Raw genomic sequence first — 1140546 nt, forward strand, 5'->3', positions numbered from 1 at the left:
CGGTGGCTGAGTTGCTGCTGAGAGGCCTGCCCCAGCTTCCCCCCAGGGGCCTGGCCCTGGGCTGGAGAGCACAGCCCCCAAGGCTGCCTTCCCATGGACATGCAGCTGAATGTTAATTGGCTTTTGTCCCCTTCCCAGGCAGGGCACAGCAGAAGCAGACCCTTTTCATGTGGCAGGTTTCTGGCCGATGATGTATGACCTGTTGGCGCTCCTGAATGGTGCCCTTTGTTTCAGGATATCCCATGTGCCCCCTTTTTATTGAGCTGTTGATTCAGAGGGGCAGGAAAGTTCCACAAATCCCACTGCAGGCCCGGCTCTGGCCATGCCCAGGTGGGGAAGCCCAGGGACCTCACGCTTCCCAGCAAGCTGGCAGGAAGCCGTGGGCTGCCTCGAGGCAAAATACCCCTTTAAGAAGTGGCTTTCTTCATGTAAGACTCAGCCAACCATGTGTTTGGAGAGAACCTGGGAACATCTGCATTGCCCCCAGCCCTTTGCCTGGGCTCTAGAAGGTGTGGAGTGTCCCAGATGTGCTGTCTTCACCCAGAAAGAAAAGAGCATAGCAGGTGGGAGTTAGGAAGATTCCCTCCTTCCCTGTCCCCTGAGCCAAGCTCAGTTAACATCTTTCTCCATGACCAAGAAGCCCAAGGTGTGCGCCAACAGCTAAGGGAGGATGGAGCTTGGCTTCCTCTTCTGCAGGAAGAAGTCCAGCCAGAGAGCAGCCTAGAGCCACAAAAGGACTCTGGGGAAACAGGAGACAAGGTTGACTCTTTACCCAGCAGGAAATCTCATCTCAGTCCTGACAGGGCAAGGATTCAAGGGCACACCTCCCTTGACTTCTCTTTTCCTGGGTTCCCAGACCAGCCTGCAGTGGAGATGGTGGATGCGGGTAAGCAGCTTTGGGGAAGGAGCCATGAGGGGCACGGCAGATGGCAAGGTCATAAGGAGGGAGAGCCAGCAGCACCTTCCTATGCCTGCCTCTTCCAATCTAGGGTGAACCTGGGCTGGATTTCACCTCTTTTTTTCTCTCTCCATCTTGTGGCCGAGCTTCAGGGATCTGGCCAAGGTGCGGGCGAATGGGTACTTTGCCAGGCCTTGACTCACCCTCTCTGGGGTGACGGTGGTGATGAGCTCATGCCCCTGACTGCTCCAGGAAGCCCCCGGCGCTGACTCGAGCCTGCTCTTCCCTTCCTTTTCTGAAGCAGCTGCATAAATCCCACCAGGAATTCCCTACTTATGAGACCACTGCCCTCAAATGGCCAGCTTATGTGGTCACTGCTGAAAGGAGACAGATTCTTGCTCTACTGCCTGCCCTGCCCTTCTGGGGTCTTTGTGGACCCTGGAATCCAGATTCATAACCCAGGGAGTAGCATGAGATCAAAAGTACAATTGCTCTGTTTGTCCTAAGTGACTTCACTCTGAGCTCAGAGGCTCCACGGTACAAATATTCAGAGGCACTGAAGGCCTCACCTGACACTTGAGGAAAAAAAAAATACCAGCAAAAAAGAGGCAGAGGCCATTGCAGAACCAAGAAATGACCAGTCAGTAATAAAGAGCATCCACACACTTCACAGTTGTAAAATGGCTTTATGTTCCGATATGCAAAATAAAACGTCCATGCTATATAACAAAACACTTGAAGTTCCATATCACCTGTTAGCTAATGTGTTTTCTAAAAAAGCTTTATCTGTAGGGTGTGTGTGTTTATATATATATATTTATTTATATGTTTTATCTAAACCATTCTTAGTTTTTAATATCAAACATGTAATAAAAATTTAAATAGATGTCTTTCCAAATACCTCCTCCAACGTTTATTTTTATTAAGTTCATTCATTTGTAAAAAGCAAAGCTGAATTTGACATGTGGCCTGCATTTGTGAGATATATATATATATATAATATATTTATTTATTTATATCATATATAAATAGCTATTCAGCATGCAAAGTTTAGTGATTTCCCAAGTTTGATGGAGAGTTCACCCCGCCACATTGACGGCCTGCTGGTGTTCAATGCTAAAACGCAGGGCTGAGGACTGTGTGAGTGCCACACTGGAGAATTCTCTTTGCTCTTCTGAGCTCACTGGCTGAGTTTACTGGAAGAAAGGAATTTTTCTCAACTATCTTTATTTCTGTTGGGCTTTCTCGCTCCAGAAACGTAGATGTTCTGTGAGCGGAACAGGCCCTGGAGATGTCAGACAGCAGCTCCAGTGTGGCTTCCTGGGGATGATGCCAGCTGAGGCATGTTTCATAATTGCCCATCATAGGATGCAGATGGTACGATGCCTGGGAGGCCGAGTCTCCGCAAACCAGAGTGAGAGACTGTATGTTGGGGACCTAGGGGGAAGGGTTCTGTACTTTACTACAAAACCTGAATGATGACAGAGATGCTACTGGTTGCATTTTCCCTCCTCTTGAAGGAAAAAAAAAACCTTTAAAAATACCCCTCAGGTGACATTTAGCACATGACCCTTTCCGAACGTCATCCCTCAGACCTCAGAGTTCCAGTCATCAATGTCTAGGCCACTAACTGAGCAGCCAGCTGTACTATCAAAGTACATGTTGTGGCTTAGCTGAGCCCACCTCTCAGGCAGTCTTACAGACTCCCCAGAAGCCCAAGGAATGGGCCTCCTGCTACCAAAACCAGACTCTCAGCTCCCCTTGCAAATAGAAGGCCAGGAACTCTAAGGTGTGCACAGAGCCGTCACACCCCAGCAGCAAGAATCTTCCTATCCCAGCAATGAGAATCTTTCCCCATGGGACAGACCTCCCCACCTGGCCCCTGAGTAAATCAACAATTATAAAACCTTTCCAATAACTCATAAGAACCCTCCACTCCCATCCCACCCACGGGCATGTCAAGAGATGTCAGATAACAATGGACCCAGGTCCTGCAGCCAAAATCACTTCTTAGATAAATGTGGTGTTTTTTTTTCCTTGTCATGACCTCAGTTGTATGTCAGAAGATGGATGCTCTCCAAATACATACGTGCTCGCGTGCAGACACACACACACACACACACACACTCCCTCTGGAATACCTTCCTGTGTTTCTTGGTAGTGCAGGCCACCCACAGAGGTTAATACTGGAGCAACACAGTCCCGGGGCTGTGGAGGAGACGTGAGAGTCATCCATCAGTCCAGTTCTCCACAGTCCCCATTCCTGAATGGTACTGTAAGGAAGACTCTCGGGACAAGGAGAAGGTTTGAGAGTAGAGAAACTCATTGGCAGCATTTAGATGTGGTGAGGGTGGCTTCCTCTCACATCCTGGGGGAAGGCCGCGCTCTCTTGGGAATGAGGCACTGGGCCCCCGCTCTCGGACCTGAGACTGGGAGAGCTGATTGTAGACGCTGAAGTGGGCATTTCCTGGTGGCTGGGAGCTCTGAGCGGAGAGGGTGGGTAGCCGCGGCATCATGGTGGTGGCGGTGAAGTGGGTGGGGAAGGGCTGGTATGGCACAGTCTCCATCGTCTGCACGCTATAGCTGGTGTACGGTGACACTGAAGTCCACATGTTACAGCTCAGCGGAGGTGGGGGCAGGTCGTCCACCCCAGACACCCCGGCAATCTCGGGCCCTGAACCTGAGTACATACAGGCTTCTCTGGGGGTCACCTCACTGCAGTAGGAGGGGCTCAGCATCTGCTGGTCGTAGGGAGGGGGAGAACGGAAATAGTGATCCTCCCCCACCGAAGAGGGGGCTTCCAGATAGGATCGCTTGCAGGGTAAGTCCAGGTGTCGGGCACCATCTGCTGAAAGACAAAGTAACACTCAGGAAGAACCGTTTCCACCAGCCCAGGCCCCAGGGCACCCTGCTGGATGCTGGGACAGCCTGTCCTTTTCCCTCGGCGCCCGCCCTCCCCATGTTGCCATGGCACTCCCAGAGCCATTTCAATCAGCCACAGCTTTTATAGGGTGGCAGCCGCCAAGAAGTAGTCAGATTACGGACCCTACTCAGAGGCCACGGGGGACACCACATCACCGGACACTGAGGGCCGGGCTTAGCCAGGCAGCACTCGGCTTTGATCCTTCGCCAGCCTGACTCTTGAGAGAGTAAGAGGCCTTGGTGTGCAGTGGCATTCTCAGGCTAGGCCCACCCTGGCCAAGGAAAGTGGAGGCCCTTGCCAGGCCAGCCCAGGCCCAGAGGCCACATCTGTCTGAAGGAGCCAGAAAATTAAGGCCATGAGGTTTCTGCCTCCATCCTCAGCTCCCAGGAAGACCTCAGGGAGCCAAAGCCACTTGTAGGCATGTTTCTGTTGTTTTTAGAAGAGGAACTAACCTCACATGTGTTTAAAGAAGAGCCATCGGATTTTTACTACACAGATTCCAACATAACAGTGTCTACAAAATTAAGAAATAGAACTGATAATAAGTGAAAAAGGTGACATACTTTTCAGGCTAAGCAGATACTCTGGAGGAAGACGACATCAGATGCCACAAATCATGTATGTGCCTTTCGACATCCTCCACCAGGAGGGTCTAACTATCTGGAGTGGTGCGCCCTCCCCTGGGATCCAGGGCTGACCCAGGCCTGAGGATTTGGGGAGCAGCCCACTGAGCCAATTTAAGAACACTCATCCGGGCTGGGTGCGGTGGCTCACACCTGTAATTCCAGCACTCTGGGAGGCCAAGGTGGGCGGATCACTTGAGGTCAGGAGTTCAAGACAGCCTGACCAACATGGTGAAACCCCATCTCTACTAAAAATACAAAACTTAGCTGGGCGTGGTGGCATGCACCTATAATCCCAGCTACTGGGGAGGCTGAGGCAGAAGAATCGTTTGAATTCGGGAGGCAGAGGTTGCAGTGAGCCCAGATTGCACCATTACACTCCAGCCTGGGAGACAGAGCGAGACTCCATCTCAAAAAAAAAAAAAAACCACAAACCCCACACATCCATGGCTCATCTTGGCCTCCTTCCTCCTGTTTTCTCCAGGGATTCATTCTGGGAGCTCTGTGTGTGCACACACAGGGCTGGAAGCAGAGGGGCTGAGTGGGTGTGAAGGCCTGTGCTCACCTCTCTCCTCTGCCCCTGCTGGTGGCATCTGCCCTTTCCAGGGAGACCTGCTCCTCTCCCTGGCCCAGCTCTCTCCTTTGCCCCTCACTCAGCCCGATCCTCTGTCTTCTCTCCAAATCCCTCTCTTCTCCCTGCGCTAAGCTCTTGATCCTGGCAGGTGGCTTACTCACTCTAGGTCAGGAGTTGGCAAACTTTTTCTGCAAAGGGCCAGATACTAAATATCTTAGGCTTTGTGGGCCACAGGGTATCTGTTGCAACTACAAAACTCTGCTGTTGTCCCATGAAAGCAGCTATAGACAACCTGTAAGTAAATGAGTATGGCTGTGTTCCAGTAAAACTTTATGGACACTAAAACTTTAATTTCACATAATGCTCACATTTCATGAAATATTCTCCTTTTGATTTTTTTCAATTGTTTTGAAATGTAAAAACTATTTTGTACAGGTAGCAGGCTGGGTTAGGTCCAAAGGCCACAGCTTGACGACCCGTGGTCTAGGTCACTGAGTTCTAATGAGACTTATGCAGGGGATCTCAGAGCTCTGCCGGGCTAGTCCCTAGGAGCAGGGCTGAGGGAACATTCTGGATGGCAAGCAAAAGTCCCCAGGCTCATTCCGAAGGGAATTTCAGCGACCCCGTGAGGTCTTCTGGTGGAGTAACATGAATCATCGCAATTCTATCCATGGAGGAATCAAAACCTGGCACAGAGCACAGACGTGATGGTGCCTAGCTCCGGGTCCCTCCTCTTTACGAAGAGGCCTGGCACAGAGGGTGCTGTGGCTTGTCTTCCCAGCCCCATCTACGTCCACAATAGCTCATCTCAACTCTCAAGCAGCCACTGCAGATCCTGGAAGGAATGATCGGATGGAAGGCCCTGCATGTGAGACACCAAGTCCTCCCTGTTCTGGAATTGAGGTTGTTTTGACAAATAACAGCTCCAATCCCAAAACCTCTGGACCGGGAAGTGTCAGCCTCTTCCTGCACTTCCAGGCAGAGCCCAGCTCACCCCATGAGGCGTTCAGAGCAGTGACTGCAAAGCAACACTTGGAAAGGCATCTGGGGACGCCAGGGCTACAAGCTGTCTGTGAGGGTTCCAAAGGCAGCATTAAAGATGAGAACCAGCATCCCTGCACCGGAAAAGATGGCCCTGCGCCCAGCTGTGATCCCTGACTCTTCAGGCTCACTCTCCCAGGCCACACAAGCACCAGATGCGTGTGTGTGTTGGGAGGTCGGGGGCTGCAGAGTGGTTTCGGGGAGAACCTCACCCCTTCTCTGACCCCCTAGGGCTTCTAGACCGGGAGAGCACTACCTCGTCTTTTCAGGCAGTGATAGAAGAGGCTTGAGTCCCTCTGGGCAGGAAAGGTGCTGAGGGGCAGGTCCTGCGGCTCCGCAAGCTGCGAGTGAGCGCCATTCTCGTGCTGGTAGTGCTGGAGCGCCTGGTGGGTGCCGAGCAGGGGTCCCACGTCCGGTGTGGCCGAGAGTTGGGGGGAGATGAGCCTCTGCCTCATGATGCTTTTGGAAATCACGGGGTATTCTTTGCTGAAGGGGTGGGGAGGACAGGAGGAGAGACAGGAAGAGAGTGAAGATGCACTGAGGGTCACAGAGGCCACATGCCTGAATCCCATCTGCCCGCCGCACCCCCGGGCCACGCAGCCCCACCTCTGCAGCCGGGCCACACGCAGGTCACTGTCATCACTGCCCCGGAATCCCTTGGCAAAAGGGTTGTTCTCAATTTTCAGCTGGGTGATCTGTGGGGAGAAAACACACAGGGTCACCGGGAGGAGGGCGAGACTGGGCTGACCTCTGGCCCTCCTGCCTCCCCAACCCCAGGCAAAGTCAGAACTAGGGTAGGTCTGGGGAAGTGGGCCTTGCCATTCCCACCTGGTTTGTTCCTGGCTCTGATCCCTTCTCCTTGCTCTCCACCCTCTGATTCTTTCTGCTGCTGCCCAGCCCTCTGCACTGCCGGGATTCTGTCCCCATGGGTCTCTCCTGGGGACCTGTAACAGCTTCCCAGTCAGCATCCCAGGCCTGCCACCTGAGTCTGTGCAACTACCACATCAGGCTCTGGGTGACTGTTCTAGATGCAATTCTGACTCTGTCACTCTTCTGCCTAAAATCCACCACAGCCACGGCCCTTCCCCAGTGACCCCTGCCCACCTTGCCGTCCCTGTGTGCATACTGTGGAAAGCAGATGGGTGGCAGAGCACGGCTGTCAGTGACTGGGACACAGTGGGGATGGCTGGGCTGGGCGGGGCAGTAGCGAGGGTGGGAGGTGGCCGACCACAGCCTGGGAAGTGCCTCTGCTCAGGCTCTGCTTCCACACCCCAGCTGACAGCACCCCAGGGCTCCTCTCTCCATTCCCTACCCCTCTCTCTGAAGGCACCAGGAGATGAACCAAGAGAAAGAAGATTGTGGAATGAAAGGGTCCAATGCTCAAACCACAAGGCAGGCTCCAAGCTCCTGGTTTTTACAGTTGCCAATTTTCTCCATTCCGCAAAACACAGAGACCGTAATTCCTTTGCGCTGGAGATGGACGTGTCTAGGGTCCTTTTCTGTTCATCATTCGATTTGTTCACGGTTCTGAGGGACTCTAGGCTTCTGAGGGCCCTGCACTAAGCCTGCCCAAGCCCTGCTGGGACTCTGGCTTCATACTCTGCCTCTCTGCATGGTGGAAGGAATGCAGGATGGTTTTAAGTGGGGTCTGTGGGGCAGTGGCTGTACCTTGTGATTCTGGTAGGAGGTCACAGAGATGAAGGAGGTCTCTGGGAACACGTGGGTGCAGAAAGCGGTGTTTTTAGAGCCAAAAGCGTTGTTCTCATCAGCCTTAACGATGTGGAGCCGCGGCTGGTACTTGTGCATGGAGTTGAGGATGATCTGGAAGGGAAGGATCTCATGCTGAGCTCCAGGTCTCCATCTGCAAACCCCAAGCCCTTGACCTCATTCATCTGGCCTTGGCCTGGTTTTTCTCATTCTCCTCAAAGCACAGGATCCAGGGCCTGCGGACCAGGACTGGAGCTCCCAAGTGAAGAACCAAGCCCCTGGGCCCCAAACTCTCTCCATCCCGGCCTCACTTAGCCTCTCTGCACCAGCACTAACGCCCAGCCCCAGGCCCTCCCTGATGTGACCAATTATTCACTGTGGTAATGGAGAAGTGGAGTAAGCCCTTAACAGTGTAAAAGCGGCCGGGCACGGTGGCTCAAGCCTGTAATCCCAGCACTTTGGGAGGCCGAGACGGGCGGATCACGAGGTCAGGAGATCGAGACCATCCTGGCTAACACGGTGAAACCCTGTCTCTACTAAAAATACAAAAAACTAGCTGGGCGAGGTGGCGGGCGCCTGTAGTCCCAGCTGCTCGGGAGGCTGAGGCAGGAGAATGGCGTGAACCCGGGAGGCGGAGCTTGCAGTGAGCTGAGATCTGGCCACTGCACTCCAGTCCGGGCGACAGAGCGAGACACCGCCTCAAAAAAAAAAAAAAAAAAAAAAAAAAAAAAAAAAACAGTGTAAAAGCCCACTGTGAACTCAGTACAGTGTAGCAGGTGGAATTCTGAGCTGTCAGCAAAAGTCCCTAGGGTGCCACCAACTCACTGTTTGATCTCAGACAAGTCACTAGGCTTCTCTGTGCCTCAGTTTCCACATTTGTAAATGGGATCATAACACGTAACCTCCCCTCAGGGGTCCCCCTCCAGCCTCACCTCTTCTCAATACCCTTCTTACACATGACCTGCCTCTTCTAGAAATACTTGGGTTTTGCAGGATGAGGGAGAGGGAGGAAGCTGAGGAAAGTGTCCCACTGTAACATTTTTTGTTACATTGCTCATTTGTTCTTTCTTTTCTTTTCTTTTTTTTTCTTTTTTTTTTTTTCTGATGGAATCTCACTCTTGTTGCCCAGGCTGGACTGCAGTACCGTAATCTCGGCTCACTGCAACCTCCACCTCCTGGGGTCAAGCAATTCTCATACCTCAGCCTCCCAAGTAGCTGAAATTACAGGCGTGCTCCACCCTTCCCAGCTAATTTTTTATATTTGTAGTAGAGACAGGGTTTCACCATGTTGGCCAGGCTGGTCTCGAACTCCTGACCTCAAGTATCCACCCACCTCGGCCTCCCAAAGTGCTGGGATTACAGGCGTGAGCCACCGTGCCTAGCCTTGTTCATGCATTTCTCAATGTTCACAGAAGCTGGCTGAGGATGTGCTGGGGAGACCCAAATGTATCCTGCCTTCAGACCTGCCCAAGGCCGCTCCCAGCCCTCAGGGAAGCTCTTCAAGTGTTTAAGGTGCCAAGGTAGGAGACGGCACAGTTCCTAAAATAATGCCATAGAAGGCAAGAGGCCCCCAATCCCAAGGGCCCTTGAGGATGCCATGGGCTGGGGGAGGTGGGTTGCCGTGGCTGGACAAAGCTTAGCAAAGCGCCCTGGAGGCGCGGCCGCCAGAGCCCCTGGGGCCGCTCACAGTAGTTGCTGCTCCAAACCTGCTTCATTTGGCTGCGCCCCACGGTAGCAGCTGCATCATGTGCCATTAAAATGTATTTTTTATCGTTGACATTTGCCAGACGCCCTCCCCACTGAAGGCAGGACCAGGAATTTGGGGCATTTTATCAGCCCTGCGGCTTCTGTTAACCCTTTGGTTTCTGTGGCCGGGCTAGGCGGGCCCTAGGGTCCTCTTCCCCTCTGAGCTCCCTTCTCTGTAGCTGGGAGTGCCCTTTCCTTGGGTTGGTGGTTGGGCTGCCGCCCTTCTAGGTTTCCAGGGATGGGGTCTGGTGCTGACGCTTAATGAAAGGTTTAACCCGTTAGTGACCAGACTGCCATGAGAAAGGCCAGAGTCAGGCTCTTCCATGGCAAGTCTTGGCCAAAGTCTTAGTCTGGGAAGACTCTGCACTTATCGTGCCCTGGGGCACAGGGATAACTTACAGAGCCAGCTCAACTGAGGAACGGGTGGGCCAGGACCTGGGTTGTGGTTACTGCTCACCAGTTGAGCTGGGTGACTCCATCCAGCAGGAACCACACTTTGCCTTCTGCACTGGCCACTCCCCCATCAGCCCTCAGTGACAAACCTCTGGACCCTCACAAGGTGAGTACATAACTCCCCAAGCCCCAAAGCAGGTCCTGCAGCTGGGGACCTGCCGCCCAACTGGGGGCCTGCCATGTGAGGAATGCAGAGTGAGGCTACAGGACACAGGTCCCGCTTAGAGAGGCCTTGCTATTTGTCCCTTTCCAGGATGCTGGGGATGCTCCTGTGGTGAAAGGAACTGCGCCTGGAAAACACCTCCCAGCCCCTTAAGGTGACTCCATCACCCTGCACTATTCACAGAACTCCAGGCACCCACGAAGGACCCACATTCCCAGAAGATCCGGCAATGGAATACTTGGGAGGTGGCCTGATGGCTCCAGGAAGGCCCAGTTTCTACCTGCGCACCTTTGCACATGCAGGTCCCTCTGCTGTCTTGATCTTCCTTTCACATTTTCTTCTCACCTTCTGGGCCTAACATCTCTTCCAGGAAGGCTCAGGTCCAAGGGCCTGCTCTGAACACCCAGTTCTGAAACTTGCTTCTCATGCGTTAGCTACCTGGCTGTCATTCTGCATCCTAGTGGCTTCCTATTTCTTCTTTTCCCTTCAGTTACACTCTAAACTCCTCAGGAGAAAGGGCCATACCTTTTATCCTCTTGTACCTCCAGGCTCCTCTGCCCCCAGACAGGATCTAGTAAGGGCAAGGTTGGGTTTGAGAGTGGGAAGATCTGGGCCACGGCCACAAACCCTCCATGGGAACGTGGGCAAGTCCCCTCCTCTCTGGTCTTTGCTTGCTCACTAAAGACGAGATCATCTCTAAGGCATTTTCTAGGTCAAAAGTGGTAATGAAACATGCACAGAGACGATCTCCCATGAGCTCAGTGTTCCACCTCCTTGGCATGAAGGCCTTTCCCAGTCACTCTAGCCCTCCAAAGGTGGCAGCACAAAGGGAGAACAGAAACTGGACTGAGAGAACCCAGGATAGAGCCATAGGCACCAGCACCTCATGAAGGTTGTGCAGGACACTAGGACACGTGGCAGCAGCCTCCCTGCTCCTGTGACACCTGGGCAGTCATGAGCAGTCGTGGGCTGATCAAAGTCCTGGGTATCATCATCAACTCCCTTTCTCCTCACTGTCATCCACCTCCAGGTGCACTCAGTGACTGATTCATGTGACTCTATCTATAAAACAAAAGCCCCTCCATTCCCTCTGCACACCCCTGCTTCAGGCCCCACCATCTCTGGCTGGGCTGCGGGGACAGCCTCCCCCTACTTTCATGTACTTTCTCTTCACTTCATCCTGCAACACATCCCATCAGTTCACTCCCCTGCTCAGAACCTTCTGGGAAATTCAGGAAGATGTGCATTGCTTAAGAGCACAGCCTTTTATATTTCCTCCTCTTCCCCCAACATCCCCTCCTACGACTGCTGCCAGTATATAGGGCTCAATAAATGTCTTATATCCACAATCCACCTTTGATTGTTCCCGCTTGACCCTTGGAATAAAGGCCAAACTCCTTAGCCCATCAGACAAAGTCCCTGATGACTAGGGTGGAGAGACTGCCCAACATACCTTCCGAGGCAGGGAACCAGCCAGGCTCACAGGGAAACCTGCAAAGAGGGAAGCTGCCAGTCCTACAGGGGCAGGTGGGAGCCACTACGTGAGGGTAACCCCAGTCATAGAGAAGTCAAGAAGGGTGCAGACGCCTTCATGATCTCTGTTCACCTGCGTCAAGTCCTGAGCAAGCTCTTCTCCTTTTCCAACCATTGGGGTCCCTATGTATAAAGTGGGGACTTTGACTAAGTGGTCCCAAAAACCCCTTCTGACTCCGACAGTCTAGAACCTCGACAAGTATCTGGAAGAAAGTCTCACCCATTGAGCCAAGGCAAGTATAAACTTGAGCCTTAGTCCCATCAGCCGGGAGAATGTGAAACCAACTCAGTGACTCACACACCTGGCTTTGCTCGGAAGTTCCTCAGGCGCCACATTAAACTACTTTGCCAGAGTTTCACATTTATATTTGCTGCAGAGGATATGGGGCCAAATGGGCCAGCCACGTCAACAACCCCACTACATGACTGGTTCCGTCATCATCATCATTTCACAGAAATGGGATTCATTATGTTCTGGCCACAATTCAGAAGCCTGTTCTATTTTAACAACTGCAATTGCGCCAAACATCCCTCTCCTCAAGAGATCGCCATAGCGTGCTTGGCCAATAAAGCCCAGATCTATCTACATTGGAATCAGAGAACATTAGGGCATGGAGAGGCAGGCCATTGAGATCATTTGTGTCCACCTCTCTAATTTTACAGATGAGGAACAGAATGCTGGTAGTAGAGACGTGACTCGCCCAGGAACACACAGCTGGTTGGAGACACAGTCTGCAGCAGGATCCAAATGGCCTATGAGAGAGCACACATCGCTCTCAACAAGTTCAGAGTTCATGAGAAGGTGCCAATTAAACACTGTAAAGGACTTGGGTCAGCAGGCCCTACTGTCCATCACAGAACACACATTATGTGGATGCTAGCCCCTCAACAGTGTGGCTAATGTCCATTTTGTCAGATACTAAAACCAGATTTACCCTGTACCATAATTTTACTTTCTGTGACTACCTTCTCCATCATCCTTCTGATCCTCCCCAGCCCTACCAAGAGGTTAGGACAGTGACAGGATCTCAGCTTAAACACCAAAGAAGAAAAGAAAGAAAACTGAGACCAGAATGATAAGAGGTGCGTCCAAGGAAAATTCAAATTAGAACGAAATCAGGGAGCCCATCAGCCCACTCCAGAGGCCTTGGCCAGAGGAACCTCAGGCCTCACGTCCAGGGAGCAACACTGGGGTGGTACCATGGGGCCTCCAAACCTTCCTGCCCTCTGCCACAGCAACAGCAATAACAGCTGGCACTTACTGAGCATAGCCTGTGTGCCAGGCCCTGTGCTAAGTCATTTACATGCACCACAAAATTAATCTTTACATTATCCATATAAAGTAGGCATTAATTATTATTGCCCTTATTTTAACGGGCGAGGGACTGAGGGTCAGGGAGGCACAGGCATTTGCCCAGCATCAGACAGCCAATTTCAGGCACAGCCAGAATTGGTACTAGTTTCCAAGCCTGAGTTCATACCTCAACCTGGCTGGGGAGGGTGGGACCTGATCTGGAGCTCAGGGCTTGGCACATTGTCAGGGATCAGCAAATGTGGAAGGAAAGGAGGAAAGAGGGAGATAAATAGCTCTAGGTCCCCACTGGCAAATTTGCAGCATAAACTTTGAGGGGGCATCCAGCATAAGCTTTGGCAGGGGAAGTGGCTTTGCTGTCTAACTACCACCTCCTTCAGGAGTTTCTCATGCACTTACCATCCACCAGCACCCACTGGCTTGCCAGACACGATGGCTAGGCACTAGGATGTCACAGTGATTGGAAGCCTCATGGTTTACTATCTGGTGGTGAAGTCACATAGTAACCCCGAAATTGAGCAGAAATAAGCAGTGAGAAAATGTAGTGAAAGAAAGGCTGCATTCATCATGGTAACGAATCAGGTGACACACCTAATGAGAAACGTGCAGGGTCACTTCAAGGAAACCTGAATACGCTTGAAGGACCAGAAAACTCTTCAGCAAATAGAAAAGGATTCCTATCAGTCTTCTCTAAGTAAATTTATAATTTAAAGCACATCCAATAAAAATATAAATAAGTTCCTTTTTTTCTTTTAACACTACAAGCTTATTCTAAAGTTTATATGAAAAAATACACAAGACTAGCCAAGAAAACTCTGAAGAAGATCAAGGAGGCCCAGTCCTGCCAAACACTAAAACCTATTATCCAGTCTCAACAGTTAAAAGACTGGCGTGTGAACAGGCACACATTCATATGGGGATTTAGTGTTCAGAAACAAGGCACCTCAACCAGGGGAGGAAAGTGGACGACTCAATTAGTGATCCTGGGACAACTGGACAGCTCTCTAGAAAAAAAAAAATTGGATTCACACCTCAAATCAAGGCCAGGATAAATTCCAAAAGGATCAATGGTTTAAATGTAAAAATAAATCCATAAAATACTAGAAGAAAAGTCCCTTATAAGTAAGGAGGGGATTAGGGCTTTCAATAACTCAAAATCCAAAACCCAGAAGGAAAAGACTGATCAATTCAATCAAAAGCATCGGCGTGGGAATATCACTACAGGCAAAACCAAATGACAAATGATAACCTGGACATGTGTAACTCATATCACAGATAAGAGCTACATCCTCCTAATTTATAAGAGTTCTTAGAAACTGATATCAAAAACCTACAAGAAAAATGAGCAAAGGACAAGAACAGCAGTTCACAGGAGAGGAAATTTATTAAAAGAAGATGCCTAACCTTACTCATAATAAAGGAAATGCAAATTAAAGCTAAAACTGATATCCACTTTTCACCTGTCAAACTGACAAAAATCCAGACATTTGCTCTCCCACCTTATTGGTAAGGCCATAGTCAGTGCTGGAGATATATATATCAGTACAGCTCCCATGGAGGGGAATTTCGTGATAGTTTCAAAGTTACAAATCCGTGTACCCTTTGAACAGGACATTTATCTCACAGATATACTTGGCACTGTGTAAAATGGCATATGTACAAGCTTAATCAGAAGAGCAAAGAATAAAAAAAACTAATTCCTTCAATAAGAGCTGGCTACATGATTTCTAAAACAATCATTCGATAAAATTCTATGCAGCTGCAGGCCGGGCACGGTGGCACATGTCTGCAATCCCAGCACTTTAGGAGGCCGAGGCAGGCGGATCACCTGAGGTCAGGTGTTTGAGACCTGTCTGATCAACATGGTGAAACCCTGTCTCTACTAAAAAAGGAAAAATACAAAAATTAGCTGGGCGTAGTGGCAGGCACCTGTAATCCCAGCTATTCAGAAGACTGAGGCAGGAGAACTGATTGAACTCGGGAGGTGAAGGTCGCAGTGAGCCAAGAGCGCACCATTGCACTCCAGCCTGGGTAACAAGAGTGAAACTCCATCGCAAAAAAAATTTAAAATAATAATAATTCTGTGCAGCTGCAAAAGGGATGAGGAAGCTCTCTCTGAATGCACTCTTCTCTAAGAGATATTATTAAGTTTACAGAGCAAGATGCAAAAAATGTTTCCATAGTATGCCACCTTTTGTGTATAAAAGAGGGGATTCCAGATTACACATTCTGCCTGTGTGCAAAAACAAAACAAAAATGCTGAAAGGGAATTAGTAACTGTGGTTGCCTGTACTGGGGGTTGAAACAAACAGTGGATCAGGAACAAGTAGAAAGAGATGTCATATTGTAGACATTTTTATTTATTCAATGATTTATGTTTAAAGCTTGTGAAAGTAATTCCTATTCATAAGTAAAATTTTAAGATGCAAATAGGTACAAAATTATAACTTTGGCAAGTACTAGCATGAAAAGTTGCATAGTGCTCTGACAGCATAGAATGAGGACCCCAACCTTTCTCTCTGAAGAACGTGCATTTGAGCTTGGATCCCACAGCTCAGGAGTAGCTACCTAGGCAAAGCGGGTGGGAAGATAGTCCCAGGGCTAAGGGTGGGGCAGTCAGGCCTATGCCAATTATGAAGCCCAGTGGCTAGAGCAGGAAGTCACATATTTATGTGGGGACTAATGAGTGCTACTTTGTGACTGAGGAACTGCAGTCCACACCTCTAGCCCAGGGGCTAATGCAGCCCCTCCGACAGCTGGACTCACTGGGTCAGAAATCATAAACTGGCCCTCCCTCCTCAGCAATCTGGGATACCCACATGCCACCATTTCCACATGGTGCTGCAGGATACAGGTCCCACCTATGCCCCAGTGAGGCCGTCCCCAACTTCCTGAAGCCCAGGTATTTCTAGAAGCTTATTCAGAAGAGAAGAGGAAGAAAGCTGGGGGAAGCAGCTTCCCTTCCCATCTTATGGTTGCCTAGCACAGGACCCTGCTGGGCATGGGAGGTAGTGGCAGGCAGGAAGGAACAGTGGGCAGGCAGCTTCTGTGGCCAGAAGAACAGCAGAAGCAAAGCTGAATTCAGGCCACCTGGAGGCAGCGCATCCAGCCCCAGCCCCATGGTCCTTTCTGTTCTTGCCTGGCCCAACCGCGGGACTGGAGGTGACTCCCTCTGCCCTCCTGAACCTGCCCCCAAGGTTCGGACTGGAAAATTTCTTGTGGGCTTCTGCTGTGAAGGCTTTCCTAATCCCACAACAAAAACTCACAAGGAACGTTCTAGTCAGAGTTCAGTCCTGTCTTTTAGGAGGTTCTGGCCATGTGGTCTGAGAGGTTCCTGTTCCAGGGCCCCATCTGCCACACAGGACAGGCTACCAGGCCCAAGACTTCAACCTAAGGTCCTCAGACTTCAGAGGAGAGCAGCATTCATGGAAGAAGGGCATCTTGAATTATAGGAAAACCCGGATTATCCCAAAATGGCTGTTCCACACCCCCGACCCCGACAGTCAGGGCTTCCTGCTCTTTGAGGCCTTAATGCACCCACAAGCAGACACATGGGCTCTCAGCCACCCTGCTCATCTCCGGGGATAAGGAAATGGGGTGGCTTGGGCCCAGGGATCTCCAGGCTAGAAGGACTCTGAGTCTACTTGTTGGACCCCAAGATGATACCGCAGCCACTCTCATGGGCTCTCAACTTGCCCTTTTGCGAGGAGAGAGCCCACCCCTTTGGGCAGGAGTTAGGGGTGAGGGCTGCCGAGAGGAGGCAGCTGCTCAAGCTCCTGGGATACCATGGGGATCCCCAGGAAAAGTCCAAGCTCATGTGGCTGGAGAAAGTCCCTTGAGGCCTGGAAGCTTTCGGGGCAAGCTGAAAACGTAGACGTGGTTGTGCAGATGGAAGGGCAATTCCCAATACAACGTGGCTTTTCCCCAGCCTCTTGCACTGAGAAGCCAAGAAGGGTGACTCCTTCACCCTTCAATGGGAGCTCACCACTCCCACGGGCACGGGCCAAGGGGCAGAAGAAAGTCAACATCCAAATGGGTTGCTGTGCCCTGATATGTCCCTCCACAGCCCTTGTCTGAATGGCCAGAGGCTGCTCCCTCTTCAAGGGTGCTCTAAATAGGTGAAGACACCGCAGCAAGAGCCCTGGGTATGGAAAGGCAGTGGAGAAGCCCAGGACACTGGACCGGGAAGCAGAAGGTCTGGGTCCAAGACAGTACCTGGGCCCTGCCACACTCACAGGGCTGTTGTAGCCAATAACCTGTAAGTATGGGTAAGTGTGAGGATGAAGGGAGAAGAAAGATGCTCTGCGTCCCACTCATCCAGGGAGAAAGCTGAGTTCCTGTGGGTAGTATCCCTGTGGCCAAAGCAAGGGAAGCCCCAGGCAGGCATGACAGGTGTAGCCAGGGGCACGTCCAGCATCACAAGCCCATCAAGCAGCCTCACTGGCCCTGACTTCTATGCAGGTTATCACAAACCACTCACAGACCCAGGCAGAGCCACTGAAGAGATTAGCCAGGCTGTGAAAAGCTACTGCTAGGCTGTGAAGGCCAGAGCACTCTCTCCCACTTCCTATAGAAGGCCCAGTTTTCCATCCCTTAACTCCCTCCCCTCTCACTTTCTAGAGGTTGGGGAAAAGAGGAGTCCTCTGAGACGTCGTCACAGCTGGTAGCCCTGACAACAAGCTGGCGCATCTAAAATCCTCTCCAGGCTTGGATCCCTAGGGACAAATGGCCACCCAAAGATGCAGCTCCCCTCAAGCTCTGTATTCGCCCCCCATGGGGTCTGTGTGTGTGTGTGTGTGTGCAGTCATGGGCCAGGTTCCCTAGCCTCCCAACACAGAGACCCTCCCTATCCTTTGAGGCTGGTGCCATAGCCTGGCCAAGCACAGGAAGTTAGGTAGGAGTTGACTGGGAACAAAATCTTGACCAGGATGGTGCCCTGGGAGACCCAGGAAGCCCCTCTGCCTCTCAGCTGAAATGCCCTGGGGCTCGGGGAGGTGGGAACTTGGCTGATCCTCCCCACTGGAAATCTGCCCGCCCTGTATGGGAAACCCAGTATAGGGACTCACAAACCAGATAAGTCGGGAGTTGATGGCATTAATTAAGCATTCTCCTAGCTGCTTGTTTATAGCTCACCAATGACTCAGAAGAGAACTGAACAGATTCTGAGAAATTAAAACTAGAAGTTCGTTGCCAGTTACATACCCATCAATCAGAAAAGAAACATGGCTGGAGTTTTCCATAGGAACTATGCTTCAGAGCTGGGGAATAAAAGCGGGACATACCTGCACACCTCGTAACCTCAGCAGCTACACCTGCATCTCGAAGCCTCCCCTGCCCTGCACTTCCGCAGTAACCATGGGCAGTCTCGAGGGATGGGGCCTGTGCCCTGGCGGATAGTACCAGGTCCCCAGACTTCTGTTTGCCACATACTAGAGCTAAAAATTTCCACATAAAAATCTCTTTTTTGTGGACTTGCCAGGGCCAGATGGGGAAAGAATGAGCTTGGGCAGCCTGGATGGGGCATCAGCAGCGTCCCTGGGGCTTCAGAACTCTTCTGTAAGGGCCAGGCCAAACCCAGCAGGAGCTAACACAGGAGCCAGAGCAAGGTCTTTCCTTCCAGAAGCAGGCGGCTGTCAGGCCAGGCAGATGGTACATACCAAAGAGGGGCTTCGGAATGCATCTGTGACTGTTGCTCGAAAAGGCGTACTCCTCTTGTGTTATGTTCCAGCAAGGGAAGATTTTGGGGAACTGAAGCTGAGACCTGACCTGTCACCTTTATCATCATAGCTGCCATTTATTTAGCACCTCCTATGTGCAAAGTGCTTCCTGTATACCCTCTCATTTATGTCTCACAACCACGAAAGCTATATATGGTCATCTCCATTTTCTAGACAAGGAAAGTGAGGCTCAAAGAGTCTGAAACAATTGCCCAGAGTTACCCAGCCAGTAAGTGGTGGGGAAGGAAGTCCAGCTCTCTGCACTCCTTAAAGGCTTGAGCTCCTTCCCTAAACTGGTCAGTGAGTGCCAAAGCCTGGAGCTGGATCCCGGAGTGGATTCTCCCCGTCCCCATCCTGGTCTTTCCCACCCCTAATACTGCCCCAGACTTGCCTCCCTAGGCCAGGCAGCCCCCATCCTTACATGGCCAAAGGGGTCCAGGTGGTTGTTTGTCAGTTTCAACTTCTGGAAGGAGACCAGTTGCCGCATCCAGTGGGCCCCTGTGGCAGGAGAATCCGGGTGGACATACAGCCTTCCTGGCATGGCCGGCTCAGCCTTCCCTGCCACCATCCTGCCAACAGAGCAGATAAGAGCGGGCGATTACTCCAGGGGCTGGTGAGGCCAGATTCCCTGTCCCCTCTTGGAGTAAACCCCCATTGACCAGAGAAAAAAAATAGCTGCTGGTCCCACCACATTGTCAAATTAGTACTTCAAGGATAGGAGTGAGGGACAGAGGAGAGAATGCTGAGGAGGAGAGAGCAGTTCTGAATCTCCTTGATTTTACTGCAGTAGAAAAAAAAGGGAGGTTACAGAGAAATGGGATCATTTAATTGAGGGACTGGGGCTAATCACAAAGAAATTGTGAGGAGATTTAGGCACTCCTATGTATATTTACGCTTATGATTTTAAAACTTTTTTTCTTTTTAAGAGACAGATTCTCACTCTGTCACTCATGCTAGTGGTATGATCATAGCTCCCTGCAGCCTCCAATTCCTGGGCTCAAGCAATCCTTCTGCCTCAGCCTCCCAAGTACCTGTGACTACAGGCGTGGAACCCATGCCCAGTTAACTTTTTAAAATTTTTGCGGAGACAGGGATCTTACTATATTACCCAGGCTGGTCTCAAACTCCTGACCTTCAAGTCTTCCTCCTGCCTCTGCCTCCAGAGTAGCTGGGATTACAGACATGAGCCACCACACCTCGTATGATTCTGATTGTCACATGTTATAAATTATAGTATTTAGAGGGAGCTTCTCAGAGGACCTAGACAACTCTCAAATGGCTAGTCCACAAAACAATGGTAAGAACTTCCTTGGTAGCTCTCCCCGCAGCCAGAGCCTGCTCTGAGTTCTAGCCCAGAGAGGGAGAAGAAACAGAAGCATGGCCCTTGCCAGGACGTGGCCACCAAATCCTGCCTCCTCAGTCCAATCTCTCCAGCTCTGTGGCTCACCTGCCGCAGAGCCCAGTGTCCTAGCTGGCTGCTCGCTCCTGGAGTGCTGTTCTGAGCTCCCAGGCAGTCAGGGACTAAGGAGTTGGCCTCACGAAAGGTAGCCCAGCGTTTGTTTACCTGGCCCCTTTTGGTTTTGTCCCTTTACCGCTCTATGTCTCCCAGTCCCTTGCCAAACGTTCCTATCCACCAGCCCCCTGGTGGAGCCTCACTTTGTCTGGATGGCTGGAGGGGCCTAAAGCCAAGGAGAACATGGAGAAACAGGAGAGTGCCTCCACACACCGGGTAATGGCCCTGCTCTTAAAGTCCCCAAGAGAACTGCTCCCATCTTCCCCACAGTGAAGCACTGACAGAGTCTAAATCTGGCCAGTGTTAATGATTTGTCTGTCACCTGACAGCATAGTCACCAAGTCCTGACTGTCCATGGCCATAAGGAGAGTACAGACCCTTGCAATCCACCAAACTCCCAAACATGCAGCTGGTTTTCAGCCCAACCCCAGCCCCACCTGCAGCAGGCATGCAGACATTCGCTGACCACCTCAGCCTCTGCAAGGCCGGTTCCAGGCAGTGAACTCCAGCCTGCAGACCTGGGCAGTCACTCAGGTAGCTAAGAAATCCCCCAGACAAAACACTAGGTGGGGGCGTGCAGCAAGTGGGCAGCTGAGGGAAGGTGGGCGATGCAGTAAGGAGCCACTTACCATTTGTTGTCACAGAACTTGTAGCGATGGTCATCGGCGGGGACGATGTCAATCAGCAAGATGTACTTGGTCTTGGGGTTCATGCCTGTGACTTTTACCTTGTAACTGGGGAACATCCTCCTGGGGGAGCCGAGGGGTGAGGCGGAGCATGTGGACCGAGCACCAGGAGAGGTGGAACAAAGTGAGCAAGGGGGCAGAAGGCCACTAACAGGTGCTGCCCTTTTGGCCAGCGATCCTAGCATTGGTCACAGCTGTGTGACTTGCGCAACTCACTTCCCCCTCTGCCCGCAGGGAAAAGGTGGCACTGGCTGCTGTCTCTGAGCCCTGCAGCTCTCAGTCTGTGTCTAGGAGGAGAGTTTACCCCATTTCCCAAATTCACTTCTCCCCTCCCCCATGATCCCCTAAGACTTGGGGCTAGTGCCTGTGAGCAGCTGAAGCACAGAGACCCCAGTCAGGATTGTGGGAGCAGATTCTGATGCCAACCTTGTTGCCTTAATTTCCCTCCTGTCCTTTGCCAGCCCAGACACAACTGAAGTTCTGGGGTGCAATTATAGGGGGCCGGAAACCAGCATCAGCTGCTTCCATAAATAATGAGCTGCCTCCTCTGGGTCATGCCTCTGTGGAAACCCTTAGGCCTAAAACCAGTTCGTGGGAAAACAGGAGACTGCCATCCAAAACCATGCTAGGTTTGGGTTCTTCCGGTGTATCTATCGGGGTATTTCTCCCTGTGAACACCTCACCTGGACCTGTGCATCCTGAGTATCAGGGGAAAGTCGGTCCAGGAGCCTCATGGATAAGAGAGGGCAGGGATTCTGAAACCACTTGCCATGGTCACAGCCTGGGCCCCACTGACAAGCCTTAGGCAACTTGCTTGAACCTCTCTGTGCCTTGGTTTCCTTATCTCTAAAACAAGGATAACATTACCACCTATCTCATAGATTGCTGCGTGAATGACCACGGACCCCTGCTGCATTACACCCTCAGCAAAGTAAATGGAGAAGTGGTATGACCTACTTCTACGAAAATGGGTTCACCAAAGCCCAGAAAGTTTGCCATTTCCTGCAGCCCATGCTGAGGCCGTCTAGGGCCTTGAGGTTCAGGGCACATTCCAGAGGGGGCTTCCGCACACCCCTCAGCACATACACACACACAACAGCACAGTGCATACACAAACACGCTGGGCACAGCTCCCTCCCCTGGTCACTAGGTCCCTGACTTCAGCAGAGAGAAGAATGGAACTTCCTCACCATCCTCCTCAGACTCCATCCCCCACCCCCAGCTGATCTCCCACAAAGGTGTTCCCCAAGAGAAACAGGATCCAAACCTAGCTGAAGACACAATGAAGACACTAAGCCCCACTGAGCTGTGCCACTGCCCGGCTGGTCCACTCTGGGACAACCAGCAGGTGGTTCTCTGCCTCTTACTAACCCAAGACAGTATAGGACCCTGGAGAAACTGTCCAAGATGCCACAAACAGATTATCAGAGGTCCCTATTTTGTCACCAGGGGCACCAGCTTACCTGGACAGGACAGGGCTTCCAGAAAGGATCAAGGCCTTTATAAGCTAGCAGGCCCTAAGCCCAGGCCAGGACCCCGACTGAGGCAGAGGGTTCACTTCCTTGCCAGCCCACGTCCCGCCCAGCCCCACCTGTGCCCCTCTCTTGCTGGAGGAGAAGCCTGTGCAAACACGCAGGGCAGGGAGGTGGGGATGTGGGGTGTGTGTGCCCAAGCACATGTGAGCGAGTGTGCGAGTGCGCATGTGTGGATGTGTGCGTGCCTGGAGGGAGGAGGGAAGTTCTAGCTGCAAGTCTAGGGACTTATAAACCATGTGGAAGAATTTGTCTCAGATGTCAATTGAAAGCATTTTCAAATGTCCACCCCGCCCCCTCTCCAGGAATGGGGGAAGTGAGGGGCTCAGGAACCCAACCCTGCCTCCCACTTACCAGCCCCCCATGGGGCCTGGGGGCGCAGCTGGAGCTTGCACCACCTTTTCCCGGCCCTGCCTCTCTCCTGGTGGGCCTACAGCTGAATCAGGAAGGGCAGCAGCTGCCTTGCCTCCCCCTTCCCTGGGGTGAGGCCAAGAATCCTGCCCCCTCCAGGCCACCATTTTGTAACTGCCACAGAAACAGCCACAAAATGGGGCAGTTCTGGCCATACTTGGGCTGGCCTGGCACCCGGGGCCTGCACTCAGCTTGTCTCCTGTCATCATTCCAGGTGGCAATAGCAGAGGGCAGCCATGGCTTCCCTCCAGGGCCAGTGTCCACACAGGGGGCGGGGAGCGAAGGGCTCCCTGCCACTTTGGCAGGCATGGTAGCCTAGGCTGAGAGGAGGCTAAGGGGCCCTGGCCTTCCCCTCTTCTTCTCCCTGCTGGGCTTCATCTCCACAGCCCAGGAGGCCCGGCTGACACTGACTGAGTGCTTTCAGCAAGGCCTTTGAGGAGGCTGCTCTCTGCAGCCCCAGCTGGTGTCTTGGGACCTGGCCCCTCCTGGAAGCTGATCATGGACCAGATTCCTGACTGATAAGGAGATGTGGCATCCGTGCAGGGAAGGGGAGTACCTCCCAGCCTCGCCTCCCCTGCCCACCAGTTCCCCTCTATCTAAGGCAGCAGCGCTCAGGAGCTGAGGGACTAGGATGTCTGGTCTGAATGGGGAGTTCAAAAGCCCTCTGCTCGGGGCTGAACTGCCTCAGGCAGTTCCATTGCCTTCAATGCAACAGACGTCTAGGTCTTGGCAGGGTCTAGTTGGGGGACTGCTTCTGAGCCATGCAGAACCCACTCTGGGGTGGGGTGGGGGGCCCTAAGCACTATCATTTCCCTGCCTAGGTGGCTCCAGAAGGAGGAAGGGTCCACCCAGGGTTGGGGAAGGGCTGCCTGTGAAGGTGAGGCCCCCTCTGTCCCCTCCATCGGCTTCCTGCCCAGGTCGAGGGGAGAATTCAAGGCCTCACGGGCATCCGCCCTTGGGTTCCTGAAGGGACTAAAGTTGGTGCCTAGATGCCTGACTTGGGGGTGTTCACCAGCGTGTCATGCCTCAGGCGACAGAGGCCAGCTGGGTTTGGGAGCTGTGACTTCCTATGAGCTCTGCCTCTCTAATGAAAGGTTTGAAATGATGGAGTGAGATGTAAATTGTTTCTGTGATTTATGGCATAGAATTCACCTGAAAACCAACACCCTACGGTGGAAAGCAACGCCTCCCTGTTTGTGTGTTGGGGTGGGGGAGGTGACCAAGAAGGAAAGCACTGCGGGTGCCGCCTGTCTCCACACAGGCCCTGCCACCAGCGCTGGCGGTGACGCCCGCCTGTCCCCGGCACTCTGTGCTCTACGTCTGGGTCCGCCCCGGCGAGCCCTCTCCCTGCGCGTTCCTCCGCTCCCCTCCCTGCACCCTCTCTCTATGCCCCCCACCCTCTCCCTGCTCCCACCCCGTCCTCCTGTCCCTCCCTCTTCTCAGCCCCTCGGCACCCTTTCCACTTGCCCGGCACCTTCCCTCTGCGCCCCAAGCGCCGTCTCCATGCTCCCCTAGTTCCCCGCGCCCGGTCGGGATCCCGCGCCCCCGGACAGATGGGGGCTCCCCCCGGCACACGCGGAAACGGCTCCGCCAGGGGAATAAACAAGCCGCCTGCTCGCCGGCCCGGGAGGAGATGAAAGCCCGGGGCTTCTCCTCTGATCATGAAACAGGCTCTGAAAGGGTGCGGGGCTGGAGCCTTTATCTATTCATACTCGGAAATGGCTTTAGAATGAACTGCTAAGATAAGCTTCCTCGGACATTTCTCGGTGTTGGAGGCGCGCGGGGCGCGGGGCAAGGGTTTGGGGCTTTTTTAAATTCTGGCAACAAACCCATAACTGCGAACTCACTGCTGAGAGAGAACACGCAAGTTCTAGCTGCGCTCCGAGAGCCCCGGGAGCTTCCCGGCCAAATAGGTGGCCAAATTTAAGGCGCTTATTCGCAGCGCCCTTCCTGGGGAGAGGGACAGTGACTACGGGATACCCCTAGATTCTCTCCACCTGGAGGGTCCCCCAATCCCCAACCCCTCTGCAGCCCCGACTTTCTCGGAGGTCCCTGGGGACTCCAGTAATAGCTACACGGACCCTCCCTTAATGTAGGGGAACACCAGCCGGAAGGGGTCAGAAGTCTAGAGAGTGGTTTCAAGGGTGGGGATGGCGCTGACTGGGTAGGCACACAAGGATTCTTGGGGGGGGGGGGTGGTGATCTATTTCTTTATCTGGAGGAAGGTTACACGAGTATGTTCATTTTGTGCAAGTCTGTAAAGCTGCATCCTTAAGACGTGTGGACTCTTCTGTAGGAATGTTCCACTTCAATACATTCAGGTTAAAAATTATATATGTGTGTATACATACACAGGCGCCTTGGAGCCCAGAGTCTGAAGAGAACCCTACAGCAGTAAAACGACAGGGGTGCCCTGAAAACCCTTTGTTTCTCCAATGCTGATGTGGGGGCGGGGGCGGGGGCTCTTCAGGAGGAATCCTGGGTATACAGGGAAGAGGCCAGGGCCCAGAGTCCAAGGCTGAGGTTAGGAGTAGGGCTGCTGGTGCCACCTACACTGAGACCAAGCCTTTTATAGCCAAGTGAGTTCTGATTTTGAAGCTAATAAATCGATTTCCACATTCACACACACATACACAGAGGCATACGCACACAGTTTTCTAATTCACCCAAAGCATATTTAAGAAATCTTTTCCCTGAGGGAGGGGCAGGGGTGAGAGTGTGTGGAATGGATGTTGTTTTGGAAGATCAGTTGCTTCTCTTAGATTTTTTTTTTAAGGCACTTCCTTCTGATAGACTTTTGCTTTCAGAAAATACTTTAAAAAGAGATCAAAGCACTCTCTCCCCAACCCACTTTCCCAGTGTCTTCAACCCTTACTTCTCTTATCATCCACGCCACTGGGCTCTGACGCTCTGTATACAGAGTGAGGGCAATTGGCTTTGAAGCCCCGGATTAAGCCGGGCCAAATCCTTGCCTCAGAATAACAAACAATACAGGTTCAACAGGAGTTCTCATCGGTAGTTCATTTTTCAAACGCAAATTCACTGTCACTAACACAAGCAACATTGAACTCAACAGGCTATGAAGGCTGATAGTGGAGATTTATCTGGTGGCAAAACCATGACCTAGGAGTAGGGCAGTGAGACGGTTAGGCAATTTTCATTTTGGGGAGGTTTATATTTAAATTTTTTTGTGGAGCTCACTTTTATCTATGTTTGGGAGAAAATGCAGTTTCTCACATGTATCAAGCTTGGCAGGGATGTGGGCAGGCCAAGAGAGGGATCCGCTGTCTGCGGTTATCAGCATGAACCCTCTGGACACAGAGATCCAAGAGACTGAGACAGGCTGTGGAGGGCTGTGTCCCCCATTTCACACCTGACATGGAGGTTGCTGAGTATTCAGAAACTGGTGGCTCCCACCGTGGTTGGCATTTTATCCACCAGGCCACATTGTTTGGCAGTTCAAAGTCACTATCCAGTGAGAGGGATTCTTCTCTCCGTTGACCTTCAAGACTCTCAAGGACCCAAAGGGCTAAGGTAGGAAGAAAACTTGTGACCTGAGAACTCAACCTGGCTTGAGAACATTCTGGCTCCCCTTCTCCAGGGCCTGCTCCTGCCCAGCCAGATGGCAGTTATCATGTCCCTAATTAGCCAGGATCTCTAGGGCAGAGCCACAATCCACACTGAATAGGACCCCGTAAAAAAGCAATCAAGGGAACTTATCAAAGTAGGGGTTGTGTTCTGGGGATGGGGTGCCTCATCTGTTTCCCTATGTAGACCTGGTAACTGCCTCACTTCCCGTCTCTGCAGTTTGGTGTATGTTCTCTTGGTTCTCCTCCAGCTCTGTCTATCTAGGAAGCTGTGATTCCAGGTTTAGCAGCAAGGCCCAGACTGACAAATGGAAGTGTACCAAGAAGGGTTCCAGTAGAGGCACACAGAATTTGGGGAGCAGGGAGAGGCACTGGACAGGATGTTGAAGAACCACAGCTCAGTAAAGTAAATCAGACTAAATCAGAGCAATACAGTGGTTGCTGAAGGAGGGGGAAGCTATGAAGGAGGAAATAGGGTCTGTGAGGGGTGAGGGGTTGGGGGCATGAGACTAGTGATTTTCTTAAGAACCAGACCCAATGCAAGGATAAGTTTCTGCCAGAGAAGTGAAAGGCTGTGATGGATCCATAATTGGCCAACATCATCACAGCCATTTAAAAAATATTATCATAATTCCCTAAGGTCCACCTCTAAGCCTCAACTAGCATCAAGCACAAACATCTACCTGAAGCTAGCCACCTCTGGAAGTGTGTGTATAAGTGTATGTGTTGGGAGAGGGAGGAGGAGGACCCACGCAGATGCAGGAAACACCACTGAGGAAAACCATAAAATGCCTTTTGTTTAAAATGCCAGAGGCCAGACATGCCCGGAGAACATGCTGACCAGTTATTTTCAAGAGACAGTTATTTCTGCTGCCTAAAAATGTAAGTTCTGAAACTTTCTCTTTGTTACCTTCTTTCCACACCAGCAGGCACAAGGAATAGCCCCATTCCCCTTCACACTTGACCAAGTGGATTACCCATTTACCAACCATCATCCATGTGATTCCCTGGTTTGAGTCTCACGGTGATAGAAAAGGAAAGGACAGCAGATAGGTCTACGGTCACCATTTCCCTGACACCACTGAGCTACAAGGAGGCTGTGACTTGCCCAAGTGCACTCAGCCAGAAAGAGGCAGGGCTTGTGACACCTGGATTCCACTGTCCTCAATGCCTACTCCATGTGGCACCTCTGCCAGCCCCTTCATGAGTCTTCCTTCCCTATCTCCATCCCCAAAATGCAGCAAGCTCAGGCCCTAAAATAAACCTACTTTCTCCCTGATAGAGGCCCTGAGTGGTGATGCCACCTCCCTGGCTAAGACCTGAGGGTGGCCAAGTGCCCAGACCTCCACCCTCAACAAAATAAAGGAAATTTTATAAGGCCTGCCAGTGAGCAGAGACAAGAAGGACCACAGCACCCCACACACTGCACACAGCAAACCAACCAACTTTTTGTTTCCTTTGAATAGTCTATCATTCCGTAAGCGGTTCAGCAGAGCTGAGTTCTCTAAAAAGTAGAAGAAAATACTGAGTGGGATGCCAGACACTTCTCTAATTATCGCTAATGTTATTCACTAGCACTTCTTGTGTGCTTGCATGTGACAGGAACTCAGTGCTTTACATACAATGTATGAGGCAAGACCTGTTCTTCTACAGATGGAGTGGGGAGGGTAGTTAAGCAGAGACCCTTAAGTACCTTGTCTGAGGTTGCACAGATGAAAGTAGCTGAGTTGGAACTGGATCCCTCACCCACTGTGTTCTGACTCCAAATTCCTGGCACTCAAGGCTTCATCATCTTATTCCTTCAAAATCTCAATTATGAGACACATCCAGGCAAAGGGACATTTTCACACCTAATCTGTCCCCAGGGACCGAAATCAAGTGTGTGTATGTGGAGGGGACAGAATGGGTGGGGAGGGAGTTCCTGAACCTGAACTTGCCAGCGTCTCTGTCTACAGCAATCCGCCTTCACCTGATAACCGCTCTCCTCCACACTCCTGCCCCCACCCCACCAGCCCCAGTGAATCTCTCACTCAACCCCCTGTGAGTCTTCCTCCTCTCATCCTCTCCTCCCTGTTCTCTCCCACAGACACCACCGCATTTTAAAGATGTTTCCACTTTATAAATCATCCTTTTCTGGCAGCCACCGAGAGCCGCTCCCCCAACACACAGGGAGCCCAACGTGGTGCTTTCCCGTTGGCCAGAGATGGGGATGGAAACAGAAGAGCGGCGCCCCTGGGATGAGAAACTTGGGGTTCCAGTCACTCACGAAAATGTATGAAAACCGCTCTCCCCATCTGCTGAGAGGCATCTCTGGGTCCGCAATCAATGCATTCCTGAGAAACTTCCTCAGGTCCTCAAAGAAAGGAGAGCAGAGTAGCCCCCCAGGGGGCCAAAAGTGCTGGAGCTGGGACTCTGGGCGTCGCGATCCCTGTTTGGATTCATTTGCATAGCGCTGCCCCTCCCCCTCGGTCTTTCCCGCAAGCCCCGGGCTGCTGCGGTGGCCCCCTGCGGGCTTTGGCAGCCCAGTCCCAAGCTGCGGAGGGAGGTGGCACTGAGGCCCGAGGAGGCAGACAGGACTCCCATAGGCCACCAGGCTGGGGCCGAGAGGACTTCTAAGGGACCCCCCTGGTCCCCATTGTTCTCCACCGCCATCCCCGGATGTAAATCTCGCAGCGCTGACCTGCCCGCCTTGGTGATGATCATCTCGGTGCCGGCCTCGTGGAACTTCTTCCAGAGCTCCTTCTCATGCAGCCCCACCTTGATGTTCTCGATGGTCTGGGGATGGGAGGGAGAGAAACTTGTGTCTGCCTGGCCCAGGGCTCCACGCGGAGCCTGAGGAAGGATGAACCAGACCCGAAGAGCTGTGCGGAACCCTGCCCGCCCGGAGCCCACGGCTCCAGATTTCGTTTCGCAGAATGATTTTGAACTACTCGTAAATTTAAAAGAATTAATCGGTGGCTAAAACTCCCTCCTTTGAAGCTGCACCTACGAAGGAACCCGCAGAGGACACACATAGTGGCCAGCGCAGGTTAGACGACACTCTTGCACACTCATGAACATTTCCGTGGCGGGCCATCACCACAGGCTCCCCGGGCAGACACAGACAGGGAGAGGCGCACGCACCCTCGGCCAGGTGCGCGCCTACAGATAGTGCACACAGATCCCCAGGCGGCATCCCGCGCTCTGTGATCGTCCGATTATCACTGTGAAGCCCTCGGCGACGTCCCAGAGGCCTTGGAGCACCGCAGCGACTCCCGTGCGCACTGGCGGGGCCGCCTTCTCTTGCCCCCCGTTCGGTCCCAGGCCCTCTATGGGTTGTTGGAGCTGGACACTTGGTCAAGGCTCGCTCCGATGCTCCGGGGGTCTCCTTCGTTCTTACTGCCCCTCTCCTCTATCTCTAGCTCTAACTCTTGCTTGTCCCACAGTAGCCCCGAGGGCTCAAAGTGGAGAAGGACCCAGAAGGCAGAGAAAGCCAGCCCTGTTCAGTGGAGAACTAACAGGCAGACGGTCTTGAACGTAGCCAGGTCCCCCTGAAAGTGAGTACTGTCGACGATCGGACGGAATGACGGACACAGACGACCCCGCAGACAGACCGACGCCCGACTTCTACCCGACGGCTGGCGCAGCCCTACCTGCTCCGCGGCGGCGGCGACGACGTCAGCCCCGGGGCCAGGGGGGCTGCCTAGCGCGGCTCCGCTGAGGCCCGGCGCTGCCAGCGCGGGCTCGGGGGCGTTGGCTGCGCTGGCCTCGCCGAGCGCTGGGCCCGGGGCCCGGAAGGCCTCCTCGCTCTCGGACAGGCCCTTATCCTGCAGCATCTCCTGCGGGCACAGCACACAACGAATCACTCGCCCAGGTCCACACTCGCCAGAGGCCCCGTGGCCCTCTCCAGCCGATCCCGGGACTTCGTGCGGGGCGCGGAGGCCGCCCTGGAGCACGTGGACCCCGCCCCCTCCTAAGCTGGAGGAGGGAGCCCGCAAGGACGGCAGGTCCCTCGCCTCCTCCCTTCAGGCTGTGGACCTGGGAGGGTCTGCGGCAGTTCAATGTCTGCCTGCCCCTGGGTGTGGGGTTCTGTGATGAGTAGGTCTAGCGGAGGGACCGCCCTCTCGGCATTGCCACAGCTGCACCCCGAGTCCCTCCCTCCTACTGGGCTCTAGTGGAGCCTGAGGCCTGGGTCTTCTCGGTTGTTCCCCAATAACTGGGGTCCAGGCCTCTCTGTGGGCCCAGGACAACCAGGACACTTCTTGGCCATGCAGGAAAGGAGAGCCAGGCTGGAGGGTAGGGCCCAGGCTCCTGCAGCTCCACACCTGTGTGCAGAGAGGGCCTCGGGCCCTCAGGCCCAGCTCACCCATCTGCCCTCACCCAACCCCTCAGACAGCACTGAGGTAGAGACTTCCTGAACCAAAGGCTTTCACTCCAACACAGTCCCCGTCCACACACATCCTCTTCCCATTCTAGCACAGACATGCTCACACCGAAACACAGCCCCTCACACAGCATCCCACCCGCCTGAGCAGCCACACTCTACTGGGTGACTGATCCAGGTTCTGCCCTCCGCCCAGGCCTCCCCTGCCTGGCGCTCGGGTTCAAATTCACAGGCTCACTCAGGCACACTTTAGCGCCACAGGGCTCTGCTTTGGGCCTAAAGACCCACAGTCTTCCCAGCGAAGGACCAGGCCAGTAGGCTGGGCCCATTCACAGGAACCTCTTAGCCCTGCCTGGCACAGCTACATTTCTTCGGGTGTCTTGGTTGATTCTCTCGCCTACGCAGATGCCTGCTCCCTGCCCAAAGCATCCCTTAGGGGTGTGCCCCGCTTGCTCCGCTTCGCCTTTCCACCTTCCTGCTCTTCCCCATCCTGCTGGACCTGGGCGCTCCAGCGGGGCTTTCTGTAGGTCTGGCGGCCCCTCTTGAGGCGGAATGCTCCGCCTTTCTCTTCCTACCTTCTTCCCGTTCTCCCCGGGCCCTCCCGGAGCATCCCCGGGCTCAGGCCTCTCTCCCATCCTGTTCAGAGGCCTCCTCATCCCGGTCTCAGACTTCGACTCCCAGGGCCTCGCAAAGTAAACAAGCCAAGTGCAACCGAGGAGATAAAAAGGGGCCGGGGCCACTCCGGATTGGGAAAAACCCATAAAGATAAGGCTGACAGGCGGGCCGGTCTTCGGCCACAGCCCGCAGAGAGTGAGACTCGCTGGACATTGCCAGCGCCAGCACCCGCCTCGGACCACGTGCGAACGCGGGGCCGAGCCTCGGAAACCCAGGAGTCCCCACACAAGGGGCCGCTGCCCCAATAGGGTAGCTGCCCACTCTGGCCAGCGCGCTGGGTCCAACTATATCTAGGACCCCGGCGGGATCGGCGCCAGCGACCGAGCGATCGGCTGGTCCCAGACGTGGCGGCCTGCGGGGTCGCAAGGAGGGGCCGTCTCGCGCTTGGCCCGCATGGCCACGGGGTCCTCTGCTGGGCTCTCTCACACCCGGAGCCGTGCAGCGGAGCCCTGCGGCTCGCGCCCTGCGCTCTCAGTCCTACGCGCTCAGTCCTGCCGGGTGAGGGGCCGGTTCACAGCCCGCGTCCACTGACTCGGGCCCCGCAGCTCGGACTGAGGACGAGGCCTGCGTGGTGTTCTGCTTCCCAGGCTCAGGGTTTGCCTCTTCCTTTTCTCTCCGCCACGAAGCCACATCCGGACCTCGCGACAGCTTGCCCCCTTCCCACCAATTTCCTTTTTTCCCCACCCGGCTGGCCCGGGGCGGCCGTCCCCGCGGTCCTCTCGGACCTCGAGCTTGGTCGCGCTCGGCGGTCCGCACCGCGGGGTCCCGCACTCAGCCCCGGATAGCGGTCCGCGCTGGTCTTTCACATCCGCTCCTCTGCGCCGCAGCCACCGCTCCCTTTGCGATGGGATCTGTTGCTTTCAGTCGCCTCGTTTTCCAAAGACGACAGCATTTTTCTTTTCACTTTTAGGTTACTGGGGATATGTTTCTTGCACTAGGGGAATTGTTAATATTTCGTACTGTTTTGTAATATTTTAATTGTCCTTATTATGAGAGTAGTATTTTGGTCAGTTCGGGAACTTTGAGAATATCCTATCGCGTGGATTATTACTCCTTTGTATCTTTAATACTGTATGGTTAAAGCCCTGGTTTGATTCGTTAGCTTACTGCTACTAAATTTGTTGTTTTCCTGACACTGCTCCATCATTTCAGGGTCGCCTGGCACATTCATAATACTATTACCAATATCTAGTTGACATAGTGTACAATAGGTCACGTTAATCTATTATTTTTTTATTTTTGCTTTATATCCCTAATATGTTTCCGTTGCTTGCTCTTCATTTTGTTTATACTTTGCCACGCTGTTTCAGTAACTTCTTGTTTACCATAACTTGTCATATAACTGTTCTGAAAATTCATGTTAATTTTCTTCACATCCTTATAATACTTCTTGTTATCTAACCACAATTTGTTTTGTTAGGCTTGCTCATAACACTCTAGGTATTATTCTTCCACACACCCTGACAGTATCTTGTTACTTTGTCATTATTTGTAATGTTACAGATCTTAACTCGCTAGTTATTTTTCATCACATCATTACTTCTTGCTGTTTTGTCATACTTTGCAATATTGCTGTAGCTCTTAATACTCTGATTATTTTTCATCACATTGGTACAATACTTCTTATTACTCAACCATTATTTATAATGTTCTTGTGACTATTAATACATTGGTCATAAATTGTCATATTACTCCAGCAATTCTTGTTAATGTGTCTTTATTTACATTACTATTGCTCCTAAGATTTTAGTTAATATTTGTTTTAATAGTTCACTATAGTATCAATAATACATTATATTATTATATCACTACCATTAATAGTATTTCCCTTAATAGTATTTTCATTGTTCATCTTTCTCCTAGAGTTCGTTTCCTAGTTTCCAACAGTTCGGCAATTTGTTAGACTATTACTATACGTTATATTAGTGCAATTGGCTTTAATACAATAGTCCTTACATTGTTCCTCCATTTAGAATTACTTTGCTTTAATCTTTTTAAAAATCGTGATTACTATTTTCACTTGATTCTGAAAGTTACTACGATTGTATTATTTGAAAGTTCACGTGTTATATCAGTTATGCCGATTAGCCCTTTCTTTGGTAATTGTTCACATTCTAATAATCTTTAATTATCGATCATTATTTATACATAATGTTCCTTGCTTTAATTTTGACTAGTCTTGCATCAAAGGCTCTGAGTCCAGTAGGTTCTGATCTCACACATTTCTACATGGATTTTCGCTTCAGTACGGGGGCCCTCTTCCTTGGCCTTGCATATTCTGCAAACACCAATTTCCAGGCCACTGTTCCGCCTGTCACGGCCTTGTTCTTAGGGTGCTGGCGCTATCGATATTTCCATGCTCTTGGGTCCCTAGACCCAATTCGTCGCGTTACACACAGAGGAGGGCTCGTGCCCCAACTACTGGGTGTCTGGCCGAGGCGGCGGCCCGACCCAAGACACTTCGCGCCGCCTTCCTGCAACTTTGACCGCCCCTGAAGTTCTTCTCCGGGTCGCGAGACTCGCCCCTTTCCAGCTTCTCGTCCTGTCCGACCCTGCAGCCTAACCCTGAGCCCCTGTGGCCCCAGCCCCGCACGCCCAGCTGGTCCCCACTCGGCTGGAACCAACACTCACCCTAATTGCGGTGCCGCATGCGGAGGCGCCAGCGGCCCGAGGTCCCTTGCAGGTTCGGGTCCGAGGAGCGCGGGACGGCCGAGGCTCCGACTCCGCGCCGCTGGGTCAGGGTCCAGCTGCCCGTCGTGCCCTCGGGGCTGGACACATCCCGGCTCTGGAGCGGGCCCTTGATCTCCAAGGCTGCACTTTGGGGCCTCAGCTCCCTCCCCCTCCCTCCCTCCCTCTGGGGCCGCCCCCCCTCCGCGCTGACGTCGCCGCTGTCAATCAGTTCGCGCCCGCTGTCCCCCAGGGAGGGGGGCTCCAGGGTTCCCCGGCGTCGCGGTCCCCAGGACCCCGAGCCCCACGCGAGCAGCCGGCTCCTCCACCGCACGGCCCAGTGCCCTCCTCTTGGCCCTCGGGCCCCGCGAGCCGGGTAGGGGCTGGGAGCCCCGCATGGTTTAGATTAGAGAGGCTGGAAGCAAGGGCGAGCAGCCCGGCTCTCAGCCGAGGCTCGACAACCAGGAGGACTCGCCCGGCCCCGCCGTGCCCGAAGACTAGGGCGCACCATGACCGGGCCTGGCCACCCCCTGCCGGTGCCCGCTTCCAGGCAGCGACCTCCGCGGACCCCTGGCTGCGGGCTCCCCGCCCGCAGAGCGCCGCTCCCAGCCGTGCGCGCCGTTCCTTTGGGAGCCCCCGTCAGGAGGTCGCAGGCGCACACGCGCCTCACAGGCCCACGCTCGGCTTCCCGACCATGCCCACTACGCGGCCTCGCACCTTCAGGCCCTGGGCACGGCCCCTCTGCTCACCCGCCCTCCTTGTCCTGGCCCAGGGGGCCGCGGGCGCTGGACCCGGCCTGGCGCGCCTGGAAGTCGGCCTCGGAGGTCAGGGGTGAGGACAGGGAGGAAGCCCGGTGGCCGGGTGCGGGGCGGCGCCGGCAGGGAAGTGCTGGGCCGGCCTCTGAGTCGGAGCTGAGTCTGGTTTGGGCCTTGACAGAGCCCAGGCCGGGCTGCAAGGTGCCAGGCTTGGCAGAGCCTCCTGGGGAAACTGCGGCCCAGGGCCAGGATTCCGCGGGAGCTCCTTGAGATCCTGGAGAGCTGAAGAGGAAGCCCAATGCCTGCCTAGGCTAGGAAGTGGAGACTGGGGAGCGTCCGGCTCCGAGCCACCCAGTCCTTCCCGCCTCAGAAAGGGAGGCCTGCTCAGCGCCCAGACCTCCCTGCCCAGCCTCTGAGCTCTCTGTCTCCACTTACCTCTATTTCTCTCTGTCTGTCTGTACCTCCTACAGGACCCAGGCTTTCCACGGGCAGACAGACCCATGTGGACCCCAGCCTGTGCCCCAGGCTCCCGGCCTGTCACATGCCCAGAATCCTGGGGCAGGAACAGGCCTGCCCACCCATCTGCAAAGGCTGCAGAAACCTCATCAATAAGGATCCCCAGAGTGGTCCCTTAGTGCTTAGCATGGGCTGCATCCCTCCCTCCACCTGTGTCCTCTCTGTCCCTTTCCAGATTCTGACCTCAAAAATCAGCTTGAAGGGAAGAGGACAGGGAAATGCTTTTCCTGGATGGGTCTGTCCCTGTTCTAATGCTAGGAAATGGAAAGCCAGCATCAATGCCTCCTTTACCACCCTGCACTCAAAGGTGGAAGCAAAACACCAGCTCAGAAAAGCCAGTCGTTGCTGCTGTCAGGAGCCTGAAATCCAGCCCAACAGTGGGCCGCTGCTCAAGTCCCTGTCACCCTTGCAGTACCAGATTCCACCACCCCATCACCATTCCTCTCATGGAGTCTCAAACCAGGGAGGGGAAATAATATCTAAGAGGAGTGGAGAAGTGGAATCCTTCCCCAATCCTGTGGACTCCTGGAATGGAGAAAGGGAAGGCCCTGGCATTTCAGGAGATGCCTTGGGAGTCGTGTTTCCTGTGTTAGGGAGACCTGGATGACATCCTTCAGCTTCTGCTGGCAAGCCCCCTCCCATGACCCCTCCAACAGCCTGTAGGGAAATCCCTTGCAAATAAATAGTATACAGACTAAGCAACCAACTACTGTGCGGAATGGTGAACAGGGAGGGCAGTGAATCAGCAGGTACTATGGGAAGACTAGAGTTAGGCCAGACTCTGGAAAGAATTTGTTGACAGTCATTGGAGGAAGTTCATACTTAGAGCTTATAGTATAGTTCTTTAATTTAAAAAAAAAAAAATCTTAGACTGGAGCCTTCCTATAAGTGCAAGGCTTTCTGGAGACTCATGGCAGACAGTCTAAATTAATATCAACAGGTTCATGATGACGTGGAGAAATGAGATATGGAAGGGACAGGTAAGCTTTTGGCAGTGAAAAGGAAGGGGCAAACCAGCCAGCAAGTGAGTAAACGAGAGAGGTTCTGTATGCACATTCCCCATTACTAGAATGGAATACCTCATTTAACTGACTCTAAGACACACATTTTTCACATTCTGATATCTCTGAAACTGAGATGCATCTGATAGTTAGTGGTGTGTCACAGCTTAATTAGCAGCGTTTTTTCTTCTTAGTTGTAAGTAAAGTAATAGAAAAGCTTATAACGGATGCTGCATAGTATTTGCTGAAAAAGAGCCTGTGTAGAAGAGGAAAAGACCAATTTTTTTTTCTCCAAAACTACTTTGAGGAGTTCAAGGTATGAAAACCCTCCTCAACTAGCTACACAAATAATTGACTGTACCACACATCTGTCACACTGATTTGAGTTGGCTTGGGGGAAAGTGCTCAGGTTTGGTAACAGGCTCACCTTGGTTTTGAAATTCCTGGCTCACCATTTTGCAGCTATGTGACCTTGGGCAAGTCCCTTAATGCTGATATAAAATGGGGATAATTACATCAACCTACTAGCTTATTGTGAGGATTGCCTATATTAATGCATGTTTGATAAAGGCTAGCTCTCAAGTATTTTAAAAATTTATTCTACTTTTCTCTTTTCCCCAAAAGGCTTGAGGTGGTTTATAACCAAAATTAGCTCATAAAAACACAAGTAGAAAAACACATTAGGATCAAGGAAAAAGGGGTAAGCATACATGCTATCACTAAGTGCTAACAAGGTTGCTATAATTGAGAATAAAATCTGGCTTATGAGCAGCAGAGCAACATGGTAGTTCTCTATGTCAGAAATGTGGAAACAGTAACTCTTTGGTGAATGGTGAAGGAACAGACTTTGTCCTGGCCCTAAATTTTAAAAAGTAGTTTCTCGGCTGGGATTATAGGCACAGTGGCTCATGCCTGTAATCCCAGGACTTTGGGAGGCCAAGGCAGGAGGGTCACTTGAGGCCTGGAGTTCGAGACCAGCCTGGCCAACACGGTGAAACCCTGTCTCTACTAAAAATACAAAAATTAGCCAGACATGGTGGGGCATGCCTGTAGTCCCAGCTACTCGGGAGGCTGAGGCAGGGGAATAGCTTGAACCTGGGAGGCAGAGGTTTCGGTGAGCCGAAATAGTGCCATTGCACTCCAACCTGGGTGACAGAGTGAGACTCTGTCTCAAAAATAATAATAAATAAAATTTTTAAAAAGTAGTTTCTCATATAAATGTTTATTGCTCTATCTGTACAGTGTTTTACCATTTACAAAGTGGTTTCACAGCTGCCATCTCATTTGATACTGTATTAACTCCATTTTTTTCTCTATTTTATGGATTCATTCATCCAAAGAAATATTAAATGCTTACTATGTGTTAGACACACAAACAGGAGGAAAGGCCAACTGACCATTCTGTTAGTTACCCAACCGCTTGACAACCCCGTCATTAACTGCAAATTCATTAATGAATAACCTGCAAACTGATTAATTAATCACCTAATCAGTCTCAGAGATAGCAAGGGCTACAGGATAAGAGGGGGATGCCAGTCAGCACAGTAGGGTGGCTCCCTAGAGCCTGGGGTGGCTTTGGTTGAGGATGACCTTTTGGTGGAGGATGAGCTGGCACCATAGTGTAGTGAAAAGCAATTACAATTTTTTAAAAAATAGGTTTTTGGAGCACTTAATAAATGCTAATGCCAAGCTCCAACCCAGACCAACTGAGTCAGAATCTCTGCTAGCAGATCCAAAGCCGGACATGGTGGTGCCGCTTGTAGTCCTAGCTACTCAGGGAACCAAGGTGGGAGGATAGCTTGAGCCCAGGAGTTCCAGGCAAGGCTGAGAACCACTGATCTATGAAAATCTTGTTCTCTGCTTTCCTAGTCTCTCTTGTAGCTAGAGTTGTCCACGTAATCCAGTGTTGGCCAATGAGACCTAAACGGAAGACTGGCGGGGAGAAAGGTTGTGGGAAATATTTTGCTTTCTTGATAAAGGGGAAGATGTGGTCTTGCTTTCCCCCACAGATGAGATCCTTGAAGTTCTTACCCTCTAGAGACCTTAAGGCAGGAAGGATGAAAGTCAATGTGTTAAGAATATCCGAGGAAAAAAAGAAAGGGCCTGAGTTCCTTATGGCATCATTGAGCAGGTAAATCAGTGCCAGCCTGCTTCTTATAAGAAAAATAAACCTTATTTCTTTTCATCATTCTTAGTCTGGATGGATCTCTGTTACTTATAGCCAAATACGCTCCTGAAGTATATGTAAAAGTTCCCAACTCAGTGTTTTTTTGTTTTTTTGTTTTTTTTAAGAAACAGCATCTCACTCTGTTGCCCAGGCTGGCATGCAATCATAGCTCACTGCAGCCTCAAAGACTCCTGGGCTGAAGGCCATCCTCTTGCTTCACCAGTTCAGTGCAGAGTGCCTTCCTCCCTAATGAAAGATACTTACCTGAGAGTGCATGTGCTCGTGCCTTCCCATTCAAAACCAGGAAACAAAATCCCTCCTCAATTCTTTCCCAGCTACGTTTTTCTGTGTATGCTGTGGTCTAAGGCATGGGACCCTTATTAAGCTCCAAAAGGGAAAGGATGGATGAGGCAGCAGGGAATTGATCTGTCCCTTGTAGCTTTATTGTCACCCAGTAGCCCCAAGTCTTGGTGCCAGATTCCTCAGCCCACATCTCATTCAGATTAGCAAGCTCAGGAAAGCTGTGGGGCAGGAGCTTGAGTTCCCTCTGGGAGGTTGGAGAAGGACGGAGCAGGGGATGGGTAGAGGTGGCAACTGCTGCTGCTGCAGGTGCTTCCCCTCCCACCACAGATGCAGGTCTGCTTACCTGACCTCTCACTCTGCTCTCCCAGGCCTTCTCCTATCAGGGAGAACCAGAAACTTCCAGGTAGAAGGAACTGAGGACTGGGCTGCCTTGATCTCTGAGCTGGGTAAGGCAGACTGGTCTGAGCCCCTTTGGGACTGAGGACAGAGACAGTGATTCACCAACAGCACGCAGGTGGATCCCTCCTTTAACTCTCATTTGAGACACTACAGAGGTAAGGAATGAATGATCAAGTCTGGGTTTTGCATAGCCTGAGCAATCTAGACCTCCTGATTCAGAGACCTTTTTCTTCAGTGGATTTTCTGGAGGTCAGCTTTCCCCTCCCCCGTCCATACACTACCTGCTCCTGAAGCCTCACTTCCTTCTGTTTCCTCCAGTAAGACTTCTCTGAAATATATGCTTATTTTACTACCAGAGGAAGGTATATCTGCTAGCGTTGTGCTAGGTGAAAAAAATTCCTAAATCAGAGATATTATTTAATTGTTCAACACCTCCCTTTTTTTCCTTTCTCCTTTGTATTCTTCCTAAGCATAGATAATCCAAATTTGGCTTTAAATTCGGCTTCTTGGGGATATTTCTGAATGAGGGGCTAAAATAAATTAGAATTCAAGAGTGGGAGAGTATCAGAAAACGCTTGGAATTTGAAGTTTAAAGGCCTGAACTCAGGTCTGTTTACAGAGGGACCTACAGCATGTTCTAGGTCAGAGTTTTAAGGCTAGAGCAGAGTTTTAAGGCTCTGCTTCCTCATCTATAAATGAATTTAATAATAACAGCCACCTCATAGGGTGGTAGAAAGGATGAAGTGACAGCACATAGATAAAAGTGCTGTGAGGGCTCACAATTATAGCTAACATTTATCAAACACCTACAAAGTTCCTGGCAGAATTCTAAGAACTTTTGCACATTATCTCATTTCAGCCTCACTACCTTATCAGGTGGTTACTATCATAAACCCAATTTTACAGATGAAAAAATTGAGGTCACATAATTTGCCCAACGTCATACAACCAGGAAATGAAGACAAGATTTAAAGTCAAACTACTTCAAATTTTCAGTGCCTATGCTTTTAAGTAAACTGCTCTCCAGTCTCTTAACTTAAGCAGGTTTTATTTGTTAAACAGGGATAACACAACCTCCTTCACGTTGTTGTTGTAAGAGTGACATGTCTAGTGCCTGGCACATGGTAACACTCAAATACACATATCATTATAAATAGGACTTGACTAAGGTCCCACAGTAAGTAAAGAGGTCATTGGACCTATAGGCCTCGAGAACCCAAGATCATAACCTATTCGTTACGATTATTGTTCATTTGCTAAAAAATAAAATACTCACCAAGGGACCAAAAACTTAATCATCTCTCTCTTCAGATTTCCAAGAGAGGGCACTTCCGGTATCCTTGATGTTCCTAAGAACATCATTCTCTGTCTCCTGCAGACTCCTACCACGTTAGCTACTGGAAGAAAGCCAGCAGGACCCCAGGAGTGGGCTGCTCATTCACCAGGACACATTGCTAATGGAATGAAGAGCGCTGTACACACAGACTCTGCTGCAAGTTTTTCATGTGCAAAGATGGTGTTGATGGCCCCTTCTAGCTGAGAACACAGCCTTGGCCAAGAAAGGCAAATTAGGCCAGGACAATGGCTCAGGCCTGTAATCCCAGCACTTTGGGAGGCCGAGGTGGGAGAACTGCTTGAGCCCAGGAGTTCAAGACCAGCCTGACTAATATATTTAATAGCAAGACCCTATCTCCAGTGGGCGCGGTGGCTAACACCTGTAATACCAACACTTTGGGAGGCTGAGGCAGGTGGATCACTTGAGGTCAGGAGTTGGAGACCAGCCTCGCTAACATGGTGAAACCCTGTGTCTACTGAAAATATAAAAATTAGCTGGGTGTGGTGGTGCACGTCTGTAATCCCAGCTACTTGGGAGCTGAGGCAGGAGAATCGCTTAAACCGAGGAGGCAGAGGTTGCAGTGAGCCGAGATTGCACCACCTTACTCCAGCCTCGGTGACAGAGTGAGACTCTGTCTCAAAAACCAAATGAACAAATAACGAACAACAACAACAAAAAGATCCTATCTCTACGAAATACAAATTTTTAAAAAAGGAAATTTTTGACCACATCAGAAACAAGTGACAATAAGGAAAATTGTGCTTTCATCTGGAATAAAATCCTTTATAACAGGCCACTGGGCAAAGAACCCTCTGCTCCTACCCCACACCCCACCTACTTGGCCACAGACCTACTGCCCCAGAGGCAATTCAGCCCTGGGTATGGAGGGACACACCACAGGGTTGCACGGGGGGCTCAGAACACCATTCTCTCTCCTTCCTTGAGTCTGATTTATTACTATGAAGGCACTATATAAACACAAAGCCAAATGACTCATGGCAACAAAGCTGAATGAAACTCCGACAAAAGGCATGTCCTTGGTGCCTTCTGCCCCTTCCCCACATCACAGGACCCTTCCATCAGTCTGTACCAAGCTCAAGTCTCTTTTCCAATCACCGTCCCAAGAAGCGTGTTCTGGAGCTTCCTGAGTGCCCCTAACCCATGTCACCAAGGTCCTTTTCTCCCTGCTGCCCTCTTCCTCAAACGTCCCCCATCTGCCTCCGGCCCCACTCACCCAGGGTTGCTCTCTGTGCTTGGGTTTTTCAATCCCCAATTCTAAAGAGACAGGCACAGTAGAAAAGGGAATGGAAGGAGGCTTGATGTGGGCATCAGTGGGAAGATTTGGAAGAAATTGGAGAACGGACTTTGCTCACTGCTCAGTCACCAAAACTGTTCTCTAGCAGATTTCATGAAGAAAAGACACTCAGCTGAAGGCCTACGGGAAATGTCCTTGCCTCCAAGGCCCAAAAGCTCTGTCCATCGATCTGTTTGGGAAGTGCCTTCTCACATCTAGCTTCAACCCTTCTTGCTGCAGTTGGTCCTTTCTCTAAGGAGTCAGAGGCGCGCTGGGGCTCTGTTAACTGGTCAAGCCTCCACAGTAAGACTTTCCATTCCCTCATTCAGTCTCCAAAGCCGGGGGTATGCAGCTGTCCAAGGAGTGCTGTGCCCTGGAGCTACGCCAACACTGGCACGGAACAGGATGCAGATCCGAGCCTGCAGGTTCGCGAGAGGCAGGCCCGGGGCTGTGGCTCCTCTGGGAGATTCACCAGGCCCCCGACGGGAGGACAGGAAGGAGTCCCTAGGCCCGACCACCACACCCCCGCCTCCTGTGTCCTTGGGTTTTCTGAAGTTTCTCCTTTGAACATGTTCCTTTATTTATTGGGCCTCGTTTAACCTCAGCCATGTCCTCCCAAGATCATTTATTTGGTAACTATCACTCAGCCTGCTCTGGCATTAACCTTGTAATCCTATTGATTTCCTCTAAGGTAGTTGGAGGTTTTCCCGTCTTCTTGCTGGACAGGTAGGGACTGATTATCAGTTCTATTATCGAGGAAGACGCCCCAGGCTGGTAAGGGGCCTGCCCAGAGGCCGTCTGGAGCTGCCTCTTTCTCACTGTGGCTCTCGCCAGCCTGCAGGAGACCGATTCCTGAGGTCACCTCGGTTGCTTAAGTGTGAGGTAAGGTGACTGAGTACACAACACCGTCACCAGCAGGAGCTCCCTGAGTGGCTACTGAGGCTGTCCTTCAGCTCAGAGATACTGCATTCCACCAATTGAAGCTCCGATCGTCCTGGAAACCCGCCCCCCTCCACCATCTTGGATGCCGGAGGGGGAAGGGGCCCAATCAACGAGGAGGAAGCGGGTGAGGGTGGGGCCGAGGCCCAAGCTTGCGCCCACGTGGCCACCAGGCCTGCGCCTTCCCGCCACCTGTGGCTGGCAGCCTGGCCCCTGTTGAGCTGCAGCTGCAGCTCCCAGACACTAGCCCAGTCCGTCGCCAGGGGATTAGTGTCTGTCTGTCGGTTGGGACAGCCTCAGTGGGGGTTGTCCCGGCCCAGACAAGGGCCTCCACCTCGCCTTTACCCAGGACCACCCCCCCGAGTCCAGCATGGGCAGAAGGGATTGTTTTGGGGGGTCTGACTGCCTGGAGTGCTGATCTCTCCCAGAGCTGAGGTGTGGGGTGACCAGAGTCCCCCTCCCTGCCAAGGCTGAGCCACATGTGCTGGGAAGTTCATTTCCCCTTGTTTTCCAGAACGGGCTCCGGGATTGACCCCGGGAGTGACCCCAGTGTCAGGAGGCATTAATGATCTCCATACGGGCAATAAACAGGCAGACCGGCTGGCTGGGTGTGGAGGTGCCCTGGAATGGGGCCGCCTTATTAACTTCACATTCACTCGTGGGTAGAGGCTTAATTAGGAAGGGCTCCCTCCTCTGTCTCCCCCTCCCCCAAGCATCCCTGACCTCCCTGGGAACTGAAGTCTTCTCACTGGTTCCTCTGCTCCTCAAGGGCTTCCTCAACAGGCAGCTTCTTCAGATGTCAGCTCAGTCATTTGTCCGCCTCTAACAGGACTTTCGACTCAGCCCTGATAATAAGGTCTATCTTGTTTGTTAAAGCCTCCAGAGGCAAAAAGTGCACAAACGTTCTGAGTCAGCTCACTTTTTTGTCTACCAGACCCAGGAACAAGAAGGTATTTCTCTTCTTTAACTTAAATCCCTCTTGACCATTTAAGTTTGAGCCTGTTGAGCCTTATTTTCTCAAAGTGCAAAGGGAGATAGCTGGTGACCACCCTTTACTTCCAGTCTTTAGCAACTGCCTAGATGATTACAAAGCCCAATCTGATCACAACTATCTCTCCAACTTTATTGCCATTAGGGAGGTTGCTCATTCTAAGCGTGCAACTTGCTCTCTTTGGGCTTCAGTTTCCTCATCTGTACAACTCACTTAAAATTCATCAAGCACCACATGCTAGGCACAATGGTAAGCAGTAGGGCAATAAAGCCGAGGAAAACTCAGGGCCTACTTTAGGGGAGCTCCCAGTCCAGTGAAGGAGACAGACTTGTAAACAAATGCCATAATAAAATGTGCTCAGGGCTATAATCTTAAGTCCTTACTGAGTGTGAAGAGAATACAAAAGAGGGATTAACTAACTCATCCTGGTTTGTTTGAGGAAGTCTCCATGAGAGGTGAGATCTGATGCTATCTATGAAAGACGAATATGAATGGGATCCTTTGAGACAGAGAATGTGGGAAAGGCATCCAGGAGAAAGGAAGAATACAGACATATGCATAGAGGCCTGTTTGAGGAGTAGTGGGGCTGGAGTGGTAAATGAAGCTTGTGGAAAGATAAGGCTTGGGAAGGACCTTGTAAACCATATTAAGAACTTTAGTTAATGGCTATGGGGAACCATAAAGGGTTCTTTTTGCGGGAGGGGGAAGGGAAGGAGAAGCTTGGACTGATCAGATTTTATTTTATTTTATCTTTTTGAGATGCAGTCTCCCTCTGTTGCCCAGGCTGGAGTGCAGTGGCGCGATCTCTGCTCACTGCAACCTCCGCCTCTGAGGTTCAAGTGATTCTCCTGCCTCAGCCTCCTGAGTAGCTGGGATTACAGGCATCCACCACTATGTCCAGCTAGTTTTTGTATTTTTAGTAGAGACAGCGTTTTATCATGTTGGCCAGGCTGGTCTCAAACTCCTGACCTCAAATGATCTGCCTACCTTGGCCTCCCAAAGTGCTGGGATTACAGGCATGAGCCACTGCACCCAGCCCAGTTTGTATTGTAGAAGATGACTGGTAGTGGGGCAGATAGATTTGCAGGTAGAGACTGGCAGCAAGGAGTTATGAAGGCAGGGAAGTTATTAGAAAGATATTTAGGAGAAGTGGAGTATGGAAGAGGCAGGAGTTAAAGATGTTTCTGGGCCAGAGTATGATGGACAGTTGTGATTTTTTTACACACAGACTTCATACCCCCCTTTTCAGGTTCAGAATGTTGGTTGAGTTTTAGGAGAAAGAATCATTCTCTAGAGGCTTTTAAAAACAAGATTGGCAATATCAGGATTGAGTACAGTTTGGTAGGACCATCACTGAAGGGGTTGTGCTTGCCCCCAGCTAAGGCTATGTGACCCTAGTTAGCGCATTCAGATGCTTTCTTCCTGTAATTCTAATCTCGAGCTTAATGGCAGAAAGAACGAAGGGATAGAAGTTGAATCATCCTCTTTGGGCCTCGGCTTCCTTAACTGTACAGTTCATTTTAGATTCAACAAACACTACATGGTAGGTAATGTTCTTCTACTACATTCTTCAGTCTTTATTCCCTAGGGAAGCCATTTACTTGTGTCCACTGTTCAGCTTCCCAGAGCTGCTCTGGCCTTCATTATTTTTGAGGCTTGACCTTCAAGACTTTTCTTCATGTCAGTGAATTGCCCCATGCTTCCAAAAAATCCCCTTTCTGCTAAAGCCAACCAGGTACATTGTCACAGCTTTGACACAGAACCTTTTGTGGTTGTGATGACATTAAGTGAGAAAAGAGGCAGTGGGTATGGGCAGAGATGAGTTTCATTTTAGTCGTGATAAGAAATACAGGGTCTGGAGATCATGATTTGAGACACATGAGTACACAGTGGGCATTCATACTGGTAGATGATGAGGCCACAGAGGGAGAATTCATTGAAAAAGAAAAGGAGACCAAGAATGGAATCTTGGAGGGTGTGGAAAAAAAAGGAAATCAGCAAAGGGGCCTGAGAAGAATCAGTTAAAAAATTGGCTGACAGATTGCAATCCAGGCAGCAAAAGAACTTTTTCGGAGCAAGGGAGAAGTCAGCAATGTAAAGTACTGGCAACCGTATTAAGGAGGATTCAAGGAGGAGGAAGTTAGAGTCACTGGGGACATTAGGAAGAGCAGATTAGTGGAGGGAAGATAAGAGTTCATCTCCATTTCAAGCTGTTGGAGGATCAAATGAGCTGGCTACCATAAATTGGAAGGAGCCACCAAATGGGAGAGGCTCACACTCTGGTTTTCCTGCATTTCTGGAAAGAACCATAATGCTGGCCTCCTGTGCCAGCTTCCCTGTGATTGGCATTGACTAAAACTTGCCAGCAAGTCACTATACACCACTGGAGTCCTCACCTGCCCAGAGGGCCTGTCTTGGGGAGCTCCCTCTCTCAGACTCACTCAGGAGTCAGGCCTAGTGGCCCAGCAGAGTGGCTGAAGACAATCCTGCAATCTTGCTGTATTTTTGCAGTGGATGACCCTTCATACCCACCCTCCTTATTTCACTGTCAGTAACATCCCAGTGCATCACCTGACATCAAAGGCCTCCAAGATTTAACACCAAACCTGTTTCTACCCTAGTCCCACTGCCCCTCCTCAGGAACCAAATTCCCTTTCACACAGCTCCCTCACAATGGCCTTCACAGTCCTTTTAATGCACCTTTGTTCACAGGGCATCCCTTTGATATCTCTCCCTTGATTTCCTGCCTTCCTGCATCCTTCACAGTTTATGTAACACTTTCACATATACCTGAGCTCATAACAACCCTGAGGAGTAGGAAAGAATACAGATGGTATCACACACATTTTACAAATAAGGAAACCAAGGCGTAGGGGAGGTAAGGGACTTTTCCAAAGTCACACAACTAAGAGGGGGCCTCTTCAGACTTTTGGAGTTTCATGGCTTCCAGATACCAGGCTTCAGAATCATAAAGCTTAGTGCAATTGTCACCTCCTTGTCAGCCTGGGACAGGCTGTAAACTACATACAATTTGGCCCAGAGGGTTTGGGGACAGCATGACATGGTGGTTGAGATTGGCCACTGGGTCCATACATCTCAGGTATTATCTTGGGTGATCTACTTAGCTTCTCTGATCCTCAGTTTCCTCGTCTATAAAATGAGCAAAATAATACTGATTTACTTCATCAAGTTATTAAATATTTGGGAAGCATTTACAACACTACAGAGTAAATAGATTTACTTGAAAGTGAAATGAACTTGGTTGAAAATGATTAGATTTATTCATTGTCCATGCTACTACTACTGCTTTAGGGTAAAATGTCCTCATTGGAGAGAATCTGGTAATTATGGCAGAGTGCAAAGAAAACAAAAGAGATAGCCACTTAACATTTTTACCAGAGTGATGACAGTAAGATGGTGGAATAGGAGATTCCAATCCTCATACTTCCATAGAAACATCAATTTTGACAACTATCCATGGACAGGAAGAATACCTCAAGTAGGAAACCAGGAGTCCAGTGAAGAAATTATAAAACTCTGTTTAAGCCAAAAAAAAAAAAAAAAAGAAAGAAAAGAAAAAACAATTAAGACTAGATGCATTGATGAATGTAAGAACATGGTGGCTCATGCCTGTAATCCCAGCACTTTAGGAGGCTGAGGCAGGCAGATCACCTGAGGTCAGAAGTTTCAGACCAGCCTCGCCAACATGGTGAAACCCCATCTCTACTAAAAATACAAAAAATTAGCCAGGCGTGGTGGCATGCGCCTGTAATCCCAGCTACTCGAGAGGCTGAGGCAGGAGAATAGCTTGAACCCAGGAGGCGGATGTTGCAGTGAGCCGAGATCATGCCACTGCACTCCAGCCTGGGTGACAGAATGAGACTCTACCTCAAAAAAAAAAAAAAAAAAAAATTAGCCTGTCGTGGTGGCAGGCGCCTGTAGTCCCAGCTACTTGGGAGGCTGAGGCAGGAGAATCATTTGAACCTAGGAGGTGGAGGTTGCAGTGAGCTGAGATTGCACCACTGCACTCCAGCCCAGGCAACAAGAGCGAGACTCCATCTAAAAAAGAAAAGAAGAAGAAGAAGAACAGTTTCACTTAAGCCACATAACCCCACTCTCAGGCCTCATGGCTCAGTGCCCAAGTCCACAGTTTCTTCTATGGGAGCTAGTGAGAGTGAAGTGAGTGTCCAGCTTCCCCAACCTCACAGGTTGTTACCCAAGAAGCTCACTTCTGCCTCACCCCTCCCACATCACTGAGGAGATCACACAGCTAACAGTCTTGGGGGAGCTAGGAGCAACCACAAAGTCTCAAAAACCAGCTGTAGACCCTATTAATTGGCTTGAGACTCCACCAGGAGTCTGAAAACCTTGAGAACCCTGTGGGATACCTCATCTCCAGCACCTTCAATTGGATGACTCACACCCTCAGCACTCTACATGTGCCCCTGAAATGGCACATGCAAAAGTCCTCAGATGGCATTTGTGCACTCCTGAGACAGACCACCTGAGCCTCCACAGATAGTGAGTGCAAGCCACCTCAGAGGACACATGCAAATCCCCATAGACAGCATGTAGATATTAGCGGCTATCTCAACTTTGCAGTGTTGAGAGAAGGTGCACAACCTTGAACACTTCAAGGCACTACCCTGGAGAAAATTAAGAGGAGGCCCTCAACACCTGTCCTGACTTTAGGGGATTGAGAGTAGGCATACAATCCTAAGACTTACCCCCACAAGGGGGAATAAGAGAGTGGGGCAGGTGAATCCATAGAAAAGGCCTGAAAGACCTCAAACTCTTGATTGTCTGGTGAATGTCTTTCTCTTCCAAAGACAGTTAGTAGGGACTGGAAGAGGAGACTGCTTTTTCAAAGGCAGAAATGCAACAGTTCAAGGAACATGAAGAATTAAGAAAACATGACACCACCAAAGGAACAAAATAAAGCTCCTGTGGCTGATCCCAAAGAAAAGAAATTGAGACCTATGAATTGCTGGATAAATAATTCAAAATAAGTGACTTAAAGAAGCTTACTGAGGTACAGGAGAACACAGACAACTAAACAAAATCAGGAGAACAATACAAGAACAAAATGAGAAATTCAACCAAAAGATAGAAATCATAAAAAGGAACTAAACAGAAATTCTGGAGCTGTAGAATATGATGAATCAACTGAAAAATTCAGTAGAGAGCTTCGATAGGAGACTCAAGCAGAAGAAAGAAGCAGTGGACTCAAAGACAGATCATTTGAAATTATCCAATCAGAGCAACAATAAGAAGAAGGGATGAAAAAGTCCTGTGTGACTTATGGGACAACATGAAATAAAACAACATTTGCATATGAGTCAATGTTCTAGCATATTCAAAGTGCTGAAACAACAAAAACAACTGCTAATCAAGAATACTCTACCCAGCAAATCTATTCTTAAAAAATGAAGGAGAGATAAAGACTTTTCCGGCTGAGGGAGTTCATTACTACTTACAAGAAATGCTAAAGAAAGTTCTTCAGGTTGAAATGAAAGGACATCAGCCAGCACTGGAAAGAAGAAGAAGGGAGAAGGAAGAAGGAGAGGGAGAGGGAGAAAAGAAGAAGGAGAAGAAGAAGGAGGAGGAGGAATGAAAGGACAGTAAATATAAGAAACATACGAAAGTATAAAACTTGCTAGCAAAGGTAAACGTATAGTCAGATTCAGAACAGTCTAATTCTGTAACTAGGTAGTATGTAAATTACTTTTACCACCAGTGTAAAAGTTAAAAGACAAAAGTATTAAAAATGACTATAGGGCTGGGCGCAGTGCCTCACACCTCCCAGGACTTGGGGAGGCTGAGGCAGGCAGATCATGAGGTCAGGAGATCAAGACCATCCTGGCTAATACGATGAAACCCCGTCTCTACTGAAAATACAAAAAATTAGCCGGGTATGGTGGCTGGCACCTGTAGTCCCTGCTACATGGGAGGCTGAGGCAGGAGAATGGTGTGAACCTGGGAGGTGGAGCATGCAGTGAGCCAAGATCACACCACTGCACTCCAGCCTGGGCAACAGAGTGAAACTCCAACTCAAAAAAAAGAAAAAAAAAAGTATAGCTGCAATAATTTACTAATGAATGCACACTATAAAAATGTAAACAGTCATATTAATAACATTAAATGTAGGGGAAAAGAAGTTAAAGTTTTTGTATGTCATCAAAGTTAAGTTTTTATCATGTTAAATAGTCTATTATAACAATATAATGTTTTCTGTAATCCCAAGGTAATCACAAAAGAAAAATTCTGTAGTAGATACACAAAATACAAAGAGAAAGGAATCAAAACATAATACTATAAAAATTATTAAATCACAAAGGAAAACAGCAATAGAGAAAAGAGCAAAGGAATTGCAAAACAGAAAACAACTGAATGGCAATAGCAAGTCCTTACCTATCGATAATTACCTTAAATATAAATGACTTAATTTCACCAATCAAAAGACAGAATAGCTGAATGACTAAAAAACAAGATCCTGCTATATGCTGCCTACAAGAGGCTCACTTTAGCTTTAAGACACACACAGGCTGAAAGCAAAGGGGTGGGAAAAGATATTCCACTCAAATGGAAGCCAAAAGAGAGCAGAAGTAGCTATACTTGTATTAGGCACAATAGACTTTAAGTCAAAATCTGTCATAACAGTCAAAGAAGGTCATCATATAATGAATGATAAAAGGGTCAGTTCACCAAGAAGGTATTACAATTGTGAGTATACATACACCCAACATTGGAACACCTAAATATATAAAGCAAATAACAACAGAACTGAAAGGAGAAATAGACAGCAATATAATAGTAATAGAAGACTCCAATATGCTACAGTCAACCTTGGACGGATCATCCAGACAGAAAATCAATAAACAAACAGCATTCAGTGAAATACTAGCAAGTTGAATTTAATAGCACATTAAAAGGATCATACACTATGATCAAGAGGAATTTATCCCTGGGATACAAGGACAGTTTGACATATACAAAACAATAAGTGAAGTACACCACATTAACAAACAAAGGATAAAAAATGTATGATGATTTTAATATATGCAGAAAAAGCATCTGACAAAATTCAATATCCTTTCATGATTAAAAACTCTCAACAAATGAGTTATAAAGGAATGTACCTCAACATAATAAAAGTCATATATGACAGCCCACATCTAACATCATATTCAACAGAGAAAATCTGAAAAGTGTTCCTCTAAAAACAGGAACAACACAAGTGTGCTCACTTTCACCACTTCTATTCAAAATAGTACTGGAAGTGTTTGCCAAAGCAATTAGGCAAGAAGAATAGGTAAAAGAAATTCAAATTGGAAAGAAAGAAGTTAAATTGTATGTTTGCAGATTATATGATCTTATATAGTGAAAATCCTAAATACTGTTAGAACTAATACACATCTTCATTAAAGTTGCAGGATAAAAAATCAACATATAAAATACAGTTGCATTTCTATGTACCAACAACAAACTACCCAAAGAAGAAATTAATAAAATGGTCTCATTTACAATAGCATCAAAACAATAAAATACTTAGGAATAAATTAACCAAGGAGGTGAAAGATCTATACCCTAAAAACCATAAAACATTGATGAAAAAAATTGAAGAAGATACAAATAAATGAAAAGATATGCCATATACATGAATTAGAAGAATTAATACTGCTAAATTGTCCATACTCCAAAACGATCTGCTGATTCAATGAAGTTCCTATAAAATTCCAATGGTATTTTTCACAGAAATAGAAAAAAAATCCTAAAGTTCATATGGAACCACCAAAGACCCAAAATTGCCAAAGCAATTTTGAGAAAGAAGAACAAAGCTGGAGGAATCACTCTTCTTGATTTCAGACTATATTACAAAACTATGGTAATCAAAGAAATATGGTACTGGCACACAGACAATGACAAATAAAACACAATAGGGAGCCCAAAAATGCACCCATGCATTTATAGTCAACTAATCTTTCACAAGGACACCAAGAATACACAATGGGGGAAAAGGCTAGACTCTTCAATAATTGTTGCAGGGAAAACTGGATATCTACCTGCAAAAGAATGAAACTGGATCCCACTCTTAAACCATATACAAAAATTAACTCAAAATGCATTAAAGACTTAACATAAGACCTGAAACTGTAAAACTCTTAGAAGAAAATATAGGAGAAAAGCTCCTTGACATTGGGCATGGCAAGAACTTTTGGATACGGCACCAACAGCACAGGCAACAAAAGCAAAAACAAACAAGTGGGACTCCATCAACCTAAAAAGTTTCTGCATAGCAAAGGAAACAATCAACAAACTGAAAAGGCAACCTATGGAATGGAAGAATATATTTGCAAACCACATATCTGATAAAGGGTTAATACTCAAAATATATAAGGAACTCACACAACTCAATAGCAAAACAAAAACAACAACAATAAAAACACAAATAACCTGCTTAGAAATGGACCAAGGACCTGAATAGGCATTTTTACAAAGAAGACATACAAATGGCCAACAGGTATATAAAAAGGTGCTCAACATTTTTCCAAAGAAGACATACAAATGGTCAGCAGGTGTATTAAAAGGTGCTCACTAATCATCAGAGAAATGCAAGACAAAGCCACAATGAGATATCATCTCACACCTGTCAGGATGGTCATTACAGATTGAGCATCCCTCCCTACTCTAAAAATTCAAAACCTGAAAGGCTTCAAAACCTGAAAGTTTTTGAGTGTCAACATGTCACCACAAGTGGAAAATTCTACATCTAACCTCATGTGATTGGTCATAATGAAGATGCAGGCACACAACACACAGTTTATTCAGCATCCCCAAGGGGGAAAACCACCCCCAGCCCCCTGCAGCTGTGATATATCTTTTCTGCACATGTCCAGATTTCCCCATGTAAGTACATCCACCAAGGGTTATAAAATGGCATAACCCATTTAAAAACCCATTTTTAAAATGGTGTACAGGCCAGATGCACCAATTTCAGGCCCCACATGGGGCCAATACCTATGTGCATTACTTACTGTGGGGTTTCCTTTGGCTTATTCTCTGCTCTGTGGTGTAAAGATATTATTGAAAATGTCAAAAAGGCCTACAGATACTCCTGTGGGTAACAGTGGTGAGAAAAAGAGGATGCAGTTATCTTTATCTATAGCACACAAAATCAAGCTGTTGGAGAAGCTGGACAGCAGTATAAGTATGAAATGTCTTACAGAAGAGTATGGTATTGGAATGACCACCATATATGACCTGAAGAAACAGAAGGATAAACTATTGAAGTTCTATGCTGAAAGCAATGAACAGAAGTTAAAAAAAACAAAACAGAAAAACAGGCTGGGTGCAGTGGCTCATGCCTATAATCCCAGTACTTTGGGAGGCCAGGGCAGGCAGATTGCTTGAGCTCAGAAGTTCAAGACCAGCCTGGACCACATGGCAAAACCCCACCTCTACAAAAAAATTTGAAAAATCAGCCAGGCATGGTGGCTCATTCGTGTAATCCCAGCACTTTGGGAGGCCAAGGCGGGTGGATCACTAAGCTCAGGAGTTCAAGACCAGTCTGGCCAACATGGTGAAACCCCATCTCCACTAAAAGCACACAACTTAGCTGGGTGTGGTGGCATGTGCCTATAATCCCAGCTACTTGGGAGGCTGAGGCATGAAAATCACTTGAACCTGGGAGGGGAAGGTTGCAGTGAGCCATGATTGTACCACTGCACTCCAGCCTGGGCGACAGAGCAAGACTCTGTCTGAAAAAACAAAGAAACAAAAAACCAAAAAATTTGCTTGGTGTGGTAACATGTGCTTATAGTGCCAGCTACTCAGGGAGGCTGAAGTGGGAGGATCGCTTGGGCTGGAGAGGTGGAGGTTGCAGTGAGCCGAGATTAAGCTACTGCATTCCAGCCTGGGTGATAGAGACACTGTCTCAAAACAAAACAACAACAACAACAACAAAAAGAAAAACAGTGCATAAAGTTAATAATGAAGATCTTGGTGATGTATTGAAAGAATGGGTTCAAAAGTGTTGCAGTAAATACTGGCTACTGATCATGAAACAAGAAAAGATCTATCACAGTGAACTGAAAATTGAAGGGAACTGTGAATGTTCAACAGGCTGGTTTCAGAAATTTAAGAAAAAATAGCACTAAATTTTTAAAGATTTGTGGTGATAAAGCATCTGCTGATCATGAAGTAGCAAAGAAATTCATCGACAAGTTTGCCCGAGTCATCACTAATAAAAATCTGATGCCAGAACTAGTCTATAATGCTGATGAAACATCACTGTTTTGGCATTATTGCTCCAGAAAGACACTGACTACAGTTGATGAGACAGTAATTAAGGATGCCAAGGATAGACTGGGCATGGTGGCTCATGCCTGTAATCCCAGCATTTTGGGAGGCCAAGGCAGGCAGATCACTTGAGGTCAGGAGTTTGAGAACAACCTGGCCAACATGGTGAAACTGTATCTCTACTAAAGATACAGAAAAAATAGTAGGACGTGGTGGCACACGCCTGTAGTCCCAGCTACTGGGGAGGCTGAGGCACAAGAATCGCTTGAAGCTGGGTGGTAGAGGTTGGCAGTGAGCCAGGATCATGCCATTGCACTCCAGCCTGGGCAACAGAGCAAGACTCTGTCTCAAAAAAAAAAAAAAAAGATGCCAAGGATAGAGTAACCCTGCCGGGATGTGCTAATGTAGCAAGCATCTGTAAGTATAAACTTGCTGTGATTGGCAAAAGCTTGCATCCTCACTGTTATCAAGGAGGAGATCTCTTTTTTTTTTTTTTTTTTTGAGACGGAGTCTGGCTCTCTCGCCCAGGCTGGAGTGCAGTGGCCGGATCTCAGCTCACTGCAAGCTCCGCCTCCCGGGTTCACGCCATTCTCCTGCCTCCGCCTCCCAAGTAGCTGGGACTACAGGCGCCCGCCTCGTCGCCCGGCTAGTTTTTTGTATTCTTTAGTAGAGACGGGGTTTCACCGTATTAGCCAGGATGGTCTCGATCTCCTGACCTTGTGATCCGCCCGTCTCGGCCTCCCAAAGTGCTGGGATTACAAGCTTGAGCCACCGCGCCCGGCCTTTTTTTTTTTTTTTTTTTGAGACAGAGTATCGCTGGCCGCCCAGGCTGGAGTGCAGTGGCGTGATCTCAGTTCACTGCGAGTTCCGCCTCCCAGGTTCACGCCATTCTCCTGCCTCAGCCTCCCGAGTAGCTGGGACTACAGGCGCCCGCCACCACATCAGGCTAATTTTTTGTATTTTTGGTAGAGATGGGGTTTCACCGTGTTAGCCAGGATGGTCTCGATCTCCTGACCTTGTGATCCGCCTGCCTTGGCCTCCCAAAGTGCTGGGATTACAGACGTGAGCCACAACGCCTGGCCAAGGAGGAGATCTCTTACCAGTCTGCTACTATGCTAACAAAAATCATGGATCATCACGGACATCTTTTATGATTGGTTTCACAAACATTTTGTGCCAGTGGCTAGTGCTCACTGCAGGGAAGCTGGAAAGCATGATGATGTGAGACTTTGTTATTCCTTGATTACTGTTCTGCTCATTCTCCATCTGAAATTCTCACACACGAAAAATAATGTTTATGCCATATACGTTCCCCCAGATGTGACTTCATTAATTCAATGTGACCAGGGTATCCTTAGGTCAATGAAAAGTAGATATAAAAACACTTTATTGAACAGAATGCTAGCAGCAGTGAGCAGAGGCATGAGTGCAGAAGGTTTTCAAAAGGAGGTGACTTGAAGGATGCCACATATACTGTTGCCAGTGCTTGGAACACAGTGACTGAAGACAGTTGTGCATGCCTGGTGTGACCTCTGGCCTTTAACTATGTTAAGTGATGATGATGAACAAGGTGGGACTTTGAAGAATTGTGTATCAAGTGAGAAATAATTGGTGTCAAGTGAGAACAAAATGATATCTGACCTTCTTTCATGTGCAAAAAATATACCTTCAGAGTCTGCCAATGAGTTAGAAGAACCAGATATCAAAGGGGTTTTTGACCTTGATAATAGGGCTCCAGTTGTTTACTCATTGGCTGATTGTGAAATAGCCAAGTGGCTCCAAATGAAAGTGATCATGATAATAGTGGCAATGAAGATGACATTGTTAACATTTTTTGCAGAAAAAATGTCTATAGATGGCCTGGTGAAAATGTATGATGGGCTTATTGAAGGACTGAAGCAACATACATTCGTAACAGAACAAGAAATCATGTTCGTTTATAAAATCAAAAAGACACTTCGAAGACAAAATCTGTTGTTGGCTGGGTGTGGCGGCTCATGCCTCTAATCCCAGCACTTTGGGAGGTCAAAGCAGGAGGATTGCTTGAGCCAAGAGTTCGAGACCGGCCTGGGTAACATGCTGAGACTCTGTTGAATAAGAAATAATTTTAAAAATTAGCAGGGCATGGTGTTGTGTGCCTGCAATCTCAGCTACTTGGGAGGCTGAGGCGGAAGGATTGCTTGAGCCCAGGAGGTCAAGGCTGCATTGAGCCATGTTCACACCACTGCCTTTCAATCTGGGCGACACAGTAGTGAGACCCTGTCCCCCCCCCCCAAAAAAAAAAGGTGTGTCATACTTTTACTGTTAAGTACTTATGTATGAATAAATGTAAGAAAATGATTGTTTAATTAGTAGCATATAAATTCTGATTCAGGCATGATGGCAATGCCAAACAACCACAGATTGTCCACATTGGTGGCAGATATCGTGGCACCTTTGCTTTCTGATGGTTCAGTGTACACAAACTTTGTTTCATGCACAAAATTATTTAAAACATTGTATAAAATTACCTTCAGGCTATGTGTATAAAGTATATACAAAACATAAATGAATTGTGTGTTTAGACTTGGGTTCCATTCCCAAGATACCTCATTATATATATGCAAATATTCCAAGCTTTTAAAAAAAATCCAAAATGCTCGGCCAGGCGCAGTGGCTCACACCTGTGATCCCAGCACTTTGGGAGGCCGAGGCGGGTGGATCACGAGGTCAGGAGTTCAAGATCAGCCTGGTCAACATGGTGAAACCCCATCTCTACTAAAAATATGAAAATTAGCCAGGCATGGTGGTGGGTGCCTATAATCCCAGCTACTCGGGAGGCTGAGGTAGAGAATTGCTTGAACCTGGGAGGTGGAGTTTGCAGTGAGCCGAGATGGCACGACTGCACTCCAGCCTGGGCAACAGAGCAAGACTCCAAATCAAAAAAAAAAAAAAAAAATTCAAAAATACTTCTGGTCCTGACCATTTCTGATAAGGGACACTCAACTTGTATTAAAAAAATAAAAGATAAGTGTTGGTGAGGGTGTGAAGAAAAAGGAACCCTTATGTATACTGTTGGTGGGAATATAAATTGGTATGGCCATTATGGAAAATAGTATGAAAGTTTCTCAAAAAATTAAAATAGAAGTACCATATAATCCTGCAATCCACTTCTAGGTACTTGTCCAGAGGAATTGAAATCAAGGTCTTGAAAAGTTACCTGCACTCCTATTTTCAGTGCAGCATTATTCAAAATAGCAACGATATGAAAATAACCTAAAAGTCCATCAACAATATATGAATAAGGCTGGGCGTGGTGGCTCACTCCTGTAATCCCAGCACTTTGGGAGGCCGAGGGCTGTGGATCACTTAAAGTCAGGAGTTCGAGACCAGCCTGGCCAACATGGTGAAATCCCATCTCTACTATATAAAAATTAGCTGGGCATGGTGGTGGACGCCTATAATCCTAGCTACTCGGGAGGCTGACGCAGGAGAATCACTTGAACTCAGGAGGCAGAGGTTGCAGGGAGCCGAGATTGTACCACTGCACTCCAGCCTGGGTGGTAGAGTGAGAATCAGTCTCAAAACAAAAATAAAAAATGAAAAAAATAATGAATGAATAAAGAAAATGTGGTGCATACATATACAATGAAATATTATCCTACCTTAAAAAAGAAAAAACAAAATCTTGTCATTTGCAACAACCTGGATAGGCCTGAAGGACATTATGCTAAGTGAAATAGGCCAGACACAGAAACACAAATCTGTAAGATCTCACTTGTATGTGGAATCTAAAAGAGTCAAACTCATAGAAACAGAGAAGAGAATGATCGTTACCAGGGGCTCGGGGAAAGGGAAGATAAGAAGATGTTGGTCAAAGGGTGCAAAGTTTCAGTTATGCAAGATGAATGAGTTCTGGAGATTTCATATAAAGCCTGATGACTATAGGTAACAGTACTGTACCATATGCTTGAAATTTGCTAAGAAGGTAGATCCCGTTTTCTCACCATGCATTTGAAAAGGTAACTATGTGAGGTGACAGATATGTCAGTGGTCTTTATGGCTGTGATTATTTCACAATGTATATCGAATCAAGTGGTGCACCTTAAAATATACAATAAAAAGGATAAAATGATGCTCTCAAAATAGACAAATAAATACTTTTTAGAAAGGAAGCACAGGTAAGGATAAAATGCCTACACTAATCCACTGAGCAAATTTAGCTTTTCTTAAAAAAAATTATCATCATCATAAATAAATGAAGTTTTTAAGCTCTAAAAACAAATTTTGCCAGGCAATCTTTCCCTCTTTACATTTAAAAAAATATTTTTAAATTATGAAATAAAACAGATCTAGAAAAGAAAAGTCAGCCATCAGATTTTCTGGTAAGGCCATTTGACTAACTACTGAGCATTCTCTGTGCTTATTTCAGCATTAGTGTCAGGTTTTTATAATTTTTCAGGGTTTTCTTGTTTCTTTCTAATTAATGCTTAGTCCATTATGTGATTTTGCCTATTTGTGAGAGCAAAGAGTTAGAACAACCTAAATATCAAATAATTTATGGGTTACTTAAATAAATTATGACCATTTACTGAACTCTATGTATGGAGTGATCCAAGCTTTATAAAAATTAATGACACCTCGGGAAGGATCCACAGCAAGGTGTGATCAGTGGTTGTCTCTGAGAGTGTAGGGTTGTGGTTGTTCTTCTTTGGCTTATGTTTTTCTTTGGCTCATTTGTAAATTTTTCTGTAATGAGTATACATTGCTATTGTAATAAGAAAAATAGAAATAAGAACAATAATGATAAATAATAGCTAACATTAAACACCATATACCAGTGCACTAAATGCTTGATATAAATCACTTATTGAATGCAGTAACATAATGTAGACACTATTACTTACTTTTAAAAATAAACTCTTGGCCGGGCGCGGTGGCTCAAGCCTGTAATCCCAGCACTTTGGGAGGCCGAGACGGGCGGATCACGAGGTCAGGAGATCGAGACCATCCTGGCTAACACGGTGAAACCCCGTCTCTACTAAAAAAATACAAAAAACTAGCCGGGCGAGGTGGTGGGCGCCTGTAGTCCCAGCTACTCGGGAGGCTGAGGCAGGAGAATGGCGTAAACCCGGGAGGCGGAGCTTGCAGTGAGCTGAGATCCGGCCACCGCACTCCAGCCTGGGCGACAGAGCGAGACTCCGTCTCAAAAAAAAAAAAAAAAATAAACTCTTAATTTTAGGATAGATTTATAGAAAAGTTGCAAAAACAGCACATAGACTTCCCATATTCTGCCTCACACCCAGTTTCTTCTATTGTTAACATCTTACATTAATATGGTATGTTTGTGTATTAGTCCGTTCTCATACCGCTATGAAGAAATATCTGAGACTGGGTAATTTATAAAGTAAAGAAGTTTAATTGACTCACAGTTCTGCATAGCTGGGAAGGCTTCAGGAGACTTACAATCATGGTGGAAGGCACCTCTTCACAGGGCGAGAGGAGAGAGAATGAGTATATTCTCTCTCAGGGGAAATACAAGATGCTTATAAAACCATCAGATCTCGTGAGATTTGCTCATTATCATGAGAACAGTATGGAGAAAACTGCCCCCATGATTCAATTACCTTCACCTGTTCCCTCCCACAACACATGGGAATTCAAGATGAGATTTGGGTGGGGATACAGCCAAACTATATCAGTTTGTTACAACTAACATCCACACTTCTTTCAGACTTGCTTAACTTTTTTTACCGAATGTCCTTTTTCTGTTCTAGGATTCCATCCAGGAGACCACATTGCATTTCATTATCATGTCTCCGTAGGCTCCTCTTGGCTCTGCCAGTTTCTCAGACATTCCTTGTGCTTGATGTCTTGGACAGTTTTAGGAAGTGCTGTCAGGCATTTGGTGGAATGTTCCTTGATTGGGATTCGTTTGGTATTTTTCTTATGATTAGGCTGAAGTTATGGGTTTAGGGGAGGAAGGCCAGAGAAGTGGGATGTCCTTCTCATCAATCATATCGAAGACATGTTATGATTTCTCACTAATGATGCTAGCCTTGGTCACCAAAGTGAGGTAGTGTTTTGCTAACTTTCCACTGTAAAGGGATTCCTTTTTCCCCTTTCCGTACTGTAGTAGCTGGAAGGAAATCACTGGCACAGCCCACGCTTCAGAAGTGGGGAGTTACACTCCACCTTCTTGAGCAGGGAGTATCTATATCAATATTTGGAGTTCTTCTTCACAGATTTGTCTATTCTCTCCCATTGATTAACTTATTTTACTCAATCATTTATTTGTGTCAGTATAACTCCTGGATCTTTGTGTTATATGTTGGGTTATAATTCAGTAGTATGTTATGTATTTTGTTGCTGGAATTGTTCCAGCTTTGGCCACTGGGAGCTCTTTCAGTGGGCTCCTGCATGCCTTTGGCCCCATCATTATGATTCACCTTCTGTAAAGGAGAAAACTGAAGTAGAGGAAAGCTGAATAACAGCCCAAGAGTCACACTGCCAGTCAGTGAGTGTCTGTTTCTAAGTTCTGGGCAGCAAGTGTGACCTCTGTTCTCCAGTACCTCCTCTAAAAAAATTACATACCTGTAGTCCCAGCTACTCAGGAGGCTGAGGCAGGAGAATTGCTTGAACCCAGGAGCTGGAGGTGGCATTGAGCCAAGATTTTGCCACTGCACTCCAGTCTGGATGACAGCGAGACTCTGTCTCAAAAAACATTACAACAAAAATTAAAAAAAAATTTTTTTAATTAAAAATTACACACACAGACATGAACACACACACACACACGGATGCTTTTGGGACTTTCAAATCTTTCTAATTTACCTTTTTTTTTTTTTTAATGGCGTGTCGCTCTGTTGCCCAGGCTGGAGTGCAGTGGTGTGGCCTTGGCTCACTGCAACCTCGACCTCCTAGGCTCAAGTGATCCTTCTATCTCAGCCATTCCAGGCTGGGACTACAGGCGCATAACACCACACCCAGCTAATTAAAAAAATTTTTTTTTTTTAGAAATGGGGTCTTGCTATATTGTCCAAGCTGGACTCAAACTCCTGGGCTCAAGTGAACCTCCCACCTTAGCCTCCCAAAGTGTTGGGATTACAGGTGTGAACCATGGTGCCAACCTCAACATGCTTTTGGCCAAATACACGGAGCCCACCTGCTCCAGCACATCGTTCCCTGCGCTAACCTCCAGGCGTGAGGCCTGGGTGCACATCCAGACTCAGGCAGGCCTCCTGCTCCCTCTGTCTGAGAGCTACAAAGGAAAGCAGCGCCCCCAAATGGGAGTCTCCACGTGCTGCCTGGCACTATCTTGCCAGCCAGTCCGTTTCTGTGCTCCAGGCACACCAGTTGTCTGCAGGTCACTGTAACTAGAGAGCACGCACTCCCAGCGTTCCACTCTACATTCTCTCGGCCCAGCCCTACCCTCTCTCAACCTGCCAGCCCAGCTGAGGTCCTCCTAAATCAGCATACACAGTGGGGACTCCACAAGTTGCTGCTGCCCAGCCTTAGTGCTTTCCACAACCCTGTCCCATCCTTCCTCTCCCTAACCCTCACAATAACCCTGTTTAGAACCTGTGCCCAATGGACAGAGGAGGAAACTGAGGCACAGAGGCTAAATGGCCAGGTTAGAGGTGGAGTCGGACAGAGCTGGACCCCACGCCTCTCCCTCTAAATCCAGTGCTCCTTCCCACCCTCTTGCTGCATCCGGTCTCTGCTCTCGTCTCCCCAGTGGGAGACGCTTACTCAAGACACCCCCTGCCCCTTGCCAGGCTTGGGTTGGTACCTGAGGTACCTCTTCAAAGGCAGTCATCTCTCTGCATCTGCCAACAAAAAAGGAAGCAGCAGAGAGCTGAGGGGTTCCAAGCCTCTACCCTCTGACAATAGTGTCACAAACAGGACCAAAAGTAGATATGAAGTATGAGGAAAAAATCAAGGCTGGGCTGACACCTGGGATGCACAGGCACAGCCCCAGAAAGCCGAGAGCAAGTTTTCCCAAACTTGACACTACTGACATTTGGGGCCTGATAATTCCACATTGTGGGGTCAGCCCTGTGCATTGTAGGATAGTTAGCAGCATCCCTTGCCTCTACCCACTACATGCTGGTGACAGGTTGTGAAAACCAAATATGTCCCCAAACATTGCCAGATGTCCCTTGGGGTCCAAAATTGCCCCTGTTTAAGAACACCTGGCCTCACATTTCCAGGACAGAGTCTACTTTAGCTGCATTCTTTTCAAGAAATGTATTCAATATGTAACTGATTTGACTTGGATACCTTTAAAGGACTTTACACATCGATCAATTCACAAATTATTTGTCAGGTCTGCTGTCCTGATTTAGGATTTTAAAATATGATCCCAAGGCATATGCTCAAATAGAAGACAGCTACCCTCTTCTAGGTGGGGAAGAACAGCTGAGGCCTGAACTCTTGCCCTCTGCCCAAAGGCCTGGCATGCTGGGGAGGCCTAAGTCAGCGCCCAACCAGCCTTAGGAAAGGGTCTAGTGGCTGACCCCAAGGTGCCAGGTGATCTCTGGCTGAGACACAGACCTTCCCTCAATGTCTCTGCCCACTGTCCACATATGCCTTCCCCATTCCAGGGCTTGGCCCATGAAAACAAAATGGGTGCCCAAAGAGCAGCAGGTGCATGGTGACCTCGGCTCCTGAGGCCTGAGTGAGCAGAGGGCAGAACTCACCCCACACACCCCCACACCCACCATTCTCAACAAGGGGAATGTGTTCGCCAGGGGTACTGGGTTAGCGCTGAGTTTTCAGGCCAGAGGAGCAGAAACACCACCTACGCAAAGGATCGGTACTTTACCCAAGTTGCAGAAGTTTTTAATAGCCTTTATTCTTCTGAAAGGTGGTGGGATGGAGAGGATGGAAGAGCTGTTTTCTGTTTCTCCTAAGATGGACGCAAAGTCAGGAGCTTCTCCTGAAGGAGAGCTTTAGACAGGGCCACTTCTGGCAGCCAGGGTGTGAGGCTCTAGGAGTGGAGAAAACGAAGTTGGTGAATCCTCATTGGCCACGGGCAGGGAGGAAGCTGCGCGGCCCTTCTCACTCCCTCCTAGTTCAAGTCCTCTGGCTGTGGAATGAAGATCCAGCCAAGCACGTTCAGACTCAGTAGATCGGGATAGAGCTCAGATGACTTTAACGCTTTTAATCAATGCCCTGGGCAGTTTGGAAACACTGAGGAGGCAAATTCACGTTCTTTGCCCTCAACATGTCCTTCTCATCCAGTTCCCCTCTCTCTTTGAGAACTTGGCAAGCTCCGCTGCAGTCCCAGGCCCCCTGAGGGCACAACTGGGTCATGGACCGCCCAGTGCCAACCAGATGCCTGCACTCAATGCTTGCTCAATACATATTTGTTGGAAAACAAATTGTTAAGTAGACCTCTCTATGTACAAGATGCATATCCTTTTAAAATTTTTGAGAGCAGTTTTGGCTTGACAGCAAAATTGAGAGAAAGGTATTTGTCTCTTCATACAAATTTGTTCATTCATAAGAGGTTTTGCCATATTCCCTCTGCCCCCCAACACATGCATAGCCTCCCCCATTTTCAACATCCCCAACCAGAGGGGTACATTTGTTACGTTCATGTCCTATTTTAATTTTAATTTTATTATCATTATTTATTTTTTATTTATTTCACTCTGTCACCCAGGCTGGAGTACAGTGCAGCCGCTCACTGCAACCTCTGCATCCTTGGTTCAAGTGATTCTCCTGCCGCAGCCTCCCGAATAGCTGAGATTACAGGTAGCCACCACTACTCCTGGCTAGTTTTGTATTTATAGTGGAGATGGGGTTTCGCCATATTGGCCAGGCTGGTCTCAAACGCCTGACCTCAGGTCATCTGTCTGCCTCAGCCTCCCAAAAAGTGCTGGGATTACAGGTGTGAGCCACTGCGCCCAGCCCCTATATTTTTAAAGTTGGGACAAAATACACATACGCAACATAAAATTTCCCATTTAAACCATTTTAGATGTACAGTTTAGTGGCATTAAGTACACTCACATTGTTATGCAACTATCCCCACAATCTGTTTCTGAAACTTCTTATCATTCCAAACAGAAACTCTGTACTCATTAAGCAATAACTCCTCATTCCCCTCTCCTCCCAGCCCCTGGTAACCTCTACTCTCCTTTCTGTTTCCATGACTTTTCCTATTGTAGATATTTCAGCCAAGCACAATCATACAATATTTGTCCATTTGTGTCTAGCTTATTTCACTTTAGCATCATGATTTCAAGTTTTCTCTATATTTTATAGCACGTATCTACAATATACAGCAAATAGCATGTATCGAAACTTCACTCATTTGTATGGCTGAATAATATTCCATTGAATGTATGCACCACATTATGTATCACATTCATCTGTTAATGGACATTGAGATTGTATTCAACTTTCAGCTACTGTGGATAAGGCTGCAATATACACTGGTGTACAAGTATCTGTGTGAGTGTCTGTTTTCAATTCCTTTGGGTATATACCTAAGAGTGCAATTGCTGGACCATGTGATAACTCTATGTTTAGCTTTGTGGAGAACCACCATATTGTTTTCCACAGAAACTTCACCATTTTACATTTTCAACAGAATGTACATGAGTTCCAATTGCCCCACATCCAGGGCTGGTGTGGTGGCTCATACCTGTAACCCCAGCATGTTACAAGGCTGAAGCAAGAGGGTCACTTGAGTTCAGGAGTTTGAGATCAGCCTGGGCAACACAGTGAGACCTTGTCTACAAAAAATCAAAAATTAGCCAGGAGTGGTAGTGCACACCTATATAGCCAGCTACCTGGGAGGCTGAAGCAGAGGGTCACTTGAGTACAGGAGATTATGGCTGTAGTGAGGTATAATAGTGCCACTGCCCTCCTGCCTGGGTGACAGAGTGAGACCTTGTCTCAAAAAAAAAAAATTCCTTCACATTCTTGCCAATTTGTTTGGACTTTCTTTCCTCCTTCCCTTCTCTTCCCTCCCTTTCCCTCTTCCTTCCTTCCTTCTTCCCTCCCTCCCTCTCTCTCTGTCTTTCTCTTTCTTTCTTCTTTCTAGTACAGATGGTGGTCTCACTGTTTTGCCCAGACTAGATTATAAACCCTGGGCTTAAGTGATTTTCCCTCCTCAGCCTCCCAAGTAGATTGGATGACAGTTGTGTGCCTCCATTTCTGGCTTTCGCTCTCTCTCTTTAAATTCTAGTCATCCTGGTGAGTGTGAAATGATATCTCATGGTTTTGATTTGCAGTTCCTTGATGACTAATGATGTTGAGCATCTTTTCATGTTCTTACTGGTCGCTTGTATATCCTCTTTGGAAAAAGTGTCTATTCAAGGTCCTTTGCCCATTTTGTAATTGAGTTATTTGTCTTTTTGTTGTTAAGTTGTAGAAATTATATATTTTTGATATTAAATTCTTATCCGATATATTATTTACAAATCCTTTTTTTTCCCATTCTGTGAGTTGCGTTTCTACTTTCTTGATAGTGTCTTTTGGTGTACAAAAGTAATTTGATTTTGTGAAGTTCAATTTATCTATTTTTTCTTTTGTCATCTATGCTTTTAAAGTCATATTTTTAAAACTATTGCCAAATTCAAGGTCATGAAGATTTCCCCCTGTGATTTCTTCTAAGAGTTTTATAGCTTTAGCTCTTAAGTTTAGGTCTTTGATGCATTTGGGGGTTAATTTTGTATATCATGTAAGGTAAGGGTTCAACTTCATTCTTTTGCATGTGGACATCCAGTTTTTCCCACACCATTTGTTGAAAAGACTATCCTTCCCTCACTGAATGGTCTTGGCACCCTTGCCAAAAATCAAACCTTGTTTGGATTGATGATTCAGTATGACACCTGGAGTCAATGACCAGAGACCGTTTCAACCACGGAGATCTGGTAAAGGATCTTATCTGAGAGTGCGGCCAACCCCTCCTCCCAAGCAATCCTCTCTGTGGCAGTTGCTGCAAGGGGTACTGGAAATGATATGGCTCTCAACAGAAATCTACTTCTTCAAGGGATGTTTTAACTCAGCACTTTAAAAGGAGGAAGGTGATTTTCTGGGAAGAGATGACAGACGTGCGTTTGAATCCTGACTGTGTCTCTAGCTCTATGGTACTGGAAGTTATCTTATCTCTCCAAGCCTCATCTGTGCAAGGGGAAAGTCATATAGCTGGCCACATCCAATCAGTCTGCCCTGTTCCTGCTCCGGTGGCATTACTCCTCACAGCTCTGTCTCATCCTCTTGCTGCAGGAGTAGGCACATGACCTGGCCTGGCCAAATATGGTTGTCTTTGTCCTATGTCCTGAGTAGATATTGGACCCTCATGGGAATAAACCAGTCCCCCGAGATAGTTTGCTCTGTGCACAGAAAGCAGTCTCCCTCTTCCCCTGGGAATAACGGTTCTAAAGACCATCTGAGCCTAGGCTGCCCTAGTCATTTTTTCCTGCTGCTTGGGTAGGATGCACCTGAGAGCTGAGCCAATAGAGAGGGAAGTCTGGCTAAGAGCTGGAGCCAATAAGAGCCCAGGCTTATTTGACTCCCTGGAACAAGCTATGCCTGAAGTCTACTCCTGCTTTTATCAGTTATGTAGAGTAATACATTCCCTTTTCAGCTTAAGCTAATTTGATTTGGGCTTTTGTCAGTAGGAGCTAAAAGAGTCCTGACCAGTATATATTTCTCCAGAGCAGTTGTGTGGATTCAGAGAAATGAGGCCAGGCGCAGTGGCTTACAGCTGTAATCCGGGCACTTTGGGAGGCCCAGGCAGGAAGATTTCTTAAGCCGAAGAGTTCGAGACTAACCTGGGAAACACGGCAAAAGCCCAGTCTCTACAAAAAAAAAAGCTGGGGATAGTGGCATGTGCTGGTAGTCCCAGCTACTTGAGAGGCTGAGGTGGGAGGATCACCTGAGTCCAGGAGGTTGAGGCTGTGATGAGCTGTGATCATGCCACTGCACTCCAGTCTGGATGACTGAATGAGACCCTGTCTCAAAGAAAAAAAGGGAGAGAGAGATTTAGAAGTACTTGGCAGTCAGCATGCATTTTGAGAGAGAGAGAGAGACCAGCAAGCCTGGTTTTTTGGTGTAGCCACAACTGACAATAGTGGCAAAGGAGAATGGGTTGTTTGTATGGGTAGAGGAGGGAGGTGGGCATATGATCCCAGGGGGCCAATCTGAGTGTTTCCCTGTGATTGTTCTAAGTAGAAGAGCAGAGTCATTTCCTTTCCTTTTAAGCCACTAAGCTGGATTTCTGTAACCCACAGCTGCCTGCAGCCAGGCTCCCTGTGGTAGAAGAGTGAAGAAGTCCATCTGTGGTAGGAGAGAGTGATGCCAACACACAGAGAAAAGAAATGAGAGAGAAAGCAGAGAGACAGAGACAGCAGGCATTCTGAAGGCCGGCTGCCCCTCCCCTGCACTTCCCAGGTCCTGTGCTTGCCAATAAACTGCCCTTTTTCTTCAGCTTGAGTTTGGATTTCTGTCCTTACGACTGAAGGATTCCTGACTAATACGTCCAGAGGCCAGCTGAGGTGAAGCCATAAAAGACCCACTGGATCGGCTGGACAGCCAGGACTGTGACCCTCACGCCTGGCATGGGGAAAGGCCAGCGTCCTTCCCTGCTGAGCAGCTCTCACATCTGGGTCTGCAAGGCAGACTGAGACCTGGATGGGGACAGACGGGGCTGACGCAGGGCACTGACACACTTGAATACCCTCTCCAGTTGCCACCCTTCAAATCCTTTCACTCAGCGATGGCACTGTCTACAGTGTCCCAACAAATAGACGGAACTGTCGTGACGACTACGTGGCTAACTAACCTGTTACCCCACCTCTTGCCTAGTTTGAGGGAGGAGGCCCAGTTCTTCTTCTCTGCTGGTCTGATGAGGGCGAGAGCATAGGTGGTCCTGAACCCCCATGGCCGACTCAATAGGTAAAGAAATGTCCAGGCAGGAGGCCTCAGTGACACACAGTTTACCTCCCTGTGGCCTCAGTAACACTTGATCCATTTCCATGGGATCTCACCATGCTATGCCCTGTGTACCCAGCTTGGCACCCTACATTTCTTCACTCATGTTACTCAACAAACATTGATTGAACACCTATATGTGCCAGGCAATGTTCTAGGAGCAATGTTAGAACAATGAACAAAGCTCCATTCTAGTGAGGGGAAACAATAAACAAAATAAGTAAGTACAATAGTCTCAGCATGTCCAATATCAATAAGCAAAGAGAGGGAAGAAGGGAGCGAGAGGGCGAAAATAAGCTCCTGTTTTACATCAGATTTTACTTCTTCTCTCCAAGAAAGAAGTCAGGGACCAAGGACGAGTGTATTTGGCACATTCAAGAAATGGCAAGGAATTGTTGGTGGGAGGGTACCATGGTACAGGCACTTTGATAAACAGTTTGGTGGTTCCTCAAAAAGTTAGCATTAACTGCTGGTGGGGAAAAAAGTGAGAGTTATCATTTGATCCAGCAATTCCACTCCTAGACATACCCAAGAGAAATGAAGACGTATGTTCACACAAAGACTTGAACATCAATGTTCAGAGCAGCATTATTCACAATAGTCAAAAGTGGAAAAAATCTAAATGCCCATCAACTGACGGTGAATAAATAAAACGTGGTATTGCCACGTAATGGAATATGATTCAGCTGTAAAAGGATGAAAATATCAGTATGTGCTACAGCATGGGTAAGCCTTGAAAACATTAGGCTAAGTGGAAGAAGCCAGTCACAAAAAAACACGGAGTATATTATAGATTCAATTGATACAAAATGTCCAGAGTGGGCAAATCCACAGAGACAGAGAGTGGATTGGTGGTTGTCAAGGGCTGGGGAGTGACAGTGGTGATTGTTGCACAATCTTGTAAATACAGTAAAAGCCAATGAATTGTATCCTTTAATAATACATTTTATGCAAATAATATCTCAAAAAAAAATTTTTGAGACGGAGTTTCACTCTCGTTGCACAGGCTGGAGTTCAATAGTGCAATCTTGGCTCACTGCAACCTCCACCTCCCAGGTTAAAGCGATTCTCCTTCCTCAGCCTCCCGAGTAGCTGGGATTACAGGCACATACCACCATGCCGGCTAATTTCTGTATTTTTAGTAGAGACGGGGTTTCATCATACTGGTCAGGCTGGTCTCGAATTCCTGATCTCAGGTGATCCATCTGCCTTGTCCTCCCAAAGTGCTGGGATTACAGGCATGAGCCACCGCTCCCGGCCTCAATTTTTAAAAAGAAAGAAAAAATGGCAAGCAGTCCAGAGCATGTGAGAGAAAGAGGGAGGATGTGCAGCACATGACACTGTGGCCATTGCTCAACACATACTTGTTGCAGTGATGTGAAAGCAAGAAGAGTTAACCCCTTCTAAACCTCTGTCTTTCCACCCTGGGGAAGAGACCTCTGGCTCCCAAAGGGGTGAGAGTCAGCGAGGGCAGCTCCCTGTGGGCTTGGCAGGTTCTGGTATCTGAACAGATGGGGACTGTCATACAAATCCCTCCTATGTCAGGGGAAAGATCAGTGACACATAGGAGAAGGGGACACCTGAACCAAGGTGACCAAGGCCAAGACTGGTGACTTAGAAGGAACAACACTAAGCTCCATGTTCCCTTTCCCTGGGCCAACCCTTCCTTTTTTCCCCCCTGATAGAACCTGTCCTGGATTCTCTGAACCTCAGTTTTCCTGCCTGTGAATAGGAGAGAAGGGAAATTACGCCTTGGCCCTGGCCCAGAGCCTGATGGATGAAGAAGAGGCAGGGCCCTTGTGTGAAGGGCATGGGAGGTGGGGCAGGGGGGACATCTGTGCCTCTGCAATGGTGCCCCTGGGACCCAGGCCAGAATCTGGTCCCCCACCCTGGCTCGGATGGAAGCTGCAAGCACAGCACCTGGAAAGGCAGTGCAATAAGTCAGATGGGCCCCTCTCTCCCAGCAAGGTCCCCAGGGAGGAGCCCTGGGACAGGTAAGTTTCTATCAGTGAGACAGGAGCATGAGGAAGTCTTGGAACACAGGCGCTGTCTGTGTTAGCTGTCCTATGTGAGGCCTTAGAGGACACAGAACACTGTCCATTCCTCCCACTCTGGGTGGCGATCAGGGCAGCCATATTTCCTCCTGCCTTTTGCAGAATAAGTAGACGAGTCTATTTTAGAGATGAGGAAAGTGGAGGCCCAACGAGCCAAATCCCCAGAACTAAAGGTGCAGCTGGGATTTGAAACCAGGCCTCTCTGGCTGCACAGTCCGTGTTCTCATTCATTTCCCTCAATGTTATTCCCTGGCAGCAGGACCTAGCTAGAAATGAGAGTGTGGGCACAGGGCGCGGGCCCAGCGCCCGGGAGGCGGCAGTCAGGCAGGCTGGGAAACCCTGGCTGGCGGCAAGAGGGCGAGGGGCTCCAGGCCTGAACCCAAGCAAGCCCCGGACTCCTGGTTTGAACGACTCCAGATCTCCACCTAGTGGTAGGAGGGAGCCACTGCTCGCACAGCGCAGGCAGGCCACAGATGACATTAATCCAGCCGGGTCACCAGCAGCCATCCTGCGGCAACAAGCGCCCCTCCCTGGGCTGCGCTTCCCTGGGAGAGGGAGGAGGTGTCACCAGCGCGCGTGCGCACGGAGGCTCATTGGCCTCAGGATTTCGTCGCCGTTCATCTGCAGACACCCAACATGCAGGCCCGTCGAGCACCCCTCTAGTCTAAACCCCCGGGTTTAGGGCACATTCAGGCAGGGGGGTCTCCTGGGCCCGCGCCTGGCCTCCAGGGCAGGAAGGGGGCTTCTCTCTGGCAGGCCCAACCCTGGCCGCCACACTGGGTTGAGGGGAATTTCCCCACTCGCAGAGCGCCCCCAGACGCCATCCTCAACCGCCCTTAGGGTCCCCCAAAGGAACGGGAACCATCACTCACTGGTCCAGGCTCCTGGCCGGCCCCACTGTGAACCACCGTGAGCAGGTGCTGGTATCCCCACTCTGCAGCAGTGATGGAGGAGGGGTAAAGTAACTTGCCCAAGTCCACACATTGGTTGACTACCAACAGGAAACAGGGTGTGCGTGGGCACCCAACTCAGGAGGGAGAAGGCAGAGGAGCAGCTCCCTGAAGAAGAAGCCAGTGTGCTGAGTGTTTCGGAGGAAGGCAGGAAGAGCACTCCAAGCCCAGGAAAAAGCATGTGCACATGCGGAGGAGGCCCAGGAAAGGCCAGCAAGATTAGCCTAGAGGTGGGTAGTGGGGGTGGAGTCCTGGGGAAGAGGGCGAGTAGGCAGGACTCACACAGGCCCCACTGCCAGGTTGAGGAGGCTGGGCTTGACCCCAAGAGCAAGGGAAAGCTTTGGGAGGCTTTAACCAGGGCAGTGACTTCATCTCAGCTGCATTTCAGGAAGGCCTTCTGCTCCACAGGAAAGACTGGGGGGCAAACATGCTAGGAGCTTCCCCAAGGGACTCAGATGGAGAGGTCTGCCATGGCCATGGGGGACAAGGTTGTTGCTCCAGAGGCCAGAAGTTTCCAGACCCTTAGGGAGCAGAGAATCCCTGGCACAGCTGGAGAGCAGGGTTTGAGGGCTTGGGAGTGTCTGTGGATGGCCTGGAACTTTCTCCTGCAGAGGCAAGTCCTCAGGCAAGACACACACACTCTCTGGGCCTTAGTTCCCCAGCAGACACAGGAGGCCCCGTTGGGGAGACCTGAAGCCCTCCAGAGCTCTCTGCAGGGCACTAAAGTGTACTTGGAGGAAGGGCCTCTGGCCCAGGACCTGGGGGTGGGGGCTATCCTGGAGGGACCAGGTGCACTTCATTCACTCATCCAGCAAGGGCTTTCTGCACTCCTGCCATGTGTTACACACATACACATGCACCTACCACACAGACACACACACACGAACACACAGAGACATGCCCACGTGAAGATGCGTGGTGGGGTGGTTTCCTTGGAGAAACCAGACCAGTTGCCATCTCCCCAACCTCTCTAAGGCTCTGCCGCTCCTCTCTGCCCCCAGTTTGCTGGGGCTAAGCCTTTTCCCACCCCATCCCTATACACCGCTCTGTCTTCTCTTGGGAGGGGATATATTCCTTGGATGTCTCTATCTTCTGCCAGATCATTGGCTCCCTCAATGGGGGCGCTGGTGTCTGTTTCACTCATTGCTGGGTCTCCTGGCCCAGTAGGGGTACGTCTGTGGGGATGGCAAGGTGACCTACTGGGTGACTTGCTCAGAACTGAGGGGTCTTCCAGAATTCAGGACACCAGTACTCAAACCCGAACTGTCATGGGCAACAGGGACAGTTATGGGCAGGCAAAGCATGGAAGTGTGTGGACAGACCCCCGAGAAGGAAATAAATAAGACCCAAAGTGGGAGCAGGATGAAGGAACTGACTAGCCAGTCCAGGGCTAAATGAAAACCAGTCCCAGGACAGTCCGCCACAGGGCTGAGCCAAATGCCAGGGGGGACTCTGCGGCCTAGGGGTGGTGGAGCAGGAACGCCAGGCTCCAGGAAAGGACACAGGCCTGGGGTCGGCCACAGTCTGGTGTGGGCCTGTGACCTGCTTCTTAGATGCTCTATAACCTTGGGCCATTTTCTCCTCTGTAAAATGGAGATAATGATACCAACCACCCAGTGCTGAGAATTAAATCAAATGTCTGTGTGTATGTTAAGCACACAGTGGCTATTCCACAGCTTCTCCTGTTGGGCTGAGGAGCAGGCACCATGGGGCCAGAGGAATCCTGCTTGTTCTCTTTGGGAGAGAAATAAAAAATATTGAGAGCGAACATGAGCCACGCCCTAAGCTAAGCACAGGACGCACCCCCCTCCCCGGGGTAATCCTCTCAATGCCCCTGTTAGTGTTTTACGCTGAAAAGCCCCTGCCCTGACCAGGGGTCCCTGCAGGCCCAGCTGGGCTGACTGGAGCCATGAGGCCACCCTCCCCCCGGCCTGCTGGACTTGGGCTCTGAGCCAGGCTGCTTCTCCCACGGACACACCTCCTGGCCAGGACATCCGGGCAATCCTCCCCTGCCCTGTTTGCCCTTTTCCTGCTGCAAGCCTGACTCTCACCCATCATCACTTCATCAGTTTCCAAGGGCCGGGCCCAAGGGATTGCGAAAGAGCTTTGTCCTTTATTTACTGGATGGCCTCGGGCACCTCACTTCATTTCTCTGAACCCCAATGTCGTGTCTGTGAAATGGGGACTCACAGTCTCCACCCCGCCAGTGAGGGTTGGGGAGAGGCCACATGTGAAAGTGCGTTGACTGTCATGAAGGCTTCCTCACAAGAAAGAAATTAGCCTGGGGGACCCGCTTAAACGTGGGTGCCTGAATGGCCTTCACTGGTATCCCTTTCTCTCTTTGGGGTCTCTCTTTGGGGAGAAGTTACACACAGTCAACAAATTGTGGTGCTGGGCAATAAAGTCATCCCCCAACCCCCGCCCGCAACCCACTAGTCTGCGTCTCTCCAAAAGCAGCTTGCTTGAGGTAGAAAGCCAAGCTGTGAGTGACAACCACACCCCACAGGGAATAGAGGCAACTGGAACCTAGAATGCAATTTCCTAATTGAGAATTCATCCAGGCCACCAACCCAGTCACCCACCCCAAGAATCTTGGCCAAGGTCCTCAAGGTCTGTGACTCTGCCTATCCCTCTGGCTCACATTCCTTAAGCATTAAATGGGAACATGGCTCTTGTCTAAAGCAGTTGAGGCTGGGGGTGGAACGGGGGTCACTGGAAACTGGACCCAGGTCAACTGGCCATTTGCAGATCAACTTGATTTTAGTCCAAACTACTTATTTTGCAGATGAGGATTCTGCAGCCCAGAGAATAAAGTCACATTTTTGGAGGGCACTCACAGCTCTAGAGGCAGAGTTCGACCTTGTACCTATCCAGTTTTCCTACCAAGGCAGCTGCTTCAGCCATAGATGAGCGTGTAGATAATTATTAAATCACCAAAGATTTGGTCCTATTCTCTGCTACACTGTACTTTGAAAGAGAAAAGAGCTGAGAGCCTAGTGCAGGGACGACATCTGGCCTGGGTCCCATCACCCAGCCGGTGACTGTATCGCAGCGGAAATGACCCTCGACTGGTGTTAACCGGGTTGCTTTCTAGCCGTGTGCCCTTAGGAAACCTGTGTAGGGTTAATCTCTAGGGTGCCAGAGCTCATCTGGGGACATAAGGGGTCAGATGGAAACAGGCTTCTAAGCTCCGCCCCCTCCAACTCTGGCATTCCCCAGCCAACGGGTCTTACATCCCCTGCCCCCTATTCAGACCTGACCCAGAGCCTTAGTGGCTTTTAATACAAGGGCGAGATTCTCAGGCTGACCCCTGGGCCCTCCCCAGTCCCCACCACCTCCCCAGTCCCCACCACCTCCCGCTGGAATAACGCAGCCCAAAGCCTCCCCTACGGAGGCAGGAACTTAGGTGAGCAGCTCCACAGGGCACATCCTGCCCTCAACCCTGAAGACCCCACCCTGAAGAAACGGGTGAGGGTGGTGAGAAGGGCGGGTTGGAGCCGAGGGGTCCCTCTCCGCGAGAGGAGCGCCGGATCCCCGCCAATCCTTCCCCTATCCCGCCCCCAAGTCCTCACCGTGGAGTGGGCCCCGGGCTCTCAGGGCCGTGCGCCCCGCCCCCTGCGGATCTCAGCCACAGCCCCCTACGGAGGAGCCTGCGAGGCCGGAGGCCGGCAGCTCCCTCCCCGCAGACAGAACGCGAGGGCCCAGCCCCGCCGGCGCGCAGAAGAGGACACTCCGGGATCTGCAGCAGCCTGGAAGGTCGCCGAGCTGGCGATGCCCGGCGGTCCCAGCAGCAGGGAAGGCCCCACCCCGAGCCTCAAGCCCTCCGCTCGGCGTGTCCGCAGGCCCGGAGTCCCTCGGTCCCTGGGCGGCCTGTGCCGGGCTCCGGACCCGACTCTGCGTGCGTAGGTGGCAGCTCCTCAGTGCCCCGCTTGCCCGGGTCCCCAGTTTACCTCCCGCTCTCGCCCGAGGCGGGCTGTGAGGCCGCGGCCGGGGCCCTGGCCTGCAGCGCCATCTCGTGGACTTGTGGGGAGTTGCCGAGGCCCGAGGCCTGGGCGGGCTCTGGGTTCGCTCCCACTTGTGCTCCCTGCGGGGAGCTGCGGGAGCTGCCAAGAGGACTCTCCGGGAAACGAGGCGCGGCCGTCAGCTCTGGAAATCGGTGCTTCCGGAGTGGGTTCGGGATCCCCGGCCCCATCCAATAGGAGGAACAGATATGCGCCTCCGGGAGCCAAAAAGAAAGTCCAAGGGCAAAACCGCCCCGAGCGTGCTCGGACACATTCAGCGCCCCGCGACCAGCCTCCACCCCGAAGGCGCTCCGGGGAGGATGCCCAGGGGACCCGGAGCTCGGGCTCCCTCCCAAGAGCGCGGGGGCTCCCTCCGCTGCTGCCCAGTCCTGCGAGCATGGAGCGCTCGGCCTCCTGCGGGCTCCTGCCTGACCGCCGGTGCTCCGCACCTCGGGGCCAAGGACAGCGAAGGAGGGGGAGGAAGCGGGACTGGATTTTGGGTCCTTCCCAGAGCGGAGGAAGGCAGGCCTGGGGTGTAAATCCAGGGCTCGTGGAGGCTGTCCCTCAAGAGGCCGTCCCATAACCGGAAAATAGGGGGTCGGGGCCTCGAGCTGGGGCGCTTGCGCTTGGGAGTCCCGGGGAGAGCGAGGCTGAGCGCGCCCCTCCCGCCCCAGAAGCATCCCGCGCGGGAGTTCGCGGTCAGCTGGGGAGGCAGGCCCGGGAGCTGCGCCCTTCGGAAGGGCAGGGCCAGGCCACACCGGTGGCTCGGGTTCTCCACAGCAGCGGCAGGGGAGTTGGAGAGGAAGGGCTTGAGGGCTCGGATTCCGATTAGCCCGAGAGGAAATGAGGTCCGTGGGGCCTTGGGATCCGTGCGGCTTCGCCGCTAGGGGTCTCTCGGAGCCCCCGCACTCACACCCTCCGTCTTCGAGTTCCTCCGGGAATCGAACGCGCCACCCCACACCGACACGCACAATTCCCTCTTAGATCTCACACGCCCTACACTCGAGGGCCCGCGGCGACAGGCTACACCGCCGGCAGGTATCGCCATCGCCCCAGCACAGGCCCTCCTGCCACGCACGTGCCGGTGGCTCTGTCGTCCAAGGACCCCGAGCCAGGCCCGGAAGGGTTAAGGAGGCCTTGTGGCACCGGAGCCGCGGGTACGCGGGGCGCTTGGGCTAATTGGCGACCCTGGGGACAATGAGGGCTGGGAAGCCAGGGAGGAGGGTGGCTTAATTGGGCATGGGAGTGGCCTAGCCTTTGTCTAGGCCCAGCCGCCGGCCGCGGGTTCCCGCAGTCGAACTCTGGCTACCAGCTGGGGCCCCGCGGAGCGCCGGGTGGGCGACTCGGAGGGGACCTGTGAGGCGGGAGGTGGCGGCTGGAGTGGAGTGGGGGATCTCGAGGCCCTGGAGTCCCACCCCACTCGGGTTGCTGCAGCAACGACGCGGCCCAAAAACGGCCGCGACGGCAGCCCCGCCCCGCGCAGGTGCCCGCCCCCGCGCCCCTCCCGCGACCCTAGGTCGGTGCTGCCCCCTGGTGTCCGCAGCCCTGTACGCAGGCCGCCGCGGGCCCGCAGCTGACTCGTCTCCCTCCTAGTGTCCTGCTGAAAGTGAGAAGCCGCGGGAGGCAAACGCGCCTCTGCTCTAGGAGTATGAGAGGCGTTTCAGCCCAAAGCGACCTCCAGCAAACGCGCTGCCCACGAGCTTCTATTTAGGCTGGAAAACGGGCTTCTCTGTCCCCATCGGGTTCCCACAGGTCTGAGGTCTTAGCCGGAACCCACCCTCTGGGGTTTGGACACGTTCTACTGCAACCTCCCACTCGTGCATTGACTGAGTTCCCTCCCCACTCCAGCCGCATTCGGCGTGGCCTGGGGGCAGCCCCCTCCTGAAGAGGTGGGCCTGGTTCTCTCTCTCGTTCCTTGCAAATGTATCGGCCCACGAAGGCGTCTAGGTGTCTGGGGGCCCAATTGTTCATTCCATCTTCATCATCGCCCTCCCGCCATCTCAACGTCCGTGGTGTTTTGGAAGCCAGCACCCTCCCCAAGCCCCACCCTGTGCAGTGTCCAAGGTGAGCAGCCCCTTGGGGCAGGGCATTCGGGGGCCCCAAGGCTTAAAGAGAACTGGGAAGGAGGTGGGGTGCTCGGTGACCGACCAGACCCAGGGCTGAAGGGGTGCCCGCCCAGTTCCCACCCCTTCCCCACCCCCACTGCTAGGAGTCGGGGCTGGAGACACCTGCTAGCTGGGCGAGGAGGATGCGGCTCTGGGGAGCTCACTGGCGCGGGGCGGGAGGCAGATGTCCTTGTAGGAGTGGGTCTCGGGGAAGGACCAGCCTAATGGAGACTGACACAGCGGGACCCCGGAGAGACCCCAGCCAAGCCCGTTATTATACAGGGGAAAGTGAGGCAGGAATGGGAATAGCCCACTGACCCCACTCCCCACTTTCCCAAGAGGGATTTAGATAGATGAGTTCAAGTAAGAACTTTAGTCCAGATTTTGCCACTCTAGCCAACAGCCCTGACGCGGAGGAAATGTTTGTCTTTGAGGTTCAGGAGGCAGAGAGAGGGGAAAGAATTCTAGGCTCAGCGATATTTGGCGGGGCGGTAGGGGTGGGACACAGCCAAAACCCCTCCTCGGAAGGGAGAGGGCGGACAAGGAGCACCCATCCTCCCAGCCCATCCACCCAGAAGCATTGAAAGGAGATGCGTTTCCAGTGTGGTTTCCCGGAGAGGGAGTCGGAAGTCAGGAGTCCAGGCCGCTCGGCTGCTCACCTCCCGGCCCGGGTGGGTGCCCAGGCCAGTGGCGCGGAGCGGCGGGAGCGGCCGGCAGGGGGAGCCCGGCCCGGGCCTGGGACGCAGCGCGCGTCCCGCGCCGGCGCCGCCCGGCCTCGCGGCTCAGCCAGCGCCCCAGACGCCCTGCCGCTCTGCCGCCCCCGGGGTGCAGCTGTCGTCGGACGAGGGGCGCGCAGCCTTTTGTCCCCGCCTTTCGTCCCTCCTTTCGCGCGTACAGCGCCCCAGCCCCGCGCGGCCCACAGAGCGCACAGCGCCGTTCACTTCGCTTTGTAGCGTTTTATTGTTTTCTCGCGTTTTTGTCGTTTCGTTCTCGCTCCGGAGCGAAAAGTGAAAACCTGAGGTGGAGCCCGCGGGCAGGGCAAGTCAAACCCGGGCGGAGGGGCCGAGGGGCCGGCGGGGTGGTGGCTCCTCTGGGGCTCGGGGCCTTCTCCCGCAGCCGAGGCCCCCTAAGCCCTGTACAATCTAGATACTCATGTAAAATGAAAAAAACTTTAAATGTATGAGTTAATCTCTAAATATATGTACACAGCAATGTACACCTTTGAATAAATTAATACCAATTTGCATATTCTGGGAACCTTAAAGCTTATTTACACAAATTACCATTTATTTCATAAATATCTTTTTTTTCCCCCCGGGACTCAAGGCAGAAGTGCCACTCCCTCCGCTGACCCAGGGCTGGGAGGGGTGCCTGTCTCTTAGGGAAGAGGTGGGGAAACTAACAGGTTCCCTCCCAGCTCAGGTCTACACTGACGTCAGTCGTAACTGGCTCCAGCATCCCTCAACCCAGTTTTCTCACGCGGTCCAGGCCCAAGGCCCAGGGCTCTGGGACCCCCTCGGATGCTCCCACCCCTGGCCCCTGCACCTTCTGGCTTCTGCCGGGACCGCTGGGCCTCTCCCACCGCGCTGGAAGGCCAGAGTCACCCTCGGATGCCACCTTGACATTGGAGCGGATCTGGACCTAGCCCAGCAGCTCCCAAGTGACTATGTTTCCGGCAGCCTGATTCCTTGTTGAGGCCCAGGGAAGTGTCCCAGGCCCCGACTTGCCAGACGAGGCTCTATTCCGGCTGCTGCAGCCCACTTTTCTCCTTTATTTAAATAAATACCCATTCTGTGCTGTACACGTCCCAAGCAGCAGGGGCAGGCAGCCCGGGTGGCCTGCGTGGCAGGGGAGCAGCTTGGGCAGCCCCTCACTTGGGCGACTCCCGGCCTGGGGAGAGGGCTCGCTGGCTCTCCAGCCCACTCACCAGTCTCTGGATGCTCTGCAGTTCATTGGCCGCCTCCTTGGCTGAGCCACTGGGCGACAGGGCACCGCGGGACGGGGCCCCTACTTTGCGGAGAGCCAGCTCGGGCAGGGGGCTGGGCTCCCGGCTGTTTCCGCCAGCAGCCTTGGAGCCCTCGGAGGCTAGCCCGGTGGTGAGGAGGCTAGTGCTAGGCGGGATGGTGACCGGGATCTGATAGGGGCTGAAACGCAGTCGGGGCCGGGCACTGCCCAGGAAGGGGCTCCGAGATAGGGAGCCGGCAGCTGCGGCGGCGGCAGCTGCAGCACTGGTGGCGGGCAAAGCAGAGGCGGCTGCGGCTGCTGCTGCCATGTAGGTATAAGGGTAGGGGAAGAGGCCTCCGAAAGTGGGCATTGGGATTCCCTGGAAGAAACAGAACAAGACAAGGGTTAGACATTTTGCCTGACGTGTTTCTGAAGGTGGGCTGGGTGCTGGGGTGGTGCTATCCCCTGGACACCTTGCCCTGCTGTTTTAGGGATGTAAAACAACAACGCACATAATTATAACCACAGGCAGCACAGGTGAGCATGAGCCAGTGTGCCTGTGGCCAAACCCACTTAGAAGGGCGAGATTGCTTCAGGCTACCATGCAAAGGCCTGCCATCAAGTTCTGTGCTGGGCATTACAGCAGGGATAATGGAAAGGACATTCCAGGTGACTGCACTAGCATGGGTGAAGGCCTTGAGGGAGAAAACGGGGCAGGCATAGGGCCCGGTGGCAAACGGGCAGCTTTGGGTGTCTTGGAGGTTCTGCTCATTGAGAACAGTATCCTCACCACCCTCCTATATGCAGGTCTGAAGGGCTGAGGGCACACACCCTGGGGAAGGCACTTTGCAAAGTCCCCTTCTGCCTGCTCACCTGCTCAGGGTTCTCCTGCCTGGGCCAGGAGAAGGGCACAGGTGCCAAGTAGTTCATAAACTGGCCTGAAAGTTCTACAGGGAACGCCTGGCAGCACCTCACTGGCAGCTGAGGAAGGAATGCAGTCTTTGCCTGTGAAGGGCACAGGAGCCAGGAACTCCTGGACAAGCACCTTCCTGAGTTCATGAGGTCTGGCTGGTGCACGGCCTGACCTTTGAGATAATGGCTTACTCCCCAGAGCCAGTGGGTATGGGGAGGAGGGCAGGGGGCTGATGACTGCGCTGGGCTCCCAGGGAGCCTCAGGCCTGGCTCAAGTAGGGAGAAGAAAAGGGACAGCTTCATCAGGCCTGAGAAAACACCCTCCTGGGCATTTCAAACCTGGCATCTCAGGTTGGGAGAAAGGAGGGAGGCTTCACATGTCTTGGGATTTGGCTCTACCTGATGTCTAGAATGGGCTGCACTGGCCTGGGAATGTAACCACCAGTAGCCTTAAAAACGGATGCCTCCCAGGTGCTGGTATTCTCACCCGGGTCATGCACCTGTTGGCCAGGCTGTGTCTAGAAGCCCTGACTTCCTCACGACCTCTGTGATGCTGGTGGCCATTACCAGTTTGTCTGGGGAGGAGGCATTCACATACACAAATAATCAGGGGTGCAGATTAAACCTCTGGCCCCTGAACTCCTTTCTCCAGAGGCTCCCCCGCCAGCCCAGAGCCCCAGATGAGTGATGGTGATACCTCAAACACTCCACACACCCTAACACTGAGCTATGTGTAAAACTCATTTCAGAATCGCCTGCCCCACCCCCACCCCCACCCAACTTTTAAAATATTTGCTTCTGAACCAAAGGAGCTTTCTCAGACCTGAATTGCTATTTTCCTTCCCTTGAGATAAGATCTCAGGGGTTCAATTTGCCAGAAACCTCAGAGGGAAGAAAATGAATGAAGAGATTCCAAATCTTTCCACAGGGAATATTCCACCCAAGCAACCAAAGAGGCCACTGTCCCCATCGGATCTCCTTACTGTGCCCCCAGCCACACTTTCATCAACACTCCCCTGGGAGCTGGGAATTTCAATGGGGCCTGAGGAGCTGAGTTCTCATCCCTGACATGTGGCTAGGGGTGCTGGGAACTCAAGGTAGGGGAAAGACCAGCCTTGTCCTTCACCAGGACAGAGGACTTCATTGAGGGTCTAGGAGGGGCCAGAGACCTCTGGGAGGGCTAGCGGTCAACTGTTCAGAAAATAATGCAAATGTTCCTCCTCCCTTTGTCTGGCCACCCTAGCCTTTCAGGATGGACAGGGAACCAAGGGTCTTTGTTCCCAAGAAAAATGTCCTGAGGCCAGGAGAGAAGACTTCACAAAAGCCAGGGGCGGCCCTGGTCTGTGAGGGTCAGAAGAGTCTGGATGGGCACCGCACTCCTCGCTGGGGCTATAGGGAAGGAAGCAGACCCAGAGAGGGTCAGGGACTTGCCAAAGGTCACACGGGAGTCAGAAGCGGCGCCCTGGCCAGCCACTGGACCTACAACACAGTCCTCGTCTCTCAGAACCCAGGTGTCCTAAAGGGCGTCCCGGGGCCTCCCCTGGATGAAGTTCTTGCCTGCCAGAGGCTCTCAGGGACCCTGGCACCCCTCGGGCCCTCCGCTGGCCTCCGCCTCCAGCTCCCTGGGCCTTCTCCCTTGCTGGCGCTGCCGTGGGGTCACAGGCCTTACCTGAGATGCCAGCATGTGCTGGGAGAGGTGGAACGGGAAGGGCGCGGCGGTGCTTGCTGCGCTGGCCGCGGGACCCAGCCCGCCTGCGTCCAGCCCCGTGGCGGTCCCAGGCCCGCCGCCTCCGCCGTTGCCGCCGCCTGCCACGGAGGCCAGCAGGTGACCCATGCCCATGGCGGAGAAGGCGCCAGGGCCCATGGTGAACTGTCCAGGGTGCAGGAAGAGAGGCTGGCCGGCTCCCAGTGGCCCAAAGAACTGCTGCCCGTGCAAGTGGCTGGAAAAGGCCAGGCCGGGCAGGTGTCCGGCGCCCAGGGGGGACGCACTGTCTGTCTGCACCACCAGTGGCGCCAGGCCCGGCTCCTTGCCCTCAGCCGCCTCCTTGCGCCCCTCGTCCTTCCTCCGAGCTTCGGCGCGCTCCTTCTCCAGGCTCCGTAGGCCGAACGGACCGTCCCCGCCGCTCTCGGCCGATTCCTTGCCCCTCTCGGGACTGCGCCGCTCCCGGGCGCGCTCCGGTTCGGTCAAGCGAGTGGGGCTGGCACTGTCTGGAGCTGGGCTGCGGCCTAGCGGCGCCCCCGCACGCTCCTCGCTCAACCGCTCAGGCTCCGGGTCGCTGTCAGCGGCGCACGACTTCTCCTCAGCTGCGGGGAGAGGGCGCGCGGGTTACAGGGGCCCAGGCGGAGGCTGACGAGCAGGATCAGGGACATTCGGAAAGGGCTGCTCTCGGGGAGGCCGAGTCGGAGGAACTGCTGCAGTCGGGCAAGGGGCGGCTGCAGGTCACCTAATCCAAGACCCCAGATTTACAGTGGAAGGAACCAAGCCCTGGAGAGGACCCTACAGCCATAGAATTACACGGCGCCCAAGGGGGCAGGCTCGGAGTCCGGCCGGATCTTCTGGCTACCGGCAACCGCCCTCGTAGGGGAGTCCCGAGACGGAAACCCCATCCCAGACACTCGCTGACGCTTCCTTCCTGGCCTTTCAGATTAGCGGGTGGCTCAGCAAAAGGTCAGCCCAGCGACCTGAGGACCACCCCCCCTGCCCCGGTCCGACCCTCACCTCGGGCCCGGTGCAGGCGCAAGGGACTGGGCGCTGCGCCCGGAGAGGTGGGTGGTTCCCGCGCTGGGGGAGGGTCGCATGACGAGGCGTCCGACTCCGCGCCATCGCGCTCGGGTTTGCAGTGCTCCTCGTACAAGCGCAGAGACGGCAGCGTCAGCTGCTTCCTGGGGATGAGCGGAGGGAGCGGGTCAGCGAGGAGCCCATCCCTCCATCCCTCCTGCTCGCTGCTCCTGCAGGCACCCGCCACAGGGCTGCTGTCCTCGCCCCTCACCTTTTCTCCCGCCGGCCGTTCCCGGTGTCCCGGAAGCCCTTGGCAAACGGGTTGTTGTCGATCTTCAGCTGCGTGATCTGCGGGGACCGAGGGGGCGGCGCTAAGTCAGGCAGTGGCTCTTGCAGCCTGGTCGGGGGCACCCCGAGGTCAGCGACTGCTGGCCGCAGAGGGAAGACCCGGGGAGCGTCCACTTGGTACCCACCCGCCTGGGATGGGTCGCCCCGAGCTGAGGCCGGTGGGAGGGCCTCGCGGAAAGCGACGGGGTCTGTCCTCCAAAAACTTCGTTCGAGGAATTATCCCTAGACAGGCCCACACAGGTCTAAAGCTCTGCCGCGGTGTCGGAACCGGCCCAAGCATGCACACCCGCCCGCGGGCTTGCGCAAGTTAAACGACTCCGCACCCGAGCAGGCGCGCACAGAGACTGCAGCTCACACGCAAGGCTGCAGGTACACACAAAGCCAAGTCACACTCACGGGCCCGCGCACACGCAAGTATGCACAGACAGAACAAGCGCCCACAGAACCAAACGAATTCACACGCCTCCACAGGTATCCAACACGCCCCAAACGGAGCACGCACAGCCCGGCGTACACCTTGGTTCACAAAGCCACAGGCCTAGAGGGGTGATGTTCTGCCCCACTAGAACAAGGGTGGAGAAGCCGCAAGCAGAAAATTGGAAGGAAATTCTCTAAGCGCCTCCCAAGGGGTCTGGGGCCTGGACTGAGCTAGAGCAGTAGCCAGGGGTGCTTTGGGGGGGGCTATGTCACCTGTCCCACCCTCTGGTTCCCCCGAGAGAGTGAAAACTGGGCCCTGGGTTCCGAGCATCGGTAGAGCTTGGGCAGATTGCTTTGGGCGCCCTCTCTTCATTTACATTCTCATTCTTGAGCCAAGAAATAAACGAATAGAATGTAAAAATGTCAGCGCGGGCCCGGAGTCTCAGCTAATTGCTAAGTAAACATCTCCACCCGAACGAGGGCCCAGCTGTTCGCTCGCCCCAGGGGAGCCTGTGTGTGCGCGCGGTGGGCTTGAGAGGGCGCCTTGAGGACTTCCGTGGGTGCTGTGTGTATGGATGCCAGACTCGGTGCTCAGGGGCGGGCCGCAAGAGCGCGGATCCCGTGCAGGGGGCTTCGGGGGCGATGAACAGACGGTTGGGCCTGCATGTGTTGAGGGGCGTCAGTGCAAGGGCTGAGCCCACCGCCCGCCGCGCGCACCTTGTCATTCTGGTAGGCAGTGACTGCGATGAAGTCGGTCTCCGGGAACACGTAGGTACGGAAGGTGCTGTACGGCAGCTTCAGAATGTCGTTGGCTCGCACTATGTGGAAGCGCGGCTGGTACTTGTGCATGGAGTTCAGGATGGTCTGCGGGGAGGGCGGGGGTCAGCCGGCAGTCGCTGGCCCGGGCCCGAGTTTTCCATTCTTTGGGTACCTGACCTCTCCCTCTCCATTTCTCTTTCTCTCTCTCTCTCTCTTTCTCTCTCTCTCTCGGTTCTTCCCCTTCCCCATTTTCTCCTGTCTGCTCTTTTCTCACCCTTGTTTCTTTTTCTTCTACTTTTCCTCTCACTTTTCTTTTTTACAGCTTCTCTTTCTCTTGCCATTAAAAATTGTTCCCGGTGGGAAACAGAAATGAGACATAGCAAAAACAAAACAAAAACTACAACAAACAAAAACCAAAACCGACCAAACAACAATCCCCCCCCCGCAAAAAAAAAATAAAAATAAAAAATAAAAAGAACCAAAACCCTACAATTCCACTCTTAATACTCTTTTGCTTTCTGGCACTGCTAAGCTCCTAACCCCACAGAGATGAGAGTCCAACCTTCCGGCGCTCACCAATTGCCCTGCCTCAAGAATGGGCAGTTCTTTTTGCCCTATGAAATACCCCCCCCCACCCCCGTTCGCTGGGGCCTTGCTCAGGCATAAATGGAGAGAACCCCCAAACCCTCTCCTCCTAGTTGGGCATCTGCCTGTGGGAGGAGGGAAAGGTCTTAGGGAGGCTGGGGGGTGGGTAGGGAGGGTAGTTTAACTTTTAAATCCCCTAGTCTTGGGGGAGGGCCAGGGACGCGGGTCTTAGCGGAAGGGTGATGGACAAGTTGAGGTCTTGGGCACTTCTTCCAAGAAGGGCACCTACAGGCCAAGAGCAGGGTGACCTCCGTGGCCCAGCACTGCAGACCCAGTCCTGGCAGCACCTGCCTCCCTCTTGACCTTAGGAGGGGCCCTCCACGGCCTGACAAACTGAGATTGTGAGCTGCCAGCCACCGACCCCCACAATTTCCCAGGCTTGCAGAGGAGAGCCCTGGGGCCCAGGCCAAGCCCATGTAGGCCACAGGGCAGTGAGCCGGGCAGGGGCACTCTGGGGGTTTGCCCATCGCTTCCCCCTGGGAGATCCTGCCGCCCTGCTCTCCTGCTCAACTGCAGTGCTGGGTCAACAATCTCCTGCCCCGTCCCCACCCTGCCCCTACACTCACGAAGCCGTGCTTGTCAGAGATGTTGTTGGTCAGTTTCAGCTTGTGGAAGGCCACAGGCTTGGCCATCCACTGCTCCCCCGTGGCTGGGCTGTCTGGGTGGATGTACATGCGTTTGGGCATCTCAGGGTCGGCCTTGCCTGCCACCATCCAGCGCGAGTTGTGGAACTTATAGCGGCAATCGTCAGCGGCCACAATGTCCATCAGCAGGATGTACTTGGCCTTCTTGTCCAGGCCACTGACTCGTACCTTGAAGGGGGGGAACATCCGCCTGGGAGGGAGGGAAGGGAGGAGATCCCATTGGAACCAGCTGTTCTAGGTCCGAGGTTCCCTCTCCTCCTTTATTTATTCCTCCTCGCTGCGCACACCGCTGCCGCCTGGCTGTTTCCCCTTTGGTCGGCTGCTCTGCCCTCTCATCACTGCCCGGAAGACCCCACCTGTGGCTGTTGCTCCCAGGAGATCCCATTTCTGCCTGTCAGATCCTCTCTTAAACGGCCTCCCTTAGGCCCTGTGCTCAGATCTGGGGACCCTCTTTCTCCCTGATGTGAGACGAAAGTCGACGCCCAGGAGAGAAGTCTAGGCCCTCTAGAAATATTCTCCCTTCTCCTGAATCTCCCCGAAATTCGTTCAGGGGAAATACCCACTTGGGACGGAAGCTCCCAGAAATAAACTTGGAGGGTGTTTGTATTGGGAACTGGGTTACAGAGCCTGATCAGACATTCTAGCCGTGCCGTTCGGGGGAAGAGGGTGAACCCGAGGCCTGGATTCTCGGTGGCTGAGTCGAAGGGTGGAGGGGCTAGGGCTGTGGCTTTCTTCTGGCTTTAAGGCCTGCGGCGGCGTATGCGTCCAGGGCTCGGATCTCCGCGGTGGAGAAAGGGCTCCCAGCCCGGTGAGGCGGAGGGCTCGGCTGACCCGGGACTCACTGCCGGGAACCGAGCGACCGGTCTGGGGCTAGCGGGACGCAGGTCCCACTAGGGGCTTCGGGATCGGAACAGAGTCTGGGAGAGGTTGAATTTCCCCCGAGCTCGGAGACTGACCCGACACAGAAGAGCGAGAGCGCGGGGCGGAGGAGACCGCCAGGGCCAAGCCGCGGGGCCTCCTCCGCGATGGGACTCAGAACTGTTGCGGCTATTCTTCAGCAGTATGTTTTCGTTTTATTTCATTCGGAGGATTTCAGTGTTTTCGTTTAAAAAACATCGCTCCGGTGCCAAACGAGAAAAGTCAACTTGGTTGTCCGTGAGAGCGAAGCGTGACGCTAGGGCGAGCCTGGAGCCGGAAGCCAGCAGTCCCCGGCTCTGCTCTGATCCGTGAGGTCCCATGCCCCAGCCCGCCCGCCCGCCCGCGCGCCCTCCAGCCGGCCGGGCAGCCCTACCTCCCGGACTTGGTGATGACCATCTCCGTGCCTAGTTTGTGGAACTGGTCCCACAGCTCTTTGGCCTCCAGCGTCACCTTGGGGTCGTCCTCCACCTCGTCCTCGGGCTCCAGGCTCTTGAGCGAGCGCAGATGCGCGGCGGGCGGGTGCGGGCCCAGTGCCGAGACGTGCAGCCCCGCCTCGGCCGCTGCCGCCGCCGCCGCCGCCGCGGCCGCCGCTCCCGCCAGGCCGGGGTCGGGCAGCGGCTTGGCCAGCGCGCCGGGCGGCAGCGCGAGTGCCGGGAAGAAGGAGGGCTGCGCCGCCGCCAGAAAGGCGGACATGGGGAAGTCGGCGGGCCGTGGCGCGTGGAACGGGTGGTAAGCCATGGCGCTGGCCGCCAGCGCCGGCTCTCTCATCGGGACATCCGGCCCAGGCGCCCGGGGGCCGGGGCCGGGGGCGCGCGGCTCGGACCCCCGGCCCGGGCGGCGGCGCGCGCTGAGGACGGACGACCCGGGTGGCGGGCGCGGCAGCTGCTCCTCCGGGCTCCCCGTCCGGCGCACCGCAAGGGGCACGGGGCTCTGTGCGCGGGGGCGGCGGGGGCTCTGCGCGGGGCCGGGCTGGGCTGGGCTGGCCCTCTCCGGCGCCGGGAACCACGCGCGACTGGTTAGATCTTGTCGTGATCTCTGGAAAACTGTGACTATCTCACATGTCCTGCCCAGCTCGGATCCCCTGCGCTAACGAGCCAGGCCCCCCTTGATTGCTGATTTTACGCTTTTTGGACCAATTGTGGGTCTCCGGGGGCGGGGTTTTGACAGCTCAGGCCAAGCTCCGGCCGGGAGGGGGGGCCTGGGAGAAGGTGTCGGAAGCCTCAGCAGTAAGAAAACATGTCAACAGAATAAAATATTAACCAATGACGGGCCGCCGGGCCCCGAGACCCCTCCTCCTGCCCCGGCCCCCACCGCCCGCCCGCGCCCGCGGCTGCCTGCGCGGGGCTGGAGAGCGCGGAGGGCCGACCTGACCCGCCGAAAGGGCCTGAGGCGAGGGGCGCCCGGGTCCCGGGGCCTTGGGGAAGGACCCGCAGCCGCACGCCGGCCCCAAGTGCAAAGCATTGACACGGCCCCGTGAGGAGAGGGGGCGCCCTCCTTCTCCCGCGCCTGGAGGCCCGGCTGCTCTGGCCCGAGCCCCAGCCTGGCCTCCGACCCAGCTCCCGGTCGCGGCGCCGCCTGGGGGTCCCTGCACTCTGGAAAGAGACTGCAGGCGCTGGAAAGCGAGGCCGGTGGGCGGGCGAGTCGGGAGGCTCGGGCTGCCGAGGTCCGGGAGCGGATCCCAGGTGGCGGGAGCTGGTGAGTGGAGCCATGGCCGAGCCCTGCTGGGGCCGACGCGGGCGGGAGCTGGACGCGGCCTTGCGCTGGGGAAACGCGGGGACCCCCTACCCACGCCCGCCTTCACCGGAAGACTCGGAAGGAACCTGGAGTTCTCCGCAGACCCGGGCCCCGCCCTGAGCTTTCCGGCGGCCGGGAGGAGCGGGTCCTAGGGCTAGGAAGGTGAGCGCACCTTTCGCTGAGCACAGGGCAGCACTGCGCGGGCGAACCCCGGATTCTCCACCCGCGACCCAACGAATTTTCGCCCTATCCGGTACCGGAGACGAAAGTCTCCTTCATCCAGAATACCGGTATCTTCTCTTCGTTCTGCCAACCACTTTTTTAGAGTTTGTTCTTATCTCTCGGAAGTGCACGTCTCCTAAATTAAGGAGTGCTGAGTAACGCGTGCAGGAGTTGGGGTGTCGGCGAGCACCTGTAATTGAAGCCCCCTCTTCCGTGATCAGTCTTCGTCTTGTTTTCCGGCAGCCCCAGTATTTCCCCCCCATGAAGTGATGGTATGTGTATGTGTCTGTTTCGGGCCCCGTGTGGTGCCCTCTGTATGCAGCGAGAGCTGTAACTCAAGGTGTGCACTGGAAGAGTGAAGCGACCACGCACCTGCTTCCAATCGGGCTCAGGCGCGAACACTCAGGCTGATTCCTGAAGGTCGTGTTCCGAAGGAAAAGACAGAGCATGCACTAGCCACGGGTGACATTCCCACCCGTACAACCGCGTGGTGGGCGCGTACATCCCACATCCCACATTGCCCCATGCAGGCGCCCGCCCGCTGCGCACACCGGTCGCAGGGCACCTCGTTGTTGAACGTTGTTAAAGGTCGGATCTCTCCTGGCAGTGCGGATTCGGGACCGACGGAAGCAGTTTGGCCTCTGCAACCGTTTTCCATACTTTTCGGTACCGATCCCAGGGGCCTCACGACTCCTCATCACCGCACGTGAGCGCCGCCCCCACAGGGTTTTCTCCACGACCTCGTTTTTGGCTGGGTCGCTCCTCTCTTAGTATCTCCTCTCTGGCCAGAACGAATCTTTGACTCCGTGCTGCGCAGTCTACGCAGTCGGGGCAGGAACCATTGCGGTTTTCCATAGGCAAATACCTGCCGGCTCCACCTTAGGCGAGATGTGGCCCCTCGGGGAGGGACCCGTTGTGGGCACGTTTGCGCAGCTGGTGAGGTGACCAGATAATAACCAGGGCAGCTTTCCTTAACCGGGAGCCCAGGTACCGGCCTACGAATCCGTGAATACATTTGCAAAGTCGTTTGTGTGTGTGTAGACACATACTTTTGTCCTTGTAAGAGTATGTGTACATCTAAATGTGTGCGCTTTAGACATTAGTACATTTCATTAGTCCATCCATAGCTGGTCCAGGGGTCCGAGGCCTGAAGAGTTTGAAACACTCAGGCCTGGGTTATTTGACCGAGAAACGTGGCGGCGACAGTGCAGCGCTGCATCTGGGGACGGCGACCCCACCTACAGTGGCACCGACCTTCCCTCTGGCTTTCCGGGGCTCTGACCGGGCCAGGATCCCACCGCTCGCCCCGCCCCGCGGTCCCGCAATCACTCTGAGGTCCGGCTGCAGCCGCTCTGAAGAGTCTGTAGCGACCCCCAGCCAAACTCTCCAGCTAGGAATGCCCGAGGCTCATCGAAAACTGGCGCTGGGGAGGCCTGGGCGGCCCTGGAGCGGAGCCGTGCGGCTCCCGCTGGGCCCCTCCCCCGCCTAGGCTGGCCCCCTCCCCCTTCCCAGGAACCCGCGTCCCTGGCGGAGTCCCCGGAGTCGAGTGTGCGTGTTTCTTTAAGAGGCCCCGGGGGGCGCCTCACGGGCCGCCCGGGGCTGGAGGGGGAGGGCGCGGGCGGGGGCGGCTGGCGCCAGGCGGCCGAGGCTCCACAACAAAGCTCCGGCCCCTGTCACTTCGCATCGGCCGGGTCCCGCAGACGGGCGGGGGACGCGCGCTTGGCCGCCCCTCCCTCTCGCAGGCGGTCTCCGGCCGGGGCGTCGGGCGGGCTCCGGCCGGTGGCGCGCGGTCAGTGCGCCCAGCGCTTCCCGCAACAGCGAAAGGGGGCGGGGGCGGGGACTGCCTGGGCCGGGTGGGGCCGCGGTCGGGAGCCTGGCGTGGCTGCCCTTAAGTCCTCCGGCCCCGTCACCTCTCTCAGGGTTAAGGGAGACTGCTGGGGCCTTCCCCGGGTTGAGCCTCCGAGGTGGCAGGGGGTCCCCGTCGCTTCCTCCTCTGTGTGCAGGGCCGGGGTTGCGTGAGCCCGCGGGCAGTGGGCAGCAGGAAGCTCGGGCTGTGCGCCCGCGTGGCAGAGCCGGCGACGGACGTGCGTCCGAGTGTCGGGGCGCGGGCTGCAGACTGGGAGCCCTCGGTGGCAGACGAATGTGCCCAGGCTAAGCTCAGGGGACGTGTGTGGCCCCGTGCTATGGGCCCGCTGTGAGGGTGCCGCCGGGCGCGTCGGTCCCTGCCTGGACGTGGGAAGTGTGGGGGTGAAGGACACTCCCTGGACAGAGTCGCTTCCCATCATGGCTTCCCCGCCGGACCGCACCTCCCGGAGCCCTGGCGCCAGCCAGCTCCGTTTAGCGGCCGGGCCGGGATCCCCCGCGGTCCCAGGTCTGGCTGGGGTGGGGGCCGCGGCCTCGGTGACCCCAGACCGCAGCGGCCCGTCCCGTCCCGTCCACTTAAACAAATTGCCGCTGACAGGCGCGCAGTCTCTCTGGAGCCGCAGCCCGCCCGTCGCCTCCCTCCCGTCCCAATTATCCCGTGCAGGGTCGGGCCAACTGGCTGGGATGGGGCGGGGGACGCGGGGAGAGCAAGCGGCTCGACTCCCTCATGGTCGCGGGGTGGCCCTGGGAAGCGCCTCTGCAGCCACGGCCTGTGTGGCCCCGTCCCTGGTCTTCCCCGGCGCATGCGATGGCAAGGCCCAGCCTGGCAGCTGTGGGCCCGGGAAGGGCGTCGTTCTGCACCTGAGGGCGAGATTACGCGGCTGAGAACCAAGGCCGCATCCCCGATGGACTTCGGGTAACTTTCCCAGAGTTCTGCGGAATCCCATAACCCGGGGAGCTGCAGACGACTCACTGGCCCGGGGCCGCGGTTCCGCGGGTGGCGGCTGTACGCTTGGGACACCTGGTCCGCAGAAGTGAGGTGCGCGTCTGTGAACCTTCGTGCGCTGGATGTGCATGGAGGCGAGATCATGGTTATGGGTGTCTGGGATCACGGGAGCGTGAACGGGGCGATCGACTGAGTGGCTTGAGAGACGGAGTAGAGCGCAGGAAGGACCCCCTAGGACAGGCCCACCTGCGACAGAGGGGCGGGGCTTGCCGGCGCGCTCACAGGCTCTGGGTTTCGCGTTCGGAAACGCTTTCGCAGGGAGCGGGTCGGGATTTCCTGGAGCAGCGTGGTTACAGCGTGCCACAATCTGGGCTCTAGTTGTGCCGCCTCCGCCCTCCCCATCCCTGCTAAGGGGCACCCGGCCTGGCTGTCAACTTCCCCTGGAACCATGGGTTTGCCTTGTGGATCCGCAGCTTCCCCTCTGCCTGCTCCCGCTCTGTCGCGCCCCCGGGAAGGGCATGCCGCTCTCTCCCCTCTACTCCCTCCTTTACATATGAGGACCCTGAACTCCAGAGGTGCAGTCATGTACCCAAGGCCACGTACCTGCCGGTGGCAGAGCTGGGATGGGACCCTGGGACCTTAAAGAGAGCAAGTCCAAACCCACTCCTAAGAAGCTGGTGCTGCTGAGCTGCCTACCCCTGCCCCTAACAGCAAGGTGATCCTGAGATGCCAGGGCTGCCACCCTCCCCTGGGCTCTTGCTCTGAATTCGAGACATACAGGATGCACTGTCCCTTTGCCTCTAGAGCCTCCAGTTCTAGGTCTGCAGTGTGGGGGCTGCCTTCCAACTAGACAGGGGCAAGGGAGCAGCTGCAAATTCAGTCTCTCAGCCCGGGCAGGAAGCCTGATGGAGTCCGGATGGGGATCAGCAGGGTCAGCGTCCTGGATGGGATCGGGGCACAGGACAGGGAGGTCAGGTCGGATTTGGGTCCCTCTAAGGGAACTGGCCAGGGTGTTAAGCAGCCAGGTGCAGACAGGGATCAGCTCACTAGGTGTGTGACTTTGTGACCTTGGGCAAGGCCCTGCCCTTCTCTGGAGCTCAGGCTTGCTTGTCATCTGCAAAAAACGAGGATCGAACAGAACTCTCAGGTACTTTCTAGTTTCATGAGTCCCTGAATTGTGAAAATAAAAAATTATCACTGAGAAACCATATCCACTTCCAGACTGGTGGCTGCCTGGCCTGGCCTCTGCTCATTTACAGAGGGGCTGGCCCTGGTGTTCGAGCTTGTGTGCTTGAATTGGCCTCAGGCCTCCCGGGCCTTTTCTCATCCCAGACAGTACTCTCGCACCTTCAGTTGCTACGCTGGCTCCCACCAGCCTCTTTCCAGATCATGAAGGTATTTTTCCTTCATCAAATTGGAAGTCCGTAGTAAAGCTGCCTGTTGACCAGGTAGTGCTGAGAGAATCGGGAGGTCACATGGATTCCTAAAGGTCCCGTGATCCAGCCACAGTTTGATTCATGTTCTGATGCCCTCCCAGGTGATGCCACCATGAGGTCTGCTGGGGCTGGGGGTGAGTCCCAGATTGCCCTGGATGTTATCTGTAGAGGATAGGAAGCGGCTGCTCTGGGGTCAGTGGCCAGTAAGGTCCCCCACCCTGGGGCCCAGCTCTCACTTCCAGCTGATTACAGGCTATGGCAGGCTTCATAACCTCCCCAATTAGCCGGAGGCCAGGCCCAAGGCCTTTCTGATAACCTGAGCTCCAGTGGCAGCCGCTGTGGGGCCAGCTTATCTGGTCTCTCTTATCCTCACCCTTCCCCCACATACTCAAAGAGTTGCCCTGGCTTCAAGCAGATGAATAACCAGATTGTCCTGCAAGCTCAGCCGGCAAGTCCAGCCCTACACCCACCACTTTCCCTGTGGGGAGGCCACAGCTGTTTTGCCCCCGCTGAAGGGGAAGGGCCAGGCCAGGGAAGACTCCTGACTCTGTAAGCTGCCAGCCAGTTCCCTGAATGGCTGAGAGAGCCCCTGGCAGCAAGGTCTCTGCCACATTCATGTGTCCTGGGGTGGTTTCAGAGAGGCTCATGCTTCCTAGGGCAGCTGAAGCCATCCCTAGGAAGACAGGCCATGGGCAGCATGCACAGGTAGCCCGGTAGCACGCTCCTCCTTGTCCCCATGACTGAAACATGGCTGTAGCTGGGGGTAGGGGCAGTGCCAGGCCCATCAATAATTCAGGAGATGGGGAAAAGCTGCAGCTGCTCCAACACCCCCTACTGTTGGGGCCAGGCTAGTGTTCCCGGCATGCCTCAGTCTGGCATGTGACTTCTTGCCCTGCAGGTGCCCAGGCAGGAGGGACTGGCTTATGCCACCCCGTGCAGGATCATCTTTTTAGCTTACAGAGCCTAGTATGATTCAACAACCCTCCACCTCTGCCCTCAACATGCCCAACTGATCTGGTGAAGGGTACTGAAGATGAAGGCCTCTCAGGATGTGATGGGTGTGTGTGAAGCGGGCAGGGTCCCCAGGAGCTGCCCCAGCTCTGGCTGGACAGTTGCATGGGAAGGCCTGTTTGTGAACTCAACTTTTCTATGGCTGTTCCATTAAACTTCACCCAAACCACACCTGGCTCTGTGGGCTTCCTTCCATTCTCCAAGGCCTGCCTGGGGTCTCTGGGAAGTGTGGGCCAGGGAAGGGGACAAAGGACTAGCATTCGTCTCCTTCCTGCTCAACGCACCATTTGTTCTCCCTGTTCTTTTCTCCTTGTTGCCACTGACTTAGGTCCAGAAGTGGTGGTGGTGGGGCGGGGGGGACAAAATCAGGAACTTGTCATCTGATTTTGAGGTTCCAGCCAGGTTTCATGAGATACCCACCTTCACCTGACCACCCTTCCATCTTCTGAGTTTAAAAAGAGAGACAATTACAAGGTACCCCCCAGGTAAGGCTTTGCCAGACTCTCCCCCTGACAGCAACCCACCAGCACAAGGCAAGCCCTGATCCCCAGGGAGGAGGGTCCAACCCTGTGGCACCCCAAGAACTCACTACCTCTGGTAACAGGCAAGATGCTTAGAGAATGGACTTAAATCAAGATGCTTGGAGAATGGGCTTAAATCAGGCCCCATCCAAATTCCAGGACAAAAGTTCTTCCCATTCCAACCCTCCACTGACTCTTTCTGCCCCCAAGCTGCACATGAAAGGGGGTGTTGGGATCCTGGGCACTCAGGCCAAAGGACTCTGCTCAGCGTTTGGAGAGGACCGTGACCCCAGCAACTCAGGGATAGACACCAATTGCAGCGTGATTTATTGGACAAGACGTGCACTTTTCGACAGGGCCTCAGTAACCACGGTTTCCTTCACTGATCAGTACAGGACCAGGGTAAAGGGGCTTAAAGATAAGAAAGACAAACTCTTCCCATGAACAGATGGGGAAAGAAAGGAGGAAGAAGAGGCGTCTCCTTCCTTCCTCCTTCCCTAGTACTCTGGGCCTCCGTTCACCCTGTGCTGGAGTGGGGCTGACCAGGGGAAGCTGGGGCCAGCGTGTCACAGCCAGACGTGAGCTGAGGCTGTGACTATCCACTCAGGGTCAAGATGGCCGGGTGGACCATCAACTCTGTCCCCACTCAGGCCCCCAGATCTGGTCACTGTTCCAGGCCCCCCTCCCCGCCCCACCGTGGGTATGGTTAAAAAATACAAAAGCGGATCCAATGCAGGATGTCATATGCAAACATACACAGGGACCAAGCTTCTGCAGTCTCTCCTGGCCACAGCCTCCACCGACAGGTGTGGCAGAGGGCAGGTGCGCCGAGGTGCTTGGAGAAGGGTCTCTTCTCCATCCAGGTAGGATGGGTGGCTGCTGTCACTAAGCTTGGGGAAGGTGGTTGATGAAGGAGGAGCAGAGACTGGAGGGTAGGACCAGAGCGCGGCTTCTCCCCTCCTCCGGCAGGGGAGGGGCTGGCCAGTCAGAAGCAGATTGCTGGTACCTACGGGAAGCCAGTCGGGAAGAGGCTGAGGGGCTGGCTCTCATTGGTGGGCAGCGGAGATCGGTAGCCATCAAAGTTTCTTGGTATGCTGCCACTGGTGGAGCCTGAGCTGTTACTCAGAGTCTCGATGCTTCCCTCTCGCTGAAGTTCTGCAAGACACAGGAGAGGGCCAGGCCTGGTTAGAGTTGGGTCTGGGGAGTGGGGGCACCATCTGGGCCAGGCTGCCTGCCTTGAGGCACCATTCTGGGTTCACTTGTGTCCTTCCGCAGGGGGATCCCCACCTGCTCCCTGGATGGGCAGGGGGCAGCTCAGGTCACAGGAAGGCTCAGCCAGGGGAGGGAAAGCCCCCTGGCTGGCAGACTCCGGTGTGAGAGCACGGTCTCCCTGTTGCGGGAAGACCTTTAGGCCCAAAGCACGCCACTCTGACGATGTGTGTGGACGACACAGCTCTTCACAGGGCCTGTACCCGCACCTGCACACACTCATGCTCAGCCAGCATGCCCCCAACTCCACAGTGTCTCTTGTCCTGGCTCTACAGGGGAGGCAGGCGGGGAGAAGCCAGGACACCGGAGGGCCTGCAGCGCCCCTGCCTGATCTGTACCCACGTCTCTCCTACCCTGCCTGTGCCTGGAGCTTCTGCCTGGCTTTGCCACTCACTCGTTCACTCATGCTCACCCACACAGTCCGCCTGATGGCCAGGTCTTGGCTCATCTTTGGCACCTCCTGGCAAGTGTCCTGTTTCCCTGGGAGAGGATGCCTGGTTTAAGAGGGGCCTTCTCCAGTGAAGAGAGGGTCCCTGTTTGCCTGAAGTGCCTCCTTTCTCCTTTCCTTTTGGGCCCCAAGTCTCCTGGATGCCCCTCAGCATCAACCTGAAGGGCAGTCAGGGAGTCCTGTCCTCCTCCTCCTCTGCCTCCTTGGCCCTGCACATCCATATTGGCCCTGCACGCCATCTCAGATATGGCAGCTTAACCCATCTCATTCAGCTATGGGCCCCTCAATTGTCCTACCATCTCTGGACCCAAGTCAGGTCCTGGGGTAGGTGGATTGGGAACGGAATTCCCTGCTTGCTGAGTGTAAGGAAGAACCAATTACTTCTTGGCTTTCTGAAGGTGGTCAGTTCCGATTCCCTTTCAGTCTCCCCTGGGGGCTCTGACATGTGGGCACAGACATACTGGGCAGCCTCTGGTGTCTGCCCCAAGCCAAGATATGTAGACCTGCAACCTTCTCCAAGGGACGCCTGCCTGTGACTGAGGGGGTCTGGCCTGTCCACCCAGGAGTGCAGGACCTCAAAGCAGTTATTTGAAAGAGCAAGATGTGCACAAACGTTGCACTCATCTGGTCTGGCTTGAGACCTTGGTCTTCAGCCTGCAACCGCTCCCAGGCCTCCTGCCACCACACGCGCAGTACAGCTGGCTCTGGTTAGGGAATGAAGGGGTCACGGCCTTCACTCCTGGGCCGGCCAGCACCAGCCAGCCAGGAGCGAGCCACTGACCCCCACTCTCTGCAGGCCTGCAGCGGCCACAGAGTGGAGTGGGGAGGAGGCAGGCACCTGGGCCCTGTGGGGGGAGGGGCCCTTGGGATCCATCAGCCCAGTCTGTGGCCTGGGTCTTGGTGGGACAGTTCACTGGGACACCAGGGCCTCTTGGCAAATTGGGGAAAGTAGGGGGATGGGACTGTGGACAGGGGCCGAGGGCCTGACTATGGTCCCTGATCTCCAAGGGACATTGGCTGCCTGGCAAAGTCAAGAGCTATCTGGATACGGATAGAAAACAAGGCAGGTAGGATCTTTTTTTCCTGCTCCTTCTTCAGTATCACCCTAATTTGGGGTGACAGGCCATCGTGCTATGAGATGGACAGGGTGGTAAAGCCGAGGGTAGACCCTGGGGATTCTACGTGGAAGCTCCAGATTCCAAGAGCCCCCTCTGTTGCCTTCTTTCCCCACAAGCAAGCCGAGTTGTGGGCGATCTCTGAGGTACCACCGCCCTCATGCGCGGCCGGCCCGGCACTAGGGGGCGCTGACAGCAGGGCCAGGCGGGCGGGAGAAGAGCACCGGTAGGAGCAAGAAAAGCAGGGGCTTCCTTAGGATCGGGCCGCCAGGCCTAAGGAAGAAGTCCCCCGAGGAAGAAGCAGGCAGGGCCACCAGGATGGGGAAGGCTGGCCCCTTTTTACAGCTCAGAGACAGCTTCAACAGCCTTGATGCAAAATGCCTCTACGTCCACACTGCCAAGGAAGCCAGGAAACGGGAGCCCAGGCCCAGGCATGGCACCCCCACCGTCCCTTGGCATAGGCCCCCAGCAAATACCCCAGCAGCCTCGGTGGTCCCACCAATCAGTCTTCATGGACGCACCCCAGCCCATCACACCACAGTGCAGGGAAAGCCGCCCAGGGACTTACAAGATGAATGTGCCGTTCTTGGGGGCCAGGGACTGCCTGAGTGCCTTGTTCGAATTTTCCGTTTGCCAGTTAGGCCCGGGTAAGATGGATGGGGGCAGCGTTCTCCCTCGCCCCCACATCCCAGGGTAACCAAGGCTCTGCTGAACTTCTCCCTCCTCTGCCTCTGCCCTGGCTAAGCCTGCACTGTGCGCCTCGGTCTCCTGACTCCAGGTCACCCGCCCTGTGCCAAAGCCAGAGTGGGCAGTCCACAGCACAGCCCTCACCTCGCTTTTCCTCCGCGTAAAAGCCTTCAACCACTCCCAACAGTTCCCAGGGCAAGCTCTGAACTCCCCAGCACTATGAAATGGCCTTCCCATGACCTGCTGCCAACCCCTCACTAGTGGTACCCATTATGATGTCTGAGACATGAAAGTGATGAAGCTGTGTGGTGTTTGGACCCATCCAGGTGGTTCCAGGCCTCTGGGCCTATGCTCATGTAAATTGTTCTAAAAAGCCCTACACTGGCTCCCTGGGCCCCAGAACACCTACTCATCTTCCAAAGCTTAGCATGAGTATCCACTCCTCTATGAGCCTGCCCTGTCCTCCCCCACAGAGCCTGCCAGACCCCACCCTGCGCTATGCTGACTCCTAGCCCAGGCCCCCTCACCCTCCCATGTGTCTCCTCATCTAGAGGAGACCCCCTCAGGGGGGTTCTGTGCCTTATCTCTGTATCCCTAGTGGCCTGGAAAATCATGGGTGCCCTAAACATTTCTAGCATGAATGAATGAATGAATGAATGAATGATGTGGTAAGGGGAGGTGGGGGCCCATTCTTCAACACAGACTAACAGTGAAAGAAACGGTGGCTTGCTGGCCCCAGGGCAGCTTTGTGGGTACTTTTCTCCATGCCTCCTCTCAGACCCCTTCTGTTCCTCCCCCTGCAGCAGGGGTGTGTGTGGGAAGTGGAGGGGAGGAAGGCTGCTCAGATTCCCCACTCCAAGTCATCCCAGCCGCCCAGCCCTAGGAGCAAGCGGCAAATGGAAATGTGTGGCCTTACCTTCCTCCATCCCGAACGCATGCTTTGTTACTGTTGGGTTGCTCACGGACGCTGGGCTGTTGGCATTGTTTTTTTTTTCCTTTTTTTTTCCCTTTTGAAAAGAAAAGCATTGAGGAATCTTTTTGGAAAAGATATGGACAACGATTGAGAAGTACACTGATCTCTGCAAGCAGGTGGAGAGGTGTCAGGAGGTGCGGGGGCACACCGTGAGGAGGGGGAGCTTGCAGTCAAGGAGGACAGTGACATGCATGTGTAGGGGCTGGGGATCAATTGCTCTTGGAGGTCGCAGAGATGGATCTGCTGTGACAGGGGGGCCGAGACTCCGTTCAGTGTGGGGGAGGGGGAGAGGAGTCACAGGTTCAGCATGAGGAACAGTTTTAGGAAGTGGGAAGGGTGTGGACCTACGGCCCATGCAGTGCCAGATGGGGCCCCATGCGGGTGGGTTGCTGGAAGAGGACAGGGAGACAGACTGCAGTTTTTAGGGGCGCCCTTGGACCTTCTGCCTCAGTGGCCCAACTCCTGGCTGCTGCCCTCCTCCCCCACTCCCAAGACCCCCAGGTCTGGGCAGCTGTCCTGTGGCTGAGGTGGACACCTGTGGGGGAAGTCCATGAGGAACTTGCCAGGGCCCGGAAGGGAGTGCTGGGGGCTCTGTGGCAGGAAATAAGGAAAGTGTCCCCAGCCGCCTCCCCGCTTAGAGGTGTGGAGATTCTGGTCAGTGGGAAAAGCTCTCAAAGAGCTTGTTCTCCAGGCCCCGAAGTAGGGCAGGAGAGGAGGAGTGGCTCTCAGGCAAGTGGCTAGACCCAGTCACCTCATTGTGACCTTGCGTTCTCCAGGGATGTGGTTTCCCTGGGCGGTGGGAGCTATATACCCATGCTGCAGAGAGCAAAACCAAGGAAGAGGAAGCAGCCACTCGCCCTGGTTCTTCACCCCCTTCCCCCATCCCCCAAGAAAGAATGGGTGCTGGTGCGGGCCACAGGGTGCTGGCAGCTCCGGCATCACTAAGACCGGCCCCCGTGCCCATGCTGGAGAGCCATTCCTGTTGGCTCATATTGGAAATGGGCCTGTTACCCGCAGCTGCCCCTCTATGCCTTGGGCCAGGATAGACAGGCACCAGGGGTAGGGGGATGATGAATGAGTAGCACCTGAAGGAAAGGTGCCTCTGCTTTCGTGAAACAAGTGAAGGATGAGATAGCTCAATCCTTGGCACTACTGTTCTCAGGGTGAAAAAAAAAAAAAAAAAAAAAGCAAGCTGGATCCACATGCTGCCCCACTCCATATGGAGCCGGTCCAAACTCAGAGGTGTCAGAGGGGGCGGAGAGAGGGGGCTGGCCTTTTTAGAGAGAAGCAACCCTGGTCACCTGGGAGCATGTGCCCAGGGAGATGGTGTGGGGTGGGGTCGCTCTCTGTGAGGAGGCAAGGGCACAGCTGCCCATACCTCACCCTACTCCTGAGCTGGGTCATGCAGCATGGCACCTGCCCCCCTGCCCACAGTGCAGTGTGGTGGTCCCTTTGCCAGGCTGTGAGTTGATGGGCAGCAGACTCCCCAGGAGGGGTGAAATGCGGAGGGCACAGGGCCTGTGTGAGACGGAGGGAAAGCTGGAGAGGCCAAACCAGGGCGCCCAGCAGCAGGTCGGAGGCGAAGTCAGGCAGGGTGCAGTGGCTCACGCCTATAATCCCACACTTTGGGAAGCCAAGGCAAGGGGATCACTTGAAGCCAAGAGTTCAAGATCATCTTGGGCAATACAGCAAAACCGTGTCCAAAAATTAAAAGATTAGCCAGGTGTGGTAGCATGTGCCTGTAGTCCCAGCTACTCGGGAGGCAGGAAGATCCCTTGAGCCCAGGTGCTCCAGGCTGCAGTGGGCTACGATTGTGCCACTACACTCCAGCCTGGCATCTCAAAAAACAAAACAAAAGAGTGAGGAAGTCCTGCTTCGGGCTTGGTGTCCTCTGGGTCTCTTCCAAGCTGGACGTCTGGCCAATCAAAGGCCCTGAGAAAAACTCCTCTGGCTTCTGGAAGCAGGGGCATTGAGCCCTAGTCTCAGGGACTGAGTGGGGCCAGGGAGGGCAGTGCTCTGTATGTGTTTAGGAAGAGGCTGCCTGGGGCCCCTGGTTCAGCCTTTGGGCAGCTCTGGCACTTCTGCCACCACAAAAGGAGCAGCGTCCACGGCTCTGTACATGAGCATTGATGCTGCCCACTGAAGGAACTGGCAGAGCACTGTGACTGAGCCCTGGCTGCATATCTCCACCCACGCTGCCTGGTGGGAGTAGGATGAGACCTTAGGGTCCAGTCTGACCCTGGACTCACAGCTCTGCCTGCTTCCAGCAGTGAGCGGGAGGATGAGGATGTTTCCCCCAGCCAGTCCATCCCCTCAACTTGGAGAACCCGAGAAGGCAGAGGGGCAGTGTCTGCCCAGCTTGGTGGAGGCGTTTAGGGAAGTGGTTAAGAGCACAGCCCCCAGCCACCTGCTACCTGGGAGACTTTGGGAAAGCTACTCGAATCGTGCCTCAGGTTCCCGAACATGAGGTTAACAACGTCTGTGTCATGGCCTGGTTCTAAGAATGAAATTAAATAATGCATGTAGAGTGCATCACAAAGTGCTTAACGCTTCCAGTCAGCAAATGTGAGTTACTATTATTGCTGCAATCGGATTAGTCATTGTGATGATCCACAGGACTACAGGGTCCCTCTCCAGCCTCCCTCCCCAGCAGGTGTCTCTGCCATCCAGGCCCTCATCAGCTTGGCTTCCACTGGAGTTTGGGAAGGATTCTTTCTTTTTAATCAAGAAATGGCCCAGGGAGGAAGATGGCAGATATGTGTTTACAGCTTTTCATTTCCCTCCTCATCTCTTTGCAAATACCCTCTTCCAAGATGGAAAATAAATTTCCGACCCTGTTGACATGCATCGATTTTTCCCTTCTGCATCCACCTCTCAGCTCTCCCACATCAGCAGGGACTGTGGTTAAGACCCTTGCTGGGGCTGGGCTTGGTGGTAGCCCAGGGGAGCGGATGGCTTCGCGGCACACAGCAGCCAGCCGAGCTGCCCGCGCTTGCCCAGTGCCTGGCTTTGAGGAGGTTTGCAACCAACAGCTTCAGTCCCCTTCTGCCTAGGGGTTCCTGAATGGGGAGTGAGGTACATAGTTGGGGAGGTCCTCTCATTAGGAGGTCAGGCATTTTCTGCATTTTCCCTTGATGGGACATGTGAAGAGGAGACCAGCGGGTCACGTGACTGCTCTAAGTTCAGTAAATGGACCATATGGGGTCTGCCCCTAAGGGATCAACTTGGTCAGCAAGGGGCCTGCACACAGGGCCCTTATGTCCTGCAAACAGGACCGGCTATGCAAAATGGGGCTTAGAGAGAGAGAGGCTAAGTGGAGGGAAGACTTGAGCAAATTGTGTGGGGCTGAGCAGGGCTGGCAGCTTCCTGGTGCTGGCGCTGGCACCTGGAGAGGTGGTGGCCCAGGCAGACATGGCTCGGGGCTGCTTGTCTTACACCAGTCCTGTGCCTGAAAACAACTGCTGTCTCTTCCAGAGGGTGGCAGAGGAGGCGGGGGCCTGCTCTGTGAGACAGAGATGGAGTTGGCTGAGATTGGCTCTAAACCCTGACAGCCTTGTCAGAGACCACACTCTGGGATGGAGCCAGCCTCAGCCCCCAGGGCACTTTTTAGGAGGTGAAAAGTGCAGCAGTTAAAGGCAGTCCTGCTTCCCACTGCACTCAGTATACCCACCTCCCAGGCTTCCTGGCTCCCCTGCGCTTTCCCTCTTCCCCACCACCTGCCCCACCAGGCTTCACCCAGCAGTGTGGGGCTCCCCTCCCCACCAGGTTCTTCCCTAAGGCTTCAGAGCTCACAGGCTGCCAGGCTGCCATGCCCACAGACCAGGAGTCCTCTTTGCCCACCAGCAGTGAGCGCGTGGGAGGATGGGGGGCTGGGCTAGCAGGGACTGAGAAGGGAGTCCCCTTTCTCCTCTGGCAGGAGTTTCTGTTCCCTTCCCAGGCATGCTGGAGGAAGCAAGGAGGGCAGCTTCTGGAAGCTGAGGATGAAAAGACTCCTCTGCTTCTGCTAACAGGAACCCTGGCTTAGGCTGCAGGCACCAAGGAGCAGGTGAGAGGCAGGGCTCACTCTGGCCTGCTGTTATATCGGGGGCTTCATGCCTAAGTTTGAGCACAGACCCCTGGCCCAGGCACCTCATGCACTGGTGCCTTCCCCGCAACACAGCCTGGGCTCCTGAGAGCTCCTGCCTGAGTGCTGGGGCCTGGGGGCAGGCATGGCCTCCTTCCTGGCTGGAGTCTCTTTCCACACACAGGCTCCCAGGAACATGCTTTCTCTCCTCCTTGCCCAGCTTTTGTTTCTGACCCCACAGGTAGTGAGATCCAGAATGCTGTCACAGAATGAAGCAAGACCGCATGGCGTATCCTGCATCCAGCCCTCACCAGCTCCAAACACTGAAGGGAAAGCTCTGGTGCTTTTGACTCAGGATGCCTGGAACTGCTGCCCTTGGCCACTGGGGCCAGGCACAGGTGCTTTAAAGCCTCAGCAGGGTTTGCTGGGAGACCTGAGGATGAGAGACCTCGATGCTGCCAGACATCCACCGCCCCAGAAGGTGAAAGTCATAACCAACACCTAGCTAGGGTGAGGGCTGAGGACACTGCAAGTCAGGTAGGCAGCGGGCCCTCTCTGTGCCTGAGCTTCCACCCGAGAAACCAGGGAGGGCACGGGCATGTCACCTTCCCCCACCCATTCCCCTTCCCTCTAGGACCCACAGAGGAAAGCTTCTCAGGCTCCAGGAAGCCCTGTTCATGAGAGCAAGCCATTGCGGCCTTAATGCCATGAGCGGGGCTGAGAGACAGGTTAGAGCCCCAGATACCTGGGGGTGCCCAGCAGGGACAGGGGCAGATGCCGGGAAAGATGTGTATTGCAATGCTGGGGAAGGGAGAATGAAGGTGGGAAAGGTTGGGGAGGAGAGAGCCCTGAGGACTGAGGAGGACTTGGGAGGGGCCTGTCCCTTACTGCAGCCACACCTCTCCTCCATAGCTGACGGTGCCTGTGTGTGTCGTGGGGAGGGCACTGGAGTTCCAGGCAGAGCTTCCAGCCCAGCGCGGGTTCTCCTTTGCAGCCTTTGAACGACTAAAGAGTGGTGGCATGGGCAGGTCTGAGCCACAGGGTGTGCTGGCCTGGTGGGGACTGGGGCCATTTTCCCCAAGAAGGCTGCCACACCTCATTCCTAGGAAAGCCACCTTACCCACGCCTCCCCAAGTCTTGGCTTCAAAGGAGAAGATCACCCACCCAGACCACCTCGACTGCACCCCACATCCAGGGACCCTCTCAGTGCCCACTACGTTAGTGAAACCTGAAACCCTGACCAAGGCAGAGTACATGCGGTCACCACATGCTATCCGAGGGGACAGAAAAGGCTGCGCTGACCCAGCTCCTATGTCCCTAGTTTGGATGTGTCTGAGGACTGGCCGGAGCCACGCTGAGGATCGGCCAGATGTGGGAGAAGCCCTGCCCTGCCGCTCCCTGTAGACGGCCTGGGGAGGAGGAGGACTGTGCTAAGAGGCTGAGACTTTGCTCTGGCCTCAGTTCTATCACAGATGTGCCAAATGACCTGAGCGAGTCACTTCACTTCTCATCTGCATCAGCATCTGTGGCACAGGAGGGGAGGGTCTGCTCTAGTGACCTCACTGGGCGTGTATGGCTCTAATGGGAAAAGCATGTGGGGGGCTTTAAGAAGCAGAACCCGCACTGGACATGCACGCGAGACCTCTGGGTAAAAAAATAAGCTTTGCTGCCTCTGCTGTCTCTAGCAGGCGGAGGGCCCCCCAGGAGGGGGGTTGAAATACCCCTCCTAGCTCCAGCTCCTCGGTGCCAACCTGGGGGCAGAGCCTTGGCCGATGCCATTTGGGGTGGACTCAGTGCTGAGGGGCATGGCAGGCGGGCTTGGGATGGAGAACACCCATCCAGGTGCTGCCACGCCACCGCTCTGTGTGGATGCCAATGAGGGGCCTAGAGGAGTCTCAGGCACCAGCACACAGGCCTGCTCTGCCCAGCTATGAAGAGGGGACAGGGCTTGGAGACTCGTCCTTGGCACTAGGTGCTGGCAGCTGGCCTTGACCTGTCTGTGTCCTGAAGTCCAGCCCTGAAGCTTGGAAGACCCACCCTAGTTCCTGGGAAGGGGTCTCCCCAAGCTACCCTCCAGCGTGACGAGATAGCACTGAGCCCTGCAGACCACAGGACAGCGGCTGTCCTTTGAGAGCTGCTGGCTGGTAGGCCAGAGCCACATCTGCTTCTCATTCCAATGTCCAAATGTAATTAAATTCCCTACGATGCAGCGGAAGAGTTTGGTAAGATGTGGCTTTCCCCTTTTCCATCAAGGTTAAGAAATCACAGTCTCTCATTCCACAGGCAGACGCGCGTTCCTCCCTGCCACTGGTCCATCCTATTCTGCAAAGGCAAAGGCCTGTGCCCTTATCTGTTTTCTAGAGCTTATGGGGCTGGGGCCACCATGTGATACACGGATCTCCCCCACCCCCGTGTTCCATTTACCCACCGGAGAGGATTAACAGCTGAGGTCAAAGCTGCGGGCTTGCAGCCGAGCAAGACAGTGTGCTGGGGGTTCACCGGGGGTGGGGGTGGGGAGTTAGTGCCCCGACTCCTTCTGAAAGGGTCTCCCTGACCCCGAGGAGATAGCACTGTGCCCAGGCTCACCTCAGTGACACACCAGTGTCCTTCCACTGCTGGGATGTGGTGGTGTCATAATACCCTGCTGAGGGGACCCCTGCTTGCTTTGTAGCTCCTCATAGCAGGAAGTGCTTGAGGGTTATGATTCTGGAGTCTTTGGGACAAGGAGCTCTCAGTACCTGGGCCTGGTCCTACAGCCCAGGACAGGGTGAGGCCCTTCCCCACTTCTTACTTCTCACCTTGAGGCCCTGGGCCTGCTGCAAGGAGGCGCCCCTCTCCCTGCCCCCTCCCTGTACATGAAGGAGGAGAGGTATGAGAGATGGTGGAAGAATCCGTCTAATGGACAAGGCCCTGAGTGGTGCCTGGCCCTCTCCAGGAATCTCCAGGACCTCCATGTCTCACAGGACTGTTTGCCACTTCTGGCCTGGAAGGGTTCTGGACAGCTGAGGGGACAGCAGGGTCCAAGGTGCAGTCCTCTGTGAGAGGGGTGTCCTGTTTCAGGCTTCAGTGCCTCTGCCCCTCGGCCTTCTGCCCAGAACTTCCCCATATCCAAATCCAGGCAGAATGGTCCCTAGAGGGCTACTTTTCCCCACTTCCCTCCCCACTGTTCATGGCGCTTTTCTGTTCATGGCACTTATGACTTTCGTGGTAATGGTTCCGTTCTCCTTCCCGTATGCCGATTTTTCTAATCATTGTGGTACAGGCTTTCTGAGAGTCCCTTCCTCCCTCCCTCCCTCCCTCCCTCCCTTCCCTCCCTTCCCTCCCTTCCCTTCCTTCCCTCCTCCCTCCCTCCTGCCTTTCTTTTTTTTTTTTTGAGACAGGGTCTTACTCTTTCACACAGGCTGGAGTGCAGCGGTGTGATCTCAGCTGACTGCAACCTCCACCTTCTGGGTTCAAACAATTCTCCTGGCCGGGCACGGTGGCTCACGCCTGTCATCTCAACACTTTGGGAGGCCGAGGCAGGTGTATCACCTGAGGTCAGGAGTTCGAGACCAGCCTGACCAACATGGTGAAACCCCTGTCTCTACAAAAAATGCAAAAAATTAGCCGGGCGTGGTGGCGGGTGACTGTAATCTCAGCTACCGGGGGTGGGGGCTGAGGCAGGAGAATCCCTTGAACCTGGGAGGTGGACGTTGCAGTGAGCTGAGGCTGCATTGTTGCACTCCAACCTGGGCAACAAGAGCGAAACTCTGTCTCAAAAAAAAAAAAAAAAAAAAAAAAGGCCAAAAAACAAAAACTGATTCTCCTGCCTCAGCCTCCTGAGTAGCTGGGATTACAGGTGTGTGCCACCATGTCTGGCTAATTTTTGTATTTTTAGTAGAGATGGGGTTTCACCATGTTGGCCAGGCTGGTCTCAAACTCCTGACCTAGGTGATCCATCCTCCTCAGCCTCCCAAAGTCCTGAGATTACAAGAGCGAGCCACACCGTGCCTGGCCCCAGGCTTTATGAGAGTTTCTTAATAAGTGGGAGTATTTTTCACTTTGAAACAAGCTGTCTTGAAAGTTAATGACTTATTAGGGCTGTGGCTGCTACCCAGAGACCAATGGGGGTTGGGGAGAGGATGACTAGGCTGGGGGTAGGAGAGAATTTTCTAGATTAATAATGCTGTGCTGAGGTTGAGGTCCCTTTAAGACTCCTGGCCAGCTCCCGTGTTGGAGTCCCACATGTTGCTCACAGCAACCCTACCAGAGAACCAGAACCATGTACAGGCACACATGGCATCTGCGTACCGAAGAATGCTGGCCCTGGGCACAGGCACACACACACAAGTTGGTATGAACCAACCAATCCCAGTGTCACTGACCTGGCTCTAAAGAGGAAGAGCTTTTTAGGTTTGTTTCCAAATGGTAAACCTGAGTTTAGTAATAGATTTAACTTCTCGGTGGCATTTAGCGTGTGGTAGCCTTGACATCAGTGAACAAGGTTTGAAGTTAACTAACCCAGTTCTTGATCTAGTGTTCTAGGCCAAGCCTAGCTAAAGGAATGGTGTTGGGGCATGGCCTCTGTTGCCCTCTTTGGGGTCCCAGCCTGTGTCTCAAGCCCACACGCTGTGGCTGGGAAAGGATCACGGTCTCAGCTAATTGTGGTGGTGCCGCCGCCCGTCCAGATGGAAAAGGCCGGGCTGATGCTGGTCTGGCTTTGTGCTGTGCTCGCAGACTGGCTGCTGGTGCCGGGGCTCTATTCATTATTCAATTCAGCTGGCTCAGGCGAGCCTTTCCATTTGCTCCTCCAGGAGGAATAACAAATCTAGAAATGCAATTCCACTTTGGTGTATTAAGATATTGATTTGCCTGTCGGGTGGAAGTGCATTTGTTCTGTCAGCCCTCCCGTGGGTAGGAAGGGGTTAACCAAATGTTTATCACAAGGCTGGCTTCAGAGTTGAAAGTAATGTGATCAGTAATGAATTTTGTGTTACATTAGGTTGTATAAATGGACAGACAAGCGCAGACAACAAGTGGCCAGGAGTCGGGGCTAATCTAATGATGTAAAAATAGAGACAGCACCAATTATACTAGGGGCCAGCTCCAGGCTCCTGCAGGGACTGCAAATGAATAGGTACAAATCAAATTACTCACTAATAGACGCACTACAAGAGGGGCAGTCAATGGTAAATGCATTAGAGCCTAGTGACCTCTCTGCTCTGCACAGCAGAGTCCGAAAATTTGACTTCCACCTTCAAAGTGGGGGGCAGGGAGTAGCGTTCTCAAAGAAACTCTTGTTGGGTGAAGGATGACAGCCGCTCCCCATCCCAAACCAGTCCCCTGCCACAAGGGATGTCCCATCTGAGTTGACCCCTGCCCTCCCTAGAGTGCTCCTGGGCCTGGGCACGAGGGCCTAGGGAGAGCACCCTCTTGAGGGACAAAAGAAGCAATGGGATAACCCCTTCCACGCAGGCAAAGATAGGATGTTACATACCAAAACACTTCACAGCCACGTGTCTCTCAGGGGGGAAGGTTTTTACTGCTACGTCAAGGGCTGTGTCTGTATTGAAAATAAAATATTCCTTTAAAGAGGATCACAAACTGGACCTTTAAGAGAGCGGGAAGAGCTGAGATCAAAGTGAGTCAATACCCACATCTGGTTTGACCACTGAGAGCTTCACGGGGGTGTTCATGGTCTGTTCCCAGGCATAGCACATCTAGGGTTTTACAGATTTCTCACTAGCCTAAACTGGTATCATCCTTCCTTCTCTCCCTCCTCCCCAGTCCAGCTGCTTGAGTTCCTACACTCCTGCCTGCCGCACAGGGCTGAGGTAGGGAAGGATGTAGGGACAAAGCCGGCATCTTGGGTAACCCCTCAGATTTTCTTTCTCCTCTCAGCTTTTGTGGATTTGGAAACCAGGTCTGAACTCCAAAGCTGCATGGCAGTGTATGATTGGGCTGCTTAGGGAAAGGTCACAAAGACCAGCTCAAGGACACTAACTGCATGCTCCTATTCAGCTCTCAGTGGTCGGGGATGGATAATGCATGAAACCAAGAAACGCCAGGCTTTCCAAGGACCCAGCCCGGGCTCATACTCCTCCAACCCACCCCTCAGGTCAGCACCCAACAGTCACACACAACAGCATGGAGATGGCCCGCTGGCCCTGGCCAACTGGAGCCAGGAGATGATGGGAACATGCCAGGAACATGAACACAGTGGGCACGGAATGGAAAAGTCATCCTGAACAAATGACACGACCGGGTGGTGCTTCTCCCAAAACTCAATGAAGGGTGCAGAGGGGCGGAAGTGCAAGCTAGCGGGCTATACCCCACAAAAAATATGTGGGTAACGCGGGAGGGCTGCAAAGCCTGGTTGGTGCTGGGGGATTTTGCCAGCAAATTAAAAAATGTCTTATGCAGTGGGCTGGCAGGTCCCTGGGGGCAGGGGTGGGGTGGGAGGAGGCGTGGGCAGGAAGAAATAAGTAGAAGGCCGAGGCTAGAAAGCTGTTTCCGGGACGGGTGCTCCAAAATGCCTTCTTCTGCTAGGGAACTTCACTTCTCTGTTAAGTTCAATCAGATTGGCTTGACCTGGCCTCAGTACAGCACTCAGTGGCTTCTAGGAGCCAAGCCTCTGGATTCCTAAAGGGTCAGAGGGTCATGGCCAACTTTCATTTTCTGTGAGCCAGTGTGTCTCCCTCTCTTAGCGGCCACCACATCCAGGGGGTGGCCTCTACATCTCGGGCCATGTTTCGAGAAGGCAGAGGGCAGAGGCAGGGGCCAAAGGGAAAGGTGGGAATTTAACCATCCATGACCACGTTCAACTTTGTTCAGAATCTCACACCTCACAGAAAGGTCCGTGGTTAAAAGTCAATACTGTGGCAGAGGAGGAGGAACAGGGAGAAATCCTCCCTTTTGTTAACCATTTACCTCCGTTAATGCTTCCAGAGGAGAGCCCATGCTCTGGGGGTCCAACAGCCCTCCCCCAGCCCCTCAGTCCAAGCCTGTGCCTTTCCACAGTAATTCCTGCTTTCATGTTGGGGCAGCACCTGGAGAGGGGACTCTGAAGGGTCACAGAGGTCACACTGGCACTTCCTCCTTGTTGACAGGAATCACTGTGCCTTGGTGAAAGGGTTGAAAGGTGACTTTAGACAACTAAGAGATATGCAGAGGACAGTCTCAGCCCAAACTCCCATTACAGCTCTGCCCCTGGTGGGGCCTCCAGTAGCCTTAGTGACAAAGGTGGGGTGGGGGAAATGATCAACCCAGAATCAGATTTGAAACCTGGCCGGAAACTAACAAGTGTGACTTTTAATCAATAATGATTCCCATTGCTTTGACTGGCTTTCATTTACCTCTCAGGAGCCACAGAAACCCATCCAGTCACTCAACAAACACTAACTGAGGCTCAGCCTGGCTCTCCTTCCAGTGCTGGTTGCTGGGCAGGGAGAGGGCTGGTGGCTGGGGATAACAAAGATGATTCAGACTCGGTTCAAAGAACCAGTAGTGGGTCAAGACACTCGTGGGAGTATGGGTGAGGGAGGGGCTGAAGGGACCACCAGGGCTGGACCTTTTCCAATGGCAGAACAAAGGGAATTGGTGAGCAAGTTAATGGAAAAGACAGCATACACTCTTTGCCCAGGTCCAAGTATCCAGTGAGTAGGTGGTGCAGAAATTCAGAGACAGAGAGAGTTGCACACATTTGGCTTCACGGTCAGGGAAAGGAACACAGAGGAGGTGAGATTTGAGCTTGGCCTAAAATGACGACTGGGCAGGATGGGAGGGTAGCGGTCTCCTGAGGGTTGACCAACATGCACCAGGGCCAGGGGAACAGGGTGTGTGCTGGGGATGCTGGGATCCTATGTTTGCATGAAGGTGGAGGAGGTGAAATATGCAGAGGTTGCTGCAGAAGGGGAGGTGGGAGGTCAGGCTGGAGGGGAAGGTGGGGAAGGCCTGTAAGAGACCAGAAACACGATGGCAAGGAGCCTGGTGGTAATGTGCAGGCCTGGGCACTTTCTGAGCAGGGAAGTGAGACAGCAGTCAAGGCAGGGCCTGCCAGTGACAGTCCCCTTCCTCTGCTGGATCCTTGCTTATTCTGAATAAAAGGTGAGAATAACTGATAAAACTCCAACTCTTCAGACCAGGTGAGACCAGCAGGATCTTAATAACTGGAACCTCTTCCCAGATATCTTATTTTAATTCCACATCTTTTAGTTGTAATCTCACTTCAAATCTTTCATTTCTTCCTTTGTAAACTGGAGAGGGGAAGGTCTACCTGGCAGTGCTCTGACAATTAGAGGACATTTATGTGGCAGGCAGAGTCTGAGGTATACAAGTCCCATGGGAGGGGTGGCCACTGCTACCAAGGAGAGGGATAAATGAGAGAGACCGAGTGCTCCCTACAGCAGCCAGGACATCAGAGTTATAGGAGGCCAACAACTACTACATTTACTAGCTCCTCCTCCCGACACTGTGTCACAGAGGAAGAAACTGGCCCAGAGAGGGAAAGGCACTTGCCCAGGGTCACAGGCTTCCCCCATTTCTTGATGAGGGCTTCAAATCCCAACAAAAAGGGGGAAACAAACCCCCCCCCCCACACACACACACACACACATTCTTCCCAATAGTAGGAGCTTGGTGCTGGGAACTGAAAGGACTCTCAGATTTGGCCTCTTCTGCCAGTGGAAAATAGCTAGGAATAGGCAATCCGACACTGAATCAAGACACAAATAGCAACACCAACACCGCCACCCCTGCTGAGGCCACCGGCTATCCCACAGTCTCGCTGGTGCAGCTGCTCCCTCTTGTCCCGAGCAGGGATGCTTGTGACCTGCTGGTGGGACTGGGCCCTCTATTTGGTGGCCCTGTGCCTCTGGGGACACTTTCTTCTCCCACCCTCAGCAATCAGGGCATTAGGTACTGGAGAGTTCTAGCTTTGCCTCTGCATCCCAGAAAGACCATGCCCTGTGGGCAGGGGAGCACTCCTGACTTCCACTTGGTCCAGCTCAGCTAGGGAGGCCCAGTGGGAAGCTGGGGGTAGAAGTCAGAGAGAAACAGACCCACCGTTCAGTATTGTGGCCTCCTCTGGGGCTTTAATCTCTTTGAGGATAGGAAACATGTCTCTCATTTTTCTCCAGCCTACTGGGGAAGAAACTGGCAGATACCGACAGAGCCTCTCTTCCCCACCCACAGAAAGAACACACTGGGCCACTGATGAGGTCATTAAGAGAAGACACTAAGAGAACTTTTGTAGATGCTATAGAAGGAGGAAAACTCCAGGGCCCAATTAGGTAAGGCAGAGGAAAGGCCCTAGGTCCCGGCTAAGTTGCTTGGGTGACAGCGTTTGCTGAGGAACTTGGTGTTGCAGAGAGAGGGGAAATTTTAGCAGCAGTGGGCAATCAGGGATATTACCCAGAGAAGCCTAGAGACTTTGGCAAGAGAGCCAGACAAAGCCAGAAGCTATGGCTTGCACCGATGAATCACCCTTGCCCGTCTTGAGAAGGGGACCCAGGAAGTTGGAGAGGTAAGGCTTGGAAGAAAAAATTAAAGACGAAGACTGGGTCTCATGGGCGGCCGCACTGGGGATCCTGGAGAGGAGAACAATTCGTATTTTCAGGATGCTGAAAGACTGTAACCCTTCCTGGGTATCTGGGGCAAATACCAATTTGCCTGAGAGAATGGCTGTAGGAAAAGGAGAGAAGATTCTGTGGAAAGATCAAAGCAGCTTGGTGGTTGTGTGTGGTAGGGAAGCAGGGAATGTGACGTATGGGGCTATGATCCACGCTGGCCCTGTGGAGGTAGCATCTTCAGCTCACACAACCTCCGGGTTTGCTTAGGACAGGAACAGGGTGGCTAACCCAGGACCCATAAAGGAGGCTCACCTTTCACTGAGAATCAGAGAATCTCAGGTTTGGGATAGGGACTTGGGAGGCCCACACAACACATGTAAGTGTCACTTCTCCAGCTTCCTGGGGCAACACTGTCAGTTCCTATTTTCATGGCCTTGCAATGAGTTGGGTCAGTAGAGTGCATCCATCTACCCCTAGGGCTGGACTGAGTAAAGTTCTCTCTAAATTGCAGATTTTAAAAATATGTGGGATGCAGAAAATTCTAACCAATATCACGTCTTCTGAAATGTCTGCCAAGTCCCATGTGGTCAACTACTTTCTATAGCGAACACTGATAAATCAATTATCTGCTTTTAAAATGGGACTGACCAGAGAGTAGGGATGGCTAAAAGATAAGATAATTGGCCTAGTGTGGTGGCTCACGCATGTAATCCCAGAACTTTGGGAGGCAGAGGTGGGTGGATCACCTGAGGTCAGGAGTTTGAGATCAGCCTGGCCAACATGGTGAAACCCCATCTCTACTAAAAATACAAAAATTAGCTGGGCGTGGTGGCGCATGCCTGTAATCCATGCTACCCAGGAGGCTGAGGCAGGAGAATCGCTGGAACCTGGGAGGTGGAGGCTGCAGCGGGCCGAGATTGTGCCATTGCACTCTAGTCTGGGTGACAGAGTGAGACTTGGTCTCAAAAAAAAAAAAAAGAAAAAAGATAATTCATGGCACTGGTGCCTGCAATTACTGTCATCTGATCATGTGGCACCCTGGGATGGAATGGGTTTAATATGACACCTACTAGAAATGTAGCCTTAGAATGAAAAAGTCCCCAGCCCTCTGGATTGACGCAGGCAGAAGTTCCAAGGCCCTTTGGAAGAGCTGATTCTAGAGGCAGGAGAGGGGTCCAATACACTGAGTTATTTGGATTAGTTATTTGGTACATATCTGATCGACTCCAGTAAAAATAGCTCACATTTGTTGAGAGCTTACTTTTTTACGGTCTTAAAATGAAAGACTTTATTAGTACACGTTAGTGCGCGTGCGCACACACACATGAATAGTGCTTTTAGGTCATCTTTTGCAAAACATAGCAATCAACAAATATTTGTTCTTAACTTGCTGAAACCATCCCGTGATCACTTAAAAACTTTTTAATGTTCAAAGTGTGCTTTTTATGTTAACAAGAGAAAAAGAAAGGCGCAGCCCTTTCAATACATAAAAAGTAGCTTCTGGCAGAAATCTTTGGAAGAGCTTTAGTTGAAAATAATCTTAAAGCCTTTTCTGCAGAGTAATTAATACATAAATGGGAAAACTCAGAGGATTTAGGTGAATAAGCCAGAGCACTGACTTTCAAAGCATAGATTGCCATTCACCAATGTATTATGAAATCACTTTAGTGGGTAATGAGTGCATTTTTTAAAAAATGAAATAAAATAGAAAGTACAAGATAATTCTTAGAATAATAGAAGAAAAGAAAGTACTAGAGTGCACTGGCTGTAATATTGTTTTGTGAAGGGTTACAGATGTGGGTGAACTAGGTCAGGAAGTAAAATGTATACATGACAGAAGGTAAGAGGCAAAGATTGAGCCCACTATGTGATCCCCAAGAATAACTGCTTCCGGCTAAAGCAGAGACTGTTAAAGAGACGGCAGACAGAAAAAGATGAAGCCTTTTCCTATTTTAATTTTTTTATTTTTTTAAATTTTTTTTTTTTTTTTGAGACGGAGTCTGGCTCTGTCGCCCAGGCTGGAGTGCAGTGGCTGGATCTCAGCTCACTGCAAGCTCCGCCTCCCGGGTTTACGCCATTCTCCTGCCTCAGCCTCCTGAGTAGCTGGGACTACAGGCGCCCGCCACCACGCCTGGCTAGTTTTTTGTATTTTTTAGTAGAGACGGGATTTCACCGTGTTAGCCAGGATGGTCTCGATCTCCTGACCTCGTGATCCGCCCGTCTCAGCCTCCCAAAGTGCTGGGATTACAGGCTTGAGCCACCACGCCCGGCCCTTTTCCTATCTTTAATGCTGTCACTGTAAAGAAGAATCAGTGAGCCCAGGGCCACAGGAAGGAACAGTCACCGGGAACAGACAATCTCCCAGACCCTGAGAGCTGACTCTGTGAGCACTTAAGAGTCAACAGCAGGCCGGGCACAGTGGCTCATGCCTCTAAGCCCAACACTTTGGGAGGCCAAGGCAGGCAGATCACTTGAGGTCAGGAGTTCAAGACCAGCCTGGCCAACATAGTGAAACCCTGTCTCTACTAAAAATACAAAAATTAGCCAGATGTGGTGGCATACACCTGTAGACCTAGCCACTTGGGAGGCTGAGGCATAAGAATTGCTTGAACCCTGGAGGCAGAGGTTGCAGTGAGCCCAGATCGTGCCACTGCACTCCAGCCTGGGTGACAGAGTGAGAAAAAAAAAAAAAAAAAAGTTAATAGCAGCAAACAGATACTCAGATACTCCTACTCCTGCAACAGAGATGTATCAAGAATACTTTAAACAGGGGCCGGGCACCGTGGTTCATGCCTGTAATTCTAGCACTTTGGGAGGCTGAGGCGGGCAGATCACTTGAGGCCAGGAGTCTGAGACCAGCCTGGCCAACATGGTGAAACCCATCTCTACTAAAAATACAAAAATTAGCTGGGCGTGGTGGCACACGCCTGTAGTCCTAGCCATTCAGGAAAGGGCCCCAGGAGAGGAGGCGGAGGCATGAGAATCGCTTGAACCCATGAGGTGGAGGTTGCAGTGAGCCGAGATCGTGCCACTGCACTCTAGTCTGGGTGACAGAGCAAAAAAAAAAAAGTTAACAGCAGCAAACAGATACTTCCTGCAACAGAGATGCATCAAGAATACTTTAAACAGGGGCCAGGCACCGTGGTTCATGCCTATAATCCCAGCACTTTGAAAGGATGAGGTGGGCAGATCACTTGATGCCAGGAGTTCGAGACCAGCCTGGCTAACATGGTGAAACTCCGTCTCTATTAAAAAATACAAAAATTAGCCAGGCATGGTGGCAGGTACCTGAGTCCCAGTTACTTGGGCAGCTGAGGCAGAAGACTCACTTGAACCTGGAGATGGAGGTTGCAGTGAGCCAAGATCACGCCACTGTACTCCAGCCTGGGCAACAGAGCGAGACTCTGTCTCAGAAAAAAAAACAAAAAACAAAAAAAAAACTTCACACAGGGATCTGGACCCATGCATAAGGCCTGGGCTTTTTATTTAGAGAGCACTAAAAAGAAAGACAAGGTGCAGCTACAGTTATTCACAGAGTTAAAGTCAAAAGAGAAAATGTACTTAATATGTACACAGGTGTTTATTTAAAAAGTTTTTTACTGGTATTAAGTTATATCTTTACCTAGACACAAAACAGTTGGAATAAGTCAATGTTTTGCTTACTTTAAAAATTCTATTTTTCTAGAAAAGGCAATATTGAAAGGAATGTCTGCTGAGCAGGAATTAGTCAAGTTATTTTGAGGGGGGTAACAGGGAGAGGAGGGGGCTTTGAGACACAGCATTCCAGGCGAAAGGAAAAGTATGCACAGAAGCCTGGCGGGCAAGAGACTGCGTGTGCCCAGGGACCCTCTGGGATTTTAGCTTGGCTGGAGCTGGCCCAGGGCAGCAAGAGACGAGTCTGGGGCGAGGGCAGTGGCTGGTCTCAAAGGGCTTTGGACACTAGGATGGGGGAACTCGAGAGAAGGAAAGAGCCCGAAGAGAGGAATTCAGTTTGTAGACATGTGGATATGTCAGTAGGTAGCTGAACAGATGGTTCTAGAGATCAGGAGAGAAAGCCAACTTGGAAATTATTTGGAAATCATCAGTTTATGGATGTAATTGGAGACATGGAAGCAGAGACTGCCAGGTACTGAGGGAGATGAGACCAGGGCCAAGACAAGGCCTTGAGAAATATGCCTAAGGACAACAGAAGAAAAGGACTGAGAAGTAGCCAGAGGCTGAGTAAGAATTCATCGTCTCTGCGTCTCTATCGCAGACACTGCGCTAGGCACTGGCTTCTGCTGCAAAAGATGAGTGCAAACTGAGAATGGGGGCGGGGGCTATGAGGAAAATACAGAGCAGGCTCCAGTGGAGAGACCATGGATCGGTAGAGGCACCAATTGGAATAATATGTGCTCTTTCTTCAGGAACCCAGGTGTAAGGAATCCAACTCTTCAACCCAGAGTTGGATTGAGCTCGAATTGGAGTTTGCCAAATGGAAAGATGGAAGGGTGATGGGGGCAAGGGGCAGAAGGATATTAGCAAGAATGCAATTCAGCCAGTTATCTTAGAGCTGGACTTGCAAATCACATAGGTGATTGAATTCAACTATTTGGTCAGCATCCATTACAGACCAAACAACTGCCATCTGTCTTATAAGTTAACCATAATTTAAAATTGACCTTCTCAAACTTCAGCATGCACAGGGATCCTGCTGAAATGCAGACCTTGGCTGAGCAGGGCTGGGCGGGGCCTGAGGCTCTGCATTTCTCACCAGCGCCTGGCTACTGATGCTGTTGTGGGTCTGAAGACCACACTTTAAAAAAAAAAATTTTTTTTAATTGACAAATAAAAATTATATATATTTATCATGTACAACTTGGTGTTTTGAAATATGTATACATTTGGAATGGCTAAATCGAGCTAATTAACATGCCTTACCTCACATACTTAACATTTTTTGTGTGGAGAACACTTCAGATCTACTCTCTGAGTGACTTTCAGGAATTCATTGTTATTAACTAGAGTCACCATGCTGGACAATACATCTCTTGAACTTATTTTTCTCATCTAACTGAAACTGTGTATCCTTTGACCAAAGGTAACCCTCAACCCCCAGACTACTCTGAATAGTGAGGTTTGAAAAGGTTTTGCTTTACTTTGGGGGGAGGTGACCTGCCCTAAGGTACAGCTTACCAGCCAGGTGCTGGAGTGCACAGACTGTTACATCTCCAGAACCTCTGTTAGCTGGCTGACACCGTGTGACAGGTTGAAATTGGCCGTAATAGGAGTTTTTACATTCCAGAAAACCACAAACCTATATAACAGTGAGGTGTGCTATAGAATAGGCTTCTGCATCAGGGATCATGAGAGCCAGTTTTCAGTTGGTCTCTGTGCTTCATTCATACTTTGATAAAGAGGCCATCGGTCCCAATTGCTGTGTCACATGTGATGCTTGCTGGAAAGGATTAAGGGAACTGACTTAGCTCTGGTGCATCAGAGGACCTATCAGAGGCAAACACTTGCTGATACCTCGTTTGTCCTGCGAGCCACCTAGAGAGGTAGGGTTGTGGGAAGAAAGAGGGGGACTGAGAGGTTGCTATGGGCAAAGAGTGGCTTGCTGGAAATTCTTACCCATGCTACACTGTATTTCCCTGGCTACCTCCGGGCAGTAGGCTGACCTGGGCACGGGTGTACCAGGGTGCCCTTTCAAAGTCCTGGGCTGCACTACCAGGCTGATGCTTTACCTCTAGTTGGAAAATGTGAAAAGTGATTCTCAATCATGGAAACTGGGTAACTTCCATAATATCTGCTTTGCTTACTGGCTTTTAAAATGGGGGTAGTTTTAGGCTGGGTGTGGTGGCTCATGCCTGTAATTTCAACACTCTGGGAGGCCGAGGCAGGAGGATCATGAGGTCAGGAGTTCAAGACCAGCCTGGCCAACATGGTGAAACCCCGTCTCTATTAAACATACAAAAATTAGCCGGGTGTGGTAGTGGGCGTCCAGCTATCAGGGAGGCTGAGGCAGGAGCATTGTTTGAACCCGGGAGGTGGAGGTTGTAGTGAGCTGAAATTGCGCCATAGTACTCCAGCCTAGGTGACAGAGCAAGACTCTGTCTCAAAACAAACAAATGGAAGAAAAAAAAAAAAAAAAAGGTAGTTTTTTTTCTTAAAAATAAAACATACATCCAATATGGTCAGAGAAAACCAACTGAATTACTTTTGGTGACAGTTGGGGAGGACAATGAAATCCCTCTGCTAAAAAAAAAAAAAAAGGGAGTCTCCTATTTTCTGACCTGTGGGTCATGCAGTTTTAATTTCCTCTACCTTTCTTTCTTTCTCTTTTTTTATTGTTTTTAATTTCATGAACCTGCTTAAGGCCACAAAGCCTCTCCTGAATCCCTCAGCTGTCTGGCAGATGCATCGCTGCCAGTGCTGCGCAGGTCACTATGCCAGGCTGGAGTTCCATAGCTGTGACTCAATGCACCTTCAAATCCTCTTGCCGGGTGATGGTGAGATACTCCAAGGGGCTCCTGAGAAGGCGGCGGGAGAGAATAGCCACCCAGGAGCTCCTCCGGCCCTTGGAAGAGGGAGGCTGCCGGGGAGTGACTCCAGTGGCACCAGGATCTGGTTTATGTGAGCCGAGGCTGGCCAGGGACCCCAGAGATGCAGGCAAAAGGCTGTGCCGTGAGCCACATTCCTCACTTAGGCCCCCTTCCAGGGGAAGCAAAGTCAAGCCCTGGCAAATGGCAGAGCTGCTTCTCACCTCTGGGCCAGCTGTGAGAACAATGGCATGATGACATGCTACCCATGTAGCCAAGCTCCTGCTCTTCCTCCCTTGCATGCATTGGTTCCATCCTGTTCACTTGCCAGTTATTACAGGAGCACCACGGGCAGGCCACATAGCTAGTGCTGTGGAGATGACAGGTCTTAGTGAAGGAACAGAGGGACTGGCATGGGGATGGGCGAGGGAAACACCTAACTATAAACCTAAACATCTAAAGATCTGGAGGAGCCGCGGGGAAGTGGGACTGTGTGATGATGTCGGACATTTCAAGCCATGCCTCAATGCTCTGACTCTAAATCTTGCTGGTCCTCATCAGTGCCTGCTCCAGGGTTATAAGTTTCTCCTTACTGGGGTTCTCTTTCCAGGGAGGCATGTGGAGCGGGAATGGAGCAGTGCACGGCAGAGTGACAGAGTCTTGAGAGGACTCAGGCAAACCCGAAAGAAAAGGCCTCCAGCCAGAGTCGGCTCCACCCAATAGAAAGTTCCCTCTGAAAGCTGGGAAGAGGCCTGCTGGGGCGGCGTCTGTCAGCACAAAAGCAGGGCTGGGGCAGTCACTAATAGCACAGATATCTAGAACAAAGAACGGTTTTGGGAAAGGAGAGGCAGGCTGTATTACAGCTGTACTGGAGATGGATGATTGGGGGCTCTCCTGAGTGCATGTTGTGTGTGTGTATGTGTGTGCACGTGTGTACATGTGTGTGCATGTGTGTACACATATACACGCACTTGCCTGGGCCAGGGCTCAGTCATCATTTAAGGATGTCTTCTGATTGCTCTGGGATGCAGGAAGTCACCCAGACCCTAGTTGCTGGACTCGCTCAGAGGCAAGAATGCAAGGCCGAAGGCAGCATGAGGAAAAGCTGGTGGGGGCTGAAACCAGCCCAGCCTGCTTCATGCTTACTCCGCTCAGGTGGTTGGCAGGCCCTACTGAGACTTGCCAATCTTTAAGTCTCCAGCGTGCCTGAAGACATGCAGCCTGAGGACTCAGTGCCTGAGTGCTGCTGGAAGACCTGGGGACACCCCCAAAGGAGGAAAGTGTCCTTCTGGGAGCCACTTGCACAGTGGTGTTGATCGTGGCAGTCCTGCATGTGGTATGCCACGTGGGAGCAGCAGTTCCACTGGGAGCTCCCCTTTACACAGGGTTTCCCAGCACCAGAACTCCTCAGAGGGAGAGCCACCGGAGTGCTCACTAAATAAACCAACAGCAAAAACAAACACATGCTCACAAACGATTCCAGAGAAGCTCTGCACCAACAGGTGCTGGTCCTGACCAAGTCAAGCTACAAGTCTGATGCCACCTTTACCTGTTCCGGATCCCACGACGTCCCGGCTGGGTGACTCGGCCATGGCGTCGGCGAGTCGCTCCCGGAGGCCCTCCTCGGTGTGCTCCATGGAGGACATGTGCCGCAGCCCGAAGCCCTCAGGCCAGCTTCCGCACACCTCCAGCAGGGTCACGCTCCGGTCAAAGGTACCTGTGGCACACACGGGACATCGGACGTTGAGTCCACACCTTCAGGGAGCAGGCCGTTCTTGTCTACCTCCCACCTGCTCCTCTCCATACCCAGGGTCCATTTTAGCCCTTCCTGCAGGAAGCAGGAGCAGGATGGAAACGCGCTGGGAAACAGACTGTGTAGTGCAGGAGAAACAGCTCATGCCGCTCAGAGAGTGCAGACCTCTGGAGTGACTTCCGTGACACTGAGGCCAGTGGTTTTAAAACTGTTTCTGAGGAGCTACAGAGTTCCCCCGGTCTACAGGGACCGCCTTAAGAACTGGGACAGGGAAGGCAATCCCCTTCCCAGGTTCAACCCAAACGGATCCCTACTTTCCTCTTTTTGATACAATGGGACTCCACCTAAAATTTCATTTAAGGCGGGGAGTAGTGCCTTACACCTGCAATCCCAACACTTTGAGAGGCCAACACGGGAAGATTGCTTGAGGCCAGGAGTTTGAGACCAGCCTGGGCAACAGAGCGAGACCCTGTCTCTACAGACAAATAAACAAATACATTTTCACTTAAAGAAGGGGTTATATAGCCTACTGGTTTTAAAGCTTTCTTAACCATTACATTCTATAACCTATAACCAACCTCCTCATTTTATAGTTGGAGCTCAGAGAAGTTATGGCCCAAGATGGAACAGCAAGTCTGTGGCAGACGAGGTCCAAGAACTCGCTCTCCTGATGTCTCAGTTGAGAACACGTTCTACTTCGCCACCTGGTCTCCCAGCTACCCAAGGGCATATGAACAATCAGGGAATTATTTTGGGGGATACCAGCAAAGAGGTGGGTGATAGCATCTTCAACAAGGATCTGTCCTTAGGCCAAAGCTGCTCCCCAATTCCAAAAAGTCTGTGGTGTTCTGCTGAACGCTAAGATTAGATTTTACATGCGAGATCACTTCAAAGTCCAATTTTGAATTATTCTACTTTATTATACAGCAAGTCTTCTGTGAAAGCTTATTTCATCCACTCTCTCTTGGAAGGAGATTATAGTCATGCTCTGTTGCTTTAAGCACATACCATTTCCCCAGTGATTAGGTAACTGAATCCACTGCATTTATTGGGCTTGGTTCCTGCCAGCACCAGGAAGATGGGGAAAAAATGCAAATGCCAACGTTTCCCAAAGTTAAAAGTACACAAAACACACACTCTTTATCAGGCCTTGCTTCTTCTCTTTGATCAGCCGTCAGAAACTATCTTCCCCAGGCAGTCAGGACTGGACAGTGTCAGCACACACTCCCTGCCAATGACAGGTGGTAATAGAGAGGGTGCGAGCCCCAGCCTCGGCAGGCGGCCCTGCCTCTGATAATGGCCACAGCATTGAGGTGATAACCGTTCGTAAACACTCCGACAGCCGGTGACTCCATATATCAGCAAAGAGGACCAGATAATCCTGAACTCTCCTGGCCAGACAAAGGCCCTTGGCCAGCCTACTGCGATTTATATGTGTGGCAAGGGTCACTACTGGCTCCTGAATTTCATCAGCCAAGTTTGGCTTTGATTTATCTCGTACCTCATTGTAGGGAAGATTCCTGGCACTGGGAGAATGGGCAGCATCTATTAAGGGCATCTCCCCAAGAAGAGGCCCACCTTGGGAGTGGGTTGCTTGGGATCGGCTTGTCAGGTAGGACTTGCGAATGGGGAGCTCCCTATGCCACCTCTCTCCATCAAGTAGGGTCAGGCTATGGATCTGGTAAGCTAGGCTCTGGAAATTGGGGGTGCGGGGGGGCTGGGTGTCAGATGATTCTCCCAAGGCCTGAATTGTGCTACAGCTGTGCACTGGTAGTGCCAATCTCAGAGCCAACACTCGACCACCCTTGGCAACAACGCCCAGGTGCCGACCTCCCCAGGGACACACAGGGCTGCTGACATCCACTAAGCTTCTGATTCTGCTGCCTACTCACTGCATGATGCGCGGCCAGTCCTTGTAGCTCCTTTCCCATCTCTAAACTAGAATGAATAACCCTTGGCCCCGTCTCATGGGAGTGAAGAGATTAAGCAAAGTCCCCACTTCCAGCACTTCCCCCACTAGACCTTATTTGACAAGATCTAGTGCTACAGTGCTACAGCATCATCATTTTTCTGAAGGGTCTGCATGCGACATGGGGACTTAATCATAACAAGAAAATGTGGGCCCTCCTCCTCCCTGTTCGCTCAGCTTTTTTTTTTTTTTTTTTTAGACAGTCTAACTCTGTCACCCAGGCTGGAGTGCAGCAGTGCGATCTTGGCTCACTGCAGGCTCTGCCTCCCGGGTCCAGACAATTCTCGTGTCTCAGCCTCCGGAGTAGCTGGGACTACAAGCACGTGCCACCACACCTGGCTAATTTTTGTGTTTTCAGTGGAGATGGGATTTCACCATGTTGGCCAGGCTGGTCTTGAACTTCTGACCTCAAACGATGCACCTGTTGTGGCCTCCCAAAGTGCTGGGATTCCAGGTGTGAGCCACTGCACCTGGCTGTTATACACTCAGCTTTCTTATGGACAGAGATGTTTCAGAGCCTGGAAAATTGGGAAGAGAATGACCATTTGTTTTCTCACTTAACAAGAGTAGAAGGTCTATCTCTAGAAAGGAGCTCAGTTAATGTTTGCATATACTGTGTTCAGAGGTCAAGGCAGGGGAGCTGGCAGCAGGACCAAGAGGAATATCAAAAGCCAAAGCAGGAAGAAAACAAACAAAAGAGATTGGGCTAGACATGGTGGCTCACGCCTGTACTCCCAGCACTTTGGGACGCCGAGGTGAGCAGATCACTGAGGCCAAGAGCTTGAGACCAGCCTGGACAACATGGTGAAATGCTATCTCGACTAAAAATACAAAAATTAGCTGGGCATGGTGGCGTGCACCTGCAATCCCAGATACTTGGGAGGCTGAGGGAGGAGAATCATTTGAACCTGGGAGGCAGAGGTTGCAGTGAACTGAGATTGAGTCACTGCACTCCAGCCTGGGTGACAGAGTGAGACTCTGTCAGTCAGTCAATCAATCAATCAATCATGTTACAGCAAGAAAGGTTAGGGTAAGAGGGTGGGCCCAGTCCATAAGAGATGGTAAAGGCCAGAGGGGTATGTAATATTTTAAGGGATAAAGTAACAGTACACAGGAGAAAAGAATTATGAGCTAGTGTCATAGTGGAGGATGGAAATAGGCCTGGACTTCAGGAAAGACTAACACATGTGAGCTGTATGATTCCAGGCATGCGTCTCTGATTCCTCATCCATAAAAACGGAAAAACAATACAACCACATAGGACTGTTGTGAGGACTGCAGTAGATAAATGTAAAAGACCTGACACATAGTGAGTGTTCTGTACGTAATAGGTGTGTTCATGTACATGTTCTTAATGACAAATATGTATGCCTTTATACCACTTGAGGCATCATCATAAATTTTGACTATCACAATGATCCTCAGAGGTCACAGAGGTACGATCCCCCATTTATGGTGGTGGAACTGGAAGCTCTGAGAAGTTAAGTGACATGTTCAAAGTCTCTGAGCAACAGATCTGGAACAAGGGTTTCTAATTCTTCACTTGGAGCTCATTCTATCAGCTCACACATTGTTTCCCTCAGCAGCACCTGCAGTGGAGAACTTTTTTGTTTTTTTTTTTTTTTGAGACAGGGTCTCACTCTTTAGCCCAGACTGAAGTGCAGTGGCACAATCACAGCTCACTGCAGCCACAACCTCCTGGTTGAAGTGATCCTACCACCTCAGCCTCCTGAGTAGCTGGGACTACAGGTGCGCACCACCGTGCCCAGCTAATTTTTTGTCAAGATGGGGTTTCGTCACATTGCCGAGGCTGGTCTCAAACTCCTGTGCTCAAATGATCCACCCACCCTGGCCTCCCAAAGCGCTGGGATTACAGGCATGAGCCACTGCGCCTGGTCAAGAACCGTTATATGTGTAAACCACTTCTATCTTTCCTACCATTTTGAGAACTCCTGTCACCTTCAACCAATGGTATTTAAAAATCCTTCCCACTGCTTGGAGTTTGGTGGTGATGACGATGAGTCACCCTGTATACGGGATGGCACATGGAAGCAAAAAAAACTGATAGTAGGTCTATTCTCTCTTAGCATGGGCACAGCTAGGAAGTTGAGGAGAGAAGATGGGAGATACCAGAAGTGTTCAGCAAAGAAGCACCTGATCATTTCTGCCATCCTGAGACGTCATACAGAGGATGCCATCAGTGGCCCTGCTTATCCCGCCAGAAGGAGTCCTATCAGAGGCTCTGTCAAACCCGCTGTCTCTTTCCCTTCCACCCCTCGCAGCCTCTTTGCTGAGGATGGCAGAGGTGCTCCTGGAATCTCAATGTCCCCGTGTGAGGGCAAGGCTGCAGGTGTGTTCCAGCAGGCACTGGGGTGAAGAGGCCAAGCCCTTGGAGGGTGAGGTCATCTCTGGGCTCTTAGGAAACTGCACATCTTGTCCACGTTGACAGCACAGCTATCATTCATCTGACCAGCCCAGGGGTACCCCATCAGATGAGCTGGCCCTTTGAGTCCCATTACAGGGGAAAGGGTCAGTTTCAAGCGAGGAGAAGAAGCTCACTTAGCGCAGGCTGTTTGCAAAGGACAAAATACACACGCTTGGCAACAGAGATCTTTTGTTGAAGCAGTGCTCTGCTATTGACAAAGCCCTCTCACATTTGTTATTTCAGTTAACTCACGCATACCTCAAATATTGGTTAGTGTCCACTATGATATGTGTCAAGCACTGTACAAGGTTCAGAGTGAGTTTAAAAAAAAAAAGAAAGAGGAGCTTATGTGACTTCACCAAACTATGGGAAGCAGCAATGATCACCATTGTATAGATTTCCATCTTACTGAGTTTCAGAGACATGAGGCACCTGGTTCTAAGTGCAACTGTCTTTGCAGGTTATCTCCTGGGGATCCTTGCCTTCAGGGCTGCCTCCTGCCCTAAATACCATTTTCTAAGAATGAGTTCAAGTCTTACCTGCTCAACTACTGAGGGTATAAAGACTACTCTTGCTCAAACTCTAAAGGCACAAAAGATTCTCTATCTTTCCAGGTGAAGTTGATGAAAGCTAAGCACTTACTCAAAAAAGGTGTGCTTGCACACACAAAATTATGCAAGCAATTTTGGGGCATCTATGGATGCCTCTGAAACCCACTTGTGGACCCCAGGTTAATTAGACCATTCCTGTGGCCTTATTTCCGTACTGCCTTACACTGTTCACATAAACTGCTTTTCTAACTAGTTTAAAAGCTCCCTAGGGCATGAATTCCTCCATAATGAAAATAGGCACAGAACTTTGTACATCATGCTTGCTCAAAACAGGTTCGTGTATTGACTGATGATGAAATTTGACAGTCACTTTAGAGTCAACACCCTTTGGGTGGGGTACCAGAGCCTGAATATCTAGGGTCAGAGTAGGCAGAAAGTGGAGTTAAAATTAAAAGAGAGGAAGGAAGAAGAAGATAAGTGAGCAGAAAACAATGTCACGATTTTACTCTACTGCCTTCTGTGCACTTATTTTAGATTTGAAGATCCTGGAAATTGGAAAAAACAATCTGTCTAGGATGGCAGAGAGAGAGAGCTGGTCTCATCCAGGTGAGCGTCCCGAATCCTGCTTCCCAGCTTGGCATCCTGTGGTATACTCTTTCCCCAGAGGAGAAATGGGTCAGGTTCTTGGATTTCACAAACCCATTAAAGGCATGCTGTGACATGACAGCTGGCAAGCTGGTAGCTCCTGGGGAGGCTGGGGGAACATGTGCTTTGCCTTTGTATACCATTGTTAAAGGGGCAAGGAAGCCTAGGGACTGCAGGTGGAGGGGGACAGGTAGGATGCTCCTCTAAGCTGATAGCGTCTAATCACACTCTAGCTATTTAAGAGGCTGTGGCACAGCCTCCGCTTTGCATTAATGAGGTTCTGCCCAGGTCTGGACTTTGCTGAGAGCCTGTTGATCAGATTTCTAACCACCAGGGAGGCCAGATACCAAAAGCAAAACCGGCATTAAGCAGTGCTTTGCAAGATGTAAGCCCTCCTGGGTGAGAGGTTGTGATGGTGACGTCTACAATAACTAAGAAATGATCCCAGGCATGATAAGGGGAACCAGTGTAGAGGGAAGCCTCCTTGGCAAGCTTACCAAACTGCTCACCAAACTGAGCTTAAGACTGCGGCTGTGGGGAGCACCCTTTTCTCCACACTACAAGTTGGTTCCTATAAAGCACAGGCTGAGGACATTAGCTCTTCTTGGTGCAATGGTCAATTTCATATGTCAACTTGACTGGGCTAAGGCATGCCCAGATAGCCAGTAAGGCTTATTTCTGGGTGTGTCTGGGAGGGTGCTTCTGGAAGAGATTAGCATTCGAGTTGGTAGACTGAGGAAAGAAGATTGCCCTCACCATTGTGGGTAGGCATCATTCAACTGAGGGCCTAAATATATTAAAAAGGTGGAGGAAAGGCAAATTTATTCTGTCAGAGTTAGGACGCTCACTCCTGCCCTTGGATGTTGGTACTCCTGGTTCTCAGGCCTCTGAACTTGGACCAGGATTTAACGCCATCAACTCTCCTGGTTATACACCATCAGCTTTCTTGGTTCTTCACCTTCAGACAACAGACAGTGGGACTGCTTGACCTCCACTTCCAATTCCCAAAATAAATCTTCTTATATCTGTGCATGTCTGTAGATATCTCTTTTATTAGTCATTTCCTTGGAGAACCCTGACTCATATAATTAGCCATCAGATGTGTCCACAGGTATATTATATATACCACAGCTATATTATATATTATACCTGTGAACACATCTGATGGCCAATTATATGAGTCAGGGTTCTCCCACAGTGAGATAGATATAGATATAGATATATATCAGATATTATATTATATTATATGTGTATCATATCGCATGGTCCTGAGCCAGGGAGGAGGAGTTCAACAGCAATTGGACTAAGAATTTCTTTGCAATCTAACATAGTTTGACAAGGAGGCCATTTTCACGATTGCAATGTATGATTATAATGCATACTTTAAATGTTAGAACATAGATTATAAATCAAGACATTTAGGTCATAACTGGAACGCTCTCATTAATTTTTCTGGTTACTCTGGGCAAGTCACTAATCCCTCTGGGTCTAATATGTATATATATGTGTGTGTGTTTATATATGTGTATATAAATTATATATGTGTGTGTATACATGTGCATATATGTGTATATATACATAAATATATACAATACACACATACATGTATGTAATTATGTCATATGCATTACGTCATGACTAACAGATTAGTTCACTGTGGGAAGGCAGCTAGGGTGAGAGGATATGAGGACTCCATCTGTCCCTTTCAATCCTTTAGATTGGTTCCCAAGATAATAGCCCTCCCATATCCATAGGTAGAGCAAAGGGGCCTGAACTCCAGCAATCTTTTATGACTCCGATTATCCAATGTTCACCAAACTTGTGACAACCAGTGAGCCATATTTGTCCCATATGCATCCCCTTGGCTGTGGGGTTTGGGTTTTGGGCATTAGGTTATTCTTAAAGGATACCACTCATGTTTAGAAGTGAACTGAGCGGAGAAAGGAAAGGCACCAATACAGCAAAGAAATGCCTTTGCCAATGTTGAAAAGCCAGGAGACGCTGACGGGCCAGGTGTGGTGACAGTACGCACATCTGTTCTCACAGGCCCTCAGGGACCCCAGGGAGAAGGAGCTATTCCTTAGTTAGAAGTCTATGAGCAGACTGCCGGGTGTGGCCAACATGGTCCTGAGCCAGGGAAGAGGGGCTCAACAGCAATGGAACTAAGAATTTCTTTGCAATCTAACATAGTTATTTTGGCAAGGAGGCCATTTTCACAATTGCAATGTATGCAATTGCATAATGCACACTTTAAAGCTTAGAACATAGATTATGTCTAGGTCATAACTGGAACTCTCCCATTAACTTTTCTGGTTACTCTGGGCAAGTCATTACTCCCTCTGAGTCTTTTTTTTTAAATTATTATTCTTTTTCTCTCTCAGCAGAATTATCCCTCTAGGTCTTAATTTCCCCATTTATGACACAGAAAATAAATAAATGATGCCCATCTAAGGGGTTCACATTGGCACTAATAGTTTCAATGTCATTAATAATAATATACTTCCAGAAAATGGTGTCTGATATTTGAGGTATCCTAGGGTAAAAGCTACCAATTTCATTTTCTACAAACCAGATAACAATCAGCAATTATACCATAAGAGTCTTGTTTTTACCCAATTAAAGGCATATGTTAAGCAGAAGACCTGGGTTCAAATGCCAGCGCTTGCTACTTTCTCACTGCATGACCTTGGGAGAGTCATTTCCCCTCTTTGAACCTTGCTTTCCTCATCCACTGCAATGGGTAGAACGGTGCTCCACCCCACCCGACCTCCCAAAAGATATGTCCAGCAGGAGCCTCAGAATGTGGCCTTATTTGGAAATGGGTCCTTGCAGATGTAACTAAGGATCTCAAGTTGAGATCATCCTGGATTTAGGGTGGGTCCTAAATCCGATGACTGGTGTCCTTAAAAGAGAAAAGAGGGGATCAGAGACACAGAAGGAAGAAGCCCATGTGAAGACAAAGACAGGTGTGAGTTATCCTGCCTAAGCCAAGGAATGCTAGGAGCCGTGAGAAGCCAGAAGAGGCAAGGAAGGACAGCATGGCGCTGCTCACGCCCTGATTTCAGAATGCTGGCCTCCAGAAATACAAGAAAATGCATCTGTTGTTTTAAGTCACCAAGTTTATGGTAATTCCTTAAAGCAGCCTAGGAAAATAATAAACCTATAAAACAGGGAAACAAACATTTGGCTTCCAGGGCTGCTGTGAGCATCACATCAGACAGTATTAGGAAAGACTGTATTAAACAAAAGTTGGTCAGGCATGGTGGCTCACGCCTGTAATTCCAGCACTTTGGGAGGCCGAGGCAGGTGGATAACCTGAGGTCAGTAGTTTGAGACCAGTCTGACCAATACGGTGAAATCCCATCTCTACTAAAAAATATAAAAATTAGCCGGGTGTTGCCGGGCGCGGTGGCTCAAGCCTGTAATCCCAGCACTTTGGGAGGCCGAGATGGCAGATCACAAGGTCAGGAGATCGAGACCATCCTGGCTAACACGGTGAAACCCCGTCTCTACTAAAAAATACAAAAAAAGCTAGCCGGGCGAGGTGGCGGGCGCCTGTAGTCCCAGCTACTCGGGAGGCTGAGGCAGGAGAATGGCATAAACTCGGGAGGCGGAGCTTGCGGTGAGTTGAGATCCAGCCACTGCACTCCAGCCTGGGTGACAGAGCGAGACTCCGTCTCAAAAAAAAAAAAAAAAAAATTAGCTGGGTGTGGTGGTGTGCATCTGTAGTCCCAGCTACTTGGGAAGCTGAGAAAGGAGATTTATTGAACCCAGGGGGCAGAGGTTGCAGTGAGCCGAGGCTGTGCCATTGCACTCCAGGCTGGGTGATGAAGTTGAGACTCTGCCTCAAAAAAAAAAGAAAAGAAAAGAAAAGAAAAGTTATGGAAGGCCACTGCTTTGAATTGAGCTTCTGCACTAGGCCCCACAGACCAGACCAAAATGAAATGGAATCACTCATATGCTAAATGTCACATGATCAAACGGAAACTTTAAGGAAGCAGACAGATCCCAAAACAGACCAGCTATTCCTGAAAATAGGAGATTTCAGTCTAACTGAGTCAGGGTAGACTTTAATCCTTTACAAAAAAATAACCTGGCCAGGCGCAGTGGCTCATGTCTGTAATCCCAGCACTTTGGGAGGCCGAGGTGGGTGGATCACCTGAAGTCAGGAGTTTGAGACCAGCCTGGCCAACATGGTGAAACCCCATCTCTACTAAAAATACAAAAATAGCCGGGCGTGGTGGTGCATGCCTGTAATTCCAGCTACTCAGGAGGCTGAGGCAGGAGAATCGCTTGAACTTGGTGGGCAGAGGTTGCAATGAGATCTGCGGCACTGCACTCCAGCTTGGGCAATACAGAGAGAGTCCGTCTCAAAAAAAAAAAAAAAGAAAGAAAACCTTGAAATAACCTGATGTTAACCAACGAGCTTTTTCTTGTTTGTTTCCTTGGTCTCACCTTATAAAACCCACTGTTGTCCCATTGCCCAATGGGAGTTCTCATTCTATTTTGTAGAATGGAGGCTGCCCAGATTCATGAATCACTAATAAAAGCCAATCAGATCTATAATGAAGTTTGTTATAATTTTGTCTTTTGACAAGTGCTTTGTAAGCTATACAGGCCCATTCAAAATTAGAGGATTACCCCAGGGCTCTGTAAGCAGCTCTTCTTAGGGGCAGTGGGATTCTTTGAAAGGCTAAGAGAGTGACTGAGGGAACACTGGGCCAGAGGCAAGCAGCCAGAGGAGCAATACTGGAGCCTGGGCAACGCCACCGGTAAGGCTGACTGGTTATGCGTCAATTACACAGCAAAGGCCTTTGGTGGGGAGTGAAAGCATATGGTGAATATGTGCACCCCACTTTCTCTGAGGATGCCTGCAGGGGGCACAGAAGAGTAGGGGAAGCAACCTCTTAGCTCTGATCTCCCCACATCTGAGGGTGGGGATAGAACTTTTTAGCTCCCTAAATTCTTCAATAAACAAGCAGAATTACACTCAACATGGGTAAGAATGGAATGAGATTGACTGTTTTGGGCAGGAATATCACTAGTATAAGCTATCTGAAGGACAATTTGGCAATATGTATTAAGAATCAAGGCCAGACGCGGTGGCTCACACCTGTAATCCCAGCACTTTGGGAAGCTGAGGCAGGCAGATCACCTGAGGCTGGAAGTTCAAAATCAGCCTGGCCAACAGAGCAGAACTCTACTAAAAATACAAAAATTAGCCGGGCGTGGTGGTGTATGCCTGTAATCCCAGCTACTCAGGAGGATGAGGCAGGAGAATCACTTGAACCCGGGAGGTGGAAGCTGCAGTCTGCCGAGATGGCGGCACTGCACTCCAGCCTGGGTGATGGAGGGAGACACTGTATCAAAAAAAAAAAAAAAAAAGTTAAAAACGTGCCCAACTACTACTGACCTAGGCAGGGATGCCACTTCCAGAAATCTAGCCTAAATGAATAACCTAGGAAGCAACAACTGGCATGCATAAATACGCTCATTGCCATTTTAACACAGCCCTATAATACGGTACTTGTTAAGAAAATTATACTTCATTCTTGCAGTAGAATATTAGGTAGTCATAAACATGATGTTTATAATGAGAAATTCTTTAAGATACCATGTTAAATTAAAAAAGACAAAAGGATACAGTTATTATTGAACCATGTAAAAGAAACATGGAAAAACATTCTAAATGATTGACCACAAAATGCTAAGCATGCTGTTTCTGGGTAGTCAGGCTATAGAGAATTCTTCTGTTACTGTAGACTTTTCCATATGTTTCCTACTTTTTTTTTTTTTTTGAGATGGAGTCTCACTCTGTCGCCCAGGCTGGAGTGCAGTGGCATTCTCTCAGCTCACTGTAACCTCTGCCCCCCGGGCTCAAGTGATTCTTGTGCCTTAGCCTCCCCAGGAGCTGGGATTACAGGCACGTGCCACCACGCCCAGCTAATTTTTGTATTTTTAGTAGAGATGAGGTTTCAACATGTTGGTCAGGCTGATCTGGAACTCTTTTTTTTGAGACGGAGTTTCACTCTGTTGCCCAGGCTGGAGTGCAGTGGTGAGATCTCAGCTCACTGCAAGCTCTGCCTCCCAGGTTGGCACCATTCTCCTGCCTCAGCCTCCCAAGTAGCTGGGACTACACGCGCCTGCCACCATGCCTGGCTAATTTTTTGCATTTTTAATAGAGATGGGGTTTCACCGTGTTGGCCAGGATGGTCTCCATCTCCTGACCTCGTGATCCACCCGCCTCGGCCTCCCAAAGTGCTGGGATTACAGGCGTGAGCCACTGCGCCTGGCCTGGTCTGGAACTCTTGACCTCAAGTGATCCACCTGTCTCGGCCTCCCAAAGTTCTGGGATTACAGGCTTGAGCCACTGTGCCCAGCTGTTTCTAATTTTTTTTTTGTATTTTATTTATATTTTTTATTTTATCATTATTTATTATTTAAAAAAATTTTTTTTAGAGATGGGGTCTCACTCTGTCACTCAGGCTGGAGTGCAGTGGTGCAGTCATAGCTCACTGCAGCCTTGAACTCTTGGGCTCAAGCAATCCTCCCACCTCTCTCAAGTAGCTGGAACCACAGGCACCTGTTAATTTTTTTTTTTTTTTTTGGTAGATATGGAGTCTTGTTTGTTGCCCAGGCTGGGTCTCAAACTGTTGGCTTCAAGTGATGATCCCGCCTTGGCCTCCCGAAGTGCTGGGATTACAGGCATGAGCCACTGCACTTGGCCTACAGTTTTTGTAATCAGTTTTTTAAGAAAAAAAAAAAGAAAAGAAAAAGTTGAGAAAGAAAAAAATGCCTCCTGGGAGAAGCACTCATGCTGGGACCAGGTGGTGGGCCCACAAGAAGTGTGGAAACGGTGCAGCACACCAACATGGCACAAGTATACATATGTAACAAACCTGCACGTTATGCACATGTACCCTAGAACTTAAAGTATAATAATAGAAAAAAAAGAAGTGTGGAAGGTGCCTGACCCCTGACCTTGCTGCGAGCCTCCTCTGTCAAGTCCTGTGCTCGGTCCTTATTCAGCCGGGGGCAGGTGAGCCTGCAGCTCCATGGCCCATGTCTGACTCTTCTCCCAGTGGCCATGGCTGGCTGCACGCAATGTTGACTCATCCCTGTGTGTACACATGGCATATTTATTTTTAATTCATATTAGGAATGTGCACCAACTTGCGTGCGAAAAATGGCAGAAACGATTTTGCCTCTGTACAAATTTCATAATCAGATCAGAAAGCGCTAGAAGAACAACTCTGGAAGGAGTTGATTTTAAAATCAAGTCCCTTTACCTGTCCTCTTTGTCTCCCCTCCCTACAACTAACCTCTGCATAAACAGGCCCCGCTTCCTAGGAGATACCTTTCCCTGACTGTCAAGAAATGGCTGAGACCCTCACACATCATGAGGTCATTGAGCAGGGCTGTGAGCCCAAGAGATCAGTCATCAGTGTAGGTCCCAGTAAGGGGAATCTTGACTGGCTCCACATTCAGAACAAACATGGAGGTGCTTCAGAGAACAAGAGAGCTTTCCACGTCAGGGTGAAACTGGCATTCCCAGACTGGACGCCAGAGACCCTTTACTCTTCTGTTTTAAACTCGGCATGCTCATGATTTCTCCCCTTCCAAGCGGGAAGAGAAGAATCATTTTGTAGCTGGGCTGCAATGACAATGTTTCCTGTCTGGTTGTAGTGGCTCACGCCTGTAATCCCAGCACTCTGGGAGGCTGAGGCGGTTGGATTACCTGAGGTCAGGAGTTTGAGACCAGCCTGGCCAACATGGTGAAACCCCATCTCTACAAAAATACAAAAATCAACTGTGCATGATGGCAGGTGCCTGTAATCCCAGCTACTTGGGAGGCTGAGGTAGGAGAATCACTTGAACCCGGGAGGCGGAGGTTGCAGTGGGCCGAGATTGCGCCATTGTACTCCAGCCTGGGCCACAGAGTGAGACTCAGTCTCAAAAAAAAAAAAAAAGAAAAGAAAGAAAATGTTTCCTGTAGGCTGCCCTGGCCTGCTTCTTCGGGTGGATAGAACACATACACACAGCGCTGTGACAGGATTCCTATGGCAGGGCTCAGAATACACTGCAAGACAAACTATCCTCGGAAACCTAACAATTCCTTCAATGGAAAAACAAGGAACTGAATCTCTCAGGACAGCAAGCATTCAAACTGAGTTTTCTAGGACAGACCTCATTCCAAATAATTAAGTCTGTGGTCAGGTATCAGGAAAGGTAAGATAACTAACATTTGTTGGGTGTCCATTTTGTATCAGGCATAGCTAGTTACTTTATACACACTACTGCCTTTAAATCATCCCAATAACTTTATGAGGCAGATGTTATTGTTCCCATTTTTACAGTTCAAGAAACTATGCCAGAGAGAAGTAAAACTGTTGCTCAAGGTGACAAGGTCAAGGGTACAGTCAGGATTCGGATCCTAGGTTCATTTGGCTCCAAAGCCTGTCATTTCTCCACTAAAACTACCATGCTGAATTTTTATTTTGAAAATATGGTTGCAGTGCCAGTGAGGGGGTTTTCAGCTCAGTCTCTCTATTCCAGAATTTTTAAGTGGTTCTTGCAGTTGGGTGGTAGGGGGTAGAGGGAGCAACCCAGCTAAATCCTGTGATTTCTGTGCTCCACAAATAAGTCAAACACGAGGCTCTCAACTGAGAACTTTGAAGTCTGAAACCTGGGGCCAAGAAGTCTTCTGTTTTTATTAATCAAAGATGATGTTTCAAAACCCAGATTTATCATGACTGGATTTCAGATGTAAAACCCAATATACACACAGACATGAGTGGATTGTCCTCTTGGATTATTTCTGATCTTTTACTCTCCTCTGAGGATCTGTGTTTCCTCAGAGTGTGAACTGTCTGCCTCCCCAGCTGGCGGAGGTGTCTGGAGGCCCAGCTTGCAGGCCTGGGCCCCTGCCGGCCTTGGGAATTTCAAAGAGCAGGGAGGGATGGGTGGGCACACTGGCTCGGATCTGGAGCCAGGGGCTATTTGTTCCTCTAAGGCCCTGGAACAGTAGCTGTGGGGAAAGGAAAGGAGGAGTCCACCTGCCCTGAAGGGGAGGGTCCTGGATGTGCCTGCTGGTACGGGAGTTGACTAGTTTGATGCCTGACCCATTTTTAGTTTTGTTATTTTGGTAGTCTCCTAACCCATGTGGGCTTTAAAATAGTGTTCCCAGCTTAGGCAATAAACGTGTATTTGGAGTGTGTGGTCAACCTTCCACCTCTCTTGACCACCTAAACCCAACAGCTCACTCCAAAGGACAAACCTGTACCAGCTTTTCAGGTGCAGGGGCCTTGGGATGAAGATCTGGGCCTGGTCTGCCATTCTGACTGGGGGCAAAGTATATTACAGAATCCCGACTTTCCCCGCCCTTACACCGAAGCTGTTCAACAAAGACTTGGCCTGAGAAGAGCAGGCTAAGCAGCAGCACTGTTTTGGACAATGGAGGGGTCACTTGCTGGAGTGGCTGGGGATGGTTTCCATCAGGCCTTCAGGCTTCAGGTGGGCAGAGGACCTTGCATAAAGCGCTGATGGGCTGAGCATGGGTGTGAAGCCTGGATGTTCCCCACTCAAGGGCGGTGGAAGAGTCCACTGGAACAGGAAGTCTCTCATGAATATCTCACATATTTTCACAGAATAAGTGCATATTTTCTCATAATTCTCTCTTTCCTTTTGCTTGTGGGATCACAGCAATTTTTACCACGGGCAGGACACATGCTGTCAACTCCATTTCATAGATAAGGAAGCCGAGGCTCAGGGTGGTTCAATGACTTGCCTCAGTCACGTTAGTTTCTCACCGTCCAGGGTGGTTGTGCGGCCCTCTGTGAAGGTCTCAGTGAACAAACTGGCACGCTGCAGAAGCATCATGGCTGCCAGAGGTGGGTGCGGAAGTGGAACCAGTGGGGTGACCTGGTGAGTGACCTTGCTACAATCTGGCCAGGGCTTGCTCAGGGCCCACATCTCACAGGGACTTCTCTGACTTTCAGCCTCAGGTCCTGGTCTTGCAGCCTATGAGGGTGGGGGTAGAGCTCAGCTTGGTGTCACTAGAATTTATCACACAAGGTGTGTTCAGAGCCTGTTCCACACCTGAAACAGAGGACTGCCTGGGAACTGTCATTTCCTGTCTCGACATGTCAGAGTATTTGTTCAGCTTTGGCCAGCCTTGGCTGGTCCCGCTGACTCAGCAGCCCAGGCGTGGAAACCAGGGAGAAAGGAGGGAAAAGTTGAGAAGCTGCAGGAACACATAGGGTAAGCAACGAGGCGTAGATGTCTTAACAATGATAATAATCTGGCCGGGCGCGGTGGCTCAAGCCTGTAATCCTAGCACTTTGGGAGGCCGAGACGGGTGGATTGCGAGGTCAGGAGATCGAGACCATCCTGGCTAACATGGTGAAACCCCGTCTCTACTAAAAACTACAAAAAACTAGCCGGGCGAGGTGGCGGCGCCTGTAGTCCCAGCTACCTGGGAGGCTGAGGCAGGAGAATGGCGTGAACCCGGGAGGCGGAGCTTGCAGTGAGCTGAGATCCGGCCACTGCACTCCAGCCTGGGTGACAGAGCGAGACTCCGTCTCAAAAAAAAAAAAAAAAAAAAGATAATAATCTGTCATGCCGCACACTGCTCTACCCTTCACAAGGTGCTTTCGCAGCCATTTGCTCCCTTAATCCTCACAACACCCCTAGAGAGGAAGATAAGGCAACGATTACTATTTCCCATTTCACAGTTGAGGAAATCAGGGCAGGGAAGTGAAGTGCAGGGCAGAACTTAGACTGGAGAACCCAATTTTGCACTCAATACCTTTGCTGTTCAAAGTGTGCTCCCACCATCAGCAGCAGTGGCATCACCTGGAAGCCTGTGAGAAAGGTGGCTGCTCAGGCCCCTCCCCAGCTGTGTCACCAGCTGCATTTTAATAAGACCCTCAGGGGATCTGTGTGCACGGAAGCTGCAGAATCACTGCCCACACCCTACTCCCCTCCCCCTGACCTGTCCCCAAAAGCATTTTTAGACTGTTGGTCCCCTTAGAGTATATCTGGTTCTATTTCTTCTTTTCATGGAGACCCAGGGATGGGAGGGGACAGGACGTGGCCTGTGACAGAAGCAGGAGCAGACAGAACCTTGGTCTTGCACATCGGTCTTGGGCCCATTACATCCGGCTTGTTTATCCAGCAGACATTCAACTGGTGTCTCCCTTTCCTCTCCTCCCTCTCCCCACCCCATGAGGTCAATCCTCAAATTGCCTTCAGCTGCCAGTCCCTTGGCCTCTCCCTGCAGTTCCAGTCTTGTGTTAGGCATTAACATGAGTTCCAGGGATGGGGGTTAACACTCCATTAAAGCAAACAAGAGAAATTCATACCTCCCGCTAGCAGCCTAGGAGCCTAGCAGGAGTGCTGCGGCACCAGGCCTTCTCTGCACAGCTGCAGAGGGCAAGCAAGGTTTGGGTCTGTCTCTGCCCTTTCCTCTTACAGGCCTTACTGCCTACAGGAGAGGGGAGGGGAGTCCAGGCTTGCCTGCAGAGAAGGCTCTGCTTATGCCTTGTCAAAAGCCCACTTCGTTAGAAAGTGTGAAAAGTGCCCAAATCGCTGTGTTAATCTGGTTATGATTTCCCCTCAACTCACAGTCTCATTGTGTGCCAAGTGTGGCGCCTACGGGTAAAGAGATTCTGAGGCTGCGGCTGGAGCCTCGAGCGAGCGTGGGGTCAGGATCACCCCTCCTTCCCTCCACTTCTACTCCACCGAGGCCAATCAGGATGTTATTCATTTCCCTAGCTGAGAAGTAAGTTCAAAAAGGCCAGTAGAGCCTCCTCTCACCCCTTCCTTGTGCAAGAAATGCCAATTCCTCCCTTGAGGAGAAAGCAACTTATTTTGTTTCTGCTATACTCAGGCAAGGAGCAGATTTATAGTCAGCCCAGGGTGTGTTTGTGTGTGCGAAGAAACCTATCTTTTTATCTTTGGGCCTAAGGTACATACTGGATTAGGAGATTCGATTCATCCATAAGGAGGGAAAAAATAAAAAAGCCAAAGCACCAAGGGGCTCCCAGGAGGGGCCCAGAGACCTCTTGTTACTACGTCGATGGACATGCACCTGTCATCTAACTCTGAATTAGGGCTAACAGCTGAACGAAGGAATTAATTTCTCACTGTTTCATTTTAGTTTTAGAAATGGCTTTAGGGTTGAAAAACTACTAGAATAGTTTTCTTATATCCCTCAGATTGGGGAAAAAATAGGTAAAGAAGTAAAAGCAGTGTTTGTTGTAGAAATACCTAACAAAAAGCTCAACGAGCTGGCAAAGTCAGTGGTCCTTTCCAGGCCTCCCTCTGAAGGGAAGAGGCCTAGAGATGAGCTGTATGTCCTCTGATGCAGGAGGTGGCTCTCTAGTTCTGAAGATCTGAAATGGGTGCTGGAGGATGAACCAGCCCTTCTCCTTCCACCCCTGCCCTTGGAGCTACCCTCCAGCAGCAGTTGCTTGTACCTTTTCACCTAGCTACAATCTCTTCTCTTCATTTAGCACCTCCTTACATCTTCCTGGTTAAGCCATTCTGAGATGGGGAAGGGGGAGAGATGAGGTAGTTATAAGGCCACTGAGCTGTCAGCAGAAAGAGCACTCAATCGAGAGTGGGAAACTAGTGTTCGATCTAGCTCTAGTATGTCCTAACCACGTGACCTTGTGCAAAGCACTTAACCTCCCAGAACTTCAGCTTTCTCCATTGTATAAGAGGAATAATACTGCTAGTTATTATTGCTAATTTTAAGTTTCAAAACTGTGCTAAGATTCAAATGATAGGCTATATGACAGATATTCAAGAATTGAACGTGGAATCTGAATGTCAAGTACTGATTTCACTCCCAGAAGCCAGCTGGCCTTCGGTTGGTGCTTTCACCACTTTACGCCAGGTACTTTGAGATGTAAGAATAATTCCCATGCTATTTGGCTTCTTCAGGAAGGGAAACAATAGTTCAGGATGCAGCTAAACTGGAAATGGGAAGTCACCAGCAATGCCTTTACAATAGCTTTAATATTGCACAAGATACTCAACTCCTGTCCTCCAGGATCAAACTGAGCTCACCCTGAAGTTATTTTGATGTCTCAAAGATATCTAAGGGCAAAGAAAGTGCCCAGCACAGATCTTGCCACATAACAGGTGCCCAATAATTGTTTACTGAATGAATGGAGGAAAGAACAAGCCTTCACTATATTTAGATCTGAAGTACGTATGATGGGTCTGAAAGGGATCACCAGACAGCACCATCCTTCAATCTCTCATTCTAAAATAACTCCAAGTTGTGGCAAACGGCAGGATCTCCTTTTTTAAGACTGAAGGCTGGGCATGGTGGCTCACACCTGTAATCCTAGCACTTTGGGAGGCTGAGGCAAGAGAAGCGTTTGAGCTTGGGAGTTCAAGACCAGCCTTAGCAACATAGGGACACCTCAACTCTACTAAAAATAGGAAAAAGGGCCAGGCGCAGTGGCTCAAGCCTGTAACCCCAGCACTTTGGGAGGCCAAGATGGGCAGATCACGAGGTCAGGAGATCAAGACCATCCTGGCTAACACGGTGAAACCCCGTCTCTACTAAAAAATACAAAAAACTAGCCAGGCGAGGTGGCGGGCGCCTGTAGTCCCAGCTACTCGGGAGGCTGAGGCAGGAGAATGGCATAAACCCAGGAGGCAGAGCTTGCAGTGAGCTGAGATCCGGCCACTGCACTCCAGCCTGGGTGACAGAGCGAGACTCTGTCTCAAAAAAAAAAAAAAAAAAAAAGAAAAAAGTAGTCAGGTGTGGTAGCACATGCTTGTAGTCCCAGCTACTTAGGAGGCTGAGATGGGAGGATCGATTGAGCCTGGGAGGTTGAGGCTGCAGTGAACCATGATTGTATCACTACACTGCCACCATGGCAACAGAGCAAGACTCTGTCTCAAAAAATAAATAAATAAATAAATAAACAAAATAAAAAGACTGAATAATATTCCATTGTATACGTACACCACAGTTTCTTTATCCATTCATCCACTGACAGATTGTTTCCATATCTTGGCTTTGTGAATAATGCTGCAGGAACACGGATACACAGTTATCTTTATGAAGTGATGATTTAATTCCCTTTGGGCATACCTTAAATATATACAATAAAATGTATTTATTTATTTATCTATTTATTTATTTTTGAGACAGAGTCTTGCTCTGTCACCCAGGCTGGAGTGCAGTGGCATGATCTCGGCTCACTGCAACCTCCACCTCCTGGGTTCAAGTGCTTCTCCTGCCTTAGCCTCCCGAGTAGCTGGGATTATAGGTGTGCGCCACCACACCTGGCTAATTCTTGTTATTTTCAGGAAACAGGGTTTTATCATGTTGGCCAGGCTGGTCTCAAACTCCTGACCTCAGGTAATCCGCCTGCCTCGGCCTCCCAGAGTGCTGGGGTTACAGCACTCTGTAATGCCATGACCCATTTTTATATATTTTTTAATGAGCCAAAATTTATATATTTTTTAATGAAATAAAAGAACCCAAAAAAGGAGCAGTCCCTAAGTTCCTTAGAGGCACATTCCTGAGTTTTCTACTCAGTAGATCCCTTCTCTCTACAATCTTTAAGTGAGTATAATTTATGTTTCTATTTTTCCTAGAAAGACAATGTCCCAAAGCTAATTGTTTAGGAAAGATTAAGCATGCTTCATGAATTCCACTGCTGGGGACGTGAAGCAGTGTTAGGTCTTAAATATATAAAAACGTAGAGCCAGCTCTTTCCATGGCAATTGCCCAAAAACGTCTTCTTTGTCTACATATGGTACCTCTTCCACGCTTCTTTAATAGTCAGCTTTGAAACATATGCTAGCTTTAAAAAACATGTTGGATTACAGTCAGGTCCATTATTCCACAAAATGGGGTAGGCAATCAGACTGTCTACACCAGGGGGCAGTGAGGGGCTCTGGTCTAAAACCTTTCGGAGAAGCAGAGCTGGACCAATAATCTAAGTGCAGAATTTCCATTGGAGTCCCAAATACTCAGTTGTTCAGAAACTCTGTTCAGTCAGTGGGTTAGTATTTCCATCCCCACACATCTGAGGGATTCATGACATGGTTCCATCAGTAACAGTGGCTCGTGGTCATGGCTATTCTCAAGAACTTTAGGTTGGAGGGTGTTAGTGTGTAGGGTGGCAGAGTAGGGGTGTGATTTGTGCAGTTGGAAAGAACCTGTGGTCTGGAGTCATTCCCAGACTTCCCTCATGAGAAGAATCACCTGGAATGCTTACTGAGCAAAGGAATTCTCAGGCCCTTCTGGATATTCCAACATAGTGGTTCCAGGGTAAGACTGGATTCTTATCCAGGGACTTTGGGAACCACTGCTCCAAAGCACAGGTCCTCAAATCCAGCCTTAAGAATCTTTGCCCAAGAGGGCTGGGTGCGGTGGCTCACGCCTGTAATCCCAGCACTTTGGGAGGCCGAAGTGGGTGGATCACGAGGTCAGGAGATCGAGACCATCCTGGCTAACACGGTGAAACCCCATCTCTACTAAAAATACAAAAAATTAGTTGATTTTGTGGTGGCGGGCACCTGTAGTCCCAGCTATTCGGGAGGCTGAGGCAGGAGAATGGCGTGAACCTAGGAGGCAGAGCTTGCAGTGAGCTGAGATCGCACCATGGCACTCCAGCCTGGGCGGCAGAGCGAGACTGTCTCAAAAAAAAAAAAAAAAAAAAAAAAAAAAAGACTCTCTACCAAGAGGTTGCAAAAGCACATGACTGTCCTCCCATAATCATGGCAGCTTAGGTACAACAATGTGGTCCCTTGTGGGCAACCCAGATTCTATAAAGCAAGTTGACTTCATTGGGAAATTGCTGACTACTCCTATCCCTAGCTTCCTCGGTTTTCCTCTTCCCTCTCTGACCACTCCCAATTCTCTCCCAAGGCCTTGCTTTATTCTCTCTGCAACTCAAATGTTGGTGCTCTCAGTCCTCTTCTCTTCTTTTTCTGTAAACGATTCTTCGGTGAGCTCAGCTACTCTAACAATTACAAATACCCAGTACTACCTATATGCTACTGACTTACAAAACTGCACCTCTAACTCAGGTCTCTCTTGGGCTCCAAATCCATCTGCGTAAGACCAAACACCCTCACTTGGATGTTCCTCAGGCATCTCCAACTCAGCATCTCCCAACCAAATTCATTACTTGACTTCTCCAGCCCTCACTCTTCCTTCTCTAGCCTTACTTAGGTGGCTGGCAACACCATCTTCTGATGGGCCCAAACATTGCCCCTCCATCCAGCTGGCCAGTAAGTCCTGTGGATTTTACCTCCCAAGCCCTCTTGAATTTGTCTCCTACTTTTCTTAGCCACTGGGCTTAGGCTCTTACCAGTTCTCATTGGGATTATTCCAGCAATCTTTAAACTGGTCTTTCTACCTATTAATGTGGCTTCCCTTCAATTCACTCTTCCTAGTGCCACCTGAGTGACATTTCTATAATGCGAATCTGAACATTTTACTCATCTGCCCTCAGGATCAAGCCCAATCTTCTTAGCACAACTGTCTATCATCTGGCCCCTAGCAGCTTTCCAGACTCTGAACACTACACCCCACCTTGCTCCCTGCCCCCTGTGCCTGCGCATCTACTGCTCCTTCTGCCTGGAATGCCTTCCCTGGTGAAGTCCTATTCATCTTTGAGGACTTAGGTCAGCCGGAGAAGTCTACCACTCTCCTTCTGGGTCTGACTTAGGTTTTCCAACAGGCCCCCACAACACCCTAGGCTTACCTTCACATTGCACCTAGACTCACCAGTTCAACAACAGACAAAATAGATGTCTGTTATGTGCCAGCCGCTATGCTGGATGATGGGAAATTTGGTAAAGGAGACAGACAAAAGCAATAAAATATTTTATGGCCCTATTCTTCCCACTAGACTGTAAGTTCCTGATGGGCAACATCTGGCTTTTCATTTTTTTAGATCTCTGTGTCCCCAGTACACAGCACAGTGCCTCAGTTCCTGGCACCTAGCAGGAAGAAGGGAAGGAAGAAATCAAGGTTGTTTAACTTGGGGAAGACAATAGGAAAGCTACAATTTCACTATTCAAATATCTGAAGAGTGATTCTGGCTGGGTGCAGTGGCTCAGGCCTGTAATCCCAGCACTCTGGGAGGCTGAGGTGAGCATATCGAGATCAGCCTGGCCAACATGGTGAAACCTCGTCTCTACTAAAAATATAAAAATTAGCCAGGTGTAGTGGTGCACGCCTGTAATCCCAGCTACTCGGGAGGCTGGGGCAGGAGGCAGGAGAATCACTTGAACCCAGGAGGTGGAGGTTGTGGTTAGCTGAGATTGCACCACTGCACTCCAGCCTGGGTGACAGAGCAAGACTCTGCCTTAAAAAAAAAAAAAAGAAAGAAAGAAAAAAATTGTTAAAACCAAAATCAAATATTTAAAGAGTGATTTTAAAGAAAAGGGAATCGATTTTTCTGTGGCCCCAAGGGGCAAAAGAGGACACAGGGAGAGGACAGTGATCTGGCATATTTCGGACCAACATGAGAAGAGGTGCCAAGTGACCAAGTGACGTGATGAGTTGACTTCTGCAGGTTTGAGACTTAGTCCAAGTGCGAGCTCCTCTGGGAAGCCTTCCTGGAGTCACCCTGGATGAGGAACCAGTCCCTCCACCACATCCCCACAGCACATGTTAACCCTCTAACATGGCGTAGATGAGACTGTGGTGAAGTGGCTTGCCTTCATGCCTTCTCCTACACTTGGCACTGCTTGATTTATGTTATTTTTAGATTCGCAGAGCCTAACAGAGGCAGTACAGGAAATGGTTAAAGGCTCAGGCTTCAAGGCCCTTGTTCTGTCATTTAATAGTTATATAGCCCTGGGTAAATTATTTACCTCTCTCGGCTCAATGTATACAGCTATAAAATGGGAATACTAAAAATAGTAAGGCTTCGATGAATGTGCTCAGCACAGCACCTGATACACAGTCAATGCTTGAATGCTGCTATCCCACGGAGCCTCACAACAGCCCCATGCAGCTCTTCTGTTTCAGAAAGAAGCTGAGGTATATATAAAGTGACTTTGTATTAGGCCACAGAGGGGGACCCGGAGGCCAGAACTTTAGACATCTCATCATATAACATTCCTTTCAGGCATTTAAAAAAGTTTTCTCTTGATTTTTCAATCATGCTAAAATGACCTGATAATAAAAGGAAGTACTTCTTCTCCAAAGGAATACAAATGCTCTTTGTGAATGACATCACCTCTTCCAAAGGAATGATCTTCCAGTCAGGAGAGAAGCTCAGAGCTCACAAAATCTGTCCCAAACATCCTTGTCACTGGGCTCTGCAGGCCTTCTCAGTCAACTCTTTTGACTTCAACAAGGATTATGGCACCTACCCCACTGTCACCTTCTCAACTACTGCTGCCAAACACTAAAAGTATGATGTCAGGTTCATGACCAAGCCAACACCCTTGGCCTTGAAATTCACTGACCTCCAGTCCGCAGACAAAGGACCTTCACCTTCACTCCAGCAACTCACTCAGCTGGCTCACGGCATCGTCTACAATTGGCCCTTCTAGGATTTTAAGCTTAGAAAGCCCACATATTCATCATGAAACTTCCTATTTGTCTCTCCCCCTCACTTCCTTATTCTAATCATGCTCCTTGACCTCAAGGAGCCTGCTCACCTCTAGGGTCCTCCCTATCATCCCAATCTACTGGCTTCCTCCTGGTGCTACTCCTTCACTGCCCATCCCCATGTTTGGAGCTCATAGGTCCTCTAATACCCTCACCAAGTCCGCCCTCAAGTCCCCACCTCTGCTCTTCCTAGCCTATCTGCCACTTCTGCTTTGCCAAACCCATCAAGATGAACCATCCAGGTTGCTGAACTGTGCTACACAAAAAGCATGTGCTGTGTCAAATGGCATCACGACAAATTTATCAGCTAGGTGCTCCCTGCTCCTCAGTCTACCCTCCTTCATTTTTCCATGAGTTCCTGGCTACTTACCTCCTGTATTTCTTCCTCTCCTCAAGCTCCCCAAGCCTGTCACAACTCTTTCCTCATTCTCGGCAAACAACCGGCCAACTAACTGCCACTGAGATTCCCTTGCTCATTCTTTCCTTTAAAGATTTAGCAGTCCACACATCTTAAAAGTGACCCAGGGCAGGAGCAACGAGCACAAAACACAGCCCCCAAAGAATCCCCCAGCCAGCCAGTCAGGCACAGCGGAAACGGAGTCTCCTCTGATGAGAGCAGGAAGGAGTGTGAGTGCTGGCTGGGAACAAGAGAACAGTTCTTCCCACTGAATACATTCTGGAGAGTTTTTGATTTTGCCCTTGTCACTTCTATTCTTCATCAGAGAGCTGGTGCTGTGTGAGGCTGAGTGGCATCCTGAGGCGGAGGAAGATGATGACAGCAGGCGAGCTCTGCCCCAGGCGGATGGTTTATAATCCAGATTACCCTGTGCTTCCTCTGCAATGAGAAGGGACAGAGTGGCTATTTTTCTGTGAGGGATGTGTGTGAGGGATGTGTGTGTGTGTGTGTGTGTGTGTGTGTGTGTGTATTTCAGATCTAGGAATCATAAAACACCTGCCCATGGTGGCAAAAAAGGGGCTGGAGTGACACTGCAACTCCTCGCCATGGTTGTCCCTTACTTAATGACCTGGGCCCTGCTGGCTTCCCGTGGCTCATCTCTCCCACTCCCTTCCTTTTGGTAAGCCATGATGAACCTCCCTCAGTCCCTCCAACAACCTCCTTCCTTTCACCCCAGGGCCTTTACATCTTCTTCGCCTTGCTCATCCGTCAACTGCAGCTTAAATCGAACTTCTGGGAAGTCTTTTCTGATCCTCTCTTAGGTTAGGTCAGGTGCCCTGAACCTGCCCTATCAGCATGTAGCACACTACTGTCACTGCTGGCTGTTTCCTCTTCTAGAATATAAGCCCATGGGGGCAGAGATATCATCTGCTTTGCTCTCCGTGGGACCCTCAAAACTTGGGACCCACCTTCTTTAAAGTCTCCACAGTGGTCTCAGAGAATCAAGGACTTTAAATCACAATGGGACACTAACATCAGTGCACAGATGGAAGAAAGTCCCCATGAAGATGAAGCGGGGCCTAAAAGGAAATTAGTCTTGACAAGAAGACCCAGAGTGGTGGCTGAAGAGGCTCATGTCTCTGACAACAGAGAAGCAACTGGTAAGAGGTTGGCTCTTTAAAAGCAAGGGAATTTTTGTTTAATGTTAAAGGATGATTTTGGCAGGTGAACTCAGGTTCTCCTAAGCAAAGAGGGTTTGCATATTCCGCCTCCTTATGGGTATCAGTGAGGCCTCTCTTAGACTCAGCTGCGTGCTCTCTGGGACTGGGGGCTAGCCGGCATCCTTAGTCTGTCCCACGCTCCTGGCCCTCGTCTTCTACTCTCTGATCTTATTACTGACTCTTGCCTGTCTCAGCCCACTCAGGACCTTCTTGCCAACCACATTTCATATGGCCAGCTCTACCCAGGCCCGCATCCAGCCAGGACCCCAGTCCTGCTGGGATGACCAGATTTCACCAACCAGACACCTAACAAAGCACTGGACCGTGTGGAAGGAAGAGAAAGGGGAGGAGGTGGTCCAAAGAGAGAGGGTGTCGCCATGGGGGCTGCAGAGCAGAACTGAGCAAAGAACGCTGACACAGATTTGCTTCTCTCTCTCCAGGCAAAATGCCCAACTGGCACTGTTTTTAGAGGAATTAAGCTGCTTTTGACTTAGACAGAGGATAATCACAAGTTCCTGGAGGATAATATTGGGAAGGGAATCTGTCAGGAGAGACATCTGATCACACTCAGAGGTGGCAGAGGAACGGCAGTGGGATGTTTGTTGCCTTGCCATCCAGTTGTTTGGCTCAAACCTCTGCATATGCTTCCTCAACTGGTACTTCTCTAAGGGGCCTCCCATCAACAAGTGAGCTTTTCAAATGTATGAAGCTGCAAGGCCCATTCCAGACGACAGTCAGAATTTCTGGGGCAAAAGATTGGGGCCGGCTGGGCGCAGTGGCTCACGCCTGTAATCCCAGCACTTTGGGAGGTCAAGGTGGGCAGATCACGAAGTCAGGAAATCAAGACCATCCTGGCTAACACGGTGAAACCCTGTCTCTACTAAAAATACAAAAAATTAGCTGGGCATGGTGGTGGGTGCCTATAGTCCCAGCTACTCGGGAGGCTGAGGCAGGAGAATGGCATGAACCTGGGAGGCAGAGCTTGCAGTGAGCCAAGATCGTGCCACTGCACTCCAGCCTGGGCGACAGAGCAAGACTCCGTCTCAAAAATAAATAAATAAATATATATATATATAATATATATATATATATATATATATATATTAAGGCCTGGCCATCTGTATCTTTAAAAAGCTCACCAGGTGATTCTGAGGCTCTCCTTGTTGCTATAAACCATGGCTGGATCACTGCTCCTGCTTGGGTCAGTGTGTCTGCCTGACCTGGTGTGTCTGCCTGACCATTGGTACTTAGACAACAGGATGCAGACCTGTGTAATTCTCTCCATTCAGAGGCTACTCTGGCACCATACACAACAGGGTGCACAATGGAAGGGCTTGTTCTGCTCCTCCACATGGCACCTTTAGAAGCGTTACTGTTCCCACCCTGTGTGGCAACAGCCTTGGCCAATGTGCTTACGAAGAGCCATGGCAGAGAGGGATGATAGAGGCATTTGGTGCCACCACTCCATGAACTGACTCTCCTCAGTGGCCCAGGAGGCTGGGAAAATAGGGTAAGGTGGCCAAGAACTTACTCTCTCACCTTCCTTTAAAGAAAATCTCGGCTCGGTATGGTGGCTCACAACTGTAATCCCAGCACTTTGGGAGGCCAAGGTGGGTGGATCACCTGAGATCAGGAGTTTGAGACCAGCCTGGCCAACCTGGTGAAACCCCGTCTCTGCTAAAAATACAAAAATATTAGCTGAGTGTGGTGGCACATGCCTGTAATCCCAGCTACTCGGGAGGCTGAGGCAGGAGAATCACTTGCACCCGGGAGGCAGGGGTTGCGGTGAGTTGAGATCCCGCCACTGCACTCCAGCCTTGCCTACAGAGGGAGAATTCATCCACCCCCCCCAAAAAAAAGAAAGAAAAAAGAAAATATCTTCATATGGTACATGATAGAAACCTCTAGCCCTTTACTGTGTTCATTTCTGTAGCGTGGTGCACATCTCTGTCTGCCCAGGACTGTAACAGAGGTCAGCACACGCCCGCTGTGTGACTGAGCAGCTGAGGCTGCCAGCCTGGGCTTGGGCTCTCTACCTGTGTAAGCATCTGCCCCAGCGAGGAAGGAGAGAGGATGTGTTCAGCGTTGGGAGGTCCTGGATAGCCACACTGCCTCACTCACTGGGCCTGAGGATCAAGAAGGGAATGGCATTCTTCACTCTAGGCTGGGTGTGGTGGCTCATGCCTGTAATCCCAGCACTTAGGGAGGCTGATGTGGGTGAATCACCTGAGGTCAGGAGTTCAAGACTAGCCTGGCCAACATAGTGAAATCTCGTCTCTACTAAAAATACAAAAATTAGCCAGGTGTGGTGGTGCATGCCTATAGTCCCAGCTACTCAGAAGGCTGAGGCAGGAGAATTGCTTGAACCTGGGCGGGTGGAGGTTGCAGTGAGCTGAGATTGCGCCACTGTACTCCAGCCTGGGGGAAAGAGTGAGACTCCGTCTCAAAAGAACCAAGCCCTAAACCACTGTCCTAAGTTCATGATTGCCTCCGCTGCCTGTTCACATCTCATAATCACTTTTCTGTCAATCATATCTAGAAAGCTGTGGCCTCGGAATTTTCTTAAAACCATGATTACCATTCAAAAATTGTTATCCAAATCATCCCTGAAAGGGAATACCCACTTGTGTCCTAGCACTGGCTACTAAGTTTAAGACATTTTGGGTATCGCAGAGAAAAGGCCGGATGATTGCCACTCCCTGAACCCACCTTTGGGGGCTGAATCTCACGTTACGGAAGCAGCATGGTAACAACCATTGTGGCTTTGGACTGGGTGTCCTTTTCAGTTGCAACTGTGAATCAAGTGTGATTGTATGGGTTCTGTGGAGGGACTGCTGGCCTCCTAAAGGCAGGCGGGATGATGCTGTGGAAAGAGCACTGGACTCGGAGTCAGAAGACCAGGATCCATCAGCAGCTGGCTGAGTGCTACTGCACAAGTGTTCCAGCTCCACCAGCTTCAGGGTCTTTATGTGCATAACAGGGATAATGTATCTGCCTCTCCACTTGAAGGGTTACTGAAAGGATCAAATAGAACGGGAAGTGTCCATACGCTCGCTCTCCCTGTAAATTCTAAACTGCCGTATTTGGGGAAATACCAGGCTCTCCTCTGAGGACACCGCCTGCCCAGAGTCATCTCCTGTGGTGGCTGACTTCTCTTTTCTCATCCCTTAGACTGGGGTGGGAGCTGATGTTGTTTTTGTTCCTCATAGATGCAGACTTTTCTTTCTTTCATAAAACCCCCTACTTCTGTAATCCCAGCACTTTGGGAGGCCGAGACGGGCGGATCACGAGGTCAGGAGATCGAGACCATCCTGGCTAACACAGTGAAACCCCGTCTCTACTAAAAAATACAAAAAACTAGCCGGGCATGGTGGCGGGCGCCTGTAGTCCCAGCTACTCGGGAGGCTGAGGCAGGAGAATGGCGTAAACCCGGGAGGCGGAGCTTGCAGTGAGCTGAGGTCCGGCCACTGCACTCCAGCCTGGGCGACACAGCGAGACTCCGTCTCAAAAAAAAAAAAAAAAAAAACCCCTACTTCGATTGTGTCGTAAGATTATTCCACCTACTGCCCCTTCTTGTTATAGTCTGTTCCTGTGCCCACCCCATGCCCCCAGCACACTCACACTGCCTATTCTTTAACGATTCCAGTTTCTGCTTCACTGCCACTCTAACAGTGTCACAGCACTAACCCGATCATAGTCACAGAGATGACCCCGTCAACAACCTGGCCTCTCAGGCCCTGACCCTCCTCCCTTCCAGTGCCCTTCTCCTTCCCCTCTGCCATGGCCCTTCCTTTGATGGAATTAACAATAACTGCAAACCCCATCACAATCCTAATCTCAAATATCCCACCACTGACTGCTGTCTCTTCTCTTTCTGGTTCTCTGCCTCTGCTAACCCAATTCCAAGCAGCCTTCAACCTCACCAGGGTCTATAATACATTGATCCCGTCTGCTTTTCACTGTCCCCCCACCCCATGTCCTCTCTTCCCACCACATCCAATTGCTAGACTCAGTCCCCTGCACACACTCTCAGCTTCTGCATCCCTCTTTTCCTTGGCCATACCAGCCTGGTGAAACCAGGCTTGGTGAAACCACAACCTTGTTAAAGCCAACTTTCCACCCATTCCCTGTCCCCTGCAGCAACTCACAGCAGGGAGGAAAGCACACCATGCTAACGGGTCTGAGCCTGACCTGATGATCACTCACCTCAGACGAACCTTTAATGCTGTCCTCCAGCCCTATTTCCTGAGTGCATTCACTCTTTCACCCTCCTAAAGGATTACTTCATCATTTCTCCTCTACCCTCAAACTGCCAATCTCTTCTCCACCATTCTCACTTTCAGTGGAGGGCTTAGATGACGGCTTCATCAAGAAAATGGAAGCCATCAGAAAGGGATTTAAAGCCCCGTCCTGGCAACCACCCACCCCCTGCATCTGTGTATACACAGTCGCCCTTCCTTCCACCAAGGTCAATCCCTCCATCTATGCACCAGCCCCCACCCCCTCTTGCCATCACTATCCTAGTATTTCTTCCATTAAAAAGAAAAAAATAAAGACCGTCTTGACCCCATTTCCTCTTCTAGTTACTGCCCTATTTCTCTCCTTCCCTTAATCAAAACTCCTTGAAAGAGATGTCTGGACTTGCTGTCTACAACTGCTTTCCTCCCTTTCTCTCTTTGAACCCACTCCAATGAGGCTTTGCCCCCCTCTCTGTACTGAAACTGCTCTTCCAAAGTTAATGACATCCCCATTTCTTTTTCAACAAATCAATTAATGCAGAGACTCCCACATGATTGAATCCCACAGCCATTTCTCATTATCACCTGGCCTCATCTTTCAGCAGGTCAAGTGTGCTTTTGACATAGTTGATCCCTCTCTTTGCTTGGTTTTCAGGACAGCACACTCACCTGGTTTTCCTCCCATCTTTCCGGTCGCTACTTTGCAGTCTCTTTTACTGACTCTTCCACTCATCTCTTCGGATTTTTTTTTTTTTTTTTTTAAGATGGGGTCTCGCTCTGTCGCCCAGGCTGGAGTGCGGTGGCGTGATCTTAGCTCACTGCAACCTCCGCCTCCCAGGTTCGAGTGATTCTCCTGCCTCAGCCTCCCGAGTAGCTGGGATTACAGATGCACACCACCACGCCCGGCTAATTTTTGTATTTTTAGTAGAGATGGAGTTTCACCATGTTGGCTAGGCTGATCTTGAACTCCTGACCTCAGGTGATCCGCCCACCTTGGCCTCCCAAACTACTGGGATTACAGGCGTGAACCACTATGTGCAGCCTCCTCAGTCTTTAGATGCTGAGATTCCCTAGCTTACCTGCAAAGCCTTGGTCTGGTCAAGAAAGGATTAGAATGCCAAGGGAAGTCCTAGTTTGAGCTCCTTTAGGCGGCTCTGTGGGTCTTCCCATTGTATCCTTATCCCCTAGATCCAAGGGAGCCAGTGCCTCAGGGCTCTCACTCACCAAACCAAAACCCTTTCTTCATTGGCTTTTGGGTGTGACCTGGGATGAAGAAGAGGTGGGCACTAGGGGCAGGGAGTAAAACAGACCAAGGACAAGGGGCGCCTGCCACTGTCAGAATCAGGGTTGACGCTGAGAGCTGCAAAGATGACTGCCAATCATCAGTTTCTGCATCCTCCGCAGAAGAGCCTTCCCAGGGGGTCACATGTCACCGATTGAGTAATAGAGTTCAAAAGAACATGAGAAAATGGGAGAAGCAGATGGGTCTTTGCAAATTCTTTTTTTCCCCAAACCAAGATGTTAAACTTTGACTCACTGAGAAATGGGGTATGAAGAGGGATGTGACTGCCATGAAGCGGGAGAAAGAAGAGTTAATCTTATTTGCTATTTTTCCGTTCTTTTTTTTTTTTTTTTTTGTAAGGGCACCAGACAGGCTTCCCATTTGAGGACTGATAAGAATTTGCCTTGGGACACTGAAAAAAATAACTTTTCAGTGTCACAGGGGAAAATGTATTCTTCCTGGGAAATGGAAAAGGCATTAGTCAGGGTGAGGACACGAGGAGCTATGACTCCCACACGGGCCTGCACTGCCAGATCCAACGGTGATGGGCAGCCTCCCACCCGTGGGACAGCCTTCTTCTTCCAGGCTGGCTTTGGCCTGACTCACAGCTCCAAAAGCCCCTACCTCCACTCGGCAAACAATGCCAGAACAACATCTGCTACCCTAACCTTCTACTTCCCAAAAGAAATGATTAAAAAGTTAAAGAAACACTTCCATATGGAAGAATCCAATCCCAACAGGTCACCACAAAGATACTTCAAACACAATCAAACAGGAAGAGCTAAAAAAAGCAGAGAAGTTCACAGAACCCACACAATCTTTTATATAAGGAAAAAAAAGCGACTCTGGTAACTTTACACAGTTCAGAACACCATTTGGCAGTTAAGTATGTCCTTAATCTGCTGAATTTGCTTATTATAGTAAAGGTTTAGAAGAATTTGAGAGTGGTGGCCAAAAATACTGCAATAATCTCTACTCCTAAAGTAAACTTACAAAGTGAATTAACTTTTTCAACCGAAATATTTCAAAGTTGAAAGTGTTTGTCCCCTACCGCCTCCGCAAGAGACTGGCCACAGGGATGACACAGTCACTTAAAATCAGAACCACTTGAGTGGATTTACGGTTATTCATCCAACAAATATTTATGGGGCACCTAACATAACATAAGCTGGGCCCAGTGTTAGTCACTGAGATACAACATTAAGCGTGACATTCGACCTACCTTTGAGGTGCTCACGACACAGAAGGGACGCTGCAGTTCCTAAGTCAGAACCCAGACTAACAATGCCCCAGAGCTGTGGGGTACTGGATGAGGCGCTTTACCTCACTGAGCCTTGGTTTCCTCAACTATAAAATGGGACAGAACTGTCTTCCTTGCAGGACTGATGGAAATATTCACAGGCACACCACAAATTCTCCATACGAAGGAGGCTTTCTCTGTCTCTAACGCCTTGTGCAATGCTGAAAGGTTTCAGCCAAGAACCTGGTGGACACTTTAAGGCTAGAGAAGAGGGAGTAGATAAAAAAACGACCTTTAAGGGGTGAGTGCAAAAAGAAAAAGGAAAAAAACAGCAATAATAAAAACAACCCCACCAATATTCAGTTTAGGTGTACTAGAAACTGGAATGTTCTTCGGAGAGTAACAGACACAGAGGCCGTTCACGTGGAGTTTGGCAAATCAAAGGCGAGGGAAGCCTGGCAGGAACTTGGCAGGATCCCTGGGAGCATTCTGTTGCTCCAAGAGGAAGACCTGGGGCCGAGAGCTGTGGGCAAAGCCAGGTGTCTCTTCCTAGAGGCTGCAAGCTGACTTCTTTGGGCACCTCCCTTGGGCCTTAAATTGCTTCCTGAGGTGAGGCCCCCAGCTAATGGTTTATTTACGACAGGAAGAAGCACTGACCTGAGAGAACACTGAATCACAGACCCCACATTAGCCAGGAACACCAGTGCTCTCCACCAATAACTACCAAGGTATGCGAACCTGCAACCACCTTTATTACAGACACTGATGTGGCTCACGTTCCTGTTCCACTCAGGTGACGTGATTCTAAATAAGGTATAAAAAAGGGAGCCTGGGCAGAAATATCAGGCTTGGAGTTCGGAAAGGATAAAGTTCTTTTTTTTTTTTTTTTTTTTTGAGATGGAGTCTTGCTCCAGCAAGACTCCGTCACCCAGGCTGGAGTGCAATGGTGCAATCTCGGCTCACTGCAACCTCCACCTCCCCGGTTCAAGTGATTCTCCTGCCTCAGCCTCCTGAGTAGCTGGGATTACAGGCATGCACCACCACGCTTGGCTAATTTCTGTATTTTTAGGAGTGACGGGGTTTCACCATGTTGGCCAGGCTGGTCTCGAACTCCTGACCTCAGGTGATCTGCCCGTCTTGGCCTCCCAAAGCGCTGGGATTACACGTGTGAGCCACCACGCCTGATCAGAAAGGATAAAGTTCTGCTGCTGCCTTTTCTGTGTAACCTTGGGCAAGACTTTTCCTCTCTGGGCAAAATGACATGACACATTAATGCCCCCAAATCTAGCTTTCCCCAAAGAAAGCTGTCAGTAACATTAAGACAAACAAACAAAAAATGGATACAGCACCCCTATGGATGAATGGAACGGAGCCCCAGTGCAGAGTACAAAGGATTGTGACTGTGGGGAAGCCAGGCTTGGCATGAACACGGTGAACCTTCCAAACTAGAAAGTCATGTTATCTGTTATGTAAAAACTGGCAAGGCTGCTGCCAGAGTAGCTGGGCTCAGGTGGGCATAGGTGGGTAAGGTTTCTAAAAAGACCCACAGAGAACAGGAAGAAAGCTCGAAGCTCGCCATGGGAGAAGGCTGACAAAGACCAGGGGAAAGAAGCCTAAGAGAATGCGGGCTGTCTGTTCTGATATTTAATATCCAAGAACTAAAGACAGAAGAGGTGCAAAAAGCTTAATAGTATTTGTAGTCCAAATTAAAGTGTTCAAAGTCCCGTTATAGAGCAGGGTAATGTATGCAATGACATCTGGGACTGTAATCAGCAAAGCGCTTTCAAGAGCTGCCAAAGCAAACAGCCAAATAACAAATCCACTTTACAGATCATCAATCCGGTCCTGGACTTGCCAAGGTAAATAGTAAAAGGCTGAAGTTTGCTTTGCAGACCAGGGAGCTGGGAGTTTAGCAAGGCCTTGATCCAGAGCAGCATCACTGGGGCAGGGCCTCTGGAGCTGGAGGCGCGAAACGAAAGTTGACATGCCCTGCATCCGAAAAGTACAGAAAGGGGGCCGCGAGTGAGGGCTCTCTGAGGTAGGGGGCTGGCAGCCCCTTGGGGTGAGGTCTAAAGATGGCTGTCAATCTGGCAGGGAGCCAAGCTGCCAGGCTGGGCAGTGCCCTCTGAGGTGCCTACTCTCCAGCTCAGACTCTGGCGCTTTGCGTTTCTGGCCAGATTGGAGTTTATAGATTTCTGAGAAGAAAATACAATCAGAAGCTGCTTTTTCTCCCTTGCTTCCAGTTTCTATGAAAGGCAATTAATTCTCAAAGCCAGAAAGGCATTTCTTTTTTTCTGATTTCTTTCTAGAGATGGGATCTTGCTTTGTTGCCCAGGCTGGTCTTGAACTTCTGGTCTCTAGTTATCCTCCTGTCTCAGCCTCCCATAGTGCTAGGATGAGCTATTGCACCTGGCCCAGGAGAGCATTTCTCAGAGAAGTCAGTCAGCACCCAGAGGAGCTGGCACAGCTCTAGGGAGTGGACGCTGTCCTGCAAAGCCCAACTCACAGGGACCCTGACTCCCCAGTGCTGTCAGCTGAGGGAGCTGTAGAAGAGCAGTGGCTAAGAGGCATCTTGGCCTCGTTGCTGAGAGTCTTACAACTTGAAAAAAGGCCCAGACCCTTTGATGAGATCCAACAGGCAGAAAATAGTAGCTGTGGGTGAGAGGGGAAGAAGAGGTGGTCCCGCAACATTAGGGACCTTGACTACAGACACATTGCAAGAGTGCCCGGGAAAGGAGGATTCGGCATGTTAGAGGGGAAAGTCCCCTTCCTAGCCCTGGGAAGAAATCGCTGCTGTGAACGTACAGAGCACACACAAGGCCTGCGGACTTTAGTGGAAGCACACTTGACTAAAATGAGGTTTCCTAAGGGAGGTTTGCTGAGTCAACTTGGTGAGAAAAAGAAATGGGCTGAAAATGACACCAGGCTGAAAGCTGGGGCAGTGATGTGCCTGAGGAAGAACTCTGGTCTGTTCTGGGTGCCGACCACAACGCCAGGTAACTGAGGTCCTGTGCTCAGGTTCAGGACCTCAGTCAGGTTCTCAGGCAGGTTCAGTCCTCAGGCAGGTTCAGGCTCTCTCCATCCAGAGACCAACTTCTGCGAGGGGCCAGGTGCAGTAAAGGTCTCAGGCTTAGCTACTGGACCAAGCTCCATCAGTGGGTCAAGCATTTACTGGGCACTAATAAATACTAGATACTGTCACAGTGAGCTGTTCCTACGACTCTTAGGTTTCCCAAAAATACAATTCAACATTTGTTATGGCTCCTTTGCCCTCTCAGGATCTATTATGTGTAAGACATTGGCTCAATGACTGGATACATCACTTTTTTTTTGTTTTTGTTTTTGTTTTTTTTTGAGATGGAGTTTTGCTGTTGTTGCCTAGGCTGGAGTGCAATGGCGCGTCTTGGCTCACCACAACCTCCACCTCCTAGATTCAAGTGATTCTCCTGCCTCAGTCTCCTGAGTAGCTGGGATTAAGGGCAAGGCCACCACACCTGGCTAATTTTGTATTTTTAGTAGAGACCAGGTTTCTCCATGTTAGTCAGGCTGGTCTTGAACTTCTGACTCAGGTGATCTGTCCATCTTGGCCCCTCAAAGTGCTGGGATTACAGGCGTGAGCCACCGTGCCCAGCCCATAATTCTTACAACATAACTCTGCAATGTAGGTTTTATTATCCTATCATATAGATGACAGATGTGAAACTCAGAGAAGTTACATAACTTGCCAAGGTCATCCAGCTCACCCTTGTCTCCGACGTGTTTTTTCCATGACTTCTAGGAAGTAACGATTGATCCCCACATCTTCCCTCTCTCATCCGTGTTCAAGGGAGATGGCTTTGACATGGGCTCGGAAGCTCTTTGATGATACTTCTACTGTATTGTGATCATCTGTCTACATATCTGTCTCCCTTGCTAGGCTGTGAAGGCCTGCGGGGCTGAGATTGTGTCTGATTACCTTTCTGAGTTGCTAGGGCTCTCTTATGGACTCATCAAATTGTATGTTGAATTCATATCTGAATGAATGAATGCATGAATACTGACTCATCTCTCAATCAGAGAAGCAAATGACCAGAAAGTTTCAAGAACTTGGCAGGGTACCGTGGCTCACGCCTGTAATCCCAGCACTTTGAGAGGCCGAGATGGGCAGATTACTTGAGTTCGAGACCAGCCTGGCCAACACGGTGAAACCCCATCTCTACTAAAAATATGAAAACGAGCTGGACATGATGGTGGGTGCCTGTAATCCCAGCTACTCAGGAGGCTGAGGCAGGAGAATCACTTGAACCTGGGAGACAGAGGTTGCAGTGAGCCGAGATTGCACCACTGCACTCCAGCCTAGGCGACAGAGCGAGACTCTGTCCCCCACCCCAAAAAAAGAAAGGTTCAAGAACTTGATAAAGCTCTAGTGCTAGTTTAGTGGGCAAGAAAGGGGCTGTTGGGCTCAGGATGGCAGTGAATGTTGGCAGACATTGCGTGGTTTGCACAGGATTAGCAAGGGCCGGGGGCATCAGGATGTGAGCAGACAGGAGGGTGAGCTATTGGTGATGCTGAAGCAGAGGCCTGCCTGCCTCACAGAATGTCTCCACTTTGTCCTGGGCCTGGCTTGAGGTCATAGACAGCTATTGTCTGGTAAGAACTGGTGCCCTCTGCAGATTACAGGCAGAGGTCAGCTGCTGGGCACAAACCCCTCTGCAGACTACAGGCAGAGATCAGCTGCTGGGCACAAACCCCTCTGAAGATGGAGCTTTTCCAAGACCGACAACCACCCGTGGAGGTGACTGGCAAGGTCTGAGGGGCCAGCTGCTCCCTACGCATAACTGCACTTGCTCCTCTCATCGGACTTCGTTTCTCTGATCACACGGGTGTCCTCTCTGACCCACCTGCCAATAAAGGTCCAGAAATAGGTGTGAGCAGGGTCCAGGGAGACAGGCAGGGTCTCAGAAAAGCACCTTGCTGGGGTCTATGAGAAAGGGCTTGTGGAACCTCCAGGCTGCAGCAGTGCAGGTTTGGGGAGGGCAGTATTCTAGAAAGGTTACTGAACTTGGAGTCAGGAAATCAGAACATAGTTCCAGCTCTGCCCTAGACTTGCAACATGACTTCTCTCAGCCTTAGCTGCCTCCTTTTTAAGATGGGGATAGGCTGGGTGCTATGGCTTACACCTGTAATCCCAGCACTCTGGGAGGCCAAGGCAGGCAGATCACCTGAGATCAGGAGTTCGAGTCCAGCCTGGCCAACATGGTGAAACCCCATCTCTCCTAAAAATACAAAAATTAGCCAGGCGTGGTGGCAGACACCTATAATCCCAGCTGTTTGGGAGGCTGAGGCAGAAGAATGGCTTGAACCTCGGAAGTGGAGGCTGCCGTGAGCCAAGATCATGCCATTGCACTCCAGCCTGGGTGACAGAGCAAGACTCTGTCTCAAAAAATAAAAAACAATAAAAAGATGGGGATAGTAATTCCTATGTCACAGGGTAGTATAGAGATTAACAGAGGCAAGAAATTGGAAAGAACTCTGTAAAACTGCAACAGTCTCTTCACAGGACATTCTTTTCTTCCTGTCAAATTGTTTCCCTCCTTTCCATACGGCACCATAAGCCCTACCAACCAGTGAACTGTTTGCCCCTCACAAACATGGCAAGCAGGGGCTCCCACAGTGAAGGAAGCTGTCCTCTTGGGTGGTGGAGGGAGGGGAGGGGACACTACAGTCAGAGCAGGATGTTCAGGGCCTGGAGGACTAGGTGTCTGAGTGCTGGGCATACCTTAAGCTTGCTATCCTAGTAAGACTATTTTAGGTGGGTCACCAGGCAGCATCTGTTCTAAGAATGCCTTCGTCTCATGTCCCCTAAACACAGAAGAGAAGCCATCCGGGTGTCTCTCCGCAGAGCCTTTTCAGAGAGAGGAGCCCATGGCCCAGCTCCAGAGCCTGGCGGGCTGGGTGGCAACTCTCTGCACTTGTCTGAGGCAGCCTCACCCTGCTCATGGGAGGTCGAGACCCACATGCCAAACCAGACACACATATGGAGAAGATTAGCCCAAACATGCAAAAGAGACAGACCAGCACAGGATGATACAGGGAAAAAGGCCGGTTTGGTACAAACCCCAAAAAAGCATACCACTTGAGCCCATCATGGGCTCAGTTATGGGCAGATAAAGCTCTTGCCAGACCTGGCGACGGGCTGAGGATTCAGGCAGGTCATCACCTCAGGCCAACAAGCACACCTGCCATGTGCTGAGTACACACTGAGAAGCCACGCTAGCCTGGAATGACACAAACTTGTTCTTTGTTCATGAGTTCTCGCCACAAGAATTCTCCCTTCACTTTCCCTCACCGTTAGGAGTGGGATGTAGGAAGGATTATATTATTTGAACCTTTTTCTTTTTTTCCTTCCATTTAAAAAAATTTAAAAATAAAAACTTAAAAATAGACATGGGGTCTCACCCTGCTGTCCAGGAGGGTCTTTAACTCTTAGGCTCAAGCAATCCTCCCACTTCAGCTTCCCAAAGTGCTAAGATTACAGGCATGAGCCACTACGCCTGGCCTGGACCTTTTTCTTGAGGCTAAAGTTGTTTTGAACTAGTTCTGGGCTTGAACCTGGTGACCTCCTCCTGTGCCAAGGTAGGCGGCCAGGATACTCTCCAATAAAGGGATGGGGCATCTGGCTGCTTGCCAACCCTCTCCCCACTCCCAAAGAAATTTCAGAAGCTCCAGTGAGCAGACCCTGTCAGAAACAGATCCAGAGAACAGAACGTCCTAGAATGAAACAAGGCAAAGCACTTGTCACATGCTTTATGAAAGGAAAAACTCTGAAGATCAGCAGGAACCTTTGGCAATTGTCCAGCCAAAGAGCCCCCGTCCCACTCCAGCCCCCATCTTCTCCACCCCTACCCCTGTGTGCTGAGGGTTCTAGGGCTGCTACTCTTTCATGTATATTTCTCTGACCTTTCTGGGAAAATTGGAAGCTCCCAGAATGCAGGACAGGGTCTTTTTTTTTTTTTTTTTTGAGACAGAGTCTCGCTCTGTCGCCCAGGCTGGAGTGCAGTGGCCAGATCTCAGCTCACTGCAAGCTCCGCCTCCGGGGTTCACGCCATTCTCCTGCCTCAGCCTCCTGAGTAGCTGGGACTACAGGCGCCCATCACCTCGCCTGGCTAATTTTTTGTATTTTTAGTAGAGATGGGGTTTCACTGTGGTCTTGATCTCCTGACCTTGTGACCCGCCCGCCTTGGCCTCCCAAAGTGTTGGGATTACAGGCGTGAGCCACCACGCCTGGCAGGACAGAGTCTTATATGCTTTTCTCACCTCTATAAAAAGCACCTATAGTAGTTTTCAACAAGGAGCTGCATTTGTTCAACAGCTCCCCGGGCACTGTGCTAGTGCACACTCACCACCGAGAGAGGCCCTTTGGGAGGTGGTTTCACCGGACCCAGCAGGGAGATGGCAGAACTGTCGCACAATGATTGCAGGATGTCAGCGCTGGCAGAGACCATTCACCACCACTGGCTGATTTTGCAAATGAGGAAACTGAAGCCCAGGGAAACAAAGTTACTTGTTCCCAGTCATGCTATGGAGTACAGTGATGTGCTGGGATTAGAACTCGGGTCTCCTCATTCCCTGGCCATTGCTGCCGGAGTCCTCTGTGCACTTCAGGTGTCCCCTGTGTCCACACTGGCACGTGTTTCTGAGGAATAGCCAGATGAGCACGGGGATCCTGGGGGCCTGTGGCTGTGGAGGTCTGAGAAACTATGGAGTCTATAGAGTGGGAATGTGAGTCTCAGCTTCATCATGGACTTAGCCAACTGGCCACAGAGGCACATGCCGACCTCTTTCATAAAACCTTTCACTGAGAAGAATGGCCTGCTGCCCAGGGAATGAAGGCCTGCATTTGGGGGCCCAGGCCAATTCAAAGTGAACACCTGGGAAAGTGAGAAAGTACTGGTCGGGCATGGTGGCTCATGCCTGTAATCCCAGTGCTTTGCGAGGCTGAGGCTGGAGGATCACTTAAGGCCAGGAGTTTGAGGCTGCAGTGAGCCGTGATTGCGCCACTGTACTCCAGCCTGGGTGACAGAGCAAGACCCTGTCTCAAGAAAGAGAGGAAGGGAGGGAGAGAGGAGAGAGGAGGGGCGGGGAGAAAAGGGAAGGGAAGGAAGACAGGAAGAAATGAAGAAATAAAAAACCTACTCTTAGCCTTTCTCTCAGCCTATGAATAGAACTAGAAATTTCAGAGACCATCTTCAGTGAATTGAAGGCTTTTCAACTCAGAAGAGACCTCCGGGCATCTAGACTAAATTCTGTACTGCAACCATTGGTTTACTTGGCAATTTCCCCCCTCAACAATAAGTTCTGTTAGGGCAGGGACTGCGTCTTCTTCATTTTTGTATTTCCAGCGCCTAACAGGGTCTGCTAAAAGGAAATTCTCACTAAATGCTCGTTAAACAGCCACTCTGAACTTGATCATCAGGGACAGCTGCTCGAAGAGAGAGCCTCTTCATGGATAAACTCAGCAAGGCGCTGCAGGTAAGCTTGGAGGAGGCAGTGAAGGTGAGCGGTGAGGACGAATATAGGATGGAACCCCGTTTCCTCCTCCTCACCCTCACCCGGAGCTATTCCATAGTCAGCCACCATTCCTGCCCTCTCACTTCTGTTCTCTTCAAAAGTCTTTACTGTTATTTCTGATTAGAAAAATAATAACATGGCCTGGATGTTTGTGCCCTCCCAAAGTTTCTATTAAACCCTAACCCCTGATGATTTGGTATTTGGTGGTGAGGCACATTGGGTCACAAGGGTGGAGTACTCATGATAGGATCGGTGCCCTTAGAAAAAGAGCCTGCTTCGGCCAGGCACGGTGGCTCATGCCTGTAATCCCAGCACTTTTGGAGGCCAAGGCAGGCGGATCACCTGAGGTCAGGAGTTCAAGACCAGCCTGGCCAACATGGTGAAACCCCGTCTCTACTAAAAATACAAAAAACTAGCCGGGCGTGGTGGCGGGTGCCTGTAGTCCCAGCTATTCGGGAAGCTAAGACAGGAGAATTGCTTGAACCCAGGAGACGGCGGGTGCAGTGAGCCAAGATTGCGCCACTGCACTCCAGCCTGGGCGACAGAGCGAGACTCCGTCTCAAAAAAAAAAAAAGCTGCTTCTTCATGCTCTGCCACGACACGATGAAAGACGATGGCTCCCTGCAAACCAGGGAGTGGGTCCTCACCACACACCAGATGTGCTGGCATTTTGTTTTTTGTTGTCTCGTCTTTTGAGACAGGATCTCACTCTGTCATCCAGGCTGGAGTGCAGTGGCACAATCAGGGCTCACTGCAGCCTTGACCACCCCCGGCGCAGGTAATCCTCCCACCTCAGCCTCCTGAGTAGCTGGGACTACAGGCACACACCACCACGCCTGACTAATTTTATAATTTTTGTAGGGATGGGGTTTCGCCATGTTGCCAGGCTGGTTTTGAACTTCTGGGCTCAAGTGATCTGCCAGCCTTGGCCTTACAAAGTGTTGGGATTACAGGTGTGAGCCACTGTGCCTAGGTTTGCTGGCACTTTGATCTTGGACTATAGCTTCCAGAACTGTAAGAAATAAACTTCTGTTGTTTAAGCCACCCAGTCTATGGTATTCTGTCATAGCAGCCCAAATTAACTGACAATGGTAATTGTAAACTATTTGAACTATATAAAACCACAAAACAGAGCGAGAACTCCCTGTTTGTTTCTGTTGTTTACCTCACCAGAGACAAGCACTGTTAGTGGAGCTTTATGCTTCTACTAGTTTTTTTTTTCTCTACAGGATCATATCATACACATTGTTTTTCACCTGCTTTTTTAAAACTTAAAAATGTTCTTAAGGTTTTTTAAAAAAGCTATAGGTTATTCCATGATATATGCATACCAGAATGTATTGTTACTCTCTCTACAGACCAACAATTAAATTATTTTGTTTTTTCCCTTTGCCGTTACAACAGTGCTTTTGTCTATATCTTAATATTTTTACCTATTATTTTTGTAGAATAAATTCCGAGAAGATAAATTGCTGGGTGAAAGAGAATAAACTATTAATGTATAATGGTTACTACCAAATTGCCTTCCAAACAGGGTGCACCAATTTACAGTCCCACCGCCAGTGTCTCACCAACCATTCCAGACCTTAAAGTCACACCTACCACTAAGTTCCTTGACATGGATGTCACCTTTGTGTTACTCAGTCAGACCGTGGGCGGGGTGCAGTGACTCATGCCCGTAATTCCACCACTTTGGGAGGCTGAGGCAGCCGGACCACTTGAGGCCAGGTGTTCGAGACCTGCCTGGCCAACATGGTGAAACTCCATCTCCACCAAAAATACAAAACTTAGTGGGGCGTGGTGGCGCCTGCCTGTAATCCCAGCTACTCGGGAGGCTGAGGCAGGAGAATGTTTTGAACCCAGGAGGCGGAGGTTGCAGTGAGCCGAGACTGCAACACTATACTCCAGCCTGGGTGACAGAGTGAGACTCCGTCTAAAAAAAAAAAAAAAAAAAAAATCTGCTTCATTTTCTATTTGCTCCCTCGTCTCCACATACTTGCCTGTTATCTAACCCTCAATATAGTCTCATTACACTTCTATGACATCATAAACATTTACATTTATTGTATTAACTTGTAAATGTCTCCTTGACTCTGTAGTCCAATTGCCTCTAAAATTGATTTTTTAAAATTTTGTTTATTTTTATTTTTATTTTATTTTATTTTTGAGACGGAGTTTCACTCTGTTGCCAGGCTGAAGTGCAATGGTGTGATCTCAGCTCACTGAAACCTCCGCCTCCTGAGTTCAAGTGATTCTCCTGCCTCAGCCTTTCTAGTAGCTGGGATTACAGGCACACGCCACCATGCCCGGCTAATTTTTGTATTTTTAGTAGAGACAGGGTTTCACCATGTTGGCCAGATAGTCTCGATCTCTTGACCTCGTGATCTGCCCACCTCGGCCTCCCAAAGTGCTGGGATTACAGGCATGAGCTTCTGCACCCGGCCTGTTTTGTTTTTTAATTAAAAATTTTATTGCCCTTTTATATTTCCTTTAAAAATATTTTTCCTTCTACTATTTGTCATTTCTTTTTTCTTTTTTTCCTCTAACAACAAATACAAATAGATTTTGAGTTGCCTAAAGGGAGAGATGGTGTCCAATCCATCTTTTTATCACCTCCCATTCTTCTCTCCCCATTCTTTCCTAAGGAAACACCTAGACCAAACACCTCTTCTGTGCTGAAGACCCATAGATCTGAATGTGGGTTTCACATCTTCACATCTCCATTGGAAATGCAATGTAGCCAAGCTTCCTCCTCCATGTGACTAGGAGCTCTTAGTGAATGACATCAAATGAGTGAAATAAGCCAGAAAACTGGGGAGCATCCTTAACATCTGTTCCTCTCCACCCAACCATGTCCACTCCATAACAAAGCCCTGTGGAATCTACCTCCTAAATAACACTCATTACTGTCCACTTCTATTTGCTACTGGACCAGCCTAATCCATTCCATCATCTTCTACTCGACTTCTCTAACAGTCTCCTGTCTTCCACAGTGAGGCCAGAGTGATCTTTTCAAAACTCACCCTCTGCTGAAAACATGCTTCTCATTTAGGATAAAACTAAAGTCCACATGAGCAGCAAGACCCCACAGTCACCCCAGGCTATTCTCTGGCTTAGGTGCTGAGCTCCAGTCACCCAGGCCCTCTTTCAGCTCCTTAAGCATTTCTTTTTCCTCTTCCCTTCTTACTCCCTTTGCTGATTTATCTCACCCATTAGAGCCAAGCTTCAATGGGACCTCCTTAGGGAAACTATCTCTGCATACCCTTTTCAGATGCTCTCATGCCACATGGAATTTTTCCTTCATTATACTTCACACAATTTGTAATTATGTTAATTTGTGAGATTATTTGATTAATGTCTTTTCCCCTCCTAGACCACAAACTTCACAAGCTCCACTGTGTCTGGGCAGAGTGCATGTAACAGTACACACAATGAGCATTTATACAGATTTGATGGATGCCAAACAAATGAATGGTGGGCGCTTAGTAATGTATGACAACATGATTTTTCACTCTTTTTTCTGCTGAGGCTTCCCTGCGGTATATTTTAGCCAGATTTAATGTGGATACAGATACTGTGAGTCTCTACTGAGAGAAACATTCGGCATGACTGGGTCCCAGATGACAGTCCCCAGGGACCACCCTATCCTGTTTATCTTGCCACCAAGACCAGGAAAGATGGAGACACTCATTTCAAAAACACCTCCCTAAAAAAGCCCCTGCTTTGTGGAGTTGGCCCATCTCTCTCCTGCTGGTCATCATCAGGCCTGTTACTCCTGGAAGCCAACCAGTTATTCTTTGAAAACAGGGCCCTGTCACTTTAAGATTTTAGTCCCTTGCTTGGGCCATATATCAATGCTCCCTGCGGCAGTGGCTGCGCTGCCTGCTGTTCAAATTTGTCCAATTAGACACAGCCCCATGGGGTGGAATTCAGTGTGAAATGTGCCTGCCACTGACCAAGAATGAATTGGTGTGGAAAGCCCTCAGGGAGAGCCAGTGCAGGTCTTCCCAGGAAAGGCTCACCACCCTCCGGGCGGTGCCCATATCCCTGGGGCAGAGGGTCACCCTGCAAGCCCTGTGAGCCCTAATAACTGCTCAGGGCAGGGTGGGGAGAGGCCACCCCGAGTATGTGTGGGACAGGGCGGAGGTTGAGAATCAGCCCCCACAGATGTGAAAAGGTCAGGGCGCTATTTGTACGGTTGTTAGTTACTTGCAATGGTCTCCATCAGCCACACAAATGCGATTCTGTCACTCCATAATGTTAGTTAAATGCTAGCCTGTGGTCCTGTTGTGGTCCACAGAGACATAGAGTCAAACATTCAAAAAATTCCCATCAGCAACTCATTTGGCAGTGCGGGGAGGGCGCTTTAAAGCACAGGCTAACTGTGCATGGTGGGATGGTCTCTAGTGGAAATGGTTTTAAGAGAAGAACTTTCGGTGTCTCTAACAAAAAAATCTCCTTTGCAAGAACTCTCTAACTTAATTTTTAAAATGTTTCCTCCTCCTCCTCCTCTAGCAGCTCAAGCTTTTCTTCTAAAACTCTTGGAAGTCTTAGAAAGTTAAGACTTTTGAACACGGAGAAATTTCAGAGATCATATAGTCTACATCCCTTTTTTTTTTTTCTTTTTTTCTTTTAATTTTAATTTTTATTTGTTTCATAGAGATGAGGTCTCACTAGGTTGCCCAGGCTGGTCTTGAACTCCTGAGCTCAACTGATCCTCCTCCCTTCTGAGATTATAGGAGTGAGCTACCGCGCCTGGCTGGATACCATTTTATAAACAAGGTAAATGAGATGAGGGAGAGGAAATGACTCAGCCAAGGTCAAACAGCCAGTGGCTGGCAGGGCTGCAAGCCAGGCTGCTGACTCCAGGCCCAGCTCTTACTTTACTGTCATTCAGTGCTGCCTTCCTTTTGGAGGCGATTTCAGTTTGATTTTTTAACACACAGCCAACCCAGGGTCAGGATATATATAGATATACCACAGTCAGGATATACTAGAACTGGGATTAAACACACACAAATATTACATGTACATATATTACTACTACCACACATACTTGGGGCAGCCTCTCCCTGCCCTGCCCTGACATTGATCAGCCTTGCAGGGGTCAAACGGGTGAATCTCTGCCTTAGTCTAATCCTAGTTCTAGCATCCTCTGTGTGATCACCTCACATATTAGCTCTGGGCTTCAGTTTCATCAGTGTGTATGAGAAAGGAGGTGGTGTCTCTCCCACCTCTAATTCACTCACTGATTGAAACATTTCTCGAGTGCTTAGCATATGTCTGGCACTGGGGATACAGAGAATCAGAAGGGTGAGGTCCCTACCTTTGGAGAAGTTCGCAGCCTGATGGGAAGAGTCTCAGTATGTCCCATGTGCTAAGTGATCTAGCAGAGGCTTACAAGAGCACACCGAGAACACAGAGGAAGGCGGCTCCAGCCGAAGAAGTGTGAGGATTCCAGCTGGAAATCCCCAAACATCTCACAGACACTTACCTCGTCTCCTGCCCAGCCTTTGACAATGAGCTATCATTTTCCTCCAGGAAGAATGTGCAAACAAGAAGGGAAGAAGCGTCTGGTAAAGGGTAGAAACACAGAGCCAAGGAGCCCACACAAGGGTCAACGGGCCACGGATAAGCGAGGGCTGCCTGCTTCTGCTGGATCGCTTGCCAGCAGCTGAGCACTGCAGCAGGCCGCTGACCTCCTGGGGACTAGGCACCACGGCGATGAATGGTCCCTGAATCCTTGGAGGGAAGTGGCCTATTAAGGAAACAGAGGCTCAGCTTTTGACAGAGATGCCATATGGAGGAAGGAACTGGAGACCTTGGTCACCAATTTCTCTCCAAATTCACCAACCCCCTCCACACCCCCAAGTTTATAATTTTGAGAACAGCTAAGATATTTCTCAAAGCATTTTTACATTATCAACAACTTTTCTCTTCCAAATCAATGCTCCCAGGTAGGAAGAATTAGCTTCAGTTGACAGAGTAGAAAACCAAATCCTAAGTCAGTTCAGGGCCATTTCCGTGATTACACAGCTTACCAGGGAGGGTCAAAGCTGAGACTAGAACCCAGGGCTGGAACTCCCTTATGCTAATTGCTCACTGCACTACTTATTTCCATGTTGTAGCTGAGTGTTCCACATAAATTCATATTTAACCAGTGAGATTTAAGAGGAGAAGAATAATCAGAATGGGTTATAAATGAGTCCTTCCCCCTGGGGAAGTCTGGGCTCTAGACAAAAGTCTTCTCATTTTTAAAAGGCTCCCCTTTGTGAAATGAACAATCTGGGCCATGGTCATCAGCTGCCTAAAAGACCGCTGGGTTACAGTGAATTTCCCATGTGATGCTAAATCCATGTGACCATTCTCCTTTTTCTTTCTTTCCCCCCCTTTTTTTTAAACCAGCTGCTTAGCAGCTCAATCAAATTAATTGTGGCACTTTCAAAAGCCATCAAAATAGCCACAACACTCCTTTAAAAAAAAGGAAGGCGCCTTGTTTTCAGAAAAAGATGTAAAGTCCTCACCCCAGGGTACTCAAACAGATATTTATTTCATGACAATTTGCCCCTTTCTCCCAGAGGACCACCCCCCACCCCAACTCACTCACTCTCTCTCTCTCTCTCTCTCTCTCTCTCTCTCTCTCTCGGCTTAAAAATATCAACACCAATGAGACTATACTTTTGGCTTACTTCTGCCAAATTTTATTTTCAGCTTTGGGTAACTGGGAGTTCTTTATGGTCAAGGACAAAAAAACAAGACACTGGAAAAACCTCATTAAAAAACCAACTAACACAACTCACTTGTTTGAAATGAAGTGAAGGCAGGAGAAAGGAAGGAAAAAGGAAAGAAGGGTGGGAGGGAGAGTGAGGCCATGTTCTTGGCTGTGCCTCAGATGTGAAGAAATGTCACAGCCGAATAGTGGCTGAATTACAATCTCACTCCTTAGAGGAGGGCGGAAGGCTTGGAGGGATGGTAACCCTGGCAGGCAATGCTGGTCCTCAGTTTGACAGGTCCCCTAAAACAGTCTCCCAGAGCCTAGCCCCTTCCTTCAGAGTGGGTCCCTTGCATTTGAGCAAAGAACCTTCACACATGAGCTCACTCATGCCTCCCAATACTAATCTGAGGAAGTAAGTGGGGCTGGGTGCAGTGGCTCACACCTGTAATCTCAGCACTTAGGGAGGCCAAGGCAGGTGGATCACCTGAGGTTGGGAGTTCGAGAAACCCAGTCTCTACTAAAAATACAAAAAGTAGCTGGGCGTGGTGGTGCATGCCTGTAATCCCAACTACTCAGGAGGCTGAGGCAGGAAAATCGCTTGAACTTGGGAGGCGGAGGTTGCGGTGAGCTGAGATTGTGCCACTGCACTCCATCCTAGGCAACAAGAGGGAAACTCTGTCTCAAAAAAAAAAAAAAAACAAAAAAAGTGGGGATAAGTGTTAGTAGCCACAATTTACTTAAAAAGGAACTAAGCTGAAGCTCGGAGATCAATAACTTGCCCAAGTTCATACAGACTGCAAGCATTAAAATCCAGCCCTCCAGCGTTCTCCTCACTATCCTCCCATTTCCCAGTAGAAGCATGGCCAGATCGGAGAGCGCCAGGTCATTTTCGTTCTCAGAGACTAGAACCATTTGCTGCTGGCCTTCTTAGGGCTTGCACTGTTGTGAAGAATCCCTGATGATAAAGACCAAATGCCAATCCAACTGTCAGTCAACAAAGCAAGGTTCCTTGAGGGTGAAGGGATAAGGGCACAAGCAGCCTGGCGGCCTGCAGGGGCATCCAGATGGCCCAGGGAGGAAAGTGCTCTCTGACCACAGCCTCTTACCACCGACACAAAATGGCCTCTTCTTGAGGTCATCAGCCACTCCCCATTGCTGCTTTTGCTTATGCATTTCCTCATGGCCCAGGACTACAATCAAGCTCTTTGAAACAGGTCATGAGCTTCCCCAAGAAGCCACAGTATAAATGGTGAAGGGAGATGGGAGGTGGGGTAGGAGGAATGTGAGTCTCTCGGTCAAATAAAATCAGGATCTTTCTTCTTTTGCTAACGCTCTGTCCTTACTTGGGTTAAAAAGGTGCTACCATTTTATTTCATGGCACATCTATTCAGAGGATGGGATGTTACAGCAAAATGAAGAGCCTGCCTTAAACAAATGAAGAGGTAAGGGAAGCTGGAGATACATTTTTTAGTTATGTTTGTAAAGCTCATTAGGAAAAAAAAGGAGGACAAAAGACACTAGATTAAGGATTCAGAAGACATGAGTTCTAGTCTCAGCTTTATTATTTCCTAGCTGGATGATATGGAAAATCTTAAATTCTCTGGGTCTTTTTAAAAAGAATCCATTAAATGAACTAATAGTAATAACCTTTGCCTGTATCACAGCATGCTTTAATGCTCATCTGAGATAATGTATTTGAAAGCCCTTTGTAAAACATTATGTATGTGCTATATTATTATTATGACTGAAGAGCTGATTACATGTGCTTCGGGCAGACTGAAGAAACCCTCTATGCTACTTAAGAATATATATGAAACATACATCCAAAGCAAATATTAGAAAAGGTTTAATTATAACCTCTGGGTAAAGTAGGTAAATGTTTTGTGACTCAAGCAGAAGAGAAATAGGCTGAGAAAATTTGTAGTTGAATATATTCTTTTTTTTTTTGAGACAGAGTCTCACTCTGTCGCCTAGGCTGGAGTGCAATGGCGTGATCTAGGCTCACTGCAAGCTCCACCTCCCGGGTTCACGCCATTCTCCTGCCTCAGCCTCCCAAGTAGCTGGGACTACAGGCGCCCGCCACCACGCCTGGCTAATTTTTTTGTATTTTTTGTAGAGATGGGGTTTCACCATGTTACCCAGGATGGTCTCGATCTCCTGACCTCGTAATCTGTCCACCTCAACCTCCCAAAGTGCTAGGATTGCAGGCGTGAGCCACCACACCCAGCCTACAGTTGAATATATTCTTTCGCCATATTCCTTAGCTAAGAGTCCAAGGGATGAGCGAGGAACCCAGGTCTTTTGGTTCATAGTGCCACTGTCTAGGAATGGACTATCTGATGCAGAAGGAAAAACTGGGCTGTGGAGTAAAAGAGACTTGAGTTCAAATTCCACTTGAAAAGTTCTCATAATAAATGCATAGAAAAAGACTCTTCTGGCTGGGCGCCATGGCTCACACCTGTAATCCCAGTACTTCAGGAGGCCGAGGTGGGCGGATCACCTGAGGGGAGGACTTTGAGACCAGCCTGGCAAACATGGCAAAACCTGGTCTCTATTAAAAATAGAAAAATTAGCTGGGTGTGGTGGCAGAAGCCTGTAATCCCAGCTACTTGAGAGGCTGAGGTAGGAGAATGCTTGAACCCAGGAGGCAGAGGTTGCAGTGAGCCAAGATTGTGCCACTACACTCCAGCCTGGCAACAGAGCAAGACTCTATCTCAAAAAAAAAAAAAAAAAAAAGAAAGAAAGAAAGAAAGAAAGAAAGAAGGAAAAAGAAAAAAGACTATTCTATGAAAAATTGTGAGTTTATGCACAAAGGAAATTTAAAGTCTAACCTCAAAGATACATACTACTTCTTATTCTAATGTCATTATAGCTACTGAGTCTGACCAAAAGCTAAAAGAGATACAGTTCTGCACTAAGGAGAAAAGAAATTACTTTAGTTGATGTCAAAATGACAAGTCATCAAAAAATTGTGGTTTATTCAGGAAAAAAAAATCTCTTAAACAGACCTAGATGTCCTGGCAAACTTTTGAATTTAATCTCATGATATATTATAAAAACAGAAAAGAAAAAAAAAAGCCTCTATAGCATATCAAGCAAATTTTATAAAAATATGATCAATACATTTGACATATTATTTAATTATAATCTTCAGTGACAGAGACAATATGAAAATCTAGAGTCAACATTCTGACAGTGGAATAAATAAATAGATATAATTATTCCTCATACTAATCCCAACAGAATTGTAAATTATCAAGCTAGACTGTCCATCTGAGTTCTAAGGTTTCCTTAATATGATGGAGTTTAATGTAGGGGGTGTCATATCACCAAGATTATGCCCTTTTATTAGAATAGAAAGCTCTCTGAGGATTTCAAATTCAAAGGGTCAGAATGACCCTGAGCTCTCTACATATTGCTAGTATTCCCCGACCCTGGCTGCCTACTGGGACCAGCATGTGGAGAAGCACTATAGCGAGGGGCCTAGGCCCAGGGCAGAGTTCGGAGAAAGAGTAGTTGCGAATAACTGTGCATTCTCCCAATCTTGGAATCACAGACTTAGAAGTGGAAGGGCTTCAGAAATCCTCTAGCCCGGCCGGGTGTGGTGGCTCAAGCCTGTAATCCCAGCACTTTGGGAGGCCGAGACGGGCGGATCACAAGGTTAGGAGATCGAGACCATCCTGGCTAACATGATGAAACCCCGTCTCTACTAAAAAAATACAAAAAAACTAGCCAGGCGAGGTGGCGGGCGCCTGTAGTCCCAGCTTCTCGGGAGGCTGAGGCAGGAGAATGGTGTAAACCCGGGAGGCGGAGCTTGCAGTGAGCTGAGATCTGGCCACTGCACTCTAGCCTGGGTGACAGAGAGAGACTCCATCTCAAAAAAAAAAAAAAAAAAACCAACAAAAAAAGAGAAATCCTCTAGCCCTTACCCAGAATTGTACAGAGCAGAAAAATGAGGATCAGAGAAGAGAATGAACTTGCTCAAGATCACATGGCATCCTGGCAGAACCAGGTCAAAACCCAAGTTCCACGATGCACAGTACAAAGCTCCTTGTGTGTTACTCCGGGAGTGAAAGCATGTGCTGAGGTGGTCAGCCAGCACATGGCCAATATAGCTGCGGCTATTATCATACCAACGGAAGGAAAGCACTCTCCAGCAAGGGCCAAGAGAAATTACAGTGAACATTTAACATGATGGGACCAACTTCAAAGACACTCCAGCTGGACTCTAATAATGGGAGACGAAACTGTTAACCCTAGCAGAAAGTTGCAGGTGGACAACTCTGGTTGGAAATAGCACATGTCCTGAGAGCAGGAATGCTCTTCCGAAACCCCAACACAAGGTTGCTGCCTCACTGCGGGGTGGGGAGGAACACGGGAAATAACCCTTCATCTGTTGGCAGTTCCACCCGTGATGAAGTGGTGCGTCCCTTGTAAATGCCATAAGACACTTCAAAATGCCCACATTTGTCAATTGGGGGAGGGGGAGGAGGGGCTGCTGATGTCACTGGGAGAGGGAGATGGTGCTATCTTCAAGAAAGACTACATTTGGTTCTAACAGTAGGCAGAGAAGACAGGAGAGGAGAGGGCTGCTGCTCCATCACCACCAAGGAGTGCAGACAGAACACCGTAGATTCTGGAGCTGACAAGAAAGTTTCCAATTGAGAAAAGTCAGTTAATTCTGGAACTTCTATTCCTGCCTAGATGGACGTCACCTGTAGAACCCTCAGTAACTTCTGGCCACAGTTTACATCTTAAATGAAGAGCTGATTCCACCTTGCAGAGAAACAGTCCTAGCCATCCTTTTTTGGTGTGTTCTAGTCACCTCCCAGGGCCCTGACTCCTGGTGTGATGGTGGTGGGGAGAAGCCGAGGAGCGGGCATGTAGCTCTAGCAGCAGAGGCAGCCTCTGGCCCTGCTTCCTGCACAGCCTGGACACCTGCAGCACAAACCCTGTTCTTGCTGTGCCTTCACTATTGGTCCTACACACTAGGCCTGCCAGAACAGCCTTGCACATGGCATTCGTTCAGGCTCTTCCTGGATCCCCACCCATAGACCTCACCAGGGACCTCTGTTCAAGTCTGCCCTTAGGTGGCTAACGGGGAGGAGATTCCACATCAGGCCTCCCGTGGCAGGGCCCTTGGCTGGCTCTGACACTGTGTCTCTGCTCTAATTACTAGGCTTCTGTCCTATCCCTGAGGACAAGTTCCCCAATCTGCGTATTGGACCCCTGCCTTGATGGGCTTCAGTTCTTAGGAACAACTGTGCCCTACTTACCCTGCCAACTACTACTCTCCCATCCCACCCAAAGGGGTCTCGCTGGATTCTCAAGGTGCTCTTGAGGCCTCACTGCCAGTCACTGACCCAGGTCTCTACGCCGAGCCCTCTCCTAGAGTGACTTCACCCCACCGTCAGTGAAGCCCTGCGTGTTGCCATGAGCTGTACTTTCTTGGTTCATGCCCCAAACACCAGGAATTGTCTGGTTCACCTGGCCTGACTCAGCCCAGCCCTACAAAGCAGGTGTTGGGGAAAAGCCTTTTTCCCAATAAAGGCAATACACTACCAGTAGATGAAATAATGAAAGCATATGACCTGTTACTTAGGAAGCGTGCCTTTACATTGTTTTATGCTATCATACTGTATATTGTGTGTCGCGGGTGGGCTCTGGAGGAGTCCCCTCTCCCTTCCTAGCCTTTCCACTTTGTCTCAAGCCAGTGAAGATAGCAAGAAGACACGGACCAGGGGTCTCTTAAAAGCCTGGCAATGAAATGCTCATTGATCAAATACCTAGGGCATAAGAGCTAAATATAATATAACGGATATAATATATAAGCGTACTAAATTTGGAGAGAAGACACTACTCTTTAGAACCCTAAACTTTTAAAACAAAGCAGTGAACAGAATTTTTGTATATGCTACACCTATCTCAGAACTGTTTAAGCCTCCCAAACTCTAATGGTACCATCAGTGTCTGAGGTGAGAGGGATTCTGGATCATATAGTAGCCACTTTACAGAAGGGCTGGCAATGGCTGGAGTTAGCGTCTCACACAAATCGATCAAATACACGAGGAATTCCTTAGTGGGGAAAAAGCTAAACATGATTTAAATTGAAACTGCTAATTTAATAAACCTACATGGCAGGAATTATTGTACATGACCCTGAGGAATCTAGCACAGCACACACAGTCAAGCAGATGTTTGACTAAAAAGAGAAGGGGCCGGCCGGGCGCGGTGGCTCAAGCCTGTAATCCCAGCACTTTGGGAGGCCGAGACGGGCGGATCACGAGGTCAGGAGATCAAGACCATCCTGGCTAACATGGTGAAACCTTGTCTCTACTAAAAATACAAAAAAAAAAAAAAAAAAAAAAAACTAGCCAGGCGAGGTGGAGGGCGCCTGTAGTCCCAGCTACTCGGGAGGCTGAGGCAGGAGAATGGCATAAACCCGGGAGGCAGAGCTTGCAGTGAGCTGAGATCTGGCCACTGCACTCCAGCCCGGGCGACAGAGTGAGACTCCGCCTCAAAAAAAAAAAAAAAAAAAAAAGAGAGAAGGGGCCACATCATTCCGAGGGCATGGATTTCTTTTCTGAAGAACATACCTCTTCTTTTCCTTTTATTTTACCCTTCTCCTTCCCTCTCTCCCTCCCTGTAGCCTTTCCTTTATTTTATCAGGTACCAGTTGCGGGCCCCTCTGAGCCTGCCTAGGAGCAAAGAGGAAAGCTGTGCAGAGGTGTGCTACTGCAGGGAGCCATGGAGGGGAAGCAGCGGTATGTGGAGGCAGATGGGAGGGCAGAGGTGCTGGGTGAGAGGTATGTCAGGGGAAATCTCAGGGACCAGTACCAACAAAGGCATGGGGCATGAAAATTATTTCTTCTGCTGCTTTCCTTAAAAAATACCCACATCAGGCCGGGCGTGGTGGCTCACGCCTGTAATCCCAGCACTTTGGGAGGCCAAGATAGGTGGATCATAAGGTCAGGAGATCGAGACCATCCTGGCTAACATGGTGAAACCCCATCTTTACTAAAAAATACAAAAAACTAGCCGGGTGTGGTGGCGGATGCCTGTAGTCCCAGCTACTCGGGAGGCTGAGGCAGGAGAATGGCGTAAACCCAGGAGGTGGAGCTTGCAGTGAGCTGAGATCCAGCCACTGCACTCCAGCCTGGGCGACAGAGCGAGACTCCGTCTCAAAAAAACAAAACAAAAAACCCACATTCAGCACACATTTACTAAGTACCTGTTATATTACTATTACTATTATTATTATTATTTTGAGATGGAGTCTCACTCTATCACCCACACTGGAGTGCAGTGGCGTGATCCTGGCTCACTGCAGCCTCCACCTCCCGGGCTCAGGTGATTCTCCTGCCACAGCCTCCTGAGTAGCTGGCATTACAGGCACATGCCACCATGCCCGCCTAATTTTGTCATTTTTAGTACAGATGGGGTTTTGCCATGTTGGCCAGGCTGGTCTCGAACTTCTGACCTCAGGTGATCCATCCGCCTCCACCTCCCAAAATGCTGGGATTAAAGGCGTGAGCCACCACGCCTGGCCAGCACCTGCTATAGATGGTCACTATCCTAGACACTGGAGAACACAAATGAAAAGGGAAAATCCTGGTCCTAAAGAGGTTCACTGAGATAGAGAAGTAGGTGGGTGGACAATGGAGGTGACTTTAGGGTGTCAGCTGCGGGTCCCTCTGAGCCTGGCTAGGAGTAAAGAGGAAAGCTGTGCAGAGGTGTGCTACTGCAGGGGAGCCGTGAAGGGGAAGCAGCAGCATGTGGAGGCAGATGGGAGGGTAGAGGTGCTGGGTGAGGGGCATGTCAGGGGACATCTCAGGGATCAGTACCAGCAAAGGCATGGGGCATGAAACAGGGGTCAGTCAGCCTGGTCAGATTCCAGGACCCACATGGGGAAGCACTGAGGGGTGAGGCTGAGGCTGCAGAGTCCTTGGGACAGGAAGAGGCCCCCCAGCATCACTGGGGCTCACTGGCCCATACCTGGGCTTTGCCAATTAACCATGCCGTGCAGCCTCTTCCATGGGCTTCTTTGCTCTAGGAAGCCTGAGGCGAGAGCAATGGCACCGCTGCCAGCTAGCGTCCGCTCTGAGACTGCTCTGCGTGCCCTCCCACGTCTCAGAACAGGAGTGCGTTGGCTGGCCGCTGTGGCTCATACCTGTAATCTCAGCACTTTGGGAGGCTGAGGCAGGTGGATCACCTGAGGTCAGGAGTTCAAGACCATCTGGGCCAACATGGTGAAACCCTGTCTCTACTAAAAATACCAAAATTAGCCAGGCGTGGTGGTGGGTGCTTGTAATCCCAGCTACCCGGGAGGCTGAGGCACAAGAATCGCTTAAACCTGGAGGTGGAGGTTGCAGTGGGCCAAGATCGCACCACTGCACTCCAGCCTAGGTGACAGAGCGAGACTCCATCTCACAAAAAAAAAAAAAAAAAAAAAAAGGGAGTGCATGCTGAGCAGTGTGGTGTGTGGAGGGGCCTGCCGCTGGAATGTTGGGGAGAAGATTCAAGCATTTTCCAGGCACACTGTTCCTCAGATGGGTGAAGAGGAGTTCCAACATCAGACAAGCGCGACGACTGCTAAGAGCATTCAAATTTGGAATTCCCTCTGGTGGCTGAAATCAACATTTCTCACAAAGGAAACCTGGACAAGTCCGGTCTGTAAAGAGCATTATCCACTCCCCATGTATAGTTTATTGGCCCAGAATATCAGGTTAGCAAGCTGAAGTAATTAAACATCAAGCCAGCTGTTTTAGGCAATTAGGTAACATTTTTCATTTAGGAGACCACACAACAGAGGGGAGAGAATAGGGAGATAAGACCTGTGTTTTGATTTACTAAAGTCTCTGCTGCAGATAAAGCCCAGCTTTTTGGAACCCTTCAGGCAATTACTATTTCAGGCTTGGCAAGCACTTGAGTCTGAAAGTAACTATTGGGCTTGTCTTGGCAAGACTCAAAGTCACTGTAGCTGTAAGGTTGTCCCAGGCAGCGGTAGAGGGGAAAGTCAGTGGCAAGAGGAAGCCAGGAACTGTAGAGTCATTAGGAGGGCTGTTGCAGGCTTAGAGCTCAAAGGAGGCCAAATTCAGTCCTCCCACAACATGTTCTTAGAGAGGGAATGCGGTCAGATGGTGAAGGCCCAGGCCTGCTGGGCGGGATTCTGCGGTTCCCTTTCTGGCATCTGTACTTGTCAGCTCTGTGGGCGCTGTTTACACTCCCTGCCTCAGTATCTTTTCCTGTAAAAGAAGGACCAAGGGCTTTTAGGTTTGTGGGAGCAAAAGGAAGAGGTGCAACCGGCAGGCTGCTAATGGTGCCAGCTTAGTACAAAGGGAGGAGAAGACAATGTGGACATTAGAAGATCAAAACGTGAACCTCCTCCCTGCCATGAACTGACAAGGTGACTCTGTTAAGTCACTTCCCCTGTGTGTGCCTCGGTTTCTAAAGCATCAAACCAGGGAGCTGGACTAGGCTAGATGATCCCTAAGCCCCTTCCAGTTCTGGCATTCTACTATCCGAAGATGCCAAGCAAGATAAACTGTTGGGCAGAAGGGAAGTAAGATTTTCTTTGAATGGAGAAGCCTGTGTGCTGCCAGCCGGCTTCCCCCACGAGACTCTGGAGCCAGCACTAAGTATGGGGCCGGGCGAGTGGGGCTGGCAGAGGAGACAGCAGGCCCGCGTGTGGTCACTGGCTCCACGGCATTGAAACATCTCTTGCTTGAGCTCTTCCACTTAATTGGGAGCTTGCCTTTCCAGTTGTGTATTTTTATCCTGTGCCCTGGAACCCAAACCATTAGGTTTGTAGCCAAAGGCTGCTTCTTGTTTAATCGTTAACTGCCTGGGCCCTGAGGAGCTGTACCCTGGCCGGAAAGTCCTCCTCCAGATGCTGTACCTCTTCAGCGAGTCGGACCCGAGGGAGGACGCCGAGCTGGACCCGAGTCCAAGCTCTGTCCTCCAGCCTTGGAAATAAATCCCCTACGTTGTCTGGCCCACACAAATCCCAGTTCAGCCAGGCCTCTCCTGTGGGGTTATTCTGGTAACAAAATGCTTGAGATCAGCAATTCTTTTCTACTCTTACCCGCTCTCAGAGAAGAACCAACTGGGCTATTCCTTAGGCTCCACTTTGTGTGTCTGAAATGTGGTTGAAAACTAATATTCCAGATGTTTCCTCATATTTTAAATAGAACCGCAGATTAAGCTTCCTATAGGAAGGTAGTAGGGCACGGTGGAGGGAGGGCAGTCTTTGGAGTAGAATCATGGTGTTGAAATCGTGGCCACACCCTTTACCAGTTGTATGGCATTGAGAAAGTATTGGTTCTTTGAACCTTAGTTTTCTCTCCGAGTGAAATAACAGCATTCGCTTTCTCTACCTAGCAGTAATTGCCATGAATCCAAAGACTATTTCGGTCATCGCTATGTTATAGTCTAAGCCTAACACGGAGTAGGTTTCTCAATCAATGCTACTGAGTCAGTGATTAAAAATCTCATGGGATTTTGAGGAGATCAACGAGGTGAAAGATGGGAAATGTCTAACTTTGTACCTGGCACTTGGAAAGTGCTTATTCACAGGCTGGCAGTGCTTGGAGACACATTTCCCCCACCTGAGTGAGGTGGATGCTCAAAGGGGAATGCAAGTGTTCGGTTATGCCCACTTAAGTTGTGAAGAGGCCATCCTATGGGAGAAAGGGCAGGTACTTAGCAAGCTCTTTGACTGTAACCAGTCCTGACCCCGAGGCTACTGCTGAAGCTCAAGCTCTGGCAATCAGATACAGAGCCACTGATGTCCCTGATGGTGGTAGGGGGCCGATGGTTTCCTGGCCTTTAGGGTCTTCCAAGGAGATTCATAAAACTAGACCAGGGCATGGAAACCAGCATCCCGAGGGCCCCTGGTACACTAGACTATTGTTCCAGGACAGAAGCAACTCAGATCAAAATGGTGAGTAGGATTTTTCCTTGCATTGGCCACAATACATATGTTTGTTCAAGAAAAAAAAGTTGGAGCAAGAAGACATGAACGTCTGCTGCTAAAGAAAAGCCTGTTTGTGCCAGCCACAGTGGCAAGATTGTTCAGGGAGTCCATCCTGAAAGTCCAATTACTCCAACAGCATGGCCAAGGTCAGTGTCAATTTGCTGTGTGCCAAGTGCTCCAGCCACTTCAGTACCAGATACCAGAAAGACAGGGGACCTGTCTTTCGGGAGAACTGGCATCTACTGGACTTGCTAGCCCCTCTGAGCCTATACCCCCTCTACTCCTTGCTCCCTTTCCCTTCCTTGGAGAGACCTGTCTAATAGACCCCTCTATAGACAGCAAATAACCACAACATGCAGAATCCCAGACTTGCTTATGGAGAGTTGGATCCACTGGCACCTAGCGGGTGAATGAGGGAGAACACTGGGACTCGGCAAGGGCCAGCACCTCTTCCTGACAGTCTAGGGCCCACATTTTAGGATCAAGAGATCAAATGATTCTCCCTTCCTGCTTTGTTTCTAACAGGACACCCAGAAGCCACAACAATCTGCAGAAGTACAGCCTTATGAAGCTGAGATGTGGCGTGACCTACTTACCTTACACTTGACTGAAAAACGTATCTCTTCAACACAGCGTGCCAAGATCCCTTCTGCCACATATATATATATATATATATATTTTTTTTTTTTTTAAAGGGAGTCTCGCTCTGTCGCCCAGGCTGGAGTGCAGTGGCGTGATCTCAACTCACTGCAACCTCCACCTCCCAGGTTCAAGTGATTCTCCTACCTCAGCCTCCTGAGTAGCTGGGACTACAGGCGCCCGCCACCACACCAAGTTAATTTTTTGTATTTTTAGTAGAGACAGGGTCTCGATCTCCTGACCTCGTGATCTGCCCGCCTTGGCCTCCCAAAGTGCTGGGATTACAGGCGTGAGCCACCGCACCCGGCCTCTGCCCTACATTTTAAGGGGATTTAAGAGCAACAATTTACCCCCCAAGTTCTTCAAGCAGTCTAGAAATTAGTACATACTAATTTCTCCAAACACTGAATAACATGTCCTAATATGGATTTAAAAAACAAATATCCGAATGTTTCACAGACCAAACAGCCTGACTAGAGATCTTTAATTTGGACTGTGCTGTGAAGGACGTAACTCCATCAACCATAGCAAGATCCAATCTTGGAGAGGTGCCCTCACATAGACTCTCCAATCTCTGATGAGGGTGGAAAGTTTTTCAAAAGAAAGATGGTTTTAAATTAGTCTTAAGGTACACCTGCATGTGCTGACATGGAGAGTAAGTTGGGCTCTCTGTATAGTATGATCTCAAATTTTTAAAAGGAAAAATATATACATATCACATTTAGGCACATTCACACAAGATATGTGAAAAATAATAATAATTTTAAAGTAACATCTATATAGCATTTACTGCCAAGCAGTAATTTTCGGGGCAGGCAGTATTCTAAGTGTTCCACACATATTAACTCATTGAATTCTCACAGGAACCCGAGGATGTAGGTATACTATTTTACATATGAAAAAACCGAGGCACAGAGAGGTAAGTAACTTGCTCAAAGTGACACAGCTGTTAAGAGACAGGGTTGGGATTTAAAGTTGAAGTGAACTGCTCCAGCTCCAAATTCTTATCTCCTGAGCTCAACAGCTATTCATGTCATAGAAGATCCTCACTGGCACTCTACCTGCCTCCCAGAGCCTCCTCCTACACATACAGGCCAAAAGAATGGGTCATCCTTTTTCTATCATGGTTTTTATCACTATGATAATCTGTTTACACATCAGTCTCTAGCACCACACAGTGAGCTCTAGGAGGGCGGGGCACAGAGGCCTGCCCCCTTCATGTCTCTCACACCTCTAATTTTTGGTTCATAGCTTGGCTTAATACTTGGGCTCAGAGGGACAGATTAGTTTCTGGGAGATGATTCACATACAGGCTAGAGAGAGTTGAGAGTTCTTTTTTCTTTTCTTTTCTTTCTTTCTTTTTTTTGTTTTTGAGACAGAGTCTCACTCTGTCACCCAGGCTAGAGTGCAATGGCATGATCTCGGCTCACTGCAACCTCCACCTCTTGGGTTCAAGCGATTCTCCTGCCTCAGCCTCCCAAGTAGCTGGGATTACAGGTGTGCGCCACCATGGCTGGCTAATTTTTGTATTTTTAGTAGAGATGGGGTTTCACCATGTTGGCCAGGCTGGTCTCAAACTCCTGACCTCAGGCGATCCACCTGCCGCGGCCTCCCAGAGTGCTGGGATTACAGGTGTGAGCCACTGTACCCGGCCAGAGTTCTTTAGATGGTCTCCTTCCAGATTATTCAAAGGATCCTTCAAAATAGGGGTTAGTGGGCCAGAGATGGAAGCTCATAAGCATAAAAGCATAGCATGAGGAAAGGACTAGAAAGATGGAAGCAGGGGGAAAGAAGGGATCACCTTTGATTCATTCACCCAGCAAACCCATACCAACTCCCACTGATTCATTAGCCTCTAAATTCTTACATTTATTATTACTAACCATATGGAAGGCAATGACTAATTCTTGCCACATGGCTGGGATATGGCTTCCTATTAAGGAAACACAACCTGGTAGCCTAAATGCTGTAGTTTTTCAAAGGAAAACTGCTTTAAGCATAAGCGTTTCCCTTCATTTTAGCCCTTCATCTTTAACTACATTTGCTAGTTCATGGCTTTCTTAAACAAGCTGCCATTTGACTTCATGGGCTTCTTCTCAAAAGGGTGCAGACAGATTCACGGGAGGCTCTCAGGCTCCCTCTTGTCACCCTGTCCTGCCTCCTCAGCCCATAAACAGGCCACTACTTTTCCACAGCGGCTGTTCTGCAATCCCAAAGACCCTGGGTCATCTGTCTAGTTCCAGGCTTTGCTCAGAGTACCTTCTGGATGTGTGTATTTTCCCTGGGAAGGAGAACACACTTCAGGAAAGGAGGCAATACCCAAGATAGACACTGTTCTTTCTCAGGGAAAACAAACAAATCAAAATATTCTTCCCAGCTATGGTGAAGCTGGGAAGCAGAAGGCAAGTGAGGCAGCGAAGGATCAGGGTCGCACTGCCACGACCTCCCTGATGTCCACTTCAGGTCCACAGTTAACGCCCTTGTCGGTAGCTTCCTGCATGCTCGTCTACAGCATGGCAACATGGGGAGTGACACTGTAGTGTTCAGTACTCAGGCATGCTCATCTGCCCATAACAGTTCTGTCAAAAATGGACACGCCTCTCCAGCAGCCCTTATTACCCTGGAACGAATGGGGAGGACAAAAGGGGACTATGGGTCTCTTTTCCATATTGACAATTTTGAGGTGTTTGCAAATCAGTAGAGAGTTATTTAATTCCCTTATACACAGCCTCACACAAGCTAAGGTTCTTTTTTCCCTGTCACTAAACCCAAGACTGAAAGAAGGATTGCTCCTTGAGGGGCATGGGGGTAGGGAACTAACCCTTGTTTCAGTCAAGAATCAAGGACTCCTGAAGGAAAGGATTACATGCCAAAGACACTCAGAGGAGGGGACAGATAGGTCCTCAGAGCCTCTGCTGGGTAGAGGAGACACATATAATCTTCTCCCAACCTACTTATATTTTGGTACATAAACTTTGTAAGTATAATGTTGGCAGATTCCAGTGCATAAAAAAGTAGCTGAAAAAATTCAAACCATAAATAATGCCAAGTAATAAAGAAGGTGAATGTTTCTGTTATGAGATTCTTTCATTGTATAAATCTGTTTAATAAGCTGGCTAGGAATCACTGATAGAAAACAGACTTAGTATGGTGTTACAGACCAATCTGTTCTAAAAGGCCAGTATGGGAACTCGTGCCAAGTTATATTTTTCTGTTCTTAACCAATGCAACTTAATATGTAATTGTTGTCTTCCTCCTGCCTTCTCTTAACCACCCCCACCCGCCCTGCCTCTGCAGACTCATCGTTTCAAGGCACTTTACCATATTTATAGATCATGCTGCCTTTTGTCTTACTCACCGAGAAGGGCTGGGGTCTGTGTATGACTCCTGCTTTTTAGAGTGCTATTTCTCAACATTTGTATGCATGTGTTTAGAAAAATTCCTCCAAATATCCTCCTTTGACCCAAGACCCATGGCAACCACTTTGGCTGCAGAAATTCACTGAACACTAGAGGGGGCGGTGAGGGGGACGGGGTGGGAGTGGGATGGGAGTTGGGGGGTGGAATGGAGGTCGCTGGGGTCACATTCATCTTCCAACACTATGGCTGCTAATGCTTGCTGATGTTTTTCTGGGGTTGGTTACTATCATCATGATGGGCTGTAAAATGAAATGCTGTAAACTAGCTGAAGGTTTGGGTAGAAATATTTGCCAGACGCCATAAACAACAACACCAGGAGTCCCCACACACTTGGCTGCACTTCCAGGGCTTGGCCAGTTGTGCCCACGCTGTTGTTTACAGCGCTGGGATGCATGAACTCCGTCGCCTGGCTGGTCTAGTTTCCGACCCGAATTCCCAGGTCCCTTTTTAGGAGGTCCACATACAGCTCTCTGATAAAGGTTTTCTACATACATAAAACAAAAGGTTATTGGATGAAATAGATTATTTCTCTGCTCAATTTAATGAGTGCTTGGAAAATCTGAGTCTCCACATTGTCACGGTTTACTGTTTGGGGTTGCTCACATAACATTATTTGTGTTAGGTCTATAATCATATATCAGATGTTTTGCTGTGCATTTGACATAGGTCATATGGAAGTGTCTAACAGAAGGTATTACCAAAAAAATGAATTAAAAGTATGAATTAAATACACTTAACTTGATTATTTCTTGAACTGGCCATTAAGACCTTACTCAGGAATGTAACCCTTTCTAGAACACTTGGGAAAAAGTAATTTTATATAGAGCACTTGGATATAAAATTAGTAAGAGGCCTCGCTACAGTTTCTCAGATTTATATAGCTCCTTTTATTTCTGAACACTAATTTATTTTGGTAAAATCTCATTGAGAAGATTGGGATTATTCCTATTTTACACAGAGACACCAAACGCTGAAGACAGAATTTAAAGGGGAGTAACTTACATGTTGGCTAAAAGCTAGAGAAAGTTAATTCAACATTTATTATTGTTGTAACTGTAGTAAATGCAATGGGAAAAAGAAAACATGGGTTAGATTCTTCTCTGAGATTACACTCAAGGAACTTGAGGAAAACTCTAGTAAACTCTAGTAAAAGTAGACAGGAAAAATTACAGGTAGTTTTTTTTGTTCCCCCAAAAGTAAATTAAAATTGGCAGAAAAATATCCTTCTGGGGAACAGTCCCAGAGGAACCCACAGCTGAGGTGTAACTGTGGGGTATTCTGGGGCCACAGGGCTGGAAACCAATGTTCAGCAAGTCCCAACTTGGGCTGGCACTAGGCTGGCTCTTCACTTCAATCATCCTTTCCTCATTCTGCGGTTGGTGGGAAAGCAGTAAAAGAAAACTTGAAGGACTCAGTGGGAATGACTCTCTGATCAATACTGAAAGACCTTTGATAGAATCACAGAAGCTGGGGACAAAGGCCCAGAGCCCTGATGCCAAATGGCCCAAGAGACCCAGAGCTGTTCCTAGAAAGATCTGAAGCCAGGAAAACCACAAAGAATTAGAAATAACCAGCGTAGTTAAGCCTAGGGAAAAATCCAAAGCTCTATTAAGGAATGATTAATAATAGTGATCAAAAGGTAATAGTACCTCTGGGCTTAGTTTTGAAGAAATATTTTAAAGAAAAGAGCTTTGTTTTTCTCTCTTTTGAGACTGAGTCTCAATCTGTCACCCATGCTGGAGTGCGGTGCCGCGATCATAGCTCACTGCAGCCTTGAGCTCCTGGGCTCAAGCGATCCTCCTGCCTCAGCCTCCCGAGTAGGATCTACAAGCGTGTACCACCATGCCCAGCTAATTTATTACTTTTTGTAGAGACGGGGTTTCTTCACACTGCCCAGGCTTGTCTCACTGCAAGCTCCGCCTCCTGGGTTTATGCCATTCTCCTGCCTCAGCCTCCCGAGTAGCTGGGACTACAGGCGCCCGCCACCTCGCCTGGCTAGGTTTTTGTATTTTTTAGTAGAGACAGGGTTTCACCGTGTTAGCCAGGATGGTCTCGATCTCCTGACCTCGTGATCCACCCGCCTCGGTCTCCCAAAGTGCTGGGATTACAGGCTTGAGACACCCGCACCCGGCCAGTGTGCTATTCTCTAACTGCTATACTTAAACCTGCAGTCTAGGTAATAAATAGTAATAACCAAATCACCATTGTAATACCAAAGTACTTTAATTTGTAAGCAAAGTGTTGATGAGGAAATACAAATAGCTCATGGGATCTTTACAGATCAGATGCAGAGATTCAAAGGAATGTACTCAAGATCACACTGTTGCCAACAAATGACTCAGGTGTACATCATTCTTCACACCGCACTGCTTTTCCACATACACAATTTGGGGCTTTATCATGTTTTCCTCAACTGGTGGAAAACTGGAAACATACTAGGGTGTTTGAGGCTTCCTAAGTCAGAAGTGTTCTAGAACTCTGATTAAGGGCATTCAGGTATACGTGGGGCCAAATTCAGTGAAACAAGAAGGAAGCACACAGACCTCCAGGATTATCTCTTGTTTCCACTGCACAATGACCATCCACCAGGGGATCAAGACAGGGAAAGAACGACAAATGCAGCCACTATTATTATTATTAGAGATGGAGCCTCGCTCTGTCGCCCAGGCTGGAGCGCAGTGGCATGATCTCAGCTCACTGCAACCTCCGCCTCCCAGGTTCAAGTGATTCTCATGCCTCAGCCTCCCGAGTAGCTGAGATTATAGGTGTCTGCCACTACACCCAGCTAATTTTTGTATTTTTAGTAGAGATGGGGTTTTACCTTGTTGGCCAGGCTGGTCTCGAACTCCTGACTTCAGGTGATCTGCCCGCCTCAGCCTCCCAAAGTGCTGTGATTACAGGCATGAGCCACTGTGCCTGGGTGCAGCCATGATTATTGATCGCTTTTCATGAGCTAGTGGCTCTTCTGAGCACGTAACATATATTACCTCATTTAATCCGTATCACAATTCAGTGTAAGCAATTATGCATATTAAACAGATGAGCACAGAGCTTAATGAACATGCTCAAGTTCACACAGTAAAGAGGCAAACAGTGGATTTGAACCCAGGCTGACCAATCTTTCAAAGGCCATGCTCTTTCTAGTATGCTAGGCTTTTCTTCTGACTGGGCTCACCACTGCTTTGGGCTCACTGGGCAGGCTGTGAGTGGTGCTCTGCTGCCTTCCCCACTCCTCACACCATACTGGTATAAAGGAAACTGCTAACCCAGCTAAGCAGCTGAATCCGAGGTTTGGCTGACTGACTATACGCCAGGGTCATCTGGCAACCCCAAGAGATGTTGCTTCATTCATTGACTAAGGCCAGTATTCTATCTTTAGAGGGATACAGCCTATACAAATGGTAATCCTCCTTAAAAAGGTCACATTTACTTGTTAGTTCTATCCCAATATGAATAAATACTTTAGAAAAGGACTGGGGGCCAGGCACGGTGGCTCATGCCTGTAATCCCAGCACAGTGGGAGGCCGAGGAGGGCGGATCATCTGAGGTCAGGAATTAAAGACCAGCCTGGCCAACATGGTGAAACTCCGTCTCTACTAATAATACAAAAAAATTAGCCAGGCATGGTGGTGCACCCCTGTAATCCCAGCTATTCGGGAGGCTGGGGCAGGAGAATCACTTGAACCTGGGAGGCAGAGGTTGCAGTGAGCCGAGATCGTGCCACTGCACTCCAACCTGGGCGACAAGAGTGAAACTCTGTCTCAGAAGAAAAAAAAAAGATTGGGAAGGAAAATAGAATTCAAGGGTATTAGGGAACTGCAAAGTCATGTTGGATGTTCAGTCCACTATGGAGGTGACTACCTGTCAGGGACGCTGAGGCGTGTACAGAGCTCTATGAAAGTCCAAAGGAGATGTACCTTAACCCTTCCTCCTTCCTCCCTCCCTTCCTTTCACGGGGTAAATAAGGTCAGATGAGGCTTCCCAGATTAGGTGATGTATGTGCTGAGTCTCACAGTATGAATGGGAATGGAAAAAACAAAAGCAAGAAGGACACTCTAGCTATGAAATAGTATGACTCATATGGGTAACGACAAGAAATCTGGTGACACTGGAACATAAAACTCAAGGCAGCAAGTGGTCAGAGCTGTGGATACAGGGGCAGGCAGAAGCCAGACCAAGGAAAGGCTTTGTAGGCCTTGCTAAGAAGCTTGACTTTCTTACTGTGGGCACATGCAGCCTCTCAATGACTTTAGACGGGTAGTGACATGGCCAGAGCAGTGGCGCCACAGGACAGATGAGTGGAGGCCAAAGTGAAGGTGGGAAGACCAGATAATGACAACAGTGAGGCAGTGAACTTGGGGGTGGTGATAGGGATGAAAAGGATAAAGAGCAAATCTGAGAACTATCTGGAGAGAAACCATCAGCAGGAACTGGTGACTGGTGTGTGTGAAGTGAAGAAGGAGACAGTGTAAGGATGACTCCCCCATTTCTAGTTTTGTTGATAGGGTGGATGGTGGTGTTACAGACTGGGATTCAGAAAATAATGACAAACGGCACTGCTGGCAATGGAGGACGATTGGGATGGGTTAGGCTAGGAACAGTATGCCTACTCTTCATCCATCTCTCCAACAAATGCTGTTGAACACCTACCAAGTGCCAGGCACGAGACTTGGTACTGGGGTCACAGAGATGCATTTGCAGCCTCTGCTTTTCAGGACCTCACAGTTCAGAAGGAGGTCAGAAATGTAAGCAGAAAACCACAGTACAGCATGGTAAGTGCTTGCTGTAAGGGAACAAAAGGGATCGGGAAATATCAACTCTGCCTCAAGCCATGCAGAGTCAGAAACAGGCAAAAGAAGAGAGGGTGCACACTGCCGTGTACCTGTGTCCTCTTCCTGGAGGCTGGTCACTCCCCACTGTACCCACTCTTCTAGAAGGAAGTCAAGGGCAGTAATGAGAAATGACAGCAGGAGGAGAAAGTGCCAAAGTCCAGTGGACCACAGGTGGTAAGACTGTCAGTTCAAATCATCGTCCCGGAAGCTGAGTGGTGATGGAGCTGAGTCTAGATCAGTACTCAAACTCGATTAAACCTACAGCACGAATTGCTTGGTGAAGCCCATGTGTTCCTTCCCACTCACTGGATGTTTCTCTGGAAGTTCAGAAGTTCCAGGCCGCTGCTGTATCCTCAAACACAGGTGCTTGTTTACATTTTTCCCCACGCTCATAGATGAGGGACTATTTTACTCTTGTTTTAGGCAGTTCAGAAGATGCCCACAGACTGGGCCTTCTGCAGCAGCGTGTGGTTCTGGCTACACATAAATCCTCTTCATTCTGTCTCAATAAGATGACATGCTAATATTATCTGGAAAATCAATACCATCTCCCAGCTTTGCTGTATCAGCAGAGCTGCGCAGAGCACAGGACGACGGCTGAAGTGCTTCGGGTCCATCTCAGAGGTCCCATAGTCAGGCAGGCCTTTCCCTTCCACGGCCAGTCTGAAAGGCAGATGGGGGAGCTCATCACAAGTTGAGTTGCCTTAACTATCCTTTGCTTTGAATATCCTAGAGCCATGGATGGTCAGATGGCACTTGGAGATGGTCTTCTCTCTCAAAGCTCATATTTCATGGAAAAGAGATTTAGAAAGTGATCTAGACCCTACATCCCCTATGGCCAGAATTGTTCCGTCTCACTGCCTTTCTCTACAAAGTCTGAACTACTGTAGGGTTCTCTTAGATAAAAACACATCCAGAGGCCGTAGCTGATACTTAAATGAAGGATCAGATAAAGTGGGGTTGTCTGTTCTTTCAAAGGCGAAAAAAATACATGAATTCTAGAATTCTGTCACTCATCTATGTAACCTAAATCTTAGTTTTCTTAGCAAGAAAATGGGAGTAATAATGATATGCACCTTGTAATTATATTGTCAGGATTAAACAAGATAGCCTAGGACTCCAGATAAGGAGACTATCTAAAAATAGTGTAAGAATATTCCACATCTTAATTTCCAGTTCTTAATTCATAATAAAGAGGGTATTTCATTCCTCAAGAATCTAAAAATGACCATAGTCAAAGGCAGGAAAATTTGCATTTCATTATTGGAATGGTGTGGTTAGCATGTTGAAGATTCTATTAGATGATACCAATTTTCACATTAAGTGGACATGAGTTATTGCTGAATACTTGAAGTTGTCTCTGGAGAATAAGACATCACAGCCACATAAATGGCCAAGTCAGATCCCGCGGTACATTCTGATGTGACATTAAGAGACAAGATGAGGAAAGTCAAGTAATACACCAGAGAGAACACGAGAACCCTGGGAGTGGGGGGAGGGGGGAATTTTTGGCTCTTTCTCCTGGCATCACAAGAGTGGGATGGGGAGGTGGTAATGAGCTGACTGTATGTGTAGAGAATCTCAACTTTTTCTTAGGACTAGCTGACAGAACTAGCCTTTCCTCAGCAAAACACTGGGTCTCTGCAGGATGGGAATAAGAGTTCAAAGTGGTTGTGCTTCACCTAATTCTAGAGATGATCTGATGTCTTTTTCATGGATATGGAAATATGCAGACATTTGTGAGGGGGCGGAAAGGGTGCAGATTCTTCACACTGTAAAGAAAGTATTTATTTGTGCTGAAAGGCCCTTTAAACTGTAATCCCATTTGGTGATTACTAACCTGGGGTCCACAGGCCTCCATGGGGTCCATGAACAGAATTCAGGTGGTCCATGAATTTGGATTGGGAAAAAAATCACTTCTATGTTTTTGTTAACTTCTAACTGAAATTTAGCATTTATATCCATTATAATGTAGGCATAAAACAGTAGTTAGCAACCTGTGACTGTAACCAAGAGAAATCAGTCTTTTTTTTTTTTTTGGAGACGGAGTCTCACACTGTCATCCGGGCTGCAACGGTGTGATCTCGGCTCATTGCAACCTCCACCTCCCAGGTTCAAGCAATTCTCCTGACTCAGCCTCCCGAGTAGCTGGGATTCCAGGTGCCCGCCACCACGTCCAGCTAATTTTTTGTATTTTTTTTCAGTAGAGATGGGGTTTCAGTATGTTGGCCAGGCTGGTCTCGAACTCCTGACCTCGTGATCCACCCGCCTCGGCCTCACAAAATGCTGGGATTACAGGCGTAGGTCACTGCACCTGGCCAAAATCAGTCTTTTCATTACACATTACTATTGTTGCAGTTTACACCAGAGATTGGGAAACTTTTTCTGAAAGAGGCCAGATGGCAAATATTTTAGACTTTGAGGGCCATACGACATGAGGCCAGCTATTTAATTCTGCTGTAGTGTGAAAGTAGGTATGGACAATATGTACATGAATGAGCATGGCTATGTTCCAATAAAACTTTATCTACAAAAGCAGTCTGTGGGCTGCAGTTTGCTGACCCCTGGTGCACACACATTATGACTTTGAAAGTATAGCCGTGATGAATTCTGTTTAGTTAATATGTTAAAAATAAGTACATATATTACTATATCATAAATGTGTGGACGTTTAAAATATTTTGGTAATTATGTTCCTACACACTATATTTATTTAAAAATATTCTGAGAAAGGGTCTGCAGACTTGACCAGATTGCCAGTGGTCTGTGGCACAAAGATGAAGATGTCCTGTCACAAATATTTGTGTTTGCCTACAAATGATTCCTGGGCAGAGGCTAGAAGGGACAGGGAGGGGGAAAGCTGGTGAAACAAAATCCGAGTGTAGAAACTTTGTCAATTGAAGCTAATCAGATATGAAATAAAAACTTCTCTGAACTTTCTGTGGCAGGTGATGAGGAAAAAAGGTATTCTTTTCCCTATTTGCAGCGAATGCATGAGAGTTCCACATTTTGTACATTTCTTCGCTCGTTGTTCAAGTGTTCACTGTTCCCAGCTTGCCCTCCTATGGCATTACTTCTTACTGCCATACATTTTCCTTTCCTTTCCTTTCTTTTCTTTTCTGCCAGGAACACTGTGTGGAGATGCCATACATTTTTTCTAAAGAGCCTACAATGAAATCTGGTACTTAAGTACAATGGGTTTAAATGCCCTAAATTAAAACTTGCCCTACTGATGATTTCCTTCCCCAAATGTCACCTGAGTAATGCCTTCTGGGAGCTTAGGGAGCAAGTTTTCTCTTTAGAAATCTGAAGTTGAAGGGGCAGGTGAGGAGTTGAAGGGGAGGAGGGCAGGCATGGGGACCAGACGCTTCTCTGTGCTTCATCAAGGTCAAAGCTCTATGAAAACATCTTTAGGGTCTCAGGACAGTGAAACCAACTGGGACTGTATGTGGCAAGTGACATCTTTCTCATAGAAGACTGGCTGTTTTGTCCTTTCAGTATAAGCTGTATTTACTTCTAATAATGCGACAGCAAAATATAATGTGAGGAGAAAGCACCTTCTGCCTAGTACTGTACTAAACAGCTCTGGGTTACATTTACAATTTTAATAAACTGATTTGTCAAAACTGTCAGAATCAAGGGAGATCATCTGGATACCAGATGAACGAAAATATCTGCAATTATAAGTTGTCCATTTTTCTCTTTCATCTTCTATACATGTATCTGTGAGCAGCCACATATTTTCATGCACATACATACACATAAATTTGAAATCATTTGTAAAAACCTGTCATACTAGAATTCAGGAAAGTAGAAAATACAGTTCTCCTGGGATAACAATGGGACTCGAAGGCTCAGCTGCACTCCCTGTCCTACGACCAGCATCCTTTGGCTGAACTATGCTGTCAGAACCAAAACATTTCAGTTTCATTACCACCTGGATTGTTCCCAATCCTTGCTCATCACTCACTTGCTGTGTGACCACAGGTAAGCAACTAAACCTCTCTGACTCTCTAATAGCTGTGTGTGAAGCAAATATTTTGATACGCATTAACTGCCCCACATTAATAGCACAAATATTAATGAGAGTCTTTGGGCAATGAACGCCAAATCCTCTAAAGAATGCTATGAAATGGCCATGAGTTGGCATGAATTTATTTAAACACCTTATCCCAAGTTTACTCAGAATCTCATCTTTTTTTTTTTTTTTTTTTTTGAGATGGAGTCTCGCTCTGTCGCCCAGGCTAGAGTGCAGTGGTGCAATCTCGGCTCACTGCAAGCTCTGCCTCCCAGGTTCACGCCATTCTCCTGCCTCAGCCTCCCAAGTAGCTGGGACTACAGGCGCCTGCCACCATGCCCAGCTAATTTTTTGTAATTTTAGTAGAGATGGGGTTTCACCGTGTTAGCCAGGATGGTCTCGATCTCCTGACCTCATGATCTGCCTGCCTCAGCCTCCCAAAGTGCTGGGATTACAGGCATGAGCCACTGCGCCCAGCCCTCAGAATCCCATCTTTTGCTCTGTAAATTTTAAATTATAGGCCAGGCACGGTAGCTCACGCCTGTAATCCCAGCACTTTGGGAGGCTGAGGTGGGCGGATCACCTAAGGTCAGGAGTTCGAGACCAGCCTGGCCACCATGGCGAAACCCCATCTCTACCAAAAATACAAAAAGTAGCCGGGTATGGTGGAGGGTGCCTGTCATCCCAGCCACTCGGGAGGCTGAGGCAGGAGAATTGCTTGAACCCGGGAGGCGGAGATGGCAGTGAGCCGAGATCATGCCACTGCACTCCAGCCTGGGCAACAGGGCGAGACTCTGTCTCAAATAATTATAATAATAATAATAATAATAATATAAATAAATTATGGCACATGACTACTTTGAACTGGAAGGCAGCCCACATTTGAGGGCACTGAACTCTGTTGCCAGAGAAGGGTGAGAAGGATGACTGGAAAGGTGGAGGATGCGGGGTGTGGAGCATCCCCTCTGGGGGCTTGGATTCTGGCTTCCTTTCAGAAGTAGATTGGAAAGGCACTGGGCCTTCCCGAGGATCTCTCATCATTCTTCTCAGGCCAGAGAACGTGAGCTAGAGGATCAACTCACACAGAGACTGAAGATGCTCAAGAGAGCCAGCCTTCGCATGGTCACAAAGACCAGGGCATTTGAAAGAGTTTTCACATACTAGAGCCAAAGTCCTTTTCATTTTACTTTCTTTTTTTTTTTTATTTTATTTTATTTATTTATTTATTTTTTATTTTTTTTGAGACGGAGTCTCGCTCTGTCGCCCAGGCTGGAGTGCAGTGGCCGGATCTCCCATTTTACTTTCTTTTTTATTTTAAGATCAATAAGAAATGCAGTCTCTAGATGAGGCTAGCTAGGGAGCTGACTTTGGGTGGGGAGGGGCCTGGGGGGACAGCTGATTTTTAAATCTGACGTTCTAAATGACCCTAATGGGTTAAGGGCTGTAGTGAGTGTCTCTGTGGCAGTTTTCCAGCCCTGTTACACACTAGGCATAAAGTGTGCTGGGAACTATAATTTCCTGAAGTGTTTTGCTGATGTCCAGGCCTATGTCTTTGGTGAGTGAGAAGAAGCTGCAATTCTAAGCAAGACTCATGGCCTTTTCAAATCAGGAATGAACACAGATATAGAAGGATAATGCTGAAAGTGACTCTAGCAACCTGCTAGAGTAAGTTCCTTAACTTTATGGGGAAGTAAGCGAAGGTCCAGAGAGAAACCTGTGACCTGCCCAAGGCCCCACAAAAAGCTACTGATGAAGCTGAAGGGAGACCCAAGTTAGCTGCTCAGCTGCTAGTTCATTTGGCTACAACAAAATAGTAATTGGTAGTCCTTCAACACTATTCTCTCTGGACAATGTGGAAATGGTCTTTTTAAGGGACGACATCCCTTAGAGAAAGAAAAACACTTGGCTATAGAGAAAAGTAGAATGTGCTATCAACAATGGATGGAATAAAAATATCATTGAGAGCATAGCTGTTAGGCGGAAGTTACTCTCACAGAGAACACAAACACCTGTGCTTTTCCTAGATTTCTGATTTCACCCTGTCCACCAGACTCAGCTTGCTTCATTTTGACTCTGCCCATCAACCACTGAGGACCCCCATCACACTGACCTCCCTTCTAGCAAGAACACCTGGGCTTGGCTCTCTCGGCAGTTTTGCTCCTTTGCTTATTTCCACAGGGGTCTAGGTCCCTGCTGACTGCTGCTTTAATCATTTTTTAATTTGTTTAAACATCTGGTCAAATTTTGGAAATAATCTCAACAGGAGGGTTTAGGTGAACTTCTTTGGGATGCTGAGAGTTTCCACGTGCCCATCTCTGCCCTCCCCCAGCATACACACACACCACTAGATCACTGGACAGTCTAAGCCAATAGAGAAAAAGTCAAGGAGTATGACTTTGGCTTCCCTTTCTCTCAGCTGTTCTTTAGGCTCCTTAACTCAGTATGTTCCAACACACTCTCTCTCCTCCATCCCCAGCCTCTTCCTCTGTGACTGGTACTGCTTTCTACTCAGTTATCAAGCCGGAATTTGAGTAGCATCTTAGACTCCCACGTCTCTATTGCATTCTAGTTCCCACATGCATTGACCGTCATGGAGCCCCTGAATTTCCTTTCCCATGTTGGCACCTCCTCTCCATTCCTCCTACCCCTACCGTACGGAAGGCATTCATCACTCCTCACTTCGATTAATAATTCGTACCTGACGGTTTCCTGGATCCAGTCTCACCCCACTTCTATCAATTTTCCACACTGTAGCCTAAGTGGGTTTTCCGAAACACGTGTTGATCATGTTACCTTGTTTAAACTTCCAAGGGGGCTCCCCAAACCCTTCAGGCTCTCTACCATGATACCTAAGCTCCTCACGGTCAGCCCTTTGTCTCTCCTACAACTCCAAGCATGTATGTCTTATGTCCTGGCCGTCCTGAACTAAACGTAGCTCCTTGTTTGTGCTGTCCCTGCTTGTCAATGGACCTTGCAAGCGCTATTCCCTCTTCACCGCTGCCTGGATAATTCCGATTCCTTCTTCAAGGCTTGGTTTAGTCAATCATTTTTCCAGGATGCCTCCTCTGTAATGTGGTTGGTGCTTAATAAATTTCCATTGAATAAATAAACCAATAAAATGGTAGAAATATGTTCTAGTAAATACATCTTTTCCTACAGGAAAACATACTCATAACTGCAAGAGGGACAGGAAAGAATTCACATTGGGGAATGAGAACTTTGGCTGGAGATGATGTCAATATTAGGGCTCTATTTCATGCACCTTCATCAAAATCACCTTTTTCAAAAAGAGGCAGAATCCTGAAGAACAGTCTCTCCACAGAGAACCTGAAGTTTGGAAAAATATTATTACTGTCTGCCTTAGAACCACTGTGTTCCCTCAAACCCATTGGATGGGCCTTTGGGACCATCAACTCATAGTGATCGTGTTAGTTGCCTTTGCTGATTTTACCAGCAACTGTTCCATCAAATTGTCATTAGGGCTAACTCAAGGTAACCAGCAGGAACTTGGAGAACGCATATGATCTCTGTGTAAAGGCTGTTTAACATGACTGGAAGAATGAGAGAGTATGGAAACAGACATCTGTCTCTTATGGTAATGATACACATTTATATTCTATGTCGCTGGGAAGAAATTTTGGAAATATTTTTCTAAATATCACTGGCAAAACCAAACTCGTTTGTAGGGAAGAAAGAAATTTTTCATATCCCTTTTGGGCTGATGCAGGAGCTGTCTAAGCAACATTGTGTTGAAAACTGTGATGACCTACAGAAATTTCTTTTTTTTTTTTTTTGAGGTGGAGTCTTGCTCTGTCGCCCAACCTGGAGTGCAATGGCGCAATCTCGGCTCACTGCAACCTCTGCCTCCCAGGTTCAAGTGATTTTCCTGCCTCAGCCTCCTGAGTAGCTGGGATGACAGGTATGCACCACCACGCCCAGCTAATTTTTGTATTTTTTTTTTTTTTTAGTGGAGACAGGGTTTCACCATGTTGGTCAGGCTGGTCTCGAACTCCCGACCTTGTGATCTGCCCACCTTGGCCTCCCAAAGTGCTGGGAATTACAGGCATGAGCCACTGCACCCGGCCTGACCTACAGAAATTTCAAATGGCAACCATGGACATCCCGATAAGACAGTTTTTTGACCTGAGTGGTATCAGAAATAGGCTTTACTATAACCAAGTAAATACCTGGACAAAGGAACCTTCCTCAGGAAGGCAGTGCCACTCTTGGCAGCAGCAATCCCACAGCAAAGGAGCTCGCCTGGCAGAGACAAGAGAGACAGCCACTCATCTGGCGAAACTCTCTCAGTCTGTCCTTTGCCTTGGGGATTATGCCGGGCATTGTGAGTCTCAGAGACAGGGGTTCTCTGCCCAGCCTCCACAGGAGCCAGGCTGCTCTCCAGCAGAAGTCTCCATCACCAACGCCTCCTTGCATATCACCTGCTCCTTATGAACCACTTCTCTTGAGAATAAAGTTTAAGGAAGGATGAAAATGTTGCTGCCCAGGCTCCCTAGTAATCCAGCACAATCATTCCAGATGTTGTGACCCACCACTTAAAGGGAATTCCTTGTCTGGACTGCCTCTCTGGGGCAGCTTATTAGGGAGCATACCTTCCAAGGGCTTAGAGAGAAGCCTCAGGACCGCACATCTCTAATCAAGACTTCAGCACTTAGCAGGGACTGTTTAGAAGGTGCGATTCTCAGCTCGTCTCCTTCATAAAGTGACACCAAGCCCTTCCTGCCGGCCACAGTCTTGAGTAGTGATGTCATCAGAGGCTTGGAGGCTGTCTTTGTTTCCTGAATTACTAAGGATGTTTAACTGACTTGCCATACTGAAAGCACCATAGGGGAAGAGAGGGCTCACTTCGGGGCAAAGATCTCAGGAGTAGCAATGAACCAGAAGTCTCAAGAGAAACTGTCTTACGATCTTCGGAGAAGACCGAGCTTATCCCAAAGACCAGCGCATCAAATACAGACTAAATCCCAGCAACTGAGACTGGACGGAGCCTGTCTTATTGTTTTTAAGTGACAATACAATGTTTTGAGAATTCTGACAAATACAGGGACAGGAGAGATGAAACAGAAGTACTCAATGAGGTGGGGCATTTCTGCTACCCAGCCTGGGCCTGAGACTCAACTGCGTTAAGAACTCAAGGCCTTCCAAGGCCAGTTTGCCCACCAACACCTGAAGCAGTGTGTTAAAATAGCACTAGACAAAAGGTCTATTTCTTATCCCTCCTCAGGCTTCCTGAACTCATACAACCAGCGTGGAATTTTTTAATAACAAAAGGAATTCCAAATACCACGCTGTGGCTAGCATAACTCTGCTTGTTCCTTGTATGACTTAATCAAATGTTTAAAGATACTTAGAATGGATGATTTTCTCTAGGCTGGTGGGAAGTTCCTCGTTCCTCAAATAAAGAGGGAAAGGACCCCGTGAGTAGGGACATCATAGTACTACCACTTATTTGTGGGCCTGGAATAAAAACATATGATATTATATTGCAAGACTTTTTTCAAACATGATAAGTAACTCCATTATAAGTTTAACTACAGTAGTCGGGATCTGTTCTATACATTTATTGTATTTTAAAATAACTTATTTTGGAGACTGGAAAATACAAGGATGAAATACTCTATTGCTTAACTATTTAACTAGAGATACAACAACCTACTTTGCAACAAAATGATGCCATGGCTCATGCCTGTAATCCCAGTACTTTGGGAGGCCAAGGAGGGTGGATCCCTTGAGGTCAGGAGTTCGAGACCAGCCTGGCCAACATGGTGAAATCTCACCTCTACCGAAAGAATACAAAAATCAGCCGGGGGTGGTGGCGTACACCTGTAGTCCCAGACACCTGGGAGGCTGAAGTGGGAGGATGGCTTGAACCTGGAAGGCAGAGGTTGCTGTGAGCTGAGATTGTGCCACTGTACTCCAGGCTGGGTGACAGAGTGATACCCTGTCTAAAATATAAAAATGAAGTCCTATTTCCACTAGATCTACTGAATCCTGCACATAACGGAACTTAAGGATATGACCATATATAGTTCCTCATAGCACCAGCCCTATAGTCTTCTCACTTTCATACTTGACAGTGTTGATCCCTGGTCATGTGGCAACAGCATGAGGGTTGTGATTTAATGTCTTAGAAATGCCTGGGTCCATACAGCTGTCACTTCCAAGTGACAGAATACAAAGACCTTGTTCTGCTATCCTCTACGGGACTTCTCTGGGCCCTAGTAGTCTTGTCTTAAAAGTGAGCCAGGGGGGTTAAATATGCAGTTCTTAACTTTTTTTTCACCATCTCAACATATCTGATGATAGGCAGCTCTCCCATTAGTAAGAGTGGGAATAATTTTCAAATTGGGGTGAGGGAGGTAAGGCAGGAGAGAAATGATCAGAATCTCTTGGAGTGGAGGGGCAGGAGGATTTTCTCAAGCTATAAGTGAGATTTCCAACCTACATGATTTCTAATATCCCTTCTAAAGATGAAACTATGACTATTTCCAAAGCTATTCTTTAATTTTCCCTCCATTTGTTCTCCAGTGAAGTTGGGGGCCACCTCCTGTTTAAGATTACATCAGTAATAATTTTTACTAACATACTGGTGGTCTCTGAGCTTGCTCACAGAATATGAGTCCATAGAAGAAACACACTGGTTGCCAAATTTCAGCAGTTATTGGCATTTATACTTTGAGAAAACTTTACCAAAAATTTTATACATATGTCAAATGATACACTTGTCAAGAATAACCCCCCATAAATAACCTTCTTCTGGCTTATTTGAACATTGGTTATTACTTACGTTTATATGATTTAATTGGAGATTTTTAAAGTTGAAGGGTTCAACTTTGCAAATATTCTGTATGTATTGATGAAAAACAGACATCCCAGGCAGATTTTTAAAAAATGAAATTCACATACTTTGTTACTTGCATGACATCATGTAAGTGATAGTTTGCAAGGTTCTGGCAATCTGTTTATCAAGTACACATATGGGCACAAGAATAGGGGACCCTCTGTATTCTCCCAACCTGGCCACACCTCCCTGACCCCCAAGCATAAAGGACCCCTCACCCCTCATTTCTTTTTTCTTGTTTTCTGAGACAGAGCTTCACTCTGTCACCCAGACTGGAGTGCAGTGATGTGATCTTGGCTCACTGCAACCTCCACCTCCTGGGTTCAAGCGATTCTCATGTCTCAGCCTCCTGAGTAGCTGGAATTACAGGCACACACCACCACGTCTGGCTAATTTTTGTATTTTTAGTAGAGATGGGGTTTTGCCATGTTGCTCAGGCTAGTCTCAAATTCCTGAGCTCAAAGTGATCTGCCCGCCTCGGCCTCCCAAAGTGCTGGGATTACAGGCGTGAACCACCATGCCTGGCCCCTCATTTATTTTCAGATCAAACTAGGGGACTATCCTTTTCTCTTAATTCTCTGCAAAACTACCTGGAATAAAAAAGAAAAATACAAGAACTGTTGTGAGAATGTTCAGTGGCAAGGAAAGTGGGGGTGGGGTGGGGTTGGAACTCATCTAAAGAAAACATTGGGGTGATCCTAGAATCTATCCCCTGCAGGGATGGGTGGGTGCCAAGTTCTGCATTTCTCCTAAATGATCCCAGCAGCTGCTGCACGTTATATGTGGCAAGTCTTCTAGGATCTCAAAGAGTTTTCAAAGTCATGCTGGCAGCTGCCTCCTGTCGCCCCACTCTATAATGATTGAACCTCTTGTTCCTTTTATAGAGTTGTTCTCTCCTAATAAAACACTAAATGCTGGTCTGAGCAACTGTTCCAGGATCACTAGATGCAATCCTCCCTCCCTCTTCCTCCTCACCCTACAGGCCTTATATTTTCTATCACAATGCACCCCTGTGTAAACTGCTCCGGACTGACTCACAGCAGCACGGGTGTGCACACGGGCTTGCAAGCATGCATACATCGACACACATACACCACCATCAGCCCCCTTTCAACCAAACCTGAACTCTAAATCTGTTTCCAGCTATTTTAAGAGTTGCTACTTTAAAACTGGGCAACCATCCTAAACACATGAAAGTGTACACGAAGCACAAACTGCCATAAATGAAGAACCGCAATTCATTGTGTCAGGAGCCTGCAGAGGTGATACCTTCAAGCTGTTTGTCAGAATAAAAAGCTGTGACTTGTCAGCTCTTGGATGGGAAGCACGGCAAAACAAGCCATTTTTTTGCCGGCAAATATGAACCACATTTTAAAGGTGTGAACTCTTTCCAAACTTCAAAATGCAAATGGAAAAACACCATACCAATCTAGCAGTTGGCTTGAAAATGGTTCCTAGCTCATCTGAAATCTCACAATCCTTCTCTAAGTCATAATCCGGGAGCTACAGAAAGCAAGCTCCATTCCCTTCCCCAAGTGGCCTCTATTTTTAAGGTTTCATGCTACTTTATATGTAATCATTTTAAAAATATTTCCTTTTGGCCGGGCGCGGTGGCTCAAGCCTGTAATCCCAGCACTTTGGGAGGCCGAGACGGGCGGATCACGAGGTCAGGAGATCGAGACCATCCTGGCTAACACGGTGAAACCCCGTCTCTACTAAAAAAATACAAAAAAATTAGCCGGGCGAGGTGGCGGGCGCCTGTAGTCCCAGCTGCTCGGGAGGCTGAGACAGGAGAATGGCGTAAACCCGGGAGACGGAGCTTGCAGTGAGCTGAGATCCGGCCACAGCACTCCAGCCTGGGCGGCAGAGCGAGACCCCGTCTCAAAAAAAAAAATTTCCTTTTAAGATGTTAAGTTTCTCCAGAGTTGGAGCCTGGGTTATCTGGTTGTTTATTTGTTTAAATCACCAATAGCTAGCAAAGTACCTGGTAGGCTGTAGTTGTTCATCAAATGTTTGCTGAATAAACAAGTGAAACCCTAAACACAAAACGGACTTGGCTCGCTGGTGCTTGGCTAAAATAGGTAAACTAGGCCGGGCACCGGTGGCTCACGCCTGTAATCGCAGCACTTTGGGAGGCTGAGGCGGGCAGATCATGAGGTCAGGAGATCGAGACCATCCTGGCTGACATGGTGAAACCCTATCTCTACTAAAAATACAAAAAATTAGCCAGGCATGGTGGCGGGTGCCTGTAGTCCTAGCTACTCAGGAGGCTGAGGCAGGAGAATGGCGTGAACCCGGGAGGCAGAGCTTGCAGTGAGCTGAGATCATACGACTGTACTCCAGCCTGGGCGACAGAGCGAGACGCCGAACCACAAAAAAAAAAAAAAACAATAAAAAAAAAAGCAAACTAAAAAGTCTCTTGACCACATTTACTCCTAAGATTTTCAAGGCTTTTTTCTGGGCTTTTAATGACGGAATCCTACCTTCCTGGAACAATTCTGTTGAAGTAATGGGCATTTGACTATAAAGGAATAAACACGAAGAAGCTTCAAGAAGCCCTAATGGGTAGTAAACAAATTAGAGGCACCCAAATTCTCTGTGTCGTTTTTCTTTATCTAGAGATCTCTCTGAAAGTATAAATTAAAATGCTATAATTGGTGATTTAATATTTTGGCTCACATTGGTTTACTTTTGGTTACTAAGTGCTAAGCATTTTATTTAAACTGATTTATTTTTCTATTATGAACATTTTAAAAATATATAAGCAGAGAGAATGGCATAATAAACCCCACTGCCAGCATTAACAATTACCAATCCATGCCACTTTTCATCTATATAAGTTAATTTTTAACTTATGTTTTGTGACAATCAGACTTCTGCTTACTGCTCCTCAATTAGCTTATAATTACTACCAACTTCTTAGTTTGAGAAACCTCCCACCCAGAAGGTGGACGTTTTGAGCCAAAATATGACATTTGACATGGGTGCAGCTGCTTAAAATATGTCTTCATTAAAGTCAGATGAAGGAGATAAGCTTAGTGTCGGCCTCCAAAGGAACACAAAGTTTGCATTTTTTCTTTTAAGTATAAGAGTAGAACTCTTGCCACCACCACACTCCCTTCCCATGCTCCCTTTACACACACGAACCCAAGTAAACACCCTAATTTCTGAACAATTTAGTGTCCCAGACCTTTCGGCTATCAGCACGCACATCAGTTTACCAGTTGCTTTGCTCACACTTGGAAGGGAACCTGGAGGCAAGGACGCGGGGCAAAATAAACACTCAAACAAATTGATTCTAAGGAACAGACCTTTATACCTCTTTTCGTTTTTATGGCTTAAGATGGTGCAAAAATGTTACTTACTCCCTAAACAGTTATTAGTCTCTGTAATGTAACACAGCAGATACTTTCTAAATCCTTTTAGCCTTCTCCCCCTTACTGGAAAGATCATCTTTTTTTTTTTTTTTTATTTCAAAGTGGATTTAATAAAGAAAAGGAGTGCTGTTAAAGTAATACGTGAGGCTTTGACATTAAGCAGTGCAACCCTGTGGAGTCGGCAAGAACAGGGTCTCTAATCTCCAGTGATTTATGGAGGCTCTTCCTTCATCTCTGTAGTTGGGGAGGGCCAAAAAGTTTAGAGACAGGCTGGCGTCCCTCTTACTCCACACCACTAACTCCTGCTGGCCAGTCTGCCTGCTCAAACTTTTAACCCTTTAGCTGTTACTTGACAGCACACCCATGAAAGCCAGTTGATTCGCTCTCAGTGGACAGAGTGGTTTCACATGGCAGTAATGTAAATGGAGGTAAACAGCCATGTCTGATGTTGAGAAATTATAAGCGAAGAGCAAAAAGGAAGCTAAAAATCAAACTGAGATCATGTGAAGAATGTCTGGAAGTGGTCAGAAGAGAGATCCCTTTCCATGAGTGACTGAGACTCTGTTGGGCCAGCACCCCCACCACACCCTACCACTCTGAGTGAGCCCGCTGAGTCATGGGGGTACACTCTCTCCCAAGTAATGCTTAGTACTTGGAACTATAACTCAAGGTCAAAGTTAAAGTTCCAGCATATGGTTAGAAGGATTAGACAAAATTAAGAGTTGGAAACAGGTTGTTCCAGCAAGTGGACTAAGGGGTGGGAAGCAGGGTGCACTTGTGTTGAGCCTTGCCCAAGAAGCAATGTGCAGAGGGGCCATTAGGCTTGCATGGTCCTTCCCGAACGGGACGGGTCATTTTAAACATTGTATTGGTTATAGATAAATACTATGAGCACGTTTTCATGCTCCACCCCTGTCCTCCAAAACCAAAATCTTCTGTTCTAAGGCTTTTTTGAATACCAACATACCTGCAAAACACCAGCCACCATCCTGGCCTAGTCAGGATTTGGTGGTTCTCAGTATAGCACTTTCGCCCATGGCTGGGTACAAGGCCTGCTCGGATGATTGGCACGTGGGGCGGTAGCTTCTTTCTAGGCATCTCTGCATTAAAAACTGTCAAGAAAATTTCCAGTCCTCTAGTCCGCCGTATCTTGTAGTTGCTGCGGACTTGGCTCCTTGTCTCTATCAGTCAGACAAGAAAGCACTCCTCCTAAGCCACTGGGAATGAAGGAGAACTTGACCTTGGTCAAGGTCTTGGGCTGAACTTTATCTTTTAAAAGATCAAAGCACCACATTTGCCAACAAGGACTGATTGGGGGATCTGAAGTAGAAAGTGCATGCCGACCTAAAGCTAGGACAATCTGTAGCAGAGATGGCTCTGGGACAAAGCCCTTGTACTTGATAAACTTGGGCCCTTGCTGCCTGGGTCCACTCCTGACAAAGAAAGATACAGAGTCCTACTTTAAGAGGCTTTTTGGAATCAAGCACCCAGGTCAAGAAGTAAGACTGACAAAGATCAATACTACATACTTTAGGGCCAGCAGATGACAAGTCAAGGTCACCAAATTCACAACCGATAGTAGCACAGCAAGCCGTGAAAGACCTTACACTTTCCCTCTCCACAGCCCATGTAATTTCTTTGATTCAAGCTGATTGAGTGCCTCATTTAATGGAGTGGTTAAGGAAAGAACCAAGGCAGAGACAGGGAGTGACTTGCTGAAGAGCACATAGCCAGCTGGTAAGAAAGTTAGCAACAGAACCCAGGTCTTCTGACTCACAGTCTTTTACACCTTGATGTAGAGTAACAAGCTAAAGTTGTAAAGATATCAGACCCAAGTTCGAGTCCCAATTCCTCCACAAGTTACTTAATCCCTCCAAGCTTCAGCTTGTTCTTCTTAGAATAGAAATAATGGTACCTTTTCAATGCTGTGACGATTACATGAGAAAATGAACAAAAATATTTAGAACAATACTTGGCACATAGTATGTACTGGACAAATGTTAATATCCTATTGTTATTACTGCTTTTTCTTCAGAAAGTCAATAATACGTATACATTTTTGGCTTTTTTTTTTTTTTTTGACACAGGGTCTCACTCTGTCACTCAGGCTGGAGTGCAGTAATGCCATTTGGCACACTGTAGCCGCCACCTCCTGGGCTCAAGTGATCCTCCCGCCTCAGCCTCGGTAGTAGCTGGGACTACAGGTGCCCATCACCATGTCTGGCTAATTTTTTGATTTTTCATAGAGACGAGGTCTCACGATGTTGCTTAGGCTGGTCTCGAACTCCTGGGCTCAAGTGATCCTCCTGCCTCAGCCTCCTAAAGTGCTGGGATTAGAGGTGTGAGCCACCACACCCTGCAAAATGTACTTTCTTGGAACAGGATGTGGCCCTCAAGCTGACTCCAAGCTGCTCTGAACAAATGCAGTATGGCACACAATTTTCCCCAAGACAGCCCCTACCGCAGGCTTCCTCCTCTCTGCTGCAGCATCTCCCACATTTGGCTGCCATTTATCTCTATAGAGATCTGTTCCCCAGCTCCATAGAGCTCTTAGGTGTAAAGACCATGGCATCTTCCTAGTTGCATCTCTGGTGTCTGGCTCAGTAAGTGGCCCATAAAGTTTCAGAGAATGAGAATGAATAAATGAATGAATGCAGTATAAAGGGCCTGGAAAGCATTCTCTGTCTTTCCTCACCCTGGCCAGGATCTCTGTAGTGTAATTTGTCTAAACAGGATACCTTCTCACTCTGGTAAGCCCGTGGCAGAGTTTAGAGACCACCATATTTACAATCCAACCTTCTCTGAAGGTGACATGCTTCTCTGGCTGCCCTGGGAGCCGCCTTCACAAGGGTGTGAAGCGAGTATTTAACTTAGCCCTGCTAACAGCATGCCCACAGATCCTGGCACACTGTTAGCACTCTCTGCTGGTGTGAAAATCCCTATTCTGACATGTATTTTTCGGTCTTGCACCAAGCAGCAGCATGCTAATGTGCGAAAATCTGGAGAAACCCTTCTAGGTCCAGTCATCGACGGCCTCCAGGGTCATAAACACCATGTCGCATTCCTATCCTGCTGGCCATTTACCAGCCTCCCAATAACCAGAGGCCTCTCCACATGCCAGACTTCACCAGCACAGGAGTGGGCACAGACATCAGTATAAACCCAGCAACCTCTGCTTCATCTGCTCATGATAATTTTCAAATGCAGATTCAGAGAACTCAGAAGCAAGAGGAAATGCCTCGCAGACCCTCCCCACCCTACCCTGCAGGCTCCCCAAGGGACGGTTGCAAAGATCTACCCTTTGAAAGCTGCAAAGAAATCCCAGAGGAAGATGTGTGTAGAGTTTAAGCTACTTTGTAGCAGTCTGTTGACTCACACCCACACACTGGGAACTCTCTGGAAAAAACTTCCCACCAGTTGTTTCCTTTATGAAATGTTTCTAGTCCATGACTAAAAAGGTGTCACGATATTGACAGTCAAAGCCTGGGGCTGGTTTTAGGTCTGAGGTTTCACAAGACAAACTGCAATATTCATGTATTCACGTAACGTGTGTGTGTGTGTGTGTGTGTGTGTGTGTGTAAGCTAAGTCTTGAAAATAAAAAAAACAATTGGTAAAACTTTAGAATTTAGAGGACTAAAGCTGATTCGCCTAAAGTAGGGACTGCAGATGGGAGGGAAGACATCAGAAACTCGAATCTCAGCTGCAGGCTCCTTTACCTTTGGGAAACTGCAGATCCCCAGCTCCTAGTCTCTTGTCTCCTGGATAAACAAGCCTTATCGGCCACCCACGGTACTTCAGTTAGTAAAAGGGCTTAGGAATGTAAATCACACTGGAGTGAAGTGTGATTCTAATTTGCACTTAATCAAAGCCAATTAGAAGTACATTATTTACACAAAGTCCATGCATCTCAATTATGCCTAGCACAGCTCAAGACAGTTTTGAGCCCAGACCTTAATTCTGGTTAATTAGAGGAGTAAACATTTTCACTGAGTCAATCCTCTAGTCTAGTCTAGATCCTATGGATAAACCAAACCAAGCATGTAGAGCTTTTCACTTTAAGGCCAAGTAAAGTGTAACTGACGCCTGTTGAAAATCTGCAGAAAACCAAGTATTCAGACTTGGAAGTTACGTTGGAGAAGCAGCACTCAGTTCTCTCTTTTATATACATTTATTAGCAGGCACTCTGCCATGCACTAATTGTTATATTTGTTTCCTCTTTCTTTGCTGCATTTTAGCAAGAAAAAAAAAAAAAAAAAACAACGCACAACCTAGGAGGATGGGAAAAGCAAAGCACCCCAATTTAGTTCTCAAGTGATACTTTTCATTTCTCTGGTTCCTGTGGTCCCTGGTCTGCCCAGGTGGAGAGTATTTCAGGATAGTTGGTTTGAATCACTATGGGACAGAAGAGATGCCAAGGTTAGCATCAGTCACTAGGTATGGTCCCAACAGAGACCAAGGACAGGAATTTAGGGCAGCAAAGCTTTCAGAAGCCTACAGACAGGAGAACCAGGAGAGGACCTTGATGACACTTGCTTGAGAACTTCACTTATCCATTCATTCAACAACAGGCATTAGCTAGGTGCTGGGGAAGCTTCTGCCATCCCTTCTGAGGTGGCATCAGGTCACTGTGCTATGCCGTGGCATGCCTGAGCAAACCTCCTCACTTACTGGTGAGTGGAGGCTCTCCTAAGCAGAGACCCTGACAGCTCTTCTCTTCTCTTCACCTTTGCAACAACTGGCATGGCCTTAAGGGAACAAATAAATGCCCAGATAGGCTGAAAAGCCAGTTAGAATGAAGCCTAAACAGCAGGAGGAAAAAAAAGAAAAAGCGCAGAGGGAAAAAAAAAACGCAGCTGTGGGCTGCACTGCTAATTGCAAGGAGCCAAGCAGCAGCAACAGAGGTGAACAAGCCTTCAGATTGTGTCCGGAATTGGCTCCTTCCGGTGGGTTCTTGGTCTCGCTGACTTCAAGAATGAAGTCGGGGACCCTTGCCCTGATAGTTACAGTTCTTAAAGATGGGACGGTGTGTCCAGAGTTTGTTCCTTCAGATGTGTCCAGCATTTCTTCCTTCCAGTGGGTTCGTGGTTTCCCTGACTTCAGGAATGAAGCTGCAAACCCTCATGGTGAGTGTTACAGCTCATAAATGTAGTGTGGACCCAAAGACTGAGCAGCAGCAAGATTTACTGTGAAGAGCAAAAGAACACACCTTCCGCAGCCTGGAAGGAGCCCCCAGTGGGTTGCCGCTGCTGGCTGCGGTGGCCAGTTTTTAGTCCCTTATTTGGCCCCGCCCACGTCCTGCTGATTGGTCCATTTTACAGAGTGCTGATTGGTCCGTTTTTACAGCATGCTGATTGGTGCATTTACAAAACTTTAGGTAGATACAGAGCACTGATTGGTGTGTTTACAATCCTTTAGCTAGACAGAAAAGTTCTCCAAGTCCTCACCTACCCAGAAGCCTAGTCAGCTTTACATCTCAAGACCATAATACCAAAGGTACAACTAAAACCGCCCAAAGCTGCCCAGGTAAGTCAGTTCAAGTTCTGCTTAAAAATCAGTTTACAACTGGGTGTGGTGCTCTGTTGTCTCAGCTACTTGGGAGGCTGAGGCAGGAGGATTGAGCCCAGGAGGTTGAGGTTGCAGTGAGCTATGACTGCCTCACTGTATTCCAACCTGGGTGACAGATCAAAACCGTGTCTCTAATTTGTGTTTTTTTTTTTAAATCAATTTACGGCCAGGCACGGTGGCTCATGCCTGTAATCCCAGCACTTTGGGAGACTGAGGAAGGTGGATCACGAGGTCAGAAGATTGAGACCATCCTGGCAAACAGTGAAACCGTCTCCATCAAAAATACAAAAAATTAGCTGGGCGTGGTGGCAGGCGCCTGTAGTCCCAGCTACTCGGGAGGCTGAGGCAGGAGAATGGCATGAATCCAGGAGGTGGAGCTTGCAGTGAGCTGAGATTGTGCCACTGCACTCCAGCCTGGGTGACAGAGCAAGACTCTGTCTCAAAAAAAAAAAAAGAAAAATCACTTTACTTTTTCAACCTCATTTTGGTACAAATCCCCTCTAAATTCACTTGGTCATCCCTTCATCATCTCTGATGAACTAAAGAGGAGAGTTAACTAAATATAATAGGGATAATGAACTAAACATAATATAAAGTACTAGCGTAGAGTGGGTGCTTAATGGCTGGTGGATGAAGCTAACTAGTTTGAATGTGTTATATAGTCCTCCAAACCAAGACTAGTTGAATTCATTGGTACTTTTCCAGTAAAAATGGTCACCTTTGTATTAAAACATAAATAAAACGGTAAAATCTCTGAAGGAACTAGGCAGCACCATTGAATGTCATGGCTGCCCAATTGTTTTCAATACATAAAGGAGCAACGTGGAGCAAAAAAACCAACACAAGTTTTAGTATTACAACATCATGATATCATAGTATTATTTAAATAAAAGATGCCGGTCGGGCATGGTGGCTCATGCCTGTAATCCCAGCACTTTGGGAAGCCGAGGCGAGCGGATCACGAGGTCATGAGATCAAGACCATCCTGGTGAACACGGTGAAACCCCGTCTCAACTAAAAATACAAAAAAATTAGCCAGGCATGGTGGTGGGTGCCTGTAGTCCCAGCTTCTCGGGAGGCTGAGGCAGGAGAATGGCATGAACCTAGGAGGTGATGGAGCTTGCAGTGAGCGGAGATCGCGCCACTGCACTCCAGCCTGGGAGACAGAGCGAGACTCCGTCTCAAAAAAAAAAAAAAATAATAATAAAAGATGCCATGGGCTGATTTATTTTTAAGGGGGAAAATCACAGTGAAAAAAATTTATGTATAAAAATATAAAATATGTATTACATATAACATACAAATATATTAAAAAATATATTTTTACTGTGATTTCTCCCCTTCCTTAAAACTCATTTGATTACTTACACATTTAAGCTCTGCGCATTTCACTCTGTGAAAAAATTATCTTGATAAAAAATGTTTAAAATTCACATTTTAGGTAGATAAAGGGATGATGCAATGTGACCAACTCATTAAACCAAAATGGAAATTCTCTCAAAGTGAGATATAGAGACCATGGAAGGGTCTGGTTCATAATACTCTGTGTTGATGGGCTTCATTCTTTTTCAAACACCCCAGATACTCTGTTTTCTTAACAAGGACCAATCCAAACATAACTTTCTATAACTCGGGCATTCAACTTGTCCTTGGAGCCTCCCTCGCTGACACAGGAAGTCACATCTATCTAAGAGTAAGCCAACGAAACCAACTTTAGTTCCCAGAAGACTTTGCCTTTGAACTCTTTCAGCCCAATAAAAGTGAACTCTCTGTCCTGGAATATTATGCAAATGTCCTGCCCACTTTTTCCAACCATCCAACTCTTAAAAGTTACTAGTCTGGACACTTGGGGAGAACCTCTCACCAGAGGCCCAATTTGCCCCTTCTCATTCAGCTCCCAACCAAGGCTCAGGAAAGCGTTCTCATTGGTAAGGTATTCCCAAAGAAGCAATAAAGAAAACCCCACATTTATGAGCTTTGCTTTTTCCTAGAGACAAATTTTATTTCAAACCTGAGACCAATTAGGGAGAAAAATAATAAAAGCATATATGAATGTGTTCACTGAAAAACTGTCCCAAATAATTTCTTTATACTTTTAAAAAGGACTTTATCATACATTAATTCACTTGATTTTATTAGATATTCACAAAAACGCAGGAGGCAGGTACCTAGTAACTAACTAGTTTGAATGTGTTATAGTTAGTTGTCAATGAGGTCTTCTGAATCCAAATTCAGTCTTCCTCTCATTACATGAAACAGCCTAAATTGAAATAACTTAGAAAAAAGTCTTAGAAAAAAGTCTTGAACATCTATTATGTGCATAACAGTCTTGTAAAAGGGAAGTAGCAGAAAAGTAAAAATGTACCATAAAACAAATACTTTTTTAAAAATAGAGAAATGAGAAAGCTATACTCAGTATGATACAAACCCCAGAAATTTTGATAAACACATAACATTTAAAATTTGTATGGCAAAGATACTGACAAACTTGGAAAATATTTATAATATATATGATAGAGTGCTAATTTGCTTAGTATATAGAAAGCTCCTCCAAATTAATATGAATAAGATAAGAAACCCAATATAAAGATGGGTAAAGACCATGAACAATGAAAGAACTAAATACAGCATTTAAATTTGTGAAAATATGTTCAATGCCAGTCTAAGAGAAATGCACATTTAAATTACAATAAAATAACACATTGAATCTGATTTGCAGAGACCCAAAAATCTGATAACACATTGTATTGGTGAGGTGTAGAGAAATAAGTACTCTCATACATTGGGGGTGGGAGTATAACTTAGTATGGTGACTATGATGGAAAATTTGACATTAAATAATGAAATTACAAAAAATTCCTAGGTCACTTATCCTTTGACCTGAGAATTCTACTTCTAAGAACTATTTATACAGATGAAATTACACAAATGTCCTAAGATGTAAAATATTTACTTTAACAATGTTTATAATGACAAAAGATTTAAGACCATGTATAAGTCCAACAATAGGTGTTGTGAAATAAATTGCGGAAAACTATGTTGTCTCTAAGGAAATTCTATAAATACTAAAAAAGGAAAAATCTCCAAGATGTATTGATATATGAAAAGAGTGTGCATAGTAGGGTACCTTTTTGATGCAAAGAAAAAAGGATGCACAGAATATCTTTGGAATGATACACAGTAAACGGCTGACAGTGATTATTTCCTCTGGGCAGGGATTGGGAGATAAGAGTAGGTATCTTTTTTTTTTTTTTTGAGACGGAGTCCCACTCTGTCGCCTAGGCTGGAGTGCAGTGGCGCGATCTCGGCTTACTGCAACCTCCGTCCTCTGGGTTCACGCCATTCTCCTGCCTCAGCCTCCTGAGTAGCTGGGACTACAGGCGCCAGCCACCACGCCCGGCTAATTTTTTGTATACTTAGTAGAGACGGGGTTTCACCGTGTTAGCCAGGATGGTCTCGATCTCCTGACCTCGTGATCTGCCCGCCTCGGCCTCCCAAAGTGCTGGGATTACAGGCGTGAGCCACCATGCCTGGCCAAGAGTAGGTATCTTTTTATACCATTTTGTGCCTGATTTTCTTTTTAAACCACATAGTATGTAATACCTTTTTAGAAGGCTGAGATACTATGGGAATACAACAGGCCAGTCAGTTGGGACTTGCTGGGGAAAGCCTTCAACCTGTTAAGGGTCGAGACATGCCCAGATAGCTCCATCTTTGCTGCCCAAATGATCAGGCATGTGTGAAGAGAACTGGCAGAACCTTTGGCTCTGGCGCTGCCCACTGTAAGCACTAATCTGTCATAAGATACAGTTGGAGGGGGTCACTTCTTGCTGAACACACACACACAATGCCAGTCTTTTCGTGTGAATACACCTTTGGTTTCAAGTTAAAATAAGCTTTTACTTTCATTGTTTTATCAAATCTATACAACCACACTCCAAGGTAGGTATTGTTACTCCTGCTATATAGATCTATATGTTGAAGTGGAGAAAACAAATTAGTCATGCAAGATGTGAAATCTTTAAGTGGCAAAGTTGTGACTCAAACCTGGATCCTGATTCCAAATTAGACATTCTTTCAACCAGGTCAACTACCTCACATTCCCTTCCAAAGACAAATCTGATGACCTCCCCAAGCTGGACTCAGTGATAACCAATAGCTTCTTGGACTTTAAGAACCCCGTCTCTACTAAAAAGTACAAAAAAAACTAGCCGGGCGAGGTGGCGGGCGCCTGTAGTCCCAGCTACTCGGGAGGCTGAGGCAGGAGAATGGCATGAACCCAGGAGGCGGAGCTTGCAGTGAGCTGAGATCCGGCCACTGCACTCCAGCTTGGGCGACAGAGCGAGACTCCGTCTCAAAAAAAAAAAAAAAAAAAAAAAGAAACAATAACTGTCTTTGAGGTGGACTACTGTTGATCCTATGTCTGTATCTATCAGAAAGATAATTGCAAGTAGTTGGAATTTGCTCAGAATCCTGCTTCTTTCTGCAATGTGTGTCCTTCATTCAAAAATGGAAAGAGTACGGAACCACGAGTGAGGAGATAATGGTACCAAATCCCAGGCCTAGCCTAACTTGGTGGGTAACTTTGGCATAATACTTCCTCTCTCTGGGCACCAGGGTTTTCGAGTGTAAAGGAAGGGGCTTAGAGTAGAAGAGTTCTGAGGTCCCTTACAACTCTACTCTTTGTTCGACTAGAGGATTTCTTGAGTTCTGCTGACAGTAGAGAGAGAATTACCCAAGAGAAAAATACTTGACTAAAGGAAAGTACTTACAGCTCTGGAGCCAAGCTAAACAAAGAGTTAATGTAGACTCAGAAGGAGCAGGATTGAGAGAAAAAAAAAAAAGAAAGATGTAGAGACATGGGGAGGGAGAAAAAGTGAGCCAAAGGAGGTTTAGCAAAGCTGGTACTGCCACAGTCATCCAATCAGCCTGCAGCAGCCAAGCCCAACTTGGCTTGTGGTTACCTGCCTAGCTTTTTTTTTTTTTTTTTTTTCCTTCACTCAAGCAGAGGGCCCAGTGCCACCTCACCATGGAGGCCCAGTGGCTTAGCCCACTATTTTAAACATGGTTTGTGGTCTATACCAGGATGGACTGAACAACTCTGTGTCCTCCAAGGGATTAAGACTGAATGTAATATATGCTTATACCAAAGGCAGTGATGAGGCCTGGTGAACAGTCATTGGGCCACATCAAAATTAGACCCACAGCTGTTCTAAAAATATCCTCTGCTAAGGCCCCAAAGGAAAGTTTGCAAAATGCAAACTAGCTTGTGAATCTCTTAACCACTATGGGCTAGGCAGAAGCTGCTCTTCAAGAAGAACCCAAATAATGAGTGGAATGTAACCCCTGACCTGTGCACAAACCTGCCCACAAAGGTCATCACTGACCAATGAAAAGAGAAGAAAGCAGCAAGAGCTTCTGTTCTATTAGGTGTGTCGGACCTAGGCTGCCTTAAAAAAAAAAAAGATTTATTGATATATAATTAACCTATTATACAATTCACCCATTTAAAGTATGTAATTCAGGCTGGGTGCGGTAGCTCATGCCTGTAATCCCAACACTTTGGGAGGCTGAGGTGGGCGGATCACTTGAGGTCAGGAGTTCGAGACCAGCCTGGCCAACATGGTGAAACCCCATCTCTACTAAAAATACAAAAATTAGCTGGGCATGGTGGTGGGGGCCTGTAATCCCAGCTACTCAAGAGGCTGAGGCAGGAGAATCACTTGAATCTGGGAGGAGGAGGTTGCAGTGAGTCCAGACATGCCACTGTACTCCAGCCTGGGTGACAGAGCAAAATTCCATCTTAAAAAAAAAAAAAGTATATAATTCAATGGCTTTTAGTGTATTTACAGAATTGTGCAACCATCACCACAATCTATTTTAGAAGATTTTGATTGCTCTGAAAAGAAACCCTGTGCCCCTTAGCCATTATCTCCCAATCTCCCCATATCCCCAGTCCTAGGCAACCACTGCTAATCTACTTTCTGTCTCTATAGATTTTCCTATTCTGGACATGTCATATAAGTGGAACCATACTGGCTGGTTCTTCCAGTCACAAATAGTTTCAAGGCTGATCTGTGCTGTAGTATGTATGAAAACTTCATTCCTTTTTATGGAATATTTTGTGTTCCATTGTAGGAACACACCACATTTTGTTTATCCATTAATCTGTTGAACGCTTAGGGTATTGGCATCTTTGGGCTATAGTGAATAATGCCACAGAAGCATCTGTTCCTGTTCCTGCATTCAATTCCTTTGGGTATATCCATCCAACAGTTGATAGAGGCTGGGCATGGTGGGACACACCTGTAAACCCAGCACTGTGGGAAGCCAAGGTGGCCAATCATGTGAGCCCAGAAGTTTGAGACAAGCCTGGGAACATGGCAAAACCCTGTCTCTACAAAAACCACAAAAATTGTCTGGGCACGGTGGCTCACGCCTGTAATCCCAGCACTTTGGGAGGCCGAGGTGGGCAGATCACAAGGTCAGGAGTTCAAGACCAGACTGGCCAACATGGTGAAACCCCTGTCTCTACTAAAAATACAAAAATTAGCTGGGCATAGTGGCACATGTCTGTAATCCCAGCTACTTGGGAGGCTGAGGCAGAATTGCTTGAACCAGGACCTGGGAGGCAGAAGTTGCAGTAAGCCAAGATCGCACCACCTAACTCCAGCCTGGGCTACAGTGAGACTCCGTCTCAAATTCATTTTTTGTGTGGACATGTTTTCATTTCTTTTGGGTATACACCTGGGTGTGGAATTGTTGGATAATATGGTAAGTCTGTTACCATTTGAGAAATTGCCAGTTTGCTAAAGGAGCTGCACCATTTTACATTCCTGCCAGCAGTGTATGAGCGTTACAACTTCTCCACATCATTATCAACACTTGTTATTATCTATCTTTTTGATCATAGTCATCCTAGTGGGTGCCAAGTAGTATCTCCTTGTGGTTTTGGGTTGAATATCCCTGATGGTTAATCATGTTGAGCATCTTTTCACGTGATTATTGGCCATTGTATATCTTCTTTGGAGAACTGTCTATTCAGATCCTTTGCCCATTTTTAATTGGGTTATTTGTCATTATTGTGTTGTAGTTGTTCTTATACATTCTTATGTATTCTAGATATAAGTCCCTTATCAGATATATGATTTGCAAAAATTTTCTCCCATTTTGAGAGTCATTTTTTCACTTTCCTGATGTTATTCTTAGAAGCCTGAACATTTTCTAGTTTGATAGTTTACAGTTTATTGTCTATTTTTCTCTTGTGGTTTGTGTGTTTTTTTTTTTTTTTTTTTGAGACAGATTCTCGCTCTGTCACCCAGGCTGGAGTGCAGTGATGCGATCTCAGCTCACTGCAAGCTCCACCTCCTGGATTCCTGCCATTCTCCTGCCTCAGCCTCCCGAGTAGCTGGGACTACAGGCGCCGCCACCACGCCCGGCTAATTTTTTGTATTTTTAGTAGAGACGGGGTTTCACTGTGTTAGCCAGGATGGTCTCGATCTCCTGACCTCGTGATCCGCCCACCTCGGCCTCCCAAAGTGCTGGGATTACAGGCGTGAGCCACCGCGCCCGGCCTGTGGTTTGTGTTTTTGGTGTCATATATAAGACACTATTGCCTAATCCATTGTCACAAAGATTTACTCATATGTTTTCTTCTAAGAGTTTTATAGCTTCACCTCTTACATTTAGGTCTTTGATCCATTTTGAGTTAATTTTTGTGTATGGTGTGAGGTAGGGTCATGTGGATATTCAGTTGTCTCACCACCTTTTTATTTATTTTTTTCTGATACAGGATCTTGCTCTGTCACTCAGGGTGGAGTACACTGACATGATCACAGCTCACTGTAACCTTGAACTCCTAGAAAAAGTGATCCTCCTGCCTCAGCCTTTCGAGTTACTAGGGCTATAGGCACACGCCACCATGCCCCTCTAAATTTTTTTTTTTTCCTGTAAGAGACAAGGTCTCACTATGTTTCCCAGGCTGGTCTCAAACTCCTGGCCTCAAGTGACCCTCCTGCCTTGGCCTCCCAAAGCATTGTGATTACAGGTGTGAGGCACCATGCCCAGCCTACCACTTGTTGAAAATACTATTCTTTCCTCATAGAAAATGTCTTGACATCCATGTTTAAAATTTAATTGACTGTAAATGTGAGGGTTATTTTTGGACTCTCAATTCTATTCCATTATGGTGTATGTCTATCCTTACACCAGTACCACACTGTCTTGATTACTGTAGCTTAGAAGTATATTTTGAAATTGAAAAGTCAAGGCCTTCAGAACTTTGTTCTTTTTCAAGATTACTTTGGCTCTTCTGCACCCTTGAATTTATATGTAAATTTTAGGATCAGCTTGTCAACTTCTGCAAATAAGTCAGTTTATTTGATAGAGATTTTGATAGAGATTATTTTGATAGAGATTGCGTTGAATCTGTAGATCAATTTGGGGAGCACTGCCATCTTAACAATTTTGTCTTCTGATCTATGAACATAGACTATCTTTCCATTTATTTAGTTCTTCTGTAATTTCTCCCAGTGTTTTGTAGTTTATAAAGTTTTTACTTCTGTTAAATTTATTCCTGAGTACTTTATTCTTTTTGATGCTACTGTAAATGAAATAGCTTTCCTAATTTCATTTGCGGTTTGCTCATTGCTACTGTATAGAAACACAAGTGATTTTTTTTTTTTTTTTTTTTTTTGAGATGGAGTCTTGTCCTGTCGCCCAGGCTGCAGTGCAATGGCGCGATCTCAGCTCACTGCAACCTCTGCCTCCCAGGTTCAAGCGATTCTCCTGCCTCAGCCTCCCAAGTAGTTGGGATTACAGGCACTCATCACCATGCCCAGCTAATTTTTTAATGTATCTTTAGTAGAGATGGGGTTTCACCATGTTGGCCAGCCTGGTCTCAAACTCCTGACCTCGTGATCCACCTACCTCAGCCTCCCAAAGTGCTGGGATTACAGGCGTGAGCCACTGCGCCCAGTCAACACAAATGATTTTTATATACTGATAGTATATCCTACAATCTTGCAAAATAGGTTGCTGTGTATAAAGTTTTGTACCTAAGGCTATCAAAAAACTATTAAGTATTATAATGACTTTGTACTGTATCAATTTAGCTAATCTGGAACTATAATTCAGAAAATTCTTGGCCGGGCGCGGTGGCTCAAGCCTGTAATCCCAGCACTTTGGGAGGCCGAGACGGGCGGATCACGAGGTCAGGAGATCGAGACCATCCTGGCTAACATGGTGAAACCCCGTCTCTACTAAAAAATACAAAAAACTAGCCGGGCGAGGTGGCGGGCGCCTGTAGTCCCAGCTACTCGGGAGGCTGAGGCAGGAGAATGGCGGAAACCCGGGAGGCGGAGCTTGCAGTGAGCTGAGATCCGGCCACTGCACTCCAGCCTGGGCGACAGAGCGAGACTCCGTCTCAAAAAAAAAAAAAAAAAAAAAAAAAAAAAAAAACAGAAAATTCTCTTCCATGTATGATTATGACTTGGGGTTAATCATAAGAAAAATTTCCATGAGATTTGGAAGGTGGAAGACGGCAGCAATCATCATGCTCTGAAGGTTAAATGTAGGGTACATGGTGCTGTGGCAGCTTGTGCTTACTGTCACTGACGTGCTGGCCAGCCTGCCGGGCTACATATCCCCCAGCTCTCATGAGATAGTCTCCTTCAAATTCTCTGACTCCTGGGCCAAGTGCATGTGCAGCTCTGTAGTGAAGCGTGCCAGCTCCTTCTGCAGGTCAGTCAGCCATTTTATCAAGGCTAAAGGCACTGACAAGGCTGCAGTGAGCCACTACTCACTGTGATTGTGCCACTGCACTCCAGCCTGGGCGACAAGGTGAGATCCTGTCTGAGAAATGCACATGGGTTCCAATTTGACCTTTCTCTCTGCTGCTAAACATTGAGCTTTCTTCCCAGCTCCAGCCCTGCTCAACATTCAGGCCCACCAAGAGACTCAATGGCAACAGACTCTTCAACAGCACCAGCAATCACATAAGACCTTGTATAGACCTCATCCCTATAGTGAATCCTTTATTCTATATACTTCCATTCAAGATCTATGATATTTACTTATATACTATAAATGGTATTGTTTTAAAATTTCAATTTCAGATTATTTGTTGATAGCATATAGACAATTCAGTCAATTTTTACATATCCTTCTTATATTCTGATGCCGTTAGACTCCTTACTAGTTCCAGTAGCTTTTCAAAAGCAGATTTCAGGGTTGGGTGCAGTGGCTAATGCCTGTAATCCTCGTACTTTGGGAGGTTGAGGTGAGAGGATCGCTTAAGCCCAGGAGTTCGAGACTAGCCTGGGCAGCATGGTGAGACCCCGTCTCTACAAAAAAATTTAAAAATTAGTCAAGTTATGGTGGCGTTCACCTGTGGTCCCAGCTACTCAAAGGCTGATCATTACTTGAGACCAGGAGATAGAGGCTGAAGTGAGCCATGTTTGCACTACTGCACTCCAGCCTGAGGGACCCTGCAAGACCCTGTCTCCAAATAAATTACTAAAATTAGATTTCATAGGTTTTTCTACATAGACAATTATGTTTCCTAGGAATAGAAACAGTTTTACTTCTTCTCTTCCAATTGAGATGCTTTTGGTTTCTTTATTTTTCCTTAGTGCACTAGCTAGAACCTCCTGTACTTGGGTGAATAGCAGTGGTGACAGTAGACATCCCTTGCTGTGTTCCTGATCTTAGGAGAAAGCTTTCAATCTTCATTATGTCTGGTATTGCCTGTAGGTTTTTAATAGAAGGAAGTTCAAACAGCTATTAAAAACATGTTCAGGCTGGTGTGGTGGCTCCCACCTGTAATCCCAGCAGTTTGGGGGGCCGCAGCAGGTGGATCACCTGAGGTCAGGAGTTTGAGACCAGCCTGGCCAACATGGTGAAACCCCGTCTCTACTAAAAATACAAAAATTAGGGGTGTGTGGTGGCATGTGCCTGTGATCCCAGCTACTCAGGAGGCTGAGGCAGGAGAATTGCTTGAACCCAGGAGGCAGACGTTGCAGTGAGCAGAGATCATGTCACTACACTCCAGCCTGGGTGACAAAGTGAGACCTTGTCTCAAAAAAAAAAAAAAAAGGCCGGGCGCGGTGGCTCAAGCCTGTAATCCCAGCACTTTGGGAGGCCGAGACGGGCGGATCACGAGGTCAGGAGATCGAGACCATCCTGGCTAACACGGTGAAACCCCGTCTCTACTAAAAATACAAAAACTAGCCGGGCGAGGTGACGGGCGCCTGTAGTCCCAGCTACTCGGGAGCCTGAGGCAGGAGAATGGCGTAAACCCGGGAGGCGGAGCTTGCAGTGAGCTGAGATCCGGCCACTGCACTCCAGTCCGAGCGACAGAGCGAGACTCCGCCTCAAAAAAAGAAAAAAAAAAAAAAAAAATTCAAAGATTTTAAAGAAAATATGAATATAATTAAGATAGGAAATGGGAGATATAAAAAAAGATAGTTTCTAAACATAACTTCTAAACATAAACATACTTCTAAAAATAAAAAATTCACTAAATTGACTTGACAAAAGATGAAACACTACAGAGCCTATAAACCTGAAGATACAGCAATAGAAACTAAATTGTAGCACAGAGAAAAAGAAAACTTATAAGAAAAAAAAAAAAGAACAGAGCCACAGTGACCTATGCGACAATATTAGTGGTCTGATATATGAAACCGGAGTTTCAGAGGAAGGGTTAGGCATTAAAAATTTTTGGAAAAAAAACCAGAAAATTTTCAAATTTGATAAAAATGATAAACTCATAGAACCAAGAAACTCAACAAACTATAAAATAGGATATACATAAATAAAACCAATCCAGAACACATCATCATCAAAATGATGAAAAATAGATAGACAAATCTTAAAAGTAGCCAGAGGTAAAAGACATATGACATACAGAACCAAGAATAACTGCTAATTTCTTGTCAGAATCCACACAAGCCAGAATGACATCTGGCTTTTTTTTTTTTTAATGGTATTTTTTAAATGCAGCATTATATTCAGCAAAATATCCCTTAAAATAAAGGTAGTCAGCCTGGGCAACATGGCAAAACCCCATCTCTACAAAAAATACAAAAAATTAGCCGGGTGTGGTGGTACATGCCTGTTGTCCCAGCTACTTGGGGGACTGAGGCGGGAAGATCACTTGAGCCCAGGACATTGAGGCTGCCAGTGAGCCATGATCATGCCACTGCACTCCAACCTGGGTGACAAAGTGAGACCATGTCTCAGAAAAAATAAATAAAATAAAGGTAAAACAGACATTTTTAGACAAAAGCTAAGAGAATTCTAGCTAGCATACTGGTATTTCAAGAAACATTAATGGAAATCTGGGTGAATGAAAATCAAAACTCAGATCTACATAGAGGAATTACCAAAGTGAGGAAGTAAGCCAAAAAAGAACACAGGATATAGGATATAGGAAGGTGTAGGAGATCTAATGCAGGAGTGAGTGAAAGGGACTCCCCAGCGTGACAGTGAACAGAGACCACAGATGATGCTGTTTCAGGTATGAAGGTCAACACATTTAGACTGGGGCAGATATCAAGAGATAAAAAGGCAAAATTGATACAAAATGTGATGTATTGAAACAGGAGTAGATCTAGTTATGGATAGCCTGAAACTTACAACTTATATATGAAAGTGATTTTTACTTAGAATGAGGAGAGATGATCAAAATAACTTTTTTTTTTTTTTTTGAGACAGGGTTTCACTCTGTCACCGGGACTGGAGTGCAGTGGTGCACTCTCGGCTCACTGCAACCTTGACCTCCTGGGCTCAAACAATCCTCCCACCTCAGCCTCCCGAGTAGCTGAGACCACAGGTGTGGTCTCATGAGACCATGCCTGGCTAATTTTTGTATTTTTTTGTAGAGACAGGATTTTGCCATGTTGCTGAGGCTGGTCTCGAGTTCCTGAGCTCAAGCAATCTGCCCGCCTCAGCCTCCCAAAGTGCTGGGATTATAGGCATGAGCCTCTGTGTCCAGGCAAAATTACATGTTTTTAAACACTGACAAACACCATAAATATCACCAAATCCTAAAAAATAACCTAGTATTTTTCATTAAGTACCCAAAAAGATTCTAAAATTCTTATTTTCTTATATTTTGGCTGCATACTTATTGATTGTTTCTGCATACAATATATTTGAAGCACTTTTCTATAGAAGGAATATATTTCAGTTTTTTCTTTAAAACGTAATTTGAAGATAGTCTCTTCAGTTAATGGTAGCCAGGCATGATGGCTTACATCTCTAATGCCAGCATTTTTGGAGGCCCAGGTGGGAGGACAGCTTGAGGCCAGGAGTTCAAGACCAGCCTGGGCAACAGAATGATACATCATTTCTACAAAAAATAAAAAAACTAGCTGGGCATGGTGGTGTGTGCCTGTACTCCCAGCAACTTGAGAAGCTGAGGCAGGAGGACTGCTTGGGCTCAGGAGTGTGAGGCTGCAGTGAGGTACGATTGCACCATTGCACTCCTGTCTGGGCAACAGAGAGAGACCTTGTTCAAACAAAACAAACAAAAACCCCAAATGGTTCTAGGAAAACTGGTTAACCACATGCGAAAGAATAAAGTTGGGGCCGAGCACGGTGGCTCACACCCGTAATCCTAGCACTTTGGGAGGCTCAGGCAGGTGGATTACTTGAGGTCGGGAGTTTGAAACCAGCCTGGTGAAACCCCGTCTCTACTGCGCGCGTGCGCGCGCGCGCGCACACACACACACACACACACACACACACACACACACACACACACACACACACACACACACACACACACAATTAGCTGGGCGTGATGGGTGCCTGTAATCCCAGCTACTCGGGAGGCTGATGCAGGAGAATCGCTTGAACCCAGGAGGCGGAGGTTGCAGTGAGCCAAGATCACACCACTGCACTCCAGCCTGGGTAACAGAGCGAGACTCCACCTAAGAAAAAAAAAAAAAAAAGCCGGGTGCGGTGGCTCACGCCTGTAATCCCAGCACTTTGGGAGGCTGAGGCGAGTGGATCACGAGGTCAGGAGATCGAGACCATCCTGGCTAATACGGTGAAACCCTGTCTCTACTAAAAATACAAAAAAATTGGCCGGGCGCGGTGGCTCAAGCCTGTAATCCTAGCACTTTGGGAGGCCGAGATGGGCGGATCACAAGGTCAGGAGATCGAGACCACCCTGGCTAATACGGTGAAACCCCGTCTCTACTAAAGAATACAAAAAACTAGCCGGGCGACGAGGCGGGCGCCTGTAATCCCGGCTACTTGGGAGGCGGAGGCAGGAGAATGGCGTAAACCTGGGAGGCGGAGCTTGCAGTGAGCTGAGATCCGGCCACCGCACTCCAGCCTGGGCGACAGAGCCAGACTCCGTTTCAAAAAAAAAACAAAAAAACAAAAAAATTAGCCAGGTGTGGTGGTACACACCTCTAATCCCAGCTACCTGGGAGGCTGAAGCAGGATAATCACTTGAACCCAGGAGGCAGAGGCTGCAGTGAGCCAAGATGGTGCCATGCACTCCAGCATGGGCGACAGAGCAAGACTCCGTCTCAGAAAAAAATAATAATAATAATAAAAGTTGGATCCTTCCCTTACACCATGTGCAGAAAACTCAAAATGTGTTAAAGACCTAAATATAACCAGGTGTAGTGGCTCACGCCTGTAATCCCAGCACTTTGGGAGGCTGAGGCAGGCAGATCACGAGGTCAGGAGTTTGAGACCAGACTGACCAACATGGAGAAACCCTGTCTCTACTAAAAATACAAAATAAGCCTGGCATGGTGGCACATGCCTGTAATCCCAGCTACTTGGGAGGCTGAGGCAGCAGAATCGCTTGAACCCTGTAATCCCAGCTACTCGGGAGGAAGAGGTTGTGGTGAGCCGAGATTGCGCCATTGCACTCCAGCCTGGGCAACAAGAGCGAAACTTCATCTCAAAACAAACAAACAAAACAAAACAAAAATAAACCTGAAACTATAAAACTACCTGAAGAAAACATAGGGGAGAAGTTTCATTATATTGGATTTAGCAATGATTTGTAACACATGACAACAAAAGCACAGGCAATGAAAGCAAAAGTAGACAAATAGGATGACATCAGACTTAAAAACTGTCACAAAGGAGACAACAGTGTGAAAAGGCAGCCTATAAAGTGGAAGGAAATATCTGCAAACCATATATCTGATAGGGGCGTAGCATCCAGAATGTATAAAGAGCTCCTACTACTCAACAATGAAACAACCTTATTAAAAAATGGGCAAAAGGGCCAGGTGTGGTGGCTCACGCCTGTAATCCCAGCACTTTGGGAGGCCAAGGCAGGCGGATGACATGAGGCCAGGAGTTCGAGACTAGCCTGGCCAACTGGTGAAACCCCATCTCTACTAAAAAAAAATATAAAAATTAGCTGGGTGTGGAGGCGGGCACCTGTAATCCCAGCTACTCAGGAGGCTGAGGTGGGAGAATCGCTTGAACCTGGGAGGCGGAGGTTGTGGTGAGCCAGGATCGCACCATTGCACTCTAGCCTGGGCAACAGAGCCAGACTCCGTCTCGGGGAAAAAAAAAAAAAAAAGGCAAAAGGCTAGGCCTGGTGGCTCACGCCTGTAATCCCAGCACTTTGGGAGACCGAGGCGGGTGGATCACATGAGGCAAGGAGTTTGAGACCAGCCTGGAAAACATGGCAAAACCCTGTCTACCAAAAATACAAAAATTTAGCCAAGCGTGGTGGCATGTGCCTATCATCTCAGCTACCTGGGGGAATGAGGCACAAGAATCGTTTGAACCTGGGAGGCAGAGGTTGCAGTGAGTCAAGGTCATGTCACTGCACTCCAGCCTGGGCAACAGAGCAAGACTTTGTCTTAATTAAAAAAAAAAAAGAAAGAAAAAAAAAACACATAAAAAGGCCAAAGGAATTGAATAGACATTAATCCAAGAATAACTGCAAATTACCAACAAGTTGTATGAAAAGTTGCTAGCGGAACACTACCATCATCAGAGAAATGCAAATCAAAAACACAATGGTAGATCACCTCACACCCATTAAGTTGGCCACTATCAAAACAAACAAACAAACAAATGTAAGAGAGTAACAAGTGCTGGTAAGGATGTGGAGAAATTGGAACCCTCGTGCATTGTTGGTGGGAATGTAAATGGTGTAGCCACTATGGAAAACAGCATGGAGACTCCTCAAAACATTAAAAATAGAATTACCGTATATAATCCAGCAATCCCACTTCTTGATATATATTCAAAAGAATTGAAAATATAGGCCGGGCGCGGTGGCTCAAGCCTGTAATCCCAGCACTTTGGGAGGCCGAGACGGGCGGATCACGAGGTCAGAGATCGAGACCATCCTGGCTAACATGGTGAAACCCCGTCTCTACTAAAAAATACAAAAAACTAGCCGGGCGACATGGCGGGCGCCTGTAGTCCCAGCTGCTTGGGAGGCTGAGGCAGGAGAATGGCGTAAACCCAGGAGGCGGAGCTTGCAGTGAGCTGAGACCCGGCCACTGCACTCCAGCCTGGGCGGCAGAGCGAGACTCCGTCTCAAAAAAAAAAAAAAAAAAAAAAAAAAAAGAATTGAAAATATAATGGCCGGGCGTGGTGGCTCATGCCTGTAATCCCAGCACTTTGGGAGGCCAAGGCGGGCGGATTACCTGAGGTCGGGAGTTCAAGACCAGCCTGACCAACATAGAGAAACCCCATCTCTACTAAAAACACGAAATTACCCAGGCGTGGTGGTGCATGCTTGTAATCCCAGCTACTTGGGAGGCTGAGGTAGGAGAATCGCTTGCACCCAGGAGGCAGGGGTTGTGGTGAGCCGAGATCGCGCCATTGCACTCCAGGCTGGGCAACAAGAGTGAAACTCCATCTCAAAAAAAAAAAAAAAAAAAAGAAGAAGAAAAGAAAATATAATTTCTAAGAGATGCTTGCACACCTGTGTTCACTGCAGCATTAGTCATAATAGTCAAAGAGATGGAGGCAACCTAAATGTCCACTGATGGATAAATGGATAAAGAAAATGTGGTATATACATATATACGGGGGGATATTATTCAGCCTTAAAAAAGAAGGAAATCCTGCCATATGCTACAACATGGATGACCCTTGAGGACATTATGCTAGGTGAAATAAGCAAATCAGAAAAAGACAATTACTGGCTGGATGTGGTGGCTCACGCCTGTAATCCCAGCACTTTGGGAGGTTGAGGCGGGCGGATCATCTGAGGTCAGGAGTTCAAAACTGTCCTGGTCAAAATGGTGAAACCTCATCTCTACTAAAAATACAAAAATTAGCTGGGTGTGGTGGTGCATGCCTGTAATCTCAGGTACTCAAGAGGGTGAGGAATGAGAACTGCTTGAACCCAGGAGCTGAGATTGTATGCCAGCCTGGGCGATAGAATGAGGCTCTGTCTCAAAAACAAAACAAAACAAAAAGACAATTACTGGTGGGGATGGGAATCGTTTAATGGGTATAGAGTTTCAGTTTTGTATGATGAAAAATTCTAGTGAGCTGTTATACAATAATATGCATATGTATTACTGTAGTGGACACTTAAGATGATAATGTTATGTTTTCTTTTATACTACAATGAAAAAATAATTTGAATCTGGCAAATGGAAAGCAAAAGAAAACGAAAAATTGTGGTAGTGTTGGGGGTCAGTGGTAGTGATTCAAAAAGAGCGGGATAGACAGACAGAAACACTACCTTTGACTGTAAAATTCTACTTTCCCAACTAGATTGAGGAATATACATTAAACATAGACTCTATGTCTTATTCATTTGCAAGTCTGAGTAGTCAAGCAATCAATCCTTAGCTAATAGAAAATACTGAATGAATAAACAACAAATGCAAAACAGACAAAATTGGAAGACGTAGAGGTGCAAAGAGTCCCCAAGATCAAATATGACCAAGGATACTGTATCTTCAGTGAATGACAGTCTATCTGTGGCTTGAGTGACATCTACGAGTGAGTAACAGTTTCTCTCTGGGCACCAAATGTAGGACATTACATTAAATATTCAAGAGATATGTGACCCAGTTTTTTCGGGGAGGGGTGAGTATGGGTTTTCAGTGAGCTTTGTGCACACAAAGACCTATGTAGGACGACAGGTTCTTGGACGTGGAGGAGAATAAAACAAAGGAGGGCAGAGTCTTCCCTACGGTCATGTTGCAGATCACACGGTCCTTTCTTACACAGCACTTCCTGGCTTTGCTCTGGAAAATTCCATGTTTCACCTTCTTGCCACCTCTTCTTTTTTTTTTTTTGAGACGGAGTCTCGCTCTGTCGCCCAGGCTGGAGTGCAGTGGCACGATGTTGGCTCAGTGTAACCTCTGCCTCCTGGATTCAAGTGATTCTCCTGCCTCAGCCTCCCAAGTAGCTGGAATTACAGGCACGCACCACCACATCCAGCTAATTTTTGTATTTTAGTAGAGACAGAGTTTCACCAAGTTGGCCAGGCTGGTCTCGAACTCCTGACCTCAAGCAATCCGCCCACCTTGGCTTCCCAAAGTGCTGGGATAACAGGCGTGAGCCACCGCCCCCAATCTAAATTAGTTTTTTCTTTTCAAAAAATAAAAGCCTTGACATCATGACTTAATATCTTTTAATTTACCAACCACTGTGGCGATTTAAAAATTAACTTTCCAGCCGGGCGCAGTGGCTTACGCCTGCAATCCCAGTACTTTGGAAGGCCGAGGGGGGTGGATCACGAGGTCAGGAGATCAAAACCATCCTGGCTAACACAGTGAAACCCCATCTCTACTGAAAATACAAAAAAATAGCCGGGTGTGGTTGCGGGTGCCTGTAGTCCCAGCTACTCGGGAGGCTGAGGCAGGAGAATAGCGTGAACCTGGGAGGCGCAGCTTGCAGTGAGCCGAGACCGCGCCACTGCACTCCAGTCTGGGAGACAGAGCGAGACTCCGTCTCAAACAAACAAACAAACAAAAACAACCACCAACAACAAAAAATTAACTTTCCTATCATAGTAGAAAGGGGTCAAGAAGCAAAGAATCTCACTTCGGATTCCGGTGCTATAAAAAAAGTATGGAGGGTCCACTTTTGACTATATCTCTGGCCAGAGATAGTGCATGTCTGGCAATGGATAAGTGTGCGTGTGTGAGGACACTGTTTATTCTAGCCTTTCTGAAATTTACAAATTGAAACAAATAATGGTGGAGACATTTGCAACTATGGAAAAAGGGTGTTTACAAAGTGGGAGAAAATAGACTAAATAGGCTTACATTACAGAAAATTTCTAACATGAAATGGGATGGACTCCATAACAACAGAAGGTGCAAAGGGCTGTGAGTCATACTAATTGTAGCAATTAGATATTTTTAAAGATTTCCTAAATATGTCAGTTTTGGAAAACAGTACCTACATGTAAGGTCATCTTGGTAAACCTTGAGGACACTAGGCAGGAAAATTTTCCTAAGCCTCTTGTTTCATCTCTCCACTCTTAGATACAGCTTCTCAGATACCAAGTCTTAGTTCAGTGTTAAATCATTCAGGTCCAAGGCGCTTCTCATACGTTCCTTTGGAAACTAATTCCTCTTTCCCAAGCCTTGCCTGAAATGAAATTGCTCAGGATGAATTTTCTTGTGAGAAGCATGCAAGAAAGAAGATCATCCTTTTAATTTCCACATACTGGCTGTTTTCTCTGTCTACTAATGGTCATGTGTGTGTGACTCATTCTCTTTAACCCATTTGTCTCCTTTACCCATTGCACAGTCTCGTCTTAGCATTGCTTGTTTTACTCTAAACTCCCAAGTATTAGGTAAAAATAAGATCAAATCCTAAAGCACAAGGCTATATTTGCTAATTTGGTTGTTACAGAAATATTCATAAGAAATGTATTCAGTTGCTTGTTAATGATCAAAAGAGGTATGCCCAGAAGAGATATCATTTTAATGAACATGAGGACAGGTTTCCCCCTTGGAATAACTGACCCTGACCACAAGAGCTTTCGTATGGATTTCATATCTTTATAAAAGCAATAACCAAACAGGAAGTCTCATTAGACATGAAGAAAGGAAGTATTTTAGTATCTATGAAAGGTGACACTGGATTTTCCACAAGATAAAGACATTTGTCTTTTATATAGAGGAAAAAAAGAGCAACTGTTCTCCTGCTCAGTTAGCAAGAAAAGTTGTGAGTTTGCAAGTGTTTATTATAAAAATGGTATAGTCAAAGATTTTTTTTTAGAACAAAGGTAAGGTCCATGGTCATTAAATCTTTGCTATACAGAGTCCAGGACAGCATGATACACACAAACCCAGGCATATATACTACTTGATGAGGAAAAAAGAATGACGGTGTTATATAGTGAAATCCTGAAATTCATTTCTTTATCAAGTGAGCTCGCTTCACTAAGTTTGGGCATGAACTGGCAATCCTTACTTAAAGTCAACATGAATTGTAGCCAAACAAACAAGATTGTAGAAATCAGGCCCAAAGAAGCAGAAATTTGGTCTAGAATATTTTCCAAGGGAGATGCTGATTCGTCTTTTTTCTTCCTTGTATAAGAGTGGAAGGAATGAAACAATTATTGAATATCTATTATCTATCAGGTACTGTGCTTTTTATTTTTTCTTGAGACAGAGTTTCACTCGTTACCCAGGCTGGAATGCAATGGTGCAATCTTGGCTTACCGCAACCTCTGCCTCTTGGGTTCAAGCGATTCTCCTGCCTCAACCTCCCAAGTAGCTGGGATTACAGGCATGCGCCACCATGCCAGCTAATTTTGTATTTTTAGTAGAGACAGGGTTTCTCCATGTTGGTCAGGCTGGTCTTGAACTCCTGACCTCAGGTGATCTGCCCGCCTCGGGCTCCCAAAGTGCTGGGATTACAGGTGTGAGCCACTGTGCCCGGCTGGTACTGTGCTTTCTTATATATCGTACACCATGTAATTGTCAAACTAACCTGGTGAGGTAACTAATGTTAAATAATTTATATAAGATTACACAGCTAATAAAAATAAACAGTGGAATTGAATACAGGGCTGTCTGCCTCCAAAGACCACATAGGGCAATTTCTCTGTAGGGCGATTTCTCTCTATCATACTTTTTTTTTTTTTTTGAGACAGAGTCTTGCTCTGTCCCCCAGGCTGGAGTGCAGTGGCACGATCTCGGCTCACTGCAAGCTCTGCCTCCCGGGTTCACGCCATTCTCCTGCCTCAGCCTCCTGAATAGCTGGGACTACAGGTGCCCGCCACCGCGCCCGGCTAATTTTTGTAGTTTTAGTAGAGACGGGGTTTCACCATGGTCTCGATCTCCTGACCTTGTGATCTGCCTGCCTCGGCCTCCCAAAGTGCTGGGATTACAGGCGTGAGCCACCGCGCCCGGCCTCTATCATACTTCTAATATCCCTTTTATATTTCTAAAACCTGACCATAATTAACAGATCAGTTCTCTTTTTGGATCAGATTTTAGAAAATGTTTGAAAGGTATGAAATATTAGAGACAGGGCTGAAATCTCTCTGTGCCATTCCCCATTCTCATGTCTCCTGCCTTCTCAATATCAGACTATTCATATTGCTCCGCAATCTGGTTTTATTTCACTCTCAACATGTTTTTCAGGCTCTTCTATGAGGTTGGGTGCGGTGGCTCACACCTGTAATCCTAGCACTTTGGGAGGCCAAGGTGGGTGGATCATCTGAGGTCAGGAGTTCGAGACCAGCCTGGCCAACATGGTGAAACCCTGTCTCTACTAAAATACAAAAATTAGCTGGATGTGGTGGCACACCCCTGTAATCCCAACTACGTGGGAGGCTGAAACATGAGAATCACTTGCACCAGGAGGGGGAGGTTGCAGTTAGCCAAGATCACGCTACTCCACTCCAGCCTGGTCAACAGAGTGAGACTCTCTCAAAACAAAAACAAAACAAAACAAACAAAAAAGACTTATCTATGTTACTACATACAGTTTAATTTATTCATTCTTATTGCTATACAATGAATATATCATGTTTTTTCAGTTACTTTTTTGTTCATTTGAAATAAACATTATTGAATAAGTCTTCTTTTTTTTTGAGATGGAGTCTCTCACTCTATCGCCCAGGCTGGAGTACAGTGATGCGATCTCTGCTCACTGCAAGCTCTGCCTCCGGGTTCACACCATTCTCCTGCCTCAGCCTCCCAAGTAGCTGGTACTACAGGCGCCCGCCACCATGCCTGGCTAATTTTTTTTGTATTTTTAGTAGAGACGGGGTTTCACCATGTTAGCCAGGATGGTCTCGATCTCCTGACCTCATGATTTGCCCGCCTCGGCCTCCCAAAGTGATGGGATTACAGGTGTGAGCCACCGTGCCCAGCCTGAATGAGTCTTTTATACACAAGTCAGAATTTTCTCTGGATTACATACCTAGAAGTAGAACTGCAAGATCTAGAAATAACAACAATAAGGACACATTTAAATAGAGCTTATTTTGCAGTAACCATTGTTCCAAGCATTATATCTCTATCTATATAATTTTATATAGATGTGTATATATAAACTCATTTAATCTTCACAATAATCTTCTGAGGATCACTTGTTAACCCCATTTTACAGACGGGGAATAGTCAGTCTGGCTCTAGAATCCATAAAACTTTACTAGACGTTGTAAATTACCCTCTGACAGGATTATGTCAATTTATACTTCTACCAACAGTATATGAGTATCCAACCCTTGTCAACACCTATGGTCAGAATTTTTTATTTTTGCTATCCTAATATGAAGTCCTAAGTTTTTCCTATGTGGATAACCATTTGTCTCAGCACAATTTACTGAACAGTCCAATTTTCAGCACTGGTTTGTCATATATCAAGTTTCTACATATATGTAGATTGTGTTCCACTGTCTGTCTCTGAAACACTACCATTCTGCTTTAATTATTACAGCTTTGTAATACATGTTAATATCTGGCAGGAAAGAAATTGAGATTTTAAATAAAAGTTGTAATAGGTCTGTTGCTTCAAAAACTTTCCTTGCTGGTTTTAATCCTCCGATCTTCCATGTGAAGATCAAGATCACCTTGAAAAACACTATGAAAAACACCTGCACTGGATGGTCTCTGATTGCTCCTTCAGAATCACTTTCCACTCTTCACCTTGTTCTGTGTCCCATGAGGCTGACCTCTGCATGGGCAGCATCCACTGGGTCTCTCCTTCTTATATTCAGCTAATGAGAGTCAATGGAAAGAGAATGAAGGGCAAAAGGAGGAACAGGTCAATGTATTTCTCTCCTTAGCTCCCTCGCACCTATGTCCAGGTTAATAGCAGCTGTTCCTCTACTGAAGGCCTACCAGGTGGGCCTCTCCACAGCTAAAGCTACAGCACTGTCTGGGTTCTGGGAACGGTTCCATCCGCTTGCAGCTTCAGGCCCAGGGGTGCTAACGGTGCTTCTTTGCTTTTGCTAGCTCACGGTGCCTCACTTTCCCCTGTTGGTTTCTTGGTTTCCTTAAGCTTTGTCCACACCTTTCTAAACAGGTCCTTCATTGACTCCCCTTGGTGAACAATTCTGTGTGTGCCATTGGTTTCCTGCTAAGACTTTGAGTAATTCAAAACTTCTTAGGGTGTTCGTTTGAATTTCATTTAATTTCTAGATTAACTTGGGGATAATTGACAGCCTTTAAATATTAAGTCTCCCAGGCCAGGCGCCGTGGCTTACGCCTGTAATTCCAGCACATTGGGAGGCCAAGGCGGGTGGATCACCTGAGGTCAGGAGTTTGAGACCAGCCTGACCAACATGGAGAAACCCCATCTCTACTAAAAATACAAAATTAGCCGGGTGTGGTGGCACATGCCTGTAATCCCAGCTACTTGGGTGGCTGAGGCAGGAGAATTGCTTGAACCTTGGGAGGCGGAAGTTGCGGTGAGTGGAGATCGCGCCATTGCACTCTAGCCTGGGCAACAAGAGCGAAACTCGGTCTCAAAAAAAAACCCAACAATTAAGTAGCCCGGCTGGGCGAGGTGTCTCACGCCTGTAATCCCAACACTTTGGGAGGCTGAGGCAGGTGGGTCACCTGAGGTCAGGAGTTCAAGACCAGCCTGGTCAACATGGCAAAACCTCACCTCTACTAACAATACAAAAATTAGCTGGGCGCAGTGTTGCGTGCCTATAATCCCAGCTACTCGGGAGACTGAGGCAGGAGAATTGCTTGAATCTAAGTGGTGGAGGTTGTTGTGAGCGGAGATCGTGTCACTACACTCCAGCCTGGGCGAAAGAGTAAGAATTCTATCTCAAAAAATAAATAAATAAATAAGTCTCCCTATCTATGAATATGTTATGTCCATTTATGTGGATCTTCTTTCATTCCTTCAACTTTGCTTTATACATTTCCTGTAAAGGTTTTGCATATGTTTTCTAAGGATTATTCCTAGCTTCTTTGTGCTTTTGATTATTATTGCAAATAGGATCTTTTTTTTCTAATTGGTTATTACTATCATGAAGGAACATCCTCAAATTCTGTATCCAGCAATGTTGCCGAATTATTTTATTAATTCTAACAGTTTGTTCATTCTTCTGGATTGTCTTTGAAGCAAATAATATAATCTGCAAATAAGGTCAGCTGTGTCTATTTTCTTCTGTTTCTTATTCCTCGAATCTGCTGTTCTCATTTCATTGCTCTGGGTAGTAGTTCTAGTATAACATTGAATAGAAACGGTATTTGTGGACATCCTTGTCTCATCTCTCTTAGCTTTCTCTTCACTAAGTAAAATCATCCTAAATTCCAAAGCTCTGCCCCCAGCTTCCATATGTCTTTAAATAACTATATTCAAATTAAAGTGCGCAGGAGTCATACTAGACAAAAAATTCACATTATCGCTATGCACCCTGGAGTGAATGATATAAACATTCTGATACAGAAATGAGAAGTCTTGACAATCTCAGTCTACAGTGAAACAGCCTCATATGAGTTGTGAGCTTTGGCTGGGGTATAGCTAATTTAAACAATAAGGTTCAACCAATTCCTGTATATGCAACCACCAATTTGTATACTAGAAATCGTGGAGATGGTCACATCAAACACCACATGATTTACCATTTTAGCTTTTGAAACTAGGGGGAAAACATGCAGAAAAGAAATAAACAGCTCTTTTTTTCTAATGAATGTAATAACAGAAGAGTAATGAGGTTGGAAAACAGATGTGGACAAAATGCTACAGTGTGGCCCACACAATCTGGAAAGGAATGATAAAAAAAACTTTACAAGCTGTTTTGAGCCTTGAATTAAAAGGAGTAATCAAGCTAGGCTGACTTATAAAGGGTCAGGGGGTAGCATCCTGCAGCAGAGAATAAGCAGAACTCTTTTTACTTAACTGTCCCTTGCCCAGCTAAGACTGGGAAGGAGGATTTCCCTGGGTCGCAGCTCCTCTAAACATATTCTTGAATCAGTGTTTAATTAATTGCCATCAAACTGCCTTTCCCTGCCCACCCGCTCCCCAGGGAGGTACTTCCCTAATGGGTTGGCCCTTTTTAGTCTGGTTTTAGTTTCTGACTCTTTATATTCTGATGGGGGCACCTCAGTCTATTTCTATGACTACCAGGCAAAATGTGTCAAATTAGGTAAATGCGTTTGATGATAGTTTGGGAGAGCATTCACCCTCTAAATAATTTCTTCCCACACCCTTTTCACCATGTCTGCCTCCTAGAGTCAATTATAATGCATGTAATAAAATAGTTCCAACTAAATCCTCATCGAGAGTTGTGGCTTTTCAACTGTAACAGTACACTAGAGTAGAGCAACATCAAGAGGTAAAGGAAGCATATTAGTAAAAGGAAGATGAAGCCTGATTCTGTTTCCAAGATTAACCACACAAAGATCATTTTCTTCTGCTCCTATAGGCGTTGTTATTAATGGCGTTTTATGGCAAAATTGCCAGACACTCATCGGTTTACTAAACTATGTTAGTCTGTACAAAGTGTCTCTCAAAGTGGTACTGTGAGAAAGCAGTCAGCTGCAGTTGTCTGACTCGGCCTCTGAAAGATTTCAAACTCAACTACTGAAGTCCAGCCAGCATCTAATTTTACCCGTAAGTTCCAGGAGAGAATAAAGCTGGTGGGAAGATTACAGAGTTCCTTGAAGCTCTGACCTACAACAGGAAGAGAGTTGTCAGCCTTCATGTCTCTCACTCTAAATCCCAAGGAAAACAACAGTGGCAAGGCATTTTATAACACGTTCCCATTGTAAAATTGCATATTTCAGAAACATCATGCCAACTCTCTCATTTTCTATAGGCCTTGTGTCACTACAAACAGATGACCTTAAAATGAATATTTTTTACTTAAGCTTTTCAATTCCAATTTGTCTAATGTACTATGGGTTTCTCTGGGTTTTATCATAAAACTGTGGAACTCTACTGTTTTCATATTGGGTAATGCTCTACACACTCAACTCAGATCACTGAATTAATGTCCTGGGAATTTCTGGTAAGTTAGTGTGAAATACCACAGTGATTTCAGAGTTTCAGGGGCATGTTGAGCTTTCTGTAAATAAAGTGTAAACAGGGCTTTGAAGTTAAGTCTCGGCTTCGGCATTTAGTAGCTGTTTAAACCTTGGGCAAGTGATTTAACTTCTCCAGTACTTATCTGTAACATGGGCATAAGAATAACTACCTTAATGCCTACCTTAAAGGACTGTTGTGAGGATTAATAAAAGTCTATGTTAGGCAGCCTGTACAACGCCTACCTCACACAGCAATTCAATAAATAGTGGCTATTAGTATTATTATCACTAGGTCAGTCCCAAATAATAAAAAGCATATCCTGTTCAGTAAGATGCCACAGAGTGACATGCCTTACGGCAAAAAGTGACCTCAGGTGCCCCTAAAAGCACTAGGAGGATCAGTCAACAAGAGAACAGAAATGATAGCAAGTGTCTGATGTCCAGGGAGATCTCCAATATGATTGTCCTAGGCCAGGAATGAACGACTGCCCACTCTAAGGCTGGTGCCCTGGAACCAGAACATGAGCCTCTTTTTGAAAGTAGGCTGATGGGTCGGCCGGGCGCGGTGGCTCAAGCCTGTAATCCCAGCACTTTGGGAGGCCGAGGCGGGCGGATCACGAGGTCAGGAGATCGAGACCATCCTGGCTAACACGGTGAAACCCCGTCTCTACTAAAACATACAAAAAAAAAACTAGCCGGGCGAGGTGGCGGGTGCCTGTAGTCCCAGCTACTTGGGAGGCTGAGGCAGGAGAATGGCATGAACCCAGGAGACGGAGCTTGCAGTGAGTGAGCCAGGATCCAGCCACTACACTCCAGCCTGGGCAACAGAGCGAGACTCCGTCTCAAAAAAAAAAAAAAAGAAAGTAGGCTGATGGAAGGGGGAAAAAACAAAAACAAACTAACAAACAAAAAAAAAACCCAAGGAGAACCAGCTCCAATGGCTGGAAAACTTAAATGGCTTCATTAAAATTCTTCTGTTGACCAACTTGCTTTCTGGAGTAGCAGTTCACATACCAGCCAATAACCTAAGAACAGACCATGACTTAGGCAACCTCAGCATCTCCAGTATTAAACATATCATCCAACGATGTTCTCAACCCCTATGGATAGGAACTGGCAGTTACTGTGCTATTAAAGTTGGAACTAGACTCCAAGAAAAAGGAACAAAAGCACAAACCATACTGGAACACTGACCATAACCCTGGGTCATTATCTGGCTGAATTTCAGTGTTCTCAAATTCTGTGTGCCCTCAAGAAGAAGAGAGATCAACACAGATTAGTTCTGTGAGCCCTGCTTACGCTCCCCATGCTCCTTCAAAATAAAAATGTAAATACAAGTAATGATCATACTAACTACTGTTTACTAAGCAGCTACCAACTACCAGGTACTATGCTAAACAATTCCCACTCTTCTGCCTCCTAGAAGGAAACATGCTTAGAAGGGGCTTAGACACTGAAAAGCTTCTTTAGTATCCAATAGAGAATAACAAGTTTACTTCTGGCATTTAAGCAAGCTGTTTAGGAGAGAAGGGCACTGATACTTAGACCCTTGGGTTTAAGAAGGAAACTCATCTTTTAATCAGAAACAAAACAAGAATCCCCAAGAGCTCAAAGCTCACTGCAACATCTGTCAGTTTAGAATGGATTAATAAAATTAAGAGGGACGGTAAAATCTTATCTTGGGGAATTACAAATACAAATCCATATGCTGGAATAAGATGGCATAGTCAGTTGTCAATATTTAGCTAGTGTTCTGTGGCTCTTCCACAGACTGATGCCTGGCTTCCCAAATCAACTACAGAGGGTGTATACCAGTCCCTGTTATATCAAATGAGTCTACTGAAATTTATTATCCAGAATTCTCCACTTTAGAAAATCATGCAATAAGGAGTGAACGTCAATCTACTTACTTAATCAATGTTGTATTATGATCAAGGGGAACAGTCTAACATTTATTAAGCGCCTGTTTTGTGCCAGGCACTCTACATGCGATTTCATTTACTCCATACAATGATACCATGAAGTAGGTATGATTATTCACATTTTACAGAGGCTCAGAGGGTGAAGCAACTTTTCTAAGGTCAACAGCTAGTGAAGAAGTGGCAGACCCACAATTCAAACCTAGATAAACCTGCCTCTAAAAACCTGTGTTCTTTTGATCATACCATGCAGCCTCCTAGGAACTACACTACACGTTACAGTGGATATCTAGACGCAAGAAGTAACAACCCCTTTCCACAATGAATTTAAAGTCTGATAGGGAAGAAAATAAAGTTACATACTTAAAGACAGTATCAGGCGAAACATGGTAAGTCCCATAAGAGGGCAGTGACTATTAAAGACAAAGATATTCAGAGAAAAGAAGATAATTTTTGATTGGAATAATCAGAAAGATTGCAAGGAAGAGCACTGTTTTCTCTAAACCTTGAAAGATGAGTAGAAATCCTGTAGGTGGTTAACCAGGAGTATATGAAGGACACTGAGAAGAGCAGGGCTCTTCAGAGGAAGGAACAGTGTGCACAAAAATAAGAAGGTGGGAAGAGAAAATCTATGCTCAACAGATGATAAACAATTACATTTCCCTTGAGCAAAGAATTGATCTAAGAAAGAAGTGGGAGGTAAGAAAGAAAAGCTCAGTTTGAACCAGAGTGAAAATGGGAAGGGAAACATCTGTTTATTGGATTCCTACTAATATTAAGCACTGTGTTCGTGTTTAATTTAGTACTTGCAAGACCCCTTTGAGCTGGTTTGTCATTCACATTTGTCTAGATAAGAAACAGGCTAAGTGTAAGTCACACATTTATCACAGAGAAGAATCATATTTTGAATCATTTGATTGATCCCAAATTCCGTGTTCCTCCCTCTACATAATGTTACCTTAAACAAGACAATAATGAATTCAGATTTCTATTATTTGAAGATGCAGCATATCAAAGTCTTTGAGAAGAAAAGTATTTTAACATAACCAAAATATTTGCTATTTTGATATAAAGGAAGACTCTCTTGGGACCGCTAAAGTATTCCATTCAAAGCAGGGTGGCTTGGTAAAACTATTCTTGAAGAAATGACTGAAGACATGGGTGGAATGCTAGAGTTCTGCCTTTTTTTTGGAGATGGAGTCTCGCTCTGTCCCTCAGGCTGGAGTGCAGTGGTGCAATCTTGGCTCACTGCAACCTCTGCCTCTCAGGTTCAAGCGATTCTCCTGCCTTAGCCTCCTGTGTAGCTGGGACTATGGGCGCGTGGCCACCACACCCGACTAATTTCTGTATTATTAGTAGAGATGGAGTTTCACCATATTGGCCAGGCTGGTCTCAAACTCCTGACCTTGTGATCCGCCTGCCTCAGCCTCCCAAAGTGTTGGGATTATAGACGTGAGCCACCACGACTGGCCAGTTCTGCCCTTTATTAGCAATGTAACTTTAGAGTTTCTTTCCCTAAGCCTTATCAGCAAAATGGGCATGACAACACCGATCTCAAAGATTGAGATTTAAAAGGAAATCATGTGAGTGGAAATGCTGTATAAATATAAAGCATAATGTAATTTTTTTTTAAATCCAAAAATCTTGATTTTGATAGAGAAAATACCTCAAAGAGAACCTAGGTTCACCCCAAGGAATTAATCAGAGACTTATTTATATGCAGTACTAAGGTTCACCTTTACTTGTAAGTGGCTCAGATACCATCTGCATGGGCTGGGGTTGAGGCCTGAGAAGATCACTTTGGGTCCTGTGCCATGGCATACCAACAACCCTGACAGCCTCAGGTTTCTTTTGAAATGATTATTTTTGTGTGACTCTGTCTCCAGTTTACCTCTGTATCCCAGGCTCTCTGGTGACACAATGCACTGGTTTCAAAGGCAGGAAGTGGGCAATAATCCCAGACACATAGCACTCCATGGACAAAGACACCTAAACAAAACTAAACAGCCAGGCATGGTAGCTCATGCCTGTAATCTCAGCACTTTGGGAGGCCCAGGTGGGAGGATCACTTGAGGCCAGGAGTTTGAGACCGGCCTGGCCAACATGGCAAAACCCTGTCTCTACTAAAAATACAAAAATTAGCCAAGTGTGGTGGCACACGCCTGTAATCTCAGCTACTCAGGAGGCTGAGGCAGGAGAATCACTTGAACCCCAGAGGCGGAGGTTGCACTGAGCCTTGATCACACCACTGCACTCCAGCCTGGGTGACGGAGTAAGACTGCCTCAAAAAATAAAAATAAAATAAAATAAATAAAAATAAAATAAACCAAAAAACCAAAAAAACAAAACCCAGAAAACCCAACTACCTCTTGGCTTGAAGATGGAAGGCTTGACAACCCCAGGTAGTCTGATCTAAATGAGGGTCATTTTGAAGGTAAATATAGTACTTTCATGTTAAAACAGAAACCTCAGTTACATAAAGCCATTGGCCCATTTCTCCTGATTACCAGTAGAGGCTGACAGGGGCTGGGAAACATTTATTAACTGAAAGGTTAAAAAAAAAAATCAGAAAATAAATATGGTACAATTATGACTTGGAGTTTCAGAAAATAACTTGTCAATTTGACCAGACTCAATTTTCAGGGGAAAAAAGAGCAGCATTTCCCATCCCTAAAGTCTAGGAGCAAATCTCTTCATAGTACTTGGTAAAAAAAAACCATCAAGACCCCAAACCACCTTGAAGTCCAGCCCCATCCACTTCTGTTAGGTGTCACTCACTGAACATCTAAACAAACTGCCAGGACTTTACCACAAATAACTTAGGGAAAAGAAAGCTGTGATAAGGTTCTCCACATGAGCAGCTACATTGGGAACCCTTCAGTACTAAAACCCTGCACAGTGTGGTCAAATGAAGAAATAGTCTAGGCTTCCAAAAGAATATGAATTCTGATGGAAAAGCGTCACTCAATACAGACACAGCACTTAAGCCAACTACCCAGCTAGAAGTACAAAGCCAAGTCTACTCTGATTTCAGGACTAACCCTGATTCCACAGGGTGCAAAGATGTGCCCGTTGTATTTCTGGACAAGGATGGACAGACTTAGGGGTACCAATGCACTACAAAAGCCTCTGTCCCCTTGGTAGTCATACCAGTTTCCTGTGATCTTTCCAGACATCATCTAATTAACAAGAAATGTAGGACAGTGTGATGTGGAAACTAAAGAAGGTATATTCTGGAGATCTGGAGGCTATGAGGGAAACAAACTTCGGCACATTTGTTTAATCTCTCTTCTGACCTTGTCGGGTGACCTGGAGATGAGGAGTTATGCTTGGTTTCTTTTCTTTGGCAACTGGGAATGAGATTAGCTGGGAGAAATACTTTTGACAAGCATCGGAGAAGGGAAAACTTTGACTTTTTCATCCAACTCTCGGATAGAGATGTGGATGGAGAATTGGTTCCAATCTCTAGTAGTTCCAAAAAGAGCAACATGTGAAACTTCAATAAGTCATTGTGCTCTCACTGTGACAATTACAGCTCTTTGAAAATCTGCCTTAGTGCCTTCAGAACAGATTGAGATTAATGAAACCAAAGTCCCAAAGGGGAAAATACCAGGAAAAAGAAAGTAGGATGACACAACAGGGCTGCTTCAATGTAACCAGGCAATGTCAGAATTTTAAAAATTTTAAAGGAAAAAGCTCAAATGTTCTCACTGAATTTCTAGTTGATTTTTCTAGGTAATGGTTTTGTTGTTATAGTGTTATTGGTAAGGATGAACGACTTTTCCAGCAATCATATGCTCACTGGGTATTTAAAGCACTATAAATTTTCTAATCTTTTTTTTTTTTGAGATGGAGTCTCACTCTGTCACCAGGCTGGAGTGCAGTGGCGCAATCTCTGCTCACTGCAACCTCCACCTCCCAGATTCAAGTGATTCTCCTGCCTCAGTCTCCTGAATAGCTGGGACTACAGGCGCCCACCACCACGCCCAGCTAATTTTTGTATTTTTAGTAGAGAAGTGGTTTCACCATGTTGGCCAGGTTAGTCTCCATCTCTTGACCCTGTGATCCACTCACCACAGCCTCCCAAAGTGCTGGGATTACAGGCATGAGCCACCACACCCTGCCATAAAGTTTCTAATCTTAAAGTTGATCAAACATTTTAGCAAGACAGGAAAACTGACTTGACACTAGGGCAAAGGAAAGATAAGAACTCAAAGGAAAAACAACTGAGGCGTCAACTAAGAAAGTAATTTTACTTTCTAAATCAGTGAGCCTTGCATTAAGCAAAGAAATGTGCATGTCAGAGTTGTTTAAGCATTCTGAAAGCAAGCCCTCTTTACAGCAGAAGTGTTACGGGAGGCCTGAAGGGACACTGCTGTGGGCAGGAGCAGCCCAGCAGGGTTAAATCTCCTGAAGGTTTTAAATAAAAAACAAACATCCACTTAACTTTTATAGGGGATTGCTCTCTAATAATACCTAAGGAAGGAGGCCGGCTCTCTTGAGTTTTTTCCTCAGGCTTGTCTCCATGCTGACTAAGGAACCAGGTCAAAATGAGGGTTTTAAGTAGGGTCCCAGTGGGCCTGATGTAGAAGAAAGGCTGAAGGATTTTTCGATCTTATGGGTATTATCCTAAGGCTCTTTCTCCTCCAGTTTTCCTTTATATGTAAATTAGACAAGAGCTCTATTCAATTACCAAGTAAGGCTAGCAAGACATAAGGCAAGCCACTTTTTCTTTCTGAGCTTCAGTTTCCCCCATGTAAACTGTGGAGGCTGAACTGTAATGTATACGTGATCATCTCTAAAGTCTCTTTCAACTAAAACTATACAACAAAAATGGAAAGGCAAAACTGAGCAAAAACAACAATAACATTAAAACCCACCTCTGCACCTCTGTTCCACAGCTGGAATCTGAGCACAGGACTTTATGAAGCACTGGCCCAGAGGCATCCAAGACTCATCTTCCCCTCTACTCGGCTCCCCTCCCTCCAATCCTGGGTCTGACTGTCTACTACCATAGAGCTCATACACCATGCCTAGGCTCCAGGCCAAATTCCTGCAACTGCTAATGTAGCAACTGTAGAAATAGTAGTAGCAATAAGACAAATGATAGTATAGTGCTAATGATATTATTATTAATGGGAATAGATAACATTATCGAGCCCTTATTCCATACCAGGCACCGTAAATGTTACACGTTTATTCTATCAATCCTTGTAACTCTGTGAAGCAGATATTGATTTTATATATACATATATCTCCAACTCCTGACCTTAGGTGATCCACACGCCTCAGCCTCCCAAAGTGTTGGGATTATAGGCGTGAGCCACTGGGCCCACCCCAGACATTGATATTATCTCCATTTTGTAGATGAGAAAACTGAGACTGAGACATAGAGCAGTTAGGCAAGTAGTAGGAACAAATGGTGTAGCAACAGAACCGGCTCAGTGTCTCATGCCTGTAATCCCAGCCCTTTGGGAGGCCGAGGCAAGTGGATCACCTGAGGTCAGGAGTTCGAGACCAGCCTGGTCAACATGGTGGAACCCCATCTCTACTAAAAAATACAAATTAGCCAGGCATGGTGGCACATGCCTGTGATCCCAGCTACTTGGGAGGCTGACGCAGAAGAATCGCTTGAACCCGGGAAGCAGAGGTTGCAGTGAGCTGAGATCATACCACTGCACTCCAGCCTGGGCAACAGAGTAAGACTCCATCTCAAAAAAAAAAAAAAAAAAGGGTACAGCAACAGATTACTGGATTACTGGACAGCTTTCTAGAGCCAAAATCCAAGGAAGAAAGGGCAGCTTAGCCCGGTGAGGTAGAAGTCAGTGGGTTTAGCAGACTAAGAGCTGACAGATATGGATTCCACAATTGGTTCTATCACTGTGGTTGTAAACAGGTCAATGTCCTTGTTTATAAGGAGAGGCCAGAGGATGAGATAACCTTTAAGGCCCTTTTCACCTCTGCCACTCTACATGAGGAACCATGTTCCATAAGGACTCAAGGACTCAGCAACTGCTTAATTCCCAGGCTTTTTTTTTTTTTTTTTTTTAAGTCCTTCACTTCTATTTTAAAAACTTGCATGTTCCCGTGGCCCTGGAATGCCTGCCTCCGGCCCCTCTGGAGCCCTGGGTTATGTGAAAGCAGCCGTGCCAAGCTGGCCCATGGGCGGGGCTGAGTCTTCCTGGCTGGCTTGTGACATGTTCCTGACGTACTGTGTGGTCAAGAAGCTGGAACTGGGGGGGCTGAACAAGGGCCAAGCCTTGCACTTCAGCTTCCTGACCTGGCAGCCATTCAGAGAGACCCTGCTAAGTGCTATTTCCTAAATACACTCTCTTTTCATAACAATCTTACCACATTGCTTTCCTTTACAAGCGCTCTTAAAAAAGGGAACTGGACTCCTTCTGGTTAATCTACACAGACTACATTTGGAAACCATCAGAAACTGAACTCTAAACAAAACGTTATTAATGTGTTGTAATCTGCCCTCTATGTTGCAGATGAAAAGAAAATGTTTTATAGTTTTGGAGCATACGTTTTAATTGCCTTTTAAGAGTGCATATACTTTTAGTACTTCATGTTATAAAACTGTAGTATCTGTTTCTTGATAACTGTTGAGTGATCTCAGCTATTTTTATTAGTTTTTTTCTTTATCCTTTTCTCTCTTTTTCTTCTAAACTGCCACCCATGTAAAGTTCCTTTAGATCAAGCTTGATAGAAGGCTCACATATTTGGGATCTTCATTGTAAAGAGCTTCTTTACAACCTCTACCTCACTATAAAACACTTGTTCCTGAAAATGAGTTCTATAAACAAAGATGGAGTGGGTGGCTTTGTCTAATAATCCAGTATAGCTGGGAACCTAGCAGTCTAGTCTTTTCCCAGTTGCTATTGCTTTTTTATGGGGGCCAGATGACCTGCAGAGATCTGATGTTCTTGCTACTTTTCTCAACTGTACAGCCTTGTCCCAAGAGACCAACATATCAGTCATCAACCCAGAGGTTGCAAGGGCAGCATCTTGGATGGACCAGGATCCAATCTTTCTTTTTTTTTTTTTGAGGTGGAGTTTCGCTCTTGTTGCCCAGGCTGGAATGGAATGGCGCAATCTCGGCTCACTGCAACCTCTGCCTCCTAGGTTCAAGTGATTCTCCTGCCTCAGCCTCCCGAGTAGTTGGGATTATAGGCACCCACCACCAGGCCCGGCTAATTTTTTGTATTTTTAGTAGAGACAGGGTTTCGCCATATTGGCCAGGATGGTCTCGAACTCCTGACCTTTGGTGATCCGCCCCGCCTCAGCCTCCCAAAGTGCTGGGATTACAGGCATGAGCCACCACACTCAGCCCAGTCTTTTTTTCAGCAAGGAATCCCAAATTCATTAGAATCAGGCCTTGAGTTAACAGACTCTCCACCAGCTTATCATCAGCCTGACAAATACTGTCTGGGACACTAGGCTGAGGCCTCCAATGTCTCAACTTCCAGCTGGGCAAGCACTGCCCAATTCTTGCACCAGTGATGTAAGACTGGCTCACAGGAAATGAAATGACCTTTTTGAATTAAGGGCTTCACGGGGGCAGGGCTGGAGGGGTGAGGCTGTTTCACCATCTGAATTATTGGTGAGGGGGAAGTAGTAGAATTAGACACTGGTCTCCCAAGGGATCCATAGTCTCAAGACCTCCCACTCATATGAAGTACCACAAAGGCACCCACAAGTCATAAAACCTTTCTGAGATAGATTGTCCAATGTAGGATAATGTTCAAAAACCAGACTGATAGACTCCTTGGGCCAGAAGGGCCCCATAGAGATTACAGAGATTACGGGGTTGATCACTCTCTTTCAGGTGAGGAAGCTGAAGCCAAGGTGCGCAGTAACTCGCCCAAGGTCTCAGTCTACAGGTATGCAGAGCTCAGCTTAAAAGCCTGGTTTCTAGTTCGAATACTCACAGCATGTACGTGGGTTAGCAAAGGAGAGATCACTGAAAAGAATGCCTTTTAGCTGTCCGAAAACAGAAGACTGTGCCCTTTAATTTCAGTTTCTTTTTAGAGATAATCATCTTCCTTATCTCAAACATTAACTCAAATGTTTCTTATGATGTCTCCAGTGCTTCCCTAATGCCTTCATGACTCACTGGATATTATGGCTTGATACAGCACAGAGCAGTGCTCAGTTACAACCTTGGTTTCTAAAGCAATTCTTTACAATGAAAAACAAACCTTTCTCTTGGTCCTCTTTCCGTCTCACACAATATATTGAGAATCCTTTCAATGGCTTAGCAGGCCCTATTTTCACAACATGTCAAAACTCACAAGTGTACGAAGAAGCCGTTGTTTATAAATCTTCTCATGTTTAAAATTACCAGGATTGGTAATTAGGTTTTCTTCCCTATCCTCCCTTTGGTAACCTTTTACTTCATATTTAGCACACATTGCTGAGGGGGATAAATGATCCAGGAACACTGAGGTCTTATGTTTGTCAAATCATATGCAGACAATTATGAAGGCAAAGCGCTCTACTGGGTCCAGGGTATGAACTTTCCTTAAACTTCCACCAGACAAACCCAGGGCAAGGGGCCTGGTGTCTTTGACCTTCCTTGTAGAAAAGCAGGGTCATTTTGTAACCTCTAGTTTTACAATGGCTGCTCTTATTTGGCATCTTGTTTTTTGATCCTCTTTAAGCCTGCCTCATTCAATTTCTGATTTGTAAACTCTGGGGTGGGTGATATTTTAGTACCCTAAGAAACCATCTCAAAAGGGAGCTTTAAAAGCTTTAAATGTGACTGGGTCATCAAAAATTTTTTTTTTTGTACTCCATGGGTCTATCAGGTAGATGCAGAAAGTTTTTTCCCTTTTGACAGATAACAGATTTAGGTGTAGTAATTATAAAAATAATGGGCAGACAGCAGCTACTTAAACATGCTTGGAAATAATTCCTGCGACCATGATTTCACAAATATTTCTAAATAATTCTCTTCTGAATTTCCTAAAACAACATGAGAAAAAGAAGTTTCCCTCAGATGAGTTAAGGGAAAACGCTTCCATTCTGTAGCTTTTGTATTGGCATTCCTAAAACAAACTATTGCTTCAGCCAGAGACACAATTCTATGTTGGGACACTAGAGTCCATCTCTGCTGTTGAGATCTCTCTCCTTCAGATTTTAGCAGTATAGTTTTGGGTGTGTTTCATGACCTTTTGTGCTAGCAAATAAGCCTTTGGAGGATTAAAATTAACTTTTCTCATCCTAGTTTAAGGAGTGCTCTGCTCTGGGAACATCAAAAAAAGGCACAGGCCTGAACTGAGCCAAATACCCACTCTAGCAGTGCTGGTATTATTTTCAAGTTTCTATTTTATTTTATTTACTTATTTTTGAGATGGAGTTTCACTCTTGTTGCCCACACTGGAGTGCAGTGGTGTGATCTCAGCTCACTGCAGCCTCCACCTCGCCTCCCAGGTTCAAGTGAGTAGCTGGGATTACAGGCACCTGCCCCCATTCCCGGCTAATTTTTTGTATTTTTAGTAGAGATGGGGTTTCACCATGTTGGCCAGGATGGTTTCAAACTCCTGACCTCAGGTGATCCACTTGCCTTGGCCTCCCAAAGTGCTGGGATTACAGGCATGAGCCGCCACACCCAGCCAAGTTTCTTATTTTAAAAACAAAGTTTTACAGGAATAGTAGAATACATAGGAAAAGAACATATATTCATCTAAACAATGTCTTATCTTTAAGAGCAAAGAAGAAGGAAGTTTTGTAAGTATTTGACAGTATACTACTTCTTTAAGTTACTCCAAGTGGTTTGAAGTGTAAAGGTGAATATACTGCTTCAAACCTCTTGACCTATAGCTCTAAAATAGTCACTCATCTTGTCCTACATGTCCTAGTACAGACTAAATAGAATATTCAAAGAAGTCCTGGTATCATTTGTGTTAGGGGCCTTAAAAATCAGGCTATCAGGGTTGGTCATCTGCCACAAAGCTGGCTAAATTCCCACCATGATACACTTCTGAAATGACCATTCAGGACTGAGGTCACTGCTATTTCCTCCCTGCTGAGGAAGCACAAACCAGACAAATTCTCACCAGATGGACTTTGCACTCCAATCTTATACTTTACCCCTCCTCCCAAGGCCCAAGGCTCTCTGGGAATTCATGCCAGGCTGGGACTTAGACCTTCAACTGCTAGTATCTTTACGAGTTGTTTTCTTTGAAAGACGTGAGAAATGGGTTGCAATAATCATGGGAATGATTTTAATTTTTTTAAAGTAGTATCAGGCACAACTCACAAATATATTCCTTTACCCAGGACAAAAAACATAGAGACAAATTATGTTAAACCATTCAATCCAACTCAGAAAAAAAAATCAGGCCTTTATGTGCTCCAGTCTTCAGAAGGACTCAAATAGGGTACCATCTACAAAAGAGAGAGCATCAGAAGTTCCCTTGGTGGCTTTGATGGGGAAAGGATTCAAGAAGTGCTCAGGAAAAGCAGAAAGCTCTCCAAAAGAAGCTAATTCAAAAGAGATTTCCAAGTCAACATCCAAACCAAAGAGATATGGAAAAATTCAGAAAAGCATCCTAACAAAACATCCCAACAAAGTACCCCAACTCCTTTTTGTAAACCCATAACTGGTAGGAGCAAAGTTCCAATGTGACAGCCTTTTAATGCCGCAAGTTGTAACCACAAGTGAGGCTGCTCTTCTAACATTATTTTCTTTGGGAAAATTACATGGGTGGGTAGGGAAGCAAACCCAAGAGGACTGCAGTTTACAAGGCCTGAGGCCTGGTTGGTGAGATGCAAGGAACCTAGAGGTGGGGGCCTGATGGTAGATAGGAGAAATCTAAGCTGATTGCACAAAAGGGCTAAGAGCTCCAGCCACTCGTCAGGTAGAGTGTGCTGCTCTCTACTTGCAAAACTGCTTAATAAAATTTTACTACCAAGGCAAAAGGAGAAACATCTGCTGTAGTCAAGAGCAGCTGTGGTCAGCAATAAGGGCCTTGGCACATGGTCAATGCTGCTCTTGCTGGTAGGTGGTATTGTGGTCACCAGTAATTACTTTGGAGAATTTCATGGAGTCAAGGATAACTAAATGCACAAAGAACATTTTATTTTACTTTCTATCTTTAGCCCAAGAGCAGAAATCGTGACATGTTGTGCAGAATTCAGAAGCCCAGTGAATCCGTACTTTTTGTGGCAGAACTTTTTACCTCAAAGACTAGAAATACTTAAACATAAGGATTTTAAACAATATGTGTTTGATAAGTGACCGCTCCACTCATTATTTCTGATTGAACAGTTCCTAAAGATTATATTAGTTTTCAAGTGTTTTCCTTCTGAAAGATGTATTATAGAATACCATAAGGAAAATGTGAAAATTATATTTAGTAAATCAATAAATGGTTCAGGTTTTTAAAAACCTCATCTTTATCAAATTTGCACGCTATCATCAAAGTTAAATAACTTTACATTGAGTAGGAATTGGAGTGTAAATAAAAGTCTGATGTATTCATTTGTGATAATTTTTCATGGAATGATGAATGTCAGAAGGTAGCAGTGAAATTAACATATACTGTATTTAAAAAATTAAACACTTGGGAAATAACCTTTTGAGCCACTGGAAAATGACAAAGTCTAAGACATTTCAATCAAGTTAATTTTGTTACTAAAGCAATGCATTTTTCCCACCAGAAACTATATGAAAAAACAAATTAAACAAAATGGGTCTCCGAATGATGGGATAACATCAGGCTCAAGGAAAACGTCATGATTGCTTGTCAATTAGGTTATTACACAGACACCCACACCCACACACACACTCACTCAAAGGCAAAACTAGCCACATTCATTTTAAATCATGTCAAGGCTGAATGGTTGATATTGTATTAAAACAAAAGCATGACTTGCATTTTAATAAAGAAAAGGAAATTCTCTTGACAACCAACAGAGCTAACCTGTAGCAACTGGTCTAATTCCGGTACACAGGCTCCAATGAGGCCGTGTCAGGTGCCACCCCTAGCCTACACCTAACACCAAGGCTCCTACATTGACTTCTGGTTAGTTGTGGAAGTAAAAGGAGAGAGCTGGAGGACTGGGGGAAACAACATAAATCTTTTTTTTTTCTTTTTCTGAGACAGTCTTGCTCTATTACCTAGGCTGGAGTGCAGTGGCACCATCTCAAGTCTAGCAACCTCTGCTTCTGTGGTCCTCTCGCCTCAGCCTCCTGAATAGCTGGGACTATCGGCACACGCCACCACACCTGGCTAATTTTTGTATTTTTTGTAGAGAGGGGGTTTCATCATGTTGCCCAGGCTGGTGCTGGAACTCCTGAACTCAAGCCATCCGCCTGCCTCGGCCTCCCAAAGTGCTGGGATTACAAGCGTGAGCCACTGTACCTGGCCATAGCAACCTATTTAAAAGCTATTCCTGACTTGACCATCTCCAGAAAGCCATCGTAGATCAGTTATGAGGTCATGATAGTTGTAAGACTCTCCCAGGACAGAAGAAAATTCCTGTCAGTGTGTGAGGCAGGCCAAATCTGGGTGTTAGAAAGGCAGAAAGTCTTTCTAAAATCTCAGCCCTCTCAATCACTGTGGAACCCTGGGTGGATCACCTGAACCCTCACAGCTTCAGTTTTTTTCATGTTAGAGGAGGTGACCTTCCAGCTTCAGCCTCATGCTGAGTTCACCAATAATGGACCCCTGAATTCTAAAGAGCTGCCCATCAGCTCCACAGCCTTCCTGACTTTGCACTAGGCAGTAGGTACCTCCACTCAACAATCTCTTATTTTTTCTTACAATGAGACAGAACTTCATTAACATGAAAAAGAAGTACTAAATGTAGGTGTTCCCTTAGGAACTGCTTTTTCTGAGAGCCCATCTTGTTATGGTAAAGCCTACCATCTGAAACCACTTGATTGTTAGGCAGGGAGGTACTTCTACAACTTTGATTTGTACATATACAATTTTTCTACCAAAGAGAAAAACTAATTGACACATTGTTTGGAAAGAACTTTTCACTTTTTAAAATGAACAATTGTATACAGATCAATAATATTTGCTTAAATACTTCCTAAAATTAAGCCGAGTGTGGTAGTACATGCCTGTAGTACCAGCTCCTCAGAGGGCTGAGGTGGGAGGATCACTTGAGCCCAGGAATTGAATCCAGCCTTGGCAACATAACAAGACCCTGTCTCTAAAAAATAAATATAAATAAATAGTTCCTGATATGGTTTGGCTGTGTCTCCACCCAAATCTCATTTTGAATTGTAGTTCCCATAATCCCCATGTGTCCTGGGAGGGACCAGGTGGAGATAATTGAATCATGGGGGTGGTTTCCCCCATCCAGTTCTTGTTTTAGTGACTTGGTTCTCACGAGATCTGATGGTTTTCTAAGGGGCTTCCCTCTTCAATGGGCACTCATTCTTTCTGCAACCATGTGAAGAAGGATGTGTTTGCTTCCCTTCCGCCATGACTGTAAGTTTCCTGAGGCCTCCCCAGCCATGCAGAACAGTGAGTCAATTAAACCTCTTTCCTTTATAAATTATCTAGTCTCAGCTATGTCCTTATGGCAGCGTGAAAATGGACTGATACACTTGCTAAAATTATAGTCTATTACATCACATTTATAAAGATGAATAATGAAATCACAAAATACTATGCAATTGCAGTTAAATCTTTTAAAAAATTGCTCCTTCCCTATACATCCAATTTTTAAAAACATAGACTGAATAAAGTATGTGAGATTTGGATAATTTTAACACTAAATTAAAATAATACTCTGAATTTTACCTATTGTTATTCTTTTATAACACATATTTTTGTTGACTTCTAGTCACCCTGTTTCCAAACTGTCTTTGTTCATGATATTCACAATACAGTGCTAAGTAAAAAACCAAAGGAAAACACATTCATTACCGGACAGGTAAGACTCATTACTTATTGGTAAATAAGCTCAGTGTGATTTCATTTTACAAAAAATAGTGTGTATATATGTGTGTATACAAATGCATACAAGAATCTTAATAAATACCATAATGTTAATAGTTGTTAACTCTAGGTAAGGAAATTACAAATGATTTTAATTTTCTTCTTTTTGCTTCTTTTTTTCCCTAAGCTTTAAAAAAAAAATGTATTACTTGAGTTAAAAAAATAGGTTTAAAAATGCTTTAATTTGACATATTATTCTTGTAAAACTTAAAGTAATTAGCATGTTAAAACTCATCCCTTTGGGAGGCTGAGACAGGGAGAATCACTTGAGGCCAGGAGTTCAGGACCAGCTGGGGCAACATAGGAAGACTCTATCTCTTAAAAAAAAAAAAAAAAAAACACTTAAAAAATTAGCAGGTTGTGGTAGTGCACACTGATATTCCCAGCTACTTGGGAGGCCCAGGTGGGAGGACTGCTTGAGCCTAGGAGTTTGATGCTGCAGAGACCTATGGTCATCCCAGTGCACTCCAGCCTGGTTGACAGGGCTGATTCCATCTCTTTAGGAAAGAACCAAAACACTCATCCCTCAACTACATAAAATAGTTAGAAGTTATTATTTTCCCTGAAGTCTCTAGCAGTCACTTCCTCCATGATGTATATTTCTGAGGGAACTGCACTACATGAAGGAATGAATGTAAGTGAATGAAAGCCCTGAAAGTCAGGATAACGGTGATTACCCTAGACTCAATCAAACCATATATACATCCAAAGCAACTGAAATCTGGATCTTGAAGAAGTATCTCCACTTCACTGTATGGAATGTTCACTGTAGTATTATGCACAATCGTCAAGATGTGGAAGCAACCTAAATGTCCATCAATGAATGAATGGATAAAGAAAATACAGTATATAGACACAATGGAATATTACTCAGCTTTAAATAAGAAAGAGATTCTGCCAGAGCAGCAGGAAACTTTTGGAGGTGATGGATAGGTATATATGTATCTCCAAACTCATCACAGTGTAGACATTAAATGTGTATAGTGGTAGGGCGTGGTGGCTCATGCTTGTAATCCCAGCACTTTGAGAGGCCACGGCGGGCGGATCATGAAGTCAGGAGATGGAGACCATTTTGGCCAACATGGTGAAACCCCATCTCTACTAAAAATACAAAAATGAGCTGGGTATGGTGGCGGGCGCCTGTAGTCCCAGCTACTTGGGAGGCTGAGGCAGGAGAATTGCCTGAACCCAAGAGATGGAGGTTGCAGTGAGTCAAGATCGCACCATTGCACTCCAGCCTGGTGACAGAGCAAGACTCCGTCTCAAAAAAACAAACAAACAAAAAAGTATATAGCTTTTGGTATGTCAATCATATCTCAATAGAGTTTTTTTTTTTTTTTTTTTTTTTTTAAGAATTCTGTTTGGAAGAAATTGGGGTTAATTCATGAAGGCAGTGAAGGAGGCAATAATCTTTAGAGAACTGTGATAAGCTGTGATCACTATTACTTCAATTCAACAGTGGCTCAGAAAAAGAATAAACTGATCTGAGCAAAAACAAAGCTGACTGGTAGAAGATAGGCTCTGGACATATATTTTCCCTTAGCTTCTTAAATTCCAGGCTCTTTGCATCTCATGAGATTTGAACCATAGGTTCTGCCATAGCTTTTTGCAAATTTGCATTCAGTGATGTCCTTCTAGATGGAGGAAGGGGTCTAGGCATCACAGGCGGGTCTTGTCAGGTCTAAAGGATCTCATATGAAGGGAGGAGGGCTACATTCTCTCTATGCCTCGCAAAATTAACCAAACATGCATTTGGTCTAAAATAGACTTCCAAGTTACTCAAACATCACTATAAATCTATTTATGTGTTTTAAGGTATTGTGATTTGTCAAAGCGCTACACAGCACACATCTAAAGGTCTCCTTTAGGTCAGACCCTGATATTTATACTGTCTTCCTGATGTTTGGATTTTTTTTTTTTTTTGAGATGGAGTCTCACTCTGTCGCCCAGGCTGGAGTGCAGTGGCGTGATCTCGGCTCACTGTAAGCTCCACCTCCTGAGTTCACGCCATTCTCCTGCCTCAGCCTCCTGAGTAGTTGGGACTACAGGCGCCAGCCACCACGCCTGGTTAAATTTTTTTTTTTTTTTTTTTTTTTTTTTAGTAGAGACGGGATTTCACTGTGTTAGCTAGGATGGTCTCGATCTCCTGACCTCGTGATCTGCCCACCTTGGCCTCCCAAAGTGCTGAGATTACAGGCGTGAGCCACCGTGCAGACCCAAACTATTATTTTATTAAGCTTATTTACTTTGACTTCTCTTACATCATTAGCATAAACAGCTGGCTAAGGTGTGTGTGTTTTAAGTCACAGGATGAAACAAGCAGAGAACAACAAAGCCAACGGGAGATGTGGGCACTTGGTGGTAAACAGGCTCACTCACTAGCCTCACCACTTGCTAAGCTAAATACCAACCTACAAATTCGTAGTAATAACAGAGTCCTCATTGACTTCTGCAATCACATTCAAATAGTCAAGCCTCTAATATTAAATCCACAGATTCAGTGTGCCCACTATATGAGGGTCCCCCAAAGAAAGCCTAACTGTATTGTAATTGCTATTCAGTCTTTTGAAGGGTAAGTGACAGGGAGTGAGAACTGAGGGGGTGGAAGCAGAAGGTTTCTCATGGCAAAAATTCTGTCATGCCCAAACAAGAGAAAGCTCCCTAGTAAGAGTGGCATATTGAAATCTAATCAAAAGCCTAAACTATTTTTGTCTTTGATTTCATCAAATCATTCTAAGAATAACAGCCCTTGGTACCTTTTAAAAATGCTTCTTTTCGGAAAGAAAGTTTTAGTTAAGATATAATTCTGTGTATCTGAGATTAATTTAAAAGAAATGGACCCTTTAGTTATAGGGCTCAATGATACAGGTAAATGAATCTGTTCTAGTGAATAACATAAAATCTGTTTTAAACTTTTCAGTGTATGTGTGCTAAGGCTGATAAGTCTCAGATAAATGTCAGCTACACTTGTTCCTTTACATTATTTATTTATTTATTGAGATGAAGTCTCACTCTGTTGCCCAGGCTGGAGTGCAGTGGCACAATCTCAGCTCACTGCGACCTCTGCTTCCCAGGTTCAAGTGATTCTCCTGCCTCAGCCTCCAGAGTAGCTGGGATTACAGGCGTGTGCCACCACGCCTGGCCTTTTTTTTTTTTTTTTTGTATTTTTAGTAGAGATGGGGTTTCACCATGTTGGCCAGGCTGGTCTCGAACTCCTGGCCTCAAGTGATCTGCCCGCCTTAGCCTCCCAAAGTGCTGGGGTTACAGGCGTGAGCCACCGTGCTTGGCCCCATTTGTTCCTTTTTAATATCATGGTATAGTGAAAAGCATATGGACTTTGGAATCAGAGTAACCTGAGTTCATAGCCTGTCCCTACCACTTATCTTCTCTCAGGCTGTTTTTGAATCTGTGAAATAAAAATACTATTCTACCTGCCAGGATGTTTGTAAGGAGATGAAATTATGTCTATAGAGTGCCTAGAGGAGTGCCTATGATAGAGCAGGCATTCAGTAAATGGTAGCTCCTGCTGCTGCTGCTGCTGCTGCTGCTGCTGCTGCTGCTGCTGCTGTTTGAGGCAGCATGGTTACAGATCCCAAACATCTACAAGATGCTTTTCTCTTCACCAAAACACCTGTCACCAGGAAAATGTAAATGCCCACACAGAAAACCCCAATCAAAATATTTTTATCACACACATATTTAACATTCAAGTGCAGAACTTCTACGGCTGAGAATTTCCAACACAACAGTTATGGCTTCACATACCTGAGTGTTCTTTTAAAAAAATATATTCACATTTAAAAGGTCAAGTTGTAAAGCCATTTGATTAAAATAGTAATAAAAAAGTAAACATTAACTCACAATTTCTCCTTTGGTCTTTACTATTCCAACTGGTATCACCTCCATAATAAGTTGCACCTTAAGACATTTTAGGATTATCTTGATTAAAATCTTTGAGTTCTTAATTTTAAGTAGGAAAAAGCTAATCTCTGAAAGCCAACTTTAATACTTTTAGCATGATCTAGATCTTAACAGTTGCATGTTATCCTCTGCTACTCCTAAAACATTAACACATTGAAACATGATCACTCAGAGTAAATGAAGTTCCCTTTTTATATTAATCTTGGAGCCACTGATAAAATGCAAATGATTAACGTCAGAAAGAAAGAATTACTCATCACTAGACCAAATTTCCAAAAGCTTCATTAGTTACAGAAAGCATTCACAAAGATTTCAGAACTATCTGCTAGAGGCTTTGCAAATTGAATTAACAACAAAAACAAAATAAAACAAAAAAACCCAAAACAAAAAGCTGAAAATCTGTAGGGCTAATCATTATTTCAAACTCAGGCTTCCTCTTGGATATATAACTATCTTCGATGGTATTGCTATAAAAACTAGGATCTCCTCTTCAAATCTGATATGCACAGAATCTGTTCTAACCCAAGCTAAATAAAGACGTTGGTGCCAATCAACTCCTACTATCTATACTATGGTAACCTGCTATTTTATTCATTTTTGCTTTTGCATTTCAAAAATGAGCTCACTAAATCAGTACCTGATTGTCTCCTGACAACTGGGAACGCTAACCTACCTGGCACACCTAGGAAAAACTGGCTCAAAGCTATGCTATATTGCTTTTATTGCTAAAAATAAACACAAACAAATTAAAAAATCTTAAGTACCCAAGCATTTGGTCTTCTGTTTGCTTGTCTGGACTATCTGCAATATCCATTTGATTTTTGCTATTTCTAGCCATGAAGCCATCACAGGAGGTTGGCCTCAGGGCCCTGAGAGGAAATCTGGCTTCCACCTCTGGGACACACGTTTCAGTGCTTATGTCTGACTGACCCTGCCAATCACTCCTCCCAGAAGCCACAAGCCTGGCTTACAATAACAGAGTATATCAAAGAGGACAGGAAAGAAAACAAGACAGTGGCAGGGTCAGCAGAGGATAAGAATACGGTGAAGACACCCCGTGGAAACTGGGAAATGGAGAGCCATACACCAATGGTAGCAACTGTGTCGCTCAGAAAAAGCAAGGCCATAAAGACATAAGACCTGCCAAAGCCAGCTCTGCACTATCATAAATCACTGTAAGAAATAGCTATGAGGGCAGATTATCTCATTATGACCGAATTGGTCAAGCAGAAATACTCTTGTGCCTGGGTGTGGTGGCTCACACCTGTAATCCCAGCACTTTGGGAGGCCAAGGCGGGTGGATCATGAGGTCAAGAGTTTGAGACCAGCCTGGCCAACATGGTGAAACCCCGTCTCTACTAAAAATACAAAAATTAGCCAAGCATGGTGGCAGGCACCTGTAATCCCAGTTACTCAGGAGGCTGAGGCAGGAGACTCGCTTGCAACTGGAAGGCGGAGGTTGCAGTGAGCCGAGATCACGCCACTGCACTCCAGCCTGAGCAACAAGAGCAAAACTCCATCTCAAAACAAAACAAAAGCCAGGTGTGGCGGCGGGCGCCTGTAATCCCAGGTGCTCAGGAGGCTGAGGCAGGAGAATCGCTTGAACCCAGGAGGTGCAGTTTGCAGTGAGCCAAGATTGTGCCACTGTGCTCTAGCCTGGGCAACAAGAGTGAAACTCTTTCTCCCCCCCCCCAAAAAAACCTCTTGTTCACACAAAGTTATAACCCATATGTTTAAACCAACTCAGGATGGTGATCATGGTAACTATTATCTTCTCAAATATAAAAATCATCCCTGTAAAGCAATTCTCTTTACCATAATCATCCAATTCAGGAATATGGGTGATCCATTAGAGTCAAGCTTCCTGCCTCCATATAAAAATATGGCTAATCTATTTTGCATTATCATCATAAAGTCAGCCAATTTAAAAGGAATAGAGAGTAATACAGAAAAGCAATTAAGAGTTGGGGGGTCTGTGGTCAGTCTGGATTTCAGTCACGACTCTGCTGCTTATGGACTGAGCAGTTTTGGGAAAGTTACTTCATTTCTCTAAGTCTCTATTTTCTTCCAGAATTATTTTGAGTATTCAACTTCCCAGGTATTGTGTCCGGAGGTGGTTCCTGCCAGTGGGTTCTGGGTCTCGCTGACTTCAAGAATGAAGCTGCGGACCTTCGAGGTGAGTGTTACAGCTCTTATAGGTGGCAAGGACCCAAAGAGTGAGCAGCCACAAGATTTACTGTGAAGAGCAAATGAACGCAGCTTCCACATTGTGGAAAGGGACCTGAGAGGGTTGCTGCTGCTGGCTGGGGTGGTCAGCTTTTATTTCCTTATTTGTCCCCCTGCATGTTCTGTTTCTGTCCTATCAGAATGCCCTGTTTTCAATCCTCCTTGTGATTGGCTACTTTTGGGATCCTGATTGGTGCATTTTACAGATCGCTGATTGGTGCGTTTTACAGAGCACTGATTGGTGTGTTTTACAGAGTGCTGACTGGTGCATTTTACAATCCTCTTGCTAGCTACAGAGCGCTGATTGGTACATTTTATAATCCCCTTACTAGCTACAGAGCGCTGATTGGTACATTTTACAATCCTAGCTACGGAGAGCTGATTGGTGTGTTTTACAATCCTCTTGTAAGACAGAAAAGTTCTCCAAGTCCCCACTCGACCCAGGAAGTCCAGCTTGGCTTCACCTCTCACTATAGTAACCTTTCAATACATGTTAACTGATTATTTGACAGCTATGTAAAAAAAGATAACTTTTTAATGGCTTCCTCTTGCTTTACCAAAGGAAGTCCACTCTCAGGCCTGGCATCCTAAGTCTGCTATGCAGAGGGTAGTCTACTTTTTCAGTCTTCTCTTTTATTACCTCCCTTCACATCCAAGATCCAACTTTCCTGCCTCCAATTTTTCCTTTGTGCTGTTCCTGCTGCATAAAATCACTTTTAGAGCCACATTTAAAGATTCAATCCTACTTTCCCACAAAGTCAGCTCAAATCATACTTTCTCCAAAAAGCCTTTTTTTTTTTTTACCTTCTCCATTATCCCTCCACTAAATTACTCACAACATTTTGAAACCTATTTACAATTGACTATACTATCTTTTTATAGCCATTTGTATATAAGTAGAGTACTAACACAGAGTTTGTCCATAGTAGCATTTAATAAATGTTGTTAAAGTAATGAATGAATAAAAATTATCATCTCCAACATAAGATCTAAGAAGAAGAGCAACTTGCCTCTGTCCTCCCACTTTCCTACATAACACTATGAAAATGCCACTGCCTCATGAACTCTGACAGAAGTGGGACAGGAGTTGCCAGGATTCTGAGGTATGATAGCTGGCACTTTTCTCTTTGTACCTAAGGAGTTAAACTGAGTCCTGGGGAGATAAAAATCTCTGGTTTTATTGTGCAGTAAGGCTGCCTGAAAAACGAAGATCCAGCTGCAATTGTAACATTCCAAGCTCACAAGGCACCAAGTTTTACTAACTATAATTTAACTGGTCCGACTGCTGCAGTCCAAATTCTTGTTTGGATAATCAGCCTTTGTTTGAATATGTTCAAAAACAGCACAGGCTAGCATTCGCCTCTGGGTATGTCATGTGAGCTGATTACCCTGTGGCTCCCAGTAGCAGAAACTCCTAGACAAGAGGAGGATTATTTTCCTGGTATTACTGTTAAGCTAACATATAATCAGTCCTTTTCCCCCAGTCTCCACATCTCTTTTGCAGCCTCCCTAACCCTTTTTCCCCTTGTCTTTCTTTCTCCTCCTTCTACTTTTTTTTTTTTTAAACAATTCAAAAGTCTTCTTTCCAAGTTCAAACAAAGTTTAAAGGTGAAAAGGTCGAGAGCTTCATGGCTGGAGCTGTTTAGAAAGAGGTAGGACTAACGGGGGTCTCCAGCTCAGCATCTACTAAAGGCTGAGGAATCTCATATTTCATTGTACTTCTGTACTGCATAGTCACCTTTACACAGTCTGTTTGGAATGAAATTAAGCCCTTGTTAATAAATTTGAACATAAGAGAATAATAACTCTACCTGCTAAACAAGCACATTTATACATAAGCAACTTGAGCGGCTCAATCATTTGTCAAATATCTAAATTCTCAAAACCGTACGTTTAAATTGAAGGTTCCTTGTCTGAGATCTTCCCAGGCTGCCTGTCTGCAAGTCTTAGGCTATAACTAGCCAAGAAGGGTTCTGGAAACTGCACTTATCATGTCCTTTAGCCTTCACCTGGCCACTCTTTTCAAAGAGACCAAATGGGTTGACACATTTAAAGTGCTTAGGACAGGCTGGGTGTGGACAGCCAGGCGTGGTGGCTCACGCCTGTAATCCCAGCACTTTGGAAGACTGAGGTGGGCAGATCATCTGAGGTCAGGAGTTTGAGATCAGCCTGGCCAATATGGTGAAACCCTGTCTCTACTAAAATATAAAAATTAGCCAGGCGTGGTGGCGCGTGCCTATAGTCCCAGCTACTTGGGAGGCTGAGGCAGGAGAACTGCTTGAACCCGGGAGGTGGAAGTTGCAGTGGGCCAAAATCATGCCACTGCACTCCTCCCTGGGTGACAGAGCGAGACTCTGTCTCAATGAATAAATAAAGTGCTTAGGACAAAGCCTAGCACTTTGTGAGAAAATGTGAAGTTGAGAGAAAATGCGAAGCAATACTACGTTTTTGTTTTTGTTTTTGTGGAGAAAGCCTGAGCCAGAGGGTATAGTTCTAACAGTCAGTGGGAAGACTGCTGGCTGGGAAAGGCCCTGGCGCAAGACAGACAGGAATGACTAGCCATAGGTCCACGGGTTGGTGAAATGCTGCACAGTGGGAAATGAAGTGAGCTCTAAGCTGGTCTGGAACTGTAGGTGTTAATCTGCTTCTAGCAGCTCCTGAATTGCTAGAGGGAAGCCCACCAAAGGAGAAGGAAACTCCTCTCCCTGGGAGGGAGGTCTGTTGATTTTGCAATCAACAACAGCAAAGAAACATATTCTGAAACTTCTAGAAGGCTCAGAATTTAATCCTATACAACGGTTTAGTATTGAATCTTCAAGGTCTTGGCTGAGATGACAGGTGGAAAACAGAGTACTTCAGACCTGACTCCAGTCAGAGAGAGGGACAGGAGTAATCAGGAGTAATCACTCTAGGACAAAATTGCAACCTGCTCAGCAATGGTGTAGGAATGTAGGATTTGAGGAAGGAGAGGAAGGAATAAGAGAGAGCTGTATCCTAGTACTCAGTGGGAAGCTTAGAAAGTGAGCCCTAATGGTTGCAGATTTATCATTTACTTCCCCATTCTGCATTTTTGCTCCATGCATTCTGGGACAGAGGAAGAGGGTTTCTATTGTGAATTTCTATAACTTCTAATAGTGCTATGTTTAGACCAGTACCAGTCTTTAATATCAATTAATGACACCCTCTACTAGCTTAAATCATTCTGCAATTTAAAACCACTTTTTTTTTTTTTTTTGCTCCATGATGTGGGTACTAAGTGAAAACAAAAACAAAAACAAAAACAACAACAACAACAAAAAAAACCCAAACCTGATATTAGTAATACTCAATTCACATTAATTAGAATAATGGATGGAATGCCACTGCTGGAAGAGCTCTTAAAGAAAGCTCAACTAGACAGGAAAGTGCCTCAGGGGCCAGAACTGAAGCCAGAGAGAGATTCTCCCTGTGCCCTCCATTAACCAAAGCATCTCCTTTTGTATCTGTTTTATAGATTGGGGTCCTGCATAAAATTTTATTAGAAAAAGAGTTCTGTGATTAGGAAGGTGAATTGAGAAGGGAGGTTTGACAAAGAGCTAGCCTAACCCATGCTTTCATTTTTAAGTAAAAGAAACATGAGGCAGGAAGATTGTGCCTTATCCAAGGTCCCTCAGTAAATAAGAGACGGGGTTAAGGCAAGAATATCTCTCCAGTCTTCGAGTTCAGTATATGCTTCATCTCCAAATCAAGTCTACTGGCTCCACCTTTCAGGGAAGCCCTTCATTTACTGTGTTTTGATCAAAAGACTGCAACTTAAAAAGAAGCATTTCTTAGAAACATTTAGCCCAATAACTCAAATTAACTATCATTTTTAGATCTGGACGATGAACCAATACAAGCTTAGTTGATGGGCATTTTTAGTTGTAGAATCACTTCTGCAAAAGCCATTAGCCACAGAGTGTTCTGGGCAGCTCAGATTTTACTACAAACCTATAAAGGCCTGGGGTCCAAACTCTTCCCTGGGGCTCAAAGGTGTGAAGCTTCCTAAATGAAACTTGGACATTCAGAACCTTCCCAATCAGTTCTAATCTTTATCACCTCCTTTCCATTATCCCTCAAAGAGTGTTGCTAGATAATATGGAGAGGGGCTTAAAAAAAAAGAAGTATTTTTAGCCCCTTTTTAAGTGGTAACAAAGTTTATCACCCTCCTACTCAAATTAGTCACACAGGTTAGTCCCAAGAGACAGCAGTCTAGCTACAGATCACTGCAAAGGAATGACTTCATGGAGGCCCAAAACAAACACTTCGGCACATGGTTCCATCTGGAAATACAGTCAAATAGAAGCAAATTCCATGAAATTCCCAACTGATGCCGGCAACATAATTTTGCATCTTACAATACTAGCTCAAGGCTAATAGCAGTGGCCTGCTAATAGATAAGCAACTCTGAAAAGAAAATAGTTAACATAAAGAAAATAATTAAAATAGACAAAGAAAGTAGTTGTTTTAATACTGATAATAAGTATTATTTCTAATACACACAGTCAGAAGGGTTGAGGAGGCCAATAAAGAGCAATGAGAAGAGAGATCAATCAAGACTACAATAGGATTTGCAAAGATTTTTCCACCACTGTGATTCTTTTTCCTCAAGAAAGAGAACACCGGTCCTGGATCTTCAGGATGAAACCCAGAGATGGGTTTTTGAATATTTTCTTTACTCAAAAGGGGGTTCTCAAGGCAGGACTAGAACATGGACCATGAAAAACGTTATATTCCAAGGGTCTGCCACACTGCCATGAATACAACAAATATTCCTACCTGAGACTCTGTTTCTCTGTATACAAAAGAAAAACAACCTCCCACCCTGCCAGATAATGATTTTGAGGAAAATTACTCCCCATCCCCCACTTTTTTTGGCCAAAATAAAACATTACAATCAGTATCTGTCATTACATACAACACACATGTCTATCCAGAATTAATTGCTTCTAAACTATCTGGGAAACAAAGCACACTACACAGATTAACATATAACCATTGACTTTGTGGAATGCTTTTAAACTCTCCTTCTCACTTCTTTTTTTCTCTCTCTCTTTTTCTTTTCTTTTTTTTTTTTGGACGGAGTCTTTCTCTGTCACCCAGGTTGGAGTGCAGTGGTGTGATCTTGGCTCACTGCAAGCTCCACCTCCAGGTTCACGCCATTCTCCTGCCTCAGCCTCCCGAGTAGCTGGGACTACAGGCGCCCGCCACCACGCCCGGCTAGTTTTTGTATTTTTAGTAGAGACAGAGTTTCACCGTATTGGCCAGGCTGGTCTTGAACCCCTGACCTTGTGATCCACCACCCCCCCCGCCTCTCAAAGTGCTGGGATTACAGGCGTGAGCCACTGTGTCAGGCCTCTTCTCTTTCTTTTCCTTTCTTTTTTTTTTTTTTTTTTGAGACAGGGTCTCTCCCAGGCTTGAATGCAGTGGTGCAATCATGGCTCACTGTAGCTTCGATCTCCCAGGCTCAAATGATCCTCCCACCTCAGACCCCTGAGTAGCTGGGACTACAAGTGTGTGTCACCACACCCGGCGAATGTTAAAATTATTTTGTAGAGACGGAGTCTTGCTATGTTGCCCAGGCTGATCTCAGACTCCTGGGCTCAAGCGATCTTCCTGCCTCACCTTCCTAAAGTGCTTACAGATGTGATTACAGGTATGAGCCACTGTTTCCAGCTTTCTCATTTCTTTTGAAGGTAGGATTCCTTAATGCCCAGCATGGTTTCTGCATTATGGGTTTGGAACTTAAGAAAGGCATGGGTTAAAAACAGCTTTGTACTTCATGGTATGACTTTGAGCAAATATCTGAAACTTCTAGAACCTGTTTCTTATCTGTAAAATGGAGATAAAGCAATAAAAAGACACTATCAAGAGAGTAAACAGGCAACCTAAAGAATGAGAGAAAATATTCTCAAACTATGCATCTGACAAAGATCTAATATCCAGAATCTATAATCAGAAACTTAACAAGCAAAAAAATTTAAGAAAAACACTAAAAAATGGGCAAAGGACATGGATAGACACTTCTCAAAACAAGACATACAAGCAACCAACAAACACATGAAAAAATGCTCATCATCACTCTCATCTGAGAAAAATGCAAATCAAAAACCACAATCAGATATAATCTCACAACAGTCAGAATGGCTATTATTAAAAAGTCAGGTCAGGCACGGCAGCTCACGTCTATAATCCCAGCACTCTGGGAGGCCGAGGTGGGAGGAGGATTGCTTGAGTTCAGGAGTTTGAGACTAGCCTGGGCAACATAGTGAGACCTCATCTCTTAAAAAATTAAATAAATAAATAAATAAATAAATAAATAAAAGTGAAAAATAGATGCTGGCGAGGCTGCAGAGAAAAGGGAATGCTTATACACTGCTGGTGGGAATATAAACTAGTTCTGCCGTTGTGCAAAGCAGTTTGGAGAATTCTCAAAGAACTTAAAACAGAGCTACCATTTGACCCAGCAATCCCATTACGGGTATATATATCCAAAGGAAAACAGATCATTATATCAAAAAGACACCTGCACTCCTATGTTCACTGCCACAGTATTCACAATAGCAAAGCCATGGAATCAACTTTGCTGCCCATCTAAAGTAGATTGGATACAGCAAATGTGCTACATATACACCATGGAATAAACGAATGAAGTCCTTTGTAGTAACATGGATGGAGCTGGAGGTCATTATCTTAAGCAAATTAGTGCAGGGACAGAAAACCAAATACCATGTGTTCTCACTTTTAAGTGGGAGTGAAACATTGAACATCCATGGGCATAAACGCGGGAACAATAGATACTGTGAACTACTAGACGGGGAGGGGAGACAGGGCATGGGCTGAAAAACTATTGGGTGCTATGCTCACTACCTGAGTGCAAGATGCCATGTAATAAACCTGCACATGTGCCCCCTGTATGTAAACGTTGAGAAAAAAACAAAAACAAAAACATAACCTCTATCAAGGTTTTTACGTTATTGCAGTGTTTCTGGGGTGTACGTAATGGTGGACCAGGGAGAGCTGTTTTGCTTAAAATTTTATGAAAAACTAATTTGGCAGACAAATAGCTTACATATTAAAACAAAGTACACATATATGCACGTATCAACACTATATATGTGTGCGTATATACGTACTTTTTTTGGGGGGTGGAATCTCACTCTGTCACCCACGCTGGAGTGTAGTGGCATGATCTCAATTCACTGCTACTTCGGCCTCCTGGGTTCAACCAATTCTCCTGACTCAGCCTCTTGAGTAGCTGGGAATATAGGCTTATGCCATCATGCCCAGCTAATTTTTGTATTTTCGGTAGAGACCGAGTTTTGCTATATTGGCCAGGCTGGTCTTGAACTCCTGACCTCAGGTGATCCACCCGCCTTGGCCTTCCAAAGTGCTGGGATTACAGGTGTGAGCCACTGTGCCCGGCCAACACTATCTTATAATTTGAAGATAAAAGCCTAGCTTCAGGAGAATTTTCAGCTGGTAGCAGGCAAGGTTGTGGCTCCATATCTAGAGACTGGGTAAGAGGGATGCATAAAGCGTCCCTTCTCTACTATTAGAGCTGTGTGAATGGAGAAGCACAAGAATGTGGCTCATGAATGTGGGCTGAGGCTGCCTGGAAGGAAAACTATTGTATTTAGACAAAGAAAATTGGTCTGTGCTATAGTTTGAGCATTCTCTTCAAAACTAATATTGAGATTTAATTGCCATTGTGAATCAGCCTGTCCTTCAACTGAAGCTTTGAAGCCAGGCATTGACTCCTCCTCTCTAGCTATGAAACTTCTCTTCTTCCAACAGAAGGCTGTTTCGTCTACATCGAATATCTGTTGTTTAGCATAGCCACCTTCATCAATGATCTTAGCTAGATCTTCTAGATAACTTGCTGGAGCTTCTCCATCAGCACTTGCTGCTTCACCTTGCCCTTTTATATTATGCAAATAGCTTCTTTCCTTAAACCTCAGGAACCAACCTCTGTTAGCTTCAAACTTCTCTTCTGCAGCTTCCTCATCTCTCTCAGCTTCATAGAATTGAACAGAGGTAGGGCTTTGCTCTGGATTAGGGTTTGGCTTAAAGGAATGTGGTGGTGGCCAGGTGTGGTGGCTCATATCAGTAATCCCAGCACTTTAGGAGGCCGAGGCAGGAGGATTGCTTGAGGCCAACAGTTTGAGAAATGTTGTGGTTGGTTTTATCTTCCATCCAGACAACTAAAACTTTCTTCAACTCAGCAGCAAGGCTGTTTTACTTTCTTATCATTTCTGTGCTCACTGGAGTGGCACTTTTAATTCCCTTCAAGAACTTTTCCTTTACATTAACAACTCGGCTAACTGGTACAAGAGGACTAGCTTTCAGCCTGTCTCGGCTTTTGACATGCTTTTCTCACTAAGCTTAATCATTTCTAGCTTTTGATTTAAAGTGAGAGGTGAACCTCTTTCTTACACTTGAACACTTAGAGGCCATTGTAGGGGTATTAATTGGCCCAATTTCAATATTACTGTGGCTCATGGAATCGGGAGGCCTGAGAAAAGGCAGAGAGGTGGAGGAACAACTGGTCAGTGGAGCAGTCAGAACGTAAAACATTGATTAAGTTTGCTGTTTCACATGGGCATGGTTTGAGGGTGCCCCCAAACAATTACAATAGTAACGTCAAAGGTCACTGATCACAGATACAGTAACAATGCAAAAGTTTGAAATCTGGTGACAATTACCATAGTGTGACACAGGGACACACAGTGAGCACATATGCTGTTAGAAAAATTATGTCTACACACTTAACACAGTTGCCACAAATCTTCAATTTGTAAAAAATGCAATATCTGTGAGGCACAATAAAGCAAAGTGCAATAAAATGAGGTGTGCCTACACTTACGGGTTTTTAAATCCTTTTAAAATACATCATACCCATGTGTCCTTCCCACCTTTAAAAAAAAAAAACTACACTATAAATTACAGTTTCCTGTTAAGGCAACTGTTTTGGTAATATATTTCGATGTGTCTATAGTCTCCTTCATAATTTCTCAACTGGGGCTTAGAAGAATCTCAAAGCAAAATAATAAATAATTTTCCCATCTTTGAAACTGTTCAAGACTTCAATTAAGAGCCAGGTACTGGTCCTTCAAATAAGGGGTCCTACTTGCTGAAAAATGAGGAAGGTCCTACTGCTGGTTACTACTGGGCCTTGAGGGTAAAGCAGGAGTATGCAGGAATGTCTGTAAAGGAAGTGGCCTTCTTAGGAAAACCAGATGCAAAACTCTTCTGTGCTGGAAATCAGCAAGGACAGTCTCCATGTGGGAAGGGATTCTATGGCTACACCTGTGGCTAAGCCTTTGCACTTTATTTCCCTGCGGGTTCACTCCCAAGTAATAGGAAAAGTGCTGCCAACCTCACTGCATCACCTATTCTTCCCTTTTGACAGGCTCAGATATTTGCAAAATTCCCTTTCAATGTTTGACCTTAGTACAAGTTCTACATAAAATCAAGCAGAGAGCAAAAGACAATCATTACAGAAAATATAAATAACACAAAAAGTTATGTTTCTCAAGTACAGGTTTCTGATTCTAAAAATCGCCTTCAGAGTAGCAAGAACTTTCCCGAGTGTGCTCTAACCTGATGGGCTGGTGTAAATTAACAAGACCTATGCCCAATTTCTTCTTCCTTGGCTTCCCACCTGTCTCTCGGCCATGTGGCCTTAGGCCACAGAAGGTCTCCCCAGCACACAGGCCTGGTTCTACTGTCTACCTGGTCATTTCACTTCATTCATGGGCAAATACAAATTCCTCCCGAAAGCTAAATAAAGTCCTTTTCTGTTTCAAACTTCCTACACTCCCTAGAGTTCCTCTGTTCTTAATTATAATTTCTGGTCTTAGGGACATGTTTAGGTTATAACAGCATTAGTGACTAACATCCACCCACAGAGGCCAGATGAATTACCTTAATCTGGGATCCTGGGATGGATTTCAGAGGGGTCCTGAAACCCCTGAAAGCACATGCGACATTGTATACGTATGAGTATCTGCATTTTTTCAGAAGAGGACTCATAATTTCACTAGCTTCTCAGAGCAGTCTGTGGCCCCTCTAGGACAGTCTGTGGGAACTCATTCAGGTAATTCCTCCATTCCTAGACAAGAAAAGGGTCTAGCCAAAATCAGTTCGTTCTGGCTAACCGCGTAACATTAGCTTAAATATGGAGTAAGCATAACCGATGGGAAAGGGGCGTTGCACCCAGTTAACCACCTCATATACCCCAACCTGGAACTCCTCTCCCGGTCTTCATCCTCTCCTCCCTCGAGGGTCCCATTAGGAAAGCCCACCAGAGCATATTTTATTTACCTGGATTTCTGGTCCTCAGGACTAGAAGCAACAAATTAAAAAAGAAAGGGGTATCACAGGATATAGGCAGGCAAACTGACAACAGTCAGAACAAATGTGATCTCTCTGAAGCTCAGTTCCCTAATACGTAAATGTGATACAGTAACAGCTATCTCATATGGCTGCTGTGAGGATTAAATGAGATATCCCATGTAAAGCTGTGGGTATCTGGCACATATTAGGTAGTCGATTAAAGGTTTCTAAGAGACAAGGTTCTTAGCTTTGATGGCAGAAAAGGAAAAAATACAGAAATTACATGAGTACTGGAGCTATTTTGCATCTGAGCAAAAAAGATCACACTGAAAAAATTCTAACCCTTAAAATCTAAGATCTAGTAAATACTGGATGCTCATAACAGTGAGTCATTCAACACAATTCAAATAAGAACTGCATGCCTATTATGGGCTAGGCCCTGTCCTACAGCAAAGTGTATTCAATATATTTTAAGAAGCAAGCATAAAATCCACTTAACAAAGATCTCCAAACAAAAGTTTGAAATGTCTTAACTCTTTCAACTATACAAACAAGAAAAACTTTTAATATAATTTAAATGTTTCAAATATTGCCAATCTTTCTAGACCAGCTGGGCTTACCTGAAAATTAGGTATCGCAAAACAATTATTTCCTGAATTTTTTTATAGAGAATTTTGGACATGACAAGAATGTGAAAATGCATTTGATAGACACTATTATGGTCAGTAGATATTTTAGGAAACATTTTTTAATTTTTAGAGATAGGGTCTTGTTATATTGCCCAGGCTGGTCTCAAACACCTGGGCTCAAATGATCCTCCCACCTTAGCCCCCCGAGCAGCTGGGACTCTAGACAGGCACCATGACAGCTTGCTCACGCTGTATTTTTGAACACAGAACAGTATCAAACCGGAATTAGCAGATGATAGGGGAAAAGCAGGCAATTTACAAAAGTATAATCAAATACTATATTCTGTAGCTGGAAATAATATTGTTTCCATAGCATATGTAAAGAAAATAGTTCTTCTGAATAATCACCAATAATTAAGCTTTCCCTACCTTGGTTGTATCCTTTTAAAACAGGAGTAAAGATCCCCTTTACTACGGTACTACATCACTAAGATTTTAGGTAGAAAAAGGAGCTTGAAGAGTAAACTGATTACACGTACATCAAATACAAGACACCTAAGTGTTTCTGGATTGTAGGGATAATATGTCCTGGGCTTACTACTGCTTCTTGATCCAAAGAGATTTAAGGATCTGGTTTCAATTAGATGCTTTAAGCAGTAAAGCGACATCCATAGAGACACACTTATAGAAGAACTTAAAACTGAGATCATTAAGATGTTGAGGAAACTGAATTCCATTCCTTTTCCTTCTTCTTTGTCCCTCACTCGCTATGCATTTGAAAGAAGAAAAAGGTCTTATGATTTGTGAATTAACCAACCACGGCAAAATTAAATAAACTAATCTAGAGAGATCTTCACAAACTGGGCACTGATACTGTGAATCTTTGGAGAGGAAGTGTACAAGTTCACGACCTTTGACATAGTATCCACTGGCTAAAACCAACACAAGTGTAAAAGGTAAACTTCAGAAGCAACTGGAATTAGATCAGTGCTGGGAATGCAAAGGGTCGCGTCTAATGTGAAAAGGGGTAATTATTATATTTACCACATAATCTGTGTCCTTCCAAGGCTGTCAGGAATACAAAGGCAGGCATGGTCAAGTAAGAATAAAGGAGAGATGAGTCTTATTTCTCTTAAAAGAAAAAGGCAAAGCAATACTTGTTTGTCCAAAAGGACGGACTTGCTAGCAGTGACTGCTTTCATTCTATGTAACTGCTGACAAGTCTCCAGTGGCCAACTGAGACCAAAATGTATTTGGATTAACTTCTGGCATCTCAACAACATCTGTAAGTGGTAGCTATGCATATCAGCATGAAACGGCTTGCGTTCAATCCTAATGTTTCTCTCTTTGTGTACAGAAAACCAAAGACAGGAGAACAGAAGAATGGGTTCCAAATGTTCTAGATCTGTGCAGTTCAATGTGGTAGCCACTAGCAACATGTGGCTTACTGAGCACTGGAAATATGGCTAGGCTGAAGCCAAATGTGCTAAAAGTACGTCAATCTATATTTAGATTGATTAATTCTTGAAACAATGATATTTTAGATTTACTGCATTAAATGAAACATATTCTTAGAATTCATCTCACCTGTTAGTTTTCACAGACCAAGAAAAGGAATGATGAGATGATGAGGAATATGCCCGAGGTCACAGAGGTAAGAAGTGGAGATGCAAAGATGCAAATCCCAGCGAACCACCTGACTCCAGATGTATATGAAACACTGCAAAGTATTCAGAGGACTACACTCTATAGTCTTATTTCTCAGACTTGATCTCCTTTTGCTGTCATTGCCACGCTGATAGGCAAACCAAACCACCTGCTTGTCCCCATACGTACACCCTGTTTTCTGAGCACTGTTCTCCCTGTCTGGGATGACTTTCCTTTCTTATTTCCATATAAAAATCTCTGCTCAAATGATACCTCTTCCATGAAATCTCTCTTGAATTTCAAGAGGAAACTGATTTCCCTTCCCTTTGAATGTTGCCACAACTTCACCCGTACTTTTGATATCACTTTATAGTCATACATATACTCAGTCCATCTTCCTGCTAACAAGAACTTTACTTTGTATATCTTCCCATCATCCATAGTACAGAGATGCACATAATAGATGCTCAAAGATTTCTCTTATAAATCAATGGGAAAATAATAAAGATACAGGATAAAAATAACTGCTTTCTATAATCAAATATAGGAGAAAAGATGGACTATCAAATTGATATAAAGCAAATGCTTTTCTACTCTCAATTCGAGGTGGTTGAAAAACATTGCAGATTAACAACTTCACTCTGACCCACCTTCTATTCAAACGTGAACACATGATATTTAGCAGACATCCTTCAGACATGATCACTACAACCGGGTTCCAGCTCTGCTGCCTGGTTGACAACTTCAGGCACAACTCTACACACCATAAAGTATCCAAGTGTAATAAATCAGCTGTTTTGAAAACACTTGAGCTGAGTGTTTCATTAAATGGCCACCTCATCAAAAGTCCTCAGAGGTGCAAATATAAGTTGTTCTCTATGATATCTAAGAAATCAAGATATTCTTCCTTTCAAATGTATCCTAATTGCTAGTTTAAATTTTTTAAAAAGCATACATCATGAAAAGAACCTTGCAATCTTTTTAATGATTCCGGGTTACAGATATCTTTTAGCTAGTTACTGACAGGTGATATATTAAATAGGAAAGCACCTGAGCATGGAGACAGTACCCAAGGGCAGACAGGAGAATGACCAGGTCAGACAATTTACAAGCTCTCTAGGACTGCATTGGAGGTATCTCTATTAACTTTTAAAATGTTTTGAATATTTATTAAAACACAGCTCTGTGACTGGGGGCGGTGGCTCACACCTGTAATCCTAGCACTTTGGGAGGCCAAGGTGGGCAGATCACCTGAGGTAAGGAGTTCGAGACCAGCTTGACCAACATGGTGAAACCCCATCTCTACTAAATACAGAAAGATTAGCCAGGTGTGGTGGCACACGCCTGTAATCTCAGCTACTTGGGGGGCTGAGGCAGGAGAATCGCATGAACCCAGGAGGCGGAGGCTGCAGTGAGCCAAGGTCGGGCCACTGCACTCCAGCCTGGGCGACAGAGTGAAACTCCATCTCAAAAAAAAAAGGCTCTGCATCCTGTCATATATTGAAAGTAAAATTAATATTTGTAGGAAATGCATTCCACAATTACCAACTGCAGTTGTGATTAAGGAAAGGGAGATATTACATTGGTGTTCTTCAAATACAGAGAATTAAACTAGTGATTTTGGGAACAACCTTGGTGTTCTTCAAATACAGAGAATTAAAATAGTGAGTTTGGGCACAACCAGACTGGAAAAGGAGAAAAGTCCAGTGTGGCAGGCAGGATGCTATCACTGAAAGGAAGCTGAAGGGCTGGCTCCTAAACAGCAAACAAATTACAACCCCCATCTTTCAGAAAGGGAACAAACATGAAAGAAAGCAAAGGAAATCACAAGCCCAGAGCAGCAGCAGATAATTTCATTCAAGGCAGCTGACTGAGGCAAAAGGAAACTTCAAAGCAAAAGTAAAAAAAGCCAACAGGCAGACGAATTGACCTGGAGTCGCGGAGTGACCAGGGCCCACCTTGACCGAGACCACTGGTTGCTGAATGAAAATTAAACAAAAAAACCCACATACCACGTGACATAAATCGCCCAATCGGCAATAAACCAGAACAAATTAACTATGTTCAGTTATTACTAAGCTGCAGAGACATGAGGCAGAGCCTGAGATTTCACAGAAAAATATATCAGGGAGATCCATGAAACATCTGTACCTCAGTCAAATATCGCTGAGCAACAGCAGGAAGAGGAATGCTATGACTCCTTTTCTTTTTAAGTAGACTTACAGAATTTTAGATCAGAGGCTACCTTGCAGACCATCTACTCCACCTCTCCCAGTTTACAGAGAAAACTGAGGCCTCGAGAAAGGAAGGACCACACCAAGACCATACTCGTTAGTCAAGCCTAAGTTTCTTGCTTTTCGACTGTAAAAGAGAACAGAGGTTTTCAAAATTGAAGTCTATGGTTTGACAAGTCTATGGAGGCCCTTTCTTTCAAAGGTTTATGCTGAGTCCTTATTTTTATCATTTCTTTAGAGTTCCCCATTATTATTTCATATCTTGGCTTATTTATTCTGCCACTACATGTTCTCTATATTTGTATCTATGTCAGTACGACAACAAATTCCCTAAAATTAAGCACTATGAACACACAGAGGGATCATATGTACACTTAGAGAGCAGCAGGCATGTATTCTTAATAGTATGAGTAATATCAGCCCCGGTTAAGCACGTCACAATGTGGCAGGCACTGTGCCATACTGCATTATCTTATTTAATCCCCAACAAACTTATGAGGTAAGTTAGAATTCTCACTGTAATTTTCATTTTTACAAATGAGGAAACTGTGGCAGAGGCAGGCAAACCCATTTCCTAGTTAGTGAGGTGGTTAGCGTTCTGGGTAACTCTAGGGTTTATACTTTTCACATCGTACTCTCCTGTAGCCCACATTCTTGTGGTTTTTCCTTCATCGTATGTAGCCTTCTGCAGGTTTCTTTTCTTGGTGCCTTGCAGAGCACCCCAACCACAGGCACATCTAAGCCTTTTCTTAGGATCTTGGTTGGGGTAACAGTCCCAATAGCACACAGCAACAGCAGCTTTAGGAGAGATGCCCAGCTCTAAGAAAGTGAAGGGGAAACAGGCTTGGGCCTTCCCAAGGGTCCATGCCATAATGTGTCCCAGAGGTGTACTGCCTTTTTCTTCCAATCGTGATCATCAGATTTATCCCTTAACAGCTAAAGTCATGCCTCTGCTGGTGACAAGAAGTTAAGAATCTTAAATCTCTAAAGGACAGATGATGACCCAGCGCTATCAGTGTGGTTTGGGAAGAGGAAGCTGTGAAATGGATTTAAGTGTCTGATAGGAGATTTTTTCAGGCAGCCTGCAACACTGTGGATGGTGATAATGATAAAAACCAATTTTAAGTAGGTAGGGCTTGAAGTAAAGGAAGTCTCTCTCTCTCTAACAGTAGAAGGAAGTATTCTGAGATCTTTTTTAGAATGAGCCAGGCAAACTACTGTTTCCATGTCCCTGAAAGGGAAAGTGATGTAGAGAAACGATTATAGCAGCTGATATCTGCACCGACGCTTTGCAACACTGGGTTCCTACTAGGAACTACACTTTCTAGTTGGAACACAGACATCTTTTCCCCAGCTCCCCTCCTGATCAGACCAAGTTCTTGTATCACACCAATAACTTAGCCACTTTTTTTTTCTTCCATTTTTACCACTAGTTCCCTTTTGAGTACCCTGCTGTCACTGAGTGCAGAGATCAAGAACTGTCTTTGGTGCCACAGGGAGGAAATCAATGTAGTGTCATTGTATTACCTCACTGAACTACCTCACTGTTTTAGCAAAGAGAATTCCAGGTGGAGTGGATATCCATTCTGTTTAATCCTAAAATTTGAAGTTTTAAGTCATTAGTTGAGAATTCAGCTACTTTGTTGAATCTGAAGACCAAATAATGGAACTAAGTTGACACAGAGCATTAATTAACTATAAACCTAAAATGTGGGTAAGCTATTAAATAGAAAATAGAAGCTTTGGGCCTGATATTCTCCAAATAGATTATTGTGACTCCATCAAATGAGAAAACTTTAGTTTAGTTTTGTTTTGTTTTGTTTGAGACGGAGTCTCACTCTGTTGCCTAGGCTGGAGTGCAGTGGCATGATCTCGGCTCAGTGCACTGCACTCCGCCTCCCATATTCAAGCGATTCTCCTGCCTCAGCCTCCTGAGTAGCTGGGATTACAGGCGCCCGCCACCACACCTGGCTAATTTTTGTATTATTAGTAGAGATGGGGTTTTACCATATTGGTCAGGCTGGTCTCGAACTCCTGACCTTGTGATCTGCCCGCCTTGACCTCCCAAAGTGCTGGGATTACAGGCATGAGCAATTGTGCCCAGCCGAAAACTTTAGTTTTAATAGCACACCAGAATTTTCCTCTGAAAGGTTCTGGGAATGGCAAACTTATTTCTGGTTAGACCCTCTTTCTTGCCCTACTCCTCTCCCCCCATAACCTGCCTTGTTTTTCCTACCCCAAACAGGATGGGAAGAAAACGTCCTTAAAAGACCTTTCCTTTTTTATGTTACACAATCTCATCTCTGGAATTCAAGTCCTAGTACTGCTCAGCCCAAATAAGAAGTGCTTGTCACTAGGAAGGCGGCCATCTAAACAAGCAGCAGCTGGATGAGAAAAGAGGGCATGTCAGCCCAGAGCAGCAGAGAGGATTTCTCACGGCAGCTATTTGCAACCCTCCAAGGAGCTACAGAGGCTGCCCATTAAAACCCTGTTAAAACACTTCTGATGTTGTCAGCAGCAGAAAGCTGAAATAGCACAGTGATCGCTGAGATGCTATCTGCCTCAAGCAATTCAGTGGTACTGTCAATACTATGAGCAAGAAGGTACAAGATAAGCAACAATCTAATTTCTACATCAAAATTTCATAAACTCCCTGAGCTGGAAGCACCAGTAATGTGGGCACACAGAGACCAAGTCAATGGGCCACCTATGAGAAAGGAAGACTCTTGTATGTTGAGATCTGCTCCAAAAGTCCTGAACCTGATCACTGAATGACTCCCAAAACTCCCTAGGAAATATGCCCAGAAAGCAATCACTGGAATGTTCCTCTCCAGGGTATCATTGGGTACCACTGAGACACAGGATTTCTGGACAGGGATCTTTCTCAGAGATTGTATGTTTGGAGGACAACCTACTCTACCATCATCTACTCACCTTCGTCCCCCGTAAGAAGAGGGAGCACTTCTTGAAAAGGCTACAGACCTATTTGCTTTTGGACTTTACTGCTTTGTTTCATATTTCCTATAAAAATATTAGTTACGGAGCTCAGAATCCTAATTCTAGAGAGCCATCCTTTATTAGCAAATAGAAAATGAGGAGGGAGATCACGTTTTTTGGATTCAAGTGACACTACTTGTATTGAAAACAATGGGACATACAGGCTAATTCTAATTACTTTAGAAGCACAGATTCTGGTATCAATTTAGTAGCTCTTTCTTTTGGTTCTCCTATGGTTAACATAGGGTGATAAATAAGGTGACTATCATCCAAACTGGTACACTTTTGGGTGACATAAGCGGCAATGATAATTAAACTGGTACAAGTAAAGCTGGGACCTAGGCAAATTTGGACCAGCAGTAACCCTAGCTAAGTCTCTGTCCTCACAGCAAATTGAGAACTGAAAAGTTATGTGACAATACAGGAAATGAGTAAGTGGCTATTTAATCACAAAACTAAACAGCAGGATGGAATGGAGACGTTCAGTCCATCGGCTGGATGTCTTGCTTGCCTAAACAACAAATATCAGCTACTTGAACCACAATGTTCATAGCAGGCAACTGTGCAGATCCATCTCTGTGCCTCTTGGTGAGAGGAAGGGAGTCATTACCAAAATAATTATAATGCAGTTGTAATTACCTACTGTAGCTTTACATACAGGATTGTAGGGCCTCTAGGAACATGATATTTAACTGATGCCAACAGCATGTATGTCTCAGGGTCCTTTTCCCTGGCTTTAAGGACAGACAGACTGAGGTTTGGGCATTTTCCATTTTAATAGAAGAATTTAAGGTAAGCCCAATAATCTTAGGAGAATCCAGTCTTCAGTCTTCTGGCTAGGAAAAGGGGCATTACCTAACCTCTGGATGCTACTACTCACTGTGATAATGGGCTCACAGCAGCCTTGGAATGCGGCAGTAGAGAGGGGACTTCGGACTGAGAAAGTCAGTGTAGGCAGCTCCAGGAGGAACAAGTTGTAAGATGCCCAATTTAATCTCTCATGACCCAACATTTAGGAGTTTTTCCTTTAACCATCTCAGTTCTTGTTCTGGCTGGATCAAGATTGTGATATAATAACCAGATGGTAAACACAGCAATATTGAATGGAGAGCTACTTAGGGAAGATCAGATAATCCCAAGGATTCTGGTGGTAGCCCGTCCACTAAATTATCAGTGATCTATTGTAACAGTACTCATTCAAAATGAAGGCCTCTCAGAGGAGCAACAGTCAGCCACCAAGACTGCTGTTATAGAGAAGTCCCACACTTCTCTAGTTTATTCTGTGCTTGGCACTAGGAATTTCTGTAAAAAATTACTTTTAGGAAGGGAGGAGAAAAAAGGCTTAGAGGAGTAGAAGCAAAGCAGTGTGGGATGTTACAGGATCAAGAATAATGTTTCTCAAGAAAATCAACTAGTCAGAGGAAGCTGCCTAATGATATCAGGTCTGGAAAACCTAACAGGATAAAAATGCAGACTTTTGGAGTGTCTAGGTCCTGGGAATATGCCCTTCATTTATTTGCCCACTCCTTTAATAGCTCCACATAACCATGAGGGGAGGTTGGGGTGGGGGTGGGGGGAAGCATTTCTGCTCTTAGTTCCTGTTTATCTTTTTCAAGAAAGATTTCCTATAATTTACATTGCTGGGGCAAGCCAAACTAAGCCAAAATGATTTTGGGGTCACAATATGCCTACCAAATGCTTCCAAACCATTGTTAAGGACTGGAAATCATCCAGCTGGGAAAATAATCTATTGTTTTCAGGAATCTAGATTTTCACTATCACAAAAAATGGAGGATACTTTAAAACTAGTGCTAACTTTATTTTTATTTATTTTTTAATTTTTTTGAGATGGAGTGTTGCTCTGTCACCCAGGCTGGAGTGTAGTGGCGCGATCTCGGCTCACTGCAACCTCCGCCTCCTGGGTTCAAGCAATTCTTCTGCCTCAGCCTCCTGAGTAGCTGGGACTGCAGGAGCGTGCCACCACACCTGGCTAATTTTTTGTATTTTTAGTAGAGACGGGGTTTCACCATGTTAGCCAGGATGGTCTCGATCTCCTGATCTCGTGATCCACCTGCCTCAGACTCCCAAAGTGCTGGGATTACAGGTGTCAGCCACCCCACCAGGCCAAAACTAGTGCTAACTTTAAACTACACATGGTAGGCAAACAACTTTGCAGACTGACTACCTATATGAAGGTATTTAGATTCAAGCAGATGCACATTTAAATCCTTTTAATTCCATTAAATCCATTAATTCAATTTTCATGGAATAGTCTATTTGAAAATCATCTCACATCACATAAAATCAACATATAGGCTGGGTGCAGTGGTTTATGCCTGTAATCCCAGCACTTTGGGAGGCTGAGGTGGGTGGATCACGAGGTCAGGAGTTCAAGACCAGCCTGACTAACATGGTGAAACTCTGTCTCTACTAAAAATACAAAAATTAACCAGGCGTGGTGGCAGGTGCCTGTAATCCCAGCTGCTCAGGAGGCTGAGGCAGGAGAATCGCTTGAACCCGGGAGATGGAGGTTGCGGTAAGCCGAGATTGCCACTACACTTCACCCTGGGCAACAGAGCAAGACTCCATATCAAAAATAAATAAATAAAATAAACAAATACTTATTGACCTGCCTAGTTCATAGGTACAATGATACATACTATAATCCTACATGTTTCAATTTGATATGTCCATTTGAGCTGTTGAGTATTTTTACTTTATACTTCTGTTTTAGCTAGAGCAGACTGCTGAAAGAAAAAAGCTTCTCCTTCAATACCTTGTAGACTTCAGAAAAATCTGACAAAATGGTGATGTAATCCCACTAGGAGCAGCATCTGGTGTTATAAACGCACATCAACACCACTCTAAATCCTCTCATCTGTCTCAGGCCATCCTGAACTTCTGGACATCCCACGATACTCTAAGGCATCTCCCTGCTAGCTTAACATTTAATCTTAGGAAATGGGAATAGAAAATTCACATTGTGCCACCTAATCTGAAACAGTGCTCTCTCTCCAAAGGAAGTGATATGACTATCAGAGAAATTAGTATGGAATAAAATATATGGTCAATAAAATATTCAGCAGAGAGTTCTGAAATATCAGCGGTCTACTACTGGGAGAACCAACCAAAATATATATTTGAATATACTAGAAAAGTGGATTTACCTATTATATCCTGAAAAGCACAGAGATCTGACTAAGACAAAGGTTTTCAAATCTGGCTGTACACTGGAACCACTCAGGGAGTCTGAAAAATACTGATGCCTAAGCTCCAACTTCAACTGGAATTTTATTTAAAAGGTCTCCAAGGAATTCTAACATATAGTGAAGGCTGAGAACTACCGCACCAAGAGACGTTAGTGTTCACATAATGGAGCCTGGATATCAAGAACTGAGGAGTTAGCAAATTAAGGAGGTAAATGTGAAAAGAGATGGAAATTGGGAGAGGTTAATGTTAACCTTCCACACTCCTTTAAATTCTAACAATTTTAGTTTGAGCTTAAGTGGATTAAAAAGTATGTTCCTCTGTATTTTACAGTCAGTGGCATAATGTATGTTGGTTCCCACTTTATGGAGATGTTGGAATGCAGGTGTTTGGAAATTTACACTTAAATGTTGCCTGTATTCTTCAAGTACTTTATCAATAGAATTACTACAGATCTAGAGGGAGGTCAGGAAACATCTAGTGCAGATGCTTCACAAAATACGAAACTGAAGAACAGAGAGGTGACGTGTCAGAAGGACAGAGAGCTAGTTACTGACAAAGATGAGTACAAACCCAGCTCTCTAAATTCTCCATCCAGAGCAAAAAGGATCAACTAAGAAAGTACTTTTCTTTTGCTAGTGACCCTAAAATATCTTCTTTAGCAAATGAGTTTCAAAAGAGATTTGTTCCTCTCTAAAAACAGTTGAAGCATAAGACATAGGTGAAATGTACCCTCGTCCTCCATTTTCAGGAAGCTCCCCAAACTGAAAAGAATTAGGTTAAGTCAAGGAGTAGATTAGGAAAAACTATAATAATAGATAATATGAAATTAATCCTGGTTAGTTATATTTCCTGCTTATCTACTCCAGTTATCAAAAGAGATCCTGATTAGTTCTATCTAGTGGGTGTAAGAGGTATATAGAGGCTGTATTTCTTTTTCTTGAGGGTAAACCAATGCAGTAAGTACATGCAAGTGGTAAGTTTTCTGCAGTGAAACCAACAACAAGCTTGTTATTGGTAGCTACTGGTTACCATCTGAATGGTACACCCTTAGCTAGAACATACTCTTCTGAATAGTTAGCTTTCAGTATTTTCCAGAAAGGCCACTGGCTTATGGACCTGTTAATTCCAAGAACAGTCCATCAAAATATTCCTATAGTTCATTAAAATTTTTTTTTTTTTTTTTTTTGAGAAGAAGTCTTGCTCTGTCACCCATGCTGGAGTGCAGTGGCATGATCTCGGCTCACTGCAAGCTCCGCCTCCCTGGTTCATGCCATTCTCCTGCCTCAGCCTCCTGAGTAGCTGGGACTACAGGTGCCCGCCACCACACCCAGCTAATTTTTTTTTTTTTTTGTATTTTTAGTAGAGACGAAGTTTCACTCTATTAGCCAGGATGATCTTGATCTCCTGACCTCATGATCCACCTGCCTCAGCCTCCCAAAGCGCTGGGATTACAGGCATGAGCCACCGCGCCCGGCCTAAAATATTTATTTATCTATTTATTTTTGAGATAGGGTCTTGCTCTGTGGCCCAGGCTGGAGTGCAATGACATGATCTCAGCTCACTGCAACCTCCGCCTCCCAGGTTCAAACAATTCTCCCTGCCTTGGCCTCCCGAGTAGCTGGGATAACAGGCGCCTGCCACCACACCCGGCTAATTTTTGTATTGTTTAGTAGAGATGGGGTTTCGCCATGTTGGACAGGCTGGTCTTAAAGTCCTGACCTCATGTGATCCTCGTGAGGTCTCCCAAAATGTTGGGATTACAGGTGTGAGTCACCATGCCCAGCCTATTCCTATAGCTCAAATGAGCGTTGAAACCAGCCATGCTAAGAGTCCTGTGAGGTTAGGTAGAATCTCCAGCCTACTGTGCAGTGAAGCAATCACATGCAGCCACCATTCTTCATGTCTTTCACTTTGGGAGACATTTGGCTGCCATAATTCCTCACTTGTCTTCCCTCGGCACTACATTACTATAGTCCCTTCTGTGCCACCCTCAGACAAATAAAAACGGCAGAAGGCAAAGTTTAAGATTTCATGAAATTCTTCCCTGCCTGCTACCCTTATAATCACATGTTGGGAGCTGTCATTTGGTAATCATGATATACTAAACCACATCCAGAAAATTCTGAATGTGTGAGTTCTAATCCATCGCTGCAGTTAAATGTACATCTATCCATCTGGACATTCCTCCTCCAACCTTCTTTCACTACTTAAAAAAAACATGCAAATATAAGACCATTAAAGACAGTTAAAGGTCAGGAAGACAGAAGAGCTAAAATGAAAGGAGCAGGAAAGATTATTCTAGGAATTTGAAGTAGGATGGTTATAGCACTACTTTTGCTTTAAATTTCCTGTCAACTAAACAAATAATAAGACTCTTTCATAAAAAATATATGATGAATAGGCTGGGCGCGGTGGCTCACACCTGTAATCCCAGCACTTTGGGAAGCCGAGGCAGGTAGATCACGAGGTCAGGAGTTCAACACCAGTCTGGTCAAGCTGGTGAAACCCCATTTCTACTAAAAATATAAAAATTAGCCAGGCACGGTGGCAGGAGCCTGTAATCCCAGCTACTCGAGAAGTTGAGGCAGGAGAATCGCTTGAACCCGGGGGCCAGAGGTTGCAGTCAGCCAACATCGCACCACTGCACTCCAGCCTGGGTGACAGAGTGAGACTCAATCTCAAAAAGAAAAAAACAAAAACAAACAAACAAAAAACCAACCATATATATATAGATAGAACAATTTAACAAGGAAAGGAAACTAACACTTACATGCTAAATAGTGTGCTTGGTTCTGAGGAATACAGAAAAAGTGTGACATGGGTCCTGCCCCCAAAGAACTATCCCAAACTATCTGGTTGGGATTCAAATCTAAAACATAAAAGCACTTATGTACAATATAATGAAAAAGGTATTAACTGAATAAGGGATAAAGTATAAGCAAAGGCTTTTGAAAGGAAGGACTTGGGAGTTATATAGATACAGGCAAATTTTCCAAAGGGAGCCTACAGGAACGTTGCTAACCAAGTGCTATAGCCTAAGAATGGGGTATCCACAAAGGCCAATTCATTTTCTAATGAATGATTCTAATGAACTGTGATTCCAAAGAGAAGCTGAGAAATGGAAATTGGAAACTAGCATCACTGAGTCTAATAAAGTTACAGTTAAGACTAGCATAATCTCATTCCCTAAAGGCAAAAATGAAGGCATCTTGGGTAACTCTACTGACTTGAATACACAGAAATAATTATATATTTATATGTATATATCTTTATTTATACATGTATATATTATTTTTACTATATTATAAATATACAATATAGTTTTATATATATATAAAAACAATTTATTCCATACCTTTTCTTTTGTTAATATAGCAGAATTTAGGTAGCTCTTTGAACATACACATTTTCTATAGACAAAGAATTATGCTTTATTATATATATCAGCTTATATTTTAAACCTATTTGAGCCTCAAGACTGGGCGTGGTGGCCCACACTAGTAATCTCAGTGCTTTGGGAGGCTCAGAGTGGAGGATCACTTGAGCCCAGGATTCGAGGCTGCAATGAGCTATGATTACGGTGGGTGACAGAGGGAGACCCTATTTCTGAAAATAAATATGTAGATAAAAATAAAACTATTTGAGCTTCAAAACAGGATATCCTTCCAGTAGAACAGATCTTTTCACAGGTATGCTTTTTGTATAATCTTTAAGGAGCAACAAGTTGAGGATATAAATCTGTAAAGACCAGAATATTCCTATTTAGTTTTACAAATGACAGAAAACAATCGTGTACCAGTTCTTTCTAACATTAGCTGCTTTGTTTCTCCTCATAGCCTTACAGAAAAGATTATTTGCAACTCTTCACATCCTTACAAAATATTCAGACTCTTGAATGAAACGAGTTTCCCACATTGTAGAAACACCCACACAGCAAGCTGCAACAGTGAATGAAATGGATTATAGTCAGATCTTTGACGATATTAACTTTATGCTAAGGCCCTGCCCTGGTGGGCAGCTTTCTGTCCAAGTCTATGCCTGAAATATTTTACCCAGTAAACATACTCTGGACCTTCATATGAGCTGTTGAGCGGTTATTTGAAGCATAACATTTCATGTGTGGGAACAGACTGGTGTAAGTACAATGATGGTTCCTTGACTGAAATGTCAGTGGCATTTTTTTTTTGATGGAGAAATGACCTGGATGCAAACATAAGAATCTCAGTCTAATGATGCACAATTCCTACTAGACCAATTCTAATCTGCAAAACCAGCCTCAGGAGAGCCTGTCTGCCTTTCTCGGCCACCTCTGCTGTTGTAGATAGTGCTTTTTTCAGCCAACAGCTCTTAGGTGGAGCAACACTCACTTTAAATCAGCTTTCAAAGAGCTACTCATCCAAGGGAGGTCAACTCAAACGGCCTCAAATTGGGCAGCTGGGAAATCTGCACTAGAGACATGACAAAAGAAGTCAAAGGGACACAGTGGGAGAAAGGCTCTCAAAGAGGCAGGAGTCTCTGGATGTTTAAACCTGTGTTTGAAAAGTTTTACAGATCACAAATACAGTCAGCAAGGAAGTACAACCCCTTGGTGGCCACCTGGATTATCATCTGAACACACCAGACAATGATGACTGATTACTGATTACAGAGTGGGGAAGGGAAGCAGAGGTGGTTCCAACCTTTCTTGGGAGAATTTTAACGTCATTCCATTTCTTCTGAATAACTGAGAATGCCTCCAAACATGACTCTCTACAACTGCCTTTTCTCCCCCATGCCCCAGGCCTTTTCTCCTGTCCCCCACCCAGTGCTGGGACCCTAGCTTAGGGAAGGCTATGGGAGCTAAGGCTTTGGCTCATCATCTCCGTGCGTATGGATTAAGCTGACCTCAGATAGATTGGTGATAGAATCTTTTCAGGCTTTATCTGAAAAGACTGCTGAATGAGGTTTATGCATGCCTTTATTTCCCCATGATAACCCATACGTATCTGCAAAAAAAGAAAAATGTCCGTGAAAAGTGGCTTCTCTGCGGTTTTGTCTGCAGCACAACGGGCTATGAGATGAGACAGACAGTGTGCTAGTAGTTGAAAAGGTCCCTTCCTTCTCTCCCCTCATTCATGTATGTTATTACTCAGAGTCAGGGAAACACTTTGTGATCCTATTTAATAGTTACCCCTGAAATTACTTCTGCCAAGCAGTTCACACAAGGCCATTCTTACCACCTGGTCACAGAGCAATTTCAGTGACAGGTCCTACATGAAAACTTAGTGAATCTCAGGCTTTTATTGATGTTATCTTACTCTCATCCACTAGGCATGAGTTGGAGAAGAAATTCAGAACCCTTACTTCTCACTGCTGGCTCTCTCTTTCAAGACTTGTCTCCAATATTTACTTCTTTAGGAGTTCTGGATATCATCTAATAAACTATAAAGGTAAATTTCTAAATGGTTCCAAAGGAAGCCTGCCTTCAGAGTTAACAAGCCACTGTATTAGAAAAACTGTGAATTTCCTTTGTATACAACAGGATCAAACCCACCAGGTTACTTCACCCCTCAGGAGGTTAAGTTACTCCTGTGCATGACAGGATGACATTAACATCCACCACAGTGACGATGCGAGCACACATCAGCTCAATAGGTGCTAATAATTCTGAGACATGGATAAATTTTAATCTTCCTATTCTATATTTTTGTGAAATCTGACACAGTCCCTCTACAACTGATGGAATCAACTCCCAAATGTGGTGAACTTCGTGTCTAATTAAAGAACTCTGCAGAACTTCCCTGCATGGTCTGAAGACTGGACCACATTCAACTGGGTTTCTGTTCAGCCTCTTTAAGAAGCAGTGGCAGCAGCTCTCCTACAAAATGATCCAGGGAAGCCACCTAAAAGGGTGGGTGATCTTCATAAATGGACAGGAAACAGAAAAGACGAATATTGGGCGGATGACAGATCCCTTAACTGGCCTTCAAGATACAAGCTGTTCTATTAAACATAGGGCCATTATGCTGGCCGGCCATCCACTTTAAACCCCAGAGTGATTAAAATGCTGGCAGGAAATGAAAGCTCTCTATTGAAGGTCCTTCCCTGAGGTCCTAATTTCAAACCAAATTTTACAGCACCGCACAGGAACAAAGGAAGCCCAGTCTTCCAAGTCTTCTTTTTGTCACTTTGGACAAAGACACCCCCTCATACTCCTCAAAGAACAATGGCCTCTGTACAGCCACAGCCACGCCAAGAATGGGCACAAACCATACAGAAACACATTTTAAAAATACATTTTACACTGCCCTTGACATTTCGGATAAATAGAAACCACTGCACTGAAATTCCAAATATTTCATCCTTTCCCTCCTCCCCTTGCCTTTATAATGAGAATTTTCCTATTCTCCCAATCTACTTGATCTTTGACATTTTGGCCTCTGTGAATGGAGGACACAGTAGAGTAGTCAAATAAATTAATTATTCAGATAATTGCATTTTATTAAAATAATCACTGGAACCAAGAGAGTCATGATTTTCACCAACAGAAGACGACAGCAAGTTTGCCTACAAATCTTTTTAAATTGAAACAGCTCTAGAGTCATTCCTACTCCACAGTCCACTCTAAGCAAGCCAGGGAAAAGACGTTATCAGAACAAGATTTTTTTTTTTTCACTAGCTGTTGTTTCGGGGTGGCCTTTTTTTTTTCTTCTTCTTCAGCAAAAACAGCTTTTATGTTTTTACTGAACCACTTCAGATTCACTCTTCCACACAGTGGATGTTTACTTGGATTTGGCAGGCTGAGAACAGCTGGTTGTTTCCTAACAAATGGAACATGAGACCATATGTTTCAACATTTAAGCAATTTTGAACCAACCAGAGGTATAATTCTGAGTGTCTTTTGCTGAAACTGTACATTAAATACCCAAAGGATCTGAGCTATACAAGAGATACAGGCCCTCCTTTTTTTTTCTTTTTTAGCACTTTTCTCTTAGCAACAAAACCACTCTATACCACTTATATCATAGACTTGCGCCGCAAGTATGCAGAGAGCACCGGCGAGCTGACAAGGGCTCTACTGCAGGGGCAGCTGTATTTTAAACAGGAAAAGACAGCTAAGCAGACCTTTTCCTTCTAATTCTGTTTGGGAACAAAATGTGTCTGAGGCTGTCTCTGGGGAGCATCAACAACATGGATACCTGCTTTCTGCATAGAAACATGGACCTAGTAGCTTTAAAAGGGAGTCTCGGATATTAGCATTTGGGATGACCACGTGCTTTGTTTCTCCCTCTTTCTTTTTAGAATATCCTCAAATTAAGCTGGGTTAATGAGATTCGAGTTAAACTCAAGCTGAGGATAAGAAATGTCCATAACAGAAGAAAAACTCTGTTTTTTTAAATGACACTTACTAGCACATTTCTTTTCTTTGGTGCTTCCATATTAATCATTAATAATGTTAGAAAACGAAACTATGGATTTAAAGTCAGGCTGAGTCAGAGCTCAGCAAGGCTTTAACAGAACATCAAGAAGAAAATTCTCTGGTCCCGGGGAGGAGAAGAGTCCAGCTTTAGACAAAATGAAATACAGTGAAAAGTCAAATATATGAGTAGGCAATATAATAACTAAAAGGCCAAGCCCAGGAAAGTGGAAGAGGAAGTTATCAGCCTCTGGAAAGTTCATGAAACCTTCCCATCCTGAATTTAGATTTGAAATCCTAAGTAGAAATCAATACATCTTTTATAAACCACTTTCTAAAAGATTAAATAAGTTACTTATTAAGATATAATAAAAAAGGGTATGTGATCAACATTATCTCCTAAGTTTTTTGTTATTTCCATATTCAAGACTAACAGTAACTTTCCCCTCTAATTCTATTTAAGAGCAAGAATCTGACTGAGAATTTTGCAAAGCCAATGTTTTTAGCCATGTTACTAATAAGATCTCAGCAAAAACAGAAAAATGATTCCTACTCACCACTTCTCACTAAGCAACACACAAATATATATGTACCTTATTTCTCTTAGTTTATATCTCACAACTCTAAGAAAACTGAAAAATGGGTTCTCTGTGAGCATATTTCCTTGAGCCATGTGAGAGGGTGGATTTTCTCCTCTGGATTCTAAAGCAACATAGAAATTTGGGTGGGAGGCTGAGAAGCAGATATATTCATGCTTCTAAGATGCTAACAAGGAAATATGTATAAAGATGCTCACTGCAGTTTTGTTTGTAAATGCAAAAAATGTTAGACAACATCCACAGGGAAGCCATCAACTAGATTATAATACCTTCACAGAATAGAATGCCATGGGAAAGAGCTTGGTGATTAGGAGCACAGCCTTAGGAGCCAGGGCATCTTGGTTTGAATCTAGTCATGCGTTTACTGTCTTGGTAACCTTGGACACATTTGGGATCTTTCTTGAACTTAGTTTCCTCATCTATCAAAGAATAATAACAGTATCTGCACCCTAAAGTTATAATGAAGATTAAATGAATATATATCTTCATCTAGAAATATTAATACACAGACGGTAAGAAGAACAAGACAGATGTATAAGTATCATCGTTATCAACCAGAAAACGATGTCAATCACTTGTACTACAGAAAGAAAAACATAGGCTGGAGAACAGGTGATATGGTAATATGAGGACAGAGAAGAAAAATTGGAATTTCTGTTCTTTTATGTGTGTAGCCAATAAACGTTTAAAAAACATCTATGCTAACCTTGGCACACTGCAAGAGTTCATGTGAAGAAAACTTCAAAAAGGTGCTAAGAACAAATACTAATATTGCATCTTCAAATAAAGATGTGCTTGAAAGATATACTGTTGTAGCTTATGTGTCACTTGTTCCCCTGACATATCTGTTCTTTCCAAAGAAAATTATTTTGAATCCATGTAGAAATCAAATTAAAAACAAAAACAAAAAAACAACCAAACCACACAAAACAACTTGATTGGATCAAAGTAAAAACTGGTACATTCATAGGGGATCCCCTCTCACAATTTTTTTTTTTTTTTTTGAGAGGGAGTTTCGCTCTTGTTGCCCAGGCTGGAGTGCAATGGCGTGATCTTGGCTCACGGCAACCTCTGTTCCCAGGTTCAAGCAATTCTCCTGCCTCAGCCTCCCAAGTAGCTGAGATTACAGGTGTGCACCACCACGCCCGGTTAATTTCTGTATTTTTAGTAGAGATGGGAGTTTCACCATGTTGGTCAGGCTGGTCTTGAGCTCCTGACCTCAGGTGATCCACCTGCCTTGGCCTCCCAAAGTGCTGGGATTACAGGTGTGAGCCACTGCACTTGGTCCCCCCTCACAATTTTCTAATCTAAAAATGCAGTTTAGTTAATATTATAGTCATTCATAGTGCCACAAAGGAACTACCAACATTTATAGATATATTAATACATACAAACCAAGTTAAGTATGACCTTACTGATGTTAAAATATAAAGAAAGTTACCCTCCACACTGAAAAAGCATCTGGACGTCTCTGCTTCAGAATTTGGGGACCACTGCGGACATGATGAACAGAGATTGCCTGAGGTTGCCCTGTGCATAAGGCAATGGTTCAACTGTGTTTAATTAGGGTTTTGCCAGGATTATGACGTATCCCATACATCTCAATCTGTCCAGGAATCACTTATTCATTCATTCACTCAAGAAACATGTAGTAAGTGCCTATAACTAGAGTGCACGAAACAGAGGGGTCTCTACAAACTTTCACTGGCTACAACTTGTGTTCTCCATACAAATGAAAAAACCTACAGACGTAAAAGAAAATCAGAAGTGAGGAGTGTGCTAATTATTCATCTCAGTTGACTCTTCAGTTGGGAAAAAAGTTCAAATTCTACTGGTCTGATGGGTACAGATCACTGAAAGAGCTTTGGGGACATAAATTATCTTCCTAACTAAGCAGAAAGGCTGTCTTTTTGGTTGTGTTTGCCTTCTCTTTTGCTCCTGAAACAGTTTCACACCCTAAGAACACAATGACCATTCACCTATCAGTCCTTGCTTGGCAAAACTAGGTACACTCCGTGGCTCCTACGAAGCTTCAGAAACTTTAAATTAGCCATTTTAAGACTAAACAGAGTGGGAAAAGCATGCTGGGCAAGAGTCTACGGAACATAAAAGAAGCATATCCTCTGATGAGGAGCTCTTTCTCCTGCCCTGCTTCACTCCAGACCAATGGCAGGGTTAGGAGGCGCTACAGCATGTGGTAGCAATCACAAAGACCAATTTGTTCTGAGTATGTCAAGGTCAATGACATTATGGCTGAGGAGACTGTCTTCAGTCCTGGAAGTCTGCAATAGTTCCTGAATGTCACACAGGATCACCTATGGTGTTTGTTTGCCATTTCCTTCATACTGCTCTCTCAACAACTATCTTTCTTGTAGAATTAGAAGTATGCAGAAATGAAAATACCTCATTCTGGTGGTCTTCTGTTGGTCAACAAATAAATGGTACTGATGTTGACAATGTGGGAGGCCCACCACGAAGTCCAGCTGGATATGCTGAAATGTAACCATTTTTCCTTCCTAAAACATATTTTATCAGGAAACTGTTCTCTGGCTGTATCCAATTTAGGATATATACTGTCTGTTCTGGCTCTAGAAGACAGAAAAGGAAGAAAGAAATAATGCCTTTTTTCTTTCCTTCCTTTTAGTTTCAACCTTTTTTTGATAGGTAGAAATGAGAAAAATAATACTTCTTACTTAGTGTGGACCAAAAGCCTTTGATTGCAGATGGAATCAGGCTTCCTAAATTTTTATCCTGACATTCTTTAATTTTTTTTGAGACAAGGTCTCACTCTGTCACACAGGCTGAAGTGCAGTGGCACAATCATGGCTCACTGCAGCCTCAACCTCTCTGGGCTCCGGTGATCCTTCCACTTCAGCCTCCTGAGTAGGTGGGACTACAGGTATATGCTGCCATGCCAGGCTAATTTCTATATTTTTTGTAGAAAAGGGGGTTCACCATGTTGCCCAGGCTGGTCTCGAACTCCTGGCCTCAACTGATCCGCGTGCCTCAGCTTACTAAAGTGCTTGGATTACAGACATGAGTCACCATGCCGGGCCAATTCTTTAATTTTTCTTCGAGTTCTTCTACATGTTTAATAAGTTCCAAGGCAGTTTTTCATTCTCAGCCAAGGTAAAGACTGAGCAATTAATGGGAATGAGATTTAAAGAAAAACAAAAACAAAAAAACCCTGGTACTGTGTTTTCAGAGGAAATTATATTCTAGAAATATTTAATAAAGGGGCTATAAATTCTGTTTTTCAGAAAGTTACAATGATGAAGCAACAACGCATTTTGTTATTTTTAACATGGGTATTTCGGCTTAAAAAATATTCCACTCAATGTTTCCCAAATTCAATTTTTCACATAATGCGCAGTCTAATATGAATGTGGGAAAAAAAGACAAATCCAAACACAGAATATTATTTTCAAAAAATAGTGAACTAAATGTAAAGGTCCCGTAAAATGTGATATCTAGACTCTTCTGAACTCGTTCACATGACCTTCATTCTATTTATAGAAATGCAGCAATTCCCATTTGAATACAGAGCACTACCTTGTAGGAGAATTCGGTTTAGCACAAATAAACTTGAGAAAAGTGTTGACTTAAAAATAAAACACTGAAAGAGGAGGGAGCGTTTCCCTCCCTCTGTGAAAATTTCCGGAAAAGTTGTAAACAAAGGCAGGTTTGGCTCGGAGACTGAGTGACTCTGGTGAGCTGAGGAGGATGAAGAGTATATCAAACCTCCCAGAGTGAGGAAACGTTTGTAAAACAGTTAGTAAATCACAGGCGGCTAGGGTCGCCAGGCTGAACAACCCGAGGACAGGCTGCCAAAACCCCAGCTGTGAAAGAAGGGGGCCGGGCACTGCCTCCCAGCTTGAACCCCATTTTGAATGATCTCTTGGTTCTATTCTCTGCCCTCTGCCTCTGTCACTTCGGAGCTCTGATGGCAATGCAGTTAATTAGCTCTGGGGCAGGGGCAGTGCTGACTGTCCCAAATGAGTGCCAAGGAGAGGACACTTGTACACTGAAAACATTCTTTGCAGAGTGACACTGATTGAGCCTTTGGTCTCGGGGACAAGGCTGAAAGTTCCAGCTGGGAAGAAAGAATCACACTCAACCTGAAAAAAAAAAATGGTTACAAAGATGAACGGAAGGCAAAATATGTAGCTCAAACTTGCCACGAATTTAAAAATATCAAGTAGTTTTTGATCACTTTTCTCCCTAACTAGTCTGTAATACATCTGTTATTCTTTTTTTTTTTTTTTTTTTTTTTTTTTTTTGAGACGGAGTCTTGCTCTGTCGCCCGGGCTGGAGTGGAGTGCAGTGGCCGGATCTCAGCTCACTGCAAGCTCCGCCTCCCGGGTTTACGCCATTCTCCTGCCTCAGCCTCCGGAGTAGCTGGGACTACAGGCGCCCGCCACCTCGCCCGGCTAGTTTTTTGTATTTTTAGTATAGAGACGGGGTTTCACCGTGTTAGCCAGGATGGTCTCGATCTCCTGACCTCGTGATCCGCCCGTCTCGGCCTCCCAAAGTGCTGGGATTACAGGCTTGAGCCACCGCGCCCGGCCTACATCTGTTATTCTTTTCCTGATTTTGCAGAAATGGCAATGTGGAAACTGTTAAGTTCTTCATAAACTATCTTTTTGGTTCCCCTCTTATCCCCCAGAAATCAGGAAGACAAAATAAAAACTGTAATGAAGGCCGGGCGCGGTGGCTCACACCTGTGATCCCAGCATTTTGGGAGGCCGAGGCAGGTAGATCACGAGGTCAGGAGTTTGAGACCAGCCTGCCCAACATGGCGAAACCCTGTTTCTACTGATAATACAAAAATTAGCCAGGTGTGGTGTAGGGCACCTGTAATCCCAGCAACTTGGGAGGTTGAGGCAGGAGAATCGTTTGAACCTATGAGGTGGAGGCTGCAGTGAGCCAAGATTGTGCCACTGTACTCCAGCCTGAGTGACAAGAGTGAAACTTTGTCCCGAAAAAAAGAAGAATAAAAGAGAAGTCTGGAAACTGTGAGGGAAAAAACTATTCCCTTTTAGATCTAGGAGCTACAAATGAATAAATAAAATTTAATGTAACTTAAATAATTTTTATGAAGAGCAAGCTAGTGCACAGTAAACTTCTTCAGCAACCACACAAAATTTAATATTAGCCCTAATTCACAGCAGAGGAAGATTACTTTCATCACTATGCTGACACTACAACCTGTCTAGAGAAAATTCAGTACCTTGATTACCTACATTAAAATAGGCGAGATACATAAGGGGAATCTTTACTTAATTGACTTAATCTATGAGTTATTTAGGCTATTTATTTCTACGATTTACTCATCACCTTTTCTCTTTTGAAAACTCAGACCATCTGAGAACAACAAGACGTGCTTTTGAGTTGTTTTTCTGGGTTGGCATTGAGTCAGACATACTCAGCTCATCTCATATTCTTCTGACAATGGCAGGCTAATGGTGATGCCATATAATTCTCAGCTTTTCTTTGTAAAATATTAACTTGGCCTATTCTGAGATCAAACAAGATTTTGGGCTCAAAGGCATCATATTCTAACCAATGAAGTAGTTAGCCCAGACAGCTCCTTTAGAAGAAAAACAAGTAAAATAAGAAGAAAAGTAAACTCAACCATTAAAAATTAAATAAGTATTTTTTTAAAAAAAGAAAATGAGGGGGGGAAAAGGAAAGTAAACTCTTTGTTGGGAGTGTTAAGGCTTCAAGGGAGTTAAGAAAAGCATGGGCATTGGAGCCAGATCTTGGGTTAAAATCCTCATCCCAACCTTATTAGCTATGATATATTGTGCAAATCATTTCAGATTTCATCAGTTTCTTCATCTGCAAAATGGGGATAAAAATCACTACCTTTCTGAAAGTACCTGGAATAGTGTCTGGCACATAAAAATTAAAAAAAAAAAAAAAAAAAGAGGTCGGGCACAGTGGCTTCCGCCTGTAATCCCACACTTTGGGAGGCTGAGGTGGGAGGATCATGAGGTCAGGAGTTTGAGACCAGCTTGATCAACATGGTGAAACCTGGTCTCTACTAAAAATACAAAAACTAGCCAAGTGTGGTGGCACACGCCTGTAATCCCAGCTACTTAGTAGGCTGAGACAGGAGAATCACTTGAACTTGGGAGGCGGAGGTTGCAGTGAGCCGAGATCGTACCACTGCACTCCAGCCTGGGCTGGAGCGACACCCTGTCTCAAAAAAAAAAAAAAAGTTAGCTTCCTTTCCCTTACCTTTCTCACTCACTGGAAAGTAAAGAAAAGGCTTTTAAAAAAGCCCATGGATTTTTCAGATTGAACATAGAATGTACTTCCCGAAGGGGGTCACAGTACTCTCTCTTACCATTAACCACAACCTGAGCAAAGTCGCTATAGGTCTTCCAGTCTCTCACCTCCTCCAGCACCACATTTGTTATATCTAAGTCAGAAGGACTCTCTCACCCTCAAAGAAGAGAGTGATCCCCCAAAATAAATGAACATGACTCAAACTTTGGATATTTAGCTATTTAAACATGTTGCTCACAGCTCATGTTCCCAGCTTGAGGAATTCCTCTTGGATCCTTTTTCCAGTGGCAATGGATGGTTTCCACATTACATTCTTTGCCCGCTTATGCAGCTGGCAAGCCTGATGAAATCAAAACAAATTCAGAACAAATACACATATAAACACACACACTTCAGTGCTCTTGTGAGTCAGGCAAGTGGGTGATTTCCAGGGGATAGAAGTATGATTACTGTCTGCAGGTCTCCTCGTTCTGACTTTGCCACTAGCAGATACCTGTGAATGCCAGGTAGTCTGCATTTAAGGAGAAATATTCCTGTCATTGTTTGGTTTTAGGTTTGGGTTAAAAATGTATTATTTAAACATTATCTGAATGTTTTAAAAGAGACCTCCTAATTTTTATGGAACGAAAAGACAACTGTATGACCTATAAATTTTTGTTGTTGGTGTTTTTTTTTTTTTTTTTTTTTTTTACTATTTGTCCTTTTTTTTGCTGTGTCTGGTAAATGGGTAAACAATGCTTTGTGAGTATGAATTAAAAATAAACACCTGTCCTGATTCAGGGCTGCTAACTTGGCTTTAAAATCCTACGAGCGTTTTTATTATTTCTAATGGAGACTGGCTGAGACAGGAAGGAGGAAAGGTAAGCCATCAAAAAAGTACATTTTCCAATTCTATTTGGAATTTCAGTACAATACTTGATTACTAGGCTCAAACAGGTTAACAGGACCTGATCCCATGTGTGTGGCAAAGAAACAAAATCCAAATTTCGGCTGAAACAAAAGCAAGATAATAGTAAAAAGATACTAATATAATAAGAGAGCCAACCAAACAACTGAGGATACCTTACCACCACCCACATTGATAATCAAAAGAAATATGCTCCAGTCCTAATGCCTCTTCAGTAGGAATGTTTGGGAGGCTGAACGGATCAGGATCCAGGAGGCTAACATTCCACACCAGCTTGGTCATTGATTTACCATATGGCCTTCGGCAAGCTGAGGGCCCTTTCTGAAGCTCAGTTTCCTTTATTATGAAATAAGGATAATAATCTCTCCTTTACCAAGTTGCTATGGCTGTAAAATAATAAATAATGCTTTGTCAATAGTAAGTGCCAAATTGATGTTAGTTGTCACTATTATCAAACAGTATACTGCCCAGTAAGGCAAGAATAATAAGCTAACCAACTAATTGTATTAATAGTAATCTCTTTCTCATTCACTCAGACCACTCTGACTCCTTCTGATTGTCTCAAGCAAGCTGTCTTTGGGATCTGAATAAAAACTTTATCACTAAGTCAACAGTTAGTTCTAAGTTGGTTTTGTTTTGTTTTTTATAAAGAGGATAAGAAACGAAGGGGGGCAACTTCAAACTGGCTTAGACAGGATGCTGTAGTTTTGCTAAATTTTTCCCAAGCATGTTTCTATTTAAAATCATCTTTTTGGATTATTCTGGAAGAAAGGGTAACTTATCTCATCCAAAATTGGTGTTTCCAATTTCCTTATATAACAAGGCTTGAATGTTGTGGAGGAAGTAGGCAAAAACTAAAGAACCAAGAAAGATCAAAAAGCAAGAGACCTATAACCCGTAAGGTTAAGAGGTTACGACCCTAGGGCCCTGAAGTAAGGTGGATGTCTAGAAAGATATTTTCAGGTAGTTTTAAGCAAACTAACTTTACCGGGCTTTTGGAAAAGGGACAGAGATAGGATCTATTGCTGAGGACAACGTTCCTGACATGCATACGCTTACAAAGATCATAGGGATCCTATCAAAATTAAGCTGTCACTGCTGTTTGAGAAGGGAACTATGGTATTAGTAATTCATTACCCTTTGTGTTCACTGTTTAAAGTTAACATTGTCTACCTTGAAAGTATTTCTTGAATAACTTGTTCATCATAATTATCATACCGGTTCTAACCTATCAGAAGGTATAGTCAGGACACAAATTAGAAGGGAAAAAAATGTCATTAAATAATCAAAATGAATCACATACACCTAAACAATGGTGTCACATTCTAAATTTGGTTGTGATAGCTACTATTTGCCTTTAAACTAGGGGAGGGAATTTGTAGTCAGTATGATGTCAAGTTGTCTTTACTGTAACACCATGCACTAGGTTCCTACCTGTGTTTTTCTAATGTTTGACAGAGAAGCAGTTGTAGCTGTGGCAGTGTAGAGAGGAAAGAGTAAGGCTGGCTGGCAGCATATACATTCTATACAACAGAACAGATAAAAACATGCATTTTGTTCTTCTACATGGTATACAGATAGCTAAAAAGAGGGGGAAGAAATGGAAGAAATTTCTTCCTGGTACTCCCCAGTAAGACCACAAATGTATTAAGAATTGGAAAAGGTTAAAAAATATAAAAATAAGATACAAGAATTGCTTTAACTAAGCTCAGGAAGGACAGACTCTACTGGACACTTTTTTTTCCAGGATAGAGAAATGCTGTTTCATTTATATATTTCTAGTAATCAGAGTATGGTAAGATATATTAAAAGTTTTGGAGCTTGTAAACATATATTAAAGGCATTCATCATCAGGGAACAATCAGTGATTTCTAAGTATCATTATCTTAAAAGCTTTAGAAACATGTACCTTTCAAACTTCCAATTACGTTAAACCAATCTGCATCAATCTAAGAAAACATTTGGACTCTCAGAGTCAGGAAATTAAACCACTAGTTCTAAAATTCCGAGGACACCTCTAAGCCTCTGTCTCATTTTTACACTTAAGGTTTGAAGATAAATGCTAAGAAAGTGTTTGAGACTAACTGAACAGTGTATTCAAATCAAACAGATTAACCAGAAGTAAATGCACAGAAGCTAAAAATGGGTCAGAATCAAAGATGGCAGGAATAGCAATAACAACTTGTCAAAAACATGTCTGTCTACTTTCACCTTCTTGCAAAACGTAATTGATCTATTGTGTAAATTAAGGTAATGGCCCTTCTCCCCAAAAGTTTTAATATAAAATGGTTGTAGCTACTATAGAGGAAAATATTTAAATTAATGAATTATTTGAAAATCAACATATTGGGCCGGGCGTGGTGGCTCAGGCCTATAATCCCAGCACTTTGGGAGACCGAGGTGGGCGGATCATGAGGTCAGGAGATTGAGACCATCCTGGCTAACACGGTGAAACCCCGTCTCTACTAAAAATGCAAAAAATTAGCTGGGCATGGTGGTGGGCGCCTGTAGTCCCAGCTGCTCGGGAGGCTGAGGCAGGAGAATCGCTTGAACCCGGCAGGTGGAGCTTGCAGTGAGCCAAGATCATGCCACTGCACTTCAGCCCTGGGTGACAGAGCAAGACTCCATCTCGGGGGAAAAAAAAAAAAAAAAAAAATCAACATATCCTGCACTTTATCTTAATCGCATATCAGCAAACATCCATTAAGTACTCATAGGTGCCAGACTCAGTGGATATAAACATGAAGATGATCTAGTTTTCTTGGCCCCAACAAGCTTAAAATCTAATATTCATTACTATATAGATAGATGGGATGGACTTTCAGAGCCAACACCTAACACACTCGTCTTATTACTTGTCTACAGAAATGACCAAAACCACATCTAGAAGTCATGAGAATTTCTAATAAAGTGTTGATGCTTGAGCAACATTTGTTTTGATACTATAGGGCCACAGAACAAAGTGAGTTTACTTTACACAATTACACAGTAAATCTGTGTGTTTGGGGACCAGCAGATAGCTTTGATAATTCAGGTCTCCTGGGGGTCTTCATCCAGTCTGATTTGGCACTGTTCTTTCTCAGTATAGGGTCCTCTGCGTGTACAGAGTTGGAAGATGTATACCTGACTGAGGGGTCCACAGCATCCTCCCTCTGCACATTCTAACTTTCTGATCTCAGCTACTCATTAGAGGAGGTATCTGAGATGATCACTACAGTTCCTTCTAATTTTGACATTTCATGAGTAAGGCGAAATGTTTGTTTCAGGCAGACTGTTACAAGAAGGAAAATGCATGACCTAACTTCTATGTCAAAGCAGAAGATTCTCTAAGAAAATGCCTCAATGTTGGCAAAAGAGCCTAATTTATATATCTGTATGGATTCTGGTATCATGAGCTCATCCTACACCTATATTCATTATGTAAGCTTTTTCCTGAAGCAAATATAAGACTGGAGAGGAGGAAAGTGCTGCTTGCCATTCAATTTGGCTTCAGCAGAACTCTCCATTATTAGGAAGAAGTGGCCCATTTCTAGATAATGAGAACAAATTTTTTCTTCATCACTGTGGTGTCTTTTATGTCACTCTTGGAAGAGTTTGAAAGTCATATACTCTCCACCTTTACCTCTTGAAGCATCAACAGGTTACAAAAATAATACTTTGCCTCATGGTACGCAACCTTAAGATGAACCCAGGAAAATGGTACTCATTATTCTGTTGGATATATTAGACGTGCAATAACGATGTATTATAAAGTAAATCAAATTACAAAAATGAACCCTATCCCTTGGATAAAATTCTGGGAGTGAGCCAACACCACAATTATTATCTTCTCTAGCATTGAATGTTCTACATAAGTGTTTGGGAGATGTAAACAGGACATAAATCTGAGACTGGTTCTTCAATCTGTCTACAAATAACCATGACATTATATATAAACTATACTTTAGAGTATATATGCTTTCTGTTTCAGCGGTTAAAAAGTGTATTAGACACTATGATAAACAGAAAAAACAGAGCGTGAATGCCGATAAATGCAAGCCTTCCGTCTCGGAAAGTCTTCACTTATTTGATTAAGTTAGGTGAAAAACAGAGCAGTCATGGTTGTAGCCTTTCTTCCTTTTCCCTTTCCTCTCCTCTTTTCATTTCTAATTCGAATCGGAAGTCTATGTGGAGCAGTCTGGCTAGCCCCAGTCTAACCTCCCCATCTGGAAGGGGACTAACCAGCCTTGGGGCTACTTCCAACCCTTCCCAGCTGTTGGGTTGGGGTTTTTTGTTTTTGTGGGCTTGAGAAAGCATATTTATATAAATGATTGCCATATCCTTTGCCAGCTGTTGACCCTGTTCCTGTCCCGGCTGGGGCATGGTTTTCATTTTTAGCGGCCACAGACTGGAAATGACCCTGATAGAGTTAGCACGCTATGCAAACAGCTTTACGCGCTATTGCTGTGACAGTTCAGACAATGGATGCACAGTGTAATCCAAGGGACCGGTGTTTCCCTTTGGGCAAATGTCACAGAATCCAGAGCTGGAAGTATCAGTTGAAAAAATAAATTCTGAGATTCACTGTGTTATGGAGTAACTTCTCTCCAGTAGTTCAGACTACACTGATTTCAGATAGGGTCAGAGCAAGAATTTAGAGCAGCAACAAATGAGACTTGAATAAACCTCAGAAGTTGTCTAGATAGATCTGCAAAGGTGACTGTGGTCTCCAAAGTTAGATGAGAGGTAAAAATAAGATATATTTTCAGTTTTAAAACTACATATATGTGCTTCTGACATCGATGTCCATAAATAAAAATTCTAGATCCCTATACTTTAACAGCACATAAAGATAAAAATCAGTTTGGACTTTTCATCTTTACTACAGTCTACAATCATTCCCAAAGACAGTCAATCAGATCATTCTTTTTTTTTTTTTTTTTTTGAGATGGAGTCTCACTCTGTCACCCAGGCTGGAGTGCAGTGGTGTGATCTCGGCTCACTGCAAGCTCCGCCTCCCGGGTCCATGCCATTCTCCTGCCTCAGCCTCCCGAGTACCTGGGACTACAGGCGCCCACCGCCATGCCTGGCTAAATTTTTGTATTTTTACTAGAGACGGGGTTTGTTTCACCGTGTTAGCCAGTATGGTCTCGTGTTAGCCAGTATGGTCTCGATCTCCTGACGTCATGATCCGCCCACCTCGGCCTCCCAAAGTGCTGGGATTACAGGTGTGAGCCACAGTGCCCGGCCTCAGATCATTCTTTATGATCATTACCAACCAGAATAAATCTATGCTTAATCTGTGCATAACTGTAGTCACAATTAACTGGAAAGTTTATAAGTAAGTCTCAGCTACTTGGGATGCTAAGGTGAGAGGATAGCTTTTAGTCTAGGAGTCTGAGTCCAGACTGAGAAACAGAAATTCCATCTTTAAAAACAAGGAGGGTGGCCAGATGCAGTGGCTCACACCTGTAATCCCAGCACTATGGGAAGCCAAGATGGGCAGATCACTTGAGCCCAGGAGTTTGAGACCAGCCTGGGCAACATGGCAAAACCCTGTCTCTACAAAAAAAAACAAAGATAAAGAAAAGTTTAGCCAGGCATGGTGGCTCATGCTATAGTCCCAGCTACTTGGGAGGCTGAGGTAGGAGGATCACCTGAGCCCAGGAGGTCGAGGCTGCAGTGAGCCATGATTGCACCACTGCACACCAGCCTAGGCAACGGAATAAGACCTTGTCTGGAAAAAAAAAAAAAAAAAAGGAAATAGGGAGAGTAGAGTATGCCTGGTGGAGAGACGCACAGTGTTTGGAGGAAAGAGTATAAATATCCCATTAAGGATGATTTATCCTGGACAACCAATATTTCACCTGCAGTTAAATGAGAAGAGAATGAACAGCAAATTTTTACAACTTTCACGTATTGTATCAAGTCCTTCTGGGCATAAGCACAATTGGTATATGTAAAGCATAAAGAAATGTAATTAAAAATAAATTGTTAATGCTTAAAGTGACACATCTACCTGAACATTTGTAATAAGTGATCATTTACAGGACACTTCAGTCATTGCAACAGATTGTTAGAGTCTTAACTGTGAAAGCTCCATGGAAGCTTGTCAGAAAGAAGGCAGTATTAGCCTCTCCTTCATTTTCTTCAAGCCTGCAGGCTAGCTGGCTATGGCAGATGGAGACTGCCATACGTAACTGTAATTAAAACGTGAACCACATCTTAGGGGTCAGAATAGAAGAACTGACAAACAGGGGAGCTGGAGATGGAAAGTGAAGATACTCCCTAATATAGGCATTTTCAGTCTTTGAAAAACAATTCCAAAAGGAAATTTAGCCTATGAATCTAAGACTCACATAGTTAGTATATCTTTTTTTTTTTTTTTTTTTTTTTTTTTTGAGATGAGACTCTTGCTCTTGTTGCCCAGGCCAGAATGCAATGGCATGATCTCGGCTCACTGCAACCTCCACCTCTTGGGTTCAAGTGATTCTCCTATCTCAGCCTTCTGAGTAGCTGGGATTACAGGTGCCCACCACCATGCCCGGCTAATTTTTGTATGTTTTAGTAGAGATAGGGTTTCACTATATTGGCCAGGCTGATCTCAAACTCCTGACCTCAGGTGATCCACCCGCCTCGGCCTCCCAAAGTGCTAGGATTACAGGCGTGAGCCACCGTGCCTGGCTTAGTTAGTATATTTTTATAACTCCTTACAAGCTTGAGGGCTAGAATTGCTTTAAAGGCAGCTCAGAATTTTAGTCAGCTTTCACTTGCTGGTGGAATTAACTGATGTGATCTGGAAGCCTCTCTGAACTCGGGTTAACCACTGACAAAGTCTGTGACATTACAAGGCAATGTTTTCGCTCTGTCTCGCATTTGTAATAGTGAGGAAAGAATGAAGCCACTTGTTGTTTAGAGCAGAATCTGACTTAAAATTTGACACCACTAATACAAGCTAATAGCACAATCTGCAGCATCCCTTCCACTCCCTTCCCCTCCCCTCCCCTCCCCTCTCCTTTCCTTTCCTTTTCTTTTCTTTTTTTGAGACAGGGTCTCGCTCTGTCACCCAGGCTGGAGTGCAGTGGCACGATCTTGGCTCACTGCAACCTATGCCTCCTGGGTTCAAGTGATTCTCCTGCCTCAGTCTCCCAAATAGCTGGGATTACAGGTGACCACCACGAGGCCCAGCAAATTTTTGTGTTTTTAGTATAGGAGGTTTCACGATGTTGGCCAGGTTGGTCTCCAACTCCTGACCTCAAGCAATCTGCCCACCTCAGCCTCCCAAAGTGCTGGAATTACAGGTGTAAGCCACCACGCCTGACCTGTACTTTTCTTATAAGCAGAATATGACTAGGTTTTCAAAAATTCAATTTTTTTTTTTTTTTAAGACAGAGTTCGCTCTTGTTGCCCAGGCTGGAGTGCAATGGCGCAATCTCGGCTCATAGCAACCTCTGCCTCCTGGGTTCAAGCCATTCTCCTGCCTCAGCTTTCCGAGTAGCTGAGATTACAGGCATGCGCCCCCACACCTGGCTAATTTTGTAGTTTTAGTAGAGACGGGGTTTCTCCATGTTGGTCAGGCTGGTCTTGAACTCTGGATCTCAGGTGATCCTCCCGCTTCGGTCTTCCAAAGTGCTGGGATTACAGGAGTAAGCCACCATGCCCAGCCAAAAATTCAATCTTATATCCCCTGTCATTGAAGTTTGGTTATTGACATATTGGGGCTTATTTCTACTATCCTATTTTGTATGATCTGTTCTCTCCTGCCTTGTATTGCACTGGTAGTTTTCTATAGTAATTTTTTCTCTATATGTTTGGAAGCTATACATTATATTTCTATTATGGTTTGTCTTTAAATTTTTATTTATTTACTTATTGTTTTTGAGACAGAGTCTCCCTCTGTCACCCAGGCTGGAACGCAGTGCCATCATCTCGGCTCACTGCAACCTCTACCTTCTGGGTTCAAGTGATTCTCCCACCTCAGCCTCCTGACTAGCTGGGATTACAGGCATGCCCCACCACACGCGGCTCATTTTTGCATTTTTAGTAGAGAAGGGGTTTTGCCATGCTGACCGGGGTGGTCTTGAACTCCTGAGCTCAGGTGATCCACCTGCCTCAACCTCCCAAAGTGCTGGGATTATAGCTGTGAGTCACTGTGCCTGGCAGCATCCTTAAATTTTTATACCATACTTTTTCTGGGTTACTCGGGATCTCAATATTTGTCTTGAATATGCTTTAATTGCCAGTGAACAACTCCACATCATCCTTGTCATTCCTGTCTGAGTTTTTCATTCCATGTAAGTAAATTATAATATGAAAGGTACTGCTATTCTATTATTATTATAAAATTCAAAGTTAACTACCATCATAATTATGAATCTTGCATATCACTCCTACTTCTACGTTTATATTTTGTTGGTGAAGCACATTTTTAAAGGATTTTCTTTTTCAACAAAAGCATGACAGTGGTAAATTCCTGCCACTGTGTAAAAGTATTGAATTTTAGCTGGGTATAGAATTGTAAGATAAAAACAATATCTTTTTTATCAGCTCAGCACTCTGGTATAGTACTCCATTGCCTTCTGCCATCTACTGTCACCATATTAGAAGACTGTCACCAACCTAATTTTCACATTTATGTAGAAAAGATGTCTTTTCTCTCAGCTAGCTTTTTAAAAATCAATGGTCTTCAATTATACTATAAAGTACTTAAATACAAATTTATTTTTATTTACTCTGCTCAACACTCAAGTTATACTTTCAATCTGAGGACTACAATTCTGGAAAATTCTTAGTAGTTATGTGAACATCGCTTCTCCCTATCATATTATTTTGGAACTCTTATTATATAAAGATGGTTCTAAACTCTGTGTTCCTTTTTTTTTTTTTTTTTGTGACAGAGCCTTGCTCTGTTGCCCAGGCTGGAATGCGGTGGTGCAATCTCCGCTCACTACAACTTCTGCCACCTGGGTTCAAGTGATTCTCATACCTCAGCCTCCTGAGTAGCTGGTATTACAGGCACCCGCCACCATGCCCAGCTAATTTTTGTATGTTTTAGTAGAGACAGTGTTTCACCATGTTGGCCAGGCTAGTGTCAAACTCCTGACCTCAGGTGATCCCCCTGCCTCAGCCTCCCAAAGTGCTGGGATTACAGGTGTGAGTGTCCATGCTCAGACTCTAAACTGTATGTTTCTCAACTAACGAATCTTTCACGTTTTTCTACCTCTGTGCTTCTTTCTGAGTGAACTATTGTTCAAATATACAGTCTAAAATTGTTACTGAGTTACATTTCAATGTCTATTATTTTACTGCTGCTATTTTGAAGTAATTATTTTTCTTTTTTTTTTTTTTGAGATGGAGTCTCTGTCGCCCAGGCTGGAGTGCAGTGGCGTGATCTTGGCTCACTGCAAGCTCTGCCTCCCAGGTTCACGCCATTCTCCTGCCTCAGCCTCCCAAGTAGCTGGGACTACAGGTGCCCGCCACCACACCTGGCTAATTTTTTGTATTTTTAGTAGACGGGGTTTCACCGTGTTAGCTAGGATGGTCTCAATCTCTTGACCTCATGATCCGCCCAACTTGGCCTCCCAAAGTGCAGGGATTACAGGCGTGAGCCACCGCGCCCAGCCTGAAGTGATTATTTTTCATATCCACTTGTTCTTATCTTGCTTCATTTCTGCAAGCTTTTGCTATACAATTTCTTGTTTTGTAAAGTTATTACTTTGTCCTTTTCAGGATCTTAAATTTTTTAATTGTTTTATTCTTTTCCTATCACCTGAGTGAATTCATCTCCTACTTGCTCACTTCATAATTTGTCTTTATTCATATTAAAAGTATTACTTTATGGATTTTGCTTTGGAAACGGTCTCACTCTGACAAGCAGGCTGGAGTGCAGTGGTGCAATCAGAGCTCACTGTGGTCTCAACCTCCCGGGCTCAAGCAGTCCTCCCACATCAGCCTCCTGAGTAGATTGGTAATTGTTTTAAATCATTTTTTTGTAGAGGCTGAATCTCCCTATGTTCCCCAGGCTGATTTATTATTATTATTATTTTGACAGTATCTTGCTCTGTCACCCAGGCTGGAGTACAGTGGTGATGCAGAGCTCACTGTAACCTCAAACTCCTGGGCTCAAGCGATCATCCTGCCTCAGTCTTTTGAGTAGCTGGGACCACAGGAATGTGCCACCACACCCAGCTACTTAAACATTTTTTTTGTAGGCCAGACGCGATGGCTCACATCTGTAACCCAAGCACTTTGGGAGGCTGAGGTGGGTGGAACACTTGAGGTCAGGAGTTCGACAGCAGCCTGACCAAGATAGTGAAACCCCGACTCTACTAAAAATACAAAATTAGCCGGGTGTGGTGGTGCATGCCTATAATCCCAGCTACTTGGGAGGCTGAGCTGAGATCGCGCCATTGCGCTCCAGCCTGGGCAACAAGAGCAAAATTCCATCTCAAAAAATAAAAATAAATAAATAAAATTTTCTGTAGAGATGAGGTCTCACTATGTAGCCCAGGCTAGTCTTTTTTTTTTTTTTTTTTTTTTTTTTGAGACAAAATCTCACCCATAGCCTAGGCTGGAGTGCAATGTTGTGATCTCAGCTCACTGCAACCTCTGCCTCCTGGGTTCAAGCGATTCTCCTGCCTCAGCCTCCAGAGTAGCTGGGATTACAGGTGCGCACCATTGCACCCAACTAATTTTTTGTATTTTTACTAGAGATGGGGTTTCACCGTGTTGGCCAGGCTGGTCTTGAACTCCTGACCTCAGGTAATCCACTTGCCTCAGCCTCCCAAAGTGCTAGGATTACAGGGGTGAGCCACACCTGGCTAGGCTAGTCATTTCTATTTATGCTATAATTTGTGGTAATGTGGCTTTCCTCTTTTCTGCTATATTCAAACTGCTCTTGCCTCTGATAATTTGCTTATTGTTATAAAACAATAACTACTTCTGTCCTCATCATCGGGAAGCACTGTACTATTCATAAGGAATGACACTGCTGATGGAAGCTCGCTCCCCTATGACTCCTGTTGGCACTGCACTTTTCAGGTTCTCTTCTTGCTTCTTTGACAGTTCATTCTGTACAAATCATCCTATACAAGTTTGTAATATTTTGCTGATTTTCAGGGCATGTCCTTAGGCCAACGATTTTTCTCACTCTGCATATTTTCCCTTTCACCTTCCATAGCTCTATGTTGATAACTCCCACATTTTTACTCAGGGCCAGCTGACATGCCTTTTGTCATCTCATAGGCGCATCAAGGTCAAATTCCTAAAAGGATTGAGATCCTCTTTAAACTGCTTCTCTTACATTCTCTCTTCCATTTAATTAGCATAGACAGAAATCTGGGATTTATATTAAACTCTTCCCTCTTCTCCTCATGACTGATATCCAGTCACCATGCCTGACAATTTTTACTTGAGCTATTTTTCAACTTTCTATTCCTCTCCATTCTTCTCCTTTCAATTCCATTTACCCTTGCCCTAGGTGTCAGGCCAATAGTTTAAGTGGTCTCCCTGACTTCATTTTAAACCTTTCTTCAAATCTGCTCTCTCTACAGCTCCCAAACTACATTTAAAATGCAAGCCTGACTCTATCACTCCTCTTCTGCCTAAGACCATTCTCCATCCTTATAGGATGAAGTCCAAGTTCCTTAACTAAAATACACACTGCTCTGGATTAATATCTTAGGACTGCCTGCTAGGACTTTATATGATGGGAAGGTCAACCTCCTTATGAGCCCTCTGAATGCACCATGCTGTCTCTTGCCGCTGTACCTTCACTTATGCTTATCTTCTCTACCTGGATTGCTGTTACACTTCTTCCGGGTATACTTCTACAGAAAGCTTTCCTTAAATATTCTCCACCTTCCTCAACTCCAAGCACATAAAAGGAGTGTAGCAACAAAAACCATACCCTTTGAAGTGTGCTGTTCTCTTTTTTTTTTTTTTCTTTTAGGCAGGGTCTTGTTTTGTCACCCAGGCTGGAGTGTAGTGGCATGATAGCAGCTCACTGCAGCCTCAACCTCCTGGCCTCAAGCAATTCTCCTGCTTTAACCTCCCAAGTAGCTGGGACTATAGGCATGCACCATCAAGCCCGGCTGATTTTTTGATGTTTTGTAGAGATGAGGTCTCACTATGTTGCCCGGACTAGTCTCAACTTCTCAGGTTCCTCCCACCTCTGCCTCCCAATGTGCTGGGATTATAGGCATGAGCCACCACGCCCGGCAAGTATGCCATTCTTTACTGAATAATATGATTTGAAATCCAGTTGATATTTAATCTGTATCTTATCATAGGTTTAACATATTTAAAATTTGTATGTATACACTTGACTTTCTTCTCCTTCTTTATACCCATTACACTCGACACAGCACTCTGAGCAGTTGCATGCGGGACCTCTCCTTGCTTGTTGTACTTGCATCCACAGTGGACTCTATATGCTTAGCACAAGCTAAGACCTACTGCTAAGGTTTAGAGAAAAAGAAAGAGAATCACTAATAACAAAAAAGTTGTTTAAAGGTAAGCAAAATCTCCTTCTAGTAATCAAATGAGCCAAGATTTAAGATAAACGACTTTGACATAAAACACCTAAAATCCACTTGGCTCCCAGACTTGTGGTCCGTACCAGAATATAAAATAGGAATCGAGTGGGACCTCTCTTATTGAAAAATTCCATGGAGAACACATTTCTCATTATACAAGCACTCTCTTCATATTTCAAAGATGACTGATGAAACTACATCATAACAGGTAATACTTTTGGCTGAAGAGAAAAGAGAAATAAGAGGTTTCGGGTATCAGGATCCCAACTCAATAGATCCTTAAAGTTAAACAACAACAAAACTTGCTAGTTTAAGAGTTGGAGACTGTTCAATAGCAAGAATAGCAAGGAGAGATTGTTTTAGGGGTGAGGACATCCCTGAAATCCTACAATTCTGCCATGTATTTGTTTTTCCCTCAAAAATTCAAGAGCAGAGAAAATATTAGCTGCATTTGTACATTGGAAGATGAATGTTAAAGACAGGAAAATTTTTAAATTTTAGAAAAAGTTAACATTGTTTTGAGGACTAGGATGGGGGCTAGAAAGAAATCTGGATAGAAAAAAAAACCTTAATGATAAATTTAAGCAAATAAAATGCAGGTCAGAAAGGAGAAATTCTTCTAAAATTGGGCAAGATTAATTTGGCATGTTATACAAATGGAGGAAATCTGTTAAAAAGAAAGAAAGAAAAAAAAAATCTTAGCTGCTAATCTTAGGTTAATAGCAAATAACCCCATCCACTCTTAACCTCAAAGACTGACCTCTTGACTCACAGCCAGTGGCCCTGTTCAGACACATGTTGCCACCAGAGAAAATAAAAAGAGAACATAACGTGGTGAAATTGTTACTGCTAATGACGAGTGACACAAACTTTATACTGCCAACGAGCAAAGTCATCAATAAATAACCCTATACACAGTTGCCAACATTTTTCTAGAATGTAGCTTTCTGTTCTGTGTTGTTAAATTCTATTTATTTATTATGAAGGTAAGGGGGTAAAATTGTCATTCTCAGCTCTAGATGTTTTAGAAGGAAAAAATTTTAAGTATAGACTATAAGGGAAAAGCAACATGGATAACTGTGTTAGTCATCAGTGCTACTCAATAATTCATATCCATGCTCTCTTTTACTGGCTTTGTCCATGGCTAAAAGACGAATGATAAGAAAGGAGTTTCACAGACATACCAGAAATCTAGTCGAGAACACATATCAGCAATGTAAAGTCCAAAGATAGGAAACTCTAAAAGCCTCATGCTGAGAGTATTTTGAGTGAGTTCTTAAAATCTCTTAGTGAAGGGTCTATCTTGATGTTCTGGATAACACTTACGGTCTCGGTTTATGTTGGTTTGTGTTGGCAAGTTGACTCAATAAAAATAACATGTAGAAACAAATGGCACTTTAATACTCTTGAAATTTTGAATAAATAAGAGTTACTTCATTTTTTCCCCTACCCAAATGTATACTGCAAAACATTTCTAGAAGAATAAAGAAACTGTTGGCCAGGCATGGTGGCTCACGCCTGTAATCCCAGCACTTTGGGAGGCCGAGGTGGGTGGATCACAAGGTCAGGAGATCGAGACCATCCTGGCTAACACAGTGAAACCCTGTCTCTACTAAAAATACAAAAAAATTAGCCAGGCGTGGTAGCAGCGCCTGTAGTACCTGCTACTCGGGAGGCTGAGGCAGGAGAATGGCGTGAACCTGGGAGGCGGAGCCTGCAGTGAGCTGAAATCGCGCCACTGCACTCCAGCCTGGGCGACAGAGGGAGACTCCGTCTCAAAACAAAAAAAAGAGAAACTGTTAATATTGGTGGCCTCTAAACAGAGAAACTGGGTGGCTAGGGGCAGGGAAGGGAGAAATGATTTTTCATTATGTATCCTTTTATGTTTTGAATTTTGAACCGATTGAAAATTTAAAATCATATTAAGACAAATTGAAATGAACAATTAAAATAAGTTATGAGCATATTTATGACGAAATTTAGAAAGCAGGAAAAAACATATTCAAGTATGAAAAAGTAAGAAAGACAAGCTGGAAGCAGGCTCTCTGAGTTATGCAGCATAAATTTACATGTGTATACTACTGAAAACAGAGCTAATATATAAGGATAGATAACTGTAATAAAATCAACACATAGGTTAAAAATGTTTTCATTAAGCAGTATACATTTACAAATATATACTAGTGAAAACAGAGCTAAGATCTAGGGATGGATAACTAACTGTAATAAAGACAACCTTAATATATGGGTTAAAATTGTTTTATAGAATGTGTATGAATATATAAATAAGCTATCATATGTTAAATAGCAATTTAAGGCACTAGAAAGAGAAGACACACTACATTTTTCAAAGCAATTGGCTACTAGGCGAAAAAATAAAAATTATATTTCACCCTCCATTCTAATGTTACATCTCTCCCAAGGAACTATTTAGTAAATGTACGGATGAAACGAAATTGTGTGTATACAAGTGTGAATTGTGTATTTTCTTATATTTTGTATTTTCTTAGTTGGTATTTCCAACTTGAAGATAAGAGGAAAAATGAAGGCTTTCTTAGCGCAAAGTTATAATTTTTAGCCAAACATGAGGATATAAAATAATCCACAATTCTCAGAGATAACATTAAATTATGTTTAACTGTATAAGGTAACCGATTTCTCACTCTATTTTTTTAATAAATATTTTCTGCATTAAAGTTGTTCAACAGTAAAAGATGCTTTGACATGCTTTTAATTGATTCGTTTTACACTCAGAGAGAGGATAACAGTGATTTGTGAAAGGATTTTTTTTTCTGTCTTGCACACATCTCTCATTTGTCCATCTTAATTCAATTAAAGGAAATAAGGACAGTTTGACCGATGAATGAACCATATTTTAACCGAGGACCCTTCTATTTAAACTGGAGTGTATCAACCACTGTAATTGTCAGTTGGTTACTTCCGATCTCTAACTTTTGTTTTGAGAGGTCACAGCATGGTCATGGAAGACAATATAGTAGAATATGGGTAAGCATTTAAACCATTAGACTAGTAGCCACTTGAAGAAAGAAAAATTTTAATTATTACTATTGTATATGGAGACAGCCCAACCCACCAGGAGCTTTGGCTGAAGTAGAGGCTTATACATTTTTTATTTTTTTTAAGTTGGAAAAGTAGGTACTAATTTTATTATTTATTTTGAGTGAGTTCTTAAAATCTCTTAGTGAAGGATCTATCTTGAATGTCCCTGATAACAAAGTCTTGGTTTGTGTTGGCAGGTTGATTCTGGCAAGTCAACCAAAGCCTTACAGGTTTTGGTAAAGAGTTTCTGTCACTGTTGTTTTAACCAGCTTTGTAAGGGCTTTAACTTATCCTCAATTAAACTCACCCATTTTAAGTGCTGAGATCGATAAAGGTTTTTTTTTTTTTTAATGCATATAGAATGTAATCAGCACCATAATCAAGATATAGAATATTTCCATCACTCCAAAAAGTCCCCTTATCCCTCTTCAGAGTCCATCCGTTTCCCCCATCTCCTGGCCCCTGGCAATCACTGATCAGCATTCTACCTCTATAGTTCTGCTTTTTCTAGAACTTCATATAAATAGAATCACAGATGATATATTCTTTTATGTCTGTCTTTTTTCACTTAGCACAATGCTTTGAAATTCATCTATGTTGCTGTGTACTTCCTTCTTTTTATTGCTAAGTAGGGAGGTAACATGATTTGTTTGTCCCTTTGCCAGTTGATGAACATTTGGTTTGCTTTTAGTTTTTGGCTATTGCGAATGAAGCTGCAATGAACATTTATATACAATTTTTTTTTATAAACACTGATTTTCATTCTCCTGAGTAAATTCCTATTCATAGAATGGTAAGATGAGATGGCAAGTGTATATTTAACTTTATAAGAAACCAAACTATTTTAAAAAGTGGACATACCATCTTGCATTCCCCAAAACAATGTACAGTGTAAGAGTTCTGCTGTTTCTTTACATCCTCACCAGGTCTTGGTATTGCCAGTCTTTTAATTTCAGCCATTCTAGTTGTACACAGTATCATTTCCCCAATGACTAATGACAGAGCAACTCTTCATGTACTTTTTTTTTTTATCATTTAAAAATCTTCTGTGGTGTTTGTCCAAATGCCCACTTTTTGAGTTTTTTTCTCATTATTGAGTTATAAGAGTTCTTTACATATTTTGCACACAATTACTTTATCAATGACAATCTATTCTCATTACTCAAGGTTCTTAGGAAGTCACTATGAACACTGAATTAGTGAATACTGAAATTTCTATGGGAAAAACAGGGTTTTTTTGTGCAAAACTCTGGTCACAACATTTTCATCAACTAAAATGTCATTTATTACACATAACATCGGTTCACTTGTCAATATCTCCTCAATCAAAAACAAGCCAGTCTCAATAGTGTTGAAAACCGGCTTTTCCACATAACCCTTTTCCTGTGTAACACTTAAGCTGGTACTTTAAAAATTCTTCTGCATTTGCAGACCATACCTTGCCTGAAAGTTTAATATTCTTCACACCATATTGCCTTTTGAAACATTCAAACCAGCCAGCACTAGCTGAGAAGGGCATAACATCTTCCTGACCCTGGGTAATGTAAATTTCTTTGGCTTTCAGCCTATCAACAGTTCGTTTTCTGATAAATCCACAATTTAGCCACCTTTCTATCTTTTCCATAGTTTCAATCAAGCACTATAGGTACTATCCCAGCATTTTCCCAAGAAGCTTTATACAGGTTGGTGAACTCCTTCTTTCTTTTTCTGGACATACCATATTGTAGATTCACTAACATTAAACTCACAGCAAACTGCACTATAACATTTACCTAAATAAAGCTTAGGAACAACAGATACATAGCACTTTAGCACCATGCTTAGGGGACATTTTGAACGTCTTAAACTTCATGTAGAAAAATATAACAAACATATGTTTATGAGTCCTTTGTACAATACTTAGCTTGAGGCATCATATGAATTAAAACATATATTAACTAAAAATATATTACATTGAATATAATTAGATAAAAATATATTTTGAACTACAGAGATAAGGGAAAATTTCTAATTTGAGATAACATGGCGTTCAAAACATGCTTGTCTAAAAACCATACTTAAGATGGTGCTTTTTGTTCTTATGAGCTCTTGACAATAAATTTTCCTAGAGTGAACAATATGGCAACTGACACATGAAATGGCAAATTTTAAAGTAATGTTTTCTTTTTTTTATTTTTTTATTTTTTTTTTTGAGACAGAGTCTCGCTCTGTCGCCCAGGCTGGAGTGCAGTGGCTGGATCTCAGCTCACTGCAAGCTCCGCCTCCCAGGTTTACGCCATTCTCCTGCCTCAGCCTCCCGAGTAGCTGGGACTACAGGCGCCTGCCACCTCGCCCGGCTAGCTTTTTGTATTTTTTAGTAGAGACAGGGTTTCACCGTGTTAGCCAGGATGGTCTCGATCTCCTGACCTCGTGATCCGCCCGTCTCGGCCTCCCAAAGTGCTGGGATTACAGGCTTGAGCCACTGCGCCTGGCAATGTTTTCTTTTCTAAAAGCAAGGAACTATAGATTTTTAAATGAAAGGGAGTTTCTTCAGGAAAAACTGTAATGGCAAATTTTAAAAAATGATATTCAAAGAAGGTTCTTCCATTAAGGAAATATTTTCTTAAACAACTTAAGGATCAGCATGGTCACACAGGAGATATCATTTTATTAAAACAAAGACAAAACAACACTGTCCTTTCCTCTAAAACGACACTGAAAGTAATAGGGAAGTTACTCAGCAGATAGCCCACAAATTCAAGTCAAGATAAAGGCCAAGAAAGCTCAGTGAAAAGGGGCCCATGACCACAAGAACAAAGTACTGACATGGTCCACAACATTCTACATTCAACAACATGGATAAATCTCAAAAACATTAGGCCAGCAAGCCAGCCTCAAAAGACTACATATTGTATGTTTCCATTTACATGACATGTCCAGAATAACAAATACATAGAGACAGAAATTAGATCAATGACTGCCTAGGGTTGGGGAGTATGAGCTCCTATTAAGGAGCATATGGGAACATGGGGTAATAGGAATATTCTGAAACTCCATTGTGGTATTGGATGCATAACTCTGTCAATTTACCATTACACTTAATATGGATGAATTTTATTGTATGTAAATTATACCTAAATAAAGCTGTTAAAATAAAAATAACCAGCAAAGAGTAGGGTTAGGGAGATAAGGATGAAATAAGCTTGGTTATTTATTGATAATTATTGAAGATGGGTTGATGGCTAGTGGGGATTTTTTAGCCTATTCTTTCTCTTTCTGCCGATGTTTAAAATTTTTCAAAATAAGAAGTTAAAAAACAAAAACAAAAACGCTATCACAAACTCATAGTTCACACTCTTCCACTCCTGTTAATAAACAACTAGCTAAAAATGGTTTAGACGCCTCTCAAAAATGGTGGGATGCTTTCACAAAATTTAGAATATCCGGATACTATGAGACAGCATTTTTAATCTCAAGCATAAAGCAATGGCCACATGTGGTGGCTCATGCCTACAATCCCAACACCTTGAGAAGCCAACGTGGGAGCATCACTTGAGGCCAGGAGTTTGCGACCATCAGGGCAAAATAGTAGGACCTCATCCAAACAAAAATTTTAAAAAATTAGCCAGGTGTAGTGGTGCACACCTGTAGTCCCAGCTACAAGGCAGGCTGAGGAGGGAAGATCCCTTGAGCCCGAGGTTGAGGCTGCAATGAGCTAGAATCATGCCACTATACTCCAGCCTGGGCAGCAGAGTGAGACCCTGTCTCAAGATTAAAAAAAAAAAAAAGGAAAAAGCAAGACTTTTGGTATTAGAAATAAAATATTAAGCAACTAAAAAGTTTCCAACCTCTGCTGTCGTATCATGTACTTCAACTCAAGAATAAAGGCAAACTTAGTTACAGCAGACAATGAAAAAATCATGGTGGAGCTTCTATTTATTTTGATTTAAGAGTTGACTCTTATCATCCAGTGTGTCTCTATATGTAGATGATCAGAGTAACAGAAGCAAAATATCTTCACTACATCAGTTACTGTCTGCTTTCTCAGCATTTGGCAACTCAGAAAGAAACACCAAACAGTGGACATTTTCTTCAAAAGACAAAAGAAATGACCAGACTATCAAAGGGAAATGATTAAAATAGTTAAGCTCTTTGGCTGGGTTACTACACGAAAGACTGTTTCTGGGTGTATTGGTCCATAAATGGTCAAGCAAAGGTTCAAAGATAATATCACCTACAGCAATAAATCACTTCTCAGTTATCTGAGTGGCTATCAGAATTATTTAATGGCAACTCTATACTTTGCTCTGATCTGATTACAATCCTACATTTAACCACTACCAGTGGGTCTTCACAGTTTCAGCCCTTAGCATATAAGCATGGGCTTAGGCAAGGAACTAATCATCTTGTCCCTCACCAGTCATACCAATTAATTAATTAAACTGTTTGTTTGCTCTTTTGCCTAGGATGGAGTGCAGTGGTGCTATTACAGCTCAATGCAACCTTGAGTTCCTAGGGTCAAGTGATTCTCCCACCTCAGTCTCCTGAGTAGCTGGGACTACAGGCGTGTGCCACCATGCTGGGCTAATTTTTTTTTTATTTTAATTTTTTGTAGAGACAGGTTCTCACTTTGTTGCTCTGGCTGGTCTTGAACTCCTGGGCTCAAGTGATCCCTCCCACCCCAGCCTCCCAAAATGCTAGGATTACAGGTGTGAGTCATTGTGCCTGACCTTAGATTCTTTTTAAATCAAACTGCTATAATCCATCAGGGACTATTCCAACTAGGGACACAATGACAGAAGATAAGACCCTGTCCTCATGGCGCTTATATTCTATTCTCAGGCTCTACATGGTTGTCTTATTTCCCCTTCATTTCAAGTGGTCCATGGCTAGGATAACTTTATTCTGTGCCTACAGCACAAAGCCTACTGCAGACAGTGCCATATGCCATCTGCACTGCTGCTTTATGTTCCACTGTGCAGACACAAAGCATAGGACTGATGCTCCTGAGAAAGGTAGCAAGCTTTAGCCATCACATGCTATCGAAGTGCCTCACTTGCTATTGGGTGCTCTGAGTTGTTTCCTCATATTTTCTAGGGCACCTGTCCTTTAGGTGACCTGACGGTCAAGTCTGGATGTGCAGTCTAGTACTTACCCTGAGGCAAGGGAGAATTTTCATTATTTCTTTCATACCCTCTGACAACACTGGGCCAGAATTTTAGCCAAATTATTTCTACCCAGTGGCTCCCAGTTTAACAGTACATTGGCTTAGAGTTTATTTATTACAGCTTGTTGGCTGAATAGTTTAATCTCTTATCTGTGGCCATAATCATTTTCCTGTCTTGGTTTATCTTCCAAGATTTTTTAAAGTGAAATAATACATCATTATCTGAGACTTCTCATTACAACGAGAAAAGAGAATATTAGAAAGCTCTTGGGATTAATATAAAAATGTACGACAGCTTCTCTGAGCTTTTAATCGGTCCTTCACAACAAGTCCCTTACACTAATGACTTAATGATGTTTGGCAAAACGGTGCACTCAATCTGGTCTCGGACTCCAAAATATCTCAATACCAGGAATTAATTACATAGAAACTCTGTGTATGTGTCTCTAACAAAAAAATCCCAGGTCGCTACAGCTTGCAGATATATTTTTATGAAACAGCTCAGAGAATACAAAGGACACTGCATTATAAACGATTGAATATCCTGCTGAAAATGTCTCAAGTGAGTGCTTCTAGATGATGCCAGTAGGCCTATAACAAATTGGGCTGCCAAAAAAAAAAGAGAAAAAAACAGTGACATTTTACCTGTAGTTTTCTAGTAAGGACAGACATCCCCTCCTCCCTCTGGAGTTCATAAGGTTATCCTTGTGTTAATGACCACACACAGCAGACAGATTCAGTCTTTCTGCTTTTCTTTCTTGTAGAATGATTTCCCTAAAGCCAATGTTGGGCAAAATGCCACTAATACTGCCATAAAGCCCCTGCAGTGCTTGAAGGGAGAGGCAAGAGATAGAGGGTTAGGAGGTAATCAAGCTTACAGATTAAGCCTTAGTAAAGCTACAAGATGAGCACAGCTCTTGGTGTTTATTAACTCTTCTAGTACTGAACACTACTCCTCCCCCACCTCATGGCACAAAACACAAAGGTCTTTTCATCAATGGGCCTGAAAGGCAGGCCTGCAAGCTCCAAGAATAGCCTGTCTACTGGGGCTTTCTTTGGTGTCCAATACAGTCAGGCAACAGTTCCTACTTTTCCACATGATGTTAAAATTATCCATGACTGCAGACAATGAAATTTTTCTGTCCATGCACTGACATCTGTGAGGGCCAAGTATTGTAGGTACTGTATTGTAGATTAAAAAAAAAAAAAAAAAAGAAAAAGAAAAAGTCTTTTTCTCTGACAATAGGAGTCTGGAATAGGAAAAACTTAAAATAAGAACAAAAACAAAAATTCAATTTTAAGGGCAAAGAAAAACAAGTTTGATTAAAATTAAATAGCTGTTTCTAGCAAGACCTTCTCTACTAATCTACCTGGGTGGAAGTTTTCTAAGGATTGAGTATTTCTTTTTAATAAAAAATGCTAATGTTAGGCTAACAGCCCAATTTACCTAGCAATGGCATTTCCAGTCACTTGGTGCATTAAACTAGATCCAGTAACTCCTTTCCACCTCCTGAATTCCTCAACCCAAGCCCAGGAAAACATTGTATCATTTTTTAGACTGTAATAATTAATTACAGAACTTCTGTAATAAACTGATGCTCGTTACTTTGCAAAGCTCCAGTGTCTTCATATAGGGTGCATAAACTTCATTTGTTCTTTCTACATTTTGACATTCTTAAAGGCTATACCCAGGATGTTAAATTTGGGGGTACTAATTCCTGAGGAATATTTATCTGATTTTAAGTCATGAAAAATTTCCCACCTCTATTTGATAAATTATATTCCTTTACCCTCACAACTTAAAAGTTATGTCAATTACCCAGCTGAACAAAAACAATTTTACATTATACATTTGTATTGTAACATTGTTAAATGAATTAGATAACAATGACTACGGCTTTCCAATTATAATTTGAGACAGATAAATCTGTACTTTATTGATAGCAGAAACAGATAGCCCTAATCACTAAACACCAGCACGATCTGGTTTCTGTAGGATAATGACCCATCTCTATATTCATAACAACAATCTCATTCATCATAATTCACATTAAAAAAAGAAGAATAACTCTAGTCAACCTAATGGAAGAAACGTGTGAAAAGTGATTGGATGGGTAAAACTCTGTATGCAGCTGGAGAGTCCTAATTGATTATATTGTGCTGCAACTAAGCCTTCTGCTTGTACATCAGATCTTTATCTAACTACATTTCAATTGATTTTCACTGATAGTCTTCTTTTTTATGTCTAAGGTTTAAAGTACTAAACTAATAAAAGGATAAAAGACTGTAATACAGATTTCAAAATATAATATCCAAGCAGGACTTCCATGGAATAAGAGTGCAGACTGAGTGTATATAGCCCACCAAACCAGAATCTGTGAATTTTAATTTAAAATAAAAAAAGAGATTGGAATTAAAGTCTGTATTTGAAGAGTCTAAAGCAAAATACCAACTCAGACATTCAAAGATACAAGTGTCTAATTTTTTATGATAGAATGTAGAGATATAGGACAAAAGATTACCCATTTAGTAGCTATAATATATAGTCTTATGTAATGTACATATTCAATGTTTAGCCCAAAATCAAAATGCCATGAATTTAGCTCTCTCATTAAATAATGATGGGTTTGGAAACAAGTCAGGTGCAAAAGATAGACACTATATAACTTCCACTTAAAAGACCTACTAAATTAATTGGTATACTGAATAAAAAATCTCAAAAGAGCACTGCTGAACAGAATATAGAATAAGGGTATAAACCACCATCCTTGAGAATATATTTTGATAGTTTAATTGCATACACTGAGTTAGACATATTTAAAGTGCAACATTTACAAGTTTTAACATATGTATACACTCATGAAATCATCACCACGATCAAGATAATAAACATAGTATAGTGATCACAGCCAAAGGTTAAATCATGCCCCTTTGTAATCCATCTCTCTTCTTGCCTCATTGGTATATCCAGGAAACCACTTCTTGCTTTCAATTACCACAGATTAGTTAGCATCTTCTAGCATATTATAAAAATGAAACCATACAGTATGTATTCATTTGTTCTGGCTCCTTTTGCTTACTTATTTGAGATCCACCCATATTATTCCATTTATCAAGAATTCATTCCTATTCATTGCCAAGTAGTGTTCCATTTTATAGATAAATACCAATTTGTTTCTCCGTTTACCTGTCAAGGGACATTGGGTTATTTCCAGATCTTGACTACTACAAGTATATATAGCTGATACTAAACTTTCATGTACGGTTCTTATATGGACAAATGCCTTCATTTCTCTTGGTTAAATATTTAGGAATGGAATGGCTAGATCATATGATAAGTGCATGTTTAATATTTTAAGAAACTACCAAGGAGTTTTCCAAAACATTTGTACAAGTTTCTCTTTCCAAAAGCAATGTACAAGAGCTCTAGTTGCTCTGTGTCCTTGCTCCAAGACTAGGTATGTTCAGCATTTTAAATTTTGGGATATTTAATAAGCATGTAGTGGGATCTCATTTTTGTTTTAATTTGCAGATCTCTATGGACTAATGATACTAAACATTTTTGCATATGCTTCTTTCCCATCTATATATCTTCTTTGACGAAATCAGTTCAAATCATTTGCCCATTTTTAAAAATAAAAGATTGAGGCCAGAGTACAGTGGCTCATGCCGATAATCCTGGCACTTTGGGAGGCTAAGGCAGGAGGATCACTGGAGCCCAGGAGTTCAAGACCAGCCTGGGCACTATACAGTGGGACCTTGTCTCTACAAAACATTTCAAAAATTGTTGGGGCATATTGGCACATGACTGTAGTCCCAGCTACTTGGGAGACTGAAGTGGGAGGATCACTTGAGCCAAGGGGGTGGAGGCTGCAGTGAACCATGATAGCACCACTGTACTCCAGCCTGGGTGACAGAGCAAGAACCTATCTCTAAATAAATAAATAAGTAGACATTACACAATTTTCAACCTGTCAGAAAAAACAAAACACTGACAATAGGGGGACAGGGCCTCGCCTTTTGAGGGTTGGGTTCATTTTTTCTTTTACTATCAGGAAATAAGAATAAAAATTATATCACTGAGTAAAATGAAAACAAAAATAGGAAGAAAAATATTTTCTGGTTAATGGCTTTTCTGGTGTTATATCTATATATAAAGCCAGAAAAATAAATATATTAGCCATATATTAAACATATATATATACATAATATATTAAATAACCGTTATCTTACCTTATAAATAAGGTTGACAGTTTAGGGAAAATATTTTCTCTACATTTTAAATTTGTCCAAATTTTTTCTTTTTCTTTTCCTTTTCTTTCTTTTTTTTTTTTTTTGAGATAGGGTCTTGCTCTGTCTCCCAGGCTGGAGTGCAGTGGCACAATCATGGCTCACTGCAGCCTCCCCCTCCCAGGCTTAAGTGATCCTCCCACCTCAGCCTCCAGAGTAGCTGGGACTACAGGCCATACTGCCACATCCAGCTACTTTTCTGTTGTTTTTTGTAGAGCTGGGGTCTCCCTCTGTTGCCCAGGCTGGATTCTAACTCCTAGACTCAAGCAACCCTTCTGCCTCAGTCTCCCAAAGTGCTAGGATTATAGGTGTGAGCCACCACGCTTAGTCTCAAACTTACCTATTTTTTAATTCAGTTGTTAGCTTTCTTATTCCTGAGTTCTGAGTTTTTTATATTTATATATTCTGGATACAAGCCCTTTATCAGTTGGGTGACTGGAAAATACTTTCTCCCAATGTGCAGCTTCCATTAATATTTTCTCCCAGTGAACCACAGTGTATCGTTGGTGGGAATGTGAATTAGTATAGCCATTATGGGAAACATAATTGAGGTTTCCCCAAAAATTAAAAATAGAGCTATCATATAATCTAGCTGGGACAGCTTTGAAATGATCCCAAACTTTCACATAATTTGCTACATTGGTGACATGTTTGGCTAAGATAAAAACATGGAGTATAATGCCCTTCCCCATGACAATGTCACGTCACCCCTTATCAGACCGCATATGTGAGTTATTGGTCTCAACCACTGGACTCCAAAACACATGTAAACCCAAGAGCTTTTTTTTTTTTCTGCTGTGTCATCCAGGCTGGAGCACAGTGACACAATCATAGCTCACCGCATCCTCGAACTCAAGTGATCCTCCTGCCTCAGTCTCCTGAGTAGCTGGGACCATGGCCATGCACCACCACACCCAGCTAATTTTTATATTTTTTACAGAGATGGGGGGTCTCACTAAGTTGCTCAGGTTGGTCTCGAACTCCTGCCGACAAGTGATCTTCCTGCTTTGGCCTCCGAAAGTGCTGGGATTACAGGTGTGAACCACCCATGCCTGGCCTAACCCCAGGACTTAGACAAGACACACCGAGACCTCAGGATGCAGCAGGACTACTCTTTGTCAGCCTTCAAGCTATTCTCCAAAGTCTTACCCGCCAATACCTGCGCCACTCACTAGTTTAGAAGGACTTGTGTGTGGTCAAACCATCTCTCCTGAGAAGTTCTCATAGAAAAGTACATATCGAACTGTGATTAGACTTCACTTCCACTGAGGCCTGATTCTATCTTAATTGAGCTACCAGAATTCATCAATTGGACTCCAGATAAAAAAGAATTCACCGTGTCTATCGAGTGTACTCCCTACAAGACTTTTTTCTCATTTTCTCCCCGTTTGAGCATTGTAGGGGGGCAGGGAAGATAATCTCTTTGTATGATAATACACCATGTGATTATTGAAATCACACTTTGGCCATCTCCTTATTTCAACCATACAAACCACGAGCAATCTTAAAATTGGGTATATACACAGAGGAAAGGAAATTAGTGTGTTGAAGAGATATCTGTGCGTTCATGTTCATTACAGCACTAGTCACAGCAGTCAAGTTATGGAATCAACCTAAATGTCCATCAACAGATGAACAGATGAAAGAAAATGTGGTACATATGCACAATGGAATACTATTCAGCCTTAAAAAACAAGGAAATCCTGTCATTTGTGACAACATGGATGAGCTTGGAGGACATTATGCTAAATGAAAAGAACCAGGCATGTAAGGACAAATGACCTATGATCTCAATTATAGGCAGATTTGATAAAAAATCAAGTTCACAGAAGCAGAGAGTAGAACAGTGGTTATCAGAGGCTGGGGTGAAGGAAATGGTGAGATGTAGGTCAAACGGCACAGAGTTTTAATAAGGAGGAGTAAGTCTCTTGAGATCTGTTTGACAGAATGGTGATTACAGTTAATAATTTACTGTTCATCAGTTAATATACTGTACATTTCAAAATTGCCGAGAGTAAATTTCAAGTGTTCTTACCACACACAAAAACAATCTTGTTGTACATCACAAATATATACAATTTTTATTTGTAAATTTAAAAATATTCAACTATTTTCTTCCGGTGTGTGGCAACCCATTAATAGTATCATCAGAGGAACTGACTTTCTTGATTTTGATGATGTCCAATTTCCATTTTTAAAAATGGATTATACTATTGGTGTTAAAATGAAGAACTAAGGTTTGATTTTTCTCTGTTTTTATTTAATTAATTTCCAGTTTGATCTGCATTATAGTTTTTGGGTTTTTTTGTTTGTTTGTTTGAGATAGGGTCTCACTCTGTCACCTAGGCTGGAGTGCAGTGGCATGATCATAGTTCACTGTAACCTCCAACTACTGGGCTCAAGTGATCTTCCATCTCAACCTCCTGAGTAGCTAGGACTACAGACCTGCGCCACCATGCCCAGTTAATTTTCTAAAATCGTTTTATAGAGGTGGGGTCTTGCTATGTTGCCTAGGCTGGTCTCAAAATTCTGGCCTCTAGTGATCCTTCAGCCTCAGTCTCAGTCTCCCAAAGCACTGGCCCATATTATATAGTTTTTTAAGATGAGAGGTGAGGCCACTGATTTGAGACCATTTTTCTTTTCTAATATTGGCATTTTGTGTTATAAATTTCCCTCTAACTACTGTTTTAGCATGTCTCATGAATTTTGATATGTTTTAATTTTCATTTAGTTCAAAACTATTTTTTTTTTTGAGACAGAATCTTGCTCTGTCACCCAGGCTGGAGTGCAGTGGTGCCATCTCAGCTCACTGTAACCTCTGCCTCTCGGGTTCAAATGATTCTCATGCCTCAGCCTCCCAAGCAGCTGGGAATATAGGTGCGCATCACCACGCCCGGCTAAGTTTTTCTATTTTTAGTAGAGATGGGATTTCAGTGTTGGCCAGGCTGGTGTCAAAATCTTGGCTTCAACTGATCCTTCTGCCTTGGCCTCCCAAAGTGCGGGGAATACAGGCATGAGCCACTGTGCCTGGCCTCAAAACAATTTCTAATTTTCCTTTTTATTTCTTAAATCCATGAGCTACTTAGATGTGTTAGGTTCCAAATATTTGGTGATTTTTGTAAATCCCTTGTGGCTACTGATTTCTAATTTAATTCCATTGTGCTCAGAAGACACTTTGTATGACTTAAATCCTTTAGCTTTACTGAGGCTTGCTTTAGGACTCAGAATATGAATTACTATTATTATTATTTTTTGAGATGGAGTCTCGCTCTGTCGCCCAGGCTGGAGTGCAGTGGTGCGATCTCGGCTCACTGCAAGCTCCACTGCCCGGGTTCATGCCATTCTCCTTCCTCAGCCTCCCAAGTAGCTGGGACTATAGGTGCCTGTCACCAAGTCCAGCTAATTTTTTTTTTTTTTTTTGTATTTTTAGTAGAGACGGGGTTTCACAGCGTTAGCTAGGATGGTCTCGATCTTCTGACCTCGTGATCCGCCTACCTCGGCCTCCCAAAGTGCTGGCATTATAGGTATGAGCCACCGCGCCCAGCCAGAACATGAATTATTATAGTAAATATTTTTTGTGCACTTGTAAAGAAGGTGGTTCTGCTGCTGGTAGTGTTTTGTTTTTCAATAAATGTCAACTAGATTAAGTTGGTGATTAGTGTTATTCTAAATATTCTATCTCCTTCTTGCTGATTCTTTGTCTATTCTATTAAGAACTGAGAAAGAGATGTTGAATCTCCAACTATAATTGTATGTTTACCTAATTCTACACGCAGTTCTATCAGTTTTGTTTCATGTGTTTTGAAGCTCTGTAAAGAGGCAAACATTCAGAATTGATATGCTCTCTTCATGAACTGACCCCTTTGTAATTACGAAATGTTTCCTTATTCTGTGATAATATTCTTTGTTCTGAAGTCTACTTTGTCTATCAATATAGCCATTCCTGCTTTTTAAAGCTTAGTGTTTGCTGGGTGTGGTGGCTCACACTGGTAATTACAACACTTTGGAAGGCAAAGGTGAGAGAATCAAAGTCCAGGAGATCAAGAACAGCCTGAGCAACACAGTGAGACTCCATTTCTTTCTTTCTTTCTTTCTTTTTTTTTTTTTTTGATATGGAGTCTTGCTCTGTCACCCAGGCTGGAGCGCAGTGGCCGGATCTCAGCTCACTGCAAGCTCCGCCTCCTGGGTTTACGCCATTCTCCTGCCTCAGCCTCCCGAGTAGCTGGGACTCTAGGACCCCGCCACCTCGCCCGGCTAGTTTTTTGTATTTTTTAGTAGAGACGGGGTTTCACTGTGTTAGCCAGGATGGTCTTGATCTCCTGACCTCGTGATCCACCCGTCTCGGCCTCCCAAAGTGCTGGGATTACAGGCTTGAGCCACCGCGCCGGGCCAAATTTTTTTTTTTAATTAGCAGGGCATGGTGGCACATGCCTGAAATCCCAGCTACTCAGGAGGCTGTAGCAGGAGGATGACTTGAGCCCAGGAGTTTGAGGCTGCAGTGAGCTGTAATTGTATCACTGCATACCAGCCTTGGCAACAGAGACAGATGCTGTTTCAAAAAAAATAAATAAATAAAACAAAATTAGTGTTAGCATAATATATCATTATTTCTATCCTTTTACTTTTATCCTATTCATGTCTTTATATTTAGGTGAGATTTTTATGGGCAGGATATAGTTGATTCTTGCCTTTTTTATCCAATCTAACATTTCCTGTCTTTTAATTGAATGTTTAGAGCATTTACATTCAATATGACTTTTGATATGGCCAAGTTTAAATCTACCACCTTGCTAAATGTTTTCTATTAGTTCATATATTTATTCTTTGTTCCATTTTTTCTTTTTTGTTCCCATGTATTCTTTTGGATCTACTGAATATTTTTAGGATGCCATTTTATCTCATTTGTTAACTGATTAGCTACACCTATGTTATTTCAGAGGCTGCTTTAGAATGTATAGCATATATTTGTAACTTATCCAAGTCCACACATTTAGGATGTATTATACTACTTCATGAACAGTGTAAGAACCTTACAACATTTTTCTCTTTATCACTGATTATAAACAACTTAATTAGGAGGTGTCGTGGGTCTTGCTTTTAAGCAAGGAAGGCTAGAGGAATTTAGAGGAAATTTTGCCCCACTTTTGACACAAAAATCTTGTATCTGTTTACATGCAAATTACAAGATTTTCCAATCTGGCTAACGGAAACAGAAATTACTCCCAGCCCTGCATAAGCTCCAGTGAATGTTCCCTCTGATCTTTTTAAGTGGCTCTTTTGTGGGCCCTGGGTAGTTTGCCATGTGCTCAGCTGAAGGCTTGCAGGATGTCCTCTGTAGATCTCTAGAATGTTCTCTTTCTGTGTGCAGCTCTTTCCTCTCGGGGACTCTGCCCTGTGAAGTGTAGCCACTTTGGCCTCCCCAACCTCCCACCTCTATCTCTTCCACTCACGAAGACTGCTGCACTCCACCTGGATTTCCCCTTCCTTCAGTACGTACCGGCGACAAGCTCTGACAATTGCAGGGCTCACTTCATTTGTTTCCCATCTTTCAGGGATCACTATCCTTAACTGCCTGTTATCCAAGACCTTGAAAACCATTACGTTGTACTGGCCGGGTGGCTCACGCCCGTAATCCCAGTACTTTGGGAGGCTGGGGCGGGCAAATCACGAGGTCAGGAGATCAAGACCATCCTGTCTAACATGGTGAAACCCCGTCTCTACTAAAAATACAAAAAATTAGCCGGGCATGGTGGTGGGCACCCGTAGTCCCAGCCACTCGGAAGGCTGAGGCAGGAGAATGGTGTGAACCCTTGAGGCGGAGCTTGCAGTGAGCCGAGATCGTGTCGCTGCACTCCAGCCTGGGTGACAGAACGAGAGTTCGTCTCAAAAAACAAAAACAAAAACAAAAATAATTACATCATATCATTGTTCAGTTTGTTTCAAGCGGAAGGGTAAGTCTGGTGCCTGTATTTACTGAAGGCCTTGTACAATCTGATGTGTGGAATACCCAATTAATGATTAGAAAGTGAATGTTGGCCAGGCGTGGTGGTTCATACCTCTAATCCCAGCAGTTTGGGAGGCTGAGGTGGCGGATCACCTGAGGTCAGGAGTTTGAGACCAGCCTGGCCAACGTGGTAAAACCCCGTCTCTATTCAAAATATAAAAATTAGCCAGGCGTAGTGGCGCGCATCTGTAATCCCAGCTACCCGGGAGGCTGAGGCACAAGAATTGCTTGAACCCGGGAGGTGGAGGTTGCAGGGAGACAAGATCGCACCACTACACTACAACCTGGGCGATAGTGTAAGACGCTATCTCAAAAGAAAAGAAAAGAAAGGAATGTTAATTATTTCATTTTCAGAAAAATCAACTCACAGAAATTGGATCAAAATCTATTTTAAATGAGATAAGTAAAAATGGTCTCATATCCATAGATATTCTTGGCTTAAAAACAACCTCAATACATTATCTTATCACCACCACCACTGTCTGAAAATCAAATGGTCTTCAAAATATGTTTAACAAATGAAAAAGTATAACAATTTTTCTGACTTTGTGTTTATTTATAAAGGTTGGTGTGGAGTGCTTCTAAAATACACCGAGGAATCCTTAAAAGAAACAATTCTATCTCAGCCGGGCTCACACCTGTAATCCTAGCACTTTGGGAGGCCAAGATGGGAGGATCGCTTAAGGCCAGGAGTTTGAGACCAGCGTGGTCAACACAGCAAAACCCCATCTCACATTTTTTTTTTTTTAATAAAAAGGAAAGAGAAGGAAAAAGAATCCTATCTCATTGCACAGCTAGATTATCCACATACAAAAATCTCAAACCAAGTTATTATACTTCTATGTAAAGGACTGGGCACATAAAATGTTACCTTCATTCTAGACCTCTTAAAAACTGTTAAGCTTAATATGAGTTGCCATTTTGTTTCAAGTGGAATATATTAAACATTATTTAAAAGTGGGTTTAAGGGTAGCAATTTACAGTTAAAAAGAGTTACGGTATTGTCTGAACATAAGAATGACATAGGTATTAGAATTGTTGAGAAAACATCTTTCTTGATGGTGAGATATTAATAATATGAAATATATTCTAATGTTAAATAATGCATTGGCTGGAAGTACAATGAGAATCCCTGTATATTGCTCCTCAAAATAAATAATGATTTTTGGATGATTCATTTAAAAGCAGGCCCCTGTCTGATCTCAGCACATGTGAGAGGATTTATCCACACTTATGCCTTGAGAGGTGAGACTTTCCCATTTGTGGGCTTTAGGAAACTAGGCAAAATGGTCAGACATCAGTTTATACTACTCTAGACATTTCAGCATCCTTCTATTACTCTAGGACATATTTGAGGCGAACATAAGTCATTCCAAAATCATACTATATAATGATAACATAAGGCATGAGCAGTTATATTTACAATGACTATAAGCCTTCAGAAGAAGTTAATGAACTGAGACTGACCTTGATCGCTGACTCAGATCCTGCAGCACAGGGCAGAACCTGCTCCTTCTCCCACATTTGCCAACCTTTGCAACAACAGTAATCAATTTGCTGTCTTGATCTCTCAAGCATATCATACATTTTTTGATCTACCATTAAGCCTCAAACTTGTGGCCTAATTAAATTACTGGGGAAAAACACTCTGGAATTCTAGACTTTGGCAGGAGGGAAAATTAGAGATAAATATTTGAAAAGGTGAGAAAATTATGACCTAATCTCCAGGCATTCAAAGTCCCTGTTAAAAATAAATTAGCTTTCATTTGATTGCATTTATTTTTTATACAAAAAGGAGTCAGCCCATTTTGCAGGAAGGTAATTCAATGCCAAATACAAAATATAGCAGGAGGGAGAAATAGAAAAGGCTCAAGGAACAAGAGAGGTCCACATGATAGATATAAATACAGAGTTGGATCAAAGAGTCATTAAAAAGATCTTCCAGAGAGTGGGAGTTAACGGAGGGGAAATTGTGGAAGGGTAGAAAAAACCCTAGAGTTAGAGAAATCAAAAACAGACAGAAGGAGACAGATGGGAAAAAAGTAAAGTCAAACCTGACCCAGCAAAATAAGCCAATGCTTAATTTTGTCAATGGGCATAAATTTCCTTTGTTTCCAATGAGTGATAAAAGCCAATGGAGAAATAAAATGATGTCTGTCATCAGGAGGTAGGCAGCGCCGTATCATACCAAAGAGGAGAGAAGTAAACCTATAGTTACAGCAAATATCAAAAAGTAGGTTTTAGCAGTGAGGCACGTGTACAGGTGTCTAAGACGGTGAGAAGTAGGCATGGGGAACACAGATGAGACCAGAAAGAGTAGAAGAAAATAACTACGAATCATGAAAGCACAACAAACAAAATGCAAATCACAGCCCTTCCCTTTGTATGAAATGCCCTTCCAAATACTGCCACCTGTTCAAAGGTAATCCCTATAAGAAGCACCAGTCCTAATAAACAGGGTTTCTCCTCTGACGTCGGGGCTCTCACAGCATATGTATGTAAAGCTCTTCTGTGTCATTTCCTTAAGTTTACCTTGTAGTCCAGTTTTTTAGCGGTCTACCCTATCACACTGTAAACTACTTGAGTCAGAGGACCATCTTTTCTAGTACCTACTGCCTAATGCCCAGGGTATAACACACAGTTTCACAGACATCTGCTGAATCATGTCAGAAGCTTAAAAGTATCTATAGTAAGATTTTATTTCCCTCTCAAAAATCTAAGTATCTATAGTTCAAGGAGAGCGTGTAGTTCAGGTGAGAGACTGGTAGTCAAAAGATCTGAATTCTAGATCTGGCAATGTCTTGCTGCATAATTTTAAGCTTGTATTGCTAATCTTTCTGAGTTTGATCTTCTTTTAAGGAAGTGGGACTAGATAAGGACTTTATCAGTGTTACAATTCTAATATTATGATAAGCATTTACTCTCTGTGCCATTAATTTTGCAATTACTCATATAGTGCCTTGTGGTATTTCTTCATCTTTTAAGTAATTGAAATGCACTTATACCTCCTTTCCTAACAAAGGCTCCTTGAATTAGGAAAAGTTTTCTCACCTCCCACACTGCTAAAAACACAATAAGCATTCAATAAATATTTACCTATTTCACAAAATAAATAGATTCTTTAAGGAAGTGCTCAGCTGGGCCTGGTAGCTCATGCCTGTAATCCCAGCACTTTGGAAGGTCAAGGTGGGAGGATCGCTTGAGCCCAGGAGTTGGAGACCAACCTGGGTCTCCATGTTGTTCTAGAGATGGAGTAGTGAGTAGTGAGACTCCATCTCTACAACAACAACAACAACAACAACAACAAAATTCGCCAGTCATGGTGGCACACACCTGTAGTCCCAACTAATCAGGAGGCTGAAGTGGGAGGATGACCCCACCCCAGGAATTGAAGGTCACAGTGATCTATGATTGTGCCACTACACTTCAGCCTGTGTGACAGAGTGAGATGACGTCTCTAAAAATAAAAATTAAAAAATAATAAAAAGTTCAGGCTGGGTGCAATGGCTCATGCCTGTAATCCCAGAACTTTGAGAGGGCAAGGCAGGTGGATCACTTGAGGTCAGGAGTTCGAGATCAGCCTGGCCAGCATGGTGAAACCCCATCTCCACTAAAAACACAAAAATCAGCCAGGTATGGTGGCACATGCCTGTAATTCCAGCTACTTGGGAGGCAGAAGCAAGAGAATTGCTTGAACCCAGGAGATGCAGGCTGCAGTGAGCTGAGCTCACACCATTGCATTTCAACCTGAGAAACAGAGTAAGACTCCATCCAAAAAATAAAAAAACAGAGAGAGAGAGAGAGAGAAAGTAATAATAATAAAATGTTTAGAGAAAAAAAAAGGAAATGCTTTATGGAGCTATTTGCTCTTAGAAGGGCCTGATGCAAACTGCCTTTTAACTAGTAAGTAGTTTGGAGGGGAGACTATGATGAAGCTACAGTTAAACGAGATACTTTATAGGACAAAAAATATGCCATGAGGGAATTCAAGGATTTTGCTTGTTGATAATCCGCCAAAAGGAATCCTGGGAAAGGTGTTTGTTTTGCAAAGACTAGCAATTACGGGGAAAAACTTATGAGATTCAGTTTCCTTCATTCATCAAGAAGCTGAAGCAGCAATTACCTACTTTAGCTATGTCCTTACCATCATAAGAATTATGTAGTGACACTTGGTGGAAAGACAAAATGTAGATTTACAAAACCTCAGTTTGACTTCCAGCTCTGTCACTTAGTAACTATGCTGAGATAACCTAACATCTCTAAGCCTCCATTTACTCATCTATAAAATATAAAATAGTAATTCCTGCCTCTTTGAGTTCTTTCAGGAATTAATCCAGGTAATGTAAGTGAACAGTACTCTATAAATTATGACTTTTTAAAAACAGAGAATAACTTTTTAAAAAAGAGAATAACTTTTTTAATAGTTTTAAAAATAGTTTTTAAAAGTTTTTTTTTTTTGAGATAGAGTTTCACTCTTATTGCCCAGACTGGAGTGCAATGGTGTAATTTTGGCTCACTGCAACCTCTGCCTCCCGGGTTCAAGCAATTCTCCTGCCTCAGCCTCCCAAGTAGCTGGGATTACAGGCATGTGCCACCATGCCCAGCTAATTTTGTATTTTTAGTGGAGATGGGGTTTCTCCATGTTGGTCAGGCTGGTTTCGAACTCCCGACCTCAGGTAATCTACTCACCCCAGCCTCCCTAAGTGCTGGGATTTCAGGCGTGAGCCACTGTACCCGGCCTAAAATGTTTTTTTAAAAAAAGTTTTTTTAAAAAAAGTAGAATAACTTTTTAAAAATAATGTAAATGTCCTCAGAGTGCATAATACTACTGAAAATATATGTGGCCAAGATAAATATTGGTGGGCACTAAGGTTAAGTGCCCTTTTAGGAGAGGATCTGGCTTCTTTGGTGAGTTCATTCTAATTTCTTTGGATCCCAAGGCTCCTTTTGGGAGAAAACTATCTAATTACATGCTGTTGGTTCTAACAGAGCTTCCTTTGAAATACATCAGATAACTAGGGAAATTATTAGGTAAGGAAAGGGCATAAAAAAGCAGTAAGAATTGAATGGGTAGAAGCTGTTACTGCTTGCCTTCTCCCAGGCAGGCATGTCAAGCACTCTGCTTCTTTAACAGCCACCTGCATGGAGAACCAACTAAGGATCATCACTGTTCCATCCGAATGCCCATGTGGGATTTGTTTGTTCACCTTTCCATAATGGACCAGGAAAGTGGCCCAATCAGGAAACGAATACCATATTGGGGTTCACAGAATATTCTTCTGAATGAACAGGTATCCTATCCATCATTTGTGGACACTAACTCATAAGGAACTAGAAGATTATGAAGCATGCTATCTTAGTCCATTTTCTGCTGCTATAACAATACCACAGACTGGACAATTTATAAAGAACAAAGGTTTATTTGGCTCAGTTTTGGAGGCTGGGAAGTCCAAGGGCATGACACCAGCCTCTGGTGAGAGTCATTCTATGGTGGAAGACAGAAGGCAGAAGCAAGAATGTGACAGAGCAAGCAAATTGGGCTGAATTAACCCTTTAGTCAGAATCCCACTCTGTGATAACCAGCCCACTCCTGCAATAACTAACCTACTCCTGCGATAACAGCATTAATTCATTCATGGGGGTGGAACCCTCATGATCTAATTGACTCTTTTTTGGTAGGGATGGGGTCTCACCATGTTGTCCAGGCTGGTCCCTAACTCCTGTCCTCAAATGTCCTCCTGCTTTGGCCACCCAAAGTGCTGGGATTACAGGTGTGAGCTGCTGTGCCCAGACCTAATCACCTCTTAAAGGCCCCACTTCTTAACACCTTTTCATTGGAGATTAAACTTCCAACACATGAACTCTGGGGACATACTGAAACCATAGCACATGTTTAATACAAAAACTACACTGAACATAATTTAATATTTCCTTACAAATATAGAAGATAATTCAACATCTTGCCATTGATTCAGAATTACTACACACATGATTCTACAGTACTTTCATCACTTTCTATTGGGGTTTTATAAATTTCCCAATATTGATGTTTCAAAAAAAAAAAAAAAGTCTTGTCTTTATCATTGATTTCAGTGTCCAAAAATCTGGTAATTTCAAATAAATCTTTGATTTATTTGAGGTTTTTTTTTTTTTGAGATGGAGTTTCATTCTTGTTGCCCAGGCTGGAGTGCAATGGCACAATCTCGGCTCACTGCAACCTCTGCCTCCCGGGTTCAAGCGATTCTCCTGCCTCAGACTCCTGAGTAGCTGGAATTACAGGCATGTGCCACCACACCCGGCTAATTTTGTATTTTTAGTAGAGATGGGGTTTCTCCATGTTGGTAAGGCTGGTCTCAAACTCTCGACCTCAGGTGATCCTCCCACCTCAGCCTCCCAAAGTGCTGGGATTACAGGCGTGAGTCTGGCTATTTGAGTTTTTAAAAATTTTGTTTGTTTGACTTTTGGGTAGATGGAATATTACTACTTTTTTTTTTTTTTTTTTTGAGGCGGAGTCTCGCTCTGTCGCCCGGACTGGAGTGCAGTGGCCGGATCTCAGCTCACTGCAAGCTCCGCCTCCCGGGTTTATGCCATTCTCCTGCCTCAGCCTCCCGAGTAGCTGGGACTACAGGCGCCCGCCACCTCGCCTGGCTAGTTTTTATATTTTTAGTAGAGACGGGGTTTCACCGTGTTAGCCAGGATGGTCTCGATCTCCTGACCTCGTGATCCGCCCATCTCGGCCTCCCAAAGTGCTGGGATGGAATATTACTACTTCTTAATCTACATTCCATAAAGGACTCTGAAATGAAACCTTTAAACTAATAAAGACTCTGGGAAGCTCTGCCTTGGAAAAACATACTGCAATTATACTTCAAATCTAAAGTATCTTGGTCATTCAAGTGTTAAGAGAATAGAAACCATCCCATCTCCTAATAGTTGAGAATTGATCTGCTAAATTTTAGTGTAGAAAAAAACTTTTTTTTTTTTTTTGAGATGGAGTCTTGCTCTGTTGCTCAGGCTGGAGTGTAGTGGTGTGATCTCTGCTCACTGCAGCCTCCGCCTCCCGGGTTCACGCCATTCTCCTGCCTCAGCCTCCTGAGTAGCTGGGACTACAGGCACCCGCCACCACGCCTGGCTAATTTTTTGTATTTTTAGTAGAGACGGGGGTTCACCATGTTAGCCAGGATGGTCTCGATCATCTGACCTCATGATCCACCCACCTCGGCCTCCCAAAGTGCTGGGATTACAGGCGTGAGCCACCACACCCAGCCTAAAACCACTTTTTAAAAACAGTATTTATCATGTGTGCTGCAGGGTTTTACTCATTTAATAGGAACATCTCCTCTGGTGCACTCACTATTATGACATATAATAGGTGCTGAACAAATATTTGCTGAATGAATGTGAACAGAACGTTGCCTTGATCTTTTCCCAAAGTAAGACTAAACTTCCAGGATTACCTATAAAATTTACACAAGATATATATGTATATAATTTATTCAGTAAAAAGCTCTCACATCGTGTTGGTCCTCTTGAGTGTCCCAAATAATAACAAAAAGCAAAACATTAAGAATGTAAACAATACACTTTTCTTTCTCATATTCCATCAGGAGTGGTTCCTCGGGTTGCAGCCTCGGCTAGAGACGTTGCTCCTCCCCAAGGAGGGCATTATGACATGGAATCAGTTTCAGAAAGAGAAATATATCCCTGAACTGGTTTACTTATTATTTCTGTTTTCAACAACTAACAGCTGAAAACTGCAAAATGTTATTGGGGAAGTCTGCTAAAATAAATGCAGAGTCCAAAAAAATCAGTGAACCATACCAATAAGGCTTATTACTGGAATCATCTTAGTCTTGCTGCTGTACAACAGACTGTAGCAGGAAAAAAGATAGGCAGAAATTCTGTCAGGATATCTCCAAATAAAATACAGTGTGTATACCTATCCTTTCTCTATATCTATGGTATGAGAAAATTCATACCATATGAAATGGCAAATGATATGAAACATTCTTCTGTTGGGAATGCAAAGAAACCCAGCTGGCAGGAACACCCCTGCCATTTGCAAGCTCTCCTTCTCCTGTGAAATGATTCCCTACCTATTCCCATCCCACAGAGAATCGGAATCTTAACTAGGCTCCCACTTCCTATGTGAACCATACCCACTCCTGTAAGAACCGTGGCCCCATACACATTGCAATCACTGTTTACTTACCCAGGATATTTTCCAATAAAAGATCTTCAAATTTTACTGAAGAAAAACATGGTGCAGGACCAGGATATGTACATTTCATTTGGGGTAGTAAAACCATCCACATACAGATCAAACTTTATATTCTATCAACCAAATCTACAACCAGCCTATAAATATAAATCAGCTCTACATTTAGCTGGCTATTAAACACGAATTTAGGATTTCTTAGTAGAAGGAATCCAATTTAGTTATGGCATTAAATGTGTGCTTTTTGCCTCAGAGAGAGTAATATAATTTGAATTCTGACCATCGCAGCAGATACATGCTGCTCATCTTTGTCCAGCAATCATGTTTATAAAGGCCAGAGAAGGCAGTACTACTACTTTTCCAGAACAAGTGATGAGTTAAATATAAGCTGAGGAGAATGAGTTCAACCAACCAGACAGCAACTCAGGCACCATGAAACTGGAATTGCGGGGGCTGGTATGTATGCTGAGGGGAGGGGCGCTGGCTACTCCCCTCCACCAGCAACCACTCTACCCTCCGTTGACATCACCTTTCCAGATGGCCTCTTCAAGCACCACTAGACTGTTCAAAATAAAGACTTCGTCTATCTTTTCATTCAGAAATGTGTACATTGAGGCAAAATAAAAGAAAAAAGAGATACTGATATAATCACATGATGAATCAAATATTGCTTAAACCCATAGCACATTTTGTGCCACTATCTCTGTCTTTTAAAGAATAAATTTTAAAACACTGTGCTCTGTGGTAATGAAATTGGAACAACTGCTTTAAATTAAATGCAACAAGTGGACCTTGTAACATGATCAAAATCCATCCCAGGCCTTTTCTAAATTCCAAATGTAACCAGAATACCTCTTTAACAATATTTGATAAGAAATATTTAACACTTTTCATATATTTCCTGTAATTATACATTTATAACAAAATGTGGATTTACTTGGCAGCCAAACCAAAATGTTTCATATTACTCTCAGATTGCAACTCTTGCTGCTGAAATACAGTATACTAAAAATGAAATAACTTTTCCATTTTAATGTGGTTATAAGCTTCCTGCTAGGCTGCAACCTAATTGAGACTTTTATGTTAGCTTTTTTAAGACATGCTATCCTTCATCATCTGCAGAGTATTTTAACTATAGATCTCTTGTAGTCGTCCCAAAGTTGACACAGGGAAGGGGGATGGGATGGGAAGAGGAAGGCCACTTTATCAAAGTCAATGGAAATACAAGGTATTAATTATGTTAAATGAAGAAATATGGGCATTTAGTTACATTTGTGGGTCAGAAATATTTTAATCTGTCGCTGCCAGCCAGCTGCCTCTCCCTGACACCCCCCCCTTTGCATTTATATCAACTGCAGGAACACATCAAAGCTCCAAAATGTGGAGGAAAGCCACCACAAGTAGGGCCTTCCTCACCCAACCCCCGCTTCAAGGTCGCTGTTTTAATTAGAGTGACCATAGTGTGGTCCACTACGATCAGTAATAAAACCATGACCTTTTTTTATATTTTGGAGGCATAGATGGTAGAAAAGTTGGTAAACCATCAGCCCTAGGCATTTTTTCTTAAAAGGCCCTAGTAAATGGAAAATACAATTTTTGTGATATTTAGAAAAGAAAACAAATGGTGTACTCAATTGCTCCCAGTCAAAGCAAAGTTGGATCACACAGATGTAGCTGACTTTTAAGCTTTGCTAAGCTTGCCAAGCATACCATGCAGGAGCACAGTCACAGGGAGGGGAGACATACTAGTCTGCCATGATGCCCCAGCAAGTTTTATTAGATCAGTGCTCGGAAATACCGTATATTAACCATCAAGCACGGCAATGGCAATTACCTAAATGCGACATAGTCACTGTATGACTAGTGGAGGGACTTTTACAAGGTTATCCAGGAAATTTTTTAAAAAATTAACTCAGACTATTTTTATAAAGTTTTTCTGATCAAGGAATCAAATAATATGTTAGGAAGTCACGTCACTATTAACAAGCAAAAACTGCGCAAAAAAAAAAAAAAAACCACCCCACTTTAAATGATAAAAAGCAACTTTTTAGTGAATGGTACTTCCTTGCACTTAATTTGTATCTTTGATTTTAATAGCATATAAAGATTTTGGACAATTGTATTTATAGATAGTTCTATTTTCAATATATATTTTCATTTAAATCAAAGATACCAGCGAGACTCTGTCACTACAAAAAATAAAAATAAAAAAATCAAAGATACCAATCACATATTTTTTTCTTTTACTTCAATTGCAGAAAATTCTCAAAGGTATTAACTTAACTTGTGCATATAAATTTAAAGAAACTAATCTTTTGCATAGAATACACAGGCAAACACAACTTATCTGTTCCAGGATTGGATTTTGAGAGTTCTTATGGTAGATTTTTAAAAATAGGAATTAATCAGGATGAGGCACAAATAAACCAGATTTTTCTTGAATGTTACATGACAGGTAGAAAGGAACATCTTTTAGGCAAAAACAAAACAAAACACAAAAACAAAGAAAGAAGGATTCCAGTGAAAAGACAAAGGACCTCCCTCTCCAGGCCTCTGAAAAGATGAAGGCAAGGGTGTTCTCACTACTGTGGAGTCATTCCAACCTTCATCAAATGTCTGCACTTCAACATAGCTCTCCCGCCTCCTCGAGGATGTCAGAAATGCACAAGGTTACTATCTGAAGAGATGTGTGAAGATAGCTGCCTGGAGTTTTTGTAATCTTCAGAATTCAATAAAAATCCACATATCTCGGGTCAGACTTACCAAATGGTTTTAAGTCAGGAATAAAAGGATTTAGAAAGATGTTCACCTGAAATCATCTCACAATTTTCTTCTTCATTTCACACACTACTTCTTGGGGGAAAAAAATAAACATTTTACTTTTACTGAGAGTTAATTGTTGTCAGAGGTAATATCCACCTACACAGGGAATTTTAAACTAAAACCAAACAAAATCTCTGAAAGCTGATACTGGGTATACCGCCTTCGATATCAAACCACAGCAACATTCAATTTTGAAAATAAGCAGAGGTAAACATATTGATTTTCTGCTCCCATGTGTAATTCTTATTGAGTAATCAAAGGCAAAAGGAAAAAGAAAAGAAAAACCTAGCAGAGACAGTGAAGACTATAGCTCTATTCTCACACTTATTAAAGGATAAAATTTATGAATATATATAAATTCACAAGTTTGTGCTTGAAATGAGAAAAAATATGGTTATATATTTTGAGTTATTGATGCTAAATTGTGTCAAGGAAATACGCAAGCTGATATATAATTTCCTTTTATATAACAAAAAGGATCTATTTCTGACAAAACATGAACTTCTAATCAAATTTCTGATTAGAAGTTTTGTTATTAGTTCACTTTTGTTATTTGCTAATTTTTGTATTTCAGTTAGTATTTTTAAAGACCTTCATTTTAAATAAATGTAGTCAGACTAGTCTGGCTTTCCAATGAAATCTAAATCAAATTCCTTTATCGGAGCTGCCTTACTGTCTCATGTACTATCCCTCTTTCCCTTTAAGCAAATATCATTATCAGTTAACCCGCTATTTGTGCAACTGGGATTTTATTGTTAAGGCATAGGTATTGAAATTATTTAAAAGCCTGGATGAAGATAGCATGATATGTGATGCAACAGTCATGCAATCTGTCTAACCTCAGTTAAAGATTCACTACCAAAATTCCCAACAATTATAATAGCTACATGAATTCAGTAAAATACTTCTTAAAAAGGTATCAGCAAAGTTGGCCCAACCTGATTTTTAGAATGACCTAGAGATTTAATTTAGCTACATTAAAGCAGCTGATTTTGAGTTAAAGCAAAAAGCAAATACCAGCCACAAGTCATGCACATATTCTATCCCTTTTCCTAAAAAAATGACTGAAACACTTGAGAAAAACATGGCATAAAGGCACAAGTACTAACATTACAAGACATTTGATGGGTCATGTAAAGAATAAGAAATCATCTCCCAGATGTTTGAAAGACAACAAAATAAATCTTTCCATGAATGTAGAAAAAATGTCAGAGTATAAACAAAATATCCACGATTAAATAAAACTGAGGTGATCCAACTGACTAGCATTTTACAATATTAATGCTAATGGTTAAGTCTTTTTGAAGGTTTAACAGGTCTCATAAAAAAAAGAGTTGCATATAGGAAGGAGAAGCAAACAGAAAACTAGTCATACATGTTAAGCAATAAGGAAAGAAGAGATATTTCAGTCAGAAATATACAATAGCAGTTTTCAATATTGCGTCAGGAAATAAGGTAGTTAGAGAAAAGTTGCAATCTAAAACAGAAAACACTTTTAGGAAATGGCAAAATTAAAACAGAAGTAGATATGTAAAATAGATGAATGAAGACAAGGTCTTCCTGCACCAAGGGAGTTGTTTAGGAGAAACAGTGTCCGTTTGTGGCCAGCGATAATACTTTCCATTCAATAGAGTTTGCAGCTTGCTGATTCATATGATTGCAGGCTGGCGCCCTGCTGGCGAGCCTCTCCACTGAAATTAAATCCACTCTCTTCAGTTATAAATTATAATGCTCTATAAACAACACTCCCGTTGGGAATGGGGAGGGGGGAAGAGAGAGAGAGAGAGAGAAAGAAAGGGAGAAAGAGAGGAAGAGAAGGAGAGGCAAGAGTGAAAAAACAAAAGAGGCTGGGAGGGAGAAAAGAGCTGGAGAGGGAGAGCGTTTCTGCGTAGTCCACTCACTGTTTAACGTTCTGCTCTTCTGCAACAAACAAGGGGAGTAAGTCTTCCACAGATAGCACTCCTGCTGTAATTCCTACACTGTTTGATGTAGAGCCCAGAAAGGAAAATGGGATAGTAATATGAGTCTAAGAGGAAAAGTACTTAGAAATCAAGGAGTATATAAGATGAATAAAAGATAAAAGAGATTTTTATACCTGGATTTTTCAAAGATATTATTGAATACATCTTTGGAGTCTCAAGGGAGAGCCAAAACGAATAAAATTACTGAATTCTATTTAGATAAATTAAATCTTCACATTGTACATCTTTTGATATCCAAATCAACCAGAGTTATTTCCCCCAGATACACTGGGAAAGCAAAGAAATGGGAAAGAAAAGTTAAAATTAATCCATCCCAAACAGCCTCAGACAAGGAGTCCAGAGCAAAGAGAAAGTTCAATGATGTCGAGATTAACCACATTTGCTTTTTAAAACACGTATGTATTTAGAAATTCAATACTAAATTTATAGGAGAGTGATGTCTCAACTGTTCAAATGTCGTAGAATTTGTTTTTAAGTGTTGTTTCAAAGGAAAAATAATTACAAATATTAAATTGTGTCAATTACCTAAATAATTCATAAAGGAGTCCATCGTTGAGTTGGTTTGTACGTATCAGCTTCAGGGCATTAACTTATATTAAAAAATAACTGCAGATTTTTTGCGTGCATGTGCATTTTTTTAGGAGTTATTTATGCTTTATAGCAGGATAGAAGCAATTATTGTTATGTGCCAATTAGTATTCCAAGGATTCACATCCATAGGTTACCCATCAACTACAAAAAGACAGTTTCATATTTAAAAATCACTCTGAAATTTCTTACCAAATGATGAAACTTGACATAAAAATAAAAGGGGAGACAGGGTAGGGAGAAGTTGGGAGAGAGAAGCAAGCCCGTTCCAACCTCAGTCTGAACCTACGAAACCAGAGACCATTTCAGGTAAGGAAACTCAAGGAAAACAGGATCCTCCACAAAGCACATATTTCCATTTCTCTATCTCATTTTGGCAGACCAAATATTACTCTAAGTTTCCCCCAAAAGAAACAAGATAAAACAAAACTCTGCCTTTCTCCTGAACTCAGAGAATGAAGAGGGAAAGAGAAGGTGCCTGAGATTCCAGTTTTAGACTTAAGGAATTTTACCAAGCTCAATTCCAATCCCTGAAAAGAAGACTAAAATGAATACATTGACCCAAACTTTAACCAAAGAATTAGGCTTAGTAACAATTCAGATTTTACTTTTTTTTTTTTTTTTAAATGTGTCTGGCTGACTGTCTTTCTCTGTCTCTCTGCGTTTGTTTGTGGTGCATACCGAGTAAATTATTTGCTGATAGGTGAATCTCAGCAAATGCTTTTCTTCCTTTGAATGCCTGGTGAGCTTGTTGGGAAAAGTCATTTAAGTCACTTAAAACAATCCCTTGAAAAGTAAAACTCAATTCTGAAATAAAAGTATAACTTAGAGCTTAAAAATAAATTAAATAAAGGAAGCATTAAAAGATAAATGGAGCAGGATGCTCTGTGGCTGAGGTAATCTGAGTGGAGAGGGAAGAAGGAGGGTTACGTTAATAAATGATTAAAAGGCCTTAACAAGGGCCTATCAGGTTGACCAGGAAAGCATTCTTCTTCTCTGCTCCTCCCTGAGACCACCTTTTTTACATTTGTTCTCAATGCTGATCAATATGGTTTTCATTTGCTGATTTCCATAATGCCATATGTGATCTGCCAGGCTGACATAATGAAGCTAGAAAGAGCTGAAGTCATTTTAACATTCTCGCTTGTATGACTGTCGCCAGTTTACCAAATGCCTGTTATCTGGGAGCCTGTATCTCTCTCTTGTTTATTGACAAATACCAGAGAGGTTTGCTCCTAGAGAGAGCAGCTCTGGGTGGCAAATTTAAGATTCAAACTAAATATGAGACTTTTTTTTTTTTTTTTTGCTACCACTCTAACCTGTAATTTAAACTTGATTAAATAAAAACAAGATTTAAGTGTGAATTATCCTTTTCTGAACACAAGTGCTCACTTTTGTTGATAAAACAATAAATCACAAAAAATAAAGCACCAATACTTTATGATGCCACCAAAGCCTCAGGACATATTTATTGCCCCAATTCAAGTTTTCCTATAAATAGAATGTTTTCGTTGGCCCACTAGTATTTGTCTCTGATAACTTTCACCAAAATTCATATCAAACTGTGTGTTTTAAAATTTTTTACTCTTTTTTTTTTTTTTTTTTTTTTGAGACGGAGTCTCGCTCTGTCACCCAGGCTGGAGTACAGTGGCCGGATCTCAGCTCACTGCAAGCTCCGCCTCCCGGATTTACGCCATTCTCCTGCCTCAGCCTCCCGAGTAGCTGGGACTACAGGCGCCCGCCACCTCGCCCGGCTAGATTTTTGTAGATTTTTTTAGTAGAGATGGGGTTTCACCGTGTTAGCCAGGATGGTCTCGATCTCCTGACCTCGTGATCCGCCCGTCTCGGCCTCCCAAAGTGCTGGGATTACAGGCTTGAGCCACCGCGCCTGGCCAAAATTTTTTACTCTTTACTAAAGTTTCTTTAGTCCATGCTCTGGCAGGAAGAAACTTAAAAAAAAAAAATCATATGTAAGCTTTGTACACTTTTTTCATTGTATAATAAAATGGGTTTATTGAGGTCATCACATAAGTGACACAGGCAAGGGCCTTACATGATGCCTGAGATGTCTCATTAAAAATTCTCTGTATTGTTTGTTGATCACTTTTCCATACTCAAAAGAAAACTTCAAGAAAAAGTGCAAATAGGAAAACATTTCTGAAATGATTTATCTTTTGCAAGCCGAATACCCCCACCAAAAAAAAAAAAACCCAACAAACCAGTTGCATTTGATCAAAAGGATACTTCAACATTGTAATTTAAGAATAAAAATATATTTAGTGCCTTCATTTACAATAAATTTAATTCCTTTTTACATTAAACACCTTAAATAATAAATATTCTGATGATTAACAGAAGTCACGTTTTAGTTCTCAAGAACAAAATCCCTCTGAGGCTGGGCACAGTGGCTCATGCCTGTAATCCCAGTAGTTCAGGAGACCCGCGGTGGGAGGGTCGTTTAAGCTCAGGAGTTTGAGACCAGCCTGGGCAATGTAGGGAGACCTCATCTATAGAAAAAAATAAAAAGTAAAAATTTAGTCAGGTGTGGTGGTGCACACCTGTGGTCCCAGCTACTGGGGAGGCTTGAGTTGGGAGGACTGCTTGAGCCCAGCTCGTGATCCCACCACTGCACTCCAGCCTGGGCAACAAAGGGAGACCCTGTCTCAAAAAAAAAAAAAAAAAAAAAAAACTTGGGCTGGCAATTTAGTCCTGGAACTATGAAAACTGAAATCACAGAATTTTGCAGCAAAGAAAATCCCTCCGAGCTGTTCTAAAAAACGGTGACAGTGTCAAGGCTGGGTCAGCACACAAAGGTTTAGAAATAGTTGCATCACCAAATATTGCATTTGCCCCAACTCTCAGTTCACAATCTTTGCTGTATTACATGAGTTTTCTTTTCTCCTCCTTTCCTTCTTCCTTTCTTCCATCCCTCCCTTCCTTCCTCAAAGGACAAAACAAGGGAAAAGAAAACAAACTGAAGGAAGGCAGTGCGACAAATATCTAAAGGAAAGGTCCTTCAGGAGAACAAAGTGGCACTGGGGGATGAACATCACATTTACTCCCTCAACCTTCGCTTCCCTTCACTAAACCAATGGATTGTTGTTTTCTCCATTCTCTTAATTTCTTTAGCAACAGTGAAAGGATACTAAAACAATGAGACCTTCAACCTGGCTGGTGTCAGAACATGAATTATTCCTGTTGTTGGTTGGTTGTTAATTCGTTTGGAAAACAGTAGCAGATTCCACCCCCAAATGGGGAGATAAAAGTGCACACATCACTGTGTTACTAAAGAATCCTAATATGACTGCTGTTGAGTTCTGATATAAAAGTCGATAATGAGGTAAACAGCAACGTTTAGCAAAACAAACCAAAAAACAAGGGAAGAAAAATGATACCTGATACAAGGATTCTAACGGCATACAATGGTAGAGAGAATTCATCTTAAGGACCTTCCTCTGGGGTTCTGAAATTTTTGGATTATGGTAAAGCAGACGATAAAGAACCTGTAGTCTATTTAAAAGTAACAAGCTAACTTCTCTTATGAATTTCAAATTAAATAGGGGATGTTACCTTACACTGGGCGTTTGGTGAGGTTGGAGAGATTATGTGGTTAGCATCTTTTAAATGCAAAGTCATCTCTTTCCTTCTGATCTTCATAGTAAAAACAATTATTAAAATGGTAAGAAAACAGAGAAAAAGAGGTAATCTTGCCTAGACATGAACCAGGAAGAAAGGCAGGAGCGATATTCTCAAAGTCCAGTGGAACTGGTGGCAGAGTACCTCACTGAAGACTTAACAACTAACATTTTACTTTACTTGGCCCATAATTACCACACCGAAGGACAAGTCAGATTAGCACTGTCCTACAACATTGTATTATGGGAACAAGTTAGTTACAATAGTTGAAAACACTCTCATAAAAGGTGAGATTACCACCAGAATAGACTTCTAAAGTGAGGTAATGGGAGAGAGGCAGGAAAAGTCCACTTCTCTTATTTACAGAAGCTATGGGAAGAGAAAGGGAGTTCCAGCTTCAACTGACAGGGGAGTAAATTATGAAGGTTCTTTTGAGCTGCAGTAAGCTCAGGAGGACAAGAAAAACTGTAAGTTAGTATAGGATGATAGAAAATTTCTTTCAAAAGAAGGAAGTAGAAAAGGCATTATATCCAAGTTCAGTCAGTAAAAAAATAACAGTTAAACAATACGGGATTCCCTTACAGAAAAACAAATCTCCGGGAGGCTGTTTTAGATCCTTTGCCCCAGTTGTGGTAAGCACATCTTTCGCTGCTTTGTGGAGAGAGGTACACTCACCAAACTAAAGGGTCCTTTGAGGAAGGAGAATGACCAGGAATCTGCAGTATTGGGGTTATTATTATTTTTTTTTAGAAGATAACTTTAAGACTTTATTATCTTTATAATAATATTAATATTAATGATTGAAACTTAGAACTGGATTATTTGGCCCTTTCTTCTCTTCTGACCTCCTCCACAAGCATTCTCTTAGATCTAAGGTTGGGCTCAACATATTCAAGTCTTAGCACTATTTTCTTCCTAGTTTTAACCCTTTTCTAGAAAAACAGGCTCAGTCTGCCTACTGAGAGGTGAAGTCAGCTGGACTTCCTGGGTCAAGTGGGGACTTGGAGAACTTTTCTGTCTTACAAGCGGATTGTAAAATGCACCAATCAGCACTCTGTAAAAACGCACCAATCAGCACTCTGTAGCTAGCAAGGGGATTGCAAAATGCACCAATCAGCGCTCTGTAGCTAGCAAGGGGATTGCAAAATGCACCAATCAGCGCTCTGTAAAACACATCAATCAGCAGGATCCTAAAAGTAGCTAATTGCAGGGAGGATTGAAAAAAGGGCACTCCAATAGGACAAAAACGGAACATGGGAGGGGACAAATAAGGGAACAAAAGCTGGCCACTCCAGCCAGCAGCGGCAACCTGCTCGGGTCCCCTTCCACACTGTGAAAGCTTTGTTCTTTTGCTATTCACAATAAACCTTGCTACCGCTCACTCTTTGGGTCTGTGCCATCTTTAAGAGCCGTAACATTCACTGCGAAGGTCCACAGCTACATTCTTGAAGTCAGCGATACCATGAACCCACCGGAAGGAACCAACTCTGGACACACTACTATAAGCCACTCTCCTTCCTATCATAAAACCACTTTCCCTGGGCATACAGAGAATCCTTGCCCTTTTGGTACTGTGTCACTATGTGGAGCTGGTGCTTGCCATACTTCTTACAGTAAGTCTGGTGCATTTTAGGAACATTCATGTTTGCAGGAGGAGTACTGACATGAAAAGCCTGTGGTCTGTCTCATCATCACTGTATCCAGAGACCTTGCCAAAAGCGCCTGGCATACAGTAGTCATTCAAAACATAGACATTGGCCAGGTGCAGTGGCTCACGCTTGTAATCCCAGCAATTTGGGAGGCCAAGGCAGGAGGCTCACTTGAGCCCAGGAATTCAAGACCAGTCTGGGTAACATAACAAGAACTTGTCTCTGCCAAAAATTTAAAAATTTGCTGGGCATGCTAGTCAGTCTCAGCTACTTGGGAGACTGAACTGGAAGGACTGCTTGAGCCAGTGAGGTTGAGGCTGCAGTGAGTCGAATGCGCCACTGTACTCCAGTCTGGGTGACAGAGTGAAACCCTATCTCAAAAAAAAAAAAAAAAAAAATTGAATGAAAGAGATGTTTAGATTAGAAGCAATGCAGGAATTTGCAGAAGTCCTTAACAGTTAAAAGGAAAAAAAAAAAGTAGGTAAAAACAGGAGAAGGAGGTAGTGGTATAGGTTGATTATCCCTTATCCGAAATGCTTGGGGCCAGGAGTGCTTTGAATTTTGAATTTTTTCAGATTTTAGAATATTTGCATTATAGACTTACTAGTTGAGAATCCCTAATCTGAAGATCGAAAATCCTCCAATGAACATTTCCTTAGAGTGTAATATTGGCACTCAAAAAAGTTTTGAATTTCAGAGCATTCCAGATTTCAGATTTTTGGATTTGGGACGGTCAACCTGTAATAGCAGTAGTAGTAGCAGTAACAGTAATTGCAGTAGTTGTGGTCACTGTAGCTTTAAATGAGAAGTTGGAAGTGTAAGTGAAATTCAGTTGTCTAGATGTGGCTATACAGAAATCTGTGGCTCCAGGGCTTTATCAGCATTAAAGATTTACTCCCCTTCAACTGGGCTCCCAGGGAACTACAAAAGAAGGTTTGCACAAGTGTGGAAAACCAAGATCTTGAGTAACAGGAGGATTTATAGTCACGTTCAGTAAGTGAGAAACGAAACGATGAGGTAAGTACCTTATTAGTAATGCTAAGGTCAAGACCAGGTCAGGATGGGTTAAGTTAGAAGAGCCCTGTCACAAGTTCCAAAAGCAGTCTGGGGGTTAAAGACATTTACAACTTGGCCTCAGTTTCCTAACTCTAACATACCAGCAACCAAATCTAATTATGAGAAGTTATACGAAAGCAAATCTAAGTGTAATCAATTAGCAGGAATTAATGAGGAGAGTTGAGAAACATGTCTGTTGAAGACAGAGAAAGTAAGGGCAGTATTATTTTATTGCCTGGTCTTTTGTAAACTCTGTACTGGTAGCAGAATCTCTATTTCTAGAACAAGCAGAGCTCTGTCACACATCTTGTAGGATTGTTCCCGCTTTCCAGTGCACGTGGGTGGTGGTTATTATTTTTAATGTATTCCTACTTCAGTAAGTCATAAATAAGCTTACCTATTCAAATGACCACAAAAAATGATGAGAAAGAGCACACTGACCCACAAGCAGCAAAGACCCAGAAGGCAACACTTAAAACATAAACTGCCAACAGCAACCTGATCGGGTTTCATAAATCAGAGCAGCCATGGCCCTAAAGAGTGGGAATGAGAGCTCCAGTAATTGCAGTCTTCTGTCTGGGAGCATACTGTAAAAATAGCCACAGTAAGCAATCTTCCTGACCAATCAATAGACTCCTATTAACCTCCTGGCCAATTACAGGATGATTGGCTAAGCAAACAAAGAATTATTGGCTGTTTAGTTAGGACTTTATTCAGGCCTCTCTCTTCCCCTGTTTCTCATTCTGTTCCGCCTCTCCTCCCCACCCCCTTTCCTGTTAGGAAAAAACATCTGCAAACACCTGATATTCATCTAAGTCTCTGCAGTTGTACAGTCTTGTTAAATTGTTACCACCTTTTCCACAAGCAGTTTTGGCAATTAACCTCATGGCCAGAGACTTCAAAGAAAACAACTGTTGAGTTTAACCTCTCTGAGCTACCATAGATTCTTTTATGATTTTTCCTGAAACACTTTCATCCAGAGAGGAAAAATGCAGACTGATAAAAGTAATGTTTATTTTAATATTTGGTTAATTTATTAAGAAGACAAACGCCTCCGACATTTGCCATAACAGGGTGCACTCACTTTTCAAAGCCTCCACAAAGTGGGGTTTTATTTTAATTTACATTCCCAACACATGTGTGCTTCTCTGCTCTTCCACAAATCCTACATTTGCTGGAATCCAAGGATTTGATACATTTGACCCTCCCTTGCCCCTGTTCACAAATCTCTCATATGTTTCTCAAAACTGTTTAAAAGTCCAGAATGAAAAATGCATTTAAAATTAACGCTAAGAACCAAAGTTGCCATTAAAAATCTATTTTCATTTTCTATTTTTACCCTCACAGATATACTTTTTACATTAAAAGCAAGGTTAATCCCCAACTCTCATGAGAAAAAAACTACTAGCAATAAAGATCAAAATATATAACCGAACAAGCAATACAATTCTTCTCGAGTAATCTTCTGGCCTAAGTATTTCACAATTTATGCTATGGAACCAGCTTTTTACAGCTGTACATAATAATAATAATAATGGGCCTGATCTTACCAGCTGAAAGCAGGTTTGTGGAAGTGTATTAACTCCTTCAGGTGTCTAAGTTCATTTGGAATTTTAATAAAAGTGATTAAATATTTAATAGACCCTGAGAACTACTGATATCCCTTTCTGGCAAGGTCAGGCTTTGTAAAATTGCCACTAATACTTTTGCTACTCTTTGAGAAACCTGAAGAACTCTGTCAACGATTTAGAGTATTTGTGTGCCTTTTCTAGAAGTACCATAGGGTTGAAATAAAAAATCTGTAGCAAAGTCAACAGAGCTTTTGTTTGATATGTGCAGTTATCATTATCTTCATGTTATAATTAATTCTCCCAAAGCCATAAATAACTGTTTTCTGGAAAATGGCACTCCGTGGTACAGTACCATGCCATTTGATAATTTCGTTAAGGGCCTGGCTTTAACCAAACAGCACATTTTTTGCCACCACCACCACCTTCATGAGTTTAGGGAAGCAGAGGAGGAAGCGCAATAACAACATAGTTTTTGGAGGGAGACAGACCTGCAGTAGATTTCTACTTTTGCTCTGTATTAGCTGTGTTGAGAATAGGCAAATACGAATAATTATACCTATCTTGTAGGGATGTTACGAGGATAAAGTGGAATGGAACATACAATGCAAAAGTCACAAACTGTTTCGGTTAGCCTGTAGTGTTTAAAAAATCAGGAAATATCCATAAAAATGTGAATTTCCTGTCTCTTTTGACTAAATGGAAGGTCTGGCAACACTGAGCCCACATTTCTGTAGTTGGTAACATGGAATGAAACAGCAACAGTAACCTTAAATGTAGGTAATTTGCTGTATAACCCCCACCACTTAAATCTGGCCAGTGTAGCTTCTGAGTTTTTGAACCTTCCATGAAGTGGTTTAACACAGTGTTTGGAACAGTGTCTGGCACATAATGTTTGGTACATAGTAAGTACTCAATAAAATGTAACTATTATGTGAGATACTACACACCAAATAAAATAAGTTGGCTCCAAATTTGAGGGCGGTTTCACAGACATATCAGCTAAACATTTTATGGGCAGAGAATATATTAAGCTCTGGAAATAATACAAAAACGTGTATGTGTGAGATGTATTAATATAAATTACACATAGTTTTCTAAACCTTCTGAGTGTCTCTACTTATCTAAAATTCCTACAGCACTTACTTTTAACAATATTCCTTGTGGAATTTAGCACATACTGTATCTTGTACTGGTATTTGCATTCCCAACCAACTTATACATTTCTTTCTTTCTTTTTTTTTTTTTTTTTTTTTGAGACAGTTTCACTCTTGTTTCCTAGGCTGGAGTGCAATGGCGCGATCTCGGCTCACTGCAATCTCCACCTCTCAGGTTCAAGGGATTCTCCTCCCTCAGCCTCCTGAGTAGCTGGGATTACAGGCATGCACCACCACACCTGGCTAATTTTGTATTTTTAGTACGGATGGGGTCTCTCTATGTTGGTCAGGCTGGTCTTGAACTCCCGACCTCAGGTGATCCACCCACCTCGGCCTCCCGAAGTGCTGGGATTACAGGCGTGAGCCACCATGCCCCACCCCAACTTATACATTTCTAAGGTATGTATTCCCCACAGCTTTATTGAGAATATAAAAACACCTCTAATTCAGGCAATTAGGGAAATGGCCAGTCTGAAACAAGGAATCAGGTGAGTTATACTTGAGAACACTTTTTGAGAAACAGAAATCTATTAGCGCTACTTTGATATAAGAAACACCTGTTGGCCCAGGTGTGATGGTGCACACCTGTAATCCCAGCACCTTGGGAGGCCAAGGTGGATAGACTGATTACGCTCAGGAGTTCAATACCAGCCTGGGCAACCTGGTGAAACCCTGTCTCTACAAAAACAAAACCAAAAATTAGCCCGGCATGGCCGGGCGCAGTGGTTCATGCCTGTAATCCCAGCACTTTGGGAAGCTGAGGCGGGCGGATCACCTGAGGTCAGGAGTTCGAGACTAGCCTGACAAACATGGAGAAACCCCATCTCTACTAAAAATACAAAAAATTAGCTGGGTGTGGTGGCGCATGCCTGCAGTCTCAGGCCCTCAGGAGGCTAAGGCATGAGAATCACTTGGACCTGGAAGGTGGAGGCTGCACTCCAGCTTGGGCAACAGAGTGAGACTCTGTCTCAAAACAAAACAAACAAAAAAAATAGCCAGGCGTGGTGGTGTGCACCTGTAATCCCAGATACTCGGGAGGCTGAGGCGAGAGGGTTGCTTGAGCCTGGGAGGTCGAGACTGCAGTGAGCCATGATCACGCCACTGCACTCCAGCATGGGCAACAGAGCAAGACCCTGTCTCAAAAAAAAAAAAAAAGAAACATCCGTCATTACAACAAACTAAGTGGGTTTGAAATATTTTCATTTTCTCTAGCAAATGCATGTTCCCCTCTGAAATATTATTTAAACGATCAATTTGCATAACATTTTACTCACACTTAAAAATCAACCTCAATTCAGCAGAGTCATACTTCCTGAATGGATTGTGTTATCACCTACAATCTCATCCTTTTTCTCTGATTATGAGAGTCACAAGGAAAGAAAATGAACATCATCAGTGGACCAGCAAAGCCTAGAATTCCAATCTGCCACTCTAGCTCAAGATTCTCTCATTTTTACTTTAATTTTAGTTCCATTTTGAAAGGCATGAAAACAACCTACCAATTTGATTAGGCTGTTTTAGATATTTGGGGGTTGTGGGGAGAGGACAAAAACACTCCTAAGAGCTCAGTCATTTTAAACAGTAAGTCTTTCAAAGCAATTTTCAGAGTGACCCAAACTGGTACACAAATAAACGACGTTGGCTGGATGCAGTGGCTCACATCTGTAATCTGAGCACTTTGGGAGGCTGAGGGGGATGGATCCCTGAACCCAGGAGTTCGAGACCAGCCTGGGCAACATGGCAAAACCCTGTCTCTACAAAAAAAAAAAAAAAAAAAAAAAAAAAAAATCAGCTGGGTGTAGTGGCCTGCGCCTGTAATCCCAGCTACTCAGGAGACTGAGGTGGGAGGATCGCCTGAGCCCAGGAGGTGGAGGTTGCAGTGAGCCGTGATCACATCCCTACATTCCGGCCTGGGCCACAGCGTGAAACTGTCTCAAAAAAAAAAAAAAAAGGTTAAGTAACCTTGTGCTATGGAACAGGACTGTGTCAGCTATCTGGGGGTAGATCAGGCATAGGGGGATGAGTCCTCCCCAGCAAAGCAGAAGAGCTTCAGGGAAAAGGACAAAAATAACAACATGGTCCATCAAGAGGATAAAAGGTAATCTCAGATTCCAGGAGTATCTTGGAAGCAGCTATGGAAGGTCTGGCAATCTCTGCAAACAAGTGGCCTGGGTGGAAATTTGTGAGGGAAGAAAAAAAAATGAAATATGTCATGTACATGAAGTTCAAATCAAACCTAAAACTTCCTCTGTCCACGCTTGTTAAGAGGACTTTCATATTAAACAGGAATTCTCCAGAGAGGAAAATGATTTCTGGTCATTCTCACTGCAAGACTTACATTTTCAATTTCCCTTTAATTTTTATATTCTTTTTCAGCTTAAGTAAAAAGGGGAGGGATATTTGTGCTGAACATTTAAGAATAATTGTTTAAAGTAACATTAAATGACACAAGGGTCTGGTGCTATGCTGTATACAGTTCAATGAACTCCTGCACAGATCAGCAAGATGGTTGGAAATGCCTCTCTCCGTCTGCTTTTCATCTCCAAAGTCTATGTACTCAGTAGAGTGTGAAGAGAGCCTCTCTTCTCCTCAGAACATTCTCCCAATGGTCCTCCCCCAACCCCCACTCCCTCTCCGTAGCCCCTGCAGCAGAGAACAGGAACTAGAGCAAATGCTTTTGTGAATTAAGAGATCTTGTGAGCGTAAATTTGGTCAGGCTGCTCCTTTCTGCAGGCCAGACCCCGCTGCTGCCCCAGGATGTGAACTGTCAGTTTGCATAGCTGGTGATGAGTTGCAGAACCATCAGCAAAGGTGAAGACGGCAGAAACAAGAAAGATTCAAGACTGGTGGAAATCATTTCACAAGGAAAATTTCAGCCATCAGTGGGAGGAAGCTTTGAAAAATGCTGCCATTTCCGAGTCAGAATGAAGGAAAAATTAAATTACTGCCGGTGAGGCGAGCCAAAGTTGCATCTCCCTCCAGGGAGAGTTTTGATAATGGTAAACATTTGACAGCTGGCCTGGAGTTGTTATCTTGTTCTAACAGTTGTTATGGTCTAAATGAATATTTCTGATAAGGAAACAGAAAAAAAATTTTAAGCACTTTTATATTTTTATGTTTTAAACCTTATGGTGGTGAGCCAAACAGGTTTAGAGCAACTTGTCACCGAGGGCCTACTCAAATGCTATAATGATCTTAATCTGGGAATCTTAGCAGTATCATTATTTCAGTTAATCTACATGAAGTAATCCTTTGAGGTAAATCAACTGACTAAGAAAATCTCTCTGACCTCTAGCTTCCTCAGCAACCCGTAAACACAATTCTAAGAGCTGACTCGAAGAAGTCCAGAAAATAAAGGGTTAACTAAAGCTAACTTAAATACATGCTCAAGAACACGCAGAGATATATTGTGTTGTTAAATGACTAGTTTTTTGACTATTGAGGATCAACAATTATAAATTTTCAAACTTTCACAGATTTTATAAAAGATATTAGGCCAAACATTTCAGAAAGGTAACAGAGATAAAGTAGTTAACATTTTAGACCTAAAAAGGGCTGCTTAGTTTTGCATTAACAGAAGATAGAGAATGCTTGGAGGGACACTTCATTAGAAAACACTTGCTTGGCCGGGCGCGGTGGCTCAAGCCTGTAATCCCAGCACTTTGGGAGGCCGAGACGGGTGGATCACGAGGTCAGGAGATCGAGACCATCCTGGCGAACACGGTGAAACCCCGTCTCTACTAAAAATACAAAAACTAGCCGGGCGAGGTGGCGGGCGCCTGTAGTCCCAGCTACTCGGGAGGCTGAGGCAGGAGAATGGCGTAAACCCGGGAGGCGGAGCTTGCAGTGAGCTGAGATCCGGCCACTGCACTCCAGCCTGGGCGACAGAGCGAGACTCCGCCTCAAAAAAAAAAAAAGAAAACACTTGCTTAATTCTTATATATGGCATAAGAAAACATCTGTGTGATTGTCTGAAATGTTCCAGGTCTTCATAGGCACTGGATTTGTCATAGTATCTAGACATATATGTAGAAGGCTCAGAAGAGATGGTAGGGAGTCCCTTGTCTTAAACGGATTTGCTGATAGTTGTGCCTTCAGAGAAAGAAACGAAGTCCTCAGGCTACTATAACCCTCCTAAAAAAAAAAAAAATCTACACTCCAAAATTTATTCTGCCTCTGGCATTCCTCTAGGCAAGAGTTTATCAGTGGCAAAAAATAGGGAAAACGGCAAAAAAAGAGTAGAAAGGAGTCAACTGTCCTCCTATAAAATAAACAAAAACTTAAAACTTATTTTCAGAACACCTATAGAAAATTTGAGCATTACTTGCCTAAAATGTAATTTGCATAAGTTATGGGAATTTAGTATTTCCGGAAAAAAATCTGATTTCATGAATAATTACCATCTACTTGGTGCTTCACACTGATTCGGTCGCTATCCCAAAGCGATGGTAGGACACACAGGCCAATGAAACCAGCACCCCTAATTTGTAGGTGTCCTATCTTTCTGTGACTTATACTTTATTTTTTATTTTATTTTATTGAGACAGAGTCTTGCTCTGTCACCCAGGCTAGAGTGCAGTAGCACAATCTCGGCTCACGACAGCTTCCGCCTCCCAGGTTTTGGTGATTCTCCTGCCTCAGCCTCCCTAGTACCTGGGATTACATGCATGCACCACCATGTCCAGCTAATTTTTATATTTTTAGTAGAGGCGGGGTTTCGCCATATTGGCCAGTTGGTCTCAAACTCTTGACCTCAGGTGATCCACCCGCTTCAGCCTCCCAAAGTGCTGGGATTACAGGCATGAGCCACCATGCCTGGCCGACTTATAACCTTAGAATGTATTTGCAAGCATTATGTCCTGACCAAAGAAAAATTTTAAAGTCTTTACCTCTATTTTTCTTTATAAAACAAAATCAGAATTTCTACCTTTATTCTACATTTGTGGGAAGTAAAAATTTCATTATTTTTTTCCCCAGGGACTCAGCCCTGCCTTAATATGAAAGTATATAAATTGATATTAAAGCATGGTATTTTGAGAATGTTTCAAAGTAAGGTCAAACTGGTGTTAAAAACTCTACTAGTGAAGGCTAAAATAACAGTCTGGCCAAACAGTCTTAAGTGCAGCTGACTCCAATTACTAAGTACATCCTAGTGATGTTTTTTACTAACAAGAACAATGCAAGCAAGTTGAGTTCAAAAATAAAGTCAAAGAGAACTTACTCATAAAAAAAATTAGATAATTATCCCAATACTGTAGCTATATGGGCATTTGACAGTTAACTTCTCCTTCAGCACTGAAAAAATTGAGTTATTTTAATAAATAATCAGAAAGAGAGGTGAGGGATATTCTAAAAGGGAACAAATGCTAGAAGAAAAAGCTTCTTTTGAGAAAAACCAAGAGAATTTTGGATAAGAAAACATATACATAATTTAACCACTATAAAATCATGGAAACAGTACTTTCAAATAACTTTTAAAAACATTTTATTATGGAGAATTTTGAACATACATCAAAATAGAAGAATATAATAAAACCCATGCATCCATCATACAACCCGAACAACCCTCAAACCAGGCCAATCCCGCCCCATCCACATCCAAATCCACTTCCCTCCTCCTCTGTTATTTGGAAGCAAATCCCAGATGTCATCAAATCCATTTTTGTCAGATGCAGTACATGGAAAGGCAGAGATCTTCCCAGCACATCATTCTAGATGACTGCCTCTTCCTGCCTTCACCTCTATATCCCCAAATCCATTTTTTCTGATGATACATTCCCCCACCCTCCCCTGCCCCAGAATGTGGTTACTAATGCTAACTAGCACTCCCAGGGCACTCTACAAATCTAGTTAAACAGAGAACATTTATCAGATACACAGGACTTTTGTTTTACATGGGGGCTGATGGCTTCCATGTACCCTTTCATTCTTAAAATTCTCTGATTCCTCCATGCAAAATATCCACTTTGGATTGGATCAGTATTCCTCCATTACCAAAACTGGGGTCACATCATCTAGCATCAAGGAAGCCACTGTACTACAGTAGTTAAGACATCAGCTTCAATTGTACAGATCCCGGTTTAAATTTGGCTCTGGCAATTACTAACCGGCAAAATAACCTTTCTAAGTCTTTGTCTCCTCATCTCTAAAATGGACATAACAAAAACTACCTAACAGATTGTCAACAAGATTGACTGAGATAAGGTATATACAGTACATAGCCAAGTACCTTAATAATAAATTTAGCTCATTAAAAAAATAAAATGTGAATTTTACATGTAATAAACACCAATAATGAGAAGCTGTATATATCTGGGGAAAAGGAGAAAATGAGAGTGGAAACAGGAGTAAAACTACTTCATTTAAATAAATCTTATCCTCAACAAACTTCTTTCAAGAACTTGAGGATCTGTGTGTAATTGTTTAACTTTTTTTTTTTTTTTTTTAAGATGGGGTCTCGCTCTGTCACCAGGCTGGAGTGCAGTGGCACGATCTCTGCTTACTGCAACCTCCGCCTCCTGGGTTCAAGCAATTCTTCTGCCTCAGCCTCCTGAGTAGTTGGGACTACAGGCGCCCGCCACCACGCCCAGCTAATTTTTGTATTTTTAGTAGAGATAGGGTTTCACCATGTTGGCCAGGATGGTCTTGATCTCTTGACCTCATGATCCGCCCGCCTCAACCTCCCAAAGTGCTGGGATTACAGGTGTGAGCCACCGCACCCAGCCTGTTTAACTTTTAATAAGCTCATAATCTAAAACATGGGTGATTCAACTTTTATTTTACTTTTTGAGACAGAGTTTCGCTCTGTCGCCCAGGCCGGAGTGCTGTGGTGTGATCATAACTTACTGCAGTCTCAAACTCCTGGGCTCAAGGAATCCTCCAACCTCAGCCTCCCATGTAGCTGGGACTATGGGCTCCTGCTACTATACCTGGTTACTTTTAACATTTTTTTTTTTTTTTTTGTAGACAGAGTCGTGGTATGTTGCCAGGCTGGTCTCAAATTCCTGGCCTCAAGTGGTCCTCCCACTTTGGCCTCCCAACGTGCTGGGATTACAGGCATGAACCCCCATGCCCAGCCTAATTCAACTTCTTTATAATTGTTTCAACATTTAAGTAATCAAATGCCCTACACATATGAATGTAAAGGCCCCTCATTGAAGAATGTAACATTTATGTACTGGTGTAAGTTCTGAGGGCAATAGAGGGTAAATACTCATTACTGTGTTGAAATGAACCAGCCCAGTCCCACTGTACAGGTGAACCAGGATAAACAGACATGATAATGAAAAGTAGAAGTGGTAGCAATGATCTCTCACAGGGTTCATGCCTGCCCCATTTCACTATTATAATTTTGGGGGGGAAAAACACTCAAATGGACAAAGAGCACAGGGAGGCATGCTTTTTCCTGACTTAACATTTTTCAGGATACTTGCAGATTAGTATAAGATTTCTCTTAAATCATGTACCATCAATCCACTACATTATAATCTGTAATGTGCCCAAAGTCATAGAGTCATTTCATAAGGAAAAGAACATGAAAGCTTTATGTAAGAACTATAAACTATGTAAATATATATTTATTAACTTAAAAAAATAACAATTAGCTTTTAATTGATTTTACAAAGAGAGTTTTCTCTTTTCTTTTGCATTCCAAAGTTATGTAGAGGCCATACTAAGATGGTCAAATGCCAGAGTGCTGTTTCTCCCGAAAAAAAAAAAAAAAGTGGAGAGATAAGCAACTTTTATGTGACTTTACAAACCGAATTCACTTGCTGTGATTACTTGGTAAATGTTTGATTGTGATAATCTCTTAACAGGGTTACTTTTTTTTAGTGTCTCAGTCCTGCTGCAGGAATACTTTTCCCCAACTCAAAACCTTCCATCTCTCCTGGCTAACACGGTGAAACCCCGTCTCTACTAACAAATACAAAAAACTAGCCAGGCGAGGTGGCGGGCGCCTGTAGTCCCAGCTGCTCGGGAGGCTGAGGCAGGAGAATGGCGTAAACCTGGGAGGCGGAGCTTGCAGTGAGCCGAGATCGCACCACTGCACTCCAGCCTGGGCGACAGAGCGAGACTCCGTCTCAAAAAAACAAACAAACAAACAAACAAAAAAAACAAACCTTCCATCTCTTGTCCCCTGTTCCACATCTCCCACCCAGCACTCCATCTTCGGAGTCTGGGTCCTAGCCGCCCTTGATAGTTGGATCTTCCACAGCTATCCCTCACATATCCTTTGCTATATATTCAAAGCAAACTTCCGTACTTTCCCAAATTGGTCCAGTATGTGTATGCCTTGGTGAGTGACTCTGTTCCTTTTTTTTTTTTTTTTTGAGATGGAGTCTCACTCTGTCACCTAGGCTGGAGTGCAGTGGTGTGACCTTGACTCACTGCAACCTCTGCCTTCTGGTTTCCAGAGATTCTCCTGCCTCAGCCTCCTGAGTAACTAGGATTACAGGCATGCACCACCACGCCCGGCTAATTTTTTGTATTTTTAGTAGAGACGGGGTTTCACTGTATTGGCCAGGCTGATCTTGAACTCCTGACTTCAAGTGATCCACTCACTTCGGTCTCCCGAAGTGCTGGGATTACAGGCGTGAGCCACTGTGCCCAGTCATATGACCTTGTGTCTTGACAGTAGGTATCCCTTTCCTTAATCTTCACCTGCCAAAATTCCACGTATTCCTCAAATTCTAGCTCAAATGGCATTTTTTCTATGAAACTTTCTCTGATCACCCATTACAAAGAATTTTACCTTTCTTTGCATTCTGAGAGAACTCCATCTGCCTTGTTCTATGGTCACTAGAGTTGTATTTTTATCAACTGAATTCCAAGTTTCTGGGGGCCAGGGAACATGCCTTCTTCATTTTTTATATTCCCTAAATCATGTAGCATGATGACTTTTAATCACACTGAACTATGCTGCATGGAAGAGTTCTAGGAAAGAGAAAATAATAGCATTTACACTTTTTCTGATAAGTAGTCCACACAAGGAATCCTTCAAAGGGAGTTTCTCATGTAGCTCACCCTCTCCTGAACATTATACATTATGGCTTCTGCTATAAACAAAGCCCGCACTGAGCCCAGATGATGTGTGCCCAGAATGCAAAGGGTGCAGCCATGCTCTCTCGACAGAGTGAGAAACTGAAGAAGGAAGACACATGTGTAAGAGGAAACACCAAAACCACAAATATGAAAACAGCATTTGTGAACCTCGTTTGGCCAGATCACAGGCATCTTTAACCTTCTCACACTTCCTTAAAGGAGCAAATCAGGAAATGAAGAAAAAAAATCTTGACACTTTTTTTTTTAAGTCCTCCAACTTTTTAGATTAGATCATCTATAACTCTTAGGGAAAAAATGTGTACGCTTTAAGCCTAAGAATGTATCCATAATTCAGAACTTCTATCACTAGCAATACAAGTACGGGGGTGAAAGAAGTAAAAATAAAAAGATAATAATTCTTGAAAATCCAATAATAAAAAATTCATATCTGTCTCTAATTGAATTGTTTTTTTTCTAGATCTAATAGATTTAATAAACAAATGTAAGCAAAAGCACAAAGTGGGTTTAAAAATAACTTGTTGAAGATTACAGCTAATTTAGGATAGCATTTGAAATAAAATATTTTTCTTCTTTTTAAGAATGTACTGCTGATGAAAACCTATCAACACTTTATAATTTTCTTATCTTCACAATTCAAATCTTATGGGTATGAAAAAAATATTCCAAGACATGGAATCCTCTGAATTTCAAAGTAAATAATCAGAAAAATGCCCAAAGAAGAAGAATTGTTACTTTTCTGCTGAATTTCTAAATTCGGCTGTCATTTGGATCAAGAGCCATAAAACAAATGTTCTAGTAAAAAATTACAAGACTTCAATAAAGCAAAAGTCTCTTATTCCAATAATAGTTCTTAAACACCAAAAACAATCAAATATACCACATTTATCCATTTATTCCTCAATGCTTCAACATTGCCCCCTAAATGGATACTTTATTTTGTAATTACTACAACAATCAAGCCAATAAAAAATGCAACACTGCTTACAAAAAGATGTTCAGAAATGTTGAAGTAACACTGGAGTATGAATTTACCCCCAGCAGAGTAATTTGGTCTGTGTGTAAGTCACATAGCCAAGGTACAACAGCAATCTCTGAATCTGCACTGTATAAGCAGGAATTCCCACGTAGATACTCAACATGGATAATTTATTCAATCCAAATCTGCCGTCTCTGGCACCTAAGATGTTTGCTGGGGATAAACTTAAGTTTGTGGTTTTGTCAAAGCTAAGATTTCTAAAGCTGTGCTATTCAAAACGATAGCCACTAGCCACATAAGCTATTTACATTTAAATTAATCAAAATTAAATGAAATTTAAAAATTCAGTTCCTTGGTTATAACAGCCACATTCCCAGCACTCAGTAGCCACATGTGACTATTATATTGGACAGCACAGATATGCCACATTTCCATTATCACTGAAAGTTTTGCCATACAGTGCCATTCCAAAGATGACCAGCCTCACAGGTCCTATCTGTTTTAGTGCCATTGCTCCAAGGTTCTACCTGAAAGGTGAGAACTGATGCCCTATGAATTTTCTTTTGTTTTTGCAGGCTGAAAATTCAATCTTTATGATGACTCAAAATAGATTGTGCATGTCCTACCATATCAGGATCTAAAGATATGGAAGAAAACAGTGGCTCCTCAGTGGACTCAAAGAAAACACCGAATCAACCAAAACAACAACTCCCACAAAAGAAAAACCCATCACCATCCATAGAGTACATGGGCTGTTCTAATGATAACTCAGTTTTTAGCTTTTTGGGTTTTTTTTTTCTTTTTGAGATGGAGTCTTGCTCTGTCGCCCAGGCTGGAATGTACTGGTGTGATCTCGGCTCTGCAATCTCCGCCTTCTGGGTTCAAGTGATTTTCCTGCCTCAGCCTCCGGCGTAGCTAAGATTACAGGCATGCGCCACCATGCCCAGCTAATTTTTATATTTTTAGTGGAGACAGGGTTTCATCATGTTGGCCAGGCTGGTCTCAAACTCCTGACCTCAGGTGATCCGCCCACCTTGGCCTCCCAAAGTGCTGGGATTACAGGCGTGCGCCACCATGCCTGGTCCCAATTTTTAGCATTTTGAACAAAAATAATGCTGCCATTATTTAGAAATTGCTCATATTTGCTATATACACACACTATCTTTGGTAGGTACATGCATTTTCTTCTAATCAAGAAGTTCATTAGGTGGCTGGCATGTGGCTTATGGAAGCAACATGGTCAGATGGAATGAGCACAAGCTTTGAAACTAGACAAGAGCTGAGTCATGTATCCCTTTATACATGCTTGCTAGTTACCTCGATTTTAAGCAATTTGCTGAATCTCTTTGTGTCTGCATTTCCAAAAAGTCAAGAAGAGATAACCAAATCAACTTCCTAGGTTTGAAGTCAGCATTAAATAAGATCTATATATTTGGCATCAATGAGTACAGTGTATGACAAAATCAGTGGCACTGGTGGCCACTGCCGAAAACAAATGGAAACCACCATAATAATGCCACTAATAATAGCTAATAGTAAATCAATACTTTTTAAAAAATGTTTTATTGAAATGTAATTCACAATTCATACATTTGATGTATACAATTCAATGTGAATCAAGTATCTGAATAATTCAACATTTTCTCAGCATCCACCAGAGTCTAGTTACTGCTGGTTTCCAGGGCAGTGGTTCTTAAATGGAGACAATTGGCTCACACCTGTAATCACAGGACTTTCGGAGGCCGAGGTGGGTGGATCACTTGAGGCCAGGAGTTTGAGACCAGCCTGGGCCACATGGCAAAACCTCATCTCTACCAAAAATACAAAATTAGCTGAATGTGGTGGCATACACCTGTAATCCCAGCTACTCAGGAGGCTGAGGTACAAGAATCGCTTGAACCTGGGAGGCAGAGGTTGCAGCGAGCTGAGATCGCACCACTGCACTCCAGCCTGGGCAACAACATCGAGCCTCCATCTCTAAATAAATAAATGGGACAATTTTGTCCACAAGGGGACATTTGGCAATATTCGGAGGCAATCTGAGGGAAGGGGGCATGCCACTATCTAATGGGTAGAGGCCAGGGATGCTGCTAAACATCCTATGATGCATAAAACTGCTGCAAACAGCCGGGCGCGGTGGCTCAAGCCTGTAATCCCAGCACTTTGGGAGGCCGAGACGGGCGGATCACGAGGTCAGGAGATCGAGACCATCCTGGCTAACACGGTGAAACCCCGTCTCTACTAAAAAATACAAAAAACTAGCCGGGCGAGGTGGTGGGCGCCTGTAGTCCCAGCTACTCGGGAGGCTGAGGCAGGAGAATGGCGTAAACCCGGGAGGTGGAGCTTGCAGTGAGCTGAGATCTGGCCACTGCACTCTAGCCTGGGCGACAGAGCGAGACTCCGTCTCAAAAAAAAAAAAAAAAAAAAAAAACTGCTGCAAACAAAGAATTGTCCAGTCCAAAATACCTTCAGTACTTAGGCTGAGAAACCCTGTTCTACGGATATAAAGATGAAGAGGAGACAGTATCTGTATTGAAAAATCTTACTGTCTAGTGAGTGAAACAACACTATGTCCAAGATGCTCCGGGTGCAGAGAAGAAGAGGGGATGCTTAAGTAAAAATATTGGAAGATAGGAGCTTGCCAGGGGTACTCAGGATGGAAAGAAATGATTTTATGTAGAGGGAAGAGCACGGGACAACATTTAAGTAGGTGCAAAGCATTTTGGAGTCTCAGAGGTGCTAGTAGTTGAGAATTGTTAGAGCTCAGGCTGCTGGTCATGGGGAAGGTGGATGTGAGGGGGTGCAGGGAAGAAGGAGGGGGAGGCAGCAGTGGCGGTGGCTGTGGCAGAAGCAGAAACAGGAGCAGCAGCAGCAGCACCAGAGGCACACAGGAACCAGATCCTAAAGGCTTTGTATGCCACATTAGGAAAGAGTTTGGAATACAGCTTCTGGTTGGAAAACATTTTCTGTAACCAGCCCGACAGTAAGTATCTTTAGGCCACACAGTCTCTGTTACAGCTGCTCAACTCTGCCATCACAGGGAGAGCAGCCATAGACAATACATAAGCGAACAGACATGACTTCGTTGCATTAAGATTTATTTATGAGCCTGACATTTGAATTTCATATGATTTTCAGGTTTCATAAAATCTTCTTTTGATGTTTTTCCTCCCATTTAAAAATGTGAGGACGGTTCTTAGCCCGTGGGCTGCATATAGACAGGGGGTGGCAGTAGTCTGCTAAGCCCTGCTATGATGTATACACAGGACCTCAAGGTGACAAGTTAGCTAGTTGATCAGTTAAAAAACGAAGCACGGCATTTTCCTACAGATCTTTGGAAGTACTGACTGTCTTCTAGCTATTTCCAGCTAAATAACAAATGCACATGGGCCTAAATTTGGTCAGTAGCTTGTTTGTAATATTTACAATGAAATGGTATGCTAACTCAAAGGAATAAAAAGCTTATTTCAGGCCACTGTGGTGAAATGACATTTACCTAATGCAGATATAAATTTTGTGTTAATTAGTGAGCATTTGACACTGATGTAATTTGATTAGTGTGGCAAAGTCAGTCTTAGACTTGCTCCCTAGTACTAACAGAATATGTCCTTGAATTAAGAAAATTAGGGCTAAGTGACAAAAAGTACCAGATAATAAGAAACCAACTCTGTACCATTTATAATCATCTGTTATAATAAAGATAATACTAATGGCCTTATTGTGTCATTATGAGAAGCATGAAACAGGGCACCTCACACTTCGCGGTTTAGGTGACCTCACTGTCTCAGAGAGTCCTGATTTGATCTCAAGTCGGATTCTAAAGTCTTCAAACTACTGGAAGCCTCGTATGTTTAATTTGGAACTATTTTCAAGCAAGAACTCTAGTAACATTCCAGTTTGAAGAACATTCCAGTTTTGTATATCACTTTTACTAACTTGTAAAAATGCTTTATTTCAAAAAAAAAAAAACCTAAGAGAAAAGTAGAGAATTAACCATTTGAAATCTTAAAAACTGTCTTTTGGATCTTTGATGTGTCTGGCTCTTCATGAATAATTCTGGTTCTGTGATTTGGAGATGTTACTTAACCTTTCTTAGGAACAAAAAACTGGTGTCAAAAAGAATTGTTTTGAAGATTAAATTAGGTGTTTGTAAATTTAATTACATAATTATTTAGTACAGGCTCCCTCAGTGCTAACTATCATTAAGTTGAAATGTCATTACAATCACTATTTGTTTGTCTCTAAATGTCCCACCATAACACAGTTCTCTCAACTTTATAATACTTTTCTATAATTCTAGAACCAAAAGGATCTAGAAATTGCCAGTCCAATACTCTCATTTTATAAATGGATTAACTGACCAGAATCACACAGGGAGGTAGTAGAGGCTGGTATAAAAAGCAAGGGCTCTGGAGTCAGACATGCATGGTTCCGAATCCTCATTCCACCAGCTTACTGTGTCAATCCAGGCACGTTACTTTCACAAGACCTCAATTTCCTAATTTATAAAACCATGAAAAATGAGATAATGCGCATAAAGTCTGAGCACAGTGCCTAACAGTTGATTTTTAAAAAATCAGTAAGTGTTCACTATTATTATTGATCCTCATCTTCTGATTATGAAATGGTATTTCTTCCCTTTCTTTTTGGGATGTGTAAATTGCTCCAGTGTTTGTTCTGAATGTGACTTTTATCTAATCATACTGGCCAGACTATAGCAGACTATATGAAATATTTATTTTCCACATCACACCAACTCTACCTCCTCTCCCTTTTTGTATGTGACTCCTATGTTAGTATATCCCTCAATTTAAAATTACTTTGCAGTCTTCAAATGCTTTCATCTCTCCAACTCTGCTACATGGCTCCTTGGAATACATATGTGAAAATCACATGCTAAGTCTGTCTGCAAAAATACTTTGTTAAAAGATTACACAGTAAGGAATCAAAGATTTTTTTTTGGGTTTCCCTTTTTTTTTCTTTCTTTTTTTTTTTTTTTGAGATTCCAGGCAGTTGCTGGCCAATGAAAGTCACAGAAAGCACCCTTCCAATTCATTTGCTTCAGGAGGCTGAGGAAATAACCTATTTCCTCTTCCCTCTTTTCTATCTGATTTTTCTGATGTGTTCCCAGATCCTCAAAGAAAGATTCAGAGATCCATGAAATCTTAATATGCCTGTTTGAAGTCAGGAAAAATAAAGAACAGTATGCCAGTATTTCAGACCGGGAAGAGACTGCATCAATACTTGATGGGGAATTTGGTTCAGTCCTGAAAATTACTAAGTCTTTCTTCCCTACTTAACAGGGAAGTAATGTCAAATGGTTGAAATTTGCATGGAATTCTACTAGCCTGGAGGGTGCTTCTGAAGTTATCTTACAAACTTGGCAATTAGTCCAGCAGCCTAAATCTTTGTCTCTTAGCAGATGAGTGGCAGCAATTTTTGTTTTTTGCTACAGAACTTGTACTTGACATCAGTTAGCCTAACTCAGACCCTGACCTTGCCTTTGTATTTGGGGAAGAGTTTAATCTTCAAGATGGACCCAACCTCAATAGAAACAAAGTAAGTGTGAAAGTTGTTACCCAACCCTTTTCTCAGTGTGTTCTATTTCATCTTTAATGCAGATCTTTAATCTCAGATGTTCATCAGAAAGGGGTAACATCAAATACTCCAAATCTGAGCAACATTCAACTCATTTGTTGTTGTTCTGGGTTTTTGTTTTTGTTTTGCTTGAGACAGAGGTAAAAATCCAGAAAAGCCATAAACATAATTTTTTTTTTTTTTTTTTGAGACGGAGTCTCGCTCTGTCACCCAGGCTGGAGTGCAGTGGCCGGATCTCGGCTCACTGCAAGCTCCGCCTCCCGGGTTTACGTCATTCTCCTGCCTCAGTCTCCTGAGTAGCTGGGACTACAGGCGCCTGCCACCGCGCCCGGCTAGTATTTTGTATTTTTTTAGTAGAGACGGGGTTTCACCTTGGTCTCGATCTCCTGACCTCGTGATCCGCCCGTCTCAGCCTCTCAAAGTGCTGAGATTACAGGCTTGAGCCACCACACCCAGCCAAAGATAATTTTAAATGCTGCTCTCACACTAATGGTTCTACCTTTTTATCAGCTTCTTCATCTGATTGGATTAGATTTAAAATTTCCCTTTAGCCTTGGATATTTGACAAGATTCTTTAAGTACAGTGAGACTTTCTCCAAAAAAGGAATCCACTTGATTGGATCAGAAACCACAACCTGCCTCTGGAAGTTTAACCTTTCAGTGGGTCAGGTCATGAATCAGGGGTGGTGGCATTTTATGAACCTTGCTTGATTCTTTGATCTTGCCCCATGACCCACATAGACCTGGTAAGGAGCTTTTTCTCATTGTCGGGGATAGGGGAGTGGACTCTATCTTCCATTTCTCCTGTCTTTCCTTCTCTCCACCTTGCCTCCTCCACATTTAACGAAGTCTGCAGCACACTAACCAGGAGCATGCGCAGCGGTGTGCTCTTGCTCCCTAGAATGTTTCACGGCTTCCGAGGCACTTTATCTTTCTTTCTCCCTCTCTAAGTATTCTGAATGTGGCGTTCTGACCACTCAATATAGTTTAGAGACCCACTGTATAAGCCTGGCACAAACAATCTATATTCTTACCATTTATTCCAATGTTAGGGAATCTTCTGAAAGAAAACAGAATTTTGGTTAAGTTTGACCAGGGCAGTAGATTATAGCTCACATGGCTACAGGTGGTGGGACTACCATTAAGATTTGGTAGATGCCCCAAGACCCACGTCAAGCAACCATAATTATCTGTCAAGTTCTCACTTATACTCAAGTAATTTTGGAATGGTGCCTTCAGTTACGGATTTAACACTAGATTTGAAACTTTTGACCTGGTTGTGTTTAAAATTACCAAGTGAACAGGAATTTTTTTTTTTTTTTTCTGCTGGCATTCTGTCTTGTAAAAATAAGAAGAAGGGAAGGTGATTATAGGCACCTAACATCAAATTTAGTAAAAATCACTGGAAAAAACCAGAAGTGTGATTTAATGATCTGAGAAATTAGGCAAGTGTCAAGTCTGAAGAATTCTAAAATGGTTATAGGTCAAAGCATTAAAAACTTCTTTGGGGACAGAGTGGCTATAAGGAGAACATGGTGAGGTATCTGCCAGGGGTTAATTGCAACCCTGCATGAAAAGCAGTTAACAAGTGAGAATTAGAACACCCAAGAGGAAAAGAAAAATGTTTCCAGTGCCATGAGAAATAAACAACAAAGAAGAAATATTTCCTTTGGCTACCACTACCTCCTTTTCAAAAGCTCAGAGGAGCTACGGGGAATGCCAAGGACTGGTTTTCTCTCAACTCCCTCCGAAACATTTGTCTTCATTACCACTCTTTTTAATCAGGGCTCCTTCATGAGTGTTTCTGCTCAGCCCCTTAGGGGCAGCTCTGGTCTGCGATAAATCAGAATCCACACCGCAAGTCACTAATCAGCACTCTCAGGGAAAGAAAAACAGAGAAGTGCAGACCACTACAGGCTGCAAAGGCCTGGAGGCTCACAGGCCTCAAGGAAGAAAGGCCTTTACGCAGAAATAAATTAGTGAAGAAGGAAGGGACTACAATGTTTAGGCTTTATTTTAAAATCTCAAATGCAAATTGTTCACAATTATAAGAGTTTGGAATATAATTTCATTTTAACAGTATAAAATAGATTATGAATTTATTAATGAATTGTAATTTATACCCCTGGCTTAATACTTTTCATACCTAATTCAAAACTTAATAAGCCCAAGGCAGAGGAACAGAAGACAAATTGAGATAAGTAAAACTATCAAAGTCGGGGAACCCTCTCTCATACCTGCTGTTTCAGTGATGTCATTAGGAAATGAAACTTTCCAGGTAAGAACTCTCTAACGTCCACAATACGACTGTTATTTTTGTTATTTTACTTAAATGGAATTACAATCATAAAATTACAAACACATAGTATTTTTTTTTTTCATTTCCAAAGTATCTTAGAAATAACCTATGAAAAAGTTAAATAGACTTGTTACAGGTCAACCTAGCTAGGTAGTGGCAGAGTTTACTCTAGAACCTAGGTCTCTAACACCTTTTTTTTTTTTTCCTTCGTTTTTGAGACAGAGTCTTGCTCTGTCTCCCAGGCTGGAGTGCAGAGGCGCAATCTTGGCTCACTGCAAGCTCCGCCTCCCAGGTTCAAGTTATTCTCCCACCTCAGCCTCCCAAGTAGCTGGAATTACAGGTGCGTGCCACCATGCTCAGCTAATTTTTGTATCTTTAGCAGAGACGGGGTTTTGCATGTTGGCCAGGCTGGTCTCGAACTCCTGACCTCAAGTGGTCAGTCCGCCTTGGCCTCCCAAAGTGCTGGGATTACAGGTGTGAGGCACTGCTCCTGGTCAAGACAAATATTTCTTGACACTGACTTCAGGAGCTAGAATCAGAACTGGTTGGAGTCCAGCTAAACTAACAAGGTCAATTTGATTAGAGTGGGGGTGCTCCTAGAGGGGATGTACAAGAAGCAGGGCTAGACTTTTAAAATCTCCATTCAAAACATTTGAACTTCATGTTGTAAAATGGGATACAACCAAAGGTTCTTGAGAACAGGAGTGACAGGATAAAAATTATTTGAGGAAGAAGATTCTTACCATATTATGTAAGACAAACTGGGGGAGGTGGCAGGGTTAGAGATGCTTATGTTTGTGGGACCGATTTGGTTACTTCTATAGTGTCTCAGGCAAGAGGTAATTAAGAATCAGTTTTGTGGTTATTCTCATGATTGGGGTCCTTGGGTTGTACTGGTGGTTCTTTTGGATCTGAGAATTAATAAGAAAATTATACAGAAGAATTTCTCATAATTAACTGGGAAGATATTTTGCCAGTTTTTATGGTGCTCTGGGGTTTAGAATTGAGAGAAATACTTGTGGAATTATTATTAAGTATTAATAAGCATGAGACATATAAAAAAGTGTTTACAGTAAATTTAAAATTAGTCACATAAACTCAGTTAAGGTGAAAGTGGGTCTTTCAGCTGTACACCAAATATGTGATTACAATAACTGGACAGATGTCATTAGAGCGTCATCCATATGCTCTGTCTTGGACCTGCCAGCTGTCTTAGTCACAGAAGCAGAGTGTGTGTAATGATGCTGTGGAATACAACATTGCCTTTATAAACAAAAAGTTACAAAACAAGAATCATTGGTGGTCTACAGAAAAGTGTTGGCAGCCTTTGTTAAGTACAGATAAGGATTTTATTTTTCTTTGAAATTCTGTAATTAAGACAGAAATAAATGATCTGCCGTGAGAAATCACAGATTTATAAACAAAAATGACTTCTGCAGACCTTGAAGAATAGCTCAATAGAAGGAATACTCACATTGTAAGTTCTAAACTATGGACAAAGAAGGACATAAAGAAGTCCATGGGGGGAACTAAAGGTGTCAAACAGTGGTTCTGAGACTGAAGATCAGCACCTCCCTAAACAGGATACTCTCCTTTTCTCCAACAGCACAGCCAAGGGCAGCAAAGCCTTCTATGTTTCCAGAGCCAAAAGGATGCCGAAGGCCCTGGAAGTTGAAAATCAAGACTGGCTGCTATAAAGCAGACCATCTCAGACATATTCTCATTCCTGACAAATACCCACCCACAAGCAGGACTGGGAGACACATGGCAACCAGAGCAAGTTGTCAAAACTTATCATTATAAAACGTCCATCTTCCAAAAGTACAACCTTTGCTCAATGCAGTGTTTTCCTTGGAAGACAGCTCTTCTGAGAGCTATAAAAAGGTGGTTAGAAGGGACGAGGTTAGCTCTCGTAGTCTAAGCTAACAATCACGTGAAAAATGTAAAGGTGAATAATGATGGTAGAATGCTTTACAAACAATCAACAACAACAGAGGAATTCATTAATTATGTTCCTCCACTTCGAAGAAATTCATAATTTTTAGCACTGCTCTTTTGAGAAAAGAAAATTGCCTGTAAGATCTCTGGCCCTTCTTTAATTTCCTTTCTTACTCCATACCCTCAGGTGGCTAGCCTAGTGCTACATGGCCTAGGCTACATACAAAGTTCACAGCTCTTTGCCTGATCTCATGATCCTCTATCAAAACAGCACTTTCAAAAGTGTTTCCTGTCTAGCTCTGCCCTTGCGTGAGCGTTTCCGTGGCTGGATCAGCTGCCAAACTAAATCCCTTCGGTAGAAAACTGTGGAGAACTCAATATAGCCCTGTCCCCCTCTCCACCTTAGGCCTGACATCCGGAAGTGACTTAGGAAATACTCTAATGGTTACCAAATTTTGGGGAACTGATTTAACATTTCTGTGCTAACCATGTGTTTAGGAGAGACGGCATCACTAATCATCACTTGACCTTGTGACAGACCAAAAGTTGCCGATTTTTTTTCCTGGGGGAAAAAGATTCTACCAGCTAGCACAATGATGTAAATGCAAAATCATGCTGTAAGACGACTGCCAATATGCTGGTTTCCAGATGTTTGACAGGACAGTGCAGAAACAACACAAAGGAGGGCTAACAGTTTCTGTCACAAACTCTGTTGGGTTACTTGCTTTCTCTCTCCCCATACTTTTTTTCTTTTACTTTACAAGCGCTGGGGATTGTATATAGCTGTCAAATGATTCAAATGATTTGGGATAGAGAAGAATGGAAAGTTTGTCCATTGCTTGTCAAACTCTGTCTCTGAAAACACAGAACATTCTCCAAATCTATTATTATTACTCTGTTCAGCAATAACTGCAGGCTGATTTGTCTGAATGTATACCTATCGGTGTCCCACCTTTCAATTAAATAAGCCTGTACATCAAACAAATAAGAAACGAACTTGAATGGAGCTCTGCACATTTCACTAAGTATCTCCTCTGCGTCTCAGCCGTAGATGAAATCTGATTTAAGTCAAATCCTAACACGGCCCGGGCTGTCCTCACTGCATGGGTTTCATCTTTATGTACTCATCCTTGACTCACACTATTCCTGGCGGAAGGCTTCCTAAAAGAAAACCAGATTGAGCTGTCAGGTTTACAGTATCAAGGAATCTCTAAAATGAATGGGTTCTTTAAAAGAAAAGCCAAACTTTGGGTAATTACATTCAAACTCCTTAATCACATTTTCTGAGCTCAGTGGGAATTGTGGTGTTCTTTGCTGAATGTCTTCCCCAAAGCCACACAAATGCAATACAGTCTTCCTTCAAAGGAAGGCATCGAACAGAATGACTCCCACTTGGCAGAATGTTAATTTCAAGTATGTACTCCTTAAGTTTTCTTTTTTCACACAGAAGCAGTATGTATGCATTCGTGTGTATATGTATTATTTATTTTTTTATATCACCCAACTCACTTTGTAGCCCTCTTCCTCCCTATTCCACTCCCCCAAAAAGGGAAAAACAGGATATAGAGGATCTGAGGAGTAATTTTCAAGCATACAGTTTACCAATGATGACAGACATTATTGAAGTTTGGTAATATTTCCTTCTTTCCCACCTCTGGACATACAAGATAACTGTACTTCCCTATCCTCTTAAAGTTCTAGCCTAGTAGTCTGCAACAGAACTTTCTACGATGATAAAAATTTTCTAAGCCTTGTACTGTCTAATATGATAATGTGGCTAGTGCAACTGAGAAAATGAATTACAAATTTTATTTAATCTACATTATTTTAAATCTAAATTAAAAAAAAAAACACAGCTAGTGGCTACTGGATTGGACAGCACAGTTATAGCTTATGAGTTGAAAGCAGAAGTGACCACCATGAGATGTCCAGTGTCCCCTTACCCCTGCCATGGTCACCTAGAATAACTCAGTGGTGAAGCCTTCACTAACCTGGCTCCTTGAATGGAGATAACATGGAAGAGACCCCTCAATCTGCGACGGACAATATTTAGCAATAATTTAGCCAGAAAAGTCACTAAATGTACAAGAAAGAAAATAGAGAAGTACTGATCTTCGCAAAGACCAAATATTACCCATGAAAATGTCAAGAAGCTCCTACTGCATGTGTGTAGCTGGTAGTGAAGAGGAAGAGATGCAGCTGCTGGAGATGTATCCTTTTTTTTCTCTCTCTCTTTTTTGTTTATGTTTTGAGATGTATCCTAATTTAAATGCAATCTAAAACTTAAGTGCCTGTGATGAAGGTTGGATAACCTTGGGTGTTCTACTACCCGCTTGGAAAAATAACCCAGAAAGAAATCTTAACACATTTTGTATTCTTGTTACCATGTAAGACATTCCTGTATTCAAAGTAGTAATGATATGGTTGTAATATTTTTCCCACAAAGAGAAATCCCCTAGTCGTGAAAGAGTTAAGAGAGACCAAAATTAGACACAGTTCATGTTAAAGGTTAGAAGAATAATCAGTCATTTGAAAAACACTACATAAACATTTTTCCGGATGCAATTTTCAGTCCAAGGATACATTTCCCAGTAGAAATCAGCAGCTAAAAAGGAAATCATTTCGTCTCCATAAGTGCCAAATTGTATCCTGATTTTTCCTGGTCTGGCTCAACTTTCAAAACTAGTGGTTCAACTTCTGCAATCTTTCACCCAATGACTATATAAACACATCTTTACAAGACAGACATAATCCTTGGGTGGGCCAATTTATGTTGGATTATGAAAATACTTAAAATACAAAATCATATAATGACTATTGTCCTTCGGTTTTTCACTAAAAAAAAAATCTATTTAACATAGGCAGTGGTTCATGTGAGATAACATGACACATATACACTGCTGTCTTTTTTTCTAATGTCTCTGAAAATAAATATTACTGCCAATTCAGTAAAGGATTGCCTCACATTTTGGCAAGGTGATATGTAAATTCAGACTTTGCAAATATTCTTCTGATGTACCCACATGCCACAATGCACACACAATTGTAATGAATTAAACTGCTCACAACAGGCAAGGAGAAAGTCTCACCCTTGGAAGTATTTTGGATCTTCTGTATTCGGTCAGAGGTTATAGAAACATTAGTTTTAAGGATAAAGTAATCTTAAGTAAAAAGCAAAAGATTCATTCACAATTTACTACTGCTTCCAATTCATATATATTTCACATTACTCAGAATTCCCAATAACACAATTCAAGGAGAATCTCAACTCCATAGCTAGGAGAAATCGTAAATTTTAAATCTTTGTGGAAAGGTAAACTCTTTTTTCACTTCTTCCTTGAAATTCTACAGCTTTTATAGTCAACTACAAAAGGTATCATGAAAAGCCTATCTTCAGCATTTAGCACGAAGAAGGGAAGAATTTTAACTTTTCCTCTAATGGATAAAGTTATGTAAAAGAAGACATTTTGGAAGTCTTTGGAGAATGCAGTATAAATCATAGCTGTAAGATCTGGAAAAGTCTGGTTGAACATTAAGAGATTTCCACATCTGTATCTATACATTCCCATCTTGGGAATAATGTACGTCCAAAACCATTCACAGAACAATGCTGTAAAGTACTCTGTTGGTGAGCAAAACTTAAGAGTTGCAATCACGAACATTTCATTTTCATCATAGATTACTGATAATTATACAATCCAATATCCATAAAATTATATTGGTAAAAATGTTTTTTTGTCAATATTCTAAAAGTCATAACAAAGCAATGAATTTAAAATAGCTTATTTCTAGGAACTTTTTATAGTTTATAGTATAACTCTATGAATAATTTTCTGATGCCTAGATTAGTCCTTCATCCTTGCTCTGAGAAAGCAAATATGTCATTGAAGCAATATGATCACTCTATAAGAAAAGACACAGAATAATGCACATTTTTCTTTCACATGCTGAGAGAGGCTGATAAATGTTACACTTCTCTAATTCACAAAATTTATCTGAGTACAAGGACATATTAGGAAAGCATTTTCATGTTCAAGTGAGCAGGTCTGCCCAAAGCAGTATGAAGTATTTAATTAAATATTTTTGTTTAACGCTAATGGCAACATAAAACTTTTAAGTATTTGCCAAAATTAGAAAATCTCTAGTTCTTCTGAAAAATATACATATACATAGACATTCAAAACTTTTAAAAATTAAAGGTTGATTATTTAAATCTATCTTTTTAGTTCAAATATTTTACATTCCTTTCTGATTTAAAACACTCTCCTATGAAAGCCACCATTATTTATAAGTGAAGAAAGAAAAGGGAATTTGTCTTACATCTCCCCACTCCTCACTTTGCCATTGTCACCTGTATCTATTTCCAGGAAGCCAATATTCATTAGGGTTAATCTGCCTACTAAATGAATAAACAAAGGATTTCTCTGTCACTAAGAGGCCAGGTGAGCCGATAGCATCTTCTAACACAGAAAATCATCTGTACCATACAGCTCAGGAAATTACCTGCTGCAATTCCACACCTGGGATCACTTGGCAGGCAGATCCATAATGTTGAGTAATATATGGAAAATGAACTATAACCATTTTTTCAAAGGGCTGACAAATCTCTCATATTTCAAAACTGAAGAACATTTTAATATGATTAACTACATAACTCACTAGGGAAAAACAGTGAAAAAATACCAAGAAATGCTTCCACATTTTTCCCCTAAACAATAACAGGGTATGTAAGAAATGATGCCAAAATAGTAACATACAATGAAATATGAATAACTGGTACAAGAATGCCATTATTTCTATGGATCTCTGTGGTCTTAAAAATAAGAACAGTTCTACAACAGAATGTAGTTAACAAACTAAATAAAAAGACGCATTGTTATATTATAATCCCTACTTTTACAGACTGACAAATTCAGATCAAGTAAAAGCTATACCTTGGTGGCTCAAGATACCAGGAAAAGAACCCAAGAGCAATTATTTGTTAATAGACTAATGATATTATCACTTCATGTTTCATTTTGTGAAGCAGAATCCCAGGTTATATTGCCCTGTAGAAATAATTTTTCCAGCTAAAGAAGCCAATAGGAAACCATTGGTGTTAAACAAACATAAAATGAGTAAAAGAAATGAGGTCAAAGATATCTGACTTCCCTCCAAATATTAAATAATAAAAAAGGTATCTATATATATTCTAGATACAAGTTTGAAATAACATTTGATAGCTGAACACCATGTGGTATAAGCACATAAAAGAATTGGTTTGATTAGAATTGGTTTGAAGATCTATTTGATTAGACACATGAGACTATGACAACAAAACTCATTCACAAAACATGAAAACAAATAGTCATTTTCCCCTCAAAGTTATGTTCAGTCCTACAGAAGGTCTTGGGGTAACAGAGAATGAAATAAAACTAAATATGTCAGCTTATATGCCAATGAGAATCAACCAATATGCTATCCTTGACACATGGGCCATTAAGTTGCTGACACAGGTTCTATTTCTTTATTCAATTTTTAATAATATGTTTGCAGAGAAAAAGGAGCCAAACTATTAATACTGGTCAGATTACATATCACTTTATAGAGGGACCACAAGTAGAGAATTAAAAGACATAGGTCTTCTGGGACTGAGTCCTCCCCACTCCCCACCCACCCAATAAAAATTAAAACAGGAAAAAAAAAAGACTTAGAAAAAGGGTTAGTCAACATTTAATGACTTGCCACTCTATGTCAGGCCCCATATCAAATAGGGCTGGGTTTGCTCAAGGGTGATAAAAAACAGATAGGGTTTTTGTCTATAGGATATATCATCATTATTATTTTGGAAAACAGGTTTTTAGCTTCACAGGGGTTCCCTGGTTGTTTTTATACTGAATATGTCAGAGTTATATCAAATACTACAAAACTATTGAGAGTTGTGTCCATCTGGGGGAACAGTGATATTGGCAGGGAAGCAGTGGAGGTGTGGGGCACCAGGTCACGTATATGCTGCACCTAAGGAGATGTAGTGTAGAGAGAAATTAAAGAAGACTTACCCAGTGGCTGGGTGTGGTGGCTCATGCCTGTAATCCTAGCACTTTGGGAGGAAGGTGGGTGGGTCACCTAAGGTCAGGAGTTCAAGACCACCCTAGCCAACACAGTGAAACCCCATCTCTACCAAAAATACAAAAAATCAGTTGGACGTGGTGGCGGGTGCCTGTAGTTCCAGCTACTTGGGAGGCTGAAGCAGGAGAATCACTTAAACCGGAGAGGTGGAGGTTGCAGTGAGCCAAGATCGCACTATTGCACTCCAGCCTGGGCAACAAGAGCAAAACTCCATCTCAAAAAAAAAAAGACTTACCCATAATGTGGAATCTTTCACAGTCTTTATCTGGTGGGTCAGGTTTTCTGAGATAAGCCATTTAAACATAAATCAAAGTAAATGCAAACTGTATGTGAATTCCAATAGCCGTCAGCTTACATTGCTGTATTGACAACAGATGCTAAATATATGAACATCATATATACACATTCTTGAATTTATTTTTGCTGAGATGGTTTTTTTTTTTTTTTTGGGGTCTATGTGGGAAAATTCAGCATGTGAGTTAAAGGAAATGTATATGATTTCCCTTTCAAGATCCTACAAAAACATATGGGAGCAAGATAATGTTTGTTCTGACCTGCCAAAATCCTGTGGAGATCATCTCGAATCCACATCACATTCCTGAGTACTAATGCTCACACGGGGCTTTTGCATTAGCAGATGTGTGAAAATGCATGTACTCAGAGAATTCCCTCATGGCTTCCTATCTAAAGAAGCTCCTCTACAACAGCTCTTCCAGCCAAATGCTGAAATGACAGCTCCAAGTTCAGTATACCTTCATTTAAGCCAGTGTCTGGACAGAAAAAATTCAACTGAAAGGTTTGTTATCTGGCTCACAACCAAGGGGAGCCTCAGTGAATGTGAGACAGATTTTCAGAAGGCCTCCTATATTCTACTTCTAATCCTCAAGTCATGTCAGAAACTCTAGTAAATTTTTACTTATTCACGTCACAATTTCTAGCAATCAGATTTCACCATTTCAAATGCATCACTGGAAGATGCATGTGTATGATTTTAGTTGTGATTAAAACTGGGGGAAGGGAGACTGTTCAATACAGTTCTTATTTCAGCTGTGGCAAAACTATGCTAAAAATATTAAGAGAATCAATCTATCTTTGCATACTTCCTCTTAAATTTTCTTTTGTAAAAATAATCTGTTTTTGGCCAGGCATGGTGGCTCACGCCTGTAATCCCAGCACTATGGGAGGCTGAGGCGGGTGGTTCACGAGGTCAGGAGTTCAAGACCAGCCTGACCAAGATGTTGAAACCCCGTCTCTACTACAAATCCAAAAAATTAGTCAGGCGTGGTGTTGGGTGCCTGTAATCCCACCCACTTGGGAGGCTGAGGCAGAGAACTGCTTGAACTCGGGAGGCGGAAATTGTAGTGAGCTGAGATCGTGCCACAGCACCTCAGCCTGGGCAACAAAGCAGGACTCTGTCTCACGCACACACACACAAAATAGATGTTTTTGAGCCTTACAACACAGGCTCACCAAAGAAAACTATGGAAGAACTTTAAAGAAGAAAATTCAAACTGTTCATAATCCTATCACTTGGAGGTTAAACACTATTTACAATTTGATCTGTTTCCTTCGTGTCATCCATGAATGAATACCAGAAAGTTACATAAATCTGTAACTACATAATTTTTCATAATACTTTTTGTACAGTTTTATACTCTTCTAAGTTCATTAAAATGCAAAGCAGTGGTTACAATCTTAAAAAGACAAAAGCATTAAAGAAGGGGGAAAAGAAGACACCTAGAAATGTTAAAAGGTATATTTTATTCTATGATGATACTCTAACAATTATGACTATCTATATATCAAATAACACAACGTTGACATCATATAGCAAAACCATAGAATATAAGGAAAAATACAGAAAAATATTAGTAGCATGAGATTTTAATGTCACCATTTTTAACTCCATAACAGCTTATATGTCTATATATCTACATCTATAGCTCTCTCTCTCAGAAAGCATATAACGTAACTAATGAGGTAAATCTAACTGATGAAATTGCAACTCTGTATGCTGAAAACAGAAAATAAACCCTTTTTTCAAGTGCCCATGAAACCTTTACAAAAGTCATGAAATATTTTTGCTAAAATATAAAATTTGATCAAACCAATCTCCCAGATCTAATGAACAATTTATGGGGAATTTTAGGAACAAAAGGACACCAAGAGATCAACAAAATGCAGTCTGTGGGAAATGCTACAAGGTAAATGGCCTGGTTTCCTCAATAAAAAAACTATAAAGAAGTAAAGGAGGTGGAGGATAAACCTACATATTAAAAGAGTCTTATGAGATGTATCAACCAATTGCAATATATAGGTCTTATGTGAAACATGATTTTTAAAATGAGATGGAGAAATTTAACATGAATTGAAAATTTGATATTACATTATTGTTGTTAATCTCAGGCATGATAATACTTTGTTTTTTAAAAAAGTCCTTATTTTTAGAGATATGTACTAAAATGCTTACAAATGAAGTATCATGACATCTGGATTTGCTTCAAAATAATATGGTAGAGTGGTGGGGTAGCATATAAAACTAGTTTGGTGATGGGTTGCTAAGTGTCAAAACTACCTGATTTTCAGGGATACATCAGGCTATTCATTCAATATTTGCACATATTTGAAATGCTTCATAACAAGGAGTTAAAGAGAAAAGCAAGCATGAATGTGTGTATGCACACACACACAAAAAAACTGTTCATAGCAAGTATAGTTATTCTTTTGAGGAGGTGTTTTAAGGGAAAGGAAAGATACAGGTTTGTAGCTGATATCGCATTTACAACAGAACACCATTTGTTCATTTTTATTTAAATTTCTCTTTTGTGTACGGAGATGTCACATAATGTCAGCAATTGTTGAATCTAGTGAGAATGTTTATATATTCACTGTACTATATTTAGAATTTTCTGTAAGTTTGAAATTTTTCATAATAACGGGTTCTGAAATTCCTACTTACTGTCAAGTTAAAAAGTTATCTTAGCAATTCTTGCCTGTATACTTTCAGATATACTAAAGAATAATTTTATCAACATTGTAAATCTACTAGTATTTTGACTGGGATTGCATAAAAGTTCTGAATTAATTTCAAAATATCTTCAATTGTTAAAATAATCAGTCTCCTTATTCAGAACATGATATATTGTTAATTTATGTAAATAATTCTTTAATCACTGTAGAATTTCATAGTTTTCTTTATATAGGCTCTATATCTTTCTTCTTAGGGTTATTCCTAAGTATTTTATATTTTCTGGTATTATGAGGAGTGACATATTCTAAAGAATTCACCCATCTAATTAGCTTTTACTTGTTTATAGAAATAGTATGAATGTTTTACACATTTACCAAGTCTCTGATCTGTTGATAAGTTCAAAGATAATGCTCTTAAATTTTGTAAGTGAAAAAATTATATTGTCTGTAAATGGTGATTTTGTAGTTATAGCTCTTCTTTATTTTTTACATATTACTGTCTTGTCTGGAATATCTACATCTAGAGTAATTGTATAATGGTTTTAACGTGATTGCCTCTTAAATGATTTTAGGAGGAATGCCAAGAGTATTTTATATTAAATACAATGTTGGTTTTTGATTTAAGATAGCTATTATTTATTATTTAAAGAAGACATCTTTCTATTTCTAGTTATCTCAGAATAAATCTCATAAATAAATGCTGAATTTTGTCAAATGCCCTTTCAGCATCTAATGACACTATCATGTTTTCTTAGTGGACCAACAAATACTATACATTACAATAATATATATTATAATATGGGATAAATCATATTTGGTCACGGTAGGTGATTCTTTCATTGTAACATTCAATTTGGTTTGTTGGTATTTTATTTGGTATTTCTGAATCTAAATTCATATGTAAGATTGCTACCTAGCTCTCTTTTATGTATGTTATGTTTGTTAGGTTTTAGTCATTCATTTTTAAAAGCCTCTCTGAGAGGGGATTAGAAAAACCCTGTCCTCAATAGGTGTTAAAAAGTTCCTCAATGCTAATGCTATTTATTATGAAGTAGGAAAAGGCAAGAGGCCACAGCCTGCAAGCACAAAGGTGAGATAATGGCTTCTGCATCACTTAACTGTCAGCCTTGCTTAGTGTGAAGTGTCGTGTCTAGAGACTCCCAACCAACCATCCATTTAAAACTATATAGAATATTAAAGTAATTGACAAACACAGAAACTGTCAACTTTTTGGAAGATAATTTAAAAACCATGCATTTTGGGGGTAGTGTTAATATGGAGTAAGAAACAAACAAAAAAACAGATTAGGAAAAAAACAATATCTATTTCAAATATCAGCACCAGAATCCTGCGAAGTTAGTCCCCATATCGGTAAAGGTTACTGAACATTTCTACACTTCAAGGTCTGTCTATGCTTTTGTCACAACAAAAGGTTGCTCTCTCTTGCCAAAAATACAGGAATGTGCAGCCTAGCAAGACAGAAACTTTTAGACAATAATTGCTTTACTCTACCCAAACGCCATACAAAAACTTGCGGCACCCCGACCACCCACGCTAGGAAAGGCCAAGGAGAGAGGCCAGACTCCACCTTTGAGAGGCTATGACAAGGTGCCCAACACCTCCAAGGGGGTGGTGTTGGAGAAGGCTAAGTACACTCAGGACTTTCATCCCTATCTGCTGTTAACAAGAACCACCTCCTAACACACACGTGCAGTTTTGGTGCAGGACAAATGCGGAGCCTGGATTTTCACCCCTGCTTGGTAGTAAGGAGGCACCACTCCTTCTCTACAATGGGGTGCTTATGAAAGAGGTCTAGGGGAGAATCCCTTTTTGGACTTTGACCATATCCAGCACTAATGCACTGTCACTGGAGACTACATTGGGAGCTGGGACTTCCATCTCTCCCCATTAGTAACCTGACTGAGTGGTAACAGTAGTGTGATAAGGAACCTGGGCTTCTACCTCCACCTGGCAGAAATGAGGTAGAACATCCTACTTCCTCTGCCTTTGTGATACCAGAGAAAGGCCCTTAAAACAGAAGGTTTAAGTACAATTCATATCATAGGGAAATGCCCAGTTTCAACTGAAAATGATTCAACATACTTCCAGCCAGCAAGATATCATAACAAATGAAAAAAAGACAATCAATAGATATGAATACCAAGATGACGGAGATCTCAAAATTATTTGACAAAGACTTTTAAAGCAGCCATGATAAAAATGTTTCAGTGAGTAATTATGAACATGCTAGAAACATATAAAAAATGAAAATGAAAGAAAGGTAAACTTTGGGTGATAATAATACATCAATTGTCAACATAGCTTCATCAGTTATAGCAAATATACTACTCTGGTGGGGGATGTTGATAATGGGTGAGGCTATGCATGTTGGGGGTAGCAGAGAGTATATGGAAATCTCCACACCTTCTATTTAATTTTGCTGGGAACCTAACTAAAATTGCTCTAAAAAACCCCAAAGCCCCATCGAAGACATAGAAAGTCTTAGCAAAGAAGTAAAAGATATAAAAAAGACCAAAGAGGAATTTTTACTTACTTATTTACTTATTTTTGAGGCAGGGTCTTGCTGTGTCACTCAAGCTGGAGTGCAGTGGTCACTACATCCTCAAACTCTGGGCTCAAGCAATTCTCCTTCCCTCGGCCTCCTTAGTAGTTGGGTCTACGCGTGCAGGCCATTGCACCCAGTTGATTTTTAATTTTTTCTTGTAGAGACAGGGCCTTGCTTTGTTGCCCTAGCTGGTCTCCAACTCCTGGCTTCAAGTGATTCTCCTGCCTCAGCCTTCCAGAGTGCTTGGATTACAGGTGTGAACCATTATATCTGGCCTCAAATGAAAACTTTAGAACTGAGAAATACAATAACCGAAATAAAAAGCTAAGTTGGTGGGTTCAATAGCAGAATGAAGAGGCACAGAAAGAATTAGTAAACTGTAACACAGAGCAATAGAAATTACCCAGTCTGAATAACAAGGGCTCAGGGATCTGTGAGATTATAATGAAATATGTGGCAGTTCTACCACTTTAAGCCTGAAAGGAGGGGAGGAAGGGTGTGGGTTGGAAAAGTATTTGAAAAATAATGGTTGAATAATATCCACATTTTGTAAGAGACATAAATTGACACATTAAAGAAGCTAAATCATGAACCTCAAACAGGAGACTTCCAAAGAAACCCACTAGAAGAGATATCATAGCTAAACTTCTGAAAATGAAAGACAAAAAAAAAATCTTGAAGGCAGTGAGAGAAAAATGACACTTTACATATATAGGAAAAAAAACTTCAATTAACATCACATTTGTCATCAGAAAACACGGAGGCTCAAAGAAAGTAACACAGTATTTTCTTCTGAGTATGGAAAGAAAAGAACTATCAACCTTGAATCCTATACCCAGCCATAATATCACTCAGTATTAAAGGGGAAATCAAAACATTTTCACATGAAGAAAGACTAAGAATTTGTTGCCAGTGGACTTACTCTAAAAGAAGATCTTTTAACAAAAGGAAAACAAATGAAGAAGTAACTGTGGAACAGTAAGAAGGAAGAAAAAACATAGTAAGCAAAAATATGGTTAAATACTATAAGCTTTCCTTCTCCTCCTGAGTTTTCTAAATTATGTTTGAGAGTTGAGGCAAAAACAACACTCTTTGGTGTGGTTCTAAATGCATGTAAGAGAACGTTGAAGATAATTACATTATAAATCGAGATGGTAAAGGAACATACGGGGAAGAAAGATTACACTCAAATTGGTGAAGTAATGATACCAGTAGACTGTGATAAGTTAGGTATACATAATGCAATATACATATATTGGCCACTAATAAAGATACATAAAGGACCACAATTTTTAAAACTGTATACATAATAACTTTTCAACAAATGGTGCTAGGATAATTGGCAAGCCACATGTAGAAGAATGGAACTCATCTCTCACCTTGTATTTAATACAAAAATCAACTCAAGATGGATTAAAGACTTAAATCTAAGACCTGAAACCATAAAGATTCTAGAAGATAACATCAGAAAAAACCCTTCTAGACATTAGCTTAGGCAAAGACTTCGTGACCAAGAACCCAAAACAAAGATAAATAGATGGGACTTAATTAAACTACAAAGCTTCTGCACAGCAAAAGAAATAATTAGCAGAGTTAACATACAACCCACAGAATGGGAGAAAATCTTCACAATTTATATATCTGACAAAGGACTAATTTCCAGAATATACAAAGAACTCCAACAAATCAGCAAAACAAACCCAAACAATCACATCAAAAAGTGGGTTAAGGACATGAATAGACAATTCTCAAAAGAAGATATACAAATGGCCAACAAGCGTTTGGAAAAATGCTCAATATCACTATGGAAATGCAGATCAAAACCACAATGCAATACCACCTCACTTCTGCAAGAATGACCATAATAAAAAAATAACAGATGTTGGCATGGATGCAGTGAAAAGGAAACTTTTACTTTGTTGGTGGGAATGTAAACTTCTACAACCAGTAGGGAAAATGGTGTGGCGATTCCTTAAAGAACTAAAAGTAGATCTACCATTTATTCCAGCAATCCCACTACTAGGAATCTACCAAGAGGAAAAGAAGTCATTATGCAAAAAAGATACTTGCACATACATGTTTATAGCACCACAATTTGCAAGTCAAAAATATGGAACCAACCCAAATTCCCGTTAATCAGCAAGTAAAGAAAATGTGGTGTACACACACACACACACACACACACACACACACTAGAATACTACTCGGCCATAACAAGGAATGAAATAATGACATTTGCAGCAAGCTAGATGGAATTGGAGACTATTATTCCTTTTCTTTTCTTTTTCTTTTTGAGATGGAATCTCACTCTGTCACGAGGCTGGAGTGCAGTGGTGTGATCTCGGCTGACTGCAACCTCCGCCTCCTGGGTTCAAGTGATTCTCATGCTCAGCCTCCCGAGTAACTGGGACTACAGACATGTGCTACCACACCCAGCTCATTTTTGTATTTTTAGTAGATACAGGGTTTCACCATGTTGGCCAGGATGGTCTTGATCTCTAGACCTCATGATCCGCCCGCCTGAGCCACCCAAAGTGTTGGGATTACAGGCGTGAGCCACTGTGCCCAGCTGGAGACTATTACTCTAAGTGGAGTAACTCAGGAATGGAAAACCAAACTTCATATGTTCTCACTCATAAGAGGGAGCTAAGCTAAGAAGAAGCCAAGGCATAAGAATGGTACATTGGACTATCAGGACTCAGGGGAAAGAGTAAGAGGTGGCAAAAGATAAAAAACTACACATTGGGTACTCCTTGGGTGATGGGTGCACCAAAAATCTCAGAAATCACCACTAAAGAACTTATTAATGTAACCAAACACTACCTGTTCCCCAAAAGCCTATTGAAATTAAAAAAAAAAAAAAAAAAAACCACTACAGATAAATCAAGATAGAATTTTAGAAAATGTTCCACAACCTACAGCAAGGCAGCCAAAAAAAAAAAAACAGAAAACAAACAAACAAAAAACAAGCCGAAACAAAACAAAACAAAACAACAGAGAAAGAAAAAGCAGAGAATAGAAAATAAAAAATAAAATGGCAGACTTAAGCCCTGACAGATAAATAATTATATTCATTACATTTAATGTAAATGGTCTACAAACACCAATTAAGACAGATATTGGAAGAATGGACTAAAAAACATGACTCAACTATATTTTTTTTAACAGGAAATTCATTTAAAACATATCAAATATAATGATACAGACACACTGAAACTAAAATGTTAGAAAAAGATACATCATGTAAACGTCACAGGAAGGAAAGCGGGGGTGGCTACCTTAATACAAGATAAAGTAGACTTTAGAGAAAAGAAAATTACCAGGTAAGAGAAGGACATTACATAATGATAAAAAGTTACACAAAGAAAACACAGCAACCCTAGATGTGCATGCACTAAACAATAGAGCTACAAAACATATGAAGCAAACCCTGACAGAACTGAAGGAAGAAATGACATATCTACCGTTAGAGCTGGAGACTTCAATAAGTCTTTCCCAACAGGTAGATTTCTCATATATTGATAGTGGGATTATAAAATAATACAGACAGTATGGAAAATAGTTTGGAAGTTTCTTGAAAAATTAAACATATTCTTACAATGTGACCCAGCAACTGTGCTTGTGGGCCTTTAGCTCAGTGAAATGAAACTTCTTTTATCTACGTGAAAACCTTTACATGATTGTTCAAGGCAGCTTTACTTGAAATAGCCATAACCTGGAAACAGCCAAAATGTTGTATAATAGGTGAACAGTTAACTAAACTGTGTGACATCCACACCATGCAACACTCCTCAGCAATTAAAGGGAACAGACTATTGATACATGCAATAACTTGGATGGACCTCAAAGGCATTATAATTCATTTTAAAAACAGGCCATATCAAAAGGTCACATACCGTAAAATTCCATTTCTTAAAAAATCTCAAAATGACAAAATTATAGAGATGAATAGATTAGTAACTGGCAGGGGTCAGAGATGGTGGTGGGATGGGAACTGAGTGTGGCTATAATGGAGCAGGAAAAAATGAGCAAGATATTTGTGGTGATGGAATAGTTTGTATCTTGATGATGATAGTAGTTACATGAATCTGTGCACATGATAAAATGACACAGAAGTGGCCAGGCGCTGTGGCTCACGCCTGTAATCCCAGCACTTTGGGAGGCCGAGGCAGGTAGATAACGAGATCAGAAGTTCAAGACCAGCCTGGCCAGGACGGTGAAATCCTGTCTCTACTAAAAATACAAAAATTAGCTGGGTGTGGTGGTGCACACCTGTAATCCCAGCTACTCAGGGGGCTGAGGCAGAAGAATCGCTTGAACCTGGGAGGCGGAGGTTGCAGTGAGCTGAGATCGTGCCACTGCACTCCAGCCTGGGCCACAGAGCAAGCTCCATCTCAAAAAAAAAACACACACACACAGAAGTATATGTACACTTTAGATCAGTGTCAATTTTCTTTCACCTCTGTAAAATGTAGGGAGTAATAAGTCTGCTGGAAGATGTACTCTATATAGTGGCATCATTAGGCAGGATTAGAGACTTCCTAGATGAAGTCTAGGTAGGCAAGGTGGCTCAACATAACATAATAAACTCAAAGATTTCTTCAGCTATAGGAATACAGAGACATCAGCTTGTAAGTGCAAATAGCCACCTTCTGAAAAGCAGTGTGACATCACTAAAAGAGCTTGAGCTTCACGCTGAAGGAACTGGGCATCTAAATCCCAGTTTTCCAGTTACTAAATGTGAGACCTAGTAGAGGAGGGAAGAATACATGGGGACAGGTCTTAGCTTCCTGTGTTTAAGAGTATTTTTGTCAGAAGGGGAACACCTAACTCTGCAGCCCTTCCAACTCAAGTTAGATATCACTTTGTGTTTTTTTGTTTTTGTTTTTTTTTTTGAGACGGAGTCTTGCTCTGTAGCCAGGCTGGAGTGCAATGGTGTGATCTTGGCTCACTGCAACCTCTGCCTCCCAGGGTTCAAACTATTCTCCTGCCTCAGCCCCCCTCCCAGGTAGCTGAGACTACAGACACGCACCACCACACCTTTTTGTATTTTTAGTAGAGACGGGGTTTCACAAAGTTGGCCAGGATGATCTAGATATCTTGATCTCATGATCTGCCCACCTCAGCCTTCAAAAGTGCTGGGATTGCAGGCATGAAGCACCGCACCCAGCCAACATCACCTCTTCTGAGAACTCTAAGACTTCCCCGAAGACTGGTGAGGTACTCCCATGGTACTATTGTCTTCTGCATGAATTAAACTTTAAACAGAGAGATGATTAATTAAAATAGAAAGCTGATTACATAATTTAAGAAACAGGCACACAATGGAAAACAATAAACTTGTGAAAAACTGACCTGGACCCAGAATAGCCAAAGCTATCCAAAGCAACAGGAACAAAACTGGAGGTATCACATTACCTGACTTCAAATTATACTACAAAGCTATAGTAACCAAAAGAGCATGGTACTGGAATAAAAGCAGATATATAGACCAACGGAACACAATAGAGAATCCAAAAATAAATCTTTTTTTTTTTTTTTTTTTAGATGGAGTTTCCTTCTTGTCATCCAGGCTGGAGTGCAGTGGTGTAATCTCAGCTCACTGTAACCTCTGCCTCCCAGGTTCAAGCGATTCTCCTGCCTCAGCCTCCCAAGTAGCTGGGATTACAGGCACCCACCACCATGCCCAGTTAATTTTTGTATTTTTAGTAGAGACAGGGTTTCACCATGTTGGTCAGGCTGGTCTCGAACTCCTGACCTCAGGTAATCCACCCTCCTCAGACTCCCAAAGTGCTGGGATTAATGGCATGAGCCACTGCACCTGGCTGAGAACCCAGAAACAAATCTACCCACCTACAATGAACTCAATTTTGACAAACGTGTCAAGAACATACACTGGGGAAAAGACAATCTCTTCAATAAATGGTGCTGGGAAAACTGGAAATCCATAAGCAGAAGAATGAAACTAGACCCCTATCTCTCACTATATACAAAAATCAAATGAAAAATGGATTAAAGCAGGGGGCCCAACCCCCACATCGTGGACCAGTACTGGTCATGGCCTGGGTCACACAGCAGGAGGTGAGTGGCAGGTGGCTGAGCATTACTGCCTGAGCTCCACCTCCTGTGAGATCAGTGGTGGCATTAGATTCTCATAGGAGCACGAACCCTATTGTGAACTATGCATGTGAGGGATCTAAGTTGTATGCTCCTTATGAGAATCTAACTAATGCCTAATGATCTGGGGTAGAACAGTTTCATCCAGAAACCATCCTGTCCCCCACCCTGGTCCATGGAAAAATTGGCTTCCATGAAACTGGTCCCTGGTTCCAAAAAGGTTGGAGACCACTTGATTAAAGCCTGAAATCTAAGACCTCAAACTATGAAACTACTACAAGAAAACACGGGGAAATGCTCCAGGACATTGGTCTGGACAAAAATTAATTGAGTAATACCCCATAAGCACAGGCAACCAAAGCAAAAATGGACAAATGGGACCACATAAAGTTTAAAAGCTTCAGCACAGCAAAGGAAACAATCAACAAAGTGAAGAAACAACCCACAGAATGGGAGGAAATATTTGCAAACTACCCATCTGACAAGGAATTAATAACCAGAATATATAAGGAGCTCAAACAACTCTATAGGAAAAGATCTAATAATACCATTTTAAAAAGGGCAAAAGATTTGAATAGACATTTCTCAGAAAAAGATATACAAATGGCAAACAGGCACATGAAAAAGTGCTCAACATCATTGATCATCAGAGAAATGCAAATCGAAACTACAATGAGATATTAGCTCATCCTAGTTAAAATGGCTTACATCCGAAGGACAAGCAATAACAAATGCTGGCAAGGATGTGGAGGAAAAACCTCATACACTTTTGGTGGGAATGTAAATTAGTACAACCACTATGATGAATAGTTTGGAGGTTCCTCAAAAAACTACAACTAGAGCTACCATACAATCCAGCAACCCCACTTCTAGGTATATACCCAAAAGAAAAGAAATCAGCATATTGAAGAGACACCTGCATTCCATGTTTGTTGCACTACTACTGTTCACAACAGCCAAAATTTGAAAGCAAACTAAGTGTTCCATCAACAGATGAATGGATAAAGAAAATGTGGTACTTACACAATGGAGTACTATTCAGCCTTAAAAAAGAATGAGATCCTGTCATTTGCAACAACATGGATGAAACTGGAGGTCATTATGCTAAGTGAAATAATCCTGGCACAGAAAGACAAACATCACATGTTCTCACACATTTGTGGGATCTAAAAATCAAAACAATTGTATTCATGGAGATAGAGAGCAGAAGGATGATTACGCAAGGCTGGGAAGGGTGGTGGGAGGGTAGCAGGGAGGTGGAGAGGATTAATGGGTACAAAAAAATGGAATTAATAATAAGACCCAGGATTTGATAGCACAACAGGGTGACTATAGTCATAATAATTACACATTTTAAAATAACTAAAAGAGTATAATTAGATTGTAACACAAAGGATAAATACTTGAGGGAATAGATACCCCATTTTACATGACGTGACTATTGTGTATTACATGTCTGTATCAAAACATCAAATGTATACGATGTAATACCCCAGGTATATGTGTGTGTGTATACGTGTGTGTGTGTGTATATATATATATATGATGTAATACCCCAGGTATGTGTGTGTGTATATATACATGGCCAGGTGCGGTGGCTCAAGCCTGTAATCCCAGCACTTTAGGAGGCCGAGACAGGCGGATCACGAGGTCAGGAGATCGAGACCACCCTGGCTAACACGGTGAAACCCTGTCTCTACTAAAAAATACAAAAAACTAGCCAGGCAAGATGGTAGGCGCCTGTAGTCCCAGCTATTCGGGAGGCTGAGGCAGGAGAATGGCGTAAACCCAGGAGGCGGAGCTTGCAGTGAGCTGATATCCGGCCACTGCACTCCAGCCTGGGTGACAGAGTGAGACTCCGTCTCAAATAAATATATACACACACACACACACACACGTGTATATATATATACTCCTACTATGTACCCACAAAAATTAAATTTTTAAATTAAAAAAAAAAACTGACATGGAGGCTGGGCAAGGTGGTGCATGCTTATAGTCCTAGTTACATGGGAGGCTGAGGTGGGAGGATCTGTTGAGCCCAGGAGTTCAAGACCAGTCTGGCAACATAGCAAGAACCTGTCTCTTAAACCAACAAACAAAATTGACATGGAAGGATATTCGTAAAAGATATTTGTAAAAGAATTTGGAAGTATATATACCAAAGGTTTATCTTTAGGTGACTCTGAATTCCCTCTCTCCCTTCCCTCCCTGCTTACCTTCCTTCTTATGTATTCTAATGTTTTTAAAACAACCATGGTTTATCTGCAACATATGAAATGTGCAATACAAATATAAAATATTAATCATCCTCATATATGAGATCTGAAAATCAATGAGGGCTGGGTGTAGTGGCTCACGCCTGCAATCCCAGCACTTTGGGAGGCCAAGGTGGGTGGACTACTTGAAGTCAGGAGTTCGAGAGCAACCTGGCCAACAACGGTGAAACCCCATTTCTACTAAAAGTACAAAATTAGTTGGGTGTGGTGGCATGCACCTGTAATCCCAGCTACTCAGGAGGCTGAGGCAGGAGAACTGTTTGAACCTGGGAGGCAGAGATTGTGGTGAGCTGGGATCCTGCCACTGCACTCCAGCCTGGGTGACACAGTGAGACTCCGTCTCAAAAAATCAAATCAAACCAATAAGAATAGAAAAACTTCAAGATGGTCAGTGGCCAATTAACACTTCTGTTCAATGTTCAACCTCAATAGTAATCAAATAAACATAAATTAAAATTGCTTTTCTTCCCCAAATAAAACTTATTATTGTTCTTTTTTTTGTTTGTGGTCACAGTATATAAAACAAAATTTACCATTTTAACCATTTTTAGGAATACAATTCAGTGGCACTAATGACATTCAGTGTGGTACAACCATCACCTCTTCCTATTCCCAAAACTTTTTTTGTTTTTATGAGATGGAGTCTCACTCTGTTGCCCAGGCTGGAGTGCAGTGGTACAATCTCAGCTCACTGCAACCTCCGCCTTCTGGGTTCAAGCGCTTCTCCTGCCAGCCTCCCGAGTAGCTAGGACTACAGGCGTGTGCCACTGCATTTGGCTAATTTTTTTTTTTTTTTTTTTGTAGTTTTAGTAGAGATGGGGTTTCAACATGTTGGCCTGGCTGGTCTCAAACTGCTGACTTCAAGTGATCCACCTGCCTCAGCCTCCCAACCCAAAACTTTTTGATCACTTCCCAGACCCTGTGACTAGTAAGCAATAACTCTCCATTCCCTTATTTTCCCCAGTACCTGGTAACCTCGAGTCTACTTTCTATGTCTACAGATTTGCCTATTGTACAGTTTTCATATAAGTAGAATCATACCCTGTTTGTCCTTTTGTTTCTGGCTTAATTTAGCAGAATGTTTCGAAAGTTCATCTATGTTACAGCATGTATCATACTTTCATTCTTTTCTGTGGCTGAATAATGTTTCTTTTTCTTTCCTTTTTTTTTTTTTTTTGAGACAGAGTCTCGCTCTGTCACCCACGCTGGAGTGCAGTGGTGTGATCTCAGCTCACTGCAAGCTCCACCTCCCGGGTTCACGCCATTGTCCTGTCTCAGCCTCCCAAGTAGCTGGGATTACAGGCATCTGCCACCACGCCTGGCTAATTTTTGTATTTTTAGTAGAGAAGAGGTTTCACCATGTTAGCCAGGCTGGTCTCGACCTCCTGACCTCGTGATCCGCCCGCCTCGGCCTCCCAAAGTGCTGGGATCACAGGCGTGAGCCACCGCGCCCAGCTCTTTTTCTTTTTTTTTTTGAGATAGAGTCTCTTTCTGTCCCCCAGGCTGGAGTGCAGTGGCCCAATCTCAGCTCACTGCAATCTCCGCCTCCCAGGTTCAAGCGATTCTCATGCTTCAGTCTCCCAGGTAGCTGGGATTACAACCACCTGCCACTACCCCCGGCTAATTTTTGTATTTTCAGTAGAAATGGGGTTTTGCCATGCTGGCTAGGCTGGTCTCAAAACTCCTGACCTCAGGTGATCCACCCACCTCAGCCTTCCAAATTGCTGGGATTGCAGGTGTGAGCCACCGCGCCCAGCCTGAATAATGGTTCATTGTATGGACAGTCCACATTTGGTTTATTCCGTTCTTCTTTTGGTGGATACTTGGGTTGTTTCCACATTTTGGCTATTGTGAATAATGCTGCAATGAACATTATCATACAAGCTTACTGTTTTCTTTTTTGTTGTTGTTGTTGTTATTTACCTAGGAGTTCAATGGCTGGATAATATGGGAATTCTAGATTTTGGTTTTTGAGGAAATGCCAAACTGTTTTCCACAGTGACTATACCATTTTACATTCCTACCAGCAATATAAGAGAGAGAATTACTGTTTTTAGTCTACCAAATTGAAGTCCTTAAAAAAAGTAAGCCTAGTGTTAGCAAAGCAAGACTAAAGGAAGGAAATGAGAAACATCAAACTTAGCTGAATGAAGCACAAATTGATAGAACTTTACTTAGGGCAACCTGGCAATATGTAAACATAAAGTGACTTAAAAATACACGTATTCTGGACCCAGAATTTCCACTTCTGGGAATTTATCCTAAACAAATAGTCACAGATAACAACAAAGATTTATATATAGGAATGTATTTATTCTAAATTAGTATGGGAAAAAATTCTAAACAATCTAAAAGTTTAATGATAGAAAATCAGACAAATAAATGATCCAGCCACCATTAAATATCTATGTCTTCAAAAATATTTAATGACTTGAAGGAAATCTGCTGACAATAAATCAAGCAAGTTTCAAAATACCATTTTTTCTACAAATGTCCTCCACTCCTTATCCATGGGGATATGTTCCAAGACCCCCAGTGGATGCCTGAAACCATAGACAGTACCAACACTATACAGCCATGAGTTGCTTAACAACAAAGATGTGTACTGAGAAAGTGTCTTACTAGGTGATTTCATCATTATGCAAACATCATAGAGTATACTTGTACAAACCTAGATGGAATAGCCTACAACACACCTAAGCTATATGCTATAACTTCTTTTATTACTCCTAGGTGAAAAATCTGTACAGTATGTTACTGTACCGAATACTGTAGATGACTATAACACAATGGTAAGTATTTGTGTATCTAAACATAGAAAAGGTACAGTAAAAATCTGGTATTATAATTTTACCGGAACACTGTTGCACGAGCATATAAGGTTCACTGTTGACTGAAAGGTCATTATGCCATACATGACTGAATACACCATGTTTTTTCCTATATGTGCAGACCTATGATACAGTTTAATTTATAAGTTAGGTACAAAGATTAACAACATAACTGGTAATAAAATAGAACAATTATAACAATATGCCAGCATCAACCCTTGTGCTTTGGGGTCATTAAGTAAAATAAAGGTTACCTGAATACAAGCACGGTAATACTGCAACCAAGACGGCTGCCAAGTAACTAAAGGGTAGGTAGCATAGACAGCCTGGAGATGCCAGACAAAGGGATGATTCACAGCCTGGGAGGGACGCTGTAAGATTTCACCAGGTTACTCAGAAAGGCACAAAATTGAACATGTATGAATTGTTTATTTCTGGACAATATTTTAAATAAAGCATCAATATGAGACAAATGAATTTAACCAAACATCCCTAGTTGCCTTTCTTTCCCAAAGTGTACTAGTACTAAAGCTCTTTCACTTTTTTTTTTTCCATTTTTCCCCAACACTGAAATCAAGAGGTATAAGAATTCTGTGGGTTTAGGCCAGGCACGGTGGCTCACACCTGTAATCCCAGCACTTTGGGAGGCCGAGACAGATGGATCACCTGAGGCGGGAGTTCAAGATCAGTCTGACCAACATGGAGAAACCCCATTTATACTAAAAAAATACAAAATTAGCCGGGCGTGGTGGCACATGCCTGTTAACCCCAGCTACTCACGGGGCTGAGGCAGGAGAATCGCTTGAATCCAGGAGACAGAGGTTGCTTTGAGCCAAGATTGTGCCATTGCACTCCAGCCTGGGCAACGAGAGCAAAACTCCATCTCAAAAAAATTTTAAAAAAATTATGCGGGTTTTTCCTCTAGTGTCAGCATAGTAGTCATGGCCTTTCATGGGTCTGTTTTTCTAGCCACATTCCACTTAAGTTTTATTGAAAACCTCACAAATGAAACTAGCTCCTCCTAGGTTTTTCTGTGATCACTTAGTTTAAAGAAATTAAAAGTCTGAGGAAAGCAAAGGCCAGGTTTTGGGGTAAACCACCTGAGTGGAAAACTGGGCTGGTACAAAGCAGTTTTCCAATGTGCTGTGCCCTGCGGCAGGGTAGTTTTCAATAAATGTAAGTAGAGTATATTTAAATAGCACCCAATTCACTTTTTATTCTCATAAAAAGGGAGGGATGAAAGAGATGGAAATGCAGATATGGCTCCATAAAAAGTCACAGCTCAGCCAACAGCAGTAAGGAAACCCACGGAGGTTACCTGAAGTATGTATTACACAGATTGTGATGAGAAAACGCTTCATGACTTTTCCTACTCTCAGCTATTCATAGTTTTATTAAACAACCTGGTATCCTAGCAAAAGACACTACTTACTTCCACCAGGAAATCTTTTTTTGCAGTGGTTACTTGCAGAACCATCCAACACTTAGGTTTACTGGGCTTACTTTTAAGAATGCTGTGCTCCAAGGCTGGGCAAAGTTACTCTGCTAAGTAAAATGTTGTAAAGTTGTAAGTATTTTTTTTATGGAGAGGGCAAATATTTTTCATTTCTTTAAAGCTTTAAGATGACCATCCTTAAGATGACCAGTCCCTAAATGAAGCAGAATGGATGGGGGTAACGCAGAGGATCTCTCACAGGGTGACATGTGATACCCAGTTTGGAGCTCAGGGTGCTGCCACGGATCCTAAGTAAATGAGACTGCTATTTGATCCAATAAATGATGAACTATGAGATGAAGTGCAGATCTGAAAGGCATATATCTCAATCCCCAAAGGTTGCCTCAAATAGTAACTAATGATGTTCCAAGGCATTTGCCCTATGTTCTACAATGAAACAAACACTTTAAAGCCATCCTGTGGTATTTCCTTACTTTAATTTCAATCAGAAAAGTTTCTTTATACAGTTATACAAGATGAAAAAGTTATAGAGATCTGCTTTTTTAAAAAAATAAAAGCAGAAAAATATGTCTTAGTTACTCCTTGGTCAAGGTCTCGCCTCCTAAAACACTGGAATAAAACTCCCAGCATCTTTGCTGACATGAGTCTGTGGGTGGGGAGGTGGAATGGGAGAGAGGACATCAAGCCCACCCAACTCCTGGAATTTTTACAGAAAAGACAAAACTTTCCAAGTGAAATAGTCATTTTGGTAAACGAAACCATTTGTAACTTTAGAGAAGTTTTTTCTTTTATTCCAACATATCATAAGAAAAATCCACACTGTGCTTCTAATAGGCTATAAAGCTTTGGTTTAAAGACGGGTCAACAAGAGCTAAAACCACTAATGTCATACTTGGAGAAGCAATAGTGGAGGGCAGTGACGTCCCAACACTTCCAGGATCCCAGTGAAAAGTCTCACCCAGGCAAAAGACTATCTGCCAAATTTATGCCAAGAACAAAGTTTTATAGCCAAGTTAAAATCTTTTCTGTATTTAGGGACTGTTATAAAAATAGTAACATTTTCTGCATCCTTGAGAGAGCCTTTTCCTTATAGAGATGAAACAGGATTATCAAAATAGGAAGATAGTTGCTGTGAGGGAGAGATAGAAACAGGACAAACTGAAACAGAAAAAAGAACATGAAAAAAGAAAATGAAAGACAAAGAGTAAGACGGAGTAAAAAACACATATAAACAGTCAGTCTGACATGCTCAGGACAGTCATCTGTTCCTCTGCAAACCAAATAGCTTTTCTTCGCCTTTTTAGGCTGAGCAAAATGTATTTGCATGTAAAAATAAATATAACTAAAGTTAAATCCATTTGGGCAGCAGTATTTTGAGGTTCTTTTTTTTTAAGAAGAGGGGACTTAGGGAGTTAATTTCATTCCTTAGTCCCAGCCAAAAACCTCCATGAACTGGTTAATTTCAGGTCAGTAGGAGTTCCTGGAGTTAAAGAGTAAGAATGTCAACATACTCCTTACTAAAGCCACAGTGATGAATACTTTTCCCTTAAACGATTCTCAGAGCTGCCTTGGACTACTGCAAATGTATCCAAATGACAGAGGATCACAGATTTTAGAATAAAAAGGGTGTTTGAGCATTTAATATACAAACTTACTACAAGAGTCAACTGAGGATTAGGAGACACACTGTTAAACCAGCATAACCTAAGATGGGAAAAACTGAATGGCAGGGATGTGGGTATAAGAGAATGATTTCTAAGATTTAGATTCTTGTCTGAAATATCAGAATATACTCTGTTATTGGAACATATCTGCATACCAAAGCATATTATAGCTAAAAACACAGGCTCTGGAATCAGACTGCTACGGGGATTCAACCTGGAACCTACCACATTTCAGTCTGTTTGCTCGACTGTAAAATGGGGACAATAGTATAACCTATCTTCTTAGGATACTCATCATACACTATAATACACATGAAGAGTAAAACTAAAACTTTGGGACAGACAAAAAGGAAATATTTTATGGAAAGAAGGTAAGGTGGTGACAACTGACATTTAATGAGTCCTTGTTATGTACCTGAACTATGGCCAGAAGATGTACAAATGTTGTATCTATTAATTTTTACAACATCGGGGACAGATGTTCCTATACTCTTCTTACGGACAAAAAAACTCAAGGTCATGTACCCAGTCATCTACAGAAATGGGAATGAAACCTACACCTAACCACAAAGCTCACGCACTTGCATTACACACGTTTATTCAAAAAATTTCTCAGAAATGGACTTTAACAACGAGCTACGTAAAACATATTCATGACAAAAAAATTCAGATGACACTGCCAAAGGTGGGAGGTAGTATACAGTACTTAATTTCTCTGAATCACACCTTCTTCTGAAAAAATGGAAATTGTAACAGTGCTTTTACCTCATAATATTTTGTGAATACAGGTGATAATGCATGTGAAATGCTTAGCATAGTATATTCAGCAACCAAATGTTACCTAAAACCACTAATAGTTCATTATATACAATTTAATATGCATATAGGAGAGAAACTCTATGAGCTGCACATAATTCAAGAGTTAAATACAGATGTTAAGTATCCCATTTAACTTTTAATTCCATAACTTTTCAAGAATAAACCTCTCCAAATAGGTTTCCTTCATGAAAACAGATGCATACAATTCAAAATTATATCAGCTTACGTTAATTTTCATGATCACAACCTCAAAATAGTTTTATCTCAGCTAAGGACATCTACTAATTTGCATATAGCTATTTTTGTGAATGTTAATAGTATTGCATTCAGGAGATTCCTTAGCAATTTCTTATTTTTATTCTTGAGACCATATACGCTAAAGTAAACTACAGTGAAAATTACACCATCCATAGAAGGAACTGATAAAGGTATCATCCCACAGCCTTTTAATTTATTAGTATTTTTATCATATCAACTAACTAGAAGGCAAAACCTAGTTACCATTTTGCAGATGAATAAACAGAGGCCAAAGATGGGCCAGTTAAAGACACTGCAGTCCCCACGCATCAATGGGTACACTTTCATATCTGCACTTCCTTAAATTTATTAAAAAGCCAAATATTATTCTGAAATTGAGGTAGGGAGGTACTTCTGAATATATCACACAAAACAAACCAGAATTTTAAAATGTGAAACCACAAGTCAAGAGGATGAGAGCTGAACAGCTCTTATAAGTTTAAAAGTGGCTAAGAGCTCTTACATCTTTATAGTAATAAATATTGTAGTGTACAATGGTCCATTGGGAATCCCCACTCATATGTTAGTCCATGATTGAAGATCAAGGTGTCAGGTCCATTTAGAATCAGTGTATTTTGGGTATGTTTTAAGCTTTAATCCATATTTTGAAAAAACAGTTAACAACATTTCTAAGGGAAATATAATCACCTTGCTTACCTCGCAGTCCTCCACCGCTCACTATAGAGTGAATTGTGAGTTTCAAACACTGGTATTCCTTTATTTTGAATTTTCCCGTAAGTAGATGGAAAGGGGATGTGACCTTGGCCAATCACCATTCTTAAGTGGAAAGCCTTTTTCAGCTTAAGAAACCATTACCTGATCGACAGGGGCTTTCCTAGCTGAAAATAACTGTTTACTACTTAAAGGTAGTGTCTGTGAGATGCAGGTACAGTTAGGAGAGCCTTGATTGTAACAGTCTTCCATCATCAAAATCTCATTGGAGAGGTTTTGCCAGTGGTCTCTTAAAATAGAGGTGCCATGCCAGAGTGGAGGTGACGCATTTTGTGCCCTCTATGATACAACAGTATATGATAAAAAGAACAAATATAAATAGTTCCCAGGTCACATACACGCCTTGATGATTATATGAATGAAATCAAGGTTGGCTGAGAGATGCTGTTCAAGATCCCGGAAAAAGTGAAGGTTTCACAGATTCACACCTTTGCTCTACCATCTACTAGCTCTGTGACAGTAGACAAGTTATTTAAATCTCTTAACCTCAGCGTCATCAATTGTTGAAAAAATCTAGAAAGTATGTTGCTAAAAACAGAGTTTAATTTATGCTTGTATGGATAGTGTATGGCCGTGTTGTAAAGGACTCTAGTGGAAAGATGGTCTCCTTGTCACTTCTGCTCCCTAGCCACACAGTTTCTCTTTGAAGAGGTAATTACTGTTTCCAGGCAAATGCAAGAACTTGGTTTCAATGTTCCATGATGAAATGTTGAATTCATTAACATTTGTTGGGTGCCTATTATGTGTCAGAACTATTCAGGGAGCTACGGGGAGTAAAAAGATGAGTTCATGGTCTAGAATGAAAAACAATACCACACTAATTTTAATATGAGATGATACACATAACAGTAAAAGTTTAAGAACAGAAGAGAACATAAATTAATTTATTCAAGGGGGTGGGTTGGAATAAAGCGTAAGATTAAGAACATGTTTCAAGGGAAATGAAAAGTTTCAGGCACCATAGTAAGTTCTCTCTGACTTCAGTCATCTGATTCAGGAACTGGGCCCCTCTCATGGCTATAAAAACTCTAATTTGAGGTACTGACTCATGGCTATGAATTTCTAACATAGGAAAAGGAAAAAGTAGCCCAAATAGAAGGTCAAAGGGTTCACTATTTCCTCTTTAGGTAGAGAGAAACAGAAGAGTAAATGGGTTCTGTTCCTGATCTTACAAGCATTCATTTGAGAACTACATAAACTCATCTAAAGAAGGGATAACTAACTAGAAAGTTCAACTAAGTGTCATGTATAACTTAGTGTTCTCTACAATCTTAACATTGAGCATTTATAGAACAACTGTTGCCTTTCCAAATATTGTAGAACACCGAAGTAAAATAGGTTTAAGACTCAAGACGCCACTTCATACAACAGAAGTCAATTCTACCATGTTTCTTGTAGCTGTCTAGAACATAAGTACAAGTAACTAAACTGTAATGACACAATTAACATTTTGGAAATTCTTCAACAAAATGTTTTGGCTTAATGGAACTTAGGGTCAGTTCTCCATATGCCAATGTCCTGTGTCCAAAATGGGCTAGCTTCAAAGGCAGCCCAAAATATCCCTAAAATTATGTCTGAAAGTTAGCCTAGTAAGAGCAGAAAGCAAAAGTATGTCCATTCTTTTCAGCAGATGTTTACCAGTCTTGACCATAGATCCCAGAAAGCAAGACTTTGCTAGAGTTAATGCTTTATAAGGATAACCTTAAAACAAATATCTCCATGCTAAGCCTAATAGAACGAAAGCTTGTATCAAAGAAATATTGTTTAAACATAATGCTGCTTTAAAAGAATAACGTAAAAGATAATTTGAAATGCTTTGTAAAATATTTCATTTGATTACACAATTGACCATAGGCCCAAACAAAGGAATAGTGACCATAACATAAGGGCAAACCTAATTGAGGGCCAGGTTTAAGTCAGGTAATGAAGATAAAGACTCAGCATTACCAACTTTTAATCACGTTATGATATTTAAAGCCTTATGTTTTATAAGAAATCAACAATGGTTATCATTGTTGATTATCACTGACTATCATTATTAATCAGATATCAAGAAATATTGATTACCTGCTCTGTGGAAGGTACCAATACCAGGCAAACAGAGATACGAAGACAGCCCTTGTTCTCAAAGAGTCCTTTATTATAAGCCATTACTTTTCCCCATCTGTTCCAAGCATGCTACATATAGGGTAATCCAATAATGCCATCCAGGGTTATCTTTTTTTCTTTTTTTTTTGAGACGGAGTCTCACTCTGTCACCCAGGCTGAAGTGCAGTGATGCGATGCTGACTCACTGCAATCTCCGCCTCCCGGGTTCTGGCCATTCTCCTACCTCAGCCTCCCGAGTAGCTGGGACTATAGGTGCCCGCCATCATGCCTGGCTAATTTTTGTATTTTTAGTAGAGACGGGGTTTCACCATGTTAGCCAGGATGGTCTCAATCTCCTGACCTGGTGATCCACCCACCTCGGCCTCCCAAAGTGCTGGGATTACAGGCGTGAGCCACCATCCCCAGCCCATCCAGGGGTATCTTAAGCCAAGCAGTAATAGAATAATCAACATCCGGCCGGGCACGGTGGCTCAAGCCTGTAATCCCAGCACTTTGGGAGGCCGAGACGGGCGGATCACAAGGTCAGGAGATCGAGACCATCCTGGCTAATACGGTGAAACCCCGTCTCTACTAAAGAATACAAAAAACTAGCCGGGCGACGAGGCAGGCGCCTGTAGTCCCAGCTACTTGGGAGGCGGAGGCAGGAGAATGGCGTGAACCTGGGAGGCCCAGTTTGCAGTGAGCTGAGATCCGGCCACTGCACTCCAGCCTGGGCGACAGAGCCAGACTCCGTCTCAAAAAAAAAAAAAAAAAAAAAAAAGAATAATCAACATCCACACCTACTATTAAGGTGTTTCATGCTTCCACTTTTACCATTTTCATTTGGCAAGGAAATCCTGATCACATAACCTAAAAACATTTAGAGACTTAAGAACTGCTATCAGTATCATCTCGTTCTACTCACTCTTGTCCATGGATCATGGATGCCATAAAATCTGCTAACCTAATTCCTTTTTGCAGCATACCACTTAATTGCAGGAAAAGCTCAAACTCAAATGTGTTATTATTTAAAGCTAAGCCTCACTTCAAATTGAGGTATTTAGGTTTTGAAAAATTCCTCCCCAAAATTCTACTCTGGTATTAGAAAAATCACAATTACAAGCCACAGAACATTAAAGTCAAAACTTTGGCAAAATATCAGGATCACTTCAGGGGTGAGATTTGAACTTCAGCACCCAAAACCAAAAATACAATATTCTAATCCTATAATATCACTCTCTTCTGTGATGATTATTAAGACCCCTTAAATACTAAGAACAGAAAGAGGGACAAAGCCTCTATTTTTCTCCTTTCCATGCACAACTCAGTCCCAATGTTATAAATATATGCATGTTCTATAACAACAAGCTACCTTCAAAATGTCCAAGTAATTACAGGTTCAGGTCAAGAACTCCAGACCATATTGATTACATCTCTACGCAAGAAGGACCCTCCAGCACCATTTGTATCCACTATGACAGCTTTTAAGGATCTGTGACATTAAGAATTTTCAGTACTATCAATGCCAGGAATGGAAAGCCAATGACCAGTCAGGCCTGTCAGTTGTTGCCTAAAGCAATAAGGACAAGCTGGGAATTCATCACACTGGAACTTCATCTGCCAGCTGCATTCACACATTTTCACCACCTGAATAGTTGATTCTCTTCAACTCCCACGTGGCTCATTTCAGCATACAGTGTTTTGAAATGAATATTTGATTAGGCAGGGTAGAAAGAGGTTTGGACTTATCTGAGGTGTCACCATAATGCATTTTAAGCAATTTTAAGTATCAGGAGCTAGGTGTTCTAGGTCTTTTTCTTTTACTATTGCTGAAATGGACCTGTGATCCTAATTAAACAAGATTAAATGAGATGAGACATGTGGCAAGACCTAGCACAGTGTTGGGCACCTAACTGTTTATAACTTAATACTGGTTTCCCACCTCTTTTACTTCTGTCTATTGAAAAATATCCTGAAGATTCCTCATAGAGCCTCCTGATTCAGAGACAGGGATCTCACACTGCCAAGGAAATTTAAAAATCACCCTGCCACTTTTCCAATTTCTCTTTTTATCAAAAGTCCAAACCATCACTTAAATATAAACCTAAGAAATAAAGAGGCCAGGCGCGGTGGCTCACGCCTGTAATCCCAGCACTTTGGGAGGCCGAGGTGGGTGGATCACAAGGTCAAGAGATCAAGACCATCCTGGCTAACATGGTGAAACCCCGTCTCGACTAAAAATACAACAAATTAGCCGGGCGTGGTGGCGGTTGCCTGTAGTCCCAGCTACTCAGGAGGTTGAGGCAGGAGAATGGCGTGAACCTGGGAGGCAGACCTTGCAGTGAGCCAAGATCTCGCCACTGCATTCCAGCCTGGGCAACAGTGTGAGACTCCATCTCAAAAAAGAAAAAAGAAAAAAAAAAAAGAAATAAAGAAACAGAGTAGGCTTCTTAAAATTCCTTCCTTATGTTTAGATCTGAACAGTTTGATTATGATATGCCTAGGTATGGTTTTCTTTGTGTTTATTAATATCTCAGCATATGATGAGTTTCTTACAACTTTGACTTATGTCTTTCATTAATTTTGGAAAATTCTCAACCCTTCATGTATTTCTTTTGCCATATTCTCTTCTTTTCTTTCATATATGTGAAATAATTACACAGATGTTACTTTGATATTGCTATAGTTTGATATACCACTCACACTAATTTCTGTTTTACTTCAGTATTTTTCTCTCTCTGCTTCCGTTCTGATAAATTTTTACTTATCGAACATTATACTTAATAGTGAAATAATAAACCCTTCCTCCTAGGGTTGAGAAGTGTTGCGGGAAGTCAGGGAGCCTGAATGGAGGGACCGGCTGGAGCCACGGCAGAGGAACATAAATTGTGAAGATTTCATGGACATTTACCAGTTCCCAAATAATATTTTCATAATTTCTTATGCCTGTCTTTAATATCGTAATCCTGTTATCTTTGTAAGCTAAGGATGTACATCACCTCAGGACCACCGTGATAATTGTGTTAACTGTACAAATTGATTGTAAAACATGTGTGTTTGAACAATATGAAATCAGTGCATCTTGAAAAAGAACAGAATAACAGCAATGTTTAGGGAACAAGGGAAGACAACCATAAGGTCTGACTGCCTGCAAAAAGAGCCATATTTTTCTTCTTGCAGAGAGCCTATAAATGGACGTGCAAGTAGGGAAGATATCACTAAATTCTTTTCCTAGCAAGGAATATTAATATTAATACCCTGGGAAAGGAATGCATTCCTGGGGGAGGTCCATAAACAGCGCTCTAGGAATGTCTGTCTTATGTGGTTGAGATAAGGACTGAGATACGCCCTGGTCTCCTGCAGTGCCCTCAGGCTTACTAGGGTGGGAGAAAAACTCCGCCCTGGTAAATATGAGGTCAGACCAGTTCTCTGCTCGCAAACCCTGTTTTCTATTGTTTAAGATGTTTATCAAGACAATACGCGCACCGCTGAACATAGACCCTTATCAGTAGTTCTGCTTTTGCCCTTTGCCTTGTGATCTTTGTTGGACCCTTATCAGTAGTTCTGCTTTTGCCCTTTGTCCTGTTCCCTCAGAAGCATGTGATCTTTGTTAGATCCTTATTAGTAGTTCTGCTTTTTGGCCTTTGAAGCATGTGATCTTTGTACCTACTCCCTGTTCTTACACTCCCTCCCCTTTTGAAACCCTTAATAAAAACTTGCTGGTTTTGAGGCTCAGGTGGGCATCACGGTCCTACCGATATGTGATGTCACCCCGGTGGCCCAGCTGTAAAATTCCTCTCTTTGTACTATCTCTCTTTATTTCTCAGCCGGCCAACACTTACGGAAAATAGAAAGAACCGATGTTGAAATACCAGGGGCGGGTTCCCCCAATAGAGAAGAAAACAAGAATATTCAATATCATCATTTCTATTCAACATCGTAGTGGAGGTTTAAGCAAGTGGAGAAAGATAAATATAAAGATTAAAAAGAAATAAAACCATCTTTATTTGTAGACGACATGATTACATAGTAGAAAATCCAAGAGATTCCACTATTAGAATGAATAAATGAATTTGGAAAAGTTGCTGGATACAAGTTCAGTTTTTGTTTTGAGACAGGGTCTCTCCTCTGTCACCCAGGCTAGAGCGCAGTGGTGCAGCCTTGGCTCACTGTAGCCTCGACCTCCTGGGCTCAAGCAATCCTCCCACCTCAGCCTCCCAGGTAGCTTGGACTACAGGTGCATGCCACCACACTCAGCTAATTTTTAAATTTTTTTGTAGAGACAAGGTCTCACTATATTGCCCAGGCTAGGATACGAGTTTATTATACAGAAAAGTATTTTATTCTATATGCTATAAAGAAAACTGACAAGTGAAATAAATATGTGCTATAGTTATTATCATCAAAATGTAATAATAGAAAGTACAAAATTTTATATAAGATGTGTAAGACTCCTACATTGAAACTTACCAGGGAGAAATTAAAGAAGGCTTAAATAAGTGAATAGTTATAAAAGTTTATGTTTTGCCTGTAATCTTAGCTACTCAGGAGGCTGAGGCACAAGAATCGCTTGAACCCTGGAGGCAGAGGTTGCAGTGAACCTATATCACACCACTGCATTCCAGCCGGGGCAACAGGGTAAGTCTCCACTTCAAAAAATAAAAAAAGTTTATATTTTGAAAGATTCAGTATTTTTAAGATGTCAATACTTTCAAATTTGATATACAGATTCAATGAAATCCCAACTAAATCTCATCTGAATTTCTGTAGAAATAAACAAGCTGGTAATTTAATATGTGTGTGTGTGTGTGTGTGTGTGTGTGTGTGTGTATGAGAATATGCATACCAGTAGTTTTCAAACATTTTCAAATTCAGGATTCCAGTGTGCTTAAAAAAACTCAGGAGTCCGGCCGGGTGTGGTGACTAATACCTGTAATTCTAGCACTTTGGGAAGCCAAGGCGGGCAGATCACTTGAGTTCAGAAGTTCAAGACCAGCCTGGCCAACATGGTGAAACCTTGTCTCTACTGAAAAAACAAAAATTAGCCAGGCATGGTGGTGCATGCCTGTAGTCCCAGCTACTCAGGAGGCTGAGGCAGGAGAATCACTTGAACCCAGGAGGGAGAAGTTGCAATGAACCGAAATTGCACCACCGCACTCCAACCTGGGTGACAGAGCGAGATTCCATCTCAAAAAAACAAACGAACAACAACAACAACAAAAAACCCAGGACTCCAAAGATCTTTGGTTTATATGTACTATATCTATCAACATTTAATACAATTATGTATTAGCTAATTTAAAAACAAGGATAAAGCCTCTATGTAGAAACATAAATTACATTCTACATAAAAATATTTTCTAAACAAAAAACAGTGAGAACAGTAACATTTTTACGAGAAAACCCTCTAATAGACAACAGCTAGATTCTCATATCTGCTATAGAATTCTATCTGTTCTGATATGCTGTTTTGGTTGTCGTACATGAAGAAAAGTTGGTTCAACTCAAATATGTAACTGCTAAAAGATAAAGTATATTAATAGCATTTTCAGGTTCTGGGGATGTTCTTCCTCAATATGACCCTTAACAAATTAGTTGCAACGTGGAATCTGAAAGCATATCAATTAACTTTCATATTCTATTACATTAAAATCCTTTGTCCTATCTTGCATTTGGAATGACTCCTTTACTCTTGTATGATTTTGTAGCAACATGAAACTGGTCATTTGGAAAATGTTGCAGATGTTCCGAATGCTGATATATTTCATTATCTATTATGTAAAAAATCATATTAGTTGATATCACTACTTATTTCACGAGAATTTTTTTTTTTTTAAGACAGAGTTTCACTCTTGTTGCCCACGCTGGAGTGCAATGGCGCGATCTTGGCTCACTGCAACCTCTGCCTCCCAGGTTCAAGTAATTCTCCTGCCTCAGCCTCCCAAGTAGCTGGGTTTAGAGGCATGCACCACCACACCCAGCTAATTTTTTGTATTTAGTAGAGCCAGGGTTTCACCATGTTGGTCAGGCTGGTCTCGAACTCCTGACCTCAGGTGATCCACCCGCCTTGGTGTCCCAAAGTGCTGGGATTACAGGCGTGTGCCATCACGCTTGGCCAAGAAATGTCTTTAAATATGGGGACTCTGTTAAGCAGATAGTGGTGCATACAAGGTTTTCAAATTTCTAATTTTCAATTGAAAGCTAGAATGTTATTATTGGTAATAAATATTGTTAGTTGTTTTCTTCAAAGTGACAGGGTTTGCTTATTTTTGAGAAAATTTCTGCCAAATGCCCATGTCTGAATAAACATAGTTTGTTTTATTCAGATAAAACGGTATTCCATAAAAACAGTTGCTAGTTCAGTTTACAAATCCCAATGGCTTTCCCTCAAGACAACTATTGTGCACTCATTCCCACTTGATATACAGAATATTAAGAAGTTACACAGGGATCAAAACTTAATAAAATTAAAGTTGATGATTTTTACTGCTTCAAAGATATTCTTAGGTGAATACAGCTTAAAAAAGAACTCTAAGTAGGTAGCAGAGGCCACTAGCATATTTAGGTGCCATTGCCTTTACTATGGTAAGAGGCCACTAGTTTTATCCATAATTGCTTCTGCACCATCTGTACTAAATTTCACCACAGTAGAAAAAACAAAGGCAAATAATAACTTAGTACTAGTACAAAAATAATTTTGACTTAATGGACCACTTGAAAGTATCTTGGGAATTCCCAGAGTTCTGTGGACCACACTTTGAAAAACCACTGGCATGTTCATACAAATGCACATGTGTGGAAATGCAAAGGCCCTAGAACAGCCAAGATAACCAGAAAGAAAAGCAAAGGTAGAATATGAGACTTCAAAACTTACTAAACAGCTACAGTAATTAAGATAGTACAATATGGGTAAAAAGACAGTTATATAAATCAATGTAACAGAATAAAGAATCCAAGAAAAAATAAAATTTTTAAAAAGGCATCAGTGCAATTCATTAAAGGAAAGGTGTATCTTTTTGATAATCAGTGTGGGAGCAACTGGAAGAAACTGAACACCTTGATCCCTGCCCTGCATAAAAATAATTTTTTTAATTTTTTTAGACAAGGTCTTGCTCTGCCACCTAGGCTGGAGTGCAGTGGCGCGATCACAGCTCACTGGAGCCTCAACATCCGAGGCTTAAGTGATCCTCCCATCTCAGCCTCCTAAGTAGCTGGGACAACAGGTGGGCACCACCACGACTGGCTAAATTTTGTATTTTTTGTACAGACAGGGTTTCACTGTGTTGCCCAGGCTGGTCTCAAACTCCTAAGCTCATGCAATCTGCCCACTTAGGCCTCTCAAAGTAGGATTATAGACATCAGCCACCACACCTGACCACTCATAATAAAAAATTAATTTGAAGGCCGGGCGCAGTGGCTCAAGCTGTAATCCCAGCACTTTGGGAGGCCGAGATGGGCGGATCACGAGGTCAGGAGATCGAGACCATCCTGGCTAACATGGTGAAACCCCGTCTCTACTAAAAAAATACAAAAAACTAGCCAGGCGAGATGGCAGGCGCCTGTAGTCCCAGCTACTTGGGAGGCTGAGGCAGGAGAATGGTGTAAACCCGGGAGGCGGAGCTTGCAGTGAGCTGAGATCTGGCCACTGCACTCCAGCCTGGGCGACAGAGCGAGACTCTGTCTCAAAAAAAATTAATTAATTAATTAATTTGAAAAGGATCATAGTCCTAAATGTGAAGGCTAAAACTATACAATTTTTAGAAAAGAGTTATCTCTTCAAGACTGGAGGGGCTGGCCATGGTGTAATCCCAGCACTTTGGGAGGCTGAGGCAGGCAGATCACCTGAGGTCAGGAGTTCAAAACCAGCCTGGCCAACATGATGAAACCTCATCTCTACTAAAAGTACAAAAATTAGCTGAGCGTGCTAGTGGGCACCTGTAGTCCCAGCTACTCAGGAGGCTGAGGCAGGATAATCACTTTGTTTGTTTGTTTGTTTGTTTTGAGACGGAGTCTTGCTCTGTCGCCCGAGCTGGAGTGCAGTGGCCGGATCTCAGCTCACTGCAAGTTCTACCTCCCGGGTTTATGCCATTCTCCTGCCTCAGCCTCCGGAGTAGCTGGGACTACAGGCGCCCGCCACTTCGCCCGGCTAGTTTTTTGTATTTTTAGTAGAGACAGGGTTTCACCATGTTAGCCAGGATGGTCTCCATCTCCTGACCTCGTGATCCGCCCGTCTCGGCCTCCCAAAGTGCTGGGATTACAGGCTTGAGCCACCGTGCCCGGCCAGGATAATCACTTTGAATCTGGGAGACGGAAGTTGCAATGAGCCAAGATCATGCCACTGCACTCCAGCTTTGGTGACAGAGTGAGACTCTGTCTCAAAAAAAAAAAAAAAAAAAAAAGACTGGACAAAAGATAATTTTTTGTTTGTGAAAACATAAAAGGAAAAAACAATGAAAAAAATTAGACTTTTGCTTGTCAAAAGATACCATTAAGAAAGTGAAAAGGCAATTAACTGAAAGAAAATATTTGTAATGCACATATCTCAAGAAAGGCATATATCCAGAATATTTAAAGAACAGTTGGTATTCAATAAAGACAACATATCTAATAAAAATCAGCACGTTAACTAGGACATTACAAAAGATGATATCCAAATGGCCAATGAGTATATTAAAGATGCTCAATATCATTACTCAGCAGAGAAAAGCACATTCAAACCATAGTTCACATCCACCAGAATGGTTAAAATAAAGATCAATAATATCAAGTGTTGATGAGAATGTGGAGCAACTGGAATGCTCATGCATTGCTGATAAGAATGTAAAATGGTACAGTCATTTTGGAAGATGTGTTGGCAGTTCCTAATAGAGTTAAACATATGCCTACTTTGTGATCCAGCAATTCCAGTACTAGGGATATGCCCAAAGGAAATATATGCATATGTTGATGAGAAAGAGAGAGAGAGAGAGAGAGAGAGAGAGAGAGAGAGAGAGAGAGAGAGAAAGAGAGAGAGAGAACTTGTAAAAAAATGTTTAGAGGAGATTTATTCCTAATAGCCAAAAGCTTGAAATGACAGAATAATGGATATATAAACTGTGGTATATTTGCAGAATGGAACACTACACTGCAATATTAAAAATGAACTAGTGACACATGTAATACCTGGATGAATCTCAAACAAATTAAGTTGAGCAAAAGAGCTTAGATACAAAAGCATAGACACAAGATGATTCCAATCATAGGAAGTTTAATATAGGCAAAGCTAATCTGTGATGATAAAAGTGGTTACCTCTAGGTCATAGGTGGTATTAACTGGAAGGGGCATAAGAAACTTTCTGGGTTAATGGAAATATTCTATGTTTTTATGTGAGTAGTGGCTAACTGAATATAAAAATTCATCAAGCTGTACGATTAAAATATGTGCATTTTTGCTATACCCAAATTATACCTTAATTTTAAAAACATCTTCAGAGGTGCTTGAAAACACAGGTTCATGCATGTTTCAAGCTGAAAGGGACTCTGCTGAGACTAGAACTAATAAAGATCCATAAATTATTGGTCATTATTCCTTCCTTAACACCAAGCTTCCAGAACAAGACTTTTCTCTGGAACAACTATTTTCATTTTGATTATTTACTTTAGCCTTTCTGTGACAGTTCTCAACAGTATCCAGAGGGAATATCAGGAGCTCTGGCTCTGACTAGCTGACCAAATGGGGTCCCAGGCTGCTCTTTAATTGCCCACTGGGCTTACTATTCAATGGAGAGGGGCTCTTTGTTTGTTTCTAAGTTTATAGATGGCACCTATAAGCATAAGCCTCTCAGGCTCTTGCGCACAGTTTAAAATAGTGTTGCACTAACAGTTTGACACTCATGTCACTAAGACAAATGGAATTCCCGGTTCAGACTTAAACAAATTCTAATAGTGACCCCAACCTTGTCCCTCTGCCACCATAGTCTGATGCAACAGACTACATTAACAGTCCAGCCCTGTATGAGAGGCAAAGTAAATGTACAAAAGTGAAAAGTTGGGTCTTTGGTCAAAAAGTCCCATGTAAATATGTGGAACCCTAGGATATCAACAGTGAGAAGCATTGCATCAATTCCTTCTCAAAATGCTTAGGAAAGATTTAAAGCCATGTCAAGGACCTGGTGCTTGCAATACAGAAAGCATAGGCAAGGTTTTAGTTGACACAAAGATTTATTCAAAGAAGCATGTGTCATCAGAAGACACTTTCCCAACAGCTTCTTCTAATTCTGTTTACTGTTTCTTCATCTTCCAATGGGGCTATCTTTTTTTCTTTTTTTTTTTCTTTTTGAGATGGAGTCTCGCTCTGTCTCCCAGGCTGGAGTGCCGTGGCCGGATCTCAGCTCACTGCAAGCTCTGCCTCCCGGGTTTACGCCATTCTCCTGCCTCAGCCTCCCGAGTAGCTGGGACTACAGGCGCCCGCCACCTCGCCCGGCTAGTTTTTTGTCTTTTTTAGTAGAGACGGGGTTTCACCATGTTAGCCAGGATGGTATCGATCTCCTGACCTCGTGATCCGGTCGTCTCAGCCACCCAAAGTGCTGGGATTACAGGCTTGAGCCACCGCGCCCGGCCTTATCATTTTTTCTTAATTGTGCTCAACTAAAATTTTCCTCATTGTTAAACTTGACTTTGGTCTTCTAACATCCTATAAATATTGAAAGAAGAAAGGGCCAGTTGCAGTGGCTCAAGCCTGTCATCCCAGCACTTTGGGAGGCCGAGGCAGGTGGATCGCAAGGTCAGGAGTTTGAGACCAGCCTGACCAACATGGTGAAACCCCGTCTCTACTAAAATACAAAAGCTACCCAGCCATGGTGGCATGCGCCTATAGTCCCAGCTACTCGGGAGGCTAAGGCAGGAGAATCGCTTGAACCCAGGAGGCAGAGGTTGCAGTGAGCCAAGATCACGCCACTACACTCCAGCCTGGGCAACACAGCGAGACTCCATCTCAAAAAAAAAAAAAAAAGAAAAAAGAATAAGAGGAATGTTTAAATCAGAAGAGGAGAGATACAGCTGAGCATTTTCCTTACGGGCAAATAAGGTCTTTTCCCTACGTTCTTAATCTCTAAAACTTACTTTTGATTTTATACAGACAGTAGATAATCGAAAGATTAGAATTAATTTAATGCATACACTTCCTCATTTCTAATATAAAAGCCAATCTTAATATTTGAGTTTGAATATTTTTTCCCCTCTGAGGGATTGTTCACAGGTCAGGGCTGAGCCTTCTTTTAATTTCACTCTTATCCTTAATCCTCTTATTGATCCCACACAAGTTTTCAGTACCCAAGGTACATGCCTGGAGTTTTTATCACTTTATAATCATCAAGAATATCTGAAACTTTATTAATTGAAAATCACATCATTTATTCAAAGAAATTGTAATATTTCTGAAGAACTTTGTATTCAGGAGTTACTTTAGGAAATAATTTGAACACACCCCTTCCAAAAAAGGTGGTAAAAAAAGTTTTGCAAAGGGACTCTTAATCTTCTTTTACTGATGTAGAAATGAATGGCATGGTAGGAGAATGACTTGAAGGTTTTAGCAAAAGTTCAAGATTATGATTATAAAGTCATGGCTTTTTTCACTCAGTTCTAGCTTTAAGACCATGGAGCTTTGTGGCCACACCTTTGTAGAATGAACGATGTCTCTCACTAATCTCTTTATTTTTACCACCAGCGTCTCTGTGCCTCTGACAACCTTTAAGATATAGTATCTAAGTCGGCCTCAGACTGGAATGGCAACTGTCGATACAGTGAAATATAATCTTAGAATACTCTTCCCCTAGGCTGGGCGCGGTGGCTCACACCTGTAATCTCAGCACTTTGGGAGACCGAGGTGGGGGGGATCACCTGAGGTCAGAAGTTCGAGACTAGCCTAGCCAACATGGTGAAACCCCGTCTCTACTAAAAATACAAAAAATTAGCTGAGTGGGGTGGCGGCGCATGCCTGTAATTCCAGCTACTTGGGAGGCTGAGGCAGGAGAATCGCTTGAACCCGGGAGGCGGAGGTTGCAGTGAGCTGAGATCATGCCATTGCACTGCAGCCTGGGCAACAAGAGTGAAACTCTGTCTAAAAAAAAAAAACACGAGGAAGTGGGAGCGAAGGGCCACGCCTGCTGCGCAGCTGGCTTAAGGTCTGTGGGTGGGGGTCGCGCCGAGGCAATGGCGGAGAAGTTTGACCACCTAGAGGAGCACCTGGAGAAGTTCGTGGAGAACATTCGGCAGCTTGGCATCATCGTCAGTGACTTCCAGCCTAGCAGCCAGGCCGGGCTCAACCAGAAACTGAATTTTATCGTGACTGGCTTACAGGATATTGATAAGTGCAGACAGCAGCTTCATGATATTACTGTGCCGTTAGAAGTTTTTGAATATATAGATCAAGGTCGAAACCCCAGCTCTACACGAAAGAGTGCCTGGAGAGGGCTCTAGCTAAAAATGAGCAAGTTAAAGGCAAGATCGACACCATGAAGAAATTTAAAAGCCTGTTGATTCAAGAACTTTCTAAAGTATTTCCGGAAGACATGGCTAAGTATCGAAGCATCCGGGGGGAGGATCACCTGCCTTCTTAACCAGCTCACCCTCCCTGTGTGAAGATCCCCCATGACTGCAATGTGGCGTGAGGCTGGGACTGCGAGCACTGACGCCACCTTCCTGCTGGTGTGGGACTGGGCCCTGGCACACCCCTCAGCCCCTCTGTCCTCATTGTTTGGCCTCATGGGACGGAGGGGTGGAGGAGAGGCGGAACTGTGCCCCAGCTGTTCCAGCAGCTTGTCCGGTGTCAACTGGCTCTCAGAGTGCTGACCCCTCGTGACTGTGGGGATCGTTCTCTCTGCGGGCAGATGAGGCGCAGGAAAATAGGCTTGGAAATGTTCAATATGATGGGTAAATTAAAAGTTTTACAACATTCTAAAAAAAAAAAAAAAAAAAAAAAAAAAAAAAAAAAAACACTCTTCCCTCAGTCCATGAACAAAATCTCTATATGATAAAAGAATGTCTCTATAAGAAGGTCCTTCCAGCACAGATTTGACTGCAAGACAAAATAAAAACTGCTCAAATAACCTCATTGGTACCCATCTAGTTGTGCTTCTGTATTAATGAGTATTGTTTGTTTTTTTGAAGGTGATGTACCAAATGCCAAATACATAAAGTAGGCATAAATGATCATTATAAAATCAATCAAATCAAACTAGTTTGGGATTTTAAGCGTATAATTTTCTTCAGTAAACAAGTTATTTTGATAGTGGGAAAAATTAGGTGCTCAAAAGGTATATCCTAAATTAATTATTTTTATTACTTCAATTGTACCACAAAAGTAGTACTTCTCTTGAGTCAAGAACAACAAAAAACCCCAAGTCTGCAACTTTATCCCTATTTACTGAAATGCTTGATGTAACACTAATACCTTATGATCCAAGCCTGCTCAGAAGGATAAGAAGTCACTTTTCTTATCTGTCACATTGTCCCTTCACACTACCATCTTCCTCAGGCATGTACACAAACACCGCTTCCACCACACCTCATAACTTTATAAAATGTTTTCTTTAATAGAGTTTGATAAAGATGTCTGCTCTGCATATGAGTCACACATAAGTCTGTCCTTCGATCTCAATGATCTGAGTTCTTTGTTAGTAAACATCCATCTCCATAGTAAAACCACAAATCAAGACAAACAAACTCAGGGTGAACCAGATCTTTCTAGGCTCTTTGATTTGATGACTCAGAAGCAAGGAAAGCTTATCTATCAGGTACAGCCTTCAGGTTTTGGAACAAGAATAGTCAGCAATCTGGAAAACAAAGTTCCAACAAGACACTGACAGCTGTCTTTCTGCTTTCTCTTTAGAGGCCCTACACCTTTATCAAAAGAAGGGCACATGTTATAAGGTACAAAGAATGGGAAGAAATTCTTAGCTATCTAGCCAAAATGAACGTACAGAAAAATGAATAAATTGATGCGGTGCTTTGGCTAGAAATACTATCAATGATTCATAGACATTGTTGTTCATCAGCAGGACATGGGAAAAAGTGAGCAACTGCCCCAAATCCCATTTGTTCTGGGTAGCCTGTGTCTTAGGTTAAAATCCTATAATGCGTCCATTTCCAAAATGATCTCCTCAGCCAAGAAGGGGACATCTTACAATTATTTAACCCCCACAAATTTTAGGTAGGATGGTTTTGTTTTGAGACAGAGCCTTGCTCGGTCACCCAGGCTGGAGTGCACTGGCGCAATCTCAACTCACTCTAACCTCTGCCTCCTGGTTCAAGCGATTCTCGTGCCTCAGCCTCCTGAGTAGCAGGGATTACAGGCACGCGAAACCACGCCCCGTGAAACCACGCCCAACTAATTTTTGTATTTTTAGTAGGGACGGGGTTTCGCCAGGCTGGTCTCAAACCCCTGACCTCAAGTGATCTGCCACTTCGGCCTCCCAAAGTGCTAGGATTATAGGTGTGATCCACTGCACCCAGCCGGTATGGTGTCGTTTGAATCACCAAAGCCAAGATGAGACTGATGTTATGGGAATAACATCTACTAATCAAGCAGTTAAGGAACTGCTGAAAGTTGAAAATACTCTATACGTATTTTATAGAGAGACAGTAAGAATCTAGTTCATAGATGTCTAAAGGCATAGAATTTACCCTGTGCTTAAATCACTGAAGTTAATAATTTAAAAATATGTATTTTAGGCAATGTGTTTCTTTGCAAAAGCGTGAACCTGAGATTACCAGATGATTAAGAAATTGTGAAAAAAATCATTATGTGGCAAAAGTGGCACACTCTGCACACCTCTTTTAGTTTCAATGGAATAACGCTGTTAGATTAATACATAGATATCTAGAAAATAAACTGCAGACCCGAGATTTAAATAAAATATTTTCACTTTAAAAACTGTTATAATTGTCAAAGGATTTAATTATATCACATTAAATTCTATATCTGTGAATAAAGTAATTACATGAAAAATAATTATACCGCCACAAGGTTAGACAGAGCAAGAGCTGTCACTAAAATAGAGGGTTAAGTGTAACATGTGCCATAAGAATAATTCAAAAGATAATCCATGAAGTCACATAAAATGCTTGAAGGTAATATAAGGCAATGAAGACCAACAGAAGAGGTGCCACACTGGCTGTATCTCTAAGTAACAGGCAATGAAACCTCCAGATAAGCATCTTCGTAATGTGCAGCTGACTCTAAGGCATGGATCATACTCAGAGGTGCACTTCCTGGTGCAGGAGCAATTATAAAAATTTATTAGATTCTTTTTAACAGAAGAATCTACAACAAAATTTTCCCATAAATATGTTTCCATAAAGAATTCAAATCATTTAGCCTCGATTTTGTTAGACTTGCTACCTTGACTTTTGTCAGCCTAGATGTTGTTTTCCACAGATGTAGAAAGTAATTCTGTTAACAACAGTTGGTCCTACTAAAGTAGATGGACATTCCACAACAAAACATTATTCGCTCAAAAAATGCATTAACGTATATTTCTCATTCAAAAGGGATCCGAACCAACTGAGAGGTAGCTGAAGACAGAATTACTCATAAAAGTCCAATTCCTTATCTATGAGGTTTCTTTAGCTCAAAGTTAAAGAAAGCAGCACACATGTTTCATTGTTTTGGTTGTCTTTCAGAAAGGTACCATGGCTTCCTGGAATGAAAACAGGCCTAAAAAAATAATAATAAAGCTTAGCCACCAAGAAGTTCTTTCCTACTCAAAAGATTGGTACTTTCAGGCAGAGAAGGTCAATGCCATAGAACAGTATTTTAGAAACTCATACAGCGTATATCTGATGCAAATTAAGTAATCTTAGGACTACTTACATATCAGATTATTTACATGTAGGATCTAATTCCTTATTCAAAAATCAACTTAAAAACTCTTCTTGCAAAAGGAAGAACTGCTAAATAACAGTTCACTGAAGCTCCTCCCTTATTGCATGAGATGACTTTACATACAGCTAAGATTGGTACATGATAAATATGGAATGTTGGCCAGGTGCGGTGGCTAACGCCTGTAATCCCAACACTTTGGGAGGCCGAGGTGGGTGGATCACCTGAGGTCAGGAGTTCAAGACTAGCCTGACCAACAAGGTGAAACCCCGTCCCTACTAAAAATACAAAAATTAGCTGGGTGTGGTGGCAGGTGCCTATAGTCCCAGCTACTTGGGAAGCCAAGATAGGAGAATTGCTTGGACCTGGGAGGCAGAGGTTGCAGTGAGCCAAGATGGTGCCACTGCACTCCAGCATGGGTGACGGTGTGAGACTCTGTCTCAAAATATATATATATATATATGGAGTGCTACTCAGAATCTAGTATTGAATATGTCTACTTTTAATAACACAAGGTAACTGCTTTGGCAGCATGTGTTCCTAGTAGCTAGTCACTCGACAATAAAACATCAGTAATCTGGTAGTTTAAGAAGGTCTAAAAAGCCCAATCAAGGACTACTCTTGTAATCTTGAATAAAATACTTCAGGTTAAAATATGTAACATTTCCAGAGTTCAAAATTGTAAATGATCATTCCAAATGGGCACAAAGTCTAGCATTCTCAGAATGTGACTGTAAAAAAGATTTATTGTTTAAGTTCCCTATCTCAATATCTCATTCAATGCAGGGAAGCAATGATAGTGACTCTACACATTTCCATGCTCATTTCCAGGGGACAACCATGGTTGCCAAGTTAAAGCAGTAGGAACAAGCATGAGTCCTCTAAAGTAATAGTCTACATTAAAAATGACAGCATAGCCCTAGATGGGGCAGTTCAGCAAGATGCAGGGTACAATCCACTAACCAAAAAATCAGAAAGCTAAGAATATGTATAAAACTCATTAGCTTTGACACTTAAAAATATATCCACAGACAGAAGCTTTGGTCTTTTTAAAGTGACCTTCACAAATCAGTTTTGTGTTTGTTTCCATTTTCTTTCAGTTTAAGCCTCAATCAAATCAGCAGTCTCTAGGGATTTTGAAATCGCTATAGATTAAAATCCTCTCTGACTCAACTGTTTGACTAATGCCGAGTATTTAATAATTCTACTTGAGAGAGAATTTTTGGACAAAATCCTGCCATGCGCTGTCTTCAGATGCTCCCCAGCTGCATGACAAAGCAAGGCATCACTGTCCTTATTTTATCACTCGACTTAGAGACGAGAAAATGTATCACTACAGACACTTCTACCATTTAGTAGGCCTGGCTGAAAACAGTTTTATAATACTAATAGAGCAATCATCACATATAAAGGCAAAGATCTCCTCCGTACTAATGATATATATTCATAGCTTGTTTCCAAGGATAGGAAATTAATAACTGTGATAGGCCAGAGTTAAGTTAATGAATTTCTAAACTTGATGCTTTTGATAATAAAATCATTCAAGCTATAGCAGTTGGACTCTTCTCTACTTCCACAGATTAGGCACTTTGATACTCAACAGGTTGAGTAAATTGAATCCATATATTGTATTTACGTTCTCTGTCAAGGTTGCTTCTCCACATTTCAGTGATCAAAGGCAAAACAGTCATCAACCCTGTAGCCTTCAATACTATGTTCGTTACATTTAATCAAGTGTCAACTCCACGGCATCATTCAGCAACCTTAGGAACGGGTGAAAGCATGGCATTGTTCAGCAACAAATATAGGCATAGTACTGTATTAAAACACACACACACCACAGAACAAAAAAACAAAGAGGAAAGCAAATAAATGTCATCCTCTACATTGTGCGAGAAAATTAGTTAAAAATGCACAGGACTGCCCAATAAACATTTCAGAGGTGGTTTTCTACCTGAGGCAGCATCAATCACTGTGGAAACTCCCCTTCGATCAGAGACTGGACGGGATGACCCTGGCATGCTGACTGGGTCAGAGCGGACTGGCTGGATCCTGCAATGCAATTTAATTTAATTCACATATGTTACTGGCATCAAAACTGTCACTTGCTACAAGAGACCTTAAATCAGGAATGCTGGAGTAGCACAATTCATTAAAGAACCATCCATTCTAAAATAAGACAAACAGGGGAGCGGCAGTCCCTAATTGCTGCCCAAGGATAAAGCACTACAAACATTCTCTACACGCCAGACCCCTTCTAACTTATCTTTGTGTGTTAGTCCATAGATTTTTAAGGAAGAGACTGAAAAGCTGACATTAATTCAAAGGGATACAATAAGTAGAATGGGAGAGGAAATAAAACACTGAAAATGTTTATACTGAAACCTTTGGGATTTCCAAGGGACACATATGAAGAGTTTTGAGAATCCTAAAATTCACTAATAGCACCATAGCTATTAATGTGTTCCATAAAAGGCAGCAATATGTAATTCAAAATTTTGAGATGCTCCATTAAAATCCTTTATGAAAGTTACTTTATATCTGACAGTAAGCATAGGATAACAAAGATGTACTGTGGCTGGGGTGGGTCACTACTAACTGAGCTACCTTTATAAAATTACCAACTAGCATACAAGAATCAATTAGAACCTCAGTAAACGTGCAAATTACCACATACAATTTAAAGTTGCTTAAGAATAATAAACATCCATCCAGGATAACACAGTGAAGCCCCTTATCTACTAAAAATGCAAAAATTAGCCGGGCGTGGTAGCGTGCACCTATAGTCCCAGCTACTCAGGAGGCTGAGGCAGAAGAACTGCTTGAACCCAGGAGGCAGAGGTTTCAGTGAGCCGAGATTGTACTACTGCACTCCAGCCTGGGTGACAGAGCAAGACTCCATCTCAGAAAAAAAAAAAAGAATAATAAACATATAAATGCCAAATGCCGAGTGTTCTTTCTAGCTGCATTAGAATAAACACTATTAACATAAAAGTATCTGGAAGATTAAAAGATCTGAAAGTCCCAGGCAACTTAGTGAAATAAAAACTTATTACAACAATATATGTATGCATTTCTGGTAATTCATTCATACTGTATTTACTGAATATTAATTGCATGTAGGCATTACTCTGGGAACAAGTAGAAACAAAACATAAAATACAGACCAATGTGTATATATATGACATAGCACATGAACATTCATGACAATGCAAAATAAAACTAAAGTGTAAATATGAATGACATAAATAATAGAAGTTCAGATTGAGGAGATGGGGGAAGACATGCAGGGTCCACATCAGAGAGAGATATTGTAGAGCTGGAACAGGGATTAGGTATGGATATAGTAATAGCATATATGCATAATGAAGAGGAGCAAGAAATGCCCTTTAAGCACAGGACTGCAACATGCAGAAACTTAGATTAGTGACTGAATACGATAGATTCAGGGCATCTTGAAGTGCATGATTTGGCTGAAGTACAGAGTTCATAAAGGCTATTGGTGGAAGATAAAAAGTTGATAAGAAACATGGGACAGATGACAGAAGCCTGAAACGCCAAGTGTGTACTGCAAACTAGTTATGAAATGCGTGCATTTGTTGTGAGGAAGATAAAAAAGGAGGGAGGTATAAGATGATCTAGTACTGGAAGGTGAAAATATTGATTAACAAATATTGATCACTGCTATATAGAACTACCCAATATTCATTCCATCCCAGCTAATTTTTCTAAGCCAATCATGGTAATCTCATGTCTTGGCAGTGGTTAGTTAGGAGATAGGTAAGCCTAAGCTAATGTGGGCCGGTTAGAAAAGATAAATTTATTTAAAGTGTCTGGAAAAGAAGTTTCCTTGTTCTTGAGAGCAACAAAAAGCTAGCCTCTTAGATATGGTCAGTTCATTCAAAGTTATGTCCCCTTCTAGTCTAAACAACTTCCTATGTGGGCTAATACATTTCCTATAGGTAGTCAATTTATATTGGGGTTTCTGAATAATCCAGAGTTGGAGGTAGGGTATGAATGAGGCTACAGATGAAGCAAGTCTGGCCATGAGTTGAGAGCTGAAGCTGGACAACAGATACATGGGGGCTTATTCTATTTTTCTTTTTATTTTAGACATGTTTGAACTTTCTTCACAAAAAAAAGAGAAAAACTGGTTGGGATGATGGAAACGTTCTGAAATTAGTGGGATGGATGCCAAACATAGTGAATATACTAAAACCCACTGAATTGTACACTTTAAAACCAGAGAATTTCAAGTTATGTGAATTATATCTCAGTTAAATAAAATAAAATAAATAGTAACCAATTTCTGAGGAGCTCATCTTAAGTGGAAAGAGAGGCTTTGCATACTCAACATCTTTTACATTATATGTTTCTCAGATCTGTTAGCAAATATTTCATTGCCCATTCTTTTTAAACACCTGCTCTGGGTAGGAAGCTTGCCTGATTCCCTTATGGATGAGAGTCAACACTATGCCCGCCTGTTTCCTATTTTGGTTAGGGGGCAGGGAGGAAGATTATCACTGCACTACATATTATTATTGATATCCTATGGGGTACAGGACAGTGTACTAGGTGTTAAGGGTCAGGTGAGCCCCCAAAAATCTAAATAAGGACTTCACAATTTAAAAGAGAAAGTAAAGCCAAAGGTTGGCCATAGGCCACCATGCACAGACGTGTAGAAATTAGATGAGAGACAAGAAGTTGGGCTAGAGTGATCATAAATGAGTATGAGAAGAATCTCAACAGTTGGGTTTCTAATTGGATGCTGAGTGGGAAACAGTGGTACTAAAAAGGACTTAAAATTGATGTGAGTTAAATCTAAATTTCCCGTAAAAACTGCTGTAGGGTCTTAGCCAAGGTCCCAACCAAGCTTACCTGCTGAAAGTTTAAAATATAAATTACAGGCCGGGCGCGGTGGCTCAAGCCTGTAATCCCAGCACTTTGGGAGGCCGAGACGGGCGGATCACGAGGTCAGGAGATCGAGACCATCCTGGCTAATACGGTGAAACCCCGTCTCTACTAAAAATACAAAAAACTAGCCGGGCGAGGTGGCGGGCGCCTGTAGTCCCAGCTACTCCGGAGGCTGAGGCAGGAGAATGGCGTAAACCCGGGAGGCGGAGCTTGCAGTGAGCTGAGATCCAGCCACTGCACTCCAGCCCGGGCGAAAGAGCAAGACTCCGTCTCCAAAAATAAAAAAAAATAAAAAAAAATAAAATAAAATAAAATAAAATATAAATTACAAATGCAGTTAATAGAAATGTATAAACCTGTTGCTCAGTATAAAGGTTTCTCAAGGTTACATGTGTCCAGTAAACAGGTTAATATTCTAATCAAACATGAACAATTTGAAGTCATTTAGATTTAAACAAAATGTGGGGAGTTATTTAGTATTATTAACAAAGGGAAAGTCTCTGAGGAAAATTCTTAAGGACTTGGAAAAGTAGCTATATCTACTTTTAAAAGAAGCGAGTTAGAACTATCTTAATAGAAGGACTATACCTGAGGAAAAGAGTAACAAAGAAAGCTGGAGGAGGCCACAAAACAATGAGGCAAAGACCACCTAAGAAAAAGCGCAGGGTTTTATAAATAGCAGCTGGTCAATCACCAGAAAAAAAAGAGACAGTGTCTTGCGCACCGTTTAGCAAAAAAACTAAATGTGTTACATAGTTGTTTAAGAGAATAAATTGGGTTACTTATTTTAAATGCTTTATTATTAACATTTAAAAAACCAAATGACTGCTGTAAACACGAGTACACTGAATCACTAAGTTGAGGACTGAAAAGAATTGACTCCCTGACCATGGCTTGAGATCCTTATCTAGACCATATTTGATCATTAGCATCACTGAAAATTGGTCTTACACTCTCACTGTATTCTGTCATTATTACCTGACATCTTGGTCAAAAAATGTCACTTTTAGAAAGCCGGAGAAATTATGCTGGAACAAAAAAACAAAAATGTAGAGAAGAAAAAAACAAAATACAAAGCAGACTAAGCAAATGAAAAATACTAAACAAGGTATTGAAAGGAGATACATTCTTCTTTATGAATCACCCTTTTGTTTGTTTGTTTGTTTTTTGTTTTGAGACGGAGTCTCACTCTGTCACCCAGGCTAGAGTGCAGTGGCACGATCTCGGCTCACTGCAACTTCTGCCTCCTGGGTTCAAGCAATTCTCCTGCCACAGCCTCCCGAGTAGCTGGGATCACAGGCGCGCACCACCATGCCCGGCTAATTTTTTGCACTTTTAAAATAGAGATGGGATTTCACTGTGCTGGCCAGGCTGGTCTCGAACTCCTGACCTCGTGATCCCCACTCCTTGGCCTCCCAAAGTGCTGGAATTATAGGCATGAACCACCATGCCCTGGCCAAATCATTCTTTAAGAAAATACATCAGTCAGGGGAAAGCAAAAATGTAAAAAGAGACAGCAGTTAGGAGTCTGAGATGTTGCTAGGGTGCTAGCATTCAGAATGGAGAGGAGTGGAAGGTTTCCAGATGTATTTTGAATAGAAATGACATAAGTTGGTGAAGAATTAGATGTGGCATGTGTGAAAGGAGAGATTTCAAGGATAACCTCTAGATTCTATCTTGAGTAGGCAGTTTGTGGAGTCATTTAAAGAGATGAGGACAGGCGCAGTGGCTCACGCCTGTTATCCCCACACTTTGGGAGGCAGAGGCGGGCAGATCACCTGAGGTCAGGAGTTCAAGACCAGCCTGGCCAACATAGTGAAACTCCATCTCTACTAGAAACACAAAAACCAGCCAGGCGTGGTGCCGCGTACCTGTAATATCAGTTACTCAGGAGGCTGGGGTAGGAGAATTGCTTGAATCCAGCGGGCAGACGTTGCAGTGAACTGAGATCATACCACAGCACTCCAGCCCGGGTGACAGAGTGGGACTGAGTCACACACACACACACAAAAATACTCATACCTGTAATCCTAGCACTTTGGGAGTCCAAGGCAGGAGGATCACTTGAGGTCATGAGTTCGAGACCAGCCTGGCCAACATGTTGAAACCCCAGCTCTACTAATAATACAAAAAGTTGCTGGGTCTGGTGGTGGGCGCCTGTCACCCCAGCTACTCAAGAGGCTGAGGCAGGAGAATTGCTTGAACCCAGGAGACGGAGGTTGCAGTGAGCCGAGATCACATCACTGCACTCCAGCCTGGGTAACACAGCGAGACTCCATCTCAAAAAATAAAATAAAAAATAAATGAAATAAAGAGCTGAGAAAGAAGAGGGGTGAGAGCAGGATTAGGGAGTGAGATGAAGAGCTGCAATTCAGGCAGCTGGCTGTACTGTAGGTATAGCTCCTGGCACTTCCTGGCAGGTACTCAGTAAATATGTGTCATATTTTCTAAACCGATACATCAGGCATAATCCAAGTTCGCAAAAATTTTCATTTTGTTATACAATTTTCTATTGATACTGACAAAAAGAAGACAAAAACATATTTCCACTATGTAACTGGAACATATTTTCTCACTATTTTTTAAAAGGTGTGCAAGAAAAAGGTCAGAGGGTTGTTTAATATTCAAGATACACTATAGAATTTTTGTGGTTTTTTTTACTTGGAATATATTGGTTTATGTTTTATTGTGTCAAAAATCATTTTTAGTTTAACCACCAATCTTACTTTAAAATGCTTTTAAGTATTGAAAAGCTGTCAAGCCTACAGTAGAAGAAACAAATTTTTCTTTTCTTTTCTTTTCTTTTTTTTTTTAAATTATACTTTAAATTCTAGGGTACATGTGCACAACGTGCAGGTTTGTTACATATGTATACATGTGCCATGTTGGTGTGCTGCACCCATTAACTTGTCATTTACATTAGATATATCTCCTAATGCTATCCTTGCCCCCTTCCCCCCCCCCACAATAGGCCCTGGTGTGTGATGTCCCCCTTCCTGTGTCCAAGTGGTCTCATTGATCAATTCCCACCTATGAGTGAGAATATGTGGTGTTTGGTTTTCTGTTCTTGCGATAGTTTGCTGAGAATGATGGTTTCCAGCTGCATCCATGTCCCTACAAAGGACATGAACTCATCCTTTTTTATGGCTGCATAGTATTCCATGGTGTATACGTACCACATTTTCTTAATCCAGTTTGTCACTGATGGACATTTAGGTTGATTCCAAGTCTTTGCTATTGTGAATAGTGTGGCAATAAACATACGTGTGCATGTGTCTTTATAGCAGCATGATTTATAATCCTTTGGGTATATACCCAGTAATGGGATGGCTGGGTCAAATGGTATTTCTAGTTCTAGATCCTTGAGGAATTGCCACACTGTTTTCCACAATGGTTGAACTAGTTTACAGTCCCATCAACAGTGTAAAAGTGTTCCTATTTCTCCACATCCTCTCCAGCACCTGTTGTTTCCTGATTTTTTAATGATTACCATTCTAACTGGTGTGAGATGGTATCTCATTGTGGTTTTGATTTGCATTTCCCTGATGGCAAGTGATGTTGAGCATTTTTTTCATGTGTCTGTTGGCTGTATGAATGTCTTCTTTTGAGAAGTGTCTGTTCATATCCTTTGCCCACTTTGTCATGGGGTTGTTTGTTTTAAAGAGAAGACAAGAAAAGGGAGATTATATTACATTAGACTGAGTCCTTCATTATCTATTGCACCCTAATGTGTCAAGTCTTGGTATAACAAACTGCTAAGCAAACTTGAGACTGCAAGTCAAAACTGTCTGAGTTGCAATAAAAAAATAAGCTAATAATAAAAAGCATAATTTGTACACCTGTACTAGGAGTTCTACAAATAAGGATGAGAGAACATGTATTATAAAAATATAAATGATAAACTATAGCTGAATGTATACCAACGTTTTTCCATCCAAAAACTTTATATAATCTAAAAGAAGGGAGATACAGGATTAGATTAAAATCACAGATGAAATTTAATTAAAAGGTGGTGCCAACTTCTGAAAGATCAGGAAAAGAATACATAATCAGATTCAAGCAGTTAGAAATATAAGCAAAGCATCAAAAGGTGAAATTGCTTGAAACGTGCAGTGAGTATTAGATTTAGGGAGAATATAATCTGAAAAACAAGTATTTATTGCATGTAATGTGATCCCACATGAGACCCTACATACGATCCCAAGTAATGACAGTGAATTACGTGCAACAGTACATGTAGTCCCTCCAAAAGGGGAAACCTAAATATTACATAGGATGCTCATTCCACGTGAACATATTAATCCTTTCATTCAAATCACTCCCTAGTTCTCATTTCCTACCTGAGACTGTTGAGATCAAGATCATCTGTATCAAAATCCAAAAGAGGCTGTGGCGTGTCACTCGGACCATGAGACTGCAACACAGATGAACTGGATGAGATGACTGTGGTTTGGCCTGAGGGATGGATGGTTTTGAACTGGAACTGTGGACCCATCCACAGACGTCTGTGGGGTCCAGTGTGTGTTACAATTTCAACCTGGAACAGAGTAGCAATGATGATTTAAATGGTTTGTGATCCTGATTTGAGAGACTTCACAATCCCCCATTCTTCCTCTCAACACCCGCATTCTTCAAGAAGCCCATGTGAAAGTGGGAAAGGGATAGGGCACCCATAATTAAAAGGTGATGATAGTCACAGCTGATGTAGACATTCAGAATATCCCTCTACTGCCTTTCATCAACAAAAACAAAAAATACACTTTGTGTACATATACATACACAGACACACAAGCACACCTCACACACATATACAAAACAAAAATCACATGAAAGTAAAAGGACCAGTTTCTTGCCTCATATAACTAGTGTCAGCTCCCTAGGGTCTACCTTTTCATTCACTCTAGACAGTACTTACCATGTTGCGGGCATGCACTGAACACTACACCTATTAATCCACAGATTAAAAGTAATTCCTTCACTGAGGATCAAGCTTATGACAAATGTGAAGTTGTTCTTGAACTATGCAAGGAAAAGTAAAGGTCTGAAATAATTTTAATGCCCAAAGCCACTTTCTTTCCACAATAAAATATTATAATATTTACTGTACTGCCCTAATATTACTCCAATCCACTTTTAAATGAAAAAATTATTTTATACTTTCTCTCAAACTAGATTTTTGTCTTCCAAATACCATTAATTAGTGTGTTTTCTCAACTGCCACAAATATCGACACAGGCATTTTATGTGCTACAAAACAGAAATACCAAAATGCTTTATGAATTTAATGCTCAACGGAGGGCGTAGGGAATGTTGCCAATATTTTATTAAACATTATAAAGTCAAAGAAGTGGGTAGAAAACACTTGGAAAAACCTGAAAATATATATATTACATTTTTTTTTTTTTTTTTTACAAATAATCAACTCGAATGAGAAACTAAATATGCAAATTAGTTTAAGTGTCTTGTCATTGGTACCTCTATGCCTGTGCAAGTCAATGTAATTGACTTCTCACGTGCCTTAATTTTGTCCTGCGTTCTTTTATATTTAATCACATTTCTCTGATTGTGGTGATTAATTCTTAACAAAACATAACCGAAAAGGTTCACAGAGTGTAGCCCTGTGTTTGTGAGTCCAAAAGGGCAAAAGCATCATGGTCTTTGGAACAATATTCACATTCCCACTAATCACAGGGAGAAAAATGCTCAGATTGAGGACAGTGATTTCTGATTCAAGTAGTTGTATTCAGCAATGTAAATTAGGCCACAGATAAAGCATTCTGTGTATTTTAAGCTCAAAACCATCAGTGTCACAGAGCCGAGAGGTAAACAGATGCCTGTGCAATTTCACCGAGGCGATGGCCAGATGTTCCTATTCACTCTCCGGTTGTGTGCCGGACAAACATATTGTATATACTTTCACACTGACAGCACACATTACCCCTTTTCCTAATTGAAAAGTTGAAGTGAAGGACAGTGGTTTCTCTGCCAGCATTCCTTGGACAACATTTTGATTCTGGAAAAAACACACGCATTTTGGGTTTACTTTATCTTCCTATCATTAAGAAAGGATGGACCACCACATGCCAGGAACTGAAAAACTTCCTGTGAATATTTTTGGTGTGATGAAATAAATACATGTTACCTAGACACTGTTTGATTTTCCAGTTTACTTTACTTTTGATTTTCCAGACTTTAGTTTTCAGGCTACCCTCCTTGAGAAAGAAATGAAACTACAAATGGCCTCCACATTTTCTGAGGCACTTGTCCGATGAAAAGCTACCAGATTGGTAATCTGAGATAGGTCATTAGCTTCACAAAATGATGTCAGACTTGAGGAAGACATAACAGCATTTGTAACAAAGTCATTTGTAATCCCATCATTTTGAAATCTGCCCAAGTATCTTTTATTTCAAAGCCCTTGAGATGAAGACAGCTTCACCTGGCAAGGGGAGGGATGGTCAGTGAAGCTGTTGGAGACTGGGCATGGTGGCTCTTGCCTGTAATCCCAGCACTTTGGGAGGCCAACACAGGAGGATTGCTTGAGCCTCAGAGTTCAAGATCAGCCTAAGCAACAGAGGGAGATCCTATCTCTACATTAAAAACAAACAAACAAACAAATTAGCCAGCATGGTGATGCATGCCTGCAGTCCCAGCAATGTTGTAGGGCTGGTTTAGAGACCACTAAAAGCAGCATCACATGGGCTTAGGAAGGGAAACCCAGAGGGCGCCATCAGAACTTCTGTAGGGTAGAATGTTATATTTCCAATAGTGAAAGTATGAACTCAATCTTCGGAAAATGCTGGCTCCACAAAACAAATCCCAAAGATTGTTGAGTGGCTTTACTGTTTCATCAAGGTCAACTTTTAGTTTAAACCTGATGAAAATGTGCTCCAAAGAGCCTATTTAAATTCCAAAGTCCTAGCTGGTCACAGAGGCTCATGCCTATAATCCCAGCACTTTCGGAGGCCAAGATGGGTGGATCGCTTGAAGTCAGGAGTTCAAGATCAACCTGGCCAACATGGCGAAACCTTGTCTCTACTAAAAATACAAAAATTAGCCAGGCAGGGTGGCACATGCCTGTAATCCCAGCTACTCAAGAAGCTCAGGCACAAAAATCACTTGAAACCAGGAAGTGGAGGTTGCAGTGAGCCAAGGTCATGTCACTGTACTCCAGCCTGGGTGACAGAGCAAGACTCTGCCTCAAAAATTAATTAATTACTTTCAAGGCCCTAAGGCTTTAAATGGATTGGATTGTGTGAAAAATACATAGATTTTCTGCCATGTGTATGGAAGCTAACATACATATACACATATACACACACAAATATGTATAATGTATACATAATATGTATATATACACCTGCAGCAGTATTTGTGGAGTAATTTGTAATATGGAAAGACAACTAATTCTTTTTTTTTTTTTTTTTTTTTTTTTTTTTTTGAGGCGGAGTCTCGCTCTGTCGCCCGGACTGGAGTGCAGTGGCCGGATCTCAGCTCACTGCAAGCTCCGCCTCCCGGGTTTACGCCATTCTCCTGCCTCAGCCTCCCGAGTAGCTGGGACTACAGGCGCCCGCCACCTCGCCCGGCTAGTTTTTGTATTTTTAGTAGAGACGGGGTTTCACCGTGTTAGCCAGGATGGTCTCGATCTCCTGACCTCGTGATCCGCCCGTCTCGGCCTCCCAAAGTGCTGGGATTACAGGCTTGAGCCACCGCGCCCGGCCAGACAACTAATTCTTGATAATCCAACAAAGAGTTACCAATTCTCCCCATTTACCTCTAAGAAAAAGAATAAAAACAGTAAATTTGTTTTATTTTACTTTAATACTCTCAATATTTCAGAGTTTTACCTGGGAAAGCCATTCTTCATCTTCCTGTCCACTATGGTCAGAAGCTAAACTGTCATAAGACCCATGTCGAGTAATGGGCCCAGGACTTCCAGGGGGAACCACTAAAGGAGAAAGAAAATAAGATTTAACCACTTTATTCCGTGCAGTGGAAAAACAGACATGGACATAACCATTTTGGATACTATGGTAATTATAAGATAAAATATAATACTTTAAAGCACAGAGGCAATTCAAACAATTATTGAACAAGTAAGAATGAAGTTCTTAGGAGTAAGATACTTTAAAAAATATCTACAGGAATTTAGTAATGACATCTTCTTGCAATAAAAGAAATAAACAACTAACTACATGCTAATAGCAAAAGTACACTGAAGAGCAGTGACAAATCTGTTCATTGGGGGATGATATTAGGATTCTTTAAAAGAGTTTGTTTAGTAGCTTCATATAAATGCTAGGCATAAAAATGTACATTTAATTGAAAAAATGCTTTCAGTCCTGAAAAAATTCATTTATCCAGAGAAATACATTATCTTTCTTAGATACCTGAGTAGTTTTCATGATTCTTAAGTGATATGACATAGTCAAGTTATAAACAGCCTACTTTTTCACTCAAATAGGAACATTTGCTTAGTAAAACAATACAATGATTCAAAAACATTTACTGAGTTCCTAATATGAACCAGACATTATCTCCTCAAAATCTTAGTCTCTTCTTTGGAAGCTACGACTCACTCACTCTGTCTCCATATCTCTAAAGGTAATTTTTTCTTTTTCTTTCTTTTTTTTTTTTTTACAGCAGTTTTATGTTCACAGCCAAGTAGAGCTAAAGATACAGATATTTCCCATATAACCCCCCAACCTCATACATGATTTTATTTAATCTTTTTTTTTTTTTTTTCCTTAAGAGATAGGATCTTGCTATGTCACCCAGGCTGGAGTGCAGTGGCATGATCATAGCTCACTGTAACCTCAAACTTCTGGGCTCAAACCATCTTCTCACCCCAGTCTAATAAGTAGCTGAGACTACAGGCGTGAGCTACCATGCCTGTCCAAAATTTTCTTTTTTGTAGAGACAGGATCTCACAATGTTGACCAGGCTGGTGTCAAACTCCTGGCCTCAAGTGATCCCCTGGCTTTGGCTCTCAGAGTGCTGGGATTATAGGCATGAACTACCACACCCGGCCTACCATTTTAATACCCAGAGAAATCAAGCAATGAAGTACTGGGAGGCATAGAGAAAAACAGGGGAGGTAAGTAGGAAGAAAAGTAAGAAAGTAAGAGATGATCATTAAAGAAGTGTGGAAGAAATAGAAAAGAATGAGAAGCTGAAAACAACTTTCATAATTTCCAGCACCCAGAGACATTTATATATACACATCAGCATACAAAAAGTTCCTTGAGTTAGATTCCTCCATATGAAAACAGAGGATGTAAATACATAAATTTCTTAATATGTATTCCCAGAGTTATACACTTACCCAAGCAGTGAAAGAGAATGCCAACCTCATTGAGTTCTTGCTAGAACAAGGTAGTATTTTGAAAAACTATATCTTAGTGAAACAGATACAAATAAAGTAGACAAAGCATAACCTAGGGCAAGATTTTAAAAGACACAGACTCACAAAAAGCTTATCTTAACTTGCTGCAAGAGGAGAAATGCTAATTCAGTGAATTACTCAACAGAGGCATACACAGTAAAGTGTAAGATCTGCAGTAGTCAAAACTTTTAGCTGCTAGTTCTTCAAAATCATAGTTCTACAGCCAACAGGCATGGTGGCATTTGTACAAAACACAAATGATCACAAAAGCATACACCTACATTCTTGTGATGGCAAATGATATCAAGAAGAAAAGAATACCACAGTATCTATTATTTCAGCATTCTTTTGGAAATAACTGATACACATTCAAAGGCTGGTTAAGTAATGACGTTTTCAAAAGGTTATCTTCACACCACTAAATTCTATATTAATTCTTACTACAGAAGAGAACAAGAGGATCCTTGAAATTCCCACCCCTTAAATACTAGTGAAAAATGTGAATATGGACAAATATGTAGAGGTTGGAAAGCAGATGAGGGCAGAGAAGATTTTAAAGAGGTGAGGTAATATGTTATACAAATATCTGAAGGAAAGATGTGACAAAGGGAATGTTAAGTGCAAAGATTTTGAGAAATAAAGGGAATCAGTAACAGTTAGGAGGCCACTGTGGTTGGGTGGGGTAAGCCAGGCTGTGAGTGCAAGATGAGTCAGTAAGGCAAAGGAGGTAGGACCAGTAGATTACCATGGGCTTTTCCTTTCTTTTTTTTTTCTTTTTCCTTTTTTTTTTTTTTTCAGTAATAAAGCTCGAGTAATATGATGGAAGGCAACTGGAAATTTTTAAGTAGAAGTGAGCAACCATGCCTTACGTAACTAGCTGGTGCCTAACGTGAATTTCTCCAAAAGTTTATGTTGTGTTTTATATACGCTGAGCCTAGACTAGTATATGTCACAGAATAAGTATTCAATAAGTATTTACTGGGTGGTTGGAGTTTAGGATTCTGTACTAAGCAAGCAATGGCACTAGAATGGCTGGACACTTGTTTATCCATCAACAAAATAGGGATAGGCCAGGCGCGGTGGCTCAAGCCTGTAATCCCAGTACTTTGGGAGGCCGAGACGGGCGGATCACGAGGTCAGGAGATCGAGACCATCCTGGCTAACACGGTGAAACCCCGTCTCTACTAAAAATACAAAAACTAGAAGGGCGAGGTGGCGGGCGCCTGTAGTCCCAGCTACTCGGGAGGCTGAGGCAGGAGAATGGCGTAAACCCGGGAGGCGGAGCTTGCAGTGAGCTGAGATCTGGCCACTGCACTCCAGTCTGGGTGACAGAGCGAGACTCCGCCTCAAAAAAAAAAAAAATAGGGATAATATATTATAATGTCTGGGATTAGCTTCAAAATAACCCAGTGGCAGGGATAGAGGTGGGAAGTAGAATTACAGATGAAAACAAGATTGGGCCGGGTGTGGTGGCTCAAGCCTGTAATCCCAGCACTTTGGGAGGCCGAGACGGGCGGATCACGAGGTCAGGAGATCGAGACCATCCTGGCTAACATGGTGAAACCCCGTCTCTACTAAAAAAATACAAAAAAAAACTAGCCGGGCGAGGTGGTGGGCGCCTGTAGTCCCAGCTACTCGGGAGGCTGAGGCAGGAGAATGGCGTAAACCCGGGAGGCGGAGCTTGCGGTGAGCTGAGATCCGGCCACTGCACTCCAGCCCGGGGGACAGAGCGAGACTCCGTCTCAAAAAAAAAAAAAAAAAAAAAAAAAAAAAAAAAAAAAAGAAAACAAGATTGGTCATTAGTTGATCATTGTCATAGCTGACTCATAGGTACATGGAGGCTCATTGTATTATTATTTTCTAGTTTTGTATATGTTTGGAATTTTCCACAGTGAGAAGGGAGAAAGACCCTCTCTGCCCTCATTAACTTTCCAAGGGAAGTAATAAAGATTCCAAATATACATCTAGAAATAGTACCATAAATATGCATCCCAAAATCCTAAAGAGATTGTAAGAATTTCCATCCCCTTTTTTCACTAAAAATAGTTTTCTAATTAAGCATGCTTGGAAGCCATCAGAAGATGGGCAATACAAAAAAATAAATCTGGTGGGATAATATTTTTCAACATTAAATAAATATCCTTCCTTGGCCCCACTATTTTTTCCATGTTTGATACATTTTTATTACTAAATTGGGTAAAAGCACAAACATCAAAAGATGAAAAGCTTAAAACTAGACGCTAACTATAATCCAAATAATTTTGAAAAGTCCGAAAGAAGAGTGCAATAAGGGAACATATTTTTTCACAATAAATTAATCATTACTTGGCACTGTGGTGTTAAACATACAACTAGATATATTACTGTTCATAATTGGTAATGTAATATATTTATTAAAATCTGTTGGTCTTCCTATTATATTCAGTATTGGATTCTCTACATGGTTTTAGGAATTACAATATGTAGCATGGAATACCTTAGAACAGTCCCAACAGTATACCGAGCCAGAACCTGCTTCATCCAAATGTGGTCCTCAGACCATCAACATTGACGTCCCTGGCAGAGCTTGTTAGAAATAAATAACTTCAGGCTCCACCCACCCAGCCCTACTGAATGACAATCTGTATTTCAACAAGATCCCTGGGTAATTTCATTACACATTAAAATTTCAGAGTTGTGTTATACAGGAGTAGACTCACTGCCATTCCTATAAAATAGATCAGTAGTAAAAGTTTGGAGAATCTACATTATTCTTTAAAAGGAAAAATATGAAAAACTGGTTTTCATTTGAGAGCTTAGGAGGAAAATAATTAGCTACTTATTACCATTTCTAAAATCTAGACAAGAAAATTCTGAAATAAGCATGGTTATTATGAGATTAAGTTAGCTATAAATTATTAGGAAATTTAAAATAGAAAGGTACTATCATTTTCATAGGATTTACTTTTTTGTCCACTTGTTATCCTTCTAAACTCTTCACTATAACCTCAAATTTCAGTATAAATGGCCATGATAGTAGAAAAGCCAAGCTCTGTTTGCCATGGCTGATGTTGGGGGAGATATCAAGCCAGTACGTGCATAAGTTAAAGTGACAGATCTAAAATGTTCAGCTTACCAGTATTTAATACTTTCCTTAGTTTCTGTTGTAGTTGTTGTTGTTGTTTTAGTCAAAGGTGATTGAGTGTTTGGAAATGACCTTAGGTGGCTTTTGTTTTACAGATATGACCTGCCAGCATCACAAAACTTTTGGACTAAGAAATCAGTAAGTCTCTTGATTGTAGTCAGTCTACATATAGTATTGAAAAGCTTTGTGAAAAATAATTCTTTCTAATGTTACCAGGCTGCCTGTGTAAACACAGAAGGCCAGCCGAGGAGACAGGATAAATTATCTGTGGGAAGGGCTCATAGTCAATAGCCAATATTCTAGTTTAAAATTCGTTCTCAAATGCTTTGGGCACAAAAAGATAAAAATAAACTAAGTTTTTGCTCTTTTTATATAGCATAAATTTTCTTAGTTTGTACTAACACATTCTCATATTACAAAGGTAATTTCATGGAAGAATGTTCCTTTTGATATTGAATGATCTGAAATTACACAAATAGAACTATACATTCAAAAAAATTCTCATGTGAATAACAAAAAAGGCAAGTTCAACAACAACAACAAAGTCTCCTTTCTTTCTTTTTTTTGTTTTTTTTTTGACACAGGGTCTCACTCTGTCACCCACGCTGGAGTGCAGTGGCATGATCTCGGCTCACTGCAACCTCTACCTTGTGTTCAAGCGATCCTCCCACCTCAGTCTCCCAAGTAGCTGGAATTACAGGCGTGCGCCATCATGCCTGGCTGATTTTTGTATTTTGAGCAGAGACGGGGTTTTGCTATGTTGGCCAGGCTGGTCTTGAACTCCTAACCTCAAGTGATCCACCCACCTCAGCCTCCCAAAGTGCTGAGATTACAGGCATGAGCCACCACACCTGGCCTGAAAGTTTTGCTTTCTTGCAGGTGGACACTGAATAGTAGGTCTAATTTGGTTTTTGTTTTAAAAGCCCCAAAACAAAAGCAGCTTAAAACCTAATTAAAATGAATTTTAAAATCTGTGCACTAAACTACCAGTCTCTGGCACCATTTTCTGTTTTCTGTCCTTGTGGTGCAGGTTCTTCTCTGTTTCTTCTTTTGCTCTTTTCACTGGCTCAGCTGCACCATTCTCCATCACATTCATCATCACTATCAAATTCAGTTTACCTGCCCTGAAACTGTACTTTCCCTTTCGCAAACCCAGGCTGGGCAGCCTGATTACTCTTTCCTTTTCCTCTAAATCTGCAGCCTTTGACTTTCATTTATTTGGGGATTCTTGTTGATCTTGCATGATTTTTTTCAATGCTTCTTTTTCATCTCTCCTTCTACTATTTCCCAAGTCACTTCTTTGGTTTTTTAATTGTGGGTTACCATTATTTGTGTCTTTGGCTTTACTTAATGCTTCTTTGGCTTTTTCTTTAAATAGAATTATCCTCTCTTTTACTCCTCTGACAAAGTCTATCCATTTTATTTCACCACTTGCATTTATTTATATTAAAAATTTTCTCCCAATCCAGGTAGGAAGAACATTCTATGTTTACTGCCTTGGGAAGGAATGACATACCAGTTCATGTGGAAAAAAGAATTTACAACCGTGATAAAAAGAAAGTATGATAAGAGCAAAGTTTCCATGCTTCTAACCACTCAAATATTAGGAATGATACCCTGAGATTGGAGCAAGATTGGCAGAGAGAGAAAGGAGAAAAAAGAAAGTCACAAAGAGGAGTGGGAAACAACAGAATCCCAGAAAAAGTTTTAGGGACCAATGACTGTGAAAACTTACGTCTTCATTCTTGGGCAGAGTTAAGGGAAGTGGCAAGAGATCCCACATGGTATAAGAATAGAAACGGTGTGCACATAGTGTGCCTGTACAGCCAGGTCTGTGACAACCTTATCATGTTCCCCATAGCTTAGAAGAGAAGAACGTTTCATACATGTACAAGAATAATACAGACATAGTCCAGAGAACTGACAGGAGCTGGATGAGAAACAAGAATGGATGCTGCAGAGACCTATATGAACCAATGACCAATGATCTGGTGGGGAAATGGGACATGTCAGTGGTGGCAATTAGGACAAAGTGTCCCCAAATCCCTTACCTCATACTTTTACACCCTGTAAACCCTAGAGAATTTAGATGTAACTTTGGAGGCAGTATAATTGATTGAGATTAATTTTCCCACCTTTCTTCAAATGGAGGTACTAAAAAAAATTAATAGAGTTTATTTAAAGAAAAATAAAGTTACATATCTTGCAAATCCAAGTTCAATGGACCAAGGTACAAAATAGTTACCCTAAAGAAAAATGTTTAGTATCTTTTATATTTACCAACTATCCTTAGATAATTAATAAACTTGGTACAAGGACATAAATCTTGCCATGTTCTTAGTACAGTAATTTTCAAACACACCTTATCTGCCAAACTGAAAAGGAAATACTATCAATTTACTTTAGAGAGTACAACTTCAAAAGTATTGCCTCTACTAGACACAGGCATTTGCTAAATATAGATCAAGAAGCAAGGGCAGGATGAGTAGATCATTATGAGGTAACTGTGAGCCTGTCTGTTTTTAGTGTTTATAAGCAAATCATGCTTACGGTAAGTAAATAAGAGCTAAAAAAAAATCACTAATGGTATTTTTCTTATAGGAGTATATGGGCTTCTGTGTATTGTGTGTGTGCGTGTGTGTGTATATACAGCCAGATATATATATATATATATATATTTTTTTTTTTTTTTGAGATAGAGTCTTGCTCTGTCACCAGGCTGGTATACAGCAGCGCGATCTCTGCTCACTGCAGCCTCCGCCTCCCGGGTTTAAGTGATTCTCCTGCCTCAGCCTCCCAAGTAGCTGGGATTACAGGTGCATACCACCACGCCCAGCTAATTTTTGTATTTTTAGTAGAGACGGGGTTCCACCACATTGGTCAGGATAGTCTCGATCTTTTGACCTCATCATCTGCCCACCTCAGCCTCCCAAAATGCAGGAATTACAGGTGTGAGCCACTGTGCCCAGCCCATTTATATATTTTCATATGTGAGTAGGTATAAAGCAAACAAAAGCCAACCTGCTTTAGGGCTGACTTTTGAAAATTAGTCCTGTTAATCTAAACCAAAAATACTGCCAAGTCCGCAGAACAACATAAATAAAGTTATGAAATGAAAGATTAATGGCCCCTTAATAACGTCCTTAGGTCTGAATCCTATATAATAAAATTCACGATATTCCAAAAAGTCAATTAATAATACATACAATTTTTCAAATCAAAATCTTGGAAGAGTTCTATTTTTGAATTTTTAGATGCCCTCTGCAACTTGATACACGAATCAATGTATAAAGAAGTTTTAAAAATTACCCACAGAAAATATGGTATTTATCAGTTAGAGGAAGTTAAAAGTATTGCTTTACATACTGCTAAACTATAGGTACAAAGTATTAAAGTATGCAAATAATAATTGCAAGATTAAAGGTATAAACATTATATTAACAGATATGTAAGTTGACATCATTAAGTTTCTTCAAATATCTAGTTCTTTAACAGTACTTAATATAGGTTAGGATAGGTGAATTTGAACCAAGATTCCGAGAATGAGTTATTACCATTCCTAGAAAAATTTAAGCCTAACATTTCAATTTTTCCCCCAAAAGAATGAGAAGATAAACTCAATTTTATGGAATCAAATTCTTTCTAAAATATTCCCAAAGAAACAGCTAGATATCAAAAAAGTTCATCTGCAACTAATCTAATCTTCTACTTAGAATACAAAAGGTCAGATCTTTATCATTAACATATTAAATATACTGTACATTAGAGCAGGTAATTAATTACTCTCATTGTATTGGACATGGTTTTACATACTCAGGAAAAAATACTAGACCTTCTAAAAATGAAGTTTATAAGATGTAAATATTTCTTTACAAAGAAAGAATAAAAATAAAAATATCTGTATCCAGTACTATTTCATTTAAAGCAATGAAAAACAACTGTCATTGCATGTAAAAGTGAAAAGACTACACACAGCTTGTAAGCATCCTTTTTATATAAACAAGCACAAAGTATAATACTCAACACCGAGCAGTACTTATTTACGAAAGTAATGAAGGAAAAGTCTATTTTGTTTGGTTGTATTCTGTTCTTGTTCCACCCTTTCTTACATTTCTTGAATTTCCAGCAATAAATTCTTTTAGCTGTAGCTCTGGAAGCTTTAGAGGACATAGCTGATCAACTACAGGTACCACTGTTTGTAAACTCCAGCCTCCCAACTCTAGCAGATGTTAAGAAGCTGTTGTACTTCTTGACATTAATTGCAATGCTATCACTATCAGAGAAATCTGCTTCTCAAATTAAGGATAAAAATGCTGATGCTAATGGTACCTAGTTTTAATATGTGAGATAATCATATAGCTACCTGGTTTAAGATTTTGTTGGACACTTAAAATACGATAATAGGCTGAATATATAGAAATAGAAATATAGAGTCTTTTAATTCAAAAATTCACACTCTGATCTATAAATGAAGATTAAATGCATTTGTAAGCTTAATTATAAATTTAAAATTCACATTCTGATTTATAAGTGAAAAATCAAAGATGGACCCAAAAGCTCTCATCTGGACAAGTGAGTTTACTGGGTCCTACTGGCAGCAGAGTTTTAAATGGACAGTGGAATTCTTCAGATTCAGGACCAGACACAGTTTCTGTTTTCTCCTACTCTTTACCATATCCCCACCCTTCCTCCGCAAACAATGAAACCCTCACCATGTTAAAGTTTTTAGTGGCGACCTGAGAGATGAATAATGTTGTGCCAGCATTTTTCAGTCATTTAGGTTATTTAGAGGAACAACATTCCTTTTTCTAGCAACAGAGAAATTTGCAGTTAAATGACATCATGCTGCCTTGAATGAAACAGCTCAGGCTCAAAGTTCACCCAAAGGCCAACAGTGATAAACTCTCTCCCAAGGACAAACCTCAATATATTTTTGGTGCTTATTAAAAATAGCATTTATATAGCAGCCACACAATAAGCAAGGGCTCTTTACCAAACTCTGTTTCTGATCAGAAAGCACTCAGGATATACGGATGAAATTCTGCTTGGGAATGTAGTTTCTTAGTACAGAAACTAAAATTTGCCATTTTAAAACAAAGGTTCAGAAGACAAATAATCCAAAAGCAAAATGAACAAAGGCAGTTCCCAACGAACAAGCAATTCACAGAGGAGGAATTATAATATCCAACAAACATATTTAAATTGTAGTAACTGGAGATTTACTGGCTCAAGTTATCATTGCATACATATCAAAGTGGGAAGAATTAAAGTGTGACTTTTTAAATGACTAAAAAAAGGGAGAACACCCTCAGATTAAAAATAACACACACAACTACTTGAAAATGGGTAGCATTAAATTCACACTGATTTATAAGTGTGACAAGTTAAATGTAGAGGAATTCACTAAATCTAATACACAGAGCAGTAAAGCAATTCCACAGAATATCACTGGTTGTTCTGTTGATTAGCAGCCGTCTATACCAATGCAACAATAATACATAAAGGGAAACAAGCTGTATCTACGTTATATATTATACGGATCAATGATCTTCCTTGCACCCTGACCCTGTAGTACCATAGATGTTCTCTAATTAATTATTAAAGTTTTCTAACAGTCAGTATTGTACATCTCTGGTTTCACTTTCTTTTTATTCCACATTCCCAGAAGAACAGTCACAGACAATATATAATTAGAAAAAGTATGTATCTTCTCTGTCTATAAGCTAATAGATTTCACTGAAAAACTGACAACTCTGGGTACATCTTTTCCCCCATCTCCTTTTCTGTACCCCCGCAGTATCATAATATTACAACAGAAGATAAACTAAGGAGCTTTCATTTATTGTTCCTGCTACCAAAAGGTCACTTGACATTCAGCATCTGGACAAATTACACCTGGAGGTAGTCTGGCTGGGCTCACAATTTAGTTTTACTTCTTAGTGGCCCTAAATATCTCATAAAATGGAGAGAAAGAATAAAGCATAATGGGTTCATGCTATCAGCCAGATCAACAACTCTACTAAGGAAAAATTTCAAACTGTCCTAGTATACTTTTTTTTTTTTTAAGAGATAGGTATCGCTATGCTGACCAAGTTGGCATGCAGTGGCTATTCACAGGCATGGTAATCATACTGCACTACAGCCTAGAATTCCTGAGCCTCAAGTGATCTTTCCTCTCTCAGCCTCCTGAGGAGCTGGAACTACAGGTGTATACCATGACACCCAGCCTCTAATATACTTCTAAGAAGTGAATAGACTATAACAATTCCCTCAAAACATTTGCAAGGTCAAACCATTTTAAGGACAAGGTGGAGTTTATGAGGGGTCTTCAAAAAGTTCATGGAAAACTGAAGTAAGAACAAATGTCAAATTTACAGTCAAGCTTGGGTAGAAGAATGGTGAAATTACTGATTCTTTACCAAAAGTTTATGGAGACAATGCCCCAGAGAAATCAGCAGTTTACAAATGGATAGTTCATTTTAAGAAGGGATAAGATGGTACTGAAGACGAAGTCCTCAGTGGCCAGGCCATCCACATGAATTTGATAGGAAAAAATTCATTTTGTTTGTGCCTTAATTGAAGAGACCAATGACTAACAGCAGAAACTACAGCCAGTGCCAAAGACATCTCAATTGGTTCCACTTTCTCAATTCTGATTGAAAAATTAAAGGTAAGCAAACTTTTCACTTAATGGGTGCCTAAAGCATTGCACCCAGATCAGCTGCAAACTACAGCAAAGCTTTCAATGGAAATTTTAATCAAGTGGGAACAAGATTCTGAAGCATTTCTTCAAAGAACTGTAACAGGAGGCCGCGTATGGTGGCTCACGCCTATAATCCCAGCACTTTGGGAGGCCAAGGCGGCGGATCACGAGGTCAAGAGATCGAGACCGTCCTGGCCAACATGGTAAAACTCCGTTTCTACCAAAAACATTAAAAATTAGCCAGTGTGGTGGCAGGCGCCTGTAATTCCAGCTACTGGGGAGGCTGAGGCATGAGAATTTGAACCCGGGAGGCGAAGGCTGCAGTGAGCAGAGATCGCGCCACTGCACTCCAGCGTGGGTGACAGAGCAAGACTCTGTCTCAAAAAAAAAAAACAAAAAAACACCAAAACTGTAACAGGAAATAAACCATGGCTTCACTGTTACAGTGTGACCCAAGAGACGAAGCACAAGCAAAGCAATGGCCACGGAAAGGCGGAAGTGGTGCCGTCCAAGCAAAAGTGGGCAAGAGCAAAGGTCACGGCAACAGTTTTTAGGGTGCTCAGGCAGTTTGTTTGTTGACTTTCTGGAGTGTCAAAGAAAATAATAACATCTGTTAATTATGAGAATGCTTTGAGAAAATCAGCCACAGCTTTGGTGGAAAAATGCCCAGGAAAGCTTCATCAGAGAGTTCTCTCCACCGTAACAATACTCTTGCTCATACCTCCTAGCAAACAAGGGCAATTCTGTGAGAGTTTCGATGGGAAATCATCAGGCATCTACCTCACAGTCCTCATCTGGCTCCTTCAGACTTCTTTTTGCTTCTAATCTTAAAAAAATCATTAAAGGGCATCATTTTTCTTTAGTTAATGTAAAAAAGACAGTATTGACATAATTAAATTCCCAGGGCCTTCAGTTTTTAGGATGGACTAAATGGCTAGTGTCATTGCTTACAAAAGTTATCTTTAACTTGATGGGGCTTATCTTGAGAAATAAAGTTTATATTTTTAATTTTTATCTTTTAATTCCCTTTTCCACAAACTTTTTGAAGTCCCCTCATATTTACCTGGAAAGACACACACAATACTTAATGTGTTCTACTAGAACTCATATCAGTGCAACTCATTTGACAGTACAGCTGCACTATATGTACATTAAATCACCAACAGTAGGATAGCTGGAAAAGTCAGTCCACACTATTTCAAACAATTGTATCATAACGATATAATACTTTGCTTATAGCTTATGAATAACAACTGTTGTTCTTATCACGGGTTATATAATCTGGCCAGACTCAGATGTAACAATAAAAGCATTCTTATTAAAGTTCACCTTTACAGGAGTAGAGAATACAATACATTACTAATAGTAGGTGCCTCCTGGGAGGCGATGAGGTTGACGGGGGTATACAGAGGATTTATTTTCCACTGGATATTTCTTGTTACCTTTTAAACTGCATATATCATGTAGTTGTATAAAAATTCATATTTAATTAAAAGTTGTGGAATAAGAAAAATACAATTGATAGTGCAGTACACCATAGTCAATATATGCAAACAAACAAATCAGATATATATAAACAGAAGTTGGAAAATGATAAACAAAATAAAAGTTGACCTTATTGCATAGTGGGTCATGTGTTCTTCCTCCTATTTTTAGGTTCAGTAACTTTTTAAAGGGGGTGTGCTACTTCTAACTTGCTTACGCATAATGTCTCCATATCTGTTTATCATTATCTCTGTATTTACACATACAAATATCAAACATAGGACCAGCTTTATCAACTGCTCAAACACGTTGCTTTTTTGTTCAGAAGACTGATTATTTGCTGAAAGCATCCTAAGCTAAATTCTGCATAGAATTATGAGTTGTATTGCTTCAACAGTAGCAACTGTATTCTCACAGCCAAACCTGAATGTTAGATGCATTTCTTTCAGGAATAATCAATTCTCCATTCTAAATTCAAGGAACACGCTAAAATATACTCTATAAGACACTAGGATGAGTACAGCATATATGGAACCTACTGTAAATTGATGTTGTAAAGGTAAATAATCACTATTTTTGGTCATTAAATTGTGTGCAGTAATCGATGTACCAATTTGTACATGTAGGCAATAGGACAGTGATTGAAAACTTATTGTTCTTGATTCCATCTACAATGGTATAGTTGAAAAGCAAAGACTCTAATGCAGTATTTGGTCTAGCATCTACACTAAGCCCTGACAAACAAACAAAAAAAGCAGGCAGGGTTGGGGGGTGATGCTTGTAAATGTAAAAATGGCAAAAATAATTTTTTTGCAAAGCGTTAATGCAGTTTCTTTCATGTTTCATTTATTTATTATTTAGTTACATACTATAAAGATCCATATCATTATGCAGCAAGAAGAATTACATACAGATTTTCTCTTGCCTAAGCAAAAGAGGCAAAGTTGTCTTGGCATGGAGAGATAAAAGCTTTTAGACCTGGAAGGCACCAAACATTTTCACCCTATAGTTAGGAACATAATCTAAAATCTTTTTAAATGATCATTAAGCATTCATGATGTTTTCCATATTTTATCTCTACTTTAATCAGAAAATTCTCAAAACTGAGAGGATAGGGGAAAGCATGAGATAGAGAACACAAGCCCACAACTACTGCAGGGTTTTCTTTAACTTTCCAAAAGTGAGAGCATTTTCCAGGCTTGGTCTTCCTCTCCTGCTCCACAACGTCAAACTACTAAACAGAGATCTCCACAAATCACCACCCTTCCTTACCTGTTTTATGTAATGGTGGGGAGTTGTGATCTTTAAGAAGTCTTTCTTAGGATACTTTATGGCAGAATGTTGTAAATTGTTGAAACTTGGTAATTGGTAGATTCCTTATACAACTAACTGTGTACTATATACGTCTAACGTTTCGCTAATAATTTTTTTAAAAACTATTTTACGAATGTTTCAAAGGATTGAACAACCATTTCTTGACCTGCAGACTGATAGTCATCTTGACTCTTCCTGGCTAGGGTATGGAACACATGAAGCATTCAGGATCATTCAGTGAGTGACAATTTAAAAAATCATAGTAAACTTTTCTAGAACAGGTTTTATTTTTTCACATAACACTATATGTGTCATCCATGTTAATACATTCAGGTCTGGTGGCCAGGTGTGGTGGTTCACATCTGTAATCCCAGCATTTTGGGAGGCCAAGGCAGGCGGATCACTAAGTCAGGAGATTGAGACCATCCTGGCTAACACGGTGAAACCCCATCTCTACTAAAAACAACAACAACAAAAAATTAGCCAGGCATGGTGGCGGGCGTCTGTAGTCCCAGTTAGTCAGGAGGCTAAGGCAGGAGAACGGCGTGAACCTGGGAGGCAGAGCTTGCAGTGAGCCGACACTGCGCCACTGCACTCCAGCGTGGGCAACAGAGCAAGACTCTGTCTCAAAAAAAAATAAAAATAAAAATAAAAAACAATAAAAAATATTTAGGTCTGGTTTACTTTCATTACTGTATACCATTTTATTTCCATCTTGTATAACAAAGCGAGGTAGTCCTTTTCCCCTGCATTTTCTTCCTTCCTCATTCCCTTCTTTCTTTCATTTTCACTTTCTCTCTTTCCCATTCATTTTTTCCTTCCTCCCTAAATATTTTTTTTTTGAAAATGGACTACTAATATTACATGAACATATGCTAATTGTAAACTTCAAAGAATGTGGAATAAAAAATAAAAGTTCCTCTTATCCTCCTCAATCACTGCAATAGTGAACACTGATTGCAATGATAATCTCAGAAAATCAAATATTTTGCCAGCATTTCAGAAGTTTTAATGTTAAGAGTCTAACCCTTTTAGGGAAAAGTGTCAGGGTCTTAACACAACTGTCAAAAGGAACTTCCAGAGTACAGCCTTTTAAGATATACAGGACGCCAAGAAAAATCTCACTCTCTATAAATTACTAAGGGAAGGAAGATGCTCAAAGAAAATAGGTCTAATAGAAAACTTCAATTTGCATTAATAAATTAGAACTGCTGAATAAGATTTCTTTTTTTAAATTTTTAATCTTTTTTTTTTTTTTTTTTTTGAGATAGAGTCTTGCTCTGTCACCCAGGCTGGAGTGTAGTGGCATGATCTCGGCTCACTACAACCTTCACCTCCCAGGTTCAAGAGATTCTCCTGCCTCAGCCTTCTCAAGTAGCTGGGACTGCAAGTGTGCACCACCACACCCGGCTAATTTTTGTGTTTTTAGTAGAGACGGGGTTTCACCATGTTGGCCAGGCTGGTCTAGAAGTCCTGGACTCAAATGATCTGCTCACCTCGGCCTCCCAAAGTGCTGGGATTACTGGCATGAGCCACCATGCCCAGCCAGTAAAATTTCTTTCTATAGCTTCAAAAATGCACCCAATATCAGAGCTATACTTGTCCAGCTGACCACTGAAGATCAGAGGAGATATAATACAAATGCTTTCTCTTTACAACAAAGTATGTTCACCTGTGCCACCTGGAGGTATCTGTCATAAAGTAGGTGGAATCACGAGAAGCAAGAAAGACCTCACGGGAGAAGAAGGATATTCATTCTCACACAACTAGTTACAACCACCAGCTATCATTAGTGAGTTTCTTTCTTCTATCCAAGCTATTGGGTAAGGTTTTTTGGATCAATTATCTCATATTATCTAACAATGATCCTGTAAGGTAGGTATTATTAATACCCATTTTAAATACAGGGAGAGGCTGGGCACGGTGGCTCACGCCTGTAATCCCAGCACTTTGGGAGGCCGGGACGGGCGGATCACGAGGTCAGGAGATTGAGACCATCCTGACTAACACGGTGAAACTCCATCTCTACTAAAAATACAAAAAATTAGCTGGGCGTGGTGGCTCACGCCTGTAGTCCCAGCTACTCAGGAAGCTGAGGCAGGAGAATGGTGTGAACCTGGGAGGCGGAGCTTGCAATGAGCCGAGATCGTGCCACTGCACTCTAGCCTGGGCGACAGAGTGAGACTCTGCCTCAAAAAAAAAAAAAGACGGGGAGAAAAATGTTTGGGGAGGTTATCTGCCTAAAGTTGTCCAGAGAGCAAGCAAGTAGCAGAGATAGAGTTCAAATTCAGGACTGCAGACTCTAAAGATCACATTCTTCACCTTAAGCAAAACCACCTCACCTCAGTTTATCACTTCATTACCTACTAAGTTCATTATTTTAAATTATATTTACAATATAAAACACGTAAGAGATTTTTATCCCCAAACATCAATTATATCATTGATTGAGAGTCTGTTGTCTGTCTATTCAATGTCTGCTTAACTTAATATAATCTTTTCTATAATCATAATAAACATCTATGTATCCTGATCAGAGATACCTATACTGTGATCAAACAATGGGGAAAAATTACTTTAACCAGAAGTCACAACGGAGGTTACAGACATTGAAGGAAGCTTCACACGTAGTGAGAGAAACAATCAAAGTGCTACTTTACATACACCATAATACCTCTGATTAAAATATTTCATCTCAGAAAATACTGGTTTGTTGGTTTCATATTTAAAGGTGTACATGATGCAACCATAGATGATGTGCTAGCATCTAGAAAAGAGCACAGAAGTCAGCCAAGTGACCAAGAAAAGAAAAAAACACAATCCTCAAAAAATCCCCCAAATCTCAGCTTTGACCAGATTTCACATCATATAGGGTGGTTACAGATGTTCTTCACGAAGTCATAAAACACGAAGCAAGCATAGTATAAAAGACAAGAAACTGATGGTATAAAGGCAATGAAGGCAATACAGTGTTTCTGGTCTCTCTGCCAAGTTCCACAGACTCACATGGCCAAAAGTCTCCTGTCCTATGACAACAATAAGGGGAAGAAGAGACTGAAGCTGCAGAGAGACAATCTGTGGCACTCACCCACCTCCCTTATGCCTCGGTTACTGGGTTGGTTACCTTTAGTAAGAAAAATCAAGAGAGAAAAATTTTTCCAAAGAAAGAGAAACTCAGTAATGATAAGAGCTTATACACTATCAAAGCAAAATTAAAACTTTTGATAAACGGAACAGTCAGAACTCTAGAAACAAAAACAATATTAAATATGTTAGCTTCATAATCAGCAGCTGAAAGAGGCTTCAATATAAAAAAAAGTAGCTATGCTAAAGACACAAGACTGTAATTTAAAACAAAGTATTAAAGCATATAGAAAAACTAAAATTATATATACATTAATTTGGAGAAAGAAGGGATTTCTAGGTATTCCTAGAAATAAGGAATAATTCAAAAAGATCGCTTAAAAATGTTTATAAAACACACATTTTCCATAAAGAATAGCACAGGCTGCTTTGTTTCTACTATTTTATAATCAGGAATTATTTGCAAACTATTAGAAAATCCTGTCGCTACATAAAATGTGAAAAAAAAAAAAGTAACAAGACAAAGACCTTGACTTCGGGTATCCTATCTGCTTGTTTCCTTCTGTTTTAACATGTCTTGGGTGTGAATTTTCATGAGTTTCTGGACAAGTTATGAGATTCTAGGGCAGAGATCTCCCCAAATCTGAAAGTTGAAAAAGATTTTCACACCCTTAATTATAAAGATGAGAAACCTGAGGCATAGAAGGCAATGACTCACTCAAGGTAACAATGTGAAGGAAGTCAAAACCATCAGTGTCTGGATTTCCTGTTTCCTAAGTAAAGGCCCTGTCATATATACTTACACTGGAGCAGTCACAAATCTGTAAGGTTATCTGGGAAATCAATGAACATAGAAGTACAAGATGGACAAACAGAGGTGCAATTGAAAACTGAGCAGAAAGGCTGAGCTACAGGGTTTCCCTTATATTTTCTGGAATATTTAAAAAACTATTATCTAGTCAGGAGAGGGTAGAACACACTTTTCAACACCACAGAAATCAATTTTTTATTATTTAAAAGATAGTAGGTAAGCACATGCCTTCTATCAATGGCAAAGAGACGTAGATATACATATAAACAACACTACCATAGAGAAGACATTTTTGTTTTAGCAAAATCCATATTTATAGGATTACATTTCCTATGGTCAAGAGCAGCTGTAATTAATGGATTTCCCTCCTTCTCCTAATGCAGTCATTTGTCAATTCAAATAAAGAAGGTCCAATCAATTTTGATGTATTTAGTAAGCAATTTGTCCAACAGTGCCATAATCCAGTTAATATATTAATTCTTGTCATGGAGAGAGTTCTAACCACTACGAGGTTTTCCATAACTGGAGAGAAAAAAATCTGTGCATGGATGCAATGGGTATTCTTATGGAGATAACACCTCTGTGTCCCAATATCTGAGAGCATGCAGTAGTATATCAGCTAACAGGAAAATCATTTTGTTAAAATAAAACCCCTGGGTCTCCTGGACAGGGTGGCAGCTAATTCACTGTACTAAACTGAGTTTCTTCAAATCTCTGTGTAGCTCATGTATTTTTAATAAAATAAACAAGCCAGTATATATAACAATAAATACAACATCAGTAAGTTCTAAGGGGAATAGGGCTTTGTTAATATAAACCCTGCATCTTAAACTTTAAAAAATACTCTATAAAAGAATTTTTATACTTTACAAATTTGTTTTAAATACTTTAATTAAAATAAAGTGTAAGTTAAAATTTTAATTTGCCTCTTAACGTTTCTTCACATGACTTGCAAACTAAGTGGTTCTCAGTCTTTTATTTTTCCTGTCCCAATGTATTTCAAGTAAGTTACTGACTTCTATCTGTATGTAACATGGGCACTGTGCTAAGGCCACACAGTTCGTCACTGGTGGTCAAGACTCCAACTCGTGGAAGGCTGTCCTTCAGTTGACACCATGTAAAGCTCTGGACACGACAGTTTTCTTACTTTCCATCTTTATTTCGGCCACTAATCAAATTCTATCTCCATCTCTTCCCAAGTCTGTCTATACACTGGGAGCTGGAGACAGAACAAGTAGATACGCAGAACTTTCTGGCAGGTGGTTCACATTTATACCACAGAAGAAATCTGGACTGCAGTGACCAAGGAAGGGTCAAATCCTTTTCCAACCTGGTCACTACCAGTTTGGGCAGAACAGAGGGCTAGAAGAAGACAGGTTTTGAGCATGTCACAGATAACCTTCAGAGTCATCCTGAGCAGATTTGGCAAACACTTTCGAAAGACGATGACTCTCTCCATTCACTATATCTAAGGCTTTCTATAGTTCTCTATCAGGAAATGCAAAATCAGAGATGAAGGCAAATCATTTCTAGAAAATAAAATGGAAAAACACAGCAATATTTTTAAACTAGAAGAATAAGAAAGAAAAGAGATAAGGAATACATTTATTTTCCAGACATTAGGATCCCCTTGGCCCATTTATAAGCCATGTAAGAGCAGAGAAAAAAAAAATTAGAAGAGTAATTTGGCACAAGGCTGTGTATTTATTTAAAAACCTGCAATGTATACCAGTTCTCCAGACTACCAGACGTCCCATTGTTTCATATGTCTGCTGAGAAAGGTGCCCTATGTGTCAGAAAAGCACACTGAATATTTTTCAATGACCCAGGGGGCAGAGGTCACTTATTATAAATGGATAATGAGACTAATGCAGTGCTCTGAGTGTGGACAAAGAAAGGCTCTATCCATAGCCCCTGGTGGATTGGTCATTCAGGCTTTTACTTCCTCTGCACACTTAATGGAGTCAAACAATTGACAGAAATTCTATAGAGAAGGCTAAAACTGAGAGAAACAAGTATATTCTAACTCTGATAGACAAATACAAATAGTGACCCTGAAATGGCATCAGAATTCCTGTTACCACTAACACAGCAGAGAGCTGTAGCATTCCTCCTAAATTCCCAGTCGTTTATTAGCAATTAACCATAGTGATGGAAGTGATGCCACATCAACCCACAAGCTCCTGCCAATATCAACCCATTACATTACCACAGGTAAGCAGAGACAGACCATTCTATTCTAGCCCCTCATTTTTTGGAGAAAAGGGCAAACATATCCAAATCCTGCATCCTCTATCCCCACTACCCAATCATCAAAACGCACATTCAGGGATATCGGTATCTGCATGTAAAGAATCTTAAACTTAGGTGAGATAGCATAAATGACATCAGGAGCAAAATTCTGACAGCCTACAGGCTTTACGACCAATAGATGCTTTTTCTTTAATCTATCAGAATCAATGTCCTAGCCCAGTCAAATCTGTCAATCCAGGGCAAAATATGACTAGCTTCAGTGGAAAAAATGCTTACTCTCAACTGTATCTGAAAAATAGCAAGTCATATAACAATCTGAAGGAACACTGAGATACCACTATCACATAGAATTTTGTAAAATAAAAACATTAAAAAGTAAAAAGCAGCCCTGTATAGAGACATTCCTTTTGTTTCACTTTGATATTAAGAACAATTATGACAGGGCTGGGTGTGGTGGCTCATGCCTGTAGTCCCAGCACTTTGGGAGGTCAAGGTGGGTGGACTGACCCTGGCCTTGAGCCCAGGAGTTTGAGACCAGTCTAGGAAACATGGCAAAACCCCATCTCTACAAAAATACAAAAATTAGCCAGGTATGATGGCACACACCTGTAGTCCCAGCTACTTAGGAGGCTGAAGCAGGAGAATCGCCGGAGCCTGGGAGGTTGAGGCTGCAGTGATCTATGATCATGCCATGGCACTCCAGCCTGGGAGCAACAGAGCGAGACCCTGTCTCTCCCTGGCCAAAAAAAGAATTATCACAGGATGGTGGTATGACATGCACACTTTTTTTCCCAACTGGTAAATACTGAAGTAAATGACAGAAAATGCCAAGATTCGCTTCAGAATAGGGTACAGATCATTAGGTTGTAACGGAAAGAACTTTTAATGTTGAAACATGTTGAGACCAGCAATGACAGAAAAACTCAATGAACCCCATTCCACAGGTCTGAAGATCTATGTGAAGACATAGAGAAGTAGGTAACCAATGAACACAAAGGCTAAAAGAGAAATCTAATGCAAACTGTAAGTCCATCATTTATAAAGTTTGCAGATTGTTGATGGTACTTTAACTACTTGACATCTTTTCATTGAACAAGAAACGTTAATTTCATATTACCCAAGTTATGAAACATACATGTGACTAAATTCAGGGTCTAAATGTCTCAAATGTTTAGTTTCTTAAAGAAAAACACCGTTTCACTGAAATCATTTCTCTATGGAAGGATATGTCAACTAAGAAGTTTAAGTATAAATAAGTGAAATTTTAACTATCCCAGATTTTCAAACCTGGATAGAGCAGTATGACACACCCTATGGACAACAATGGACTATAAACACTCTTTAAATAAGTCCTACATTACAAGTTTCCTCTACAAGAGAAAAACATTTCTTTCTTCCCCTTCCACCCCTACCCAGTCTTGGGCAAATATTTATTATGGACAATGCAAGGAAATATTGTTGAGTACCTCCACCATGAACAGTACACATACCACAACAGCAATGCAATCCAGGATGTTAGGTTAAATCTAATGTGACATTTGAAAGGGAGCAGCTCATAAGAAAACTGCTGCATATTTAATTGCTTTTCCAGGGCACTGACAATATCCATGGTAGAAAACACCAATAATTTCTTTCACTTTTTGTATCGTTTTCCTTTTTATAGGCAGCAGGGAGTGGAGTTGATAACAGCAACATGCACAAAACATATCAGCATTGGACTCAAAACTCATGAAACAACAGGATAGTAAAATCTTTTAAAATAACTTCATTCTAAACCCAAATGCATGGCTTTATATTAGAATGGAAAACATTGGCTCTTTCTAGTCTCAATGTTGCGGTTTGTAAGCCAACAGTACAGAATTTGGTTGGGAATCAAGATCCCTAGAATTTAACCTTAATCATGTTGCTGACTTCTGATTTGAGTACTCCTCTATTAAAGCTCAATACTACTTTTAAGTCCTATCTACTCTTTTGTATGTAAATGCCAAAAAAAAAATATAAGTGAAGTCCAAGAGATTAGTAAAGCAATCATATCTTTTTAAAGCCTATAAATCAATAGACAGCCCGGCTATTCAAACGAAACTCACCACAGGCCAGGCGTGGTGGCTCGCGCCTGAAATCCCAGCACTTTAGGAGGCCAAGGCGGGCAGATCATTTGAGGTCAGGAATTCAAGACCAGCTTAGCCAACATGGTGAAACCCTGTCTCTACTAAAAATAAAAAAGTTATCCAGGCATGGTGGCGCACACCTGGAGTCCCAGCTACTTGGGAGGCTGAGGCAGGAGGAACACTTGACTCGGGAGGCAGAGGTTGTAGTGAGCCAAGAGTGTGCCACTGCACTCCAGCCTGGGCAATGGGAGAGAAACCCTGTCTCAAAAAAGAAACTCACAACAGACTTAATTGTCTTTACTATAATAAAAACTAAGATTTTGTCAAAGGAACACAACTACTTCAAAGTCAGGTTCCAGTAAGACTTTGTATAGTTATTAATTCAACTCATGATCCTGTTTTCTATTTCTAAAGCATTGTTTTATGACTTCCAGGACACCAAATTCTGTACTGGTTGCTTTTACTTCTAATCACTTGCTTTTATTTCTCATCTGCTGCCTTCTAATATGTCGTGCTATCTATGGTTCCATAATATTCCATATGGTCAAACATGTAGATAAGGAAGAGGAAAATAAAAGATATAAAGAAGATCCAAATGGAACTTCAAGAGATAAAAAATATGATATCGGAAATGTAAGATACATCGAATGAAATTAACACAAAGAAAAGGAATTAATATACTTATAGATACAGAATTTAAAACTACATACAACCAAACAGGAAAATAAGAATAAGAAAATCTTAATAAAGATTCAGTGAGCTGGGAAAGTATCAAGTGGTCAACATAAATAAAACTGGAGTCCAAAAAAGGGGAAGTGACAGAGAGAGTGAAAGAAAAAATATTTGAAGACATAATTGTATAAAAATTTCCAAATTTGATGAAAACTATAAACCTACAGATCCAAGAACCCCGTAAGCCCCAAGCAGAAGAAAAGTACAGCACAGTTTCATAGCGTTTTCTCTATTGTTTGTATGTGTTCTGTTTCACTGATTCACACTCTGATCTTTTTCCCTTTTTCCTATATTTTCTGTTTTGCATTAATTTGCTCTACTTTGTCTAGTTTCTTAATGTGGAAGCTGAGGTCACTGACTTCAGATCTTTTCCTTTTATAATATAAACATTAGCTCTATAATTTTTCCCTTGAGTATAGATTTAGTGCCATCCCACAAAATTTCCTGTTTTTCTTTAAGGTTTTTATTTTGAATTAGCCAAGCATGATGGTGCGAGCCTGTAGTCCTAGGTACTCAGGAGGCTGAGGCAGGAGGATCACTCAAGTTCAGGAGTGGAGGCCACAGCGAACCATGACTGAGACACTGCACTCCACTCCGAGTGACAGAGTGAGACCCTGTCACCATTAAAAAGAAAACAAGTTTCTATTTTGAAATGATTAAAGATCCACAAAAAGTTGCAAAATAGTACAGTGATGCTCTGTGTACCCTTCACTCAGTTGCAAAATCAGAAAATCACCATTGACACAATCCAGAAACTTTATTCAGATATAATGAAATTTACATACATAGTTTTATACTCATTTTATGTGTGTGAGGGTCTATTTAATTTTATTGCATGTGTAAATTGGTGTAACCTCCACTACAATCAAGATACAGAACTGTCCTATCACCACAAAGATCAACCTTGTAATAATTCTATATAGGCATATTCACCCGCTTCTCTCCCACCCCATTCCTAAGTCCTGGGCACCACTAATCTATTATCTATCTCTATAATTTTGTCATTTTGAGAATGTTATATAACTGAAATCATGCAGTGTGGAAACTTCAGAGATGGGCTTTTCTTCACTCAAAATGATTGTCTTGGGGATCATCAAACATGTCCCAAGTATTAATAGCTCAATCCACTTTTTAAAAAAACTGAGTAGTTGTCAAAGATACGAATATATCTGATTTCAATGTCCCTATTCAGTTAAAAATAATTTCTTAATTCCCTTTAGATTTCTTCTGTGAACCATGGATTATTTAAAAGTGTGTTAGTTTCCAAATATTTGTGCACTTTCCAAAGATCTTTCTGTAATTCATTTCTTACTTAACTCCCTTGTGGTCAGAGAATATACGTTGTATGACTAGAAACCTTTTTTTTTTTTTTTTTTTTTTGAGGCGGAGTCTCGCTCTGTCGCCCGGACTGGAGTGCAGTGGCCAGATCTCAGCTCCAAGCTCCGCCTCCTGGGTTTCCGCCATTCTCCTGCCTCAGCCTCCCAAGTAGCTGGGACTACAGGCGCCCGCCACCTCACCCGGCTAGTTTTTGTATTTTTAGTAGAGACGGGGTTTCACCGTATTAGCCAGGATGGTCTCGATCTCCTGTTTTTTTTTTTTTTTTTTAATTGAGACGGAGTCTTGCTCTATTGCCCAGGCTGGAGTGCACTGGCACAATCTTGGCTCACTGCAAGCTCCGCCTCCCAGGTTCACGCCATTCTCCTGCCTCAGTCTCCCGAGTAGCTGGGACTACAGGCACCTGCCACCACGACCAGCTAATTTTTGTATTTTTAGTAGAGACGGGGTTTCACCATGTTAGCCAGGATGGTCTCGATCTCCTGACCTCGTGATCCGCCCACCTCAGGACTTGAAACCTTTTAAACTTATTAGGATTTGTTTTAGAGCCGAGAAGATTCCCTATATTGGTCAATGTTCCCTGCACACTTGAAAAGAATGTGTATTCTGCTGTTGAGTGAAGTGTCTTACTCAGTCTGATATTAATGTAGAAATTCCACGTTTAAAGTGTGTTTCTTTTAAGTAGCATATAGTTAGAACTTCCTTTTTAAACCTAATTTGACAATCTCATTTTTTACTTGAATGGCCATGTATAACTAATGAGTATTGATATGGTTAGAATTACATCCTCTTGCTTGTTTCCATTTTATTTCCTTTGTTGGCATATTAGATACAACATTTTGTTTTTGTTGTTTTAGTAGTTGCTTTTGAGTTCATTATGTACATCTTTAACTTATCACAGTTTACCTTCAGGTAATAGTATACCACTCACATATATTACAAAAATCTTACAATAGTATAGTTCCATTTCTCAACCCCTTGGCCTTTATGCTACTGTGTACACACATACATATACACACATGCGTGTGTACACACACATATATATTAAGAATATGCCATTTTGTTTCTGTTAACAGTCAATATTTTAAAATAAGTAAACTATATTTTAAATTTTAATTATTTATATTTTTACCAATTAGAAAAATATCTCATCCATTTACCTATGTTTTTCACCATTCCCAGTGCTCTTAATTCCTTTCGTGCCGATGTAGTTTTCTTCTGCTTTAAGGATTCCCTTTAACATTTCATATGAAGCTGATCACTTCTTTGAGCTTTCATGTACCCAAAATTTTTAATATTTTGACTGCATCTTCAGATATTTAAAGGGCAAAGGCAGTATATAATTCTGGGTTGATGGTTATTTTCTTTCCATACTTAAAAGATATCTGCTGGCCGGGCGCAGTAGCTCACGTCTGTAATCCTAACATTTTGGGAGGCTGAGGTAGGTGATCACCTGAGGTCGGGAGTTTGAGACCAGCCTGACCAACATGGAGAAACCTCATCTTTCTAAAAATACAAAAAATTAGCCGGGCGTGGTGGCGCATGCCTGTAGTCCCAGCTATTTGGGAGGCTGAGGCAGGAGAATCGCTTGAACCCAGGAGACGGAGGTTGCGGTGAGCAGAGATCATGCCATTGGACTCCAGCCTGGGCAACAAGAGTGAAACTCCATCTCAAAAAAAAAAAAATTCTGCTTATCTTTGCTCCTTGGTGTGTAACATATCTTTTCCTCTGGCTGCTTTTAAGATTTTTTTCTCTTTGTCAATGATTTTGAGCAAACTGATTATAATACACTTTGGTATGCCTTTCTTAAGGTGTCCTGTACTTGGGATTTACTGACCTTTTTCTATCTGCATTTTTATGGTTTACATCAAATTTGGAAATATTTTGGCTATTATTTCTTCTGTCCCACCACCCCTTCTTCAGAAACTTGTTTACTAGTATATCTTTTCCCACAGTTCAGTGATACTCTTTTAAAATTATTTTGTGTTTTTTGTGTGTTTATCTTGCTCTATCTTCGAGTTCACTAATCTTTTCTTCTGCAATTTATTTATTAATTTTATTATTATTATTATTATTTTGAGAAAAGGTCTTGCTCTATTGTCCAGGCTGGAGTGCAGTGACAGAATCACTGTTCACTGCAGTCTTGACCTCCTGGCCTCAAGCAATGTTCCCACCTCAGCCTCCTAAGTAGCTGGGATTAAGGGCATGCACCACCACACCTGGCTAATTTTTCGAATTTTTTCTGTAGAGACTCAGTCTCACTCTATTGCCAGGCTGGTATTGAACTCCTGGCCTCAAGTGATCCTTCCACTTTGGCATCCCAAAGTGCTGGGATTACTTTTTTGCAGTTTATAATCAATCTTCAATATTATGCAATGAAGCTTTCTCCTACTGTGGTTTTCACATCTACAAGATTTTTATATTTAGGTCTAAGTAATTTAGGGGTCTACTTAACTTTTTGAACATATGGAATACATAGTAACTGTTAGTGTCACTAGTCCTGGCTCTGTGTGGCCACCATGCCCTCTAAGACACTCAGATGATTGTTTTCTAGGCTGCAGTTTCCTCACAGGCACCAGTATTCTGTTGAATACTAGAAAAGGACCCTCTGCAGTCTTCAGCATTTTTTCTCTGTGAAAATCTCCCCTGATATCCTGTCTAACAAATTCTAGGTCAGGGTTTGAAAACAGTAAGTATTTTGGGCTTTGTGGGTCATATGGTCTCAAGTTACTATTACTTGACTCTGTGATTATAGCTTAAAAGTGGCCACAGACAAGATAAAAATGAAATGGGGTGGCTGTGTTCCAATAAAACTTTATTTACAATAAGAGCACATGGTAATTTGCCGACACCCGCTCTTCTTTGGTCTGACTGGACTCTCAGCTCTGTCTCCTCAACTCAGGGAGTCCCCTGGGTTTCACCTGCTTTCTCCCTCACTGTGACACAGCCTAGATACTCCAAAGACAATAAACTGAGGCAAGTGCAGGGCTTGTCTCATTTGTTTCCCATCTCTCAGGGATCACTGCCCTTCATTCCCTAATCTCAGATGACTTGAAAACAATTGTTTCATAGATGATTTCTGTTGTTGTTCCACGTGGGAAAGTAAGTCTGACCCCTGTTAGTCCATCTTGTTGGGAAGCTACTACTCAACTGGAACCTCAAGAAATGGTCAATGATACTAAGAGAACACTAAATCTCCCCAAAATTTGAGGTCAAATTGAAACATATAAAATATTCTCTCCATCTTTCTCATATTCCTTTTAAAGTTAGAAGGAACCAAGTATACACCCAATAACACACAGGGAAGTACTGTGGACCCCAGTCACCTTTCTACTGTATATCAAAGCTATATTTCTGTTGAATGAATGTATATTTCTATTACAAATAAAACTCAGTAAGTTTATAGAGGAACTTTTCACACACTCACAGGCTGATTTAGGAAGAAGTCCAAACTCTGAAACCCACTCTGCCACAAAGCTAATGTCAGCAACTTAAAAACACTGTTGCTGCCAAATTACCTGAAAGAAAGGAGGAAACATTATTTTTCCCTTAAACAAGGCTTTCCTAAGGCAACTCAGTAAGCTGTTTTTAATTTACAAATTGGAAACACTACAGCAGACTGAAGAAAAAGTTATTGTCTATTTTGGGATCATATTCAAAGCTGGGTGGTATTTACTGATATGTTCTATGGTTTATCTTTGTTTTTGGCAAAGGAACACACTGAAATATAATGCCTGTGTTCGAAGGCAATACAGTATGTAATTTTTATTTTAAAGGAAGTAAATGCAGTGCTAACACAAAAATCACTAATGTCCTCTGCTGTCATCCTTTTATAAACTATTCCCAAAATTTATTCGATCAAGGCAAAACATCTTTTGGATTATAAATTGACTTTTACCTTTACTGAGTTAAACAGAAAGATTAGATTACCGGCCGGGCGCGGTGGCTCAAGCCTGTAATCCCAGCACTTTGGGAGGCCGAGACGGGTGGATCACGAGGTCAGGAGATCGAGACCATCCTGGCTAACATGGTGAAACCCCGTCTCTACTAAAAATACAAAAAAACTAGCCGGGCGAGGTGGCGGGCGCCTGTAGTCCCAGCTACTCGGGAGGCTGAGGCAGGAGAATGGCGTGAACCCGGGAAGCGGAGCTTGCAGTGAGCTGAGATCCGGCCACTGCACTCCAGTCCCGGTGGCAGAGCGAGACTACGCCTCAAAAAAAAAAAAAAAAAAAAGATTAGATTACCATCTATATATTTAGTTGGCGTATATAAATTAATCTATGAAACTGCAGAAATATCAGCCTTTTAAAAAACTTACTAAAAATGCCAATTTCATATGGTTCCACCTAATAACAGAGAAGTCATCTGTGCCTTTACAGTGACCTCTGTATGGAGCACTCTAGTATGATCTAATTTACAATACATCAAAATTCCTCAATTTGGGGTATTAATTTGTGATACAGCAAAATTCTTCAATAAAAATAAAAATTCATTAATTTTGGTCATTCCATTCAATTTATAGAGGTAGGAAATGTTACTATAATTTAAGAATACAGAAATTGGAGTTTTTACCTACTTTATATTAAAGTTACATAAGAAGTGTTTAGTGTTTGGGGCTGGTTCCCCTTTCCTTCCACCACAAGCCACCCTTTTTGCCACATATACAGAACTTTGTTTATTAACCAGCAGTGGATTTATTATGATTACCAGGCTGGAAGGGGAGTGGAGATTCCTTGCTAAACATCCTGCTCTCCTACTCTCTTCTCACTGAGACAAAGTCTCTTTCCCATTTCCATTTACATCATTCTTTGTCTACTATTATTATAATTTCCGGAGTTTGTACAAGTCTGTTTCACTTGATTCACAGATCCAAATACAAAAAAAAAAAAAAAAAAAGCTTGCAACATTTGTGAAGTTTGTATTAGCGTTTACTAACAAGTTATACAGTCAGCCTTCCGTATCCTTGGTTCCGCATCTATGGGTTCAACCAACAACAGGTCGAAACTATTCTGTGAAAAAAAAAACGATGGTTGTGTCTGTACTGAACATGTCTAGACTTTTTTCTTGTCATGATTCCCAAACAATACAGTGTAACAACTATTTATATAGCATTTATATTGTACTGGGTATTAGTAATCTAAAGATGACTTGAAGCATACAGGGGGATGTGCGTGGGTCACATGCAAATAATAATACCAGCATCAGGGACTTGAGCATCTGTGGATTTTGTTATCTGAGGGAGGTTCTGGAACCAATTTGCCATGACACCAAGGAATGACTATATTTGAAAATTCTTTGAGAATAACATTTATTAAAGTCTTCAAGTTGGGAAATAAGAGGTAATTTCCAATATAGTTAAGGAAAACAAAAAACTTTCTGGCACCAGGTATAATATACTTGTGTTTTAAAAGGTATAATATCCTTCCAAATGGCTTCAGTAAGGGAAATCTGGGAGAAAGCGAGAGTAATAAAGTCCGCTTTAATGGCTCTAACTTGCAGAAAGGGTGCAACAGATGGGTGGGCATTCTCTTGAAACTGGCACCAGCATTGCTTTATATATATATATATAAAGCAATATATATATATATATATTTTTTTTTTTTTTTTTTGAGATGAAGTCTCACTCACTCTGTTGCAGGAGTGCAGTAGTGTCATCTTGGCTCACTGCAACCTCCATCTCCCGGGTTCAAGTGATTCTCCTGCCTCAGCCTTCCGAGTAGCTGGAATTACAGGTGTGTGCCACTACACCTGGCTAATTTTTGTATTTTTAGTAGAGATGGGGCTTCCTCATGTTGGCCAGGATGGTCTCAAATTCCTGGCCTCAAGCAATCCTCCCGCCTCAGCCTCCCAAAGTGCTGGGATTACAGGCGTGAGCCACTGAGCCTGGTCTTTTTTTTTTTCTTAAGAGACAGAATCTTGCTCTGTCACTCAGGCTAGTGTGCTGTGGTGTAATCACAGCCCACTGTAACCTCAAATTCCTGGGCTCAAGCAATCCTCCTACCTCAGCCTGCTGAGTAACTGGGACTACAGGTGCGTATCACCATGCTCAGTTAATTTTTAAAATTTTTTTGTAGAGACAGAGTCTCTCTCTGTTTCCCAGCATGGTCTTGAACTTCTGGTCTCAAACAATCCTCCCACCTTGGCCTCCCAAAGTACTGGGATTACAAGCATGAGCCACCATGCCCAGGCCAGGTATTCCACTGTAAATGCTGACTACAAAAAAGGATTTTAAATTATACCAAAAGTCCCAGAAGTCTATCATTTGAAAATATATTCTTCTGAGATAAGAAACAAAAGGTTATAGTAATGCTTAAATGTATAAACTATTTTACAGTTTTAAAAAGGACTTTATGCTGGGTACAGTGGCTCACGCCTGTAATCCCAGCACTTTGGGAGGCCGAGGCGAGTGGATCACAAGGTCAGGAGATCAAGACCATCTTGGCCAACATGGTGAAATCCCGTCTCTACTAAAATACAAATAAATTAGTTGGGCATGGTGGCGCGTGCCTGTAATCCTAGCCACTTGGGAGGCTGAGGCAGGGGAATCGCTTGAACCTGGCAGGGCGCAGGTTGCACTGAGCTGAGATCGTGCCACTGCACTCCAGCCTGGTGACAGAACACGACTCCATCTCAAAAAAAAAAAAGGACTTCAGCATCACTTCATTGATCATCATAATGCCTCTATAAGAGCCAGTATAATAATTGATATCTACATTTATCAAGTTATTGCTGGATTTAGAACTAGAACCCAGGTCTTTTCATCTTTATCCCAATATTAGTCCATCTGGAACTCAAAAGGTCTAAAATGAAATGCATTAAACAATAAGTCCTCATTTAACATCATTGGTAAGTTCATGGAAACTGTGACTTTAAGCAAAATGATGTATTACAAAACCAATTTTACCACTGACTAATTAATATAAACAAGAGTTAAGTTCTTATATATATATTTGAGACAGTCTTGCTCTGTCACCCAGGCTGGAGTGCAGTGGCGCAATCTCGGCTCACTGCAAGCTCTGCCTCCCGGGTTCACGCCATTCTCCTGCCTCAGTCTCCCGAGTAGCTGGGACTACAAGCGCCCACCACCATGCCCGGCTAATTTTTTGTATTTTTAGTAGAGATGGGGTTTCACCGTGTTAGCCAGGACGGTCTTGATCTCCTGACCTCGTGATCTGCTCGTCTCGGCCTCCCAAAGTGCCAGGATTACAAGCGTGAGCCACCGTGCTCCGGCCTCTTAAGGCATACTTTTTTTTTTCTGGTCAAAAACATCAGTAAACTTCTGAATAAAGACCCCAAATGCTTCAATATTAAACATCAAAATAAATGTGAGCTACATATACATTTAAGAAAGATTAATGACAACAAGTAATAAAATTATTTACTCATTTTCTAGTGAATCACTGAGTAGTGGAGCTTGAAGTGCTGGTGAGTTAAATCAAGGAATAAATGTTTTGCAAAGCGAAAATTTTAATGGGCACCTTCTACTACCACGAAGTTAAAAACAAAAAGTAACCAATATGCTGGGCTTGCTAATCACTTTCATATAGCATCATTTATTGTTGTACATTTGTGTGATTTACCGTATTATTTTAAGAAATTTTATTTTACAATAATTTGTATTCACTCATTCAGAGTTGTGCGTGGACAGAGTCTGTATCGTGGCAGCTCAGGGTGCAAGGCAGGACCCAACCCTAGACAGGACACCATTCGATTGTAGGGCACTCTCTCACACACAGGTCCGTATTTACTCAGTCTGGGACACAATTTAGCCATGCCAATTAACCTAACATGCATACCTTTAGTATCAGCGAGAACACCTGTGTACCCACTGAAAACCCATGCAGACATGGGAAGAACATGAAAACTCCACCCAGGCAATAGCCCCTGGCAGGGAGCGATTATTTTTTCTCATCAGTCTTATAAAGAATTGATGTTAAACAAAATGACATTATTCAAGGACCTGCTGTATTCCATATTAGAAACCACAGAATTATTAGTAACTACTTAGTTTCAAACTGTCTCTCTCTTTTTTGAGACAGAGTTTCACTTTGTCGCCCAGGCTGGAGTGCAGTGACACTATCTCAGCTCACTCCAACCTTCACCTCCCAGGTTCAAGCAATTCTCCTGCCTCAGCCTCCTGAGTAGCTGGGACTACCGGTGCATGCCACCATGCCTGGGTGACTTTTTTGTGTGTTTTAGTAGAGAGACGGGGTTTCACCATGTTGCCCAGGCTGGTCTCGAACTCCTGAGCTCAGGTGATCTGCCTGCCTTGGCCTCCCAAAGTGCTAGGATTACAGGCGTGAGCCACCATGCCCAGCCTCTAATTCCTTTCTATGCCAACTCTTAAACATCTCACAGGTCTGTCCTGTCTTCTCTTTAATACAGTATTAATTTAATGTCTCATCTTGCTCTAGGATCACCTAGCCTCCACTCCCTTCCTCTGAATTTCCCGCTGCAGTGCTGCCAGAATGATCTTTTTTTTTTTTTTTTTTTTTTTTGAGATGGAGTCTTGCTCGGTTGCCCAGGCTGGAGTGCAATGGCGTGATCTCGGCTCACTGCAACCTCTGCCTCCCAGGTTCAAGTCATTCTCCTGCCTCAGCCTCCCAGGTAGCTGGGATTACAGGCATGCACCACCACATCTGGCTAATGTTTTTGTATTTTTAGTAGAAAAGGGGTTTCACCATGATGGCCAGGCTGGTCTCGAACTCCTGACCTCAAGGGATCCGCCCGCTTCAGCCTCTCAAAGTGCTGAAATTACAGACGTGAGCCACTGCGCCCAGCCCAGAATGATCTTTCTAAAATACAATTTTGATGGTGTCATTCCTATGCTTGAAAACATGTGACGGTTTACTACTGCCAACAGTGGTGGTTTTTAAATTATGCAACTGAGGATTTGTGTTGTTCTAAGAATTAGACAAAGGTGTTTAGGGCAGCTAAAATCAAGCAGAGTGTAATGTCAATAAGGTCAATCACTGAAACAAAAAACAATTAAGAGATAGATATAGCTATATCTTTTCCCTATATGTTTTGTAAATATTTCAGACTTGTTATTGCATGTCTGCTAAACAGACTTAATAGGTATCAAAATAACAACACAAAACACAATAGTAGCTCTGAAAGAGTCAACTATGCTTAATTCAACGATTAGTTAGTTTTGCTCCTTGAGAGGTAATGGAAAATGTACTCATGATTCTTACTTCATATCATATTCATGTCATGTATTTTTCCAGTTCATATGATAGTTAAATAGATGCTTAAAAAATCTAGAAACTAACAACTTCTGTATGCACTGCTTCTTGAATCAATTTGAAAACCACTTAAATATCACCCGTCTGTGATGCTGTAGGCAACACACGTCACTGCTCTCACAGTTCAATTTATAACCCTCCACTGATACACTTACCCCATTTTATTTTACTTTTTTATTAAATGTCTGTCTCCTGAATTAGGGAATTCATTGAGGAGAGAAGCAATATACTATTCACCTTTAAATTACAACTGCCTCACACATAGTAAGCACTCAATAAAAATACACTAGAAAAAGCAGAGAGTTCAACAATTATATGAGAGAGCAAGACTGCCAACTATTGATTACAGTTATGGAGTCTCATAACTTGAGAGCAAAGTCTATAAAATATTTCTGTTTCCAGTATAATATATAACACATTATAAAGATAAAATAAAATCATTCAACAACCATTTTAATTCATGCTTTCTAATATACTGGGCAGGATAATGTGTTAAATACAACAAAGTTTCATTAAAAACATGTCAATGTTGATTTTTTTTTTTTTTTTTTTTTTTTTTGAGACGGAGTCTCGCTCTGTCACCCAGGCTGGAGTGCAGTGGCCGGATCTCAGCTCACTGCAAGCTCCGCCTCCCGGGTTTACGCCATTCTCCTGCCTCAGCCTCCCGAGTAGCTGGGACTACAGGCGCCCGCCACCTCGCCCGGCTAGTTTTTGTATTTTCAGTAGAGACGGGGTTTCACCGTGTTAGCCAGGAGGGTCTCGATCTCCTGACCTCATGATCCGCCCGTCTCGGCCTCCCAAAGTGCTGGGATTACAGGCTTGAGCCACCGCGCCCGGCCGTCAATGTTGATTTTTAAGAATTTTCTTTAAAACATGCACTACTCAGAGCCATCAAATTAAGAATTCCATCTATATCTACAAAACTGAATCATAATTGTAAATAATTTTTAATTCTATAAACACAAACTGGATAATAAATACTAAATTGCCTTTAAATGCCTCCCATATTAAAAGGCTGTATCTAGGTCAATGAACTTGGTTCAGCCTCTACAAATGCTAATGTTTAAACATAAAAGTAAACAAACAAACAAATATAGTTGAAATCTTTACCTCATTATTGCAAGTAAAATTCTACCAAAAGAAAAGCCTGCTGGCATAGTTTTCACAGTTGCACTTTTAACTGTACTAGGTTTGGGTTTTGTTTTTTTTTTTTTTTTCATGTTAGAAACAGATTCCAAGCTTTATGAAACTGTTTATTACATCCTAGTATTTTCAGGTAGTTGTTTTTGTGTTTGTTTGAATTTTTGAGCCCTCCAGATATTCCCTATCAACTTAACTTTTATTACAGGAATATATTTCATAGGTACAGAATATAAGCAGTCAGAGACATAATGTATACTAAGGCTTGCGGTTTATATTCGTATTAAATATCTCATTTGCCTCAGACTGATTCTTTAAGGCCTATGGCCTATGGACCAGTGGTAATGTTTGCTTTAAAAGCTAGCATTTTAAGATGAAATCTGAATAGACCATACGAAAGGAAAAAAAAAAAAATCTGAACTACTTACGGCCAGCAAGCAGGAACTGATAATACTGTACTGCATCTGCAGCGAGGAGCAGAGGATGGTTTGCATTAAATGGTGGCTGCAATTCATTCCATTGAGGGGTTCTAAGGAAACAGCAGAAGAATATTAATATTTAAGCTTAATAGATGGGATGTAAATCACCATGACTGTCATCACTGATGAACACTGACTTAAACTCACACTATTTTTGTGATCATTAAAATGAACTTGTGATCATTAAAATGAATGTGCTGAAACCTGAAACACAAGGCCATCTGCTTGGAAAAACAAAAAGGTGGCAGTCTTTCATACAAATAACATGCAGTCAATATAAGCTTCACAGCAGAAGACCCCCCAACAGGATAGGCAAGACATTCAGAAGATTAAACAGGTGTAAAATTCAAATGTTACAACTAACTAGTTCTAATTTATGTAATTTCTGACCTCTCTATTCTTAAAATATCTGTATACTTTAAAATAAAATGAAGTAGGTAAAAATGGTTAATAAAACACAGCTGTGTAAATGGATGACTTATTATAGATCAAATTAGTATCTAAGTTCTGAAATAAGTTACTATTTCCACAATGATAGTGTAGTAATTTTAATTAGATCTGCCCACTCCTAAATAAGCTTGATAAATCAGATATTGATCAGATCAAGCCAGCATAGTTAAGCAGTATGGATTATGCTGGAGCCTCCAAAAATCAATACAAGTATATTTTAAAATGTCAAAAGGACAGGGATCATTTTCATATCCATTTTTGTCTGTTTCCTTCCATACATGTCAGGAGCAATTTTTTCTCTCCTGGACAATGAACAATATTAAAGAGGTTTTATTCCAGGTTTTTTTCCTTTTGGTTATAGCTTATAAAGATTCTAATCATTATGCACGTTTGAGATGGACTCTGATTCTTAATAAACATTCCTACAAGGTTTAACCACTGTATCTTGGAGAATTACTTTCAGAGAAACCTTTGAATCTATCTATGTTAGTTTCTACTCCCCTTAATGGCTATCTCAATGTTACTCTCTATTTTCAGTGAGCATGAGATTGCAAATAGAGGAGGCATAAGTCCAAGAAAATTTAACACAGAAGTGCAAGGAGAAATAAGTTCAAACAGAGGCATTCTCCAAGGTACATACGGAAGACAATTAAAAAAATATATTCACACAAAAATCTGTACATGAATGTTCACAGCAACATTATTTAATAACAGCTTAAAAAGTAGAAATATCCATCAACTAATAAATGGATAAACAAAATGCAGTATAACCATATAATGGAGTATTACGTAGCCATAAAAAGGAGTGAAGTTCTGACACATGCTACTACATGGATAGATCCTGAAAATACACTAAGTGAAAGCAGTCAGACACAAAAGGTCACATATTGTATGATCCCACTTACGTGAAACGATCAGAGTAGCAAAATCCAAAGAGAAAGAAAGTAAACTGGCTGCTGCCTAGGTCTGAAGGGTTGGAGAAAAATAAGAAGTGACTGCTAATGAGTATGAGGTTTCTTTTTAAGGTGATGAGAATTGATTGCAGTGATAACTGCACAACTTTGTAAAAAGTCACTTTTAATGGGTTATTTTTATTGTATGTAAATTATGTCAAATGAAAAAGTAATCAAGGGCCAGGCACTCAGGCCTATAATCCCAGCACTCTGGGAGGCCAAGGTGGGTGGATCACCTGAGATCAAGAGTATGAGACCAACCTTGCCAACATGGTGAAACCCCATCTCAACCAAAAATTAGCTGGATGGGATGGCGGTCGCCTGTGGTCCCAGTTACTCAGGAGGCTGAGGCAGGAGAATTGCTTGAACATGGGAACATGGGAGGTGCAGGATGCAGTGAGCAGCTGAGATCGTGCCACTGCCCTCCAGCCTGGGCAACAGAGCGAGACTCTGTCTCCAAAAAAAAAAAGGTAATGAAGTATTGCTTGTTTTGCTAGATGAAAGTGAGATTTAAAAAATTACATAGTGTATAATTCCATTTATATAAAATTCTAGAAATCGGGCCAGCACGGTTGCTCACACCTGTAATCCCAGCACTTTGGGAGGCTGAGGTGGGCGGATCACAAGGTCAGGAGATCGAGACCATCCTGGTCAACATGATGAAACCCCATCTCTACTAAAAATACAAAAAAATTAGCTGGGCGTGTAAGCATGCCCCTGTAGTCCCAGCTACTCGAGAGGCTGAGGCAGGAGAACTGCTTGAGCTCAGATTGAGCCACTGCACTCCAGCCTGAGTGACACAGCGAGACTGTCTCCAAAAAAAAAAAAAAAAAATCCTAGAAACTGTAAACTAATCTGTAGAGACAAAGAGGGGTGAAAGAAGGAGAGATTCCAAAGGGTCATAAAGAAACATTTGGGAGTGATGAATATGTTTACCATGTTAATTGTGGTGATGATTTTGTAGCTGTATGCATGTAAAACTTACCAAATTATACACTTTTAATCTTCTATACCTAATGAAGCTGTTAAAAAGGAAAAAAGAAAGGAGGTACTACCTAACCAGAGTCCAGCTGGCTCGAGGTGATGTCATCATTTCCAGTGGCGTGTCGTCACTAATCTTGGGGGCAGTGCTGAGGGGCCGCGGCTCCATCATGTGCTCCACTAAGGTGCCATAGCAACTGATAATGTACAGGGACTCAACTACAACTTGTTTGGACTGATCTACAAACAGAGAAACAGAACCTGATGTGTTATGATTGCATAAAAGAAGCACAGAATAATTTTCAGTTAATGATCTTATCAGTCTGCTCCTGAGGCTGCTCAGAGAAAGTGAAAAGACAGGAATTTTTCCTTTTCCTTTTTTTCTTTTTTTCTTTTTTTCTGGGATGGAGTTTTGCTCTTGTTGCTCAGGCTGCCGTCTCCCTGGTTCAAGCGGTTCTCCCGCCTCAGCCTCCCGAGTGGCTGGGATTACAGGCTCCTGTCACCACGCCCGGCTAATTTTTGTATTCTTTTTTTTTTTTTGAGATGGAGTCTCGCTCTGTCGCCCAGGCTGGAGTGCAGTGGCCGGATCTCAGCTCACTGCAAGCTCCGCCTGCTGGGTTTATGTCATTCTCCTGCCTCAGCCTCCCGAGTAGCTGGGACCACAGGCACCCGCCACCTCACCCAGCTAGTTTTTTGTATTTTTTTTTAGTAGAGACGGGGTAATTTTTGTATTCTTAGTAGACACAGGGTTTCGCAATGTTGGTCAGGCTGGTCTCGAACTCCTGACCTCAGGTGATCTGTGCACCTCAGCCTCTCAAAGTGCTGGGATTACAGGCGTGAGCCACCATGCTCGGACGACAGGAATTTTTTCATATGGTGCTTGTTCCTTGCCTAAAGGTTGCCTTGTATAAGTACATGCTAGTGAATATGAAAATGTCTATGATATCAGAGTATTTTCAATCTTAAGCAACTTATTTTAAGAATGATATGACTATGCCCCAAAACCTAATATAGTAAAATACTTTATAGACTTTTGTACTTGTCTACAATGTAATTTGTCCCACATTATGAAAAATGAACGATATCAGGGAACCGACTAACTGAAAAGGAATAACGTATGGATTAGGATTTAGTTACCCTGGATGTACCAAATGACTCGCATGAAAGGTTACTTGTATGCCTAAATCAGCTTAATGTCTCATTTTTTTTTTTTTTCTCAGAAAACTTAAATTTAGAACTTAAATTTGTGGATCAAAACAAACAAAAAACATTTGATGTGTCAATGTAGGTTCATCAATTCAAACACACGTATCACTCTGGCGGGGGATACTGATAATAAGAGGCTTTGCATGTGTGGAGACAGAAGGTATATACGGAAAAATCTCTGGACCTTCTGCTCATTTGGCTGTGAACCTAAAGCTCCTTTAGAAAATAAAGTCTATTCAACACACATACACATGCATGCATGTGCATCCCCTTCCCCAAATCCTCTTCTTTCTCCCCATGGGATCACTGGCCCCATGGTAAACGGAGATTAGCCATACTTTGAGCACTCAGGTGCTGAATATGGATCTAATCAACTGACTTTATAAGGAATACACATGTACTCACTAGCAAAACAGGTTTAGTCCTCTCTCTCGGGTTTTACAGTAAACCTAGGAGTATATACAATCACTCATGAATGCTGGGTGGGTCATCTTATCTCTGTGTCAGGCGAATCAATTACAGCTGATTTGAGAAAATGGCTAATGATCAGCCAGCGGGACATAAAGGAGTAGCAAGTTAAAAAGGTAATTAGAACAGAAGGGAGAAGCATTTGAAATTGAGCTTCTCAGAAGGTTTTTAATAGCAACAAAAAGTCCTTTCGATAGCATCATTACACCTAAGGAGGTAACAAAAAAAATAAAGATGGGATAAGGAAATGGAAGGCTTGCATACTTAACAGTATCCTCTTCCACTTAGGTAAGGAACCTGCTGCGCCTGAGATCCCATTACCAAGGAAAGGGTCACTGAAAGGCGATAACAGAGAAAGGGCTCATGTCTGACTGCCAGTGTTAGCATAAAGGAGGGCCATTTTGCCAAGAACAATACAGCCTGTGGAACTCACCTGAGAAGTGCCCCAGTAACAACCCAGTTTGTGACCTACTTTAATAATACTAAAATATTAAGGGGAAAATCATAACATTCAAAATTATATACTGTGTTTATGAATGTAGGCATTCTCTTCTAAACAGAAGCAATAAGGATTCATATGCTATAAAGCATTAATCCTATAAACATTTTAGGTATAGACCCTGGTGATCAAAGCAGGGATTAAAAAGATAATAACTACAGTAGTCCCTCCTTAGGTGCGAGTTCAGTTACCCATAGTCAACTGCGGTCCAAAAATATTAAATGGAAAATTCCAGAAATAAACAATTCATAAGCTTCAAATGGCAGACTGAGTAGCGTGGTCCTGCCTGGGACATGAATCATCCTTTGTCTAGCATATCCACTCTGTATATGCTACCAGCCCATTAGTCCCATAGTACCTGTCTCAGTTATTAGACTGAAAAGCATTGTACCATATAGGGCTCCGTACCATCCAAGGTTTCAGCCATCCACAGAGGGTCTTGGATGTATCCTCCACAGATAAGGAGGGACTACTGTATATTAATTCAAAGGAGCAATGGTAACCACAAAAGCTGAGCCTTATTTCTCAGTAGCAGGCTGTTACCTTTTTTGGTTTTTTTGTTTGTTTGTTTGTTTGTATTTGAGATGGAGTCTTGTTCTGTTGCCAGGCTGGAGTACAGTGGTGCAAATCTTGGCTCTTGGCCCACTGCAACCTCTGCCTCCTGAGTTCAAGCGATTCTCCTGCCTCAGCCTCCCGAGTAGCTCGGATTACAAGCGTGCACCACCACGCCCAGCTAATTTTTGTATTTTTAGTAGATACGGGTTTCACCATGTTGGCCATATTGGTCTCGATCTCCTGACCTTGTGATCCGCCCACCTCAGCCTCCCGAAGTGCTGGGAGTACAGGCATGAGCCACTGCACCTGGCCTTAGTTGTGTTTTTAAAACATGGTAGAGTTGTTGCTTTTTTTAATGTGAAGATTTTTAACATGAGAAAATCTGGTTTCAAACTCTGATTCCACTGCCTAACTAACCAGTGTTTTTAGCTAAGATATTTAAACTTGCTGGTCTCAAGTTCTTCATCTCTAAAACAGGGACAATGAGGCTTTTCCCCTCCATCCTTCATAGACAAGGAGTGGAACTAGCTTGTAAAAATGTAAAAGGTATAAAATGGGTATAGAATTGATAGCACCGAGATCACCTGTAGACTGTCACCAACAAAACAAAACAAAATCACTCAGTGGGCAATTCATTTAACGTTCATACTGAGAGGATAGTTTTTCTTCTTGACTAGGCTTGAGCAGTTGAGCAGTGACATGCTAATTACATTTAAAAAAATTGGTTTCCAGACTACTGGGTACAAGATTATTCTAAGGGAACTGCTAACAATTTTCCTTAAGAAGCAAAAATTACAAACACAACATTCATTTTTCAGTCAAAATACATACCTTTTTCTCTTTTCAGACCTGCATTATTTGCAAACCATGACCTGGATGTTCCGAAGACAGCAGCCACACAAAATTCTCCGCCCATCGATTTGCTGGGTGAAATTTGTGGAGGAGGTTTAACTTTGCTTAAAAAATAAAATAACAGTAAAAATCAATTATCATGATGAAATGACACTCCTTTAGGTAATGACAGTTTTTCCTTTAAATTCCACCCCTATTCAAATCCTCCAATATGAACATGCATTTTGCCTTAAGTAATAAATGGTGATGTGAGACTATCTTCTGGAGTAAAAGTAGAATTATTTCAAAGTTCCAGAGTTTTGTAAAGAGAGCAACATTTATAAAACCAATAAAAATCAACTCCTTTTTGAAGTATGTGCTGGCAAAATCCAAGTCACTTCTTTTCAGATGAATAACACTTTCCTAGAAATTTCAAAGTGAAGCAATAGTATCAGCATGAACATCTCACAATAATAAAATGGTTTATCACTTCATTTTTATATATATTAGGTTGATGCAAAAGTAATTGCAGTTTTTGCCACTGCCTTTAGTGGCAAAAAGTGAAATTACTTTTGCACCAATCTATAAGATGCGGTATTAACAGTACAAATGAATGGAGATAGCATGGATGAAAATGAGGTGATACAGAATGAAGCCTTGAAAATGCTCTCTCAGCCACAATGCTATGGAGAGTTAGACAGTGTAAGGGAAGAATATCTAATCACCTAATGCAATTAGATTCACTGATCTTTCTGTTGTCTCTTTTTCTTCTTGGATTTGTGAAAATGATGTGTCTATTTTTGTTCAGTGAAAAAGACCAAGGTGGAGTTATATATCAATAGCCTCTCAAACCTCAATCTTTTCTGTTGCTCATGTGTCTGAGGACACCGTTAGTAACTGCCATTACTTCCTGTCACTGCCATTAAAAAGAAGTTGCTCTCCCCTGCTTCCCACAAATAAGTTTTCATACTCAGCTTCTACTATTGACCTCACATCTTTTCAGTCCCATATTTCTGTTCTCTTTTGGTTTATTAAGGGCTTCCCAAAGCAATTTTGCCAACCACCTTTGATAAATTATTTTCTCTAATTCATAAACCAGTAGCCTCACTGTGCACTGGTCAAGATGACAGCCCAGGTAGGAAACAATAAAAACTAGAGCTCTGATGTTCCCCTCTGCTAGTCAGCCTCCAACATCAACATTGGTTCTACCTTATTTTGCTCAATTTTTGATTTCCCTTCATCCTTTAGTAAAGTATGGTGGGATGGAAAGAGATAGTTTTGGAGTCAGGAAGAAACATGTAGCTGAATCCCAGCGCTGTCACCTCTGAGCTGTGTGACTTTTGGTTAAGTCATTTAGCCTCTCAGAGCTCAGACTACTAATATGTAAAACAGAAATAGTAATACCTACTTCACAGGATTATTTTAATGACTATATTGTCTCAAAGCACTGTCCCCAGCTCATAGTACCACCTGAGGACTTCTTAGGAGTGCAAGCAAATACTCGTAGACCCCATCCCAGACCTACTAAATCAGAAACTCTGGGAATGGAGCCCAACAATCTGTGTTTTGAAACAAATCCTCCAGATGATTCTGATGCATGCTCAACTCTGAGAACCACTATATTAGACAAAGCAGGTAAAGTTCCCAGGGCAGTACTTTCCTATATCACAGTACTCAGCAAATACTAACTCTGCTATATGGCCCTCGGTCCTAACCTAATCTTCAAAAAAATCAGACTTTGCTTTGGTAATCTCAGTTTCCCAGTTCCTATGACATTTTAAATAGTCTCTCAAACATCTTATTTCCTGAGACTTGTTTTAACATCTTCCTCTAAGGAAGGCTAAGTCTGGATCAGAGGCAACTATGATTGGTCCCTTTGGTCTCCCCACTTTGAACAAAATCCATAGAAATGCATATTACTATATACGAAAGAAACCTCTTCTACCATTAATATTTCTTAAAACACTTCTCATTATTCCTGCAACAAAAAAAAATCCATGCCTAGAATGTCAACCAGTCACAGTGAGACTTCCAGTGACAGGGAATAAAGACATCGTTTTTAAATAAAAAGTTTCTGTGGGGAAATGAATCTGGCTCTATAAACTGTTTCAAGTCTTCATACTTGCATCTGTCACAACTGCAATAAGCTGCCTCCAGAAAGGAAGACTCTCCTCTGCCCTATACCTGAACAAATATGCACCTTCCCGTGGTATCTGGGTCACTGACATCAGAATTGTTCTTTCTGGTTATGATGCTCTCTGTTGCATTACCTGAGAATATAAGGTTTCTTTCAAAGTTTTTATTTCCATCACTAAGCTACTATCATTGAATTGACAAATTCCTCTAACTGGTATCTTAGCGGTACCACTGGTTATTTTTTAACCCTTAGGAGTTTTAGGAGAATGGGGCTAGGGGAATGGGAGAGAGAAAAGTATTGTAGAATTTTTTTGAAAGCAGTTTGCAATTGTGCGACTATGTGCTTTTACTAGAATCACCATCAGAGAACAAAGCTACTACAATGTACCAAAAAGCTTCAATGGGACAAACTCAAAGCTCTTTGCCAATTACTGGATGTCGTTGTTGTTTTTGAATCATGTGGTAACAAGTGAGCATGCCCCTTCTTAAGAGAAAATATGGTCCCTCTGAAGTATGCATCCTAAACAGACTTAAAAATAGTTGCTTCCAGGCCAGATAGCAAACTTTCTAACATGATAATAAAAAGCAGAAAAATGGGCTGGACACGGTGGCTCATGCCTATAATCCCAGCACTTTGGGAAGCCAAGGCAGGCAGATCACAAGGTCAGGAGATCGAGACCATCCTGGCTAACACGGTGAAATCCCGTCTCTACTAAAAATACAAAAAAAAAAAAATTAGCCGGGCGTGGTGGCCAGTGCCTGTAGTCCCAGCTACTCCGGAGGCTGAGGCAGGAGAATGGCGTGAACCCGGGAGGCGGAGCTTGCAGTGAGCCGAGATCGCACCACTGCACTCCAGCCTGGGCGACAGAGCGAGACGTCGTCTCAAAAAAAAAAAAAAAGAGAGAGGACATCAATTTAGTTTCTTCACATACAAACAATATTCTTTGTATGTTTACTAGCTTACAGTCTAATCAGCTCATGTCAAAAGCTAAAATCTCTTATACATCTATAAGTTACATATAATTCTGTTTTGGAACACACAAGTAAAAAGCATCAACACAATGTTATTTTTACATAAGCTCAGTATCTCCTACAGAGAGTAAGTATTTTATAGTAAAACTATGCTTAATTTCAGTAAAGAATTATCATTTTTATTCTTATATTTCATCATTTCTCTTTTCCTCTCATAGGGCCTTAAATTCCATTAGTAAAAGTCTGTGTTTATTAAGGAGTCAAGGGAGTTTTCACCCTGAAAATAACTTACTATCTGCTACATAACATAGTGTTGTGTGTTGGGTATGAAGCATATTGGGTAAACACATTCATACCAAGTTATTTCTATCATCAATCTATAATCTGGAATGATTGTGGTATTTCAGCAAAATAAAAACATAAAAATATGTGCGTGTCTTTAAGATTTGCAGAGGAATAAAAAGGAGAAATAATCTAATAAAAAGAATGTTATGAATAAAATATCTTCTATGGGATACATTCAAAGTTAGAAATTTTAACTTGGGTTCAATCTGCCCTTCATCCTAAGTTTTTAAAAGTCCAAGAAAGCTTGGCAGAAGTAGAAGGGCTTTTCTAGCAATATGCCAGTGACATACCACATATGAACTTTTCCACAATGACCTAGCATATTTCTATCACAAAATAACCTTCTGTTGATGGAAAGATAAAATACTGAAAAATGATACATATGTGAATGTATTAGAAAAGTGCTAGCTTTGTATATTATGTAAATTTACAGATTGGTGACCCAATCCTCATAGGAAAGAACTCCAATGCTAACCTTTTTTTTTTCTGTCTTGTTCTCAACATCTCCCTTTCTCCTCCAAAAGGGGTCTTTAAAAAATCTCATTACAGAACATTTGCAAGTTTAGAAAGAATTTCTCTGGGTGTCTGGATGCCTTCTCTCATTTATTTAATCATTTATTAAGTTAATAATACAATTATATAAAAATATTTAAGTTTATACTGGTGCCCAAAAGTTTAACTGTATTGATTATGTGGACCCATCCATTTTTAAAAATGGTTATACATGACAACAAGACATACTCCTGATGGACTCCTTTCTACTGATAATTCCTGCTCCTTTAACTACCCTTAGCTTTTCATACATAACCCCATGTTCAACAATTTTTAAAAATTTGACTTAACTTCTGAGCAAAAAATAAAAGAAAAACAGAATGAATCTAACTTTCAGCATCTCAGAAAAAATGACAATCATAAAACATCATATTTACTAAGCCTGATACAAATCAATGTAATCAAAAGAAAAACAAACATACAAGCAAACAAAAAAAACCGAATAACCATATTAACAAATAAGATGCTAAATTAAAAATCACGAGTTTAACTCTTTGTCATTTCCTGTAAGGGAACGCTTAACTGTCTAACCATAGAAGGAGAATCATTTTCACTGCAATCAGAAGAAGTTGTAGGGATATTAACATTACTAGGACTTCAAAAATATTTGCAAAGGCTACTGAAGTTCCCCATTTTTCTTCCCTTGGGCTTTATACGTAATCCAGCCAAGTCAACATACTGAATTTCTCTGGCCTATTTTTTCCTCCACATTCAACTGCAAAGAGAAAAAAAAAAAAAAAGAGCACAAAATTCTAACGATATCTGCTTAAAAATTACAGGACAATGATCTCCATCTGAATAGGACAGATGTGAAGTATCTGTGGACAGCATGATAAGCAGCAATGTGCTCCAGTGCCTTGTGCAGAAGGACACAAGCATGGAAGGAGCTAACATGAGACAGAAGCACTGTTTCTTTTCATTTTTAAAACATAAAAGAATAGTCAATGTTTCAGTTTAAATGTAAGACCTAATATTGATCTAAGTATTATAAGTGGTATAACAGCTTTCTATAAAAGAAGAAAAAATATTCCTTATATTCTTTTAGAAGTTTTCTCTCATTCTCAATCTTAGTTTCTAAAATAAGACCTAAATGGGAAAATTGGAAGCATTTTATTTCAAAGAACTAAAGATATTAATAATCTGTCTAAAATTATTCCATTCTTTCATAAATTTTTCTTAAAGGTCTAACAGATTTGTGTAAATGTGGCAGGTAAGAATAAATTCTCCTCTCCATACAAATTGTACCTTTCAAAAAATAAAATCATAAAATTTTAAAATAATTAAGAGAACAAGATTAGTTTTACATGAACTATTTATATCTTGATCAAAACTCTTAGAAAATGCTAGTTAAAACTTGACAAAATATTATGAAAATTTTAATTCTTTAAAATTGACCCCTATAAAATATGAAGACATTTTAGGAGGAAGAAATATACTCATATGGACTACCCATTGTCTACCTGTCATGTATATTTTTTGATAAGCAATTCAAAAATTGCTTAAAAAATTGCTTAAAAAGTAGCTTAAATACTACATGCAGATTTGGAGCTTGATACATTCCTATTTATTTGTAATATTGAAAGCAAAATTCAGATTCAAAAATTCACACTGGAATTATTTATCTTAAATTCCTATGTTAAAAAAAGTATGTTACATGTGTAATTCTTTTGTGTTATTTTATATAGTCATCCAAACTCAAATATCCTAGTTACACTAACCTAGACGACACATAATACCATGGAAGTCCAAAGTGACTAAAATGTTGAAGACGTATAGTTTACTTTTGAACAAGCTTATTTTGTTACCAAAGGGAATGACTTTATTTTATAACTGACTCATCTGAAAGTACATGAATGTAAAGGACTAAACCTGTTTAATGGAGAATAAAGAACTGGCAGAAATTGTGGTATACCAAAAGCAAATTCTTAGCTAAATGTTAACATTGCAACTTGAAACTAATAAAAAGTTTGTAGAAATTTTACATTTCCTTTAAAAATCTCATTTTTCATCCAAAATACCTATATTACCCTATAACTGGATATACTAAAAACATATTTATTTAGCATAATGTTTTATTTCAGAACAGTAAATAAAAACATTCTCCGATTGAATGCTAAATAACATGGAAAAATAGCAAAAACTATTAAAACAAAGGAGCTCTTATAAACAACATGGAAGAAGTTGTCAAATTTATATTCATTTGCTGCCTTAATTTGAGGTTTCATTAAGATCTTAATGGAAAAAACATGCACCACTGAGAAAGGAACATTTTAAAGAAGGACCTTTTAGTCTAGTATAAGTGACTAAAAATGAGTTTCTTGTGAGCTAACGATGGCATCAAACAAACCACAAAGCAGTCTTCTAAAAGGCAGGCAATGATGTAAAAGCCTACTATATTTCATATAGCCCTTTCTTTAATCTGGCTCTTTTAATCTTGTTTCAACCTCAAATCATTTCTGGTTGACAAGTGCTTTTGCTTAAATGTGAGGAGCACACAAGCTGTTGGAGGAATGAGCTTGCTTTACTTACTTAACATACAACAGTTGTTATTCCATCTTTTACTTCTACGCAAAACTTCAATCTTTATTAACATACTAAAACTCCTTGCTTTGTACTTAGAAGAATTTATCCTAAAATGGAATTTAATTCTAAGTTTACTCTACAAAGAAATTCTGTCATATGTTGACTGTGGCATTTAAAATTCACTGATCACTGGAAGGCTCATAAGTAAGATCTGTGTATCTTATTTGTTTTTAGAAGACATCTGGTTAACAAAATGAATAAAGATCGACTTTCATGAGATTTATATTCATGTATATCCTGAATTTGTTTAGAATAGTTTTGAAAACTGTGTCTAATTATAGTTTTCAAGGAGGAAAACTTTATGTTGATTTGTTTTATGTCACCTATTCTTAAGTGATAACAAAATTTTCCAATCTTCCTATGGCATAAAAACATTGAAATAAATTTGTGTCAAATAATAATTAACCTTAAAGAACTATTTAAGCTGTTTTCTGTCCAAGAGAAAAAAACATTGGATAGTTGAGTTTGGATGACTATATAAAATAATACAAAAGAATTACGCATGTAACATACTTTTTTTAACACAGGAATTTAAGGTAAATAATTCCAGTGTGAATTTTTGAATCTGAATTTTGCTTTCAATATTACAAATAAATAGGAATATATCAACATTGAATGTTTTTTTCTAGTGTAATAGAACAGTATGAACTATCCCCAGTTAACAGTTATGAGAACTACACATATTATGTGCAGAACTCTTTTCAGTATTCTGACTAAATTAATAAAATTAATATAGTTTACATTTCTCAAAACTTCACACTGGTTAACATATCCTTAAAAGTGAAAAACATAATCTAATTTAAAGAAGCTTCTTTTGAAACATGGTATTTTTCCCTGAAACTGGAAAAGAAACAGTGGTAGCAGCTAATATTTACTGCACATTTACTATGTGCCAGGCACGGTTATATACTAACACATACTGAGATATGTATCAGTTTATTTAATACTCATAGTGAGTCCATTATGTAGGTACATTTAATACATAAGGAAATAAAAAATAGAAAGATTTTAGAAAATTCCCCCCAAATCATATAGCTAGTAAGTGTGTGAACTGGGATCTAAGACCCAGGCAGTCTGACTCTTAATCATTAAACAATTTATACCATTCTTAACACATTCTACTTCCCATCTTTACATGAAAGTATTAAACATATTCTAATTCTTTTCTATGACCTTCCTAAGACTGACAAAGCTGTATTCTACGCATTGATATGAAATAATTTATTAAGTAATTAAGCTATGATGAGTATGGGCTAATAATTCAAAATAATAAATTATTTAGGAGGTTTTATGTAAAATATATATTTTGTCATTACGTAGCTTCTTAAATACCTAAACTATTCAAAAACAGAACAAAATGCAACAAAAATTTTATAAGGCGCTTTTGGTATACCTTAAATATATTTATATTTCAAAATAAATCATGTCCTCAAATGCTATGCATGATATGTAGGGAACTTCTAACGCCATAATACTCAAAGCTTTAAACTTGAGTATCAGCCTTGTCTTGTAATATTTATGAGCATTATGAGAGAATTCTTCTATTTAAAAACAATTCATCTGTTTTTTTTTATTACTTTTTAAAGAATGAAGTGAAACCAAGAAAACCACTTTTCTAAAGCTTAAATATCAACATTCATGTTCTGTCTACAAATTATTCAGTAACTTGGTGCATCTATCTGTGATCAGGCCATGCAACTGGAAATAAAACTACAAAACAAATTACTTTTTGAGAGTACAGCAAATGAATGAGGCATGCGGGACTGAACTGGAACTCACCATGGAGCTTTTATGGAAAAACACCCCGCTCCAAAGAGATAAGGCCTTCATGGAAAAGGGGGAAAAATGCAAAAAAATTAGAGAAAAACTCATTTAACATTAGCAAATACATGTATATCATACTGTTATAGAGTATGGATAAAAATAACTAAAAAATTAGTAATCATTTACAATTCTGCTGTATATACTGTCTGATATAACCAATAAACAAAATGATGTGTAGTAACAAGGCCCTTAATTTTCAGAGTTAGGGATTCAAAATTTTCTATTTCTCCCCCTTTTCTGGAGCACCCCTGTAGTATTTCTAAGTCAAAATAAAATAAAATTCACTGCTGAAGCCCTTTAAAACAAAGCATAAGTTAAATGGAATAACCAGATGGAGAAGAGTGAGATCAATAGCAACCAATGTGTGGCTGTGTGACACAAAATGGTTAAAATTAGCTAACAATGACTGGATAAAAAATTTGACATGACATTGTCCACTTTTCACTGGTTCCAGTCTCAGAACCACAGAAAGAGGCACATATTTTTCAAGTTGCTTATTTATTATACGTTGAATTGTATATTGTTGGTCAAAGGAAAAAACACTAAGTACAACTAGTATAATTTTTCTCTATTTTTGATCATAATCCAGGAAATTAGGATGTCTCTTAATAGTGGTATAAGAGGTTAGCTTCCTTTACCTGGTCTGCACTAGGTTAGGTTAGTACACAGTAAACTAAAGCTACAATCACGTGTTTTAAATACAACTGGGATATAAAGTAAGACTTCAATGTTATACATATTTATTCTCAAAATTCTGTTCCCAGCATTTAAGATATACCATGCATATCTGCACATAAAGAAAACTGAGTGATTTAATGACATCCAAACCAAATGGCACTGTAACATTTGACATTTGGAAGCCATAACAAACGGAGGAGAAAAGCCCATTGGTAAAATGTGGGTATTTCCTTCTTCAAAATTGGTTCTAGAATTTAAAAAAAAAAAAAAAAAATCTTGCTGATTAGCCTTAACTTTTTCCCAGTAAACTGAGTATATTTGACCAGAAAGCAAAACTTGAGAAAAATGTTTTCACGACAGTGAGTACAATTTTGAGGCTTGAAGCGCATTGTATACAAAGAAAGGAACACAGAAGAAACTGAGGTAGAAGGAAAAATGGGACAGATAAAACATAAACAAAATTTTAGAGATGATGCCAATGCCAAGCAAGGATAGCTCTCTCTCAGTTAGTAATAAGAACATACCCAGCAATACGATGGCAGCATCCACATTTAAAATACTAGATTTTAAACTTTTTTGACTGTGAACCCATAGAAATACATTTTAAGATATAAGCTGGTATGTGCATGAATACACACAAATAAGACTGAAGCAATAATTTAATGAGTGTGTTATTTGGAATAAACACTATTACTTAATAAATAATTTAATGAATGCATTATTTGTAATAAACATTACTATTTTTTATTTCAGTGTTTTATAAACATTAATGTTGGGATTATGTTACAATGCAGATAAATGCATATTCTAACACAGTGGGTCTGGCTGGGATCTGAGATTCTGTATTTCCAATAAGCTCCTAGGTAACAACAATGCTGCTGGTCTGCAGAACTAGTGGCAGAATTGCATTTTATTCTATTCTACTTCATTAAAGAAAAAAGAAATGTTGGCCATAATCTCCTTATATGATTTCATGACTAATTACCTCCAAACCAAAATGTTAATAGAGCTCAGCTTGCAGTTTGACAAACACAGATTTAAATAACTAAAACTACTTGAAGAGTACAATCTCTCAACTGAACAGTGAGTCCGTTCTGAAATGACAGGAAAAGGAATGGTTCAAGCTATTTCTATATGCCTACAAATACCTCTAAAACGAAGAGGTTTTTGTTGTCACACAGTATACAACTTCTCTTAATTTTACCTAATTAGGAAAGACACCTGAAATAACCAAATTGTCCAAACGATTCTGACAAAAGTGACTGTAAGCTGGAACATCCAGGCTTATGTTGCTCTTTAGTGCATATTGCACCTACTCAGGGTAGTCTCCCATCTCATCCAGAACATCAGCATACTGATTTATCATAAAGAATTTAGAAGTTTACCTCAGTCCTTATTACTTAAAAGGTTTCTCCATTGATTGCAAAAACCAAACAAGCAAAAATGAAACAAAAACTTCAAGTGTCTAGACACTCAAAAGACCAGGTGAGAACCTGGTTAAGCATGTACACTTGGCATGTATAAAGTCTATACTCACCCACCTCTGGCCTAGTCCTACAAGCTAGACCTCTGCCATATACATGTAAAAGAAGATCCACAAACTCCAAAGAATTATAGTGACTGATGTAATTACTGTCTTTGTAAGGGTAGTGTCAGCTGTTCTTTTGAAATGTGCCTGCTTCATCTTTCCTCAGTAGCAAAGGAATGAAAATATAAAGTCACGAAGTACAAATCCATGATCCAGCTGTCTTCACCTATGACTTCCCTCTCCCCTCCCAAAAGTTCACAGCTATAGTATTGTATTAAAGCGAGATGAGGGTGGAAAGAAAAAAGATAATATGAGTGGGAGTGTATACTGAATGAAATATTCTCTGTATTAACACACGCAACCCAAATTACTATATTCAAATCTGAATAATTGGTGTTTTCCAATCACCGCTAAATTTTAGCAGGCTTAACAATCCTGCCGTATAAAACCTACTCAATTTGTCATAATTATACCCCTTCTGAGCTGAATTCTGATTTTTAAATCTCAGGAAAATGTGGTAAAGAGACTAAAAATCCAGAAATATTACAGACTTATGTATAGGGCACCGTGAAATGACCTAGCCAGTAGTTCTCAAAGGGTTTCTTCAGGAGACTCCCAGAAGATAGGAAAGAATTATGTTTTATAATATACCATAACACCATGTAAGTCATTCAACTAACTCATTTTGTTGAATGCCACATGGTACCACAAAGTCTTCAATCTTACTAGCTAAAAACAAGGCAAATATGAATACTTTTTTTAATATAGGAAAAAAGTAAAACTAGATTTGATTTGAAATCCTCCACCCCTCTATAATCTGTTCAATTTCAATTAATCATGTCCTAAGACAATTCAGGCACTGCCACAGAACAGACATCAGAATGAGCCTATATAAATATTAAAAGTAATAAACAAGAGATGAAGCAGAGAAAAAGCTATACAACATTATGTGTCAAATATTGAAACAGAGCCATATTTCTCTAAAAATAAATTCTAGGGATGCTAATGACTTCTAAATTCTGTGTGCCCTCTGCTAAAACAACAACTGAAGTGAACTCACATTTCCCACGTGCATCTCAGTAAATTATTCCTAATATCATTTTTAAGTTCTACTTTGAATTTTTCATTAATTTTAATTGCTCACTATCAAAGAGACCTAAGGTATTATTGGTAGTCAACTATTGATCTGTAGGGGAAATCGAAGCTAAAACAGACAAGTGTCTAATTTGAGATACACATGATACCCAATTTTAAATGACAAACTCAAGATTTAGAAGATTTTCATTAGCAGGCTGAGCATGGTAGCTCATGCCTATAATTCCAGCACTTTGGGAGGCTAAGGCAGGACTGATTGAGGGTAGGAGTTCAAGACTAGACTGGGCAATATAGCAAGACCTCATCTCTACAAAACATTTAAAAAATTAGCCAGGTGCGGTGACATATGCCTGTAGTGCCAGCTACTCAGGAGGTTGAAGCAGGATGATCACTTGAGCCCAGGAGTTTGAAGACACAGCAAACTACAATCACACTACTACACTTGAGCCTGGGTGACTTTTCATTAGGAAAAAAACATTGATAATGTTAGAATTCTGTTATATGTGGCAAAAAAAGAGATTAACATAACATAAATAATGTCAAACTTCTGTAGAAATTTATGCCTGCTGACTTTTAATACTATGGTATAGGCCGGGTACGGTGGCTCACGCCTGTAATCCCGACACTTTGGGAGGCTGAGGCAGGTGTATCATGAGGTCAAGAGATCGAGACCATCCTGGCTAACATGGTGAAAGCCCATCTCTACTAAAAATACAAAAAAACTAGTGGGGCATGGTGGCGGGCACCTGTAGTCCCAGCTACTTGGGAGGCTGAGGCAGGAGAATGGCGTGAACCTGGGAGGTGGAGCTTGCAGTGAGCTGAGATCATGCTACTGCTCTCCAGCCTGGGCTACAGAGCAAGGAGACTCCATATAAAAAAAAAAAAAATATATATATATATATATATATGTATATACACACACACACACATATACACACATATAGTATATAGTAGACATCATCCAAAAAACATTCCCAGATTTATGGTAACATGCAATGAACTATGGTGTGGTTTAAGTACTCCACTGATTCAGAAGAAAAATTGGAACTCAAACTGTGTTAAATATACTGCATATGTAGTCACATCCATACATATTCCAATGAAAATACGTTGTCTATTATTTAACATCTGGAACCGAACATACATTGCTTAGTTATGAAGAACTGGTAGTTACATAAGGCAGAGACATGAGGTGGGGAATTACCCAAGCTATTATATCTCTATCTGGTGGGTCTTTCTCCAAATATTTCCAATTTAATTCTCCAAACTTTGCCTATAAAGTTTAGGGCTCAGGCCAAACTGTGTAAATAAGCCAAGGTGTACCTAATTGAATTAAAATAAGGAATAGAAGTTCTGCAAGGCCTAGTATATGCCAATATCATTTACTTGCATAGCCAAGTCTGATGGTAGATTTGGTCTACAAATATCAACTGGATGTGTCTGATTAAATGCTATTTAATGCTTCCATTTAATATCATTTAAAAGCATCTATGCTTTCTAAGTGGGGCCTGTGCTCATCAGCACTGGCTTACAGCTGCTCAACAGTCCTGAGACTTAGAAATGGGATCGAAGAACTGGTAGGAACTCATACATGATAAGAATAAAAGATTATAACCCATATATATAAACTTTTTTTTCAGGTGAAGAAATTTACCTAGGACACACTAGCAAATAGGTGGTAGAACCCAGATGAGAAGCAGCCAGGGCCTCAGACTCCTAATTCAATATTTTTTCCACTACATTACTTAACCTACTTCTACAGGGTGCATCTCAAGGTTCCTAATAACCACCTAAATCGTCACAAAGAAATGAATAAACATGGCCAGGCGTGGTGGTTCATGCCTATAATCCCAGCACTTTGGAAGGGTGAGGCAGTTGGATCACTTGAGACCAGGAGTTCAAGACCAGCTTAGGCAACATGGAGAAAAGCAATCTCTACAAAAAATACAAAAATTAGCCAGGCATGGTGGCGCACACCCACCTGTAGTCCCAGCTACTTGGGAGGCTGAGGCAAGAGAATCACTTGAGCCCAGGAGGCAGAGGTTGCAGTGGGTGGAGATCACACACCACTGCACTCCAGCCTGGCTGACAGAGCGAGACTCTGTCTCAAAAAAAAAAAAGAAAAGAAAAGAAATAAGTAAATATAAAGAAGGGGAGGGGGAAAGAAATTAGGAGCTACTTCCATTTAAGGAAAAGAAAACCTACGAGAGAGCAAAATCATCCCATGTTTACTTCACAAAAAGTGGTCTACCTAGTACGAGCAAGGAAGTAACTTCATTTTCAATTTTAATATTTTTTATTCCCATGGAACTACCTACCATGACTTCTTTTTGAAATTTACTGTTCTTTGCCTGTGTCCATAAAATAATTTGTATATATAAATAATTTTAGATTTAAGCAGATAAAAGTAAGCTCATTGATGAATTTTTTTTTGTGAATCGTTACATAGAAAATATTTTTTAAAACTTGATCACTCACTTGATAATGCCAAACATCTATGAAATGCTGCTAATAAATCCCTACTACAAAAACCTAACATCCAAGATATGGAGCAACCTCTTAGCACCTAATTTCACTTTTAAAAGATTAGGAGAACTATTCTTACTTATATATGATAAGAACATGATGGATGTGATAACCTGGTCTTTTTAAACCTCCAGTCTTAAACTGAAAGAAAACAGAGTCTGTTTGAATGGGTGATTATTGGAGCTAAATAATTTCCAACACTTCTTTTACCTCCATCAATGTATACTGTCATAGAGTCAAGCAGCAGCTGTTGCCAAAACAGGCCTTATTACCTCCAAGTGCTGCTTCAAGGTACTGAACAAGAAGGTGTAAATATATCTGTCTTCTGCTATTTGTAGTTCTACTGGCCTCATGTATGTCTTGCAGTGAGACAGATGGTCCCTGACACTGCACAGGCTTTCAGGCATATGTATTTGCAAACATAAGAAGGCAGATGTTGAATATGGTAAACACACGATTTGTCCCCTTAAGGTTTAAGTTGAGGCTTCTATCTCAATTTGGATATTTAATTACTGGATCCTAGAAATCTTTAGAAATCTCTACTTTAGAAATATAACACTTTATGGTTATTTTATGACTACGTGCAGAATACCTCAGACATAGACCAAGTGGAAACTTATCTAACCTAAGTACATAATTTTACCAACTACATTATCAGGTATATTGAAAACAGAATATAATTTACCTGTCTATAAGTGGGTCACTCTGGGTTCTCTTTCTACATAAGCCATGTCACATACTTCTTGTTGATTTTATTTTAAAAATACTGGGAAAAGAATTTTATAAAATCAAAGCTTGAGTAAATGAGAATTTACAGAATAAAAAGAGACACGGAAAATGAAAACTCTCATGTGCTCATCACCCTGGTGACGTTAATGGAGCCATCAGATTTCTCAGCAAATACAATAAAATTTAATGTCAATAATTAATGGAAATTAGCTAACTTCAGTCTTAAGAATTTGTCATAGTAGGCCGGGCGCGGTGGCTCAAGCCTGTAATCCCAGCACTTTGGGAGGCCGAGACAGGCGGATCACAAGGTCAGGAGATCGAGACCATCCTGGCTAATATGGTGAAACCCCGTCTCTACTAAAAATACAAAAAAAAAAAAAAAAACTAGCCGGGCGAGGTGGCGGGTGCCTGTAGTCCCAGCTACTTGGGAGGCTGAGGCAGGAGAATGGCGTGAACCCGGGAGGCGGAGCTTGCAGTGAGCTGAGATCCGGCCACCGCACTCCAGCCTGGGCAACAGAGCCAGACTCCGTCTCAAAAAAAAAAAAAAAAAAAAGAATTTGTCATAGTAAAAAAATTTAATAAAATAAATATAGCCTTTAAAATCTAATACGATAAAAGCTAATGGGATGAAATATTGTCTGAGATCTGCTTCAAAACTCAGCATATGGCAAAAATGAAAATTCACAGAATATATTTGGTTCTCACAAATCAAATATTACTTTTAACAAGGCAAAATACATGTATTTTAGTGAAAATGTTAAATTTTAAGATAATAAAATCATATATTATATTCTGAAAACTTTATGATTAAATGTTTGGATAACTTATAGTAAAAGAATAATCAGAAAAGTCAATAGTAGTTTCCAAGTATAATCAACGAACTCTTCAGAGAGTGGCTTAAGGAGCGTTCCCCAGCCTTTGTGACACCAGGAACAGGTTTCATGGAAGTGTCACCTCAGATCATGAGGCATTAGATTCTCATAAGGAGCGTGCAACCTAGGTCCCTCGCATGTGTAGTTCACAACAATAAGGTTTGCACTCTTATGAGAATCTAAAGCTGCCACTGATCTGACAGGAGGCAGAGCTCAGGCAGTGATGCTCACTCACCTGTTGTTCACCCCCTGCTGTGCGGCTCGTTCCTAACAGGCCAGGGACTGGTACCAGTCTGTGGCCCAGGGGTTGGGGACCTCTGGCTTAAGGATATTGAATCTTGTCATCTAACAACAGTCAAGTATAAGTTATGATTGACCACTATCATCAAAGTCTTATCAGTTACTGTACTCTATATTAATAGAAAGGGATAAAAAATAGTAGATGGCGAGAGAAAAAAGGAATAGTAGGTTGGGTAATTTGTAGTACACTAAAGCTACGCTACAAGTAGAAAGTTCACTGTAGACAACAATTATGTGGAATTAAAAAAACTAATCAAATATGTTCAAGATCACTTCTTCTGATAAATGTACTACAGTTATATAAGAGAATGTCCATGCCTTTAGAAATTACACATTGAAGTATGTAGGGATAAGGGTATACTAAGTCTGCAACTTATTGTAAGACAATTAGGAAAAACGTAACACATTAGTGTATACACAGGCAGAGGGAGAGAACGTCAATGACGTGTTAGTGTATATTAGGCAGAGGGAGAGAATATGAATGATAAAGCAAATAAGTTGATCTATTAACATTTGGGGCTGGGCGTGGTGGCTCATGCCTGTAAAACCAGCACTTTGGGAGGCCGAGGCAGGTGGATCACTTGAGGTCAGGAATTCGAGACCAGCCTGGCCAACATGGCAAAACCCCGTCTGTACTAAAAATACAAAAATGAGCTGGGTGTGGTGGTGCACACCTGTAATCCCAGCTACTAGGGAGGCTGAAGCAGGAGAATTGCTTGAACCAGGGAAGCAGAGGAGGTTGCAGTGAGCCGAGATCACACAACTGCACTCTAGCCTGGGAGACAGAGAGAGACTATGTCAAAAAAAAAAAAAAAATTGGGGAATTTGGGTATACAAGAATTCCTTTGGATAGTCTTGGAACATTTCTGTAAGTCTGAAACTATGTCACAAATAAATTAAAACCTAGTACTCATTGTGTGACAAGTATCAATTATTCTCTCTGAACACTTCAATACAAGGCATGCTAAAAAGAATTTGAAACCATGGCAGAAATGAAATGGTATGAATTGAGATACAAAGCCTAGTAAACAATATGATACAAGTATCTTAACTAACATTTGTTTCAAAGCACATAAAATAACTCAAATTGATAACACTTCCCTTATTAATAATTGTTCATAATACAACAGAATGCTCCAAAAATCTGAGAACAGAGAGCAAATTTTTATAAGAAAAGGAAACATAGGAATTTTATCTAAATTCATAATGTGTGGTAACACAGGAGGACACCAAATGACTAACAGTTTCTATTCATCTTAGTGTAGAGAGAAATGCAGTAGTAAGAGGGAGACAGAGAGAAAGAGAGCAAGAGATTTTATCTTCTTATGGAAAATTTCAAATACTACATAAAAAAGTAGACTCACTTCCTATCCCTCTCCATAAACATTATGAATTAAATTCTAACATCATATCATTTTATGCACTAAACTTCAGTTACTATTTCAGAGAGATATTTGGAGAAGTTCATTAGAAAAAGAGAGCTAATTCTTTGCATTATAAAACAGGACAGCTCTTATGTTAAAATTAAATAAACACATGCCAGAAACAAAGCACCAGAATATGCTTTTATGACTCCAGGAGCCTTTTGAACCTTCTTAAATTTCCCTCACTCTGAATATAAAATTAAAATACAGAGAAACAATTTTGAGGATGGTTTCACTTAGATTCAGGAAAGACAGGCTAAAATCTGTAAGTACTTTGGAGAACTGTACAATGCTGGAGTGAATCAAGATGATACAGTTATGTACTGACTAACTTCAGTAAGTAAAAAAGAAACTTTAAAGTTATGATTCCAGATTTAGTCCCATTTTTGATTCTACATCACAGGAATGTAATATACAACGAAAAAATAACCTAATTGTCAATATAAAGGACATAACCTCTTCACTATTCACAGCCATTATTCTTAACTTATTTTAAAATAAACTAACAGAGGAAGAGAAAGTTGAAATCCAACTTAAGATTATACTTTTGCTGGACCCAAGGAGTTAAAAAGTTGAAAAAAATTAAAAAGATATACAGGCCAAATTATTGGTGCCTTAACATGTCTGATTTGGGATGAAGTTTTGCTAAAAAATACAGCAAATGCCACAGACTCAATTTTATGTCTGCATGCAGCAACAGGATCTCTCTATCTACAAACACCACTCCACCTAGCTACAGGGTCAATTTCTATGTTATGGTGATACCTGGAGTTCAAAGGCCTTATCCCTGAGACTACTGAGTATTTCTTCTCACAAAAGTGACCTCTGTAAACACATTAATACTGAACACAACAAAATTAAGATATATTGACATAGCAGCCAAATAATTTAATGTATTCCTTTCATTGGAAAGAACTTGAGGACTGTTTGAGGCCAGACAGGGTTTTCGCCTGACTACTTTAATACAGAAATGTAAAAACATTGTTCCATGTCAAATTAGGTTAAACTTCAGGATTGCTCACTATGGAAAACAAGTAATTTGCCTATAAACATACACATTTTATGATATAAAATGGATTTCCAGTGTTAACATACAATTTAATATCTAATAATATCACAGACCTAGCAGTTTATTTTCAGGAACCTAATGAAGTGATAATCTTATATTCCTAAGGGGTAGCAAATTGCTAAAATAAGCACAAATAAATCAAGTGAGTCATCAAAAGTCTTTAAGGAAGTTAATGACCAATCTTAATAAAGCCAAAATCTTAGTGCACTGGCTTTGAAAACTACCAATAACATCACATTGTCCTGACACTAACGACAGATTATTATATGTAAATTATATCTCAATAGAGATGATTTTTTTTCAAAGTATTAAAAAGATGGTTGTCATCTAAGGTTCTCTCCGTATTTCTATCTGTCAAAATTTGGGAGTCATTTCAAATCCCGAAAGAGCCAGGAAAACGAAACTGTACTTGCAGGCAAAGCCACAAGGAAGTAAGGATAAGACGAAGTAGATGGATCTGTTTTTGATTAGCCAATACTAGTTTTCACAGCTTGTCACTGCTTTGTTTTCTGGATAGATGTGTGTATACATGGTTGTGTGCAAGTATGTTTGTGCAAGTTTTATGCTTTGTACTTAATCTGATGCCATTAAGTCTCATTTGAGCTGGAAATGAAGAACATAATAAAAACCACACAAAGAAAAAGTATGTTTTATTTTTATTCATTCAACCCTATAAAACAGCTGTTAAGAAAGCACCAAGCCTGAAGCCTTACCCTGTTCGTTTGGTGATGGTCCCCAATGTCATTGGCTGCTTGATTTGTGCAAGAGGCATCACTACCATCAAGCTGGGGAGAGGAGAGAGTCGAGGGTTGCCAGGGTTGTTGTTGGTAAAATTGTTATAGGAGTCTTGGCTGTTCAGTTTTCCTACAAAGAGAAAAATAAAGAAAAGCATCACCGAGGGAAGTTTCCTATCTCTGATAGGGTTTTCACTGACTCCAGTAATCATTTAAGAAAGGCATCAAAGGGGCCGGGCGCGGTGGCTCACGCCTGTAATCCCAGCACTTTGGGAGGCCGAGATGGGTGGATCACAAGGTCAGGAGATCGAGACCACCCTGGCTAACACGGTGAAACCCCGTCTCTACTAAAAATACAAAAATTAGCCGGGCACGGTGGCGGGCGCCTGTAGTCCCAGCTACTCGAGAGGCTGAGGCAGGAGAATGGTGTGAACCCAGGAGGTGGAGCTTGTAGTGAGTGGAGATTGCGCCACTGCACTCCAGCCTGGTCGACAGAGCAAGACTCCGTCTCAGAAAAAAAAAAAAAAAAAAAAAAAAAGGCATCAAAGGTAGAATTGATGCCAAGAGAATTACAATTATGTGGATGAGAAGAAACCAAACTACTCTTGGAGAGCTGAATAGCTCATGCCTGCAATCCCAGCACTTTGGGAGGCCAAGGCAGGAGGCCAGGAGTTTGAGGCCAGCCTGGGCAACATAGTGAGACCCCATCTCTACAAAAAATTTCAAAAATTAGCTGAGTATTGTGGTACACGCCTGTCATCCTAGCTGCTCAAGACTGGGGCAAGAGGATTACTTGAGTCCAGAAATTCAAGGTTACAGTGAAATATGACAGCACCCCTGCGCTCCAAGCCTGGGTGGCATACAGAGACCCTGTCTCTAAACAAACAAACAAAAAAGAAGTATTCTGGTAATACCAAGTGTGACTTAATTATTAACATATTTCAGTCTTTGGGAATTAGGGCTGAATTCCTTATCTTTCTAAAGACAGTTAAGGTGGTTTGTTGCCCTGCTTAGGTCCTCACATCCAACACAATCTGCTAGTTCCCCCATACCTTGTCAATTTCTAAACAAAAGCCAGCTGAGCTTTTCATAGGGATTACATTTAATCTGGAGATCAATTTGGGGAATACTGCCATTTTAACAATAATATGTCTTTCAATCCAAGAACTTGGGATGCCTTTCCATTTACCTAGGTATTCTCAAATTTCTTTCAATGTTGCTCTGTAGTTTTCAGGGTACAAGTTTTATACTTCTTTGGTTAACTTACTACTAATTATTTCATTCTTTTTCATGCAATTTGAAAATGGAATTTTCTTAATTTCATTTTTCAGATTATTCATTGCTAACGTATAGAAATACAGGTAACTTTTGTATACTGATCTTGTATCCTACAACTTTGCTGAACTCATTTCTTAGTTCTAGTAATTTCTTCTGGATTCCTGATGATTTTCTACACACATAATTACGTCATCCTCAAAAAGAGATAGTTTTACTTCTTCCTTTCCAGTCTAGATGACTTTTTTTTTTTTGCCTCACTGACCTACTTAGAACTTTCAGTGCAATGTTGATTTGACAGGGGAAACGCAAACTTTGATTTATTTTTCGCTCATTTTTGTGTATGTAGTGAGAGTTGAGGCTCATTGTGTTCTTTTTTTTAAAACATACATGTGTAATTGTTCCATCACCATTTGCTAAAAAGATTATCCTTTCTCCTTTAATTGCCTTTCCATGTTTGTCAAAAACCAACTAACCATATACGTGTGGGTCTATTTCTGGATTGATCTATGTGTTCCATTGATCTATGTAGCCTTTCAGTAATACCACATTTTCTCAATTACTGTAGTTTTCTAGTGAGTCTTATTAATTGATGGGTTTATAGAGAAAGTATAAAAATTACCTCATTTTCTGTGTTACGGAATAAGCCAGTGCCTGTAAGCCAACAACTCTTTCATGCAAAAAACTTCTTATTGATCTAATGTTAATTTTATATCACTGTTCTTGACTGTTGATAAAAATTATCAACTCCATTTATGTGGTTAGCAATAGATAAGGCATTTAAAAAATGATAACCACAGTAAACACACATATAATTGTTTTTACTAATTCGAATTGACAAATTTATGCACACAACAAAAGAATCCCCCCCCTAAAGTCCTAATTAATATCCTATTTCTGAAACACATCCTAAAAGACATCTGCTTTAAAAATAGCACGGATTCAGGATAGAGGGAGAACTGCCACACAGTATCTAATGGTAGCCTGAGAGATAGTAAAAAGTCAAAAGTGCCTTTCTAAAAAATCATAACAAGATGACGGTGGCTTCAGAATTAGGATAATGGTTTAACCAAATGTTACTTCTTCCTTGGACACAAATCTATCTTTTTATATTACTCTATAGAATTATCAAGTTAAACTCTGATAAATGTCTGTTGTGTAAAATACAGGGAAAGATAAGAAATTCATGCAAATAAAATAAATCGTTCTCTATCTCCTCAATTTCCAATTCAGAATACACATTAAAGTTAACAGAAGCCATATATACCTGTTGCAGGAATAACAAAAGACAGAATTCACAATACATACAAGATGATTTAGGCTAAAACATAGAACCTTGTAGAAAATATGAAGAGGGAAATCACATTAAAATATCATATTTGTGGAAGAATATGAGAATAACTGCTTTATAGTTAAGCCATTCAAAGTAATTTATTATCACACTCTCAAGGCCAAAATAGATGTAAATAATTATAAAATTGCTATTAGACAACTATGCTAATATTAATTTGAATTTGAAATCAGACTACAACTTTATGTCACAAGCTGGTGAAAATTAAGGTATATCATATATATTTCACAACTAGTAAACAAATATTTGTTGAGTGCCTTAGCCTAAGATAACACTGTAAGGGACTGTTTCCTTGTTACTGTGAAGCTTACAGTCTAACAGGCACCAACAGGAATCATTAAGTGCTAATTGCCTAGAACTAAAGATAAGGAGACGTGGGAACACCTTTATTTGGAAAAGGGCTAAAGGAAAAGGGCAAATGGGATATGATCTAGACTTTGAAAATTGGACAAAATATGGATAAGGGTAGGAGAGAAGGAATATTCTGGGCATCAAGGATAGTATGAGGGAAGCGTGGTCTAAAGGGATGCCATTATAGGAGGAGTAGTGAGGAATCTCTAACGATTGCAGATAAAATATTTCAGTTTTAGGAGGACCTCTCAACTGAGCCAGAGGAGTAGGAACTTAGGTTAAGTTCTTCAGAAAGGGAACAGTATAGATGTTGAAGTCATTGAATTTGACAGATAAAAGGAGTGGTCTAGGAAAATGAAGTGATTCATTAAGAAGTTCCAAATCTGTGCTTTAGCTAGGCACGACTTAAAATGTTTCACTCTCTCACCAGGATAAAGGACAACCTCAGGATAGCAAACAAAGAACTTCAGATCTATCCTTCTCAACCTGTGTTTATGCTGCAGAGTCCATTTGAAACCAGCACATCTGAGAGGGTAAAATAAGTTGTGTAGGTTTTACATTCATGTTCATGTTCACAGGGGTGGTGTCTGTCTTACATATTAATGGATATGGCTAGCAACTTATAAACACAGCTTTAATGAAACAATGGGTATATTAATAAAATGGTCAGTAAGGCCAAGATCTAAGAAGACAAAACTCAGAGAAAAAGCTACTAACTCTAATAGTCTTCAATAGCGTAGTTTCAGTAGTGAGGTGGAAAAGTCAGAGTTTAAGGAATAAGCAAAGGGACTGCTGATAGGATAAAAATCAAGGTAACAGACAGAGAACAAAGATTTAAAGACTGACACTGAAAAGAAGACATTAACAAAGATGACATACTGCGCCAAGCAAAAGTTTCATTCAACCTTCGCTCTGTCACTTCACACTTTTGGAGGCTTATTGGTATCAGGCCCTGTTCTAGATTCTGAAGAAGTAAGTCCAAGGGACTTTCAAAGAGTTCATAATACAATGGTACAGAAAGACATATTAACAAAAAATGAAAAATGGGAGAAAACCATGCTAATAAATACATCTGAAAAATGACTCAGGAACAAAAAGGAAGGAGTCGCTTTTATTACTGTTTTAAAGGACAACTTAAAAAGGGAGAAAAGGTATACAAATTTGGAGCATAAAGGAGGGAATCTCTATCTTCTTATTTTGCTTTTCTAGTAGAAAATAAAGGAGGAGAGATGTATAAATAACATCAGAAGCTAGTAAAATCAAAGAGCTAGCTTAGACAAGAAATCTCAATAGCTGACACAGACATGTAAATAACACACATTAAAGAAATAAATGAAATAACTACACAGAACACCCTAACAATCCTTTATTCCAGGACCTATTGTTAAAATCTTTGGTTATAAATGATTTTACACTCTTTATTCTGTCTTGGATTTTCTTTGAAAATGCAGCTAGAATCTAACAAACCTCCAGATTTATCCTTCACAATACTGAAGACTCCACCAAGATGCCTGGACTCCTGAGGATAGTGTCTTACAAGTCATTAATAGCAAATAGCTCATTAAATGTTTGCTGAATGAAGGAAATGTATTTATTTCCATATCCAGGACATAGAGAAAAATATGGCCCTATGATCTATAGAAAAAATAATTCTGCAGGGGACTCAGTACTTCAGAAGGTTGCCAGATGACTGGAGTCTGCAGCTTTCACTATTCTGCTCAGTCTCATGTTCACTGGACTAGGAGGTCAGATTTGATAACTTTAAAAATAGATCTTTAGACATTTCCATGTGGTTATATCAAGCCTAAATTTTCAAGCCAGAATTCTTCATTAAATCTCAAGCCTCTTAGTATAAAGAAGTTCAGCAGGAAGAAATCTGCAGTGTCGGCCTTGGACCTGGATGAAGTCTATCGCTATTCTTTTTCTTTGCTCCACCTCTCAGAAATACGTAAGATACAAATAATATTTCTGAGATCTATGAAGAGAGTTACAAGGTATCACCTTCACTAACCCTTCTTTACTATACTCTTCTATTTTTTCCTTTACTGCATGAGTACAATGAAAAAGAATAGAGGTTACTTAAGTGCAGTTTTGGTAGTGGACTGCATGAAGTCTTGAGATACATAAAATATTTCACACACCATTATACTTTCAAATTCCAGCTAAGAGGAGACCTGTAAGTGACAAATGCCATGAGAATGAATATTCTCACAGTATTTCTGGCACAAGCAGACAGAGGAAGTCCCAAAAATCTCATGAGAAAATAAGCTCATCTAAGACTCTCATCCCAGTTTTTTGGGCTTACTCTATATAGATAAACTTGCATAAGCCTCAGGCTTTTGGGTCTTTATCCAAATCCACTAGAGCTTTGATCCTTTAGAGGTTTACCAGTCCCCACGATAGATGGAGTTCTCTTGGGGGGAAGAAATTCCAAGTTCCAATAAAATGGTTTCTCAATAAGTTAAAGCAGGAATTCTATTTGGGGACATAAAATTATTTAAAAATCAGAATTTTTAAAACATCCCTTGATGTTTAAAGCTATGATGCCTTGTTTTGTTCTGTTTTCAGTTTTTTGTTTACTGCTATTATTGTTTTTAATGTTATAATACAAAGCCATTAAACCAGAACCATTCACTTTGGGATTCAACCACTGACTTTCCGTGTTTATCTTCTAAAAGTTTGCAATTTAAAAAAAAAAAAAAAAGGAATTATGAAAACAACTTCTGTGCTCTTTTTTTTTTCTGTTATCTTTTGGATAAAGGACATCTATAGGTATGTTGTACTTTGGGGGACACAAACTCTCCATCTCCATACTAACACATAGTTCCACTGTCTGCATATATGAGAATGACGTGGTGTGATCTGTTTACTAAAAGTTTTGCTAATTTCAAAATGCCACCTTACTTATGCTTTGTCCTATATTATGTTTTCCCAGACATTTTATACTATAAAAACACAGAGGAAAAATGGCAGTTGAGGATAAAAGTGAACAGAGAAAATAACAATGGGCTTTGTTGCTGCGCTGGAGGAACAGCTTGTCAGGTCAGCTTTGCAGAGAGGCATATTCCCAAACCAGTCATCATTAACAGACTCACTTCCACAGGAAAAAAAAAAAAGACAGAGTCTGAAAACTCCGGACAAAAGAAATCCCTGCAGACAAAGTAAAAACAAATTAAAAGACCCATTATAAAACACAGATGCTACAAGGAAAATAAACTTTCTAAGATTTACTGGGCTTTGACAAACTTGGACATTTGTGGAAAAGACATCAGCAGCAACTCCCAGGTAATGTAGCTGCAAAGTTAGACTCCTTTCTGTTTTATCTTTACCCTCTGTGCAGAAGCTGCCAGGTTGGTATTCTTAGCTTCTGAATGCAGTGATGTGAGAACATGTGAATGTGGCAAACTGCCAACTCCAAGAACTCTCTAAAGCTAGCAAAACTGAAATTGTTGAACATTTCAGATTATGTTAAATACTAAAGTTACTATCCGTGTATCTGTGTGTACATATGTATAGTTGTCTTTCTTCTGAAATGCAAACAAGAAGAGGGGAAAAAAAGAATGAATGTATATGCATCCTTTCTACCTCTAAAAAATTTCCATATCTTACCACACTGTGAACAAAAGGACATAAAATCGGTTAAAAAATCATTAAGGAATCAAATGATAATAGTTGTAGATCAGAAAGTACCTTAAAGGAGTGTCATGCCAGGGAGATAGAGAAATTTTTGTTACAGGTTTCTAAAAGTTATTGTTAATGGAGGACAAAGAAAGATTCTTTAGGAATAGAAGGTATGAGAAACTAAGACCTACAATGGAATAAAGCGGGTCAAGTGAAACATTTGGAGGATAAAAAGAGCACTGTGCTTTTGTTGTCATTAGAGATATGAGGTAAACAAGCAGAGAAATGGCAAAACTTCATTTGCAAAAACAGCTAAAGGACACTAAGCAACGGTGCCCTATGAACGAGCAGTGTTATGAGGAGACCCACATATCACTTCACTTGTTCTTATCACAGACACAGACCTCATCCACTTTAGGCACACCACTCTTCTGAGGGTTTACAATAGACATCTTCCTACAACTCAGTACTCTAGACTCCTACGACTGTATTAAAGTCTGTTCTCATCACCTCTCCATACACTTATCTACAAGACCCACTATGGTTCTAGAATATAAGCTCCTCACCTAGTGTCTCTGGTCTCCTATTTTGAACTCCCGCATTTTGAAATCGGATTACTGAGCCACACTGAAGGCCAAGGTCAATGTGACTCTCTGGCACTCCTCAGAAGACAATTCTACAAAACAACCCCAGTCCCAAATATCTCCTTTATTTTTGCCCTTTTTGCAACACTTTACCTATTCTAAGACATCATGTAGATGTTCTATTCCCTATATCATATGTTTCAAAAATAAAAACTAGATGATGAGTTCTACTGGGCATTTTTTTTTTTTTTTTTTGGTAAACTTTTGTCTTCTACAGAAGAGCAAAGCTTTTGGTCTGTTTTTAATATCCTGCTGTGGAATTGACAGGGATAAAAATCTAAAATATACCAAGGAGTTTAACTAAGTTAATTCTGTAGTTGAAAAGCTCTGACTTCTTGACTCTGTCAAAGAATACAATGGTAGCTTGTTTTGAAATAGTCACTGGAAATCTGGGCTCTGAAAAGTTAAAAACACTGCTTAGTTCTTGCTTGCCATCCAATCTAACATTAAAGCTTTTTCAACCAAACTCTCAATAATTATTTAATAAAAAAATACCCTGTGTAAACGAGAATTTCCTGTAGGTAGGTTAATCTTGGTTGGGATGGGAGTGTGTGTGTCTCTCTCTCCATCTCTCTCTTCTCCCCTCTCCTAGATGAGAATGTCAAGCTTCCCAGCTGCAGTTCCAGGACTTTCACCCTCCTTTATGACCTTTTCTCAGGCATGTTCCAGTATAATCTGTAATCTACTCAAGTCGGAAAAGGAAACAGCAGCACCCTGGTGAGAAACAGTGCCTTCTGACCCACATACCAAACTGGGCGGAAGCAATGCTTGTTCACAGGAGCCAAGGAGAGTAGAACACACAACTAAAAGAAAATGAATTTTGTGTGTGTGTGTGTGTGTGTGTGTGTGTGAACATAAACACAACAGTTTAGGTGACAATTAAAGACAGAAAATGCTGAAAGACAATCCTGTCTGGGCACTGATTTATTTTGCCTATAACTTTTTTTTGGAGGCAATCAATGGTGAAGTAAAAACACTACAATTTTTGATGCATTTCAAGCAAAAACACTTGTTGCTTTCTTTGAGTAAAAAGTTCATGTCACCATAGACATTACTGTAGGTACTTTGAGAAAGGGTGGGAAGGTAGGAAGATGAGGGAAATCTCCCACAAAATGGACTTGGAAACAAGAATCCAATCTTTTTTTCTTTTTTAACGGTATGGGGATTGAGATTATTAATGATATTGTCATCACTTCTCCCCACTACATACAAAGTAGCCTGCATGGAGCTTTGCCTAGGGCTTATTAAATGTCACTAGAATTAAAAGTGTACTTTCAGGAGAACTGAAACTGTATATATTTATGTATGAATACTCCAATAAATAATTTGCTAGGTAGTTTTCCTTTTCTATTGTGAATCCATTATCACCTGTTAATTATTATCTGAATGTGCTGGCTGCTATAACATATAAATTTAAGTATTTTTCTTCTCTTAAAGCTAAACTAAACCCAATAAATTTAGAAATTTGATGTCTAAAAATTAAAAGTCATAAAGAAATAATTACTGTTGCTAAACTTCTAAGTAGAGCAAGTATAGTCGACACTACTCCAAAAGGTAACAAGGTGGGCCTAGAATAAGGAATATGGAAAACTTAGGAGGCAAAAATTACCCTAGAAAAGGAGATGAAATCAACAGTTAGAAACAATGTTAATAAAATGCAAGAACACAGAAGGAAAAATAATAGAACTAGCTGTGAGGAAATCTACTGAAATATAAAAAATCTGTCTGAAAAGTTTCATGCAGTTAAGTCTCAATCACAGAGTCAACCCAAACTTACAAGTTAAATGAACAAAATATCCTCCCTCAAAGTGGTAAGTTCATTACTTATTATTCTTAGAGCACTCCAAGATTTTGGAATGAAGAAAATTTATTAAGAGTTGGTGCTCTTGGCTGGGCGCGGTGGCTCAAGCCTGTAATCCCAGCACTTTGGGAGGCCGAGACGGGCGGATCACAAGGTCAGAGATCGAGACCACCCTGGCTAACACGGTGAAACCCCGTCTGTACTAAAGAATACAAAAAACTAGCCGGGCGACGAGGCGGGCGCCTGTAGTACCAGCTACTTGGGAGGCGGAGGCAGGAGAATGGCATAAACCTGGGAGACGGAGCTTGCAGTGAGCTGAGATCCGGCCACCGCACTCCAGCCTGGGCGACAGAGCCAGACTCCGTCTCAAAAAAAAAAAAGAGTTGGTGCTCTTAATATTTAAGAAGGTTTAGCAATTTTTAATTCATTTTAAGTATTAGGATTGTAGTTTGACACTCTTTCAACAATGAAATATCAAACAAAACAGTAAAAAGACTATATTTAACATGAGAGGGAGGAAAGTAAATTCTTCACATGTATAAATAAAAATTGAAAAAAACAGATCTTTGACCTTAAGCCTCAACCTATTTCTAAATGTATCATATTAAAGCACCCTCAAAATTTCCCACTCCTCTGAATCAAGCTCGAATATAGTACTGAAACTAAGTTCTCAAAAGTGAGGAGTTTTAGCCTAATGAAGAATCCCCAGAATTAAAACTCCATAATCTAACATCCCTTAGAACAAGTCTGAAGTGAAATGTGCTCCCCAAAGTATAAGACCTCATTAAATTATTTCTTGAAAATACTCTACACTCAACTCTCTCATCTTTATCTCACAACGAATTTTCGGTATCAACAGAGTAAATAGAAATTCTTTACTGTGGATGGAAAAAATATAGAATCCTATCTTCTTGTTTCAACAAATGTGACTTTATTACTTAAACTGCTAAACATACAAGACGTAAAAGTATCAGAAGTTGGTTCTGAGATAAACACTTTGTAATAAGATGAAATACAGAATTAATTGCAAGATTTAAAGTGTATTTTCTTAGATCTGGAGAACTCAAAACTATTTAATTTTACATTTGCAGAACTTATCTTTACATACTTTGTATACCTATACATTAAAGAACGTACACTTAAGGAACAATTTAATATAAAATCAAAGCATTTTCTCTTGAATAAAAAGTATAGCCACAAAATGTAAGTAACTTTCCTAACAATCAAAATGATGTAAACTGAAAGAGCAGACTCTCTTCTCCCCACAGTCCCCTATTCTCCCGCCCCATCCTACAGACGCCTTCCTTCTTTTTACCCATGACTGTTAAGGATATTTTCTGGCTCTATTTCAGCATCATGACTCAGGTCATGAGAAGTGTCAAAGATGCATTTCCTTCAGATGGGAAAGAGCAATAGATTATAACAACCATACAAAGATGGGAGTACAGTACGAAAGGGCCAAATCAGCATTTTTGACAACAGGGCAGATAAAACCTTTTCTATTCACATATACTTTATTTCCAGTTTTAAAACATTTAAATATCTATCAAAATATGCTTACATATTTTACTCAAGATGAAAACAGGAAACCAATACTCCATTTAGCTGCCTAAATTATCAACAATTTGTGGAACAGTTTACCAAAAAAAAAGAAAAAGAAAGAAAAAAAATCAAACTAAGCACACCACATGAATACTACTAGTTCAAGCCCTTCTCTTCTAAATTTACGTTTCCAAAAGTATGCCTATGACTTTACCTATGTATGTAAAACCGACTTTTACAAAAGATTCTTGACAGTAAGAATCACAAAGAGGAGTGATACCACCACCATCCCCAGTTGAGAAATAATGACTCTTCTTTCCCTGTAATTCCCTGTGAAGCCAAAACACGTTCTTAATCAGCTGGAGCACTGCTGGAAAACTATATTCATTTATCAGTACTGTCATGCTATTGTTTCCCTCATCTATGGTTTTATCAAATATAGACACATTTCAATCTGCTCCAAAACTAGACCAGAGTGAAACACTATTGAACATTAATTAAGCATTCTTTACTAGAGATGGCTCTTAATAACAGAAAATGGAACGCTCTACTTCTTCTGAAGCCAACAACAACAGTGCCCACGTTAATTCCACCTTGGTCCATTCTGAAATAGTAATTTCCCTCTTGTGCCTCATTCTAGCTTCAATATTCTCACCTGCAAAAACACATCATCCAATGTTAATAACTCTTCCAATGAACCTTAAATCCTTTTCCTTTTCTCATCCTCCTCCAAATTCAAAATGTCATTTACCTTATCATGGTAAGAACTGTCATAATTTCTACTTCTATGCATAATCCTGGTATAGCCCTGATCCCAGTCTTGTTGTCCTTTTGTAGTTTACAACTATCAACTAGCAGATTTCTAGTTCCTGCTCAGATTTCAACCTCAGGACTATTCATGTCTATTACTCTCAAGTCTGATAATTTCTAAATCTGTTCATATGGGTCAATCACTCAAACTCTGGCTATTACAAATCCTAAGAAGCCTACTCATTCTCCCTCTCCAATTTTTCTCCAAATTAAAAAAAAAAAAACAAAAACACACATTTCAGGTCTTCCTTTTGATAAGTACCTAAGGAAATGAACACTCACTTCTTTTCCCAAAATTTGTTGTTCTACCCATTTGCACTTCTTTATCTGAATAAGTAGTTTTTACATTTATTCACTTCAGCAACTAAAAATTCCATCTCCAGATTTCCATAGAAATATTTTTATTTCAGTGGAAACAGACCAGAATTTCTTACTTAACTGTCCTCCTAACTAGGGAAGTAAGACAATAATCAAATGCAAACAGGTTCTCCAAATCCTCTTTTTGTTATTCTAGTCACTAGATAAAAATAATGTTAACTCCTTCAACTTCTTGAAAGCTAACTTCTAAGTTTATTGCCAGAAACTCTTCATTATCCAAACCCCACCCTGAACAGAGGATAGAAGACTTTCTTTGTGGGAGAACTGACCAATGTACATGAAAAGACCTATGGTAAAAAAAATAAAAATTAAAAAAAAAAATAAAAGACCTATGGATAGTGACTTTTTGAGGTATGATAATAAAATGGCATTCCTATCTGATACACCACTGATACCTGTAAGGTGGTATGCCCTTCCCACATTCAAAAAGCTTCCAATCAGTTCCTTAGTATTGATTTGTTGATTAGCTGAATAAAAATGAAATAATTAATTAAAAATGAATTATTAAATAATAAAATTTAAAAATAAAAATAATCAGTCAATGATCCATCAAGGATTCCCCATCACTGAGGTCAGTGTTTTGGTTCAATCAGTCTGATGGAGTCTAGGCCTCAGTATTTCTCAAATCTATCCAGCTTAAGTATAATGGACAGTTAAGGGTTGAAAATCACTGCTGCAGATGGGCTTTGTGGCTCACACCTGTAATGCCCAGCACTTTGGGAGGCTGAGGCAGGCAGACTGCTTGAGCCCAGGAGATCAAGACCAGACTGTGCAAAATGGCAAAACCTTGTCTCTATTTAAAAACAGACAGAAAGGAAGACAAGAAAGAAAAGAAAGGAAAGAAGAAAAAGGAAGGAAAAGAAAGGAAAGGAAAGGAAAGAAGAAAAAGGAAGGAAAAGAAAGGAAAGGAAAGGAAAAAAGAAAGTAGGAAAAGAAAGAAAATTGCTGCTTCGACATTAAAGATAAAGAAAACAAAAAAAACTGAAAAAGGAACTCAGAGGAAATGGAGATAATAAAAGGAGCACAAAAAAAGCTTCAAAATTTATAACTATCTCTTAAAGAGATAAAAATATTACACATATAAAATGAGAAAAGGCTATGATAATAAAAGAAATATTCACAGAAAATCATATTAAAAAGATTGCAGAAATAAAAATGCAACAAGAAGACTGGAAGATACGTTGGGGAAATTCTCATAAAGTTAAAAAAATAAGATAGAAAATAGACAAGACAGGGGCTCAGTGTAGGAGATACATTATTCAAGTAATAGGATTTCCAGGAAAGGGCCAAAAAAAACCAACTGAGAAAAAAACTGAAGAGTTGAAAGAAGAGGCCTCTGGGGAATGACACCCGAGAATGGGGAGGATAGGACAAAAAGTGCCTTCTTTCATTATAAATTATATTTTTGACTTTTATAATAAATGCATGTATTTCTTTGATAAAAAATAAAAATTATATTTAAAGAGTAAACAACAACAGTAAGTGTCCAATCAATGTTAATAGAAAAGAGTAGATAACTATTAGCCCTTATAATGCCTCAAAAATGAAGTTTAATCACTCTGATATTATAAAGTATATAGATAACAAGTCCCTGAAGAGCAACACATAGAGAATTTAAAAATTTAGCATAATGACCCCACATACTCAAATGATATAACTAAAAAATTTGCCTCTATTCAATCAATGGTATTCACTCAGAGGAACTGGGTATCTGCATGTAGTACTCAGAAAGGACATTAATTGATAGTAATATATTTCCAAAGTCGAATTTTCTAAGAAGACGTTGAAGAATAAATCACAGAAAACATAATAAAAAGGAAGAGAGGCTATTTAAGATCTGATAAGACATTAACATCCCTAGTACCTCAGGGTTCATGCCAGGGTTGCCTTGATTACACTTAGAAAAGTTGAGAAAATATTGCCCTCTAGAGGCATGTCTCATTAACCATTTAAAAATAAAACTATTTTGAAATCTGGAGTTATGATTTGCCCATGTAAAAAATACATAGAAAAGTAAAAATATTTCCACAAGCAGTAAAAAGCAAAGAAGAAATTCTGGATTAGTTTCAAGGGATAACTACATTATCTGGCATTTATTTAAAGGCAAACTTACAGAGAAAAGAAATGTGTTATATCCAAAATGAAATACACAAAAAGATAAAATGTCTAAATAGAGTTTATTTGGTTTTAAACTATTTTTAAATTAATTTTCATAGCACTAAATTTTAAAGTATAATTTAGAGGCAATATAATACCGGGTTTCCTTTAAAATATATCCCACTGGCAATTTTATTTCCCTCAAAAACTAAGCTATCTATACCTTTCTCTCAATTTTACTGAGAATCTAAAACTTCTCTTTAAAACCCTATTTAAAAACAACAACTGTACAATCTTCATTTCATAGCGTCTCCCATTAATGATTCTGAAAGGAAAGCATCTTGTTTTCAGGAAGGTATTACGAGGTCACTCTTTTCTATCCACTTTCCCTAACTCATCTGCTCTGTCTTGAGAAAATAGTAAATGTCAAAACTAGCATAGTGTTATGGCAACATTTTTTTAAAAAAGATGATAAAAGAAGAGAAAACAAATTCACCAGGATAACTTTAAATTTGAAAACAACAAATGAAAAACAAAACTGCATTTGAGTTAAAACAATAAAATACACGTAATCAATAAAAACCCAGGTACTAAACTAAGATATACCCCCACAAGATTTTTCTCCATTTAACATGTTTATACTATTTATATACTCTATGTCATATGAGGCATAAAATTTAAAGCAGAGCTACAGTGCACTTGATTGATTTTTCTTGGCAAAAATTAAAACATGCACATGGAAACTTCAATCCACAAGTAAACAGTGATGTGGAAAGAAAAGTCAAGAAACATCACATTATCATTGATTCTCTTAAGTACGTGAAACTATATAAGGCTGACATGTGCGGTTGCTTTGTATTTACAATTGTGATGTGGTCTGTATCAAGAAAACTACGGATCAACAAAAGTTAAAATTACAATAAACCATCAAATGAAAGCTATAAACAGAGTCTCTGAGTGGTAAAAGGAATGCCTCATACAGATGCTAAAAAGAAAAGTGATACTTCCAGTTTTGTAAAAGCACTTTACTGAAATATGGAGGCTCCAAGTCCAAGAAATGAGACGCTTTGTACAAAGGTCTCCGAGTCTCATCAACCACTTCCATTTAGAAAAAGCAGAATCTAGAATTCAGATGCCAAAATCTGTGACTCAAAGATGACTACCCCTCTGAGGATGAACAAGTTAATAGGAAAGGAGACACTTCCAGGAACTCTAGAGAACTGCAGAAGTGAATCCAAGATCTGTTTGTTAACTCAATGGAAATTGCAGGAAGAAAACAAATTCCTTAAAAGTCCCATGACACAGTGAGCTCTATATTTCTGAACCTAAAATGGAAAACTAATTTGCAAAATAAAGAAATGGCAAAGGCTCAAGAATAGGTGTATTAATTTATAAAACCATATTTCCTGATGTATACAATTAAAATGAGCAAAAACCAATTAAAATGATAATACCACCATCACTTTTGGTTTTATATTGGTGTAGCAATGTAGCAACTCAACTTATCAATATTGAGCCCCGTATTGTTCTAAAAGTCTTTAAAGAATAAGTCCAAAGTTATTATATTTAATTTACTCATTTTTTAGTGAATTACTTATTTATTCTGTTTTCTGGATAACAGGTACTGTACCAAAAATATGAAAAATGAATCAGTTCTATAGACTCTCACATTAATAGCAGTATCAATGACACTAATGATAGCAACTACAGTAATCCTCCACTGAGTATTTGATATGTGCCAAACACTATTAAAAGGGCTCTGATTCTCATAGTTACTCTATAAGATTGGTAATACTATTATTCCAATTTTACAGAAAGAAAAGTAAGGTGCAGAAGAATCAGTAATTTGTCTATGGTTACAGAGTTAGGAAACCATGGAACATAGATTCTACCACCAGGGAGTCTGATTCCAGGTCCTCTAATTTCCTGACCAAGGAAGTTTTAACTTAGTCATCAACAGCATCAAAAACAAAAGTAGACTCAAAATAGTAAGAGCCATCTATAACAAACCCATAGCCAACATCATGCTGAATGGGCAGAAGCTGGAAGTATTCCTCCTTAAGAACTGGAACAAGACAAAGATGTCTACTCTCACCACTCCTATTCAACACAGTACTGGAAGTCATAGCTAAAGTGATTAGGTAAGAGAAAGAAACAGAAGGCAACAAAATGGGAGAAGAGGAAGTCAAATTCTCTCTCTTCACCAACAATATGATTCTATACCTAGAAAACTCTAAAGATTCTGCCAAAGACTCCTTAACCTGATAAATTACTTCAGTAAAGTTTCAGCATACAAAAATCAGAAGCATTTCTATTCAACAATAATATTCAAGCTGAAAACCAAATAAAGAATGCAATCCCTTTAAGAAAGGCCACAAAAAAATCCCATAAAATACCTAGAAATACATCTAAGCAAGAAGGTGAAAGACCTCTACAAGGACAACTACAAAACACTGCTGAAAGAAATCACACATGACACAAACAAATGGAAAAGTATTCCATGCCCATGGATTGGAAGAATCAATATTGTTAAAATGTCCATTATCACCCAAAGTAATCTAAATATTCAATACTATTCCTATCAAATTACAGAATTTCACAGAATTAGAAAAAACTATTCTAAAATTCATGTGGAACCAAAAAAGAGCCCAAACAGCCAAAACAATCCTAAGCCAAAAGAACAAAGCCTGAGACATCACATTTCTTTTTTTTTTTCTTTTTTCTGAGACAGAGTCTTGCCCTGTCACCCAGGCTGGAGTACAATGGCGCAATCTCGGCTCACTGAAACCTTCAGCTCTGGGTTCAAGTGATTCTCCTGCCTTAGCCTCCTAAGTAGCTGAGATTACAGGTGCGCGCCACCATGCCCAGCTAATTTTTTTTGTATCTTTAGCAGAGACGGGGTTTCACCATGTTGGCCAGGCTGGTCTCGAAGTTCTGACCTCATGATCCATCCGTCTTGGCCTCTCAAAGTGCTGGGATTACAGGTGTGAGCCACTGCGCCTGACCTGAGACATCACATTTCAAACTGTACTACAAGGCTATGGTAACGAAAACAGGACAGTACTGGTGCAAAAATAAGACACATAGACCAATGGAAAAGAACAGAGAACTCTGAAATAAAGCTGCACTCCTAAAACCACCTGATAATATTCAACAAAGTCGACAAAAATAAACAATGGGGAAAAGATATAACTATTCAATAAATTATGTGGCGAAACCGGCTAACGACATACATACGAAGAATTAAGCTGGGCTCCTACCTCTCACTACATACAAAAATTAACGCAAGATGGATTAGAGACCTAAATGTAAGACCTGAAACTATAAAAATTCTAGAAGAAAACCCAGGAAAAACTCTTCTGGACACTGGCTTGGGGAAAGAATTTATGACTAAGCCCTCAAAAGCAAATGCAACAAAAAAATTGACAATTGGGACCTAATTAAACTAAAGAGCTTCTGACTATCAACAGAGTAAACAGACAATCTACAGAATGGGAAAAAATACTACAAACTATGTATGCGAACAAAGGAGTAATATCCAGAATCTATAAGAAACTTAAATCAACAAGCAAAAAACAAATGACCCCACTGAAAGGGACATTTAGACAGGAACAGACACTTCTCAAAAGAAGACATACAATGGCCAAGAAACATAAAAATGCTTATCATTAATCATCAGAGAGATGCCACAATGAGGTACCGTCTCACACCAGTCAGAATGTCTATTAGTAAAAAGTCAAAACAACAGATGTTGGTGAGGCTGCAGAGAAAATAGAACACTTACACACTGTTGGTGGGAATGTAAACTAGTTCAGTCCCTGTGGAAAGCGATTTGGAGATTCCACAAAGAACTAAAAATAGAATTACCATTTGACCCAGAAATCCCACTACTGGGTATATGCCCAAAAGAAAATAAATCATTCTTTCAAAAAAAAAAATTGCACTTATATGTTCATCACAGTTCTATTCACAATAGCAAAGACATGCAATCAACCAAAGTGCCCATCAATGGTGGATTAGATTTTTTAAATGTGCTATATATGTACCACGGAATACTATGCAGCCATAATAAAAAAAAGAATAAAATCGTGTCCTTTGCAGCAACATAGGTGCTGCTGGAGGTCATTATCCTAAGTGAATTAATATAGAAACAGAAAACCAAATATGTCATGTTTTCACTGATAAGGGGGAGCTAAACATTGGGTGCATACAGACACAAAGATTGGAACAATAGACACTAGGGATTCAAAAACAGAGAGGAAAAGGGTGGGGAGGTTGAAAAACTACCTATTGGGTACTATGTTCACTATTTGGGTGATGGAATCAATAGAAGTCCAAACCTCAGCATCAAGCAATACACCCATGTAACAAATCTGCACATGTACACCCTTAATCTAAAAATTTAAAAATAATAATAATAGGTAGAAAGTGGAAAATAATGAGTACAGATTAAGGGTTTACAGAAGGAGCAAATATATGAAATTCAACACTATTTTTAGAGGGAGAAAGTACATCACAAGCTGGCCTTGAAAGATGGGGTTGAATGTGTACCTGAAGAAGTAGGGAGAAAGTAATTCAGGTGTAGAAACATGGTATTGAAGCTGGAAAGCAAAGACATGTAATTAAATTTACTTAGGGCACAAATAACGATGGAAGATATGCTTTATTCATTCAAAAAAAATTTACTAACAGGTGAAAGGAATGCCTATTCTCCTAGAGGACTACTTCTTACCTTTGCCTTTCTCCTCAAAGCTCCGATACCTGCACCCATCCTCACTATCCATTTCCCTATGAAAAAGGAAGCAACATCCTCTGTCCCCTCTACATTTTCCTGCTTCCCCTTACATCAATGCTCTCTGAAATACTTGTCAACACTGTCTTTTCCTATTCTTACTAAAATCCACTGGGACCAGGCACCTACCATCCCACCAAAAGTGTTCTTATCAAAGATACATGTCTTTTACACAAGGGGTTCCCAACTCCCAGGTGGTGGACTGGTACCGGTCTGTGGCCTGTAAGGAACCAGGCTGCAGAGCAGGAGGTAAGTGGCTGGCAAGTGGGCATTACCACCTGTGCACACCTCCTATCAGATCAGCAGCAGCATTAGATTATCATCGGAGCAGAAACCCTATTGTGAACTGCACATGCAAAGATCTAGGTTGCACACTCCTATGAGAATCTAACTAATGCCTGTTGATCTCAGATGCAACCGTTTCATCCCCAAACCTCCCACCCCTCCCCGCACTGGCCCATGGAAAAACTGTCTTCCACAAAACGAGTCCTTGATGCCAAAAAGGTTGGGAGCCACACTTCTACATTACTAATTTTAATGGTCTTCTGTCTTTTTCTCAGTTCTTGTCTTCATTGATCTATCAGTAGAATTTAACACATTAATCATTTCCTTCTTCCTAAAAAAAATAATTCACTTGGCCTCTAGGATTTCTCATATATAGTTTTCCTTTGTTATGTCACTGGCTACTTAATGTCGGAGGGCCCCAGGGCTCAGTCCTGGGACATCTCTTTTTTATACTCACTTACCTACAAGGTAATCTCATCTCATTTCTGTTTCAGCTATTATCTATGTGTTGCAAACATTTATCCCTATATAAATGACTGCTTTCCACTGAACTCCAGACTCATATAACCAACTACCTACTTAACATCAGTAGGAGGTCAAAGAGACATCATATTAAACTTAACATGTCCAAAATTCCTGATCCTGTCCCCATCCCAAAACCTGCTTTATCCACAGCATTCTTCATCTCAACTGACATCAACCCTATCCTTCTCAATGTTTAGGTTAAAAGTCTTACTAGTTATCTTGACTCATCTCTTCTTTCATACCTGACATAAAATGTACCAGAAATTCTGATGGCCATACCATAAAAAATATATCAATAATCCATTGCCTTCTCACAATCTTCACTATAAACAACTTACTCCAAACCTCATCTTTTCTTGCCAAAATTTTTGCAATACCCTCCTAACTGGTCTCAACTAAGTTTCCACCCATGTCCACGTACAGACTGTGTGTTCTCAATACAGATCTCCAATCTAGTCTTGCCAAAACACAGTATTATCATGTCACTCTTATTCTCAATGCCCTCCAGAGCCCTCCTCCGCCCCGCCCCGCATCTCATGCTGTGTGAAAGGCTGACAATGATCTGCCCTCATTACCTCTCTGATCTCATCACCTATTACACACCTTACACCATGTGCTTCAGACACACTGGTCTCTTTATCATTCCTTGAATATTCCAGGCACACTCCCACCTCAGGATTTTACACAGGCTGTTCTACATGAATTTCTCTCTTACTTCCATCAGATCTTTGCTCAGATGTCATCATCTCAGTAAGGCCTATGGGAAGCATACTAATTTCAAATTCCAACCCTCCCTAGCCATTCCCTATTCTTCTTCCCTCACTTTTCTCTGTAGCTCCATGGGAACACGGACATGTTTCTCTTTTGTTCAATGCTAAATTCCTGTAACTCAGAACAGTGCCTGGACACAATAAACACTAATTAACGTTGTTGATCAAATGACTACATCTTAGAGATGTTGATATTTTTAAGTTGTTACTATGAAAAAAAGCTCTTCATTCTAGCAAGTAATTATGTAAATCTAAATTGTTCTTCTTAGAACAACTTTCAAAGATGTTTTAAAACTCTGTTTTAAAGCCTTAGAATCTGGTCGGGCGTGGTGGCTCATGCTTGTAATCCCAGCACATTGGGAGGCCAAGGCAGGTGGACCACTTGAGGTCAGGAGTTTGAGACTAGCCTAGTCAACATGGCAAAACCCAGTCTCTACTAAAGATACAAAAATTCAGCTGGGCATGGTGGCTCATGTCTCATCCCAGAACTTTGGGAGGCCAAAGTGGGCAGATCACTTGAGGTCAGGAGTCCGAGACCAGCCTGGCCAACACAGTGATACCCTGTCTCTACTAAATGTACAAAAATTAGCCAGGCGTGGTGGTGGGTGCCTGTAATCCCAGCTACTCAGGAGACTGAAGCAGAAGAATCGCTTGAACCCGGGAGGTGGAGGTCGCAGTGAGCCAAGATCGTGCCACTGCACTCCAGCCTGGGAGACAGAGCAAGACTCCATCTCAAAGCAAAGAAAAAAGAAAAGAAAAGAAAAAAAGTAGCTGGGCATGGTGGCATGCACCTATAATCCCAGCTACTCAGGAGGCTGAGCAGGGGAATCGCTTGAACCCAGAAGGCGGAGAATGTAGTGAGCTGAGATGGCACCACTGCACTCCAGCCTGGGTGACAGAGCAAGACCCCATCTCAAAAAAATAAATAAAGCCTTAGAATCTATATCAATTGCTAAGATACAAATAGAAACACCAAAAAGACTGTGCTCATGGAGGTCAATCTAATAGGAAGCCTAGACATGCCAATGAATAACCTGCATATTATAACATGATAGAAGTATGCAGAACATACCAATATCAAGGTTGACAAAGACTACAAAAAGCAAAAGAAGGCTTAAGAGAGGCAGTAATATTTTAGCTTGCTTAGTAGGCATTCAAAGAGGCAGTAATAGTGTCAAAGAAAAGCTGCAAATAGGAAAGTTATCAAAAATAAATACATGTGGCATATTCAAGGAAGGGTACAGAAATCTAGATATGGTTACACAAGAAGCTGGAAATAAGATAGGACATTTTCTAACCTTCTAGGAATATGGTGAGACACAAAGATCTTAAGCAGAAAATTGGCAGATCATATTTGTGGTTAACAAAGGAAGTGCTTGTGATAGTAAAAAATTGTTAGAGATTACTGATACAGATGAGGGAAAAAATGATGATCAGGGATTCTTAACCACTTTTGTGCCACAAACTATTTGGACCATCTGGGGAAGCCTGAGGAATATTTCCCAGAATAATACTTACAAGGCATGGGGAAAAGACATATAATTACAAAGAAAATGAACTATATTAAAGTACAGTTATCAATATACTAAAAATAAAGTGTTATAGTAATGTATATAATCAATTAATACTAAAATATTATATAATCATAATAATTTCACAGTAGTGATGAGTAAAAACAATATTTTAAAATATATTCAATAATGCAAGACACTCCAAGATATATAATTCATATATAAAGTGATATGAGTATCTCTGCATTTTCTATTGGTAACAGTCTCACAAGCACGGTTAATATTTTTGTCATGTATTTTCCATGTTCATAATAAAAAGGAAATGCTTACTTTTGGTTAAAGGATAGTGAATATAAAGATGTAAATTTTCTTCCTATCCTGTTCATGGATCACAAGAACTCCTCAACTAGACAAAGTGGATGTTCGGGCAACAAGATAGGAAATGGAAGAGATATTTATAAAGAATATATTTCAAATAAATAAACATCCTCTGGAAAGTTAAAAAAAAATTGGCAAATAGATAAAATAATCCTAACTTAAACTGGATTGGGTCCAAAGAGTAAAAAGGAAATACCCCTATATCAACTGTTATTTAACAGTTTCCTTTACTTGGCTAAAAAGAGCACAGACAAACAACGGTAATACCGCCAAAACATGATTCATTTTCAAGATGAATCCCTCCCTGTTCAATGGTTTACATTGTGTTTGACCAGCATCAGACTGTTTACCCACACAAACTGTAAATACATCATTTTTAGAACTAACCAACAACAATGCCCATTTTGTTATGACATGTAAGATACTAAAAAACATGAAGAAAAATGACCATCACTGTAAGGTCCATGCTTCAAAAATGAGAAAAACTACACAGAGAAATAGAGGGAAATAAAATTTTAACACGTGTTATCTATCAGGAGGAATAAGCTGTCTGAAATTCCTTGCTTTCTAAAGGAAATCTTAAGTACAGCAGCAGAGTCAAACAGTGTGGATTCTCCTCTCTGAGATTTCTGCAAAAAACATGAGGAGAGACATGAAAGCAATAAAGCTGAGCGAAAACAGTATATTTTGACTTGGAAATCTAGTATTGCTCTTTAACTACTGTCCTTTTACAAATGACAAAATCCTTCACTGGAATTTTGCAACCTTCAGCAAAAGTATATTGAGAGATATTTGTTCGCAGTCATTTAATATCTGTCTTTTCCCATGGAATAGAAGATCCATGAGGGTAGGAATGACCATAATCTTTTGTGCATATTATGCTCGAAGCCTAACACAGAAACCTCTTATGTGGTTTGCCAAATAAAGAAGCAAGAATAAGAACAAAAAAGAAGCTCAAGGGAATATTTTCTGAAGACATATAAATGTAGGGATCACAAATTCTTCTTAATTTACTAATACATCTGTGGTTTCCCTTATTGACCTAGCTGCCCCATGTATACAGTGAATTGCTTTGCCAAAAGATTTTGGTAAAATTTTATGTTAAGAAAAACATTTAACACAAAAAGAAAAGCCCCCAAAGAACCTATACTACGCATCTACATAGAGAACACAATTTTAACACTAACACCAAAACATGTAACTAGTTAAGTCTGAAACAAAACGTCTTACAAATAGCTGAAAATATCAATATCTCATAGCTTTCTAAATTTTATTTTATAAAAATTATATTTTTTTAAATATAAGCATTGTTTTTTCCATTTTTATTTTATGTTCAGGGGGCACATGTGTAAGTTTGTTACATGGGTAAACCGCACGTCGCTGAGGTTTGGTGTACAAATGATCCTGTCACACAGGTAGTGAGCATAGTACCCAACAGGTAGTTTTTCAACCTTCACCCCCTCCCACTCTCCTCCCTCCAGGAGTCCCCAGTGTCTACTATTCTCATCTTTATGTCCATGTATACTCAATGTTTAGTTCCCAATGACCTTTTGTATCTAGGACTGATTCTAAAAACTTTCAACCTTAAATATCATGGGTCACTAGTTAAGTTAAATACACAGGAATAACAATCATTCTCATTAAAAATAATAGAACAAAAGCATAAAGTACGATCTCAGGAGTAAAAAGAGGTCCCATTTCTTTGAGTTACAAAAGTTCCGAGGATAACATTTAGCTATATTTTTTCAGTCTATCTTAAAGCTTCCTACAGTATGTATGTGTGTGTATATATACACACACACATCTGGAATTCATCAGATACTACAAAAGAATGTGTAATGTGGTCAGTATAGAAGCCGAAACAAATTAAGAAAGGTACATACTCAAAAGAATTACAAAGAAGTACTCAAATATGTGAACACACATATTCATAAAAGCACTATTCACAATAATCAAAAGGTAGAAACAACCCAAATGTACATCAGTGGATGAATGGATCAATTGTGTTATATTCCTACAATGGAATATAATTTACCCATAAAAAGGAATGAGGTGTTAATATATACTACAATGTGGATGAACTTCAAAAACATTATACTAAATGAAAGAAGGCAGAAACAAAAGGTCATATATTCTATAATTGTATTTATATAAAATACACAGAACAAGTAAATGTAACAATCTATAAAGCAGAGAGTGGTGTTAGCTAGGGGTTTAGGGGAAAGAAAAATGAGGAGTAAGTGCTTAAAGAATATGTGGTTTCCTTTTGGAGTGAGGAAAATGCTTTGTAAACAGAGGTTGTAGTGGCACAACATTATGAATGTACCATCACGTACATGGCGAATATTATGTTATGTGAATTTCAGGTCAATTAATAAAATAACAATGACTTTCTGTGGTAACCATAATCTCTCTATATAAGATTCCCCAATCTTGAAAACCTAATATGGTCACCCATCAAGGGAAATCTGCAATGCTCCAGAAAAGGTGATCTAATGCCAACGTTTTCTGTCGTTCTAGTGAGAATGAAATGGTACAACCACTCCAGTGTTATTTATCAAGGTTAAGATTCATCTACATTATGATCAAGAATTTCCACTCAAAAATTAGTATACATATTATCCCCAAACCTGAAACCATGCAATGTACATCAGCAGTAGTAGAAAGGATAAATAAATAGAAGTACAATGGAATAAATGAGAGCTGTAAATAAATGAACTAAACCTACCTGCAACAACAAAACTTAATCTCACAAATACAATGTTAAAGAAGCCAAAGATATCAAAATATACATACTCTATAATTTCATTTACATAAAATGGAAACAACAGTGTTTAAGGACACTTGCTTAGGAGTAGAACTATTTTAAAAAGTAAAGAAGTGGCTACCATAAAAATGAGAATTGTGGTTTAACGTTATGCAGAAGGTATGCAAAAGAGAGATTCCAATAATGTTCCATTTATTGATTGGGATGATGGTTACACAGCTACTTGCTCTAAGATAAATTACTGAGATACATTATTTTTTGTTTGTTTTTCCTGTGACACACTAGCAGAAATCCCGCCAATCCCATTTTAAAATAAAATGCAGCCAGTCGTGGTGGCTCACGCCTGTAACCCCAGAACTTTCGGAGGCCGAGGTGGATGGATCACAAGGTCAGGAGTTCAAGACCAGCCTCGCCAACATAGTGAAACCCCATCTCTACTAAAAATACAGAAAATCTGCCAGTCGTGGTGGCAGGCACCTGTAATCCCAGCTACTCAGGAGGCTGAGGCAGGAGAATCACTTGAACCTGGGTGGCAGAGGTTGCAGTCAGCCGATATCGTGCCATTGCATTCCAGCCCAGGCTACAGTGCAAGACATCATTTCTTTTTTTTTTTTTTTTTTTTTTTTTTGAGACAGAGTCTCGCTCTGTCGCCCAGGCTGGAGTGCAGTGGCCGGATCTCAGCTCACTGCAAGCTCCGCCTCCCGGGTTTATGCCATTCTCCTGCCTCAGCCTCCCGAGTAGCTGGGACTACAGGCGCCCGCCGCTTCGCCCGGCTATTTTGTATTTTTTAGTAGAGACGGGGTTTCACCATGTTAGCCAGGATGGTCTCCATCTCCTGACCTCGTGATCCGCCCGTCTCGGCCTCCCAAAGTGCTGGGATTACAGGCTTGAGCCACTGCGCCCGGCCAAGACATCATTTCAAAAAAAAAAAAAAAAAACGCCGGGCGCGGTGGCTCAAGCCTGTAATCCCAGCACTTTGGAAGGCCGAGACGGGCGGATCACGAGGTCAGGAGATCGAGACCATCCTGGCTAACACGGTGAAACCCCCTCTCTACTAAAAAATACAAAAAAACTAGCCGGGCGAGGTGGCGGGCGCCTATAGTCCCAGCTACTCCGGAGGCTGAGGCAGGAGAATAGCGTGAACCCGGGAGGCGGAGCTTGCAGTGAGCTGAGATCCGGCCACTGCACTCCAGCCTGGGCGACAGAGCAAGACTCCGTCTCAAAAAAAAAAAAAAAAAAAAAAAAGCAAATGCTGCTCTATCTTAAACACACATTACCCATGACTATTTCTTTCCAACAATAAATACTTCTTAATAAACTACAGTGTCCCATTGAACACAATGTTCTGGAAGAGATAAGTAAAAAGGAGGTTCAGTTCCCTGAAGTTATAAAAATAGTTCCAAGTTTTATATTCCATAAATATGATACCAAATATCCCTTATATATTGAAACAGGGAGTTAAAATAGCATGGTAAAGATCACCATTACTATACTGGCTCCAATTTATTAAATGATTTAATAATTAAGAATTTCATATAAGCCTAAGATCTTCTTTTTACATGAACGGACTATAACAAGTTTAGTTTTACTCCAGATCTGTAAAAATAAGGACAAAGGGAAGGAAGATTCAAGACAACAGCGGAGACAGAGAAAATTACCATGCAAGGGTGACCCAGAAGGGCTGCTTGATAGACCTGGAACAGGGCTACAGCGACCTCCTTGCTTAGACGTCAGTTCTTGTTCAATCTCTTCCAGTCCAGCACTTTTCTGGAAACGGCTCATGCGATTCACTACTCGTGGTGACATATGTGTACGAACACAAGGCTGGCCACCATAAGGGTTGATGGGGAAAACGTGGGAAGTACCCCGGAGAGTACTGACCACAACCCAGCGACAGTCATGGCTGAAGCAGATGTCTTGTACCTAGAAATGAGATAAGAAAAGACATAAAAATGTCTCAAACTACTTGGATTTATCTAAGAGTATCACACATCACCAAATATGAATATAAATGATTGCCTCATTATCAAATGTACCTAAGTTAGGTAATAAATAAAAATTTACTCCACAGATGAGTTTTGCTGACCAAAACTCCATTAGGTAGAATGTTACTTCAATAGTCAGGGATACAGGATCCTGAAGACAGGTGAAATGCAAAGAAATAAGATCTTAAAACACTCAATGCCCTTTGCCCCCCAACACACACACATAACTGATAACAATAATAACTCATGTATCTGCAGTGGCTCATGTATCTGCAAGCTTTTTCTATAAGAGGCCATATGGCCTTGTAGGATGTAAAAGCTCTACTGTCTGTTGCAATTACTCAACTCTACTTTTGGACTGTCAAAGCAGTCACAGAACATACGTAAATGAATGAGTGAAGTTATGTTAAAAAAAAAAAAACAAAAAAAACTTGTTTTTATTTACAAAAACAAGTGGTAAGCCACAGACCTAAGCCAGGGAAAGTTAATTTGTATGACACATCATACAGTAAATAAGGAATCTCCAGTATTTTTGAATTAGCAAATTGAATTTACTACCTTTGTCTCACTATCAGTCAACTGGTGACAACTTGAGCAAAAATATCTCCATTTACTTATTTGAGAAAAAATTAAAGAAAGCTAAGGAAAATTTGATGCTGTTATAAGCATTTTCAAGCATAGCCTCTAAAAGGAAAGCAGGTCACAGATACTTCAGTTTTCTACACTGACTAAATTAATTTTCCACCACCTAAAACAATTGTCAAATAGTGTTTTTAAAAATCCAGACAAGAGAAAAAGCACAGTAGAATAAAGATATTTGTGAATGAAACTTAACATGAAAAAATATATGGATACAGTGAAAGCAGTACCAAGAGGGAAGTTTATAGTTATAAGCACCTAAATCACCTAAATAAAAAAAAGGAAAACTTCAAATAAACAACCTAACAATACATCTTAAAGAATTAGAAAAGCGAGAGGAACCCAAACCCAAAATTAGTAGAAGATAAATAATAAAGATCAAAGCAGAAATAAATAAAATTGAAATGAAGAATACAAAAGATTAACAAAACGATAAGTTGGTTTTTTGAAAAAATAAAATTGACAAATCTTTAGCTGAACTAAGAAAAAAGGAAGATTCAAATAAATAAAATCAGAGATGAAAAAGGAGACATTATGACTGATACTACAGAAATTCAAAGGATCATTAGAGGCTACTATGAGCAATTATATGCCAATATGTTGGAAAATCGAGAAGAAATGGATAAATTCCCAGACACATACAACCTAACAAGGTTGAACCATGAAAAAATAAGTCTCCTAGCAAAGAAAAACCCAGGACCAATGGCTTCACTGCTTAATTTTAGATGTTTTACCAAATATCTAAAGAAGAACTAATACTACCAGCACTTTGGGAGGCCGAGGCAGGCGGATCACGAGGTCAGGAGATCGAGACCCTCCTGGCTAACACGGTGAAACCCCGTCTCTACTAAAAATACAAAAAACTAGCCGGGCGCGGTGGCGGGCGCCTGTAGTCCCAGCTACTCGGAGGCTGAGGCGGGAGAATGGCGAGAACCCGGGAGGCGGAGCTTGCAGTGAGCCGAGATCGCGCCACTGCACTCCAGCCTGGGCGACACAGCGAGACTCCGTCTCAAAAAAAAAAAAAAAAAAGAAGAACTAATACCAATCCTACTCCAACTATTGAGAAGAACAGAGGAGGAAGGAATACTTCCAACCTCATTCTACAAAGCTAGTACTACTCTGATACCAAAACCAAACACATACATCAAAAAAAAAAAAAAGAAGAAAGAAAGAAAGAAAAGAAAAAACAAGAAAGAGGGAAGGGAGGGGAGGAGAGGGGAGGGAAGGGAAGAGAAAGAAACCTATAGGCCAATATCCCAGGTGAACACTGATGTAAAAATCCTCAACAAAATATTAGTTAACCAAATTCAACAACACATTTAAAAAAATCATTTATCACGACCAAGTGGAATTTATCCCAGGTATGCAAGGACAGCTGGGATAAACAAAGTAATCCCACTTACAACAGCTACAAATAAATAACTAGCAATTAACCAAAGAAGTGAAAGTTCTCTACAATGCAAACTGCAATGCAAGGACAGCTCAACATACACAAATCAATATGACAATATTATTCAAGAGAATAATGGATAAAAACCATATAATCATTTCAATTGATGCTGGAAATACATTTGATAAAAATTCAACATTACTTCATAATAAAAACTCTCAAAAAACTGAGTGTAGAAGGAAAATATCTCCACACAAGAAAAGCCATGTACAATAGACCCACAACTAGCATCTTACTGAATAGGGAAAAACAGAAAGCCTTTCTGCCAAGATTTGGAACAAGACAAGGATGCCTACTTTTATCACTTTTATTCAACAAAGTACTGGAAGTTCTAGCCAGAGCAATCAGACAGGAAATAAAAGGCATCCAAATTGGAAAAGAAAAAGTCAAATGAGCCTTGTTTGCAGATCATATGATCTTATATTCAGAAAAACCTAAAGTCTCCACCAAAAAACTATCAGAACTGATAAACAAATTCAGCCAGGTTGCAGGATACAAAATCAACATACAACAATCAGTAGCATTTCTACACGCCAAATGTGAACAATCTGAAAAAGAAATTTACAAAGTAATCCCACTTACAATAGCTACAAATAAATAACTAGCAATTAACCAAAGAAGTGAAAGTTCTCTACAATGCAAACTGCAAAACACTGATAAAAAGTAACTGAAGAGGACACAAGAAAATGGAAAGATATTCCATGTTTATGGATTCGTAGAATCAATATTGTTAAAATGTCCATACTACCCTAAGCAATCTACAGATTGAATGCAATCCCTATCAAAATGCCAATGACATTCTTTACAGAAATAGAAAAAATAATCCTAAAATGTATACAGAGCCACAAAGGACTCGGAATAACGAAAGCGAACCTGAGCAAAAAGAAAAAAAAACAAAAACAAAAAACTGGAGGAATCACATTACCTGACTTTAAATTATACTACAGAGCTATAGTAACTGAAATAGCATGGTACCGGCATAAAAGCAGACACATAGACCAATGGAACAGAACAGAGAACCAAAAAACAAATCTACATACTACAGTGAACTCACTTTCAACAAAGATGTCAAGAACATATATTAGGGAAAACACAGTCTCTTCAATAATTAGTGCTGGGCAAACTGGATATACTTATGCAGAAGAATAAAAACAGATCCCTATCTCTCACCATGCACATAAATAAAAATGGATTAAAAACTTAAATAAATCTAAGACCTCAAACTATGAAACTACTACAAGAAAACATTTTGGGAAACTCCTGGACATTGAACTGGGCAAAGATTTCTTGAGTATTACCCTACAAGCACAGACAGCCAAAGCAAAAATAGACAAATGGGATCACATCAAGTTAAAAAAGATTTTGAACAGCAAAGGAAACAATCAACAAAGTGATAACCCACAGATTGGGAGAAAATATTTGTAAATTGTCCATCTGACAAGAGATTAATAACTAGAAAATATAAAGAGCTCAAACAGCTCAAAAGAAAAAAAAATCTAACAATTCTATTTTAAAATGGGCAAAAGATATGAATAGATTTTCTCAAAAGACATACAAATGGCAAACAAGTATACAAGAAGGTGCACAACATCAGTAATCATTACAGAAATGAAAATCAAAACTACAATGAGATATCATCTTCCCCAAGTTTAAAAAAAGGGCTTTTATCCAAAAAACAGGTAATAGCAAATGATGGCAAGGATGTGGAGAAAAGGGAACCCTCATACACTATTGGTGGGAATGTAAATTAATACAATCCATATGGAGAACAATTTGGAGGTTCCTGTAAAAACTACAACTAGAGCTACTGTATGATCCGGCAATCCTCCTGCTAGGTATATACCCCAAAGAAAGGAAATCAGTATATCAAAGAGATATCTGCACTCTCATGTTTACTGCAGCATTATTCACAATAGCCAAGATGTGGAAGCAACCCAAGGACCCACCAACAGATGAATGGATAAAGAACACAATGGAATACTATTTGCCATAAAAAGAATAATATCCTGTCACTTGCAACAACATGGACAGAACTGGAGATTATTATGTTAAGTGAAATAAGCCACTTGCAGAAAGACAAACTTTGCATGTTCTCACTTATTTGTGGGATCTAAAACTTAAAACAATGAACTCAGCCAGGCACGGTGGCTCATGCCCGTAATCCCAGTACTCTGGGAGGCCGAGGCAGGCGGATCACTTGAGGTCAGGAGTTTAAGACCAGCCTGGTCAACATGGTGAAACCTCGTTTCTACTAAAAATACAAAAATTAGCCTGGTATGGTGGTGTGCGCCTGTAATTCCAGCTACTCCGGAGACTGAGGTGGGAGAAACTCTTGAACCCAGAAGGTGGAGGTTGCAGTGAGCTGAGATCGCACCATTGTACTCCAGGCTAGGTAACAGAATGAAACTCCCTCTCAATAAATCAATCAATAAAACAAAATAATGAACTCCTGGAGATAGAGAGTAAAAGGATGTTTACCAGAGGCTGGAAAGGGTAGTGGAGGGAGGAGGGAGGAGGGGGGATGGCTAATGGGTACAAAAAATAGAAAAAAATGGATAATATCTGGTATTTGATAGTACAACAGGGTGACTGGAGTCAATAATTTAATTTTACATTTTTAAATAAATAGAATGAATAAGACCTACTATTTGATAGCACAATAGGGTGACTACAGTCAATAATAACTTAATCATATATTTTAAAATAAAGAATATAATTGGGGCCAGGTGTGGTAGCTCACACCTATAATCCCAGAACTTTGGGACGCCAAGATCAGGAGTTTGAGACCAGCCTGGCCAATGTGGTGAAACCCCGTCTCTACTAAAAATACAAAAAATTAGCCAGGCATGGTGGTGCATGCCTGTACTTCCAGCTACTGGGGAGGCTGAGGCAGGAGAATCACTTGAACTCTGGAGGCAGAGGTTGCAGTGAACTGAGATTATGCCAGTATACCCCCGCCTGGGTGGCAAGAGTGAAACTCTGTCTCAAAAAGAAATACATATATAAAAAATTGTTTATAACTCAAAGGATAAATGCTTGAGGAGATGGGTACCCCATTCTTCACTATGCAGTTATTTGACTTTGTATGACTGTATTAAAACAAAACATTTCTTTTTCTTTTTTTTTTTTTTGAGATGGAGTCTCACTCTATCACCCAGGCTAGAGTGCAGTGGTGCAATCTCGGCTCACTGCGACTTCTCCTGGGTTCAAGTGATTCTCCTACCTCAGCCTCCCAAATAGCTGGGATTACAGGCATGGACCACCACGCCCATCTAATTTTTGTATTTTTAGTAGAGAAGGGGTTTCATCATGTTGGCCAGGCTGGTCTCGAACTCCTGACCTCAGGTAATCCGCCCACTCTGGACTCCCAAAATGCTGGGATTACAGGTGTTTGAGTCACAGCGCCTGGATAAAACAAAACATTTCATGTACTCTATAAATATATACACCTACCTACTATGTACCCACAAAAATTTTTTTTAATAATTAAAAAATATTTTTAAAATAACTAAAAGAGTATAATTGGATTGTTTGTAACACAGAGGATACATGCTTGAGGTGATGGATACCCCAATTGCCCTGATGTGATTACCATGTATTATATGACTGTTATCAAAATATCTCAAGTACCCCACAAATATACATATCTACTATGTACCCACAAAATTAAAAATTAAAAAATAGCTGTATATATACATATCTATGTGTATGAGGCATATTTGCTTCATTGTAATAACACAAATTAGGTAAAAGTCCCCAAGTGGTCAGAGAAGCACTTTTCAATGTATTAGATCTTCAAATAAGACTACATATTTCAGAAATGCACCATGAACAAAAGCTATAGGTAGCCATTAAAGTACAAGTTTCTAATACAGCCTGGAACCTTATAAATAAAAAAGAAATTTTAGCCTTATGTATCAAGACAAGATACTTCATTGCTAGAAAACTGCTAGACAAACATTATCAATACATGAACAAACTCAAAATTCAACCACATGCCTACTAATCTCGACTACTGTGACACATCCAAATGACACCTTAATGATATAATTAAAGACTGTCCTGAAAGCTGAGAAATTTAACTGCCAATAATTCCAGTATTTCGGATAAATAGTTGCTCCAGAAGTGTTTAACCTCTGTAGCTTGCCTACGATTATGTTCAGCTTAACTGACTTTTCTGAATAGATCAGGGATCCCATTAAAAGAAAGAATGAAAGTAGTAGAAAAGCAAGAGAAAGGAAAAAAGCAGGACAAAGTAATGTGTAAACAGAAGAAGCAAGAGAAGAGAAATACAGTACCCGAATAAATTAATATCATAATATGCAATGCATTTTCACATCACAGAGTCAACTATATAAAGAAAGGCATCTTTAGATTTATCATTGAGCAATTTATGTTCCAGCCACAGTGAAACTGAACTATGTTATCTAACATCTTTTTCCAAAACACTTATAATCAAGACCACTTCCTGGTCTATCAATAAAAAGGCGTTTTTTTCTTTCATTTTAAGAATACTCAGGATATAGAGGTGGTGTTAACAATCAGTATCAAGGCAGGAAGACAGAATTCCATCTAATGCTTTTTTAGAAAACTGCTATTAGAGAAGTGATTCTGCTCTATGACCTTGAAGACATATCAGCATATATAAATGAGCAGAGAAGGACTGCTAAAGATACTAGCTGTCAAAATAAGTAGGGAAAGTGTAATCCTTTCAATAACATTACAGAGGATAACAAGTTGCCTATCCACAAAATGTAAAATAATGTAACTATTGCTATTAGTTAACTAGCTGGATGGTTTTTCAGACATTATTAAAAATGGAAAAATCCTGTAAAAATGGAAAACTAGTAATAAGATGATGACATTATCTGCATGATTTTTGAACCTCAATTACGGAACGTTATTTCTTTTTTTTTTTTTTATACTTTAAGTTCTAGGGTACATGTGCATAATGTGCAGGTTTGTTACATATGTATACTTGTGCCATGTTGGTGTGCTGCACCCATCAACTCGTCAGCATCCATCAACTCATCATTTACATCAGGCATAACTCCCAATGCAATCCCTCCCCCCTCCCCCCTCCCCATAATAGGCCCCGGTGTGTGATGTTCCCCTTCCCGAGTCCAAGTGATCTCATTGTTCAGTTCCCACCTATGAGTGAGAACATGCGGAGTTTGGTTTTCTGTTCTTGTGATAGTTTGCTGAGAATGATGGTTTCCAGCTGCATCCATGTTCTTACAAAGGACACAAACTCATCCTTTTTTATGGCTGCATAGTATTCCATGGTGTATATGTGCCACATTTTCTTAATCCAGTCTGTCACTGATGGACATTTGGGTTGATTCCAAGTCTTTGCTATTGTGAATAGTGCAGCAATAAACATACATGTGCATGTGTCTTTATAGCAGCATGATTTATAATCCTTTGGGTATATACCCAGTAATGGGATGGCTGGGTCATATGGTACTTCTAGTTCTAGATCCTTGAGGAATCGCCATACTGTTTTCCATAATGGTTGAACTAGTTTACAATCCCACCAACAGTGTAAAAGTGTACGGAACGTTATTTCTAATTAACATTTTCTCATTATAAAAAGAAGAGCTAGATAGGAGTCGAGTCATATTACTGATTGAATTCTATAGCACTAAATATCATGAATATCATGACAAATAACATTTACCATGTATAGATTAGGCAACTGTGATAACAAATATTAAACAAGTCCAGGTACCACTCACTATCCAAACCTCTGCTCTGAAATTTAGGACACAAACATATTTATATGATTATTTCTTTAAGACACTCACTAGTCAGTATTTTGAACTCAGGTACTAAGCAGCTGTGAAGAGCAAGAGATAAACTATTTGTACTCCTGGTTGGCCACATTTCAAAATCCTATAAAACCGACACAGAAAATGTTTGTGGACATGAGAGAAGTAGAGGTTTCTTTTAGAACTGGGGTCAGTAAACTTTTTCTGTAAAGGACCAGATAATAAATTTTAGGCCTTGAAGACAAGAAAGCAAAATCAAGAGTACTATGTAGTTGTTTATAACAAGAGAAAAACAAAATTTTGACAAAAATTTTTGTTGATGCAATTCAAATTATAATATTTCAATATAGTTTTTTTGTAATATAGATCTACAATGAGAAGAATGGCATTCTTTTTATTGGAATAATCTTTTGCTCAGTTGAAATTCAAAGTTAGTGTTATTAGATTCTCCACACTTCTTTTAAGACTTTCTTCTTAAAAGAAAGTCTTCCCTTAAGAAAAATCCATACAAGACATGAGTTAAGAACATGAGACCAATGAAATTAAGGTACTTTATTTTTAAGGTCCTTTAAAAAATTCAATAGCAAGCCAGGTGCAGCGGTGCACTTGTAGTCCCAGCTACTCAGGCTAAGGTAGAAGGATCGCTTAAGCCCAGGAGTTATGTGGCTGCAGTGAGCTATGATTGTGCCACTGCACTCTAGCTTGGGCAACGGAGTGAGACCCCAATTTGTAAAATAAATTAATTAATTTTTTAAAATATGGATTATCTGCTTGAAGAAAAATGACATTCAATAGCAAGCAGACATTTTGTTTGTTTTCAAAGTAGAATTTAGCTATATATAATAAAATAACAAAACATGAACACAGAAAATCACTTTAGTATTTAAAAAAAAATCACACACACATAAATCCCACAACTATTTTTCATTATCTTGGAACACATCCTTCTTTCAGGCAACTGTTAATGCAAAAATACAGTATATCTATCCATTTATATATATCACATAACTACATATACACATTTGTGCATACACATACAATTTCTTTTCAGATTAGATTTAAAATACCAATTTGAAATGAAAAATAACCTACAAAGTTTGATATTATAGAAGATTATGAAAATACATGGAAACAGTACTATGAATATAAAGCCATATATATTTTAAGCTTTACCTAGAGGCAATATATCATAGTAAATATATTTACCACTTACAAGCTATATGGCCATATGAAAGTTAATTACCAGCTCTGTGCCTTGAGAATCTTCATTTGCAAAATAGGAATAATTACGCCAGTTTCATAGGGTTGTTGGGTATGAGTTATCACCTACAGCACTTAGAAGAGTGCTTAGCACTTAATAAGCACTATACAAAGATGTTTGCTATTATTATTATTGTCATCATAAAAATATATTCCAACTCTGTCCAAATGTCTGTTTTCACTGCTATCAACATACTACTATCACTCTTGTGGCCAGGCATAGTGGCTCACATCTGTAATCCTAGCACTTTGGAAAGCCAAGGCAGGCAGATCACTTGAGGTAAGGGGTTCCAGACCAGCCTGGCCAACACGGTGAAACCCTGTCTCTACTAAAAATACAAAAATTAGCTGGGTGTGGTGGCACACACCTGTAATCCCAGCTACTTGAGAGGCTGAGGCAGGAGAACTGCTTGAACCTGAGAGGCAGAGGCTGCAGTGAGCCGAGATCATGCCACTGCACTCCAGTCTGGGTGACAGACCGAGACTCCACCTCAAGAAAAAAAAAAAAAAAACACTTAAAACACTATCATCTACCAGGTTACTATATTAGTCTCTTACTTGGACTCTTAATCGAGATCACCTATAAGCAACCCAAGTCAAACTGGACAAATCATACCTCTTCAACATTAAAAATTTTTTGTATACAAAGAACACATTGGCTGGGCATGGTAGCTCATGCCTATAATCCCAGCACCTTGGGAGGTGGAAGTAGGAGGACTGCTGGAGGCCAGGAGTTCAAGGCTAGCCTGTGCAACACAGCAAGGACTTGTCTCTACAAAAAACAAAAACAAATTAGCCTGGCATGGTGGCACATGCCTGTAGTTCCAGCTACTCAAGAGGCTGGGGTGGGAGAATCACTTCAGCCCAGGAGCTTGAAGCTGCAGTGGGCCATACTGGTGCCACTGCATGCCAGCAGTGTGAAAACCTGTCTCAAAAGAACAACAACAACAACAAAAGTCAGGTACAGTTGATCCTGTTTATAATCCCAACATTTTGGGAGGCTGAGGCGGGCAGATCACTTGACCCCACAAGTTCAAGACTAGACTGGGCAACATGGTGAAACCCCGCCTCTACAAAAAAATAGAAAAATTAGCTGGGCATAGTGGTGTGCGCCTGTTGTCCCAGCTACCTGTAGTCCCAGCTACTCAGGAGGTTGAGGTGGGAGTATTGCTTGAGCCCAGGGAAGTCAAGGCTGGTGTGGGCTGTGATCACACCACTACATTTTACCCTGGGCAACAGAGTGAGACCCTGTTTTAAAAAAAAAGAATACCATTAAGAAAGTAAAAAAAGCCATAAAATGAATGGGACGAAGTATCTGCAAATAATACTTCCGATAAAGATCTAGTACCTAGAATACATAAATAACTTAATTCAACAGCATAAAGACAACCCAATTAAAAGTAAGCAAAGGACTGAGACAAATATTTCTCCAAAGAAGATAAACAAATGGCCAATAGCATACGAAAAGACTCTCAACATTATTAGTCATTAAGGAAATGCAAATAAAAACCACAACGAGATACCACTTCATACCCAAAAGAATGGCTAAAATAAAAAAGATGAAAACAAGTTTTGGTGAGGATGTGTAGAAACTGAAACCCTCAAATTTCCATAGGGGAAATATAAATGGTGTAGCCACTTAGAAAGTGCTTCCACCAAGTGCAATGGTTCACGCCTGTAATCCCAGTACTTTGGGAGCCTGAAGTGGAAAGTTCACCTGAAGCCAGAGAGATAAGCCTGGGCAACACAGTGAAACCTTGTGCCTACAAAAAGAAAAAAGAAAAACAGCCAGGTGTGGTGGCATGTACCTGTAGTCCCAATCACTTGGGAGGCTGAGGTGGGAGGATCGCTGGTGCCCAGGAATTCGAGGCTGCAGTGAGCTATGATTGAGCCACTGCACTCCAGCCTGTGCAACAGAGGACTCCATCTCTAAAAAATAAAAGCTTAAAAAAAATTGTTTCCAAAAGTTTAACATAAAGTTACCATATGACCCAGCATTTTCACTCCTAGATATCCAAGATAACTAAAAACATACGTTCATACAAAAACCTATATACAGGCTGGGCGTGGTGACTCATGCCTGTAATCCCAGCACTTTGGGAGGCCAAGTCCAGCAGATCATGAGGTCAGGAGATCGAGACCATCCTGGCTAACACGGTGAAACCCCATATTTACTAAAAATACAAAAAATTAGCTGGGCATGGTGGCGGGTGCCTGTAGTCCTAGCTACTTGGGAGGTTGAGGCAGGAGAATGGTGTGAACCTGGGAGGTGGAGCTTGCAGTGAGCCAAGATTGCGCCACTGCACTCCAGCCTGGGTGACAGAGCAAGACTCCGTCTCAAAAAAAAAAAAAAACAAAACTATATACAAATGTTCACAGCTGGATTCCTAAGCCCAAACATGCAAATAACTTAAATGTCTATCAATTGATAAATGAATAAACAAAATGTGATATATCCATATAATGAAATGGTATTCATCCATGAATAGGAATGAAGTTTCTGATACATATTTAAAAATGGACGAACTTTGAAGCATTATGCAAAGTGAAAGAAACCAGACATAAAAGTCCACATATTGTATGATTCCATTTTATATGAAATGTATAAAATAAGCAAATCCACAGATACAGAAAATAAATCAGTAATTGCCAAGAATCAGGGAGAAGTGGATGGAGAGTGACTTGATAGATACAAGGTTCATTTTGGGGTGATGAAAAATGTTCTTGAATTGAATGATAGTGATCAACGTATAACTCTGCGAATATACTAAAAAGACACTGAATTGTACGTTATAAAATGGTGAACTTTATGTATGTGAATTATACCTCAATAAATCTGTCATAAAAAAATGAAAGGAACACTAACTAACTAGTTTGCTGAAAGTGAAGTTCTATAGCCTCTTTTTATAGTTTGCGGTTTCATTTAACAGCCCCCTTAGTTCTTAGAGATGCCATTGCTGTCCTATGCTCAAAGGAAGATAAGCAGCTGCTGAGAAGCCCAAACTAGCATTTTTATCTGTGCCTATCTTGGCTCATTTCACATCTGGGGTTGGGTTAACAAGCGGCTTGAATATAATATGGGTAAAAGGTATAACCAGATGTTCTTGTTAAGTTTCCTTCCATTCAGCATAAAAGTGTGCCATGAGAAGAAAAACTCAAGCAAACAGCACCTAACTTAATCTGGGAATCCTCATTAGGGCACTCATTATTACCAATTTGGAGTTTTTAAGTATACAAATATCAGTTCTTAATTAATGAGATACAAATACAGTATTACAGTGTTTAATTAAATGTTTTGCAAATTTATGTTAGGTTATGTAATTTACCATTCATTAAATGTTTCCTGTATTATTTAGCATAATATCTCACATTTATTTCTCATTATAATGACATAAAAGTTGGCTAATCAGAAACCAATTAGGCCTCAAAAAGCTAATATATTTGCTCTTTAAAACGTACTATAGTCATAGTCCAGTAATTCTGATTTATACAAATACTTTGAGTAATGTGAGTTATTCATTTTTAAATATTTCATTGATTTGAGAATTCAAAACTGTAGTATTTGGGGCAACCAATATCTAATGCAGTAGATATACTCACATGGAACATAAAATTTCTCAAGAGTCTTTTCATTTATGTTCAACATTTTATCAAAACTTAAAAAAATTAATTCACAAAATGGGCTCAAGTCAAAGCACATATGAAACAAGAGGACTGGATACTAGAACTAAATGTTACTACATTTCAGCATCTAAGATGTAGAAATCCTAGCATTTTATAAGGCTGTGAATTCACCACCAAAAACTCAGTAACAACCTCAATTTATAAGAGTGGTAACATTTTGGGATTATTTAACATCCTAAAATCTAAAGCAGAGATTGTTAGACTTTAGTGTGATAAGAAACACTTAGATTATCTGTACAAAATGCAGATCCTGTGGTCCCACCTTCGGAATTATGATTCAGTAGGTATTTGGGTAGGAGGGGGGATGACCAAGAAATATGCATTTTTAGAATACTTAAATAATAACTCTGGTATTGATCAGCAATACCAGGCTAGAAAATAAAGTGACCACCAATAACATTCCCTCCTACCCCATATCAAACCTTAGAAATTACAGAAAAAATATTTTTAGGCTGGGTGCAGTAGCTCACGCCTGTAATCCTAGCACTATAGGAGGCCGAGGCAGGCGGATCACTTGAGGTCAGGAGTTCGAGACCAGCCTGGCCAACATGGTGAAACCCTGACCCTACTAGAAACGCAAAAATTAGCCAGGCATGGTGGCATGCACCTGTAATCCCAGCCACTCTGGAGGCTGAGGCAGGAGAATCACTTGAACCCGGGAGGTGGAGGTTGCAGGGATCTGAAATTACACCACTGCCTTCCAGCCTGGGGGAACACAGCAAAACCCCTTCTAAAAAAAAAAAAAAAATACATACACACACACACACACACATTTTTAAATAATGAGGGAATAGCAATGGTTGTCTAGGGCAGCAGCAGGGCAGAGAGCACTGACCAAAAAGGGCAGGAGGCAAGTTGTTTCTGAGATAAGAAAAATATTCTATATCTTAATTGTGGTGATGATTATATAGATTTTACTGCTGAGAGGCAAATCCAACATCCATCTCCAACATTCACTCCTTCACTGGATGCCACCACAAACACTTAATATGTGATTACCTAGCCTATTTTATAACAAGTGGTGACACAGTTATGATCACGCAAAGGCAGGTGGCTATTGCAGGATTCTGAAACAGTATCCGCTTTCCTGATAAAGGAAATTAACATGACTGATGCTGCCCCTTCTCCCCATTTTATTGCCTTGAAGTCTGAAATGATGCCCAGGGAAGTGATATTTATAAAGGAATCACGAGGGAAAGAGCAAAAAAAGTCACAAAGACATCATTGAGCCACGACCAGCAGCAAACTTTTCATAATGTGATAAAAATAAACTCTGGTTTTAAAAAACCATTGTTAAATGTGGTTTTCTTTCTATGGCCAAAAGTATGCCTAATGATTCAAATAACAACGCCCTTTCTAATCCTACTAGAAAAGAAAGAAAACCCAAGAGCAGAGAGTGCTTGGATAAAAAGTCTCAAGACCAAGAGTACTAAACTTTCAGATGCCTACGAAAATGGCATTCAAATCATAAAGATAACTGCATATAGCAACAACCACCTGCCAAAGTCCAAGCCATTTGATGAGGTTATGTTTAATGAAAACACAAAAAAATATAAAAGGGGGAATTAAAATACAAGTTCTAGAGACATTCCCAGCCATGTACTTCAACATTTTTTATCCGTCGGAACTGATAAAAACACTTGCACTTTCAGGCTGGGCACAGTGGCTCATGCCTGGAATCTCAGAGCTTTGGGAGGCCAAAGTGGGAGGATCTCTTGAGGCCAGGGATTCAAGACCAGCCTGGGCAACATAGCAACACCCTCTCTAAAAAACTTTTATAAAAATTAGCTGGGCATGGTGGTATGCACCTGTATGTAGTCCCAGCTACTCGGGAGGCTGAGGTGGAGGATCTCTTGAGCCCAGGAGTTCAAGGCTGCAGTGAGCAATGATGGCACTACTACATTCTAGCCTGTGTGACAAAGCAAGCAACACCCTGTCTCAAAAAAAAAAAAAAAGAAGAAGAAAAAAAAAAAAAAGGCCAAGTGAGATAAAAGCCCAACATCCTAGCGGTCCCACCTTATCCAAAGGGCAGCTTCCCCTGCCATGCACACAGGGGATACATTACCAAAGGGCAATTGTCACTGGAGCAACTGGCATGTGCACGTTAAACACACTAGTCCATGCTTTTCATTGGGGAAAGATACACTGGAATGGCATGCAAAATGGTGGGACCCTTTAGGCCAATTCAATGTACTATCATTGTGACTTATGCTGATGAATATATAACTGGTATTAATGGCTTACATGACTGTACTTAAATGCTTATGCCAGAGGATACCATCGGACATGTACACTGAGGTGATAATGGGACAACTGCACAACAGACCACCTACTAGACTTCCAGTTCCTTCCCATATTATACACCAGAAACAACATAGGATTCCAAGAGTAAAATGTTTAGGTAAAGACTTAATGGCTGCTGAAGTACTCAGAGGTGTTATCTCAGTACAACATCGCCACCTGCCTGATGCAGCCACCAAGTACACTCCCTTTTTTAGATGGCAGCTATTAACCAGCTACAAAGTTCTAACTGTAATTGAACAATTGACCCACGGAGGCCTCCTGACTTTCTAGACCCATTGGGGATGGGTCAACTCAAACTTGAAAATGAACAAGGTGGGAAGAGCCCAACCAACAGGGACCGCTATTCAGATAGAAATGGTATATTCAAGAGTACAGCCAGCCTGGTTGAGCAGAACCTTGGGTATTACAGCCACTTTTATCTTTTACTCCACTGTCTGAAGCATGCCACTGGCTCAAGAGGCACTGGACTCACAGAGCTTCTTTTAAATACCTGATTCACTGATGGCTCAGCTAAGATGAAATCTGATGATGCCCACTGGGCCTTGACAGCTGGATAACCTCAACAACTCTGGAAGACTGATCGAAATAAGGAGCAACCAGCATGACAGAATAATGCAAAGCCATCACCCCAGCTTTAATTCAGGGGTAGGCAAAAACTATGACGGTGGGCCAACCGTGCCCATTCATTTATGTACTGGCTATGGATGCTTTTGTATGACAGCAGGGGAGCTGAGTATAGAGATCGCATGGAATGCAGAGTCAAAGATACTTATTATCTGGTCCTTTAAAGAAAAAGTTTGCTGGCCGGGCGCGGTGGCTCAAGCCTGTAATCCCAGCACTTTGGGAGGCCGAGGCGGGCGGATCACGAGGTCAGGAGATCGAGACCCTCCTGGCTAACACGGTGAAACCCCGTCTCTACTAAAAAATACAAAAAACTAGCCGGGCGCAGTGGCGGGCGCCTGTAGTCCCAGCTACTCGGAGGCTGAGGCGGGAGAATGGCGGGAACCCGGGAGGCGGAGCTTGCAGTGAGCCGAGATCGCGCCACTGCACTCCAGCCTGGGCGACACAGCGAGACTCCGTCTCAAAAAAAAAAAAAGAAAGAAAAAGTTTGCTGACTCCTAATTCTGAAAACCCTCTAGAAGTTTTATTTTTACTGACTTTTCCTCAGTTGGCAATGGCCTGACCAGTGGTCTCATCTGCCGGAAGGAAGACTAAACACTCGCAGATTACAGATGCACCTCTTTGGGGACATGAGTTCTGCAAACAAATCATGGCTGCTAATTGAACAATCTGGATCACTCATGGCCAAGGTAAGATTCTATTCACTGATGGAAATGACTGGAATCAAGCTGCTTATCAAGCCTACAGTACCCTGCACTGCACTGTGATTGCCATTCAAATCCATCAATAATAAATGTTTTGCCTCTGGCTTAAGTACCATCTATTATCCACTGTTTCACATCCATTCAAACTATGCATGATGTCATAATTGAAAATAATATGTATTCTGCAGTTGTTGCGTTTGGTTATCTATTAGGCCAATGTAGCTAACAGTGTTATTCTAGTAATTTATGTCTTTTTTCTCTATTCTATCAAACATCAATAAAGTGGTATTAAAATCAACAATGCTGGCCGGGCGCGGTGGCTCAAGCCTGTAATCCCAGCACTTTGGGAGGCCGAGACGGGCGGATCACGAGGTCAGGAGATCGAGATCATCCCGGCTAACACGGTGAAACCCCGTCTCTACTAAAAAATACAAAAATCTAGCCGGGCGAGGTGGCGGGCGCCTGTAGTCCCAGCTACTCGGGAGGCTGAGGCAGGAGAATGGCGTAAACCGGGAGGCGGAGCTTGCAGTGAGCTGAGATCCGGCCACAGCACTCCAGCCTGGGCGACAGAGCGAGACTCTGTCTCAAAAAAAAAAAAAAAAAAAAAAAAAAAAAAATCAACAATGCTGATTGTAGAATATTCATCCTATTAATTCTGATTTTATTTAATGTATTTTAAAACTCAGTTTTAGATGCATATATTTATTTTCTTTTTTATCACCCAGCCCAAAATGTCAAGGTGCATTTAAATTACGTGCATTTAAAACTGAGTTTAGGTGCATACACTTAAATGTTCCTGATAATTTGACTTTTGAACAATACAAAATACCTCTGGTAACAGGCTTTGTCTTAAATTCTATTTTACTCGATACTAATATAGTTGAATTTCCAGTATTCTTATGTTTCTTATTTGCATGATGTATCTTTTAACATACATTTACTATCATATTAATGTCTCTATAGTCAATATTATCTTATAGATAATTTCTTCCTTTATATTGGAGTACATTAATATTTAATTTCTATATGGTTGAATTTTGATATACCACTTAATATTTGTTTTCTGTTTATCCCTCTTTTTCTTGTGCTTCTGCGTTTCCTTTCCTGTCTTTTGCATTAACTGAACAATTTTTAGTATGCCATTTTCATTGAAGTACTGATTTTTTTATGTATAGCAATGTTGAATCTTGCAATAGTACAGCTCTATATACCTGCCTCCACCCTAGCATCCTCCATCTTTGTGCTATAGTTGTCATATGCACTACATGTATATACAATACAATACCCCCACACTAATTCAATCATACCCATATATTAGACACAAATTTTCAAAAGGGAAAAATTATCCTTTCTATTGAACAATAAATGACCACATTTTTCATTATTTCTTAAATATTTAGTTTGCTTCTGGTATTATGCGCCTTTAGCATAATTTCTAGTGTGGATGTCCTGGCTTTACTGCTCCTTCATCCTTGAGAGATACTGTTGTTTGATGGAAAACTTTAGGTGGCCAATATTTTATTCTTGGAGTCCTTCAGACATGTTATTCCACTGTCTTCCGACTTCCATGGTTTCCAATGAGAAGTCAACAGTGTGTTAAAATGTACTTTCTCTGTGTGCAATGCATTACTTTCATCTGCCTACTTTCAAGATTTCCTCCTTACTTTGGTTTTCAGAAAAATGACTATGATGTCCTTTGACATGGTTTTTGTTGTATTTAATCTGATGTGTTGTTTGCTTATCTTTTTGAAGTTGTAAATGTATGTCTTTTGACAAAAGTGGAAAGTTTTCCACTTTTAGACTTTTTTTTCCTCCCTTACTCTCCTCACCTTCTGCAATAACTACAGATATGATGCCTCTGATATTGTCCCACATGTTGCTAAGACTCCACTTATTTTCTAGTTTTTCACTCATTCAGTTTGGCAATTTCTAGTGATCTATCTTCAAATTCATTTACTCAATCAAATTCTGCTGTTAACACACCCATTTCATTTTTATTTTTGATATTGTATTTTTAAGTTGTAGACTTTTCACTAGGTAATTTCCTGTATTTTCTCCTTCTCTGCTGATATTTCCTACCCTTTTATTTAAAAGAAGCATATTTTCCTTCATATCACTGAACATAGTAATAATAGATGCTTTAAGATAATTTCTACTAGAAGATGGAGACTTCTAGTTCCAAAATGGTGGTATAGAAGCTACCTGGCTTCACTACCCCTGCAGAAAACCAAAAACAAATATATAGTATCGAGATTTTAACAGCAACACTCAGAACTCAAATATGAGGATGCGACAATTCCTGAGGCCACAGAGAAGAGAAAAAAAACCTCAGAGTGAATGCTAAGAGATTCAGACTTCCAGATCTGTGATGCCCCTCCCCTGATTCTGCCTGGCATCAAGAGCACAGAAAATCTCCCCCTAACTCATGGTGACTATACTGGAAAAAGTAAGATTGAGGCGGTAAGCCAGGTTTCCCACCATCTTGGATGCTCTGGCAGGAAAACTGTCCTTGCCTTAACTGGGAAGTACCGTGGCTGCCTGATGGGAGAAACAACCCTGAGGACAGGCAAAGACAAAGTGGGGAGGCTAGACTACCACCCCTAGCCCTGGAAACTCTGTTCCATTACTTGGCCAAAGAAGACACCAAATTAGAATGACTGTTCAGCAGCACCATGTAGTAGGAGATACATTACACAGGTCCCTGGGTACAAACTCCCAGCCAGACTTGACACACTGTGGGGATAACCACTTTGGGATGCTCCCAAAACAGGATAGGCAGCACTGCAATAATTTAGCAAAGCCAAGATGAACCTGGGCTTTAGATACCACCTACATCCCATAAAAAGGGCAACAACTTAGCTGTAAAGATTCACTAACAGGCCAGACATGCTGCCTCATGCTTGTAATTCCAGTGCCTTGAAAGGCCAAGGAAGGTGAGAGGATCACTTGAGGCCAGGAGTTTGTGACAGGCCAGGGGAACATAATGAGAGTCTGTCTCTTAAAATATATATATATATATATATTTTTAAAGTAGCCAGGTATGGTGTCATGTGCCTGTAGTCCTAGCTACTCAGAAGGCTGAGGTTAGAGGATTGCTCCAGCCGGAGTTCAAGATTACAGTGAGGAATGACTGCACCACTGTACTCCAGTCTGGGCAACAAAATGTGCCCTGACTCTAAAAGGATTTAAAAAAATGCACTAAGCAAAATGTACCAAATAAAAACAAAACAAGGTAGACAGATAAAACTAAAATAAAGTATCAATGCAAAGATATAGACATACACATGAAAAAACAATCAGCAAGTAGGGAATTATGACCTCCCCAATGGACAAAGCAAAACTCCAGTGACAGACCCTAATGAGAGAGTGATCTGTGAGCCCTCTGACCAAGAATTCAAAATAGCAGTTTTAAGGAAACTGAGTGATCTCCAAAGAAAACACAGAAAATCAATTCAGAAATTTATCAGAGAAATTTAACAAAGAGATTGGGAAAAAAATGTGGAAATTTTGGAACTGAGAAACATACTTGCTGAACTGAAGAAGTCATTAGAGACTCTCAACAGTGGAATGGACCAAGTGAAGGAAAGAATCAGTGACCTAAAATACTGGCTATCTGAACATACAATCGGGGGGGGGGGGGGGGGGCGGGGTGGAGAACAAAAAGGAATAAATACCATCAACAGGATGCAGACAATTACTTCAAAAGACCAAATCTAAGAATTATTGGTGTTCAAGAGGGAGGTAAGAGTAAAGGGTAGAAAATGCAGCCAAAGAAATAATAATGGAAAACTTTCCAAAACTTGAGAACGATATAAATATCCAGTTATGGGAAGGACTGAGAACAACAAACACTCAACCCAAATAAAAATACTCTAACACATATAATAATAAAACGCTCAAAGGTCAAGGAGAAAGAGAAGATCCTAAAAGTAGCACGAGAAAAGAAGCAAATACTGTATCTCCAATTTGTCTGGCAACAGACTTCCCAATGTAAATCATATAAGCCAGGAGGGAGTATAACAACATTTTCAAAGTGCTCAAGGAGAAAACACTGCCATTCAAGAATACTGTATTCAGCAAAATTATATTGAAATATGAAGGAGATATAAAATATTTCTGAGACAAACAAAAACAAATAATTTGCCACCACCAGACCCACCTAACAAGAAATGCTAACGAGAATAATTCAATCTGAACCAAGAAAACTCTGACGTGCAAAAAGAAAGCTTTTCAAGGTATAAAACCCACTGGTAAAAAGTACGTGGTGAAACACAAACTATTCTATAACTGAAATGGTGGTGTGCAATCTGCTTATAACTCTAGTATGAAACTCAAAAGACAAATCTATCAAAAAAAAAATCGCTATTAGCCACCTGTTAAGACATAGATAACACAAAAAATATAAACTGATACAACCAAAGTCAAGATGCTGGGGGTGCCAGGTGTCGTATCTCACACCTGTAATCCCAGCACTTTTGGAGGGCAGATCATTTGAGGTCAGGAGATCAAGACCAGCGTGGCCAACGTGGTAAAACCCTGTCTCTAGGCATGGTGGCACGTCTGTAATCCCAGCTACTCAGGAGGCTGAGGCAGGAGAATCATTTGAACCCAGGAAACGGAGGTTGCAATGAGCCGAGATCGTGCTACTGGGTAACAGAGTAAGACTTTGTCTCAAAAACAAAACAAAACAAAAAGATGCTGGGTGATCGAGTAAAAGTATAAATTATTTTTACATGTTCTTTTGCCTGCCTTTGTTTCTACTCTTCTATTTGTGATCTAAGATAAGTTGTAGTCTCTTTAAAATAACTTTTTATATCTATTATATTTCTGTAAGCCTCCTGGTAACCACAACACAAAAACTTGTAACACAAAATCCTGTAACAGACTCACTAAAAATAAATAGCAACAAATTAACAGCATACTACCAGAGAAAATAACTTATCCACAAAGGAAGGCACTAAGAAAGAAACAACCAGAAAACAAGCAAAAGAATGGCAGTAGTAACTTCTTACTTATCAATAATAACACTGAATGTAAATGGTCTCAATTATCCAACTAAAAGGCACAGACTAGCTGAATGGATAAAGAAACAAGAACCAAATTTTATGTTGCCTTCAAGAAATCCACTTCACCCATAAAGACACACGTAGACTGAAAGTGAAGGGGTGAGAAAAGATACTCCATGTATCTGGAAACCAAAACAGAGCAGGAATAGCTATACTTATATGAGAAAACAGACAATCTAAGATTATAAAAAGAGCAGAGAAGGGCACTTTACAATGATAAAGGGGCCAATTAAGCAAGCATATGTAACAATTATAAATATTCAACCAACACTGGATATCTCAAGTCTATAAAGAAAATATTAATAGAACTAAAACAGAGATAGACTGTAATATGATAAAAGGAGACCCTATTCCAGTAATGCACAGATCTTCAAACATAAAATCAACAATGAAACAGCAGAGTTAAACTACACACTAGATCCAACAAGCCTAACTGATGTTTAGAGAACATTTTATCCAACTGCTGCAGCATACATTTTCTTTACCAGCACATGGGACATTCTCCAGAAGAGACCATATCTGAGGTCATAAAACAAATCTGAACAAAACTTTTAAAATAAAAATCATATCAAATATCTTTTCTGGCCACAATGGACTAAAACTAGAACTTAACAAGAAGAACTGGGGAAAATATATAAACACATAGAAATTAAAAAACATGCTCCTGAGTGACCAATGAGTCAATGAAGAAATAAAGAAAATTTTAAAATGTCTTGAAACAAATGAAAATGGAAAAATGGAAATGCAACATACAGGCCAGGTGTGGTGGCTCATGCCTGTAATCCCAGCACTTTGGGAGGCTGAGGGGGCAGATCACTTGTAGTCAGAAGTTCAAGACCAGCCTGGCCAACATGGTGAAATTCTGTCTCTACTAAAAATACAAAAATTAGCCAGGAGTGGTGGCAGGTACCTGTACTCCCAGTTACTCTGGAGGCTGAGGCAGGAGAATCACTTGAACTCAGGAGATAGAGGCTGCAGTGAGTCAAGATTGTGCCACTGCACTCCAGTCTGGCAAGAGAGCGAGACTTCATTAAAAAAAAAAAAAAAAAAATCCAATATACCAAAACCTATGGAATACAGCAAAAGCAGTACTAAAAGGCAAGTTTATAGCAATAAATGCCTACATGAGAAAAATGAAAGGCTTCAAATAAACAACCTAACGAATATACCTCAAGGAACTAGAAGCAAGAACAAACCAAAGCCAAAAATAGTAGAAGGACAGAAATAATAAAGATCAGAGCAGAAACTAATGAAATTGAAGCTAAAAAGAAATACAGATCAATAGAACAAAACATTAGTTTTCAAAAATGTAAACAAAATCAACAAGTCTTGAGCTAGACTAAGAAAAAAGAGAGAAGACCTAAATAAATAAAACCAGAAACAAAGGAAGGACACATAACAACTGAGACCTCAGAAACACACACAAAAAATTAGAGACTACTGTGAACAATTATACACCAACAAATTGGAAAACCTAGATGAAATGGATAAATTTCTGGAAACATACAACCTCCAATATTGAATCATGAAGAAACAGAAAACCTCAACAAACCAACAAAAAGTAACAAAACTGAAGCTATAATAAAAAGCCTCCATAAAAAGCAAAAAAAGCCCAGGACTTGACAGCTTCACTGCCGAATTCTACCAAACATTTAAAGAAGAATTAATACCAATTGTACTTAAACTCTTCAAAACAATTGAAGAGGAGGACATACTTCCAAACTCATTCTACAAGGCCAGCATTACCTTGATACTAAAATCAGAAAAGGACACGACAACAAGAAACGAAAACTACAGGCCAATATCCCTGATGAACATACACGTGAAAATCCTCAACAAAATACTAGTGAACAGAATTCAACAACACACTAAAAAGATCATTTATAATGATCATATGGGATTCATCCCAGGGATGCAAGGATGGTTCAACATAAGTGAATCAATAAATATGATATAGCATATTATCAGAATCAAGAACAAAAACCACATATTTCAATAGATACTGAAAAAGTATTTTACAAAATTCAGCATCCTTTATGATAGGAAAAAACCCCTCATCAAAATGGGTATAGAAGCAACATACTTCAAAATAATAAAGACCATTTATGACAAATCCACAGCTACCATTATACTGAACAGGGAAAAAAATGAAGGTTTTTCCTCTAAAGACTAGAACAAGACAAGGATGCCCACTCTCACTACTGTTACTCAATGTAATACTGCCAGTCCTCGCCAGAGCAATTAGGTAAGAGAAAGAAAGAAAGGACAACCAAATTGGAAAGGAAGAATTCAAATTAGCCTTGTTTGCATACAACATGATCTTATACCCAGAAAAGTTTACAGAACTCACCAAAAAATTGTTAGAGCGGATCAGCGAATTCAGTCAAGTTGCAAGTTACAAAATGAACATATAAAAATCATTAGCATTTATATACATCAACAGAGAACAATCTGAAAAATCAAGAAAGCAATCAATCCCATTTGTAACAGCTACAAAAATATAAAACTCCTAGGTCTCAATCTAACTAAAGAAGTTAAAGATCTATAAAAACTATGAAATATGAAAGAAATTGAAGAAGGCACAAAAAATGGAAAGATATTCCATGCTTATGGACCAGAAGAATACTGTTAAAACCACAATACTATCCAAAGGAGTTTACAGATTCAATGCAATCCCTATCAAAATTCCAACGCCATGCTTTACAGAAATAGGAAAAAAAACTTAACATTTGTATGGAACCACAAAAGACCACAAATAGCCAAAGCAATCCTGAGCCAAAGGAACTGAAGGCATCACACTTCCTGACTTCAAAATTTACTACAAGTCTATAATAATCAAAACAGCATGGTGCTGGCATAAAAATAGATACACAGACCAATGGAACGGACTAGAGAAACTAAATATAAATCCATACATTTACAGCCAATTCATCTTTGACAAAGATGCCAAGAACATAAAAAGGTGAAAGAACAGTCTTTTCAATAAGTGGTGCTGTAATAACTGGATAGTTATGCAGAATAATGAAACTAGACCTCTATCTCTCACCACAACAAAAATCAAATAAAAATGGACTAAAAACATAAATCTAAGACCTCAAACTATGAAACTACTAAAAGAAAATTTTGAGGAAACAGTCCAGGACACTGGTCTGGGCAAAGCCTTTTTGTGTAAAACCTCAAAACACAGACAACCAAAGCAAAATAGACAAATGGGATTACCTGAAGCGAACAAGCTTCTACACAGCAAAAGAAATAATCAACAAAGTGAAGAAACAATCCACAAAATGGGAGGAAATATTTGCAAACTATTCATCTGACAAAGAATTTGTAACTACAACATATAAGAGCTCAAGTAACTCAACAGCAAAAACTCCCAAATAATCAGATTTTAAGATGGGCAAAATCCAACCCAATTAGAAACAAAAGAAAAAATAAGAAAATTAAAAATGGGCAAAAGATCTGAATACATATTTCTCAAAAGAAGACATACAAATGGCCAATAGGTATATGGAAAAAAATGTTCAACATCTCTAGTCAACAGAGAAACACAAATCAAAACCACAATGAGATATCATCTCACCCTAGTAAAAATGGTTTGTGTCAAAAGGACAGTCAATAAAAGATGCTGGTGAGAATGTGGAGAAAAGAGACCCTTGGACACTGCTGGTGGAAACGTGAATTAGTACAGCCACTTATGGAGCACAGTATGGAAGTTCCTCAGAAAACTAAAAATAGAATTACCATATGATCCAGCAATTCTACCACCAGGTATAGAGCCAAAAGAAAGAAAATCAATGCATCTAAGGGATGTCTGTACTTCCATGTTTGCTGCAGCACTGTTCACAACAGCCAAAATATGGAATCACTCTAAGTGTTCATCAACAGATGAAAGAATAAAGCATATATGGTATATACAGCAATGAAATATTCAGCTATTAAAAAAAGAATGAAATCTTGTCATTTGCAGCAACATAGCTGAAACTGGAGGCCACTATGGTAAGAGAAATAAGCCAGGCACAGTGAAATGTTGCATGATCTCACTCCTAGGTGGGAACTACAAAAGTGGATCTTTGATCCTTTTGCAGTTCATAAGCATGATGAGTGGGTTTTCACGCTGCTGTGTGAGATGTGCCTCCCTTAAGTCTTGTTACAACGTCAGCACATTGCCCATCTGATGTGGAAAAAAAAAAAACAGTGGGTCTCATGAAGATAGAAAGTAGAATGGCCCAGCACTTTGGGAGGCCAAGACGGGTGGATCATGAGGTCAGGAGATTGAGACCATCCTGGCTAACACGGTGAAACCCCATCTCTACTAAAAAATACAAAAAATTAGCTGGGCGCGGTGGTGGGCATCTGTAGTTCCAGCTACTCGGGAGGCTGAGGCAGGAGAATGGCGTAAACCTGGGAGGCAGAGCTTGCAGTGAGCTAAGATCCGGCCACTGCACTCCAGCCTGGGCGACAGAGCGAGACTCCGTCTCAAAAAAAAAAAAAAAGAAAGAAAGTAGAATGGCAGTTATCAGAAGCCAGGAAGTGTGGGGCAGGGGGCAATGAAGGGGAAGAAAATGAATATAAATGTATTTATTACCACTGAACTGTACACTTAAAAATGGTAAAGATGGTAAATTTTATATGTATATTTTATTTTTTTATTTTTTTATTTTTTTATTTTTATTTTTTGAGACGAAGTCTCGCTCTGTCGCCCGGGCTGGAGTGCAGTGGCGGGTTCTCAGCTCACTGCAAGCTCCGCCTCCTGGGTTTATGCCATTCTCCTGCCTCAGCCTCCGAGTAGCTGGGACTACAGGCGCCCGCCACCTCGCCCGGCTAGTTTTTTGTATTTTTTAGTAGAGACGGGGTTTCACTGTGTTAGCCAGGATGGTCTCGATCTCCTGACCTCGTGATCCGCCCGTCTCAGCCTCCCAAAGTGCTGGGATTACAGGCTTGAGCCACTGCGCCCGGCCTATATGTATATTTTAATCTCAATTTTTTAAAGTATAAAAAAGGAGAAAATTGATATGGAATATATAGAAACTTTCTATACTATCTTCCCAACTTTTCTGTAACCCTAAAATGATTCCAAAATTGAAAATGTATTTTATAAATAAAATAATTTTTATAATTTACTACATCTGGGTAATCTTGGGGTTCATTCTGCTAATGTGACTATTGTGATCCTATAGATTGAAGCAGCAGCTCCCGCCTGAGAGTTTCCTCCCGGACATTCCTTCTGGCCAGCCCTCCTGATTTCAGAGTAGCCTAGCCAGCCCCCAGAATCATGTATGCCGATGTAATCATGTAAATCTCTTTAATGCCCTACTGATTCTGTTTCTCTGGTCGAATCTTAACTGACACAGAGGTTTAATTCAATTCCTATCATTCCATCATGGCTAAATGGTGGAAATTATTTCAAATGATTTCTAAATTTATGATATGATTTTAAGTTTTTCAAAATTTCTCCCTGACCTCAAATATCTCCCTTACTGCCATTCAGAGTGCTTATAATTTTACCATTAAATAATACTTCCTTTGGATCTTCTGGTACTTAAAAATCCTACCAAGGAGAAAAAGATGCTACTATGAGGAGTTTCATGGTTAGGAAAATGTGCTCTGAAAGCCAAGAGTATAGCTTGACAACATTCTGCTGAAGACATCAGGCATATGTTTCATCGATCCACTCAATCAGCAGAAGCCAGGAATAGACAGGGAAATCCAAGAAAGATCTGTGGAGTGTCCTCTTGTCTGATGGCATGGATCCTCATGACATACACAGGAGATACACAAGGTTTTCGAGAATGTAGTATCTGTAGAAACACTGCCATCTTGGACTGAAAGGCACAAAGGCATGATTTAAAAGAGGAGGAGGAGGAGGAAGAAGAAGGAGAAGGAAGAAGGAGAAGAAGAAGGAGAAGAAGAAGGAGAAGAAGAAGGAGAAGAAGGAGAAGAAGGAGAAGGAGAAGAAGAAGGAGAAGAAGAAGGAGAAGAAGAAGGAGAAGAAGGAGAAGAAGGAGAAGAAGGAGAAGGAGAAGAAAGAAGAAAGGAGGAGGAGGAGGAGGAGGAGGACGAGGAGGAGGAGGAGGAAGAAGGAAGAAGAAAGAAGAAGAAGGTGGCAGCGGCTGCTGCACTTACAAAACTCTACAAGCAGGAAACAGGCTGATAGAGCTACCTAGGTGCAAACCTGTGCTACCCAGTAAAATGTGTGAATGACTCCAAGGGCAGAGATGTGTGCTTAGAAGGCCTAAGTTGTGTGTACAAAGGCAGGAATGGGCAGAGCCACAGGCCCAGAAAATGAAGCCACAGTCCAGGAGGGCAGCGCCTCAAGCCAGATGGGAAACTCTGGCCTTGAAACACAATGGAATTTGCCCTGCTAGATTTTAAACATGTTTGAAACCAGTGACTCCTTCATTCTTTTCCACTTCTCCCTTTTGAAACGTCTGTCCTATGCACATCCTACTACTGTATTTTGGCAGGAAGTAAGTTTTATTGTAGTTTCATAGCTCCACAGAGGCACAGGAATTTTGCTTCAGGATGAATTCCAGAGTCTCAACCATACCAGAGTCAGATGACTGAGATGATAAGATTGGACCTTTGAGCTGATAATAATTTAGACTTAGAGTTGATGCTGTAATGGGTTGTGACTTTGGGGGATGTTGGTAGGGAAAAGAGGTAATACTTAGCATATGGCATGGACATGAATACTGGGGGACAGAGGATGGAATACAGAGAAGTGAATTATAGCCCCCAAAAGACATATCCACATCCCTCAAAAGATCAAAGAGTTACTCTTTGGCAAAGTAAATGATTAGGTTATAGATCCTAAAAGAAGGGGCTTATCCTGGGTTATCCAGGTTGGTACTTAAAACACTCACATGTATGTTTACAAGAAATACAGAAGAGGAGCAGACTCAGAAATGAGGAGGATGTAATACAATCAGAGAGACAGAGACTGAGCGATGTGGCTATAACTCAAAGAATGCTAAAGGCCACCAGAGGCTAGAAAAGGCAAAGAACAAATTCTTCCTCAGAATTTCCAAAGGAAGTGCAGCCTTGCTTACATTTTGATTTTATATTTTTGCCCTCCAAAACAGTAAAAGAATAAAAGTTTGATATTTTAGGCTCCCAAGTCCATGGCAATTTGTTATGGTAACCACAGGAAAAAAACCACTGAGTAATTCTGGACATCATCCTGAACAACGTGAATTTTATAATATGAACAATCTGCCCAGGACTGAAATTGCTGGGTTCTATGGTAAGTACATATTAATATTTTAAGTAAATGTAAAATTATTTCCCAGAGAAGTTGTACCAACAGCAATGTATGAAATATGAGAAATTTAATTCCTCTATTCACTGACTGTGGGGAGTTAGTTCTTTAAAGGTATCGTGGACATAAGACATACAACTTGTGTCTTTTCGTTCTCTTAATGGTTTTGTTCAAAGAGCAGATGTGTTTCATTTTGATGAAATCCACTTTATCAATTTTTCTTTAATGGACTTTGGAATAGAAAATTTTGCAAAGCAAAAACAAAAAAACTTCTTTTTTTTTGAGATGGGGTTTGCTCTGTTTCCCAGGCTGGAGTGCAGTGGCGTGATCATGACTCACTGCAACCTTGACCTCCCAGGCTCAAGCAATTCTCCCACCTCAGCCTCCCAAGGAGCTGGGACTACAGACATGCACCACCAGGCCTGGCTAATTTTTTTTTTGCTTTTGTAGAGACAGAGTCTCCCTATGTTTCCCAGTCTGGTCTTGAACTCCTAGGCTCAATGGATCCTCCCACCTTAGCCTCCCAAAGTACTGGAATTACAACTGTGTCCAACCTTGGTGTCACATTTTGAATGTCTGTCCCTAACCCAAGTCACAAAGGTTTCTTTTGGTGCTCCTATAACTTTATAATTGTAGGTTCTACATTTAAGTCTATGATCTAATTTGAGTTACTTTGTTGAAAAGACTAACCTTTCTCCACTTCACATCTTTGCACCTTTGTCAAAAATAAGTTGTCTCCACATGTGTGGGAATGGTCACAAGATCCCTACTGATTATTGTAGTTTTAGTAAGTCTTGATATAGGTAGTAACATTCCTCCAACTTTTTCTTTTTCAAATTTATTTTGCTCTAAGTGCTATGCATTTTCATGTGAATTTATCTTGTTAATGTCTACCAAAAGAAAACCCTGCTGGGATATTGATGCAGATTACATCTAGTCTATGGATAAATTTGGAGAGAACTGACATTTTAAATGATGGTAAGTATTCTAGCACAAGAAAATGGTTTAATTCTCCATTTATTTAGGTCTTTACTCTCAGCAATATTTTCTACTTTTCAGAGTACAAGTCTTGCTTATTGAATGTCAGTAGTATATACTTTTGGATTTTTTTAAATGATCAATTCATTGTTGTTAGTATATAGAAGTGCAACTGATTTTTGTATATTGATCTAATATCCTGTAACCTTGTTAAAATCATTTATCAGTTCTTTTTTAAAAAATAAAATAAAATCCTTTAGTTTTTCAACATAGACAATCATGTCACTTTTGAATAAAAGATAGTTTTACTCTTGCCTTTCTGATCAGATGGTAGTTCTTTCTTTGTTCTCATGTCTCGTCTACAGATCTCCAGGATTCTCTCTCTCTGCAGCTCCCAAGTCTCTGGTGCACTATATTGAGAATCTATGATCTTGGCCTCCCGGGACTCTTAGCAATAGCTCATCAATTCAGGGAAACTACCAGGCTCCATTAGGGTTCCCCCTTCCTGCACCATGACTGGAAACTCTTTCAAAGCAATAAACTGGGGCAACCATAGGCATCCTCTCGTGTGTTCTTCATCTCTCAGAGATCACCATCTTTCAATGACTGATGTACAGTAACGAGAAAACCACTGTTCGTTGTTTAGTTGTTTCAGGTAGGAGGGTTAATCCAGTTCTTAACTCTATATTGGCCAAAAGTAGAGGTCCTAATAATGACTCTTTATTTGGCATTTACTGTGCAAGGTGCTTTGCTAAGCATTTTACATATAGTATTTCTGATATTCCTGCAATAAACTCTGAAATCGGTATTGGCCCCATTTTACAGAAGAGTAACTTGAAGATTAGAGAAAGCATTTTGCCTGTCCTTAGTTATATAATTACTAATCAGCATCCAAGTATATAGGGGAGCTGGGAAAATAGGAACGAGGAGTGACTGCTAATGGATAAGGGGTTTAAGGATTATAAAAATGTCCTGAAATTAGATACCAGTGATGATATGCAAACTCTAAAAACATAACAAAAACCACTGAATTACACTTCTAAAAATGAATTTTATAGTATATAAATTATATCTCAGTAAAAATGATGTTTTGGGGGGAAAACTGAAGAGTTACATGACCATATATAGGGTCATGCACAGGGTTGCCAGATTCACACACACAAAAAATACATAAAGTCCAGTTAAATTTGAGTATTAGTATAAGCATAACTAGGAAATATTTGGAACATGTTCACACTAAAAACAAATATTTGCATTTATCTAAAATGACCATCAAATAGTTACCAGTTAATAATACTGAATAACTAGATTATTTTTTCCTTGACAATTGAAGATGCTAACCATATTATTTCACAGTATTATTCTAGTATGGTAAAATTAACACTTTTCTGATTTACAGATGTTTCAAAAGCAAGTTTGCCATTCGCCAAAATTAGCATGCTAAGTACAAAAATGACTTGAGTCTGTTTGAGAAAGTATGTTAACAAAATATGTGTAAGGTTAATACTTACTGTTGAAAACAAGGACTATTTTTCTTACTACATATGTGCTTTATGAGGAAAATTACTGTCAGATGCAAAGGATATCCCAAGTCATAGGCCACAAAACAACTTAATTCAGTATAATTAGATCCACACACTGAATTTTTTTCCTTGCCTGATTAAAGTACCGTCAGAGTTCTTGGAAGAATCCAGAAAAACATGCTTTTGTAGTACTCAAAGAGGGCCAAATCATGTGAAATACAGATTTCACGACTGGTGTTAAATTTTATATATCAGTTCAAAATAATTTTCTGTAGAATCTTATAAAATTAATTTTGGGGTCACTGAGGTCCTGGTATTTGGGGTTTAGAAATTCCCAGTCTCCCATACAGAGTGTGTTCTAGAGCATAATCATTTAAATAATTTCTATTTGATTTTCCTACCTGTTAAGTAGGAACATCATTGGCATTAGCAAACATTTGCACTACAATATGCTAGGCTCCATTCTGTGCATGAGAGATGCCAAAAAGCTTAAGCAAAATTTCTATTTCCATATTGAACTTATAGATAAATTAAATGGCAAATAACTTTAATACAAAGAAGTATCAAAAATAGATGTTAAGTGCTTAAAATATCCAAATTCTAAAAGGTCAGAGATGAGATAGAGCATCTCAGTGACTAGAACAGATGGGACGCGGTTTGAAAAAGAGGTAAGAAATAAAATGTGCCCAGCAGCACACTGAAATATTAACTCTAGATAAAATGCTCATCAAATTTAAAACTTCCATACGAAAGAGACAAAAACGAATGATAACTAAACTTAAGGGTAAGCAAGTTAGTTGTGCCAGAAAGTAAGGACAGGCTCAAAGAGTGATGAAGATATGTCAAAAGGACACAGACACCAAGTTCTTGGGCTCCCACTGGCCAAATGTGGGACATTTTGTGCTCTCTAATAAGTAATTATTGAACAAATATAATCCATTGGATAAAACAGGAATCTATGAGACCAAAATGATAGGTAAAAAAAGGAATGAATTGAAAGTTCAATGCAGAATGGCATATTTACATAGTTTTAAATTACTGTCCCAAAAACCTGTAAATTTTTGTAAAGTACAAAAGAGTAACTGCATAGTGAGGAAGACCAGCAGACACCATCTCAGTCATGTGATTAAACTGATCATCATCAATAACAACTCAAAATCATGTACCACCTGATAGGATGCAATAAGAACCAGCACCTACTCTGTGACATTCCTGTCAAAGATGAGTAAGCTAAATCTAATCATAATGAAACATCAGATAAAAAATTGAGGCACTTTTGACAAAAATAAATGACTTGTAATATTTAAATGTGCTGAGAGCATAAATGGCAAAGAAATAATAATGACCTGTTCCAGAATGAAGATTAAAGAGATATAAAAATTCAGTTTCCAGCCAGGTACAGTGGCTCACGCCTATAATCCTGGCACTTTGGGAGGCCAAGGAGGGTGGATCACGAGGTCAGGGGATCCAGACCATCCTGGCCAACATGGTGAAACCCCGTTTCTACTAAAATTACAAAACAAAATTAGCTGGGCGTGGTGGCATCTACCTGTAATCCCAGCTACTTGGGAGGCTGAGACAGGAGAATCGCTTGAACCAGGCAGTTGGGAGGTTGCAGTGAGCTGAGATCTCACCACTGCACTGCAGCCTGGTGACAGAGCAAGACTCCATCTCAAAAAACAAACAAAAAAAATTATAGTTTCCCCTAACTAGATCCTTCTGCTAGTTACTGGGACAATCAGTGAAACTAAAATGGAGTTTCAAAATTAGACGGTGAAAATTTATTGATTTGACTTTTTTATGGTTATATAGAAGAATGTTCTCATTTGTAGAAAATACACATTCAAGCATTGAGGGTAATAGGGCATCATGTCATGTTGGCAATCTACTTTCAAATGGTCCAAGGAAAAAATGTATCTGCCTTGGTGGAAGGCCTGTGCATATAAAAATAAATCAGGTACAATTTATTTTTAAAAGAAACCCCAGTATTAGTGGAGACAGACAAGTAGACAACCAGTCAAAATACAAAATAACAAGTACTATAATGGGGCGTAAAATGAGTAACACAAGGAAGAAAAGAATTGACTCCACCTAGAAAAGTAGGAGAAGAAATAAGGTAATTTTTAACATGAATATTGCATGAATGAAAAATACAAATCATGATCCAATGAATATACTTCTAAAATGAAATCTTAATAAGAAGAATCAATTTCATTAAACTCAGTAGGAACTTTAAAAGTATGCATTGTAGGAACTTTTGGTGAAGAATAAAGCAGATATAATAATCCTTACCCTCAAGAAGGTAAAAATATTTTAAGTATTTAATCTAGAAGAAAGAAATTCGGCATTATATGTATGAGATGTTAACTATTCCCATATTTACTCATGAATGAATTAAAATTTCATAAATAATAATAATTTATTTGCCTGAAATAAATTTGCCTGATGGGAACATTAGATAAATAATATTTTATTATATAAATAATAATAATTTGCCTGATGGGAACATCAGAAGAAATGATAAGATACTGTGTTAATGACTAAAATTCCATTTGTTAGTTTTTCTCTAATCGAGGAACTGCTTACTGGTATGGGTAAAATGTTAAATGGTGATAGCTTAGAAAAGTCATTCAATGCTAAAGGCTAAGATTACCTAGATGATGGTGATGGATGCATAACAGTGTGAATTAGTACCATTGAATTGTATGCTTTAAAATGGTAACAATGATGGGTTGTTTTTTTTTTTTTGCATTTAACCACAATTTTCTAAAATGATAAGATTTCCAAACCATTCTAAAATTCACATAAAACCAAAAAAGAGCCCAAATAGCCAAGGTAATCCTAAGCAAAAAGAACAAGCTGGAGGCATCATGTTACCCGACTTCAAACTATACTACAGGACTGTGATAAGCAAAACAGCATGGTACTGATACAAAAACAGACACACAGACCAATGGAACAGACTAGAGAGTCCAGAAATAAGGCCACATACCTACAACCATCTGATCTTCAACAAAACTGACAAAAACAAGCAATGGAGAAAGGACTCCCTATTCAATAAATGGTTCTGGGATAACTTGCTAGCCATATGCAGAAGGTTGAAACTGAACCCCTTCCCTACATCATATAAAAAATCAACTCTGGTGGCTCATGCCTGTAATCCCAGCTCTTTGGGAGGCCAAGACAGGTGGATTGTCTAAGGTCAGGAATTCGAGATGAGCCTAGCCAACATAGTGAAACCCCATCTCTACTAAAAATACAAAAATTAGCTGGACATGGTGGCATGTACCCCTAAGCCCAGCTACTCGGGAGGCTGAGGCAGGAGAATCACCTGAACTGGGGAGGCGGAGGTTGCAGTGAGCCAAGATGGCGTCATTGCACTCCAGCCTGGGCAACAAGAGCGAGACTTTGTCTCAAAAAAAAAAAAAAAAAACTACTCAAGATGAATTAAAGACTCAAATATAAAACTCAAAACTATAAAAATTCCAGAAGACAACCTAGGCAATACCATTCTGGACACAGGAACTGGCAAAGATTTCATGACAAAGACACCAAAAGCAATCACAACAAAAGCAAAAATTGACAAATAGGTTCCAATTAAACTAAAGAGCTTTTGCACAGCAAAACAAACCATCAACATAGTAAACAGACAATTTATAGAATGGGAGAAAATATCTGCAAACTATGCATCTGACAAAAGTCTAATATCCAGCATCTATAAGAACCTTAAACAAATTTACAAGGAAAAAAACCCCATTAAATAGTGGGCAAAGGACATGAACAGACACTTTTCAAAAGACTATTATTAGAGAAATGTAAATCAAAACCAGGATAAACCATCTCACACCAGCCAGAATGGCTATTTTTAAAAAGTCAAAACATAACAGATGCTGGTGAGGTTGTGGAGAAAAGGGAACTCTTCTCATGCTTGTAATCCCAGCACTTTGGGAGGCCGGGGCGGGCGGATCACGAGGTCAGGAGATCAAGACCATCCTGGCTAACACAGTGAAACCCCATCTCTACTAAAAATACAAAAAAATTAGCTGGACATGGTGGCGGGCACCTGTAGTCCCAGCTACTTGGGAGGCTGAGGCAGGAGTATGGCGTGAACCCAGGAGGCAGAGTTTGCAGTGAGCCGAGGTTGCGCCACTGCACTCCAGCCTGGGCGACAGAGCGAGACTCCATTTCAAAAAAAAAAAAAGAAAGAAAAGGGAATGCTTATACACTGTTAGAGTGTAAGTTAGTTCCATCACTGGGGAATGCAGTGTGTGTATTCCTCAAAGAGCTAAAAACAGCACCACCATTCAACCCAGCACAATCCCATTCCTGGGTATATATACAAGGGGATATCAATCATTCCACCATAAAGATACATGCATGTGTATGTTCACGCAGTACTATTCCTAATAGCAAAGACATGGAATCTACCTAAATGCTTATCGATGGCAGACTGGATAAAGAAAATGTGGTACATAGACACCATGGAATAATATGCAGTCACAAAAAAGAATGAGATCACGTCTTTTGCAAGAACATGGATGGAGCTGGAGACCATTATCCTTAGCAAACTAATACAGGAACAGAAAACCAAATACTGCATGTTCTCACTTATAAGTGGAAGCTAAACGATGAGAAAACATGGACAGACAGAGGGAACAACAGACACTGGGGCCTGCTTGAGGGTGGAGGATGGGAGGAGGGAGAGGATCAGAAAAAAATAACTATTGGATACTAGGCCTAGTACCTGAATGGCAAAATAATCTGTACAACAAACCCCCATGACACGAATATACCTACATAATAAACCTGCATATGTACCCTTGAATTTAAAATAAAAGTTTAGGCCAGGCACAGTGGTTCATGCCTGTAATCCCAGCACTTTGGAAGGCCAAGGCAGGTGGATCACCCAAGATCAGGAGTTTGAGACCAGCTCACCAACATAGTGGAACCCCATCTCTACTAAAAACACAAAAAATTAACTGCGCATGCTGTTGGGCACCTGTAATCCCAGCTACTCGGGAGGCTACGACAGGAGAATCGCCTGAACCCAGGAGGCAGAGGTTTCAGTGAGTCGAGATCTAGACACTGCACTCCAGCCTGGACAACAGAGCAAGACTCTGTCTCAAAAGAAAAAACAAAAAGTTTAAAAATAATTTTTAAAAAATTGAAAAGATGCTGGGCGCGGTGGCTCAAGCCTGTAATCCCAGCACTTTGGGAGGCCGAGACGGGCAGATCACGAGGTCAGGAGATCGAGACTATCCTGGCTAACACGGTGAAACCCCGTCTCTACTAAAAATACAAAAAAACTAGCCGGGCGAGGAGGCGGGCGCCTGTAGTCCCAGCTACTAGGGAGGCTGAGGCAGGAGAATGGGGTAAACCCGGGAGGCGGAGCTTGCAGTGAGCTGAGATCCAGCCACTGCACTCCAGCCCGGGCGACAGAGCGAGACTCCGTTTCAAAAAAAAAAAAAAAAAAATTGAAAAGATAAGACTTCCCAGTTTAGCCTGAGAGTAAAATAACAGAGATAAAGAAAAATGTGCAAACCCATTTCCGGTCTTTAGTCTTTCCTAAACTGTAGCAACAAGAACAAAAAAGCAGGAAAAATATTAAAGAGGGATACAAATTCAAGATTTTAACATTTTAATTAAGGCTGATGAATTAATTCAAATAGAACTTGGACTACGAAAATGCCAAGACCCGGCCAGGTGCGGTGGCTCACGTCTATAATCCCAGCACTTTGGGAGGCCGAGGCGGGTGAACCACCTGAGGTCAGGAGTTCAAGACCAGCCTGGCCAACATGGTGAAACCTTGTCTCTACCAAAAATACAAAAATTAGCCAGGTGTGGTGGCGGGTGCCTATAGTCCCAGCTACTCGGGGGTGCTGAGGCAGGAGAACTGCTTGAACCCGGGGGACAGAAGCTGCAGTGAGCCAAGATCGCGCCACTATACTCCAGCCTGGGTGACAGAGTAAGACTCCGTTTCAAAAAAAAGAAAAGAAAAGGGAATGCCAAGACCCTATCAATCAGTAAGTTGGATTTTCCTCTAGATATTAATTAGAAATAAACATACATAGCTTTTAAGAACTATTGATCTTTAAATGATAGAACTCAACTTTAAAAAGTTAAGTAAAATCATTTTTTTAAATCCGCCGATCTCTAGTGCCAGGATAATAACTGAAAAAGATACAATACCACTGCACTGTTAAGAACAATTTCATCTACATAAATATTATGGGGATCTTAAGAAGGCACAACAGACCGACAAGCAAAGCAGCTATGGGTGCCAAGGTTAATGGGTCAGGTAACTTTGACGCTTTTGTTCCATGTATTTCAAGATTGTCTAAAATTTACCTCCAAAATTTTATTATGTATTACTTATATCATGAAAAAAATGCAAGAAATAAAGCAAAACAATGAAGTCAAACAAAAGATATTATTCAAAAAGCAAAGAATATAGCTATCACTAATATAGTTGCATAATATTTTAGAATTCCTAGCCAATATAAGAGAAAAATTTTAAAAAGATATTAATTTTCCGAAAATGTATTCCACTTAGAAATTCCAAGACAATTTACTGAAAAACTACTTGATCTTACAAGAGAATCTAGCAAAGCAGGCAGACACAAATTCAATACAAAATTATCAATAGGTCTGCCATACCACAGGAATGACAAACTTTAAAATGTTACAATTCCTAGCTGCAAAACTTCCACAACATAAAGATGTCAGTTCTAATTGTATTAAAATGTAATTTCAATGCAGTTTAAATGAAAATCTCCACAGGATTCACTATGTAACGCAATAAGGTCACTCTAAAACACAACAGCTGGGAAAGCTTTTGAAAATGAACAATAAATCAAGTCATAAAGCTCAAGTAAGTAAAAAAGTTGGTGAAGGGTGTTGTTTTTGCTTCCTATTAGAGAAATTTCCAAACATACACAAAAGTATAGAGAATATTAACATGACCCACCTACGTGGACATCATTCAACTTCAGTAATCAACACTTTGCAAATCTGTTGACTCTATCTCATTATTTGTTTTGCTAGAATATTTTAAAGCACATTAGAGATATCACATCTGTTCACCTGTAAATAATTCAGAATATACGCCTAATAAATAATGACTTTAAAAAAATTAGTTACAACGCAATATGCAGCGGCTTATGCCAACACTTTGGAAGACCGAGGTGGGAACCCAAGAGTTCAAGACTAGCCTGGGCAACACAGTGAGACTCTGTCTCTACAAAACAGATACACAATTACATACACAGCAAACTAGTTATACCTGATAAATGTCATATAATACCTCGTTTGGGCCGGGTGCGGGCTCACGCCTGTAATCCCAGCACTTTGGGAGGCTGAGGCGGGTGGATCAAGAGGTCAGGAGTTCAGGACCTGCCTGACCAACATGGTGAAACCCCATCTATACTAAAAATACAAAAATTAGCCGGACCTGTTGGTGCATGCCTGTAATCCCAGCTACTTGGGAGGCTGAGGCATGAGAATTGCTTGAACCTGGGAGGTGGAGGTTGCAGTGAGCCGAGATCGTACCACTGCACTCCAGTCTGGGCAACAGAGTGAGGCTCTGTCTCTAAAAAAAAAAAAAACCTCGTTCATGGTCAATTTTCTCCAACTGTCTCAAAAACTGTCTCTTCATACTTTATTTAGATCAGGGTCCAAACAAAATTTTCACGATGCATTTACTCAATGTGTATTTTAAGTCTCTTATAATCAACATAACCATCCCTCTATTTTCTACTGTCACTTATTTGTCCTATTATCTAACCAACCCTCCCCTCCCCTACTGCTAGATCATTTCAAAGCAAATTCCAGACATCTGTAAATACTTTTGCATCACTAAAAAATAAAGACTTAAATTCTTGAATATCTAATAATATTTTCTACATAATATCTAATAATAAACAATATCTAGTAAGTCAAATGTAAAAAGCTCACCACTTCTCTGAAAAATATCTTTCTATATTTGGTTTGTGTGAAAGAGGATTTAAATAAGGTCCACGCTTTGTGCTTAGATGATACTCTCCAAAGTCTCCTTCAAATTTTAACAGTTCACCTTTCCCCCACCACACATCACTTTTATTTTCCCGTTAAATTATTTGTTAAAGAAATCAAATCATATTTGTAACATAGAACTTCCCATATTTTAGAGTTGGCTAGTTGCATTTTCATGGTGTTGTTTACCTTATCCCTCTATTTCTGTATTTTCTCCAAAGTGCTAACTATATCTAGAAGCTGATTTGTTTGTTTGGTGCAAAAGTAACTATAGTTAACAATAATTTATTGTATATTTCAAAATAATTAGAAGAGTGGATTTAGAATGTTTCCAACACAAAGAAACAATAAATGTTTGAGGTGATGGATATCCCAATTAGTCAGACGAGATCATTACATATTGTATGCCTGTATCAAAATATCACAAGTACCCCATAAATTTGTACAACTATTATGTACCCACAAAAATTAAGAATAGGCCATGGTGGTGACTCACACCTGCAATTCCAGCACTTTGGGAGGCTGAGGCAGGAGGATCACTTGAACTCAGGAGGTTGAGACTGGCCTGGGCAACACAGTGAGACAACACAGTGTCATCTCTACAAAAAAAGAGAACAAATTGAAAAAACTGCCAGGTGTGATGGCATGTACCTGTAGTCTCAGCTACTTGGGAGGCTGAGACAGGGGGATCACTTGAGCCCAGGAGGTAAAGGCTGTACTCAGCTATGATCCTGCCACTGCACTCCAGCCTGGACAACAGAGCAAGACCTTGTCCTCAAAATAATATAATAATCATAATAATAATTATATAAGAAACTTTAAAAATAATTTTTAAAATTTTACTTAAGCTCGTTTTACATTAGAATATTTCAGTGAGGCTGGGTGCAGTGGCTCACACCTGTAATCCCAGCACTTTGGGAGGCCAAGGCGGGTGGATCACGAGATCAGGAGTTCAAGACCAGTCTGGCCAACATGGTGAAACCCCTTCTCTGCTAAAAATACAAAAATTAGCTGGGCACGGTGACACACGCCTATAATCCCAGCTACTTGGGATGCTGAGGTAGGAGAACTGCTTGAACCCAGGAGGTGAAGGTTGCAGTGAGCCGAGATCGTGCCACTGCACTCCAGTTTGGGCAACAGAGCAAGACTCTATCTTGAGGGAAAAAAAGGAAAAAGAATATTTAAATGGAAAAACTTTCCCTCATCAACTACTTGTCTTATTCAATTGATACAAGAAAAGTGGGGTAAACACTGTATATTTTTGGTTTATCAGTTTTCAGAGTGAGTTAGTAAACAAGCAACCTAGAGGAATGCCTAATGCTGTTTCAAACATATTCTTATAAACTATTAGTGTTTAAGTTCTCTAAATTTAAGATGTTTCAATCCATTACAGTCATTTATTTTAGTGGGAATTCAAGAGAAACATCACTTTAGACAGCTGGAAAATGATAGGCTAGTCAATACATAGAGTAGGGTCAAATGGCTATCTTGTAGAATAACATATACACAGTGTTATACTGGCAAGTGCATATAAGGTATGAGCAAAAGGTATTTGAGATTTTAAGCTATTAAGACAACATACAGTATCTACCATGTCATATTAAGAATATTAAATATATGTGGGCCGGGCACAGTGGCTCATGCCTATAATCCCAGCACTTTGGGAGGCTGCGGCGGGCAGATCACGAGGTCAGGAGTTTGAGACCAGCCTGGTCAAGAGATCATCCTAGCCAATACAGTGAAACACCGTCTCTACTAAAAACACAGAAATTAGCCAGGCGTGGTTGCAGGTGCCTGTAATCTTAGCTAGTCGGGAGGCTGAGGCAGGAAAATTGCTTTAACCTGGGAGGCGGAGGTTGAAGGGAGGCGAAGATCGCGGCATCATTGCAATGCAGCCTGAGCAACAGAGCAAGACTCCGACTCAAGAAATAAAAATAAAAATAAATAAAAATTAAAAATTAAAAAAGAATATGGAATGTATGTGAAGCACTTGGCATGGTGCCTGATACAAGTGCTCAGCAAATGATGCATATGAACATATGCGTACCCATGCACGTGCACATGATTATTGGCTGGTAAATGTTTAAAATCTCGCTCTCTGAGGAAAAAAAATAGCCCTGATTTGTAGTGTTTGCAAATTTTCATGATCAAATAGTCCCAACATGGGTGATTTCACGCAATCAATATATCACTAAACACCGTGCCAAGGAGGGATGTGCATAACTGGTTCTCACTACCCTCCACTGTATCCATATATCCATATTCATCATTAAACTATTTTTGTATATATGAATATGTCCATGTTTACATGTATGTGTGTGTATGTGTGCACATACATATTTATGTACACAGAATCCAAATGCCTGGTAAAAGGTCTGGAGAGACAGTAAATGAATGACAGGAGTTTTCTCTGGGGCAAGAAATGGTCTCGGGTTGGGAAGAGCAGGATAAACAGCACTACTGTTTTATCAAAATTCGTTGAACTTTTAAACAAAAAAATATTCATCTAGTGCTCATGTATTTACTGGGTCAAAATGGAATTTTTCCCTAATTATCTAACCCATGCTATCATAGAGAGCAATATTTTCTCACAAACATCAACATTAAGCTACAATGTGATATAAATGACCAGCTAGAGTAGATGTCATATCACACCAAGAAATCGCCTTCTGAAAAATTATACAGCTTACTTTGGCTTCAGTTTCTCCCCTGTGAAGAGTATACAGATGGTGGACAGCACATTGCGATGAGGACCAAGGATGAGTCAGAATTTGGAAGACATGAAAGTCATGGCCAAGGGTGTCTGTTGTGACTAGAAGCATTCCTGGAAGACAAAAAACAAAGGGTAAAAATAAAAATGATTATGTATGTGGATGAAATATTCTATTTTTTTTTTTTTTTTTTTTTGAGGCGGAATCTTGCTCTGTCACCCAGGCTGGAGTGCAGTGGCCGGATCTCAGCTCACTGCAAGCTCCCCCTCCCGGGTTCCCGCCATTCTCCTGCCTCAGCCTCCCAAGTAGCTGGGACTACAGGCGCCCGCCACCTCGCCTGGCTAGTTTTTTTGTATTTTTTTAGTAGAGACGGGGTTTCACTGTGTTCGCTAGGATGGTCTCGATCTCCTGACCTTGTGATCCGCCCGTCTCGGCCTCCCAAAGTGCTGGGATTACAGGCTTGAGCCACCGCGCCCGGCCTGTGGATGAAATATTCTAAAAAGCTACTCACAATATTTAAAATATTACCAAAGGGAAAAAAATTACCAAGGCTACAAGAAACTTTACAAAAGAAAAAAGTAAAACAAAATATCTTTTTCATGGGAATACCAAGCTTAATGACACATCAGTGTATCAGCAAGGTACAAACACTACATGTGCAAGTATTACGGTATTCCTGTAAAACTAGCAGAGAGAAGTTTGATATTCCTGGATTTACAGAATTCATAATTGTATCTTATTTTTTTCCTGAGGCAGAATCTCACTCTGTTGCCTAGGCTGGGGTGCAGGTGCCTGATCACAGCTCACTGCAGCTGCAAATTCCTGGGCTCAAGTGATCCTCCTGCCTCAGCCTCCCAAGTAGCTGGGACTACAAGCACATGCCACCATGCCTGGCTAATTTTCTTTTATTTTTGTAGAGACAGGGTCTCACCATGTTGCCCAGGCTGGTCTCGAACTCTGGGCCTCAAGCAATCCTTCTGTCGTGGCCTCCCAAAGCTCTGAGATTATGGGTATGAGCCAGCATGCCCAGCCACAATCATTTTTTCAAAACAAAGAACGTGAAAATGGCATATCCCCATGGAACTCCCTCTTTTGCAGTTTCTTCAAACTTTAATTCTACGCTCCAATTTATCTACTGATCCAACTACTACTTCCTGTACTTAATTCACCATGATATTTATTGAAAATGTCAATAGAGCCTATTACAGGGAAAGTTCTTAATTTTGATGAGATGTCATAGCTAAGAATTTTTTGCCTAACCCAAGGTCACAAAGATCTTCTGTTTCCTCATAAAAGTTTCATAATTTTATGTTTGACATTTAGACCTGTCATCATTTTAATATTTGTATAAGGTGTGGGGACCTTATACAACAAGTTATATGGCAAGGATCCTATACAAAACATGGATAAGGTTAACTTTTTTGCAGAAGATGTCCAATTGTTCCAGAAAGACTTCTTGAAGACACTGTCCCTTCTCCATTGAAGTAACACTGTCAACTTGCCAAGGATCAATTGGCTATATTTGTGTAGGCCTATTTTTTTTGAGACGGAGTCTCGCTCTGTTGCCCACGCTGGAGTGCAGTGGCGCGATCTCGGCAAGCTCCACCTCCCAGGTTCACGCCATTCTCCTCCCTCAGCCTCCCAAGTAGCTGGGACTACAGGCACCTGCCACCACGCCCGGCTAATTTTTTGTATTTTTAGTAGAGACGAGATTTCACCGTGTTAGCCAGGATGGTCTCGATCTCCTGACCTTGTGATCCACTGGACTCAGCCTCCCAAAGTGCTGGGATTACAGGCGCGAGCCACCATACCCGACATTTTTTTTTTTTTTTTTTGAGACAGTCTCGCTCTGTCACCCAGCCTGGAGTGCAGTTGTGCATTCTTGGCTCACTGCAACTTCCACTTCCTGGGTTCAACTGATTCTCCTGCCTCAGCTTCCCAAGTAGCTGGGGCTACAGGTGTGCACCACCATGCCTGGCTAATTTTTGTATTTTTAGTAGAGACGGAGTTTTGCCATGTTGGCCAGGCTGGTCTCAAATTCCTGGTCTCAAGAGGTCCACCACCTCAGCCTCCCAAAGTGCTGGGAATACAGGTGTGAACTACCATGCCAGGCCAAGGCCTATATTTTGAAGTTCTATTAATTCAATTTCTGTGTCTATACATTCACTAATACCACACTCTTGGTTACTGCAACTTCACAGAAAATCTTGAAATCAGGTAAAATGAGCCTTTTCCTGCCTTTTTCAACATTATTTTAGTCATTCTTGTTTAGGATTTTGAGGGAACTGCTTGAGTGCAATAAATTAATTTGGGGACAACTGATATCCTAATATTGTGTCTTCTCATCTATTAACACAGCATATTTCTTGATTTAGATCTATTTTGACTTCTTTTTCTTTTTGTTTTTGATTTAGATTTATTTTGACTTATTTTTCTTTTTGTTTGACATGCAGATTCTGAAAATATTGTCTTTCAGAGTTATTATAAATGGTATTATTTTTAAAATTTTAATGATCAATTTTTGCTTGCTAGTACATAGAGATAAAATTGATGATTTTTTATCTTGACAACATATGTTTCCTGCAAGTTCTAGGGGTTTATACAGTACGTGAATTTTCTTTGATGACAATTATGCAGTTTAGGAACAGGCACAGTTTCATTTCTTCCTTTCTGATCTACATGCCTTTTCTTCAATTTTCTCGACTTACTGCATTTGCGGAGGCAAGCAGAAATAGTGAGGAGAGATTTCTGTGTTATAGGAGGAAAGCATTCAATCTTTAAGTATGACATTAAGTATAGGTTTTTTGTAAAAGCCCTTCGTGAAATATGCTGAGAGTTTTTATAATGAAAGAAAATCGAATTTTTCAAGTGCTTTCCTGCATCTACTGAAATGGTTATGTGGCTTCTCTTTTTAAATCTATTAATATAGTGAATTCTAACAATAATTGATTATCAAATGTTGAAATGTCTTGCATTCTTGGGATAAGTCTCATTTGGTCACAATGCTTTATTATAAGCAGCTAGATTCAATTTTCTAATATTTTCTTGAATATTTTCATATCTGTGTCCCTGAGAAATACTGGTTTGTAGTTTTCTTTTCTAACAGTGTGTTTGGCTGATTTTGCTATTTAGGACAATCCAGGCCTCAAAGAATCAAATGGGAATGCTCCCTACTCTGCTGTTTTCTAGAAAAAAAATATGCAGGATTGCTATTATTTCTTCGTTAAATGTTCAATGGAATTTTCAAGTAAAAATATTTGGGCCTATTTTCGAAGATTTTTAACTACCATTAAATATTTTGTTAATTTTCTTAATTTAAAATTTCTTCTTTGACAAATCACTTTCTGTAATTCAAGGAATGCATCCTTTTTAATATCTGTAGAGACATTAATGATATTCACTTTTTCATTCACCATATTGGTAATTTGTGTCTTCTCTGTTTTTTTCTTCACCAGTCTGGGAAGGTCTTTTTAAGGTTAACCTATTTGGTTTCATAACTTTCTGTTTTTCTCTTTTCAATTTCACTGATTTCTGTTACTATATTTATTATTTCCTTTATTCTCCTTGTTTTGGGTTCATTTGCTCTTCCTTTTTTTGAGTTTCTTACGGGAGCAGCTTATTGTTTCAGGAACTTTCTTCTTTTCTGGAGTAAGCACATATAGGTATAAATGTCCCTCTAAGCCTGCTTAGCTAAATGTAACAGATTTTGATACACTGCAATTTCATTTACATTCAGTTTTAAATGTTTCCTAGTTGCTTCCTCTTTTGCTCGCGGGTTAAAGGTATATTGTTTTGTTACCAAATATGTGGATATTTTCCAGGTATCTTTCAGATATTATTGCCAGTATAATTTCATTATGACAAGAAGTTACTTCTTTTACATTTGTTAAAGTTTGTTTTATGGTTCAAAATATGATCCTTGTTCCATATACACTTGAACACCTAGAATATATTCTAGAAAGGTATAGAATTGGTAGTGATGTTTGCATCTTCAGTTTCCTTACTGACTGACTGCTTTCTGTTCCATTACTGAGTAGGAGTCTCCAAGTATAATTGTGGACATAAGTAGTTTTCCTAAGTTATATTAGCTTCCTAAATTTTAGAGCAAGGTTCATGCACATTTAGGATTGTATGACGTCTTGGTCAATTAACCCTTTTAACATGATTTAACTCTGGTTATTCTCCTTGCTCTGAAGTCTACTTTTTTCCAATATTAATTTCACCATTCCAACTTTGTTTTGATTGGTACTTGCACGATATATATTTTCCATTCTTCTACTCTATATCAATCTAGGCTTCTTTTAGATAACAGTTGGGTGCTCTCAGACTTGCTCACTCTCTTTCAATCAAATCACTGCCTTTTAATTGGTGTTTGGAGTTTATTCATATTTAGTTCATACTGGCAGGGCTGGATTTAGGTCTACCACTTTATTATTATTTCTGCTTGTCTTGTTTCTGTTTTTTATTTCTTTTTTCATGTTTTCTTGCAGTTTTGGGACTATTTATTGGTAATATTCAATTTTCATGACATGCGAATTTCAACATTTTATTCAGTTTTGTTTATTTCTCTTCTCATGTTTTCTTGCTGTTTTGAGACTACTTATTTTTAACAATATTTAGTGTTGAATGTTAAAAATAAATAATTTATCTATGGGCTTTTGAGCTATATCTCTTTATATTAAAATTTTACTGGTTGTTCCAGAGATTATAATACACAATAATAAACTTTATGTGCCTGTTCAGTTGTATTTTGTCTAGGTTTCATAATTGTTTTCTATGGAAAGGATGGTTTGTACATTTACCTTGCTATTCTGAGAAGCAGAATCACATTAGTATAAGCATTTAAACTAATGTTTTGTTGAACAAAAAGGCATGAAAGAATATTAAGCATCTGTGGGAAGACAAGGTAGTCATTTCAGTGAAAAGATGAAGTATATCTGAGTTTGCTATTTCTTTGGCAAATATAAGGTACAGCTCTCGTCACTATATTAAAATATTCTACTAGATGCCACTGTCCTGGCTATTTCCAAGAGAATATATTTTAGAAAATGAAAGGTGCCATTTATTATAAATAATTTAATAAATTATTAAACCTGTAACTATATATATAATCTTACCTCTCATTATATATCTAGCTATGATCATGAGGTTATTTACATAGCTTATATTCTTTACTTATTGTTATTCAAACAATAAATTTGTTTTGTTTTGTTTGGAGATGGAGTCTTGCTCTGCTACCCAGGCTGGAGTGCAGTGGCGCAGTCTCAGCTCACGGCAACCTCTGCCTCCCGGGTTCAAGCAATTCTGCCACAGCCTCCCGAGTAGCTGGGACTACAGGCGACTGCTGCCACGCCTGGCTAGTTTTTTGTATTTTAGTAGAGAGGGGGTTTCAACCATGTTGCCCAGACTGGTCTCAAACTCCTGAGCTCAGGCAATCCACCCACCTCGGCCTCCCAAAGTGTTGGCATGAGCCACCGCACCCGGTCTCAAACAATGAATTTCTAAGTTTAGGCATGAATGCTTTGTTGTCCATTGGTAGACAGTGTTTTGCCACTCCTCCTACTTTTTTGCTGAGTTATAGTAAGTTTGAATGATCATAAATCCACTACTATCTTCTGATTCCACCTCTCTGTAACAAATTTTCTGCACTTGACAAACAATTCAATAGAAACATCATTCTAACAGGAAATAAGATGCATTTGCATTTGTAACATATATTCCTCACCTACTATATAAACTTCATTAAATTTCATTTTAAATCACACCTCTTTATGTAGAATGAGCATTCAAATAAAGGTCCTCATTTGCCAAATCAAGACTATTATTGTTTTACATGTAAATGAAAATCACAAATGAACACTTTCCCATATGTTCCTAGCTTTTCAAACTGGCATTCGTCTCCGTTTAGCTATGATTATGTAAAACAAATTCAAATTTTCAGGAAAATGTCCACTAAAAACTTATGCCTATTATCTTCTGTGTATCCTATCTCAAACACTTTTATTCCACTCCTCCATGTAAATGTGGCTTCTAAGGTCCACCAATAAGTTTACTTTTTTCACAAAATTTTAAAAATAATATAAAAAATGTAAAGAGCAGAAAGGAGAAGAAGAAATAGCTAGTATAAGACTACATAATCACAAGCTTTCTTTCCATTTACAATTTCCTCTTTTGCACACATTCTGCCAGGGAAATAGCAAGCTTTTTTTTTCCTCTAGAAAACAAGTTAAAATGCACATATACATAAAAGGAAAAACTTGTACAGAGTAGACTGTGGCTTGAGAACTATTTATGCTGCATCAGAAGACTAAACCAGACTCTGGCCTGGCCATAAACTAAACCCACGCCCCAAATGAGGTGCCAAGCCACAAAAAGCATTTGCGTCATCTGGGAATACAAGGAAAAAGAAGGACTTCTAATTATAGGGCCTGGAAGCGGAAGCCTAGAGTGATTAGCTGTTTAGGCACTTCTGTATGTTTATCTGGAAGCTTCCTCTCCCTCACTCTTAGCCTCAAGTTTGATAGATGAGCATTAGCGTTAGAGGGTGGGGACAGAAGCTGCTGATGGTACACAGCGTTCTCCAAAATCCAAGGTAGCTGGAGACTGAACATTAAGGCTTTTGTGGCCTCACACGAACATAAGTCTTTTCAACTGGGCGTCAGCTGGTTAACCCAAAAAGTAAAATTAAAGAGTAGCAAAATTTCACCAGGCATATGCTATAAAATCTTGGAAACATGAGTAGGTTTGCCTTTTTTGCCATATCCTATTTATAACACCTACCTAATTGTATGGTTCTTTATCATATACACACATGTGAACTAGAAGACAAACTACCAGCTACTCACACTCTTTTCCAAAAAGAGACATAAACATAATTATGCTGAATCAAATAGAAATCTTTACAGGAATTCAGATTATATCACTCATAAAAGAATTTTGTACTTCGGCATTAATGCTTGTATATGTAATACTTTTCAATTAACACCTGTATAGATACAACATTACAAATTACCTAATTATTTAGAAAAGTTAACAGCCAAATTTGTAAACACAAAAGCAAAGAAACAGAATCCCAGTACTGAGAGAAAGCTTTAACCTCCTCAGCTTACACAAATCCATAATATCATAGCTCATTAAAGTCGGATTAGTAAAACTTTCAAGCTGGACATGAATACGGGAAAACAATGGTCCCAAAGTCTCCATATGGGCAGCATACATTTCTTAAGTAGCTTATAGCAGCATATTTTTAAAGCTACTTACAGACACTAATAATCAAACTCATCAATGTATTCCTCTACTTTAGTAGCCTAAAATATAGTTAATCTTTATCAAATCTGCTATATAACACTCTGTTAAAGGCACTGAAGCAAACACTACCAAAGCAGATGATTCAGCTGATCCCTTACAGAAGTTGCATATATCCATAACCAACATAAATTAGAAGAAATCACTGATTTTGCCCTTATTTGTTTCATGTGGAAAAGTCTATATAAAGTGAACTGATTTTTCTAGCTCATTTTATTATACAACTTGTTATATTCGTCCTCCTGCGTTTTTAGCAGTTCAAAGTGTCTTATCATTATTCAAATATTTAATTATTTTCTTTCGCTTTGAATTGTAAAATGTTCAGGCTTATGAAGACATCTCTGGTCATTTCCAGTGAGTTTTCATATTAAGCATTCTAATGTTCATTATTTTTAACAGGTTTCTTTACCAAATAGATATTTAGGAAAGTGGTATATGCCTATGTACATGTGTTCTCATTTTTTCGGGTAGTTGAGAATATTTGTCCATTGCCAGAATATTTTTTAAAACTTTAACCTTTATTAATATACAATTTATATACAATAGATTCATTTTAGATGTACAGTATGATGAATCTGACAAATACATATACTTATGTAACCACTACCATAGTCAAGAGAGGGAGCATTCAAAAAAAGTTCCCTTGTGTTCACTTGCAAACCATCCTCTCCTCATCCACCTGGCCCCAAGCAACCACTCATCAGCTTTCTATGATGCGGGATTAATACTGCCTGTTTTAGAATTTAATGAAATGTAATCACACAATATTTTCTCAGTCTATTTGCTGCAAGTAACAGTACGTCATTCATTGATTTATATTGCTGACTAGTGTTCCATTTTAAGCACATACCATAATTTATATATCCATTCCGTAGCTGTTTCTAGTTTTTTGTTTTTGTTTTGTTTTGTGTGTGTGTGTTTTTTTGTTTTTTTTTTTTGAGACGGAGTCTCGCCCTGTCACCCACGCTAGAGTGCAGTGGCACCATCTCAGCTCACTGCAACCTCTGCCTCCAAGTTCAAGTGATTCTCCTGCCTCAGCCTCCTGAGTAGCTGGGATTACAGGGGTTTGTCACCACACCTGGCTGTTTTCCATTTTTAGTAGAGACAGGGTTTCACCATGTTAGCAAGGCTGGTCTCAAACTCCTGGCCTCAAGTGATCTACCCACCTCGGCCTCCCAAAGTGATGGAATTATAGGCATGAGCCACCGCACCCGACCTGCTTCAAAATTTTTAATATTGTGACTCAAACTGCTATGAACATTCAAATACTAGTCTCCATGAGGACATGTTTTTCTTTTTCATGGGTGAATATTTAGGAGTGGAATTGCAGGGTCACATATTAAATATTCATAAGAAACTGCCAAACTATTTTCCAACGTGACTGTATAATTTTACATTCCCACAAGCTCTATAACCTCACCAACATTTGATACTGTCAGTCTTTTTAATAACTTCAATTGGTATTCTCACAGTTTTAATTTGCCAACATTCCTTGGTGATCAGTGATGTTGATCAGTTTTTTTATGTGCTTACTGGCTTTTAAATATTTTCTTTTGTGACATGATTGTTTAAAATATTTTTCTCATTTTAAATTGTGTGTTTTCAATACCTCCCTACCTGTCTGTCTGTCTGTCTGTCTGTCTATCATCTATCAGAAATGTTCTCCTAGTCTGTGGCATGGCTTTTCACTAACATTTTCCCAAGAGATTTCCGATTTTGATGAAAATTTTGTGGTTTGGGTGTTTAAGAAATCTTTTTCTATCCAAAGATTAAAGGATATAACCTTTTTTTTTTTTTAAGTTTCACAGTTTTAGTGTTTATGCTAAGCCTATTATCCATATAGAGTTAATTTTATGCATGATGTTAGTAAAGATTTATTTTTCCACCAAAAAACATCTCAGTTATTCTAGCACCATTTGTTGAAAAAACTATATTTCACCTATTTAATTACCTGCCACTTTTGTCAAAAATCAAATGACTGTTTCTGGACATTATTCCATTCACTCATCTATGTCTATACTTACTCCCTAAAAATCCTTTCTTGGTGAGCTTAGATTAATTTAGAAATTTAGGTAGTTTAAGTCTTTAAAATTTACTCATCTTTTTCAAGATTGATTTGGCTATTTTAGGTCCTTTGAAATTCCATATAAATTGTGGCCGGGTGCAGTGGCTCACACCTGTAATCCTAGCACTTTGGGAGGCTGAGGTGGACGGATCATGAGGTCAGGAGATCGAGACCATCCTGGCCAACATGGTGAAATCCCACCTCTATGGAAATTGCAGTGAGCCGAGATCGTGTCACTGCACTCCAGCTCTGTCACAAAAAAAAAAGAGTGAGAGGCCGGGCGCGGTGGCTCAAGCCTGTAATCCCAGCACTTTGGGAGGCCGAGACGGGCAGATCACGAGGTCAGGAGATCGAGACCATCCTGGCTAACATGGTGAAACCCCGTCTCTACTAAAAACTACAAAAAAAAAAAAAACTAGCTGGGCGAGGTGGCGGCGCCTGTAGTCCCAGCTACCCGGGAGGCTGAGGCAGGAGAATGGCGTGAACCCAGGAGGCGGAGCTTGCAGTGAGCTGAGATCTGGCCACAGCACTCCAGCCTGGGCGACAGAGCGAGACTCCGCCTCAAAAAAAAAAAAAAAAAGAGTGAGAAATATAATTGGAAAGTCTAAGGATAAAAGAGTGTTAGCTTCTGGTGTATATTATGTTCCAACACAAAGTTTAGTACTCAAGATCTATATGTATCTACATGGCAGTATCAGACTGTAACCAACCTCAAGGAAAAATTACAGATACAGATACAGTCAACTAACGCTAAATTCATGTCACGGACAATAATTGCTGAAGTGCGTAACAAAGTACACCTTGAATGGAGGTTAATAGGAATTTGGTAGACAGAAGGGATAGTAAAGTGAAATAATTATGAATAGCATAAGACAGGAAGCAGAAAAAAAGAAGAGGATTTCATGGAGACCAATCTGTATCAAGCAGATTCTTTATGTGTTAGGACTACAAAATAATTTGAAAGGTAAATTCGGAAATGTAGGAATTTCTAAACGTAGGAAGGGCATTCCGTGTATTTCAGAGATGTGTGAAACAGATCTTTCAAACTCTATGGATGTTGCTTAGAGAGGTATATACATAAATAAAATTCAACAAACCGTATACTTAAAATTGGTGCAACTTATATCACGTAAGTTACAATTCAATAAAAATGAAGACAGCCAAAAACAAAAATAAACGTGAGGACAAGATAAACTTGTTGGCTTTATATGGAGTGAACGGAGAGAGGGAAAATACAATATGTTAAACAGACCAGTTAGAAAGTTAAAACACTTGAGCAGCCACCCCACCTCCATGGAAGAAAAAAAAAAGAGAGAGAAAAACTCAAAACACAGCATTCACAGAAGGATATATAAAAAATACAGATATATAGGGAGGGGTAAAAAAAGAGGTCAGTGAGTCTCAGCTTGGCTAAATGGGTGCTCAAAGAACCATGTATCACAGTGCTGAAATGAAAATATAACAGACATGAATCAGGGTTCTGGCTCAAAGGTTCAGAAACTAAGTAACTAAGTAACAAATGATAATAATTAGATGAAAGATAAAGTTTCAAAGATAGTCATCAAGTGTGCTGTATCAAATTGTACATCAGTTAATACAGTTTGGGTATATAAGCATACGGTGAAAATATTACCAAATGACCAAGTGTCTCTGGAAATTAGGTTTGATTACCTACAGGAACAGTATCAAAGCATGACTCTGCAACTATGTCACAGAGCAAGTATATATAAGAACAATGGCTGATCCACAAAAAAGATGACTGGGTAGGCAGGCATTGTGTGCACAACCACATTGTATACTTATTCAATGTCTTCTTAGAAACAATCAAAGAAACAAAGGGAAAATTATAAAATCAGATCATTTTAAATTATATCAATAATTATAGTATAAATTATTTAAATAACTATAATTGTATTAAATATTATTTTACATTGTTGTACTCTTAAAACTATATTAACATTACATTTATTAATTCTTAATTCTAATTGATAAACACTACCTCCACTTTCTTAGCCTTCTAGATATCCTTTTTAGACTTCATATGCATGGAAGAATTAATCAGATTTTTCATTTCGTCTATGTTAATAAGTCCATACATAAACCTTCTCTTGCTATTTGCATTGCATTGCACTGCACTGCACTGCACTACACTGCACTGCACTGCATTGCATTGCATTCCTCCACCTCCTGGGTTCAAAGGACTCTCATGCCTCAGCCTCCCAAGTAGCTGGGATTACAGGTACCGGCACAAGCCACCACACCCAGCTGATTTTTGTATTTTTAGTAGAGACAGGGTTTTACCATGTTGGACAGGCTGGTCTCAAACTCCTGACTGTTTGGACGAACGGAGGTAAGATGGCGCACTTCCGGGTTCTTCATCACCAACTTTTGCCACATGCGCGAAAATGCAGCCGGCGCCTGGGAAGGTGCAGACCAACCGGGCATGTGCCAGGTGACGTCAATCCGAAGAGACCAAGATTTACCTGGTGGCACCTACGGAACGCCCCCCGACGCACCCGTGCCCCGCCTATTGTCCTCCCACTCCCAGAAAAGCCTCTCAGGGCGAGCCCGCTGCACGGACTTCCCAGCCCCCCACTCCTGTCGGGACTGCATTAGGAACTCCGTCCGAGCGCTCCACAGGGCGACTCTCTTGGCCTCCTTTGCCAGAAGCCTACAGACCTCTCCCTACCCACCTTCTTCCCTGAAGCTAGGTGACCAAAAATAAATTTGCAGTTTTGCTCCTACCCTTGCCTACTCGCTGGTTCTCTTGTGCTCGTTCTGGTGGTCTTAGAAAAACAAATCACTGACCTCCAGTGATCCACTGACCTCCAGTGATCCGCTGGCCTCGGCCTCCCAAAGTGCTGAGATTACAGGCATGAGTCACTGCACTCAGCCTCTTACTGTTTTTACATTTTCTCTTTGCTCCTACATTCCTGCACCCACTCTTCATTTCTCACTGCCCCCGACCACAGGTACTCACCTTACTATATATAATAAATCTCTCTGAAATGAATATGTATCTTTGAGAAATATTTAGGCTGTTTTCACAGCAATGTTCAAAATATGTAATGTATGGCAAGATACAGGCCAATCTGAAGAAGAATAGTGAAACAAAGTGTCCACCACCCCCTACCACGGAGGGAGGCCCAGAGGCAAGTGGGAGGGGCAAGAAGTATTCAAGTACTTCAGTGTTTAACAACCAGTAAGGGTGTACTGATAAATGAAAAGTTGAAATCAGTAGCTGCTTTGCATGTATGTACCTGACTATATAGATCCTTCTTTACCGTTTGCAAATTAAATATTATGTTTATATTATTGTAAGTATTTATACTATATCTGTTGTAGACAGGTCTATTTTTACAGGTATATATGTCGACTTCACATTTTTTACATAGTATCCCAATGTATGCATTCACATCTCCCATGAGTTCATTCACTACTAACTGAGCACCTTTACTGAATTAAATGGTAGTGCTGTGGCAGTGGTGATGAAGAACGGGCAAGGCTCTTCACTTACTGGTGGAACCCAGGGCTACATTAGGACTTTAGTTGGGACCTGGGCATTTTTGTCTTCATGGGCCCTCTCCTCCATGAAAAAATATTTAAAGTTGTATTTTTTTACTCTATTCTATTAACTGAAAAGCATGTGTTTTTTTTGTGCTTTTAAAATAAATCAGAAGATTATAGTGAGGTTCTATAAGTATTGTGGTCCCTAGACACTGTACCTACCATACCTAGTGGTAAGTCACCCCTGCAAAGATCCCTCTCTTACACAACTATAGTGCCACAATGAACAGAGAGCAAACAGAACTAATTCTTCAGGGAGTAAATCCATTACATGAGTAAAGGATACCACTTTACAAGATGATGAAACAATAGAGTAAGTACAAACCTACTATGGAAACATCCTCTTCTAATGAAAAAAGGAAATAAATTCTTCAAGTTGCTTTTGCATTGTGAATGAAATAATATAGGTGTCTGACGGTGATAAACCAGAAGCTGTCAGATTAAAAATCTCAAGCTATGTTATGCTGTAGATCTGTGATGCATCACAGATGTTAAAAACAAATCAAGATAACGGTATTTCTCTAACCGCTTGCTAGAATCAATGGGACAACATTTATGTCCAAAAAGAAAAACCTAAACTTCTTTAACGATTTACCCAAGACCACAATCACCTTTTAATATATATCATTTAAGTAACCAGAAGAACTTCACGTCTGTTAAAGATGCAGCCAAGCATCTAAAGGGGTACATATTTAGTCTATTTCGCTAGAGATTCAACACTCATTTTCCTCTTATTAATGGATGGAAAAGCATTTTCCCTGCCAAGGAGGGGTAATTATTTAAAATGTAGATGTGTTGTACTTTACAGTTGTCAGTTGCTCAGCTGGCAGAAGTAATGCCTCTGGAAAGCAAATCAATTATTTACTGAATTCAAGGTGGCAAGTCTGTTTATGTCAGGCTTATTGCACAGAATTGAGGATTTCTTCCTTATGCTTCTAATAGACAGTTTGATAAATAAGAATATTCCTTTTTTGTTGTCCAAAAACATAATAGTATACTAATCTATTGTTCTGATTACATAAAAATGTCATTTCCATGGGGTCCTTTTTTTTTTTATTCCAAGCTGGAGTACAGTGGCAACATCTTGGCAACCTCTGCCTCCTGGCTCAAGCGATTCTCCTGCCTTAGCCTCCCCAGTAGCTGGGATTACAGGCATGTGCTACTACACCCAGCTAATTTTTGTTTTTTTAGTAGAGATGAGGTTTCGCCATGCTGGTCAGGCGGGTCTCAAACTCCTGACCTCAAGTAATTCACCCACCTTGGCCTCCCAAAGTGCTGGGATTATTGGGACGAGCCACTGCTTACAGCCTCCATGGGGTATTTTTAATTAGTATCTATTACATATTTCAGTTTTAGTTACCTGTGATATGTATCTGTAGGTATTATAATTTGCAATCATGGATCACTCCCACAATACAGAGATGGAGACAATTCTTATTCAAACCACAATTTAGACATAAGTTGATTTTATTCAACAAATGAATAACAACATTGAATAGATGTTTTAATTTTGCCCTGCTATATTTTTTCCATGATTGCAATTATGAAACAATCCAATGGAATTATTATAATTATTCAATGTACATTTACTCAGTATCAAGTACATGAAAGCTACTAGGCTAATACTTGGGGACAAATTATTAACAAAAGCTTACCTCTAACAGAGAACACATTGAAAAGATACTCTGATGGATGTAAATAATTTTAAAACTAGGATGAAGGTGATTGATAATAATGAAAACAGAAACAACTAATATTTATTGAGGTTACTCTATTTGTTAGGTATTATTTTATTTTATTTTCTATTTTTTTTAGACAGGGTCTTGCTCTGTCACCCAGGCTGGAGCGCAGTGGCGCGATCTCAGCTCACTGTAACTTCTGCCTCCCAGGCTTAAGCAATCCTCCTGCCTCAGCCTCCCAAGTAGCTAGACCTACAGGCGTGCACCACTATACCCAGCTAATTTTTGTATTTTTTGTAGAGACAGAGTTTCACCATGTTGCCTAGGCTGGTCTCTAACTCCTGCGCTCAAGCTATCCACCTGCCTTGGTCTCCCAAAGTATTGGGATTAAAGGTGTGAGCCAGTGCAGCTGGCCAGATATATTTTAGATACCATTACTAGCCCCCATTTTATCGATTAGGAAACTGAGGCATTGAGTGTGACAAGCAGATTAACTACCTTGCCCAATTAGGTGACAAGGTGAAGGAGGAAGGGGAACATGACATTTTATGTAGACTCAGGGAAGACTTCTTAGATGATATTTAAGATAGGAATCAGTGTAAAAGCCAGGCAAAAGAAGATTCCAGCCGGGCGTGGTGGCTCACGCCTGTAATCTTAGTACTTTGGGAAGCCGAGGTGGGCAGATTACCTGAGCTCAGGAGTTTGAGACCAGCCTGTGCAACATGGTGAAATGCCATCTCTACTAAAAATACAAAAAATTAGCGGGATGTGGTGGCACGTGCCTGTAATCCCAGCTACTCAGGAGCCTCAGGCACGAAAATCGCTTGAACCCGGGAGGTGGAGGTTGCAGTGAGCTGAGATTGTACCATTGCACTCCAGCCTAGGCAACAGAGCGAGGCTCCATCTCAACAAAATAAAAATAAAAAACAAACAAAGTTTATTAAATTTTTTTTAAAGTTCCTTGGAAAATGTTACTCACTTTGTCCCTGAGAGCAACAAATTTACACTGTCCATATTGAATCTGCCCAGATCTAAGCATGGGGATCAATCTGGTACTTCTAAACAAATCATAAATGCTGCCACTAAAATATTTGTTTTAATTCTGGCCTCAAAGTCACAGCTAATAAATAAGAATGGGAATTTAAAAATTGAAAAATAAACTAAATGCAGCTGCTGAACTAGAAGTTTCATAGATCTATTTAACAGCATCACTTCATGTCTTTTCTGAATAGGTCCCATACAAGACAGAAATGTATGCCACCCAGTCCACCAACCTATATGGTCTCCTAAATTCATTTTGCAGTGTTATTCCATCATGTACATTTTATAGTATTTTTAACGTTTCCCAGGAAGTGGCTATGGGCCTGGTTTGTTCTTGGATTTTGTTGTCCAGGACATGTTTATAGGACTGTCATCTAAAAATATGTCTCTCTTTTAAAAAGACTAAAAGGGCTGGGCACAGTGGCTCAGGTCTGTAATCCCAACACTTTGGGAGGCCGAGGCAGGCAAATTACATGAGGTCAGGAGTTCAAGACCAGCCTAGCCAACATGGCAAAACCCCATCTCTCCTAAAAAAAATACAAAAATTAGCTGGGTGCAGTGGCGCACACCTGTAATCCCAGCTACTTGGGAGGCTGGGGCAGGAGAATCATTTGAATCTGGGAGGCAGATTGTGGTGAGCCGAGATCACACCACTGCACTCTAGCCTGGGCAACAGAGCAAGACTCTGTCTCAAAAAATGAATGAATGAATGAAGACTAAAAGGAATTTATTTATATTCTTAAGTGTAACAGTGACAAACACAGGTAAACTGGTTTGAGTTAGATCAGCTTTAAAAACAAAAATCATGCAATCAACTTTTTGGCATGTTTTGTTTGTTGTACGTAAACTTCCCTAAACTAGTAAGAAGTATTCTAACAAGCAATACCGTTATTATTAGCCATATTACATGCCCCATGAAAATGCCTTTAACCAAATTAGAGAATTATTAGAGGGTTAAACTTTCTAATATAAATTTAAAAACATATATGGGCCGGGTGCGGTGGCTCAAGCCTGTAATCCCAGCACTTTGGGAGGCCGAGACGGGCGGATCACGAGGTCAGGAGATCGAGACCATCCTGGCTAACATGGTGAAACCCCGTCTCTACTAAAAATACAAAAAACTAGCCAGGCGACGTGGCGGGCGCCTGTAGTCCCAGCTACTCGGAAGGCTGAGGCAGGAGAATGGCGTGAACCCGGGAGGCGGAGCTTGCAGTGAGCTGAGATCTGGCCACTGCACTCCAGCCTGGGCGGCAGATCGAGACTCCGTCTCAAAAAAAAAAAAAAATATATATATATATATGGTTACATGTATGGGTAAAGAAGGACTGGAGTATGTCATTGGAGGATCTATTAGTTATATTTTCAAAAAAGCCAATTTAAATTAAAAACGTAACTACTGCATTAAGGCCTATTGAAATTACGTGTCTTTGTACAAAATGCCAATTAACAAAAGTTCAGAACCTAACAAACATAATTCAGCCAGTGTACAGAGAACCACCTCAATTTACTTAATTTTTTATTTTTTATTTTTTCAGGCAGGCTCTTACTCTGTAACTCGGGCTAGAGTGCAATGGTGGGATCAGAGCTCACTGCAGCCTTAACTTCTTGGTTCAAGCAAGTCTTCCATCTCAGCCTCCCAATTAAGTAGCTGAGACCACAGGCATGTGCCACTGTACCCAGCTAATCAAAAAAAAATTTTTTTTAGAGACAGAATCTTGGTATGTTGCCCAGGCTGGTCTCAAACTCCTGGCCTCGAGTGTTGGTCCCCGCATCTTAACCTCCTGGGTCACTGGGATTACGGGCAATGTGCCCAGCTCCTACCTCATTTTATAATGTTGCATTTCTGAATCACATTAGTAAATTTATCATTTACTAGCAGGGAGGACTTAAATGAAGAGTGCTAGAAAATACATAATTTTATCTCACAAAAACATTTTTTAAACTATAAGACAAATAATAATTTAAGGGAAAAAACCCAGCTACTGAGGTATCTATGCATTTACAAATAGCAGTGCAGTTTCCTCACTAAAACATGTCCTCTATGAGTGTGTGTGTATATGTATGTATACCAATCAGAAGGGTTAGAAGAGTAAATATGAACCAGAAACTAGCAAAGCAAAATAAAATGTCACCTAATGATACAAGCTGATTAATGGTTAGAAGCCATGGCTAACCCCAATGACTTTTTGTACAAAGCTGGGTAGCTACTGACTAGCACTTGCTAATTAAAAAAAGAAAGAAAAAATCTAGACTTCCAAATCATTGAGAATTTAGCATTTTCTTCATCCTTGCTCATAATCAACTAATAAGTCAATATTCAGAACAGCAAAAATACTCAAAGCTGTAAGTAAATAATTAAGATGAATTGTAAGTAATTGCTTACCAGCTACTATAAAGCATTGTGCAAACCAATTGTATGAGTGGCTGCTGAGTTATAAACCCTCCACTGAATACGGATATCTAAACAGGTATGAAGGATTTATAAAATGTTGCAGAAATGAGGACACATTGAAACATATATCTGTGCACAACAAACTAATGAGTCCACTATACAGACTATGGTTCACAACCTATTTCAAATGTGCCATATTTTTCTTGCCTCTTTCACTCAAATAATATTTATGGTGCCAGGCACTGAATCATTATTTTCTAATTAAATATCTTTTAGGTCCCAGCTTGTAATTGATTTCTTTTTGAAGAACTATCTCCAGTACCTCAAAACCAGGCTAATATTTATCCGCTAGCATGCTGTCCTTACTCCACAAAGGGTTTTCCTTCCTTAAGACCCTATTTGTGCATTTGTAACTAACCAGCGAGCAGACTCTATGCATAGGGACTATCTCTTATTAAGTGAATTACCAAGACTTAGCCAGACAAGGTGAATAGAGTTACTAGTGAAAGAGGCATCTTCCAATGTGTTAGCTGAAACAGGTGAAATCACACCAGCAAGCTTCAACCTTTTTAATAAAAGGTTCTAAAACATTTTTGTAGTGTGGATCCTTTTAGCAATATGATGAAGCCTAAGAACCACCTTCTCAGAATGAAATTAAAACACAAAATAAAATACTTAAGATTTTAAAAAATTAAAATATAAGTAGCATAAGTGCTTTCTTGTTAATGTATTAAATTATAGGCTCTATCATAATTTTGAAGCATAAGCAATATTTAGAGAACGATATATAAATGTGAAATGATATAAAAACAACCATTATTTTCATCACTCACAAGTTTACAGGTACAGTTAACTAATTAGCATCTCCAAATGTGAATATTTCCAATGATACTAACAGGCTTCATAGATTGCTATATGAAACAATTATGTAATACCAGAACAAGGAAACTCTATACACCATGAACCATTTCAATGTCAATAAATTCCAGAAGAACTTTAATAGACTCTCATCAAAATTTCTATAGAAAAATAAGGAAAGGACCGGGCACAGTGGCTCATGCCTGTAATCCCAGCACTTTGGGAGACTAAGGCAGGTGGATCATCAGGTCAAGAGATCGAAACCATACTAGCCAACATGGTGAAACCCCGTCTCTACTAAGAATACAAAAAAAAAAAAAAAGCTGGGTGTGGTACAAGCCTGTAGTCCCAGCTACTCAGGAGGCTGAGGCAAAAGGATCGCTTGAACCTGGAAGACGGAGGTTGCAGGGAGCTGAGATCGTGCCACTGCACTCCAGCCTGGCAACAGAGCGAGACCCCATCTCAAAAACAAAAACAAGACAGACAGACAGACAAAAGAAAGAAAGAAAGAAAGAGAGAGAGAGAGAGAGAGAGAGAGAAAGAAAGAAAAGAAAGAGAAAGAAAGAAAAGAAAAGAAAGAAAGAGAAAGAAAGAAAGGAAGGAAGGAAGGAAGGAAGGGAGAAAGAAAGAAAGAAAGAAAGAAGGAAGGAAGGAAGGAAGGAAGGAGAAGAAAGAAAGAAAGAAAGAAGAAAGAGAAAGAAAGAAAGAAAGAGAAAGAAGAAAGGAAGGAAGAAGGAAGGAAGGAGAAGAAAGAAAGAAAGAAAGAAGGAAGGAAGGAAGGAAGGAGAAGAAAGAAAGAAAGAAAGAAAGAAAGAAGAAAGAGAAAGAAAGAAAGAAAGAGAAAGAAGAAAGAAAGAAAGAGAAGAAAGAAAGAAAGAAAGAAAGAAAGAAGAAAGAAGAAAGAAAGAAAGAGAAGAAAGAAAAAGAAAGAATAAAAGTATTAAAAAGTACTGAACGGAACTATCACTTTCATTGCCAAAATAGAGACTACCATGCCTAATACAATGCCATATATCCACAGTGGGGAACAATTCAAAATAATTCACTAAGTTTCCTATTACTCTGAGACACCATGCCAAGCACTAGAGACAAAAAGATTAATGACATCTGATCTCTTTGTAGGAGGAACAGAGAAGTTAGCAAGGGAAACAAATATTTAAACAAATGATTGTCACAAAATAAATTACATCATAGAGTTATAAACCTAGTGTCCCAGCAACACAGAAAAATAGGTATAAATATTGCTATTTTTAACCTTATGGTATAAACACAACTGTGAGAGGTCACAGAAATCAAATGGCAAATGTAGATCAAAATTATGAAACCATTTTATGATAGCAAATTAATTGTGGATGATGATAAGAGACGACTGCAACACTCTTTATATAATATGTTCTTCTTAGAATGCAAAGTCATAGAAAGAAAATACAGCTGCCAGTGTCAGAAGCACTGTAGGGTTCTATGAAATATACAGTAACACAAAGGAGATTTGACGTAACAGATGGAATATCAATATGAGTCATACTGGTTATTCCAAGTGGACTGCTACAAGTGACATAACTTCCAGGCTGCTTTTTCACATTTAACTTAATTCCCACAACACTCAGAGAATTTCAATAAATCTTGCCTTTATTTATTAAATCAATCCTACTGATTACCAATCACTATAAAAATCCTGTTCCCTTAATCAAAGATGACTTATTAAGAGATTAAAGGGTAGATTATTCAAAGTGCTTTATAAAACAGTATCTCTATATAATGATAATCTCTTACTATCATTCTTTATTTGAAAAGACGAAAAGAAGAGGAAAAGGATGGGCTTTTCCCATCAATTTTCAGTGATATAATCATTTCTGAAAACTAAGATTAAAAATAGCATGCTCCTTAGATACATCAACCAAATGGATAAGATCTGAAAAGACTGCAAGTTTATGATGACTATACCAGCTCTGAAAACAAAAGAGCAGTTAAATACAGATTGAGCTTTCCTAATCTGAAAAACCAAAATCCTCACAAAAATTTATGTTCTTCTTATAACGCAAACCAAAATGCTCTGAAATGCTCCAAAACTGGAGCACTGACATGATGCCACAACTGGAGAATCCACACCTGACCTCATGTACAAAGTCTCAGTTAAAATGCAGTCAAAACTATATTTCATGCACAAATCACTTAAAATATTGTATAAAACCACCTTCAGGCTATGTGTATAGGGTATACATGAAACAAATAAATTTTGTGTTTAGACTTGGGTTCCACTGAAGATAACTCATTATACACGCAAATATTCCAAAATCAAAAAAAAAAAAAAAAATCTAAAGTCAGAAAGACTTCTCTGGCCCAAGCATTTCAGATATAAAGTACTCAACTTGTAACTTGTTTCCTACCACTGGAAGTATTACACCAACTCCTTACTGTGAAAATTGATCATTTAAAACAAAAAGAGAGAGACCGAATTAGGCATTTATACCACTTTTGATATACAGGAGAAATGGTGTTTACTCCTGGCTGATGACAGAAAACGTTTTCTATAGAAGTGTAACAGTCAATAAATGCAGAGACCAGGACAGAATTAAGAAAACAACCCACCATTCTACAACCTTCAATGTAACAAAATTATTAATTTAAAAGTTGTGTCAGAAATAATGTCAAAATGACATACTGTAGAGTACTTGATAATATCCATAAGAAAAACCTATTTCCAATTATGTAGATACTTGATAGTCATTACCTTACTCCTGTGATCAAATATAGCACCACAAATAGGGAGACAACCTAAAATAATGTGTCTCCTATTGGGATGAAATGATGTAGACAGCAATACTGACAACGTTTAGAAACAAACAAACAAACACAAACTCCTTAGCCTGAATGGGTTTATACCTCTAGACTTAACTTCCAGTTAAACAGATATCCAGGGAACAGAGAAATACAAAAACATTATCATAATGAAAAAAATCTAGCCAAGCATGGGGGCAATACTTTGGGAGGCTAAGGCAGGAGAATTGCTTGAGGCCAGGAGTTCAGGATCAGCCTGGGCAGCATAGTGAGACTCTGTCTTTATCTTCTTTCAAAAAATAGTAAAATTAAATAAAAATTTAAAAATCTTGCAAATGCAGAATTTAAATAAGACAATTACTCTGGATATTGTGAAAAGAAAATTAAGAGTACAAATCATATGCTATATTAAAAGGAACTAAAAAGATATAACAAAATGTGGAGTAAACCTTAAGAAGAAACAGAAAAAGAGCACCACTAAAAAAAAAACGAGAAAATTAAATTACAATTAATTTAATTGTAATAATTGTAAATTACTTACAACACTTTGTAAGCTACACAGAAACTTCAAGTTGCAAAAAAAAAAAACACTGCTCATATGTATTAATATTCTAGTTTGGAATACTGAAGTTCTTGGAGTAATTACAAACAGAAATTAATGTAACCCAACAGCATTGCTTACATGGCTGCTGTTTAATAGCTACTTTATTGAGAACAAAACTAATTTTAGCGGGATTTTAGAGGGGTAGTAAATTTTTATTATAAATTCACTTATTCAATATAATGACTTAATAACTTGTCTGATATACACTGATACATGAAGAAAAGTCACATTCCATATTCCATATTTGGCTGGAAAACCCATTGTATAAATGGTCTACAAAAAATAAAACAGAGAGAGAACTTACCACTTGTATTAAAAGCCATGCAGCACACTGGCTTCTCATGGGCAGGGAAGTGGGCCACAATGCCATCACTGTCAGAATCCTCACTCACAAGCACCTCCACAAAAGAAATAAAGACAAATGGAGGTAAATATTTTCTCGCCAATAACCGAGCTTGAAGACTGTAAGAAGGTACATCACAATACCACTGACCAAATAACATGTTTCCACTCTAGTAGATTATTCTTGCCAATATAAGGAGAGAATTCCACTTTAGAATTGAGGAAGAGATATAACATGCCCCCAAGCACATCAGTCATATAAACTCTGAAAAGAGTCAGATGACTTGACTGTAGATGACAGAAACAATTACTTCTTCAAGTATAGGTTCAGAGGAGAAAAAAAAAAAAGATACAATCAACTATTTTCAATTCTTTACAAAATGTAATCACTTAGAGCTTTATCCAAGGACAGGAAATACAGGTCTTACTGTGTTATGGGATCTGCTGGAAAATCACAATTTTTTGCCCATTATTGAAATATAAGAACAGGGGGAAAACAACATAATTTGTTAACCATAAACAAACAGGTATATAGAGAAATCATCCAGTAACATTTTCATATTATAGTAGGAAAGTTGTGTTCTTCAACTCCTAGTTTATAGAGAGAAATAGAACTTATTTGAAACGACTATCAAATCATAAAAGCAGAAGTACATTAGAATAGGTACCTCTGTATCTCAAATGGAGTTTCTTTTACTCCTCTTTTTAAGTCTATACTGAAATATAATTTACATTCCATATAATTTCCCATTATAAGTTCACAAACTTTATAAAAATTATTTTACTTATCTAATAAGTAAAGCAAACCTATTACACCAATTTTGGATCATAGTATTTAGACACAGAGAAATTTGATTTTAAGTAACCTTGGACGTTGTCCTACAATGACGATGCTAATTTTTTTCTTTCAAAAATACATGTTAGACTAAAGTCCTACTATGTGTAAAATACTCTGCTAAGAGCTCAGAATATAAACCAAATGTTATTCCTGCCCTGAAAGATACACAGTAAATGACTAGAACAGTTATTTTATCAGTTACAACATATTTGCAAATATAGCCCAAAAAAACAATGTACTTAAGCACTGAGATTTGTGTGTGTGAAATTTGTGTGTGTGAAAGCTTTACAAAGATACAACTCGCATACCATAAAAGCTATCCATTTTAACTTTACAGTTCAATCATGCTATATGGTATCAAAACCATCACAATAAGCCACCATAAAAATGTCGGGAACGTTATCCTCTCCGATCTTTATGCCTTATTGCTCTAGCTAGAACCTCCAATTCAATCTAGCTACAAATACATTGATTATATTGATCTTTTCAAATAACCAATTTTAGACTTTTCCAATATTTCACTGTTTGCTGTTCCATCAACTTCTACCCAGATCTTTATTATCTGCTTCATTTGTCTTACATTGGTTATAATTTGCTCTTCTTTTTATCATCTTTTAAGGGAAACACTTAGATTATTAATTTCAGGCCATTTTCTTTTCCTAATATAAGCATCTAAAGCTATAAATTTTCTTCCATATAATACCATAGTTTAGTCATACTCCATAAATTTTTATATGTTCTGTTTTCATTTTCATTCAATTCAAAATATTTTCTAATGTCCCTAAGCTTCTTTCTTTGACCCATGAGTTATTTACAAGTGCGTTTTATTTCCAAATATTTGGAGATTCCCCAAACTGAATTTTGTTATTGATTTCCATTGTCCTTAGAGAAATACTCCGCATGACTTTAATCCTTTTAAAGTTATTAAGATTTGTTTCATGGCCAAGCATCTGTTCTAGCATGTACAATGAATGTCCCAGATGTTTTTGAAAATAATGTGCATTCTGCAGTTTGGGGTGGTCAAGTTAGCAAATAGTGTTAAACATGTCTTCTAAGTCTTTTCTAATTTTCTATCTAATTGTTCTATCAATTATTTTTTAATAGAGAAATAGTCATACATGTTTACTAACATGCATGGGGAAAATTACAGAGTGCTTACTCCTATCAACTAATGAGGAATAAATTATTGAAATCTTGAGCTGTAATATAGAGCTAAAATTGGGCCAGACACGGTGGCTCACGCCTGTAATCTCAGCATTTTGGGAGGCTGAAGCGGGCAGATCACGAGGTCAGGAGTTTGAGACCAGCCTGGCCAACATGGTGAAACCCTGTCTCTACTAAAAATACAAAAATTAGTCAGGGCTGGTGGCGCGTGCCTGTAATCCCTTACTAAGGAGGCTGAGGCAGGAGAATCGCTTGAACCTAGGAGGCAGAGGTTGCAGTGAGCCGAGATCGCACCATTGCACTCCAGCCTGGGAAACAGAGTGAGACCGTCTCAAAAAAAAAAAAAAACAGAGCTACAATTTCTTCTTTCAATTTTGTCAGATTTTGTTCAATGTTTTTAGGGACTGCGTTGTTAGGTATTTACATGCTAATAATTGTTTTATTAATTATACATATTAATAGTGTTTTTCCAGAACAAGTATCACTGAGAAAAAAAAAGAAAAAAGAAAAAAGTTTTATCTGTTGTGTATTAACAATTGTTTTATTATATTGACCCTTTTATCGTGAATGAAATGTCTCTCTTTTACTCCAGTAATACTTCCTGACGTAAAGTCTTTAATATTACCATGGCCACTCTAATTCTATTATGGTTATTGTTTACATGATGTATTTTTTAAATTTCAACTTTCAGATACAAGGGGTGAATGTGCAGGTTTGTTACATGGGTATATTGCACCCAGGTAGTGAGCATAGTACCCAGGAGGAACCCATACTCCTACTTCCTCCTTCCCCATTCAAGTAGTCTGCAGTGTCTGTTAATAGTTTCCATGTTTATGTCCATGTATGGTCAATGTTTAGCTCCCACTTATAAGTGAGAACATGGGGTATTTGGTTTTTCACTTCTCCATTAATTTGCTTAAGATTCTGGCCTCCAGCTCCATACATGTTGCTATAAAGGACGTGATTTCATTCTTTTTATGACTGTATAGTATTCCATGGTATATGTATAACACATTTCCTTTATTCAATCCACTGCTGGTGGGGAGTTAGGCTGATTCCATATCTTTGCTATTGTTAATAGCATGGTGATTAACATACAAGTACATGTCTCTTTTTGGTAGAGCCATTTATTTTTCTGTGGGTATATAACCATTAGTGGGATTGCTGGGTCAAATGGTAGCTCTGTTTAAGTTCTTTGAGAAGACTTCAAACTGCTTTCCACAGTGGCTGAACTAATTCAGACACCCACCAGCAGTGTATACGTGTTCCCTTTTCTCCACAGCCCCACCAGCATCTGTTGTTGTTGTTGTTGTTGTTGTTGTTTGAGATGGCGCCCAGGCCGGAGTACAGTGGCATGATCTCGGCTCACTGCAACCTCTGCCTCCCGGGTTCAAACGATTCTCCTGCCGCAGCCTCCCAAGTAGCTGGGACTATGGGCACCTGCCACCATGCCCAGCTAATTTTTCGTGTTTTTAGTAGAGATGGGATTTCACTGTGTTGGCCAGGATGGTCTCGATCTCCTGACCTCGTGATCTGCCCGCCTTGGCCTCCCAAAGTGCTGGGATTACAGGCATGAACCACCAGGCCCAGCTGGTTTTTGACTTTTTTTTTTTTTTTGAGACGGAGTCTCACTCTGTCTCCCAGGCTGGACTGCAGTGGCCGGATCTCAGCTCACTGCAAGCTCCGTTTCCTGGGTTTACGCCATTCTCTTGCCTCAGCCTCCCGAGTAGCTGGGACTACAGGCGCCCGCCACTTCGCCCAGCTAGTTTTTTGTGTTTTTTTAGTAGAGACGGGGTTTCACCGTGTTAGCCAGGATGGTCTCGATCTCCTGACCTCGTGATCCGCCCGTCTCGGCCTCCCAAAGTGCTGGGATTACAGACTTGAGCCACCGCGCCCAGCCGGTTTTTGACTTTTTAATAACAGCCATTCTGACTGGTGTTAAGATGGCATCTCATGTGGTTTTGATTAGCATTTCCCTGATGGTGAGAGATGATGAGCATTTTTCCATATGTTTGTTGGCCCACACGTATGTCTTCTTTTAACAAGTGTCTGTCTGTGTTCTTTGCCCATTTTTAATGGAGTTATTTGTTCTTTACTTGCTAAGTTCCTTATAGATGCTGGATATTAGAGCTTTATCAGATAAATCATTTGCAAATATTTTCTCCCATTCAGTAGTTGTCTGTCTGCTCTGTTGATAGTTTCTTTTGCTGTGCAGAATCTCTTTAATCAGGTGTCACTTGTCAATATTTGTTTTTTGTTGCAATTGCTTTTGGGGACTCAGCCAAAAATTCTTTACCAAAGCAGATGTCAAAAAGGGTATTTCCTAGGTTTTCTACTATGATTTTTACAGTTTGAGGTCTTACATTAAAATTTTTAAAGCATGTGACGTACTTTTTACCATCCTTTTATTTTCAAACAAGTGGTCTTTGAATCTGAAGCAATTTGGGTCTGACACATTTACCATTAACACATTGTTGGTATAACTGGATTTTAAGTTTGCCATTTTGCTATGTATGTTTATATGTCTTAGGTATTTGTTGTTCCTCCAATCTTCTTCTTCTGTGTTTAGAAAATATTTTTAGCATTAATATTTTAAGTCCTCTGTTACTTTTTCTGAGTAATTTCTTAGTGGTAGTTGCAGGGACTACAATATGCATATTAACTTATCATCTATTTCAGGTTAATATTGATTACATTCCAGTAAAATACAGCTCATTGATTGAATATACCTGCATCTGCTACCTACTCCTTTATCATCTTCCTATGTATTACCAATTTAAAAATAACTTCTCATTATTTCCTCAAAACAAAACAAAACAAAACAAAAAAAACAGGAAAAAACCTTCCCCTGTGAAAGCCAATTTTAAAAATTAGAAGTGCGCAATCCCAGCAATTTGGGAGGCCGAGGTGGGTGGATCAGGAGCTCAAGAGATCGAGACCATCCTGGCCAACATGGTGACACCTCGTCTCTACTAAAAATACAAAAATTAGCTGGTCGTGGCGGCGCACACCTGTAGTCCCAGATACTTGGGAGGCTGAGGCCGGAGAATCGCTTGAACCTGGGAGGCGGAGGTTGCAGTGAACTGAGACTGCACCACTGCATCACTCCAACCTGGCAACAGAGTGAGACTTCGTCTCAAGAAAGAAAAAATTAGAAGTGTTACACCTGATGCACAGATATCAATGAAAGGATACAAGAAATATGAAAAAGCAAGGAAATACGACACCTCCAAAGAAACACAATTCTCCAACAATAGGTTTTAACCCCCCTAAAAAATATATAAAATGCCTGAAAAAGAATTCAAAAATACTGATATTAAAGAAGCCCAGTGAGATACAAGCAGACACAGACAACATTACAAAGAAATAAGAAAAATGATTCAGGATATGAAAAAGAAATTCACGAAAGAGATAGATCTCATAAGAAAGAACCAAACAGAAATCCTCAAACTGAATAACTCAATGAATGACATAAAAATACAAGTGAGGCTGGGCGTGGTGGCTCACGCCTGTAATCCCAGCACTTTGGGAGGCCAGGGTGAGTGAATCATGAGGTCAGGAGATCGAGACCATCCTGGCTAACACAGTGAAACCCCGTCTCTACTAAAAAATACACAAAATTAGCTGGGCGTGGTGGCGGGCGCCTGTAGTCCCAGCTACTCGGGAGGCTGAGGCAGGAGAATGGCATGAATCCGGAAGGCAGAGCTTGCAGTGAGCTGAGATCGTGCCACTGCACTGCAGCCTGGGTGACAGAGCAGGACTCCATCTCAAAACAAAAAAAAGAAACAAATTGAGAAGCTTCAATCATAGACTAGACAAAACAGAAGAAAGAGATTTCAGTTTGACAGACAGGTCTTTCAAACTAATCCAGTCAGATAAAAGAAAAAGGGAAAAAGAATGAAGACAGATAGGTTGGGTACAAATATACACTTAGATAAAAGGAATAAGTTCTAACATTCCATAGTAGAGTGACAATAGTTAACAACAATACATGGTACATTTAAAAACAGTTAGTAGTGAGGACTTGAAACGTTCTCTACACATAGAAATGCTAAGTGCTCATGGTGATATATATCCTAAATATCCTGATTTGATGATTAAACATTCTATGCATATAACAAAATATCACATGTACCCCAAAAATATGTACAAATATTATGCATCAATTTTTTTAAAATAACCCAATGGCCAATAAGCAAATGAAAAGAGGCTTAACATCACTATTCCTTAGGTAAATGCAAATTAAAACCATGATGAGATACTACTTTACACTCATTAGGATGGTCATTATTTTAAAAAAGAAAAATAACTAGTGTTGGGGTAAGGATACACAAGAAATTGAGACCCTTATCCATCATTGGACATTCACTGGTCGAATGTAAAATGGTCCAGCCACTGTGAAAAATAGTTTGGTAATTCCTCAAAAAATTAAAATATAGAATTACCATATGATCCAGCAATTTGATTTTTAGGTACATAACCAAAAGTATTACAAATAGAGACTCAATTAGAAACATGTATACCAATGTTCACATAAGCATTATTCAAGGTGGCGGGGCACGAGTGCTCATGCTTGTAATCCCAGCACTTTGGGAGACGAAGGCAGGCAGATCACTTGAGGTCAGGAGTTCGAGACCAGTCTAGCCAACATGGCGAAACCATGTCTCTACAAAAAAATACAAGAATTAGCCAGACATGGTGATAGGTGCCTATAATCCAGCTACTTGGGAGGCTGGGGCAAGAGAATCGCTTGAACGCAGGAGGCAGCAGTTGCAGTCGGCCAACATCGCACCACTGCACTCCAGCCTTGGTAACAGAGTGAGACTCCATCTCAAAAAAAAAAAAAATTGGCAAAAGGTAGAAGTAAGTCAAATGTCCACCAATTAATAAATAAACAAAACACAGTATACACATTCAATGGAATATTATGGAGCCTTTAAAAAGTATGACATTCTGATATATGTTACGACAGGTATGAACCTTGAAAATATTATGCTAAGTGAAATAAACCAGACACAAAAGGACGAATATTTTAGGATTGCACTATGTGATGCACCTAGAAACAGGCAAATTCAAACACAGAAAGTAGAATGCTGGTTACCAGGGCCTGGGAAACGGTACTGCAAAGTTATTGTTTAATGGGCAGAGACTTTCAGTTTCAGATGGTGAAAAAGTTTTGGAAAGGGATAGTACCTGTACTGATAATTACATAACATTACAAATGCACTTAATGCCACTAAAATGTATATTTTATATTGCTAAATAATATTATATTGTTTGCATATACCACATTTTATTTATCCACCCATTCATCAGTTGATGAATATTTAGATTGTTTCTACTTTTTGGCTATTGCAAACAATGCTGCAAATATTCAGAGTTTTATCGTGGATATATATTAGTCATACAACTCTGTTTAACATTTTGGGAACAACTTTGAAACTCTTTTACAAAGCGAATGCACAATTCTGACCAGCAGGTTAGAACGGTCCCAATTTCTGCTTATCAGCCACAGGTATATCTTTTTCAAAGAAATGTTTATTCAAATCCATTGCTCACTGAAAATTAGGTAGTCCTGGCCGGGCGAGGTGGCTCAAGCCTGTAATCCCAGCACTTTGGGAGGCCGAGATGGGCGGATCCCGAGGTCAAGAAATCGAGACCATCCTGGCTAACACGGTGAAACCCCGTCTCTACTAAAAAAAAAAAAAAATTAGCTGGGCAAGGTGGCGGGCGCCTGTAGTCCCAGTAACTCGGGAGGCTGAGGCAGGAGAATGGCGTAAACCTGGGAGGCGGAGCTTGCAGTGAGCTGAGATCCGGCCACAGCACTCCAGCCTGGGCGGCAGAGCGAGACTCTGTCTCAAAAAAAAAAAAAAGAAAATTAGGTAGTCTTTTTATTTTTGAGTTGTAAGAGTTCTTTATATGTTGTGAATACTGGTACCTTATCAAAAATATGATTTACAAACATTTTCTCCCCTTCTGTGAGTTGGCTTTTCATTTTCTTGATCGTGTACACTGTAGCACAAATTTTGATTTTTAAAAGGTTCAATTTATGTACCCATTTTTAAAAATATAAAAATATTAAGTATTTCTTACATATACATCAATCACTACACATCAGATGATGTTACAATTTCTAATGAAATCATCAAATATAATCTTATAAATTCATTGAGAAGGATATCTTACATATACCTTTATTTTTACTCACCCCATTGCTGTTCTTTCATTTTTGAAGTTCTAAGCCTTCTTTTATTGTCATTTCCTTGGAAAACTTCTTTTTGCCATTTTTAAGAGTTGATCTGTGAGTGATAGGTTCTCTTAATTTTCCTTTTTTCTAAGAATGCCTTTATTTTCCTTTCATTTCTGAAGTATACTTTCACTACAAATGGAATTTGGGGCTACCAGTTCATTTATTTCAGTACTTTAAAGATACTGTACCACTTTCTTCAGCTTCCACGGATGCAGTTGGGTAATCCACTATCTATCATACAGTGCTGGTGGGAATATAAAACAGCACAGGCACTTTGGAAAATAGTTGCGCATTTCCTTTCTAAAAGTGCACTTATACAACTCAGCAATACTCTTGGGCATTTACAGAGAAATGAAAACATATCCGCATTAAAAACCTTTACACAAATGATCATGACAGCTTTATTCATAATAGAAAAATGCTAGAAACAATGCAAATGTCCTTCAAGGGGTGAATAATTGAACAAACTGACATATTCGTACAATGGAATACAACAGAGTGATTGAAAAGTACAAACTACGGCCGGGCGCAGTGGTTCACACCTGTAATCCCAGCACTTTGGGAGGCCGAGGTGGGCAGATCACAAGATCACGAGATTGAGACCATCCTGGCTTACATGGTGAAACCCCGTCTCTACTAAAAAAATACACAAAATTAGCCAGGTTTGGTGGTGGGCACCTGTAGTCCCAGCTACTCGGGAGGCTGAGGCAGGAGAATGGCATGAACCCAGGAGGCAGAGCTTGCAGTCAGCCAAGATCGTGCCACTGCACTCCAGCCTGGGCGACAGAGTGAGACTCCGTCTCAAAAAAAAAAAAAAGAATAAAAGAACAAATTACATGCTGCGACCTGAATGGACTTCAAAGACAATACATTTAGTGTAAAAAGTCCATCTTAAAATATTACATAATATATGATTCAATTTGCATATCATTGTCAGAGTCATAAAACTATACAGATGGAAAACAGATTAGTGGTTATCAGGAAAAAGGGATGGGGTGGGATGAGGGATGGTCATGAAATACAAAGAAGTTATGTGTTGATGAAACAGTTTAGAACAGTTCTGTATCTTAACTGTGGTGGGGGTTACATGAATGTACATATGGGATAAAATTTCACAGACCTATACATGCCCACATAAACACACCAATGAATGCAGGTTAAACAAATAGAGAAAACTGAATAAGACCTGTAGCCTAGTTATCGGAGTGTATCATTGTCCATTTTCTGAGTTTTTTTTTTTTTTTCCTTAACCCACATCACTCAGAAAATTTTCTTGTTTTGGTACTATACTATAGCTACAAAATACATCATCATTCAGGTTAAGCTGAAGGAAGTAAGATGAAAGGCATGTGCAACTCACTGTGAGTCTATAATTACTTCTAAATTAAAAGTTAAAAATATAGAATATATTGCAAGCTTTTAAGTGGCTCAGTTTCTGATAAGTTAAAAACAGTATCTCAGTTTTAATTTGCAGCTCTCTTATATTAATCACAAGTGAAGTTATGGGTATATTTTATAACATTTATATGTATAGTTGACCTTTGAACAATTCATGTTTACAAGTGCTGACCCCCTGAATAGCTGAAAATCTGCATATGACTTTCGCTCCTCCCATACTTAACTATTAATAGCCTACTACTGACTGGAAGCCTAACTGATGATCAAAATTGTCAATTAACACATATTTCATATATGTATTATAGATTATATTCTTATAATAAAGTAAGAGAAAATATATTTACTGTCCATTAAATGGAAGTAAATCAATTATAAAAGTCTTCATCTTCATTGTCTTCACCATGAGTAGGCTGAGGAGGAGGAAGAAAGGGAGGAAGAGAAGGAGTTGGTCTTGCTGTCTAAGGGCTGGTAGTGACAGAGAAAATCCACATATAAGTAGACCTGCGCAGTTCAAACCCATGTTGTTCAATGGTCAACTGTATTTTAATTTTTCTGTGAAATATTTATTTCTATCTTTTGCCCATTTTTCTACTTTAAACTTTATCTACAAGATTCCCTTTCCTTTCGTATATTATAACCCTACACCCTGTATGCTTCCTTCCAACACAATTAGCATTGAGTATTCCGTTTGATGGCAATAATAAAGACAGAAGCCATCCAGCAAAAAGACACATTAATCTTACCACTACCTAAGATTCTTTGAATGTTCTCTTTAGGGACTTCACAAATATAAAACAACCAGATACTTTTGGAAGAATCTTCTCCATTACATCATCACCTAGCCTAAAACATTAAACCATTAATGTCAGAGATATTCCAGTATAATTTTCCTAAAACATATAATCTTTACTCACCACTTATCAAAGTAGGATGAACTCTTAAGTCTGTATTAACAACCTGACTACATTAAACAAAGCAGAGCACACGAATTGATACAAGGTGGATAAGCCTTCATCACATGAACAAAACATCTCAGAAGCTATTACATTATTATTATTAACACTTGTTCTCCAGGAAAGAAATCGCTCAGATTTATGTCATCATTCTGAAGCATTTTATTTCCATTAGAGATTTTGCCACATTGCTAACTTCAATTATATAAACGTGTAAAAAGCAAATTATACCACTTAACTTATTCTGGTCAAGAAATGCTTTTAAATAAAACATGAAAGTAACACAGATAAAAATGGATGCAAAGTCAACCAAATCCATTCCTCCTTAATGCAGTTAACACACAATAATCCCATCACCATAAAATCAAACTAATCAATATGGCAACAGAAGGATGCTGAATCCGATTTTATATACTAACATTGTAAACACAAAAAATATATCATTATTAAAGGCTCAAGGGATTTAAACAGCAAAAGTCAATGTATTGTCAGCTTTTCACATAAAATCTGAGTTGTATTTGGAAAAGGAAAAACATTACAGTTTAGGCTAAACATCAGCGGAAGGGGCTAAAAGCGATAAATCTAAGACATTAACCACTGCAGTTTTAATACAATCCAGTATAATCTAAAAACAGCCTGTACTCCAACTGAACTATATATCAGAGACAAAAACATTTTATTGACAAACAACAGATTCATGTTAATTAAAAGACAGTATTATACTGCACAAATCTTGTTGCTTTAAAAATTATAATTTTTTTAAAAATGTACATACTAATTTACCTTTTATTGAAAATCAATTTCTTTCTTGTCCTCTAACAGAATTTTTTAATCAAGTTAAAATTTCAGAATATGTCAAAAGTGGAAGATTGGGGCTACCAACCAATAACAGAAAAGGTAGAATGTTCCATGTTGAACAATATTTAAGATTCTTAACTTTTAAAAGTTAACATTTCTATGATTCTTCTTAATAAACATATTTGTTTCAAATGTTATCAATGCATTTATCATAGACAAATGAACTTTTGCAACTCTCCAGTCTACAGTACATTTCCATACTACAAAACTAAGACTTCCTTTTTAAAGGTCATAAAAAGTTAATGAACTTGAAGAAAAAATTAAACCACATTTTAAAACATAAGGCCTAAATGTTATGTTTTTATATAATTATATGTCCCCATACTTCCATTTAACAAAATAAATATATGAATTACACCTCTATTTCATCAAAAATACCGAGATAACAGTTTCTATTGTGAAATAACCCCAAATCTCTCCATCAACAAATGCTAGATCTTTAACAGATGTATGGTCCTAGACAATGTTGAGGAGACTTGTTACTATCCAGTAAATGTGGGTGGCCTTGTAGGTGAATTAATTAAAAATCAAAAAATCAAAGAACAAAAGGAATTTTTTTACTCTAACACAACACTAAAGGTTTACACTTTTCATTTCAATTAAAAAAGAGAACATTTGTGTGTATCCACATCAACTAATTAACACAAGGTCATTACAGTCAACTGAAACGTTTTCTAGCACTTCATTAAAAAAATACAAATCTGTAACATACTTGGCTAACCACAAAGTTAAGACAGGAGAGGCAGAGAATTAGTATTCAGATTTCAAGTAAAATACAAGAGCCAAATTTAATAATCCAGAATTTCAACTTTTTTTGTTTCAATTGCAGAAAAATGTTCTTGAAATGCTGTTAATTTTACTATAGGAACTAGCACATAAGCAGCTGCCAAGTGTAATTTTTCATGAAGACGTCAACCCATATATACTGGAAACAGATTTTCTCAAAACATATGCAATATTTAAGGCTAATACCTTAACAGCTCACATAGTTTCTAAGCATTGTGTTCTGAATACAGAATTAAATATATATTCTATATAAAAATTAAAAGGAATTTTATTTCACCAATACTGTCCTACTCCTATCTCATTCTAGGAATTGATTCTAGATTGTATTTTTATATCAGTGATCACACACTATCAGAATAAAAAAAATTACGTTCCTTTAAGAAACATATATTTAAAGTGAAGACTATGACACAAAAGAAAATAGAGTTCATGAGTGCATGGAGGAAAAACACGACCCAAATGCTATCTTACCAGCAAGATTTATATGCAAATATAACATGTATTTCCATGCTTATAATCACTCATTGTAAATGTTTCTAAAGCTAGATTGTTAACATTATAGTACATTGTATCTGAAGATACAAGATTTTATAATAAGCTATTGCCACATATGTATTCTGATATGCCACTTTAAGATTTCACATATTTTATATTGATAAGAAAACATCTGTTATAAATTCTCATACTACTCAGTAAATTATGTAAGTTGCAATTATTAATTAATTTTTTTAATAAATCCCTCCAAACAGGTATGGTCCTGCCTTTAAAAAGAAATTTATATGGCTGGGAGCAGTGGCTCATGCCTGTAATCCCAGCATTTTGGGAGGCCAAGGCGGGCATATCACCTGAGCCAGGAGATCAAGACCAGCCAGGCCAACACAGTGAAACCGCGTCTCGTCTCTACTAAAAATACAAAAATTAAGGCTGGGCATGGTGGCTCACACCTGTAATCCCAGCACTTTGGGAGGCTAAGACGGGCCGATCACTTGAGGTCAGGAGTTCAAGACCAGCCTGGCCAACATGGAGAAACCCGACTCTACTAAAAAAAAAACAAAAAGTAGCTGGGCATGGTGGCGCACACCTATATCCCAGCTACTCAGAAGTCTGAGGTAGAAGAACTGCTTGAACCCAGGAGGTGGAAGTTGCAGTGAGCCAAGATCGTGCCACTGCACTCTAGCCTGGGCGACAGAGCCAGACTCTGTCTCAATAAATAAACAATAAAAATACAAAAATTAGCTGGGCGTGGTGGCATGTGCCTATAATCCCAGCTACTCGGAAGGTTAAAGCAGGAGAATCGGTTGAACCCAAGAGGCGGAGGTTGCAGTGAGCCGAGATCGCACCATCACACTCCAGCCTGGGTGACATCTCAGAAAAAAAAAAAAAAAAAGGAAGAAAGAAAAAGTAATTTATTAATCTTATAATTTGGGTTATGACAAATGTTATTACACACATAAAAAAGAAACAATAATAGAGTCTCTGGGGTGGCAAGTTAAGAAAAAAAGAATATTATGAACAGAACACTATTAAATGTTACATAATTATTTATTTATGAAACAAATGTCCTCACAGATGAGAGAATCTCTTAGAACCTGGACTTTACCTTCAGATTTGATACATTAATAATGTTCAAAATAGCAGGTTCTAACATGTTACTAATCATTTTTAAAGAAAAACTTCATTTGAAATAATCTCAATTCCTCAAATTCCAAATTGATAATCTCCGAGGCCAAACACATTTTGACTAATCTTGATCTTAGCCCCATCTTTGCAAGTAACACACATTGTGCGCACCAAAAGTTCTTCTTACCTGGCCCTCTCCAACAGTTTCGGTGTCAATAACTGTGATGATGCCTGGGACCAAAGGACTCCGCCGCGAATTACTGTGGATGGCAACGTCATCTTCTGTCACACCTGAAGGTAGCGTGCCTGTCAGCTGAGTCACCACTTTCCCCACCATTGTCAGGCCACTTTTCAGTGTCTGTACAATGAAATGTAAAATGTATGACTTCACATCAGTATTCGGATTCTACACAGAAATATGCATTTTATTAATTTTCCTAATCATTATGTTAAATTCTTTATTCTCTTACAATCTTTTATATAGCAGTAAACTGTCACATACATTCAGTCTGACTTTTAATTATCTTGAATTTTAATTAGAATATCAGTATTAGTTTGAGGGAATGGCATCAGTAAAGTCTCTAAAGTCATCATGGCAGGGATAAAGCCATAGTTAAAAAAATTAAAGAGCTCTGTTTTACATAAGGGTGCAATTACATTTTTATAAAAGATGTTTCTTTCATTCCCTCCTCTTAATGTATACATCTTAAAATCAATGACATAGAAAGAAGCAGAAACTATGAAATGATCAATTTTTTGAAATATTATAAATCTAATTGTATATCTGTTTTCTAGTATGAAAAAGACTGAGACATTGGTAGAATACCTATGTGGAAAAGAACGTGCTTCCAAAGCAAATATATAAATATGCTGGTATTATAATACTGTATACAAAGATTTGGTATATGGGAAACACAGTCTCTGTCTAAGATATTAATTACTGGATGAATGAAAAGTCATACTAAATTAGTTGAGAGTTATTTTCTATCTGGTAACAGAAAACAATTAAATGTGGTGCTCCTACTATATTATTTCAATTAAAGATAACTTAAGATGTTTATAATTATATTTTAGCTCCATTTCATTCAAAACATGTAAGTAAAACTAACTCATGAAATATTTTTTCTTCTACGTAAATATCCTCTGATTATCCTCATATGCATTAACAGAAACATTTTTCTAAATAACAAGTTTTTTCATCTGAAAGGAAGAAAGCTTCAAGTTTGAGTCTATAGAAAAAAAAATGAAAGGAAGAAAACTAAAATAAAGACAAATATATGGGAGTCACACATTGCTGAAGAAGGGTATCATCAGTAGAACCAAAACAGGCACCCCAGAATACTTAAATATATCAAAAACTACATTTTAAATAATATAGGTACATTTTTCCAATTCTCATGTTGTTAGAAAAAAAGTTTCATTAAAATATTTCAAATTAATCTTCAATGAGGTGACTATCTTTTCTAAAACAATTATGAAAAAAAATTCTCACCTAATTCTGGCACATGCTATTGCTAAATTTGAAAATATAAACTATTATATACATGGTATTTCAAATTTAAATGCATAAATAATACACAAAGTTGTGTATAGAGGGCTAAATGTGATTTAAGCAGTAATTAGATTAAAATTGAAAAGGGGAGAAGTATTTTCCAAAGAAATGTTCTATTAAAATACCATAAAACTAGCACTAATAATAGATGCATTATTTTATTTTGCTATGTTTCACGGTAGTTTTTCTATGGACTAGGGACTGGTGAAGGCACTTAACATAGACTACGTTGACAGATTTCCTCAGATACTTCAATTTTATGAAAGAGAAAATCAAGGCTAGGGAAGTTATGTAAAATGGAAGCTCAAACAGTTACCCAATGACAAAGTCAGAATTCAAAACTGGGACCATCTATCTCCAGGGCCTGATTTTTACACTATCCTGTACTGCCTTGTAATCTATTTCTGTTACCATTTGTGATCTCACAGTTAATGAATACAAAACACAGATGTCTGATGGGTGGAAAAGAGGAAAAATTAAAATCCATAATAATGTACTAATAAACACTTAAATAAAAATGACCAGCAAAGCCATCTGCTGAATTCAAACAAAAAGATATAACTTAACAGCAGACTAAAACCAAGAGAAAGCCACAAATCAATTGTAACTGTTTTGTTTAGTGCTAAAAATTCAAACTCCAGTGATTATAAAACACATTAGCGTTCCTCAATTAGCAGCCAAACATTTCTTTCAATAATTCACAAGAAATGACTTACACAAATTCTGTTAGAGTGTTGTCAAGTAAGCCTCTGAAGGACCAACAGAATGAGGCGCCACAGTGTATTGATGTCAAGAGCAGGCCAGGAAGCCTGATTAACCTCTGAGATGCCTCAGTTGATGTACTCACTCCATTAATGCTAATGGAGATGCTCCCACTTAAATGCAGCTATCCCTTTATCAAAGGAATGCCTTTTACTTTTAAAGTCTTTGGTTGTATATCCTCCCCATTTGCCCCTGAGCCTATTATTTCATGCTCTTATACCAATGAAAAGGAATAAAACTAAAAGAACTAGAGCACATAAAAAGTGGAAAGTAATGTGTACCAAAGCAAACCACAACAGTAAAAGTTAACATAAAACAACCAGGAAAAGAATCCACAAAGAGAAGACGGTAATATATTTCATAGTCAGTGGCTCATATTACATGAAGAGTGTTTGATATTTCCCTGGGAAAAAAAAAAAACACATGACTATTGATGGAGTTGTCTTAGTAGTGGACAAAAATCTAAACTCAAAATTTAAGTCATCACATCTGCAATCTGTATAGCAAGTTACAAGATATTACTATTTATCATAATCCATTAACCATGCAAGGAGTCGGGGGGTTAGAGAAAAGTGCTGAAAGTTTTCTGCATTTGTAAAGACTCTTGCTTTTAGAGTAAATTTGTTTCCATGTTAGCATCAAGCACATCTATAGGCACTAGTGTCCAGAAGTTACCTGATAATGTTATTGAACAGAAATCTAAATCACCTCACAGTAATTTGTCTCTCTAATTAATTTTAGTAGACAGAGTATGTATATATCTGTTTTCTCAAATATATATGAAAAATTATAAAGCCTCAGCAAAAATTAGGAATAGAGAAGTATAACCTGGCCAAAAGGAGATGAAAAATTAGACTGAGTGTCCTCACAATCTGAGTTATCTACATAAAAATGTTCATTAAATCACTGATGAATCTTCACACGAGTACTCACATAACTAAACTGGAGCTAGAAGACAGCTGAACATCAGAGACTATAACGAAAGTGTGAGAAAATCCGTTATGACCTATAATTCAAATGAGCACGGTACTTACTCTGTTCTGCTGCAAACAGATTTGCCGAGGGGTCACTAGTCATCTTTAACCTTTCCCATGCCATATCAGGTGGCCTCCCTATCCATTAGTGCTAATGGTGCTGCTCTCACAAAAGCTGTTAGTTGTCATTAAGAAGTTATCAGATAACAAGAGAAAACAGGGGCATTTTTATTAAATCAATTGACCACACTGGGGTTAACACACATGAAAATAAGACCGTAATGAGGGAACTAGAAAATATGGACCAAGATGTTATAAATGTGTCAAATAATCTCATTTGAACAATTTCAATACTAATGTTTTTCCTTTTTCACTACCATAAAAAATTAATGGTTCTGATATTCTTTATGAGAAAAGTCAAATTACTTGGAAAATCAAAGGAAAAAACATTAATATTATGCAAGTTGTATTTGGAAATGCAGAAAATGTAAAAAAGATTATTTCCTCTAAGGAGCTCCAAGTGCATATGCAATGAATATATTTATCCTCACAATTGCAGTGAGACAAAAAATTTAAGACAAAAAAATTAATAATTAATCCTTCTATATAACAATGTGGTTAATAACCTCTATGAAGCCACAAGGGAAGTTGTCATCAGAAAGAGTAAAAGAGTAATGATTACACTTTCAGAGAAAGTGACTTAATGAAATAACTGTAAAATTACTTTAAGATAAGTATTTTTCTTAAGGAGCACATACTACGTGGCTTTTTAACATACTCTCCATGTTATATCTCAAAAAATGTATCACCTAGAAATGGTTAAACAAGAAATAAGGAAACGTATTTTCTATTTTCAGTAATGGCAGGCTGGGGAAATCAGATCAATCTGATTTCCACTAATGAGAACAACTAGGAAAATCGAAGACAGTATTTTTGTAAAATGCTGCTTGAAGGTACTGAGTTACAAAGTCAGAATCCGAAAGAATAAGGAAATCCAGACATTTCAGCTGGGCATTTAGGCCTAGAGGTATCTGGTGATTCTAGGAAGCAGGAGGTAGGGTGCTAAGAAACTAAGTGGTGTTTTTGATAGATGGAACTAGAAAATCATCTATGAAAGTCAAAGGCCTGCCAAATGGGTCTACTTCGTGACATTCCCTCCAAGCTTGGTTCTGAACATAAAGAAATATACAATAGAAGAGTCCACTGACGGCAGTAAGGTGAGCACAGCTATTGCAGGTGAACTTCATTTAAATAATCTTAATCCCTGAAATTGGATTATTGTTCAAGACTGATACTGTCCCAGAACTCCACTGCCATCCCAAACTCAGAACTATTTCTAAAAAGTTTTGAAATAAATTCTGGCAAACAAGTGATAACAGGAGTTAAAAAGAAATTATGTAGGCAGTTAGTGAGAGTAAGGAAGTCCTCAGCAAGGTTTTCCTTTAAATAAAAATCAGCCTCAAAATTATTTCTTTTCTAACAAAAAGCAGCCTGAAAGATCAAGCTGCAAGCACAGGTGAATGCCAGCAGCTATGCCAATAGAAAAGGGATATCTGGAAGTCAGGTATATTCAACATAGAGGTTCCCTCTTCCCTTTTCTTTTTTTGCTTTTTGTTTTTTGTTTGTTTGTTTTTGTTTTGTTTTTTGTTTTTGAGACGGAGTCTGGCTCTGTCGCCCAGGCTGGAGTGCAGTGGCCAGATCTCAGCTCACTGCAAGCTCCGCCTCCAGGGCTTACGCCATTCTCCTGCCTCAGCCTCTGGAGTAGCTGGTACTACAGGCGCCCGCCATGTCGCCCGGCTAGTTTTTTGTATTTTTTCAGTAGAGTCGGGGTTTCAACGTGTTAGCCAGGATGGTCTCGATCTCCTGACCTCCTGATCCGCCCATCTCGGCCTCCCAAAGTGCTGGGATTACAGGCTTGAGCCACCGCGCCCGGCCTCCCTCTTCCCTTTTCTTTGTCACCACATGTGCAGGCAACATGGTACCAGCCAGATAGAGACTCCATTTGCATAATAAAAGATTATGGTGGGATAGCCAGCCTCTACACGTTATGTAAATGGCACACCTGGTCCAACCAATCCACTACACCCTATGTAAATCAAACACCACCTCCTCAAGCTCATCTATAAAACCAGTCACATCTCACCCCAATCCCAGCAACCTGCTTGGGCCCCCTCCCTCTACAGGAGGAAGCTCTCTTCTTTATTTCGCCTGTTAAACTTCTGCTCTTAAACCCACTCCTTGTGTGTCCGCATCTTCAATTTCCTTGGCATGAGACAACAAACCTTGGGTATTACCCCAGACAAATGACACCGCTTCACAAGGACTCAAGTCATCATAAATGAGAACCAGCAGAAACAACACACAACAAAAATGGACCCAAAAGGGAACCAGACATTAGAGTTATCAGAAACAGACCTCAATATGACCAGGTTTACTGTGTTTAAACAAGTTTGATAATTTGAGAAAATTTAAAAATCCAAAGAACCAGAAACTATCTCTATTTATTAAGATATTATCAATGAATATATGTTCAATTTTATCAAATACTTTTTGTTCATCAATTGTGATAAGTATATAATTTTCTCCTGTTAAATGTGCAAATTATGTTCATTGATCTTGAGTGATAAACCAGCCTTATATTGTGGATTATCTCAAATGGATTGTGATACAATATATAGCATCCTATATATTGAAGAATTGTGTCCTATATATTCTTATCCCAAGTGGGTTGTGACACAGCATATATTGTGTCCTATATATTATACTATAATTATGTCCATATATTCTTATCCCAAATGGACTGTGATACAATATATATGGTATCCTATATAATGTTGTTTTTCTGCAAATATTTGATTTAGGATTTTTCACATCTATGTAGTGTTCTTGTATTACAATGCTCTTCTAAAGTTTTAGTATTAAGGTGATCTGGCTTCATCAAACCAGATTAGGCATAATCTGACTTTGCTTATTCTCTGGAAGAGTCTTTGTAATATTGCCATTGTTTATTCTTAAATATTAAAAAGAATTCTCTTGAGAAGGTTTCTAGGTCTGGAGACATCCTTGTGAATTTTTTTAAAGTAACTCTTATATTCTCCCAAACAGAAAAGTAAAAAGATTGCAGTGGCGCAATCATGGCTCACTGTAGCCTCAGCCTCCAATGCTCTAGCAATCTTCCCACCTTAGCCTCTGGAGTAGCTGGGACAACAGGCATGCACCACCAATTTTTAAATCTTTTTGTAGAGAGAGGATCTCACTATGTTGCCTAAACTGGTTTTAAATTTCTGAGCTCATGCGATCCTCCCACCTCAGCCTCCCAAAATGCTGGGATTATAGGCATGAGGCACAGCATCCAGCCCTAAGGTGTCATATTAAACATAATTTCTTAGTCTTAAATGTGGAAGACATGAGTATAAGCCCCACAGTTCCCAATATTGAGGTAAGAGAAAATGGGGAGTTTGCACTGTTTTTTTTCGTTTATTTGTTTTGTTTTGTTTTTTGAGACAGAGTCTCGCTGCGTCGCCCAGGCTGGAGAACAGTGGCACAATCTCGGCTCCCTGAAACCTCTGCCTTCTGGGTTCAAGCAATTCTCCTGCTTCAGCCTCCCAAGTAGCTGAGACTACAGGCACCGCCACCATGCCCAGCTAGGATTCGTATTTTTAGTAGAGATGGGGTTTCACTATGTTGGCCAGGCTGATCTTGAACTCCTGACCTCATGATCCGCCCGCCTCAGCCTCCCAAAGTGCTGGGATTACAGGCAAGAGCCACCGCACCCAGCCCTGCACTTATTTTTAAAACATCTTAAGTCCAGCCTCACTTACTCCAGCATGTCCACAGCAAAACATGGAATGAAGATCACTTTATTTTTATATAAGCACATAAACACATAAGAATAGCAAACAGGAGCTGAAAAGTTATCCTCCATTCCATAACTAAAAATTACTGAAAATGATCATAAGCTAAACTATCATGATCCATGTGTATAAGACAGACAAGACTAAAAGGAGTCTAATACTAGAGAAAAAGATCTCATTGTTGTATTTTGTGGATAAATTAGTAGACTAATACTGAAGATGTTTTCTAAACACTCTCTCTCAGCTCTTCATTGAAATAACCATCATAATTTTTGTATACACAGTGGAGAAAAGTGAGCAATCTTTATTAAGATTTCTGCAATTGCTGGGTGCAGTGATGCACACCTGTAACCCCAGCACTTTGGGAGGCTGAGGTGGGTGGATTGTTTGAGCTCAGAAGTTCAAGACTAGCCTGGGTAACATGGCAAAACCCTGTCTCTACAAACTATATGAAAATTTTGCCAGGCGTGGTGGCATGCGCCTATAGTCCCAGCTAATTGGGAGCTGAGGTGGGTGTTCACTCCAGCCTGAGAAACAGAGCAAGATCCTGCCTTAAGGAAAAAAAAAAAAAAGATTTCTGAAATGTAAAACTCACAGTGCTATAGGCATAAAGACCTAATGGTTAATTCTCTTTTGGGTGCAAAATACGTAATGCTTCTCTCGTCAAACCAAGGACCACATTCTGAAGCACATCATGTAAGCGTCTGTGATCAAATATGAAGTATTTTTGTTTTGTTTTACATAAAACAGTGTGACCTTTGATTCCCACTCTGTGGTTTGCTTTAAACTGTTGTTCTTTTCTGAATGGTTGTGCTTTCTATTATATGCTGTCATTTAGATTCACTCTGTCATTCCTATTATTAGAATTGTTTTGTTGTATACTTCACAATTCAAAAGGATAGTGGTTACAAGAATACCTTATAATCAGCATAAAGTTTACCAGACATCATCAAAATTAACCCTCACACACATGAAAAAGAGAGCTCACTTGACAAACATGAAGGGGCTGCCCCTTGATATGAAAGCATCTTTGAATGTGACGAGGGACTGACTCAAGTTTTCAGAGGGAATAATATTATTTTCATGAGAAGAAGACTCTGAAATGTTCAAAGATGCAAAGGGATGTCAGTGTAGGTAGAACAATGCAAATCACAGAGAATCCAGAAGTCACTGTTTAAAACATGGAAAGCTTCTTCCAAATGTGGTATTAATGAGATAATAGTCTTGAAGCTAGCTAACAGGCTTAAAATATTTAAAATTGGATAAGTACAAACACTACAATCATTACAATAGAAAATATAATTCAAGAGAAATCTGAACAATTACTACACATAAGCACAACTCTCCAAGATTTCGGAGGTACTCACTTTAGCAGCACTAATGACTGTGGCAGTATAAGACTGAATGTTGTCTCCACAGGCTCCACCACGGGACTGATGACATCGAATCAACTGAGAAAAAGAGAGAGAGAGAGGCAGAAAGTCATTTCTATTAATCTGTTTAACTCTACAGGCTATTAGGATAGAGCTTATTTACCGTGCACAGTGATGGTGATGGGTGGGAATGTTTGCATGAGTGTATTTCAGACAAACAGCTAAAAGCTCTGCTGAGACACTTTTACCCCTTTTTATAATCTACCGGTGCCACTCTGGCAGTTTCATGCTCAACTACGGATTTCATTACAAGATGAATAGTCTTTAAGAATCCATAAACTCTGAAATGGTAGGAGGTCTGGTGGCCTTTCCACAAATAAATTTTAAAAACATAATCAAAGGACTTACGCATGACTTCCTAACTTAAATATCTGACATGCTAACAAATTAGATGTTTTATCCTGTTAATTCCTCCACAAAGATTATAAAAGAAAATATAAAAAGTAGACAAAAGATTTTGCCATATTTGCATTTTCAATTGTGTCAGTGGAAAAGTGTTACAAATTATGCATAAATCAACTATGACATACATACTAGCTGTCCATATCAGAGAGCTTAAACTTTTACCATTAGGAATGAAAAAGATATATCCTTATTTGTGACTGACGTAAATAAAGCAAACTACCAATTTTTAAAGTGAATCACTACTTTGATATGTATGATTATTTCACATGCTAAGAAATAAACCAGGATAAAACTCTCCACTGGTCGTCTACTTCCTATATTTAGCAAAAAATGTCATTAGCCAGATTTGTATGTTTAACATTTTTAAAAAACAAAATGACAAGGGTAGAGTATTAGAACCGTACCACATTATGAGTTTTTTAAAACCTCTGGAATTCACAAAGAATCTATATCTCACAAAACATAAAAATTAAAAATGCTTTACATCATTTAAAACCAGGTCCTCTGATGAAGACTGATATGTAAACCTTTTATTCTTAATTCAAAATTTTCTTCATCACTGACATTGTTATTTTAAACATCCCTGAAAGCAATAGTAATATATTATAATAGAATGGAACACCCTTAAAAGTATGATATGCAAAGTCAAGATTTTTTTTAGGCAATCTCTGTTATGTCACACTGAATGACTGCTTAAGTAGATTTCAAAGAGAAGTAAGGAACTTGCCAAATGATAGGTGATCATCAAATGTGGTTTCACATAGAGTAAGATAAAGAATTTGAAAAGTGATCATTTTAACAAATAAAAAGAATCTCTCTCTTGCTCACTCATTCATCCACAAATACACATTCAAAGAATTATGAAAATTATTCCTCTGCTGCCTCCTGCTGCATAAGCAAGGAAAGAAAGGCTATTACTTATTCCCTACTTCTGGTAATTAAAATACTCAAGGACAAATATGTAAAACTAAACGACAACCTTTTTTTTTTTTTTTTTTTTTTAAGAGACAAGAGTCTCACTCCGTCACCCAGGCTGGAGTACAATGATATGATTTCAGCTCACTGCAAACTCTGCCTCTTGGGTTCAGGCAATTCTCCTGCCTCGGCCTCCCAAGTAGCTGGGATTACAGGCACGTGCCACCACGCCTGGATTTTTTTTGTGTGTATTTTTAGTAGAGACAAGGTTTCCCCATGTTGGCCAGGCTGGTCTCAAACTCCTGGCCTCAAGTGATCCACCAGTCTTAGCCTCCCAAAGTGCTTACAGGTGTGAGCCACTACGCCCAGCCCTACTCTTACCCTTCAAATTCAACTACAACGGAGTCAGCAGTTTTACACAAAAGTAACTAAGTCAGAAATTTTGGTCTACAATTTAGAATCATCAGAAAATTACATTTGTATCTTGGTTCAACAAAATGAAAGATGAGTCAGAGTTTTCTACAGTGCAAAATCCTATCAAATGAACTAATTTCCAGGAAATATTATTAAGCACAAGAAAAAAAGGCAGTGTGCCAAAGAACATATATACTATGTTATCTTTTGTGAACAAAAGGGATAGAGACTTTGGTCAAAAGCCATTTGATGCTCATCCCCTCCGCTTAGAAGAACCAAAATAGTGCACAGAGAATCACACTTCAAATACATTGTCCCAGGTAAAACACTAGAACTCAACAGAGAACTAACAGGAAACACCAAAAGTGGGTAGGAGAAGGAAGGCAGGTAGCCTGCTTGGCTAGGATGGGCTGGGAGCTGGGAGTGGCTTCCCAACACAAGGCAAGGGTAAGTAAGAGAATTCCAGTAGCCCACATCTCCCGCCATGGAGCCATGCAATCTCAGCCAGGAGAGAGACCGTCAACCCTCCCAAGCCCTGAAACTTAACACAGGGAGCTGCCAGGAGACTCTCAAACAGAACTGCTCCAGGGAGGTAACCTGTACTGGGTCCCATACACTTTCTGATACCTAAGTGGCTATAGCAAGATGACATTTTCTTTTTCTTTTCTTTTCTTTTTAAGAGACAGGTCTCACTATTTTGCACAGGCTGCAGTGCAGTGGCTATTCATAGGTGTGATCCCACTACTGATCAGCATGGGAATTTTGACCTGCTCTATTTCCAACCTGCGCTGGTTCACCTCTCCTTAGGCAATCTGGTGGTCCCCTACTCCTGCGAGGCCATCATATTGATGCTGAACTTAGTGCAGACACCCGATTGGCATAGTGCACTACAGCCCAGAACTCCTGAACTCAAGCAGTCTTCCTACCCCTGCCTCCCAAGTAGCTGGAACTACAGGCACAAGCCACCATGCCCAGCAAGACATCATTTTCAAACCTGGTTTTGGCAGATGGCATGCTGCTCTGGGGCCTAGAAGCATTGGGACTGAGGTGTTAAAATAAAAAAAAAAAAAAAACTCAGGGGTCTGGAGTGGTGGCTCACACCTGTAATCCCAGCACTTTGGGAGGCTGAGGTGGGCGGATCACCACTAGATCAGGAGTTCGAGACCAGCCTGGCCAACATGGTGAAACCCTGTCTCTACTAAAAATAGAAAAATCAGCCAGGCATGGTGGCACACGCCTGTAATCCTAGCTACTCAGGAGGCTGAAGCAGGAGAATTGCTTGAACCCAGGAAGTGGAGGTTTCAGTGAGCTGAGATCACGCCACTACACTCCAGCCCGGGCAACAGAGTGAGACTCTGTCTCAGGGGGGAAAAAAAAACTCAGGCTGTCACTGCTAGGACTAAGGTGTGATCTGGGCACATTCCTGCAGCAGGGGCTGAGAATCGAGTAAAGCATTAGCTGTAGCAGTTACCAATGCAGGGAAGCAAGTGCTGCCAGGACAGAGACTGAGACACGAGCAGGCATGAGTTGCCACTAAGACTTGGTTGCAAGCTGGGCAGAGGCTCCTGCAGCCAGGGATGGGGGTGAGACAGGTATATGCCATTGCCACCAGGACTGGGAGGTGAGCCCCACTAGAACTGGGGTATGAAAGAGACACATTTTCTCCACCTACCAGCCTAGCTGTGGCCACTGAGGCCAGACCTACCCTCTCCAGAGGCAGCTTCAGGGCCCCTCACCCAAGAACTGATCCTAGGACTACCCTGTCCCCACCTACCATGGCTGGTATCTGCTCTCACCATTGGGGAGCCTGAGAACAAGCCCATCCAGCCTAGTTCTGCCCTCAACCCCCAAATACAGAACATATAACCCAGGGTCCTTGGGACTGCCCAACCCAATCCACTTATTTGGGTACATAAGCATTCCTCCAGGGGGTCTGAGGTTGGGTCTTATCTCCCTGCCACTGCCTCAACAGCTGGCATCTACCTGCAAATTCCAACTACAGGCCTGGAGAATACCTCCCGAACCCCCAGACCACTGCAGCCACCACCAACATCAACACACACCACTAGGAACAAAAAGAATTATCTTGCCACTGCTACTGTCATCACCCATGTCATACTGGCTGCCCAGGGAACCAGGAACCAGCCCACCCACATCGTTCACCACTGGCACTACCAGCATCCAAGCAAGCTACCTGGAAGACCAAGAATCAGCTCACTTGTAACCACCAATATAGGTGCCAGTGTACACTACTCTGGGGCACAAGGATAAGCACACTCAGCCCAATGCTGCCACCACTGCATACTGATGACCAGCCGACCTGGTATCCCAGTCTCCAGCAAAACTTCACCACAGCCACCATGAATAATCACACCCTAATTCATTAAGTAAATAATAAATACCCCTAATGATGTATACAGAAAAAAAAAAATCAGACTACATCACTGCACATACCCAGAATCAAGACCAAAGTGTCCTATCCAACCAGTACTATAGTTACATCTTCATTCATAAAAAAAGTGCTCTACAAAAGTAAATGTAAAAATATGAAGTAACTGTTGCACCAGATGTGCAAATATCAATGTAAAGACAACAGGAAACATGAAAAATAAAATATGACGCCTCCAAAGAAACACAATAACTCTCCAGCCAGATTCCAATCAAAACAAAATTTATGAGAGCCCATATATAGGACTCAAAATAATAATTTAAAACAATCTTGTGAGATACAAGAGAACTCTGAAAAACAATACAGAAAAATCAGAAAAACAATTCAGAATATAAATGAGAAATTTACCAAAGAGATAGATAATTTTTTTTTTTTTTTAGACGGAGTCTGGCTATGTCGCCCAGGCTGGAGTGCGGTGGCCGGATCTCAGCTCACTGCAAGCTCCGCCTCCCAGGTTTACGCCATTCTCCTGCCTCCGCCTCCCAAGTAGCTGGGACTACAGGCGCCCGCCTCGTCGCCCGGCTAGTTTTTTGTATTCTTTAGTAGAGACGGGGTTTCACCGTATTAGCCAGGATGGTCTCGATCTCCTGACCTTGTGATCCGCCCGTCTCGGCCTCCCAAAGTGCTGGGATTACAGGCTTGAGCCACCGCGCCCGGCCGAGATAGATAATTTTTTAAAAAGTCAAATAGAAATTCTGGCCAGGTACAGTGGCTCATGCCTGTAATCCCAGCACCTGGGGAGGTCGAGGCAGGAAGACTGCTTGAGCCCAGAAGTTCAAGACCACTTTGGGCAACATGGCAAGACCCTATCTCTACCAAAAAAAAAAAAAATTAGCCTGGTGTGGTGGCACACACCTGTAGACCCAGCTACTCAGGAAGCTTAGGCAAGAGGATCACCTGAGCCCTGGGGGTCTAGGCTGCAGTGGGCAGTGATTGCACCAGTAAACTTTAGCCTGGATGACAGAGTAAGATCAGTGAGATCCTGTCTCTAAATTATTAAATAAATAAATAAATAAATAAATCTGACTACATCAGGCAAAGGGGAGAACCTCAGAACTTGAAGACAGATCTTTTGAAACAATCCAATCAGATAAAAATAAAGAAAAAATAATTTTAAAAATAAGCGAAGAGACGTTATGACATCTGGGGAAACAAAGTGTCAAAACATTACAATTATCAGTATTCCTGATATTGAAGAGAGAAAGAAAAAATTTGAAAGCACATTTAATGAAATAACAGATGAAAACTTGCCAAGTCTAACAAAAGTTTGGACATTCAGATACTACAGGCTTAGGAATCCCCAAGCAGATACAATGGAAAAAGGTCTTCTCTAAGGCACATTATAGTCATTGTCTAAAATCAAAGATAAAGAGTGAATCCTAAAAGCAGCAAGAAAAAATAGTGTCTAGTCACACATAAAGGAAACCTCACCACATTAACTGTAGATTTCTTAGCAGAAACCTTACGAGCCAGAAGAGAGTGGAATTATATATTAAAGTGTTGAAAGAAAAAAGCATGTCAGCCAAGAATACTGTATCCAGCAAAATTACCCTTCATAAATGGAGAAATAAGGTTTTTTCTAACAAGTAAATTCTGAGAAAAATCATTATCACTATATTGGCCCTACAAGACATGCTCAAAGTAGTCCTAAACCTGGAAGTGAAAGGACAACATTTAGTATCACAAAAACACAACAAACTATGAAACTCACTGGTAAAGCAAAGACACAAAGGAGAAAGAGAAAGAACTCAAAGAGTACCACTGCAAAAATCCACCAAACCATAACATCAAACAATAAGAGAAAAAGAATGAAACCAAAAATACATGAAACAACCAGGAAACAATCAACAATACGATAAAAAACAAAGCCCTACATATTAATAATGACTTTGAATGTAAACAAAATAAATAATCCACTTAAAAGATACAGAATAGCTAAATGGATTTTTTTAAATGACCCAACTATATGCTCCTTACAAGAAGCTCACCTTACCATAAAGACATATGTAGACTAAAAGTAAAGGGGAAAAAAAAGATATTCCACACAAATGGAAACCAAAAGTGAACAGGAGTAGTTATACTTGTATTAGATAAGACAAACTCTAAAGTCAAAAACAGTTGGAAAAAAAAAAAGACAAAGAAGGTCATTGTATAATGATAAAGGGATCAATTCAGCAAAAGGATGTAATAGTGCTAAATATATAATGCACTCAACACTGGAGTACACATGTTCGTAAAGCAAATTATTACTATATACTATATCTAAAGAGAGATAAACTGAAACACAGTAATAGTGGGGGACTTCAAAACTCCTCTCAGCATTAGCCAGAAAATCAACAAAGAAACATTGGATTTAAACTGGACTTTATTTATTTATTTATTTATTTATTGAGACAGAGTCTCGCTCTGTCACCCAGGCTGGAGTGCAGCGATCTCAGCTCAACCCAACTTCCACCTCCTGGGTTCAAGTGGTTCTCTTGCCTTAGCCTCCCAAATGGCTGGGATTAAAGGCGCACGCCACCATGCCTGGCTATTTTTGTATTTTTAGTAGAGATGGGGTTTTGCCACGTTGGCCACGCTGGACTTGAATTCACCAGGCTTAGCCTCCCAAAGTGCTGGGATTACAGGCATGTGTCACTGTGCCTGGCCTAAAACTGGACTTTAGACCCAATGGACTTAACGGACACTTACAGAGCATTCTATCCAATAACTGCAGAATATGCATTCTTAGCCAATAGAACATTCTCCATGATAGGCCACAAGTCTCAATACATTTTTAAAAACTGAATCATATCAAGTATCTTCTCAGACCACAATGGACTAAAACGAGAAATAAATACCAAAAGGGACTCTGGAAACTTTACAAATACATGGAAATCAAATAACATGCCCCTGAACACTACTGAGTCAATTCTTTAAAATCTTGAAACAAATGATGATCTTGAAACACAACATACCAAAACTGGGGAATCCAGCAAAAGCTGTGCTGACAGAAGTTTACAACAATAAATGCCTACATCAAAAAAGTACAAAGGTTACAAATTAACAACCTACAATGCACCCAAAGGAGCTAAAAAAGAACAAACCAAATCCATAATTAGCAGAAGAAATAAAGTAATAAACAGCAGAACTAAGCAAAATAGACTAAAGAAACAACACAAAAGATCAATGAATAAAAAATTGGTTCTTCAAAAAGATAAACAAAATTGATAAACACTAGCTAGATTAACCAAGAAAGGAAAGACCCAGATAAACAAAATGAGAAATGAAAAAGAGAACATTACAACTGATACCACAGAAATACAATAGATCAGCAAACTATTATAAAAAGCTATACACTGAAAATCGGAAAAATCTAGAGGAAATGGATAAATTCCTAGAAACATACAACCTAACCTAACAAGACTGAATCAGGAAAAAACAGAAATCTGAGCAGACCAATAATGAATTAGGAGAGTGAGTAGGTAATAAAGTCTCCCAAAAAGCAAGCCCAGGACTAGACAGATTTACAGTTGGATCCTACCAAATGTACAAAAGAGAACACTAATTTTCCTGAAAGTATTCCAAAAAAATAAAAGAGGAAGAAACTCTCCCTAACTCATTCTATGAGGCCAACATCATCTGATACCAAAACCAGACAAGGACACCACAAAAAAGAAAACTATAGGCCAAGATCCCTGATGAACACAGACACAAAAATCTTCAAGAAAATGCTAGAAAACAGAAAACAACAGCACATCAAAAGTATAATACACCACAATCAAGGGGGATTTATTCCAGAGACATGGGGATGGTTCAACATATGTAAATCAATAAGCGATAATCACATCAACAGAATGAAGGACAAAAACCATATGATCATCTCAATAGATACAAGAAAAAAGCATTTAATAAAATTCAACATCCCTTCATGATAAAAACTCTTAACAAACTAGGCATAGAAGGAAATTACCTCAAAATAATAAAGACCATATATGACAAAACCACAGCTAATATCAGGCTGACTGGGGAAAAGTTAAAAGCCTTTCCTCTAAGATTTAGTACAAGACAAGGATGCCCACTTCACCACTCCTATTTGACACAGTACTGGAAGTCCTAGCCAAAGCAATCAGGCAATAGAAAGAAAGAAAAGGCATCCAAATTGGGAAAGTAGAAGCCACATTGCCCCCTCTTTGCTGATGACATGATCTTATATCTAGAAAAACCTAATGATTTCACACACACACACACACAAATCTTAGATTTGCTAAATGAATTCAGTAAAGTTGCAGGATATAAAATTAACATACAAAATTTAATAGCATTGGTGTCTACACACCAATAATGATCTAGCAGAGAGGGAATCACATTTACAATAGCTACAGAAAAAATACATAAGAAGAAATTTAACCAAGGAGGTGAAAGATCTCTGCAAGAAAAACTACAAAACACTGATGAAAAAATTGCAAACACCAACAAATGGAAAAACATCCCAAGTTCATGAATTGAAAGAATCAATATGATTTAAATGACCATACTGCCCAGAGAAATCTACAGATTCAGCACAATTCTTATCAAATTATTAATGTTTTTTCCACAGAATTGGAAAAAAAACAATCCTAAAGTTCATAAGGAAGCAAAAAAAAAAAAAAAAAAAAAAAAGCCAAAGCAGTCCTACGCAAAAATAAAAACTCAGGAAGCATCACACTGCCTAATTTCAAACAATACTACAAGTCTGCAGTAACTAAAACAGCATGGTACTGGTACAAAAATAGACACATAGGCTGGGCATGGTGGCTCATGCCTATAATCCCAGCACTTTGGGAGGCCAAGGTGAGTGGATCACTTGAGGTCAGGAGTTCGAGACCAGCCTGGCCAACATGATAAAACTCCATTTCTACTAAAAATACAAAAATTAGCCAGGTGTGGTAGCACATGCCTACAGTGCCAGCTACTCAGGAGTCTGAGGTGAGAGAATCACTTGAACCCAGCAGGTGGGGGTTGCAAATGAGCAGAGATTATGCCAGCCTGGGCAACAGAGCTAGACTCTGTCAGGAAAAAAAAAAGATACATAGGTCAATAGAATTGAACAGAGAACTAAATAACATCAGATACTTACAACCAACTGATCTTTTTTGTTAACAAAGTTGATAAAAATACACAATGGAGAATGGACACCCTATTCAATAAATGGTGCTGGGAAAATTGGCTAGCCATATGCAGAAGAATGAAACCAGACCCCTATCTCTTACAATATACAAAAATTAACTCAAGATGGATTAAAGACCTATATGTAAGAACTGAAACCATAGAAATCCTAGACGAAAACCTAGGGAAAAACTCTTCTAGACATTGTCCTAGGCACGGAATTTATGACAAAGACATCAAAAACAAAGGCAACAAAAATAGACAAATGAGACTTAAACTAAAAAGTTCCTGCACAGCAAGAGAAATAATCGATAGAGTAAACAGACAAACTACACAATGGGAGAAAATATTTGTAAATTATGTATTCAACTAAGAATCTACAAGAAACTCAAACAATTGAACCAGAAAAAAACAAACTCCATTAAAAACCCCAAAGAACAGAAACAGACATTTCTCAAAAGGAACATAAATGGCCAACAAACAAATGAAAAAAAATGTTCAACATCACTAATATTCAGAGAAATGCAACTTAAAACCACACCAAGATATCATCTTACACCAGTGAAAACGGCTATTCTTTTTTTATTTTTATTTTTGAGACAGTTTCATTCTTGTTGGCCAGACTGGAGTGCGACAGCACAATCTTGGCTCACCGCAACCTCCACCTCCCAGGTTCAAGTGATTCTCCTGCCTCACCCTCCCGAGTAGCTGGGACTACAGGTGCGCGCCACCATGTCCGGCTAATTTTTTGTATTTTTAGTAGAGACAGGGTTTCACTATGTTGGTCAGGCTGGTCTCAAACTCCTGGCCTCACGTGATCCGCCCACCTTGGCCTCCCAAAGTGCTGGGATTATAAGCATGAGCCACCGTGCCGGGCCAAAAATGGCTATTCTTAAAAAGTCAAAAACAGCCGGACACTGGGGCTCACGCCTATAATCCTAGCACTCTGGGAGGCCGAAGTGGGCGGATCACCTGAGATCGGAAGTTCAGGACCAGCCTGACCAACACGGAGAAACCCCGTCTCTACTAAAAATACAAAATTAGCCAGGCATGGTGGCGCATGTCTGTACTCCCAGCTACTTGGGAGGCTGAGACAGGAGAATCACTTGAACCCAGGAGGCAGAGATTGCGGTGAGCCGAGATCACGCCATTGCACTCCAGCCTGGGCAGCAAAAGCGAAACTCCGTCTCAAAAAAACTCAGTCAAAAACAACAGATGTTGACATGAATATGGAGAAAAGGGGATGCTTATACACTGTTGGTGGGAATGTAAATTAGTTCAATCTCTATGGAAAACAGTATGGAGATTTCTCAAAGAACTAAAAATAGAATTACCATTCGACCCAGCAATCCCACCACTGAGTATCTAACCAAAGGAAAAGAAATCATGAATTTAAAAAGGACATGCACTTGTATGTTCATCACAGTACTGGTCACAATAGCAAAGTCATGGAACCAAACTAAGTATCTATCAGCAGTTGATTATTTGAATAAAGAAAATATGGTTATACCCACCATGGAATACTATGCAGCCACAGAAAGAATGAAATCATGTCCTTTGTGGCAACATGCATGGAGCTGGACGCCATTACCCTAAGTGAACTAACTCAGAAACAGAAAATCAAAAATAGCATGTTCTCACTTACAAATGAGAGCTAAACAATGGGTACACATGATGATGAAAATGGAAATACACAGTGGGGACTCCAAAAGGGGGAGGGAGGAGGCAGCAGAGGGTTGAAAAGTCACTTATCGGGTACAATGTTCAATATCTGGATGATGGATACATTAGAAGCCCAATCTCCACCCTTACACAATATACCTATGTAACAAACATGCACCTGTACCCTGTGAATCTTAAAACAAAACAAAGATACATGGCTTCTTCAGATTTTATAGTCAAAGAGCATTTTCACTGAAAGAGACTGGTACCCCAAAATTTAACAATTTTACAATTGCATACTCAGCCCCAAAGCTAAAACAATTAGAAACTAATAAATGCTAGCTCTTATGAAAATACTAGGCCGGGCGCGATGGCTCAAGCCTGTAATCCCAGCACTTTGGGAGGCCGAGACGGGCGGATCACGAGGTCAGGAGATCGAGACCATCCTGGCTAACACGGTGAAACCCCGTCTCTACTAAAAATACAAAAAAAAAAAAAACTAGCCGGGCGAGGTGGCGGGCGCCTGTAGTCCCAGCTACTCCGGAGGCTGAGGCAGGAGAATGGCGTAAAACCCGGGAGGCGGAGCTTGCAGTGAGCTGAGATCCGGCCACTGCACTCCAGCCGGGCGAAAGAGCAAGACTCCGTCTCAAAAAAAAAAAAAAAAAAAAAAAAGAAAATACTATGTAAGGACACTTATCTAGAAATATTTCGAGATGAAGGCACAACATTTGATTCACAGACTCCTTGTGAAGGCCACTACGCTGTCTGGTCTCTGTACATGACACCAGATATTAACATATATTCCTGAAGAGGGAAAACTCGTGCATATTCAGGCTATGCATCTATGAAGGGAGTTATTTCCCCTGAAAGGCAATATGTAACTATTTACATATTACCTCCACTTCCAAATGGGCAGTCCGCCACGTGAGAATACATCCACAAGACCCAAGGGACAATTTATACATCTTTGTCTTGAATGTTTCCAGCACTCAAGGGAAATGCTTAACAGATAGAAACGTTAGAAGATACCATTGTGTCACTACACTTACTTGTATGCCTCTTGTTTTGTTTTAAAAGAATTAATTTGAAAGAGTCATTTTTATAAGATATACTGGAAAATCAAGAGAAAGAAAAAAGGGAATATAAATACAGAATTCAGTAAGATGTAACACATCTAGTAGTTACAGACAGACTTAGGGATAAGATCTCAAAGAATTTATCCAAAAAAATAATTTTCTTCAGTAGTTTCTTGATTTTTGTACATTCCAGAGGCTAGAGATTTAGTAGATTTAGCTTTACCAAATAGCTACTTTAGTTACCACATCCTAATTTTGTCAAGAACTATTTCATATTAATTCATATTAATCTCAAGATACCTATGTCCTGAATGGTATTACCTAGGTTTTCTTCTAGGGTTTTTATGGTATTAGGTCTAACATTTAAGTCTCTAAAACACCAAAAGCAACGGCAGCAAAAGCCAAAATTGACACATGGGATCTAATTAAACTAAAGAGCTTCTGCACAGCAAAAGAAACTACCATCAGAGTGAACAGGCAACCTACAGAATGGGAGAAAATTTTTGCAATCTACTCATCTGACAAAGGCTAATATCCAGAATCTACAAAGAACTCAAACAAATATACAAGAAAAAAACAAACAACCCCATCAAAAAGTGGGCAAAGGATATGAACAGACATTTCTCAAAAGAAGACATTCATACAGCCAACAGACACATGAAAAAATGCTCATCATCACTCGCCATCAGAGAAATGCAAATCAAAACCACAATGAGATACCATCTCACACCAGTTAGAATGGCAATCATTAAAAAGTCAGGAAACAACAGGTGTTGGAGAGGATGTGGAGAAATAGGAACACTTTTACACTGTTGGTGGGATTGTAAACTAGTTCAACCATTATGGAAAACAGTATGGCAATTCCTCAAGGATCTAGAACTAGATGTACCATATGACCCAGCCACCCCATTACTGGGTATATACCCAAAGGATTATAAATCATGCTGCTATAAAGACACATGCACACGTATGTTTATTGCGGCACTATCCACAACAGCAAAGACTTGGAATCAACCCAAATGTCCATCTGTGACAGACTGGATTAAGAAAATGTGGCACATATACACCATGGAATATTATGCCAGCCATAAAAAAGGATGAGTCTGTGTCCTTTGTAGGGACATGGATGCAGCTGGAAACCATCATTCTTAGCAAACTATCACAAGAACAGAAAACCAAACACCGCATGTTCTCACTCATAGGTGGGAACTGAACAATGAGATCACTTGGACTCGGGAAGGGGAACATCACACACCGGGGCCTATCATGGGGAGGGGAAGAGGGGAGGGATTGCACTGGGGAGTTATACCTGATATAAATGATGAATTGATGGGTGCTGATAAGTTGATGGGTGCAGCACACCAACATGGCACAAGTATACACATGTAACAAACCTGCACATTATGCACATGTACCCTAGAACTTAATGTATAATAAATAAAAAAAAAAATTTAAAAAAAAAGAATTTAGATATAACTTTGTTCAGCAGATTTGACACTGTTTATTAAAAGACATTTAAAATTAAAAAAAAAAAGAAAGAAAAAAAATCTCAAGATACAATGCAACCAGCAAAAACAAAACCAAAAATAGCAATCCTCTTTTAGAAGATTTCTTTCTATATTCACATGCAGGGTACTAAATGGAATTAAAAGAACTTTACCTTTCTTTTTGAAGATTCAAATTTACCTTTTTCCTTAGACATAAATAAAATTCCTAGTGCATACAGTATCTTCACTTACTATGATGACCTTAATAAATAAACTGATAAATAACTGAAAAAGTCAACAAAATGTGAACATCTATGATTTAATTATTAAAACAAATGGCTGAACCCTTGTTTAGATATAATTGTTAGCCTATAGTTAATGTCAATTAAATTATTCTTTTTTTTTTTTCTTTTTTTGAGACAGGGTCTCACTCTGTTGCCCAGACTGGAGTGCAGTGGTGCGATCTCAGCTCACTACAACCTCCACCTCCCAGGCTCAAGTGATTCTCCTGCCTCAGCCTCCTGAGTAGCTGGGATTACAGGCGCATGCCACCAGGCCTGGCTAATTTTTGTATTTTTAGTAGAGACAGGGTTTCACCATGTTAGTCAGGCTGGTCTCGAACTCCTGACCTTAAATGATCCACCTGCCTCAGCCTCCCAAAGTGCTGGGATTATAGGTGTGAGCTATCACGCCCAGCCCTGTCAATTAAATTATTCTATGCCCAGGTTTCTAATCTACCAATGAAGACAGACGTTACTCCTGCCTCCTGATTTCTAAAAAGTCAGAAACTACTTTCCTTAATACCACTACTGTGGTCATCTCAATGCTGTACTTTTAATAGGATGAAGTTCTTTATATAAAACCAAGCTTAAACAATTAAGGTTCTACAGAGTCTGGACTTCATGACAACTGCCAAACATTTATAAATCCTTTAAAGAGTTCAATTATCAGTTGCACAATTCAAACCAAACCAAAGCAAATGAACTAGTAAGTTAAACATTTATTACTGGTAATCACCTATGGAGCATAGGTATTTATTATGGAAAATCCTTCAACACTTGCTCCATTACAAATAATCCAAACACAGGCCACGTCTTACCTTGTTTTCTGCATAAGCAAGCCAGCGGCTCCCAAGAGCAATAGGATTCATGTTTGGCCCTGGACATGGATAGCAGCCTGAAAAATTTCAAATGGCACTATTGAGAAATTTCTTAGTAACTTTTCTGTTGGTGCATCATGTCGATGCCAGAAAAACAGAAAAATCAAATGCTTATATTTTTTCAAGTCTCACATAAAATTCCCGTAACACTAGTAATTATTTTGTTAGCTAAGCATTTTTTTCCCTCTATTTAGTTTCCTTTTGGCTTAATTCTTTCCCAATAAGAAACAAATCTGGAAAGAACTGGTCATCACTTTCAGCAAACACTGGGCATTTTATACAGTTATTCCTAAACAAGAGAATGAAGTTAAGAGGGGCCATTTTAAGTCTAACACTCATAAATCAAGGAAGAATTTTGGGAGAGGAGAGAGAAATGATATGACAGGTTCAGGAATTTAAAGACAAAAGAAAATGAGACTATCAGACATGATACTACAATGGGGAGAGAAAAAGAACGAGTATTTGACCTCATTGAGGCCAATGAGGACAAGTAACTCTGAAAGCCTGCCTCCACAGAAAGATGTTGGGGAACTGCATAATCCTTTGTATTTACATTTCACTCAATATCATTCTTCTTGTTTGCAGTTCTAGCCAATAACAACAGTTAATTGTTCTATGACATATATTTACTGTTTATTTTCTATCTTCCTCCAACTTGATTAGAGGGATATATAAATTGAAGAATCTGTTTTCTTCACCACTGGCTCTCCCCTGCCACCACTCGCTACTCATTCTGACTATGTTCTTATTGCTATGCTCAAAAGCACTAAAGAAGCACACCTTACTGTCGCTTCCAGTATATAGCCATTTTGAGCCCAGCTCCCTAAACTGCCATCTATCTTGAATTTTTGTCTTGAAAAGAAAATAATAAACTTATAGAGAAGAGACAGACCCTAAAACAAAGTCCACATAAATAAAATAAAAGCTTTCTCATTTTATTGCTCACTTTTTTAAAAACTGTTCATTTATGCTACTGTTTGAAGGAATATGTTTGCAATACTTTGGGTTTCTGGAAAACTGACCTCAGGTTAACTGTAATATTACTATTATCTATTAAATGCATATTATGGAAACATATATAGGATAAAAATGCACTAAAATTGTACAAAGACAACATGCTCTAATATAAATTGTGTAGTATTTACACAATAGATTAGATTCTTATTGAATAAATTAATCTTATTCATTAATATAATTTTATATGAGTATGTATACATGTATTCCACTGACAATTTCAGAGCTGAAGAAATGGGATAAATATGATCTATAAGAAAGTTTTTCCCCTTTTAAAATTTGTCATGAAAAACAGAATCAAGTACCTGTGAACTGTGGTGTCACATTAGACATAGCTAATCTCCTGAATTAGCTTTAAAACTAAATAATCTAACTCTCAGTCAATTCTGATAACCACTTTAACCTCACAAATACAAAAGGATCCTAAGGAAAAACAGTTTACAATTCTTCATTTCATCTTTTGAGTCCATATTTTTAGAGTTCAGTGGACCTCAAGAATTACAGTATATTGTAATGAAAACAACCATTTTCCTGCTTGCCAAAAGAATGCTTTATAGCTGGAATCAGAGAACATAAGCCACTTAGCACCATCCCAACCTTATAAGCATGACTCCTTTAAAGATTAACCTTTGCCTCTAGGTAAACTCTGAAAACAAGTGCAGGGGTTGGGGGAACATGAATGTCTATAATACTAGGCCTAATTCTAACATGTTTACAATGTTTTTGGACAAAGAAAGAAAATTGGATGTTAAAAGAACTCATTTCCCAATTTAAATGAATGTAAAAATTTTTTAGAAGCACACTATATTTTTCCATTACTAAAAAAGTAATTAAGAAGGTACATAAGCATGATGCAATTTTAGATGGCATCCTTCCAGAAAGTGGTCCTAACGGAGAGGCAACCTGAACTCTTTTCAAAAAACAAAAAACTGAACTACCCTCTATGATACTTTGCCTTATTTTTTGTGGCAAGGACAAATAAAAAGTCTCTTTTTTTTTTAAGAAAACAGGTATTTACATTTATAAGTCAACTGATTTTCAACAAGAATACCAAGACAAGTCAATGGTGAAAGAAGTCTTTTCAACAAATGGTGCTGGGACTACTGGATATCCAAATGCAAAAGCATTTAGACTGGAATGAAGGTGGACCCCTAGCTCACACCACATACAAAAATGGAACAAAGGTTTAAATATAAAAGCTAAACAATTAAATTCTTAGAACAAAATATTGCAAATTTTCATGACCTTGGATTAGGCAATGGTTTCTTACATAGGACAAAAGAAAAATACATAAATTGGACTTCATCAAAACAAATGCAAATTTAACATTCTTTAAAGAACACCATCAAGAAAGTGAAAAGACCAGGCCAGGTGCAGTGTCTCACATCTGTAATCCCAGCATCTTGGGGGGCCGAGGCAGGTGCATCATGAGGTCAGGAGATCGAGACCATCCTGGCTAACACGGTGAAATCCCGTCTCTACTAAAAATACAAAAAATTAGCTGGGTGTGGTGGCGGGCGCCTGTAGTCCCAGCTACCTGGGAGGCTGAGGCAGGAGAATGGCGTGAACCCGGGAGGCAAAGCTTGCAGTGAGCCAAGATTGCGCCACTGCACTCCAGCCTGGGAGACAGCGAGACTTTGTTTCAAAAACAAAACAAAAAAAAAAACAAAAAACAAAACAAAAAAAAGAAGAAGAAAGTGAAAAGACAATCTAAAGAATGAGGGAACATTTTTTGCAAAAAATATATCTGATAAGTGACATATCTACAATACAAAAATTACTACTACCACTCAGTATTGAAAAGACAAATAATTTTAAAATGGACAAAGATATACAAATGGCAAATAAGCACATTAAAAATGGTCAGTGTCATTAGCCATTAGGGAAATTCAAATTTCAAAATTACAAAAACTTGTAGCTAAATGTTCATACCCAAGAGAATATATGTCCACTGAAAAACTTGTGCACTGGTGTTCATACAAGCATTATCAACAACAGCCCAAAAGTAGAAACAAATCAAATATCTGTCAACTAATGATCAGAAAATGTGGCATATGGCTGGGCGCAGTGGCTTACGTCTGTAATCCCAGCACTTTTGGAGGCCAAGGCAGGTGGATCACAAGGTCAAGAGATCAAGACCATCCTGGCCAATATGATGAAACCCCATCTCTACTAAAAATACAAAAATTAGCTGGGTGTGGTGGTGGGCGCCTGTAATACCAGCTACTTGAGAGGCTGAGGCAGGAGAATCACCTGAACCCAGGAGGCGGAGGTTGCAGTGAGCCAAGATTGCGCCACAGCACTCCAGCCTGGTGACAGAGCGAGACTCCATCTCAAAAAAAACCAAAAAACAACAACAATAAAAATGTGAACATCCTCCCCAGAAAAACACATAAGCATATAAAACATTAAATACTATTTCACAGATTTGTTTAACCATCATACAGCTGATTAACAACTCTCATAAGTTTTTATGAGTTTTGAGTTTAAAACTCCTGTTTTATTTTTGGTTTACTTTTCATGTATATGAAGCATACCATGAATTTCAGAGTACTGCCATTATAAGACTCAATGGGTGAGAACTGTGTGCAGAGAATGAAAAAGTCACAAGTTAGTTCATTGCATACATATTCACTGAGTGTCCACTATGTATCCGGCACCAGCACAGGCCCTAAAAACATCATAGTGACCTTGTCCATCTTATGGAGAACCCAGAAAAACAAACATAGGTCTAACTTTTAATGTAAGCTGAACTTAGAACTCACACTAACCTATCGATGAATTCTCATAAATATTACAAACCTGTTTCTTCATATAAAAGCAAAGCTCCTCTTTCAAAATTTAAAGATAATTTTGCACTTTAAAGTAAAATTTCCATTCCTATTTGTTCTATTTGTTATCAATCATTAACATAAATGAAGAACACATTAAAACCAAGAAATAACACTAAGATTATAAGAAATAAGTTTTCTCCTCCAAGTAAAAACAGACACCAATGGAACAAGATTGCTTACTGTACATTCCTTTGATCTCTCTGGAGACTTCATATCTACCTTTCAATTTAAGAACACTGAAAATGACTGCTAATGACATCTATCGGTCTTTGTCTTTTGTTTTCCTAATCATACATGGGTTTTGGATTTCCACATCAGACAGCTGCCCAAGGCGACTTTTTCTTTATATCCAAATACAAAGGTGTCTCCTTTCTCATCATATTGGATGCGTTCCATTAACAGTCCTATATCAGCTCTCTCTTTACCTGTTCCTTCCACCCTTTGGCACAAATTCCCATGATGCTTGCTCTGATGGACACAGCTGTCTCTACTTATTTTACAGTCCCTTCATTGTATTCGTATATAACCAATGCACTAAAAAGGTATTATACAAAACCTTTTCAAACTATTTTAGAAGATAACTGCTTGCATGATCAAAACAACATCCTCATTAAGTGGAGATCTTGTCATTTGACATGGGCTATGTAGTCCTGCTTTAAGAACTAGGTACCAATAAATGGAGAAAAACTATGTGCTACAGGCAAATGAACTACCACAAATGCTATCTCAGTGTACCCTGTCCCACCCGCTCCCTACATCCCAGTATCCTGTCCTCCAATCTCTATATCCTATACCTTTCAGTCTAACAGGCAAAACCAGCTTACAGGCATGGGATTCATCTGACAAAGTTTCAGTCTGTAGAAAGGAACAGGAAGAAGATGGAGAAACTGGAGGAAAATGAGATTCTTTCAACTTATGAAGTGGCACCCTTTGTTGCTTAATTTTAAAAATCTGGTCATGGTAAATTTTGCTCTAAATATTGATATAAATCACTTTAGAGGAAGCTGTAATTTCAAAGAAAATCGGTCAAATTCCTTCATTCAAATATTTGCAGAATATCATCAATCTTACCAACCTAAAATCATATGTCATATGCATAAATTTGACCCCTAGGGTTTTCAAGAAAAATAATTTGTAACTAAGAATGACATACTTCCTAACAGAAATATGAAATAAAATACATTACTAGTATTGGTAAGGGTATTTGTAGATGAACAGGTAAGGGGGACCTATAGTGAAAGGCTACATCAAATTGTATCCAGAGTACAAAGAAAGAAATCACAAACATATGTTACTGTTGCTTTCTGAACTTTTTCATATTAAGTGTGTATTGAAATATAATATACATGCAGCATTACCCAAATCAACAAAGTGAACACATATTGAACACATAAATAACAACCAGACAAAAAAAGGACATTATAGATTCCCCAAAGCACCCTCTTATACTCCCTTTCAGTCACTATTCTTCCCAAGGATATGCACTATCCTACCTTCTGACAACTATATTAAAATTAAAAACATCTTTCCTCACCAAGACATTACTGGCCGGGCATGGAGGCTCATGCCTGTAATTCTAGCACTTTGGAAGGCCAAGGTGGGTAGATCACCTGAGCTCAGGAGTTGGAGACCAGCCTGGACAACATGGTAAAACCCCATCTCTACTAAAAATACAAAAATTAGCCGGGCATGGTGGTGCAAGCCTGCAGTCCCAGCTACTCGGGAAGCTGAGGCAGGAGAATTGCTTGAGCCCAGGAGGTGGAGGCTGCAGTAAGCCGAGAACATGCCACTGCACTCCGGCCTGGGCAAAAGAGTGAGACTCCATCTCAAAAAAAAAAAAAAAAAAAAAAAAATAGACATTACTGGGCTTATATACATAGTTAATTACACTTATTTCCAACATTTATTCCCAGAAATGACAGAATGTACTTTTATTTACTACTCCTTTTTCAACATTTTAACCATTTAAGTAACATACATGTCAGATTTTATGAAATCCATACTAAATAGATTTTAAGGAATGCCCAACCCATGGGAACCATTATGCAAACATTACTCTGAAAGAATAAATGATAATCTTTATGGGTCAGGAATTACTAAAAGTTCGTCACTGTGGACCTCCAGACACTTGACCAGGACTGAACTAAAAGCTGCATTTCACTTTTAAAGTACCTTTCTACAGTACCACAAACACTGTTGACCCCTCTAGATCTCTTCTTCCTGTAGTGAAGAATTCACAGAATACAAGAGAGACTAATGCTTTAACAAAACTTGTTTTATCTATTCAGTGGTCCAGCAATTCAGGGGGTAGTATTCAGGAATACACAGCAAAGATGTTCCAAAAAGACATTAAGGAAAAAGGAAAGCATGAAAGGCATTAAGAAAGACTGCTAACAACTCAGTCAGTCTCCTGTTCGCTTTTATCAAATTTGACTTATGTTTCGTGCTTACTAAAAGTTTGCAGAACAGAAGATCCCATTTTCAAAGAGGAAATCCTTTAGAGATAGACAGGAGAGATACTGCAGATACGACAGAGACACTCAAGAGCTGACGCCTATGAAGACATAATTTTCTAACAAACTCATCCTTTCCAAAATTTCTGGATTTACCCCAATGTGACTTGTAAGAGAGAAATGTCATTTATCTCTATATATAGTGTGTATGTGTGTGTATTCATTTCTTAAAATATTCACCACTTACTTTTAATTTCCAACTCAGACCTATAAAGATCTGTACTGATCCTATATAAATAATTTTATTCCTCATCTGATAACTGTTGGCAGAGAAACACTACATTTTCAGACACACTATTATCACAAACATTTTCGTTAACTAAACATCCTGAAAAAGAAAAACTTGTGCTTTGAAACCAGAACATAATTTTGATAAATGTATTCATCTTTAGTGAATTGGGTTTTATTATTAAAAGAACAAAAAAATCATTAATATTTTTATGTTGGCAAGGACATAATAGACACACTATGCCTTCCATGGTAAAACTTTATTTCCTCAATCCAAAACAAACTGAGTAACTCTCCTCCTCTCCTCTCAATGAGATTACTGTCTAGCGGCAAACCGATACAAAATGTATACAAGATAGAATGTAAGTGCCTTAAGAGAAGCAGAGATGACATGCTACAAAAGCATTCCCAAAGGGTGTTGGGTAACAAATGAGGTCTGTTACCAAATACATATGGGAAATAAAGAAATGTATTAAATAAATTTAAACAGACAAAATACTAATCACCATTGCCAGTCTCAACAGAAGGTAGCATTTTCTAAGCATATTTGATCAGGGAATCCTGATTTGCAAAGTATGTTGAAAATCTAATGTTCTGCCAACAGACGGTGGGAAATGTTATCTTTAGGGGATTTAAAAGGAGAAGTTGCTGTAAGCTAAAGGGGTCAAGAAAGACTTCATATAAGAATTACTATCTACACTGGGCCCAGAAAGATACGTAGGATTAAAACATCATAAGGAGAAGAGGTATTAGTGAAAAGGCCATTCCAGTCACGAAGACAAAGGAAAAATATACCTCCAATAAAATGAGACTAACGAGTGATTCAAATTAAATGGGACATAAGAAGCATGAAAATTGAGTTGCAGAAAAGATTTAGCAAGGACGCTAAACTTTCATAAAGTAGGTTTTGGTGTACCAAAAACCTTGGGAGTTTCATTGGTAGTAAACGGACAAGATAACCACATATCTGTGTTCACTCAGGACTTTACAAGTTTACATATGTTGATCAGAGTTAAATCCAGTATGGCAACTGTGCAAATCAAAAGACTGCAGTTTGGATAATTATATAATCACTTGGTAATTTTTCAAGTTCTTATCTTTCAGATGTATATAATAAATATGTACAAATTACATTCTATAATGCCTGCAATATGCTTCAAAATAATCGGGGAAGGGGTATAAATGAAAAAGACTGTCCATTATTTGATAGTTGTTGAAACTAGATAATAAATGCATGGGTGTTTATCATACTACTACTCTAATTATATACATGTATATATTTCCCAAAATAAAAAGTTATTGCTTGTGGCCTTTACAGGAAAAGAAATGGCATATCTGTGGCACTAGAAATTTAATTAAGATACAGTATTTTTGCCATAGCACTATATTATTACATGTTTACAAAATAGGCCAAATTATTGAAAACTGAAGACATTTATATATTTAAGATACATTTAACCATTTCAAATAGCAATAAAAGCTTAGAAGAATACATACTCTATTCTCTCTTCTGAGTAAAAGGTTTTTCCACTCTTATCTCTGTCATATATGGTTTAAATTGAGAAATTATAGTAAAATTGGTCATATGAAATTGCTAAATTGCTTTCTTTGAAAATGTGCCAACTTCTATACTGATTCTGCCAATATATTTTCCAAGGCTCTACATGTTTACATTTTTTTCCATGATACAGAAAATCTGTAAGTTGACCCAAATGAGGACTTACCACAAATTCTCCTATTACAAAATCTCAAGCTGCCAAATACTCCCACGGAAAAGCTGCAAATATTATCAATTTACAAACACAAACAAAACTTTTAAAGGAAATTGTGCTTACAGCCTTATAAGTACGTAAGTTTATTTAACAGTATTGAAGGTTTTTAAACACTCTTTTAAAATATAAGTAATTATTTGAAAAATATGGTTTTTTAACCTTTTGGTTAAATGACAGATACTAATGTCAGTAGAAACAAATTTTGCTCATATGTAAAGGTACAATGTATAAAAATACGGTATGTTAAGCAATTTAACAATTGCTTTGAAAGTATGAAATAGCTACATGAAACTAAATCACAATTACTCAAGGAGAGTATGTAGGGAGAAAGTGAGGTAACCTACAACAAAGCTTGCTTAGTAATATAAAGAAAATGTGTTGGAAAGTTGAAAATATATATCATACAATTATATTACTCAATGAGAACATCCACAGAATCACAAGAAAATCATCAAAACTGAAAACATTAAATACTGTTGAGAAAATTAGTTAGTTTTCTGATTGTGTCAAGTAATTAGTATAAACTCAAAGGCATAAGAAGGGAAAAAAAATTGGTACATACTTGTGACAAAGAATTTCTTCGTGAAAGTACAGCTATCAAAGGCAGCAATTTTCTCCTGCAAGACTACGACGAGGATCCTAAAATTAGAGGGGGAAAAAAAAGAAAGAAAAAAGTGAATGTGAAATTCTGTAAGTGGAATCAGAAATGCATTATATCATCTAGATGAAAACAAGTGCCTACTAATACAATTTTAAAATTAAACACTTCCTATAATATTTAGGCTAGAAACTTCTGCCTCTTAAAATGTGTAAAAATATAAACCACAAAATCCTATATATAAGTAAGATAGAGATGACTAGAAGAAAAGTGATGGAAGAAAAAACTACCACCTCAAAAAATGTTTGTCTTTTAATAAAGTTTTGCTTTGGCCAGGCATGGTGGCTCATGCCTACAATCCCAACATTCCTGGAGGCCAAGGCAGAAGGATCACTTGAGCCCAGGAGGTCGAGACCAGCCTGGGCAACATAGGAAGACCCTATCTCTATAAGAAATAATAAAAATAAATTAGCCAGGTGTGGTGGTATGAGCCTGTAGTCCTAGCTACTCAGGAGGCTGAGGCAGGAGGATCACTTGAGCCCAGGAGGTCAAGGCTGCAGGGAGCTATGATCGCGCCACTGCACTCCAGCCTAGGCAACAGCAAGATCTCATCTCTAAAAATACAAATACATAAAATAAAGTTTTGTTTTCATTTATTTTTGAGTCGAGTAAGTCTACATTAAAGATGGATAAGATCAAGCCCAGCACAGTGTTGCACATCTGTGATCCCAGCTACTCAAGAGGATGAGGCAGGAGAATCACTTGAGCCCAGGAGATTGAGACCAGCCTAGGCAACATAGTGAGATGCTGTCTCAAAAGGAAACGGAAAAAAAAAAAAAAAAAGAATGGAGGAGATAATACATTGTTGGCTATCTACTAAAAGTGTTTTTCCAGTGATGTTTTAGTCATGGTATTAAAGATAAAATGGATTTATGTAACCTATCACTTTAAGTTGAAATGGCAGATGAATTTCCCAACACATATAAATCTAAGACAACTGCTACTCATAAATAAGTTATTTCTGATTGACTCAATATAGTAAATTTTACTAAGAATCTGTAAAAGCAGTATTTTTCTCAATGCCCAGGATTTATAAATAATTAGAAAATAATTTAGTTATAAACAATTTTTTAAAGCAAAATTCCTAAAATACATCAAAAGCCACTACTTTATGTTGTGCTATTCCTTCCAGGATATTAATATAAATAGCCAAGCTTAATATTTACCTCAAAAAATCAAATAAAGGTTATAATTGTTACTAAATATCTAACAAACTAATAGCTTATTTTTCAAAACTGGAGGCTGGTAAATCTGAGCAACAGATGCTAATATGAGTAGAAAAAAAGGAAAATGTATTATTTCATATGCATGCTTTATTAATTTTATTCATCTTTAAAAACAACAATTTCATTTACTGATGCAGAATAATTCTAATGAATGGCTACTGTTAGATCCTTGTGATTTTTTTTTTTTCTAGTTGGGCCTGTTAAAAACTTTTCTATATATATTTTACTGGGTTGTTTGTTATTAATAAATGACAATTTGCTATACATGTGTATGTGTACTCTGAATATACAAAAAGATAGAGACAATATCCTTATAAAGGAGATAATATGAAATTTTAGAATTACTCAATTGTAAATTCCATTTCTGTTCTGTTACTATACTAAAGCCTCAAACCACCTCATCTACATATTATATCAACTTAATACCCATTTAATGCCCTGATAGAAGAAAAGGCATTTCCATGTTTAAATATTAATTATCAGCATCTGTACTATTCCTTTATACACAGTGTTTGACAGAAAATATCAAATAATGGAACACACACAAAAAAATATGCACCACTATTAAGAGTCAATGGAACCAAAGAGAAAGTATTTATGGGGCGTGTGTGTGTATGTGTGTATATACATAAAGATATATACATACAGATATATATGGGGTAGGTGTATATACATACAGATGTATACATACAGATATATATGAGGTGTGTATGTGTGTATATACATAGACACATACATACAGATATATATGGGGTGTGTGTGTGTATATACAGATATATACATACAGACATATATGGGGTGTGTGTGCATATACATACAGGTATATACATACAGACATATATGTGGTGGGTGTGTATGTGTTTATTACATACAGGTATATACATACAGATATATATGGGGTGTGTGTATATATACATACAGATATACACATACAGATATATATGGGGTGTGTATGTGTGTCTATACATACAGATATATACATACAGATATATATGGGGTGTATGTGTGTATATACATACAGATATATATGGGGTGTATGTGTATGGGTGTATATATACATACAGATATATACATACAGATAGATATGGGGTGTGTGTGTATATACATACAGATATATACATACAGACAGATATGGGGTGCATGTGTATGTATATACATACAGATATATACATACAGATAGATATGGGGTGTGTGTGTACGTGTGTATATACATATAGATATACACATACTATATTTAAGTGTATATACACACATACACATGCACATATTATATTCACACATATATATACACATATATACACACACGCACATAATAATCTCATTCCTTCTCATAATTTATAAACAGAATATTTAAAACTAGAAACTGTCAGACTGGATAATGATACTATATTATGTCTACACCAACGAATTCAAACACACAACTAGCTTAAAACTGAAAAATGGAAAAATACGTACCATACGTATAGTAACAAAAAAGCTGAAATGGATATATTATTATCAGACAAACATTAAGAACATCAATATTAACAAAGGATGGTTCATAAAGGGTCATAATAACCATAAATGTATATGAATCCAATAACAGAAACTCAAAAGATTTAAGAAAAATATAATAACAATCCTATACAAATCATCATAGAAAATTCCAAAAAAAGAAATACCTTCCTAAGTGTCTAATGATTGAAACAAAACAACAGACAAGGCATAACAAGAAAAAGAAAATATACATGAATCTCCCTCATGAACATAGATGCAAAAATTAAATCCAGGAATATATAAAAAGGATTATAGATAATTACCCCTAGGGTGAAACCCAGGATGTAAGAATGGTTTAACACTGGGAAATCATCCAACATAATTTATTCTTTTAACAAATTGAAAAGGAAATACATAATCGTCTTCATATTGACTTCACTAAATACAATGCCCGGTTATGGAAAAAAAAAAAACAACCATTGGCAAACTGGAAAATAAACTGCTGAACTTGCTAATCAACACACACCTCACACTACTTTCCTATAAACAAATCTACAGCTAGAAATAAAACCAAATATCTAGGTAGACTGATCAAGAAAACAGAGAAACTGGGCACAGTGGCTCATGCCTCTAATCCCAGCCATTTGGGAGGCCAAGAAAGGAGGACCACCTGAACTCAGGAGTTCTAGACCAGCCTGGACAACATAGTGGGGCCTTGTCTCTACAAAAAAAAAATGTTAAAAAAAATTAGCCAGGCACAGTGGCACATGCCTGCAGTTCCAGATACAGGAAGGCTGAGGCAAGAGGACTGCTTGAGCTTGGGAGTTTAAGGATGCAGTTAGCCGTGATGGTGCCACTGCACTCCAGCCTGGGTGACAGAGTGAGATCCGGTCCTCCCAACCCCCAAAAAAGAAAAGAAAATAGAATTCACAAATTACCGACATCACTAGATATCCTACAGTCATTAAACTAACAATGTAGGAATTTACAAACAACTTAATTTGTTACAAACAAATTAAGGAATTTATTACAATGTTACAAACAACTTAATTCCAATAAATTAGAAAACTTAACGGACAAATGACTGGAAAGACCATTGTCAAAACTATTGATAAATTATCAAAATGAATGGACAAATTATCAAGACAAATTATCAAAACTTGTGCTAGAAAGAACTTTAAAATCTTAACAGACTTATAAATATAAAATAAATTGAATTTGAAATTAAAAATGTTCCTACAAATAAATGGTATTATCTTTCATGGTTAGAGTTAGAATTCACATGGCATTGTTTTTTGTTTAGGAGTCAAGACTTGAGCTTTTTCTGTATCAATATCTGAGTGCTGGAGCAATAATTTTTGAAAAAACTTACCTGCAGTGGAAACTTTATAAGTCACATGTCCAAAGAGGGTTGTGTGTGTCTAATCTGAGATTCTATTCTGTTGCATTGGTACACTTATCTATCTTTTCATTAGCATCAGACCTTATAAATTACTGTTTTATTGGGGGTTATAATGGGGAAGCGGTAAATGTTCTGAATCAGTGTTGCTACCTTGTTTCAGTAAGGCTTACATCATATCTTCTCTTTATTACATTTATTTATTTGAAGACTTACTAACCTTAAAATTGCCTGCCATACTGCCAGAAGGAATTTTCAAGGATACATCTGTTCCTGCACACTTCCCCAGACCCTTTTGATCCCTTAGTGCTTTAAACTACTAGGTCTCTAACACCGCCTATGCTTCTGGGAGTGAACCATAGTTTACTTATGTCCCTTCTGCACCAATAAATTCCCAACATAGTCTCCTTTCTGCCACATCATACACTCTGCCATATCACCTCTTGCAAGGACTCCTGAATAAGCTCTACCATCCTCAAATTTAAAATTTCTAGTTGTAGTATTCACTCTTGTGCAGTTATATGAATTAAGCATGGGCTACAGGTGATTTTACATGCTCCATTTATTGATACATATGTTTTTTGGAGAATGAGGAACAATTCAGATATAGGTGACTACACTTATCTGTGGGGGACCTGAAACTTTTAAATAAAGTACCTAAGCAACTGAGCAACTACATCTTGCTATTAATTCTCAGATGATATAAAATTACAGTTTTGATTTCCTCTTTAAAATGGAGCAAACATTTTAAATTAAAGAGGAAAGCAAATAAGAGAAAGAGTTTTGTGATGTTTTTTGATTTCTAATATATCTATGTAATTGAAATACAGGGAAGCTGTGGTCTAAGAATCTTCTCTGTACTTTTTGTATGTGTTCACATTATTTTTTGACCAAATAAAATGTAATCAAGTTTGTGACAGCACAAAGGACAGTTCAGGGTTAAATATGTCTGCAGGATCTACTCATTCAATAAAGTTGTTTAACACTTCTATACCCTTCTGACCAACTTGATGTGTCATGGGACAATCATCCTTCTAGCAATAATATATTGGGCATTTTTCCTGCGTCCTATAATTTTCATCTTTCTCTACTTGAATTCAAATATTTCTCTTATTAGTATGAAAACCCATCTGCCTTTTATTTGTATTTGTTAAATATGTCTTTGCCCTCCCTTCTACATTCAACCTTACTGAGTCAATTTTCAAAACATCTCTTTAAAATCTAACCTGTGAGTCTTTTGCTTCACTTAAATTTACTGAAATGGCAGAAAACAGTTTATTTTCTATATTTCATGTGCTTAGCTTTTTGATGGCATAGAAGATTCATACAAGGCACGTAAGAGCTACTGATCAAGATATTCACCATCCCAGGGCTTCAGTTTGCTTAAATGGAAAAGGAAAGTGCTGGGTGATAGAAGATTCCTAAGGTTCCTTTCTCCTCTAATGTTCTGTGATTAATTTGTCATTAGCAATAGAGGTCACATAGAAGTTCAAGATAGATCTGAATACTTTTCCAGCAATTAAATGAAATAAATTTTAAAGGATACAAATTAGTCTAGTCCCTATTTTAGCTCCACTGTGAAGTGTGAAGGAATAAAAATATTTTTAAACTTTTTTTTATAGTTCAGGAACATGCTTTTCAAAAATTTTGGTGGGTTCTCACAACAAAACTATATTTCACATCATAAATCAGCATACATAAAATACATATAAAAAGCTACATTAAAAGATTTCTCAAAACAATACTTAACATTTTTAAGTTTGCTCAGATACTTTCTATTCGTTTTCATTTTGTTTTACAAATGCTCACTATGCCCCACTAAACTGAATTTACAATTCCCTAATGGATCAAGACTAGAAGTCTCAATATATTCATCAAGAAATCTTAGAGCTATTCCACTGAACAGAATTCAGAAAGTGTTTCCTTGAGATTTTTTAAAATAAACCTGAATTAGTCACTGAAATCGGTAGAGTTCTCCACGCCCAGGAGAGCATGTTTCTTATTTTACACAAGACACATGAAAATATCCTTACCGTTTATTGCAATGGAGATCATAAATAGGGGTCTTAAATTGAATGGACTTGACCATCTCCCCAGTACGAAGTGAATACAGATCCACACAACAGTACGGTGGGCTTGTGCTAAAAAAGAAAAAAGAAAGAAAAATGTCATTTTTTTTTAAAGAAGAAAGACCAACAATCTCTATACTTTCTCATTAACATAATATTCAAATTTCTGATTAACAAGATATTAGTAAACTGATTCAAAACTTATCCCAAAAATGATCATAATACATCCCTTATTCTATGTCAACTTAGGAATGCAAAATTTGGCGAAGAAAAAAATATCACTCACCAAATTAGTACTACACAAAAGAAAAGTGATATGATTAGGCCAGCGCAGTTGCTCATGCCTGTAATCCCAGCACTTTGGGAGGCCGAGGCGGGTGGATCACGAGGTCAGGAGCTTGAGACCAGCCTGACCAATATGGTGAAACCCTGTCCCCACTAAAAAAACACAAAAATTAGGCAGGTGTGGTGGCACGTGCCTGTAGTCCCAGCTACTCGGGAGGCTGAGGCAGGAGAATCGCTTGAACATAGGAGGCAGAGATTGCAGTGAGCCAAGATCGCACCACTACACTCCAGCCTGGGCGACAGACCAAGAATCCATCTCAAAAAAAAAAAAAAAAAAGAAAGAAAGAAAGAAAAATGACACGATTATACCAACAGATACAGAAAATAATCTAATAAACTTCAAAGCCTATTCATGATAAGAAACATTTCCTTAATATGATAAAGGGTACCAACCTTAAAACTAATGAACAAAAACTAGCAAACACCCATAAAATATGAAAAGGTTTGACCCTAAAATCAGGATGTAGGAAAAAATGCTATTTATCATAACTTCTATTCAACACAGTATGGAAGGTCTTATGTATAAGCCAAGAAAAGTAATTATTACAAGGAAGAAATAAAGCTGTCATTGTTTGCTAAAAACTTGATTGTATAAAAGCAAAAAACACCAATCTGTACATAGAAATATATATCATCTGTGCACACACACACAGAGGCCAATTCACAATAAAATCCAACTGTTAGAATATATGGATTTAGCAAGGTCACTAGATAAAAGCATAATATACAAACATCAGGTATTTTATAAATTGAGAACAATTAGTAAAAAATATTTTAAAATCATATAAAATGACATTAAATATCAAAACCATTGACTATCTTGGAACAAATCTAAGGAAAGATTCATAATATATTTACACAAGAAAGAATAAAATGGTTTTTAAAAAACCTATGTAGGCCGGGTATGGTGGCTCACACCTGTAACCCCAGCACCTTAGGAGGCCAAGGTGGGTAGATCACTTGAGGTCAGGAGTTTCAGACCAGCCTGGCCAACACAGTGACACCCCATCTCTACTAGAAATACAAAAATTATCCAGGCATGGTGGCAAGCACCTGTAATCCCAGCTACTTGGGAGGCTGAAGCAGGAGAATTGCTTGAACCTGGGAGGAGGAGTTGCAGTGAGCCAAGAATGTGCCACTGCACTCCAGCCTGGGCAACAGAGGGAAATCATCTCAAAAACAAACACAAAAACACCTATGTAAAAGAAAATAACATGGCCTAAAAGACTCTCTAAATTGATAGTTTAAAACCTCATTAAAAATACACCAGAAATGAGATCTCATTCTAGAATGTATATGGAAATGCATTCCACATAATAAGACTTTTTTTCTTTTTAATTTTTTTTATTATACTTTAAGTTCTAGGGTACATGTGCATAACGTGCAGGTTTGTTACATATGTATACTTATGCCATGTTGGTGTGCTGCACCCATCAACTCGTCAGCACCCATCAATTCATCATTTATATCATGTATAACTCCCCAATGCAATCCCTCCCTCCTCCCCCCTCCCCATGATACGTCCCAGTGTGTGATGTTCCCCTTCCCGAGTCCAAGTGATCTCATTGTTCAGTTCCCACCTATGAGTGAGAACATGCGGTGTTTGGTTTTCTCTTCTTGTGATAGTTTGCTAAGAATGATGGTTTCCAGGACGCAAACTCATCCTTTTTTATGGCTGCATAGTATTCCATGGTGTATATGTGCCACATTTTCTTAATCCAGTCTGTCACAGATGGACATTTGGGTTGATTCCAAGTCTTTGCCACCGTGAATAGTGCCGCAATAAACATACGTGTGCATGTGTCTTTGTAGTAGAATAATTTATAATCCTTTGGGTATATACCCAGTAGTGGGATGGCTGGGTCATATGGTACATCTAGTTCTAGATCCTTGAGGAATTGCCATACTGTTTTCCATAATGGTTGAACTAGTTTACAATCCCACCAACAGTGTAAAAGTGTTCCTATTTCTCCACATCCTCTCCAACACCTGTTGTTTCCTGACTTCTTAATGATTGCCATTCTAACTGGTGTGAGATGGTATCTCATTGTGGTTTTGATTTGCATTTCTCTGATGGCAAGTGATGATGAGCATTTTTTCATGTGTCTGTTGGCTGTATGAATGTCTTCTTTTGAGAAATGTCTGTTCATATCCTTTGCCCACTTTTTGATGGGGTTGTTTGTTTTTTTCTTGTATATTTGTTTGAGTTCTTTGTAGATTCTGGATATTAGCCCTTTGTCAGATGAGTAGGTTGCAAAAATTTTCTCCCATTCTGTAGGTTGCCTGTTCACTCTGATGGCAGTTTCTTTTGCTGTGCAGAAGCTCTTTAGTTTAATTAGATCCCATGTGTCAATTTTGGCTTTTGCTGCCGTTGCTTTTGGTGTTTTAGACATGAAGTCCTTGCCCATGCCTATGTCCTGAATGGTACTACCTAGATTTTCTTCTAGGGTTTTTATGGTATTAGGTCTAACATTTAAGTCTCTAATCCACCTTGAATTAATTTTCATATAAGGAGTAAGGAAAGGATCCAGTTTCAGCTTTCTACTTATGGCTAGCCAATTTTCCCAGCACCATTATTAAATAGGGAATCCTTTCCCCATTTCTTGTTTCTCTCAGGTTTGTCAAAGATCAGATGGCTGTAGATGTGTGGTATTATTTCTGAGGACTCTGTTCTGTTCCATTGGTCTATATCTCTGTTGTGATACCAGTACCATGCTGTTTTGGTTACTGTAGCCTTGTAGTATAGTTTGAAGTCAGGTAGCGTGATGCCTCCAGCTTTGTCCTTTTGACTTAGGATTGTCTTGGCAATGCGGGCTCTTTTTTGGTTCCATATGAACTTTAAAGCCGTTTTTTCCAATTCTGTGAAGAAAGTCATTGGTAGCTTGATGGGGATGGCATTGAATCTATAAATCACCTTGGGCAGTATGGCCATTTTCACGATATTGATTCTTCCTATCCATGAGCATGGTATGTTCTTCCATTTGTTTGTGTCCTCTTTTATTTCACTGAGCAGTGGTTGGTAGTTCTCCTTGAAGAGGTCCTTTACATCCCTTGTAAGCTGGATTCCTAGGTATTTTATTCTCTTTGAAGCAATTGTGAATGGAAGTTCATTCATGATTTGGCTCTCTGCTTGTCTGTTACTGGTGTATAAGAATGCTTGTGATTTTTGCACATTAATTTTGTATCCTGAGACTTTGCTGAAGTTGCTTATCAGCTTAAGGAGATTTTGGGATGAGACAATGGGGTTTTCTAAATATACAATCATGTCATCTGCAAACAGGGACAATTTGACTTCTTCTTTTCCTAACTGGATACCCTTGATTTCTTTCTCTTGCCTGATTGCCCTAGCCAGAACTTCCAACACTATGTTGAATAAGAGTGGTGAGAGAGGGCATCCCTGTCTTGTGCCAGTTTTCAAAGGGAATTTTTCCAGTTTTTGCCCATTCAGTATGATATTAGCTGTGGGTTTGTCATAAATAGCTCTTATTATTTTGAGGTACGTTCCATCAATACCAAATTTATTGAGCGTTTTTAGCATGAAGGGCTGTTGAATTTTGTCAAAAGCCTTTTCTGCATCTATTGAGATAATCATGTGGTTCTTGTCTTTGGTTCTGTTTATATGCTGGATTACGTTTATTGATTTGCGAATGTTGAACCAGCCTTGCATCCCAGGGATGAAGCCCACTTGATCATGGTGGATAAGCTTTTTGATGTGCTGCTGAATCCGGTTTGCCAGTATTTTATTGAGAATTTTTGCATCGATGTCCATCAGGGATATTGGTCTAAAATTCTCTTTTTTTGTTGTGTCTCTGCCAGGCTTTGGTATCAGGATGATGTTGGCCTCATAAAATGAGTTAGGGAGGATTCCCTCTTTTTCTATTGATTGGAATAGTTTCAGAAGGAATGGTACCAGCTCCTCCTTGTACCTCTGGTAGAATTCAGCTGTGAATCCATCTGGTCCTGGACTTTTTTTGGTGGGTAGGCTATTAATTGTTGCCTCAATTTCAGAGCCTGCTATTGGTCTATTCAGGGATTCAACTTCTTCCTGGTTTAGTCTTGGGAGAGTGTAAGTGTCCAGGAAATTATCCATTTCTTCTAGATTTTCTAGTTGATTTGCATAGAGGCGTTTATAGTATTCTCTGATGGTAGTTTGTATTTCTGCGGGGTCAGTGGTGATATCCCCTTTATCATTTTTTATTGCGTCTATTTGATTCCTCTCTCTTTTCTTCTTTATTAGTCTTGTTAGCGGTCTGTCAATTTTGTTGATCTTTTCAAAAAACCAACTCCTGGATTCATTGATTTTTTGGAGGGTTTTTTGTGTCTCTATCTCCTTCAGTTCGGCTCTGATCTTAGTTATTTCTCATAATAAGACTTATTGTAAAGGTACAATAAAGAAAAAACTGTGTTTTAGACAGAGGGACAGATAGAGAAATCAATGTTTCAACTAAAGAAAGTTTTTAAAAAGGAGCTAGTTAAATTCAATAAAAGGAAATAAAGGAATAAGGAATAAGGAAATAAAAATGCAACATGAATTCGATAAAATAAGATGAGTAAGCAGGGGGGGAAATCAATAAGACAAAAACTTTGTTATTTTTAAAGATAATAGAATCAATAACTCTAGTCAAAGTGTTCAAAAAAGTAATAAGGAACAAACAAATAATATAATGAAGGAAATAGGAAATATTCTGATGACACAGACAAATGCCTTAAAATGTAGAGTGCCAAAACCAATCTACACATAAAGATAATTTGAATAGCCCACGATCTAAAAAGAAATTGAATTCATAACTTCTTGCAAAGAAAATCCTTAAAAATGCCTTCATCTGTAATTTCTATCAATTATTCAAACAAAAAATTATACCTATCATACACAAACTCTTTCATAAGGTAGAACAGTCACTTTCCAACCTATTTTACAATGTCAGTAGCACATATCCAAAAACTAAATAAATACATTGCAAGAAAATAAAACATATGCTTGTATATCTATATGTCTCATAAATATACACCCAAAACTCATTAAGAAAATATTAGCAAATAGCTGGGCACACTGGCTCACGCCTATAATCTCAGCACTTTGGAAGGCCAAGGTGGGTGGATCACCTGAAGTCAGGAGTTCAAGACCAGCCTGACCAACATGGAGAAACCCTGTTTCTACTAAAAATACAAAAATTAGCCAGGGGTGGTGGTGCATGCCTGTAATCCCAGCTACTTGGGAGGCTGAGACAGGAGAATCACTTGAAACTGGGAGGCGGAGGTTGTGGTGAGCCAAGATTGCATCATTGCACTCCAGCCTGGGTAACAAGAGCAAAACTCCGTCTCAAAAAAAAAAAAAAAAACATTAGCAAATAAAATCCAGCAATACAAAACCAGTTGAACTTTACTGCAGGAATGAAAGGCTGGATTACTACAGAATATCTATTAATGTAATTCACCATATTCATAGAAAAAAGGGGGGAAACCACTATGATTATTATATTAGAAAGATGCAGTATGGCATTTTTAGGTATAAAAATGCAATACCCTTTTCAAGAGAAAAACACTCAACAAACCATAATTAGAATTTCTTCTACCTTATAAAGTGCATCTATAAAAAAATCTACAGATATAAGAATAAACACCTTCTCCATAAGGTCAAGAATGAGGCAAAATTGTCTGCTTTTATCACTCCTACTCAACATTGTATAAGAAATCTTGGCCGGGCGCGGTGGCTCAAGCCTGTAATCCCAGCACTTTGGGAGGCCGAGACGGGCGGATCACGAGGTCAGGAGATCGAGACCATCCTGGCTAACACGGTGAAACCCCGTCTCTACTAAAAAATACAAAAAAATTAGCCGGGCGAGGTGGCGGGCGCCTATAGTCCCAGCTACTCGGGAGGCTGAGACAGGAGAATGGCGTGAACCCGGGAGGCGGAGCTTGCAGTGAGCTGAGATCTGGGCACAGCACTCCAGCCTGGGCGGCAGAGCGAGACTCCGTCTCAAAAAAAAAAAAAAAAAAAAGAACTCTTACCCAGTGCAGTAAGTACAGATAAATAAATCTAAAGCATCCAGATTGTCAAGGTAGAAATAAAACATCACAGATAACATAATCTATTTACAGATAACATTATCTACATAAAAAATCCCAAAGAATCTCTTTGAAAAGCTACTAGAACTTTACCAAGGTTGCAGAATTCAAGGTCTACATATACAATCATATTTGTATAGAAATGAACAATTTGAAACTGAAAGTATTTGCAATCACATGAAAATATGAAATAATTCTATGTAAGTCTAACAAAATACACGCAAGATTTGTATACTAAAAACTATAGCATGCAGATAAAATAAATCAAAGACCTAAATAAATAATAGTAAATACCATGTTCTTGGATTGGGAGTTACAATATTCTTAAGATGGCAAGTCTCCCCAAACTGATCTATATATTTAATACTCACAATCAAAATCCTACCAGGCCTTTTTAAAGACAATGACAAGCTAACTTTAAAATCTTTATGCAAATTAATATGATTCTTACATACGAGCTGTGCTTTACAGATGTTGCTTTTTTTTTTTTTTTTTTTTTACAAATTGAAGGTTTGTGGGAACCCTGTGTCAAGCAAGTCTACTGAAGCTGTTTTTACAATACCACGTGCTCAACTGGTATCTCTCCATCACATTTTGGTAATTCTCATAGTACTTCAAACTCTTTCATTTATTATTGTATCTGTTAGAATGATCTGTGATCAGTGATCTTTGATGTTACTATTGTAATTGTTTTGGGGCACCACAAACTGGACCTATAGAAGATGGTAAATTTAATCAATAAATGAGTGTGTTCTGAAGGCTCCACCTACCAGCTGTTCTCCTATACTCTCTCCCTCTCCTCAGGCCTCCTTCATCACTGAGACACAGCAATATTGAAAGTAGACCAATGAATAATCCTACAATAGCCTCTAAGTGTTCATTTGAAATAAAGAGTTGCACATCTCTCATTTCAAATCAAAGGCTAGAAATGATTAAGCTTAGCAAGGAACACGTACTGAAAGCTGATACAGGCAGAAAACCAGACCTCTTACACCACATAACCAAGTCATGAACACAAAGAAAAAGTTCTTGAAAAAATTAAAAGTGCTACTCCAGTGAACACATGAATGAGAAGAAAGTGAAACAGGCTTATTGCCGATATGGAGAAAATTTTAGTGGTTTAGACAGAAGATTAAACTAAACACAACATTCCCTTAAGCCAAAGCCTAACCCAGAGCAAGGCCCTAATACTACCCACTGCAGTGCTTAAATGACTTAGTTGGATCTCTACCCCATTTTTGTTGGCCAATGCAATGCCTATGTGATATGGCTAAATTCCTAGTCAGCTTTAACTCCATTTATTTTTAGGAAACAGGATGTCAGTGGTCAGAAGTTTCTTCTTAGGTCTAAACTAGCTAAAGCTGATGAAATCCACAATGGCAGCTTACTCGACCTCTGAGGAACCTCTAGCTTCATTATAATCCAATTTCCATGCTAAGTGACACTCCCATCAGCACCATGACAGTTGACAATCACCGTGACAATGACCAGAAGAGACCAGGAAAGCATAGGAAAGAGGTGGCTCCTTGATTCCAGGAAAATCTCCATCCCTTTCCAAGAAAAACACATTCCTCTCCTGGCTCTTAATGCCCAAATCCTTCATTAAAGATGCCCTATATCTGTAACTTCCAGGTTTCTCAGGAGCTGAGAAGTTAACCTAAGTTCCCACTTCTCCAATTCCAAGACTACTGAATAGAGCCTGCACTGCCTGACACTCATTTCAGTTTGGTGTGTTGGTTTCATGACACAGAACAGGAAAGAGCCCCGTATGGGGTAACCAGGACTCTCCATCAGCAAAAAGATTATGATTCATTGAAGTATCAGATCATCAGCATTTTTTAGTCATGAAGTATTTTTTAATTAAGGTATGTACATTGATTTTTTTTTTTGGACATAATGCCATTACACCCTTAAGAGACTACAGTATAGTGTAAACATATCTTTTTTGGTTTCGTTTCTGTTTCAGATACAGGGCCTCACTCTGTCACCTGAAATGGAATTCACTGTAGCCTCTGATTCCTGATCTCAAGCAATTCTCTGGTCTCTGCATCCTGAGGAGCTGGGGCTACAGGCACGCATCACCACATTCAGCTAATCTTTTTATTTTGTTTTATTTTTTTAGACAGTGTCTTGCTTTGTTGCCCAAGCTGGTCTTAAACTCCTGGCTTCAAGCAAACCTCCCCAAAGTGCTGGGATTACAGGAATATGCCACTGAGCCTAACCAAACATAACTTTTATATGCACTAGGAAACCAAAAAATTCATGTGACTTGCTTTATTATGGAATCTGTTTTATCGCGGTCATCTTGAACTGAACCTACATTATATAATATCTCTGAGGTACAGATGTATACAAATGATATACATGTATAAAATGTATAAAGCTACAATAATCAGGATAGTATGGTACTGGTATAGGCGTACACAAATATTTCAAGGAAACAGAATAGTGAGTCGAGAAATAAACTCACATTTGTATGGCCAACTGATTTTCATCAAAGGTACAATTTAACTAAATGATAAAAAGATCGTTTTTGGGCCGGGTGTGGTGGCTCAAGCCTGTAATCCCAGCACTTTGGGAGGCCGAGACGGGCGGATCACGAGGTCAGGAGATCGAGACCATCCTGGCTAATACGGTGAAACCCCGTCTCTACTAAAAATACAAAAAATAGCCGGGCGAGGTGGCGGGCGCCTGTAGTCCCAGCTACTCCGGAGGCTGAGGCAGGAGAATGGCGTGAACCCGGGAGGCGGAGCTTGCAGTGAGCTGAGATCCGGCCACTGCACTCCAGCCCGGGCAACACAGCAAGACTCCGTCTCAAAAAAAAAAAAAAAAAAAAGATCGTTTTTGGAACAAATGGTGTCAAAAGAACCAGATTTCTATATTAAAAAAAATGAAACTGCTCCAAAAACAAACTCAAAATGGATCATAAGTCTAAAAATATAATAGCAAAAACTATGCATCAAGGACAAACTACAGGAGAAAAATCTTTGTAACCCATTTCTTAAACAGAAAAAAGAATGCATGAAAATAGATATAACTGACAAAACACAATTTATCAAAATGTGAAACTTTTACTCTTTAACAGACAGAAATTAAAAAGGAAAAAGCAAGTGCCATATTATGAGAAAATATATGCAAAACATATATCTGAGAAAGGGTTTGTGTCCAAAATATTTTTTAAATTCTGCATGCACCTGTAGGAAGGCTGAGGCAGGAGCAATTTGAGGATGCAGTGAGCTCTGATCATACCGCTACACTCTAGCGTGGGCAACAGAGTAAGACCCTGTCTCAAAAAAAAAAAAAGAAAAGAAAATCTTATGACTCAACAGTGATGATGCATGCAACACATTTTTTTTTTACCACCTCTATGCACAGAAACTAGAAAACATAGGAAAAATGGATAAATTTCTAGAAACATAACAACCTCCCAAAATTGAATCAGGAAGAAATTAAAACCCTCAATGCACCAATAATGAATTCCAAAATTTAATCAGTCATTTTTTAAAACCTATCAATGAGAAAAAGCCCTGGATCAAATGAATTCACAGCCAAATTTTACCAGAGGTACAAAGAAAAGCTGGTACCAATCCTACTGAAATTATTATAAAATGTCGAGCATGAGGGACTCCCCCTAACTCATTCTATGAAGCCAGTCTCATTCTGTTTTTTTGTTTTGTTTTGTTTTTTTGTTTGTTTGTTTGTTTTTTGAGACAGAGTCTTGCTGTCTCCCAGGCTGGAGTGCAGTGGCACAATCTTGGCTCACTGCAAGCTCCGCCTCCCGGGTTCACACCACTCTCCTGCCTCAGCCTCCCGAGTAGCTGGAACTACAGGCACTCGCCACCACGCCCAGCTAATTTTTTGTATTTTTAGTAGAGACGGGGTTTCACCATGTTAGCCAGGATGGTCTCAATCTCCTGACCTTGTGATCTGCCTGCCTTGGCCTCCCAAAGTGCTGGGATTACAGGCGTGAGCCACCGTACCCAGCCGAAGCCAGCCTCATTCTGATACCAAAACCTGGCAGAGACATTAACAAATAAAGAAAACTTCAGGCAAATATCCCTAACGAACACAGATGCAAGCTCCTCAACAAAATACTAGCAAATCAAATCCAGCAGCACATAGAAAAGCTAATCCACCATGATCAAGTAAGCTTTATTCCTGGGATGCAAGTTTGATTCAACATATGCAAAACAATAAATGCGATTCATCACATAAGCAGAACTAAAAACAAACAAAAAAAAGGATCATCTCAATGGATGCAGAATATACTTCCAATAAAATTCAATATTCCTTCATGTTAAAAACCTTCAACAAACTAGATATTGAAGGAACATACCTCAAAATAATAAGAGCCATCTATGACAAACCCACAGCCAACATGATACCAAACAGGCAAAAACTGGAAACATTCCCCCTGAGAACCGAAACAAGACAAAGACGCCTACTCTCCAATCCTATTCAACACAGTTCTGGAAGTCCCAGCCAGAGCAATCAGGCAAGAGAAAGAAATAAAAGGCATCCAAATAGTAAGACAGGAAGTTAAACTATCTCTAGTCGCAGATGATATGATTCAATACCTAGAAAACTCTCAGTCTCTGTCCAAAGGCTCTTAGATTTGTAAAACAACTCCAGCAAGGTTTCAGGATATAAAATCAATGTATAAAAATCAATAGCATCTCTATACACCGATAATATCCCAGCTGAGAGCCAAATCAAGAAAGTAATCTCATTCACAATAGCCATAAAAGGAATACAATACCTAGGAATACTGCTAACCAGAAAGGTAAAAGACCTCTAAAATGAGAATTATAAAATGCTGCTGAAAAAAGTCAGAGATGACACAAGCAAATAGAAAAACATTCCATGCTCATGGATAGAAGACTCAATATCATTAAAATGTCCATACTACCCAAAGCAACTTACAGTTTCAATGCTATTCCTATCAAACTACCAATGGCATTTTTCACAGAATTAGAAAAAAAAAAGTATTCTAAAATTCATATGAGACCAAAAAACAGCCTGAATAGTAAAAGCAATCCTAGGCAAAAAGAACACAGCTGGAGGCATTACACTACTTGACTTCAACTATACTACAAGGCTACAGTAACCAAAATAGCATGGTACTGATACAAAAACAGACACATAGACCAATGGAATAGGTTGGAGAACCTAGAAATAAAGCCACACACCTACAACCATCTAATATTTGACAAAGTTGATGATAACAAGCAATAGGGAAAAAATTCCCCATTCAATAAATGGTGGTGGGATTACTGGCAAACCATACGCAGAAGACTGAAACTGGGCTCTGTATACAAAAATCTTTCCACCATATACAAAAATCAGCTCAAGGTGAATTAAAGACTGAAATGTAAAACATAATGCTATAAAAACTCTAGAAAAAAAAAAAACCTAGGAAATACTATTCTGGACACATGCCCTGGCAAAGATTTTATGAGGAAGACTCCAAAAGCAATCCCAACAACTGCAACTAAAATTGACAAGTGGTACTTAATTAAAGAGCTTTGGCACAGCACAAGAAACTATCAACAGCAAACAGATAACCTACAGAAGGACAGAAAAATATCTGTGAACTATGCATCTGACAAAGGTCTAATATACAGAATCTATAAGTCAACAAGCAAGAAACAACCCCATTTAAAAAATGGGCAAAGGATATGAACAGACACTTCTCAATAGAAGACATACACATGGCCAACAAGTATATGAAAAATATGCTCAACATCACTAATCATTAGAGTGGTGCAAATCAAAACCACAATCAGATGCCTTCTCACACCAGTCAGAATGGCTATTAAAAAGCCAAGAAATAATAGATGCTGGTGAGGTTGTGGAGAAACGGTAATGCTTATACACCACTGGTGGGAATGTAAATTAGTTCAGCCACCGTGAAAAGCAGTTTGGAGATTTCTCAAGAACTTAGAATTACCATTCGACACAGGACAATCCCATTATTGGATACATATCCAAAAGAATATCAATCATTCTACCATAAAGACACATGCATTCGTATGTTCTTTGCAACACTAGTCACAGTATCAAATTCATGGAATCAACCTATATGCCCATCAACAGAGGACTGAATTTTTTTTTTTTTTTTTTTTTTTTTTGAGACAGAGTCTCGCTCTGTCGCCCAGGCTGGAGCGCAGTGGCCGGATCTCAGCTCACTGCAAGCTCCGCCCCCCAGGTTTACACCATTCTCCTGCCTCAGCCTCCTGAGTAGCTGGAACTACAGGCGCCCGCCACCTCGCCCAGCTAGATTTTTGTATTTTTTAGTAGAGACGGGGTTTCACCGTATTAGCCAGGATGGTCTCGATCTCCTGACCTCGTGATCCGCCCTTCTCGGCCTCCCAAAGTGCTGGGATTACAGGCTTGAGCCACCGCGCCCGGCCGGACTGAATTTTTAAAATGTGGTACATAGGCTGGACGTGGTGGCTCATGCTTGTAATCCCAGCACTTTGGGAGGCCAAGGCAGGTGGATCACCTGAGGTCAAGAGTTTGAGACCAGCCTGGCCAACATGGTGAAAACCTGTCTCTACTATAAATACAAAAATTAGTTGGGCGTGGTCGTGCACACCTGTAATCCCAGCTACTCAGGAGGCTGAGGAAGGAGAATTGCTTGAACCCGGGAGGTGGAGGGTGCAGTGAGCTGAGATCGCACCACTGCATTCCAGTCTGCGTGACGGGAGCAAGACTCTATCTCAAAAAAAAAAAAAAATGTGGTACATATATACCACAGAATACTATGCAGCACAAAAAAAGAACAAAATCATGTTCTTTGCAGCAACATGAATGCAACTGGAGGCCATTACCCTAAGTGAATTAAATTAATGCAGGAACCGAAAACCAAATACAGAATGCTCTCACTTATAAGTGGGAGCTAAACAATGAATACACATGGACACAAAGAAAGGGACAACAGACACGGGGCCTACTTGAAGGAGGAGGGTGGAAGTAGGGTGAGGATCAAAAAACTACCCATCGGGTACTATGGTCAGAACCTGGGTGACAAAATAATCTGTACACCGAACTCCAGTGACACGCAATTTACTCATGTAACAAACCTGAACACGTACCCCCAGAACCTAAAATAAAAGTTGGAAAAAAATTATTTATCAAGTTTTTCCTGCTAACTCTCTTGTACATATTAAGTCATATTTTCATTTTCTGTATCAATGCTGTTTTAATGTTTAATTTCAATGTTAGCATTAAAATTAATGTTATAACATTATAATGTGGGCTAAGCTTACATTAGCTCTAAAATAAATTTCATGCATGAAAAATAAAACATAAAGGTGTTCATAATAAATAAAATGGCCGTAATTCTATAACTGTTGTAGAAGCAAAAAGCATACAATTTTTAATGGCCATAATATGTTTAAAGATACTTGATTAAAGAAGATATGCAGATAGCAAGTAAGTACATGAAAAGATGTTCAACATATTTAATTATCAGGGAAATGCAAGTTGAAACCACTGATACCACTACACCCAACAGAATAACTAAAATTTTTTAAACTAGTAGTACAAAGTTATGGCAAGAATGCAAACTTAATGAAGCTCTCACACATTACTGCTGGAGATGCAAAATGGTACAGTCACTCTGAAAAATAGTTTACCAGTTTGTAAAAAAATTAAACCTACATTTTCCATATGTCACAACTAGGTATTTTATTATCCATAATAAAAAGCCTAGAAACAAGTAAATGTCCATCAATAGGTGAATGGACAGTTATATATTAATGCAATGAAAAGTATTCAGCATTTAAAAAGAACAAATTATCTATAAAACAACAAAAATGAATCTCAATACCATGATTGTGGGGGTAGGGAGGCTAGATATAAATGTCTACACACTATATAAGTCCCTCCTACGAAAAGTTAAAAAAAAAAAAAAAACCAACCACAACTATAATAACAGGAAGCAAATCAGTGTTGCAAGAGAGAGGGAAAGAAGGAAGGTATAGAGCACAAAGTGGCATGAGAAACTTTTGGGGTGACAGAAATGTTAGTGTATCATTATGATGATGGTAGTTACACAAATGTATACAATTGGAACAGCTGCAGGTGGGAGAGAATCTTATATAAGCCTGAACTTCAATCTCTAAAATTGACACAAAGCAAAAATTATTTATGTTCCCCACAAATTAATCCAGTCCTCTGCTGATAAGGAATGAGTTAATAATGAATGAAATCTAACATTTTGCCTGACCAACTAGAAGGGGAAAAAAAGCAGCCTGTCGCCTTCAATTAGAAGCTCATTATGGCTACAACACACTAGATACTGGAATTCTGATCACTTCACTGGCATCATCCATACAATGTCACAACTGAGATTCTTCCTGCAACAAGCCTTCATTAGAAACAGACAAAACAAATGTTATGAAAGCTCACTTTATAGATAACCGAACAACATTTGTCAGAACTAGAAATTATTTATATATGAGAAAAACCCTTCATTCAACAACTAATAGGAAAAGATAATTCTTTGAAATAAGGGTCTTCACGAATTCACACATTCACAAAGGAGTCAGCACGTTTCCTGCCAATAACACAGTTGTGTGCACGCCCGACATATTCTTTTGTTCTCTGTTTTCTCTTTTGAAAAGCCTTGACCATTTCCATGGAACATAGCAAGACAATCTTAATTTTCCTCATGGACAGGCTGATGAGAGTGCTTTCCATAAAATAATCAGTATGCATGCCCCATAAGGTGTTATACTAAAATAGACAGACATGAAACAAGCTTTTATTTTCTATCGTACAAGCCAAAAATGGTGTAGAAAACAGTGCCACAAGAAAGTTTTGCACAGAATACAGTCTTCATGTGACTTCTACAGAGCTCTAATGGATTATTTTCAAAAGTTTGTGTTTGACATTTAAACATGGAGCTATGACTTTAAAGATAAACCTAATAGCATAAAGGGGGGGAAGTTCCTAGAAGAAATTTTTAGAGCCAAGTTTAGAATGTAACTGAATCTACTGTAAGCAAATACCAGAGGCTGTAGGAAAGGCAGGAAGGATGCAATTTTTATTACTAAATGTTTCTTTAAAAATCTGTAATTCGTGCCCAGGATCCCATATATACATATAAAAATGAATAGTAAGGGCATTTTACACTATTCATGATAAATGTAAAATAGAAATGAGTGCAAATTCTCTTTAACTGACCTTTTCTTCATCTAAGTAACTTGTTTTATTATTGAGCATGTGTGTTGAAAATTTTTTTTTTATCAGAACAATCTGTTACCTAGTATACATTGGACCCATACCCATAAAGGAAGTTATTAAGATTTTATTAGGGAGGAAAAAGTCCTCATTTTTATATATTACAACAGCCAAAGGTATGGAATTTACACAGTGAATTCATTGCAGTGGAAGAGGGTTAATTAAAACTTTTTAAAGAACAAATTTCAAAAAATGCTTTCTTTATTGAAAATTAAAAGGTTAAGTAATTATGAACTATAAAACAAAATATTTAAACTACATTTCTTAAAAGGAAAAATATTATAAACATGGAAGACAAAAATCAACAAGAAATCACTAAACATTTTCTCTAAATGAATCTATAATTTTTCTAAAATTTTTTTGGAGACAGTCTCGCTCTATCGCCCAGGCTGGATGCAGTGGCTCGATCTTGGCTCACTGCTACCTCTGCCTCCCAGGTTCAAGTGATTCTTATGCCTCAGCCTCCCATGTAGCTGGAACCACAGATGCATGCCACCACACCTGAAAATAATTTTTTCTATTTTCAGTAGAGACAAGGTTTCACAATGTTGGCCAGGCTAGTCTCGAACTACTGGCCTCATGTAATCCACCTGCCTAGGTCCCCAAAAGTGCTGGGAATACAGGCATGAGCCACTGCACTCAGCCTCTATCTATAATTTTGGAATGCACAGGACAAACCAAAATAATTATACTTAGCTACAACTTTTTTGGATTTTCATATCATATGTCTTAAACTCAGGCCCTAATTCTGAAAACCTATAAACCTATTCTCCACACAATTTCTTACTCCTTCTCCCATTAATAAAAAACCAGGAGGTTGAGTCTTCATATAATTTATATAATCAAATATTGAGTCATAGGCATTTACTTTAAAAGGCAATGGAAAAGATGGTAGCTGTTGCAAACAGCGTCATTAAGTAATTATCCCAGGAGAACCAGAAGTATTTTCAGCTGACCTCGGGCATGGCCTTCTTGATGGCCTTCTTTTAACAAAGTAAATAAGCAGAAATACTTCATGAAAGAGATTCTATAAATGCATGATTAGCCACAAAGAAAACACAAAACAGCCCAGGCCACAGCGGCTCACACCTGTAATCCCAGCACTGTAGGAGGCCAAGGCAGGCGGGATCACTTGAGCTCAGGAGTTCAAGACCAGCCTTGGCAACATGGTGAAACCCTGTTTACAAAAAAAATACAAAAAGTAGCTAGGCATAGTGGCATGCACCTGTGGTCCCAGCTACTTTGGGGGCTGAAGTGGGAGGATCACTTGAGGCCAGGGGGTTGAGGCTGCAGTGAGTAGTGATTGTGCCACTGCACTCCAGGCTGGGTGACAAAGTGAGACCCTGTCTCAAAGGAAAAAAAGAAAGAAAATACAAAACCACTAACAGATACCACTACCCATCTATCAAAACTAAAAAAAATTTTAGGCCGGGCGCGGTGGCTCAAGCCTGTAATCCCAGCACTTTGGGAGGCCGAGACGGGCGGATCACGAGGTCAGGAGTTCGAGACCATCCTGGCTAACACGGTGACACCCTGTCTCTACTAAAAAATACAAAAAAAGCTAGCCGGGCGAGGTGGCTGGCGCCTGTAGTCCCAGCTACTTGGGGGGCTGAGGCAGGAGAATGGCGTAAACCCGGGAGGCAGAGCTTGCAGTGAGCTGAGATCCGGCCACTGCACTCCAGCCCGGGTGACAGAGCGAGACTCCGTCTCAAAAAAAAAAAAAAAAAAAAAAATTTTAAAATAGTGACAACAAATGCTGGAAAAGATAAAGACAAATGAGATCACTCACACATGCTGGTGGGAATATAAAATGGAACAGTCGCCTGGACAACAGTTCAGCAGTTTCTTATAAAACTACACGTGCAGCTAGCACACGAACCACCAGAGTAAAATGGTAGGAAGATTTAAAAAAAAACTCTCTGAGCACGGTGGCTCATGCCTGTAATCCCAGCATTTTGGGAAGCCAAGGTGGGTGGATCACGAGATCAGGAGTTCGAGACCAACCTGACCAACATGGTGAAACCCTGTCTCTACTAAAAATACAAAAATTAGCCAGGCATGGTGGCGCGCATCTGTAATCCCAGCTACTCAGCAGGCTGAGGCAGAACAATCACTTGAACCTGGGAGGCGGAGATTGCAGTGAGCCGAGATCACATCACTGCACTCCAGCCTGGGCAACAGAGCAAGACTACACACACACACACACACACGCAAACTCACTGAAAATAAATAAGAATAATAAGAATAATACTCCATCTTATGAATATACCACAGTTTGTTAATCCATTCATCTACTGAAGGGCAACTTGCTGCCAGGTTTTGGCAATTACAAATAAAGCTGCTATACACATTCATGTGGAAGCTGTGTGGACATAAATTTTCAACTTAATGTCTCCACAGTTTCATCATACAGTTAGAATCATACAGTATGATTACCAGATTGACTTCTTTTACAGAGGAATATGCATTCAAGGTTCCTCCATGTCTTTTCATGGCTTGATACCTCATTTCTTTTTAGCACTGAATGACATTCCACTTACAGGATGTACCAATGTTTACCCATTTGCATGGTGAAGGACATCTTGGTTGTATTCAAGTTCTGGCCATTATGAATAAAGGTGCTATACGCATCTTTGTGCAGGTTTTTGTGAGGACATAAGTTTCAACTCATTGGAGTAAATACCAAGCAGGGCAACTGGTTAATCTTACAGTATGAGGATGTTTAGTGTTGTAAGAAACTGCCAAATTGTATTTGAAAGTAGCTGTACAATTTTGCAGTCCCACTAGCAATAAATGAGCATTTCTGTTATTCCACATCTTCTCAGCATTTGGTATTGTCAATGTTAGAGCTTTTAGCCCTTTAAAACTGTGGTATCCAACTGTTATTTTTATGCAATTCCCCAATCACATACATTATTGAGCATCTTTCATAGGCTCATTTGCCATGTGTATCTTCTTTGGTCAGGTTTTTGCTCTATTTTTCTTTCATAATTGAGATTTTATTGGTTGAGGATCAGTACATTTTAATTTGTACACAATTCTTTTTTTTTTTTTAATTTTTTTAATTTTTTTTTTATACTTTAAGTTCTAGGGTACATGTCCATAACGTACAGGTTTGTTACATATGTATACTTATGCCATGTTGGTGTGCTGCACCCATCAACTCGTCAGCACCCATCAATTCATCATTTATATCATGTATAACTCCCCAATGCAATCCCTCCCTCCTCCCCCCTCCCCATGATACGTCCCAGTGTGTGATGTTCCCCTTCCCGAGTCCAAGTGATCTCATTCTTCAGTTCCCACCTATGAGTGAGAACATGCGGTGTTTGGTTTTCTCTTCTTGTGATAGTTTGCTAAGAATGATGGTTTCCAGCTAGCATCCATGTCCCTACAAAGGACGCAAACTCATCCTTTTTTATGGCTGCATAGTATTCCATGGTGTATATGTGCCACATTTTCTTAATCCAGTCTGTCACAGATGGACATTTGGGTTGATTCCAAGTCTTTGCCACCGTGAATAGTGCCGCAATAAACATACGTGTGCATGTGTCTTTGTAGTAGAATAATTTATAATCCTTGGGTATATACCCAGTAGTGGGATGGCTGGGTCATATGGTACATCTAGTTCTAGATCCTTGAGGAATGCCATACTGTTTTCCATAATGGTTGAACTAGTTTACAATCCCACCAACAGTGTAAAAGTGTTCCTATTTCTCCACATCCTCTCCAACACCTGTTGTTTCCTAACTTCTTAATGATTGCCATTCTAACTGGTGTGAGATGGTATCTCATTGTGGTTTTGATTTGCATTTCTCTGATGGCGAGTGATGATGAGCATTTTTTCATGTGTCTGTTGGCTGTATGGATGTCTTCTTTTGAGAAATGTCTGTTCATATCCTTTGCCCACTTTTTGATGGGGTTGTTTGTTTTTTTCTTGTACATTTGTTTGAGTTCTTTGTAGATTCTGGATATTAGCCCTTTGTCAGATGAGTAGGTTGCAAAAATTTTCTCCCATTCTGTAGGTTGCCTGTTCACTCTGATGGTAGTTTCTTTTGCTGTGCAAAAGCTCTTTAGTTTAATGAGATCCCATTTGTCAATTTTGGCTTTTGCTGCCGTTGCTTTTGGTGTTTTAGACATGAAGTCCTTGCCCATGCCTATGTCCTGAATGGTACTACCTAGATTTTCTTCTAGGGTTTTTATGGTATTAGGTCTAACATTTAAGTCTCTAATCCATCTTGAATTAATCTTCGTATAAGGGGTAAGGAAAGGATCCAGTTTCAGCTTTCTACTTATGGCTAGCCAATTTTCCCAGCACCATTTATTAAATAGGAATCCTTTCCCCATTTCTTGTTTCTCTCAGGTTTGTCAAAGATCAGATGGCTGTAGATGTGTGGTATTATTTCTGAGGACTCTGTTCTGTTCCATTGGTCTATATCTCTGTTGTGGTACCAGTACCATGCTGTTTGGTTACTGTAGCCTTGTAGTATAGTTTGAAGTCAGGTAGCGTGATGCCTCCAGCTTTGTCCTTTTGACTTAGGATTGTCTTGGCAATGCGGGCTCTTTTTTGTTCCATATGAACTTTAAAGCCGTTTTTTGCCAAGTGAAAAAGTCATTGGTAGCTTGATGGGGATGGCATTGAATCTATAAATCACCTTGGGCAGTATGGCCATTTTCACGATATTGATTCTTCCTATCCATGAGCATGGTATGTTCTTCCATTTGTTTGTGTCCTCTTTTATTTCACTGAGCAGTGGTTGGTAGTTCTCCTTGAAGAGGTCCTTTACATCCCTTGTAAGCTGGATTCCTAGGTATTTTATTCTCTTTGAAGCAATTGTGAATGGAAGTTCATTCATGATTTGGCTCTCTGCTTGTCTGTTACTGGTGTATAAGAATGCTTGTGATTTTTGCACATTAATTTTGTATCCTGAGACTTTGCTGAAGTTGCTTATCAGCTTAAGGAGATTTTGGGATGAGACAATGGGGTTTTCTAAATATACAATCATGTCATCTGCAAACAGGGACAATTTGACTTCTTCTTTTCCTAACTGGATACCCTTGATTTCTTTCTCTTGCCTGATTGCCCTAGCCAGAACTGCCAACACTATGTTGAATAGGAGTGGTGAGAGAGGGCATCCCTGTCTTGTGCCAGTTTTCAAAGGGAATTTTTCCAGTTTTTGCCCATTCAGTATGATATTAGCTGTGGGTTTGTCATAAATAGCTCTTATTATTGTGAGGTACGTTCCATCAATACCAAATTTATTGAGCGTTTTTAGCATGAAGGGCTGTTGAATTTTGTCAAAAGCCTTTTCTGCATCTATTGAGATAATCATGTGGTTCTTGTCTTTGATTCTGTTCATATGCTGGATTACGTTTATTGATTTGCGAATGTTGAACCAGCCTTGCATCCCAGGGATGAAGCCCACTTGATCATGGTGGATAAGCTTTTTGATGTGCTGCTGAATCCGGTTTGCCAGTATTTTATTGAGAATTTTTGCATCGATGTCCATCAGGGATATTGGTCTAAAATTCTCTTTTTTTGTTGTGTCTCTGCCAGGCTTTGGTATCAGGATGATGTTGGCCTCATAAAATGAGTTAGGGAGGATTCCCTCTTTTTCTATTGATTGGAATAGTTTCAGAAGGAATGGTACCAGCTCCTCCTTGTACCTCTGGTAGAATTCAGCTGTGAATCCATCTGGTCCTGGACTTTTTTTGGTGGGTAGGCTATTAATTGTTGCCTCAATTTCAGAGCCTGCTATTGGTCTATTCAGGGATTCAACTTCTTCCTGGTTTAGTCTTGGGAGAGTGTAAGTGTCCAGGAAATTATCCATTTCTTCTAGATTTTCTAGTTGATTTGCGTAGAGGCATTTATAGTATTCTCTGATGGTTGTTTGTATTTCTGTGGGGTCAGTGGTGATATCCCCTTTATCATTTTTATTGCGTCTATTTGATTCCTCTCTCTTTTCTTCTTTATTAGTGTTGTTAGCGGTCTGTCAATTTTGTTGATCTTTTCAAAAAACCAACTCCTGGATTCATTGATTTTTTGGAGGGTTTTTTGTGTCTCTATCTCCTTCAGTTCTGCTCTGATCTTAGTTATTTCTTGCCTTCTGCTAGCTTTTGAATGTGTTTGCTCTTGCCTCTCTAGTTCTTTTAATTGTGATGTTAGAGTGTCAATTTTAGATCTTTCCTGCTTTCTCTTGTGGGCATTTAGTGCTATAAATTTCCCTCTACACACTGCTTTAAATGTGTCCCAGAGATTCTGGTATGTTGTATCTTTGTTCTCATTGGTTTCAAAGAACATCTTTATTTCTGCTTTCATTTCGTTATGTACCCAGTAGTCATTCAGGAGCAGGTTGTTCAGTTTCCATGTAGTTGAGCGGTTTTGATTGAGTTTCTTAGTCCTGAGTTCTAGTTTGATTGCACTGTGGTCTGAGAGACAGTTGGTTATAATTTCTGTGCTTTTACATTTGCTGAGGAGTGCTTTACTTCCAATTATGTGGTCAATTTTGGAATAAGTGCGATGTGGTGCTGAGAAGAATGTATATTCTGTTGATTTGGGGTGGAGAGTTCTTAGATGTCTATTAGTTCCTTTGTGCAGAGATGAGTTCAATTCCTGGATATCCTTGTTAACTTTCTGTCTCGTTGATCTGTCTAATGTTGACAGTGGAGTGTTGAAGTCTCCCATTATTATTGTATGGGAGTCTAAGTCTCTTTGTAGGTCTCTAAGGACTTGCTTTATGAATCTGGGCTCCTGTATTGGGTGCATATATATTTAGGATAGTTAGCTCTTCCTGTTGAATTGATCCCTTTACCATTATGTAATGGCCTTCTTTGTCTCTTTTGATCTTTGATGGTTTAAAGTCTGTTTTATCAGAGACTAGGATTGCAACCCCTGCTTTTTTTTGTTCTCCATTTGCTTGGTAGATCTTCCTCCATCCCTTTATTTTGAGCCTATGTATGTCTCTGCATGTGAGATGGGTCTCCTGAATACAGCAGACTGATGGGTCTTGACTCTTGATCCAGTTTGCCAGTCTGTGTCTTTTAATTGGAGCATTTAGTCCATTGACATTTAAGGTTAATATTGTTATGTGTGAACTTGATCCTGTCATTATGATATTAACTGGTTATTTTGCTCGTTAGTTGATGCAGTTTCTTCCTAGCCTCGATGGTCTTTACATTTTGGCATGTTTTTGCGATGGCTGGTACCGGTTGTTCCTTTCCATGTTTAGGGCTTCCTTCAGGGTCTCTTGTAAGGCAGGCCTGGTGGTGACAAAATCTCTAAGCATTTGCTTATCTGTAAAGGATTTTATTTCTCCTTCACTGATGAAACTTAGTTTGGCTGGATATGAAATTCTGGGTTTAAAATTCTTTTCTTTAAGAACGTTGAATATTGGCCCCCACTCTCTTCTGGCTTGGAGAGTTTCTGCCGAGAAGTCTGCTGTTAGTCTGATGGGCTTCCCTTTGTGAGTAACCCGACCTTTCTCTCTGGCTGCCCTTAAGATTTTTTCCTTCATTTCAACTTTGGTGAATCTGGCAACTATGTGTCTTGGAGTTGCTCTTCTCGAGGAGTATCTTTGTGGCGTTCTCTGTATTTCCTGAATTTGAATGTTGGCCTGCCCTACTAGGTTGGGGAAGTTCTCCTGATGATATCCTGAAGAGTGTTTTCCAACTTGGTTCCATTTTCCCCCTCACTTTCAGGCACCCCAATCAGACGTAGATTTGGTCTCTTTACATAATCCCATACTTCTTGCAGGCTTTGTTCATTTCTTTTTCTTCTTTTTTCTTCTGGTTTCTCTTCTCGCTTCATTTCATTCATTTGATCCTCAATCGCTGATACTCTTTCTTCCAGTTGATCGAGTCGGTTACTGAAGCTTGTGGATTTGTCACGTATTTCTCCTGTCATGGTTTTCATCTCTGTCATTTCGTTTATGATCCTCTCTGCATTAATTAGTCTAGCTGTCAATTCTTCCACTCTTTTTTCAAGATTTTTAGTTTCTTTGCGCTGGGTACGTAATTCCTCCTTTAGCTCTGAGAAGTCTGATGGACTGAAGCCTTCTTCTCTCATCTCGTCAAAGTCATTCTCTGACCAGCTTTGATCCGTTGCTGGCGATGGGCTGTGCTCCTTTGCAGGGGGAGATGCGCTCTTATTTTTTGAATTTCCAGCTTTTCTGCCCTGCTTCTTCCCCATCTTTGTGGTTTTATCTGTCTCTGTTCTTTAATGATGGTGACGTACTGATGGGGTTTTGGTATAGGTGTCCTTCCTATTTGATAGTTTTCCGTCTGACAGTCAGAAGGACTGTCTGTTGGTCTGTTGGAGATTGCTTGAGGTCCACTCCAGACCCTGTTTGCCTGGGTATCAGCAGCAGAGGTTGCCGAAGATAGAATATTGCTGAACAGCGAGTGTACCTGTCTGATTCTTCTTCTGGAAGTTTCCTCTCGGGGTGACTCCACCCTGTGAGGTGTGGGGTGTCAAACTGCCCCTAGTGGGGGATGTCTCCCAGCTAGGCTACTCAGGGGTCAGGGACCCACCTGAGCAGGCAGTCTGTCCGTTCTCAGATCTCAACCTCCGCGTTGGGAGATCCACAGCTCTCCCCAAAGCTGTCAGACAGAGTCGTTCGCGTCTGCACCGGCCCTCGCTGCTTCCCCTATTGGACTTCAGCTGTGCGCTGTCCCCAGAGGTGGAGTCTACAGAGACAGGCAGGCTTCCTTGAGATGCTGTGAGCTCCACCCAGTTCGAGCTTCCCAGCGGCTTTGTTTACCTATTTAAGCCTCAGCAATGGCGGGCGCCCCTCCCCCAGCCTCGCTGCTGCCTTGCGGATAGATCGCGGCAGACTGCTGTGTTAGCAGTGAGGGAGGCTCCGTGGGCGTGGGACCCTCCCGGCCAGGTGTGGGATATATTCTCCTGGTGTGCCTGTTTCCTTAAAGCGCAGTATTGGGGTGGGAGTTACCCGATTTTCCAGGTGTTGTGTGTCTCAGTTCCCCTGGCTAGGAAAACGGATTTCCTTCCCCCTTGCGCTTCCAGGTGAGGCGATGCCTCGCCCTGCTTCAGCTCACGCTGGTCAGGCTGCAGCAGCTGACCAGCACCGACTGTCCGGCACTCCCTAGTGAGATGACCCCAGTACCTCAGTTGAAAATGCAGAAATCACCTGTCTTCTGTGTCGCTCGCGCTGAGAGTTGGAGACTGGAGCTGTTCCTATTCGGCCATCTTGCTCCGCGCCCCCCCCACAATTCTTAACATACATAACAAATATCTAAAAAGCCATGTATTGTAATTCTTTTTTAAAGTTATTCCAGTGACTTTCCAGCTTAAATTTGGAAGCAAATTTTCCTTAAGAGGCTATCAAGTACCAGTATGTTTACAATTTGATAAGCTGTTACATACATCCCACCAATTCACAACTGAATAGCATGTACACTACATATTCAAATTTTTAATCTTTCACAGGACAGTAACAAAGTTATTAGGAAAACAGGACAACCACAACCAAAGGTGTTACACAGTGGACACAATTTTGACAGGGAGAGCCATAATCAAAGAGTGGTTTTCTTCAGGAAACAATTCTACTAAAAAACAACATGGGAATAGAAGTAATTTAAAATGTTCAAGACATTAAATGCAGGACTGACTCCATATTGCCATTTAATATGCTTTGTATTATAGGATATGAAAACTAACCCCTGTCTATGGAATGTTAAGCTGACACCTGAGACAGTCAAAGCTTCCCAGAATTCAATATCCCACACTATTTTCTGGTTGTACCAAAAAATAACCAGCAAATGATTTCACCTCTCAAAAAAAAGCATTGACACTTAAAAAAAATGGGATAAGGTGACATTCCCTCCTTCTTAAAAATGTTTCTAGAGCTACTAAGAAAACTTGCATTTACAAAATAGTTGATAAGAATATTCCTCTGGAGGCCGGGCGCGGTGGCTCAAGCCTGTAATCCCAGCACTTTGGGAGGCCGAGACGGGCGGATCATGAGGTCAGGATATCGAGACCATCCTGGCTAACACGGTGAAACCCCCGTCTCTACTAAAAATACAAAAAAACTAGCCGGGCGAGGTGGCGGGCGCCTGTAGTCCCAGCTACTCGGGAGGCTGAGGCAGGAGAATGGCTTAAACCCGGGAGGCGGAGCTTGCTGTGAGCTGAGATCCGGCCACTGCACTCCAGCTCGGGCGACAGAGCGAGACTCCGTCTCAAAAAAAAAAAAAAAAAAAAAAAAAAGGAATATTCCTCTGGATTGTACAAGAAGGGAGACAGGGACCACTGATAAGACATGGTATATGGTATTAATCAGACTTGGCTTCTTTCTCTCCTGCTTCATCAGAGGCTGGACTCCCCCTTAGTTTTCATTTCCCCCTTTTCTGCAGGTAAATCTTCTTTAGTTTCTTTCAACCTGTTTTCCTTTTGCTCCCCTTTTCCCTTTTGTTTGCCCTTTTTTGTTTGAAGCTTTAACCTAAGTTTGGGTAGAAATTAAACACCCCGTGAAGAACATGTAGAGCTTTATAGATGGTGGTTTCAGTGCTTTGCTGCTGCCTTTTTCAGCTTCGCTTCCACTTTTGCAGGAGCAAGTTTAGCTGACAACCGCGCCTATCTCCTCTTGGCCTCTTCCTTGGCAGCCCCTTCGGCGGAGCTGACCTTCCTTTTGGGCATCCTGGCGGCGGGGAGGGCGCGTGCCGAGTACCTGTGGACTGCAGCCTGCCCAGAGCCTTGGCGAAGCTGGGCTGCCTGGCCGCTGCCACTCCTCCTGCAGCCCGAGCTGCTGAGACCCTTCCGCTCATTTTTTAATACGATTGCTCATTTTCTTACTGTTCAGTTTTAAGAGTTCTTTAGTTCTTTAGTCAGACTTGTCTTTCACCAATATTTCCTAACCATCTGCAGCCCATCTTCTCACTCTCTTAAAATAACCTTTCACAGAGCAAAAGTTTTTAATTTTAATAAAGCCCAACTTACTGATTTTTTTCATTTATGATTGTGCTTTCAGGGTTATACTTAAGAGGTCATCGCCAAAACTCAAGGTCACCTAGATTTTCTACGTTATCTTCTAGGAGCATTGCCTTTCCATACAAACTTTAGAATTACTTAGTACATATCCACAAAATAACTTGCTTGTATTTTTACAGGAATTGCACTGAATGCATAGATCAACTTAGGAAAAGATGACATTTATATTTTTTTATTTCATGTATCAGTATTTTGTTGTTTTACTGATATAGATCTTTTGCTTGTTTTACACTTAAGTATTCCATTCTTTGTTGCTAGTAAAAATATTATTCAGCAATAAAAAGAAATGAGCCATCAAGTCAGAAAAAGAAATGAGGGGACCCTGAATGCATATCGCTAAGTAAAAGAAGGCTGTCAGAAAAGCTCTAAAATCAGCCAGGCGCAGTGGCTCATGATTCTAAACCCAGCACTTCAGGAGGCCGAGGCAGGCAGATCACCTGAGGTCAGGAGTTCGAGACCAGCCTGACCAATATGATGAAACCCCGTCCCTACTAAAAATACAAAAATTAGCTGGGTGTGGTGGCAGGTGCCTGTAATCCCAGCTTCTCAGGAGGCTGGGACAGACGAATCACTTTAATCAGGGAGGCGGAGGTTGCAGCGAGCCGAGATGATGCCACTGCACTCCAGCCTGCGCAACAAGAGCAAAAACTCCATCTCAAAAAAAAAAAAAAAAATCAGTGGTGCCAGCAGTTAGGGGGAGGGAAAAAAGAATGAACAAGCAGAGTACAGGGGATTCTCAGGACAGGGGAACTATCTTTATGATACTGTAATAGTGGGTACATAGCACCATACATTTCTCAAATGCCACACAATGTATAATTCAATGGGTGAAACTTAATATAAACTATGGATATTAGTTGTATCAATATCAGCACATCAACTGAAACAAATGTACTAGACACACTAATTTAATGTGTCACTGATGGGAGAAAGTGGATGTATCAAAGAATAAGGGAGTCCAGGCACCAAGTGCAGTGGGTTCCGTCTCTAATCCCAGCACTTTTGGAGGCCAAGGTGAGACGACTGCTTGAGCCCAGAAGTTCAAGACCATCCTGGGCAATGTAGCAAGACCCCCATCTCTACAAGAGTAAAAAATCAGTGTGGCATGGTAGCACGCCTGTAGTCCCAGTTACTTGGGAGATTGAGGCAGAAGGATCACTTCAGCCCAGGAGTTCAAGACTGCAATTAGCTACGATTGTGCCACTGTAGTCCAGTGACAGAGTGAGAGCTGGTCAAGAAGAAAGAAGAAAGGAGGAACAGGAGAAGGAAAAAGAAGAAGAAAGAACGCTGTACTTTTCACTCCATTCTTCTATACACCTAAAACTGCCCAATAAAAGTCTACTAATTTTAAAAATAATAAAAAACAAAATTTCATAAACATTTCCTTTCTTCCTTCCCAATCTGTGTGGCTTTTATTTCCCTTTCTTGTCTTATTGCACTAGCTAGGACTTCCACTAGGAAGTGAGAGGGGACATCCTCGCCTTGTTCTTGATCTTAGCAGGAAAGCATAGTTTGTAACCCTAAGTATGATGTTAGTTACATATTTTCTGTAGATATTCTTTATCAAATTGAGGAAGTTCCCTACTATTCTTTGTTTGCTGAGAGTTTGCATCATGAAAAGGTGTTGAATTTTGTCAAAATCCAGCAAGTTATTTTTTGAGTGTTGACAAACTGATTCTAAAGCTTACGTGGAAAGGCCAAAGACTCAACATAGCCAACACAATATTGAAGGAGAAGAGATGAATTGAAAACTGATGCTGCCTGACATCCAAGACTTACTATAAAGATACAATAATCAAGATAGTGTGGTATTGGTGAAAGAATAGAGAAATATAAAGGAACAGAACAGAGAAGCCAGAAATAGACCCACACAAATATAGGCAATGGATCACTGACAAAGAAGCAAAGGCAAACCAATGGAAACAGGATAGTCTTTTCAACTGAAACAATTGTATTTTCACAAACAAAAACAAAACAAAAGGCATTAGGCCTTTGTGTGAGCCACATGACTACCAAACTGAGCAACTGCTGCAGGCAGTGTGATTATTCAACCCAAGGAGCACACTGGCCAGTTTGTCTTTGCCCAGCATGTGAGGCAGCAATAGCTAGTCATGTGATAAATAAATTAGTTACAAATAAATTTAATGTATGGAATAACATTTGTTTGAAAGAACTGCAAAAAGAAAATCAGTTCTTGCAAATGACTCACTGAATCCATACTACAACTACAACTTGAATCTTTGTTTGTTTGTTTGTTTCCTGAGACAGAGTTTTACTCTTGCTGCCCAGGCTGGAGTGCAGTGGTGCGATCTTGGCTCACTGCAACCTCCGCCTCCCAGGTTCAAGTGATTCTCCTGCCTCAGCCTCATGAGTAGCTGGGATTACAAATGTGTGCCACCACACCCAGCTAATTTTTGTATTTTTAGTAGTGACAGAGTTTCACCATGTTGGCCAGGCTGGTCTTGAACTCCTGACCTCAGGTGATCCACCTGCCTTGGCCTCCCAAAGTGCTGGGATTACAAGCATAAGCCACCGTGCCCGGCCTGATATTTGTTAAAAACCAGTACTATGCACCACTCGCTGTTGAACCTGAGCTACAAGTTAGAATAATAGCTTCCCTTGAGAGAAAATCTCTTCATAAACTTTTTTTAATTTTGGGAGAAAAAACAAATCTTATTTTCTTCATAAGAATACAGAAAACATACCATCCTCAAGCAAATAATAAACACCCAACCAAGTCCATTACTCTCCTCTGCACACTACCTCTCCACAAAAAAAGTAGTAAAAACAGAAAGTGTATATTGAGCTATAAATAGACTAGTTCATGCAGAAAACTGAATTTGTGTAGTACATACATTTTCCAGAATGAAAAGGAAATGAATAAAGACATTTAAAAGGAAGATAGCAGATTTAAAAAAAAAAAAAAAGGAACTGAACATGGAGATTCAATTTGTGAAATTACATGTTATTTCAAAAAAATTCTGTCTCAAGACTGCAGCATCAATTCTTCTCTGACAGTGTCCAGCCTCCCAGCTTGCTGGCCTGGCCTAGTTCTTACTTGCTGTACCCCAAAATCACACAAACCAATTTCTTAAAATGAATATTTTGTGTGTATCTATGTGTCCATCTTTGCTTATATATGCTGGCTAATATATTGAGGAATAAAAACTAAAACACTCATACACAGGGCCAAACATTTCCTCGAAGAAAAACAGTAAGGACTCTCGTTTTGCATCTCTGGCTGAGCTCATCTCAAGTGGGAAGTGAAGACTAAGGCAGAATTGTAGATGGCATTACAACACATTCAAGGACTGTCCCAGTTTAAAGCCAATCTGCAAATACCAGAGTACTTTTTTTTTTTCTTTTTGTAGTCCCAGCTACTCAGGGGGCTGAAGCTAGAAGTCTGCTTGATCCCGGGAGGTCAAGGCTGCAATGAGCTATGATCATGAAACTGCACTCCAACCTGGGTGACAGAGCGAGACCCTGACTTAAAAAAAAAAATAAAGAAGGAAACTTGAAAACATAATAAAGGGCTCATGAAAAACCCACAGCTAACACCATATTCAATAAAGAAAAACTGAAAGTTTTCCCCTAACATCAGGAACAAGACAAGGATACCCACTATTATTCAACATTGTACTGAAAGATCTATGCAAAGCAATTAGGCAATACAAAGAAATAAAAGGTATCTATTCATAGATAACATATTCTTATACAGAGAGAAAATTCCCAGTAATCTATAAAAGTACTAGAACTAGAACTGATAAATTCAACAAAGTTGCAGGATCAACATGCAAAACCTAGCAATGAACAATCCAAAAGACAAACGAAGAAAACAGTTCCATTTATAACAGCAATACAATATCTACAGAAATTCCAATGGCCTTTTATGCAGAAATGAGAAATCCAATCCTAAACGCAAATGTAAGTACAAGTGGCACCAAACAGCCAAAACAAAGTTGGAAAAGAACAAATTTGGAGGACTCACATTTTGAAACTTACAACAGAACTACGGTTATTAAAACACTGTGAAACTGGCCTAGTATTAGACATACAAATGTCTAATGTCTAGCATTACACATTCCAAAAATGAAATAGAATTCAGAGTCCAGAAACAAATTAATGATGAATTAACTTTTGAAAAAGCTGCCAAATCTATTCAATGGGGAAAGGACAGGCTCTTCAGTAAATTATGTTGAGACAAGTAGAAATTTCTCTGCAAAAGAATGAAGTGAAACCCTAGCTCCCAATTCGAAATAGTTCTAATGACCCAAATATAAAACTATAAAACTCTTAGGAGCAAACAAATAGGTAAATCTTCCCGACCTTGAATTTGGCAATTGATTCTTAGATATAATACCAAAAGTATAAGCAACAAATGAATGAACCGATAAATCAGATTACATCAATATTTTAAAACATCTGTGGAACAAAGGATATTATTAAGAAAGTAAAAAGAAAACCACAAAATGTGAGAAAACATTTGTGAATAATATATCAGACAAGGGTCTAGTATCCCGAATATATTGTTAATTTTTATAATTCAACAAGTAGACAAACATTCCAATGGGAAAAAAAACATGAGCAAAGGAATTGAACAGACATTTTTCCAAAGAAGATATACAAATGGTCAACATATATATAAAGGATGCTCAACATCATTAGTCATTAGGATAATGCAAATCAAATTCACAATGAAATATAACTACAGCCACTAGGTTGGTCATAATTTAAAAATTAAACTCAGAAAATAAATGTGAAGAAATTGGAACTCTGGTCCACTGCTGGTAGGAATATAAAATGGTACATCTCCTGCAGGAAACAGCTTGGCAGTTCCTCAAAAAGTTAAACACAGAATCATCATATGACCCAGCAATTCTACTCCCGTACCCAAGAGGAGGCAGCATACATTCACACAAAAACTTGCACATTAACGTTCATAGCAGCATTTTCATCATAATCACAAAGTAGAAACACCCATATGTCTCTCAACAGATGAATGGATAAACAAATTGTAGTGTACGCATACAATGTAATATCATTCGCCCATAAAAAGGTATGAAGTACTGACACATGCTACAGCATGGATGAACCTCCCAAACATTATGCTAAGTGACAGAAGTCAGAAACAAATGGTCACATATTGTGTGAATCCATTTATATGAAATACCCAGAACAAGTCAATCCACAGAGACAGAAGGCAGATTGTTGGTTGCCAGTGGTTGGAGGAAGGGGGAAACAGGGAGGGACTGCTTAGTGGATATGGGGTTTTCTTTCGATGTCAATAAAATGTTCTGGAACTAGTGACTGTGGTGATACAACACTGTAAATGTACTAAATGCTGCTGAACTGTATACTTTAAAATGTTAACTTTTATATTATGTAAAGTCACCTCAGCAAAAAGAAAGAGAAAGAGAGGGAGGGAGGGAAGAAGGAAAGAAGGAAAAAGGAATGAAGGAAGGGAGGGAGGGAGGCTGTCAAGGTTAATATCAGATAAAGTAGACTCTGGAACTAAGAAAATAAGCAGAGACAGAGAGGAAAATAAAGATAGAAGGGTCAATACATCAAGAAAACACAGCAACCCTAAATGTATATATACTGAACAACAGAGCTGGAAGTTATCTGAAGTAAAAATGGGTAGAGTTGAAAGGAAAAATAGACAAATCCACAATTACAATAGGAGAGACTTCAACATACTTCTCTCAACAACTGATAGGAAGACTAGACAAAAAACCATATAGAACAACTCACAACCATCAGCTAACAGGAACTTGACGTTTATATAATACCCAGTAACAGCAGAGTACAGATTATTTCAATATTGAGGTTTTGAGCCAATCTGAATGAGAACTTGGTGATGCTTTTAAACAAGACAGGAAGTAAGTGGGGATGCCTGTGTATACATATTGAACCATATTAACAAAAAAGGACTTTTGACATAAGAAATATACTTGATCCTGACTGAAAAAAATAAAAAAGTAGAATGGGGCTAGGTGTGGTGGCTCATGCCTGTAATCCCAACACTTTAGGAGATCAAGGCAGGAGGATCACTTGAGCCCAGGAGTTCGAGACCAGTCTGTGCAACAAAGCAAGACACCCTTTCTACAAAAAAATTTAAAAATTAGTTGGGCATGGTGGTGCACGTCTGTGATCCCAGCTACTCAGGAGACTGAGGTGGGAGGATCACTTGAGCCTGGAAGGTTGGGTCTGCAGTGAGCCGAGATGTCACCACTGCACTCCAGCCTGGGTGACAGAATGAGATTATGTCTCAAAAAAAAAAAAAAAAATTAGCCAGGTGCAGTGGTACGTACCTGTGGACCCAGCTTCTCAGAAGGCTGAGGTGGGAGAATCACTTGAGCCCAGGAGTTCAAGCTTGCAGTGAGCTATAACAAAGTGAGACTTTGTGAAAGAGAGAGAGGGGGGAAAAAAAAGGAAAAAGAAAAGAGAAAGAAAGAAGTAGAAAGGGAATGTGTAACCAAGAGAATAGAACACAAGCAGGAACTTTCAGGAAAAATAACATTTTCAAAATTTTTTTATACTTTGTTTTTAAGTCTCCATCAAATTGTGATCTTGTTTAAGCCAATAATAGTATATTATTAATTTTGCATACCCAGGCATGTGCTGAGACATAGTTTACCATCAATAAATGTTTTAGAATGAAGCAGAAACCAGCAGAACTGAAGGGAAAACAAGACGTTCGGAAATAGAGTGTAATGAGCAGTGGCCGCTGTTAAGGATCATAAGCAAGGGGAATTTATCCCTTGTGATCTGTTTTATTATATCACACTCAAACATCACAAACTTAAAAATCCACCTGGTCACAGTAATCTCCCTAAACAATTCTCTCTAATAATTTAATTCCTGTTTCTAAAGCTTTCAATGACACACCACTGCCATGAAGTTCAAACTTTCATCTATACAAATAAAGACCTTCACCAGATGGACTCAGGTTTTTGTTTGTTTTTTGGGGTTATTTATTTATTTATTTAGAGACGAGTCTCCCTCTTGTTGCCCAGGCTGGAGTGCAATGGCGCAATCTTGGCTCACTGCAACCTCTGCCTCCTGGGTTCAAGGGATTCTCCTGCCTCAGCCTCCTGAGAAGCTGAGATTACAGTCATGCACCACCTCACCCGGCTAATTTTTGTATTTTTAGTAGAGACGGGGTTTCAACATGTTGGTCAGGCTGGTCTGGAACTCCTGACCTCAGGTGCTCCACCCGCCTCAGCCTACCATAGTGCTGGGATCACAGGCATGAGCCACCACGCCCAGCCACAACTAATATAAATTTATTGAATGAATAAATTAATGAGAATATAAAAGACAATAATTCCCTCTACCATTCTGAGATTGAGGCCTAATTTTGACTTTAGATTCATTGTTACTTCCATATTGCTCAAAATAATTTCATTGGTATTTACTAACCCATTTTAGATGAGGTGTTAGGATATACCAACATCACATATAATTCCCTATCTTCAGGCATGAGCTCCCGTGCCTAGCCTTGTTGGAGCACTTTTAAACCATTAGTTTAAATTCTCCCCTTTCAGAAAACTTGTACTGCAGCCTTTAAACCTTTATTAACTTTTTTACTCACGGTATTCTACCTACTTGGCTCTATTCCATCCTCACGTCTACTCACTGACTACAATGATATCCTCCCAGCTTGAGATGCTTGCTTCTTCCTTTGCAAACTTACGATACTTGTATCCATCAGGTCAATTAAAAGATCTGCCAGCCACAACTGACATAAAGAAAACTGTCCTACTCAGCATCCCATGATAAGCCAGTAGTCTTAGATGGTCATGCTTGATACTACAAGGGCCCTCCCCCTTAGTTAGACCAACAAATGTATCTGAACCAAGGGCAAGCAAAATTTACAGGTTGGCATGAAGTGAAAAACTCTACTTCTATAGATACAGACCATAGCACCTTTTAAAAAAAGAAGACAGAAAACTGAAGTTTTCCATACAACTATACTGGGAAGATAGGGAATTATATGTGATGTTGGTATATCCTAACACCTCATCTAAAATGGGTTAGTAAATACCAATGAAATTATTTTGAGCAATATGGAAGTAACAATGAATCTAAAGTCAAAATTAGGCCTCAATCTCAGAATGGTAGAGGGAATTATTGCCTATTATATTCTCATTAATTTATTCATTCAATAAATTTATATTAGTTGTGGCTGGGCGTGGTGGCTCATGCCTGTAATCCCAGCACTTTGGGAGGCCGAGGTGGGCAGATCAGCTGAAGTCCGGAGTTTGAGACCAGCCTGAGCAACATGAAGAAACCCCATCTCTACTAAAACATCAAAATTAGCTGGGTGTGATGACGCATGCCTGTAATCCCAGCTACTCAGGAGGCTGAGGCAGGAGAATCCCTTGAACCCAGGAGGCAGAGGTTGCGGTGAGCCGAGATCATACCACTGCACTCCAGCCTGGGCAACAAGAGAGAAACTCCGTCTCAAAAAAAAAAAAAATTATATACTTTGTGCCAGGCACTATGACTGCAAAACAAGGCAAAATCCTTCCCAGTGTTGAACATATTCTAGTAGGTAAAGACACCTACTGAACACAATATAAACACATAAATGAGTAAAATAAATCAAATGTTAGAGATTAATAAGTAATATGCATAAAGAAAAACACAGAGTAGGGAAAAGGGATCAGTGCAGATGATAAAAGGATATGCAGCACTGTCCATACAGCCATGTGAAGATTAGAAAGTAAGAATTAGAAATGACCTGGGAGTCCTCGTTTCTTTAAATAGCTGATATAAGCTTATATGTAAAAAGAATGCAATCTGTCATACTGGTCACAAGGTAGATAAATGGCAGTATGACTGAATGTAGGGAGAGGAACAAGAGGGCACATCTTGCCAAAAATATGGAGATGGGATATTTTCTTAACTTCAACAAATAGTATGGCTGGGTGCAGTGGCTCACGCCTGTAATCCCAGCACTGTGGGAGGCCAAGGCAGGTGGATCACCTGAGATCATGAGTTCGAGACCAGCCTGACCAATATGGTGAAACCCCATCTCTACTAAAAATTGCAAAAATTAGCCCAGGTGTGGTGGTGTGTGCCTGTAATCTCCAGCTACTCAGTGGGGTGAGGTAGAAGAACTGCTTGAACATGGGAAGCAGAGGTTGCAGTGAGCCGAGATTGCACCACTGCACTCCAGCCTGGACGACAGAACAAGACTCTGTCTCAAAAAAAAAAATTAACAAACAACAACAAAATATTAACAGAGACACTAGGAAAAGGGCACATATAAATTTTTTAGCCAATTTTTTAAAACATATACCAATACTATGTAAAATAACAAAATAAATTAAAAAACAAAAATCAACCTTAGTAGCATACCAAAACCCTGTCTCTACAAAAAAAAGTTAAAAATTAGCTGAGTGTGGTGTTGTACACCTACATTCCTAGCTGCTCAGGAGGCTGAGAGAGGATACGTTGAGCCCAGGAGTTCAAGACTGCAGTGAGCTATAATTGGGCCACTGCACCGCAGTCTGGGCAACAGACTGTCTTAAAAAAAAAAAAAAAAAAAAAGCTAAGAGAATGCAAAACCCAAACAAAGTGAGTATCATTAGGAAATAACTGTCTTTTGAATGAAAGCCAGCCTGTAGATACAGAGGAATTTATTTTCAATACAATGGTGGAATCCAAGGATACAAAAGAAAGAGCTTAGAAACTGAACATTAGAAAAAGGAGAGAGAGCACACTCAGCAGTAAGCAAATGTGAGCATTGCTTACTTAGATGAGAATATAAATAAGTGGAGAAAGGAACTATAACCCGCAATGTGGAATCACAGAAGATCCTGTCCCGTAGAGTATGCAGAATATTGGCAGAGGAAAAGGACATGGAACTAGCGACGATCAGGGTTCTAAATAGAAAATTGAAAAAAAAAAATTGTTATAGTATGCTTCCTTTTTTTAAATCACCATATAGGCAGGTGGTATCTTGGTGCCAGAAGTTAACCTGAGTATAAGGAGTTCATGCCACTATTTTTTGATATGTTATGTAGTAGTAACCTTACATTTTTAATGATTGTAAGTTTCCTAATTAATTCACCAAATGTATAAGGTTGTCCACTACCAAAACATAAAGCTGAAATTCCATTGCGATCAAAGATCTCCTATTTTAAAAGGTTATTATCCAATGATCTGATTAAAGCAGTGACAGGATATACCTATCATTTACTTTTGTTGAGTCATATTAATTAAAAAATTAGTTCCAAAGTAGAAAGAGATATCAAAAAATCTAAAAGTAATGCAGTTATTTATTAAAGTATGTTTTACAATTACTTTTAAATAAAGATATATAGAAGCATAACATACCTGAAAATGAGTGTAAAAATCTAGAGTGTACACCTTGGTAAATTTTCATAAAGTCCATATGTCCCTTATAACTCCACACAAAGAGAAAAATACATTTCCAGCACCTCGAAAGGCTGCCTCATGCCATCTTCCATTTCCTGGTCCCCAGTCTCCCCAAAGGCCATCACTAGAGACTCTTTTTGGGAGCCTGATTACGTAAGCAGCCATGTGGGGAAGCCCTATGCCAAGGAACTGCAGAGAGCCTTTAAGAATTGCCCCTAGGAAGGCTAGAAGTGGAATCTCCCCTAGTCAAGCCCTCAGAGGAGACCTTTACTCCAGCCTGTAAGACCTAAGTTAATGAACCAGTTAAATTGTGCCTGGACTCCTAACCCATATAAACTATGAGAAGATAAATGTTGTTCCAATATGCTAAATACGTTCTAATATGTTATATACCAATAGATAACCCATCCAGTCTCTCTCTTTTGCAACAAAATGATCTTTAGATTTAGTGTGACCTCAAAGATTCAGAAGGGTTTTTTAATAGACACATAATAAAGTTTCAGTCCTTCTGCCATTATACTACTTTAAAATGACATTGATGGGCTGGGCGCAGTGGCTCACGCCTGTAATCCCAGCACTTTGGGAGGTCTAGGCGGGTGGATCACAAGGTCAGGAGATCTAGACCATCCTGGCTAACTTGGTGAAACCTCGTCTCTACTAAAAATACAAAAAATTAGCCGGGCGTGGTGGCGGGCGCCTGTAGTCCCAGCTACTGGGGAGGCTGAGGCAGGTGAATGGCGTGAACCCGGGAGGCAGAGCTTGCAGTGAGCCGAGATCTGGCCACTGCACTCCAGCCTGGGTGACAGAGCGAGACTCCTTCTCAAAAAAAAAAAAAAAAAAAAAAAATTGATTAAATTTCAGCAGTGTAAGTAAAATTATGACTTTATATGTGCTACATTTAAATCTACTAAATTAAGTTCCTTACTTAGAGTAGTATATGCAAAATTATTATACACGTTTTATTTATTTAAATATTTTTTAAAATTGTAGCAATATAATCTATTCTGAAACAAATTTAACCAAATGAGCCTCCATTGTTCAAGTTCTATAACACACAAACATTTCTGGAATTCTAGCTCATTTTTATTGAGACAATAGGGAGAGTTTCTGAAATGATAAAACAGAGAAGCCTACTAAGCATTAAGCAATTTTAATCAAAAGTTACTTTAATTTTCACAAGTTATATCAGTAATTTGTTCTTAATTAATTGAGGTTAACCTGTTAAAAGATTTGACCAAATGTACATAACCACATCACTTGGTTAAGTAATCATGAGAATTCTCAACCCATAACTTAGGAATCTTTTTATATATAAATACTACCATACATGTTGTAAATACGGGGAAACCTTCTGACAATCTGTTTCAGATCCAACAGTTTCTACATAAGACAAAAGTCAAGAATGCAGTGAGGACTAGGCAAATGAACCACTAAAGGAGCCAAAACATGAAGAAGTCAAAAAACAGGAATTATATAAGATCTTTAGCTATGCAAAACTAAGTATTCCTGTGTAATTATATCTTTATATAATAGGATCAACAATTCATTTTCTTTGTCACAAACTAGGTTTTTTGCATCTATAGAATGAGAAATGAGCTAAGTGCCTTGAGCTTTTTGTGAAGACCAAGTTTGATGCTGAATACTTGAGCTTTTTAAAAATTGTAATGCATGAGAGAAGGTAGCCTCACACTGTACCTTCTGCATCTTTAAAATTTAAATACCGGAAAAACGGGGGGCGGAGCAAGATGGCCGAATAGGAACAGCTCCAGTCTCCAACTCCCAGCGCGAGTGACACAGAAGACCGGTGATTTCTGCATTTTCAACTGAGGTACTGGGATCATCTCACTGGGGAGTGCCGGACAATCGGTGCTGGTCAGCTGCTGCAGCCCGACCAGCGAGAGCTGAAGCAGGGCAAGGCATTGCCTCACCTGGGAAGCGCAAGGGGGAAGGGAATCCCTTTTCCTAGCCAGGGGAACTGAGACACACAACACCTGGAAAATCGGGTAATTCCCACCCCAATACTGCACTTTAAGCAAACGGGCACACCAGTAGATTATACCCACACCTGGCCAGGAGGGTCCCACGGCCACGGAGCCTCCCTCATTGCTAGCACAGCAGTCTGCGATCTAACTGCAAGGCAGCAGCGAGGCTGGGGGAGGGGCGCCCGCCATTGCTGAAGCTTAAGTAGGTAAACAAAGCCGCTGGGAAGCTCGAACTGGGTGGAGCTCACAGCAGCTCAAGGAAACCTGCCTGTCTCTGTAGATTCCACCTCTGGGGACAGAGCACAGCTAAACAACAACAGGGGAAGCAGCAGAGGCCTGTGCAGACGCGAACGACTCTGTCTGACAGCTTTGGGGAGAGCTGTGGATCTCCCAACGCGGAGGTTGAGATCTGAGAACGGACAGACTGCCTGCTCAGGTGGGTCCCTGACCCCTGAGTAGCCTAACTGGGAGACATCCCCCACTAGGGGCAGTCTGACACCCCACACCTCACAGGGTGGAGTACACCCCTGAGAGGAAGCTCCCAAAGTAACAATCAGACAGGTACACTCGCTGTTCAGCAATATTCTATCTTCTGCAACCTCTGCTGCTGATACCCAGGCAAACAGGGTCTGGAGTGGACCTCAAGCAATCTCCAACAGACCTACAGCTGAGGGTCCTGACTATTAGAAGGAAAACTATCAAACAGGAAGAACACCTATACCAAAACCCCATCAGTAAGTCACCATCATCAAAGACCAGAGACAGATAAAACCACAAAGATGGGGAAGAAGCAGGGCAGAAAAGCTGGAAATTCAAAAAATAAGAGAGCATCTCCCACTGCAAAGGAGCGCAGCTCATCACCAGCAACGGATCAAAGCTGGTCAGAGAATGACTTTGACGAGATGAGAGAAGAAGGCTTCAGTCCATCAAACTTCTCAGAGCTAAAGGAGGAATTACGTACCCAGCGCAAAGAAACTAAAAATCTTGAAAAAAGAGTGGAAGAATTGACAGCTAGAATAATTAATGCAGAGAAGGTCATAAATGAAATGACAGAGATGAAAACCATGACACGAGAAATACGTGACAAATCCACAAGCTTCAGTAACCGACTCGATCAACTGGAAGAAAGAGTATCAGCGATTGAGGATCAAATGAATGAAATGAAGCGAGAAGAGAAACCAGAAGAAAAAAGAAGAAAAAGAAATGAACAAAGCCTGCAAGAAGTATGGGATTATATAAAGAGACCAAATCTACGTCTGATTGGGGTGCCTGAAAGTGAGGGGGAAAATGGAACCAAGTTGGAAAACACTCTTCAGGATATCATCCAGGAGAACTTCCCCAACCTAGTAGGGCAGGCCAACATTCAAATTCAGGAAATACAGAGAACACCACAAAGATACTCCTCGAGAAGACCAACTCCAAGACACATAATTGCCAGATTCACCAAAGTTGAAATGAAGGAAAAAATCTTAAGGGCAGCCAGAGAGAAAGGTCGGGTTACCCACAAAGGGAAGCCCATCAGACTAACAGCAGACTTCTCGGCAGAAACTCTACAAGCCAGAAGAGAGTCGGGGGCCAATATTCAACATTCTTAAAGAAAAGAATTTTAAACCCAGAATTTCATATCCAGCCAAACTAAGTTTCATCAGTGAAGGAGAAATAAAATCCTTTACAGATAAGCAAATGCTTAGAGATTTTGTCACCACCAGGCCTGCCTTACAAGAGACCCTGAAGGAAGCCCTAAACATGGAAAGGAACAACCGGTACCAGCCACTGCAAAAACATGCCAAAATGTAAAGACCATCGAGGCTAGGAAGAAACTGCATCAACTAACGAGCAAAATAACCAGTTAATATCATAATGGCAGGATCAAGTTCACACATAACAATATTAACCTTAAATGTTAATGGACTAAATGCTCCAATTAAAAGACACAGACTGGCAAACTGGATAAAGAGTCAAGACCCATCAGTCTGCTGTATTCAGGAGACCCATCTCACATGCAGAGACATACATAGGCTCAAAACAAAGGGATGGAAGAAGATCTACCAAGCAAATAGAGAACAAAAAAAAGCAGGGGTTGCAATCCTAGTCTCTGATAAAACAGACTTTAAACCATCAAAGATCAAAAGAGACAAAGAAGGCCATTACATAATGGTAAAGGGATCAATTCAACAGGAAGAGCTAACTATCCTAAATATATATGCACCCAATACAGGAGCACCCAGATTCATAAAGCAAGTCCTTAGAGACTTACAAAGAGACTTAGACTCCCATACAATAATAATGAGAGACTTCAACACTCCACTGTCAACATTAGACAGATCAACGAGACAGAAAGGATATCCAGGAATTGAACTCATCTCTGCACCAAGCGGACCTAATAGACATCTATAGAACTCTCCACCCCAAATCAACAGAATATACATTCTTCTCAGCACATCGCACTTATTCCAAAATTGACCACATAATTGGAAGTAAAGCACTCCTCAGCAAATGTAAAAGAACAGAAATTATAACAAACTGTCTCTCAGACCACAGTGCAATCAAACTAGAACTCAGGACTAAGAAACCCAATCAAAACCGCTCAACTACACGGAAACTGAACAACCTGCTCCTGAATGACTACTGGGTACATAATGAAATGAAGGCAGAAATAAAGATGTTCTTTGAAACCAATGAGAACAAAGATACAACATACCAGAATCTCTGGGACACATTTAAAGCAGTGTGTAGAGGGAAATTTATAGCACTAAATGCCCACAAGAGAAAGCAGGAAAGATCTAAAATTGACACTCTAACATCACAATTAAAAGAACTGGAGAAGCAAGAGCAAACACATTCAAAAGCTAGCAGAAGGCAAGAAATAACTAAGATCAGAGCAGAACTGAAGAAGATAGAGACACAAAAAACCCTCCAAAAAATCAATGAATCCAGGAGTTGGTTTTTTGAAAAAATCAACAAAATTGACAGACCGCTAGCAAGACTAATAAAGAAGAAAAGAGAGAAGAATCAAATAGACGCAATAAAAAATGATAAAGGGGATATCACCACTGACCCCACAGAAATACAAACTACCATCAGAGAATACTATAAACACCTCTACGCAAATCAACTAGAAAATCTAGAAGAAATGGATAATTTCCTGGACACTTACACCCTTCCAAGACTAAACGAGGAAGAAGTTGAATCCCTGAATAGACCAATAGCAGGCTCTGAAACTGAGGCAATAATTAATAGCCTACCCACCAAAAAAAGTCCAGGACAAGATGGATTCACAGCTGAATTCTACCAGAGGTACAAGGAGGAGCTGGTACCATTCCTTCTGAAACTATTCCAATCAATTGAAAAAGAGGGAATCCTCCCTAACTCATTTTATGAGGCCAACATCATCCTGATACCAAAGCCTGGCAGAGACACAACAAATAAAGAAAATTTTAGACCAATATCCCTGATGAACATCGATGCAAAAATTCTCAATAAAATACTGGCAAACCGGATTCAGCAGCACATCAAAAAGCTTATCCACCATGATCAAGTGGGCTTCATCCCTGGGATGCAAGGCTGGTTCAACATTCGCAAATCAATAAACGTAATCCAGCATATAAACAGAACCAAAGACAAGAACCACATGATTATCTCAATAGATGCAGAAAAGGCTTTTGACAAAATTCAACAGCCCTTCATGCTAAAAACGCTCAATAAATTCGGTAATGATGGAACGTACCTCAAAATAATAAGAGCTATTTATGACAAACCCACAGCCAATATCATACTGAATGGGCAAAAACTGGAAAAATTCCCTTTGAAAACTGGCACAAGACAGGGATGCCCTCTCTCACCACTCTTATTCAACATAGTGATGGAAGTTCTGGCTAGGGCAATCAGGCAAGAGAAAGAAATCAAGGGTATCCAGTTAGGAAAAGAAGAAGTCAAATTGTCCCTGTTTGCAGATGACATGATTGTATATTTAGAAAACCCCATTGTCTCAGCCCAAAATCTCCTTAAGCTGATAAGCAACTTCAGCAAAGTCTCAGGATACAAAATAATGTGCAAAAATCACAAGCATTCTTATACACCAGTAACAGACAAGCAGAGAGCCAAATCATGAATGAACTTCCATTCACAATTGCATCAAAGAGAATAAAATACCTAGGAATCCAACTTACAAGGGATGTAAAGGACCTCTTCAAGGAGAACTACAAACCACTGCTCAGTGAAATAAAAGAGGACACTAACAAATGGAAGAACATACCACGCTCATGGGTAGCAAGAATCAATATCGTGAAAATGGCCATACTGCCCAAGGTGATTTATAGATTCAATGCCATCCCCATCAAGCTACCAATGACTTTCTTCACAGAATTGGAAAAAACTGCTTTAAAGTTCATATGGAACCAAAAAAGAGCCCGCATTCCCAGACAATCCTAAGTCAAAAGAACAAAGCTGGAGGCATCACACTACCTGACTTCAAACTATACTACAAGGCTACAGTAACCAAAACAGCATGGTACTGGTACCACAACAGAGATATAGACCAATGGAACAGAACAGAGTCCTCAGAAATAATACCACACATCTACAGCCATCTGATCTTTGACAAACCTGAGAGAAACAAGAAATGGGGAAAGGATTCCCTATTTAATAAATGGTGCTGGGAAAATTGGCTAGCCATAAGTAGAAAGCTGAAACTGGATCCTTTCCTTACTCCTTATACGAAAATTAATTCAAGATGGATTAGAGACTTAAATGTTAGACCTACTACCATAAAAACCCTAGAAGAAAACCTAGGTAGTACCATTCAGGACATAGGCATGGGCAAGGACTTCATGTCTAAAACACCAAAAGCAACGGCAGCAAAAGCCAAAATTGACAAATGGGATCTAATAAACTAAAGAGCTTCTGCACAGCAAAAGAAACTACCATCAGAGTGAACAGGCAACCTACAGAATGGGAGAAAATTTTTGCAATCTACTCATCTGACAAAGGGCTAATATCCAGAATCTACAAAGAACTCAAACAAATTTACAAGAAAAAAACAACCCCATCAAAAAGTGGGCAAAGGATATGAACAGACATTTCTCAAAAGAAGACATTCATACAGCCAACAGACACATGAAAAAATGCTCATCATCACTCGCCATCAGAGAAATGCAAATCAAAACCACAATGAGATACCATCTCACACCAGTTAGAATGGCAATCATTAAAAAGTCAGGAAACAACAGGTGCTGGAGAGGATGTGGAGAAACAGGAACACTTTTACACTGTTGGTGGGATTGTAAACTAGTTCAACCATTATGGAAAACAGTATGGCAATTCCTCAAGGATCTAGAACTAGATGTACCATATGACCCAGCCATCCCACTACTGGGTATATACCCAAAGGATTATAAATCATGCTGCTATAAAGACACATGCACACGTATGTTTATTGCGGCACTATTCACGGTGGCAAAGACTTGGAATCAACCCAAATGTCCATCTGTGACAGACTGGATTAAGAAAATGTGGCACATATACACCATGGAATATTATGCCAGCCATAAAAAAGGATGAGTTTGTGTCCTCTGTAGGGAAATGGATGCCGCTGGAAACCATCATTCTTAGCAAACTATCACAAGAACAGAAAACCAAACACCGCATGTTCTCACTCATAGGTGGGAACTGAACAATGACATCACTTGGACTCGGGAAGGGGAACATCACACATCGGGGCCTATCATGGGGAGGCGGGAGCGGGGAGGGATTGCATTGGGAGTTATACATAATATAAATGACGAATTGATGGGTGCTGATGAGTTGATGGGTGCAGCACACCAACATGGCACAACTATACATATGTAACAAACCTGCACGTTATGCACATGTACCCTAGAACTTAAAGTATAATAAAAAATAAAATAAAATAAAATTTAAATACTTCCCGAAAATGGTACAGTAGACAGATGCAAAGGGATCTTTTATGCTTGATGAAAAACAAGAATTACAAATAATACAACATTGAATTCAATTCCAAAACTCAAGTTTCATAAATCCCTAACAAAAATATTTAAATTTTGTCTCCCGTCTATTTTTAATTATTTGTAACAGTATGTTTTTTCTTTACATTTGTGTATTTTATTAGAATCATAGCCATTCTTAACCTGGTCAATGTTTTCAAAATAGAGGGGTTTTTTTAATGCAATACAATGAACATCACTTTAAAGCAATGTGAAATATGGCTTTTATGATTTCAAAATTCTAAACATTAATATCATTTTCCTTTACAAAGACCTTTATTATTTTCATTCATGATATTTAACAGATTGAAACAAAATTAGGAGAAGCGGAACAAAGTATTTGAGAAAGTGACATTTTCCAAGAATGTGCATGTATAAGTGAAACACAAAATAGCAAAGACATTTAAAATCTACCACAAATTGCAAGAAGCATGGAAACACTTATTTTTAAATGGGAAAAAGCTGCACAACCTTCAACATGTGTTATTGAATCTAATGCTTTAAATTTAAGAGGAAAATTTTTGATAGTATTACATTATTTGTATTCTTATTCGGCTCCTAAAGAACAAAAGCCAGTTGGTCTTGTTTTTAATAATTAAAAAGAAAAAGCAAAGAAAATGGAAACTTAACCATATTAAAAGGTAAATCTGTGATGAGCCTAGTTAATAATAACTTTATTCTGCATTTTTGTTCTGCAGAGTTCTCAATAAACACTGGGTTATGAAACCTTCCAACACTCGCACAGCTTATGGAGAGGTAACCAGGCACAAAGGGGTAAGCAACATCTCTACACAAAAACAGGAGGTAATATTACAATTGGGATTGGAATCAGACATTCTTCGTCAATAGAGATCTAACAGACAACGTAAGACGCAAAGACATAATACATTACACTGAAAAAAGAAAGTTTTCTTTATTTGTGATTAAACACAAAGATGTGTTAGAAAGACTCTCGCCGGGCGCGGTGGCTCAAGCCTGTAATCCCAGCACTTTGGGAGGCCGAGACGGGTGGATCACGAGGTCAGGAGATCGAGATCATCCTGGCTAACACGGTGAACCCCGTCTCTACTAAAAAAATACAAAAAACCAGCCGGGCGAGGTGGCGGGCGCCTGTAGTCCCAGCTACTCGGAAGGCTGAGGCAGGAGAATGGCGGGAACCCGGGAGGCGGAGCTTGCAGTGAGCTGAGATCTGGCCACTGCACTCCAGCCTGGGCAACAGAGCGAGACTCCATCTCAAAAGAAAAAGACAGGTACAGTGGCGTACTCCTGTAGTCCCAGCTACTCCGGAGTCAGGAGGATCACTTGAGCCTATTTGAAGCCAGGAGTTTGAGGCTGCAGGGTGCCATGAATCATGCCTGTGAATAGTCACTGCACTTCAGCCTGAGCAACATAATGAAACCCTGTCTCTAATAAAAACAACAAAAACCATGCATAAGTACAGCATGATTAATATTTTTTTAGATTTTTGTCCAGAAAAAAATATCCAGAATGGTAGTATAGAGAAGTCAGCAAACTATGCCCAAAATCCTGCCCTACTGCTATTTTTGTAAATTATGTTTTATTGAAACACAGCCACACCTATTCATTTCTTTATTGTCTATAGTTTAGTTGCCACAGAGAACATATCATCCACTGAACCTAAAATATTTCTTGCAGGAGAAAATTTGCCAACCTCTGACCCATACCTTTCTATTTCAAGTGAATTTGGGCTGCTTTTCACTCTTTCTCGGGGGTCTTATAGTATTTGCTGCAGTTCTTGTGGGGAAATATGAGATCAGCCTAATCCCCACCACTCCCTCTTCGCTCCCTACAGCCCCCTCACCACCTCCCAGTTATTAAAGCTCCTGAAATTCAGAAACTTTACAATGATATATATTGGAATTGACCATTCTGAGTCAATTATCCTTGGTACACACTGTGCTATTTCATTACATCAAATGAAGTCGTTTCATTTCCATTAAGGTTTCTTAACTTTTACCTTAAATATTTCCTCAATCACAATGCTTTGCTGTTCTTATTTGGAAACTATGCACATGCTGTGATTTTCTTCCCATTTTGTTCAGTCTCTCATTTAATTCCATTTTCTATCTATTCTCCCTTCCACGCCTTACAGTTCATCAATTCTGTGATCAATTTGTGGGGTTTATCTCACCATGTCTTCCTTGAGTTCTTGTATCACTGTTTTACGGCCTTCCTTCATGGAAAAAAAAAAAATCAGCTTTAAAATTTTTTAATTTAAAGGTTAAATTTTATTTAAAATTGAATTTTAAAAAAGTATTGTGTGGCCAGGCGTGGTGGCTCACACCTGTAATCCCAGCACGTTGGGAGGCCAAGGGGGGTGGATCACCTGAGGTCAGGAGTTTGAGACCAGCCTGGCCAACATGGTGAAACCCCTCCTCCACTAAAAATACAAAAATTAGCCAAGCATGGTGGCACACACCTGCTCCCAGCTACTTGGGAGGCTGACACAGGAGAATCACTTGAACCCAGGAGTTGGAGGTTGCAGTGAGCCGAGATTGCATCACTGCACTCCAGCTTGGGCAACAAGAGCAAAACTCCATCTCAAAAAAAAAAAAAACAAGTATTGTGAAATATTTGCTTACAATTTTAAACTGCTCCCCACGAACATTATTCTACTGATTGTTCTTCCCTTGTCAAAAACTTTCCAATGACTTAGGTTCTCCATTTCATGAAAGTTAACACATTTACTGGCATAAAAGTTGTATAATATTACCTTATTATCTTTTATTGATCATAAGATCTGTAGTAATGCCCCTTCTTTCATTCCTGATATCAGTACTTTGTGTCTCCTGTTTCTCTTAATTAGTCTCATTAAAGGGTTATCGATTTTACTGATGCTACCAAATAATCAGTTTTTGGCTTAATTGAAAGAATCAGGAAATTCCAAATAAAGTTCTAGTGAATCAGGAGGTATGATAGATAATCTGCTGAATATAAAAGAGCTTAAACAAGGTTGTGGATGTTTACGACAGCTAGTTTGCCATCTTTTGTTACACCTATTTATTGAATATACACCTATGAGTTTTGCCATACAAATCTACAGTTCAACTACTCTGATCTCACAAAAGGAAAGTAAAATTTCTACTAGATATAAGATTAAAGTGCAATCATTTGACAATACAGCAAAATCTTCCAAGCCTCCAAGAAATAATCAGGTCCCATTTCCTGATAACACAATGTACAAGTTTGTCAGTCTTTTAAGTGTCATCTTCCCTAAACTGAAATCCAGGATCTGCCTTCACCAAACAGATAAATCAACAAGTGTCAAAAAGAATTAGCTATTTTAAAACTTATAAAGTGGTTTTAATCTACTGAGGTGCAAGTGAAACACTTTACAGTTACTTTTCTACATAACTTGATCTAACATGAAGTAGTATAAAACTATGTTTAGGTTATTATAACTAAAACACTAACACAAAGGAAACATTTTACTTTTTCTGCTAGGCTCAAAGGAGATGACTCCATCTAAAAGTACTATATGACAACTCATAATTCAATATACATGTGAGATATCTGTAAATAATATTAATAATCCATATTAATGAAAAATTCCAACATTTCCAAGGCCAATGACAACAGAGTTCAAACCAAACAACAGTTTGTTCTAATAAAGAAAATAACTGCCTACTAAACCTTCCAGGATATTTTCCATGTTTTTTTTTTTTTACTATGTGGAGATATTAAAACATTATTAATGAAGGAACGAAAACAATAGAACTAAACACTCTAGTTAATGCCATCTGTACATTTTTCAGACTTATAAGCTCTTTCACTAAAAAGAAGTACTGTATAAGCTTCCGGAGGGCAGAGATTAAGTCTCGCTCACTGTTATATGTTGAGCATTAGTACTACTTGTTAAAAGAATTAATTAAAAATTAAGAAAAGAATTAAGAGAAGTAATGTTAACTATCTGTTAAAAGATTTAATCACTCTGTCCGATACAATTATCCAACTCCACAGAATGTATAACACCAAGAGTGAGCCTTAATGTGAACGATGGACTCTGGGTGATAATGATGTGTCAATGTGTCAATGTAGGTTCATCAACTAAAACAAATGTACCACTCTAGCAGGGACTGTTGATAATGGCAGAGGCTATAAATGTATGCGGGCAGGAGATATGTGGGAACTTTCTGTATCTTCCACTCAATTTTGCTGTGACCCTAAAACTCCTCTAAAAATCTCCCAAAAAAGCTGAGAGGATAAAATTTAGAGAATCCATTTTTTATAATCCATTTAAAAGTCTAAACAATTAATCACTAAATGAAAAATTAAGGAGACATACTTGGGAAAATTCCATTTCTGAAACAAACATCCTAAAATGTCTGACATTCTACCTTTTGTGAATCTTGCTTTTCTAATAAGGTTCATATCTGTTACTGTTGTATAATATCTATAATTTCATCATGAGAATATGAACATTGTACATTTGATAAATACCACCCATTGTTATAAAGGCTTTACAAGTTATTATTTCATTTAACCTTTACAATAACCCTATGATGTAGGTAAAACTTTATACAGGAAAGCTTCTCTTTCTCTCTTTTATTGCAGCAACCATGGCCTGATAAGAAAAGCTTTTCTTTAAACATTTGATTTAATCTTCAAATTTAAAAAAAGGAACACTTTAATATTTAGCAATAAACTACCAGTGGAAATGTTTCTAACAATAGTAAAGATTTTGGTTGCTAAATATGTAATATTTAAGTTGTTGATATTCATTTACTGGTTGATTAGGAAATCCATTTACAGACGAAGAAGAGAAGTAAAAGAAGACTGAAGTTTCAACCTTGAGTTCAGTAACATCAGATTACTGATGTTTGGTTTTTCCAAATAACCAAAGAAAAAACTAACAAATCTGCCTTTGGTATTCATGTAGTAGACAGTATAAGCAGCCATAATAATAGTATAACTGTTATAGTATACTGTTCGAAAGTAGTAATTCAAGATACTACAAATCTCATATTGTAAATCCCCATGTAAAAGAAAAATGTATTTATATCTTTAACAGCAAAAATATTAATAAGCTTCATTATTTTTTAATTTTGGAAGATATATGAATTTAATGAGTCTATTAGAAGGTTCTATTGTACTTTCCTATTTTATCGCTTTCTTCTGATAGATAACAAAATCACAGAAACTGCTGGCAGAGGAATACAGAAGACGGGAAAGGCAAAACAGACCAGTTAAAAATTAAACATTAAAATGTTAGTTAATGATAAAGAAATACATCATGAAGTTCTCTAGAAATCATGTACAGTTAGTTTTGAGTCATACTATTATAAGGAACTTTTGAAAACTAAAAGAATATACTAGGGAAAATTTATAAGTTGGTTATGGTAGAAGCACTAACACCAACAAAAAGCAATACGTTGCTGGGATTTACTTCCCTAAAAGCAATATAACTTGTAACTGCTTATCAGGTATGATAAATAAAAAAAAATATAGAGTCATTTTTCATATCGACAGATATACATAACCATACCTAACAAAACAACATAGGGTACTTGAAATGAGGACACTAAAGACTGGCTCAACTTATGAAAAGATGTTAATGATACCATCTTCTGCCAAGTAAGCACAATGAGGCCAAATATACTACTATACTGTGAAAGAGTATGCCCAGTTTTATTACTCTAGTATCATCTTAAAACTTGATAATTTACCAATGTGTATTAGTTTGAGTACACATATGAAATCAATAGAAACCACTTTATTAAACATTTTCAAGAAGCCAAAGTTCATCACAGCATTGGAGACACGCTGAGAAATGAAGTAAAGCCAAAATTAACAGATTACGCTTAAAGTCTAATTCTCAAAATCAAGGAATAATCTGTTATATCAAAACAGAAAAAGAAACATTTCAGAGAAGGATATGTGTAAAAAATTATAGTCAATTATTTTCCTTGTCAACTCTTAAAATGGGAGCAGAAAATCTAAACTTTTGCTTATCTTTATTAAGAAGACAATAAAATATCCTGTTCTAAATTAATACTTCTAAGAAATTTGACATATTATTGAAATACAACAAAATTATTCTTCTTATACCATAAAATAAGGTTTTTTTGTTTGAAAACTAGTAAGACTATTTACATTCATTTTACATCAATGTTATTATATTGTATAATTTGTGATAAAGCCACATCAGTGTAATGTATCTTTCCTGTGTTATTAGCATCAGAAAAAATCACTTGTTTAAATCCTTCTAATGATAATATGCAAAGTTATTTCATAGTGAAATATAACTTAAATTGCACCAGACACCTACAGATATAAATATGGCTTTTAAAAGTAGTTTCACGTTTTGACAAATTACTTTTCATAGTAGACAGAGAAGTAAAATGTTTCCTTATTTGGCTTTTCTTGTAAAGACGGTTGGAATTGAGAGGAAAATAAAGGGGAGTCTAATGACAAAGCCAAATGTTGTGAAATACATCTATTATATCAAATGTGGATAATTACAATTTTGAAAGAGTATGTGAAGTGAAAATATATAAGTGCCTTACCACTGATTAAAGTTTTTGCAAACATTTGTACTGAACAAAATAAAAATAAATTATTTGTAACATAATTTTGAAACTTGGTAGTTCAAACAAATAGCCCTCATTCACAATTCACAAAACTACTACATGAATGAATAGTCACAGATGCAATGCAAAAGTATAAGTGTGCAAAAGGCAAAATACTAAGGTTATACTGAAGCAATTTGTAACCACAGCAAGCTGTGGGTTTCTGACACAATCTTGAAAGAAATTTGGGATTTCATTAAAATTCTTATTGCCCAGGATCAAGAAAACCCATAGCATTCTGCTTTTAAAAATTAAAACTATTTGTTCAGGATATCCAACTAAAAGACTGCCAAAATAAATTTTTACCAACATAAAAACATGATTTTATTTGCATTACAAAAAAACAGTGCTATTAGTGCTTTTCAAGAATTATATAAAAGGTATTTCAAGAAGATTAGATAAGGGCTGGAGCTGGAGACACAAGACAGCACAGGCACACAAGTGCAGACTGTTTGAAAATTTGATTCTTCTAGAATATATAAAATGGGCCAGGTATGGTGGCTCGCACCTGTAATCCCAGCACTTTGGCAGTCTGAGGTGGGAGGATCGCTTGAGCTCAGGAGTTTGAGACCAGCCTGGGCTATAGTATAGTGAGACCCCTATCTCTATTTTTTAAAAATAGAGTATATAAAATGACTTGTCATGGTACTTGTATTTTATATTGTATAGAAACACTGCCTTTAAAGGTAGAAGTTGAAAAACAGGTGCTTTTAGGGAAATAATTCTTTTTATTTCAAAAATGCATACATGGCCAAACCTTTTGTGACACATAAATGAAATGACATAAACTTTCACAAAGATTAGAGAAATGTCTTTTAGGTTCTAGTCTCAGATGGAGAACTAATAATGGAAACTGGAAATTCCCACTTTTTCCAGGATTAAGCCATTTAATAGTTATCAGTTTGATACTACAAATGTTATTAGAATTCATTTTGAAAAGCACACTTTAAGATCCAAATTCTCCTTAAAATGCATAGAATGTTTCTTCTCAATTATGAAAATAACCTCTTTACATTTGGAATCTAAATTTTCAATTAAAGGAGAAACTTTAAAAAAAAAAAAAAGTCCTACCTCGGGCAAGCCTCAGTTCACTGGATCTATGTCACATTGATTTATAACAGTTATTTCTTAGTGGGGTAAAAAAGCACACACAGATGCAAACAATTACTCTATTTTTGTAGGCAACAAGTGAGGTGGGTGGTAACTGAGAAATTTTTTTTAAATCCTGTCACAATATTCTGCTTTTTCTTAAGAAACCCTCCTCACACAACAAACGTTTGCCACATCAGAGAATTTCCAGGGCCTGAAGCACCACTTTGATTCCAGCCCGCTGCAGGCATTAGCAGGAGGTAATTAGGGTAAAAAGTTCAGCCACAGTTCCATGTCTAGAGTCCTGCCAGAAATAAATTTCCTCTCTATTCACTGGTTTCTACTGTACCCTCCCCTAACAATCATATTGAAAACACATTTATCTTTTTAGAGTTTGTTCCTCTTTTAATTAACTTTATGGCATTTACAGTGTTTAATAATTTAAAACGGCACCAATTGCAGCAGTTTTATACTTAATAGTGGAGCAGTGTATTATCATCTTTCCTCTGGTGCTGCTTCGTTTGACAAATGACTCTGAGAAGTATGCACTGCAGCTGTTTTCATCATCATAAATGTACATTTTATTTCCTTGTCTGAGAAAGGTGCACGGACAAAACTGACAATCAGATGCAATCAGAATGTTTTCTTCTGAATTTTTCAAGAAAGTGAAAAAGACTAATCAAAAAATTAAAAATGACACTACTTTACAATATACAAATTATTGTATTTTATATTTTCCACAGAGAGAAATGTGACTACATCTAAATAACTGATAAGATTTAAACATACCACATATTTGAGGGCTTGTAATTAAAAAAAAAAAAAAAAAAACCACCGCCAAAGGGGCACTCAGAATACTGTCCCATGTTCTGCATTCGTCTCTCCAAAAGCACATTCACCCACACCCACACCCACACCCACATAGGGAGACTCTAATTAACATGCCAGTCATCTCACAATAACTTTTAACCTTCTTTGTATGTTGTGTTTGGAAAATAAGATGTTAATAAAATTATATAAATGAAAAGAAAACCACTTGTCACAACAATTGTTTTCTAACAAAGGATAAAATCAGTTAACTTTTATAAAAAAGACATAACATAGGTCGGCGCGGTGAATCATGCCTGTAACCCTAGCACTTTGGGAGGCTAAGGTGGGTGGATCACCTGAGGTCAGGAGTTTGAGACCAGCCTGGCCAACATGGTAAAACCCTGTCTCAACTAAAAATACAAAAATTAGCCGGGTGTGGTGGCACGCACCTGTAGTCCCAGCTACTCGGGAGGCTGAGGAAGGAGAATCGTTTGAGCCTGCGAGGCAGAGGTTGCAGCGAGCCAAGATCACACCACTACACTCCAGCCTGGTTGACAGAGTGAGACTTGGTCTTAAAAAAACAAAACAAAACAAAAAAAAAAGACAAAACATATAACTCAATCAAAAGACATTTATTGGCCAGATGCAGTGGCTCATGCCTGTAACTGCAGCACTTAGGGAGGCCAAGGCAGGAGGATTACTTGAGCTCAGGAGTTCAAGACCAGCCTAGGCAATACCACAGAATCCCGTCTAGCCTAGTGTGGTGGCACACACCTGTAGTCCCAGCTACTAGGGAGGCTGAAGTGGGAGAACTGTTTGAGCCTGAGGGTCGAATGTTGCAGTGAGCCAAGATTGTACCACTGCACTACGGCATGGGTCACAGAGTAAGATCTTGTCTCAAAAAAACGAAAAGATATATATTAAAAAAAAAATTAAATCTTGGCTTGATTCTAGGATATTATAGTAGTTGTGACAAAAATTGAGCCAGAAAATTTATTTTTTAAATAATAATAATCTGTTCATGGACATAAAACAGTATTTCAAAGTTTGCAGTTTTTTCAAGTTTTTTAGCCAGGTTTATAATTTAAACTCCTTTTGTGTAAAAGGAGTTTATCTAAATCTTTCCAAATTCTCTTCAAATATTTGGTCCTCAGTATCCTAAAAGTATGACCAACAGCTTTACCCAAAGAAATAAAAAAAAAAAGCATGGCCCTTGTACCATCCTGAACAAAACACAACTGAGGATCATACAGCATTTTAAAAAATGTCCTGTAACATTTCAGTTAGCATGACCTTTCCTGTGAAGTCAACTATTCAGGACTTACGTTTGTGCCATTTTTCCCCTTTATTATCTAGATGACATCAAGGATTTCTGTCATTTTCCAGGTAAGTTTTCCAACTATACTTGTGCGACCATCATGTTTTGTACTGTTACAGTTAGTTTTACATTTCTCAAACATAAAGAAACACTATTTAAAAGTGTTCAGGCTGGGCGCAGTGGCTCACACCTATAATCCCAGGACTTTGGGAGGCTGAGGAGGGTGGATCATGAGGTCAGGAGTTCAAGACCAGCCTGGCCAACATGGTGAAACCCCATCTCTACTAAAAATACAAATTAGCTGGGTGCGGTGGTGTTCACCTGTAATTGCAGGTATTCAGGAGGCTGAGGCAGGATAATCGCTTGAACCCGGGAAGTGGAGGTTGCAGTGAGCTAAGATCACGCAATTGCACTCCAGCCTGGGCAACAGAGTGAGACTCCATCTCAAAATAAATAAATAAATAAAAATTTTTAAAAAGTGTTCAATATTTGAATACTAGGAAGAGAAATTAAGAGACAAAAGTATATATACAATAGCTACCAGTGGAGAAAAAGCCCATCCAGAATTTCAAATCCCAATTATTTAAGACAATCTCGTAAGACTCCTGACATCATCAACACAGGAAATGACACACATTTACTACATTGTTCTAATTATATCATTTCATATACTGGCAATAAATAAAGGTTCATGGAATAATAAAAACTGCTTGGAAATATCTAACAAGATATAAGAAGATAATAAGATAGAAGAAGATAGTAAGAAACTTATGACCCAGGAAGTCCACTCCTAGTTATATATACCAAACAGAAATGTACAACAAAAGCAATATAGAAATGTTCGTATCTACACTATTCATCAAACCTCCAATGGCAAACAATCCAAATATCCATCAACAACAAACACCACTGTCCTGTCCAACTTTATCTAACTACCTTCTCTACTATTTTTTTTTTTCTTTTTGAGACATAGTCTCGCTCTATTGCCCAGGCTGGAGTGCAGTGGTGTGATCTTGGCTCACTGCAACCTCTGCCTCCCAGGTTCAAGTGATTCTCCTGCCTCAGCTTCCCGAATAGCTGGGATTACAGGCACGTTCCACCACGCCCAGCTAATTTTTTGTATTTTTAGTAGAGGCAGGGTTTCACCATGTTGGCCAGGCTGATCTCGAACTGCTGACCTCATGATCCACCCCCCCTGCTCCGCCCCAGCTTCCCAAAGTGCTGGGATTACAGGTGTGAGCCACTGTACCCGACCCTCTACTGTTTTTATACATTATATCACCATACTATATATTTTACTTATTTTTTTACTGTTTCTCTCTTGTTAGAATGTCAGCTCTAGTAATAAATGTCTAGCAATGTCAGCTCTAGATATACAGATTTTTGTCTTCTTGGATCAGGGTTTCTCAAACTTGACGCTATCGATATTATGGGCTAGATAATTCTTTGCTGTCAAGGGCTGATCTGCAAATTACAGGATGTACAGTATAGCAGGTTCTTTGACTCTACACACAAGATACCAACAGCATCTTCCACTCCATGATGTGGCAACCAAAAACTGTCCCCCAGACACTGCCAGGATGTCCCCTCAGGATCAAAATCATCTCTACCTTTTTCCCCTCAGTTAAGAAACGATGTCCTGGATTATTTAACAGTAGCTGACACACAATAGATACCCATAAACATGTCTTGAAAGAACATAAGGAAGCCCCTTCTCAGAATAAAAGGGAAAAAAATCAAATAAAGCAGTTCTTAAGATTCCTATCTAAATGGCAGGAGAGGTGTTTAGAAAACATCTTAAAATCATATACACAATGTATGATTAGCCCAGTAGCAGACAAGGATTCCTTACATCTTACTGAGACTGTGTTGTGATTTACAGAATAAATTATACCCATATAGCCTTTGATTATAAACAATCTTAAAACCTTAGTTATAGCAAATTACCTTTTTCAAATCCCAATACTTTGACACCAGAAAATCAAATAACACACTTAGTGAGATTTAGCAAGGTTTTATTCTGGCAAAATAACATATCATTGTATCAACAAAAGATTTTCCCCCAAAAAACATGGTTAAAAATACTTGACTTAGAAACTGTCATGGTTCTCCATAATAAACTGCCTAATTATCTACTTCAACTTTTATCTTTAACATAATCACAACACAACAGTGATCTCTTTTCAGGCTTATTCACTATGCACATGGCCTGTTCCACCAGAAGCAGAGTAAGCATGTCTGTATGGAATTCCACAAAGGCAGAATCTATGCAGATGTTCTTTCCCTTTTGGTTTTCCTCTAATTTGCAAATCTTGTAATCTAAGCCTGAAGTTGACTGGACCAACATTTAAGCCAGTATAGCAATATCAGCCAAAAACTCAATCTGTTTTCTATTCATATGTCAAGACTGCATCCTTCTTGGTGGCTGAAAAAAACTATTGTTTTGAAATGATTACACAGAGAAACTGCAAGCCTTTTAGTTGTTTTATGAACTGGTTCTAGATGGAAACCTTTACTTTTTGGTTAAGTTGTAGAGCAGAAGAAAAAACAACTTTGAACTCAATACTTTTACCTTTATATTTTTAACTGTATACTAAAGTCACTTTGAACTATGTGACAATGAAGTATTTCCCAAAAAACGTCATTACAAAGTGAAGATGGCACTGCTACTCAAGAAGACTTATTACACAGAAACACGCTTCTTCTACGGAGGGAGGGACAGGAAGGGTGCGTTACAAAGAAACATGAGAAAACTATTGTGGTTGATGGATATGCTCGTTATCTTGATTGGAGTGTGATGGTTTCATGGACATATACAGATGTCAACATTTATCAAACTGTACACTTTAAATATATGCAGTTCATCATATTTCCGTATACCTCAATAAAGACACACACAAAAACACACACACATGTAGCTTTATACTATATGAGCTTCTGTAGGGAACATGAACACATTACCATTTTCCAATGAAAGTAAAGACCTCTAGATGCAGTACACAGTTAGGCCATGAAGACTGAGAAATCTGTAGCACAAGCACCAGATAAGCTAGGTATAGCCCTATGTCTTGAACAGCCATAGAGGCAAAACTCCCACTCGAAGAAAGTACATAAATATATATGAAAAGAAATCCCTGGTGAAGAGTGATACCTAATTATCCTTAATACCTTCCTGACCCAAATAGTATGGGGCACACCCAACAAGTATAGATGTAATCTATACTTGAAAACAGTGCCTCATTGAATTCACACAAGAACCAATCACAGCAGTTACATATAAGCACTACTTTACAAATAAGGAAAGTGAGTCTAAGAACTGTTGAGTAATTTAGTTTACACGGCTAGTAACTCACAGCTAGGTCTGTGTGACTCCAAAATCCTTGTTAGTTCCATTCTATATTTTCATCCATGGATTCAGGAATATCAATAAATATTATGGAGTACAAACCTTAGGTTAAACCTACATATGAAAAAAATTATCAAATACAAAATCAAATTTGGATCCATTAAACAGAAATCTCACTACAAGTAGAGTTCCTGTTAAATTGCAAAAGCTGCCACAAGGCCTAATATCATCCACATATCATTATGCCAAAAAAATATATTTGTTTTGTGGGCTTCTTTCTTCAGATATACATTACAGACTACTATCTTCTGGTGATCTTTCTTTATGTCACATTTCTAAGGACACCTGTCAAATTTCCAGACAAATAGCTCAGGAGAGATGAGAAGAAACACAAGAATTAGACGTAGATCATGGAAAACATACCTCTTTGCAACACTGCTACATGAAATATATGGTAGTAAAATGGTTAGGGAGATAATCCTATTTTAATAAATATGTGGCCAATTTTTATTCTTAAGTTTAGAATCAGACAGTATAGAAGCAAACCTTTCAGCCGGGCGCGGTGGCTCAAGCCTGTAATCCCAGCACTTTGGGAGGCCGAGACAGGTGGATCATGAGGTCAGGAGATGGAGACCATCCTGGCTAACATGGTGAAACCCCGTCTCTACTAAAAAAATACAAAAAACTAGCCGGGCGAGGTGGCGGGCGCCTGTAGTCCCAGCTACTCGGGAGGCTGAGGCAGGAGAATGGCGTAAACCCGGGAGGCAGAGCTTGCAGTGAGCCGAGATCGCGCCACTGCACTCCAGCCTGGGCGACAGAGCTAGACTCCGTCTCAGAAAAAAAAAAAAAAAAGAAGCAAACCTTTCACAAATACTTTCTTCTTTTTTACCTTACCAGGTGCAGTGGTCTGAATGTGTCCCCCAAAATTCACATGCTAAATTTTTGAATCGGACCAGGCATGGTGCCTCATGCCCGTAATCCCAGCACTTTCAGAGGCCGACGCGGGAGAATCACTTGAGCCCAGGAGTTTGAGGCAACATTGCAAAACCCCATCCCTACTAAAAATACAAAAAGTTAGCTGGGTGTGGTGGTGCACTCATGTAATCCAAGCTACTCAGGAGGCTGAGGCTCAAGAATTGTTTGAAACTGGGAGGCGAAGGCTGCAGTAAGCCGAGATCACACCGTTGCACTCCAGCCTGGGCAACAGAGCAACACTCTGTCTCAAAATTAATTAATTAATTAATGCAGCCATAAAAAAAAAAATAAGATGAGTTTGCGTCCTTTGTAGGGACATGGATGCAGCTGGAAACCATCATTCTTAGCAAACTATCACAAGAAGAGAAAACCAAACACCACATGTTCTCACTCACAGGTGGGAACTGAACAATGAGATCACTTGGACTCGGGAAGGGGAACATCACACACCGGGGCCTATCATGGGGAGGGGGAAGGAGGAGGGATTGCATTGGGAGTTATACCTGATATAAATGATGAATTGGTGGGTGCTGACGAGTTGATGGGTGCAGCACACCAACATGGCACAAGTATACATATGTAACAAACCTGCACGTTATGCACATGTACCCTAGAACTTAAAGTATAATAAAAAAAAAAAAAAGAAAAAAAATCAGTCTTAAAAAAAAAAACTCAAAAAAAAATAATAATTAATTAATCAAAAATAAAACTAGCCGGACACGGTGGCTCACGTCTGTAATCTCAACACTTTGGGAGGCCGAGGAAGGAGGATCATGAGGTCAGGAGTTCGAGACCAACCTGGCCAATATAGTGAAACCCCATCTCTACTAAAAATACAAAAAAACTTAGCCGGGCGTGGTGGCGGGCTCCTGTAATCCCAGCTACTTGGGAGGCTGAGGCAGGATAATCGCTTGAACCCGGGAGACGGAGGATGCAGTGAGCCAAGGTCACGCCACTGCACTCCAGCCCGGGTGACAGTGCGAGACTCCATCTCAAAAAAAAAAAACTGAAATCCCCAGAGATAGTATTAAGAAGTGGGGCCTTTAGGAGGTGATTAAGTCATCAGGGCAGAGCTTTCCCAATCTGGTGAACTGGATTAGCAATCTTATAAAATAGGTTGCAGAAAGCACCCTAGGCCCTTTTTTGCCCTTCCACCATGTGAGGACATGGAGTTCAAGGTGCAACCTTGGAAGCAAAGACAGCCTTCTTCACCAGACACCAAATCTGCCACTGCCTTGATCACAGATTTTCCAGCACCCAAAACTCTTATTTATAAATTATTATAGTTATGATTTATAAATTACCCAGTTTGTGGCATTTTGTTATAGTACAAGGAACAAACTAGGACACCAGCATACTCTGACACAAAATCTTATAAAGCCACACATGAGATTCGGAGATGTGGGGAAAGCACAAGATGGCCTATGTTAAGCTTTAAGCTCTTTTAAACTATGATCTATATTTTCAAAATGTATATTACTAAGATATGTATATAATGAAATAATGTACAAAGGTAGGATCAATATTCATCGTTAAATAAAACCACACTGTAATACATTAAACACACCCAATTTTTGTTTTTTTTTTTTGTTTTTTTTTTTTTTGAGACAGGGTCTCAGTCTGTCATCCAGGCTGCAGTGCAGTGGTGTGATCTCAACTCACTGCAACCTCCACCTCCTGGGCTCCAGCAATCCTCCCACCTCAGCCTCCCAGGTAGCTAGGACTATAGACACACACCACCACACCCAGCTCATTTTTGTATTTTTTGTAGAGACAAGGTTTCACCATGTTGCCTAGGATGGTCTCGAATTCCTGGGCTCAAGTGATCCTTCTGCCTCTGTCTCCCAAAGTGTTGGGGTTATGGGCAAGAGCCACTGCGCCTGGCCCAACCCATGTATTTTTACAAATATGTTTGTGCATGTGTATATGACCACCTAACTCCAAATATCTTCCAAAAAACAACACATCAACAAGGGAAACAAATGAAATCGCCCCTAAATCACAATACAGCATAACTAGAAAACAGAAACACCACCAACTTTAAATAACAATTATGTAGGGGGATTATAAATATTCAAAATTGGCCAAGATGACTCCTGAGCTGGCATCAGAGCTGAGCAAGAATTGCTTGCAAAACAGAAGAATGGAATGGACCTACTGGTGACAGAATACAGAAAAAAGTAATGTAGGATTCACTCTGAGAAGCAAGCAGTCAACCTGAGCAGGGAAATGCTGAAAACAGGATTAAGACTTGTTGGATCAAAGCCTGGGCTATTAGGGAATCACAAGGAAGGAGACGAGAACATGTGCTGGATAAGAGATACCAGTCAAAGGGAAAGAATCAGAGAAGGAAAGCATCAGAAATGAGATGTGTCCCTTGGGAATTTTGTGATAAATGCAAGAAAGAAAAAAGGAGCTGAAGGTAAGGGTTTCATCAAAAAATCCACTGATGTTCTAACTAAAGCCTAAACTAAAAGCCATTACCCCATGGTACCATTTATTAAAGAAATCCTATGTTTCAATATGCCTACAGAAAAAAAATACATACTCCCACGAGGAAACCAGTTAAAACACCCACAACCCATCCAACCAGAACCCCAGCCTCTCTAAAATTGAATGCTAAGGCCATCACCAAAAAATCATGCTGAATTTATCATGACCAGAAATGGAATAACAACATTTCACATAAAGCTACCAGAAGAAAAGCCAGAATTTCATCTTAATAAAAATATCTTCCCCAAATCCCACAAAACAGAAACCTAAAACAAAACAGCACAACATAAATTATACATACATGTATGCCTACTTAGTGACTGGAATTTCTCCCTGAAAACTCTGCCACTAAAAGAAAAGGCATTAAACGGAAAATCATTTCCATTACTTTTAATGGGAAAAACTATAATGAATTACATACATATTTACTCAAGAGAAAGAAATATGAATTGAATACTAACACATAATTAAAGTTTATTATACTAGTCAAAGTGAGAAGTGACTTGATTGTAAGGGGCTGTTGATAAGAAAGAATGCCAGGAAGTCATATTTTGGAAGGTAGTAGTCAGGTGATCCACTTCCAGGGGGACATTCAATATCAGAATCAGACATGTTTTAATGAGAATTTTCTTTTCCTCAACACTATGGTACTAAAATTAAAACACACAAAAACCTGGCATAGTCATAAAAGAAGAATCTCTGTGTGAAAAAAAAAGCACAAGATGGAAGACTGCCTTCTCTCACAGTTTGACAATATTAAGCCGCCACTGGCTTTCATTCTCCATGTAGTATATTACATACAATTTACGTTTCTCAAACACCATGACTATTTTTGGAGATGATGAAACTTCCTAGAACATACAACCAGCTCAATGACTGACCTAACTCTAAAGAGAATTAGGCCGGGCACGGTGGCTCACGCCTGTAATCCCAGCACTTTGGGAGGCCAAGGTAGGCAGATCACGAGGTCAGGAGATCAAGACCATCCTGACTAACACAGTGAAACCACGTCTCTACTAAAAATACAAAAAATTAGCCAGGCTTGGTGGCAGATGCCTGTAGTCCCAGCTACTCAGGAGGCTGAGGCAGCAGAATGGAGTGAACCCGGGAGGCAGAGTTCACAGTGAGCCAAGATTGTGCCACCACACTCCAGCCTGGGCAACAGAGCAAGACTCTGTCTCAAAAAAAAAAAAAAAAAAAAAAAAGAGAGAGAATTAACTTCTTTTATTGTACATCCATTTTCAATTCTCTCCCTTTCTGTCTTTGTTTTGTTTTGCTTTGTTTGTAAGAGACAGAGTCTCACTCTGTTACTCAGGCTAGAGTGCAGTGGTACAATCACAACTCACCACAGCCTTGAACTCCTGGGCTCAAGTGATACTCCCACCTCAGCCTCCCAAAGTCTTGGGATTACAGGCATGAGACACTTTGCCAGGCCTCGATCCTCTCCATAAAGCCATCTTTTGAAAAATGATTAAAGTTTTTTCCGCTTTGCTTCCCCTGTGTCTGTACCATTCCCCTCACCCTTTTTTCAACCTTTCTGGGACTCATGATTCCCTTGCTCTAAAATCAAATGACAATTTAGGACAAAATAAAAACTAAAATCAAGGGTGCTCCAAAACACAGGGAAACATGGCAAACTACAGATTAAAGAGTTGTGACAGTACTACCCCATCCACCCTCTAACTAGGCATATATAAACAAAGCAAAACTTTTTGTTTTAATACAAATATGGCTACTATGGTTCATGTATCTATTGCTGTATGACAAACCACTAGAAACCATACTGGCTCAGGAGAATAATCACTTTATTTCTCAGATTTTGTGAATTAGATGGGTTGTTCTTCTGATATTCTCTCCTGGGCTCATTCGTATAGCTATTTTCTACTTCTGAGTTGGCTGCAAGTTGAGAGAGTGAGGATCGTTGAATCTCTTTTTCCATGTGGTATTTCACCCTCATATGATAATGACAATGGTGGTTTAACAGAGCAAATCCCAATATAAAAATATTTATCAAGCTTGCATTTCTGGTATGTCTACTGACATGTTATTGGTTAAAGCAAGTCTCACAAAGAAGCTCAGATTCAAGTGAGAGGGGACACCGCAAGAACATTGATAGGTCTGACCCGGAAGTGTAATTCCTTGAAAGGCATTTCTGCAATAATTGGAAACTACATTTCAAAGTAGTCTGATACAATATTCTTTGACTAGAGACTGTTGTTTTGACTAAACTGGCAATAGTGTCTCTGCCTGAAATTACACATAGAAATATTACTTCTTAACACATACTTATTTAAAACTGTATTTTGTGCAAAAACCATTATGCCAAAAAAAAGTGTATGTAAAGTAGTATAGGTATAGCTTTTCAAGAGCTTAAGTGAGGTAAGTCTATAGCCAAATAAGCAATTTACTGGTAAACAATATTATAAATGAGAAATTCACAAACTCAAAATGGCCAAATAACAGGGAGATATGAATGAAGAGGTAACTGAATTAAGGATTGAAAATGAAGAACAACTTGTAAAAATCCAAATTGGTGCCATAATGACACACTACTGCATATTTATTAAAACAGCTAAAATCAAAAAGACTTAATAAAATAGATGGACAATGTCAAGTGTTTCTCAAGTGGCAGAAAAACTGGAAATTTCATTCACTACTTGTAGATGTAAAATTGTACAACCACTTTGAAAGGCATGCATCTAACATGTGATCTAACCATTCTACTTGTAGGTATCTGCTCAAGAGAAAAGGAAGTATGTATGTCTATACAAAGACTTGAATACAATGTTCATAGCAGCATTATTTGTGAAGGCCAAATTCTAAAAACAACCAAAATATCCACCAACAGGTGAGAGCATAATCATACTCTACTAAACTAAACCAATATAGTAATATTTCACAATAAAAATGAATGCACTACTTTGGCAGACCAAAGGAGGTGGACCACATGAGCTCAGGAGTTCAAGACCAGCCTAGGCAACGTGGTGAAACCCTGTTTCTACAAAAAACACAAAAATTAGCCAGGCACGGTGGGGCGCACCTATGGTCCCAGCTCCTCAGTGGAAGGATCATTTGGGCCCAGGAGGCAGAGGTTTCAGTGAGCCGAGATCGCACCACAGTACTCCAGCCTGGGAGACAGACGGAGACTCTGTTTCTCACACACACACACACATACACACACACACACACACACACACAAACTACTGATACATATAATATCATGGCTGAATCTCAAAAGATTAAGCCATGAGTAATCAAAGCTAGACAAAAAAAGAGTACACACTATATGATTCCACTGATATAAAACTTTAGAAAACACAAACTAATCTATAGTAACAGAAAATAGAACATTGGCTATCTTGAAGAAAAGAGCTGGGAGGAGCAGAAGGAAGAATTACAAAGAGACATGAGGAAACTTTGGGGAATAAGATGTTCATTGTCTTGTTTGTAGAAACAGTTTCAAAGTTATATACACATCAAACACATAAAACTGTACACTTTATGTACAGTTCATTGAATTTCAATTATACCTCAATAATTGGATGTTAAAAGTATGTATGACCACACACACTGCAGTCTTTCCTGCTACAATTATGATTCTCAATGGGGAATAATGTCAGTACATCAAAGAAGTTGTATTATGGCCAGGTGCGGTGGCACACGCCTGTAATCCCAGCGCTTTGGAAGGCTGAGGCAGGTGGATCCTCTGAGGTTAGGAGTTCAAGACCAGTCTGGCCAACATGGTGAAATCCCATCTCTACTAAAAATACAAATATTAGCCAGGCATGGTGGCGAGCACCTGTAATCCCAGCTACTTGGGAGGTTGAGGCAGGAGAATCACTGAACCTGGGAGGCAGAGGTTGCAGTGAGCTGAGATCGCACCACTGCACTCCAGCCTGGGTGACAAGAGCAAAACTCCGTCTCAAAAAAAAAAAAAAGGAAGTTTTATTAATAAATAAAATTCATACCACTTTACTTTTTTGTACTATAATTTAACAGCAACTGAATACAAAGTACATTAGATCAACTGAATGCAGAAAACCAGGAGAAATCATGTTTTTCATGGCTCAGTTTAACCATGTCCTCTGTTTTGAAAGTGCTTAAAGAGTGTTACTCTCTGGCCTTTGTCCATTTTGTTCTTTTCTCCATAACTTAACAGTCTCATCTTTTTTTTTTTTTTTTTTGATACAGAGTCTCGCTCTGTCACCCAGGCTGGAGTGCAGTGGCCAGATCTCAGCTCACTGCAAGCTCCACCTCCCAGGTTTCTGCCATTCTCCTGCCTCAGCCTCCTGAGTAGCTGGGACTACAGGCGTCCGCCACCTCACCCGGCTAGATTTTTGTATTTTTTAGTAGAGACGGGGTTTCACCGTGTTAGCCAGGATGGTCTTGATCTCCTGACCTCGTGATCCACCCGTCTCGGCCTCCCAAAGTGCTGGGATTACAGGCTTCAGCCACCACGCCCGGCCTCTTTCTTATACCCCCATTCCATCAGGGCATCTTTGTCTTTTTTAGGTAAAATCTTTTACTTTTTAATTTTTTTATTAGCATTAAAACAGCTTTTAAATGTTCTAATTTTGTACTCAAATTATAGTTCAGAAAACAATGTTGCATACATTTTCACCAAGCCTATTTCTATCCATTTTAGTGTGAAATTTTGTAGAATTAAGTGTACTGCCCCTCCAAATACACACTGCATTCTCAATATCTTGTTCCTTGCCTTGGGAGACTGACCCATATCCTGTGAATTGCATCAATGGGCTCTCTGGACCTTCAGAATCCAGCCCCTAGTTTCTGATTGGGTTGACCCTGTAGGAAGCCTCTGGAGAAACAAGATGCCCCACTGTCGGCAGGGCACAGTGGCACACACCTGTAATCCCAGCACTTTGGGAGGCGGAGGCGGGCAGATCACAAGGTCAGGAGATTGAGACCATCCTGGCTACTAAAAATATAAAAAAATTAGCCGGGCATGGTGGCAGGCACCTGTAGTCCCAGCCACTTGGGAGACTGAGGCAGGAGAATGGCGTGAACCTGGGAGGCAGAGCTTGCAGTGAGCCAAGATCATGCCACTGCACTCCAGCATGGGCGACAGAGCGAAACTGACTCAAAAAAAAAAGAAAGAAAGAAAGAAAAAAGATGTCTCACTGTCAAGTTACTGAAGACAGGCTAAATCCACCCACCAGAGGCCTCAGTTCCTGTTGCTAACCCTCTTCATGTCGCCTTCTCTGCAGGCTTTATTAAGGGTTATCTCCTCTTGCTTAGAAATGATAATGAACCAGACATGGTGGTTCATGCCTATAGTCCTAGCTATTCAGGAGGTTAAGGTGTGAGGCTTGTTTGAGTCCAGGAATTTGAGGCTGCAGTGAGCTAGGATCAAGCCATTGCACTTCAGGCTGGGTACAGAGTGAGATCCAGTCTCAGAAAGAGAGGAGGGAGAAAGGAAGGGAAAGGAAGGGGAGGGAAGGCAGGGAAGGGGAGGGAAAGTGAAGGGAGGGGGACAGTAGGAGGGAAGAGAAGGGGAGGGGAAGGGAGGACAGAAAATGAGTCTCAGCTCCCACATGTGTTATTTTATTTAAACTCTCTTTGAATTACCCAATTTGAGTATGCTATCTGTTTCCAGCAAGGGCCCTAACAGCACAGATTTTCAGGAATACATATATCAAACAGCAAGTAAGACAATTCTGTAAGAAATTAAACCAGTATTCCTTTGGTTTGGTCACCTGCAAATAACCATTTTGGTAAACCATTTGAGATCTGTACCAATTTCAATATCACAAGAAAATATACAAAGTCTGCAAATATAATCTCACACAGTCTTTAGATGTGTCCATAGTTTAAATATTATAGTTTAAAATAAATACATAAACAACTAGCCCATGGTTACAATTTTACAATATAATATGTGTATTCGTTGACACTGACAGACTACTCTTAACCTCCCACTAAGATCTGTTCAGCATGTGTTTTAGAACTGTATTAAGTGTGAGTCAGGTGTATAATATTCTGGGCCCTTTGCCTTACCACCACACAAAAACTAAAAATTTGCTTTAAGTAATTAAGTGGACTGGGGTCATGAAAAATGTACATAATTAGCATTTAAACTAGTGACTCCTGTTTATCAAAGACAAAGTTAACATTTTAAGACATATTACAAAAAACATCCCTAAACCACATGAGAAAGAGTAATTAAATAGAAGTAACAGTAAAGTCATCTTATTTCCCTAAGATTCCCTACATCCATAATCAGATAAACAGAGATCATATCTAGCAAGCACTGAGGTCTTAGTTGTTCTAAGCTAATACTAAAACCCAGAGCACCACAAATCATCTCCGTTATTGGATCGCCTAGTATGCTAACTCATCCCATTAAAAACGTCTCTATGCCAGTGCGGCGCTGTCAGCATAAATGGTATACCAAAGATGTAAAGCCCTTTCTTTGAGTAGTAAAGAGAGCCACAGAGCCATGGCAGAGAGCTAGAAGAAAATCCAGATATCCACAGAAAGCCTGAAAAATGCCAGAGAGATGGGCAAATGAAAGACTTGGTGTCTGGATTTGGTGCCAAGGAACTGTTGGAAGAGCCCATGTCTACAAGCAGCAAAGACTGGAAAAATGGCATAAATCTTCTTTGCTGCCTATGCAAATAATATCGGTCAGACCTCGCAAACACAACTGACAAAAATCAGTAAAATTGAAAACATCAGGTATCATATATAAGGGCTCTGGGATTTTTCATGACAAAAAAAAGAGTCACATACCTATTATCCCAAGCAATATGCCTCCACTTCTAATTATTTAATAACATAACTCTTATTTACATTAGACAAATGTTGAAATAAAGCCACTGCAGTACCACTTCAGGATGGTGACACCGTGCTTAACCTCCACCTAACAACTGCAGTTTTAGGAAACTGGTTTCTACATACCACTCCGTGGACTTCTGCCAATCCAAGATGACACTTTTGCCAGTTTGTAATAATGAGAGAAAAATATTAATATTGTGAATTAACTGCATTCTATTTAATGAACAGTCAATTTTGAAATTAAGTCATTCCTCCTATTTAGCTATTAAGATTATTTTGTTTTTCTCAGCCATGTGCAATGGCTCACATCTGTAATCCCAGCACTTTGAGAGGCCAAGGCAGGCGGATCACTTGAGCCCAGGAGTTCGAAACCAGCCTGGTCAACATGGGGAAACCCCATCTCTACTAAAAATACAAAAATTAGCAGGGCACAGTGGTGCACACCTGTAGTCCTAGCTACTTGGGAGGCTGTGGCAGGAGAATTTCTTGAATCCAGGAGGTGGAGGTTGCAGTGAGCCAAGATCATGCCACTGCACTCCAGCCTGGATGACAGAGTGAGACTCCGTCTCAAAAAAAAAAAAAAAAAAATTGTTTTGCTTTTCTCAAAGTAAATTCAAAGTAATAACTGATAGTCAGCTATAACTTTTTCACATGTCCTTGCTTGGCAAAAGACTAATTTTTCTGATTATCGAAATCCTATCTTGGAAACAATGGCCATAGAATGCCTATATAACAAGAGATAAGGGATTCCTAACCAATTGAGATGAAGAAATTTTCGCTCACTGTTAGAAGAATTTTTTCACATCACAGTGATGCGTGATGGGAGCCTCTGGACAAACCTTTAACCTCTTTTCTTCATTTACAACACAAGGCAGTTAAATGACATGATCTTCAAGGTTCTTTCCACTTCCAATAGTCTATGATTCTCTCTACATAAACATCATATTTTCACATAATGTGTGTAATGTGATCATAATATATTGGATTAAACATTCTTCAAGGTCTGCAGTCAGCTCTTGAATAATGTTACTCATTTGCTATTACTCATAGTAGCCAACAAGATTCTAACCATAAACAGCTACATTCTGGGAACTGTTTAGCATATCACACACAATAAACTTTGGTTTCCTCCCTGTCTCACATTATTACACAAGACACTGCCTTAGTTTCTGGATCAGTGGCACAGTAAACATTATCTCTTTCCAAGAGCGTAAATGACTTATCTGGAATTATTATGGTGTGATCTCTCAAAACACAACAAAACAAAACACTAGAATACCTAAATAAATGGCACTTTAACGACTGTCATCAATGCAATAAGAGACAGTATGTTAAATTTTGGGCTAGGTGCAATGTATTTATTACTAAAGGATAAAATATGAACAACTGGGATTATCTGGTGAGAGCTAATCATACAAATTAGGTCATTTTTGTCTTACCCCACTAAATCAGAGTTGAGGGGCCAGTGAGGGAAAGCACTTGGGGCACATAGCACCTGCTCCAAAAATTAGCCAAAAAGCCCAGCTGCTGAAACTACCTGCTGTAACCCTAAGATCGGTTATAACTGGTAACTGCTGAAACGAACTAGCATGACTCCACCGTTGTCATTCTAGCACCAATGAGCTTTCTTCTAAAACAATATGTTGCATTTCTCTAATTTCCCAAGCTTTTCTTTGTTCTTCAGACATACCAAAACCACCCCAATCTGTGTATGTGCCCCACATTGCAATTCTGTTTTACGTACATTCTCGAATAAAATGTTTTGCATAGAGATTCATCTCTATATTTTTATTTTGACTTTGAATGACACTTTCCATAGCAATTCCCCTTTTTTTAAAAAAGGCACTATGAATTTATAAAAATGAAAAGCTGGCCAGCCCAGTTGCATCCACCTGTAATCCCAGCACTTTGGGGGGCCGAGGCAGGCAGATCACAAGGTCAGGAGATCAGGACCATTCTGGCCAAAATAGTGAAACCCCAACTCTACTAAAAATACAAAAATTAGCTGGGTGTGGTGGCACGTGCCTGCGGTCCCAGCTACTCAGGAAGCTGAGGCAGGAGAATCGCTAGAACCCAGGAGGTGGAGGTTGCAGTGAGCCAAGATCACGCCACTTCACTCCAGTCTGGTGACAGAGCCAAGACTCCGTCTCAAAAAAATAAAAAAATAAATGAAAGTTATACATCAAAAGAAAATCTTCGTGAATTTTCCCAAGAATAATTTAGTAGGCAGTATTAATTGTGAATATAAGCAACTTGACAAAGGCTAAACTACATGGGTGCTCAATAAAGCATGTGCCAGGGAGACGGAGAGCAACCTGCACATCCCATTCCTCTCCAAATGGAGGGATGTCCTTAGATTTTGTACCCAACTGGGTATGAAAATGTAAACACCTAGGCACAGTACATATGACTCCTTAGATTAAGAGATATTCTCAATCATGAAAAAGTGATACTAAAAAATAAAGGACGAGTGTAACTACTTGTATAGCAAGCTTCCTAAAATTCACTTAGGCAAAAAAAATATATATATGAGGGTCTACTAGATACAGGGCACTGTGCTAATACCAAGAAAGAAATAAAGATGGGCAAGATAAAGAAAACATTCTCAAGGTACATGTGAAATTGGAGAATGTCTCTAAGCAGACACTTCATGATTATGTGTGGCTTTCTCCATCAGACTTCACTGGTTCCCTGAATGGTTCCTCATATCACCTATATTTATGCCTATAAACAGAGTCTCATTAACTTAAATTATTTTGGAAGCACTTACATCTGTTCTACATCGTCAGTTGCCTGCTGTTTTTTGTTACTTTATTTAAAAAACTGGAAGCAGGTGAAGGAATCTACCCATTCTTGAAATTACTTTGTATTGGACATAAGTTGGCACTGGACTTTTAAATAATAGTGTTCCTGAAATTAGCAACCACAATTTTCTAATAGCCATGTTCTTCTTATATTATTGCTATCATGTAAAGGAGACTTCCTTTGAGTTCATTAAATGATGTGTTTACATGAAGAAAAAATAATAATAAAATAAAATTGGGGAAGTCCTTTTCCACATTGAAAAATTCTAAGTAACTAAATGGTATACGTCAAACATACTAAAATAACAAAAGTATCTTTTGCTTATGCAGAGACACTGCATCAAAATATACGCCTAACACAAAAACTCTCTTAAGAAGCTACTGTTTGCCAGAGCAATCAGGCAAGAGAAAGAAATAAAAGGCATTCAAATAGGAAAAAATTAAAAAGTCAAACTATCTCTCTTCACTGGCAATATGATTGTATACCTAGAAGACCCGAAAGACTCCACCCAAAAGCTTCTAGATCTAATAAACAACTTCAGTAAGTTTCAAGATTAAAAAAAATGTAGAAAAATCAGTAACATTTCTATATATGAATAACATCCAAACTGAGAGCTAAATCAAGAATGCAATCCCATTTGCAATGGGCGCACGCGCACATACACACACACAACACACACACACACACACACACACATATACACATAATACCTAGAAATACATCTAACCAATGAGGTTAAAGATATAAGAACTACAAGACACTGCTGAAAGAAAGCAGAGATGATACAAACAAATGGAAAACCATTCTATGCTCATGGATTGGAAGAATAAATATTGTTAAAATGGTCAAACTATCCAAAGCAATCTATAGATTTAATACCATTCCTATTAAACTACCAATGTCACTTTTCACAAAATTAGAAAAACTACTCTAAAACTCATATAGAACAAAAAAGAGCCTGAATAACCAAAGCAATCCCAGGCAAAAAGAACAAAGCTAAGGCATCATATTACCTGACTTCAAACTATACTATAAGACTACAGTAACCAAAACAGCATGATGCCAGCACAAAAACAGACACAGAGACCAATGGAACAGAAAAAAGAACCCAGAAATAAAACTGCATATATCTACAACCATCTGATCTTCAACAAAGTCGACAATGACAAGCAATGGGGAAAGGACTCCCTAAACTATAAAAATCCTAGAAGAAAACCTAGGAAATACCATTCCGGACGCTGGCCTTGGCAAAGTCCTCAAAAGCAACTGCAACAAAAACAAAATTGACAATTGGGAACTAATTAAAGAGCTTCTGCACAGCAAAAGAGAATCTCAACAGAGCAAACAATCTATAGACCTTTGTTGGATGTACAGTTTGTGAATATTTGTAGTGAATATTTTTGTGAATATTTATAGATTCACAAATATGCATAAATTATGCATCTAACAAATATCTAATAAGGAATTTAAACAGTTCAACAAGCAAAAAACAACACCATTAAAAAGTGGGCAAAAGACATTAACACACACTTCTCAAAAGAAGACATACAAAGATTAGCCCAGCAAGGGGGCACACACCTGTAGTCCTAGGTACTCTGGAAGAGATAAACAAATTGCTTAATTGCTCCTAACATAACCTCCTACTTTTTTTTTTTTTTTTAAAGAAATCTTTGTTACCTCTGAAAATAACTGGTCAGAAAGGTGTAAATATCTAAATCTGAGGTTAGGGCAACCTTAATAGAGTCCACAGACAGAATATGCCTGTGTATGTATGGAGGAATGCCCTCCATAATGACAAATAGTATGGTTCCTGGAAAGAACATAGCTTGAGGATCAAGCAGAAGCCTGGGTCCATGACTCACTGTGTGACTGAACCTCTATTAGCTTCTTCATGCATAAAATGAATAATACGATTCGGCCAGATGTGATGGTTCATACTTGTAATTCCAACATTTTGGGAGGCTGGGATGGGACGATTGCTTGAAGCCAGGAGTTCAAGACCAGCCTGGGTAACATAGTGAGACCTTTTCTCTTCAAAAACAAAATTTTTGTTTTAATTAGCCAAACATAGTGGCATGACTTAAAGTCCCAGCTACTCAGGAGGCTGAGATGGGAGGATCTCTCAAGCCCAGGAGTTCAAGATTATAGTCAGCTATGATTGGACCACTGCACCTGGGCCTGGGTGAAGAGGGAGACCCTGTCTCTAAAATAAATAAATGAACACACAAACTCAACTGTCATAAACTCAACTGTATGTATGTATGTATGTATGCATGTATGTATCGACTCATGGATTGTTGATGGCACTCAAGTTCCTAGTATCCTTTATCTATCTAAAAGCAGAGCAGAGCCCTCCAAAAAACCTCATTTGTCATAAATCTCCTCCCCTGGGGCAACTTAATCTCTTCTAGGATCACACCCAAACAGATATTTTTACAAAACTATTGCATCTCCTGTCTTTTCTCCTAAGGACCATCTTAATTTTCTAAAAAGTCACAAGTGCCCTTTCTTCCGCTCTCATTCTAAGAAGTCATTTGTCCTACAAAATGTGCCCTTGTGTCCCTCTCCATCCCCATCTCCTATTGAGATGATATATAAACCACCCACCTTAAGTCACATTTTTTTTTGCAAACTCCTATACGTACATATGTAATTAAATCTGATTTTTTGTCCTCTTGCTAATCTGCCTTTCGTCAGCTTAAATTGCAGCCCTCTCCCCAAAGAATTTGAGAGGAGAGAAAATTATTCCTCCCCAACAGTAGTTACTAAAGAGTCTACTCTATTCAACATCACCATACGCTTACCCATTACAAACATTTAGACAAAAACTTAACAAGACATATTAGATCTACATCCATAAAACCACTTACGAATTTTTTTTTTCTTTTTTTTTTTTGTTTGAGACTGGGTCTCACTCTGTCATTCAGGTTGGAGTGCAGTGGTGAGATCTGGGCTCACTGCAACCTCTGCTTCCAGGCTCAAGCAATCCTTCCACCTCAGCCTCCCAAGTAGCTGGGACCACAGGAATGTGCCACCACGCCCAGCTAATTTTTTTGTATTTTTTTGGTAGAGACATAGTTTCACCATGTTGCCCAGGCTGTTCCTGAACTTCTGAGTTCAAGCAATCCACCAATCCACCCACCTTGGCCTCCCAAAGTGCTGGGATTATAGGTGTGAGCCACTGCATCCAGACCTATTTCACTTTCTGTATCTTTTATATCCTTTCAACAGCAGAAGTTCCACTTGAGTCTTACATAAATTCTAACTCCTTGTTGAGATTCTCTATTTGTTGAGTTATTGCTATAACCCTTTCCTTCAACTGTTTATACACAGCTCATTTAGTTCTTAGAACATATTTATAATAGCTCCTTTAAAATCCTTATCTGTAAAATTTAACATCTGGAGATAATCAGGTATGATTTCTTTCTTTTTTTTTCTTTTTTTTTTTTTGACCTCTGAACTTTTTATTGGCCTCCTGCTCCCCAAAGGGTCCCCTGCTTCTGCTGGCTTAATATCTCAGAACTTTGATGTTGTTGGTCTCAGACACCACGCTGCCATCCACTATCCTGCAGGAGGTGGTCTTCTGGATGGTTTGCCTGGACTTGCTGCTGTCCAGGGCATCACCAAGACCGAAGTCCTCGCCATCTTCCAGCAGGTGACTGTAGGTGACGATCTCAGTCTCCAGCTTGACCTTGATGTTCAGCAGGGCCTCCTACTCCTGTCCCTCTGCCGGGTCTATGCCAGCTCTGACTCTAGGTGTAGCAGGATCCGGTTGAGCTGCTCCATCTGCAGGGTATAGCGGGCCTCCACCCCACTCAGGCTGTTCTCCAAGCTGGCCTTCAGATTCCTCATGGAGTCCAGGTCAATATCCAAGGACTGGACTGTACATCTCAGCTCCATGAGCATCAACTCAGCAGCTCCAACCTTGACAGACTGCATGGTGACCACTGTGGTGCTCTCCTCAATCTGCTGAGACCAGTACTTGTCCAGCTCCTCTTGGTTCTTCTGAGCCAGCTCGTCATACTGGGCCCAGATGTCTGCCATGATCTTGGTGAGATCCTGAGATTTGGGGGCATCTACCTCCACGATCAACCCAGAGCTGGCAATCTGGGCTTGTAGGCCTTTCACTTTCTCTTCGTGGTTTTTCTTCATGAAGAGCAGCCCCTCCTTGACAGCCTCGATCTTTGTCTCCAGCTGCAGCCGTTGACACTGGTGTCATTAGTGACCTTGCGGAGCCCATGGATGTCACTCTCCACAGACTAGGGCATGGCCAGCTCTATCTCATACTTGACTCTGAAGTCATCAGCAGCAAGACGGGCATTGTTGATCTGCAGAATGATGCAGGCATTGTCCACAGTATTTGGGAAGATCTGAACCCTCAGGTCCTCAATGGTCTTGAAGTAATGGCTCCAGTCTCTGACCTGGGGTCCCTTCTTCTCCAAGTCCTCCCGGATTTTGCTCTCCAGCTTCTGGTTTCCAGTCTCCACACTCCTCACTCTGTCCAGGTAGGAGGCCAAGCAGTCATCCAGGCTTTGCATGGTCTCTTTCTCGTTCTGGATGCCTCCCAGTCCTGCCAGGCCCCCGGCCATCCACACAGCCAGGCCCCTGGACCCCATGCTGCCCCAGAAGCTGGTGGAGTGGGACCCGGAGATCCAGGAACCGGAGCCCCCGGTGCCTGCATAGATGCTGGCCACGCTGCTGACTGGCTGGGTGCCACAGCTGGGCACCTGGACAAAGCCCAGAGACCAGTAGTTGGTGGAGAACGTGGAGCTAGTGGTGAAGCTCATGCTGTCCAGAAGGGAGAACGAGAGGACAGGACTCAGGCTTTGCCGAAGACCAATCAGGTATGACTTCTATTGTCTGCCTTTTTCTCACTGCCACAATTTCCTGTTTCTTGGCATGTGTCATAATTTTATATTTAAAAATAGACATTTTAAGCTGGGCGCGGTGGCTCACGCCTGTAATCCCAGCACTTTGGGAGGCCAAGGTGGGCGGATCACGAGGTCAGGAGATCAAGACCACAGTGAAACCCCGTCTCTACTAAAAATACAAAAAATTGGCCGGGCGCAGTGGAGGGCGTCTGTAGTCCCAGCTACTCGGGAGGCTGAGGCAGGAGAATGGCATGAACCTGGGAGGCGGAGCTTGCAGTGAGCCGAGATCGCGCCACTGCACTCCAGCCTGGGCAACAGAGCGAGACTCAGTCTCAAAAAAAAAAAAAAAAAAATAGACATTTTATATAATACAGTATAACATTACTCTGGATTCTATGAAATCTGTCTTCTTCCACAATTTGCAATTGCTGGTTTCTCTGTTCAGTTTTATTATTTCTTTTATTCTTGCATTACTTTAAAGCCTGACTTTCAGGGTCTGGCCATGTTATCTATGTATCTTAGTGGGCAGCCAACTATTCAACAGAGGATTCACTCAAATACCCCAGGTCAACAAAAGTTGTTTTCCTTTGCCAAAGGATCTGCACATCTACCCAGATTTTTCTTCCCCCTCGACCCTTTTTCATGGCTCCTCTGCATATGCATGAAGCCTCAGCTAACCATTATCTTAGGCTGAAAGAGCCACTGGCTCTCAAAGCACACATGCCATCAAGACAGTAATTTCCACAGACAGTGCTGGCAGGCATATGCAATAACTGCCACTCAGAGATGAGTGAAAATTTTCCAAGCACAGCAGGTAAGGTACTAGTCCTCAAAACCCTTCTCACCCTGGAAGACCCTCTATAACCAACCAACCAACCAAACTTGGAAGAGAGAAAGTGTGGAGTGAGATGGGAGCAGCTGCAGGCATGAATGCCAAAGATTCCCACTGCTGTTGTGCGAAGATTAGCAGTTTCTCAAGCTTAAACACTTTTCAGATTATTATATGTTTTTGGTTGAGTTTCAGAGCACTGCAATAGTTGTTTTCACCTGTTTTGCAGATGGCATTAAATCTAAGTCACAAACTTTTTTTTTTTTTGAGACAGAGTCTCACTGTCACCCAGGCTGGAGTACAGTGGTGCACCGCAACCTCTGCCTCCCGGGTGGTTCAAGCAATTCTCGTGCCTCAGCCTTTCGAGTAGTTAGGATTACAGGCACATGTCACCACACTGGGCTAATTTTTGCATTTTCAGTAAAGACAGGGTTTCGCCTTGCTGGCAAGGCTGATCTCGATCTGCTGACCTCAAGTGATCTGCCTGCCTCAGCCTCCCAAAGTGCTGGGATTATAGGCGTGAGCCACCATGCCTGGCCCACAAACTCTTAGTATTCTTAAATATATTTATTTCAGTTTCTCTTCCACTAGTATATTATAACCTACTCTGGCAGTCCTTCTCATCTGCTGCAATATTTCTCATTCCTTAAGATCTAACCTATACTGCTCCTTCTCCATAAGGCTTTTTCTCGTTAATTCATGCACACTGATCTCTCCCTTCTCTGAATTCCTCTCATACATCATTATTTCATAATTATTTTGCATGTGTTGTACTTTTTCTTTTCAGCCACATTCATAAGTCTCTGGGGAAAGAAATTAGGCTTTCATGATTTTGTATCCTTATCCTATACCTGGCAAAGTGCTGAGTATACAGTAAATTCTCAAAGGCTGTATGTCTTCTTCAATCCAAAAATTTACACTTGAAGAAATTTGTCTTGTAGCCTATGAGGTCAAACTATACCATTAGGAAACAATAATCAAGACTCCAAGACCTAACCACGTTATATTATTAACACATTCTTCCCTTCTCCAATGCCACATGATCTGAAGTGCACACTATTTACTGAAAGCATGGGGCAGAGACGGCTAGTAGCCAACCTAATATCCATTTTGATCATTTTCCTTACTAACAAAACCATAATCATTCCTAGCTTTCCTTGCAGCCAGAAATTCAATTAGAGGGAATGCACTAACTGGAAAGATATTTGTATTTGTTCACAGTATTGTGGTAAGAAACAAAAAAGAAAATTCATGCAACACCTTTAGAATAGTATCAGGCACATGCTATAGCATCAATAAATGTCATTTACTGTTAGAAACCCTAACTATGTTTTACTTCCTTCTTCTTCTCTCCTATGAGAGCTTAGTCTTATGGTTACAAAGGTTTTATAACATCCAAGTTCTCCCTCTGGAATAATACAAATTTGTAATAGGTGATGCAAAGAATTTTTAAAATTTCCTTACCCAGAAGATCCAATGCTCTTACAAACACCAAGGAGGGGTCTTTTTTCAGCAAAGTTATCACATTTTTGAGCACCTGACAGGGAGGATAAAATAAATTGTAAGCTTTGAGGAATATTATTGTATAATTCCCACTATTTTCATGCTTTCAAAATACTTGAGAATAAGTATTCATTAAAAGTTGATGTAATTTATACAATTGAATAAAAAGAAGAAAAGTTACTATATAAAATCATTATATATTATATATATGTACTCATTTTAAAAATTGAACCAGCAAAAAAAATTTTTTTTTTTTTGAGACAAAGTCTCACTCTGTCACCCAGGCTGGAATGCAGTGGCATGATCTCAACTCACTGCAAACTCTGCCTCCTGGGTTCAAATGATTCTCCTGCCTCAGCCTTCTGAGCAGCTGGGACTACAGTCACGTACCGCCATGCCTGGCTAATTTTTGTATTTTTAGTAGAGACAGGGTTTCACCATGTTGGCCAGCCTGGTCTCATACTCCTGACCTCAGGTGATCCACCTGCCTCAACCTCCCAAAGTGCTACAATTACAGGCATAAGCCATCATAGCCGGCCTGAATCAGCAATTTTTTAATGTTTTATTCGCACCAATTTCAATCTTACACACCTTCCCCATGAGATCAGAAAACCATCCCATAACCCACCAACTATTTACATAAAACTAGCATAAGATTGATGTCCAAACTAAATAAAGGTAGTTCAAGACAAGAAAATTATAAAATTATAGGTCATTCCCATTGATACACAGTTGCAAAAATCCTAAACAAAATATCAGCAAACTAAATAGCAACATATATGAAAAAAATAAACTCTCATAACCGAATTAGATTTACCCAAGAAACAGTAATAGTTTGGCATTATAAAATCTATTAACGTAATTAATCATATTAATATTTCAGCAGACGCAGAAAAAGTATTCAATTAGACTCTATACCTAATCATAAGAATAAAAAATATAACAAAAATACCTTTTTTAACCTAATAATGATCATCTACAAAAGATCTACAGCAAATGTCACAGGTAATGGTTCAGAGTTTTCCTAGTAACAGCAGTAATAACACAAGAATATCCATAGTTGCAGCTCCCATCAAGTCCTAAGTCCACCTAATAATAATAATAATAAGTGAACTCAACAATATTACAGGATACAAGACCAATATAATACGAACAAGAAGCAAAAAAAGTAAAGTCAGGAAATATAAATGGTTCTGAATCATATGAAAAGGTGCTCTGTGTCTGCTCACGCCTATACTCCCAAAACTTTGGGAGGCTGAGGCAGAAGGATCACTTGAGACAGGGCAAAACTCTGTATCTACAAAAAATAAAAACAAAAAATTAGTTGGGTATGGTGGCACACACCTGTAGCCCTAGCTACGCAGGAGGCTGAAGTAAGAGGACCTTTTGAGCCCCCAGGAGTTGGGGGCTGCAGTGAACTACAATTGTGCCACTGCATTCCAGCCTGGATGACAGAGCAAGAATCTGTCTCATAAAAAAAAAAAAAAGATAAAGAAGGAAAAATGCTCAACCTCACACATGACAGAGGTTCCTTAAAACTATATTGATAATGAAAACTATAATGATGATATTGATAATGATAATGATATAATGATAACTATATTGATAATAAGGAGTTCAGGACAAATCACTCCAAAACATACCTCTTTGGCATATTGATTATTTTGAGCTAAAGGCATTTGAAAAACAGCAGATGTAAGAAAGACACTCTGACTGGCTCTTTGATTCCTGAAAGGAAGCCCTCAAGTGAAAGATGACCTTCCTACACACCAGGAAGGAACATTTTAATCACCGGAGATGTGAAGGCCAGATGAAAGAAATCTGTATAAATGAACATTGTTAAACTAGCCCTTATCTTCCCAGATATTTTTCCATAAATGTCATTCTTTGTTCAACCTAGCATGTAAGAACTTAGGCCGAAGCTGGGCACGATGGCTCATGCCTGTAATCTCAGCACTTTGGGAGGCCGAGGCGGGTGGATCACTTTGGGAGGCCGAGGTCAGGAGTGTGAGATCAGTCTGGCCAATATGGTGAAACCCCATCTCTAGTTTAAAAAAAAATACATATATATATATATGCCAGGCGTGGTGGTGGGCGCTGTAATCCTAGCCTCTCGGGAGGCTGAGGCAGGAGAATAGCTTGAACCTGGGAGGCAGAGGTTACAGTGAGCCAAGATCATGCCAACGCTTGCACTCCGTCCTGGGGGACAGAGCAAGAGCAAGGCTCCATCTCAAAAAACAAAAACAAAAACAAAAAAAAGAGCTTAGGCTGAGCCACTTCTCTTTTTTTTTTTTTTTTTTGGAGATGGAGTCTTGCTCTGTCACCCAGGCTGGAGTGCCATGGCAGATCTGGGCTCTCTGCAACCTCCGCCTGCCAGGTTCAAACTATTCTCCTGCCTCAGCCTCCCGAGTAGCTGGGATTACAGGCGCATGCCACCACGCCCGGCTAATTTTTTGTATTTTAGTAGAGCCGGAGTTTCACCGTGTTGCCCAGGCTGGTCTCGAACTCCTGAGTTCAGGCAATCCGCCTGCCTCGGGCTCCCAAAGTGCTGGGATTACAGGTGGGAGCCACGGCGCCTGGCCACCACTTCCTTAAGTCTTCATTTCTCTGTTCGGACACATATATACATGTAAATCTTACGAAATAAAAATTTGTATGCTTTTCTCCTCTTAATTTCTCTTATGTCAGTTTAATTTTTTGGCCCAGCCAGAAACCCTGAGAGGTTAGAGAAGTTTTCCTCCCCTACAATACTATGGTTACATTTTTAAGATACCTAATCTTTTAGAAATAAGTAAGGAAATGTTAACCAATAAACTGATATGACATCTGGGGAGGGTTCAAAATAATCTGGAGGGAAGGAAATAAATGCTAATGAAACAAGAATAGTCATAAAATGATGACTGGTGGGTTCCTTAGGGATCATCACACTATTCACACTGTCTTTAAATAAGTCAGAAATTTTCTACTTAAAAATTTATAACTACATATATTTATATATTATAACTATATATCTTTAAAACTGTGTGTGTGTGTGTGTGTGTGTGTATTCACTTAAGCCTGCTAAGTCAGACTGATGACTGATTTAGCAGTCCTAAGTAAAAGTGCAAGGTAGTGCTTGGGGGAAAAAAAAAAACCGACACTCAAATTAGTTTACATCACAGGATCTTTAAAAGCCACAATAATTGATAATACCAGGTACTAAATGTGATAGGAGATGAAGCTAAAATAAAAGGGACTATATAACTAAATTTAACTATGTACACTGACACTTATTTAAGAGCTCCTCAAAAAATCCAAAAATTTGATAAAATTTTCTCACCATATTAATCAAAATTGAAATACAAATACCCCTTAATCCGATAAGTCACTGCTAGGAGTTCATCCTACACATATACTCAGACATGAGAGAAATAACTTGTACATAAGATTATTCACAACAGCATTGTTTATAATAGCAAGAATGGAAAACTTCAAGTTATAATGGAATATTTCCTACCACTGCAAAACAAGAGAATGAATTACTCTGTAAAAACATGGAATGGGATAGAAGATACAAAGTGGAAAAAAGGAATACATACAATAATAGGAAGACACAGAATAATAAACTACCTTTTGTTTTGTGTGTGTGTGTGTGTGTGTGTGTGTGTGTTTGAGATAGAGTCTCCCCAAGGCTGGAGTGCAATGGCATGATCTCAGCTCACTGCAATCTCTGCCTCCCAGGTTCAAATGATTCTCCTGCCTCAGCCTCCAGAGTAGCTGGGATTACAGGCACCTGCCACCATGCCCAGCTATTTTTTGTATTTTTAGTAGAGATGGGGTTTCACCATGTTGGCCAGGCTGATCTCGAACTCCTGGCCTCATGATCCACCAGCCTTGGCCTCCCGAAGTGCTGGGATTACAGGCATGAGCTACCACGCCCAGCCGATATACTACCTTTTTTTAATAAAGAAGAGAAAAAAAGACCTGCATATATGTACACATACATATACAAACTCTAGGAGGATACATAAAAATCCTAATAGTGGTCGGGCGCAGTGGTTCATGCCTATAATCCCAACACTCTGGGAGGCCGTGGTGGGTGGATCAGGAGTTTGAGACCAGCCCGACCAACACGGAGAAACCGTCTCCACTAAAAATACAAAAAACTAGCCAGATGTGTTGGTGCATGCCTGTAATCCCAGCTACTCGGGAGGCTGAGGCAGCAGAATCACTTAAACCTGGGAGGCAGAGGTTGTGGTGAGCCGAGATCATGCCATTGCACTCCAGTCTGGGCAACAAGAGTGAAACTCCGTCTCAAAAAAAAAAAAAAATCTTAATAGCCACTTATGACAGGGAAAATGAAAAAAAAAAGAAAGAAAAAACTTTTCATTATATACTTTATGCTTGTTCATTTTCAGACCATGTGAATATACAAATGTCCCCAAAAATTTTTCCCTTGTTTTTAAATAAGAAGGCAAATGCCAGAAGAAACAAGTAAATGGTTATTTCAACTTCTGAGTTAAGATGGTAGACTGCAGCACTTTGGGAGGCCGAGACAGGCGGATCACGAGGTCAGGAGATCGAGACCATCCTGGCTAACACGGTGAAACCCCGTCTCTACTAAAAAATACAAAAAAACTAGCCGGGCGTGTTGGTGGGCACCTGTAGTCCCAGCTACTTGGGAGGCTGAGGCAGGAGAATGGCGCAAACACGGGAGGCGGAGCTTGCAGTGAGCTGAGATCCGGCCACTGCACTCCAGCCTGGGCAATAGAGCAAGACTCCGTCTCAAAAAATAAAAAAAAGATGGTAGACTGAAGACATGAATTTCATTTTATACCTTCAGAAAATTCTAGGAAAAAAAATTAAATTAAATGTACTTTAAAAACATATAATCCCAACAAGTTTTGGAAACAGATGACTGATGACTGACTTAGCAATCTTAAGTAAAAGTTCACGGTACTGCATGGGGGGAAAACCTGACACCCGAATTACTTTACATCGAAGAATCTTTAAAAGGTACAATAACTGATAGTACTGGATTTGGTGGGAGACAAAGCTAAAATAAAGAAGACTAGATTTGATATTGGCTATCTGAAAAACACATCGATGTAAGACTTTTACCCTGTCAGGCAACTCACCTTCCCCATTCCCAGCACAAGGCTGAAAGGTTACTCTCTAGAGACAGACAGAAGGACACTGGGTAAAGGTGAATGCCAAACAAAAAAGTGAAGAAGATTAAATGACAACATTAATACGTAATATTGAAATAGCCCTTCATCATCCTTCCTGTGGCCTCTCCCGTGGTGCTTCCAGGACGCTAGCACAAGAACCTTATCCTTTAGGTGGGCACTTGTAAGTCTTCTCTGGGACATTTTAGTCTAAGAGGAAAGACTAAAATATACTATCCATCAGAGGGTTCCAACAAACAAACAACACAACTAAAGCACCTCACAATAAAATTAAAAGTCAACAAATAGACCGGGCACAGTGGCTCACATTTGTAATCTCAGCACTTTAAGAGGCCGAGGCGGAGGTCAGGAGTTCAAGACCAGCCTGGCCAACATGCTGAAACTCCATCTCTACTAAAAATACAAAATTAGCCAGGTGTCTGTAATCCCAGCCACTCGGGAGGCTGAGGCAGGAGAATCGCTTGAACCTAGAAGGCAGAGTTTGCAGTGAGCCCAGACGGCACCACTGTACTCCAGCCTGGGCAACAAGAGTAAAACTCCATCTCAAAAAAACAAAAAGTCGACAAACAGATATGCAGTGTTTTCAATTAGCTTTTCAGTTTGCCACTGACAATTATGTGCAAACAGCCAAGGATTAACAGTCATCTGGAAAGTATCTAATACTACACAGGAAGAACACAATAAAAATTAAAAATTGTCATTAATCATTTCCATGATGTAAGAGAAGATACTGCAGACATGGAACAAAATAAGGACTAGAAAAAGATGCTTTGAGAATAAAAGAGAGCTCTTGAAGAATGACAAAGACAAGGATATATATATATATGTGTGTGTGTGTGTATTTATATTTACATAAATATATAAATATATATATAGTTTGTTTTTTTTTTTTTTTGAGATGGAGTCTCACTCTGTTGCACAGGCTGGAGTGCGGTGGCGTGATTTTGGCTCACTGCAACCTTCACCTCCCAGATTCAAGCGATTCTCCTGCCTCAGCCTCCCAAGTACCTGGGACTACAGGCGCGTGCCACCATGCCAGGCTAATTTTTGTATTTTTAGTAGAGGCTGGTCTCAAACTCCTGACCTCAGATGATCTGCTTGCCTTGGCCTCCTAAAGTGCTCGGATTACAGGCAGGAAAATACTGTTTTTATTTTTTTATTATTATCATTATAACTTTAAGTTCTATGGTACAAGTGCACAACGTGTAGGTTACATGTGTATACTTGTGCCATGTTGGTGCGCTGCACCCATTAACTCGTCATTTACATTAGGTATATCTCCTAATGCTATCCCTCCCCCTTCTCCCCACCCCACAATAGGCCCTGCTGTGTGATGTTCCCCTTCCTGTGTCCGAGTGTTCTCATTGTTCAATTTCCACCTATAAGTGAAAACATGCAGTGTTTGGTTTTCTGTCCTTATGATAGTTTGCTCGGAATGATGGTTTCCAGCTTCATCCATGTCCCTACAAAGGACATGAACTCATCCTTTTTTATGGCTGCATAGTATTCCGTGGTATATAAGTGCCACATTTTCTTAATCCAGTCTATCATTGATGGACATTTGGGTTGGTTCCAAGTCTTTGCTATTGTGAATAATGCCACAATAAACATACGTGTGCATGTATCTTTATAAAGCAGCATGATTTATAATCCTTGGGGTAAGGCACATACTGTTTTTAAACTCAACACAAGAATCAGAGGCAAATTTAAGAAAATTTCCCAGAGAGAAGAGCAAAAACACAAGAGAAGAAAAGAGCATGTTTACACACACACAAGAAATTGAAAAGGATGGACTCAAACAGCCAATACATAGATGACAGAAGTTCCAAAGAAAGAACAGAGAAAACAGGAGAAAATCACCCATGAAATAATTCAAAAACTTTCCCCAAAACAAAAAACTATGATTTTATCAGCTTCTTCACGTTCTAGCACAGTACATGAAACAGACCAATATCAGAGTACATTGTTTCAAGACAGTGATAACAAACAAATGCTTCTACAAGCTACCTGAGAAGAAACAGATTGTTATAGGATCAGGAATTCAAGTGGTTGCTCCAGGTATTAAATGATATAACTTAACACAAAAACTTTTAGCTAACATCATACAAACTGAATGCTTTTCCTCTGAGGTCAGATATAAAGCAAGAGTGTCCACTCTCACCACTGTTGTTCAATAGAGTACTGGAAGTTCTATCCAGTACAATAAAGCAGCAAACAAAGTAAAAGTCATACAGATCAGAAAGGAAGAAATAAAACTCCCCATTTACAGATAACATGATTGGTTACATAAAAATTACAGAGGAATCAACAAGAAAATATTTTTTAAAAACTAGAATAAGTTAGTTCAGCAAGTCACAAGCTATAAGATCAGCATACAAAAATATATACTATCATGAACAAATGAAAATTGAAATTTAAAGTACAGTAGCACTTATACTTGTTCAAAAGAAATGTAAATACTGAGGTATAAATCGATGAAACATGTACAGGACTTCTGTACTGAAAACTACTAAATGCTGATAAAAGAAACAAAAGACAACCTAAATACATGGAGATACATAACTGACATAAAGTTTAATGTAATTCCTACCAAAAATCCAGCAGAATTTTTTGCAATTAGAAACAGGAGTATTCTAAAATTTTGTGGAAAGGTAAGGGAGTTAGAATAGCTAAAACAAGTTTAACAAAAGAAGAAAATGGAGGAAATCTGTTATTATGGAATTATAGACTAAAACAATGAGGTACCATTGCACAGTTACTAGAACAACCAAATTCCAGAACACTGACAACACTAAATGCTGAAGAGGATGCAAGTAGCACCTTTCACAGACTGCTAAGGGGAATGCCGAATAGCACAGCCACATTGGAGGAGTTTGGCAGTTTCTTACAAAACTAAACATACTCTTACCACACAATGCTGAAATCACACTCCTTGGTAATTACCAAAACGAACTGAAGACGTTTGTCCACACAAAAACCTACACACGATGTTTATGACAGCTTTATTTATTTATTTATTTATTTATTTATTTATTTATTTATTTATTTATTTTGAGACGGAGTCTCACTCTGTCGCCCAGGCTAGAGTGCAGTGGCCGGATCTCAGCTCACTGCAAGCTCCGCCTCCCGGGTTTACGCCATTCTCCTGCCTCAGCCTCCCGAGTAGCTGGGACTACAGGCGCCCGCCACCACGCCCGGCTAGTTTTTTGTATTTTTTAGTAGATACGGGGTTTCACTGTGTTAGCCAGGATGGTCTCGATCTCCTGACCTCGTGATCCGCCCGTCTCGGCCTCCCAAAGTGCTGGGATTACAGGCTTGAGCCACCGTTCCCAGCCGACAGCTTTATTTATAATTGCCAAAACTTGGATGCCACCAACATGTTCTTTAGCAGATGAATGGATAAATAAACTGTAATATATCCAAACAACAGACTAAAAAGAAATGAGCTATCAAGCCATAAAATAAAGTGAAGGAATGTTAAATGCATATTGCTCATTGAAAGAAGTCAATATAAAAAGGCTACATACTGTATGTTACCAACTACATGACATTTTGGGAAAGACAAAACTATGGGGACAGTAAAAAGATCAATGGTTGCAGGAATTAGGAGGAAGACATGAATAGAGCACAGAGGGATTTTAAGGACTTCTAAGTTTTAAGTTTTAACTGAAACTTTTCTGTATGATGCTAAAATGGTGGATTATTACTTCATTATACATTTGTGAAATATATCATTATACATTTGTGAAAATTTCTAGAATGTAGACCAAGAGAATCCTAACGTCGATTAGGGACTCTGGGGAATAATAATGTGTCAGTGTAGGATCATCACTTGTAACAGATGTACCACTATGATGCAAAAAGTGGGAAGTGGGTAGTGCCTGGGTAGGGTCAGGGGTATACAGAAATTATATGTGTTTTTGTTTGTTTGAGACAGGCTCTCCCACTATCGCCCAAGCAGGAGAGTAGTGGCGCAACCTCAACTCACTGAAACTTCCACCTCCCAGCTCAAGTGATTCTCCCACTTCAGCCTCCTGAGTAGCTGAGACGACAGGCACACGCCACCATGCCTGGCTACTTTTTGTATTTTTTGCAGAAATGGGGTTTCGCCATGTTGCCCAGGCTGGAAAACTCTATTTTCTGCTTAATTTTTCTGTGAATCTAAAACTGCTCTAAGAAATAAAGCTTATTAATTAAAACACCACATGTTCTCACTCGTAAGTGTGAGTTGAACAATAAGAACACACGAACACAGAGAGGGGAACGTCACACGCCAGGGTCTGTCGGGGGTGGGGGGCTAGGAGAGGGATAGCATTAGGAGAAATACTTAATGTAGATGACGGGTTGACAGGCACAGCAAACCACCATGGCATGTGTATACCTATGCAACAAACGTGCACATTCTGCACATGTATCCCAGAACTTAAAGTATAATAAATTAAAAGTAAATAAGTAAATATATGTAGTCAGGTGTAGTGCTACACACCTACAGTCCCAGCTACTCAGGAGGCTGGGCAGGAGAATTGCTTGGGCCCAGGAGCTCAAGGCTAGCCTGGACAACAGGGCAAGATCTTGTTTCCCACACCACAGAAAAAAAAAAAAAAAAAAGATTAAAAGTAAAAACAAATGTGGCAAACTCTTGCACAACTATGTTCACTGCAGCATTATTCCTAATAGCCAACAGATGGAAGCAACCCTAAAGTCTACTGATAGATGAATGGATAAAGAAAAGGTGGTACATTGAAATGGATTACACAGCCTTAAAAAAGAAGGAAAATGGTCGGTTAAAAAAGAAGGAAAATGGTCGGGCACGGTGGCTTACGCCTGTAACCCCAGCACTTTGGGAGGTCAAAGTGGGTGGATCACTTGAGGCTAGAAGTTCAAGACCAGCTTGGCCAAGGTGGCAAAACCTCATCTCTACTAAAAATACAAAAAATCAGCTGGGCATGGTGGCACACACCTTTAATCCTAGCCACTCAGGAGGCTAAAGCAGGAGAATCGCTTGAACCTGGTATATGGAAGCTGCAGTGAGCAGAGATCACGCCTCAGCACTGCAGCCTGGTAAACAGAGTGCGACTCTGTCTCAAAAAAATAAAATAAAAACAAAAACAAAACCTCTGGGATATAGCAAAGGTGGTGCTACGAGGAAAGTTTATAGCCCTAAATGCCTACATCAAAAAGCCTGAAAGAGCACAAACTGACATTCTAAGGTCACACCTCAAGGAACTAGAGAAATAAGAACAAATCAAACCCAAACCCAGCAGAAGAAAGGAAATAACCAAGATCAGAGCAGAACTAAATGAAAATGAAAAAAAAAAATACAAAAGATAAAAGAAACAAAAAGCTAGTTCTTAGAAAAGATAAATAAAATTGATAGAGCATTAGCAAGATTAACCAAGAAGAGAGAAAATCCAAATAACCTCTCTAAGAACTGAAACAGGAGGTATTACAACTGACACGAAATACAAATGATCATCCAAGACTACTATGAACACCTTTATGCAAGTAAACTAAAAAACCTAGAAAAGGAGGATAAATTCCTGGAAAAATACAACCTAGCTGAAACCAGGAAGACTTAGATACCCTGAACAGACCAATAACAAGCAGTGAGATTGAAATGGTAATTTTATAAATTACCAACAAAAAAAAGTCCAGGACAAGACAGATTTACAGCAGAATTCCAGTAGACATTCAAAGAAGAACTGGTACCAATCGTTCTGACACTATTCCACAAGAGAAAGAAAGGAGGAACTGTCCCTAATTCATTCTACGAAGCCAGCATTACCCTAATACCAAAACCAGGAAAGGATATAACCAAACAAGAAAATTACAGGCCCGTATTCTTGATGAACACAGATGCTAAAATCCTTAACAAAATATTAGCTAACCGAATCCAACAACATATCAAAAAGATAATTCACCATGATCGAGTGGGTTTCATATCAGGGATGCAGGGATGGTTTAACATACGCAAGTCAACAAATGTGATACACCACATAGACCAAATTAAAAACAAAAATCACGGCAGGGAGTGGTGGCTCACACCTATAATCCCAACACTTTGGGAGGCCGAGGTGGGTGGATCACTTGAGGTCAGGAGTTGGACAGCAGCCTGGCCAACATGGTGAAACTCTGTCTCTACTAAAACTACAAAAATTAGCCAGGTGTGGTGGCACATGCCTGTAATCCCAGCTACTCAGAAGGCTGGGACACAAGAATTGCTTGAACCCGGGAGGCAGAGGCTACAGGGAGCCAAGATCACAGCACTGCACTCCAACCTGGGCAAAAGAGCAAGACTCCGCCAAACAAACAAACAAACGAAATCACATGATCATCTCAACAGATGCAGAAAAAGCATGACAAAATCCAGCACCCCTTTATGATTAAAACTCTCAGCAAAATCATCATACAAGGGACATGCCTTAATCTAATTCAAGAAAACTATAACAAACTCATGGTCAACACAATACTGAATGGGGAAAAGTTGAAAGTATTCCCTCTGAGAATTGGAACAAGACAAGGATGCCCACTCTCACCACTCCTCTTCAACACAGTACTGGAAATCCTAGCCACAGCAATCAGACAAGAGAAAAAAATAAAGAGCATTCAAATCGGTGAAGAGGAAGTCAAACTGTCACTGTTTGCTGACAATATGATCTTTTACCTTGAAAACCCTAATGACTCCTCCAGAAAGCTCCTAGAACTGATAAAAGAATTCAGCAAAGTTTCTGGATATAAAATTCATGTACACAAATCAGTAGTTCTTCTATACACCAACAGCGACCAAGAGGAGAAAGAAATCAAGAACTCAAGCCCCTTTACAATAGCAGCAAAAAAAATAAAATAAAATACTTAGGAATATACACAACCAAGGAATCAAAAGACCTCTACAAGGAAAACTACAAAACACTGCTGAAGGAAATCACAGATGACAAAAACAAATGGAAATATATCCCATGCTCACGTTCATAGACGGATAGAATCAAATTGTGAAAACAACCATACTGCCAAAAGCAATCTACAAATTCAAAGCAATCCCCATCAAAATACCACCACCATTCTTCACAGAATTAGAAAAAACAATTCTAAAATTCATATGCAACGAAAAAAGAGCCCATATAGCCAAAGCAAGACTAAGCAAATGGACAAACCGGAGGCCTCATACTACCTAATTTCAAACCATACTGTAAGGCCACAGTCACCAAAACAGCATGGTACTGGTATAAAAACAGGCAGACAGACCAATGGAACAGAGTAGAGAATCCAGAAACAAACCCAAATACTTATAGTCAACTGATTTTCAACAAACAAACAAAAACATACAGAGGGGAAAGGACACCCTTTTCAACAAATGGTACTGAGATAATTGGATAGCCACCTGTAGGAGAATAAAACTGGATCCTCATCTCTCGCCTTACACAAAAATCAACTCAAGATGGATTAAGGACTTAAACCTAAGACCTGAAACTATAAAAATTCTAGAATATAACATTGGAAAAACCCTTCTAGACACTGGCTTAGGCAAGATTTCATGACCAAGAACCCAAAAGCAAATGCAATAAAAACACAGGTAAGTAGCTAGGACATAATTAAACTAAAGAGCTTTTGCACAGCAAAAGGAACAGTCAGCAGAGCAAACAGGCAATCCACATAGTGGGAGAAAATCTGCACAATCTACACATCTGACAAAGGACTAATATCCAGAATCTATAACGAACTCAAACCAATCATTAAGAATAAAACAATTCCATCAAAAAGTGGGCTAAGAACATGAATAGACAATTCTCAAAAGAAGACAGACAAATGGCCAACAAACACATGAAAAAATGCTCAACATCACTAATGATCAGGGAAATGCAAATCAAAACCACAATGCAATACCACCTTACTCCAGCAAGAATGGCCATAATCAAAGAATCAAAAATCAGTAGATGTTGGCGTGGATGCGGCGATCAGGGAACACTTCTACACTGCTGCTGAGAATGTAAACTAGTACAGCCACTGTGGAAAACAGTGTGGAGATTCCTTAAAGAACTAAAAGTAGAACTACCATTTGATCCAGCAATCTCACTACTGGGTATCTAACCAGAAGAAAAGAAATAATTATTCAAAAAAGATATTTGCACACGCATGTTTATAGCAGCACACTTCACAACTGCAAAACCATGGAGCCAACCCAAATGCCCATCAATGAGTGGATAAAGAAACTCTCGTGTGTGTGTGTGTGTGTGTGTATATATATATATATATGTACGATGTAATACTACTCAGCCATAAAAAGGAATGAATTGACAGTATTTGCAGCGACCTGGATGAGACTGGAGACTTTTATTCTAAGTGAAGTAACTTAGGAATGGAAACCCAACCATCATATGTTCTCACTAATATCTGGGAGCTAGGCTATGAGAACGTGAAGGCATACAAATGATGCAGTGAACTTTGGGGACTTGGAGGGGAAGTGAGATGGGGGTGAGGGATAAGAAACTGGAAATGTGGTACAATGTATACTGCTTAGGTGACAGATGCATCAAAATCTCACAAATCATCACTAAAGAACTTACTCATGTAACCAAATACCACCTGTACCCCCAATAACTTAGGAAAAATAAAAAATAAAAATAAAGGTCAAGCACAGTGGCTCATGTCTGTAATCCCAGCACTTTGGGAGGCACAAGGTCAGGAGTTCAACACCAGCCTGGCCAAGATGGTGAAACCACATCTCTACTAAAAACACAAAAATTAGCCGGGCATGGTGGCAGGCGCCTATAATCCCAGCTAGTCAGGAGGCTGAGGCAGAGAACTGCTTGAACCTGGGAGGCGGAGGCTGCAGTGAGCCAAGATCGTGCCACTGCACTCCAGCCTGGGCGACAGAATGAGACTCCATCTTAAAAAAGTAAATTAATTAATTAAAAATTAAAAATAAAAATAAAGAAGGGAATTCTGTCACATGCTACAACATGGATGAACCTTGAGAACATTATAAGTGAAATATGCCAATCACAAAAAGATAAATATTACATGATTCCACTGAGATGAGATATCTAACACAGTCACACTAGGGTAGCAGAGGGGAAAAAATAAAAATGAAAAAATAAAGCAGTCACACACATTGTTTCAGTTCGGTTAGTATTGCCATAACAGTATACCTGAGACTGGGTAGTCTAAAGAAAAGGGGTTTACTTGGCTCACACTTCTGGTGGCTGGAAAGTTCAATACTGAGCATCTGATGAAGGCCTCAGGCTGCTTCAACTCATAACACAAAGCAGAAGTGAGCCAGCATTTGCAGAGATCACATGCCAAATGGCTGGGCAGGCTCTTTTTAACAGCCAGCTCTTCTGGAAACTAACAGAGTGAGAACTCACTCACTCCCTAGGGAGAGCATTAATCTACTCATGAGGGATCATGAGGGATCGCTTCCGCCTCCCAGAGTGCTGGGATTACAGGCGTGAGCCACCGCGCCTGGCCCCTATTTTTTTTTTTTTTTTTTGGTTGGTTGGTTGGTTTGTTTGAGATAGAGTCTAGCTCTGTCGCCCAGGATGGAGTGCAGTGGCAAGATCTCGGCTCACTGCAACCTCCACTTCCCAGGTTCAAGCAATTCTCCTGCCTCAGCCTCCTGAGTAGCTGTGATAACAGGTGCCTGTCACTACACCCAGCTAATTTTTGTATTTTTAGTAGAGACCGGGTTTCACTGGGTTGGCCAGGCTGGTCTCGAACTCCTAACCTCATGATTCGCCCACCTCATCCCCACAAAGTGCTGGGATTATAAGCGTGAGCCACTGCGCCCAGCCAGGGATGGTATTTCAACATGACAAATATCCATAGAGACAAGGATACATAAATACATAAGAAAGATAAACACTAATTTCAGGATAGGGATTTAACTCTTACGGGTTTAGGAAGAAAAAAATATTTGGAAGATGTAGCCAAAGGACTTCAAAACTCTTTGTTTTATTTCTTAGGCTGGGTGATAAAAAGCATTTTGTTAGTCTGATTTTTAGAGATGAGGTCTTGCTCTGTCACCTAGGCTGGAGTACAGTGGTGACATCATAGCTCACTCCAGTCACTAACTCTTGGGCTCAAATGATCCTTCCTCATCAGCCTCTCTGGTAGCTAGTACTACAGGCATGCGCCACCATGCCCAGCTAATTCTTTAATATTTTGTAGAGATAGAGGTCTCTCTCTGTGCCCAGGCTAGTCTTAAACTCCTGGCCTCAAGTGAGTCTCCCATTTCAGCCTCCCAGAGAGCTAGGATACACACCTGGTCAGTAAAAAGCATTTGTAACATTAACAATCCATGTTAATTGATTCCTCCAAAAATAATGAGGTTTAATCCAAAGAAGGAAAGGTTAATACACTGAGATTGTGACTTGACATAATATAATACTTTTTAATTGTGATTATAAGACTGAAAATTAAGTTAAGACAAGTTCTATCATTTCTTAGACACCAGACTACAGTATCTACAATGGATGTTTGAGCCCAGCAGTTTGAGGCTATAGTGCTCTATGATTATACCTGTGAATAGCCACTGCACTCTAGCCTGGGCAATATAGTAAGATCTTCATCTCTAAAAGAAAAACAAAACTAAGGCCGAGTGCAGTGGCTCATGCCTGTAATCCCAGCACTTTGGGAGGCCAAGGCAGGTGGATCACCTGAGGTCAGGAGTTCAAGATCAGCCTGGCCAACATAGTGAAACCCTGTCTCTAGTAAAAATACAAAAATTAGCCAGGCGTGGTGGTGTGTGCCTGTAATCCCAGCTACTCGGGAGGCTGAGGTAGAATTGCTTGAACCAGGGAGCCAGAGGCTGCAATGAGCCAAGATTACACCACTGCACTCCAACCTGGACGAGAGAGCAAGACTCCATCTCAAAAAACAAACAAAAAACTACAAACACAACTAATGTTTATGAATAAAACTATAGTTATTGAAATATTTTATAATTATATAATAATCAGTGCCTACATCTTTTAAACAAATCTGTGATTATGTATTGAGAAAGCATCAAGAATAGATTTGTTCAAACATAATTTACTGTACATTGTGTACCATTACTCCTGCTAAACAAATCAGATTTCACAGTTAACAATATTACTTTTGGGCCGGGCGCGGAGGCTCAAGCCTGTAATCCCAGCACTTTGGGAGGCCGAGACGGGTGGATCACGAGGTCAGGAGATCGAGACCCTCTTGGCTAACATGGTGAAACCCCGTCTCTACTAAAAATACAAAAAAAACTAGCCGGGCGCGGTGGCGGGCGCCTGTAGTCCCAGCTACTCGGAGGCTGAGGCGGGAGAATGGCGGGAACCCGGGAGGCGGAGCTTGCAGTGAGCGGAGATCGCGCCACTGCACTCCAGCCTGGGGGACACAGCGAGACACCGTCTCAAAAAAAAAAAAAAAAAAAACAATATTACTTTTGATCCAAGCATAAGTTAAAAATTAACAGGCCCACAGTCCATAATATTTATGTTCCAAATTAATTATAGCTGAACTTCATCTATACAGAGCAAATTCTTCACTCCTACATATTTTGCCTTCACCTTTAACAATACCTATTTTCCTTCTACTTACTGGTCCTTCCAAGGTCTTTACAGTTTGTACCTGTATTATACATATCAATTTGATATTTTGATGAATGAAACATCAAGTTTTTAAAATGCAAATAATACTGGCAAGAATATTGTGATTGTTTTTCTCAAACCTGAACTGAAGAACTCCAGTAGTTTTCATTAACCTACTGAAGTATATCAGTTCAGCAAACTTTGCTCTCTAGATTAGGCCCATAATACTTACTAAAAATTTATAAAGTTTATGGATAATCAAAGAAGCTAAAATTTTAAACTACAAAATAAAAGCCCTATACTGAGAATGGCAATAACCCCCAACACAGTTACTAGAAAGTCCATGCAAGTAGAAAAGACCAGAATCTACAAGAAACAGATACTAACTAAACTTCCAACTTTATATAAGGCAGACCATCCAGTAAAAAAAATTCTCATTTCAGAGTTAGAACACAATGTAACAAAATCTTAATTTTCATTTAAATAATTTTATTGTGGATATCTTGAATTAAAGTGTCCACATAAAAATTCTACATCTCATGAACACTGTAGATATTAACTTGTTTTTTCATGCAGTATAAATAGCATGTACTCTTCATTCTTCATGATGCCTAATGGAGTCATCACCCTCCCATAACATAATCCTCCAAATTGCAACGGATTAACTTTTTATATATAAAATTGTGTGTTTATTTGCATGTACAGTAGAGAGAATGACGTTACACACACCTGTTCTACAGCATTTAACAGAATGTACCATGATGATTGAAATGAAAAGCGGCTAGCCAAATCCATCAAATATAAAAACTATTGCAATCCTGTTGCAAAGTCCTTTTGTTAAACTCCTTTTATTCTAAATCCTTTTAATTCTGTCCCATAACACTGAAACATTTATAAAAAGCTTAAAATCCTAATAAATCGCACAATTAAAGTAATGAAAATGGGCTTGACTACCAAGTCACCAACTCCTCTCCCACGCAACAAAATTCAAAAGCGTTTGCTTGTCAGAAAATGTTAAATAATATCCCCCACCACACACACCATTGTAAACTCTTTAAACCATAGGATTTAAGCTCAGAAATCAGCCTTAAGGATTTTTCAAGACATAAAATAGAAACAGCTTCTGCCTGGGTCCAAAAATAGACCCAGAGGCAAATAAAAATCCAACTGATAAAGAAGTAACTCTACTCTTTTGATGTTAAGGATTATGTCTTGAACATGAAGATTTTATACAAAAGTATACTAAAACTAATCACTTTCCCTGGGAAAAATATTTTCTAGAAGGATTCCATTGAACAACTAAATTTATCCTTTAAACCATTTCCAAGTCTTCTGCTTCATTTTTTATTTCACTGAAACCATTTTTAAGATAGATTTGATTCAATCAGTTTGTCCTTGTTGAGTTTAACTTACATATTCACTCAACGTGAGCTTTCAAGGTATAGTTAAATTTTGCAAATCTAAATTTTATCCATAAAGTTTGATTCTATTGCCAATACATATTATATGTAAATTTTTAGATTCTGTCAAGGTTGTTGTGTGCTATAAAATTCTATTTTCTTAGCAAATTTTCTATAATCTGCATTATGAATTGAGTAATACTCTCATTTATCTAAACAGGAAATTGTGAGCAATTTTTTGAGACAGAGAAGAGAGATGAAGTGGAAGATGAGATAAAGAAGGAGAAATAGGAAAACAGATGGAGAGGCTCCAGGCACCATCAACAAACCCACAAAAAAGGAGAAACAAGACATAAATTGTATTACCTTGAATTGTTTCAACTAAATATGATCACCAAAGACATTTTTGCCATTTGCCTCAAATATCTAAAATATGTGTGCACATTTTAGCCTCCACAGTGACTTCAAAAAGTTCACTAAACTTTATTAAAGACAGTATTTTTTTAATGTTAAATATATGAGGTATCCCTTAACCTTTAATGGTAACTTCTATTTCACTTTGATAATCAGCTCCCTGTGCTCTTTCACAGATTAGACTCATCAGACCTTAAAAAGCACCAAACACAAATCTTCTATTTTATAGAGGAGTAAAGTAGATCTTAAGAGAGGTTAAATAACTTGTCCAAATTCTTGTAGTACTAAATGCCATGTATGAATCTCAAAGCTAGACAAGAATTCTTTTCTGTTAGTTACCCTTACTCACTGAAAAAGCTACTGTCAAAAAAAATACATGGTCAACTCATCTGCTGAAAATTGTAAACAAAATTATTGATAAAGGCTACTAAATTTAATCCCTTAGTGTTTTAATCCTTTCATCTGTAAAATGGGGATAAGTGCCAATACGCCACATAGTACTGTTGTAAAAAGATAACATACACAAAGCACTAAGCATGGTGCTGCAACATATGAGAACTCACACTTTATATAATTTTTGTTGTTTTGGGAAACTCTACTATGGTGAAACCATTCATCTACTTTTCTAGTTAAAAAAAAAAAAAAAAAAAAAAAGATACTATTCATGTCCTTGACTCATGTCTTGCTCTTCGTAATATCTCCTTAACATTTCCCCACGTTGCTCATTCTGCACCCATACTGGCGTATGTCAAACACACCCCTGCCTCAGTAATGCTGCACTTTCTCCTCTCTGGTTGGAAATACACAGTTTCTCCTAGTGATCTGCATAGTCCACTTGTATACTTTTCTGGGTCTTTGCTAAAGTATCTCTTAATCAGGAAGTTGTTTCTGGAGACCATCCTCCATCCTACTCTATCTCCTTACCCTGATTTGTTTCTTCACAGCACTTAACAGAACCTCATATTGTGCACATTATATACTGTTGATTTACTTATTTGCTCAGCATACTCAAATGTTAACTCTATGATGCAAAAAGACTTGTATGAGAATGTTCATAATAGCTTTACTCATAATAACTCAAAGCAATATCCAACCCAAATTCAATCAGCAGAAAAACTGATAACTTGTTATATTCATATAATGAAATATACTTAGCAATAAAAAGGAAAGATATATTGATGTATGCAACAACATCAAAAGCAGGGAAAACTCTCTAAAACAAAAGAAAACAGAACAGTAGAAGCTATTGGTAGAGATAAGGGTGACTGGGAAATCACATGTGAGAACTTCCTGGGGTGACAGATATGCTATCTTTACAGGGGTATAGATTACAACTGTATATACATTTGTCAAAACTCAAACTATAACACATAATTCTGTGTATTCATCTACCATAAATTATGCTTTCATTTAAAAATTTTAAGCAAATAAGAAATATGTTTAGTGGCAAAGAATATAAACTGCATGACATTAACAGTGGCTGATTAGAGTAGTGAGAAAAAAGGTGAGCTTTTGCTCCTTTTTTATCCAAAATAAAACAAAATATTAATAATCAGTTTAGGTGAAGGATATGTAGGGTTTATTATCCTACGCTTTCTACCTTTATGAAGGCTTGAACTATTTGAAAATTAAAAGTTGGAAAACACACAAATTAGAATAAAAAGTAATCCAATTCACTCCAAATGTTAACTACTTCAACTTTAAAAGGGATTGTCAATAATAAAACATAAAGCTTTTATAATTTGTAGTCTGGTCTTTTCAGAGAAATGTTAACTGAAAAACAAGTAACCTCAGAATAAGCACTTGGAACAACTGGTCTCTTTTTCACTTCAGTTGCTGAACTGCAAACATGGGCACAATCATGCAGGCTCCCATACCAAAGTCAATTAATGTTCATGAGTCTTGCCAATGAGCCTACTAAAATGTTTACATATTTATAGTAATACACACAGATTTTATACTTCAGATTGCCACTGACACACAGTGTGTCTGTATATATATACACACACACACATACATATTTGCAGGGGGTGGGGAATGTTGAGACAGAGTCTTGCTCTGTCGCTTAGGCTGGAGTGCAGAGGCGCAATCTTGGCTCATTGTAGCCTCAACTTCCCAGGCTCAAGCGATCCTCCTACCTTAGCCTCCTGAGTATCTGCGACGACAGATGTGCACCACCATGCCCAGCAAAAACAATACTTTTTTTCTTTCTTCCGTTTTCAAAGGTAGAATCAGAATTAGGTGCCAAAAGCTGCAGGACACACCCAAACAGGGACTTGAACCCTGGAACCTCTGATTAAGTCTGATGCTCTACTAACTGAATTATCCAGGCTCCCTCATATTATATATTTTTTCACATTCTGCCAGTATGTCCAAGTAAACAATATTAATACCCTGAAATTACTTGCATAATTTTATCCGTGGTAATTCAATCCTGAATAAAACATAAACAGTCGTCTCTTGGTATCTGTGGGGGATTGGTTCCAGGACCTCCCTCAGATACCAAAATCTGCAGATGCTCAAGTGTCTGGCATAAAATTGCATCATACTTGTATACAACCTATGCAAATCATCCTGTGTACTTTAAATCATCTCTAGGTTATTTATAATATCTAATACAAGGTGAATGCTATGTAAATGGTTATTATACTGTATTGTATAGGCAATAATGAAAAGAGGAAAAGTCTGTACATGTTTAGTTCAGCCATAACTTTTTTCTAAGTATTTTTGATCCATAGTTGGTTGAATCCACAGATGTGGAAACTACAGATACTGAAAGCTGACTGTTGTTAAATACAGCAGAGATTTTTTACTTTTTAGATAACTGTTTTACAAAATGAGATCATAGTATACACATTGCTCTGTATCTTATTGTTCTCACTCAATACCTCATGTAAATCCCTTCAGGTCAACAAATATACACCTAACTCAGTATCTAATCGCTTCATAATACTGCATAATATGGCTGTAACAATTTATTTGACCATTCCTACTGATGTACATTCAGGCTGTCTGACTATAAACATCCTGGTAAAAACAATCTGCTCTGGTAATATACGAGTACTTTTGTTCATATGAAACAGACTTGTCTTTTTTTTTTTTTTTTTTTTTGAGACGGAGTCTCACTCTGTCGCCCAGGCTGGAGTGCAGTGGCCGGATCTCAGGTCACTGCAAGCTCCGCCTCCGGGGTTTACGTCATTCTCCTGCCTCAGCCTCCCGAGTAGCTGGGACTACAGGCACCCGCCACCTCGCCCAGCTAGTTTTTTTGTATTTTTTTAGTAGAGACGGGGTTTCACCATCTTAGCCAGGATGGTCTCGATCTCCTGACCTTGTGATCCGCCCGTCTCGGCCTCCCAAAGTGCTGGGATTACAGGCTTGAGCCACCGCACCCGGCCGAAACAGACTTTCAAAAGTGAAACTACTGGCTGGGCGCAGTGGCTCTCATGCCTGTAATCCCGGTACTTTGGGAGGCCAAGGTGGGCGGACTGCTTAAGGCCAGGAGTTACAGACCAGCCTGGCCAACATGGTGAAACCTCATTTCTACTAAAATTACAGAAATTAGCCAGTGGCACACACCTGTAATCCCAGCTACTCAGGAGGCTGAGGCACAAGAATTACTTGACCCTGGGAGGCAGAGGCTTCAGTGAGCCGAGATCGCACCACTGCACTCCAGCCTGGGTGACAGTGAGACTCTGTCTCAAAAAATTAAAAACTAAGAAAAAAAGTAAAAACTCCTAAGTTAAAGGGCATGTTTAGGATTGCCAGATACTTTTTTTTTTTTTTTTTTGAGATGGAGTCTCCCTCTGTTGCCCAGGCTGGAGTGCAATGGCGCGATCTCAGCTCATTGAAACCTCTGCCTCCCCGGGTTCAAGTGATTGTCTCTGCCTCAGACTCCCAAGCGGCTGGGATTACAGGCACCTGCCACCATGCCCAGCTAAATTTTTTGTAGACCAGGTTTTGCCATGTTGGCCAGGCTAGTCTCAAACTTCTGACCTCAGGTGCTCCGCCCACCTCAGCCTCCCAAAGTACTGGGATTACAGGCATGAGCCACTGTGCCCAGCCTAGCTACATTTAATTTAGTAAATATTGCTTGCTGAGTTACTTTCCAGAAATGCTTTTAAAATTCACATTCCTCTCATAACCAGGCACAGTAGCATGTATCTGTAATCCCAGTTACTTGAAGGAATGAGGTGGGAGGATTGCAAGCCCAGGAGTTCAAGACCAGCCTGAGCAACACAGTGAGACTCCACCTCATTTAAAAAATTGTTTTGTTTCATTTTTTAGAAAGAATACATGCCATCATCACTAAGTATTTTCACCTTTTTTTTTTTTCAATTTGGTAATTTTATATATAGACCCTTTCTTTCCTCTGTATTCCCAAATTATAAATGCTGCACTCCTTTAGGTAAGATGCCTAACATCTTCAATACAAGAGTTTTTTAACTTGGACATACTACATGCTTGCACTGCATTATTTAATATAGAATTCTGACCATATTCCAGATGTTTAGATACTTTCCTGGCAGCATTTCTACAATTGAGTGCTGCTTTATATTATACTACATTTCTATGTTTGCCCAGCCACATCTCATTTACCTTCCCATATTTAAGGAAATTTTATGTGGTCAATTCTCATTGTTCACTACATCTGCCCATAAAGAACTCTAGGGAAGTCAAAGAGAATATTATAACATGAGAAACAAACAAAAAGAGTCTCAAGGCCGGGCGCGGTGGCTCAAGCCTGTAATCCCAGCACTTTGGGAGGCCGAGACGGGCGGATCACGAGGTCAGGAGATCGAGACTATCCTGGCTAATATGGTGAAACCCCGTCTCTACTAAAAAATACAAAAAGCTAGCCGGGCGAGGTGGCTGGCGCCTGTAGTCCCAGCTGCTCGGGAGGCTGAGGCAGGAGAATGGCGTAAACCCAGGAGGCGGAGCTTGCAGTGAGCTGAGATCTGGCCACTGCACTCCAGCCCGGCGACAGAGCGAGACTCCGTCTCAAAAAAAAAAAAAAAAGAGTCTCAAATCATACCTGTAGCATTATCTCATAGTTTATCTCATAGTTTGTAATAATGTGGAAACTCTGTATATAACTGGGAGGTGGAGTACATTTAGTTTAGAACAAATATGCCCAGGAAAAAATGCAAATAAGAAGTTAATGATGGGAAAACTGTTGTGTAGCTATAATGAGGAATACTGTATTATGAAAAATGTTAAGATGCTTAAAATAGATGTTTTTTGTTTGTTTTTAAGGACTTTATTTTCATCAGGGCAGTTTTAAGTTCACAGCAAAATAAAGAGCAAAGTACAGACATCTCTCATATATCCCCTGCCACACATAGACATAGCCTACCACATTATCAGTATTTGTTGATTGCCAGGCACAGTGGCTCACGCCTATAATCCCAGCAGTTTGGGAGCCCAAGGTAGGCAGACTGCCTGAGCCCAGGAGTTTGAGACCAGCCTGGGCAACATGACGAAACCCCATCTCTACAAAAAGTACAAAAATTAACCTGGCATGGTGGTGTATGCCTGTAGTCCCAGCTACTCAGAAGACTGAGGTGGGAGGATCGCTTGAGCCTGGGAGTTCAAGGCTGCAGTGAGCTATGACTGCACCACTGCATTCCAACCTGGGCAAAAGAGCAAGACTGTCTCAAAAATAAATAAATAAACAAATAAACAAACAAACTGTTGACTGAAAAATTGATGAACCTACATTAACACATCATTATCACCCAAAGTCCATAGTTTAGGGTTCATTCTTGGGGTTGCACACATTCTATGGGTTTGAAAAAATATATAATGACATGTATCAGTGTATCAAATATTTTCACTACCCAAAAAATCCTGTGTGCTCTGGCTACTCATCCCTTCCACTCCCTAGAAAGACCTATATTTATGGACACAAATATGTAAATACACATGTGCATGCATTTGAGGTCCCAAATTTAATTGTCATGACAGACTAAGCCTTAATTTAGAATGTCTAAAGACCGGCCGGGTGCAGTGGTTCACACCTACCTGTACTCCCAGTACTTTGGGAGGCCGAGCCAGGCGGATTAGCTGAGGTCAAGAAATCGAGACCATCCTGGCCAACATGGTGAAACCCCGTCTCTACTAAAAATAAAAAAAATTAGCTGGGCGCGGTGGTGCGCATGTGTAGTCTCAGCTACTCTGGAGGCTGAGACAGGCGAATTGCTTGAACCCAGGAGGCGGAGGTTGCAGTGAGCCGAGATCACACCACTGCACTCCAGTCTGGCAACAGAGCACGACTCTGTCTCAAAATAATAACAATAATCATCATCATAATAATTTCTAAAGACCAACTAGCATGGTTTCTGGTCATAACATTTGATCTTAACAGAAGTAACACAGAAAATAGAAAGGGCATGGAATTTTAAATTAGATAGGCATGAATTTCCAAACTGGGTTTCTAATTTTAATTGGTTTGTAACCTACATTCTGAAGGTCAACTGCCACATCTGTAAACTGGAGACGCTACCTACTCAAGCATACTAAGTCCTCAAAAAATAGTGGCTGTTATCACAAACTAAGATAAAATGAAGGAATTCTTAAAACGATGTTTAAAAGTTGGTAAAATAACATAAAATCTTTATAAACTCAATACAGCAAGCAATTATTAAGCAACCATTATTAGGTATCGCACTGTGCTGCAAGCTATTTGAAAGAATGCAACAGATAAACAAAAGTAGTTTTTAAAGTCGTATCTCCTCTGTAATAACGGGACTCCTCATACGTGGTCATCCTTAATTTTCAGTCTTGAAGGTAAAATGGCTATGTAGCAGATATAGGTTTCTTTTGCTTTTGTGAAAGTTAATCTGATTTCTAGCTCAGTTGTTCATCTGGTGTGCTGAATTTCTGACAGAAATTCTAGGTGGAAGATGGTAAGGACAATGACAGAAGAAAGACAGAACTTAAAACATGATATTCAAAGAGATAAATGACAGAGAATTTTCCAGAATTATAAAAGAAAGAACCAGAAAGCTTGGTAAGTCTCCAGAGAATAAAAAGAAATTCACACCTAGAAATAGGTCTAGAAGCATATAGCAACTGTTTATTAACTAATGTAGGAAAAAATGGAATTATGTAAATAGGTAAAGAAATACACATAATTGTATAATTCATTTTTATAAAAATTTATTTTTAAATTTGTTTTAAGGGGTAGAGGAAAAAACATGGAAATAAGACAAAAACAATAAGAGGAATGTGATCCAAATAAGTATAAGGTAGTCTAGTTTGAAGAAGAAAAACAAGGAGAAAGAAGAAAAGGTCTCACTCTGTCATCCAGGCTGGAGTACAGTGGCACAATCATAGCTCACTGAAACCTCTGCCTCCTGAGTTCAAGAGATTCTTGTGCCTCAGTCTCCCAAGTAATAGAGACTACAGGCATGCACCAACATGCCTGGCTAATTTTTGTATTTTTAGTAGAGATGGGGTTTCACCGCGTTGTCCAGGCTGGTCTCAAACTCCTAATCTCAAGTGATCCTTCTACCTTGGCCTCTGTAAGGGCTGGGATTACAGATGTGAACCACCATGGCCAACTGGAAAATTCTTTATTTGAGAAAGATCGCAAAAAAAAAAAAAAAAAAGCTGGGCGCAGTGGCTCACACCTGTAAACCCAGCACTTTGGGAGGCTGAGGCGGGTGGATCACTTGAGGTCAGGAGTTCAAGACCAGTGTAGCCAACATGGTGAGATCCCATCTCTACTAAAAACACAAAAATTAGCCAGGCATGGTGGCACGCACCTGTAACCCCAACCTACTCCAGAGGTTGGGGCACGAGAACTGCTTGAACCCAGTAGTTGGAGGCTGCAGTGAGCCGAGATCGTGCCACTGCACTTCAGCCTGGGTGACAGAGTGAGACTCCATCTCAAAAAAAAAAGATGGCAAAAAAGACAAAAAATAAAACAGAGCCATGGTGGCAAATTACCTTAAAGGGTCAAAATTTAAACATCTGTATGTACATCTAACAAAATATCTACAGATATTCTATAATTAACTTAGGAAAGTATTTCAAAAAACATAAGGCACCAGATGATTCTAATTTTTGAAAATAATTTAGGCAAGTAAAATACCAAATAGGAGAGAGATCTAAGAAGTCTAAAGGAAGTGAGTGATAAATGTAACTGAACTGAAAGCTAGCTTATTAAACAGTAATAATTTTAAAAAAAACAAAACATAAGGCTATGTTAGCCATAACTCAAAAAAAGATATAAAGGACCTCAGCCTGGAAATTAGAAGGAAGAAAGCTATAATATAATTTATAATAGGGAGCTCTGCAACACAGCTTAGATAGAACTATTTTCCAAACAAGTTATCAAAAATTCATATCAAGAGGTCTATCTTTTACACCAATAAATCTCTGTGTATGACAAGTTACCTAAAGTACCAATATGACAAAAAAGTTTTTTAGGGCTGGACGTGGTGGCTCATGCCTATAATCCCAGTACTTTGGGAGGCTAAGGCAGATGGATCACTTGAGGTCAGGAGTTCAAGATCAGCCTGGCCAACATAGTGAAACCCCATCTCTACTAAAAATAGACAAATTAGCCAGGCATGTTGGCGGGTGCCTGTAATCCCAGCTACTCAGGAGGTTGAAGCGGGAGAATTGCTTAAAGCCAGGAGTTGGAGTTTGCAGTAAGACAAGATCACGAGATCGCTCCACTGCACTCCAGCCTAGGCAACAGAGTGACACTGTCTCAAAAAATTATTTAAAAATTTTAAAAAAACATAGGCCGGGCACAGTGGCTCACGCCTGTAATCCCAGCACTTTGGGAGGCTGAGGCAGGCGGATCACGAGGTCAGGAGTTTGAGACCAACTTGGCCAGTATGGTGAAACCCGTCTCTACTAAAAATACAAAAATTAGCTGGGTGTGGTGCCACATGCCGGAAGTTCCAGCTACTAGGGGGGCTGAGGCAGAAGAATCGCTTGAACCCGGGAGGCAGAGCTTGCAGTGAGCCAAGATCACGCCACTGCACTCCAGCGTGGGTGACAGAGCAAGACTCTGTCTCAAAAAAAATTGTTTTTAATATAAAATAGTAAAGTTTTTTAGACATTTGAATATTTTCCCAAAAATACTGTAATAGACACCAAGCTCCAGTGATCATATCAGAACCTTATCTCCTATTTTTCAAAGCTCTATATATTAAATAGCACCAATAATATTTCTCAAACAGAATCATACCATTCTTGCATGATTCAGAAAAACTCAGAGAGTGGTGTAGGTCGAGTACCCCTTATCTGAAATGCTTGGGAACAGGAGCATTTCAGATTTCAGACTTCTTTGGTTTTTTGAATATTTGCATATACATAATAAGCTATCTTGATAGGAACCAAGTCTAAACATGAAATTCTGCCAGGCGCGATGGCTCACGCCTGTAATCCCAGCACTTTGGGAGGCCGAGGCGGGGGGATCACCTGAGGTCAGGAGTTCAAGACCAGCCTGACCAACATGGAGAAACCCCGTCTCTACTAAAAATACAAAATTAGCTGGGCACGGTGGCACATGCCTGTAATCCCAGCTACTTGAGAGGCTGACGCAAGAGAATCGCTTGAACTCGGGAGGCGGAGGTTGCAGTGAACTGAGATCGCACCACTGCACTCCAGCCTGGGTAATAAGAATGAAGCTCTGTCTCAAAAAAAGAAAAACATGAAATTAACTTACGTTTCATATGCACCTTACACATCTAGCCTGAAGGTAATTTGATACAGTATTTTTTTTAATTTTGTGCATGAAACAGTTTGTGTTATTTATGTGTGGAATTTTCCACTTGTGGCATCATTACTCGAAAAGTTCTAAATTTTGTTTTGGGGGTTTTATTTGGGGGTGGGGAGAGCAGGCAACCTCCAGAGCTAGAGTAAGGTCAAACAGCCTCCAAGTTTTAGATTTTGGAGCATTTTGGATTTTGGATTTTCGGATTAGGAATGCTCAACCTATAATATAACGTGGTTAGAAGCAAGGCTGCATTAAGACAAATTAAGAACGCTAATGCCATATTCACCCAAAGTGTACTGCAAAAAAAAGACTGTTTAGATGTTTATTCAAATATCCGCCTAGAAAAAAAATTACTTCAGACACAAGGAAATTTTACTATAAAAATGTGTTAATATGTACACAAACTATACCTTTATCATCCCACAAAATCATATGCTACTTAAAGCATATGCCCAACACACATGAATAAAACACTCAACCAAAAGAATACTACTACAGGGTCAAATGCTAGGGCTGAACTTTTTACATAGTAGATATATAATCTTATAAACAGATTTAAAGCCACTTATGCCACTCAGATATCAAATACATCCACTTCTAAATTTTGGGAATCTGTGTAGTTCTTTTAAAGTTTTATAGACTATAGGAAAGTAAGTCTTGCTGAGTAACACAAACTGCTTGCTGAGTAAGCACCAATTTCCCAAGAACGACAATACCTGACAAATGAGAACTAAAAGAGACCATCAAAGTTAATAACGTGTGCACGGATCTCCACTACTTTGTGGCAAATTATCCCTGGGGGAATAATCTTAGCTCTATTCTCATTTGAAAATAAGGATTTATTCAATTACAGAAGACAATTTTATTAATTTAAAATTTTGCTCCACCACAAAATGAAACAAGCATATGAATGAATTCCATAAAATAGAACCTATCTTAATAATCTCTTATAAAGTTAACTAAAAATATATTCTGTTCAGAGGAGATGAAACGAGTTTGAGAAGGGAAGAGAGAGATAAACAGGAAAATCACAACTTCTAGACAAGAGACGCTAAAGACCATAGTGTTACAGACTTAGTAAGTTCCCAGATATGACATGAAAGGCACAACTGATAAAATTTTAAAAAATGATAATTGGACTTCATCCAAACTGAGAGGATTAAAGGGTAAGCCATGGACGAAATGAAAATACTTGAAAATCATATATCCAACAAATGACTTGCATCCAGAGCATGTAAAGAACTATCTTAACTCAACAGTAATTAGCAAAAGACATAAGGGACATTTCACCAAAGAAGACATAGGGATTTCAAACGAACACATAAAAATATGTTCATTTTTAGGAATTGTGAAAGGAGTGGTACTAAAGAAAACTATGAGATAAAAATCGAATCTCCAAAAACTGAAAGGTAGTAACTAAGAAAGAAAGGTAGCAACAAAGAAAAAGGAAGTAACATTCCAAAAAGAGGATGAGGACATAGGGGATTTAGCAGATGATGGATAGTGACTTCCGAGGGGGCCCTGTCAAAAAGTTTCTGGAGTTGGAATAGGTATTTGAGAGAGTGGGGGAATGAAGAGAGAGATGGAGTTTGAAAAGTGAATGTCATATGGAGAGAGGGTGAGAATGAGAAATAATCTGTGAGTTTTTAAGTTTCTTTTTTTTTTTTTTTTGGAGACAAGAGTCTTGCTCTGTCACCCAGGCTGGAGTGCAGTGGCATGATCTCAGCTCACTGCAAACCACCTCCTGGATTCAAGCTATTTTCGTGCCTCAGCTTCCCCAGTAGCTGGGATACAGGTGCCTACCACCACACCCGGCTCATTTTTTGCAATTTTAGTAGAGATGGGGTTTTGCCACGTTGGCCAGGCTGGTCTCCAACTCCTGGCCTCAAGTGATTTGTCTGCCTTGTCCTCCCAAAGTGCTGGGATTACAGGCATGAGGCACCACGCCTGGCCAAGTTTTTGAGTTTGTTGTGGTGACTGAGGAAAACAAGAGTAAAGAACATAAGGAACTTAGTGGCCATAGTCTCATAACAGTAGTGGCAATGCTTTTTTGAGTATAGTAGGAGAGGAAGAGAATAAGGTGGTGATGGGAAAGACACCAAGAGTTCTGGAGCCATTTTTTCCCTACTGTCAGTGGTAGCATGGAAGTCACGGAGCTCCCTCCTGATACTTGCTGATCTTAGCCATTTCATCAGTGAAATATATATATACATATATATACACGCACACACACATATATATGTATATACTTTACTTCATTTGTTCTTTTTTTTTTTTTGAGACGGAGTTTCGCTCTTGTTGCCCAGGCTAGAGTGCAGTGGCACAATCTCAGCTCACCGCAACCTCCGCCTCCTGGGTTCAAGCAATTCTTCTGCCTCAGCCTCCCGAGTAGCTGGGATTACAGTCATGCATCATCACACCCAGCTAATTTTGTATTTTTAGTAGAGATAGGTTTTCACCATGTTCGTCAGGCTGGTCTCGAACTCCTGACTTTGTGACCCACCAGCCTCAGTCTCCCAAAGCGCTGGGATTACAGGCGTGAGCCACCCCACCCAGCCATTTGTTCTTATATTGTTCTAAGATAGGTTAAAGAAGGATGTTAGTTACATGTGGAAAACTAATATTAATGTATAAAGGTTAAACAACTAATGTGAGACATTATAGTGGCATTTTCAAAACTATGAATAAAATACCGAGAGCAGATATTGGCTCTATAAATGGAGTCATTCTGATTTGAGAGTATACATATACATCTATACACACACACACAGATTACTTTAAAAGTGCAAAACTGAGTCAATACTGTTGTTATGAATTTAAAACATTAACAAACTGTGGAGCGCAGCTTCATACAAAGAAAATTGCTCAGGGCAAAATACTGTATATATTTCCCATAGAGAGGGAAATAAGTCTCTCTTTAAATTCTTCACTCAAAACTTTGCTTTTAATCTCTAATTCACAATTCTAGTTTTTTATTTCCAATCCAATAAAGACTGCATATTCCATTTCTCTCATTTGCATCTTTCTCCTCTCCACCTTGAGCACTGAGTACAACGAATTAGACCATTCATAATTCTTGGTTCATTTCTTCTCAATGAAAGCATGGACTTCTTCTTTATATTTTAATAATAAACACCTATGACTCCCCCTCATCCATAAGAAGTAAAACACTGCCAAAAACTTTCATTTACTTTTGTAGACTCATACATCCCAAATCCTATTACCCACTGCCAGGTAGTCAGTATCCTATAACTTGTGTGGATCATTCCTTTGCATACACACACAGTTTTTGTTTTCCTTCTTTTAAAATAAGAAGGTTTTTATTAGTGTGTCTGGCTGTTACTAACTATAAAATTACATAAATTAACTTGGCCTCAAATTAGATTATTTCCATGTTCTACAAGTGAAAAAAAAAAATAGAAATTCTGAAATATTCCCAAGGTAAACCTATATATACATAAAAACTGCAAAGTACAGTAACAACAACAAGAGAAAAAAATTCAATGAAAACTAGGTTAAACAGTAGGTGCCAAAGAGATAGTTTAAATGATAACATGGAGGCCCACACTTCTTGCTGTTAAGACTAAAAGCATCATGGGGAAAGAAAAAAATGATGCCAGTCTCTGAAAGGCAAGAATCATAGTAGTCCCTTGTTGATAGTTAAGAGGAGAAGGAAAGTTTAAGACTCCTTTACCTATTCATGAGATCAAAAGAAATAAAGGAATCCCTTGGTGTTTTTATCACTTTCTTTTGCTACTGTATCTAGCACCCAAGAGAAAAAACACACACACACACACACAATTAATGCTATGATACCTCCAGAAATTTCTCTATAATGCCTGCATCTTTCAAAGTGTTTGAAACTTAACTTCTCCAAAGATACACTAAAAGTTTTAAACTGTCTTAAACTGTCTTATAAATGAAATTCAATTCCAAATTTATTTTTTTCTTCATTTATAAAAACTCACAGAGAACTTTTACTACATGCCAAGCACTATCCTAAGCACTCTTAAGTCATCCAAAACAAGGAACTAAGGCAAAACGCTGAACCTCTGCAGCAGATCAGATTTGCCCTCCTGCCAGGAAAACTTAAGAAACAGATAAAATGTATAAAAAACAGTTTCAGACATCCAACAACAGGCAGCCCAGGACAGTGATCCTCGAGACAAGGAAAACAATTGATGTGAGCCCTATGAATGCCCCAACTTACCACTCATTCATTTAAGTATTGTCAATGGCTGCTTTCGCCCAAGACGGCAGAGATGAATAGTGGAATAGTCAGGACAGATGGCCCACAAGCCTAAAATACTATCTAGCCCTCCTAAGAAAATGTCTATAGACTCCTGCTCTAGACTAATGGCTACTCTAGGAATACCTAACAAAGAGTAAGAGAAAGTATTGAAAGAATAAAATTATTGCCAAGTAGTTTAACTGTGTCCCAAGACAAAGCCAAAAATATTTAAAGGAATACAAAATAGTACTGAGCAACATAAAATTCAAAATGTGTGACATCCAAACAAAAATTTTAAGTCATGCAAAGAAGTAGGAATCCATACAACCCATAATAAGGAGAAAAATCAATCAATAGAATCAAATTAGATAACCACATTAAAATTCTATGATAAACACACTCCATTTATTCAAGGAGAGGAAAGTGAGCATGTTAGAGACGCATGGAAGATCTATGTCTACACACATACGCATGTGTACACGCAAATTATAAGTGAAAAATGCAATGTCTGAGAGAAAAAAATACACTGGATAGGTTAACAACATTAGATACTGCAGAAAAAAAAACATGAAGAAACATGAAGAGGCAGCAATAGAAACTACTGGAACAAGAGGGGAGGGAAAGACTTCAAAAGTGAACAGAGCATCAGTGAGTTGTGAAATGACATCAAGTGAGCTAAAATCCATGCAGAGGAAGGAAAGAAAATATTTTAATACGGTTTGTAAAAGGCACTGTAAAGAAAATAAGAAGACAAGCCATAGGTAGAAGAGATTTCCAAAAGCCTTATCTGATAAAGTACTATTAACTAAAACACACAAAGAACACAACAGTAAGGCCAGGCAAAGTGGCTCACACACCTGTAATCCCAGCATTTTGGGAGACCAAGGCAGGTCGATCGCTTAAGTGCAGGTGTTCAAGATCAGCCTGGGAAATATGGTGAGACCCTGTCTCCAAAAAACAATACAAAAATTAGCCAGGCATGGTGGCATGTGCCTGTGGTCCCAGCTACTCGGGACACTGAGGTAGGAGGATCACATGAACCTGGGAGGCAGAGGCAACTGTAAGCCACGATCATGCCACTGCTCTCCAGCCTGGGCGACAGGATAAGACTCTGTCTCAAAAATAAATAAAACAAAACTCAACAATAAGAAAAAAACCTGATGGAAAAATAGGCAAAAGACCTGAACAGTCGGCTGGGTGTGGTGGCTCATGCCTGTAATCCCAGTACTTTGTGAGACTGAGATAAGTAGATGGTTTGAGCCCGGGAGTTAAAGACCAGCCTGAGTGACATGACAAAACCCCATCTCTACAAAAAAACACAAAAATTCGCCAGATGTGGCAGTGCTTGCCTATAGTCTCAGCTACTTGGGAGGCTGAGTTGGGAAGGTTGCCTGAGCCTAGGAGGTCAAGGCTGCGGTAAGCCATGATCACACCCCTGCATTTCAGCCCTGGTGACAGGATGGTATCCTGTCTCAAAAAAAAAAGAACTTGAAGAGTCAGATAATATAAGATAAAAGAGATAATACATGACAAATAAGCATATTTAAAGATATTCCACATCATATATCATTAGAGAATTGCAAGTTTAAAACAGTAAGATACCAATGCACAGCTATTAGAATAGTCAAATTTCAGAACACTGACACCACCAAATGGTGGCAAAGATGCAAGCTACACAACTCTTGTCCATTGCTGGTGGAAAAACTAAATGATACAGTCACTCTGGAAGATAGCTTTGCAGTATCTTACAAAACTAAACATACTTTTACCATACAATGCCAAAAGCATGCTCCTTGATGTTTACTCAAATGAGTTGAAGACTCATTTTCATATTTGGGTCAGAATCATTAAGCTTACATGGAACTTACTTGCTTCAAGTTAAGCCTTTTTTTTTTGAGACTGAGTCTCACTCTGTTGCCCAGGCTGGAGTACGGTCGTGCGATCTCAGCTCACTGCAACCTCCGCCTCCCAGGTTCGAGCAATTCTCCTGCCTCAGCCTCCTGAGTAGCTACAACACACACCACTACGCCCAGTTAATTTTTGTATTTTTACTAGACACAGGGTTTTGCCATGTTGGCTAGGCTGGTCTCGAACTCCTGACCTCAAGTCATCCACCAACCTCAGCCACCCAAAGTGTGAGCTGAGATTACAGGTGTGAGCCACTGCGTCCAGCCTATGTTAAACCTTTTGAAAGATATCTGTCACTTAAATGGGATCTTGTTAAACTAAAGAGTTTCTGCATAGCAAAAGAAACTACCATCAGAGTGAAAAGGCTACCTACAGAATGGGAGAAAGTTTTTATAATCTACCCATCTGACAAAGGGCTAATATCCAGAATCTACAAAGAACTTACACAAATTTACAAGAAAAAAATCAAACAACCCCATCAAAAAGTGGGTGAAGAACATGAACAGACACTTTTCAAAAGAAGACATTTATGCAGCCGACACATGAAAAAATGCTCGTTATCACTCGCCATCAGAGAAATACAAAGCAAGACCACAGTGAGATACCATCTCACACCAGTTAGAATGGCGATCATTAAAAAGTCAGGAAACAACAGGTGCTGGAGAGGATGTGGAGAAATAGGAACACTTTTTACACTGTTGGTGGGACTGCAAACTAGTTCAACCATTGTGGAAGACAGTGTGGCAATTCCTCAAGGATCTAGAACTAGAAATACCATTTGATCCCGCCATCCCATTACTGGATATATAACCAGAGGATTATAAATCATGCTGCCATAAAGACACATGCACACGTATGTTTATTGTGGCACTATTCACAATAGCAAAGACTTGGAACCAACCCAAATGTCCATCAATGATAGACTGGATTAAGAAAATGTGGTACATATACACCATGGAATACTATGCAGCCATTAAAAAGGATGAGTTCATGTCCTTTGTAGGGACATGGATGAAGCTGGAAACTATTATTCTGAGCAAATGATCACAAGGACAGAAAACCAACCACCACCATGTTCTCACTCATAGGTGGGAATTGAACAATGAGAACACTTGGACACAGGATGGGGAACATCACACACCGGGGCCTGTCGTGGGGTGGGGGGATGGGGGAGGGACAGCATTAGGAGATATACCTAATGTAAATGACAAGTTAATGGGTGCAGCACACCAACATGGCACATGTATACATATGTAACAAACCTGTACATTGTGCACATGTACCCTAGAACTTGAAGTATAATTAAAAAAAAAAAAAAGATATCCATCACTAATCCTTTTGATGTACTTTTAATAGCTTATTCCAAGTTGTGTGAAAGGGAACCAACATTTCTTTTAAAAGTTTGATTTGATTTAAGGTAGAGGAAATTTAAGTAAACTATTGCTGTCTTTGCAACATACTTTATCCTGACAACTTAAAATTAAAATGTAGTGCCGGGCGCGGTGGCTCAAGCCTGTAATCCCAGCACTTTGGGAGGCCGAGGCGGGCGGATCACGAGGTCAGGAGATCGAGACCATCCTGGCTAACACGGTGAAACCCCGTCTCTACTAAAAATACAAAAAAAAACTAGCCGGGCGAGGTGGCGGGCGCCTGTAGTCCCAGCTACTCGGAGGCTGAGGCGGGAGAATGGCGGGAACCCGGGAGGCGGAGCTTGCAGTGAGCCGAGATCGCGCCACTGCACTCCAGCCTGGGCGACACAGCGAGACTCCGTCTCAAAAAAAAAAAAAAAAAAAAATTAAAATGTAGTAATGTAAGAGAACAGCTTTTCTATGTATTGGTCCTCATACCGGCAATTTCCATTGCACTTCACCCTTACACTAGACAACTCAAATATAATAATGACACTGAAATAACTGAAGCTATTTTAGACCTTAAAAATGAAAAAGAAAAGCCGGTCGCGGTGGCTCAAGCCTGTAATCCCAGCACTTTGGGAGGCCAAGACGGGCGGATCACGAGGTCAGGAGATCGAGACCATCCTGGCTAACACGGTGAAACCCCGTCTCTACTAAAAAATACAAAAATCTAGCCAGGCGAAGTGGCGGGCGCCTGTAGTCCCAGCTACTCGGGAGGCTGAGGCAGGAGAATGGCAGGAACCCAGGAGGCAGAGCTTACAGTGAGCTGAGATCCGGCCACTGCACTCCAGCCTGGGTGACACAGTGAGACTCCATCTCAAAAAAAAAAAAAAAAAAATAGAAACAAACCTACTTTTTACATCATGTGATGTGGTAAAAGCGTTTCTCAGTTGTAACGTAAAAACCATATACTGGGAGACCGTGAGACCTAAGTGAGGTGAGCTTTCAAATACAAATTTCAGTTTGGGGACTGGGTGTGGTGGTTTACGCCTGTAACCCCAGCACTTTGGGAGACTTCTGAAGTCAGAAGTTCAAGACCAGCCATGGCGAAACCCTGTCTCTACTAATGATACAAAAATTAGGTGGGCGTGGTGGCACACACCTGTAATCCCAGCTACTTGAGAGGCTGAGGCTTGAACTTCGGAGGCAGAGGTTGTAGTGAGCCAAGATTGTGCCACTGCACTCCAGCCTGGGTGACAGTGAGACCCTGTCTCAAAAAAAAATAAATAAATTTCAGTTTTAGGTTCAAGATCACTGACTACTGCAGATGGTATGCACCTCCTCCACAGAGAGGAACCAAAATAGCAAGTAGATATTCACACTTCAAATAGACCGTCTAAGAGAGAACACTGGGGTCAGGTGTGGTGGCTCATGCCTGTCACTTTCGGAGGCCGAGGCAGGCAGATCACGAGATCAGGAGATTTAGACCATCCTGGCCAACACAGTGAAACCTTGTCTCTACCAAAAATACAAAAATTAGCTGGCAGTGGTGGCAGATGCCTGTAATCCCAGCTACTTAGGAGGCTAAGGCAAGAAAATCACTTGAACCAGGGAGTCGGAGGCTGCAGTGAGCCGCGATCGCACCACTGCACTTCAGCCTGGTGACAGAGCGAGACTCTGTCTCAAAAAGGAAAAAAAGGGGGAACACTGGGATTCAAGAGTTGATGGCAAGGACTAAAAGCAAGTAACAAGTAAGGAGAGAGAAGCTGGGATGGACTATGAACTGGGGAAAGCTCATGGACAGAGAAAAAGGGTGAGACAAACCCCCAAGGCTCCACATGCCCACCACAGTGTTTCACGATCCTAACTACAAGAGAACCCCATGACCCATACAGGCCTCGAGACTAACATAGGGAAGTGCCTATAGAATACACAGAGGCATTGCTGCAGAGAGGGAACTCGGACTCCCACAGGCTTCCAAGTCCTGAAAAGCTGCAGCTTGGCACCATTCCAAGAACCAAACCTGGGCCGGGCACAGTGGCCCACACCTGTAATCCCAGCACTTTGGGAGGCCAAGGTAGGTGGATCACCTGAGGTCAGGAGTTGGAGACCAGCCTGGCCAACATGATGAAACCCTGTCTCTACTAAAAATACAAAAATTAGCTGGGCATGGTGGCAGGCACCTGTAATCCCAGCTACTCAGGAGGCTGAATGGGGAGAATCACTTGAACATGGGAGGTGGAGGATCACACCACTGCTCTCCAGCCCGGGTGACAGGGTGAAACTCCATCTCAAAAAAAAAAAAAAAAAAAAACCAAAGGACCATGTTCTTCCCTGAGGTCACTGGGCCAAGGAGAGAAAGGGGAGGCAGGGCACCTTCACGCACCCCAAGGATAAATCCCACTGCCACTGCTACAGGCTGCTGTGGGCCCACAGCACAAGCAAACTACATTCCCCACAACTACCTGCCTAGGCTGCTCCTACTGAGGGGGGCCCTCCCCCTTCCCCACGACAGGCCCACAGCCAGCCTCCAAAGGTCTTTGACCTCCCCTATGGCTGGAGTTGGGGCTAGGGTTAGGGCTAATGCTGCCTCCAGCACCAGGCCAAGGAGGAAAATGAAGCCAGGCACTTTGACGTGCTTCGAAGACAAAGCCCGCCTCTGCTACTGCAGGCTGTTGTATGATCAGAGTACAGGAAAACCGCACATCCCACAGCTACTTCCCTACACTGTTCCCACTAAGAATGGCCTCACTCTCCCCAGTGGCAGGACTGCAGCACAGACACCACTGCCAACACCTGAGCATTCCACCAGTGGGTTAGGGACCATCCTGCCCCTGCCTACTACAGACATCACCTGAATACACTACCAAGGGGCCCAAGGACAAGTCTACTGATCCAGCCAGTCCAGTCCCCACAGTAACGGAGCATGTCATGCACAGGCCTGGAAATTGCCCAGATCAGTACATCACCATTGGCACCTGACCACTCCTCCTGTGGTCTCCAGTTGGGCCAACACAACCTGCCAATACCACCAGAGCTGGCACCCACCACTATGCACCACCATCAAGCCAAAGGACAGTCCTGCCTAACCTGTCACAGCCAACACCAGCATAAACCACTTGGGTTCCAGTGCATTGCTCCACCCTTGCTATTGCCACTCCCCACATCATACCAGCAGTCCAGGGGCCTGAGAAGCTGCCCACATGCCTGGCCCACCACAGCTAAACAAGCCATCTGGAGGCCCAAGAATCAGACCACCTAGGCCTGCTGACACTGGTGCCAGTGCAAGCTGCCCTGAGGCAGAAAGACAGGCACAATCAGCCTATCATGGCCACCACTGGAACACAAAGAATGACCCACCTGGTGTCCTATTGCCCAGCAAAACTTCACCACAGCCTCCACTAATAACTGTACTCAAAGCTACTATATTAGTCAGGGTTCTCCAGAGGGACAGAACTAATAAGAGATAGATATATATATTAAAAGGGGAGTTTACTAAGTGTTAACTCACAGGATCACAAGGTCCCACAACAGGCCGTCTGCAAGGTGAGGAGCAAGGACAGCCAGTCTGAGTGCCAAAACTGAAGAACTTGGAGTCCGATGTTCAACAGCAGGAAGCATCCAGCATGGACCAGCATGGGAGGATGATGTAGGCTGGGAGGCTAGGCCTGTCCAGCCTTTTCAGTATTTCTGCCTGCTTTATATCCTAGCTATGCTGGCAGCTAATTAGATGGTACCATCCAGATTAAGGGTGGGTCTGCCTTTCCCAGCCCACTGACTCAAATGTTAATCTCCTTTGGCAACACCCTCCCAGATACACCCCTGATCAATACTTCACATCCTTCAATCAATCAAGTTGACACTCAGTATTAACCATCACAGCTACCAAGGAAATCACAGATACCACTCACATTGTTTACAACCAAAGAAATCGTACAGTGCTCTCACTAACATATGCACCTAAAATCAAAGCAAAAGTGCCCTACCCACAGAAGATGGCACGCTGTCTCACACCTCTCATCTCAGCACTATGGAAGGGCGAGGTAGGATTGCTCAAGGCCAGTAATTTGAGACCAGGCTGGGCAACATAGTGAGATCCTGTCCCTGCAAAAAATTCAAAACTAGCCAGGCACTGTGGCACATGCCTGCAGTTCTAGCTACTCAGAAGGCTGAGGTAGGAGGATCCCTTGAGCCCAGAAGGTCAAAGCTGCAGTGAGCCATGATCATGCCACTGAACTCCAGCCTGGGCAACAGAGTGAGACCCCATCTCTAAAAAATGTAAATAAATAAATAAATAATTGGAAGAAGCAACTCGACCATTCAACCAGATGAGCAGATACCAATGTAAAGACACTGGACACATGGAAAAAGCAAGCAAATAAGAAACCTCCAAAGGAAAATAATAATTTTCCAACAACAGAGCCCAATAAAAAAAGATTCATGGCTGGGCACGGTGGCTCACATCTGTAATCCCAGCACTTTGGGAGGCTGAGGCGGGTGGATCACTTGAGGTAAGGAGTTCGAGACCTGCCTGGCCAGCATGATGAAACTCTATCTCTAATAAAAAGAGAAAAAAATTAGCCGGTGGTGGTGATGCATGCCTGTAGTCCCTGCTACCTAGGAGGCTAAGGCAGGAGAATGGCTTGAACACAGGAGGCAGAGGTTGCAGTGAGCCGAGATTACGCCACTGCACTCTAGCCTGGGCGACAGAGCAAGACTTCAACTCAAAAAAAAAAAAAAAAAAAAAAAGGACTTCCGGGTTCCAAGATGGCCGAAAAGGAACAGCTCTGGTCTGCAGCTCCCAGCATGATGAATGCAGAACATGGGTGATTTCTGCATTTCCAACTGAGGTACCTGGTTCATCTCATTGGGACTGGGCGGACAGTAGGTGCAGCTCACAGAGGGCAAGCCAAAGCAGGGCAGGACATTGTTTCATCTGGGAAGCACAAGGGATCGGGGGATCTTTCCTAGCCAAGTGAAGCCGTGACAGACTGTACTGGGAAAATCAGGACACTGCCACCTAAATACTGCGCCTTTCCAACAGTCTTAGCAAACGGCACACCAGAAGATTATATCCCGTGCATGGCTCAGCAGGTCCCATGCCCATGGAGCCTTGCTCACTGCTAGTGCAGCAGTTCGAGATCAAACTGCAAGGTGGAAAGCCTGACTGGGGAAGGGGCATCCACCATTGCTGAGGCTAGAGTAGGTAGACAAAGCAGACAGGAAGCTCCACCTGGGTGGAGCCCATGGCAGCTCAACAAGGACTGCCTGCCTCTGTAGACTCTGCCTCTGGGGGCAGGGCATAGCTGAACAAAAGGCAACAGAAATTTCTGCAGACTTAAACGTCCCTGTCTGACAGCTCCAAAGAGAGCAGTGGTTCTCACAGCACAGTGTTTGAGCTCTGAGAACGGACAGACTGCCTCTTCAAGTGGGTCCCTGACCCCCGTGTAGCTTAATTTTGAGACATCTCCCAGTAGGGGCCAACTGACACCTCATACAGCCAGGTGCCCCTCTGAGACAAAGCTTCCAGAGGAAGGATCAGGCAGCAATATTTGCTGTTCTGCAATATTTGCTGTTCTGCAGCCTCTGCTGGAGATACCCAGGCAAATAGGATCTGGAGTGGACCTCCAGCAAACTCCAACAGACCTGCAGCTAAGGAACCTGACTGTTAGAAGGAAAACTAGCCAACAGAAAAGAATAGTATCAACATCAACAAAAAGGACATCCACACCAAAACCCCATCTGTAGGTCACCATCATCAAAGACCATCAAAGGTAGATAAAACCACAAAGATGGGAAGAAACCAGAGCAGACACACTGAAAATTCAACCAGACTCTTCTGCGCCAAAGGATCGCAGCTACTTGCCAGCAACGGAACAAAGCAGGATGGAGAATGACTTTGATGAGTTGACATAAGTAGGCTTCAGAAAGTCGGTAATAACAAACCTATCTGAGCTAAAGGAGGACGTTCGAACCCATCACAAGGAAGCTAAAAACCTTGAAAAAAGATTAGACAAATGGCTAACTAGAATAAACTGTGTAGAGAAGACCTTAAATGACCTAGGGAGCTGAAAACCATGGCACAAGAACTATGTGATGCATGCACAAGCTTCGCTAGCCGATTCGATCCAATGGAAGAAAGGGTATCAGTGACTGAAGATCAAATTAATGAAATGAAGTGAGAAGTTTTGAGAAAAAAAGAGTAAAAAGAAACTAACAAAGCCTCCAAGAAATATGGGACTATGTGAAAAGACAAAATCTACATTTGATTGGTGTACCTGAAAGTGACAGGGAGAATGGAACCAAGCTGGAAAACACTCTTCAGGATATTATCCAGGAGAACTCCCCCAACATAGCAAGGCAGGCCAACATTCAAATTCAGGAAATACAGAGAACACCAGAAAGATACTCCTCGAGAAGAGTAATCTCAAGACACATAATTGTCAGATTCACCAAGGCTGAAATGAAGGAAAAAATCTTAAAGGCAGCCAGAGAGAAAGGTCAGATTACCCACAAAGGGAAGCCCATCAGACTAACAGGAGATCTCTTGGCAGAAACTCTACAAGACAAAAAAGAGTAGGGGCCAATATTCAACATTCTTAAAGAAAAGAATTTTCAACCCAGAATTTCATATCCAGCCAAACTAAGCTTCATAAGTGAAGGACAAATAAAATCCTTTACAGACAAACAAATGCTGAGATTTTGTCACCACCAGGCCTGCCTTACAAGAGCTCCTGAAGGAAGCACTAAACATGGAAAGGAACAACCAATACCAGCCACTGCAAAAACATGCCTAATTGTAAAGACCATTGGTGCTAGGAAGAAATGGCATCAACTAATGGGCAAAATAACCAGCTAACATCATAATGACAGGCTCAGATTCACACATAACAATATTAACCTTAAATGTAAATGGGCTAAATGCCCCAATTAAAAGACACAGACTGACAAATTGGATAAAGGGTCAAGACCCATCAGTGTGCTGTATTCAGGAGACCCAGCTCACATGCAGAGACACACATAGGCTCAAAATAAACGGATGGAGGAAGATCTACCACGCAAATGGAAAGCAGAAAAAAACAGGGGTTGCAATCCTAGTCTCTGATAAACAGACTGTAAACCAACAAAATCAAAAAGACAAGGCCATTACATAATGGTAAAGGGATCAATTCAATAAGAAGAGCTAACTATCCTAAATATATATGCACCCAATACAGGAGCACCCAGATTCATAAAGCAAGTCCTTAGAGACTTACAAAGAGACTTAGACTCCCACACAATAATAATGGGAGATTTTAACACCCACTGTCAATATTAGACAGATCAATGAGACAGAAGGTTAAGAAGGATATCCAGGACTTCAACTCAGCTCTGCACCAAGCAGACCTAACAGACATCTACAGAACTCTCTACCCCAAATCAACAGAATATACATTCTTCTCAGCACCACATCGTACTTATTCCAAAATTGACCACATAATTGGAAGTAAAGCACTCCTCAGCAAATGTAAAAGAACAGAAATCACAACAAACTGTCTCAAAGACCACAGTGCAATCAAATTAGAACTCAGGATTAAAAAACTCACTCAAAACCACACAACTACATGGAAACTGAACAACCTGCTCCTGAATGACTATTGGGTACATAATTAAATGAAGACAGAAATAAAGATATTCTTTGAAACCAATGAGAACAAAGACACAACATACCAGAATTTATGGGACACATTTAAAGCAGTGTGTAGAAGCAAATTTATTGCACTAAATGCCCACAAGAGAAAGCAGGAAAGATCTAAAATTTACACCCTAACATCACAACTAAAAGAACTAGAGAAGCAAGAGCAAACAAATTCAAAAGCTAGCAGAAGGCAAGAAATAACTAACATCAGAGCAGAACTGAAGGAGAAAGAGACACAAAAAAAGTTCAAAAAAGTCAATGAATCCAGAATCTGGTTTTCTGAAAAGATCAACAAAATTGATAGACCAGTAGCAAGACTAATAAAGAGGAAAAGAGAGAAGAATCAAATAGACACAATAAAAAATGATAAAGGGGATAACACCACCGACCCCACAGAAATACAAACTACCATCAGAGAATACTATAAATATCTTTACACAAATAAACTAGAAAATCTAGAAGAAATAGATAAATTCCTGGACACATACACCCTCCCAAAACTAAACCAGGAAGACGCTGAATCTCTAAATAGACCAATAACAGGCTCTGAAATTGAGGCAATAATTAATAGCCTACCAACCAAAAAAAGTCCAGGACCAGACAGCTTCACAGCCAAATTCTACCAAAGGTACAAAGAGGAGCTGGTACCATTCCTTCTGAAACTATTCCAATCAACAGAAAAAGAGAGAACCCTCCCTAACTCATTTTATGAGGCCAGCATCATCCTGATACCAAAGCCTGGCAGAGACACAACAAAAAAAGAGAATTTTAGACCAATATCCCTGATGGACATCGAGGAGAAAATCCTCAATAAAATACCGGCAAACTGAATCCAGCAGCACATCAAAAAGCTTATCCACCAAGATCAACTTGGCTTCATCCCTGGGATGCAAGGCTGGTTCAACATACGCAAATCAATAAACATAATCCATCAAATAAACAGAACCAAAGACAAAAACCACATGATTATCTCAATAGATGCAGAAAAGGCCTTTGACAAAATTCAACAGCGCTTCGTGCTAAAAACTCTCAATAAACTAGGTATTGATGGAACGTATCTCAAAACAGTAAGAACTATTTAAGACAAACCCACAGCCAGTATCATACTGAATGGGCAAAAACTGGAAGCATTCCCTTTGAAAACTGGAACAAGAGAGGGATGCCCTTTCTCATCACTCCTATTCAACATAGTTTTGGAAGTTCTGGCCAGGGCAATCTGGCAAGAGAAAGAAATAAAGGGTATTCAATTAGGAAAAGAGGAAGTCAAATTGTCCCTGTTTGCAGAGGACATGATTGTATATTTAGAAAACCCCATCGTCTCAGCCCAAAATCTCCTTAAGCTGATAAGCAACTTCAGCAAAGTCTCGGGATACAAAATCAGTGTGCAAAAATCACAAGCATTCTTATACACCAATAACAGACAAACAGAAAGCCAAATCGAGTGAACTCAAATTCACAATGGCTACAAACAGAATAAAATAACTAGCAATCCAACTTACAAGAGATGTAAAGGACCTCTTCAAGGAGAACTATAAACCACTGTTCAACGAACTAAAAGAGGACATAAACAAATGGAAGAACATTCCATGCTCATGGATAGGAAGAATTAATATTGTGAAAATGGCCATACTGCCCAAGGTAATTTATAGATTCAATGCCATCCCCATCAAGCTACCCATGACTTTCTTCACAGAATTGGAAAAAACTACTTTAAAGTTCATATGGAACCAAAAAAGAGTCCGCATTGCCAAGACAATCCTAAGCAAAAAGAACAATGCTGGAGGCATCACACTACCTGACTTCAAACTATACTACAAGGCTACAGTAACCAAAACAGCATAGTACTGGTACCAAAACAGAGATATAGACCAATGGAACAGAACAGAGCCCTCAGAAATAATACCACACATCTACAACCATTTGATCTTTGACAAATCTGACAAAAACAAGAAATGGGGAAAGGATTCCCTATTCAATAAATGGTGCTGGGAAAACTGGCTGGTCATATGTAGAAAGCTGAAACTGGATCCCTTCCTTACACCTTATACAAAAATTAATTCAAAATGGACTAAAGACTTAAACGTTAGACCTAAAACCATAAAAACCGTAGAAGAAAACCTAGGCAACACCATTCAAGACATACTCATGGGGAAGGACTTCATGACTAAAACACCAAAAGCAATGAAAACAAAAGCCGAAATTGACAAATGGGACCTAATTAAACTAAAGAGCTTCTGTACAGCAAAGGAAACTACCATCAGAGTGAAAAGGCAACCTATAGAATGGGAGAAAGTTTTTGCAATCTACCCATCTGACAAAGGGTTAATATCTAGAATCTACAAAGAACTTAAGTTTACAAAATAAAATCAAACAACCCCATCAAAAAGTGGGCAAAGGATATGAACAGACACTTTTCAAAAGAAGACATTTATGCAGCCAACAGATACATGAAAAAATGCTCATCATCACTGGTGATCAGAGAAATGCAAATCAAAACCACAATGAGACACCATGTCACACCAGTTACAATGGCAATCACTAAAAAGTCAGAAAACAACAGGTGCTGGAGAGGATGTGGAGAAATAGGAATGCTTTTACACTGTTGGTGGGAGTGTAAACTGGTTCAACCATTGTGGAAGACAGTGTGGCAATTCCTCAAGGATCCAGAACTAGAAATACCATTTGACCCAGCCATCCCATTACTGGGTACATACCCCAAGGATTATAAATCATGCTGCCATAAAGACACATGCACACGTGTGTTTATTGCAGCACTATTCACAATAGCAAATACGTGGAACCAACCCAAATGTCCATCAATGATAGACTGGATTAAGAAAATGTGGCACATATACACCATGGAATAGTATGCAGCCATAAAAAGGATGAGTTCGGCCGGGCGCGGTGGCTCAAGCCTGTAATCCCAGCACTTTGGGAGGCCGAGACGGGTGGATCACAAGGTCAGGAGATCGAGACCATCCTGGCGAACACAGTGAAACCCCGTCTCTACTAAAAAATACAAAAAACTAGCCGGGCGAGGTGGCGGGCGCCTGTAGTCCCAGCTACTTGGGAGGCTGAGGCAGGAGAATGGCCTGAACCCAGGAGGCGGAGCTTGCAGTGAGCTGAGATCCGGCCACTGTACTCCAGCCTGGGCGACAGAGCGAGACTCCGTCTCAAAAAAAAAAAAAAAAAAAAGGATGAGTTCATGTCCTTTCTAGGGACACGGATGAAGCTGGAAACCATCATTCTGAGCAAACTATTGCAAGGACAGAAAACCAAACACCGCCACATTCTCACTCATAGATGGGAATTGAACAATGAGAACACTTGGACACAGGGTGGGGAACATCACACACCAGGGTGTGTGTCATGGGGTGGGGGGATGGGGGAGAGATAGCATTAGGAGAAATATCTAATGCAAATGATAAGTTAATGGGTGCAGCAAACCAACATGGCACATGTACACATATGCAACAAACCTGCACTTTGTGCACATGTACCCTAGAACTTAAAGTATAATAACAAAAAAAAATCATAAAATCCCAGAGAAACAATTCAAAATACTGATTTTAAAGAAGCTCAATGAGATACAATAGAGTTCTGAAAAATAATACAGAAAAATAGGAAAAACAATTCAGGAATGACTGAGACATTCACAAAAGAGATAGGTATTTTTAGAAAGAACAAAACAGGCCGGGCGCGGTGGCTCAAGCCTGTAATCCCAGCACTTTGGGAGGCCGAGACGGGCGGATCACGAGGTCAGGAGATCGAGACCCTCCTGGCTAACACGGTGAAACCCCATTTCTACTAAAAAATACAAGAAAAAAACTAGCCGGGCGAGGTGGCGGGCGCCTGTAGCCCCAGCTACTCGGGAGGCTGAGGCAGGAGAATGGCTTAAACCCAGGAGGCCAAGCTTGCAGTGAGCTGAGATCCGGCCACTGCACTCTAGCCTGGGCGACACAGCGAGACTCCGTCTCAAAAAAAAAAAAAAAAAGAAAGAACAAAACAAATTCTAGAACATAAGAATTCTATGAATAAAATGCAAAATATATTCAAAAGCAACAATAGATAAGATCAAGCAGAAGGAAGAATCTCAGAACTTGAAGACAGTTCTTTTGAAATAATCCAGTCAGGCAAAAATAAAGGCAAAAGGATGAAAAAGAATGAGCAAAGCCTTTGTGACATTTGGGACAACATAAAGTGACCAAATATTTGAAATGCTGGTATCCACAAGGATGAAGATAGAATGAAAGGGTTAGAAAACCTATTTAACAAAATGTTAGATGAAAATTTCCCAAGTCTAGCAAGAGAAAGACCTAGACTTTCACAAATAAGAGGTCCAAAACTCCGCAGATATAATGTAAAAAGGTCTTCTTCCATGGCACTTTATAGTCAAACTATAGCCAAGCAAAAGAGAAGATATTAAGGGTAGCAAGTGAAAGCATTTTAGTCATCTATAAAGGAGCTCTCATCAAACCAACAGTGGATTTCTCAGTAGAAAGCCACAGACCTGGAGAGAATTGAATGACATATTGCAAGTGCTAAAATTTAAAAAAAACAAAAAACAAAAAAAAACCCTGTCACCCAAGGATACTATATCCAGCAATATTATCCTTCATGAATGAAGGAGAAATAAAGTCTTTCCAAGATAAGCAAAAGCTGGGGGAATTCATCACCACTAGACTAGGCCTACAAGAGATGCTCAAAGGAGTCCTAAACATGAAAGCGAAAGAATAACATATACCCCCATCATGAAAACGCACAAAAGTATAAAACTCACTGGTAAACCAAATACACAAATAAGGAAGAGAAAGGAACAAAGAATATACAAACCAAACAGAAAACAAATTATATGGCAGTAACAAAATCTCACATATCAATAATAACCTTAAATGTAAATTGATTAAAGTATCTGCTTAAAAGACAGAGACTGGTTGAATGTATAAAAGAAACATGATCCAACTTTGATGGTTACGAGAAATGCACTTCACCTACAGACATATATAGGCTCAAAGTAAAGGGATGGAAAAAAGGTACTCCATCCAAATAGAAACTAAAAGTGAGCAAGACTAGCTATACTGATATCAGATAAAACAGAATTTGGCTGGGCATGGTGGCCACACCTGTAATCCCAGTGTTTTGGGAGGCCAACGTGGGAGAACCACTTTAAGCCAGAAGTTCAAGACCAGCCTGGGCAACACAGAGAAACCGTCATCTCTACAATATTTTTTAAAAATTAGCCAGGCATGATGGTGCCCACCTGTACTCCCAGCTACTCAGGAGGCTGTGGTGGAAGGACTGCTTCAGCTTAGGAGCTCAAGGTGGCACTGAGCTACAATCATTCCTCTGCACTTTAGCCCAGGTAAGACAGTGAGACCTTATCTTTAAAAATAAAATGAAACAAAACAAAAACAGTACAAAAAAAAAAAAGGCACTATTAATGATAAAGGAGTCAATCCAACAAGAGAATATAACAATTCTAAATATATATGCACCCAACACTGGAGCATCCAGATTCATAAAGCAAATATTAGTAGATCTAAAGGGAACGATAAACTGAAATATAGTAATAGTAGGGGGCTTCGACTCCCCACTCTCAGCATTAAACAGATCATTCAGACAGAAAATCAACAATGAAACATTGGATTTAAACTGGACTTCAGATCCAACAGACCTAACAGGCATGTATAGAACATTCTACCCAACAACTACAGAATATACATTCTGCGAATTTTTTTTTTAATAGAGATGGGGACTTGCTATGTCACCAGGCTGGTTATACATTTTTATCAACACATAGAACATTCTCCATGACAGACGATACATTAGGCCACAAAATAAGTTTCAACAAATTTTTAGAAACTGAAATCTTCCAGCCTGGCCAACATGGCAAAATCCCATCTCTACCAAAAATACAAAAATTAGCCGTGTGTGGTGGCATGTGCCTATAGTCCCAGCTACTCAGGAGGCTAAAGCAGGAGAATTGATTGAACCCAGGAGGCAGAGGTTGCAGTGAGCCGAGATCGTGCCACTGCACTCCAGTCTGGGCAAAATAGGGAGACTCTGTGTCAAAAATAAATAAATAAATAAAAATTTAAAAAATAAAAAAAAATCTTCTCAGACTACAGTGGAATAAAACTAAGTATCAACATGAAGATGAATTTTGTAAACTATACAAATGCATAGAAATTACACAGGATACTCCTGAACAACCATTGTGTCAATGAAGAAATTATGAGAGAAATCAAAATATTTCTTGAAACAAATTAAAATGGAAATATATCATACCAAAACCATTTGGGATACAACTAAAGCCGTGCTAAAAGAGAAGTTTATAGCAATAAACACATCAAAAAAGTAGAAAACTTTCAAATAAGCAACCTAATGACGCACCTCAAGAAACTAGAAAAGCAGCCAGGCACGGTGGCTCACGCCTGTAACCCCAGCACTTTGGGAAGCCGAGGCAGGTGAATTATCTGAGGTCAGGAGTTTGAGACCAGCCTGGCCAACATGGCAAAACTCCATCTCTACCAAAAAATACAAAAATTAGCCAGGTGTGGTGGTGGGCACCTGTAATCCCAGCTACTCAGGAGGCTGAGGCAGAAAAATCGTTTGAACCAGAAGGCGGAGGTTGCAATAAGCCAAGAACAAACCAAACTCAAAATTAGCAGAATAAAAGAAAGAATAAAGATCAGGGCAAACTAAATAAAATAGAAGGGAACTCCTTTTTTTGTTTTCTTGAGACAGAGTCTCACTCTGTCACCAGGCTGGAGTGCAGTAGTGCGATCTTGGCTCATTGCAAAATCCACCTCTCGGGTTCAAGGGATTCCGCTGCCTCAGCCTCCCAAGTAGCTGGAACTACAGGCGCGCGCCAATGCGCCCAGCTAATTTTTGTATTTTTAGTAGAAATGGGGTTACACCATGTTGGCCAGGATTGTCTTGATCTCTTGACCTCGTGATCCGCCTGCCTCAGCCTCCCAAAGTGCCGGGATTACAGGCATGAGCCACCACGCCTGGCCAAGAAGGGAACTCTTATATGCAGTTGGTGGGAATGTAAACTGATAATAACCACTGTGGAAAACAATATGGAGGTTCCTCAAAAATTTAAAAATAGAACTATCATATGATCCAGCAATCCCCATTACCTGGTATTTATCCAAAGGAAAAGAAATCTGTATAACCTGCACTCACATGTTTATCGCAGCACTATTCACAGCAGCAAAGATATGGAATCAACCTAAGTGTCCATCCATGGATGAATAAATAAAGAAAATGTGGTATATATACACAGTGAAATACTATGTGGCCATAAAAAATAATAAAATCATGTCATTACAGCACAGGGATGGAACTGGAGGTAATCACATTAAGTGAAATAAGCCAGGCACAGAAATTCAAATATCACATGTTCTCACTCACATGTGGAAGCTAAAGAAACTGATTTCATGGAGACAGAGAATAGGATGATACATACCAGAGCCTGGGAAGAATGTGTGGATGGAAGGGGGGTGGATAAAGAGAGGTTGGTTAATGGGTACAAACACACAGTTAGAACAGAGGTCCCCAACTCCTGGGCCGCAGACTGGTACCAGTTCATGGCATGTGGGTGAGCATTAGGAGAGCAAGCATTATGGTCTGTGCTCCACCTCCTGTCAGATCAGCGGTGGCATTAGATTCTCACAGGAGCACCAACCCCATTACGAATTGTGCATGTAGGGGATCTAGGTTGTGTACTCCTTATGAGAATCTAACTAATGTCTGATGATCTGAGGTGGAACAGTTTCATCCCGAAATAATCCCCCTAGCCAAGCCCCCCATCCATGGAAAAACTGGCTTCCACAAAACCGGTCCCTGGTGTCAAAAAGGTTGGGGCCGCTGAGTTAGAACAAGTAAGCCTCAATATTCAATAGCAGAGTAGGATGACTACAGTTAGCAACAATGTACTATCTATTTCAAAGTAGCTAGAAGAAAGAACCTGAAATGTTACCAGCACATAGAAATGATAAATACTTCAGGTGATGGATACCTAAAATACCCTAACTTGATCATTACACATTCTGTGCACCTAAGAAATACAAGTACCACATAACATGCAAAATATTTGTATCAATTTTTAAAATTGAAAAACTAGGAGAAAAATGAAAACAAATGTTAAGGTTGCTTAAATAAGTAATCACAAATCCACACAATGAAAGGTTATGCAGTTATTGAAAAGCATATTAAAGGAGAATATCTACTATCAGGAAAATGCTCAACTAATAATGTCAAATTAATAAAAGGCTACAAAATATATTACATAGTAATCCCAATTTTTAAAACACATCATGTACATGGAATGTGTGTATAAAGAGGCTTAAATGATATAAAACAAGAGATTAACAGAGGGTATCTTCAGGGAACAGGGTTTTGAACTACTTTTTCTTTTTTATACTTTGTGCTATATAACCAAATAACAATTGATATTACAAGTTTCAGTTTCACCATTTACCAAATGTCAATTTCTTTGAGCATTAAGTCTCCTCACCTGTGAATTAGGATAATGGTACTCACCCTGAGGAATAGTGGAAAAGTAGTAACAATGTATACAATCAACCTAAAATGTTATCTGAAAAGTATCAAGCATTATGTAGCTCGCTTAATTCACCTCTCTTTTCTGTTCATTACATTTCCCTCTATAGCTCTTATAGAAAAATGCCCTAATTACAGGGTTCAGCTAGGTATAAACTGAGAATCCTCTGAAATCAATTTCTTATACCTAAAACCATGAAATCACCAACTAAAAAAATAGCACCTCTAAAGCAGACATTCTCCCCTAGAAACACTGTTCTCTCACCAAAATCATTAAAGAAACTTAAGATGAACACAACATATGTTCTCAAGTTACAATTTACCTGAATCATATCACAGGCTTAGCAAAATATTGCAAAAACCTAAAAGATCACAAGCAGTAAGACCTCAATAATAACGACGAGGTGTTATTTTCAAAAATACACAATACACAAGGCAAACTGAGCAGTAATTAGAGCAGAAAACATTAGAGAAGCCCTAAATCTCGTAGTTTAGCCATTTAAAATGTCAATAAGCCTGTTTCCTCATCTTTGCAATAGACTGGTAAGGAATATAAACAAATGTCAGTTGGCCTACTTTTGGAGGCTTGCTAGTGTTTTGGCTGAACAGACCGTGTGTGTGTGTGTGTGTGTGTGTGTGTGTGTGTGTGTGTGTGTGTGTGTTTTAAAATTTACATCTGCATTTCTAAGAAATTATTCAAGGCTAAGGCTAAAATGATTGTCTTTCTCCAGGAGCAGGAAGGAAACAGAATATGCACAAGACTACTATAATTCTTATGAGTTATAAACTCTATTAATGTAAAAAACAGCATCAGGCCAGGCACGGAGGCTTACACTCGTAGTCCTTGTACTTTGGGAGTCCAAAGCAGGAGGATCACCTGAGGCCAGTGGTTCAAGACCAGCTGGTGCATCACAGTGGGACCCCATCTACGACCACGCCATTCCACTACAGCCTGGGCGACAGAAAGAGACTCCATAATTAGCCAGGATCACTTGAGCTCAGGAGGTCAAGACTGAAGTGAGCCATGACTGTGCCATTGTTCTCCAGTTTGGGCAACAAAGCAAAATTCTATCCCAGAGAAATAAAAAAAAAAGGTCAGGTGTGGCGACTCACACTGTAATCCCAGTGCTTTGGGAGGCCAAGGCAGGAGGATCACTTGAGCCCAGGAGGTCAAGGGCTGCAGTGAGAAATGATTGTGCCACTGCACTCCAGCTTGGGCAAGAGAGAGACAGACCCTGTCTCAAAATAAAATAAATAAAATAAAATACATCATTTGATCATAAATTGATAATTTAGGAACAATACTGTATAAAAAGTAGCATTCTAGATTATTCTCTATAAAATATTGAATAAATTCATTATGGGGTACCCCTTCTATGGCACATATTATTATGCAAGTCACTGCATAGAATGCAATATTAGAAAAACACAGTTCCTGTCATTCCCAAAAGATAACATTATAGTAAGAGAAACTCCATAATAAAACAGAAATTTTGTGCAAAATCTATGAAAATCAGAGACTGGCAAAGAAGAACTACTTCCTGACCATGAACAATATGGCAAATGTAATAAAATAAGAAAACAAGCCTGGGCGCGGTGGCTCACGTCTCTAATCCCAGCACTTTGGGAGGCCAAGGCAGGCATATCACAAGGTCAAGGGATCGAGACCATCCTGGCTAACAAGGTGAAACCCTGTCTCTACTAAAAATACAAAAAATTAGCCCGGCGTGGTGGTGGGCGCCTGTAGTCCCAGCTACTTAGGAGGCTGAGGCAGGAGAATGGTGAGAACCCAGAAGGCAGAGCCTGCAGTGAGTGGAGATCGCGCCACTGAACCCCAGCCTGGGTGACAGAGCGAGACTCCGTCTCTAAATAAATTAATTAATTAATTAATTCAGAAGACAAATAATAACAAAATAAAATTTTAATTAAACTTTCAAGAAAAGTCATGATTTAAAGTTAGGCATAGTAAAATAGAGAAGGATTTTCTTAGTATGAAACTAAAGATTAATAATAACCTAGTAAAGGGCTCAAATCAATGAGAAAGAATATAAACAAGTATGATATTAATTAATATAAATAGCAAAAATAGGAGGATTTTCTATCCTCCCTAGTAATCAAGGATCAAAAAATTACATATGGGTACAGTGGGTCACATCTATAATCCCAGCACTGGGAGGCTGAGATGGGAGAATTGTTTGAGGCCAGGGGTTCAAGACTAGCCTGGGTAACATGGCAAGACCTCATCTCTACAAAAAATTTAAAAATTAGCCAGGCATGTTGACACGTGCCTGTAGTCCTAGCTATTCAGGAGGCTGTGGTGGGAGGATTGCTGGAGCCTAGGAGTTTCAGGCTTCAGTGAGCTAGGATCACACCACTGCATTCCAGCCCGGGCCACAAAGTGAGACTGTCTCCAAAAATAAAAATGTTTAAGTTACATATGAATAGGATTTTCTGCCATCCAGACAGGCAATGATTGAAAAGATTCATAATAGCCAGTATAGGAGAGAATAAGGAGAAATGGGATTCTCATGTATAAATGTTGGTAGATTCTCTCTAAGAGGAAATTTTACAGCATGCATCAAAATCGAAATACACAAGGCCAAGATGGGTGGATCATGCAGTCAGGAGATCAAGACCATCCTGGCTAACATGGTGAAACCCCGTCTCTACTAAAAATACAAAAAATTAGCCGGGTGTGGTGGCAGGTGCCTTTAGTCCCAGCTACTTGGGAGGCTGAGGCAGGAGAATGGCGTGAACCTGGGAGGTGGAGCTTGCAGTGAGCCGAGATCGCGCCACTGCACTCTAGCCTGGGCAGCAGAGTGAGACTCTGTCTCAAAAAAAAGAAAAAAAGAAAGAAAGAAATATACAGATCCTTTGAGCAATTCCCCATTAGGAGTTATCCTTAAAAAAACCTTGTATTTTTTTTAAATGTACATATATGGAAATAATAACATAACCAATAGGGAAAAAACAATAAAAATGCCCATACAATATCAATGTTACATAATTTTTAGCAATAATGAAATAAATACCTAAGTTCTGAAATAAAACAATGTTCACTATATATCGTTATGAAAAATATTATACACACACACACACACACCCCTTCAGCCAATACATGTAATACATATAAAGTACCTGAATCAGTCCTGGGACATAATTATATAAGTTAGTGTTATGCATGTGTGAATAGTTAAGGGGAAAAAAACTAGAAATATATACTGTTAATATGGGCCTTCAGTACACGCTCAATATCTGAGGATGAAAAGGAAGAAGCAGTCAGGTTTACCTTTGCTAACATAGACTCACACAAATTTTCATTTCCCACATTTCAGTATTACTTGATTTTTTTAAATAATCAATATTGTCGGTGGTTAGAATTACATGTTCCTTACTTTAAGAAATTAAAAACAGGCTGGGCGCAGTGGCTTATGCCTGTAATCCCAGCACTTTGGGAGGCCAAGGCGAGTGGATCACCTGAGGTCAGGAGTTCGAGACTAGCCTGACAAATATGGAGAAACCCTGTCTCTACTAAAATTACAAAAACTAGCCGGGCGTGGTGGTACGAGCCTGTAATCCCAGGTAATCGGGAGGCTGAAGCAGGAGAATCACTTGAACCCAGAAGACAGAGGTGTGGTGAGTCAAGATTGCACCATTGCATTCCAGCATGGGCAACAAAAGTGAAACTCCATCCCAAAAAAAAAAAGAAAGAAATTAAAAACATATGAAAGGAAGTGAAAGTCTCTTTTTTACTTCTATATTAAAATATACATTCTGATACATTTTATTACAAAAGTGAGGTACTAAAAGCCAAAATGGCTACTTAAAGTAATGAATAAGAAAAATGTATTACTTGGAATTAAGTTCTAGAAGGACAGATTTGAAAGATAATTAGTAACAGTTTTTATCTGAGATAATACCAATTAATTATTCATAGCTTTCTGGAATATTGTATTGAAAAAAATCCTAAGGCAGATCTAGGTTCATTAAGAAAATAATCAATTATTATTGATAGTGGCCATGAAGAAGCAGGGATGCACAAGCTATGTTGACATGAGTAAATGCCCATTAAATACAAAGATGGTCTTCTGTGGGATACAAGGACATCCAAATCCTTCAGTTTCTCACTTTTAGTTAGGGGACAGACTTTCGACAGAAATACCTTTAGAAAGGGAACTCACTTTTTCTTCCAGGTCTTAACTTGCAAAGTATTATACAATCCAGCAACATTCAGCAAGTATTTATTAATACCTTGTATAAAGCACTCTGTGAGACACTGAATACATAAAAACAGTCTGCAAATGTAGCAAACAAGAGGCAAATGAACAACTGAAGAACATTAAGTCCTATGGGAGCACGCACTACTGACAGTGGATAAGGAGCAAGAAGGGTTAGAAGGACATGAGTATTCTAGAAGAGGAAATAGCAAATGCAGACCGGAAAGCAGGAGGATGGATCTTTTGAGGAAATAAAAGAAATTCAGTACAACTACCACAAGGAAATGTTGTTGTAATGACTAGTGAGGGGGACAGGGTAAAGATGGCAGAACGTGATGCTAGAAAAATGAACAGGAAGGGATTCAGTTCACAAAGAATTTACAGAACCTTGTATGCAGCAGCTCTGCTAAATTCACTGATTAATTCTAACCATTTGTTGGTTCTATTGCATTTTCTATGTACACAATCATGTCATCGATGAATAAAGACACTTTCATATCCTTCTTTCTAATCTTTATGCCTTTTTGTTTTTCTTGCCTTATTGTAATGGCTAGGAACTACAATAAATAGAAGTGGTGACAGAAGTCATCCTGAACTCAGCAAGAAAGCATTCAATATACCAACACTGAGTACGACGCTTGGTATACATTTTTAAAATAGATAACTTTTATCATATTCAGAACTTTTTTCTATTCCTAGTTTGCTAAAATGTTTTTTTGGGTTTTTGTTTGTTTGTTTGTTTTATCATAAATGGCTACTGAGAGAGATTTGGCAAAGTTTTTTTCCTACTTCTATTGAGATGATCATACAGGTTTTCTTCTTCACTCTAATACAGTAAATTACATGGATTTTCTTTTTTTTTTTTTTGAGATGGAGTCTCACACTGTCACCCTGACTGGAATGCAATGGCACTATCTCAGCTCACTACAATCTCCGCCTCCTGAGTTCAAACAATTCTCCTGCTTCACCCTCCCGAGTAGCGGGGATTACAGGCGCCAGCCACCATGTTCGGCTAATTTTCTGTATTTTCAGTAGAGACGAGGTTTCACTACGTTGGCCATGCTGGTCTCGAACTCCTGACTTCATGATCCACCTGCCTCGGCCTCCCAAAGTGCTGGGATTACAGGCGTGAGCCACCAAGCCCAGCCCATTAATTTTCAAATGTTAGCCAACATTGTATTCCTGGAATAAATCTTACTTTGTCCTGATGTATAATTATTTTTATATGTCATTGGATTCTATTTGCTACCTATTCATATGTAAAGTATACCAAGAAAGAAGAAAGGGAGGCAAAGAAGAAAGAAGGGAGGAAGGTATTAGATATGAGACGTATAGGATAAGAAAAACATAACAGCAGAAAATAATTATTCAAGAGAAGTATTAGTAAGCCACACTGGAACTATCTCAAAAAAAGAATAAGAAATTAATTTTAAAAAATTAACCAGTACAAAGGATTTAACATCCAGATAATACAAGTTATAGAAAGAGTGAACAATGAAAACTTAATGGAAGAAATCAACAACAAAAATTGAAGCCATTTCGTCAAAATACGAGACTTGCATTTTCAAAATAAAAGGGTCCAAGAAAATGTGTGAATCAAGACACAAGGCTGCAAAGTTTCAGAACATCAGGAACAAAGCCAACATTGTATAAATTTCCAGAAAGTAAAACAAGCCACAAGGAAAAGGTATCAAAATGGCCTTAGACTCTTCAACATAATGTTACACCAATGCCTTTGAAATTCTGAAGTAACTTTCTTATAAACATGTATTTGTTATCCAGCCAAATAATCAATCAAGAGTGAAGGAAGAATAAAGACAGACAATATCTCGCACATATCCTTTTTCAGAAAGCTACATATTCCACCATAACGAATTAAAGCAAAATGGGTAAAAGAGAAAAGTGGGTATTACTCTTTTCCATTACAAGTTTTATGTGATCATTTGCACGTATGACTTTGGGGGAAAAAATCTAAAAGGCTGCTCCAAAGGTAGTGAGTTCTCGATTGTTTACAGTCAGTTACGGATGGAACTCCTTGTTCTACTTTTTCCCCCCTTCTCACTTCTGCACTTGACTAGTCTTTTTTAAAAATCTAAAAAATTAATCAAATACAATAAAAGCTACACAAGTAATTTGCTTAACTCATAACAGAAAACTTACCCATGTAAAATTATATTTTAAATCTAACAATATATTTTTAAATAAGTACATTATAGTAAAGGAAGAAATCTTTTTTTAAAAAGGAAACTAAATTAAATCTACTTCTAAAGAAAATATTAGCAATATTAATTAGATATTTTCATGACATATTTCTGCCTTAAAAGTTGAGAAAAGATGAACATTGATAATACTCATAAACAAAATAACTTCACAAATAACATGAAGAGGGAAAAGTCTGCATCTGTGAATTACCCACAAAGAAACAGAGCAGAGTCCTTTAGTAATAAAGTCCTCCTTGATTCCAACCATCCAAAGAGAAACCTGGCTATTCCAAAAACCTTCTAGAAAAGGATGGTCTAGAATCTTCATTGTCAAAATATTTCACCAAATTACAAATGCAACAAAAAACAGAACAAAAGAGAGAGGGACACAGCATGAGAGAGCAAGAGAGAGCACGATCAACTGTGTGAGAAAGAAACAGACAGCTAAAGAGCTGAAATCAGAATATGCCATAGAGTTGAACAGCAAGGGAGAAAATCTACACGTGACTGCAAGCCACTGTTGCCTTGTTTCCTCCACCCTCCTCATTTCATTTAGGCAGATTTAGTTGCTAAATTAATCCCTATATTATTTACACACAATCACAATGTCGTGAGTTTTCAAAAACATCATTCTCACAAATTTAGAGAATTAGCTGCTACAAGAAGTCTTATAAGATGTTTTTCACTTCAGGTAACTTTTTAAAATATAATAGAATTAAAATATCTTAATATCCTCTTTTTAAAAAGATTTTAAAGTATCCAAACATGATTATTATGATTATGTTTTCAGTGCACATGCAAAAATATTCTTGAGCGAACACAAGAAACGTAATGAGAGAATAATACCTTTGGAAAACTCAAAGTATTAAGGAGTCAGGAGTTAGGTTTAATACAAACACATATTTGAACTTTTTTAATAAATACAAAACATACATACTATTTAAACACAACATTAAGAGGTAGTCTCTATTCAAGCTGAATCGCAAGCTTAAAAGCCCAAAACTCCACTTCAGACATAGCTGTAGATGCAGAGAGCAGAGTCATCTACAACCCAGATAAAAGTGAAAACCAAGCTCTCCACGGCATTAAGTATAACTGAGAAGGAGGGCAAAGGCAGGAGAACAACAGAGACTTGAGGAATACCCACAGAAGAAAGCTAAGCCAGAAACATAACAAAGGCGGCACAGTCAGCCAGGAAGGGATATGGGAAGAAGGATGCCATGAAAACCAAGAGAGAAAAGGACTTCAAGAAAGAGCCAGCAAAGGCAGAGGCTAAATCAAGATCAAAGAGGATGAAGATAAATCAAAACCACAGCAGAAAGTGAATGGCCATATTGAATTGGTTAAGATTACCTATTTCCATCTCAACTGACAGAACTAAGTTTATCTTTGGGGGAGGTGGGGAAGGGGAATGGACACTTGGAGGAAAACAGACTTTAGTTATCATTCTTGCTGTCTGTAGTCCAAGACCAACAAAAGAGAAACTCTTTTCTGAATGATTTTCTTCTTAAGGACTACACTCACCAAACTGTGGAGCAGGCAAGATTCTAGCCGCTCGAATTGGGCCATGTCGAACAGAGAAGAGCTCTTGTGCTTCCCCACTGATCTGCATGAGAGAAGAAAGAAAATATTTCAGTGGGAAAATGAAGGTCATAACAGTATTATATAAAAACAAGATCTTTTAAATTTTACAACAATATTTTGTCTGAAATATATATACATACACCCACACACATTTATTGTTGCTCATACACGATTGTTGGTCACATTACTGCAAGTAATTTTAGAAAACTGTAAGAGTACACACTTGATATGAACAGAAAAAAAGGGTCTGTTCTGGAACTCTGTATTTTTTATCTTATTAAACCATTAGAAATCTGTACAGTTCCTGCACAACTGCCTTCTCTTTTGAGAACAAAACTGTAATACTACTCTGAAAATCTCACCTTAAATATTGTAGCAACTTTAACAAATATGTTGTAAATGAGAAAAAGCAATACATATTCACTTAAGTGAAATGTGAATAATTTAGGTATAGTTATGGTTAGGCAACTAATTGTTAACATTGAGTAAATCATGTAACCTCAATAAGCCTATATTCTTTCACAATCATAAAATGAAAAGGAAAAGCTGCTTAAAAAGCCCCCAGGATACTTCTAATTTCAATATTCTGTGAACAAAAAATTCTATATATATACAACTTTTAAAAGTCATCATTTTTATCATACACAAAAATATAAACATAGCTCAAACACTATGAATATCTAAGCACTTTGAGTCATTCATTCTATTCAAAAGATAAAGGGTATGTTCAGGACATTTTGTGGGGGATACAAATTTTTTAAAAAGAAGAACAAAAGGTAAAGGGGTATGGTAACATGTGTCAAGTGTGAAAACAACTGCTTTTCAAACTGCTGATTGAAGCACTGAGCAGATTAAATTATAGTTAAGAATAGCTTTCCTATTTCCATCTCAACTGACAGAACTCTGAGTTTATCTTTGGGGGAGATAGGGAAGTGAGAGAGACAGATTAAATTACTCTACATGGTACTGTAGTTCTCAAACCATTTTCATAATTGCCTAGTGTTTGATGAAATACGCAATATCAGAGAAAATGGCAAACATTATAAAACTAGTTCAGATACAAAAGAACTTACAACCAATGTAATAAAGATATAAATTCAATAGAGGAAACATACTGATGGTATTTTTTTAAAAATAGGCCTGCCATACAAGCAGTTTAAAATATCAAAGATGTATACATTATAAAATTAGAATTGTATAAATCTTACAATATTACTATAAATCTACAGAGCTCACTTTTAGAGTAACTACTTTTTTAGATTTTTCATCTTCTATCTGAATTTAAGAGCTGCAAACTATAAATATTTTTGTTTCTTATAAATGTTAAGTTGTGATAATGCCTAAATAACCATCACATTCATTTTGCTTATGATAATTACTACAAATTATTTATTAGCAAGAAATCCTTCTGTAGCACTTGGGATGCAGATGTGAAGAATGCGAGGACTAACTGTGCAACAATAGCACCACCTATCACCAATGAAACATATGAAAGCTATAAATGCATTATACCAAACTATAAGAACTTATTTACTCTATAAATTCCTTTGTAACTTTTAATTTTCAGAAGAAAAACCATGGCTATTATAGTCCACATTTTATTATTATAGAACAAAATTTAAAATTTAGAAAAAGTCTTAAAAGGTTATTTGTTTAACTTGCCTGCAATGTAGTATCACACATTCTCTGAAATCTAAAAATTAGTCTTTTTTATTTTAAGTATATGTATGCTAAAAGGTGTAACACTAATGTAATCTAATTATATTATAGATTTCTTATTGGCTATTTCCACCTACCTTTTAAAATTTTAACAATAGCCAAAAGAATAAAAACACTGCCAAGCCATTTACATTTTAAAAATAAATTATTGTAACAGATAAGTGTTACCCAATATATGTGCTATTTCTATTAATAAAATAAACAATGTATTTTAAAATAATACCACAGAACTTACATTGAATTATATTTCAAGTAATGAAAAATACTTCTCATTTTACACTTACAATAAATGACAGTATTCTAAAACAAAATCCACCACTCCATACTATATGCCAGAGTTCTAGTATTTCGCTTTTGGTCCTATCAAATAAAATCTTTATGTTAAAGAAGTGTAACCATATTTAAATGAGCTGCTATACTCAATTATTCAAAAAAAAATAAAACAAATCTGTCTTAGCATACTCACAATATGATAAAAGTTTGGTATCACTGTATTTAATACACATTTTGACATATACATAATACATATTTTGACATCAAAAAACATTTTGAAACCTGAATACACAATACTTTTCAGCAAAACAGCTTTGAAAACAAACCTAAATGCCCCATTCTAAGCTTCTATCTTAAATCCCTCCTTACACATAAGGCAACAGGTGAGGGGGAGAAAAAACATTTGGACTGATTATAAAATGCATCCCCACATTCACTGTCCATTTTTCATTACCTCTAAGGTCGTAGGATCTGTGTTTAATTATAACTCGGAGGTGGGGGTTGGGCAGAGCAGGGGAAACACTGTGTCACATTTATAGATATTTCTGAATATATTAAAATCAGGATTGTACAACCTACTGAAATTAGAAACATAATTCTAAACCATCCTATGTGAATCACAAAATGTCAAACTTCCTCGACGAGAGAACTCTCCAAATAGTCTGGGAATTCTACATTAGAGTACCATTTCAGAACAGAAACAGTGTTAACAAAGTTTTTACAGATATGATGCATACATTTCAGAAAGGACACACAGAGGATGGTTAGTCTTTACAGATTCTGCTTTAGCTATCTTTCTGAATAATAATTTTATACATTATGTTCACTAATAATTTTGCCTCCAAATAAGTGCCTGTCAAGAGTGATTTTTTAGGTTTTAAGAAAAGACCTCATTAAAAAGGGCAAGGAATCTCAAAGATAAGGATTTTATAGATCCTGAAAAGAAGTATACTAAATTGTAAGTTCACTTTTAAACCAACAATAGCAATAAATACAAGAGTAGAACTACGAGGAAGGCGAGTACCAAGCAGTATTCCAGCTTCCTGGCAACTGTGGTAACTTGGGGAGAGGAGCGAACAGGGAGAAAGCCTCTCCAAGAGCTCCTCATGGTCTCTGCCTTTGTTCTTACTGGCATTTTAATTTCTGATGACAGACTTTTGTTGTTTGGGGCATAAACCGGACGTACCAGTTTGGAGGCACAATAAGGAGAACAAAGAATGATTTGTTCACACTGTAGGAAAAAAAATCTTTTCCAACCATAGAAAATAGCTTTCGCATGGTGAAAATATGCAAATTACATACCAAACCAAAAAAGGGGTGGGGGTAGTACAAGTTTAGAATCTCACAACTCAATCTAAGGCAAAAGGAAATTACAACAGCTAAGACAATAATATATACACAGAAAAGGCTATACAAGTTCTGGGAGAGCTGTAGAAGTGTTTTTAGAGAATTTCTAAAAGCAAATGAAGGTTTTCTTGCCCTCAGAATCAAACTTACTTCTAAACTTCTGATGACTTTTCATAGACTATCTAACTATAATATAGAAAATTCAAATACCAAAGACAATAAAAATACTGCTTTATAATGCTGCATTATTAGGACAAGAGTACACATTCACATCCCCACTTTTCCCTATAGATACTGGTTAAATGGATGTCTGTGGTCTGCAAATGGTATTTTTTTTAGCAAACTTTATCGAAAGGTAACAAACATAGAAAAAATACGTACATCCTAAGTATATGTATAATATGAATTTGAAATGTTAATACACCTCTGAACCAAGAGACATCAAGAAACAGAATATTACAGATACAGAAGGTCCTGCTACATCTCTTTTCAGTCATAATCCCAACTCATAACTACAATCCTGATTTTTATTACTTTAAGTTCTACTTGTTCATCCTAATGTAAATGGGTTCCCACAATATGTACCCTTGGAATGGCTTCTTTCACACATTACTATGCTTATGAAATTAATTCATGTTGTTGCATGGAATCGTAGTTTTATTCCTATTGCTATATAGATTTCCATTGTATGGAAAAATTACAATTTTTTTTTTTTTTTTTTTTTTTTTGAGACAGAGTCTTGCTGTCGCCCAGGCTGGAGTGCAGTGGTGTGATCTCAGCTCACTGCAAGCTCCGCTCCTGGGTTCACGCCATTCTCATGCCTCAGCCTCCCAAGTAGCTGGTACTACAGGTGCCCAACACCACGCCCGGATAATTTTTTGTATTTTTAGTAGAGATGGGGTTTCACCATGTTAGCCAGGATGGTCTCAATCTCCTGACCTTGCGATCCGCCCGCCTTGGCCTCCCAAAGTGCTGGGATTACAGGCATGAGCCAGTGTGCCTGGCCGAAAATATTATAATTTTATCCATTGTACTGTTCATGGACCTCTGAGTTGTTTTTACTTTTTTACTTCTAGTTTTTAGCTCGTAAGATGTCAAGGAGGTCAGGCACAGCAGCTCATGCCTATAATCCCAGCACTTTGGGAGGCCAAGGTGGGTGGATCACTTGAGGTCATGAGTTCAAGACCAGCCTGGCCAACATGGTGAAAAGCCGTCTCTACTAAAAATACAAACATTAGCCAGGCAAGGTGGCACACACCTGTAGTCCCAGCTACTCGGGAGGCTGAGGTAGGAGGATTGCTTGAACCCAGGAGGTGGAGGTTGCAGTGAGCTGAGATCACACCATTGCACTCCAGCCTAGGCAACAGAGCAAGACTCAGTCTCAAAAAAAAAAAAAAAAAAAAAAGATGTCAAGGAAAATTGTGAAAGATTTTGAAATGCTGAACAGATTACTTTGTGTTCTGTGTGTTTTTACTATGGATTACCAAGAGCTCTCTAGCAGACCGTTTGGGGTTATCTGATTCCATAGGGGATCCACACTTTGTTTTTGACTGGGCTACTGTACAATACTCTGAGCTGTCGAAAACTGATAGTAATGCAATTGATTCTTGTGCACAGAAGTGCAAATGAATTTTGTCTGGTAGAGACAAAAGTGAATTCCACTCTGTAGAAAAGATTCCAAACAGTACATTTTAGTGCCAACAGAATATTAACCAAACTTGTAGCTATTAGAAAATTTATTTCAGTATTCCTAATTGCTTCTCTGCGATATTCACCTTCTCCTTTGAACCAGCTATAATAACATCCCAAATCCCTAATCAATGAGTTAAAAAATGCAAGATATCTGTCCCTTATATAGTTGTATGAGAATCACTGTTTTACCATTTTGAAAACAACATAATAAAGAATACTGATATAAACATTCTCACAAATGTATTTTAGTAAACATGTATATGTATTTCTCTTGGACATACATCTAGTAGAGTAACTACTTCTGTATATTAGGGCAGGCACATGTGTATCTTTTGTAGATTTTAACAAAATTGTTTTCCAATGTGATTGTACCAATTTACACTTCCACCAGCAATGTACAAGAGTTCTATCTGCTCCTCATCCTGGCCAATATTTCCTGTCAGCCATTCTGGTAGGTATCCAAAAATTATAGATTTAAATCAATAGACGTATGGTAACTGAAACAAATAAATCTGTCTCCAATGGATATGTAATGCTGCCTCAAAGTAAATATATAAGTAGTCTATTATAATGGCCCTCCATGAGGGCAGATGATGTAAGACTTTTGTCCTGAAGGACCACAGATAGGTATGATAGTACAGAATATTAATAAGATTCAAGGACTCAATTAAGCAGCTCTTGGAATAAGTAGAGTTTTTTTGTACATAATGAAATTCATATCTTAATTCCAAATACAATAATGACCAATCCTTCCCTCAAACTAAGGTGCAATGATTAGGTTCTAGCAACACAATGTCCTTCAAAGCTGAAATGCACTGATTTGTAAAAATTCAGACTTCCAGTTTCCAGGCCAAAACATGGAGCTCAGAAGACTTCACTTAGATCTGACCACAAGTAAAAAGCTGAACAGCTCTTCTTACATCCGTCAGAAAAATGACATCATAGAGCAAATGGCTACCCCAAAAATTGGAGAGACAGACAGGCAGATACAGAGAATCACAATTTATCAGGGCAGAAATCCATAAGCAAGAACCTTCTCAGGAATCAGTACTAAGGTAGGAACCCCTAAACTGTGATTCACAAATTTCCAGAGGCTCAATGTAGACAAGACATTGTAAAATGTAAAAATTAAAAATTGTAAAAAGTAAAAATTCCAGGGGGACCCAGACCTGGGGGCCCTCACACTGATGTGTTTTACCTCCAGGAGCTCCACCAGGCCCTAACAGCCAATACTGAATAAAAATCCCCTAGAGCCTCTGGCAGTGGGTGTGAAAATGGAACCATCTCGAAATATGCCAGACCAGATCATTCTGTTCTTAACAAAGCCTGCCCTCAACAGAAACTACTTTATGAGAGCCTAACTTGCTGGGGTTATATCAGAGTTTAACCTACCTGGGGAAAAATACCCAACTCCAATCTCCTCTCACCCTTCTGTCTTACCCGAGGGTGTTAAAAAACACACCACACACACTCAAAAAAATAGTGAGAAACAAAGGACTAAAACTTACCCACAGGACTGTAGAATGCTTTCCCTCCCCACACACTGCCACTCAGTTACTAACATCCCATTTACCGTAGTTCCTTTTACCCAATACATCATATCCTCTTTTTTTTTTTTTTTCTTTTGAGACAGGGTCTCACTCTGTCACCCAGGCTGGAGTGTAGCAGCATGATCTCAGCTCACTGCTACCTTGGCCCCCCTGGGCTCAAGTGATTCTCCCACCTCAGCTTCTCAAGTAGCTGGGACTACCAGTGCCCACCACCATGCCCAGGTGAATTTTTTTGTATGTTTTTGTAGAGACGAGGTTTTACCATATTGCCCAGGCTAGTCTTGAACTCCTGGCCTCAGTGATCCACCTGCCTCACCCTCCCAAACTGCTGGGATTACAAGTGTGAGCCACCACACATGGGCCATATCTTCCTTTTAACAAAAAAATTAGAAAGCATACTAAAAAGCAAACAATACAATCTGAAGAGACTAAATAAGCATCAGAACCAGAATCAGAACTGGTAAGCTCAGAGAACAGCAGGTGGGATAAATGCCCCAAAAAACCCTACACCAAGGCAAACCATTTTCAAATTTCAAACAAATCAAAGATAAAGAAAAAATCTTGAAAGAAGCCAGAGGAAAAAATCCCTACTTATAGAAGAGCAAGGATAAGAATTACATTGCCTTATCCTCATAAACGATGCAAGCAAGAAGAGAATGAAGCACTTAGAGTGTTGCGTGAAAAAAAAAACCAGCAACCTCTAATTCTGTATCCTGAAAAATCACCCTTCAAAAACAAAAGACAAAAACTTTCTCAGACAAACAGGAACCGAGGGAATTTGTTGCTGGCAGACCTGCCTTGCAAGAAATGTTAAAAGATATTCGGCAGAGAAAAAGGAAACAATATAGGTCAGAAACTCACATTTACATAAGGAAAGAAAAACAGAGAAGAATAAGTGAAGGTAAAATAAAACTTATTTTTCTTTCCTATTTTTTTTCAGACAGAGTTTTGCTCTTGCCGCCCAGGCTAGAGTACAATGCGATCTCAGCTCACTGCAGCCTCTGCCTCCTGAGTTCAAGCAATTCTCCTGCCTCAGCCTCCTAAGTAGCAGGTATTACAGGCACCTGCCACTATGCCTGGCTGATTTTTGTAGTTTTGGTAGAGACAGGGTTTCACCACATTGACCAGGCTGGTCTCGAACTCCTAAGCTCAGGTGATCCACCCATCTTGGCCTCCCAAAGTGCTGGGATTATAGACGTGAGCCACTGTGCCCGGCTGAAAACTTATTTTTCTTATTAATTTTTTTACAGATAATAACAGTTTGTTCAAATTAATAGCAATAATGTACTCAATTATGTATGTGTATGTATATGTTTGGCATTGTGTGTGTATATATATGTGCTTATACATATGTGAAATAAATGACAGCAATGATACAAGAAACAAGAGAGAATTAGGAATAGTTTGTGAATATTAGATATTGCACTACCCATGAAGCAGTATAGTGTTATATGAAAGCAGACTTGCATTGGTTGTAAATGTATTGCAAACTCCAGGACAATCACTAAAAGAAGTTTAAGATGTAGTAAAAATGATATGCTAAGAAAGGTAAGAAACAACATCATATAAAATGTTCAATTAAACTAAAAAGACAGCAAAAGTGTGGAAGATTAAAAAAAAAGCAACAATAAAAAAATAAAATTTGTCAACCATGATGGCTTGCTACATGGAAGGCTGAGGCAGGAAGATCAATTAAGCCCAGGAGTTCAAGGTTACAGTGAGCTACATTCATGCCACTGCACTCCAGCCTGGGCAGAAGACCAAGACCCTTTCACTAGAAAAAATTTTTTAAAATACAAAAATAAAAATAAAAACAAGGGGCCGGGCGTGGTGGCTCAAGCCTGTAATCCCAGCACTTTGGGAGGCCGAGACGGGCGGATCACGAGGTCAGGAGATCGAGATCATCCCGGCGAACACGGTGAAACCCCGTCTCTACTAAAAAATACAAAAAACTAGCCGGGTAAGGTGGCGGGCGCCTGTAGTCCCAGCCACTCGGGAGGCTGAGGCAGGAGAATGGCGTGAACCTGGGAGGCGGAGCTTGCAGTGAGCTGAGATCCGGCCACTGCACTCCAGCCTGGGCGACAGAGCGAGACTCCGTCTCAAAAAAAATAAATAAATAAATAAATAAATAAATAAATACAAGGGCAACAAATAGGAACAAATATGGTAGTTATTTATCCATCTATATCAATAATCACGTTAAACATCAATGGTCTAAATATGTCAATTAAACAACAGAGATTGTAAAAATGGGTTAAAACACAAGACCCAACTATATGTTGTACAGAAGAAATCCACTTTAAATATAAAGACAGGGATTAAAAGTAACAGGATGTAGGAAGAAATACCATGCTAACACTAATTGAAAGAAAGCAACCACAGTTATATTAACTTCAGAAAGAGCAGATTTCAGGGCAAAGAAAGTTGTCAGGGAAAAAGAGGGATATTACATAATAATAAAGGGGTCAATACTCCAAGAAGACTTAATTGGTGCTTACTACGTATGTGCCTAACAACACAGCACCAAAATACATGAAGCAAAAATTGGTAGAATTGTAAAGAGAAAGAGAGGAATCCACTATTAAAGACTCTAACACCCCTCTATCTGAAATGAGCAGATCCAGCAGCCAGAAAAGCACAAAAGGACATAGTTGAACTCAACAGCATCATCGGTAAACTGGATATAATTGACATCTATAAACTACTTCTGAACAGTAACACAATAAACATTCTTCAGGCAGACATGGAACATTCACTAAGACAGGGCATCTTCTGGACCACAAAACACACCTTAACAAATTTAAAAGAACAGGCTGGGGCACAGTGGCTGACGACTGTAATCCCAGCACTTTGGGAGGCCGAGGCAGGCGGATTACCTGAGGTCAGGAGTTTGAGACCAGCCTGGCCAACACGGTGAAACCCCATCTCTACTAAAAATGCAAAAAGTAGCCAGGTGTGGTGATGTATGCCTGTAATCCCAGCTACTCGGGAGGCTGAGGCAGGAGAATTGCTTGAACCCAAGAGGCAGGGGCTGTAGTAAGCCAAGATTGCGCCACTGCACTCTAGCCTGGGCAACAAGAGTGAGACTCCATCTCAAAAAAAATAAAATATAATAAAATAAATAAAAAATAAAAGAACAGAAATCATTCAATGACCACAATAGAATTATCAAAGTAGAAATTAAAAACAGAAAGATAGCTGGAAAATAACCAAGTATTTGAAGATTAAACAACATAATTCTAAATAGCACACAGGTAAAAGAAGAAAGCTCCAGAGAAATGTTTAAATATGTTTAACTAATGAAAATGAAAATACAATTTCTCAAAATTTGTGAAATGCAGTGAAAGCAGTGCATAGAGGGAAATCTGTAACACTGACTGAATATATTAGAAAACAAGAAAGATCTAAAATTAAAAATCTAATCTTCCACCTTAAAAAGCTAGAAAAAGAAGAGCAAATTGAATCCAAAGTAAGCGGAAGAAAATAAATAATATAAAATAGAGCAGAAATCAATGAAATTGAAAACAGAAAATCAACAGAGAAAACCAATGAAACCAAAAACTGGTTCTTTGAAATGATGAATAAAATTAAGACTCTAGCCAAGCTAATTGAAAAAGAAACAGAGAAGGCACAAACTACTAATATTAGAAATGAAAGAGGGGAGGCTGAGGGCAGTGCCTCATGCCTGTAATCCCAGCACTTTGGGAGGCCGAGGCAGGTGAATCATGTGAGGTCAGGAGTTCAAGACCAGCCTGGCCAACATGGCGAAACCCTGTCTCTACCAAAAATACAAAAATCAGCCAGGCATGGTGGTGCATGCCTGTAATCCCAGCTACTCAAGGAGTCTGAAGCAAGAGACTCGCTTCAACCTGGGAGGCAGCGGTTGCAATGAGACAAGATTGTACCATTGCACTCCAGCCTGAGCAACAGAGGGAGACTCGGTCTCAAAAACGGGGAGGGGTGGGGAGGGGAGGTGAGGGGAAGGAGGGTAGGGAAGGGAGGGAAGGGAAGGGAAGGGAAGGGAAGGGAAGAGAAGGGAAGGGAAGGGAGGGAAAGGAAAAGGGAAAGGGAAAGGGAAAGGAAGGAAAGAGGGGAGATCACTAAAGATCCCATGAACATTAAAAGGATAATAAAGGAACATTACAAATAACTCTATGCCCACGAGTTTGATAACCTAGATGAAATGGACCAACCCCTTGAAAGATACAATCTGCCAAAACACACACAACAATAAATAGACAACCTGAATAGGTTTACACCTATTAAAGATATTGACCCAGTAATTAATAACCTTCCAAAATAGAAAGCACCCAGGACCAGATGAATTCACTGGTGAATTCTACCATACATTTAAGAAAGAAATAATACCAATTCTTTATCATCTCTTTGGAAGACAGAAGCATAGAGAATGCTTCCTAAATCATTTTAGGAGACCTGTATTACTCTAACACCAGAACCACAAAAAAGACATTAGGTTGCGTGTGGTGGCTCACTCCTGTATTCCCAGCACTTTGGGAGGCTGCGGTGGGTGGATCACTTGAAGCCAGAAGTACGAGACCAGCCTGGCCAACGTGGAGAAACCCTGTCTCTACTAAAAACACAAAAAAATTAGCTGGGCATGGTGGCACACGCCTGCAAGAAAAAAAAAAAATATTACAAGAAACCTACAGATCAATATCTCTCATGAACATAGATGTGAAAATCCTCAACAAAATACTAGCAAATCAAACCCAACAACATATAGTAAGAATTATAGGCTGGGCATGGTGGCTCACAACTGTTATCCAAGCACTTTGGGAGGCCAAGGCACAAGGATCGCTTGAGTCCAGGAGTTTGAGGTTAACAGTGAGCTATGATTGCAACACTGCACTCCAGCCTGGGTGACAAAGTGAGACCCTGTCTCTGAAAATAAAATAAAATAAAGAATCAAGTGGAATTCATACCAGGTATGCAAAGCTGGTTCAACATTCAAAAAATGTTGAATGGCCCACTTAATGTAGTAGCTCACTTACCCTCACTTAATGGCTCACTTACCATAAGCTATCACATCAATAAGCTACACGGTAAAAATCACATGGTCAAATAACAGATGCAGAAAAAGTATATGACAAAATCCAACACCTATTTATGAAAAAAAAGAAAAAAACTCCTCAGAAACTAGAAGGGAACTTCCTCAACCTGATTAAAGAACATCTACAAAAAAAGTCCAGCTAACATCACTTACCAGTAATCCCAGCACTTTAGGAAGCAGAGGTGAGTGGATTGCTTGAGCCCAGGAGTTTGAGACAAGCCTAGGCAACATGGCAAAACCCTGTCCCTATAAAAACTACAAAAATTAGTGCTGCATGCTGGCATGCACCTGTGGTCCCGCTACTCAGGAGGCTGAGGTGGGAGGATCACCTGAGCCCAGAAAGCAGGGGTGTAGTGAGCTGAGATCGTGCCACTGCACTCAAGCCTGGGTGACAGAGTGAGACCCTGTCTCAAAAATAAAATAAAATAATAAATAAAAGAAAATTTAAAAATCATACTTAATGATGAGAAACTCGAAGCTGTTCCACTAAGATCAGGAACAAGGCAAGGACGTCCCCTCTCACCAAGTTTTTTAACATAACCCTAGCTAATACAGTAAGACAAGAAAAGGAAATAAAAGGTATAAAAATGGGAAAGAAAGAAATAAAACTAGCTTTGTTCACAGAAGACATGATCGTCTATGTATAAAATACAAATGATTCAACAAAAAACTGGAACTGCTAAGCAATTACAGCAAGGTTGCAGAATACAAGGTTAACATGCAAAAGTCACTTTCTTACATACAAGTATTAAACAAGTGGAATTTGAAATTTAAAAATACATTACCCTCGGTCGCCAGGCTGGAGTGCAGTAGCGCGATCTTGGCTCACCGCAACTTCCGCCTCCCGGATTCAAGCAATTCTCCTGCCTCAGCCTCCTGAGTAGCTGAGATTACAGGCATGCACCACCATGCTCAGCTACTTTTTGTATTTTTAGTAGACACGGGGTTTCACCATGTCGGCCAGGATGGTCTTGATCTCTTGACCTCGTGATCCGCCTGCCTCGGCCTCCCAAAGTGCTGGGATTACAGGTGTGAGCCACCGTACCGGCCCAGTTCTTGAACTCACTAATACTTTACTTCCTATGATTTTCAGCCTTGGAGAAAAGGCTGGTGGTAAGCAGCATCTTGTCTATGCAACAGGTTTTATCACACTAGTCTTCATAATCCCATTCAAGATCAAGCCAGTCTCCACCCACCCTAACTTTTATGTATTTATATGTTTTTACTTGCAACTTGTTTTCTTTGCTCCCAGCGATCTAAAAATAGCCCATTTAAACATACAAATGTAGAGCTACCAATCTTTTCTAATTGTTTCACACGTACTAACCATATGGACACAACTGAAGACCTGTAGTTAAAAAGATCAGTCGTTTTAAAAGCTAAAAAGTAACACCAATAAAATTCTATTGGGGGGAAAAAGTTAATCTAAGGACTACAGTTATTAATAATGTGTCAATATAAGCTCATCAATTGTACTAAATGTACTACACTAATGCAAATGTTAATAGTTGAAAATAGGAGGGCTGGCCGGGCGCGGTGGTCCAGGCCTATAATCCCAGCACTTTGGGAGGCCGAGGTGGGCGGATCACCTGAGGTTAGGAGTTTGAGACCAGCCTGGCCAACACAGTGAAACCCCATTTCTACTAAAAATACAAAAATTAGCAGGGCGTGGTGGCAAGCACCTGTAATCCCAGCTACTTGGGAGGCTGAGGTGGGAAAATTGCTTGAACCTGGAAGGTGGTGGTTGCAGTGAGCCGAGATTGTATCACTGCACTCCAGCCTGGGTGAGAGAGAGAGAGACTGCCTCAAAAAAAAAAAAAAAAGGAGGGTGATAAGCGGATACATGAGAGGTGTCTGTATTTTCACCTCAATTTTTTTGTAAACCTAAAACTACTCAAAAAAAAAAGCCTATTAATTTAAACATATATAGAAAATGTAAAAATCCCACAAATAAATGTTAATTTTCCCTAATAGGAAGAAAAAAGAAAACAAGGATAAAAGGTAAAAATATAGAGATTAGACAAAGGAAGCCTTCTACTAAGGAATTCAGTTCCTAAAGCAACAAAAACACCTCACATAACCCATTTAAATATACACATGAAGGCCAGGAGTGGTGGCTCATGCCTGTAATCCCAGCACTTTGGGAGGGCAAGGTGGGCAGATCACCTGAAGTCAGGAGTTTGAGACCAGCCTGGCCAACATGGCGAAACCCTATCTCTACTAAAAATACAAAACTTAGCTGGGCATGATGGCACATGCCTGTAATCCCAGCTACTCGGAAGGCTGAGGCACAAGAATTGCTTGAACTGGGAGGGAGAGGTTGCAGTAAGCCAAGATTATGCCACTGCAGTCAAGCCTGGGTGACAGAGCAAGACTTTGTCTCAATAAATACATAAATAAATAAATAAGCAAGCAAACACATGTATAGTTATCAATTTGCTAATTATTTCACATGTGCTAAGCATACAGATACAACTGGAAGGAATGAAGTTCCTTAAAAAGAAGAGTGATTCATTATAGTTTTTGTAACTTAAAAATTAATAACAACAATTTACTTTTAATTAGGGAGAAATTGTAAAAACGTAAAGGAGAATGTCGGTGGCATGGTAGATATCATCTTATACTAAGGAATTCAGTTAAGAAACAACAAAAAGAACTCACCTAGTTACATGAGTGGCCACAGCAACTACAGAGCCAGCTCTACTGAAAGCTGAGAGTCTCTCCCTCAAATCACCCTCTAAGCCAATTTGATAATATATTTTCATTTTATAGATAAGGAAACAAAGAAAAAGGCTGCCAAAAACAACCAGCCCAAAAAGGCATCAGAATCTCCTATAAATATACTATATGCAAAATAGTTCTTAAACTCAGGCCTTTTTTTCTCTAACAAGTCATTGTCAGTGTTATTTTACTGTATAAAATTGCCTCCACAATTTTAAAAACTTAAGATAGTACAGTTTTCCTAATAGTAAACAGTAGTCCTTTTGAAAGCTCCTAAATTTAGGAGGAAGAGGGGAACAAGTGCCCTTTTGTTTTGTTTTTTGCCTGCCTAACCATAAAAGATTCAGTTAATATCAGAGTGTCAGTATTTCTGTAACCTACTGTATATACCATCAAGAAAAAAAAAATGCAAGCCACAAAAATCACCTAAAATGCGTATTTGTGAGGACTAACAACTTATAGAACAGATATTTGCTGACCACATAAAGAAAAGAGCAACCTGGTCTGTATTTTGGTCTTGACACTAAATTCATAACACAAAACTTCAGGCAGGAAGGAAGTAAATTTCAAGAACAATATGAAAACCACAGAACACAAATAATGAATGGAACTTGTAATCATATTTTCATACTTCCAGATTTTTGCACACATAGAAAGAGGGGTTTTAAGGCAACTTTAACCTTTCCCCTTCAGCCTGATTTTCTAAAGGAAGATCAAAGAAAAGCGGTTTGAACTCACACGTTCCTTCGGTTATGCAACACTGATTTAGACATTACACTTCAAAACTCTAGCCATTACTTCAGCATGCACCAATCCAAATATCATTCCAGTCCTTTGAAGCCGCCTTAATGGTATCTTCCATTTGCAACTAACACTTTGGTAGTCAAAAGATCTTACTCAGGGTAGATGTTAATGTAAAACCACTCAGACTACACTGACACACACGCCTGGAAGCAGATGAGAAGGTGTTCAGAAGTCAATGTAACACCATTATAGAGAGTGTCGGCCTAGTGGCTGTCATAAACACTTCCTAATCACTCAGACATAAAAACTGGATTCTCTTTATTATTTTATTACAAGCTGGTAGGTGTTCAATTGAAAAGTGAAGAGAGAAAACAGTGTAACAGATAAACCAATTTTGGCTCATCGCCTCTTTCCACTTTTAAAAGACCGAATTTGTTACATTTTAATGGTATTGTAAACCTATCTCGATTTAATCCCTTGATTAAAGAAGATAGATTTGCAATAGACAGTTAACCAAGGAGAAACTGTTTACATTAAATAGAAGCCTAAAAGATTTTTCCATAAAATAGGTATCATATTAACTTGTAAGATTAACAAGATGATTTTTTTTAATGACTGACAACATCAGTGGCAGCAGTAAGTGGAACAGCTATAACTCCCAGATACTGCAAATGGAAATATACAATAATACAGCCTATTTGGAAAACTCTTGGGCAATTTCTTTTTTTGGGGGGGTGGCGCACAATTTCTAATAAAGTTAAATATATGCCACCTACCCTGTGACTAAGCAATTCCGCTAGATATCTTAACAAAAAAAAAAAAAGAGTCCATATATCTATAAGAATGTTCATAGACACTTTATTCATTATAGGCAAAGGCCAGAAACACATAGCCCATCAAAAAGAAAATAACTAAACAGATTATGGTATATTTAAATAGTAAAATAAAACACAATAATAAAAACAAACAAAAAAGGCAAACTACTATGATATAGCAACAACACAGATGAATCTAAAAAATATATTTAGCAAAAAAGGACAGATGCAAAAGAGCACACACTGTGTGCCTCTATTTATATGAAGTTCAATGCATGTAAAACTAATATGGGGTCAGAATAGTGGTTATCTTATCCTGGAATGAGGAGAAATATTGACCGCAAAATTTTATGAGTACAAAATGTTTTACATTTTCTCCCCAATGGTGGTTTCATGCACTTGTATTTGTATACACACAAGCATGCATACAGACGTATATAAACACACATATATACAAACACATACACACCGGTAAAAATCATCAAACTATAGACCTGAGATTTGTGCATTTCATAGTATGTACATTATCTTTATTTTTTAAAAGATATTATCAGGTGTGGTGGCTCATGCCTGTAATCCCAGCACTTTGGGAAGCTGAGGCGGTAGACTGCTGGAGGTCAGGAGTCTGAGACCAGCCTGACCAACATGGTGAAACCCCATCTCTACTAAAAGTACAAAAGTTAGCTGGGAGTGGTGGCAGACACCTGTAATTCCAGCTAGTTGGGAGGCTGAGTCAGAAGAATCTCTTGAACCCAGGAGGTGGAAGTTGCAGTGAGCCAAGATCGCCCCACTGTACTACAGCCTAGGTGACAAAGTGAGACTCCATCTCAAAACTAAAATAAAATAAAAAGATAACTGTCATAAACAAATTGTGGTATTCCATACAATGAAGTATTATTCAGCATTTGAATAAGCTATCAAGTCATGAAAAGACATGAAAGAACCTTAAATGCATACTACTAAGTGAAAGAAACCAACCTGAAATGGCTACCTACTGTGTGATTCCAACTATATGGAAAAGGCAAAAGAATACACACAGTAAAAAGATCAGTGGTGCCCAGGGCTTATCAGTGAGGGAGTGATGAATACATAGAGAACAGAGGATGTGTAGGGCAGTGAGACTATTCTGTGTGATATTACAATGGTGGATACCTGTCAAAACACATAGAAAGTATACCACCAAAAACCAGGCCAGGTACGGCAGCTCACACCTGCAACCCCAGCACTTTGGGAGGCCGAGGTGGGCAGATCACTTGAGGTCAGGAGTTCCAGATCAGCCTGGGTAACATGGCGAAACCCCATTTCTTTTTTTTTTTTTTTTTTTTTTTTGAGGCGGAGTCTCGCTCTGTCGCCCGGACTGGAGTGCAGTGGCCGGATCTCAGCTCACTGCAAGCTTCGCCTCCCGGGTTTACACCATTCTCCTGCCTCAGCCTCCCGAGTAGCTGGGACTACAGGCGCCTGCCACCTCGCCCGGCTGGTTTTTGTATTTTTAGTAGAGACGGGGTTTCACCGTGTTAGCCAGGATGGTCTCGATCTCCTGACCTCGTGATCCACCCGTCTCGGCCTCCCAAAGTGCTGGGATTACAGGCTTGAGCCACCGCGCCCGGCCTCGAAACCCCATTTCTACAAAAAAAAATAGAAAAATTAGCCAGGCATGGTGGCATGCACCTGTAGTCCCAGCTACCCAGGAGGTTGAGGTGGGAGGATCACTTGAGCCCAGAAGGCAAAGGCTATAGTGAGCCGAGATCGCACCACTATACTCCAGCATGGCCAACAGAGCAAGACCCTGTGTCCAAAAAAAAAAAAGGAAAAAAATATACCACCAAAAATGAATCCTATGTAAGCTATGGACTGTGGGTGACAATAATGTATCAATGCATGTTCATGGATTGTAACAATTTTACCACTCTGGTGCTGGGGGTGTTGACAGTGAGAGAGGCTGTGCACAATGTGGAGGCAGGAGTTTTATGGGACCTCCCTATACTTTCTACTCAATTTTGCTGTGAACCTAAAACTGCCCTTAAAAATAAAGTCTGGGCCGGGCGCGGTGGCTCAAGCCTGTAATCCCAGCACTTTGGGAGGCCGAGACGGGCGGATCACGAGGTCAGGAGATCGAGACCATCCTGGCTAACACAGTGAAACCCCGTCTCTACTAAAAATACAAAAACTAGCCGGGCGAGGTGGCCGGCGCCTGTAGTCCCAGCTACTCGGGAGGCTGAGGCAGGAGAATGGCGTAAACCCGGGAGGCGGAGCTTGCAGTGAGCTGAGATCCGGCCACTGCACTCCAGTCCGGGCGACAGAGCGAGACTCCGCCTCAAAAAAAAAATAAAAATAAAAAAATAAAAAAAATAAAAAAATAAAATAAAATAAAGTCTGAGCCGGGCGCCGTGGCTCAAGCCTGTAATCGCAGCACTTTGGGAGGCTGAGACGGGCAGATCACAAGGTCAGGAGATCGAGACCATCCTGGCTAACACGGTGAAACCCCATCTCTACTAAAAATACAAAAAACTAGCCGGGCAAGGTGGCGGGCGCCTGTAGTCCCAGCTACTCCGGAGGCTGAGGCAGGAGAATGGCGTAAACCCGGGAGGCGGAGCTTGCAGTGAGCTGAGATCCGGCCACTGCACTCCAGCCCGGGCGACAGAGCAAGACTCCGTCTCAAAAAAAATAAAATAAAATAAAATAAAGTCTGTCTTTAATTTTTCTTTTCCTGTTAGGTGAGAGCTGCACGAGGTGAGCGTCTCAGATGCCGTTTCTTGTTTTCATCACAAAGACAGAACAGCCCTGCTGCAGAGATGGTCAACATACCTAAAACCCGAAGACCCTCCTGTAAGGAGTGTGGCAAGCATCAGCCTCACAAAGTACCACAGTATAAGATGGGCAAGGATTCTTTGTATGCCCAGGGAAAGAGGCACTATGATCGGAAGCAGAGTGGCTATGGCGGGCAGACAAAGCCAATTTTCTGAAGAAGGCTAAGACCACAGAGGATGTGTAGGGCAGTAAGACTATTCTGTATGATATTAGATTGTGCTAAGGCTGGAATGTGTTGAGCCTAACTGCAGATCCAAGAGGATGCTGGCCATTAAGAGATGCAAGCATTTTGAACTGGGAGGAGATAAGAAGAGAAAGGGCCAAGTGATCCAGTTCTAAACTTTGGGATATTTTTCTCTTAATTTTGAAGAGACAATGTTGAAGCCACAGAAAAATCACCTGAGGGAAAAGAAATACAGTGATATGCTTTAAAAATAAATAAATAAATTTTTTTTAAAGTCTGTTTTTTAAAAGGTATCTATTGAAGAACTTGACCTAGTTAAATATAACCCTTAATTTTTTCAAGTGTAAAATAAGACTAACACTAACTAGTAAAATTGACAGGATAATACATAATATATGCAATATGCCTAAAATAATGTATGGTGCATTCTGAATATTCCAGTTATAACTTCTTTTTTTCATATTCTACAAAATTTTACTAGGCAGCACAAGTGTTAAAACTCCTTCCTCTTGGCCGGTAGCAGTGGCTCACGCCTGTAATCCCAGCACTCTGGGAGGCCGAGGCGGGCGGATCACAAGGTCAGGAGATCGAGACCATCCTGGCTAACACGGTGAAACCCCGTGTCTACTAAAAATACAAAAAATTAGCCGGGCGTGATGGCGGGCCCCTGTAGTCCCAACTACTCGGGAGGCTGAGGCAGGAGAATGGCGTGAACCCGGGAGGCGGAGCTTACAGTGAGCCGAGATCGCACCACTGCACTCCAGCCTGGGCTAACAAGAGCGAAACTCCGTCTCAAAAACAACAGCAGCAGCAACAAAACTCCCTCAGGTCTGATCCTGAGTTAAAAAAAAAAAAAGAAAGAAAGAAAAAAAAACCCTCCCCCAGGCATCCCGTCATTCTTTGGGGGCTCTACAGCCATTCATTTATACCTCTATCCTAATACTGATCAAACAGATCAAGGTTTTTCAACCTCAGCACTACCGATGTTTTGGACTCAACAACTCTTAGTTTGGGGAGGCTGTCCTGTACATTACAGGATGTGTAGCAGTATCTCTGGCTTCTATCTACCACATGCCAGCTGCAATCCCCAGTCATGACAATGAAAAAAAAATAGCCAAATGGCCCCTTGGAGAACAAAATTACTCCTGGCTGGGAACCACTGACACAGACTGCAAATATTTAGTGACATTTCCCCCAAGTAAGAAATTATCTCCTCAAGACAGCTCAGGTCTTAGTTTATCTGTATCTCATAATACTTGACAAAGACCCAAACATTTCAATGTGGCTGAATGGAAAAATTATGGTACTATTCTAATAAAAATATAAATGTTAGCAGGAAGGGCTAGAGTGGAAATAAAATAGATTTAAAGCAAAGAGCAAGAAATTGTTGTTTATTTGGGGAATTTCTCAGATTGAGTTTCTAGCAAACTTAGAATTCAAAAGTAGAGGCCAGGCGCGGTGGCTCAAGCCTGTAATCCCAGCACTTTGGGAGGCCGAGACGGGCGGATCACGAGGTCAGGAGATCGAGACCATCCTGGCTAACACGGTGAAACCCCGTCTCTACTAAAAAATACAAAAAAACGAGCCGGGCGAGGTGGCGGGCGCCTGTAGTCCCAGCTACTCGGGAGGCTGAGGCAGGAGAATGGCGTGAACCTGGGAGGCAGAGCTTGCAGTGACCTGAGATCCGACCACTGCACTCCAGCCTGGGCGACAGAGCGAAATTCCGTCTCAAAAAAAAAAAAAAGAATTCAAAAGTAGACAATTAAACCAATGAAAAAATAGAGTATAAGAATTACCCACACATCTATGGTATTATTCCAATTAATTGGGTAAAGAATGGTCATTTCAGGAAATGGTGCTGAATCAATTGGGTATCATTATTCTAAAAATAGAGATAAATAAGAAATAAAGCTTAGGCAGATGGACTGCTTTGGGCCAGGAGTTCAAGGCCAGCCTGCACAACATAATGAGAGCCCCTCTCTACAAAAAAAAAAAAAATTTTAAGTAGCCGGGCACGGTGGCACATGCTTATAGTACTAGCTGCTCAGGAGTCTGAAGCAGGAAGATCACCTGAGTCCAGGACTTGGAGGCTGCAGTGAGCTATAACTTGGAGGCTGCAGTGAGGTATAATGGCACCACTGCACTCCAGCCTTGGCAACAGAATGAGACTCTGTCTCTAAAAAATAAGGAAACGAAATGAAAAAGAAATAACCCTGACCCCATCTCATACCATACACATACAAAATTTTGGGGGTTTTTTGTTTGTTATTTGTTGTTTTAATGAATCTTAAACCTAAAGGTAAATACAACTCTCTAAAAGAAAAGGAACTTTCTTTTTTGAGACAAAGTCTCACTCTGTCACCAGGCTGGAGTGCAGTGGTGATCTTGGCTCACTGCAACTTCCGACTCCCGGATTCAAGTGATTCTCCTGCCTCAGCCTCCCAAGTAGCTGGGCTTACAGGTGTGTGCCATCACGCCTGGCTAATTTTTGTATTTTTAGTAAAGATGGGGTTTCACTGTGTTGGCCAAGATGGTCTCGATCTCCTGACCTCAGGTGATAAGCCCACCTCAGCCTTCCAAAATGCTGAGATTACAGGCGTGAGCCACCATGCCCAGCCTTTTTTTTTTTTTTTTTTTTTTGAGACAGAGTCTCACTCTGTCACCCAGGCTGGAGTACAGTGGCGCAATCTCGGCTCACTGCAACCTGTGCCTCCCGGGTTCAAGCAAGTCTCATGCCTCAGCTACCCAAGTAGCTGGGCTTATATGCACATACCATCATGCCCAGCTAATTTTTGTATTTTAGTAGCAATGGGTTTCACCATGTTGGCCAGGCTAGTCTTGAACTCCTGACCTGAAGTGGTCCGCCTGCCTTGGCCTCTCAAAGTGCTGGGATTACAGGCATGAGCCACCACACCCAGCCTAAGAGAATATTTTCATATCCTTGGAGTAAACAAAGATACAAAAAGAAATAATAATAGAGTAAAAGATAAAAAATCTGAACCACAATACTACTGTGTCAAATTTAAATGACCTGGATTTGATGACAGTGCTATGGCTATACATTTATTCTTAGGAAATTATACTAAATAATTTATGAAAACAGGCCAAGCACGATGGCTCACGCCTGTAATCCCAGTACTTTGGGAGGCTGAGGTGACTGGATCACTTGAGGCCAGGAATTCAAGAAGAGCCTGGCTAACATGCCAAAATCCCATCTTTACTAAAAATACAAAAAATTACCTGGGCATGGCGGCACATGCCTGTTGTCCCAGCTATTCAGGAGGCTGAGGCAGGAGAATTGCTTGAACCCAAGAGGCAGAGGTTGCAGTGGGCGAGATCGCGCCACTGCACTCCAGCCTGGGCAACAGAGCGAGACTCCATCTCAAAAACAATAATAATAATTTATGGAAATTATGGTTCAGAAAATATATGCATAGATACACAGACTGAGAGAATGACAAACAAATAAGGCAAAATCCATGATTGGTGAATCTCCATGATGGGCAACAGGAATACCTTGTATACATTATAAAGTTTTCTGGAAGTTTGAAATTTATTGCAAAATAAAAAGCATTTTTTGAAAAAGGGTCTTACTGTGTACCGTGATGCCCAGGCTGGAGGGCAGTAACATGATCATAGCTCACTGTAGCGTTGATCTCCCAGACTCAAGTGATCCTCTCCCCTCAACGTCCTGAGTTGCTGGAACCACAGGCACACGCCACGAGGACCGGCTAATGTTTTATTTTTGGTTGAGACGGGATCTCACTATGGTCCCCAGGCTGGTCTCAAACTTCTAATCTCAAAGGCTCCTCCCACCTCAGCCTCCCAAAGTGCTAGGATTACAGGCATGAACCACTGTGCCCAGCCTAAAAAGCATGTTTTATTTTTTGGAGACGGAGTCTTGCTCTGTCACCAGGCTGGAGTGCACTGGTACAATCTCGGCCCACTGCAACCTCCACCTCCCAGGTTCAAGTGATTCTCCTGCCTCAGCCTCCCGAGTAGCTGGGACTACAGGCGCCTGCCACCACGCCCAGTTAATTTTTGTATTTTTAATAGAGACGGGGTTTCACCATGTTGGCCAGGATGGTCTCGATCTCTTGACCTTGTGATCCACCCACCTCGGCCTCCCAAAGTGCTGGGATTACAGGCATGAGCCACCATGCCAAGCCCCCTTAAAAGCATTTTTAAAACCTCACAGCCTCACAGAAGATATCAACACATCCACAACAGAATGGCCAAAACGGAAAAGACTGACAATACCAAGTGCTGCTGAGAATGCAGAACAGACAGAAATTCCAAATACTTCTGGTGAGAGTACAAAGTTGGCAAAACCACTTTTGAAAACTATGTGGGAGTACCTACTAAAGGTAAACATGTACTTATCCTATGACACAATAAATCTACTCCTAGATCAACACCCAAGACAAATGAGTGTCTATATACAGCAAAAATTACCATTTTTTGTTTATGTCCATGAAAAATTACCATATACAAGAATTTTCAGAGCAACTTTATTAATACTCAAAAACTGGAAACAACAAAAATGTCTATCAGTCATATAATGGATTTTTTAAAAAATTATTGTATTCAAATGATAGATACTACACAGCAAAATTAATGTTACACACAATAGCATAAAAACAAATCTTACAGTCATAATGTTAAGAGACAAGCCAGAAATAAAAGTATACTTTTTAAATCTATGACCGTATTTTTTAGACATTCAAGAATAGAAAAAAACAAATCTGTGGTGATAGAAGTCAGAACAGCAGAATAATGGTTACTTGGAGGTGGAAAGAGGGTAGTATTGCCAAGGAAGTGGCACGAGGGATTCTTTTGAGGTACTGGAAATGTTCTATATCTTAATCCAGGATGATGGTTAGAATGTTATATATATATATATATATATATATATATATATATATATAATGTATATGTATTCAATCTATGCACATAAGATTTGTGCATTTTACTGTATGTATATTCAATAACATTTATCAGAAAAAAATTGCATTCCACAGACTTATAAATCAGCTTAGGTCCAAATAATATACTGTTTTAGAGTAGAAAATCATCAAAAAGATCTCAAATAAGAAAGAGTCAAACTTACAATGATAAATTTCAAACTCACAGTAATGTCTACTGCCTACGTCAAATCAACAAGAGTCACGCCACTATTTGCACACAGGGAAAAATTAAGTTTCAGATGCAAGACTTCTCTGAAGTGATACTTTAAGAAACATACTACAGGAAAAGATATTTTAATCCACCAATATGAGTAAATTCCAGAAGTTTCTTCAGTATTACTCTTCATTTCTGCTTTTATTCATCCATAACAACCAATTCCCTCCCACTGCAGATGTCTAAGGATCCACCTATTACTTCTCTTTCCAGGAAGAAGATAATGCACCAAAGAAAATAAAGTCCTATTCTCAACAAAGGCAATTTTTTTCACTGGACTCCATCCATATTCAACCTCTCTCTGCTTGCCAGTGTACCCAAATCACTAACTTTATATTACTCCCAAATGAAACCCATAAAAACTGTTTCCTGGCTAACAATCTTAACATGGCAAGGTCTATTGGCACCTAACCTCTAATAAATAGTAGACTAATTGGTATTTACCTCAAGAATGCCCTTGCATGTTTGCCCTAAAGCTTTTAGTGTATAAAAACTACACAAAAGCTTTAGGGCAAAAATTTCCTTTCAAGGAGCAGATGCACTTTTCTTAGATCAATGTGGTAGCGACACCTAGTGTTAGGTCATTGAAGTACCGCATATACACAGCTCCAAGAAAACACTACAAATACTAACTTTTGAAACGAAAATTCGGTCATCCCTCTGTATCCGCATGGGATCGGTTCCAGAATCCCTGTGGACACCAAAACCTCCAATGTTCAAGCCCCTTTTATAAAATGGCATGGTATCTGCACATAAACTATGAATATATAACCTATGCACATCCTTCTATATACTTTAAATCATCTCTAAATTACTTATAATACCTAATACAATGTAAGTGCTATGTAAATACCTATATTTTCATTTTTATTTGTGTTATTTTTTATTGTTGAATTATTTTTTACTTTTTTCCCAAATATTTTCTATCCATATTGACTGAATCCACGTATTCAGAATCCATGGATACCCAGGGCCAACTGTATACTGTTTCACACAATACAACCGCCATATTTTAGGTGCTGTAATAAATATATTCTCCATTTTTTTTTAGAAAAAATTAAGCATTTCAAAAGAAGATAAGACGCTGGGCGCAGTGGCTCATGCCTGTAATCACAGCACTGTGGGGAGGCCAAGGCAGGAGGATCGCTTGAGCTCAAGAGTTCAAGATCAGCCTGGGCAACATGGCAAAACCCCACCTCTACAAAAAAAAAAAAAAAAAAAAAAACACAAAAATTAGTTGGGCATGGTGGTGCATGCCTATGGTCCCAGCTACTAGGGAGACTGAGGTGAGGGAATCGCTTGAGCCCAGGAGGTTGAAGCCATGATTGCACCACTGCACTCCAGCCTGGGTGACAGAGCAAGACTATGTCTCAAAAAGAAAAGAAGAGAAGAGAAAACTAAGTAGGCATTTAAACAGATAGCAAAAATTATAGGAAAATATCAGAAGACTTTTACCACTGAAACTTTAAGTGAGAACCCTTTATTACTTGTAAGACAAGATGCTATACAATTTCTGCTTTACATGATTTTTAACATAGTCTAAGTCTAATAATCAAATTCTATTTCTGCTAAAATGATGCCATCTTTCATACTAAGCAGCACCAGTCCCCAGGTCAAGACTCTGGAAACATCTTTGACTTTCTTCTCTTCTAAATGTCTAACCACTTACCATGGTTTTTGGTAATCCTCTCACAGTAACAAACTTACTTCAGGCTCTGAACATCTAACATTTAGACAGTGTTGAAATTCACTCCTAACTAGCCTTATAACCTTTTCTTTTCTCCTGCTATTCATCCCACTGCAACCACAAAATCAATATTACAGACAGTTTTTGGAATGTATGTTTCCAAAAGCTTCTCAATGAGTCCAAATTATTATGGCTGAAAGAATAAGTCCAACTCCTCATTCTGCAATTCAAATCTCCTCCTTGAAAATTCTGTATCTCATTCTCATGACTACAAAGAATGTATAATCCTAAAATGAACGTTAATAATCACAGAATTGTTATTTGTGTGAAATAAAATAATACATGATTGCATGTCTAAACATACTTCTCAAAAACAACTCCTTCTCCAACTGGATGCCTTAATGATAGTGTTTTTCAAACCATTTGTCATAAAAGACCAATTTCCTTTTATTTTTCTAAAAGTTGGCACAAATGATACTTCTGTAAACTATATACATATGTTTGGAGAGTATGCACTGGCAAATACTACAGGTTTCTAAAAGCTTACTCTCATTTTCTGCACTTTACCTTTTTGCTGCCAGTAACAAATGATTCACTATCACCAGTTCATGGACCAGCAACAGTCTATGGTTCGCACATTTAAAACCAAATTCACTACCTTTCCACCCAAATCTGCTCTTCACATACCTTTCTTATTTTTAAAAGTGATATTACCTCTATTCAAAATCCTCCAATGGCTTCTACAACTAAGTAGTGGTGGTGGTGGTGGTGGTGGTGTTTTTGAGACAGAGTCTTGCTCTGTAGCCCAGGCTGGAGTGAAATGGTGCAATCTCGGCTCACTGAAAGCTCCACCTCCTAGGTTCACGCCATTCTCGTGCCTCAGCCTCCCAAGTAGCTGGGACTACAGGTGCCTGCCACCACGCCGGGCTAATTTTTTTGTATTTTTTGTATTTTTAGTAGAGATGGCATTTCACCATGTTAGCCAGGATGGTCTCGATCTCCTGACCTTGTGATCTGCCCACCTCAGCCTCCCAAAGTGCTGGGGATTACAGGTTTAGCCACTACACCCGGCAACTACAATTTTTACTGGGCAACAAAATTATACAAATAATTGCTAAAATATATACAAACGGCCAAGAAACATGAAAAAGTACTCCACATTATTAGTCATCAGGGAAATGCTAATGCTAAGTAAATCCTCAAGGTATAACCTACCAAAATAGCTAAAATTTAAAAGATCACAAAAATTAGCCAGGCATGGTGGCATGTGCCTGTAATCCCAGCTACTCTGGAGGCTGAGACATGAGAATCGATTGAACCCATGAGGTAGAGGCTGCAGTGAGCAGAGATCGCACCACTGCCCTCCAGCCTGGGCAATAGAGCGAGGCTCTGTCTAAAAAAACAAAAAAAACTAACCAAATATTGAACTCTAGTTAATTATATGCATGCAAAAGTAGTTAGGGGAAAGCATATTGATGTTTGCATTCCTCTGAAATGCACCGAATAAGATGGATATGAGAAAGTATAGTAGGCAGCTCTATGAACCCGTTCTGGTTCTGAGGGTTGCCTGAAAAAAAAAAAAATGGGAAAAAAGAAAGTATAGGAAAATTTTAAGGGTATACTCTAGTTGAGGGGTCTCCAATCCTGGGCCAGGCACTGGTTAGGAACCAGGCCTCACAGCAGGAGGTGAGAAGCAAGCAAGCAAAAGCAAAGCTTCATCTGTATTTACAGCTGCTCTCCATCACGCACAGTACTGCCTAAGCTCTGCCTCTCGTCAGGTCAGCAGCATTAGATTCTCATAGGCATGCGAACCCTGTTGTGAACTGCGCATGCCAGGGATCTAGACTGCATGCTCCTTGTGAGAATCCAATGCCTGATGACCTGTCACTGTCTCCCACCACCCCCAGATGGGACCATCTAGTTGTGGGAAAACAAGCTCAGAGCTCCCACTGGTTCTACATTATGGTGAGTTGTATAACTATTTCATTATATATTACAATGTAATAATAATAGAAATACACTGAACAATACATTTACTGTGCTTGAATCATACTGAAACTATTCCCACCCCGTGGGAAAACTGTCTTCCACAAAACCGGTCCCTGGTGCCAAAAACGTTGGGGACTGCTGCTCTAGATGGTGGGTATAAGTATTTTCACTGTAAAATTCCAACTTTGCTCTATATTTGAAATTTTAGATGTCCTTACAAGGGCTAAAACAAAGCCCTAGCCAACTGCCACCTCTTGGACATAATCTCTTACTCTTTGCTTTGCTCCCCTAACTCCAGCTAAACTGCCTCCTTACTGTTTAAATATAAGAAACATATTCTGCACCACAGAGTGTTTATACTGGCTTGGAGTGTTCCTCCCTCAAATACCCATATGGATAACTTCACACCACTCCACTATGGCACTGGATCTTTGAGAGGCTTTCCCAGACCATCCTATATAGAACAGCAACCCATGACAACACCAACCCCCTACCACACATAACATCTATCACCATCTAACATGGCACACATTTACTAAATCTAGCTTCCCCACCTACCAGAATGAAAATTCCACAAGGAGAATGACTTTGTTTTGTTCAGTGTTGTCTCAGCACCTTCAACACAGTCTGGCATGTAACACACAATTAATAAATCTTTGCTGAGTGAATGAATTAAAAATGTATGGGATAAGTACAAATGACATGGCTGTAAAAGAATGTAATTTGGAAAATCTATCAGGAGCCTTACTTTTATTGATCTCTCTAAACTATATGACCATAAAGATATTTATCTCAATATTCTTCTTTCTTCTTTTTTTTTTGAGAGGGTCTTGCTCTGTCACCCAGGCTGGCGTGCAGTGGCGCAATCACAGCTCACTGCAGCCTCGACCTCCTAGGTTCAAGTGATCCTCCTGTTTCAGCCTGAATTTTTGTGGTTTTTGGTTAGATGGGATATCACCATGTTGCCCAAGCTGCTCTTAAACTGCTGGCCTCAAGCAATACACCACTCTCAGCCTCCCAAAGTGTTGGGATTATAGGCATGAGCCACCATGCCCGGCCTCAATACTCTTTAAAGAGAAAAAATTTGAGAAATCTAAATCAATCTCTAACTATACAGAAAAGAACGCTTTCATCTCAGAACCTCTGTTTACTGTTTATTGTTCCAGTCTTACCCTAAGTATTTTTTAGCTTATATGCCACTTCCTTGTCATAATGTCATCCTTTTTCTCATATTACAACTTAAGTTGTATATGCATTTATTTTTATTTAAATCTCTCTCTCCTACTAGCTCCATGACAGCAAAGACCACATCTGTTGTGCTCACCACTGTATATCCCAGACATGTGCTGAATAAATGAACACCATTTAAATCTTCATAGTTCGTGGCCGCGCACGTTGGCTCATGCCTGTAATCCCAGCACTTTGGGAGGCTGAGCCAGGCAGTTCACGAGGTCAGGAGCTCGAGACCAGCCTTACCAACACAGTGAAACCCTGTCTCTACTAAAAATACAAAAATGAGCACGATGTGATGGCGCGTGCCCATAATCCCAGCTACTCAGCAAGGTGAGGCAGGAGAATCGCTTGAACCCAGGAGGCAGAGCCTGCAGTGAGCCGAGATCATGCTACTGCACTCCAGCCTAGGTGACAGAACAAGACTCCGTATCAAAAATAAAAAATAAAACAAAAAAAAACTTTGTAGTTCATGGCACCAATCTATCTAAAACTGGGAGAAGAGAACTTCAAAAAGTATGATATTTTGAGGTCAAGTGTGGTCGCTCACGCCTGTAATCCCAGCACTTTGGGAGGCTGAGGCAGGTGGATCACGTGAGGTCAGGAGTTTGAGACCAGCCTGGCCAATGTGGTGAAACCCCATCTCTACTAAAAATACAAAAATTACCTGGTTGTGGTGATGCATGCCTGTAATCTCAGCTACTCGGGAGGCTGAGGCAGGAGAACTGCTTGAACCCCGGAGGTGGAGGTTGCAGTGAGCCAAGATCGCGTCACCACACTCCAGTCTGGGCGACAGAGCAAGAGTCTCCAAAACAAAAAAAAAAAGAAAGGCAGCGTATAGAACTTCATTTTTTTCATATTTGAATCTCACCCCACTATTTGGTTTTTAAAATATATACGAAGATAATTTTGATTTTTTTAATTAAGAATTTTAAGCAAGAAAGCTTATACTTACCTCACCAAAAAAGAGTCAATAACATTGTTAGGGATGGTTGGAAAAAGGGGTTGTTTATCTGGAATGCCAACATAACAATCATTCTATGTCAAATCTGGTGTGTTTAAAGAAGGGATCTGACAGCTCAGGAAAGCTAGGAAAGCTGGTGTCATATACAAAGCAGTAGAGATTGGGGAGTAAACTACTGCACAGTTCTGCTTTTGAGCTGACTCTAATTAACGATATTCCTAGACATCATCTAAGTTCCATTCACATCTATGCACTTCAATAGACAATTTTTTTAAATGTTTAACCAGGATATGCTTATTTTCTTAACCTGAGACTCCCAGGTGGGACAGTTTTGTCTTTCTTTTTGAGACACAGTCTCAGTCTGTTACCCAGGCAAGAGTGCAGTGGCGCAATCTCGGCTCACTGCAACTTCCGCCTCCTGGGCTCAAGCAATTTTCCTGCCTCAGCCTCCCAAGTAGCTGGGATTACAGGTGCCCACGACCATCCCTGGCTAATTTTTGTACTTTTAGTAAAGATGGAGTTTCACCATGTTGGCCAGGATGGTCTCAAACTCTTGACCTCAAGTAACCTGCTTGCCTTGGCCTCCAAAGTGCTGGAATTACAGACATGAGCCACTGTGGGACAGTTATATTATACTCAACAAGAGGGAGTCCTGAGTATATACTACAAGAGCAAAAACTAAGCTAAGGTTTGGACAGGGGTTGATTTTCTGCCCACCTACACTTACTCAAAAGCAAAGACATAGCTAGGCATGATGGCTCACATCTGTAATCCCAGTGGTTTGGGAAGCCACAGCAGGAGGATGGCCTGAGGCCAGGAGTTCAAGACCAATCTGGGCAACATAGTGAGATATCATCTCTATTTTTAAAAAGCAGGCCAGGCACGGTTGCTCACACCTGTAATCCCAGCACTCTGGGAGGCCAAGGCCGGTTGATCACTTGAGGTCAGGAGTTCAAAACCAACCTGGCCAACGTGGTGAAACCCCGTCTCTCCTAAAAAAAAAACACACAAAAATTAGCTTGGCGTGGTGGCTCACACCTGTAGTCCCAGCTACTCAGGGGGCTGAGACATGAAAATCACTTGAACCTGGGAGGCAGAGGTTGCAGTGAGCTGAGATCACCCCCACTGCACTCCAAAAAAAAGAAAAGCAAATGCAAATACAATTGTCCCTCAGCATCTGTGGGGGATTGGTTCCACAAACCACCCATGGATACCAAAGTCCATGATGCTCAAGTACTTTACATAAAATGGCACAGTATTTGCATACAACCTTTACATATCCTCTCATATACTTTAAATCATCTCTTAATTACTTATAATACCTAGTACAATGTAAATGCTATGTAAATAACTGTCATACTGCATTGTTTAGGAAATAATGACAAGAAAGAAAACTCTATATGTGTTCAGTACAGATACAACCACCCTCTTTTTTAATTCCAAATATTTTCAATCCACAGTTGGTCGAATCTGCAGATGTGCAAAACACATACATAGAGGGCCAACTGTATGAATTACAGACTATAAAGATCCATGAGAGTCATTTTTTTCAGGTTGGCAAACAGGCTGCCCACTGTCTAGCATATGCTCATTGAATGAATAATGGTTATAAGTTTCAGAAGGGTTCCAACACAGTAATGGCTAACAGAGTAAAACATAAAAGATAATTATGAGTATTTGAAGGTACATCCTAATCTTTTACAAATGAAAACACTGGGGCTCAAAAAACGATATTCCAAATTCCAGCATTTTGGCATGCGGAGTATTTTGAGCTAAAGGAAATTAAAAGGCCTCAGAAGCCCTCAGAACCAAGGACTTCTGATGTTCTCCTGCTTCTCCCTCACAAGCACAAGGTGGAACTCTCTAAAGTTCCCTTTCCTGAAGCTCTTCTAGAAGAAACACAATTGCCTCCCTCTCCCCTCTCTGAAATTTCTTCAACCAGAGAAGATTAATCTCAAATTGCAGGAAGGAAAACCGAGAAACGACATCACACCTAGACAGACTTTGTCACAGGCTATCATCTCTGCTCAGGTCCCATTTCCAAGAGAATCACTTAGAAACGATTTTCTGCTCTTTGGGCCCCTTCAACTTTCTTGAGAATGACTGACTAACTCTCAAAATTGACTACATTCCTCCTTTTCCTTCTCCCCTATGAAGAGAGCACTATGTAAGCTTCAGCCATCTGGCCCTTCTTTGAGTCTCATTTTATGTGGCTCTCGTGCATGTGTATGCTTTTTCCTCCTGTTAATCTATTGTCAATTTATTTCAGAGGGAGAAAGGAAAATTCCCTTCACCTCTACAAAAACTGAACCTAAACTACAAAACTACTCGCATGTCATATCTTTAGCAATCACATTTGAAAAGTGATGAAGTATAGCTCTTAGATCATGGGCTTTGAATTTGAATTCAGACATAACTAGGTTAAAATTCTACTTCCACCTCTTAAAAGCAGTGTGACCTTACCACCTGTAAAACAAGGTAACTTCTACATTAGATGAGATAATATGTATATAAACCTCTTTGACCATAATGAGAGCTCAATCAATGAAACATAAGAAGCTTATTTTCCCAGATTGTCTTTTTTTTTTTTTTTTTTTTTTCCTGAGACAAGGTTTCACTCTGTCACCCAGGCTGGGCGCGGTGGCTCACACCTGTAATCCCAGCACTCTGGGAGGCCGAGGCAGGCAGATCACGAGGTCAGGAGATGGAGACCATCCTGGCTAACACAGTGAAACCCCATCTCTACTAAAAATACAAAAAATTTGGCCGGGCGCAGTGGCTCAAGCCTGTAATCCCAGCACTTTGGGAGGCCGAGACGGGCGGATCACGAGGTCAGGAGATTGAGACCATCCTGGCTAACATGGTGAAACCCCGTCTCTACTAAAAATACAAAAAACTAGCCGGGCGACGTGGCGGGCGCCTGTAGTCCCAGCTACTCGGGAGGCTGAGGCAGGAGAATGGCGTGAACCCGGGAGGCGGAGCTTGCAGTGAGCTGAGATCCGGCCACTGCACTCCAGCCTGGGCGGCAGAGCGAGACTCCGTCTCAAAAAAAAAAAAATTAGCCGGGCATGGTGGCAGGCGTGTGTAGTCCCACCTACTCGGGAGGCTGAGGCAGGAAAATGGCGTGAACCCAGGAGGCAGAGCTTGCAGTGAGCCAAGATCACACCACTGCACTCCAGCCTGGGCGACAGAGCAAGATTCTGTCTCAAAAAAAAAAAAAAAAAAAAATTCAAGCCTCTCAAAATATAATCTAGGCATAAGGAGGAATAAAGACTAAAGACCTTAAGCACTCAAAGATAAACAGAAATTAACTTTAAACTATTAAAAGTCATGCCTCTAATTATAACCAAAACAAGCGAGCAGTTAAAGCAACCTGAGTACCACCAAAGGAATGTGTTCAATCCAGTCAACACCCCTAATCACACAGGCTCAACTCTCTTGTTAAATGTATAGCTTCCTCTTTGTCTTCAATTCTGTCAACAAACAGCATAATGAAGCAAAATGTAGTCTCTATTAATAAGAAAAATTTACATTTACAAAACCCTTTTGTTTTATCACAACCTAGAAATATTCCTCTCAGTAAGAAAAAAAAACTACCAAATTTTAAGTACTTTCTCCATGCCTTTGGAACAATACCAAAATTACAAAGAACATTGCAAGACCTTGAAACATGTCAACTACACTTCCCAAAAGGCAAAAGAAAAAGAACACTTGTAATTTTGTGACATACCAGCATGATTCTTCTACCTCTGCAAAGTAAAGCCAAGTTAAAAAAAAAAAATCCCACATCTTAGATACTTAATAATATGATAATTATAAAAACAGAATTGGCCAGACACAGTGGCTCATGCCTGTAACGCCCACACTTTAGGAGGCCAAGTAGGAGGATTACTTGAGCCCAGGAGTTCAAGACCAGCCTGGGCAACACAGTAGGCCCCTATGTCCATTTAAAAGTATTAAAAATTAGCTGGGTGTGGTAGCACGTGCCTGTAGTCCCAACTACTCCAGAGACTGAGGCAGGAGGATCACTAGAGGACAGAGTGAGTTACAATCATGCCACTGCCCTCGAGCCTGGGTGACAGAGACTCTGTCTCAAAAAAAAACAGAACAGAATGGAAGACCAAACTTCATCAGAAGTGACTTATCAAAAAATAAACATTTTTTTAACTTAAAAAACGTTGGCCAGGCGCGGTGGCTCATGCCTGTAATCCCAGCACTTTGGGAGGCAGGGGCAAGCGGATGACGAGGTCAGGAGATCGAGACCATCCTGGCTAACAAGGTGAAACCCCGTCTCTACTAAAAATACAAAAAATTATCCAGGGATGGTGGTGGGTGCCTATAATCCCAGCTACACTGGAGGCTGAGGCAGGAGAATGGCGTGAACCCGGGAGGCGGAGCTTGCAGTGAGCCGAGATCACGCCACGGCACTCCAGCCTGGGCAACAGAATGAGACTCTGTCTCCAAAAAAAAAAAAAGTATCTACAGATTTCACATAAGCTAACATGCTGGGAAGTATAATGTTTTAGGTATTCAACCACATGTGTACTTACAGGGACACTCCAGACCTGCATTCCATCACTGTAGCCAATCATAATCAGCAAAGGTGGTTCATTCCCAGTGCTATGTATTTCATGAAATTCCAGATTTCTTGATGTATCTGCAATACAATTAAGTAACAAAGAAGCTAACTTAAAAGACATAATGTCAGTCAAGAAAACAACAGTATTTCTTTAATGCCTGATTCAATCTTTACACTTCTCCAGTGACTATCCTCTCTTCTCTTAATAGACAGAATTCTCAAAGTTGTCCATCCTGGCTATTTCCTTATATATCTGTCATTCATTGGCCCATTTCAACATAGCTTCTAGCCACACCATTTAAATAATATCAAACATTTAAGGGGAAAAAAAAAAAAAGACAGGGCTGGGCATGGTGGCTTACACCTATAATCCCAGTATTTTGAGAGGCCAAAGTAGAAGGATCACCTGAGACCAGGAGTTCAAGATCAGCCTAGGCAACACAGCAAGATCCTGTCTCTATTTAAAAAAAAAAAAAATAGTCCAGGCCTGGTGGCTCACGCCTGTAATCCCAGCACTTTGGGAGGCTGAGGCAGGCGGATCATGAGGTCAGGAGGTCGAGACCAGCCTGGCCAACATGGTGAAACCCCGTCTCCACTAAAAAATACAAAATTTAGCCGGGTGTAGTGCCGCGCCTGTAATCCCAGCTACTGGGGAGGCTGAGGCACAAGAATCACTTGAACCCAGGAGGCGGTGGTTGCAGTGAGCCGAGATCACACCACTGCACTCCAGCCTGGGCAATAGAGCAAGACTCCATCTCAAAAATAATGATAATATTATTATTATTAGCTGGGCTTGGTGGCACACACTTACAGTCCTAGATACTCTGGAGACTGAAGTGGAAGGAGCCTTTAAACAAACTAATCCAAGACTGCGGTGAGCTATGATGGCACCACTGTACTACAGCTTGGGTGACAGAGCAAGGCCCTGGCTCTAAAAATAATAATAACATCAATTCTACACAAACTTTTTTTTTTTGAGACAGAGTCTCACTCTTTCATGCAAGCTGGAGTAGAGTGGAGCCATCATAGCTCACTGCAGCCTTGACTTTCTATGCTCAGGTGATCCTCCCACCTCAGCCTCCCAAGCAGCTGGGACTACAGGCATATGCCATAATGCCCAGCTAATTTTTTGTATTTTTTGTGGAGACAGGGTTTCGTCATGTTGCCCAGGCTGGTCTCAAACTCCTGAGTTCAAGCAGTCCACCTGCCTCAGCTTCCCGAAGTGCTAGGATTACAGGTATGAGCTATCACGTCCGGCCTTACACGCTTTTCTAAAAAACAGAAGAGAAGGCAATAAGTACCAACTCATTCTGAGGCAATCAAAACTAGACTAAGAAATTACAAGAAAACTATACATTAATCCTCCTCAGGAATGTACATATAAAAATGCTTTACAAAGAAAACAAAAATACAAAGACTAGCAAATTGGATTCCACAATATACAAAGGATAATCAACCACTAAAATATAGGGTTTATCCCACAAATGTAAGATGGGTTAACATTGGAAAAATCAATTATAACTTGCCAACATTAACAGAATAAAGGCGAAAAATCATATGATCATTTCAACATATGTTAAAAAAGCATTTGCTAAATTGCAATAGCTATTTTATTTTTAAAACTCAGCAAATCAAGAATAAAGGATGTCTATGAAAATACTGTAGCTAATTATGGTAAAAGACTGAATGCTTCCTCCCTATGAGGCAGAACAAGGCAAAAATGCCCAAACTTAAAACTTATATTCAACACTGTACTAGAGGCCCTAGACAGGGCAATTAGGAAAGAAAAATAAACGACATAAAGATTGAAAGGAGAAGAAGTACAGTTGACCCTTGAACAATGTGGAGGGTAGGGGTGCTGAGTCCCCCGTCACCCAATGAAGTCAAAATCCACATATAGACTGAGTAATCCCAGCACTTTGGGAGGTCAAGGTGCGCATACCACTTGAGCCCAGGAGTTTGAGACCAGCCTGGGCAACATGGCAAAACCCTATCTCTACAAAAAATACAAAAATTGGCCGGGCGCAATGGCTCATGCCTGTAATCTCAGTACTTTGGGAGGCCGAGGCAGGTGGATCACCTGAGGTCGGGCATTCGAGACTAGCCTAACCAACATGGAGAAATCCTGTCTCTACTGAAAATACAAAATTAGCCGGATGTGATGGTGCACGCCTGTAATCCCAGCTACTTAGGAGGCTGCAGTAGGAGAACTGCTTGAACCCGGTAGGCAGAGGTTGCGGTGAGCCGAGATCAAGCCATTGCACTCAAGCAACAAGAGCAAAATTCTGTCTCAAAAAACAATAATAATAATACAAAAATTAGCTGGGCTTGGTGAAAAGCATCTGTAGTCCCAGTTGCTGGGGAGACTGAAATGGGAATATCGCTTGAGCCCAGGAGGTCAAGGATGCTGTAAGTTGTGATCACACCACTGCACTCCACTCCAGCCTGGGTGACAAAGTGAGACCCTATCTCCACCAAAAAAAAAAAAAAAAAAAAAAATGTATAGTATGAGTTTTGGGGGTTGTTTTGTTTTGTTTTTGACAGAGTCTCGCTCTGTTGTCCAGGCTGGACAACAGTATAGTGGCACAATCTCAGCTTACTGCAGTCTCCACCACACCTGGTTAATTTTTGTATATTTAGTAGAGATGGGGTTTTGCCATGTTGCCCAGGCTGGTCTTGTGTGCCTGCCCTCAAGAGATCCGTCTGCCTCGGCCTCCCAAACTGCTGGGAGGGAATACATGTATGAACCACCATTTATAACTTTTGACTCACCCAAAAACTTAACTGCTAATAGCTTACTGCTAGCCAGAAGGCTTACTGTTAAAATAAACAGTCAGTTAACACATATTTTGTATGTTATATGTTTTATATACTATATTCTTAGAATATACAGAAGAGAAAATATATGTACTATCCATTAATGGAAGTGGATCATCAAAAAAGTCTTCATCCTGCTGGGTGCGGTAGCTCAGGCCTGTAATCCTAGCACTTTGGGAGGCTGAGGAGGGTGGATCACCTGAGTTCAGGAGTTCTAGACCAGCCTGGCCAACATGGTGAAACCCCACCTCTACCAAAAATACAAAAAATTAGCCAGGAGTGGTGGTGGGCACCTGTAATCCCAGCTACTCAGGAGGCTGAGGCAGAAGAATTGCTTAAACCCGGGAGGTGGAGGTTGCAGTGAGCCGAGATCACACCACCGCACTCCAGCCTGGGCAATGACAGCAAAACTCCATCTCCAAAACAAAAAACATTTTCATCCTTGTCTTCACAGTGAGTAGGCTAAGGAAGAGGAAGAACAGGAGGGGTTGGTCATCTCCCTCAGGGGTAACAGAGACAGAGGAGGTGGAGAAGGTGGAAGGGAAGGCAATAGATGCAGGCATGCTCAGTATAACTTTATGGAAATATACTATACTTTCTCTCTGACATTTTTGCAAATTTCTCTAAAAATGTTTCTATACAGTACCAATCCTTCTTCCACCATTTGCTTTCATTTCAGTGCCAGTATTATAGAAAGATCAATGTCTAAAAGAAGTCAAAAGCAGTCTTAAACAATTAGAAGCTTTCTGGCAGACTGTTTAACATCAATCTTCTGGCACTGTTTCTTCTACATCTTCTTCCTCATCACCTGGCACTGGTTTGGAAGCACTGAGCTCCATCAATCTGTCTTCTCTTAACTTCTCTGGTGTGGTATCTATTAATTCTTGAATTTCTCCAAAATCGGTATCTTGAAATGCTTCACTTCTCATCTTTTTTGCCGTATCTACAACTTCTTTCGTGATTTTTTTTTTTTTTTTTTTTTGAGACAAGTCTCACTCTGTTGCCCAAACTGGAATGCAGTGGCATGATCTCGGCTCACTGAAACTCTGCCTCCCAGGCTCAAGCGATTCTCATGCCTCAGCCTCCCAAGTAGCTGGGATTACAGGCATCACCACTCCTGGATAATTTTTGTATTTTTAGTAGAGACAGGGTTTCACCATGTTGGCCAGGCTGGTCTCGAACTCCTGACCTAAGGTGATCTGCCAGCCTGGGTGTCCCAAAGTGCTGGGATTACAGGGATGAGCCACCATGCCCAGCCCTCTTTCATGACTTTCTTGATGGTACCTATCGTAAATCCTGTAAGTCATGCAAAACATCTGGACAGTTTTCCCAGCAGGAATTTATTGTTTCAAGCTTGCTAACTTTCATGGTTATTTCTGTAACACTGACGGCACCTTCAAGGGTGTGATCCTTCCAGACTTTCCTGATGTTCTATCAGGGTTCTCTTTCACAGAGCTGACAATCCTTTCCATAGAGTACCATGTGTGGTGAGCCTTAAAAGGTCTGTGTGAGCCTTTGATCTAGAGGCCTATGTCAAGATAGAGACACTGTGTCTGGGGGCAAGAAGACCACTTCCATACCTTTGGCGTTGAATTCATGAGATTTCACGTGGCCACGGGCACTGTGCAATATCAATAAAACTTTTTTTTTTTTGAGACTGAGTCTCCCTCTGTCTCCCAGGCTGGAGTGCAGTGGCTCAACCTCAGCTAACTGTAACCTCTGCCTCCTGGGTTCAAGCGATTCTCCTGCCTCAGCCTCCTGAGTAGCCAGGATTATAGGCATGCACCACCATGCCCAGCTAATTTTTGTACTAGTAGAGATGGGGCATCACCACGTCGGCCAGGCTGGTCTCGAACTCCTGACCTCAAGTGATCCACTCGTCTCGGCCCCCCAAAGTGCCGGGATTATAGGCGTGAAGCACTGCACCCAGCCTCAAAAAAAAACTTTAAAAGGCAGTCTCTTACTGGTCAGGTACTTCCTGACTTTGGGAACAAGCATCAATGGAGCCAATCCAGAAAAAGGGTTCCCACTGTCTAGTCTTCTTGTGATACAAGGAAAAGACTAGCAGCTGCTGTTTATCTTTTCCCTCCAAGATTGGGGGTTAGCAGCATTATAGATAAGGACAGTCCTGATTATAAACTTGACTGCATTTGCACAAAACAACAGAGTTAGTCTATCCCTTCCTGGCCTTACTTCCGGGTGCACACTTCTCTTCCTTACTAATAAATGTCTTCTGTGGCATTTTTTTCCCAGAATAGGGCACTTCTGTCAGCATTAAAAACTCATTCAGGCAGATAACCTTTCTCCTCGATGATTTTCTTAATGGCATCTGGGAACTCCCCTGCTGCCTATTGATTGGCAGAAGCTGCTTCTTTTTATCTTGACATTTTTTAAACCAAACTTCTTTCTACCATTATCAAATCACCCTTTTCTGGCATTAAATTCTCCAGTTTTAGATTTTTCACCACCTTCCTTTTGCTTTAAGTTGTCATATAATGACTTTGCTTTTTCTCAAATCATATTAGAGTCTATAGGTAAGTCTTTCTTACAGCATCCTGCACCCCTGTAAAAGCTGCATTTATCTTAGATTTTTTTTTCTTTTTTGAGACAAGGTTTCACTCCCATTGCCCAGGCTGAAGTGTAATGTGCTATCTCAGCTCACTGCAACCTCTGCCTCCCAAGCTCAAGCAGTCTCCTGCCTGGGACTATAAGCACACGCCACCACATTCAGCTAATTTTTATAGAGACGGGGTTTTGCCACGTTGCCCAGGCTGGTCTCTACAAAAATATACAAAAGTTAGCCAGGCGCTGTGGCACACACCTAGAGTCCCAGTTACTTGGGAGGCTGAGTTGGGAGGACTGATTGAGCCCCAGAGGTGGAGGTTGCAGTGAGCTGAGAGTGTACTACTGCACTCCAGCCTGGGTGACAGAGGAAGACCCTGTCTCGAAGAAAAAAAAAAAATTCCTTTTCTTTTTTTACAATAATCCTTAGGCCAGATTCCTTTATCTTGAAATGGTGGGCAATCACAGCTGCAGACTTCAATCTGCAGTACATATCAATCAATTCAACTTTTTACCATGATGTCATGACTTCTCTCTGTTTCTTGGGAGAATCTCCAGCATCACTAGTGGGCACTTCATATGGGACCCATCGTGCTATTCAAGGTTTATAGTTGTTACAATTAACATGATGCAAAATACGTGAGGATCCAGAGAGATCACTTTCTACTGTGACACAGCAATTTACTAGAAACATAAACTGCTCACCAGAGATGATTTTAAGTGGATACTTGCAATTCTTGAGCTCCCTGTGACAGCAGCAGGAGGTCACTACAAAATTATTACAGTAGTACAGTATGTACTACAGTTAATTTTATGCAGTTAAAATTCAATACTGCATCTATACATTTGTTTACATGATTATAGATGGCACCACGTACTGTCTGTTAAGTGTGCGTGTACATTTCGATACATCTTAACTTTTTATAATAGATTTGTGTGTGTATATCTATACATACATATATACATAGAGAGAAAGACAGACAGACAGAGATACATCCTTTTTTTTTTTTTTTTTTTTTTGGGGGGACAGAGTCTCACTCTGTCACCCAGGCTGGAGTGCACTGGCACAATCTTGGCTCACTGCAACCTCCACCTCCTGGGCTCTAGCACATCTCCTGCCTCAGCCTCCCAAGAAGCTGGGATTACAGGCGTGTGCCACCACGCCCAGCTAATGGTTTTTTGTGGGTTTTTTTGTTTTTGGGGGTTTTTTTTTTGTATTTTTAGTAGAGATGGAGTGTCACTATGTTGGCCAGGCTGAACTCCTGACTTCAAATAATCCACCCGCCTTGGCCTCCCAAAGTGCTGGGATTACAGACGTGAGCCCCCGTGCCCGGCCTAGATTTGTGTATATTTTATAGTAAATGATAAAATAGGTTAGTATCTATACATCTCATGCATTCATATCTTTTTCTTAATTTTTTTGATGTTTCTAGGCTATGTGGTTCATCTGCAAGTTTTTGTCAAAGTGTCACACAAATCTCCAAAAAATTTTCCACCGTATTTATTCCAAAAAGTCTGGGTATAACTAAAGTGGACCTGCACAGTTCAAATCCATGTTATTAAAGGGTCAACTATATTCTATTTTTTACGTGTTGCTTACATAAGCATTAGATTTGTAAAAACTCATTCACTAATGTATACTTTTGCGTTATTTGCCATATTTTGTACAATAAATGTTTTTAAAAATCATAAAGCAATAAACATTCCTCTTCCTCAACTTGATTTCATCACTCTTCTGACTTTTTTTTTTTTTTTGGAGACAGACTCTGACTCCATCAACCAGGCTGGAGTGCAGTTGTACGATCTCAGCTCACTGCAACCTCCATCTCTAGTGCCTCAGCCTCCTGAGTAGCTGGAATTACAGATGTGCGTCACCATCCCTAGCTAATTTTTGTATTTTTAGTAGAGGCAGGGTCTTGCCATGTTAGCCAGACTGGTCTCAAACTCCTGACGTCAAGTGATCTGCCCACCTAGGCCTCCCAAAGCGCTGGGATTACAGGCGTGAGCCACTGCACCCGGCCTCCCCTCTCCTAGAAGCTAAATTCCTCAATTGGGTTATTCACAACTGTCATCATTTTTCATCTAACATTTACCACAAACCCACTTCAGAATGTCCCTAACACGCCTCCCAAGTGATTTTTGGTCACCACTAATGGTGACCAATAATCTCTAAATTGTTCAATCCAATAGATAATTTTCAAGCACATCTTTTTTTTTTTTTTTTTTTTTGAGACGGAGTCTTGCTCTGTCTCCCAGGCTGTAGTGCAGTGGCAAGATCTCGGCTCACTGCAAGCTCCACCCCCCAGGTTCATGCCATTCTCCTGCCTCAGCCTCCCAAGTAGCTGGGATTACAGGCGCCTGCCACTACGCCCGGAATTTTTTGTTTTTTTTTTTAGTAGAGACGGGGTTTCACCATGTTAGCCAGGATGGTCTCAATCTCCTGACCTCGTGATCCACCCGCCTCGGCCTCCCAAAGTGCTGGGATTACAGGCATGAGCCACCATGCCTGGCCCAAGCACATCTTTTTAGACTACTCAGCAACTATAACCAATGGTCACCATCTATTCCTTAAAATACTCTCCCTTGGTCTTTCAGGGATAATCCTCTAACTTTTCTTCACTTTCTCTACTCACTCTTTCACCATTCTCTCTGCTGTGGCATTCTTTTCTACCTAGTCTCTAAATACTGGAGTTACTCAAAACCAATTTCTAAATTTCCATTTCTTACCATATATCCTCTCCTAGGTTAACTCATTCCACCCACTACTTCAATTAGTATCTGCTAGTGACTTCCTCAATATGGAGTTTGGATGTCTCAATAGAAGTGCAAATTCCACTCAAAGATCATGATTTCCTCACCAAGCCTGATTTTCCTCCAGGGTTCCTTATTTTGGTGAAAAACATCATTATCCCATTGGCAAAGCCAGGAACCACTTTCTTCCTCACCTATAACAGTAAATCTATCCCAAGTCCCTGTGTCTTCCTAAACTGTTCTCTTCATTCCTCTTACACCACCACCACCCTGTCCCAGCTACTACAGCTACTCCAAAAGCATACATGGCTTCCTGCATCCACCACTGCTCACCAAACTTCACATTAGAGTTGAACTGCTGTTTTTTGTTTTTGCTTTTGTTTTTGAGACAGTGTCTCACTCTGTTGTGCAAACTGGAGTACAATGACACAAGACTCATTACAGCCTTAACCTCCTGGGCTCAAGCAATCCTCTTGCCTCAGCCTTCCATGTAGCTGGGACCACAGGTATGCACCACCATGCCTGGCTAATTTTTTTATTTTTTTGTAGAGATGGGATTTCACTCTGTTGCCCAGGCTGGTCTCAAACTTCTGACCTCAAGCAGTCCTCCACCTTGGCCTTCCAAAGTGCTGAGACTACAGGTGTGAACCACCATGCCCAGCCAAAACTGCTCTTTTTTTTTTTTTGAGATGGAGTCTTTCTCTGTCACCCAGGCTGGAGTGCAGTGGCTCGATCTTGGCTCACTGCAACCCCCACCTCCCAGCAGCAAACTGCTCTTTTAAAAACACAAATAATGACATATCTCTTTACCTCCATCTCCTGCATTAGTGCATCCTACTCTTAAAGATAAAAATCAAAACCAGCCGGGCATGGTGGCTCACACCTGTAATCCCAGCACTTTGGGAGGCCGAGGCGGGTGGATCACAAGGTCAGGAGATTGAGACCATCCTGGCGAACACGGTGAAATCCCGTCTCTACTAAAAATACAAAAAAATTAGCCAAGTGTGGTGGCGGGCGCCTGTAGTCCTAGCTTCTAGGGAGGCTGAGGCAGGAGAATGGTGTGAACCCAGGAGGCGGCAGAGCTTGCAGTGAGTGGAGATTGCGCCACTGCACTCCAGCCGAGGTGACAGAGTGAGACTCTGTTTCAAAAAAAAAAATCAAAACAATTAAACGGCTAATACATCAGTAATTCTTTTTTTTTTTTTTTTTTTTTTTTTTTTTTTTTTTTGAGACAGAGTCTCGCTCTGTCACCCAGGCTGGAGTGCAGTGGCCGGATCTCAGCTCACTGCAAGCTCCGCCTCCCGGGTTTATGCCATTCTCCTGCCTCAGCCTCCCTAGTAGCTGGGACTACAGGCGCCCGCCACCACGCCCGGCTAGTTTTTTGTATTTTTTTAGTAGAGACGGAGTTTCACCGTGTTAGCCAGGATGGTCTCGATCTCCTGACCTCGTGATCCGCCCGTCTCGGCCTCCCAAAGTGCTGGGATTACAGGCTTGAGCCACCGCGCCCGGCCACATCAGTAATTCTTTAATGCCCATTTTCTTTCAACAGGAATTCACTCTGGCAATGTTAATAGAACATGATTCCATACCCAGCAAAATTCAGAATTATAAAATTATGTACCTAGGGCATAATTATTTTTATACCTGACATTTAAATTGTGTTTTTGGCCAGGCGTGGTGGTTCACGCCTGTAATCCCAACACCTCGGGAGGCCAAGGTGGGCAGATCACTTGAGGTCAGGAGTTCAAGACCAGCCAGGCCAACATGCTGAAACTAAAATACAAATATTACTAAAAATACAAAAATTAGCTGGGCATGATGGTGCATACTTGTAATCCTAGATACTTGGGAAGCTGAGGCAGGAGGACTGCTTGAACCCAGAAGGCAGAGGTTGCAGTGAGTCAAGTTTGTGCCACTATACTCCAGCCTAAGGAACAGAGTGAGACTTCGTCTCATAAATAAATAAATAAATGGTGTTTTATAAGTTCCTATGTGCTTTTGTGTACATCATCAAATCTGACATATCAACTCTGTTTTAATTATTTATTTTTGAGACAGAATCCTGTTTCGTTGTTGTTGTTGTTTGCTTTTCGTTTTTTGTTTTTTTTCGAGATGGAGTCTTGCTCTGTCCCCAAGGCTGGAGTGCAGTTATGCAGTCTCGGCTCACTGCAACCTCTGCCTCCTGGGTTCAAGCAATTCTCTCTGCCTCAGCCTCCCAAACAACTGGGATTACAGGTGCCCGCCACCACACCCAGCTAATTTTTGTATTATTTAGTAGAGATGGGGTTTCACCATGTTGGCCAGGCTGGTCTTGAACTCCTCACCTCAGGTGATCCACTCACCTCAGCCTTCCAAAGTGCTAGGATTACAGGCGTGAGCCACCGCACCCCACCTATTTTCTTTACTGGTTTCTTTTTTCTTATTCTACCTCTAAATCTGAACTTTACGGTCTTTCCTATAGAGACATCTAGCATTTTTGCATGGTTTCAGCCAACTACAATGTCCTCCCTTCCTTTGATTCACCCATCCTTCAAAAACTTGTCCAGTCTTAACTTACCTGTGAATCTTCCATGACTGCAATCAGTATACGCTCTCTCCTTAGAAAACTGTTTGCAATTGGTGGGAGGATAGGGATACTAGACTTCTACTCACACCTCAAAAGTCAAGGTGTAAAGTGAAACCGAATCTTTTTTTTTTTTTTTTTTTTGAGACAGAGTCTCACTCCATCACCCAGGCTGGAGTGCAGTGGTGCGATCTCGGCTCACTGCAACCTCCACCTCCTGGGTTCAAGCAATTCTCCTGCCTCAGCCTCCCAAGTAGCTGGGATTATGGGCACCCACCACCATGCCCAGCTTTTTTTTTTTTTTTTTTGTATTTTTAGTAGAGACGGGGTTTTAACATGTTGGCCAGGCTGGTCTCGAACTCTTGATCTCAGGAGATCTAACTGCCAAAATGCTGGGATTACAGGCATGAGCCACTAAGCCCGGCCAAAACTGAATCTTTCTTCTCAAACCTGCTTCTTTCTTTTCCTTCCTTCCTTCCCTCCCTCATTTATTCATTTATTCATTCAGAGATAGGGTCTTGCCCTGTCACCCAGTCTGAAGTGCACTGGCACAAACACAGCTCACTGAAGCCTCGACCTCCTGGACTGAAGCAATCCTCCCACCTCAGCCCCTCGAGTAGCTAGGACTACAGAGACATACCACCACACTCAGCTAATTTTTTTGTATTTTTTTTTTGGTAGAGATGGGGTTTTGCCATGTTGCCCAGGCTGGTCTTGAACTCCTGGGTTCAAGTGATCTACTGTCTTGGCCTCCCAAAGTTCTGGGATTATAGGCATGAGCCACTGCGCCCAGCCTGTCCAGTCATTTTTGTACACTCTAAAAGGTAAATGATGATAGAAGCAGAAAATAACACTTCACCTAGAGGATCCCCTAGGCAAAGATCCTGAGGCATGAAAAGTTCTGTGGCTTTAATGACCTGAAAGGTAAGTAGGGTCAGTGCACAGCTGCTAAGGAGAGACAATTAGATGGGAAAAGAAATCAGAGATTTCTACTCTGGATACCTACTTGAGGATGTCTAGGAGGCATCTTCATGTAGCTGTCCCACAGATCTAAGGGACCCAAGCTTCTACAGCAATAGAAGCTTATAAGCATTTTCTTTTAGAGATGGGATCTCATGATGTTGCCCAGGTTGGACTGCAGTGGCTATTCACAGATGCAATCTCACTACTGATCAGCATGCGAGTTTTAACTATTTCTGAACTGGGCTGGTTCACCCCTCCTTAGACAACCTGGTGGTTCCCCACTCCTGGGAAGTCACCATACTGATGCTAAATTTAGTGCAGACACCCAATCGGCATAGCACATTATAGCCCAGAACGCCTGGACTCAAGCGATTCTCCTACCTCAATCTCCTGAGCTGCTGGGACTACAGGTGTGTGCCACTAGCACTCCAGCCTGGGTGAATAAGAGAGACTCTTGTCAAAAAAAAAAAAAAAAACTGGCCAAGTATGAAGTATGGGATTAGGGGATGATAAGAATTTCACTGCACAGGCTAGAAAGCGATTCCCATTATACTAGAGTAAACCAGCATCAATTTGATTTGATGTAGTCTGGGATTCAAACTATATTCTCACGTTTAGAGAATTTGACAGAAAAATGTCAGAATGTTAATGTGGGCAAGCTGTAGCAGCTATTACCTTTGCATACCTCACACACTTCCTACTCTGTAACTCCCTCTTTTCTGGTAACTAATCTTATCCTCCATCAAGCACAGGGATAGGCACATGACCAGCTGAGCAATTCTAGTACTACATCCTTGGCCACAACAACTATTCCAATAATGGGAGAGTGACTCAGACTGAGCCATCCGGATCTCCAAATGAATACTTTTTCCTCTTTGATTGTATCATATAATCATAAAGGTATGAATAAAGAGCTTTGAGTAACCACTGCACCAACTCTCTCTTTGTTAAAGAAGTCAAAGAAGAGATGCAAACATTCAGAAAGAAGTAGTGACAAGAAGTGGACAAAGATTAAAAGTGTGAAGCCCCTATCCTTCCCAGATCCATGAGTAGATTATTTTTAAATCCCCTATGAGCCCAAGTATAGTGGCTCATGCCTGTATCCCAGCACTTTAGGAGACTGAGGCAGGAGGATTCCTTGAGGCCAGTAGTTCAAGATCACCCTGGGCAGCATAGCAAGACCTCATCTTTACAAAAAAATTTAAAAATAAGCTGGGCATGGAGGCATGTGCCTATAGTGCTAGCTACTTGGGAGGTTGAGGCAGGAGGATCACATGAGCCCAGCAGTTCAAGGTTGCAGTGAGCTGTGATCATTTCACTGCATTCTAGCCTGAATGACACAGGGAGACCCTTTCTCTAAAAATAAAATTTAAAACCCCCCAAGGAACACAGTATAGTGGTTCCTCAAAAAATTTAAAAAAGAATTACCATATGATACAATTCCACTAGAAGAGATATTTGTACACCCATGTTCATTACAGCATTGTTCACAAAGCCAAAAGGTAGAAGCAACGCAAATGTCTTTCAATAAATGAATGAATAAAATAAAATGTGGTATAGGCTGGGCGTGGTGCCTCACACCTGTAATCCCAACACTTTGGGAGGCTAAGGCGGGCAGACCACAAGGTCAAGGGGAGGCCGAGGCGGGCAGACCACAAGGTCAAGAGACCATCCTGGCTAACACAGTGAAACCCTGTCTCTACTAAAAATACAAAAGTCAGCTGGGTGTGGTGGCAAATGCCTATAGTCCCAGATGCTAATGAGGCCGAGGCAGAAGAATCGCTTAAACCTGGGAGGTGGAGGCTGCAGTGAGCTGAGATTGCGCCACTGCACTCCAGGCTGGGTGACAGAGCGAGACTCCATCTCAAAAAAAAAAAAAAAAGGCTTCATATTTGAAAAGTCTTTAAGGAAAAAGCAACTCACAGAATAGGAGAAAATGTTTTCAAATCTTATATCTAATAAGGAATTAATACCCAGAATATTTAGAAAACTCCTAAAACTACATAAACAAACAAAACCACACAATTCAAAAATGGGCAATGGACTTGCAGAGGCGTATCTCCAAAGAAGCTAAACGAATTCCAATAAACACATAAAAAGATGCTCAACATTACTAATCATTAGGGAAATCCAAATCAAAACCACAACCCAGTCCCATTAGGATGGCTACTATCAAAAAAAAAAAAAAGAGAGAGAGAGAGGAAACTTCGGGACCCTTGTACATTGTTGGTGGGAATGAAAAATGGTACATTCACTGAGGAAAACCATGGTGGTTCCTCAAAACATTAGAAACAAAATTACTATATAAGCCAGCAATTCTCAAAAGTACAGTCTCAAAGAGACAGAAGGCTGGGCGCAGTGGCTCACACCTGTAATCCCAACACTTTGGGAGGCCGAGGCAGGTGAATCATCTGAGGTCAGGAGTACGAGACCAGCCTGGCCAACATGGTGAAACCTCGTCTCTACTAAAAATACAAAAAGTAGCTGGGCGTGATGGCGAGCGCCTTTAATCCCAGCTACTCAGGGGGCTGAGACAGGAGAATCACTGGAACCCATGAGGCTCAGGTTGCAGTAAGCCAAGATCATGCCACTGCACTCCAGCCTGGGCGACAGAGTGAGACTCCGTTATTTTTTTTGCTTGTTTTGTTTTGTTTTGTTTTTTGTTTTTTTGAGATGAAGTCTCTCTCTGTCGCGCAGGCTGGAGTGCAGTGGCATGATTTTGGCTCACTGCAACCTCCACCTCCTGGGTTCAAGTGATTCTCATGCCTCAGCTCCCCAAGTAGCTGGGACTGTAGGAGTGCGCCACTACGCCCGGCTAATTTTGTATTTTTAGTAGAGATGAGGTTTCACCATGTTGGCCGGGCTGGTCTTGAACTCCTGACCTCATGTGATCCTCCCACCTCAGCCTCCCAAAGTGCTGGGACGGCAAGCATGAGACACAGTGCTCAGCCCATCCAGCCTTTTATAAATGATTGTTTTTATTTACTTACTTATTTAATTTTATTTATTTATTTATTTTTAGACAGGGTTGCACTCCATCACCCAGGCTAGAGTGCAGTGGCACAATCTCGGCTCACTGCAGCCTAGACCTCCCAGGCTCAAGCAATCCTCCCACCTTAGCCTCTCAAGTAGCTGAAACTACAGGCACACACCACCAAGCCTAGTTAATTTTTTAATTTTTTGTAGAGACAGGGTTGGGTTATGTTGCCCGGGCTGGTCTTGAACTCCTAAGATCAAGCGACCCTCCTGCCTCAACCTCCCAAAGTGCTGGGATTACTGGTATGAGCCACTGTGCCCTGCCTCATTCAGCCTTTAAAAGGAAAGAAATTCCGCCGACCCATGCTACAACCTAGATGAAAGTTGAGGACATTACGCTAAGTGAAATATGCCAGTTACAAAAAGGCAAATATGTATCATTCCACTTATATGAGGTACTTGGACTAGCATAAAATTCTGTTCAGAGAAAAACAATTTTCAAGTCTAGAAAGTTCAACACTAACGATGATTTTGCAGTTATAAATCCTATACAACTGACCAAACTTGAATAACTCCTTTTTTAAGAAAACCATTTTTCTGCCTGAGAAAATTTTAACTCACTTTAACTTCATCAAAGTTTAACACTTACACACTGTGCTACAGTTACTTTAAGACTTATTACACAATATTAGTTCTAAAGTTTCTGTACTGTAGTTATGCTACCTTTTATTTTGAAAACTGAAAAATTACTATAAGAGAAACTAATCTGACTAAAGTAGAGGCTCTCTTTTTGGAATCAGGTACTCCAAACAAACAATTCATATGTCCCAAAAAAGTTAAAACCATACCATTTAAATCTGCATTTTCAAATCTGACCCAGACTATTTTCTCCTTTTCTTCTGTTAGAGGTGTTCCACTGTAAGCCTGCATAGTAAACAGAAACATTTGAATAAACATATTTTACAGCTTTAGTATTAATGATATTCAAAACAAAGAGTAACTTAAAGCCAACACTATACCTCTCCAACTTCACCAACCTTACATCTTGGTAACTAGAACATTTTAGAACATTATTACCCCCAGAGAATATTATCCATGTGTGTGATAACCTTGGTCAAAAGAGTTTTTAACTTATTAAAAGAACTGCAAGCTAGGCACCTGTAATCTCAGCACTTTGGCAGGCCAAAGCAGGCAGACCACTTGAGGCCAGGAGTTCAAGACCAGTCTGGCCAACATGGCGAAACTCTATCTCTACTAAAAACACAAAAATAAGCTGGGTAGGGTGTGGTGCACGCCTGTAATTCCAGCTACTGGGGAGGCTGAGACACGAGAATCACTTAAACCTGGAAGGCAGAGATTACAGTGAACAGAGATCGCACCACTGCACTCCAGCCTAGATGACTGAGCAAGACTCTGTCCCCCCCACAAAAAAAAGAACTGCAGAAACCTAAAATACAATGATTACAATCTATTATGAAGCATTACTATAATTCAAAGGCAAACGAAAAACTAACCATCCCCCATACTGGTCAACAAATAAGGCTTAGAAACCAAAACCACTACCTTTTATCTATTAAGTTGCTAGGTGTTTGTGGCTATTATACTGTACCTATACTTTTTAAGAGTATTACTGTACGTTTTTAGTCTCTTATCAAGCTTCTAGACCCAACCTATCATCTGCTTCCTAGAAGCCTGCAAGGGTCAAAAGATAAGCATTAATGGCATGATGTATCAACAGTATTCAACAGTATTCAAAAGGAGGCATGTTTTTTCTTTTACTTTTCTTATTCAACAGTATTCAAAAGAAAAAAGCATGTTTTTTCTTTTACTTTTTTTTTTTTTTTTTCTGAGACAGGGTCTCACTCTATCATCCAAGCTGGAGTGCAGTGGCACGATCTCAGCTCACTGCATCCTCTGCCTCCCGGGTTCAAGTGATTCTCCTGCCTCAGCCTCCCAAGTAGCTGGGACTACACACATGTGCCACCATGCCCAGCTAATTTTTTGTATTTTTAGTAGATACGGGGTGTCACCATGTTGGCCACGCTGGTCTTGAACTCCTGACCTCAGGTGATCTGCCCCATCTCGGCCTCCCAAAGTGCTGGGATTACATGGGTGAGCCACCATGTCCTGCCTAACATACCTTTTTTAAAAAACACCAGCTTGGGCAACATGGAGAAACCTCATTTCTACAAAAAAAAAATCTGGGCATGGTGGCATGCAACTGTAGTCCCAGCTACCCGGGAAGCTGAGATGAGAGGATCACCTGAATCTGGGAAATTGAGGCTGCAGTGAGCCATGATAGTACCACTGCACTTCAGCCTGGGTGACAGCAAGACTCTGTCTCAAAAAAAAAAATGTATTCCCTAATATTAATTATTTAATCTAATCAAATCTTACATCTGCATTTCTCAAAACTATAAAACTAACACTGGTGCATTACTATTAAACCCCAGACAGTATTTGGATTTCACAAGCTTTCCCACTAATGCCCTTTCTCTGCTCCAGGATCCAATCCAGGATGCCACACTGCATTTAGCACAACTTCCTTTTTACCCTGTATCAGGCTTTCCTTTCCTTTAACATGGTGAAGCACTAACACTTTCAAATTCTTCTTCAGCTTAGCAGACTTATTCCTTTGCAACGTTTGATTTTTGAGTGATATGCAGAACAAAACAAGGTCGAAGAAGGTCTTTCAGTGTATTGGGATTCTTGAACCTCTTTTTGCTTTACCTGTGAGGGGCAAATAAGTCTTGCAAAATGAGGCTTATATGCTTTTACTATGTCTTCAAGTTTTCCTCTCTCCTTAGTAGACACGGTGTTTTTTATTCAGCATTTTTGAGAAAATTCTGGGAAGTTGACTGAAGCACCTGAGCTCTGCTTTGTGTGTTCCCTACTACAGCTTTGCACAAAGGTGTATCCTGTCATTTTTTGCCTCTTATGATCTCCTTTTCTCATGCTTAGATATTTTATTCTCAGTAAGACACAGACTCACCCATTGCCCTTCTAGCTTTCACCTGATGTCTTTATTTAAAACAAAAAAAAAAAAGTTTGTTTTGGAGTTTTTTTGTTTGTTTTTTGAGACACCCTGTCACCCTGGCTGGAGTGCAGTGGTATGATCTCAGCGCACTGCAACCTCCGCCTCCTGGGCTCAAGCAATCCTCCCATGTCAGCCTCCCAAATAGCTGGGACTACAGGTGTGTACCACTACACCCAGCTAATTTTTGTATTTTTTGTAGAAATGGGGTTTCACCATGTTGTTCAGGCTGGTCTGATACTCCTGGGCACAAGCCATCTGCCTGCCTAGGCCTCCCAAAGTGCTGGGATTACAGGTGTGAGCCACTGCGCCCAGCACCACCTGATGTCTTTATAAAGGTCAATGTACTGTCACACATTTTTTTCCTTTTCCTCCAGCACTGATTAAAAGCCCTTCTTCAAACAAGAGCAACTGATTTAGCGCTCTTATTTAGAGTCAAAACTTTCACCTCACTACTGAAAAGATTTATTTACTTCCTCTTTTATACTTCAACGCTGGTTTCTAACACACATAAACACACTCCTAAGTACAAAGTTATTTTTGAATGTTATATAACATAGCTATAATCATTGTGTCAGTTTGTATGCTGTCTTATTTGTTCACTGTAGAGAAAATAATTTTCAGAGTGTACTATTGTCATAAGTATAATTTTTATTTGCAGCAAATTATTCTGTAGGGACCGTGATATGTTATTTGCTTGAGTATTAATTGACATTTAAGCTGGTTACAAGTTTTTACACTGAAAATGTAAAAATTTCATATATACTGAAAAGTTCTAAGCTTTAACTTTTTCTTTGTTGAATTATTTTTTTAAAATAAATTTTTGGCCAGGTGCAGTGGCTTACGCCTGTAATCCTAACACTTTAGGAAGCCAAGGCTGGAGGATCACCTGAGGTCAGGAATTCCAGACCAGCCTGGCTAACATGGTGAAATCTCGTCTCTACTAAAAATACAAAAATTAGCCAGGCATGGTGGCACATGCCTGTAATCCCAGCTACTCAGGAGGCTGAGGCAGGGGAATCCCTTGAACCTGGTAGGCAGAGGTTGCAGTGAGCTCAGATCACGCCTTTGTACTCCAGCCTGAGCGACAAGAGCGAAACTTCATCTCAAAAAAAAAAAAAAAATCAAATTTTCATAAGTGAAATTATTAGATCAAGACACAACCAAGGGCAACTTCCGGCCATCAATGCTATCACAACTAGAATTCAATGGGTGATAATTAAAGAAGCTGCTACCAGTCCAACAACACATGTTCTCTCTTTAGGAGGAGATTTGCAGACCCAGAGAATACCTAGGCTCCATCAATTTGATGAGACCCAGAATAGAGCAGGAAGCAGAACACAATATTGGCAGAAGACATTATTTTTTAATGTCTGACCACAAAGTACCAACACAGGACTCTGAATTAAATGTGGGGAAAAAAATGTTAGAAAGCACTGTTCTCATGTCAACCAAACAGTAGAAAAAATGTCTAAACGGGACGGGCGCGGTGGCTCATGCCTGTAATTCCAGCACTTTGGGAGGCCAAGGCAGCAGATCACAAGGTCAGGAGATCAAGACCATCGGCAAAACCCCGTCTCTACTAAAAATACAAAAATTAGCCAGACATGGCAGCAGGCGCCTGTAAGTCCCAACTACTCGGGAGGCTGAGGTAGGAGAATGGTGTGAACCCCAGAGGCAGAGCTTGCAGTGAGCCAAGATCACGCCACTACACTCCAGCCTGGGTGACACAGTGAGACTCTGTCTCAAAACAAAAAAAAAAAGAAAAAAAAAAGCCTAATATAACAAAAAGTTACTCCTATTATTGCTTGCCTAAGCAAACTATTGTCAGTAGGTGCTAAAAGGATGACGTCTCACCATCACAATTAGAAACTGTAATGTCTCTGGCTCATCTGATTATTTCGACTACTGATTGTATGCCAGAAATCTACATCTCTACCCTGGATCTCCAGTCTCAAGCTCCCTCCAGGAAAGACTACTTACTATTTGCTTTGCTTTATTTTATGCTTTATATAGATGACACCCTTTAAGCCTCAAAACAAACCTACGATGAATAAGATGATCAACCTGAGTTTACACATAAGGATACTGATGTTTAGAAAGGTTCAGTAATTTGTCTAGAACTAGTAAGATACAGAGCTGAAATATAAAGTCAGATCTAATATCAAAGTCTATGTTCTTTTTTTTTTTTTTTTTTGAGACGGAGTTTCACTCCTGTCGCCCAGGCTGGAGTGCAATCGTGGGATCTCGGCTCACCGCAACCTCTGCCTCATCGGTTCAAGCAATTCTCCTGCCTCAGGCTTCCTGAGTAGCTGGGATAAGAGGTGTGCACCACCACGCCCAGCAAATTTTTGTATTTTTAGTACAGACGGGGTTTCTCCATGTTGGTCAGGCTGGTCTGGAACTCCTGACCTCAGGTGATCCACCCACCTCAACCTCCCAAAGTGCTGGGATTACAGGTATGAGCCACCACACCCGGCCCAAAGTCTATGTTCTTAATCACTAAGCTACTCTAAGCCTAATGTGCAAAATGTTAAGTTATAACTTCTCTGCCAAATAAAGCAAACACCTACTAGGATCCTATTGTCCCCATTACATTCTTACTCCATTTATCACTGTTGGATTTTATTCCACTCTATTCCTCAATTCAAATGGCATCTCATTCATTAAGCCTTCTTTGATGTCCTCCAAGTGAATTTAATTGTCCTACTATATTACCATAACACTCTGTTTATTTTCTCCTTTTTTTCCCACTCAGCTTTTCAGGTTGAAGGCACTTTGTTTCCTAGGATCCTCTCATAAAGCTGGGATGCTGGATCTATGAATGTCCTTTTTGAACACTCCAGTTACAGATACCCATGGTAGTCAGGGAAGACTACATAACCATAAGGAGAAAGTATGGAAACCTCTCCCTTCAGTTGTCCCACTAGAACAGTGCTTCCCAAAGGTACCATTTCATAAGAATCACCTGGCCAGGCGCGGTGGCTCAAGCCTGTAATCCCAGCACTTTGGGAGGCCGAGACGGGCGGATCACAAGGTCAGGTGATCGAGACCATCCTGGCTAACACGGTGAAACCCCGTCTCTACTAAAAAATACAAAAAAAACTAGCTGGGCAAGGTGGCGGTGCCTGTAGTCCCGGCTACTCGGGAGGCTGAGGCAGGAGAATGGCGTGAACCCGGGAGGCAGAGCTTGCAGTGAGCTGAGATCCGGCCACTGCAGTCCAGCCTGGGCGACAGAGCGAGACTCCGTCTCAAAAAAAAAAAAAGAATCACCTGAGATTCTCACTATCACTACAAGTTACCAGTTACCATCCCAAATCAATTGTGTTAAGACTCTGAGAGAGGAAATTATTACTTTTAGTAAGTATGCCAAGTGATAACTAAGTTTGGCAATAGTATAAATAGCATACTAGATAATCCCAGTAAGGCAATTCTCGTTCTTTATTCTCATATTTATATAAAAGGAACAGTAAAAGACTTATCAGTTAGAGTAACAGGATACCCTAGTTGGCACAAAAGTGCTGCTCAAGATAAAAGAGATGTAGATTTGTGTTCACGTATAATATTTAGCTGTTATCGCCGGGTGCAGTGGCTCAAGCCTATAATCCCAGCACTTTGGGAGGCCGAGACGGGCGGATCACGAGGTCAGGAGATCAAGACCATCCTGGCTAATACGGTGAAACCCCGTCTCTACTTAAAAATACAAAAAACTAGCCGGGCGACGAGGCGGGCGCCTGTAGTCCCAGCTACTCGGGAGGCTGAGGCAGGAGAATGGCATAAACCCGGGAGGCGGAGCTTGCAGTGAGCTGAGATCCGGCCACTGCACTCCAGCCTGGGTGGCAGAGCAAGACTCTGTCTCAAAAAAAAAAAAAAAAAAAAAAAAATTTAGCTGTTATCTAGTTAAGGAGCGCAGAGTGTATATTGCTTTTCTCCCTTCTGATAGGCAACACTTAAATAGGACAAGAAAATATAAACCTGCGAGAGTCCCAAATCTCTACTAACAATTCACCTTGATTCTTCTTAGGAGGGCAAAGTCCTGAGGAATAACATTTACGCCACGGTCATCACAACACTGCAGCACATCTAAACAATAATGTGGTCCCACCCTACCAATGCTCAGCATGCTAACACATCAAAAACCTTTCTGAAGTTGCTGGTACTAGTGTCAAGTTTAGGAAGCAAACATTTCAGAGCCCTCCTGACCAAAGGGAAGCTGAAAGCACATACAGACACTTACCTGCGGCACAACATCCTGCAGAAAAGTCACAACACTTTCCATGTAGGACTGCTCTCTGGAAAAGGGTGAAATGGACAACACTGGTCAGGAGAGCTTAACATAGACCATGAAAAAAGCTCTATTTACAAGCCTTAATAAAGTCACTCATTTTTTGTTATTGTTTGTTTGTGGTTTTGATTTTTTTGTGTGTTTTTTTTTTGAGACATGGTCTCACTCTGTCACCCAGGCTGGAGTGCAGTGGTGTCATCTCGGCTCACTGCTGCCTCGACCTCTGGGGCTTAAGCAATCCTCCCACCTCAGGATCCCAAGTAGCTGGGACTACAGACATGCGCCACCACCTCCAGCTAATTTTTGTATTTTTTTGTAGAGATGGGGTTTCACCATGTTGCCCAGGCTGGTCTCAAACTTCTGAGCTCAAGTGGATCCTCCCGCCTCAGTCTTCCAAAGTGCTGGGATTACAGGCATCACTCATAATATTCAAAAAAGGCTAACTCTTATCACCTGATATTTCTGCTAAACTACTTTCTGGTTTCAAGGGTCTTTATATACGTTATTAAATGTAAATGAGCTTTTAACATTTTTAAACATTATCTCTTTTTAAAAGTCATGCTCTCCTAATCTGATAGAGATAGCTTCTAAGTCATATTTGAAGGAGTGATGACAGAGACCTAAGGTAGGACCTTGCTCTTGAGTCAGAGCAGAAGAATGCCCTAATTAGAGCAAGTAAAACTATTGCTGATGACTCACTATCTAGTGACCTTCTCTTTAAATTGGTTATGAACCTAGTCCCTTACCTGTATATAGCAGGTGAGTCTACATTTTCTGGCAGATACAGGCATTAGGAGAAGCTATTAAGCCTTCACAGAACTTTTGGTATAGAAAAGACATAGAAAAAAATTAAAATGCATAAAAATGAGGGAAAGCTGGGTGCAATAGCATGTGCCTGTAGTCCCAGCTATTTACGAAGCTGAGGCGGGAGGATCACTTGAACCCAGGAGTTGGCAGCCAGGCTAGGCAACATAGCAAGACCCCATCTCTAAAAAACAAACAAACAAAAAAAAAGGGGCGGAAAATAACATTGTTAATTAAGTAAGAACACTAAATTAATGCATTTTAAATATAAAGTACATAAATTTCAGCAAGGGGAAAAAAATAATTTCTTCAAGATACTATTTTAGGCCAGGTATGGTGGCTCATGCCTATAATCCCAGCACTTTGGGATGCCGAGGTGGGTGGATCACTTGAGGTCAGGAGTTCAAGACAAGTCTGGCCAACATGCTGAAACCCCATCTCTACTAAATATACAAAAATTCGCTGGGTCTAATGGTGCACGCTGTAATTCCAGCTGCTCAGGAGGCTGAAGCAGGAGAATCACTTGAACCCAGGAAGTGGAGGTTGCAGTGAGTCAAGATTGCGCCACTGCACTCCAGCTTGGGCAAAAAAGCAAGGCTCCGTCTCAAAAAAACAACAACAAAAAAATCAAAATACTAATTCAAATCCATTTCAAGAGAGATGTGAAAAATCACACTTGAAAATAATATGATTTATCATAAATCCTATTAAAAAAGCAATATGCCCTAGAGACCTATAAAAATTGATTAGGCCTAAAAAAAAAATTAGGTTACCTCTCCAACCTCATTTTTTGCCACTCTCCTTATTCTGATTCAGTCATATGCAACTTCAATTCCTAGCATACACCAAGTTCTTCTTTGAATCAAGACCTTTACACCACCTTTCTCTCTATCTGGATTCCTTCCCATCCCCTTCCCTTCCTTTTAGATCTCCAGGTTAAGCGTTGCCTCCTCTGAGAGAGCTTCCGTGACAGCTTTATATATATTCTCCTTTGTCATTCCCCATTGTAGTACACTGTGCACAATCACAGCCTATAATTATTTTACTTATTTACTTGTTTGCTTCAACCTGGACAATTTGACAAAACCCCATCTCTACCAAAAATTAGGCCTGGAGCAGTAGCTCACACCTGTAATCCCAGAATTTTGGGAGGCCGAGGCAGGCAGATCACCTGAGGTCAGGAGTTTGAGACCAGCCTGGCCAACACAGAGAAACCCTGTCTCTACTAAAAAATACAAAATTAGCCAGGCATGGTGGCACATGCCTATAATCCCAGCTACTTGGGAGGCTGAGGCAGGAGAATCGCTTGAACCTAGGAGGCAGAGGTTGCAGTGAGCCAAGATTACGCCATTGCACTCCAGCCTGAGCAAAGTGAGCAAAACTCCGTCTCAAAAAAAAAACAATTAGCCAGGTATGGTGATCCACGTTTGTAATCCCAGCTACTTGGGAGGCTGAGGCAAAAGAATCATTTGAACCCAGAAGGCGGAGGTTGCAGTGAGCCAAGATCATCCCACTGCACTCCAGCCTGGGCATCGGAGCGAGATTCCATCTCAAAAAAAGGAGAAAAAAAAAAGAATTTTTTATATATATATATACACACACACATATAACATATATATTGATTGACTGATTGATTTTATTTATTTGGAGACAAAGTCTCACTCTTGTCCCCCAGGCTGGAGTGCAATGGCGCGATCTCAGTTCACTGCAACCTCTGCCTCCCGGGTTCAAGCAATTCTCCTGCCCCAGACTCCCAAGGAGCTAGGATTACAGGCTCCTGCCACCATGCCCGGCTAATTTTTGTAGTTTTAGAAGAGACAGGGTTTCTCCATGTTGGTTGGGCTGGTCTCAAACTCCCGACCTCAGGTGATCCGCCCACTGCCTCAGCTTCCCAAAGCGCTGGAATTACAGGCGTGAGCCACCGCGCCCAGCCATATATATTTTTTAAGACACAGTCTCACTCTGTCACCCAGGCTAGAACGTAATGGCACAATCACAGCTTACCACAGCCTCAAGCTCCTGGGCCCAAGTGATCCTACCATCTCAGCCTCGTGAGTAGCTAAGGCTTCAGGCGCCTGCCACAACGCCTGGCTAATTTTTGTATGTTTTTAACACATGAAGGTCTCGGGATGTTGTTCAGGCTGGTGTCAAACTCCTGGGTTCAAGCAATCCTCCCACCTCAGCCTTCAAGTATACATATCTTTGGTGGGGCACGGTGGCTCACACATGTAATTCTAGCACTTTGGGAGGCCAAGGCAGGCAGATCACCTGGGGTCAGGAGTTTAAGACCAGCCTGGCCAACATGGCAAAACCCCATCTCTGCTAAAAATACAAAAATTGGCCAGGCGTGGTGGCACTCGCCTGTAATCCCAGCTACTTGGGAGGCTGAGGCAGGAGAATTGCTTGAATCTGGGAGGCAGGGGAGGAAGTGGAGGCTGCAGTGAGCTGAGATGGCGCCACTGCACTCCAGCCTGGGCGACAGAGTGAGACTCCATCTTAAAAAAAACAAAAAAGTATACATATCTTCAAACCATATTAGATTACAAGCTCCTAGTAAGTATAGACATTCTTTGTCAAAGAATGCCAAAAACACAGAAACGTACTATGACACTTACTTTGAAACTTTCTGAGATAGACCTAGACTAAGAGATACCTTTTACAGATAACACATGGATACATAGACAGGAACACCACACACTGGGGCCTATCAGAGTTGGGTGGGAACAGGGAGAGGATCAGCAAAAATAACTAATGGTGACTATGCTTAATACATGGGCGATGAAACAATCTGTATAACAAATCCCTGCGACATGAGTTTCCCTATATAACGAACCTGCACATGTACCCTTGAACTTAAAAAAGAGATACATTTTACATCATCATCTGGTAAATACATACATACACATCTATGTGCATGTCATGAAACAATACAAACTCCCAGCTATACTTTCTATTATATTCTATGTCTTTTTTTTTTTTTTTCTTTGAGATGGAGTCTCGCTCTATCGCCCAGGCTGGAGTGCAGTGGCATGATCTCAGCTCACTGCAAGCTCCACCTCCCGGGTTCACACCATTCTCCTGCCTCAGCCTCCCAAGTAACTGGGACTACAGGCGCCCACCACCACACCCGGCCAACTTTTTGTATTTTTAGTAGAGATGGGGTTTCACCATGTTAGCCAGGATGGTCTCGATCTCCTGACCTTGTGATCCGCCCGCCCCGGCCTCCCAAAGTGCTGGGATTACAGGCATAAGTCACCATGCCTGGCCTCTATTTCATTTTCTACTACAACTCCTGACCCACTAAACTGATTTGACAATCCACTAACTTGTTAAACTTGGAGTTTGAAAACACTACTCTTCAGGATTTAGCATAGTGTTCTTCATGTAATCTATAAATGTGCTGAATATATCAACTTAACTCTCCAAATTCTTCATTTGGCCTTGGCAATTATTATTATTCATCCCATAAAGCCAACATTTAAAAGATTTTTACAAAAGTAATCACTGTTCATAAAGAAAACCTAAATGTTAGCTACTATTCTGAGTAATATTTCCTTCAGCTATTGGGTTTATCTGAAATGTGCTTACGTGACAGCCTGGGGACGAACCACAACTCCACCAGTACAACGACTGGGTCTTCTTGGGGAATCTGTAGCCATAGCTTCATTCATAAAACCTGTTTCCAGAACAAAAAAAATAGAAAAATATGGATCATTGTTGGGGGTAGGGAGAAAGATTTATGATTACTCACTAGAGATCCCTTGTCAAAAATGCCTTAAATGTAGGAAACCTTCCCAGAAATTTCTGTTACACCAGAAAGGGAAAAAAAGATGAAGTAGGTTTTTAATTTTTTTCAAATTATGAGGGGTTTGGGGGGTTATTATTATTTTTGAGATAAGAGTCTCGCTCTGTCGCCCAGGCTGAAGTTCAGCCGCAGGATCTCTGCTCACCGCAATCTCCGCCTCCCAGGATCAAGCAATTCTCCTGTCTAAGCCTCCCGAGTAGCTGAGATTACAGGCAAGCGCCACCATGCCGAGCTAAATTTTATATTTTTTTTTTAGAGAAGGGGTTTCACCATGTATCCCAGGCTGGTCTCGAACTCCTGAGCTCAAGCGACCCATCAGCCTTAGCCTCCCAAAGTGCTGAGATTACAGGCTTGAGCCACCGCGCCCATCCTGTTTTGTTTTTTAATAGGACCAGGTCTCAGAACCACAAAACAATTTAAGGAAGACTCCTGCTGTACCCCCTTGGTCTGTTGTTAACATAAATTACAAGGGTAAGAGAACCAGATCATGGGATGGGAATTTACTTAAATTTTATGTTGAGATAGTGAAAATACACACGGTACAATATTTCAAGACCGAACGGAACAAGTGACATGATACCACTCTACTTTCCAATTAAACCTGTTGGGAATCTATGAGTAAAGACTGCATGGCCACAATTTAAATCACATTGGTAACACCCTGCTACTATAACCTAATCACCGGAGTTTAATAAGTAACAAACAAGTCAAGCAATTATTTATTTGACTAGTAGTAAGTAGTCAAATAAGTAACATAAACTTATATGCTGTTACAGTCCTTTACTCTTTCCCGTCACATCAGTAAATCCTAATCCTAGAATGTTTCATGACCCTCTGAATCAGAGATTTTAAGAGCATGGAGTCGGCTTGGTTAAGGTTAAAAGAGGACTGACAGCAGTATCAAAGATATCTTACAGGGCTCAGGGAAGCCCACAGCCTGGAACTCATCTTGAAGGCACCTAAAACCATCATTTGTAAGTAGGGAGCATTCACACCTGATGTGAAAACTCCAAACCTGTGCGCCCCACCTCCTACAACCAAAACACCCTCTGCCCCAACGAGCAGAGCCACCACCTCCTCAGAGGGTACCTGCACCTCCAGCCCCTCATCCCTCTCATTCTCATCCCATTCTTGCTTTCTCGAACCACAGTCTCCCAAGCCCTGTCCTTTAAGGGCCCTGTCTCCTGGGGACGACCCTCGCCAGCCCCTCAGGCCCCAGTCTCCTGAAAGACACTCGCACGGCACTGCCCACTTAACCTCCAACACGGAGCCACCGCTGCCCCCGGCCGCCCTCCGGCCCCTTGCACTGCTCCCCTCCCCCTCCAGTATCGACACCTCTCTCCTGTCGAATTCCTGCCAGCCCGACCCAGTCCCCTCACGCCGCCAGTCCCTCGTCCTCCCCAAGCCTCCCCAAAGCCAAAGCCCCACCAGCCCTCTCACCGGCCGCCCCGCCGGTTAACGCTGTTCTCCAGCTCTAGGCTCACTGTTTGGAGTCTCCCCGCGTGATTGACGGCAGCCACTTCCTACCACGCCTCAGCGGAACCACCCCTCTAGCCAATCCCAGAAGCAAACCGGCTTTGGCCGGGCACCGCCCTTGGAGGTCAGCTTCGCCAACCAGCAAGTAGGAAAGAGGCGGACCCGCCTCCTGAATGTGTCCAATCCGCTGGGGCTGGAGGGAAAACACAACAGCATGTAAGTTCGGGTGAAGCCGACGTGTCAGGTTCGGTTGCGAACGCAGGCAGCTGGGGAATAATTACGAAAATGTACATTTTTTTTGGAAGACGGAACCTTCGTGGCTTTGAAAAGAAAATCAACATGTTCCAGACTCCTGTCCAGCTCACGTGAGCGTCTCAGGTTGGAGCCGGAGGACAGGGAGACTGGTCTGTTTACATCGAATTCTCGCGACAGCTGGTTGGAAGCTCAGAGCACGTGGACATGGCAGCTGCCAATCACTTTTAGCTGGCCACTCACTCGTCCCACACTCGCCTTCTGCCCAGCCCTTGGCGATGTGTTTACCTTCCGGGAGCCTAGGCTGGCTCGCGCCGGTGATCAGCAGAGGAGGGGTTGATCTGAATAAGGGGCGAAGCCGGTAATCTCAACAATTTGAGCTAGGTTTGTAGACCACGCCTGACCCCTTCCTTGCCTCAGTTTCCATCTCCCTTATTGTTGAGTATCGCGATCTCGCCATTGTGATTTCATCAGTTACATTTATTCATATAAGTAGAGTAATACTGACTGATTTCTTGAACACCTCAGCACAGGCCTTCGTATACTTCATATACAGTATATGTATTATCAAATTTAATGTCAACGACAGGTCCATGAGGGTATAGCTTATTAACAGGCATGGTGGGCTGGGCGCGGTGGATCACGCCTGTAATCCCAACATTTTGGGAGGCCAAGGCGGGAAGATCGCTTGAGGCTAGGAGTTCTAGAACAGCCTAGACAAAATGAAGAAACCCCGTCTCTGCTAAAAATAGCCAGGTGTGGTGGCGGTTGCCTGCAATCCCAGCTACTCGGGAGGCCGAGGCAGAAGAATTGCTTGAACCCGAGAGGTGGAGGTTGCAGTGAGCCTAGATCGTGCCATTGCACTCCAGCACTTTAGCCTGGGTGATAGAGTGAGAGTTCCTCTCTAAATAAATAAATAAATAAATAAAATTTTCAAAAATTAAAAAAAAAAAGAAAGAAAAGGCCGGGCACGCTGGCTCACGCCTGTAATCCCGGCCCTTTGGGAGGCTGAGACGGGCAGATCACTTGAGGTCAGGAGGTCAAGACCAGCCTGGCCAACACTGTGAAACTCTGTCGCTACTAAAAATACAAAAATTAGCCGGGTATGGTGGTGCACGCCTGTAATCCCAAGTACTGAAGAGGCTGAGGCAGAATCGCTTGAATCCGAGACATGGAGGTTGCAGTGAGCGGAGATCGTGCAATTGCACTCCGGCCTCTGGGCGACAGAGCGAGACTCTCGCTCAAAAAAAACAGAAGAATATATTTGGATATATTGAAATAACTCGAAAATGTGGGATTGAAATAATTTGATAATGTGGAATTGTAACATTGAAAAGGAGGCCTAGCATGACTAATTCCATTTTGCTCCTAAACTCCCCACTCCCACCCCTGGGTGATAGCCAAGTTAACCGCTTTTGCTTATCTCTGCACATAGACCAAGCTAACTATGGGAGGAATTTATAGTTTAACTTTAAAGCAAGGATGATAACAGTCCCTTCCCAAAACTAACCCCCAAGGAGATAAGGAGGGTGTACACACAAGTAACAATGTTGAGAGTCTGAGAAAGTGTTGTGACCTGACCAGTAACAGAGAGGCTTCAGGCCTCGAGGAACCCTCGCTGGTGCCCAGATGTCTACAGTCATCAGTCACCCCTTGATTCCAACCCCCTCTTCTTCCTCCTGCCCTTAACACAAAAAGAGTCTGAAATGTGTATTAACTTAAGATGGTTCTTTAGGCTGGGTGTGGTGGCTCACACCTGTGATCCCAGCACTTTGGGAGGCCAAGATGGGTGGATCACCTGAGGTCAGGAGTTCAAGACCAGTCTGACCAACATGAAGAAACTCCTTCTCTACTAAAAATACAAAAATTAGCTGGGTGTGGAGGTGTACGCCTGTAGTCCCAGCTACTCGGGAGGCTGAGACAGGAGAATTACGTAAACCCAGGAGGTGGAGGTTGCAGTGAGCCGAGATCAAGACACTGCACTCAGCCTGGGCGACACAGCAGGACTCTGTCTCTTTTTTTTTTTTTTTTGAGACGGAGTCTCACTCTGTCACCAGTACTCTGTACAGTGTCTCGATTCCGGCTCACTGCAACCTCTGCCTCCCTGGTTTAAGTGATTCTCCTGTCCCAGCCTCCCAAGTAGCTGGGATTACAGGCATCCGCCACCATGCCCAGCTAATTCTTTGTATTTTTAGTAGAGACAGGGTTTCACCATTTTGGCCAAGAAGGTCTTGAACTCCTGACCTCATGATCCAGCCACTCTGGCCTCCCAAAGTGCTGGGATTACAGTCGTGAGCCACCATGCCCAGCCAAAAAGATGGTTCTTTAATATATTATTCTGCAATTTTCTGGGTTTGCTAGCTCTCAGAAATAAAGTTACTATCCTTGCTCTAACTCCTTGACTCTTCACCCATTGGCTGTCATGCAGTGAGCAGAACAAGTTTGGACTTGGTTACAGGATGAAAGTGAGAGGTGAAGCCAGCTGGACTTCCTGGGTGAAGTGGGAACTTGGAGAACTTTTCTGTCTTACAAGAGGATTGTATAAACGCACCAATCAGTGCTCTGTAGCTAGGATTGGAAAATGCACCAGTGAGCACTCTGTAGCTAGCAAGGGGATTGTAAAGTGCCCCAATCAGCACTCAGTAAAAACGCACCAATCAGCGCTCTGTAGCTAGCAAAGGGATTGTAAAATGCACCAATCAGCGCTCTGTAAAAATGCACCAATCAGTGCTCTGTAGCTAGCAGGAGGATTGTAAAATGCACCAATCAGCGCTCTGTAAAACTTAACTAATCAGCAGAAGTCTAAAAGCCAATCATGGGGAAGATTGAAAAAAGGACACTCTGATAGGACAGAAACGGAACATGGGAGGGGACAATAAGGGAATAAAAGCTGACCACCCCCCAACCCCCAACCTTGTGGCAGTGGCAACCTGCTCCATGCCTCTTGTGCTCTGTGGTACGCTAAAAGATTTGCTCTTTCGCTCTTCACAATAAATCTTGCTGCTGCTCACTCTTTGGGTCCGTGCCACCTTTAAGAGCTGTAACACTCACCAGGAAGTTCCTCGGCTTCATTCTTGGAAGTCAGAGAGACCACAAACCCACCGGAAGCAACCAACTCTGGACACAAAGGGAAAGAATCAAGGATGTTCAAATCCAACAAACCTTAAAGGTGTTAGAAAAAAAAAAAAAAACATGTTTTCTGTGTTTTGGGCTTGATCAGCTGAGTGGTCCCATTTACAAATAGGATGAACACTAGCTGAGTTATATATTTCTTAGTAAATTTCTGTGCCTTGTTTCATCCTTTGCAAATTGTAGAAGGAATATTATGGGCTGGGTGTGGTGGCTCAGGCCTGTAATCCCAACACTTTAGGAGGCCAAGGCGGGAGGATCATGAGGTCAGGAGATCGAAACCATCCTGACTAACATGGTGAAATCCCATCTCTAGTATTAGAAATACAAAAAATTAGCCAGTCATGGTGGCTACTCTGGAGGCTGAGGCAGGAGAATGGAGAGAACTTGGGAGGTGGAGCTTGCAGTGAGCCGAGATCGCACCACTGCACCACTGCACTCCAGCCTGGGTGACAGAACAGGACTTCATCTCAAAAAAAAAAAAAAAAAAAGATTATTATGAGCCTCATAGGCTTTCTTTTTAGCAGGGGCATGAGAGGGAGTCAGTTTTGCTGTCACCCATGCTGGAGTGCAATGGTGCAATCATAGCTTACTGCAACCTTCAACTCCTGGGCTCATGTGATCCTCCCACCTCAGCCTCCTAAGTAGCTGGATTTACAGGCACACACCAACATGCCTGGCTAATTAAACAAATTTTTTTTTGTAGAGACAGGGCCTCCCTATGTTGCCCAGGCTGATCTTGAACTCTGGGGCTCAAGTGATTCTCCCATCTTAGCCTCCCAAAGTGCTGGGATTACAGGTGTGAACCACTGCACCCGACCCATAGGCTTTTTATGAGTAAATAAGATTTTTTTTGTTTGTTTGTTTGTTCTTTTGAGAGAGTCTCACTCTGTCGTCTAAGCTGGAGTGCAGTGGCGTGGTCTTGGCTCACTGCAACATCCACCTCCCGACTTCAAGCAATTCTCCTGCCTCAGCCTCCCAAATAGCTGGGACTACAGGCACATGCCACCGTGCCTGGCAAATTTTTGTATTTTTGGTAGAGACGGGGTTTCACCATATTGGCCAAGCTGGTCTGGAACTCCTGACCTCATGATCTGCCTGCCTCGGCCTCCCAAAGTGCTGGGATTACAGGTGTGAGCCACCACTGTGCCTGGCCATTTTTTCTTTTTTCTTTTTTTTCTCTTTTATTTTTTTCAGACAGTTTCACTCTGTCTCCCAGGCTGGAGTGCAGTGACACAATCATAGCTCACTGCTACCTTGACCTCCCAGACTTGAGTGATCCTCCCACCTCAGCCTCCTGACTAGCTGGGATGGCAGACCTGCACCACCACTCCTGGCTAATTTTTGCACTTTTTATTGTTTTCTTTTTCTTTCTTTCTTTCTTTTTTTTTTTTTTTTAATGGAGACAGAGTCTTTGCACTGTCACCCGGGCTAGAGTGCAGTTACACGATCTCAGTTCACTGCAACCTCCGTGTCCTGAGTTCAAGCAATTCTTCTGCCTCAGCCTCCCGAGTAGCTGGGATTACAGGTGCCCACCACCACCCGGCCGTTTTTATATTTTTTCTAGAGATGGAGTTTCGCCATGTTGCCCAGGCTGGTCTTGAACTCTTGAGCTCGGGTGATGTGCCCGCCTCAGCCTCCCAAAGTGCTGGGATTACAGGCGTGAGTCATCCGCCCGGCCCAAATTTAAAGTTCTTAGATCAAAGTAGAAATTTCTCCAAATGCACCAGGCGCAGTGGCTCATGCCTGTAATCCCAGCACTCTGGGAGGCGGAGGCAGGCGGATCACCTGAAGTCGGGAGTTTGAGACCAGCCTGACCAACATGGAGAAACCCCATCTCTAAGGGCCGGGCGCAGTGGCTCACACCTCTAATCCCGGCACTTTGAGAGGCCAAGGCGGGCGGATGATGAGGTCAAGAGATCGAGACCATCCTGACTAACACCATGAAACCCCGTCTCTACTAAAAATACAAAAGATTAGCCGGGCGTCTCTACTAAAAATACAAAAAATTAGCCGGGCGTCGTGGCGGGCGCCTGTAGTCCCAGCTACTTGGGAGGCTGGGGCGGGAGAATGGCGTGAACCCGGGAGGTGGAGCTTGCAGTGAGCCGAGATCGCACCACTGCACTCCAGCCTGGGCAAAAGAGCGAAACTCCATCTCAAAAACAAAAAAAAGGAATTTCTCCAAATGAACTACCAACCAGTTCTAATTACCCCGTTTTATTATCCACGAAGATGGTTTGAGATTATTTTATGAGCCTTCACTGGAGATAAAACGTGTGGTGATCATATTTTTTAATGGAAGTAACTAGTGGGTGCTTTGTACATATTGCCAGCTCATGAGTCACATCAAAGTACAGAGACATGGAGAAACTCGTCAGTGAACTATTTGTTCTTGATACCTAGCAATCCCAGCTACGAAACTCATTTTTAGTGGAAAAAAGTAACTTTAAGCAAGAGTTCTTTGTTCTTCCAATTGCTACCTTGGCCCAGTATAATAAATTACTAATGACCAAGATTGCCTCTCATACGGCCCTACAGAACAAAAAACAAAATCCCTAGAGAATAATCAGAGCTGTCCTTATGCAAACCAAATTTCAAGATCAGTGTGTACTTTCTGGTGTGTTTTTGTTTTGGTTAGGATTCTTCTTTTGGTTTGTTTGTTTTTGAAGCCTTAAGCTATTGCCTCACTGACCCAGGCCACCAAAAACACTTGAATAATGATCCTGTGATTTCAGCAGCGGGGAAATAACCTGTTTTCACACAAAACTGTGGTGAACATTAGTATTTTAATTTTCAGCTAAGTAAAGTTTTAAAACATTTAAAAAATAAAACCCCATCACTTTTCTCTAAAATCCTCTAGCTACAAGATAAAAACACATTGATTACTCACGATATTGACTTTTTCTGATGCATTCCTTAGGTCACAATTTTTAAACACTACCTTTTGTATTAATCTCCTAAAAAGTAGAATCCCAAAATTCGTAGAATAGCAAAACCAACATAATCCAAAATCCTATCACCTCATCTCTATTAATTACAATTAGTGCCTGCCATTTGTCCATCCTGAATACTAGGTACCAGGTAATTATGCTTTCTAACACAGCATTTCCCCATATTTCTATTCAAAATTTTAAGTCTTTGCAGTTGTTTATTATGCTGGATCCCTCTGCTCATTCCCAAGTCCAGCAAATAACCTGAAGATGGCCAGGAGTGGTGGCTCACATCTGTAATCCCAGCACTTTGGGAGGCCAAGCCAGGTGGATCACCTGAGGTCAGGAGTTCCAGACCAGCTTGGCCAACATGGTGAAATCCCTTCTCTACCAAAAATACAAAAATTAGCTGGGCGCGGTGCATACCTGTAATCCCAGCTAGTCGAGAGGCTGAGGCAGGAGAATCGCTTGAACCCAGGATGGGGAAGTTGCAGTGAGCCGAGACCGCGTCACTGCACTCTAGTCTGGGCAACAGAGCAAGACTCCATCTTAAACAAACAAACAAAAAAATCCTGAAGACATGGTGATTATTTTCCTTTAGTTTTTCATTCTTTTGAAACCCACTAGTATCTATCAAGTGGTCATAGAATTTATCGTCTTGTCAGGACACTTTTGTGAAATGAGGCTCTTCTAATAATTACACCAAAAAAAAAAAAAAAAGTAAACTAGGACTGTCCCAGGCAAACTATTAAGTATGGTCATCCTTCATCTCTTTTTCTTTTTTTTTTTTTTTTAGAGACAGGGTCTTGCTCTGTCACTCAGGCTAGAGTACAGTGGTGCAATCAGAATTCACTGCAGCCTCAACCTTCTCAGTTCAAGGGATCCTCCTGCCTCAGCCCGGGTGTGTGCCACCACACCCGGCTAATTTTTTAATTTTTTGTAGAGGCAGGGTCTCACTTTGTTACCCAGGCTGGTCTGAAACTCCTGGGTTCAACCAATCCACCTGTCTTTGCCTCCCAAAGTGTTGGGATTACATAAGTGAGTCACAGCCAGGCCAAGTATGGTCATTCTTTATCTTTGACACATCAGTGCTGCTTTGTAACTGCTTATAATTCTATTGCCTGTAACTAAAATGTAACAAAATCTCTTTACCAGAAACTATTTGTTTCATTTATTCTCCATGATGCTCTATTCATTAACAGGAACAATTAAATGTCGGAGCTCCTACTATTGGCCAGGCACGATGGTGTCAGAGGCCTTTGAACCGGAGCAACTCCATCTTGAATAGGGGCTGTGTAAAATGAGGCTGAGACCTACTGGGTTGCACTCCCAGGAGGTTAGGCCTTCTAAGTCACAGGATCAAAGAGGACGTCAGCACAAGATACAGGTTATAAAGACCTTAACTAATAGAACACGTTGCAGGAAAGAAGCCTGTCAAAACCCACCAAAACCAAGATGGCAACAAGAGTGACTTCCTCACTGCTCATTATACATGAATTATAATACATTAGCATGCTAAAAGACACTCCTACCAGGGCCAGGACAGTTTACAAATACCATGGCAATGTCAGGGGGTTACCATATATTGTCTAAAAAGGGGAGGAACCCTCAGTTTCAAGAAATGCCCACCCCTTTCCCAGAAAAGTCATGAATAATCCACCCCTTGTTTAGCATATAATCAAGAAATAACCATAAAAATGGCCAACTAGCAGCTCATCCTGCTGTCCTGTCTATGGAATAGGCATTCTTTTTTTTGAGATGGAGTCTCGCTGTCTCCCAGGCTGGAGTGCAGTGGCTGGATTCCGGCTCACTGCAAGCTCCGCCTCCTGGGTTCACACCATTTTCCTGCCTCAGCCTCCCAAGTAGCTGGGACTACAGGCACCCGCCACCATGCCCGGCTAATTTTTTGTTTTTTTTTTTTTTTTTTTTTTGAGGCGGAGTCTCGCTCTGTCGCCCGGACTGGAGTGCAGTGGCCGGATCTCAGCTCACTGCAAGCTCCGCCTCCCGGGTTCACGCCATTCTCCTGCCTCAGCCTCCCGAGTAGCTGGGACTACAGGCGCCCACCACCTCGCCCAGCTAGTTTTTGTATTTTTAGTAGAGACGGGGTTTCACCGTGTTAGCCAGGATGGTCTCGATCTCCTGACCTCGTGATCCGCCCATCTCGGCCTCCCAAAGTGCTGGGATTACAGGCTTGAGCCACCGCGCCCGGCCTTTTTGTATTTTTAGTAGAGACAGGGTTTCACCGTGTTAGCCAGGATGGTCTCGATCTCCTGACCTCGTGATCCGCCCACCTTGGCCTCCCAAAGTGCTGGGATTACAGGCTTGAGCCACCACGCCCGGCCTGGAATAGGCATTCTTTATTCCTTTACTTTACTAATGAACTTGCTTTCACTTTATGGACTCACCCCAAATTTTTTCTTGTGCAAGAGCCAAGAACCCTATCTTGGGGTCTGGATCAGGACCCCTTTCCAGTAACGGTAGCTCAGGTCTGGAATCCCAACACTTTGGGTGGCTGAGGTGGGAGGATTGCTTGAGCCTAGGAGTTTGAGACCAGCCTGATCAACAGAGTGAAACCCCGTCTCTACAAAAAGTGTAAAAATCAGCTGCGCGTGGTGGCCCATGCCTGTAGTCCTAGCTGCTGGGGAGGCTGAGGCAGTGGGATCACAGGAGTCCAAGAGTTCGAAGCTGCAGTGAGTTGTGATTGCGCCACTGCACTCCACACTGGGCAACCAAATGAGACGCTGTCTCTCCAAAAAAAAAAAAAAAAAAAAAACCATAGACAGTTATAAAGATACAGCAAAGTGAAACTGCTGACAAGGACCAAATCTCGTTTTTGTTATTGTTTCGTTTTGTTTTGAAACAGAGTCTTGCTTCGTCACCCAGGCTGGAGTACGGTGACTCAATCTCGGCTCACTGCAACCTCTGCCCCCTGGGTTCAAGTGATTCTCCTGCTTCAGCCTCCTGAGTAGCTGGGATTACAGGTGTGCACCACCACGTGTGTGCCACCATGCCCAGCTAATTTTTGTATTTTTAGTGGAAATGTGTTTTCACCATGTTGGCCGAGCTGGTCTCATACTCCTGAGCTCAGGTGATCCGTTTCTACTAAAAGTAGAAAAATTAGCCGGGCGTGGTGGTGCACACCTGTAGTCCCAGCTACTCAGGAGGCTGAGGCAGGAGAATCACTTGAACCCATGAGGCAGAGGTTGCAGTGAGCCAAGATTGAGCCACTGTACTCCAGCTTGGGCATGACAGAGCAAAACTCTGTCTCAAAAAAATAAAAAAGCCACTTCCTCTGGTCTTCATGTTTTCTTTCTTCTTCTTCTTCTTTTTTTTTTTTGTTGAGACGGAGTCTTGCTTCGTCTTGACTCACTGCAACCTCCACCTCCTGGGTTCATGCAATTCTCCTGCCTCAGCCTCCTGAGTAGCTGGGATTACAGGCATGTGCCACCACGCCTGGCTAATTTTTTTATTTTTAGTAGAGACAAAGTTTCACCATGTTGGCCAGGCTGGTCTCAAACTCCTGACCTCAAGTGATTCACCCACCTCGGTCTCCCAAAGTACTGGGATTACAGGCATGAGCTACCATGCCTGGCCCTATCATGGTTTCTGAAAAGAAATATGCAGTCATTTAAATTAGTCCTGTGTAGGTCAGTATGCATTATATTTTTCCTCCGGTGGCTTTCAATATTGTTTTTCTCTTTACTTTTTAGCAACTTGCTTATGTCAGGATTTCTTAATGTTTTTTCTGTTTGGGGATTTGCTGAGCTTGAATTTGTAGGTTTACGACTTTCACTAGACTTAGGATGTTGTAAAGCCATATTTTATTATTATTATTATTATATATTTTTTTGAGTCAGGGCCTCACTCTGTTGCGAAGGCTCGAGTGTAGTGGTCCGATCTCAGCTCAATGTAACCACTGCCTCCCAGGTTCAGGTGGTTCTCCTGCCTCAGCCTCCTGAGTAGCTGGAACTACAAGTGTCCACCACCATGCCTGGGTAATTTTTGTATTTTTAGTACAGACAGGGTTTCAGCATGTTGGCCAGAATGGTCTCAAACTCCTAACCTTAAGTGATCCACCCACCTTGGCCTCACAAAGTGCTGGTAATACAGGCGTATTCCATGCCCGGCCTAGACTTTTTTTTTTTTTTTTTTTAGCACCACGTTCTTTTCTGTTTCCATTTGTTTTTGTTTTGTTTTTGTTTTTGCAACAAAGTCTCACTTTGTCACCCAGGCTGGAGTGCAATGGTACATTCTTGGCTCACTGCAAACTCTGCCTCCTGGGTTCAAGCGATTCTCCTGCCTTAGCCTCCCAAGTAGCTGGGATTACAGGTGTGCACCACTGCATCCAGCTAATTTTTGTATTTTTAGTAGAGACGGGGTTTCACCATGTTGGCCAGGCTGGTCTTGAACTCCTGACCTCAGGTGACCCCCCCCCCCCAACTCAGCCTCCCAAAGTGCTGAGATTACAGGCAAGAGCCACCTCACCCAACCAGTTTTCATTTTGTTACTTTGTGTTTTGTGTAAGAGACAGGGCCTAGCTATGCTGTCCAGGCTGGAGTTCAATAGCTATTCACAGATGCCATCATGGCACCTATAGCCTGGAACTCTTGGGCTCAAGCAATCCTCCCACCTCAGCTTCCTGAGTAGCTAGGACTACAGGAATGCACCACCATACCCAGCTTGCTTTAACTCTCTTTTTCCTTTTGCTAAAACTTTTGTTACTTTTTATTTTTGAGACAATGTCTCACTCTGTTGCCCAGGCTGGTGTGCAGTGGTGTGATCAGGGCTCACTGAAGCCTCAACCCCCTGGGGCCAAGTGATCCTCCTACCTTAGACTCCACAGTAGCTGGGACTACAAGCACATGCCACCACACCTGGCTAGTAACGTTTCTGCATTCCACTTTTGGTCATAGAACATTGATTCTAAGTAGACTGTAAGTGTATGTACATTGTAATCCCTAATGCAACCACTAATATTGCCTAAATATTTTGTCTCAAAGATTAAAATTTGCCTAGCACTTTGGGAGGCCGAGGCAGGAGGATCACTTGAGGCCAGGAATTTAAGACCAGCCTGTGCAACACAGTGTGAGACCTCATCTCTAAGGAAATTTTAAAAATCCACCAGGTGTGGTGATATGCACCTGCAGTCCCAGCTACTCGGAAAGCTGAGATGGGAGGATCACTTGAAGCCAGGAGTTAAACGTTACAGTGAGCTATGATTGTGCCACTGCACTCCACATCAGCCTGGGGACAGAGTGAGACCCTGTCAAAAAAAAAAAAATTATTCTCAACTTTGTTAGTGAGACAGTTTATTTAGTGGCAAAATACATTAAGATGCTTTACTCCACTAGAGCAATCTTCCAGACGTATGAAAGATGAAAATAACATTGCTCATTAATGCTATTACCAAAACATAGCTAGTGCACACCTTACTAAAACAATATTATACATGCTATATTTCAAAATATCAATGCCTTTAACTTCTAGATTGTGATAGCCTCCTTCCAGATGACACTCCCTAGAATGACACTTCCTAGAAAATGCCCACCTCCTAGAATTCATGCCCTGTGTAGGAGTCTCCCACGTTGTAGCTGACTTGGTCTGTGTGACCAACAAAATACAGAATTGATATGACACTTTCAGAGGCTAGGTTACAAAAAACATTGTGGTTTCTGCCTTGCCCTCTGGTGTGGCTTGTTCTGGGGGCAAATAACTGCCATGTTGTGAGAAGCCCTCTGGAGGGGAACATGTGGCAACAAACTGAGGTCTCCTGCCAACAGCTGTGAGTCTCACGGGAAACAGATCTAGCCCCAGTGACACCTTCGAAAGATTGTAGCGCTGGTTGGTAGCTTGACCAAAACCACAAGACTATCACCCAGCTAAACCACTCTCAGATTTCTGAGGCTCAGAAACTGGAGATAATATTTGTTTTTTGTTTTGTTTTTTTGAGACGGAGTCTTGCTCTGTCGCCCAGGCTGGAGTACAGTGGTGTGATCTCGGCTCACTGCAAGCTCCACCTCCCAGATTCACGCCATTCTCCTGCCTCAGCCTCCTGAGTAGCTGGGACTACAGGTGCCCGCTGCCACACCTGGCTAATTTTTTGTATTTTTAGTAGAGACAGGGTTTCACCGTATTAGCCAGGATGGTCTTGATCTCCTGACCTCAGGTGATCCGCCTGCCTCAGCCTCCCAAAGTGCTGGAATTACAGGCGTGAGCCATCACACCCAGCCAGTATTTGTTGTTTTAAACTGCTAAATTTTGAGATAGTTTTGTAGCAATGAATACATATTTTAATCCTTGTGGCATAAGACACACAGGTAAGAATTATCTTCTGCAAAATATTTAAAATAACCAGAATGTGTGGACATGGTTAAATAATGGCATAGTTGGCTGGGCGCAGTGGCTCACACCTGTAATCCCAGCACTTTGGGAGGCCTAGGTGGATCACGAGGTCAGGAGATCGAGACCATCTTGGCCAACATAGTGAAACCCCATCTCTACTAAAAATACAAAACTTAGCTGGGCATGGGTGGCACGTGTCTGTAGTCCCAGCTACTCAGGAGGCTGAGGCAGGAGAATCGCTTGAACCCGGGAGGCGGAGGTTGCAGTGAGCCGAGTTTGTACCACTGCACTCCAGCCTGGGCAACAAGAGCAAAACTCCGTCTCAAAAAAAAAAAGGAAAAAAAAATAATGGCATAGTTAACTTACATCTGTAGACTGAAATACTAAATAATGAGGCTCTTTGACGTACTGATATAGAAAAATCTTTAAGAAATAAGGTTGAGATAAACACATAATCCTTGCATGTCTATGCATAGACTATTGCTGAAAGAATACACACAAAAAATAGGGGGAAATGTTGACTGTCTTGGGGACTGAGGTAGGGGACTTTTCATTATGTATCATTTCATACATCGTGAACTTTCCATTACTACTGATCTATGTGTTACATAGACAAATACAATTTAAGAAACACAAACATTAAAGCATTATTTGTGATGGCAAAACATCTTTGACTCCCTTAAATAGTAGGCCTAACCACAGCCCTAGGAACACATACAAAAAAATAAGTAATTTTAACATGTAGAGTTGTGTCTCAAAAAGGTTTTCAATATTAGACAGCTACTAATATGGTACGGAATTAGATCCATTGCACTAAAAAATAATGTGATGTAGGAAATAATGCTGTGACACTTTTTACATTAAACAATTGATTTGAAAAATACAGATTACATAATCTATTTTACAACCACTGGTAAAAAAGAAAAAACAAGTAAAAAGTAGCCACTTTTTTTTTTTTTTAATTTTGAGACAGGGTCTCACTTTGTTGCCCAGGCTGGAGTGCAGTGGCATGATCATGGCTCACTGCAGCCTCCACCTCACAGGCTCAAGCGATCCTCCCATCTCAGCTTCCTGGGTAGCTGGGACCACAAGCACACACCACCACATCCAGTTAATTATTTTTTTTTGTAGAGATGGGGTATCCCTGTTGTCCAGGCTGGTCTCAAACTCCTGGGCTCAAGCAATTCTCCTACCTCAGCCTCCCAAAGTGTTAGGAATACAGGCAAGAGACATCGCACCTGGCCTAAATGGATTTTCCTTTTTTTTTTTGAGATGGAGTTGCACTTTGTTACCCAGGCTGGAGTGCACTGGCTCAATCTATTTTTTTTTTTTTTTTTTTTTTTTTTTTTGAGATGGAGTCTCACTGTGTCGCCCAGGCTGGAGTACAGTGGCACGATCTCGGCTCACTGCAAGCTCCATCCCCCAGGTTCATGCCATTCTCCTGCCTCAGCCTCCTGAGTAGCTGGGACTACAGGCACCCGCCACCATGCCCGGCTGATTTTTTGTATTTTTAGGAGAGACGGGGTTTCACAGTGTTAGCCAGGATGGTCTTGATCTCCTGACCTCGTGATCCACCCTCCTCGGCCTCCCAAAGTGCTGGGATTACAGGTGTGAGCCACGGCGCCCGGCCTGGCTCAATCTTGGCTCACTGCAACCTCCGCCTCCCAGGTTCAAGCGATTGTCCTGCCTCAGTCTCCCAAGTAGCTGGGATTACAGGCACACACCACCACGCCTAGTTAATTTTTGTATTTTTAGTAGAGATGGGGTTTCACCATGTTGGCCAGGCTGGTCTCAATCTCACCTCGTGATCCACCCACCTCGGTCTCCCAAAGTGCTGGGATTACAGGTGTGAGCCACCGTGCCTGGTCTGGATTTCAGTATGTATTTAGATTTGCTGGTGTTTTTGTTATTTTGTTTAGACAGGGTCTTACTCTGTCACCCAAGCTGGAGTGCAGTGGCATGAGGATATCTCATTGCAGCCTAAATCTCCCAGGCTCAGGTGATCATTCCACATCAGCCTCCCAAGTGGCTGGGACTACAGGCATGTGACACCACACCTGGCTTGCTGGATTTTCACGTGGTGCAGCCAGGATGGTATTACATGTGTACCAGATGGAAAAGACCTTCACAATGAACAGACTCCAGAAGTGTCTGCTAGTTGCTATCTCTCTTGGAAAGATCTGAAAAAACTCTTAGATTTCCTATGGAAAATCGGTATGTTTCCAACAACACAGTTTTTAGCATATTGTAGGTGCACGACATTGAATTCATGAATTAACTCTTGAATCTCTCAATGACAGATCTTGTTCCAAATTAATAAATTAAAAAATTATCTCACTGTACAAGTCACATCAAAATTACATACTGTGTTTAATTCCCTTTAGATTTTTTCCTGTATTTCTGAAGTTGGCAGTTTTTTATTCATCTTAAATCGCTACATATTTTACATAATGCTTATAAGCTATAACTGACTTAATCACATTCTTATTATTTCATTTTTTTTTTTTTTGAGATGGAGTCTCACTCTGTTGCCAGGCTGGAGTGCAGTGGCACGATCTCAGCTCACTGCAACCTCCACCTCCTGGGCTCAAGCAATTCCCCTGCCTCAGCCTCATGAGTAGCTGAGACTACAGGTGTGCACCACCATGCCTGGCTAATTTTTTGTATTTTAGTAGAGACGGGGTTTCATTCACCATGTTGGCCAGGATGGTCTCGATCTCCTGACTTCATGATCTGCCCTCCTCATCCTCCCAAAGTGCTGGGATTACAGGCATGAGCCATCGCACCTGACCTATTTCAGTATATTTGATATTAAAATAAAAAACTCAGTGTGCAAAAATGAAGACTTTAAGTTGTATTTTAAACTCACTCTAAGCCAGGCACAGTGGCTCACATCTATAATCCCAGCACTTTGGGAGACCGAGGCGGGCAGATCACAAGGTCAGGAGTTTGAGACCAGACTGGCCAATATGGTGAAACCCCATCTCTACTAAAAATACAAAAATTGGCTGGGCGTGGTGGCTCACACCTGTAATCCCAGCATTTTGGGAGGCCGAGGCGGGCAGATCACGAGGTCAGGAGATCGAGATCAGCCTGACCGACATGTGAAACCCTACCTCTACTAAAAATACAAAAATTAGCTGGGCATGGTGGCACGTGCCTGTAATCTAAACTACTCAGGAGGCTGAGGCAGGAGAATCGCATGAACCCAGGAGGCAGAGGTTGCAGGGAGCCGAGATTGCACCACTGCACTCCAGCCTGGGCGACAGAGCAACACACCGTCTCAAAAAAATTAGCCGGGCGTGGTGGCGCGCACCCGTAATCCCAGTTTCTGGGGAGAGAGACTGAGGCAGGAGAATCACTTGAACCCGGGAGGCAGAGGTTGCAGTGAGCTGAGATCGTGCCACTGCACTCTAGCCTGGATGACAGAGTGAGACTCCATCTCAGACAAACAAACAAAATAATAAATAAATAAAATAAACTTACTCTAAAGCATGAAGCATGATCACGGCACAACAGAATGTTAATCCAGGTTAAGCATCCTCAATCTGAAAATCCAAAATCCAAAATGCTCCAGAATCAGAAACTTTTTCAGAGCAGGCATTGATGCTCACAGGAAATGCTCATTAGAGCATTTTGAATTTCAGATTAGGAACACTCAAAAGCTAAGTGTAAAGCAAATATTCCAAAATTTTAAAATATCTGAAACACTTCTGGTCCCAAGCATTTTGGATAAGCGATACTCAACTTGTACATACCATTAAAATAAATCAACAACTACAAATCCAGCAACATGAGGAACAGTTCACTGATTTATTAGATGAATATATACCCATATAATCAATGAAAACTGTATGATATAAAATAATTTAAGAAATGTTGGGAATTAGCAGCACCATCTGTTATTGAAATAGCAAGGAAAACTTCACATATTTTAAGCAAACACGAGAAGGGAGTAACTACTTTAAGACCTAATAATGCCATTGGTCTGGGATGAAAAAGAAGGGAATTGTTTTAGGCAAACACACTTCCTTCTATGCCGAAGATTTAGTAAGCATATCTGATGACTAAGGTTTTAGAAAAATGCTACTGATGTAAGAGCTACTGCATAGTATTTTAATTGGGACCAGACTAACTGTAGCATGGCTCAACACTTCTATGAAAAATTTAGTTCTGAATTATGAAATCAGAAATAAAAAATAATGTTTAAAAGACACCTGTCTCTAAGAAACATTAAGTGAAACACAGGTCACTATGAAAATACATCACTTTTCCAGTCTGCTTAATAATTTACTTTAAAAAGTTGTGCAGTTTTCAAGACAAGTGGCTTATACAAATTTTTTAATAAGTATTTAAAAAAGCTTAAATGTTTTTCTAAAATCTAATAGATTCTTTTGATTTCTTTAAACATTTAGCCCTGTTGTCACAATTACTGTGTATCAGAGTAAGAGACTGAATTTGTGTGGATACAAATTTACACAAATTTTACAGCAACTTATACCCTAACATCTACAAAATCCACATTTATAATACAAGCAAGTACAAGGCCAGGATAAAACTGCTGAATTCCAAAGAGTCAAACTGTATATTCTTTTAATTTTGTCTCCTTAAAAAAAAGTTCAACTTCGGCACCAAATTTAAAAAGCCCTCTCCTAAATTTGGAAAAACCTCATTTCCCAGATGCATTTCAGCAAACACACACAGTTTTCCTGTGTTGATGAAGTAAAGGATTTCCAATTTTCTTCTGGCCCCTAAGTCTGCGTCGCATGGTGAGTTTAACAGAGTTCTTTCGCTGTGAGGTTGTGGGGAGACTTGCAGGCTGAGCACCACTACTTCGACTTAAGCCATTTCGTCTATGTTTCTTCATCAGGGGGCCAGAATTGGACTCTTCTAGTGTCCTTTTAAAGTTTGTTGGAGGGGTTCTTTCAATTTCTTGGGCTTTCATTTGGCCAGGAGTTGACATCTTCAAATTTTTTTGGTCCATGACAGTGTTTGTTGAGTTAGTAGGCACAAGGCCAACTGGAAGGCTATTATTCAAAGAATCATGTATCCTTAAAGTCAGGGCTTTAGCGCAATTTTCTTCAAGTGGTTCTGGATCTTTTGAGGGTATGACTACACCCTGGATATTCCCTCGAGCTATCTCGGCTGAAACCTCTAAAAAATTCTCTGAGAAGGCATTGCTACGAACCAGGGCAGGTATATGGTCCTTAGAGTTCAGCCTTGGCCATGGATCCTCCTCCAGGGACTGAAAAATAAGAAGGTAAAACAAATAAGAAAAAATGTATCCTAGAACTCAACAAACCTATGTATGTGATATTAGGCTTCTTATGAAGCTAGTAGGATGGCAAAAACATGTTATGCATTCACTAATTCATTCACCATGTATTTACTGAACTATGTGTAAGGTTTAAATGGGAGAAACCAGAGTGAGAAGACAATATAAAGGTAAGAATGACGTTGAATTCTGTCTTCAGGGTAATAGATGAAATTATAAAATAATCTATTCAAGTGGGTGAAAATTCACGTGGTCACATGTATTTTCTATCCACTGGCAGGTAACCAAAAATAAGATACATTAAGGAACAAAATTTCAAAACAAACCCTCAAAATTAACCATAGGCACACATTCACTCTTCCACTATTCTGTACCCAAACATGGAGAAGATCAAAAGTTTCGCATTCTCTGTGTGCGTTTTAATTTTACTTTTGACAATAACATAGTGTTGATGAAATTGCTCTATTTTTCATAAAAGTCTTATATTTTTCCATAAGAACCATCAAAAAATTGCTTTAAGATGCCATTAAGTGCTTACTATAGCAGCACATATACTAAAATTGGAATAATACAAAGAAGATTAGCATGGCTCCTGTGCAAAGATGACACAAATTCACGAAGGTTTCCCTATTTCAAAAAAGAAAAAAAAGCTTTTAAAAATCTCAATTTTTGGCTGGGCACAGTGGCTAACCCTGTAATCTCAGCACTTTGGGAGGTTGAGGTGGGTGGATCATTTGAGGTTAGGAGTTCAAAACCAGCCTGGCCAACATGGTGAAACCGCATCTCTACTAAAAATATAAAAATTAGCCAGGCATGGTGGTGCGCACCTGTAATTCCAGCTACTCTGGAGGCTGAGACGGGAGAACTGCTTGAGCCCAGGAGGTGGCGGCTGCAGAGAGCAGAAATCGCATCACTGCACTCCAGCCTGGGTGACAGAGTGAGACCCCGTCTCACAATAAATAAATAAATAAATAAATAAATAAATAAATAAATAAATAAAAATAAAAACCTCAATTTTATAGTAATGAAAACTAGTGTAACCACTGGAGGGGATGGTAGCATCTCCGTAGGATAAGCAACAAATTTGTGGTTTTTTGGTTTATTTCCTATCTCCTAAATTCTAATTTCTGAGTACGTAGCGTGGAAAGCATTACAACATTAAAGCACATTATTAAAGCAAAGTACAACATTAAAGAAACTATGCCGGCCGGGCGCGGTGGCTCAAGCCTGTAATCCCAGCACTTTGGGAGGTCGAGACAGGCGGATCACGAGGTCAGGAGATCGAGACCATCCTGGCTAACACAGTGAAACCCCGTCTCTACTAAAAAATACAAAAAGCTAGCCGGGCGAGGTGGCGGGCGCCTGTAGTCCCAGCTACTTGGGAGGCTGAGGCAGGAGAATCGCGTAAACCCGGGAGGCGGAGCTTGCGAGACTCCGTCTCAAAAAAAAAAAAAAAAGAAACTATGCCATAATGGTCATAATGAAAAGTCAGATGAATGCTGCTTTGCACCCATCCTGCAAACACTAGATACTGCTCTGTGATTTGAGAAAAGTAGTACACATGGGACCCTACTGAGAATGGTTAGGGAAATCTCCAATTGATGAAACAAATGAGAATTATCCAAGGCACTTATTGTTTTTAAAAATGCTGTTTTTAAAATGCTTCATGTCAATCTAGACATGCACCACTACTTTGAGTGTAGTGCTCTAAATCTACATATACTCAGAATATCCGCTCACCTCCAGATAAGAACATTCTTACTATCAAACCCAGCTCCTCCAAAGCAATAACATTTCATAAAATCATTGTCTTAATACTTTATCAAGGTCCAGAGTTAAAGCATAAACACTCTCTCCCCCAAACATGTAAAATTTCCTCAAGTGGACTCTCAATCAAAATTTATTAAAATACTAACAGATTCTGAAAAGTCCACGCAAATCCTTTTGTAGAGCAGCGAATGAAGACATATTTATCTGATCTTTCTCTGAAATAAAATCTCCTATAAAATAAACACCTTTCCTTTTTTTTTCTTCTCTTTTCCAAAGACGGGAGTCTTGCTCTGTCGCCCAGGCTGGAGTGCAGTGGCGCGATCTCGGCTCACTGCAAGCTCTGCCTCCCGGGTTCACGCCATTCTCCCACCTCAGCCTCCTGAGTAGCTGGGACTACAGGTACCCGCCACCACGCCGAGCTAATTTTTTGTATTTTTAGTAGAGATGGTGTTTCACCATGTTAGCCAGGATGGTCTTGATCTCCTGACCTCAGGTGATCTGCCCACCTTGGCCTCCCAAAGTACTGGGATTACAGGTGTGAGCCACCACGCCCAGTCATCTTTCCTTTTTTTTTTTGAGATGGAGTTTCACTCTTGTTGCCCAGGCTGGAATGCAACCTCCACCTCCCGGGTTCACGCAATTCTCCTGCCTCAGCCTTCTGAGTAGTTAGGACTACAGGCATGCACCACTTACACCTGGCTTTTTTTTTTTTTTTTTTTTTTTTGTATCTTTAGTAGAGATGGGGTTTCTCCATATTGGTCAGGCTGGTCTCGAACGTGCGACCTCAGGTGATCTGCCCACCTCGGCCTCTCAAAGTGCTGTGATAACAGGCGTGAGCCACTGCACCCAGCCTGAATATACAACTTTCTAAAAAGTGCTATATAAAAGTATACTTATAATAGGAATGTTTCCTTTAATTTGTCCAGAGTTAAAAGGGAAATAAGGAAGGCAGGGAGGTTCAAAAAATAAAATGAAAGGGAAATTGAAGGCATCCAGAAGCTTCTTTTTTAGTTTGTTTGAGATCGAGTCTTGCTCTGTCATCCAGGCTGGAGTGCAGTGGCGCGATCTCTGCTCACTGTAACCTCTGCCTCCCAGGTTCAAGCGATTCTCCCACCTCACCCTCACGAGTAGCTGGGGTTAGAGGCACCCGCCACCATGCCTGGCTAATTTTTGTATTTTCAGTAGAGATGGGCTTTCACCACACTGGCCAGGCTGGTCTCAAATTCCTGACCTTAACTGGTCCACCCTCCTTGTCCTCCCAAAGTGCTGGGATTACAAGGGTGAGAGCCACCACACCCAGCCCAGAAACCTGTTTCTAAAATGACCTCAATCTAATCATAGATAAGAATATGCTTTACTGAAAAACATATATATATTGACTTTAGGACCAATGGACACTGAAGAAAAGGACAAAGAATTTCTAGTTACTAATCTGTTACTGCCCCAAATACATCACTTCTCTGTTCTTTTTTTTTTTTTTGAGACAGAGTTTCGCTCTTGTTGCCCAGGCTGGAGTGCAATGGCACAGTCTTGGCTCACTGCAACCTCCACCTCCTGGGCTCAAGCGATTCTCCTGCCTCAGCCTCCCAAGTAGCTGGGATCACAGGCACCCACCACCACATCCAGTTAATTTTTCTATTTTTAGTAAAGACAGGATTTCACCATGTTGGCCAGGCTGGTCTCAAACTCCTGACCTCAGGTGATCTGCCTGCCTTGGCTTCCCAAAGTGCTGGGATAACAAGTGTAAGCCACCACACCTGGCAGCTCCACTGATTTACTATAAACTGCATGGTTCATTGAAAGTTTGATTATTCTTGCCTGTTTTAGTACTGACTATATGTTGGGCAGCAACAGTCTCTGTTCTAGAATGTCTTACATACAGCTTTCTCATTTCAACAATGAGAGTTGCGTGTAAGTTTATCCCTCTGTATTAGGTTGATTCAAATGTTTAACCTGGTCACAAGCACGTTCTGGCTGATCACAGAAAAAATACGTTAAGTAACAAGCAATCACTGACCAAGAGCTCATGCTGCTTTAATATAGAAAAATATATTAAAGACCAGGCAGCAAATAAGTTCTGTAGCAGAAGTCTTCCTAATGCCAAATAATCACATCACTACTGCAGGCACAAGAAAAATGGTACTAGTCAAGCTATCTAATGGAGTAAAACATTGCTATAGCATGCATAATAGGTTAGATATTAGGTGGAATTTCTTTATAAAACAAAAACAATGGGACGATTTCAGAGTTAACACAATATATTGTAATTTCTGTTTAGCTGTTTATTTATTTATTTATGTATTTATTTTTGAGACAGAGTCTTGCTCTGTCGCCCAGCCTGGAGTGCAGTGGCGCGATCTGGGCTCACTGCAAGCTACGCCTCCCGGGTTCATGCCATTCTCCTGCCTCAGCCCCCTGAGTGGCTGGGACTACAGGCGCCTGCCACCACGTCCAGCTAATTTTTTTGTATTTTTGGTAGAGATGGGGTTTCACCGTGTTAGTCAGGATGGTCTCAATCTCCTGACCTCGTGATCTGCCCGCCTCAGCCTCCCAAAGTGCTGGGATTACAGGCATGAGCCACCACGCCCGGTTTATTTATTTATTATTTATTTTATTTATTTATGTTTTTGAGATGGAATCTCGCTCTGTCGCAAGACTGGAGTGCAGTGGTGTGATCATGGCTCACTGCAACCTCCGCCTCTCAGGTTCAAGTGATTCTCCTGCCTCAGCCTCCCAAGAAGCTGGGACTACAGGCGCACACCACCACACCCAGCTAATTTTTGTATCTGTGGTTGAGACGGGGTATCACCATGTTGGCCACGATGGTCTCAATCTCTTGACCTCGTGATCCACCCACCTTGGCCTCCCAAAGTGCTGGGTTTACAGAAATGAGCCACCACACCCGGCCAGCTGTGTCTTTTTAAATGCACAGATTATTATTCTGACACTACAGGTGTGCTGGCTTCCCTTCCCCCACTTTCTCCTTGAACGTTTCCTTTTCCTTCTCTTTTTATTGGCATTCTGTGGGGATACATTGCATCTGTTAGCACAGGCAACTATTTAGACTTCTCAGATGTACTCCAGATTAATTTGTATTGCTAAGGCCTGCACGTTCGTAAAACAGTGATGTGATGTTGAGGTTACCCCCTAAAAATACATAGTTTAAAAAAGTTCACTGCTTCAGAGATCAACTTTCTCCTCCCATCTATCCTGTAATCCAATATTAAACAATTACAAACTGTGCCTAAAACACAACTAAGTTTTAATTTTCTGAAACTCTTTGCTCTCTTCCCATTCCTTTCTTATAGATCTTAGCTTGTAAAACATACCTAAATTTAGTTTTGCCCTAAACAAAGGACAGAGAAAGATACGTGTCATAGTAATCTACCTTAAACAAACTTTTCCACTATCTCCATCCCAAAACAAAGACTAATTTGAGAATTCAAATAGAAGTTGACATGTTTATAGACAAATCTAGTCTCAAATGCCTTGTCTAAATGTGAGTAAGTCTCTGAAACTATTCAGTCTTAACCAAATTCTCATTAAATTTATCTCTATGTTACTAAACATGAGATAACTTTAATAATGATGTAAATCAAACATAGTCGGGAGTACTCACCTTTAAGTCAATTAAGGTAAATAAAACAAACCAAAAACAATTTCTTGGGCAGAAATTTGTCTTTGTTAGTTGTTAGATCAGAGCCAACAATACTAATTATTCTGAATTAATCTAAATATTTCCCCATATTTGGGCAGGGCCAATGGGTTAACAAATAACTACACCTGCATATGGCATGCATACGTCTTCTTATCTTCAGTAGCATTATTAGGTCATTATCAGAATTATTATTGCTATGATTTTTGAGACAGAGTCTTGCCCTGTCACCAGGCTGGAGTGCAGTGGCACAATCTTAGTTCACTGCAACCTCCACCTCCCAGGTTCAAGCGATTCCCCTGCCTCTGCCTCCCAAGTAGCTGGGATTACAGGCACGAGCCACCATGCCCAGCTAATTTTTTGTATTTTAGTAGAGATGGGGTTTCACAATGTTGGCTAAGATGGTCTCAATCTCCTGACCTCCTGATCCGCGTGCCTTGGCCTCTCAAAGTGCTGGGATTACAGGCGTGAGCCACCGCACCCAGCCCAGAATTTAATTTTTTTCTTGTCTTGTCTTTTTTTGAGATGGAGTTTCGCTGTTGTTGCCCAGGCTGGAGTGCAATGGCGTGTTCTTGGCTCACTGCAAACTCCACCTCCTGGGTTCAAGTGATTCTCCTGCCTCAGCCTCCCAAGTAGCTGGGATTACAGGCATGCACCACCACACCTGGCTAATTTTGTATTTTTAGTAGAAATGGAGTTTCTCCATGTTGGTCAGGCTGGTTTCAAACTCCTGACCTCACGTGATCTGCCCCACTTGGCCTCCCAAAGTGCTGGAATTACAGGTATGAGCCACCATGCCCGGCTTAAGTAATTTTTTAAACATATTTTATGTATGGGTTTACTAATGCCAGTCAGCAGACTGCAATAATTTTTATTTGAGGTAAATATTAAGAATGCCCCTTTGTCCCTTACACTATTCCCCACCCTAATGTCTCCTCCTTCTCTATACTGCCTAAAGGTCAGTTATCGGGGAACATGAAAGTAATAATTATATACAAATATTCAGACATACGCAAATATACAAACATAAGCTCCTTCGCAGCTTCGAAAAGAGAATAAAGAGGCTTTAAAGGGTTTCAACCTACATTACCATTCATGGTTTTCAAAGAAAAGAAACCTTTTTTTTGTAAATGAAAATACTTCATTTTGGCTGGACCTGTAATCCCAGCACTTTGGGAGGCCAACGCGGGTGGATCACCTGAGGTCAGGAGTTCAAGACCAGCCTGGCTAACATGGTGAAACCCCATCTCCATTAAAAATACAAAAAATTAGCAGGGCATAGTGGCGGGCACCTGTAATCCCAGCTACTCGGGAGGCTAAGGCAGGAGAATCACCTGAACTTGGGAGGTAGAGGTTGCAGTGAGCCAAGATCGTGCCACTGCACTCTAGCCTGGGCAACAAGAGTGAAACTCTGTCTCAAAAACAAAAAAAGAAAAAGAAATGAAAAGATTCCATTTTATCTGGCCATATGTGGTTTTTGCCATATGTACGTAAAGTGAAAGAAAGCAAAGCAGTAATAACCCATTTCCAAGTATGGACTATAGGATTACAATGCCCAAAATTAAAGCCCTTCACACTTTAAAAAACTGCCTAAATAGATGATGTTAGATTTCGCTATATTTCCCATTTTAATGGTCAGTCTACTGAAAACACATTCTCAGAAAGCCAGGTTAGCCATACTATGTATTAAAGCAATTATCAAGCAATATTGCTAATTTTTGGTGGGAAAAATTAGTATGAAAACACAACCAAGTATTTGAGCTCTTAGTAAATCAAAAAAGGAAAGTATGATATCTACTTAAAATTTGCTTATTTCAAAGCATATCTTAAACTCACTCAATATTAACGTGGATAAGAAACAGGAATAAAGTTTCTTAGACGAGTTAACAGACAACCAGTTGTAACGTCTGTTGTCCTCAGGTCCAGCTCAATTTTGATTCTCTACGACCTCGTTTAGACAGTTTAATCTCTCAGGCTTATTACTGATAAAATGAAATAATAACATCAGCTCTACTTCTGGGCTATGAGATTCAAATAAAATATATTTAAGTGCTTCACAAACTTCTAAATGCTTTAAAAATAATATTCATAGCATTAGATGGCAAACGATAATATTCTTAAGAGCCCACAATCATCTTTTTATTAGTGCTGTACATATGGCTGGCATTCAGATTAGTATTGATATAAAGATGGCTCTCTGATAATAAGTTATACCACTTTCTTGAACCGAGTTCAAATCCAAAATGCTGTAAGAATTTAAAAATTATTTCCAGGTGATGGTAACCAAAGAACTGGTGACTATTAAAACATAACTTAAAAACTATGGAACTATATACCTTGACTGGTGGTGTAGAACATGGGGAAGGAGTCATCACACAGGTTTCTTGACTATTATAGGAAGGGCTATCAGTCAGGTTCAGGTATAACTCATCTTCATTGGTAAAGTTTCCCTGATTGTCCACTTCTGGAGAGATGCAGATTACTATGGCACTAGTGTTATCTGCTCGGAGCATACGCTGCCTCCAGCGGCCCAATGCTCGATTCACAAGCATTTTGGCACAAGATTGTCCATGCTCACCCTGTATTCAAAAGAACAAGGAGAAGGAAAGTAACTCAGATTTAGCTGCCACAACATCTATATCAAATTAAATATTTGGTGTTCACTGTGGCCCAAAAAAACCTCCCAAATTGTCTTATTTTTTGAGATGGAGTCTCGCTCTCTGTCACCCAGGCTGGAGAGCAGTGGCACGATCTCAGCTCACTGCAAGCTCCGCCTCCCAGGTTCACGCCATTCTTCTGCCTCAGCCTCCCCAGTAGCTGGGACTACAGGCGCCCGCCACCACATCTGGCTAATTTTTTGTATTTTTAGTACAGACGGGGTTTCACCACGTTAGCCAGGATGGTCTCCATCTCCTGACTTCGTAATCCGCCTGCCTCCGCCTCCCAAAGTGCTGGGATTATAGGCGTGAGCCACTGCACCCAGTCAAAGCTCCCAAATTTTCAAATGTTATCCCCAGTCTCCTTAGCTATGTTAAAATAGTACTTCTCTAAATTAAAAAAATACTAATAAAACAAGGTTTTATCCTGTCATTACTTTTCACTATTTTTATTTTTATCAAGAAACTCAGCCTTCACTGTAACTTTAATTAGAAAATGTTGGGGAGGCTGAGGCAGGCGGATCACGAGGTCAGGAGATCCAGACCATCCTGGCAAACACTGTGAAACCCCGTCTCTACTAAAAACACACAAAAAATTAGCCAGGCGTGATGGTGGGCGCCTGTAGTACCAGCTACTTGGGAGACTGAGGCAGTAGAATGGCATGAATCCGGGGGCGGAGCTTGAAGTGAGTGGAGATCACGCCACGGCACACCAGCCTGAGCAACAGAGCGAGACTCTGTCAGAAAAGAAAAGGAAAAGGAAAAGGAAAAGAAAATAGAAAAGAAAAAAAGAAAAGAAAAAGTTGGCCAGACGCAATAAGCTCATGCCTGTAATTCCAGCACTTTGGGAGGCTGAGGCGGGCGGATCATGAGGTCAGGAAATCGAGACCATCCTGGTTAACATGGTGAAACCCGTGTCTACCTAAAAAAACAAAAAATTAACCGGGCGCGATGGCACGTGCCTATGGTCCCAGCTACTGGGGAGGCTGAGGCAGGAGAATCGCTTGAACCCAGGAAGCAGAAGTTGCAGTGAGCCGAGATCACACCACCGCATTCCAGCTTAGGCAACACAGCAAGACTCCGTCTCCAAAAAAGAAAAAGAGAAAACAACAACAACAACAACAAAAAAAAAAAAAAGAAAAAGAAAAAGAAAAAGTTATAAAGAAGTTACTTAAAAAGAAAAGTAGCCAGGCACGGTGGCTCAACTGTAATCCCAGAACTTTGGGAGGTGGAGGCAGGTGGATTCCAAGGTCAGGAGTTCAAGACCAGCTTGACCAATACGGTGAAATCCCCGTCTCTACTAAAAATACAAAAATTAGCCAGGCATGGTGGCACGCGCCTGTAATCCCAGCTACTTGGGAGGTTGAGGCAGGAGAATGGCGTGAACCCGGGAGGCGGAGCTTGCAGTGAGCTGAGATCCGGCCACTGCACTCCAGCCTGGGTGACAGAGCGAGACTCCGTCTCAAAAAAAAAAAAAAGTACCGTAGAGGCCAGGCACGGTGGCTCAAGCCTGTAATCCCAGCACTTTGGTAGGCCGAGACGGGCGGATCGCGAGGTCAGAAGATCCAGACCATCCTGGCTAACCCGGTGAAACCCCTTCTCTACTAAAAAAATACAAAAAAACTAGCTGGGCGAGGTGGCGGGTGCTTGTAGTCCCAGCTACTCGGGAGGCTGAGGCAGGAGAATGGCGGAAACCCGGGAGGCGGAGCTTGCAGTGAGCTGAGATCCGGCCACAGCACTCCAGCCTGCGCGACAGAGCGAGACTCCATCTCAAAAAAAAAAAAAAAAAAAGTACCCGTAGAAATAAATGAATGATGAAAATGAGCGGAAAATTTTTTTGATTGTTTGTTTGTTGTTGTTGTTGTTGTTGTTTTTTGAGACGGAGTCTCCCTCTGTCGCCCAGGCTGGAGTGCAGTGGCGCGATCTCGGCTCACGGCAAGCTCCGCCTCCCGGGTTTACGCCATTCTCCTGCCTCAGCCTCCCGAGTAGCTGGGACTACAGGCGCCCGCCATCTCGCCCGGCTAGGTTTTTGTATTTTTTTTAGTTGAGACGGGGTTTCACTGTGTAGACCAGGATGGTCTCGATCTCCTGACCTCGTGATCCACCCGTCTCGGCCTCCCAAAGTGCTGGGATTACAGGCTTGAGCCACCGCGCCCGGCCTGTTTGTTGTTTTTTGAGACAGGGTCTCACTCTGTCACCCAGGTTGGAGTGCAGTGGTATGACCTCAGCATACTGGAGTCTCAACCTCCTGGGCTCAAGTGATCCTCCCACCTCAGTTACTCGGGAGGCTGAGGCAGAAGAATCAGTTGAACCCAGAAGGCAGAGGCTGCAGTGAGCCAGGATGGCACCACTGTACTCCCAGCCTGGGTGACAGAGTGAGACTCTCTCAAAAAAAAAAAAAAAAAAAAAGAATATTATTTCAATAGACGCTGAAAAAGCATTTCATAAAACTGAACATCACTTTATGATTTTAAAAAACCCTCATCAAAAATGGGTATAGTAGAAATATATCTCAAAATGACAAACTCACAGCTAACATCATACTGAATGGGGAAAAAATTGAAGGTCTTTCCTCTAAGGACTGAAATAGACAAGGATGCCCCACTCTCAGTACTGTTATTCAATACAATACTGGAAGTCCTGGCCAGAGAAAGCAGGCAAGAGAAAGAAATAAAGGGCATCCAAACTAGAAACGAATAAGTCAAATGAGCCTTATTTGCAGATAATATGATCTCATACCTACAAAAACCTAAAGACGCCACCAAAAAAACTGTTACAGTTGATAAATTCAGTGAAACTGCAGGATACAAGATGAACATACAAAAATCAGCAGCATTTACATATACCAACAGCAAACAATCTGAAAAAGAACTCAAGTGGCGGGACGTGGTGGCTCATGCCTGTAATCCCAGCACTTTGGGAGGCCGAGGCGGGTGAATCACAAGGTCAGGAGATCGAGACCATCCTGGCTAACCCAGTGAAACCTGGTCTCTATTAAAAATAGAAAAAATTAGCTGGGCGTGGTGGTGGGCGCCTGCAGTCCCAGCTACTCTGGAGGCTGAGGCAGGAGAATGGCGTGAACCCGGGAGGGAGAGCTTGCAGTGAGCCGAGACTGCGCCACTGCACTCCAGCCTGGGCAACAGAGCAAGACTCCATATTTAAAAAAAAAAAAAGAAATCAAGAAAGCAATCCCATTTCCAATAGGTACACAAATTATAAAATGCCTAGTAATCAATGTAACCAAAGAAGTGAAAGATCTATAAAGGAAAACTAGAAAATACTGATGAAAGAAATTGAAGAGGACACAAAAAAATATAAAGATAGTCCATGCTTATGGATTGGATGGATTAATATTGTTAACATGACAATACTACCCAAAGCAATTTAAAGATTCAATCCCTATCAAAATTGAAATGACATTCTTCACATAATTTTTTCTTTAAGCTCAGAATTTTTATGAAACTACAAAAGATCCTGAATAGCCAAAGCAATTCTAAGCCAAAAGAACAAAGCTGGAGGCATCACACTACCTGACTTCAAACTATGCTAGAGGCCTACAGTAACCAAAATAGCACAGTACTGCTACAAAAACAGACACATAGACCAACAGAACAGAACAGAAAACCTATATATAAATCCATGCAATTTGCAGCCAGCTCATCTTCAACAAAGGTGCCAAAAGCAACAATAAATGGTAGTGGGAAAACTGGATAACCATATGGTGAAGAATGAAATAGACCCCTCTCTCTCATCATACACAAAAATCAAATCAAAATGGATTAATGACTTAAATCTAAGATCTCAATTGGTAAAATTAGTAACCACAATTCTATTCTCTGAGATCTACTTTGATCTCACAAACTACGAAACTATTAGAAGAAAACATTGGAAAAACGCTCCAGGACATGGCTCTGGACAAATAATTTTTGCATGAGACCTCAAAAGCACTGGCAACCAAAGCAAAAATAGACAAATGAAAATACAAGCTAAAATGCAAAGGAAACAATCAACAAAGTGAATAGACAATCCACAGAATGGGATAAAACATCTGCAAACTATCCATCTGACAAGGAATTAACAACCACAATATTGAAGGAGCTCAAATCAGTAGCAACGAAACAAAACAAACCCCAAATAATCCAATTTTAAAATGGGCAAAAGATCTAAAACACATATTTCTCAAAAGACATACAAATGACTAACAGATAATGAAAAAAATGCTCAACATCACTAATCATCAGAGAAATGCAAATCAAAACCACAATGAGCTATCATGTCACCCCAGTTAAAATGGCTTGTATCAAAAAGATAGGCAACTACAGATGCTGGTGAGGATGTGCAGAAAGGGGAACCCTCAGCATTATTTAGTGGGAATGTAAATTAGTGCAGCCACTATGAAGAAGAGTATGAAGGTTCCTCAAAAAAAAAAAAAAAAAAAAGACAGAAGCAAACTACCATATGATCCAACAATTCCACTACTATACATATATCCAACAGAAAGAAAATCAATACACTGAAGGTGTATCTGCACTCCCATGTTTATTGCAGCACTATTCACAATAGTCCAAATACAGAATCATCCTACGTCAATTCCATTAAATACATGAATGGATAAAGAAAATGTGGTGTATATATATATATACACTCATAATGAAATATTACTTGGCCATAGAAAAGAATGAAATCCTGTCATTTGCAGCAACATGGATGGAACTGGAGATCATTATGCTAAATAAAATAATCCAGGCACAGAAAGACATGATCTCACTCATATGTGGCAGCTAAAAGAGAAGATCTCACAAAGACAGAGAGTAGAACTGTGGTTATGAGAAGTCAGGAAGGGTAGTAGGGAGGAAGGGATGAAGGATAGGAAAAAAGAATACAAATGTATTTATTACTATTGAATTGCACACTTTCAAGTAGTACAAATGGTAAATTTCATATGTATAGTATACTCTGAATTTTTAAAAGTGTGTTTTAAAAATCTCTATTTTTAAGTGTAGTTATGTCCACTCAAACTTTGTGTTTTCTTGAAATAGAAACAATCATGCCTTATTTGTCTTCTTAAAGGACTGCCTTTCTGGGTTTTGTGAATCTCCCTAAATAATTAATTTCTGCTCTACTATTTTCATCCTCCTATTTTGAGGGGTTTTACTCTGATGTTCTTTTTTCTAACTCTCTGACTGGATCACTTAGACTGTTTTCTTCATGTAGAATACCATGAGCCTGGTGTTATGGATGCATCATTTTATGTGCCACAAAAGAAATAAAATACATTGTCGGCTGGGCGTGGTGGCTCACGCCTGTAATCTCAGCACTTTGGGAGGCCAAGGCAGGTGGATCATGAGGTCAGGAGATGGAGATCATCCTGGCCAACGTGGTGAAACCCCGTCTCTACTAAAATAAAAAAAATTAGCCGGGCCGGGCGCGGTGGCTCATGCCTGTAATCCCAACACTTTGTAAGGCCGAGGCAGGCAGATCACGAGGTCAGGAGATCGAGATCATCCTGGCTAACACAGTGAAACCCCGTCTCTACTAAACATACAAAAAAAAAATTAGCTGGGCATGGTGGTGGGCGCCTGTAGACCCAGCTACTCGGGAAGCTGAGGCAGGAGAATGGCGTGAACCCAGGAGGCGGAGCTTGCAGTGAGCCGAGATCGTGCCACTGCACTCCAGCCTGGGGGACAGAGTGAGACTCCATCTCAAAAAAAAAAAAAAAAAAAAAAAATTAGCCGGGCATGGTGGCACGTGCCTGTAGTCCCCACTACTTGGGAGGCTGAGGCAGGGGAATCGCTTGAACCTGAGAGGCAGAGGTTGCAGCGAGCTGAGATCGCGCCACCGCACTCCAGCCTGGCGACAGAGCAAGACTCCTCCGTCTCAAACAAAACAAAACAAAACACTGTTAATTGAACTATGATATACTATTTGTAAAAAGTGTTCCAATATCAGAGATATTAAAAGAAAATATGCACCTCAGAATTGCTTAAAGGCAGCATTACTCTCTAATTCATGAATCTATCACATTCCCCACCTCACGTGGTTCATCACTCTCCAAACACCAGTTGACTGAGCCCTTACCTCTCACTTTTTCAGTGTGCCCATTTCCCTTCCCATCAATGCTCCATGAAAACAATTATATAAACCATTTTCCACTACTTTACCTGTATTTTTTTCCCTCAGCTCAGTAGAATTCTGCTGACTTGAGTCCCCCTAATATTGTGTGCTCTTAAACCACACAGTCTAAGTGCATATACTGCCACAATTTACACAACTCTTGTTAACTGTCAAATTAGTATTTCCAGGCTTCCTTCCCAAGTTTTTATTTTTAAAGAGATGAGGGTCTCACTATGTTGTCCAGGCTGGAGTGCAGTGGCTATTCACAAGCACAATCACAGTGCCCTACAGCCCTGAACTCCTGGGGTCAAGCAATCCTCCCACATCAGCCTCCTGAGGAGCTGGGACCATAGGAGCATGCCACCCCTCTCTCTCAAATATTTATAACTGCCTACTGAAGATATCTATCTAGATGAACCACAGGTACCTCCAACACAACATGCCTAAGTTTGAAATAATTACCTTCCCCATCTCTCCCTAAATGATGTTTCTTCTTTATAACAGCTTACTAGTCACCAGAGTTAGAAATTTGGGTGTCATCATATTCTTCTTCCTTAAAAACATACGAGCTGTCAATTCTACTACTCATGTATTTCTTTGTGGGTTTTTTGTTGTTGTTGTTGTTGTTTGTTCTGAGATAGAGTCTCGCTCTGATACCAGGCTGGAGTGCAGTGGCACGATCTCAGCTCACTGCAACCTCTGCCTCCGGGGTTCAAGCAATTCTCCTGCCTCCCTCAACCTCCCGAGTAACTGGGATTACAGGTGCGAGTCACCACGCCTCGCTAATTTTTGTATTTTTAGTAGAGATGGGGTTTCACCATGTTGGCCAGGCTGGTCTCAAACTCCTGACCTCAAGTGATCTACCTGCCTTGGCCTCCCAAAGTGCTGGGATTACAGGGTTGAGCCACTGCGCCTGGCATACATGTATTTCTTTGTGTTTTTTCCAAAAATCGCTGCTGCTTAGATCAAGCCTGCAAAATTTCTTGCTCAAATATCACTCTCTTCCATGAAGCTTCCTATGCAATCTTGTGATATTTTCTATCGTCTCACTCTCCTAGGTCTCATAAGACTTGTTCTAATTATGTATTATACAGATGCTTCCTTCAATACTCATGTTAAAACACTTTAGGGTTCATAAATAGGTTCTTCCAACCCACTACAAACTGGCTTTTGTCTTTATGCCATTGAAATGATCTCTCTCAGATCATTAAAGAATTCTAAATCCATTAGACAGAACAGTCTTTATGTTACTCTTTGATACCTGATAATCTCCAATTAAATGCAACACACCAGGCCCTGAAATTGTAAAACTGAATCAAGATGACTCTCACCTTAAAAGAACTCATGATTTAACAGGATTGTTAGTTTTTTATATATTCTATTTATAATAATATGTTAAGTGCTGAGGAAGGACCATATTCTATTTACCTTTGCAATCCCTGTACCTAATACCTCGTGTTAGTTGAGTGAATGAATGGAGGCAATTTTTTTTTTTTTTTTTTTGAGACACAGTTTCATTGTTATTGCTCAGGCTGGAGTGCAATGGCATGATCTTGGCTCACTGAAACCTCTGCCTCCCAGGTTCAAGCGATTCTCCAGCCTCAGCCTCCTAAGTAGCTGGGACTATAGGCGAGTGCCACCACACCCAGCTAATTCTGTATTTTTAATACAGGTGGGGTTTCACCATGTTGGCCAGGCTGGTCTCTTAACTCCTGACCCGTCTCAGCCTCCCAAAGTGCTGGGATTACAGGCGTGAGCTACTGCGCCCGGACTGAATGCAGGCAGTTTAACAAAAATTCAATCAATTTGCCCCTCCTTCCACCTCAAAATACAGCTTTACTATTCCTCCCATCTGAGAGAAAGATCATCTTTTCTAAGGATAACCCATCTTTGGGTCTTTGATTCCAGATACTTCCATGTGCTCTGTTAGGGGATGATGATGAAAATGCTTTGAGATTAGGAGATGGGCATGGCACCACAGTAGTCCCAGCTGCTCAGGAAGCTGAGGTGAGAGGACTGCTTAAGCCTAGGAGTTCTAAACCAGCCTGGGCAACATAGTGAGACCTCATCTCTTGAGAGACAAAAAAAAAAAAAAAAAGTAGTAGAAGTAGTGGTGATAGAGGCCAGGCACAGTGGCTCATGCCTTAAATCCCAGCACTTTGTGGGGCCGAGGCAGGTGGATCACCTGAGGTCAGGAGTTCAAGACCTGCCTGGCCAACATGATGAAACTCCATCTACTAAAACTACAAAAAAATTAGCTGGGTGGGGTGGTGCATGCCTGTAATCCCAGCTACTCGGGAGGCTGAGGTAGGAGGAGAATTGCTTGACGCCGGGAGGCAGAAGTTAGAGTAAGCTGAGATCATGCCACTGCATTCCAGCCTGGGTGACAGAGCAAGACTCTGTCTCAAAAAAAAAGTAGTGGTGATGGTTGTACAACTTTGTGAACTACACTAAGAATCACTGAATTATATACTTTAAAAGGATAAATTTTATGGTATGCGAATTATATGTCATTTAAAAAAATAAGGAATTAGCAGTGTTCCACAGGCCAATTTATACTGAAGTCAGTGGTTGTGTGTTTTATTAGGTTTCACTTATATATTTCTTGTCTCATTCCTCTAATGATTAGGAGCTACAAAGCCTATGTTTTACCCACTAGCAGATCCAGGTAAATGCAAAAATCTACCCAAGGTGAATGTCCTTAGTTCATATTCAAGATTCTGACAGAAGTACCAAAACAATGTTTAGACAACAATATCAAGTTATTGAATCACTTCTCACCATCAGGTATTTTTTCTCCTCTTGGTCCTGGCACATTGAGATGGCATCTTGTGGTGGAATCATATTCCAAAGCCCATCACTCCCCAATATAATATACTTGTGCTTCTGAGGGTCAAGAGTGTGGACACTTGTGTCTGGTTCAGGTGACACCACAAACTCACCACTGAAGAAATCATAGCTCCACAAATCACCTGGGGGAAGGGAGCAGAAAAAGCAAGAAGTATTACTTGAAAGCTAATAGTACAACAGCAACAGATTAAAAGAGAAAATCGACACAGTTCATCTCAATAGATGCAGAAAAGCATTTGATAACATTCAAACTCCTTTCACGGTAAGATTTCCTAGCAAACTAAGAATAAAAGAGGACTCCCTTAACCTGATAAAGTATATCCACCAGAATTCTGTAATCAGCTTACTTAAAGGTAAAATGTTAAAAGTATTCCCTTTAAAATGTAGAAATAAGAAACTATGCCTTGTATCATTGTTTCTCTTCTAATACTATACTGAGTCCTTCCCAGCACAGAAAGATAATAAAAATAAAGGATATACAAAATGGAAAGGAGAAAATACTATTATTATTTGCAGATAATTTCATTTCTACATGGAAAACCAAAAAGAAATAATTACAATAGGAAAGTTTAGCAAAGTTGTTAAATACAAACTTAATATATAAGTCAACAGTATTTCTATATAATAGCAATACACAGAAAATATAAATTTTTAAATAATCTAATTTTAACAATGAACCAAATGTAAGGTACTTAGGAACAACTTTAACAAACGGTATACATGCCTGTTATGAAGATTATAGATTCTATTTTGAAACATTAAAAAGATAATCTAAATAAATGAAGAAACCAATCAGATTCATAGATAGGAATACTTATCATAATAAAGATGTCAATTCTTCCCAAAATAATCTACAAAGCCAATATAATTCAAAATCCCAAAAGGATTGTTGTAGAATTTGACAGGCTAAGCGCAAAGGGCCAGGAATAATCAAGATAATTTTGAAGAAAAAGGACAAGATGAGAAGTTATCCTACAAACAGAAGTATCAATGGCTGTTTGCAAACTTCCTGTTAATCTCTAGATCAGTAAAGTACCTACATCAAAACTTACAGAACAAGTACCAGTCACTTGGAAGAAAATTCAAAATACAAAAACCAGCATTTTAATGCTCTTTACCAACCATATGACCAACCTTTGGAGAGCAACAGTTCTCTCTTTCACTGAGCTGGAAAAAGAAAGCTCTTACACATTTCTCCTTCTCCTTGATTAGCTCCACATAAAAACAATGCCTAAACTTCTGTCTTTAAACCTATCTGTCTTTAAACCTATTAGATACAAACATCAAAATGCTCAAGAGAAAAGAACTTTCAGTCGACCTAAGCCATCAAAAAGATCAACAAAACTAAACGAGAAGAAAATAAAAATGATTTATAGAAACCGTCTACTTTTCTGTAATACATAAGACAACATAAATGAAACAATATAAATTTTTCTTTTGTTTCCAATAAATGTGGAAGAGGAGACAGAAAGATTTTCAGACAAGAGGTTAAACAATTTTTGTCCCCTTTCAGTAGGTCTGTTTTTTTTGTTAAACAAGAGGAAGAGCTTTGTCCTTTTCCTTTTTTAAACTTCCTCACTAGCTCCCATCAGAAATACTGGCAATGGCCGGGTGCGGTGGCTCAAGCCTGTAATCCCAGCACTTTGGGAGGCCGAGACGGGCGGATCATGAGGTCAGGAGATCGAGACCATCCTGGCTAACACGGTGAAACCCCGTCTCTACTAAAAACTACAAAAAACTAGCCGGGCGTGGTGGCGGGCGCCTGTAGTCCCAGCTACCCGGGAGGCTGAGGCAGGAAAATGGCGTGAACCCGGGAGGCGGAGCTTGCAGTGAGCTGAGATCCGGCCACAGCACTCCAGCCTGGGTGACAGAGCGAGACTCCATCTCAAAAAAAAAAAAGAAATACTGGCAATTCAAACATACTGGGAGTCCAAGGAAAGAATAATTCAAATCAATTACTCCCACTTGAAAGTAGCAAAATCATTGCTAATCAGACTCTTCAAAGAGCAACTCAGCCCTCTGAGCAGCAAAACAGAATACAAGCAACCACTAAAAGCTAATTATAATCCAGATAAGCTCACAAAGACACACTTACCTCATTATACCAGCAAAACAAAGCTCCCTGGTTGACGAAATAATAAAAATGAACATGGAGACAGTGGCACAATCATGGCTCACTGCAGGATCGATCTCCTGGGCTCAAGTGATCCTCCTACGTCAACCTCTCAAGCAGCTGGGACTATAGGTGTGTACCAACAGGCCCAGCTAATTTATTTTTTGTAGAGATGGGGTTCCCACTATGTTGTCCAGGCTAGTCTCCAAGTCCTGGACTCAAGCAATCCTCCCACCTCAGTCCCCCAAAGTGGTGGGATTACAGGTATGAGCCATGGTACTGGGTCTGCCTTTTTATTTTATAATATTATGTAATACACCCACATGGTACGAAAACCAAAAGATACAAAAGGGTATATATACAGTCAAAATTCTCCTTTCTCATCACCGCCCTTCCAGTTTTCCCTGTAAGGACTATTATTATTGTGTTCTTATCTTTCTGGAGATACCTATCTATCTACCTACCTACATATATATATGTGTGTGTGTATACACACACACACCCACACACACATATATTTACATTGCTTTGGTGAAACCATCCTTTCAAGTTTCCAACTCTTTTACTGACAACTTCCAAATCACTAGTCTCCAACATCTTGCCAATATCTACTTCTTTTTTTTTTTGAGATGGAGTTTCGCTCTTGTTGCCCAGGCTGGAGTGCAATGGCGTGATCTTGGCTCACTGCAACCTCCACCTCCTGGTTTCAAGTGATTCTCCTGCCTCAGCCTCCCGAGTAGCTGGGATTACAGGCACCCACCACTACACCTGGCTAATTTTTATATTTTTAGTAGAGACAGGTTTCACCATGTTGGCTAGGCTGGTCTGGAACTCCTGACCTCAGGTGATCTGTACTCCTAGACTTCCCAAAGTGCTGGGATTACAGGCATTAGCCACCACGCCCGACCTCAATCTCTCTTTCTCGATAAACCACAATACGTTTTCAGAAGAACGGATTGTGTCTTCTAACTTAAATTTTTAAACTCTGGGTTTTGACTAAGACATATGGTCTATTTCTATGTCTTTGATTTCTTTCATCATTTTGTAGTTTCCCGCATATAAATCTTAAACATAGTTTGTTACAATTATACCTAAGTATTTCATGGTGTTTTTTTGGGGGGGTGCAATTATAGATGATACTTATTTAAATTTCATTATGAACTGTTCATTTTTAGTACATAAAAATATGATAGACTGTGTAGGCTGAATCTGGGTCCTGTGAACTTGCTGAATCCACTTATTAATTCCAGTAGTTCTTCTGAAGATTATTTGGGATTTTTTTATGCAGACAATGTTGGACTCTGTGGATAGAGCTGGTTTTAGTTATTTGCTCAACCATCTGAGATTAGATTACAGACTCAAAACACTTCACCTCCAAATAGTAATACTTCAACATTTATCTCCTAAGCATGAGGATGTTATTCTACCACACTCAGGCAATTTCATATTGCTATACCACTGTATAATATAAAACTTATGTTCAAATCTTCCCAGTTGTCACAATAATGCATTTTTAATATCCAGGATCCATTCAAGGATCATTCTTCGGCCAGGTTAGATGGCTCATGCCTGTAATCCCAGCACTTTGGGAGGCCGAAGCAGGAGGACTGCTTGAGCCTGGGAGTTGGAGACCAGCCTGGGAAACACAGTGAAACCCCATCTTTATTTTTAAAAAACTTAAAAAAAATGAATTGCATTTGTCATTTTTTAGTTGTTTTTAACCTAAAACAGTTCCCTAGGGTTTTGTTTTGTTTTTATCATTCATGATATTGACAATTGTGAAGAGTTCAAGATAGTTATTTTGCCAGGTGCGGTGGCTCACATCTGTAATTCCAGCACTTTGGGAGGCCGAGGCAGGTGGATCGCTTGAGGTCAGGAGTTTGAGACCAGCCTGGCTAACATGGTGAAACCCTGGCTCTACTGAAAATACAAAAATTAGCTGGGCGTGGTGGCATGCTCCTGTAATCCCAGCTATTCGGGAGGCTGAGGCAGGAGAATCGCTTGACTCTAGAAAGTGGACATAGCAGTGAGCCAGGATCATGCCACTGTACTCCAGCCTGGGTGAGAGTGAGACTCGATCTAGAAGAGAGGGGAGGGGGAGGGGGAGGGGAGGAGGAGGGGAGGGGAGGAGAGGGAGAGGGGAGGGGGAGGGAAGGGGAGTTCTATTGCACAATGACCTTTAGGTTGGATCCGTCTGATTGTTTCCTCACGTTCTCTTGCTCTATAGGGGTTCATGAACAGGTAAACTCACTTTTGGCTACAGGACTACACTGCTGATGTCATGTCCTTCTCCATATATCACATGAGGAGAGACAGTGTGTCAGTCTGTCCTATTATTGGCAGTATCGACTTTGGTCATTTGGTTAAAGCGCTGTCTACTGGAGGCATAAAAGTGCCTTTTTCTTTTTGTAACTGGTGAGTAGTCTGTAGGGTGAAAGTTTGAGGCTCTGTGAAATATCCTGTTCTGTACCAAAATATGCCGTATTTTAGCCTCTACTGATGATTCCTGAATGAATCAATTATCATAATGGTTATAAACTGATGATAGAATTGGGATATTCTAACTACATTTATTAGCTGACAGTTTATTTTACTTTTTACTTTGGTTCTTTTCTTCTTTCCCAACCCCAGAAAGTTTTTTTTTTGTTTTGTTTTGTTTGAGACATGGTCTTACTCTGTTGCCCAGGATGGAGTGCAGTGGTGCGATCATGGCTCCTTGCAGCCTGCGCCTCCCAGGCTCAAGCAGTTATCTCATCTGTCTTCCAAGTAGCTGGGACTACAGGGGTGTGCCACCACACCCAGCTAATTTTTTTGTATTTTTTTCTACAGACGGGGTTTTGCCATGTCGGCCAGGCTGATCTCGAACTCCTGAGTTCAAGCGATCCATCCGCCTCGGCCTCCCAAAGTGCTAGGATTATAGGCTGCTGGGATTACAGGCATAAGCCACTGTGCCCAGGCCTGAAAGTTTCTGTTTTGTTTTGTTTGAGATGGAGTCTCGCTCTGTCGCCCAGGCTGGAGTACAGTGGTGTGACCTCGGCTCACCACAAGCTCTGCCTCCTGGGTTCATACCATTCTCCTGCCTCAGCCTCCCGAGTAGCTGGGACTACAGGTGCCCGCCACCACACCGGGCTAATTTTTTTGTATTTTTAGTAGAGATGGGGTTTCACCGTGTTAGCCAGGATGGTCTCGATCTCCTGACCTCGTGATCCACCTGCCTCGGCCTCCCAAAGTGCTGGGATTACAGGAGTGAGCCACCACGCCCAGCTGAAAGTCTTTTTAAAAGAATTTTCTGACCGGAGGTCAAGAGATCGAGACCATCCTGGCCAAAATGGTGAAACCCTGTCTCTACTAGAAATACAAAAATTAGCTGGGCGGGGTGGTGCACACCTATAGTCCCAGCTACTCGAGAGGCTGAGGCAGGAGAATGGCTTGAACCCAGGAGACAGAGGTTGCAGTGAGCCGAGATCGCACCACTGCACTCCAGCCTGATGATAGAGACACTGTCTCAAAAAAAAAAAAAAAAAGAGTTTTCTATGGAGTCTCTCTGAATCTACTGTGGGAGGATGGCTACCCAATTCACAAATTGGCTACCCAAATCACAAAAATATAGTCCATCTCTATATAGACTTACAGATTCTTTTTTATTCAATATTTTTAAACTTATTCCTGTTATAATTTGTTCTGATGCTCAAATTGCTTCAAATTTGCTAGTAAAAGTCTCTAGAATCTGAGCTTTTAACAAACTCACCAGATGATTCATACTCATAACCACTTTCCCTTGTTTTATCAGTTCAAAGAGTCTGTGTGATTCTATATAATATCAAATAACTGGTAAGGATCAGAATTGGGCCTTTAACTAAGGGTTTTTATTACTGATCTAGTGTTTGTACACCAAAGTAGGATCACAGAACATTTCTGTAGGTCCTGAAAGGAGGTGCCTTGGACACTGGCAGACAGCCAATTCCCTTTTTTCCTCAGTAGAGGGTGCTGAAGGGACAACAGAAGAGAGGAGGCCTGCTTTCTGGTTCCAGTATATTTTCTGCTTGCTCCTGTGGCACATGGCAGCCAGCAGTCCACAAGACACTCAGTGGTCCTTACACCTAGCAAATTTCAGCACCCCTCTGAGTGGTTTCCCATGGAGAACTTCCAACAATGTTTACACCTCTAATCCATTCTCAAAATTGCAATTAAAATTCTCTCTTTAAAACACAAACCTAGTGGATTAAAGATTTAAATGCAAGACCTCAAACTGTAAGACTCCGGGATGGACATCAGCCTTGGGAAAGAATCTGTGACTAAATCCTCAAAAGCAACTGCAACAAAAACAAAAATTGACAAGTGGGACCTAATGAAAGAGCTTCTGCACAGCAAAAGAAACTATCAACAGAGTAAACAGACAACCTACAGAAAGGGAGAAAATATTCGCAAACATGTATCTGACAAAGATCTAATTATCTAGAATCTGTAAGGAACTTAAACAATCCAACAAGTTAAAAACAAATAACCCCATTAAAAAGTAGGCAGAAGGCATCAACACTTTTCAAAAGAAGACATGCAAATGGCTAAGAATCACAAAAAGCTCCACATTAGTAATCATTAGAGAATGCATATGAAAACCACAATGAGATACCATCTCATACCTGTCAGAATGACTATTATTAAAAAGTCAAAAAATGGCAGATGCTGGCAAAGCTGCAGAGAAAAGGGAATGCTTATATACTGTTGGTGGGAATATAAATTAATTCAGCCACTGTGGAAAGCAGTATGGAGATACCTCAGAGAAGTTAAAACAGAACTACCATTCGATCTAGCAATCCCGTTACTGGGTATACATCCAAAGGAAAATAAATTGCTCTACCAAAAAGACATGCACTCAAATGTTCATCAGAGCACTATTCACAATAGCAAAGACAAGGAATCTACTTAGTTGCCCATCAAAAGTGAAATGGATAAAGAAAATATGGTACATACACTCTACGGAATAATACATAGCCACAAAAAAAATGAAATTATGTCCTTTGCAGCAACACAGATGCAGCTGGAGGTCACTATTCTAAGCAAATTAATGCAGGAAAAGAAAGCCAAATACCACATGTTCTCACTTGTAAATGGGAGCTAAACATTGGGTACACATGAACATACAGATGGCAACAACAGACACTGAGGACAACTAGAGGGAGAAGGGAGAGAAGGAGGAAGACGTGAAAAACTAACAGCTGGGTACTATGCTCCCTACCTGGATGACGGAATCAACTGTGCCCCAAACCTCAGCACCATGCAATATACCCATGTAACAAACCTGTACATGTACTCCCTGAATCTAAAAGTTGAAATTACAAAAACAAAAAAAACCCCACAAATCTAGGATAAATGGTGGATGATGGTTGCAAAAACAGTGTAACTGTATTTAACATCAATGAACCACGTGCTTACAACAGTAAGTTGTGTGTAAGCTAAGTATATATTACCACAATTAAAAACACACAAATCTGGTTGTTTCCCATTCCAACTCTGTTATAGTTCACAATTGTTTTTAAGATAAAGACACAATTCTTTTATTTTTTTTAAACGGGGTCTTGCTCTGTCGCCCAAGCTGGAGTGCAGTGACACAATCTCGGCTCACTGCAGCCTGCTGGGCTCAAGCAGTCCTCCCGACCAAAGCCTCCTGAGTAACTGGGACTACAAGTACGTGCAACCACACCCAGCCAATTATTTGTAGAGGGGAGATCTCGCCATGTTGTCCAGCTGGTCTTGAACTCAAGCAATCCACCTGCCTTGACCTCCCAAAGTGTTGGAATTATGGGCATGAGCCACCACATCCAGCCAAACACAATTCTTTACCACTGCCTATAAAATACAGTATTTTCTCATTTTATCCAAATCTCTTATTTTCTTATCCCTGTTCCAGCTACAATGGCCTTCACCAGAGTTCCTATGTCACTATGCTTCTTCCTGTCACCGAACTTTTCGAAAATGCTGTTTTCTATGCCTAAAACACACTTTCTTCCTCCTTAACCTCCACTAATTCTTCAAAACTCAGTTCAAATATCACTTTTCCAGCCTCTCTGGTTAAGTGAAATATCCTTATTTTAGGTTTTCATTAGTACATACAAGAAGAATAGGCTGGGTGCAGTGGCTCACGCCTCTAATCCCAACACTTTGGGAAGCTGAGGCGGGCAGATCACCTGAGGTCAGGAGTTCAAGACCAGCCTGGCAAACATGGTGAAATCCCGTCTCTACTAAAAATATGAAAAGTAGCCAGGTGCAGTGGCGCTCGCCTGTAGTCCCAGCTACTTAGGAGGCGGAGGCAGAAGAATCACTTGAACCTGGGAGGCAGAGGCTGCAGTGAGCCGAGATCGTGTCACTGCACTCCAGCTTGGGCCTGGGCAACAGAGTGAGACTCTGTCGCCCAAGCTAGAGTGCAGTGACACGATCTCGGCTCACTGCAGCCTGCTGGGCTCAAGCAATCCTCCCGACCAAAGCCTCCTGAGTAACTGGGACTACAAGTACGTGCAACCACACCCAGCCAATTATTTGTAGCACCCGGCTACTTTTCGTATTTTTAGTAGAGACGGGATTTCACCATGTTTGCCAGGCTGGTCTTGAACTCCTGACCTCAGGTGATCTCAAAAAAAAAAAAAAGAGAGAAGAATTAAAAATTCTCAGTTTTAGCTGGGCGCCATGGCTCACATTTGTAATCCCAGCACTTTAGGTGGCTGAGGCAGGTAGATCACCTGAGGTCAGGAGTTAGAGACCAAACTAGCCAACATGGCGAAACTGCTGTATTTTTTGTATTTTGTAAAAATACCAAAATTAGCTGAGTGTGGTGGCGGGTGCCTGTAATTCCAGCTACGTAGGAGGCTGAGGCAGGAGAATCGCTTGAACCTGGGAAGTAAAGGTTACAGTGAGCCAAGATTGTCCCACAGCACTCCAGCCTGGGTGACAAGAATGAAACTCAGTCTCAAAAAAAAAAAAAAAAGTTTTTTTTTGTTTTTCTTTTTCAGTTTTTGTTATCATCTGATGAATGCCTTTCAATCCTCTCCTAGACTGCAAGCTCCATGAGGGCAAAGATCATGTGTTTGTACATACAGCAAAGTGCTTCATACACACTGTACTCAAAAATTGATCTCCCCAGTGAATAAAATGATTTGCAAGACTCAAATGCAATTCCAGCAGGCAGCCACTAGAAGGCACCTTTGTTACATTTGTACTTGGGTAATTATCATCAGTGCCTATAGGGCACCAATGTTGACAAGGAGACATCTATTCCCACTCCTTCCCCCGCCAAAAAAAAAACTGTAAGAAAAATGACTGTAAACCATAACAGTGTGTGTGTGCTAAATACTAGCATTTAATTTACTTTTGGCCAGTATTTCCATGCAACAAGCTAAACTCAGAAAATCAGTAACACAGCTCTTTTAAAAATATTATTTCCGGGTCGGTCACAGTGGCTCATGCTTGTAATCCCAGTGCTTTGGGAAGCAGAGGTGGGCAGATCAACTGAGGTCAGGAGTTCGAGACCAGCCTGGCCAACATGGTAAGACCCCATCTCTACCAAAAATACAAAAATCAGCCAGGTGTGGTGGCATGTGCCTGTAATCCCAGCTACTTGGAAAGTAACCTAGAAAGTAAGCTCCATGGGTGCAGGAATTTTTGTTTCATTGACTGCTGAATCCTCAGCACCTGGAACAGTACCTAGCACATAGCAGGTATTTAATAAATATTTGGTGAATAAAGAACAATCATGACGAAGTAGGAACTGTATGCTTTTAAAATACATCCACAAATTATTTGATATACTTGAGGGTGGGCTGGACTTAGTGATTCAGGGCTAACAAAATACAAAGCTGGATTCCCTACAGCAAGTGATCAAGAAAGCAAGATAGAAGTCAAAATGTCTTTTTATGATCACTTGCTCTAAGGAAGCCAGCTGCCATGTGATGAAGGCACATTCAAGCAACTCTATGTAGAGGCCGGCAAAGCAAGAAACTGAAGCCTACTGCCAAGCCAGCTTACTCAGTGAGCTGTCTTACAAGTAGATGCTCCAACCCCACTGAAGGCTTCAGATGATTAATGACATCTTGATTACAGCTACACAAGAGACCCTGAGCCAGAACTATCCAGTTAAGTCACCCCTGGGTTACTGAGCCAGAGAAGCTGTGTACATAAAAAATGTTTTAAACTCCTAAGTGTGGGAGTATTTGATTATATAGCAATAGATAATTAATACAGCAGGAATGTAATAACCTGGGATAATCACTTTGGGAAGAAATTTAGCAATACCTAATAAAACTAAACATGTAGATATCTCTGAATTGAGTCTCCCAACTGGTATTCCTTGGATGAGTATGGCCTAGGGGCAGCAGGGTGGGTCCTCAGTGGCTAGAGCATCCAAGTTAGTTACCTCAGTCCAAGTTAGTTACAGTTAGTTACCTCAGTCCAAGTTAGTTACCTCCTCTGCTTACTGTAGAAATATTATCATCTTGTATGAGTGTCGACGACACAAAAACAGTTGGTAAGTAACATACTATGACCCAGAAATTCCATTTCTAGTTATGTATCTTAAAGAAATCTTGCCAGGTACAGTGGCTCACACCTGTAATCCCAGTACTTTGGGAGGCCGAGGCGGGCAGATCACCTGAGGTCAGGAGTTCAAGACCACTCTGACCAACATAGAGAAACCCCGTCTCTACTGAAAATACAAAATTAGCCAGGCGTGGTGCCGCGTACCTGTAATCCCAGCTACTCAGGAGGCTGAGGCAGAAGAATCGCTTGAACCCAGGAGGCAGAGGTTACAGTGAGCCGAGATCATACCATTGCACTCTAGCCTGGGTAACAAGAATAAAACTCTGTCTCAAAAAAAAAAAAAAGAAAGAAATCTCATATGTGTACATAAGGAAATATTTATTGCAGTATTTTTCATAATAGCAAATGCTTGGATATAACATAAAAGTCCACCAGTCAGGGTGTAGAAGAAGAAAACTAGTTTCACATTGGAAACAAATTATTAATACATATAGTAGTTGTGCTGGGTGTGGTGGCTCATGCCTATAATCCCAGCACTTTGGGAGGCCAAGGTAGGAGGATGGCTTAAGCCCAGGTCCAGCCCAGGCAACATAGTGAGACTCCATCTCCTCAAAAAAGAAGAAATTAGCCAGGCGTGGTGGCTCACGCCTGTAGTCCCAGTTACTTGGGAAGCTGAGGTGGGAGGATCGCTTGAGCCTGGGAGGTAGAGGTTGCAGTGAGCTGTCATCATGCCACTGCAATCCAGCCTGAATAACAGAACAAGATCCTGTCTCATAAAATAAAAATAAACAGGCCGGGCGCGGTGGCTCAAGCCTGTAATCCCAGCACTTTGGGAGGCCGAGATGGGCGGATCGCGAGGTCAGGAGATCGAGACCATCCTGGCTAACACGGTGAAACCCTGTCTCTACTAACAAAATACAAAAACTAGCCGGGCGAGGTAGCGGGCGCCTGTAGTCCCAGCTACTCCGGGAGGCTGAGGCAGGAGAATAGCGTGAACCCGGGAGGCGGAGCTTGCAGTGAGCTGAGATCCGGCCACTGCACTCCAGCCTGGGCGACAGAGCGAGACTCCGTCTCAAAAAAAAAAAAAAAAAAAAAAAAAATGTGCGTTTTCTCCGAGACACTGTCTTTGGGAAAAACTACCCCCTCTAGCATAGCCAAGGTAAGACACCTTAATAGGTATCATTCTCTAGCCTTCTTTCCAAAGCCAGGTAGACCAGAAATATAACTATTTTTTTCATACTTATTTTACTTTGCTAACTAAAGAAAAAAGAGATTTTGAAGGCTCTCAGGAGGACTTAAAGGGCTAAAGTAGAATGGGATATTTAAAAATAGTTTCAAGGGTTAACATTAAGCCTAGACATGCATATACTTCCCTAAACACAGATAGAAATTAGCAAAACACTGAACATGACTCGTGAACAAAGGGCAACTGTCAGTGAAATATATACCTAAACCTTCCCTTCAATTAGGCTTTTTTTTTTTTTTGAGTCTTGCCCTGTCACCCAGGCTGGAGTGCAGTGGTGCGATCACTGCAACCTCTGCCTCCTGGGTTCAAGCAATTCTCCTGTCTCAGCCTCCTGAGTAGCTGGGACATAGTACACGTCACTATGCCCAGCTAATTTTTGTATTTTTAGTGAGGATGCTGTTTCACTATGTTGACTAGGCTGGTCTCAAACTCCTGACCTCAAGTGATCTGCCCATCTGAGCCTCCCAAAGTGCTGGGACTATAAGCGTGAGCCACCATGCATGGCTTCTATTAGGTTCTAAAGCATTTAACAGAGTATCATGATATCGCTACCCTCACTATATGCCATGTAAGGGTTCTCAGTTTCCTTTTTTATTTTGCCACCATACATTGTACAAAATTCAATATAATTTCACCAAATTAAGTCCTACTTACCAAGTGCTCTTGCTACTGCCAGAAAAGGAATCTGGTCAATAACTGTGCTTCTTCTAACAGGTCCATTGTGAGTGAGCCGAGGTCGTTTCCAAACTACACGATTCACCCCAGACTTGTTCATCACACTAAAAATAAATAGAGTTCACATAAATAATCTAAATGATTAAAATACAACAATAAGTTAGCTCAGTATATTAAATTACTAATAAAAGAAGACTACATTATTACGAAATAATGTCTTACGTGTTTCAAATACAAAGATACATAAGCTAAAATTCCTGTTCAGAGAGGAATTAGGGTGGATTCAAAGCAGAAAATGTTGAGATTACTGGAACAGGCAGTATAACCAAATGAATGTAATGTGAAGAAAAGTGAGTATAGCCGGGCACGGTGGCTCAAGCCTGTAATCCTAGCACTTTGGGAGGCCGAGACGGGCGGATCACGAGGTCAGGAGATCGAGACCATCCTGGCTAACACGGTGAAACCCCGTCTCTACTAAAAATACAAAAAACTAGCCAGGCGAGGTGGCGGGCGCCTGTAGTCCCACCTACTCCGGAGGCAGGAGAATGGCGTAAACCCGGGAGGCGGAGCTTGCAGTGAGCTGAGATCCGGCCACTGCACTCCAGCTTGGGCGACAGAGCAAGACTCCCTCTCAAAAAAAAAAGAAAAAAAAAAAAAAAAGTGAGTATAAATATCATGTCAAAAAAAAAGCAAAGTTACCTAATTAGTAAACAATTGGGGGATGACAGAAGACCTTATCTAAGTGGAGAGAGAATTGCTTGAACATGGGAGGCAGAGGCTGCAGTGAGCCAAGATCGCACCCCTGCACTCCAGCCTGGATGACAGAGTGAGACTGCCTCAATAAATAAATAAATAAACAGGGATTAAATCGTGATATAAGTAATTAAAAAGGAAAGGTTATAGAGTTCTGAGTGTTTATGTTGAGGATGGGGAAACATAGCAGAACTTCAGTTTTAATTTTTGTTGTTGTTGGTTGGTTGCTTTTTTTTCTTTTCTTTTTTTTTTGAGACGGAGTCTCACTCTGTTGCCCAGGCTGGAGTGCAATGGCGTGATCTCAGCTCACCGCAACCTCCGCCTCCTGGGTTTAAGCGATTCTCCTGCCCCAGCCTCCCGAGTAGCTTGGATTACAGGCATACACTACCATGCCTGGCTACTTTTTGTATTTTTAGCAGAGATGGGGTTTCAACATGTTGGCCACGCTGGTCTCGAACTCCCGACCTCAGGTGATCCGCCCACATCAGCCTCCCAAAGTGATGGGACTGCAGGCGTGAGCCACTGTGCCCGGCCAGTTTTTTTGTTTATTTTTACTTATTTATTTAATTTATTTTGAGATGGAGTTTTGCTCTTGTTGTCCAGGCTGGAGTACAGTGGCACAACCTCAGCTCACTGCGACCTCTGCCTCCTGGGTTCAAGCGATTCTTCTGCCTCAGCCTCCTGAGTAGCTGGAACCACAGGCCTGCACTACCACGCCTGCTAATTTTTGTATTTTCAGTAGAGATGGGGTTTCACCACGTTGGCCAGGCTGGTCTTGAACTCCTGACCTCAGCCTCCCAAAGTGCTGGGAGCCACCACGCCTGGCTTATTTTTTCTTTTTTGAGGAGACGGGGTCTCACTATGTTGCCCGGGCTGGTCCTGGGCTTAAGCCATCTTCCCACCTCAGCCTTCAAAGTGCTGGGATTATAGGCATGAGCAACGGTGCCTGGCCTGTTTTTTGTTTTTTGGTACAGGGTCTCACTCTTGTCGCCCAGGGTAGAGTGCAGTGGTGCACTCATGGTTCACTGCAGCCTTGACCTCCTCTTGTGCTGTACTGATCCTCCCACCTCAGTCTCCTAAGTAGCCGAGACTACAGGCATGTGCCACCAGGCCCAACTAATTGTTGTGGGTTTTGTGGGGTGGGGGGGGTTGTTTTTGTTTGTAGAAACGGATTTTCACCTTGTTGCCCAGGCTGGCAGTTTTAATATGACTTCAGCAATATACAGAAAATACTATATATTTAGGTATTTCTGTAATTCAAAGTGTGAGACTAGACTTTGGGAAATAGATCAACTGCAGACATGTAGATTGGGGAGTTACAAGAGTAAGAAAACCCTCCTAAAAATGCATCATAGGAGCAACAGAAATGCCTAAAACTTGGAAATATGATTAGTTATTTAGGAAAAAACACTGATAATCAAAACATTAGAGATGGTCTCTCAAACTCTGCCCGGCATGACCAAAATGAGCTTTACTTCAAATGGGAATTGATTTTTTTAATTTAATTTTTATTAATTTAAACAGCCATTTGTGGCTAGTGTTGAGTATACTGAACAGTCCAGAGGAGAACTGAAACAAGTAGAGAATGACCAGAAAACATTGTGGGTATTAACAAAGAATACAAATTCCAGAAAGTTGCTCATTTACCATCCCCCCTCTTTTTTTTTTTTTTTTTTTTTGGAGACAGTCTTGCTCTGTTACCCAGGCTGGAGTGCAGTGGTATGATCTTGACTCACTGCAGCCTCAGCTTCCTGAGAAGCTAGGATTACAGGCACCCGCCACCATGCCTGGCTAATTTTTTTATTTTTAGTAGAGATGGGGTTTAACCATGTTGGCCAGGCTAGTCTCAAACTCCTGGCCTCAAGTGATGTGCCTGCCTCAGCCTCCCAAAGGGCTGGTCTTACAGGTATAAGCCACCATGCCCAGCCTACCATCCCTTTTGAGAACTAGTTTTCATTTTGTTTTGAGACAGGGTGTCTGTCATTCTGTTGCCCAGGCTGCAGTGCAGTGGTATGATCGTGGTTCCCCACAGCTTTGACTTCCCAGGCTCAAGTGATCCTCCCACCTCAGCTTCCCAAACAGCAGGGACCACAGGCATGTAATATTTTTGTAGAGAATGGATCTCCCTATGTTTGCCAGGCTAGTCTCAAGCCATCCTCCCATCCGGGCCTCCCAACGTGCTGGGATTACAAGCGTGAGCCACCATGCCCAGCCAATAACTAGTTTAAATAAGTTCTGATATCAACAGGTTGATCATAACAAGAGTTAAAATATCAAAGGCATTCATTTTGTTACATTAAGCTTTCTTCAATGATGATCCTCAAAAGTCAACAGCAAAGACTAAATTTGCCATTCACAAGAATCCATGAAACACAAGAGTTATAAGATGCCAACATTCTGTCTTAATACCATCTTAAAGCTCTATTATTCTTTGCTAAACCTTCTCCCTACAAGGTAAGGCTTAGTACCTAAATAATTTACAGTAGCTACTTCTAACATAACTAGACGAGCAGCTCTCTCAACACTAAATATTCAAAGATACTATGATCTGTGTTTCTGAGAAACAAAAAGACAAATAATGACACCGGTTAAAACATAGAAGTTTTCAGATCTAGCAACAAAAAACCAAAGCAATGTCAATAAAAGATGCTTTTACTGTACTCCCTGTTGTTGTCCTATATGATTAAAAGGCATGTAAAAAGGAACAGCCTGACATGCAGAGAACTGACTGAGCAGCAACAGAAGGCTGGAAAAACAAAATGCTGGCCTGTTGCCTCGGCCGGGACAGAGGGAAGCAATGAAATAACTTATAATAAAATAGCTCAATTTTTGCAGAAAGTTACCTGCTCCAAAATAGCAGAGTATCTGCCCAACTGTCCAGATGGTGTTTTTGGTAATAAAGCCAAAAAACTCTTTCTAAAAATGTTATTAAAATCAAATAAAATATAATTTTAAAATTCAAGTAAAAAAAAAGAATAGTTAAAGATATTTTTAAAACACAAAAGGGTAATTTCTTCTGTAGAAAATAATTATTTCCTTTTTTGTTCATTTATTTATAATTATAAAAAAAAATTTTTACATAGAGATGGAGGTCCCACTATGTTGAACAGGCTGGTCTCAAACTTCTAACCTCAAGTGATCCTCCCATCTTGGCCTCCAAAGCGCTAGGATTACAGGTGCCACAGCCAGCTGCTTTATTTCTTTTTTTTTTTTTTGAGACAGGGTTTTCACGTTTTCACTCCTGTTGGGCAGGCTGGAGTGCAGTGGCATGATCTTGGCTCACTGCAACCTCCGCCTCCCAGGTTCAAGAGATTCTCCTGCCTCAGCCTCCCAAGTAGCTGGGATTACAGGTACGTGCCACTATGCCTGGATAATTTTTTTGTATTTTTAGTAGAGAGGGGGTTTTGCCATGATGGCCAGGCTGGTCTCAAGCTCCTGATCTCCGGTGATCCACCCACCTCAGGCTCCCACAGTGCTGGGATTACAGGCGTAAGTCACTGTGCCCGGCCCCAAGAAAAGTATTTTTTAAAAGCAAGATTAATGAGAAGGAATCAGGCCTACCAATATTTAAAATTATAATAAAGTCTCAGTTTTAAAAATTATAATACTGGTAAATAAGCAGGAAAAAATTATAGTCCAGAAAAGACCCAAATATGTGGACGAATTCTGTTTATAATCTGCAAAGCCCACTTAGCATGACAACCAGCAGAGGTGTCAGATATATTCTGACCTTCACAGTGACAGGATCAAATAGAATATAGCTTGAAAGGTGGTTCATCTAACTTTGCAGGATACTGGGCAAGAAATACAGTATGCCACCATAGCAACTTCAAGGATGTTGTCTTCAGCAGTGATTCAGACAGCCAGAGCCATTTTTTCATCTCCCAAGTGATGGCTCAGTTGTAAGCAAGACGACAGGGTCTAGCTTAGCTTAGGTAAGCTTCATGTGCCACAGAAACCAATGTAATAAATAGCACATGACTATAGTTTCTTTGTCCCTACACAAGACAAACTGCATGCATACAAGCCAAGGTCTGTGCTTCCGAATAGAAATGTATACTCCATTCAACGACTTCCCTACCAAGATGCAATTCCATTCAGGGATCATTCTATAATAAGCAATGCTGTCTAATAACAGAGGTGATATTTCACATTTATCTTAACTAGAGAAATACAAGGAGAGGGTAAATTCAAGGTCATCTTCCCACTGAAGAAGGGTCTTAAGCCTGGTCACCCTGCTACTCAGTAATGAAAAGATATATAATTATTCAAGTCGCTACTAGCAGTCATCTAGAAAAAAGGTTAACTTGTCTATTTACTACATAGCTTAGATCTTAAAATTCCAGAAGGATTAAAGATTAAAATATAAAAGATGATGAAACCATATGAGAACTGGCAAAGTGGTTCTCAAAATGTGGTTTAGGGGATCCTGGCAGGTTGCTAAAGACTTTTTCAAGGTGTCTCCAAGGTCTATTTTTTTTTTTTTCATAATACTACTAAGACCACATGTATACAGTGGAGTTTTTTGAGAGGCTGCATGACTGGATATGATACAGTATAATAAAAAGTGTCAATATTTGCAAGATCTGTATAATTCAGTGTACCAGTATATTACAAACAATAAATGCATATATTAAAAAGTCATGCATAGGGGCTACATACTATATGGTTCCAACTATATGACATTCTGGAAAAAGCAAAATTATGAAGGCAGTAAAAAGAGCAGTGGTTACCAGGAGTAAGTGGGGGAGGGATGAATAGGCATAGTACAGAGGACTCTTAGGGTGATGAAACTAATCTGCATGATACTATAATGGTGGATACATGTGATGACATATTTGTCAAAACCCATAAAATGTGTAACACCCAGAGTGAACCCTAATGTAAACTATGGACACTGGGTGATAATGGTATGTCAATGTAGTTATGTCAATGTAGGTCAATGTAGGTATGTCATTGACAATGTATGTCAATGTAGGCATGTCAATGTAAGTATGTCAATGGTATGTTAACTGATTGATTATAACAAACACTCTGGAGAAGGATGTTGATAGTGGGGAAGCCTGGGAGGTGGGGGATAGGGCGGAGCATATATGAGAATCCTGTGCTTCCCACTCAATTTTGGAGTGAATCTAAAAGTACTCTTAAAATTAAAGTCTATTAATTTTTTTTTAATTATGCAGGGATTTTTAAAAAGCATTCAATTCAGGGCCCGGTGCGGTGGCTCACACCTGTAATCCCAGCACTTTGGGAGGCCAAGGCAGGCGGATTGCCTGAGGTCGGGAGTTTGTGAAACCCTGCGTCTACTAAAAATACAAAATGAGCTGGGTGTGGTGGTGCATGCCTGTAATCCAGCTACTCGGGAGGCTGAGGCAGGAGAATCATTTGAACCCGGGAGGCAGAGGTTGCAGTGAGTCAAGATCACGCCACTGCATTCCAGCCTGGGCAACAAGAGCAAAACTCAGTCTCAAAAAAAAAAAAAAAATCAATCCAACCAATGTCTTCATTAACTGACTAATGGATGTTAATGTAAGAATATGCAAAGTTCATTAATAAAGTTTCAGATACCATACTACAATCCTTAAAGAAACTATCATTTCTTGTGTTTCAAACAGCATCAAAGACAAACACTTACATATTTATTTTATTTGTTTATTTATGTTTTGTAGACAGGGTCTTGCTCAGTTGCTCAGGCTGGAGTGCAGTGGTATGATCTCAGCTCACTGCAACCTCCACCTCCCAGGCTCACACCATTCTCCTGCCTCAGCCTCCCTAGTAGCTGGGACTACAGACGCCCGCCACCATGCCTGGCTAATTTTTTTTTGTATTTCAGTAGAGACAGGGTTTCACCACGTTAGCCAGGATGGTCTCGATCTCCTAACCTCGTGACCAACCTGCCTCAGCCTCCCAAAGTGCTGAGATCACAGGCGTGAGCCACCGTGCCCAACATAAAGACAAACATTTACAGAGAAGTGAGCAAAGTACTCCTCCCTGGCGCCTTGGCTCACACCTGTAATCCTAGCACTTTGGGAGGCACAGGCAGGCAGATCACGAGGTCAGGAGTTCAAGACCAGCCTGACCAAAATGGTGAAATCCCATTTCTACTAAAAATACATAAATTAGGCCGGGCGCGGTGGCTCAAGCCTGTAATCCCAGCACTTTGGGAGGCCGAAACGGGCGGATCACGAGGTCAGGAGATCGAGACCATCCTGGCTAACACGGTGAAACCCCATCTCTACTAAAAATACAAAAACTAGCCGGGCGAGGTGGCGGGCGCCTGTAGTCCCAGCTACTCGGGAGGCTGAGGCAGGAGAATGGCGTAAACCCGGGAGGCGGAGCTTGCAGTGAGCTGAGATCCGGCCACTGCACTCCAGTCCGGGCGACAGAGTGAGACTCCACCTCAAAAAAAAAAAAAAATACATAAATTAGCTGGGCATGGTGATGTGCACCTGTAATCCCAGCTACTCAAGAGGCTGAGGCAGGAGAATTGCTTGAACCCGGGAGGTGGAGGTTGCAGTGAGCCCAGATCCCACCACTGCACTCCAGCCTGGGCAACAGAGCGAGACTAAATAAATCCTCCATTTTCCAACTATATATAAGACCAGATTTATTTCATCTACTGCAACCAAAATAACATATCACAACAGACTGAATGTAGAAGATGAGACTCTGTCACCTATTAAGTCAGACATTAAAAACACTTGCAAAACTAAAACAATGACACTCCTCTCACTAAATGTTTTGGCAAATAGCTTTTTTTCCATTTAAAATGTTCTTTAGTTAATACATAATGGGTTTATAATTGCTATTTTTAGATGAATTAACAAGGCAAGAGCAGTGTTTGAGACCAGCCTAGGCAACATAGTGAGACCTTGTCTCTCCAAAAAAGACTTTTTTTCTTTTTTTGAGACGGAGTCTCGCCATGTTGCCCAGGTTGGAGTGCAATGGTGTGATCTCGGCTCACTGCAACCTCTGCCTCCCAGGTTCAAGAGATTCTACTGCCCAAACCGCCCAAGTAGTTGGGATTACAGGCACATGCCACTACACCCGGCTAATTTTTTGTATCTTTAGTACAGACTGGGTTTCACAATGTTGGCCAGGCTGGTCTCGAACTCCTGACCTCCTCCCAAAGTGCTGGGAGACATGCGGGAGCCACTATGCCCGGCTGAGTTTTTCGTTTTCTTTTCTTAAGAAAAAGAGGCCGGGTGCGGAGGCTTGTGCCTGTAATCCCAGCACTTTGGGAGGCCGAGGAAGGCGGATCACCTGAGGTCAGGTGTTCGAGACCAGCCTGGCCAACATGGTGAACTCCTGTCTTTATACTAAAGCTACACCGTGGTGGCAGGTGCCTATAATCCCAGCTACTCAGGAGGCTGGGGCAGGAGAATCGCTTGAACCTGGGAGGCGGAGGTTACAGTGAATGGAGATCGCACCATTGCACTCCAGCCTGGGCAACAGGGCAAGACTCTGTCTCAAGAAAAAGAAAAAGAAAATTAGCTGGCATGGTGGCACACATGCACCTGTAGTCCCAGCTCTCAAGAGACTGACATGAGAAGATCACTTGAGGTTGCAGTGAGCCATGATCGTGCTACTGCACTGCAGCCTGGGCAACAGAGGGAGATCATGTCTCAAAAATGAAAAAGCAAACAGAATGAACAAACAGGGTTTCTAAGACCAAAAATATCCCTGCTGTACTAAAAGAAAGTATATATAGCAGACTTTATTAAAAAGCTTCACTGTGTGTATAGCATAAAACCCAAAAAGTTGTAACAGAAGAGACTAATAAATTTAACTGCATTAAAAGAAACTTTCACGTGGAAAAAGTTCCAGGAGCATAATCAAAGACAAACTGTGGAAACAATATCTAAAATTCACATCACATACATTAGACTAATTTCTTTAATGTACAGCTAGCCCCTACACATTAATGTGGGGGAAAAAATGGCTAACAACAATCCCCCAAAATGAATAAAAAGAAATACAGAAAAAAAATATAAATGGCTCTTAAATATATAAAAAGATTCAACATTTCTCATAAGATAAATTCAAATTAAAACATTACTGAAACCAGACGATCCTATCTAACACGGTGAAATCCCGTCTCTACTAAAAATACAAAAAAATTAGCCGGGCGTGGTGGCGGGCGACTGTAGTACCAGCTACTCACGAGGCTGAGGCAGAAGAATGGCGTGAAACGGCCGGCGGAGCTGGCAGTCAGCTGAGATCGCGCCACTGCACTCCAGCCTGGGCGACAGTGTGAGACTCTGTCTCAAAAAAAATAAATAAAAATAAAAATAAACGTGTGGTATAAAATCTCACCACTCGTTTATAAAAATTTACAATATTTATCTTATTCCCATGTCTCTGCATTGCTGAAGTAACACTAGAAATATAATTTTATATCCTGCTTTTTTGTGACCATAAACATTTTCTCATATCATTAAACCTTCCCCATATACATGGGAGTTCAAATTACTCTACCTTTACTTGGAAAAATTTCAAAACACCATGAGTTTTATAAACTTATCTATAAATGTTATTTTTAAGTATGAATTAATTTATTAATAATTTAATTAATAATATTTTAATATGAATATGTTGCTAAATATACTTAACCATTCTCTAGCTGTTGGGCCTTCAAGTTACTTCCGGTCTTTAACAGTCATTAAAACTGCTGCAATCAATAACTCTATTCAGATATTTTTGTCCACAGTTCAGATTTCTTCTTTAGAATAGATTCCCGAAACATTTAAAGCTACTGGTATATATTATTTTCTATATAGGTAGTACTAATTTATTTTTATTTATTTTTTTTTTTTGGAGACGGAGTCTTGCTCTGTCGCCCGGGCTGGAGTGCAGTGGCCGGATCTCAGCTCACTGCAAGCTCCACCTCCCAGGTTCACGCCATTCTCCTGCCTCAGCCTCCCGAGTAGCTGGGACTACAGGTGCCCGCCACTGCGCCCCGCTAGTTTTTTTTTTTTTTGTAGTAGAGACGGGGTTTCACCGTGTTAGCCAGGATGGTCTCGATCTCCTGACCTCGTGATCCGCCCGTCTCGGCCTCCCAAAGTGCTGGGATTACAGGCTTGAGCCACCGCGCCCGGCCTATTTTTTTTTTAAGACGAAGTCTGGCTCTGTCGCCCAGGCTGGAGTGCGGTGACGCCATCTCTGGTGGCGCGATCTTGGCTCACTGCAAGCTCCGCCTCCCGGGTTCCCGCCATTCTCCTGCCTCAGCCTCCCAAGTAGCTGGGACTACAGGCGCCACCACCACGCCTAGCTAATTTTTTGTATTTTTTAGTAGAGACGGGGTTTCACCGTGTTAGCCAGGATGGTCTCGAACTCCTGACCTCGTGATCCACCCACCTTGGCCTCCCAAAGTGCTGGGATTACAGACCAATTTATAATCTTATCAAGAGGGTAACCATTTCAACAAAAATATTGAGAGGAATCGGTTTTTTTTTTATCTTTGCTAATCTAACAACAGGAAATGGAGTTTCATTTTAATGTTTAACTTTTATTTCTCCAAATGTTTACTACTGTTTTGCATTTTTTTGTTGTTCAAACTTTCTCTCCTTTATCCACCTATCCAGGGTGCCATGCACTTCAGTACTTTATTTTATTTATTATTATTATTTTTTTAAGAGACAGAGTCTCACTCTGTCGCCCAGGCTGGAGTGCAGTGGCGCAATCTCGGCTCACTGCAACCTCCATCTCCTGGGTTCAAGCAATTCTCTTGCCTCAGCCTCCCAAGTAGTTGGGACTACAGGCGCACGCTGCCACGCCTGGCTAATTTCTTTTGTACTTTAGCAGAGATGGGGCTTCACCGTGTTCCCCAGGCTGGTTTCAAACTCCTGAGCTCAGGCAATCCACCTGTCTCAGTCTCCCAAAGTACTAGGATTATAGGTGTGAGCCACTGCGCCCAGCCTCACACTTTAGTACTGTATTAATTTGTTGAACTCCTTATAGTTTAAGGACGCTAATTCTTTTCTTTTCTTTTCTTCTGTGAGATGGCATTCTGCTCTTGTTGCCCAGGCTGGAGTGCAATGGTGCAATCTCAGCTCACCACAACCTCCGCCTCCTGGGTTCAAGTGATTCTCCTGCCTCAGTCTCCGGAGTAGCTGGGATTACAGGCATGTGCCACCACACTCAGCTAATTTTGTAGTTTTAGTAGAGACGGGGTTTCTCCATGTTGGTCAGGCTGGTCTTGAACTCCCGACCTCAGGTGATCCACCCGCCTCAGCCTCCCAAAGTGCTGGGATTATAGGCGTGAGCCACAGTGCCTGGCCAGATGCTAATTATTTTCTTTAGTTTGTCATTTCTCTGCAAAAGACCAATTTTGATTTAATAAAAGCAAGAAAGAGGAGGCAAGTAATGATATCATGGGAAGGCTTTAGTTACAACGATTATTTAGAAAACACTGGATTCTACTCAACTTGCCTCATACCCTCAATTTTTAAAAATTAGTATTGAGATAATTTTTACATTTTCTCATGTTACTCACTCTCTTGATTTTTAGAATAATCTTTCATTTAAGTTTGAATTATAAAAATATAATACTGAAATCAATTTCAGTTCCTAGTTTACAAATTACCTACACATTGAAACACTAAGTTCAAACAAAAAAATAATAATTGGAAAGGTTTGCAGTAAATCTGAAATCAATGAAAAAAGCTGAAAGTTAATTCTAACTTAAACTTTTTCCCTCAGCCAGATTCAAAGTGTTCTACTCTGGAACTCCAAGAGCTGTTCTGTCTAGATTCTGAAAGTCATGTGAAAGGTTTTCAGTAAAACCTTGTATTGTGTTGTTTCCTTGGGGCCCACTGAGGTATTATTTCCTATTAGAGTCATTATCAGAAATAAAACAATCAATTCATGATAATGAGAAAAACATGAATGCACATACATGGGTACTACATCAGACAAACTAAAAAACCTGTAATACTAAGAAAGTAACTTCAATAAAAGGGACAGTAGTAGGTCAATTTTATTAGTAAAGTATAAAAGGACTAAATTAGAACCAAGACAGGAAAGAGAAAACAACAGAATGTTACCTCCCACCAAGTCCTTCGATTCGTTCTCTTTCCTTGGGAAGTTCTGGCTTATGGTCCTGTGTCACCTCCACAGCTCTGACAAAGTCATCCTTTGGGTCATCCTGAATTCCAAGAACCACCCCTGAGTCACCTACGTGAGCTACATACATCTTCATGCCCCTTATGATGACCACACTGGCAGTTGTTCCTGATGTGCTGGGAAGACCTGTCATAGTCTTTGGCCATTCCGCTGTAATAAGAAATAAAATATTTTACTCTTACAAGTATAAACAGTAATACACTGTCAAGATACAAATGGCAACAAACCCTGAATTAGCATGTTAACATTCAAATTAATATAAGAAAAAATTGGAGAAAAATATTCTGAAAACTACTAAAGGACTTAGGTTAATTAATGAATACATTAATAAATTAATTTTATAAATAATACAATTATAATACAACTATCAAACCAATCCTAAGAGAAATCTATTTATTACAGGATAGGTTTACTACTGCTACATAACTCTTAGTCCTAACTAAACTGAGAGGAAAGAATGTGTTAAGAGGTTTTTTTAATCGGAATCAGTCTTTTTTATTTTTGTTTTTGTTTTTTTGACACGGAGTCTCGCTCAGTCACCCAGGCTGGAGTGCAGTGGCGTGCTCTTGGCTCACTGCAAGCTCTGCCTCCCGGGTTCACGTCATTCTCCTGCCTCAGCCTCCTGAGTAGCTGGGACTACAGGCGCCCGCCACCACGCCCAGCTAATTTTTTTTTGTATTTTTAGTAGAGACGGGGTTTCATCGTGTTAGCCAGGATGGTGTCGATCTCCTGACCTCATGATCCGCCCGTCTCGCCCTCCTAAAGTGCTGGGATTACAGGCGTGAGCCACTGCGCCTGGCCCGGAATCAGTCTTGATTCAAGAGTTTTGATATCATTTAGCCAGCCACTGAGCATCTGTTTACTACTATCTCTTCTAAAAGGCTTTCTGAAAAAGTTCCTTATTTTTTTGTTTTGTTTTGTTTTTTAGACTGAGTCTTACTCTGTCATCCAGGCTGGAGGGCAACCTCTGCCTCCTGGGTTCAAGCGATTCTCCTGACTCCCAAGTAGCTGTTATTACAGGCGCCTGACACCAAGCCCAGCAAATTTTTGTATTTTTAGTAGAGATGGGGTTTCACCATGTTGGTCAGGCTGGTCTCAAACTCCTGACCTTGGGTGATCCACCTACCTCGGCCTCCCAAAGTGCTGGGATTATGGGCAATGAGACACCGCACCCGGCTTGATTTGTTTTTTAGATAACTATTTTGAATAGTCACTACTTAACAAATAACATTTACTGAGTATACTCACTGTATACCAGATTCTATACTAAGAGCTTTACATGTATTATCTCAAATAATGCTTGTGACCAACTTATGAGACAGATATGATTATTCCCTTTATTTTATTTACTATTCCTCATCTTGCAGATAAGGATGTCAATACTTTGAGTAATTAAGAAACCTGCTTGCGATAACTCAAATATTTAGTGGCAGAATCCCTGTATATTAAATTACAAACTCTATATTGTTTAATTAAATTCACTATCATTCAACAATTCTGAAGCATTCTCTAACACTAAACAAACTGCAACTTATAGTTCATGATGGCAAAATGAGTCCAAACAATGACATTCTCCCCACCAAAATCCCACTGAAAGGACAGAATATAAATATTAGAAAAAGTCCACAGAAGTCATGAAACACATAGAAAGGTCGTAAGGAAAGACGAAGAATTCCTGGAAGTTTAAACAAATAAAATTACGTTAAGAAAAAAATAAGGCTGGGCGCGGTGGCTCAAGCCTGTAATCCCAGCACTTTGGGAGGCCAAGACGGGTGGATCACGAGGTCAGGAGCTCGAGACCATCCTGGCGAACACAGTGAAACCCCGTCTCTACTAAAAAATACAAAAAACTAGCCGGGCGAGGTGGCGGGGGCCTGTAGTCCCAGCTACTCGGGAGGCAGAGCCAGGAGAATGGCGTGAACCTGGATGGCGGAGCTTGCAGTGAGCTGAGATCCGGCCACTGCACTCCAGCCTGGGCGAGAGAGTGAGACTCCGTCTCAAAAAAATAAATAAATAAAAATAAAAAATAAAGAAAAAAATAAAAATGCGGTCTTGTAATCCAACATAAGCAAAAAGAACAATCAGTAATAAAGACAGTAAATGAGTGTTCCCTTTCTTTTTTTTGAGAGGGAGACTTGCTCTGCCCCTCAGGCTGGAGTGCAGTGGCACAATCTCAGCTCACTGCAAACTCCGCCTCCCAGGTTCACACCATTCTCCTGCCTCAGCCTCCCGAGTAGCTGGGACTACAGGCGCCTGCCACCACGCCCGGCTAATTTTTTTGTGTGTTTTTTTTTTTTTAGTAGAGATGGGATTTCGCCGTGTTAACTGTCTGGACGGAGGGAGGGAGGGAACAAAAGAACAAAGGGACTAAATGGCGCATTTCCGGGTTCTTCCTTGTCAACTTTCCCGCGCCCGGGAACGACACAGGTTGACTGCGCAGGCGCAGGCGCAGTCTGACGTCTGACGGAGAAAATCGAAACCTACCTAGCCGCGCCTGCCGCCCCGCCCCCGACCCGCCTATGTCCCGCCCACTGCCCGCCCACTCCCAGGCCCAGGACATAAAAGCAGCTCCCGGAAGGGGCAGGGCGCGAACTTCCTCGGCCCCTCCTCCTACGCTGGACCCAGTAACCTCGTCCGAGAACGCCGGAGCGACTTCCTCGGCCTCCGCCGCGGGAGACCGGTGAACCTCGCTTCCTCTTCCTTTACATTGGCTACGTAATAAAGTTTCCTTTTTTATCTTGCCTACTTGCCTTTTCCTCTGGCGCCCGCTCTAGTGGTCGCATAAAACAAATCATTAGCCTGAATGGTCTCGATCTCCTGACCTCGTGATCCGCCAGCCTTGGCCTCCCAAAGTGCTGGCATTACAGGCGTGAGCCACTGCGCCTGGCCAGGCAGATAAATTTTTACATTGCAGAAGCTAGGTCAGTGCCTAAACACTCCACACAGTAAGGTGAAATGTTAAGTCCCCAAGGTGCCACTAACTGTAACACTTCTCTTTTAAGGAAAGTGGTAGATTTGTTAATGGGTGTAATAGATTCTCAGAAAGAGGTAGAAGAACAAATAGGGCCTAATAAAACTAGGAAGGGTGGGCCGGGCACGGTGGCTCATGCCTATAATCCCAGCACTTTGGGAGGCCGAGGTGAGCAGATTACTTGAGGTCAGGAATTCGAGACCAGTCTGGCCAACGTGGTGAAACCCTATCTCTACTAAAAAGTAGCCAGGCGTGGTGGCTCACGCTTGTAATCCCAGCTACTTGGGAGGCTGGGGTAGGCGGATCACGAGGTCAGGAGATCAAGACCATCCTTACTGGTGAAACCCCGTCTCTACTAAAAATACAAAAAAATTAGCCGGGCATGGTGGCAGGTGCCTATAATCCCAGCTACTTGGGAGGCTGAGGCAGGAGAATGGTGCGAACCTGGGAGGCGGAGCTTGCAGTGAGCCAAGAGCAGGCCACTGCACTCTAGCCTAGGCAACAGCGCGAGACTCTGTTTCAAAAAAAAAAAAAAAGAGAAGAGAGAAAAAACCCTAACTCAACCAAAGAACTGTTAGAATAAGCAAATATAATAAAGTTGTAGAATACAAAATCAACATGCTAAAATTAGTTGCATTTCTATTTACTAACTATCAAAAAAAGTTAAAAAAACAATCCTATTTACAATAGCATCAAAAAGAATAAAATACTTAGGAATAAATTTAACAAAGGAGGTGAAAGATCTGTATATTTAGGCTGGGCGCGGTGGCTCACGCCTGTAATCCCAGCACTTTGGGAGGCCGAGACGGGCGGATCACAAGGTCAAGAGATCGAGACCATCCTGGCTAACACGGTGAAACCCCGTCTCTACTAAAAATACAAAAAATTAGCCGGGTGCGGTGGCAGGCGCCTGTAGTCCCAGCTACTGGGGAGGCTGAGGCAGGAGAATGGCGTGAACCCGGAAGGCGGAGCTTGCAGTGAGCCGAGATTGCGCCACTGCACTCCAGCCTGGGCGACAGAGCAAGACTCCGTCTCAAAAAAAAAAAAAAAAAAAAAAGAAAGAAAGATCTGTATATTTAAACTGTAAGACACTGATGAAAAAACTAGAGAAGACAAAAATAAACATTAAAAATATGTTCCCATGGATAGTAAGAATATTGTTAAAATGTCCATACTACCTCTACAGATTTAATGCAATCTCCATCAAAATTCCAATGACATTTTCCACAAAAACAGAAAAAAAATTCTAAAATTCACACAGAACCACAAAAGACCCCAAATAGGTAAAGCAATCTTGAGAAAGAAGAACAAAGCTTAAAAGGCATGACATTTCCTGATTTGAAAGTATAGTACAAAGCTATAGTAATCAAAACAGTATGGTACAGACATAAAAATACACCAAGGGAATAGAAAAGAGAGCCTAGAAATAAACCCATGCATATATGGTCAACTAATCTTTTGACAAGAGCTCCAAAAATACACCCTGAAGCAGCCTAGCCAAAATGGTGAAACCCCATCTCCATCAAAAAATACAAAAAATAGCCAGGCACATGTGCCTGTAGTCCCAGTTACTCAGGAGGCTGAAGTGGGAGAATTGCTTGAACCCAGGAGGTGGAGGTTGCAGTGAGTGGAGATGGTGCCACTGCACTCCAGCCTGGCCAACAGAGCAAGACCCTGTCTCAAAAAACAAAAACAAAAACACTGAGGTAAGGATAGTCTTCAATAAATGGCGTTAGAAAACCTGGATATCCACATGCAAAAGAATGAAATTGTACCCTTGTCTTATACTATACACAAAAATTAACTAGAAAGTGACTAAAAATCGAAATGTAAGAAATACACTGAAAGCATAAAACTCAGGCCGGGTGCGGTGGCTCACACCTGTAATCCCAGCACTTTGGGAGGCTGAGGTGGGCAGATTACCTGAGGTCAGGAGTTCGAGACCAACCTGGCCAAATACAAAAAAATACCAAAAAAAATTCACATGGTGAAACCCCATCTCTACTTAAAATATAAAAATTAGCCAGGTGTGGTGGTGTGCACCTGTAATCCCAGCTACTCAGGCAGCTGAGGCAGGAGAACTGCTTGAACCTTAGAGGCGGAAGTTGCAGAGAGCCAAGATCGTGCCACTGCACTCCAGCCTGGGCAACACAGCGAGAATCCGCCTCAAAAAAAAAAGAAAGAGAAAGAAAGCACAAAACTCCTAGAAAAAAACACAGGGAAAAATCTTGACATTGGTCTTGGCAATTACATTTTGAATATGACACCAAAAGAAAAGGCAACAGGCTGGGTGCGGTGGCTCATGCCTGTAATCCCAGCACTTTGGGAGGCCAAGGTGGGTGGATCATGAGGTCAGGAGTTCTAGATCAGCCTGACCAACATGGTGAAAGCCTGTCCCTACTGCAAATACAAAAACTAGCCAGGCGTGGTGGCGCACACCTATATTCCCAGCTCAGGAGGGATCCCAATCTCAGAAGGTGGAGTTTGCAGTGAGCTGAGATCGAGCCACTGCACTCCAGCCTGTGTTAACAGAGAGAGACTCTGTATCAAAAAAAAAAAAAAGCAACAAGCGCAGAAATACACAGGTGGGCTACATCAAACTAAATGGCTTCTGCACAGGAAAGGAAACCATCAACAAAATGAAGTGGAAACCTTCAGGAGAAAATGCTTACAAACTTTACACTAAGTGGTAAGAGATTAATATCCCAAATATATAAGGAACTCATACAACTCAATAGCAAAACAAACAAACAAACAAAAACACATTTAAAAACTGGGCAGGCCAGGCACGGTGGCTCATGCCTGTATTCCCAGCACTTTGGGAAGCCGAGGTGGACGGATCATGAGGTCAGGAGTTTGAGACAAGCCTGGCTAACATGATGAAACCCTGTCTCTAGGAAAAATACAAAAATTAGCCAGGCATCATGGCGGGCGCCTGTAATCCTAGCTACTGGGGAGGCTGAGACAGGAGAATCGTTTGAACCCAGGAGGTGGAGGTTGCAGTGGGCCGAGATCATGCCATTGCACTCCAGCTTGGGAGACAGGGTGAGACTTCGTCTCCAAAAAAAAAAAAAAGCTGGGCAAATGACCTGAATAGACATTTGTCAAAGAAGTCAGACAAATGGGCAACAAGTACATGAACAGAAGCTCAACATCACTCATGATGAGGGAAATTCAAATCAAAACCACAATGAGGCAGGAAGATCGCTTGAGGCCAGGAATTTATCACCAGCCTAGACAACATAGCAAGACCCATCTCCACTAAAAATTTAAAATTCAGCTGGGGCCAGGCGCAGTGGCTCACACCAGCACTTTGGGAGGCGGGGACAGACGGATCACAAGGTCAGGAAATCGAGACCATCCTGGCTAACATGGTGAAACCCCGTCTCTACTAAAAGTACAAAAAGGAAAAAAAATTAGCCGGGCGTGGTGGTGGGCGCCTGTAGTCACAGCTACACGGGAGGCTGAGGCAGGAGAATGGTGTGAACGGGGCGGGGCGGGGGCGCGGAGCTTGCAGTGAGCCGAGATCGCGCCACTGAACTCCAGCCTGGGCGACAGAGCAAGACTCCATCTCAAAAAAAAATTAGCCGGGCATGGAAGCACACACCTGTAGTACCAGCTACTCAGGAGGCTGAGACAGGTGGATCCATTGAGCCCAGGAGTCTGGGGTTACAGTGAGCTAGGATCGCACCACTGCACTCCAGCCTGAGCAACAGAGCAAGAAGACCCATCTCAAAAAAAAAAAAAGATATAACCTCACACCTATTAGGATGGCTGTTATCAAAAAGATAACAGTAAACAAGTGCTGGCCAGGATGTGAAGAAGGCAGAACACCTGTACACTGCTGATGGAAATGTAAATTGGCATAGCTATTATGGAAAATATTACAGAATTAAAAATATAACTAAAAATAGAAGTACCATATGACTCAGGAATTGCACTTCTGAATTTATATCCAAAGAAAATGAAATCAGTCCCTCAGAGAGATACGTGTACCTCAACACTCCCTGCAGAATTATTCAAAATATCCAAGATATGTAGACAATCTAATATCCAGCAAGTGATAAAGAAAATGTATGTATACATGATGGAATATAAAAAAAGAAGGAAATCCTGCCATGTGCAACACAAGGATGCTAAGTGAAATATGCCAAACACAGAAAAAATAAATACTGTATGATCTTATACGTGGAATCTAAAGAAAAAGTCACACAAGGAAAGAGCAGAAGAATGGTTGCCAGGGATTAGGAGTTGCGAGAAGTGGGGAGATGTTAGTCAAATGGCACAAACTTTCCATTATGAGTAAGTTGTTAGTATCTAATGTACAACACAGAGACTATAGTTAATAATACTGTTTTGTATACTTGAAATTTGCTGAAAATAAGTCTTGAGTGTTCTCACCACCAAAAAAAGGCAACTATGTGAGGTGACAGATGTGTTAATTAACTTGTCGCAATCATTTCACAACGTATACATATATAAAATCATCAATCACATTGTACACCTTTTTTAAAAGCAACTAAAAAAAATCTGTTCTTCAGAAGATACCATTATTAGAATGAAAAAACAACTCACAGAAGGGAAGAGGATACACACACATATGCGCCAAAGGAAAAGCATCCAGAATATATAAAATTTTCCTACAAATCAAATCAATGAGAGACTACCCAAATGGGAGAATGGATAAAAAGCTTAAACAAGCCTTTTACAAAACAGGAAATCCAAACAGCCACAAAATATGCAAAGGTATTCAGCTTCTTTAATCTTTAGGGAAATACTAATTTAAAACTACAATGAGACAGCGCTGCATAACTGCAAGACTAGTCTGACAATAGCAACCGAACTGTGGTCAAGAAAATGAAGCAACATGTACTATCATCAACTACTGTGAGACTGTAAACTATACATTCCAGGTAACATTTAGGCTCTACTTATTAAAGGTAAAGATACATATACTCTTTGACTACCTCCTAGGTATATACCACAAATTAACATACATATACAACAAATACATGAGTCAACCATGGTAGTACGTGCCCGTAGTACCAGCTGCTCAGGAGGGTGAGGCAGGAGGATCGCTTGAGACCAGGAGTTTATAGCCTGGGAAATACAGCCAGACCCTGTCTCTAAAACAATAATTAAAAATTACATATGAATGTTCAAAGCAGCATCGTTAATAAGGGCTAAAAACGGGCAACAGCCCAAGTTGTTCAACATGAAAATGGACAATACTACATAAGACACGTAAGAATCTCACAAGAAGCACATGATAAAAGAATACATACAGCATGATTTTCTTCAAAAACAACCATCATTTTTAGAGAAAAGTGGTAAAACTATTAAGAAAAACAAGTATACCATTACAGAACTCACATCATGAAAGTCAGGAAGGTAGCTTTTTAGGGGGAGATAGAAATATGAGATTAGAAAAGACATACAGATGGCCGGGCACTGTGGCTCAAGCCTGTAATCCCAGCACTTTGGGAGGCCGAGGCGGGCGGATCACAAGGTCAGGAGATCAAGACCATCCTGGCTAACACGGTGAAACCCCGTCTCTACTAAAAAAACACAAAAAACTAGACGGGCGAGGTGGCGGGCGCCTATAGTCCCAGCTACTCGGGAGGCTAAGGCAGGAGAATGGCGTGAACCCGAAAGGCAGAGCTTGCAGTGAGCTGAGATCCGGCCACTGCACTCCAGTTAGGGCGACAGAGCGAGACTCCGTCTCAAAAAAAAAAAAAAAAAAAGAAAAGACATACAGATATCTGCAGTGCAGACAATGTTCTCTTTCCTAACTGGATGGTGTTCAGTTTACAATTATTCATTAAAGTGTACATTTATGTTTTATGACCTTTTCTATACATATGCTATATTTTACAATATTTAAAATTTAAAAAAAAGAAGCAGAGAGAAGGTATCAATTTTGCCAGCAGAAATCACAGCAAGGACAGCTCCATAACCCATCCAGTTTGCAATCTGGTTACAGAAGTAATTCCTAGAAGCTCAGCCTAGAGTATATTGTGTGTTTCTTCAACCCTTTCAAGTATTTTGGGTGTTTACTAGCTTTTGATAAAACCCTTTCTTCTATTTTTTTTTTTTAATGACAGGGTCTCAATATGTTGCCCAGGCTGGAGTGCAGGCTATTGGCAGGTGTGATCATCGTATATACAGCCTTGACCTCCTGGGCTCAAGCAATCCTCCTGCCTCAGCCTCCCAAGCAACTGGAACTATAAGCATGTGCTACTGTGCCTGGCTATACCCTTTCTTTTTAAACAAACTGAAGTAAAAGTAAAAAAAAAAAGTCTACTACAATAAATGTGAATGAATAAATGAGGTGAACTCTCAGAAAGAGATTTAAAGCACATTCAAAAACCAAAATATGGCAGGGTACAGTGGCTCATGCCTACATTCACAATGCTTTGGGAGGCCAAGGCGGGAGGACCACTTGAGGCCAGGAGCTCGAGACCAGCTTGGGAAACACAGACACACTCTGTCTCTACAAAAAAAAGAAGAAAAAAAAAAAACTTTTAAAGTTAACCAAGTGTGGTGGCATGCATCTGTTAGTTCTAACTTCTGCAGAGGAGGAAGCAGGAGGATCACTTGAGCTCAGGAGTTCAAGGCTGCTGTGAGCTATAATGATGCCACTGCACTCCAGCCTGGGCAACAGAGCAAGACTCAGTCTCTTAAGGGAAAAAAAGAGTAAAAGAAAGAAAATAAAACAAAATTTACCTACGGTATACAAATAATTTTGCAATGACCTAAAAATGACTAATTCCTACTTTCCCTATTCATTTGAAATGTCACCTTTATTATATGCTACATTTTGCCTTAGATCTATTTCTGAACTCATCCTACTAATCTATTTATAGTACTTTTTAATAATTGGTAGTTTAGGTATCCCTCAATTCTTTCTCTCTCTTTTTTTTTTTTGAGACGGAGTCTCTGTCACCCAGGCTGGAGTGCAGTGGCATGATCTTGGCACACTGCAACCTCTGCCTCCTGGGTTCAAGTGATTCTCCTGTCTCAGCCTCCTGAGTAGCTGGGATTATAGGCATTTGCCACCACATCGGGCTAATATTTTTGTATTTTTAGTAGAGACAGGGTTTCACTATGTTGGCCAGGCTAGTCTCCAACTCCTGACCTCCAGAAATCTGCTCGCCTTGGCCTCCCAAAGTGCTGGGATTACAGGCATGAGCCACTGCACCTGGCCTTCTTTTTCTTTTTAGTTTTTTTGTTTGTTTGTTTGTTTTTTTAAGACAGAGCCTTGTTCTGTCACCCAGGCTAGAGTACAGTGGCTCAATCTCAGCTCACTGCAACCTCCGCCACCCAGGTTAAAGCAATTCTCATGCCTCAGCCTCCGGAGTAGCTAGGATTACAGTTGTGTGCCACCACACCCATAATCCCAGTTACAGGAGGCTGAGGCTGGAGAATCACTTGAGCCTGGGAGGCAGAAGCTGCAGTGAGCCGAGATCATGCCACTGCACTCCAGCCTGGGTGACAGAGCAAGACTCTGCCTCCAAAAAAAACAAAAACAAAAAAAATTAATCTTTACAAAGCTGGGTGCAGTCGCTCATGCCTGCAGTCCCAGCTAGTTGGGAGGCTGAGGCAGGAGGATGCTTGAACCCAGGAGTTAGAAGCTATAGTGCACTGTGATTGAACCTGTGAATAGCTACTATACGCCAGCCTGGACAACATAGAGAGATCCTATCTCTTAAAAAAGAGGGAGGGAGGTGCAGGTACGGTGGCTCACACCTGTAATCCCAGCACTTTGGGAGCCAAGGCAGGAGGGGATAGCTTGAGCCCAGGAGTTCAAGACCAGTCTAAGACCCTGTCTCTACAAAAATAATAATAATAATGAAGAAGGAGAAGGAGAAGGAGAAGGAGAAGAAGTAAAAAGAAAATTCTCCCACATACTTTTCCAAAGGAACTTTAGTAGCAACTTGCAAAATTAAAAAACAAACCTTCTTGAGATTCTGATTGAAACTGCACTAAATTTATATATTAAGGAACTGATATTTTTATGTTGTCTTCCTTAACTATGGTATGTATTTTCTATTTTAATTTTTTTAATTACATAAAACTAGGAGTGCATTAAAAGACAGCATCATCTAGTATATTAACTCTCACTTAAATATTCTTTTCTTTTTTTCATGAGACAGAGTCTCACTCTGTCACCCAGACTGCAGTGCAGTGGCGCAGTCCTGGCTCACTGCAACCACTGCCTCCTGGGCTCAAGCAATCCTCCCACCTCAGCCTCCCGAGTAGCTGGGTTTGCTGAGACTGGCTACAGGTTCACGCCACCATGCCCAGCTAATTTTTGTATTTTTTGTAGAGATGGGGTTCCACTATGTTGCCCAGGCTGGTCTTGAATTCCTGGGCTCAAGCAATCTGCCCACCTCAGCCTCCCAAAGTGTTGGGATTAGAGGTGTGAGCCACCATACCCAGCCTAAGGAAAATTTTCTTAAGAAAATACACATGTCATAAAGGCAAAAACCAATACATTGTTATAACATCTCTATTTTATAGGTAAGGATACCGTGGTGCAAATAGTTTTACTCAAAGTCACAAAGGTAATAAGTGGAGAAGCTGGAATTCGAACCTAGGCAGTACAACTCTAGGGCACATACGCTCAATCACTTAAGAGTTCTTACAGAAGCCGGGCGCGGTGGCTCAAGCCTGTAATCCCAGCACTTTGGGAGGCCGAGACGGGCGGATCACGAGGTCAGGAGATGGAGACCATCCTGGCTAACATGGTGAAACCTCGTCTCTACTAAAAAAATACAAAAAACTAGCCGGGCGAGGTGGCGGCGCCTGTAGTCCCAGCTACTCGGGAGGCTGAGGCAGGAGAATGGCGTGAACCCGGGAGGCGGAGCTTGCAGTGAGCTGAGATCCGGCCACAGCACTCCAGCCCGGGTGAGAGAGCGAGACTCTGTCTCAAAAAAAAAAAAAAAAAAAAAAAGAGTTCTTACAGAATTCGTATTCCAAAGTAGTATGGAGATGTAAAGCCTTCGGGAAGCAATTTGAAAATACTTATTGGCAACCATCAAAAGGTATACATATTGTTTAAGCAAATAATTCAGTTTTGAGAATTTTTTTTCTAAAGAAATAGTCCAAATGAAAAAAAAAGGCTACACTGCTTTCACTTTAGCCCTTATTTAAAGGGCTTATTTAGGCAGTAATACTATTTAGTATTAAATAGTACACACACTTCCCCCATTTCCACAGACTGTATGGAATATCAACTAGCTGGACAAAAACTAATAGCTTCTCCTCAAAGCTCTTAACGGATAGGTTAGGAAGCCTATTATGGTAGAAAAGGCCAAGTGCAAGACTTTGGAGCACCCCAACAATGAGACTCTACTCCAAAATAGTAATTTAAAAGCATTATTGCATCCTTCAAAGAATAACAAAGATTCCTGCCACCAGTAAAACATGAAAGAAGAAAGGGTGGTAAATCCTATCTATTCCTATTAAATAGTCTGACCACTGCAAAAGTCTGACAGCTGTTGGAAATGACAGTGAATTATCATAACCAAATGGTGACTCCAAATGCTGCTTTTTTTTTTTTGAGGCGGAGTCTTGCTGTCGCCCAGACTGGAGTGCAGTGGCCGGATCTCAGCTCACCGCAAGCTCCGCCTCCTGGGTTTACGCCATTCTCCTGCCTCAGCCTCCCTAGTAGCTGGGACTACAGGCGCCCACCACCTCGCCCAGCTAGTTTTTGTATTTTTAGTAGAGACGGGGTTTTACCGTGTTAGCCAGGATGGTCTCGATCTCCTGACCTCGTGATCCGCCCGTCCCGGCCTCTCAAAGTGCTGGGATTACAGGCTTGAGCCATCGCACCCGGCCCAAATGCTGTTATTTCTGATATATTCTCTTCATTGAAAAAAATAGACTGTTATCTGGTACACATCGAGCAGCAGGACCCTGATGAAACTGCTACCTAGATTCCTAAAAGTACCCAGGTTTCTGATCTTCTTATATCTTCAGCTTTACCTTTCCTTTTTTGCAAGAATAATTCTATTTTCTTTTTCTTTAAGCAATAGTGTGTAAACCACCAAATCACATCAATTTTAAATATTTTAGTATTTAATTCCTACACACAAGGAGATTCTCCTACATAACTACGATCCCATCAAAATCAGAAAGTTAACAATGATACCATACCGCCTGCATACAGGTTTGTAGCCTAGGAGCAACCTAGGTGTGCAGTAGACTATACCATATCTAGGTTTGTGTCAGTACACTCTGATATTCACACACCAACATGAAATCACCTAAGATACATTTCTCAGAACATATCCCTGTTGTTAAGCAACATATGACTGTATATCAAATTACAGAAAAAATAATGTACAGGACAGAAAGTGGCTCAGTGGTTACCTAGAAATGGAGATTGGAGAATATGGGATAATTACAAATGGTCACAAGGAAACTTTTGGGCGTGATAGATGTTTATTGCTTTGACTATGATTCTCGTTTGACATGCACATATGTCAAAAATTATCAAAGAGTATACTTTAAATGTGTACCATTTATTGTATGTCAATTATACCTCTATAAATCTGTTTTTTGTTGTTGTTGTTGTTTTGTTTTTTTGGAGACAGAGTCTTGCTCAGTCGCCAGGCTGGAGTGCAGTGGCACGATCTCGGCTCACTGCAAACTCTGCCTCCCCGGTTCATGCCATTCTCCTGCCTCAGCCTCCCAAGTAGCTGGGACTACAGGCACCTGCCACTACGCCCGGCTAATTTTTTTTTGTATTTTTAGTACAGACGGGGTTTCACCATGTTGGCCAGGATGGTCTCGATCTGCTGACCTCGTGATCCACCCGTCTCGGCCTCCCAAAGTGCTGGGATTACAGGCATGAGCCACCGTGCCCGACCTGTTTTTTTTTTAAATAGCCACATGTAACCACTGACTACATGTGTACTGCAGTCAATTGAACAGCACATATGTAAAGGACAAAAACAAAAATGATAGGAGGACTTAATTGTGAAAGCAGAGCTGTATACCTCTAAGAGAACACAATAGCATCTTTAAAAGCATAAGATATTAAGAAAATGATTAATAAAATTACATAAGTTTAAGATCTTCTGTTCATTAATAAACATCACGAAGTGAAGAGACACACAAAAACTGGAAGATACCTGCTACGTCTGTAACGAAGAATTAGTATCCAAAATACATAAAGAATTTTGGGCCAGGCGCGGTAGCTCACGCCTATAATCCCAGCATTTTGGGAGGCTGAGGCAGTTGGATCACTTGAGGCCAGGAGTTCGAGACCAGCCTGGCCAACATGGTGAAACCCCATTTCTACAAAAAACACAAAAATTAGGCATTATAGCACATGCCTGTAATCCCAACTACTCAAGTGAATGAGGCAGGAGGATCACTTGAAACTGGGAGGCAGAGCCAACATCGCGCCACTGCACTCCAGCCTGGGTGACAGAGCAAGACCCTGTCTCAAAAAAAAAAAAAAAAAAAAACCCCACAAAATACATAAAGAAATTTTCTACAAATCAGCAAGAAAACAATTCAATGTTAACATGGGCAAAAAAATTAAAAGGCATTTCATAAAAAGAAAACATGGCCAGGCATAGTGGCTTACACCTGTAATGTCAGCACTTTAGGAGGCCGAGGTGTGCAGATCACTTGAGATCAGGAGTTCGAGACTAGCCTGGCCAACATGGTGAAACCCTGACTCTACTAAAAATAGAAAAATTAGCTGGGGTGGTGGTGCATGCCTGTAATCCCAGCTACTTGGGAGGCTGAGGCAGGAGGATCACATGAACCTGGGAGGCAGAGGTTGCAGTGAGCTGAGATCGAGGCACTGCACTCCAGCCTGGGCAACAGGGAAATAGAGCGAGACTCCTTCTCAAAAAATAAAAAGGTGCTCAATCTTATGAGTAATCAGGGAAATGATAATCAAAACCACAATAAGATACAATTTCACCACCATAAAATGCAGACTACTTCAAGTATTGGCAAGAAGGTGAAAGAATGATATTCTCCTACACTTCTTCAGGGGAATAAACAGGTATAAACACTTTGGAAGGCAATTTGGCAATATCTAGCGAGGTCCAAGATATACATACCCCATGACCCAGCAATTGTTCCCCTAGTACACTAGAGCAGGGTCAGCAAACCTTTTCTATAAAAGACCAGAGAAATATTTTTGGCTTTGCAAAACATATGGTATCTGTCACAACTATTCAAGTCTGCTGTTGAAGTGTGAAAGCAGTTAGACATTGTATAAACAAATGATCTTGGCAGTGCTCCAATAAAAAAAAAATTATCTACCAAAATTGGTGGTAGCCCAGTGTGGCCTGTAGGCTTTAGTTTGCCAAACTTGGGCTCTCAGAGAACCCCTCAGATATTTGAACAATAACCAAAAACATGTACAGAAATGTTCCAAACATCATTGTTTTTAATTATAAATAGTTGTAAAAACTAAATATCCTTCAAGGATACAATGGATAAGCATAATATTGGTATATTTATATTATCCATAAGTGAAAATGAATGAACTAGAGCTACGTGTGTCAACATGAAAAAATCACATACAATACTGAACCAAAAAAGAAAGACCCAGAAGAATAGAGTAGTATCCCCTTATCCCAGGGGCATATGTTCCAAAACCCACAAAGGATGCCTGAAACTTTGGATAGTACCAAACCCTATATATACCATGTTTTTTCCTATACATACATACATATCTTTTTTTTTTTTTTGAGACGGAGTCTCACTCTGTTGCCAGGCTGGAGTGCAGTGGTGCGATCTCAGCTCACTGCAATCTCCACCTCCTGGGTTCAAGCAATTCCCCTGCCTCAGCCTCCAGAGTAGCTGGGACTACAGGCGTGCACCACCATGCCCAGCTAGTTTTTTGCATTTTAGTACAGACAGGATTTCACCATGTTGGCCAGAATGGTTTTGATCTCCTGACCTCATGATCCACCCACCTCTGCTTCCCAAAGTGCTGGGATTACAGGCGTGAGCTACTGTGCCCGGCTCCTATACATACATATCTATGATAAAATGCAATTTATAAATTAGGCATAGTAAGAGGTTAACAACTTAATAAAATAAAACAAGTATAACAATGTGCCAGCATTACTACTCTTGCTCTTTGGGTCCGTTATTAAGTAAAATAAGGGTCACTTGAACATAAACACTGCAATACCATAAGAGTTGATCTGATAACCAACACCCAAGATGGCTACTAAGTGACTAACAAGCTACTAACAGGTAGGCAGCATATACAGCTTAGTTATGCTGGACGAAGAAATGATTAACATCCAGGGCTGACACAGTGGGATGGCACAAGATTTCATCATGCTACTCCCAACAGCACACAAGTTAAACTTACAAATTGTTTATTTCTAGAATTTTATATTTAATATTTCAACACTGAACAAGGGTAACAAACTGCAGAAAGTGAAACCATACATAAGGGGTGACGATACTGTACATATAGTAAGATGTCATATATAAGTTATAAAAACCAAGCAGGCTGGGCACGGTGGCTCACACCTGTAATCCCAGAACTCTGGGAGGCCAAGGCGGGTGGATCACGAGGTCAGGGGTTCGAGACCAGCCTGGCCAATACAGTGAAACCCCGTCTCTATTAAATATACAAAAAATTAGCTGGGTGTGGTGGTGCGCGCCTGTAATCCAGCTACTGGGGAGGCTGAGGTAGGAGAATCACTTGAATCTAGGAGGCGGAGGTTGCGGTGAGCTGAGATCACGCCATTGCACTCCAGCCTGGGAGACAGAGCAACGCTCCATCTTAAAAAACAAACAAACAAAATACAAAATGTACTGTATATTGGTTAAAGATATACATAATAAAATTATAAAGAAAATAGTGAGGATGATAAACACTGAATATAGAAGCAGTTGCCCCTCATGCAGAGTGAAAAAGATGTAATACAAAACAGAAGGGGCTTTAACTATATTGGTAATGTTTTATTTTATTTTATTTATTTATTTATTTATTTGAGACAGAATCTCGCTCTGTTGCCAGGCCGGAGTGCAGTGGCGCAATCTCGGCTCACTGCAATCTCTGCCTCCCAGGTTTAAGCAATTCTCCTGCCTCAGCCTCCCGAGTAGCTGGGACTACAGGCGTGTGCCACCACATCCAGCTAATTTTTTGTATTTTTAGTAGAGACTGGGTTTCATCATGTTCTTGACCTCATGATCCACCTGCCTCAGCCTCCCAAAGTGCTAGGATTACAGCAGTAAGCCACCATGCCTGGCCTGGTAATGTTTTATTTTTTAAGCTGAGTTATAGATGGGTGTTTATTATATCATTTTATACCTTTTTGAATATTTCATAATATAAAGATTCAAAGAAATCTAGTTTTACCTGCATAATATAGAAACTAATTACAATTTAAATTGCTTCTTTTTTCTCTAAGTGATATCAATTCTGGAGACTACCTAATACGGATCAAAAGTAATGACTGATAATGAAAATGGAAAAAATAAATTTGAACTTGATAATATGGCACACAACTCTTTCAGAACGTATAATTTACGAGAAGGTGAAGATCCTTAATAGTGAAAAAATGGGAACAACCAACCTAAAACAAGATAAACATTTAAAATTCTATGGTTTAAGAGGTTTCTCCAAATTCAATTATTTCTCTCTCCCCACTTTGGTTTCTTTCCATTTTAAATTAAAGTAATGCTAAATCTAGAACCAACAATTTAGGTTAAGACTAACTTCTTCATGATTTCCTGGGTCATACTCTTTTAAAATGAATGCTCTAAATCTTCAGTCCAAGTTAACAAATGAAACTTTTGTATTTCATCTTCCTTTACAAATACTGTGGCTAATTCCCTGTAATCACACCAGAGATCACCCTTCTCTTATTTCAACAGAATGTCATCTTTCTAATGACTCTCTGGGTAAGACTATGATACACAGCTAAAAACTGCACTTCGTTCACCATCTTCATTAAACTATCAAAAGAAGGGACAAAGAAAACATTATTTCCAACAAGTAAACAAGTAAAAAAGCCTATACAAACTTTAAAACTTATTTCTGCCAGGCACGGTGGCTCACACCTGTAATCCCAACACTTTGGGAGGCTGAGGCAAGTGGATCACCTGAGATCGGGAGTTCAAGACCAGCCTGACCAACAAGAAGAAACCCCGTCTCCACTAAAAATACAAAATTAGCCGAGTGTGGTGGCGCATGCATGTAATCCTAGTTATTCGGGAGGCTGAAACAGAAGAATCACTTGAACACGGAAGGCGGAGGTTACAGTGAGCTGAGATCGCGCCATTACACTCCGGCCTGGGCAACAAGAGCGAAACTCCATCTCAAAAACAAAACAAAACAAAAAAATTTATTTCTACTTTTCTTTTGAGGCAGTCTCGCTCAGTCACCCAGGCTAGAGTGCAGTAGTGCGATCTCGGCTCACTGCCAACTCCACCTCCCAGGTTCACACCATTCTCCTGCCTCGGCCTCCCGAGTAGCTGGGACTACAGGCACCCGCCACCATGCCTGGCTAATTTTTTGTATTTTTAGTAGAGACGGGATTTCACTGGGTTAGCCAGGATGGTCTGGATCTCCTGACCTCGTGATCCGCCCACCTCGGCCTCCCAAGGGGCTGGGATTACAGGCGTGAGCCACCGTGCCCGGCCAAAAAAACTTATTTCTTAGAAGGCAAGCATAATAAAAGGGCAGTAAACATACATATGTGAATAAACATAAATTAGGCATAACCTAAAACTTATGATCATGAATAAAGATTTTTTAAAAATGACTTTTTAATAAAGAATATATTCAGGCCTGGATGTGGTGGCTTATGCCTGTAATAACAGCATTTTGGGAGGCCAAGCTGGGAAGACTTCTTGAACCCAGGGTAAGGAACCAGCCTGGGCAATATGGCAAGACCCTGTCTCTGTTAAAAAAAAAAAAAAAAAAATTAGCTGGGCGCATGCCTGTAGTCTCAGCTACTTTAGAGGCAGGAGGATCCCTTGAGTCAAGGAAGTCAAGGCTGCAGGGACCTTTGATCATGCCATTACACTCCAGCCGGGCAACCGAGCAAGACCCTGTCACCAAAAAAAAAAAAAAATATATATATATATATACATTCTTTCATTCCATACTGTATTTCCCAAATCACTACCTCAAGACAAAAATAAGCCATTTTTAAAATTTTCCTTTATAAATCTGGGAGGGGTACACATGAGAAAGACAGAGAGGTCAAGCTTAACACTAATCAAATAATTCAAGAAGGGCTCAGTAACATAGAAAAGGTATAATTTTAAAATGTAAGATAGTCCACATTCATTAGAATGCTTTTTTTTTAAATGGAAAAGTTAACAAGTGTTAGAATATGGGGAAATTGGAACCTTTATACATTGCTGGTAGGAATGTAAAATGGTACAGCTGCTGTGTAAACAGTTTGGCAAGTCCTTAAAATGTTAAACATAGGGGCTGGGCGCGGTGGCTCACGCCTGTAATCCCAGCACTTTGGGAGGCTGAGGTGGGTGGACCATGAGGTCAGGAGATTGAGACCATCCTGACTAACATGGGGAAACCCCGTCTCTACTAAAAAAAAAATACAAAAAATTAGCCGGGTGTGGTGGCGGGTGCCTGAGGTCCCAGCTACTCGGGAGGCTGAGGCAGGAGAATGGTGTGAACCCGGGAGGCAGAGCTTGCAGTGAGCCGACATTGTGCCATTGCACTCCAGCCTGGGTGACGGAGCGAGACTTTGTCTCAAAAAAAAAAAAAAAACAAAAAGTTAAACATAGAATTACCATATGATCCAGCAATTCCACTTATAGGTTCATAAACAAAAGAACTGAAAAACTGGGATGCAAACAAATGCTTATACACCAATGTTCACAGCAGCACTAGTCACAATAGCCAAAAAGTGGAAACAACCCAAATGTCCATCAACAGAAAACTGGATAAACAAAATGTGGCATGCACACATCTATATGATGGCATATTATTCAGCCCTAAAAAGGAAAGAAATTCTGACTCATGGTACAATGTGGATGAGCTCTAAAGACACGCTAAGTAAAACAAGTTAGACACAAAAGAACACTTTTCTACTTAAATGGAGTATTGGAATAGTCAAATTCATAGCAGTACAAAGTAGAATGGGGAGTTTACCAGAGCTGGGAAAGGGTTCACAATAAGATATTATTTAATGGGCACAGAGTTTCTATTTGGGCCGATGAAGAAGTTTGAAAATTGATAGTGGTGATGGTAGTACAACATTATGAATACACTTAATGCCACTAAATTATATACCTAAAAATGACTAAAATGGTATAAATTTTATTTATGTATTTATTTTTGAGACAGAGTCTCGTTTCTTCTCCCAGGCTGGCGTGCAAAGGCCTGATCTCAGCTCACTATAACCTCTGCCTCCCGGGTTCAAATGGTTCTCCCACCTCAGCCTCCCTGGTAGCTGGGATTACAGGCACATGCCACCACGTGCGGCTAATTTTTTTGTATTTTTAATAGAGATGGGGTTTCACCATGTTGGCCAGGCTGGTCTCAAACTCCTGACCTCGGGTGATCAGCCCACCTCGGCCTCCCAAAGTGCTGGGATTACAGGCGTGAGCCACCACGCCCAACCTGGTATAAATTTTATGTTATCTGTATTTTAGCACAATTTTTTAAAGGGAGAAATTTTAACTTAAAAAAGGAAGAAAGTCCATTTGTTTGTTTACACTCAACAGAAATTCAACTAAACTCAACTAGTTGTTGAGCAGTTACTTTGGGCAAGGTATTATGTGGTCAATCCTAAAACGATTAAAGATGAGTAAAGCAGTATCTCTGGCCCCAAAGACCTCAAGATTTAGCTGACAGGCAGATACTATAGCAGACTAGAATCTCCCAGTGGTCTGTGTAATCTTCATAGGGATTCTACAAGGCCAAAACTATTTTCATAATAATTCTAAGAGTTTATTTGCCCTTTTCACTGTGCTGACACTTGTACTGATGGTAGAAAGCAATGGCTGGTAAACTGCTGGTGCCTTGGCAGGAGTCAAGGCAGTGGCACCAGACTGAGCTATTAGTCACTGCCTTCTTCACAGCTACCTATTTACAGTCCAAAAAAAGCAAGCTAATTTCACTTAAGAATATTCCTGGCCAGGCGTGGTGGCTCGCGCCTGTGGGAGGCCGAGGCAGATGGATCACTTGAGGTCAAGAGTTCGAGACCAGCCTGGCCAACATGGCGAAACCCCATCTTTACTAAAAAAAAAAAAAAAAAAACACACACACACACACACACACAAATTAGCCGGGTATGATGGCACACACCTGTAGTCCCAGCTACTTGGAGGCTGAGGCACAAGAATCGCTTGAACCTGAGAGGCAGGGGTTGCAGTGAGCTGAAACTGCGCCACAGCACTCCTGCCCAGGTGACACAGTGAGACTGTCTCAAAAAAACAAAAATTAAAATTAAAAAAAGAATATCCTTGATGACACAACAAAAATTAATTTTATTAATTCTCAACCCATGAATATCTACTTTTTTTTCTGTTGCCCAGGCTGAGTGCACAGGCTCCATTATGGTTCACTGCAATCCAACCTCCCAGGCTCAAGCGATCCTTCCATCTCTGCCTCCTGAGTAGCAGAGACTACAGGCACATGCTACCATGCTAGGCTCATTTTTTATTTTTATAGCAACAGTGTCTTGCCACGTACATCTTTTTAATATTCTACATAACAAAAAGGAGACTATATAAAAACAGGCTTTTGTTACATACTACAGGAAAAGCACCTGTGATTGATTGTCTGAGTCATGTAATGAATAAGCCACACTATTCATCAACCATCATCTTTACTTGAGAGACTGATAAACTGTGTTAATAAGACTTGGGCATTTGGTGTACATCTTCAACATGAACAAAGTGAGCTTTTCGCTTCAAGAAAAACTGACAGTATTTGTTGTCAATGATACATTTCTAATTGTTGCTTGAAAAATACATTTTGGAAAATGTGTATCCACAACAGTGAACTAGATAGTTTCCCAATATTTAAAGACTTTTCTGATGAGATCAGTGATATTAACAAACATGATTTTCTTTGATATTGTATATTGAAATGTGTTACTATTCAGAGGATGTTCTTTTTTTTTTTTTTTTTTTTTTTTTTTTTGAGGTGGAGTCTTGCTCTGTCGCCCGGACTGGAGTGCAGTGGCCAGATCTCAGCTCACTGCAAGCTCCGCCTCCCGGGTTCACGCCATTCTCCTGCCTCTGCCTCCCGAGTAGCTGGGACTACAGGTGCCCGCCACCTCGCCTGGCTAGTTTTTTGTATTTTTAGTAGAGACGGGGTTTCACCGTGTAGACCAGGATGGTCTCGATCTCCTGACCTCGTGATCCACCCGTCTCGGCCTCCCGAAGTGCTGGGATTACAGGCTTGAGCCACCGCGCCCGGCCTCAGAGGATGTTCTTAACTGAGTGAACCATTACTTTCCAAATAACTAATGCACTATGTCACAAAAATCACACATGGATGAGATTCATTCAAAGTACAAAACAGACCAACGGATCTTAATGTATTAAGCATGACATTCATTACTAAGGTTTCAAATTCCAATTCAACTAACTTTAAGAAATTACTTTTCTTCCACCTTTCTCTGGGGGAAAATAAAAGCTACCATTTTAGTGCAGAATATCCACAATTATCTGAAAAGACTAATACAATATTTCTCCTTTTTCCTACTACATATGTGTGGGGGGCTGCTTTTTCTTTAGACACTTCAACCAAATAGCACAAGAGATTGAGTGCAGAAGTGGATATAATTCAGCTTTTTATTTATTTATTTATTTATTTTGAGACACAGTCTCACTCTGTTACCCAGGCTGGAGTGCAGTGGCGCGATCCCAGCGCAAAGCAACCTCCGTCTCCCAGGTTCAAGCAATTCTCTCTGCCTCAGCCTTCCGAGTAACTAACATCACAGGGATGCACCACCACACCCGGCTAATTTCTGTATTTTTAGTAGAGACAGGGTTTCACCATGTTGGCCAGGCTGGTCTCAAACTTCTGACCTCAGGTGACTTGCCCGCCTTGGTGTCCCCAAGTGCTGGGATTACAAGCGTAAGCCACCCTGCCCAGACATTCAGCTGTCTTCTATTAAGCTAGACATTAAAAGAGGTTTGCAAAAATGTAAAACAATCCCACTTCTCCCACCACTATTTCTTATTTGGGGAAAAAAGTGGTATTTCTTTAAAACATATAAAAATATGTTTGTTTTTAAAGAAATATTTTTTAATTGTCTAAGTTTAAATTTCTCATGTAGTAAATATTGGAAGACGTAGCCATAAACAAAAACTCTTTGGAGTACTCAATAAGAGTATAAAGGGTTCTGAGAGCAAAAAGTTTGAGAACTACTACTACAATCCAATGAGCACTACAAAAGTAGAAAAAACGGTGCTCGATTCCAAAAGAAAGAAGTCTTCACAGAAGAAAACATACTGACTGGGAATCTACATGATGGATATATTTTTGTTCGAGTTTCCCTTGTTGGGGGGTCGGGGTGAGAGAGGCACAATCCAAGAAAATGGAAATGGAGTATTTCGATGTGCCCTGAAAAAGGATGAGTAGAGACTAATGTAATGGAAATCCGTGTAACACATATAATTTACTAGAGAGGCTGAATCTGTACAGGAAAGGGGTTGGCCTGCAGATTACAAACTACAGTTTATTTTCTAGAAAATGTGGAGCCATCCAAGAATTTGTACTGAAAAAAAAATTTTAAACCTTCATTTCCGGCCGGGCGCGGTGGCTCAAGCCTGTAATCCCAGCACTTTGGGAGGCCGGGTGGATCACGAGGTCAGGAGATCGAGACCATCCTGGCTAATATGGTGAAACCCCGTCTCTACTAAAAAATACAAAAAAAAAAAAAAACTAGCCGGGCGAGGTGGCGGGCGCCTGTAGTCCCAGCTACTCGGGAGGCAGAGGCAGGAGAATGGCGTGAACCCGGGAGGCGGAGCTTGCAGTGAGTTGAGATCCGACCACTGCGCTCCAGCCTGGGCGACAGAGGGAGACTCCGTCTCAACAAAAAACAAAACAAAACAAAACAAAACCTTCATTTTCTTTGTCAAGACTCCCAAAATAATTAGCATACTTTTTTTTTTTTTTCAAGTTTTGAGGACGAAGTCTGAGGTCTAGCTGTGGTACAAAACAAACTTTAACACCTTTCTGGAGTACAAGGCTCTAAACTTTATGCATCGTAACAGTGAAAGCTTAATTCGAAAAGTCTGTGTATGTAAAACTAAACCATACATATTTACATTTAACAGCATGGTCCCTGGTTTATTAAAAAATGCTGCTGAAGGTCCAGCATGGTGGCTCACGCCTGTAATTCCAGCACTTTCGGAGACCGAGGAGGGAGGATCGCTTGGAGGATCGCTTGAGCCCTGGATCGCTTGTTGCCCAGCCTGGGCAACAAAGTGAGACCGCCCACACCAATTCCCCGCCCCCGCCTGTCTCTTTAAAAAAAAAAGAAAAAAAAATTTAAATACTAATGTAACGGCGTTTATATCTTAAAGACTTTTTATCCTTCAAGTTCAAACATGGCAAATTCATGTTACTCCAAGTACAGTGCAAAATAAACAGAACTCTAAATAGTTCTTTGTGTCTAGTCTTCCTCTCTTGTGCTGCTGTCGACCTCTCGTTGCCCTGCAGTCAATGATATGACATATTTCTACAATACCTACAGTGCTTTCAGTTCTACGGTGCCTACACAAAAACAAAATACATTCATAAAGAGCGGCCCCTGGGATGGATGGGAAACGCCTCCAACAAGCCTAGTGGCTGGTCTTTGAGTCAATCAACTAATTCTTGGCAGAAAGCCAAGCAAATGGAAAACAGACTTTGAAACCAACTAAATCTACAACTCTATGACAATACCTTTCTAAAAATGTTCTGTATTTGCTAAATCTAACTCTTTTCTCTATGTCTCTATCCTCCTGCTGAAAATAAAGCAACTTTATTATGCTGCCATAAACAAGGTTTTTTTCCCACCACTGGAGAGTATTGTCTTCTTCGCTCTAACAAAGATGCATGCCATTTATTCACTGCAACAGATAAGCAATTATAATCCTGTAAGATTATTCTGTATATGCCGGGCACAGAAATCCTGCCTGCTTTACAAACATTTAAAACTTAGATGAAACTACAACTCCACCGAAATTTTTAGACATTTAAGACCTTTATTTCCTTCTAGCATACAGTAATTCCTTGCCTTTTCCTATTTTGATGGGCATTTACAATTTACAAGTACTATTTAAACTAGGAACTGTTGAAAACTACCTGAAAGCAATCAGCTAAGGCAATCTGCAAAAAGAAAGCCTAAGCACAATTTAACGTACACCCTTAACACGGGGCCAGTTTAAGAGGTAACAACATGTTCCGCGTTTTTATTTTTCATCAGCAGTACACGTTTATGATCCTAAAAACATCTCACCATCATTACAACGGAATTCCTTCCAAAACTTTAAGTTGCCGGATGGTTACATTTCAGCCCTTCTAAATTAGCTTACGCTTTACTCCAGCAACCAACCCCAGCAATCCCGGGTCAATCTGGAGAACTGACACCACCGGTAGGCGGCAACCGAGAGGGACAAGACTTTCAGGAGCAGAATTATGACAGATTCTCTAAGGAAACAGTACAATTTTTCCTTCGCCTAGCCCAGGTGCAACACCGATTTATCTTTTGGCCAAAATCTGGTGCCAGGTTTTAAGCACGTTTTCATTGGCTGCCACCACAGTGAAGCAGGAAAGGGAGAGGGCTGCTTCCCATTGATCCTCGGAGGATGGAAATAAAGCAAGAAGAGGTTGCAGGGAGACAGCAATCCTATCTTCCCCAAGGCCGCTTGGTTTGCCCGGACCTCCACCCAGCAAAGCGCTATTCCACCGTTTGGTAACTTCCATCAATGTACACTTTGGTTGCGCTCTGGGTGCCGGGGGCCCACGCGGGGCCAGTGCCATAAAAGCCCTGAACTGCCTGAAAAAGGGGCGGGCGCCAAACAAGCCAGGGAACTTACCCAGTTTCTTCCACATGGCGAGGTGACAAGCGAGAAAGCCTTTGCGGATGGCAGCGCAAACCTTAGCCGGCTCGGATGAGGTGAAACCCTTCTGCTTCTTGATAAAACCCCACAAGTGCTCCCGGGCAAACTGTGCCGCCTCCCGCCCGCCGTGCCCGTCGCACACGGCGAAAAAGGCCACGGAGGAACGGCGGCGGCAGCAGCGGCTAGGTGCAGGCGAGGCCCCGGCGTCCGGGGGAGGGTCGCGAGCCTCTCGGGCTGCCACCGCTGGGCCTTTCCCCGAGACTTCGCCGCCGGGAGGGGCGGGCGGCGACGGCCGCGGAGACAACGGCTGAGACAGCGACCGCCGCGGCGAGGGCTTTTCTTCAGCCGTCGGTTCGGGCTCCACAACGATCTGAGTAACGTCCTCCATGTACTTCCTCCCGCCCTGGTCGGAGAAGACGCTCACTCCCAGCGAGTAAAGCCCCGCCATGGCCGGCTGGCCGGGATCCCGCCGGTCCCACGCAGCCCGCCGAATCCGGCGGCGGGAGACACACTAGGCGCTCGCCGGCCAACTATTGTTTATCTTCGACGACGCCGAGAGGGGGGAGGGGGCGGTCCCGGGCGGGGGGGGGGGCGCGCGATGTCTGGACTTGTCCGCGAGAGCTGGGCCGGAGCGTCGGGTAGAGCCCAGCCAAGCAGTTGCGCCTGCGCACTGTGCTTCCCCCGCCCGCCCGCGCCCACCACACAAATCAGGCGTTCTCCCCCGCTGACGTCACCCGGCTCTCCGAGCCCGACCAATCCGGAGTCGAGTGGAGCGAGCCCGCCCTCTTTCCCCTCCTTCGCTCGGGTCCGCGACCGCAGCGCTCCCTCCTCCCGCCGCTGGCGCTGGGCCCGCGCACCTACCAATTTGCTTCACCCACGCCGCGGGCTTTTTCGCCATCCGGGTTGTCGGCAGTTGCTGATCCTTTTCGGAGCTGCTTGGTCAGTGTAGGCTTTTGGCTCAGTCCGGGGTTCTTAATGTGGCCTGCCGGCCTTGGCGTCTCGCTGCTCCCTTTGCCGGGAAGGTAGTGTGGACTCGGGCCCCCAGCGAGTGGAGAATGAAGGGAGAAGAGTTCACCCTCCTCCTAAGCGAAATGGCGGGAAACCTCCCTTCCGAAGGGCGATTGTGAGCTGGCCGGAACAAGTGCGGCACCCTTAAGCTGGATCTGGATGGGACGTATCCGACTGGGAATGGAGGAGGGAGGCAGTCCAGTTCTGTTGTTTAAAATCCATTTGGGAAATTTCCACCGTCAGCTGCACAGTCTCGGTTCACATAACTAGGTATTGTCAGAGACGTTAAGAGAGCTGTATTCTAACTAATTCCTAGCAGATCTTTTCAGCTTTTGTTAAAGGTAGTGCTTGTTTCGACTAGCTCTGGATACAGCATTTTATTCCTGCGGTATCACTTCAAGTTATCACTTGAAAATAACTGACAAAAACTGCCAAGAGCCCTAGTGCTCTAACGGTTTGGTGATCGTCCCCTCTCTTCACCGAGTCGGTCACAATCCCAACGCTAAAACCTTTGCACTGATTTTCACGGAATTAAGCCGCAGAGCGAGGAATACACTAGTATTTGCTCAGTAGCATACGTTTTGTAGCTGAATCACTTTAAAGTTCACTTTTCCCGTTTTTGGCCACTTCATCATCAATCTGTACTTTCCTGCACAACCTTTGAGAACTTCAAATGGCCTGAAAACAGGATGGAAACGGGAATGGGGGGAATGTACATACAGTTGGCACAAGAAATACAAATAGAAAAGATCTTTATACCAATAAAAATATAAATAAGCAAAAGCAGCTCAAGAAAATGTAGAAAATCTGAATAGATCAACTAAATAAAAATAAATATAATCGAAGATATTCATTACCCCAAAAAGCACTAGACCAGATGGTTCCAGGGCATGGAAACGCTTGAAAAAGAAAAAAATCCCAGCTTGTTTGGAGAGGTGATCATAACCCTGTTAATAAAACCTAAGTGTTATGAACACTAAAAGGAAACCTACAGACCCTGTTTTGTAACGATGAATACAAAAATCCTAAATGAAATATTAGCATTGTAATAAATAGGGAGTAGCCTCCATATCACAAGACCTGCAACAAGAATGGTTTGTGTAGCTCTATATTATTCATCTTAACGGTTCACCACGTTTTACCCAAGAGATTACCAAAAGATAATTCCATCATGCTTTATAATCCTTTCCACTTCAATCACAACCAATGGGATCTGCGTCATCCGTTTATTGCTGTGGTATCTCCATGCTACTCTACTTCAGCTACTCTGATTCCATATCCCACTCTTCACCAAACATCCTAACCGTTTCACTTCACACTTTTGATTTCAACATCTGCCATCAGCCACTTCCCCTTTATTCTTAGCCTCTTCTGTAAATGTTCCCATCAACTTCCCATTCCAACTGAAACCCGGTTGATCACTTAGCAAAACTACCTCCCTTGCAACTTTTCAAGTACAGGAGGTTATTTTTCCTCTCATAGGTATTCTTATCTGTGGCCTCCTCCTCATATTACCTCCAAACCACTTCTCTTCCTTCCTCCCTCAGAAACTCAAGTTCTTTTAAAATTTATGCAGACTGCTACTACTGTGAGATGCTGTCAGCGACTGATCCCTGGTGTCTCCCCGTCATTTTTCATAGCCCACTGTCTTCGTTTCTTCCACTATTCATGTCACTTCTCATCCACTTTATTTTTCAAGATACTATCCATATCTTCCATACTGTCTCCTTTTCAAGAGCTTTACTGCTCCAACAGTTATCCTCCTTGCTCGTGCCTCATCAATCTCTCCTTTCTCTTTATAAATCTTAAAGACGGGGACTTGCTATGATGCCCAGGCTGGGGTGCAGTGATTATTCACAGGCGCAATTATAGCTCACTGCAGCCTCACACTCCTGACCTCAAGTGATCCTCTAACTTTAGCACCCAAGTAGCTGAGATTAAGGCATGTGTCACCACACCCAGACTAATTTTTCCTCTTCTGGGTCATTTCCATTTGTAAATAAATATGTTCTGTTTTCTTTCTTTTTTTGAGACAGAGTCTCCCTCCATCACCCAGGCTGCAGTGCAGTGACTCGGCAAGTTATCTCAGCTCACTAGCAACCTCTGCCTCCTGGGATCAAGGAAATCTCGTGCCTCGGCCTCCCTAGTAGCTGGGACTACAGGTGTGAGCCACCATATCTGGCCACTATTACCTCTTACCTGGACCACTACACTCGCCTCCTCACAAATCTTTCTTTCACTCTTGGCCTTCTGCAATTCTTTTTCCTCTAGCTACTATAGCGATCTTTCAAAAATCATAAATCAGATCAAGTCATTCTTTTACTCAATACACTCATGGCTTCCATCACATTTAATACAATATGGGCCAGGCGCGGTGGCTAACACCTGTAATTCCAGCACTTTGGGAGGCCAAGGCGGGCAGATCACTTAAGGCCAGGAGTTGGAGACCAGCCTGGCCAACATGGTGAAGCCCTGTTTCTACTAAAAATACAAAAATTAGCCAGGCATGGTGGTGTGCACTTGTAGTTCCAGCTACTCGGGAGAGGCTGAGGCAGGAGAATCACCTGAACCTGGGAGGCAGAGGCTGCAGTGAGCTCAGGTCACACCACTGCCCTGAAGCCTGGACAACAGAGACTTTGTCTCAAAAAAAATAAAATAATATGCAAACTCCTTATGAAGGCCTGAATCATCTGTTTGGCCCCTAAATGTTTGTCTAACATCTTTTCATAACACTTTCTCTTTCACCACTAACTGCTAGCCTCACGGGCCTTTTTTCTGTTCCTTGAACAGAAAATATCAAACTATTAGAAGACTTTGTGATTTTTTTTTTCATTAGCAGTTCCCTCTCCTTGAAATGCCATCCCCGCTCCCAGCAGCTTTACAAAGCTGGATTCTTCTTCCTACTCAGATCTCAGTTGAAATATTGAGGGACTTTCCTAACTACCCAATCTAACGTAGCCACCCAATATCTCTCTTTCACATAACCCTATTTTAATTATCTGCAGAGGACTACTCACTAGCTGATCTTTTTTATTTGTCCCAATTAGACTATAGGCTCCATGAGAACAGGGAACTTGTCTTGTTCATTGCTGTACACTCTGAGCCTCGGACAAAGAGTTGTTGAGTGAGTTAATTAGTTAATTTACTTAGCAAGAAATGTATAAAATTAATATGAGGAAAACCAGGAAACTTTGCTAAAGAAAAATAGTCCTAAATAATGTAAAAAGATACCATGTTTCTAGATGAGAAAACAACTCAATTGGTCTCAAATTGATCTACAAATTTATTATAACTTTAATCAAAATTCCAACTGGATTCTTTTTTTGTAACTTGACAAGTTGATTCCAACATTTATCTGGAAGAGAAAATGGATAAGAATAGCCAAGACATTGTTGAAAAAGAAGGTGATTAGTTGTTCTACAGATATTAGAATATCCTTTTTCATTTTTATGAATTTTTTTTTTTTTTTTTTTTTTTTTTTAGACAGACTCTCACTCTGTTACCCAGGCTGGAGTGCAGTGGCACGATTTCAGCTCACTGCAACCTCCGCTTCCTGGGTTAAAGCAATTCTCATGCTTTAGCCTGCCGAGTAGCTGGGATTACAGGCATGCACCACTACACCAGGCTAGTTTTTGTATTTTTAGTAGAGACGAGTTTTCACCATATTAGCCAGGATGGGGTCTATCTCCTGATCTCTTGATCCGCCCGCCTCCACCTCCCAAAGAGCTGGAATTACAGGTGTGAGCCACTGCGACTGGCCATATTTTTTTTTTAATACTAAAAGAAAACATGGGATAAAAATATCCTTAAAAATCTTTTTGGCTGGGCGCGGTGGCTCAAGCCTGTAATCCCAGCACTTTGGGAGGCCGAGACGGGCGGATCAAGAGGTCAGGAGATCGAGACCATCCTGGCTAACACGGTGAAACCCCGTCTCTACTAAAAAATACAAAAAAAAAAAAAACTAGCCGGGCGAGGTGGCGGGCGCCTATAGTCCCAGCTACTCGGGAGGCTGAGGCAGGAGAATGGCGTGAACCCGGGAGGCGGAGCTTGCAGTGAGCTGAGATCCGGCCACTGCACTCCAGCCTGGGCGACAGAGCCAGACTCCGTCTCAAAAAAAAAAAAAAAAAAACTTTTTAAGTTTCCCTTATTATATTTCCAGTGGTTTCAAGCTTAAAATGTCCTCAGTGTCCTTTTAAGCCAGGTATTGTGGCTCATGCCTGTAATTCCAGCACTTTGGAAGGCCAAAGTGGAAGGGTTGTTTGAGGCCAGGAGTTCCAGACTAGCAAAGGTAACATAGCAAAACCAGGACCTCTTTTCTTAAAAAAAAACAGCAACAAAAACCCAGAAAATAAAATGGTCTTTTTACTTCTGAGATTACTTAAACTTATGACTAAAATTTTATGTTTTCTTCTAGTATTTTGCTGGCTAAAATATGTTTTTACATTCAAATTTATCTGGAATTATTTTGGCATAAACTGAATTTGAGTTTCTTTCAAACAAGTGTGTTTCCCAATTGGTTACTGATACTCCCTTTATTAGTAAGTTTTTATATATGCTTGGATCTGTTTCAGGGTTAACTGTTGTCATCCACTGATTTGTTCATTTTAGGAGTCATGTCTTTAATTACAGAGTTCAAAATCTTCAAACATACACTCTGATAGTTAATTTTAGGCCAGGCACAGTGGCTCATGCCTGTAATCCCAGCACTTTGGGAGGCCGAAGTGGGTGGATTGCTTGAACTCACAGTTCAAGACCAGCCTGACCAACATGCCAAACCCCGTCTCAACTAAAAATACAAAAATTAGCCGGGCATGATGGTGCCTGCCTGTAATAATCCCAGCTACTCGGGAGGCTGAGGCACAAGAATCACTTGAGCCTGGGAGATAGAAGTTGCAGTGAGCCGAGATCATGCCACTGCATGCCAGCCTGGGTGACAGAGCAAGGCTGTCTCAAAAAAAAAAAAAAAGAAAGAATTAATTTTAGAAACAAAATAAAAATCTAATTAATTTGCTATTGTTTCTTCCCATAGCTAGAAAATATCAGTAACGTCTACCAAGTAGAGTAGTAGTCCATTGTCCATCTATTAGAGCCACTTCGTGTATTTACAGCTGTGAGATGACGTGTCTCAAGAGGTTAAATTCTGTACACCTGCTTTTACTCTGGCCCTGTTGCTTTCATAACTCAGTATTTAACAAAATAATCACTCTAATCTGACTACCACTGTTATATTCATTGTGTGTGAATGTAAATTGGTGGGAGACGCAAAATTAGAATCACAGCTGCCGAAGTCCCAAAGGTGTCAAACCTGTATATGTTCTTAATTAGCCATGGAAATTCAATCTGTCATGTTTCTGCAGATAAGTGGTTTCTGAGTCAATAATGGAGAAAGAACATTTGTACCTTTGTTTCTTCAGATAGTTCTACTGATACACTTGGCCTTTTTTTTCTTTTTCTAAAGAGATGTGGCCAAGTCTTTATTGCATCATTGCTTTTACTTTATACAAAGTTCCTTTTTTTCCATTTTATGAAAAGTTAAATAAAAGCTATTTGTTTAAATAACTTAGAAAAAGCATCTTTTTCCTTGAGGTAATTACTGTATGGTTTAGTTTTATTCAGCAGTACTATTTACTATACTTCTGCTGCAGAAGATTTTATGCCCTTAATAGTGTACCATCCAGAATTTGAGATGAAATTAGAGAAACCACCTTTAAGATAGAAACTAGGGGCTGGGCGCAGTGGCTCAAGCCTGTAATCCCAGCACTTTAGGAGGCCGAGACGGGCAGATCACGAGGTCAGGAGATCGAGACCATCCTGGCTAACCCAGTGAAACCCCGTCTCTACTAAAAATACAAAAAACTAGCCGGGCGAGGTGGCGGGCGCCTGTAGTCCCAGCTACCAGCTACTCGGGAGGCTGAGGCAGGAGAATGGCATGAACCCAGGAGGCGGAGCTTGCAGTGAGCTGAGATCTGGCCACTGCACTCCAGCCTGGGCGACAGAGTGAGACTCTGTCTCAAAAAAAAAAAAAAAAAGATAGAAACTAGGAGGCCGAGGCAGGCAGATCACGAGGTCAGCAGTTTGAGACCAGCCTGACCAACATGGTGAAACCCCATCTCTACTAAAACTACAAAAATTAGCCAAGCATGGTGATGCCTGCCTATAGTTGCAGCTACCTGGGAGGCTGAGGCAGGAGAGTTGCTGGAACCCGGGGGGCAGAGGCAGCAGTGTACCGAGATGGCACCACTGCACTCCAGCCTGGGCGACAGAGCGAAACTTTGTCAAAGAAAAAAAAAAATAGAAACTAAAGTTAAACATTTCATTTGTTTGCAGATGTTAACGAAATTTTGGTTTCTGAGCTAGCATAGGAGCAGATTATCTTAAAATACTCACTGTTCCTTTGTGTTAAATAGGCACTTTTTTTTTTTCACATTTTCCTGCCTTTATCCAGTATGTGGGACTTAACTGAACTTAGAAGGGACTTCAGAACTATTTATTTATTTATTGAGACAGAGTTTTGCTCTTGTTGCCCACGCTGGAGTGTAGTGGTGTGATCTGAACTCACCGCAACCTCTGCCTCACGGGTTCAAGCGATTCTCCTGAGTAGCTGGGATTACAGGCACACACCACCACGCCCGGTTAATTTTTTGTATTTTTGGTAGAGACAGGGTTTCTCCATGTTGGTCAGGCTGGTCTCGAACTCCCGACCTCAGGTTATCTGCCTGCCTTGGCCTCCCAAAGTGCTGGGATTACAGGCACAAGCCACCGCACCCGGCCCAGAGCTATTTATTTAGAAACAGAGTCTTGACCTGTTGCCCAGGCTGGAGTGCAGAGGCGTGATCATAGCTCACTGTAACCTTGAACTCCTAAATCACCTATTTAAAGAGAGGAAGCTTGGTCCAGGTTGGGTGGCTCAAACATATAATCCCAGCACTTTGGGAGGCTGATCACCTGAGATCAGGAGTTAAAGACCAGCCTGCTCAACATGGTGAAACCTTGTCTCTACTGAAAATATAGAAATTAGCCAGGTGTGGTGGTGGGTGCCTGTGATCCCAGCTGCTTGGGAGAATCGCTTAAACCCAGGAGGCAGATGTTGCAGTGAGTGGAGATTGTGCCACTGCACTCCAGCCTGGACAACAGAATGAGACTCCGTCTTAAAAAAAAAAAATTAATTTGCCTTTTTTGAGTCTTTCCAAAGTATCAAATTTATTTTCATAGAGAAAAGCTATTTTTCCTCCACTCTTATTTCATCATGTAATGTAACATTTACTTAAATATGTAATTAAAGCAAGAACAACTGGAACAGACAGGTTAGTGAACAAGCATTAACTCAACAGTGGGAGCAGCAGTGTGTGGATATATCAGAGGATCAGAGGGTTGAAGTCTATCTCCAAGGATTCAGCACACACTGGGCCTCTATATCTTTTTTTTTTCTGAGACAGGGTCTTGCTGTATTGCCCAGGCTGGAGTGCAGTGGCACATTCATAGCCAACTGGAGCCTCAAAATCCTGGGCTCAAGTGATCCTCCCACATCAGCCTCTCACATAGCTGGACTACAGGGGTATGCCACCACATCTAGCTAATTTTTGGATTTTTTTGTGTAGAGACAGAGTCTTGCTATATTGCCCAGGCTGGTCTTGAACTCCTGGTCTCAAGTGATCCTTCTACCTCAGCCTACCAAAGTACTGGGATTATAGGCGTGAGCCATTGTGCCTAGCTCAGTATCTTTTTTTACAGGAGATCGAGGGCACTGATTTAGCTTTATCATTTAATGAATAGGCTTATCATTTAAGTGGTGATTGGTGGAAAGCGCTTCTGGCCCGTAATTATTCTTGGATGGGTTTAATGAAAAATGAGGTAAATAAGTCAAAGAATTTATGGATAATGACAGACTGTCTTTGTAATGAGATTAATATGGCTTATTCTACCTGCTTACATATAATTAACTAAAAATCATATAAAGTGTGTTCTGATACTTTAGTGGACATTTTGTTTTTTCCTTTCCAGTATCCATAACATCCATTCACCCTTCTTTTTTCTTTTTCTTTTTTTTTTTTTTTTTTTGAGGCGGAGTCTCGCTCTGTCGCCCGGACTGGAGTGCAGTGGCCGGATCTCAGCTCACTGCAAGCTCCGTCTCCCAGGTTTACGCCATTCTCCTGCCTCAGCCTCCTGAGTAGCTGGGACTACAGGCGCCCGCCACCTCGCCCGGCTAGTTTTTGTATTTTTAGTAGAGACGGGGTTTCACCGTGTTAGCCAGGATGGTCTCGATCTCCTGACCTCGTGATCCGCCCGTCTCGGCCTCCCAAAGTGCTGGGATTACAGGCTTGAGCCACCGCGCCCGGCCTCTTTTTTCTTTTTCAACTTTTATTTTAGAATTAGAAAGTACATATACAGATTTGTTACAAAGGTATATTGCACGATGCAGAGGTTTGGGGTATGAGTGAACCCGTTACCCAGGTAGTCAGCATAGTACCCAATGGTAGATTTTCAGCTCTTGCCCTCCACCCCCCTTCCCCCTTTAGTCGCTAGTGTCATTGTTCTCATCTTTATGCCCATGTGTATCCAATGTTTAGCTCCCACTTATAAGTGAGAACATGAGGTATTTGCTTTTCTGTTCCTCTGTTAATTTGCTTACAATAATGGCCTATACTCTATCCATGTTTCTGTAAAGGACATGATTTTGTTCTTTCTTATAGCTGCATAGTATTCTGTGGTGTATGCATACCACATTTTTTAAATCTAGTTCACCATTGAGGGCACCTAGGTTGATTCTGTTGTCAACAGCACTGCAGTGAACATATGGATGCATGTGTCCTTTTGGTAGAATGATTTATTTTCCTTTGGGTCTATACCCAGTAACGAGATCGCTGGGTTGAACACCCTTCTTTTGGTGAAATAATACAAAGATTTTATCCTGGGTAATCACGCCCTCCCCTACTCTCAAGCTATGTGATTTGGTAGAATTGGTCTCAGCCTCAGCTCTGAGAGAGCTCAGACTGGGTTAGGCCAGTTAACAATTCCATCTCCATGGCCTTACTGAAGGTTCATTAATGAATTCATAACCTAGTTAGAAGCCCAGTGAGATATAAGGACATTTGTTGGAGCTTCTGGGAAAGAAAAACTTCTCCCTAATAAAATGAAGCTACTGGAAGATAAGCTAATTCTTCTTCAGGATTCTGTGTCCTATAAATGTGAAGTTGAGACTGCTACAGCCATTCTGTTACCAGGAACGGAACTTGCCCGAAGATGAAGCTGACACTCAGAGGAAGAGGACCTGGGAGCTAGGTCCTACTAACATGATTTGAACTTTGGATAAAGTCATGACCATCACTGGACTTAGCAATAGTCTTTTCTGTTTCCTTTTCTAATGAAAGCAGTTTGCCTTGGATTTTTCTTCACTTGCAATATGAAGAATCTTTACTGACACAGATAAAAATCTCCTTCTCCTCGCTAGGGAATTGAGGATACCCTGTAACTAGTATGATTGGTCTTGTTTGTTTGAGCTCCTAACTATACCAATTTCTTGTGTTGCAGTGTTCTTTTCATCCTGTGTGGTCTGTTCTGAGATTTCTGCTTCTTTGTGAGTCTTTTTGATGTCCCAGTTTTTGTTTATGTACTAATTCAGAATACGATTTTTAATATATTAAGACTTTATTAATTTCTCTGTAGCAGGAAATTATTTTTATAATGTTCACTAGCTTTCCACCCCTAGACATCCCTACTCCCTCTTGATCCTTCCCTCACTGAAGGACATTTGGGTTTGTGCCTCAGGAACATGATATTAGAGAGGAAAAAAAGTTAAACATTCAGCTTTTTTGTTTCAAAAACATATCCTGGTATACAAAAATATACAATTTAGCAGAGCCAGTTTTTTTGTGCAATGGAAGTGATAAAGATTTTACAAACTCACAAGAAGATACATACAAGGTTGTTCATTGCATCATTGCTTGAAATAGCAAACATTGGCAACATCCATCAATAGTGGAATAAGTAAGAAAATCCCCATAACTATGATAGCAGTCACAATAAATATTCTTTTAGGAATGATATACTAGACATTGACTGACTATCAGCAACCATTCCTGACTCTTTTCTCCATTTGCCACCTTCTCTATGGGGCTGAAAAGACTAATTATCCTGTTTCCTAAGCTCCATTGCATATAGGCCACGGGAAAATAATGATCAATGAGAATTTTTTCTTCTTTTTTTTGAGAAGGGATATCATTGTTTTGCTCAGGCTGCTCTCAAACTCTTAGGCTCAGCCTTTTGAGTAGCTGGGACCACAGGTGCACCACTGTGCCCAGCTGATCAGATATATAAATGGAAGTTTGCTGAGGGATTCTAGAGACAAATGCAGCTGGCACTGCATTTTCCCCCTGCATACAGCTGTGAAGAAAGTGCCAGAAGCACAGAGATTCTGTCCCTGACATAACTGAGTTATGGAAAAAATGCCACAGCTATTGACCTCCAGAATATCTGTATGTGAGAGAAAAAAGTTCATTTGTTTAAATCACACTTGGTTGGGTTTTGTGTTATCTTTAGCCAAAAGCATTCCTAACTGGTACACTGTGTCAACATGGAAACATCTCAAAAATAATATTACAAGATATTAAAGGAATAATTGCTTTTTTTTTTTTTTCTGACAGTGTCTCTCTCTTGTCACCCAGCCTGAAGTACAGTGCTGCAATCTTGGCTCACTGCAACCTCCACGTCCCAGGTTCAAGCAATTCTCCTGCCTCAGCTTCCTGAGTAGCTGGGGTTACAGACGCCCACCACCACGCCCGGCTAATTTTTTATACTTTTAGTAGAGATGGGGTTTCACCATGTTGGCCAGGTTGGTCTCAAACTCCTGACCTCAGGTGATCCACCCACCTCAGCCTCCCAAAGTGCTGGGATTACAGGTATGAGCCACTATGCCCTCCAAATAATTGCGTTTTTATAATTCTTTTTTTGAGATGGGGTCTTGCTGTGTTGTCCAGGTTGGAGTACAGTGGTAGGCTCATAGCTCACTGTAACCTTTAACTCCTGGACTCAAGTGATCCTCCCACCTCAGCTTCCTCAGTAGCTGGGACTACAGGTGTGCATTATTACACCTGGCTAATTTTTGTATTGCTTGTAGAGACAGGGTCTGACTATATTGTCCAGGCTGGTCTTAAACTCCTGGCCTCAAGCAATCCTCCTGCATTGGCCTCCCAGAGTGCTGGGATTACAGGCATGAGCCATGCACCAGCCTAAGTGTATTATTTTATTTTTAATATTTTAATTTTATTTTATTATTATTATTATTATTTGAGACAGAGTCACACTCTGTGGCCCAGGCTGGAGTGCAGTGGTGTGATCTAGGCTCACTGCAATCTCTGCCTCCCGGGTTCAAGCAATTCTCCTGACTCAGCCTCCTGAGTAGCTGGGATTACAGGTGTCTGCTACCATGTCCAGCTAATTTTTGTATTTTCAGTAGAGATGGGGTTTCACCATGTTTGCCAGGGTGGTCTCAAACTCCTGCCCTCAAGTGATCTGCCCACCTTGGCCTCCCAAAGTGCTGGAATTACAGGCGTGAGCCACCGTTTCCAGCCAATATTTTAATTTAATAAAATAGAAATGGGGTCTCACTATGTTGGCCAGTCTGGTCTCAAACTCCTGGCCTCAAACCATCCTCCCATCTTGGCCTCCCAAAGTACCGGGATTACAGGTGTGTGGTACCATGCCCAGCCCTAAGAGGACGATTTATTTTTTATTTTTTTATTTTTGAGACGGAGTCTTGCTCTGTTGCCTAGATTGGAGTGCAGTGGTGTGATCTCGGCTCACTGCAAGCTCTACCTCCCAGGTTCACGCCATTCTCCTGCCTCAGCCTCCTGAGTAGCTGGGACTACAGGCGCCCACCACCACGTTTGGCTAATTTTTTGTATTTTTAGTAGAGATGGGGTTTCACCTCGTTAGCCAGGATGGTCTCGATCTCCTGACTTTGTGATCCACCCGCCTCGGCCTTCCAAAGTGCTGGGATTACAGGCGTGAGCCACTGCGCCCGGCCGAGGATGATTTAAAATGAATACACAAATTGATATGGCATAACATATTTATATACACTTCATACACATTAAAGACATTATTATTATTATTTTTTTCTGAGACGGAGTCTCGCTCTGCCGCCCAGGCTGGAGTGCAGTGGCCGGATCTCAGCTCACTGCAAGCTCCGCCTCCCAGGTTTATGCCATTCTCCTGCCTCAGCCTGCCGAGTAGCTGGGACCACAGGCGCCCGCCTCGTCGCCCGGCTAGTTTTTTGTATTTTTTAGTAGAGACGGGGTTTCACCGTATTAGCCAGGATGGTCTCGATCTCCTGACCTTGTGATCCACCCATCTCGGCCTCCCAAAGTGCTGGGATTACAGGCTTGAGCCACTGCGCCCGGCTAAAGACATTATTATAGGCCGGGTGCGGTGGTTCATGCCTGTAATCCCGATACTTTGGGAGGCCAAGGTGGGTGGATTACTTGAGGTCAGGAGTTCAAGACCAGCCTGACCCACATGGTGAAACCCCCGTCTCTACTAAAAATACAAAAATTAGCTGGCCATGGTGGCACATGCCTAATCCCAGCTACTCAGGAGGCTGAGGCAGGAGAATTGCGTGAACCCAGGAGGTGGAGGTTGCAGTGAGCCGAGATCACGCCACTGCACTCCAGCCTGGGTGACAGAGCAAGATTTCATCTCAAAAAAAAAGACATTATTATATATTGCTAAAGTAAAATAATTTGTGTAATATATATAGTAGAAAGGAACCTAATGTAAGTAAAATCTAAAAATTGTACTGGAAAAATACAAACAAATATGGTAGTTGTTACCCTTGAGGGGAGGACATGGTTAATGGGACTCTGGGGTGCAGAGCAAGAGGTAAAAAGAATATAAAATTTATCTGTAATTTTTGTATTTCTTTAAAATAGGGCAGAAATATGACAAAATGTTAATAATCTTTGATCCTTGGTAGTGAGGACACATGTTCATTTTATTATTCTCCATATTTTTCTGTATTTAATAAAAAAAGACTGTACTCAGTGGCTCAGTGCTTTGGGAGACTGAGGTGGGAGGATCGCTTGAGGACAGGAATTTGAGACAACAAAGCAAGACCCCCATCTCTACAAAAGAAAATTTTAAAAATCAGCTAGGCATGGTGACACGCACCTGTAGTCCCAGCTACTTGGGAAGCTGAGGTAGGAGGATCACTTGAGCATAGGAGTTGGAGGCTGCAGTAAACTATGATCCGCACTCCAGCCTAGGTGACATCAAGACCCTGTCTCAAAAAAACAAAACAAAGCAAAATAAAATGTTTTAAAGTTCTCAGGAAAAAAAAAAAAAATTCTACAGGCTATAAGAGGAGGAGAACCAGAGAAAAAAACTAAATAAATTAGATAGTGGCGTGTTCAAAAGTGAGTTATCCTGTTCCTGGCCCTCTCCACATGCAAGGGCCTGGTGGGGGGAGTCAACTGAATTCCCCCAGATGGTTTGGGACTCAGATGCAACAGAGTATGTGCCTCATTTTCTTGGACCAACCTGGGAAAGCAGGCACCAGTTTTTAAGCCTTACCTCTATCTTGCCCAGCATGGAGAGATTGTAGGATAGTAGAAATTGTGCTCTTAGGATTTGGGAGATGCACCCAGGGAACATCATGGTCCTCACAGGGGCCAGTGTGTCAAGAGAAGTAGCAGAAAAAGCTATCTCAGCAGATGCCAAAGCATAGGAACGACGATTTATTAACGTTTGCCCCTTTCACCCTTCAAATTAAGTAAAGCTCCATATATGGGACCCCCTGAAAGGAATCAGCCCATTTGAATTATTTAAAAGAATGTTCAGGGCCAGGTGTGGTGGCTCATGCCTGTAATCCTAACGCTTTCGGCAGGTGGATCACCTGAGGTTGGGAGTTCGAGACAACCCTGACCAACATGGAGAAACCCTGTCTCTACTAAAAATACAAAATTAGCCAGGTATTTTGGCACATGCCTGTAATCCCAGCTACTCAGAGGCTGAGGCAGGAGAATCGCTTGAACCCGGGCGACAGAGGTTGCATTGAGCCGGAGATCATGCCATTGCACTCCTGCCTGGGCAGCAAGAGCGAAACTCCGTCTCAAAAAAAAAAAAAAAAGAATGTTCAGTTTATTGGCTAGGGTTGTTGGCTCACGCCTGTAATTCCAATGCTTTGGGAGGCGAAAGTGGGAGGATCACTTGAGCCTAGGAGTTCAAGACCAGCCTAGGGCTGGGCACAGTGGCCCACATCTGTAATCTCAGCTACTTGGGAGGCTGAGGTGGAAGGATCACCTGAGCCTGGAAAGTTGAGGCTGCAGTGAGTCATGATGGCGCTACTGCATTCCAGCCTGGGCGACAGGGCAAGACCCTGTCTCAAAATAAAAATAAAAATAAAAAAAGACTGGCAATCTATGCCTGAACCCCTCAATATAATACAAGAAAAAAATGATTTGTTGCACAGATATAGGGATATCTCATAGAACCAGACGGCAGGAAGCCTACCTAAGCCTGATTGAGGACCTTGGACAGGGACTTGTCAGGAACCAAGGCAATTGTTCTCTGCATCTTTCTAGGAGCATAAGGGTCTCCACTATACCTTGCACAGCAGAACAGCCTTTTGCTTGCTCATCAGCACAAATATTTACTGAGCACTTACTATGGACTAGAACTGCTCGAAACACTGGGAATAGAGAAGGGAATCAAACAGACAAAAAACATATTCAACTCTCTCAAGTCTACGTGTCCTATCAGTTCCAAGGACTCATCATTTTTGTATTTTCTATTTCTCTATTCCTATTCTTCAGCATGAGAAAGCAGAGGTCTTAAAACCCTGCTCCAAGTTTCAAGTTGGAACTGTGCAGCCTCCCGACCTAGTGTCAGCAGAGGGCACAACTGAGCCTCAGGTGCAGTGAAAGACGTTTCTTGATCCCAGCCAGTTATCTTCCTAACTTCTATGTCCCGGGTGCCCCTCAGCTGTACAAACAGAGTTGCTTCTGAGATTCCAGGTTGAGGCCTGGGAGCTGGCAGTCATTGTGACAATGGTGAGATGCTAGCCTCCATGTAAAATGTGGGGAAAAAATAGAGGAAAAGTTAGTATCTACTAGGAAAAATAAATTAGAAAACCAAACTGCAAATAAAATGTCAATCTTAAGGGGACGGGCTGAGAGACAAAGAGGTAGAAGTAAATGGGACAACAGGAGACCAGATGAGTAAGTGAGTTTGAAAGGTGTATTAGTCAGGACTAAATCCAGAGGAAGGGCTGACATCAGAACTGGTTGATCCAGCAATGTCATCAGAAACCACCTCATTCTTCATCCAGAGCTATAGGATGGCTACCTGTGGCAATCAATACTACATGCTTCCCCATGTGACGGGAGAGAAAGAATAACATCCCATAGCTTCTCCTCAAGTCAAGAACTTTCCTAGCAGGCCAGGTGTTGTAGCTCTCGCCTGTAATCCCAGCACTTTGAGAGGCTGAGGTAGGAGAATCACTTGAGGTCAGGAGTTCGAGACCAGCCTGGCCAACATGATGAAACCCCATCTCTATTAAAAATACAAAAATTAGCTGGGTGTGGTAGCACACACTTGTAATCCCAGCTATTCGGGAGGCTGAGGCAGGAGAATCACTTGAACCCGAGAGGTAGAGGTTGCAGTGTGCCAAGATCACCCCACTGCACTCCAGCCTGGGTGACAGAGCAAGACTCCATCTGAAAAAAAAAAAAAAAAAGAACTTTCCTAGAAATCTTCAGCAAGGCTCTCTTACTGTTTACCAGAACCAGGTCACATCTGATCTGATTGCTTTTAGACCCGTTCTTCTCACCATGGGCAATTTTTCCCCTGATGGGACATTTGGTAATATCTGGACACATTTTCGATTGTCACAACTTGAGGAGAGGAAATGGTACTAGCATCTAGTGGGTAGAGGCCAAGGATGTTACTACTAAACATCCTTCGATGCACATAAGGACACCCCCACCCCTGAGGCCTCCCCCTGCCACCCTCCTACCCCCTGCAACAAAGAGTCAAGAGTGCTGAGACTGGGAAACTCTGTTTTAGATCAAGTAAGCCCACTCCCTGGCCGTACCCAGGCTAGGTGTAGGAGCAGGGGACACCAAAGAAAGATGATAATGAGTGGTCAGAGAGATAGAAGAAGATGGAAAGAATGTCCTATTCAAAAATCTAAGGAGACTTTTAAGAAGGCAAACATGGCCAGTATCTTCAAATGCTGTAGAGAGGTCAAGTGAGTTTACAACTGAAAATCATCCAGTGGGTTTATCCATAAGGGGTTTCTTGTTACCCTTGCTCAAGAAGTTCCAGTAGGGTGGCAGGGACATGTCAGGCTGATAGGGATTGAGGAGTGAGTGAGGTGATGAGAAAAAGACTCTGGTTACAGTATAGGTAAGTCATTTAAGGAGCTTGTCTGTGAATAGGACAGAGAAGTAGCTAAAAAGTAAATAGAATAATGACTTTTTTCTTTTTTCATTAAAACTTTTTTCTTTTTTTTTTGAGATAGGGTCTCATTCTGTCACCCAGGCTGAAGTGCAGTGGCTCAATCTCGGCTCACTACAACCTCTGCCTCCTGGGCTCAAGCGACCCTCCCACCTCAGCCTGCTGAGTAATTGGGACTACAGGCGCACAGTACAAAACCTGGCCAATGTTCTGTATTTTGGGTAGAGACAGAGTTTTACCATGTTGCACAGGCTGGTCTCCAACTCTTGGGCTCAAATGATCTGCCCTCCTCAACCTTCCAAAGTGCTGGGATTATAGGTGTGAGCCACTGCGCCCACCGAGAATAATGATTTTTTTTTTTTTTTTTTTTTGAGACGAAGTCTCGCTCTGTCACCCAGGCTGGAGTGCTGTGGCCGGATCTCAGCTCACTGCAAGCTCCGCCTCCCGGGTTCATGCCATTCTCCTGCTTCAGCCTCCCGGGTAGCTGGGACTACAGGGGCCCGCCACCTCGCCCGGCTAGTTTTTTTGTAGCTTTTAGTAGAGACAGGGTTTCACCGTGTTAGCCAGGATGGTCTCGAACTCCTGATCTCGTGATCCGCCAGTCTCGGCCTCCCAAAGTGCTGGGATTACAGGCTTGAGGATTACAAGCGCCCGGCGATTTTTTATTATTCGAGAGACATACTCATTTTTAAAATGCTGACAGGGGCCAGGCTCAGTGGCTCACGCTTGTAACCTCAACACTTTGGGAGGCCAAGGCAGGTGGATCACCTGAGGTCAGGAGTTCAAGACCAGCCTGGCCAACATGACAAAACCCCCATCTCCACAAAAAATACAAAAAATTAGCCAGGTGTGGTGGCACATGCCTATAATCCCAGCTACTTGGGAGGCTGAGACAGGAGAATCACTTGAACCCAGTAGGTGAAGGTTGCAGTGAGCCAAGATCACGCCACTGCACTCCATCCAGCCTGGGCAACAAGAGCAAAACTCCATCTCAAAAAAATAAAAATAAAAAAATAAAATGCTGGCAGGAAAAATTCAAAACAGTGGAAAAAGTAAAAGAGAGAGGGAAAAATGAGGAACATCCCTGAGAAGAGATTGTTATTTAGAGCAGAGCTTCTCAAACCTTAACATGCACATGAACCATCTGGGGATCCTGGAATCATCTGGAGGATCCTATCAGATGCAGATTCAGCTCCATTAGATCTAGGGGGTGCCCAAGAATCTACCGTTCTAGGCCGGGCACGGTGGCTCAAGCCTGTAACCCTAGCACTTTGGGAGGCCGAGACGGGGCAGATCACGAGGTCAGGAGTTCGAGACCATCCTGGCTAACACGGTGAAACCCTGTCTCTACTAAAAGCTACAAAAAAACTAGCCGGGCGAGGTGGCGGGAGCCTGTAGTCCCAGCTACTCGGGAGGCTGAGGCAGGAGAATGGCGTGAACCCGGGAGGCGGAGCTTGCAGTGAGCTGAGATCCGGCTATTGCACTCCAGCCTGGGCGACAGAGCGAGACTCCGTCTCAAAAAAAAAAAAAAATCTACAGTTCTAATATGCTCTCAGGTGGTACCAAAGTTGCCAGTCCATGGGCCCCACTTTGAATAATAAGGATTTAGAACAATTGTTCTCAAACTTTAGCATGCATCAGAATCACCTGATAGGCTGGATAGTTTGATGAAAGCAGGACAGACTTTAAATGAAAACTTTCCCTGTAGAGATGTAGAAGACTTGAGAAGAACCATTTTTAAGAATGAGGGGCCAGGCGCGGTGGCTCACGCCTGTAATCCCAGCTACTCTGGAGGCTGAGGCAGGAGAATGGTGTGAACCCGGGAAGTGGAGCTGGCAGTGGGCCGAGATCGCGCCACTGCACTCCAGCCTGGGCGACAGAGAGAGACTCTGTCTGAAAAAAAAAGAAAAAGAAAAAAAAGCTAAGCGCGGTGGCTCACACCTGTAATCCCAGCACTTTGGGAGGCCCAGGCAGGCGGATCACGAGGTCAGAAGATAGACACCATCCTGGCTAACACGGTGAAACCGCGTCTCTACTAAAAATACAAAATAATTAGCCGGGCGTGGTGGCGGGCGCCTGTTGTCCCAGCTACTTGGGAGGCGGAGGCAGGAGAACGGCGTGAACCCGGTAGGCGGAGCTTGCTGCACACCAGCCCGGGCGACAATGCGAAACTCCATCTCAAAAAAAAAAAAAAAAGAATAAGCTTGCCCTGCCGGGCGCGGTAGCTCACGTCTGTAATCCCAGCACTTTGGGAGGCCGAGGCGGGTGGATCATCTGAGGTCAGGAGTTTAATACCAGCCTGACCAATATGGTGAAACCCTGTCTGTACTAAAAAATACAAAAGTTAGCCAGTCGTGGTGGCGGGCACCTGTAAGTCCCAGCTACTCGGGAGGCTGAGACAGGAGAATTGGTTGAACCCGGGAGGGGGAGGTTGCAGTAAGCTGAGATCGCACCACTGCACTCCAGCCTGGGTGGTAGAGTGAGATTCCTTCTCATTAAAAAAAAAAAAAAATGAACTTGCTTAGAGATTAACTTCCAGAATAGTTCACCTTCGGTGAACTTGCTCTCCCACAAAAACAATGAAAAATCCTGCAAAACCACTAAGACCAACCATTTCAGAACTCTAGAAAGAGAAGCTATTAAACTTTGCTAAGACAGTGTGATCTGTGATATTTTAACTTGTGGCTGGGATGCTATTCCCATCCACCCTCCCTCCTCAGCTCGGTAGAGGTAGCTGTGAGCAGCAGTCTCACAGCCAATGGCAAGGGCTGACCTCTTGTGGAGCTCAGTTAAAAGAAAGATCTCCCGAGTACAGCCAATATTTAGTTCAAAATTGCAGCTTTCTGGAAAATCTCTATTCCTAGGGAGTTGTAATTACTTGATGACTTAGAACTCAGCTCATCAGAAAAAATGCCCGACTCCCAAGGCATTAACAAAACAAGAGCCATCTGCTAGCAATGTTGAGGCTAAGACTGCACTTTCAGTTGGGGTAAGCAAGAGACAGGTTGGGAATCTAAAAGTACATCATGGAGAATTAGATAATATAGGGAACTAGAAAAGGGAACTAGACATAGGGAACTTTGAAAATTTCCAGCATATTCCAGGGGATCTAAAAGGCTGCATGCATGCACAAAGCTGTGCACTTACCCAGGAGAGAGATGGGAATGAAGAAGTTTCCAGTCACTCGCTTCTGGCTGACCTTAAGGCTCCTAGCAAGCAGAAAATGAAAGCTAAGGCTGTCTTGTAAACTGCCTGAAGTATGAAGGCATGCCTTCTCACACAGATTCCCTTGGCAAAGAAGAGAGGACAGAAAGACAAAGCATTAAAGGAATTCTGACTGATCATTAGTTGATCACTAAATTATATTGACCCAGGGATCACACCTAGGAATTCTGCCTTATAATTTTTTTTTAAGCTAGCAGAGAACTCAATTGCCACACAATGCAGAGAATACAGAATCTACAGAATTATTCGAAGAAAGTCACCAAAGAAGCAGCAACAACAACAAAAAAACAACCACCACCACCACCTCTGGAAGGTATGCCACATATGCAAAACAAAAGGCAGAAAACAGAAAATGTCGGCCGGGCATGGTGGCTCACGCCTGTAATCCCAGCACTTTGGGAGGCCGAGGCGGGTGGATCACCTGAGGTCAGGAGTTCGAGACCAGACTGGCCAACATGGTGAAACCCCGTCTCTACTGAAAATACAAAAATTAGCCGGGCGTGGTGGCAGACACCTGTAATCCCAGCTACTCAGGAGGCTGAGGCAGGAGAATCGCTTGAACCCAGGAGGCAGAGGTTATGGTGAGCTGAGATCACACCATTGCACTCCAGCCTGGGCAACAAGAGTGAAACTCCATCTCAAAAAAAAAAAAAAAGAACTAAAGGAGAGTATGACAAACATCTCACCAATAGACGATTTCAATAAAGGATATAAATTAGCTCACAATAGAAATTTTGGAGTTGAAACGTGTAAGAACTGAAATGAAAAATTAACTAGAGGTGCTCAGCGGTGGATTCGAACTGACCAAGAATGACCAAACCTGGGACTGGGTGCAGTGGCTCACACCTGTAATTCCAGTGCTTTGGGAGACTGAGGAGGGAGGACTGCTAAAGGTCAGGAGTTTAAGACCAGCCTGGGGAACATAGTGAGACCCCCATCTCTACAAAAACTTTAAAAATGAGCCATGCATGGTAGCATATGCCTGTAGTCCTAGCTCTCAGGAGGCTGAGGCAGGAGGATCACTTGAACCCACGGGTTTGAAGCTGCAGTGAGCTATGATTGTGCCACTGCACTCCAGCCTGGGAGACAGAGTGAGACCTCATCTTGAAAACGAACACACAAAAGCAGCTTGGTGCAGTAGCTCACACCTGTAATCCCAGCACTTTGGGACACCGAGGCAGGAGGATCACTTGAGCCCAGGAGTTCAAGATCAGCCTGGGCAATATAGAGACCCCATCTCTAAAAAAAATAAAAATTAGCCGGGCATGGTGGCTGAGGTAGAGGCTGAGCTAGGAGGATCACTCAAACCCAGGAGTTCAAGGCTGCAGTGGACCATGATTGTGTGCCACTGCACTCATCCTGAGTGACAGAGCAAGATCCTGTCTCAGATTTATCTTCAGCAAATCTCAAGACAAGTCCACTGACAGCCAATCTGGGGGACAGCAAGAAAATAAGAATAAAGGCCTTAGAGAATTGTGGGAAACCTGCAAGTGTACCAAAATACAAACAATAAGAGTTCCAGAAGGAGAGGAAAGAGAGAAAAGGGTGGAAATAATATTTGAACAAATAACGGCTGAAAACTTCTCGAATTTGAAGAAAGCACAATACATTCAAGAATGCAATCAACATCAAGTGGAATAAACTAAAAAACCTTAGCTAAACACTTCACAGTCAAATGGGCTCTGCTAGCTTCTGGTGGATGCTAGCCCACCTTGGCTTGTGGCCACATCCCTCCAGTCTCCACCTCCATGGTCACATTGCCTTTTCCTCTTCTGTCTGTGTTAAATCTCCTTCTGCTTTCCTCTTATAAAGATACATGTGATTTTATTTAGGAGCGCCCTAGATAATCCAAGATAATATGCCCATCTCAAGATATTTAACTTAGTAACATCTGTAAAGTTCTTTTTTTTCCCCACTTAAGATAACATTCACAGATTCCAGGGATTAGGATATAAATGTTTTATTTTAGATAGGATCATTATTCAGCCTATCACACTAAGTATTAATCTGAACTACACATATATTTTTGTACTTTCTGAGTTTTATAACTCATACAGGTATAACATATTTTAGAGGGAGAGAGAAGAGTGGGCAAAGAGGGAGGGGAGAAGAGAAAAGATGGTGGGTAGGAAACTTCTTTAAAGTCATGTATCCTTTTCCTCATGCAGGGACAGTTTCTCAACTCTGGGAAGCAGTGTGTGTGTGTGTGTGTGTGTGTGTGTGTGTGTGTGTGACAGTCTCACTCTTGTCACCCAGGCTAGAGTGCAATGGGGCAATCTCGGCTCATTGCAGCCTTTGCCTCCCGGGTGCAAGCAATCCTCCTGCCTCAGCCACCTGAGTAACTGGGATTACAGGCGCCCGCCACCACGCCCGGCTAATTTTTTGTATTTTTAGTAGAGACGGGGTTTTGCCATATTGGTCAGTCTGGTCTCGAACTCCTGACCTCAGGTGATCCGCCCACTTTGGCCTCCCAAAGTGCTGGGATTACAGATGTGAGCCACCACGCCTGGGCTGGGAAGCACTTTTGATTCTGTGATAAGGTGGCAAAGTCTTTCAAAGCTGGATTCTGGGAATGGCCTACCTTAGTCTTATATCTATTCTATTTTTTCATAGTTACTTTCTTCTTTTTTTAAAGAAATGACAATCTTTATTTAGATCTTATCAGTTTTTTTTATTAATATCCTTTTTCTGTTCCGGGATCCAATCCAGGATCCCACATTGCATTTAGTCGTCATGTCTCCTTATGTTACTGACCATGGGTTCTTGGGCTGTCAATGCAAAAGAAATTGACATGAGGGCAAAAGAGTTTTCCCAGACAAGGCTTCATTGGAGCTTATGCTGAGACATAAGGGAGGCAGCACAAGAGAAAGAATTCCCTGAAGAGCTGGTAGGGCTTTTTTGGTAGGCAAAGCATGAGAATTGACATCAAGGGTAGGGTATGCAGGCTGGGCTGGACAAAACACGTGAGGGGTAGGGTATGCAGGTCAGCGTAGCTGATTGTGATGGTTTTCTTCAGTAATGGGCCACCTGGTGGTCTGGCCAGGGCAACCAGGCTGTAAATCAGTTGTTCAGCATTCCTTCCTGAGGGGGAACACTCTGCGACCTTGATTATCTCCAAGGCCAGTTCCTGGAATTCTTTAAGTAAAAGGACTATTAGCAGTGACGCAGTCGTGTGAGCATCTCAATGGGAATGCTGTAGTGGGGGGTGTGCTGAAGCCAAGCCCCAACTCTACTCTGTCTTGCTTGTACTCCTCCAATATGTGGCAAACCTAGACTTTGTAAAAACAAAACAAATTCCACATCTATGACAAATTTAGACCTTGCCAAAGAGGTAAAGAAGCCGTTGGAGTAAGGTAATGCAAGCCTAACCAAGCACTGAAGGTGAAACGAATTCTTCAGTGGGGAGCTAAATTCTAAGCTCCTCATAAGGCAAATGGAATGTTCATAGAGATTTTCCTTCAGAAGTTTCTACTTAGATCATTCTTTGGAATGCTCTATTTCAACCCTTTGATATATGTAGAGGTAGAGGCCCTTTCCTAGACACTGGTGAGCTTAGCAGTCTCTGTTAAAAACTCGTATTTATTTTTGCACACAAGTCCAAGAAAACATTTTCAATTCTTTACAGGCAAAAGGAGATTTATTGGGTTTATTATTATGATTTTTTGAGACAGAGTCTCGCTGTATAATCCAGGGTGGAGTGTAGTGGTACAATCTTGACTTACGGCAACCTCTGCCTCCTGGGCTCAAGAGATCCTCCTACCTCTCCCTCCCCAGTAGCTAGAACCAAAGGCATATGCCACCATCCCCAGATTATTTTTTAATTTTTATTTTTTGTAGAGACAGGGTTTTGCCATGTTGTCCAGGCTGGTCTCAAACTCCTGGGCTGAAGCAATCTGCCCACTTGGCCTCCCAAAGTGCTGGGGTTACAGGCATGAGCCACCATGCCTGGCCCAGGAGATTTATTGATCAGCAAATGTATGTTGAGTACCTACTTGTATTTGGATCTTAGGTTTTGAGGCGGAAATAGGTGACCAATAAACAATTGAACAAATTAACCAGATAAATTTATACCAGCTATGAAGAAAATACATCAAAGTGATATGGTAGGGTGTTGGGAGTCTGTGTATGGTGGCTACTTTTGGTGGTCAAGGACGTTTTCTTTGAGAAAGTGACAATTGAATTAAGATTTGAATGACAAGATGCTGCCAGTCACGTGAAGCCACAGAAGGAAAGTGTTCCAGGCAGAAGGAACAACTCCTCCACACACCCTAAGACAGGAATAGGCCGGTTTGTTTGAGAAACAGAAAGAAGGCCAGTGTGGCAATAGCATAATAACATAGAGAGATGAAAAATGGGAATAGATGTCACCCCACTTAACCAAATAAAACATTGGGAGTGAATAGGTATACTTTTCTTTTTACTTTTTTTGAGATGGAATCTCACTCTACTGCCCAGACTGGAGTGCAGTAGTATGATCTCAGCTCACTGCAACCTCCTCCTCCCAAGTGTAAGCAATTCTTCCGGCTCAGCCTCCTGAGTAGCTGGGATGACAGGTACCCACCACCATGCCCAGCTAATTTTTGTATTTTTAGTAGAGACAGGTTTTCACCATGTTGGCCAAGCTGGTTTCAAACTCCCGACCTCAAGTGATCTGCCTACCTCGGCTTCCCAAAGTGCTGGGATTACAGGCATGAGCCACTGCACCTGGCTCAGAATAAGTCTACTCTTCTTAACTTACTAAGAGCAAAAATGAACTTCAGAATACTTTCTCGCTTGTCTCCTAGTGAACATGGATTGGGTTCCCTTGAAAGCAGAGGCTGAGACAAGGAATTGAATTACGGTAGTTTATTTGGAAAGTGATCACAGGAGAGATGGAGGATAGTGAAATAGAAGAGTAAAAGATCATATAAAAATAATTATCCAGGTTGCGACTGTGGAGATCAGGGACTTCAGTCATCCAGGGCCTCCTAGAATGATTGTTCTGAAGGAAAGGAGGCTGGATCATCACTTATTCCCATCCCCCTCTGCCTGAGGGTTGCCTTGGACTGCACTTGTCCATGGGTCTAGCAGGCTCCTGTGGCACTGAAGAATGTCCTGGGCATTGAACAAGATGCACACGTGTACTCATGAGCACCATCAGTGCTAGGTGCATCTGAACTTGCATGGAACTATTCAGCACAGCTGTGTCTAAAAGCAGAGAAATGTGGAGGGGACATTATATAAGACCCTAGGGGGTCTGTCATAGGTCCCTCTCATGATTTTTGAAACTTTCTCATCCAAAAAATTATTCCACCCCATAATTTCTAATAGGTATTTATTTGTGTCCCTTCCTCTAGCTGAAATTGAAATGTGAAATTGCTAGTGGGCAGAGAGGAGGAAATGCACTATTTCCCAAACCTAGGGTGGAGCAACACAAAGGAAGAAACAGAAAAGGGCTGTAATGGGCTGCTGTGTGACTCAGTAAAGGTGGAGTCACAGATAATTTGAAGTTCCAAGTACTCTCAAAAGTTTCAGTAATTTTCCGTCTAAACTCAGAAACTGGATCTCAGTTTTGCCCTGACATTTCTCAAAAGAAGATTTCAGGGATCTTATCTGCAAGTACTCTATATTTGAAATAAAGGAATGCGTCTTATCTTTGTTTAAAAGATTTCCAGAGTTTTCCTTTTTTTTTTTTTTTTTTTGAGAGGGAGTCTCGCTTTGTCCCCCAGGCTGGAGTGCAGTGGCGCGATCTCGGCTCATTGCAAGCTCCGCCTCCCAGGTTCACGCCATTCTCCTGCCTCAGCCTCCTGAGTAGCTGGGACTACAGGCGCCCGCCACCTCGCCCAGCTAATTTTTTGTATTTTTAGTAGAGACGGGGTTTCACCGTGGTCTCGATCTCCTGACCTTGTGATCCGCCCACCTCGGCCTCCCAAAGTGCTGGGATTACAGGCGTGAGCCACCGCGCCCAGCCCAGAGTTTTCAATTACTACTCTTAGGGGTGGGGAGAAACAGTCATGATTTATGTTTTTTTCAAACAATAAAGTACCTATTGAATTCTCATATTATGTTTGGAATTTTAGTTTAGTGATTTTCCTGCTGAGTGTAAACTATTCTATGCAGTTGGAGAGTGGACATACTAATTACTAACTTCCCATCACTGGCCAGCACATGAACCTTTGTTCCATATACTTTCCCCAAATATTTTGCCATTACAATAGCTAGCAACTTGGACGTCATAACAACATGAATTGGAACAACCAACATTTTCTTCTTGATGTTAATTATTTTGTTTTTTTTCAGATGGAGTCTTGCTGTTGCCCAGGCTAGAGTATAGTGGCACAATCTCAGCTCACTGCAACCTCCTCCTCCCTGGTTCAAGTGATCCTTCTGCCTCAGCCTCCTGAGTAGCTGAAATTACAGGCATGAACCACCTTGCCCAGCTGATTTTTGTATTTTTAGTAGAGATGGCGTTTCACCATTTTGGCCAGATTGGTCTTGAACTCCTGACCTCAAGTGATCCGCCCACCTCAGCCTCCCAAAGTGCTGGGATTACAGGTGCAAGCCACCACGCCTGCCCCCCAATATTTTCTTTTTAATTATTATGTCATGATTAATTTGGAGGGAAGCAGAAAAGACAGGAGAAAAGTCTTCACAGGGCAGGATGCGGTGGCTCATGCCTGTAATCCCAGCACTTTGGGAGGCCAAGGCGGGTGGATTACCTGAGGTCGGGAGTTCAAGACCAGCCTGACCAACATGGAGAACCCTCATTTATACTAAAAATACAAAATTAGCCGGGTGTGGTGGTGCATGCCTGTAATCCCAGCTACTCTGGAGGCTGAAGCTGGAGAACTGCTTGAACCCAGGAGGCAGAGGTTGTGGTGAGCCGAGATCGTGCCATTGCACTCCAGCCTGGGCAACGGGAGCAAAACTCTATCTCAAAAAAAAAAAAGAAAGAAAGAAAGAAAAAAAAGAAAAAGAAAAGTCATCACAGGCCATTTGTCTGGTTTGCGTGCTGAAGTAGACCCAGCTGGAGGGTTTGTTAAACCCCTGGGCTCACTCTAGCGATTATCCCATGACTGGTTGTTATCATGAAAACCTTACTAGTTCTGTCCACTAGGTGGCATTTTCAAAATTGAAAGTATAAAACTATTTTGCAAGATATGCGTTTGCCTAACTAGAGAATGATTCAAAGTTATAAGGTTGATGTCTAGTTTCAGAGAGGGTGCATCCTTTATGAAGAAACGAGACCTTTTAAGGACTCTCCTTACTAGACAAGAAAGGTAGTATATTACATATTGCCAGGATATAAGAGAGATTTCTGTTGCCAGCCCTCTGTTAGCTACAGAGAATCAGATGTCATCTGGGCTCATGTGCGACTTTGTTTTTTTTTTTTTTTTTTGAGGCGGAGTCTCGCTCTGTCGCCGGGGCTGGAGTACTGTGGCCGGATCTCAGCTCACTGCAAGCTCCGCCTCCCGGGTTCACGCCATTCTCCTGCCTTAGCCTCCTGAGTAGCTGGGACTACAGGAGCCCACCACCACGCCTGGCTAGTTTTTTTTTTTTTTTTTTTTTTTTGTATTTTTTAGTAGAGACGGGGTTTCACCGTGTTAGCCAGGATGGTCTCGATCTCCTGACCTCGTGATCCGCCCGTCTCGGCCTCCCAAAGTGCTGGGATTACAGGCTTGAGCCACCGCGCCCGGCCATGTGCGACTTTTAATACAAATTTGGCAGAGGGTAGAATAGGGGTTTATCACGATGCGAGGGAGAAAAGAAAGGGGCCTGTCATGAAGAAAGGCTGTGACCATGTAAGTCTAAAGGATACATGAAATAGCCTTTTCTCAGCTGTAGCAGTCCTGAAAATTTTTCTTTTTTCTTTTTTTGAGATGGAGTCTCACTCTTCGCCCAGTGCAATGGCATCGTCTCGGCTCACTGCAACCTCCGCCTTCCAGGTTCAAGCGATTATCCTGCCCCAACCTCCCGAGCAGCTGGGATTACAGGCACGTGCCACCACACCAACTGATTTTTGTATTTTTAGTAGAGATGGGGTTTCACCATGTTGGCCAGGCTGGTCTTGAACTCCTGACCTCAGGTGATCCACACACCTCAGCTTCCCAAAGTGCTGGAATTACAGGCGTGAGCTACCGTGCCCGGCCAAAAATATTCTTAAGAAATAGGGAGGATGTCTGGGACCCGAAAGGATTTTGTAAACAAGCAGTTAGTGATTTCAGAAACTGCTGGATCTCCCTCAGAGAAGGTCCAAGTTCAGGCAAATGTTGAAAGATACCCTCTGAAAGCAATAAATGAAGAGCAGGGCTGGGGCTAGGGCGAGGCAAGTGAAAGAACTGGTCGTGCACAGATGCTCACCCACAGGATCCTCCAAGTGCAGATATATAGAAAATAGAACTTTTAAATCAGGAGCAATGGCTCACACCTGTAATCTCAGTGCTTTGGGAGGCCAAGAGAGGATCATTTAAGCCCAGGAGTTCAAGACCAGCCTGGGCAACATACTGAGACCCCCATCTCTACAAAAAAAATTTAAAAATTAGCAGGGTGTGGTGGTGTGGGCCTGAGGTCCCAGCTGCTTGGGAGGCTGAGGTGGGAGGATCACTTGAGTCCAGAAGGTCAAGGTCACAGTGACCTGAGCTGGCGCCAACTGCATTACAGGCTGGGTGACACAGCAAGACCTGTCTCAAAAAAAAAAAAAAAAAAAAGGCCGGGCGCGGTGGCTCAAGCCTGTAATCCCAGCACTTTGGGAGGCCGAGACGGGCGGATCACGAGGTCAGGAGATCGAGACCATCCTGGCTAACACGGTGAAACCCTGTCTCTACTAAAAAAATACAAAAAAAAAAAAAAAATTAGCCGGGCGAGATGGCGGGCGCCTGTAGTCCCAGCTACTCGGGAGGCTGAGGCGAGAGAATGGCGTAAACCCGGGAGGCGGAGCTTGCAGTGAGCTGAGATCCAGCCACTGCACTCCAGCCTGGGCGACAGAACGAGACTCCGTCTCAAAAAAAAGAAGAAAGAAAAGAAAGGTTATATTTAATTTAGTTAATTGGGTTTTTTGAAAATGAGGGTCTCTCTCTGTCACCCAGGTTGTTCAGTGGCATGATCAAAGTTCACTGCATCCTTAACCTCCTGGGCTCAATTGATGCCCCCACCTCAGCCTCCCGAGCAGCTGGGACCACAGGTATGTGCCACCATGTCTGGCTAATTTTTATATTTTTTGGTAGAGTCAGAGGTCTCACTATATTGCCCAGGCTGGTCTTGAACTTCTGGCCTTAAATGATCCTCCTTTCTTGGTCTCCCAAAGTTCTAGGATTACAGACATGAGCCACCATGCCCAGCCAAATAGAACTTTCCTATAATTCAGTCTTAATTTATGACCTTGAGTCCCCATCCTGCCTGAAGCAGAAAACAATCTTGTTAATCTAAGGCAAACTAAATCAAATTCAATTATATCTCAATTCATGTTTAAAATACCTTAGTTCACATTTCTTTCTACTTGATCTTTCTTCCTTTTGGAGTTAATACTCCTGGGAAGGGGGTTAAAAATGCTACCAGGGTGGTTGTAAGAGTGAGCAGAGGTTGTGACATTCTCAGTCTACCTATCTGGTCATCTCTGCTGACTGATTTTATCTTCTTTCTTAATATTTTTGCTTTATCAGACATAAACCGCTTTTGAACTTACAAACCAAAATTTACTGACTTTCATTTCTGACATTCCACAGTGATGTCCCCACCCTCCACTGTTGTTTTCTCAAAGCAAGGGGAGATTCAGAATTAACTTTAGGTTGTGGAAAAATCTTTTCTGGAAGAAACAACAACAACAAAAATGTGATGATGATCTAGAGGGTAAGGAAATGCACATTAATATTTGAAATATTATAGCCCATTCCACACGCAGAGAAAGACACATGCTACGAGCAGCCTGTGTAAGGGGGTTTGTGAAGCTGGGCATCTGAAAGAACCCACAGGCACTGGAGCCCCTCAATGGGAGCCAGACAGCATCTGTGTGAGAGCAGGCTGGATGCGGGCTCACTAGAAGGCGAGTTCCCTGAGAACTCCACCAAGGAGGTACAAGGTGAAGAGGAAGTTTTTCAGATCTCAAGCTCATTGACTTCATATCTGACTATAAAACATCTCCATAGGGCAAGAGCATATTATGAAAATAATTCCTTTTTTTTTTTTGAGACGGAGTCTCGCTCTGTCACCCAGGCTGGAGTGCAGTGGGGACATCTCGGCTCAGTGCAAGCTCCACCTCCTGGGTTCAGCTATTCTCCTGCCTCAGCTTCCTGAGTAGCTGGGACTACAGGTGCCCGCCACAATGCCTGGCTTTTTTTTTTTTTTTTTTTATACTTTTAGTAGAGACAGGGTTTCACTGTATTAGCCAGGACGGTCTCGATCCCCTGATCTCGTGATCTGCCTGCCTCCGCCTCCCAAAGTGCTGGGATTACAGGCGTGAGCCACCACGCCTGGCTTATGAAAACAATTCTAAGTGTCTGTGTTAGATTCCTAGGCTCTGTAGCAAATTATCACAAACTGGATGTCTTTTTTTTTCTTCTCTCTCCCTCCCTCAAAGTGTCTTTACACTTTTTGTTTTTTGTTTTTTTGGGAAACAGTCTCACAGTGTCACCCAGACTGGAGTGCACTGCTGTGATCACAGCTCCCTGCAGCCTCCACCTCCTGGCCTCAAGCAATCCTCCCACCTCAGCCTCCTGAGAAGCTGGGATTACAGGCATGTATCACCATGCCCTGCTAATTTTTAAATTATTATTATTTTTTACTTTTTTTGAGACAGTCTAGCTCTATCACCCAGGCTGGAGTGCAGTGGCGGGATCTTCGCTCACTGCAACCTACACCTCCTGGGTTCAAGTGATTCTCCTGCCTCAGCCATCTGAGTAGCTGGGACTATAGGCGCACACCACCTTGCCTGGCTAATTCTTGTATTTTTTTGGTAGAGACGGGGTTTTGCCATGGTGGCCAGGCTGGTCTCGAATTCCTGACCTCAAGCGACCCACCCGCCTCAGCCTCTAATTTTTTTTTTTTTGCTTGTTTTTATGGAGACAAGGTCTGCTTATGTTGCCCAGGTTGGTCTTGAACACCTAGCCTCAAGCAATTTCTCCCATCTTGGCCTCCCAAAGTGCTGGGATTACAGGCATGAACCACCAGGCCCAGCCCTGGGTGTCTTTAAACATCAGACATTTGTTCCCTCACAGTTCCAGAGGCTAGAAGTCCAAAATTGAGGGGTCATGCTCTCTCTGAAGGTCCTAGGGGAAGAAACTTACTTTACTTTTTTTTTTCTTTTTGACTTAAACAACATTTATTTCCCACAGTTTTGGAGGCTGGGAAGTCCAGGATCAAGATGCCAGCAAATCTGGGGTCTGGGGAGGGCACTCTTCCTGGTTTGCAGACAGCAGTTGCCTCATTGTATCCTCATTTGGTGGAGAGCTGAGAGAGCAGTAAAATCCCTCCTTGATTCTTCCCCGTTTTTGGTAGTTGTTGGCAATCTTTGGTATTGTTTTGTGGATGCATGACTCCAGTCTCTGCCTCCTTTAGCATTCTTTGACTGGGCACGGTGGCTTACTCCTCTAATCCCAGCACTTTGGGAGGCCGAGATGGGCGGATGATGAGGTCAGGAGATCGAGACCATCCTAGTTAACACGGTGAAACCCTGTCTCTCCTAAAAATAAAAAAAATCAGTCAGGCGTGGTGGCACGCACCTGTAGTCCCAGCTACTAGGTAGGGCGAGACAGGAGAATCACTTGAACCTGGGAGGCGGAGGTTGCAGTGAGCCGAGATCACGCCACTGCACTCCAGCTTGGGCGACAGAGCGAGACTCGGTCTCAAAAAAAAAAAACAAAAAAAACTACATAGTGTTCTTCCCATGTGTCTGTGTCTCTGTGTCCAAATTTCCTCTTCTTATTTCAACAGTCTCTGGATTAGGGCCCATATTAATCCAGTATGACCTCATCTTGACTTGATTGTACCTGCAACCACCCTGTTTCTAAGTAAGGTCACATTCTGAAATAGTTGGGATACGATTTCAACATATCATTTGGGGGACACAGTTCAACCTTAACAGCTTAACAGTGTCTGAAAAATGAAGAAAAAGTGAGGTAGTTTGGTTCCAGCATTTAAAAAATTCAGCTTCATTGGCTGGGCGCGGTGGCTCATGCCTGTAATCCCAGCACTTTGGGAGGCCAAGGCGGGCAGGTCACCTGTGGTCAGGAGTTCAAGATCACCCTGGCCAACATGGAGAAACTCCATCTCTACTAAAAATACAAAAATTAGCCAGGCATGGTGGTGGCCGCCTGTAATTCTAGCTTCTCAGGAGGCTGAGACAGGAGAATCGCTTGAAACCAGGAGGTCGAGGTTGCAGTGAGGTGAGATTGTGCCACTGCACTCCAGCTTGGGCGACACAGTAAGACTCCAACTAAAAAAAAAAAAATCATCTTCATTAAGATGTAATTTGTATATGATAAAATGTATTCATTTTAGCCAGGCATTGTGGCTCATGTTTGTAATTCCAGAGACTGAAGGGCTGAGTGGGGAGGATTGCTTGAGGCCAGGAATTCGAGATGAGCCTAGGCAACATAGTCAGGCCTTGCCTCCAAAAAACAAAAAAATTAAACAATTACCCAGGCATGGTGGCACATGCAGTGCAGTGGCTCAATCTCAGCTCACTGGAACCTCCGCCTCCTGGGTTCAAGTGATTCATGTGTCTCAGCCTCCTGAGTAGCTGGGATTGCAGACATGCACCACTATGCCTGGCTAATTTTTGTATTTTCAGTAGAGACAGGGTTTCACCATGATGGCCAGGCTGGTCTCGAACTCCTGGCCTCATGTGATCTGCCCGCTTTGGCCTCCTAAAGTGCTGGGATTACAGGTGTGAGTCACCCTGCCCAGTCTTAACTTTTTTTCTTTTTTTTGAGGCTGGAACATTTTTATGGGACCTTCTAAAAGTCAGGAAAAGTACAGAATTGGGTTGGAACATCCTGGGAGGAGCTGGAGGAACCACAGTGGCTCTAGTGGAAGATGGCTAGAGCTACACTTGTCAAAAGGAGAGCCCTGACACTGAGCTGGTACGTGAGTGAGACCCTTCCAGCTAGAACCCTGCAAAAGGAGAATTGGGAAAGGGGAAATCTGGAGACTCTAATGCTTCTTTGGGAGTAAAGGAGGGGTGATTCATTTTATGAACATCATTTTCTTTTAGACCATAAGGGAAAGGGAACATACTGTTACATTTCAAATGTTATGACTTTAAAAAATAACTGGCACAGGATCATTGGGGTGATAACATCTAATAACCTCCATTTGAAAATGTAACTGAGTAGTGAATAAGCTGTGATTTCTCTTGTAGCGTATAATGCAACTCTTGGATAAAAAGTAAATGTTCTGCCTTGACCCATTTCAAAGGCTTCAGAGGCCAGTATCAAAGAGCCATTCCTAAAAGCCTTGAGGAGCTAGACCGCTTGCCTTATCTGTCCCAGTCCAGTGTTTGGGAGGCCAGCCCGGGATGTGTGGGCAGGAATTGTCTGATATTACCTTGATCTCCTCCCTTGGAACATGCAAAGGGTACACTGTGTTCTAAGAAAAACCTGACACAAAAATGTCAGCATGGGACAAATTCTGAAAAACTTGCTTACTGGCTTTCCAGTCTTAAGAAGATATTAGAAAACATTGAAAGCCTAAAACAGAACACATAAAAATTTAAACTACTTTTTCTTAGGTCAAAAATTACCAATAATGAAGACAAATTCCAAATGATACCCAGAAAACATATTTTGTACCACTTTAAAAAGGATTGGTATTCTCTGTCTCCTCTTTTTTTTTTTTGTTTGTTTTTTTTGGAGACAGGGTCTCACTGTCGCCCAGGCTGGAGTGCTCACTGCAGCCTTGACCTCCCGGGCCCCAGTGAGGAATTTCCAGGAATTTATTTACTGGAATTCCAGTAATTAATTTAATTTCCAGTAAAAATTACCACACTTGGCTAATTTTTAAATTTTTTGATAGAGACAGGGCTCACTGTGTTGCCCAGGCTGGTCTCAAACTTCTGAGCTCAAGCGATCCTCCCACCTCAGCCTCCCAAAGTGGTGGGATTACAGGCATGAGCCACCGCGCCTGGCCAGGATTAGTATTCTTAATATATATTAGAAGCAAACAATTCCCTAGAGGGGAAAAAAGGAGAACAACATAAATAAGAAACCCATAACAAATAACAAACAGCTAATAACATCAAACATTTTCAATTCGGCCAGGCGCGGTGGCTCAAGCCTGTAATCCCAGCACTTTGGGAGGCCCAGGCAGGCGGATCACGAGGTCAGAAGATAGACACCATCCTGGCTAACACGATGAAATCCCGTCTCTACTAAAAATACATAAAAATTAGCCAGGCATGGTGGTGGGCGCCTGTAGTCCCAGCTACTCAGGAGGCTGAGGCAGGAGAATGGCGTGAATTCGGGAGAGGGAGCTTGAAGTGAGCCGAGATCACACCACTGCACCCCAGCCCGGGAGACAGAGCAAGACTCCGTCTCAAAAAAAAAAAAAAATTTCAATTCACCAATAATTTAAAAATACGAATGAGAAGCCAGGCACAGTGGCGAGTGCCTGTAGTTTTGGCTATTTAGGAGGCTGAGGCAGGAGGATCACTTGAGCCCGGGTGTTAGAGGTTACAATGAGCTATGATCGCACCACTGCACTCCAGCCTGGGCGACAGAGCAAGAACTTGTCAAAGAAAAAAAGAAAAAGAGAAAGAGAGAGAGAGAAATCAAGGAGGGAGGGAGTGAGGAAGAGAGGAAAAGACAGAAAGAAAAGAGAAAGAAAGAAAGAGAGAAAGAAAAGAAAAGAGAAAGAAAAAACCCAGAATGAATGCAGTAGTGAGAAAATGCTTTCACCTACTAAAGGCAGCAATGTAAAAGACCAACACTACTCAGTGAATTTTCAGATTATGGAAATTAGGCAACCATGTCCTGTGTGAAAATGCAAATTGTTACAGTTTTTTTTTTTTGCAGGGTTTTATGACAATATCTAACAACATTTACAGCATGTATTTCTTGTAAAGCATCAGTTTCTCTACTTAGAAATATATCTTACAGATATATTCATAAAAATAGAAGAAGTTATACAAGGTTGTTCATGACAGCATTATAGGAATAACAACCTAAAAACCTAACGTAAATGTGCAATCAATAGAGAGATGGTTAACTAAATTAGTAAACATCCATCCAATGGAAGACTCTGGAGCCATTAAAAATAATGAGATCAATATCTTTTTACTGCATCAGTGTTCAGCTCAATAAATCATCACAAAGCAATCACACCCATTAATAGCCCAAATGCCTTCTTATACATCCTCCTAGTCACAGCCATCTCCCCAAAGGTAACTACTTGCTGATTTCTACCATTATGGATCGTTTTGAACTTTACAGAAATGTAATCATACAGCATATTTTCTTTGGTCTGGCTTCTCTGGTCATTATTGTTTATGAGATATATTCAAGTTGAATATACCACAATTTATTTATTTCCACTTGGGGGCTACTATGAAATCATGCTTATATGAACATCACTTTTATATATTTTTTTAGTTCGCAGATGTCTACATTTCTGCTGAATATATGCCTAGGAGTGAGACTATTGTGTCTACGTATATATTTAGTTTTAGTAGATGGTGCCAAACAGTTTTCCAAAATAGTGTGCCAATTTATATTCCCACCAGCAATGTATGAGATTTATCAGCTGCTTATATGAAAAATCTGGAAGCATATATATTAAGCTTAACTAGGTGCTTCTGGGCAGTGAAGTGAGGGAAGAATGTGTGACTGTATAGTTTATACACTTGAGTACTTTTTCTTTTTTAACAACTGCATGTATTTCTTTAAAAAAAAAAATAGGATGGGCGTGGTGGCTCATGCCTGGAATTCCAGCACTTTGGAAGGCTGAGGCAGGCGGATCACTCGAGGTCAGGAGTTCAAGACCAGCCTGGCCAACATGGTGAAATCCTGTTTCTACTAAAAATACAAAAATTAGCCATGTGGTGGCATGCCCCTGTAGTCCCAGCTACTTGGGATGCTGAGGCAGGAGAATTGCTTGAACCCAGGAAGCAGAGGCTGCAGTGAGCCCAGATTGCGCCACTGCACTTTAGCCTGGGCGACTGAGACTCTCTCAAAAATAAATAAATAAATAATAAATAAATAAAATTTAAAAATAACATTTCAAAATATTTTTCTTCTTTTCTATATCTCACTTATTTTATCATTTAAAGAAGTAGCCTTAAATATAACAACAAAAATATGGTCCAAAGAAATAGAAAAGTTAATTAGGCTACTAAGAGTTAGTAATAAGAGTTAGTGAGTAGGCACTAAATTTAATTGTAAAAGCTAGGTGCGGTGGCATGTGCCCATAGTCCCAGCTATTCTGGTCACTGACATGAGAGGATCACTGGAGTCCAGGAGTCTAAGGCTGTAGTACACCATGATAGCACCTGTGAATAGCCACTGCACTCAAACCTGGGTAACATAGCAAGATCCTGTCTCTCTCGGTTTTTTTTGAGACAGGGTATCACTCTGTCATGCACGCTGGAGTGCAGTGGCATGATCATAGCTCACTGCAGCCTTGACTTCCAGGACTCAGGTGATCCTCCCACCTCGGCCTCCTGAGTAGCTGGAACGACAGGCATGCACCACTACGTCCAGCTAATTTTTGTATTTTTTGGTAAAGATGGGGGTTTCATCATGTTGCCCAGGCTGGTCTTGAACTCCTGGACTCGAGCAATCTGCCTGCCTCGTTTTCCCAAAGTGCTGGGATTACAGGCATGAGCCACCACACCTGGCCATGTCTCTTATAATAATAAAAAATAAAAATTTAACTTTGAGCTGCCTGACAGCCCAGGCAGGCTATAGTCTGAGTCATCAGGGTCAACAGGTATTCCCAATATTGGTAAGATACTTCAGGAGCCTGGGGGTGTGATTCATCATGTCTTACCTGATTAGGCAATGGCTAGTTTTTTGTCATGGTTGGAGACCAAATTTCAAGAAATAGACTGGGCATGGTGGCTCATGCCTGTAATCCCAGCACTTTAAGAGGCTGAGGTGGGAGGATCACTTGAGTTCAGGAGTTCAAGGCCAGCCAGGAGAACACATCGAGATGCCATCTCTATTAAAAAAAAAAACAACAACAACAACCCAAATTTCAAGAAATAGGGGAGTGAGATCAGAGGTAGGGTGAGAATAAGGAAAGAGGCTGAAGAGTAGGTTTGGATTAGATTGTGAAGGGCTGTAAGAGCCTTATCATGAAATACACACTTTATGATTTGGGCAATGATGAATCATCAGAAGTTTTCAATCAGGGAAGTAAAATGGTATCTTTATACCTTATAAACATACCCTGGCATCAATAACTATGTAACGGTGAGCCAATATCCCAACTTTGTAGCTACATACTTCAAGGAATATGGTTTAATATGTATAACCATTGGCAACAGGGGTCTGGCCTGACTTCCTTATCTACCAAGTGGACCAGCAGATCAACAATGAAGTATAGGCCGGGCGCGGTGGCTCAAGCCTGTAATCTCAGCACTTTGGGAGGCCGAGACGGGCGGATCACGAGGTCAGGAGTTCGAGACCATCCTGGCTAACACGGTGAAACCCCGTCTCTACTAAAAATACAAAAAAACTAGCCGGGCGAGGTGGCGGGCGTCTGTAGTCCCAGCTACTCGGGAGGCTGAGGCAGGAGAATGGCGTAAACCCGGGAGGCGGAGCTTGCAGTGAGCTGAGATCCGGCCACTGCACTCCAGTCTGGGCGACAGAGCGAGACTCCGTCTCAAAAAAAAAAAAAACAATGAAGTACAGGCCAGGTGTGGTGGCTCATGCCTGTGATCCCAGCACTTTGGGAAGCCGAGGTGGGTGGATCACCCGAAGTCAAGACTTTGAGACCAGCCTGGCCAACATGGTGAAACCCCATCTCTACTAAGAATATAAAAATTAGCCGGGCATGGTGGCACTTGTCTGTAATCCCAGCTACTTGGGAGGCTGAGGCACAAGAATCACTTGAACCCAGGAGGCGAAAGTTGCAGTGAGCCAAGATTGCACCACTGCACTCCAGCCTGGGCAACAGAGCCAGACTCCCTCTCAAACAAACAAACACACAAAAAAACTGTGAGGTAGACATGAACCCTTTCAGTCCCCAATCAATTCTTTTTCAAACCATGTCTGAGCAACAGGGTATATTTCTAAAGTGAGATTTAGCTACTGTTTTTGGAAACCAGACTCATCAGGCCAAATAAAAATTGGGGCTAGCTGGGCACAGTGGCTCATGCCTGTAATCCCAGCACTTTGGGAGGCCAAGGCGGGAGGATCATGAGGTCAGGAGTTTGAGACCAGCCTGGTCAACATGGTGAAACCCCGTCTCTACTAAAAATACAAAAATTAACCGGGCGTGGTGGCACATGCCGATAATCCCAGCTACTCGGGAGGCTGAGGCAGAAGAATCCCTTGAACCCGGGAGGCGGGTTTCAGTGAGCCGAGATCATGCCACTGCACTCCAGCCTGGGTGACAGAGTGAGACTCCGTCTCAAAAAAAAAAAAAAGAAAGAAAAATTACTGGCTGGGAGCAGTAGCTCATGTCTGTAATCCCAGCACTTTGGGAGGCCGAGGCAGGCAAATCACGAGGTCAGGAGTTTGAGACCAGCCTGACCAGCATGGTGAAACCCTGTCTCTATTAAAAATACAAAAATTAGCCAGGTGTGGTGACATGCACCTGTAATCCCCGCTACTCAGGAGGCTGAGGCAGGAGAATTGCTTGAACCTGGGAAGTGGAGGTCGCAGTGAGCCGAGACTGTGCCACTACACTGCAGCCTGGGCAACAGAGTGAGACTCCATCTCAAAAAAAAAAAAGACCAGGTGCAGTGGCTCACGCCTGTAATCCCAGCACTTTGGGAGGCCGAGGTGGGCAGATGACCTGAGGTTGGGAGTTCGAGACCAGCCTGGCCAACATAGAGAAACCCTGTCTCTACCAAAAAATACAAAATTAGCCAGGCATGGTGACACATGCCAGTAATCCCAGCTACTCAAGAGGCTGAGGCAGGAGAATCGCTTGAACCCAGGAGGCGGAGGTTGCGGTGGGCCGAGATCGTGCCATTGCACTCCAGCCTGGGCAAAAAGAACAAAACTCCGTCTCAAAAAAAAAAAAAAAAAAAAAAAAGGCCGGGCGCGGTGGCTCAAGCCTGTAATCCCAGCACTTTGGGAGGCCGAGATGGGCGGATCACGAGGTCGGGAGATCGAGACCATCCTGGCTAACACGGTGAAACCCCGTCTCTACTAAAAAATACAAAAAACTAGCCAGGCGAGGTGGTGGGCGCCTGTAGCCCCAGCTACTCAGGAGGCTGAGGCAGGAGAATGGCGTAAACCCGGGAAGCGGAGCTTGCAGTGAGCTGAGATCCAGCCACTGCACTCCAGACCGGGCGACAGAGCGACACTCCGTCTCAAAAAAATTGAAAATAATCAAATATGGGACTTTAACTTATAAGAAGAAGGAAATTGCATTTTGTTTTTACTGATTTATCTGCAAGAATGCATGATTGTGTGGGTCATAAGATCTGGAGTCACACTGGAAGTAAGATGCCCGATTGTAACCTCAGACCTAAGGTAAGCTACAATTCAGGAGTACTAGAGTCTTGTGCATATTAACAGAACTGTATGTCAGTTCCCATTTGACCATTTTTAAAATACGTATTCTTCATTAATCAGAATTGGAGTGAAAGTGAGGAAAGGAGCATCCAAAATCTCCAACAACACTATTCATGAAGGTGTACATCGGTACGACTTTTTTTTTTTTTTGCAGGGAAATTTTGTGATATTTATCAAATCTTTAAATGTACATACTCTCTCAGTAATTTCTTTCTTTCTTTCTTTTTTGAGACAGAGTCTTGTTCTGTCACCCAGGCTTGAGTGCAGTGGCACGATCTCTGCTCACTGCAACCTCTGCCTCCTGGGTTCAAGTGATTCTCCTCCTCAGCCTCCTGAGTAGCTGGAATTACAGGTGTGCACCATCATGCCTGGCTAATTTTTGTATTTTTAGTGGAGATGGGTTTTCACCATGTTGGCCAGGCTGGTCTCAAACTTCTGACCTCAAATGATCCGCCTGCCTCAGCCTCCCAAAGTGCTGGTATTACAGGCATGAGCCACTGTGCCCAGCCCTCTCAGTAATTTCATCTCTAGGATGTTGGGACTACAGGTGTGCACCACCATGCTTGGCTAATTTTTGTATTTTTTAGTAGAGACAGGGTTTCACCATGTTGGCCAGGATGGTCTCAATCTCTTGATCTCTTGACCTCGTGATCCGCCCGCCTTGGTCTCCCAAAGTGCTGGGATTACAGGCATGAGCCACCGCACCTAGTCTAATTTTTATATTTTTAGTAGAGATGGAGTTTCACCATGTTGGGCAGGCTGGTCTCGAACTCCTGACCTCAGGTGATCCACCTGCCTTGACCTCCCAAAGTGCTGGGATTATAGGCATGAGCCACTGCGCTGGGCCGTCCGAACACGCGTTCGTCTTAGGCCATAGGGTCATTCTCAGGGTATGCTTAAATTATTGCTGCTAGGCACATCTGCCATACAGCAGCCTCCAAGATGGCCTCCAGTGATCTCTGCCTCCTGGTGTTTACCCTTTTGTAGTCCCCTCTCATATTGTACCAGATTTGCTCTGTGTGACTACTAGAAAATTGCAACAGTAATGGTATGTCCCTTCAAAGGCACGTGTATAGAAAGACCTTGTGGCTTTTGCCTTGCTGTCTCTTGGATCAGTCACTAGCTGCTATGGTGTGAAGACATTCAAGCAGCCCTATGGAGAGGTACTTGTAGTGAGGAACTGAAGCCCTCAGCCAAGAGCCAACAAGAAACTGAGGCCTCCTGCTAACGGTCATGTGAGTGAGCCATCCTGAAGGTGGATTCTCTAGCCCCAGTCAAGTCTTAAGAGACTGTAGTGAGCATAGATCTCACCACTGCACTCCAGCCTCTGTCTCAAAAAAAAGAAGAATGTGTGTTCGGAACTCTAAGCTAAAGAATCTCTGGGAGTTCAATTGCTGGTTGGTTCACTCCTGGAACCTTCACTAACCAGATCCAGGCAGCCTTCTGGGAGCCACAGCTTCTGGTGGTTATTGATTCCAACGATGACCACCAGCCTGTCACAGAGGCAACTTATGTTAATCTATCTACCATCACTCTGTGCAACACAGATTCTCCTCTGTGCTATGGGGACATTGCCATCCCATGCAACAACAAAGGAGCTTACTTATGGGTTTGATATGATGGATGCTGGTTTGGGAACTTCTGTGCATGCATGGCACCATCTCCTGTGAACACTCATGGGAGCTCAGGCCTGATCTCTACTTCTACAGAGATCCTAAAGAGGTTGAAAAGGAAGGCCAGGTACAGTGATTCATGCCTGTAATCCCAGCACTTTGGGAGGCCAAGGTGGGTGAATCACCTGAGGTCAGGAGTTCAAGACCAGCCTGGCCAACATGGTGAAACCTGGTCTCCACTAAAAATACAAAAATTAGGTGGGCATGGAGAGGATATGCCTCTGCAGGATATGCCTGCACAACATGGCAGATAATCAATGGGGGACCTGAGAAACTGAATTTCTATACACATCAGGCACTGAGAGGATGCTCCAGGTGATGCTAAGTGAAAATGCTATATAACCAGTATGCTTTTTTTTTTTTGAGTTGGAGTCTTGCTCTGTCACCCAGGCTGAAGGGTGGCACGATCTCAGCTCACTAAAACCTCCACCTCCCAGGTTCAAGCAATTGTCCTGCCTCAGCCTCCCAAGTAGCTGGGATTACAGGCATGCACCACCATGCCCAGCTAGTTTTTTGAATTTTTAATAGAGACGGGGTTTCACCATAATGGCCAAGCTGGTTTCCAACTCCTGACCTCAAGTGATCTACTTGCCTTGGCCTCCCAAAGTGCTAGGAGTACAGGTGTGAGCCACTGCACCCAGCCAGTACGCTTTTTATAAGCAAATGCAGTTCTCCTGTCCAGCCTGCCACCACAGGATTGCCCTGTATGTAAGTCTCCTCAATAAACCCTGTCTCAGCCTGGGAAACATAGTGAGGCCCCATCTCTATAATTTTTTTTTTTAATTAGCCAGAACTAATGCCTGTAGTCCCAGCTTCTCAGGAGTCTGACGCAGGAGGATTGCTTGTGTCCAGGTGGTTGAGATTGCAGTGAGCCATGAATACACCACTGTATTCCAGCCTGGGTGACAGAGTGAGACCTCGTCTCAAAAAGTAAATAAATTAATTAAATAAGCCGTATGTCTCATTCACTGGCTCTGCATCTCGTCTTTAGCCTCTCAAACATGGTGCCATTCCTGTTGAAGTCAATAGGGGTCCAGCATGACAGCTGCCTACCAACATAACATTTTGGTTGCCCCTAGGGAGGGGAGATAGATGGTTTGTGCCTGGCAGGAAAGGAAGATTTTCACTGTGTATGTTTTTGTACTTTTTGAATTTTGAACCCTGTTAAATGTATTAGTTAGCAAAGAAAAACCAGTTCCCCATAATTTAGGCTGCTGATTGTGAAATTTAACATGTCATCAGAATCACCTGAAAGGCTTGTTAAACCACAGGTTGCTGAGCCCAACTCTCTGAGTTTCTGATTCAGTAAGTAGGTCTGGGGTGGAACCTGATAATTTGTATTTCTAACAAGTTTTAGGGTGATGCTGATCCTGCTGCTCCAGGGACCACATTTTAGGAACCACTGACTTAGACCTGCTTGTCCAATATGGTAGCCACATGTGGCTATTAAGAACTTCAAATGTGTCTAGTTCAAATTAAGATGTGCTATAAGTGTAAAAACATACACTGGATTTCAAAGACTTAGTACAAAAAAAAGAATGCAAAATATCTCTTTAATAATTTTATATTGATTTATGTTTGAAAATGTTTTAGATATATTGGGTTAACAAAAAATATGTTATTAAAAATAATTTCACCTTGGAAGAGGAGGAAGTGAAAAAAAAGAAAAAAATTCACCTGTTTCTTTTTACTTGCTAGTTACTAGAAAATTTCAACTTATACGGCTCATATTATATTTCTGTTGGACAGTGCAGACTTAGACAATTCTTTCTTCTCTCCTGTTTCTGTGCTGTTTAACAACAGTATTTTGCTACAAGACTAGTTGATAAATCTGATAAGCTGATAGCCTAAATTATTAATAGGTGATGATAACTTAATAGGTTTAAACTGTTTTCATTTTAACAACAATAGCTAATGTCCACGTATAAAAGAGTATCTACCAGGGAGAATTTTCTGACATCTTGGAAGTCAGGTGGAAACAATACCTTTGGTTAGGCAGTTCTTTTCCCTGCTTCTCAGTCCCTACTAAACTCCAAACACGTATGTTGCTGCCTCTTCAGCTCATGGTAGGACAGGGCCTGAAAGCAAAAGAACAACTCATTTCTCACGCTTTTTTCTCATAAAGTAGACATGTTGAGAGAGAAAAGCTAAATTAATTTGGAGCTACAGAACAGCTGTTTTAAAGCTATTAAGTTACTATTTCATGAATGTCACATGTTCTGTTTAAGTGGGTCAAAGGAATTCAGTGAATCCACATACCAGGAAACACTTTCACAACATTTAATCATTTGCTAGTTACTTAACCAAGGAGAAAAATTCGCTTTTGGCTGGGCGCGGTGGCTCAAGCCTGTAATCCCAGCACTTTGGGAGGCCGAGGCGGCAGATCACAAGGTCAGGAGATCGAGACCATCCTGGCTAACACGGTGAAACCCCATCTCTACTAAAAAAGTACAAAAAACTAGCCAGGCGAGGTGGCAGGCGCCTGTAGTCCCAGCTACTCGGGAGGCTGAGGCAGGAGAATGGCGTGAACCCAGGAAGTGGAGCTTGCAGTGAGCTGAGATCCGGCCACTGCACTCCAGCTTGGGCGACAGAGCGAGACTCCGTCTCAAAAAAAAAAAAAAAAAAAAAATTCGCTTTTAATATGCATTTAAGGGCAGTAATTAACCAGCTTAGTCACTATGAGTTATTTAATTTTTTAATCTAATACCCTAAATAGAATGATATAAAATATTTTGTAATTAGTTTTTTCAGGTTATACAATCATATAATCTAGAGTCAAATAGTTCCATAAGTTGAATAATGTAAAATGTTATTTTTTATTTATAAAATATTTTAATTTGTGCACATTAAAATTCATTGCCATTACATTTATGATAAAATGAATGTTAATGACTTGCTTCCAATAGGGATGAAAATAGAGCTATGAGAAAAGTGTTATAAAGGTGTTTGCATTTTCTCATGTGTTTAGTGTACATATCACTTTGCATTTCAGAGGTCTTGAAACTGAACAGAACATCAATATTTCATAGCCCTTTTGGATTTCTTCATCTCCACACAATCCTGCTGGATGAATGTCAAGAGCGGCTTTTTGTGGGAGGCAGTGACCTTGTATATTCCCTCAGTTTGGAGAGAATCAGTGACAGCAGTTTTCAACAGTTCACATTGTTTTGGTTTTCTAATTGAAGGTATACTCCATGCTCCATTTGTCCTGCTGGAGCTTAGCTTCACCATCACCTGGAGCATCCTCTCAGTGCCTGATGTGTATAGAAATTCAGTTTCTCAGGTCCCCCATTGATTATCTGCCATGTTGTGCAGGCATATCCTCTCCTAGCTTAATCACGGTGGAAGGAAAAGGGGAAGCAAAGCACCTTCTTCACAAAGTGGCAGGAAGGAGAAGTAAAAAATGCTTTTTTTTTTTTTAGATGGAATTTCGCTCTTGTCACCCAGGCTGGAGTGTAATGGCACGATCTTGGCTCACTGCAACCTCCACCTCCAGGTTTCAAGCGATTCTCCTGCCTCAGCCTCCTGAGTAGTGGGGATTACAGGTGCCTGCCACCACAGCTAATTTATGTATTTTTTTTTACTAGAGATGGGGTTTCACTATGTTGGCCAGGCTAGTCTCGAACTCTTGACCTTAGGTGATCCACTGACGTCGGCCTCCTAAAGTGTTGGGATTACAGGTGTGAGCCTCAACACCCAGCCGAAAAATGCTATTTTTATCCATGCTAATATTATAGTATGATTACTTTCCCTTTTATATTTTTGTTTTTCCGGGGGTTATTGTTTGTTCATTTATTTGTCTTTTTAATTATTTATTATTAATTTAACCCCAAACTTACTCCAGTTATATAAATCTGCTCTTGATACATTAAAAACAGTGGTGTAAGGTATATGGATGTGCTGTGGTCGATAGGCCCAGGTGGATATCCAGGCCTGCATAACTCAGTGAGTTTGGTGCACAGGCGCACACCTCCACTTGTTATATAACCTTTTTGTGTAAGTTCATACTTGGCTCTGAGCCACTATTGTCTGTAAAAGGTATAATTGCCCTGCTAACGCTATACAGGGGCTCTGGGCTCGGCTCAATACGGCTTGACATGGAGAATGTGCTGGCGCCCAGAGAAAGACAGAGAGCCAAAGCTGTCTGTCTTGCACACGGACAGGAGGGAGCCATGACACAGCTCAGCTTGCTCTTGCCCAGAGAGAAAAAGAGTTAAGCTGCTGACCCTAAAGGCAAGGGAGAGCTGGCCATACAGGTGTGTGTGGGAGCCGCCGGACTAAGCAGCCAAGACAGGGTGGACAGTCTAAAAGAGCTAGTTTGAGTAAGCTGTGTAAGACAGCTGCTGCTAAACAGAACCAAATTCACCTGCCTATGGCCGGCCACCCAAGTGTTCTTTCTGCTCATCCACCCACTGCCCTTAGACTTCAGCGTGGGCTGGACCCAGATCCCAGGATATAACAATTGGCGCCGAGGACGGAATGAGGTGAGTGGGTCTTCAGCCCCTGAGGGCTCCCGGGTCGGCTATGTAGCCACAGCATGAGCTGTGGTACCTGGTCGTAGTGGTGCTGCTTGGATAAGCCCCAATGGACTCATGGGAGGCAGTGGCCAGATCCCCCATGAGTGTGGAGAAGGCGCTGAAGCACCTGCAAATGCACAGCATTGAAAGGAACATACCGTCCGGGCGCGGTGGCTCACGCCTGTAATCCCAGCACTTTGGGAGGCCGAGGTGGGCGGATCACAAGGTCAGGAGATAGAGACCATGGTGAAACCCCGTCTCTACTAAAAATACAAAAAATTAGCCGGGCGCGGTGGCGGGCGCTTGTAGTCCCAGCTACTCAGGAGGCTGAGGCAGGAGAATGGCGTGAACCCGGGAGGCGGAGCTTGCAGTGAGCCGAGATCGCGCCACTGCACTCCAGCCTGGGCGACAGAGCAAGACTCCGTCAAAAAAAAAAAAAAAAAAAAGAAAGGAACATACCTTTGCCAGCAGAGTCAGATGGGCATTTGCGACTGTGCTGAGGGAAATGAATGCCCAATCCCAGGAGGATGCAGCGCAGGGAGGAGAAACCTCCGTTGCAGGCCTGCCCGGTAGTCTGTCAGAAAATAGAGCATGAACAGCTGTTGGGTCCCAAGAGGAGGCCCAGAGACTCCCCCATTGTGGTGGAACACATTTCCTATGATGCCTGTGTCCCCGCTGAGTTGCGGGAGTTAAGCAACTAATGTCTGCAGTTGTGTACAGACTTAGCGCAAGTCATTTGGGAGAAGGATCATTGCTGAGCAACCCAGTCCTGCCCGAGCATTCCAGTTCAAAGAGTACCTGCTGCAGTCTGCGGAAGGGTAAAGCCTTCTCTGCTTGATAGAACTGGCCAAGGTGCCCGGCTTGCGGGGCACTGGACAACCAGAGCCACATGTGGATTTGGCAATCCACTGGTCTCTGAACCCGGATAAGTTTCCGGGCAGAGCTGCATAAACAGCTATGAAAGTTGGTCAGTGAAAGTAAAACCTGGGTCTTTGAATCTTGGCATCGGTTGCTTGGCTCTCCACTTATGCACTGTGTATGTGTCTCCCATACCTGAAGACATTCTGGGGGTGGATGTTTTGTACCGCTTGGCAGCTGTACCGTCTGTCACAGACTTGCTGGACCGCTTGACAACGGAACTGGGACTTCTTGTCCAGAGAGCCAGGAACAGTTTGCCTTCATGGGAGGGCAACAATGGACTTTCTTTTTCTTTTCTTTTTTTTTTTTTTTGAGGTGGAGTCTTGCTCTGTCGCCCAGGCTGGAGTGCAGTGGCACGATCTCAGCTTCTGCAACCTCCGCCACCTGGGTTCAAGCAATTCTCCTGTCTCAGCCTCCTGAGTAGCTAGGACTATAGGCACCCGCCACCACGCCCAGCTAATTATTATTATTATTATTATTTTGAGACAGTCTCGCTCTGTCACCAGGCTGGAGTGCAGTGGCGCGATCTCGGCTCACTGCAACCTCCACCTCCTGGGTTCAAGCGATTCTCCTGCCCCAGCCTCCCAAGTAGCTGGGACTACAGGCACGTGCCACCATACCCGGTTAATTTTTGTATTTTTAGTAGAGACAGGGTTTCACCATTTGGCCAGGATGGTCTCAATCTCCTGACCTCGTGATCCGCCCACCTTGGCCTCCCAAAGTGCTGGGATTACAGGTGTGAGCCACCATGCCCAGCCAATTTTTGTATTTTTAGTAGAGATGGGGTTTCACCATACTGGCCAGGCTGGTCTCGAACTCCTGACCTTGTGATCTGCCTGCCTCGGTCTCCCAAAGTGCTGAGATTACAGGCATGAGCCACTGCACTAGGCCCAACAATGGACTTTCATAGTGTTGCTGATGGGCTATTGTATAGTCACGCCATATGCTGTGGTTTTGTTAATAATGTTCTGTTAACCTCTGATTCTCTTGCAGGTTTAAAAGTGGCAGCACTTCTCTTGCCTGGGACTGGGATGATGAGGCTGAGACAGCCTTTCTGGGTAGTAAACCGAGGGTGCCCATTTACACTAGATGTACATGTAACTACAGATAGTTTTGGCTAGGGACTATATCAGTGCATGAGCGCTTGGAAGCACCAGTAAGCTTTTAGTCCCAGCTATGGAAGAGAGCTGACCTCCAGTGTTCATTAACAGAGAAGCAGTTAGTAATAGTGGGATGGGTGTGTTCATGCGTAACCACCACCCCAGACTGGGAAAGCAGTTAGTAACTGCATATTCTGCCCTTCAGGCTCATAAGAGCATGGCAGTACGGGCTACAGTTGTCATGCTGACAACTAACCCAATAGCGGGATGGGTGTGTTCATGGATAACAACCCCTGGACAGAGACAGTGAAGACATCCACTTCAGCAAAGTGCGGCGCCTACTTACTTAGAGCAGCAGAGTATGCTGAATGCAAGTTCCTTAACAGCAGAGTTACAACAGGTTTTGGGACCTGAAGTCCTAAAGCAAGATGAGGCCATGGGGCTCGAGGCACCTCTAGACCCTAAGCCTTCACCATTAGGAAGGGCGTCCCCCCATTCCTAATAGGGTATCAGGTACAAGTGGGTCCAGCTGGGGTGCTACTGCTGGTGCAGTCCAAGCTAGTACTGCCACCATATGGTTTGAAAGCAGGTATGGGCAAAGTAGTTAATAAGCTAAAGTTAAGGTAATGTGAATGGTAATCACCAAGGAGGTGACACCTAAGGTAATCTGCGCCAATAGCTGGGCAGTTTATCATAGCTTATGTATGCAAGGGGCCTGCATGCCCAGAAGCTTACGTATGTATTGGGCTTGTGTGCCCAAGGCTTGTGTGTCAGGCTTATGTGTCAAGCCTGTGTATGTATCGGACCTGCGTGCCCAAAGTTTATATGTCAGGCCTGTGTGCCAAACCTGTGTATCAAACCTGTGTGTCCAAGGCCTATGTCTCCCTCAGCCTAGAGGGTGGAGTGTAAGGCCGAGGTGGATATCCAAGGCCTGTGTAACTCAGTGAGTTTGGTGCATAGGCGCACACGTCCACTTGTTATATAACCCATTTGTGTAAGTTCATACTTGGCTCTGAGCCACTATTGTCTGCCCTGCTAATGCTGTACAGGGGATCTGGGGGCTTGGCTCAGCTCAACATGGCTTGACATGGAGGACGCACTGGTACCCAGAGAAAGAGAGAGAGCCAAAGCTGTCCATTTTACAGATGGACAGGAGGGAGCCAGGACACAGCTTGGCTTGCTCATGCCCAGAGAGAAAAAGAGTTAAGCTGCTGACCCTGAAGACAAGGGAGAGCCGGCTGCACAGGTATGTGGGAGCCACCAGGCTAGGCAGCCGAGACAGGGTGGACAATGTAAAAGAGCTAGTTTGAGCAAACCATGTAAGACAGCTGCTGCTAAATAGAACCTTATTCACCTGCCTACAGCCCATCAAGTGTTCTTTCTGCTCACCTACCCACTCCCCTTGGACTTTAGCATGGCTGGACCCAGACACCGGGATCTAACAAGTGTTTTTCTAGCAATTATAATCTATTAATTGAATCTTTCTTTGGAAATCTATTCCAGACCCTTCTGGCCTGCTCCAATCTGTATTCGTTCCTCTCTAGGCCTATACCACTGTCTCATTGGTATCTCCCTTTACCACCATCCTAGTGGTTTACTTTATACCTCTCTTTTGGTTGTACCCTTCATTTTGTGTCATATTTTTCCTCCTTCTTGGTTTGCTTCTTATTTTGGAGGATTCCATCCCTAGTAGCTTCCTAAATTTTAAAAATATTTTACTTTTTTTTTTTTTTTAGCGACAGGCTCCTGCTATGTTCCCTGGGCTGGCCTCAAACTCCTGGGCTCAAGGGATCCTCCTGTGTAAGGAACATGGCTGCAATGCAGCAAGGGAGGCATGGGCCAAGATAAACATCCCGCATGACTCAGCAAGTTTGGAGTGCAGGTGCATAACTTTACTTGTTATATAATCACAGCTACATAGCCATAACATGGGAAGGCTCATCACTTGGCTTGGAGCCACTATTGTCTGTAAAAGGTATAACTGCCCTGCTGATGCTGTACAGGCACGCTTGTGCCCAGAGAAAGTGTTAAGCTGCTGACCTGTAGGGAAAGCTGGCTGTGCAGCTGTGTGTGGGAGTGGCAGGAGTCGCAGAGCCGGAAGAAGTAGCCAAGACAGAGACACACAGTGTAAGAGAGCTGCTGAATGAAACCATCTTTCATGTGCCTATGGCCCCTTAAGTGTTCTTTCAGCTATATAAGATGAGGGTATCACCATGTTGCCCAGGCTGGTCTCAAACTCCTGGGCTCAGGCGATCCTCCCACCTTGGCATCCCAAAGTGTTGGCATTACAGGTATGAGCCACCATGCCTGACCTCCATATTGAAGGTAGAACTAACAAGATTTACTGATAGGTAGAAGGTGGTGGGGTGTGAGAAAGAGAGGAACGAAGAGAATTCCAAGTGAGTCTGGTGACTTTTCCGTATTCCAAAGATAAAAAGAAACTCATAACTTTTCATGTTTTCTCATATGCAGCAGTAGACACAAAATGACAGTGGAGCAGGGTTTACTGTTTTAGGGAAAAAGGATAATTTTACACTGGTATGCTTGACTCTCTTTGAAATTGCAATTTAGCTAGGCAGCCAGAGAGATTGGCTAGCTGAGATCCAACTAATTTTAGGCAACTACAACAAACAAGAAGAGAGAGAACTGGGGACAAAAAGAGAAAGACTCAGCACAACAGTCAAATCACATCAGCAAAGTCCCTTAAGCCTCCACTACTTCCCTTGCTTTCTTGTTCCGGCAGGGTCTTAGCTCGTCAGCCAGTTCCACGGCCACTCATCATACTCAGGGTGAAGCCGGCCAGCAGAATGCTGCAGCCTTGGGGTGGGAGACCTAGCTCAGGGGACACTGAATAGCCCAGTAACTGACACAAGTTTTGAGGGAGTGCAAACCATCTATCAACAGAGATTTTTTTTTTTCCCTTAAGGAAGCACTGTAGCAAAATGACAGATGAATTACAATAAAAAGCTCAAAAAAAGGGCAGGGGTGATATATAAGAAACAGTGATGAGTAGGCCGGGTGTAATCCCAGCACTTTGGGAGGCAGAGGCGGGCAGATCATGAGGTCAGGAGATAGAGAGCATCCTGGCCAACATGGTGAAACCCTGTCTCTACTAAAAATACAAAAATTAGCTGCATGTGGTGGCAAGTGCCTGTAATTCCAGCTACTCGGGAGGCTGAGGCAGGAGAATCGCTTGAACCAGGGAGTCGGAGGTTGCAGTGAGCGAATATCATGCCACTGCACTCCAGCCTGGTGACACAGCAAGACTGTCTCAAACAAACAAACAAACAAAAACCAGGCACGGTGGCTCATGCCTGTAATTCCAGCACTTTGGGAGGCCGAGGCAGGCAGATCATGAGGTCAGGAGTCTGAGACCAGCCTGGCCAACATGGCGAAACACCATCTCTACTAAAAATACAAAAATTAGCCAGGTGTGGTGGCAAGTGCCTGTAATCCCAGCTACTCGGGAGGCTGAGGCAGGAGAATTGCTTGAAGCCAGGAGGCGGAGGTTGCAGTGAGCCAAGACTGTGCCATTGCATTTCAGCCTAGGTGACAACAGCAAGACTCTGTCTCAAAAAAAAAAAAAGGAAAAAGAAAAAGAAACTGATAACGTTTACAGCTGTATAGATTAAATCGTTGTTGATAGTGGTTTTTATGTTTAGTGCAATTTGTCAGAAAAGATTCTTAGAAGAGACATAATAAGAAAGATGAATAACAATCTTGAACTAAATCACAACAAAAGTAGAAGTGAGGTATAAGGCAGAGGAGAAAGAAAATCTTGCTAAAGATTTTCTGTAGCAAGCAAAATTATAGGGGAGCAAAATTATAGATACTGTTTCTTGATGGTCATTAAAAATATTGGGCAGGCCGGGCGCGGTGGCTCAAGCCTGTAATCCCAGCACTTTGGGAGGCCAAGACGGGCGGATCACGAGGTCAGGAGATCGAGACCATCCTGGCTAACACTGTGAAACCCCCGTCTCTACTAAAAAATACAAAAAACTAGCCGGGCAAGGTGGCAGGCGCCTGTAGTCCCAGCTACTCGGGAGGCTGAGGCAGGAGAATGGCGTAAACCTGGGAGGCGGAGCTTGCAGTGAGCTGAGATTTGGCCACTGCACTCCAGCCCGAGCGACAGAGCGAGACTCCGTCTCAAAAAAAAAAAAAAAAAAAAAAAAAAAATATTGGGCAGAGTGTGTTGGCTCATGCCTATAATCCCAGCACTTTGGGAGGTGGAGGCAGGAGGATCACTTGAGCCCAGGAGTTCAAGACCAGCCTGGGCAACACGGCGAAACTGTCGCTACAAAAAATACAAACATTAGCTGGGTGTGGTGACATGTGCCTGCAGTCCCAGCTACTAGGGAGGCTGAGGTAGAAGGATCACCTGTGCCCAGGAGGCAGAGGTTGCAGTATGCTGTGATCGTGCCACTGTACTCCAGCCTGAGTGACAGAGCCTGATCCTGTCTCAAAAAAAAGAAAGAAAAGAAAAGAAAAAAAGTAAAAAAAAAAGAGAAGAAACCAGTGACTCATAATATAATTGTTAACAATTTATAGGGAACCAATTGTAAAAGAGAAACAGAATTAAGACAGAAAATGCACACCCAAATGACCACAGGGGCCGGAAGGGTAATGCAGAAGTGGATATTTTTACTTTCGTTTCTTGAAATACGGCTCTTTTGGGTCTTCAATAAAAGTAATAGAGTCATGGAAACAGATATTCTACCATAAACAAAAAATAGTGCAAGGAGAGATCATAAATATAAACTAAAATTCTCTCCACTTTGGAAAAATAACACAGAATGGGGGGCACCGTGGTGAACCAGAGGGTACATACCCCATCTGGAAGGGCCAGCCACCACTCAGTGATGTGAGATTAGGGGACCTCACATTATAGTGCCTCTAATTTTTAAAGTGTGGATACACAACTGAATTTCTACATGAAAGATCCAGATTTTAAAACGTTGGATGAGCCAGGCATGGTGGTGCACGCCTATAGTCCCAGCTACTCAGGAAGCCAAGGTGGGAAGGATCCTTTGAGCTTAGGAGTCAGAGGCTGCAGTGAGCTATGATCACGTAGTAAATTCTCCCAAAGTCAAAGTCATGTTGAGAAAAGACAACAATCCCAGCTATTTACAATTTACGTAAGATATACCTAAAACAACATGACTAAAAGAGTTTGATAATACTGGGAAGTGTTTCCATCAAAGCAAATGCTAACATAAAGAAGGCTATTGTGACTAATATGATAGGGAAATGTATTGGTTCATATAACTAGAAGGTTAAAGTTAAGGAAGGGTTTATGGTTATTTATTTCAGTAGCTCAATAATTTCATCAAGGACCCAATTTATTAGGTCCATCTGATTTGCCATCTACAATATTATATTCATCCTAAAGTTGGCTTTCTTTTATTTTTTTGGAGACAGGGTCTTGCTCTGTCGCCCAGGCTGGAATGCAGGGGTGCAATCACAGCTTGCTGCAGCCTTGACCTCCCAGGCTCAAGCGATCCTCTTACCTCAGCCTCCTGAGTAGCTGCCACCACAGGCGTGTGCCACTATGTCCAGCTAATTTTTGTATTTTTTGTGGAGACAAGGTTTCCCCATGTTTCCCAGACTGATTTCAAACTCCTGGGCTCAAGCTATCTGCCTGCCATGGCCTTCCCAAGTGCTGGGATTACAGGAATTAGCCACCACACCCAGCCACTTTCTTTCTTAAGACTCATCAAGTACACTAGTGAGGGCTTTATTTATAATGAGATGGCTGCCAGCCACACTCTGAACATAGGTTTTCATGTTTATGGGTAGTAGAAGAGAGCTATTTACCCAACTGTTTATAAGTCTGTCCCTGGGTCTAACTGGGACAATTTAGTAACATATCTATTCTTGAACCAGCAAAGTTCACAGGGGAATGCCACGTGCTGATTGGCTTAGGTTTGGATCTCTAAACTAATCTTGTATTAGTTATCTATCGTCACACAACAAATTACCTCAAAACTTAGTGGCTTATGGCTGAGCATGGTGGCTCACGCCCGTAATGTCAGCATTTTGAGAGGCCAAGGCAGGTGGATCACTTGAGGTCAGGAGTTCAAGATCAGCCTGACCAACATGATTTAACTCTATCTCCACTAAAAATACACAACTTAGCTGGGCATGGTGGTGCACTCCTGTAGTCTCAGCTACTTGGGAGGCTGAGTTGGGAGAACTGCTTGAGCCAGGTAGGTGGAGGTTTTAGTGAGCAGAGATTGCGCCACTGCACTCCAGCCCGGGCAATGGAATGAGACTCTATCTTAAAAAATAAAAACAAACAAAAAAAAAAACAAAAAAACTTAGTGGCTTAAAACAACAACAAACATTTATTATCTCTCAAAGTTTCTGTGGTCAGGAACAGATTAGCTGAGCAGTTCAGGATTACTCATGAGGATGTAATAAAGATGTCATGTGAAGGCTTGACTGAGGCTGGAGTATCCACTGTCAAAGTGGCTAACTCTGGCCAGGCACAGTGGCTTATGCCTGTAATCTCAGCACATTGAGAGGCTGAGGCGGGCGGATTGCTTGAGTCTAGGAGTCTGAGACCAGCCTGGGCAACATGGCAAAACCCTGTTTCTACAAAAAATGCAAAAACTAGCCAGATGTGGTGATGTGCACCTGTCCCGGCTACTTGGAAGGCTGAGTTGAGAGGATCACCTGAGCCTGGGAGGTGGAAGTTGCAGTGAGTGGAGATCATGCCATTGCACTCCAGCCTGGGTGACAGAACCCAGGTGACCAAACAAACAAACAACCCCAAAGTGGTTCACTCACATGGCTGATGCCCTAGTTCTTCTTCACAGGGTCCTCTCCTCAAGGTTGCTTGGGTGGCCTCACAATATGGTGGCTGCCTTCCCCCAGAGTGAGTGATTCAAGAAAGAGGGTACTGAATGGCAGCTATGTCCTTGGAAGTCACACAGCATCACTTCCACCATATTCTATTTGTTAGGTGTCAGTCACAGTAGAGAAAGGGAACCTCTCTTTCCCAATAGTTTCAACTAAAGTTCCAGAATTGATTTCCATTAGCCTTGCCAGGTTCATCATCACTCTGGCCAAGCCTGGGTCTTGGCTAGTCTCTGGAGCTCAGAGGTGGGCTCAGTCCCATCTGAAACACATTGACAGAAAGTGGAAGAGAGATAGTTCCTCAAAGGGAAATCAGGTGGTGTTACCAGAAGAGAGAATAGATACTAGATGAGCAAAAATAAAAGATGTCCTCTATAATGCCTCAATGTGATTGGAAATCTTTACAGTAATTGTACATTACTTCATGAAAAAAATTAAGAATACAAAAAATTAAAGATATTAATAGTGATTATCTCTGCATGGCATTTTCCTTTTAGTTTGCTATTTATTCCAAATTTCCGTTCATGAGTATGTATTACTTTTATAATCAGAAAATAAAAATAATGGCCGGGCGCGGTGGCTCAAGCCTGTAATCCCAGCACTTTGGGAGGCCGAGACGGGCGGATCACGAGGTCAGGAGATCGAGACCATCCTGGCTAATATGGTGAAATCCCGTCTCTACTAAAAATACAAAAACTAGCCGGGCGAGGTGGCGGGCGCCTGTAGTCCCAGCTACTGGGGAGGCTGAGGCAGGAGAATGGCGTGAACCCGGGAGGCGGAGCTTGCAGTGAGCCGAGATCTGGCCACTGCACTCCAGTCCGGGTGACAGAGCGAGACTCCGCCTCAAAAAAAAAAAAAAAAAAAAAAAAGAAAATAAAAATAACTATTATTTTCTAAAAGGTAAAATTCACCACCATGAAAGTGGAAACAGGATACAGTACTTCTGGCCAGGTGTGGTGGCTCATGTCTGTAATCCTAACACTTTGGGAGGCCAAGGCAGGCAGATCACCTGAGGTCAGGAGCTCGAGACCACCCTGGCCAACATGATGAAACACTGTCTCTACTAAAAATACAAAAATTAGGCCGGGCATGGTGGCTCACGCCTGTAATCCCAGCACTTTGTGAGGCCAAGGCGGGCAGATCATGAGGTGAGGAGATCGAGACCATCCTGGCTAACATGGTGAAACCATGTCTCTACCAAAAATACAAAAACTTAGCCAGGCATGGTGGCACGCACCTGTGGTCCCAGCTACTCGGGAGGCTAAGGCAGGAGAATTGCTTGAACCCGGGAAGCAGAAGTTGCAGTGAGCAGAGATCACGCCACTGCTCTCCAGTCTGGTTGACAGAGCAAGACTCTGTCTCAAAAACACAAAACAAAATGAAAACAAAAATTGGCTGGGCATGGTAGTGTGCACCTGTAATCCCAGCTACTCAGGAGGCTGAAGCAAGGAGAATCACTTGAACCTGGGAGGCGGAGGTTGCAGTGAGCCAAGATCGCACCACTGCACTCCAGCATGGGTGACAGTGTGAGACTCTGTCTGAAAAAAAAAAAAAAAAAGGGATACAGTACTTCTAATCCCAGCATTTTGGGAGGCTGAGGCAGGAGGATCACTTGAGGTCTGGAGTTCCAGGCTGCAATGAGTTTTTTTGTTTTGTTTTGTTTTTTTCTTGAGACAGGGTCTCCCTCTGTCACCAAGGCTAGAGGGCAAAGGCACAATCTTGGTTCACTGCAACCTTTGCCTTCTGGGCTCAAGTGTTCCTCCCATCTCAGCCTCCCGAGTAGCTGGGACTACAGGCATATGCCACCACACCTGGCTAATTTTTTTGGTATTTTTTGTAGAGATGGGGTTTTGCCGTATTGCCCAGGCTGGTCTCGAACTCTTGAGTTCAAGCGATCCGCCTGCCTTGGTCTCTCAAAGTGCTGGGATTACAGGCGTGAGCCACCATGCCTGGCCTTGAAGTGAGCTTTGATGGCGCCATTGCAATCTAGCATGGGCGATAGAGCAAGATCCTCTCTCTTTAAAAAAAGAAAACAAAATCCATTTAGCCAAAGTCAAAGACTTTTCTTTCCAGGGAAAAGAAAGAAAGCAAGAATATACAATGAGTGGAAAGTGTAAACCATGATGGCTGAAAGTATAAACATGATGGCTGAAGCAAAATCAGATATACCAATTATTAATATATGAGTTTAATTCTTATATTAAAGGGCAACAACTGTCAGATTTAGCATTTACCAAAAAAAGATACAACTATATGCTGTTTTGACCAGAAAAATGAGTGAAATTGTTGAGAGTAGAAACAATTCTACTCTCAACAAATAGAAGTCAAAATTTCATAATATTGTCTTTCTGGGAACAAAGCATGTCCCTCCTTTCATTAAAATCCTCTTTTACCTCCACCTATTGTCTTGTAGCTTTTTCACACAGGTCCATTGCATTTTTTGTTGACTTTATTCTTCCATATTTTATGTTTTTATTGCTCCTATAATCTTTCCTTCCATTATAGTTTTAACTTATCTATATGTTTTATATATATTGTATATATACTGTGTCCTTATATATGGATGTATTTGTATATAGGAAAATTACTGCCACTACTGGAAGAAATGTAAATGAGTACAACATACTAAGATAAAAATTTTGTCAAAAATGATTCTATCTTTCCATATAATTAGATCTATAGGAAGAAACGTAAGAGTATCAATTGTTGAAAATAATTGCTAAGGCTGGGCATGGTGGCGGTGGCTCATGCCTGTAATCGTAGCACTTTGGGAGGCTGAGGCGGGCGGATCACCTGAGGTCAGGAGTTCCAGACAAACCTGGCCAACATGGTGAAACCCCGTCTCTACTAAAAATAAAAATTAGGTGGGGTGGTGGTGCACGCCTGTAATCCCAGCTTCTCAAGAGGTTGAGGCAGGAGAATAACTTGAACCTCAGAGATGGAGGTTGCAGTGAGTCAAGATCGTGCCATTGCTCTCCAGCCTGGGTGACAGAGCAAGGCTCCATCTAACAACAACAACAAAAAAAGACAGAAAGAAAAAAGAAAAGACAATTGCTAAATATACGAGATTCTGTGGCAGGGCACGGTGGCTCACGCCTGTAATCCCAGCACTTTGGGAGGCTGAGGCAGGTAGATCACTTGAGGTCAGGAGTTCAGAACCAGCCTGACCAACATGGCAAAACTCTATCTCTACTAAAAAATACAAAATTAGCCGGGCATAGTGGTGCACACCTGTAATTCCAGCTACTTGGGAGGCTGAGGCAGGAGAATTGCTTGAACCCGGGAGGTAGAGGTTGCTGAGATTGTGCCATTGCACTCCAGGCTGGGCAACAAGAGCGAAACTCTGTCTCAAAAACAAAACAAAACAAAACAAAACAACACTATCATATCTTCACTTGCAGATAATTTTCTGGGAAGAAAAACAAAAACCCAACAATCTATTACATCTTTGACACTGTAAGTCCATGTGGTGAATTCAGATATTTGCAGTTTTTGCTTGCCAGACATTCCTGACCCCATCTTTTGGTAACATCCTCTGATTGTTTTCTTAGGTTATTACCCTTTTTCTAGTTGATATAGTTTTGGTGAACAATTACATTGACCTGTCCTCTGGCCAAAGGTGGACATGTGACCAAGAGAGCCAATCAGCCTTTCTATCCCTGGAATTTTAATTTTGAGTCATGTGATCTAAGGACCAAAAAATGCTTAGAGCTGTTTCATCCTGCTAGTGATCAGCATCTGCAAGATGGCCAATGTGTGCCCATCACTGCTGTGCTTTCCTCCTTCTGATCACAGAGCTTCTTGAGAGGCAGATTTCTCTCTCCTTTCTCCAGGGCACCTTGGAATTGTCAACCCCTGTGACAGGCTGCCAGTGGCCAGTTCGGGAGGCTGCCTAAAGTTCCTAAACACACAGAAATCATTCTGTTTTTCTGAGCAACTCTTGAGTTACCCAAAACACTTCACAGATGCTAGTTACTACCAGATAATTCAAGAGCATCATTGTATGGCTCCCATATCATGCTGGGGGGCCGGGAGATGTTGTCTAAGGCCTATCAGCCTGGGCATATCAGGCAGCTGTTCCACTTTGGGTTCCTACTGCCTTTCTCAAATCTTCCTGTGAAAGTAGGTCCTATGTACTCAGATACCACAGATCTTTAATTTTTGATTCCTACTCTGGGATCCATGGAGTGGAGGTAGTGGTGGGGTGGTGAGGGGACAGGGTGCAGGGTACTTTCTACATAATAAAATTCCTATGCTTTCTACTTTGGGCTTTCTCTCCTTTTCCTTTCTCCTCTCCAGGGAAACTGGCTGGTCTAAGGGATGCAGAAGCTCTATTCATCAAGTTGCTCCCAAATCTACTACTGTGTCTATGCATATTAGCTCTTTCTATTTCCCTGCAGGGGCTAGACTTTTAAACAAAAGGCTCCTGTTTCTCTCTTCTGTGCCCTCTCACTTAAAACAAGTAAACATAGAACCACAACAGCTGCTGCCTCAATGCGGGGGAGGGGTTGCAGAGTAACTTCAGTTCACATATTAAAACAGTTATGTTAGTTGGGCATGGTGGTACACGCCTGTGGTCCCAGCTCCTCAGGAGGCTGAAGTGGGAGGATCACCTGAGCCCAGGGAGGTTGAGGCTACAGTGGGCTGTGATTGTGCCACTGTGCTCCAGCCTGGGCAACAGAGTGAGACCCTGTCTCAAAAACAAACAAACAAACATACAAACTGATATCTTACCACATAAACAAACTGTATAAACATCTTCATACATAATCTCTTTGAAGATGGGAGAAAACATTTATAAAACCAGTTGGAATTGAACATTTTAAAGGCTCCTAATATGTTTGCCTAAACATTTTCTAATGTAACTTTAGTGTCTTCAATTCTAAACTTAATATGCTTTTCTTATTAGGCTAGCTCACCCTTCTGTGGATTTTATGAGACAAAATTTTTAAAGTGTATTTTAATTAATTAGAGAGAGCATTTTGCTCTGTCACCCTGGCTGAAGTGCTGTGGGGCAATCATCACTCACAAGTGCAGTCTTGACCTCCCGGGCTCAAGCGATCCTCTCACCTCAGCCTCCCAAGTAGCTGGGATCAAAAGCATGCACTACCACAACTGGCTACTTTTTTAAAGTTTTTAAAAAATTTTGTAGAGACAGGGTCTCACTATGTTGCCCAGGCTGGTCTTCAACTCCTGGGTTCAAGTGATCAGGAGCCACCACCCAGCCTTTTTTTTAAGAGACAGAGTCTCTGTTGCCCAGTTGCCCAGGCTAGCTAGCTCACTGCTGCCCTGAACTTCTGGGCTCAAGTGATCCTCTCATTGGCCTCCCAAAGTGCTGGGATTACAGGCATGAGCCACTGCACCTGGCTACAAAAATATTTTAATACCATTTCACACCCATTAGAATGACTATTGTTTTACTTATTTTTAATTTTAATTTATTTTTATTTATTTATTTTTGAGACAGAGTCTTGCTCTGTTGTCCAGGCTGGAGTGCAGTGGCCTGATCTCAGCCTACTGCAACCTCTGCCTCCTGGGTTCCAGCGATTCCCCTGCCTCAGCCTCCTGAGTAGCTGGGATTACAGGCATGCACCAACATGCCTGGCTAATTTTTAAATTTTTAGTAGAGACAGGGTTTCACCATGTTGGGCAGGCTGGTTTTGAACTCCTGACCTCAAGTGATCCACCTGCCTCAGCCTCCCAATGTGCTGGGATTACAGGCATGAGCCATGGACCCAACCTTTTTTTTTTTTTTTTTTTTGATACGGAGTCTCACTCTATTGCCAGGCTGGTATGATCTTGGCTCACTGTAACCTTCACCTCCAGGGATCAAGAGATTCTCCTGTCTCAGCCTCCCAACAGCTGGGATTACAGGCGTTTGCCACCACATTCGGCTAATTTTTGTATTTTTAGTAGAGACAAGGTTTCACCATGTTGGCCAGGCAGGTCTCGAACTTCTGACCTCAAGTGATCCACCTGCCCTGGCCTCCCAAAGTGATGGGATTACAGAGCGAGCCATCATTCCCAGCCAGAATGACTATTATTTTAAAAAAGGAAAATAATAAGTGTTGGTGATAATGCTGAGAAACTGGAACCCTTGTACATTGCTAGGGGGAATATAAAATGGTGCACACGCTGTGGAAAACAGTTGCCAGTTCCTCAAAAAATTAAAACATAGAATTACCATATGGTCCAGCAATTCTACTCCTGGATATATCCCCCAAACAATTAAAAACAGCGACACAAACGAGTACTGTACACTGATGTTCACTGCAGCATTATTCACATTTGCCAAAAGGCAAAAATAACCCAAATGTCCATTGACCAATGAATGAATAAATGAAATGTGGTATGTACATACAATGGAATATTAAGCCTTAAAAAGGAATGCAATTCTGATACATGCTACAGCATGGATGAACTTGAAAACATTATGCTAAGTGAAATAAGCCAGACACAAAAGGACAAATATTGTATAATTCCACTACATTAGATATCTAAAATAGGCAAATTCAGAGACAGACAGTCAAAAGGTGGCTGCCAGGGCCTGACTGTGGGGACAGGAGAATAAGGCTTTTTGTTTGGGATGATGAAAATTTTCTGGAAATAGATAGCGGTGATGGTTGCACAACATTGTAAATATACTTAATGGCAATGAATTGTACATTTAAAAATGGTTAAAATGGGTTGGATGTGGTGGCTCATACCTATAATTTCAGCACTTTGGGAGGCCGAGGCGGGTGGATCACTTGAGGCCAGGAGTAGATCACTTTGAGACCAGCCTGGCCAACATGACGAAACCCCATCTCTACTAAATATACAAAAATTATCCAGGTGCAGTGGCGCACACCTGTAGACCTAGCTACTCAGGAGGCTGAGGCACAAGAATTGCTTGAGCCTGGAAGGCAGAGGTTGCAGTGAGCCATGATTGTACCACTGCATTCCAGCCTGGGTGACAGAGCAAGACTATCTCAAAAAAAAAAAAAAATTAAAATGGTACATTTTATGTTATAGCACAATTTTTTTAAAAAAAGGAAGAACGTTTTTCTTTTTTTCTTTCTTTTCTTTTCTTTTTTTTTTTTTTAGAGATGGGGTCTTGCTATGTTACTCAGGCCAGAGTACAGTGGCTATTCACAGGTGCGATCACAACTCACTGGAGCCTCAAACTCCTGGGCTCAAGTGATCCTCCTGCCTCAGCTTCCTGAGTGGCCGGGATTATTGTTGTGCACCACCACACCCAGCACGAAAAAATATTTTAAAGTGTATGTTTTTGCTACTTTGGATTTTAAAGAAAGTAAATGTTTTGCGATGCAGCAAACACCTACATAAACACCTATGTACAAAATGTGCTTTTCCCCCCTAGAGAAAAATAGGAAGGATCTTTCCTTTTCATCCAGTTATTAAATACTCATCCTATATCTGCACTATGCTTGGTACCTGAAATATATATTTATGTTTCTGTCCTCAAGATGCTTATGAGGGTCAGGCACGGTGGCTCACGCCTGTAATCCCAGAACTTTGGGAGGCCAAGGCAGGCAGATCACTGAGATCAGGAGTTCAAGACCAGCCTAGCAAACATGGAGAAACCCCATCTCCACTAAAAATACAAAAATTTGCTGGGCGTGGTGGCACACGCCTGCAATCCCAGCTACTCAGAAGGCTGAGGCAGGAAAATTGCTTGAACCTGGGAGGCGGAGATTGCAGTGAGCCAAGATTGTGCCACTGCACTCCATCCTGGGGGACAGAGCCAGGCTCCATCTCAAAAAAAAAAAAAAAAATTAAGGACCAGTTTGGGAGGTAAGGCACCCACATACAGCAGTCCCTCCTTTTCTGTGGTGGATACATTCCAAGACTCCCAGTGGATGCCTGAAACCTCAGACAGCATTAAACCCTATATATAGCATATTTTTAAATATACAGTAATGGGTGTATACAGTGTAGATATACTGTACAAAAAGATGATTCATGTCCTGGGCAGGACAGAGCAGAATGGAGTGGGACCATGTGAGATTTTTTTCACACTACTCAGAATGATGGGCAATTTAAAACTTATGAATTTATTTCTGGAATTTTCCATTTAATACTTTTGGACCCCAGTTGACTGTGAGTAACTGAAACTGCAGAAAGTGAAATAGCAGATAAGGGGCGACTACTGTATATTACACTATAATATAAATTATAACAACTCATTCTAAGAGATCTTAGGGGGCAGATTATAATGTGATCTCTTTTTCTTTTCTCTTGAATTACACATTTGTCTTAGTCCATTTCTGTTGCTACAACTGAATATCTGAGATGGGGTAATTTATAAGAAAAATAAATTTACTTCATACAGCTCTGGAGGCTGGGAAGTCTAAGGTTGAAGGCTACATCTGGTGAGGGTCTTCTTGCTGGTGGGGGCTCTCTGCAGAGTCCTGAGGCAGCACAGGGCATCACACGGCTAGGGAGCTCAGGAGAGAGAGTCAAGCTGGCTTTTTTTTTTTTTTTTTTGAGACGGAGTCTCGCTCTGTTGCCCGGGCTGGAGTGCTGTGGCCAGATCTCAGCTCACTGCAAGCTCCGCCTCCCGGGTTCCCGCCATTCTCCTGCCTCAGCCTCCCAAGTAGCTGGGACTACAGGCGCCCGCCACCGCGCCCGGCTAGTTTTTTGTATTTTTAGTAGAGACGGGGTTTCACCGTGTTAGCCAGGATGGTCTCGATCTCCTGACCTCGTGATCCGCCCGTCTCGGCCTCCCAAAGTGCTGGGATTACAGGCTTGAGCCACCGCACCCGGCCCAAGCTGGCTTTTTATAACAGATCCACTCTCACAATAACCCATTCCCATGATAATTCATTAATCCATTAACACGAGTAGGTTAATCTATTCATGAGGTCAGAGCCTTCATGACCCAATCACCTTTTAAAGGCACCACCTCCCAACACTGTTATACTATGGATTAAGGTTCTTTTCATTTTTTTTTTTCCGTTGAGACAGTCACTCTATCATTCAGGCTGGAGTGCAATGGCATGATCACAGCTCACTGCAGCTGCAAACTCTTGGGCTCAAGTGATTCTCTCACCTCAGGCTTCCAAGTAGCTGGGACTACAGGTTTGTGCCACCACATTCAGCAAATTTTTAAAATTTTTTGTAGACACAGGGTCTCACTATGTTGCCTAGGCTGATCTTGAACTCCTGGCTCAAGAGATCCTCTCACTTCAGCCTTCCAAAATGCTGGGATTACAAGCATGAGCCACTGTGCCCAGCCTAAGTTTCAACATGAGTTTCAGAGGAGACAAACATTCAAACCATAGCAATATTCCTTCTCTCTTTTGATATAGTATACTCTCTTATCTTTACCTATCATCAACAATTACCATATTATTTCCCTAGTCTTAAAGCTTTTTCCCAGTCTTCCTGAACACATATGTGTGTGGTTTTATGTATACATAACATATATTTTGTACATAATATATAATAATGTATTATACACACTATATAATATATAAATATATATTTATATATAATATATAGTATTGTTATATATTGTATGATATAATATATAATATTGTTATATATCATATAATATATATTATGTATAATCCATATTATATATCATGTGCATATATACATATTGTATAATACATTATACATTATGTATTATAATGTATTATATATTATGTATAATGTATTATACATTATATACAATATACATATTGTATATATACATTTTATATAATACATATTATATATTATATGCATACACACATGTATATTATGTATATTATGTACATACACACATATATATGATGTATATCATATATAATGTATCACACATAATATATGTGTGTGTGTGTATATATATATTTTCTTTTAAGAGATGGGTTCTTGCTATGTTTCCCAGGCTGGATTAAAACATCTCAGCTCAAGAAATTCTCCTACTTCTGCCCAGCTTCCAGAGTAGCTGGGACTATAGCTGCCTGAACATCTTATAGATACATCAACCTTAATAAAAAGCTGGACCCAAATTCCTCAGTATTTGTTAAGTTCAGTAGATGGCCTCACCATATATGTTGTATTCTAAGTTAAAAACGTGTCATTTGCACATTTTAACTAAAATGTTTGGTGGGAGGTTGGAGGTATATGGGATCACTTAGGATAATGGTATTTCTACCAGATGGCTCAAGAGTTATCATTATTATATGACTATGTTATATTGTCTATAGTTTTCCTTGTTCCTATTTTTTCTTTTCTTTTTTTTTTTTGTAAGACAGGGTCTCACTCTGCTGCTCAGGCTGGAGTACAGTGGCACAATTATGGCTCAGTGCAGCCTTGAACTCCTGGGCCAAGCAATCCTCCTGCCTCAGCCTTCCAAGTAGCTGAGACTACAGGTGCACACTACCATGCCTGGCTAATTTTATTTTTCTTTTGTAGAGATAGGGTATCACTATGTCGGCCAGGCTCATTTTGAACTCCTTTAAAATTTTTTTCCTGATCCATGATCTTTGCTATTTTCTATCTCATTAAAGAAGTCGGCCGGGCGCGGTGGCTCAAGCCTGTAATCCCAGCACTTTGGAAGGCCGAGACGGGCGGATCATGAGGTCAGGAGATCGAGACCATCCTGGCTAACATGGTGAAACCCCGTCTCTACTAAAAGCTACAAAAAACTAGCTGGGCGAGGTGGCGGGTGCCTGTAGTCCCAGCTACTTGGGAGGCTGAGGCAGGAGAATGGCATAAACCCGGGAGGTGGAGCTTGCAGTGAGCTGAGATCCGGCCACGGCACTCCAGCCTGGGCGACAGAGCGAGACTCCGTCTCAAAAAAAAAAAAAAAAAGAAGTCATATCACCATCACAAATAAAGAACTACAATTTTTTTGTTGTTGTTGTTTTGGAGACAAGGACTCACTGTGTCACCCAGGCTGGAGTGCAGTGGCGTGGTTTTGGCTCACGGCAATCTCTGCCTCCCAGTTTCAAGGGATTCTCCCCTCAGCCTCCTGAATGGCTGGGACCACAGGTGTATGCCACCATGCCTGGATAATTTTTTAAAAATTTTTCATAGAGACAGGGTTTCAACATGTTGCCCAGGCTGGTCTCAAACTCCTGAGCTCAAGCAATCCAGCCACCTCAGCCTCCCAAAGTGTTGAGATTACAGGTGTGGGCTGCCACAGCCAGTCAAGAACCACAACTTTTATTCACAAACTTCTATGTATTTTATACATTCTGATAATTAGAAAAGATTCCAGAAAATTTTACTAGGTGCAATGTCAAGGTGAAAATGAACCCACATTAAAAAAAGAAAGAAAGAAAATGAACGCACTTAGAATTGCCCAAGTAAATCTGTTCCAGTATTATTATTATTATTATTATTATTATTTTTATTTTTTTTGAGGCGGAGTCTCGCTCTGTCGCCCGGACTGGAGTGCAGTGGCCGGATCTCAGCTCACTGCAAGCTCCGCCTCCCGGGTTTACGCCATTCTCCTGCCTCAGCCTCCCGAGTAGCTGGGACTACAGGCGCCTGCCACCTCGCCCGGCTAATTTTTGTATTTTTAGTAGAGACGGGGTTTCACCGTGTTAGCCAGGATGGTCTCGATCTTCTGACCTCGTGATCCGCCCGTCTCGGCCTCCCAAAGTGCTGGGATTACGGGCTTGAGCCACCGTGCCCGGCCTTATTTTCCTATGAGTTTCATTGCAACTCAAAATACTTGAGCATTGACCTATATTGGAACTGTTACAGCATTATTACAACCCAAATCAAGTCATTATCTCCTCCTCCATGTTCCCATAAAATTTTGTGCAAACCCTACCACAGACTTTTCACAATGAATTATCATCGGTTACATGTCTGTCTTTCCACATATATGATCCTTAAGCCTTTATTCTACACATTAAACCAGCCTTTGCAGCACAAATCCAGAACTACTCAGTCCTTCTATGCTGGGTTTCTACTTCAGATTGTCAAGTAGGCAGATTGTATGTGCACAATCTGATCTCCCAGGCTCAAGCAATCCTCCTGGCTTCAGCCTCAGGTGGGCTTCTTCAAAATAAGGACTGGTCTAATCAGAGGTTATACCGTGTTTTGCTTCTTAGAGCCAAATAGGGATGATGTTTTTCGGGTTTTTTTGGTTTTTTGGAGATGGAGTCTTGTTCTGCCGCCTAGGCTGCAGTGCAATGACACGATCTCAGTTCACTGCAACCTCCGACTCCTGAGTTCAAGCGATTCTTCTGTCTCAGCCTCCCAAGTAGCTGGGATTACAGGGGTGCACAACCATACCCAGTTAATTTTTGTATTTTTAGTAGAGCCAGGGTTTCGCCATGTTGGCCAGGCTGGCCTCAAACTTCTGGCCCCAAGTGATCCAACCTCCTTGGACTCCCAAAGTGCTGGGATTACAGGCGTGAGTCACAGTGCCCGGCCTGTTTTTTTTTTTTTTTTTTCTGAGGCAGGTCTTGTTCCATCACCCAGGCTGCAGTGCAGTGGTGCAATCACAGCTCGCTATAGCCTTGAACTGCCAGGCTCAGGTGATCCTCCCATCTCAGTCTCTCAAGTAGCTGAGACTACAGGTACGCCACCATGCCCAGTAAATTTTTGTATTTTTTTGTAGAAATGGGGGGTTTTACCATTTTGCTCAGGCTGGTCTCAAACTCTGGAGCTCAAGCAATAACACTTTCCTCTGCCTCCCAAAGTGGTGCAATTACAGGTGTGTGCCACAGCGGCCGGCAGGGATAGGATTTTTTTGAGACAGATTCACTCTCTGTTGTCCAGGCTGGAAAGAAATGGTGTGAACACTGCAGCTCTGATCTCCCGGGCTCAAGCAATCCTCCTGCATCAGCCTCAGCAAACTAGCTGGATGCACCCCACCATACTTGCGTAATGTTTTTAAAAAATTTTTGTAGAGACTGTGTCTTGCCATGTTGCCCAGGCTGGTCTCCAACTCTTTGGCTCAAGTGATCCTCCTGCCTCAGCCTCCCAAAATGCTGGGATTACAGGTGTGAACCACCACACCCAGCAGGGAGATGTTTATGTTAGTGGCAACAGTAAAGATCAAGAACAAGGGAACAGCCTAGCAGGTAGCAATTTGGATTAATTTTGGCCATAGGATCTATGTCTAACAAGCAGGGTGAATTTAAAAGGGCCAAGACAAGATGGATGGTAACTATGAACATGTTCAGAAAACTCTTTAGTTTTCTGCAAATACGAGTGATGAGGGATGATGATAATTAGGCTGGATTTAGGCCAGGTGTGGTGTTTCACACCTGTCATCCCAAGACTTTGGGAGGCTGGCGGATTGAGACTAGGAGTTTGAAATCAATCTGGGAAACACGGCAAAACCTTGTGCCTACAAATATATACAGTTAGCTGGGCGAGTGTCGTATGCCTGTAGTCCCAGCTACTCAGGAGGCTGAGGTGGGAGGATCACTTGAGCCCAGGAGATCAAGGCTGCAGTGAGCTGTGATGGCGCCACTACACTCCAGTCTGGGAAACAGAGCAAGACCTTGTTTCAAGACGAGCAAACAAAAAAGAATTAGGCTGGATTTCTTATCTACATTGTTTTCTCGGGTGACCAGAACTTGTTGACAAAGACTTGCTTTGATTTTTGGTAGTTTCAAGTTACATGGGTCATTACAAAATGACCTAGTCATTTAGCTTATATGATGTGTGGTGCCATAGGTATGCCACAACAAGACCTTATTTATTTGATGGGCAATGAATACGTGCATTTTAGACTTGGAGGGCTCTCAAAAAGACTTCAGATTTAGGACAAAAATCGTTGTCTCTATCTTGACACTGTGACTAGGCAGTTCACTTTTTTTTTTTTTTGAGACACTCTCACTCTGTCGCCCAGGCTGGAGTGCAGTGGCACAATCTTGGCTCACTGCAAGCTCCGCCTCCTGGGTTCACGCCATTCTCCTGCCTCAGCCTCCCGAGTAGCTGGGACTACAGGCACCTGCCACCATGCCCAGCTAATTATTTTGTATTTTTAGTAGAGATGGGGGTTTCACTGTGTTAGCCAGGATGTTCTTGATCTCCTGACCTCGTGATCTGCCCACCTAGGCCTCCCAAAGTGCTGGGATTACAGGCATGAGCCACTGTGCCCAGCCCAGTTCACTCTTTAAAGTGTAGCACAGTCAGAGTCTGTAAATTATGAAAGTTCTCTAGTATAGGCTACGAATCCTATCATTTTCTTTTTTTCTTTTTTGAGATGGAGTCTCACTCTGTTACCCAGGCTGGAGTGCAGTGGTGCAATCTCGACTCACTGCAACCTCTGCCTCCCAGGTTCAAGTAATGCTTGTCCCTCAGACTCCCAAGGACCTGGGATTACAGGCATGCGCCACCATGACCAGCTAATTTTTGTACTTTTAGTAGAGACAGGGTCTCACCATGTTGGCCAAGCTGGTCTCGAACTCCTGACCTTGAATGATCCACCCGCCTCAGCCTCCCAAAGTGCTGGGATCACAGGCGTAAGCCACTGCACCCGGCTTGAATTTTCATTTTCATGAATGTATCCACAGGCTTAGTGACACATATCCTTGAAAAGGAATTGGTTTATTATGGAGTCTAAGATAATGAGTTCCTGGGAACTTTAGAGGATTGGGATGGGGTGTTCCAGTTATCTCTTTTGGCATAACAGACCACCCACAACATTAGCGATATAAATGAACAACCATTTTATTATGCTTTTGTGAGCAAGGAATTCAGAGTACAGCAGGGATGCTTGTTTCAGCTCCATGATGCTGGGCCCTCATCTAGTAAGACTGAAGGTATAGGGTCTCCCAGTTTCCCCCACTTTCTGTGTCCTGACCAAAAATCAGAGCGCCTGGACAGTTCTGTGACTCTTCAAACTGGGGCCTTAAACATCCCCAGGCCCTGATAAAGGTATTTAGGTTTACTACAAAGAAACCAGCCCCAGCACTGAGTCAAATTCCTTAAACCCTCATGTAAACTCTCTGCTTTGACTCCTTTGCTGCAAACATACCCAGGTAGAACGTTCTTTTTCTCTCGCCCTCTGTCAGGATATGAGGCAGCCCTCTGCATCTAACTTCCACTAATACATGCTTGGGACTGATCAGCCTGGCATTTTGTGCTTCTTTCTTGTGAATCCCAACCAGCCTCATCTTGAGATGGTTTGGAGCACATCTTGAGATGGTTTGGAGCACAAAGATGGTTTGCCTCCACTTTTGGGGTGACCCAAGCTACAGGTTCAGTGGGATAAAATAAAGGGTGATTCAAGTATCTTAGAGTTGGAATCGTCTGAAGGTTCTTCACCTAAACATCTGGTAGCTGGGCTGGGATGACTCAAGGGCTGTACTCTGGGGCTGTAGACCAGAGTGCTTACGTGTAGCCTTCCATGAGGCTTGGGCTTTGTCAGGCTATGTATGAGTAGAAAAACAAACTCAGTTTCTCCTACTATACCCTCATAACATGCCCGTGACACCAGCTGTGTGGACTTTTCCCCTCTACACATCAAGCAATCAATCAATTCTGCAGCAGACACCAGCTGGGTATCCTCTAGTTCAATTCAGACACTATCTACTTGGAGAAAGCATCAGATCCCACAGGTTGAGGGCTGAGTCCCACAAGACTGCCCCCAACTTTTGATGCCAACAAATGCCAATTGCAAGCCCCAGGCTGTTTTACTTGTGCTTCTGACAGACTGGCTATAAATCAGGGTTCTCATGTCGCTCTTCTTGGGTTTGATTAATTTGCTAGGAGGAACACTTACTTACATTTACCAGTTTATTATAAATGAATTTTTTTTTTAAACTGAGACAGTCTCACTCTTGTTACCCAGGTTGGAGTACAGTGGCACGATCTTGGTTCACTGCAACCTCTGCCTCCCTGGTTCAAGCGATTCTCCTACCTCAGCCTCCCAAGTAGCTGGGATTACAGGCACCTGCCACCATGCCCAGCTAATTTTTGTACTTTTTTTAGTAGAGATTGGGTTTCACCATGTTGGTCAGGCTGGTCTCAAACTCCTGACCTCAAGTGATCCACCCGCCTCAGTCTCCCAAATTGCTAGGAATACAGGCATGAGTCACTGTGCTTGGCCAGGATATTTTAAAGGATACATATTGTAAAAGAAAATAAAAACAGGACCCTCTAAATTTATTATGCCACGTAAGAAGTTAAGCCCTGGAGACCAAGTCAAATAGCATGTTTGCAAGTTCTAGTTCTTACAGATTAACTCGCTTCCTCATTGTTCTTGTTTTATAAATGACTAAGGGAGACCACAGTTCCTCCCCTTCCAATCACTCAACTTTGTTGTAGATTAACTGCCTCCTTTATTGTTGTGTACCTAACTCAGACCAGAGGGCACAAAAGACCCTATGACTGCTACATCTTCAGTGTGTCATGTTAAATATACCTTTCCTGAAAGAAAAAGACCACCTGACTAATCAGATTGTTGTAACTATGCATTAAGCCTTACATACAGCTGGATGCAGTGGTTGGTGCCTATAATCCCAGATACTCAGGAGGCTGAGGCGGGAAGATCCCTTGAGCACGGCAGTTAGAAGCTGCAGTGAACTATGATTGTACCACTAGACTACAGCCTATACAACAAATAAGACCCCAGAGAGAGAGATGTTGAAATTCTGTTAAGCTTCCCCTGTCTCTGTCTATATAAACAATCCAAATTTCACATTCACAGAACACTGACTTCCATCCTTCGGAATCTGTTATTTCCCAGGAGGCTGTCCTCAAACTGTGCTTGAATAAACTCTCTTTAAACCAGACTCTGGCTGGGTAAGGTGGGTCACATCTGTAATCCCAGTGCTTTGGGAGGTCAAAGTGGGAGGATTGCTTGAGAACTCCAGCCTGGACAACACAGCAAGACCCTGTCTCAATAAATAAATAAATAAGCTATAGATTCTCACCCTTTTGACTATTTTAGGTTGACAAAACGAACAGCCAGATTAAGAGATACATAGGGTGAGGAAGTCTGGAAGGGTCCCAAGTGTAAAAACTTCCATCCTCATCAAGTTGGGGTGAATTGCCTTTTAGGCATGTAGATGTATTTTTCTTCAACTTCTTGGAAGCCCCCTGCACTCAATCCTTCTGGTTTTTATGGAGGCCTCATTACACAGTCACTACTGATTAAGTCATTGGTCACTGGTGGCCTTCAGTCTCTCTTTCCTCCCTGGAGGTGGAGGGTAGGGCTATGAGTTCCAACCCTCTGAGCACTTGGTTCATGTTTGGTTTATATGTCACCTTTTAACCAATGCCCTCTTTGGCTATTATATCCAAAATTGCTGCTTTCCCTTCAAAGTTAACCTGTCTCTGGTGATACCCCTTCACTTATTCCCCACTTCACCCAGTAATAATCTTGTCTGGGCACTTCTTCAGAATACCTGCAAGCTTTAGGGCAGGAGAGTACTCTGATTTGATCTGACTGATGACTTAGAAAGAAAACTGACATGTAGTGTGAGACTGTTTTGGGATTATAGGCTGTGAATCTGGATTATTCTTTAGAATTGCTTCCCTATCATTCTCCCATTTTAAATAAGCATCCCTTGATGTGGAATTTCTTATAGAGCGTCATCTTTCCATGCAAGGAAAACAATTTTTACATACTCTCTTCAAATGAAAAATTTATATACTTGGCAAGCAGCAACCCCATCCAGTGGTTATCAAGGGACTTTCCAAAAACCACCTCGTTAATATAAGCTCAGGTGTGGTTGCAAGGGGCTTGTTATAAATAACACAAAACTGTCTTTCATCTTTGTCCCGGGAACTGTTTCTGAGCTGTTTCAGAAACCAAGGACAACAGGTCAAATATTTTCACAAAAGATACTGGTATTGCTCTAGTCACTGAGGAAATTACAAGGGTTACAGGAGCTACGAGTTAGGAACCATGGGGGAAAACCAAAAAATATATATCATATCATACAGGGCATGGTGGCCTCAGAGTAGCTGATTTTCTTATATGGTAGCTTAGGAATCCAAGACTATTTATCATAGATAACAAGGTGACCTCTGAATGTCCTTTTCTTTCTTTTTTTTTTGAGATGGAGTCTTGCTCTGTCACCCAGGCTGGAGTGCAGTGGCGCAATCTCGGCTCACTGCAAGCTCCGCCTCCCGGGCTCACACCATTCTCCTGCCTCAGCCTCCTGAGTAGCTGGGACTACAGGTGCCCGTCACCACGACCAGCTAATTTTTTTTTTTGTATTTTTAGTAGAGACGGGGTTTCATGTGTTAGCCAGGATGGTCTCGATCTCCTGACTTCAGGATCCGCCCGCCTCAGCCTCCCAAAGTGCTGGCATTACAGGCATGAGCCACTGTGCCCAGCCAAATGTCCTTTTCTGATCTAGCCTCAGAAGGCATACAGCATCACTTTCAATGTACTCCCTTGGTTCGAGCAGTCACAATCCACCCAGATTGAAGGGGAAGGTATTTAGATCTCATCTCAGTGAAGGGATCCTTAAGGAAATTTCGACTTAAAAAGTTATCACAATGGGGCCAGGCACAGTGGCTCATGCCTATATAATCCTAGCTCTCTGGGAGGCTGAGGAGGGTATATCACCTGAAGTCAGGAGTTCGAGACCAGCCTGCTCAACATGGTGAAACGCCATCTCTACTAAAAATACAAAAATTAGCCGAGCGTGGTGGTGCACGCCTGGAATCCCAGCTACTTGGGAGGCTGAAGCACAAGAACAGCTTGAATCTGGAAAGTGGAGGTTGGAATGAGCCGAGATCAGGCCACTGCACTCCACCCTGAGTAACAGAGTGAGACTCTGTCTCAAAAAACAAAAACCAAAACAAAAGACATTGTCACAATGCGCATCACAGTCTCTTAGGATTCTCAGAAATCTATTTGGACAAGACCCATGTCTCAGATATCTCTCTCTGGTGCAAGGCCTCCTGGCAAATTTGAAGGTACCAAAAGTCAAGGGTTAAAGGGGATTTGGTGGACTGTAGGGGTAATTTTGTGATAATATGGTCCTGTGTCTAAAATGGTATAGGTGGCCACAACAGTTTAGGCCTCTTTTGTATTCTACCCTTTTCTCTTTTACCCTTCTGGAGCTGGGAGAGCATGATTCTGGATCTTCTTCTGGTTCTCTGTGCTGGTCATAGATTATTATCATCTTCTTTCTGACGCACAAATCTGATCTGTTTACTTGCCTGTTTACAATGCCTTAAGGATTGCCTATCAGCTCCGAGATAAAGTCCAAGGCCATTAGCATCACATATATGCCCCTTTATGTTCTGTTTCTGATCACCAGAAACTCAGATTCTATGTTCTAGTCCAAAACATGGAAAGCAGCATAGTATAATTACTGAGTCCAAATCACCACTCTGGTAAGCTTCTGGGCTTTCATTAATTTTCTGGGGTGCAAGGGAGGACCTTTCTTCCCTTAGTCCACAACAGAATGGCCTAGTTTCCACTGGTTTCTCTAGTCAGCCAGCTCTGGAGGGCCCAAGCCTGAAAATGGATTCTAATTCTAGAGCCTATGCTTCCTTTTGACCTTTGACCCTTAGTATAGATGCCAGCCTATTGCTCCTGACTCCTCTAACCCTCATGGTGAATCGTTTTTCAGGGATCTTATCCTTTTTGAGATAGGGTCTGGCTCTGTCGCCCAGGCTGGAGTGCAGTGGTGCTGTCTTGGCTGACTGCAACCTCCACCTTCCAGGCTCAAGCGATTCTCCCTCCTCAGCCTCCTAAGTAGCTAGGACTATAGCTGCATGCCATCATGCCTGGCTAATATTTGTATTTTTTTTTTTTTTAAGAGACAAGGTTTCACCATGTTGCCCAGGCTCATCTCAAACTCCTGAGCTCAAGCAATTCGCCCACCTCAGCTTCCCAAAGTGCTGGGATTACAGGCATGAGCCACCGTACCTGGCTCCTTATCCTTAAAAAAAAAAAAAAATATATATATATATATGTATATATATAAATATATATAAAAAACTCTTCTGGAGCTGGGAGAGCATGATTCTGGATGTTCTGGTTCTCTGTGCTGGTCATAGATTATTGCCATCTTCTTTCTGACACACAAATCTGATCTGTTTACATATATATATATATATATATATACACACAGATATATATATATATATGTATATATATAAATATATATAAAAAACTCTTCTGGAGCTGGGAGAGCATGATTCTGGATGTTCTGGTTCTCTGTGCTGGTCATAGATTATTGCCATCTTCTTTCTGACACACAAATCTGATCTGTTTACATATATATATATATATATATACACACAGATATATATATATATATATATTTTTTTTAGACGGAATCTCCCAGGCTGGATTGCAGTGGCACCATCTTGGCTCACTGCAACCTCTGTTTCCCAGGTTCAAGCCATTCCCCTGTCTCAGCCTCCCAAGTAGCTGGGATTATAGACATGAGCCACTGCGTCTGGCCCAAAAAAAGATATAAATTTTTAATTTTTGTGGGTACATAGTAGATATATACATTTATGGGGTACATGAGATGTTTGATACAGGCATGCAATGTGAAACAATCACATCATGGAGAATGGGGTATTCATCTCCTCAAGCATTTATCCTTTGTGTTACAAACAATCCAATTATGATCTTTTGGTTATTTAAAAAAAAATGTACAATTGTTATTATTGACCACAGTCACCCTGTTGTGCTATCAAATAGTAGCCTTTATTCATTCCTTCTATTTTTTGGTAGCCTTTAACCATCCCCATCTCCCTCCCAACCCCCCACTACCCTTCCCGGCCTCTGGTAGCTATCCTTCTACACTCTATGACCATGAGTTCAATTGTTTTGATTTTTAGATCTGACAAATAAGTAAGAACATGTAATGTTTGTCCTTCTGTGCCTGGCTTATTTCACTTAACATAATGATTTCCTGTTCCATCCTTGTTGATGAAAACGACAGGATCTTTCTTTCTTTTGAGACGGAGTCTTGCTCTGTCACCAGGCTAGGGTGCAGTGGTGCAATCTCAACTCACTGCAACCTCTGAATCCCGTGTTCAAGTGATTCTCCTGCCTCAGCCTCCCAAATAGGAGACTAGAGGCATGCACCACCACGCCCAGCTAATTTTTGTATTTTTAGTAGAGATGGGGCTTCACCATGTTGGCCAGGATGGTCTCAATCTCTTGACCTCGTGATCTGCCTGCCTCGGCCTCCCAAAGTGCTGGGATTACAGGTGTGAGCCACCGTGCCTGGCCGGGATCTTTTTTGTTTTAAGGCTAAATAGTACTCCATTGTGTATATATACCACATTTTCTTTATCCATTCATCTGCTGATGAACGCTTAGGTTGTTTCTAAATCTTAGCTATTGTGAACCAAGCTGCAACAAACATGGGAGTGCAGGTATCTCTCTGAAATACTGATTCCCATTCTTTGGGGTCTATACCCAGCAATGGGATTGCTGGATCACACAGTAGCTCTAGTTGTAGTTTTTTGAGGAACCTCCAAACCATTCTCCATAGTTGTTGTACTAATTTACATTCCCACCAACAGTATATGAGGGTTCCTTTTTCTCTATATCCTCACCAGCATTTGTTATTGTCTGTCTTTTGGATAGAAGCCATTTTAACTGGAGTGAGATGATATCCCATTGACTACTCCTGCTCTTTTTTTGGTTTCCATTGGCATGGAATATCTTTTTCCAACTCTTTACTTTTAGTTTATGTGCGTCTTTATAGGTGTCGTGTGTTTCTTGTAGGCAACAGATCAATGGGTCTTGTTTTTTCACCCATTCAGCCACTCTACGTCTTTTTATTGAAGAGTTTAGTCCATTTACATTTGATATTACTATTGATAAGAACTTATTCCTGTCACTTTGTTTTCTAATTGTTTTGTAGTCTTGTTTCCTCCCTGTGTTTTCCTCTAGTGAAAGTGATTTCCTCTGACAATATTATTTAGTTACTTGCTTTTTATTTTTTGTGTATCAATTGCTTGCTTTTTGGTGTGAGGCTACCATGAGGCTTGCAAATACTATCTTATAACCCATTATTATAATCTGATAAAAATTTAACACCATTTACATAAACAAACAAGCAAAAAAAAAACTAACAAAAACTCTGTTTTAACTTCATCCCTTTTTTTTAACTTTTTGTTATTTCTATCTTATTATATAGTCTATGTCTTTTAAAGTTGTCACAGTTACTATTTTTGATTGGTCCATCATTTAGTCTTTCTACGCCACAGTTTCTATACCACAGTTATAGTGTTATAATGTTCTGTGTTTTTCTGTTTATGTACTATTACCAGTGATTTTGTACCTTCAGATGATTTGTTGCTCATTAGTATCTTTTTCTTTCTCATTGAAGTACTCCCTTTAGCATTTCTTGAAGGACAAGTCTGATTTGAAATTCCTCAGCTTTTGCCAGGGAAACCTTTATTTATCCACAACCTTTGGGAGTTTGATTATTAAATGCTTTGAGATAGTCTTCTTTGGCTTAAATCTGTTTGGTGTTCTATAACCTTCTTGTACTTGGATATTGGTATCTTTCTCTAAGTTTGGGAAGTTCTCAGTTATTATCCCTTTGAATACACTTTCTACCCAATCTCTTTCTCTACCTCCTCTGTAAGGTCAATAACTCTTAGATTTGCCCTTTTGAGGCTATTTTCTAGATCCTGTAGGCATGCTTCATTATTTTTAATTCCTTTTTCTTTTGTCTCCTCTGATCATGTATTTTCAAATAGCCTGTCTTCAAGCTCACTAATTCTTTCTTCTGCTTGAACAGTTCTGCTACTAAAAGACTCGAGGCTGGGTGTGGTGGCTCACACCTATAATCCCAGAACTTTGAGAGGCTGAAGCAGATAGATCACTTGAGCCCAGGAGTTCAAGACCAGCCTGGGAAACATAGCAAAAACTCTATCTCTACAAAAAAATACAAGCCGAGCATGGTGGTACACACCTGTAGTCTCAGCTACTCAGGGAACTGAGGCAGGAAGATTGCTTGAGCCTGTGAGACTGAGGCTGTAGTGAGCTGATATCTTGCCACTGCACTCCAGCCTGGGTAACAGAGTGTGGCCTTGCCTCCAAAAAGAAAAAAAAAAAAAGATTCAGATGCATTCTTCAGTATGCTAATTACATTTTTCAGCTCCAGAATTTCTGCTTCTTTTTAATTATTTCAATTTATTTGTTAAATTTATCCGATAGAATTCTGAATTCCTCCTTTCTGTTATCTTGAATTTCTTTGAGTTTCTTCAACATGGCTATTTTGAATTCTCTGTCTGAAAGGTCTCATAGTTCTGTTTCTCTAGGACTGGTCTCTGGTGGTTTCTTTCTTTTTTCTTTTTTTGACACAGAGTTTCACTCTTGTTGCCCAGGGTGGAGCACAATGGTGTGATCTCAGCTCACCGCAACCTCCACCTCCCAGGTTTAAACAATTCTCCTGCCTCAGCTTCCCGAGTAGCTAGGATTACAGGCATGCACCACCACACCTGGCAAATTTTGTATTTTTAGTAGAGACAGGGTTTCTCCATGTTGAGACTGGTCTCAAACTCCTGACCTCGGGTGATCCGCCCACCTCGACCTCCCAAACTGCTGGGATTACAGGTGTGAGCCACCGCGCCCGGCCAGTTTCTTTAGTTTATTTGGTGAGGTCATGTTTTCCTGGATGGTGCTGATGCTATAGATGTTCTTCAGTGTCTGGGCATTGAAGAGTTGGATATTATCAGTCTTCACTGTATGGGCTTGTTTGTACTCGTCCTTCTTGGGAAGGCTTTCCAGATATTTCAAAGGACTTCACTACTGTGATCTAAGCTGTATCTGCTTTAGAGGCACCCCAAGCCCAGTAATGCTATGGTTCTTGCAGACTTGTAGGGGTACCACCTTGGTGTTCTTGGGTAAGATCCAAGGAAAATCCCTGGATTACAGGCAGAAACTCTTGTTCTCTTCCCTTACATTCCTTAAACACACAAAGTCTCTCTCTCTCTGTGCTGAGCTGCCTGGAGCTGTGGGAGGGATTACCCCAAACCCAGTAACACCGTAGTTCTTTGAAGTTCTTACAGACTCTTAGAGGTACCACCCTGATGGTCAAGGACAGCATCTGGGAGAAATTCTCTGGATTACCAGGCAGAGACTCTTGTTCTCTTACCTTACTTTCTCCCAAACAAATGGAATTTCTCTCTCTGTTCTGAGCCACATAAAGTTGGGAGTGGAGTGACAGAAGTACCCCTGCGGCCACCACCACTATGACTGGACTGGGATAGAGATGAAGCCAGCATAGCATTGGGTCTCACCCAAGACCTGCTGTAACCACTCCCTGGCTACTGCCTATGTTCACTGAAGGCCCTGGGGCTCTACAATTAGCAGGTGGCAAAGCTATCCAGGCATGTGTCCTTCCCTTCAGGGTGGCGAGTTCCCCCAGGCCCTGGGTAGGTCCAGAGGTACACTCCAGGAGTCATGGACTAGAGTAAAAAATCTCAGAAGTCTACGTGGTGTTCTATTGTACTGCAGCTGAGCTGGCTCTCAAACCATAAGACACAGTCCTTCCTACTCTTCCCTTTTCTTTCCAAAGGGAGACTAGCCTCACTCTGTAGCCACCACCACCACAGGCCATGGGGAGTACTGCCATGCTACCCTCGATGTTTCTTTAAGGCCCAGGGGCTCTCAAGTCAGTGTGTGGTGAATGCTGTCTGGCCAGAGACTCACCCGTCAGGGCAGTGGGCTCTATTCTGGACCAGGGCAGGTCAGAAATGCCATTTAGGAGTCCAGTCCTGGAATCAGGAACCAACCCCAAGGGCCCACTTGGTGCTCTACCCCTCTATGGCCATGCTGGCACCTGAAGCCAACAAGTCTCAGAGGCTCACCCAAGGTCCTCAACGTAGTACCTGGGTATATCTGCTGGTTATTTAGGGCCCAAGGGCTCTTCAGTTAGAAGGTGATGAATACTGCCAGGACTAAGTCCTTCTCAGGGGCCCTTATCCTTTCTGGCAGTTTATCTGCTCTTGGTCAGGACCTCCTAGTCCATCACACACATCTGAATAACTTTCAATCTGAAAGCAGTGAAGAAGGGATTAAGAGGCCCTTTTATCCAGAGTCCCCTTTGTGACTATATACATTTTTTAACGTCTAACTCAGTGATATATGGTTTGGCTCTGTGTCCCCACCCAAATCTCATCTTGAATTGTACTCTGATCATTCCCACGTGTTGTGGTAGCGACCCAGTGGGAGATCACTGAATCATGGGGGTGGTTTCTCCTATACTGTTTTGTGGTAGTAAGTCTCATGAGATCTGCCAGTTTTATAAGGAGAAACCCCTTTCACTTGTCTCTCTTTGCCTGCTACCATCCATATAAGATGTGTACTTCCTCCTCCTTGCCTTCCGCCATGATTGTGAGGCCTCCTCAGCTGTGTGGAACTGTTAGCCCAATAAATCTCTTTCTTTTGTAAATTGCCCAGTCTCAGGTATGTCTTTATCAGCAGCGTGTAAATGGACTAATATACTCAGCATCTAAGGTCCATATAGCAATCAATGTGTGTCTGACACACCTTTACCTGTTTACAGGACCTTAGTACAGATCCTGATTTAGCCAAAATGTCCAAGAACATGTGCATTCAATTTCAGGGGATTCATGGATCCCTTCAGGTAGGATTGCTAGATAAAATACAGATGTCAAGTTAAATGTGAATTTCAGATGAACAACAAAGTTTTTTGTTGTTGTTTTTTTTTTTTTTTTTTTTTTTTTTTTGAGACGGAGTCTTGCTCTGTCGCCCAGGCTGGAGTACAGTGGCCGGATCTCAGCTCACTGCAAGCTCCGCCTCCCGGGTTTACGCCATTCTCCTGCCTCAGCCTCCTGAGTAGCTGGGACTACAGGCGCCGCCACCTCGCCCGGCTAGTTTTTTGTACTTTTTAGTAGAGATGGGGTTTCACCGTGTTAGCCAGGATGGTCTCGATCTCCTGACCTAGTGATCCGCCCGTCTCGGCCTCCCAAAGTGCTGGGATTACAGGCTTGAGCCACCGCGCCCGGCCTGTTGTTGTTTTTTGAGACAGGGTCTCGTTCTGTCACCCAGGCTGGACTGTAGTGCCATGATCATGGCTCACCACACCTTCAACATCCTGGGCTCAAGTAATCCTCCTGCTTCAGCCTCCTGAGTAGCTAGGACTACAGGTGCACGCCACCACATGTGGCTATTTTTAAATTTTTTGTAGAGATGGGGGTCTTGCTATGTTGCTCAGGCTGGTTACAAATAAGTTTTTAGTATAAGTATGTTCCCTGCAATATTTGCAGAGATAATAGATAATTATTCTTTCATGTGGGGCAGGGATCCTGAGCTTCAAAAGCGCCAGTGTCTACTTAGTGATGAAGGGATTTGCTGAATGAACTAATACACTTGAGTGACTCCAAAGGCATGAGCAAAACTATTGCATGGAACATACTTACATTTCAAAACCATTTGTTGGTTATATGACATTAAGATGTGACTGGGCATTTGTATTTTTTTACTTGCTAAATCTGCCAATCTGATCTTGAGGCCATCCACAGCTTTACTAGGTTCATAGATTATAGAACAAGAATTTATATAGACTGAAGAAGATTAAGAGTGTTTCTTTATTTTTTTGTGGAATTATTTAATCACTTAACACTGAAGTAGCAGGTGAAGGGTAAACTGAAAGAACTCTTTCCACTTCTTTTAGCTCTAAATATCCACCAGGACATTATTATTATTATTGCTGTTTTCAGGACTCACATCGTTATAGAGTGACTATGAGTTTGATAGTGTCATCAACCATTATGGCCAATAATTTCCATGTTAAATTCCCAGAACAAAAAGATGTTGCATCAAATTCTTGAAATCGCAGACTTAGGAAATTAAGTTACATAAACAGCAGATGTTCAGGCTGAGGAAGGAAAGAAGCTGATACAAGTACTCCCAATTATTCAACAATCCCTTGAAGCCACCACTGTAACTAAGGGAATTGAAACACCATTAAGTCCTATCACGGCCACCACTTAGCCTTTTTTCTCTTACTATTATTTGTAATTCCATAATCAAGCTAGTTTTCCTACTAAGTTCTAGGGCAGGAGTTTTCTTTTTTCGGAAATTTTATTTGGATAAAGAAATATGGTCAAAAAGTTAAAACGGTGCAAATGGTTATACAAAGAAAAACAAGTCTCTCTTCTATCGTTACCCCTAGTTCCTGGACCGCGGGTTCTTAACTTGGGTTAGGAACTGCAGTCTAAGGATTTCTAGAGTAATGTGAATTTTCTCAATGCATAATTTTCAATGTACAGATAATTTTGCTCGTTTGTGGGGAGAGGATCCAAACTTTTACCTGAGCCTTAAAAGGGTCCGTGATGCAGAGAACCTGCTGAAGTAACCGATGCGCCCGAGTGACTCGGAATGGGGGGTGCAGATATCCTGTAATAATTTGTCCCCGTGTGAAAAGTCTACCCCTATCCACACCACTCCACTTCACTCCGGGGCCGCTTGGAAAGGACGCTCCCCGTGGGAGGAATCCAGCTCTTCCTAAGTTTTCCGCCTGCCGCATTCCTCCCCTCCGGCGCGTCGGCGTGCTCTTACGTCATGACGCCGCACACGCAGCCCCGCCCCTGCAGAGATCGGCGCTGGGACGGAACCCGGGTTCCTCTCAAACCCGGAATGTGAGGCTTTGGCCTGGGTGGCCCCTGTTTTGTGTCCCACTTTTTACTCGGGCCTGCGTCCGCTGCCGCCGTCCCTCACTTTGCCCTCGGAGAAGGCAGGGCGGCCGTGCCTCCTGCCGTGCGCCCGCGTGGCTGCCACCGCCCCTCCGAATCCTCCGGGGCCGCAGAGGGGTTCGCTACGGAGGGAGGTGCGGGCCTTCGGGAGGAGGAGGCGGAGGAGGCGGAGGAGGAGGGAAGGAAGATGGCGGCCGTGGAACTAGAGTGGATCCCGGAGACTCTCTATAACACCGCCATCTCCGCTGTCGTGGACAACTACATCCGCTCCCGCCGAGACATCCGCTCCTTGCCCGAGAACATCCAGTTTGATGTTTACTACAAGGTATGCGCCGTGGGCCTGCTCTCTGCTCTCCTCCAGCAACCCCGGGGGCCGCACCCCCTTCCACGTCTGCGAACCCCCGCAGTTAACCCCTCACCCCTCGCAGCAGGCTTGCCTCCCGAAACGTCTGGTGTGGTGTCCGCGTTGCCAATGGAGAAGCACCCTATCTCCCCATGCCGTCTCTTAAGCTTTGGGGCATTGAAATCTTTCTAAGGAGTCTTGTCCCCTTTTGGTGTTCCCTTCTACACAGTGGCCCTCTTGGGTAGGCCTTTTGCGTGGACTTCCTCTGTCGCGCCCCTATCCCACCTAGTCCTTTCCTTCTAGCCAGTATCTTCAGGATAATTTTCCACCCTCTCCTTCCAGTTAAGTGTCAGCATCAGCTGGACTTTTTTCCGTGCTCCTCCCCCGACCCCTTCCTATTTTCTCATCTCGCCGCCTTCCTTACCCGAGTGTTTTGGTGTTTTTGCTTTGTGTTCCTTCGTTTCTCCTTTCCCAATTGGGAAGGAGTTAGGGATTTTTGGAAATGATCTGTGTGTTTTATTTGCATATTCTTTAAAGCTTTGTTTTTTTGTGGGAGAAGAGGGGCTCTGTACTTGAAGTTGAATTAGGGATTTTGTGAAAATGGGAGTGCTGATCAACTGTTTGAAAAGGACAGAGAGAGATCTTTACTGAAAGAGAAAAATACTTTAGATGGTGTTCCTGTGTTTGAAAGTTGCAATCTTGCAGCATTCTTAAATCGCTCCCCCTCAAAAATCTGAACAGAAAGTCTCGCAAACCACTCTCCAAGGAGTTTCAAGGGTAAGTGTCCTTAGTTGTGGACTATTTTTGCTGTGTTTTGAGAGTGTAGAGAACTTTATGCACTCAGAGCCTGCCTTTTTCTCTCCCCCACATTTGAATGTGAACACTGGATTTATTATTCAGCCCTCCTTGTCTTGAATCTGCGTCGATAACTCCTAGGTAGAATGTAATTTATTTTTTAGACCTTAAATACTTCCTCTTGATCTGTAAGTTGGCTGGAACAGTGTAAACTGACATTTTAACAAATGTGTATGTTCTTATGTATGTACGGTGTTTTATGGCATTGTTTTATGGGAAAGATTGTCTGCTTTCTCCAACCCTAGAATTTTTTTTTTTTCCCAGAATTAGCAGTTCTTCTAAACCTAGCTGCTTTGCACCAGTTCTAACAATTAAAGTGGGGTTTCCCCCCTAAATATTTGGAGAAGATTCATTTAGGTCATGCATATTATTATTTTGGATTTAGAGAAAAAGCTCCCTGTATTCCTAATCCCTTTGATACATTGATTTACTTTTGTGTATATCTAAGGAAGTTTTGTTCATTTAAGATGCATTCCTCCCCAGGAAGGACAAATTAGATGTATCTTTCTCAGCCTGGGAAACTGCAGCTTTGTGTGTGCTCTCTGTCCATTTTATTAAATCATATGTAATCTTGTACCGCATATGTAATCTCTCAGAGGAAATCATTAGGAATGTAATCAAAGTATATTTACTAGTTGAATTCGCTCAGAATACTTGAATATTTTCTAGTAACTTTCACTTCTAATTGAAGCTTTTCATTTGAAGATTATTAGTATGAACAGATGGTGGTTTTGTCAGAATTTCTGTTTCACATAGTTCACAGTTTTATTCTTGCTCCTTTTTGGTACACTTTTACTTCTTATTGAGAGTATGGCATTGTGCTAAGATGAGGGAGGTGTTAAATATGTGCCTGTAACTGTGTTAAGTAGTTTTATGTGTTATCTTGTTTAATCTTCAGAATTAAACTGTGAAGTACAGTACAGTATAACCCTGCTTTATTGGTGAGAAAGTTAAGTAATTAAAGTCTCAAACCTCATGTTTAGTTTCTGAGTTCCTTGCTTTTTTACTTAGCTATCTATCTTAAGATAGTGGATTATTTTAATGAAAGGTATTATAACACTAATTTTTTTATTAGCCTCTATAGAAGTAGAGTGAAAGTCAGTCCCAGGACTCTATTCTAGTCTTCAGTGGAGATAAAAGAATAAATTATTCTTTTTATTAAAATAAAAAAAAAATTGATGGGGTCTTGCTATTTTGCCCAGTCTGGTCTTGAACTTCTGGGCTCAAGCTATCCTCCTGCCTCAGTCTACTGATTAGCTAAGACTACAGGCATATGCCACTGCACCTGGCTTTTCTTCCTTTTGAACACTGTATTAGCATATACATGTAAGAAACTTTTCTTGTGGAGACAGGATCTTACTCTGTTGCCCAGGCTGGAGTGCAGTGGTGATCATAGCTCACTGCAGCCTTGAACCCCTGGGCTTAAGCAGTCTTTCCATCTCAGCCTCCTGACTAGCTGGGACTACAGGTGCATGCCACCCATGCCTAGCTAATTTTTTGTATAGATGAGGTCTTGATATATTGCCCAGGCTGGAGAAACTTTTTAAAGCAATATAATTGCACACATAAATACAAGATACTCATCCCCTGCCCAACTTGTGAAAATTTTAGGAAGCTTACTGTTTACGATTTTCAGTTTTCTGCACTTTAAAGCCAAGGAGAATTTCATAATTACATCTCTCTTGCAGTCCAAATTTCCATCAGTAGGCATAGTCATAGACAAAATGGTAGTATTTGTGGAATCGTAAATTTCCCTATTCTGCTTGTTTGGTGTAGTACAGTATGACTGTGTTAATTTTTGTAATAGCTTCAGATAAAGGCACAATCATAAAACATTAGGAGATGGGGTTATGAAATGAGTGGAAGGTAAAGAAGTAGGAATATTGACTGCTCCATAAGCAGGGAAGGGAGAGAATAGAAAGGGTAAAATATGAATTTTTTTTTTTTTAAAGAATGGAAGACATTAGAATATATTTGTTGGCTGAATGGCAGAAACCAAGAGAGTGAGGTTAAATATCCAAGTGAGGTGGGAAATAAGTTTTGGAACAAGGTCCCTGAGCAGGAACATGAGTTGATGATTCTTGCCTGTTTTTGGTCCTCCTTCACCGTGCATAAATTAAGGTATTATCCTTATATTGGAGTTGGGGAAAGAAATCTTCTAAGATCAGAACAAAAGAATTAAAGATATAAAGGCGCAGGGCTCACACCCATAATTCCAACACTTTGGGAAGCTGAAGCAGGAGGATCACTTGAGCGCAGGAGTTCAAGACCAGCCTAGGCAACATAAGTGAGACCCTCGTCTCTACAAAAGGTAGAAAAAATTATCCAGGCATGGTGGTGCCTGCCTGTCATCCCAGCTACTCGGGAGGCTGAGGTGAGAGGATTGCTTGAGACCGGGAGGTCAGAGCCTGCAGTGAGCTGTTATTGTGCCACTGCACTCCAGCCTGGGCAACAGAGGGAGATCCTATCTCAAAACAAAACAAGTCATTAATATAGGTAAGTTTGTAAGAACGATTGTCACGAATGAGGAGGTGAGTTCATTTGCTGAGGGTAAGTGATAGGAGTGGTAGCTTTTATGTAGGAAGTCTAAACAGAAGTTGGGAATGTCTAGTGAGGTGTATGAGAAGGAAAGATGACTAAAAATATGTAAAAGAATTGACAGTTCAATAAAAATCAGAATCCTACAAAATACAGTCATGTGTTGCTTAATGACAGGGATATGTTCTGAGAAATGCATTAGGTGATTTCATGCTTGTGGGAACATCGGAGAGTATACTTATATAAGCCTAGATGGTATAGTCTACTACACACCTAGGTTATATGATAGCCTATTGCTTTTAGGCTACAAACTCGTACAGCATGTTACTTTACTGAGTACTGTAGGCAGTTGTAAGACAATAGTAAGTACTTGTGTATCTAAACCAGGGGTGTCCAATCTTTTGGCTTCCCTGGGCCGCATTGGAAGAAGATAAATTGTCTTGGGCCACACATAAAATACACTAACGATACCTGATAAGCTGAGGAAAAAAAATCTTATAATGTTTTAAGAAAGTTAACGCATTTCTGTTGGGTTGCATTCAAAGATGTCCTGGGGACCAGGTGCGGTGGCTCATGCCTGTAATCTCAGCTCTTAGGGAGGCAGAGGTGGGAGGATAGCTTGAACACAGGAGTTCGAGGCCTCCCTGGGTGATAAAGTGAGACTCCGTTCTTCACAAAAAGAAAAAAAAAAGTAACTCAAAGCTGACCTGGGCCACATGCGGCCCACTGGCTGTGCATTGGGCAAGCTTCATCTAAACATAGAAAAGGTACAATACAAATACAGTATAAAAGATAAGAAATGGTACACCTGTATAGGGCACTTACCGTGAATGGAACTTTTAGGACTAGAAGTTGCTCTGGTAAGTCAGTGAGTGAGTAGTGAGTGAATGTGAAGGCCTAAGACATCACTGTACACTACTGTAGACGTTATAAACAGTGTATACTTAGTCTACTCTAAATTAATGTTAAAAAAAATAAAGTAATTGGACTACAGTGTCACTAGGCAATAGGAACTTTTCAGCTCTATTATAATCTTATGGGGCCACCTTTGTGTCTGCAGTCGGTTGTTGACTGAAACTTTATGTGGCATGTGATTGCAATGGCTTGGATTCTGAAGTTTTCTCTCCAAGGGCGTGCAACCATTTTGGTATAAAAGCGGATAAGATGAAGTGAAAGAATTGTAAGTCAGATGGAGTGATATATGCCTGTAGTCCCATCGTAGCTACCCAGGAATCTGAGGCAGGAAGATGATTTGAGTCCAGAAGTTGAAGGTTGTAGTGTGCTAGCTGTGGTTGTGCCTGTGAATACTGCACTCCAGCCTGGGCAGCAAAATCGTCACTTAAAAGAAAATTCTAGAACTCTATACAGAGTGAAAGGAAATAGAGACGGGGCTAGGTTCTTATTCTAAAGAATGAAGTTTATGGCCAGGCATGGTAGCTCATACCTGTAATCCCAACAGTTTGGGAGGCCAAGCCGGGAGGGTCTCTTGAGTCCAGGAGTTCAAGACTGGCCAGGGCTATGTAGTGAGACTCCATCTCTAAAAAAAAAAAATGAAGTTTATGATCTTTTTATTTTAACTACTGAAGGTCTATTTTGTGTTTTTTCCAAATACAAAGTCTGCCATAGAGTTAAGCTTTGTCTGGGTGAAGTGTTTCAGTAGTGTGTTCTATGTATAGTTTTCACTGTCTTAATGTTTTTTTTTTGGAAACAGTCTTGCTCTGTTGCCTGGGCTGAAGTGCATAGGCACAATCTCAGCTCACTGCAACCTCTGCCTCCCGGTTTCAAGTGATTCTCCCGCCTCAGCCTACCAAGTAGCTGGGATTACAGGTGCCTGCCATCACGCCCAGCTGATTTTTGCATTTTTAGTAGAGATGGGGTTTTACCTTGTTGGCCAGGCTGATCTTGAACTCCTGACCTCAGGTGATCTGCCCACCTTGGCATCCCAAAGTGCTGGGATTACAGGAGTGAGCCACTGCACCCGGCCTCCCTAATGATTTTTTTAAAAATTAAAGTATTATGCTGAAAAGAAAAAAGGAAATAAAAATAAATACCATGCTGAAAACCATACTAATTAGGTTTTGATGTAGGATCAGAGTTAATTTTTTATTTTTCTCTATATATTTCAGTTGTATAGCTATATACAGCCTGAACCAACATTCAGTTTTCTGAGAATTTAAAAAAATTCACTGATGGCCAGGCATGGTGGCTCATGTCTGTAATCTCAGCACTTTGGGGGCCATGGTGGGAGGATTTTGCTTGAGTCCAGGAGTTTGAGACCAGCGTGGGCAACATAGTGAGATCCCATCTCTAAAAAAAAAGAAAAAATTAGCCATGTGTGGTGTTGTATGCGTATAGTCGCAGCTACTCAGGAGGCTGAGGCAGGAAGATTGCTTGAGCCCAGGAGGCTGAGGTTGCAGTAAACTGTCATTGCACCACCATACTCCAACCTGGGTGACAGGATGAGACCTTGTCTCAAAAAAAAAAAAAATTAAATTTGGCTACTAAAATTATAAAAGTGTCAGAATAAATTATTGGGTCAATATTTTGCAATGGGAAATGACCAGAATTTCTTCTTCTTTTTTTTTTTTTTTTGAGACGGAGTCTGGCTCTGTCGCCCAGGCTGGAGTGCAGTGGCCGGATCTCAGCTCACTGCAAGCTCCGCCTCCCGGGTTCACGCCATTCTCCTGCCTCAGCCTCCCAAGTAGCTGGGACTACAGGCGCCTGCCACCACGCCCGGCTAATTTTTTGTGTTTTTAGTAGAGACGGGGTTTCACCGTGTTGGCCAGGATGGTCTCGATCTCCTGACCTCATGATCCGCCCGTCTCAGCCTCCCAAAGTGCTGGGATTACAGGCGTGAGCCACCGTGCCTGGCCCTCCAGAATTTCTTCTTTAAAGAAATTGTTTTTCTTTTTTAAGACACAAGGCCTCCCTGTGTCTCCCAGGCTGTAGTGCAGTGGCATAATCATAGCTCACTGCAGCCTTTGAACTCCTGGCCCCAAGTGATCCTCCTGCCTCATCCTCCGTGCATACTGCCACACCTGGTTAATTAAAAAAAAAATTTCACCTTCCTGTAGGAGATAACAACAAAAAAAACCTTAATTTTTTTTTTTTTTTTTGTGGAGACTGACTGTATCTCACTTTGTTGCCCAAGCTGGTCTTGAACCTTAGCCTCAGGCAGTCTTCCCACCTCAGCCCCGCAAAGTGCTGGGATTACAGGTGTGAGTCACTGTGCCCAGCCTAAAAAGTTATTTTTAAGGTAATGTACAAATTATGAAAATGTCAAACACTATAAAAGTAAGTGACCAGGAGCAGTGGCCCATGCCTGTAATCCCAGCACTTTGGGAGACCAAGGCGGGAGGAGGATTGCTTGATCACAAGAGTTCGAGACCAGCCTTGGCAACATAGGGAGACACTGTCTTTACCAGAAAAAAAAAAAAATTATTCAGGCAGGGTGGTACATGCCTGTGGTCCCAGTTGCTTGGGAGTCTGAGGTGGAAGGATCATTTGAAGCTTGGGAAGTCGAGGCCGCTCAATGAGCTGTGATTGTGCCACTGCACACTAGCCTGGGCAACACAGCGAGAACTTCTCTCAAAGGAAAAAAAGTAATGCAAAAATAATTTAAAAATCTATCTTTACCTCTTGTCTTATCTTGCCAACACTGTAATGCCATCTTGGCATGAAGAAGGCATTTCTAAGAATGAAACCAGAACCCAGAAGGAGAAAAAAGAAATTGATGTGGGAATGCATTAGAAAGTAGAGCCAGGACCGGTGGCTCACTCCTGTAATCTGAGAACTTTGAGAGGCCAAGGTGGGAGGATGGCTTGAGCCTAAGAGTTTTAGACCTGCCTGGGTAACATAGGGAGACCCCGTCTCTACAAAAAAATTAAAAATTATTCAGGCATGGTGGCACATGCCTGTGGTCCAAGCTGCTCAGTCGGATCGCTTGGGCCTGGGATGTTCGAGGCTGCAGTGAGTGGTTATCATGACACTGCACTCAGCTTCCGGAGTGAGACACTGTCTCTCTCACACACACACACACACACACACAAAAAGGCTGGGCATGGTAGCTCATGCCTGTAATCCCAGCACTTTGAGAGGCCGAGACAGGCATTGCTTAAGCCTGGGAATTCAAGACTAGCCTGGGTAACATGGCAAAATGGTGTCTCTACCAAAAACAATAAAAAATTAGCCAGGCCTGGCGACATACACCTGTAGTGCCAGTTACTTGGGAGAATTGCTTGAGCCCAGGATGCGGAGGTTGCGGTGAGCCAAGATCATGCTATTGCACTGCAGACAGATTGAGACTGTCTCAAAAAAAAAAAAAAAAAAAAAAAAAATTGTAAGCACACTTTAAAAATTTAACACTATGCAAATGACATCATTTGACAGATGAAGGGCATGTTTTCTAATACAGAAAGATCTAATACTAATCAGTTTGAAAAAGGCAACTAAGGCAACTAATTCATGTCCCAAAAACCAGCTTACAGAAGAGGAAATATGAATGGCCAATGAACATTAAAGGATAATCAACTGAAATACAAATTCAAATGCAAGATGAAGCCAGATGCAAGGTAATCATGATGATGATGAAAGAAAATCTGGAGGAATTAAACTTAATTGTTACCTAGCTATAACAATTAAGGTAATATGGTATTGGCACATGGATTGACAAATAGACCAATGGACCAAAATGAACAGTCCAGAAACAGACTGGCACATATACTATAACCTGTATTATGATAAAAGTGACATGGCACGATGATAGGGAAAGGAAAGTCAAATCAATGGTATTGGTTAATTTCTGTATCAGGGAAGAAAATATCTTGACTTTACCTCACACCACACACAAAAGTCATTTCCACATAAATTGCTGATCTAAATGTGAAAAAAGTGTTTTAGAAAAAAAGTTTCGGCCGGGCGCGGTGGCTCAAGCCTGTAATCCCAGCACTTTGGGAGGCCGAGACGGGTGGATCGCGAGGTCAGGAGATCGAGACCAACCTAGCTAACACGGCGAAACCCTGTCTGTACTAAAAAATACAAAAAACTAGCCGGGCGAGTTGGCGGGCGCCTGTAGTCCCAGCTACTTGGGAGGCTGAGGCAGGAGAATGGCGTAAACCTGGGAGGTGGAGCTTGCAGTGAGCTGAGATCTGGCCACTGCACTCCAGCCTGGGCGACAGAGCCAGACTCCGTCTCAAAAAAAAAAAAAAAAGAAAAAGAAAAAAAGTTTCTTTATGTCAGCAAAGATTAATTTGGATCTCAAAGTGGTTAAATATAAAGGAAGTGTGATAAATTGGTGCTATATTAAGATCAAGAACATCTCATCAAAGTATATCATTAAGCAAGTGAAGAGTCAAGCCACAGAGTGGGAGAAGATATTTGCAGTACCTGTATCTGACAAAGGACTCCTTGTACACCTAAAGAACTATACACATTAATAACAGAGAAAAGACTGGGCGCAGTGGTTCATGCCTGTAATCCCAGCACTTTGAGAGGCTGAGGCAGGTGGATCACCTGAGGTCAGGAGTTCGAGACCAGCCTGGCCAACATGGTGAAACCCCATCTCCACTAAAAATAAAAAAACCAGCCAGGCATAGTAATCCCACCTACTTGGGAGTCTGAGGCAGGAGAATTGCTTGAACCCCGGAGAAGGAGGTTGCAGCGAGCTGAGATCGCGCCATCGCACTCCAGGCTAGGCGACACAGCAAGACTGTGTCTCCAAAAAAAAAAAAAAAACGCAGAGAAAAATACTCAGTTTTTTGTTTGTTTGTTTGAAGAGAATTTGAATAGCATCCCAAAAGAAAATATTCAAAAGGCCAAACATTTAGAAAGCAACTCAACCTTATTTTGTCTTCAGAGAAGTAGTGTTTTACTGTACACCCATCACAGTGACTCAATGAAAATGTTAGGAAGGATATGGAGAAATAAAAAACTCTCATACGTTGTTAATGGGAATGTAAGTTGATATGCCATTTTGAAAAAGTAGCATTATGTACTAAAACTGAACATAAACATACCCTGTAACCCAGTAATGCTACTTCAAGATATATACGCTTATGAATGTTCATAGCACTGCTATTCATAATAGCCCAAAGGTGGAAACTGTCTAAATAACCCATCAATAGAAGAATATTAATAAAGAGTGGGATAATCATATAGTTGAATATTACACAATGAAAATGAGCAACAACTACTTGAAATAATATGAATGAATCTTGCAGATGATACTGAGTGAAATAAACCAGTCACAGGAATGTGTACCAGAGGTTCCTAAACTTTTTCCCTTTATAGTTCATGGCAACCCCAGGCCAAAAGAAATACTTGACAGTTCTGTTTATTAAGTAGTTAGATCCAAAAAACTTCGTATTATTTATGTCCTAACAACTTAAGATCTATTTTTTTAAATGCACAAAAATTGAAGAAAAAAACTTTCATTGTTAGACAACCACCTTAACCAATGGGATGTTTGTGTGTTGGGCACTGTACAGCATCTCAAACCTTGGAGTCAGATTGGATACCACCACTCTCATCTTTTTTTTGAGACGGACTCTCACTTTTTTGCCAAGCCTGGAGTGCAGTGGCATGATCTCTGCTCACTTGCGCCTTTGCCTTCTGAGTTCAAGCAGTTCTGCCTCAGCCTCCCCAGTAGCTTGGATTACAGGTGCGTGCCACCACACCTGACTGATTTTTTATATTTTTGGTAGAAACAGGTTTCACTATGTTGGCCAAACTGGTCTCGAACTCCTGACCTCAAGTGATCTGCCTGCCTTGGCCTCCCAAAGTGCTGGGATTACAGGCGTGAGCCACCGCGCCCAGCTTCATCTGATGTTCCATATTGACTTTTGCATATTACTCTTTTTATCACAGCAACCACTGAAAACACAACTTCATAAAGATGTCATTGAAAGCAATGTAGTGTAGCAATCTAGTATTTGGTATAGTGCAATGCAGATGTTGAATGTTGTTTCTCTCAAATTAAGAATATCTTGCAGTGCGTCAGGGTACCTTGTTGCAGTTTGGAAACTGTGGGTGTATAATACATGATCCCATTTATATGAAGTTCAAAACAGGCAAAATTTAGTTGTTGGAAGTAGACACTATCCTTGGACAGTAGTGATGATACAGGGACAGATATGAGGGGAGGCTTCTGAGATTCTGGTTATACTTTTTTATTATCTGGATGCTGGTTACAAGTGAAAATTTATCCAGCTTCACATTTAAAATATTTGAGTTGTTCACTGTTCTGTATGCATGTTATACTTCGATTTAAAATTTTAAAAATAGGCTGGGTGTGGTGGCTCATGCCCATAATCCTAGCACTTTGGGAGGCTGAGGTGGGTGGATTACTTGAGGTCAGGAATTCGACACCAGCCTGGACAGCATGGTGAAACCCCGTCTCTACTAAAAATACAAAACTTAGCTGGGCGTGGTGGCAGGTGCCTGTAATCCCAGCTACTCGGGAGGCTAAGGCAGAAGAATCACTTGAACCTGGGAGGTGGCAGTTGCATGAGCTGGGATTGCACAGCTGCACCCCAACCTGGGCGACAGAGTGAGACCCTGTCTCAAAAGAGAGAGGAAAAAAAGAAGTTTTAAAGTAACATCAGCCTTCACCTATCAGATTGTCATGCTTTAAAAATTCAAATCGGCCGGGCGCGGTGGCTCAAGCTGTAATCCAGCACTTTGGGAGGCCGAGTCGGGCGGATCACGAGGTCAGGAGATCGAGACCATCTGGCTAACACGGTGAAACCCCGTCTCTACTAAAAATTACAAAAAACTAGCCGGGCGAGGTGGTGGGCGCCTGTAGTCCAGCTGCTCGGGAGGCTGAGGCAGGAGAATGGCGTGAACCCGGGAGGCGGAGCTTGCAGTGAGCCGAGATCCGGCCACAGCACTCCAGCCTGGGCAACAGAGCGAGACTCCGTCTCAAAAAAAAAAAAAAAAAAAAAATTCAAATCACTCATACCCTTTAACCAACAATACCATTTAAAGAATTTTTCCTCCAGGAATACTTGTTGAATGTGTGGAAAATCCTATTAAAGGATATTCAGTGTTTGTTCATAAATAGCATTGTTTATGATGGCAAAAATTGAAAACAACCGTATGCTAATCAGAAATGGAATATCACAGTGCATTTGTAAAGAATGAGTATTCTATATATACTAGAGTAGAGATGCCAGAACATAGAGCAAGTAGGGAGAATAAAAAGTTTGTTACAAAGTAGTGTGAATAGAATCATCTTGTGTGTGTGTGTGTGTGTTTTTTTTTTTTTTTTTTTTTTGAGACGGAGTCTCGCTCTGCCACCCAGGCTGGAGTGCTGTGGCCAGATCTCAGCTCACTGCAAGCTCCGCCTCCCGGGTTCACGCCATTCTCCTGCCTCAGCCTCCGGAGTAGCTGGGACTACAGGCGCCCGCCACCTCGCCCAGCTAATTTTTTTGTATTTTTTAGTAGAGACGGGGTTTCACCGTGTTAACCAGGATGGTCTCGATCTCCTGACCTCGCGATCCACCCGTCTCGGCCTCCCAAAGTGCTGGGATTACAGGCTTGAGCCACCGCGCCCGGCCGTGTGTGTGTTTTGTTTTTCTTTTTTTGGTAGAAGTGGGGTCTGGCTGTGTTGCCCAGGCTGGTCTTGAATTCCTGGCATTAGGCGGTCTTCCTGCTGTGGCTTCCTAAAGTGCTAGCATTATAGGTATGAGCCACTTTGCCTAGCCCCCATTGTGGGTTTTTTGTTTGTTTGTTTTGAGACAGGGTCTTGCTCTGTTACCCAGGCTGGAATGCAGTGGTGCAATCACCACTCACTATAACCTCCACCACCTAGGCTCAAGTGATTCTCCCTAGTAGCTGGGACTTACAGGTGTTTACTGCATGCTCAGCTAATTTTTGTATAGAGATGAGGTTTTGCCACGTTGTTCAGGCTGGTGTTGAACTCCTGGGTTCAAGTGATCTTCCTGCCACAGCCTTCCAAAGTGTTGGGATTATAGGCATGAGCCCCATGCCTGACTGTGTTTTGTTTTTCTTTTTTGTTTTTTTAATATGGGGAAAATATGTATATTCATTTGTTTGCATTGAAAGAAGAATATAGGGGAACACAACAAAATTTTAATGGTGTTTACTCAAGGGGTAGGATCGCAGTTGCTTTTTACTTTGTACATATATGCTCTATTTTTTTTTAAGACGGAATTTCACTCTTTTTGCCCAAACTGGAGTGCAGTGGCATCTACAACCTCCGTTTCCCAGGTTCAATCGATTCTTCTGCCTCAGCCTCCTGAATAGCTGGGATTACAGGTGCCCACCACCACACCTGGCTAATTTTTTGTATTTTTAGTAGAGACGGGGTTTCACCGTGTTAACCAGGATGGTCTCGATCTCCTGACCTCGCGATCCACCCGTCTCGGCCTCCCAAAGTGCTGGGATTACAGGCTTGAGCCACCGCGCCCGGCCGTGTGTGTGTTTTGTTTTTCTTTTTTTGGTAGAAGTGGGGTCTGGCTGTGTTGCCCAGGCTGGTCTTGAATTCCTGGCATTAGGCGGTCTTCCTGCTGTGGCTTCCTAAAGTGCTAGCATTATAGGTATGAGCCACTTTGCCTAGCCCCCATTGTGGGTTTTTTGTTTGTTTGTTTTGAGACAGGGTCTTGCTCTGTTACCCAGGCTGGAATGCAGTGGTGCAATCACCACTCACTATAACCTCCACCACCTAGGCTCAAGTGATTCTCCCTAGTAGCTGGGACTTACAGGTGTTTACTGCATGCTCAGCTAATTTTTGTATAGAGATGAGGTTTTGCCACGTTGTTCAGGCTGGTGTTGAACTCCTGGGTTCAAGTGATCTTCCTGCCACAGCCTTCCAAAGTGTTGGGATTATAGGCATGAGCCACCATGCCTGACTGTGTTTTGTTTTTCTTTTTTGTTTTTTTAATATGGGGAAAATATGTATATTCATTTGTTTGCATTGAAAGAAGAATATAGGGGAACACAACAAAATTTTAATGGTGTTTACTCAAGGGGTAGGATCGCAGTTGCTTTTTACTTTGTACATATATGCTCTATTTTTTTTTAAGACGGAATTTCACTCTTTTTGCCCAAACTGGAGTGCAGTGGCATCTACAACCTCGTTTCCCAGGTTCAATCGATTCTTCTGCCTCAGCCTCCTGAATAGCTGGGATTACAGGTGCCCACCACCACACCTGGCTAATTTTTTGTATTTTTAGTAGAAACGGGGTTTCACCATGTTAGGCTGGTCTCGAACTCCTAACTTCAGGTGATCCACCTGTCTTGGCCTCCCAAAGTGCTGGGATTACGGGTGTGAGCCATCGCGCCCGGCCTCAAAATAAAAATGTAGAAAACAACATTTCTTTTGGTGCATCTATCTTGATACAGTATTTCTCTGTGAGAAGCTTCAGCTGTTCCTCCTCCTTCGTGTCCATCTTCTGAACTGCCCTGTTGGCATTGTAGTACAAAACCACAAGTTATCTGTCACAAAAATTGAATCTCGGTAGGTGATCACAAGCATTCTCGGCAACAAAGACGTATTCATAGACCACATAAGCTGTTCCTCTAGTTTCAGGTGTGTTCCCTACTCTGATTTGATGAATAGGTCAATATTTCCCAAATATACATTGATTCAACTGTGATTTTGTATGGCAAATTTCTTACATACAATATCCGATTTACTTCAGGTGGAAGTCAAATGCTCACCCTCTTGGCCGCTTGCATTGCTGTCTTGGCAGGCTGGTGAGGTTACTGTAGCAAATACTGAAATTCTTCTGGACACCTTCCAAGCTCACTGGGCTTCAGGTGCTGCATAGCGTCAGGGCAGGATATCAACACCCAAGCACTGCTGGAAGCTGTTACAGTACCCACAGAATAGCACTGTCTCACGCCAAGACGCGTCCGTGTAGCGTTCCATTTCGAATCAACTCCTGGGGCCAAAAAAAAAAGACTCCTTTTTTTAAGGCGGAGTCTCGCTCTGTCGCCCAGGCTGGAGTGCAGTGGCTGGATCTCAGCTCACTGCAAGCTCCGCCTCCCGGGTTTATGCCATTCTCCTGCCTCAGCCTCCGGAGTAGCTGGGACTACAGTCGCCCGCCACCTCCCGGCTAGGTTTTTGTATTTTTTTTTTTTAGTAGAGACGGGGTTTCACCGTGTTAGCCAGGATGGTCTCGATCTCCTACCTCGTGATCCGCCCGTCTCGGCCTCCCAAAGTGCTGGGATTACAGGCTTGAGCCACCGCGCCCGGCCAAAAAAAAATTTTTTTTTTAAGTGAAGACTTTCAGACTTATTTCTGAAACTATATACTACATATTCAGCATTTCATTCTTTTTTTTTCTTTTCTTTTCTTTTCTTTTTTTTTTTTTTTTTTTTTTTTGAGATGGCATCTCACTCTGTTGCCCAGGCTGGAGTGTAATGGTTCAGTCTTGGCTCACTGCAACCTCCACCTCCTGGATTCAGACGATTCTCCTGCCTCAGCCTACTGAGTAGCTGGGACTACAGGCGCGTGCCATCACACCTGACTGTTTTTTGTATTTTTAGTAGAGACGGGAGTTTCACTATGTTGGCCAGGCTAATCTTGGACTCCTGACTTTGTGATCCGCCTGCCTCAGCCTCCCAAAGTGCTGGGATTACAGGCATGAGCCACCGCACCTGGCCCTATTCAACATTCTTGAGGTGCTAACCTGTACAGTTAAAATTAGTAAAAAGCCAGCAAAGTCAACTGAAAAAGTATAGCAGTAAGATAATTCGGTAAAGGGGTTGATTACATATTTATAATTAAAAATTCACTTTTTCTATGTGCAATATAGGAAGGATTATATCTGACTCAAAATAATAAAACACCTCTTTGGGAGGCCGAGGCAGGCAGATCACGAGGTTGGGACATCAGGACCACCCTGGCTAACACGGTGAAACTCCGTCTCTACTAAAAATACAAAAAATTGGCTGGGCGTGGTGGCAGACGCCTGTAGTCCCAGCTACTTGGGAGGCTGAGGCAGGAGAATGGCTTGAACCCAGGAGGTGGAGCTTGCAGTGAGCCGATATTGGGCCACTGCATTCCAGCCTGGGCGGCAGAGTGAGACTCCATCTTAAAATAATAATAATAATAATAAAACACCTCAAGGAGTAAAAAGACACCCAGTAATCTTCAATAAATGTAGAAGAGACAATATTTTGTTCCTAGATTGGAAGATTTGGGGTTTTAAAGATGTAACTTTTCCCAGAATCTGTGTATTCAGTGTGAACTTAATCAGAATCCCCAGAACAGTTCTTAGAACCAAGTTAAAAAATTTAAAAATGTGTAGTGAGAAAAAATATATCTGTTATATAATAGAGGATTAAAGTTTATTAAGCGTGTTCAAAACTCTTGCAAATCAATAAGAAAAGGAGGACTGAAAAGAAGTGTGCCATTATGTTGACAGTGATTTTCCTCTGTAGATGATAACATTGAGCAATTCTTTATGAAATTCCCTACATTTTCTAATGTTTTAAAAAACTAATGTTTTTAAATACTGAAATCAGAGGAAACAAATGTTTTACAGTTGGTTATCTAGAATACAGAATGAGTTTTCTTGTAGAGACAGAAAGTGTTTTCTTTTTTTTTTGAGATGGAGTCTTAATCTGTCGCCAGGCTGGAATGCAGTGACACGATCTTGGCTCACCACAACCTCTGACTCCCTAGTTCAAGCATTTCTCCTGCCTCAGCCTCCCTTGTAGCTGGGATTACAGGCATGCACCACCACTCCAGCTAATTTTTGTATTTTTAGCAGAGACGGGGTTTCACCATGTTTTCCAGATGGTCTCGATCTCCTGACTTCGTGATCCGCCCACTTTGGCCTCCCAAAGTGCTGGGATTATAGGTGTGAGTCACCATGCCCAGCAGAAAGTGTTTTCTTATAGCCATACTGCCCTCTCCTTCTGCCTCATGGAAACACTTTTGATTTTCACCACATATTGGTAGTGAAGCTTCAAGAACAGAAGCTGAGAAACTTGTCCCAAATATAGAGATTGTTGGTATATATTGTGTTATGTATGACTGGTTATCTGTCGCTGGCTAGGCCTTACATCTAACTAGATTTTTGTTTTGAATTTCCATTTGCTCTATGGTAACATCTACCACTAACACAGTCATACTATCTTGAAAATTATGCCATTGACTTAGAAAGTGAGGTATAGAGTTGGAGCATCTTGGTTAAAATATGCAAGTTCGTTATTTTAACCACTGGGGGAAAAACTCTTGATTTCTTGTTTCATGGATAATTGACCTAGTGACATCATCATCATAAATGGACAGCATATTTAAGTTTTAGTAAAGGGTTGCCCTTTTATTTGAATACTCTGAAATGACACTATAATGAAGCAACAACAGATAAAAGACCTTAATTGTAAGGTATAAAGTACAAAGAAAAGGAATATCAATATTCTAATATAATTTTTTTCAGAGTACATTTCAGATGAATTTTTTTCCCCACAGAAACAGGATCTCACTTTGTCACCCAGACTCTGGTGTAGTGGAGCAGTTATGGCTCACTGCAACCTCAACCTCCTAGGCTAAGGCAATCCTCCCGCCTCAGCCTCCCAAGTACCTGGGGCACAGGCCGTCACACTTGGCTAATTTTTAAAATTTTTTGTGGCAATGGGGGTCTCCCTACGTTGTACATGCTGGCCTCAAACTGCTGGTCTCAAGCAATCCTCCCACCTTGGCCTCCAAGAGTGCTGGGATTACAGGTGTGAGTCACCACGCCCAACCGCAGATGAGTTTTTTACTTTTTTATTTTTATTTATTTATTTATTTTTTTTATTTTTATTTTTTGAGACGGAGTCTTCCTCTGTCACCCAGGTTGGAGTGCTGTGGCCGGATCTCAGCTCACTGCAAGCTCCGCCCCCCGGGTTCACGCCATTCTCCTGCCTCAGTCTCCCGGGTAGCTGGGACTACAGGCGCCACCACCTCACCCGGCTAGTTTTTTATGTAGTTTTTAGTAGAGACGGGGTTTCACCGTGTTATCCGGGATGGTCTCGATCTCCTGACCTCGTGATCCGCCCGTCTCGGCCTCCCAAAGTGCTGGGATTATAGGCTTGAGCCACCGCGCCCGGCCACTTTTTTAAATTATTTGTTTTTGAGACAGGATTTTGCTGTATTGTCCAGGCTGGAGTACAGTGGTACAGTCATGACTCACTGCCACCTCGGCCTTCAGGGCTCAAGTGATCCTTCCATCTCAGCCACCCAATTAGTTGGGACTACAGGTATGTACTACCATGTCTGGCTAATTTTTTATTTTTTGTGGAGATGGGGGTCTCGCTACATTGCCCAGGCTGATCTCGAACTCCTGGTCTCAAGCAATCTTCTTATCTTTGCATGCCAAATTGCTGGGATTACAGGTGTGAGCCACCATGCCAGCCTTCAGATGAGTTTTGAGATCAGAGGATAATAATAAATGAATCATGTAAGTGACAATAACTCGTTTGTTAAATGAAACGTAGTCTTTTATGTTAGAGGTAAAGGATACATTTATAAGACTTTCTGTTTTAAAAAAATTAAATATGTACAAAAATAGAATAGAATAATGGATTCCTGTGTCTGTCACCTAGCTTTAACAGTTATCAATTCTTGGCCAGTCTTGTTACTGAATCTGTTCTCCCATTCACTTTCCCCTTTCATGTGGCATTTGGAAGCAAATCTAGACATCAGATGATTTCTTTGTTTTTGTTGGTTTTTGAGACAGAGTTTCACTGTTGTTGCCCAGGCTGGAGTGCAGTGGTGCAATCTCGGCTCACTACAACCTCCGCCTCCCAGGTTCAAGCAGTTCTTCTGCTTCAGCCTCTTGGTAGCTGGGACTACAGGCACGCACCACCACGCCTGGCCAATTTTTGTATTTTTAGTAGAGATGGGTTTCACCATGCTGGCCAGGTTCGTCTCGAACTCCTGACCTTGTGATCCACCCGCCTCGGCCTCCCAAAAGTGCTGGGATTACAGGCGTGAGCCACTGCGCCCGGCCTAATTTTTGTATTTTTACTAGAGATGGGGTTTCACCATGTTGGCCAGGATGGTCTCAATCTCTTGACCTCATGATCCACCCACCTTGGCCTCCCAAAGTGCTGGGATTACAGTCATGAGTCACCGCGCCTGGCCAAAAATATATATATATATTTTTTTACGGAGTCTTGCTCTATGGCCCAGGCTGGAGTGCAGTGGCCGGATCTCAGCTCACTGCAAGCTCTGCCTCCTGGGTTTACGCCATTCTCCTGCCTTAGCCTCCCGAGTAGCTGGGACTACAGGCGCCCGCCACCTCGCCCGGCTAGTTTTTTGTATTTTTTAGTAGAGACGGGGTCACCGTGTTAGCCAGGATGGTCTTGATCTCCTGACCTCGTGATCCACCCGTCTTTGGCCTTCCGAAGTGCTGGGATTACAGGCTTGAGCCACCGCGCCCGGCCCAAAAATATTTTTTTAAAAAAGAAAATATTGAATATATATCTTGTACTAGGCACTGTGCTAGGTATTGAGAATATAGTGGTAACTATGGTCACCTCATAGAATGTAGAGTGTAATGAAATAATATATTTAACAAATGACTGTTTAAGTGAATGCATGCATGTGTTGATGTTACCATGGAGGTAAAAAAACAGTGTGTCATGAGAAAGTTTAAAAGGACACAATTTAGATTGCCGAGTCAGGGGAAGATCTCTGAGGAAGTGACATAGTAGTTGAGAGGATTTGGATGAATTATAAACTAACCAGGCAAAGAATTATGTTACCATTGCTTCATGTAGAGGTAGTAGCATATGTGTGCAAAAATTATGAGCCAAAAGAAAGCTAAGGTGGCAGGAATGTAGGAGACAGGGAGAAACAATAGTAAACAATGAGGTCAGAAATATAGGCAGACATCAAGGCTGGAGGCAGTGGCTCATGCCTGCAATCCCAGCACTTTGGGAGGCCTCGGTGGGAGTATCACTTGAGCCCGAGTTCATAGACCAGGCTAGGCAACAAACGTAGTGTGACCCAGTCTCTACAAAAAATAGGAAAATTAGCCAGGCATGGTTGTGCATGCCTGTAGTACCAGCTACTATCTGGGGCTGAGGTGGGCGGATTGCTTGAGCCCAGGAAGGAGATTGAGGCTCTAGTGAGCCATGATCATGCCGCTGCCCTCCAGCTTGTGAGACAGAGGCCAGACTGTCTCCCAGGGAGAAAAAAAGAAAAAGAAAAAGAAAGAAAAAAAGGCCGGGCATGGTGGCTCACACCTGTTATCCCAGCACTTTGGGAGGCCGAGACAGGTGGATCACCTAGGTCAGGAGTTCGAGACCAGCCTGGCCAACATGGTGAAACCCCATTTCTACTAAAATACAGAAATTAGCTGGGCATGGTGGTGGGTGCCTGTAATCCCAGCTACCCGAGAGACTGAGGCATGAGAATTGCTTGAACCTGGGAGGCAGAGGTAGTGAGCCGAGATGGCACCACTGCACTCCAGCCTGGGCGACAAGAGCGAAATACTATCTCAAAAAAAGAAAAAAAAAAAGCAGGGGTCACGTGGCTTTTAGGAGCTCAGAGGTAACATTAAAGATTTTGGATTATGTTCTACAGTGAGGGTGCCATTTAAATAAAGGTTTTAAACAAGAGAATGGCATGATATGAGTTTTTTTTTTAACAAGATTCTGGCTACTGTATGTACAGTGATTTTGAGGGAGACAAGTGGTAGTGGAGAGACTAATTCTATCAAACCTTTACAGTAATCTAGGTGAAATATTTGAGGTATAAATCCTATACCATATATATAAACATTGTATTATCATTTCAGTTTCTTATATGATGCATATATAATGTAGGTATACAATTTAGAAGCAAAGGTGGAATTTTATTACCCTTTTCAGGAACTTGTTCACTTCATATATATGCATGGTCATTTTTCCTTGATAACAACCCGTTTTCATTTCTGAAGTTTTTGGCTATTTAAAGACTCTGAGAGAGTTCCAAACATGAATGAGATGCACAGGTTTCATTGGTATATGTGAGTGTGTGCGTGCAATTATGTGCCTTCAGGTTTTCTTAGAACATAGGTGTTTTTGGTTGGTTGGTTGGTTTTGAGACAGAGTCTCGGTGTCACCCAGGCTAGAGTGCAGTGCACAATATCAGCTCATTGCAACCTCTGCCTCCTGACTTCGAGCAATTCTTGTGCCTTAGCTTCCCAAGTAGCTGGGACACACAACATGCCGGGCTAATTTTTGTTTTTTTGGTGTAGTCAAGGTTTCACCATGTTGGCCAGATTGATCTTGAATTTTACCCGTGATGTAGTGCTTAGGAAGGCAATGTTAGCAGGTAACTTTTAATAAGGCTCTGATATAATTTATTCCATTTAAAATTTTGATAAATCTGGAATTCATTTTTGTTACATTTTATTAGGTAGGCATCTTTGTTTACCCATTTTTATAGACTCTTTATTAAGTAATTTTTTTCTTTCCTCAGTGGTCTTAAAATGCTTCTTTTGTCATACGTTAATTTTTATATGCACTAAGGTCTCTTTCTGAACATTGCATTTTGTTCTCTTGGTCTATCTTCATACCTGTATGATATTGTTTTAATTGTATTTTTATTGTCTGTTTTTACCTCTGGTGGGAGATAATTTGCCTACTTCTAGAAATAAGCTTGTTTTTCCTTTCTTTAAGAATCATTACCGGAACACAAAGCATCAGTTTCCTCTTTTCTAAGCTCTGTTTCATAAGATGTATAAATCTATGAGGGGATTAACCTTTAAATCTTCTATCATTTCTATAAAAATATTTTAAATTGTCCATTTAATACTTTTAAAAATTTCCTTTTATATTATCTTCAAGAGGCAATGTAGGGTAAGTTGTTAAGAACATGGATATAGGGACAAACTGCCTGGGTCAGATTCCTGCTTTGCCCCATCCTAATTGTGTAATTTTTGAGAAGGTTATTTAACTCTAAATGCCTCAGTTTCCTTGTCTGTAAAAGGATAGAATGAATAATTTATGAAAAGCACTGAGAACAGTGCCTGACACATAAAAGATCTCTGTATGATTAGAAGCTATTTTTATTCTGGATTAGTATCCAAAAACCCCTTTAATTCATAAAAATGTATTAATTTCAGGCCTGGCACGGTGGCAGACACCTGTAATCTCGGCACATTCGGAGGCCGAGGCAGGTGGATCACCTGCCTGGCCAACATGGTGAAACCCCGTCTCTACTAAAAATACAAAAATTAGCTGGGTGTGGTGGCGGGCACCTGTAATCCCAGCTACTCCAGAGGCTGAAGCAAGGGAATCACTTGAACCTGGGGGATGGAGGTTGCAGTGAGTCAGGTTCACGCCACTGTACTGTAGCCTGGGCAACAAGAGCGAAACTCCGTCTCAAAAAAAAATTACTTTGCATTTTTTAGATAAACTTGGTAAGGATGAGTTGAAACAAATTACCCTTTCCTCACAATTTAAATGTGATCCTATTTTATTAACTAGAGAAACTCATGCCTGTAATCCTAGCACTTTGGAAGGCCGAGGTGGGCAGATCACGAGGTCAAGAGATCGAGACCATCCTGGCTAACAATGGTGAAACCCTCTCTGCACTAAAAATACAAAAATTACCTGGGCGTGGTGGCGCGTGCCTGTAGTCCAGGCTATTCGGGGGTCTGAGGCAGGAGAATCACTTGAACCTGGGAGGCGGAGGTTGCAGTGAGCTGAGATCACGCCACTGCACTCCAGCCTGGGGACAGAGTGAGAGACTCTGTCCCTCCCCCCCCCCAAAAAAAAGAAAAAGAAAATTTAAGCAGCCAAATATAGAATCTCATTTAGTAGGATACACCAGTTTTTAGTCATTAAAGAAATACGGTGAATTGTAAAATAACATAAATTTTGTTTTTAGGCAAAGTAGTTGTATAACTTGTTTTTGTTTATTCTTTTTTTGTTTTTTTGAGACAGAGTTTTGCTCTGTCAGCCAGACTGATGTGCAGTGGCATGATCTTGACTCACTGCAACCTCTGTCTCCTGAGTTCAAGCGGTTCTCTGCCCTTGCCTCCTGAGTAGCTGGGATTACAGGTGCCCGCCACCACGGGCCTGTTTAATTTTTGTATTTTTAGTAGAGACAGGGTTTCTCCACGTTGGCCAGGCTGGCCTTGAACTGTTGACCTCAGGTGATCCACCCGCCTTGGCCTCCCAAAGTGTTGGGATTACAGGTGTGAGCCACCATGCCCAGCCTATTTATTCTATTTTTAAAAAGAAATTCTAAGCCTTAAGTTTGATAATGATGACAGTCATTTTGGTAAGAAGGGAAGATTTTTATCTTAGTGTTTTTGGAGTGTGTGTTTGTATTTATTTTGATAACTGTTCTGTCGCAAATCAGAAATTTATCACCTCGTTAAGCCCATGTCATGAGAATGTGGTCGTAAGTTCTCAGCTTTATTTTCCCTGAGTTGTTCTGTTTTGGTTGTCAAGTAAATAAGACAGCAATAATAGTAGTGAATTTTACAGCATGCATTCCCAGAAACTCTTACTTTTCTGTAGCAGAAAACAAAATCCTCTATACGAATAGCAAATATAGGCTGAACGCAGTGGCTCACACCTGTAACCCCAGCACTCAGAGAGGCTGAGGCAGGAGGATCACTTGAGCCCAGGAGTTCGAGACTGCAGTGCTGCATTGAGCTATAATTGTGCCACTGTACTGCAGCCTGGGTGACAGAGTAAGATAATAGATAGATAGATAGATAGATAGATAGATAGATAGATAGATAGATAAAATAACAAATCTTTCCTGATGAAGGTTTTAATGTTAACATAAATGTCTAACTATTACGTGAAGATAACATTACTGCCTTTCCTTCCTGAGCATGTCCCCTCTCCCCTGTAGCAGTTATATATTTTTTGAAGTAGTCATTATGGATTTGGATTAATATATTTACCTAATTTGACCTGACCTCCATTGTGACTAGTGATTTATGCCCAAGAGTGTGCTCAGGTTTTATTATGTTTTTTGTGCACAAAGTAAACTGGCCCATTTTGAGAGTGACCTTGTCCTCTTTATGAAACCCATGTTCTCTTTATGAAACCCATGTTCTCATCAACTGAGCTGTTAAGTGTCTGTAATATAAAGTCAAATAAATCCTGCTTTCTAGGGCACTGTATTATTTATATAGCACATGTAAATTCAGAAGCATTTGGTCTTGGGATCAGGAGTTCAAGACCAGCCTGGTCAACATGGTGAAACCCTATCTCTGCTAAAAATACAAAAAAAAATTAGGCGTGGTGATGCATGCCTGTAATCCTAGCTACTAGGGATGCTGAGTGGGAGGATTGCTTGAACCTGGGAGGCAGAGGTTGCAGTGAACCGAGATTGCACCACTACACACTGTTGGTATTGTATCGCCTGGGCAACAGAGCAAGACTCTGTCTCAGAAAAAAAGCATTTGGTGACATTGAGGTGGGTTTCAAGGAGGGACAATACTATTTGTCTTTGTGTTTATTTATTTATAATTTTTTTGAGACAAGGTCTCACTCTCACCCAGGCTGTATTGTAGAGACAGGATGTCACTCTGTTGCCCAGGCTGGTCTCCAGCTCTTGGGCTCAAGCAGTCCCCTTGCCTCAACCTCCCAAATAACTGGGACTACAGGTGCAGTTTATATTTTATAAATTTATTTATATTTATAGATAGGATCTTATTATGTTGCCCAGGCCTGTCTCAAACTCCTGGCCTCAAGCATTACTCCCTCCTTCGCCTCCTTAGTAGCTGGAATGGCAGGCTCAAACCACAGCACTCAGCCTTAAAATGTTATTTTAAATTGTAGTTCTAAAAAGTCAGAATGTATAAACGATTATGACATGATTAGAAATCCTGCCATCCTGTATTACTGTAGACGTGCTTTACTATTGGTGTGTTTTTGAAGTGTTATACCCAGGACTGAACTGAGATTTTTGAGGTGGCCATATTGACCAGCTCTGTTTTCTGGACATTATCTTTGCTATTATTTTGATAATTTTACATTGACTCTCCAGTTTTGTTTAAGTAAAAAACTTAACAGTTTAATATTTCTGGCCGGGTGCGGTGGCTCAAGCCTGTAATCCCAGCACTTTGGGAGGCCGAGACGGGCGGATCACGAGGTCAGGAGATCGAGACCATCCTGCCTAACACAGTGAAACCCCGTCTCTACTAAAAAAAAAAAATACAAAAAAACTAGCCGGGCGAGGTGGCGGGCGCCTGTAGTCCCAGCTACTCGGGAGGCTGAGGCAGGAGAATGGCGGGAACCCGGGAGGCGGAGCTTGCAGTGAGCTGAGATCTGGCCACTGTACTCCAGCCTGGGCGACAGAGCGAGACTCCGTCTCAAAAAAAAAAAAAAAAAATATATTTCTTTAATGATTTTTATCTGTATTTAATAAATACATAATTATACAGCGCTTTGTAGTACTTGCCATGTTCCAGGTACTGTTCTAGATGGTTTACAAATACCAATTTGTAACGATTATATACTACTATTAAAATATTTTTATATCAATTGTAGAAATTTGTTAGTGTTACATTTCTTAACATAAGCATCTTTTCTGAAATTAATCGTTACATTTATCAAATATGATTAAAGTAAAAATAAGAATTAAATTGCAGAACTTTTAAGTCATAATTAATTGTTTTTTATTTCAGCTTTACCAACAGGGACGATTATGTCAACTGGGCAGTGAATTTTGTGAATTGGAAGTTTTTGCTAAAGTACTGAGAGCTTTGGATAAAAGGTAAATTCTTTTTTTTTAAATTGTAAAATATACATAACACAAAATTTACTGTTTTAACCGAATTCAGTGGCATTAAGTATATTCACATTGTGGGCCAGGTGCAGTGGCTCACGCCTGTAATCCCAGCACTTTGGGAGGCTGAGGTGGGCAGATCACGAGGTCAGATCAAGACCATCCTGGCTCACATGGTGAAACCCCATCTCTACTAAAAATACAAAAAATTAGCTGGGTGTGGTGGTGGGCGCCTGTAGTCCCAGCTACTTGGGAGGCTGAGGCAGGAGAATGGCATGAACCTGGGAGGCAGAGCTTGCAGTGAGCCAAGATGGCGCCACTGCACTCCAGCCTGGGCAACAGAGCAAGACTTCATCTCAAAAAAAAAAAAAAAAGAAAGTATATTCACATTGTGCAACCATCAACACCATTTATTTCCAGAACTTTTTCATTACCCTAAACAAAAGCTCCTTACCCACTAAATAGTAACTCTCCATTCCCTCTTCCCCTTATCCTGTGTAGCCACCATTATACTTTAGATGAGTTTAACTGCTCTGATATCCCATATAAGTGGAATCCTATAATGTTTATCCTTTTGTGTGTGTTATATTTCATTTAGCATCATGTTTTTAAGGTTCATCTATGTTGTAGCACAAGTTAGAATTTTATTTCTTTTTATGGCTAGATTATATTCCATTGTGTGCATATACCACATTTTGTTTATTCATCTGTCAATGGATATTTGGGTTCTTTCTACCTTTTGGCTAGTGTGAATAATACTGCTGTGAACATGAGTGTAGAAATACCTCTTCAAGCCCCTGCCTTCAGTTATTTTGATTATATACCCAGAAGTTGAATTGCTGGATTATATGGTAATTCTATTTTTATTTGTTTATTTTTTTAAGACACTTAGTTTCACTATGCTGTACAGGCTGCCCTCGAACTCCTGGGCTCAAGGGATCCTCTTTCTCAGCCTCCCTGCCAGCTGGGACTACAGGCGCTGCCACCACACCCAACTCCTATTTCCAATTTTTTTGAGGAACTGTCATACTGTTTTCTATACTTTTTTTTTTTTTTTTTTTTTGAGACAGGGTCTTGCTCTGTTGCCTAGGTTGGAGTTCAGTGGCATGTTTGTAGTTCACTGCAAACTGAAACTCTCCTTGGCTCAAAGCCATCCTCCCACCTCAGCCTCCTGAGTAGCTGGGACTGACTATAGGCACATGCTACCACACCCAACTAACTTTTTTTATTTTTAATAGAGACGAGGTCTCGCTATGTTGCCCAGGCTGGTCTCGAACTCCTGGATTCAAGTGATCCCCTTGCCTCAGTCTTCCAAAGTGCTGGAACATAAATTCATTTTTAAGTTACTTGTTTTTTAAAATTCCACTACACCTCTTGTTAATGCATGAAGTTATGTTTATTTTTGACTAATTTCTTATATGGTTTAGAAATTATTTCATAAATATGATTGTATCAGAAAATTTAGAGTGGATAAAATAATTTTGCCTCGTAAGTGTAGTACCAATATAAATCTATAACATTGTTTCATTGAGAAATTGTCTCAATTAGTTTTTCCATATACCTGGTATTATTTCACTATGAATTATGTTTATTTGCAGTTGCTACCAGAACCCCTGTCTTACCTGTTTCCAGTCACTACTTCCCCTCCCCTAGGGTAACCACTAGATTAATTTTATGTGTTTTAGAACATATTAAATAAAACATACCGTTTGTGCCCTTTTGTGTCTGGCTTTTTTTTTTCCCCAGTATTGTTTTATGAGAATCACCTATATTACGTGCAAATACAGTGTGTTCATTCTCGTTGCTGTATATATATGGTGTTTTATTACATGAATATAGTATTATTCATTCTATTATTGATGAATATTTGGGCTGCTTCCAGTTTTTAGCTATTATAACTCATGCAGCCCTAAACATTCTTGTAAATGTTTTTTGGTGAACATATGTATGTATATCTATTAGATATATACCTAGAAGTAGAATTTGAAAGCAATTTAAGACAACTCAAGGAGTCTTTGCCAGCATCATAGAGAATATAGTAAAAATATTGTGGCACTGATTGTACAACCCAAATAGAAGCTTGGCGACAAAAAGAAGATCATTTGTTCTGCCTCCTTCTATCACTTTTGGAAAGTTAACACTTTGACAGTTTAGCTTTTTGAGTTCAAGAAAGGGAGATTGAATTCATCTTCCTGTTGTAAGTATCATCATGTAGTAGTATTAGCTACAGATCTGACTTTTCATTGTACTTGTGGTTTTTTTTTTTTTTTTTTTTTGGAGGCAGGGTCTCTCTCTTCCATCACCCAGCCTGGAGTGCAGTGGCAAGATCATGGCCCACTGTAGCCTCAACTTCCAGGGCTGAGGTGATTCTCCCACCTCAGCCTCCCAAGTAGCTGTGTGCCACCACACCTGGCTGATTTTTTTTCATTTAGTAGAGACGGGGTTTCGCCATGTTGCCCATGCTGGTCTCAAACTCCTGAGCTCAAGCCATCCACCTGCCTTGGCCTCCCAGAGTGCTGGGATTACAGGTGTGAGCCACTGTGCCTGGCCTGCTTGCTGTTCTGTTTAGTGTTCTTCTCTAAGTTTAACTGCCATTAAGTTTTCAGGGGTACATAGTAGGTGCATTTATTTATGGGTTACATAAGATACTTTGGTACAAGCATGCGATGTGTAATAATCACAACATAAATGAGGTGTTCATCACCTCAAGCATTTATCCTTTGTGTTACAGACAATCCAGTTATATTCTTTCAGTTATTAAAATGTAGAACTAAATTATTTCTGACTATAATCCTGTTGTATTAGCAAATAATAGATTTTATTCATTCTTTCTATTTTTTTGTACCCATTAACTATTTTCATTTGCCTCCCTCTCCCAGTTACCCTTCCCAGCCTCTGGTAACCATCCTTCTTCTCTCTATATCCATGAATGCAATTATTTTAATTTTTAGCTCCCACAAATAAGTGACTACATGCAAAGTTGTTCTTTCCTTGGCTGGCTTATTTTACTTACCATACAGTTCCATCCATGTTGTTGCAAATGACAGGATCTCATTCTTTTTTTATGGCTAAATAGTACACCATTGTGTATGTGTATCACATTTTCCAGATGCTGTTTTAGATGCTGGGGCCATAGCGGTGAGTAGGATCCACAACATCCCTTCCTCATGGAGTTTGTATTTTCGAGAGGGATGATAAGATAATAAACAAGTAAGTCGGCTGGGCGTGGTGGCTCACACCTGTAATCCCAGCACTTTGGGAGGCCAAGGTGGGTGGATCACCTGAGGTCAGGAGTTCCAAACCAACATGGTGAAACCTCATTTCTACTAAAAATATAAAAATTTAGGCCAGGCACGGTGGCTCACACCTGTAATCCCAGCACTTTGGGAGGCTGAGGTGGGTGGATCACCTGAGGTTGGGAGTTCGAGATCAGCCTGACCAACATGGAGAAACCCCGTCTCTACTAAAAATACAAAATTAGCCGGGCGTGGTGGCACATGCCTGTAATACCAGCTACTCAGGAGGCTGGGGCAGGAGAATCGCTTGAGCCTGGGAGGCAGAGGTTGCAGTGAGCCAAGATCGCGCCATTGCACTCCAGCCTGGGCAACAAGAGCAAAACTCTGTCTCAAAAAAACAAAAAAAAAAATTAGCTGGGCGTGGTGGCGGATGCCTGTAATCCCAGCTACTTGGGAGGCTGAGGCAGGAGAATCGCTTGAACCCAGGAGGCCGAGGTTGCAGTGAGCCGAGATAGCGCCATTGCATTCCAACCTGGGTGACAGAGTGAGACTCCGTCTCAAAAAAAAAAAAAAAAAGTAAGTAAATAGCATGATTTCAGTGTTCAGGGGTAACTTTGAAATGTGGCCTGTATACTAAGACTATAGAGCAACTTCTTGATTAGTTGATTAAAATTAGTCTGTTAAAAAAAAATCTGATAAATAAGAACTTCTCATTTTGGTAAAAGAAGACTAGAAAAACTTTAAAAAACATTCCTTACTCTAAAGAAAGGATAACTTTGGGAGATTTGAATCTCTCTAGGTAGTTTTAAACACGGCTGTTGTAAAGATTTAGTGGAATACCTCTTTTTCATCTCTTAGGTTATCTTTCACCAAATCCAAATCCTTTGGTAAGTGTTTTATGTATTTGTAAAACTAAAAGCATGTAATTTGGCCTTTTTTTCCTTTATCCAAAGCAGTGACTCTGTTATTTACAATTTTGTTTAAAAGGTTTTTTTCTATTGAAATATAATTCACATACCATAAAATTCACCAGTTTAAATTCTACCACTCAACTATTCACAAGATTTTGCAACCATCACCACTGTCTAATTTTAGAAAATTTGGTCACCACAAAAAGAAATCATTAACAGTCACTCCATTTCCTCTTACCCTGGCTGACTATTTCCTCAGTTAACAGTACCTATTTCCTCAGTTTCTAGCTGACCATTAATTTACTTTCTGTCTGTATGGATTTGCCTAGTCTAGATATTTTATATAAATTGAGTCTTATACTGTATGGTCTTTTGTGACTGACACTTTCACTTAGCATAATGTTTTTAAGGTTCGTTCATGTTTTGCTTGCATCAGTACTGCTTTCCTTTTTAATGGCTGAATAATTTTCCATTGTAAGGATAATACTACATTTTGCTTATCCAGTCATCTGTTGACGAACATTTGAGTTGTTTCCACCTTTTGGCTATTATGAATAATGCTGCTGTGAATGTGGTTGGGCAGTATTTTGTATGTGTGTTTATAGTCTCAATTCTTTCGAGTATATACTCAATTCTCTTGAGTATATAATATGATAACCCTATGTTTAACTTTTTGAGGAATTGCTAAACTGCTTTTCACAGCAGACGTATCATTTTATATTCCCACCACCAATGTATGAGGATTCCCATTTTTTCACCTCATGACAACACATCAAAAAAAATTATAGTAGGGTGCAGTGATGGGCGTCTATAGTCCCAGCTACTCTGGAGGCTGAAGCAGGAGGATCTTAATTGAGACCAGTTCAAGGCTACAGTGAGCTATGATCATGCCATTTCTCTCCAGCACGGGTGACAGAGCAGGACCTTGTCTCTCAACAAGCAAACAAACAAACATAAATAAATAAATAAATGCGTATTTTAAAAAATTATATTGGGTATAAAGAGGTATCTCATTATGATTTTGGTTTGCATTTCCCTGATCATTAATGATGTTGAGCTTCTTATTTCATGTTTATTGGCATTTGTATATCTTTTGTGGAGAAACATCTGTTCATATCAGCTGGGCGCGGTAGCTCATGCCTGTAATCCCAGCACTTTGGGAGACCGATGCGGGTGGATCACGAGGTCAAGAGATTGAGACCATCCTGGCTAACACGGTGAAACCCCGTCTCTACTAAAAATACAAAAAATTAGCTGGGCATGGTGGCCCGCGCCTATAGTCCCAGCTACTCGGGAGGCTGAGGCAGGAGAATCGCTTGAACCAGGGAGGCAGAGGTTGCAATGAGCCAAGACCACGCCACCGCACTCCAGCCTGGATGACAAAGTGAGACTCCATCTCAAAAAAAAAAGAAAAGAAATGTCTCTTCTATCTTCATTGCCTTTTAAAAATTGGGTTATGTACCTTTTTATTATGAATTATAATTTGGTTTTTAAAGCCGATTTTAAAAGTTAGCTTCATCCTTCTTTGTCATCAAGTTACACATTGTGTACTTTTCCTGAATGTTGTAGGATCACTCAGTTATCCACTGAGTAAAGAGGTTAGGCTAAATTTTGAATTATGGCCTCATAATTGATAAGGCAAAATGCTTTTAATCTTATTCCATCCTGGAAAATAATGATGCTTTTATTTAAAAAAGAAGCAGTTAGCACTTTCTAAAAGGAAAAAAATAAATTACCTCTATAAAATAATCGTTTTCTTTTCTTACAGACATTTGCTTCATCATTGTTTTCAGGCTTTGATGGATCATGGTGTTAAAGTTGCTTCAGTCTTGGCCTACTCATTCAGTAGGCGGTGCTCTTATATAGCAGAATCAGATGCTGCAGTAAAGGAAAAAGCCATTCAGGTTGGCTTTGTTTTAGGTAAGTAATGGTAAAACAGAAGTATTTTGTCCTGTGATGGACTCAGAATTAAACCTGCTAACAAAGAATTCTTCCAGGACTTTCCCAAAGTCTACATAAGAAGGTTATGAGAAGAACATCAGAACCACTTAACCCTGTGCCAAAGCATTATACTATACATTTGAGTAGTATCTTTCTAAATCCTTATGACATTCCAACGAAGTGATTGTATTAATAACATTTTACAAATGAGGAAACAGAAAAGTTGAGTAACTGGCTCAAGTCACATAGCTAGTAGTAGAGCTAAGTTTAGATTCCTGTGTCTCTGTGATTCTATAATACATGTTTTTCTACCAGCCTCTTTCACCTGCTTACTGTAGACTGTGGCAGGGAACTTCATCCTTTTGGAGCCTCAGTTTTCCCATCTCTAAAATGAGGGTTATTCTGTATTTCCTCATGGGGATGTTATGAGGATAGTGAAAACAAATGTAAAAGCAACATAGTGAGATCTTAAAAATATGTGATAGGGCCGGGCATGGTGGCTCATGCCTGTAATTCCTAGCACTTTGGATTACTGAGGTGGGCGGATCACTGTCAGTAGTTTGAGACCAGCCTGGCCATCATGGAGAAATCCTGTCTCTACTACAAATACAAAAATTAGCTGAGTGTGGTGATTTTTGAGTGTGCCAGTAAATCCCAGCTACTTGGGAGGATGAGGCATGAGGATTGCTTGAACTGCACTCCAGTCTGGGTGACAGGGAGACTCTGTCTCAGGGAAAAAAAAAAAAAAAAAAGGCTGGGCATGGTGGCTCTCACCTGTAATTCTAGCACTTTAGAGGGCTGAGATAGCAGTATCACTTGAGCCCAGGAGTTCAAGACCAGCCTGGGCAACATAGCAAAACCTCATCTCTAAAAAAGTTTTTCTTAAATAATGATAAATATAAAAGTAGTTAGAAAAATGTTTTGTGTGCTATACATGTAGAAAAATATTGTTTAATGTATGTATAATATTTTATATGGTTTTCACAAGTCTGTATAGATAAGTGTGTTTCAGGCAATTTCTTATTAAAGTTTTTGCTACTTTTTTTGTTTATTTTGTTTTTTTATTTTATTTTGAGACGAGGTCTCTGTCACCCAGGCTAGAGGGCAGTGGCACAATTGTATTAGTCTGTTTTCATGCTACCATTAAAAACATACCCGAGACTGGGTAATTTATAAAGCAAAAAGAGGTTTAATGAACTCATAGTTCCACATGACTGGGGAACGCTTCACAATCATGGCAGAAGGTGAAAGGCATGTCTTATGTGGTGGCAGATGAGAGAAAGAGAGCCAAGAGAAAGGGGAAACACCTTATAAAACCATCAGCTCTCATGAGACTTATTCACTAGCATGAAAACACTATGGGGGAACTGGCCCCATGATTCAGTTGTCTTTCACCAGGTCCCTCCCACAACACGTGGGAATTATGGGAACTATAATTCAGGGTGAGATTTGGTTGGGGACACAGCCAAATCATATCATTCCGCCCCGGCCCCTCCCAAGTCTCATGTCGTCACATTTCAATGCCAATCATACCTTCCCAACAGTCCTCCAAGGTCTTATTTCAGCATTAACTCAAAGGTCCACAGTCCAAAGTCTCATCTGAGACAAGGCAAGTCCCTTTTGCCTGTGAACATGTAAAATCAAAAGCAAGTTAGTTATTTCCTAGATACAGTGAGGGTACTTGCATTGGATAAATACAACCATTCCAAATGGAAGAAATTGGCCAAAATGAAGGAGCTAAAGGCCCCATGCAAGTCTGGAATCCAGCAGAGCAGTCAAATCATAAAGCTCCAAAATGATCTTTTCTGACTCCATGTCTCACATCCAGGTCATGCTAATGCAAGAGGTGAGTTCCCATGGTCTTGGACAGCTCCGCCCCTGTGGCTTTGCAGGGTACAGCCTCCCTCCTAGCAGCTTTCACAGACTGTCGTTGAGTGTCTGTGGCTTCTTCAGGCACACAGTGCAAGCTTTCAGTGGATCTACCATTCTGTAGTCTGGAGCACAGTGGCCCTCTTCTCATAGCTCCACTAGGCAGTGCTCCAGTGGGCACTCTGTGTAAGGGCCTCAACCGAGTATTTCCCTTCCGCACTGCCCTAGCAGAGGTTTTTCGTGAGGGCCCCACCCTGCAGCAAACTTCTGCCTGGACATCCAGGCATTTCCATACATTCTGAAATCTAGGCAGAGATTCCCAAATCTCAGTTCTTGATTTCTGGGCACCCACAGGCTCAACACCACGTGGGAGCTGCTAAGGCTTGGGACTTGCCCCCTCTGAAGCTATTGTCTGAGCCGTACCTTGGTCCCTTTTAGCAAGTTTTTCTTTTCTGTCACATCCTGAGGCTGCAAATTTTCCAAACCTTTATGCTCTTTTTTTCTTTTAAAACTGAATGCCGACTGGGTGCAGTGGCTCACGCCTCTAATCCAAGCACTTTGGGAGGCCAAGGCAGGTGGATTGCTTGATATCAGGAGTTTGAGACCAGCCTGGCCAACATGGTGAAACCCCATCTCTCCTAAAAATACAAAAACTAGCCAGGCCTGGTGGTGGGTGCCTGTAATCCCAGCTGCTTGAGAGCCTGAGGCAGGAGAATCACTTGAACCTGGAAGGCAGAGGCTGCAGTGAGCTGAGATTGCCCCACTGCACTGCTGAGATCACCCCACTGCACTCCAGCCTGGGTGACAAAGCAAGACTTCATCTCAAAAAATAAAAATAAAAAATAAAAATAAAACAATGCTTTTAACAGCACTCAAGTCACCTCTTAAATGCTTTGCTGCTTAGAATTTTCTTCTGCCAGGTACCCTAAATCATCTCCATCAAGTTCAAAGTTCCACACATCTCCGAGACAGGGACAAAATGTCACCAGTCTCTTGGCTAAAACATAGTAAGAGTCACATTTACTTCAGTTCCCAACAAGTTCCTCATCTCCATCTGAGACCGCCTCAGCCTGTATTTCACTGTCCATATCATTATCAGCATTTTGATCAAAGCCATTCAACAAGTTTCTGGGAAGTTCCAAACTTTTCCCACATTTTTCTGTCTTCTTCTGAGCCCTCCAAACTGTTCCAAGCTTTGCCCGTTACCCAGTTCCAAAGTCGCTTCCACATTTTCAGGTATCTTTATAGCAGCTCCCCACTCTGCTGGCATTTATTTATTTTATTAGTTCATTTTCACACTGCTGATAAAGACATACCTGAGACTGGATAATTTTTAAAGGAAAAGGAGGTTTAATGGACTCATGTGGCTAGGGAGGCCTCACAATCATGGTGGAAGGTAAAAGGCACATCTTACATGGTGGCAGGCAAATCAGAATGAGCCAAATGAAAGAGGAAACCCCTTATAAAACCATCAGATCTCGTGAGACTTCTTTACTACCACAAGAACAGCCCCCATGATTCAGTTGTCTCCCACCAGGTCCCTCCCACAACACGGAATTATGGGAGCTACAATTCAAGAGGAGATTTGGGTGGGGACACAGGCAAACTATATCAACAGTCATAGCTCACTGTAACTTCAGACTTGGACTCGAGCAGTCTTCCTGCTTCAGTGTCCTGAGTAGCTAAGACAACAGGCATGTGTCACCTTATCCAGCTAACTTTTATTTTTGTTGAGACAAGATCTTGCTGTGTTGCCCAGGCTGTTCTTGAACTCCTGGGCTCAAGCATTCCTCCCAAACTACTGGAATTATAGACATGAGCCACTGCACTTGGCTCTTTTTTCTCTGTTAAACAAATTTTCTTTGAAGTGACTGTAGATTCATAGGAAATTGGAAAAGAGTACCCAGAGTTCTTTGAACCACTCCTCCAGCTTCCCCCAGTGGTCACATATCATTTAACTGTAGGGCAATATCAAAACCAAGAAATTGAAAAATGGTGTTATGCCATCAACTAGTCTACTGACCTTACTTAATTTTCACCAGTTTTTACATGCACTCATTTGTGTGTGTATATGTCTGTGCAGTGGATTCCATGTAGAGTCGTACAACTACCATCACTATCAAGATACAGTACTATTTGATCACCACAAACTACTTTTGTTTTGGGTTTTTTTTGTTGTTGTTTTCTGAGATGGAGTCTCGCTCTGTCACCCAGACTGGAGTGCAGTGGCGTGATTTTTGCTCAGTGCAACCTCCGCCTCCTGTGTTCAAGCAATTCTCCTTCCTCAGCCTCCTAAGTGGCTGGGATTACAGGCATGCACCACCACCACACCCAACTAATTTTTGTGTTTTTAGTAGAGACGGGGTTTCACTATGTTGGCCAGGCTGGTCTCAAACTCCTGACCTCAAGTGGTCCACCCACCTCCGCCACCAAAAGTGCTGGGATTACAGACGTGAGCCACTGCACCCAAACCCTACTTTTGTTTTTAACTTCTCTCATTACTGTGCGCATGTGCCGTGTATGTGTTTTCTGTCTTAAAGCATACACACATGTGCGTGTACATCCTTCCCAGCATATTTTAATAGTCATTTTCTATAATCTTTTCCTTTTTTTTTTTTTTGGTACAGGGTCTCACTCTGACGCCCAGACTGGAGTGCAGTGGCACAATCTCAGCTCACTGCAACCTCCACCTCCTGGGTTCAAGTGATTCTGCTACCTCAGCCTCGCAGGTAGCTGGGACTACAGGCATGTGCCACCACACCCAGCTGATTTTTGTGTTTTTAGTAGAGACAGGGTTTCATCATGTTGGCCAGGCTGGTCTCGAATTCCTGACGTAAGGTGATCTTTCTGCCTCAGTCTCCCAAAGTGCTGGGATTACAGGCGTGAGGCACCATGCCTGGCCTGTTTAACCTTAGAATAATTCTTTGTAGTACTCAAAGATAGGTTGCTGAAGGGACTTTAGAACATATTTTTTTGAAAAGAACCCTCAGCATTATTCTTATTCTTCTTATTTATTATTTTAAGATGTGATCTCTCACTGTCACCTGGGCTGGAGTGCAGTAGCGCGATCTCAGCTCACTGCAGCTTCCACCTCCCAGGTTCAAGCCATTCTCCTGTCTCAGCCTCCCGAGTAGCTGGGATTACAGGCACCCACCACATGCCCAGCTAATTTTTTTGTATTTTTAGTAGTGATGGAATTTCACTATGTTAGGCAGGCTGTTTTCGAATTCCTGACTTCCTGATCCACCCGCCTCAGTCTCCCAAAGTGCTGGGATTACAGGCATGAGCCACCGTGCCTGGCCAGCATTTCTCTTTTAAATAGTCTTATGGAATGTCTGTAGCGATAAAGAATTGTCCAGCCGGGCGCGGTGGCTCAAGCCTGTAATCCCAGCACTTTGGGAGGCCGAGACGGGCGGATCACAAGGTCAGGAGATCGAGACCATCCTGGCTAACACGGTGAAACCCCGTCTCTACTAAAAAAAATACAAAAAATTAGCCGGGCGAGGTGGCGGGCGCCTGTAGTCCCAGCTACTCCGGAGGCTGAGGCAGGAGAATGGCGTAAACCCGGGAGGCGGAGCTTGCAGTGAGCTGAGATCCGGCCACTGCACTCCAGCCTGGGCGACAGAGTGAAACTCCGTCTCAAAAAAAAAAAAAAAAAAAGAATTGTCCAAAGAAAGTCTCTAAAAACTTGTGGTCTTGACTAATGTTAAGGATAGTTCTGTACGATCATGTAAAAATGTGTATGTGAGAGAAATTTAGTATCAAAGAAGATGAAAGGAAGACTAGTGTCCATTGAGGTCCTCTGTCATCTCCACATCTACTTATGCCAATCTGGCCACTGTAATGACCCACATAGATACCTTGGAGAGAGAACCAAGTCCTGGCAAACTCATAGTTATCAGTCTTAATCCTGCAGTTACCCAGAGAGAGAAAAAAGTCATACCAGAAGAGTTGTGCAGACATCACAATAAGTTTTAGAACATTGTTACCACCCCAAAAAGAAAACGGTACCCATTAGCAGTCCCTCCCATTTCTCTCCCACATGAAGCAAACATCATCCACTTTCTGTCTCTATAGATTTGCCTTTTCTGGACATTTTATACAAGTGGACTCTTGAAATACATGGTCTTTGTGACTGGCTTGTTTTATTTATCAGAATACTTCCAAAATCCATCCATGTTTTAGAGATAGAATTTAATACAAATAATATTTGTTGACCTCTGGGGGCAGGGCATAGCTGAACAAAAGGCAGCAGAAACTTCTGCAGACTTAAACATCCCTGTCCGACAGCTCTGAAGAAAGCAGTCGTTCTCCCAGCATGTAGTTTCAGCTCTGAGAACAGACAGACTGCCTCCTCAAGTGGTTCCCTGACTCCCATGTAGCCTAACTGGGAGACACCTACCAGTAGGGGCTGACTGACACCTCATACAGCCAGGTAACCCTCTGAGACGAAGCTTCCAGGGGAAGGGTGAGGTAGCAATACTTGCTATTCTGCAGCCTCCACTGGTGATAACCCAGGCAAACAGGGTCTGGAGTGGACCTCCAGTAAACTCCCAACAGACCTGCAGCTGAGGGACCTGACTATTAGAAGGAAAACTAACAGAATAGCATCAACATAAACAAAAAGGACATCCACACCAAAACCCCATCTGTAGGTCACCATCATCAAAGACCAAAGGTAGATAAAACCACAAAGATGGGGAGAAACCAGAGCAGAAAAGCTGAAAATTCTAAAAACGAGAATGCCTCTTCTCCTCCAGATGATCACAGCTCCTCGCCAGCAACGGAACAAAGCCAGACATAGAATGACTTTGACGAGTTGACAGAGGTAGGCTTCAGAAGGTCGGTAATAACAGACTTCTCTAAGCTAAAGGAGGATGTTCAGACCTGTCGCAAGAAAGCTAAAAACTTTGAAAAAAGGAGCCGGGCGCGGTGGCTTATGCCTGTAATCCCAGCACTTTGGGAGGCCGAGACGGGTGGATCACTAGGTCAGGAGATCGAGACCATCCTGGCTGACACGGTGAAACCCCGTCTCTACTAAAAAAATACAAAAAACTAGCCGGGCGAGGTGGTGGGCGCCTGTAGTCCCAGCTACTCAGGAGGCTGAGGCAGGAGAATGGCATGAACCTGGGAGGTGGAGCTTGCAGTGAGCTGAGATCCGGCCACTGCACTCCAGCCCGGGTGACAGAGCGAGACTCCGTCTCAAAAAAACAAAAAAACAAAAAAAAACTTTGAAAAAAGATTAGAAGAATGGCTTACTAGAATAAACAGTGTAGAGAAGACCTTAAATGACCTGATGGAGCTGAAAACCATAGCATGAGAACTACGTGATACATTCAGTAGCCAATTTGATCAAGTGGAAGAAAGGGTATTAGTGATTGAAGATCAAATTAATGAACTGAGAAGAGAAGTATAGAAAAAAAAAGAGTAAGAAGAAGCAAAGTCTCCAAGAAATATGGGACTATGTGAAAAGACCAAATTTACATTTGATTGGTGTACCTGAAAGTGATGGGGAGAATGGAACTAAGCTGGAAAACATTCTTCAGGATGTTATTCAGGAAAACTTTCCCAACATAGCAAGGCAGGCCAACATTCAAATTCAGGAAATACAGAGAACACCACAAAGATATTCCTTGAGAAGAGCAACCCCAAGACACTTAATTGTCAGATTCACCAAGGTTGAAATGAAGGAAAAAATGTTAAGGGCAGCCAGAGAGAAAGGTCAGGTTACCCACAAAGGGAAGCCCATCAGCCTAACCATGTATCTCTCAGCCGAAACTCTACAAGCCAGAAGAGAGTAGGGGTCAATATTCAATATTCTTAAAAGAGTTTTCAACCCAGAATTTCATATGTAGTCAAACTAAGCTTTGTAAGTAAAGGAGAAATAAAATTCTTTACAGACAAGCAAATGCTGAGAGATTTTGTCACCACCAGGACTGCCTTACAAGAGCTCCTGAAGGAAGCCCTAAACATGGAAAGGAACAACCGGTACCAGCCACTGCAAAAACATGCCAAATTGTAAAGACCATCGATGCTAAGAAGAAACTGCATCAACTAACGGGCAAAATAACCAGCTAACATCATAATGACAGGATCAAATTCACACATAACAATATTAACCTTAAATGTAAATGGGCTAAATGCCCCAGTTAAAAGACACAGACTGGCAAATTGGATAGAGTCAAGACCCATCAGTGTGCTGTATTCAGGAGACCCATCTCACGTGCGGAGCCACACATAGACTCAAAATAAAGGGATGGAGAAAGATCTGCCAAACAAATGGAAAGCAAAATAAATAAATAAATAAAAGCAGGCGTTGAAATCCTGATAAAACAGACTTTAAACCAACAAAGATCAAAAGAGACAAGGCCATTGCATAATGGTAAAGGGATAATTCAACAAGCTAGAACGAACTAACCTAATATATATGCACCCAATACAGGAGCACCAGAGTCACAAAGCAAGTCCTTAGAGACCTACAAAGAGACTTGGACTTCCACACAGTAATAATGGGAGACTTTAACACCCCACTGCCAATATTAGACAGATCAACAAGACAGAAGGTTAGCAAGAATATCCAGGACTTGAACTCGGCTCTGCACCAAGCAGATCTAATAGACATCTACAGAACTCTCTACCCCAAATCAACAGAATATATTCTTCTCAGCACCACATTGTACTTATTCCAAAATTGACCACATAGTTGGAAGTAAAGTACTCCTAACCAAATGTAAAATAACAGAAATCACAATAAACTGTCAGACCACAGTGCAATCAAATTAGAACTTAGGATTAAGAAACTCACTCAAAACCGCACAACTACTTGGAAACTGAACAACCTGCTCCTGAATGACTACTGGGCAAATAACGCAATGAAGGCAGAAATAAAGATGTTCTTTGAAACCAGTGAGAACAAAGACACAACGTACCAGAATCACTGGGACACATTTAAAGCAGTGTGTAGAGGGAAATTTATAGCACTAAATGCCCACAAGAGAAAGCAGGAAAGATCTCAAATCAGCAGCCTAACATCACAATTAAAAGAACTAGAGAAGCAAGAGCAAACAAATTCAAAAGCTAGCAGAAGGCAAGAAATAACTAAGATCAGATCAGAACTGAAGGAGATAGAGACACACACACAAAAAAACCCTTCAAAAAAATCAATGAATCCAGGATCTGGTTTTTTGAAAAGATCAACAAAATTGATAGACCACTAGCAAGACTAATGAAGAAAGAGAAGAATCAAATAGACACAATAAAAAAAGATAAAGGGGATATGACCACTGATCCCACAGAAATGCAAACTACCATCAGAGAATACTGTAAACACCTCTAAGCAAATGAACTAGAAAATCTGGAAGAAATGGATAAGTGCCTGGATATGCACACCCTCCCAAGACTAAACCAGGAAGAAGTTGAATCTCTGAATAGACCAATAACAGGCTCTGAAATTGAGGCAATAATTAGTAGCCTACCAACCAAAGAGAGTCCAGGACCAGACAGATTCACAGCCGAATTCTACCAGAGGTACAAAGAGGAGCTGGTACTATTCCTTCTGAAACTTTTCCAATCAATAGAAAAAGAGGGAACCCTCTCGAACTCATTTTATGAGGCCAGCATCATCCTGATACCAAAGCCTGGGAGAGACACAACAAAAAAAGAGAATTTTAGACTAATATCCCTGATGCACATCGATGCAAAAATCCTCAATAAAATACAGGCAAACCGAATCCAGCAGCACATCCAAAAGCTTATCCACCAAGATCAAGTTGGCGTCATCCCTGGGATGCAAGGCTGGTTCAACATATGCAAATCAGTAAACACAGTCCATCACATAAACTGTACCAAAGACAAAAACCACATGATTATCTCAATAGATGCAGAAAAGGCCCTCAACAAATTTTAACAACGCTTCATGCTAAAAACTCTCAATAAACTAGGTATTGATGGAACATATCTCAAAATAATAAGACCCATAGCCAGTATCATACTGAATGGACCCAGACTGGAAGCATTCCCTTTGAAAACTGGCACAAGACAGGGATGCCCTCTCTCATCACTCCTATTCAGCATGGTGTTGGAAGTTCTGGCCAGGGCAATCAGGCAAGAGAAAGAAAGAAAGGGTATTCAAATAAGAAAAGAGGAAGTCAAGTTGTCCCTGTTTGCAGATAACATGATTGTATATTTAGAAAACCCCATCATCTCAGCCCAAAATCTCTTTAAGCTGATAAGCAACTTCAACAAAGTCTCAGGATACAAAATCAATGTACAAAAATCACAAGCATTCCTGTACACCAATAACAGACAAACAGGGAGCCAAATAATGAGTAAACTCCCATTCACAATTGCTACAAAGAGAATAAAATACCTAGGAATCCATTACAAGGGATGTGAAGGACCTCTTCAAGGAGAACTACAAACTACTGCTCAAGGAAATAAAAGAGAACACAAACGAATGGAAGAACATTCCATGCTCATGGATAGGAAGAATCAATATTGTGAAAATGGCCATACTGCCCAAGGTAATTTATAGATTAAATACCATCCCTATCAAGCTACCAATGACTTTCTTCACAGAATTGAAAGAAACTAAAGTTCATGTGGAATCAATAAAGAGCCCGCATTGCCAAGACAATCCTAAACAAAAAGAAGAAAGCTGGAGGCATCGTGCTACCTGACTTTATACTACAAGGCTGCGGTAACCAAAACAGCATTGTACTGGTACCAAAATAGAGATATAGACCAATGGAACAGAACAGAGGCCTCAAAAATAACACCACACATCTACAATCATCTGATCTTTTACAAACCTGACAAAAACAATAAATGGGGAAAGGATTCCCTGTTTAATAAATAGTGCTGGAAACACTGGCTAGCCATATGTAGAAAGCTGAAACTGGATCCCTTCCTTACACCTTATACAAAAATTAATTCAAGATGGATTAAAGACTTAAATGTTAGACCTAAAACCATAAAAACCGTACAAGAAAACCTAGGCATTACCATTCAGGACATAGGCATGGGCAAGGACTTCATGACTTAAACACCAAAAGTAATGGCAGCAGAAGCCAAAATTGACAAATGGGATCTAATTAAACTAAAGAGCTTCTGCACAGCAAAAGAAACTACCATCAAAGTGAACAGGCAACCTAAAGAATGGGAGAAAATTTTTGCAATCTACCCATCTGACAAAGGGCTAATACCTAGAATCTACAAAGAACTTAAACAAGTTTACAAGAAAAAAATCAACCCCATCAAAAAGTGGGCAAAGGATATGAACAGTCACTTTTCAAAAGAAGACATTTATGCAGCCAACAGACACGAAAAATACTCATCATCACTGGTCATCAGAGAAATGCAAATCAAAACCACAATGAGATACCATCTCACACCAGTTAGAATGGCAGTCATTAAAAAGTCAGGAAACAACAGGTGTTGGAGAGGATGTGGAGAAATAGGAACACTTTTACACTGTTGGTGGGATTGTAAACTAGTTCAACCATTATGGAAAAGAGTATGGCAGTTCCTCAAGGATCTAGAACTAGATGTACCATATGACCCAGCCATCCCACTACTGGGTATATACCCAAAGGATTATAAATTATTCTACTACAAAGACACATGCACACGTATGTTTATTGCGGCACTATTCACAATAGCAAAGACTTGGAATCAACCCAAATGTCCATCTGTGACAGACTGGATTAAGAAAATGTGGCACATATACACCATGGAATACTATGCAGCCATTAAAAAGGATGAGTTCATGTCCTTTGTAGGGACATGGATGCAGCTAGTAACCATCATTCTTAGCAGACTATCACAAGAAGAGAAAACCAAACACCGCATGTTCTCACTCATAGGTGGTAACTGAACAATGAGATCACTTGGACTCGGGAAGGGGAACATCACACACTGGGGCCTATCATGGGGAGGGGGGAGGGGGGAGGGATTGCATTGGGAGTTATACATGATATAAATGATGACTTGATGGGTGCTGACGAGTTGATGGGTGCAGCACACCAACATGGCACAAGTATACATATGTAACAAACCTGCATGTTATGCACATGTACCCTAGAACTTAAAGTATAATAAAAAAATAAATAAATAAAAAATAAAAAGTCAGGAAACAACAGATGCTGAAGAGCATGTGGAGAAATAGGAACGTTTTTACACTGTTGGTGGGAGTGTAAACTGGTTCAACCGTTGTGGAAGACAGTGTGGTGATTCCTCAAGGATCTAGAACTAGAAATAGCATTTGACCCAGCAATCCCGTTACTGGGTATATACCCAAAGGATTATAAATCATGCTGCTATAAAGACATGCACACGTGTGTTTATTGCGGCACTATTGACGATAGCAAGTACATGGAACCAACCCAGATATTCATCAGTGTTAGACTGGATTAAGAAAATGTGGCACATATACACCATGGAATACTATGCAGCCATAAAAAAGGATGAGTACATGTCCTTTGTAGGGACATGGATGAAGCTGGAAACCATCATTCTGAGCAAATTATTGCAAGGACAGAAAACCAGCCACCACATGTTCTCACTCATAGGTGGGAATTGAACAGTGAGAACACTTGGACACAGGGCAGGGAATATCACACACCGGTGCCTGTCGTGGGGTAGGGGGATAGGGGAGGGATAGCGTTAGGAGAAATGCCTAATGTAAATGATGAGTTAATGGGTGCAGCAAACCAACCTGGCATGTGTAACCTGCATGTTGTGCACATTTACCATAGAACTTAAGAGTATAATAAAAAAACTCTTTAATCCTAAAAAGTAAAATTAAAAAATTGTTTTTTAGAAAGGACTGCATTATTAAGTAGGACTATCACCCTGACCAAGATCTTTTCTGACAGGCCACATCTTTATTGTGATGAGGCTATTCAAAGGGAAAACTAAACATTTTTTAACAGGCATATGTTTTTAAATGGTTTGAATTTGTTTATTTCTTAAACAAGTGTTTAGTTTGATGCTTATAGGCAAGGAACACATTTCTTAAAATTAAGTTTTTAATCGAAATAGTAACCTGGCCGGGCGTGGTGGCTCACACCTGTAATCCCCGACTTTGGGAGGCTGAGGCAGACAGATCGTCTGAGGTCAGGCGTTTGAGACCAGCCTGACCAACATGGAGAAACCCCGTCTCTACTAAAAATACAAAAGTAACTGGGTGTGGTAGTGCATGCCTGTAATCTCAGCTACTCAGGAGGCTGAAGTAGGAGAATCGCTTGAACCCAGGAGGCATAGATTGCAGTGAGCCTTGATCACACCATTGCACTCCAGCCTGGGCAACAGGAGCAAACCTCTGTCTCTAAAAAAAAAGAAATAGTAACCTATCCTGCGGTCACTGGATTGATACTTCTTCTAATTACAGCGAATGTCCACTTCATTTTCAGGCACAAATGGTCATTGTAAGAAGCTGTGACAGCTGCCACAATTGTGCTGTTGTCTTCTTTTCATAACTTCTTTTGAAAACAAATAAGGATCTCATTCATTTTGAACAGAGAAAATAAATTTAGTTCAGGATTTGACTTAGCTGAAGCCCAGCTCTCTTGTACTATTTTCCTTGAGTTTAGGTAAATTCTAGGGTCAATATTACAAGTTTTGATTTTATGCTCTAGAATAAACCTAAATTTTTAGGGATTTTCAAGCTAAGAACCAAATGAAATTAAGTACATTGTATAAATGTTTTCCTTCTCAACAAGATGTGAATGAAATAGATGTTATATGTGAATAGTTCATTTCACTAGGCTATAAAATCAATTATCAAGATAAAAATAGTATTTATTTATTTAGGAGACAGGGTCTTACTGTGTTACCCAGGGTGGTCTTGAACTCTTGGCCTCAAGGGCTCCTTCCATCTTGGCCTCTAAAAATGCTGGAATTACAGGCATGAGCCACTGTATCTGGCCTAATACAGATCATTTTTAACCAGATATTAGAGAACTAAAAAGGCAAAAAGGGAACAGTTGGTTATTATAGACAAAGCAGCTGTGAGAATTGGCTACCATACCTATGGCTTGGGGAACCAAGGAAAGAGATTGGAATTATTAAAAATTAGAAGTTGGAGGGGTTTGCCCCATGAAGCTAGGATGCTGCTAGACTGTTACTAGTGCCTTAGAGGTCTGAAAAGAGGGCCCTTGGGTCTAGGATCTAGACCTCTAGGAGGGGCAACCTGGATGTCTATTGCTGGTGTTTGATGGAGTGCTGTGAAACTGGTTTTGCAAGCATTGGAAAACTGCAAATGGTATTGACTATTATTTAATGGAATGAACTACCACCACCAAAGAAAAGAAGCAAACCCTGGGGTGTTTTTGTTAGCAGGAACCTCACTAACAGATACAGAAAGGAGAGTGTCCTTTGCTCTTCCAGTCTTGCAGCCCTTTTCTCTAGTGCCTCCTATTGGCTGAGCCAAACAGGGAGCTAGCTAGCAAAAAGAAATGTGGTTTGCAGAGTCCTTGTTCAGCATCCTCAAACAGACTCTAGTAGTGTGGGTTTGAAGCTGAGAGACAATATTCTCATAACCAGCACAATACACAATATGTTGGAATGATAAGTAGAATATTGCTTAGTATGAATATGAATAATAACCTCATTTTTCTGCTCAATTTGGTGAGGAACCTAGAAAGATCGAAAGCACAGTTCTCTCCAACTAATTAAAAAATTGCTTAATTACATGTAGCTTTAATTAAATATAAAACATGAGTCTGTGCAAAATATAACATTTTGTTGACTCAGACATTAATACTATTAAGACACCATATTTTTTGTGTGCCAAGAAAAAAAATGCAGCCAATTATTGTAATATACCATTAGTTTTATGACGTACTCTAATTTCAGAGTGTTTTTGTTGTTGTTGTTGTTGTTTGAGACAAGGTCTGACTCTGTTGCCCAGGCTGGAGGGCAGTGGTGCGATCTCCGCTCACTGCAGTCTCTGCCTCCCAGGTTCAAGCCATTCTCCCACCCCAACCTCTGAGTAGCTGGGACTACAGGCACTTGCGACCACACCTGGCTTACTTTTGTTTCTTTTGTAGAGACAGGGTTTTGCCATGTTGCCCAGGCTGGTCTCAGATAATTTCAGAGATTTTTTAATGGGCAAAAAAATGTGTTTTAGAACATACCACGATGGTATGTTACTTTGTGTTTTCTGGTTATTGTAACTAATCCTGAATAGCACTAAGAAATTATTCCTTAATAACTATTGCAGTATAGGGACTACAGACTTAGCCTCTGAAGTCACATTGTGTGCATCCAAATCTTTTCACTTACTGGATTATAAGCTTTGGTTTTCCTGTGACTCAAGTTTTTTCATCTGTTACTTTGGGGCAGTTATTGCATTTAAGTTGAAGATGTGTTGTGAAAGTTAATGAGTTCATGTGGTTACCACAATACGAAGTGTTTTACATGGTGTAGTAACAGTGTATTAAATGTTAGTCATTTTTAGGGGTCAGAATCCTCAAAAAGATTATATGTTGAGGAAACATTGTCCAGGACAGTAATTTCCTGTTAAAAAAAAATGAGATAATCAGTTAAGTATCATGGTCTTTTTATAATCTGTGTATCCTCTGTTATGTGCTGCTATACTGAGATTAAGTATATTCAGATTTATCTTCTTTGAGATTGTGTATTGGGAGATGCTAAAGTTATGTGTACTTTCCAAGATGAAAATAGCAAAATAATTTAGTTAGCTCATTAGCTGGAAAATAACAACTCTTAGGCCATGGAGTATTCTTACAAGGTTGAAACTTTTGATTCCTTATTCAAGGTCTTAGCCTTAATCCTCCTTCCTCTAGTTCAAAACTTTTTTTTTTTTTTTGAGACGGAGTCTTGCTCTGTCGCCGGGGCTGGAGTGCAGTGGCCGGATCTCAGCTCACTGCTGCAAGCTCCGCCTCCCGGGTTCACGCCATTCTCCTGCCTCAGCCTCCCGAGTAGCTGGGACTACAGACGCCCGCCACCTTGCCCGGCTAGTTTTTTTTGTATTTTTTTTTAGTAGAGACGGGGTTTCACAGTGTTCGCCAGGATGGTCTCGATCTCCTGACCTCGTGATCCGCCCGTCTCGGCCTCCCAAAGTGCTGGGATTACAGGCTTGAGCCACCGCGCCCGGCCCAAAACTTTTTAATAAAAGTCTCACAATTCATACCTGTGTTTTATGCTAAACACAAGACTTTAATGTCTTTTTTTTTTTTTTTTTAAATTTAGGTGATATTCACTGTCAGCATGTCATTTTAGCTTTCAGGCTATTAAGTTATCTAAAGTTGGTGTTTCTTATTTTTTTAGGTGGCTTTCTTTCAGATGCAGGCTGGTACAGTGATGCTGAGAAAGTTTTTCTGTCCTGCCTTCAGTTGTGTACTCTACATGATGAGATGCTTCATTGGTTTCGTGCAGTAGAATGTTGTGTGAGGTAAGTTGGAACATATCCTGTAATTATGTGCTATAATGGTATTTAGTGGTTTTTATAGTTTTAGCTGTTATAAGTATATGCCAACATTTGAGTAAATCTCTGAGATGATGTTTATATGTCATAGTTTCACTAGTCTGGCATCCTCTCATCTCTAAAATATAGTTAATCTGCTATAGACAGTTAGGTTAGATTTAAGTGTTATGAACCAGAATGTGTTTCTTTTTTTATTTGTATTTTTGAAATGGAGTCTCACTCTGTTACCCAGGCTGGACTGCAGTAGTGCAATCTTGACTCACTGCAACCTCCATGTCCTGGGTTCAAGTGATTCCCCTGTCTCAGCCTTCGGAGTGCTGGGATTACAGGCATGTGCCACCATGCCTGGCTAACTTTTTTAATTTTTAGTAGAGAGGGGGTTTTGCCACATTGGTCAGGCTGGTCTCGAACTCCTAACCTCAGGTGATCCACCCGCCTTGGCCTCCCAAAGTACTGGGATTACAGGCAGGAGCTACTGTGCCCGGCCCAGAATGTGTTTCTTATGTATCTTTTTGCTTTATCATAGAGCTTGTTTGTTTATTCATTCAACAAGTATTTATTGAATACTTATGTACTAGGAACTGTGGTAGACACTGGATGCTAGGAAACAAAAATGTACTTTTCCTTGAGTGTTACTTTTGTACCCCCTGCTTTGTTTACATTTCCATAATTGTGCATAACAAAATTAGTGCTTTATGAGTAACTTTTCTTTGAGGATACATTTATTAATTTTTTACAGATGTCCTTAAAGTCAAGCAAATCTAGAAGTAACTCTGCTTTATTGTCCTTATTTTTTTCGGCACATGTTACATCTACCTTTATTTTCTTCTTTTTTTTTTTTTTTTGAGACGGAGTCTCGCTCTGTCACCCAGGCTGGAGTGCAGTGGCCAGATCTCAGCTCACTGCAAGCTCCGCCTCCCGGGTTCACGCCATTCTCCTGCCTCAGCCTCCCGAGTAGCTGGGACTACAGGCGCCCGCCACCTCGCCCAGCTAGATTTTTGTATTTTTTTTAGTAGAGACGGGGTTTCACTGTGTTAGCCAGGATGGTCTTGATCTCTTGACCTTGTGATCCGCCCGTCTCGGCCTCCCAAAGTGCTGGGATTACAGGCTTGAGCCACTGCGCCCGGCCCATCTACCTTTATTTTCATACAGGTTTTCTCTTTGTCTCCCAATTTGATTTGGCATTTCTTAAAAAGAATTTTTTATATAAAACTAAAAATTAAAGTCAAAAAATTAAACAGCAGAAATTCTTTATCCTAAGTTAACTAAAGTCCAATCAATTTATTGAATTTACAGTCTTCTATTTTTATAGAATTAAGGTACATGTTTCCTAGGTATTTTTTAGATGAGTTAATTGAATCTGAATCCCTTTAAAACTAGAATATTCTCCTATAAAACCATTATATTTTTGTTTTGGGGTTTTTTTAAATACATTTTTTATTTTATTTGTTTTTATTAGAAATGATGTTTCGCTGTGTTGCCCAGTCCGGTCTCCAACTCCTGGGCTCAAGCAGTCCTCTTGCCTGGGCCTCCCAAAGTGCTGGGATTACAGGCATGAGTCACCACACCCAAGCCAGATTATTGTTGATTTAAGCTAAAATTGAGTAAAACTCTCTTTTTTTTTTTTTTGGCCAGTTCAGTCTTTTGAGGCTGTCATTGCCCTTTTTTATACAAGGCTTATCTATGTCAGACAGACATTCAAATCCTGAAGTTAATTTTGTAATATGGAAACTTAATTATAAATAATATTTTAGAAGATGATAATTTCCCACATATACTTTAGAAGTGTATGATAAATTATAGGAATCTGTGTGTGCAGAAACTGTAAAAGAATTAGTATTTAGCCCTATAATTTATAGTACTCATAAAAATAATTGCTCATTTTTTCCCCTCTTCTGCCTATTTTGTATTTTTAGGAATAGGAGACTAGACTATCCCATATGGGATTTGAGGGGTTAGTTATATATTTCTATGTACATAAACTAGTTAATTTGGAACAGAAAGGGGATTTTGTATGATTTTATCATAGATTATTCACTATAGCAATCTTGACCAAAAGATAAAGCACATTCTTTTTTGTATGTGCTTTTTTTGTTCACATATTCACATTTATTTCACCCAAATACCTGTGTTTCTTCTGATTTTAAAATTCCTGTATAAATTTGACTTTAGCCTTATCAAAAGGTTTAGTTTTCTCACAAGACAAGCCAGTTTCCTTCTCTCCTTCCTAGTGTGTCATCTTTAGCAAGTAGCTCACATCGTTATGGTTGCAAATGTTAATAGGCAGTGAGAAGAAGGGAGGGCAAAAAGTGCATGACAGCTGACTCTTCTTTTTTAAATCAGAAAAAAATTGCTTTCCCAGAAGTCTAACCCTATCTCTTGGATTACCTTTCTTTTAAACTGGAAACTGGGATACATTCTACACAACTTCTAATCTGTGTAATATAGTTTGAGGAGCAAAACATTTTCAATTGTGCATGAATTAACTCATGGGTCTACATTAAGGAAGAAAACATGAAGAATATTGGGTAGATAACTGTCAGTGCAGTGGCTCACGACTGTAATCCCAGCACTTTGGGAGGCCAAGATTTGAGGATTGCTTGAGCTGAGGAATTGGAGACCAGCAAGACCCCATTTCTATAAAAAATATTTAAAATAAATAAGAACAATAGTTAATCAACAATTCAGAACTAGCTGTCTTTTTAGCAAGCACATGTGAAACTAGAATATTGTCTGGACCAAGGAACAAAGCCATTTATAATGCCAGCTCACTGCCTGTATACCAAGACATTAGTCTTTATGAATTTGAAATTTCAAAACAAAATTTGCCTTTATTCAACTAACCTTGCCAAATTCTTGGTCATTACAAGTGTATTTAATATAATTTATTTATAATAAGTACTTTTTTTCATCTACTTAGTATCATTTGACAAGATGATTAAAATTTGATGGCTTAGTCTTTTTTTAAGGCAGAGAGAAATTTGAGGTATTAGTTGACTATGTGTTTAATTGAATTGGAAAAGAAGTGTTTTGCAGAACAGATACGAATCAAATCCTGTGGCCAATCCCAGGGGCTTTGAGCCTGAGGCAAGAATAAAAGTATGTTTTTCAATTTAATGTCAATAAACCAATTTCTAATATGGGGATAGTGGCAAACCATTATACAACAAAGGTCAGAGAACCTTCCTAGCCTTTCTTGATAGAAAGTAGTTAAAACTGGTACTATTTTTCAGTCCTTTTGTATTCTTTGGAGACTCTGCCTATTTCCATTTATTCATTTTCTATTTAATGGCTTTGTTTTTCTTGCTTATACATGTCTGTGGCCAAACATACCCAGAAAGCTATGAGGAAGAAAATTGTTGTCTATAACCCTGCTGCTCAGAAATAGCCACAGTTGCTGAATTGTTTGTTTTGGGGGGATGACAAACTTAAAATCACACCTGCAGCCCCCTTTTCAATTTTTTCTTTGGAGCTTATCAGTCCATGTGAGCATGGTTTGTTTAAGGTCAAGAATTTTCTAGAACCTCCAGATAAGGGAACAGAGATTGCCTTTGGGCTTGTGAGAGTTAGGCAGAACAAACTTACTTTTTATTTTAAATCCTTTTCTACTGTTCATTATGCTTTTAAACAATTGACATGTATTCCTTTAGTGGTTTTTTTTTTTTTTAATGATAAAAAAGAACTTCTTGAACTGGACGGTGGGGTGGGGTTGGGTAGTGTATGTATGTGTGTGTGTGTGTGCGCGCATGCATATGTTTGTAAAGAGTTGAATGTGGCCGGGCATGGTGGCTCACGCCTGTAATCCCAGCACTTTGGGAGGCTGAGGCGGGTGGATCATGAGGTCAGGAGATCGAGACCATCCTGGCTAACATGGTGAAACCCCGTCTCTACTAAAAAGTACAAAACATTAGCTGGGCGTGGTGGCAGGCACCTGTATTCCCAGCTACTCGGGAGGCTGAGGCAGGAGAATGGCATGAACCCGGGAGGGTGGAGCTTGCAGTGAAAGAAGATCGCATCACTACACTCCAGCCTGGGCAACAGAGCAAGACTCTGTCTCAAAGAAAAAAAAAAAAAAAGGGTTGAATGTGGATTGAAAGAACCCTGGGCAGTTGAATTTCCTGAAAGCCAAAGATAAATAGAAATTAGAAGCTAGAAGAAAGCAGCAGTATCTTAGTTACCAAGAGAAAATACTGTACCTCACCAGTTTGAAAGGAAAAAGAAACAAATTTCAAATATATGAAGACTCAGTATATCTCCATTTACTTTATCTGAGGAAAATAATCGAGGGACTTCTCTAACCAAATGCCAGCCAGGCATAGTACCTTACGCCTGTAATCCCAGCACTTTGGGAGACCAAGGCAGGAGGATCGTTTGAGCTCAGGAGTTTGAGACCTGCCTGGGCAATATAATGAGACATGTTATGTTATGTTATGTTATGACATGACTGAGTCTTTTTATTTTTTTTTAAATTTTTTTATTTTTTGAGACGGAGTCTTGCTCTGTCACCCAGGCTGGAGTTCTATACGATGGTGCGATCTCGGCTCACTGCAAGCTCCGCCTCCTGGGTTCACGCCATTCTCCTACCTCAGCCTCCTGAGTAGCTGGGACTACAGGCAGCCACCATCACGCCCAGCTAATTTTTTTGTATTTTTAGTAGAGACCGGGTTTCACCATGTTAGCCTGGATCATCTTGATCTCCCGAGCTCGTGATCCACCTGCTCTGGCCCCCCAAAGTGCTGGGATTACAGGCGTCAGCCACTGCACCTGGCCTCTATTTTATTTTAAAATAAAATTTTTAAACTTTTGTTTAAGTTCTTATATTGATAATAACAAATCCCAAGGTAGGGGAAGATGATATAAAAACAGTGGTAGGTGGCCGGGCACGGTGGCTCAAGCCTGTAATCCCAGCACTTTGGGAGGCCGAGACGGGCGGATCACGAGGTCAGGAGATCGAGACCATCCTGGCTAACATGGTGAAACCCCGTCTCTACTAAAAAAATACAAAAAAAAACTAGCTGGGCGAGGTGGTGGGCGCCTGTAGTCCCAGCTACTCGGGAGGCTGAGGCAGGAGAATGGCATAAACCCGGGAGGCAGAGCTAGCAGTGAGCTGAGATCCGGCCACTGCACTCCAGCCCGGGTGACAGAGCGAGACTCCGTCTCAAAAAAAAAAAAAAAAAAAAAAACAGTGGTAGGTAATGAATATTGTAATGTATGTCTCACATGTAAATGGAGTAGGAAGAGAATGAAGAACAAATTGAGAATTTGTAATAGGCCTCAAATAAGGATGCTTTTCAAACCAGAGGTGAAAAGGAAATTTTAGAAATAACAAAAAACAAAAATTTACCATGTCAAACCTATTATAGATTTAGTGTTCCTAATCCAGAAATTTGAAATCTGAAACGTGATTGGTCCCAAACATTTCAAATAAGGATACTCGACCTGTATTTTGAACAATAAAGTAGTACTTAGGAAAGAAATGTTAACCTGAAACTTCAGTTAGTGCTAATGTCAGGAAGCTTTATAGAGACCACCTAGCAAAATTTTCTTTCTAAAGACGTAATGAGGCTGGGTGTGGTGGCTCAATGCCTGTAATCCCAGCACTTTGATAGGCCGGGGTGGGTGGGATCACCTAAGGTCAGGAGTTCTAGACCAACCTGGCCAACATGGTGAAACCCTGTCTCTACTAAAAATACAAAACAATTAACTGGGCGTGGTGGTGGGTGCCTGTGATCCCAGCTACTTCGGGAGGCTGAGGAAGGAGAATTGCTTGAACCTGGGAGGTGGAGGTTGCAGTGAGCTGAGATTGCACCATTACACTCCAGCCTGGGTGACAGTGTGAGACTCTGTCTCAAAAAAAAAAAAAAAAGTAATGAAATTTAGCAGATTTAGAATATTCTGGAGGTCATGACCTTATAGTTGTAAGAGTTGGATAATTTTATTAACTGGCTTTTTAAAGATTACTTTGAAAAGTGATGGAGTAGTTCAGTTGTGGAGATCATGGATGTCTACTTGCCATAGGAGAAATTGAAAAGCCCAGCAGTCCTAATGCTTTGCAAATGGTTACTGGTAGCTTTGGATTAAATTTCTGGTGACATCATACAGAGATTCAGAAGTACTGGTTTTCAAACAAGTGAAAATGTTTTACTCTAAAAAGCTGTCATTCCAAAGAAGGATTTATTTAACAGATAAAATAAAAACTGTCAGATGACTCCAGAAATGACTATGGTGATGATGAAGCTAAATGTTTAAGGTACATGTGAATAATTTGGATAAAGTTTTGTAAATTGTGAGGAGGAAAAGTGATTTTTGAAAATTTAATTTAGATTTTAAATATGTAGGTATAAGGAAAGATTTAAATGTTATAAATTTTTATTCTTTTTGTTTTTAATAGAAAAGGGACCTCAGTATGTTGTTCAGACTGGTCTCAAACTCCTGGGCTCAAGTGATCCTTCTGCCTTGGCCTCCCAAAGTACTGGGCTTACAAGCATTACCACCACACTTGGCCTTAAATAAAAATTATAAGTGTTTTAATGTTATCACATATATCCCCAAAACTTGATATATATGAGTTGGCAAAAATAGTTTTAGATGGAAAATGGAAGTTCATCTTACATTCAGGTTGTTTTTTAATAGACATATAGCCTATTTTTAAAATACACATTTGGGAGAATGGAGGAGTTCAAGTGTTACAAAGTTCTCATCTTAGTGGGTAGAGTAGGAAAGGGCATCATTATTTAATGTTTAAACATTATCAGTGCTAGAGGTGGGTATTTAATGCCTTGGTTAATAGAAAAGTGTGATAGAACTTCCAAACTAGGATGGTGCGAATATGGGTGAGAATGATTTGAAACTTGACCAAGCTATATATAAGCAAAGAGAATAGAGGACATAACTGATTATGATAAATGAAAGATAAGATGAAAAGGTTAGACCAAATACAATTATCATCACAATACATGTGAATGGGTTCAATTATCCTACCTAAAGATGGTAGTTACCAAGAGGGTTAAAAAATAAAAGCTAGTGCTATATCATAAAAAGGAAACACCCCAAAACAATAATACTAACAATAAGGAAGAATTCAGGGTAAAAGTCATTAGTTGATACAAAAGGGATATTGATAATAGAATGTATAATTCACAAAAAGGTCATAAACCTGTGTGTAGCAAATAAGATAGGAGCCACCTACATAAGCAGTGCACCTTAAAAATACAAAAAAGATAAAAAGATAATCAGTACAATATTGAGTGCCTCCAGGGTAGGGTAATTCTGAATATATAGAGGTTATTAAGGAACTAGGTTCTTTCAATCTGTCTGCTAATTCTTTGTGTACCAGTCATTTCTTTGGCTAGCTCACCAGTGCTTGTAAGATTGCTGCCATTGTTTTGAGGTATCAGATGCAGATTCCACATTCTCTAGCAGAAGAAACACTCTCACACTGATGTCCTCCCTGACTTGAAATTAAAACCATACCAGACTAACAAAGAGAAAAAGAAGACTCAAATAACTAAAATCAGAAATGGGACTTGGAACGTTACTACCAACCTTCCACAAATAAAAAGGATTTAAGGAGAATCCTATGAACAGTTGAACACCAGCAAATTAGATAACAAATAAAATGGACACATTTTTTAGAAATGGACAAATTACCTAAATACTCCAAGAAGAAATAGAAAATCTTACGAGACCTATAACAAGTAAAGAAATTAAATCCATAATCAAAAACCTTCCAACAAAGTCCAGGACTGAAGACTTCACTAGTGAATTCTATCAAACATTTAAAAAATTAGCACTAGTTGTTCTCAAACTCTTCCAGGAAATTGCAGAGGAAGCAACACTTCCTAACTCATTTTGTTTTGTTTTATTTTTATTTTTATTTTTATTTTCATTTACATGTATTTGCTTTATTTTATGAGACAGAGTCTTACTCTTTTGCCCAGGCTGGAGTGCAGTGGCACAGTCTCAGCTCACTGCAACTTCTGCCTCCCAGGTTCAAGCAATTCTCCTGCCTCACCTTCCCAAGTAGCTGGAATTACAGGTGCCCACCACCACACCTGGCTAATTTTTGTATTTTTAGTAGAGATGGGGTTTCGCCATCTTGACCAGGCTGGTCTCGAACTCCTGACCTCAGGTGACCCGCCCACCTTGGCCTCCCAAAGTGCTAGGATTACGGGTGTGAGCCACTGCACCCAGTCCCTAACTAATTTTAAAAGGCTAACGTTACCTGATACCAAAGACCAAAAATGACATCACAAAAGAGACAATTTCAGACGAGTATCTCTTATGAATATAGATGGAAAAAATCGTCAACAAAATACTAGCAAATCTAATAGAATATTAACAGGATTTTTACACTATGACCAAGTGAGATTTATCCCAGGATTGCAAGGATGGTTCAACATAAGAACATCAGTGTGATACACCATGTTAATAAGGTGAAGGGGAAAAAAAAAAAAAAGAAGTTTATCTCAGTTGACACAGAAAAGTTGTTGAGCAAAATCTAACACCTTTTCATGATTAAAAAAAAATTCGGCCGGGCGCGGTGGCTCAAGCCTATAATCCCAGCACTTTGGGAGGCCCAGACGGGCGGATCACGAGGTCAGGAGATCGCGACCATCCTGGCCTACACAGTGAAACCCCGTCTCTATTAAAAACTACAAAAAACTAGCCAGGCGATATGGCAGGCGCCTGTAGTCCCAGCTACTCAGGAGGCTGAGGCAGGAGAATGGTGTAAACCCGGGAGGCGGAGCTTGCAGTGAGCCGAGATCGCGCCACTGCACTTCAGCCTGGGCGACACAGCGAGACTCCGTCTCAAAAAAAAAAAAAAAAAAAATTCACAAAGCTAGAAATAGAAAGGAACTTCCTCAGTATGATAAAGAGTATTTATGAAAAACTCACAATTAACATCATACTCTATAGTGAAAGACTAGAAGATTCCCCCATAGATCAGGAACAAGACATAGATGCCTGCTTTTACTAGTGGTTTTCAACGTTGTACTAGAAGCTTTAGCAGAAGAAATTTGACAAGAAAAAGAAAAAGCATCGGTATTGGAAAGGAAGAAATAAAACTATAGATTCGTTGGACTTAATCAAAATAAAAAACTTCTGTACATCAAAAAACATCAAGAAAATAAAAAGACAATCTATGGAATGGGAGAAAATATTTGCAAATCATATGTCAATTAGGGTTCTAGTATCCAGAATATATCAAGAACTACAACTACAAACAACACAATTTAAAAATGAGGCTGGGCCCCGTGGCTTACACCTGTAATCCCAGCAGTTTGGGAGTTCGAGGCAGACAGATCATCTGAGGTCAGGAGTTCGAGACCAGTCTGGCCAACATGGTAAAACTCTGTCTCTACTAAAAAATATAACAAGAGTGAAACTCTGTTAAAAAACTAATTAATGAATTAATTTTTATTTTTATTTTCATTTACATGTATTTGCTTTATTTTATGAGACAGAGTCTTACTCTTTTGCCCAGGCTGGAGTGCAGTGGCATGATCTCGGCTCACTGCAACTTCCACCTCCCAGGTTCAACCGATTCTCCTGCCTCAGCCTCCCAAGTAGCTGGGATTACAGGTGCCCACCACCTGTAATTATTAATTAATTAATAAAATAAAGAGTAGGCTGGGCATGGTGGCTCACATCTGTAATCCCAGCACTTTGGGAGGCTGAGGCAGAAGGATTTCTTGAGCTCAGGAGTTTGAGACCCGTCTAAGCAAAATAGCAAGACTTCGTCTCTGTTAAAATAATTTTTAAAAAAATCAACCAGCTGTGGTGGCACGAGCCTGTAGTCTCAGCTACTTAGGAGGCTGAGGTGGGAGGATCACTTAAGCACAAGAGATCATGACTGTAGTGAGCTTGATCATGCCACTGCTCTCCAGCCTGGGTGACAGAGTGAGACTGTCTCATAAAATAAAAAATAAAAATAAAAAATGGGCAAAGGACTTGAATAGACATTTTCCCAAGGAAGATACATAAAAGACCAGTAAGCACATAAAAAGATACTCAGTGTCATTTGGCATTAGGGAAATGCAAATCAAACATAATGAGCTACCACTTTATTGCTATCAAGATGGGTACAATTAAAAAAAAAAAGAAAATAAGTGTTGGCAAGGATGAGAAGAAATCGAGTGATTCTGCTGAGAGAGCATTTGAAAAAAAAAAACGAAATTGGAAACTTTGTGCACTGTTGCTGGGAATGTAAAATGGTGCAGCTGCTGTGGAGTACAGTTTGGCAGTTTATCAAAAAGCTAAACATAGAATTACTGTATGACTCAGCAGTTTCACTCCAGGGTATATGCCTAAAAGCATTGAAAGCAAGGAATCAAAAGATATTTGTGTGCTAGTGTTTATAGCAGAATTTTTCACACAAGTCAAAAGATAAAAACAGTCCAAGTATCCATCATCAGATAAATAGAGACATAAAATTTGGCATTTTTACATATGTATACATACAATGGTTTAGCCAGTTTGGGTACGTGCTATGACATGGATGAACCTTGAAAATTTTATCCTAAGTGAAATAAGTTAGACACAAAAGGACAAATACTGTATGGTTCCACTTACATGAAATACGTAGAATAGGCAAATTCATAGAGACAGAAAGCAGATTAAAGGTTACTAGGGACTTAGGGCTAAGGCAGAAGGGGAAGCTATTGCTTAATGCTTACAGAATTTTTCTTTGGGGTGATGAAAAAGTTTTGGAAGTGAATAGTATTGATGGTTGTATGATATAGTTAATATAATGAATGCCACTGAATTGTATACTTTAAAATAGCTCATATGGCAAAGTTTTATATATATTTCACCATAGTAAAAAAAAATTATTAAACCCATACTGGTCTTTATTTTCATTATGCAGCTCTCCCTTTCAAGCTATCATTTATTTCCATTTTTTATTTTTTTGAGATGGAGTCTTGCTCTTTTGCCAGTCTGGAGTGCAGTGGTGCAATCTCGACTCACTGCAATCTCTGCCTCCCGGGTTCAAGCAATTCTCCTGCCTCAGCCTCCCAAGTAGCTGGGTCTACAGGCACGCACAACCACGCCCGGCAATTTTTTTTGTATTTTTAGTAGAGATGGGGTTTCTCTGTGTTGGCCAGGATGGTCTCGATCTCCTGACATCGTGATCCGCCCACCTCGGCCTCCCAAAGTGCTGGGATTACAGGTGTGAGCCACCACACCCGGCCAAAATTTTAAACTAGTTCTAAGAAAAAGACACTTATGAGAAGGAAAGAAATTCTTTTCCTTTAGTTTCACTTTTAGTGTATTTTACTTTCGTTATGTCTGGCTGATGAGGCTCTAACTAGTCATGTTCAGTCTTATGGTAAATATATTAGTAAACTAATGACTTACACATGTGTGTATTTTTCATTTCAAACAATGAATAGTTCAATTAGATAGTAGTTGCTCTTGACAATAGGTGTTGATCAGGTAGACATGATTTTATGTTATTATGAAAGTAAAATACTGTGTTTGCATGATAGTGCCACATTTTGAGAACCTGCGTTTTCCTTAGGCAGAATGTTGGGATAAAATTAGACCATAATGAGTTGGACCACAAGTTCCTTGAATTCAATATACTGCTTAGTGTCAGCCCAGATGGACACACAGAACCTTAAAGAGTCTCCATATGTTTAATTTGCCCTTTTGTTTAAATAGACATTCAGCAGGGACTGGAGAAAATATCAAGCTGTGCCTTTCTGGCATACAATGTTTATTTTGTTACCTCATCATGTGCCAATTACTAAATAATTTCCACAGATTGTTATTTCAGGAGAATACTTACAGTGAAGGTCTTTGGGAAGGAAATTCTTAGCATTGTGGAAATGAGAAGTAAGCACTGTTCTTTTTATTCTGTAAAATTTCAACCTATGGGTTTCTCATTTTTTTTTCTTTCAGCCATTTGGCTATCAAATCTGTGTTTCAAATACTAATCCTTTTTTTCCTCAAGGAATTTTTTTTCTGGACTGTTACAATATCTTCTGCCTTGGTGGCTTTGCTTCCACTCTTGGCATTGCTGTAATCCATTCTCCACACTGTAGCTAGAGCATTCTTGATACAGTTGCATTGTCCCATATGGTAGCCACTAACCATATGTGATTATTAAGGTTAAAATAATTAAAAGTAAAATGTGCCTCAGTCACACTGGGCACCTTTCTAATACTCAGTAGCCACTGTGGCTAGTGGCTACCAAATTGAGCAACACAAGTATAGAACATTTCTAACATCTCAGGAAATTATATTAGATAGTGCATAAGTCAAATCACCTCCCTTACTGTTGCAACCAAAACTCCTTTCCATGGCAGGCAAGGTGCTACAAAATCTTGCTTATCTCTCCCTTGTCATTTCTCTTTACATAATCTTTTATTCACTGTAGTCTAGATGAATTGGCTTTCTCTCTGTTCCTTTGACTATGCCAGGATTCCCCCCCATCCCTTCTCAGGGGCTATTCCTTCTATTTTGCAGTTGCTTCTGTTTTGGAACATGCTTCCCCACCAGATCTTCACTTGGCTGGCTACAGTGTTATCATTTAGGTGTCAACTTAAATGTTACCACCTTAGGAGAATTCTTCCCTGTCTACCCTAAACACCTCCTTTCAGAATCTTTTGATCATGTTACTCTACTTTTTAAATCATCTTTATAGCATTTATCCTTAAATGAAAGTCTTACGTATTTGTATCTTTGCCCACGCTAATACCCTTGTCACCACTAGAACGTAAGCTTCTTATGGTAATAGATTTTGCAGATAACTGTGTGGTACATGTTGACAGGATACACACTGGCATTGTATAGTAGTCATCACTTTATTGATTAGTCCTGGTTCTCTTAAAGTTAATCTGTTTCCCTGACTATATAAAGGAGTGATAGATATTAAAAGATTGTCTGAATTTTTATCATCATGGGTTATTAATCTGTTAATATTTGTGGTATAGATAGAAAAAATAAATTTTATGTATCTGTTGATTTGATGCTCCTAAAGAATAATTCCTAACCTCTCCATCCTTGGTTTTCTTTTAAATAGCTTTTATACCTTTGTTCCTTCTCAGGCTGAGCATTTCAGAAAGTTGTATTGGCTTGATACATGAACATAATGTTCTAGCTAGCATTTAATAAATAAATAAATATTTGTCCAGTCCTAACACTGTTTGCCTATGTTGTATAGTCTATATAGATACATAGTCTGTTGCTATCTAGACCAGTCTGATCTAAAGCATTGTACTATTTTGGCATATCGTTAAATAGTCAGCATGGTTGTACAGTTACTTTGTGCAAAGAACTCTGTATTTCCACTATAGAGGATAAAGATTTTAAAAGAAATAGTTGGCCGGACGCGGTGGCTCACGCCTGTAATCCCAGCACTTTGGGAGGCCGAGGCGGGCAGATCACGAGGTCAGGAGATCGAGACCATCCTGGCTAACAAGGTGAAACCCCGTCTCTACTAAAAATACAAAAATTTGCCGGGTGTGGTGGCGGGCGCCTGTAGTACCAGCTACTCGGGAGGCTGAGGCAGGAGAATGGCGTGAACCTGGGAGGCAGAACTTACAGTGAGCTGAGATCGTGCCACTGCACTCCAGCCTGGGCAACAGAGTGAGACTCCGTCTCAAGAAATAGTTGACACTACTGGTATTTTTGGTAAATTTATCTTACTGGAAAGAAAAATGAACATTATGAAGCATCATGAAATAAGTGGTAACTGATCAAGTGTTAGACTGTACTAAAAATAAGAAAAGAAGATATTTTATGTTGATTTTAGTTTCTTCATTATTTTCCAAGTTTCTTATACTGAAGCTGTATTACTTATGGATTTGGAACAAAAAGAGTAAATGTAATTTTTTTAGATGCAGTACATGCTGAGTACACAAAATATATAAAATATTTAGAGAAGATAAGAAATCAACAATTGATGAAATTAATTATGGGAAGCTTTCAGGAAAGAGCATGTACTTCTTTATGGGCATGAGGTCAACTCCAATTTGGTCCACACATGTATTTTCAAATGCTGCCTTGTAATTGCATTTAATTACCTTAAGTCATTTAGATGATTGGTAAGAGGTCATCAGGTCTACCAAGCTGGAAATATAAAAAATAGAGCAATGTTATTTGTGTTTTATAGGTTGCTTCATGTGCGAAATGGAAACTGCAAATATCATTTGGGTGAAGAAACATTTAAATTAGCTCAGACATATATGGATAAACTATCAAAACATGGCCAGCAAGCAAATAAAGCTGCACTCTATGGAGAACTGTGTGCACTCCTATTTGCAAAAAGTCACTATGATGAGGTAAGTGTTTTAAGGTACATTTCATTGTGACCAATAAGTACCTATAAAAACAGAGGGTAAATCAAATAGTCTTCTCTTATTTTTCTTGCAGATCTTTTTTGCTTATTAGGTTTATATAAGGCAGTACACATTTGTAATGGAAAATTCAAAATCAGTCACGCTGAGCACTGTGGCTCATGCCTATAATCCTAGCACTTTAGGAGGCCAAGGTAGAGAATCAGTTGAGTCCAGGAGTTTGAGGCCAGCCTGGGCAACAAAGTGAGACCCTACCTCTACAGAAAATTAGCCGCATGTGTAGCACACACCTGTGGTGGTCACAACTAGATGGGAGGCTGAGGCAGGGGGATCCCTTGATCCCAGTAGATTGAGGCTGTAGGGAGCCATATTTTTTTTTTTTTTTTTTTTGAGACGGAGTCTCGCTCTGCCGCCCAGGCTGGAGTGCAGTGGCCGGATCTCAGCTCACTGCAAGCTCCGCCTCCCGGGTTCACGCCATTCTCCTGCCTCAGCCTCCCGAGTAGCTGGGACTACAGGCGCCTGCCACGTCGCCCGGCTAGTTTTTTTTGTATTTTTAGTAGAGACGGGGTTTCATCATGTTAGCCAGGATGGTCTCGATCTCCTGACCTCGTGATCCGCCCGTCTCGGCCTCCCAAAGTGCTGGGATTACAGGGTTGAGCCACCGCGCCCGGCCAGCCATATTTATACCACTGTAATCCAGCCTGGATGACAGAGCGAGACCCTGTCTCAAAAAAGTAAAAATGAAATCAGACAAAAGGAGTATTTGTGAGATGAATTTGAAATATATACATGTATCATTTAGAGCCCTTTCTTTTGTTGTTTTTCTTTTAATTTAACCAAATATTTGCCTAAATTGTTTGGATGGGCTTCTTGTAGTTTTTGAGACAGGGATGGTCTTGCTTTGTCACCCACACTGTACTCAAACTCCTAGGCTCAAGTGATCCACCTTCCTCAGCTTCCCAAAGTGCTGGGATTGCAGGCATGAGCCACCATGCCCAGCCTGACAGTTATTTTCCTTCTACATTTGGATTTAGGGGTTTATACTATGCCTTATTCATGTCTTTGCAACTCTCAGCACACTCGTGAGGAATGTTGAAGTCTTGGATAATTTTGACAGTTCAATCTTTTAGTGATAAATAAGCTTTTCACTGATATCTACAGAAAAGTAAACAAATCTTACAGACATAGTTTGATGAATTAGCACCATGTTTTTGTGTTAGGATAGGCTAGGCTATGCGGAGGTAATATCAACCCCAGAATAGCTTGGAACAATGAAAGTTTCTTTATGGCTCATAATATATCCCTGTCTTCAGATGGCTATGGCTGTTCTTAACATTATATCTACACTTTGATCAAGACCCAGTGTGGTTTTGGGTCTATCTGGAACATACCTATCTAGAACATTACCAGCCTGGGCACAGGGGCAGAAACTTCATGGAGAAGTACTGCTGGCTCTTGGACTTTTCTTCCAGAAATGGCACATTTCACTTTTCATACTTTAATTGCCAAAAGAAATAACATGGCCACACTTGTCTTTGTTTACTTGTTTGTTTGAGACAGAGTCTCACTCCATAAGGCCTGGAGTGCAGTGGCATCATCATGGCTCACTGCAGCCTTCACTTCAGCCCCACCAAGTAGCTGGAACTACAGGTGCACATCCCCACACCCAGCTGATTTTTTTGATTTTTGATAGAGACAAAGTCTCACTATGTTATAACCCAGGCTGGTCTCAAACATCTGAGCTTGGTGATCCTCCCACCTCAGCCTCCCAGAGTGCTGGGATTACAGGTATGCGTCACCACACCCAGCCTGATAATTTATTTTGCCTTTTTTATTTCTTCCACTAAGCACCAGGAGAGGAAGGACATTTTTTGTTTTGTTTCCCACTTCATACCTAGATACTAGCATATTTGCCTGCCACTTAACCTCTCCACACCTCAGTTTCCCTTAATAGTACATATCTTATAGAGCTGTTGTGTCAGGTAAATGTGTTAATGCACATAAAATACTTTGGATAGTAGCTGGGACAAAGTAAACACTCAACTAAATAGATAATTCATACATAAAATAATAAATCTTACAGTAGGAGGATGGAATGTATAGGAAAACACAGAAAACCTTGTCTAGGACTGAAACCTGCAAGACAGATGAGTTTAAGGAGTTGGAGGAAGGGGGAATGTATTTTAAGGCAAAGGGAACAGTATGTGCAAAGGCTTCTAGGCGAGAGAGAACATACCTCTGATTTCTGGAAAATATGTATATACACAAGGTCTGATTCAGACAAGCTGTAGATACTAAGAGTAAAAATAATGTAACAGATTTATACTTTGAAGAAAGTTTAGCCTCAGAAAATTCTAACGGTAAATATTTTGTGTGTGTTCTTATTTAAGTGCTTGTAGAAAAATTTTGCAGTCATCTTGTTAAATATTGTCAACTTGATTTACCACAGTTCTGTCTCTTCTATAAATAATAATTTTTTTAGGCATACAAATGGTGCATTGAGGCAATGAAAGAAATTACAGCAGGCTTACCAGTGAAAGTTGTGGTGGATGTTTTAAGACAAGCTTCTAAGGTAAATATAATGTTAAAATTATTAAATGAATTATAGGATTTATCAGGCTTTAATTAACCTATTATAAGTTTCTGTGCTCATTTTTAGAAATCTGGTTTCTAACTAAAACTATCACACGTAGATTTTTAGCTAATTTTTCTTTACCAAGAAAACCAGTGAAATAATTCATTTTGATAATTGTTTCAGTGCACTAAAGTACAGATCAAAGTAGTATTTGGGTGCTATTCTGGCTTGAGTTTCTTTTTGTTGTTTTTTTTTTAGTATTTATAGCAACCTGAATTCCTTATGCCAAAATCCTGTGAACTTTCGTCACTTTTCTGCTAAAGGATAGTCTGGTGTTAAATCTCTTTGTCATAGTACTGCAGTCTCACAGCAAGGCAGCTTGCTATACTTGACCTGCTAGGCAGTCCTTACTTGATTTTTCTCTAGTTTTTTCTTATTCTGTAAATAAATGCATTAAATCTTTTACATTTTTATTTTATTTTAAATAGAGACAGTGTCTCACTATGTTGCCCTGGCTGGTCTCAAACACCTGGTCTCAAGCGATCCTCCCACCTGAGCCTCCAGAAGTTCTAGGATTACAGGTGTGAGCTGCCACGTTTGCCTGCATTAACTCTTGAGGATATTTAGTAGTAGTTTAAAACTGCTGCTTTGGTGCAGTGAGGCCTTAAAGCATTAATGTGCTTTTCAGATACACTCTTCTACCCAGAAGTTTCTCAGATTTGAATGTTTCATTTTGGTTTATTTTACTTATGGAAATTCAACTAGAAGATAGATTCCAAAATTATATCTGGGAGAGTCCAAGATTTCTGTATTAAGTCAGTCATTTTAGAGTAAGTAAACAGTGTAAATATTCAAGTTATGAGAGCTAGAACAGGGGTATTCTTATGTTTTTAATTAATTGAAATAATTGAATATTTAATATAAAGCCAGCATATTTATGCAAGATTAATATTTCTATATACAAATTATATTTAGAGTTTTTAAAAAACAACTAGCTATACTCATGGATCAAAATATTTTAAGAAATAATTGGGAGCCGTGCACAATGGCACATGCCTGTAGCCAGGAATTCAAGTCCAGCCTGGGCAACATAAAACCTTGTCTCTTAAGAAAAGAAATAATAAGAAAACTTGAAATTCTATGCATTTAAAAATTATTAAATGAAAATAACAAAAGATTGTTGTAGGCCACTAGGACTGGGATATAAGGACCTTAGAAAATGCTGTGGTAAATTCTGCCCCCATTATTTTATTATAATAATAGGGAAAAATGGGAGTATACTAGCTTTGTAAGGTGTCTTTATTATGACAGATATGTACTAGGACTGACTGTCAAAGTTTTAAATTTTATGATTTTCCCAGCTTATATACATATCTGTTTGTAATAGAATTTTTTTTTTTTTTTTGAAACGGTGTCTCTCTCTGTTGCCCAGGCTGGAGTGCAGTGGCACTTGGCTCACTGGAAGCTCCGCCACCCTGGGTTCACACCATTCTCCTGCCTTAGCCTCCCAAGTAGCTGGGACTACACAGGCGCCTGCCACCACGCCCGGCTAATTTTTTTGTATTTTTAGTAGAGACAGGGTTTCACCGTGTTAGCCAGGATGGTCTGGATCTTCTGACCTGGTGATCTGCCCGCCTTGGCCTCCCAAAATGCTGGGATTACAGGTGTGAGCCACCGTGCCCGGCCTATAATAGAATTTTTAAGTACTTGGAAGGAAAGAAATTGCAAATAGAACCTTTGTATTTATGTTTGGAGGGTTTTTTCTTATTAACTATTATAGCCAGAATATATAAACTACACTTATTTTAGCACACTAATGAACTGTTTGAGAGTTAACTGTTTTTCACTTTATCTTTAGGCTTGTGTAGTAAAACGTGAATTTAAGAAGGCGGAACAGTTAATTAAACATGCAGTGTATTTGGCACGGTAGGTGATTATTATTTAAAATATCCTTTTAAATTGTCTGTATACTTTATATCCTAATAATTTTGTATCTTTTTATAGGGATCATTTTGGATCAAAACACCCAAAATATTCTGATACACTGCTAGATTATGGGTTCTACTTACTCAATGTAGATAATATCTGTCAGTCTGTTGCAATTTATCAGGTATGTTAACGGTTACCCTTTTTTTCTTTCAACCTATATTGACTTGCTGACCTGTATTTGTTTGTGGTGTATAAACCACTCTTCAAAAATGACTTTTTAACACCTGCCTTTCCCACCAATATAGGTTGCATCATTATCTTATTAAGTATTGCCTAGAAGGCATAAAAGTTAATGCTTTGGGAACTAAAGAGAATCATTCAGGAAAGGAATTGTTGGGTTGTGAGCTCATATTTGGGAATAGTTTTCCATTTTTTATTTACCCATATAATGGCTTGTCTTTATTGTTGATTTAGTAAATGTCGCTAAAGCTGCCTTTGTAATAACAAAGATGGCTGGTAATTATTTTAGGCCTTTCTTACTCATTCTCAGGTAAATGATGTATTATGCCATTGCTCTAGACAAGGCATACTTGACTTTAAGTTCACTTTTTTTTTTTTTTCTTTTGAGACAGTTTTGATCTGTCGTCCAGGCTGGAGTGCAGTGGCGCAATCTCAGCTCACTGCAACCTCCGCCTCCCGAGTTCAAGCAATTCTCGTGCCTTGGCCTCCTGAGTATCTGGGATTACAGGCCCGTGCCACCATGCCTGGCTAATTTTTGTATTTTTAGTAGAGACAGGGTTTCACCATGTTGCCGAGGCTAGTCTTGAACTACTGACCTCAGGTGATCCACCCACCTCAGCCTCCCAAAGTACTAGGATTACAGGTGTGAGCCACCGTGCCTGGCCTAAGGTTCACTTTCGAAGAAGGACGCAGAGAAAAACATTCCCAATGTCTTGATTCTGAAGACATAGGAATGATTATTATTATTAAGCCATTGCCTTTTAAAAAAGTCAAACTCTATCTTCAGAAATTCAGGCCTTCTAGGTGACTTTTGTGTTCTGTAATTTAAATACAGCAGGACTTTCTGGGCTTCATAATTTTGTGGTGTTAGGCATATGGATATATATTTAAATTACTAGGATGTTTAGGTGGTATTTTCTACAATATTGACAAATATTTTTATGATTCTTTCAGGCAGCACTTGACATTAGACAGTCAGTGTTTGGTGGCAAAAATATCCACGTAGCAACAGCTCATGAAGATTTGGCTTACTCTTCTTATGTCCACCAGTATAGCTCTGGGAAATTTGACAATGCACTGTAAGTTCCACATTCCTTTTCTCTGAAGGAAGAAATACTGTTTTTGTTTTATTTTGTTTTTTCCCATTAGGGAACTATTACTATATTAATAATAGTACTTGATATACTTTATAGATTGAATTTGTCTTCCTGGAGCTTTAACAGAATGCCTAAAATGTTCTTGAAGTCATTTAAAATCATACCAGTTTTCAGGTGCAGAGGCTCTTGCCTGTAATCCCAGCACTTTGGGAGGCTGAGGTGGAAAGATTGCTTGAGCCCAAGAGTTTTGAGACCGTGTCTACTCAAAAAATTTTAAAAATTAGCTGGATGTTTTGGTGCATGTCTGTGGTCCCAGCTGCTCTGGAGGCTGAGGCAGGAGAATTGCTTGAGCCCAAGAGGTCAAGGATGCAGTGAGCCATGTTCACACCACTGCATTCCAGCCTGGGCAACAGAGTGAGACCCTATTTCCAAAAATAAATAAAATCATACTAATTTATAGGTTATTCATTTAGCCTTTATGTGATTTAATATTGAGGCTTGTATATTTTCATGTAGAATATAACTTACCTTTTGAGTATTTACTTCAATAATTTTTGAGTAATACAGTAGCAAACTTAACCTGAAAACTTCTTGGTCAGAACACATAGAAATACTGAATCAAATATAACAATTGTCTTTTTAAATGTGTAACTGAGCTTACAAGAGTGAGGGGGAAATCCTCCAAGGGCCAATAATGAACACTAAAATTCAAAGGATTAAGCTTGGCCTGTGGTATAACTGCTCTGGGGTGATGGGAAAGTTTAGAGATTTCTGTAACCTTGGTTTAAGAAATAGCCTATAGGAGGCTGGGAGTTAGAACTGAAACGCTCACATGAAGCAGAATCAAGACTACAGCCCAGCTGGGCACGGTGGCTCACGCCTGTAATCCCAGCACTTTGGGAGGCCAAAGCGGGTGGATCACCTGTGGTCAAGAGTTCAGGACAAGCCTGGCCAAGATGATGAAACCCCATCTCTACTAAAAATAGAAAAATTAGCTGGGTGTGGTGGCAGGCACCTGTAATCCCAGCTACTTGGGAGGCTGAGGCAGAGAATTGCTTGAATCCAGGAGGTGGAGGTTGCAGTGAGCCAAGATTGTGCCACTGCACTTCAGCCTAGGCAACAGAGTGAGACTCTGTCAAAAAAAAAAAAAAAAAAAGACTACAACCCCAGGGAAAAGACAACAGGTGGACATCTATCTAATTGATAGATGATAGGGAAAGTTGGCCATCTGAGTTTGGTATCACAGTTGAACCCAAAAAGAAGCCTCACAAAACATAATTCTTTACCTGTAACGCTCTTGAGACAGGGATAATGCATCAGGATCTCCAAACAGAAAAATATTAAAAAGCACTTTGGGACTGCAGGTTTTCCTGGGATGCCTTGTGAGAGAAAATGCAAAACTTGGAAATAATTACCTGTCAACCCAAACTACACAGACATCTCGTAGACAAAGCTTTACCTAAAATGAACTCACCATTAAAAATTACAAAACATGGCCGGGCGCGGTGGCTCAAGCCTGTAATCCCAGCACTTTGGGAGGCCGAGGCGGGCGGATCACGAGGTCAGGAGATTGAGACCCTCCTGGCTAACACAGTGAAACCCCGTCTCTACTAAAAATACAAAAAAAACTAGCCGGGCGCGGTGGCGGGCGCCTGTAGTCCCAGTTACTCGGAGGCTGAGGCGGGAGAATGGCGGGAACCCGGGAGGCGGAGCTTGCAGTGAGCCGAGATCGTGCCACTGCACTCCAGCCCGGGCAACGCAGCGAGACTCCGTCTCAAAAAAAAAAAAAAAATTACAAAACATAAGAAAATATTTCCTCTGAGTCAGCAGACATAATGAACAGGATTAGAATCCTGAGAACTTTAGTTAACAAAACTTTTTGGCCGGGTGCAGTGGCTCACACCTGTAATCCCAGCACTTTGGGAGGCCGAGGCGGGCGGATCATGAGGTCAGGAGATCAAGACCATCCTGGCCAACAGGGTGAGACCCTGTCTCTATTAAAAATACAAAAATTAGCTGGATGTGGTGGCACCCGCCTGTAATCCCAGCTACTCGGGAGGCTGAGGCAGGAAAATCACCTGAACCTGGGAGTCGGAGGTTGCAGTGAGCCAGGATCGCCACTGCACTCCAACCTGGTGACAGAACGAGACTCCATCTCAAAAGAAAAAAAAAAGAACTGTTTTTTTGGTTGATGCTATAAAGTATGTATTCTTTCTATGATTAAAGACACAAAATAGCCGGGCGCGGTGGCTCAAGCCTGTAATCCCAGCACTTTGGGAGGCCGAGACAGGCGGATCACGAGGTCAGGAGATCGAGACCATCCTGGCTAACATGGTGAAACCCCGTCTCTACTAAAAATACAAAAAACTAGCCGGGCGACGTGGCGGGCGCCTGTAGTCCCAGCTACTCGGGAGGCTGAGGCAGGAGAATGGCGTGAACCCGGGAGGCGGAGCTTGCAGTGAGCTGAGATCCGGCCACTGTACTCCAGCCTGGGCGACAGAGCGAGACTCCGTCTCAAAAAAAAAAAAAAAAAAAGACACAAAATAGGTTGGCGAACTAGGCCTGCAAGTAAATTAAAGTTTTATGTTTTACTGGAACATAGCCATGCTCATTCATTCATGTGTTTTCTATAGCTTCTTTCACACTGCAGCAGCAAGAGTTCAATAGTTGCAACAGAGAATATGTGGCCAACACAACCTAAAATATTTACTATCTGGCCCTCTACAGAAAAGGCTTGTTAACCCTAATATAAAAGAAAGAATGAAGAATATTCCTGTAAAGGAAATGGGAACTTTTTTTGTTTTGGTTTTGGTTTTTTTTTGAGACAGAGTCTCTCACTCTGTCCCCAGGCTGGAGTGCAGTGGCGTGATCTCGGCTCACTGCACTCTCCACCTCCCAAGTTCAAGCGATTCTCCTGTCTCAGCCACCTGAGTAGCTGGAATTATAGGCTCGCACCACCACGCCTGGCTAAGTTTTGTATTTTTAGTGAAGACAGGGTTTCACCATGTTGACCAGACTGGTCTGGATCTCCTCATCCCAAGTGATCTGCCCACCTTGGCCTCCTAAAATGCTGAGACTACAAATGTGAGCCACCGCGCCTGGCTGGAAAAGGGCAGATTTTAAAATAAAACAACTGATACATGCTACAGCATGGATGAACCTGGAAAACACTGTGCCCAGTGAAAGAAGCCAGTCACAAAGGATCACATATTGTATGATTTCATTTATGTGATATGTCCAGAATAGGCAAATCCGTAGAGACAGAACATAAATTGGTTTTATCTAGGCTGGGGAGTTGGAGGGAAATGGAGAGTGACTGCTAATGAGCATGGGTTTCTTTCATCATGGGGTGATGAAAATGTTGTAAAATTGGTTTTGGTGATTGGCATACTACTCGGTGAATACACTAAAAATCATTGAATTATACACATTAAATGGGTGAATTGTGTGGTATACTAATTATATCTTGAGTCATTATAAAAATAAAACAAATGACTAGAAATGAAAGTAGTCATTGACATTAAAACACAGCAGATAGGCCAGGCATGGTGACCCACTCCTGTACTCCCAGCACTTCAGGAGGCCAAGGTGGGTGGATCACTTGAGCCCGGGAGTTTGAGACCAGCCTGGGCAACATAGCAAATCACCGTCTCTACAAAGAAAATGCAAAAAAAATTAGTTGGGCATGGCGATGTATGCCTGTAACCTACCTATCCAGGAGGCTGAGGTGGGAGGATCACCTGAGCCCAGGAGTTTGAGGCTGTGGTGAGCCATGATTGCACCACTGTACTCTAGCCTGGATGACAGAGCAGGATCATGTCTCAAAAAAAAAAAAAAAAAACTCAGCAGACAAGTTTAACAGCAGATTAGTTGGAACAAAAGAGAGAATCAGTAAATTGGAAGACAGATTTGAGAAAACTAGTGGTTACCTGGAAGATGGGGGAGAGGAGGCTTGGTGTTGTTTGAAAGGAATTGACAATAAAACAGAAATAGCTTACCTTCTATTTGGTGATATGGGCCATAAACAAATAACCAAACTTGTCAGGCGAGAATACATGTTGTGAAGAAGAGTAAAGTAGGCTAAGAGTTGAGAGAGAGATGGTAAATTTTTTTTTTGAGACAGTCTTTGTCACCCAGGCTGGAGTGCAATGGTGCAGTCTTGGCGTACTGCAACCTCCACCTCCCGGATTCAAGCGATTCTGCCTCAGCCTCCTGAGTAGCTGGGATTACAGGCGTTCACCACCACACCTGGCTAATTTTTGTATTTTTTTAGTAGAGATGGAGTTTCACCATGTTGGCCAGGCTCGTCTTGAACTCCTGACCTCAGGTGATCCACCCACCTCAGCCTCCCAAAGTGCTGGGATTACAGGTGTGAGCCACCACGCCTGGCCAATGGTAAATTTTTTTAGGGCCTTTTATATGATCTGTTCTGGAAAGACATGTTCAGTGAGGAGCGAGCTGTGAGAATGTTCAGGGGAAGAGCATTGCAGAGAGGGTAAAGCCAGGGTGAGAACATGCTCTGCATGTTCAGGAAACTGCTAGGCCTGTGTGGCTGGAGGGGAAGGAGAGGGTTGGTGTGAGAATGGCAGGAGATGAGGTCAGGGAAGTAGCAGGCTGAAAGATCACACAGTGTTGTAGACTATAGTAAAGACTTTCTTTTTCATTCTGAGGGAAATGGGAGTCTCTGTTGGGTATTAAAAGTTCAGTCTACAGCAGATTGGAAATTCAAAACAAAAAGCTGAATCTTTACCATAGATAGTTTTAGAAGTACTTTCTATCAGTATTATATTACAGATTGTGATTTTTAAAATTCCTAAATCATTTGTAACTAAAAAGAAATGCCAGACTGTATCTATCTGTATTACAGATTTCATGCAGAAAGAGCTATTGGTATCATTACCCACATCCTACCTGAAGATCATCTTCTTTTGGCTTCTTCAAAGAGGGTGAAAGGTATCCTTTGTAATCTAGACTCAGATATTTTAAAATAGATGATATATGGTATAAAATAGGGGTATTTGTTTATTTTCTCAGAGGATTGGAGGATTTTCTCACAGGATTAGACTCTGTCTACATGTTACTAGATAGCTATTTTACCACAACTCGACTTAAGGGATTCCAGTGGTTCATAATGAAAGACTGTTTGCATCTCTCATTAAATATTGTTAATAGGCCGGGCGTGGTGGCTTATGCCTGTAATCCCAGCACTTTGGGAGGCCAAGGCAGGCGGATCACCTGAGGTCAGAAGTTTGAGACCAGTCTGGCCAACCTGGTGAAACCCCATCTCTACTAAAAATACAAAAATTAGCTGGGTGTGGTGGCACACGCCTGTAATCCCAGCTACTTGGGAGGCTGAGTCAGGAGAATTGTTTGAACCCAGGAGTCAGAGGTTGCAGCGAACCAAGATCGTGCCACTGCACTCCAGCCTGGGCAAGAGAATGAGACTCTATCTCAAAAAAAATAAAAAGTTAATAAGCCAGAATTTATTTCTTTTCTCTCTCCCTTTTGTCATTCACTCATGCATGCATTAATTTTTTTTGAGGATTTCATGGAAGAATAATACAAATGTTTCTACACAACATGGATAGAAGATGGGTTTCATAACTTCAGCTTTGTAGTGCAGGATTCTTATCCTGAGCTTCATATCAGGTTACACTGAATGTTGCAAGACTCTTACCAAATACCCCATCTTCTATTTCTTATTTTAACTTTCCTTCTGATTACCACCAAGGCTTTTTCATGTAATGTATTTATTTTGCTAACATGATTGGGTTACCTATGTGGTAATCCCATGCATGTTGGGTATGTTCTACCTTAATTCTGGAACTGAGGTTTTTCTCTCTCTAGGTTTGTATTTTTTAAGTTACACAAATAATACATGATGTTAGATAGAAAAGAGAAAAAATAAATTGCCTTAAAATCCCACCAATCCTCAATCAACATTTTGGTGAATATTATTTTAGACTTTTATTACTTCAAATAAGATAACCAAATGAATTTTTTTTTAGTTTTATAATCTGATTTTTTCACTCAATATATTACAAACATTTTTTCATGTCTCTACATATATCCTTTTTTCTAATGTATTTAACCTTACCTTTTTTATTTGACTCTTACAATTGTTTTTAACCTTTTCTTTTTTAAAAATGCTACAGCGAAGTAAATCTCTTTTTCTTACCTTTGTGTACATAGACAGTTTTCTAAGAAATCAAATTATCTGGTGAAATAATATGTATATTCTTAAGACTTTAGATAGAATTTGAAAGTCTTGAATGCAGCTTTGAAATTGAAATGTCTTGCCTGATTTGGTTGGTCAGATGAGTGGGAGGAAACCAGTTCTTAGCTGTGTTTGCTTAAAGGTTATGTTTTATAAAGTGTGGTTTCAAAATTTTCAAAAGTGCTTAGGTACTCCTTGACACAGTTTCATAACTTTTAAAAACTTGCCTTGTCGGCCAGGCGTGGTGGCTCACGCCTATAATCCCAGCACTTTGGTAGGCCGAGGTGGGTGGATCACAAGGTCAGGAGATCAAGACCATCCTGGCAAACATGGTGAAACCCCGTCTCTACTGAAAATACAAAAAACTAGCCGGGCAAGGTGGCGGGCGCCTGTAGTCCCAGCTACTCGAGAGGCTGAGGCAGGAGAATGGCGTGAACCCAGGAGGCAGAGTTGCAGTGAGCCGAGATCACGCCACTGCACTCCAGCCTGGGTGACACAGAGAGACTCCGTCTCAAAAAAAAAAAAAAAAACTTGCCTTGTCCTTCCATTTGATTTGAAAAACAAATTCACATCAGCAAAGTATAGCAGTCTATTAAAATAGAAATTAACTCTGCAAAATCGTTTATACCATTGTTTTTCTTAAATTTGAGTTTATATACTGTACAAAATAGAATGACCACCAAAAAGCGTACTTTTTTGTTAAAGTGAAATTCTTTCATCTTGACCAGTTCCAAACCATAATCACGTATAAATATAATCAGTAAACATTTTTATTATTTAAGTTTAAAGTAAGTGTTCTTATTAGCTTTGGTAGACAGTTTTGAAGTACACTAATTTATTGCCTTCTTTTTTAGCACTTATTTTAGAGGAGATTGCAATTGACTGTCATAATAAGGAAACTGAACAGAGGCTGCTTCAAGAAGCTCATGATTTGCACCTGTCTTCACTCCAACTAGCTAAAAAAGCTTTTGGGGAATTTAATGTACAGACTGCAAAACACTATGGAAACCTTGGAAGACTTTATCAGTCAATGAGAAAATTTAAGGTAGAAACATGTTTTACTATATTTTTCTCTCTTAATCTTAAGTAATGAAATAGAATCTTAAATAATCTTAAGCTCAAATAAATTATACACTTACCTTATTCACAAAGGAATTGAGAGAATAGCGAATATAAAACAACATAGGCCAAGCACAATGGCTCATTCCTATAATCCTGGCACTCTGGGAGGCTGAAATGGGAGGGTCCCCTGAATTAGCTTGAGTTTAGTTTGTTGGAATAAAAATTGTCAGAATTCCAAAAAATGAAGTGTATGCCCATGTAAATTAACATACTATGATGGAGAGCTTGTTAAGAAGGTTCAACTAAATTTTGGACTGTGTTAACTGTGTTAACCAAAGGAAGTAATTTTTGTTTTAGAATGTTTTGTTAATTTCTTCTAACAGTTTCTTATAATAATTTTGCAAATTTCTTTGTTCTAAAAAATTATTCTTCTAACAATTTTTTATTACCAGGGTAAGTTTTCACTTGTTACTTTTGGCATAGGATACTGTTGCTGTCATCACTTTATCTGCGGTTTCCAAAACTGTGTAATGCTTCCTATAGGCAGTTTTTGGAATAACATAGTATGTTCTTTGATATGATTACTTTATGGCATTCGTAAGATGTCTTAGGCATTTAGATCAGTTTTGCTCATGAAAACTGTTAAGATGAGAAAAAGTATAATGATTGATATGGCATAATTGTTTTTCAGGAAGCCGAAGAAATGCACATCAAAGCAATTCAGATTAAAGAACAACTTCTTGGTCAAGAAGATTATGAAGTAGCCCTTTCAGTGGGACATCTGGCTTCTTTATATAATTATGACATGAATCAGTATGAAAATGCTGAGAAACTTTATTTGCGATCTATAGCAATTGGTATGTTACATTTAAATTTTCTTTAGTCAGTTGATTACAAATCAGCATGTCTTATATGTTGTATAAGGAAAATATTACTAAACACTTAAATGAGGCTGGGTGTGATTGCTCATACCTGTAATCCCAGCACTTTGGGAGGCCGAGGTAGGCAGATCACTTGAGGTCAGGAGTTGGTGACCAGCCTAGCCAACATGGTAAAACCCCATCTCTACTAAAAAAATACAGAAACAAATTAGCTGGGCATGGTGGTGCACATCTGTAGTCCCAGCTACTCAGGAGCCTGAGGCAGGAGAATCGCTTGAACCTGGAAGGCAGAGGTGGTCGTGAGCTGAGATTGGGCCACTGCTCTCCAGCCTGGGCAACAGAATGAGACTCCATCTCAAAAAAATAAATAAAATAAAATAGTAAAATAGTTAATAAAATAAAATAGACTTAAATGGGTAAGTTGCTAAGGATATTCAGGAACCACCCAAAAATCATCTGGAACATTTTGCTAAAGGTGCTTTTTTTGATACTGAAGCCAATAGTAAGAGGTGTGACAGTAGAGTGTCATGTGTAGGCAAAAGTAGTTATTTTAAAGTATTTGTGCAGTTATTGCCCACTCGTTCCTCCCCCTCCCTTCTCCTAACTGTAACATCATAGATCAGGCTTACCTGTTTTTGAACTTGATGAAGTTATACAATGTGTATTTTTATGTGTCTGACTTATTGGTGAACAATAATGGTAAAATCTGTGATGTTGCATATCACTGCCATATGCTGGATTAGGATGTCATCATTTATCCATTCCACTGTTAATGAACATTTGGAACATTTGGATTTCCATTTCAGGACTATTACAAAATCAAGATAAGGAATCTGTGGCCATCATCTTATGAAGTGCCTGTTAAAACTCTTGCCCATTTTTACACTGATTTATCTTGTCGTTTTCTTATTGACTTATAGAAGTTCTTAATATGACAGACCTTCATTGGTTACATGTGTTGCAGATATCGTCTCTTATTCTATTGCTTGTTTCCTAATGGAGCCTTTTAAATAACAAAAATTCTTTTTTGTGTGTGAGACAGGATCTTACTCTGTCACCCAGGCTGGAGTGCAAATCAGGGCTCACGGCAGCCTCAATCTCCTGAGCTCAAGTGATCCTCCTGCCTCAGCTGAGTAGCTGGGACTACAGACATGTACCAGTACAGCCGGCTAATTTTTTTTTTTTTTAATTTCAATAGGGATGAGGTCTCACAATCTTGGCCCAGGCTGATCTCAAACTCCTGAGCTCAAGTGATCCTCCTACCTCAGCCTCCCGAAGCGCTGGGATTGCAGGCATGAGCCACTGTGCCCAGCCAGTCCTTAATGTAATCAGATGCATCAGTATTTTCTTTTTTTTTTTTTTTTTTTTTGAGAGGGAGTCTCGCTGTGCCACCCAAGCTAGAGTGCAGTGGCGCGATCTCGGCTCACTGCAACCTCCAACTCCCAGGTTCAAGCGATTCTCCTGCCTAAGCCTCCTGAGTAGCTGGGACTATAGGTGCCTGCCACCACGCTCGGCTAATTTTTTGTATTTTTAGTAGAGACAGGGTTTCAGCATGTTGGCCAGGATGGTCTTGATCTCTTGACTTTGTGATCTGCCCGCCTCGGCCTCCTAAAGTGCTAGGATTACAGGCCTTTGAGCCACTGTGCCTATCCTGCATCAGTGTTTTCTTTTGTGAATAGCACTTTTTGTATTCTGTTTAAGAAATCTTTTTGACTAGGCGCAATGGCTCACTCCTTCCCAAAGTAATAAAGATATTTTTCTAGAAAATTATCTTCAGGAAACTTTATTTATATTTAGATCTACAGTCCTGAAACTGGTTTTTGTTTATGGTGTGAAGTAGGGATTCAATTATTTTTCCCCTTATGGACATAGTGTTAAGCCAAGACCATTTCTTCAAAAGACTTTTTTTGGTTTGCTTTTGCTTTGAGACAGTCTCAAACTCTGTCGTCCAGGCTGGAATGCAGTGGTGTGGTCTTGACTCGCTGCAGCCTCCGCCTCCTGGGTTCAAGCGATTCTCCTGTCCCAGCCTCCCAAGTAGCTGGGACTACAGATGCGCATCACCACACCTGGCTAATTTTTTTTGTAATTTTTTAGCAGAGGCAAGGTTTTGCCATGTCGGCCAGGCTGGTCTTGAACTTCTGACCTCAGGCAATCTGCCCGCCTCGGCCTCCCAAAGTGCTGGGATACAGGTGTGAGCCACCACACCTGGCCACAATACTGTTTTTTTCCCTCTGCGATACTGTCTTCATCATAAATCATTTATCCATATACATGTGGTTTCCCTATTATCTATAATACATTGACTGACTTGTTCATTCCTCAGGTGCATGTAGTTTAAGAGTTGCTAACCCATACCACCGTGAAAAACAGACCTACTACTTAGAGTTCAATATTTGTTTACAGATTTTGTTTAGCCTGAAGGTAGTATATATTCAGAATACTGTGTTCAAAAGTTACTTGGGGTTATTTACACCCCCTTCCTTCAATGTGGTTATGTTATTCTTTTGCAAAACAATTAGGTTTATATAACATGTTAAATTTTTGCTCCTATCTATCTTTCTTTATTTTGTTAATTTTTGAGTTAGTTAATGGACTGTAATTAAAACTATACAGAAAGATATGCTCAGAGACATGTCATTTTCTCTGATTTCTTCTACCCAGTTCCCACCCACTCACTATGGATAACCAGTCTCATTAGTTTCTCTTATCGTTTTTGTATATCTTTTTGCACAATGAACAGATACATATTTTCTTATTTTCCCTATCATACACAAAAGATAGCACACTATAGATACTCTGATATTTTACATTTTTGAATCTTAGCAGTATACCATCAGTTACTCTGTAACCGTTTATAGAGAGCCCAGAATTTCCCCCTCAGTTTGCAGCTACATAGGATGCCATTGAGTGAAGGTACCACAGTTGATTAAACCATTCTACATGTTTTCATTTGTTTCTGTTACGTTGTAATTACAAATACTGTTGCAGTGAATAGCCTTGTGCATGTGTTTTGGTTTTTTTGTTTGTTTTGAGACGGAGTCTCTCTCTGTCACCCAGGCTAGAGTGCAGCAGCCTGATCTTGGCTCACTGCAACCTCTGCCTCCTGGGTTCAAGCGGTTCTCATGCCTCAGCCTCTCCAGTAGCTGGGATTACAAGCATGCGCCACCATGCCCAGCTAATTTTTGTATTTTTAGTAGAGATGGGGTTTCACTATGTTGGCCAGGCTGGTCTCTAACTCTTGACCTCAGGTGATCCACCCACCTTGGCCCAAAGTGCTGGGATTACAGGCATGAGCCACCATGACTGGCCTGTGCATGTGTATTTTTCTGTTGTTAGAGATGCTGCTGTTCTTCTTTGAGATCTCTTTTTTTTTTTTTTTTTTTTTTTTGAGACGGAGTCTTGCTCTTTCGTCCGGGCTGGAGTACTGTGACCGGATCTCAGCTCACTGCAAGCTCCGCCTCCCGGGTTTTACGCCATTCTCCTGCCTCAGCCTCCGGAGTAGCTGGGACTACAGGCGCCCGCCACCTCGCCCGGCTAGTTTTTTGTATTTTTTTTTTTTTAGTAGAGACGGGGTTTCACCGTGTTAGCCAGGATGGTCTCGATCTCCTGACCTCGTGATCCGCCCGTCTCGGCCTCCCAAAGTGCTGGGATTACAGGCTTGAGCCACCGCGCCCGGCCAAGATCTCTTTAAAACAGTTCCTTCAAACCATGAATTTTTATAATTCTGTTCTAATGAGGCCAACTTCTTTAGACAAGAGAAAATTTTTTTAAAGTCTTAGTGATAGCTCATGGACTGATTTGGGGGATGCTAATACAAGAATTACATCTATTCCTTGCAGGGGAATAAACCTAAGCCTCCCTGTTTAAAGAATTGAACTTGTTCCTACTATAGAAATTGCTTGTTATCTCATTATTTGTGCTTTTGTGCTTTTTTTTTTTTTTTTTTTTTCCTTTTTTGTTACTTTCAGGGAAGAAACTTTTTGGTGAAGGCTACAGTGGACTAGAATATGATTATCGAGGTCTCATTAAACTTTACAACTCCATTGGAAATTATGAGAAAGTGTTTGAATATCACAATGTTCTGTCTAACTGGAACCGGTTGCGAGATCGGCAGTATTCAGTGACAGATGCTCTTGAAGATGTCAACACCAGCCCCCAGTCCACTGAAGAAGTGGTGCAGTCCTTCCTGATTTCTCAGAATGTTGAGGGACCGAGCTGCTGAGGGAGGACCTCAGTTAACCAATTACCTTTTCCCGGATTCCAGGGAATTCATACTGTGAAATCAAAACCATGTTGTTTTGGGGGGCTGGAATTTGCATTGAAACACTGGTCCAGTCCATTGAAGACCCTATTTTGGGTGATCCCTATCTTGCAGAGTGTCTGTAGGAATAAGCATATATTCAGTTATATTCAGCATGTACCGCATGTGTAAGTAGTCTGGCCCACATTTTCAACCTCGTAGAACAAACAACAGGAAATCTTTTTTTTTTGTTTTTAAAAAATTCATTTTGCAGAAAGCCTGAAAGAATAAAACACACCCCTAAATAAAACTATTTAAGAGTTTAAAAGAGTTGCATTCTTATTATGTAAGGATGATTTTAACAACTTTTTAATATGTAATTCTTCCATGTGGAGGTATTCAATACTGTAGGGTAAAGGAATTTTATGGGAAAATCTTTATATGCAGTAATAGAAAAGTTAATACAAGTACTAATAAAAGAGGGACATCCTGACTTATATTTGGCTACCTTGCCCAGATAAGTGGATACAACCACTCTGTATTACAAGGAAAGGACTGTCAGATTCATCTGAACTGGACCAGTGTTGATCTGTAAGTAACAGAAAATCTGATAGACCAGCACTTCTGACTTTTTTTTTTTTTTTTTTGGTACAACAGTGTAAGATGCTCTGATAGCATTTGCTAACAGGACCAGGAGGATCTAAAAAGGACCAGCCTTATGTAGAAGGTGGTTATTTGGACCAGAGGCTTTAGATGATTATTTTAGATCCTACTTATACTTTTATCAGTAGAATGATTTCATTTAGATGTATAATGAAAAAGGATAATGCAAAAATTATGCAACAGATACCAAATTAGGGAAGTTTGGCAATTTCAATGGCATATTTTTAGTCAAGGTACACAGATGGCAGTGCCATAAGCAAGTCTATAAATATTGGCTGCAGCCATCCCCCTCATTTTAAATGTTGCCCTAGTAATCAATGCAGTTAACAAGTATACTGACTGTGAGTCATGAAAAAGTTCATTTTCAGATGGAAATGTTAGGTTACTGTATGGTTTATAGAGATGAATGAAAATGAATGCCCAAAAATAAGTCTTAGAAAACCCTCCATTTTTATGGTAAATAGTAATACAACTAGGTCGTTTCATTTGAAATCTAGGAGTCAAATGGAAAGATCCCCTAATAATACAATTATTTCACTAACTTGTCTTTCTGTTTATTGGGTTTTGATTTGATTTTTTTGTAAGCCAGTCAGGTTATTTAATTATGAGGTAATAATCAAATTTAAGAATTTGTGACATGTAGCAATTCAAGAAACAAAAAGGTATTTTGCTGTTAACCTCAATTCTTACTGTAGTAGCCGATCTGATGCTTCTATAGTTAAGAATCTGGGTTCCCCCCCTATTTTCAGGGGTTCATGACTTGGCTGTTAAAGATGTTGCTCTTAGCTAATGCTTGGAGTAGTCTGTGGGTGAATGGATGTGTGTGGAATTTTAGTTTTCTTTTAACATACATGTTGGGTGAGGGGAAAAAAATCTAAGCTGTCTGACACATTGAGTACAGAAAAATTGTAGATTTCAAATTTTATTAATATTTTAAGCACTTTTTTCAACTTCCCAACCTTGTTTGAAGCTGTTATTTGCAGTCCTATTAGTTTTGAGCCAGTGCATTTAAGTTCTCTAGGAGGGGGTTGGTTGGGGGATGTACTGAAAGAGATGAAGCATGCCCACACCCTAAGATGATAACTGTGTGATTTAGAAACCTGAGTTTATTCCTCAAATTGAATTATTTTCTTTTTAAATTTTGGAAAGAGTAAGTTGATGTACTTGCAGTTTATGAAGCTGCCCCCCCCACCCCTCAGTTAATTGCAGTCTAATGTCAAGAGGCACTTCTTTATTAATTACCAAATAGTCTTTGTGACCAAGGACTAACATTTTTAAGTTACTCAGCTCTATCCTCATGGGCCTATATATTTAATACCTCCAAAGATATTTTCAGGATAGGCTTTGTATACTTTTATTGGTTATTTAGAATCCAGTGGTATGTTTGTGGTATAGGAATGTCATGGTAAATTGTTTTTCAATAAATATTTTGAAACGTGTTTCCATATGAAGTTTTTTTTTTTTCAATCTGTATTTTTGGTTTTGTGCACATACAGCATTTCCTAGGATAAAAATAAACAAATGACCTACAGCCTCATCCTCCCTAACTCAGTTTGAACTCAACTTAGCTCACACTCAGTGATAAAACAACATGGTATGTAGAAGCCTAGGATCACAGGGTGATAATGTCAATTGGCAGCCAGTTATGTTTTTTGAAACATCATTATTGGCAATTTCTCCTTATCGCCACTGCTTTAATGTAGTTTTTTTTTGTAAATCCATATACTTTTGTGCATACACTAGCTAAGAAAACAGATTGCCATTTTTAGTTAGGGATATGACTTAATATGCTATTATTTCTGGTTCTAATGAAGAATAATACCCTATGACTTTAAGTGTAAGATTCATCCTTTAAGTAGGGATGTTTAGATAAGTTAGATCTGTGCCACTGTGATTTACTGGGTTTTTTAAAAATCTGAAAATAATAAAATTTATCTCACAATTAGTTAACTTGCACAAACTTTTTACATATGGTGAGGTATGTAAGGAAGCCCTGGCCAACTTAAAAGATTTTTCTGGAGGTTCAGCAAAGTCATGTTAAATTAGGGGCCTTTGGTCTCATCCTTCTCTGACTCTTCTCTTCTACCCAGTCTTTTCCTAAAGTTCGGTGCTACTCCAGTTGGGTGCATCAGGGAGCTCCGTCAGCACTCGCATGTGTCGCTCAGGTGGCCATTCATGCCTGCATTCCATTTAATAGAGCCAATTGGAATTTTTAGAGCATAGTCTTTATGGGTCCTCAAAGCTGACTTTGCCAAAGGGATTGAGACCCTTATTACCATCAGATCTCTGTCTCTGCCTGGTTAAAAGGTGACTCACTATTGCTTTGTAGTAACCCCTGCCCAGGTATTTTTTCATTTGTGAAAATAAAGGATTTGGGAAAGACCTTTGTTCCTAGCCTGTTGGGAAGAGTTTCTAATTTTATGAAAATTAAGTACAGAGGCTGCAATCTTAGAAATAATGAAGGTGCCGTTTGGCTGCTTCTTAATAGTGCAGACAGAAAACTCAGTAAACACATGCCGAAACATGATTGAAGCCTTTGGCTGAAACTTTATACATAGAAATAATGATTTGCTCATAACAGATATCGTTAACTGCCACTTTTTTTTTTTTTTTTTTTTGAGACGGAGTCTCGCTCTGTCGCCCAGGCTGGAGTGCAGTGGCCGGATCTCAGCTCACGGCAAGCTCCGCCTCCCGGGTTCACGCCATTCTCCTGCCTCAGCCTCCCAGCAGCTGGGACTACAGGCGCCTGCCACCTCGCCCGGCTAGTTTTTTGTATTTTTTAGTAGAGACGGGGTTTCACCGTGTTCGCCAGGATGGTCTCGATCTCCTGACCTCGTGGTCCGCCCGTCTCGGCCTCCCAAAGTGCTGGGATTACAGGCTTGAGCCACCGCGCCCGGCAACTGCCACTTTTTATGTTTTCCCTAGAATTTGTAGCCTTTGCTGCTCCTTTTTGTTTTTCTGGGTGGCAAAGTTACTACTGGAAAAACACTAATTTATAAGTACAATTCTTTACCTTTGCTTTAAAAGTGAATGTGTATTTCACCTCTTGGCTGTGGAGGGCCTTAGTTGCCAGGAAATTCTTTTTTTTTTTTTTTTTTTGAGACAGAGTTTTGCTGTTATTGCCCAGGCTGGGAGGGCAATGGCACTGTCTTGGCTCACTGCAACCTCCGCCTCCCAGGTTCAAGCAATTCTCCTGCCTCAGCCTCCAGAGTAGCTGGGATTATAGGCTCCTGCCACCACGCCTGGCTAGGAAATTTTTTGTTGTTAATATGACATTTGGATTAATCTCCAGCTTCAACACTACTTCTTTTGTCCATAAATCTCAGGAATGTTTTAGGCAGAAAACTGGTTTTACCCTGTTGATAATCAGAAGGAGTGTGCTTTAGGACTTATTGCATAATACTGTTCTTTAATTGCAATCCTAGGTATCTATAGCATGAGTGGCCTTAGTGAGTTTGTTGAAGTGCACATGTTTTTCAAGAGTAAAATTTAAGATTAAAAATATATGCTATATATAGATATCTAGAAAACTTGGTTTGTGGTGCACAGTTAAGTGTTGGATCACTAAATAACCATTGCAGGTACTGTTTGTGTAACATTACTCATTTCTGTATATTCCTTTTATGGGAAGATATTTTGCCATGGTAACTAAAACTTTTCAGTTTAGTTCTACTTTTATGATGTGAATGAATGCTACATTTTATTAAATATTACCAGGTCAGTACTATTTTTATACTTTATTAAGCATCAGGGGATTTTAGTTTAATAGGCTCAAAATTAAAAGTTCTTAATGTAACAGTTAAAAGCAAAACACAATCTTTACGTGAAAATCCCCACTAATAGTGCCACAATAATTTCTATAGAAATATCTAAGGTCATTAAATAGATTTTTGAAGACAGTTCTTCATTGTGTCAGGATGACCTTTCATATCATTCTCACCAACTTGTAGTGCCCACCGTTATTTGTAACTATTAAACCATACTAAGTATGTTTGTAACCAGCATTGTGATATTATTCTGTACTTGTATTGCTAAAAATGAATTATTGACCTAATAAATATAGTGTTCCTGCATTCATAGTGTATCTGTTTCCAATTCGGTTTTGATTGCTTTTGGTTGGGATTAAGCTTTGCAGACTGTTTTTATTAGAGAACAGTGTGAGAGAAACTGTTGGAACTAGAACAAAAGTGCTCTTGTTCAAGAAGATTAAGATGTGTGGCAGAGGAGGCACATGGTAACATCTGGAGATTGTGCTGATGAAAAGCACTTTGAAAAAAACAAAGCACTGCATTAATGCAAAGGGATTTTTTAGTCTTTACAAAAGTATACCATTCTTTTAAGAATCCTCTCACTCTAAAGGCTGAAAATGAATGATGAGACCTGATAAAGTTCTGTTGGAATAGTAAACAAAACCCTAGATTGGAGTTTCAGTTCCAGCTGGCTCTGAACTGGAAGACTGAGTTATGTCATTCCAGCCCTCTTTGTGTTTTATTTCCTCACATGAATAAGGGGGTGAAATTAGGTCTTTAAAAAACTTCACCATGAAACAGCATAAATCTGAAGTACTCAGAAACCAGTTGCAGGAAATGAAGCCATGTTTTTAAAGATTAGGAAGAAAATATTGTAGACAAAATCCCATCATCACTTGGAATATAGTGAGCACCAGCTTCATTGCCTGCCACCTTCAGTGATACTGAATTTAAAAATGTTTCTTTTTACATCTCCATGACAACCTCTGAACTTGGTATTCCATCTGCTTTGTGGAATGTCATTTCCTGCATAGTCTTACTCATCTGTCAAGCTCAAAGATCAAGGGAACCTTTCCCTTAAAGTTTGAGTTGCCACTTGGTAGTAATGCAGTATTTTAGAGCTTTGTTAAAGCAATTACCATGTGGCCATATAACTTACAGTATTAAGACTATTTCCGGCCGGGCGCGGTGGCTCAAGCCTGTAATCCCAGCACTTTGGGAGGCCGAGACGGGCGGATCACGAGGTCAGGAGATCGAGACCATCCTGGCTAACACGGTGAAACCCCGTCTCTACTAAAATATACAAAAAATTAGCCGGGCGAGATGGCGGGCGCCTGTAGTCCCAGCTACTCGGGAGGCTGAGGCGAGAGAATGGCGTGAACCCGGGAGGCGGAGCTTGCCGTGAGCTGAGATCCGGCCACTGCACTCCAGCCTGGGCGACAGAGCGAGACTCCGTCTCAAAAAAAAAAAAAAAAAAAAAAAAAAAAAGACTATTTCCAACTTGTAAACTGCTGATTTGTGTATTTTTTCAAGAAACAAAGTTTACCCTGTTGACAGATACTGTCCTGAGTGTGTTAGCAAACCACACTCAGTTACTTTAAGCACACATTTCTATAGACAAATGCCCATTAGGATGGCTATTACAGAAAGTAAGTGTTGGCAAGGACGTGCAGAAATGAGAGCCCTTGTGTACTGTTGGCAGGAATGTAAAATGCTGCATGTGCTGTGAAAAACTCACCTGTGCTCAAAAAATTAAAAACACAGTTACTCTGTGATCCAGCAATTCAACTTCTGGGTATAGATCCAAAAGAATTGAAAGGGTCTTGAACAGACATTTATGTAACTGTGTAGAAGCATTATTTGCAATAGCCAAAACCAAAAGCAACCCAAATGTCTATCAATGCATGAACAGATCAATATAGCAGGCCAGGCGTGGTGGCTCATGTGTATTCCTAACATTCTGGGAGGCAGGCTGACGCAGGATTGTTTGAGCCCAGGTGTTCAAGACCACCCTGGGCAACAAGGTGAAACCCTGTCTCCACAAAAAATACAAAAAGAATAATTAGCTGGGCATGGTGGCACACACCTGTAGTCCCAGGTACTCAGGAGGCTGAGGTGGGAGGATTGCTTGAGGAGGTCGAGGCTGAGTGAGCCATGATCACGCCACAGTGCACTCCAGCCTGGGTGAGAGAATGAGAATCTGTTGATAAATATGGCATATACATACAGTGGGATATTATTCAGCCATAAGAATATAGGAAATTCTGACATAAGCTATAATGTGGACAAACCTTCTTCAAGGTTTATGCTTCAAGGTCGTTATGCTAGGTGAAATAAGACAGTAACAAAGCGTATGATTCTATTGTATGATGCATCTAGAGTAGTCAAATCTATAGAAGCAGAAAGTAGGATAGTGGTTGCCAGGAGCTGGGGATAGGGGAAAATGGGGAGTAGTTACCTAATACAGGGGCCCCCAACCCCCAGGGGTCCGTGGCCTGCTAGGCACCAGGCAACATGGCAGGAGGTGAGCAGTGGGTGGGCAAACGAGCGGAGCTTCTGTATTTACAGCCTCTCTCTATCACTTGCCTGAGCTCCACCTCCTGTCAGATCAGTGGCAGCATTAGGTGAACCCTATTGTGAACTGCCCATGTGAGGGGTCTAGGTTATGCACTTCCTATGAGAGTCGAATGCCTGATGATCTGTCACTGTCTCCCATCACCCCCAGATGGGACCGTCTAGTACAGGAAAACAAGCTCAGGGCTCCCACTGATTCTACATTATGGTGAGCTGTATAATCATTTCATTATGTATTACAATGTAATAGTAATAGAAATAAAGTGCACAGTAAATGTAACATGCTTTACACGGTGGCTCACACCTGTAATCCCAGCACTCTAGAAGGCCAAGGCAGGCAGATCGCTTGAGCTCAGGAGTTCGAGACCTGAACATGGCAAAACCTCATCTCTGCCAAAAAATACAAAAAATTAGCTGGGTCTGGTGGTACATGCCTGTGGTCCCAGCTGCTCAGGAAGCTGAGGTTGGAGGGTTGCTTGAGCCTGGGAGGTTGAGGCTGCAGTGAAATGTGATTGTGCCACTGCACCCCAGCCTGGATGACACAGTGAGACCCTGTCTCAATTTTAAAAACAAATGTAATGCACTTAAATCATCTCAAAAGCGCCCCACCTCCCCCTGCTTCCGATCTGTGGAAAAATTGTCTTCCACAAAGCCAATCCCTGGTGCCAAAAAGGTTGGGGACCACTGCACTAATGGATCTAGAGTTTGTGTTTTGCGTGATGCAAAAGTTCTGGAGATTGGTTTCATAACACTGTGAAAATTAATACTAGTGAATTTTACACATAAAATGGTTCAGACGGGGCTGGGCACAGTGGCTCATGCCTGTAATCCCAGCACTTGGGGAGACTGAAGCGGGTTGATCACCTGAGGTCAGGAGTTTGAGACCAGCCTGACCAATATGGTGAAACCCTGTCTCTACTAAAAATACAAAAATTAGCTGGGTGTAGTGGTGCGTGCCTATAGTCCCGGCTACTAGGGAGGCTGAGACACGAGAATTGCTTGAACCTAGAATACAGAAGTTGCAGTGAGCTGAGATTGTGCTACTGCACTCCAGCCCGGGTGACAGAGCAAGACTCCGTCTAAAATATATATTAATATATATATATATATTTCAGACAGTAAACTTTATGTGTATTTTTAAAAATCAGACTTCATGCTGGGCGTGGTGGCTCATGCCTGTAATCCCAGCACTTTGGGAGGCCGGGATGGGCGGATCACGAGGTCAGGAGATTGAGACCATTCTGGCTAACACGGTGAAAACCCGTCTCTACTAAAAATACAAAAAATTTGCCTGGCATGGTGGAGGGCACCTGTAGTCCCAGCTACTTGGGAGGCTGAGGCAGGAGAATGGCATGAACCCAGGAGGCGGAGCTTGCAGTGAGCAGAGATCGCACCACTGCACTCCAGCCTGGGCAACAGAGTGAGACTCCTCAAAAAAAAAAAAAAAAAATCAGACTTCACTTTGCATAAGCAGTTAAATATGATGCATAAAGTTTGAAAAAAAATCTGTGAATGATCACTTCCAGAAAGTGCCTTGAAAAACCTCTAGCATAATTTACTTTTGAATTAGAACTTTGGTGTAACAAGTGAAAGTTGATTTGCATTTAAATTCTTTCCAAGTACAGAATCAGGCTTTTTCACTCTTGCTGCTATTTGAATTTTAAAGTTTGAGTATTTTTCATTCCTGTTACATAATGACTGGTTATTTCTCTCTGTGAGCTAAGAATGATCCAGATGTTGCCTTCTGTTTCACTTAGCCATGAGTTGTATGTTTCTGTTTTGTTTCTGAGGCAGGTTCTCACCATTGCCCAGGCTGGTTTCAAACTCCTGGGTTCAAGCAATCCTTCTGCCTCAGCCTCCTGAGTAGCTGGGATTACAGGTTTGAGCCACTGTGCCTGGCTCATGAATAGTTATTTTTCATTTCTAAACGTTCTATTTTTTTTTTTCAAGTCTGTATACTCTTTTCCTATCACAAATTCTCATGCCTGTAATTCCAGCACTTTGGGAGGCCGAGGCAGGTGGATTGCTTGAAGCCAAGAGTTTGAGACCAGACTGGGCAACATGGCGAGAATCTATGTCTACAAAGAAACTTTTTTGAAGTTAGCCAGGCGTGATGGTACATGCCTATAGTCCCAGCTACTCAAGAGGCTGAGGCAGAAGGGTCACTTGAGCCCAGGAAATCGAGACTGCAGTGAGCTATCATCATGTCACTGCACTCCAGGCTGGGTAACAAATTCAGACCCGGTCTCAAAAAAAATAGTAATTAAAAAAAATAAATAAAAGGCCGGGCGCGGTGGCTCACGCCTGTAATCCCAGCACTTTGGGAGGCCGAGGCGGATGGATCACGAGGTCAGGAGATCGAGACCATCCTGGCTAACACGGTGAAACCCCGTCTCTACTAAAAATACAAAAAATTAGCCAGGCGCGGTGGCGGGCGTCTGTAGTCCCAGCTACTTGGGAGGCTGAGGCAGGAGAATGGCATGAACCCGGGAGGTGGAGCTTGCAGTGAGCCAAGATCCTGCACCGCACTCCAGTCTGGCAACAGAACAAGACTGTCTCAAAAAAAAAAAAAAAAAAAAAAAGCAAACGTCTGTATACAAAAACAAGAAAAATCATAAAAAGACAGAGCACTGTGTGTGGAGGAATCAAAAAAGCTTGGACAGTCAGCATCTCAACTAAGTCAGCCCCTAAGCCCCTGTCTTCTTCTCTTCTTCTTCTTCTTCTTCTTCTTCTTCTTCTTCTTCTTCTTCTTCTTCTTCTTCTTCTTCTTCTTCTTCTTCTTCTTCTTCTTCTTCTCTTCTTCTTCTTCTTCGTCTTCTTCTTCTTCTTCTCTTCTTCTTCTTCTTCTTCTTTCTTCTTCTTCTTTCTTCTTCTTCTTTCTTCTTCTTCTTCTTCTTCTTCTTCTTCTTCTTCTTCTTCTTCCTTCTTCTTCTTCTTCTTCTTCTTCTTCTTCTTCTTCTTCTTTTCAGACAGTCTCACTCTGTCACCCAGGCTACAGTGCAGTGGCACAATCTTGGATCACTGCAACCTCCACCTCCTAGGTTCGAGCATTTCTCCTGCCTCAGCCTCTGGAGTAGCTGGGATTACATGCACGCACCGCCAAGCCTGGCCAGGCCAATTTTTGTATTTTTAGTAGAGATGGGATTTTGCCATGTTAGCCAGGCTGGTCTCAAACTCCTGACCTCAAGTGATCCATCTGCCTTGGCCTCCCAAAGTGCTGGGATTACAGATATGAGCCACCCAGCCTGGCCCTAGCCTGTTTTCTTTGTAATGGGGAGAAGGAGTTTCCCTCACAAGTTTGACACAAAAATCCAATGAGAATCAATGTAAAACTCTGCCATTTCTCCCAAGTTACATGCATTTGTGATAATTATTATAAAGAGGAAATTTTGGGTGACGGGTGACTCCTGAGAGACGGGTGGGAGTGGGTCAGGCAGTAGTTAGTCATTACATTCGCGGTTAGGAGCCTCTTCCATTTAAAACTAGGGAAAGTCACCTGGTGCGGTGGCTCATGCTTGGAATTTCAGCTATTTGGAAGGCTGAGGCAGGAGGATCGCTTGAGACCTTCAGAAGTTTGAGGCTGCAGCGAGCTGTAATCATGCCTTTGCACTCCAGCCTGGGCAACAGAGTGAGACCTCATCTCTTAAAAAAATAAAAGTAAAACTTTAGGGAAAGTACCCTTTATTCTCTAAGGAAAAGGACCCTTCTTGAAGGCTCTGTTAGTGAGGTATTTTCTCTAGGATAAGCCTCATCCCTAAGACAGCATAGGCCAAGGTATGATTTGGGGATTTCCACCAAGGCTCCCCACTTCCCAATAGCTTCTCCAACAACCTGTTTATGGTGTTCCCAAGTCCAACGTTATACTTTTGGGTAGAGATACTTTTAAAAAATAAAAACAATCCTAGGAGAAGTAATACATTTTGGCTAGGCACAGTGGCTCCTGGCTGTAATCCCAGCACTTTGGGAGGCTGAGGTGAGCGGATCACCTGAGGTCAAGAGTTCGAGACCAGCCTGGACAACATGGTGAAACCCCATCTCTACTAAAAATACAAAACTTAGCTGGGCATGGTGGGGCACACCTGTAATCCCAGCTACTCTGGAGGCAGGGCAGGAGAGTCGCTTGAACCTGGGAGGCAGAGGTTGTGGTGAGCCGAGATTGTGCCACTGCACTCCAGCCTGGGTGACAGAGTGAGACTGTCTTAAAAAAAAAAAATAGAATAAAGAGAAGAAGAAGTAATACATTTTAGTTTTGAGGGTTATTTCCATCTTGTGAGAAATGAGTGCGTGGGCCGAGAGTAGGTGAAACATACATTATTGGTATGTAGGAAGTGCCCTGGCCTGGGGGACCTGAGTTGTAGTTCCAGTTCTGCTTAGAAAAGTCGCCTTTCTTCTTGGGCCTCTGTTTTCCCCTCTGAACGAGGAGGTGGTTGGTCAGAATTCTCTGTTTTGGGTTCGTTCATTCATTAAAAGTTTGCTAAGTACCTATTATATGCTGAATACTATTGTAATTGCTTTGGATACAGCAATGAACAGGACAGACAAAAATCTCTAACCTTGTGGAACTTACATTCTAAGGGAGAAGACAGTTAATAAACAAGAAATATAATAATTGGCCGGGTGTGGTGGCTCACTCTTATAATCCCAGCACTTTGGTAGGTGGAGGCCAGCGGAGTTTGAGACCAGCCTGGACAACATGGTGAAACCCCTTCTCTACTGAAAATACAAAAAAAATTAGCCAGGCATAGTGGCACGCTCCTGTAAGCCCAGCTACTTGGAAGGCTGAGGCAGGAGAATCGTTTGAATCCGAGAGGCGGAGGTTGCAGTGAGACCAGACTGCACCGTTGCACTCCAGCCTGGGTGACAGAGTGAGACTCCATCTAAGGAAAAAATAAAAATAAAAAAGAAAGCTTCAAAACCAAGCCTCACTTGTTGTCCATTTTTGCCTTTAGGCGTCCCGATTGGTTCTCAAAGTTGATAAGCGAACCCCTGGCCCCCTTCTCTCCTCTTCATCTTTTGTACACGCTGGTTTGCACACGTTGGTTGGAAGAACAAGGCTGTAGTGTCTCACAATTCCTCTAGGTGGCAGTGCTGCCTTGCCTACTGGGGACACTTAGTATTTTGGACTGTTACCAAAACAGTCAGCCACATTTCACTTGTCAGTGAAATCTCTCAGGAGTAGAAAACATTGGAAAGCCCGTAGTCATCATGGACACCCTCCTGCCCGACTTCCTGTCTCTCTGAAATCCTCCCTGCTTTGACAAAACTGTCAGGGTCTAACCAAGCCAGGCTGGCCCCAGGCCTATGCCTTGGCCGTCTTATCTTGTCACTTCTAGGAGGCGGTGACGATAAGGAAGAAAGAAATGGCCGCTTCCCCCATTCAAGCTTCCCTGAACTCCTTCTTCGAGACTAGATTGATATTCAGTTTAGCATTGTAAGTCTATGAAGATACTCACTTCTGAACACAAATCGAGGGAGGGAGGGAGAAGAGTCACACCCATCTGCCCTGGCCTCTCCTGCTTCAGGGCACCCCTGCACCCTAAATGCCGCTGCCTCAGGCAGAGCCCTGGAGAATATGTCATTTGCGTTTTTGGAGAATGATTGGACCTACTTTCCCTCCTGGAAATGACAAAAGTTCACAAAGTTTGGAGGAAGAAGAGACGAGAACGATCCCCGGACCGACCAAACCCCGCGCCGCTGCATCCTGCGCCCAGTGCCTAGTCCCGATGCCATCGTCGCCGCCACCATGCCCAAGAGAAAGGCTGAAGGGGATGTTAAAGAAGATAAAGTCAAGATGAAGGACGAACCACAGAGAAGATCCGCGAGCTTGTCTGCTAAACCTGCTTTTCCAAAGCCGGAGCCCAAGCATAAAAAGGCCCCTGTAAAGAAGGGAAAGAAGCTACCCAAAGGGAAGAAGGGAAAAGCTGATGCTGGCAAGGAGGGGAATAACGCAGAAAATGGAGACGCCAAAACAGACCAGGCACAGAAAGCGGAAGGTGCTGGAGATGCCAAGTGAAGTGTGTGTATTTTTGATAACTGTGTGTACATCTGGTGACTATACAGTTTGAAATACTATTTTTTATCAAGTTTTATAAAAATGCAGAATTTTATTTTACTTTTTTTTTTTTTTTTTTTAAGCTATGCTGTTAGCACACAGAACACTTCATTGTTGTTTTTGGGGGAAGGGGCATATGTCACTAATAGAATGTCTCAGAAGCTGGATTGATGTGGGGTAAACACCTTTAACTTCTATTTTTGAGAGACTTCCTTTTTAGCTCCCAGGAAGAGGGATTCCCTGCTTTTGACACACATGGCTACCTTGGCACAAAAGCCTTGTGGTATGGAAAAACAAATTTGTTTTTATGTCCTCGTCTCCCTTTCCACCTTTCAGCATAGACTTAACTGCCTTAAGCCCAGACATCTGTTGGGACCTGACCCCCTAGTCATTGGTTACCAGTGTGTCAGACAATCTGGACTTTCCAGTGATGCCACTGAGATGGCACCTGTCAAAAGAGCAGTGGTTCCATTTCTAGATTGTGAATCTTCAGATAAATTCTGCCATTTTCATTTCACTTCCTGAAAGTCAGGGTCGGCTTGTGAAAAGCTGTTAAACAACATGCTGAATGTGAAGCATCAACCCTCACTCTAAACTTTCCCTGTTCAGAGCATCAGATGAAGACTTCATTGAGTTTTATAGTGACTTTCTTTTTGGTAGTCCATTGAAGAATCCCAGGAGTTTGAAAGTTATTGTATACTGTTAATGATTGTCTGCCCATGTCCTTCCTGAAACACCATGATTGTTTATGGAAAGTATCTTTAATAAAGCTGGATACAATTTGGCTTGGAAAAAAAAAGTTCACAAAATTTGCAGCCTGATGATGTGATAGAAAAATAAAAACTCATTTTCTGGGGAGAAATTCAAGCTGCAGCAGAAATTGGCATAAGTAAGGAGGAGCCAAATGCTAATCCTCAAGACAATGGGGGAAAATGTCTCCAGGGCATGTCAGAGACCTTCTTGGAAATGCCTCCCATCACAGGCCCAGAGGTCTAGGAGGGAAAAAATGTTTTCCTGGGCCAGGTCCCGGGCTCTCCTGCTATGTGCAGCCTCAGGATTTGGCGCCCTAGAGCCCAGCTGCTCCAGCGTGGCTAAAAGGGTACAGCTTGGGCCATAGCTTCAGAAGGTGCAAGCCCCAAGCCTTGCAGCTTCCACATGGTGTTGAGCCTGTGGATGCACAGAAGTCAAGAATTGAGGTTTGGGAACCTCCACTTAGATTTCAGAGGATGTATGGAAATGCTTGAATGTCCAGGTAGAGGTATGCTGCAGGAGTGGAGCCCTCATGGAGAACCTCTGCTTGGGCAGTACGGAAGGAAAATGTAAGGTGGGAAGACTCCACACAGAGTTCCCACTGGGGCACTGCCTGATGGAGCTGTCAGATGAGGCCCACTGCCCTCCAGACCCCAGAATGGTAGATCCACCAACAGCTCACCATGTGCCAGGAAAAGCGGCAGACACTCAATGCCTGTGAAAGCAGCCAGGAGTGGAGCTGTATCCTGCAAAGGCATAGGGCCAGAGCTGCCCAAGGCCATGGGAACCTACCTGTTGCATCAGCATGACCTTGATGTGAGACATGGAGTTCAAAAGAGATCTTTTTGGAACTTTAATATTTGACTGCCCTGCTGGATTTTGGACTTGCATGGGACCTGTAGTCTTTTCATTTTGCCCAATTTCTCCCATTTGGAATGGGTGAATTTACCCAATGCCTGTACCTCCATTGTATCTCGGAAGTAACTAACTTGGCTTTTGATTTTACAGGTTCATAGGTAGAACGGACTTGCCTTGTCTCAGATGAGACTTTAGACTTGAACTTTTGGTTAATGCTGAAATGAATTAAGACTTTGGGGAACTTTTGTGAATGCATGATTGGTTTTGAAATGTGAGGACATGAGATTTGGGAAGGGTCAGGGTGGAATGGTATGGTTTGGCTCTGTGTCCCCACCCAAATTTCACCTCTAATTGTAATAATACCCACTTGTTGTGGGAGGGACCCAGTGGAAGGTAACTGAATCATGAGGGTGAGTTTCTTTCCATGCTGTTCTCATAAGTCTCATGAGATCTGATGGTTTCATAAAGGGGAGTTCTCCTGTACACACTCTCTTGCCTGCTGCCACGTAAGATGTGACTTTACTCCTCATTTGCCTTCTGCCATGATTGTGAGGCCTCCCCAGCCATGTGGAACTGAGTCAATTAAACCTCTTTCTTTTATAAAGTACCCAGTCTCAGGTATGTCTTTATTAGCAGTGGGAGAAAAGACTAACACATGGATTCAATCAACTCTCCCACCTTAGCCTCCCAAGTAGCTGGGACTACAGGTGCCTGTCACTATGAACAGCTAATTTTTTTTGTAGAGATGGAGTTTTACCATATCGCCCTGGCTAGTCTGGAACTCCTGAGCTCAAACGATCTTCCACCTCAGCCTCCCAAAGTGCTGGGATTACAGGCATGAGGCACCATGCCCAGCCTTAAAGTGTTTTAAACAAGTAGAACATGACCAGGGACAAACAAAACACATCGGTAGCCTTACTTTAGTGCACAGGCTGTGGTTTTGTGACTGCTGGCTCGAGCCATCATGTTAGCTAAGACCATCAGTGTTGTTTCCTGTTTGGTCTCCTGCCTCTAGCCTTGTTCACTACCATGCACTTTGTTCACAGTCACCAGAACATCTCCCCAATACCCTAGTCACACCCATTCATTCCACTGCTTGACACATCCCTTGCCACTGCCCATCCCAAGCTACCCACTAAATGAAGTCCAGATGATGCAGGCAGGCTGCCAGGCTTGCCATGCTGACCCCAGGCTCCCTCCCTCCCTATCTGTGCACTCCCCTGGCAAACACCCAGCTCCTTTGTTAACTCCCCCAAGGCCTGCCCCAGTCACCTGCTGTTGTGTCTTTTCTATGTCTGTCTGCTCCACCAGACTGTGATGGTCCTCGACAAAGTGACCACATCTTATTCATCTGTGCATATGTGGGGCACCTGCCACTTAGAAGGTGGCTGGCAAATATTTTTCAAACAAATTAAAAATGTATGAATGATGGCTGTTGGTCAAGTGAGGTAGAACTGTCATAAGAATGTTTATTTCCCACCTCATTTATTCCTAATTAAGACCTGAGAATCCTTTTGATAAGGACAATTCTTTTCCCTTTTTGGTCTCCATTCCCCATGCTCTGAGAGCCAGGGCAAGCTGGCCCTTTGTCCCAGCTGGTCTTCTTATGGGTCAGTCTCTGGAGTTTCTGGGGCTTCCTTTATTCTCCTTCTCTTGAGTTTTGATTTTTGGGAAAGCTCCCTTAAAGAATCTGAAAAAGAGGAGGTCAGAGGCAGTCACAGTGACATCACAAACAGTAAGAATTTCAGTCTGTAATACATGGGGGGTGTTGTAGGGGCAGAGAGGAAGAATAGCAAAATCTTATCTTACTTCCCACCTATATCACTTAGTCTTTTCTCACAGAAACCCTGTAGAGAGATGGCATTGTCCCCAATTTACAGATGAGGACTGTCACCCAGGTCCAGGGTAAGGGGATGACCCGCCCAAAGTCTTACAGCAAGTTAGGGGAAGAGTCAGGGCAAGACCCAAGTTTCCTTGACCTCTGGCTCCAACCTCTGATTCTTCCTTACTCCTCTCCTAGGCCTCATGATCCAATTCCCAGTACTGTTTGCAAACCCTATTGCCAAGTTTTAATTAAGACCTAACTTTATGGCCAGGCATGGTGGCTCATGCCTGTAATGCCAGCACTTTGGGAAGCTGAGGTGGATGAATCACTTGAGGTCAGGAGTTCGAGACCAGCCTGGCCAACATGGTGAAACTCCCATCTCTACTAAAAATACAAAAATTAGCCGGGCATGGTGGCACATGCCTGTAATCTTAACTACTCGGGAGGCTGAGGTGGGAGAATCACTTGAACCGGGGAGGCTGAGGTTACTGTGAGCTGAGATTGCACAACTGCACTTCAGCCTGGGCCACAGAGTGAGACTCTGTCTCAAAAAAATAAATAAATAAAAAATAAAATAACTGACTTTATTAACATAGTGCCAAAGAAATACCACATAGGTTATTTTCATTGCAAGGACAGACTCAGTGACTAATCTTAGCCCATTCCCGGTGGGTCCACGAGATATTCTGTGCTTTGTCAGGTAGTAATGGGAAGAGCATAACCTCATCTCTTATGTAGCCTCTAGCCAAAAACACGTTTAATTTGAACCCATGAAGACTTTCAAGTCCTGTTTCTAGAGGAACAAGCTAAAAGATGTCAAAAGGAAGCAACAGGGAATAAATCAGGAAGGAGAACATTCTGCTGAATAGAAGCCTCATCTTTTCAACAGGTCAGGAATGTAAAAAAAAAAAAAAAAAAAAAAAAAAAAACAGCCAGGCACGTTGGCTCAAGCCTGTAATCCCAGCACTTTGGGGGGCTGAGGCAGGTGGATCATTTGAGGTCAGGAGCTCGAGACCAACCTGACCCCATCTCTACTAAAAATACAAAACTTAGCTGGTCATGGTAGCATGTGCCTGTAGTCCCAGCCACTCAGGAGGCTGAGGCAGAAGAATCGCTTGAACCTGGCAGAGACTGCAGTGAGCTGAGATCATGCTATGGCATTCCAGCCTGGGTGACAGAGCAAGACTTTATCTCAAAAAAAAAAAAAAAAAAAAAAGGCCGGGCGCGGTGGCTCAAGCCTGTAATCCCAGCACTTTGGGAGGCCGAGACGGGCGGATCACAAGCTCAGGAGATCGAGACCACCCTGGCTAATACGGTGAAACCCCGTCTCTACTAAAGAATACAAAAAACTAGCGGGCGACGAGGCGGGCGCCTGTAGTCCCAGCTACTTGGGAGGCGGAGGCAGGAGAATGGCGTAAACCCGGGAGGCGGAGCTTGCAGTGAGCTGAGATCCGGCCACCGCACTCCAGCCTGGGCGACAGAGCCAGACCCCGTCCAAAAAAAAAAAAAAAAAAAAAAAAAGGACTTTCTTAGGTTTAAAAATTTAAACCAAAGACATGACCAGGTGAAATGCATGGTTTGAGAAGCCAGTGCAAACGTTCTCTGGCTGTAGGGAAAATTTGAATATGGAGTATTTAGTCCAATTATTAGATGAAATGAAAATGTTGACATAGAAATGTTGATACAGGGCCAGGCTTGGTGGCTCATGCCTGTAATCCCTGCACTTTGAGAGGCAGAGGCAGGTGGATTGCTTGAGCCCAGGTGTCCCAGAGCAGGCTGGACAACACGGCAAAACTCCATCTCTACAAAAAACACAAAAATTACCCAGACATGGTGGTGTGCATCTGTAGTCCCAGCTACTTAGGAGGCTGATGCAAGAGAATCACTTGAACCTAGGAGGTGGAGGTTGCAGTGAACTGAGATCAAGCCACGGCACTCCAGCCTGGGTGCGAGGACTGAAAAATCCTGTCACACACCAAAAAAAAAAAAAAAAAAAAAAGAGAGAGAGAAAGAAAAAGATAGGTTGATACCATTAACTTAAAAAAAGCAACTCCATTGAGACCAGCCTGACCAACATGGTGAAATCTCGTTTCTACTAAAAATACAAAAATTAGCATGGCGTGGTGGGGCGTGCCTGTAATCCCAGCTACTCAGGAGGCTGAGGCAAGAGAATCACTTGAACTCGGGAAGCAGAGGTTGCAGTGAGCCGAGATGATGCCATTACACTCTAGCCTGGGTAACAGAGTGAGACTCCATCTCAAAAAAAAGAAAAGCAACTCCAAATCAAAATTGCATGTAGAGCATGATCTCATTTCATTTAAAATATATATATTGGCCGGGCGCGGTGGCTCAAGCCTGTAATCCTAGCACTTTGGGAGGCTGAGACGGGCGGATCACGAGGTCAGGAGATCGAGACCATCCTGGCTAATACGGTGAAACCCCGTCTCTACTAAAAAAATACAAAAAACTAGCCGGGCGATGAGGCGGGCGCCTGTAGTCCCAGCTACTCGGGAGGCTGAGACAGGAGAATGGCGTGAACCCGGGAGGCGGAGCTTGCAGTGAGCTGAGAGCCGGCCACTGCACTCCAGCCTGGGCGGCAGAGCAAGACTCCGTCTCAAAAAAAAAAAAAAAAAAAAAAAAAAAAAAAAAATTAAAATAAAATAAAATAAAATATATATATTTAGGCCAGGCATGGTGGCTCAGGCCTGTAATCTCAGCACTTTGGGAGACCAAGGTGGGTGGATCACTTGAGGTCAGGAGTTCAAGACCAGCCTGACCAACATGGTGAAACCCCTGACTCTACTAGAAGCACAAAATTAGCCAGGCGTGGTGGCGCATGCCTGCAATCCCAGCTACTTGGGAAGCTGAGGCAGGAGAATCGCTTGAACCCGGGAGGCGGAGGTTGCAGTGAGCCAAGATCATGCCATTACACTCCAGCCTGGTCAACAAGAGCAAAATTCCATCTCAAAAAAAAAATAAAAAATATATATTTATGGCTGGGCGCAGTGGCTCACACCTGTGATCCCAGCACTTCGGGAGACTGAGGCAGGAGGATCATGAGGTCAAGAGATTGAGACAATCCTGGCCAACATGGTGAAACCCCATCTCTAATAAAAATACAAAAATTAGCTGGGCATTGTGGTACACCCCTGTAGTCCCAGGTACTCGGGAGGCTGAGGCAGGAGAATCGCTTGAACCCGGGAGGCAGGGGTTGCAGTGAGCCGAGATGTCACCACTACTCCAGTCTGGCGACAGAGCAAGACTCCATCTCAAAATATATATATCTGTTTTATGTGTATATATATATACACACACACACACACATATATACATAAAAAAGATCTGGAAAGTGTTAATAGTGGTGATGACAGTGTGATGTTTATATTTCCTTATTTTTGCTTATCTGCATAATAAAATTTTCTCTATGTTTATATTTATACTAATAAAAATGTTATTAATTTTTAATAACTGCATGAAACCCATCATCAAAAAATTTTTCCTGTTACTTCCCTCCGTGCACTTCTCCAATCCTCTTCCATTCACCACCAAGCCCAGGCTGTCTACTCATTGCCCCTCACCTCTGCACTTTATTCCCACTTCCCTCCTTTCCTTCATCCATATCCTTATCCCTTTCTTTAAAGCCTGTCCCAAATTTACCTCCTTCAAGCAACCTGTCTCGTTTGACACATCCTTTGCCCAGTGGCCTCAGACAGCTGTTTGTAAAAGGGAGATAGTAACATCTAACTCATCAGGATGCTAAAGAGGTTGAGTGAAATTAACAGATACAAAGCCCCTGGTACAGAGAGAAGCCAGTCCAGAAGCCCAGAGCTCACTTTCCTCATCTGAGTCATGGACTGCTTGGCCCAGAGCATCTTTGTTACAGACTGGTCTTCATTCTCTTGTCTGTTTACATCCTCAACTTAAACTGGCATGGTCCGGGCACAGTGGCTCACACCTGTAATCCCAGCACTTTGGGAGGTCGAGGTGGGCAGATTACTTGAGGCCAGGAGTTTGAGATCAGCCTGGCCAACATGGCAATACCCCCATCTCTACTAAAAATACAAAAGCTGGGCATGGTGGTGTACACCTGTAATCCCAGCTACTGGGGAGGCTGAGGCGGGATAATCACCTGAACCCGGGAGGCGGAGGTTGCAGTGAGCTAAGATTGCACCACTGCACTCCAGCCTGGGCGACAGAGTGAGGCTCCATCTCAAAAAACAAAACAAAACAAAAACCCCTAAAAATAATAATAATAAAATAAAAGAGGCTGGGCACGGTGGCTCATGCCTGTAATCCTAGCACTTTGGGAGGCTGAGGCGGGTGGATTGTGTGAGCTCAGGAGTTCAAGACCAGCTTGGGCAACACAGTGAAACCCTGTCTTTACTAAAAGTACAAAAATTAGCCAGGCATGGTGGTGGGCACCTATAATCCCAGCTGCAGGGGATGCTGAGGCAGGAGAATCGCTTGAACCCAGAAGGCAGAGGTTGCAGTGAGCCGAGATAGCGCCATTGCACTCCAGCCTGGGTGACAGAGCGAAACTCCACCTGGAAAAAATAAAATAAATAAAATAAATAAATAATAAAATAAAACAAAAACCTTTCTATAATGAGCACACCTGGGGAAGAGGGGGACTAAAAAGAGAATAGAAAGTAGAGAAGGAGAAGAAAAGATGGACAGAAAGGAAAATGCAGGATGAAGAGAAGATGGAAAGGAGGGAAGAGGAACTTGTCAGGCTCGGGGCAGAGGCTCCTGGCTGCTTGAGTCTACTCTTGGGGAACACCCAGACACCACTCACAAACCCCTGGGCCCAGGCATCACCCCAACACCAAATGGGCATTACCTCTCTTGACATGATCCTGGGATCTTGGCTCCCTGGGCAGGGGCCTCCCTTGACCCAGGGCCTGCATCTTAGACAGCCGCTCCTTCACACCGCTGATGTTGCCGTGCAGCCCCCAGGCATCGCAGAGCTTTGGCAGACTGTCTTCCTGGTCGGCCAGCAAGGATCTCTCCGGGGCATCAGAGGCGCAGAATGCCACCTGCCATGGAGCCTCCATGTTAAGGAGAGTGTTGAGAAGAGGGGGACCTGAACTTTAGAGTCCCGGCCCCGCATTTGTTGAGAAATACTGAGGTCTGTCTGCCCCTCACACTTGCTAACCAAAAGGATGGGGTAGGAATCACAGATGTGGGAGAGAAAGGACTGTGGGGACGTGGAGGGAGGCTGCCAGTGATGTCTTCCTGGGTCGTCCTTTATTTTGAGATCATGTCTTCCATCTCTTTTTGGAATTGCAGTGTCTTACTGGTTTTTTTGCAATGAAATGATATTTGTTTAAAAGACCTAACTTAGCAAAAACTAAATTGGGAGCCTTACTTGGTTAGCTGAGGCAGGAGAATCCCTTGAACCCTGAAGGCGGAGGTTGCAGTGAGCTAGTGAGCTGAGATCACGCCACTACACTTCAGCCTGGGAGACAGAGCAAGACTCTGTCTCAAAAAAAAAAAAAAAAAATTGGGAGCCTTTGTAAGCTTTGAGTCTGTTTAAAAAAAAGTAAAAATTTTAAAAATGAAATAAATTAACAGCCTGAATTTTGAAAGTAAAATTCAAAGACTATATATACATAAATTTTTCTGCCCGGTGTGGTGGCTCATGCCTATAGTCCTAGCACTTTAGGAGGCTAAGGAGGGCAGATCACTTGAGGTCAGGAGTTCGAGACCAGCCTGGCCAACATGGTGAAACCCCATCTTTACTAAAAATACAAAAATTAGCCGGGCATGATGGTGCATGCCTGTAATCCCTGCCACTCAGGAGGCTGAGGTAGGAGAATTGCTTGAACCGGAGGTGGAGGTTGCAGTGAGCCAAAATCTTGCCATTGCACTCCAGCCTAGGGGACAAGAGCGAAACTCTGTCTCGAAAAGAAAAAAAAAAATTCAGGCCAATGAAATCCAGAAATCTAGAAATCAGTAAAGTGGCAGCTCCTCTTATTAAGAAGAGAAATCTTTGAAATGATCCAATCATTACATGGTCAGAGGAAGAATCAGTTGCAGAGAGGGAGAGGACCTGGTTAGGGCTGCATGGCGAGAGTGGTGAAAGGAGGGCACAGTTAGGTCACGGTTCTCATCCCAGACAGATGGAGGCTGAACCCTGCCTCTTCCTTCCTACTTGCTATAAAGACTGTGACAAATTAACTTACTTCCCTGTATTTGGGATCCTCTTTTACACGCTGTGGACAATAATCCTAATTACCACTTAGAGTTACTTTTGAATGTTACTTGAAGGAACATAAAGTGCCTGGCACGTAGAATGCCTTTACAACTGCTTTATCTATGATTATTATTCTGGACCAGTGGTTCTCAAAGTGTGCTCTGCAAACCCCCAGGAGTCCCTGCAATATTTTGACCTCATGGACCCCCTGAAACCAATGGATTCTAATGAAACCTAGTATGAAAATTTCATTGATACGAATCTGAAAAGGCTACATATTGTATGACACCAACGATATGACATTCGGAGACAGCAAAACTACAGAGACAGTGAACCTAAGATCAGTGGTTGTCAGGGGAGTGGGGGCAGGAGGGCAAGGACAAATAGGTGGAGCACAGGGGTTTTAGGACCATGGCACTCTTCTGTATTGTACTGTAATGGTAGATACATGTCATCATAAATTTGGCAAAACCTATAGCCCATACAACATGAAGAGTGGTAGGCTGGGCGTGGTGGCTCACTCCTGTAATCCCAACGGTTTGGGAGGCTGAGGCGGGCAGATCACCTGAGGTCAGGAGTTCGAGACCAGCCTGGCCAACGTGGTGAAACCTCGTTTCTACTAAAAATACAAACATTAGTCAGGCACAGTGGCATGCACCTGTAATCCCAGCTACTTGAGAGGCTGTGGCAGGAGAATCACTTGAACCCAGGAGGCGAAGGTTGCAGTGAGCCAAGATCACACCACTGCACTCCAGCCTGGATGACAGAGTAAGACTCCATCTCAAAAAAAGACTAGCTGAAACAGGGAAGGGGTGTAAGCACCTCTTCCTAAGACACGCCTACCAATGCTATGTCAGTTTACTATTACCATAGCAACACTTGGAAGTTGCAACTCCTTTCCATGGCAACAACCCAGAAGTACCACCCTTTTTCTGGTAAATTCCAAATAACCGTCCCATAATTTGCATGTAATTAAAAGTGGGGATAAATATGAGCACAGAACTGCCCCTGTTCTGCTACTCTGGGCACACTGCCCGTAGGGTAGCCCTGCTCCGCAAGGAGCAGTGCCTGTGCTGCTACCCTACACGGCCGCTTCCATAAACTTACTATTTAATACCATCAGCTCACCCTTAAATTATCTTCTGGGCAAAACCAAGAACTTTCCCCGGCTGAGCCCCAGTTTGGGGGCTTGCCTGTCCCTGTATCAAATACATATGGAGAACTTGATGGTAAGCCTCGGCCTTTTCAGCCCACTCTGCCCAGGGCAGCGGTAAAGGTCGAGCAGCAGAGTCTTGCCCTGGCAGTGAGCCCTGGGAAGAACCAGAGGGGCTCTGGGTGTGTCAGTCCCAGGCCTCCCCCCAAGTCTAAGGACACACCAACCAACCCTCAGCTGTGCCCGGGCAGAAGGTCTCATGCCTCACCAGGAACTTGGCCAGCTGGTTGCTCTTGGTGTACTTGTAAAGTCGGCAAAGCTGCTTTGCTTCCAGCTCTGAGAAGAGGGAGACGAACCGCCAGAGCATCCTGCAAAGGGGGAGACCTCAGGCTGGGGAGGTAGAGTACATGCTTCCTCCCTCCAGCATTTGTCTCAGGGTCAGGACCCACCCAGGGGAATATGGACCACATACCTCTTTGGGGTTTGGGGTTGGGGGAATGGAGGGGTGGGATTTGCCCAAACTTGAATATCCTATCCTGGTGTTGAGCACCTGCACGCAGTTGTTCAGTCAGAGACAAGGTGCAATCGGGGCTGTCCTGAGTGACTAGGAGCTCTCTCCACCCCACCAGGCTCCTGACTCCTCCACATAAAGATGAAGGACTGGGGGATCAACTAAGGTATCTCCTTGAATGAAGAGGGGGTTGCCCAGGAGTAGGTATGGGGAGCAGAGCAAAGAGACTGCCTTACTTTCTCCAGTGTTTGATTTCCCAGGCTTGGCAGTAATGCTGCAGAAAGTTGTTGATGTGGTCCCCTAGGACCACAAGGCTCTGCTTCATGTACTTCAGCTTCTTCTTCTGGGGAAGGTCCCTGGGCAGGTGCAACTTTCGCAGGAACTTCTTCAGTGGTCTTAGATATTCTTTACACTGAGGAGGCAACAGGTGAGGTGAGGAGGCAACAGGTGAGGTGAGGAGGCAACAGGTGAGGTGAGGGGCCATGGGAGAAAAGAAGAGGCAGATGGGCAGTCCCAGGTATCCAGCAGATACCACAGCCCTGAGTGGCCCAGTGCTGCATGTTTGGCCACAGCCCTGAGTGGCCCAGTGCTGCGTGTTTTGGGAGGTGGCTCCGGTGCACGTCTCACCAAAAGTCCTTCCCAAGAGTAAGACAAGGGGGCAATGCGCTGTGGGTCTGAGGCTTGTCATTTCCTGACTCAGGCCTCCTGACCAATGGGGAAAAGGGGACAGGGTTCCAGGCTGGCTCTTTACTCACAATTTTGAAGGTGTCCTGATCCAGGCCCTTGGCATGGCGCATGAGCGAGTCTCTGGCAGGGCTGGTACTGGAGCTTGTCTCCAGGCATGGCACATTTGTCACCTGGGAAGAGGCAGGGGGCACTAAGCCGGGGGCTTGGACCGTTACTCCTGGGGGCAGTGCTGGGCAGGGACTGACCCAAATGGCAGCCAAAGCCCTTTTCTGCTGCCCTCTGACCTTCTTGACCCAGCATGGATGTGAGTGAGCCTTGGGCAAAGAAACCTATCTCTGAAAATCTCTGCTTAGAAAACCTAGAATATTCCACCTCTTTCTTTTATAATAATCATAGCATATTCTACTAGGTAACTTTACAAAGCACTTGGTAAACATTAACTCACTTTATCCTCCCACAAACTGTCAGGTTAGATGTTGAGGACCAACAGGTTTAAATGCCTGCTGGACACTCACAGTCCAATATATAGAGACAGCAAAAGTTGCAGCAGACCAGTCTAGACAATATAGTGAGACCTGGTCTCTACAAAAAATATAAAAATTGGCTGGGCACGGTGGTGTGCACCTATGGTCCCAGCTACCCAGGAGGCCAAGGTGGGAGGATTGCTTGTGCCCAGGAGGTGAAGGTTGCAGTGAGCCGAGATCATGTCACTCTGAGAAAGAGTTTATTGATCGCTGGGTGCTCAGTGAGGAGATGGAAGGAGTCCCTCAAATCTATCTTCCCAAGGAGTTCTGGACTGGGGTTTTTAAGGAGATCATGGAGGAGGAGGGATTGAAAAATCTGTGGTCATTGATTGGTCAGGGTCAGGGGGATGAAATTATGTGGATGTGGAAACTGCATTCTCTGGTGAACCAGGTTTTTGAGGGGTTCTTTAGACCCCCTGCCATCTATCTGTAGTTTGAGTGATATGTAGAACCTGAAATAACATTTTAAAGAGAAAACTCAATGCTTCATAATGTTCGAGCTGTTATCTACAGAGCAGTTAAGGAAATACCATCTTGTAACAATGTCTATGGAATTCTTTTTTTTTTTTTTTTTTTTTGAGATGGAGTCTCACTCTGTTGCCCAGGCTGGAGTGCAGTGGCGCCATCTCAGCTCAATGCAACCTCCACCTCCCGGGTTCACGCCATTCCTGCCTCAGCCTCCTGAGTAGCTGGGACTACAGGTGCCCGCCACCAAACCTGGCTAATTTTTTTGTATTTTTAGTAGAGACAAGGTTTCACCATGTTAGCCAGGATGGTCTTGATCTCCTGACCTCAAGATCCGCCCGCCTGGGCCTCCCAAAGTGCTGGAATTACAGGCGTGAGCCACTGCGCTCGGGTAGTCTTTTTTTTTTGAGACGGAGTCTGGCTCTGTCGCCCAGGCTGGAGTGCAATGGCCGGATCTCAGCTCACTGCAAGCCCCGCCTCCTGGGTTTACGCCATTCTCCTGCCTCAGCCTCCCGAGTAGCTGGGACTACAGGCGCCCGCCACGTCGCCCGGCTAGTTTTTTGTATTTTTTAGTAGAGACGGGGTTTCACCGTGTTAGCCAGGATGGTCTCGATCTCCTGACCTCGTGATCCGCCCGTCTCGGCCTCCCAAAGTGCTGGGATTACAGGCTTGAGCCACCGCGCCCGGCTGGGTAGTCTTTTTTTTTTGAGATGGAGTCTCGCTCTGTCACCTAGGCTGGAGTGCAGTGGCCTGATCTCGGCTCCCTGCAACCTCCACCTGCCAGGTTCAAGTGATTCTTCTGCCTCAGCCTCCCAAGTAAGCTGGGACTACAGGCACGTGCCACCAGGCCCAGTTAATTTTTTGTGTTTTTAGTAGAGACAGGTTTTCACCGTGTTAGCCAGGATAGTCTCAATCTCCTGACCTCGTGATCCACCCACCTCGGCCTCCCAAAGTTCTGGGATTACAGGCGTAAGCCACCGTGCCTGGCCTTTTTTTTTTTTTTTTTTTTTTTAAATTCACTCTATCACCCAGGCTGGAGTGCAGTGGTATGATCTCTGCTCACTGCAACCTCTGCCTGCCGGGTTCAAGTGATTCTCCTGCCTCAGCCTCCTGAGTAGCTGGGATTACAGGCGTGCACCACCACGCCTGGCTAATTTTGTATTTTTAGTAGAGACCATGTTGGCCAGGCTGGTCTCGAACTCCTGAACTCAAGTGATCCACCCACCTTGGCTCCCAAAGTGCTAGGATTACAGTGAGCCACCGCACCCAGCTGCGTCTACAGAATCTAAGGAAACAGGCACCAAAGAACTCCAAGGAGGTGCATCAGAGAGCAGGCTGACCTCGTGATTGATGCTGAATGGGCTGCAAGTTCAGTTAATTTTCATTTTTCCCCTCTTTTTTCCTGATTAATTTTATAAAGTTTCTAGGGACAGTTTCAATATCATTAACCCTGGTCACAGATTAGAACAATGAGGCATCAAAAGATTTAAGCAACTCCTTGGGGGAATGAACAGGGATTTATTTACTCAGTCACTTGGCAAATGTTTACTGATTGCATCAGAGTGGGCCCACTTCTTTGCATCCCTAGCCCCTAGCATCATGTCCCGTGATATGGTTTGAATGTGTGTCCCCTCCAAATCTCATGTTGAAACGTAATCCCCAGTGTTGGAGGTGGGGTCCAGTGGGAGGTGTTTGGGTCATGGGGGTGGATCCTTCATGAATGGGCTTGGTGCCCTTCCTGCCCTAATTAAGTAAGTTCTCACTCTGTCAGTTCATGTGAGAGCTGGTTGGTAACATGAGTCTGAAAGGTCCTCCTCTCTCTCTTGCTTGCTCTCTCACCATATGACAAGCTTGCTCCCCCTTCATCTTCTGCCATGCTTGTAAACTTCCTGAGGCCCTCACCAGAAGCAGATGCTGGCACCATGCTTCGTGTACAGCCTGCAGAACTGTGAGCCAAATCAACCTCTTTTCTTTATAAATTGCCTAGCCTCAGGTATTTAGGAATGCAAAATGGACTAATAAACCATGCATCCAATGACCATTCAGAAAAAGTGAATGATGGTGATGACAAGAAAGAACCTTTGACCATGACAGTGGGGCAAAGAAAGCTGAAAATTAGGCCAGGCACAGTGACTCACGCCTGTAATCCCAACGCTTTAGGAGACTGAGGTGGGTGGATTGCTTGAGCCCAGAAGTTCAAGACCAGCCTGGCCAGCATGGCAAAACCCAATTTCTACCAAAAATACAAAAAAATCAGCTAAGTGTGGTGGTGCATGCCTGTAATCTCATCTACTTGGGAGGCTGGGGCAGGAGAATTGCTGGAACCCAGGAAGCGGAGGTTGCAGTGAGCTGAGACGGAGCCACTGCACTCCAGCCGGGGTGACGGAGCAAAACTGGGTGCAGTGGCTCACACCTGTAATCCCAGCACTTTGGGAGGCCGAGATGGGTGGATTACCTGAGGTCAGGAGTTCAAGACCACCCAGGCCAACATGGCAAAACCCTGTCTCTACCAAAAATACAAAACTTAGCTGGGTGTGGTGGCACATCCCTGTAATCCCAGCTACTCAGGAGGCTGAGGCAGGAGAAATTGCTCCAACCCAGGGGGCAGAGGTTGCAGTGGGCCAAGATCATGCCACTGCAGTTCAGCCTAGGTGACAGAGTGAGACACCATCTCAAAAAAAAAAAAAAAAGGAAAAAGAAAAAAGGAAGCTGAAAATGAGTAGCAGCAAAGTGACTGTGAAATAACACCGGACGTCAGAACTGGATTTGCCACCTTTCAACAGCTTCTCAGAAAAGTATGAATTCTGCTCTGTGATGGGGGAGAACAAGGAAGAACCTGTCCAGACCACTCGGAAAGGAAAGGCCCAGGAAAGGGAGGGAGGTGTATGGAGAGGAGATGGGACACAGGCTCCTCCAGGTCCTGGAGACAGGACTCTGGCCGATCAACTTCCCAAACACAGCACACACACCACACTACCACACACAGACCATGTGTATACACACACATACTCTCAAGTCTTAATAACCAACAATGAGAGGCGACCTCTTCCCCATCATATTGCCAGGAACACAGGTCAAGCATAAACTTCTGAATGAATGAACATTCTTGTGCTTTAGGCCTCTTGCTATCTCAGGTACCCTACCATTGTTCTTCTCTTCTTTCCTGAATTTCATGTTCTCTACTTTCCAAAACCAGCCCCTCCGGGACGCTCCTTCCCTCCCTCCCTCACACCCCACTTCACCTTCTCTAGTGGCTTGTCACCCCCTTGCCCATCTGAGGCCTCCATCTCAGCAGGTGTGCCAGTAGGCTCTAGGGTGGCACTCCCCACGTCCCCTCTGGCTTCTGACCTTCTGCTTCTGTGACCTGGCCGTCTCAGGGAGTGGGCAGATTGGCTCCAGAACTCGGAGCAAAGCCATGGCAACTGCCAACACAGAGCCCAGCCCCCCACCCCACTCCCATCCTCTCATTCTTAGGGGTGGCTGCAGCTGGCTCCTCCAGCTGGGATCTGGACTAGGGAACGGAGCAAGATGTGCGGGGTCGAGCGAGGACTTTGGCAGAGCGCACAGCTGGCCAGGAGAGGCTGGCGCCCCTTCTCCCAAGGGTACTGTCAGATGCTGTTGATTCTGACACCACCTGGTAAGGCTTTTGAACTCATTTTCCTGCACGTGTGCCATTCCTGCCTGCTGGGTTACGCCGTGGTGGGGGCTCCCCAAGGGGAAGCACAGTTTGTAAGATTGTTTTCTGATTTGGCACAGAGGCCTAGGGAGCGCTGAAAGGGAGAAGGGACACAGTGAGCACTCACTGCCCCTGCGGCCTCCAGGAAATTGTTAATAAGAAGCCCTCGGTGCTGGGTGTTGGGTGCGGGGTGCTGAGTACTGGGTGGGATGTGTTTTGAGGGTGTATAAAGATCCCCGCCAGTGCCTACGGGCTCTGTAACCCTCCCCGCGGCCTCCCCTGGGGCAGGTACCCCAGCGGTCTCGCTTCACAGAGGAGGGGCTGAGACGCGGGCAGTCCCGTCGCCGGCCTAGTGTGCGCAGCCACCACGCGGGGCGCGGGGTGTCGGCGAAAGTCCTGCCACCCCGGCTCTTCCCACCCGCGAGCCCACCAGCGACCCGAAGCCGACGCGGAAACACGGTGGGCAGAGTCCGGGTGTAGCCTGAGTCGGCCGGGCAGGGCCAGGAGGTGCTCAAGGGACCTCAGGACCCTGGCCCCTGGCGCGGCAGCAGCGCCCCCTGGTGTCCCTGGGCGGCACACGGAGGGGTCCTGGCAATGAGAGACCGTTGCCGCCACAGTTTCCCATCTCGAGCCACCTTTTCTTCCCTGAAACTTGGAATTTCTTCTCCCGGACCTTCCTTCGTGTCCTCTGGGCCCGCGGCCCAGTTGTCCGCACTCAGTGTGGCCCTGTTCTTCGCCTTCCTTCGCGACAGTGCGGTGGGACCGCCGTCGGCCCGGGCCTCCCCTCGCCACCCAGCGGCCACCCCGGGCACGGGACAGGGTCATAGCGGCTTCAAGTAGGGGTAGCCCGGAGGCCCGGGGCTTTGGAGGAGCACCTTTGAGTCCCGAAACTTTTTCACTTGTCCTCTATGCCAGGATGTTCAGCTAACGTCTTTTTTTTTTCTTTTTGTAAGGGAAAAAATACACCTTCCACTTATCCGCCTCCAAAATGGAAGGTCTATTTTCTGAGCATTAATTCTGGATTATTTTGTGAGTGTTAAGAAGGATAATTATATTGGCAAGAGCAAGGGGAAAGGAACCTTTATATACGTTTCTACTGGCAGTGAGATTGGTAAACAATGTATTTAAAAGTGTTTAAATGTGCATGCTCTGTGACGCATCAATTCTACTTATAGGAATTAGTCCTAAGGAGAGAAGATAAGGACTGTTACAATAGTGACAATTTGGAAACAATTGCAACGTCACTAATAGAATATATAAATCATGGTATATTCATAAAAACATTAAATATGCCGCTATATATTTATTGACATGGAAAACAGAAACTAAAACCATGTATGGTATGATTCCATTTTTGTACATATATATTTATATATGCATAGAAAAAAGTCTTGAAGGATACACTTCAAAATATCCAAGGTAATTTTTCACTTTATTCACATATTATCTGTATTTTTTTTTTTTTTTTTTTTTTTTTTGAGACGGAGTCTGACTCTGTCGCCCAGGCTGGAGTGCAATGGCAGGATCTCAGCTCACTGCAAGCTCCGCCTCCCAGGTTCACGCCATTCTCCTGCCTCCGCCTCCCAAGTAGCTGGGACTACAGGCGCCCGCCTCGTCGCCCGGCTAGTTTTTTATATTCTTTAGTAGAGACGGGGTTTCACCGTATTAGCCAGGATGGTCTCGATCTCCTGACCTTGTGATCCGCCCGTCTCGGCCTCCCAAAGTGCTGGGATTACAGGCTTGAGCCACCGCGCCCGGCCATATTATCTGTATTTTTTAAAATTACAGATATGCTTTACTTTTACAGTCAGGAAAGAGGTATTTTGTTTTGTTTTGTTTTGAGACAGAGTTTTGTTCTTATTGCCCCGGCTGGAGCAATGGGGTGATCTCGGCTCACTGCAACCTCTGACTCCCAGCTTCAAGCGATTCTCCTGCCTCAGTCTCCCAAGCAGCTGGGATTACAGGCATGTGCCACCACGTCCGGCTAATGTTGTATTTTTAGTACAGACAGTGTTTCTCTATGTTGGTAAGGCTGATCTCAAACTCCCGACCTCAGGTGATCCGCCTGCCTCGGCCTCCCAAAGTGCTAGGATTACAGGTGTGAGCCACTGCACGCGTCCAGGAAAGAGTCTTTTTAAAAAATCTACTCATAAGGACTAAATAACATTATTAAAAACATTATATAATGCTAAGTTTAAAAACAACATAATTCTGCCAGGTGTGGTGGCTCATGCCTATAATTCCAGCAGTTTAAGAGGCTGAGATGGGTGGGTCACCTGAGGTCAGAAGTTTGAGAACAGCCTGGCCAACATGGGAAAACCCCGTCTCTACTGAAAATACAAAAATTAACTGGGTGTGGTGGTGCATGCCTGTAATCCCAACTACTCAGGAGGCTGAGGCAGGAGAATCACTTAAACCCGGGAGGCAGAGGTTGCAGTGAGCCAAGACCATGCCCCTGCACTCCAGCCAGAGCAACAGAGCAAGACTCTGACTCAAACTAATAATAATAATAATAATAATAATAATAATAATTCTTTATTTTTAACCTTGAGTTCAAGGGTACATGTGCAGGTTTGTTATATAGATAAACCCATGTCATGCGGGTTTGTTGCACAGATTATTTTGTTACCCAGGTATTAGGCCTAGTACCCATTAGTTATTTTTCCTGATCCTCTTTCTTCTCCCACCCTCCACCCTCCGGTAGGCCCCAGTGTATGTTGTTCCCCTCTACGTGTTCATGTTTTCTCATCATTTAGCTCCCACTTATAAGTGAGAACATGCAATATTTGGTTTTCTGTTCCTATGTTAGTTTTCTAAGGATAATAGCCTTCAGCTCCATCAATGTTCCTGCAAAGAACATGCTCTCATTATTTTTTATGGCTGCATAGTATTCCATGATGGATATGTACCACATTTTCTTTATCCAGTCCACCATTGATGGGCATTTAGGTTAATTCCATTTGGAAGTGATTGTGAATAGTGCTGTAATAAACATACGAGTGTGTGTGTCTTTATGGTAGAACGATTTATATTCCTTTGGGTATACATCCAGTAACAGAATTGCTGGGTTGAATGGCAGTTGTGTTTTTAGCTCTTTGAGGATTCACTACACTGCTTTTCACCATGGTTGAACTAATGTACACTCCCACAAACAGGGTAGAAGTGTTTCTTTTTCTGTGCAACCTTGCCAGCATTTATTATTTTTTGACTTTTTAATAATCATCATTCTGACTGGTGTGAAGTGGTATCTCATTATGGTTTTGATTTGCATTTCTTTAATGACCAGGGATGTTGAGCTTTTTTTCATATGCTTATTTGTTGCATGTATGTTTTCTTTTGAAAAAGTGTCTGTTCATGTCCTTTGATAGCTTAATTTTTTTTTTTATCTTGTAAATTTGTTTAAGTTCCTTATAGATGCTGGATATTAGACCTTTGTAGGATGCATAGTTTGCAAAAATTTTCTCCCATTCTGTAGGTTGTGTTTACTCTATTGATAATTTATTTTGCTGTGCAGAAGCTCTTTAGTTTAATTAGATCCCATTAGTCAGTTTTTGCTTTTGTTGAAACTGCTTTTGGTGACAGAACACAATTCTGAGAAGATGCAATAGAACACAAAAAAGGAAAAGTTAATAGTAAAAACAAAGCAAACAAACAAACAAAAAAAAACAGAAGCCAGGCACGGTGGCTCATACCTGTAATCCCAGCACTTTGGGAGGCGGAGGTGGGCAGATCACCTGAGGTCAGGAGTTTGAGACTAGCCTGGCCAACATGGTGAAACCGTGTGTCTACTAAAAATACAAAAATTAGCTGGGCGTGGTAGGGCACACCTGTAGCCCCAGCTACTCAGGAGGCTGAGGCAGTAGAATTGCTTGAACCCAGGAGGCGGAGGTTGCAGTGATCTTAGATTGTGCCACTGCACTCCAGCCTGGGTGACAGAACAAGACTCCGTCTCAAAATAAAAATAAAAACAAATAAATACATAAAAATTTTAAAAATCAGACCAGGCACAGTGGCTCGTCTGTAATCCCAGCACTTTGGGAGGCTGAGGCAGGCAGATCACCTGAGGTCAGGAGTTTGAGACCAGCCTGGCCAACATGGTGAAATCCCGTCTCTGCTAAAAATACAAAAATTAGCCGGGTGTGGTGGCGGGCGCCTGTAATCCCAGCCACTCAGGAGGCTGAGGCAGGAGAATCGCTTGAACCTGGGAGGCAGATGTTGTAGTGAACTGAGATCGTGGCACTACACTCCAGCCTGGGCAACACGAGTGAAACTCTGTCACACACACACAAAGAAAATTAAAAAACCAGCTGGGCATGGTGGCTTACACTTGTATTTTCAGCACTTTGGGAGGCCAAGGCAGGAGGATCTTTTGAGCCTAGGAGTTCGAGACTAGCATGGGCAACGTAAAGAGACTCCCCACCAAAAAAACAGAACATAAAAGGGTATGTATGCTACATTTCATAAGTGGAAACAAATATGGATCAAGACTGGGAGAAAATACAGTTAAAAAAAAGAAAAGAAAAGAAAAGAAAAGAAATTTGCCGGGCACAGTGGCTCACACCTGTAATCCCAGCACTTTGGAAGGCCGAAGTGGGTGGATCACCTGAGGTCAGGAGTTCAAGACCAGCCTGGCCAACATGGTTAAAACCAGTCTCGGCCGGGCGCGGTGGCTCAAGCCTGTAATCCCAGCACTTTGGGAGGCCGAGATGGGTGGATCACGAGGTCAGGAGATCGAGACCATCCTGGCTAACACGGTGAAACCCCGTCTCTACTAAAAAATACAAAAAAAAAACTAGCCGGGCGAGGTGGCGGGCGCCTGTAGTCCCAGCTACTCGGGAGGCTGAGGCAGGAGAATGGCGTAAACCTGGGAGGTGGAGCTTGCAGTGAGCTGAGATCTGGCCACTGCACTCCAGCCTGGGCCACAGAGCGAAACTCCGTCTCAAAAAAAAAAAAAAAAAAAAAACAGTCTCTACTAAACATATAAAAATTAACTGGGTATGGTGGTGCACACCTGTAATCCCAGCTACTCAGGAGGCTGAGGCAGGAGAATGGCTTGAACTTAGGAGGGGGAGGTTGCAGTGAGCTGAGATCACACCACTGCACTCCAACCTGCGTGACAGGTTGAGACTCTGTCTCAAAAAAACAAAAAAAGAATTGGGTGTATAGATATATATAAATACATGAATATATGTGTATGTGTGCATGTGTGTGTATATATATCCCCGATTCAATTCAGAAGGAGGATATAAATGTTAGAACCTCAAAGTTTAGCTGCCCCTTCCTGTTCCCTAATCCCAAGCTACCATTTTCCCTGCCAGAGCTTTCAGCTTGTGGACAGCAAGCCCTAGGCTTTGGATGACTGCCCTATTCTCATAATGGTTTTATTATCAACCATGGGGAGTAGCCTGAAGAGACAATTGAACCTAACAGCAGCCAGGAATAATGGCTCAACATTAACTAAGACAAAAAACAAAACAAAAGTGCTATCCAGTGAATTGTATGCAAAAAATCCATTGCCTTTGGGAGCATTCTTCAAAATTCCATTGGTTAGCATAAAATGACACTATAGGGCAAATCAAGTTATTCAACAAACCCATCCCTCCACCACATTTTTTAAATCCAAATATGTGCCATATACTTTAGGCATCTGGTAGGTTGGGGGGGGTTGGGGGTTGTTAATTTGTCCACCCTCCACTTTATGCAGGTTGGCATGCTCTTTGATGGCATACACCTGTTTTATAATCATCACACTTTACCTCCATCCCCCAGTATATGTGATGGAACTCACGAAATTCTTGTTGTATATCCTGAATTAAGCATACATAGAAAATAACTCTTAGCATCTACTGTTTACACTTCCCCTCATAGATATGAAATCTGCCCATCTCTCTTTCTGAGTTGAACAGTGATGTAGAATCCTTGTATTATCCTAAAGAACTCTCCTCTATTCTCTTTATAAGAAACCCAAGAGTAAGCCAGATGCAGTGGGTCACACCTGCAATCCCAGCACTTTGGGAGGCTGAGGCGGGCAGATCACGAGGTCAAGAGATTGAGACCATCCTGGCCAACATGCTGAAGCCCTGTCTCTACTAAAAATACAAAAATTAGCTGGGCGTGGTGGCACGTGCCTGTAGTCATAGTTACTTGGGAGGTTGAGGTAGGAGAATTGCTTGAACCTGGGCCGTGCAGGTTGCAGTGAGCCGAGATCGTGCCATTGCACACCAGCCTGGGCAACAGAGTGAGACTCAATCTCAAAAAAAAAAAACACACACAAAAAAAACAAAAAATAAACACCACCAAGCGTATCTTAAAATTGCCAAAAGAGACTTTTTGATCTTGCTCCAAATTATCCAATTAGAATTGTATAAAGACTCCAAGAAAAGTAAGGTCATTGAAATCCCTGTCATAGCTGGAGTGCTGGGTCTGAAGAGCATGCCAGCACCTCCCAGCTAAGGCAAGATGTCCCTACTCCAAGGCCACCTGGATCCGAATCATTACCTAAGACACTGTCTTAATCCATCAATGGACTTAAGGGAGTCAACAAACCCTTGAAGTGCTATCCAGTGAATTGTATGCAAAGACTCATCAAAGAGTTCTAGCCCCAAAGATATTAGGAACTAAGGATCTAACAAGTCTAACCTAAGCTTGTGGACCTTCTCAGCAGTGATTCTGAAAGTTAGATGGGTCTTTAACCCATGGAAGCCTTCAAATGGAGACACTGTGACAAACACCAGACACAGGGCTGGTCTTGAGAGAAAAAAGGCAGAGGAAGAAGGCAAGTGGGTTTAAAGCCCAACTAACCATAATCCAGGCCCAAGCCAAAGAACCAGGGAGTAAACAGAAGGCCAGTAAGATCTTTGACCATGTTCAGTGAAGTCCTCTGTCTTCCCTGCCAGCAGCCTACATCCAGCCCTCCCCAGTGGACAGGAATCTCCTCTTGTGCTAATACAAGGCATCAGGACCTTCCAAGACAGGCTGCAGGTGAGACTAAGCAAGGACCCTTCTTAGGGACCTGCTGGTTACCACCTCCCCAAGCATGAAAATGACGAAAAATTTATTTTCTTTATAGAGGATTATAAACAGAGGACTGAACTCCAACCACCCATTCTTTGTTTTAAATTTCTTCCTGTAACCCCAGCTACTCAGGAGGCTGAGGCAGGAGAAGTATTGCTTGAACCCGGGAGATAGAGGTTGCAGGGAGCCGAGATTGCACCACTGCACTCCAACCTGGGCAACAGAGCAAGACTCCATCTCAAAAAAAAAAAAAAAAAAAAAGGAAAAGAAAACAAAAAAAAAAAAAAAGAAAAAGAAAAACCTAGAGTTCCTTCTAGAGAAATTCCAGGCACCTAGCTAGCCTGGAGAAGTAAATGAACAACTTGATGAACAAGAAGGCAATAGCACTTTAAAACAATAACTGGCTGGGCGCAGTGGCTCATGCCTGTAATCCCAGAACTTTGGGAAGCCAAGGTGGGTGGATCACCAGAGGTCAGGAGTTCGAGGCCAACCTGACCAACACGACGAAACCCCATCTCTACTAAAAATACAAAAATTAGGCCGGGCGCGGTGGCTCATGCCTGTAATCCCAGCACTTTGGGAGGCCGAGGCGGGTGGATCACAAGATCAGGAGATCGAGACCACAGTGAAACCCTGTCTCTACTAAAAATACAAAAAAAAAAAAAAAAAATTAGCTGGGCGCTGTGGTGGGCGCCTGTAGTCCCAGCTACTCGGGAGGCTGAGGCAGGAGAATGGAGTGAACCCGGGAGGCAGAGCCGAGATAGTGCCACTGCACTCCAGCCTGGGCAGCAGAGCGAGACTCCGTCTCAAAAAAAAAAAAAAAAAAAATTAGCCAGGCCTGGTGGTGGGTGCCTGTGATCCCAGCTACTCTGGAGGCTGAGACATGAGAATAGCTTGAACCTGAGAGACGGAGTTTGCAGTGAGCCGAGATTATGCCATAGAACTCCAGCCTGAGCGACAGAGCAAGACTCTGTCTCAAAAAAATAAACAAATAAATCAATAAAACAATAACTAAGGAAGTTAGAGTCAGGAGATATTTTATTCCCTATAGAAACTAAAGATACCATCTTGTCTGGCTCTGTCACCCAAGCTGGAGTGCAGTGGCATGATCTTGGCTCACTGCAACCTCCGCCTCCCAGGTTCAAGCGATTCTCCTGCCACAGCCTCCCGAGTAGCTGGAATTAGAGGTGCGTGCCACCATGCCTGGCTAATTTTTGTATTTTTAGTAGAGATGAGGTTTTGCCATATTGGCCAGGCTGGTCTCGAACTCCTGACCTCAAGTGATCTGCCCACCTTGGCCTCCCAAAGCACTGGGATTATAGGCGTGAACCACCACGCCTGGCCAATAACATCTTTTTTTTTTTTTTTTTTTTTTTTTTTTTTTTTTGAGACGGAGTCTCCCTCTGTCGCCCAGGCTGGAGTGCAGTGGCCGGATCTCAGCTCACTGCAAGCTCCGCCTCCCGGGTTTACGCCATTCTCCTGCCTCAGCCTCCCGAGTAGCTGGGACTACAGGCGCCCACCACCTCGCCCGGCTAGTTTTTTTTTGTATTTTTAGTAGAGACGGGGTTTCACCGTGTTAGTCAGGATGGTCTCGATCTCCTGACCTCGTGATCCGCCCGTCTCGGCCTCCAAAGTGCTGGGATTACAGGCTTGAGCCACCGCGCCCGGCCCAATAACATCTTAATACGTGTCCCTGAGTTGTTTTTCAGAAACCTGGACCCCCATCCAACTCTGCTGGCACATAGACCTCAGATAAGGGGGAACAGAGGACTGAACTCCAAACCAACCATTCTTTTTAAAAAATTTCTTCCTGAGGAGCCTGGAGAAGGTCACACTCACGAACCAGAGGTAACTGTTTTTTTTTTTGAGACAGAGTCTAGCTGTCACCAGGCTGGAGTGCAGCTGTGCGATCTCAGCTCACTGCAACCTCCACCTCCCAGGTTCAAGCGATTCTCTTGCCTTAGCCTTCCAAGTAGCTGGGATTACAGGCATGTGCCGCCACGCCAAGCTAATTTTTGTATCTTTAGTAGAGACAGAGTTTCACTATGTTGGCCAGGATGGTCTCAATCTCCTGACCTCGTGATCCACTCACCTTGGCCTCTCAAAGTGCTGGGATTACAGGCATGAGCCACTGCGCCCAGCCGGTAACATTCTTTTCTGCTGATCCCAAAGTTTTAGACAAAAGCTTTGCCTTCTTAACCAATCAGAAGTCAAAAATTTTTTGAGTCCACCTGTCCTCCCTTCCTTTTTAAGTCAAAATAATATATAGCCTCTCTGTACTGGTTTATGACTTTCCCTATAACATCCATCTCTCTGCGTTTAAAAACCCTTACCTGTAAGCCATCTGGGAGATCAGGTCTTAAGTATGAGCTGCCGACTCTCCTTGTTTGGCACCCTGCAATAAAGTCCTCACTTTCTTTCACTGCTATTCTGACATCAGTATTCTTTTTGCTGGGCCAGGTGAGTGGACCCAATTTCTATAACACAGGGATAAGTCTTTGCCTTCCCCACTGGCAGGATACAGACACATCTTTGCACATAAGTCATGAGCATCTCTCCAACTCCTGCTTCTCTTAAAATAGTTTTCAAAAATGTTTTGTACTCTTTTCTTCACTCTTATCTGATATTTACTGTAGTTTTCCATTTAATAGACCCCTGGTTGGATTTCACTTTTTTTTTCCTGTAGCAATGTTTTAATTTGGGCTTCATGTGCTCTAAAAATATCTTGTCAGGGTATCAAAATAACACTGCAGAATAGCAACCTCAGAACTTTAGAGCATATTTCTAAATAGTCTAATGATATGCAAGCGACTGTGATCTTGTCAAATTGCTGGGGCCTAATGATTTCCTCTTGGCTCTTTCTGGAAGGTTTTCTTTGCTAAGACAGAATTCAGGGAGATGAGCAGGAGAGAATTGAATGAATGTCAATGAATGTTGGCACAGGGAATGATTTTGGAGAGCAAAATAATGCATCTCAAATTTTGCAGCAATTTCTCCACAAAGGACTCACTCTCACCACTTTTATTCCAGGGCACCATATTTGTACCCTACTCCCCCTCCCTCCCTTCAGGCCCAGATTTGGTGAGACTGGGGACTAATATCAGAGTTTTTCAGGCTGAGAAAAATCACCTTGTCTTAGATCTTCAGAATCAGAATGTCCCAAGAGGGTTTGGAAATCAGTACTTTTTTTTCTTTTTTTCTTTTTTTGGAAACAGGGTATCACTCTGTCACCCAAGCTGGAGTGCAGTGGTGCAGGCTCACTGAAGCCTTGACCTCTCAGACTCAGTGATCTTCCCGCCTCAGCCACCTGCCCCCACTCCCTCGCCACCCCCATTCCCCACTAGTAGCTGAGACTACAAGTTCGCATCACATACCAGGTTAATTTTTGTATTTTTTGTAGAGATGGGATTTCATCATGTTGCCCAGGCTGGTCTCAAACTCCTGGGCTCAAGCAATATGCTCCATCGTGGCCTACCAAAGTGCTGGGGTTACAGGCATGAACCACCACACCTGGCTTGGGGATCAGTATTTTCACAAATATCCTAGGCAATTATCATCATCAGGCAAATTTGGAAAATACTGGTGTGGTAAGCTTGAATTCCAAGTTGGGCTTGTGGGTCCAGTCAGGTAAATTACAGATTCTCTGATATTGTGCTAGAGCTGGCTCTAACAGGCTCATCAGAGCTGATATTTAAGTTTTTGCAATTTTGCCAGCTGTTTGCTAAACACAAGCTTTATTAAATATTAAATTATATTGAATGCAGGGACTCAAACAGATACTTGTACACCAATGTTCACAACAGCATTGTTCACAATAGCCAAAAAGTGGAAACAACCCAAATGTCCATTAGTAGATGAATGGATAAACAAAATGTGGTATATGCATGCAATAGAATATTATTCAGCCACAGAAAGAATGAAATCCTCATATATGTACAACATAAATGAATCTTAAAAACTCTACTAAGTGTGGGCCGGGCGTGGTGGCTCACGCCTGTAATCCCAGCACTTTGGGAGGCCGAGGCAGGCGGATCATCCATTAGTTTGAGACCAGCCGGGGAAACATAGTGAGACCTCTCTCTCTAAAACAAATAAATAAATAAAAATTAAAATTAAAATTAAAAAATAGTGACAGAATCTCACTTTGTCACCCAGGCTGGAGTGCAATGGTACAATCAAGGCTCAAACTGAAGCCTCGACTCCTGGGCTCAAGTGATCCTCCCACCTCAGCCTCCTGAGTAGCTGGGACTACAGGCATGCACCACCATGGCTTGCTAATTATTTATTTATTTATTTTTGAGACAGAGTTTTGCTCTTATTGCCGAGGCTGGAGTGCAATGGGGCGATCTCGGCTCACTGCAACCTCTGCCTCCTGGGTTCAAGCGATTCTCCTGCCTCAGCCCCCCAAGTAGCTGGGATTGCAGGCATGCACCATGCTCTGCTAATTTTGTATTTTTAGCAGAGACGGGGTTTCTCCATGTTGGTCAGGCTGGTCTTGAACTCACAACCTCAGGTGATCCACCTGCCTCGGCCTCCCAAAGTGCTGGGATTACAGGTGTGAGCCACCGTGCCTGGCCTGGCTGGCTAATTTTAAAAACTTTTTTTTTGTTGTTTTTTTTTTTGTAGTGGTGAAGGTCTCATTATGTTGTCCAGACTGATCTTGAACTCCCTAACCTCAAAGATTCTCCCACCTCGGCCTCCCAAAGTGCTGGGATTACAGGCGTGAGTCACCATGCCCAGCCAAATTAAAACTGTTTAAATAAAAAAGTAGAATCACCTGGGCAAGGTAGTGCATGGCTGTATTCTTAGCACTTTGAGGGCCCAAGGCAGGAGGATTACTTGAGCCCAGGAGTTTGAAACCAGCCTGAGCAACATAGCAAGACCTTGTGTCTACAAAAAGTTAAAAAATTAGCTGTGCGTGGTGGCACATGCCTGTAGTCCCAGCTACTTGGGAGGCTGAGGTCAAGGCTGCAGTGAGCTGTGATTGGGTCACTGAACTCCAGCCTGGGCGACAGAGCATGACCATCTCAAAAAGAAAGAAAAAAAGAGGCCAAGCCTGGTGGCTCATGCCTGTAATCCCAGCACTTTGGGAGACTGAGGCACATAGATTACTTGAGGTCAGGAGTTCGAGAACTGCCTGGCCAACATGGCAAAATCCCGTCTTTACTAAAAATACAAAAATTGGGTCAGGTGCAGTGGCTCATGCTTGTAATTCCAGCACTTTGGGAGGCCAAGGCAGGTGGATCACCTGAGGTCAGGACTTCGAGACCAGCCTGGCCAACATGGAGAAACCCCATCTCTACTAAAAATACAGAATAGCAGATGTGGTGGTGGGCGACTGTAATCCCAGTTACTTGGGAGGCTGAGGCACGAGAATCACTTGAGCCCAGGAGGCAGAGGTTGCAGTGAGCCAACACTGTGCCACTACACTCCAGCCTGGGCAACAGAGCAAAACTCCATTTCAAATAATAATAATAAAATAAAATAAAAACACAAAAACTATCTGGGTGTGGTGGCGTATGCCTATAGTCTCCTCAGGAGGCTGAAATGGGAGAATCACTTGAACTCAGAAGGTGGAAGTTGCAGTGAGCCGAGATCATGCCACTGCACTCCAGCCTGGGTGTGAGAGCAAGACCCTGTCTCAAAAAGAAAAAACAAAACAAAACAAAACAAAACTCATTTTTAAGTGTAAAGTTCAGAGTTTTAATAAATACACCCTTATATAACCATGATCAATATATAGAAAATTTCTGTCATGCCCTGAAAGTTCCATTTGTTCTTTCCCAATCTTCACTCCTCACACTCCACCCTCCTGACCACCCCCCCGCCCCCGCCAGCCCCAGACAACCGTTGGTCTGCTTTCATCACCCTGGACTGGACTTATCTTTTCTACAGTTTCATAGGAACAGATCATACGGAATGGACTGTTCCCTACCTAACTTCTTTTGCTGAGCATAATGTATTTGAGATTCCTCCATGATGTTGCATGCTCATTCCTTTTTATTGCTGAGTTGTATTCCATCCTATGAATATACCAGGTTTGTTTTGTCTTTTTTTTTTTTTAAACATATGGATATCCAGTTATTCTAGCAGTGTTTGTTGAAGAGACTTGCATTAGTTATCTACTGCTAAGAGATATATTGTTTTAAACTTAATGGTTTACAACAATAAATACTTATTATCTCACCCAATTTCTGTGGGTCAAACGAATCCAGCAGTGGCTTAACTTGGTGATTCTGACTCAGTATTTCTTATGAATCTGCAGTCAAGATGTCAGCCAGGGCTGTAGTCATCTGAAAACTGGACTGGGGCTGGGAGATCCACTTTCAGCATGGTTCATTCACATGCCTGGCAATTTAGTGCTGGTTGTTTGCAGAAGGCTTCAGTTCTTCATGACCTGGACCTCTCCATAGGGTTTCTTAAGTCTCCTTACAACGTAACGGTCATGTCAGACTTCTAACATACAGCAGTATAAGATAATAAGTTTGGGCTGGATGCAGTGGTTCACACCTGTATTCCCAACACTTTGGGAGGCCAACGCAGAAAGACTGCTTGAGGCCAGGAGTTCATGACTAGCCTGTGCAACATAATGAGACCATATCTCTACACAAAATTTTTAAAAATTAGCTAGACATGGTGACACATACTTGGAGTCCCAGTTCTCAGGAGGCTGAGGTAGGAGGACCACTTGAACCCAGGAGTTCAAGGCTGCAGTAAGCTATGATTGTACCACTGTACTCAGCCTAGGTGACAGAGTGAGACTCTTTCTAAAGTAATAATAATAATTTAAAAATTGTGTTGTTTTAAGTCCATGGCAGGGTCTTTTTGTCTGCTGTACAGATAAAAATTCACTGAGAAAGTGGTATTGCAATAGAGAAAGAGTTTAATCATCATACGGCTAGCCAAGTAGAAGGACAGGAGTGACTGCTCCACTTGGCCTTCCCTAAAGTTCAGAGGCTAGGGTTTTTAAAGGATAGTTTGGAGGGCAGGAGACTAGGGAATGGGGAATGCTGATTGGTTGGGTCAGGGATGAAATCATAGGGGGTCAAAGCTGTCTTCCTGCACTGAGTCAGCTTCTGGGTGGGGGTTACAAGACCAGATGAGTCAGTTTCTTCATATATGTTACTGGGGGTTACAAGACCAGATAGCCCATCAGAATGCAGGGTCTGGAAAATACCTCAAACGTCAATCTTAGATTTTACAATAGTGATGTTATCTATAGGAGTAATTGGGGAGATTACAAATCTTGTGCCCTCTGGCTACATGACTTCTGAACCATAATTTTAACTTTGTAGCTAGTTTGTTAGTTTTTCAAAGGCAGTTTTAGTCCCTGAACAAGGAGATTGTTAGTTTTGGGAAAGGGCTATTTTCATCTTTGTTTTAAACCAAGCTTGTCCAACCCTTGACCCATGGGCTGCATATAGTCTAGGACAGCTTTGAATGTGGTCCAACACAAATTCATAAACTTTCTTAAAATATTGAGGAGATTTTTTGCGATTTTTTTTAAGCTCGTGAGCTATCATTAGTGTTAGTGTATTTTATGTGTGGTCCAAGACAATTCTTCCTCTTCCAATATGACCCAGGGAAGCCAAAAGATTGGACACCCCTCTTTCAAACTATAAATTCCTCTCATAGTTAGTTTGGCCTATGCCCGGAAATGAACAAGGGCGGCTTGGAGGTTAGAAGCAAAATGGAGTCAGTTAGGTCAGACTTTTTTTCACTATCATACTTTTTCTATGTCAGATTTATCTCACTTGTAGTTTTTGCAAAGGTAGTTTCAAAGCCACTAAGCTTGTGGTAATTTCCTACTGCAATAGAAAACTAATGCATTAGGTAACCTTCTTTTTGTTTTCCCTCTGATTGCTTGCTCTGGAGTAAGCTAGCTGCCATGTTGAATTTTTCATTTTGTTGCTGAGCAATCAATGGGCTCACTGCCTGACGTGCATAGAGGCCAATACTGTGGCACTGGTTTTTGAGAAATGTTTTGTTTTTGTTTTTGTTTTGTTTTGTTTTTGAGCCAGAGTCTTGCTCTGTTGCATAGGCTGGAATGCAGTGGCACGATCTCGGCTCACTGCAACCTCTGCCTCCCAGTTTCAAGCGATCCTCCTGCCTCAGCCCCCCTAGTAGCTGGGATTATGGGCACGTGCCACCATGCCCAGCTAATTTTTGTATTTTTAGTAGAGATGGGGTTTCGCCATGTTGCCCAGGTGGTCTCGAAGTCCTGACCTCAGGTGATTCACCTGCCTCAGCCTCCTAAAGTGCTGGGATTACAGGCACGAGCCACTGCGCCCAGCTGAGAAAAGTTTTACTGTGAGTCAACTGGCAAGGAAATAGGAGGAAATGCTCAACTATGTCTCCCCAAGCTGGGATCTGGGTCATGTTTTATAAGCATAGAGTAATGAGGTATTATCTGATTGGATCTTGCAATAAGGTGATGCCAGAAGGCATGATCTGACTGGATCCTGGCATGGGGTGATGCCAGAGTTTGATCTGATTGGATCCTGGATCAAACTATGTGGTGTCCACTTAGTTCCGTCTCTGCTCCTTGGTCTGAGCCTTAGATTCCCCCTATTGTAGCATGCTTGCTTCATCTGGGCATACTCAGGTTACATAACCTTCAACCTGGGGAGTCCATAGCAACTGAAAACTCACAACTTTGTTATATAGAAGTTGAGCCAGATTGGCTGGGCATGGTGGCTCACACCTGTAATCCCAGCACTTTGGGAGAGCGAGGCAGGCGGATCATTTGAGGTCAGGAGTTGGAGACCAGCCTGGCCAACATGGTGAAACCCCATCTCTACTAAAAATACAAAAATTAGCTGGGCGTGGTGGCACGCATCTGTAATCCCAGCTACTTGGGAGGTGGAGACAGGAAAATCGATTGAGCCTGGGAGGTGGAGGTTACAGTAAACCAAGATCGTGCCATTGCACTCCAGCCTGGGAGACAGAGTGAGACTCTGTCTCAAAAAAAAAGTTGAGCCAGATTGATACGATGTGGTTCCAAGTTCAGATACTGTATTTTTTACCACTAGAAGTTCCATTTGGTTCTTTTTTCTACCTTCTTTCCTCATTTAGTCATATTTTTCTTTAAATATAGTTATAATAACTGTTTCATCATTCTTATCTGCTAATTCCATAATCTCTGTCATTTCTGGGTCCATGTCTATCACCTGATTTTTCTCTTGGTTTTCTCCCGTGCTTCTTGGTATAAATAGTAATTTTTTATTGGATCCCAGGATGTCACATTGCTTTTTCTTTTCTTTTTCTTTTTTTTTTTTTTTTGAGATAGAGTCTCGCTCTGTGTCCCATGCTGAAGTACAGTGGCACCATCTTGGCTCACTGCAATCTCCACCTCCCAGGTTCAAGCAATTCTTCTGCCTTAGCCTCCCCAGTAGCTGGGACTACAGGTGCTCGCCCCCACGCCCAGCTAATTTTTGTATTTTTAGTAGAGATGAGGTTTCACCATGTTGGCCAGGCCTGGTCTCGAACTCTTGACTTCATGCGATCTGCCTGCCGTGGCCTCCCAAAGTGCTGGAATTACACGCGTGAGCCACCATGCCTGGGCTTTTTCTGTTGTTGTTGTTGTTGTTTTTGAGACAGAGTCTTGATCTGTCACCCAGGCTGGAACACAGTGGCTTGATCTCAGCTCACTGTAACCTCCACCTTCTGGGTTCAAGCAATTCTTCTGCCTCAGCCTCCTGAGTAGCTGGGATTACAGGTATGGGCCACCATGCCTGGCTAATATGGATGTCACATTGTTGAATGTCTGCATTTTGTAGTCTTCCCTTAAAGAGTATAGGTCTTTGTTGTACCAGGTTGTTAACTTATTTTTGGATTAGTTTGATGTTTTTGAAGCTAGTTTTTAAGCTTCGTTAAGCAGTTCTAGCGTGTACTTTAGATCTAGTTTAGACCTTTTAGTAAGGTTTATCTCTGCTGCAATTTCTCCTGAACATCTTGGGAGGTCACTAAGTTATTTCGACTCCAGTTGGTCATAATTTGAATGTTTCCTAGCTCTGGGAATTGTTCAGTTACATTTCTTCAATTGTTCTTTGCTCAGTCTCCTGGAACTTAGCTCTACTTACAGCTTAATATTCATTAAAGACTCAAGATCCTATGCAAATTTCTGAAGGTTTTTGCATACCTTCTTCCTTTTTGGAATTTTGCACAGCAACTTCCAGCTGCCTCAGGTTCCATGAACTCCAATCTGTGTATCCTCAGCGAGATTGCCATGTTCTGATTTTATGATCCAGATTGCACCCCTAGGCAAAAAGCTAGGAAAATTGCAGGATTTACCTCATTTGTTTTCTTTCTCTCAATGATGTCAGTTCTGCACTGCCAGTTGTCCAGCGTCTGAAAACAGCTGTTCTGTATGTTTTGTCTAGTTTCCTAGGTGTGTATGGCAGAAGGGTTAATCTGGTCCCTTTTAACTCCAACATGATTAGAAACAAAAGTCCTCTGTTTCACTGAAATTTGATTAGCATGTCAGTCTTTGAGCAACTGATCAACCTTACAAAATGGAGTTTGAAAAAAAAAGAAAAAGAAAAAAGAAAGGCTGGACGCAGTGGCTCACACCTGTAATCCCAGCACTTTGGGAGGCCGAGCAAGTGGATCACGAGGTCAGGAGTTTGAGACTAGCCTGATCAACATGGTGAAACCCCGTCTCTACTAAAAATACAAAAATTAGCTGGGCGTGGTGGTGGTCGCCTGTAATCCCAGCTACTCAGAAGGCTGAGGCAGGAGAATTGCTTGAACCTGGGAGGTGGAGGTTGCAGTGAGCTGAGATCGTGCTATTGCACTCCAGCCTGGGTGACAGAGCGAATCTCCGTCTCGAAAAAGAGAAAAAAAGCAGCAAAAGAAGAACTTCAACGTAGAATTTTGGAATAATGGTCCAGGCGCGGTGGCACATGCCTGTGATCCCAGCAGTTTGGGAGGCTGAGGAAGGTGGATCACTTGAGGCCAGGAGTTTGAGACCAGCTTGGGCAACATGGCAAAACCCTTTCTCTACTAAAAATACAACAATTAGCTGGACATGGTGGCACGGGCCTGTAGTCCCAGCTATTTGGGAGGCTGAGGCAGGAGAATCACTTGAACCTGGGAGGCGGGGGTTGCAGTGAGCTGAGATGGTGCCACTGCACTTCAGCCTGGATGACAAGAGCAAGACGGTTCAAAAAAATTTTTTTTTTCAGAATAACAAGTTTTTTTTTTTTTTTTTTTTGAGACAAGGCCTTGCATTGTCACCCAGACTGGAGTACAGTGGTATGATCACGGCTCTCTGCAGCCTTGACCTCCTGGGCTCAAGTGATCCTCCCACCTCAGCCTCCCAAGTAGCCGAGAATACAGGTGTGCACCACTACACCTGGCTAAATTTAAAAAAGACGTTTTGGAAAGGTGGTGTCTAACTATGTTTCCCATGGTGGTCTCGACTTCTGGGCTCAAGCAATCCTCCCACACTGGCCTCTCAAAGTGCTGGATTACAGGAGTGAGCTTCTACGCCCAGCCAAATAATAAACTTTGAAAGAATAAAATTCTATGCACCATGGTTATGGATGAATTTATTAAATGGCCCTGAGGTGCCTTTTATTTATTTTTATTTTATGTTTTGAGACAGGAACTCACTCTGTTGCCCAGGCAGGAATGCAGTGGTGTGATCATGATTCACTGCAGCCTCCACCTCCCCAGGCTCAGGTGATTCTCCCACCTTAGCCTCTTGAGCAGCTGGGACATTAGGCAACATGCCACTATGTCTGGCTAATTTTTGTATTTTTGTAGAGATGGGGTTTTGATATGTTGCCCATGCTGGTCTCGAATTCTTGGGCTCAAGCAATTGAACTGCATGATTTTAAAAATACTAACAGTGGACTGTCTGAGCTCAGGAGTTCAAGACCAGCCTAGGCAACACGATGAAACCCCATCTCTACTAAAATACAAAAAAATTAGCTGGACATGGCGGCATGTGCCTGTCATCCCAGCTACTTGGGAGGCTGAGACAGGAGAGTTGCTTGAACCCAGGAGGTGGAAGTTGCAGTGAGCTGAGATTGAGCCACTGCACTCCAGCCTGGGTGACAGAGCGAGACTCTGTCTCAAGAACAAAAACAAAAAACTAACAGCTTCTATTTTCTGTTCTTTTTTTTTTTTGAGACAGAGTTTTGCTGTCGCCTATGCTGGAGTGCAGTGGTGCGATCTTGGCTCACTGCAACCTCTGCCTCCCTGGTTCAGGCAGTTCTTGTGCTTCAGCCTCCCGAGTAGCTGCACAGCACCACACCGGCTAATTTTTGTATTTTTAGTAGAGACGAGGGTTTCACCAAGTTGGCCAGGATGGTCTCCAATTCCTCACCTCAAGAGATCCGCCCACCTCGGCCTCCCAAAGTGCTGGGATTACAGGCGTGGAGTCATCATGTCCACCCAAACAGCTTCTAAAATGGGACATTTAGTAGTGATTACTCCTTGGTTGTTTGGAGATTGTGACACTGTAAGTAAAAAGACCAGCCTTCTATTTAAGTGTCCTTTTCATACAGGAAAGATGAGAAGGTTGTTTCTCAGCAGTCACTATTTTTAGAATTTGAACTTTGGGAACACAATGATGGTTCTTCAAGGCAGATAATCCCAGTCTCTTCTTTTCCAAGGAGGCTGAGGTGCACTCTTCTACAATTTCTGTATAAACCATACATAGCTTCAAGATGCCTTTAGTGTGGTAGGTCATACAAAGATAATTGAAAAGTTGAGTCTCATTATGCCAAATCTCCTCTCTCAAAGGTTTCTCCTAGAACTAGTTCTTTTAGGAAATGAGATCTGTCTTCTTGTAGAAATATGGGCAAAGGAGGAACTAAAAGGTTAGTACAAAAATCAAGTCGGGATTTGCCCTGGAATTAAAAATATCAAAATATTTAAAGCTCAGGACCTCTTCCATGTACATCACATTAAAAAAACTTTTTATTTGGAAATAATTTCAAGCTTACAGAAAAGTTGCAAAAACAAGAATAGTACAAAGAACACTTGCATATACCCTTTATTCAGATTCACCTATTAACATCTGCTCAATTTGCTTTATTGTTTGCATTCTCTCTCCCTCTCCCCCACCTCTCTCTTTCTCTAAAACCTAGCCTCAAATGTAACAGTGTCACTTCTGCTGCATTCCATCATTGAAGCAGTCATACGGTTCTGCCCACGCTCAAGGGATGGGAAATAATCTCCAGAAATATGTGTGTGTGTGCATATTTCTTTTTTTTTCTTTTTTTTTTGAGGCAGGGTCTGGCCCTGTCACCCAGGCTGGAGTGCAGTGGTGTGATTGCGGCTCACTGCGGCCTTGACTTCCCAAGCTCAAGCAATCCTCTTACTTCAGCTGCCCAAGTAGCTGGGACCCATGGTGTGTGTGCCACCATGCCTGGTTAATTTTTTAAGTTTTTGTAGAAACAGAGTCTCACTATGTTACCCAGGTTGGTCTTGAACTCCTGGGCTCAATCAATACTCCCGTCTTGGCCTCCCAAAGTGCTGGGATTACAGGTGGGAGCCACTGCTCCTGGCCCATGTTTCTATCTGTATATAGTCTTCAAATATATGTGTGTGAAAAAAATATAGTTTGTTTGTCCCTGTACCATTTAAAAGTATGTTCAATACATCATGACCCCCTTCCCTTAAATAAACTCAGTGTATACTAAGAGCAGGTATTCAAGTCAAAAGGCACTGTATTCGAGGATCCACACCTGAGGAGCCTTAGTCCCCCTGGACCTGATCTAGATGATGAGATCCTAGACCTCAAGGCGGTTTTAGAAGTGGTGTATGCATCTTACAAGTGGGAGGAATCTAAATTGTAACCCGAGGGCAGACTGTGGCATGACAACATTTCTGGAGATTATTTCGCCTCCCCTTAAACCTGGGCAGAACTTTGTGGCTACTTCAATGACTAAAATGCAGCAGAAGTGATACTGCATTTACATCTGAGGCTAGGTCATAAAAGAGTTACAGCTTGGCTGGGCATGGTGGCTCATGCCTGTAATCCCAGCACTTTGGGAGGCCGAGGCTGGCAGATCACGAGGTCAAGAGATCGAGACCATCCTGGTCAACATGGTGAAGTGCTGTCTCTACTAAAATACAAAAATTAACCGGGCATGGTGGGGCGCACCTGTAGTCCCAGCTACTCGGGAGGCTGAGGCATGAGAATTGCTTGAACCCGGGAGGTGGAGGTTGCAGTGATCCAAGAGTGTGCCACTGCACTCCAGCCTGGCAACAGAGTGAGACTCCATCTCAAAAAAGAAAAAAAAAAAAAAAAAAAAAAAGAGGTACAGCTTACCAGCCCACTACACCAGCCCCCTTTTCTCTCCTCCTTTCTTTTCAGGATGCTCACCTTTGGAACCTAACCACAGTGTTATGAGGAAAGAGGAAGCACAGTGGGCTTAGCTGTTTTCACTGATGGCTCCAGCTAAGGCCTTAGCTGACAACCAGCATCAACTGGCAGACGTGATTGAGGAAGCCTTCAGAGGATTCCAGTCCCTAGCTTTCAGCCCACTGCGGCTGACACTAAATGGAGTACAGATTAGCTCTCCCCACTGAGCTTTGCTCATTGCAGTTTCTTAAGCAAAATAAATGTCATTGTTTTATGCTACTCAGTGTTTGCAGTAATTTCTTCTTCTTCTTTTTTTTTTTTTTCTGAGACAGAGTTTTGCTCTTGTTGCCCAGGCTGGAGTGCAATGGTGAGATTTCAGCTCACCATGACCTCTACCTCCTGGGTTCAAGCAATTCTCCTGCCTCAACCTCCTGAGTAGCTGGGATTACAGGCGTGCACCACCACGCCTGGCTAATTTTGTATTTTTTTTAGTAGAGACGGGGTTTTTCCATGTTGGTCAGGCTGATCTCGAACTCCCGACCTCAGGTGATCCACCCCCCTCGGCCTCCCAAAGTGCTGGGATTACAGGTGTGAGCCACCGAGCCTGGCCGGGGTGTTTGCAATAATTTTTTATGAAGCAATGACAACCCAGAATTACAGTAGCGCAGGTATACTCATGTAAGCAAAGTGATGCATACTGTGCTGGAACGTAATTCTGATTACTAATTTAGCATTTCAGAAGAATAACTGATCAATAAGGACCAGGCACAGTGGCTCATGCCTGTAATCCCAGAACTTTGGGAGGCCAAAGAGGTAGGATCACTTGAGCCAAGTTCAAAGTCAGTCTGGGCAATGTAGTGAAGCCCTGTCTCTACAAAAAAATAAACAAATTAGCCGGGTGTGGTGGTGTGTGCCTGTGGTCCCAGCTACTCGGGAGGCTGAGGTGGGAGAATCACTTGAGCCTGGGAGATTGAGGCTGTATTGAGCCATGATTGCACGGCCCAAACTTTTGTGCACATTAGTAGATAATATAGCAGATGGGCAACAGAGTGAGACCCTGTATTAAAAAAAAAAAAAAAAAGATAAATGAGGGATAGAATATTGAGGATGGAGAAAATACTGTTCCCCTACCAGGCTTTCTCTTTTGAGGGGACAACCACTAGAATGAAAGATCCTTATATTAGTGTTTGTACAATGCAAAATTGGGTGCAGCTAATAAATGCACACAGTGACCTATTAACTAGAATTTCACTTTGTCCACCTTTGTTTTCATTTCACTCAGACAAAAACTAGAATATCTGGGATAAGTTAGCACCCTTTTCCAGAAAGGTTGCCCATGAGGCTAGCACACAGTCTGAGCTACTACAATAGTTAGGGGAGAGTTTGTCTCAGAGGGGGAAATTTGAACCCTTTCTCTATGGATTTTCTGGGGACAACTTTGTATTTACTGGCTGCTCCCTTAGATTTTTGCATGAATTGATTTGTTTGTTAATATTATCTACTAATGTGCACAAAGTTTGGGCCCCAATAATCTCTGAGTGACATCCAGGCTGAAGTTCATGCATAGGCAGAGACAGACCGACCTTCCTTCCTTCCTTCCTTCCTTCCTTCCTTCCTTCCTTCCTCTCCTCCTTCTCCTCCTTCTTCTTCCCTTTTCTTTCTTTTCCTTTCTTTCCTCTCTCTCTCTCTCTTTCTCTCTCTTTTTCTTTCTGTTTTTCTTTCTTTTATAGAGATGGGGTTTCACCATGTTGGCCAGGCTGGTCTCAAACTCCTGAACTCAAGTGATCCACCTGCCTCAGCCTCCCAAAGTGCTGCGATAACTACAGGTGTGAGCCACTGCACCTAGCCCCCAGAGGTCTACTTTCAACCCTTGATTATCACGCTTTAACCAAACACATTCTTTTAGAACAAATTTTGAGGGTGCCCAGAACTTCCTGTCAAGTATTGCACATCGATAGCCCCCAAATTACAGTAAAACAGAAACCTGACAAAAACCAATAAAACTCTTAAGATCTACTTGAAAGCATTCGTCAACTGCTTATAAACCCTCTTTCTTTTTTTCTTTCTTTCTTTTTTTTTTTTTAGTTGAGACAGAGTCTCACTCTGTCACCCAGGCTGGAGTGCAGTGGCGTGATCTCGGCTCACTGCAAGCTATACCTCCTGGGTTCACGCTATTCTGCCTCAGCCTCCTGAGTAGCTGGGATTACAGGCGCCTGCCACCACACCTGCCTCGGCCTCCCAAAGTGCTGGGATTACAGGCATGAGCCACTGAGCCCTGCCTTTTTTTCTTCTTCTTCTTTTTTAGACAGTCTGGCTCTGTTTCTGTCACCCAGGCTGGAGTGCAGTGGCATGGTCTCAGCTCACTGCAACCTCCACCTCCCTGGTTCAAATCATCCTCTCATTGAAGCCTCCCAAGTAGTTAGGACTACAGGCACATGCCACCATGCTGGCTTTTAAAAATGTTTTTGTAGAGATGGGGTTTTGCTATGTTGGCTAGGCTGGTCTCAAACTCCTGGGCTCAAGCAATCCTCCCGTCTCAGCATCCTAAAGAGCTGGGATCACAGGTGTGTGGCACCATACCAAGCTAATTTTTAAACTTTTATTTCTTGTAGAGACTAGGTCTACCTATGTTGCCCAGGCTGGTCTCGAACCCCTGGCCACAAGTGATCCCCCCAACTCAGCATTCTAAAGAGCTGGGATTACAGGCATGAGCCCCTGCACCCATCTTGGTCTTACAACTTTCAATACCATCAATCTCTAATGACTCCTCAACCTATTATCTCCAGCCTGTACCTTTTCTAACTTCAGATTTAAATATCTAACTCTCTATTTAACCTATCCACTTGGATGTCTAATAGACATCTCAAACGTAAAACGTCCAAAGCTCTGCTTCTGATCTTGACCCACAAACCTCCTCCTCCTGTTGTCTTCCTCATCTCAGTGAGTAGCAATTCTGAAGTAGTTACTTAGGTCACTAAGTTTGGAGTCATCTTTAAATCATCTCTCATTCATCCCAATCTAATCCTGTTGGCTGTTCTTTCAAAATAATATCTGGGACCTAACCTCTCACCCCTTAACCCTCACGCCTGGATTAATGCGGTCGCCCCCTAATTGGTCTCCCTGTGTTTGCCCTTTTCTCCCTTCTTCTCTCACTCCAGTCCACTTTCTACACAGCAGGCAGAGATACCTTTTTTAAATGGATGACAACCTGGGTGCCGTGGCTCATGCCTGTAATCCCAGCACTTTTGGAGGCTGAGGCAGGTGGATCACCTGAGGCCAGGAGTTCGAGACCAGCCTGGCCAACATGGTGAAACCCCGTTTCTACAAAAAATACAGAAGTTAGCCAGGCACGGTGGCACATGCCTGTAATCCCAGCTACTCAGGAGGCTGGGTGGGAAAAATTGCTTGAACCTGGGAGGTGGAGGTTGCAGTGAGCCGAGATCACACTACCGCACTCCAGGCTCAGCAACAGAGCAAGACTTCATCTAAAAACATAAATAAATAAATAAGGATGACAGATCTCTTCTCCATTCCAAAACCTCTGACAGGCCGGGCGCGGTGGCTCAAGCCTGTAATCCCAGCACTTTGGGAGGCCGAGACGGGCGGATCACGAGGTCAGGAGATCGAGACCATCCTGGCTAACACGGTGAAACCCCGTCTCTAATAAAAAATACAAAAAACTAGCCGGGCGAGGTGGCGGGCGCCTGTATTCCCAGCTACTCGGGAGGTTGAGGCAGGAGAATGGCGTAAACCCGGGAGGCGGAGCTTGCAGTGAGCTGAGATCCGGCCACTGCACTCCAGCCTGGGCGACAGAGCGAGACTCCGTCTCAAAAAAAAAAAACCTGACAGTTTCTGATTTTGCGAGCAAGAGCCAAAGTCTTTAAGGAGGATTTGACCCCATCCCCTACTCTCACTGTTGCAGGCACATTTGCTTCCTTGCTGGCCCTTACACCTGGCAGAAGTGCTCTTGCCTCATTCCTCGGACAATCTTCCCTTGGATATCCACAAGGTCTGCTCCATTATCTCCTTCCGATTTTGGCTTATATATCACCCTTTTTGCTTCTCTCTGACCATTCTATTTTTATTTATTTATTTTTATTTTACTTTAATTTTTTTTTTTTTTTTTTGAGACAGGGTCTTGCTCTGTCATCCAGGTTGGAGTGCAGTGGTGTGATCATGGCCCACTGGAGCCTCGACCTCCTGGGCTCAGGCGATCCTCCCATCTCAGCCTCCCACGCATCTAGGACTACAGGCACATGCCACCACACCCAGCTAAATTTTGTGGTTTTTAAAAACTTTTTTTTGTAGAGAAAGGCTCTTGCTTTGTTTCCCAGGCTGATCTCAAACTCCTGGACTCAAGCAGTCCTCCCCCTTGGCCTCCCAAAGTGTTGGCATTACAAGTAATAGCCACCATGCCCAGTCCCATTCTAGTTTTAAATTACAGTCTTCATCTCAGCACTTCTTGCCTCCTTCCTGGGCATTTTTTTTCTGTTGAAAAACTGATGTACTATTATACTTATTTTGTCTCTCTTTTCCTACTAGAATATAAATTCCACGAGAGCAGGAACTTTTACTTTGCTCAATTCTGTATCTTCAGCGCCTAGAACAATGCTTGCCAAGAAGTAGGCACAGTGGATTTGTTAGAGTAAATGAATGTCTGATTTCTTATTTATCTTTCAAGATTCACATTCCCCAGGCTTCCTGCCCCCCTCCCACTCCTTCAATCTGGACTAATACCTTTCCCTACTCTAACTTCCCATAACATCCTGTGTTGTAGTACTTTCCAGAGATTTTTCTTTTTGTTATTTCATTTTTTTTTTTTTTATAAATTTGGTTTATTCGTTTTTTTTTTGTTTTTTTTTTGAGATGGAGTCTCGCTCTGTCGCCCAGGCTGGAGTGCAGTGGCCGGATCTCAGCTCACTGCAAGCTCTGCCTCCTGGGTTTATGCCATTCTCCTGCGTCAGCCTCCCGAGTAGCTGGGACTACAGGCGCCCGCCACCTTGCCCAGCTAGTTTTTTGTATTTTTTATTAGAGACGGGGTTTCACCATGTTAGCCAGGATGGTCTCGATCTCCTGACCTTGTGATCCGCCCGTCTCGGCCTCCCAAAGTGCTGGGATTACAGGCTTGAGCCACCACACCTGGCCGTTATTTCATTTTTTAAAGACAGAGTCTCGCTCTGTCACCCAGGCTGGAGTGCACTGGCATGATCATAGCTCACTGCAGCCTCAAACTCCTGGATTCAAGTGCTCTTCCCACTTTAGCCTCCCAAGTAGCTGGGACTGAAGGCACACACCACTAAACCCAGCTAATTAAAATTATTTCGTAGGGACAGGGTCTTGCAATGTTGCCCAGGCTGTTCTTGAACTCCTGCCCTCAATCAATCCTCTTGCCTCAGCCTCCCAAAGTGCTAGGATTACATATGGGAGTGTAATTTCTGGCCAGCCACTGTACCTGGCTAAGCAACTTTGAAAAAAAAAATTATATATTTGTATTCCTCAGGATTTAGCACACAAAAAGTGCTTTATAAATATTAAAATGAAGTTTTCGCAGCAATTATACTCAATTGTTAGGGTAGTGGGAAGATGTTAAATAGGCATGAGTGAGGGGCTTGCCAACTTCCTCTTTCTTACATGAATTTCCTTCCTCTTTCTAAGAAACCCACATTTGATTCTCTTTGCTTCCCTCCCACCAGAACACCAGTGACTACACAGAGTTGCCAAAACACCCTTTTTTTTTTTTTTTTTTTTTTTGAGGCAAGATCTCACTCTGTTGCCCAGGCTTGAGTGCAGTGACGCAGTCATAGCTCACTGTAGCCTCTACCTCTCAGGCTCAAGTGATCCTCCCACCTCAGGCTCCTGAGTAGCTGAGACTACAGAGGCACACCATTGTGCCCAGGTAATTTTTAAGATTTTTTTGAGATGGCTAGTTATTTAATTTTTATTTTTGTAGAGACAGAGTCTCTATATGTTGCCCAGGCTGGTCTCAAACTCCTTGGCCCAAACAATCCTCCTGCCTTGGCCTCCCAAAGTGCTGGGATTACAGACATGAAACACCTTGCCTGGCCTGCCAAAACAATTTTAACCAAATGTTATTTTATAGCTTTCAAATCCGTTTGGAAGAAAATATTGGGATTTTTAAAGATGTTAATTGTTGAGTTACTACCACCATGCAAAAACGTTTTATCTTCACCTAGAATCATAAATCACATGGTGCATTTCCTAGCTCCTTTTAAGACTCTAATGATTAACCCCATTCTCACTCCCACTGTAAAACTCTGAAAACTTGAGTTTTCAAATTATACCACAATTACTAACTATTAAATACCTATAGGTAGGCAGGCCCATCTCTGTCTCAGAATTTTTTTGAGTATCAGGATAATAGTTATTGAACAAAAGGAGGCCTGGGGTCCAAAATGGAGGACAATTGGAAAAACAACAGACCAGTATTTCAGCAAAAGGTGCAAAACAGAATGGAAGCACTATACTAATAGGCAGTGTGGTGACTATGCATGGTGGCTCATCCCAGCACTTTGGGAGTCCCAGCCAGGAGGATCACTTGAGTCCAGGAGTTTGAGACCAGCCTGGGCAACAAAACGACACCTCGTCTCTACAAAAAATTTAAAAATTAGCCAGGTGTGGTGGTGTGCACCTGTAGTTCCAGCTACTCTGGAGGCTGAGGCAGGAGGATTTCTTGAGCCCAGGGTTTAAGGTTACAGCGAGTTATGATCACACCACTGCACTCCAGCCTAAGTGATAGAGAGAGATCCTGTCTCTCAAACAACTGGAAAAAGCCTGATTGACTTTAAATCTCTCATCTATAAGATGAAGAAATCAAAGGCAAAGGTACACAGATGTGTTGGCATTTCTCAAATATCTAAGAAAGCATATTAAGATGATAAACTGGTCATTAAGTGACTTGACAATGTTATTTATTATCTAGAAACTGAAGTAAGGTATATCCTAATGTGTTCAAAGTTGGAGTCCATATTATTCTATGCATTTTAATTGCTGATTAGAATTCAACTGATGTACTTATTCTCAAGCTTGTAGTTTGTATTTTGCTGAAAAAGACTGGCCTAAGTGTACAATCCAGCTGCCACATGGGAAGAAGTAAAGAGATCAAGGAGAACTGAAAGGATGCTACTTGATTTTTTTCAGGAGCTTAGGAAGAAAAAGCAGCCACTGGTGGTACTGTCCATAAGACCCTTCTCCTAACCTTTGTAAACTATTAATTTGAAGGAGATATGAATATAACTTCATTGCAGTTGGAGTAGAGAAGGGCAATACAGGAATATAACATAGGGTAAACTTTAATTCACGCAATCAATGAGTAGTTTGTTCGCCACAGATTGTAGTAAAACTAAAAGAGAACCTCCAAGGTAGGTCTAAGTTAAAAGTCATTATCTTAATGTTTTCTTTCCTAGTCATAGTTTTAAGGTAGGAATCTTGTGTGTCTTAAACTCTTAGGGCATGGCTCCCGTTGAAATGTTGCCAATTTTAGGCACTTTTAATCTCAAACTCCTGGCCTCAACAATCCTCTTGTCTTGACCTTCCAAAGCACTGGAATTACAGTTAGGGTGTGAGTCACTGTGACCAGCCAGCACTTTTAAAAGAATGATAAACAGAAAGGAGAAATTTCTTTACCTGCAGATTAGAGAATGACGTAGTTTTAGTCATTCTTTCAATATTTTGGAAGTGATCTTTTACATTATATACTTGTGTACTGATGGAAAATGAGCATGTATTACTTGTACAAAAATAGCTTCGGGACGGGAGTGGTGGCTCACACCTATAATCCCAGCACTTTGGGAGACTAAGGCAGGTGGATCACTTGAGCCCAGGAATTTGAGACAAGCCTGGGTAACATGGTGAAACTCTGTTTCTACAGAAAATAAAAAATTAGCCAGGTGTGGTGGTGCATGCCTGCAGTCCCAGCTACTTGGGAGGCTGAGGTGGGAGTACTGCTTGAGCCCGGCAGGTCAAGATTGCAGTGAGCTCTGATTGTGCCATTGCACTCTAGCTTGGGTGACAAAGCAAGACCCTGTCCCCCCGCCAAAAAAAAGCTTCAAGTGCTTTAGTGTAAATAAAAATACAATACACGTGACCACATCCTCATATTGTTTTACTGTAAGGTAACAAGTCCATAATACTAAAAAATCAATTTTCTTAGTGTATAGTCATACTATACATTAAGAGTGTTGGTCTCACGTTGTGGCAATGAAGTTATACATAAATCAGGTGCTTTTCCACCTCTGTTGTATTGACCTCCCTCTCTCTAGCTTACCCAAGATTCTTTGGCAAGTACTAAAATGACTGTCCTATTCTTATGTCATTTCTCTGTGAGTACAAACTGAGGAACACTGTCATTTATGTTGCCCAATTGGAAGTAGAAATTACATGCCAGTCTCCTATGCATTAAATCTTTATATGGATAACCCTTTTGCAGGCATGTAATTATAGTTAAAGCAATGGTTTCCTAAGTACAACTGAGTACTGAAAAGTGAGGTGGCTGGCCAACTCTTCAATGGATTAAGTTAAATAAAATGAACTTGAACAAACGAAATGATTAATAGAATTCCTTTCAGCATGACAAGTAGACTTCAGACTTTCTACATTATTAGACTTAAGTACTGTTATCAATTTTAAGTTTTAGAGGGATGTTTAACATTTCGCTGCCTGCTACTGTGTAATACAAATCAAAATGCAGGTTTTAATCTGGGTTTAACATTTAAAATTCCCATCAGACATAACTATCTGCTTCACTGGCTTCAATAACATGCTTAATTTAACTCAAACAAAGGGGAAATGGTATTTCTTAGTCTGCTATCTCAACTCACAATTTTTAGAAGTGCTTAATCCATGGAGTGGAAATTTTTATGGCCTTAGGGGATGCCAGGCCTGAAACTTTAGGAGGAAATCTTAAAAGTTCATGTTAGTACTGCTGTAAATCTTACTTTATAATAACTTCATACAATCATGTGCTGCAGTCATGTGTTTCAGTCAAAGGAGGACCGCATATATGATGGCTGTCACGTAAGATTACACTGTTTTTTAAACTGTACCTTTTCTTTTTTTTTTTTTTTTGAGACGGAGTCTGGCTGTGTCGCCCAGGCTGGAGTGCAGTGGCCGGATCTCAGCTCACTGCAAGCTCCGCCTCCCGGGTTCACGCCATTCTCCCGCCTCAGCCTCCGAGTAGCTGGGACTACAGGCGCCTGCCACCACGTCCGGCTAATTTTTTTGTATTTTTAGTAGAGACGGGGTTTCACCATGTTAGCCAGGATGGTCTTGATCTCCTGACCTCGTGATCCACCCGCCTCGGCCTCCCAAAGTGCTGGGATTACAGGCTTGAGCCACCGCGCCCGGCCTAAACTGTACCTTTTCTATGTTTAGATACACAAATACCATTGTTAAAATTACCTACAGTAGACCAGGCGTGGTGGCTCATGCCTCTAATCCCAGCACTTTGGGAGGCCAAGGTAGGTGGTTCACCTAAGGTCAGGAGTTCGAGAACCCTGGCCAACATGGTGAAACCCCATCTCTACTAAAAATACAAAAATTAGCCAGGTGGGGTGTGTGCCAATAATCCCAGCTACCCAGGAGGCTGAGGCAGGAGAATCGCTGGAACCTGGAAGGCAGAGGTTGCAGTGAGCCAAGATCACGCCACTGCACTCCAGCTTGGGTGACACAGCAAGACTCCGTCTCAAAAAAAAAAAAAAAAATTACCTACAGTATTCAGTACAGCAACATGCTGTACAGGTTTGTAGCCTGGGAGCAATAGGCCTAGGTGTGCTGCAGGATATACCATTTAGGTTTGTGTAAGTAGTCTATGATATTTGCACCATAACAAAATAGCCCAATGTATCTCTTAGAATACACGGAAAAGGACACATGAGGTCATATTCTATTCTTTCCTGAGTATTTTGTAAATCACTTACTGTCTCTTGAAAGCAGCTAAGCTGCAACTCTAGTCCTATCTTTCAAGTGGGGCAAGTGCCACAAAGAGATACATTAATTTGCTCCCAACTCCACTGCAAATCAAGTGGGTAGATAAACACCCAAGCCTATCCCTTGTATAGCAAGGCCATCTGTAGGTACTGACTGTTTAGAACAGTAATAATGCGTAGTATATGTTGCAATTGAACTCTTGAGGGTTTTCTTCCCTTACAGCTGGGCCCTTTCGTAAGATTCACTTCCCGTTAATTACGATAATCTAACTCGGAACTCACAC

At 42.1% G+C, this 1140546-nt stretch overlaps 11 protein-coding genes, 1 long non-coding RNA gene, 2 other non-coding genes and 1 pseudogene across 30 annotated transcripts; 7 read left to right on the forward strand and 8 right to left on the reverse strand.

Annotated features, from left to right (window-relative positions):
• Positions 1–1564: 1564 nt before the first annotated feature.
• TBX4 (T-box transcription factor 4) lies at positions 1565–34272 on the reverse strand. Of its 2 annotated transcripts, none has more exons than XM_033183751.1 (9): positions 34089–34272; positions 30052–30237; positions 29100–29194; positions 20833–20952; positions 19112–19259; positions 7728–7880; positions 6666–6754; positions 6316–6545; positions 1565–3743 (listed from the first exon to the last, which is right to left on the reverse strand). In XM_033183751.1, the coding sequence occupies exons 2-9, from the start codon at positions 30232–30234 to the stop codon at positions 3127–3129; spliced, it is 1635 nt and encodes a 544-aa protein (XP_033039642.1). In that variant the 5' UTR covers positions 30235–30237; positions 34089–34272; the 3' UTR covers positions 1565–3126. The 2 variants fall into 2 exon arrangements, with proteins under 2 accessions (XP_033039642.1, XP_033039641.1); XM_033183750.1 differs by having other exon boundaries at positions 1565–3746.
• A 40057-nt stretch (positions 34273–74329) lies between these two features.
• LOC117067336 (putative uncharacterized protein C17orf82) lies at positions 74330–76039 on the reverse strand. Its single transcript, XM_033183752.1, has one exon. The coding sequence runs from the start codon at positions 75739–75741 to the stop codon at positions 75007–75009; it is 735 nt and encodes a 244-aa protein (XP_033039643.1). The 5' UTR covers positions 75742–76039; the 3' UTR covers positions 74330–75006.
• A 2068-nt stretch (positions 76040–78107) lies between these two features.
• On the reverse strand, positions 78108–90455 carry TBX2 (T-box transcription factor 2). Its single transcript, XM_033183753.1, has 7 exons — positions 86846–90455; positions 85477–85744; positions 84224–84370; positions 83013–83089; positions 82742–82905; positions 81692–82326; positions 78108–79489 (listed from the first exon to the last, which is right to left on the reverse strand). Exons 1-7 carry the CDS (start codon positions 87238–87240, stop codon positions 79037–79039), a joined length of 2139 nt encoding a protein of 712 aa, XP_033039644.1. The 5' UTR covers positions 87241–90455; the 3' UTR covers positions 78108–79036.
• Positions 90456–94509: 4054 nt separating this feature from the next.
• Positions 94510–830569, reverse strand: BCAS3 (BCAS3 microtubule associated cell migration factor). 13 transcript variants are annotated; one of them, XM_033183756.1, is made up of 27 exons: positions 830464–830569; positions 828807–828894; positions 824367–824421; positions 817944–818019; positions 802435–802541; positions 767850–767931; positions 707859–707931; positions 629397–629504; positions 623167–623243; positions 614184–614260; positions 599484–599567; positions 591162–591332; positions 577070–577163; positions 554456–554589; positions 512171–512435; positions 485594–485744; positions 474615–474659; positions 466248–466372; positions 462763–462928; positions 460254–460354; positions 424951–425051; positions 421444–421640; positions 414144–414241; positions 120379–120546; positions 108237–108302; positions 98641–98731; positions 94510–95360 (listed from the first exon to the last, which is right to left on the reverse strand). In XM_033183756.1, the coding sequence occupies exons 2-27, from the start codon at positions 828887–828889 to the stop codon at positions 95324–95326; spliced, it is 2832 nt and encodes a 943-aa protein (XP_033039647.1). In that variant the 5' UTR covers positions 828890–828894; positions 830464–830569; the 3' UTR covers positions 94510–95323. The 13 variants fall into 13 exon arrangements, with proteins under 13 accessions (XP_033039647.1, XP_033039645.1, XP_033039654.1 ...); XM_033183754.1 differs by lacking the exon at positions 98641–98731; XM_033183758.1 differs by lacking the exon at positions 474615–474659 and having other exon boundaries at positions 94932–95360.
• Positions 121174–127202, forward strand: LOC117067341. Its single transcript, XM_033183771.1, has 3 exons — positions 121174–121354; positions 126062–126133; positions 127012–127202. Exons 1-3 carry the CDS (start codon positions 121204–121206, stop codon positions 127158–127160), a joined length of 372 nt encoding a protein of 123 aa, XP_033039662.1. The 5' UTR covers positions 121174–121203; the 3' UTR covers positions 127161–127202.
• Positions 408451–409264, forward strand: LOC117067340 (mediator of RNA polymerase II transcription subunit 10-like). The gene is given in 2 exon segments (XM_033183770.1): positions 408451–408748; positions 408751–409264. Coding segments are annotated over 2 exon segments (405 nt in total). The 5' UTR covers positions 408451–408519; the 3' UTR covers positions 408927–409264.
• LOC117068115 lies at positions 538070–538173 on the forward strand. Its single transcript, XR_004430977.1, has one exon. It is a non-coding gene; the product is annotated as a small nucleolar RNA U13 (small nucleolar RNA).
• On the reverse strand, positions 704074–704944 carry LOC117067339 (keratin, type I cytoskeletal 18-like). The gene has a single exon (XM_033183769.1). It carries the CDS (start codon positions 704844–704846, stop codon positions 704430–704432), a length of 417 nt encoding a protein of 138 aa, XP_033039660.1. The 5' UTR covers positions 704847–704944; the 3' UTR covers positions 704074–704429.
• LOC117067342 lies at positions 762295–787067 on the forward strand. The gene is made up of 3 exons (XR_004430707.1): positions 762295–762305; positions 765434–765437; positions 786863–787067. It is a non-coding gene; the product is annotated as an uncharacterized LOC117067342 (long non-coding RNA).
• A 16369-nt stretch (positions 830570–846938) lies between the features above and the next one.
• On the reverse strand, positions 846939–916609 carry PPM1D (protein phosphatase, Mg2+/Mn2+ dependent 1D). The gene is made up of 6 exons (XM_033183772.1): positions 915901–916609; positions 889832–890060; positions 878013–878137; positions 865405–865595; positions 856189–856431; positions 846939–848397 (listed from the first exon to the last, which is right to left on the reverse strand). Exons 1-6 carry the CDS (start codon positions 916370–916372, stop codon positions 847840–847842), a joined length of 1818 nt encoding a protein of 605 aa, XP_033039663.1. The 5' UTR covers positions 916373–916609; the 3' UTR covers positions 846939–847839.
• LOC117068167 lies at positions 848958–849062 on the forward strand. The gene has a single exon (XR_004431017.1). It is a non-coding gene; the product is annotated as a U6 spliceosomal RNA (small nuclear RNA).
• Positions 916610–998788: 82179 nt separating the features above from the next.
• APPBP2 (amyloid beta precursor protein binding protein 2) lies at positions 998789–1081409 on the forward strand. 3 transcript variants are annotated; one of them, XM_033183776.1, is made up of 14 exons: positions 999090–999234; positions 1024248–1024336; positions 1028443–1028471; positions 1030264–1030415; positions 1046598–1046721; positions 1060877–1061045; positions 1063543–1063632; positions 1065494–1065561; positions 1065640–1065745; positions 1066759–1066883; positions 1071769–1071854; positions 1073973–1074163; positions 1074872–1075037; positions 1079030–1081409. In XM_033183776.1, exons 4-14 carry the CDS (start codon positions 1030295–1030297, stop codon positions 1079281–1079283), a joined length of 1500 nt encoding a protein of 499 aa, XP_033039667.1. In that variant the 5' UTR covers positions 999090–999234; positions 1024248–1024336; positions 1028443–1028471; positions 1030264–1030294; the 3' UTR covers positions 1079284–1081409. The 3 variants fall into 3 exon arrangements, with proteins under 3 accessions (XP_033039665.1, XP_033039667.1, XP_033039666.1); XM_033183774.1 differs by lacking the exon at positions 1028443–1028471 and having other exon boundaries at positions 998789–999234; positions 1079030–1081405; XM_033183775.1 differs by lacking the exons at positions 999090–999234; positions 1024248–1024336; positions 1028443–1028471 and adding an exon at positions 1029855–1029879.
• Positions 1012883–1013472, reverse strand: LOC117067345 (annotated as a pseudogene).
• A 9766-nt stretch (positions 1081410–1091175) lies between the features above and the next one.
• LOC117066505 (non-histone chromosomal protein HMG-17-like) lies at positions 1091176–1094061 on the forward strand. Its single transcript, XM_033181916.1, has one exon. The coding sequence runs from the start codon at positions 1092031–1092033 to the stop codon at positions 1092298–1092300; it is 270 nt and encodes an 89-aa protein (XP_033037807.1). The 5' UTR covers positions 1091176–1092030; the 3' UTR covers positions 1092301–1094061.
• Positions 1094062–1095393: 1332 nt separating this feature from the next.
• CUNH17orf64 (chromosome unknown C17orf64 homolog) lies at positions 1095394–1108715 on the reverse strand. Of its 2 annotated transcripts, none has more exons than XM_033183777.1 (6): positions 1108657–1108715; positions 1104388–1104489; positions 1103869–1104044; positions 1103390–1103489; positions 1100613–1100808; positions 1095394–1095637 (listed from the first exon to the last, which is right to left on the reverse strand). In XM_033183777.1, the coding sequence occupies exons 2-6, from the start codon at positions 1104427–1104429 to the stop codon at positions 1095552–1095554; spliced, it is 600 nt and encodes a 199-aa protein (XP_033039668.1). In that variant the 5' UTR covers positions 1104430–1104489; positions 1108657–1108715; the 3' UTR covers positions 1095394–1095551. The 2 variants fall into 2 exon arrangements, with proteins under 2 accessions (XP_033039668.1, XP_033039669.1); XM_033183778.1 differs by having other exon boundaries at positions 1108551–1108699.
• Between the last annotated feature and the right edge of the window lie 31831 nt (positions 1108716–1140546).

This window comes from Trachypithecus francoisi, unplaced genomic scaffold (assembly GCF_009764315.1).
Source record: "Trachypithecus francoisi isolate TF-2019V2 unplaced genomic scaffold, Tfra_2.0 Lachesis_group20, whole genome shotgun sequence".
NCBI classification, from domain to species: Eukaryota; Metazoa; Chordata; class Mammalia; order Primates; family Cercopithecidae; genus Trachypithecus; species Trachypithecus francoisi.

Excerpts from the sequence above, each read along its gene's own strand:
- APPBP2 (XM_033183774.1), top strand. The coding sequence starts at position 999,097 with ATGGCGGCCGTGGAACTAGAGTGGATCCCGGAGACTCTCTATAACACC. Across the intron at positions 1,065,746-1,066,758 it reads AGTCTGTTGCAATTTATCAG|GCAGCACTTGACATTAGACA; the intron begins GTATGTTAACGG and ends TGATTCTTTCAG. Across the intron at positions 1,066,884-1,071,768 it reads GGGAAATTTGACAATGCACT|ATTTCATGCAGAAAGAGCTA; the intron begins GTAAGTTCCACA and ends TCTGTATTACAG.
- LOC117067336 (XM_033183752.1), bottom strand. The coding sequence starts at position 75,741 with ATGCTTCTGGGGCGGGAGGGGCGCGCTCAGCCTCGCTCTCCCCGGGAC.
- BCAS3 (XM_033183754.1), bottom strand. The coding sequence starts at position 828,889 with ATGAATGAAGCTATGGCTACAGATTCCCCAAGAAGACCCAGTCGTTGT. Across the intron at positions 614,261-623,166 it reads GAAGAAATTCTTTGTCACAA|GCTGCTATCCATGTCCAGGG; the intron begins GTATGTACCAAT and ends GAAATTTTTCAG. Across the intron at positions 474,660-485,593 it reads ACCATCACCAAACGAACAGG|GCCTTATCTCTTTGGAGCGG; the intron begins GTAAGGCTTCAG and ends TTTTCCATGAAG.
- TBX4 (XM_033183750.1), bottom strand. The coding sequence starts at position 30,234 with ATGCTGCAGGATAAGGGCCTGTCCGAGAGCGAGGAGGCCTTCCGGGCC. Across the intron at positions 7,881-19,111 it reads ACCTGGACCCCTTTGGCCAT|ATCATCCTCAACTCCATGCA; the intron begins GTAAGGATGGGG and ends CTTCCCTTCCAG. Across the intron at positions 6,755-7,727 it reads CCTCCTACCAGAATCACAAG|ATCACCCAGCTGAAAATTGA; the intron begins GTACAGCCACTG and ends TTCTCCCCACAG.
- PPM1D (XM_033183772.1), bottom strand. The coding sequence starts at position 916,372 with ATGGCGGGGCTTTACTCGCTGGGAGTGAGCGTCTTCTCCGACCAGGGC. Across the intron at positions 865,596-878,012 it reads GGCAGTAGCAAGAGCACTTG|GTGATTTGTGGAGCTATGAT; the intron begins GTAAGTAGGACT and ends CCCTTCCCCCAG. Across the intron at positions 848,398-856,188 it reads GTTCTACACCACCAGTCAAG|TCCCTGGAGGAGGATCCATG; the intron begins GTATATAGTTCC and ends CTTATTTTTCAG.
- TBX2 (XM_033183753.1), bottom strand. The coding sequence starts at position 87,240 with ATGAGAGAGCCGGCGCTGGCGGCCAGCGCCATGGCTTACCACCCGTTC. Across the intron at positions 82,327-82,741 it reads GCGCCTGCACCGGGCCCGAG|CTGAGGAGAAGTCGTGCGCC; the intron begins GTGAGGGTCGGA and ends CTCTCCCCGCAG. Across the intron at positions 79,490-81,691 it reads AGCACATGCTGGCATCTCAG|GGAATCCCAATGCCCACTTT; the intron begins GTAAGGCCTGTG and ends TGTTTCTTCCAG.
- LOC117067339 (XM_033183769.1), bottom strand. The coding sequence starts at position 704,846 with ATGAAGAAAAACCACGAAGAGAAAGTGAAAGGCCTACAAGCCCAGATT.
- LOC117067341 (XM_033183771.1), top strand. The coding sequence starts at position 121,204 with ATGGAACAGCAAGTCTGTGGCAGACGAGGTCCAAGAACTCGCTCTCCT. Across the intron at positions 121,355-126,061 it reads TGGGGGATACCAGCAAAGAG|ATTTGAAGATCCTGGAAATT; the intron begins GTGGGTGATAGC and ends CACTTATTTTAG. Across the intron at positions 126,134-127,011 it reads AGAGAGCTGGTCTCATCCAG|GACGCTCACTCCTGCCCTTG; the intron begins GTGAGCGTCCCG and ends TGTCAGAGTTAG.
- LOC117066505 (XM_033181916.1), top strand. The coding sequence starts at position 1,092,031 with ATGCCCAAGAGAAAGGCTGAAGGGGATGTTAAAGAAGATAAAGTCAAG.
- CUNH17orf64 (XM_033183778.1), bottom strand. The coding sequence starts at position 1,108,595 with ATGGAGGCCTCAGATGGGCAAGGGGGTGACAAGCCACTAGAGAAG. Across the intron at positions 1,104,490-1,108,550 it reads GTGACAAGCCACTAGAGAAG|GTGACAAATGTGCCATGCCT; the intron begins GTGAAGTGGGGT and ends GCCTCTTCCCAG. Across the intron at positions 1,095,638-1,100,612 it reads CCAGGATCATGTCAAGAGAG|ATTCTTTAAGGGAGCTTTCC; the intron begins GTAATGCCCATT and ends CCTCTTTTTCAG.